Here is a 1,116,634-nt window from a genome sequence, read left to right on the forward strand (position 1 = left end):
AAATCTAGATGAAGATTGAGGGATTTCTCTATAGCCATAGAACATTAACTCCCAAAGAGATGAAATTCCTTTGACCATAGTAAGCTAGCAGTTGCAGACCTTATTTTCCAAAATGGGCCACAGTAACATTTCCAATTCTGCTTGCTTTTCCAGAACCTTACCACTTACTCGTCAAAAAGTGGAGTCTACATCCACTCTCCTTGATCCTAGCAGGCTTTTGACTAATCAATAGAGTATGGCAGAAATGATGCTACATGGCTTCCAAGACTGGGGTCATCAAAAAAGGCTACAGCTTATGCCTGGATCTCTTTTTAGGGACATTTTTCACGGACACAGTGAGGAAGCCCACATTAGCCCACATGGAGAGAAGCTGACGCTCCCAGCTAGCAGCCAGATACGTCAGTGAACAGGCCCTGACATGATTCTGCCTTTGACCTCATCTGTGAACTTTCCAGCTGGGGTCCCAGACACCTGGAAGCAGAGACATGCTGGTCTTGCTGTATCCTGTCCAAATTCCTGTCCCACAAATTCTATGAGCATAACAAATTGTTGTTTTATACCAGTAAGTTTTGGTGTAATTTGCTACACAGTCATAGTAAGTAAACTCTGATCACAGTGAGCTCCATATGTAAGCTTAGTTAACATTCAGTGAATCTTCTAGAGAAAAAAAAATTTATCCAAAGTGAGGCAAGATTTATTAGTGCTATCAAACTTTTCCACACAAAGTACCCCTAAACAGAATAAAATGACCAGAGGTATACAGGTAATGCGAAATTTGCAATCTCCTATTTCGTCTTTAAAATTCTTGTCATTTTGCATTTTGTCCTATATGTATGTATCTTTTTCCATCAGTTTAGGTTTGTTCTCCAGAAAGGTGTGCTATCTTTCCCCCGGCCCCCGAAAATTTGCATATGATTACCTCTGTATGAGAAGCGTAGATTTGAGTACTATTCTGTCCAGAGCTATTAGTGTTTTAATATCAGACTAAGCCTTACACAGAAAGGATGAATCTCTAACTGCAGAGTTGAATATCAATGATGGGAAGGCAATTTGATGGGCAGATGAAATGTTTACATTTCTGCAAAATCATGCAAAGGAGGCTGACACCCACTTTGCCCAAGGGCAAAGCACAAGTTTCATGTGGCTACAGTAGCTTCTAATTTGGAGCAAAACTAATTTGGGCAATTATCTAATTTATCTTGATTGACAATTCTGGACTGTTCGGAATGAAATTTTAATATAGCAAAGCCCAATAATATAATTTGTAAAACCTATTTCAGGCCTTAAGTTTAGGGAGAAATATTCTTGATATTATTTCGTATATGAGGGACATAGTATCACTGAACATATGGAGGTTGTGAACAAACTAGCTGTATATCAAAAATATGGTGGGATGTAGCCTTTACAATTGAGTTTTACTATGCAATATCGTTCAAGTTTTCTAGGTGTAGTCATGTCACCAACTTGCTGTGTGACCTTAGGAATGTTATGTTACCTCCCCAATTCTAATCTACTCACCAAAAATAAGGATTCTGAATCACACAGCTAGGTCTAACATTCTACGATTCCATAGCCCAGACTTCGCCTTCACTGAAGCTGTAAGAAGATTGGCATAGTCTCAGGGAGAATCCCATTAGAAAACTCTCTTTTGACTTTATGCCAAAAGTGAACTATCTTTCACTGTATCATTTAGAGTAAGTTTGACTGCAAATAACAAAATCTAACTCAAAGTGGTTTTAAATATAGATGTTTTTAAAATCCAACATAACAAAAATCTCAGAAGTAGGATGGGCTCAGGGCTGGTTGATGTAATGGCTTCTCAATGTAATTAAGACCCAGGATCTTCTGAACTTTGATGCCTATTCCATCTATAAGTAGGTAGCCAGATAGCTTCAGTGGAACCAAGCATCACATCCAGACAAAATAATGCAAGGAAGAAAAGAGAATAGCTCCTCTGGGACTTTCTCTTAAGTGAGAGATCTTTCCTAGAATAAAACCCCCTGACCCCCAAGCAGCAGTAGTACCAGGTTTCTTACATCTCATTGACCAGAATGTGATCATATATGCTCCACCTGGAACCCATCACTGTCGAAGCATCCCCTGGTTGGCTCGGACTAAGCATTCAGAGTGAAATGGATGTTGAGGGCTAATTGCAAGCCCACTATATTCCCCCTCCAGCTCTGCCTTCATCTCTCACATAAGCACTGGCTGTCTCACCATTCCATCTTCTATCAAACAGTAGCTAACAGCTGATACTATGCAATGGTGCTCAACCCTAGGTCTTCAGGATAGTCACCTGGTAATTGTTTTTAAAAATACCTAGCCTAAGCTCCACCACAGATCAATTATAGTGGAATTTCTGAGGGTGAGGGCAGGTGACCCCAGTTTGCCCGGGATTATAGCAGTTAGGGATTGAACCAAGTCTTCTGACTCTTGTTGACTGATCTTCTACTACTGGCTTCAACTCTCTTATTCCATAGAGTTCTATACATGTAAAAATGATTGGGCTAACTAGACTAATTAATATTCTGCAAAACTTACTTTCTATGAGAATAACAAAACAGGTCAAGTTTTAGATCAGCGTTTCTCTCCCCCAACTTTTCCTTTTTAGATTTCTTCAGAAATAACTAAAGAAAAAGACTGCTATCCAGTTCTGACTTGTGTTTGATAGCCCCCTAATGTAGTGTTGCAGTAAATGCATCTTTTGCCACATACTTTAGCAGAAAGTTCACGTTTTACCATAATCTGACATATTATGGCATGCATGAATTCACTATTTTGTAGTCAAACATTACTGGGTTTTAAAGAACGTTCCTTGTTGTGTTTTAAAATGGATCTCAAGAGCATGCAAATTTAAGCCCCTATAGGAGAAAGAAAGAAGTCACACAGCTCCCCACCCTGCTATCTCCTTATTGGGGAGGTGGGGAGGGAAGGAATAAGCATTTTAAATCCTAATTTCACTTTAAAGTCAAAGAGTTCAAGAAGTTGAAAATCAACAATGTTCTTCCCACAACATTTGAAATTTTCAAGATGTTTATTTCAACTCCTGTTTGTTATCTCACCTCAAAGTATGCCTATTTGCATAAAGATATTGAAAAGGAAGGGAATATAATTTTCGAATCTTTAAATGAAAGTGAAAAGTGCTGAGTCAAATTAGAATAATAATATAAATAGAAATAAACTGGGCAAGGGGGTGCTATTTCTTCCATCTAGAAACCATATCAAGCCAAGAACCCCTTCCGTAAGGAGATGGACTTGTAAAAGGAAGAAACAAACCACCTCTCAGGCAGGCTCACCCCAACAGAAGTAGGAGGGAGGAGCACACCTAAGTAAAAAGCCTACTAAATATCTCATAAACCAAGTCTATAAAATCGCTTCTATCTTTATAGTTTTAATTGCTTCCTGCCGTTCACTTTTCTTTCTTCCTTTTCTCGGTAAAGAAATCGCCCTCCCTCACTCCTGCGGCTTTAACTCTCAGGGCCAAAGCAGCTGCTCCACACACTGCTTTGCAGCTTGCCCACTTGACCTTTCTTCAGCTCCTCTAACATAACTTTTCTTATTAGCCAACTATTCAATCCAGCTCTTCCTCTTGATGCTTAAAATTTGGTTCTGTGGTCATAATATCCTCTGGTCACCCAAGCTTGAAGCCATTGATTCCCCAACACCCACTTCTCCCTCACCTGTAATATCCACGTCTCATCACCTCTACTACTCACATTCTAGGGTGGGAGCAGAACCCAAATTTTAGGCACATGTACCCTGCAGTGAGCCTGTCTAATTCCCATCCAGTGCCCCCAGTTTCCAGATTTGTGACTGTGGGAAAGCTATTTAACATCTCTGTGGCTCACTTTCCTCACCTGCAAAGAGCGGTGGTGATACTTCAATAGGTTGTCCTAAGGATTAAATTAGATACACAGAGCATGAAAAGAGTGGGTGCTCAATACATATTTGCTATTATTTTATATTTAAGGCCTTATGTGTATACATCTTTACCTCTGCACCACCCTCCTAGTGGAGTTGCCTTAATTCTTCTTCACCACATATCCTATACCTCCCAAAAATCACCCTCCATTCCCACTCCACTGCTCAGAAATTGTCTGTGGTTGTCAGTTGATAAAGAGGTTTGACCCAGCCTCCATCTTCAGGACTTGCCATAGGCTCAGTCTGCAATTCTAGCTTCACAACCAACGTTTGCCAACTCCAGGTCCATCAGGTCACACCCCATTGCTTATTCCATTGCAGCCACCTTCCCTCTTCCTTTCCTCATCTTCCTTCCTCCCCACCAAGTCCTTAATTTCACTCTGAGCTATTTCAAATAAATAAATAAATAATCACAGAGAATCATATAACAAATTTACTCTCTATCCAGTGCTATCAGTTCCAAACATTTTATCACACCAGCTTTAGATCTTTTTAAAGAGAGAAAATGTTACCAATGTATCTGAAGCACCTGTGTGTCCCTTTCCTGACCCCATTCCCCTCACAAAGTCCCCAGAGGTAAGCACGTTCTTAAATGTGGTGTTTGTGATTCCTGTGTAATTTTTAAGTATTATTATCCATCAAAAGAAAAGCCTGAGAAACTGTCACAGCAAAAGGGGGTCAAAAAAGACTGATAACAAAATTAATATGATATCCTAGATGAATCTTGGAACATAAAAAAGACATTAAAAAGCTAAACAAATTTGAAAAGTATGGACTTCAGTTTATTATAATGAATAAATATTGGTTCATTAATTGTGACAAATGTGCCCTATTAATTTAAGATACTAATAATAGGGGAAACTAGGTGTGGAGTATACAGAAACTGCAGTGTCTTCTTAATTTTTCAGTAAATCTATAACTATTCTAAAATAAGATTATATTTTTAAAATATATTAATACCACCTATATGTATAACCATGAGCATTGTTCTATGTTTTCCAATTTATATGAATAATACCATGCATATATTTCATTATACAACATATTTTCCATTGGTTAGTCTCCAATGGCCTACCCGACTTACATTTTCTGTCCTTCTCCATGTTGATGGACCCCAAAAGAGGAACTCCCATGGACTGCATCTTCAGGCTCCCTTGTTAAATTGGATTTATCTGTTGGAAAGCAAAGGAGATTGAAGAAAGGCAGAAGAGAAAGTATGGTGTGCTAGGCAGAAAAATGCCTTCCCAAAGATGGGACATCCCAAAGATGTCCATGTTCTAATCCCCAGAACCTGTAATATATTACATTATATGACAAAAGAGATTGCACAGATGTGATTAGTTAAAGAACTTCAAATGGGGAGATTGTCTGGGATTATCTGAGTGAGGCCAATGTCATCAGAAGGGTTGTCATAAGAGAAAGGCAAAAGGGTCGTGGTTAGACAGAGGGATAAGAAGATGCTACACTGCTGGATTTGAAGATGGAAAAAGGGATCATGCGTCAAGGTATGCAGGCGGCTCCTAGAAAGTGGAAAACTGAAGGAAATAGATTCTCTCCCCAGAAGGAATGCAGCCTTGCCAACACCTTGATTTTAGCCTAGTGAAATCTATTTTGGATTTATGATCTCCAGAACTACAACATAATAAGCCATTAAGTTTCTGGTAATTTGTTACTGCACCTATATGAAACTAGTGCAGGCCGGGCGCAGTGGCTCATGCCTGTAATCCCAGCACTTTGGGAGGCTGAGGCAGGTGGATCACCTGACATCAGGAGTTTGAGACCAGCCTGACCAAGATGGTGAAACCCTGTCTCTACCAAAAATACAAAAATTAGCCAGTGTGGTGGAGGGCATCTATAATCCCAGCTACTTGGGATGCTGAGGTAGGAGAATTGCTTGAACCTGGGAGGCAGAAGTTGCAATGAGCCAAGATCGTGCCACTGCACTCCAGCCTGGGCAACAGAGTGAGACTCTGTCTCAAAAAAGAAAAAGAAAAAGAAAAAAAACAAGAAAAGAAAAAAGAAATTAATGCATAGAAGATATGTCTTCCCAGCTGGCTGCATTTCTGGGAATGGCTTCCTTTTGGTTAACAGATCCCTTCTAGCAGGTTCTCTTCTGTGGCTACAGCTCTCAGGAGACTCCATTACCACCAAATCCCTCCCTTTCTCACTTCAAGCCTAGGGGCAGTAAACATTTCCTTCCGTTGCTAATTCCCACATGTTTTACTGACCTTCTGGTTCCATTCACCCAGCCACGCCTCCACACATGGTCTCTTCATTGAATTATCAACTGTTAAATGTCATAGATGTGCCATATTTTCCTGATGGGACCCTGATCTCTCACTACAATGTTTTTGTGATATATCCATGTGGATACATGTAGCTCCTAGAATGCCAACATCATCTAATGAAAGAAGTGCTGTCATAGGACTCATTATCACATAATGATACCTATAGCTGCTTTGGAAGGAAAATTCATAATCTTGGGTGAAACTGGGGCCAGTCAAGAGTTATTCCAGAAATCCCTCTGGATTCTCATAGCACCCTTTTTATACTTGACACCCCGTCCTTTTTAGCTTTGATGTGTATGTGTGTGTCTTATCTTTCCTAAAAGCAGGAACTATGTCTTTCTGCAAATTTGTAGCAGATCACATTTGTAACCTGAACAATGGCTATCAGTACATCTTTTTCCAACCAGTTTTTCTCCTCAAGTTCTACCTTTTTAGTAATGACACCAAAATTCTCCTAACCACAAAATCCTGAAGGCTCAGCCATCTTACATTTTTTTTGACCTTTTCCCCTGCTAAGTTGCCATTTGCTAAGAACATGCAGCATCTAAGGCTGGTGGCCATAAATCCATAGTTCTTCATCACATCCCCTCCTTTCATCCCCATCATAGCTCCCTTGGTTTAGGCCCCATTTACTTGTCATTAGGACTGGAATAACTCCAGACAGGCCTCAGCTTCATCCAAGATGCTGGATTCTCCTTCCAAAGTAGCTCTATACTTCATTATATGGTAATGAATCCTATGACAGCATCTCTTCCATTAGATGATAATGCCATCCTAGGATAGCATCCCTTTCCAGCTCACACACCTTCAGGGATCAGAACTGACTCCAGAGCTCTCCAGTGAGCACTCAAGTCCAGTGGGAGCTTGGACCCACTTACTTCTCTCCCTTTCCCCCCAACCCTTACAACTGGCCACGGCCTCCTTCTCCAAATGTGTCTCGTCATTTTCCTGCATCTATCTTTGTTCATACTCTGTCTTTTATTTAGGAGACCTTCTGTGGGTGTTGAAATTTTCCCTCTGGCTAATATCTTTTCAAATGTTACCTACTGGAAAAAGTAGGCATCCCTTCCCACCTCCACCACCTGCTATGGGGCCACCATCACTATATTTGGATATCTTCTCTGTCTCACTGGAATCTTGCACACACTCAGTAGCTTGTGATTTCTTTTGATTTCTTTTATAGCACTTAGCTTATTGTTCCCAGCTTTATGTCAGGTATGAGTTTCTATAAATTTTTTTTATAGAAGACAGAGACAATGTTTTAATATTTTTAATTCTCCCATGGAGACTACTATTAGATTGTGCATACAATAGATGTTCAATTCACAGAAATTTATGAACAAGAGAAAGCTGAGAAATAAGAGGAATCTATTGAAGTAAAAAAAATCATAGACTTGGACGAAATGTTAGAGATTATCCAATCCAATTCAAACTCCATTCTGTATCTCTCTTCTTTAAATGTTTCAATGTCTCCTCATTATCTTAGAATAAAGTCAAAATTCTCAGTATGGCCTGAGATTACCATGATCAGGCCCCTGCATCCCACAGCCTCAGCCTGGACTACATGGTCCTTCTGCTCCACAGCAGCCTTACCCTTCTTGCACAGGCCCTTCATCGTGCTACTTGTTAGTTCCCTCCTGCTCTCTGCCTCCAAGCTATTTTAGCTCACACACATCTGCAGGTCTCAACCTAGCTTCACTTCCTTCACTCATTCATTCCACAGTATTAACTAGGTATCTACTATATGCCAGGAACCCTCGTAAGCCCTGGGAATGGAGCAGGGGATAAAGCACACCAAGATCTCGGTCCCCATGGGACTCACGTGCTTGCTCCTGGAAGTGCCTCCTACCCCAACATACTCTTGCCAGGAGTGTTCACCTCTATTAGACACTGTCACTACACTCTGGAGCCCTCCTCTGCAGAACACAATAATAGGTGTTCACTGATTCATGCCATTGATGATTATCTTCCTCAGTAAGCTAAAAGTTATTGAGGGCTAGGTCACTGAGTGCTTTCATCTTTTTATGTCAACCACATCAAGCTCGGTGCCAGGCACATAGTAGATCCTCAGTACATTTCTTGAATGATAGAATAAAGTAATGAAATTAAGACCTTCCCTATACAGATGAGGAAACTACAGTCCCGAACTTGAGGCAGGCTGTGGGTCACCAGCCTCTGCCCATAACATAATGAATTAGGATCAGGATTAGGACCTAGGCTACAGAACTCCCATTCCAGTACACATTTCATTTTAATAAAATTGAAATGGAAAAGGCAAAGCAAATGAGTTGGGAAAGGGTGTGGGGCAAGGGTGAAAGAAGAAAAAATATGCCAAGAGGAGAAAAAGGGAAATAATTTTTGTTTTTTAAATATAACAGAAGAATAGGAAAAGGGCAGGCATGTTAATAGATGATGAGGCAAGTGGAGCAGGAACCTCCAAGAAGAGACCATCAGCCACAACACCGTTGTGTCTCTACCTGGGCCCTTGTTCCACAACTTTGTAGTGAGCACTTGTCTTTGTTTTGAAGGAGGTGGGGCACCCAGCACCCTTAATTCCCCTTCCTGAGTGTTGGATGGCGTCCATTTGCCCCTCCACGTCCACTCTTGACTTTTCTCCACCTTGCTCTGTTTGAAAGGCTGACTTCCAAGGATGGCACCGTGGGCTCCCTGGTCCTCTAGCTTCTGGTTTAGCCAATGGGAGGCAGCAGCAGGAGACTGAAAGGCAGGAAGGGAAAAGGACCAGTGCACCCGCTGCCAGGCCATGCGTTGGAAGTGGTTGACTTTCTTCGCATGTGCCACAGCTTCTACAGTCTCACCACACTTCACGAATAGCTTTTTACCCTTTCAGGTCTAGAAGTAGAAATGACTTCCCACAGCTGTTGGCCCTGGAGAGCTTCACTGTCTCCTGTTGATTTTCCCTATTCCTACTTATGCCTTTATAATTACGGTAGTTTTTCAGTAAACTCTTTTGAGTCATCACAGTTGAGAGTGCCATCTATTTCCTGACAAGAATATGACTAATAAATCAGGCTAGGAGAATTCCCTAGCTTGGGGAACATAGACTTCTTTATAGAAGCCCAATGTTCCTTTTCTCAGTTTCCCCTGCAACTGGGCTTCACCAATGGGGTGCACCCACCTGAGAGTTTAAATCTGAAGCTGGAAGAGCAGAAGGATGAGCTGAATAGAGTCCATCCTGGTGGGGAGGACTGCAGGTATGACCAATTCCTAGCTGTATAGGCTCTAAGTCTGGTTTTCCCGCCTCTGCAAGAATTCTGAAAATAATGTCCTCTATTTCACCAAGCCAGAATTGAATTCTATTGGTGACAGCTGAGATGACTGAGAACACCCTCTTCTTGATCCCATAACTCTTGATGCCTGGCTGATTCTTCTATCATTCTCTCATTGTAAGTTAAGTTTGACTTTTTTTATAGTTTTATTTTATTTTTAAGTGACAAATAATAATTGCATATATTTATGGGGTATGATGTGATGTTTCAATACACGTATACATTACAGAATGATCAAATCAGCCTTACTAGCATATCCGTCACCTCAAATATTTATCATTTATTTGTAGTAAAAGCATTTAAAATCCTCTCTTTTATTGAGTCCTCTCTTTTAGCTATTTTGAAATATACATTATTATTAACTATAGTCACCTTGCTGTGCAATAGAACACCAGAGCAGATTTCACCTAACTCTAACTTTGTACTTGTTGACCAATGTCTCCCTTTTCCCAATCCACCACATCCACCTCCCTCCACAGCCTCTGGTTACCACCAATCTACTCTCTACTTCTCTGGGTTTGACTTTTTTCAATTCCACATGTCAGTGAGATCATATTGCATTTGTCTCTCTCTGCCTGGCTTATTTCACTTAACAGAATGTCTTCTAGGTTAATCCACGTTGTTGCAAATGACAGAATTTCCTGTTTGTGTAAGGCTGAGTAGTATTCCATTGTCTATCTACATCACATTTTTAAAAATTCATTTATCTGTCGAGTGCTTAGGTTGTTTCCATAGCTTGGCTAATGTGAGTAATGCTACAATAAACATGAAGCATCCCTTCGCTGTACTGATTTCCATTCCTTTGGATATATACCCAGTAGTAGGATTGCTGTATCATATGTTAGTTCTATTTTTAATTTTTTAAGGGGTCTCCATACTGATTTCCAAAATAGCTCCACTAATTTGCAATACCATCAGCAGTATACAAGGGTTCCCTTTTCTCCACATACTTTCCAAAACTTATCTTTCATCTTTTTGATACTAGTCAATCTAACAGGTATGAGGTAATACCTCATTGTGGTTTTAATTTGCATCTCTCTAATGATTAGTGATGTTGAGCAATTTTTTCATTTCTGTTGGCCATTTGTATGACTTCTTTTAAGAACTGTCTAGTCAAGTCATTTGCCTGTTTTTTAATAGGGTTGTGTTCTTGTTATTGAGCAGTTTGAGTTCCTTGCATATTTTGGAAATTAGTCCCTTATCCTATGTATAACTTGCAAATATTTTCTCCTAATCCTTGGGTTGTCTTTTCACTCTATTAATTGTTTCCTTTGCTACACAGAAGGTTTTTAGTTTGACACAATTTCACTTGTCTGTTTTTACTTTTGTTGCCTGTGCTTTTGGGTCACAGTCAAGAAATCTTTGTCCAGACTAATGTCATGGAGAATTTCCTGTATGTCTTCTTTCAATAGATTTATAGTTGTAGGTACTAAATTTAAGTCTCTAATTCATTTTGAGTTCATTCTTGTATAAGGGGTGAGAGAAGGGTCCATTTTTATTCTTCTCCATGTTGATATCCAATTTTATTAGTATCATTTATTAAAGAGTCTGTCATTTTTGCATTACATGTTCTTAGCACTTTTGTCAAAAATCAATTGACCATAAATGTGTGATTTTATTTATAAACTCTCTATCTTATTTGATGTGTATGTTTTTATGCCAGTACCATGCAGTTTTGATTACTATAGCTTTGTAATATACTTTGAAATCTGGTACTGGCAGTATGATGCCTCTAGTTTTGCTCTTTTTGGTCAGGATTGCTTTGGCTATTTGGGATTTTTGTGGTTCCATATTAATTTTAGGTTTGTATTTTATATTTCTGTGAAGAATCACATTGGATTTTGATAGGAATCGCATTGAATTTGCAGATCACTCTGGATAAGGACATTTTAACAATATTAATTCTTCCTATCTGTAAATACAAGAAATATTTCTATTTATTTGTGTCAACTTCAATTTCTTTAATCAATGTTTTACAGTTTTCATCACTTCCTTGCTTAAATTTACTCCTAAACATTTTATTTATTTTGTGATGCTATTGTAAGTGGGATTGTTTTCTTAATTTCTTTTTCAGATCATTTGCTGTTAGTGTATAGAAATTCTGCTGATTTTTGTAAGTTGATTTTGTATCCTGCAATTTACTTAATTCATTTATGAATTCTAACACTGTTTTTTGGTGGAGTCCTGAGGATTTTATATATATAACATTATGTTAACAGCAAACAGAGACAGTTTCACTTCATTCTTTCCTATTTGGACACCTTTTATTTCTTTCCCTTGTCTAATTTTTCTGGGTAGGATTTCCAGCACCATGTTGAACAGAAATGGTAAGAGTAGACATCCTTGTCTTGTTCCTGATCTTGGAGGAAAAGCTTTCAACTTTTCACCAATGAGTATGACACTAGCTGTGGGCTTGACATATATAGCCTATGTTGTGTTGAGAAACATTCCTTTTACACCTGATTCGTTGAGAGAAAATTTGATGTTAATACCTCTCATTCCTACAAGGGAACATTGTTTTCTTTGTTTCCAGTCCCTAAGATTGATCTTACCTAACGTTACTTAAAAAAGAATATTAATAATAATAAATCCGTAAAAATAGATCACTTGGAAATTAGAAAAATAAAGTTGTTATGTGATCTGCAGGAGGTCCTGAACCCAAACATTCTTCTCCTCCCTTTAACCCTGGCCTGAGTCTGCTCATTAATGGTTCCCAGAGAAACTCTACTCCTGACTTCTTGCCCTCACATTATCTAAAGGTTAACAATGAAGAGTTACACTGACAGGAGTCTTTCTGACCCTGGTCTTGTGCTGCTTTTCCAAGGAGGCTAAGTGTGACTCAAATTAAGAAAAGGGAGAAAAACCCTTCTAAATAATATGTGTCACCTATGTTATTACACACATTCTGTAGGTTTTCACCATACATAATATATATGGCCATGTGCACATGAGAGTTTTAACCCAAGGGACAGTAGAATATACCCCAATTTATTTTTGTTCTGATGGACTGCTCAGAAACTGGATATTGGGGGATTTCATTTTCAATTTGATAATGTCTATTGTGGATTCCAAGCCAGTCCCAGTCATCCCATTTCACACAAAATCTAAGAAATAAGCTCAATTTATCCATAGCTTGAAGGTAGAGTATGTGGTACATTATTCCACGAGGGCAGTCATCAACACCTGCTAATCATTACTGTATGTTTTCATATATTTTCTCCCACAACCCACCATCAACTAATATTCTAGCTAGTAGGAGGCTTAAAATTCATCTGGGTAAATTCCTCTCTTTAATATATACAAGGAAACTGGAATCAGAAATGTGAAGTGTTGCCCAGGTCAGACAGCTGCTAAAAGTCAAACCCAGATGCCAACGTAATTCTTTTTTGGCTCCCAAATGAGTGTACTTTCAAACCTCAGGAATCTAACTCTCCAAATAACAGGGAAAAAAATAGCTTCAGGTCTTTATTTAATAGAAGTATTTCAAAAATCCAAAGGTCCATTAAATTTGCCTAAAAAAATAGTTATCTGTAGGAGGAAAAAAAAGAATGTGCTATTTACATTTTAGATAGGAGGAAACTGAAGAATAGAAAATACTTCTAAGATTTTTGTTATAGTAACAAAATCAGGCATAGTATTTTGTCAAAAGAGCTCACTTTGTAAAGTGAACCATCTTTTGACAGTAAATGTGGTAACAAGTTAGTCTACAATGGTGATTCAAAAAGAAATCAAAGTGCTAGTTGAGGAATCGGTTGAGCACCCTCTGTTTCAGGCCAAGGGAATGAGGTAGTGATTTCGGCAGATCAGGGCTGTCTGCATGGCTGAGGAGGAGAGGACAGGGCCAGGAGCATGGGACTGGAATACGGCTCTTCAGTCAGATGCTGCCCCATAACTCCCAATCTGCTTGATCTTGGCATGTTAGGGAGCTGCATCTCCTCATTTGTAAAATGTGGAAACAATTATACCACCTCATGTGGTTATTATGAAACTTGGGATTTGGTATGCAATAAGTTTTCTCATTTTCATTATCAACAAAAGAGTCTAGGCAGAGATCTAAGTGTTCACACAGGGCCTGTCTTAGCAATGACCTCTTTTGAAATTTGGTGGATGAAAAATGAAAAGCGCGTGCTCAGAAGAGTCACTAGAGGGAGCTCTCAGGTCAGCCTGGCATGGTGGAGGCCGGCCGCCCCGGCAGCTCAGATAGGATACCCGGGCATTCCTACTTCAGCAAGCACAGGACCTTACAGGAAACCCAGCACCCTAAGGCTGAGGCCCACGGATTCGCAGATCAGATCTCCTCCTTGAGCTGAAGTTTCTGTGCGAAGGCACTTTTCAAGTAGCCTGGAACTGCTGTTCTTCACTGTGTTCAGAACTCAATTGTGGAGTGTTTCTGACAATAGACTGAGATACTTAAACAGGAAGGAGACTGTGTGTGTGTCCATCTACTCCGGATGATTGATAGATGATAGATAGATAGATAGATAGATAGATAGATAGATAGATAGATAGATAGATAGATAGATAGAAGATAGCAGAGTCACAGTTGCCCCTTTATAATGTCACCACAACTGTGCATTTCTAAGTGGGGACAAAATGGAGGAAGCTGTGGGGACTGTGGACACTCTGGGAGCCTCATCCACTGTGTGTTCTTTTAGAATTGCAGGGCCTGCCTGGGGCTGGGGCAGGGAGGGCACTGCCCATCTCTAAATGGCATAGCACCTGCAACCTGCCTGGGTTCATTTCAGGCAAAATGTGTGTGTTCTCTTTAGGGTGGAGGCAAGAGCGAATCGCCCTGGGCCAAGGCTGGAGGAGGTGCTTGCCCTCATCCCAAGCCCATGTCTCTGCCCCACTGCGCCAGCCTCACCCCCCAGCCCTGCTCAGGCATAACCTTCGGAATCCCTCTCTTCAAGCCCTTACCAAATCCAAAATGCTGAGAAAGAATCTGATTTCCTTGTTTACTCCTCAGGTTGATTTAGCTCCTCCAGAAGCACTTATGTCTTAAAACCTAGCTGTAATTTTTATTTACAGGCTTCCGTTTTTCCTGCCTCCTTTCAACTCGCACCTTCCAGCTTCTTCAGCTGTCACTCCAAGCCCAGAACAGTCATCACCATCAGACTGAAGTGTCTCGTCCATTGCTTCTGTGAACTCCTCAGGGCAAAAATATGGGGAGTTTCTTCACTGAAGACGCTCTCCCTGACTTCCTGTTCTCCTCACACCCTGTCACTAAGCTCCTGGCTTCATCGGGTCAGTTCTGACTTGCAGGGGTGAAGAGAGACTGGTAGAGGCAGAGGGAGGTCACATGCCAGTTCCCAGGTCAGGGTGCAAAGCAGTCTGCAGCCTCGGAGAGAGGCTGTCTGCTGTCATTTCTGTCTGTGAGAGTCCAGGCCTTGCCATGAGGGTGAAGGTCACCCCAAAAGTCCCCTGCGGTTTTCTATCCTCTAATCTGAAGCCAGACCTTTGTTCTGGCCCCTTCATCTCTGGAGCGGCTGAACCATTTCTCTGCTGGCCTCATGTCTAAGCTCTTTGACTTTTGGGCACAAATGATGTCTGGACAGTTGCTGGCCTTAACTTGGCGGCCAGACCTCTGGGCTCTGCTCTTGGGAAGTCTGACTCACTACTTTGCTGGGGTTATGCCCTTCCTGTTTGCTTTCCATCTCCTCTCGCCTTTTTTCCTCTTGGGCTCAGACACTGGGCGGCCCCCAGCCCCTCTTGCTTAACCCACACACCTCTTCAATCTCTTTTTGCCTTAGAAAAATCAGTTTTGTAAAATCCATTAACATCCTGACAAGAATTCCAAGTCCCAAGCATTCCCATTAGGGTGCCCACCTCCCAGTCATTTCTCCCCTCCCCACATCCCTCTACAGGGATTTGTAGTAGAAACGTATAGAGGAAATGCTTGTGGAAGGAACCATCATCTTTCCCTGTGAAGTCCTAAAGATATCCCCTTGATGTTTTGAAAATAGTGGCAGCTACAGCTGCTCTTTGAGGTGGGGGCATTGTTGGCCATCTGCTGCTTTTTCAACTGCAAGAGCCTTTTCCTTCCTTTGAAGGAAACACACAAAAAACCCCACATGAACCATCCTGTCTTGGATATGCCTCCCTGTGCTATGCTGGTTTTTACGTGTCTGCAAAACTCCTCCATCACTCACCCTAAATTGTCACCTCATTCTTGGCCAGTCTGGATCTACACACTGAGACCAGGAGACCATAAAAGAGAAAGAGAGAGAGAGAGACAGAGAAAGGAAGAAAGTGAAAGAAAGAAAGAGAAAAAGGGAAAAGAAAGAAAAGAAAGAAAGAAAAGAAAGAAAGAGAGGAAGAGAGAAAGAAAGAGAAAGAACGAAAGAAAGAAAGAAAAAGAGAGAAAGAAAGAAAAAGAAAGAAAGAAAGAAAGAAAGAGAAAGAAAGAAAGAAAGAAAGAAAAAGAAAAGCACATATATAGAGCAAAGAGGAATTGATTGTGTTTGCTTCTTGCCTCAGGGATAGTTTGTTGCCATTGATTTCAGGTCATCCAGAATATACAATTTTGCCAGTCCTTTAACCACAGTTTTAGTAAATGGGATAATTAATTGAGCAAATTTTAAAAACCAAGTTCTATGAGAGATCTCTCCATGGTAGCCCCCAAATCCAGTGTTCTGTCTTCTCTCAACGCTACAGTGACTCACTACTGTGCTCAAACGCACGCCATTTGTACATCCACTTCTGGCCTCTAACAGGAGGTGAATAATTTTGCTGAGAGACTGGAGAGTTGTAGAGAATTAGAGATAATTTATCTGCTCCTGTGTTCTGTGTACACAAGCACAAGCTGGACACAGGCCCGTGGGAGTAAACCCTGGGTGCAGGCAGTACTTCCTGAAACCTAAGACACTGCATGCCGGACTCACTAAACCTTAAGGATGGAGGCAGTGTGGTCAAACATCTCCAGTTTTCAGATAAATAGACAGGTCTGTGATCTTCTGGAAGCAGAGCAGAAGGTGGAAGCTTGGACTCTGGAACTGAGTTGCCTGGGTTGGAATCCGACCTCTTTAATTCCTGGCTGCTCTGCGACCTTAGGTATAGTGCCTGACCATTCTGTGCTCGGCTTCTCTATTTGTGAGATAGAGATAATTATAGGCAGGGCGCAGAGGCTCATGCCTGTAATCCCAGCACTTTGGGAGACCGAGGCCGGCGGATGACCTGAGGTCAGGAGTTTGAGACCAGCTTGCCCAACACGGTGAAACCCCACCTCTACTAAAAATACAAAAATTAGCCAGACTTAGCAGTGCATGCCTGTAATCCCAGCTACTCGGGAGGCTGAGGCAGGAGAATTCCCTGAACCCAGGAGGCAGAGCTTGCAGTGAGCCGAGATCACACTACTGCACTCCAACCTGGGTGACAGCAAGACTCTCTCTCAAAAAAAAAAAAAAAAAAGAGAGAGAGAGAGAGAGAGATAATGGTAGCATTCGCTTCATAGGGTTAGTTGAGCAAGCAAGTTGTTACATTTACAGCGCCTGGGTAAGCCCCGTGCTGAGCCTGTGGTTGCTCCTTGATAAATAGACCATGGACGAATGAATGAAAAATTCAATAGGGACTAGTGTACCCACTTAGCAGATCAAGATATGAGGTTGGAGAAATTATGGGATGCACCCAAGGTTACAAAACTAGTGAGAGGTGACATGACGCCCCAAAAGCAGCTCCTGGCCCCCTGCCACCATCACATCACATGGTGACCCCATTGCTGATGACCCCGGTAAAGCTCAGCAAGCCAAGGTGCGGTCACCTCGGTCCTGTCCTGCCTTCCACACTCAGCGAATGACCTGTCCTCAAACCTGGCAAACAGTGGGCTCTATCTGCAAAGCACCAGCTTTAACCCAGCACCTCCTACCACTCCCAGCAATTCACTGTTGAATCTTCTCGGTAACACTCCAGGTAGGAAACCCCCGGCATCTGCTCATTAGGGATCCTTCTCGTTTTTTAAATGGAATCGTCATCCTGGCTACCTCTGTGCTCACGCAGACTACCACAGCGCTGCCACCAAGTGTGAGGAGCCCAAAATCTTTTTCTCTCTTTGTTCTGAAGGTGAGTATTTCTGCAGGGCGTGCCTTCCAGCCCTCTCCTCTGTCCACTCCTACTTGCTATTCTGATGGAGTTCTCCGGCTCAGATGAGAATAGGGGACTCCAACTGTGCGGTCCCCACTTCCCTTCTCTCCCTTTACCCCTCTCCCTCCATCAGACATCTCTACTCTTCTTTGCCTGCTTTCTTCTGCCTGTTCCTCTTGACTTATTTTATGCCCTCTGTGCTCTTAAGGGGGAAGAAAGGGGGGCTTTCAGCGATAAGCTGTCAGCTCCCTGTTCCCAAATGCATCCTAATCAAAATGGGCCAGTTCTGACAACACATCCTAGGACTATTAAAATGTCCTCTTTGTTGTTTCACCCCACAGCGGGCAGATTAAGGACACAGGCATCTGCTGGGAAGCATAATTGTCCCTGCTCAGTTCCATTATCCCAAGGAGCAGCCTCCTCTGACGTTATCGCAAGTGACCTTGAGCTGCCCAAGAAAAATGCTGTGTCTGTTCTAACGTTCTTGGCGACCAGAATTCCCCCAGAGGAGCAATTGCGTCAAGGATGAATAAGATCAAGAGCAGCAAAAATCACATCATTCATCCGGTACAGAGGGAGGATTTCAGGCTGGATTTTATGTGGTTAGGTTGCAAGTTATTTTGTTTTTTGAAAATGATTTACTGCTTGGGAAGGTGAAGTGTAGCCTTAAAGTATTCTGTGATGACACCCTGGCCCCAGGGGAGAGCCCTGGCAAATGCTCAGGGGACCCTCCCTCCTAGCCTTTTTTAGTGATGACTGTTGATGTGGAGAACGCAGGAGGCACAGTCTTCTTGGCAATGTGTTTCTGCTGTCGTCACACTGTGCACTTTAAGTACGGATTTCTATTTCACTTTTCCTCTGCACCCGCCCATCTCAGTCTTGCGTCTGATGCCCGTCCCCCCCGCCCCTCCCCCGTGTTGCTGGCTTCTTTCTCCACCCCTGTGTGTTCTTTGGGCGACTTGATTTTCACTCTCTCTTTCGACCTTTGCCACGCCATGAGCTTACCTTTCTCGCCTCTCTGACTTGCCCTCGGTCTAAAGGCCAGACCTATGAAACTGTGGCCTGAGGAAGCTCACAGATGGCACCCCCAAGGAACAATGGGATAAATGCTGCATGTGGCAGAAGTCACCACCAGATGGCACTCTGCTAAATTCCTTGCACATCTCGGCTCTGATGAGAAATTACCAACTGGTTATTATACCAAAAAAAAATCACTGAAAAGCATCATGAGAAGTCACTCAGCCCAGTGACCTCCAAATGTTTTTCATTTCTGACCCATATCAGTAAAACTTTTTGATCATGCACATCCACATGGACTTATTTGTAAATATAGATGTACTACTACTCTCAGTCTGTATTAAATATTAGCAAAACGCAATAAAATATGTTTACATAAAAATCAAAGTTCTATACATAGACATTCTAATACTTTCCTCCTGTACTACAATAGTTTTATATACATCCAAGGGTATATAAAATTGATTTAGCTCATATTTCTCTTCTTCAAAAGTACTTTTTTTTTTTTTTTATAAAACAAGTTTTGTTTTGCTTTGTTTTTCGTTTTGTGAGATGGTGTCTTGCTCTGTTGCCCAGGCTGGAGTACACTGGTGCGATCTTGGCTCACTGCAACTTCTGCCTCCTGGGTTCAAACAATTCTCCTGCCTCAGCCTCCCGAGTAGCTGGTACTACAGGCGTGCACCACCACACCCAGCTAATTTTTTGTATTTTTAGTAGAGACAGCGTTTTGCCATATTGGCCAGGCTGGTCTCAAACTCCTGGCCTCAAGTGATCTGCCCACTTCGGCCTCTCAAAGTGCTGGGATTACAGGTGTGAGCCACCATGCCCGGCCCAAAACAAGTATGTTTTTTAGCATGTACTGTGTACTCAGCACTGTAGAAGGGACAAAAAATGGCTCAAATTGATTAAAATATTCTCCATCTACCAAGTTCACATACTATAGCTGTTGAGGCAAGACATTATAATAGATGTCAAAGAGTCAGAGTATAAAACAATATGCATTGTTCTCACTTATAAGTGGGAGCTGAACCAATGTGAACACATAGACACGGGGAGGGTAACAACACACACAGGGGCCTGTCAGAAGGGCAGGGGGAGGGAGAGCATCAGAAAAAACAGCTAGTGCACGCGGGGCTTAACACCTAGGTGATGGGTTGATATTGCACAGATATTGCAACCCAGATATTGCACAGTACACTTCTTCTGTCTCCAGTGACCCACCAAGACACCATGGCACATATTTACTTATGTAAAACACCTGCACATCCTGTACATGTACCCTGGAACGTAAAAAAAAAAATCTTGAAAAAAAGAAAAAAGTAAAGAGAGACGGGGGAAAAATGTGTATATCAGCCAGGAATGTCATTGTGAACAATGTAAGCCACTCTTACTATTTTAAGCAAAAAGGAATTTATTAGGTGGCTTATAGAATTTCTTGCAGGACCAGTAAGCCAGGGTTAGATAATGTGCAGCAGCCGGAAGAAATAATCAACCACCCAAGGGACATTCCGGTGGAAATCACTGATGCAGTTGCCCATCACTCTGCACCAGTGACACCAGGGACCAGAGAGTGCAAACCCTGCTAAAGATACCAAGGGGAAGCATGCTTTGGCTACCCCACTTGCAAAGAAAGCTGAGCTCTCTGAGCAGATGCAGCCACAGGCTACCATGAAGGAAGAAGAGACCAATGCAAAGCCAGGGCTTCCGCCTTCACCGTAGCATGTGGCTGCATCTGCTCTACAGAACCTAGCCTGTAGCCACAACCAGGCATCAGGGGGATCTCTCTAACTCTCCTACCTCTGCTGTGAACAAAGGAAAAAGAGACTGGAAGGGATGTTGAAGGAGTCTGTGCATAGAATCTGTTACAATAGTTCCCATTTGAGGAGAAAGGCCGATGCATACTTTAAGCTCTCACATGAAAAATTCTGGGAGGCTAGTTCAGGACCTGTCATTGCTACATGGCTGGGCTCTTGGATTTCAGCCTAAGTCAGCTATGAGTTCCTGCTACAACAGGTAAGCTCTGAAGCGCTTCCTACCTGAGGCAATTTTTTGTCTCCCCATTGCATATCTGACTTTCACTGCTGCATTTTAACTTCCAAATTCTCCTTGGTCTCTGTTCCTGTTTATCTGCCTGAATTTTAAACTCAGCTTTATATAAACCCCATTTCTTCCTGATCCCTACCTTTTCCCTGCAAACAGATATTTGTTTCGCTGCTTCATCTGACAGTTGGCTTTTACCCAGTCCCTTGTCTTGCTCACCATCTTCCCTAGACATTAGCTGAATCTCCTGCTTATCTTCATCTCAATACACATGGCTCTGCTTCAGTCAGAGACCAAAAGAAATAGGGCTCTGGGAATGGGGGTTATATGTAAAATTGGAAAAACGAATACTCAATGAGGACAATTGAAGACAGGGGTGTCTTTGGCTGACTGGAGAGCAGCTCATATTAGAAGAATGAAAGGGTCTATGTAAGCAAAAGAAAAAAGAAAGGTCTTTATAAGGAAGGTAAGGTAAACACTACAATATACCAAAAGCCAAGGAACTCCTGACATCTTAGATAGACTTAGATGTTGTGACACAGAGTGCTAAAAGTAAATTAGGCAGCTCAAAATTGATTTCTTTTCCATAAAACTCCAAGCTGATATTGTAGCTTTTCTCCTCAAAGTTGGCAAGAGTCCAGGCTACAGTGCATGTCTTCCAACTCACAATGTCTACCATCTTGTCCAACAAGAAGGAATTGGAAAGGAGAGGGTACACAATTCCCTTTGGAGGCACAACCCAGATATTGCCTTGTACACTTCTTCTGTATCCAGTGACACACAAAGCTGCAAAGGAAGCTGAGAAATAGGGCTTCTGTTAGCTATATAGCCAGCTAGAACTTCTGTTCATATGTAAAAAGGAAAGAACGAAGATTGGAGGATAACTAACCCTCTCTGCCACATTTAGTGTGGTGTGACTAGGCTACTACAGAAATTCTCGAGGAAAGAGTGCTACTGTCTCACAGAATGAGGCTGAACAAGAGCGTCTTCTCCAGAGGAAGTCTGAAGCAAGATAGCCAGTGCCTTCCTAGGAAACATCATAGTTACTGACGTGCACAGTCCTTTCATATGGGATTAAAGGCATATGAGTGAATGCAAGGTGACATTGCACCACCAGTCTCCATTCACCCAACCTCTGCCCCAATTCACAGCCTGCAGTGAGAGCCTATGGAGCACTTCAGAGTTCTGCATCTGGTCACCCAGGTCCAGGTTCAAATCCCAGTTCTCCAGTCAACCACCTGTGTGCACTTGAGCAATTTACCCTTTCTCCCTGTGCTTCCTGCAATAGTTTGAATATTCGACCGCTCCAATCTCAAGTTGAAATTTGATCCCCAATGTTGGAGGTGGGGCCTAATGGAGCATGTTTGGGTCATGGGGCAGATCCCTCATAAATAGATTATTGCCCTCCCTCCCTTTAGGATGGGGGGGGTTCTCACTTTGTTCCCAAGACAGCTGGTTGTTAAAAAGAGCCTGGCACCACCTTCCTCTCTCTCTCTTGCTCCCTCTCTTACCATGTGATTTTTGTACTTGACAGCTCTGCTTCACCTTCCACTAAGAGGGGGAGCTTCCAGAGGCCCTCATCAGAAGTGTATGTTGGTGCCATGCTTTTTGTAAATCCTGCAGAACCATAAGCCAAATAAATCTCTTTTCTTCATAAATTACTCAGTGTGAGGTATTCCTTTTCAGCAACACAAACAGACTAAGACACTTCCGTTTCCTTGTCTATAAAAGAGATGGTAATAGTGCCTACCTCATAAAGGTTGTTCTGAGGATTAAATGAGCTAATGCACATGTATGTTGGAAGGTAGTTAAAAATAAAACTTTGGGTAGTTCAATGCATACCTTCATCAATAAACGTTGATAAAATATAAAACCATCTAACAATGGAACTCTCCAATTGTTTAAAATCCATCTGAGGAATTCCCAGTTCCACCAATGACCATGGACACACTTGCTATGATGGTTACAATTGGCATCCACAGGAGCATTATCAATAAACCTATGTTTTAACACCCAAGCTGCTCTTAATATCCTGGCTTACACTGCCACCCGACCCAAAGCATCTGAATAAAACCCTGAAAGAATAAGCACCTATATCACTTGTACCCTTCCAACAAATCCCAGCAGCTTGCTGCGTTTGTTAAGAATCTACAAAAATAATTCTCAGAGGTAGAGGAGGAGGATAGAGATCCCCTTAAAGGAACTTCTCAGAATCATCTGGGGTGCTTTTCAACTGCATACTATATAATTGCCCCAGAGATTATAATCCCCATTTACCCACTCATTAATGACATGTTGGAGACAGCTCCTACCAGCTCACAAGAGCAGATTGTACACACCTTTCTCCAACTTTGTATGCAGTGACATCCCATTGGTAGCTTGAAATCAGATACAGTGTGGTTATTTACAACATAGAACATAGAACATAGAACACTCCTCTCTGAAGAGCTTTTTTTTTTTTTTTTTTTTTTTTTTTTTTTTTTTTTTTTGAGACAGAGTCTTGCTCCATTGCCCAGGTTGGAGTGCAGTGGTACGATCTCAGCTCACTGCTGCAAACCCTGCCTCCCGTGTTCACGCCATTCTCTTGCCTCAGCCCCCTGAGTAGCTGGGACTATGGGCACCTGCCACCACGCTGGGCTAATTTTTTTGTATTTTTAGTGGAGAAGGGGTTTCACCATGTTAGCCAGGATGGTCTCAATCTCCTGACCTCGTGATCTTCCCACCTCAGCCTCCCAAAGTGTTGGGATTACAGGCGTGAGCCACCACGCCCGGCCAACACAACTTTTCTATGGCTCACTATGCTGTTTCTGATCGTCTTTGTGTCTTCTTGCTTTTTTTCTCCAGTGCTGATTCTCCCGATATTTTCCCAGTCCAAATTCTTGACTTGCAACCTAGTTATTATCATCATCTCTCCTTTCACAGAGCTTTTTGTGTAAAGTCACATCACAGGTCTAGGGCAGTCTGAAGACTGGTAGTTTTTGTGCTATGTCAGGTCATGTGGCCGGAACATTGCTGGTCCTAGTGGAACTACTACTTGGGGCTCCTTTTTTCAGTGGGGCAGGCTTTCTCAAAGGGACTGAAGATGTCACACAATGGCTGTCTGCCATAAACATTGTTTTCAATGAAAACTCTCATGGCTCCAGCAATTTCTTGTCCCACATGTATTACATTAATCTGACATAAGAATGATTGATGACTCATTCACTTTATGATATTTCCTATTTGTGATCTATTAAGTTTTTTAAAGAAAAATATGCAGGTGGAATAGAGACGATTATATTTCTTTACTCTCAAAGGAACATCATTGCAAGAAAGAGAATGCCATGAGATTTTTAGAGAGTGTGGGTGAAACCTCCTCTAACCTTGGTCTAGATTGTCAATTCCACTTAGCCAATCTCTTCCTTGGTATGTAAGTGGGCATTGAATAGGGAAGTGACCAGGACTTATGCATGGACACTGCCACCACCTGTTCAATCAGTCACATCAGCCAAGCAATCCATCGAAAATGGATAAAATTACAATGACCCCAAACCATAGTGTAATCTGTTCCCTTATGGGTGCTTCTCACCTTGGGGCAATTTGCTCCTGTCTTCATGACATCATGTGGCCAGGAGGCAGCATAACATGGAAGGGGTAGGAAAGCAAGGTTGGGTATTGCAGAAGCTGGCTTGAATTTTATTCCTATGGTTTTCTATGCACGACTGCCTCCATATCTTGTTTTAGGGGCAGAAAAGATACCACTTGGGAAAAACATTCTTTCCTTTTGAAAATGACTTATCTGAAGAATAATACTTACAGTGTTTGAAAAGTCAGCCATTTCAAAAGGTTTACTAGAGTTTCCTCCTTGACCCAGTTTTAAGTCCTCTGCTGTGTTTTCTATTTCAGCCTTTAAGATTTAGGTTGCTATTAAATGCCTTCAGTTTTAATTTGCTCCAGAGGCCAAAGCCCCAGCATCTGGTCCACAGCCAGTGACAGGAAGACCTAAATTGCTCCACTTGTCCTTAGCATAACTAGTATCCCACTTCTCAGTAAGGCAACCAGCTTCAAGCCCTGCATTCTAAATGGGAGCTCATCCTTATACAGTGAGAGAATAAATTTCTGTGAACTTGTGTTCTACACCTCTATTTATACATCCACATGTTTTCTGCTTCCTTTTAAGATAACAAAAATCTATAGCAGAAACCACAAATTGCCTAAATGACCTCATTTTTAATTTGTTTATTTCTTTCAGATTGTATTTAAAGAGTTAAACAATGGGAGAACAGGAGAAGATGCAGATGGAAATTTCAGATTTGCAGTTTTAAATGCAAAACAACAAAAAATATCTGGGCAAATAACTGACTGGTAATAAATGATGGCTAAATGCCCAAGGATATCTTATGAATCATTTTATACAGACTTATGTTTTTGAATTCTTGCTTAAAAGTAAAGAAGTATTAGAGCAAATTTATTTTAAAATAAACTCTAATCTGGAATTACTTTAACTTTTTCAGATCTCCTGGTGAATTATTTAAACTGTAATCCCTTGCTATTCAAAGTATGGTCTGTGGACCACCAGCTTCATATTAATGTGGGAGCCTGCCACAAATTCAGAATCTCAGTTTCCAGCTCAAAATTACTGAATCTGAACGTGTATTTTAAAAAGATGTCCAGGTGATTCTTAGGAACTTTAAACTCAAGAAGCACTGGCCCAACTACTTTGTTAGTTGTTATCCTAACAACCTGGTCACATTATTTCAATTGAATAGTTGCTTTTTTGGTTTTTGTTTTTTTGAGACGGAGCTTCACTCTTGTTGCCCAGGCTGGAGTGCAATAGCTTGATGTCGGCTCACTGCAACCTCTACATCCCGGGTTCCAGCAGTTCTCCTGCCTCAGCCTCCCAAGTAGCTGGGATTAAAGGCATGGGCCACAACACTCCCCTAGCTTTGTATTTTTAGTAGAGATGGAGTTTCTCCATGTTGTTCAGGTTGGTCTTGAACTCCCAACCTCAGGTGATCTGGCTGCCTCAGCCTCCCAAAGTACTAGTATTACAGGCTCGAGCCACCGCGACCAGCTTTGAATAGTTTTTTATCCAGTCCGGTTGCTCATTGCTCAGTGGTCTGCTGGGCAAACTGAACCCAGCTTTTCAGCTTAACCATAATAGCTGAGCACAATATCTCCAGCCTGTTTCTGACCTTGCCTGTCATTACTCCCTCCATACACATGTTTATCTCAAGCCAGCCTGGGCTATTTTATCCATCCTGTGAATGTGGGTGCCTGACCACACAGTTACAGGGTACTTGCCTTTTCTTATGCCATCCTTTCTGTCTGGCCTTCCCTTCTTTCCTTTCTTCTGTGCGTGTTGATATCCTACCCAATATTCCAGGACTCTGTCAAATGGTACATCCTTTGGGAAGCCTTTCCATAAATGCATGAGATTCCTCCCTGTCTTTGAACTCCTATGATACTTTATAGCTCTTTTGTGGTGTTTTTCTAAATGTTTCACTTGTAGAGTGCTTCTCTGAGCTGCTACCCCTGCTCCATATTGTAAACTCTTTGAAACAACGGCTATACCTTAACTCATAATTGTTCTTCCCAAAATTACAGGTTTAGTGCCCTGTGCATAATGGGTAGGTAATTATAATTTGTGAATATAAAATAATCCTATACTAAGCCTCACATATGAGGAGGACAATGCTGATTATCACTGTACACATTGTGAGCGGGGCTTGTAAAAGCTGAAGAACATGCTCTTGTTCAGTTTCCTTTTTGAGTAATTATTTCAGTCGCAAAAGACAGGAATGAATTCTTTGGCCTTAGAGCATCATGAGGCTAATTGGCCTAGTATGCATTTAATTCATGGTTGGTTTTCATTAACGTGGGGTGCCAACCAGGATAAACAACCCAATATGTGAATCTTTGTTCTGCTAATTCCTAGATTCATCCCCTTAAGCAAGTAATTGAGCTTTCTAAGCCTCAGTTTTTCCTATAATAAAATAGGACACAGGAGGTGTTTAGCACAGTGTCTGGCACACGAAAAGCACTAAATAAACAGTAACTATTTTGATGATTTTAAAGATCATGATAATTGTGATTGGATTAATATGACCACCTATTTTATTATCATAAAAAATTAAACTACTAGATTGTAAGAGAGTATCTGAAACTGCAGAGGTAATTTCTCACGCTCTGTGCTGGGGACAGGAGTGGACAGATGAAGTCCTCTGTGAGATACTTCTCACATGCAGTTGGAGGATGGAATTATCCCCAAATGATAAAGTGCTATTCATTCAAACGTGGAAAAATAATTATTTTCTTCTCATATCAAATATCACCTACAGTCACCAACAATTTTAAAGCAAGAGAAATCTGTATGGAATAAAGTAAATACAATTTACTGTCATCATCTTGAACTTTGAAAAATAATGAAGGTAGAAGAGAAAAATATAGATTATAACATTATGAACATAACTGCTTTTCACTTGCAACATTGTCATGGTGATAGAGGACCCAGTAGGTAAAGGAAAATCTTTTTCTTTCTTGCTTGGCTTGTTCTGTCACTTGTCATGTTGGAAAAAGCAGCATACTTGTTAGCACAGCAATATTAACATAGAAATCTTGATTATGTTAATTGATTTCTACTTTCTTGAAACATCCATCATTGACTAATTTTCCCATAATTGACATCTTGATTTTTAGAATTTTTTTTTTCCTCCAACTTTGTTCATTCTCTTTGACCTCAGATCTTTGGTTAACTGAATAATATTCTCATCCTTCATGTTTGTTACATTATTATTAACATTTCCAATTATTTAAGTACATTATTTTCTATTTCTCATAAAATCAAGGACTCTACTTTCCTTTGGTCTTTCTTTAATTTCTTTCCTGTAAAGTACACAAAATCCAAAAAAAAGGAATCAGATATTTTTTCTGGCAGTTCTCATCAAGAAAAGTCTCACATTATCACTGCCATTGGAGAAACGCAGAAGTTTGTAGGAAAAGTGAAGCCAGTGTGATCTTACTGGGTCTAAGTAGGTGGGATTAGGAAATTCTGTGGAGTTCTGCAAACCTATTTTTCCCCTGCTTACTACACAGTTCTTCCTTTCATAAGAGCATCTCATTTCCCTTTGGAGTGCTAGTCAAAGAGTAAAAAGTAATCTAAGAGTTAGTCTAAGCGTAAAAACTCTTAGACATTGTGATCAAGCGGGGTTGACCTCACTCTCTCTGGAGGGGCCCAGATCTAACCAATGGAACTCTTGGATAGAACTTTCTCTGAATCCACTGTGAAAGGCACTTTTCCAGCTGAAGTGACTAAGCAGGTAAGCTGCAAGCTGCAGCTGCTATTGTCTAACCTGTCACCAGAAGAGAACTCACTGCAGATAAGCCACACAGAGAGAGGCAAAGCAGAGATGGAGTGGGAGTGACCAAGGCCTTATGACTTATTGGGTTCAAAATCAGGCTTGTTATTTCCATGAGCCATTTAAGTTGTTGGCTTAAGTCACTTTGAATTGTGTTTCTGTCATTGTGAGCTGAACTAGTCCTATCTGGTGCAATTAGTTTTTATTCATTCATAGCTACCTGTGGCATGGAAGATTAAGGGGGGAATTGAGACCTTTTGAAATCTCCATGTGGGTTTTATTATATAGGAACCCTAGAAGAGTCTGGTTTTACTTCAATTGTATAGATTTGGACCCAGTTAAGTACAGTGGTAAGGGCAAGAGCTTTGGGAACAAAAAATACCTGTTTTCAAGTTCTATATCTCCAGCTCTATGGCCTTGGGCACATTACTTAACCTCTCTGACTCTTGCTTTCTTTACACATAAATATGGTTGTAAGAATCAAATGTGATGCTGTGTAAAGGGCTTGGCATGTGAACAAGCCAAGGGTGAGGGGGATAGGGTGGTGAAATTCTAGGAGTGTATTAGAGAAAACAGTGTCCCAATTGATGGGAAGGAATTTGTAGCCTCCTGAGACAGAAGGAACCACAGTGGTGACCTCAATGTAGAGAACAATTTGCAACCTTTGTGCTCATAGAATGCATACACTGTTGAAACCTGTGACCTTCAAACACCCAACCTGACCATGTCACTCCACTTTTTAAAATCCTTTAACCTCTACTTATTGTCCACATTTCTGAACATGAGTTATAAATAAAACCCTTCCGGATCTAACACAGAGCCACTGCTAACCCTGACTCACTTCTGCCTGTCACTTTGGCCTCATCTCTTAAGCAAGAGTCTCACCTTCCAACCCTCTAGCCACAGTGGATTTCTTTTACGTCTTCAAAGGCCGTAAAGCTTTCTTTCCTCTGGCCCTGTTACTTGAAAGTTTTCTCAGAAGCTCCCAGATAGGGATAAAAGAAAATGGAAAATGCCTACTTTTGTGCAGGTGCGAGCAATTCTCTTCGGAAGCATTCCCTGACCACATCTAAGGTAAGCATTCCTTTAGCATCCTGTCTTTTTCCCTTCCACAACACTTACCAAATGCTATTTTCATAATTGCTTGTTGCATTGTCTAACTTGATCTCTAGGCCATTAGGTCTCAATATTTGTAGGAATTACAGTCACTTAGGGAACCAATTAAAAATGTAAAATTTGGGGGATCCAGTCCCAGAGATTCTGTTTCAGTTACTCTGGGCTGTAGGAATCAGTCTTTTTAATGTAGGTTAAAGGCATGGGGTTCTGGGTTTGAGTCACGGCTTTGCTGTTTTATAATAGTATGATCTTAGGCAAGGTAATTAGCTTCTGTTGTCTCAGTTTTCTCATCTGTAAAGTGGGGATAATAATAATAGGTCAAATATATGGTTTGTCTGAGAATAAAATTATAATCCATGTAAAGCACTTAGTTCAGTGACTGGCATATAATATGCCCTTAATACATGTTATTATTCATGACTTCTTTGATGCAGGTGGTCACCAGACCACACCTTGAGAGACACTGCACTAGATGGTGGGTACTTCAAGGTCAGCCAGCAATCAGGTCTGTCTTGCTTACTTGAATCTCCAGAACCTGGCACTGTGCCTGTCACAATAGGAGTCACTGAATCAATTCTCCTCCGACTCCACTGAGTACTTATGATCTGCCCCAGTCATCTGGCACCTCTTCAAATGTTATTGTATATTATATATTATTCACTGTTTTGTGGTCTATCACTTGTCTATCATCCAACTCAGAAACATCCCAAAGGCAGAGAATGTGTCCAATGCTCTTTGGTGTCTCCACCCAACAGGGCTTTCCATAGTGCTTTTTCATGGAAACAGAGCTAAGCTCATCATTATACCTGGGGTCATCACACATCTGACCCTGCTGGAGAACACAGATCTTGCAGCACCCAGCATCTTTCTCCACATACTCTAGGGCATTGAATTCTCAACCTTTATTCACCGCAACATGCCCAGAGGCAGAGACACACTACATTATCCTTAGTAACACGAGCCCTTACTTCAGCATCTCAGTGGTAGGTGGCAGCGGTCTGCTGATAAATGTTTTAAAAAGCAGCTCTTCAGGCTGGGCATGGTAGCTCACGCCTGTAATCCTAGCACTTTGGGAGGCTGAGGTGGGCAGATCACAAGGTCAGGAGATCGAGACCATCCTGGCTAACATGGTGAAACCTCATCTCTACTAAAAATGCAAAAAAATTAGCCAGGCGTGGTGGCGGGCGCCCGTAGTCCCAGCTACTCAGGAGGCTGGGGCAGGAGACTGGCGTGAACCCGGGAGGTGGAGCTTGCAGTGAGCTGAGATCGTGCCACTGCACTCCAGCCTGGGCGACAGAGCAAGACTCCGTGAAAGAAAAGAAAGGAGAGGGGAGGGGAGGGGAGGAGAGGGGAGGGGAAGGGAGAACTCGTGCTGCCGGGGTGCTTGAAGGTGCCTGGGGGTTCCAAAGGCTCTTTCTGACTCCTGGGCTGTGTGCGGCCCCACTGATTGAATTTTGTGAGTTTTCACTAGACCCACCTTTAGACTAAGATTCCCATTGACAACACTTGAGTCTCAATTCCTCAGTCCATATTAACGAAAGTGATCAAATGCTTAACTAACTAGAACGTGGGAAGAAAGGAAGGAAAGACTTGGGGGAGAGAGAAAAGAAAATAGGCAAGAGTACAGGCCCTGGAAGGAAAATTCAGGTAGTTTCCAGATCTCGGTCATGAGTAGAGGCTTTACCAGCCTGTCTGTCAAGCAAGACCTTTGAATTTGAGACACCTTGATAAAAGTGGTCAGCAGTAATTGAAAACAAAGAATAAAAAGGTAAGAGTATGCTTGTTTTTTAAACTATTCCAAAACAACAACTATATTTTTAATACATTTTATTATTACTTTTAAGATCTCCAAAATTCTTACTTGGTCTTCTCAGTCTTCTTCATTGAACTCACAGATCAGTTTTATTCTATTTTGTCATATCTTGTCATCCTGAAAATGATGGCCTCTCAGATTAAAGACACTGCTTTTTATAATCTGGTTAAAATTCTGAAAAACAGAAAAAGAAATATTCATTTGTTTCATGCCTCAATCCTTCTTCCCATTCAATTCATCCCCAAACTAGGAGCTCAGAACAAAATTTGTTCAGTATTTTAGAGATACTATTGCAGTGAGGATAGAAAGTTCTGTCACACCCCAGAGTCATTCCTAGTTCAAAATAACATTGTTTTTTCTTTACAAAATTTATTTTTCTTTCCTTTTGGTCACTCCATGCCAACTCCTCCTGCTATTCAAAGATTGTATGCCATCATTTGAAATGCAGCCTGCACCACTGGTGAGCACTGTCTCTTGAAATCTCTAGTGGGCTGTCACGAAAAGAGGATCCCTGATGAGGCTGAGCACAATATCTCTGGCTACAGTTAGTATAGAGATTACCATGGCAACAGAAGCAGGGCTAAGAAGAACATTGTGCCCTCATGGAGTGATGCTGCAGAAAGCGTCTTGGGCCCTCAAACTCATCCTTCTCTACATCCTATTAGGCCTCTCACCTCCTTTTGCTGTTGGAAGCTACCTTCTTCCTCTTAATATTTAGACTGCATTCAGCACACTGAGAAATGCTACATATGAAACAGATATATCTATGAATCACCAGCTACTCACCTGAGAATCCCTAAAACATTATATGTATGATTAAAATGGAGCCTTAGGATAAACGGGAAATCCAAGAATTTTAAATTATTTTCCCAAGTGCCAATCTTCTAATCACTGAAGTAAATAAATAAAAGGTAGCAAGACCTTAGATTTTGTGTGACACAGCATCATGCTATAAAACACATCTCAATGTTTTATATACATCATTAAAATTCTAAGGGCTATTAAAATTTCTTGTTATAGTAAAGAATGAACTGTGATTAGGTGTAAACGAACAGAGCCAACCACTTGAGATGAAATCTTTAAAACCTAGCATGATTTGCTTCCTTCGTAAAAGTTATACTCTCTCCTTTGCCTCAGGGAAAGTAAAAAATCCTAAATTGGCAAATTAAACTCAAAAACATCAGTTCTTTTTATTCAACCTTCTAGGTTGGTATGAGACATGGTATGGTATTGTGTTAACACTTCACTGTGTATGTAACCAAGGTCAAGTTAATAACTTAGCAATTTAGGAGAATGAGGAAACGTTGGTAAGTTCTCTAGCCAGGAGAACTGGGTTGCAACTATGGCATTGTCGCTAACTCACCAGAGTCTGAGCAGATTAATCACCACAACTCACATGCCCCAAACGTTAAATTAAGCTAACACTCTTGCTCCCTTGTTTACCTTCCAGCAGTGGTCCTCAGCATTTTATTCCTCAAGGTCATAACTGTGGACAACAGCCATGCCTTGGATACACTCCCACAAATCAAGATGGCTCTCTGGAGGATGCAAGTTAGGGTGCAGTTTATACCTCCAACTGCCACTAACTCTTCTCTTGCTGATTCAGATTTATCAGTGTGGCAGGCAGCTGCCTCTAAGGTGACCCCCAGTGATCCCCACCTCCCGGTAGTGATACCATTGCACAATCCTCTCCTCTTTGGTACAGGCTGTACCTAATGACTCTCTTTTAAAACAGAATACAGAAAAAGTGATGGTATATCCCTTCTGAGACTACATAATAAGAAGTTGCTCACTACATCTTGTTCACCCTTTCTTGCTCTCTCTTACTCATTCCGAGGGAGCCAGCTGTCATGTTGCTGGTTGCCCTGTGGAGAAGTCCATATAAAAATGAACTGAGGGAAGCCTTCAGCCAAAGAAGTGAGGCCCTCAAAGCCCACTAGGAGCTAAATTCTGTCAACAAGCATGTGAGTGAGCTTGGAAGCAAATCCTCCTGCTCTCACAGTCAAACCTTCAGATGAGACTACAGTTCTGGCCAATACCTTGATTGCAGGCTTATAAGACACTTTGGGGGGCAGATGTACTCAGCTAAGCAATGCATAGATTTCTGACCCACAGAAACCATGAGATTGCAAATGGGTGTTGTTTTAAACCACTTAGTTTTGAAATAATTTATGTGCAGCAATAGGTAACTAATAACCAATATGGTCAGAAACCATGGTAGAGAATATTTGCCTTCAAATAGCATTTTTTCAAATGTCTGTGTATCAGTCCACTCTAATGGTTATGACTCAATTTAGTGATCTAGTGAACTTCAACCAGAATCTTTTGGGGACATGGAATGGAATGGAATAGAATTGAATTTAAAAAGCAGAACTCATTGTTAAGAATAAATAATATTATCTTGTGAAACTTTTATTTCGTAAGTATATTTCACATGCCAGGTCATGATGTATATTTCTTACTATGAGTTGTCCAAAAATGTTTGAATGGCACAACCCTAAATGACAATTATAAACATCAAATGAGAAAATCAATTGAACTCTCTTCCCTTCTGCTTGGCCAAATTCAACGTTTTAAGTCTTAGTAAGATTTTGCTCAAGTCTCACCCTTCTTTAAAGCCTCCCTTCACATTCTAGCCCACTGGTTTTCTCCACCTCCTCTTGGAATATAAGTCCTACAAGAATCCAGTGTCAGTGGTGAACTGCCTTGTGATAAGTTACATTAATCCGCATTATTATCTGTAATTGAGCATAGAATGTATATTTCTCCTAAAATAGATGGCAAGAGCCTTGAGAGAGAGGGCTGTGTTTTCATTTCTCTATATCCTGCATAGAATATATTGTGTAAGTATAAAACATGTAACTAAGAGGCATTTGGACCATCTTTCATGATGGAGGTTTACTGTGAAAGAGCACAGGAATGCAAGATAGCACTGCAATTGTCTCTTTGTGGTAGGCTGAAAAACAGTCCCCCAAAATATATCTCTGCCCCAATCACTGGAAAGTGTAAATGTTACTATGTTACTTTGTATGGAAACAAGACCTTGCCATATAAAATTAAGTTAAGGATTTTGAGATGGGGAGAGTTTCCTGGAATGTCAGGGCAGGCCTTAAATGTGATTACATGTATTCTGATAAGAGGGAGGGAGAGGGAGATAAAACACAGACAGAAGAGAAGAAGCCAAAGCAATCACAGAGGTAGAGATCAGAGTAACGCCGCACAAACTAAGACGTGCCGGTGGCCACCAGAAACTGGAAGAGGTAAGGAAGGATTTCTCTCCTAGTGCCTCTGGAGAAGTGCAGCCCTGCTAACACCTTGATTTCAACCCAGTGATGCTTACTGATTTCAGCAATCTGGACTGCAAAACTGTGAGAGAATAAATTTCTGTTGTTTTATACCACCAAGTTTGTGGTAATTTGTTCCAGCAGCCACAAGAAATAATATACCTCTCAATACCATTTTTGCCTTTGAGTCCTAGAACATCCAACATTACAATGTGCTGTGTGCCTTATTAATGTTCAACAATGTTTTTTCACATCTTTTTTGGAAAATAACCTGAAATGCAGTGGCCAACTTTCTGCCTAAGAAGATCAGACTGGGTTGGTTTGTTGCCATGTAATATGGAATATCCTCAGTGGGCAGTACTCTTGACAAATTATCTTGAAGGCAGCTGGACTCTTTTATATCCATACCATTTGTAGTGACTTTGGGGTCCTGCCAATCTTGATCAGGTTACCTAAAAGCAGAGCCTAACACAGGGATTCTTGTTCAAATAAGTGATTGGGGAATGCTCTCAGGAGCCAGGGGAAAACTAAGCCAGGTATGGTCTTGGTCAGAGACTAACTTCAGTCTGATCCTCCAGAAAGGCTTGAACCACAAAGTTAATCCCACCTTGAGTCAAGGGAAAGCCTTTGTCTACCTACCTTATCACTCAGAGATTGGGAGATTCGCATGGGAGTGGAAGGGTAAAGTGACAGGGGATCATGGCCTCCCAGGAAAAAAAAATAGGAACTTCTTATAGGAAATGATAATAAAAGAAAACCACAAATGCAAAGCATGATATAAACAATTAATGAATTTAACCAGTATAAGATACTGTCAGGATAAATTTAGATTAATCCTGATGTGTTGGGCAAATGGCCGTCAATGAGTATTGTTTATCAACTCTGATTTGAGCTTGGTTCCCTCAGCCTGTGGCATAGAATGACAGCCTGGAAAATCCCAATCAGGTTGCAGAACCACACATGACCTCAGTAGAGTATCAGTGGAATAATGCTCAACTCAGATAATACCTTCAAAAGGCATTACATACAGGTGGAGGTGGCCACATATTCTTTGCTGGGTTTCTAGTCTTCACCTGCCATGGAGGGACCCCTCGGTGGTGAGGGTCATGAACTCCCACAATGGCTGCTTTGCTGGGACTCCTCCATGGCAGGTGAAGTCTATATATCCAGCAAAGCAGCCGCTGTGGGGATTTGTGACCACATTAAAATTCTTATTTGAGTCAAGGATGAGAGACATGATCCAAACATGGCCTACACGGAGCCAGGCTGTTTTGCTTGTTCCTTAGGCAGACAGAGTGAAACAGCAAAATATCTAAAGAAGTGCAAATTCCACCTTTCATGTGGTGGTAATGTGTGACCTGCAAGGCCTAGATTTTGATCATTTAAATCCAACACTTCTGAGCAACTCCTTGAAACTTAGAACATTTCTCATGAATTTTCCAAACATTTCCAAAACATGCTAGACTGCCACATTTGTTGAAGTCAGCTAGGAGCAAGGGCCAGAGCAGAAGTGGGGGACAGTGGAGAAATAAAGCCACTGCCTCAGAGAGGTGAGCCGCAACTGCCCAGTGCCCATGACCCCAGCACAGAACCCCCTCGGCTCTGTTCCTAACTAGTGTTTACTTACCACAGATATTCTTGAATTTCCCTGACTGGTAAGAGATACATGAAAGAGAGACAAACAGACAGAGAGGGAAAAAGAAAGAGGAGATCAGAGAATGACCAAACTAACGTTGCATTCTTTTGCGTTTAAAGGACATTTAAAAACAAAACATCAAAAAATCATTCATTATCATCATTATTTCATAAATAAAAGCCATTTGAATACCCACAAAAAAGAAAGCACATAATGCCAGAATAAAGGGTAGTCCTGTCAGATGGATGGATTTAGTTTTAGAAAAAACTTATTACATTTGCTTACATTTTCATTTTGCCTTCGTCTGCATTCTAAGTGCTCTGACAACCACAGTTAACAGTTGAACCCATTTAAGCTCATGCCTCCTGACATTCTCATACAAACTGAAAAGAGCTGGGCTCCTTCTGGTCCAGCTTAAATCAAGAACAAATTATCTACCTGTCCCAAATAAAGGATATCCAAAAGTCATGGAAACCTTTAAATCATTCCCAATTTCTAGTTATTTGAATTCCCTAGCCAATTTCTCTTTATCAATAGGATCGCTAGGGGCAGTTTCAATAACCTACAAACTAAAGTTTAACTTTTAATGTAAGTGCTTCTGTCATTTAATACTTTAAAAAATAAAGTTGAAGGCAGAGTTTGTTCAACATTTACTGAGTGCCTAATTATATGTCAGGTAATGTGCTACAATATGGGAATATGTACATGCGTTTTTCCCTGTTTTTCAAATTCAAGTATTATTTACATACAATAAAATTTAGCCCTTTTCAGCATACAATTCCAGAAGTTTTGACAAACACATAAGTTATATAACTATCACCACAATGAAGACACAGAACATTTTCATCAGCCCCAAAATCCCTTTCGCCCCATGTAGTCAATTCCTAACCCTACTTACAGGCCCTGGAAACCACTGATCCATCCCTGTAGCCTTTTACAGAATATATAATTGTATTTATAATTATTTATATAATAATCTTCCAGAATTCCCCATTAGTGTAATCATGCAGTATGTAGCCTTTTGACTCTGGCTTCGTCCACTCAGCAGAGTGCATCTAACATTCTTCTGTTGTTGCTTGGATCAATAGTTCCTTCCTTCTTACTGCTGAGTACAGCATGGTTTGTTTATCCACTCCCTGGTTGAGGCACATTTGGGTTGTTCCCATTTAGGTAGTAGAGAAAATATAAAGAAAGTTACTATAAATATCCTGTATTAGTCCATTTTCATGTTGCTGATGACGACATACCTGAGACTGGGCAATTTACAAAAGAAAGAGGTCTATTGACTTACAGTTCCACATGTCTGGGGAAGCCTCACAATCATGGCGGAAGGCAAGGAGGAGCAAGTCACATCTTACATGGACGGTAGCAGGCAAAAAGAGAGTATGGGCAGAGAAACTCACGGTTTTAAAACCATCAGATCTCATGAGACCTATTCACTATCATGAACATGGAAACTATCATGAGCACTATCATGAGCATTAACAGCACAGACAATATCCTCCCCCATGATTCAGTCATCTCCCACTGGGACCTCCCACAACATGTGGGAATTATGGGAGCTACAAGATGAGATTTGGGTGCAGACACAGAGCCAAACCATATCACATTCACATACAGGTTCTCATGTGACTACAGGTTTTCATTTCTGTTGGGTAAATGTCTATGAGTAGAAAATCTGAGTCTTATGATAAGTGTTTGTTTAACTTTATAAGAAATTGCTGGCTAGGCAGGGTAGATTATGCCTATAATTCCAACACTTTGTGAGGCTGAGGTGAGAGGATAGTGTGAGCCCAGGAGTTTGAGACCAGCCTGGGTAACATGGCGAGACCCTGCATCTATATAAATTTTTACAATTAGCCAAGGATATTGGTGCATACTGTTCTCAGCTACTCAGGAGGCTGAGGTGAGAGGATCATTTGAGCCCAGGAGGTCGAGGCCGCAGTGATCCATGTTCACACCACTGCACACCAGCCTAGGTGACAGAATGAGACCCAGTCCCCCCCACCCCCACAAAAAAAGAAAAAAGAAATTTCCAAACTACTTTCCAAAATGATTGCATCATTTTGCATTCTCAATAGCGCTATGTGAAAGTTGTAGTTGCTCTGTATCTCTGTTAGCACTTGGTATTGTCAATTTTTATGTTGTTCTTATTTATGCACGTGTGTGTGTGTATGTGTAAGACTTTCTAGTAGGTTCCTGTTAAACAGTCATTCCCTATCCCACCACCCAAACCACCAAAGTCCCTGCCAACTACTATTCTTTTTCTGTTTCCATAGATATTTCACATATATTTCATATTTTATATCTATTCTGGATATTTCATTAAAAAGGAATCATAAAATATGTAAACTTTATATCTGAAAAACTTGATATCTTTTTTTTTTTTTTTTTCCGAGAAGGAGTCTCACTCTGTCACCCAGGCTCGAGTGCAGTGGTGCATTCTTGGCTCACTGCAACCTCTGCCTCCCAGGTTCAAGCCATTCTCCTGCCTCAGCCTCCTAAGTAGCTGGGACTACAGGCACATGCCACCACACCTGGCTAATTTTTATATTTTTAGTAGACACAGGGTTTCACTATGTTGGCCAGGCTGGTCTCAAACTCCTGACCTCGTGATCCACCCAGCTCAGCCTCCCAAAGTGCTGGGATTATAGGCGTTAGCCATCGCACCCAGCCCTGGTATCTTTCACTTAGCATAATGTTTTTGAGATTCATCTGTGTTGTAGCACCTTCCTTTTTATGGAGGAATAATATTCCATTGTACGAATATACTGCATTTTGTTTATCCAATCATCTGTTATTGAACATTTGGGTTGTTTCCATTTTTTGGCTATTGTGAATATAGTGTTGCAATAAAACTTACCGATTTCAATTCTTTTGAGTATAATTGCTGAGTCATATGATAATTCTTTAACTTTTTGAGGAACTACCAAACTGTTTTTCCACAATAGCAGAACCATTTCACATCTTCATTATCAACATATGAAGGCTCTCTACAAGAGATAGTAATAGAAAGGGCAAGGAAACAAGACAGATTTCCATTGTCACACAGCCCTGGGTGAGGGAAAGGGGATCAGAGAGAGAACAGGAACATTGGGATCAAAGAAGAAATGAAAATTAAGAGATTTTGATACTTGTAGATAGGAAAGAATAGCAACTCAAATAAGAAGTGGTAGGTAGGGCTGTGTTGGGGCACAGAAAGCAATACCCCAAAATATACCACCTTGGCATGCTGAGTGCTTTGAATGAAAGAATATTAAAAGACCTCAGAAATAAGCCACAAAACCAAAGTCTCTCTCTGTCCTCCCCAACTTCCCTGTCTCTCTGGTCCTCCCTTTTCCAAAAGTACCAGGAGGTATCCTCTCTGGAACATTTTGTTGCTGTTAAGTTTCTAATTAGAATTATCATTCCACATCTCTGGAACTTTTTTATCTGACTGAAAAAGCTTCTTTTCAAACCAAATGCAATTGTCTCAAGACCTCCTTCCTAGGAATCTCATCAAATAACCAGGAAAGATTAACCATGAGAAAAGAGACTGGGAGTTATCACTGTGCCCAGACAGACATTTCATCTATTCTTCTGAGAATTGCTGTGAAAGATTATCTGGAAGGCTTCATCTGCATAATAAGACGACTTTTATTCACAGTGAACTTCCACTGCTTATCTACCTGAGAGCTCACAGACTTTATCCCAGACTATTGTTCATCGGACTCATATTCATTTCCCCTGAAAAGCATTCACTCCTACAACCTCCATTATCCCTTCACCTATGAAGAAGGGTGTACAAGCATCTGGACATCATGGGATTATTAGGTAATCACACTCCTGTGATTTTTCTCTCTTGTATGTGAGGACTAACCTCTGATTTTTCTGTCTTGCCCAAATTCCTATCTAAGGGGTCTGGGGAGTCATGCCCTTTTAATTCATAAAAAGCAGATTTGAATTAGACTATAAGACTTTATGGATGGCCGGGTATGGTGGCTCACACCTGTAATCCCAGCACTTTGGGAGGCTGAGGCATGTGGGTCACTTGAGGTCAGGAGTTCAAGACTAGACTGGCCAACATGGTGAAACCCTGTTTCTACCAAACATATAAACAATTAGCCGGATATGGTGGTGCATGCATCTAATCCCAGCTACTTGGGAGGTTGAGGCAAAAGAATCACTTGAACCCAGCAGGCGGAGGTTCCAGCAAGTTGAGATCATGCCACTGCACTCTAGCCTGGGTGAGAGAGCAAGACTCCATCTCAAAAAAAAAAAAAAAAAAAAAAGACTTTATTGAGTTGGCTATTGCCAAATAACTTTCGTACTTTAACTTTTCAAAAATTTAACAACCTGTTGCAATTTATATTCTAATTTGAGGGATGTCCACATGGTTAGCAGTTCAGTGTTAGAATCCATTTTTAATCACCTAATGGGTTCTTCTTGCCCATTGCACAGATAAAACCAATTCACTGAGACAGCAGTATTACAGTAGCGAAAGAGTTTAATAGTCACAGGGCCAGCCAAGTGGAAGGACAGAAATTTATTACTCAAATTCACCTCCCTAAAAGCTCAGATGCTAAGGTTTTTCAAGGATAGTTTGGTGGGCAGGAAGCTAGGCAATGGGAAATGCTGATTGGCTGGGTCCAGGGTGAAATCATAGGAAGCCAAAGCTGTCTTCTTGCTGAGACAGTTCCTGGGTGGGGATCACAAGACCAGATGAACCTGTTTCTTGGTATAGGTTACTGGTCCAGTGACTGCAGCTGGTCTATCAGCATGCAGGGTCTGGAAAATACCTCAAACGCCAATCTTAGGTTTTATAAGAGTGATGTTATCTACAGGAGCAATTGGGAAATTTACAAATCTTTTGACCTCTGGCTACGTGATTCCTGAACTATACTTTTAACCTCATGAGCAATTTGTTAGTTTTACAAAGACAGTTTACATCCCTGAGCAGGGAGAGGGTTAGTTTAGGGGCAAGGATAGGCAGGGGGTTGGGAGCACTGTTATAATTTTTGTTTTAAAGTTAAACTATAAACGAAATCCTTCCCAACAATAGGCCCTGGACTATGCCCAAAAATGAACAAGGGAAGCTTGCAGGTTAGAAGCAAGATGGTGTCAGTTAGGTCAGATTCCTTTCACTGTCATAATTTTTCTATATCAGATTTTTTTCACTCATAATTTTTGCAAAGGTGGTTTCAGTTTTATGCATTTTACATAAATATTTCCATTTACACTCTTGGCAGGTCCTCTGATGACAGCCAAAGGAGCCAGATATAATGGGTTGAGAAAGAGGAGAGCAGGTGAATTCCAGCATTGGTATAAAGTGGCCTTGGGTTTGGCCTAATTAATGTATTGACCTATTTTAGATCTCCCTATAGGCAAATTCTACACTGCCCAAGAGTGACTCTGGGAGAACTCCCAAAGGAGCAGTGTTGGTAGTGGGGCCCAGCCCTATAAAGTTGAGAATGTGATTACCTTGATACACTCCTGACCACCTCTCTTGAAAAAACACCTCACCTCTGGTTGGTCATGGGCTGTGGTTAAGAGTGTATGAGTTAAGAATTTTTTTTTTAAGTATTCATATTACGGTATAGGAAATATAAAAGTTTCTTTCCCACTCCTAATATTTCCTCCTAAGTAGAAGAAAATTCATTGGAAAAATACTTCTCATATTTGGTCTCTCCATTCTTTTATCCATTCCTTTTTTACTGAAAAGATAAGATAACTTACTTTAGCAAATTTATGAAGAATTACTGGGTTCACCTCAGCCTCACTGGGCTTTTTCTTGGATGTGGGCTGACCATAGAATTTTTCTCCAATTCTCCAGATTGTAAGGCTTATATAGGAAAGCTTCCCACAATGATTGATTTGTCTAATCTCAATTTGTTCAGAATCCATATATTTGGAGATCCACAGAGATCTCAACAAGAATGAGCAAAGAAGACATTCCATTTCAATTTTGTAAGGCCTTGTGGAGGAACTGATATCTGTGCCTTGAAACCTAAGAGAGTACAAGTATTGGGATTTTCAGGTTAAGACAACGGCATGAGCAAAGGCAGAAAAGAATTGGATGCATACAACCCCAGCAATGTGAGATCTGCTTCAGGGCCAGAACGAGGGTGAAGCACGTAAAGCACGTAGAGTGCATCTTTTAAAATTATTATTATTATTATTATTATTATTATTATTATTATTTTGAGATGGAGTCTCACTCTGTCACCCAGACTGGAGTACAGTGGTGTGATCTTGACTCACTGAAACCTCTGCCTCCCAGGTTCAACTGATTCTCCTTTCTCTTGCCTCAGCCGCCCGAGTAGCTGGAATTTCAGGTGCATGCCACCACACAGGCTAATTTTTGTATTTTTAGTAGGGATGGAGTTTCACCATGTTGGCCAGGCTGGTCTCAAACTCCTGACCTCAGTTGATCCACCCACCTCGAACTCCCAAAGGGCTGGGATTACAGGTGTGAGCCACAACGCCCGGCTGGGTGCAAAATTTAAGGGAACACTCTCAACATCTTGCAAGGGCAGCTCTGCATTTGCATACCCTGAGAGTGAGCGTCTCCTCACATTTTTTATGCCCTGTGTTCCCTATTTGCTACACCATAATCCTGGCCCTATTCACATACTCAGTGTGTGAAGTAAATAGGGTGCAGATGATGGGGAGCTATAATCTCAGGCTGTGGGTTTCTGATTTTATTGGAAAATCATGAATTCAAAGTACTTTATGACAAAGGTGGTTAAACACTTAAACACCGATTTGCATTAACTATTTGTGATAGGCTGATAAAGACCTCTAAAGATACCCAGATCTTAATCCCTGGAATTTGTGAATGATACCTTATATGGAAACAGAGTGTGTGCAGTTGTGATTAAATTAAAGATTTTGAGATGAGGGTATTAGCCTGGATTATTAAGGTAGGCCTTAAATGCAATCACAAACACCCTTATAAGACAAAGGCAGACTGTGATTTGAGCACAGAAAAGAAGAGCATGTGATGGAAACAGAGTCAAAGAGAGAAGGCGTTACAGCACTGGCTTTAAAGATGGAGGGAACAGCCATGAGCCAATGAATGCAAGGAATGTAGCTCTCCATGCTGAGAAAGGCTAGGGAAAAAACTCCCCCCAGACTCTCTAAAAAGAGCACAAACCTGCTCACACCTTGATTTCAACCCAGTGAACCCCATTTGGACTTCTGACTTCTAGAACCGCAGGAGAATGAAAGTATGTCGTTTTAAGCCACCAAGTCTGTGGTTAATTTGTTATGTCGCAGTAGGAAACTAACGCACTATTAAAATAAAGTTGGTATACAATCATTGGATCTCTAAATATAGTAAAGCTGAAAGGAGCAAAGGGGCTTCACTGGAGAGGAAGGCGTGAGATAGAGAAAGAGAGTAGCTAAGGTGCTGAATATAGAATAATAATAATAGTAATAATAATAATAATAATAATAATAATAAAGCCCTTGAATTCAGAAACAAAAGACAGGAGACTGAAATTCACAAGTAACAGACAGCATCCACAATAGTCACAACTGGAAGTCTCGTAGTAGTGAAGATACAAAAGCCCAGCAGAAAAAAAGGGTGAGTGGAAAATCCTTGAGAAGTATTCAAACTCAGAGTGAGAAGTTTACATCCAAGGTTGTGTTAACTGTATTCCTACTATTTCATTAATTTATTTATACACAGCCTTTTCTCTAAAGATTGAAATGGAAGAAAGTGACCCAATCTTTTTATTTTCTTCTCCCTGTTCCTAGACATATAAATGTAAAATAGAAAAATGACACAGAAAGAGAGTGTAGGAAAACCCTTTTTGCTAAAAGTAGTGGAGCCAAAGAGGAAGTCAGAAGGCTTCTTTGTGCAGAACAACTTGACCCAAAGGTAAGTAGAAGGAATGGACTAACTAGACATAGTGTTGCTGATATAATGAATTGCTGCCAGAAAAAGGATCAAATATTAAGCATTCCAAATACAATCTATGCATTCAAAATTAATGAAATAAAATTTTTTTAAAAAAGCAATTTCTGACTTTGGACTCCATATGATAGTGCCAAAGGGACCTCAAATGGAAACAATCTGACTGGCTGGTACCAAAAATAGAGTAGTTTTTGCCAAGTGCTGCTTCCATGTGGTCCTGGACTTTCACATAGACCTTCTCTTTGTATGTCCTTCAACCTTGAAAATCACCATCTCTCTCATGAAGGGGAGATTCCTTTTCCTTCTTTGCTTTTGCAACAGGAAGGGAATCCAATTAGATGGGATCATACAAGCACTGTGATTAGACATTTCTCTTAATAGACTATAAAACCTAAAACATTTTCCATTCTGTCAAACCAGAATCAATTACTTGCATGTGTAACAATAACAGATTTCAACATATGAGTTTGCAGGGAAGAGTAATATTTTACTCTCTCTTTTTTATTTATGAACAATTTGTTTGGTTGGTGGGGGCGGCAGCTATATTTCCTTATAAATCATGCTTAGGTGCTTCTGTTGAATGAGGGACATAGGTAAAGAAAACTCACTTGGGCAAAGCATTTCCTCTTCCATTTTGCAGAAGTGTTACTTTCTGTTAAACTCAACTTTCTTCAAAAAGATTTCATTGTTTGCCTTGGCTCCTCTGGCTATAGTGACCACATAATTTGTTGTCAAACTGAGATGTTGGATGTGAAAGGGGGCAAAGGGTGTAAACCAAGACTTCCAGATAAACCTGGTTCCCATATGTATGACATTTCCTCAATGACCTTGATGTGTTTATGGCTTGTTTTACAAGTATCGTGCACTGTTAATTATCAAGTATAAGTTCTGAGTCAAGTTGTTTTGTTTTGTTTTGTTTTGTGGTTGAAAAGAACTGAAACAACTTAAATAAGCTTAATCTAAAAAACAAAGAGGGAAAGAGATTTATTTAAGGCTGGAGGCAATCCCATGGAATCCAAGAACAGAGAGCACAAGTCTCATGAGACTCTTGCAGAGCCAGAGACAGGCAAAGCATTGGAAACCAAGGACATTCACCAGTGTGTGGTCTGTGTATTCTCTCTACTTCTCTGCTTGAGTCTTTTCTTTCTCTGAAACCACAAATGAGGGAATTTGTGAGAAACTGTGGAGTGCAAAACTCCTGGGTACATAATAATGCTTCCTTAGGAGATGTCTCATACAGACTAGCCATGTGGTATCCTAACTCTTCAACTCTTCGTAGTCACCTATGCAAGACGCTTGAGTTTTTATTACTGACTTCTGTTTAATATAGAGTTTCTTAACCAAATTTCTTTTTTCCAGGGGGGCATTTGGAAATGTATATGAGGTAGGAGGAAGAGACATGACAGAGATATACTTTTAGGGGCCTGAGGGCCCCCAAGTATGGAAATAAAGAAAAATCTTGGATTTCTTCAAGGGAAATTCCTGGCACCTAGCAATCTTTGAGAAGCAAATAAGCAACTCAATAAGCAAGAAGGCAATAGTAGCTTAAAACAATAACCAAGGAAGTTAGAGTCAGGAGATGCTTGGTTCCACTGTGGAAACTAAAGGTAACACCTTAACATATGTCCCTGAGTTGTTTTTCAGAAACCCAGACCCCCACCAAACAGATCGGCTGGCATATAGACCTCAGGTAACAGAGAACTAAAGCTCTGACCATCATTCTTGGTTCTAAATTTATTGCTGAGGGGCTGGAGGGAATCACATCCCTGAACTGGTTAACTTGTTATTCTGCTGACCCCAAATTTTTAAACAAAGCTTCTCTTCTTTAACCAACTGCACATCAGAAAATCTTTGAATCTACCTATGACTTATAAGCCCCTGCTTCAAGGTATCTTGCCATTTTAGGTCAAAACCAATGCGCAACCTCCATGTATTGATTTACAATTTTGCCTGTAACTTCTACTTTCTTGAAATTTATCTCTGCCTTTAAAAAGCCTTACCTGAAAGCCATTGGGGAGGTCAGGATTTGAGCATTGACTTCCCGGTCCTCCTTGCTTGGCGCCCTGCAATCAAATGCCTTCCTTTCTATCACTACAAATGCGGAGACCTGGTTCTACAGCACTGGGGCAAGCAAGCCTCAGTTCAGTCCTATAATGGGGACAGACATGCTAGTCATTCTTCATTGCAAGGGACAACCCTATACAATGAATTGCCCAATCCCACCCATCACTCCCAATGCCAGTAGGGTTCTCACTGAGAGATGCTTAGACACAGTATGCCACCGGCAGGAGCCTAGGTGGCTGATTGAAATTTCTAGTCACTGGATTGAAATGAAGGATAGTGCTCTGGTGTTCAGATTCTATAATCAGGGTGTGATGACAGAGAAGTACCTGGTCCTGGACGGGAAAATAAAAGCTATATCAGAAGAGTGATTTCTGCTTTTGAGTGCCTTCATACGCTAGCTAAGCTAGACGTCAATAAGAAACATTTGTGGTTCTGGCCACACTGAATGTAAGCCACTGTAACAAAAGCTGGCACAATAATGCTGAAATAGACATCACTTACACACACTCGAGACATGCTGACCTTCTTCAAAAAGCAAATGTTAAAACTCCCCAGACTAAGGTGAGTGCCCTGTGTATGCTGACAAGGCTCTGGGTGTTAAAAATAACCTGTTTTGATCCCTGGGATAGTTCTACCAATCTTATCAGAGCATTTTTCAAATGTCAGACTCTTTCATCACCCGATTTTCATTGGCTTCCTAACCTGCTATTTTCCACACTGATTTTTAGAGGCTATTTGGACTATAAACCACAAAGCTTTGAACCCCAAAATATAGAGTTGAACTGGTCCTGTTAGGGAGTCTGTAATTACTTCCAAGACGAGATTTGGGGCTTTTCATGTCATAGATCCTTGACCTGGGGAGTTACTAAGCTAGAGCCCAAATGGAAGCTTGAAGCCCTGCTCTTAGCATTTCTCCCCTACCCCTAGGCACACCACTGCCTTCCTCTCCTTTGTGCTGACTCAGCCACCCACCACGGTTATGGATGGATGGGCGGGTGGAAACTTGGCTCCCCACCCCACCCTCCCTCCCTCATTCCCAGCTGATCCCTTGGAGAGTACTTCAAGCTGTTCATATCTAGTATCAGGAGACAAGGAGTAAGTTTACATTGACATCTTCCGGTGTTATCTGATAGCTTTCCTGAATGATGGAGGAACGAAAAATCCTAAAGTACAAAAATAAAACTCATCAGCATCATCAAACTTCACAGCAGTATAGCCTCTCATCCCTCTTCATTATTAATGAAGTCAAAAGAGAGTCTGGAGCTTTGATCCAGGAAACATCAAGGGTAAATGTGGTAAACCAGCCTTGCCTCTCAGGCTCAGAGTTGAGGTCTTTCATGGCAAGCAGCTCATTGGTGAGCATCTGGCCTGCGATCCAAGTGCATGCAGGTAGGGACCGGGCACCGGCCTGACATAAAAGCATGGCAGGTCACCGGCACATTTTTCCTGGCAGAACTCAAGGCAGGAAAACAGATCTGCACCATCATAGAATTTTCTGGAATGTAATTGTTAATGTCTTACTCCTCCCAACCAAATGAGCACTTTTATTTTCCTGGAACACTGAATTCAACTGTGTTTATCTTTATCCTCAGGAACTCCTGTCTTTTGACAGCAATTGCAGTCATTGGTATTACACAGTTTGTTGAACAATTAGGATCTTTTGACCTGTTTTTAGATGTGATTACTGAAAATAAAGAGCATGGTGGGTATTCAAATTTATTTCAGCTGAAGTCATGTCTTGTTTTTAGCTTTTCATTCTTTTACTCTGAGTCAGACATCAGTCAAGTTTTTTTTTTTCTTGCTTCAATTCAAAATGTCTAATATTAAAAGAACAATGTGTGAAGTGTCAAGTCCATAAAAGGAAATCTAGTGGTAGCTGCCGAACTGGCTCATTATGTGGTAGCTAGCACTAGAGTTAAAGCTAGACTACTTCTCCAAGACACAAACACACATTTATACGCACAGACTCATTGTTCCGAACATGTCATCCCTAGCCAGAGATGACCCTCCCAGACTCTCCCTGTGAATCCTATGTCTTCCCTGCCCTGATGATGGGCTGGTTGAATGCACCCTTTCCTTTACCCTGCTCTGCTGCCTTTGTTCCCATGAGAAAAAGGTAAAGGGCCCAGAAGTGGAATCCTGAAAGACAGAATCCAGAAGATCACTTTATTTATTTTTTATTTATTTATGTTTTTTCCACTGGGTGGTATTTTTATTTAATTTTACTACATAAACTCATGTATCACTTAACAATATGGATACATTCTGAGAAATGCTATGTTAGCCAATTTCATCACTGTGTGCACCCACACAAACCTATACAGTGTAGCCTACTACACACCTAGGCTACATGGTCTAACCTATTGCTCCTAAGCCACAAACCTATACAACATGTTACTGTACTGAACACTGTAGGCAGTCATAACCCAGTGGTAAGTATTTGTGTATCTAAATACATCTTAAGGTAGAAAACATACTGTAAAAATATTGTCTTATAATCTTTTATCATACCATCATATGTACAGTCCATTGTTGACCAAAATGTCATTATGCAGTGAATCACTATACATGCTTCCAGTCTCAGGGGAGGTCTACAATCTAAGTTAGTTCTGAGAATTGCCCTTTGAAACCAGGAGATGACTTTAAAGGAGTCCAAGGAATCAGCTAGGAGACAATTCTTAAAAATCAGTTTTTAGCTATTTTGCTGTTTTATCACAAAATGTTTTCCTGCCACCCATTCTGTCACCTTTTTAAAGATTTTGGGGAAAATCATTTTTCAAGACTTTTTTGTTGGATTTTTCTTTTGAGACAAATGATAATGAGAGAGAAAAAAGGCTCAGACTGACTTCAATTTTGTCTACATCCTAGCACAAACTGTGAGAGCTGAGTAAAAGCAAGCTTTTGCTGAGACGGGCAGAGGGTTCTAGAAGGAAGTGTGTGTGGCAAGGCACCCTGACACACTTTGCCTCTCCACAGTTCTACCCTGGGCTAGTCCCACTGATGTCCTTGTTGTTGGCCCTCTCAGTGTCCTTCCTGCGTCAAAGGAGTACCCGGGCAGCTGCCACCAGGGAGTGGAGCAGTGGCAGCTGGGGACTAGGCGGAAGTCCAACTGCTCCTGGCTGCCAATACTCCAGGCCTTGCCCGCCTATGAGGAAGTCAAGGGCAGTTCCTCTCCATTTCCTCCCCAGCCCCACCAATGTCCCAGGGCTGACCTGTGGAATGGTCCCCAGACAGAAACACGGTGATGTTAAATCCTCCCTTGAAGTCCACCTCAGGCAATACACTCCATGAGACTCTTCCAGGCCAAACCCATGCGGTGTGGACAGAGGAAACTTGGGCAGAGGAAGTTGGCACTCAACTGCAAAGCTGGCTCCCTGCAAGGAGATATATAACCAGGGAATTCACTGCTTTTGTCGTGCCTTTAGAAAACAGTCCCTGGCTTGACTGATGGAGAGAAACTTTTGTGGAAAATGCCTGTCGTTCATGTTCCTGGCAGATCTGCAAGTATTTCTACGGTGCAAATGTAGCTCTGATTGCTCACTCAACAAACACGGACAGAACCTTTGTCAGGACACTGGATGCAGTGTGTGCCAGTTGGCAGACAGGGCTCAGAAAAACAGCAAGAGGTAATTCTCCCTTCTGAGCAGCAGAGGAGTGAGGACGTGGGCTGGCTCCAACACCTTCTGATCCCAACCCAATGATGCACCCCCCACCTTAAGTATGAAATTATTTCCCTCTTATCTATCATGCCATAATGATATCCCTCATACCTGAAGCGTTAAGCTAACTTGATCCCAAATGTTGTGTGTTGAATCATATCCCCCAAGAAAAATACGTGATTTTTTTCTGTTTTGTTTTTTTAATATTGAAATTAATTTTTTTTTTATAGAGACGGAGTCCTGTTACGTTGCCCAGGTTGGACTCAAACTCCTGGCTTCAAGCAACTCTCCCATCTCGGCCTCCAAAAGTGCTGGGATTACAGATGTGATCCGCTGAGCCTGGCCGGCAAAGACCAGGATTTCAAAATGTGACCTTATATTTGGAAATATGATTGTTTCAGATATAATTAGTTAAGATGAGATCACACTGGAGTAGAATGAGCCATTAATCTAATATGACTGAGTGTCCTTATAAGAGAGAAAAATGTCCATAAAGACACAGAAGGGAAAATGGCCATGTGTCAGGTGAAGGCAGAGATTGGAGTGATGCATCTACAAACCAAGGAATGCCAGGGAGGGCCAAGAACTGCTAAAAGCTAGAAAGAAGTGAAGAGGGGTTCTCCTCTAGAATCTTTGGGAGACCACAGCCCTGCCAACACCTTGGCTGCACACTTCTCGACTTCAGAACTCTGAGAGAATAAATTTAGGTTGTTTTAAGCCACCCAGTTTTTTGTACTTTGTTACAGCAGCCCTAAGAAATTAATTTACCAACCAATAATGGCTTGATCATTGTCACCCTAAGCTGGCAGGAGTGCAGAAGTGAACTGGCAGCAATCCCAGTTAAACTTCCCATCAGGAGCACCCAGCAAACAACATGTACCAAAATAAAACAAACAAACAAAAGAAAATGCTTTTTGGTTTTCTAGCTAAACAGGCTTCTTCTTCACTGGGCCTTAGGGGATTTGTAATCCTTTTTTCCTCTCAAACAGACTAAAAGTGTTCATAGTTGTCACCTAGTCCAGTAACAAATGTAGTAACTCCTTGAACCTTTTCCCTGTGATTTAGACTTGTTGGACAAGGAAACAGTCCTTGGGGGTAAAAACTCAATAATCTCTATTTGGTTTCAAAAGGAAAATTTCTAATCATCCCAAAGAAGAAAACCTGGTTAGGCTTAAGGGCCTGGGAAACTCACCACATCACCCTTGGGCTTTATTCATCCACTTCTCATTAAAGTTTGGGACTGAATCAGCATAACCTTAGCTTTTAGTCACTACAGCGAACTACCAAAGAGACCTTGAGTTGTCTACAAAGAAGGTCGAGTTGGCATCACTTTGGAGATTAAATGAAGGGGAAAGTTGATGGAAGAGGGTGGCAGGGTAGAGACTGTAATCTAGGCATGATGAAGTTGCTACTTAAGCCAGGACAGGATGACAAAGGTTAGGGAAACAGAGCTGTTTGCAGAGAAACAACTCTACCGTAAGGAGAAAAAGGTTCTAAACATTGTGGCAAAATTCTGGATTTGGCAAGGGAATATTTAAGGGAATTTGACTTGTCTCATTCAGAGAAGAGAGAGTTTGATGGATTTAAAAACATCTAGATACCAAGAAATATTCCAGGCATCTTTTAAAATTAAACATTATGTAAAATGGGACAACTAAGGTTAAAGAACAGAAAAGAGATTATATAAAAGAGATAAAGGAGTAGGTTCTACCAGGCTCCTGCACAAAAGGAACTGTTACAACTGGAAACGAAGGCAAAAAGAGAAGTCATCATTAGTTTTCCCTGTATACACATACAAACTCATTTAAAGACAAACTTTTTCCTGAAAGTGAGCTACGGAAGTGTTTATTGTGTTAATCTATGAAGATTTCTTACAAAAATACGGTTTTATGTACACACACACACATACACACATATGTATTTCTCTAGGTGTCGATGTAAATTTGCATACATATGTATATATATGCACATATACACATATATAAATTTTACTACAATTTACTGTGCTGAAATGAGATTCAGTTTAAAGTTTATGAATGGATTCCCTGATTTCTGTGATTATTATCCTATCCTTAAGAAACACAAGGCAGGGTTGGGCACAGTGGCTCATGTCTGTAATTCCAATACATTGAGAGGCCGAGGTGGGCAGATTGCTTGCGCTTAGGAGTTCAAGACCAGCCTGGGCAACAGAATGAGATCCCATCTCTACAAAAAATACAAAAAAAATTAGCCAGGTATGGTGGCATGCGTCTGTGGTCCCAGCTACTCAGGAGGCTAAGGTAGGAGGATGACCTGAGTCCTGGAGATGGAGATTGCAGTGAGAAGATCACTCCACTGCACTGCGGCCTGGGTGACAGAGCCAGACTTCATTTCAAAAGAAAAGAAAAGAAAAGAAAAGAAAACACAGGCATATGATAAGGAGCCAGATAAAACATAGGCATGATTTTATTGGCAAATATATTCTCTCTTACCCATTCTCAAGTGTTTGAGCCAGAGAAGCAGCTATGGGTGGTAATTGAAAGACAATCAGTTCCATGGTCTTACACAGCAAGAAACAAAGATGATACCTTTAATCCTCCCGGGGTGTAATTATCCCATGAGAACCCCGCAAGTAGAGAAGTCTCCTTGCTATTATTAGATTTCTTTCAGTTTAGGATGTAAGTATATGCAGAAAGTCATTCACTGAAAATTACTGGTTTCCCTATCAGTGTGTTTGAAATATGAGCTTGGTGGTGATTAATTTGGTCCTTGAGCTAGGTGAAGCTCCACTTTGGCTCTCCCTTAGTGCAAAACCTGATTCTGAATGAACTGGCACGCGGCCCCTTATTCTAATTTTGTGTGTGTTCCCAGAAAACAGCAGGACTGTTCTTTTGGACTGCTGAGAGTTCTCTGAGTTCAAGACTTTGTTCCATTGACTATTTTTTCCTTCAACAATTTCAAAGGTTCTCAGTGAAATTTCTTTTTTAATGTCATAACCATTGATGTGAAGGCTGTCCAATTACCTGGTCAAAAGAAAGCCCTCTCGCCACACCACTTGATTTCACGTGTTTCCCCCCAGGCTCTGTGGGATATGTTGTCACGTTTCCCAGAATCGTCTATGTTTGAGCAATGGGCAAAAATGACTAACCTGCCCAAAGGGACTCTTTTAAATTGTTTTAATAAAATTAAAAATGAGAGTTATATCTGTAAATGAAATATGTAGAACAGTATTAATTCTCTTTATCTCTCTCTCCATACATATACACACATATTTACTGGCCAGAAATATAGAAAAATTTCACTTTATCCGAGTAACCAACTACAAAATAAAAGGGGAAAAGACCTGTGAACTGAAAAGTATGTGAGACAAATCTCCATCAATTTAGAAGGTTTTTTTTGCCAAGATTAAGGTTATGCCCAGAGGAAAAAAACATGGAATCAAAGAAATAGTCTGTGCCTTTCTCCAAAGAAAATTTTGAGGGCTTCAGTATTTAAAGGAGAAACGCAGGCTTCAGGGGAAAGAGGAAGGGTAGGGTCATCCACGTGCTGCAAGGGAAAAGGAGCAGGCAGGGGAATAGTCAATTATGTATTTGTCTTGTGCCCAGTAAATCGGCACTTCACATAAGATAAGGTGAACATAGAGTAGCTACCTGTGGAAATATTTAACTGTTTCTCCGGAGCTATCTGCTTAGAGACAAAAGGAAAGGCAGTTTCTTGCATGACTCAGCTTTCAGTTTATTTTTTTTTTCCTTTTGCCATAGTAAACTGGGGTTCTGTTTTCATTTCCCTTTCACAGACCTATTCCATATTCAGTGAATAATGTTAACATCTGTTGGACATCTCTGTAACAGGCATTGGAGACACTTTATGCAACGTACCTATGGTATCCTAAGTAACTCTGCTAGGCAACCAACAAGGAAAGGGAGGCTTTGCAAAGTTCAGTGACGCCCCCAAGACTGTGCCCCTACAATACTAAAGCAAAAATGTGAACTTGCATCTGTATCATTTCCCAGTTATTCTTTTATTCTCCTTCTGTTTTACATGGATATTGCCAGCAACTGGTTAAATACAAAGTAACTCACTTCCATGATACATGTGTGTTAGTCAGTAAATTAATGATGTTCATTCTAGCCACTTCAGAATTAACTATTGCATAATCATTATGGAGTCTTTTGTTCTCCTTTGCACAACTCAAATAAGACTTACTAAATTCTTAACCCAAGTCAGCGCTTTTGGGTAAATAGTCTTCTGACTGGTGAACCAGCTTCTTCCTCTTCTTTCTTTTTTTGTCAGAGCATGGCAGCCTTAGTGCTTGCTCTGCTACCCATCTCTCTGTTTTACCTGGCTTTGTAAATGAAGATTTGGATAATTTATCAGCCCACAGAATGCTCAGCCTTGGAAAACCTCACATCTTCATCCTCCCGATATTGGCTGTTGGTGTACTTGAACAATGGGAATTTCTCAATGACCAGCTCAGGGACCAGAAGGGAAAACAGTAGCCAAACTGACCTGTGAAATCAGAGGCTAACTCTGCTTCATTTTGGTGGTTTCATGAAACTATTGGGAAAATTGCCCTCCAATTTTGGAACACCTAGAAATTCACCTACATGTAATTATCACTCCCTCACACTGCTCTTCTGTGAACTCCCACGTTACCATAACCTCTCCAATCTTTCTCTCCTTCTTTCTTGTTTTTCCTTCCTGTCTTTTTTCTTCCCTCTTTTCTTTTTTTTGTTTTTTCATGAACCTCAGATGCAGATAATTGTCTTAAGCATAGGTCTCAGATTATGATATACTACTATGAATCACACAGAAACTCTTTTTTATTTTGCATAAGTGTTATTCTTCCTCTGTTATCCTGACGTCCACTCTCATTCCTTCCTCCTTAGGCCCCCACCCTGATGTGTTTGATATGTGTTCCTTGAACATGCATGTTTGTGGCAGGCGCTGCTCTTTGTCCTCCTCTTTGCATAGTAATAGAATTTGCAGCTGGGCACTAGGCATGACTAAGTGACTTAATTTTGGCCAGTTGGATATGAGAAAAAATGATGTGTGTAACTTTCTAGATTTCACCTTTACAGGGCAGAAATGTGTCCTTCCCTTCCCTTTTCCCACTTCCCACTGGCTGGGTTGTGATTGTGGTGGCAGGAGATTAAGCAGTCATAACAAAAGCCATGAGTCGATGGTGCAAAGAAAAAATGGTAGAAGCAGCTTGGGCTCCTGAAGGTGTTGAACCAGCATATGCCTCTGAAGTGCCTACTTGAGTTTTTACAGAAAAAAAAAAAAAACTATCCAGCTTAATTCATTATTATTTTGGGTGCTCCTGTTATAGCCATTGATCCAATTTCCTAAATAAATACAATACCTTTGCAAAATATGTAGGGACATGGAATATGTCTGCGTGTGTTTCAAATTTTAAATGGTATTGTTCTGCTTCTTAGGTTATTCACTCAGCACTCTTAAAAAAATCTATTTTCCGCGTCGCGCACATCTAGTTGTTGCTTCTGACTGCTGCAGAGTAGATCATTATGTGCATCTACTACCCTTTTCTTACACAGTCCCCTACTGATAGACACGTATTACTTCCAACTTCCCTCTACCACAGAAAACACCATGCTAATATCCTTGAAGATGTCCCTTATGAACTTTTAAATGAGTTTCTCTTGGGTATGTGTGCAAGACAATTATTGCTGGTCATAGAGCATTGCCACATTTAATTCTACTAAGTTCTGCCAAATCACTTTTCAGAATGGTTGTACCAGACTGCACCTCCGTTGGCAATGCCTGAGAGCTCCTGTTTCTCAGCATCCTTGCCAATGCTGTGTATTATGGACATTTCTAATTTTTGCCAACCTCAAGTGACTCACTTTTGTTTGCCGTTCTGTGATTATTTGTGCTTATGTAACTGGTCATATACTTGTTAACCATTTGAGTTTACCCTTCTGTGAATCCCCTCTTTTCTTCCCCTTTCCCACTTCCTAGTATCCTCTTGAGATTAATTCATATTGCTTTTAGTCACTTCCATCCCTGATCTTGCAAAGCAGATATCTTTTGTACCTTATTCATAAAGACACTGTAGCCCTTTGATATCAGTTCCCACATTAGTCTGCAACTCATATCCAACCCCCATGTGGATGTATACCCTCACCCCCAGCCTACTCATGCCCCTGACATTTCCAGGGTCACTGAGTTGCCAAGTATCCTCAGCTTGCAACCACTCCACTGGTGACTCACCTCCCCTTCTCTCCATATTTTAGTCCTCAAGTCTGAATGTGGCCATAAGATGCCAATGTGATTCCTTTCCCATGTCTGTCTTTGCCTCCTCTGCAGTTAAGGAGCAGGGGGTAACAGGATGGGGTTTGAATTGTGCAGCCAGAGGCTAACACTCAAGACCTCAACATTTAGAGATGGAAATTTAGATGAAAAACTCTTACAGTCCCTCCTGATTCTAAAATGTCTGACTCTTCAGAGTACATGTGGGAATTTACAGAACTTTTTGTTTTTGAACCAAGAGGTTTCCACGGGAATATCTTTCATATTCACCTTAGACTCTGTCTAAGGAAAATGTCAGCCTGTGAAAATCAGTGCAGAAAAAATTCATGTAGCTAAACAGAGGGAAATCTTTTGAGAGCAACACTGACTAACACACCAGGTAGGAAATAAAGCTGGTTTCCCTCTTAGAATAGAAAGAGGAAGAATGTACTACTACTGGAGACCCCTGAGATTGACCAGAGCCATAAAGGGGAGTCCCGGTCTTTTATGACGTAATGGTCTCTTCACTGTCACTTAGGGCCCCGATCACAGTTCACTGATTAAACCACTCTCACTCTGGCAGTCAATGCTCTCAATGTCTTAACCTTTTATTCTCATGCTACTCCTGCATAAGAAAACTCCAACCCTGGATTGGTTCAGCCGTCCTCTTTCTCTGCTCCCATGGAGACATACTCCAGCTGAGTACTTCTGGCAAAGGTCATACAATGGTGCTGATTGAGGTTCTTGACTAATCCATGGTCCCTGACCTTAGCTGGATTTTTAACACCGCTTGGCAACCTTCTCACGGCAAACAGTGCTCACACACCAGGGTGGTTCTTCAGACTTCCTCTCTCTCTTATGTTACTTTCTTCAAGTTTACTTCTTCCTTCACTCTCCACTCACCACACATCTTAGCCTATTCGACAGAAGATGGGGGATGGGATGACTCATTCAACTTCATGGCCCCTCAACCTTTGACTTACTTGTATCTCGTTCCCTTTATCTCCTTCTGTATAGCAGTGTCTATTGGTTTCTCCTGCTAAATGTCTCTACCTTTGCTGATGATTCTCAACTGGATCAGACCCAGTGCCTCTTTTTATGAAAAAAAAAAATATATATATATATATATATATATATAGTAATCTGCTTCCTCTTGACTATTAAGAAATTAATATAACCCACCTAGAAATATAATTACTTTTACTTAATGCTGTAAATATAAAATAAAGGGGGAAATAATGTGCATTTCAATATGTGCTCAGTGCTTAGGCACTGCTAGAATACATAATTCGGTAGTCAAATGCTTGCACTTACTGTAGAATCACTATGTGATAGTTATGAATGTGTAAACTGATACAGGTGCTCAGTATTGGAACTCACAAAATAGAAGCAAACATACTCTCCCAAAACAATAAACAACCCTTGCTAAAATTCCCAGCAAAACACCGCACAATCTTTCCCTGATTGACACAGTGGTGGCATCCTTGGAAAATGTAGTCTACATTAAATCTATATAAAAACTACATTTTGTTTATATGAAAAACAGAGTTAAGTTCTAAACTCACATAATTCTAAATAGGTGTTCACCTTCCTGACTTCCTAGGGGGTCATTTGAGAACTGTTCTAGATGTAGAACTATTCTTCATTACGCTGCCCATTGTAAGACACGACACAGCCTTGGACTCTTACTTATCTGAACACGCCCAAATCACTGTGACAACCCAAACTATCCCACACATCACCAAAATGCCTCCTGGAGAACTTTGTATAGAGAACTACTGGTCTGTTCTGGATCTCTCTTCAGTGGCTTTGTTTGGTCAGTTCTCCATTTGTTTCATCCTTCAACCACCCCTTCTCTACTTGTTATTTGTCCTGAATTCTATCTCAGAAATAAATCGAAACAAAACACCCTGTCCCCTATAACACTAGACACTTCTCTTGCTAGTGTGCAGTCTCCCTCCTCCTCTTCCTGGTGTTTCTTCCCTCCGCCTCCCATTCGCTGCCTAACCCACTGTTACCTCTCTTTGGCTCCTACCATGCCATTGAAATTATTCTTGAGTGGTTTACATCTGATCTCTTAGTTCCTGATTTTTCTTCTTTCCAGGTGGCTGTTTTTGTTTCCTTATTCCTCCACAGCTCCCTTTTGTTTGCCAATCAGATACCAGGGAATCATCCCTCAGCGCTCAGCCAGTAATGAACTCCTATTGCTTCTCCTTCCTTAACATCTCTTAAATCTTTTTTCTCTACCTCTGCTAGGCCTGTATCTCTCACTTAGATTACTACAAAAAATTCCTCTTTCCCACCCTCTTCATACTACGCATCAATCTTTGTCACTGTCTTTGAAAAAACTTTCAGTTGCTATTGAATGGTTTCAGGGCAAAATTGAAACATTTGGGCACAGCAGAAACAATCCTTCCTATCTGGCCTCACTCCTATTTTCCCAGCTTCATGGCTTGTCACTTTAGTCCTCTGCAAACAAATCTGGCCATGATGAATTACTGGTTGTCTCTCCAATGCACCAGGCTCTCTTATGCTCCTTAGTATTTGCATGCGCTGTTTCTTCCTGGATTGCTACCCCACCCTTCATCTGCTTCTTCTATTCAAGCTTCAAGACATAGCTCAGACAACCACTCCTTCAAAAAGATTTCTTTGAACTACCTGTCTCCAAACTGCAGCAAAGTCGGTGATCATCCTTTGGTTGTCCTACCAGTGTCTGTCAGAGCATTTAACACACTGCATTGCTTGTCTGGCATCTCCCCGGACAATGGGGAGGGAGATTCTCTGCTCTTTCTTATCTCTGCCATACCAGCGTCTAGTACACTGACTAGTGCTCAATCGAAGTTTGTGAAATAAATAAGTAAACAAACAAATGGACAGGTTAAGAGTGCAGCTGATACCCAGAAACCATGGCCAGGGGTGTTTAACCCAAGAACTAGTCCAGCAACTTGCTGGCTCAAACGAAAAACAATCATAAGAAAATTTAAAAGTTCTCTATTTGTCAGTCATCAACTCCACCATAAATCCTTGTCAGTGCCCAAAGGCTGTAGTGATTAAATGTTCTGCAGAATAAATGTTCACACCAAAACCACAGGTAGACCTTCTCCACTTCAAAGCAGAATTCCAAACATTTTGCATAAGACAAGGAGAAACTTGTATAAGGACAGGAAAAGGTTCAGCTAACCCAGCCTAGTAAACACAAGAGATTCTGCAGGAAACAGAATGTCAGGAAACGTCTCAGACAGAGCTTACATTAACACTACTTTGTAGCCAGGTCTACTAAGTAAAGAATGGGGAGGGTGTTAGAGTCGGGAGGAGGTGAACACAAATAAGGGGACGCTTTTGTTTTGTTTGATTTTGTTTGGTTGAGACAGGGTCTCACTCTGTCACCCAGGCTAGAGTGCAGTGGCACTATCATAGCTCACTGCAGCCTTGGCCTCCTGGGCTCAAGTGATCAAGGGACATGTTTTCACAAGAGTGGGGACCTTTTTTGCTCACCTCTGTATTTGCCACAACTAAAATAATGCCTGGTATACTATAAGCACTCAACAAATATTTGATGAATTATTAAGTCAATCCTTGATTGGTAAGACAATAAAGTGTTAAAAGTGGTTGTGCTGGGTGTGCTAGACTTTTTTTTCCTCCTGACTTTTTATGTTTTTTGGTTTTATCCAAACTTTAAAAAAAATGAGCATGTATTCCTTATTAATTACTTTTATAATCAGAAATGTTTCATGGAAGCAAAAGAAAGCAATTATGCAATGTGATCCTGTGGTAGTGTGGGTGGTGGGGGTGGTGATACTAGTATAGAATCAAGCGCTACCTACCCATTATTTCTTTATGACTATCAGGTGAAAGAGTGCCTTACACACAGCAGTTAAGAATAAAAGGCCATCATAGACTCCAAAGCGTGATCTGTGATATCTTTGTCCCTCTATTTCTCTCTCTCCTCTCTCTTTCTCTTCCCCTCCCATCCCCACCCATTCCTCTTTCACGTAGAACAAAGAGCTGCGTGGGCTGCATGTGAAGAGGGTGCAGAGACAGAAAAATGATAGGGGTTTTCCATGCATTCACAAAACTGTGTGGAAATCAGTTCTTTTCAAATCAAATGAAAAGCTATTTAAAAGCCAAGTCGTATTATGAACTGCACACTGGGGCAGATCTCTAAGGATGTTTCTAGTGTGTACAAATCAAGTACTCCCATAAGTCCCTGCACGGCCTGAGAATCCCCCAGTGTGGTGGCATTAAACCAGATTTAAAGGTTCCCGAGTTCTGATGATAACATCATTCACTTCCTCCCCCAGCCTCCTCCAAACAACAGTATCATCAAATACTTCATACTACTGCCAATGAAAAGACAATCACCAAGTTTAGCATTAGTTAAATGTTTAGCATTTAACTAATGCTAAACAAGAGCAAATGGAGCCGCAAATTAAAGGGCATGGGAAATGGAGGAAAATAAATGCTTTCAGCTGGAGTTTGAGAGAAACTGGAGCTGATGGACAAATGAGTCAGAGAGAGAAAGAGGGAGAAAGCCAAATCCTAAGGGAACTTACCAGACCAACAAGCCTGTCTACAAATGGAATGTTCACATTTAGATATGAACTCAAAGTCATTTCAACCCATTCAGATCCTTTGATTTCGCCTTCCAAGATGCCAACAATAATGATGTCACTGTCCAAGGTAAAGTCTCTCAGAAGGCCAGAAGAATCCCACCATCCACAGATACATGCTGCTTACCCCAAATATAGCATGCTTGCCCAACTATTCGAGAAACACAGTTATTTGTGCCTCTTAGGTCACCAATGCTATCACTTTCTGCCATTAGCTTCCAAGTATGCTTATTATTAGACATGTATAAATTTTCTAACATCTAGATTCCTGAGGCATCTTATTCCATTCCAAAATCATTGAATTTACCCACATCCCTGCCCATAATCAAATCCAAATCCCATTTCCATACTGTTGTTGTTTTTTTGTTTCTGCCCAGATTTGTCACCCATAACACACTATTTTATTATCCAACTGACATGGAAATCCAGAATAGGATACCCTCTCTTTGTTCTTTCCTCCTCTTCTCTCTGGCCACTTCTCTAGGATCTTGACACAAAAGATGGTCAAGAAATACTGTGAGTTGATTAAAAACTGTCATTTTGCTGATTCTTTTCCCATTAACTTTTAGCATCTTCCCCTAAATTTCTTTTCTTTCTTTTTTTTTTTTTTTTGGAGACAGAGTCTCACTCTGTCGCCCAAGCTGGAGTGCAGTGGCGCGATCCTGGCTCACTGCAAGCTCCGCCTCCTGGGTTCACGCCATTCTCCTGCCCCAGCCTCCTGAGTAGCTGGGACTACAGGCGCCCGCCATCTCGCCTGGCTCATTTTTTGTATTTTTAGTAGAGACGGGGTTTCACCGTGGTCTCGATCTCCTGACCTTGTGATTTGCCCCCCTCGGCCTCCTAAAGTGCTGGGATTACAGGCGTGAGCCACCGCGCCCGGCCTTCTTTTCTTTTCTTTTCTTTTTTTTGAGATGGAGTTTCACTCTTGTTGCCCAGGCTGGAGTGCAATGGCACAATCTCGGCTCACTGCAACCTCTGCCTCCCAAGTTCAAGTGATTCTCCTGCCTCAGTCTCCTGAGTATGTAGAATTACAGGCATGCACCACCATGCCCGGCTAATTTTTTGTATTTTTAGTAGAGACGGGGTTTCTCCATGTTGGTCAGGCTGATCTCGAACCCCCGACCTCAGGTAATCCACCTGCCTCAGCCTCCCAAAGTGCATGGATTACAAGCGTGAGCCACTGCGCCCAGCCATCTTCCCCTAAATTTCTTACTTTCTCTTAATATGGCAAATCCTAAATATTATAGAACTCTCATGGTTTTAATTATCAACTCTTATGAATGAGAATGGCAAATTAGTTTATCTAGCCTTGCATTTTTATCTGCATCCGGTGTCTCCCAGCCCGAGGCACTTGCACTGAGCATCCTTTCTATAATGTAAGCTAATATGCAAAATTCTGTAGCCCTCCTGCAAGAGGAATGCATCTCTCCTCTTCCAGTAGACTCTGGAACAATATTACATATCTTTTAAACAAGAAGCAACAGAAGAAGTTATCAGATTACACCTGGCCAAATCTTGACAATTCTGCATGTAACACCAATCTCATCGTCCAGCCCTTTTCCCCTGTTTGTCTTCTGCTCCTGGCCTTAGTTGCTCTGTGTGTTAGACCCTTGCTGATCTTGCCTTTTATTTATTTATTTATTTATTTTGAGACAGGGTCTCACACTCTGTCACCCAGGCTGGAGTGCAGTGGCGTGATCATGGCTCACTGCAGCCTTGATCTCCCTGGCTAGATAGATCCTCCTACCTCAGCCTCCTGAGTAGTTCAGACTACAGGCAAGTGCCACCATGCCTGGATACCTTTTTAAGTTTTTGAGAGATGAGTCTCACTATGTTGCCCTAGCTGGTCTCCAACTCCTGGGCTCAAGCAATCCTTCCGCCTCAGCCTCTCCAAGTGCTGGGATTACAGGCATAAGCTGCCTAACCTGATCTCACCCTTGACCACAGCATTAGTCTTCCTGCTTTGCTTTGAGTATCCTGCCTCCTCCAAATAACCTAAAAGAGTTACTATCTGGCTCCTTACAGAAAACGTGTGCCTAGTATGAATGCACATGTGTTACCCGAAAGGGGTAAAACGGTAGGCCATTGGCATGTACTCACAGTTTTAACATGAAGGAATCACATCATAATGGAGTAAGGTACAGGAGGATGGCATGCTCAGACACTGGGGGTATGCCGGAGCAGGGTGTGCAGGCAATGGCTGTGATAGGCAGAGCCAAGATGATCCCCAGGATCCCAGAAAAATGCTTTGGTTGGGGGAGGCAGCAGCCACAGGGCAGCCCTTCTATTGGGGGCGGGGGCGGGGGCGGGGGCGGGGGCGGGCTTGCTTTCAGTGACAGCTGCCATAAACAGGCAGCTAGGGAGCGCTCACTTCAGCCCAATTGCTGACTACAAGCAGGGTAGTCTGCCCTCAGGGTGCTTTGTAAATGAACTGCAGGACTGCTACGGGGCCACCGGGGTCCCTGTCAATGACTTGTGCTTCAGCCTTGGAGGCAGCAGCTAGCAGCAGTACACCGCTTTCAGCGGAGGATGTCTGTGGGGCTCCAGGTACGTGGAGCTGCAGGGGCTGTTGTGCCTCAGGGCAGGATGTAGTCCGCTGGGGACTGGGCTCTCAAAATGGCGCCTTGCTGTGGCTGCTTAGAGCTCAGGGGATGTGTGGGACCCAGCGTGAGTTCCCCATCTGGAGCAATGCCATCTGCGATCTCCAGGACGCTCCCTATGTTAGTCACAGGGCTTGTGTGGGTCGAGGGGCTCTCGCGGGGCTGGGATTGCAGTAGTCCATGATGGGAATGCAGTCCGCTGTGGGTAAGTCATTTACTCTTTCCTCACACTGGGAGAGGCTCCCAGCCAGTCCTGGCAGACTGTCTCTCTTACCACTCGCGCTCCTTCCTCACCTCAGGTGTTTTCTGTCACTTCTCGGTTAAATCCAGTGTTCTCTTTTTGGTGATGTATTAAACGTGTGATGATGCGCGGACTGTTTCAGTTCTTGATGGAGGAGGCAAGGACCAGATGCCTCTAGTTAGCCATCTTGGAGCCCCTCCAAGGCCCTACTTGTTAATACCACTACAACAGGGAATACATTTTAATCTAAACTGTGGAGGAAGTGCATTCAAACCATAACATTGTACTTTACAAAATGAATAAATGAATTTGTGGGAAAATGGCCTTTTATCAGAGTTTGAGATGTGTCCTCTAGAGGAGTCTAGCACAGCTGGGGAATCAGTCAAGAGGCACATCGACACTTGGGATATGAAAAAAAGGAAAATTTCCTAAAGAAGATGTCGCTTTCCAATGCATTTAAAAACAACCACAAGAATAAGCCACTGATTAACAAAGTTATCTAAGAATGGCAGTGAGGGAGAGCAACACCTTGACAGCATTTTCATGGTGTCTCAGAAGGGGAAAGATTACGGACAGATATTTATAGGATTTGTGGCCTTGCATCAAATGCTTTGAGGCAGCTCTCTGAAGGCCAGGATTTATGGGGATTAGACAAAATTTATTATATAACAGTTTAAGATTGATGGATATAACCAAGGTGAGTGTCTTGAAGCTATCTGATTCAGTAAATAGCAGTTGCTTAAGCAAGCTGTTTCCCCAGGTGAGCAACCTATTGTCTAAATAAATTGGTTTTCAGGAATTTCCTGAAGGAAACAACAATTTATTGTTAGACAGAATTATTTTCCTGGGCTAGCATTTCCTGGAACAAATAGTCAATTCTCGTTGACGTTTAAGTGGTCTCCAGTTTTCAGTACTGATGAGTTAACCCACAGGAGGAAGCCAGAGACTCAGTTCTCAGTTCTCTCTGTGATCATTCCTCAGCTGTGATGGCGGATAGACGTTACCATGTGGGGACTTGATCCATTTGGATCTGCACTGTACTTTGTGATGTGATCATGAATCAGGTTTCCTGATAGGCAATTTTCCTGCTTTTTGTTGGATAGACGTTGGTTGGATGATTTGACAGTGCTGTGGCTGCGCAGCAGCATTTTTAAGACTCTGAGTTCACACATTTGGGTGCTGTAACACAGTGATGCTACAGTGAGGAGTCATGGTGAGACTTCTATGCCAGGAGCCAAGAGTGTCCAGATTAAAACAAGAGAACAGATCCCATCCCTAATTTGAAGAGCCAGCATAGCCATACTCAGTGAAGGGTGATTAATATCCAAATTGCTTAATTTTAGGGTCTCTTTGTTTGCTGCACAATCTTACAAGATTATCTAAGGCGGGGTCAGCAAACAATTGCCAGCAGGCCAAAGCTGCTCTCTTACCATCTGTTTTTGTAAATAAAGTTTTATTTAAACATATGGCTATACTCTGCTGGCCCTAATGATATTTCTAATTTTTTTTTAAGGTGTAAGCTTATTAATTTAATAACTTATTTCCCTTTTTTGTTTTTTTTAAAAGATGGAGTCTCACTGTGTCTCCCAGGCTAGAGTGCAATGGCATGATCTCGGCTCACTGCAACCTTCACCTCCCGTGTTCAAGCGATTCTCCTGTCTCAGCCTCCTGAATAGCTTGGATTATAGGTGTGCGCCACCACGCTGGGCTAATTTTTGTGTTTTTAGTAGAGACAGGCTTTCACCATGTTGGCCAGGCTGGTCTTGAACTCCTGGCCTCAGGTGATTCACCTCCCACCCGGCCTTCCAAAGTGCTGGGATTACAGGCATGAGCCACCACACCTGGTCAAGACCTTATATCCTAATAGTAGACTTTATTTTTAAGCAATTTGCTGACCTTCTTGAATCTGTGGTTTTCATAAACTTTGGGAGATTTTTGGCCATTATTTTTTCAAATTTTTTTTCCAACATATCCCTCATCTCCTTCAGGAACTGCAATTTACACGTTAGTTTGAAGTTGTCTATAACTCACTGATACTCTTCTGTTTTTCATTTTGAGTACTTTTTATCTCTCAATTCTTAAATTCACTAGTCTTTTCTTCTGCAATTTCCAATTTGCCTTTAATTCTACTCAGTGTGTTTTTCATCTCACATGATGTCTTCATCTCTAAAGTTTGATTTTTAGTCTTTTTATATCTTCCATGTTTCTGCTTACCATGTTCAGTCTTTCCTCTGGCTTCTTGAACATATGAAGTACAATTACAATTCTTCTAATGTCTTTGCTAATTCTATCATCTTTGTCATTTCTGGGTCAGTTTCAAATGACTGATTTTTCTCTTCATTATGGGTCGTATTTTTGTGGATAGTTTTTAGATCCTTTTGTATTTCTATAAATACTTTTGGAACTTTGTTCTGGAACATACTTAAAATTACTTGCAAATAGTTTGACCCTTTATCTTAATTATGTGCTTTGTTAGGTGGTATTTCTGTAAATATTCTGGAACTTTATTTTGAAACTCAGTTACTTATAAGCAGTTTGATTCTTTTGGGTCTTATTTTGAGTTTCATTATGTGGTATCAGAGTAGTGTTTAGTCAAAGTTCTATGTTACTGCATGACTGAAGCAAAAATTCTTCCAAGTATGCTACTCAATGCCCATTTCCTATAGAAACAGGAGTGATTCTGAGCCCTGGATTATATATCCCCTAATCATTTCAGGTGATTCTTTCCCCAGTCTTGGGTAGTTTCCTCACTTGCATATGCTGACTCATGCTCACCTGAAGACCCTGTACAGATCCCCAGCGTTCTCTCTGCACAGCTCTCTCCTTTCCCATATCTTTCCTTGCAAACTCTACTCACCTTACCCTCCCCAGACTCCACTTAGGGTGATGGCAGGGTTCCATCTGGGTTTTCCCGTTCTGTACCACAGCCTGGATACTCACTCCAGACAGTAAGCTGGGGCGAATATAAAATTCATCTTGTTTCTCTTGGATCACTATTCTTCATTGCCTGATGTCTTGAAAAATCTTTTTATTTTTCAATATTGTGTCTTGTTTTTTTTTTTTTTCACTGGTGTACTGGAGAGTAAATCTGGTCCCTGTTTCTTCATTTTGGCCAGAAGCAGAAATCTATTCATAGTATTTTTTCAAAAACTTCTCTGGTGATTTTTATTCACACCCTCACTATACAACTGCTGCTATAAATCTGTAAGATATTAGTAAGTGACCCGGAGCAAAGTTTATTCTATAAGGATGCCAGTTTGATGAGACCCGCTAATATTATATCTTTGAGCCAGTTTGAGAACAAACTTGCCAGGTCTACGGCTGTCTTCTTCCCCATGAACTTCTCGTAGACTCGCAACAAATAGGATAGAAGACAGAAAGAGTAATGTTACTAGTAATAAAACATTTCCACAAAGAATAAACATTTTCAAATCTGATCAGATAATCTAGTAATTTCTTAAAAGTTTCTTATTTCTAGGAAGAAAAATAAACAATTTAAGAGCTTTATGGATAGGAAACTGGGACTCAAATCCAATGCAAGGCTTACCTCAATACTGCAATGGGGGAGGCTTCCAAATGGCAAAGTTCAGAAGAACACACTGTTTTAGGGCTAAGGTTATCTTAAACTGCAGGAGCAGAAATTCTTGAGTGAATCCCACTGAAGCCTCAAAACCGTTGATTGTTGACATTCAAAGAAGACCATCAGAATAAACTATTGATGAAACAAAGCTAAGTTTATTAGCCTGCAGTAAAAGAGTGCAACACCTTGAAAAAGTCTTTGTAATTCTCAAAAGGGAGAGGTCACAGGTAGATATTTATAAACATTAAGGGTCTGGGCTCAAGTGGTTTAAAGTCAGGACTTTCAGTGAAGAAATCTGGTGGAAATTTGGCAAAATTCATGATATTATAGTTTAGAGTTGGTGGATACTGTGATAAGAGGGTCTTGAAGTCTTGAAAAATAGATAGTTCTTTGATAAACAAGTTATTAGACTTGGAGAGGAACCTGTTGTCCTGAGAAGGGGCTTATTTGTTCAAATGAGCAATCTGTCATCTGAATAAATTGGTTATCAGAAATTTTCTGAACTAAACATTGAAGTTATTCAGTCCTCCTGGACAAGAATTTTCTTGAACAAATAGTAAAGTCATAGTGACACAGGTGGTCTGTTTTCTATACTGATAGTTAAGCTATGAGGATGCAGGTGGTCTCAGTTAGAGATAAGAATGGACCTACTGAAGAGGAAAGCCTACAGAACTGGGTATGATTAGACTTCATAGGGTCTGGTTATGATCTGACCACCAAACTAGCCAGAAGATTTGAACAAATGACATCACCTCTCTGAGCCTCACTGGATTTAACAGCTGGACTGACACTACCTGGGACACCACCACACAGAGCCCAGAGTGAGCAGAGTGCAGCTTTTCACCCAGAGCTATGCCCCTCTACCCTTTGTATAATTCCTGGTTTGTGGGACAATAACAGATTTGAGGTCTGTCATACCTAGGCATCAGAATGAAAAATTGCCCCCTGGTAGGTGAGTTGCCACTACCGAATGTTGCTATAGTTTGAATGTTTGTGTCGACCCAAAATTCATATGTTGAAATCCTAAACCCCAAGGTGATGGGGCTTTTCGATAGGTGATTAGGTCATGAGGGTTGAGTCCTCATGATTGGGATTAGTGCCCTTATAAAAAAGGCACAGAAAGTTACCTTGCTACTTTCACTGTGTGGGGATGGGACCACACCAGACAGTGAATCTGCTGGCACCATGATCTGGGACTTCTCAGCCTCCAGAACTGTGAGAAATAAATGTTTGTTGTTTATAAACCACACGGTTTATGGTATTTTTGTTAAAGCAGCCTAAATGAACTGGGACAAATGTTTACATAACTTGGGTTTTCCGAGGCCTCACCACACTCTAAGTAGAAATAGGGTTATGTTAACAGTAACAACTAAACTTTAGTGGTTCTTGCCACTAGCAAGGCAAGCAAGACCCTACTGCTTCCTGGGGAGAGGGGAGTCTTGCAAGGGCTCCTTGCTTATGTGCACATACACAAGTGAAGGCCACTGCTGCTTCTGCTACCCTTCTCAGTGCTATTGCTCCTATCCAGCATCTACTGGGAACCCCTCTCCCAGAAGGTCTAAGAGGAACTGCCTGGTGTCCCAAGTATCTCCTAAGAAAGGGACCACTATTTTTCTGGCTCCCTCAGGGACCTAGAGCTGCCCAGAGGTCTCTGGGGACAGGGAAATTGGCTTTCCCCATTTTGTGTTATGATCAGTTGAATGATCCCTACATATCACTTGAATTCCTTTGTGTTATAGAGTTTAATAAAACAACACTTTCAATCGATCCTCCCAGTTAGAAGTATATTGAATACACATTTTGGCCATATATGGAAAGGCTTAGTTTGGCATAAGCCGAGGCTAAAGATAAATATCACCATCATAGAGTACACTTATGGAATGTGAATATATCTGAAATTTTATTTTAAAATTGATGATTATACTATACAATTCCATTTATATAAACTTTTCAAAAGATAAATGATTGGGATGGAGAACTGGCCACTGTTGCTAGGTGTCATGGAGTGAGGTATTATGAGGAAGCTTGTTAGTTGGTGAAACTGATTCAGATGGTGGTCCTACTGGTGGTTACATGAACAATGTTTGTGTTAAAATTTACAGAATTGTAACTGTCTAATGGGTTCTTCTTGCCTGCTACTCAGATAAAGCTGATTTATCAAGATAGGGCAATTGCAATAGAGAAAGACTTTAATACAAATAGAGCCAGCTAAACAGGAGACCAGAGTTTTATTATTACTCAAATCGGCCTCCCTGAAAATTTGGTGGCCAGAGTTTTTCAAGAATAATTTGGTGGTATGCCAGGCACAGTGGCTCAAGCCTGTAATCCCAGCACTTCGGAGGCAGAGGTGGGTGGATCACGAGGTCAGGAGATCAAGACCATCCTGGCTAATAAGGTGAAACCCCGTCTCTACTAAAAATACAAAAAAATTAGCCGAGTGTGGTGGCAGGTGCCCGTAATACTAGCTCCTCGAGAGGCTGAGGCAGGAGAGTGGGGTGAACCCGGGAGATGGAGCTTGCAGTGAGCTGAGATCGCGCCCCTGCACTCCAGCCTGGGCGACAGAGCAAGATTCCTTCTCAAAAAAAAAAAAAAAAAAAAAGAAAGAAAAGAAAATATAAAATAAAACGAAATAATAATTTGGTGAGCAAGGGAATGGGTGCTACTGATTGGTTGGGGATGCGATCATATGGGTGTGGAAAATGGTCCTCATGTGCCCTGAGTCAGCTTCTGGTAGGGGTCCACAGAGGAGTCACTGGTTCAGGACACTGGGTCATCAGAAATGCAAAAGCCTGACAAGACATCTCAAAAGGTCAGTTTTAGATTCTACAATAGTAATGTTATTTACAGGAGTAATTAAGGAAGTTGAAAATCCTGTGACCTGTGGAATAATGGCTGGTAATCACTTAACTATGCCTATATCTTAGCAGAATTCAGGCCCCTCCTGTCTTTATAAACTGGTGGACTTTCATTAGTTTTACAAAGGCAGTTTAGTTTTGGAAAGAGCTATTATCATTTAAACTATAATCTAAATTTCTCCCAAAGTTAGCTTAGGCTGTGCCCAGGAATGAGGAAGGGCAGTTTGGAGGTTAAAGGCAAGGTGGAGTTGGTTAGGTCAGATTTCTTTCATTGTCAAAGTTTTCTCAGTGTTGCAATTTTTGCAAAGGTGGTTTCAGAACTGTACATCAAAAGGAAAAAAAAAGTCAGTTTTACTGTGTGATAATTTTAACAATCTAAATTAATGATTAGTGTAGGGTGTTTTTTAATTTGTATAAAATTTTTATAGTTTAACATAACGGTGATTCAGAATTTTCAGCTGCCAGATTGCTTTTGTGGTCACCATCGCATGTTTCTGATACAGGTTGAATATCCCTTCTCCTAAATGCTTGGAACTGGAAGTGTTTTGGATTTCACTTTTAAAAAATATTTTGGAATATACACAATGCATATACATAATGAGATATCTCACTGATGAGACCCAAGTCTAAACACAGAATTCATTTCTATTTTATATACACCTTTTACACTGACAACTGAAATGAGTAATTGAAGCATAAGTTTCAAAGCATCAAGGTTTATTGAGCCAGCTTGAAGGCAAGCCTGGGAGAATAGAGAGTCACAGAAGCATGTGTGACTGTTTTTTCCCAAAGAAAATAGAGTCATAGAAGCATGTGTGAATGTTGAGGTTTAGTATTTATATATTTTCCTTAAAAGGCAGGGGAGGTAGTGAGGCAGCAGTGAGACAAATGATTACATACTTGTGAAACTTTAGTTAGTGCCTGGTATTTAGTGCCTGGTAAATCTGCGTCTTAAGATAAAGTGAACATAATGAATCTCATCTTGACTGTTATGTATCTGGGAAGATAAGCTAGTAGTCTTTTGGAAAGGCTGGTCTCTGTTTAGCTGTTAAGGAAGAAAACCTAATGACTATTAGCAAGGGTGGGGATATAATGAGGCGTGCCAAATCTCCCATCCCATCATAGCCATGAATTCAGCTTCCAAGGTTTTGCTGGGGTTCCCTTGGCCAGGAGAGAATCCACTGGGTCAGCCGGAGGGACTTAGAGTTTTATTTCTCAACAAATAGCCTGAAGATAATTTTATACATATTTTAAAATAGTTTTGTTCATGAAACAAAGTATTGATTGGTACCCATCACATGAGATCAGGTGTAAAATTTTCCACTTGTGGCGTCATGTTGGCATTGAAAAAGTTTCAAATTTTGGAGCATTTCAGATTTCAGATTTTCAGATTAGGGATGTTCAACCTGTACTAAAGAGTTACTGGCTTTCAAATGGCATCGTTAGTAATTTCACCTTCTGGGGAATAATACAGCCAAATACAAATCAGGAAAATGTCTTTCAGTAATATGTTTTCTAGAATAAACTTTGCATGCATTTACGTAGCTTAGATATATGAAAAACTCTGAAGCTTCAACTATTGAAAATATTTCGTAGCTTGTAAAAATCAGTTTGACATTAGAATAGTCTCTATAAATTCAAAATAAGAACTTGTCTTTTTAAAGCAATCTTATAAACTGTGTTCTGAAGTTTGATTTGTGAATAAAATGCATGTCAGAACTCAGCTAAAATACATTCATTTTTTCCTTTTTCTTTACTTTTTTTTTCTTTTTCTTTTTTTTGAGACAGGGTCTCACTCTGTCGCCCAGGATGGAGTACAGTGGCGAGATCTCGGCTCATTGCAAGCTCCGCCTCCCGGGCTCATGCCATTCTCCTGCCTCAGCCTCCCGAGTAGCTGGGACTACAGGCGCCCGCCACCATGCCTGGCTAATTTTTTGTATTTTTAGTAGAGACGGGGTTTCACAGTGTTAGCCAGGTTGGTCTCCATCTCCTGACCTCGTAATTCACCTATCTCGGCCTCCCAAAGTGCTGATATTACAGGCATGAGCCACTGCGCCTGGCCACATTCATTTTTTTCTATCAAATTTTATTCTCTTATCTTTTTGGTATACATGATTTCAGATACATTTCTCTCCACGAAATTTTGAAATGTCAAATGGCATTCTGCTTTTAATTCATCCTCACATAATGCAAAAAATAAGACTTGTGGCTTATTGTAATTAAATAATTAAAATATCATTCTTTAAGCTTATTTTTTAGTATTGTGAATGTAATTATACCAAAACAATTCTACAAAGATTCTAATTATGATGTAATATATCACTTTGATTAAATTTATATAAGCTTTCATTGACTCAATACAATTATATTATTTTCTATATTAATTATCTAGCTAATCCTCTTAATATTCCCACTGCCAGTCAAGCTCCCAAATTTAATTACTTGAACATTTTATTAATAGTTTTTTTAAACATAAATTAACAGCTCTCATAAACATTATTTGTTGGAATATCTTATTTTGGGGATAAGCCATATGCATTTATTCTTCAGCTGACTGAAATATGAATTTCAACATGTAAAGCACCTAAGAAGATTTTCACTCCAAGTTAGAGTGCTTACCTATATTTGAAAGGCAATATAGAGATATTAACAATATCTTTAATGACATGCCTTCTTTAAGTAGCTGATGTCGTTATACTGATTAGCTATGTAATCATGTGATCACAGGGATGCCAGAAAGAATGATGAAGTGGGCTCTCTGAAGGCTGAAGCAGAAAGACTTCTTATTGCCAAATGCTGACCCAAAACCAAGTCTGTGCAGTCCTACTTACAAGCTTTTCTATCAACAACATGGGCATCTACTTCCTGTTGACAAAGTCTGAAAAAGAAAAAAAAAAAAACAAACAAATTAAAATACACCCACACAGGCATGAATCAATTGAGTTGGACAGAGAAGAGTCTAGAAAACAGAAGATGCCATGCTGTATTGAGAAGTACTTCTCCTGACTCTGGCTTAATTGCTGAATCGTGCCAGATTCCATCCATCTTTTTCTTTTCTCTCTCTCTTATCCTTTTCCTTTTCCTTTTCCTTTTTCTTTCCTTTTTTTTTTTTTTTTTTTTGACTGAGTTTTGCTCATGTCGCCCAGGCTGGAGTGCAATGGTGCGATCTCAGCTCACTGCAACCTCTGCCTCCTGGGTTCAGTGATTCTCCCACCTCAGCCTCCCAAGTAGCTGGGATTACATGCACCTGCTACCACACCTGGCTAATTTTTGTTTGTTTGTTTGCTTGCTTGCTTTTTAGTAGAGACGGGGTTTCACCATGTTGGTGAAGCTGGTCCTGAACTTCTGACCTCAGTTAATCCACCCACCTTGGCCTCCCAAAGTGCTGGAATTACAGGTGTGAGCCTTTGCGCCCGGCCATGGTTCTGTTTTTTTCTAAGTCCTCGTGGCATGATTGCTCACAGGCCCACCCTTCCAACCTTCCATGCTATCATATATTCCTAAGTGTATCTAAATCCCTGTTAGCCTTCTGCTACATGTATATATATATACATACTATTTTTCAGTACCTGCTATATAACAGGCACCATGTATGCTAAAAGAGAGCGTGTATGTCTATCTATATTCATATATGTTTATATATTTCTAATAAATTTCTAATATAATTTTATGACAGACTTCTACTTAAACATGGGGATTGAATATACGTATTTTTCTATTTCTTCACAAAAATGAAAGCAAAAGAATTTTTTAAAATGGCATAAGCTCACAAGGACAAAGACAATGGAAAAGAAGCCGACATACAACATTTCAGAAACTGGAAGCAGCCAGGTAGGTCATAATTGACTTGGGAGCACAGTGAACAGAAACCTAAGCCAAGTAAGGGACATCCATCAATAAGCTAATTTACTCCATAGAATTTCAGGAAGACTCAGAAAATGGAGGATCCAGGGACTTATGGAAGTGGGGACACTGGTGGGTTTCAAAAACAGGAGGATCAGTTGAAAATTTATAAATGAAGCAGTTAAAATATTTTCATCCACCTTATGTCATTGGATGACTACCTTTCACTCATGCTGATTCTAAAAATATACCCTCTGGAGAGGCTGATTCCAAACAGATTCAGGACTCAGATGTGGCAACCATTGCCGAGAAAAGGGCTACCATATTAGAACCAGGCTGCCATATTAGAACCGAGTACATATTCTGCATTGAGAAACCCCAGCTCTTTCTCATACTCAGCTGGTAGAATGATGGCACCAAAGAGATTGAAGTAATGATCACCAGGAAAACCAACAATCCAAGAAAAAAAAAAATCTAAAAACAACAACAGTTTTTTGGATGTCCTTCAGTGAAATGACCAAGAAAGAATATCCCCATGAAGCTTTCCAGTCAACAAACCTTGTACACACACAGGATTTTCACTTGGCTTTCTAATGTCTAACTCTTCAATACAAACTGACGGCCAAGGATTATCAGATGATGTGAGGAAAACCTCTCGCATAAAAGACCAAAAAACAGAAAAGAAACTAAGATAAAACAAGAACTATGAGGTGAGCAACAGAAAGTCTAAAGCAAATTCTAATAAATACCAGTAGATAATACATCCATGAAATGGATGGTAATGAGTCATGTAAGAATTTGACTGGTAAACAATGTAACTATATTACTCCTACAAATTTATTTAATTTTAAAAAAGAATTAGTAAATAAAACAGCCATATGAAATAACTCTTACACGAAAGAAAATTGGAGTTCAGATTAAAGAATATGCCCAGAGTGACACATTTGAAGTTGGGTGTGTCTCATTGCAGGTCTAGACATTTTCAGATTTCTCCTGGAGTCCAAGGGTCATGTCCGTGGACCCTGGATGTTTCAAGTAGTATCTTGGATTGCTCTTGGGTAAAAGCTCTCTACAGTCTTCACCGTTAGGTTGCTGCCACTCTTCATTACTACTACAAATCTTCCTCAAGACAAGTTTCAGGCGGGGGTTATACATTGAAGAACTTCAACTCTTTCTTAAGTTCTTAAGTGAGAGAGCAATCTCATCAGCATATTTTTTGAAAGCCGCTGCTCAGATCAAAGGCAGGCCTGGGAATGATTCAGGAAGAAACACTTGGCTCTTGTACCATGAGACGTGAACCTGGAATTTCTCTTGAGGTCTTCCTTGATGGACGGAACGCTTTTATTCTTCTTATTCAAGAAAACAAGTTCACATAGGTCATGGTACTACTAACCTTAGCATACCAAGAAGGAAGGATAGAATTATAGAATGCTCTTGGGTACCTTTTTCTTCTCCTTCATCCTGAATAACCCTAGGGCTATGTGGGGAGAGAGGAGACTACATTCTCAACAGTGAGACTGAGTTCCTGGCAAGGTGAGTTTGTGTTTGGAACCTAGCTGCTTGTTAGCATATGTGTAAATTATAGACAAATGGAAAATCTTCACAGGAGTAAAAACTTGTTCTCCTCTTCCTCTTACTCATTGTAAGTTCTAGGGCTGACAAACACTGTGGTATACTGCAATAAGCCATGTTCCAATTCCTATAAGAAAATGAATTATTGTTGGAATTATTTCATGAATCCTGAACACATTTGATGCTCATTAACTTCAAGAAAAGGGACGAGACTGGCTGCTACAAGAAGGCATCTGCAAAGCATTTGAGAATTCCAGGGGTGCAAAGAATGAATTGCTAGGATTTTCTGTGTCCCCTCCTATTCAACTGGCCTCAAACATGGGAATAAAAGTGTTATAAGTACATGTACATGCACATGTATGTATGTGTGTGCATATCAGAGGCTTGGTCAAAACTCAGCCAACGTAGGCTAGAAACTCTGCTTTGCCGCTCATGGAAGCCACAGATTTGCTGTTTCAACTTCTCTGCACTCATATTCTAACTTGTAAAATAAAAATAGATCACCTAAGAGAGAAGGCTGGAATTCAACACAGAAGTGACACCTAGCACGAAAAACAAGAGGAAAGTGAAGCAACCTGCTCGGCTGGGATTAGCAGGGAGTCCGGAGAGGCTCCCCAATGTGAGGAAAGAGTAGGTGAGTAGTCCCAGTGGCCTACCTTCCTACCATGGACTCCTGTAATCCTAGCCAATGGAGAGCCCCTCAACTCACACAAGCCCTGAGACTGACATAGGGCATTGGCTGGAGACCCCATGATGGCATTGCTTCAAATGGGGAGCTCAAACTGGGTCACACCACCCACCCTCTTACCCCACTATAAGGCGCTGCATACTGCATCCTACCATGGGGCCCCACAGACTTTGCAACTCCAGATTCCTCCCCCTAACGCAGACCCTGCTGCTGCTGGCTGCTGCCTCCACATCCAATGTGGGAGCCACTGGAAGCTACCCACCATCCCCATCAGCAGGGTACTGCATTTAGAAGCATGCTGAGAACAGGCTACCCCACCAGCAACGACCACCTGGGGCCAAAGTGTGTACTCCCAGTGGCCCTCCTAAGGCTGCTGCCAATGAAAGCAACCCCAGCAACAGGGCCAGGGTGTAGCTGCTGGTCCTGCCATCCAAGCATTCCAGTGGGAGCCTTGAAATCACCATGCCCCTGCCTACCATAGCTAGTGCCTATACATAACATCTGGGGGCCTGAGGCTCACCTCTGTCTCCTCCCTAGTGCCCATGCAGGGACCTGGGGATTGCTCAGCCCCATCTATTGCTGTTGGCCCCTGAGCACTCATCCTGAAGGCCTGGAGATGGGCTCACCCAACCTACCACTACCACCACAGCCGGCATACACTCCCCCACCCCCACCCATACACATGAACCACCTGTGGGCCTGGGAAATGGCTACAGCCACCTCGAAAATCAGTGGGGACCACTTGGGTAACAGGATTGTCCTGCCACTGCTACTGTCATCACCCACACCATGCCTGATGCCCAGGGCCCATGGACCTGCCCACCCACCTGGCCCACAGCTGCCATTGCCAGCACCTCAGCAAGCTGACTGGAAGCCTCCAGATTGACCCACCTGGACACACTAACACTGATGTCAGCGTATACCACATTTACCACCAACTGAATTTCTATAAAGGTGCCAAGTACATACACTGGGAAAAGGACACTCTCTTCACTAAATGGAATGGAAAAAAGTGGATATCCATATGCAGAAGAATGAAACTGGACCCCTGTCTCTCACCCTGTAAAAAAATCAACTCAAATCGGTTAAAGACTTAAACATAAGACTCAAAACTATGAACTACTACAAGAAAACATAGGGAAAACACTTCGGGACATCAGTCTGACCGAACATTTTATAGCTAAGACCTCTAGATCACAGGCAACAAAAAGAAAAATAGACAAATGGGACTATATTAAACTAAAAATTCTTCTACACAAGAAACCAAAAGAGTGAAGAGACAGCTTGTTGAATGGGGGGAAATATTTACAAGCTATTTATCCAACAAGGGACTAGTATCTGGAATATACAAGGAGCTCAAACAACTCAACAGTAAGAGACCACAAATAATCCCACTAAAAAGTGGGCAAAGTGCCAGGTGCAGTGGCTTACACCTGTAATCCCAGCACTGTGGGAGGCTGAGGTAGGTGGATCACTTGAAGCCAGAAGTTCGAGACCAGCCTGGCCAACATGGTAAAACCCCGTCTCTACTAAAATACAAAAATTAGCTGGGCATGGTGGTGGGCACCTGTAATCCCAGCTACTGGGGAGGGGAGGCAGGAGAATTGCTTGAGTCCAGGAGGCAGAAGTTGCAATGAGCCAAGATTTCACCACTCCACTCCAGTCTGAGCAACAGAATGAGACTCTGCCTAAGAAGAAAAGTGGGCAAAGGACATGAATAGATATTTCTCAAAAAAAGACAAGCAGGCATATAAAAAAATGCTCAACATCACTAATCATCAGGGAACTGCAAATTAAAATCACAATGAGATAGCATCATACTCCAGTTAAAATGACTATTACTAAAAAGACAAAAAGTCGGGTGCCTGTAGTCCCAGCTACCCATGAGGCTGAGGCAGGAGTATTGCTTAAGGCTAGGAGTTCAAGGCTGCAGTGCATCATGATTGCACCTGTGAATCGCCACTATTCTTCAGCCTGGGAAACAGGCAACAGAACAAGATCCTGTCAAAGAAGGAGAAGACAATGAAGATGAAGATGACGATGACGAAGACAAAATATAGATACTGGTGAGGATGCAGAAAAAAGGGAATTCTTGTTTGTGGGAGTTGGTGGGAATGTAAACTGGTACAGCAATTTGGAAAACAGTGTGGAGATTTCTCAAAGAACTAAAAACAGCTACCATACAGTCCAGTAATCTCACTAGTATTTATCCAAAGGAAAGGAAATTAATGTATCAAAGGAATACCTGCAGCCCATGTTTATTGCAACACCATTCACAATGGCAAAGATAAGGAATCAACGTAAGTATCCATCATGGATGAATGGATAAAGATTACATATATATATATATACACACACACACACACACACACAATGGAATATTATTCGGCCATAAACAAGACTAACATGATGGCGTTTACAGCAACTTGGATGGAACTGAAGGGTCATTATGTTAAGTGACATAAGCCAGTCACAGAAAGAAGAATATCACATGTTCTCATATGTAAGAGCTAAAAAAGTGGATCTTATGGAAGTAGAGAATAGAATGATAGACACCAGAGGATTGGAAGGGTGTGTAGGTGATGGTGGGGTGAATGAAGTAGAGGTTGGTTAATGGGTACAAACACACAGAAGGAAAAAATTCTAATATGCAATAGCAGAGTAGGGTGATGATAGTATTATATGTTTCAAACTTACTATAAAGAGAACTTAAAATGTTCTCAACATACAGAAATAATCAGTAATGGAGGTGATGAATAGCCCAAATAGGCTGACTTGATCATTACATGTTATATGCATGTAACAAAATATTACATGTATCCCATAAATATGTACAAATATGTCTCCAAAAAATCAAATTTTTGTACTGAGTAATACAGGAATGATTAATACATTTTGAGAGGTCATCTGGGCAAGGTATTAATACCTCAGCCTAGGAATTTTGAAAAATGTATTCTAAATACATGAAAGAATGGAGAAATCTGGAATAACTTCTATTCATAGTGTCATACCAGAAAACATTTTTTCAATGTCTTTTAAAGTGGCATTTAAAAAAAAAAAAAAAAAAAAGCCAAATGCAATTGCTGGTGATGGACGTGAAGAGAGAGAATTAAAAAAGTAAGTTAATTCTTAGCAAGTAAATTGAAGTTTTAAATAAATAGCTATTTGAGTTTTTATTATACTTAAGTTCTGAGATACATGTGCAGAACGTGCAGGTTTGTTACATAGGTATGCACGTGCCGTGGTGGTTTGCTACACACATCAACGCATCATCTACATTAGGTATTTCTCCTAATGCTATCCCTCCCATAGCCCCCCACCCTCAACAGGCCCCGGTGTGTGATGTTCCCCTCTCTGTGTCCATGTGTTTTCATTGTTCAACTCCCACATATGAGTGAGAATATGCAGTGTTTGGTTTGCTGTTCTTGTGTTAGTTTGCTGAGAATGATGGCTTTCAGCTTCATCTATGTCCCTGCAAAGGACAGGAACTCATCCTTTTTAATGACTGCGTAGTATTCCATGGTATATACGTGCCACATTTTCTTTATCCAGTCTATCCTTGGTGGGCGTTTGGGTTGGTTCCAAGTCTTTGCTATTGTGAACAGTGCTGCAATAAACATATGTGTGCATGTGTCTTTATAGTAGAATGATTTATAATCCTTTGGGTATATACCCAGTAATGGGATTGCTGGGTCAAATGGTATTTCTTCTTCTAGATCCTTGAGGGATTGCCACACTGTCTTCAACAATGGATGAACTAATTTACACTCCCACCAATAATGTAAAAGTGCTCCTATTTCTCCACATCCTCTCCAGCATCTGTTGTTTCCTTACTTTTTAATGATCATTATTCTAACTGGCATGAGATGGCATTGTGGTTTTGATTTGTATTTCGCTAATGACCAGTGATGAAGAGCTTTTTTTATATGTTTGTTGGTTGCATAAATGTCTTATTTGAGAAGTGTCTGTTCATATCCTTCACCAACTTTTCGATGTTTTTTTTTTTTTTTTTTTTACCTTGTAACTTTGTTTAATTTTTTGTAGATTCTGGATATTAGCCCTTTGTCACACGGATAGATTGCAAAAGTTTTCTCCCATTTTGTAGGCTGCCTGTTCACTCTGATGATAGTTTCTTTTGCGGTGGAGAAGCTCTTTAGTTTAATTAGATCCCATTTGTCAATTTTGGCTTTTGTTGCCATTGCTTTTGGTGTTTTAGTCATGAAGTCTTTGCCCAGGCCTATTTCCTGAATGGTATTGCCTAGGTTTTCTTCTAGAGTTTTTATGGTTTTAGGTCTTATGTTTAAGTCTTTAATCCATCGAGTTAATTTTTATGTAAGGTGTAAGGAAGGGGTCCACTTTCAGTTTTCTGCGTATGACTAACCAGTTTTCCTAACACCATTTATTAAATAGGGAATCCTTTCCCCATTGCTTGTTTTTATCAGGTTTGTCAAAGATCGGATGGTTGTAGATGTGTGGTGTGATTTCTGAGGCCTCTGTTCTGTTTCATTGGTCTATATCTCTGTTTTGGTACCAATACCATGCTATTTTTGTTACTGTAGCCTTGTAGTATAGTTTGAAGTCAGGTAATGTGATGCCTCCAGCTTTGTTCTTTTTGCTTAGGATTTTCTTGGCTATACAAACTCTTTTTTGGTTCCACATGAAGTTTCAAGTAGTTCTTTCTAATTCTATGAAGAAAGTCAGTGGTAGCTTGATGGGGATAGCATTGAATCTATAAATTACTTTGGGCAATATGGCCATTTTCTTGATATTGATTTTTCCTATCAATGAGCATGAAATGTTTTTCCATTTGTTTGTGTCCTCTCTTATTTCCTTGAGCAGTGGTTTGTAGTTCTCTTTGAAGAGGTCCTTCACATCCCTTGTAAGTTGTGTTCCTAGGTATTTTATTCTCTTTGTAGCAATTATGAATGAGAGTTCACAAATGATTTGGCTCTCTGTTTGTCTGTCATTTGTGTATAGGGATGCTTGTGATTTTTGCACATTGATTTTGTGTCCTGAGACTTTGCTGAAGTTGCTTATCAGCTTAAGGAGATTTGGGGCTGAGATGATGGAGTTTTCTAAATATACAATCATGTCATCTGCAGAGATAATTTGACTTCCTCTCTTCCCATTTGAATACACTTTATTTCTTTCTCTTGCTTGGTTGCCCTGGCCAGAACTTCCAATACTGTGTTGAATAGGAATGGTGAGAGAGGGTATCCTTGTCTTGTTCTGGTTTTCAAAGGGAAAGTTTCCAGCTTTTGCCGATTCAGTATGACATTGGCTGTGGGTTTGTCATAAATAGCTCTTATTATTTTGAGATTCGTTCCATCAATACCTAGTTTATTGAGATTTTTTAGCATGAAGGGGTGTTGAATTTTATTGAAGGCTTTTTCTGCATCTATTGAGATAATCATGTGGTTTTTGTCGTTGGTTCTGTTTGTGTGATGGATTATGTTCATTGATTTCCATATGTTGAACCAGGCTTGCATCCCAGGGATGAAGCCTACTTGATCATGGTGGTTAAACTTTTTGATGTGCTGCTGGATTCGGTTTGCCAGTATTTTATTGAGGATTTTCGCATCAATGTTCACCAGGGATATTGGCCTGAAATTTTCTTTTTCTTTTTTCTTTTTTTTTGTTGTTGTGTCTCTGCCAGGTTTTGGTATCAGGATGATGCTGGCCTCATAAAATGAGTTACGTAGGAGTCCCTCTTTTTCTATTGATTGGAATAGTTTCAGAAGGAATGGTACCAGCTCCTCTTTGTACCTCAGGTAGAATTCGGCTGTGAATCCATTTGGTCCTGGTCTTTTCTGGTTGGTAGGCTATTAATTACTGTCTCAATTTCAGAACTTGTTATTGGTCTCTTCAGGGATTCGACTTCTTCCTGATTTAGATTTGGGAGGGTGTGTGTGTCCAGGAATTTATCCATTTCTTCTAGATTTTCTAATTTATTTGCATAGAGGTGTTTATAGTATTCTTTGATGGTAGTTTATATTTCTGTGGGATCAGTGGTGGTATCCCCTTTATCATTTTTTATTGTATCTATTTGATTCTTCTCTTTTTTCTTCATTAGTCTGGCTAGTAGTCTATTTTGTTGATCTTTTCAAAGAGGCAGCTCCTGGATTCATTGACTTTTTTTGAAGGATTTTTCGTGTCTCTATTTACTTCGGTTCTGCTCTGATCTCAGTTATTTCTCGTCTTCTGCTAGCTTTTGAATTTGTTTGCTCTTGCTTTTCTAGTTCTTTTAATTGTGATGTTAGGGTGTCGATTTTAGATCTTTCCTGCTTTCTCCTGTGGCCATTTAGTGCTATAAATTTCCCTTTAAACACTATTTTGGGTGTGTCCCCAAGATTCTGGTATGTTGTGCCTTTGTTCTCATTGGTTTCAAAGAACCTATTTATTTTCTGCCTTAATTTCATTATTTACCCAGTAGTCACTCAAGAGCAGGTTGTTCAATTTCCACGTAGTTGTGCGGTTTTGAGTAAGTTTCTTAATCATGAGTTCTAATTTGATGCACTGTGGTTTGAGATACTGTTTGTTATTATTTCCATTCTTTTGCATTTGCTGAGGAGTATTTTACTTCCAATTCTGTTGGTCAATTTTAGAATAAGTGTGATGTGGTGCTGAGAAGGATGTATATTCTATCATTTTGGGGTGGAGAGTTCTGTAGATATCTATTAGGTCTGCTTGGTCCAGAACGGAGTTCAAGTCCTGAATATCCTTATTAATTTTCTGTCTCGTTGATCTATCTAATATTGACAGTGGGTGTTAAAGTCTCCCACTATTATCGTATAGGAGTCTAAGTCTCTTTTTGGATCTCTAAGAACTTGCCTTATGAATCTGGGTGCTCCTGTATTGGGTGCATATATATTTAGGATAGTTAGCATAGTTAGCTCTTCTTGTTGCATTGATCCCTTTATCATTATGTAATGCCCTTCTTTGTCTTTTTTGGTCTTTGTTGGTTTAAAGTCTGTTTTATCAGAGATTAGGATTGTAACCCCTGCTTCTTTTTGCTTTCCATTTGCTTGGTAAATATTCCTTCAATCCTTTATTTTAAGCCTATGTGTGTCTTTGCACATGAGATGGGTCTCCTGAATACAGCACACTGATGGTTCTTGACTCTATCTAATTTGCCAGTCTTTGTCTTTTAATTGGGGCATTTAGTCCATTTACATGTAAAGTTAATATTGTTATGTGTGAATTTCATTCTGTCATGATGCTAGCTGGTTGTTTTGCCCGTTGATGCAGTTTCTTCATAGTGTCGATGGTCTTTACAATTTGGTTATGTTTTTGCAGTGGCTGGTACTGGTTTTCCTTTCCATGTTTAGTGCTTCTTTTAGGAGCTCTTGGAAGGCAGGCCTGGTCGTGACAGAATCTCTCAGCATTTGCTTGTCTGTAAAGAATTGTATTTCTTCTTCACTTATGAAGTTTAGTTTGACTGGATATGAAATGCTGGGTTGAAAATTCTTTTCTTTAAGAATGTTGAATATTGGCCCCCACTCTCTTCTGGCTTGTAGGGTTTCTACAGAGAGATCCACTGTTAGTCTGATGGGCTTCCCTTTGTGGGTAACCCAACCTTTCTCTCTGGCTGCCCTTAACATTTTTTCAGTCATTTCAACCTTGGTGAATCTGACGATTATGTGTTTTAGGGTTGCTCTTCTCAAGGAGTATCTTTGTGGTGTTCTCCGAATTTCCTGAATTTGAATGTTGGCCTGTCTTGCTAGGTTGTGAAAGTTCTCTTGAAGAATATCTTGAAGAGTGTTTTCCAACTTTTGATTCCATTCTCCCCATCACTTTTAGGTATACCAATCAAATGTAGGTTTGTTCTTTTCACATAGTCTCATATTTCTTGGAGGCTTTGTTTGTTTTTTTTTTCCTTCTTTTTTCTCTAATCTTATCTTCATGCTTTATTTCATTAAGTTGATCTTCAATCTCTGATATCCTTTCTTCTGTTTGATCGATTCGGCTATTGATAGTTGTGTGTATGCTTTACAAAGTTCTCTTGCTGTGTTTTTCAGCTCCATCAGGTCATTTATGTTCTCTTTTAAACTGGTTATTCTAGTTAGCAATTCATCTAACCTTTTTTCAATGTTCTTGGCTTCCTTGCATTGGGTTAGAACATGCCCCTTTAGCTCAGAGGAGTCTCTTACCCACCTTCTGAAGCCTACTTCTGTCAATTCGTGAAACTCATTCTCCATCCAGTTTTTTTCCTTTGCTGGCGAGGAGTTGTGTTCCTTTGGAGGAGAAGAGGCATTCAGTTTTTGGAATTTTCAGCCTTTGTGCATTGGTTTTTTTCTCATCTTCATGGATTTATCTACCTTGGGTCTTTGAGGTTGGTTAGCTTTGGATGGAGTTTATGTGTGGACGTCCTTTTGGTTGATGTTGATGCTATTCCTTTCTGTTTGTTAGTTTTGTTTGTAACAGTCAGGCCCCTCTTCTGCAGGTCTGCTGGAGTTTGCTGGAGGCCCAGTCCAGACTCTGTTTGCCTGTATCACTAGCGGAGGCTGCAGAACAGCAAAAATTGCTGCCTGCTCCTTCCTCTGGAGGCTTCATCCCTGAAGGACACCCTCCAGATGCCAACCGGAGCTCTGCTGTATGAGGTGTCTGTCAACCCTTGCTGGGAGGTGTCTCCCAGTCAGGCTACACGGGGGCCAGGGACCCACTTGAGGAGGCAGTCTGAACCTTAGCAGAGCTCAAATGCTGTGCTGGGAGATCTGCTCCTGTCTTCAGAGCCAGCAGGCAGGGATGTTTGAGTCTGCTGAAGCTGCACCCACAGCCTCCCCTTCCCCCAGGAAGCTGCACCCACAGCCGCCCCTTCCTCCCTCTGTCCCAGAGAGATGGGGGTTTTTATCTATAAGTCCCTGACTGGGGCTGCTGCCTTTTTTTTCAGAGATACCCTGCCCAGAGAGGAGAAATCTAAAGAGGCAGTCTGGCTACATTGCCTCTGCTGAGCTGCAGAGGGCTTCACTCAGTTGGAACTTCCCCATGGCTTTGTTTACACTATGAGGGGAAAACCGTGTACTCAAGCATCAGTAATGGCAGATGCCCCTTCCTCCACCAAGCTTGGGCGTCGCAAGTCGACTTCAGACTGCTGTGCTGGCAGCGAGAATTTCGAGCCAGTGGATCTTAGCTTGCTGGGCTCTGTGGGGTTGGGATCCGCTGAGCTAGACCACTCAGTTCCCTGGCTTCAGCGCCCTTTCCAGCGGAGGGAACAGTTCTGTCTTGCTGGCATTCCAGGTGCCACTGGGGTATGAAAAATGCTCTTGCAGCTAGCTCGGTGTCTGCTCAAATGGCCGCCCACTTTTGTGCTTGAAACCCAGGGCCCTGGTGGCATAGACACCCAAGGGAACCTCCTGGTCTGTGGGTTGCAAAGATCATGGAAAAAGCGTAGTCTGGGTCGAAGTGCACTGTTCCTCAAGGCACAGTCCCTCATGGCTTCCCTTGGCTAGGGGAGGGAGTTCCTCAACCCCTTGCACTTCCCGGGTGAGGCAATGCCCCACTCTCCTTTGGTTTGCCCTCTGTGCACTGCACCCACTGTCTAACCAGTCCCAATGAGATGAGCTGGGTACCTCAGTTGGAAATGCAGATATCACCCACCTTTTGCATTGATCTCGCTGGGAGCCACAGACTGGAGCTGTTCCTATTTGGCCACCTTGCCAGTCACCTTTTTTTTTTTTTTTTTTTGAAACAGAGTCTCATTGTCACCCAGGCTGGAGTGTAGGGGCACAAGCACAATCTCAGATCACTGCAGCCTCCACCTCCTGGGTTCAAGTGATTCTCCTGCCTCAGTCTCCTGAGTAGCTGGTATTACAGGCATGTGCCACCACACCTGGGTAATTTTTGTGTTTTTAGTAGAGACAGGGTTTCTCCATGTTGGCCAGGCTGGTCTTGAACTCCTGACCTCAGATGATCCACCTGCCTCAGTCTCCCAAAGTGCTGACATTACAGGCATGAGCCACCACACCCAGCCGAGCTGTTTGTATTTAATAGTGGTGTACATCGTTGATATGAACAAGTTCATTGTATATTATTTAAGGAAACAAAACTGTTCCAGTGAGGTGACTACAGTTGGTGCAAAAATTTTGAAAAAAAAAGTTTGGAAAGTATTTTGTCTTACATGTTAGGCACTGAAATTACAGTTATTAAATGAGAGGGAAATTTGAGATTTTTTAAAAAAGAAAATAAAGGAAATCCCCTAAGTAATGCCTTGGAAACTGATAGCTGACATAGAAAAAAAAAAAAACTGAAGCAACAATCAAGTTAAATATTCTCTTCCCCAAGGGACACAGGGCACTTTAGAGACATACTGGCTATGTTCCCATATCAGCTTTGACATTTTTATTGGGCGACCTTATTCTTCCCAGCCTCTTTTGACCTCTCTGTCAAATGAAGGGAATATTGGATTGGTGTAGAGTTGAAACGAGACAGCAGAAGGTGTGATGCAATCTTAGTGATCATTCTTCTTCCCCTGGATTCCTTCCTCTTCCATTCCCCATTTCTTTTTTTCCCTTTTTAAAAAAAATTTATTTATTATTTATTTGAGACAGAGTCTTGCTGTGTAGTCCAGACTGGAGCCCGGAAGCATGTTCACAGCTCACTGTAGCCTCAACCTCCTGGGCTCAAGTGATTCTCCCACCTCATCCTTCCGAGTAGCTGGGATTACAGGTGCATGCCATCATGCTTGGCTAATTTTTGTATTGTTTTGTAGATATGGGGTCTTGCCATGTTGCCCAGGCTGGTCTCAAATGCCTGGGCTCAAACAATTCACCCACCTCGGCCTCCCAAAGTGCTGCTATTACAGGTGTGAGCCACTGTACCTGGCCCCTCCCCCATTCCTTTCCAACCAAACTGAAACCTCCTCAAAAGGAAGAATCAAGACCTACTCTTTTGAGGTACTTGGCACAGTGGTCAGTAGAACAGCCGGTTATGGCTTGGTTGATTTTGAATTTGTCATTCTCTCTGCATGCCTCAGGTCCCTACCCTACTCCCAGGTGAATTATCTGAATAATTTTTTTCCTAAACTTCTCACCTTGCCTATTAAAAGAACAAAAACAATCGACAGCAGAACTGCCAGGAAAGAAATCCATGATATTCTTTTCTTTGAACAAGAGGGCAATTGTGATTGGTGTAGCAATTTGCGTAGTGTGACACGGAGGGGTGGAATAGGTGGTGGAAACTGTGAAGGTGAGTGCCTCCTGGTAATGGCTGTTTTCTTGCCTTTTACACACACGTAGGTTCCAGATGATTAAGGGTGATGGTAAACTCCACCTCTACTCATGTGTCTCTTTCTGTCTGTGAGTAGGAAAGGAATGACTAGGCAGTGAGTAGAATTGCAAAATTCATTCTCTTTTTCTTTTACCCACATCCTTTTAGGATGTTTGCTGGGAATAAGGGAGTATAAAAACAAGGCAAAACCCTGTGCCCACAAAATAGAGCAAAGCTAACTGTCCCCCAAAGCAAGCAAGTTTCCCATGGAGTGGCCAGTAGATGAGCCTCCCATATCCTAGGGTTTCTGGGGTACATCTGATTATTTTCCTTCTTTTCCAGTTAGACACTGTACGTCACTGCAGTTCACCTGAGAACTTTTCTCATGATTCAGCAGAGGATCAAAACAACAAAAAGGAATATATTAGTCTGAAAATTCTGCAGTAGTTAATTGTACAAAAATGAGTGGCTTACATATCTATTCAGCACTAGGCTATGCACAATTCAAGACACAAAGAAGTCTAAGATACGTATCTAACCCCCAAGAACTTTATAGTCCAGATTTTAGTTTCCAGACAAGCCTTACATGAAGTATTCCTAAGTGTAGATATTACCTTTGTTTACTAACATATATAAGATGGCACATAATATCTTCAATCTACTTTGAGAAAAAAAGTTGTCAAAAGCTCAGAAATCACTTTGTCTCTGTTTTCTCCTCTCTTGGCAGTCTGAAGTACCAGTGTTGAGTGATTTACTTACCCACTGCTCCATCATACCACTCTAAAACAATCAATGGCTCCCTATTATGTTACTCATTAGGTCTCCCTTTTGAATAAATTTTTATTTCTCTATAGAAACCATTTTGAATCATGGATGGCAGGTAAATTGTCAGGAGTGGGGGTTGGTGAGAGACTTAGGTTCCTCTAGTTGTCTCTGGTGTTGAGTTTGTTCTAAATCCATGCTTCGTATGCTTTTAAAAATATTTTACTTGGCAACATTTGCATATGTGTGCAAGCACACAAGTGCACCCATGCATGCATGTAAATGAAGCAATTTCAGAAAACGAAACTTTTATGTTCAGCACACAGTGATATTCTCTGTTCTATTTTAGTTCATCTTTAGTGCTCATTGCAACCATCTTTTGACTTTATTATCTACTCTGGGTCAGAAGCTTAGTGTTTGAAAAATGTTATCTAATGTTTACACTGAGTTTATAAATTCATTTGCTCTAATACTGTGCAGGATGTAGAGAAGATTCCAATTCATAATTCCCTTATTTAACATAAAGTAGAGATGAATTAACATGCCTAAGGTCACCCAGCTAATTTGGGGCCAAAGCCCCAACATTTCCACTGTGCCAGGTACCTTTCTCCCCGACCCGCAGCCCAGACTCACCAGCACATTGTTAGAACAAAGAGTAGGTGTATGATATAGTTTGGATATTTGTATTCTCCAAGTCTCATGTTGAAATTGATCCCCCAGTATTCAAGGTGGGGCCTGTTGGGAAGTGTTTGGGCCATGATCCTTCATGATCCACTTGGTGCTGTCCTTGCAGTAATGTATAAGTTTTCACTCTATTAGTTCATGAAGGAGCTGGTTAAGAGCATGGCATCTCCTCCCTGCCTACTTGCCACCTCCTCCCACCATGTGATATGCCAGCTCCCCTTGTTTCTGCCATGAGTTAGTTTCCTGAGGCCTCACCAGAAGCCAAGCAGCTGTAGAGCCATGCTTCCTGTGCAGCCTGAAGAACTGTCAGCCAAATAAACCTCCTTTCTTTATAAATTACCCAACATCAGGTATTCCTTTATAGCAATACAAATGGACTAATAGTATATTAGTTAGATTGTTTCAGGGGCAAATAATAGCAGGTTCAACTAAAATGGCTTAAATAATAACTAGTTATTATTTTAATAAGTTTCAAAGTAGGGCTGATTATTTCAGCAGCTCAAACACATCTTTAAAGATTCAAGTTCTGTCTAACTTCTGCTTTGCCAGTTTCAGTATGTTGTCTGTGTAGTCAGATAGTTCCTTTCATGGTCTCAAGATAATAGCCTAACCATGACATCTTTGAAAACAATTTCCAAAGCCCAGAAGAAAAAATGTTCTGTTCTGTCTTTTCTTTGTAAGAGTTGGGGATATTTTCCCAGAAGCCAACCTGTGTCTCACTGTCTACAATTGCAGCATGGCAAGCTTGTCCTAACCTAATCACTGGCAAGGGTAGAGAAATTACCATAAAAGGCTCAGAATTAGCCTACAGAACTGAGGAGAGGCTGGATCTCCCCGGAAGACTTGACTTCACAAGATCTGAACAAAATCCCACTTACATATGCCAGGAAGAAAGTGGGGGTAGAGGGTTGGTAATAATTAAGTAGGCAACTAAGTGTGTCTTTAATAACGAGTATGGATAAACATTCCCAGACGGTGAAGTGTCTGTCTCTTACCCTTTCCATACCCTTTGTTTCTAGGGAGAATGCCTGATTCCTTCAACTTCTATTCCTGTTCCATATTCTTTTTCAGCTGCCTTTGACCCCTTAACTGTCTCAACTCCTCCTTACTTAATGTCTAATCTGTTCTAGGCCAATTAATGCCCTTCCCACCCATTCTTCACCATCAACCTCATTCATTGAGGCAATTACTTGTCTTTCTCTTTTCCTGTTAAATGAATACTTGCTACATGGCAGACACTGAACTAAGCTCTGGAAAAATAATGATACATAAGGCACAGTCCCTACCTCTCATAGCCAAAGGTTGATTTTAAATACTTAATGCACTCCAATATATATACAGAAATTTGACATCTGCTGTTCTGAATGTACAGGGCGGTATTTAGCTCAGCATCCCTAGAAACAGTGTGAAGGAGGGATCAGAGTGACAGACTTTATTTGGGAAGTACAAGCCTTTGGCAGTAGGGGTGAGGAAAAAAAGGTCAAGGCAAAATGAAGCAAGTAAGGACAAAGAAATACAGGAAAGTAGGGAAGATGTTTCTATGCTGGCTACTGACTTACAAGGAGCAGCCAAGAGACACTGCAGGTCGCTTGGTAGGCGCTCCTGCTGACATGGAACTGCAGAATCATCCTGATGGGCTTCAAGGGGCAGGCTACGGCTCAGTATAGTCTTGGGAGAGAAGAAGAAATTAATTTACTGGCTCCTTCCCATCTCTAGTTTCCCAGTAGTTAAAGTTAACCCCATGGAGTGTTACCACCACTGAACTTCTGGGTTGTGTCATTTGGCTCTTTGGTGGCCCCTTGTGGTGGTAGATCCCCAGTCATCTTGGGTTGGGATGTGTGGTTTCACACAGTTACAAAAGCAGAGGGGCACTCAGCTGTGTGATTAGCAGAGTGAGCCTGAATAGGGCACCTGAAGACTGAGAAGGTGTTTGATTTCTGTTCATTACATTAATGGTCTTGCAGGGATCCTGTGGATGTAATTTCCTTCTAGTTTTTCTCTCTTTTTACAACATTTAAATCTTTAACCCATGCCTGCTTGTGATGCCATTATTGCCTGATGGTGACTCCCAGTCCCAGGTTTCCTCTGCCGGAGGGAGCTAATAGCTGGCTTCACTATTCCTTTCTTTCTTGATGGACATTGGCCAAACATGGAATACAACTGTTCCTCAGACTGCCTGTGGCCCTCACTAGGTCATCTGTTGTAACTCCTGCAGCAACAAGTATCCCTTTGATTAAATGCAATACCTTAGAAAGGTGGTTGAGATTATTAACTTGCTTCTTTAAAAAAAACAAAAATAGAAAAACATCTCCATGATGCTTTGAACAGTGTTTCTCAAACTTTAGGGAGCATACTTATCACCTGGAGTACTTGTTAAAACACAGGTTCTAGGGTCCACCCCTAGAGAGTCTTTTCCTGGAGGCTTGGTCTGGGGCTAGATAATAATCTAACAAGATCCTAGTTCACATTAATTTCAGCTCAAGGACCACATTTTGAGAAGAGTTGGTGTTAGAGGGGAAAGAATAGTCAAATATTAATATTCTTACTTAATTCCTTACTAGCAGCCAAAAAGGAATACATTGTTTAAAAATGGCACTATCTAGGCCAGGCGTGGTGTCTCACACTTGTGATCCTAGCAATTTGGGAGGCCAAGGTGGGAGGATCACCTGAGGTCAGGAGTTTGAGACCAGCCTGGCCAACATGGCGAAACCCCATGTCTACTAAAAAATTACAAAAATTAGCTGGATGTGGTGGTACATGCCTGTAATCCCAGCTACTCGGGAGGCTGAGGCAGGAGAATCACTTGAACTCAGGAAGGGGTGTGTATAAAATACTAATGGGAAAGGCTTTCCAGACAAAGGTGTATTTAAACTGGATCAAGAGGGATGAGCTGTTTTCCAGGCAGAGAGATGTAAAGGCAAGATGTCAAGGCAGCATTTAGCACAGGGGTATTTATGTGGGGCTGGAGGGAGGAGTTGGGGATGATTTAGTTTGATTAGATCCTTCAGGGCCTTATGCATTACGTTAAGCACCAGGAACCTGGTCCTGTGGGGAACAGAAGGTATTATCAACTGTCCTTGGATGCTGTGGCACAAAGGGTCCACCTTCCTTCACTTTCTCCCAGTTTTCCTCAATTTTTTTCTCTCACCTTTGCTTGTTTTCGACTTTTCCAGTCCATTCATTAGATATTTTAATCACTGATCCCAGCAATTATTTTTAGAATATAAGTTTTCAAAGATATTCTATGACTACTGCATAATTCCATGTGATACCAGACACGGCTTCGAAAAGCACAGAGGGTCGGGGTCGGGGACTGCTTCCTAAGAGTCTTCTATGGTGGACAGTTCTCTGGACTGCAGCAGCTGTCCTGAGCTTTGTTCCCCACCCATGAACCACTGACTTCTGCTGGGTAGAGATGGGTGTCAGCACCTAGCCTCTGCTTGACCCACTGTGGCAGGGTGCAGTCGCCTGGCGTTCTCTGCCACTCTCTTCCCAGATGCTGTAACTGAACAGCAGGAAACAGAAACCATCAGTGTTAGAGAGAAAATGAGCAAAGTGTGAAGAAGATGCAAGGTGAGAGACGGTTGGGTTCTCGAATTAATGCAGCCTGGTGGTAAAGCAGTGCCTTGCATGGATGGGTGCTAAGCAAGTGTTTGCCACTATGCACTTGTTCTGCTTTTTGGTTTAAAAACAAGGAGGGAAGGAAAAGCAACTCTCAGGTGATAGAGCCTTTCAGAAATATGTTTGTGTGATTCAGGTCCTGAAACCATGTCTGTTGGCTTGGGATTTGTGAGCACCTGGCAAACACCTTGCTTAAACAGCCATGATGGTGGAAGGGGCTCCAGCCTAAGCCGGATGCTGCCCGCACTCCATTCCTTTCATTGAGGAATACGTCCTGGAAGAAGTTGCGCTAAGATCTGCCTTGCCCCATGTTGTGAGTCTCTGCCAGGCAGAGGCACGCTCCCATCTCTGCTCCTTACTTTCTTGACAGCTTCTTTCATTTTCTATAATTTTTTTAGGTAGTCAGGGGCTCTTTAACTCCAAGTTTCCCACTCAATCTGGAGAATTCTGACCATATAGCAACGCTATGCAGACGTAGGGTGAGTTAACAAATGCATATGATATAATATCAGTCACCTAGCTTTGGACTGTAAAATTACTGAAATCTGTAATGAAGGATGGTCAAAGGAGATCAAAGGCAATGCAACAGTCAATTTTGGTCTTCAACAGAAATAGGATGTAGAGATAGCATTAAGAATTCTGTCAAATCTGTAGTTTGCAAGTCATTAGTCTCAGTATTTAGCCTGTGAATAATCTTAACCAAGTCAATTAACCTTCTTGGGCCTCACTTTTCATAGCTACAAAATAGAGTGAATCATAATGCCACTTGTGGACCATAACAGGGTCCTGGAATGGCAGGATGGGGGTTTGCAGCAGGGAGCAAATATGACCCTCACTTTGTAAATTTTCAAGTGCTGTATCTTGTCATTGAAACAGCTAAGTGAGAGCTGGGAATAGATGTTCAGGGATAGCATTGGAACACAGAGGTTTCAGGGAAAAATGCCTCTTTCCCTGTGTTCCCACATAGGAAGTATGGGAGGTCCTGATGACTTCCTCCTGGAGACAATTTCCTCACCTTCCCACATCTCAAAATGTTCAGTGAACATTGTTGGATCTAGATGTTGCCAACCCTGTGTGGAAGGTTAATGGACTATTATTTAATATATGCTCTTCCAATATCTTTTTTCATCTCCATATTTCAAATAATAACCGGGGTTTTTGCAGAGTGGAGAGCAGAAGCAAATGGAAGTCACAACTACCTCTAGTCTGTTTTGTTTTTATTTTTAAGCCTAATCTCATTGGAGAGCAAAAGAAGGAAGGAAGGAGAGAGAAGGAGGAGAGTGGGTTGATAATTAGGAAAAGGAGAGTACTGCTTTTTGGTAGTAATTTCAGTAGGTATGTCTTAGTCTCCTTAGACTTCTATAAGAAAATACCATAAAGCAGGTGGCTTATAAACAACACACATATACTTCTGACAGTCTAGAGGCTGGGAAGTCCAACATCAAGGTTCTGGCAGATTTGGTGTCTGGTGAGGACCTGCTTTCATTTTCACAGATGGCAACTTCTAGCTGAGTCCTCACATGGTGGCCGGGTTGAACAAGGTCCCGGGCCTCTTTTATAAGGGCACTGATCCCATTCATGAGGACTCTGCCTTCATAACCTAATTATCTCCCAAAAGGCCCCATCTCCTAATAGCATCACCTAGGGGTTAGCATTTCAACACAGACATTCAGACCACAGCAAGGTGTAATAAAACACCGGAAGGATAGGCTCTTTTGATGCACACCCTGTGTGGAAGCAGGGCCTCAAACCAGCATATATTCCTGGTACACCACGTGTGGCCAGGAAGCTAAGAGCTGAGGGACTGTAAGGAACCTCTGCTGGAACCACACAGAGGTCTGATACTCAGATTATGTTGGAAATAAGATAATTTTTATGTTGGGAGAGAGAGGAGCTGTGCCACTAATGACAGATGGAAATTCCCAATAGTGTGTGACTGGCTGGAGCCCTGAGTCCAGATTGTTTTAAAGGAAATAAAGAAAGTAGTATTTCCTGGGTGCACAAATTCAATATTTATACCCATAGCACTGAGTTTGATCTTGAGTATATGGAGCTGTCGGAGTAGCTGAGTGGGATGCAGTACCCAAATCAGAAGAATGGGAAAACCCAGGTATGATTCCACTGACACAAGGTTGTCCTCGCCTTGGAGGGTTGGTGGTACTCTCTAGCAACAGGGAATGTTTTTGGTTTTGGTTTGTTTTTTGGTGGAATGTTGCTGTTGTGGGTCCAAAGCCGTGTCCTGAGGAAAGGTTTCCAGGTCAGTGATTTTAATGTGAGTTCAGGTCCAACACCACCCAAATTAGCCTAAATCAGCAAGTATGGCAAGTCGGGAAAAGAAGGGAGTTGCTTCCTTAGTTCCATAGTCTCACTTTGGGGTCATGGCTTTGGGGAAGGGAGCTTGATTTTAAAACAGTTATTCCCAGGAAGGCACAAATTTGGCAGCTCCATTGGGCTATCAGGACTGTTGTGGCAGGAGAAATGGTGGAGAGGCTAAGCATAGATACTCTGTTTAATTACCCTTATTCTGCTGGCATGGTTTGGAGATTATCAGGGGATTAAATTTGTGCTGATTTCTTTGCTCTCATTATCATGACAAATGGATTGTTTTGTCATTTAGAAAAAAGTAGAATTTGTGAGGAATAAGCAAACAGAGTTTTTAGTTAGCAAAGAGACAGGAAACTCTAAACTCTTTATCCAGGATCTTAGTAAGCTCAAAAACAAAAAACAAACAAAGTTCTTATGGTATCAAGTTAAAAACTCTTTAATATCTCAAAATATCTTATCAGATTGAATTATATCCAGTATCAATTTGGTGGCTATATTCAACACATATTAAGAACCTACTGTGAACCAGGCATAGTTTTAAGTGCTAGTGATACATTGGTAGGCAAAGAGCTTGCTCTCACGGAGCTGTGGTCTGGTGGGAGAGACAGACAACAAAAACAGCTGCATATATAAATCTGTGAGAAATGTTATAAAGAAAATGGGGCAGGGTTATGAGAATAAAGCTACAGAATGGGGGAGCTCTCACACAGGATGGTTAGCAATGGCTCTGCGGCTCCAGGCCCTACCTACTCTCTCACTTTTCCTCAGTTTCTCCAGATGTCTCAAGCTCATTTATGCCTCAAGATCTTTGCAAATGTTTCCTGTCTGGTCCCCTTCCTCTTTCTATCAACTATTCCCCTAGTTACCTCTTAAAATCCTTCAGAACTCAGATGCAAATCACTTTCTCAAGGCCTCAAGGAAGCCTTCCCTGGCCCTCCGGAATAGATCAAGTTCAGGTTTCTGGTTATTCACCCCACTGAGCTCCTTCATTGTACTGATCATGTATATAATTATATGAGTATTGAATTGTTTAACACCTTTGTCCCCTCCAGACTGTAAGCTCCATGAAAGCAAATACGGTGTTTCATTAACTTATTGTTGAATCCTTAAAACTTCGTAGTTTGCAGAGTAGGTAACCGACAAATAATTGTCAAGTGTCTGAATAATTCTCAGTATCCCAGAAAATTCAATTAAGTATGGAAGTCCCCTTCCAAAGCTTGCTTAGAAAATACTGTGCTTAATTTTATAGGCCATCTAAGTAATTTTGGTAATTTTAATGTAGCAAAATAACTCGAGTTGGCTTCATTTGGTTATGAATATCAGTACTAACTTACGATGTCACTATTCTCCTTTGAACCACGTTCAGTATCCTAAGAAACGTGCTGATTGAACTATAAAATGAATAATCTTTTATTTGTAAAATATTGAGTCATAAATAGGCAGAATCAACCCATGCTTTTATTTTCATTGCATATAAAAATTTCATATGAAGGTATTGATGTACAGTACTATCCCCGTGGGCTGTAAGAGAGGCTAAGAAACCACTAAAAGAATCATTTGTAATTCTCACACACAATTTACCACTCTGAAAACATATCCAAAGAAATAAAAACAACTCAAATCAGTTAAGGATGTTTTTGTAATTATAGTGTCCCCTTTGTACTGTTTAAAACAAAAGTAATCAAATTTCTTTGGGCCAGGGCTGCTAAAATCTACAGTTTGTGTCAAAAAATAAAATAAAATAAAATAGGAGGCTCATTATTCCCAGAAAAAGAATCTTTCCTTTCACTGAAAAGCCACGTGATTCAAGGGCTGGGCAAGTAGTGGGAGGACATTTCCATATTATCCATTATAAATGTTTCCTGCTTTAGGGGCTGGCCATTGTACAAGGTTAAATTTTAAAATTCTAAAGCAATGAAAGTTTTGCAGACACAAATCTTAGAGGATGGTGAATGCTTTCTGCTATGTAAACTGACATCAGACACAACTTTGTGTTTAAATAGATGGGTTTACATGTATGTAAGGACATTTGGTTTATCTTAGTGGAAGAAAAATTTTAGGATTAAAAAATGGTATTTTCTCTTTAATATATTCTCTTAACATGACAGGAAGCTGATGAATAGATAACCAACACGAGTAAACTCTGGCTCCAATTTCAAATCAAGTTCATTTTCCTATGAGCTCTAGAAGCTAAAAAGACTTTTTTAAAAAGATTGTTTATAATCAATCACTGGGAAAGAATGTATTTCCCCAGTTGTGTTTCCGAGTTTAAAAAAAAAAAGGAAATACTCTAATGCAAGTAGCTGAAGTAGCTCCTGATCAACAGATGGCAAACAATCATCACACATGCAGTGCTACTCCCTGGCAAGAAGTACTTAAGAGCTTATGTCTCAAAAGGGTCTCAGAATCTTTCAGAGGTTGTCTGTGGTTTTGTAAAATCTACCTATTGGCAGAATTCTAATCAATTAAAAGCCTGGATGTAAAATGCCCAGCCCTAGCTCCACCGTTACCTTTCAAACGCAGCAAAACAGAAGAAAATATTGATTAAAGTTAAGGCACAGCCCTGGGACCAAAGACCTGCAGCTATGGTTTTTAAAATTTATATATCTTTAAGTATTTTATAGTTTTCTTGAATCTTCCATAAACAAGCTCTAAGGTGACAAGACTATATTACAGGAGAAAAGAAAAATGTACAGAGTATGTATACACACCATTCATTCTCTCACCAAGAGTTTCCAAATATATCAACACCATCCCATCATGGGATGATGTTTTAATAAGAACTGATAATTTACAATTAACATTACAGTATGTACATTGCAATAAATACATGGTTGTAAACAGACAAACAAGACTGTATTACAGGTAAGGTCATTTGGTGAGAAAAAAATGCATGGCACAAAAAATAAATAATGCATTCAAAAATTATCATAAAGCTTTCTGTAAAATCCATTTCATTCAAGTTTTTTCTTTCCTTGTCTATAATTTGTTCTATCTACATTATTGTGAATTTTAACTGATATAAAAGAAGACAAAATTAAAACAGCATTATTGTGTTCAGTAACTTGCAAGCTGAAATGCACTGGTTTTACACAAACTTGGACATATTTTTCCCCATACAGTACCCAGATATTGCATTTTCTTATGGCATTTCAGGAAATGTAAAGCCACTTGTAAAAGGATATTCTTTTTTAAAGCAGTGTGTATTTCTGAAGCACACTTTGGCGAGAGAGAAGGGCAAGGGTAAGCAGATTGTACAGTGCATTAGTCCCTGTCTCTTGGATATTGAGCCTTTTCTGCAATTTGATTGTCTGTTAGTGGGTATCTTTACAACGTGGTACCATTAAAAACCAACAAGCTGAAAAAAAAAAAGCCTCTCTTTATTAGTGCAGTTATAAACCCTTTACCCTTTCAGGTCTGGATTTAAGTGACATATTGCTGCTTTTTATTTTATTCATTATTAAAATTCTAGGCACTCTGTGGGGGAAATACTAAGTGTAGGGAGGACAGGAATGAGAATGTTTTGGAAAGAAAAAATAAATTCTAGACTCTTTGCTTTTCTTTCTAGACCTCACTCAGGGACAAATAAAATTAAAAGGAAACAAGTTCCCAAATGTTCTTGTGAAACTACTTGGTCAAATATATGTCTTTATTTGAAAGATCACCATCTGATCTTTACAGAGGAAAGAGAGTAGAAACCTTGCAATTAACTAGTTGATTCCTATTCTGCCTTATGTAAAAGATCAGAGTTATAAAGACATAATTTTTATTTCAAAGGATCTAAGCATCAGCCAGATCTCAGGGGACTGTCTTCAGCTTGAGTCATTTCCCTGGCTGATGACTTAGTTTCCAGTCCCTGGAAGGCTCCTTGAGAAGTTCCAAATAGAAATGCTTTTCAGGGTTGCAATTATTCTTAAATGTTTGATTTTCCACTTGTCAGATACCCACTTTGGCCTCTATCTCAATTCTTGAATATCAACGTGAAAAATGATTATTTGGGCTTTAAAGTCTTCATAGAGAAGGTAAAGACTTTATTACAAAGACTGACATAGGAATAAAGTCAGAATTAAATGCCCCATGATGCCAACTGCTATAATCAGGTAAACACTGGGAATTAATCTCTAAAACTGTAATACAGTTCCTGGTGCTGAAATCAGCCAAGAGTGATCTCTAATTTTTTATTTAAGCAGAATTTTTACCAATCTAATATTTTAGGTTGCATCACAGTACTAACCCTCTGATGCCAGTGGCATCATCTTCTTTCCCTCCATGTGTTTCAAGAAGTAGTTCCCCTCTGCAAGATATGCTTATAGATCGAGGATAAGTGATAAAGCAATTCCTGCATGTTATGTGGCTGTCCATTAAGGAAGAGTAGTTGCTATACTTAAAACCATTTCTCAGGTATATTCCTGATATAGTTCTTAATCCCATAGTGAAATCACTAAAACCAAAGAGGATTAGTTATTGTACTGGTGTTTGTTAATATGTTGTTAATATTCTTAAAAACTGCCTAGTTAGCTGTTTAACTTTTCTCTGTAAACCAAGAGTAAAATCTAGTCATGATATACAACCTCATGGTTGAAATGAATGTTAACCCTAACTTGACTACCTGTTTCTTTTCACTGGTGACAATGGTAGTGATATATTTGACAAGACCTCATCTAGCAAAATGGACAGAGGTTCAAACACACACTAAATTATAAAGCAACACGAGGGGAAAAACCTTTTTCTTACTATAACTGGCTGTAAAAACAATAAAAATGAGCATGAAATGTGCAGATTATTAGAAAGATATGCACTTGTGAAATGCATGTCTATTGACACAGCAAAACGTTATTAGGAGATACTAAGTAGGAAAACATCTCAAAAACACTGACCAGTTTAGCTACTGGGTATTTATATATCTCCCACTTGCTTCAGACAACACCAGCTGATGACTGAATTCGCATGAAGCTTAAGACATATTTGATATAACACACATTAAAGTATTATAGAACAATTAGTCACTTTGCACACTGAAGAAAAACACTGGTGAAGAGCAACTCTTATCTGGAAAGAGTGAAACAAAATGCAAAGTAAGTAATAAAGACTTACTTACAAAAAGGGTTTCCTGCAACATAAAGTTGTTTTTCTGTTGTTTTAAAATATGGAAGTCATTGGTATATAAAACAATGAATCACTACAAATCAGTTAATTGCTATGAACTATAAGGTGCAAGTAAAATTTGTAAATTAGATTTTTATCCAGTGTAGCACAGATTTGTACTGAAAACTTGCAAGTTACTCTTTAGAAAAAAATAACCAGTGGCAGATGAAGTTCTGAACATAGTTTTTTAAATATAATACCTCAATACATTTAATAATAAAAGTAAGCTCTACAAAAAATCTGTTTTACATATCATACAAAATGTAGAGGTCAGTGCAGCTCACTGAACCACACTATTCAGTCATGTATCAGGAAGACTTGAAATTAGAAAATTATGCAATTTCTGTGGCTCATCCTCCTCCTACTGGTAACAGATGCGTGCTATGTCCTGTTCTTGACATATTTGTTGCTTTGTCCATTAAGTTCACTCTGTGCAATGCCTTTCTTCTGAAAATATTGGAAACAAATAAAAAGAATAGAAACCCCAAGTCCAATCAACTTTTGGGCCGCCTGATGAGCCACACTCTCTTGAAAACAATTTGGAGTAGATTTTATCTGCCTTGTCAGCTCTACCAAGCTGAAATCTTGTTAAAAACGCTGTTCATGAAGATGTCCACCTTGCTCTGATGACATGGAGGTGAAAAAACTGGTTACGATATTCCTGAGCGCCGGACTGAGTAGTCAAGGTCAGTTTTGTTCAATAAACGTCCTGGCAGATGACAGTGAGGTGTGACCGTGGTTGTGGCATGTGACATGCACTTTGGAAACAATTTTTCTGCTAAAAAAAAAAAAAAAAGGCATGAAAGTTTTTGCACTGTTACGTGTCAGGAGAACGATCATCTATGACACAGGCTTCAGGCTGGCTTTCCTCTTCTTCCCCTACTGCCTCCTCTTCAACCTGTTCATCGAGGGGAATTTCAGTAGACTCTGAGTCTTGAGTACAAAGAGTCTTGGAGTCACTGCAACTAGTGTCTTCTTCCACTTGACTGCCACTGTCCTTTTCTGTGTCTGACTCACCATCTTCCTCTAAAGTTAGTTCAAACTGGAATTTCTCAGTTTGACCCTGCCGGCCCTCTTCTGGGTCATCAGGTGCAGGAGAGGGGCTCTGAGGGATTGTGCTCTGGTACCATTCACGATTGTCCTCCAAAGTGTCCAAAATGTCCTGGGCGTCAGGGTGGACGAGGTCTGCCCATGTCTCCCAGAGGGGATGAACAATATAGTCTATGAAGCCCACCTAGTTAAGAAAAAAATCCAGTATGAGTAAAGGACTTGGGACTAAGAAACAGTGGAAAAGCTTAACTAGATCATGGGCCACAAATAAAATACTGAACAGAAGACTACTAAATTTAGTTTGGTAAAATTATCACTATTTTCGACAACAGACCATACAAAGTATTGTTACTGGCTGGTCAAAATTAGCTTCTAGAACCCTTGGTTAAAGAGCATGTTCACAGCATAAAAAATTTTCCAGTTGTTGACATGGTAGGGCTTATTTTAGAATCACCAATTTGTAGGTGAATCCAGATAATTGTAATAATGCCATATGCTCTATGTATATGAATATATTAAATGAATATAGTCATAATAAACGAATATCTTCTTAGAATATCTATATGACTATATGAATGTAAGTCATAAGAATGAAAGTGTTTTGGATCATAAATACTAAGGTGAAATTGAGCTTGTCAAAAACAAAGTAATTTTAAAAATCCAGTAAAATACTATCATATGTAATACAAAGTAACCAAATGCTAAAGCGGTAGCTCTGTTATCCCTGAAAACTGTACACTTCATGCATTACCTGTGATTTTTCCACGGAAGCATTGTGCTTGTCACACATGGGGCTTATCTCCATGCCACGTTCCCTCTCTCGGTCTCCTTGGCGGAAGAACTCCTCCATTATCCGGTCCGTCCACTGGCGGTACAGTTGCAGAGGCTTTGTTGGGTTGCTCAGATCTGCACAATGCACCATATTCTGAAGAACCTAAAATAGATGGATGCATTTTCTATTCACTCCTGTTCCTTTTCAAAAAAAAAAAAATCTAGATATTCACATTGGATGACTGCGACACTTAAAAATACACATGGTGTAAGATTTATTCCAAACAGCTCAACCATGATGTGTCTATGTATGGTTCACACTTGTATTAATAGTTCCAAATTATGCCACTTCTACTGCATCTAAATAGCATAAGAGAAACTGTTTATGTGCATGGTTGACTAGATTCAGAGCTGCTTAATTGGCTGGTTCTGTGGAGTGTTAGTTTTTTAAATTAATGTAGATGCAAATGAAAAGGCCAGTAGAATTTTTACTGGTTAATTCTCAGGAATAAAAATTTGGATAAAAATCCTGCCTATAATTGCTGAAAGTATAAGGTGGGAGAAAGAAGAAATACATCTTATCAAAGCTGAACACACAGTCATGTGCATATGTGCGCGCGCGCGCGCGCGCGCACACACACACACACACACACACACACACACACACACACACACACACAGAGCAAACTCTATTAAGGCTTTACCTGAATCCTATCGGAATAATTATCAAGAAGAAGAACTCCAGAGCTTGTCACTTTCTTAGTTTCAACCATAGTCTTCAAATCAGCTAGTAGATTCATGTGTTTTGACATATCTGTTGCAAGTACCTTAAAATACAAAGGGTATATTATTGAGTACAGTTCAGAGAAAACAATTTACACATGAAAATATTATGCAGAATATGAGAATGAAAAAGGAACAAAACAACACTATGCCTTTTAATGACAGTAGAAATTCCTTACTCCTTCTTGGGGGCAGAGTCCTTTCCCCTTTGCTATCAAGTTTTCCTTAAGCCCAGATAAATGTGTGTAATATACAGAAATGCTAGGTACTGACAACCACTTTCATGGTCAAAAATGGGATGACATCTCCATGGATAAGACATCATCACACGTTTTCAAGTTTTTTCCATTCCTTGGACCAGAAAGTAGTTGCTAGACTATGATGAACTGATTCAAGGTTGCTTAAAGACTGCTTCAGAAACAAAATATTCTGGTTAATTTTCTTTTAAAAGACAGATCATTCTTGCCTTTGCATGTACAAAATTTAACAGAGTAGGTTTTTGAAAGCTAGAGATTTTCCTGTGTCTCATAATCACTGAATAAGATGCATAGAAAAAAGAGTAAAGTCATGGATGTTCTAAATGGCACTGTCTACTGATGAGAAAATGTGGAAAAAAAATCCATTTGAGCTGTGGCCCACACAATCTGCTTTTGTTAGTCATCTTTCTCTGCCTGCCACTGGACTGGAGGGGCCCAGAAAATAAATGATGAGGGTGAGCTGACATTATTCTCAAGTCCAAACTGCTAGAAGTGAAAAACCTATTACAGAACATCACAGCCAGCATCATGGGCAGCTTCTATAATATAAAGGGCCATAATATGTTTTGAAATGCAGTTCCTTTTACCTAATACTCATCTTGTTCTTATGTCTAAATTATAAACAACTTGCATCACAGTTCTCTCTCTCTCTCTCTCTTTTTTTTTTTTTTTTGCTTTTATCAGCTACTTACAATGTCAATGACCATTTTCCTTAAAGATTGTCTTTGTTTTTTGGTCAAATTCTGGAAAATGTCACAGTTTTCTTCCTGAAGCAATTTAAAGCCCACAGCCAAATGATGGTTCTCTAAGACCGAGGAATCGTTGTACATCAAGGCAAGTTCAGAATCTGAAAAACAGACAAAAGGCCAACTATCAGCAAAGCTGTTTGTGAGAAGTTTATCTGATTCTTTGAATTCTGGGTTTAGGATGTAATTTCCCCTAAACTTCTCTGCTGTCCTTATCATGTAATTTCCCCTGAACTTCTCTGCTGCCCTTATCATTACATGACAATATCCAGGAGAGAATAAATTGGATAACATAAGAGCAGGAACAACACTGGAATGAATCTTGGGGAGTGAATTCTAATGCTACTAACATGTGGCAGGCCATTTCACTCTGTAGGGCTCAGTTTCTTCTAATGCGAAAGAATTGGATCTTTAACTTCTCCTCTAGAGTTACCATGAGGTCAGTAGAATATGACATTCTTCTTAGTATCTATAACATATCCAAAGAATAAGGTTTCGTATTCCTGATAACTGTGAATTATCTATGCTGCAATATATAAAGTGAGGATCACGTGATACAGGATTGTTTGTACTCAAAGAGGGTACAAGAACAATCATATGAACAAGTTTAGATTTGCTCATTTGCTCATGTATAGCTCTGAAAGTCTAAGCTTAATTCATCGTTTTCCATTTTCTTTTCCAAGTATCATGGCAGTCATTGTATACTGTACAGGGATATTGCTCGTCCTGCCTGCTTGCTCATTGCGTCACACAGAGATGTTGTGTTTGGCTGTCTGTATACCCTCTGGTGAAGATTCTGCCACTCTCTCCCTACTACCCTGGACCTGGGAATTTTAGGCAGGGAGAGATTCTGCCTCTCTCCGACTTCTTGTAAATAGCAGACCCAGATCTACAAGATAATCATTAAAAAACTTTTGATGCTTTATTCTCTTTCTATTCACTGCAAAGAGTAAAAGCAAATCCAAGGCAGGAGGATTGCTTAAGCCCAGGAGTTCAAGAACAGCCTGGTCAACATAGGGTAGACCTCACCTCAACAAATAATAAAACATTATCTGCGGATGGTGGTGTGTGCTGGTAGTCCCAGCTACTTGGCATGCTGAGGTAGAAGGATTGCTTGAGCCCAGGAGTTCAAGGCTGCAGTGAGCCATTATATTGTGCCACTGCACTCCAAGCTAGGTGACAGAGCAAGACTCTGTTTCAAAAGAAAAGAAAAGAAAAAGCCTAAAAGCACATGTATTTGATCTTTTTTCTGACGAATGCATAGAAAATATATTTAGAAATATATATCCTTTTCTAAGAAATACCCAATACTATTCAATGGCTCTTTTAATGGAGCTAGGAAGGAGAGGAGAGGCTTAAGACATTTTCAACTGGGAAATTCTATTATTTTATTGGAACTATAGAAATACAAATTTGCACACTTAAATTTCTGCTCCCAAACTACAGGAACAGAGCTGTTTAGTAGGGAGTAGGTTTGTACATTTTTTTTTTTTGTTATTTTTTTGTTTTCTTTAGATAAAACAATAGTGTTTATTTTTTAAAAGGCAGTTTCTGGTTAACTTTTACAGTGTCTATAAATGCCTTTATGAACCTTTATCTACAGACAGGTAAGCATATAGAAAAGAAAATTTTAAAACTCTATAGGATCTTAGCACATATTATTGTATTTCTGCAGTAGAATCAAACACATATTGAAAGGAAGTCATAATTACTAGATACTGAATAATTATTAGAGTTCGTTTAAGGGAGGAAATATGCATGTAGACAAGGGGTGTTAACAGAATTGACTTACCCTTACAAAAACCCTAACTGGCTTATATGAAGCTGAAGGTGAAGGAAATTAAGACTATTGACCCTGCAGAAGAATATGATGATGAGCTGTTCCTTCAAGGAAAAGGGTGATCTGTTGTATGGAAGTGGCAACAAAGAGTCTGAGTTCCACTGGATATAAGTAGGGCCTAACACTTAAGAGTTCAGACTGGCCAGAAAAGCCAGGAAAGGATGCCTTAGTGGACTGGCAGGCCTCCACAGCCTCTTCCATCTCAGATGCTGTTACAGGAAAGTGGTGGTGACTGTTGATTTTTAAATGAACAAATGTTAGCATTTAAGAAACTGAATCTCAAGGAAGTTATTTAACTTTCTACTCTTCTTTAGGACTGAAGGCATATGGTCACATTTAAATTGGGAGGTAGGATTCTGCAGCTCCTCAGCAGATTTTCACCAAAGACACTAATCCATTACTTGTAAGTGGAGTCCTTGAAGATTCAGGAATGATCAAAAAGTTGCTGTCATCTTTTGGTACAATGCACACAGCACAGAGGGGCAAAGAGGTTAGCTTATATAACATTTTTGTTGAAACCCTTTCATCTTCAAGCCCAATATAAGTCACCTCTTCCATCAAGTCTTTTTTAATTACCAGACAAAACTGCCCACTTTCTCCTGTAAACTCCTATACTACTTTGTACCACCCATTTAGCATGTATCACATTCTACCTTTTTTGTCTTTATCTCTACAAATCTTTTAATTGTTTCCTCCCCAAACCCTCCCAGCCTACTTAGAGACTTAAGCCCCTACAAAATATTAAAGGTTATTAATTTAATATGTTTGGTTATCTGGCTTCCCCTAGGCACTTCAATTATTTCAAACTTACAAAGTACAAACAGGAATACAGTAAGGTACAACATTTAGAGGATTTAGGTGTCATTGTGTTAAATGGTTTATCTGAATTCTCTCATTTAATCCTCATAACTCTTTTAGGAAGATACTACTTTTGTGACATTTTATGGCTATGTTCCATTCATGGATCGCATGGAGCCATATAGGTGGGAATCAAGTCTTTGTGTCCTTGGGATAGGCTGGGGGATAGAAAATGTCCCTTGGGGACATCTTTTATATACATAAATATTTACATAGACATACTCATATAATCCTGTACAAATGAAGAAAATGAACCTCAGAAAAGGTAAGTAACTTTGCCAACATCACCTAGCCAGTAAGTGCTGGGGCCAGCACTACCTTATACTGACTATGATTACAAGTAGTACCTTATAAATAGAGGTGAAAACTTGAGCAGTGAACACTAAACATGAACTAGGAAATCAATACAATCCACTCAGTGCCTGGCACACACTTATAAAGACAACTTTATAAGCATTTGTTATTTTTTATTGAGAGGCCACGCATACCTTTACAAACTCAGTCATCATTTTATTATATATAGAGCAATTGTGTTCATTTGTTACAACTACCCTGGATCATCAAGAATAAATTAAATTATGCTCAACGTATGCTACTACTGAAGGCAGGAAGACCACTTTTATTTTGTGTCCCTCTCTTCTGAGTTCTAATGAAATGGGGGGAAGGGTGGGCAGGTACTACCACATAACTGAAAACATGTACTTCATCTGTCCTAGTCTTTTCTCCTTCCGTGTTAATCATGGTTCTCCAGAGAAATAGAACTAATAGACATATGTATGAGTGTGTGTATGTGAGAGACATATTTATTTACTATAGGAATTGGCTCAGGCAATTATGGAGTCCAAGAAGTCCCACATCTGCAAAGGTGAACCAGGAGAACCAGGAAAGCAAGTCCAAAGGCCAGAGAATCAACCAGGAACCCTGATGTTAGAAGCAGGAGAATATGTATGTCCCAGGTCAGAGAAAGCAAATTGCCCTTCCCCTCAAGTTTTGTTTTGTTCTTCTCTTTGAGGTCCTCAATGGATTGACTGATCCCTGCCAACAATGGTAAGGGCAATCTTCTTTAATCAGTCTACCAATTGAAATGCTAATCTCTTCCAGGAACACTCTCACAGACACACCCCAAAATAGTGTTTTACCAGATATCTGGGCATCCCTTAGCCCAGTCAAGCTGACGCAGAAAATTAACCATTACAAATTCCGCCCCTTGTCACCCTGGTACCCATAAGCATCTCCTTTAACCATATTTAATCTCCATAAGGTCATAATTCTACCAAAATGCTATAACTATCCTTCATACAACCAAAAACACACTAACACATTCCCCAGAAGTGAAAGTAAAGTTTGAATAATGTTTACTCTTATCCTGACATCCTATAACTTAAATACTATGATATAAAATAAATACTTAAATACTAATATAAAGTTAATACCTCTTATGTTATATAAATGAAGATATATGCTTAATATATGTATATATACATATAAATGCGTTCATAAGAAAATACTCATGGCAATTATAGTCCTTATTGCTATAACTGGTCACATGGTCATAGCTGGTATTTATAATTACCTTCTTTTACTACTCATTCTGTATTCCCTTTGCCTTCAGCCAGCACCTCAGCTGGTCATGATTCTTTACCTGGTGGGGTGACCCAAACCTTCATTCCTGAAGGGTCTGGGCTATTAGTAGTCCTCTCTGGATTGGGTTATTTTGTGCTGACCTTAATTACAGGGCATGGTAATACTAAGGGATGCCCTCAGGGATCTCCTTATTCCACACATACTCTTCCTTACCTTCGTTGTGGAGTAGTAATCCAAACACCCCTTGGTAGTTAGGATCAGTCACCCCAGTCAACACCATAACTAACTCCCTTATTGGATGATTGAATCAGATGTATAAGGAGCTCAAAGTGGCCAGGTCTTAACTTCCAATTCAATGGAATCACTGTTGTGTGTGCTGGTAGAAGCATTCCTCCTTCTGAAACTAAGACCTCTAGGCTAGCAGCACATAAATTGGCAGGAACAGGAAGCAAACTTTGCTAGTGGGTCACTGGGGGTAATTATGAGTGGTAACACTCTGATTTCCAGCCACTGATTCCTGGACCCATGAATTCTGGTTATGGGAGAAATAGCACCACATATTGGATGCTGATTCAGAGCATATATGGCCTTTCTGGCCTTCTGGAGAACCTTGCCCCAACCCTGCAAGGTATTGCCTCCTAGCTGAGTAACTGAGTCTTCAAAAGGCCACTCTACCAATTTATTAAACCAGCTGATTGAGGATGTTAGGGAATAGGGTAAGACTAGGGATTTCCATGGGCATGAGCCCAATGCAGCTCTTCTTTGCCAGTAAGGTGAGTTCCTGGTTAGAGACAATGCTGTATGCAATACCATAGTTTTGGCAGAAAAACTGTGCAGGGAAGGCACATCTGTTTCCAGAGAAAGTGCCTTTTCCACTAAGGACAAAATTCTACCCCTTCCACCATGGAAATGGTCCAATGTAATCAACTTGCCATCAGGTAGCTGGCTGATCCCCCCAAAATGCTGTTATATGGGGGTTTAGTGTTGGTTTATGCTGCTGGTGGATTGGGCACTTAGCAATAGTCATAGCCAGGTCAGCCTTGGTGAGTGGAAGTCCATGCTTCTAAGCCCATATATAACCTCCATGCCTGCCACCATGGCCACTTTGTTCTTAGCACATTGAGTGATGACAGGGGTGGTTAGGGAAAGAAGCTGACTAGTATCTACAGAATGGGTCATCCTATTCACTTGGTTATTAAAATCCTCCTCTGCCAAGGTCACACTTTGGTGAGCATTCACATGAGACAAAAATAGCTTTACTTTTTGGTCCATTCAGAGAGATCATTCACGTATCTCTTCCCCAAATTTCTTTTTCACCAGTTTTCCAATCATGTTCCTTCTAAGTCCCTGACTATCCAGACAAATCATTGGCTATTGCCCATGAACTGGTATATAATTGCACATATGGCCATTCCTTCTTCCAAGCAAAGTGAACAACCAATCACCCTGCCTAAAGTTCTTCCCACTGGAAAGACTCCCCTTCACCACTGTCCTTCAGGGATGTCCCAGAGAGGGGCAGTAGTGCTGCTGTAGCTGTATACTTCCAGTGGTACCTGCATATCACACACAACCATCTGTAAACGAGGCCCTCTGTCAACTACTTGCAGGGAACTTTCCATGTGACCACATGTGTAGGCTGGAAGAAAGACAGCAGTGTAATTAATAGGAGTGGTATTAGGGCCACTTCTTTATGTAACTTGTGCCTTCAGTGTCTGCTCGGACCTGATAGATCGTGTATTACACCACTTTTATTTGATGATGAAATGACGTACATGCCCAACGTATGGCCTGGCACGTTAGATAACTCCCTATTATGATGGGCAGACAGCTCAAACCACATGGAAACTTGGTGGCCCATGGTCAATCAGTATCTCCTAAGGCCCAGCAGCAGGCCTATATCTGTGTCTCAAAAGGAGAGTAGTTATCTTTCTTTGGATGATGGCAGGGTCTTGCTCCAGAGTCTGTGCTGTGATTCACACAGAGGGCTCTATCAAAGGCTCCAAACAACATTCCTATCTGACACTGACATTCCAAGCATCATTAAATCTGCTGGATCATGTGGCCCATGTGCAAACCAGCTTGCACAGCAGGCTGGACCTGTTGCAGAGCCCCACTCAAAACTAGGAGTTTTTCTGACACTCTCTTGTTCCGTGCCCCATTTAAACTAGCAGCTTTTCAGCTCACTTAGTACATGAGCCAGAATAACACACACAAAGGAATACATTGCCTCCAAAATCCAACTAAGCCCACTAGGTTTTGTGCCTTTTTGTGTCTTATGATGGAGTCCATATGGCAGATGACAGCCAACATTAAGACCTGGAGCTGAAACAGTTAAGACTGGGCCAGACACTATAGATATGTATCCTGTAAGTAAGACTTATACTCACTGTTCTTACAGCTTAGCTAGGCTTAGCCTTGAGTTAGAAAATGACAGCATGCTACACTATGTCTCTAAGTTACAAGTGAAATAAACATAAGTCTTCAAAAGGACTTCAGAAACAAACATTTCTCCATGAAATGACAGAGGTAAGTGGTGGTTTTAACTTAATATTTAGTTGCCAAGGAAACCGCCTCATTCATCACTCCACTCATCCACTCTCTCTGCCCTCACCCTGCATTATGTTCCTCCATAGCACTTAGTACTATCACATGCCACAAATTCACTTATCATGCTCTGCCTTTTCTAGCAGAATGCCAGCTCTTAAGAGCCAGGGATTTGTCTTGTCCACCCATGTGTTCCGAGTGCCCGGAACAATATTTATTATAATATTTAGTAGGCTTGCAGTACATTTTTATTCAATAAAATAATCTCTGTAGCTATATCTATATAATCACATTTGATAAAAATGAGTTTATCCTTATTTTGAAGGTGTGAGTTTATGCAGAAAAATAAAATTCTACATATAATCTACTAGTGTAGCTATGAAAATTTTAATTTCAAAATAAGAGTAGAGAAATAAAAAAGTGTATACTGACAGCTAGATCATCTTAACCTTAATATAATGAAATGCCTCTGCTCTTGGAAACCAAAAACCACATGCTTTGAATGTATCACTAATGTGAATAAATCTTTCTGCCCCAAACTTAGGCATCTTTGCTATTAACAAAAATAATTCATTTTCCAAGTAAAATTTAATGCTATATTCTGTACTTTTGATACTATTTTTTTCAGAAAACAAAGCTAAGTTAAATATACCCTCCAGCATTTTACATTCAAAATTTCATGATGCTATTTACATTTTATGGATTTGTTTATTTATTTATGTATTTTTTTGAGATGGAGTTTCACTCTTGTTGCCCAGGCTGGAGTGCGATGGTATGATCTCGGCTCACTGCAACTTCCACCTCCCGGGTTCAAGCGATTCTCCTGCCTCAGCCTCCTGAGTAGCTGGGATTACAGGCATGCACCACGATGCCTCACTAATGTTTTTGTTTTTGTTTTTTTTAAGTAAAGACAGGGTTTTACCTTGTTGGCCAGGCTGGTCTCGAACTCCTGACATCAGGTGATTCACCTGTCTTGGCCTCCCAAAGTGCTGGGGTTATAGGAGTGAGCCACTGCACCTGGTCTATGGATTTATTTATATGCATTGTCCTTAAAAAAAATTTATGCAGCTTCCTACCTGAAATTTCCATTTCTCTAAATTCTATTCACAGTCCCCACACTCAAATCATTTAGTATAGCTTAACCAACTCTACCAGGTAGAAAGGCTCTCTCTGCTTGCAGTACCTCCAGCATGCTTTCAGTGAGTGTAAATACATAAAATCATGTGGCACCTAAAGCTAAAACAACTGAAATAACTAAGAAAAACGAAGAGCACATGTAAGAAGCAGGAGGCTTAACTGCACTGGGAACCAGCCAAGGGAATTCCCAGCGCCCCTCACGTGCCTTAAGCTCTCAGTGCTTCCGTAGCTTCCTTAAAGTAAGACAAGTAACCAACTATGGGTTTATAAATTCGTAATCAGAGGTCTTTAGAATTCTTTATCAAGAGAAATATGGATTCAGCTGCAGGCTTTGGACAGGATGGCAGCTCCAGCTCAGAGCCAAGAGCTGAGAATGTGCTGGCTTGACAAACGGATGCTCAAGCCATCCATAAAAGATAAAATCTAAAAAGTCAAAATTTTAAAAAGGTTTACTGCAAACTAAAAATAAGCACAAATTTTGATAAAATATTTCATGAGGCTACATATTACAAGTTTACAAGTTATTGGAAGGACTCCTTTACTGCATGCTGGGAAGATAATTCTGTCTTATATGATCCCTAGCCAAACTAAGCTAACTAAGGCAGTAATTTTGATAATGCCCCGGGGCTCTGAGCAACCCTAGGATACTTTCCTGTACAAAGTGACAATGCTGATTCATTCCCTCAGGAATAACACAGCCTCATCATACCTCACCCTCAAAAAAACCCTTAGCAATCCAAAGCTACTCTGGCAACTGTGAACTTCCCTATGTTGCTTTGGTCACACAGAAAGGAGATCATCACAATATTACTAAATAACAAAGAATTTGCAGAAGCAGGATTCGTTATCCTTCCATCCCAGGCAGGTCACCAGCAAAATGACTTTAAACAGACATCCTAAGGAGATACAATTATCTTCTTCAATTTCCTCCACTATTTCATTGGTTCTCAAACTTTAGAGTATCAGATTCATCTGTAGATTGAGGCCTTGTTAGCTTAAATGGCAGACTGCACAGGGACCCTGATGCCCACCAGGGTCCTCCAGGTGCCAGCCAAAGCCCAAGTGCCCTTTAAGGCAGGGGTCCCCAATCCACCCACAGGCCGTGGACCAATATCAGTCTGTGGCCTGTCAGGAACTGGGCTGCATAGCAGGAGGTGAGCAGCAGGCAAGCCCGCATCAGTACTGCCTGAGCTCCGCCTCCTGTCAGATCAGCAGGGACGTTAGATTCTCCTAGGAGCGTGAACTCTACTGTGAACTGCTCATGCAAGGGATCTAAGTTGTGCATTCCTTATGAGAATCTAACTAATGCCTGATGATCTCAGGTGGAACAATTTCATCCCAAAACCATTCTCTCCCTACTCTCCCAGTTTATGGAAAAATTGTCTTCCACAAAACCGAGTCCCTGGTGCCAAAAACACTGGGGACTGCTGCTTTAAGGGCTCAAAAGAATGAAGAATAGAGCAGGTCCTCATTATTCTTAAAAAATACATCAGAGTACTTGGAAGACAGCGACTTTTCTATCAGTTGTTTTAATTTGTTCTCTAAATCTACTCTTAATTCTAAGGGAATATATAACATGGTATGTAATAGAATGCAAAGAAAACATACCAGTCTGAATGTTTGGTGATTACATACACACACATACACATACATACATACATACATATCCATATATATATATCTTAAACACAAAAATTAAACATTTTATATATTTACTAAAAATTAATAAAATTCAGAATATCCCAAGACATGCATAAGCATCAAAATAACAAATCAGGCCAGGCTCATGTAAAGTGCCAGCATGCAGCATGCACTGTATTGCATGACCTCCCTGCTCTTCTCAGAAAGGACATCATGAACCCTCCCCACTGATACAATGTAAATGCAGGGAGCTGCATCCAATGTGTATTAATATTTATATGTATGCTTTGATGAGTTCTAAAAGTACCCCATTATAGGTACTCATAGGTAGGTAGAACATGAAATGTTATCCTGTCTAATCTGGATAAATAAGTCCCTAAACTAAACTTCTAAAAAAAATACTTGACTAACCACACATCAGGAAATTCCTGACTTTTCCAATCCTCTACATGGATGAGTCACTAGAGTATATTTTGCTATAGGATAGTCCAGAGGCCATTATAAGATATAAAAATAGGTGAATAATCCTAAAACTCTGAATTAAATCTCTCAAAGCAAGGTTACCTTTACATTCCTTCTTTAAATCTAGATACAGCAAAGACAGGAAATGAATGGTGAATACATAAATAATTCTATAGCTAGATTGTTATAGGCATGAGAAGACTATCATCCACAGACTCAAGCAAACATAAAAGGTGGACTCTTAAACATACAACAGTTTCAACAACTTTGCATAGTTTTTATATATAAAAGTGAATTTATGATGTTAATCTACCTATGGGAGGGCATTAAGTCATAGTTCACTTAAATCATTTACCAATTAACTTCAAGTACCAAACAGAATTTCTATAAACCTAAATCTCTTTACTAAGGGATAGCTCAAGCATTACCTAAACATTCCCTACAGAGGCTTTCTGTGCAGCAATGTCAGGGATGCTCCATATTAAACAGTCTCTACCATTCCTTATATTTCCAAATTCAGTGATGACTTCTTATAAGATGAGATGTGAACAGTGAGAAAAAACTAAATAGTTGAAAAAATATTAAGAGAGAAGTTCCTGTTACCCTTATTAGAATATTTTAAAAAGGAAAGAACAGGGGCTGGGCATGGAGAAAGAAGGGAAGTTATGGCCTCTGTAGAGGATTAAATGATGACCTACATAAAGTGAGGAACACTTAGCATTAATTCTCATAAGTTTTTTTAATTTAAAACTTTAAGGCCAATATAACTTTCTAAATCTTTCTGCACACTTTCATTTTTAATTACCCTTTAACACAGCAATATATTACTTTTAAAGAGAACTGGAACACAATTTTCAAATATCATATGCCTCAAGGGATACAGTAATAATTTTCAGTTAAATTACATTAACATGCACTATCACTAAAACACATATATACACATATCAAAAGAACATTATGGCTCTGGAAGCACCCTGAGTTTATAGAGATCCTTAGTCATTCTAAAATGTACAAAGGAAAAATGTGTTCTGCACAAATAAAGTTTACTTACTTGTATTGATCAGAAATTGATTGGACACACCAGGATGATCTACATCATGTATTGCACTGGCAAAAATTGCTGCAAGAATCTCCAAATCTGTAAACACGGCCTGGAAAATCAGACAATATAGATAATATTACTGTTCTACAATGATATGAATTAAAAGTATAAACAAATGAGAAATCTCTAGAATTTAAATGGAAAACAAAATGGAGCTTCAAAATGTGTTATAATGTGTCAAGGGAGAGTCTTACATACTTATGAACTTTTGAAGTATAATCTTGGAAAACATTGTATCTAATTTTATTACATCTCATGATCAAATGTTTTCTATTCACTATTTTTTAAAATATTATTTTAAAACTCTGAAATTCTTTTAAAATAAAATAATAGTTTATTTTCTAAGTATTTAAGATGTCTAAGAATATTTTGAAAATGTACATAAAATTAGTAAGACATGAGCAATTTTTTTCTTTTCTTTCATCAAAACCAGGGTTTCTCACCTTTAGCACTATTGACATTTTGGGCCCGATAACTGCGTGGGAGGCTGTCCTGTGCATTGTAGGATTTTTAGCAGAATTCCTGGCCTCTACCGACAAGATGCCAGTATCATGTACAACTAAAAATGTGATAGTTGTAAACAACCAAAAATGCCTCCAGACATAAATAAAAATATATTTTAAGAAAATCAAATTGCTTTAGTAAACAACTAACGAAATAACTTCTTAGGATTTAGAAAAATTAAAGTATTTCCTTCTAATATAATTCTATGAAAAATATCAATATATTGCTCATGTTTTATAAAACGTTCTTTGGCCTATAAATAAAAGCCGTCAGACTACATTTCAAGAAAACAAATTAACAAAAAGTGAATAAGCCAGATGTGCTTTATGAAATGTCCAGTGGATCATTTCAAAGAAGCAACATCATAAACAGATCAATCATTAAATCTGTGACCAACTGTCACAAGCAAAATCCATCAAAGACTTGACTGTCTATTCACCACAGCATTTTCCCCCATAAGTCAATAAATTATACTTCCAATGAATCCAATTATTTTCTCCATTGAAAACCCTTCAGATAAAAGTTTAATAGACCTTTATGAGTGGCAAGTTAGTGTTCTTGAAATTTCAGAAAACAGATTTACCTCCAAAGCAGGTGTAGACAATAGCACATGAGTAGACTGGACAACATCTGCAGCATGGATATTGTTGTGATAGGCCACATCAGCATGGTAATGGTCTTCGAGAGTCATAAGATATGTAATTAAAGTATCTACTGGAATTTTAAATGTTTTTAATAAATCCCGTTCCTGTAGGGAAAAAAAAATCATTTTAACATTTTTGTCTTTATGTAAACAATTTCACCATAGAGTATGTTTAAGAAAAAAAAACACACACACCAGTATTGCCAATGGATAACCTGGAAATGGCAACTGCACTCTCACATGTCTAGTGAGGAAAATGGGAACCTTTGAGAAGATCCAGGGACTTTGGGACAAAACCAAAGTTGGGTTGTCCTGCTGGAACCCAAGAATACTACGCCCTAGCTGTATGGTGTCAGGAATGAGGTGCCAACTCTAAAAGTTTCTGTGCCCCATTATCATGGAGGCAGCTCCAGTCAAGCACTATTAATTCAACCCCTGCATCACACCAACTGAAAATCAACATCCTCTCTAGGGCTGGAGTTTCCCATTCCAGTCCCAAGGTATCTACAACAGCCTCAACTTCTCATTTAAATCCCATCCTGAGCTGGAGCAAAGCATCAATAAGAGCACGAAATAGATACGGAGAAAGAAGCAGGACACAAAAAAGTGACTGAAAAAACTATATTCTCAGGTTAGCCAGCAGGGGCTTTATTCATTTTTTTTAAAGTTAGTACTCCATTTTCTATGCCAGTCAGGTTCAGATGACTAAGATAATGTCTAAATTATTATTTTAATAAATTGCTTCAACTTGGCTATATTACATCTTTATCTTAAATGCAAAAAAATAACAAAATTGATGTATTTGTGGTTTATACACACTCCACCTTTCTGTATCTTTACTTGTCCCTTGGCAAAGGAGCAAATAAGGATAAAAGTATAAAAATAAGCAAAAGATGGCAAATATTAAAAAAGACAAAATGTATGCACAAGCTACAGACTGGACATTAAGTTCCTAAATAAAAGAAATGTAATAGAACTCAACCACATTACCTGAAAAATGGTGTGCATGATAACAGTCAAGGGCCGGTTACCAGACAACTCTGCTATTCTGAAAACATGAAGACCCCATTTGTTCACATCTTCTAGTTCCTAGAGTAAAAAAAAAAAAAAAAAAGATACCAAAAAATTAGAAAGTAGAGTAAAATATGACTCAATGAACTCAATCATTGAAAAATTACAGACTTTAGGTGGCCGGGCATGGAGGCTTAAGCCTGTAATCCCAGAACTTTGGAAGGCTGAGGCGGGCGGATTACTTGAAGTCAGGAGTTCGAAACCAGCCTGCCCAACGTGGTGAAACCCCGTCTCTACTAAAAATAAAAAAATTAGTCAGGTGTGGTGGTGTGTGCCTGTAATCCCAGCTGCTTGGGAAGCTGAGGCAGGAGAACTGTTTGAACTCGGGAGGCGGAGGTTGTAGTGAGCCAAGATCGCGCCAATGCATTCTGCACTCCAACCTGGGCGACAGGGTGAGACTACGTCTCAAAACCAACCAACCAACCAACAAACAAACAAAAACAAAAAAAAACCCCCAAAAAACAGACTTCAGTGTAAAGATTGTTAGATTTTTTAAACAATGATCCATTTTAAATGTTAACAGACACACCATGTAAGCATAGGCAAACTTTAGGCACATTTACTTAAATGTACTGAAAACTGAATAGTATGGCTTAACCTTAGGACTTTGACATTACAACATATTTATGTACTTTAAGTATCAATCACAAAGCATTTAATGGATAAAATCTATTCACAAAATCTTAACTGTTTTCCTAAAACCCAGAAGACAAGACAGATTTCTAACTCTTTAAGGCCAAACAATGAAATGAAGATGCAAATAATCACCCCCCAAGCCCCTAAAACATACATACCAAACCACCTGTCTAAGGCACTTTACAAGAGCTTTATAAAATGCCTGCCCTTCAAAAAAAAAACAAAAAACAAAAAATAAAACCTCCAATTAATAAACTTTTCTATCTATTCAACAGACTAGAAGTGAAAATTCATAAAAGGGCATCATTTAATATTTATGATCCTGATCTTTGAAATCATCATACCTTGGCAAGGACATCTTCTTGTTCAGTTTTAACTCCAAACCTTGGAATACTTGAATTAGTCAGGCTAGAGCTGTGCATCAATTTCTTGACTCCACTGATCTGAGACATTGGTCTTTTCTTTTTCTCCTTTTCCTTCTGAGTTGGAGAAGGAATTTCCACTTCATGTTGCTTATCTTGAGAAATTCAGAAAATGTTCTATATTTATTATTAATTCTATCTGTTTTTATATCATCATATGCATAACTGGAAGGATTATAATTGATCATTATATATTCCAGGAAATGTTCCCAACTAAAAATTTTCCTTTTAGAGAGTTCAGTATTTACATTTGAATTGGACTTAATTTGATATCTTCAAACACAAAATTAAGCAAATAAGTTCCACTACAAAATAATAATATCAAATGCATTCCATGGTTACCTCTTTGATACAATGTCCTAATAAAAAATGTTGCAAGACTTAGCATGACAGCCGACTCAGAGAATACACAACAGGTGGTTATTTCCACTGTTCATCAATTCCATTCCTATCTGAAATTGACTTAATGAACTGAAAATTGTTCTTGCCAACTAAGGACTCCAGTTTCAATACGTACTTTGAAATGGTAGAAACTTTATATACAAATGTCATGAAAACAGCAGTATATAAAACTAACAGCTAACTGAAATGGGTAACACTGTGGGAGTTGAAACAGCAGGTTTTGGATGACTTAGATTAATTCTGCTACTTTTTATTTCTGTATGATAGTGAGATAAGGGTTAAGTCCCCAGGTTTTATGGGAGTATAGAGAATCGTAAATATTACCTGATAACTGAATACACACATAAGCTAATTGTGTTCTATAGTAAAAGACCTAACATGTCTTCATACTTTCATCCACGATTTCAAGGCAGTGATAAACAACTCTAACTCATCCTTGTACATAGAACACGTTCTGTAAGTGTTTAATATGTTAACTATATATAACAGCAATTTTGTTTTGAAAGTAAGTCCAGGATATGTTCAAATTACTGCCCTTTATTTACTGCATTTTCTTTCTGTGGATGAGGTACAAGAGTTGTCCCAGGACACCAAACTCAGCCATTATTAGCAAACTTTTATTTAGCATTTGTATTTTATCCACCACCAGTTTACTAGGCTTGATGTCCACGAGACTGTCAATTCATCGAGGGTAGGAATCATTTCTAATTCATCATTCAACACCTATTGCCCAACAATGGCTGGCATTTAATAAGAATTGGTTGAATACATGAATAGATCTCTCTATAAAATATATTTTACAGTTTGGTACTATGAAAAAATGGCAATATATAACCTTAATTTGAGAATTCCCAAAGTCCTAAATAAAACTAAGAACATGTAGTTTTTCACCTGCAACTCTAAAATTCAGAGGCATATAGTGTCAAATTATTAATATGACAAATGAAAACAAATAGAACTTCTAACACTTGTTAGAAGTTCCAAAATGTTAGGTTTCCAAAATGAGTTGGCACCCCAATCCTCCTATAAAAACAAGCAAACAACTGAAGAAAACATTTTTAATTGCATGTTGTTATTCTCACCTAAGAATGTGTTTGATATAAACTCTGACACTTGATTTCCAGACCGACTCATTTCAGAGAGATGGGTGAGCTCCCGATTAAGCATCCTTTTAAACTGAAAAACAGAAAAGTAAAATGAAATAATAGAAGAGGAAAGTTGAAGTGAAATACAAATGCATACTCTGAGATACGGGAAGATATGCCCGAAGAATTTTTAACTTGTCCTGACAATTTAGAATAGTGCCTTCCAGCAGAACTTTCTTCAATGAGGGAAAACACCATCATCTGTGCCTCCAATGAGAGCAGTCATTAGCCACAGGTGGTTACTAAGCATTTGAAATGTGGCTAGTGTAAATGAGAAGCCAAAATTTGAATTTTAGTTAATTTTAACTACTTTTAATTTAAATAATCACATGTGGCTCATGGCCACCAGTTTGACCAGCACAAATTTAGACTCTCAAGGACTGAAGGGAAAATCAGGAGAAATAAGCAAAGAAAAGCAAATTAAAAATTAAGATTTATTATTAGTTATTTAGAGAAGAGAGAAACTAATTTATAGCACATAAAAGTGTTGCCATACAATAAAACATGGAATGCTTTCATCAATTTATGAGCAGAAATGAATATATATATACTGATCAAGGTCTTAAAATTTAGTCTTTTACTCCAAAGCAAAACTTAATAGACTTGAGTACTCTTCTAGAACTATGGAGAAGTAAAATATCTAAATAAATACTGTATAATGTTTCTTTTTAAAAGTTGTTTTTCAAGTAAGAGTATAACATTTATTGGTTCTCAACATCCACCAAATTTACCGTTTTCCCAAGTCACTAAATAGGAAACAGGTCAATTTTCAATAATCTACTTCACAATTTTTATTACTGATGCCACAGTGCCTATTTCATTGAAAGAAACACTGGAATTAACCTACCAGCACCACATGGCATTACCAGTATCCAAAACTCCCCAAGATTTTACACTTCCCTAACCCCCATCAGCTGTTTCTTAAGCATTAGGCATTTCAGAGTCCTTTAACTCTGAAAACAGCCCGACAAGGCCTTTTAATAAGCCTTCAATATTTGCCTTAATATACAGAAACAATATATTTTTTCTATACATAGAGTAACTGCTGTTAGATACTTGATGAGAAAAATATGTCAGATGCATTTACTCTAATCATTAGATTAGCCTTTAAAATTTGGAATTTCACCATAAATTCTCATTTAAGTATGAAGGTAAGTGTTGAGTTTATATTTTAGTAATGTTTGAAATATAATTCTTACTCAGTATTTATTTAGAACTATTTTGCTTCTCTGCATAATTCATACCAAGATGGCCTGACTCTATACCGTTTGCTAAATAACTTCCAAAGTCAATCTTACAGACCATCTAGATTAGGTTTTAACTCAGCATTTAACTGTTATCAAAACAAACAAAAAACCCTCAACCATTTCAATGTACTGTTGGATGAGAGAGATGTGTATTCGCATTCCAGCGTAGTCAAAAACAAAGAACTGGCATGACCAGTACAAATTCTGGTTGTTAAATTACTGGTCTAGAGAGCTTAGTCTCAAACTTAGGAACACTAAGTTCACTTCTTTGTTCACATGTTTTTATAACTCCTTTCTAATTATAAAATGTACATGTGCTATAGAAAATTTAGAAAGCTATATCGAAAAAAAGAAAATAATGTAAATCTCCACCGCTGGAAGATAACCACAGATAATTTGTCAAATTTCCTTCTATGCCTTTTTTCTACCCTTGTATGTGAATACATATTTTTAAAACTGGCATCAGGTGGTATACAGAACGTGGGTTACTGCTTGTGTTCACTCGGCATTATATCTTATAACCTGTGAAAAAAAATAAACTTTGGGCTTCTAAGAATATTGGTAGACATTTATAATAGTGTTCAAACATTTTTCTGTCCCTCTTTACAAAGTTATAGTTTCTTAAGTAAATTATGGGCTATCAAATAATTTAATGAGCTAATATAGAAAGTGTCTTCTATTTAGCCTGGCACATAGTAGATGCTCAATATTATTTGAATTCCTTCTCCCAGTTCACTTTCTGGCACTCAGTCCCTAACTTTTGTGCCTTTTATAGTAATAGCTGATTTTTATCATTGCAGGTCAGACAGATGAAGGATTTGACTATAGTTATGACCATAAAAATACTTACTTAAATTGCTAGCTCCTCTTTCTCAAATCCCATAAAGAATTTGGAATAGCATTAGTATGGGAAACCATAGCTATGTCTCAAAAGCACAACTAAAATGTCATGCATACACAGGTTTAAAAAAACTCGTTGCTTAAGACTTGAAACCAACCCAGATGTCCATCAGTGACAGAATGGATTAAGAAAATGTGGCACATATACACCGTAGAATACTATGCAGCCTTAAAAAGGGATGAGTTCATGTCCTTTGCAGGGACATGGATGAAGCTGGAAACCATCATTCTCAGCAAACTAACACAGCAACAGAAAACCAAACACCACATGTTCTCACTCATAAGTGGGAGTTGAACAATGAGAACACATGGACACAGGGAGGGGAACGTCACACACCAGGGCCTGTCAGTAGGTAGGGGGTTAGGGGAGGGATAGCATTAGGAGAAATACTTAATGTAGATGACGGGTTGATGGGTGCAGCAAACGACCATGGCATGTGTATACCTATGTAACAAACCTGCACGTTCTGCACGTGTATACCAGAACTTAAAGTATAATAGTAATAAAAAATCTTTGCTTTACAGATAAATTCACTTGGAAAAATATACTCATTAGGCAAAGCATATTCCAAAGAAAAGAGTCTGCTAAACATTTTAAACACATATTCAATGAAATATCTCTTTGACCTAAAATTGTTCATGTTATGAGCTAAAAGTTGCTATTAAGAACTACCTGGTCATGACAAAGTCCTTTTTTAATAAAAGATGGAGGAAGAGGCAAGGCTTTCACCATTGCTAGAATCTCAGCAGTCTATACAGGAACTGCTGCCCTCCCTTGTACTTCTCTCAATAAAGTGAAACAAGGGAAGCCTTCTAGGGGTGATTGATAAAGACAGATAAAGACCCAGTTATCACAGGTTCATCTTCTAACTTGCACACAACCTAGTATATGGATTATGTTGCCATACACCTAAGTAGAAAATGTGGATGCTACCTGCAGATATGCTACATATATTATTGGATTTTTCTAACAGAATATAAAGAATAAAGTGTAATTCTCCTGGCAGTTTGCTCAAACAATTCACCAAAATAGCCAGTTAGTTAGTACAGACAACTGAAGAAAAAAGCCAGTGAAAGGAATCTAAATATTGTACAGACTAGATAAGTGACATACTGCATGTTCCATTTTTATCTTCTTTCTGCATCATATACATTATTCCCAGATTACTTTCCAGCCTTTGTTTAAAACACAAAAACATGGATTGGAGAAATCCTCCATCACACGCCCACCTCCCTACCAAGGCTTATAAGGGACTCCAAGGAAGTCAACATTTCATTTTAACATAATTATAAAAGACAATATTTGAAGGAATCACCTCTCTTCCCTAGGGAGACAGTATAAGGAATTTCCTAAAGATAATTTTCAAGAGTACATGAAGTTATAACACAAGGGTATCTTCTAAAAGGAATTAACATTGTTTTCCTTTTTTGCTATCCATACAAAACTTTCAGTCCAGCGAAGCTAAATTAATAACCACAAAAATTACCGTAAGTGCTTTCTCAACTGGTAGTTGATCTCACAAATTGGTTTTGGAGTGCATAGCTAGATGTACTTAAAAAATGCACTAGATCATTCAACAAACATTTAAAAATATGACAAATCTCTCATCTAAAAATAATTATATAATATTTACTAAGATAACTACATAAAATTACCAAAGGGGGAAGGACTGATTTAAAGCTAATACAATGTAGTCTTCTGGGAATCCCATCATATTTCTCAATTAATAAACTTAGAAGGGACAAAACATTAAACTGCTGTTTGAAAAGAACTGATTGCAAAATGCAGAACCATTTAATTAAGCATTTAGTTTATTTTTGTAAGTGACCTCTAAATATTTTCCACTGATGAATTTCTAAATGTTTTTGGACTAAGTAGTCTGAAAACAATACACAGATTTAGGGTTGCAACTGAGAAAACAGGGGAGGATTTCTAAGTGAATGCTTTCGAATCCTTTGTTCTCATTATACATCAGAATGTATACAGCAGTCAAGGCATAAAGGAAAGTAAAAATGCAGTTGAATCTGAATAACGTATTTTGCTTTTCAGAAATGCAATTCTTCAATTTACATTCTGCATTTAAGATTGTTCAGGAAGCAAACTAAAATAATAAAACAAAATAAAAATGTTCTTAAATGTAATCTCCTATACTTCTACATCACGCCAATGTGCTACTGGGTATGTTATATATCCTCCCAATATATATTTAAGGAGGTGGTATGGGTCCAATAGTAAGAAAATTTGCTTATTTTTTCCTGACAATGTTCTGCTAAAAATCATTTGAATATGCTGCACTGTGATGCATTATAAGTTTGGCAGGTATCAGTATTCAAAGTTATTTAAACAAATACTCCACTGACTGCATAAAAATAAATCCTTCAAAATGCCTAAGACCAAATATATCTATATTTTCCATTTTTACATGTTTTTAAAGGTACAGTATTAAACATAAAGCTGTCCAGGAAAAATTTTCCTCAAAAAGAATAGTACTAAAATTCTATCTTTAGATTCTTGGCAGTATTGTTCATAATCATAGTACAAATGGTTCATAATCATAGAACAAATGTGAAGCCCTTCAAAAATACATCAATTGTGAGCTGGCTAAAAGCTAGCAGCTAAATTCTGGGGGATAATGAGGGCTTCTTATATTACTCTCTATACTTTTCTGTATTTCTGAAGATTTTTAGCCAAGAAATGGCTAACAAAATTCAAATAATGGAAGGCTATATACTTAAAAAACATTTTAAAAATCTGAATCATCCACAGATTTAAAGGGAGGTAAGGAATCACCACTACTTGGAAAACCAATACTGAAATAAGTTTTCTATTTTTTTTAGAATTCAAGTAAATCTCTAAAACAAAGGGGAAATTGTCCTTCAAAAAGAAAGAAACAAAGCAAATGACAAACACTCCAATCTAAAAATCCTCAGAGTAACAGAAAATGAATCTTTTAAAATGTGTTGTGATTGGCTGAAATATCCAAGGATAAACTTCAATCTGTGAAGTGATGCTTCATTTAGGACTGAATAAGATTTTTCTACCTCCTTCTATTGTGGAGACAGGACCACAATGCTAATGTTACCACAGGGCATGCAAAAAGCCTGCCAAGCATGGACACATCTTATTAAATTGCTTATTCATTTCTTGAGATTCACAAAACTAACAGTGTAATAAAAACTCTGTTCAGTTTTGCAAGTATAATAATCAAGTTTTCACTTTAATATCACTTAAATAGTCAAGTAATGTCAATTTTTAATATCACCTAGGGCTTTATAACTAAAGGTGAAAAAAACGTATTCCTCATCAGGTTAAAGTAGTACAGATTTTTAGAAACAGCCACAAATTAATTTTATAAACTTTATGTGCAACATACTAACTGGAATCCAAAAATCAGTATAAGTAATTTGGCCCAATAATTTATTTGCAATGAATGTATTTAATTACCATATATTTTTCAAGCACAATTCAAACATATATCACATGACAAACAGAAGAACTACTGCATATCTAAAAAGCTATTTTAACATGCAAACTACAACTGATGAAAGTTATACAGTCTTGACCACTATTAACACATATTTCTTCCTAATTCATGTGTAAGGAAAGAATACAAAATTGCTTAGAAAGCTTAGACTCTACTGTAATTTGTTAAAACTATCAATTATGTAATCAGAGTAAGAAGTTTTCAAAAGCTAAATAAATCTTACCTTTATGTAGCCCCAAGACACTGACAGTAAATAGTTTGCTTCAGGCATTTTTGATTGATTATATGTGTGTATATATATATAATATATATATATGTATATATATAGTAAGCTTTAAAATGTATTTAGCTTCAAAATCTCGCTACTTTAACAACCTCCACAAGCCACGCAGAGTATGAGTTTTTAAAGATTTTTGGTAATTAAGTACACATAAGAAAGCCTCGCATTAAATCCCATCCAGCTGTCTTCCCATCGAATACATGCCATTTGTAAGACTCCAGAATGGCACAAAATTCAGCAACTATTCTGAATAAAGAAAATCCACGTGATAAAGGAATAGCTAAAGATCTAAGGGTCTGCATTTTTCTCTCCCGAGCTCCAGGGCTTAATGAATAATGTATGTCAAGATGCTTAGTTGCAAGAAAGGCCAGTCCTGTCAAAAGCTACCAAATAAGGAACTGCAGGGAAGCCGGGAAGAGTGACAAGAAGCCCCTCCCATAAAACCCCAACTCTGCACCAATCACATTCCAGCTCTCAGCCTATAAGGTGAGGGGGTGTGGCCTCGGTGCAGGCTGCTTTGGGATTGGTTGGCAAGGCCCAGCCTCTGGGGAGGAGGCTTTCTCCTCACCCGACAAACGCCATTGAATAATGGTATCCTTGCAGCTCTGAAGCCACCCTGAGAAAAGATGAATGGGGCTTCCCTCTCACAGTGATGAATAATGACCATAAAACTCCTCAAAATTTGTAGTTCATTCTTAAGAATGGCCCATCCTTTTGGAGGACATTTTCTATGAATTTTAATGTCCTCTGGGTTCCCTTCCTTCCAAATAAAAACTGCTTCAAAAATGGCAATCGAGCATTTTAATTGCTTCCCTCTCTCAAATTCAAAACAAGTGGCTCCCTGGTGATGTAGAAATAACTGTAGTTCTCCCCTCTTCCAACATAAAAGCATAGGGATTAAACAATACGACTAATGTCCAGAATTCACAGATGGCAATGACACATTCCCTCACCTGTGTGGCATGGCTGCTCTCAGCTCCTTTTGTTTCTATTGTTATGTATGACTGAACTCTAAGACCTTCAAAATCCAGGGGTGGGGACCACTTACAATTCTAGGGGGAGGGAAATCTGAAAGCTAGGGCACTGTGTATGCATAAGGAATGCAGTGTTTTGTATATAGAACTCAGGATCTGTATTTTGATCAGAAGAGAACATTTTATTTATTTATTTAGAGACAGAGTCTCGCTGTCGCCCAGACTGGAGTGCAGTGGCGCAATCTCAGCTCACTGTCACCTCCGCCTCCTGGGTTCAAGCGATTCTCCTGCCTCAGCCTCCCGAGTAGCTGGGATTACAGGTGCCCACCAACACGCCTGGCTAATTTTTGTACTTTTAGCAGAGACGGGATTTCACCATGTTGGCTAGGCTGGTCTCGAACTCCTGACCTCAGGGGATCTACCCACCTCGGCCTCCCAAAGTGCTGAGATTACAGGTGTGACCCACAGTGCCCAGCCAGAAGAGAACATTTTAATAACTGTACACAAAGTTAAGAAAGGAATGAGTGGCTCTTACGAACCCAGAATTGAGCTCAAGAGTAATCAGACATTTTATGAGGAGGGTTAAATAAGAAATCAAAGTTCTTTCTAGAAAAACAGCATTTTCTATTCGGTTTGGTGTAGTATTACCCTGTAACTTTAATACTAAAGAGGTCTTGAGGGTGAGAAATGAGGAAAAACTAGGTTTCAGTCTATTTTAGCATATAATTCTGTGCATTCTACCTCCTGTCCATCTCAAAGTCTGTGCTTACTACTCTGTGCTTCAATTTGCTGGTGTGGTTACTCTGCAGTCTTCCTGGCATTTAACTATTTCCACATGTTGCACATCTGTCTTAGAGAGCATGCTCTCTGGTAAGCACTCCTGTAACACTTTATCTCTCTGAGTTTCTACTGGTCCTTTGCAGCTACAGTCCTCTGCTGCTGTTAACATCTGTTGTATTCACTTCCATCACTCTTACTCCTCTACAAAACGAAGAAATTAAAGTTCCAACATTCCACTAAAGCCACCCCCAGAGGAATACTAAGGTCCTCCTTTTCTCTGGTCTCCCTTACTTCTCTGAAGTGTTCCACATGTTTGATCATTCCTACTACTCTCCCTCAACTCCCAGGATCCTGAAATTCTTTAGTTTTCTTTCCACTTCTCTGACCTTTGACTTCTTCTATGAATCCCAACTTGAGATCTCCACAGAGACTCTGTCCTAGGCCCACACTCTTCAATGACCACTTCTAACTTGAACTTTAGTGCCATATTTCCAAATATAAGATTCTTCTCTCGAATGCCCTGCTAGTCATGACAAACTTTTTGAAAACTGTGAGACATTTTTCTATTTAAAGTAGTTCTTAGTATAATTACTTCCATTTCAGTCAGTGAGCCCATATTTCTTCCAGTATCTCAGATGGAATCTGTGACTCTTTCCTACCATTCAACAGGTGTTTCGTGTGAGTCAGACACTGTCAGGTGTTTAATATAAACCATCTAGCTGAATTCTTGAGTAACCCGGCATGTTCCCCTATATGGCATCACCTTCCCTCCTTCATTCAACGTTGTTAGCAAGCCCTATCCAAAGCTGTTTCTTTTGGTTTGTTCCTTACCATTACTCCTCCCGTAATCTCAATCCAAATATTTAAAAGACTGAGAGGAATAGAAAGTAACTTTAATATCACCCCCTCTAATTCCCTCATTTCCACATAAAATTGAGACCTAGAGAGAAAAAAATGATTTTCCCAGGTTCACTCTGGTACTAAGAACAAGAATTGCAAGTTTAAATCTTTTGTGCACAATCACTGACAAATCATCTTTTTAGTGTGTCAGCTTCCTCGTCTGTAAAGTGGATTACCATGGCAGTTAGTCTCCAAAGATACTCTTAATGAGCCACACTGTCCTACATTGAATCTGAGTTGGCTTGTGTAACCAACAAGTGATGGTGCATGACTGCTGAGGCTAAGTCATAAGAAATCTTGCAGCTCTCATCCTGCTTTCTTTGAATGTGCTATTGGGACCCCTAAGCCATTAGGTTAAAAAAAAGGTTTGACTACTCTGAGAGGCTATGCTATAAGAAGTCCATGTTAACTTCATAGACAGTGAAGAGAGAGCGTGCAAGAGAGTGCTTGCACAAGAAAGAGCACACATGCCTGGCCAGTCGTCAGCAATGCCAGCCACCCCAGCCCAGAGCCAGACCTGAGGGAGAGAAGCCATCTTAGCCATCCAGCCAGTTCAGCTTTCAGATAGCTAACCACTGGGCTGCAACCACATGAGGAATGCCAAGCAAGAATGTCTAGCCAAGACCAGTTAACCCAGAAAGCCATGAAAACTAATAAAAATACATTCATATTTCAAGTATTAGGTTTGAAGTGATTTCTTACATAGCGATAAATAACCAGAACAGATACAATGAGGATTAAATGAGACAATATATGCAAAGTACTTGAAACAACAAATGGTATAAAGTAAAAGATAAATAGGTATCAGACGGTAAAGACAATGAGCATTATGATAATCATTCTATTATTATACCAATATTTAAAAAAATTCCCTGGTTTATCGTTTGTTTTAAATATATATATATATATATATATATATATATATATATATATATATATATATATAATATTTCCTTTCAACTGCATCACAGCGTTCCATGTCTCGGGGCCAAAACGCTGTAATTGCTTCTTAGCTCATCTTCTTGCCCCTGGCTTTTCCCCTTCTAGTCTCATATTGACCTCTACTGCCAGATCAATTTTCCTCAAATCCAGCCACAGCCTGTTACTTCAAAGCTAGTAATGCCTGCTTCATCACATCCCTCTGTAAATTCCAGACTGCCGCATCTGACCCTAATCCCCAACGCCAAGCCTATGTTCAGCTGCTCTATTACATTTGCTCTGTTCCTGAAAGACTAGTATTCCTCCATCTTCACCATAAAGCTGACAATCCCATCTCTGTCTTACCAAATTCTCGGCCTAAAATACCCTCCTTCTTCTACTCTGCCAACCTCAAACTGGTTTTCTCAGTCAGATTTAAATCATTCAAGTACATCTTAGGACCAAATATTCCAGCCATTTTCCATATTCTAACTATTCTACATCTGCCCCTTCATTCAATATTTATTAACCACTCTATGTCAGGAACTGCCTTGGATGCTGGGGACATAGAGTAAACAAAAGAAAGCTTTCTCACCTGCAGCTTATATTCCACAACTAAGTTAATAAATACATAATACGTCATGGGGCGATAAGCACAATGGAGAGAAAGAAAGGATAAGTATTACGGATAGAGGTTGCTGTAAGATGATCATGGAAAGCCCCTCTGATGAGATGACATATACCAGGAGATCTGAGAAAGAGAACAAGTCATGTGGAGTGGGGGGTGAGAGGTAGGGTAGAGAAGGGAAAATCAAGTGAGGAGTGGCCAAAAGCAAAGGCCCCTAGGCAAAGCATACTTGGTGAGGCTCCCTGAAGAATAGGTGGTAGTGTCATACCCCTTGTCATTTAAATGCAAATTACACTCTGCAGTCAGGCTCACTGCCTTCCCTCCCTCTCCTTTAAAAAAAAAAAAATCCATCCATCCATCAATTTTATTCATTGACAAACTTAAAACTCAGTTACTTTCTACTTTTTATAACAAGTATTTATCCTGAAATGAAATTCCTAAATACACTTCCTACATAATACTGTACTGAATACCTATAGGCTAAATACTCCCTACGTAGATTTTTTTTTTAAAAAAATCAGTATAATGCTTTATCAGTGAAATAAAGGAAAAATGAGTAATTTCTATCAAATACTACAAAATATAAATACTTGTACACAACTACATTTTAAAATATAGTCAAAAACTTAGATCTTACTATCCCTGATTAGCTGTGTGACCTTGAGGAAGCTATTTAAATTTCCCATACTTCAGTTTACTCATATGGAAAATGAGAAAAATAGTTTCCACCTTACAGGGTTGTTGTGAGGATTAAGTTAGTGCATATACATAAGGCTCTTAGAACAGTAAGTGCTATCTAAGGGTTTGCTATGATTTCTCTTATGTGGAGAATTACCACAAAAGTAACAGTAGCATGAAAATGAATACAGGGCTGTTATGTTAGAAGAATTTTCTTTTTTCCTGAAATGATGAATGATTCTTTGAAAGGTTTCAAATGTAACAACGTGCCATCTTCACAATATACACTACTGCTGCATTACTAGAAAATTTGGTGTGGATTAAAACCATGTAAAATATTTAATATTTATACGGAAAAAGCAGTTGGGTTCTAGGCTCAGAGAATTATAAATGCATTTTGTTTTTCACCTATGTGAATAGCTGCTGGGACTTTTTGGAAGTTGTATGGGACGCACAGCAAACCTCCCTGGTGAAAGGCTGTTCCATGTATCCCAGGACCTCTAGCCTCCCTGGCCTCTGCCCACCAAGCACCAGCAGTACTCCCCAATCACTGTCCCCGGAAATTTCCTGAATGTTCCCCAGTGTTAAGAATCACTATTTTATTTTTTTTCAACTGTCTTCAACTTTGACTCCTCATCCAGGGTGGAGGACCTTTGAGGCCAGAAAGGTATCTTATCATGTCCCTGTATTTCTCAAGGTAGTTAGCGTACTATTGCCGCAAAAGGATTGTTGGCTGATGCAGAAACAAAACATCAATATTTTTACACTGACTGTAGGCGACAGGAAAGGACGAGGGTTTTCACCCTCAGCAAAATCATCAAAAACATTGAAAACAGATTACATATATTAGAATAATACTCTTTGTCTTAAAACATTATGCAGAAACACACATACAGTTTCCCTTCCCTCTGACATCCACAGCCTCTTCTCCCTGCTGAATGTGAGTGATGGTCCCTTCATTCAACAGACTTCTATTTGGCAACTATTATGTGCCAGGCACTCTAATAGGAGCTAGATGTGAAAGGATTCAACTGTAAGTTCCTAATTTGCTGCAATAAGGGAGACTATTTAATCATATTGAGTAAAAAGTCCCAAGGAAAGTTTCCAGGGAATAAGAAATCTTTTCAAAAACCTCTGAGTCAAACTAAAATTCATTTCATTTTCCCTAATCTCCATTTCTAGGAGACTAGAATCTCCTTCCTATTGCCATGGTAGCTGCTATCTGCAGACAGAATTAGATGATTTAGAAGAGAATTTTGAATAGGGTCAGAGAGATACAATTCTTATAGTCAGACTTGGCTTTGCCAAATTTAATGAAGAAACTTTAATCAGTTACAACATTTACTAGGCACCTACTATGCAAAAAGAACTTTATATACCTTATTTCTAATCTTGGCAACCTCCCAATAACATAAGTATTATTCCTATTTTAACATGAAAAGATGGACCTTCTTAAATATTCAATAACTTGCTCCACAGGTGACAGGACTGAAATGCAAACCAGTCATAGCTCTTAATGGTATGTATATGACAGCTCATCATATAATTAGGCTGATGCAAACTCTATGATAAACAGTATGAATCTAGGAGTGGATTTGTTTATCCTCAATCTTTTTGCTACTTTACAGTGCCTTGAATTAAAGAACCGTGGTTACTATTACCATGGTCAGATCCCTGGACAGGGTGAGTAAGCAGGTGCCCACAGGCAGGCAGCCCTGCCATACAGTGAGACATGCATATGTTTGAGAGTACTATGTGAACAAGACACAGCTGCCCTCACATGCAGATGTAATGATGACGACACATTCAGACAAGGAACTGAGCTCCAGAAAATTTCTGCCAACACAACTTGAGGGGCAGTGTTACAGCAATAGCTCAGGTTTCTTATCCGTAATCCACTGCTCTCAAATGCCCAAATGATTTTATATACATATATGCGAGTGTGTCTGCTGAAATAGAAAAAATAGTTTCTTGGCCTGGTGAAGTGCCTCATGTCTGTAATCCCAACATTTTGGGAGGCCAACGCGGGAGGATTCCTTCAGGCCAGGAGGTCGAGACCAGCCTGGGCAATATACAGAAACCGTCTCTACAAAAAAATTTTAAAATTAGCCGGGTGTGGTGCCACATGCTTGTAGTTCCAGATACTACTGAGGTGGGAGGTGGGAGGTGCTGAGGTGGGAGGATGGCTTGAGGCCAGGAGTTTCAGGCTGCAGTGAGCTATGATTGCACCACTGCACTCCAGCCTGGATGACAGAGCAAGACCTTGTCTCAAAAAAGAAAAAAATAATTTCCCATAATGTTCAGTTAGTTCTTCTTCAGCTTTTTCCTAGTAATACCCCTCAGAATTTCCAGAGGCCACTTCCCTGCTATTCCTTGTTTTCTCAGTCCTTACCAGATAACCAAGCGATTAACAATCTTTTGAACATTTCAGGACATTTCAGGATATCTGAAATTCTGCTGATGGAGTTGAACTGTTGATACAATAACACATGCTGTCATTATTGACTTCGTAACAGAGGTCAAGAGAGAAAAGATGAATTTTTGAATAGGGAAAAAGAAAACTAAATTATGGGGAAGCTAAGGCTCAGAGAGGTCAAGTGGCTTGCTCAAGGTCACAAAGCCAGTAGCAAGTAACAGGGCCGGGATTTGAACCCAGGCTGTCTGGTTTCACAGTACTCTAAATTGCCAAAAAAAACTATTTCCGGCATTGTTTTATATTTAGCCTAGAGTTTACATAATAGGTCTGTTAATATAATCAATTCTAAGCTGTACATTATATTATTGCGTTTGAAATATTTAAGAAATATTGCTTAAAATAAGTGTATTAGCTCTTAGACTTCTCCAACATAAGGAGTTTTCTGGGCAATAGCACTGTTTACAGTAGGACTTATATTATTGGAAAATATTTTATCCTATAATCAATCTACATTTATTTTACACCTTTCATCTTAGAATTAAAAGTTTTGGTAGTTATTAATCAAGAAGCGAATCTATATAAGGGGGTCTCTCATATATCCAGTACTGCTCAGCCTGAACAAATGCAAATCCAATTTTTAAGTGTCCCTTGAAGAATTCTGAGGCAAAATTAAACTTCAAATATTAAACAGAATAGCCCCAGAAAACTAGTGTTTCTCAGCCTCCCTTTTGCTTTCAAATGCCTTAAAAATATTTTAGACGCAGACAATAATCTAGAATTGATTCATAACCAATATTTTACATAACAGAATGTTACATGTATTTTCATATTATAAAAACTGTACTTTCTTTGATTAATGCTAGTATCCTGAAAACATCCTTAGTGCAAGCAAATCCACTAAATCTGTTTGTATTTACTGCCCTCTAGTGATAATGGCTCCACATTTGATTTAAGAAACAACTGTTCCTGAAGAGCCATCACCTTTCAGTAAATGAAAACATCTCTTATAAATGTTATGGTGATATAAAATTAAGAGGAACTCCAGGTTGATTTTTTAAAACCAAATAATCATCTGAACAAGCTAAGAATCGTTCTCTAAATAATCTTATTTTAATGTTTTTACAAAAATCTCTCATTTAAAATAGGAAACACCTGCAACATTTATAGAGAAAGGAAACCATTTTGGCTGAGAGGTTCCTTGAAGCTGAAATAACATGAGACTGATCTGATAGCTGTATTTATATTTCTCTTCTATATGGGCTCTCTTATTAAATGTTAGCATAGTATTCTATAATTGTTGATACAGTTTGAATTCATATACGGTAGAGATAGAGTTTTGTATATTTATAACTATTTAGTCAATTTAGCTAAAACCAGCAGCAGCAGCATATCTACCACAGAATTTTGTTTCACTGAAGAATAATCATGGCAATAAATGGGTGCACAAACTTCACATAAATGAAGCCTCCATAAAAATAATCTTGTATGAAAAAGTATTTTCTCCTTATAGAGAAAATTAGGATCTCCAATTCACTTAAATTGGCCTAAATGAATACCATAATCATCATAAAATAGTTACTAATGTCCCCTCTGTACTTCGTGGTATGCTTTGTGGAAACAATTTAAACAAAGAGAATATCTGTCTCCTAAAGTAATAATAACTAGTGTAAATAGGCATGCTTCTAGAAATATATAATCTTTTACACATATCAGTTTAATATGTGGATCTTAAAATAATTTTAAGTAATAAAATTTGAGCTATAAAAGAGAAATGATATTCCTTTCAACAAATAATGCTTGAACAATTGAGCATCCACTCATAAAACAAGAAACTTCAATGTTTATCCTGCACCACACTAACATCTACTTGAAATGAATGATAGAACTAAATGTAAAATCTAAAACTAAAGAACTTCTAGAAGAAAACACAGTAGAAAGTATTTGTGATCTTGTGTTAGGCAAAGATTTCTTAAACCACAAAAGCATGAAGCATAAAAGAAAAAAATGATAAACTGGACTTTATCAAATTTATCTTTGAATAAAACTGTTAAGAACAAGTCACAGACTGAGAAGGGAATATGTATAAAATGCATATCCAATAAAGGACTTGTATCCAGAATTTATTTTTTAAAAAATCTTTACAACACAATAAGAGGACAATCCAGTGAAAAGATGGTCAAAAGGTTTGAACGAACACTTCATAAGAATCAAAAAGATCAATAAGCATGTGAAAAGATCCACGACCGTCATTAGACATTAGAGAAACAAAAAGTAAAACCACAATGAGATGCCACACTACATGCTTACTAGAATGTATAAAATACAAAATACAAACAATATAAAATGCTGGTCTGGATGCAGAGCAGATTAAATTCTCATACATTGCTAGTGAGAATGCAAAATGGTATAGAAACTTTGGAAAAAGGTTTGACAGTTTCTTATAAAGTTAAAAAGTAGATTGACCATATGACCCAGCAATCCTACTTCTAAGTATCTACCCATGAGAAATGAAAACATATGTCTATATTAAGAGCTATATGCAAATGTTTATAGCAGCTCTCTATATAATAGCAGAAACCCAGAAACAGTTCAGGTATCAGTCAACTGGTAAATGGGTAAACGAATTGTGTTCATAAAATGACATACTGGAAAAAAATGAAACACTAAAAGCAATAAAATGAAAAAAATTACTAATAGATGCAATAACACAAAATGTATTATAAGCGAAACTTATAATTCAACTCAAAACTCAAAAGTATTATAAGTGAAAGAAGCCATTCACAAAAGGTTATATCTTTAACGTATTATTCATTCTGGCCAGGCGAAACTACAGGGACAATCAGTACTGGGAGTGGGGTTTGGGGAATGACTATAAAAAGCAACAGAAAACTTTTTGAGTGGTATAAATATCCTATATTATATATTACACATATATTGTAATTATACATTACATATATATCTAGATGATGGTGGTGGTTATCCAATTGTATACATTTGTGAAAATGCATTCAACTATACCTCTAAAAAGAGTAACTCATGTAAATTATACCTCAAAAATCTAACTTTGAAAAATATTAGCTGATGTTATCAAATTATTTCAATTCCAGATTTACTTAACTTTACAACTTCACCCAAAGATAAATGCAAAACAAAAATCTCAGGCGTAGTTATGTATGGTAAAACATCATTTTTACTCTTTCAAAGAGCTCCACCGTTATTTCCCAGAAAATAGGCATACATTTATCCAAGGTCCACATTAGCTTTAATAATACAATATTCAGTGAATTCCTAGTTGTGAAAAGCCTTTAGGTTGGCAGGGCATGGTGGCTCACGCCTGTAATCCTAGCACTTTAGGAGGCCGAGGCAGGCAGATTGCCTGAGCTCAGGAGTTTGAGATCAGCCGGGGTAATATGGCGAAACCCTGTCTCTACTAAAAATACAAAAAATTAGTGGGGCGTGGTGGTATATGCATGTAATCCCACCTACTCGGGAGGCTGAGGCAGGAGAATTACTTGAGCCCAGGAGGCAGAATTTGCAGTGAGCTGATATTGTGCCACTGCACTCCAGCCGGGGTGATAGAGACTCTGCCTCCGAAAATAAAATAATAAGAAAAGCCTTCAGGTGATAAAATAATAGTCAAAGTATTCTTTTAAGTATTATTAATTTTAATTCTTTGTAATAAACAGTTCCATAAAGTATTTAAAATATTGTCCTTTCTGTTTTATTTTTATTTGTATCAATTTAAGGGGACAGGTGGAGTTTGTTACCTGTCATTTTTAAATAAATCAAACTCAATTTAGTTATTTCATGGTGATCCTGGGAGACTGTTTGTCAGTCATCATCGAATAGCCAACAAATATCTTTTGTATGCTCATTCTAGGCTGTAAGTACCAGGTCAGCTGATGGAGATGCAAAAATCCAATAAAGTAGGTATAGTTGTTTGCACAAAACTGCTTAGTCCCAACTGCTGTATTCTTTTTGAATCCTTTTGCCACTGTTTCATATCATAGCTTGTTTTCTTTTTCTGAGCCCTTGATTATCAGTCTGTTCTTTTTTTTTTTTTAATATAGTCCATAGGAATCTGCTGCTTTATAGTCAGTATCGTGCCCCTTACCCCAATTCTAATATGACAGGTTTTTGTCTAAAACACCATTTCCTAGAATGTGCTATAAAGTACAGCAGCTTCATGTGATAGTTCTCAAAGACTCCCACTGTCAAATGTTAGCATATTCAAGGCTCTGCCAGGACCTGTAATACATATTCTTACTTTATTCTGTTTAACTTAGCATTTCCCAAACCTATCTTACTACTGAACTCTTGACATTTATTAACAAACAAATACAAACAAAAATACTAGGGTTCCAAGTAAAATTCTTATAGAAAGCAAAGGGCTTTAAACATCAGAGTTTTTTAGAATGGTTATTAACTCATGCACTCAACAAATACTTATTAAATAGTATGTGCCAGCATAGGAGATACAGTAACGAACAAAACAGAAAAGTTCCCTGTTCGTGTAAATCTTGGACTTATGGGGCAAAAAGACAATAAACAAGCAGACAAAAAAATTACAGACACTCTCAATGAAGGAAGAGAGGGTAATATGATACGTTGATGGGGGACTACAAAATTAAGTAGTAAGGAAAAGTTGCGCTGAGAAGGTGGTATTCGAGAAGAGGCTTGAATGCCTAGAATAAGCCAACCAAATCTGGGGCACAGCACTCTCAACAAAGGCTGAGTAACACAGCCAGTCTGAGGGAGGACAGGTATACAGAATGAGAGTAGAGGCAGGTCAAGGCAACATCACGTGGGTCCTGAGGGTATGAGCCTTCCGGAGGGTGTGAGGATACCATTGGAAGGTTCTGAGCAGGGAATGATAGGATGTGACTATATTGTATAAAGCTGTCTCTGTAGAGGATAGTTTGCAAAAGTGCTCGAGGAAAAACTGACAAGACTTGAAGAATTGGACAACGGAAATGAGGAAATGAGAAGAATCTTCTGAGATGATCAATGCCTAGGATGGACATTGGTGCCATTTGCGAGATGGAGAAGACTGGGGGAGGTACAGGTTTAAAGGAGGGTATGTAAGGAGAAAGAAGAGTCCTATGAGACAAGACCAGAACATGTAAAATACATGAAGTTTTGAATTTTTTACTCTTCAAAGACATTTTACCTTCTGTCCTCCAAGTTCTTCACAGAGTTCAGGATAAGAAAAGCTGCCAGACAGTTGAGTTTTGAATAAGTAGTAACTTTCAAACACTTGAAAGACATTGTATTAGAATAGACTACATCCATCAAAATATTTTAAAATGTTTTTAGAATAGTCCAATAGATTGGAATATGAAAGCCTAAGAAACTTCCTTATCCAAGGCCGCATAATATAACCAAAATTAGAATCTAGTACTCATAGTTGGCAATATTTTTATGAAAGTACTGTTATACTGAGACATTTCAGAAATGAAGACTTTACTGAAGGCAATAATAAGTGCAATTAAAAGTGGTACAATAATGAGACTTCTTTTTCATTTGCAACAGGTTAGTAGTGTATGAGAATTATGCGATGTAAAATAGTGTAGAGCATAGGCTTCTCTAGTTTGCTTCATGTGAGTTCGAATGTTGGCCCTGCCTCTCTTACTAGCAATGAAATATATAGGATGTTACTTAAGGTCACTGGGTTGTATGGAGAGAATCAGAGTTAAGGTAGGTGATCGAGCAGTGTCATGTTTCAGGAGCTAATAAATTGTATTATGACCAGAAACACTGAAACTTGTTATAAGGAAAGCAATCTAATTAAAACAGCTGCATTAAAATTTCTACAATATCTTCCTAACAGCTTATGCTATCAACATAAGTAAACTATCGGAATCACGGATACCAGCTGAGAATGCTTTTGGAGATTTCAAATTGGCATAATTTTCTCAGAATGCACTGACCTGACAAATGTACAGATAGGCAGACAGGAGTACTACAACTCTTCATGAATAACCGCCTGCCTCTCTTGGATTTCTTCCATGTTGTGTAAGTCTATTACGCTTTGGGTGAACGTTGTTTTAATACATTGAGTTAATATCATTCTTCCGAAGAAGCTCTTTATAAATTCCTTAAACTTAATTTGACGCTGGACACAAACAAATGAGGACAAAATATGGCTCAAGGATTAAGATCCTTAACCATATATGTCAAAAACACAAAAAGCCTTACAAACAGTGATCAATAGCTAAACATGAGCTATCACCTTCCCCTAACAGCTAGGGAAGCATGTATATGAATTGGAGCATATGAACTTCCATTTGGGGTACTAAGAAAACACATCATGCAGATGGCTTTTACAGCTTCCCAAATACGGTTCTAATAATTCACAAAATTGTTGTTCCCTAAAACACATAATAAAAAATAATAAAACCTAATGTTTATTGAGGGTCTACTGTGTGTCAAGGAGAGTCCTGTGTACTCTCCTGGAATTACTTCATTTATTTCTAATAATAACCTTTAACGAGCACTGTCACTCCCATTTCACAGATGAGCCTTAAGGTCTTAGCTGTCAACTTTGCAGACAACACCCAAGTAAAATCCTGCCTTTTTTGTTTATTTGTTTGTTTGTTTTACCAGAAATCCAGTCCTGACAACTGAAAGCTTATAGGGCATTTCTGCTTACATACATAGCCTTACCTATATTATATGTCTAAAAACTTAACTGTCATATTGTCCAGTCCTCCCCCAATACCCAACTGGCTTCTCTTCATGATTTTCCAACTATAATTCTATCATTTGGGTTTTGAATGTCATGCTTTCCTTTGACTATGGCCCCGCCAAATCTTATGTATGCTTTCACCCTTCCCTGTGCAATCTTTCTCTTACCCATTCCTCTCTTTTCATCGCTATCCTATTTCAGGCCCTTATCAGTTTTACACATAATTCCCTAACAGTTTCTTTTTGCTTTCAGTACAATTTTCCCTTGATATAATCCATCCTGCACACCACCACCACATGTATCCTTCTAAAGTCACTTTATTTTAGTTTCTTCATAATATTTTCCTTATAGTCAAATGTAAGGGTTCTTCATGAATTATAGGACAATGTGCAAATGGCTTGACCTGGCATTTAAGATAGTCTGCAGTATGGCCTCAATCTACAATTCTCACACCTGCCACTGGTCCTATAATCACATCCTCTGTTCCAGAGAGGCTCACTCCTCCAGAATGCCCACTACCCTCCTTTCCAGCAAACATACAATAAAGCTAATCCACATGAATATCCCATCCTACCCTGCCTTATCTAGCCCCTGGAATACCACCTCTTCCCTCATTAGATGCCTATATAAATCCTTAATGTTCAAGATCCAGCTTAAGGAGCACGTTTTCTGGGATCAATCATTCTGGTCCTCTGTACTGAATACTCCTCGGAACTCCTCTACAGGACAGGAACATAATGTATTACCTATCATTCATTAATACACAACAGGCTTACATTATATGGCTGGGTGTGTTTTCAGTAGTATGTCTATATGTTTTGCTATCTATCTATCTATCTATCTATCTATCTATCTATCTATCTATGTGTTTGAATACAGATACACAAAAATCTCATTTCACCTATAAGAACCTTTGGAGCAGATACATGTCATACAATAATTGGGCTAAAACAAAAATCCCTCAGTGAAAACCTAATGACTGGGTTGTGATTGTGCGCAGCCAAAACGTACAAAATGAAAACCTCCTAGTGATTTATTTTCCACATGAAATTAGTACCAGATCTAGAGAAAAATGGACAAGGATCAAATACAAATTATAAAGTCATCACCAAACTAAACTTTCATTCAAAAGTGATGATGTTGGCCGGGTGTGGTGACTCACACCTGTAATCCCAGCACTTTGGAAAGCTGAGGTGGGCAGATCACTTGAGGCCAGGAGTTCGAGACCAGCCTGGCCAACATGGTGAAACCCCATCTCTGATAAAAACACAAAAACCATCTGGGCATGGTCACATGCCTGTTATCCCGGCTACTCAGGAGGCTGAGGCAGGAGAATCACTTGAATCCAGGAGGTGGAGACTGCAGTGAGCCGAGACTGTGCCACTGCACTCCAGCCTGGGGGACAGAGCAAGACTCCGTCTCAGAAAATAAAAAAAAATGTGATGATGTCAATAAAGACCCAAATCAGGATCATATGTTTAACACCAGAAAGTCTGTATTTGCCACAAGATAGAAACCTTGACAAAAGTAATACAGAACTGTTGTTGTTCTGGGTCACCTTAACTTTTCTGTGCTTTGTTACTTCATCTGAATGAAGAACGTGAACCAGTTGATCACACAAACCTCTTTCTAAGTGCTTCTAGAATTTTTTTTTTTAAAGAAAAGGAAAGAAACTTCTATTAGGCAGAACAAAGTGTGACCCCTCTGTAAAGGGCTGACAGCAAGTGGAAAAATGGAAGAAGAGCAATCACCTGCAAAATGAGTCATTCCCTTGTAACAACTACACTGCTAGGGAATTCCTTCTCTTGCTGGCTATGGCTAGCGTCAGACTCATGACAAAGACCTCATGCCGGGGCTGTAACCAGGTTTAGGGTTTTTTCATTCATTCCTCTGTTTCTCACCTGCATTGTCATTTTTAATCTGTGCAATGATTACAGGGGCTATGTTTAGTTTTTATTTCTAGTTTCCCCAGGAAGAGACAACTACTATCTTGATATTGATTAACACTTGAAACTTCTGTTAATCACAATTTCAGTATTTCAGGGAATCAGAAAAATCATTTGGAAGAGCCTTGAAGGTCATCCAGGGTGAGATAAAAGCAAAGCACAAGCAACAGACTGATGTTTAGACACAGTGAAGACCTACAGGAGACCCTCACAACTCCAATAAAAGTCTTTTTTATGGCTGTCTTCATATTCTTTCAAATAAATCATAATAAAGGAGTTAGTGAGAGTGTAAATAAAAAATAGGCTATCATAGAGTGCTAGGTAACCGAGCTAAAACTAAAGTAAACAACTCAGTGGGCCATCACATATGCAAGCTGGTAAGGTCTCATAAATCACCACAACTAGGTATCGGGATTTCAAAGGCACACTCTGTAAGCTTTCTCCCAGGCCTGTTGATTCAAGCTCCAATTGCACTGGGTTACCTATATGGCAGCATATAAAGTTGACCTTTTAAGTTTAAAAATAGTTCCATTCCTCATCCCTCCTAAGGACAGGCCATGGTACCTATCATATGTCCCCAGCACACTACATAATTTATGTAAGTTTTCTCTTAATTTTCAATATAATCCTGTGAGGTAGATTATGTTAGTCCTGATTTACAGGGAAAACAGGCTCAGGGAGGCCAAATTAATTTACTTATCCAAGGTTGCAACTCTACTATAGGGCAGATTTATATCCAGAAGAGGAATTGCAAAGCTCCTCAGAATTTAGGAGATTTAAAATGGAGTCAAGGTTCACATGCATAAAGGTTCATGTTTTTCATCTGCTATTCCATTCTATTCAATTTTACTCTCCCAGCATCTAATAATAACTATGATATATTACAGCAAATCAACCCATACTTATTTTGACAGTTTCTTTTCACCTCATTCCAGTTTGTACCTTGCTGTCTCAGAGCCCATCAACTACCTTTCCTCACTCCCAGGTAGCCAGTCCTTAGGGGATGACTCGGCAGTTGGCCCACCATCCACTGCTACCTGGGCATGACTCAAGGAGGCAACAGGTGAAGCTGACGCCAACTATTAGTGCTAAAAAAGACTCAAGCCTCATGAAACATACCATCTATAAATCAGTCTCCAGTCAGTTCTATCCCTCCCTCCATCTCTACAGCTGACTGTCCTTCCTTAAACATTTACACCCTCCAGCCGACCTGTCTGGGATTTCTTTTTTACTTTAAGGCTGTCCCAAAGGTTCAGTCCAACCAGGTTTCACCATATGAACCCTGCAGTGGAAAGGGGCAGCAACATGCAGTGATGCATTGGTCAGTCTGCCTCCAGCCAAGGAAAGTCTGACCCCTCCTTCTCCCATTTTTCTCTTTCTCTGCCTCACACTGCCTAATACGTCTTTCCTCTTTCTCTCTTAACTTTCTTTCCTTATACCTTCATTCTCCACCCTATCCACAAGTGAAACTTCCCTTGCCACTTTGCCCCCACTAAGAAAACAGACCTCCAATGCAACCTCTTAATAGGCTAATTTTAAAATCATGAACCTGCTTACACCTTCCGTGAGTTTATCCTATATCTTCTCTATCTTCCGCCTGCTTCCCACTAAGGTTTTATCCCTGCATCCCACCTCCAAATCCTTTGCAGCTCAGATTCTCAGATCTGCTTTAGTCACTTGGTCTCCTCATCCCACTGACCCTATTATCCTTCAGTTTACTTCTGTGCACACGTTAGAGGGCACGTGCTCCTCCTAGGAGCCAGGGCCAGGTCGGTTACGCGCCCATCCTGACATGACTTAGAGAACAAAAAAGGCAAAACGAGGTACTGCAGGATTCCTCTCTAGGAATTATATTTTGTTGAAATTGCTCTTGCTACTTTGGAATCTGGTGCTCACTAAATACATTTTAAAAATATTATTTGGATATATTTTGAAAATACAATCAGAGGCCAGGCGTGGTGGCTTATGCCTGTAATCTCAGCACTTTGGGAGGCCAAGGCGGGCAAATTAGGATGTCAGAGTTCGAGACCAGCCTGGCCAACATAGTGAAACCCTGTCTCTACTAAAAATACAAAAAATTAGCCAGGCATGGTGGCAGGCTCCTGTAATCCCAGCTGCTTGGGAAGCTGAGGCAGGAGAATTGCTTGAACCTGGGAAGCGGAGGTTGCAGTGAGCTGAGATCACGCCACTGTACTCCAGTCCAGGCGACAGTACGAGACTCTATCTCAAGAAAAAAAAAAAAAGGAGGAAAGAAGGAAAATACAACCAGAGAATAAACACTTGCTCTTCTATCTGTCCATCTTCCCCACCAATACAACATCCAGAAAATAATCATCTTTACACCTATTTAGAAGCACATAGATCTTAGTAAAGTTTAACTGAGCATTAGGTTTTCGTCTTTAAAAATGTTTTGAGGCTGATGCACTGGCTCATGCACTTTGGGAGGCCAAGGCAGGAGGATCACTTGAGCCCAGAAGTTTGAGACCAGCCTGGGCAACATAGTGAGACCTTGTCTCTACCAAAAAAAAAAAAAAAAAAAAAAAAATTAAATTAAAAAAAAGAAAAGCCAGTGTGGTGGCACATGCCTGTGGTTCCATCTACTCAGGAGGCTGAGGTGGGAGGATGGCTTGAGCTGGGAAGATCAAGGCTGCAGTAAGCCATGATGGTGCCACTGCACTCCAGCCTGGTTGACAAGGTGAGAACTTGTCTCCAAAAAAAAAAAAGTTTTGACATGTAGTATACTGTTTCTGGGACTAAATTAGAGATTTAAGGTTCGAGGTATGACAAAAAATACCTGGAATCATGCCTTACATTAGAAGGTAAGGTAAATACTGGTGTTTCCCAATGAGCTGTAGTCAGATTATTCATGTGTATCAAACAGACAATATATTGAAATATTTTAAAATAAGGCAACAAGTAATTTTTCCCATGAATTCTATTTTTTTTTTCTTTTGAAATGGAGTCTCACTCTGTTGCCCAGGCTGGAGTGCAGTGGCACCATCTCCATTCACTGCAACCTCTACCTCCTGGGTTCAAGTGATTCTCCTGCTCAGCTGAGATTACAGACATGCCTCACCACACTCGGCTAATTTTTGTATTTTTAGTACAGACCAGGTTCTGCCATGTTGGCCTGGCTGGTCTTAACCTCCTGGCCTCATATGATCTGCCTGCCTCGGCCTCCCAAAGTGCTGGGATTACAGGTGTGAGCCACTACACCCAGCTAAATTCTAATTTTTTTTTTTTTTGAGATGGAGTCTCGCTCTGTCACCTGGGCTGGAGTGCAGTGGCAAGATCTCTCGGCTCACTGCAACCTCTGCCTCCTAAGTTCAAGTGATTCTCCTGCTCAGCCTCCTGAGTAGCTGAGATTACAGACATGCACCACCACACTTGGCCACTTTTTGTATTTTTAGGAGAGACGGGATTTCACCATGTTGGCCAGGCTGGTCGCTAACTCCTGACCTTGTGATCAGCTCTCCTTGGCCTCCCAAAGTGCTGGGACTACAGGCTTGAGGCGCTGCGCCTGGTTGCTAAATTCTACTTTTGAAAGAACAAATTTCCCTTACCTAGGGACTGATGATTCAGTCTGTAATGATGCATGCTCTTCATCTTTTTTTGTCTTTTCTTCTATATATCCTTTAGCCATTCTACTGTATTAAGACTAGACAGAAAAAAACAGTATCTTCTGGCATAAAGTAAACTAATCTTCCTGATGTACAATAAAGAAACAGGCATATTTCTAGTAGGAGATTCCTTATGATGTATCAAAACCCAATTATCACTTACCCTTATGGAGATCTTACATCTTAGAGACTGTACTGACAATATAAGATTAAGAAAACGAAGAACAGAAAATCAAAATATACACCAACGAGAATGTTAATAGGTTTCACTCTTATCACAGCATATTGTTGAAACTTACTTAAAATATATTTTTTAAAAAGACACAAGAGGACAAATGTTTAGTTTTTAACAAGGGAGTGGACTAGTCAACAAATATTGATTATCTAATTTATGAACAGCTCTGTCCAAAGTGGTCAAAAAAAAATCAAGACTTTAGTTTTCCTAAACCTATCTTAATTTTTAGTCTTTTAACAGAATTATATCTTTGTTCAATCTTTACAGTCTTTAGCCTCTTTTGTGAAATGGGTTTCCTTGTAAATAATCAAATGACACCTATATATATTTAAAGCACTCATGAAATAATTTTATCTCTTTATAAAAACTGTGATAACCCTTCCAAATTTGAAATTTATTGTCTTCCTAAATTCTTGCTACAAAGCCTATCATTAATATTGCAGGTCATTTTTCCCCTAAAGATTGAAAAAAAAACACTAACAAATATACAATAAAGTCTTTATGGTCAAAGAATGTACTCCTTTTATAAAACTTGGAGTTGATGTAAAGACACAGACAACACAAGTTACCTTAATAATAAATGCACTTTTCTTTGTAATTTTGGGTAAATCAATGTGATTTATAATTCTTTTAAAAGACACACAATCACTTGTATTTTTGCATGGTTCTTTTTTTCCTAATTTCCCACTATAGTGAAATATCTGTTTCTCATTCTCTATTGGGTTTAGATTGGAACCATCAGGTAGAATTAAAAGTAAAATAACTAAAGGAAAATACTTTATAGATCTTGTCAAAATACTTTGAAGGGTATAATCTCTTTAAGATGGCTTTATTCATATTTAAGTGAAAAACAAAAAGCAACCAAAACACTGCTGTTTATACAGAAAGCAGCTTCAAAATCAGCCAGTTATTTTCTGAAATAGAGATGGCAGACATTATTAGCCTGCACTTACTCCAATATGGCAGCCGCATCTTTGCCTCTTTGCTATGGACACATCCCCATCAGGCCTGTACTTTCTACTCTCCAGACCTGTTTATGACAGGCCAAGGTGTTTCCTATTATGGTGTCTATGGCTGCACAGTGCACTGCTTGTCAGTAATAAAAGCCAGAGGCTGTCCCTATAGGGATTACAGTGCAGCAGACCAGAGATGCCGATGGGAATGCAAGCATGCCCTAGGCAAACATTGCAGAATACTCTCTGACAGGCAAAAGCCAACAAACACATCCTTTCTTCCCAGACTAGCAGGGAAAGTATTCAATTATGTCATTTTCACTTGGAACAAACTAATAAGAAGAATGTTATTGCTAAAATAGGTAGAGACAAGAAAGAACAGTTTATGACCATGAATATGGCCTCTATGGTTTTTGCCTGTGCACTACAAACTTCTAATTTAAATGAGATGAGACTAGCATATACTATGATCTACCATATACTATGATAAAATTTCTGAGATGTGAGTATCTAAAAGCAGAACTGTGATTAAGCGAGAAATGCTCAGGATTCCTGTCACTGAAAAAAAAGAAAAAAAAAAACCTTTCTTGAAAGGCACAAACTAGAACATTCAGACTCTCCATCTACCAATACAAGATTAAAAACAGCATTTACATTAACCAACATCATGTATCTTGTACTAATTTATGTGACTAACTACAAAACGTTATTATATTGACACTCACTGTGTAGGGTGTCAGGATGGCCAAGTGGTCTAAGGCACCAGATACTCACTGGGTTGGGCTAAAAACACCGTAGAAGACCTCATCAGAACAATAAAACAAAGACACAAAATATTGTACTAAGAGTTAAGAGAATTACAAATAAAAGTTCTGTGGAAAGTCAAAGGTATCCAATTAGGAGAGCCTGAGGTGGGAGATATAGGACACCCCAGATACTGGATGGCAAGAAGATGGAATTAAAAAAAAAAAAAAGGCTTTATAAAGGACGTAACATTCCAGATAGGCCTTAAAAGATGGTTTCAATTTTTTAAATAAAACTTTTTGTTTTAGAACAGATCTAGATTTACAGAAAACTTGTGGAGACAATACAGATAATTCCTATATACTCTATACTGTTTCCCATTATTAACATCTGACTTTAGTATGGCACATTTGTCACAATTATTGAACCAATATTGATACATTATTATTAAGCAAAGTCCACACTTTATTCAGATTTCCTTAGTTTTCACATTTTTTTATTCAGATTTCCTTAGTTTTCACATTTTTTTATTCAGATTTCCTTAGTTTTCACATAATTTTTCTCATTTTTATTTTCTGTTCCAGATCCCATCCAGGATACCACATTATATTTAGCCCTCATGTCTCCTGAGGCTCTTCTTGGCTGTAGGTATCTCAGGTTTTCTTTGTTTTTGATAACCTTGACAGTTTTGCGGAATACTGGTCAAACACTGGTCAGGTTTTGAGGGTAGAATGTCCCTCAACTGAGATCTGTCTGATATTTGCCTCATGATTAGATTGGGGTTATATGTTTTCAGTAGGGAAACCACAGATAAAAAGTGCCATTTTCATCAGATCATATAGAGGGTACATATTATCACTTCTCACTGTCAGTGTTGACCTTGATAGCCTGGTTGAGGTAGTGATAGGTTTCTCCACTGCAGTTTCTTTTTTTTTTTCCCCCTTTGTACACTGTACTGTTTAGAAGGAAGTCAATATGCACAACTCACACTTAGGGTGGAGGGGGTTATGTTCTCCCTCCTTGAGAGCAGAGTATCTATAGAAGCTACTGGGAATTCTGCACAGGAGGAGATTTGTCTATTCTTCCCCCACTTATTTATGTAATAAATTATATCAATATGGGTTTATGGATATTTATTTTACCCTATGGGATACAATCCAATACTATATTATTTTCTTGCTCAAATTGTTCTAGCTTTGGCCATTGGGAGCTCTTTCAGTTTGCTCTTGAAACTCTTCAATATATTCCCATGGGGGTAGGGTTCCGTTTTTTTGAGCAGGTCCTTACTTTCTGGCACTACAAGATGCTCCAGGCTCATCTTACATATTTCCTTCCTGATAGAATCAGTTATTTTTTTTCAAACAGTCTTGGTTCCTTTTATTGGAAAATGGCATTAGAAACCAAAATGTGTGTGCTAAGTGTGCTCATTGCTACTGGGGTATGGTTGCTTCTAGACTCTCTTGGCTGATAGAGCAAGGAAATATTTGTGTGTATACTAGATGGTAAGATGTTGAGAGGCAGAATGGAGAGTTACCTTCTTAATATATTTTTCTTAATATTAAACATTAATAAGATATTGTGTGCCTGGGTTACTTTCAGTCTCATGCAGAGGAAGAATTTATGAAAAACACTGGCTAGACTATTCTTCTCCACTGTATTATGCATTTCTGCTAGAAAAAGCTCAGAGATTTTCAGATATTCTGACAAAAATCTCAGGCTTGCTTGATGAGCTATACTGTAAAATTACAGAAAGAAACAAAGGGCAAACTTGAAGGATTAAAATAAAGGAAAGAAAGCATACAAAACACCACCAGAAAAAGTGAGTAATGGGGGAGAAGAGTAAATAAAACATAATAATCCTCTTTGGTTAGTATCAACATTATTAGGCCACTTTATCAAAAGGATAGAAATCAGGATGGCAGACACCCTTCTCTAATCCTCACCCCGCAAAGTAAGAAAATAAAAATGAATGTTATTCCTTCACATATGGAACTGAATGAGTTCTACTGAGTATCTAGTATGTTCCTGACTCAGTCTAGACAATTCCCATCTTTTAATTCATTAAATCATCACAGCAACTATTTAACAGATGAGGAAACTGAAGCACAGAAGGCAATGTGGCCCAATTTATACTTGGTAAAAGGCAGAGAATGAATCCAATTCAGGCAGGCTGTCTATAGTAGGGTGCTCTAAATCCATGGACCATTCTGCCTAAGGAATGAATATTTTATGAATTGGAATATTTCTGCTGAAGGAATTTGCCATTTTCTCCTCTAGTGGAGAAATCTAACTCAGGGCAAAGAAGGAAAAATGTTGATTGTTTAAAACAATAAATTAGTCTCTAAATTGTTTTTGCAGCTGATTTAGACGCGTGTGTCCAAAAGTACGCCCAGTGTTAGTAAATGGCAGGCAAAATGCTGTAAGGTGGTGCAAGGATGAATGTTTTCTCATTTTGTCATTTATTAATTTTAGATAAAATACAGAAAAAATATAACTTGAACATAAAACCCGTGATTTCATGAATACCATTACTTAAGATGAGGCACTTAAGTATTTACATTTAACAATAAATTGCTCTTAGCATTTCTATACTTTGACAATAAATTATCCAAAATAGAAATTAAGAAAATAGCCGGGCGTGGTGGCTCAAGCCTGTAATCCCATCACTTTGGGAGGCCGAGGCGGGCGGATCACAAGGTCAGGAGATGGAGACCACAGTGAAACCCCGTCTCTACTAAAAATACAAAAAATTAGCTGGGCGCGGTGGCGGGCGCCTGTAGTCCTAGCTACTCAGGAGGCTGAGGCAGCAGAATGGCGTGAACCCAGGAGGCGGAGCTTGCAGTGAGCCGAGATCGCGCCACTGCACTCCAGCCTGGGCAACAGCGTGAGACTCCGTCTCAAAAAAAAAAAAAAAAAAAAAAAAAAAAAAGAAATTAAGAAAATAACCCCATTTGCAACAGCATCAAAAAAATAATTAGGAGCAAATCTAACCAAAGAGGTGAAAGATCTATATACTGGAAACTACAAGACATTGATTTAAAAAACTGAAGAAAACAGAAATAAATGAAAAGATATCCCATGTTCATATACTGAAAGAATTAGTAATATTAAAATGTCCATTCTATCCAAAGCCATCTACAGATTCAATGCAATTCCTCTACAGATTCAATGCAGTTCCTATCAAAATTCCAGTGTCATTTTTTTCACAGAAACAGAGAAAAAAAATCTTAAAATTTATATGAACCAAAAAAGAACTAATAGCCAAAGCAATCTTGAGCAAAAAGAACAAAGCTGCAGGCATCGCATTCCCTCATTTCAAAATATATTATAAAGTTACTGTAATCAAAACAGCATGGTACTGACATAAAAACAAACATCAACCAATGGAATGGGATAGAAAGCTCAGAAGTAAATCCAAGTATTTAGAGTTAATTGATTTTTGACAAAGGGTCCAAGAACACACAATGGAGAGAGGGCAGTCTCTTCAAATAGTGATGGGAAAACTGGATGTCCACCTGCAGAAGAAAGAAACTGTACTCTTATCTCATACTATGTATACAAATCAACTCAAAATAGATATAAAGGCTTAAACATAAGACCTGAAACTGTAAAGCTACTAGAAGAAAATATAAGGGAATCTCCACAACAATGGTCTGGGCAATGATTTCTTGGATAGGACTCCAAAAACACAGGCAACAAAAACAAAAATAGACAAATAGAACTGCATCAAACTATAAAGTATCTGCACAAGCAACCAAATAACAGGGTGAAAAGACAACCCATGGATTAGGAGACAATATCTGCAAACAATACATCTGATAAGAGGCTAATATTTAAAATATATAAAAAATTCAAACAACCAAACAGTAAGAAAACAAGTAGATTAAAAATAGGCAAAGGATCTGAACAGACACACTTTCCTCAAAAAAGAGATATGAATGGCCAACAGAGATACAAAAAAAAAAAAAAAAAAAAAAAATGCTCCTCAGTCCCACACAGTGGCTCATGCCTATAATCCCAGTGCTTTGGGAACCTGAGGCAGAAGATCACTTGGGGCCAGGAATTTTAGACAAACCTGGGCAGAATAGTAAGACCCTCTCTATATGAAAAAATAAAAAAAACAGGCATGGTGGCACACACCTGTAGTCCTAGCTACTTGGGAGGCTGAGGCAGGATCATGGAGCCCAAGAGTTTGAGGTCACAGTGAGACATGATCATGCCACTGCACTCCAGCCTGAACAAAAGAGCAAGACCCTGTCTCAAAAACAACAAACAAAAACTCAACAATATATCTAATTCTCAGGGAAATGCAAATTAAAACCACAATGAGCTATACCTCATGCCTGTTAGAATGGCTATTTTCCTTCTTTTTCTCTTCAACTTTTAAGTTCAGAGGTACACGTGCAGGATGTGTAGGTTTGTTACATAGCTACACATGTGCCATGTTTGCTTCACATATAATCCCATCACCTAGGTACTAAGCCCAGCATCCATTAGCCATTCTTCCTGATGCTCTCCCTGCCCCCATCCCACCCCGCAACAGACCCCAGTATGTGTTGCTCTCCACCATGTAGAATGGCTATTTTCAAAAGATGAATGATAACAAGTGTTGGCAAAGATATGGAGAAAAGGGAGCCCTTCTACACTATTGGTGGGAATGTAAATTAGAACCACCATATTGAAAATAGTATGAAGGTTCCCTAAAAACCTAAAAATAGAACTACCATACAATCCAACAATCCTGCTTCTAGGTATATACCCAGAGGAATTGAAATTGATACATCAAAAAGATATTTGCACTCCCATATTCATTTCAGCTTTATTTACAACAGCCAAGATACGGAAGCAATCTAAGTGTTCATCAGTGAAAAGAAGGATAAAGAATAAAAAATGTGAGATATATATATATATATATATATATATATATATAAAGATTATATAGCCTTATAAAAGCAAGAAATTCTGTCATTCACAACATCATGAAATGGAACTGGAGGACATTATGCTAAGTGAAATACGTCAGGTATGGAAAGACAAATACTGTCTTTAATAAATGATCTCACTTTGTGGGGAATCTAAAAAAGTCAGTCTCAGAAACAGAGGGTAGAAAGGTGGTTACCAGAGGCTATACAGGAGGAGGGAGAGAAAAATGGAAGATGTTGATCAAACAGTACAAAATTTCAGTTAGATTGGAGGAATAAGTTTTAGTGATCTATTACACTGCATGCAGACCCCAGTTAATAATAACGCATTATGTGTTTTACAATTGCTAAAATAGATTTTTGACATTCTCATCACAAAAAGATAAATTGGTGAGGTAATATAGATATGTTAATTAGCTTTACTGAATCTATGATGTACACATTTTAAAAATCACATTGTACCCCAGAAATATATACAATTAATATTTGTCAATTAAGAATAATTGAAAAATTTTTAAAGATTAATAAAAAAGAAATAAGTTAAAACATTCAACATATAATAGCCGATATGAATGTACAAGAAATGACAAAATCCCAGCATTGTGGGAGGCCGAGGAGGGAGGATCATGAGGTCAAGAGATCGAGAACATCCTGGCTAACACGGTGAAACCCCGTCTCTACCAAAAATACAAAAATTAGCTGGGTATGGTGGTGGGCGCCTGTAGTCCAGCTACTTGGGAGGCTGAGGCAGGAGAATTGCTTGAACCCAGGAGGTGGAGGTTGCAGTGAGCCGAGATGATGCCACTGTACTCCAGCCTGGGTGACAGACGAGACTCTCTCTCAAAAATGACAAAGTTTGAGCAACATTAACTTAGACTGTAAATTCTTAAAGAATAGAAAAGTTGTGTTTTTCTTCTAAGAAATATTATGTTTTTACATTGCAAGAAATATGTGACACAGAGTTTTTCTTAATCTCTCTTTTTTAATGTATTCTAGACAGGCAAGCACATGTAATTTATTGAGCACCTAGTGTGTGCTAATGCACCAAACTGAGCTTTACATACATTATAGCTAATGCTCTCAATAACTTTTCCATTTTATTTTCCCCTTTCATTATCCCCACTTATAAACGAAAAAACGGCTCCAGAGGGGAAAGGCCTATTGCCCAAAATGTTAGATAGGAAACAACAGAGCTGGAATTCGAAACCACGTTTGCCTAATGAAAAACATTTATGTTCTTTCCACTGTACAAACTGCTGTAAGTATCACTGGTGCATACTCCAGGCCAGGGAGTAAATATCATTCATCCTTATCACATACAAAGTATAACAGAACAAAAACAAGAAGCTCTGAATACTAAATAATAATAATAAATACTTTATAAAAGATAAACTATTCTCTAAGAGTAAAAAATAATAAGCCTATTATCATTATAGCTGGTAACTGAACTTAACTAATTTTCTAAAAGACACAGCAGAACTGTTTGTTGTTTAAGCAAATATCAAGGCATACCCCCAATCCCTGTTACAGGGAATAACACAGTCTTCTTCAAATGCCTTTGAAAGCTAATGTGAATATCAAAAGAAAGTGCTACTGATCTCTCTATATTCTAGAAAGATCTCAGATGAACAGTGTCAATTCAACTATTACAATAAATAGCCATGTAAAAACTGCTCCCCCGCTAGAGCTACACTATCACAAGATTAACCCCAGCAATCTACAGTTCCAGAAAAAGAGTTGGTCCCTCCTGCTGAAAGAGAAAACCAAGCTCTACATATGTTATGAATCAATGGAAAATAATGACATTAGCAGCACTTCACATCCAACATGTATTTATATCTTAAGTGATAGCTACAATCTATATAACTGTCACAGAAATCTTCTTAAATTGAACAAAAGCATTATCTATCATCCTTGCTATCTCGAAAAATACCAGTTTGTTTCATCTATCCATAACATTAGAAAAAATACTTCTTTTATCATGGCCAACCCTTATGTTTTGGAATTTTTTTCAAAAACGTAGACAGTTCATAATGCTCTCAGACAGAAGTTACCACTACCACTACCCCATAAATTAAGTCAAAATATAACTGAAAAGAAGAAAATTCTCTAGTAATGATTAATTTGTTGAATAATTAAAAATTAGGAATTTTGGATAATTACATGTTAGGAATAATTAAATTTTTACTAAATACTGGCACAGGAACTGAATGGATGACAATAGAGACAAATTAAGATTTGTTTTAATCCTTAGTTTTATGCTAAGGTAAAGTCAAGGGCTCTACTTTCCAGCGAAAGAAAAATTTCCTTTAAAATTGTTTCCCTCTTCTATTATTACTGAAAAGCAAAGGAAGTATTTTTTCTAACAGTGATTATAGGATTCTCAATCTTTCATATTAACTTTTAGGTACTACATGTAAGCTACATAAATCTTTCTCCAATCTACCTCTATTAAGTAAATTAAAAAGCAGATATTGAACTCAAAGCATCTAACTGTTGATTTTCTATAATTATAGAAGATATTTTCTTCTGATATTTAAAGTTTGTATTTAGGCATATTAACTCAACAATTTTTTAATCTAAAGTTTAATATGTTAATGTAGAAAACAACTGAGGCTATTTTCTCTCTATAAAACTAACATGCCTTTTCCAATTAACTTAGTTTCCTTCTTAGCAAAAGTTTAACATTTATCTCTATTCTGAGTTACGTTGTGGTTGCATAATGTGGAAATATCTTAAGATTTAGCCACTTCTATGAAGATCCTATATTTATTACAACACCCCTCTTGCCCAGAACATACATCAACAAAAAGTGCTACTATATGTTCTGCATTGACTATTACAAAGCAGTAGGGGGAGCAGCCAGAGAAAGCACTGAGACAAAGCACCCCAGCAAAGCAACTTAATTTACAGGCAACAGAAACATGCTAGAGAGGTTTGTCAAAAGTCAAATACACAAAATAAATTCCATAAAGAAGTCATGACTACATTTGTAAAGCTGGCCTAAGTACATTCGGAATGAAGTATAGAAAAATCTGAAGTCTCTTAGGGGCTGGATTCTAACTTCAAGACAGACTTTCAGCTTGAAACACAGTCATTTCCAGCCATGCCAAACCTCAAACTGCCCCCAAAATTAGAGAGCAGAAACAAAATACCATTTTTATAGTGATACGTCTTGGGAAGAACTCAAAACGATTTCGTTTTCTCCTTTGAACCTCACTGAACTTACAGGGAAGGCCTGGTGAAAGGTGCATTATTAGGTCACAAGAGGATAACGTTACAGGGTTCCATAGCATAATCCTTGAAAGCCCTGAGGCCCAGACCGCTCGCTGTCCTTCTTTCCTCTCCACTGACTCCCATCCTCGATATACTTTCTATGAGAGAAAGGTAACCAAAAACATGGTGAAACTATTCTACTTAAAAGGTGTTTTACTACAAAGGCACATTGACCACTAACCCTTATTATATTTTACATGTTCTAAAAATTAGTAAGGTCTGCATTTTCAGTTTTAGAGTAAAACGGGAAAAGTACTTAGTTAGCTCTTCTGTCTGGCATTCTGTAACTGGAATTTAAGAAAAACCTAAACTTCTAATTAGAACTTCAGAATGTTCATGTCTGTATTATACCACAAAAACTATAAATATAATTTAAGCATTTTTATGATACAGAAATGTGTGCTATAGACAGTTATCTAAGAATTATAAAATTCCATAAAACTTGAAATGTCTAGTATAAGTTACAACTGAGTGGTAAAAAGACATTTTAGCCATGTAAGCAACCAATGAAGTTTGACCTAAAACCCAAATAATAGCAATAACAACAGATACAGTGCTTACTATTGTCAGATACTATATTAGCTAGCTCTTTTTTATATATTCTTTTGAACTCTTACACTGATCTTTCAAGACAGTTATTATGATGCCCATTTTATGCTAAGGAAACTGAAGTTAAAAACATTGAAGTCGTTCTCTAATGTAACTCCATTAGCAAGAAACAAAACCGTAATTCAACTTCCAGGTTTGCCTGCCTCCAAAGCTTTGAGACCTCACTAAAATTACGCTCAGTTGTAGCAATGAGGTTCCAAAGGAAATCTGTACAAATCTCAGGCAGATTAATGTGCTTATAAGGGTAAATGCTGTAGATTTAATCACTCAAATTAAATGCCATCTGGAATCTCTTACCCCACTTGGTACAAGCATCCTACATGTGTTATAGCCAACCCTAGCCTTGGCCAAGAATTCAATAATTTTCCTGCTTCAATGCCATCAACAAGCAAGCAACATTATAATACCAATACAGGAAGTACAGCTAGTTGCTCCTAGAGCATCATTTAAAAACTGCTAATTGGTTAAGATGCCTTTTATTGAGAAGTCTAAGAAATAGAAATAATATGTTAATCCAGTTTGTTTAATGGGTTTGAGGAATCAGTTTCCTCCTTCCTAACACCTAAATCCATCTTCATAATAAGTATTTTCTATCACCATTTAAAAATCCTGATCTCTTACTAGTGTTTTTATTGTGCTTTTTGATCTATTAGAGTAAATTTTTAAAACCTCAAGAGAGAACAGAGAATACTGTCATAATTTTTCAAAGGCTAAAAGAGAATAAACTGAAAATACCAGCTGGTTTGAACACGTATATGTAAAAAGAATGGATGGTAATAAAACTAACAACCGAAAAGCAATGTTTCAGATTCATTCATTCATACTCAAGAAATATCAAATAACTGAGTGGAGATGATGCAAGCGGTACACATTTCCAGTTCAGACTGAAGGTGTGGCAACACTCACAGGGGCCTTGGGATCAGCTGCTCCAACTCAGTTTACAGCTTTTGTGGATGTGGCCTATTCATGCCCTTGTTATCAAGAAGAAGAGTAACTTTACAACCCTTAGCAAGAGCTTTCTTTTCTTTCTATGCCAACCCTTTTTTGTCTATAAAAGTCATGTAAGCTTAGCACTTATTTAGAAATAAATAAGTTAAAGAACACATGAATGGCTTGGACATTAAAAGTTTAAGCTACAGCTTAAGCTGAGCTAAGTTTAATGTTAAAAATTAGTGTGACGGCAATGATTTTTCAATTCAGCTCTGTCGTGGGCTAGGAAAAAATATCGGAATTTTTCAGCCACAAGACATAAACATTGCTAGAATGACTACATTTTGAAAAAATTATCTTCTCGCTTTACCTAGATTTCATTTTAACCAAACAGACCAACCTCTCCTATCAAACCTGTAAATTAACTCAAAGTCTAATTTGGGGCCTTCATAGTAAAGATTACTTTTTCTAAATCTCTGTCTTATCTGGTGCTTTTAAAAGAAGGGATCATTTTAGGCAATTATTATGACCTAAAACATTTCTAAATCTTAATGTACAGATTAATTCCTTGACAGCTGAAGTCATTTACAATACATTATTAAATTTCACATTCAGTGTTAAATCCAAACATAGGTCTCAACATGAAGAATATGGATTTTAGGGAAAGCAACTAGCTGCTCAAATTCATTTAGCTGAAAAACTACTGTTAAATCATCTTGAAAACATACACTAATGCTTGTACATTGCTAAGTGGCTTTTGATTCTGCTCTTCCTTTTCTTACACAGAATCAACCACACAATGGAATTAAGAACTCTGGCCCATGGCAAAGTGCTCCCATTTAGCAGTTAGGACACTGGACATATTCAGCATATGTCTACTGCTATTAAGAATCAAATTATGAAAAAAAACCCTGTATTTTATAAAACTAAGAATTTGTTACCCAAATGAGAACAAAGGTACCTAATGCCACAGCAGGGGGTAAGAGTCCCAGTAAGAGAGCAATAATTGGTCATTCTGATGAGGAGCTGTGCCAAATTTAGAAATGAGGCACAAATGACAAAAAAACAGAATTGATCGTCAGTGTGGACATGGGTAGGTCAGTGTGCATATGGGTAGGTTAGTATCTGCTGGCCGTGTCTACAGAGCCCCTTTTATTTATTTGAAGCCAACTTTTCACTTGACAATGCTACCTACAAAAGCACTGTTAATAGATAAGACAATCAAGTGGCTGTTATGCTGTGGCATTTTTGTAAAAACTGCGTGAGAACAGGTGGGATAAAAACCATAGTAAGCTAGAAAAAAAAAGTATCACTCATTGAAAGATATGTGCACACAGATGAACTGTAAGTTAATATAACCTTCTTGACCTTGTAAATAGCCAAAAATACTTAAATATCTTGCAGAGGCAACTATTTGTCACACATTACCAGTCTTTACTGGCTGAATCCTTCAGCCATCTGCACATGACATGCACAGGCAAAGAGCCATTAAAAACATATATAATTCCAATTATCTCCTTGCATAACTAAAGACAAAAAGAACAGGAAATCCAAAAAATACAGCAAAACTGAAAACATTATACCTTGCCTTCCGTGCTATTTTAAGGCTGTCCCAGGCTGAAGGTTACTTCTCAGCCCTCAAAACTCCATTAACTGCCAAGACCAGCACCTTAGTACATATGGCACAGATGCCTAGTTGAAGCCTCCTTGTACTAAATGACCTCGAAAAACTGGGCTTTCTCTCCAAGATTAATGGAAACAAAAGTAATGATCATAAGGAACCTTCTAACTCTATTAATGTTTCCTGCGGATGTGTATGGCCAACTGAATATATAAAGGCTCAGTTCTTGCAGGGTACCCTGACAACCAGATGAATTAGGGTGAAGGTTCCAAGTTCGATGAACTCTTCTGAGTTTGAGTGCCCTAGGTGGTGACATTCAAGTGATTTCACAGACATCCACCAATTCTTATTTTAACCGGGAATCCCAAGAACACCTTTAAACATGCAATGCCAATGGACCCTACTGGGTTTCTGCTACAAGGGCACAATGTCACTTAGGAACCCTGTGTCTTGGGAGGTACTTAAACTACGTCAAATTGCTTTTGGAAAATGTTTATCTGGCGTGACTAGGAGAGGCAAGGCATGGAAACAAGAACCTCCCTCTAAGGAGCAGAATAGCCAACATGCAGCAAGCCTAAAAAACCTCTCACTGTATTTCCCGGGGCTATGGGTACTAGCGGGCTCGCCGGCAGGGGAATCAGCAGCCTGGGGGCATCGGTGACAGCAGAACCGGGGCTTACCTTGTTGGAGGCCATCTCACTGACGGAGTGCCTGGTCTGTAGGGTCTCTAACTGGTCCAGACACCAGTCCAGCTCCTCCAGGGTCTCGCTGGCCAGTTTCTGGTAGGCCTCCTCTGCGAAGAGACAGGGAAAGGGGGACTCAGTTCTCAAGCGCTTCACGGGTCCGCTAGTGAGTTCAAAGGGGGCCATCCTGCCATACCCCGCCATGCTCGGATGCCCGGTGCCGGCACATGAGGGCTGCTCCTTCATATTGCCCAGCCCGGCAGTGCAACGGGGGCGGAGGCTCTGCTCGCGGGGCGGCTGGCCTCGGGGAGGCACGGTCTCTCCAGCTTGGCGTGACGGGTCGGCCTCCAAGGAGAGCGTGCAAAGAGCGGCGAGCCAACTTTCACACGGCGACGCGGGCGTAAAAACCACTATGCGACTTTTCAACTGTGCGACGGGCCCAAGTCCCAGTCCAGGAGCCCGACTCTAGCGGATGGCGAGGGGATGGCGCGCGCGCTTAGGTGTCCGCCCCGGAGAGGAGCGTCTGGTCCACAGCCCGATCTCCTAGGTCCCCGGCCCGGAGCCGCGGCCCCACGCCCGCCCCGCCTGCCGAGCCTTCTGCACGGCACTTGAAGCGAGTGAATCAGCCGCGGCCGGGTGCGCGGCCACCACGTTTCCTGTTTTCTTTCTCAACTCCTCGGGCGGCAGGCGCAGCGCGGCTCCAACGCCGCAGCTTTCCGGGAACACTCCCCCTCACGCCCCTCTCGGCCCTCAGCGCTGCCTGGCTCCTCCTCAACCCCCTTACGAAAAGATTTCGAATTGCAAAAGCCTGTCCATGCCACCCGCCGTGTCCTTCCCCTCGGGCTCTGCCCCGGGGGCCCCGCCACCTCGCAGTGCCATCCCCCCGGAGCAGCCGGGCGCCACTCGCTTTGAAGTGCAGCCGAGGAGGCGCGGCGCGAGCGTGTGTGTCTGTGGGGCTGCTGTGGGACTGTCTGTGCTAGGAGAGCGGCGGAAAACCCGGCGTGGAGCGCCTGCAGCCCTCCGCCCGGGGTCGCGCCCGCTGCGGGGCTTAGGAGGGACCTGCGCGCAGGCGCGCACGGCCGCGCACCTGCCCAGCGGGAACCCAGTGCAGCCCACTGAGCCACTGCCCTCCAGGTTGCCCCGACCGCTGGAGCCTCTGCGTCTGCAGGACCAGCTGCTTCCTGCCAAGTTTCACAAACAAGGTTATTTAGGACCCTCAGTGTTTCTGAGGGTTTAAGGTTTAGGGTTTCTGGGGGTTCGTTTCTAAAGGTTTAGGATTCACCTACTTGAAGGAGGCAGGCTTGTGGGAATACCCGCGTTTCTATTAAGACCACATCCTTTTTCTACGACCAGCCCAGTCTCAGTACCAGACTTCTAAATGTTGGGGCAGACAGAAACAAGCAAACAAAATATACAATGTTGCGGGATCGGAACGCTTTATAGTTCACAAATTTGACAATAGGCTGCATTTTCATATGCAGAATTGCCTAAGAGTTATCTTAAAGGAACAGCAATGTGAAAGAAACACATGGTAGGGAGAATTTACGCATGTCCTGCATACTACTCCTTTCCCCTGTGAATTGCACAAGACCTAGATGATCTTGGGCTAAGGAAGAAAATCTGGCATGGTGTTTCTACCCACCATGCGCAGATTACACTACAATTTTGAGAAAACGGAAAGACCACATTCAAAGGCATAGGGAAGTCTGTTCTGTTTACAAAGGCTGACCTAGGGGACCAGAGGCACTCTCGCTAAGCAGACCAGTTGTGGGAGAACTTCTCTACATTGGCATGCAATAAGCAAACCATTCACAGTGGGGAGAAATCAAACTCCCAAGAGTCCATTTTATAAAACTTTGTCATGGTCGAGTGGAAAGAAGATGCTGAGAAACTTACACGAAGTGGTGGGATTCTCTGTCTTTGTCTTTAAAAATCTACAGGTATTGGTGGAGAAGAAATTCTGCCCTTGAAATTTAGACTCCATAAATTATCAGTGGCACAACAAAGAAATTCATCGACTGAATTTAGTCTCCTCGGATTTTTCACATAGCTTTTTATATGAAATTTGTAAAAGTTAGAGCGACTTTTAAAGTATTTGTTACAAGTGCCACGTGGCTTGTTGTTATCAAGAATTCTTGAACTATTTACTGTTCACTTTGAGTACTCTACGTTAAAATTTGCCTCTTTTTTGTTCCACTTCCTCCATCCCGCAGTCTAAAGTGAAGTAAATATATGCTTTAGATGGACAAACAATTGCCTAAACCTTGCCAGGTGAATTAAAATTTCAGATTGAAGCTTTTTTCTTCCCCATTAACAACAGGAACAAGTTAAAGATATTAATAATTTTAAATGGTAAATATAAAATACTTGTTCTGTATAGCTTCCCCAATTCTAAGAATGTAAAAATTATTACATGCTTGTTATAAAAATTGAAGCATTACACACAAATATAGAAAGCCCATTGTAACCCCACACTCTAAAGATCACGAACAATACTTTCGCCTGTGGCTCTAACACAATCATTTTCATTTTACTGAATAATTTCCATATGCAAGTATAGCATCACCTACTTGCCATGGTAGTACATCTACTATATGGTTTGGTTTTGACATTTTCCTCTCTCTCTCATTCCCATAAGATAGGAATGTAGGAAATTTTAAGAGTACATTGACTTTTTTAATGATCATTTGAGCTGTCCATAGTTAGCCTATCCAGTGGATTAAAGATACGTAGCCATTGTGTTCAGGGATTTGTTCAGTGCCACCTTTCCAATCATCGGTTACAATGAAGCTGGGAGTCCCCTCCGAGGTTTGGCTTTCTGTGGTTCCTCTCCCCTGCCCTCCAACTTTCTCAAAGCCTGAGCCTCAAGTGATTTCCCAGTAGCTAAGTAAGCTGCCCCCCTGCCCCCAACTTCACCAAGTTCCCAAAGCTCTTCAGAAATCAAAAGTACAAACTCAGGCCTCAAATCTAACAGGATGTGGCTCCACACATTATATTTCAGTTGTTATTTTTTAATGTGGAAAAGTAATTCGGGAATGTTTTGGCTAATGCTTCAAGACATTATGCACTTTAGACACAGGATTTGCTCTTAAGAAGGTAGTATAGTGACAGGAGGAACAATTTATTTCAGAATATCCATTTTATGTCCAAGCCATGCACCAGTCATTTTTGACAGACAGGATTTGAGTATGATCATAAAGTGGTGTAAGCATGTATTTTAAGTTCTAACATCTTCTGTATAAATATGAAAAATGAAAAATCACTAGACCACATCTACATACTAGTGAGAAAATAATTACTAACAACAGAGTAAAGAACAGTTTGCTCTGTGAAACTGTTGCTGAAATAAAGGACTATTCTTGATATTAGCATAGAGTCGAGAATATTGCTTTTTTCCAAATTCCTAGGCGAACAGGCAATATAGCTAGCCACGATTTTTCAGGATCATTTGTAAAGCTTCACTTTTAGGAATTTTAACCCCAAGTGTTCTAAGACATCAAATAACTGACCTTTTCATCCCTCCAAACAAACCTCAAAATGGAGTTGCCAACTATCCTACAGGAAATTGAGTCACCACACCAAGCAACACACCTAAATGTCGACAGCCAGCAGGACAAAAACAGTGAGCCAGTTTAATTTTGGCTTTTACCAAGAACACATACTGCATTCATTAATAAAATACTTCCCCCTAACCCCTGCCAGAGTAGTATACACTGTGGCTCTCCTTAAAAATACATGAAAACTCTTTAACTGCCCCAAATCTTGCTAAGTCAAGGAGCTAAACAGAGAAAAACACCCAAGCAAAAACTATTGGCTAAACTCCCTAAAGGCTGGGAGAGGGCTATGGAACAGCAACTGAGAAATAACTTGAGCCTTGAAGTCCCCTCCTACAACAGCATCAGTTTTCTTCAAGGCACCTTTGAACTATGTAACACTCGCGTTCTGCTCAGGCTCTTCTGTGAACAAACAGTCCTCAATTCTTGCGGGCCAGCACTTGGCTTCTGTCATAGTGATATGCTTAGAGGTTCCCCTGACACATGGCCTGAAACTGTGCCAGGGACTCCAGGAGAAGATGCTGAAGCAGCAGCTTCCTTTTGAAAAAGGAAAAAAGTAATCACCTCAGAGCCACAGCAGGTAGCTAGAGGTTGAGGTTGTTTTTTTGTGAAATGTTCAGTCCATTACTCTCACCCACAACTCACAGTGATGTTGGCCATTGAGGTAAAAGGATCCACTGTACGGGATGTGTAACTATGTGGACATTAGTTTCTTTGCCAACACTTGAAGGTCTGCTAAAGGACTGTATCAGCTTGTCATAATTCCTAGATAGACCTATTGGTATACATGAAAAGAACAAGTCCAAAATATACCACTTACTTTGGACACCATTTGCCCGCCCTTAATTTTAAAAAATAATACAAATTATAACAACTGATCCAGATTTTTTTAAAATAAAAGAACTATAACAAAAAGCTCCTAAGAGCAAATACTTAAATCTCCCTAACCAGTTCCAGCTTCTCTTAATTCTTACAAAATTTCCTCTTTATTCTAAGGAAGGAATTGATACTGTCTACAGTAGATAGAACTGGAGAAAATGATTTCTATTTCACTATGTATTGCTATGAGCTAGTCATTCCTTTGGTTTGCTACAGTAAAAGATTTGTGTAGGTTAGGTCTAACTTTTGCTGCTTAATTTTTTTTTCCTGTATACATTTTATCTGATGGGAAACACATGAAGGCTCTGGATTCTCTTTCAATATGTACATGTAATGGGCTTAAGCAGAGCTTGCTAGTGGCAAGCCACTCTCATCTCCAAGTGTATTTCCGGCATCAAATTATTGTTTTGAAGTATTTTAAAATCATATAAAATATATAAAACTTTACTTAGTACTTCATAAAGCTTCCAAAGGAAAGATGTGTGTAATTTTGTAAGGGTTTTCTTTTTCTTTTATCTTCCACTATCTACAATTGTTTTTCTAAGTGTTGCCTATGGCTGTAGAATTTTTAAATGAAATAAACATGAGATTGGCTTTCATTGACTTTTTAGTCCCACCAGTAACTCAACATTTATTTAGCACTGACTATATGCCATGTACTTTATTAGAGGCTGCAGAAACAAGATGATGGAAAGAGTGTGTCCCTTACCCAGAGCCCAGCAGAGAAGGTAATTTCAGCATACTACTGTAGAATGCACTCTCACAGAAGGAAGCATGTGGGCTATGGGACAGTAAAAGAGGACGATTTAAATCAGACAGGGACAGAGGTGGAGTGGGAAAAGGCTGAGTCCTCAAGAATGAAATAAAAGAGAGTGGGAAGGATTTTTAAGAGAAAAGATGAGCAAGCGCGCAGACCTATGATGAACAAGATGTGCATGTGTCAGCTGGGTGCAGTGGCTCAGACCTGTAATCCCAGCACTTTGGGAGGCCAAGGTGGGTGGATCGCCTGAGATCGGGAGTTCGAGACCAGCCTGACCCACATGGAGAAACCCCATCTCTACTAAAAATACAAAATTAGTCAGGCTTGGTGGAGCATGCCTATATTCCTAGCTACTTGGGAGGCTGAGGCAGGAAAATTGCTTGAACCTGAGAGGCGGAGGTTATGGTGAGCCGAGATCGTGCCACTGCACTCCAGCCTGGGCGACAAGAGTAAAAAAACCTCCATCTCGGGGAAAAAAAAAAAAAAAAAGACAAAAGACAAAAAAAAAAAAAAAAAAGATATGTGTGTCAAAAAAGAAATTACCATGAGTAGGGCCTTACTTAGGGGAACAGATTCTGGAGAAATCTGAGAAATCCTCAGCCACTGGCCATCTCAGAGACTGGCCATGTCAGGCATCTGTAGGTAGGACTATATCTTCAAGTGTAGGAGTCACAGAGTGACTCAGAGTACTGTGTGACATGGGATCTGATTTTATTTTCTATGGAAAATTCTAGCGCTATGCAATTAATGGAATTGAAGAAAGTAAAGTTGAAGTCAGTGAAACCATTATCTTTGACCATATTAAGAATACAATTAAATAACTTACACCATTTGCTTCTCTGACGATTATTCATATCTAAGACAATCTCTGTATTAAAATCCTACGTAGACATATGTTCCCACAATAAGTCAGGCATGAACAGAAGGACTGTCAAATGTGACTTGAAAGGGGGTGGACTTCTTGCTCTTGAAAACTACAACCTTGTAGTCACCAACTTATTAATCACACTGTAATAAGATGGAGAAAAAAACAATGGAATTCACCAAAATTTCCTTCACGAGAGTCTGCCTGCATGAAAATGTTCGATAAGGCTATTTATGACAGAAGGTGAGACTTCGAAGAGCTTTCGTTTGGGTAGAATGAATCTGTGCCTCATCTACACTGGAAAGGGAGGAATATGGAGGGAATATGTATGTGTGTGCATGTGTGTAAGTGCATGAGAGAGTGAGAGAATGTGTGTGTGTGTTTGTGTGTGTGTAAGAGAAAGGAGTCAGCTTGGTCTATGTGTGTGCATGTATGTAAGGGCATGAAAGCGACACACAGAGTGTGTGTGTGTGTGTAAGAGAAAGGAGTCAGCTTGGTCTAAAGGGTAACTCCAATTTGTACATTTTCCCTTTCTCCCAATCATCAATAAGGTTATTGAAGGGGTGTGTATGTGTGTGTGTGTATAAGAAAGGAGTCAGCTTGGTCTAAAGGGTAACTCCAACCTGTACATTTTCCATTTCTCCCAATCATCAATAAGGTTACTGAAGTTACAAAATCCTGACTTTAAAAGATTTTTTGTTTTGTTTTGTTTTATTCATTGAAGGCACTGAGCTTGAAGGCCAGATTGGCCCAAACAGAAATGTCTCTCTGAGCTGACATGAGATAAGAGGCAAAGAAAGAGGAGAACGCTTTTATAAGAATAGGGAGGGCTTTTGTCTAAAAAATTGGAGTTTGATCCAAGTTTAGTTAGGCTTCCAGGCTGGGGGCTTCATGTGGCATGTGTGCAACTGTAAGTGATATTATTCTTTGAAAGAAACTGGAAGAATGGAGAAAGGCTCCAATCTCTATTCCACCACATACAAGCAATTCCAGGCAATTCAGCTAATCTTTCTGGGGCCTTATTTCACCTATAAGTTGGAGATAATAACAAGAACCTTGTAGGTTATTTTAGTTCAAGTGAGAGGTTGTGAGTTAAATAATCTTGCATTGATGCCTAATAGATTCTTTTCCCTTCCTCCTCCATTGTATCTTCTCTTCCTCCTGGACTTAAGTCTCTAACTTAAATGCAAACAATTCTATTAATTTAAGTGAACCTATCAACTAGTGCCAGGTATAACCTAGGGTCCAAAAACTTAATAGTTACCTGGGAACAGTTTTTAGGGTAGCTAGAAAGAAAAAACAAATTCAAGGAATGAACAGGGATTCATTCTGAAGAAGTTCACTTAGAGAACATAGGCCATTCAGGAAGCTACAAACAGGTAGGGATATAAAGTTTAAGTCAGACAGCGGACAAAGATAAAGATGGAGAAGTAGTCTTGGAGGACTTGTATACTATTCTAAGACTTTATGTTTTCTTCTAAAGAAGCCATTAAAAATCTTCTAAGTGAGGAAGTCACACCGTCAGATTTGCTTTTCAAAAAGATTACTCTGGGAATAGTATAAAGGCGGATCAGAAAAGTAAAGACCAGTTAAGAGGTTGATGACCAGATAAGGGGAAAATCCTAGGCAGTCCCTAAAGGGGAAGGAGAAGCTTCAGAAAGTTAGGAGGAAAAACTCTCAGGAGCAAAGAAAAAGGAAATGTCAAAGGAAAATACTGTAATGGACTGAATGTGTGTGTCTCTCCAATATTCATATGCTGAAATCTAATCCCCAGTGTCATGGTATTTGGAGGGAAAACCCTTGGGAAGTAATTAGGTCAGGAGAATGGAGCCCTCGTGAATGAGATTAGTGCCGTTATAAGAAGAGGCCAGAGGTTGCTCTCTTTCTACCATGTGGATACACGCCACGTGGGCAATCTGCAACCCTGAAGATGCCCTCACCAGAACCTGACCATGCTGACACCCTGATCTCAGATTTCCAGCTTCCAGCACTGTGAGAAATAAATGTATGTTGTTTAAGTCATCGGTTTATGGTATTTTGTTATAGCAACTTGAGCTAAGACAAATATCAGGCTTTGCCATTGATATTCAGTACAGACCATATATACCCACAGGTTTGCACTAAGATAATTTTCATTCCAAACACATATTTCAGCAACACAAGACTGAAGAGGGTGTTAAAGAATGCTAGTGAGGAAGCTTTTGTCTGGGAAGTTGTTTGAACAAAGTTACAGGACAATTTTTGCAAGCAGTTTTTAAAACATGTTATAATTATGTATTTTATTTACATACTCTTGCTGTAATTTTGGGAATCAATTTTATTTCCCTGGGGGGACTATAGGAGAGCATCTGTGTTTCCATCATATACTGTCAACCTTACGATATAACAGTCTTTGTTTCTTTACCTTTGTCAATTACTGCATATGGTATTCCTTAGAGAAAACAAGGAGTTTGAACAGATTATCTTTAGTGTCTACCCAGCTCTAACATTCATTTATTCTCTGATTTCTGAAATTGTACTATCTGGGTTGGGTGTTGGCTTTAAGGTTGTTCATTATAGTTAACCTGGATGGGGTCAGCTACTTTTGAGAGGAAATTCCTAAACTGACCAGTTACTTGTCAAGGATCCTATCCAATACCATGATCCTGGAATTCTGTGAGTTTAGCTCAATTGTTCATCGGGGGTACATGTTTTCTATTTGAGATTGAGATATTCTCAGAAATAAAGCTATTAATAAATAGAAAGTTTTGGAGTATATTTACACTCACTCTGCTTATCTCCACTCCTGCCTCTACCATATTCCCATCCAATACTTTGCCAGTTGACTTACCAATTTATTCTTAATTTCTGTAACTGTCACCTTCAGTCAAATTCTCATGTGTGTGTTTCTAGATTCATATAATGGTCTACTACTGGATCTCCTTGGATTCACTTTTCTCATCACAGTCCTATTTATAAAGTCAGAATAATCTTCCTTAAACCCTGGTTTTATTGTTTCACTCTTTCAAAAACCTGCTGCACAACTCTCTCCTACTTACTGTATTAATGTTACATTCTTGTGTTCACATAGGCCTTTTTTGGCTGGGTTTTCAATACCTGTCTCTTTTATTTACATCTAAGACTATCCCATCCAAGACAGCTCATCTTAGCCAATCTTTCCGCCTGGAAACAATTTGCTGGCTTCTGCCTCTATGACTTTTCTAATGTCATTTTTATATTTGTGTCCAGGCCTTTCTATAACTGTCTAGAAAATTCCTGACATTTACAGGCACTCAACAAATATTTGTGAGCGAATAACCAATAAGTATGCTTGTTTTCTATCAGACAAGAATATGTATTTCCAAATGAGATTCAAGATACTGGCCTGGGTGTGGCTCCCTACATGTAATCACCCCTGTCTATCTCTTGTTCTCAGTCTTTTGCTTTCAAACTCTCATTTTTTAAAAGAGTATTAGGAACTAACATTGCCAAAATTTGGTGATGGTCAAGCAGCTCATGGTGTCTTACCGAAGAGAAATATTAACATTAAAATAAAAATGACAAGTATTATGATATATCATTCATATGTAATGATCTTTACAAAATAAGATAAAATTTTAAAAGAATCCATCAATACACCAGTATGACTTCTGGGAGAAACAGATGAATGCACTAAGGTGCGTCTGATACAAACATCCCCATAAAAATGAGCATAAGTTCATATTATCAATATTTTTTACTCTAAAAGTGTTCACTGACCTCCCTGAAGTCACCAAGGACTCCAAGTCAAGAATACTTTCCTGAATGAAGAAAAGACAACAATTATTTTAATCAACACTGCCCCAGAATCTTTTATTCAGATCCCTATCTCTGCTTTCTTCTTCTTCTTTTTTTTTTTTTTAACTTTCTCATAAATCTCTGCTTAGCATTTATCTCTCTCTCACTGTGAGATACCTAAGGGTTAAGAAGTAATGCCAACGAGACATTTGTTCCAGTTGAAGACAGGTTAAGAAAAAACATACAGTTGGGTGTGGTGGCTCACACCTGTAATCCCAGCCCTTTGGGAGCCCGAGGCAGGTGGATGACCTCAGGTCAGGAGTTTGAGACCAGCCTGGCCAACATGATGAACTCCGTCTCTACTAAAAAAAATACAAAAAATTAGCTAGGCATGGTGGCGGGTGCCTGTAATCCCAGCTACTTAGGAGGCTGAGGCAGAAGGATCACTTGAACCCAGGAGGCGGAGGTTACAGTGAGCCGAGAATGTGTCACTGCACTCCAGCCTGGGCAGTAAGAGCGAAACTCTGTCCCCCCCCCCAAAAAAAAAAGAAAAAAAAGAAAAGAAAAAATACACAAAAGATTTCCCCAAAAGACTAGGGTCTTTTAAACAGGCTATGAACAGAGTCTCAGAAAGGTAATTTCTTATGTCCAATTTTTAATCTCATTACTTGCATTACAAGCAACACATATGAGTGATAAGCTATGTTGGCCTACTGGTAAACGTACATTTCTTAACTGTGTATGCATTATAGAGAACAAATTTCAGAACTCAAGAGTATATCAGGTATATTTGGCTTATCCAGTTGTATATGAACTGGCTCCATACAAATAAAGATAAATTAGTTTTAAAATTTTACAAGAATATCTATGGAGATTTAGATTTGGTTAAGAAAGCTATTATATACATGGAAGAATCCACAACCTGTAAGAGCTCTTCATGGGAAATAGTGTGATAGATCAGAAACAGCATGAACTTTTGAGTCACTCAGAATTTGAATTCCAGCCTTGCCATTGTTCTAGTTGTGTTATCCAAAATAAGCCATTTAAAAGACCTGAGCACATTGTATACATTGAGAATTACAGGGTTATTATGAGAAATGTATAAGAAATGTAAAGTCCCAAGGGCTGTACCTGACATATAGTAGGTATTCAATCAATAGTAAGTGTACTGAACCACTTTGCAGAGTTGTTTAAATAAGTTAATTTTCAATAAGGTCATTAATATGTGAGAGTTTCCTTCCTTTTTCACAGATTCTCAATCCTAAAACAATTACTATTTTTGTGTCATCATCATCAACCCTCAAATATTAAACAGTTCTGAGCCAAATGTGAGTGAACAACCTATGATTTAGAATAGCTTTTAGGCCAGGCACAGTGGCTTACGCCTGTAATCCCAGCACTTTGGGAGGCTGATGCGGGCAGATCACCTGAGGTCAGGAGTTCGAGACCAGCCTAGACAACATGGCAAAACCCCGTCTCTACTAAAAATATAAAAATTAGCCAGGTGTAGTGGCACATGTCTGTAGTTCCAGCTTCTTGGGAGGCTGAGGCAGGAGAATCAATTGAACCCTGGAGGTGGAGGAGATGGCGCTACTGCACTCTAGCCTGGGCAACAGAGTGAGACTCTGTCTCAAAAACAAACAACAAAAAATAGAATAGCTTTTACAAGACCACACCAAATATGAAAAATCAACTATGTAGGAAGAATATGTTTTGGTCATTGGTTAATGACAGAGCATCCCTTACACTGAGGTTACTGGGAAGATCATTCCAAACATTTTCCAAAGAACGTTCCAGTCAATATTGTCCCTATAAGATTCTCCTTACTAATGATGTTTTGTGGTCAAACAAGCTTGGGAAATATTGTATATGCAGCCTTTTTACAGTGATTTTTTATTTTTATTTTTATTTTTTGAGACGGAGTCTCTCACTGTCGCCCAGGCTGGAGTGCAGTGGCATGATCTCCGCTCACTACAAGCTCTGCCTCCTGGGTTCATGCCATTCTCCTGCCTCAGCCCCCCAAGTAGCTGGCACTACAGGCACCCGCCACCATGCCCAGCTAATTTTTTTGTATTTTAAGTAGAGACGGGGTTTCACCGTGTTTGCCAGGATGGTCTCAATCTCCTGATCTGTGATCCGCCCACCTTGGCCTCCCAAAGTGCTGGGATTACAGGCGTGAACCATTTCACACAAAAGTGTAGAAATCACTTTTACAGTGATTTCTAATGGACATGAACCTACCAAAAGCTAGAAGGTCCACAGCAAAATGATATATTTAATTTTATTAGCAAGCATTATCTAAACCTGTTGAATTTTAGAATGCTTTTTTCAAACAACAACTATCACCTCTTGAAGGATACCTGGAATAGGTTTTCCTACACCTATACCTACATGTCAGGTAAGTCTGAAACATTAACAAATACATGTGTTTAGTAGGTTCCCATATGTTTGAAATCTCCACTAAGGACATTTTATTTCTCTTCCTCCTGACTTTGTATGCTATTGAGAAATGGTCAGAGAGTAATCTTCCTCCCTCCCTTTCTTCTTTTCTTTCTCTCATTTTTTTTTTTCTCCCTAAAAGAGAATAGTCAAAAAATCCATACATATTTATTGAGCCTCTCTGATGTGCTAGTTGCTGTGAAATACAAGAACATGAAAGATTCAGCAGCCTGGACCCAGGAAGGAGCCATAATAACCTGCTGAGAAAATCAGACACATGATCGGCTGCTGCCTAGAGACAGCGTAAGGTAGAATATAAATCATTCAGTCTGGGAGTGCTACTGTAGTCTGAGCAGGGAGAGGGAGGTATGGACTGTAGCTCAGTGTGCTGGGTTTCAGGAAGAAAGTGAACTTGGATGTAGGTCTTCAAGGAAGACTGGTTTGAATGGCTGTGGGAGGAGGGAGTCAGCTGGCATTGTTTTCAGGTATAAGAATGTCTACAGCCTGAATAAAGGTTGAATGTGTGGGCAGTAAATGGGGTGGGTGGAGTAGGCGCATTCCAGGGAGGAGAAGGGAAATAGAGTTGAACACTTAAATGTGTGGTCTTGAGCTAATGGATATTGTGGGAATTGGATAAGTGCACTGGTAGCCTAAGAGGATAGAATGGAGAAGATAGAAGGATGGAGACTAAGGAGCTATTGTGGTAGTCCAGATGCAGTGACAAGCAAAGAGTTGTGGAGGTATCCACTTTAGTGGTCTACGATGACAGTTACAAGCAATAGAAAGAGTATGACATTGGGAACAGAAGTTCAAATGCTGGCTCTTCATCTTAGCAACCATGTGGCAAATTTGGGCAAATTAATTTCTCTGTACCTCAGTTTTCTTTTTTGTAAAATAGGGCTAAAAATACATTCCCTAGAAGGTGGCCTCCAGGCCATTTTCCCACACTTTATTTGAATGTTAAAACTAACTTTAATCTAAAAATTCATATCCCTATCTTTTTGGGGGGTTCAGTTCAACTTAAATGTGTTATTTGTTAAAAACTTGTATTTATCATCTATTACATGTAACATATAAGAGCTGCTTTTAATAGTAATTCATCTTCTCCCTATCTTTTTTAAAAATACAGACAAAATTAACAAAACAATCTTGTATTTTTGATACTAGTAGTGGTATCACTACTACTATAGGTACAAGGGCTCTTGTACCTCTCTGAAAAGTAATATAATTAGCAACAGTATTGATGGTATCTGCTACTTTAGATTATTTAAACGGTAGTCATTAAGGTAAGCAAGAGGAAGAAGGCATGTCATTTATGTGTTTTTCATCCTGAAGATGAGCTTTTGGAAGCATATGTTATTCCACAGCAATCTGGATAGGTCTTGCCATGCCCTGATCTTGTAAGCCCAAATTTTATTTTGAATACTCTAGCTTTACACTTAAATGATAGCTCCTCGATGAAAGAAAAAAAATTGCCTAAACAATTTTTCTTCCAATTGTCTGAAAACATAATAGGTGTACATACACCTGCACACACACACACACACACACACATAATCTCTAGGGCATATTTACTAGATAGTATTATTTAATGTGTAGACATTTTAAATTATGATAATTAAGACAAAAATATGAGTAGCAGGTTTTTGAGACAAATTTGATATTTACTAAAATTAATTATTGTATGTGTGTCCTTCAGATGACTTCATATTTTCATTATATATCTTCACTCTTGAAGTATAACTCTTGAATGGTTGAATTAAGTTTTATGAATTAAGTTTTTTTTGACCAGGCACGGTAGCTCATGCCTGTAATCCCAGCACTTTGGGAGGCCAAGGTGGATGGATCACTTGAGGCCAGGAATTTGAGACCAGCCTGGCCATCATAGCAAAACTCCGTCTCTGCTAAATCTAATCTTGTGCCTCAGGCGAGGCACAAGACTCACTTGAACCTGGGAGGTAGAGGTTGCAGTGGCTCAAGTCGTGCCACCGCACTCCAGCCTTGGGGACAGAGTGAGATTCTGTCTCAGAAAAAAATTGTTTTTCCATTATTACCAACACTACTATTCACAATTCATCCACTATTTCACTAGGAATTATTAATTCAGTTTACATAAACTTTTGCTACAAATTTATTCAATGAAGAAGCTTCTGGATATTTAGGTTCTACATGCTAATTTCAATCAGTATATTTTGTTTTTCAAATTTGTTCTTGGCGACCCAATAATTATACCCGTCCACCTTGAAAGTGTCTTTCTTTATCACCTTCAGGGCCCCAGCTAACCAGACCTTTGAAAACAAGTAAACAGTAGAGAATTTCAGCTTCTGTGAAGACCACCGTCTTCTTCTGAAGCCCCAGACTCCACTCATACAGGGTTTTGGGGAAGATTAAATGAAATGAAGCAGTGGCTTACAAAGTTTATTGATAGTAAACTACAGTAAAATTTACATTTGATACTATGACCTGGTAGATTTGTTTAAAGTAAGAGGTGCTCACTTTTGAAGACATGTCGATGCTGACTTTCAGTAATATATAAAAAAAAGTACAAAAAGGTTTTATACCTATATTTATTTTTTTTTTATTTTATTTTTTTTTTTTTTGAGACGGAGTCTCACGCTGTTGCCCAGGCTGGAGTGCAGTGGCGCGATCTCGGCTCACTGCAAGCTCCACCTCCTGGGTTCACGCCATTCTCCTGCCTCAGCCTCCTGAGTAGCTGGGACTACAGGCGCCCGCCACCGCGCCCGGCTAATTTTTTTTTTTTTTGTATTTTTAGTAGAGACGGGGTTTCACTGTGGTCTCGATCTCCTGACCTTGTGATCCGCCCGCCTCGGCCTCCCAAAGTGCTGGGATTACAGGACCTATATTTATTTTTAAAAGGTAGAGAAGAGCAGTGGACTCTTATTTAAAGAAACTCTTGTGTTTTATAAATAATAGTCATGGCAAAATTTGTTTATAGTCTTTAACAAACCATGCATTTCAATATAAATTAAACCAATAAAAATGATACATATACAATATAAAGGAAATGTATATATCGGAACAGTATATACCATACACACAAGAGTAATTATATATTCAATCCAATACAGAGAATTGAAACATAATTTAACATGAAATAATATTTATCCTTACTATGTATGATTCACTCTGATGTTTTCTATTTTATTTAATTTTTAAAATATTAATTGTGACCCACTAAATTGATTTTGAAATCTACCAATTGGTTTGAAAGCACTGAGGTAAGAAATTACCTTGCTTAATAAATGTTAGTTTTGTTTCCTTCTTCTCTCTTCCTCCCTTTTTATAATTAAAGAAAAAAAAAATCCCTCTACTTCTCTACTTCACATGAGAGTAGAACACATAAAAAGATTTGCGCTAACTACTGTGCATATTTTTTGAAGTCATTTCTCCATAATGTGTGAGTTTTCTCAGGGTACTACAAGTTTACCAACAGAACACATAAAGCAGCTGTCACACACTGAAATGCCTATAGGAGCCAGATAGACCATGTGAATGAATGAATGGCATGGTTGGTGGGCACTCTGGGTGCAGTGGCTAGAACTGTAGAGGGTAGGAGCAGACCACTATATATCCTAAGCATTTCATTGGCAAATGAACTGAAGGACACCTTTCCATCTGGTCCTCATTTTCCTAGATCTTTCCTCCCTTCCTCTGTCAATCCTTCCTACATAGCCGATGTTCCCAAAGCACCTCTTATATTGGAATAATAATTATTATGATATCTCTCCTTAATCAAGACCTTATACTAGATTTTTAATGCCTTTAAGTTCTCCCCCAAACTTCAGTTCATCTATTCGAAGTCCCTATAAAATCTACCTCCTTAAACCTGTCTGCCCCTGTTATCCCCTGTGGTTGACCGCCACCTCCATCTCTATCTTTTGTCAGCAAGTTTCCTCAGAGTCCCCTCTCTGCGTACTTGTTCATGCTGGGTTATTTGTTTTTGCCACTTGGTCATCTAGACCTTTTTCCCTCTTTCCCTCCTTCTATTCAATTTCTGTCGTTCACTGCTGTACAAAGGAGGGGCAGGGAGGCCCTCCAGGGTGGAGGGAATCAGTCTTGAGATAGCTGAGAGATTCAAGGTGATGAGTCCCAAAGTTGAAGAGAATCCACATACTTCATCTGTTTTCGTTTTACCTAGCAAGGAGCCTTTTCTGTAGACAAAGTTGGGAAACTAGAGGTTATGACATGATTCATTGTTGCCTACTTACACTTTAGCTTGATTCATCTCTTCTCAACAAATACTTGTTGAACCCCACCAGTAATACCAGAAGCTTGGTATTCTATGAGGTGCTCAACTTACAAAGTTTAGTTCAGAAGAATTCTGACTTCAAGGCTCCTACCATCTAGAGGCAAACAACTCACAAATGAACAAATGCAGTGATTTCAAAAGAAATTAAGGTGTGCTGTGGTAGAGGCATGCACAGGCCAGAAAAGTTCAGAGGATCCAGCCAGGCTTCCTGGGGAGGATATCCATGCGCCCCTCCATCCACCTGGTAGTTCATGATCAGAGTTTGCAAGCTTGGCTGGGATAGAGGGAATAGTGTGTGGATCACAGAAAGAGTGGATCTGGTGACTCAGACACGGCAAGAACCAGCTCATGGCACTAGGCTGCAGGCACACCATACACAAAACAGTCTTTTCTTTCCCCAGTTCTCCAAATTCTCTAAAGTGGAAGCCTAGGAGTGAGGGTAAGAAGGAGGTAGGGAGCTACAGCCACTAGAGCAAAGGATGTAAGAATGGGCATGAGTCTCTAAAAGTGCAGAAACTCAACTGACTGGATGCTGAGACAATGTTTAAAAAGGATTTTTGTTGTTGTTGTTGTTTTTTATACTTTAAGTTCTAGGGTACATGTGCACAACGTGCAGGTTTGTTACATATATATACATGTGCCATGTTGGTGTGCTGCACCCATTAACTCGTCATTTACATTAGGTATATCTCCTAATGCTATCCCTCCCTCCTCCCCACTCCCCACAATAGGACCTGGTGTGTGATGTTCCCCTTCCTGTGTCCAAGTGATCTCATTGTTCAATTCCCACCTATGAGTGAGAACATGTGGTATTTGTTTTCTGTTCTTGCGATAGTTTGCTGAGAATGATGGTTTCCAGCTGCATCCATGTCCCTACAAAGGACATGAACTCATCCTTTTTATGGCTGCATAGTATTCCATGGTGTATATGTGCCACATTTTCTTAATCCAGTCTGTCACTGATGGACATTTGGGTTGATTCCAAGTCTTTGCTATTGTGAAGCATGCGTCTTTATAGCAGCATGACTTATAATCCTTTGGGTATATCCCCAGTAATGGGATGGCTGGGTCAAATGGTATTTCTAGTTCTAGATCCTTGAGGAATCGCCACACTGTTTTCCACAATGGTTGAACTAGTTTACAGTCCCACCAACAGTGTAAAAGTGTTCCTATTTCTCCACATCTTCTCCAGCACCTGTTGTTTCCTGATTTTTTAATGATTGCCATTCTAACTGGTGTGAGATGGTATCTCATTGTGGTTTTGATTTGCATTTCTCTGATGGCAAGTGATGGTGAGCATTTTTTCAAGTGTCTGTTGGCTGTATGCATGTCTTCTTTTGAGAAGTGTCTGTTCATATCCTTTGCCCACTTTTTGATGGGGGTGTTTGTTTTTTTCTTGTAAATTTGATTGAGTTCTTTATAGGTTCTGGATATTAGCCCTTTGTCAGATGAGTAGATTGCAAAAATTTTCTCCCATTCTGTAGTTGTTGTTACTTTAAGTTCTGGGATACATGTGCAGAACGTATAGGTTTGTTACATAGGTATACATGTGCCATGGTGGTTTGCTGCACCTATCAACCCGTCATCTAGGTTTTAAGCCTCACATGCATTAGGTATGTGTCTTAATGTTCTCCCTCCCCTTGCTCCCCCACCCCCCACCAGGCCCCGGTGTGTGATGTTCCCCTCCCTGTGTCCATGTGTTCTCATTGTTCAACTCCCACTTATGAGTGAGTACATGCAGTGTTTCCTTTTCTGTTCCTGTGTTAGTTTGCTGAGAATGATGGCTTCCAGCTTCATCATGTGCAGCAAAGGACATAAATTCATTCTTGTTTATGGCTGCATAGTATTCCACAATGTATATGTGCCACATTAAAAATGACTTTTTAAAGTGGTAACTGTGGGAGGCAAAGGAGAAAAAAACAGGAGCTGCCAGATAAGGGAGTGAAGAGAACTCAGCACTTTGAGAATTGTTACATTTTGCAGCTTGAATTCTTCACTTTTTGCTCCCATTATCTGCCTCTTTCTCCTCTCCATGTGAGCCCCGGATCCTGCTCTCTCTGCAGGGCAAAGGATGGTTAGAAATGAATTCACTAAGGTGAGAAACCATTGCTGGTATAGTTCTCCTTCCCGGAAACCTGGCACTTAAATTTAACCTGTTTGGTTAGATCCAGCTCTGCTTCCCCCATTTCTTTTTACAGAAACAAGGCTGGCAGATCCCTGTTCCTGTTAATCCTTGAGTGGACCAAATGCTGTGTTATGCTGGGGCAGTGAGGGACCTTACAAACACTGAAATTTAAGAGAACAGTTTTTGGAGTAAGGCAGTCCTTGTTTCCAAATCTGAGCTTTGTCACTGACTAACTAGCTTGAGACCTCATAAAAGCGAATTAACCTAGCTTGTTTTCTAATTTATAAAATGGAGAAAGCAGTACCTATATCATAGTAGGGTTTTGAAAATTATTTAAATAGGACTATGTATGTAAAGCGTGCCTGAAAAATAGCAAGTGGTCCCAAAGTCACTATGATGATGAATTTTATATGCAGGCACCTAGAGCATGTTAGGATTTTTGGGATCTTTCCCAGCCCACATTGAAGCTTCACTCTTCTCCAACAGTCTGTTATCCAACACTGGGTAACTGAGATAGTCTTCTCAGCATTTATCAATGTGGTTAGGAACAGTGATCCTGGAAAGCATTCTCAAATTATTTATCTAAGTAAACAAGCAAAACTTTTTATCCCAGACATCCTAAATCTCTGTAGCTGGTCTTTGCTGATTTGGTCAGAATAGCTCAGATGGTAGGAAGGGCTTCCCGGGTGGAAAAAAAAATAAATTAGCAGTCTGGAAAACAAAAGACCTCTGGCTTAAAAGAGTCTCTAAAACAGCCTGATCAGCCTGTGTATTTTGCCATATTATCTAGCATTAGCAGCGGACTGGGAAAAATCCAGGGTTCCTTTTAGAGATAGAGACTGGCAAATATTACGTTTGATGCATGAGAACCAAATCAGAAGTTAACTCTTTAAGTCATTAAATCACTAAACAGTCTATCACAATTATGTGTTTATTACTAGACTGAATTTCTCTGGGGCTGGGACCATATTGAATTCATTTTTTTGATCTTTGGTGCTAAACACTGGCTGTCATATACTAGGTATCCAGTAAATGTTTGTTGAATTGAACTGAAAAAGCATGAAACATTTCCCGTTAAGGCTTCTATTCTATAATATTTCCAAAGTTTCTAACGCATCTGAGAATCAATAATTGGACTGTTAGAGGAATACGAATATGGTCCAGGGAGCTACAAACTTCATGCTCTGAGATGTTACATGTTTAGTGTAACTTTTGTGCCAGGGGAGAGAAATCCCTAAGACAGTGACTCTGTTCTCCATACCCACCCACTCCCAGTGTCCTATAGAGCCTTTCATTCTCCGGATGCCTATGATGACTATTACATTTATTTGTTGATATATCTATTGCCTTGTCTTCCTTATAGGTACAGAGTCCATACATCCTAATTGGCCTGGAACTTCCCAGGTCTATGTCTGTTATACCAGTGTAATTATGAATAGCATTGCCCTTCATTCTAAAAAGTGTTCTGGTTTGAATGCTAAATCATCTAGACACCCTACTTATGAGAGGGTTCACTGTACATCATTTAGTTGCCCAACTCCCCACCTCTTGGAAATCTGAGTACTACCCTCTACTGGGGGCTTTCCTCTATGGAGGCAGCTCTCTCAATCACAGCATTCAGGAAGTGTGAGCCCACTCCCAAAAGAACAGACAGCTGTCTACAGAGAGACTCTTGGTAGAAGACAAAAAAAATCACTTCAGTAAGTTTAAGTCTTCCCTTTAAACTTGGGTCTCTTTTGCACATAAGAAAAAAAGAATCTAATAACTGCGTCCCTAAATATACTGAAATCTAGAAGACATGCCCATTTGAAAACTCTAATCTAGTAATTAAAGCTTCTCAGGTTTAACTGCACCTTAACAATGTAGCTTATTTTGTCAAGATCAGTTAAGGCCCTGTAATGTGATTTGGAATAAATGGACAGACAGAAATTAAAATGTGCTGGACAAGGTAATCAGAAATCTCACTTCATTCAGTCAATAACAATGGCAATTCAGCGGGTTCCTTTTACTACTGGGATGTAATTGTGCTTGGCTTTAATTTCTTGTAATGATGGAACAAATTAAATTACTTCATACTTTTAGGAACATTTGGCTACATCATGTTTTGGCGCTTCCATAAACCCCACTGGAAATTAAATCAGCTCTGTGGTTGCTCATTCTCCCTCTTTAGTGCCATGTCTGCCTCCTGTCAGCAAAATGGTAATATTGTCTACCTTAATCCACCAGATGCAGTTGAGTTAAAAGAAATTACCTCCCCCGCCTCTCTCCTTTCAAATCTCCCTATTTGTAGCTATCAAATTTTGGCATGCCTGCTGGAACACAGTCTTGTTAGAACAAGCACAGTAATTCTCTCATGAGACTTTAGGACTCTCTCTACGACAAGGTCAAAATGTACCGTGATTCAAATTTAGATGAGGATATGAGTTGGTAAGAACATGAAGAGCATCAGACAGTTTTCAGGACTCCCACTACTTATTTTGTGCTATCAGTTTTTCCTTTCCCAAATTGCAGGTGGAGATGCAAGCTTTGAGGCTGGAAATCTATTGCTATATGCCATTAAAATTAATTAGCCTAGCACATTTTATCTTTAGGCCCTTACCTAGTGCAGGTAAAATATTGTAGCACAAAATAACACAACTTTGCCGGGCGCGGTGGCTCACGCCTGTAATCCCAGCACTTTGGGAGGCCGAGGTGGGTGGATCACGAGGTCAGGAGATCGAGACCATCCTGACTAACACGGTGAAACCCTGTCTCTACTAAAAATACAAAAAATTAGCAGGGCGTGGTGGCGGGCACCTGTAGTCCCAACTACTCTGGAGGCTGTGGCAGGAGAATAGCGTGAACCTGGGAGGCGGAGCTTGTAGTGAGCCAAGATTGCGCCACTGCACTCTAGCCTGGGCAACAGAGAGAAACTATGTCTCAGAAATAAATAAATAAATAACACAACTTTCCTGAACACTGTAGCTACTAAGTTCATATGGTAAAAGATTATACTATATATTATATTGCAAATAGTGTTGCAGACTGATATTAAATATTTAAAATGCATCATTATTAATAGGCAACACTGTGGCCGAGATTGCTAACTGTCCCCTAATATTGATGCTTTTCTTCATCCATTGTTTTCAAATACCAATTTTCATGTAAACATGTGACTGCCCAAAGTAGAGAAAATTCACAGCCTCCTTGGTTGCCAGGTGTTGCCATATAACTAAGTTTTGGTGTATGACTTGGTAGTAGAAGTGTTATGTAGATGTTATGTAGATGTGCTAGAAACTTAAAAGACATTTGTCAGCTATCTTTTTATCTGCCTGTATTTATTGTTTTCTCTTTCCTACTGGCTAGAATGTGAAGTTGATGGCTGGAGTTGGAGCAGCCATATTGGACGGTGGGTTGAATTTAGCAACAGAGGCCACACCTCACAGTGCAATAACATGGAAAGAGCATGTGTCCTTGAAAACTGTACTGGATAGAGTTGCCATCTTAACTTTGAACTGCCTACTTTCAGATTTTACATGAAAGAGAAATATCTATCTTGCTGAAGCCACTTCTATTTTAAATCTCTCTATTTACTGCTGAATAAAATCCCAACTAGTGCAAACAATAACAAAAAATTCATATTCACTCATGATATAGGACTATACCATAGTCTTTTTTGTGTCATATATCTGTTCATTCACCATTTTTGCTTTGATGTTCAATAAACATCTCAAATCTAATATATCTATTAAAAATTTTTAAATTTTGGACTCAGAAGTACATGTGCAGGTTAGTCATATAGGTAAATTGCATGTCATGGAGTGCTGGTGTACAGATTATTCCACACCGAGGTAATAAGCACAGTACCCCTATAGCTTAGTCTTAAGAAGTAGTATGTTCACATAGACCAGGCTGAGATTTGGATGCTGGATGACTTTCTTCCAGCTTACTCTGATTTGAATATATTGTGTGGTAGTAGATGGCTAAACCGCTTGCTCCAAAACTATCTGACAACGCTTTTTAGAAAACGTGCCAAACAAAACTACAAGAATCACCCTGGAGCTTCCCTGAGGCTTCAGATATTTGTTTTCCCTGCCCTACTTGGAAATCATTCCAGCCTGGAAGTCACTGTGATGAACCAAAAAATGGTCTCCCTACCATGAAGAATAACACTGTTTCCATTGCTGGGAGGCTCTCCTTCCCGCAGGCACTCTCCCTCACTCATTAGACACTTGAATGATAAGGAAGTTCATATATTTATTGGTGTTTCTATCATTTAGACAGTTGAATGTTACGAATGTTCATATATTTCTTCTTATTCAATAGTTTCACAAAAACACTATTCTTGTAAAGTCATTAAAAACTGGAGGGCCTTTTCATAATTATTTCCATGATTTGTCATCTAAAGTCAATGTTCTCTCCTCCTGTCTATCTAATAGCTTTAAAGCTAAGTTCTGGTGGATCCAAGACATGCCTGAAAGGTTTATCAAATGACATACTGCAGTCACATGGTCGGAGCACAAACACCTCTGAATGTACAATATTTTAAAGCAAAACAGTTTATGTGTAAGCTCTATGATGTTACAGACCATGGCTTTCTTATTTATTACCAAATCCGCAGCTCCTAGAACAGTGCCCCTCAATATAAATCTGTCAAATGAATAAATGAAGAGTTTGCCTGCAGTAGTAAACTTGTTATTTGCACACACTTCAGGCCCACTTCTATGTGTACATTGTCAATGAGTCAGCCTTGTGGATGTCTTTGCAGGACTATCTGTATAACATCCACCACCGTTACCAGGGAACCCACTTTTCATAAATTGCTCCAGCATCACACACCCTCTTACAGAGATTCTTCCTGTACATTCTAATCCCTGACTCATTGTCATCCTCACTCGGATTCCCCGATGCATAGAAATACTGTTAAATATACTTGGGTAGACAGGGATAGGCATGCCCAAACTCAACTCCTTTTGGGAAAAAATATTGCAACTTTCAGAAATGTGTTAGCTATCTGCACAGATTATGAAACATAAATATCAATTATCTGTTCACAGCAGTGAAAGCCTGCATTTTTTTTTTAAGATAGCAAGTATAAAATGGCTATAAGTACCATATTGAGTAGATACCTACCACTACCTATTTCAGTGAAGGGATGGTTGTGTTGCAGGGTCAGAATGATTACTCACTGGTTGACACTCCCTCCAGGACTAAAGGCAGCATCACCAGTGTCCACTCTACTTCTCCACTGCTTACTGTTAAGGAGCAAGGCAATGGCATTATCTAAGTAGGAACTACTTCAATCTTTCAAAACCTGGAATTTGCTGATCACAAGAAGAAAAACAGTATAAAAACACAGAAAGACAAGATTCTCTGACTGTCCTAATGAATGCTAGCTAGTTATAATAGCATGGATAAGACACATAACCAAACATATAAGATCTATTACTTAAGGGGAATCTCTATTTATATTAACTCCTCTACTTTCTCTAAAACCAGTATTTAGTTATCTCTTATACATTAGCATATTGTCTATATTTGGAAAATTCAAAATATTAGTGATGTGACTTTTTTCCCTCAGACATCTGAGCTATCCCTCAACTAATAGTTGACCTGTTCTTCTATAGCTCAGTATCTGAGTTAGAACTCGAAGTAAAAAGGTATAAATAAGTCATGCTATAAAATTCAAAGGCAATCAGATGTTTGAGACTATAGTTATACAGAAAAGTGTCCTTGTTCTTGGGAGGACTACATCGAGGAGTTTAGGGATGGAAGGCCATGATGTGTGCAGTTTTCTCTCAGGTGGTTCAGAGAAAAAAAAAAAACAATGTGTGTGTATGTGTATGTGTGTGTATGTGTATGTGTGTGTATGTGCACATGGAGTGATACTGCAAATGAGGTGGAATGTTTACAATGAGTGAATGCATGTGGGATTTTTTTGCACTACCCATGAAGCTTTCCAGTGTGTCTGAAATAACTTCCAAATAAAACTTTTTTTAGAAGGCAATCAGAACAGTGGCAATGAATAATTCAATTATTTCATATTTGAGCTGTCTTTCCTGCCACCCCCACCCCCTATAACACTACATACATACATAGACTCACATAAGTGACACTTACTGTACTTTTTTGCCTGTGTAATGAGTGTTGGCGAAGTATGTGAGTGGGAAATTCAGCCTTCTGCATTCAAGATCTAAGTAATTCTAAGAGACCTTTTAGATAATGATTTGACTTAAGACAACAATTTTGAGGTTATAATATGATGTCATTTCTTATAAACAGAACTGCCCTTTTGTCCTTTCAGATCTGACTGAAAATGGCCCATGGAGTACAACCACCTGGGAACATATCCTTGAGAAAGACAGTTGAGGCTTATTGCCTAAACCACAGGCTACTGAAAACTTGGCCAAAGGCGACTACTCTAGACTGGTGACTTCAAAAGTGCTGATGAATACAGTGAACCGTGAAAGATGCATGATTTGTTTTGAACATTTTACTATGATTGATGACCCAGATTTGGCAAGTTAGTTCACTCCCAGTGGAGATGAAAGTTTCACTGCCTTCTTTCTTTCAACATTCTTGTTGAGACAGATTTCACTTTTATTGGCCAACGTACTAACAAATCACTTGCATTTGCAGCATAATGAATTCATTAGCAACACTGTGGATCAATGCTGTACATAATATTCCTGAGTCAACATTAACTCTTAATTAAATTTCCATAGTATAATGCCTCTGGAAATTTTCCTTCAGGCTACTAAACTTCAAGCCAACAGTCTAAGTGTTAATCAGTAATCATGTTAGTAACTTTTTGAGATGGGTCAGGGCCAGGGCCAGAGTCAGTGATCCATCATGAATAGCAGGTTTAAAAATGAATATATGTGATCAAAAATACCCAAAAATTGACTCAAAGCATTCTATCCTTTGGGTTATTCTAACACTCAGTGTATCAGCCTTCTGAGCAAGCCAATTTTTTATTGCCTTAAAAAGTCTTAAAGAAAAGATAAAAACAGAGATAATCAGTTTTGTTTGGCAATGGCGGTGGTGTGGGAAATGAAAAAGAAGAAAGTTAAAGATGAGTGAAAATAGGATAGTCTTGGCACTTTAGTATGAAATTGAAGTACTTATTTAAACTGATGAATATTGTACAGAAATATACAAAGAGCAGTGAGGGGCCAAGAACCTAATTCCAAGGTAACTACAAGGAAAAGATTTATTGATCTGGATCATGCCAAAATTCAAGAGTTTGACTGTTGTCATTGTTGCTGTTGTTATTAAGTTTTAAAAAATGAGAAAAAAACATAGGTTTTTCTATTGTACTTACCAGGAAAGGAAAGAGAGAAGGAGGGTGACATGGAGGGGGCGGAGGGAGAGAGAGAGACAAAGACACTGACAAAGTCTGGAAAAAGATACAAATTCAGATTTAAGATCCCAAAATATGCTACATTTCTGCCCCCTTCAAAATATTAAACTTTGCTAAAATACACTGGAATTTTTTTTATTGTTTAGTTTTTAAATCAACTAGCAGGCCAATTAGCCAAGATGACATTCTCATCCTTGGTACTCTTTCAGGTGAGCTCTGTGGGCTCCCATCAGAAAGTCCTAGCCAACCAAGCTCTCACTGGACCACTTTGTGCTCAGTAGACTGCATAGTCTCCTAAAATAAACCACACAGCCCTGATGCTGGTCCTGCCAAAGTGTGGTTTGCTGTCATGTCCTATAGGCTACCCGTTTCCCAGTGATTTATCATAATAAACCAAATGGGAATGAAATAACCAGAAATATGCCATAAATCTACTAGTGGTGAATTTTCAATATTCTGCACACCATGCTGATTTGTTAATTCAGTTGGATCTCTATTAATCCTCTCTAAAATGTCATTAAACCATCTGTTTTGACTTGTTAATCAAACCACTTTAAAAAATGTATTTAGAGTATCAGTAACCCTTGAATTAATGCATCCATAAGTAATAATCCCCTCTCCAACTTTAGATTTATTTTTAAGCTCTAGCTTTTTTTCTACCATTCCAACAAATAGCCTGACTTCCAAAAGTAAGAATCACTTCAGTTGTAGAAATGTCCAGAGGGTGCCCTACTTTCAAAACAGGAAGCAAATTGATCCAGCAGTACCACTTCTTGGTATATAGCCAAAAGAACTGAAATTTGGATCTTGAAGAGATATTTTCACTGCAGCATATTCGTAATAGCTAAGATACAGAAGCAACCTAAATGTCCATCAACAGATGAATGGACAAAGGAAATGTGGTATATACATACAATGAAATATTATTCAGCCCTAAAAAAGGAAGGAAATCCTATCATTTACAACAAGTTGGATGGAACTGGAGGACATCATGCTAAGTGGAATAAACCAGACACAGAAACACAAATACTGCATGTCTCACTTACATGTATAATCCAAAATAGTCAAACTGATGAAAGTATAAAGTAGAATGGTGGTTGCTAGGAGCTGGGGGAAGATGGAAATTGGTAGATGTGGTCAAGGGTTACAAAGTTTTAGTCTTGCAAAATAAGTTCTGGAGAGCTGCTATATAACATAAGTATACAATCAACAATACTATATTGTATACTTAGAAATTTGGTAAAAGGGTGGATGTTATATTAACTGTTCTTACCATGAAAGGAAAACAAAACAAAACAAAACAAAACCAAAAAGGTAGGAGGAACCTTTTGGAGGCAATAAATAAGTTTATGACATTGATTGTAATGGTGGTTTTAGGGTGTATACCTATCTCCAAACATCTTGCAGAATAAACATCTTAAATCTAAAGCTTCCTTGGGAAAGAAGATGAGAAAATAATTGTCAAGAGACTGTACATCAATAAAATAGTCAAGGAGTACAGTGAAAACTTAGGAATCCCGTTTCTTCCTTTGACTCACACTGTTTGATCGTATCATTCAAGTCAGCATTTGGAAGTTATTGAGACATTTCAACATAAGATTGTCCTTATGATCTATGATTTGGGACTCTCTTATAAGAAAGTCCATTTTATACCAATTTGTTTTGTTCCTTGGTAACTAGACCTTTTTAAATTGGATCTAAGAATTAATATTCTTATCTCATAAAGAAGACCAAAAGGATCCAAGTAGATGGAGTTCAAAGGTAGTCCCCATTAAAGCATCTTTACCTTAAGCAAAGATGTCCCAATTTTTCGTGCTTGTTTTTCAGATGCTGTTCTAAAAAAATGTACCTTATTCCTTCTACTAAAAGAAAACCTATCAATTCACTGATTCATTGAACAAATACTTATTGAACATATAGTATGTACTAAACACTGGGTAAAATTCCAGATAGATATGCAAAGAGGAATAAGTAAGCCCCTGCCCTTAAGAAAACTCACAGTCTGGTCAAGCTAACAAACAATTCTAGAGCAACTGTGTGATAAGGGCTCTGACAGCACATGCAGGAATGCAGAGAGAGGCACCCTTGGTCTTGGAGGGGCTTCCCAGAGTGGGTGATTTTTGATGTGTCACAAAAGGAGGAGCTATTAGGGCACAGAGAAGAGCAAGAGTGAAGTGCGGAAAGGAGTGAATAGATGGGGAGGGGACCCAGGCAAAGAGAATGACATAGGCAAAGGTGCAACATCGTGGGAACACAGTACATTTGGAAGCCTGTCCACCATTTGTTACAGCAGAGAGTGCATGTGTGGGTGGAGATGAGGCTGCAGAGATGGGCTAGAGAGGATTATGAGAGATGAATGACTAGCAAAGGAGGTTGGTCATGTCCTTATGTGGTAGGGGACCATGGAAAGATTTTTATTTGTAAGACATGGTTTCTTCTTCATTCTATGGCAAATAGCAGATACTATGGTCTGAATGTTTGTGTCTCTTCCCACATTCATATGAGGTGAAACCTCATCACCAACGTGATGGTATTAGGAGGTGGGGCCTTTGGGAGATAATTAGGTCATGAGGGCACAGCCCTCATAAGGGGATTAGTGGCTTATAAAGGAGGCCCAAGAGAGCTGCCTTGCCCCTTCTACCATGTGAGGACAAAGCCAGAGGCACTATGACCCAGGAAATGAGCCCTCACCAGATACTGAGTCTACCAGTGCCTTGACCTTGGACATTCTAGTCTCCAGAACTGTGAGAAATAAATTTCTGTTGTATCGGCCGCCCAGCTTATGATTTTTCATTTTATTTATTTATTTATTTATTCATTCATTCATTCATTCATTCATTCATTCATTCATTCTTTTTGAGACAGAGGTTTGCTCTGTCACTCAGGCTGGATTTCAGTGGCATGATCTCAGATCACTGCAACCTCTCCTTCCCAGGTGCAAGTGATTTTAGTGCCTCAGCCTCCTGAGTTGCTGGGATTACAGGTGCTTGTGACCACACCTGGCTGATTTTTGTATTTTTAGTAGAGATTGGGTTTCATCATGTTGCCCAGGCTCGTCTGAAACTCCTGACCTCAAGTGATCTGTCCACCTCAGCCTCCCAAAGTGCTGGCATTACAGGCATGAGCCACTGTGCCTAACTATGATATTTTGTTACAGCAGCTTGAATGGACTAAGACAGAAGAAAAAAATAGGTCTTTCTGGAGAGTGGGCTGAAAGAAAATAGCTGTAGGTTTCTAAAGAGAGAAAAAGATACATATTTGACAGTATGTTTCAATTAGTACTTGTTTTGAAATGCAGTAAGTTATCGTATACCTTATTCCATTTCTAATCTATATGATGGCATTTAAATATTGACTAGGTTTCTGATGCAATTTTTGGAGTTTGAATGTCACTGCATGGATGAATAAACCAAACAGATTGGATTCATATGGGTTTGCCAAATGACAAATTTTTTTCCACGTAAGATTACAGGAAAAACTGATTTCACTCAACTTCCTGCCTTATTTGTATCAGAACTGAAGTCAGTGCTGTTATCCCTTTGCATGTTCTTTTGTATTTAAAATCTGATACAGAATTGTGCTGTTACAGAAGAAATAATTTAATGCATTCTGCCCTCTTATTTCTCATGAGTTTTCATTTAAAAACAAAACAAAACAAAAGGACATGGATTTTTCTTTATTTCTAGACTTTATAAACTTTTTACTTATTAAATAAACACATGTTAATTTAGTAGGTAAAATATTGCATATATTAAAAGATACTTAGAGACTCTTATGTTGTCAGTTTTTCATGACTCAAAATTTATGAAAACCATCTAAGACTATCAAAATGAAATTCAACTGTAGACCTTGAATTGACAAAACATGAACCACATTGACTTGAGGTCCAGGGCTTAAAACTGCCTATTTGAACTCTAGGTTAAAAAGCATGTGTAAAATGCAAAGTCTGACATCTGTACAGCTGACTATTGTGAAGTCTCAGTATCATTGTTCATAAGTAAAGCTTGCCCCTAAGACATACCATAAGCATTCCCAGAGGATACAGATTTCATTTAACATGATTGTTGATATTGGTAGTGTATTTCACGTGAACTTATGAAATCAATGTCTACACAGACAATTTAGACACTGAAACTTTTTTAAAGTATTGTTTTGTTAGGGGCTAGATCTGAATTTTTTTATTCATTTGCTCTTTTGTTCACTCATTTGTTAGTTCAGTTATTTACTCAAAAATGTATATTGAGCAATTTCTATATGGCAGACACTGACAGATGCTGGATTCAGTGATGTGCAAAGCATTCGTGGTTTCTATGCCCAAGGATCCTATCCTGTGGAGTGTAGAGTCAAACAAAGAATGTCAACAACAAATGAAATTTTAATCTTATTAAGTTATACGCAAAAATGTAACCCCTCCAAAAAAGACAATTTATTTCCCACTAAGGAATGAAGACAGCCCACTGAGGAAGATAAACATGTAAGCAAATGTAAAGCAAAATAATCAATAGGTAATGCAGTTTTTGAAAAAGAAGGGCTTTAGGCAGGAAGTCCTGGGTTTGGATTTGGGTTTCAAATCTAGCTATGTACTCTTGGGCCACATACCCAAGTCTTCTAAGCCTCAGTTTCCTCTTCTTTAAAGTTAGCCTAAAACTACCTCGCTCATCTAATGGTGTGAGAATTAGGTAACAGCCAGGTAGCTTATCAAATTGTAATTATTATAATTGTTATTTTCTTGAGTCATGAAAGTTTTCACACTGAAAGGAACATTTCAACTTGACCTGGAAGAGTAAGTAGTTTATCAGGAAGAAAGAATTTGTTAGGGTATTCCAGAGAGAAGGAACAAAATGTGCAAATTCAAGTAGTCAGAATCAAAACGGTTTCTTAAAGGAATGGCAAATAGATCAGTGCAGTTGGAGCAAAATGTTATCTAAATAATCCGTTAGACCTTTTCTTTAACTGATAAAATAAAGCAAGCATTCAAAAATCAATTTAAATCCATCTTCCTCCTTACACCTCTCCATTCCCCATACCATGGAAACACAGTTCTACCTCTTTTACAATGAGTTTTCAGTGTTAAGAGACTTGGTTCATCAAGATTAGCAAACTTCGCAGCATTGAACAAAAGGGAAAAAAAACTTTACAGCAAATATGTTCCATCTGAAAGCATCTCCAGCAGGTTCAGAAGATGCCATGAAGAGACTAAAACTTGATATAGGGATATTTCAGTGGTGCTCGTACCAGCATCCTAATATTTTGTTCTACCTTAGTAAAATCTATCCCTTATTACTCACCCTATCTGTAGACTCTTTTATGGAACAAGAAGCTTTTTTTTTTTTTTTTTTTTTTTTTTTCATCCAGTGGGGAAGCCCTCTTCTTCCCTGGGTGATTCCTGAGCAACCAGGAAAACAGCAGTCACAGTCAACACAGCTAGTACTTGCAGGAAACCTCTCTTCTATGATGCTCCAAATGACTCACAGTTCCAGATGGCCTTGTCAGCCTTTATCCACATTCCACTCTTGGCACCATTAACCTGGTCTAGTGTGGTTGCAAAAAAATAACTTTCCTTGTTATGAGGACCAGTGTTTTGAAAAATTAAAAATGTTATAAAATTAAAATGTTTATATTTGGAAATTATTTCCAAATATAAAAGGAGCCTGTCTTCATTATAGATTATTTGGAAAAAATACAGAGGGGTGCAAAGGAAAAATGGAAACAAGCCATCTTTTTCCCCCCACAATTCTACCACTCAGAGGTAACTACTGTGAACATTTTGATGTATTTATTTCGAGTATTTTTAGAAAGTAGATCACTATAAGCGATTTCTGAAGCAGAATTACCAAGTCAGAAGGATAAACATTTTTATGTCTCTTAATGTGTATTGCCAGATAGCTTTTAAGAAATATTACAGCAATTTCTACTTTTAGAAGTACTGCTTGAGAGTGATGTTACATGGTATTCTCACTAACACGTATACAATGTTATAAATATGTCAAAAAATAAAACTTTGCAACTATGCTATCTCCTTGTTTCAATTTGAACTTATTACAAGAGTGATCAATTTTTAAATTTAAATGTTATTTTTAGCAAAGTTACAGATGCAAATAGTTTAGAGAACTGAGTAGTACCACAAGGATTAAAAAAATAAATCTCCTGCACTGCATTGCCCACCCACAATACATACATATATCTTCCACTCCCCAGCGGGTACCCATTTTCAAATATTTCAGCTGATTCATTTGCTATACTCTACTCTATCTCTAAATGATATAACTTTATGGTTACTTCTTTTTGTTTTTGAGATGGAGTCTCATTCTGTCACCCAGGCTGGAGTGCAGTGGCACGAACTCGGCTCACTGCAACCTCTGCCTCCTGGCTTCAAGCGATTCTCCTCCCTCAGCCTCCTAAGTAGCTGGGACTACAGGTGTGTGCCACCATGCCCAGCTAATTTTTTTTTTGTATTTTTTTTAGTAGAGACCAGGTTTTACCATATTGACCAGGCTAGTCTCAAACTCCTGACCTCATGATCCGCTTGTCTCAGCCTCCCAAAGTGCTAGGATTACAGACGTGAGCCACCACGCTTGGCCTATGGTTACTTCTTAATAGTTCATTTTTTGGGCGTTGCTTATTGATACTTCATAGTGGAAGATAAGGATTTACCTTTGCAACACTTCACACTTCTCATCCCCATCCTTCTAATATGTTATAATTTTACTTAGATTGATAGTCATTGTGTTTCCATGAGCAGAACCAAAGAAAAACTATAAGCAGCTAAACTATGAAACATACTCTGATTACCTTTTTTTTCCTTGTTGAAAATCCTTGTCTTTTGTTAGTTTCTTTGTTCCCTTAGGTGTCCACATATATTTATCGCTAATTCAATCCAGACTTTCCCCATATTGCAAAAATCTAAGTATGGCTCAAACACATCAAGAATTTTATTAAATTATCTACTTGAAGGAATCTCACCCAGAGGCCTCTTTGATCTGGATTGGTTGTTCTCTATGTCTCTTGCTCAGCTGTCACTTTGGGATGTTCTTTCATTACTATCCCAAGGGTAATGCTTTTAGAGTTTATTCCCTTGTTTTTGTGAGCATGTTTTCCAGTAGCTTCCTGAGTCAGTAGGCATCAGAGATACACTTTTTAAAGGCTCGCACCTCTGAAATAATCTTTATTCCATGCTCCCTCTTGATCAATAGTTTGGCTGACTATAGAATTCTTGATTGAGAATCATTTTCCTTCAGAATTTAAAAGGTACCACTTCATTCTTTTCTAGGTTTCAAAATGAATCTTAAGAAGTCTGATACCCTTTTGATTTTTGATCCTTCTATATGATATGATAATGATCCTTAGAACAAGTCACAAGTCTCTTTTTTAATACTTTATATTATGGTAAATGCTCCAATTAATGAGTTCTGGAAATTTTTCTTCAATTTTGTCCTCCTGCAGTTTTCTGTTTTTTTCTAGAATTTCTGATTTTAGATGTTAGATTTCCTGAACTGGTCCTCTGATTTCCCACTTTTTCTTCTGTATTTTCTACCTTTTTGTATTTTTGCTCTACTTCCATAGAGATGTCCTCAATTTACCTTTCAACCCTTCTATTGAGTTTTTAACTTATTCTATCATATTTTTACTTTCCAAGAGCTCGTTTCCTATTCTCTGAGTATTTTTTTTCATAGCATCTGCTTTTGTTTCATGGAAGCAATGTTAACAATATTTTTGAATACAGTATCAAGTGTATCTGTTCTCTCTCTGATGATACTTTATAAGTTATCTTCTTCCTGCAAATCTGTACTTTTTTTTTTTCTTTTTGAGATAGAGTCTCACTCTGTCACCCAGGCTGGAGTGCAGTGGGACCATGTTGGCTCACTGCAACCTCCATCTCCTGGGTTCAAGCAATTCTCCTGCTTCAGCCTCCTGAGTAGCTGGGATTACAGGTGCCCACTACCATGCCTGGCTAATTTTTTTACATTTTTAGTAGAGATGGGGTTTCACCATGTTGGCCAAGCTGGTCTTGAACTCCTGACCTCAAGTGATCTACTCGCCTCGGCCTCCCAAAGTGCTGGGGTTACAGGCATGAGCCACCGCAGCCGGCCATCATCTGTACTTCTTTAAAGTTGGTCTTTTTCCATTTGTTTTGGTTTCTATCCTTCGTTTGCTTTTTCTAAGTATTTGATAAATCTTATCTGTCTACTCATATTTAAGGCTAGAGTACTAAAAATCAGACTTGAAGCTCTGTTTGCATGGGTAAGATTTGTCATCTACATCCACTTTTTGATGATCCAACTGAACAGTTTCATTCAGAAATGCCTCGCATCATTATCTTTGGGTCTTTTCTCTTGGGTTGGTGAATTCCAGAGGCTATGTCAATCTCTTGTCCAGAAGGCTTAAGCATAGTTGGAGGCTGACTGGGAGAAGATGGTTGGGACTTTCAACCTTCAGAATTCATTCACCAAATATTTGAGCATCTATATTTGGCAGCCTCTATTCTAGCCACTGGAGACATAGTGGTAAACAGAATTTAAAAAGCCTTGTGTTATCATGAACCCAAACATATAAGTGTTTATTTAATCCCTCTGTTTTCAGAATGGCACTCAATCTTCAACCTACCTAGGTTCCCCTTGTCTAGGGACTGTTTTACATTCATCAGAGAATGAATGTCCAGTATTTTGCTGGGATATAGAAGGGAAAGCCACATAGCTCCACAGAGCTTAAGATGAGACCTGCAGGTCTAACTGCTTCTTAAATAGTGTTAGTCTTTACCCCATTTTTCTCAGGTGCTGGATATGGCTGCTTTCTGAGTCTTTTGGTTGTTCTTCACTATTAATGGGATTACTCTTTGACTTTCCCTAATGCTAGCACAGGATTCTGCTGTAACTATCTACTACAGCAGTTACCCCTTGTATACTTGTTTTTCAATTTCCAAAAATTTTGTTGCTGTTATCTCCTTTCCCACTTTCTTTGTCCTTGTCATTTATGCCTATAAATGTCCACTGATGGTTTTCTGAAGGCAGAGGAGTTAAATGAATGTGTTAATTACTGTAGATGTAATCAGAGGTCTTAATGTTGTTTTTTGGTTTTCTGTTTTACTATTCTAACTTGGCATTTATAGATCTTCCTTGTGAGTAGTCTGAATTTGTCTTTAATGATTTAACATTGAAACAGTATTTTCCTTACTTATTTGCATAAGCTCTTTCTTTGTTACTGTATTAGCCATTGACCTGCAATATCTTTTAGGATTACTGATTCTGAAGCCTGCTGACTGAGTCACCTGTGGTTCCTGTCATTTAGAATGTACACGGGTCATGAGTTGCTTAGATGGAACAGATGTAATGAAACTTGCTCTAAATATTTCACCAAAATATGTATATTTAAATAATGTAAAGAAAAATCTTCAATCACTAGGCTTTGAACTTGAACAGAAAGATATTGGCTTTTAACTATACTAATTCAACAAACTTTAGTGAACAGTCGATATGTACGAAGCATCATATCTCTGAGAACACAAATACCAAGGGACTGAGTCCCTTCCTTACAGGATTCTCAGGAGTAAATAGGTCAATACATACTTATAAAATTATGAGGACTGATCTATAGCAGAAGCACAAAGCTGAGAACAACTCACCTGACCTGCTAAGTCGGGGAATTCAGGAAGGGTTCAGATCTAAAGAGCTGACATTTGAGGTAGGTCTTGATATATGAGCACAATGATGGTTTTACCAGACTGCAAAGGTGACAAAGTGCATCCCAGGCTGATAAAAGAGGATGTGCAAAATATGGCAGGTATAAAAAATGTGTATTTAAGGAAGAATGAGAAGTTTCTGGAAGCTTCTGAAGATATAGAAAATAAAGCAAGAGGCAGGTGGTTGGAGATGAGGAGGAGATGGTAGGCTTGATTCAAATTATGGAAATGTGTTTATAATGCACCAAGTTTTGAAGACGCTGTTGTTACCTACCCAGCAGCCACTAGATTTTGTTCAGGTGTCAGGTGGTTGGTGCTTCAAGGGAGATCAGGTCCCTCCCAGTACCAGGATGAACCATGATTACTTCCCAGCCAATTTCATAGCATTTTTCTTGCCAATGAATGGCTTAGATATAAGCATATGATGAATTTGTTTATAATACAGGTCTGAGAAAGAAATCTGTTAAGGAACTTCTGCAAAAGTTTTTATCTTTCTTTAAAAGTAACAAAAGAAAAGGAAGATGTATAAATACCCATAGAGCTGCTGTAGTCATCTTGAGATCATAAGAGGATAAAACTGAGATCAAAAACTACAGTGCTGAGGATGGGTGACTAGAAAGAAGGAAAGAATCTGGATTCTTGATGCATGTTTGAACTACTAGAATCATTCTATCACTATCTTCCTATTATATAATTCAATAAATCTCTTATTAGTTAAGCAATTTTAAATGAAACCTTCTGATATACGCAGCCTAAACAAATGTACTGAATCAAGCTTCCAGCAAATTCTGTCACACATAATTCAAGGAATGTTAGTTAATAACTTCATACTATTATATGAGGAATAAATGATTAGTCAAGAAAGACTTTCTGTTTTGAAAAATTCTGGAAAGATGATGATAATACAGTATGTAGATTTATTACCATGGCTAATATACATCTACATATAACATGAATTACCTTGGAGTAGTAACAAAAGGGCAGTAACTTGTGCAGAGCCCTAGAATAGAAAGGTTGAAAACATGAAATGGAGGAAAAAGTGAGTTATGAGATTCAGTAATACGAAAGTATAAAAAAATAAAAGAACTCAAAAGCCATAGAAGGTTGAAGCTGAAAAGAACTTCAGAAAGTCTAGGCTAGGCATGGTGGCTCACGCCTGTAATCCTAGCACTTTGGGAGGCCGAGGTGGGCGGATTGCTTGAGGCCAGGGGTTTGAGACCAGCCTGGCCAACATGGCGAAACTTCGTCTCTACTAAAATACAAAAACATAGCCAGGTGTGGTAGTGCATGCCTGTAATTCCAGCTACTTGGGAGGCTGAGGTGGGAGGATCGCTTCAACCCAGGGAGGCAGAGGTTGTAGTGAGCCAAGATCATACCACTGTATTCCAGCCTGGGTGACAGAGTGAGACACTGTCTCAAAAAATAAAAAGAGAGTATAGCCTAAACCCCTTAATTATACAGACTGAAAACCAGTCCTGGAGAAATTGGAAGTCCTCAAAGAGTTTACTATTAATGGTGGAACCAGGACTTACACACAATGTTCTGACTTCTTTCAGAGCACTTTTTATTATATCACATAGTTCCTTACTTCTCACTATTAATAGAGATTATTTTACTAAGAGTAAGTATAATAAGAACTGATCAGAAGACCTGAGAGACATAATGGAGTTTCAATTCTAATTTGCTAATGGCTCCTTGAAGTGCTTTGTTGAGAAGGAGTCGGAGGCTTACAAAACACACACACACACACACACAATTTCTTAATTATGTCTACCGTGGGCATGGGATGGTAGGAATGGCATGTAACTAATTTCCATGGATGGAAATCACCTAATGGGAAATAGAGACAAAGAAAAAGAAAATAAATTGTGTGTAATTTTTCAGCTCATTTTGACTTAGATTACATTATGAAATTTATTCTGTTGAAAAACTCATTTGATTTTGAATTAGATTATATGGAACTTCTCCTTTGCCAATTTTAATTTCTTGTCTGTTTTAGATTGCTTTTTTGAACAGTAGATATCCTACCAATTGGAGATTCTGCAAAATTACTACTTACTCATCTTGGTTCCTTTTAAGTAGAAGTTTCTTTTAAATACTTCAAATCACTGGTATGCACATTTGTTGCAAAAAAAACATTCTGGAAAATGTTGCTTATTTTATTATCCAAGAAAATAGGTATTTATTAATATACTGCATGTCTTTTAAATAAAAAAAAATTACAGATTTTCTTCCAATATCCACTTATTTGGAATTTTGTACATATGAAGAAACGACTTCTTATAATATGGAATTACTTCAAAATCTATTATTCTTATAAATATAGAGCATACAAGAAATTCTCACCATTTTCTAAGATTTACATTAAAGAGATATAAGTATTGTCTTTTAGAATACTATTTTCATTTTTCTAAATATTCCTTACAACTTACTTATTAATTTTACCCTTTGTTATAAATATCCGTATTTTTAAAAGACTCATTCTATCGTTTCCTATGCAATTTAACCTAACATATTTTCTGTAAATGAGGTTATTTAGTTATCCATTTCTCGAACTCCTGATGCTTGGCAGTCCTCAAAACCACTGCAGATCTTTCTAGAGAGCAGTTTTTAAGAACAGTGCTTTACTTTGCAACTCTTGATCAACCTGCTGAGAATTCTTTGAATAAACCAGAAGGCAGGCTAAAGAGACAAAAGAATACTATAGTTTCCTTAAAGTTAATCAGACAGAATCCCTTGGCCCACTTTGGCAATCAACAATGTGAACTAAAATGGCCATTCTCACATCAGTAATTTACATTTTACACAGTGTGTACTTTACAATGATACTTACAAAGAAGAAAAACAACAGGTTTTTAGATGTAAGAGGAGCTCCTTGGCAGATAAAAGAAAAACTTACTCCCATTAGTACAACACTGGAGTTTAAATCTAGAGAACAAGTACTTCAGAAACCTAGTAGAAAAAGTCCCTGATTTGTACTTTGTACGAACAATTAGGTTTGAGAATATTGCTTTATAATCACAGAAAATACTGGCTATTATACTATGTGAAGTCTTCAGTGACAAAGAGAGAAACAGAAATAATAGTTAATGCCATGACAATGAAAATGTGGAATGTGAGGAATGCCCAGTGACCATAAATATCTACCTTTATGAGCCTGACAATCTATATACGGTTCATGCAATTAACAAGTGTGATAAATATGATTATTACTCTCAAGTTGAAATCAATGTTCTTGGCTAAGAGCAAAGAATTGTTATTGAGCAGATGGGATTACTTTTCTTTGCAAATTTATGTTCATAAAACTCAATCAATGCCCTGCCTTAAAAATGTCAAATAACTCAGATTTCAGGATAATACATACAAACTAATCTCTTCTGCTTGTCTCTACCTGATCACTCCCTACTTCGAAAGCTCCAACAACATAGTATGATTGACACAAATAAAAGCAAAACTATTTTTCTCACTGCTGCATGGTCTTATCAACAATCCAGTATTTCAATAGCTTATAAAAGATACCACAATTCAAAGCAGTAATGTGCCCCAAGCTACCAATCCACAACATATATATTGATATCTATATAGATATAACTTGTTACCTACTAAAGAAGTTTATTTTCAGTGTGGTGTTAGCCAGAATTTTAAATAGTTAAAACCCTGGGTTCAAATCCTAACTCTGCCACTTACATGCTATATGACAGTTGGCCAAGTTACTTAACCTCTCTCTGGTCTCAGGTTTCTTAACTGTAATAGCTTTTACAGTGCTCTTCTGAATAGTAAAAAGGCATTATACTCTTAGCATAATGTCAACATAGAGTAAATATTTAACAACAAAATAACAAATATTAGGTGTGTTATTGGAGAATTGGGGTTTTAAATAAAGGAGTTGCCCCTGAGGTACATTCAATTTAATTACGATACTTAAAACTTCAATTTTTCACAATATTTTTCTAGGAAAATATTTCATTCTTATTTCTTCATAATTCATTTTGAATTGTAAAAGAGATTTGCAAGCGGCTGAAGCAGTTACACTATACTGTATATCCGCAGGATGGGCAACTGATTTTTTTTCTTTTTCTTCTCTTTTTTTACTTTTTTGAGACAGAGTCTCACTCTGTTGCCCAGGCTGGAGTGCAGTGGCATGATCTCGCTGCAACGTCTGCCCCCCAGGTTCAAGGGATTCTCTGCGTCAGTTCCCTGAGTAGCTGGGACTACAGGTACATGCCACCACACCCGGCTAATTTTTGTATTGATTTTCAAGATTTGTCAAGAGCTCCTAATATTTTCTTTTCTCAAACACATCTTAGGACTACCATGCTTATCTGTCAGTCAGCTACTCTGGAGGTCTGCTGCAAGGATACACACCTTCCATTCCCACCCATCAGTACTTGTCTCCTTTCTCCCAGACTCCAAGCCAGCAGCCTTCCAGCTATAGATAAAAGGAGCTGGTCTTTCTTGCATAAGAACAACAAAGACAAAAACCATTTTGGTAGTGTATACTGCAGATTTTAACCAAAACTTCTCTGAAGACTTCTGATTTCCTAAAAAACCTGTACGCCCCAGTGCAGTTGCTCCTTCCTAAGTGAGCAACTGCACATCTGGTCAAATTTGGTGAATATTCTGTGCTCCAGAAACAACTGATTCCATCCCCTTTAATCTCTTCTTCTCTTATATCCATCTCTCTGCTTGTTGTTTCTCTCCATGTATACAACTAGTTCATTGATTTAAAAACCAATGTAATACACAAGCAAGTATGCACGACAATGTTTAGTGTAGTACTGTTTGCAATATTTAAAAAGTCCATCAGTAAGAAAATGAAGGATAAACTTGACATTCATACTGTGCTGCAATTTAAGAAAATTGGTATAGATTTATACATACTAAAATAAAATAATCTCCAAAACACAGTAAGTGCAAAGATCAATCATAGAATAACATCTGTAGTCTATCACTTTTGATTTTTAAAATTACCCCTAATTCTAAATGTTCATATATATAAATATTCAGTTAAAAATTCTGAAAAGATATTGCTATGGTTTGAATGTTTGTCCCATCCAAAACTCAGGCTGAAGTTTAATTGCCATGGTAACAGTATTAAGAGGTAGGACTCTTTTTTTTTTTTTTTTTTTTTTTTGATGACGGGGTCTCACTTCGACACCCAGGTTAGAGAGCAGTGGCATGATCATAGCTCACTGTGGCCCTCAGCTTCCCAAGCTCAGGTGATCCTCCCACCTCAGCTTCCAGAGTAGCTGAAACTACAGGCACATGCCACCACGCCCAGCTATTTTGTTGTATTTTTTTTGTATAGATAGGGTTTCTTCATGTTGCTCAGGCAGGTTAGTCTCGAACTCCTTAGCTCAAGTGATCCACCCACCTCGGCCTCCCAAAGTGCTGAGATTACAGGTGTGAGCCACCACATCAAACAAGAGTTGGGACTTCTAAGCAGTCATGTGAGCTTTGCCCTGATGGAAGGGTTAATCCTATTATCACTGGAGCAGGTTTGTTATAAAAGAGTGAGAAATTCAGTCCCCTTTCCTCTCTCTCTCCCAATCTCTCTCTCTCTCCCTTTTGCTTTCGCCATGTGGTGATGCAACAAAAGGACCCTTGACAGATGCCAGCACCTTGACTTTAGATTTCCCAGCCTCTAGAACTGTGAGCTAATAAATTTCAGTTCATGATAAATTACCTAGTCTCAAGTATTCTGTTAGAGCAGCACAAAATGGATTAAGGCAGATATACAACAAATTGTACCCTTCATTAAGTGGATACTTTCAAGAAAGACAGCAAGATTAAGAAGCATGAAAAAGGACTTTCTAATATCCTGAATTTTAAAAATATTTTATGACATGAATATATTTATCTATTACCTATGGAATAAAACTAGACATTAAGAGAAAAATCTCATGGTAGAAATCTTAGGAAATATAGACAAATTAGAGAAAGTTAAGAAAAAGCATGTATAATTTCACAAACCAATGGTAACCACTGAAAAAATTGTTATTTCATTCTAATACATTTCTACATATATATGCACACAGTATATTTTTGAAAACATAACTGAGTCCTTTCTAGTTGACCTCTTACTCTAAAAAATTTGAAATAGCCAAAAAAATTTTTTGATTCCTATAAAGAGATAGCACTAGAGCTGGAAGCGATGGCTCATGCTTGTAATCCCTACAATTTACATGACTGAGGCCAGAGAATTGCTTGAGGCCAGGAGTTTGAGACCAGCCTGGGCAACATAGCAGGACCCATCTCTACAAAATAAATTAAATAATGATAATAATAATAATAATAATAATAATAATAATAAGCTGGGCATAATGGTGTGTGCCTGTTGTCCTTGCTACCCAGAGGCTGAGGCAAGAGGATTGGTTGAGCCCTGGAAGTTCAAGGCTGCAGTAAGCTATGATTGCACTACACTCTACCTGGTGTCAAGGAGAGGAGAGGAGATGAGAGGGAAGGGGAGGGGAAGGGAAGGGAGAGAAGAGGGGAGGAGGAAGGGGAACGGGAAGGAGAAAGGGAAGGGGGAGGGGAAGAAGCAAGGGAACGGGAAGAGGCAAGGGAAGGGGAAAGGGAAGGGGAAGGGTGAAGGGCACTAGGACCTATGAGCCAACATAGGCTATGGCTTCCACTAGTACAGCTTAAAACTCAGCTGAAGACATGATACATAGAAAAGGGTTGCTGTATCAATCCCAGTCTGTGGTCAGTGAAAGTGAAGATTGCCTCAGAGCCTGCATTGTCTCAAGCTACTGACCTAATTGCTAATGCTTTACTCTGGTTTATTTCCTGCATGACCGCAGAATGTATCAGTGTAAATTCCATAGTAAGATAGTACTTGCACATTTTGGAGTGTAGATTTTGCTTTGAAACACAAACAAGTGAGATGAACATGACCCTGGCACTCGGTAGCCCTCAGTTTCCTCAACGCTAAATTGATCTCTACTGTTCCTTCTAGTGTAAACAGTCCCACAAAGAATCATGCTGAATGGATGACCACATAATGGCCTGCTCTGGGAGTTCTTAAATCAATCCTTAAAACTGGCTGCAAAATGACTTCACTCCTTTATCAGTGTGCAACTTGTCTCTATTCTCCAGAATGCTCACCAGATGGTGAAGAAGTATCTCTCTACCAACGAACATCGTCATATTGCTTCTTGTCACTCACTACTCAAAACTTGTAAAAAACCTGTGGGAGCAAGTATCAGCTGAAAAGGGTGGCTTTCTCCTTAGGCAAAAGCTACAGGGCAAAACAGGGGCCCCAAACTTCTATCATGTCAAAGACATGAAACAGATGATCCCTAGTTTTGATCTTCTTTGAAGTTTATTAAAAACAAGCTTGAATCTGTACCAATCCTGACAGGTGTGAATGTCAGACTCACAAATGAGAAATACTAAGCTTTCCTAATGTTCTATTTAATCTTATAGACCATGCAACGTGTTATAATTAAAGATCTGAACCATTAATATGCAGGAGACAGCACATAGTCTTACTCCAAATATGACTAACTAAGTAAAATCTCCAAAATATAATCATGGCTTGTTGATCAGCCATTGTGAAGGAGAATTTTAAAAAGGTCTTCATTGACATCCCAAGTTTATGTTTTAGATACTTTTAATCAAACACAAATAGATTAATTTCAAGTAAAAATTAATAGTCAAATTATTATCATGATTGGCAATGTATTTGACCAGAACAATGAAGAAAGAGCATAGAGTCCTGCTATCTCCAAGTATGAATTTACACTTTTAAATGATGTCAAGTCATCCATAGTATGAAAACTCATTTATTTTTATTTGAAAAATTTAAAACCATCAAAATGGATAGTGTAGAAGTCAAATATTATATAAGCAATATTTTATGAGAACGACAAAACTATTAAGAGCAGTGACTAGAATTCAGTTACTGCTGTTCCTTATTTCAGAAGAGAAAGTGAAATGTTTTCTGATATTTAAGAAGTAATAACTTCCTGTTGCTCAGTTATGCTGTCTATAATTATATATAAGTAACAGAAAAATAGGTCTGGTTTTGGCTGTAATGTGTATATTCAATTCAATATTAATTTGGACTTTAAATCATTTTATTATCAAATATTTTGAATCTCATGACCAAGAATAAGGTTAAAAAAAAAAAGTGGGTTTCTTACCTGACCTATCTCTTAAGTTCAAACTTTCTGTAGGTATTTTTCTCTACCTTTGTCCATATGGTTATACGATTGTCACTAGATGCTTGAATTACTAAATGGTTTTGTATATCTTTTCCTCAGATTTATATTTATCCTATTATTGGCTTAGTCTCTCAAAGCATTGCTTTTATGATATTGCTATAATGGTCCCCTACAGTGTAAAGTTGAGCCCACAACATTTATCCTGACACTTAACAATGTCCTTAATGTAGATATGGTTTGGCCATGCCCTAACCAAAATCTCATCTTGAATTGTAATCCCCATAATCCCGACGTGTTAGGGGAGGGACTGGGTGGAGATAAGTGAATCATAGGGCAGTTTCCCCCATGCTATTCTCATGATAATGAGTGAGTTTCACAAGATCTGATGGTTATATAAGCTTTTGGAATCTTTTCTGCTGGTGCTCATTCTCTCTCCTGCTGCCCTGTAAAGAGGTACAGTCTGCCATGATTGTAAGTTTCCTGAGGTCTCCCCAGCCATGCAGAACTGTGAGTCAACTAAACCTCTTTTCTTTATAAATTACCCAGTCTAGAGTATTTCTTCATAGTAGCACGAGAACCTGATACAGTAGTATATCACACTTATTAAAGAGTTGATAGTAAAACAGCACTCTTAGTACAATAAGAATAGAATAGTTCTTTATCATGGTAATGAATAGCTTTCCTTCGACTTCTATAATTAACAATAAAATCAGAAACAAAAAGAAGCTGTCTCCACTATTACTGAATGTTGCTCAGAAAATTCTAACCTAAGCAACCAAACAAGAAAACCAAATATGCTGTACAAATGTTTTTAAGAAATAATGAAATGATTACATTTTAAGATAAAAATTCTGTAACTCAAAATTCAGGAGACTCAACTGAAAGGAATAAAAAAGGTAGACCACTATGATTTATAAGAAAGGTCAAACATTATAAAATATATATCCACAATAGTTTTTTTTTCTATATATCAATTAGAAAATGGATAAATGATCCTATTCATAATTGTAATAAAACATATCAAGTATGTAGAAATAAACAATAAAAAATGTAAAACTCTTGTATAAATACTATTGCAAAACATCGCTAAAGGACATTTTTAAAAACTTGAAGAATATATCTAGTTTCCTTCATGGGAAGAGTCAATATTATAAAGATATCAAGTCTTAGATTAATCTATAAGTTAAATGCAATTACTTTTGCCCTAAAATGTTAAAAGGCTCTTAATTATGCAATTCGAAATGTGATGTCTACTTTCTTCTTGAAAGCATTTTTCCTGGAACCTTCTGATGACTCTAATTTAGGCTGCCTGCTTTCTAGGCCTAATACATTGTTGTTATACTGGGATTTATTTTCATAAGCATCTGGGTTGGTTTCAGGGCTCTTTGTATCCTAGGTTTTCCATATAGGACTCCCGTTGCTTTGTTTTGCTTGAATATATCTTCTAGTAATACTTCTTTTTAATTGGCAAGAATATGTAGGAGGTAAACTTGAGTCCTTCCCTGTTTAAATACATCTTTAGTTTGTTTTAACACTTGGTAGTTAACTATCAATTTTGGGTTCTAGTTCTTCTTCCTGAGAACTTTGAAACATTGCCTAGTCTGCACCCACTTCTAGTCTTGCTGATGAGTAATTTGATACCTTTGAAAGATCCTTTTTAAAAATTCTCTGGAAGTATCAGTTTCTTATCCTTAGAATTCCAAAATTTTCATCAGCATGTGTATACCTATCTAGATATGTATCCTTTTTTCCTTGTTTGGTGTTGGATGAAACTTTTCAATCTGAGGACTTGAATTACTCTTCAGGTCAAGGATTTTTTTTTTCTATTATTTTCCCACATCCTTTCCCATTCCTCCATTTCTACCACACTCTTCACATCTTTTTTACTTTTCCATCATATTTTATATCCTTGACGTTTTGCTCTATATTCTAAGACATTTGCTTAATTCAATATTCGAGCATGAATATTACTTGAATTGCATTTTATCCAATCTTTCTATATATTTTTTTTCAGTATTCTGCTCCTATTTATGGAAAACAGATCATACTTAATGGTTATATTCTACCCCTGAATATCTCTGAAAATTTAATATTGAAAAATTTTTCCCATACTTTTCATTGTCTGTTTCTTCTGGAAAGCAGAAGACAAATTGTCTTAGGAAAATAAATTTGTCCTGTTTATTTATTAGTTTCTTTTTGTTTAGTCAATTGTTTTTCTTTTTCAAATGTCTGATGATCCTTTCTTGACTGGGAATATTTGTAATTTGAGAACTAGGAGTTTCTTAAGTAGTTGGCAGGGATATATCATAAGTAGCTCTGTAGTACTTGTAAACTGCTTATAAGCAACTTAATGCAATTTCAATCAAAATCTTAATGGGTTTTTTGGGGGGGAATTGACAGGTAGACTATTTGTATAATTTAGCACAACCATGTGAGAATAACCCAGAAAATCCCCAAAAATAAGAGGGAACATGTTCCCCCAGATATTAAAATGTATTTCTTAAAATCCATAATAATTATAACATGGGGCTTTTTGTCTAAAAATACAATGTAAAGATTAAAAAAGGAACTAACCATAAACAGTAGAAGTGGCATTTCAAGCCAATAAGGAAATAATAGATTATGTAATACATAGGATTCTGACAATTTAGAAAATCTAGGAAAATATCAGAACCCTGAAATAAAGTAAAATAAATTCCATAATTATTAAAGATGTAAATATATGATGTAAAATGATTAAATACTAGAAGAAAATATTGGGGTTGGAAAAGAATTGCTAAGGATTTATAAAATATATTTATATAGAGACTATATAAACAATATAAACATACAGACTACATGGGAACTATTTAAACTTCTATTTATTAAAATAGAGTATCTGTAAAAGTAAAAATAGAAATGAATAAATGGCAAAAAAAAAAGTGTAAAAAACAAGCATAACTGAAAAGTTAATATTCTTAATCTCTAAAGAACAATCTAAAATCAGTAAGAGGCCGGGGTGGTGGCTCACACCTGTAATCCCAGCACTTTGGGAGGCAGAGGTGGGCAAATCACTTGAGTCCAGGAGTTCGAGACCAGCCTGGGCAACAAAGTGAGACACCTGTCTCCTAAAAAATAAATTAAAAAAAAAATCAACAAGAAAAAAAAATCAGCCCATGAATAAATAATAAAATAATAAAAAGCAAAGATGTATAATTGCCATTAGACACACAAAACAGATTTTAATATTCTTGAAGCTAAATTAATTCTCAATAAAACAAAATACTATGCCTGTAATCCCAGCACTTTGGGAGGCCGAGACGGGCGGATCACGAGGTCAGGAGATCAAGACCATCCTGGCTAACACGGTGAAATCCCGTCTCTACTAAAAAATACAAAAAACTAGCTGGGCGAGGTGGTGGGTGCCTGTAGTCCCAGCTACTCGGGAGGCTGAGGCAGGAGAATGGCATAAACCCAGGAGGCGGAGCGTGAGCTGAGATCCGGCCACTGCACTCCAGCCTGGGCGACAGAGCAAGACTCCGTCTCAAAAAAAAAAAAAAAAAAAAAAAAAACTATTTGATTAATCAAATAAAGAGAAAAATTAAAATGATAAAATATAGAAATGGAAAGAATACAGGAAATAGAGACAGCTGATGAAGTGTATATAAACTTTCTGCAGGGCAATATGACAACGATAGCAAAAATATATCTTTAAAATATTGGGCAAATTCTTTAGTTTGACAATTCTAATTCTAGAAATATATAGTAAGAAAACAACCAAGCCTTGCTATAAAGACTCTACACAAAGATATTCATCACAATAGTACTTATAATGTGAAATTTGGAGACAGCTTCAAATATTTAATAATAGAAAGTTGCTTAAGTATAGTATTTTCATGTAAGAAAATGCTATTAAAATGTTATATAGAGAATTGTATTTAATGGTAAGAAAAGTGTTCATGATGCAATATACTGTGAAATTTTAAAAGCAGATTATAAAATATTACCTTCAGTATAATCTCACTTTTGTTAGTAAAACTCCTTCTCTCTATATATACACGCTCTCACACACATAGACAGAAAAACTATCTCTCAATGGCATAGTTATTGACAGTTCATTTTCTCCCCCTTGCTTATTATTATTTTGTCATAGATATGCTATAGCCACTCAATAAATATTTGCTGCTAATTTCCAAAAGTATGTATTACTATATCAAGGTTGTTCACGGAATTCATCATGCAAACAACTACCCTCTTGAGAGAGTCAAAAGGGGGCACTATTAATTATGAATTCATATAAACTATATCAGGACAACAGGCATAAATCGAGTGTCCCAGGCACAGCAAAATGTATGGATACCCTGAAGATGTATCTTGACTTTAGGAAGTTTACAATCTTTCTTGGGGAGAGAAGATTAAAAAACATGAAACCATTAGAAATAATTCCCAAAATCAGTTTTGTAAAAGCAAGCACTTAATTGTACTTGACAAACATTAGATGTTACTGGAGGTCTAAGAAGTAAGAGCTGAATACTCGTCAAAAAAGCTTCCTGGAGGAAGTGGGGATTGAATGATACTTTTAGAATAGGTAAGAAAGAGAATAATGAGAACTTTTCAAATGGAGGTTAGGGTGGTAGAAGGAAAAGAATAAAGTATTCAGAGGTAGCTGATAACAATGTTGTATATACAAAATCACCCTGACTTTTGCAACGGTCTGTCTATTCAGAAGAGTAAAAAGTAAACAATCTATTAACAATGTACTATCACTGCCTCCACTTTACACAGGAGAAAATGGAAGCTTTAGAAGTTTACATAACCTGCCAAGGGTCACGTAGCTAAAAGTGGAGAGCTGAGATTTGAACCTAAGGAGTTGGTTTCAGAGCCTATGCTTTCCACCCTATGCTGTACTGCCCACTCCAGCCAAGTTCTGGCTTCTGGTATAAATCTGATGTCACTCTTTGTGAGACTGCTTATAACATTTCCTTACCCAGAATCCATCCCTCCTCCTTTCTGCTCTGTCAGAGCTCTTTGTCTACTCACACACAGTTCAAAGAATACCTTCTCCACCAAGTTTTTCTAACAATTCCAATCTTGGAATTCTTTCTTACCTTGGAGTTAAGAATACTACTCTCCTGAATTTCTGCCTACTTCCAAGCCACTACTTCTCAATCTCTTTGTTGGATTCTTCTTTCTCTATACTTTTCTTTTCTTAGTCTACTCATTGCCTATGTGAGTACCTTCACCCCCAAAACTACAATATCTACCTACTATTGTGCTGAAAACCCCAGTTTACATTGTTCTTCCACATTCTATAACTTTCTACCTGGATGTGCACAAACACCTCAAACTTCATATTTCCAACACTGGCATTTACCCTATCTGCGGTTTTTACTATCTTATGGACAGCAGATGCCAGAAATTTAATCACTGAAACCAGAAACCCATGTACAATTCTTGAGTCCTCCCTCTCTCAAGCCCAAAATCCTGGATGTCACCAAGTTCTATTTTACTCTATAAATAACTGTTAGATTATTCTCTCATCTGAACTCCCTTAGTTCAAGTCCTCTTTGTTTCTCATATGATTACTGCGGTAGGCTCTGAACTGGTTTTCCTGGCACCTGTCTTTCCCCTGCCTACTCCAATTCTACCTCCATATCAACATTTCTCAAATCTGAGGAGTCATAGACTTCCAAGGACATTTCTACAATCCCTGAGAAGCATACCATTTCCATATGATAAATCACTGTAGCTAAAAGTTAAATACTTTTCTTCTGTTGATTATGTATAGCTAAGGCAATAATTCATGCATTAGTAAATACAAAGCCAAAATGCAGGCACATTATGCAGAAAATGCCTGTTCTTGAGTTTTTTAAAAATACATTAAAACAATAAGGCCAGGTGCGGTGGCCCCTACCTGTCTTCCCAGCACTTTGAGAGGCCGAGGTGGGAGGATTGCTTGAGACCAGGAGTTTGAGACCAGCCAGGAAAACATAGGGAGACCCTGTCTCTACAAAATTTTTTACAATTAGCTAGGCACAGTGGTGCATGCTTATAGTCCTAGCTACTTAGGAGGCTGAGGCAGAAGGATCATTTGAGCCTGGGAGGTCGAGGCTGCAATGAGCCATAATTGCCACTGCACTCCAGCCTGGGTGACAGAGCAAGACCCTATCTCAATCAATCAATCAATCAATCAATAAGACCTACCACGAAGGAAAAAATTCTTACAGAGAATTATTGAAGTACAAATTGTGTCAAAATTGAAGAATATAATAAAACCTAAGATTGATAGTCCTGTCCTTGAGAAAGATCATCAAGTGATGACCCCATGCTTTAAAAAAATTCCAAGATTTTTAGCATAATATCTAAGATTTCTCAGCAGTTCCTAATAGGTTACTTCTCTGTAGTCATCTCTCTCACTCCTTCCCCATCACCCATAGTGCCACAATCTGTAACCTGTTTGAGGCTCTCTCACACCTTTCATACTGCAATATTTGCTTAAACTATTGACCGCCAACCATACTCATCTTTCCTTTCTAACTAACTAACTTTTCCTCATCCTCAAAGTTCCAGCTCAAGAATTTTCATTTCTGGAAGAATCTCTGATTTTCTTCTCTTCTCTAGTCTTGAAATGGTATGTGTGAACCCACAGATTGTTGTAATGTAATTGTCCTTTCTGTCTAACACCCTCAGTTGCTGGTCCTTGAAATCTGGGACTGTCTTAATCCACTTTAAAGTCTTCAAGCCAAGTACAATTCCTAGGCATGCAATACATGTTCATTAAATAGATGGACGACCTTTATTTATATTTATCTTTTCCCTTTTCTGCTATAATTAGTTAACTCATTCATTTGTTCATTCACTAATAACCACTTATCTGTTATTTTCTGGGAATACAAAAATTAATAAAACATCATCCTTGCCTCCAAAGAACACTTTATTATTGTGCCATCCTTCTCTTTCTCTTTCTCTCCTTCTCTCTAATTATTTAGTTGTGTAGGTATTTTCTTCAAAGGAATAGTAGGTACTCAGAGGAACACTTATACACTGCTGATGGGAGTGTAAATTAGTTCAGCCATTGTGGAAGACAAGTGTGGCAATTCCTCGAAGACCTAAAAACAGAACTAGCATTCAACCCAGCAATCTCATTACTGGGTATATGCCCAAAGGAATATAAATCATTCTATTATAAAGATACGTGCATATGTATGTTCATTACAGCACCATTAACAATAGCAAAGACATGGAATCAGCCTAAATGCCCATCAGTAATCGACAGGATAAAGCAAATGTGGTACATATACACCATGGAATACTATGAAGCCATAAAAAAGAATGAGATCGTGTCCTTTCCAGGAACATGGATGGAGCTAGAGGCCAATATCCTTAGCAAACTAACACAGGAACTGCATATTCTCACTTGTAAGTGGGAGCTAAATGATGACAACTCATGGACACATAGATGGAAACAACAGACACTGTGACCTATCAGAGGGTGGAGGGTGGGAGGAGTGAGAGGATCAGGAAAAGCAACTAACGGGTATTAGGTGTAATACCTCGGTGATGAAATAATCTGTACAACAAACCCCATGACACAAGTTTACCTATGTAACAAACCTGTACACGTACCCATGAACTTAAAAGTTAAAAAGAAATAAAAAATAAGAATAGTAGGGATTTATTACAATATCTTCTCTGCTCCTCATAATTCTTAAACCTGTGTAGAAGTTCAACACGTATTTGTGGAATAGCCTTATTACGCCTTCAGGGAATGGAGCAATGCCTTGCCTATTAATGCATACTTCTATCAGAGTTTCCTGCTGCATGGAACACCTGAGTGTTACACTTCAAACAAGTGAGCAATTTATATGTTTTTTTTTTGGAGGGGGGTGCATAAATGTGCTAAGTGAGCTGGAGGTTCAGAAGAGAAACTGAATGTTATATATGATTCCAGGTCATTAACTTGGCTCTAACTGCAATACTGATTTCATTAAGATAAAGAAACTAATTGGTATCAATTTTAGTTGACATTATATGTTAGTTTTATAATATTCAGGAACTTTTGAAGGATTATTTTATTTTTATTTTTATAGATGTTCTTGCTCTTTAACACTAAATAACGAGGAAAGACAATAGGGCTAACATTTATTAAGCATTTATGTTGGACAGGCACTGTTTTAAGTACTTTTATATGTATCAACTCATTGAATCTTCATAACTCTTGGTGGACCTATTTGATAGCTGGGGAAACTGAGGCACAGAGAACCTCAAGTAACTTGCCTAAAGTAAGCCAGCTAGTTAGCAAGGACCAGTGATTCAAAAACAGACAGTCCGTACTCCTTACAACTGTATTATGCCATCTATAAAAGGACCACTAGACTAATAGTTATTACACCAGATCTTTAATCTTAAATTAGCCATATAATAGTAGAGTGCATTTAAGGATGTCATCTGAGTTTCATTGTCCTTGTACCCCTTACAGTCTGTGAGAAGGAACCTTTACATAGTCTTTCATAAACTGTAAAGTGTTAAATTCAAGGATTTCTTATAATATGTTAAAATTACTTTTAAATGAAAGCAGACAGATGAGAGGAGACGCACTAAATGTTCAGACACCCACTAACCACGTCAAGTTGCACATTTTGTTGCTAAACCTAAGGCAGAGATTAGATATGAGGAGAGTGGGAAGCAAGAAGGTATGAAGTCTGGGTATTTAGGAACTAATAGAAATTATTTTCTTGATTAGTTTAAGAACATTAGCAATTACTTATGGGATAAGCAGAGTTAAAGGAATTTCTGGAAGGAGTAAAACTGTAAAAATATAGTCAAATTGTTAAAAAAATTATCAGAACTCTGTAAAAGCATATAAAGTTTCATCATATATCTTTCTTTTTAAAAAACAAACAAACAAAAACTTCATGTTCTAGCCAGTTGTTAATAGTGATCAGTTGATGAATACCCCTCATGTTTCATGCATATAAAATTTTACACCATGTCTAGTCCATACACATTAGTGTAGGAGTCAGAATACAGCCTGAATTCTGCTCCCAGCTTTGTACCCTGTTGATAAAGCAGTGGATATCTCCCTATGGGGAGATGTTTCCTCCTGTGATATAAGGATGATGATTGACTTGCCTCCTCTCTATCTCGAAAAGATGCTCTGAAGATTAGTGAGACAATGGCTGTAAAGCTCTTCTCACTCTTTACAACATAAATCATACACAGACATACTGGCATGAGAAACACTATCATCATCTCTTTTATACATGAAAACAACCATAAGGAAAACAAACCTCAAAGACAGTCCTGTATTATAAAAATGTTGGGTAGGGATGCCAAAAGTTATGGGGTAGGAAACAGCAACAACAACAACAACAACAAGACAGAATCCAAAGAATATTTGCATTCTATAATATATTCTACAGAGTCTCAGATGGGGCCTTCGTTGAGTGCTCCCAAGTATTATCAGTAGCCTTTTGTTTTTTGTTTTTGTAAAAGTGATAGTGATGTCAGGAGATGTTACGAAATATATTCCAGTGATAAGCATACAACAAGCAATTAATGGATGAATTCGCCTCTCTCATTGCCATGTTGTGACAAATACTCTAACTTATTTGGCCTTTGGTTCCCTAAAGGGTGCCCAAAAATGCCTTTTAGAAAGTGCTTTTCATAAAGAGCTACAACAACACCAAAACCAATAAAATTCAAATATCTACTAAATATATGAAAGAGTACTCACTCTCATTAGTAATCACAGAAAGGCAATGATCCCATTGTAGAGCCCCTTATTTGAAAAAAAAAAAAAAAGAAAGAAAATCCATGTGCTTTTTATTAGAACATGGAGCAACAGGAATTCTCATTAGCTTCTCAACCACTTTGTCAAACACTTCCTGCTTATCTACTGAAGTTAAAGATATGCATGACCCATGAATCCACTCCTAGGTATATTCCCCCACAAAAATGTATGCTTATGTGCATCAAGATACATGCATATAAGCGTTCAAAATATCTTTATTCATAATATTTCCAAACTGGAAATGTTCAACTGCACAACGAAAGAAGATTGGACAGTAAATTGCGGTTCCTTTATGCAACAGAATGCTATATATCGTGATATATATTATGATGTGCAATCCTCAGCTATATACAACATTGATGAATTTTACAACTATGATATTGCATAAAAGGAGCAAAACAGGACTATCTACAAGATGAGTCCATTTGCATAAAATACAAAACAAACTAAATTGAACTGTTGTTTTGACATGCATACATAGGTGGTAAATCATAAAGAAAACTAGGAAAAGAAAAAGGAAAGTCAAGATAGTGGTGACCTATTTGGAGAGGATTAAACAGGAAATTATAGGGTCTTTCTCAGGGGTGATCTTAGTAGTTATTTACTTTAGAACTATTTGCTAAACTTAAAATTTAAATTTTACATACCTTCTTAAATTTTTGTTATATTTCACAATTTAAAAATTTATAAAATGATAATTTTACAAAGCTTAAAAGATGAATTATTTGGGGGCTTTTACTTCTCTTTCATCTGTACAACTGCTGATGAAAATCACTAGGTGTGTATAACATGAAGCATCTCCTTAAATGACATGCATTTATTGAGAAAAAAAAACACGAAGTCCAAATGATAAAATGTTAGCAAAGTAAAACACTGAAGATTTTTCTTCCCAGAACTGCCAAGCAAGTCTGGTTTAACTGAAATTGACAGCAAAGACAACAGAGCACACTTAATTGAATTTTAATCTCAGTGATCTCTAAGCCATGTTTGAAACATAAACAGACATGTCAGAGTTCTTTATGATGTTGGACATGAATTCATTTTCATAATTCAAAGGCATACTTTGCTTATGAATCTCTTTTTAACAAGCTTTGGCTGAATATTCTTCTCTTCCAGATGTTTGCTGTTGTATACACACAGCCTCCATCTCTTTGCAAATGATTTAAAACATAGTTAGAAAGAGTATATTTATTTTACAAAATGGTAAGGTACAGAATTCAAATAGATCATCTGTGGATTTATATAATGATGAGTACATAAGTCTGATGCAGTCCTCACAAAGACAGCATCTATTAATCTGAAGAAGCTTCTCTTACTAATTTGCAGACCTAAGCACTTTATATTACTAAGACATTATTAAATAGGTCAATTAATACTTTTGATAGTAGAGAGTCTCCTAAATAATGGACATGAAAAATGATTTTGTAAAAGTACAGTTTCATTTTAAATCCTTGCTTAAGCAATTTGTAGGAGGCAAGATAGTGTGGCAGTTGAGAGGATGGTCACTGAAGTCAGATCTGAATTTGAATACCAGCTCTACCATTGACTCACCTAAACAAGTCATATTACTTCTCTGTGTCTCAATAGCTACTTCCTGAGGTGTTCTTACAAAAAACACAAATAAATAATCCATGTAAAGAACTCTGTAGGGTGCAAGCACATAGTGAGCATGCATTGAGTTTTATTTCTCATCATTATCATCACCTTGCTGAACTTTTGTAAACTCACCTTCTCCAGTCTTTTTCTGCTCGAAGGTGCTCTTCTAAGCTACTAGAATAAGCAAACGTCAACTGTAGAAAGAAATCTACAGGGAAGAGAGAGAGACAGAGGAAAACCTCAAGAGGATAATAATCTGTGACCTTACATAAAATGCACTTCTGACATAAGAACATATACCATAAAAAACGAGAGGATGAGGCCAGGCATGGTGGCTCATGCCTGTAATCTCAGCACTTTGGGAGGTCAAGGCGGGCAGATCACGAGGTCAAGAGATCGAGACCACCCTGGCCAACATGGTGAAACCCCATCTCTACTAAAAATACAAAAATTAGCTGGGCATGGTGGTGGGCACCTGTAATCCTAGCTACTCGGGAGGCTGAGACAGGAGAATCGCTTGAACCTGGGAGGTGGAGGTTGCAGTGAGCCAAGATTATGCCACTGCACTCCAGCCTGGCAACAGAGCGAGGCTCCATCCAAAAAAAAAAAAAGAGGAGAGAATGAGAGTGCTAAATTATTTTTAAATCATGGCCAAAATAAAGTTGGAAAATAAAAATGTGAACAAATCTTCTAGAAGACCAAAAACAAAAGGACAAAAAAGGAAGAAAACAATTAAGAAATTAAAGGATATGATCTAGGAGGTCCAACTAACATAACAAGAATTCAAGGAAGAAAGAACAGAGAAAATGGAGGGTATAAAATTATCAATGAGTAAGAGCAAACATTTCAGAACTGAAGGACTCATATGTCTGGAGTGAAAAGTTCTACTGTGTGCACAGGGCAATGGATAAAATGCAGACCAAGACAATTGATCATGAAATGTGAGAACTTCAGTAAAGAAAAGAAGGTCATAAAAATTTCTACACAGAAAAACAGCAGGATTTCACCAATAGAAAATACAGGAGTGATGTCTACAAAATGTTGAAAAAAATACATTTTTAACATAGAATCCAATTGCAGTTAATCCATGCCTGAGACAAAAAAAGGTTCAAACAAAGGGCTGCCTCTGAATAGTATATAGAAAAGATTTCTGAATAGAAAATCTTAAAAACTAGCTTTTATCCCTGACTTTGATACTAAATGTAGAGACAGGCAAAAATTAGGGGTCTTCTTGTCATTCTTCTGAGACTCTGGAGCTCCTGAGACCAAAGCTTCTTTTTTGCTAACACCATTGAATCTGGGAATCAAGAAGCTGCACAAAGTTATAAAGATTGCCAGACTTCATGTTTCTGGAAAAAAAAAGTACTATTTTTTCATATAGCTGAGACCTCTGAAAAGGTGGGTCAATGGGCAAGATGCCATAAGAAATCAAAGTCAAATACTCATTCTGAAGTCAGTTTTGCTTAGACTTTGTATACTGCCACCAAATTTTTCAAGTCATCAGAAATATAGCTAAGAATGAGTGACTTTTTACTATTAACTAATGACCCACCATTCAACGATCTTGTATGACAAAGTAGAGGAGTATCTTATTTTTATGCTTATTAAATTACGATGGAAAATGTTCATTAACAATCTCATAATGAGGCATTCTAGATGCTTATTCTTACCTAAAAGGAATGAAACAAAAAATAACTAAACTAAAAAGATGAAGACAAAAGCCTTTCTTGGTATTATAGTATTCTTTTACAAAGGATGTGGTTTATCATAGTAATTGATTCCCTCTGTTACACTAGAGATACTATTATATTAAATGCCTAAAGGTTAAACTTAGGTAACAGTGGAGCTATAGTTCTTTCAGAAATAAAATAATTAAATAGCTATGTATGCCAAGAAACCTTACTTTGAACATTTCTATTGTACCATCTCATTATTTCTGGCTGCCTGATTGGCAAGCAGTAAACTTGGGTAATAGCTTTCTTCTGATATCACTTCAAGTCTACTCTTGAGTTCTAGAATTACCCGCACTACCAGGACTTGACTTGCACAATATGCTGAACTGTTTATAACATTAGGCTTTCCCCGCCTAATTCTCAAGACCATTTTGGTAACTGGCTAAGACTGATAGTATCAACAAGTACAAAATAATTATAATAATCATTCTTTCTTAAAATAAGAGTTTCCAGAAACAGAAACTAAAACAGAATTCAGGCTAAGCTCCTAAATAGGCTATCTCAGGGATTCTCAGCTCATTCCTGATGAGGATAGATTGCTTTTTATTTCCCTTAAGTGTTCCATATTTATTTCATAAATATTACTTAACTATGTACCACGTGCAAAGCCCTGTGACAGTTAGCTAGTTACTGTGGAAGAAATAAGGGGAGTGGGAACATCTAGCTTTTTCCTTCAAGGGAGATGGGGGCATCTCTGGAAGTTAGTGTTGGGGCACCTACAGAGGAAATTTCTGAAAAGGAGGAGCTGAGGAAGGTGAGGATGAGGAATTAAGTTGTGAATAAAGGAAGGTCAGAGCAATGGTTCTTTTGATAAGATTGGAATGGGATTTGTTTTTAGCACTGCTCCCCTTTCCCTTAACAGTCCCCTTGAGCTATAAATAAATGTTAACTGGCAAAGTTCAAGTAGACAATAAGACTTTAGAATCTACTAGCTAACTGTGATCAATCTGTCATGGAGCCCAATATACAAGGAGAGGTTCTATTTCATCAAGAAATATGACTGCACTGTTAGTGGGCAATTGGTTGTTATGAAGGTCCAGCATTTATTTCTTCTTCCTTTTGGAAAATAACACCCTGATTTCCTTTGGGGAACATCCCCATGGTCAGATGGGACACTGTGATTGATTGGTCCAGGAGAGGGTTTATACCCTTAATTATGTGGGAGCTACTAGAAAGAGATGCTCTCTTTTTTTTGTTGGACATAAAAAACCTAGAAAGTTATGGCACTAGATTTCTGACACTGGTCTGTCTCATATGGACAGAGCAGTGAATGAAGCCAAAAATGGAGAGTTCTTCTGATATCAGGCATCAGGGAGAAAACAAAACAAAAGAATAAAAATGGAGTTCAGATACAGGACCCATAGACAGAGGAACTAAATCCTCATGTTCTAATTGAAACAGTATCTATGGCCTACCTAAACCTCATGGGAACCCCATTAAATGGTGGATAAAGCCATTAATATACCATATGTAGAAGAAATACATCCACAAGGACATCTTACCAAGTGTGAAAACAAGTGTGTAACAACCATTTATTGGTGTATAATATTATAATCCACAATGTCAGATTTTACTCTTTAAATTCACTAAGGAGCATTCTCAAAGGAATGGAAGAAACAGAGCTGGCTATCAGTTAGGGGAACTATTTGTGTAAATATAAGTAGAAACTTCAAAATAAATTTCTTAAAAGCAATTTTCACTTTCTGAAAGTTTATATGGAATTGGCAAATGACAAGGATTGTGATCATTCATACATGCAAGTCAACAAGCAAAACTAACCAAAAAGAGACAAACAGATACCAGAATAATGAGGCAGTTCTGATGACCAAAAAACACAACTTTACAAGACTGTTTGGGTAATTTATTTTGACTGGTAATACATTATGTCAGTTTATTTTATTTAAGCCACAGCAACGTTTGTCTTCCTGACCATAGTTATTGCATTCCAGAAAAGTACAATATGAAGTTTCAGACTAGTGCTGGGCTTAGTCACACACAGAGCTGTAGTAGGTTTTCTAAGCCCCTGCTCACTGTGTTTCACAAAAATCTCATCCCTTCTGCCCTCCAATCTCTAAACACACATCCAAGCAAATCACACCAAAGCATAATCATTGAAGAACACCATAACTTGCCAATTAAAACTTGGCAAACAGAAACATTGAAGCAAAACTGAGAAAAAAATCATATAATTATCTTAGAAGAAAGCTTTTTTCTTAAATATTATTTTTCTTCCCATTCAGCATGCACAGAAGCAACCTTTGAGCACTAATGTGTTCCTTTTTAGCCTTTGCCTGTTTGTTTCAAAGACAAGAGGAGAAGAGTCTGCTTAAAAGCCAAATACACTGATAAATGTTTACTGATAAAATCTTCCAGATGGGACTACTTTCAAGGAAGGTCAATTACAAGCCTTGTGTCTCTCCTTTTAATGATATCCTTTAATGATTCCCTTCCTCTCCTAGAAAATTAAGTCACAAAGGCAACTTAGGCTGAGAGTGACCCGGTAATCCTCATAATCACATTGCAATGACAGACAAGAAGATCAAAGTACAGGTGCAGTGAGAAATAGGGTTTTACATCCTATTATAAAATGTGAACTTGCTATTAACCAAAGATCAAATGTACCTCCAACTCCCAAATTCCCAACTTCCAATACTTTTTAAATTCTGTGGTTTTCTGGATTAATAAACTTTCCCTAATATTCCCCCTCCCAATTTGTGCTAAACATTGATGGTTTTTTCTTCACATATGTTGATTATGTTTTCATATATGCAATAACTAACTAATTTTAGAAATTTGGTAAATTGTGTTGAAACTCTAATAGCACTAAGAAGTTCCCAACCTAGATGGTAAGCTATTGTCTCCAATACTGCAAAGAGAAAATCTAGCAATGGAAATTACATAAAGATAACGTGATGCTAATATGCCGGTTAAAAAGTGAATTAGGCACCTAGTAATGGCTTTAATAAGAAAGAGGTTTATTTTTATCTCATATTAAGAAAATCTAGGCTGGGCATGGTGGCTCATGCCTTTAATCCCAGCACGTTGGGAAGCCAAGGCAGGAGGATCACTTGAGTCCATTAGTTTGAGACCAGCCTGGGTAACACAGTGAGACCTCATATCTACTAAAAATTTAAAAAAAAAAAAATGCTGGGTATGGTGGCATGCACCTGTGGTCCCAGCTACTAGGGAGGCTGAGGTGGGAGAATTGCTTGCATGCAGGAGGTTTAAGGCTGCAGTAAGCCCTGATCACACCACTACACTCCAGCCTGGGTGACAGAGAGAGATTCAAAAAAAAAAAAAAAAAGGAAAAAGAAAATCTAGAAACAGGTCAAGGTTGGAATGATCCTTAACATATGCCTTCCATTCTTAATTTTGCCATTTAGGTTGCAAGATGGCTACTGATGCTCCAGCCAGCACCAGCACCGAATCACTACTACACAAACAGGAGGAGGAGTAAAAGTGAGTGCTTCTAGGCAGGAGCTCCCTCTGCTATCACGTAGCTGGCTGCATCAATCTCTTAGAAAGTCTGAGAAATGCAATCTTTGGACTAGGCAGGTGTCACCAAATATAATTAAGATTCACTCAGTCATCTTTATTATACTGGTTACTAAATGAACAAATCTGTAAGGAGATTCAGTTGGCACCAGCAGTCTTTGTCACACCATAGAATCACTGATTTCTCAATACTGGATGGAATTTGGTCTAATCCCTTACTTAGAGAAAGGGAAACGGAGAGCAGAAAGATTAAGAAATTTCCCCCAAAGGACAAAACTGGTTAGCCAAAGAACTAGGTGCAGAATTCATACCCTTGATCTATCAGTAAAGATCCAGTTCTTTACTGACAAAGCAAACTTCAGTGAGGTCAGCCCAGGAAATTCAGCTAACCAACATGAATAAATAACACGTCTTACTACCTGGGTCAGACCCTGTGACTCACACTTCAGGCTTTACAGTCATAACTGCTCATACGCTGTAACATCCACCCTCTTTGGTTATAAAGTGAGAATCACCATATTCACCACAAGTCATGTACATGTTTACATGGCCACTAAATAACCAACAAAATGAGAGATGTGCCGCAAAATGTGACAGTACGAGTTACTGTTTGTAAAAGAGAAGAATGTTCCACACTCACGGGTAAAAATTGGAACTTGAACTTTATGAGTGACTCTAGATCTTTTATGGTGGTGGCTTTTTAAATACAGACAAACACATGATTATGGTATCTCCCAAAACTGACATTCTCAAAATAACATCCACCATTATACAAAGGAAGTTTGAATGTTTTGAGGCTTTTTTGCTTATAAGCCATTGCTCTTACCTCTTATCTCTTCGATTATGGCCATCACTTACTTCCTCAGACTCCACCCAGCTGCATTCTCAACAAACCACAGTCCAGGATCAGAACTTCTATAATGCATATGCTTCCTTCAGCACTTTGAGATACATTATTAGGCCCTGCTCTTATGTTTTACTTCTTTTATGTTTCAAGCTTCTTGAGGGCAGGGCCAATACTTTCTTTATTTTCCATAACACCCCTCATATGAAAAATATTCTAGCATTCTTTCACAGTGTCATGCTTAGAACATTCCAGTATTTTCCCAACCTATCTCTCTAACTGCTTCCAGTGGTTCCACTGACTCTATTCTTTCACCCTTACTCACAACATGGATTACTCGAGTGATTGCTCAAAAATATGGAGCAAAGCAAGCCACATTTCTACATCTTTGGCAGTGTGCCACTGTCTATAAACTTTTTAATAAGGTTGCCCTGACTTGCTTTCTCACGTAGTCTTATTCCTTGCCATTTCCTCTGTTTGCACCCTACATACTGTAAGTTACTCTGAAATATTCATCTTTTTCTACATGCCTGTGACTTTGTACATGTAGTTCCCTTTGTCTGAAATGTCCTTTCTTCTTTCCTTTATGGAGTTTCCAAATGGCCTCCAAGGTATATGTCAATTATTATCTATGAAAGGTTTTGCTATATATATCCAGTATTTTCTAGGGGATGGGAAGCTTAAAAAATAACTTGAGCATTACTCTACACACACTTCCATTATGACATCTTAGTCTATTTGGAAAACTCCACTCATATAGAAATTGTGTTTATTTCAGTTCACTGTGGATACAGGTTCTGATGCACAGGAGCTACTCAATAGTTGCTGAATGAATGAATGTCAGCTTTCCTAAATAGACTTGAATGACTGTCTTGAGAGTCTAACTGCTTGTCATAATAAATCTTGTCTCATTTGATTCTAGTTCCGCAGAGGCTAGCATAGTACTTTGATGTAAAAATTGTTATATCTCTTTTGTTTTTCCAGTTAATCACTGGAGACCAGGGCTGCCCTTTCAATAGGAAATCTAATATCTCTCTTTTTGAAAACTACCCCTCTTTCAAATAGCTCAAGAACCTCAGGGATTATTCAGTCTAAAGCGGAGTCTTGCTTCTAAACTTCAGGTGTAGAAAGGATGGCAATTGGTATGAAGGCTTCTGCTACTGCCATGTGGTATCACAGTGAACTATGGTCCTGTCCAGTCCTGTGTCCTTGCTGGTTTGGGTCTCCATGCCCAGCCTTGGATTCCAAGAGTTCAGCTCTTCGATTTAACTCATTTAGTATAGATCAACCCTCACTCAACAATCTAAGATGCCCTTGAGCAGGCAGCTTAGGTTTCCCCTTCCTCTACACAGATACATTAATTCCTCTAGGGCCCACTGTATCAGTATTCTCTCCCGACAATACACCATGGGACTGCCCTTTTTCATCCATTCTCATGGGTTTCCTTTGTGCTTCTAATTGTGGGAGAAAGTGAGAAAGTCTTTTTTCCTGGTAGACTCCTGAATTCTTAGGTAATTTGGTTCACTCTATCCTCAAACTGTACCAAGAGGAGGGGTAGCTTTTAATTAGAAGGGGGAAATTTTGTCACACTCTTTCTCCAAAGAAAAAGATGACTACAGGCCTTATGTTTATATAGCTAAGGGAGTCCACTTAATGGTTTTTCCAAAAATAATAAATACACAAACCCCTAGTAGGTTTTCCAACAGTAGAGTCAGAAGTGGAGAGTCAGAATTTCTGCCTCTCCAGGCACCCTCTTACATAGGCATGGTAATGTTTATTGAAATTCACTACAAAGGCAAAATTGGATGAGGACAGTTGAGAAACTCTTGTCCTAAATATCTTTAACTGACTGGTCAAGGAAACAGTGAGTCTAATAATAAACTTTCTTTTTTTTTTTTTTTTTAAGTGCATAGCCCTACCAATCCAATAAGACAAAAGAGATTCATTCCAAAGGAAAGATCTGGCATTTCAGGATCACATTTAAGTAGGAGAGGATGCATACAATAATAATACATTTCAATTAGATGACAAAGTCAGCCATAGGACACAGTACCAGTAGTGTCTTTTCCACTAAGAATTGGGGAAGGGAGGCTTAAAATTCACCTTATGTTTGTTTAACAAACATGCCAGGGAATCCTTCCTTCAACTGTGCCCATCGAGTTGAGCTACATACATACAACATAATCCAGGAAGACCACCCCAAACTGAGGCTTTATTTACTACTTTGCATTGCCTCTAAAACTGTAAATTTTTTCCCTACTTTTTTTTTTTTTTAAGACAGAGTTTTGCTCTTGTTGCCCAGGCTGCAATGCAATGGTGTGATCTCGGCTCACTGCAACCTCCACCTCTTGGGGTTCAAGCGATTCTCCTGCCTCAGCCTCCCGAGTAGCTGGGATTACAGGCATGTGACACCACTCCCGGCTAATTTTGTATTTTTAGTAGAGATGGGATTTCTCCATGTTGGTCAGGCTGATCTCAAACTCCCGACCTCAGGACCTCAGGTGATCCGCCTGCCTCGGCCTCCCAAAGTACTGAGATTACAGGCATGAGCCATCGCGCCCAGCCCCTACATTTTTAATGCTTCTAAAATCCAGATATGTTTTTATAATCAATGGCACCTTGGACTTGATGAAATAAAGTAATCAAATAGTTTTAATAAATCAAATACTTTTAAAAATATAAACAATTTAAAAATTGTTCTAAGACCCAGGTTCCAACCTCAGGATCTGGATGTGACCATAATGCTATATTAGCATATAAAAGCAGAGACACAGACAATAGTGGTAACCCTTCAAAGGGGAAAAAGCCTGTTAGCTGAAGATGATAGCGGAACCCAGTGCTTCTCAAAGGGGGTTCGCCATCCAGCAGTTCATCAGCATTGGCATCACTTGGGAACTTGTAAGAAGTAAAATTCTCAGGACCCACCCCAGAAGTACTGAATCAGAATTTGTGGGGCATAGGGCTCTGTAATCTGTGTTTTAAAAAGGGCATGAGTTTGAGAACCACTCATATAGTAGCTAAATAAAGAAGATACTTGGTCAGTATACACTTGGCATACCTAGGGGAGGGGCAGCATAACACTTAAAAGCCAAGTGTTAAGACTACCCTAAAAGGAGGAATCTGAAAACCCAATGCAGGAAAGCTCTTTAAAGTCTACAGTTCCTAGTTTCTGACTCTATATATGTCAAAGCAGCTTCTAATTAGAAGTTTGTTTCCCAAGGGGCTGAACTACAAGGACAGAATGAACTGATCTGGCCAATATGGTATCCTGTCTCCTTGTCAATATATTTCTCACTATGAATTTTCTAATTCATGTTCTTGCTCTTGCATAAAGTTCATGAGTTCTGAGTGTCAGTAATAGCACCTGATCTAATTGGGTTCTGAGAAAATCAATTCTGAACCTGAAAAACTAAAGGTCAGTCTTTGAAATTTGTGTATATTACAAAGACCCAGTCCAAAAGGGCCCAGTACATACCTAATACTCATTTAAATGGAGTATTTACCAGGTCAAGAGAAGTGAAAAATTAAGGGCAATTAGGTCAAGATTGCAAACTAGCAATCCTCAGGCCAGATCTGGCCCACAGATGTGGCTTGTTTGGCCCACACACATTGTTCAAAAATGTGAAGTTTCACATTAAATATTGGATTTCTTCAGTCTTAAAAAAGCAATAAAAAGATTTGACAATAGGGAGCCCACATCCTGGCACTTGAGCACTTGCCTGGAGCTAGTCAGAAGCTATCTCCTTTAAACAGGTTGTAGCTTCCAGGCCACCCCAGTCCCAGGAATCCTTACTGACTTCTGGCTGGCAAGCTTCTCCCTTTATGTGAATATGATCTGTCTGACCCCTGGTACATACGAGTTTGAAGATCATTGATTTACATAATCATTTTTCATGGAACTGATCATTAGACTGATTTGAATAAAATGAATTACTCAGAAAATTAGCTATATTTTGTACCTTTATAGCTATTTGTATGTGTGAGTAGGGATGTAGAGGTTAGTTATTTTTAAAAACAGACAGTGGTGAAGGCAAAGGTTGCCAGGTAGAGTATAAAGAGTACCAGCCTGTGCTGTCTAGATTTGGATTTGCCACTTACTAAATGTAAAACTGTCCCTCAGCCACGGTTTACATATCTACTAATGGGAATGATAATATCTACTATGCACAGGGTTTATGGTGATAATTGACTTAGATATGTTCAAGACTGTATAGAACCTCAAAAATGTTAATTGAATTAAATTTTGATGGTTTTTTAATCTGAATTTTACTTTAGAAATTGTTCCTAACAGATTATAAACTTTTGAAAAAAAAAACAATCAAAATTAAACCTCAATAGTCTTACATTGTGATAAGACAATGGAATTAACATTTATTGACTGTAAACTATGAACCAGATAGTATGCTGGGTGCTTTAAATACATTGTCTCACGGAACCCATAAATAATTACTATGAGTTAGTATTATTTATCTTTTACACATTAAAAGCCAGGGCTAGAAAAGTTTAGGTAATTTACCAAAGTCACACAGTAAGCATTGGATAACCAAGGTCCATCTTACTCCAAAGCCCTTACATGTGTGATTACTGTAGTGTTTCTCAAACTAGCCTGATTATATGAATCATAGGCTAGTAGTTAAAAATATAAGCTCTCCTATTTATTTCCAAGCTTACTGAACCAGAATCTAAAGGGATACATAGCCTTGAAATGTGCCACATTTTACCACGGCCCATGTAATTCATAATAGCAGCAAGGAAACTGCTTACGAAAGCTGTTAAGAATCAGAGTAAGTAGAAAAAGAATTACTTTGTGTTATACTCAATAGAAGAAAGGAAAGAAAGGGGGAAACTAGGAAGAAAAGAAGGGAAGGAGAGGGAGGAAAGAAGGAACAAAGGAAAGAGGGAAGGAGAGAGGAAAAGAAAGAAAGGAGGGAATGAAGGAGACAGGCAGAAAAAGATCCTGGAGCTAAGGCCTATGGCATTTGAAGGATGATGTGAATGCACTTACTAGATGGATGCTTTCTTTCTAACTGCACCCAGCCTGTTTACTGCAAACATAAGGGATCAACCAACAGGAAGCTCAGCTTGCCACTGCAGAGGAGTAAAGCACTTTGAACTACAGGCATCTTGTACACCCAAATTACATACTGTGATACATATAGTATTTGAGCTGTTCCGCAAGACAGAAGCCAATTATTCTTGGCACGTACTTCTGTCGTGCTATCCAAATCACCATCCCTCACATGTGGATCTGTGCCACATCAAACGCACCAAGTCATAAATTCCTTAAACTCTTTGAGATGAAAGTCAAATGTTGGAGAAAAAGGATAGTCTGGTACATACACCATATAGCCGAAAAGATGTGTGCTTAACTTAGAACTGCTGGATCTATTATGAGAAACCGGGGCAGCAAAATTCTGCCTTAGGAACTTTTCAGAGTTTTGTAAACTGAATTTTTCCAATGTAATTCAGTATTATCATTGCGTTTTCAAATCTTAGTTATTTCATTTATTGTATTCATCTTAAAATAATTTATTTTCCAGCCTCTCCCTTTAAATGTTTTTAAGCACAGTGGAAAAACATAGACACTAAAACAAGGAGTAGAGGCCGTAGATACCATCAAATTCTATTGAGAATCACAGAAACCATGCATATGTCCTGAATGGTAGTATGATTTGATAATCAGATCAATTAGTTAACCCATTCCTCTTACCCCTTACAAATCCTGAGGTTACGGGATTTAATCAAAACTGTCAGGTGATATGAAAATAGAAATCTAATGATAACTGTTAATAGTAGTATAAAGAATTTAAAACGTAAATCCTGCAAGATTAAAAAGCAGAAAGTGGGGTATTAGATGCACCATCTTTGTGCTTCTTAAGCTTTAAATATGCTGTGGAAACTCCTAGAAATCTTGTGAAATTGCAGATTCGGATTTAGTAGTACTGTATTTCTGAGTTCCAAGATTCTGATTTCTAACAAGTGCCGATGTGACTGGCCCAGGGGTCAGACTCAGTAGCGAGTGAGTCAATTTAAGAAGGCTCACATTGGAGAAGTTCTAGAGACATGACACAATCTCCCCATAGGAGGGAGTGTGACCTAACACTAGTATTACCTAGAAAAAATGCAAAGATGAAAGACGGATGAAAGTGTTCATTTAAGTGTCCAGTTTCTCCGGAAGAAATGGGTTACCTATGAAACAGAAATATAATCTTATTTTTGTTTTAATGTGAGAAGAATTCTAAGAAAGTAAACAGATTTACAATCAATACATAATTGGGTTTCTCAAACTTAAGAATCTGGTGAGGATACTGGATCATCTACCCGGAAAAATACAGATAATGTACATGCACACACTATACACGCACATCTGTATACAGTTTCAGGAAGTTCACTGAGTTTCCTTTGGAAAGGTATGAACTACCTAAAGGCTCATATCACAATTTAAGACTACCAATGCACATGTGTAGCTGGTACAGAGGAACAACTTGTAGTTTTAAGACTAATTGATAGAGGGGGCAATTTAGAATCTGCTTATGTGTTTGACTGATGACATTATTGCACAAAGGCTTACGATTTCTCAGTCACTTCTGTAAAATATAAACTGGTTGAGATGTACATTTTTCCAAGGTAAGACATTAAGCATCTTCATATTAGGTAGGAAAAAACCCACCATGTTAAAAAGTTAAATATATACTACTTCGGAAAAACACAAGACAAAAATCCAGTTTGGAAAATGACTGCACAGTACAGGGGTTTCTGAAGATGTAAAGGGCAATTGTTGTTTTATGCTGGTAGCATACATCAGCTTTTTTTCTCCAATACTTTTGAATATCCCACCACCTGCCTTTTTAAACTAGTAAGAAATTATGATTATTTAGAGTTGTCCTTTAAAAGCCATAGAAAACAAGTTAATGTTTTTTCAAAAAACAGTATTGATCACCCAATCTTAGATAAGCAACTTAAAATCTAGAAAGTGAGCTACATCTGTGTGTGTGTGCATGTGTGTGTGTGTAAAGTTATATGTCAAGACATAATATGAAATATAGACATAATGCTATGAGAGTGCTGAGGGCTTTTTTCTTTTTTCTTTCTTTTTTTTTTTTTTTTTTTTGAGCTGGAGTCTTGCTCTGTCACCCAGGCTGGAGTACAGTGGCATGATCTCGGCTCACTGTAACGGGCGCCTCCTGGGTTCAAGTGATTCTCCTGCCTCAGCCTCCCACGTAGCTAAGATTACAAGCACTTGCCACCACGCCTGGCTAATTTTTGCATTTTTAGTAGAGACAGGGTTTCATCATGTTAGCCAGGTTGGTCTCAAACTCCTGACCTGCAGTGAACTTCCCGTCTCAGCCTCCCAAAGTGCTGAGATTACAGGCATGAGCCACTGCACCCAGCAGGAGTGATTATTTCCAGCATGAGATAATAGGGATGTATGAAGGGAATCACCGAGGTAGCTCTGAGCTGGATTCAGGAGGAGTAGGATTTCAATAGACAGAGAAGTAGAAGAGGGACATTTCATGTAAAGGGACTCTCAAAAGCAAAGCATTATAGAGTGTAAGAGTGGAGGGAAGCATATCCTGTTTGGTCCAAGAAGAGGATGATATTTCATCATACTTGTAATATTACTACTTGTATAGGCTCTTCTTGACTCGGTTTGCTTTAACCAATAGAACACACAAAATTGGCCAAGTGCCAGTTCTAGGCTTAAACTTTAAGAAGGCCTGGCTTTTGTGCTCTTGGCAGCCCTGAGTTGCCAGGGAAGAAATTCTGACTACCTTGCTGGAGAGTTCACATGAGGAATCCACATGGAGAGAGAGAGGAAAGCCCTGAGACTACATGAAGAAAGACAGAAGGCACGTTATCTCAGCTGAGCCCAGCCTCCAGTCTACTGGCCAAGTGACTGCAGCCATATTGGGGACCGTGGGTAAGACCAGCAGAACTCCCCGGCTGATCCCAGCACAGACTGCAAAATAGAATGGTTGTGTTTCAAGACATCACTTTCTGAAATAGTTTGTTATGCAGCAATAGAAAACTGAAACTGAGTGTTTACCAACATTTTAAATCACTACTGCCTTTTGATAAATACAAAACGCGTAAACCCAACTGGAGCTTCAGATGTAGCACTGTCCTTCTACACTCACTAGTCATGACTTATTTTGAATTTTATTATTTTGTGTCCTAATCCTAAATTTTGTTTAGGATACAAAGCTCTAGGTTTCTTCTTTTTACAAATGAAAACTATTATAAAAGTAAATAACCATTAAAAACCATTCCCTACATCACCTCTTCTATTGTTCCCCCTTAACAGCAGCACTTTAGATGGATTAGTGCACATGTGTATGTGCACACATGTATGTATATGTGTTCATGGTAATATTTGGTCATAGGGAAGATTAAGAAAAGGATTAGGGCTAAAAGGCTGAACATAGGGTGAGTTTCTGTGTTTATCTTCTGTTTTAGAGGGAACCTAGGGCAGTGTTTCTCAAAATTCTTAACTTAAAAAATATTGGCCAGGTGCAGTGGCTCCCACCTGTAGTCCCAGTATTTTAGGAGGCCAAGGCAGGCCGATCGCTTGAGGTCAGGAGTTCTAGACCAGCCTGGCCAACGTGGCAAAACCCCGTCTCTACTGAAAATACAACAACAACAAAAAATTAGTCAGGCATGGTGGCGGGTGCCTGTAATCTCAGCTACATGGGAGTCTGAGACAGGAGAATCGCTTGAACCAGGGAGGCAGAGGTTGCAGTAGTGAGTGGAGATCGTGCCACTGCACTCCAGCCTAGGCAACAGAGCGAGACTCCTTTTCAAAAAATGCAAATGAAAATTTAAAAAAATTAACAAATTCATAGGAACCGTGTGTGTGTGTGTGTGTGTGTGTGTGTATGTGATGTAGGCCTGCCTATCCATACGGAAACAAATTTATAAAAGTTTTTCCCTATATGTGATACATTCTCATTTATTTCTACTCTATTCCAGTTCCTTTTTTCTTACTGATAGTTGTGACTCATTATATCAATTTCATAATGCACATAGAGGTTGAGACCCTCAGATGAAAAATACTGTCTTAAGGGGCATTAATCATTTAAAAACATTCGTTAAATCCTGTATGTGCCATACATTGTTCTAGTCCCTTGGATAAACCAGTGATAAAACAAATACAGTTCCTTCTTTCATGGACAAAATAGTCATTCAACAGCAATCACAACAAAATATGAACAAAATATGATTTGATTGCATTCATAATAAATGCTGAGAAAGAAAAGTATGGGTGCTATGAGAAGCTCTGATAAGGAGACTTCACTGAATCTGGAGCATTTAAGTGGATCTGTTCATGGATGCCAAGTTAAGGAAAGCCCAAAGTAATAGAGGTCAGTCTAGAACATTTCTGGTCTGCCAAGGGCTAGCAGAGGACAACTGCAGGTGGCTGCTGAATAAGCCAAGTGGGGTGTAAGCTGGGCTGACACTCCGCCCAATCCTAAAGCTGGCTTTAGGGGCTGGTGCATGCTGTAGCCTGTTGGGCCCAGCTCATATGAATCCTTTCCAACAATTTTTGGCTCGTGGGATCTAGAGAGGAGAGGTCAAGGAGCAACAGTGAAGTGTCCCCCTTACAGTCCAGAAGTAAGAGAAGTAAAATCATTTACCATCTTTCAGGGGCAAATTATGAGATCCATCTAGAGTTACGAAAAACTGTGTCCAAGAGACTCCCAGGCTGGACGCTGACAGTAATTACTTGAAGGTGTTAACATATTTGGAAAAAGAAAGTTCCCATTAGAATAAGGGTGGTTGGCAAGTAAATCAAAGACAAAGGAGACTTGACTTGTGCTGCCCATAGAGGGAAGGAGTGCCTGTATGAGCCTCAAGAGTGTGTGCCCATCCTCCTGTGATCTCCCTACTGCTCACATGGATGTCCTAGGTCCTCAAAAACCATGACCACTCAGTCTTCTGATGATATGTATATTTGTCTATTCTAAATCCATGCTATGTACTATTTAGCGTTCTGAACTTACCCACAGAAGGAGAAAGTGTATGCTGGCAAGGCCAAAACACTTTGTAGCTTTTAAGGAATCAGCTGATACTCTGGCTTTAAGGTTCTTGTGAGCTTTTGAGAGTTGGAATCAGCTTACTCAGAGGCTGTGACAAGATCACCTTTCTGAGACTGCTTGGTTGAGGACAGACTCTGGAGTATAGCTAATTCTCCAAGGAAAACACTACTCTGTGAGGACCTGTCTGGGTAACCAACTGTCTTTCCCTAGGCGATACTCCTAGGTAACCCCTAACCTCCAACCACACACCATTTTAAATTTTAAATTTCTACAAGGTAGCAGCTCCAGCATGTACACAGCAGACAGTTAACTGTTGATGAACACTGCCTAGGCATTGTTTCAAGCGCTATGTAGGTTATCTCATTTAATCCTTATACCAAGGGAGGTGCTATTGGTATTCCTCTTTTACCACTATGAAAACTGAGGTTAGTTGAGCATGGTGGCTCATGCCTGTAATCCTAGCATTTTGGGAGGCTGAGGCGGGTGGATCACTTGAGCCTAGGAGTTTTGAGACCAGCCTGAGCATCATGGTGAGACCCTATGTTTACAAAAGATACGAAAATCAGCCAGGCGTCGTGGTGCGTGCCTGTAGGCCCAGCTACTTGAGAGGCAGAGGTGTGAAGATTGCTTGAGCCCAGGAGGCAGAGGCTGCAGTTAATTGAGATGGTGCCACTACACCCCAGACTGGGCGACAGAGCCAGACCCAGTCTCAAAAATAAAAAGAAAAGAAAAGAAAAGGAAACTGAGGTTAGGAAGCACAAGGTTTCACAGCTAGTAAATGGCAGGGCTGGGATTCAGGGCAGCCTGATTCTAGACTGGAACCTTTAACCAATTTATGACATTGCTCCTGTCAGTGCCTCCACACCCAAGAGGATTTGAACTATGTCAAAAAGTCCATTTGTACCTAAACTGTGGCTTGCAAAGTTACTTTTCTTTAAAGGGAGAGAGGGAACAAATGACCTCTATCTGTATGCTCTGATAATCTATACACCTTTCTTGGTGTCTCATAGAACTTTAATGTTTTCTCCCATGGGATATTCAACGCTTCATGCAAACTAGTGAGAAGTGGCTCAGTTCTCTACCCCAAATCTCACCTTTTCTTCTTCTGGCTTTTCTGTGGTCTCACTGGGGATAGTTCCTGCAGATTTTCAATTTGCCTCCTTCCAAGCTATGACTATGCAAGCATGATCCTGGAATTGCAGAATGGTCAGCAAAATGCTGGCTTATTCTCTGGGGAAACTCTATAGTTTTCTAGGGAGATCACAGAAAGCTATTTAGGATCCCACTTTCAAATAGGCTCTTGAGGTTATGATTGTTTCCTGGATGCTTTCTATTGTGCAACTGCCCTAATGTACAACTGGCCATTTATACAAATTCAATTTATAACTAAGACATTGTTTTGAGGAAAAAAAAAAGCCATCCTTTCTTTCTTTTAAGAAACTTACGACGGGTGGGATGTTTGAATGTGTTCTCCACCTACATTTTTGTATTATAAATCTCAAGGGGAATGAGGCAGAGACCAAAGCCACAGCTTTCCAACACCACAGAGCTTGATGTCCTTGACGTTCCTGATCTTCTAAGTGAAACTCTCAATTATTTGGCAATGAAAACAAGGCTCGTAATGGGAAATCAAAGAAGCTAAATCATCTGCGTAATATAAACTGAGTAAACTGAGAATTCATTTATTCAAGAATGTATTGAGCAACCTAGGATGGCTGAGGCACTGCTGTGTACATATATCTGTATCGGTGAACAAAATAGGTGAAGATCCTTCCCCATGGTAGCTCACAGTCTAGTACAGGAGAGAGATAATAAATAATAGATATAGTAAATTATGTGTTAGAAGGACAGACATGGTATGAAACAAACAAGCACACATACATACAATAGAGCAGACATCGAGAATGGTATTAATGTGGGATGCAGTTAAAAAATGGGATGGTCATGGATGGCCTAATCGAGAAGATGAAACACAAGCAAAGACTTAAAGCAATGGAATTAGCCCTAAGATATTGGGGGAAAGAGCACTTCGTGCAACACCAAGGTCTTAAGATGGAAGTGTGACTGAAGTGCTTGAAGCAGTAAGGAGGCTAATGGGCTGGAGCTGAGTGAGTGAGAGAAAGAAGAGTAAAAAAGAAGACCAGAGATGAAACAGGGGTCAAAGTGGGCTAGATGTTGTGGGCCGCAATACTCACTTTTAACTCTGAGGGAAATGGGAGCCATTGCAAGATTAGGAGCAGAGGAATGACATGATCTGCACTGACTGCTGTCTTTTGAATGACTGTAATGCAGCAAGAGGAGATGCAGGGTCTCCCACTAGACAGCCACTGCAACCATCCAAGCCAGAGAAGATAGTGGCTTGCAATAAGATAGTAACGATGGAGATGGTGACAAGGACGCTGGGCTCTGGGTATATTTTGAGAACAGAGGCTTTAGGAGTTCTAATGTATTAGATACGAGATGTTCTAAAAAGAGTAGACACAGGGATATTCTCAAGCTTTGGCCTGAGCAACTGAGATGAAGAAGCTATGGTTAGAGCAAATTGTGTGGAAGGCAGTAGGGGAAATCTATAATTCAACCCTCCTGCCCTTCCTTCCTCCCTTCTTTTTACCCTTCCCTTCCTTTTTTCTTTTTCTTTTTCTTTTCTTTTCTTTTTGAGACAGAGTTTCACTCTTGTCGCCCAGGCTGGAGTGCAACGGCGCGATCTCAGCTCACCGAAGCCTCTGCCTCCCATGTTTAAGCGATTCTCCTGCCTCAGCCTCCCAAGTAGCTGGGATTACAGGTATGCACCACCACGCATGGCTAATTTTTGTATTTTTGGTAGCGACGGGGTTTTTCCATGTTGGTCAGGCTGGTCTTGAACTCCCGACCTCAGGTGATCCAACCGCCTCGGCCTCCCAAAGTGTCTACCCTTCCCGTCTTCCCTCCTTGTTCTCTTCCTTCCACCTTCCCTCACTTCCTCCTTTCCTTCCTTGCATGCACACCTGCAAATGCCAGACATTATACCCAGTGACACAACAGATACAAGGCATCTTCGCTAGCAAACTGAACATGAATAATAAAATAGGGGTACAGAAGTGGAATTGATGGTAGGGGACCTCCTATATTCTATTATTCCTTTCTTAAAAAGTTAGATTCTGATATGAGCAGACTTGAATAATTCACATTTCTGAACCATAATTCTGAAAATATATCAACATTTGCACATTGATTCTTCTTCAAAAATCATGTTAAACCTAAACTAAGGATTCCATTACTACATTGATGGTAGGTTTTTTGCCTACTCTATTATCAAAAACATATCAACAACCCAAAATAATCACTGACATGAATGAAACATTCATTACTACCTCTTAGAAATTGTGTCTTTTTTGTTTCTCTACACACTATCCATCAAAAGTTCTGACAACTTAGCTAACTAACTATATTAGTTATTGGTTTTGTTCTAAGAAACATAAAGCTAAGTGGTACACTCTGGTAGAAAGGATGTCCTAGGGTACAACAAAAGGCAGATTAGCATTGTGTTAGGTGACCAATCTTGGAAATAGACGGCCAAAGTTGGACTCTTGGCTCTGTTTCTTATTACTTGTGTGACCCTGGCCTAGTATTTCACTCCTCCAGGCCTCAGTTTCCACAACTATGAAATAAACTTTCCCTGCAATCTCCTACCCAGCCTTTCCTAATGAAATAAAAACAATAATGTATCCAATCTCACAGATTTATGGTGAGGATTATGCAAAGTCCTTAAAGAGTGTGGCACATGGTAAGCTGTCTATAATTGGCATTACATATTGAGATATTGAGTGTAACTAGGCCATTGTTACTGCTACTACCATACACCAGAAAATTCTCTCCTCCCTTTCCAAGAGTTCATTTTTATCATTGATATTATATGCCCTTTTCGGGGTCATTTTCACTAGCCATTTCTTTCTTACGAAAAAAGCAACAAGAGAAATAAAGTTGCAAAGATGATGTAAATGTTTAACATTATTGGTTAAATAACTGTTAGAACATGAGGAACTACAAAAAGAATTTTGAACTATACTTTGATGTAGAAAATTTTTTTTTTGTTAAATGGGAAAAATGTGTTACAGCAGTAAGTCACCAAATATTATGATCCCTTTAAATATACATAAGTATATATAATATACATATATACGTATATTATACATATACATATAAATGTATATATAAGTATACAAACATTTGGAAGGATTTAAAGTATATACTAATGGTGGCAATACTTACATGGATAAATTTATAGCATTTTGATGCTTTTATGACATATTTTTATTTTATTTTCTGAACATGATAACTGGGTAGTGTCACCAACTGAGATATATAAGGAGGCACAAATGTAGTGGAAAAGCTAAATTTAAATTTGGATGTGAAGAATTTGATAAAACCATGGGATACTCAGTTGGGAATTTCCAATAAATATTGGGGCTCCGAGCTTTGTAGAAGAGGTTAAGATGGATTTCTATATAAATTTAGGGGCTTTCAGCAAACAGGTGGTAATTAAAATAAGAATGCACAAGTCAGTCTTGGAAGACACACAGAGTGAGGAAAGCAGGGACTGAAAATGGAATCCTGGGAACCCCAGGTCAAAGGAAAGGTTGAGGGGAAAGAAAAGAAAGAGTGTATAACCTCAAGCAAAGATGGAAAGGTTTTCGAGGAGGATAGACTGGCAATTGACTTAGAGAAGCTTGATGAGGAATGAACTGAAAAATATCTACTTGGTTTGGCAATTGGGAGATCAGAGGAACTACAGCAGTAGTTACAACAGAGTGGTGGGGCTGCAAGCTGACTTCCGGGGGTGGAGGAATAAGTAGGGGGAAAAGAAAATGAAAATGATAAGTGTAAACTTTCTAGAAGTTTGGGTGAGAAAATCAGTAGAGATATGTGGTAATAACTGATGGAAGATACAGGATCAAAGAGGAAGGGAATTTTTTCCTTAGGAACTTCAACCAGTTTTGAAGGAGATGCAGCCACCAAAGAGTAGGTCAAAGAAAGAGGAAGAAGGTGTGATAGATGGAACAATGTCCAGGAGGAGGCATTGAAGGGGATGGGGATTAAATTTGGAGGTAGTCTTACTTTTAAGCACATTAAACAGAAATCTTAGCATAATATAGAAGAGCAACACAGATTGAGCAAAATATAATTTTGTATCTTTTGATGATTTGGGGTCATCAACTTGAACACCAAAAATTATACTCAGTTGTCCAGAGAGGATGATCTCAGTTGTTTCCAAAGATGGGTTGAGCTTATTGCCCCTTTCAAAAAGGCCCCAAATAGCTACATCTGTGGTTTTCTAATGATTTTGTAGATTTTCTTTTTTTGTTGTTGTTTTTAGGCCATCAGCTGACACTTGGCTAATATCAGTTGTGACTTTCCCTGCAATCTCCTACCCAGTCTTTCCTAATTTGCTTCATCCAATTATAGAAGGTTTAGAATCACATGACCAAGCCTGTATGAATCATCACTAAAATATGAGCTACATTTCTCTGGCTAATGACCTGCATTATCTTTAGTGAGTGAACATTGTGAACATCTATTTTGAGTGCTCAGAGACCTCTTTTGCTTCCTTCCTGATGCTGGTCTATGTTCTAGAAGAAAGGGGACACTATGAGGGTTGCAGGCTGAATTCTTAACAATTAGGATGTATACTGCTATTAATAATTGAGGTATAATATATATCATGCTTATCAACACATAATGTGCATATAGAGAAAAGGTTAATGGACCACTCTGAGCTTACTTATCAAAGTTTACTGCTCTTCCACAAAACCTACATGGTTTGTTAAACAATTTCATCAGTCTTCTGCAAGCCATAATCTATGATTACGTAAATAATTAATAATAGTTTTAAAATAACTTTGCAATGATTTTGGTTCTGTTTAGATCTCCAACAATGTAAATCTCACAATCTTCTGGCAGATTTATAATTATTAATGGAAAACACATTTCTTATCTCAGTTGATGAATTAGTGTTTGCTGTAGTCCTAACTAATAAATACATATAATAAATATAATATACAGCTGGAAAATGTACAAAAGTGCAGGAAATAAAATGGGAATCTTTGTCCAAATTCATTAGCAACCTGTTTTCAGCATATATAGTACTGAGCTATATTATAATGTACTTGTTTGAGCATATATAGTCAAGAAGTTAAAATGGCATAAAGCATACAATTCCCCATTATATAATCAGAGTAAACAAGAAGGAATGATTTCCAGGAAGCTGATCCCTTGGATTGTTTTCTATGTATATGCTGCATGTAATTTATATTGTATGATGATGACACAAACAAATTTTTTTTGCCTTCTGACCCTGATTTCCCAAACTTTCACAGCTCAGACCTGCAGAGACAGGTTTGGAAAATAACATTTGGCAAGAACATGTGCAAACGTGATCAATGAGCATCGAGGTACATGTATATTTTACTACCTTTTCTTTTTTACTCAGAGTGCTTTTAAAAATCCTCATAACTGCAATAAAAAGAACCCACAACTGCCCTATTATTGAATTACAAAGCAATGTGTGTCGGAAACACCCCTCAGCATTTTAAGAGGGTCAAAAGGAAGATGCTCTGCACGTACTCCACGGCTGCAGGAATTCTGGTGAAAGGAGATACCAACCCAGAGCTGTTTAAATGATGACGCTGCAGCCAGGCAAGAGGTAGGGAGAGTGACTGGAAAGCTGGATTGCAGGCGGAACAACGAATGGTGGGGGTGGTGACAAAGTGGACTGGGAAAGGACAGAAATGACAGCAGGAATGAGAAGGATTTCAGATGTGCTGCTATGATAGACGTCCCATTCCAAGTCTTCATGTTTCAAACAAGTTTTTAAAACGTTTCAAGAAAGACAACTTTCTGCAAGATGAGAGGTTGCTTTAGGCACCTAATTTCAAATAACTAACAACAGCTGGTAATTATTCAATACACTCATTAGTAACAATAATGGCAAGACTAAATACCAATAAAAATACTTTATAGTACACAGTGGCTCCATGTGCCAATTCCTTCATCTTAATTTCTCTACGTTTAGCCACTAATTTCTTTGGCTTCACAGTGGCTTTACCCAACACTCCAGGATACAATTTCTCACCACAGAAGTTACGAATTTCCAAGATTGCTGCTGAATTGAATTACTCTCACGTATATGAAGCAGCTCTCTTATTCTATTCTGGGGTCTCACTGCTATCAATTATTCAACTTTTTATAAAAACAAAATCTTCCTTAAAAATTGCTTTTGTCAAAACATTGCTATGACCATCTGTGTTTAAAAACCATTAATGGCTGTCTACTAACTTTACTGTTACAAAATGTATTAGTTTGACAGACCAAGGCTTTCATGGCCTAAATTTCACCTGGACCCTCCACTACAGACTGCCACACTGGTCACACACAATTCAATATTTGTGCATCACGGCAGGAGTGTTCATTCCTTGTTATTTAAATTTCTTATCTATAAGTTCCAACTCAAGCCTGACTTCCCCCCTGGAGCATTTCCTGACTAAGCTGGCTCTCAACTATCTCTTCTACTTTGCAGTATTTATATGACTTTTTGGTTCTATTATTTGACATTGAGAACTGCAGAATCACTGTTGCAGGAATATGCTGGAACTGGATCTTGTCAAGTATTAAACATTCAAGAATTCTGCAAAGAACTCTTGAACCAGTGATAGCTTGAAACCAGCCATGTGAGGAGTATTTGCACCATGGCCATAGACAGACACTGCAGATCAGGTTTTATACTTTTTTTTTTTTTTTTAATTTTGTGAGGGGTTGTGGGGTGGTGAGAAGAGGAAGGAGGAGAACTGGTCTGCTAGCATACCACACAACAGATTGTCAAATTATTCTTACTACATTTAAAATATTTTGTCAACTCTCCACTATAGCTTTCCAGTATAAATTCAAATGCTTCCAGGACTAAGTAATCCATGACCTCTCATGGAGTTAAATTCCAACATGAACATGGATCCACGTTCACCCATTAAACTGTAGGCTCCGTGATAGCTAGCTATTTTGTATTCTTCATGGTGCCCAGCACAGTGTGTGGTAAAAAGAAGATCCTGGCCTGGCGCCGTGGCTCACGCCTGTAATCCCAACACTTTGGGAGGCCGAGATGGGCGGATTACGAGGTCAGGAGATCGAGACCACCCTGGTTAACATGGTGAAACCCTGTCTCTACTAAAAATACAAAAAACTAGCCGGGCGTGGTGGCAGGCGCCTCTAGTCCCAGCTACTCGGGAGGCTGAGGCAGGAGAATGGCGTGAACCCAGGGGGCGGAGCTTGCAGTGAGCCAAGATCAAGCCACTGCACTCCAGCCTGGGTGACAGAGCGAGACTCCGTCTCAAAAAAAAAAAAAAAAAAAAAAAAAAAAAGCAGATCCTTCTGCCTTTCTAGGGCTCACATTGCCCTTTAACTTCTGGCCTTATTGAACCTTGGAATTGTTCCTTGAACATATCTGGTATTTCTTACCTGGGTAACTTTCCAAAGGCCACTTACCTGCCATGGCTGGCCCAGGCTGACTGAATCCCTCCTGCCACTGAGTGACCCTGTGACTTTAACAGGCCTTTAAGCACGTTGTATTTCAATTGTCTATTGATTTATCCACCTCTCTGCTATACAGTAAGCTGCTTAAGTGTTATCTTTTCCACCTGTGTATCACAAGGCTGAGGTCCCCAGCATACAGAAGGTACTCCAATAAATATTTATTCATAGTGAACAGAGCAATTCAAACAATTTATATAATGTAGGTCTGCTCTGGCACGATTCCATAACATTGATTACTCAAAAAAATAGGCCTTATGTACTTTATGACACTGTTGTAACTACACAGCAACCATCAAACATAAATTTCAAAGAGGAGAGAGTTTATTTACAACTCCATGAGCACTTCAAGTGTTGCTTTCTTCCCAGGCACTGAGAGAGCATCCCTGACGTTGTTCTCCTCTCTTTGCGTTTAGGTGTCTGTGCTTGCCGGTATGCCTCTGTCCTCCTCCTGCCCTGCTTCAGCACCAGTGGCAGATGTACCACAATTCAGGTGAAACCTGGTTTATCCCCAAGAAGTTGTTCTTCACAGTTGTTCTGTTGGTCTCTGCTTAATACCATGCAAATAAAACTTAGGCCAGAGGACTTGGGAGAGTGAATGAGTGAAACAAGAAAGAATGGAAGAAAAAACATAAAAGTAAAGTAAGGCACGAGAGAATTGTATACACTGGGGTGGGAAGGATAAAATTTAAACCTTTTCTGAGAAAAGATATAAAAGTAAAGTGAGGCATGAGAGAATTGTATAAACTGGTGTGGAGAAGATGAAATTTAAAAAAACTTCTGAGAACCAAATGAGGTTGTAATACTACAAAATTCTTAATTCAAATGTTGTTCCTGCCTCCTTTAAGGTTCAAAAGATAGCTGGTGTGACCATATTCACAAAAGTGAGTTTCTCTCTAAATTGCCAAAATCTTATTAGTAGTAATACTATTATTTTTGGTTTATAGATCCAGGAATCTTTCTAATGATGGAGAAACAAGAATAAAATGCATTTTATAAAAATCCTAATTTTAAATCCTGAGAGAGAAGAGGAAAGTTATGCTCTCTATATATTATATAGGGGCTACCAGCATATGGCCTCTGGGCATAGAAGTACGTTTATCTGGGAAACTGAAATAATTATTTAGTGGGCTCAGACAAAAGTAAGTTCTAACACTAGAGCAGAAGACATAGTCTAATTTCATGAAAGCTGATTTATTATTGTTTATAAAACACCAAATTGTCATTACATTTTCTACCCTACGTATACTTGTGTTTTTTCAGTAGCGCTAATATGACAAAGAAAATAATAAAAGACTACCTTAAAGAAAGCTTACAATATGGTGACTTTTATTTCAGTAACATTATTTTTCAATCACTGAGTCCTGCTGTACATCTTGACATTAGCTCTTCAATCACACTCCAAATGGAGTAAAAATTATCAGTAAAGGAAACATTCTATGATCCATTTCAGTTCCACTACCTTTCCCACTGTTCATATTCAGAGAAATGGATATGAAGTGCTAGAGACAAGAGCAGAACAAATTAGAATTCTGCTTTTTCTGTGTGTCATTGCTTTTTGAGATGGGGTCTGCCACATAGGCCAGTGTGCAGTGGTGGGATCATGGCTCATTGTAACCTCAAACTCCTGGGCTCAAGGGATCCTCCAGTCTCAGCCTCCCAAGTAGTTGGGACTGCAGGCATGCACTACTCTGCCTGGCTAATTTGTTTTAATCTTAGTAGAGCCTGTTCCCCAGGCTGGTCTCAAACTCCCGGCCTTAAGTGATCCTCCTACATTAGCCTCCCAAAGCACCAGGATTACAAGTGTGAGCCACCAAGCTCCATCAAAAGTCCTGCCTATAAAGTTCCACAGAGACTGATGGTTAAAAATGCAAATTGAAATCAAACCAGCAACACTCTAAAATCTGAAAAGATTCATCATTTCTCCACCAGAACACTTCTTATAAACAAGCTGAAGGTAACTTTGATTTTGTTCAAGGTTGTGTCCTACCTTTCTTTGATCTATCCCACAACATATAGTCAAGTGGTAGCCCCATGACGTGCACTTCACTAAGAGGAGGTCAGAATTATCCATTCATTCATTGATTAAATACATATGAATCAGGTCTATGTGCCAGGCACTTCGAGTATCAACAATTTCATTATCAACAAGACACAATGTAAGCTCTCAAGAACATCACAGTGTATGGTAGCCAAGACCATTTTTTTAAAAATTGATAAACATCTACTCTGATGTACTCAGTGCCCAATTCTTTCTCCCTTTCTCTTAAAAAAAAAAATAATTGTACTGCCCAAAGCAATCTACAGATTAAATGCAATCCCTATCAAAACCAATGTCATTTTTCACAGAAATTTTAAAAAAGTTAAAATTTGTATGGAACCAAAAAAAAGCACAACTAACCAAAGCAATCCTGAGCAAAAAGAACAAAGCTGTATGTATCACACTACCTGACTTCAAGATATATTACAACACTATAGTAACAAAAACAACATGGTATAAAAACAGACACATAGACCAATGGAATAATACAGAAAGCCTGGAAACAAAGCCACATTTTTACAGAGTGGACTGTTAGATTTAGAGTAGACAGAGAGCATAATGATGGATACATTTGATTTTCTATAAAGGCACCAAGAATATACATTAGGTAAAGGAGATCTCTTCAATAAATGATGCTGGAAAAACTGGATACCCATAAGCAGAAGAATGAAAGTAGACCCCTATCTCTTACCATACAAAAATCAACTCAAGATGGATTAAAGGCTTAAACATAAAACTGCTAGAAGAAAACACAGAAGCAACACTTCAGGACATTGGTCTAGGCAAAGGTTTTATGGCTAAAACTTCAAAAACACAGGCAATGCAACCAAAAATAGATAAATGGGGCTATATTGAACCAAAAATTTTCTGTACAGCACAGCAAAGCAAACAATCAAGAGAGTGAAGAGACAATCTATTAAATGGGAGAAAATATTTGCAAACTATTCCTCTGACAAGGGAATAATATTCAGAATATATTAAGAACTCAAACATCTCAACAGTAAAAAAGCACACAATCCCATTAAAAGTGGACAAAGGACATAAATAGGCATTTCTCAAAAGACATACAAATGTCCAATGTGAAAAAATGCTCAACATCACTAATAATCAAGGAAATGCAAATTGATACCACAATGAGATATCATCTTACCCCAGTTAGAGGGCTATTATTAAAAATGCAAAAAGTAAAATAACAGATGCTGGTCAGGATGCAGAGAAAAGGGAACTCTTACATATCACCAGTGGGAATGCAAATTAGTACAGCCACTGTGAAAAACAGCAGGGAGATTTCTCAAAAAACTAAAAATAGAACTAACCACAATGTCCAGCAATCTCACTACTGGGTATTTATCCAAAGGAAAAGAAATTGGTGTATCAAAGAGATACCTACATCCCCAAGTCTATTGCACCACTATTCACAATAGCAAAGATGGAGTATCAACCTAAGTGTCCCTCAACAGATGAATGGATAAAGAAAATGTTGTATATGGTTGGGTGCGGTGGCTTATGCCTGTAATCCCAGCACTTCTGGAGGCTGAGACGGGTGGGTCACGTGGTCAGGAGTTTGAGACCAGCCTGGTCAATACGGTGAAACCCCATCTCTACTGAAAATACAAAAATTATCTGGACATGGTGGCACTCGCCTGTAGTCCCAGCTACCTGGGAGGCTGAGGCAGAAGAACTCCTTGAACCTGGGGGGTGGAGGTTTCAGTGAGCTGAGATGGTGCCATTGCACTCCAGCCTGGGTGACAGAGCAAGACTCCATCTCAAAGAAAAAAAAAAGAAAGGAAGAAAGAAAATGTGCTGTACACAATGGAATACGATTCAGCCATAGAAAAGAATAAAATCATGTCATTTACAGCAACATGGATGGAACTGGAGGTCATTATGTTACATGAAATTAACTGGGCACAGAAAGATAAATATCACATGTTCTCACATACGCAGGGGCTGAAAAACTTGAACTCATGAAGGTAAAGTGTAGAATGATAGATATCAGAGACTGAGAAGAGTGTGTAGGTGGGAGGGGAGGGGATGAAGAGAGGTTGAATAATGGGTGCAAACACACAGATAGAATAAGCTCTCATGTTCCATAGCAGATTAGGTGACTAGAGTTAACAGGTATTGTATATTTCAAAATAGCTAGAAAAGAGGACTTGAAATGTTCCCTACACATAGGCATGATACATACTCGAGGTGATGGATACTGTAAATACCCTGATTCCATCATTATACATATTGTGCATGTAACAACATCACATGTACCCCATAAATATATACAACAATTATGCATTGACAGAAATAATTTATTGAAGCGAAATTCGTATCACATAAACTTAAAAATTGTAAAGTCAAGAATTCAGTGGCATTGAGCACATTTACAATGTTGTGCAACCACCACCTCTATCTAGTTCCAAACATTTTCAACATTCCAAAGTAAAACCCCTTACCTATTAAGAAGTTCTTCTGTCAAGACCACTTTTAACTTCAATGTACGGGACGCCTTCATTTAGAAACAGGTTTTGAAAAAAATTCTATGTTCGTAATCATTTAACTTAAATATTAGAATTGAGAATGAAGTCAAAGAGTCTTGTAACATCAGACTCAGCCCCTTAGGATTTTTAAAATGGCATTCTTCATTCTGTTTTTTTCCCCCCCGTTTTGGTTTTGTTTTTTTCAGTCTGTCAATTTTCCAGATTCCCATCTCCCAAAGTCGGTAGATGTTTCCTTTGATCCAGTAGCTAAGGCATGGTTGAACTGATCATATTTATACTGCATTTCCAAAGATCTATCAATGAGAATTCTCGGGTCTATGTGCTTATTTAGCCCTGCCTCTACGCCTGAACTTCATCTGGAAGTCACACATAGTCTTCTTTCTGTCTTCAGCCATGAGCAATAGTGTATTTGCATTAAAAACATTTCCATGGCATCTTCTCCTTTATTTAATTTTCTATCAGCACACCTTTCTTTGATACTTTCTTTTTCTGCCCATTCTGCTAATTCAGTTGACTAAAACACAAAACTCTTTCCAGGTAATCTTTGTTTCCCTTTCATAATCTGCTGTTTACACATCCACTTAATTCATAATTTTGCTAAACACCTCCAATTCTTTGCTCCTACATTGTTATCTTGCCATCAAAATATTGATTTCAATACCTGTGACCTCTCCAGTCCATTTAAAACATTAATTACCAAGTTTCCTGCCTTTGACATTGGAGTTCTTAATACTAACATCAAACCAAATGTTTTATCCTCATTTCTAAAGCTCTACTCTGTTGCAGACACTCTGACCTCTAAGACTTAACAGATAGAAAATAAGTATGTCATTGTAAATCTGAAAATTTCTGGGTTTACATGTCAGAGATTGGAGGTGACTTGTTTTGAAAGGAGCTTCAACTGAGGCAGCATGGCATAATGCAGTGGTTAAAAGCAAGTCTGTGAAAGTGAGAAACACTGGGGTCCAAATCTTGGCTCTAACACTTCTAAGCTACGTGACTCTGGGCAAGTTGCTTAAATTTCCTGAGCACCAACTTTCTCATCTGTGTGATGTAAAAAAAAAAAAGAGCAGCACTGTTTAGTAAACATGGTCTTGGCTTTACACCACTTCCTAGTATTTCTACAACTGTCAAGTCAATCAACATGTTACCTCAGAAACTGTGGAAAAGGTATAACCTTTGGAAAATGTAATCAAGGGGGAACAACTTTTCCTAGCCCAAGTCCAGCTTCTGGTTCTGCCCTGACAGGTATCTATAAGTCATAATGTTTTACTAGGTCTTCATTTCCTTACTTATAAACTGAGGGAAGTTGAGTGAGGGGTTCTATTTATTTGCATTTTGGCTCTGTAATTCTGGGGTTTTATTTGACATATAAGGACAAAGGAGTAGAAAGGAGCAATCAAGTGCAGTGGTTTGGTCAAGATCACATAAAAAGGCTTGCTGTAAAACCAGGAGCTTGTCTTAAACTGCTTGCCAGCAAGGCTGATTTCTACTCAAGTAGACCATACTCTCTTGCTCCTCCAGCTGCAACTCCACTTCTCATTTATCTTAGCCCAGGCTGACTCTAAGCTGCTTTCACTTCTACCTCCCTGCATTTCGCCCTGATAATTTTGTAGCTTACCTAGTCTCCCTCTTTGAGATCCCTTCTTAAAAGGGTCATTCTATTAACCTGCCCATATCAGTTACTTTACTAGTGCTGATCTATCACTACCTATCGATTCATGGGAATTACAGGGTGCACTGAGACAAGAGTAAAATAATTCAACAAACATAATGTTGGATTAAAAAAAATAAGCTAAAAGATACTGATGACTTTTTATAATTATAACATATTTGTTCGTGAATACAAACATATATAGTAAAAAGATGAAAATGTGAACAGGATGACTATTTCCTAAATTTATGGCAGAGGTTGTTCTGGAGAGGATGGAAGAAAAATAAGGCTGGCCGTGATGGTGGGGAAATGCAATCTCCAAAATTATCTATCTATATGTTTTTATTAAGAACACCCACAGTAATTATGGTAAATGTTAATGTTTGTTTGTTCTAGGTTGTGGATACATTTAAGATCTCTTGCTTTCCGGGTACATTTCTTTTTCTTTCTTTTTTTTTTTTTCAAATTAATTCCAAAAGACTTATACCTGCTATGTGAAGAACCAAGCAAGTTCAGATCTCTTGCTGAAATGTTCAAATGCTGAGGCAAGGCCTGTACTACAAATTTGTGTAACCAAAACCACAGTGCTCTCAATGCTCCTAGTGTTGGATTACAGCAGTTGGAGGAGATTGAGCTATTTTGTTTCCATGGCTCATTAAGCTAGAGTTAGACTGATGTCCATAATCAAATTCACTGCACTTATCCTTGCTTCTTCCCTATGAAGTGCAGCCAGACCTCAGGGAAAAGTCTCAAATATTCCAGGTCCATGGTAATTTGGTCCATGAAAGAAATTAACATACCTGAAAAGGATTAAATTATTTTTCCTTTTCTAAATGATCCTCTTCCTTAAGCTTTCTCTGTCAATTGACTGCCAGCCTTATTTGCTAATTCCCATCCCTCATCGGGCTTCCTAGCACTTCCTGCTGCAAATTAGAGCGCAGTGAACCTGAGCCTGCTCTCCAAAACACATCCAGACTCTGGGGGCTTTCTGGGCTTCCGCTAGGGTGCCTGGTGCAAAGAGCACCTAAATATAATCAGGGGATGATCAATCAACTAAGGCCTGGGAAGGTTCCAGGCGAGAGGAAGGGATATCTTGGGGGACAAAAGGAATGTGTAGGTGGGAAGAAGGCAGAAAGTCTTTCTTCATTTTTCATTGTTGGAAATGATCTGGACAGAGAGCAATTCGAATCATAGGGAGGGTTGGACAGGAAGTGATGGGGGAGGGAATAACAGACAGAAATGACATGAACAACTTAGGGAGACAGGTCAGAAAACATCTAATCAAGGCACATAGCAGAAATAGTGAAGGGAATTGAAACAGTTGTTCTGTATTGCATTGACAGTGTTAAAGTCAAAGTCAGTGCTTTTTAACCTCGTGGGGTGGATGAGGGGGTGCAAGGAGCCTTGTGTGAAGGCTCTGGCTCTGCTTATTGATCTCCCAAATACAATAATACATCCTCACATTCATAAATTTGAGAGCAAGGGGCTCTGATCCTGCGATATACCATCTAGGCCTTTATTGGATCCTGGAACTGATTTTCAGAATCCTTTATTCTTTTGAGTACAATTGTAAAAAAAAAAAAAAAAAAAAAAAAAAAAAAAAAAAAAAAAAAAAGCAGAAAAGGGAGAGAGAGAGAGAGAGAAAACAAGGAAGAAAGGAAAAAAGGAAGGGAAGAAGGAAGGAAGGAAAAAAGGAAGAAAGGAAAGAAGAGTTCCATTTATAAACCTCAGAAAAACCAAAAATGAAAGCAAAGCAGAACAAAAAATAGCCAATATGACCCAAGTTACAAATTTACCTGTATCCTTTCAGAGGATAAATCCAAATTCCTGCAAGACAATTAGCCATCTTTCTTTCCATTATTACATTAAGCAAGACAGTTTAAGAGTACACAATAAAGGTGCTTGGCTAAACTCCTTCTCCCTTTATTGACTCTATCACAAGAAGCACATTTAATATAATTTTTACAAATTTTTAAAGAACAAATAGGAAAGAGGAGAAGCTTGTACTTTAGCTACCTTTGTGTATTTGAAAGGAATGCTGTTCAGCGCTTCTTCCTTTTCAAAAAGAAACAGAAGAATCATTACTGTGCATAACTCTCGAGGGCTGCTTCTCTAGTATCAGTCCATTTGAAATAGGAGTTTCACATAATTCAATTTATTAAATCCACATTTCCTGCCAGATTTTGCTTTATGTGCATATGTCCTTTTGTTTCCCGGCTAACATTTCCACATCTCGGAAATCATTCTTTCTACTATAACTGAAGAATATGGATATTAAAATCAGATCAGCAAAAGATTTTTATGGACTTGGAAAGCTGCCCATCAATGCCGTAAAATAAAGCGTGTTATACAGCTGATATCATCGAGTCTATTCTATGTTGTTGTCATATTCCTGGCGGTGGGTGGAGAGTGAGAGTGGAACAATTGGGAGTGGGAAAGAGAATGAAAGGATTTGATCGATTGTGGAATTTTAAAGCGGAGACAATTTACACTAAAGAATTCAAAGACTTCCTAACCTCCAAGACATTTTCCAGTCCAGGTAAACTTTGAATTATAGCTGGAGGTGATGTCCTTGGAGCTGCCTGTGAAAGCTGAAATCACAAAATGCCTGCAGTGTTCCCTTCCTAAACCAACTTTGCCATTTTCTCAGGCTGACACACAAACATGCAAGCGTCCACAGTAATGTGCATGTGTGAGGGATGGGGGAAGGGTGATTGTTGCTTTGTAGTAGCTCCTTTGAAGTGTTTAATTCCTCCCTTGTAATCTCTTCATCAACACACATTTAAAGCATATCAGTTTTAGCTCAGCAATTTCATTCTCAGAGGCTTATGTGGCTCAGGGCCTCTGTCCAGCACCTGGGTGGCACAGTTTGTTTTATCTGCATGCAGAAATGTTAACAGAATTAAATTCTTTCCTTCTTTCTCTCTTTCTTTCTTCTTTCCCCACCTCCCTCGATTTAGGTTAATGAGCCCACGGCAGCAGTTGTGTGTGAGTGAGCGGGCGTGTGCACAGGAGCGCCGTGAGCCTGCCTTTCTAAAATACAGGAAACGCATAGAAGAAAGAAGAGTTCAGCTGGAGCCACGACTTCCCTCTTTGCTTCTTTCCCTCCCCACCCACCGCACCCCCCCACCCCCCACACTCCAGCACCGGCTTTTAATTTTCAAAAGCACTGCAATTGCTTGGTGTGGTTTCAAGAGCTGGGGTGCCATTCTCCCTGATGATGACTCTGCTGACGTCAATGGCATTCTTATCATGCCTAGTGCGACATCAGAAACCAGTCCTCAGAGGCTCCTCTTATTCACAGTGCCTGGGCTCTCAGCAAAATGTGGACCGGATTTCTGAAACGCAAAGGACTGCCCCGTTCCTAACTGGCGCTGCAATCCACCAGATAGTCTCCTTCTGCCGGCAGCTTGCCAGTTAAGACTTTGTTCCTTAGTGTTCTGTCCTGCAAGGACCCCCTGAAGGAGAAGAGAGGGCTAAGTGGATCACAGCGTGTCCTCCGTGTCTGAGCTTTCAGAGCCGTGTGTGTGTGTGTGTGTGTGTGTGTGTGTGTGTGTGTGTGTGTCCCTCAACCAAGGTTAGAGACTAGTCGATGCTGCTTCTGATTATTCTTCAGGTTTTACTAAAAGGATTCAGTTTTTGATATAAGGCGATTTCCCCGACACAGTGGCTAAGAGCCTCTTGTGTAAGTTGCTCCTAGCTCACTCTCTGGATGAGAACCAGAGCCCAGGTCCCCACGTGAAACCCATATGCACCCCAGAATGCAGCATGCACCCCTCCTCCTTTTTTTAATAAAGAAAAAAAATAGGAGGTTGGGAGGAGAAGGAAAATAATCATAGCTGAATAATAATAGCAGAATAGGAAAACAGTATGACTAAGAATTAAACATTTCACTCTAAATACTCATTACTTGTTAAGAGATCTGATCTCAAAAGCTGAATTTTCAAGGAGTCACTACATACTAAACCCAGTATGCATTCCTACCTAGCAGTTTGGGGGTAATTATTATGGCAATGATAAAGCTTTTTCCATTTACAGTGGAGTGTATTATGGTCCAAATCTACCCTAAAGCATTTGGGAAATGTATACAGTTCAAATTAAGATGTTTAGAGTCAAGGTCATTTAGCATGATGATGGAATGATATATGTCTAGTTAGATTTCATCTGCCCAATCTTTGACACAAACACATCAGAATTATCTTAGTACCCACCAACCAAATAATGATTGTTTCCCTTGAAGATTGCTGAGTTACCCACAGTAAGCTTATTAGGAGATTAGGAGCAACTGTTCCGGAGAGAAGCTGTTTAATAACATAGGAAATGTGCAACATAGTTCCATCTAGAGCTATTTAGAGTCATAACATGGAAGGACAGCAGCTTACACCTGGTTCAACCCTTCTTTTTTTTTTCTTCTTCTTTTTTTTTTTTTTTTTTTGAGACGGAGTCTCGCTCTGTCGCCCAGGCTGGAGTGCAGTGGCGCGATCTCGGCTCACTGCAAGCTCCGCCTCCTGGGTTTACGGCATTCTCCTGCCTCAGCCTCCTGAGTAGCTGGGACTACAGGCGCCCGCAACCGCGCCCGGCTAATTTTTGGTATTTTTAGTAGAGACGGGGTTTCACCGTGGTCTCGATCTCCTGACCTTGTGATCCGCCCGCCTCGGCCTCCCAAAGTGCTGGGATTACAGGCGTGAGCCACCGCGCCCGGCCCTGGTTCAACCCTTCTACCTTTAAGTGAAGAAACTGATGCCCAAAGGCTGCTTCATGCTTTACTCAAGGTCACCCACCTATTAAGAGGCAGGACTGACAAACTAAAGCTGTCTCTCTCTAAATGGTATGCTTTTCCTACTACGACACTGCTCCTGATGATTCAAAACCTACTGACCGAACCTCAAACCCATTTGCCAAGGGAGTTTCCATTTTCTTTTAAATCTGAGCAATATTTCTTAATTTCTTGATTAAAGTGTTATTTCAGGAATGTTTAGATGAATTACAATGATTTTCTCCTTTGTTTTCAGTGAGTTTCACAACTAGTGTAAAGGTTATTAAGTAGAATGGAACAAAATAATATATGTTGGAATGCATGAAATTCAGATGGTTTTGTTATTTGTTATTTTTTGTAGAGACAGCATCTTCCTATGTTGCCCAGGCTGGTCTCAAACACCTGGGCTCAAGTAATCCTCCTGCCTTGCCTCCCAAAGTGTTGAGATTACAGACATAAGCCACTGAGCCCAGCGAAGATGTGTTTTTAAAAAGTGATGATGGGCTCTGGGAAGAAGAAGCAAAGATTTATCTGGGTTCCAAATATATGAGCTCCCTGAGCCCAGCCATCATTCTGCTTCATGTACTACATAGCTCTCACCATGGTTTGTAACATTGCTTGCTAATATATTTTATTTGCTACCTAATTCAAGCCATTGAGTTAATACTTGATTACATAAATATGATCTTCATAGTTACTTTTTCCCTGCCCCCAATAGTTTTGCCTTCTCTTCTGAGGACTATAACTGCTTTTATAAATCACCTTTTGCTACTCTCTTTTTGGTAGATGTGCATCACATTCTGGTCGTGAATGGCAAAGAGATGGGGCGGAGTTAAAAGATGCTGGTTTTAGAGTCAGACAAACCTGTGTTGGAAACCTGGCTTAACCACTTGCTACTACATAATTTCAAGACATAACTTCTCTGAGCCTCACTTTCCTTATCTATAAAATATGACCCCTACCTTGCAGGGTTATTGAAAGGGTTAAAGATTATGTTTACTAAAGTCCTATCACAATGCCTAGCACATAGGAGAAACTCAATCAAGGATAATTTTATTAATGATTTTTTAAAAATAAATGGAGAGAATCATAAAATTAGTAAAGATTAATAAGATTGAACAAAGGACATATAGTATTTTCCCCCCTTATAACCAGAGCTGTTCCTCAGTACCACTAAAATTGGAAGGACAATATTTCTTTAAAGAATTTTTCTACTGAAAAACTGAGCCAAATATATGATCACTGGCCTGCATTATGAATGCATGTTTCACTGAATATCTGATTACAATTGAATGTCAAATAGCTACAAAACCTAATTGTGGTCTTAAAAATTGTCTCTTCTCCCTGAGACAAACATCCAGTATTTCCTAGGTGATAACTAAGCTTTGTGTACACTGAGATAAGACGCCAAATCAATTCCTTAAAGGCACAAAGGTTTTGGAAAGCCTCATTGTCCATTTGAGAGACAAGCCATAGCATCTCGTAAAGCACATTTTCACTGTGTACTACGTTACTACAAAATTGAGTTAATTTCATTAAATTACAAAATTTATCAAAATAAAAATGTTTTATCCTTTGCAGGAATTGATAACATAATATAAAATAATAATAGTATTTTCACTCAGAAGCAAATTACAGCCATGACTGTTTGAGTTGGCTAACCCAAATTTCGTAAGTGAAACTAGAGTGGTCTGCGTAAGTCCTACATTGCATATGATTCAGGGAAACCCAGATGTCAAAAGGGTGTGTGAATCAAAAGAGGGTATTCATCTTGGTGATTTAGCCCTGCACCAATCAATTCTTCCCGGAGCACTGGAGAAAAATTTCTTGTTTCTAATGGAATCGTCCTGCCCTTACCTACCTAGTAAAAATTTTGTACCCAATCAATACCTTAGTCAACTTTAAATTCCTGAATAGCCCTTCTGCCTCATTCAAGCCAATAGAAAGAAAGGGATTGATCATATTTAAATACTCCAAACCATTGAGTAAAGTTAAATGCAGATTTGATCACGTTATTCCCTTCTTTAAAACCATTCATTAGTGATGATCCATTCACCTAACTGTGCCCTCAGCAGGCAGGGCTGTTTCAGCCTGAGGAAGGGGTGCCCTTTTCTAATTCATCCAGCTAAAAGATGGCCCTTTGGTATCTATCTGCTCAGTGATACTGCCTTTTTAAAATATATAAAAGATGCCTTAAATATACAAAAGGCACATGGGCAGTCCTTTTCAGGTCTCAGTTTAAGGCTGATTTCTGAGTTGGTTATATGCTCTCACAGCAATTTGTATGTTGCCTTCATGGTGCTTAAGGCATTTCAATCATACATTTTGTTTAATTTTTCTTTCCCCTACTAGAGTATAAGGTAGAAATTGTGACTATCTTTTTCACTTTTGTATCCCCAACTCTTATTCCAGTGCCTAGTACCCAAGTACCAGCTACTTTATTGACTGAACACAAGTACTAGTCAATTAAAAAATTATTATATAAAGTTGGGTTGTTGCTTTGTCCAACAGTAGCTATGTTTCGCACTGCAAGTCATTTTTGAGAGCATATGAAATAACTCTACGTCCTCATGAATAACTTTATCATAATCATTCCTGAACAGCACGGGCATGTGGTATTCCAAAAGGGAGTTTTACTGGCCTTTGGCTAAATTTAAAGAAATAATAACAATAAGGCCAATTTAAAATACACACACACACATTAATGAGAGGTTTCTAAGCCCCCCATGGGAGATGACTGCCCTTTGTCTTTACTGTTTTGCAGTATTAAAAGTATATAGAATGTGGAAAAGAAATGTCCTAATATGAAATCATGGTTCCAGTATATGTTAGTGTGTTCTGTTGAAAATAGCTTTGTTTGCAAAACAATGAAGAGTTGGTAATCGTATGTTGGCCCTCCTAGTTTTTTGTTTTGAAATTCCAGAGTCTGGGAACCACTGACTTGGCAGGGTTTTCCCATCAGAACACAGATTTGAGGGTTTTTAAGGATATATGTCTTAGTTTCTAGTTGCAAATGGCTCCAACCTACAATCATTCCTTCTTTGGGGTCCCATCTTTATTTTTTACTTTTCTGATAATTCCCACAACTTTGCCCACAAAATTGCCAATTCCTAAATATTATTAAAGTACAATTTTGTATACCCCAAAGCTAATATATAATTTTACTGTAAGAGAATTCAGTTAAAATGTAAAATGTTTAATAATACACATTATAATAATGGCCCTGGTACACTCCCCCACCATTCACTGGAATAATCAAAGGTATAACCCTTGAAAGTAAAAGTAACTTTTCTTTGCACATATTAGACTTCTCAATGGTGTGCCAAAGAGTAGAGATTACAGGTGAGCCGAGATATTGATTTCCCTTGGCTCTTGTCACTGGTGGGTGGGAGACTGAACACAAGCCACATCCTTTATTTACTACAGTTTTCGTAGAAATATAGTTATCAACGTATGTCATGAAGGAACAAATGTGGGGAAGTACTGACCTAAATAATTTTTACGTGATTCAGTATACATGTAAATTGAAATAAAGAATATTAAATCTCAAAACTATTCAGAGGACCTTATTCAATGGTATAATATTTCAAATTTAATTTTTATTACAGTATATTTTCAGGTACAGTTTTAAAAATGGGAAGCATGCGATTAACAAATACATAAAAATAACACTAGTTTAATCTTCCCTTTAAGAAAAGTTCTTGTTTGCTGTTCCTGTTACATATATACGCATGGGACTTCATGGCCTTTAAGACATGTTGATAATATTAACATTTCCGCTTGATTGTGGGAAGTAGCATTCATTTTCAGCTTTGCTTAGAGCTTATTAACCTGATGCCAACATGATATAATAGAAATGTCCTTGTCAATTGAAACCCACAAGTAAAAATGATCATGTTGTTGAATGTGTTCAGTCTGATTTGACAATGGTAACAAGTCAACAGTGTTCTGCTAAAGGAAGGTCAATCATCCCATTGCGCCAGGGATTTCTTTATTTCTTTTGCTAAAATTAGCATTATGATCAGTGTATGTCAAAGAATACATTGGGATAAAAAATTCTCCCTGTTCATTTCTGTTTTTCCATTCTTTTATGACTTAGAGAATTGAAAAATTAATCTCAAAATTTTTTTCTGTCTGTAAATATACAATACATATACACACACTCTCTTACACACACACACGAAACCTCTGAAAATATTGTTACATGCATGAAACACAAAATGAAAAAGGTAGAGATTTTTTCATAAGCATGAAACAGAAAATAACTTTCCTCCTCACTACAATTCATAGCTAGGATTCATGATTTTCTAGTAAGAGTAGCAAAATGAATGCCGATTTTATGGCATAGGAGACCAATGGCTTTAGACCTGGATTCAAATGTTAACTCTGTCACTTCCTAGCTTGGTGAAGATGAGCAAGTTAAGTCTTAGTTTTCTCATTTGTAAATTGGAGTCCATAGAGTCACGAGAATTCCCCAAGATGATTTATTTGAAGCATTTGGCACAACACCTGGTACAAATTAGGAACTCAAGCAACAGAAGACACAGCATTAAAATACAGTGCACTACATCAGGACACTACAAAAGCTTAATTTAATAAATCTCTTGTCTGATTAATTCTAATTCTGCTAGTATACTGTAGAAGAGTACACTAGGTCCTGTTTGTGGCCTCCTCAGGACAGCTCCGCCCACCCTACCCCTTGGGCATAAGCCACTTTCCCAGTTTCCCAGGCATGCCACAGCAGCCCCAGTAAAGCAGTGGTTATCACTGCAATTGCTTCATGTTTTCTGCCTCCCTGTCCTTGCGGGCATAGCCTGGGCAATGGCCTCTGACTTGACAGGAGCCATCCATCTACATGTGAGATGCACAGAGGCTCTGTATTCCCCAGGGACTCTGGGAGGGTCAAGGGTCCCATGAAGCAAACTTTGACCAATGAGAGATAAAAGACCCATGCACAGAAAAATTGCTCACCCTTTCTCCTCCATGTGGAATGTTCTAAGACAGTCTCACAGGCAATGTTCCTTGTAACTTAACAACTAGTTGTGTGTGTGTGTGTGTGTGTGTGTGTGTGTGTTTGTGAAGCTCTGACAAGCTTGGCAATGCATTACCTTGTACTTGGTTTCTCTTCTTCCCTAATGCTGTTCCTTTCACCCCCAAATCCATGTTTGCTTTCTTGGGATTGCATGACTCACCTCCCTCATAAAGCTAGCATGTAAGCTGTCCCTAGGGAATTTGAGCTACAACTAAGATTTAGAAAAAAAGATGAGGCAACTAGACACAGTACAAGAATGAAAGAGAAAAAGTCATAATATTTGACATCAATTTTACTTATCTATAATTCTTTGGATTCTCCCAGTAGTGGAAGCTCTTAAGCCCACATTACCACCTTATTAACAAAGAATAACTGATAAAATCAACAGGACAATGGGCCTTTGAGAACAAACCATCATTAATTTTGTTCCACAGAGTCCAATTTCAATTATAACCTAAGATATGTTTGGAACCACTTAATGCTATTTTATGAGAGAGAGACAGAGTTTTCTCTTTGAAAAGTCATGTTCCTTTGAATTTAACTAAAACGTAACAGGATGTTAAAATGCAACCCTGGCATTTTTCTTTCCTTCAGAAATATGCTCACATTTTATAGAGAAAGCTATATATTGAGGTTCTGCAAACAACAAAATGCAATTTTCACATTAAACATGGATTCTAACATCTGGCATTTCTCCTGGTGCTTGCACATAATTATCCAAAATTGCAGTTTTTCCAACAGGGGACCCACAGTGGTAGCTCTGATTCATTCCACATTATATATATGACCCTTTCTCATAGTGAGGGTGGTCTTCAACACCAATGCTCCTAACTGCCATCTTCCTTCAACTTACATGGAACACTTTTCCTCATGGCTCCAAATATATGAGCTCTAGGTTGTTATTCAGGGTTCTTTCATCCTCATTTTTTGTACCTTTTATGACTGCTTTCTGAAAAGGCACATTTGCTGAGTTGGCGCCTCACAGGTGGTTTGGTTTGTGGCATATTTTAATAGCTATGAAACCATGAGTTCAGCTATTGGGTTGCAATGAGTTACATAATGCATGTGCAATTCAGTGCACCAACAAGAGGATTTTCCTAAGACCCCAAATGACCCAGGAAACTGACACATTGAAGGGGTTGCACCTCACCAAATGTCTCTGACAAGGATGTACTTACTTGGAAGGATGTGCCCTTACTCTGAAGGCTGGTGGTCTGAGGAGAGCAGATGTGGTAATCATCCAACTACATTAAGGCACATTTATTTCTGTTGCTTTTTGGCTCATTTTATTTTGATTTGGTTTGTTTTCTGTTCTTAGCAATCAGTCCGTTTTATGAGTACTTTGGCAAGTAGTAGCAAAAGCTGTTTTCTCTAGGAAATTTTTAACCTTTCGAACACAGCAGAGATGTTCGGGACATTATGAATTCTATTAAATGTGGTCCCTAGTCCTAGGGTTGATGGTCACAACCATTTTTCTTTTTCTTATCACTCCAGTTTAATTTACTTGGAAAGAAAAATGTAAATCTGAGATCCTGATGATTATCAGTTGAGATTCTGGGCCTTTAAACACAATCTTCTCTGGTCTGGGCTTATTTGCAACCCAGCACTTCCAGAAATGTCTGTCATTAGCCCAGGAGGATGAACTCCAAACCATCCACGTTCTATTTATCTCATCATTCTCTATATTTATTTATTCATTCAATATATACATCTCCCATATGCCAGCACTGTGCAGATGATAGGGACACCATGTTGAACAAAACAGCAAAACCCCTGCCTAAAGATACTGGGCCATAAAATTCTGTTCAAATATATGTTTTGCTATTCATTTTGCAAATCTACATAGCATGAGGAGAAATAAAAAGAATAAATTATATCCTTCACTTATTCTTTCATTCATTGTCCATTTATTTAAAAGACACTTATTGAGATCTACTTTGTGATAGGTACTGCACCGAATGCCAGGAAAAGCAAGGATAAAATCTACAGGGTGTCCGGAAACCATCTGAAAAGGATGAATTTGACTACTCAAATATTTTAAGAGACTAAATGATTTTTTAAAAAAGCAAATTAAATTTGTTTTAATTTAAACAAATTAAAAATTTTTAAAAAGTTTTACACAAATGAGGAGAGTTCATTTTCTTAATATACTCAAAACATTAACATATCAATAAAAAATAAACTCCTCAAGATAATTGATTTAATGAGTCTTTGGAGGTAGGAGGGAAATGGCCCATAAATGTATGAAAGGTGATTAATTTTCTTTGCAATTAAATTAGATAGGGAAAATATTTTTTTTTTGAATCTCAGGGTCGTGTGTATGGAAATACAAGGATTTTTAATGCTGATGGTGGGATTGTAACTTAATATAGTCTTTTTAGAAGACAGCTTGGCAATATTTATGAAAATTTTAAATTCAGTTTCACAGCTAAGAATGTATTCAATGGGTAAACTCACAAAGATGTTCAGGTACAAGGATGCCTGCAGTGTTATTTGTATTAATTGTAGTAAGAACTGGAAATGATCCACAGACTATCAATAGAGTTAAATGGGTTTTTGCACATAACATAATGTAATACTATGTGTCAGATAAGAATGATTATTATCTCTAGATCATGATCTGTATAAGCCCATACAAAAGGACCCCAAGATATACTTTTAAATTAAAAAGAGCTTGGTGCAGAATAGCATTTGTAATACTCTCTCGGAGGATATGCAAGAAACTATTAACCCTTTACTCCAGACAGTCATGAACAAGCAATTAGAGTTGCCACAGGTAACATCTACTTGCTATCCTGCTCTGTCACTTGACATTTCCTATAAGTAGAGCTCTCTCTGAGAAATGTTCTGGTCCAAGCTCTTTGAATATTTGTATACAGATAAAATCAGGAAGAACCGAAGATCACTGCAATTTTCAAAGGAATGAGGACTTTAAAAGGACAGCAGCAGCAAGGGAAAGGTAGGGTGACCAACTTGTCCTAATTTGTCCAAGACTTTCCCAGTTTTAGCACTGAATGCCCCACATCCCAGGAAATCCCTCAGTGCCAGGCAAACTGGAACAGCTGATCATCCTCACCTGCCTTGGGGCTGCTGCAGACGCCTAAGCACGAACCGTAGGCACAAGAGAAGCTGAGAAACTTTCCTTCCTGTCTCCATCCTGGCTTCCCTGTACCTCTGCTCAGGTGCCAAAGAGTCCTTCTCACTTTCCCACAGCCACAACTCCCAACTTTCCTTGCACCTCTGTCCTTTGGTACAAGGATTTCTACGTTTGCGTTAGTGATGCGACCTCTTGCATTAGGATTTCCAAAACTAGAAATGATTTTGGAGTTTATGTAAGGTTTTACAGGAGAAAAGAAGCTATTGTGAAAGAACTGTGAGGGAAGGAATTGGATATAAGAACAAAAGTTATTTTGGGGGCTAGAAATCATAAATCTAAAGAGGTTTACAAGGCAAAGAAAAACTTTGTAGTATAGATAGGAAAGGATACAGTATTATTCATTAGAAAAATGGAAATAGTATCTATGAAATTAACTTAGATTTTAAAAAGAATATTTTAAGGGGGAAACTTTTTTTTTTTTTTTTCTGTTTTTTTTTGAGACAGAATCTCGTTTTGTCGCCCAGGCTGGAGTGCAGTGGCGCGATCTCGGCTCACTGCAAGTTCTGCCTCTTGGGTTCACGCCATTCTCCTGCCTTAGCCTCACCAGTAGCTGGGTCTACAGGCACCTGCTACCACACCAGGGTAATTTTTTGTATTTTTAATAGAGACAGAGTTTCACCGTGTTAACCAGGATGGTCTCGATCTCCTGACCTCTTGATCCGCCCACCTCGGCCTCCCAAAGTGCTGGGATTACAGGCGTGAGCCACTGTGCCCGGCCTTAAAGGAGAAACTTTCAAAAGAGAAAAACACCAACCCTGAGGGACTATGGGATTGAAAAATGTATCAGTAATTTATATGCTTCTGACACTTTCCATGTGACCCAGAATACTCTGCTGGGAGTAGCTAATGGCAGAACATTTCAATTATTCCCAGTTGCAGGTGCTGTGTTGTGAAAGGCACAATAGCCCCTAGCAGCCCTAACAAGGTTAAAGAAACAACAGTCCCTGAGGAATCTCACTGTTAGTATACATGGCAAGAGAAAAGCTAAACACTGGGGATACATATTACTTCACTTTTGTCCCTGAAATTGGGCAAAGTTTCAGATTTGAGAATGGCATCAGAACTATAGCTGTTTAGTGCATGTGTTTCTCATCATAGTATTGGTATTCATTTAACATATATTCCCACAGTAACCATTTACTGAAGGAAAGCCAAAGCCATTTTAGCTTGATGACATTTTCTTTTCTTTCGTTTTTTTTTTTTTTTTTTTTTTTGACAGAATTTCGCTCTGTTGCCCAGGTTGGAGTGCAATGGCGCCATCTTGACTGACTGCAATCTCCGACTCCTGGGTTCAAGCAATTTTCCTGCCTCAGCCTCCTGAGTAGCTGGGACTTCAGGCACGCACCACCACACCTGGCTAATTTTTGTATTTTGAGTAGAGATGGGGTTTCACCATATTGGCCAGGCTAGTCTTGAACTCCTGACCTTGTGATCCACCCACCTCGGCCTCCCAAGATTACATTTTCTAAGACTTCCTACAGAAAGACAACTTCATTTGTTATTATTCACAAGCCATCTAGTTTCTTACCTTCAATGTTTTTGACCATGTAGGGGGTGGGTGTGTTCCTTTTTGCACTGATAGATCAGCAGCCATGCCACTTTTCCAAAACCATATTTATTCTGCCCCCTGTATCATCCATTTAATCATTTAACCAATATTTGCTAGGAAATGAGTGAGCCATTTTAGCTTGGTTACATTTTCTTTTCTGGGGTTTCATAGATAACTAAGATGTAGCATCCACCCTCAGGAGTTAAGGATACATTAAGGAAGACAGATAAAACCAACTAATATTATGACACTGTAGGATGAAAGAGGTGTGTGAAAGATTTACGAAAGCATAGAGAAGGAATGGTTAAATTTGGGAGAAATTCAGGAATAGCTATCTCAAGGGGCAAGTAGATACCTTGCAGTTTCTATAAAAGGTGAGGGTAGGGAAGACTTACAGGGAGACCGAACAATATATGCAAAAGTGACAGAGGTGTGGGAGAGCTTGACTTGATCAGGAAACTATACACTGCAACCTGGAATCAACGAGTGCTTTGGAAGGAAGTGGGTACACGTGGGAGAAAGGAACCTAGAAAGGTAGGTAGCAGACAATGAGGGAAAGGCAAAAGACAGGACATTTACATTTACTGAGCATTTTGTGCCAGGCTTTTTACATTTGGTATCTCATACAATTACTCCAGTAACCTCCTGACAATGTTTGTTACTCCATTATGCAGATGAGGAAACAGAAGATGGGGAAGGCTACACCTGGGCTGACCCATTTTTGAGGCCAGGTGTGTCTAATACCAAAGACCCTGGTCATTTTACCACAGAACACTGTTTCTAGGTGAAGGAAGTTTAAACTTTACCCTGTAGGCATTGCAGACTCTGGTGGATAGCAACAGGAGAGAGGCATGATCATAATTGGATTTTATTTTCAGACAGGGTCTTACTGTCGCCTAGGCTGGAGTGCAGTGAAGCAATCACAGCTCACTGCAGTCTCAATAGGAGACTGCCTCTGAGGCTCTGCCACCTGAGTAGCTGGCACTACTGGAACCTAATGCCATGCCCGGTTATTTTTTATTTTTTATTTTTTTTGTAGAGATGGGGTTTTGCCGTGTTGTCCAGGCTGGTCTCAAACTCCTGGGCTCAAGCAATTTGCCCATCTCAGCCTCCCAAAAATACTAGGATAACAGGTGTGAGCTATTGTGCCTGGCCTTAACTGCATTTTAGAAAAAAACTACTCTCTCGTGTGGAGGAGGAGGAACTGAGGAACTGGAGGGCTTTTCCTAGCATGACAGAGAAACATTTTCCTACAACAAACTTCAATGTCTACTGTCACATACATACAAGTCTAGGTTTCATAGGCCTTCATGGTGCCATACTTGCAGATATGCCTAGAAACATGTAAGTCTGAGATGTAAATTGCAGAACTAAAGATGATGGATTCCAGAAACTCTGATCCACCTAACAGAGGAGTAGGATTGTGGAAAGTGCATAAGGGTAAAATAATATCACATTTCTAAACCTGAAAAACTCAATTCAAACATGTGCAGATTCAGTCCCATATGAATAGCCATGTTGGCTAGAAGACATCATACTTCTTAAGGGCAACAGAGATGCTGGCAGCAGATAAAGTAGTTATAACTTGCACCTGTGTAATTACTACAGAGAGTCACACTTCTGTCAAATGATCCTATTGCTTTAAAAGTTTGAGATGATGCCTGGGCTAAGAGCTTTCTTTAGCTGCATGTCTCAATGTGGCTATAAATTTCAGTCAAGTCATGTCCTGCACATTGGGTCTAATTAAAGAACATAGGAGTGAGAAGGGCAGGACATAACTCAGGGATGGTAGTTTATCAGTTTATTTCTTGGATCAAAATTTTAATGGTCATTAGAATGCCTCTTTGGGTTGGAAATACAGATTCTTATGTACACATTCATTTTGCACAAATGAAAATGGTAAACCAAAATCAGAGAGTGTTGAAGTTCTTAAACTAAAGACTACCTTATAGTGAGCTCTAGTACAGAAGGTTAAAAACTATTTTTGAGAAAATTTAATAACAATGTTTCAGAGAAAATTTTGTTACTGTATATTTTCCAGAAAGAGTAATAAGACATCTATATTCAAGTAGATACAAGTGATTGTACCAGAGGGTCAATATTTTGAGATGGCAAGCAACCATTCTTATCATAAAGATATGGTACAGGAACTAGAAGAGATGTAATATTCCTTGATGTGATTCTGTCATAAAAGGTTAACAATGTTACATCTTAGGGCCAAGGAGATAATCCTTCTTTGAAGGTTGCAAAGGTTTGGCTAGAGTCAGGAATCATTAGAGTATTCCTTTAAAGATAAAAATTATATACATGCATACAAGTTCCACTTTTAAAATCAGGAATAATCTTCTATTTTCGGGGGCCAAAGAGTTAAAAACTATAAATGGATATTTGACTTATGTGGCAGAAGAAAAGTTCAGCGGCTTCAGGATCCACGGGTGAGAAGAAAATGTAAACTAAACGGCAATCTGTTTAGTGATTTTAAAATTCCTAACAAAATACATTTCCTACAAATGTTGCTATCTGAAAAGTAATAATTAGATACCCATTTATTTGTACTTACATAATACAAATATTCTAGAGTAATGTATACCACTGTCTAAGTCTTTCTGTCTTTCCGTTCTTTATCTGTAGCCAACCTGCTTGCCCAAATTCGTTGTACTAACAGTTTTCAGGCTGTTTACAACTGAAACCATCTTACAAAGTATTATAGACCACATTTGTTTTGTTGATGAGGCCTAGAGAAGTGAAATAGTTTTTCCAGGGGCATGCAGTCTGTTATTAACAAAGTTAAGACTACGGACAATTTTAGGATCTTGTTCCTTGGTGTCTTGGAGGTTCTGAGGAAGAAGTTGGGGAGAGGCTTCTCCTGGAAAGTAAATGTGGTTAAGAGGCAACCAGGTGAGGCTCCAGGCCTACTGTCTCACTTCACCTAAAGCAGATGGCTATGTTACGGAGACTTACAGACCGGGCTTTTGTTGAAGACTATTTATTGGAAACATCTCTTCTGTCAAATGAATTTTTAAATGCTAAATGAAATTTTTAAAACTTTAAATGAGTGGCCCACGTTAATGTATTAGGCATGTGAAAGGGAAGATGTTGTGGACATCGGCAGGCAGCCTACACGTTCCTGAAGGTCAGACCTATATCCCACTCATCTTGGAATTTTCCTCAGCATCTAACTTGGTGCCTTTTAAAAGGGGATTTAAAGGGAATAGGGTCTGGAGGTTCTTGCTGTTATAGCTCCAGGGGCTCCCTTCTGATGTTGCACAATTTTCTAATTATTCCCTTGTTTTCTTCCACTGACCCATGGGATGTGGTTAACTTGTGTCTCCTAAGGCCAGCCGTGACTTTTTCCTTACCCACGTTACCTCCAAGTTGGGAACACAATCTTGCAACCTGGCCCCACCCTGTTGTCTCGGCACAAGCCTGAAAACTCAGGTAAATGAATGAATGAATGAATATTAGACTGATAATAACTTCAGGGAAAAAGATAAGAGGAAAGAAAATTAACAGTGATGAAATTACAAGGCAATAGAGCCCCTAAATATCAAAGGATAGTAAATGAGTTCATGCTAGCATTCCACTAGCCCTCTTAGGAATTTTCATGATTGCTTTCTCTTTTTTCTGTTTACTGTTAGTATTTTGTTTCTGAAATGCATCCCATCCTTTCCTCCCTATAGAGTCTCCTAAATCGCTTTCTTTTCTCCCCAACCTTCACTCTCTCCTCCTTCACTTTCCTGCTTTCAATTCTAATTTCCAATTAGATCACGTAGGTTTACAATAATCCCCAACACTATGTATTATTCCCATCTCAAAGCAAACTTTAGATTGTAACCTTCAAATTCAAAGTCCCTTACACAGTTTTATTCTGGAAAAGTTGACTTCAAGCAATTATTGATTGGCTTGACTTCTTGCTAAATTTTGCTTAAAGGCATGCTTTTCTGGAATTACATAAAAGGTGGAAACCATACAAAAGTAGTGGTTCTCAAACTAGGTGGGAATTTATGATGGTTATAAAGAATGAAATGGGCTGGGCATGGTGGCTCACACCTGTAATCCCAGCACTTTGGGAGGCCGAGGCGGACGGATCATGAGGTTAGGAGATCGAGTGAAACCCTGTCTCTATTAAAAATACAACAAATTAGCCGGGCATGGTGGCACAAGCCTGTAGTCCCAGCTACTCAGGAGGCTGAGGCAGAAGAATTGCTTGAAAGCAGGAGGCAGAGGTTGCAGTGAGCTGAGATCATGCCACTGCACTCCGGCCTGGGTGACAGAGCGAGATTCCGTCTCAAAAAAAAAAAAAAAAAAAAAGAAATGTAAGTAATGGATTATTTGGGAGTTAAGTAGGATTTAAAGGAACACTGAAAAATATGTTCTAAAATTTGTATTCATGAAAAATAACTTTATTTTTTTAAAATAACATTTATTAATAGAGATTCTATAGAGGAACAAAGTCACTTTTAATTTCCTTTCTTTTCCTTTACCGTTTCCTTCCCTCCCTCCCTTCCTTCCTTTCTCCCTCCCTTCCTTCTTCCTTCCCTTCCCTCTCTCCCTTCCTTCTTCCTTCCCTTCCCTCTCTCCCTTCCTCCTACCCTCTCTCTCTTCCTCCTTCCCTCCTTCCCTTTCTCCTTCCCTCCCTCCATTCCTTCTTTCTTCCTTCCCTCCCTCCCTTCTCATCTTGGAATGAGAATATGCAAATCCTCAGTTAACTCTACACTTTTATTCAAATGCAAACTTCAGTTCCTTTGACTAGCTTTTACAGTAAGAATTTAATTCTGAAGAAAACAAAAATTAAATGTCACTATCAATAAATCAACCTAAAGATCAAGTGGATGTATAGCATGGGCAGAGATGTCAATTTCATATAGGGATTAAGAGGTTGTGGAGTCAGCCCGACCCAGTCTGGACTTCAGCTGTACCCCTTATTGTACATGTCCTTGAGCGAGTTAATTAAAGTATCCATCTGCAAGCGTAATAGTGCAGGTTAAATAATAATATGTACATGAAAAACTTGGACTGTGTATAGGACATAGTAAGTACTCAATAAATATTATAATTAATACAGTTTTGCAAAACATAGTATCTCATACTGCTCATATCACTGCAAAGTGGTAAAGCAAAGGACATCCCAATATCCTACCTAAGAAAATTGGTGTTCAGGCAATACTTTAATTCATGTGCTTCTAGTGTTATTTATAATTATCTCATTCAAATGTCATTTTGTAACAAGTATTTGATGTCCCAGCTGACTTGATTCTAGACCTAGAACTTGGAACCAATAATAAATTAGTGGGCTTTGAACTTGGAAAACCTTGTGATAGAGTCTAAAGTTTTAATTCCACAGGGTTGATGTTGGTTCACTGCTTGTCATGATGTGCAACTGAAGCTGGCTATCAAAGCAGAATAAGGCAAAGGTACTTTAACTCCTTCACAATCACATGTTTTCACTTTAATCCAATTATAGCCACTAGTCACATGCTTTAAAGATCACACAGGTCCAAATAAAGAAACCATCAGGGGTTTCTCTATGGCTTATAAAGGAGCAACATCTTTTATGACTTTAATCAGTCTAATTTTCTATTGTTAAAGAGAAAAGAATTATCTGTCCTTAACTAAGGCAGTCGGTTGTATAGAAAGCCAAACATGCTGTGGGTCAGGAGATGTGAGTTCTGACCTCTGACCAACCATGACCTCTCTGAGTACTGAGAGTAGTCACTGGCTGTCTCTGGTTTCACTTTCCTTGTTTCTAAAATCAATGCTTGCATTGATGATCAGTGAAATCCTTTCCAGCCATAATAGCCTATTATTTCATGCAAAGTGATTTATCCAGAATAACTAAAACACCGTAAATGGTATGTCCAGAGATGACAAAATGAGACAGAGTAAATAAAGGGTACACGTATGTCTCCAGAAAGCAAAAATAAATAAATAATACTCAATGATTTTCATGAGTGGTGTTTTGAATATTAACCTCTATGATATTTCAGTTATTAAATTTAGCTTCATAGTTAATTGGCTGATACAATAGGACTTTGTGTTTCTTAAGCAAGTATTTGTTAAACACTGATGAAGTCTGTAGAGTTTATATCTAAGCACCATGAAGTTTACATTTGGGTTCAACAAAGTTTATCCTGCAGGAGCTTGCAATCAAGTAGATGAGTAAAAAGTACATATTTAATATACATTGCTTAAAAGGTTACATATAAATCACATCAAGCCAAAATATCAGCCTAGTTAAGTTGCTTGACCTAGGGTTATAACTCGAATACACAGATCTCTGGATTTCCCTTTCAGAGATCCTTTAATAGGGTTTAATGGGGGTGGGGGTGGGCGGGGGGAAACCATCCAGAAGCTGATTGTTGTTGTTTTATAAATGTCTTTGTTGTTTTAAAGGTACGTTTTAATATAATATGCTGTTTTTATTACAGACTATATATCCATGAAAAGTAAGTATGAAAATGCAGAACACAGATTTTTTTCTTAAAGAAAATAAAGGATGAATTTAATGGAATGATCATTTTCAAGGGGAAAGGTATATTTGTTGAATGCTTTTTGTGAGTACTCAACAACTCAACTTTTGGAGCACTCTCCATACAGTCTAATTAATTTAATCTTTGTAATGATCCATAGTGTTATCACTATCCCACGTGACAGTAATGGAAATGAGGCTCCTGGAGGTCCAGTGATTTTTCTGAATTTACCAAGGAAATACTTTGGGAAAGTGAAATTAAACCCAGGCTGGCAGGCTGGGAAACGTGTGCTCCTCCTTATCTTTCATCTTCTTCTCGTTCTCAGTGCTTCTCTGGAATTTTGCATACAGAGAGAAGGGGACAGCTTCTTTTCACTTTTGATGTACAGACGTTATGAGAAAATAATCTTAAGAAATTTACTAAACAGCTCAGTTACTAAAAAGGTACATCAATTTTCCTGTATGATTTTTAAGAAGTGAGATTCCCAACGAATGGATTTAAAATGCAATTTTACATTCACCTACAATGAATGTGCAGATCTTTCCTAAAGATATAAGAAATCCACTGAAGTAAGCAAGAAAAACACTATTCCAAAATTGTAAAGGGTATCCCTAAAGAGTATGTGTGAATGCCATAAAAGATATACTATATCTAATATTATCAAGCCCTAATTGAAAACCACTGATTTCACCTACATAATTCCATGTCTCCCAAATTATGTGGTGTTTCTAGCGAACATAAACACATTTACAGTTAAGGAAAATTTGAAATATGTATCCAAAGATAAATTTAATAGGTTTAAAAACCCAAAATCTGGCTGGGTGCCGTGGCTCATGCCTGGAATCCCAGCACTTTGGGAGGCTGAGGTGGGTGGATCACCTGAGTTCAGGAGTTCAAAACCAGCCTGGCCAACATAGTGAAACCCCGTCTATACTAAAAATACAAAAATTAGCTGGGCATGGTGGCATATTCCTATAGTCCCAGCTACTTGGGAGGTTAAGGCAGGAGAATCACTTGAATCTGGGAGGTGGAGGTCGAAGTTAGCCAAGATTGTGCCACTGCACTCCGGCCTGGGTGACAGAGCAAGACTCCGTCTCATATATATATATATACACACACACACACACACACACACACACACACACACACACATACCCAAAATCTTCTTCTTATTCTTTTTAAACTAAAAAAAAATACACTTAACTGTAGGAAGCTTTCCTTTTCCTTTTCGATAGACACCTTTTGAAATATTAACTTGGTGAGATTCAGCCCTTTCCTATGTCTTTAAGAGTGCTAGCCAATACGTATTTTGCTTGTATATGCATAAGATTGTTTACATAATACCCAAGAAGCTGTTAATAATTGATCCTTCCTACGATGTGTATGTATGTGTGTGTGTGTGTGTGTGTGTGTGTGTGTGTGTGTGTGTACAGAGAGAGAGAGACAGAGAGAGACAGAGAGAGACAGAGAGAGACAGAGAGAGGGAGAAAGAGATGGAGTCTCTGTGTCACCCAGGCTGGAGTGCAATAGCGCCATCTCGGCTCACTGCAACCTCCGCCTCCCAGGTTCAAGCAATTCTCCTGCCTCAGCCTCCCAAGTAGCTGGCATTACAGGTGCTCACCACCACGCCCGGCTAATTTTTGTATTTTTAGTAGAGATGGGGTTTCACCATGTTGGTCAGGCTGGTCTCGATCTCCTGACCTCGTGATCCAACCACCTCAGCTTCCCAAAGTGCTGGAATTACAGGCATGAGCCACTGTATCCAGCCCTAGGATACATTTTGGATTTTGAAGTATAAGAATCGATTATCTTTTAAAATATTTTCAACTGAAAAGAGTTCTAGGCAAAGTGGTACTACAGACAAGGTATGATGGAAATGCAACATTCTCAAAGCCACTGAAGAGAGCCAGTTGAAAGTCAGCAAATGAGTTAGTTGTTTCATCAAGAAATGGAAGTAGTCCGATTTGTTTGCTTCCAAATCAAACAATGCACCGTAGTGCAAATTCTTGAAAGATACTTTTATTTTCAAATTGTACTTGGAATTTCTTCTTATTCTGATTCTGTTGAGCAGTGCAATAGGATTACATTAATATAATTGGATAAGGCTCTGTACAGAAAAACTATAAAAAACAATTGCCTACTGTTTTATTCCCTGAGTAAAAAATTTACCTTTTGATAAAATAAGTAGAAATGCTGAAAATAGTATATTCAAGTTAGAAATATACTCCCCCAGAACACCTCTTTCACATTTGTGGCCCCTATAGCCAGGGATCCCCAATCCCCAAACCACAGACTGCTTCCGGTTCATGGCCTGTCAGGAACCTGGTGGCACAGCAGGAGGTGAGCAGCAGGCAAGTGAGCATGACCACCTGAGCTCCACCTCCTGTCAGATCAGTGGGATTGTGAATCCTATTGTGAACTGTGCATGTGAGGCACCTAAATTGTACACTCCTTATGAGAATCTAATGCCTGATGATCTGAGGTAGAACAGTTTCATCCCAAAACCAACCCCTCTCCCCACCATCCATTGAAAAATTGTCTTCCATGAAGCCAGTCCCTGTGCCAAAAAGGTTGGGGACCACTGCCATATAGCTCCAAAAGTCAAGAATATGTGGCAGTTCCATTTAAATTTTTAAAATGGAATGTTTTTGGTTTTAAATATTGAATGGTTTAAATATACCTTGTAATACAAGATAACCACATCTTAAGCTACAATGGAGGGTAAAGGACAAAGACAATATTTGAAAAGTAGAAAGGAAATACAAGAGTTTTCAGTTAAATTGGAAGATTCTTTAAAAGTAAAACCTCAAACATTGTCTAAACCCTTAAATTATTCCTAAGATGAATTCAGTGTTGAATAAATTGATAAAATTCATTGCTTGACAAAGCTGCCTACATTTTTCATTGAATTGGGCAGCGGTGTGACTGAATTGGCGAAATCAGAACCCAGAGCGAGCATTCTGTAAACTCACCTCTACTTTGACCCTTGAAGATCACAGGTTTTGACACTGTTGAAATCTCTACTCTTTCAACACGTTCATTAAATGGCATTTAGAATTTCTTATAGTTCTGTTGTTGTTTCCACAATCTTAAACTGGATTTAGAAATATTTATAATATAAATGCAGGAGCTTTAACTTAGTAACTGTATTTCCTTTTTTTTTTTTTTTTTGCCAAAATTTCTGTTTGTCTACAACAAAGTCCAGTGAAATACAGTATTTGGTTAGGTTACTTGTTTACATAAAATTTTATCATTTGAATAGTTTTTACTTAACCTTCCTATTCTCTAGTCTCTATAATCTTTCAATGAAGATGACCAGTTACGAATATCTCCTATACTATATTAGGCCCCCCAGAATGTGATTTCTTGGTGTAAAGTCATTTTCAAATGTCTTCCTAATTTCCATCATTTATATCTGAGTTATTTCCTCTTTTTCTTAATAGAGAAATGAATTGATATTCAAGTCAATAATTTTACTTGGTGACATAGTTATGTCACTAATGAAGGTAACCCATCCTCAGCTAGGAAAAAAATATGCATTTTCCAAAACTGCTGACTTTTACTTTGTTGTCAGTGACCTTAGAGTCCTGGTTCTATACTGTATAGGCTGTGTGATCTTATTTCAGTTGAGGGTAGAAGAGAAAAATTATATTGCAAAAGTGGGAAAGAAACATACTTAAAAGATTTTTCAGTAGAACTTGAGAGGACTTTTCATTTTTCTTTTTACTACAATTCCTCAAACGCTAAACCTTCAAGTTGTTGCTTCTCTCCTTCTCTAAGCTTCAGCACTCTCATTTGTTTCATGGAGATGATAAAAAAACATCTGTGTCTTATCTCATCTATAGCATGGAGACATTGACAATAGATTCACACCTCACAAAGTGTGGAAAGGGTGAAATGATGATGCAGAGAGAAAGCGTATCCCAGCACCTGCATGGTAACCACCCAACACAAGTTATTTGTTATTGTTTTAATTAGTTACTAATTATATTTTACAAATAACCTGTTCTGTCTGGAATAAACCCATTACCAATGAAAACTTTTAAATAGGAACTCCATAGATGATAGGTTATTCAATAAAGATCTACTGGCAATAAAACCATTTTCCAAAATAAAATACATAGATGTGTGCGTGTGTGTACCTGTGTGTGTACGTATACATTTTAAAAAATTGATTCTGTTCTCAATAGCAGAAAAAAATCTTTCCACTACCTTAAACCCACATTTGATTCAAATACACTAATGATATGTAACCACTGTTCAAAGGAAAAGCTGACAGACATTAGGCTGTGGAATCCTGTAATGCCTGTGCTCAGCTTGGGCCTGGGTGTCAGGATAGGAACAGGAGATGCCAGACCTATTTGTTAGTAGTGGTAGTAGTCATTGCCTAACCTAGGCAGTCATCAGCTCATGGGATTTGGTGCTTTAAGCAAAGGTGTTAATTATTCCCCTCCTCCCTTTTAGTACCATTTTCTCTTAAACTAATACTCATCCTTGGGCTTAACTAAGCAGAAAAGCAAACAGGGAAGAACCAGGTGGTTAAGGACCAGTGTCTCAAAGTAAATACTCTGTATCTGAGTCCAAAATGAATTCCAAACTCAGGTTAGATGTTTCTTCTTTATCATTTAGGAGCCAGTAAGACTCTCTAAACCTTCCTTCCCACTGTATTAAGCTCTTTCACTAAAGGACTAGGTTCTTTCAGGTGCTATCCTATTTGGAATTTAATTTGCACTAACATTTCTCCAAGAGCCATTACAGCACACCACATCGCAGTATCCCATTTAACTCCCAAACCGCAGAGAAGCTGGCTGCAGCATCAAACAACACTATTAAAAATACCACAAGGGAACCTTAGGGTGGGAATTTCAGGCACAAGTTACAGCCTAAGGACAAACAGCGGTTGTAAAGAGCTTGAATGATACTGGGATGGGGATTTAGGAGAATTTTCAGAGTCTGAAAAAACAGCCCTTAAGATTTTAGTGTTGGTTCCTGAGGCTGGTTCTCTGTGGTTGTATGGGTTAGTTAAAAGATTAGTGTAACTTTTATCTTTCTCCCTCTCTCCTCGATTTTTCTTTTTTGTCAACAGATTTGGTACGAAGAGTGACTACAAGTGAGAATGGCTTAACAAATATTTCCAAGAGGAGGTTCCCATCACTAGGCCTTGCAAAGGAACAACAGACGCATTCGATTTTTTTTTAACCTGAATATCTTTATTGTGCCATCTAAGCACTTATTTGGAAGTCTTAAGATATAATCTTGATTCTGGGTGTTTGAAATGCAAGTGCAGAAGTTAGCCCAGCCAAGGCTACACAAGAGGCCCCAGGCATTTCAAATTTGACTGAATATTTTGGAAAGGGAGTAGACTTAATGGATTAGTCATTATTTAGAGTCCTGTCATGTGGGAGGTCCAAATTCAGAGCCTTAGAGCTGGGAGGAATATGTTATAGTGTGGTGGTGGCAGCCTCAAAATAGGTAGTAGTGGTGGTGGAGGAGGAAAAGAAAGATGAGGAGAAGGATGGTTTTTCTGGGTGGAAGAACAGGAGCAAGAGAAGCCAGTACTTGCCTTTCAAGCTCTGCAGTAGAATCACTGCAAACTGAGCACAACAGTGGAAGAAATGGCCTCTAGCATCCACTTGCTCATTTTCTCTGATTGGCCAACATACTTCTGGAATCTTCTCAAAAGACCCATTCTGACAGACTTTTTATTTTCCCATAAAATTCCAGGGGCATGTGTAGACTGGACTTCTGGGCTTCCATTCTCATAGAATCCTTCCTTCGTATAAAATGCTTCAGTTTGGAATGTTACATTCAGTACTGATTATTTCATTAATACAGTGCATATTTCCCCTGTCCTGGACCCTAGATTATAGGGACTAAAAACAGGGATAACGCTTCTTTTTGGTCATCAATGTAACCCAAGAGCTTTGGTTAGGGCCTGGCACATGGGAGAATACTCAAAAAAGTATCTGTTAAAAAAAAAGTCTGAATTGTTCAGGGGTTTACCAGTAGCCAATAATCTATAATACCTGACCTACTCAAAAAAGTATCTGTTAAAAAAAAAGTCTGAATTGTTCAGGGGTTTACCAGTAGCCAATAATCTATAATACCTGACCACAGTGGAAAGTTACCTCATTGTATTGGTAAGTTTGTAGGCTCAAATTGCAATTATAAACGGGAAATTACAACTAAGGTAATTGGTGTCAGGAGGAAAAAAAAAAATTTTTAAATCTACAGATGGCCTAAAATTGGGGCTAGAGAAGCTACAGCAAGCCATGTACAAACCCAGGCGATGAGAAAGCAGACACTATGGAGAGCAGAGAACTATCTCTAGAAAACAAAAAACAAAAACCAGACCAGATATATAAATAAACAAAGGGCAGAGTCCTGAGAAAGACACCATATTTACTACAAGCAAAAGATGAAGTTTCAGGTGCCTAGAACTGTGATGATTCCCAAAACTTCTAAACCCTAGTCCACCTGTGTCCATGTAAGAATGACATTTATTTTGATCTAGTTATTTTTGGTAACTGAGCTGATCCAGTGAGGATATTGCCATATGGTGATTAGGGATGTTTGTGAATTACTATGTGAAGAAAAGATGCTTACTCTGTGCCAGTAGCTCAGGAATCTGGAATCCTTTCCTGGAAGCCTCAGAGTGTTTCCAGGAAAAGTCACCAAATAGCTTTGATTCAAGGAAATGAAACTCTTCCGTCCTATATTGGCTGGTTGAAAATATGGTCACCTGAGTAATATGAGTTTGTTCAAAGTACTACATTACATCTCAGTGTTTCCTGCAATTGACTGACATGCAGAAACTGTGCTTGGCTTGGATTTCACATTTCTCCAGTTGGTTTCTATCTGCTGCATGGAGCTCACTTCCTGGTAGTGACCATAGAAAGAGGCCTTATCTTTTTCCAGTCACTAAAGACTATATGAAGTTCAACAATAACCTAATCTGTGAGCTCTCTGGCAGGAATGAGATTCCTCTTTATAATCACTGATGGTACTCTCTGTGTATGACAGCAGAGTGACACATGCTCTCCTAGTGGAACTTACCCTCACTTTGCCTTGTGTTTGGGAGAGAGATGGTAGGAAAGCAGAGGTGAGGAATCACAGATGGGACAGAGTTGGACTGGGTGATGCTGCAGTGAGGAATGAGGGGGCATCATGAAGGGAGAATGATATAATTTTAGGGAACTGGGAATGAATAAGGTGAAGAGGGGGAGAAAAGAGAAGATTTAGACAAGGAATGGGAAACAAGACAAATATGGGAAGATGTGAGGGAAAAGACTGGAAAAAGAAGAGGTAGATATAAGGAAAGGAAAAAGGCAAGGGAATAGAGTAGAGAACATGAGAAAAGGAGAAGATCAGAGAAAACAAATGAACTGAGATAAAACTTGAGGGAGGCAGTAGAGTGTTGTTTACAGGGTATGGAATCTGAAATATAACTGCCAAGTTTTGAATCCTGGCTCCACAACTTTCTGGAATAATGACAATGGGACATATCCCTAAATTCTCTGAGTCTCAGTTTCTTCTTCCGCAAAATGGGAATAATAATTTTACCTCCCTTATGTGATCATGCATGCCCAGTCTTAGCACAGTGTTTGGCCTATAGAATTGTTATTATTGAAGTTAAAAGAGAAACAAAGCAAAGAAAATAGCAAAATGGAGGAAGTAGGAAAGAGAGATGTTCAGACAGTGGAAGGATGAAAAAGAAAGAAATGCATTTCTGCTAATAATTTTAACCTTAGTTTTCCCACATTATAATCAAGATTTCTATGCCTACTATATTGTTTCTACCTGTTTTAATGACAGCTGGGAAAACATGTTGAATATGAACACAACTTTTTTAAAGGTATTTTTGTATAAACTAGCCTGTAATAGTTTGCAAAATAGATGTTCACATTTCCTTAAGAGTTGAAATTATTCCCTAGAAATGAGTGAGATCAAGGATACATGAAGCTAAACCGGTCATCCAAAAAACCGTTTGTTTATTTTCCCTTCCTCTTTACTGTATTGAGTAGGTCGTTTGATGGGATTAACTAAATTGACTGGTTATTCTGAAATGTGTTAACCCAACTGTACACATTAGGGAAAATAAGGCCCCTAGTGTTCTCGGTGGTGTTTCTTTCCAAGTTTCTCTCCACAACACAAACCACTTCCTTTTACTTGAAGTCATTTTGCTTTTCTCATTAGTCTCACAGGCCAGGGGCTGGTGTTGAGTGCTGACGCAGCTCTCAGTTCAAGACCATAAAACAACACAACAAAATTGGCCCAAAACATAAAAGGAAAGCACCGTGGAGTTGTTCTTCTCCTCTCTGGAAAAGGAAAGTGGATGTTACAGCAGATAAAGTATGAGAAAGAGATCAGAGATCTATTCTTGCATGGGGGTGGGGAGGTGGAATGAATGAAACCACAGTCCAAGTCAAAGGGAAAGAAAATGGAAGGAACAAAAACAACAGAAAAACCCCACCACCTCTTGACATTCATCACAACAACTCTCTGTGCACCTGGCATGGGGCTGCACAGTTGTCAGATCCCAGGCGTGACTCCCTAGTGTTTCCATGTGGCTGAATAAATAGTGTTCTTACAGACTCTCCAGTTGCAGCGGGTGAAAGGCCAACCTTCATTGACCACTATAAGGCTTTTGTTAAATGCTACTCAGACACACCAAAAGAAATGTTGTCCTTTCACAAAAACATGTCCTTGTTCAGGACCATGTGAGTTATTTAGAATAATGGTCAATGAAACAAATATAGCAATGGCATCGCTTCTCACATTTTCCTCATTCTGCTCAGAGGGCTGACAAAGTGGAGAAGATCATTCATCATCCACTTCTTTTGAGTTACTCCCTTCTGCCAAAGGGATTAAGAGACACATTTTCATCCCACTTTCTCAAACAGGAGAAAAAGTTTTCCATGCTGGTTTCTACTGTTCCATGTTTTGCTCTTATATTGCACCCAAGAATCATTTCAAGATGTTCTGTAAAAGAGTCAGCTGATCTTCCCTACTTCAGGTCTATTGAACACAGGTAAGTTGGCATGATAGCGCCCCAGAGCCACACACTAGTGCTGCGTGTGGTTATAACAAAATAATTGCTATACTGGTGGGCAGGGTTTTTTTTTAATAAAGATGCATAGACTATAATTTTTACAGCAATTTCATTAGGTTATGCTAGAGGTAGGTTTGGGAGAAGAGCCTGACTCGGCCTGAGGAAGGGGACTGGGCTTGAATTGTAGGTGTCCTCTAAAATGAGATAAAGTGAACCAGGCAATTATGAGAGAGGAGTGAGTTCTAGATGGTGAGATGAGTACGAGTAAATGAAGACAGTTGTGAAACATGGTGCACATAGGTGGAAGAAGTTTGCTGCTGAAAGAGTCAGGCAGGGGCTGGGCTGAAGAGGAGGTACAATACATATCTGGGTAGGGCCTTTGGGTACCATACCAAAGAGATCTGATTTTATCATGGATGATGGGGAAGGCATGAAAAGGTTTTAAGAAGAGTGACATTTGCAGATTAATTTTTCAACTAGATATATTTGCTGGCATCGTGGAAGGCCAGAGCTAAGAAGAGGTGCAACAGAGATAGATCATTTAAGAAAGTGGTTCTCTAATTTTAAAAATTATAGTAAGAAATACATTTTCATGGCAAAATGTCGGTGTGTGTTTGCATGTCTATGGGTGTATCAATAATTTTATAAAACTATATCTTTGATATTATAGATGTGGTTTTATACTCTTATTTTTTACTCATTTCTGTATCATATTTTTAAAATAAAATGCTAAATGCAACCGACAGTTTCAAAAACACTATTTCAGGCACTAGTACTATAATTCAGGGGAGAGTTGGTGAGTGCCTGAACTAGGGAAGTATTAGCGGGTTAGAGAAGAGAGCATGGATTTGATCAATAGTTATAAAATAAAATAAAAATGTATTCATTTGGGGCCAAGCACGGTGGCTCACACCTGTAATCCCAGCACTTTGGGAGGACGAGGCAGGCGGATCACTTGAGGCCAAGAATTCGAGACCAGCCTGGCCAACATAGTGAAACCCTGTCTCTACTAAAAATACAAAAATTAGCTGGGTGTGGTGGTGCACACCTGTAATACCAGCTACTTGGAAGGCTGAGGCACGAGAATCACTTGAACCCAGGAGGTGGAGGTTACAGTGAGCTGAAATCTTGACACTGCACTCCAGCCTGGGTGACAGAATGAGAAAACTCTGTTTCAAAAATAAATATAGACAGACAGACAGATTTGGTAGAAGGGTTCATGACTTATAAGTTGGCTAAAAGTGCTTCACTAACTGAGACAGGAAGAACAGATTTGCAAAGAAATATGAGTCCAGCTCTGGACATACTGGATTTGAACGGCTGGATATCACTGGACATTGGGCTTCTGTGTGAATAAATTTGGAAACTGGGAAAGTGCCCATTCTGAGTAGAGACAGAGTTTTGGAACTCACCTTCATAAGATGGGAAATACAACTATGAGGTACATGAAAACATCTACAGAGTACACAGAGTGAGAAAATTAATCAAAAAGAACCTTCTAGAATACTGACATTTAAGAGGTAAAGTGGGGCAGGAAGATAGATCATGAAGAATAATGAAAAGAAGTATTCAGAGCAGCAAGAAGAGTGTGGAACTATCTGGAACAAAACGGCTCCTAACAAAAACATGTTGAATACGTATTTACTGAGTAAATGAACAAAGAAAGAGTTTAAGAAGAAGAAGCCTCTAAGAACTAAGAAGACAATTAGGAGTTCATTGTTAACCATGGGAGGGCAGCTGGAACAGAGGTGTTGTGAGAAAGTCCTACTACAGTGGAATAGGGATGAGGAGGCAGAGCAACTTGACTGAAAAGAGAAGATCAATAACTAAAGGATCAATAAAGAGTCAGCTGAACTTTGCTGTGGTTTGCTGTGTATTGTTTTTAAGATTGTGAGAGACATGAATGGGGAAAGAGCCAGAATAAAAGTAAAGATTAAAGATTAAAGATGTGAGAGATAGAAAGGAAAACAGACGAAGTAAGGACCTCAGGAAGCTGGGAGGAGAGAGGATCAAGGGCTCAGATACAGGGGTTGACTTAGAGCAGGAGGGAGAAGGGAAACGTCATCCACTGAGACCAGAAGGGAGGAAGGGATTATAGATGTCAGTAAGAGATCTATGGATGACATCTATGGCAAGAGGATGTAGGAGTTGAGGGAGTTCATTCCTTGACCCAGACTTTCTTCAAAAAGCAACAAGTTATTTGCTGAAAGGAGATGAGGAACTGCTGGTTCAGGAGGCTTAAGAAGAGGGAGGAGAGGTTTGAAATTAGCATGAAGAGGACTGAGAGAGGGGCACAGCAGGAACTAAGTGTCAAGTGCTCTGAGGGTCCAATAAGGTGACTTTGTTGGAATTCCAGCTTGAAGTGATGTGGGATTATTTTTCCCAGGAGTTCAGGTAAGGAATTGGAGAAGGCAGACTGTAAAACTGACACAGCTGGGTTTTCCCAAAGGTGAGTAAGGAGGACAGGATGGCAAGAGATTTGAGAGAGACTGGGCAAGCCAGAGGGAGAGGTTAGAAGACTCATTTGCTTACAGGAGATTGAAATCCCTGAACTAGAGACTTGCCAGAAAAAAATATATATTTCTTATTCTCTTTTGTGGCACCACTAAATTTGAGTCAAAGAGATGTAAGTAGAAGCATTATGTGGGATTTCTTAGAAGTCCCTTCTAACAGGAGTGGCTGTACTATTCCTTCCTTTTTCCTCCATCTTGCTGCTGGCCACTTAGTTGTCATGGCTAGGGCTCTTGTAGTCATTTCAAACCATGAAGACAAAGCCTATAATCTAGAAATGGTAAAAAAATTATCTGAGAAGCTTTGGGTCCTTGGTGATTTTACAGCAGCCACAGCAGCCCTGGACTGCTCACTCTGAATTTCTGGAAAAAGAAATCAACTTCTGTTTTGATTGAAGCACAATTTTAAAAGATTGGAATAAAATATTATATATTTATGGTATACAACATGTTTTGGCATATACAGTGAAATTTTCAGGACTCATTCACTGAACCATATTTTAGCTAAAAGAGAATATATACATAGCAACTAGAGAACTAATAGAGATTTCTTGGAACAGAAAGCTATCCTTCTACCATGTAATGCCTACGCAGGGCACATACTTTATAGTAAGCAAAAAGCTTTGATCTTTGCAGGAGATTATAGACTGCTTTTGATTTGGGTGGAGAAGAAACAAAAGTCAAAGCTTGGATTTCTTCATTAATTTAAAAAGAACAACAAAAAAAGCAAAATAAAGCCACATGGACGCTGTTTTTTCCTGTAAGGTCAAGCAAAGACTTCTTTACACTTTTTGTGAGAAAATGTATTGAAATTAATGACATTAATACCCAGGATGGTACATTTCCATTGTTTCACAATTTTTTTTTTCTTTCTGAAGGGTTAGAATTTCCACCAGTCAGCATAAAATGGTTAAAACTGAAGCCTAGTAAATCACTTGTATTGCATTGTTTTCAAAGTGACTAAACAGCTGTAGTTTTCAAGGTCAGCCAAATCATCTGCCAGGGTCACACATGTTTCACATGTCAAGTAACGTATATGGGTTCAATTCCATCCAGGAGCCTAAGGAAAAAGACATTTGCAAACAAGTGATCCGAAGACATTTTTCCAAACAGGTGCTATGGTTACTGGGATAAGAGTTACTATTGTAAACCACTTGAGTTTATGACTAAGTTTCCAATCATTCAAAAAGAATATTCATTTCAAATCATAATGTCCAAACCAAGAGGACCAGCTCCTGATCATAATGACATTCAACAAGTATTCAATAGGGACAGAAATTAATATTGTATAATTGTTATTATTACCATAATGGCATTGTTCATGTGCAAGTGAGAAGAATGTATATGGGGTATCAAAATAAAATAAAACCAAATCAAAATAATCAAAATAAAACCAAACACATAATCAAGATGGAACCTAGTTAAACAGTTGAAGAGAGGGGACTTAAACAAGACTTGGCTAATACTTCTCCCTCCAATTCTTGCTCCAGGCAACATTGCATAGAAACAAAAGACATGACTGCCATATGCCAATAACTTCCTTAACAAGCTGGAGTAATTGGTATCATGGAGCCAGACTGATGGAACAAAGAAAGGATGATCTCAGGATTTAAAGAGTTTAGGGACAGAAAAACATTTTAAAAATTCGGTTTAATTCAGAGCATAGTTAGAGATGTCTGGCTCCAACTGAGAGAAGGAAAGGGGTATTGATTTGCGTGAGTGGCTCCCCATTGGGCTCTTCTAACTCAAAAGAGGTAATTGGCCTTGAATAGTAGCTCTTATATTGAATTTATATTGAGTTCTCTTAATGTTCTTGGTATGTGCTCTTCAAAGCCCATGACCACTCCCTGATCTTGTTTATATTTGCTAGTGCTAATGATCCTTCATGGGTCAGACATGCTGAATGAAGACAGTTGCCTTCTGATCATTTAACTCCTCTCTGCCGGTTTCAAGGTTGGCTTCCATATTTTAGCAAGCATCTCCAAGTCACAGTGTGCAGACAGGAATAGACAAATACCCACTCTAGCTAAGTATGGGCTGCAGTCAAGCCGGAAAAGGTCTCTCAGCTCTGAGTCACTTATACAATCGAGTCCCTGAACATGTTTCTGTCCCTAATATTTTGTTGCTCTGGGCAACCATCAAGTCCACATGAAGACTTCTGCCAACTGGAGAGGATGACTAGATAGGAGTGCCAGAATTTTCTTTTAACTCTTTGTTGAAAACTCAAAATAGCAAATGGTGTCAAGGATATCCCCTAAACATTCAGATTAGAAAAAGTGGAATTCACACATTGCCTTGGTATCTTTTATTCACTTCTTAGGGAAATATGACTAAAGAAAATAAAGGCAATTCACATCAGAGGCATGCCTTTTTTTTTTTAAATAATAATAAAATATTAGGAAAAAGCTAGTTAGATTCTTAGATACTATTTAATCCAATATCATCATTTTACAGAACACAACCCAGGTTAAATTACTGACCAAAAATTACACAGAGAGCTAGGCAGAGCTGGGATTATACCCCTGGTCTCAAAACCCTGAGGTCATTGCCCTTTCCTGTACTTTCAGAAGCCCGGTGCCAGAGGCTAAGTGAAGAAATGTTAAGAAATCACAAGTGATCACCTCTCTTTTGTAATAGCAAACCGTTCTAGTTGAATAGGGCTGCTTTGCTGGTATACTGGAATGTATCCTAAAGCTCTGGAGTAGTAATCACCTATTAACACTCCCAGTATAGAAAGTGTGACTATGGCACGTTAAACTAAAGCATCTAAAGAGTGTTCAAGGCCCAACAAAAACATCATGTTTGCTGGAAGCCTTCATTACTTATTATTCTCATTTGGTCTTTGCCTCTTTGGAATTCTTATGATACTCTGTGGTACAGTCCTGAGACTACTTAAGATTTTTTGCCCTGGCTGGAGTGCTGTGATCATAGCTCACTGGAGCCTAGACCTCTTAGACTCAAGCAACCCTGTCTAACTCAGCTCCCCCAGTAGCTAGGACTACAAGCATGTGCCACCACACCCAGCTAACGTTTGTATATTTTTTGTAGAGAAAAGGTTTCACCATGTTGCCCAGGCTGGTCTGAAACTCCCAGGCTCCAGTGATCCTCCTGCCTCGGTCTCCTAAAGTGCTGTGATTAGAGGTGTGAGCCACCACACCTAGCCAGTTTCTTTTGCATATGTACAATTATATTGTGTCAAGTCCCTGGGGGTAGGACTACATCTTATTCATTTTTGTTTTCTTGAAACCCAGAGCACAGAATTAAACAAGAATTAAACATATTTTGGTTGATTTTATTTTCTCTAGAGGTATGGTGACAACTTACTTATCCAGATTAATTATCCAGGAATTTATACTATTCAAAATCAGTAAGTATAGGTGAAAAGAACCCAGAAAAGTCAAGTAAACGCTTGTAGGATCTTGCTCACTTTATGCATCTCATATCCTAAAGGTCTACCTCAGAGATGAATTTCCCTCAACCCTCACCTTTATTTTGAATTAATTTGCCTTTATTTTATGCTCAATGCAATGGCTTGGTAATCAGGTTTGCCAAGGAAAAAGCAGCAGCAGCTCACAAAAGACGCCAATAAAGCCAACCTTAGTAACATCATGAACTGACCACTAGACAATATGGGACAGCAGATGAGAAATTAAAGTGCAGCCAGATTTGCTGCATGTTACTGTAGGGGCAAAAAAAGCCCTCATTTAGATCATTAGCTCCTAAGCGCATTTGTGAATGAGAGGGAAGTACAAAAGCAGATGTTCATGATGACCGGAACCAGCAAAAATGATTTAATTACATCCAGTGCACTCCTTTAAGAGGTTAAGAATAGCATAACACCTTTCAGAGATTTTCATGAATATTCAATATACGGGACATTTTCTCTTAAATGAAATGTAGGAAATCTAAGCATGGAGATAAACTAGCCTTAAATTCAACTTTAGAATCTAGGTCTTAACCTATGTTGATCCTACATATAATACTAAGGATTATAAATTTTCACACATTGTCAGAAGCATTTTACACCTACTCAGTAAAATCATATGATTAGCGGTTACAAAATCCTATACATTTGTCCTCCTTATATTTTTTGTAACTATCTCTTGCTTTTTATTCTGGCTATCTAGCTATATAGTGTACAATCTTTATTACACCTTATGCTTGAATATTGCTGTTGTCTTTGAGTTGGTTTCAAAACTTGGGTTTTTTTTTTTTTTTTTTTTTTTTTTTTTTTACTTCACCAGCTGCATTAAAAAAGAAGTTTCCAGGTGATTATTATTATCTTCTGTAGAAACAGGATCTCACTGTGCTGCCCAGGCTGGTCTGGAACTCTTGGCCTCAAGTGATCCTCTGGCCTTGACCTTCTAAAGTGCTGGGATTACAGGTGTGAGGCACCTGTCCCCCAGGTGATTCTAAGGAACAGACAAATTTGTGAACCACTATCCCTAAGTGCTTCGCACACCATTCATTTCACTCTTAATTATATCCTTCAATGGAACTAACTCCCTTAGTGGCAGGCATAATATGCCTGTGATTTCTGAGCTTAGATGCTGTTTAAAAATAGTTGTGTTTGTCCGGATGTGGTGGCTCCCGCCTGTAATCCCAGCACTTGGGAGGCCTAGGTGGGTGGATCACAAGATCAGGAGTTCGAGACCAGCCCGACCAACATGGTGAAACCCCGTCTCTACTAAAAACACAAAAATTAGCCAGGCATGGTGACATGTGCCTGTAATCCCAGCTACTCAGGAGGCTGAGGCAGGAGAATCACTTGAACCCGGGAGGTGGAGGTTGCAGTGAGCCGAGTTCGCGCCATTGCACTCCAGCCTGGGCAACAGAGAGAGACTCCATCCCATCTCCCACCGCCCAACCAAAAAAGTTTTCTTGTATTCATTGTGCTAGCCCAAAATATCTGAGACAGGTCTCCATCAGTTTAGAAAGTGTATTTTGCCAAAGTTAAGGATGCACCTGTGACACAGTCTCGGGTGGTCCTGACGACATGTGCCCAAGGTGGTCAGGCTACAGCTTGTTGTTACACATTTTAGGAAGAAATAATACATCAATCAATACATGGTTCCAGATAGAACCAAAATTTATACTGGTTCTATCTGGAAAGCGGGAAAACTCGAAGTTGTGGGAGAGCTTCGAGGTCATAGGTAGATTTCAACATATTCTGATTAGCAATTGGTTGAAAGAGTTATTATCAGTAGAAAGGAATGTCTGGGTTAAGATAAGGAGTTGTGGAGACCAAAGGTTTTTCAGGCAGATGAAGCATCCAGGTAGCAGGCTTCCAAGAAAAGAGATCCTAAATGTTTCTTATCAGACTTAAGGTCTGTGTTGATGTTAATGCTGGAGGGGTAAAATAAGGCATGTCTGACTTCCCTTCACAGCCTAAATCAGTCTTTTAGGTTAAATTTTAGAGTGCTCTGGCCAAGGAGGAAGTCCATTCAGGTGAGGGGGCAGGCGTGCTTCAAATTTTATTTTTAGTTTACAACTGTTAGTGAAAAGTACGTCCTCTCAATTTCCATTTTCCCCCTGTATTTACTTAACAACTATTTTCCAGCTCCTTCTATATCTTGCTTTGTATCTCCAGCAAAGAGATGCTAAAGTTTTCTCTTGGTCTTCTTTTCAGAGGTGCCGTTTGATGATTACTCACAAAGAGACGAAGATAGTGAGTGGGGGTAGACCTGCTAGCTTAACTTTCTCTTTGTAGAGAAGCACCTAAGGGGATCTGTCACATGGATGAATCTACTCTTCTTTGAAGGTCTGATTTGAAAGCAGATTGGACTACATTTTGCACAAAGGCATTTTAAACATGCAGGTGTGAATGCCCCAAATAACAATACTTTGAACTTTTACAGAACCTTTCATCCAGTGATACCAAAACAATTCAGTTTATTAAAGCCTGAGGAAGCTGGGGACAAAACATCCAATTGATCTATATATGGACATTTATTGCATTAACTTGGTTGGTGATTCGTTTCGAGTCTCCCAACACCGGGACATATAAGCAGAGAAAACTGTACGGTTTCTGCAAGTTAGCTCTCCAAATTGTAATGTTTTCAATTTTCAGCTCCTCAAGAAGAGCCAACCCTCCTCTTTTCACATTTATGCTGAAAGAATTACCAGTTCACAGTTATTTATGTTCAGAACCTAATAAATTCTTTTTTCTGCCTTAATTTGACCAAGCATTGCCTTTTATTTCATGTTCTAAAGAAGCCCATTGAACAAATAAATAAAAACGGACTTCACCTGTAGTGAGGGAGAACTATTATCCAATCATTTTTGCATTTTAAAAATTAAATACTTCAAAATTGGCTGGGTGTGATGGCCCACACATGTAATCCCAGCACTTTGGGAGGCCAAGGCAGGAGAATCACTTGAGCCCAGGAGTGCAAGACTAACCTGGGCAACATAGTGAGATCCTATCTCTAAAAAAAAAAAAAAATTAAAAATTAGCCAGGTGTGGTGGTACAGCGGTGTGTGCCCGTAGTCCCAGGTAGACAGGAGGATGAGGTGGGAGGATTGCTTGAGCCCATGAGGTCGAGGCTGCAGTGAGCTGTGATTGTGCCACTGCAATCTAGCCTGAGCAAAAAGTGAGACCGTGTATCAAAAAAAAAAAAAAAAAATTGTAATTAAATCTTATTTTTAATCTAAGAGCACAGATTTAATTTGCCCTGAATATACATTCTCACTTATCTAATTGATTTTTTTTTTCTTTGAGACAGAGTCTTGCTCTGTTGCCCAGGCTGGAGTACAGTGGCATGATCTCAGCTCACTGCAACCTCTGCCTCCCGGGTTCAAGCCATTCTCATGCTTCAGCTTCCCAGGTAGCTGGGGTTACAGGCGTGTGCCACCATGCCTCCATGCCTGGCTACTTTTTTTTTTTTTTTTCAGTAGAGAAGGGGGTATCACCATGTTGCCCAGGCTGGTCTTGAACTCCTGGCATCAATCTGCCCGCCTTGGCCACCCAAAGTGCTGGGATTACAGGTGTGAGCCACTGTGCCTGACCAATCTAACTGATTTTTAAATGAACAATCTTTTTTTTTTTTTTTTTCTGAGACAGAGTTTTTTTGCCTAGGCTAAAGTGTAATGGCGCGATCTTGGCTTACCCCAACTTCTGTCTTCCAGGTTCAAGTGATTCTCCTGCTTCAGTCTCCCGAGTAGCTGGGATTACAGGCATGCACCACCACGCCCGGCTAATTTTGTATTTTTAATAAAGATGGGGTTTCTCCATGTTGGCCAGGCTGGTCTCGAACTCCTGATCTCAGGTGATCCACCCCCCTCGGCCTCCCAAAGTGCTGGGAATTACAGGCGTGAGCCACCGCTCCCAGCCCTTAAATGAAGAATCTATTTTACAAATCTGTTGGATACCTCTAGCTTTTTACCATATATTTTTCAAAAAACTTACAAATTTACTCTTTTCCTCTTTTCCACCTTTTGACTTCCTTATTATATACATTGCTGTGAACTCAGGACAGGTAAGATTCAGAGTGGCAACTCGGGTATATTCCCATTTTCCCATATTTTAAATCTGCTGTAAAGGAAATAGTTGTTATGAGCAAAATGTGTCTGAGGAATGTTTATCAGACTATCGTTTTTATTTGGCGTTGTCCCAGCATATTAATTTTTAATTTTTTCACCCCATTTCAATGGTGTCTTTGATGTTTTGTTTTGACCAGCTGCTGAACTTTTTGTGGCTGTCCATTTATATCACTTTAAAAAATGGTACATAAATGAAATTTGAACAAAATGAACAGTACTTTAACATTGTTTCAAAATCAAATATGTTCCTAAGGAATCTGATTTGTGGCAGATGGAGAACAAAACCTTCCAGAGGGAGGGCTGTTAAATGAGTCTTAATTGCTTGCACATGAAAATATAGTGACTAAGATTGTGTGCACAATTAGGAATTTAAACATCTAGAAAAGAACTGGCCGTAGAAACAGGCAGACATTTTTGCAGTCAGAGCTAGTTTCTCGTGAACACAGACAATAAAGGACAAGTTAGTAAAGGAAAATAATTTTAAGAGAAATTCAGTTGTTTTCTTTGCTTCATTGTTGCTTACGTAGAGCTTCCAATTCTAAAGATGATTCATTTGCCTTGGAAACTCACTGATGGAAGTATCATAGTACAGTCAGGACAAAAAATGTTTATTCAAGAACTAGTATTTCTTTTTTAGTTCCTACTATGTGTCAGATGCTAGATTTGGTGCTTAATTCACTTTATTTAATTATTACTTAATGCTCTGAGATACGTTTGCTATTATTCCCATTTTCTAATGAGAAATTAAGGCTCGGAGAATAACTTTCCCAAAGTCAAATAGCTAACAAATAGTGCAGCCAGGATTCTCTGTATTGATTTAAAGAATCCACCCCCTGACAATGCCTAGTTGCTCCCCTGGGAAAAGGCACATATCTTTAAAAAAAAAAATTTAATAAGCTTATTCTAAGAGTGGCTATACTTTGTTCTGAGTCAATAATGCCCTCCTTCTGTTGGGTGGCAAGATGTCGGTTGCTGGACTGGACTTGTTAAACGTTGGGTAAGGAAGGCATGATTGCACCCAGGCAAAGTGAATGGCTATGCAGAGGGCACAGATAATCTAAGCAGGGGTTGGGCTGAGATGACAGATTTAGAGACAGAGGCCAGGACTTCCTATAGGGGCCACATATCATGGCATCTTGTATAGAACCAAGCATAAAAGAGGTATCAATAAATGTGTGTGGATCAAATGATGAGATGGTCAAATAATTTTTGTGCCCTCAGAGGAACTGAGTTCTCAGGGATACATTAATGACGGTACCATCTGGATCTCTTAAAAAATGAGTATCATAAAAAGAAATTCAGTGAGAAATAAATTAATAAAGTAAATAGTGCATTGAAACCAATCCTACTAGCATTTATTTCCCCTATCTAAAAGCACCCTAATTTCTTTCAGGAATAAACTTGGTATCCCTATTAGATAATCTTAAGAATAGTATAACCAGCAATGATCAAGTGCTTACTGTGAGTCATGCATTTTGCTTCATTTTTCATAAATATATTTTTTTGTTTGTTTGTTTCCTAAGACGAAGTCTCCCTCTGTCACCCAGGCTGGAGTGCAGTGGCACGATCTCGGCTCACTGCAACCTCTGCCTCCCGGGTTCAAGTGATTCTCCTGCCTCAGCCTCCCAAGTAGCTGGGATTACAGGTGTGCACCACCATGTCTGGCTAATTTTTTTGTATTTTTAGTAGAGATGGGGTTTCACCATGTTGGCCAGGCTGGTCTTGAACTCCTGACCTCAGGTGATCCGCCCACCTCAATGTCCCAGAATGCTGGGATTACAGGCGTGAGCCACCACGCCTAGCCTTTCATAAATATCTCCTCAGATAATTTTCATGAACTCCCTATGAGATAAATACTATTATTGTGCTTACTACAAAAATGAGGAATTTCAGGCTCTGGAAGGTTAAATGAATGGTTTGAGCAGAAGCATTTTAAGTGGCAGAGCTAGAATATGAATCTACAAAATCTGGTCCCATCATTCAGCTCTTCCTACCACATTTTATTACATAGTTTGGTGGAACTGAAGCCACCTGCCTGTTCTCTTTTAGCCAAGGCCCAAGACCCAAACTAGACAACTTAGATCTCTTCACTGCTGTTTGACTCTTGAAATAATGACAAAGAAACTAAGAACGGTTGCAGGGATCTCACTCGACTACTCACGACATGAGACCTTCCCCTTGATTTGTAGCCTTCTAGCACTGCAAAGATGCACTGATTCCTTCAAACCTCAACCTCCAGCAACCCACTCCCCCACCACCTGTTGCCCCACTAATTCTCAGGGAATTGTGAATTCTTCTTATATTTTTCCACTAAGTTTCATTTTGCATAAATGAGCAGAGTTGGTTTTTTTGAACTGCAAGCAAAGGAGCATTGCTGAGACACCATTTTCTAAGGGGCGGTGATAAGCCAGCCAAAGGGAGAATTGTATGGAATCCCCAAAGAACAAGATGCAGACACACTGTTTAGTGCGTCCCAATAATTTAATAGAGTCACTGAGAAATCATAGCATGACAAAAGGCCAGGCTAATTTCCTCTGCTGCCCTTTCTGTGGAAATGATGAAGGTTCTTGGGGTCCCCTCTGATCCAGTGGTCTTAGATACATTGGCCTTCTCCTTTATTTCCAGTACCCTCCACAGTTTCCAGTAAAGAGAAACAGTAAGGGAGGGTCTGTAGAAAGACAGACTGTTTGAGGTTGGCTGAGGGGTAAAAGAAATCTCCCAGAGATTGCTCCTTTTCCTTCACAAACTGACTAGAATTCAGATTTTGTCTCCTTCAAAATTGCACCTGGGAAAATCTGTTTATATGCTTATTCCATATGTTGCCATCACTGTAATGATTTTAGGGCTCCCTGTTTTGGAATTGCCTTGAAAGTCCATGTGATACTTCTTAAAAAACTCTTTATAATCCCTTAAGAATGGTTTCATTTCTGGAGTTAGCGCCATCTAAGCTAATTTGATATTCTGTCTGGTGAATAGGGTTGGTAATTACATTGGAAATAATATTTTTGGTCATAAGTGAAGTGTTACTATAAACCAGTGAGATTGCTTATTGCTTTTTTGTATGTGTGTATCTTATATGGTCTGTAAATGGTCTCTAAAGCCACTTCCAAAATGCTTTCAGCAATAGCATCAGGGCTCAAATAATTGTACAGTTTCCAGAGATGGCTGCTTTGAGGATCAACAGTAATTGAATAATATAATAATATTTACTGGTAGTTTATAACACTTTTCAACATATTAAGCACTTTCCACAAGCCTTTAAATAAGACCTGACATTTACTATGTCCCAGACACTGTGCTAATTTTTTTACATAGATTATCTCATGTAATTCCTCAAAATTAGGAAGGTATTATTATTACCCACGACATTTTAACAGAAAAGATCCAAGACATCGGTGTGACTTTTCTAAGGTTACATGTAAAGTGGGTGAGCAGGACAGCCAGCCACGAAACCCCAATTTTCTGACCCCTGAGTCTTGTTCCTCCTCCTTCACATGGATTTTGACTTGTACATCAAAACACAGAAACAAAATCTACCAATGTTTGAGATTTTTTTTCTATGGGAGGATAAAACCTAGGTCTCTCTCTGTAGAAGCAATATTAGTCAAATAACAGTCAGTCCACAATCAATGACTTCAGAGGTATCTTATTTGTCGTTCAACTTTGAGATCGCAGTTTTGTGACCAGTTCTTTTCTATTTTCCTTTTGGCTATTTTGAAACATCTCTTCTTTTACCAATCTCAGCATTCCACGTTCTCATGCTGTGAAGTGTTCCCTAAATTCTTGAATTATTTTCCCAAACCCTTTTCAGTCTCTAAGCTAACACTGTAGGCAGCTTCTTAGCTCTTCAGGCAAACAATCTCACCTGCTTCTACTCCATTCTTCCTCTCTCCCTTCCTTTCTCTCTTCTTTTACTTATTCATTTATCCATTCACTTATAAGCCCTCTGTTTCCTATTAATTTAATGCTTTTTGTCATTCAACAGAACACATTTTAACTTTTTAAGTTCCACAAACCTCTAGAGTAATGGTCCTGAAGCTTATTGGAGGTATTTTATTCCTCCTTGGGTCCTTGGAGCCTAAGCACAGCCTTTCACATACTAGGGACTAAAGGAGTAAAAGCAAACCGAAGAAGAGGCAGAAATCAAGTTCTTTACATGGACAGTTCTGTGTTTAATATGCAAACATCAGAAACATATCCAGAAGAGAATGTCATAAACACCCATCTGTTTTGTGTGGCCTATAGAATACAGTCAATCAGAAATACTTCCACAGGATCAACAGTGCTGAAAAGGAACCACAAAAAAAAAGAGAAGGAAGATGGCACACTAGAAAGCACTGGATATTTAAGCATCAGAAATATCTCAAGGAAGTGCATTCGGAGATAGTGAGCTAGGAAATTTTTTGCGTAGCAATGGTAGCTAAGAGATGATAATGGCATGAAAAGACTTCACCCAAAGAGAAGATGAATATTCCTAGTAGGTGGGGCCTGCACTTTCAGGCCTTTGTTGTAAGTGTCCCAGAAGCAAGGTGAGTGCTAACGCTGAAGTACTGCGTTACCCCAGTTCTTCTGAAACACCCCATCTGCCTGACTTCTCACATACACCTGGGCCTTTCCTTGTTGATGCTCTGTCCCTGGGCACTCTGGTGACAAAAGGCACTTCAGAGGAGTCAGGAAGAGAACTGTGGGAATTGGAGAGTGCTTGAAGAATCCTACATCCCTGGCAGGAATCCTTACCTTATCTTATATATAGAGTTCTTAGGGTTTCCCCAAGAGTTTCTGTGCATCCATAGGTCTTATCCTTCCTCTTGTCCTACCCTCCACTCATATACATTCAGGAATAGATGGCATACATTTGTTTTCTGTTCTCAAAAGAAAACAGAAAAAGAGAAACAGAGAGAGAGAGAGAGGGAGGGAAGGAGAGAGAAAAAAAAAAGAAGAAAGAGAGAAGTCCCTAGGGAATAACTTTTGAGGACCAGCAGATCCAGCAACTTGTGTATGCGTGTACAGGCCAGAACATTTTAGAAGAGAACTTGACATTCTCCCTCTGAGTCAATCCATACTTTGTCATTTAATCCATAAGATACCTATGTATCTTAATCAAATTATTCAACTTGTCTAGTCCAGTTTCCCATCTATGAAGCAGGAATAGCAACAATGTCTACGTCTTTGGATATCATAAGGTTTAAAAAGATTACTCATCTAGAGGGTTTAGTACATTTCAAATGTCAGCAAATGTTAACTTTTATTAATATTAGTATTAATAACATATCCAACTGATTTTTAAGGCATTTTTTGAGAGAGGCTTTTTGATACAACAAAAGAAAGGATGCTGTGAGTATACTCCCTATTTATTTAGAGTTAAATAGTTCAGTGTAACATCTTACCAGTAAAATTTGGGAAATAAGCCTCAAAGGAATTTTCAACATTTTGCCCCACCACAGTCATTGTATTTCTGAGTATGCCTAGAATATTTTTTAAGGCTGAAATGGGTGGGGAGCACTTTGTGGAGAAAGGGAGTGACTGAAGAATGCAGTTTGTGTGGTTCTTTTATATTTTTTTCTTTTATTAGTTTAAGGAGACTTGGTACTGTGTCTGAGAAGACAAAAAGAAAGCAGTTACTAAACATTTCCCAAACTCCCTCCCTCCCACATCCACAAAGGTAGACGTGATACTTGATTTTCTTCTCAGAGAGGAGCAACCTGGTCTACTTAAAATCTTGTATGTATTTTGAGAGATAACAGATGATGACTCTGACGCTGATGTCCAGTTTGACGAAGTCAGCACAGATAATAATATCACCTTGTATTTTCTTTCGCTAATCGTGGAGCACTTTGCACATATGGTCTTGCTTATCCTGGGCTGCACTGTTTGTTAGATGAGGGTGTGAGTGTCACTATATACACTTTCCAGAAAGACAGGGATTTTCCAACAAGTTACCAACAACTCAGTGACAACACTGTACACAGGCAGCCCTCTCACCTGCTTCCTTCAGTATTCCATTATTCTCCCAAATTTGGTCAATCAAGCCATTCAGCTGGGAGTATTTGTTAATAATTTAGATCCTGAGCCTTATCCTAGATATTCAGTTCTGGAAAGTCTGGGAATCAGTCATTTTGTGTTTGTTTTCAGGAAGCCCTTGGGGATTCCTTTGATCAGAGACAGGTTTGTGAAGTATTGCTCTTTTTAAACTCAGGGCAGCGGGGAAGGGATGCTGGCAGGAGCGGACTTTGGGGACATTGAGATCCTTTATTCACGTGGTAGCTTTTCTTTCTTTGAGACAGGGTTTTGCTCTGTAGCCCAGGCTAGAGTGCAGTGGCACGATCACGGTTCACTGCAGCATCGACTTCCTGGGCATAAATGATCCTCCTGAGTAGCTAGGATTACAGGTGTGCACTACCATGTCTAGCTAATTTTTAAAATATTTTGTAGAGATGGAGGTCTCACTGTGCTTCCCAGGCTTGCCTCAAACTCCTGGCCTCAAGCCATCTTCCTCCCTTGCCTCCCAAAGTGCTGGAATGACAGGTGTGAGCCACTGCATCCAGCCCTAAGGGTAGTTTTTCTGATCATCTGAAGGATAATACAACATTTTTGTCATAGGCTCAATAGTCCATAAAATGCTGCCCGATGTGAGAGATATTATTATTTTAAAATACAGTGAATGCTCGACTGTGGCACCATAATATTGAAATATTTTTAGGCTGGGTCTCACCAGTGCCCTTTCTAGGCAAGGAGAGGCAAACTAACAACTGGGACCTGAGAAATAACATGTTTATCACTAGATTCAATGTAAAATGGTAAACCTATCTACCTTTGCTAACTACTGGTCAACAACTAAAATTAATTTAAGTTCAATTCAATATACATTGTTAAAGTGCATTAAATGCATGCCTATTGCCCACACAGCACTTTATTATGTATTCTTTAAATTATAAACATTTTCCCATGTTATTAAAATATTCTCAAAAATAAATTAAAATTATTTTATTACGGGAATTTTTAAATCCCTAAATAGAATTCATACATTATTTAGCATTTGGATTGTTTTTAACCCTTTATGCACATTCACTGTAAGGAACATGTGTATACTTTCACTTTTTTTTTTTTTGAGACGTAGTTTCTCTCTTGTTGCTCAGGCTGAAGTACAATGGTGCCATCTTGGCTCACTGCAACCTCTGCCTCCCGGGTTCAAGCAACTCTCCTGCCTCAACCTCCCGAGTAGCTGAGACTACAGGCGCCCGCCACCACGCCCAGCTAATTTTTGTATTTTTAGTAGAGATGGGGTTTCACCATGTTGGCCAGGCTGGTCTTGAACTCCTGATCTCAGGTAATCCACCCGCCTCAGCCTCCCAAACTGTTGGGATTACAGGCGTGAGCCACCACACCTGGCTCACACTTTCACTTTAAAATTATTCTTCCTTGGTCTCTGCTCTAATCAACCCCCAAGTCCCTTCAACTCTATCTCTGAAGAGTTGTGAATCCATTCCCTCATCTCCAAAGCCCCACTACCACCCCAGTTCAGAGCTGCATTATCATGATCTTGTACAAGGTCTGTGACAGCCCCCTGAAGAGTATAGGGCTGCCCCTAGTCTTTCTTCTTTTCAGTCTCTTTCTACACTGCTTCCAATTACTGTCATTCTGAAATGCATATTTTTTCCTACGATTGGAAATGCTCAATGATTTTCCACTACCCATAAACTAAGGTCCACTGTCATTTACGTAGGCCTCAAATACTATTTCCTTAATCTACCTCTGGAGCCTCCTGTTCAGTTGCTCCTATACACTTTTAATTTTATTTTGTCCTTTACTGCTCCCAGTCCCCTGATATGGACAAGCATTCCATGCTTCCATACTTATTCTTGCTGGTCTTTTGTTGTGAGGTAATCCTCAATCCTCCCCTAACCACATGGAAAGCATTATGTTCTTCAAATTTACCAGGGAGCATTTCGTAGGTAGAGCCACTGGCTCTCTCTCTCTCTATTAATATATATATCTATATATAATAAATATGTATTTATTTAATATATAATTATATTTTATATAATTTACATATTTATATATAAATATTATATATTTATTTATATATAAATATGTTACATAAATATATTATACATATTTATTATATATGTATTTATTATATGTAAATATATATTTTATATTTATTTTATACATATGTGTGTGTGTGTGTGTGTGTGTATATATATTTAAAGAGGCTTCAGTGCGGGCTCTGTGGCTCACACCTATAATTCCAGCACTTTGGGAGGCCAAGGTTGGCAGATTGCTTGAGCCTAGGAGTTCCAGATCAGCCTGGGCAACATGGCAAAATGCCGTCTCTGCAAAAAATACAAAAAATAAAATACAAAATTATGCACACATGTTGGTGCATGCCTGTAGTTCCAGCTACTCAGGAGGCTGAGGTGGGAGGACTGCTTGAGGTTGGGAGGCGGACGTTGTAATGAGCCGAGATCGTGCCACTGCACTCCAGCCTGGGCAACAGAGTGAGGCCCTATTTCTAAAAATTAATTAATTAATTAATTAAAATAAAAAATATAAAGGCTTCAGTCATGGCATTTAGCTAGTACTTAACTATTTATAATTCCTTCTCCCTTACTTTGTAAATTTCTTGAACCAGTAGTCACATTTTACCTCCAGATCCTATGTATGCTATATATAAGGTGCATGGAAAATACTGCTGACCACGTAGATAATTATAATAATAATATTATAGCAATAATGATAAGTAACATTTGTTGAATACATTCTGGGTACCAAGTACTATATTAAGCACTGAGTTAGAATTCACTGATAAAGAATACCTCCAAAACTTGGAGAATTTAAGTACATTGACCAAAATTAGACAACTAGTAAGAGGAAAGCTGGGTTTTTAACATATGTGGCTTGACTCATAATCTTTTTGCTGGACGAAATGAATATGCAGCCCCATTTAATTATTTCAATTAAAGTTATAACAAAGCATCCAAATCAGATATTCAGACAAGAGAGGTACAATTAAATTATTTCCCCTCACAATTAGGCCATAGCACTTGTTTTCACTATTCATAAAACCAAGTCTAACTTCAATCAATCTCTGGTCAAAAAGCCACTGTGTCAGATCTGATCTTTTTATATATTAATAGGTATGGCTCTACTTATCTAAATAAAAGCATAAAAGGCCAAAACAAATTAATTTGTAAGAAAGAAAACTGACTTTTACTGCACTAAAAGATCATAAGTTTAACTAATAAATAGTCATACTCCATGCATTTATGCAAATCTTTCAGTTCAATGATTTTGCCAGAAGATTCTTTTTCAATGAGGATTTTTGTAAAAGTAAACTCCTTTAGCTTAAAAGATTTAGGACATCCAACAGTCATTGGATGTATTCGATGCTTTATCAGTTTTTTATTAAAGCTATTAAACATAATGTATCATCAGCATTTTTTAATCACATTTTTTAAAAAGCTTAATGAACACATATTTTCTGCAATTATTAAAGTGTGGCCACAACCTTTACTCTATTAAAGGAAAAAAAAAGAACTACAGCATGAAGCTGCTGCCTGCTGGTGGTTGAGGAGGAAGTGGGGCTTCTCTGGCAATGGCTGGGTCTCCTGTCTTCCCTATACACTGACACAATACATGTTTTACTTCAGTATCTCCTGAGGACTTACATATTTCTCTCACGTAGATCCTTTTTGCCTTCTTTATATGGTTCTTGCTCCCATCTATTAGCTGTCTCTATATTTCGTTTTAAAAAATTATATATACTACTTGCTTTTATCACACACACACAGACTTACAAGGCAGATCTAAGTAAGTAGCCAGCATCGTTATTGTCACCATGAAATAGTTGCTCAGATTCTTTCATTCAATAAGCTCAAAGCATTAAGCGATTAGCCCAGATAACAAAAAAAAAATTGTCCCAGTTAAATATCGTTATTGTTTTTCCCCCTTATTAATTCTTAGAAACTGCTTGTGCTTTAGAACAATAAACATATAAGATTAAATTTCTTCTCATTGTGTTTTAACAGACTAGCATTATTTGGGTAGTTTACTTTTTAATTCTCTACTTGCCAATTGACTAAATTCTATTTAGAATGCACTTACTGTTTTTAATGAAGCCATGAATCTTCAGGGTAAAAAAATACAAAATGGAATGAAGACTCAGACCGTTTTTTTTTTTTTTTCTTCTAGACTAAAACCACTTCTGTGTTGTTCTATGTTTGTCACTGCATCATGTGTCTCCCCCTACAGGTAAAGAGCAGGCAGCTGTACTAGTTTCACTGCTCCTGTAGAAGAATTTGTATTTTCCAAAGTCAAAAGCCAGAAGTCCTTTGCCTTAAGCTGCTGGTCTGTATGCCTCTGGGGTATAAGAAGTAGATATAATCAAAATAGCTATAACTATAAAGACATGTCCAGTGAGAGGTTGGGATGAGAAATTTTCAAGCTCACATACAAATAATACAATGCCACATCTACTACTCATTAGTTAATATTAATACTTCATTTACTTTCTCTAAAACCTATACTTCCATGGTGGGTGTAAAGGCTACCCAAATCTAATGGGTTATTTTACTTTATAAAGGTGTAAGAAGGACCATGGACTCGAAAAAGGAACCACGTGTTTATTCCTGGCTTTGTCACTAAGCAGCACCTTCTCTCACTAAGTCTCAGTTTTTTCATCTTTAAAATAAAGATATTTAAATAAGTTTCTTTAGAGTTGGGTCCTTGCGTGAAAATCCTCTAACTGAAGATGATTAAATAAACATATTGGAAATATGGAATTTCAGAAACATTGAAGATGGTACTGTGAAGATGTAGCAACATTTAATGAGATGGCTGCAGAACACTTGGCCTTGAGCTAACATTGTTTGAAAACGAAATGCTTGCAGGGACTGACTATGCTCCAAGCTACACGGCTGTACTTCAAAAATGGGATCACTGTCCCAATACAGGTATGGCGTGGGCATCTCTGACTCTTTGCCACCCTCTCATGTTCCAACGCACTCTTTACTTCTGGTGTGTACCATACATTAAGGATGTATGTAGGTGAGCCTTACTCTAAGTGATAAAAAGATTACTAAAAATGTCATGCCATGACTATGTGAAAACAAAATCATAAATGAAGTGTGCCAAAGAAGCTGACACACCAATATTCTCTGCTACCTCTATTCTACCAGTTTTTAAATCAGATTTAGGAACAACAACAACAAAAAAAGTCAGGCATGGGACAGGGCTGTAGGAAGAAACACTTGGTGAGTTCCTCATCACATTCGGAACTCTGTCCTTTCTTTTCTTTCTTTCCTTTTTTTTTTTTTTTTGAGACGGAGTCTCACTCTGTCGCTCAGGCTGGAGTGCAGTGGCCTGATCTCAGCTCACTGCAACCTCCGCCCTCAGAGTTCAAGTGATTTCCTGTCTCAGCCTCCCGAGTAGCTGGGATTACAGGCACCTGACACCGTGCTGGGGTAATTCTTGTATTTTTAGTAGGGACGGGGTTTAACCATCTCGGCCAGGCTGGTCTTGAATTCCTGACCTGGTGATCCACCTGCCTCGGCCTCCCAAAGTGCTGAGATTACAGGCATGAGCTACCATGCCTGGCCTCCATTTTTTTTTTTTCTTTAGGAGACAAGGTCTCATTACATTGCCCAGGCTGGTCTTGAATTCCTGAGCTCAAGCAGTCCTCCCACCCTGGTCTCCTGAGTAGCTCGGATTATAGGCGTGTGCCACCATGCCCAACTTGAACTCTATCCTTTTACATAACTTATCTCCTTGAATTCTTGCAACAGTCCTAAGTGTTAGGTACTCAAGTCTCCAAAATGAGGAAATGAAGCAAAAGGGAGAGACTGGATTCACATTCAGGCTCCAAATGACACACATCATCTTTGTCATACCACACTAAAGAGCAAAAAAGCTACTTAGTAGTAAGTCTCTTTTTAAAATGCACACTTCAAAGCCTTACTTTTAAGGAACTGTTAGATCATTTTAGACCTGTATGTTTGCCTACTATATATGGAAATAAAAACTGGTCAGTGACCTATCTGCTTTAAAACCCTAATGCTATAAAATCGAACTCTCGGCTGGGTGCAGTGGCTTATGCCTGTAATCCCAACATTTTGGGAGGCCGAGGTGGGTGGATCACCTGAGGTCAGGAGTTCAAGACCATCCTGGCTAATATAGTGAAACTCTATCTCTACTAAAAACACAAAAAGTTAGCAGGGCATGGTGGTGGACATCTGTAATCCCAGCTAGTTGGGAGACTGATGCAGGAGAATTGCTTGAACCCAGGAGGTGGAGGTTGCAGTGAGACTCAGATCACGCCATTGCACTCCAGCCTGGGCGATAAGAGCAAAACTCTGTCTCAAGAAAAAAAAAAAAAAAAAAAAATCAAAGTCTCCTGGCTTTAACACATGTCAAATGTAATAACCTTGAAAAGAGGAAGAGGGTATTTTAAATTCTATGGGACAACTCCTTAGAAAGCATGGTATGTCATATGTAGACAGCTGAAGTTCTTAACTCTTCTTTTTTAAAATTAGAGTTGGTTTACAGAAAAGTGATAGAGAATTAATGTTTCTCCGTCAAACAACTATGACTCAAAAGTGAGTTCTTAGACTTTGAAATTCATCCTGAACAACAGTGTATCATCTCTATCGCAAAGCCACCAGCATCTGTGAATTGTGATGAGAATAAAGGAGACAGTGCTGGGAGCAGTGGGAGACCCCATTTTGATGGGCACAAAGCAAGTGCATCCATTTTGGCCAATTTAAGGACCCATAAGTTTTCCTCTTATGATCCTGCAAGCTTGCCTTTCTCTCACTGTTCCCTTTCCTTCCTTTGTGTCTTTGTCTTATTCTTTCCATTACCCCTTGTTATGGACTGAGTGTTTGTGTGCCCCCAAAATTCATTCAATATCCTAACCCCCTATGTGTTGATATTTGGAGGCTGGGCCTGTGGGAGGTGATTAGGTTGTGAGGGTGGAGCACTCAACATTCACAAATGAGACTAGTGCCCTTATAAAGAGCACTGATGCAACTGAGAAGAAGGCTCTCACCAGAACCCAACCATGCTGGCATCCTGATCTCAGACTTCCAGCCTCCAGAACTGTGAGAAATAAACGTATGTTGTTTATAAGCCACCCAGTCTATGGTACTCTGTTAAGGCAGCCTGAACTGATGAAGAAACCCCTAGTTCTATCTATATGGTGGGTCCTAAAAACAAAACCAAGTAATAACAACAAAATGGAATTTAAAAAGATGTATTAAGTGCTGGCTCTGTGAGGCACTATGCTAAGAGCAACACGTGTGTTCACTCATTCAACCCAACAACAACTGTAGGAAGCAGTGTCACTATATTACAGCCAAGGAAACTGAGCAGAGAAAGGGTATGCAACCTGCCCAGGGCCACAAAGCTCTCATGATAGAGCATGATTTGAGTTCTGGGCAGGCAAAGCAAACACGTGGTACAATTCTAGGGGGACCATATCGTGATGTTCTGTGGAGTTGCCCTCCAGAGGCACTTGGAGCTGTGTGCTTTAGCAGCCTTTTGGATGAGCCAGGAACTTAACTGTTAGGCTATACTGTTACTCTAGACCTTATTCCTATGTTGAGGGATGGACAGGCCTACATTTGTGAACCTGTACCTGGGGCCTCTAGTGACAGAAGCCACATGGAAACTGGTCTTCATGCTGCTCCAGGCACTAGGTCTGACCCCTAGCAATAGGAACTCATTCATCTTAAGGGTGCCTCACTGACTCTTTTTAACACTTCTTTGCCCTTCCCAGGACTACTGCCAAGGTACAGCCAGGTTCCAACTTCAGGGGGAGTGAGCCTAGAGGGTGGGGCCTGAGCGGTCAGTTGCGGAGGGAGGAAAGGCACAAGCACTGCCTTTTCTGAGTGTCTCAAATCTTACTAAAGTCAAAGTCTCAACCACTATTATTATTACTAGTACTGAGGTTTTAAAGGCCCACTTTTTCCAAAATGGGCTCAGAATGGGGAACCTTCCCCTGCTACTGCCCTCATCCCTCCATCCTTATGCCATGTTCCCACCTTGGTTTGCTACGTTTGGGCAAGAAAAATGAATTCCCAGTTTTAGTCAGTTCATTTCTGGTTGTGCTTTGTGAGGAGCCCAGCGGCACTGAGTGGTAACAACAGTTAATTCGTTTCCCTTTCTAGATAAGGTATTTCTGTATCCCCCTTGTCCCTAGGCCTCAGGTCAGGAGCTTGAGGGTATGAATGAGGCCATATTCACCTTAATTTCTTAATTTCTGTGACTCATAATTCCCTCTGGTATGGTTCCAGGGCCCCCTTACTATGTATACATTTCTAGGAGCTTCTGTGAGGTCTGTCACATATACTTAAGATCAAGTCTGTGCCCCTTGAGTGTAGCTACTCTCTCCTGTTAATCTGTGTCTGGCATCTGCTGGGGTGGCTGGGCAGCTGCCCTGACCACTGAGCACCCAACCATCTGTTGTCAGACACAACAATTTCCACTGGTACCTGATGCTGCTCTTCTGGGAGACAGAATGCTGCTCCACCTGTGAGGCCAGCTCATACGTGACCTCAAGCTAAAAAAGCTTCCAGGAACCAAAATGGCACTGCATTCTGCCCAAACAGCAATGTCAGTTCTTGCTTATTACAAAATTGGGGGTTGAGGGTAGTCCCTCTTGATAGGGGTCAGATCTAGTGCCTGAAGCAGCATGAAGATCAGCTTCCATGTGGCTTCTCTCACTAGAGGCCCCAGGTACAAGGTCATAAATGTAGGCTTGTCCATACCTCAACATAGGAAAGTGCCTAGAAACAGAGCACACCTCCAACTCAGTTTAGCCTCATTTATATTGAATTTGAATTTTGGCAGAAGAAATCAGTTACTCAAAGTATTTATTTTAGCATACAGGAATTTTTATTGTTCATCTCTCTTTCTCTTTTTTTTTTTTTTTTTTTTTTGAGACAGTCTTACTCTGTTGCCCAGGCTGGAGTGCAGTGGCACAATCTTGGCTCACTGCAACCTCTGCCTCCTGGGTTCAAGCGATTCTCCTGCCTCAGACTCCCAAGTAGCTTGGATTACAGGTGCTCACCACCACGCTAAGCATTTTTAGTAGAGATGGGGTTTCGCCATGTTGGCCAGGCTGGTCTTGGACTGCTGGCCTCAAGTGATCCACCCACCTCGGCCTCCCAAAGTGCTGGGATTACAAGCGTGAGCCACCACTCCTGGCCCTATTGTTCATTTCTTGATCAATATCAAGAACAAAACTGGTTAACCATATATGTACTATAAAATGATAACTGGAAGTCATCACCAATAATATTTTGAAAGAGAAACATGAAGAAGAGAATCAATAATTTAACATTCATTGAAATATAAGTTCCACTTGATGACTTTCAGAAAAGATGACATTAACAATGATACCAGAATCAACTCTAATGTGGTGTCCACAAACAGAAACAGACATCTGGACAAGATAAAGTTAAATTCCAACCAAAGTGTACTCACTAATAACTTAATAAGAGCTCCTTAGCACATTATAGGTTGGAGCTAAAGGAAGACACTTGAATCCAATGAAGAATGTTTTAGTTTTGAGAATATGCTAATTTTCTTCTGGTAACAATTTTAGAAAACATAGGTTTTCTTTTCCAGGCCATTATTTTAATGAATCAACTGGGGTTTCAAGAAATAGTCAAAAGAGTTCAATTTGGTTTCAGGTTCAGCAAAATGAGATCATGCATTCTGTTTTTGGTTCAGTTGGGGTCAAGTTCTGTGCCTAAAACAGACTAATAGGAATTGAGATAATTTTATTTTTATGCACTTGACTTCTCTCATCTTTCCTCTTATTTTTCTTTCCCAAACATTTATAGATCCCTGTGTTTTGATCTCATTGAACTTTTTTCTGTATTGTATATTAACTTCTCTCCCCTCCCAAACTGAGTTTCTTCTCAGCTCTCTCAGTTCTTTATTGGACTACTGAAACAATGTTCCTTCCTACACACAAGTGAGATATTGACGAACCAACATGTTACTCCTTTTATTTATGCCTTCACTCTTATTAAACTAAATGATGACATATTATATCATGCTAATAACACATGTGTGGAACCAGAATGGGAAGCGACTTGAAAGTAACACCATCTCTCAAAATACAAATGCCCAGAGCAATGCTCAAATGAGTATAAGCACATAGTTAAATGGTTAAAAATAATGTACATTGGTAAAAAAAAATGTAAACCAGTAAAAATTTTCCACATAACAGCTTAGACAATTTGTGAGATCAATGATAGAAATGATAATGTAGAGAAGAAAGAATTTATTTCTTTAACATTTTCAAATTGCAGCATGAAATTGGTGTTGGTGTTATATTGACTTTTGGCAGAAATGGTTTCTTCCTAGACACATGAAGAATAAGCTCCAGATCTTTCTTACCTGTTATGGTGGCTTTGTTGATGGATGGTTGGTTGCACATGGGTGATCTTCTGACAAAGACAGAAAAATACAAAGCAGTAAATATGTGGGGCTTGTTGATTTGATCGCTCTCTCAGTCATTTCAGATACAGCCTTTTACTTTAAAGAATTATTTTTAAGTTTGGACATGCAAATGATTTCTTTCAGACTAGCCAGACAAGTCCCTAGGCGTTCTTTGTATTATGGCTCAGATCACACATGTCCAAAAAGAAAACAGTAAAATCTCACAGTGATTGACTTGGGGTAAATAAAGCTGATGTAAGTGTCACTGGGACATGAGAGAAGAGGAAATTCTTACTGATATTATTGACTGAAGCCAGGGCGTACAGACTCTGAATCTGAAAAAGCAGTCAATGTATAATTGCTTTCCCTAATGCAGGGTTAAGAAATTTTTATTGTTGGCATATATTCTCATGATTGCCTGTACATTATTAGAAGTGAATGATTTATTGTAAACTATCTTATAATTAGAGAAGCTATTTGAACTTTTTCCTGTTTCCTTATATTTCCTTTCTTATATTCTTATATTTCTGATATCTTTGTTAGAGAGGTATATTAATGGCTTGTCCAAATAGATATAGTAGAGGCTTTAGAAATACTCTAAGCCAAAGGTACTTAAATAAATTCTATCTTGTATTCTCTAAGTTTTCAGATGTTTGCCAAGTTCCACAAAATTACCATAAACCCCTTGAAGTTAAAAAAAAAGCATGTTGTCTGATTAACTTATATTCCCTACACAGCCTAGTACAATGCATCCAGTATTCAGTCAGTGCTTAATAAATTATGTTGAAAAGAATATCATTTATAAAGTATCCATCAACATTTTTGAAATATAACTTTATAAAGTTATTACTTGTAATTGACAGCTTTTAAAATATAATGATTTAAAAAACTTTTAGATACATTCAAAGATGTCTGATACATATATAAGGTATATAATAATTATATATATATATTGCCTCTACCAATGGCTAACACTTAATAAACACTTCCTGTGGATCAGACATTGCAAAATAAGCACTTTAAATGAATTATCTCATTTAATCCTCATGATAAGCCTTAAGGAAGTAAGTTTCATTGTTCTCATTTTACCAATGACAAAACCAAAACTTTGAGAATTTGAAGAACTAGTTTTAAGTAACAAAGCTGAGATTTGAACTAAATGAATGTGATCCTAGGGCCTATGCTCTGCTTTGTTGCCTTAGTTTTAGATGTTTTTGTGGAACCTGTATGCACAGCCTCACATATGTGCCGATAGCATCAGGCTCTTCAAATATGCCTTGCTGAGATGATGAATCTCTTAGCAGGGTGCGGGAAACTTGGGGAAAGCAGCCTGGGATTTTGTAAATTCTCACTAGTTCCACTCAGCCTCTGGCTCCCTTTCATTGCTCTTAAGTTTATTGGTATCAGTTTGTGATTAAAATTTTGTGTTTGATTGAAAATGCACCAAATTTTACTTCTGAATTCTTTTAGTTTTTTTAATTATAAAATAAAATGGTTAGGGGAAAAATGGGGAGAATTTAAACTCGATAAACTAAAAGGTTAATATTTTAAGCAACTGCTCTGAAATAGCTCTGGTCTATATACCAGTAATTATCTTCTTCTTTTTAAAATTAAAAAAAATTTTTTTTGAGACAGGGTTGCCCAGGCTGTTGCCCAGGCTGGAGTGCAGTGGTGTGATCATAGCTCATCGCAGCCTTGAACTCCTGAGCTCTAGTGATTCCCCCTACCACCTCAGCCTCTCAAGTAGCTGGGACTACAGGTGCATGTCACCATGCTTGGCTAATAAAACTTTATTTTTTTAAGAGATGGGGTGTTGCTGTGCAGAACAGAGTGTTACATGTTACCTTCTTGCTAAGAGTTTATCATTCAAATAATCGATATCCTGATTATTCCTTTTTAGTTCTTGCTCTGTGAAAATTTAGAAACCATTGATTTTGTCTGGGAATGGTATGAAATTAATATTTTTACACTACTCTACAGTTTTGGAAAACCAAATGTTTGACTTGTTACTGATTATCTCCTTTTACTATCAATCCTACAATTAACTGGCACTCAGGAACTTGATATCTGAACAGGTAATGGCAAGCAGAAAATATTAATCCTTTGATCCAGGGTTGCATCGATACCTCCTTTAATGACAAATGAGCCAGAACTCACTTGTGGAATAAAAAATCACAAAGGCAAAACAAAAGCAAAAAACCCAAGGTGACAGGAACCAGTAGTGTGTTAACAAGTCAGCAATGTGTGGGCCAGGTGCAGTGGCTCATGCCTGTAATCGTAGCACTTTGGGAGGCCGAGGTGGGCGAATCACAAGGTCAGGAGATCGAGACCATCCTGGCTAACACGGTGAAACCCCGTCGCTACTAAAAATACAAAAAATTAGCCAGGCGTGGTTGTGGGCGCCTGTGGTCCCAGTTACTCTGGAGGCTGAGGCAGGAGAATGGTGTGAACCCGGGAGGCAGAGCTTGCAATGAGCCAAGATCATGCCACTGCACTCCAGCCTGGGCGACAGAGTGAAGAGACTCCGTCTCAAAAAAAAAAAAAAAAAAAAAAAAAAAAAAAGTGGCTTATGCAAAGCAGCACATGCCTTCCACAAAATCCAAGGATGAGCTTGGAAATGTTCTAGCGGCTCTGTGAGTGCCTAGCGAGAAAGTTCTGGTTCCTCCAGGGTCATCATGTGATGAGGCAGAGTTACAGCACTTTGTTCTCGCTGAACAGAGTTGAGTTTAGCCGTGTATAGATTGAATCCTACTATTCTGATACCCAAAGAAGCCGATTTGGTTTGAATCAGTAATGGAGGCACAAATTTGCATTGACCAAAAGGAAGACCACAGTGGCCTTTACTTAGAGTCTGCCAGATAACACTGTTTGGTTAGATGTCACCCTGGGCATTGTCAAGGCAGAGAGGAAGTTCAGGCTTAAGCTATGATTTTCTGTTTTCTTCTAGCTCCTCCTTGCCATTTCAATCTGTTCTGTCCCTGTATGTCAGCTGAAAACTTCTGTCTTGCAAAGAAACAGGCCTCAGATCATCTCTGGAGCCTGACTGATCAACTATTTGCCTGCCTGCCACAGATTTAAATGCTGGTATCCAGGTGACTATATATAAAGGAAGCATAAACGGAGTTTCTTGTTCACCTTTTAAAGACAAAAATCCCAGTTTCCCGGGTAAAATTCAAGACTAAAAAGTTTGCGAGTGACAACCAGTAACTTCATTTCTTCCGCAGAGCTGAGACTTTCTAAGGGGGAGGTGACTGATCTTATAAGCTACCAAATCCCCAAAGCCCAAGGGGGCCGCTGAGGTCAGTGTGATATTGTGCGGCCATGTTACATGGAAAATGTGATTGGTAATGAAGGGGTACCTCAAAGCATGCCCTCAGATTTTACATGCTGAGTTACTACTTTACCCTTTCAGTGAACAGGCCTTTGCAGACTGATAAGACTCTGTATTATACTAGGCACATGGAATACAAATGTGAACCAACTACATTCCTACTCACTGGGAACTGACAGTGTTCAGGAGCATCCCAGTAGACAAACAGGCAACAGGAGCACAGAGAGATACGTGCTAACACAGGAATCAGGTACAAGGTACAACCAGACAGAGATGGAAAGGCACGTCACTTTGATTAGGGCTTGTGAGTGTGTCTATGTTGGGTATTGCCAGGGGCAGTGCTCCAAAAGGAATTTTATTTAAGCTGCAATCCAAAGAATGAATGACAATTAGCTCAGTAGATGAAGAGAGGAAGAAGAAGATGAGAAGTGTTCGGGCTGAGAGAATAGGACTGTGAAAATTCATTATCTGGAAAAACAGAATCTAATGGGTTCCATTCCAATAACTTGCATTGTTACATTTATATTGATTTTTTAAAACTTTTTTTTCTATCACAAGAAGTACTTGAATAATGACCAGAGCTATTTTTGATAATAAAAACTGTGAATTTGGGACGTCAATTTTATTATTATGAAATGGAAAGTTCAGATTTTTCATTGTTTTTAAGAAGTACTAACTACTATGAAATGTTATACACTTAGATACGTTGTAGTTCCATCCGGGTGCGGTGGCTCACGCCTGTAATCCCAGCACTTTAGGAGGCCGAGGTGGGCGGATCACAAGGTCAGGAGATCGAGACCATCCTGGCTAACAGGGTGAAACCTCGTCTCTACTAAAAATACAAAAAAATGAGCCTGGTGTGGTGGTGGGTACCTGTAGTCCCAGGCACTCGGGAGGCTGAGGCAGAAGAATGGCGTGAACTCAGGAGGTGGAGCTTGCAGTGAGCCAAGATCGCGCCAGTGCACTCCAGCCTGGGCGACAGGGCAAGACTCCATTAAAAAAAAAAAAAAAGTTATAATATACTTATATTCACTATCCTCTTAATATTGATTTAAATGTTTTTATTCCTTCTGGAAAATTATTTGAAGTTTGTATTTTAATATCTTATTTCTTATTAATAACAGACTTTTTTTTTTAAAAAAAAGGACATTGAAATAACAGCAAACCAGTTTTCCATTTAATATTGAAAAATTACTTTTATCTTTTTAGATTTTTTTGCCTTTATCAAGAACCTGAAATGATAATCATTTCCCATCTTTCAAATGCTTTCCCTGTTGTCATATAAACCACTATTCTATTAATTGCTCCATGAATGCTGCTGATCTGAAAGTCAGTAACAGCAGGAGAATCAAAGGTCTTTGCTATGAGATGTCACTTCTCCAAATCATCGTTGTCCTGAGAGGATGACTTTCAGCTGATCTTAAGGTGTGATGAGATTATTCACCCACGGTTAATTTATGAAGTAAGCCAAAACTATAAAGTTACCCTGAGTGTAAATAACTGGGCAGAGGACTGATCATGCCAGATGATTTCTGACAGATGGAATCACCATATTTATTTGTCATACTGCTTCATTTCTGATATTAGAACCATCACCACAAAGTATTTATAGAAAATTAACAGGACATCATATGACTTAGTATACACGGTTAGACAACGTGGCAACAACACAGAGAAGTCTAACATATTGCCTTGGGTTCAATCAAGTTGAGAAAACTTATATAAAAGTTCAGCAAAAAGAGGGGAAAAAAGGATATCTTACTTGCTAGGTGCTCGATCTTGCAAATTAGTTAATGCAGCAAAGTTGTTTCGTACAGTTCGCAGACTGGCCAAGACCTACAACAAGAAAGGATTCTTGAAACTTCTTGAACTAAGGCCATTTTAAATACACTTGAAAATGGTTTGTTAAGAGAAAACTTGATATTGCTTGAAACTTAGTTTCATATACCACTAAAGAATCTCCCAACACTTAGTGAAGTTTGTAGGTATCCACAGGAAATCCAGAGAGGCCAGACTGCAGGGATTTTCCAGAAATCTCTCCCTATTGTCTGTGAATATGGTGACAGTAGCAGCAGTTTCCACAGTATTTCTGGGTTCCTTAGTCACCAAGACAATATTCCAGGCGATATACAGATAACATGATTGCATTTTATGCACATTTCAAATAGTATAATATAAAATGCTAATAAATCTCACTTTAGGGATAAAAAAGTTCCCTACTCCCAGATCTCTTCAAAAATTGATTAAGAATCCCATAATTTTAAGTTGTCAAGTGAAGTGAATTTTAAACTGTTTTTCTACCTTTGCTACATGGCTACTCTAGCTAGTAAGCAGACATTGCTTTCTTTTGTTAAGGTTATCTGAATTGTGCATTGTAAGAAACTCTCAGGGATGCATTTCCTATGTAAAATGCTACTGCCCTGTACATGCACAATGCTTGGCACACAGAAGATACTCAATAAAAATTGGTTGACTAAATGAATACATAGACACAACATGCCCACACACATGACAAGGCAGGACCAATAGGCATCACTATCTCTAACAGTCACTTTTTCTAATTCCATGTGGAACTAAAAAGTAGCCAACGGACTGGAAGTGAGCCTAGGAGAAGGTTCCAAGAGCCTTTTCTCCTTCTTCCCTCCTCTCTTTTTCCTGAAATAGGCAAGTTTCCCCAGGGTCAAACCCATATTAGATGGGATTATAGGTGATTTGGGTGACAGCTAGAGTGCTAAGTTTATGTAAAACACAGATTCCAAATGTCTGAGTAGGTATTATGTAACAACCCAGACTGTCTGGCTCTGTTATGTAGTAAATGTGTGAACTTGGACTAGATATGCAACCTCTTTGTACCTCAGCTTCCTAACCGGGAAAACTGGGATGGTGATACCTACCTCGTAGAATTGTGAGGAGTATATGGAATGACAGGTTTGGTGCCAAGAACAGTGCCTGGCAAATAGAAAGCATTCAGCCAATATTAGCCCATGATGGCAGCGTTACTTTTGACTTAATGACTTGGCATGCACATGGGAAATTTACTTAATGCTTAGCATTGGTAATTCAAGAGTCCAATTTTTTAATTGCTCCAAGGGTTCCAGAGTTGTTTTCAGAAATTTTTCATCTGGCACGGACCTAGACTAAAATCAGTCTAATTTTTTTTTTTAAAGACAAAAATGTCCCAGACTCTGTTTTGTTGTTGTTGTTTTTGATTATGAAATTGATGTTCGTTTGTATAAGTCAATGGAGAGCTGTGTACACTTTGGGACAGTGACGTACAGCATTTTCCCCTAAAGGAGTTAATGCTGCTTCCTAAGAAGCCAACCGTGATTAACTCAGTCACTGGAAAAACCTGGCTCATTATCTCATATAAACAACCCACAGCTCTGAAAGGTCACGCTGCCTATGATGGAGTATTCAAATAGCCAACTGCTGACATCAGACCACGATGTCTTTCATTAGGCATGAAATATTGAATGATGCAGAAGTAAATCGGATAAATGATCCACTGTCATTAAATCATGCAGGCTTAATTTATGTTTTAAGAAGTGAATATCAAACACACTAATGAATACTTTAAGATAAAATCATTGCACCAGCTAATTGATCCCTTTCCTAGGCAAAATGTTTAACTCCAGAATTCTGAGAGTTTTATTCCCATACATAATAGTTAAGTTCACTGCAGTTGACAGCTGGGTAAATAGGCATAGAGCTGCAGGCAACTTATTTTCTATGGCCATTTGAAAGGAAACATCAGTCACGAAAAGAAAAATTTCTGTAGAGGAGTTTTTGCCTCTGTTATAATACTAATTTAATAAATAATCTAATTTAATATTATTTTGTCTTGGTTTTTAGTTTAAAATTTATTTTTGTATAATTTATATCTTGACATGCTTCAGAATTTAAACAAAAGAGTACAAAGCAAAAAGTCTCCCCTTCAATGATTGAGATAAAAATCAAAATTATTGTTATTTCTGAAAAGAGGCAATAGAAACAGATTAACCTGGGGAGGGACATTCAGGGGACATTAAAATACTGATACTGTTCTATTTCCTAAACTGTTCATTTTAGTATTATTCTTTATATTTTACATAATTACCAGCTATATTCTCTTATATATATGAAATACTTCAAAATAAAAAGTGAAAAAAGAAATCTGTCTACCAGTCTCTCCTTCAGACATTCAGTTGCCTGGCCACTAGCAATCAGCTTTTAGGTTTTCTGTCTTAAAGTTGATTTTTGACAAACACCGTTGCAATAAATAACCTGGTAGACAAGTTATTTCCTATGCATGCCAGTATTAGATTATTTATTGTGTGTGTGGATTTATTTATTTATTTATTTATTTATTTTTTGCAGTAGGACAAACAGTATTTTATAAATTTTACGTTTGGTGTTAACTATTATCTTCTACAGTATGACATGTATGCTATTTATTGGCAGAAGTGTAAATAACATTTCTAGACAAATCTTATAAGGGGGTGTTGTCTTGGGCCTCGCTGATTGACTCTTGGTGTCGTCATCACTGTTATCACTGTGTTAGTCTTTTAAGCTTTCACTTTCATTGCAGGGCACAAAGAGGGAGCATCTGTTACTGTAGGCTGTGGGGAGAACTATAAACCGTTTTACTGAAGCCCCTAAATTAAAATTTCATTGATCTTTGCTTTGTTCAGGGCAGCCCTCACTTCCCCTGAATTCGACTCTTTAAGAACTGTAGTAAAAGCTTTAATGCTCCTTTTACAATTGTCCTTACTTCTTAATGCTTGCTAACCAAAAAGGTCTCTGAGGTTTCTTCCACAGAGCTCATTGGTTAGAAAATTAAGGTCATTTCTTTCTCTTCTGCCCCACCAAGCAAAAGTATAGCCAGTAAATTTCAAAAATACATTGGGAATCATGAGAAATATATATTCCTTAGGAAAGAAATACTGGTAGTTTTACAGAAAAATTTTAGACAAAGATTATTAGCCCATGTATTGGCCCATGGGGAAGAATTCAATGTTATTTACATACACTACTCTCGGATCTCCTTAGGTGCTTCTAAACATTTATTAAACAGTAGGAATCACTGAAAATAGCAGGAAAATGCAGTTATCATTTAACACTTAAACAGCTGAACATTATAGCCTAAGAAAAAGAGGAAAATAAATGGTTTTGAGGATTGTTTTTCGTAACCATACACATTTGCTAACACTAGATGGCGGTAAAACACAGACCATGAGGTGGAGGTGCCACTGGCGGTGGAGACAGCGGCAACCCGCGGTGGAGACAGCGGCAACCCGCGCTGGAAGAGATTCATCACTTCGGTCTTACCTCCGGAAAAAGCTGGAGTCAAATTATGCTTATTTACAAAATAGAAAGGTCATTTTTATGAAAAGAAAATCTCTTTCCAAGTTATGTTTTGTTTAAACCGTATGAAATTGCTGGTTTGTACACCAGAAATGGTTGATAGACAATTTTATACGGTTCGATCGTAAAAAGAACTTAGATGTCCAGAAGATAGTAGCTGTAATTTAAACTAATTAAGGCTAAAGAAAAGTTAAAAAATTAGCACCAAATGAAACGAGGTGACTATCTTCTTTCACAGCCTGGCAGGGAGGGCCTAGCACAGTCTGCAAGCTTGGGGATGGTGATGAGGCCACAAGATTGTTGCTGCTGGGTGAAGTGGCTGAGGGACAGGCAGGGATATGAGAATATTGGTTATATTTTATTACCAATTAAATGGTAATATTCTATAGTATTAATAACTACTGCATTTTTTATCCTAGAAGTCTCCCAGGTGCTGTACTTTGGTTAGAGTAAAGGTAAAAAGATGTAGTTGTTGTTCCTACCCTGTATTTTTTTATTTTTATTTTTTTTTTGAGACGGAGTTTTGCTCTTGTGCCCCAGGATGGAGTGCAATGGCGCGATCTCGGCTCACCGCAACCTCTGCCTCCCGGGTTCAAGTTATTCTCCTGCCTCTGTATTTTCAAATCAGGAATATCTCCTTAGTCTGAAAGATGTGAGGGTTTCTCCAGGGATCCAGCATAATGCTTGGGTTTCCCTGTTTTCTCTTTCATCAGAGTCTACTTCATTTAACATTACACACTTCCACATGAGAATTCTAGTCAACTTAGAGTTTTACTACAGGGTAGTTGTGTCACAAATCCTGGGATCACTGAGTCCGGAGGCAGCTGACTGCAGAGAAGGGTTTCCTACAGTTTATCAGCATTGTGCCTCCTTAGTGCTCCTTGGCCCCCAATAACTCTGGCCAAGAAAAAACGGTCAGTTGCTGAGTGCACTCCAGTGGGATTCCTCTCTAGCCTTCGTGCCTAAGGAAACACCCACACCAAAAGATTTCAAAACAAACACAAGAGAATACTTGAACAATTGAAATAAAAAAAATTTAAAGCTGTCACTTTCTCTGAGGACCAAAGGGATTCTGAGCTTATAAGGGAAAGCATAAGAAATCAGAGATGGAAAAGAGTTTAGGTTAAACACCAGCAAGAATTTCTAGCCCTGACAGTGTTTTAGACAATGGGATAGACTGTGGAGAGATACTATAGGATCCTTTCTGAAAATTACATCTATCCAAGATGTTTCAGGCTTTAGCCTGGTCAAAAATGTTCAGTATATCTTTGCATGGCTTCCTGAATTCTCCTCTATTTTAGGATTTTATTCTTCTCACGGTCAAAGGAAACCATGATTTGGAAAGACCAGGGAGAGATCCTTTTGTGTTTTGGAGATGGACTCAGGCATAAAGAAATGAGTTCTCAAGAAGAGGCAGAAGATGAGATGGATTTGAGAGAGGATCTTCGAACACTTTCGACAGGGGAGGGCCATTTTTAGGAGCCATAGGAAAGAAAATATGCACAGAAAAATAAATCTAAAGGGTATGAAGGAAAATGTCAGTAGTAGTTATTTTGGGGTTTGGAATTTTAGAAAATTTTCCTTTTCTTTTTCTTATTATTTTTCTAAACTTTTTATGCAAAAAGGTTTTATTTCATTTTTTTTTTTTTTTTTTTTGAGAAGCATAGCTTTTTCATTAGAGTTTAGTGTAAAATTCCAATCTTCAAAGCATGCTAGGAAAAGTGGATAATTCTTTGGCCTACTTGGCTAAATATTTTTCTGAGTGACTTTTCTAAAATCAGTTGTTTTCTGTCCTTTGGTGAAAGCAATTATGATATATCAGGACAAATTAGATTGGTATCACTTCAAGTGACATAAATATCTCATGTTTTTAGTTTTAAATAGTTAATGCTAAAATAGCGCTTACCGTTAAGTGGTAAGTGTTCTACTTTGTATTAAAGAAAATTTGAGGAGTTAGTTATTGGGTCAGCAAAATATGCCAATCACGTCCAACAGGGTTTAAGAGAAGGCCACTTAAACGTACTCACTGGGACTTCTCTCTTACCCACCTCCCCATAGATGCTCTACCAGTGGTGAAACTCTTCAGGGTTTAACAGTTTTTTGTTTTGTTTTGTTTTTAATTCTAGTGGGGCTTTCCAGGTCTTATACTCCAGTAAAAGGCCATTTGTGAAAATCGTGATGAAGTCACTTAAAAAAAAAAAAATCAGCAGCCTCTTGAGTAATGACCACTCTCTACAAGGTATTGTGAGTCACTTAGCTAATCATAAGCAAAGTCTTAATATATTATGGGATTATTTTTGGGCATCAGATATGCCTATAAATTATACAGAGTTGATTTATATTCCAAGTTCTATTTTCAAGTATACTAAGTACACATCTTTTTTATTTAAATAGCTTACTAATATGGACTAAATTATATATATATAATTATATATATTCATGTATTATATATAATTATTATATATTATATATGTAATTATATAAATAATATATATATATAAAAACTAAATTTTGTGTGTGTGTGTGTGTGTGTGTGTGTGTGTGTGTGTGTGTATTTCCCAATATCTTAAAATTAAATCTGTTTTTTTTTTCTTGGAGATTATAGGTACACTACAGAAAATGTCTAATTAGTAAAAGACTAGATTTCCTTGGAATTTAAGAGCACTGATGATAGGGTTCAAGTCCAATTTATTAATCTATTTGTTGCAGATTAATAAATACTACTTGATATAAAAGAACATATGCCATACACAGATCTTTTTTCATTTTTTATTAACTATTTATATATTTTTTCTTATAATAATACCTAGATAATTTGGTTAGAAACAAGAATAGCTACTTGAATGAACTCAAACTGGAATGATTGGTTCTGTTTGGTGATGTTACTTACATTGCTATGTCATATTTTGTCTGTTCACCTCTCTCTCAGGTCTTAGAAACAGAATTGTAAGTTTTCTTTCTTTTTTTTTCTTTCTTGACAGAGTCTTGCTCTGTTACTCAGGCTAGAGTGCAATGGAATGATTTTGGCTTACTGCAACCTCTACCTCCCAGGTTCAAGCAATCCTCCCGCCTCAGCCTCCCAAGTAGCTGGGATTACAGGCACCCATCACTACGCCCAGCTAATTTTTTGTATTTTTAGTAGAGACAGGGTTTCATTATGTTGGCCAGGCTGATCTTGAACTCCCGACCTCAGGTGATCCACCCACCTCAGCCTCCCAAAGTGCTGGGATTACAGGTGTGAGCCACCACACCCAGCCATGTTTTCAATAGTAATCAATTAAAAACCCCTAACTTTATAACACTTTGGTATCACATAATATTATTAAATCATACAAGTGTAAAATTTTTGAACACAGAAATACAGATACTAGAAAGAATTCATGATCTCCAGCAAAACCTTCAGCAAACAAGATGTTAACCATCTGAAAAAGATGGTGGTTGTATTTTATTTTTAATTGCCTGCATTAATTTAAAAAGTAACTATTATACATTATGTTACTTATGAATTGATTATATTGTAGGTCTAACTTACAGTAATGAAAGTTTGGAAAGTTTTAAAAAGTAGAACTATACATAATCCTACTATCTAAACCCTGTAATCCATTTAAAAAATAATACTTGTGACATTTTAGAAAAGAAAGAACATTTTTGGCTCTATACATTTAAACCAATGACAAAGTTTTTATATTATATTTTTGAGCAATTGTGCCTAGCATTTTACAAGCATGGTATTATTTCAGTGTCTTAGCAACCTTATGAGGTGGGTACTCTTGGAACTGTTATTTAACAGAGGAAGAGATCAGGCTTGGAAAGGTTCAGTGACTTGCTCAAGTCCATTTAGTTGGCAAGAAGAGGTGAAAGGGTTTTAACTAGATCTGACTGCCTTTCATCCAGCTCAGTCCCCTAACTTTACCAGTTGAAAACAAAGAGGACTCAGAAAATTTAAGTGAGTTGTCCAAGGTGCAAGAGCACCCTGATGTATGATATAGGACTGATTATAATTTTTACAACCTCTCAGTATTACTTGCATTTCAGTATTTAACATTTCTTACTCGTCAGTGTTGGTTTTAAACCTGCTTCATGCCCCAGTTAAATCAGTTTTATCTTATTCTGCCCTTAGTTGTCTATACCAGGGACTCTCAACTTCTCCTGCACACTGGAAAAATACTGAGGCCTTTACCAAATACAGATGTTTGGATCAGATCTCCAAATTTTTGGATTTAATTGACCAGGGCTGCAGCCTGAGCATTGGGATAAGAGGTCTCTAGGTTAATCTAACATGCAGGTAGGGCTGAGAAGTACTGGTCTATACATAGAAGATCTGGTCATCAACTCTTTCATATATATATTCCAAAACATTTTAGATCATGTTATCACCTGCTTGCATATATGTCATGTGGTTAAAGTATTTTCATGATTTGTATGCCTAGAAGGAAGAAGTAAACATCGACACATCACTCAGCTAAATCTCTGTACAAATGATATATGTAAAAAAGAGATAAATAAGGTATTAGGTTGAATTGGAATATTGAATTTCAAGCACTGATCATATACCTAATTATACTAAACCTAACTTAAGCCATGATATAGCTTTCTGCTTCTAGTGCTTATGTCAGTTAAGGAACTATGGGCCCAATTAAGTATTCCCTTTAGCTAATTTGTTATTTGAAGCAAAGACAGTCTGGTTCTATGGGTTTATAAGAAACAGATTAATATAGCCAAAGCCACTTTCTCTAGCAGTGCTTTTGAATTGCTTGAATGAACCAAGAATTTGTATTTATAGTTGTGCTTGATTTAAAATTAAATTAAATTAATAACCTGAACTAATCCCCCAAATTAAATTTTTACATCTGTGAGAAACCTGCCCATTCACAAAGCTGTGCTTACCTGAGCAAATGGAGTCACAATCAAGTCATCTCCGTGTCTGAAAAATAAACCAAATCCCACATTAGAAACCACCAATAACTCTGTGCTCAGTGTCAATCAGTATTAAACGGCAAGTTCCACTTTCATGAGTTCCCATAGAGAATTACAGTGATTCCATCCTTAATCTTCAGCACATGTTCTTCCCAGCAACTGGGTTAAAAATATGTCTTCTGGGATGTTAACCATCGTCCAACTCCCTGGGCAAAAAGAGGGGCTTCTTGATCATCAACCAGGGTTCACTGTTGCTTTTTAGGTACACAGGATATGCAATAGTAGAAATGGTGTTCCAGCAGTGGGGCCTGAGTTTTACTTTTGGCTTCTTACTGTAGATATTAGTAAGGGGTGCTGTGGAAGGAACCAGCAACTGCAGTGACTTCAGTGAGAGAACCCTTGACCATCTAACATTTGAAAGTGATTGGCATGGAGTGTTCCGCATCATCCCGTGTAAGTCTTGGACAGGCTAGGAACTGTAGATGACATGGGACTGCATCATACACTAATAAAAACCCAGCGCAATTTTCAACTGACTCACATCCCAGCCACTGTAGTTACTGGGGAATGTTACTCTGTGTGTGCTGTTGCTGCAGCAACCCCAGCTACACCGTGCCTGGGTTATGGGAGCAAGGTGTCAGCATGACGTGTCTTGGAGGGACAGGGAAGGGCAAGGAAATTTGTGCAATATTCCAGTTAGAGGAAAGTGAGAAACTGGGGCCCAGGGTTCTTTTGTGGTATTTCTTAGCATGAATAACTTGAGACAAGGATTTCCAGAGTCACCATCAGCTATTTCTTGATCTAGCTAGATAAAATTCTTAAATCAAAAGTGAATGCTGTTATTCAACACAGACAGCTCCCTGGACATGGCCCTAACTGAGAATAATGCAAGTAAACATTTTGCTCACTCATGAACAATCTGAAAATGACCTGAGTGGCCCAAAACAACACCCATGAAACATGCTGGGGCACAGGGAGCATATGGATGATGTTACTGAATAAATTGTTACCAATAGCTAGAATAGGTGCTGTGGTGGTGATCAAACCATGTGGAGATCTTGAAAATAAAAATGTGGGAAATAAAAGCAGAAGAAGGAAAAAACAATGTAAAGGAAGCATATGTTATTTTACACCCCCTTAGTTCCAGAATCATGCTTTTCAAGAGGCACCTGCTCTTTGTAGAGATTATTCATAGAACTCTAGAACTCTAAGAAGGCAGGACATTGGGTTTTATGATCATTTTATAGAGGAGGCAACTGAGGTTCAGAGAGGGCATAAGGTCTAAAAGCTAATAAGTGGTAGAGGTAGGATGTCAATCGAAGAATGTATTTTCCCATGTTGATGTCTAATTACCATTGTAACAGTATTAAGAGGGGGGGCCTGTGAGAAGTAATTAGGTCATGAAGGCTCCACACTCATGAATGAATTAGTGCTGTTATGGTGGGAGTGGGTTAGTTACCGTAAGAGTGGGTTGTTATAAAGTGAGCCCAGCCCCTCATGCTTTCTCTTTTGCATGTGCTCACTTGACCTTCCATTTTTCCATCGTTTGGGATGATGCATCCCAAATACCCTAATCAGATGGTGATGCCATGCCCTTGGACTGCCCAGCCTCTAGAACTGTAAGATATCAACTTCTTTTCTATATAAATTGCCCTGTCTGTGCTATTCTGTCATAGTAACAAAAACTGGACTAAGATAGTGTTCTTCTGTCATCAATAAATAATTTACATAACTTACACTGACTCTCAAAAAAAAAAAGGTCTTCTGAGGTCAAGCCCAGAAAGGCTCTTTCCTAGAACAATGGCCCAGGGTGGGAACAGGCCTGGTGCACTGAAGTGGTAAGGAGGCCATTGAGCCCAAGGGAGCCAGCAGAGAGGGATGAAGCCAAGGAGGAAGAGCAGCTGCCTAGATGAGAAAGAAACAGATAGAGCTGCAATGAGAAGCTCAGTGATTCTAGAGAACGCCATGTAAGGCAGGAAATTCAGAATCATGGGTGGTAATGAGCCAGGCAGCAGATCATGGAGCCCTTGTATGACATATACAAGAACTTGGATTTTACTCTCTGATGGAAGTTTGGGTTGGAATTTCAGCTCTGCCACATACTAGGTGTATGAAATTGTGCAAGTTATCAAACTTCACTTTCCCTTGGCCTCTTCATCTGTAAAATGGAGATAATAGCACATACATATAGTTATGTTTTGGGATTCAATAAATTGATAATGTTAAGTGCTAAAAAATGTGCTTACCACACAGTAAATGTTCAATAAACATTTCTATAATAATAATTAGCAGTAGTAGTAACAACTTTTAAATCATAATGATTTTTGCTTTCCTATGCAGTCAGGAAATTGCAAAGACTCAGAAAACTGATACTTCACTAAGAAGTACTCTTGAGACCCTGTAACAGGTCTATACAAGATTGAGGACTTTAAAGGGGTAAAAGTGGAAACAGGGAGACCAGTTTAGAGAACAGAAGAGATGAGGACCTAAGCTAAATAGTGGTAGTAGAGAGAGAGGGAAGATGACAGCATTAAAAGCTCTGGGGGAAAGAAAAAGTTCTGGGGAAAAAAAGATATGAAAATTTCAAACATTTACAAAAGTAAAAAGAATGCTATCATAGCAAGTGTATTTTATATACAATATCATCAACTGTTACAACAATGTTGCAAGGTAGGTGATATTACTGGCATTTTTCAGATAAAAAAATTGTAACTCAAATTGGTTGAGACTTAACACAAAGACATGCAGGTAGTAAGCTGCACAGCCATACCTGGAATGGTCCCCTTTTGTGATATTCATTGGCTGACTTCTATGGAACAGTTTAAAAAGACTAAAAACAAAGCTCTAGGAAAATGGCCCAATAAATGCAAATTTCAAAGTGATGCCAGGGTTGGCCAGCTACATTTCTTCCTTGGCCCATCATTCTGACTTTGCCTTCTGGCTGTGTCATATAGGTAAATATAGGGCTACAATTTCTCTTATGTACTTATTTTGAAACAGTAACCTAACTCTCACAAAACAACTGAGAAATACTTACAGATACACTAATGTTTAAAAAGTCTGAATACAAAATCCAGAGCTAAGCACTTCAGCATTTGACAACTTTCTACACACATAAAGGCACCTTTAGAATTCATTTGAAGCCAAACATTCTTGTGAGTGGTGGACAAATCAGTAAACTGTGTAGTGTGTTAGAAGTCCAAACACAAAAGACATTTTCAATAGATGTATATACTACATATATTGCATTCAAGATAGTTCAATGGTTTCTGGGATTTAAAAATGTTATTAAAAATTCCATGATGGGAGGTATATTACACAAGGAGAAAAGACATGCCACCTATGTCTACTTGATTTGCCAGTCCGAAAAACTATTCATCTGCTCCAGTACACGGCCAAGCTGAAGACTTTGTATTACAAAATGGACGAGAGGCAGTTCAGATAACCAAAATTAAAATAATATGAAATCTTGTTATTGTCCCAAGCTATAGTCTCTTCTTTCATTTTATTCTTTATAATTGCCTACTACAAAGTTTATTTTTCTCAGAACTAAGTCATCTGAACCAAGGCACATCATGAATCTGAAATGAATCCATGGAAATACATCCCCTAATTTTTTACATAGATTACACTGGATTTCAACATTTCAAAACTCAAAAGGGTTGCATATTTATTAAAACATTTAATTTTTTCTTTGGTTGTATTTCCTTTACAAGTATTATAAGTAATATACTTTATAATATTTATGATAATCTACCAGTCTTGCTTTCTTCCCTATGAAAGCATGAAGACAGTTATCATTTTAGTGAGGGAAATATATTACTTTTTAATAAATTGCCCAGAAATTGTTTCTGCCAAATATCTCAAGATGGTCTCACTTTAGTAACAGGAAAATGATTCCTAGCATTTCAGTGGCAGATTCCTCAATAAAGGGCAGGTTATAGGCTATCCATTTATTTTCAAAAGTATGTCATGCTTAAATTATCTTTGAATATATACCTAACATATAATTTTAAAATCTTTGTCTAAGTCCTCAATTCAATATTAAAACAGATCTTTTCAGACATACTGTCACTAGTAGAATGAGGTAAGTAAAACATATTTTTATTTGTGGTTAGAAGAAAATAAATATAATACAAACATATCTTTGAATTGTGTCTTATACTTTGCTTATAATAATTTAAAAACAGATCTGGTAGCTAAGATCAACAGAAGATTCACTTTGTGAATATGATTTGGCTTCAAGTATGTGTGAGTTTTAATGAACTGAATAATCACATATGCTAAAAAATCCTATGAAAAAATGATTCTGAAATTTTGCACCTGAACAACTTTACCCACAGAAACTTTTCAAAGTGCCTTGCCACGTAAAGTGGAGCTGGGAGGGATTATAATACAATGTAATAAATTGCAGCTTCCTGGGCCTACTTGGCTAAATATTTTTCTGAGTCTCTTCTGAGATGGGAAGAGACTATTAGGGTCTCTATAAAGTGATGGAGAAGCTAGATTCAAAGTCACACAGTGAATATCGCCTGAACACTTGAAATCGTACCTCCTGGTAATGTGAAATTTGGGTGAGGATGTTGCAATATTGTCTTTCATATATAACAACAATAACCCTTAACAAAAAACAGCTGGGATCTGTTTTAAGGAAAATACAGCTCTTTTAAGAAAAGAACTGGAGTGTTCATGGAGGACAGGCGGAGAAAGAATGAGGGATAGAAAGGCTCAGAAAAAAAGTCATGTTGACACTGCGTGCCTATATGTATGTATGTATGCATGCATGTATACATGTATGTATGCACGTATGTATGTATGTATGTGAGTGATGAGACTGGTACCCAGGTAACAGTCACAGCAGAATGCAAGTGCAGAAACTTCTAAAACAGTCAGGATGAACTACTGCAGGTCACTGTGGGAGTCAGTGTCACATTGGTCTTAAGTTTCAAGATGTCCAAGGAGGTGCCACATGCTCTGTCACCTTCCCTGCTTACCAGGAACTGAACCAGAGTCATCTTCACTAGTCCCAGGGAGCCTTGCCTCTCCCAAAGAGAAAGACTTGCTGAATCCTGAGCCAGTGCTGCTGGAGGCAGGAGAATACAGGGCTCAACAGTACACTATTGTCTTCTTTTTCCTCAGACAGTAGAGTCAGGAACTTCTATTCTCTATCCCCTGCCCTATCCTTCTTCTACTTCTGTATTATTTATCACATTATTTTCTACCCTTACTTTTTCTGTAATAAGAAGACAGAAACAAGCAAGAAACTGAAAGCAAGAAATCTAAATGCCCACACTCTTATGGAGACTTTGTTGGGATCCATAAACGGTTCAAGTACTTAAACATGAAAAAGCCTGTTTTCATCTTAAAAAAATAAGTTCAATCAACATCAGCACCTGAAAATATAATTTCCTAAACAAGTTCATTTCATGATTGGTTGAAATCTTAAACACACTAGGTGGCAACCTTTCTCTGTTTTACTATGACTAAATCATAAGGAAAAGGAGATATAGTTAACCAGAAGGAAGTTTTTACTTTATGGAACAAAGTCCCCTAATCCTATGATATTTAAAGCATTAGTGGTCATGTAAGACCTACTGCTTTTGAATATCACACATTGCAAATTTTAGCATGACAAATGATTGCATGAACTAGCATTTTGAAGGAGTCACAGGCTGGGGCTTATGTTTGAATCTAATCTTTTTTTTTTTTTCAATGGCATTGAAGTTTGCTATGTTGCCCAGACTGGCCTTGAACTCCCGGGCTGAAGTGATCGTTCCTGTCTCAGGCCATGGAGTGCCTAGGACTACAGGTGTGTGCCACCGTGCCGGTCGAATGGAATTGTGTGCAAACTTTTTTCATCTTCTGTGATTCACTCTCTCTTACTAGAAAGATATTCTCCTCTGAAGTTTGTCAATAGGATTAGGAAATTGATAAACATATAGAAAATTAAAATAATATTTTTGAAATATATTTTAAAGTCCAAGATTTTGATCATTTTGAAATCCTAGTGTCTTTCTTCCCTCAGACTAAAAACTATCATCCATCTATCAATTCACCCTTAACCACTTTTTTTAGAATTACAGAGAAACAAGTATGTTCTAATTTTTAAATGAATATAAAAATATTTCTGGGAGCCTAGACTATTTGACAACACCCTAGGATTAGCTATAGGAGGAGCCACATCTACTCACAACTATCTAGTCCCATCTTCATAAAAGTATGGACATATAAAACAAACAAACATAATATAACCTACTTGATCTTTACGTGTGTGTGTATACATATATGTATATATCTTTATGTACACATACACACACGAAGTATATGCCTACATATACACACTTTGGAAGACATAGAACAACTTAAAGAACAATTCAAAGATAACTATTGATAACATTTTCCCGCTGCATGTATGTGAGCACATGGATGTAATACAGTATGTGACTATTATGGAATACATACTTTCTTATAGAGTTAGAATCATAGTATATATTCGACTGTAATATTCTGCTTTTAGCATTAAACATTAATGAACCATAAAAATTCTACATGCCTTTATTCTTTTAAAATATTTTTATTGACTCAAATCTATATTTGGTAATCTCTAAAATTTTTCAAGTTATGTGAATCCAAATGTATTAAAATGTGAGCATTGATTCTATTTTCAAATAAATAAAAAAAAAATCATGTGGGTTTTTCAGACTAATTTCAGTTCATGTATCATTCATTCATTTTTAAAAAGCTACTTATTAAAGGAAATATGCTTATTTTAATTAAATATACATAAGACAAAGTTAAATATTAAAATGCTACCTGAGAAATTGGGCTGCACAGGGAATTCACAGGAATGTTAAATATTTTATATTGCTACCTGCTTAAATTAAAATCATGAAACTAATTTAAGACAATAAAAATATTCTGAAAAATGTGACTACCAAGAAAATCTTGCAAACCAAATTAGTTTTTCCATATAGTGTTTAAAAGAGATGATTTGTTTTTCCAAAAATAATGTTCACTCTGACAAATTATAAATTTAAGAATATAATGAATGATTTAAAATTACTTATAAAGGAGGCATTAGATTTTTTGATAAACTAAGTAATCTATATAGTAAACAAAACAATACCAAAAATACATAAAAACTGTGTTTCCTTGGTATTAGACATACTTGAGGATATGGATCCTCTGTATTACTTGGCCTTTTAATTTGAAACTAGCTCCATTTAAGTCAAAATAAATTAAGCAGTACATCTGTTTATGAAACCCTAGGGAATAAAGTTCCTAATATAATAAAGCCAACCTCAGTTACAAATGAATGTGCTTTTCCTCTTTGAAGCTATTGCCACTTAGAATTAAAGTAATCTATTTAACACAAAAACTTGTATTAAAAATCACAACTACCAAAACTTTCAATTTAGCAAGAATGTCCAGCAACCTTTTACTGAGAATCAAATAAAATGTAAATTAATATATGAGTAACATTAAAACTGTTTGGTATTGTGTAATATCTTCCAAAAGGAAAATTTTCAATGCCAAACCCAGGCCACATGTTTGTATATCTAGTTATGCCGCTTTTCTGGTGTTTTGATCATTCTAAATATTTTGAAAAATTTTAAAGAGATGTGGGGTCTCACTCTGTTGCCTAGGCTAGAGTGCAGTGGCACAATTCACAGCTCACTACAGCCTCAAGCTCCTGGACTCAGGTGATCCTCTCACTTCAGCCTCCCAAGCAGTTGGAATTACAAGTGCAAACCACTATTTTTATTTCTTAAGGCAGGCCAGAATTTTTTTTTTTTTTTGAGATGGGGGTCTCATCTTGAATTTTAACTCCCACAATTTCCAGATATCGTGAGAGGAGCCTGGTGGGAGACGACTGAATTATGGGGATTGGTCTTTCTGGTGTTGTTCTCATTATAGTGAATGAGTGTCATGAGATCTAATTTTTTAAAAAGAGGAGTTCCCCTGCTCAAGCTCTCTCCCTTTGCCTGTTATCACATCCACATAAGATGTGAATTGCTCCCCCTTGCCTTCCACCATGATTGTGAGGCCTTCCCAGCCAGCCACATGGAACTCTGAGTCCAATTAAACCTCTTTTCATGATTGTGAGGCCTCCCCAGCCACGTGGAACTCTTGAGTCCAATTAAACCTCTTTCTTTTGTAAATTGCCCAGTCTCGGGTATGTCTTCATCAGCAGCGTGAGAACAGACTAATACAGTGACATTCAAAGATATTTAGTTTTCTGAAATTTAAACCATGTGCTCACATCTTATTAATATTTTAAGAATTAAGAAACAACTAAATAGCAAGAAAACAAATAACCTGATTTTAAAATGGGCAAAAAACCTAAATAGGTCTTTCTCAAAACAATGGCCCAACACAGTGGCTCACACCTGTAGTCCCAGCACCTCAGGAGGCTGAGGTAGCAGGACAGCTTAAGTCCAGCACTTTGAAACCAGCTTGGGCAACATCGTGAGACACCCTCTCTACAAAAAAATTAAAATCAAAACAAGACCTACAAAAAAAGGTCAACAGGTATATGAAAAAGTGCTCAACATCACTAATCTTAAGTGAAATGCAAATTAAAACCACGAGGAGATATCACCTGACACCTATAATAATGGGTTTTTATCAAAAAAAAGGTAACAAATATTGGTGAAGACGTGGAGAAAAGGAAGCCTTTTAACACTGTTGGTGGGAATGTAAACTAATACAGTCACTATGGAAAAGAGTATGAAGGTTCTTCAAAAAATTAAGGATAAAACTACCATATGATCCAGCAATTCTATTTCTGGGTACATATCCAAAGAAAATGAAATCGGTATGTCAAAGAGATACCTGCACTCCCATGTTTGGTACAGCATTAATCATAATAGCCCAAATATGGAATCAACCTAAGTGTCTAACAACAGATGAATAAAGAAAATGTTATACACATACACACACACACACACACACACACACACACACACACACGATTCCTACTCAGGCTTAAAAAGGGGATATCTTGCCATTTATGATAATATGGAAGTTCCTGGAATACATTATGCTTAGTGAAATAAGTCAGGCAAGAAAGATAAATACTATGTGATCTCACACATATGTAGAATCTAAAAACAAAATCAAACTTATAGAAGCAGAGAGTAGAACAGTGGTTCTGGGGCAGGGCCTGGGGAAGAATGGGAGGATGTGGAATGGGAGATGTTGGTGAAAGGGTACGAAGTTTCAGTTAGAAGGAGAAACAATTTCAAGATACCTATTGTACAGGCTGGTGGCTATAATGAATAATCATGCATAGTACACCTGACAATTACTGAGAGTAGATTTTAAATGTACTCATCACAAAAAATGATAAATTGCTAGGTGATGGACATGTTAATTGCTTGATTTAATCATTCCACAATGTATACATATATCAAAATATTACCTTGTATATAATAAATGAATACAATTTGTCATTTGTTGATAAATAATAAATTTAAAACTAGAATTAGAGCCTGGCCCCATCTTTGACCCCCCCCCAAAAAAAACTTTCAACCCCAAATCCTTAATTTTTGGCTCATGTGTGCTCATATCACTTGGGGAGGACAGGCACTGATGATAAAGCAGATGGGACTGAAGTTTATGCAACATAAGCAAAAAATAATCTAGTCTAAAATGGAAACTCTTTATTTGTCATGAGAAAACGATTTAGGCTTCATTAGAGAAAATACATGATGTGAATGAATGCCTTCAAATTTGTTAGTTATATGATGGCACAAAGACTGACTGTGTTCAAACCAAAATAATTAAAAAATGTTTAGCACTTGTGTGTAGACATATTCACTAAGCATAGTAGGTTATTTTGTTTAATAAAAACCAATACGATAGAGAGACTTTTCTAGGACTGCTGATGTCCCAAATTATCATCAGAAGGTTTGAGTGCAAAGCTGAGAGTCTGACTTCCACGGAGGGAAGAAGGATGGTGAAAGAGTTGGGTACACGGGCACGGATTCACAAGTGCTCTCACTTTGTGTTCTAGGAACAGGATCTTCTCTCACAGTTTATCTTACTGGCAGGCTTGTTCTTAATGCCAGTGGCCCTGCCCTTTTGGTTTTTCTCCAGAATGGGCTCCTGGGAAAAAGATTTATGGTCAACTAGTACAACAATTTTAAAGGTCTGCATGTGGTGAAAAGATTCAATAGATTAAAAGGAAGTCCTTGATCAAACAGAGAGGAGAGCAATGTGTTTTATGAATGCCTACTAGGTGCCAGACACGGTGTTCTACCAACATGCTGAATTTAATTCTGACAACTCTGCATTAAATGGATGCTCATATTCCCATTCTAAGATAAGGAACTAGGCCCTGACAACTTAAGTTACTCATCGGCAGTCATGCCCTTGGCAAGTGACAGAGCTCAGTGGTTTCCAAACGCCACTCTAAGATCTGGTACTTGCCCAACAGAATGCTCATTGGTCCTTGTCAAAGTCAAAGTGTACATGGACCATGCAGTGAGATTTTTTTTTAAAAGACTATACGTATTCCTTTAGAAAATTCTTTTATTCTGAGATTATGCTCTTTTTCACTGAAGTGAAAATGTCTTAAAAAATAAAAATATATATTGATGGGAAATTCCTTGATAATGTTCTTTACCTGGCAAAATAAGGAGTTAGTAACCCTAGGTCGGTGTCCCAGGTATTTTTTGAAATTTTACTGAGTCATAAAATCCCAAGGCATGGAAATGTTCAGCGTAGCTGGACTTGAACCCAGGCATTCAAATACTGTTTTGTTTTTATCATGCTGCTTTCCGTATGCTCAAATGGATTTAGACTATTCTGAAGGCACATAGAAGTAAATGTTTTAGACTCTAGAACAGCACTGTCCAATAGAATATTTCTTCAACATTCTATTTCTGCAACAGAATATTCTGCAAGACTCTTTCTTGGTGCTGTCTAATGTGCTATCCACTAGCTAAACACACACACACACATACACACACACACACACACAACAATCCACAAAAACAAAACTATCTTGGTGGTTATAACAAATTCGATTTGAAGTTCTGTAAGTACCAAAGAAAAAATGAATTTTGAAACATGAAAATATGAGATCTGCATGTAGTTTTGTTCTCCCTTGGGAGCAAAACAATGAGTTAAAAATTTTGTACGTGGGATAATTCATGACATTTATTGGGAGACAAAGTCATTTACTGAATTGGTGAAATGATTTCTTGTCATATCACAACCTTCCATATTTATAGAGGGGTGAGCAGTTATTCTTTTTCTTTCTGCTCTTAAGCTGCCTGTGTCTAAAGAGAGGGTTACAGGAATTGACACATTATATATGTTTAGATACAACTTTCAAGTATTCAATGTCAGCAAATTTTTCTTGACCCAAGTTAGGAAAAACCATAAAGTCTCAAGGCAATTAGCAGTAGGTGGACACAAAGCCTGGGAGATGCTGCAGTGGGCAGATGGAATAATTGGGGATGTTTCCTCAGTGAACCTGGGAAATCATACCACAAATTACCAGGAATCTGAGAGCAAAGCCCAGTGGTTGATATTCCTTACTTGGTTTTCTAAAGAAAAACCATGGGTCTGCTTGATGCTTTCTTTCTGTTTATTTATAAAGCACATCTTTAGATGATTCATATTGCAAGGGCTTAGACAGAATGATTTAGTAATACTCACTGAAATATCTTATCTCAAGAAACCCATCACATAAATGTTCCAGCAGTGTGACTGTTTTTCCTTATATGGCTCAGAAAACAGTAAAGGAGACATTGAGAACAATTCATTAAGAAGCTAAGACTGATAAGCAAAAGTAAATATTTAAAGTGATTGATGTGTAAGTGAAAACAAGTATTTATATAGGAATCTCAGTGTTGGCTGGAAACATCTCCTTTTCTATCAAGAATTTTTAAAAATTAAATAAAGACAAGAATGCATGCTCCAAACAATTTTGTTTTGTCTTATTTTCATGGATCTACGGTGTCTTCAAATGATACTCTGGCATGGAGTAGGTGCTACTGATATTTTCTAAATTAGTAAAACAATGACAGTATTCAAAAATGCACATCAATTGATACACACCTTTATTTAGAATGTGGAAAACATGTATTGGTTATCTCCAATAGAAGTCAACTTTCTTCTTCTCAGCCTGCCACCATAGGCCCCACTGTTAAGATTTAAAGTTCAGGCTGTGCATAGGGATTCTTGCCTGTAATTTCAGCACTTTGGGAGGCCAAAGCAAGAGTACTGCTTGAGCTCAGGAATTCGAGAACAACCTGGGCAACATAGCAAAACCTCATTTCTGCTAAAAATTTAAAAAAATTAGCCGGGAGTGGTGGCATACCCCCGTGTTTGGGCTACTAGGGAGACTGAGGTGGGAGAATCACTTGAGCCCAGGAGCTCAAGGCTGCAGTGAGCTGTGATTACATTGCTGCACTCCAGCCTGGGCAACAGAGTGAGACTGTCTCAAAAAAAAAAAAAAAAACAGATTTAAAGTTCAAAATATTTCTATTTTACCATACACTGGAGCATGGTTTTGATTTTAGTCTTCTTTAATATACAGAGGGAAGAGGGTTGAGATAAAGTGAGAGTATACTAGTATACCTCTAGGTACAATATCCACAATTGGATGAACCAGTATCTCTCCCGCAGTGGCCATTTGCCTCTTAAAATTTCAAGAGGCAGGAAGAATCAGTAATTTTCAACTACGGGTCCTTCATCTAGGGACCATGTTGCATTGAGAGCACTATCTAGGTTACTGGACTAGTTTTTTTTATTTCAAAATGGTCTTCAAACTTTCCTTATTTTAGTTTATTTCACACATAATTTGCTCTTAGAGATTGCATTCTTTTGGTATGCACTGAAAAACAGGCTAATCTTCCTTGACTGAGGCCAATTCAAGTTTACTTTCTTCTGGCAGGAATTCAATGTCTCATAGGATTGTGGAATAATTGCTCTTGTTATTAAACTACCCCTTCTCCCTGCTTTTTTTTTTAAAGAAAGGAGATATTATCCTTTGAAATGTATTAAATCTGAGGTACAAGCATAATTATATAATCATTATTTATAAGTTTAAACAATTCAAAGTCACACTCTTTCTCTTATATACAGGAGTGAGAAAAACTCATTTTTCTTTAGAATTTTTTCTTTTTTCACATTTAAATGATTTACAAGTGAGTTCAGTCTTTAATCCCAGCACTTTGGGAGGCCAAGGTGGGAGGATCACTTGAGGTCAGGTCGAGACCAGCCTGGCCAACATGGTGAAACCCCATCTCTACTAAAGATACAAAAAACATTAGCCAGGCACGGTGGCGGGCACCTGTAATCCCAGCTACTCAGGAAGCTGAGGCAGGAGAATTGCTTGAACCCGGGAGGTGGAGGATGCACTGAGCTGAGACTGTGCCACTGCACTCCAACCTGAGCAACAGAGTGAGACTCTATCTCAAAACAAACAAAAAAAGTGAGGGCATATACTGAGGAACATAGTGGGTATAAAGGGAATCTAGAAAATAAAATGGTATGCTATATATTAGCACAAAGTCCTAGAGTTAGAATTGCAGCAGCCTTATCATAGAAACAATGAATTACATATATGTTTGGTCAATTTTCACTTCTTTTTCCCTCTGCTTTAACAACTTTTTATGACTAACATTTATCCCTCCACATCTCCTAAGACTTTAGTATATATCTATTACTTTGGTAGCAATAACCAAGATATATTACTACATATAACTCAATTAATTCGTTATTTTAAAGGTTAGAGCACTGGCAATGATACTCAGAGGTGCTGACACCATCTCACTATAGTAAAGCATTAAAATCAATACTTTATTTTTACCCTGTGGCATGAACAACATTACCATTTAAAATGTCTAAACATCAGGATTTCATTTTTATGATTTTTTGAAAGTATGAGATTAGGAATATAAAATGCCTATTCAGCTAATATTTTAAATCCCCCTGTTCAAGGATTGAAGAAAAATGTTTAGCTAATTTACCAGACTTATTTTACAATTCATGAAACTCCTATTTTTTAAAATCAGAAATAAAACTACCTAAGTGATTGAAAAAATGGCACCAAATAAAGCAGAATTTTTAAACAAAAAGATAGTAAAAAGGTATTCTAGTAGCAGATGACTTTAGCATATTTTGCTGATAAACTTCTTGAGATTTAACAGCTAGTATTAATGTCTGCATCAACACTCCGAATAATACTAGTAACAGTGGCCAGCACACAGCAATGGAAGAAAAAGCCTGGTCTATCTAGATCATTACCAAAATAATATCACATTTTATAATAAAAGATTTTGGCTACCTGGGATCCTAACAGAATTAAGAAGAAGATAAATTCTCTACTCTAGAGCACATCAGAACGCTCACAGCTTTGAAACTGTTATTTTTTTCCTCCTAACAAAATTCTCTCACAGAGTCTCACATAGAGATCTGATTTATCTCTAATCATTTTTTTTTTTTTTTCTTGAGGCAGGGTCTCACTCTGTCATCCAGGCTGGAGTACAGTGGTGGGATCATGCTTCACTACAACCTCAACATCCTGGGCTCAAGTGATCCTCCCACTTCAGCCTCCCAAGTAGCTGAGACTACAGGCGCCCACCACCATGCCCAGCTAATTTTTGTATTTTTTGTAGAGACAGGGTTTCAACATGTTGCTCAAGTTGGTCTCGAACTCCTCAGCTCAAGCCATCTGCCTGCCTGGGCCTCCCAAAGTGCTAGGATTACAGATGTGAGCCACCACACCTAGCCTGATTTAGCTCTAATTCTTCAGATATGAATAAACACCCAATCCAAGGATTTTCAAACTTTCTCAGTACGCGGTGCCCTTAATATCTCAATTTTTTAAATAACAGCAACCCGTTGGCCAAAAGAAATAACTAATAGTTCCAATTATTAAATAGTTAAGTCCAAATAATTTAATAAGGTTTTGTTCTAACAATTTAGCAGCCACTGAGCACTATGTCAATTTCTCATTTTGGAATGAGATTGGACATTGGCTCGCTTATTTTTGTTGCACATTGATTTCTGCTCAGCACTTGATTTTTATCCAACAATTGCTCAAAACCCAATTTTGCAAAGATATGGTGTCACAGAAAGGAATATCGTGGTCTTTATTGGAAACTGGGAACTATTTCAAGCTATTAGTTTTCCAGGTGGTTGACACATGTTTTTGTGTTTTTCTTGAAAATTTAAAATAACGCTTGCACCCACGTGCATTCCCTCTGCTGCCTCAGGACATGTTTTGAGAATCCTGGCCCTAGTCCCATCACTCCTACACCACAGGGTGAGGGGTGAGGATACCTCCCCAGTTGGGAACAACCCAGGAACTGGGGAAGAGATGATTTGACCATGGTAGCTTTCTTTGTGTGGTTAATGGAAGAAGGCTTTCAAGATAGCAAATTAATATGCTTTTGAAATGTTTACACTTGATCTTAGCCAAAAGGCCAAGAAGCGATGAAATGTTCATTAGTGTAATATTATCTTACAATCTAGCTAAGAGATGACTACAAACTTTTCATGTACATCCAGTGAGAATTAGAACCTTTGTAATGCAACGTCTTTTTATTTATATTCTTCCTAGTAAGACCAGGGAAGATTAATAATCTGGAATAAAAGATACAAATAGACATAAAGTGAATTCTTCTTCCTTTTTCAAACCCAGGACTGGAAGCAATACTACCCTTATACTTAGTAGGCAAAAGAAGTAGAGAGGAGTGGCTATGACTGAAAACACACATTAGAGGCCCAAGAAATGGTGAGGGACTTGTTAATTGCTAAAGAAATGACAGTAGTTTGAGATGGGGGGTAGGGAGAGTATTATCCACTAGCTGAGAAAATGCCCCAATGGGGCACCCCAAAGGCCTGATCAGTGAAGTCTGATATATCTGTATAGTGCTTGGGGATAACTTAGCTAGATTCCCAAGTATGCCCAGGTTTTTATGGTATATCAAGTCTACTCACTTCCTCCTCACTGGCCCTCTGAATGCATTCACCCCACCCCATATTCTGTGTGTAGAAGCAATGTATATAAATGTGAGTGAAGAGACGATTGGATCATCTTTGCATCCTATGTGTTGGTGTTAATTCAACAAAGGATGGGGAATACAAGGTCAGTTATCCAGGTGAACTGAGTATTTCTTAAAACTTAAGTAGTTTGACAGGTAACTTATATTCAATAAATTCATAGTTTTGTGACAATTCTACTTATCTTGTCACTGCTAATTCTCCTCTTAATCTTTGAAACGTATCATATCTTTGTGTGCTTCCAAATACAGATACTATATTACTGGATGATGTGAAACAACAGAAGTGATTGTTACTCAGATGCTGAAATATTAAGATGACAAAAATATTGTCTATTTACACTGTAATTTTCATCATGTTTCTTCATGATGTCACTTGGGCAACCTTTTGTTATCTAGTTGTTTCTACTGTTACAAAAAATTTTTACTATTAATGGTAATTCAAATTTACTTTCATGTATTTATTTATTAGACTTATGCTAATACTTAACATTTTTCTTTTTCTTACTTTTCTTAAGAATTAAGTTGCTACTGCATCATCTATATTTAACAAACTGTGATGGTCTCTGAGCAGAAGTGATCAGGAACTTCTCTTCTGCCTTGTATGAGCTAATTTTTTAAGATTCTGAGTTTAGCCTAGTGCTCTATACTTGTATACATTCTCTAAGAGTTGGCTATATATTTACTTTGTACCTCTTTGAGCTTTTATTTTATTCTTAATCAAATTTTCATACTGCTATGTATTTCACTGGTTTAATGAATTTGGTCAACAGTTACTTCTGTTTCTCAGCAGTTTTTGCTGTAGTAGCATACAGTACTTTGTTTACAATGGCATTATCAAAATTATGTGCTCCTAGAAATAATCAAAATGGTTTTTTTTTTTTTTTTCCAAAAGATTAAGCTCACTGGACTTTGGCTTTCTAATCTGTAAAATGGCATAACAATGTCGCTATCAAAAGGACTGTGAGTATATCAAATAAGATAGCTGGTGTGAAAATACTTGGGAAAGTTGATGATATACACACACCATGTCTGTTATGATTATTATTACCATCATCTTTATCTGTTTTGCCATTTCATTGGTTTCTATTTATAGAGGACAAGATGACGATATCGTATCTACTAGAGGGGATTATTTTCCTTCTTCTCACTTTCGCAATATAGTAAATAGTTATATTTAAACTTAAAGAGTATTTAAAGGTTTTTCAAAACAGTTCAATTAAATAGATAACCACAAATCTTCATTTTAAATACCTTTTCATTAGGTACCTATCCTCATTAGGTACAGTTTGTGTTTGAAATTTCTAAGAAAATTTCTCAATAGGAAAGCTTAACTAGAACAATTAATATGAAATCATCAAGTAATTAAATATATCATAACATCATTCTCTATAAAGCACAGTTAAATTACAGACATCAGACAGTCTTCATAGCATTATTGTGAAATAGGTAAGGTAAGAAAATTAAAGTTTACACATGATCATATGAGAATTCATATTAAGAGAAGGCATAGTCCTTTATGGTGGAAGATATGTGTAGTGTCAGATTAAATGTTGAAATATTTATTCTATTTACTTTTCTTTCCACAGAAACTTAATCTCCTTGGTAGAAAGAATGCTTTCTAGGAGTTGGTGTCAAAGGAACATCTTACTGCTCCAATGTAAATATCCAAGGAGAATGGAAAAGCTAAACATGTGAACACATTATTTTTCAGCAACATATAGAGTTGACTCATGGTCTGATTAAACTCATCTTTCTATCTGAGTCTGATCAGATAAAGAACTCTTGAGACACACAGCAAAATGAGGTCATCCTTGCAAGTTTGATTTTGAAATTTCATATTTAAATATGAAATGCTGTAAGGTTTTCATAAAATATATGTATATATTTAATATTTACTAACTGGAGTAGAATGTATGAAAGAAATGATCTATCCAAAACTCAGTTTACTACAATTTAAAAAGGTAGAACACATAACTACATAAATGGACTCCACTAACTCACTGTGAGTTTTCCTCTTTCTTTTATCAGTACCGAGGTTGACTCACCCTTGATGAAGTTGCATTAGATGACTTTCAGTTCAGTCATTTGCCTATTTAACATTGTTTATTGTTATCCATGGGGCTGGTCAGTATTCTACTCACCTCTACCCTGTTCCCTTTTATGATCTGCATAGTCGATTTTTTAAGCCTTTCCCTTTCTTCTCAGGCTGCCCCATCCCTCTCTCCTCTGGCTATTGATGGCTACACCTTCTACTTTTACATTCATTCATTTGGAGAGGGAGGAGTAAAATGTTTATAGAGGATTTATGGCTAATATCTCTTAACATTTTACTCCTCCATCTCTAAATTTACATTTCCCTTTTTTACTCTTCTCCTCCTCCTCCTTCTCTCTTCTTTTTCTTCTTGTCTTCTCTCTTCTTCCTTTTTTTCTTCTCTCTTCTTCTCCTTCTCTCTCTCTCTTTTTTTCCCCCAGACACAGTCTTGTCTTGCTCTGTCACCCAGGCTGGAGTGCAGTGGCATCATCATAGCTCACTGCAACCTTGAACTCCTGGGCTCAACCAATCCTCCTACCTCAGTCTCGGACTAAAGGCACATGCCACCACAGCCAGCTAATTTTTTGGATTTTTAGTAAGGACAAGGTCTCACTATGTTGCCCAGGCAGGTCTTCTTTGTCCTTCCTAAAGAATACAGTTCTGGTATTTACTACTTTTCCAAGGATAGCCTCCTTACTCTGGCTTATGATCACATTTTTGTCAGCAACTACAGCTCCATCTTTAACCCTTTTTTCCCCTTGAATTTTTAGTCTCTTTCTATCTCGTGGAGTCTTCCCTCAGCTCAAGTATCCTGAATTCATAAAAATTCTGCTTGAACCTAATTCTCTGTCAGGAAACCTTAGTTCTCTCTTCCTCCTCCACTCATCAGCCTTTTAAAGAGATGCCTGGGTTTGCTCACATTTTCACTTCAATTCATTCCTTAGCCCAGGGGCTCCTAATGCTATTACCTGAATATGACGCTCCACTCAACTGTCATTCAAAAACCTAGTAATTATAGAAGGTAACTGTTCTCATTTCTCCTGGTTCTCTGGACTGTTATTTCTGTTTGCTGTTCTAGTATTTAACTGTTGTCTTGTTTACCCTAGGCTTATCACGTACAAGCCAATTCATCACCTGTTATCTGCTGTGTTTTCTACTCGCTTCCCTTTGTCCATCATGTCCACGTCACCAGGTACATAGTTATTCATGGTCAAAAATCAGCATTCTCTTTGATTCTCCTTCTCCACTGGCTGTTCCCCAACATACAGACATACATCACACACACACACACACACACACACAGAGAACCATTCTATAAGCCTCTTGCATCTAAGCCAACTCTGCTCCACTGCCATCACTCCCTTGATCTAGGTCTTCATCATATTTAGCCTGCCTTACTTCTGTGAATTTCAACACGAAATACTTCCCTGTAGTCACTTTGCTATGCAATCATTCAACAATAGAGTAATCAAGATGCAATAAAAACAAGAATATGATCATGCCAAAACTCAGCTAAAAACCTCTGTGACTCTCAGGTCCCATAGACTATATTTGAAATTTTCTTCTCTTTTGCCGGGTTTCACTATTCACATCAAGCAGATTGTCATTCCTTAGTTCAGCCATAATTTTCCATGCCTCACATTTAGTAAATGTTGTTCCCTTAGCCCGGTATTTTCTGTACTTTTCCCTTGGGTAGAAAACTGTCCATCTCCTCTCTATGTTCCTGCAGTACATTGTAAATGCCTCAAGGATTGTGCTCACCATATTTTATAACAATGGTCTAAAATGCCAGACCTTACTGCTCCACAGATTGAGAGCTTTAAATACACCATATTTGCTCAAGAAGCATTCTCATTATGTGTGTATGAATAAATAAGTGTCATGAATTTCAAATCTAAGAAAGTGAGATAAAAATAATGTAGAAATAGGGTCACTAGGAATAGAAAGTTGTTTAGAGATGAAGAAGGGTAAACGTCAATAATACAACTGCTAAAATAGCAACCACAGTTTGTAAAAATGAGTGAAATATAATTTCATTTCTAGAACCCCATGTAGACCTATTGCAATACCCTGATGCTCTGCTAGATGGCAGGAATAACACTAGACACTCAGGGGTCCCATACAGACTAATTCTTATAAGATAAACTGCAGCCTGTTGTGAGTTTTTGAGACGGGTGTCATGAAAAGATGGTGAATGTTACTGGACAAATGTATAGACCAAGAGAGAAAGATGAAGATCAATTCTATACAGAGGCAGTTGTGCCACAAATGATAGTATAGGTATTGAGTGAGAATAAAGACCTATGTAGAAAAACATGCACAATACCACAAGAATGAAATGCACTGAGAAAATGAGCTAGTGATGGTATATGATCTGCAAACCTGCTTGTCAGTTTTCACTGTTTTTCAAGCTTTACTATGTCTTAAATGATATTCAAGTCTCTCTAACGTTTTCTGTGCTTGCCTCTAATGATCCTTACAAATTGGCTTAATTTCCGCAAAGTTCCACAAAGATTTCTTAAATGATCCGGCAAACCAGTGCTAACATCTGTACATACATTAATTGAAATATATTCAAAATGCTATACAGTCTGGTTCACTGGACTTTTCCAATGTAGTTGAAAGCTTTTCAAATATTAGAAAATATCCATGTAGGTAGGTAGCTAAAACTCAGGTTCTACATAAATATAAGGTAGTGAGTTAAGTGTTAGTTTCCATTAAAAATTTAATTCTCAGTTTTCCTAGAAAGTGTATTTTCTGGGAAAATAAATACATGAGTGTGTGTGTGTATGTGTGTGTGTGTGTGTTAATCAAGAGTGACAGTGCACTCAAGTTAAATCTACCATTCATTTCTAGCTTGTATAATTTTATTCATATTCTTTCTATATTGGAGAAGAGTGATATAGTTGAACAAAAGTCAATTAGTTTTATTACATCATCAGCTCTAGATATAAATTTACTTGGTTTTCTCTCTCTTTGCCTACCCTTGTACTTACATATCACTGGCAATGGAGGAGTTCCGGGACATAGACTTTGGAGAGAGGTCATAATCGCTGTCAGATCGATACAGGAAGGACTCCCGGCGTTGACTGTGGACAAAATTTGCTTGAAGAATTAGCCCAGATCCTGGGCTGGTCATGGGATCCAAGGGACTCCGTCCCGCAGATGTGCCATTGTCCACATCAAAACTGTAAAGGAAGGAGAAGGAATTATGTTGCTGTGAACATTCACATGTTCATATTTTCACAAAGTATTTAGCTTCAACTGAGGAATTGACAGTGGAATTAGCAGGAATCAAAATTACAGCTAATTTCTGCCATAAGAATATGATAATATTGAAATACATAAAAGAAAAACACATTGACTTCACATTCTTGTTTTCCTGGATACTGTTGTTAACTGACCGGATACAAGATACAGGTTTTTCCAAACTCAACTTCAGTTAAACGGGAAACGTTCTGCAAAACTTAATCTTCTAAGTACAAAATTCCTTTCGGAAAATAACAAATACACAGTAATTCGTTAAATATTTGAATTTGATTCAACAAATGCCCATTTTGTGCCTAATGCTGTTCTCCCAAACATGGGATCCTCCCCCACACTCCTACCCTACTACATCCATCCAAGCATTAATTTCCATTGTACCCACTTCCTTCCATCCCTACTACCAATATTTTAGATTCAGGTCTCCATCAAATTTCATCTATATTATTATAACAACCTTTATATTAGTGTCCTGAATCCATTTTCCAGTGTCATTCTTCAGTTTAAAACTCTTCAGTAACTTACTATTGCTCTCAGGATGAAGTCAAAATTTCTTTGCTAGACTGCCAGTCTAACCATCTGCTCTCAATTACAATTAGTCGCCCTCCCAGCCTCAACTTGCAGCCCTCATCCACTGGGGACTTCATGCCCAACTCATATTGAGGCACCATCTCCTTGTCACAGGCTATCACCTCCTGCTCCCCTAAATAATCAAATCTCCTTTCCCCTGCCTAATTGTCACTCAACCTTGAGACTTAGCCTGCACCTGAAAGGCTGCCCTGGTATATCAGAACTTTGTGAAAGGCCCTTTCTCTATGCTCCCAAGACACTTTCCCACTCCCTAATGACAGAATTTACAATGAATTGAAAATGTTTTTCACCCAGGAGCTCTCTACGAATGGAGACTCAGCGTATTCTTGGCTCTTTGAAAACTGTGCTCAAGTGTCTTGAGTAAATGATTAAATGAATAAAAGGCACTGTGCTCAGCAATACGTATTTCAGAGCTGGGAAAAAAATAACTACACACACAGTTCTTAACGTCATAGTCCTTATAATCTAGATAAACTTTCCACAAAGAACCTTTCTAGTGAAACATCAACCAGTATTAAAATAAAGTCAACTTTCATGTGTTCTTAGGAGAGGAGGGTGAGAGCTTATGATAGCCCAGCAGGTGTGTGGTTTTAAAGAAAAAATTGTTGAATGAATAAATAAACACGTGAATTCAAGTTTTGCTGTCATTAACATTTTCCCCATTAGAAGCTTTATCCAAACTATTAACTAGCTAAATTTAAAACATTCCTTTATTTTCTTTATTGGAGTCATTAATAAATAGAGTTGTGACTCTAAGATTGGAAGATGTTTCATGGATCACTTTGAATCTATGATCAAATAACAGTAGCTCCAAAATAATCCATCAAGTAAACAGAAGACGAAAAACTCACTATCTCGAGCAGTTGTAAATATGTTTTTCCAACTTAAAATTTTCTTAGAATTGTGTCACTTTATAGATGTATTGATTTGGTTCGGGAGGGACAATGAGAGATTATCTAGTTGAACAGACTCACTTTACAGAGGAGGATACCAGGTCCTAGAAAAGTTAATTGACCAGTCGCTGAGCTAACTGTATTATCACTGATTGTTCCTAAAGGCTTTCCAGCTATACTGCATGATTATATAAGCCACAAATATATGTGACACCCAAACAAGGGACCTCTGTTTCACCAGAATAGGATAGGCACATATGTATGTGGGACCTTGTCAATTCCCAGGAAGACTGGAAGAGGAGGATGGTCTCTAATCATTCAACAGACATACATTAGGGATCTTCAGCAAACTCTCCTTGGATATACTTAAAAAGGCATTTATTAAGCACCTACTATGAGTGCATTAAGATACAAAAATAAAGGATGAATGATTAACTCAGGCTGGGATATCTGAGAAGTTTTCATGAAGAGTAGTACTTAAGAAGGTTTTTGAAGGTATTGTATTTAGTATACAACTGGAAGACATTAAAAACTTCTGAATAGTGGGGGTTTGGCAAAGTAGATTTCTCTTCTAAGAAGACAGTCATGGCAGATTTTCAACATGAGGAGGACCTAGTAATGTGAATACCTATAGAAATGTTTATGTTTATTTCCCTTTAATATCAAGATATTCTTTTTGCTACATTTTGAAAAAGAAAATACCCTCATACAAAAGTGTGAGTTTTGGTTTAGTCTTTTTCAATTCAATTGAATAAATACCAAATTTGTAGAAATCAGTAATACTTTTTCTTTAATTACAATTTTTCCAACTAAATTAAGCAAGTCAACTTACAGAGACACTTCACTATAAGTTTTGAAACAAATATTGCTAAATATCTTAAGTCATTTAGATATTTAAGATATTTTTAAATCTTAAAACTTTTAAGCCACAATATTACCACTAAAACCAAAACATTTATTAATAGGTCAGAAAGTGCTTGATATGAGATATTCTGGGGGCTTTAATATTTTTCTTTGTATACCATAATATAAAAATTTGTCCACTAGATGGAGATCATTTTCTTAAACAAAGAAACTCTATTTTCCACTGAAGGGTTAAATAACCTAAAGGCCTAAATTATTTCTTAGGGACTCACGAAAATAACCCTTTAAATGGCATCCAAAAAACAAAGTTCACAATGTATACTAAGTAATTGTCAATATTGATACAATTACATTAATCTAATATCAGTATTAGCTTTACAAACATTGAGAATGAAGATCTAAAAATAATGACTGATATTTTATTGGACTTTTATTTAAAGAAAAAATACTTGAGAGGATTTAATTGAATTTCCATAACAAATCACTGACTACTTATTGTGTTGGAATAAAGTAACATGAGCATGATTAACAGTCTGAGGTTTCACTCTAAATTTTGGCACCGCAAGTATTCTCAGAATACGGTTTGTTTTGGGAAGTGAACCTAGGGTCTGAGTTCATTTGCATAATTGATTCCCATTATATTAAATGCTCTTATGATCAAAATTAGTTATCAAGAAAAGGTAATATTACTGAGAATCTCTAGTCTGAAGTACCAGCAAATGTCAGTATTAGTGAATGACTTTATAGAAAAAGAGACTTTGTATTTTGAAATATTCATTGAATAAACTTTTACATTACATCCTATGTCCTTAGATCAGCACTTTAATAAGTACAGATATACTAAACATTGTCCTTTTCTACAAAGCACTAAAGTCTAGTTAAGGTAATAGAACATCAAGCAACCAGAGAAAATAAAAGCAACAAAACAGGTGGCATCTGTATTAAATAGTATACTAAAACATGAAATTGTATTATATAGGCAATCAGACTATGTGATGTAGACAATGAATGTAAAGGGAATTTAAGAAGTTGCAGGATGTACACCTTTGAAGGAGAGTTAAAAAATGTCCAGCCAGAGTAGAGCTGGGGTTGGGTGTGGAGGCCACCCATCAAAAGTGAAGCCACAAGAACAAACCCAAGAAGGAATGAGTAAGGCATGTATATAAAACAGGACATTTAGTGTCTGGCTCAATTTGAGGCTTGGTATTAAAGAATAGTGGGGACCTATAAAAATGGCAGTTCTGTACAGTTCAACCTAACAGGTAGGACTGAATGTGTTTATGGCAAGCTGGGTCAAGGAGTGTCAGCAGAAGTTTGTTATAAAGACTTATGTGGAGACGCACAAATCAACTTTTAACACTGAAATCTTAGGGGAGTAAGATGGGGAAGACTAGTATTTGTTGAAATAAACATATTGCTTTTGCAACAAATAAAAGGTAGAAAACAGAGTAGAGGCTGAGCACAGTAGCTCATGCCTGTAATCCCAACACTTTGGAGGCACACATGGGAGGATCACTTGAGTTCAGGAGTTCAAAGTTACAGTGACTATGATCGTGTAACTGCACTCCAATCTAGGTGACAGAGCATGACTCTGTCTCAAAAAAAAAAAAAAAAAAAAAAAAAAAAAAAAAAAAAAAAAAAAAAAGAAAGCAAGAAAGACAAAAAAACAGAGTAAAGAAAAAGGAGAAAAATAAATTTTTAACTACATGAGGACCCCCAAAAAGGCTTGTTCATTAAATACTTCAAATATTAGAACTAGGGGGTTTGCCTTGAGAGAGGGAGGTTAGTTGTGGATTTTAAAAGGCAGTACATTTTTACTCGGTAGGTAGTAAGTTAACTGAGAATTAGACTACTTACTTAACTTTCTGAAAGTTAGCCTGATTAGTCAGTTTGGGCTGAAATTATAGATAGCTTCAAATAAGCTACTTATTTTTGAAACACAATTTTATCAACAGTCCACATCGTGGTATTATGAATAAAACAAGAAGGTGATGAAGGATAAGGTAGCCCTAACCTTAGATGCTGGTATCAAAATGATCAGTTGTGATTTTTCCAAAGACATTCTTTAGAAAACACTTAGATGTGGTGAATTCTCTTTTGACTCATAGCCAATTAGATGGAGCCCAAGCAAAAACCTAGCGAAAGTTCGAAAAAGTAACTAAAGGATTGGGGAGAGTAAAAATAACCAAATTTAATGATGATGGTGGCAATAATAATAATGTTCATAATAATAAAACTTCTGGAGCACCTTCCACGTTCCAGGCACTGTGCTTTGCACATATTATCTTATTTAATCCTCAAAATAACCCTTTGAAGTAGGCACTGTATTTTCCATTTGACCATGGGGACCCTGAGGCATAGACAAACGACTCTATGTAAAGTAGTATGCTCAAGTTCATAAGTGGGTTTTAAACTCAAGCTGTCTGATTCTAACGCTGGGGAGAATAGACTCTGTTTACACCTCTATTATGAAGTTTCCTATTAATCATTAAAAAAAAAATACAGGAACACCTTTTAGCTTCCTTACCTACATGGAACTTCTGAAAATAACATTCTGATTAACTTATAGGTGACGCATGCAAAGGCTAATTCTGAGACTAAAGTTTCATATGGGGCTGGGTGTGGTGGCTCACCCCTGTAATCCCAGCACTTTAGGAAGCCAAGACTGGTGAATTGCTTGAGCCCAGGAGTTCAGGGCCAGCCTGGGCAACATGGTGAAACACCATCTTTACAAAAAATTTTAAAATTACCTGGGTATGGTGGTGCTTACCTGTAGTCCCAGTTACCCCAGAGGCAGAGGCAGGAGGATCACCTGAACTTAGGAGGTCAAGGCTGCAGTGAGCCATGATTATGTCACTGCACTCCAGCCTGGGTGACAGAGCGAGACTCTGTCTCAAAAAAAAAGTTTTCATATGACCCAACATTTTGGAATTTGCCAAATCCCCAGATTTTTCCAATTCTAAACGTAACAGTAGGGTGTAAAAAGTCTTTGCTGTAACCCATTTGGTGGGTTTCTTTACAGCATTTGAGATTTCATTTGGAATTAGGGAAGGGTCAGTGGGTCTGCAAAAGGGCTTCGCAAATGGAACTAAGTGAGGTGCTTTCTTGTTCCACATGTTTGCTTCCCTTAATGCAATTTAAGAATGCACACAATTCTTAAAACAGATAACTTTTGCCAGAAGGCAGTTTTGGAGGAGGAATGACATAGCTGTATTTGTCATTATGTATATTGTCATATACGAGGGGGCAGTAAGAGTAATGACCAGCTGGCCTGCTGTATTCAGAAGTGTTAAAGAATGTGTGTGGCTAGCACTACTCATGATCATTTACTCCACAGACCCATCCTTTTCTATGGAACCAGCCCCCTACAAGAAACAAAGAGAAATTGGACAAACTGACCAATGAACAAATACTCCAAGTTCTCCACACTGTTCCATTTCAGTGGAATTATTGGATGGTAATACAGTTTCAATCTACCTTTCCTCCACGTTCTCAACTGCTCCCATACTTTGTGTCTACTGACCTTGTAATTGTTTGTCTACTGAAGGTCATTTCTCATCTTTTTGGCCTTTTGCTAGATATTGCTTCCCTAGTTTAAATCTTTTTCAATTTATTTTTGACCATGATATGGGCCCTCTCCTGAGCCAGAGTCCTGCTACTGTGCTGAGAAAATAGCTCTCCTCATCTAGCCTAGACATTGGGACCTTATACTCAGCACTGATCCCCCAGTATGAAGCCCAAAGGGGGTGGGGCAATGAGGGCCTCAGTGGAGCAACTACTAAGGAACCCCTATCAATAGCAGCCTCCATTACCGAAGCATCTATGAAGGCAACTCACAGCGAAGATCTTGCTGAATGCCGCTGGGAACCCTGGGCCATCACTAAAGCCAGGACCATCTGAGAGCTGCCTTTTTAGCTACGTGTTAAGAACAATGGCAGATAGACCTACCAAAAATGTTCCTGTTAATATGTTTATTTAGGAGTTAGAAAACATGGGTTAAATTTGAAATCTTGGTTCAGCCACTTCCTATTTGCATGCTCTAAGGCACGTTACTGTACCTTTCTAGGCTTTCACTGCTGATAAAGATAATTACAGTACCTAGCTCTAGGGCCATTACAAGGATTAGAAGAGAAAATGTTTGGAAAGCATTTACCACATTGCCTGGCAGCTAGTACGCTCCCATTATTTAGCAGCTATTGTTTTTCACTTTTATTACTCTTTATCTTCCAGGGGGATCTTCATCTAGGTTATTCTCTTTAACTTTACTTGAACACATGACTTTGGGAAGAACCTAAAGGGAGAGATGAAAGGGGAAGAGAACTGAAGGCCAAATCACCTGAATCAGCCCTTGCAATCAATGAGGTGGCAGATGCTGGAGCCAGATTGCTCTAAAAGTTTCAGCTGCTTTTATGTCTCCACCCAACTCCATAATTCCAGTGTGCTAACATCCGGGGAGGGTGGAGACTGCTGATTTTTTTCTAGATATTCCTCACTGAGGAGAAAGAATAATTTCCTACCAGGAAGTGTGGAAGGTTTGGAGGTCCCAACAACCTAGGTGGGGCTCCAGCTGAATATAATGAGCAGAAACAGTCCGTCAGATCTCAGGTCTCCAGACACAGGGTGTAGCTTGTGGACCTCAGGTCACAATTTTACTGCTGTTTATATTCCTGCACTCCACTCTCCCCTGTGTATTGTAGTTCATGCTGTTGGCTACACATTGGAACCCATTTGGATGCTTTGCCACTCACGGGGAGGGGAGGCTTACCCTTGAGCTTAAGGGGAGAGTAACTGGAACTGGATAATTACATACATTTTTTCCCTCTTTATAATAGTAAATATTTTACCCACTGTTACCAATATCACAAGTTTATGAAACTCATTTATAATCAATGCCAGTGATACTTCTCTACTGAAAATTTCCCTGCAGGTCAAATAGCTTCTCTGGAGTAAACAAAATAATGATTTGCAAAATTCACCATTTTAATATTTACTTTTTTCTGACTATGGAGATGAGACTGTAGAAACTAGCATTTTACAGTGATATGCACAGATGGCAATCTTTCCCAATCAATCATAAAACTGCATATTAAATTTAAGTAGGATACTCTGAGAAGGCATGATATTTAGCCATTTTACAAGATTACACAGCTAAATCATACTATGCATGTTTTAGCTTGCATAATATATACATTTGCACAGAGTTAAGATATTTAAGAACAGACACATTTTACCTTTTGTTTTCACAGATGATTTTTATAAACAAAAGCCTGGGGCTAGGCATGGTGGCTCACACCTGTGATCCCAGCACTTTGGGAGGCTGAGGGGGGTGGTTTGCTTGAGCTTAGGAGTTCAAGACCAGCCTGGGCAACATGATGAAACCCTGTTTCTATAAAAAAAAAAAAAAAAAGCCAGGCATGATGGCACAAGCCTGTGGTGCTGAGTCAGGAGAATCACTTGAGCCCAGGAGGCTGAGGCTTCAGTGAGTCTAGATCATGCCACTGCACTCCAGCCTGGGTAACACAGTGAGACCCTGTCATATACACATACACAAACACATACACACACAGGCACAAAGATGAAGGGTATATGCTTATTTATAAGTAAAACTTTAGGTGATATCTAGAAATATATAACATACGTTTCTGGCTTGTCAGTGACACTCCCAAGTAACACAGGGCAATAAAGAGATTCAAGATGGAAATGATAGCATGAGTTTGATGTCTGGACTGTAAATGAAAGAGGATAAGCTGGACTTGCTTAGCACACTTTTGACACAATGATGTGGTAAAAGGTCAATTTTTCTGAAAAGTATTTATTAGGCCAGTGTTATGGACTGAGTCTTGTTTCCCCCAGAATTCATATGTTGAAGCCCTAACCCCCCAATGAGGTTGAGGTTGAGGTTAAATCAATCTTGTTTCCTCCAGAATTCATATGTTAAATGAGGTCATATGGATGAGGCCCTAATCCAACAGGGCGGGTGTTCATATAAGAAAGGAGAGAGACACAAGAGCATTCTCTCTTTACCACATGAGGACAAAGTGAGAAAGCAGCCATCTGCATGTAGGAAGAGAGCCCTCAACAGGAACCAAATCAGTCAATCTTGGTCTTGGACTTCCCAGCCTCCAGAATTGTGAGAACATTTCTGTTTAGGCCAACAGTCTAGGGTACTTCATTATGCAGCCTGAGTTGACTAAGACCACCAGAAAGCCCCAACCAAAAATTGTTTTATTTGAAGTTTATACATTACTTTTTAATGATTATTTTTAAGAAAAATTTTCTTAACTGAAACTCTCCCTAAGAAATCATCTCAAATTACTGCCAAGACCAATGCTATGAAATTTTCCCCCTAATTTTTCTTCTAGGTTTACAGCTTCAGGTCTTACAATTAAGTCTTTTGAGTCAAATTTTTGTGTATCGTTTAAGATAAGGTTTAGTTTCATTCTTTTGCATGTGAATATCCAGTTTTCCCAATACCGTTTGTTCAAGACTTTTTTTTCTTCATTGTATATTCTGGGCATCCTTGTCAAAATCAGTTAACTGTGTATGTTTGGATTTATTTCTCGGTTCTATTCTGTTCTATTGGTTTTATGTCTGTCTTCATGCCAGTACCACACTGTTTTGATTACTGTCACTTAGTAATATGTTTTGCAATCAGGAAGTCTGAGATCTCCAGATTTTTTGTTCTTTTTCAAGATTGTTTTGACTATTCACAGTCTTTTGTGGTTTCTTATGAATTTGAAGATTGCTTTTCTATTTCTATAAAAAATACCATTGGGATTTTGATAGAGATTGCATTGGCCAGTGTGGACATTTTAACAATATTAAGTTTTCTAATCCATGGAAGCATCAAAGCATAAGGAAAAAAAAGTAAAAACAGGCAAGGGGGACTATATCAAAATAAAATGTTTCTGCACAGCAAGGGAGAAAACACAGTGAAAAGACAACCTATAGATTAGGAGAAAATATCTGCAAACCATATGCCTGATATGGTGTTAATATCCGCAATATATAGGAGCTCCTACAACTCAATAGCAAAACCTCCCAAAACCCAGTTGAAACCCCTCAAAATTAAAAAACCCAATGAAAGAAATGGACATTTCTCCAAAGAAGACATACAAATGGTAAACAGCTATATGAAAAGATGCTTAACATCACTAATCATTAAGGAAATGCAAAGGAAAATCACAAGATATTGCTTCACTCCTGTTGGGCTGGCCATTATCTAAAAAAAAAACTGTTGGCAAGGACATGCAGAAATTGGAATCCTTGTGCACTGATAGTGGGAATGTAAAGTGATGCCATTACTATAAAAAAGAGTATGGAGGTTCTCCAAAAATTAAAAATAGAACTACCATATGATCTACTAATCCAACTTCTGGGTATTTATCCAAAAAATTGAGATCAGCATGTCAAAGAGATATTTGCATTCCCATGTTCATTGATGTAGATTCACAATACTAAGATGTGGAAACAATCTAAATGTCCATCAATGAATGAACGGATTAAAACATGTGGTATATACATACAATGGAATATTATTTAGCCTTAAAAGAAGGATATCCTGTCATATGCTACAACATGGATGAATTTTGAGGACATTATGCCAAGTGAAATAAGTCAGTCACAGAAAGACAAATATTGCATGATCCCTCTTATATGAGGGATTTAAAGTAGTTGAACTCATAGAAGCAGGAAGTAGCATGGTAGTTGCTTGGCCTGGGGGGAGGGAGAAATGGAGAGCTGTTGTTCAATGTGTATCATTTCAATCACGCAAGATGAATAAATTCTAGAGATCTGCTGTACAACATTGTGCTAACAGCTAATAATAATGTACTATACATTTAAAAATGTAAGAGGATAGATCTCATATTATGTGTCTTTGCTTTTACCACAATAAAGCAACTTTTACATAAAGGATCTCAAATGGCCCTAACATGAGGTTGTGGCATTTGGACTCCTGAGGCAAAGCCTGCAGTAGTAGTATGAGGTCCATATTTGCAGTAATTACCTAGAAATAATGAGCACTTCAAGTAGTAAACATATACATTCAACCAGAATATGTGCTGACAACGGGAAGTGGTAGTCATTTTTTTTGTAGTCATTGGTAGGCCTTAATTTGTCTGGTAATTTCATGCAGGTGTCAATGTGATTGAGAATAAAACAAGTAGGGATTTATTTCTTCCCTTACATCCTGTTATCATATACTGACCACTAACTAAGAGTATGGAGGGAAGAGCAGAAAAGCACATGCTCTCCAGGCCAGGCTGGACCTGAAAGTCAGTTGTAGCCCCATAGGACTAACTCAGTTTTATTTTTCTTGCACTGCTCACAGCAGGTTACTACCAATCTTTCACTTACTAAGACCACTTCTAAGATGCCGTATTTCCAAAATGCACTCTTTCTCCAAATGTGGCTTCATCAAGCTAAAGTCCAAAGAGGAGTAGTGTCTTGTTAACGAGGTGGGGCTCAAGATGGATTAAAGACCTAAATGTAAAACCTAAAGCTATTAAAAACCCTGGAAGATAACCAGATAAATACCATTTTGAACACAGGAACTGGCCAAGATTTCATGATAAAAGTGCCAAAACCAATTGCAACAAAAGCAAATATTGACAAATGGAACTTAATTAAACTAAAGAGCTTCTGCACAGGAAAAACAACAACAACAACAACTATTAACAGAGAGTAAACAGATAACCTACAGAATGGGAGAAAATGCTTGTAAATTATATTACCTGACAAAGGTCTAATATCCAGAATCTACAAGGAAATTAAATAAATATTCAAGCAAAAACCAAACAGCCCCATTAAAAAGTGGGCAAAGGACATGAACACTTTTCAAAAGAAAGCATATGCTAGGAGCTTGGGAGCAAGATGGCTGAATAGGAACAGCTCCAGTCTCCAACTCCCAGCACGAGCGACACAGAAGACAGGTGATTTCTGCATTTTCAGCTGAGGTACTGGGTTCATCTCACTAGGGAGTGCGGGATAGTCGGTGCTGGTCAGCTGCTGCAGCCCAACCAGCGAGAGCTGAAGCAGGGCAAGGCATCGCCTCACCTGGGAAGCCGAGGGGGAAGGGAATCCTTTTTCCTAGCCAGGGGAACTGAGACACACAACACCTGGAAAATCGGGTAACTCCCACCCCAATACTGTGCTCTACCAAGGATCTTAGCAAACGGGCACACCAGGAGATGATATCCCACACCTGGCCGGGAAGGTCCACGCCCACGGAGCCTCCCTCATTGCTAGTACAGCAGTCTGTGATCTCCCGGCAAGGCAGCAGTGAGGCTGGGGGAGGGGCGCCCGCCATTGCTGAGGCTTAAGTAGACAAACAAAGCAGCTGGGAAGCTCGAACTGGGTGGAGCTCACAGCAGCTCAAGGAGTCCTGCCTGTCTCTGCAGACTCCACCTCTGGGGACAGGGCACAGCTAAACAACAACAACAACAACAAAAAGCAGCTGAAATCTCTGCAGACGCAAATGACTCTGTCTGACAGCTTTGAAGAGAGCAGTGGATCTCCCAACACGGAGGTTGAGATCTGAGAACGGACAGACTGCCTGCTCAAGTGGGTCCCTGACCCCTGAGTAGCCTAACTGGGAGACATCCCCCACTAGGGGCAGACCGACACCCCACACCTCACACGGTGAAGTACACACCTGAGAGGAAGCTTCCAAAGCAAGAATCAGACAGGTACACTCGCTGTTCAGCAATATTCTATCTTCTGCAGCCTCTACTGCTGATACCCAGGCAAACAGGGTCTGGAGTGGACCTCAAGCAATCTCCAACAGACCTACAGCTGAGGGTCCTGACTGTTAGAAGGAAAACTAACAAACAGGAAGGACACCCACACCAAAACCCCATCAGTACATCACCATCATCAAGACCAGAGGCAGATAAAACCACAAAGATGGGGAAAAAGCAGGGCAGAAAAGCTGGAAATTCAAAAAATAAGAGCGCATCGCCCCCTGCAAAGGAACACAGCTCATCGCCAGCAACGGATCAAAGCTGGACTGAGAATGACTTTGACGAGATGAGAGAAGAAGGCTCCAGTCCATCAAACTTCTCAGAGCTAAAGAACGAATTATGTAACCAGCGCAAAGAAACTAAAAATCTGAAAAAAGAGTGGAAGAATTGATAACTAGAATAATTAATGTAGAGAAGGCCATAAACGAATTGACAGAGATGAAAACCATGACACGAGAAATACGTGACAAATGCACAAGCTTCAGTAATTGCCTCGATCAACTGGAAGACAGAGTATCAGCGATTGAGGATCAAATGAATGAAATGAAGTGAGAAGAGAAACCTAAAGAAAAAAGAAGAAAAAGAAATGAACAAAGCCTCCAAGAAGCATGGGATTATGTAAAAAGACCAAATCTACGTCTGATTGGGGTGCCTGAAAGTGAGGGGGAAAATGGAACCAAATTGGAAAACACTCTTCAGGATATCACCCAGGAGAACTTCCCCAACCTAGTAGGGCAGGCCAACATTCAAATCCAGGAAATACAGAGAACGCCACAAACATACTCCTCGAGAAGAGCAACTCCAAGACACATAATTGCCAGATTCATCAAAGTTGAAATGAAGGAAAAAATCTTAAGGGCAGCCAGAGAGAAAGGTCAGGTTACCCACAAAGGGAAGCACATCAGACTAACAGCAGATCTCTCGGCGGAAACTCTACAAGCCAGAAGAGAGTGGGGGCCAATATTCAACATTCTTAAAGAAAAGAATTTTAAACCCAGAATTTCATATCCAGTCAAACTAAGTTTCATAAATGAAGGAGAAATAAAATCCTTTACAGATAAGCAAATGCTTAGAGATTTTGTCACCACCAGGCCTGCCTTACAAGAGACCCTGAAGGAAGCACTAAACATGGAAAGGAACAACTGGTACCAGCCATTGCAGAAACATGCCAAAAAGTAAAGACCATTGAGGCTAGGAAGAAACTGCATCAACTAACGAGCAAAATAACCAGTTAATATCATAATGGCAGGATCAAGTTCACACATAACAATATTAACCTTAAATGTAAATGGACTAAATGCTCCAATTAAAAGACACAGACTGGCAAACTAGATAAAGAGTCAAGACCCATCAGTCTGCTGTATTCAGGAGACCCATCTCACACGCAGAGACATACATAGACTCAAAATAAAGGGATGGAGGAAGATTTACCAAGCAAATGGAGAACAAAAAAAAGCGGGGGTTGCAATACTAGTCTGTGATAAAACAGACTTTAAACCATCAAAGATCAAAAGAGACAAAGAAGGCCATTACATAATGGTAAAGGGATCAATTCAACAGGAAGAGCTAACTATCCTAAATATATATGCACCCAATACAGGAGCACCCAGATTCATAAAGCAAGTCCTTAGAGACTTACAAAGAGACTTAGACTCCCATACAATAATAATGGGAGACTTCAACACCCCACTGTCAACATTAGATCAACGAGACAGAAAGTTAACAAGGATATACAGGAATTGAACTCATCTCTGCAGCAAGCAGACCTAATAGACATCTACAGAACTCTCCACCCCAAATCAACAGAATATACATTCTACTCAGCACCACATCACACTTATTCCAAAATTGACCACATAATTGGAAGTAAAGCACTCCTCAGCAAATGTACAAGAACAGAAATTATAACAAACTGTCTCTCAGACCACAGTGCAATCAAACTAGAACTCAAGACTAAGAAACTCAATCAAAACTGCTCAACTACATGGAAACTGAATAACCTGCTCCTGAATGACTACTGGGTACATAACGAAATGAAGGCAGAAATAAAGATGTTCTTTGAAACCAATGAGAACAAAGACAAATGGGATCTAATTAAACTAAGGAGCTTCTGCACAGCAAAAGAAACTACCATCAGAGTGAACAGGCAACCTACAGAATGGGAGAAAATTTTTGGAATCTACTCATCTGACAAAGGGCTAATAACCAGAACCTACAAAGAACTCAAACAAATTTACAAGAAAAAAACGAACAGTCCCATCAAAAAGTGGGCAAAGGATATGAACAGACACTTCTCAAAAGAAGACATTCATAAACAGCCAACAGACACATGAAAAAATGCTCAGCATCACTGGCCATCAGAGAAATGCAAATCAAAACCACAATGGGATACCATCTCACACCAGTTAGAATGGCAATCATTAAATAGTCAGGAAACAACAGGTGCTGGAGAGGATGTGGAGAAATAGGAACACTTTTACACTGTTGGTGGGATTGTAAACTAGTTCAACCATTATGGAAAACAGTATGGTGATTCCTCAAGGATCTAGAACTAGATGTACCATATGACCCAGCCATCCCATTACTGGGGATATACCCAAAGGATTATAAATCATGCTGCTATAAAGACACATGCACACGTATGTTTTTTGCGGCACTATTCACAATAGCAAAGACTTGGAATCAACCCAAATGTCCATCAGTGACAGACTGGATTAAGAAAATGTGGCACATATACACCATGGAATACTATGCAGCCATAAAAAAGGATGAGTTTGTGTCCTTTGTAGGGACATGGATGCAGCTGGAAACCATCATTCTTAGCAAATTATCGCAAGAACAGAAAACCAAACACCGCATGTTCTCACTCATAGGTGGGAACTGAACAATGAGATCACTTGGACTCGGGAAGGGGAACATCATACACCGGGGCCTATCATGGGGAGAGGGGAGGGATTGCATTGGGAGTTATACCTGATGTAAATGACGAGTTGATGGATGCTGACGAGTTGATGGGTGCAGCACGCCAACATGGCACAAGTATACGTATGTAACAAACCTGCACGTTATGCACATGTACCCTAGAACTTAAAGTATAATAATAATAAAAAAAGCAAGCATACATATGGCCAATAAGTGTATGAAAAAATACTCAATATCACTAATCATTAGAGAAATACAAATCAAAACCACAGTGAGATACCATTTCATACTAGTCAGAATGGTTATTACTAAAAAGTCAAAAAATAACAGATGCTGGCAAGGTTGCAGAGAATAGGAAACACTTACATACTGCTGGTTAGAATGTAAATTATTAATAGTTCAACCATTGTGGAAAGTAGTGTGGTGATTCCTCAAAGAACTAAAAACAGAACTCCCATTCAACTCAGCAATCACACTACAGGGTATATACCAAAAGGAATATAAATCATTCTATCATAAAGATATGTGCATGCATGTGTTAATTACAGCACTACTCACAATCACAAAGACATGGAATCAAACTAAATGTCCATCAGTGATAGACTGGATAAAGAAAATGTGGTACATAAATACCATGGAGTACTATGCAGCCATAAAAAGGAATGAGATCATGTTCTTTGTAGGAACATGCATGGAGCTGCAGGCCATTATTTTTAGCAAACTAACACAGGAAAAGAAAACCAAATACTGCATGTTTTCACTTATAAGTGGTAACCAAATAATGAGAACACATAGAAAGAGAGGAACAATAGACACTGGGGCCAACTTGAGGGTGGAGGGTGGGAGGAGGGAGAGGATCAGAAAAAAATAACAACTGTCAGGTACTATGCTTAGTACCTGGGTGACAAAATAATATGTACACCAAACCCCAGAGTCACAAGTTTACCTATATAACAAATCTGCACATGTACCACTAAACCTAAAATAAAAGTTAAAATATTAAGAAGAAAAAAAAAGACAAGCAAGCAAAGAAAAACACCCAAGGTAGTGTTGGGGGGTGTTTCTGTATTTATTTATTGTTTCTATGATATAGAGCAAGTAAAATTGCTTTAACAAGCCCAGTTTGAAACATTGATATTTTAATGGTGTGTCCCACTACTTCTCCAGCCACCCACCCACATTTATTCTTTATATTGCAGACAGAGGGATCCTCCTAAAATGTAAGCCCATTCCCTGCAAGTTCCTGCTCACTATCCCATAATGGTATCCTGTTTTATTCAGAGTAAATATTACATCCTCTCAATCATTTAAGGCCCTCAGTGACCTGGCCCTTGGTGCCTCTCTAATCTCATCTTTACCTACATCTCTCCCTCTTGTTCACTCTGCTCAGCCTCTTGGTTCCTAGCTGTCCTTGAAGCACCATGCATACTCCCTCCCAGGGCCTTTGGGTTTGCAGTTCTCTTTGCCTGGCATGTTCTTTCTTCAGATATCAGCTCAATGTTACCTTCATGAGATATTCCCATACTGGCCTATTTAAAACTGCCACCCCTAACCCCTAACCTTTAAAAAAAAATAAAATAAATAAACAAACAAAAAACCTTCCTCACTCTTAATTTTTCTCCATAGCATTCAACAGCTTCTGATGAACTTTGTTTTTTACTATTTTATCATCTTACCCCATTAGAATATAAGCTCCACCAGTGAAGAGATTTTTTTAAAAATCTACTTTGTTCATTAATGTGTCCCCAGTAGGTACAACAGTGCCTCACACATACGAGGTGCTCAATAAATATTTGTATTGTGAATACACGGATATTTTTAGATGCAGCACTACTTTTTCTATATTGGTTATCATTTACCATGGTTGTCTGTGTAGCTCTACTTTAAATAAACTTCATAACTATTTTTTAATTTGCTAGGAATTGGTCACTTACTTAAAGAAATAGGCCTATCGATTAATGAGATTGATTAGTACATTTGAAGAAATAATCTGGAACATCATTAAGAAGGCATTTTAATGGGGATTATTTTGAAATCCTCCTGTTTGAACAGCAGTCAGCCATGCAATCAGGGGTGAGATCTAGGTTTTGTGGTTCATGAAGGTTATACAATTATGAGTCTGCTTTCAGAAAAATAATACAAAAAGAATCTTAGTTTTTTTAATTTTACAAAACCTAAAACTACGTGCAGCTGCTAGCACCCCTTCTTTCTTACAACTTGAAAGGGAACCAGGCCAGTGAGAAGCTCTTAGCTTGATCTTCATTAGTTTCACATAGATCTGCATCTGAGGCAATTATATATCAGGAAAGGATAAGAAAAGCAATTGGATGGGTGAAAATAAAAATGTAGCACCTTATATTATTACTTACTTAATTAATGCATTTTTTGAGATGGAGTTTTGCTCTCATTGCCCAGGCTGGAGTACAATGGCACAATCTTGGCTCACTGCAACCTCTGCCTTCTGGATTCAAGCGATTCTCCTGCCTCGGTCTCCCAAGTAGCTGGGATTATGGGCATGGGCCACCACGCCTAGTTAATTTTGTATTTGGGGTTTCTCCATGTTGGTCAGGCTGGTCTCGAACTCCTGACCTCAGGTGATCCACACGCCTCCCAAAGTGCTGGGATTACAGGCCTGAGCCACTGCCCCCAGGTGTACCTTATATTACCTTAAGAGGTAAATTGTTAATAGTTTTTTCTTCATTCCTTTTTACTCTTTCCTTCCCTCCCTATCATCTCCCTTTCTCCCTCCCTCTCCTTCTATTTTCAGTACCCAAATTTTCAAAGCTTACTCAGAATTCTCAAAATTTCTCTTGTTATTTGCACATGTTTCTTTTCCCCAGATCAGTGAGTATCACCTAGTCCTGGGGAATGGGGAGTGACTCCACTAGGTCAGATACTGAACCCACTTTGAAGAGGGGTGATCTTCAAACCATACCTGTCTCCCAAGATAGTAAAATTTTCTTTTTGAGGGGTGGGTTTTAAAAATGTGATCCTCAGTCATATTCCTGGCCATTTGGGTATTTAGACTTACTAAAACTTAATCTCCAAAAGATTTTATTGAATAAATAAGAATGATTGAATGATAAATCCTTTCTAGAAATACTTAGCCTTAAAATATTATATGTTAAGTATGTTAAATAAGTGTAAGTAAGATTATAACAGAAAATAAAAAAGTAATAGTTCTATAATTGCCTTTAAAATATAACCGAATTCTGATTCTTTCAGACTAATGGATATGAAAACTCATATACCATGTTTTTCCTTCGGGTTTGCACTCTCCATCAAACAGGTCAGGAAACCATTCACCAGTCCTACTATTAAATCTATTTTGAAGAAGTGATACTATTCAGTTTCCAACCTCAACAATCCAAACAGATGGGTTTTCTGTCTTAATGGAGCTTGAATGAATGCAGAAGGGCTTCAGAGGATTGTGTGGCCTGAATTACAGACAATTTTTTCAATCTTGCTGGGCAATGATAAGATATTATCTTATGATGGCCATAAATAATCACTATCCTCTGCAATTCTTTTAAAATATATAGTGGAGAATAAAAAAAAGATATGTCTCATTATGTGTCTCATTGCATAATAAGTACACTGAGATTAGCTTTCTCTCATGATTTATTATATTGGATGAATTATATATGGTTACAAATTATCTTTTAAAGATATTAAGACATTGGATGGGCTACCGCAGAGGCAGCAGGATCTACTTCAACAATGATTTTATAGAGTGAAGAAATATTTTCATGTTTCCTTGAAATGGAATCCTGGTTGAAGACAAAATGACCCTGGGAAAGCATAGAATTCAATAAGCAGGACTGTGAATACAGGAAATTTTGCTTGTTGTCTGCCATATTCCATTCTCTGCCTGTTCCTGGGCATACAAGAAGTTCTCATTCCCTTGCAATTAGATTTGGCCAAGTGACTAGATGTGAGGAGAAATACTGCACACCACTTTCAGGACTGGCTCATAGCTCCTCCCATATGCCCATCTTGATGTTCTTTTTCTGCCAGCTGGATGCTAAAGATGCTGATGCGTGAAGGATGGTAGAAACAGAAGGTAGGAGAACCCTGGTCCATGACTGAGAGCAAGGAGAGCTGCCACATCCTCCTAAACACCATCCTAGAAAACTATTTGATGAACAATGAGCTTATTTCTTAGGTCATTTAATTTTGGGGGTTTATTTGTTAGCACAATAACATTCAACACACTGTGTTCCATCAAAGTAAACTGGAAAGTACATTACTTTCCAGTTTCCAAAGTAAACAGGAAAATACGTACTGAAAGTACGTTAAACTCTCAAATGTCTCACATTCAATCAATCTCTGGCCCAAGTGAAACCATCTGTGTCTTTACTTCTACCGCCTTCACACTTCATTTAGGTTTTTTTGTTTTATTCCCTTGATCTTCTTTGGTTACAGATATTTTCATTATGACATTTCTCATTACCCAAGTGCTTAAGAGATGTTAGAGAATAAGTCTATAATCATTACACACAGTTGTGATTGTTGTGTAAAGTGAAAGCCAGTCTGGTTCTGTTCTGCCTTAAAGACAATCAATAAAGTTACAGAGGATCAGCTCAAGCGTGAACCTGACACATGAATTTGTCTCTGGATTACAGAAGACACCCAGGACCGAGAGTAGCAAACACTCAGGATTTACACCCATGCTTCACTTGAGCCAATGAGATTTCAGAAGTACCAGATCAAAGCAGGCTTGTCTTAAGACCTCAAAGCATCGCAACAAAAACAAAAACAGGCAAATGGGACTATATTAAAACTAAAAATCTCTACACAGCAAAGGAAACAATCAACAGAGTGAAAAGACAACATGTTAAATGGGAGAAAATATTTGCAAGCTATTCATCTGACAACGGACTAATATCCAGAATATGCTAGGAACTCACGTTAACAGCAAAAACAAAACAAAACCAAACCTAAATAATCCCATCAAAAAGTGGACAAAGGACATGAATAGACATTTCTCAAAAGAAGACATAAAATGACCAACAGGTATATAAAAAGTACTCAGCATTACTAATCATCAGGGAACTAAAAATCGAAACCACAGTGAGGTATCCTACCTTAGAATGGCTATTATTAAAAGACAAAAAAAAATTAGATGCTGGTGAGAAAGTGGAGAGAAGGGAATTCTTAGTTGGTGGGAATATAAATTAATATGGCCATTATGGAAAACAGTATGGAAATTTCTCAAAAAACTAAAAGTAGAATTATTATACAATCCAGCAATCCCCCTACAACCAAAGTATCCATCAACTAACAAACTGATAAAGAAAAAAATATATATATACATATATATGTATATATATGTGTGTGTATGTATGTGTATATGTGTGTGTGTATATAAATATTATATATAAAATATATATATAAAAATCTGAGGCTCAGGAAGGTGGGCAATGATATGCCTAGAGTCTCATAGATTTAAATGGCTGGATTATGACTCAATCCCAAATCTTCTGTTCTTTGGACTAATGAATGGATGTGTTTACATGTCTCTAAATAGTAGAATGAAAAAGCTGGAAAAGGATTATAGCAAGAGTCCTTCACTTTCGTAATCTTGTTAATAATCCTAAATACACACACACACACACACACACACACACACACACACACACACACACAATGGAATACTATTCAGCCATAAAAAGAACAAAATCCTGCCATTTGCAGCAACATGGATTGAACTGAACGTTAACTGAAATAAGCCAGGCATAGAAATACAAATATGGCATGTTCTCACTCATAAGTGGGTGCTAAAAAAGGTTGATCTCATGAAGGTAATAGAAATGATAGTTACCAGAGTCTCACAGGAGGAGGGGAATGAAGAGAAGGTTGGCTAATGTATACAAACATAGAGTTAGATGGAAGAAATAAGTTACAATGTGTGACAGCAGAGTAGGGAGATTATAGTTAAGAATAATGTATCATATATTTCAAGATAGCCAGAAGAAAGAAGTTGAAATTATTCCACTACATAGAAATGATAAATGCCTAAGGTGCTGGATACCCTAAATAATTTGCCTTGGTCATTATACATCCTATTCATGTAACAAAATATCACATTATCCTATGTACAAATATTGTGAATCAATTATTTTAAAATTCTGTTAAAAAACAAAAACTAGGCTTGCCTTATTCAAAATGTTATTTCGAAACAAAATGACATTTTGAATGTGCACACTTCTAGGTAAATGGTTGAGAGTCTATAGAAAAATTCTAGAAATGTGTCACAGTTTATCCAAACCCAGACTAGAACCACTCTTCACTGTTGCCTAGCTCATTTGCAGTGGAATCAGGATGAGGTGGTTCAGACTGGGAATGTTGTAGGTTGAATCAGATGCCTAAGACCATTCGTGTTCTGAACTCATAGCCTAAATGACTTTCTAGAGCCAAATGTTCCTCTCTAGAAGAAGGAAAGGATATTACCTGGGGCATCCTCTTGCCAATGTAGCACTCTCACCTCAAATTTGAGCCCTCTCTCTGAGCTTCAGTGTCTTTCTGGTATAAGAAATATTTCATTGTCACTTTAGAGATCAAACTCAAAGGATTAATAGATCCTGAGAGTGATAGAGTAGGTAATAGAAAAGATACCTATCCATTCCACAAATGTTCACCAACTACCTACTCTCGCCAGCCTGGGAGGAATAATGAAGCTCATTGAGAAGACGTAAGGACGGTAGTAGTCACACTGATCTTCCGCTCCAGAATTAAGTTTGGGTTTTCTTTCCCCTCAGGATGATCAAATTGATCGTGAGGTTGTTCATACATCCTATTGACTTGCCAGGTCCACAGCCAAGATAAATGCCCAGCTGTTTTCTAAAGACATTTGACCTCTTCTCTAATCATCTCAAGTTGAGAAGCAATGTTCATTGCCGACTCTCTTTGTTTTGACATTAACTATGTTCTCAAAAAATCAAGTTTTACTTCTTCAGCCATTAAAATTTCTCTTTTTTATGAAATAATGTTTCTCAAATATTTGAATATATTCATCCATTTTTGTGCCACTTCATCTATTTTCTGAAGAGATTATGATATTCAATTATGCGTATTTTGTCTTTCTTTTTTCTTTCTTTGTAGAATTTATTCGATATAATCTTGGCTCCCATTTTATTTCCCACTTATCCTCCTTTAAAAAATGACTTATGCTTTTTTAATGAGGAGTCCAAAATGGCACACAGAGCTCTAAGTACAGTGTAAACAAGGCCATCTGTAATGAGAAAGCCATTCAATTCAGCAAAGATTTTTCTAACCAGCTATATATAGTCATGACAGAATCCTCAGATTTAGTGTTTCCTAGTAGCAATTTTAATTCTTTCGATTGCTGGCCTGTAAACTATTTAGTACTATATTGTACCATGACAGTGTAAATATGTAAACAGAACCTCCATCTTCAGCCTGCTTATATAAAATGGATACCACTGGTAAATAATGTAATTTTAAATGTAGTTACTTTTACAGAAAAATATATGCTGTAAAATAATTTTTACTCTTTTTTCATACATTCAGACAGCCTTAAAAAAAGATAGATGTCAGCTTTTTAAACTTAGGGGAAGAAATAACCCAAACATGATTATATACTTTGCTGACCTTTGAAATTTAATTTGACCAAATTTTGAAAATAGTCTTTGAGAATTACAGAGTGAGCAGATGCCTGTACTTCATGAAACCCAAATCGAGTTTTTTAAAATAAGCATTCAGTGTAGGTATTGTCTTTGCTTTTTTCATGTCTTTAAGACTTTTAAAAATCTTAAAATATGACTGGTTCACCACTCTTTTTCCTTTTTTATAAAATGCAGAACTTCAGTTAAATTTGACAAGAGGGAAAATAAAATCCAAACCACATCTAAGCTTATTCTGCTCTTGGCTTCTTCCTACAGAGCTACCCTTTAAATGTGCAATGTAATTATGAGTTTCCATACCACATATGCCACTAATCCCACGAAAGTATGTGGCCCTTCAGACCACATGAAAAAGTCTCTCAGGGCACCTTGGGTGCTTTACCCACTTGCCATGTCCAAAAAAGAGTTCCATCTGTGCCCCTGATGGTCAGATAACCTCCTGGGTGAGACAAAAGAATTATTCCCAAAGGCCTTTTCCTCCCATGTTTCTTATGTCCTCACAAGCAGGTTGTTTCTGAGCACCTTTACAGCCATTGTTCAATGGAATTCACACAGTGACCCTGGGCAATAGGGATGCGTCTGCGAGTGTAGATTTTTACCCTCATTTGCTGAAGAAAAATCTGAGGCTCAGGAAGGAGGGCAGTGATGCACCTATATTTAAACGACTGGAAATTATGACTCAATTCCAAATCTTCTGTTCTTTGGACTAAAGATTTAAATGAAGGATTGAACAACTGGATTACTTTTAATTTCATAAAGCTTGAAACAAGACAAATCCTTATTTTCATGTTCTCTATGAGCACTCACTAGAAATATTCTCTAGCTGAGCACAATGTTCAAAACCTTTGTGTGGAACATTACATCTTGCTGAAATGAATGGATGTGTTTACATGTCTCTAAATAGTAGAATGAAAAAGCTGGAAAAGGATTATAGCAAGAGTCCTTCACTTTGGTAATCTTGTTAATCATCCTAACAATATTGTAATGCTTTATAGTATATGGTAAATGTTTGTTAACACTTAGAGGGAGATATAGAAAACAACTATCTGGTTAAATTTACTTAAACATATCAGACCAGCTTTGCAAAACAAATGGATGCCCACTTCATATTCTGAAGAATATTTCAGAAAAATAGGAATGTATTTCTTTTGTATTATTGATTTTTAAATTTTAGATCCAGGGGTGTGCAGTTTTGTTACACGGCTATATTGCATGAAGCTGAGGTTTGGGCTTCTAATTATCCACTCAAGTAGTGAATATAGGACCTGATAGGTATTTTTTGACCCTTGCCACCCTCTCTTCCTCCCTGCTTTTGCATTCCACTGTTGATGGGCAGGAATGTATTTATAATGCAAAGATAAGAACTGATGCTGGGCTATCTTTCTGGGTTGGGAATTGGGAGCCTTGAGTTTGAGTTCTGACCCCGCTACTACCTTGCTGTGATTTTGGCAAGCCTCTTGATTTCTCTGGGACTTAGCTGTTTCATCAATAAAATAAAGAGATTGTCCTTTTCAATTACTGGTCTACACATCACTTTGGAGAGGCTTTTAAAAGCACAGATTCTTAGGCCTCCTTTTGGATACTCTGAGTCAGTAAAGCTGAAGCTGGATCCAGAAATCTCTATTTTGAAAAGGTTGTCATAGCTATTTCATGTGTTCTCAGGTTGAGAACACCAGACTTGCTGACCTCCCTTCTAACTTCAACATTCCCAATTCCAACTGGACGGCACTGAACTCAGGTCACATTCCTCTATGGTGTGCTTATTTGGGAGGGGGAGTGGTGAGAAGAGCCAAAGCTGTCATCACCAGGCTATATTTCACTACCTTCGTCGGTGGTGTCCCTGTCCACATGCCCAGCTCTTCGACACCACTTTCTATGCTGCTATTGGGATTTTGTATGTGGTTAAATGGGAAGGAGAAAGAAGGGAAAAAAGGAGAGAGGGAGAGAAGGAAAGAAGGAAGGAAAGAAAGGCAGGAAGAAAGGAAGAAGGAATGAAGGAAGAAAAGAAGGAAGGAAAAACAGATAGCCTGAGGTGGCTGGAAACTGTGATTATTTTACTTCCTTGAATATCCACTTTTGCCTATAATAGTGGATTCTTTATCATGGCACTTAGGTTACCTTAAAATCTTGTCTTAATTCCCTTCAAATCTTGTCTCTGGCCCCTCCAAAGATACTTCTGGTCATACTCTTCTCACTCTCTGGAGTATATGTTATAGATAATGAAGTTTTAGACCCAATCAATTTCTGCCTCATAAAATCATTCTTACTTTTCAAAAACTCAACATGTAGTAAGAAATGTGTAATATGACCTCCAGTTCTTCCTTCCACAATTCCAAACATCTTATTCACACTCTCAATAAACCATTATCTCAGGGTTAAAATAATAAAGCAACTGTCTTTAGACACATTTCTCCCCATATCAACTACCCTTCCCCAGCTATTTGAGGTTGGGGGTCTCCATACCATTTACTTTACTCATCATAATAAAATTAACATTCATGTGTTGCTTGACCATTTGCCAATTTCTTTATATCCATTATTTTATTTGCACTTCACAACATTTCTGTTAAATAAATTTTTTGTCAACCCATTTTATTGATAATGAAACTGCAAACAGAGAGATTTACTGGTTTGCTGGTTAATGATGGAGCTGAGATATGAACCTAGATGCTATGATTTCAAATCTTATGATTTTCCTACACTGATTTATGAGACATTGACAGATAGCAGGTGCTCAGTAAACATATATTAAGTGATTAAGTGAATGAATAACTGGTGAGAAAAGGCCTCATGGTCTAAAATAATGGTCTCTGGTCTATGTTTGCATCTTGAATCTGCTTCTTGCTATCTGAACAATGTCAGACAATATACCTAATCTGTGTGAGCTTCCCTTTCCTTCTTTATCACATGGAGAAATCATACTGCCCTCATATAGGGGTGTGTGTCTGTGTGTGTGTGTGTGTGAACTCAATGATAGGAAATGTGTACTGTATCCTCACCAGTGTGTGCACAGAGTAAGTACTCATTATATGTTTGCTTCTTAACTTTGTGTGGGAGGCAGTCATTTTGTTATTCGTTGCATCTGAATTGTATGCATATGCCTACCTGTGGAGGTTACATTTATTTCTGAGATTTTAATCCTCTCTCATCTTCAGTGAGAAACAGTAAGAGAGACACTGTATGATGATAGTAGGAACACAGGGTCTAGGCAGCTCTGAGTTCAAAACCTGATTCTCTGCCTTTTTAGCTTTGTGAGTTTGGCCAAGTTACTCACTCTCTCCATGCCTCAGTCTCTTCTTCCATAACATGGAGAACATGCCATTTAGAATCATGCCTGGTGTGAGATAAGTGCCATGTATTTGGGGCTATTATGTTATGGGGGCACAAAACTAATAATAGGCATGGTTAGCACAATAATGAAATATTTGTCCTTTGTATTTCTCAACCAAAATTGATAACTTTTGTCATGTAGGATCAACAGTAAACTGGGACCTTATCATTTGCATCTGGAATAGTAGGTAACAGTAATTAGATGAGCATTTGAAGAATACATGAGAACTCACATATAGGAAAACAAAGTAGGAGTGTGCATTCTGTATTTAAAAATAATGAAGCATCAGCTCTTACGTATTTATGAATGGAGAAGGAAAAATGGTCATTTGACTTTTGTTGAGCGCCATGGATTACTATCTTTGATGCTCTCATTTGAAATAACAAAAACTGCCTCTACCTTTCCTCAGCCCTACTATTGAACAGAAAGAACTGGAAGGAGAAACAGTGCCATCTTTTAGAAATGGTTCCACTGAATCATAGTTATTCCTTTTGAGTACCACATCAAAGGCTCTATTTCACCTGCGAAATCGCATACACATTTCAAAAGTTAAACTGTAATAACAAAACCTACACTACCTGTAATGCCAAAAAATGTCAAGCAAGATGCAACAATCTCTCTCATATCCTAGTCTCATACATATATGGTGCGAGTTAAGGACAAACATACTTTTGACTTTAAGACAATAAGAAATGTGACGTCAATGTCCTTGGGAACAACTAGAAACCTGAGATATTTATTGCCTGGAGACAATGTTAAGATGATCCCAGAAAGGTTTTCTTTGGAATGGTGGAGATTAAGTGGCAAGGCCAGGTATTCCTGTTACCAAAATAAATACTGCTTAAGCAACAGCAAACATGGGAGAGGGATGACAGCTGGAGCTAACGTAAAACAGGCAAACGATTTTGAGGGCTCAGCATTTAAATTTACCATATAGGGTTTAAGTATTGGTGGTGCACTGCTGTCTGTTGATAGAACTATGCCTTCTTCTGAAGCTTAAAATTTTAGTTGATATCTCATGTAGAAAGGGTGTTCTTCAACATCTTTCATAGCTTTGGCAACATTGATCAGGTTGCTGAAATGCCTTCTCACCAGAGACCTTACCACCTGTGAAATTCTCCTCAACTCTACTCTCTGCCTCTGAATTCCTGGACAGAATTGGAGCTGATATATAAGAACTCCCAAAGGCAAGCCTGCCCAGACAGTCTTTAGGTTGGTGGTTCAGTGTCCAGGGGACCCAGATGCCACTATTCTACGGGCCTTTTTCCAAGGGTAACACAATAATCACAATAGATAATAACAACAGAGAATGTACTATTTTTAGCATTTCATATCCATTGTCTCATTTGATTTTTATTACTACGCCGGATAAAGCAATGGTGCTAAGAGAAGTAACTTGTCTGAAATTTGTATTTTTATTCATTATAATTCATTGCCTCTCTAGGATGCAATGACCCCTTAGTAAAATACTCACGCTTTAACTCTAGGTTCCCAAATGCCATTTAGCTCCCCAAGCATCGCATCGTGGCAAAAACTACGTGCACTTTGAAATCAGATCTGAATTTGAAAAGGTTCTGTTACTTGCTAGCTAGGGGACCTTAAGCAAAGCTTCTTACCCTCTCTGAGCCTGAAACACTCCATATTTGTTCAAAAAGGATTATAAAGCACTCACATATTAAAATGAGTTAATGAATATGAAAGCACCTAGAACAGAATTTTGAAAATAGTATATGCTCAGTAAATGTGAAATTCCTTTTTTCTTCTTTCCCCTTTAAATACATGGGAGTTTCCTATACACTACTTTGGTATTTTAATAAGATAGTCTTAATTTTACTCATTGCATGCATCTTGAGGCCAGTGAAGCACTAACGCAATTATCTCTGTCAAGCCCTCCAGTTATTAAAACTAGCCATGACACAACCTTCTCAGTTCAGGCAGCCCACCTACATTTTTAATGGGGGTATTAGTATATTTACAGTCTCCATCAGAACAAAATTCTGTTATGATTTTGACTCTAGGACCATTATTTTATGTGACAGTGACTTTGTCAGAGGAGAGAAAGATGTGACTTTAATCCTGGTTTTTTAAAAAAGAGCAATTTACCTATTATAAACTAGTTGAAAACTCTTATTGAATAGCATATTGCAATTGATGTTTGGGGTAACATGCCAGTTTTAGCAAGAAATAACACTAAACAGAATGCTCCAAATTTATTACTTCTTTGCACCTGTGCTCACCCACTTATTTTCCTTCAGCCTTCATAGTTCTTCAGATATTTGATGAGTAGTGTAGGTGATGAATGAATGCCACATTTCTGTAAAACACTAAGCTCAGTTCAAGACCTGCAGATCTTCCGAGTGAACTAACCAAGTGGTTCAGTTGATAACACAAGTATAGTACCCCAATAGGTTTAGACCCTGCACTGGACTCTGGAGTACATTGTATCTGTTCAGGTCATTCTAATAGAAGTCCATAAACATAGCCACCCTGTTGCAAAGGGTTTCAAATTTTGGCGATCAGAGACTCCTTTGAGAATGGCATGACTTATAAATCTTTGGAAATGTGAGTCTTCAGAAAAATTCATAAACACACACACACATGCACGCGCACGTGCGCACACACACACACACATTCTGCTTTTGGATGTAATTCCATAAAGTTCAGTATAGCCTAGTGGTTAAGCTAAGGGATTTGGAGTTAGACAGCATGGCCTAAAATAATGACCCTACTGCTATTTAGTTTTGTGACCTTCTTCAGGCCATTTAATCTCTTTAAATTTCATTTTAAAAATGGGAATAAAAACAGTACCTATGTGATGAGTCGTTAGGAGGTTTAAAGGAGATAAAGCATGTGAAGTGTTCAGCACACTGTGCGACACTTACTGAATACTCTGTACATTTTTGTTATTTTAAGGGAGTTACAGATCTCCAAAGCTTATTTGCGGACAGCGGGTTAAGAATTTCTGCTATGAAAAGAGGACAAAGTTCAAACCAATTAAGGACAATCTGCCTATCATAAAAACAAGATCCTATTGAAGTTAAATAACTATCAATAAAGGGGCACTCAACAACTAGGTCTGCTACCCTGCCTGGCCCTGAGCAGTAGGACAATGGGTCCAGCCATGTCCCTGTTCTTTCTGAGGAGTGGCAACTGTGCCTCCTGCTGCACCCGCCTGTACCAGCCATGGCTGAGAACTTGGCAGTCACAGATGCTCTCTACACTTGACTGAAAAAGAAAACAGCTTCTTGGCTGCCTGAGCCTTATAAGGTGATTGTCCTATTCCTGACATATTCTTTACAAGGTTCTAGGTGTAAGAAAAGGCTGTTTTAGGTTTTCATGAGAGAATATTTGTTAGAGAGAATATTTGTTAAGCGCCCAGCTTAAGGACACATACAAAACTATCAACAAATGCTGTCTCTTTCCAAAGGTCAAGAGAGAGGGTAACTTAATTTGACAAAGTCACAGCTCTGGGAGAAATTCCACTGACACTCAGGGGATTAAGTTATGTAGTTTAACTAAATTTGACTTGAAATAAGTAGGCCTTTGAGAGGGCTTTTCTCTGGGGATTTTACACATATTTTGCTGATGTTGTATTTTAAGGTATCCTATTTTGGTCAAAGTAGATTCTTTAGCCAAATCAGTACATTTTGAAATGGCTAAAATATCTAGCAGCCAGAAAGTTCAGACACATTGATCTTTAGGAGGAAGTAGCCACAAATTGAATAGTACTTAAAGAATTCTGTATTGTTTTGCTTTGTTTCAGAAAGATTATCACAGGGAACAGCTTAGTTAAGTGACTTTAATATTAATATATTCATTTTTGTATTTCAAATATCTAGCATAATTCTCACACCAGGTATAGGAATGTGATAAGTATTTATTGAATGAATTTTCTACATATGTATGTCAATATCCATTTTTAAGAACCCCATGGTCACGCATGGTGGCCCACACATGTAGTCCCAGCTACTCAAAAAGCTGACATCAGAGGATCACTTAAGCCCAGGAGTTTGAGTCTGCAGTGTGCTATGATCAGAGCTATAAATAAACTAGGTGAGGGGAAATTTACTGTGCAAATACCTGCTATGGCTGATACAAGGTGCAGATTATAGCTTTACGGTGGCCTGGAGAACCTCACACTTCTTAATGGGTTCTCTAAGCAGGTGACCAGGAGAATCACTATTTTATTTTTGATAAAATTTCACTGATTCTTTTTCAACTAGTCTTAACAAATTCTCTGAGTAACACCTGCTACATTTGATCTCAACTCAAGTTCAACTCCACTGGGGTGCATGGGTGGGAACAAGAGAAAAATAAGGGAAATATTTAAGTAAATGAAATTTGGCAATGTCAGAAGAGACAGCAGGACAAATTGTAATCAATAATCCACCAACAATGCTAATCATTTAAAATTGTACATTTACATTTTCCATGCAGGAATAATGATATCAATATGAATACCAATGACAACAGTAATAATAATTAGTTAGCATTTATTGAGTATTTACTGTGTGCTGTAGACTATGTTAAATCCATTTGCATAGCTTATTTCATTTAATCCTCACAAGAATCCCAGGTGGAGGAGACTGGCATTTCCTTTCCTCCTTTATAGATAAGGAAACTGAGGCAGAGAGAAGTTAAATAAATTATGGACAGATGTAGAACCAGAGTCAAAGCATCAAAGTCAGAATTCTCCCTTGTTAATATTGGCTTTTCTCACAATATGGCCTTAGAATTAACTGGGATGCTTGCAAAAAATGAATAGCTCTTGGTGTTATCTAAAGCAAATGAATCAGGGTCTTAGGGATGAAGATCAGGACTCTACATTTAAGAGAGAGCAGGCACAGTATTTCTTATGTACATCATAGTTGGAGAACCAGTGTCTGAGCAGTATGAATTTCACAGCCTGATACTGCTACATGAACCAGATTGAGTAAAATGATTCTTGTTTTTACTGTAGACTCGTATATTAGGGGAACCAGCCCCCAATATTTCAACATAGGTTCTTTTCTATTTTCCGTCAGTGTCAACTGGACTGAGAAGTAAAGGGAAACAGTACAAAAGAGAGACATTTTAAAGCTGGGTGTTTGGGGGAGACATCACATGTCGGCAGGTTCCGTGATGCCCCACAAGCCTCAAAACTAGCAAGTTTTTATTATGGATTTCAAAAGGGAGGGAGTGTACGAATAGGGTGTGGGTCACAGAGATCACATGCTTCACAAGGCAACAAAGCATCACAAGGCAAATGGCGGCAGAGCGAGATCACAGGACCAGGATGAAATTAAAATTGCTAATAAAGTCTCATGTTCCACTGTGCATGCATTGTCATTGATAACACCTTATCAGGAGACAGGGTTTGAGAGCAGACGACTGGTCTAAAATTTACTAGGCAGGAATTTCCTCATCCTAATAGGCCTGGGGACGCTAGAGGAGACTGGGGCTTATTTCATCCCTTATCTACAACCGTATAAGACAGACATTCTCAGAGCAGCCATTTTAGAGACCTCCACCTAGGAATGCATTCTCATTTCTCCTATTCACTTTTGTAAGAAGAAAAATATGACTCTGTTCCGCCTGGCTCCCAGGCAGTCAGACCTAATGGTTATCTCCCTTGTTCCCTGAATATCGCTGTTATCCTGTTCTTTTTTCAAGGTGCCCAGATTTCATATTGTTTAAACACACATGCTTTATGAACAATTTGTGCAGTTAACGCAATCATCACAGGGTCCTGAGGCGACATACATCCTCAGCTTACAAAGATGATGGGATTAAGAGATTAAAGACAAGCATAGGAAATCATGAGAATATTGACCGGGGAAGTGATAAATGTCCATGAAATTTTCACAATTTATGTTCAGAGATTGTAGTAAAGACAAGTGTAAGAAATTATAAAAGTATTCATTTGGGGAACTAATAAATGTCCATGAAATGTTCACAATTTATGTTCTTCTGTCACAGCTTCAGCAGGTCCCTCTGTTCGGGGTCCCTGACTTCCTGCAACAGCCATATAATATATCACAACATATATCACGATATATATAACAACAGTTGTGAAAATATAACACAACATTAAAGAGAAATAGTAAACTATTCTCCCATCGAAAATCAACTATCAAAATCATTTCAACAGAGGACTCAACTGTTTCTCTTCTGAATTGATCATAGAGATGTAACTGCTTTTGGGCTGCTTTAGAAGACAGATTTTTGTGTTTGTCTCATATGGAACTGGGGCCTCAATTTCCCATTTGTAAAACAAGAGTATCTGACTAGACAAAATTTTATAAAACTGCAGATTTAAATATGAATAAATATACAAATGTTTGCTCTTTTTAAAAAAGAGAATTCACTACACAATTTCTTAAAATAACTTTTTTTTTTTTTTTTTTGAGACAGAGTTTCGCTCTTGTTGCCCAGGCTGGAGTACAATGTCTTGGTTCACTGCAACCTCTGCCTCCCAGGTTCAAGTGATTCTCCTGCCTCAGTCTCCTGAGTAGCTGGGATTACAGGTGCCTGCCACCATGCCCAGCTAATTTTTGTATTTTTAGTAGAGACGGGGTTTCTCCATGTTGGCCGGGCTGGTCTCAAACTCCTGACCTCAGGTGATCTGCCTGCCCCAGCCTCCCAAAGTGCTGGGATTACAGGTGTGAGCCGCTGAAACTGTTTTTTTTTTTATATACAGTGTTAAAATTTGTTTTAAAAACTATATGGAAGTATATTCAGTATGCCTTGACAAGTTTAGACACCATTTAAACTCTTTGACCCAGTAACAGCATTTCCAAAAATTTTGCCAAAGTAATTAACCAGAGATACAGATTAATGTTTCTTCTACAAAGATGCTTAGTGAACCACTATAATAAAGAAAAAAGAGGAAAAGTTAAAATGCCCAATAACGAAAGAATGGCTAAATATTAAATAAATCATTTTATTACATGTAAAATGTATTCCTATGCCACCATTAGAATATCAGATTTTTCTAGAATCCTAAATGATATGAGAAAATGCTTCTTAAAAATGTCAAGTGAACAATGCAGAATAAAAAATTATATATATACAGGCTGGGCGTGTTGGCTCATGCCTGTAATCCCAGCACTTCAGGAGTTCAAGACCACCCTGGGCAACATGGTGAAACCCTGTCTCCACTAAAAATACAAAAATTAGTTGGGTGTGGTGGGGCAAAACTGTAATCCCAGCTACGCAGGAGGCTGAGGTACAAGAATCGCTCGAACTCAGGAGACGTAGGTTGCAGTGAGCCAAGATTGTGCCACTGCACTCCAGCCTGGGTGACAAAGCGACTTTGTCTCAAAAAATAATAATAAAACATTTTTAAATTATATAATTTATATTTTATATATATTAATTATATATAATTGTTTATATATATATACACTCAATTATAAGTTTTTATGAGGCTAGGTTTGACTACATCATAAGTAGAAGTTTTTGATTCAGTAAGATTTTTCAAAAAGAGAATATATATATATAGAGAGAGAGAGAGAGAGAGAGAGGAGAGAGAGAGCACATAATAGGATATATATAACCATAATAGGATATATATGGATCCTAATATAATAGGATCATAATAGGATATATTATGGCACATAATAGGATATATATGACCATAAAAATGTATATATGTGTGTGTGTATAGGCAAGTTTGTGGGGTATGTGTGTATATGCTTTAAAAGTTTATGCAGGAAATAAACCAACACCTTTTAATAACGTCTAGCCCTGGATGCTGCAATGACAGGTTACATGTATTTTATAAAATATAAATAAATATTGGAATATTTATTGGGAATTTTCTGAAGTTCCCAATTTGTCCACAATGAACATGTGTTTATTTTGTAGTTAGAAAAATATGTTATTACAAAATAATTCAATAGGAAACTACTTTTAGAAACGCATTTATGACGCAAGGTGAAGCATATCTGCAATATGCTTCTTGTTGACAAAGAGGCCTCTGAAGCAGGCCTCACCAGTGTTCCAATGATGGTAAATTTGGCGATAATTGTGTTGTTAGGGGAGCTCCAAGCTCAAATGCTGCAATTATGAGCTAGGGTACACAAGGACATGTTGGAAGTGACAGGCAATGTCAGCTTCCTCCAAAATAATGGTCAAGCGAATATGTGCTTTTGCCCAAAAAGGAAAGTAGCATGGCTGTAACTGGACATTGTAAATAAGTGGTCAAAGGATCTCTAAATAAGCAATATCATGTAAGCCTCCTTGTGGCATATTTTTCCTTCTGGGAGCCGTGTTAGGCTCACAGACATGAAGGCAGCCAAGAAACTGTTATCTATTTACTTCTAATTTATTTTTATAACAGTCCATGCCAGCAACAACAACAAAAATGTTTCTAGGAGAAAAATTAATTTGGCAATAAATTCTTTTTGAAAAATCTTACCAAATCAAAAACTTCTACTTCTCATGTAGTTGTCAAACCTAGCCTCATAAAAACTTTACTTATAGTTGAGTGTATGTATATCTATCTGTACTGTAACCTTGATACTTGGCCTGCAATCCTGGTTCTGCCAGGAGCTTCGTGCCTTTGGGCAGATTTCCTAGACTCTCTACATCTTGCTTTTCTTATCTATAAATGCAGACAGTATTATGCCATGCAGGGCCCTGGGAGGTTGAATCAGAAAATGCCACTAAAATGCAGAGCACAATCCCACCAGGCACACTGTAAAAATGGAAAAGTCAGCTTGATTCCATTCCCCTCTTGCCATATAAGTAGGATGATTTCAGGTCTCTCAAAAGTGTTTCAAGGAATAAAGGAAGTAGTCAAACAAGTTTGTGTGTGTCTGTGGATGTTGGTGTGTGATGAAATATACATAAATATTATATATAAACATATATATTATATATAAAATCTTTGTAAGGATGGAATAACTAGTATTTGCATAAACAACAACAACTACACTTCCGAAAATCCTTTATTTTTCCTGATGACTTTTGTTCAGGTGAAGATGTTCACTGGTAAGAGACAAGGCAATCCATTTCTTTTCTACAGTGTCAGCTTTGTTTGAAGGACACAATGACATCTGTTCAGAAAGGTACCAATCTTTTTGCTTTTAAAATACTGAGGCAAACCTCTCTGAGGTTTCTTTGAAGCCAATGGCAACAGATATATTTCAGCATCTGGTTTGCTTCACTGTAGGTCTGTGTGTGGGTAGGTTATAAAATAAAAATGAGCTTGCCATTACAGATATTACTTAAAAACAAAACAAAAAAAGACCTATGAGCATGATGTTGATAATTCTGTATTCATTATCCTAAAAGAAACACATAAATGTCTAGAAAGAAATAGAGAATTATCTATTAGGCCTTCCATCTCTTATTTAATAATAGCAGTGTCATTGCTCTAGTTAAAACCTGCTCTGATCTTAATAAATCTGATGTAAAAACATATCACCAGATGGGGACTCTGTTAATCTTATGTGATACTTTCAACTATGATGACTAATAGTTCTATAATTTTTATATGGTTGCTCTTATTGAGGAAAGAGTAACCATTTAAGGAAATCTTCTACATCGCTGTTCTTTGTTGAAAGGAAGGCTGGATCTACATGCATGCCAACATACTACTAAAAAGTAAATATGCAATCCAGTTATTCAACAATTTGGGATCATGGCCATTTTTATAGTTTCAGATGCTGATCTTTATCCAGATGAAGTGAGACTAATTTACTTCTTTGTCAGGACTCTACAACTAAATATTTATAACTCTCAAATACACAGATACATTATCACAGTGTGTGTGTATATGCACATGTGCATACACACCTTTATAGAATGAGAATGAATTACCTTTTGCAAAAGTTTCAATTCCAAGCCACATGCCTGTGTTACACATTCTGTCTGTAAACTACCTACACCCACACACATATACATTCACACACCAACATAATATGGTTTTCAAAATCATGTCACATAGTTGATCTCATTTGATCACAACAGGAACCACAGTCTAATTGAAATAAATGCCTCTGCCATGAAACTAAGTCAGTTAGTAACTGTAAAGGTAGTTGATTTATAGGAATATCTATTCCATGGCCTTGCTGACTGAACTAATTAATGACACATGTTATGTAATGCTTGTGAAATTAGTGAATGCTCTTACATTGAAAGACACATAGGAAAGTGCTGAATTTCAGGAGGTGAGCTAGTAGTTTCAATGTTTGTGGGCACCATTTAATGCATAGGAAGACTGCATTTATTGAGTAAAATTTAGAGAATAAAAGAGGCCCTGCCCATTTTAACTCAAGACTAAAGGCAACTTCAATTTCCCAGAGCCTCCGCAATGGGCACTTCAGGAAAGGTGAGGATGGTTTGACTGGATAGAATACAATAACTTTTTACATTGATAAAATTTGCTGTACAATTGTTTATTGATAAACTTTTAAAAAATGGAAATAGAATGTAGGCTTCATATGTTATTGATTAAGGATATCCTCGATTATGTAATAGGCATGTGCATAATGAAAAATGAAAATGGCTCAACAGGTAGCCTGAGCCATAGTTTCTGCAACCTGTTCTCCTTTCCACTGTTATCAATCACTTCAGCCTCACCTGCTGCTCTGGCTCCTCCTCCCTGATCTCTAGAAATAGGACTTTAAGCAGAAACAAATTCAGGAAACCAGCACCACACCACCCTGCTGCAGTTAACTTGAACATATGTCTTATCTCTGATTATTACTGGTTTCTGCTTTGATTCCCTGTGCTTATCTTCCTTCCCTGAGATTCCAGTCCACCTGGCCTTCCAACATAGGCTTAAGTTACTCTCTTCCTGTCCCACTCATGAACTGCAAGCTGGTGTATAGATCTTCCTGAAGCCACATGATCTAGACCAGTGATTACCAGTTTTATTGGATACTATATCTATTAGTAAAAAAAAAAGTGCAAGCACCTCCATTACGTATATTTATTTTTAATAAGTTACATTCTTGCACCATTATGTCAAAATATTATCTGTTTTACAAAATACATGAAAAAGAACATTTGTGAGCAGATAAGAAAAAAATATAAGATTTTATTTCCATATCTCAATAAGTTGTCTTGTTCATGCCTGGGAATATGTCTAGGAATTACCTGTTCTGAGCCACTTTTTAGGATACTATTATGTTTTGCCTCCAAATACCAGTCAGGGCACGCTATTGCCAGTATGCCTGGCCAGATGGAACTTTTCCTAGTGCCTGGTGAGTGGTTCCTGCTCTTGCATCTATCTACCACCTTACCCACCTACCACCCAGTCCCATCAGCCTCTGCTTCATCCCAGTGAAAGGTCTCATTCCAGGTTCCAATCTTGATCATTTTGTCTTATACTAACGTAATTAACTAATCAGCTCCCTGGGACAAGAAAAGGTAAAAGTTTCTTCAGGAGTTAGCAAATGGCTACAAGCAATAAACAGGTTCAGAAGGCAAATAGAAATTTAGTTACATAATTGTTATAGTTGTAATATAGTATGTTTCTCTCAATGGGCTGCACCAGAGTCCTTTTTTTCCTACTTGTTTCTATTGAGATGTTATTTGTAAAATGTAATTTATACCTGAGGTGTCTACACATGATAGATGATATATAAAAGTTTATATGTCACACAAAGCAATAAGCAAAGTAGGGCACATGTAACAAATGGTCCTGAGGCATTTATCGGGAAAAAATAAACTTGTATCCCTACCTTATATTAAAATAAATTCCAAACAGCTTAAGAACTGGGTAAAAAAAAATCACAAATACAGAAAATATAGCTAAATATGTATCTACTCTTAAGATAAAAGCCCTCAAATTGTTAAAGCAAAGAAAGAAGTTACAAAAGAAAAAAAAAGTCAATGAATTTGACCGTATAAAACACCACGAACAAAAGTAAAAAGGGAACTAAAAATTGGAATATATAATTACAATAAATGTGAGCTGGAGAAGGCTCATCTATCTAACACATAAAGAAATTTTGCAAAAAGTAAAAAAACCTATACAACCCCAATAGAAAATAAGTGAAGAGACAAACAGAAAATTAACAGAAGGCAAATGGCTAATAAACATATTAAAACCATATTTATTCACACTAGTAGTCCAAAAATGTTAAGTAAAACAACATTGAAATACCATTTTAACCTAATATGTGGATGAGGATTTTTTGTTTTAAATGATAAAAATTCCTGTGGCAGCACAGTAAGATGAGAACTCTCAAGCAGTGTGGCTTGGAGTGTAACCTGGTATAACCTTTACGGAAGTATTTTTTGCAACATATATTAATATTCTTAAAACAGTCATATTCTTTGACATAGTTATTTTACTAAGGAAATAGTCAGAGATAAGCCAAGGTTTTAGTCCAAAGATGTTCCTTGCTGATAATTTTAATAACTGGGAAAAGCTAGCAATAGCCTGAATCTCCAACAATTGGCAAATATATAACTGATGAAATCTTTTTAGGGTGAAACATTTTGTATACCTAGAAGTAATGTTTGAAATAATGTTAAGTGATATGGAAAAATGCTCATGATAAAATGCTAAATTTAAAAAAAGAAATTAAAACTGTGCCATCCATGTAATTGCTATTAGTATCATACTTGTTTGGAAAAAGAATCGAAGAAAATAACTAAGAATTAGCAGTGATTATTTGAGAGTGTGTTGAGATTATGAAAAATTTATATTTGTATTTTTTTTCTATACGTGTGTGGGGTGTGTGTGTGTGTGTGTGTGTGTGTGTGTGTGTAGTGTTTAAGAGTCTTGCTCCCTCACCCAGGCTGGAGTGCAGTGGTGCAATCATGGCTCACTGCACCCTGAACTCTTAGGCTCACACAATCCTCCCACCTCAGCCTCTTGAGAGCTGGTACTACAGGGACACACCACTCTGTCTGGCTAATTTTTATTTTTTATTTTTATTTTTATTTTTTGTAGAGACAGGACCTTGCTTTGTTGCCAGGCTGGTCTCTAACTCTAGGCTTCAAGCAGTCCTCTCACTTTGGCCTCCCAAAGTGCTGGGATTTCAGGCATTCCACCATGCCTGGCCTCTGGCCAGGTTTTTAAAGAAACCTAGAGTGCACATAAATTGCCTTTATAATAAAAACTATTTTAAGGGCTGGGCATGGTGGTTCATGCCTGTAATCCTAGCACTTTGGGAGGCTGAGACAGGCAGATTGTTTGAATCCAGCTTGGGCAACATAGGGAGACCTTGTCTCTAAAAAAAAAAAAAAAAATTAAAACAAGCAGCCAGGAGTGGTGGGGCACACCTGTTGTTGCAGCTACTCATGATACTCATGAGGTTGAGGTGGGAGGATCACTTAAGGATGGGAGGTCAAAGCTGCAATGAGCTGTGACTGAGTTACTGCACTCCAGCTTAGGTGACAGAGCAAGATCCTGTCTCAAAAAAAAAAAAAAAAGAAAAGAAAAGAAAAAAAGAATACATAGGGGCCATTGTGCCTTGAATATAAATATTTTGTAGATTATATGACAAGAATTTTAAATTAATGTTTTCCTATTTGGATAAAATATAAAGTATCCAACAATAGAATGTAGTTAGAAGCTGTGAAATACAGAACCAGAAAAAACTATTTTAAAATTCATATGGAACCAAAAAGAGCCCAAATAGCAAAGGCAATCCTAATCAAAAATAACAAAGCTGGAGGCATCACCTTACCCAACTTCAAACTATAATACAAGGATACAGTAACCATAACAGAATAGTACTGCTACAAGAACAGCCAGATAGACCAATGGAACAGAGTAGAGAGCTCAGAAATAAAACCACACACCTAGGACCATCTGATCTTCAACAAAACTAAAGAAAAACAAGCAATGGAGAAAATGCTCCCTATTCAATAAATGGTGCTGGGATAACTGGCTACCCATAATCAGAAGATCGAAGCTGGACCCCTTCCTTTCACCATACACAAAAATCAATTCAAGATGGATTAAAGACTTAAATATAAAACCCAAAGCTATAGAAACCCTGGAAGACAACCTAGGCAATACCATCCTGAACATACGAACAGGCAAGGATTCATGACAAAGACACCAAAAGCAATCACAATAAAAGCAAAAATTGACAAGTGGAATCTAAATAAACTTAAAAGCTTCTGCACAGCAAAAGAAACTATCAACAGAGTTAAATAGACAACCTACAGAATGGGAGAAAATATTTGCAAACTATATATCTGGCAAAGGTCAAACATCCAGCATCTATAAGGAACTCAAACAAATTTAGAAGAGGAAAACAAACAACCCCATTAAAAGGTGGGCAAAAGACATGAACAGACACTTTTCAAAAGAAGACATACATGTGGCCAACAAGCATATGAAAAAACCCTCAATATCACTGATTATTAGAGAAATACAAATCAAAACCACAAGACACCATCTCATACCAATCATAATGGCTATTATTAAAAAGTCAAAAAATGACAGATGCTGGCAAGGTTTTAGAGAAAAGGGAACACTTATACACTTTTGGTGAGAGTGTAAATTAGTTCAACCATTGTGGAAAGCAGTGTGGCAATTCCTCAAATAGCTAAAAGCAGAACTACCGTTTGACCACGCAATCCTGCTACTGGGCATATTCCCAGAGGAATATAAATCATTCTATCATAAAGATACCGGCACACAAATGTTCATTCCAGCACTATTAACAATAGCAAAGACATGGAATCAACCTAGATGCCCATCAATGACAGACTGGATAAAGAGAATGAGGTACATTTACACCAAGGAATACTGTGCAGCCATAAAAAAGAATGAGATCATGTCTTTTAACATGGATAGACCTGGAGGCTATTATCCTTAGCAAATTAACACAAAAACAGAAAACCAAATACTGCATGTTCCCACTTGTAAGTGGGAGCTAAATGATGAGAACTCATGCACACAAAGAAGGAAACAACAGACACTGGGGTCTACTTGAGCAGGGAGGGTGGGAGGAAGGAGAGGAGCAGAAAAGATAACTACTGGGCTTTGGGCTTAATACCTGGATGATGAAATAAGATGTACAATCAACCTGTGACATGAGTCTACCCATATAACAAACCTTCACATGTACTCCCCAACCTAAAATAAAAACTAAATAAAGAACTGTGAAATGCTTATATATATCATATTTGACTGTGGACAAACCACGACTCTGCTCTACTTTATTTGTAAAGTTGTATTAAGTTCCCCATAAAGGAAGCTGTCCAAGAGACAGTCCAGCAGATTGCTCAATGGCCATAGGCTTTGGTGTCCGGAAACCTAGGTTGGAGCACTGGCTCTATCTGTGCAAGCCTCAGCCCAACTGACCAGGTGTGTCATTGTTTTCCCCTCCATGGACACCTTGTAAATCTCATTTTCTAATATCAGAATAATGACTGAATATGGATAATCATATCTTCTAGATATTTTCCCCCCCGAGATGGGGTCTTGCTGTCACCCAGGCTGGTGTGCAGTGGCACAATCACAGATCACTGCAGCCTTGACCTCCCAGGATCAAGCAATCCTCCCACCTCAGCCTCTCGAGTAGCTGGGACTACAGGTATGTGCTACCACGCCTGGCGAATTAAAAAAATTTTTTTTGTAGAGACAGGGTCTTCCTATGTTGCCCAGGCTGGTCTTACACTCCTGGACTCAAGTGATCCTCCCACCTTGGCTTCCCAGAGTGTTAAGATTATAGGTGTGAGTTACTGCACCCACCCGGCCATCATCTAGATTTTAAATGCCAAAGTGATAAGATGGAGCAGATAGAATAAGATCGAGAAATAAACAAATACCCAAGTGATACTCTCATTACTGCTTTCTTTACTAGGTGCCGTTGCTTCCCAGCATAACAACATGTACACACAGTCCTAGCCCAGCCATGGTTCTTAGCATTGCAGTTAGATCATCATCACTGAAGTCACATTCTCTAGTCACATTATACAAAAAGTGTCAAAGAATCTTGCCCCACCCCTTTTTTTGGATGAGGGAGTAAACTAGGCAACTGTGAGGTTTTTACACCATAAAATTATTTGTTAACTCTCTTGACATTTGGCAAAATGGCTTTATGTTGGCTTTATAGCAGCAAAATCTCTATTTGTTTCTTTAAAAATGCTGTTTTTAATCTTTTCCTTTAAAATAAACAATAGTGCTGCCAAAGGAAAAATGTATAACTGTTTGAAAGGAATACATTTTATGTTTAACATATCTTTATATATAAACAAAATAAAATATTATATGACTTCTCTCTAGTTACAATCATCTTCATAAACAAATACTTCAGGAATAGATTGTTAATTGGCAAGCTAACTGGATGTGGTACTTGTTCTGGGAGCATCTCTGTTACTTCCATTACTCAAACTCCCTCCACCTGCAAACACAGTCACTACACACAGCATACTCCTCATTATCACGATGGGATATAGACGATGATTGAAGAAAATGTATGCATTTTTTCATTCATGATTTTACTTCTCTCAAAGGGACTTTTTAGCTCTAAGTAAAGTCTGTTTATGAATTTCTGATAAAACCCAACTCATTTTACATTATTATTAAAATTTCATTTTCATGGAATCTCTTTTCCATATCTTTCTTAATGTATTTTTAGGCAAAGTCATGTTATTTTTCAAAATTGGGTTTGTTTCAAAATTTGATCATAAAAAAGGATACTAAATTATTCTTCCTCCAGCTGAAAATCAAGCCCTCCATGGCACCCCAGAAGGACTCATCACTCAATGAGGAGTGATGTCACAGGAGTGTTGAATTAATAAGTGCTTAATGAATACATGAGTGAATACAAGAATGAATAAACCCATAAGGCAAATGAATTTTGATTCTTTCCTATCATTTAATAAGGCAAGCTAATTTAACCAAAGGCAGAAATCAAATCTACCAGTGTATTTCAAGTATAACCACTATAGGTAGGTTTTGTCTTAAAAAATAGAAAAGCCTAAAATAAGACAGCTGATTTTCAAGCAAAGATGAGAGCAAACACAAAGCCCTTTCAGAGCTACATGATGGAAATTATGCAGAAAGTAACGACTCCCTCTTCCAGTCACCAACATATGATACTTGGGGAAGAATGTACAAGAAACTGTGAAGCACTTCAGACAGACTGCCCAGCTCTATTTGCTAATACCATTCATGATTAGTTCACATACCGCCCTCCTATTTCTCAATCTGAAGGTTCACCCAGATGCCTATTTTGCTTTTGATGTGGATTGATTTGAATAAAACATTTAAGAAACACTCATTTAGAGTAAGAGCTAAATGTCCATTTTTAAAATGATATCTTGGCTTAAAGATAGAAAAGCAGTCATTAATTTTTTTGCCCTAATAACTAGAAATGATGTCAAGCAGAGCAGATGGCAAGAAGAGTGCTTGTACAGCACTAAGCACCTCACGGTGCAGGATGACTCAAACAAAGCACAGGTCAAGAAGTCCCTGGCTTGACCAACATTGGTCAGAGGAGTTCCAAGAAAATACATTTCTTCTTCTTCTTCTTCTTCTTTTTTTTTTTTTTTTAACATTTCTTCTTCTTTACATTAATGAATCATATTTTCAATTGAAACAATTAATTAGCACTCATAGTAAAATTCCCCCAAATTTAAAATGGTGAGTACTCAGTCCCCTTCTACCTCACATTCCAAACTTGTAGCCACCTCTTCCTCAAAGCTAGCAACTTTTACCATCACCTTGAGTGCACATGCAGAAAGATGCTTTTGGGTGAAACATATTTATGTATGTACAGTCTTTGCATATTTTTCCATAACTGGGAACATTGTGCCTTAACTTTTCCACTTAAAAATACACCTTGACTACAACAATAATGATGCAGACATTCAAGAGAATAACTTTCTGCTGTAAGAAAGATGAGAATGCAGATACTTTGGAAAATAACCAAAAGGTTAAACTTAGAGCTACCGTTTGTTCCAACGATTCCATTACTAGGAATATACTCAGAAGAAAGGAAAATATATGCACACACAAAATCTTTTGCCTCAATGTTCATTGCAGCACATTTCGAAATAGCCACAAAGTGAAACAATGCAAGTGTCTTATTAACTGATGAATAAATAAGCAAAATGTGGTATATTCATACAATGGAATATTACTTGGTCCTAAAAAACGAAATCTGATCTATGCTACAACATGAATGTGTCTTGAAAATATTATGCTAAGTGAAAGAAGCAAGTCACAAAAGACCACATATTATATAATTCAATTTATATGAAACATCCAGAACAGGCAAATTACAGAGAAAAAAAAGGTAGATTAGCCATTGCCTAGGGCTGTGGGGTAGAGGAGAGGCAGGTAGTATGGAGCAGATAATGGGGGAGTTAGAGGGTGATAACTATAAGGTAAGGGGTTTCTTATAGTGGTAGTAAAATATTCTAAATTGATTTTGGTGATGGTTGCAAAACTGTGTGAATATACTAAAAATCACTAAATTATATACCTTGTATTGATGAAGAGTAGGGTATGTGAGTTATATCTCAATAAAATTCTTCCAAAACAACACAAGAAGCTTCTCTATGTATTGACACGTGGTCAAGTGGAAAATACAAACAGAAGAACAATGAATGTGCAGATTATACTTCTTTTTGTTTAAAAGGGGAGGAAGAGAATAGAATTTATGTTTTCATTGCACTTACATAAATTCTAAGGGTATATACAGAGAAAACCAATGAAAATGGATACATGGAAGTGTGCATATCTTCTTTTCAAAGTATAAAATAATAACAATAGTAAATGTCATCTGGAGATACTGTCATACCAGAGAGATCTTCCTCATAGATTCACAGCACTGTCTTATAGTTGTGCATCAGTTGTTCAATTAGCTGTATACTGATTGACATTTAGGCTTTCTTCAGTGTTCTGTTACAAAATCTCCAGCAGAACATTCCTGTATATATACTTTTGCACCTTTACAAAGTACATAGAGTAAATATGAAAAAGTGAAGTTGCTAGATAAAAGATAGATGAGAAATCCTTAAAGTAACACAACTAAAGAATATCCCTTAAATTTGTTGACAAGTATAGTAGCTGTAACCCCAGTAGGATTTTAATGCAATTACTGAGCAAAATATACTTTTTTTCTCATAAGAATAAATGAAAACTTAGGATTTCCCCATTCTCTGTAGTTAGAGCATTAAAAAGGAAGCACAATAAGTTCCTTTTAAAAGAAAGTCAGACAAAAACCAAATGGTTTATTCTATGTAAGCTCTGGAAGTTGAGAAAGAGAAGCCTCCTTTTAATAGGCATGAATTTATTTGAATTCATTATGTGGCTTCTCAAATGCTGTGCAGATTTAAAATGACCTTTCAGCCTCAAAGTGGGAGTCTCAGAGCAAAAGGATGAAGAGAATCTGTTTCAATTAAGATAAACATCAACTACCAAGACCCAATTACACCATTTGAATTTGAAGAAGGCAAAACTGTTGTCAAAAAAAATTGGAAAGCATCAGGACAGCAGTAAACTTGGCAAACTTTAATTGCATCCCGTTTTGATGATGTTACTGAGTGTTCATGGAACACAGGGCTATGTTTGGATGCATTCCTCCCTTTCCTTCCCTCCACTCTCCCTGGCTCATTTTGGAGTTGTTTTTGAGTGATTCTATTTAGCTGCATTGGCATCTTTACTTAAATGGACATATCTGTGCAGAGAAAATTGTGTTATTCATTATGGTCAAATAATGGTAGATAATTGACTAACAACTGTGTGAATATAGTAAAAATCAATACATTATATACCCTCTATAGATGAAAAGTGTGGCATGTGAGTTATATCTCAATAAAGTTCTTCCAGAACAACACAAGAGGCTTCTCTATGTATCAACATACTGTCAAGTGCAAAATACAAACTGCAGAACAATGAATGTGCTTCGTTTTGTGTAAAGAGCGGGGATGGGCATAGAATAATAGAGTGATAGATACATCTTTAATAAATGTTATGATGTTGAAATAATTACAGTGCAACACATTTCATACTAAATAAAAATCTTATTTTAGTTACTTTTGGTTGTTATTGTTGCTTTTGTCATTATTTTGCTGTTTTGTGACCCCAAATATACTTGAGAACTTGAATACATGAGGAAAATGATTGTGGCAATGATGTGTGATGGGTTTCAGTTTATACAGGCCAAACTGTGTTTGCTTTTTGAAGCTGATGGAACCCATTCATAAACTCCTTAAGGGTGGCCAGGAAAAAGAACACCACATACATCCTGGGCAGTCTTTCCAGCAAGAATATCAGTACCTGGCCTGTGCTATGCATGGCTGTCATGCTCATCCCTACTGCAGTTTGGGGAGCCATGGCTTACATCTGCCTTTTGCACAAACCATGTCATTCATCCAGCAGGCACATCCTATTATCAGCTGAAGGCCAACATTACGTTCTTTGGGAAAACTTTTCCAACCATTTGGTAGAATTTTGTTTCGTTTTGTTTTTGTTTTTTACACATATATATCTACTATTCAATTACATTTAGAACTCAAATCATAAGTAAATTTAGCCCATAGAGGCATTGGAACACTGAAATCTGTGCACTTATGGCAAGAGAGAATTCAGTGTGGGTTGCCTGGTGTGTGACTTGCTACTTAAAGTCAAAGTGAGATCTTACACCCAATAAAAATCCTCTTGTTTTAGCAAGTCAAACTCTTGAGAGGGTCTTAAACTTTGTGTAAAGAGGAGGGATTTACAGCAGCAGAACATTTTCAAGGGCACTTTTATTTCAGAAGGCTTTCCTTCTTTCCTAGGTGAAGTCCACTCTCTCTGACTTCGGCTCGCCAAGGCCCCTGGGAAGACAGGCTAGCAATAGAAATCAGGTCAGGTATCTACAGAAAACACCCCAGTCAAAGACAAACACTGGGGACTTGTAGGTAGGAGACCCATCATTTCAGGTTGTCCAACTTTTCACTAGAAATCTATACATGAGTGCCATGTAAATGTAAGTTCTTAAGACAGCAATATTTCACTTCTTTTCCTTTTTAAGTGATTGAAAAAGATAGCCTTTCTACTCCTCATATCTGCTGGATATTCAAGGCCTTTGTACCCCTATAATCCTCTTCTTCCCAATGTTTGTTTGGTTCGTTCAGTTCTCAACTTCCCTGACCACTCCAAATACAGTGTATCTCTAGGATACACAGCCACAAAGAGACACACAGACACAGACACACACCCATACACCGATACATACAAACACACTGTTTAACTCGGTCCCTCCTGTGTTCTCTTCATGCACTTAAAAGACAATTAGGAATAATTTTACGGAGTGAATTTGTTTTGCTTGGTAAGTTCCAGGAAGGGAGGAAGGCCCCATTCCATCTCCAGAGCTGAGCACAGAAAAGAGATAAAATATATATTTTTTCTGTATAGAAACTACCCTAAATAAAACTGTAGAAAATTATTCTAAATAAAAATCTTGTTGTTGAACATTTTACATAAAAGTATATTTATCTCTTATCTTCTTGTATCATCACTGTAGGCTACTATTAAAATATAATTTATATATATTTAAGAACTGATATACTTCTAGTTATATCAGTTAGAAATATATGTCATATATCATATAGATAACATATCATGTATAATCATATATATCATACATAGATATATATATTAGAAATATCAGTTAGGTATTTCAGTTTACAAATAGTATTTTTCTAAATAATATACAATTTAGAATATAAGGTATATATATTTTAAGAAGACTATGTCAAAGAAGTTTCAAAGCCAGATTTAGTTAGAAGGGATACTGATTTTTTTCCATATTCATGTGACTTTAACAGAATAATACATTTAGATTAAACCTAGATTCATACTTTTATTTTCAAATTAAGCAAAAATTAAGTTTTACCTAGAACTGTTAAGACATTTTCAGTAAACCTTCCATTATCATTTCACTTGTGAAAGATCATATACATGTCATACCATATACCATTTTGTAAATGGGTAAAATTCTTACATTCTCAAACAGTAACTTGTTTTAAAACTAACATGAAAACACAAACATAAACAAGAAAATATTAACAGGAGTTTTTCCCTTCTAAGAATAAACTGGCTAGCATTTTTTTCGTTTGCTGTGTCCCTAGCATTACTAGAAGCACTTTCTATGTATTATTTCACTTAACATTCACAGAAACCCCATGGGTAGCTTTTCCCCCTTGTCCAAAATCATCCAGCACGTAAAAGATTAGTTTCAAATTCGTTTGACTTCAGAGTCCACCCCCTTCTCTTCAGTACATATTGTTGGTAATTCCAAACTGCCCTGGAATTTTAATAGCTCAGTTCTATGTTTTCCTACAGCCTAACAAAATAGAAATACTTTGAATGAAGTTAAGCACATAAGGTCTGACTTCAAAATGATACCATAGTTTAAAACTAGCCATTAACTTTTACATGGAACAAAAAGGAATATTTATAAAGCCACACAGAACATGGCCATCTGGCCTACTCCTGATGCAAGAAGCTGAAACATGCTTCTGAAAACTAAGTGCTTTTTATTTCTTTCTTTAGAATTGTTAAAAGTTTCTTGGAAAACTGAGAAAAAAAAAGAACCTACTTTCTCTTGAGGATTCCAGAGCAAGTATCTTTCATGTAGCATTAATGTTCTATTTACCCACCAAAAACAAGGGTTAAAAGCAATGGTTACACAGAGTCCCTCCCCAAGCCTCTCATAAATAATCAGAAATATCCTAAGGGACCAATTATCTTCTATGACTCCCATTAGTCAGAAATTCACATATTGCAAATAATAACTTCTTCTCTCCATTGGTCTGAATGAATTTATCCAGGATGTTATACTTAAATCAGAAATTGTGAGGATTATGACCAAACAAGTTTCCAAGAATTTAACATTTTTTTCTACCAAACTTTATAGGATTTCACAAATTTCAGCATGAGTTGATACACAAGGGTCTCCCTTTTCTGTTATCTGACTACCTGAATCTATCCTGTCTTAGCCAAATAGATTATCTGTTTCTCCTTTAAAAAGACTGTCCTGAGAGTATTTTTTTTTCTTTTTCTCCCCAAGTTGGTTCCCATTCTGAATTTGGACACTCATGAACATAGAAATAGAAGAAGTCTTTAAAGCAACTATTTATTCAGAAACATTTCAGAAGACTACTAAGGTTTTTATTCGGTATTCAGTTAAGACTTCCCTCGAAGGCTGGGACTTCTTTATGTGAATTTGAAATTTACAGGGTATGTCACACCTATGCTATATTTAGGAAGCAACTGAGTGAAGATGAAACACCTAAAGCAATCGGTACCAAGGAAATTTGGTACTTTAAACGTTTTGGAAAGCCCAAGGTTGCATGTGTAGTTACATTTTCTATATTCTTTCTCTATCTCTTTTACACACATAACACACAAATGGCATGAATTACGAAAGCAAATGTGTTTGGTACTTTGAACAAACTATCCATCTTATTGAAGTAAATTAGCTAAAACTCTTCTTTGTGTATTGGAAATTTAGACAATTTTTTGGCTATTAAGAAATGACCCATGGGAAATTTGAAAGATAAACTTCTCCGCTTTATTCAGGAAATTACTAATAATTTAAAAGAAAGTCAAATAGTCAACATAACAGAAACAGTGAAAAACCAAACCAAACAAAGCTTCCAAAAAGCGAATTACTTAAGAAGGGATGACCAAGCATATAAAGCTAAGAGAAGGAAGAGGTTCAAGTTAGAAATTAATTTAGAATTCAATTAAAATCTTATAAGTCAGGTTTATAAAGCTTATAAACAAAATCTTATAGGTTTTCCTGATTACTGGCTAAAGTTAATAAAAATCATTTATGGAATTTCCCACAATATGCACCAAAAAAAAAAAAAACAAAAAAACAGTAGAGGATAGTAAAATGGGATGGGTTTTAAAGTCAGACTAAGTTCAAAATTAGCCGTATAGAACTGGAGCTGTTGTAACTGCACACAAATGCTATAGTAGTCCAGATGTACGACTGGCAGTCATAGAATAATGTGGTTCATTGTGAAAGTCTGATAATAATTTGATATTTTGTTGTAAACAGGTTTTCCATTGTTGCATGGTGCCCTTGTATGGCAGTTGTAATCCTTAAGGGCAAGCCCTTTAACTGAACTACAGTTTGACATAAATGCCATTTCCTTCTGATTTCCTGCATTGAATCTGGTCTTTGACAGTCCATTCAAAAGTTTCTGTTAGATCCCTATTTGGTGTAATGGCCTCACTTAGATTAATGCAGTTATAGCTAGGGATTATGCACAGTAACAAAGGAATACAATAGCACTCGACCATAGTGACAGTAAAATGAGTTTATTTAGAGAGCTAACAAACAAGCTAGTAGCAGTTATTTGTAGAAAGAAAATGTTTATTTCTCCTATTAGTGAAATAGAGCCTCAAGCATTTAAAAAATATTTTAACTAGGGCCTATAAAAATGAAGGTCTCCTGAAGATTATCTGTAAAAACAGATTTTGGCAACAAGTGAAATAATGCCTTATATTCATTTTATGAGTTAATTTTGTATAAAAATCGCTTTTTCCCAACTATTTTTTCCTGATGTGCCCTTTTTGTGTTCCCTCTCTATAGATACATTAAAATGTTCTACTCCATATATTTTGTCTTTGAAAAATCAAAGGTTAAATTCATCAAAATAAGAAAGAAATCTGTTGGTTTTAAAATTTATTTAAATAAAAATAAATTTAAATATTTAACTTGGCTGACACAGCCTTGGTAGGAGGTGATTAAGTAAACAATTTACCTAGAATAAAAATATCTCTTATTAAAATGGCATGGATTTCCAGGCCAGTAAGAAAAGAAAATATCTCTGTAACCCAGGGAAAGTATTTTGGTCTAAAAAATCAAATATTCCAGATTTATTTTACATTACTCCACCCCAAATTCAAGTAGGGAGGTTTTAAAATTATGTTGTTTACCACTGGATTTCTGGAAGCAACTGAAACACTTAACTATAAATGCACACTCCTACCATGAAAGTAAAAAATATTCCAAGGATATAGTAGTAGGTGAAACTAGAAGTCCCCTGCCCTATAGGAATACTTTAGAAAGTCACTAGATCATAAATTTTATGAAGGTGAGGGCTGTATATTTCATCATTGTCTCTCTAACAGTTAGCAGGGTGCCTGGGGTAGAACAAGCTTAATAAACAAATAAAGCAATAAAAAATGCACCTTTACTTTTGCAACTAGTAGACCCACAGAAATAAAACTTGTCTTGAAGGACTATATATTTTAAGCTATAGAACTAAACTAAATGATCAGGTAGCTACAAAATGTTTCTGTGTAATACTAAAACAAATTGCTTCCTCTATTATTAAGGATTAAGCTTTAATTTCTTTTTTTTTTTAAAGCCTTAATTTCTTGCCATTCCAAATATTTAAGACTGGGAGTGTGGTAAAGCTAAAAGCTGGCTTCACAATGGGAAAAGTTCACAATACAAGCAGGTAAGCTAACCCTAAGTTGTTCCCTGACTTTGAAGGTCGGGGGTCAATCCCTGTGTTAGGGCTCTAGGACAAGCTTGTCACTTTGGTTCAGCATCCCTGCTGTGGAATCTGCTTATATGTGACAACTGTGTGGGGTTTCAAGATGCACACAGTGAGGTTAGAGTGAGTCTGAAGTGGTGGTCTTAGTACTTACCACCAACAGATTTCTTGGCTTCACATAAAAATCACCCATTGATAGAGTCAGAAGGTCACCATGTCAGTCGGGTGATAACCATGTACAACACACTTATCAGCATTTCTATATGCACTATTCATTACTAGTTTATGACACGAGAAGAGTAAGAGTAACAGTCAGAAAATATGGAGGAAAACTTGGAAGTATATATTTTACAATGGAAAACACAGGAGGCAATGGAAGGTGTGCCTAGATCAGAATTGCCAGCGCTGGTGGTAAACTAAGGGTGAAAGAAAGCTACAGGGAAGAGGCAAATATCCTCCCAGATACTACACAACTCTTGCCATAAAGAGTAACTACTGTGTCTACAACTCACCCATTACAATCTCCTGAAAAGTACCATCTACTAAAATAAAATTAAAAATAAAAATTGATTGCAATATTCTTTGTAATATGGAAGAACTCACTGTTCTACTCTCCATGCAAAGGACAGATGGTGAATGCCCATGATGGAGCAGCCATGGTGCTGGGAACAGGGGTTTGTTGCTCTAAAAATATAAGAAAACCCAGTCTACCTCAAAACATGCTCACAGGAGAGGCACGTGAGACAGAAGACAATAACTGTAATCTTTCAAGGGTTAGAGAAGTGTACAAGGTTTCATGAGAGCACAGAGAAGAGAGTTTTAATTCTAATTGGGGAAGTCTAGGAAGGCCCTTCAGAAGAAATGTCCATTGAGGGTCAATCTAAGCAACAGAATTTGGACATTAAATCATACTAAAATAATTATTATAAAATGACAACAGTTTAAAATGCTCAAATAGTCATATATACCAAATTATTATTTAAATGGCAAATCTGATTTTTACCTGTATTTGTATCTCAAACAAAAGTTTGCTTAATTACCTATACTTAAGTGAGAATGAATGAACCATATCCACATCAACAAGGGATCATCTTTCAAACATAATTTTGCAAGGGGGTGAGGGAAACAGTCAAACACAAAAGAGTACATGCTATATTATTCCTTTCATATAAAATTCAAAAGCAGAAAATTAAAAAAGTTTGTGATTTTCAAAATCAGGATCACTGTTACTTTTAGTAGGTTAGTAGGTTGGGGAAGGGGCTAAAGGGGCACAAAGGTGACTTTTGGCTGCTGGTACTACTATTTTTAATCTGGGTGGTGATTACAGGGGTAACCTTTGAAAAGTAGAATTACTTATTTTATTTTTTGCATTTGCAACATCAAAAAAGAGTTTTTCTGTTTACAATATTTATATGTTCTTCATAGGTGACAAATAGCCAAAACATGTCAAAAAATACACACATATTTGTATGTATGCATAAAACCTGTATCTGCTACAACTTCATTTGCATGTAAATTTAACGGTGGGAATAGATATATAGAGTTACAATGAGATCACCAAGGCCATTTAAATAGCAAGCAGCCACATTATATCCCTCTTCTGTCTGGCAGAGATCACCAATTGATCACAGCACATTTTCTCTCTGAGACCAGCGCAGCTCTCAGTACATTATTCCAAGCGGCTACCGCTATTAGTAATTACAAGTTGCCCATAGATTAAAAAGATTAGCTATCTTGGTTTTAAACAATGCAGACTGTCTAGTTATTTTGATATTTACATGAAAAAGATCTTGTAATAATGGAGGAATTTCACATATATTTCTAGGTAAGCGTAAAATTTCATTCCTATGTACGTAAAATAATTTTTTCAATTACAAGAACACCTTTAAAAAGTTGTCTGCTAACATCAAGTTTGCTTTTGTGTGTATGTTTTATATTACCCTAGAATCTCTTATTGATTCATATACTAGTAGACTCTTAACAAAACACAGAAAAGTAATTGGGCTATTTCTCTTCAAAGCAAAAGACTCAGGGAATCTTTAATGGTTAATTTTTTTTTCCCAGGCTGGTGAACTCCACCCTCAATCACACTTAGACCAATGTGCGGTTGTTAATTATAACAAAATAATGCATTTACAGTTTATTTTGTTTTGTTTTGGTAACTACTCATAATAAAATAGTAGATATCAGAGACAGGAAAGCTAAATGCCTGCTCTAACGTATTGCATTCTTGGCCTTTCTAGCGCCTATGGCTGTTCAGCTCATCCTAACACTTCACGCTGCAAGAACAGACCTAACCAGATCTCTGTTTTTGTCTGTTGTCCTTTAGAAATCATAGAGAAACCATGTTAAGCCTTCTGTGCTGAGCTGGGATGGCAGGAAAAAAGAAAAAGGAGTCCTTCTCAGTCTGGTCTAGTAGAGAGGATGAGGCTCAGCTCCAGGGAGATAACAATCTGTGAATTACACAACCAAGAATGCACCTTAGGACTAGAGGAGTAAGGGATTTGGAGAGGTAGGGAATGCCTGGCAGTGTGATTACCATAGGACCGAGCCACAGGGTGGCACCCAGTAGGAAAGTTACATGGAGAAAGTCTTTACAAAGGTGCTCCCAGAGATAATGCTCAGGCACCTGGCCATTCCTTTCAGATGAGACCCCTGCGTAGTGGTGCTTCCCTAGAGGGTTCTCACTGAGTTTTAAATAACTAAATCAGAGGTGGTCCAATTGACCACTTCTTATTTTGCCACCTCCACTAAGTAGTTTACTTCTTTGACCCACCTAGATAGCAGTGTGTCTTCTTTGAATCACACTGTTAATGTGATTTATCTGGAATATGTAGCTCTATATAAATGCTTAATTCTGACTGTGTTAAAAAAGACTGCCTTATGGAAAAGAAGCCCTTGCAAAATGAATCAGCTTTCACATTTAGAGTTCTTGATTATTTAGAAAGTCATACCAATATGCAAACTTCAAAAATGCACAATATAAGCTAACATTTCCTGATCACTCACAAGGAGCCAGCCATGTGCTAAGCACTTTAGGTAGATCAACTCATTGAACATATTAACATATACATCATTGCTAAAGGCAACATTTTATAATTAAGAAAATATGTGAATCATGAAATTATCTTATTTGCTACCCAAATTTAGGCAAGCTACTTTACTACATTAGGCCTCAGTTTCCTCATTTGTAAAATGAAGAATAAGACTAATGAGTACTGTCTAGGATTCATCATGAGCATCTAATGAGATAATTTGGTCAAGTGAACAGCATAGTGCTGGCACATAGTTAAGTACACAATAAATACAAATCGCCACCATTTTTAATTCTGTTACAGACTATATTGAAAGGCAAGAAGTGAATTTAAAATTTCAAGATGCGAATTACAGCTACTTACTTAGCTATATGACATAAGTTTAGGAATTACATTATAGCTCAATAAAAATTATAATAGAACTTCTTTCACACATTTGCCTGACAGACTAATTTTTAGCTCTCTTTTTCAGTTCAAACTTCATTTTTGATGTTAAAAAAATATTTCTCCAGCCAGGCATGGTGGTGTATGCCTGCAGTCCCAGTTATTGGGAAGGCTAAGGCAGGAGGATTTCTTGAGACTAGGAGTTCAAGGCTGTAGTGCCTATGATCACACCTGTAAATAGCCACTGTACTTCAGCCTGGGAAACACAGTGAGACTCTGTCTCCAAATATATATACACACGCACACACACACACACATATATATATATATATTCTAAATATATATATATATTTCAACAAATCTTTTTACCACCTAAGCACTGACATTGTTTTTAACAGTTTTTCTGGACCCTACTTGACTGGAAATGTTAAAGACTAGTAAAATGTTTCCAGCTCCACATTGGGGTTAGGGATGGGGAAAATCAGATTATAGGTTATTCTCTGCGGTCTCTTTTATTTCAAAGGTTTTATGGTGCTACTAACTGGTCAAATGACAGAGAGAAGGAAAACAGTGCAATTTATAGTCTGACCAGAGGAAGAGACTCAGCAAGCTGAACGAGTCAGGAACTAGCTAGATCTCCAAGGAATGGAGCCGTGTCAAAGTCCATGTTCTATTTCTTGATATATATCTAGGGCTCAGGGTTGGAGGCTTATATACAAATCTTGGGGGAAAGGGCAGACAAATACCATAGGCAAACATGTTCTTGATATACATAAGATTAAAAGAAGAAACTTGAACAATCTAGGACAGGAAGGAAAGGTTTAAGTAGCAGCTTGTTGACTACTTTTCTAATACCATGAAACAGAGCTATGTGTGGCCAAAGCAGTTTGGATAGTGAGGAAAAGCAAACAAAACAATAAGAACAACAACAATGGCAACAACAAATACGGAATGTAGATTCAACAGACAAGGATTTTTCTGCAGTACTGTAATTTTATAAGCTGTGCAACTTCAATTTTTATTTGTACAGTTGCTTTGAGGATAAAATGAGCTCAACTGTATATAGTACTAAGTTCATTGTCTGTCAAAGAGTAGATGCCCAATACAGTGTAGCTATCATCATTACTAAGGTTATGACTCCAACTATGACTATAGACCTAAGAGCTGCTGTCTCCAGCTAGCTAGTGATCCAGCTGCCAATCAGTTACTTGCTATTCTATAACAAAGTTGCAGTTATCAGAGCAAAAATCACAGCCAGCAGTTGCCTATCCCATGTTAGAATGCCATTGGTTAAAAGTGGGCACATTTTACGGTAATTTATCCTGACTAAAATGGTATCAGTCATATAAATTCCTTGATGCAAAGAAAAAACTCTGTGCCACATTGCAATGGAATGACATCATGAATGTTAGGAATTATTATTTTCTGTATTCCATATGAATGTCTCAAGCAAGTTCATTAAAAGGAGCTCAATTTCTCATCTTTGACGTATTTTAAACAAGAAAGAGAATTAGGTACAATGGGAGCACTTTTCTCTAGAAAGTCTGAAAACAATTACATACTGAAATTATGTTTAATGAAACATTTCTTTTAACAAGTCACACTGGTGCCATCTATTTCACAATTTAGAATGAATATTTTGAAATGAAATGAAAAAAGACCAAGAAGTCACTCACTAGCAGTTTTCAAAGGCCACAAAGAAGAATTGGTTTATGTGTTGATTCACTCTCATTATATCTACTGACAATTAAGAGGAAATGGGTTAGAATTTAAGGAAAGAAGATTTGTTTTAGATATAAAGAAAACTTCCTAACTATGTGGGTATAAAACATCAGGACTGCTTCCTATAAGGGACTTTGGAAGTTGCAATTCTTGGTGTGCATACATTCTACACCTAGTTTCTAGTTTTCTAATTTCTTATTCTTCCTCATGTGTAGTAGAGAAATGGAAGGGCTTGCAGGTGACCCCCTTTATCCTATGGCAGAAATTCTTAGGGCTGAGATGGGGGGCGAATGTCCTCTACACTGAGTTTCATTAATGGCAGCTTTTGCCCAGAGGTTGTCAGTGTTACTAAACAGGGTAGGGTGCTAGATGGTGGATACTTACTTCAAAGTGGGTTGGAGTTCTTTCATATTGGTCTCTCTATAATCTCTTTTTTCTTGCCACACTTCCCCAGCTCTTCCCTTGAAATATTCCCTGTGTTTTTCTAACTCTTATTCTGAAGAGCAGTTCACCCTTCTGTTAGCTTCTCTAATTCGCATCCTCAGCCATCACTCACGATGCTCCTTAGGGAGCCAACCTCCTTAGAAGGCTTAGGACAGGTAATAAATACTTATAATGTTGCCCTTGTCATGCTAAGAAACTGTATCCATAGGTTCTGGCATTCTTCCCACTTTCCATACTTTTGAAATGCTTTCTTATTTAGGTCAAACTTGACAAAGAACTAGGCAATTTGAGAGCTGAGACATACCACTGGCACAGGCTCTCATTAGTTAGTTACCTGTACACAGTTATATTTAACACTGTCTTACCCAGGCTTGCTGTCATCGTGCCCCACGTGGTACCCCAGCCCTTCCCATAGGCACCAATCCCTGGAGAGATTTGGTGCTTGTGGCTGAAGTATACCTTACTTCTGTCAATTTTCTAATATACCTTCAATCCCTGTATTATCTTTTGAGGTATTGGATCACCTCTGGAAAGATTTTCTAAGAAAATCTATATTGATTTGTTATTAAGACTGTGCTTTCTTTATGACTATCTTCCTCACCAACCTAGCTAATATCCCTCGGGCCCTATTCTCTTTACCTTTATCTAGGCTTTGAAAATTCTATATGTTTAGTATTAGTATTATTGAGAATATTTATACATATCGCTCAGCATCTTTCCCTACAAAAAAAGTTAAAAACTCCTTAAAGGCCTCATTAATATTCTTCCTCTTCAATTTCATCTTAGAATCTACTTTTCTCAAACTTGCTAGTAATGGTTGGGTGGATCCATGACTAACCATTTCTGTACTTGTGGTTACCTTCATGTCATCATCTCTTCTGATTCAATAGAATTCACCACATGATTGGAATGATTGACAGAGGAACTAGTAAGTGGGCTATTCCTTTACCTCTGCTAAAAGGAAAGTTTTAATGATAAGGTCAAAACCACGGTATGCCCCAGATCTGTGGGGAAGGAAAAAACAGAGATGCAGTCAGGACTAAGTATTATTGTACACATAACCACAGCCAGTTGACATGATAGAAAAAGAGGGTGGAGAACCCCACTTTGAAATACTAAAAGAAGCATCTTTCTTCTGAAGAATTTAATACTAATTCAGCATCTCTTTACAAACAATCATACTCACTTCCAGAAATATCAGCTATGCATTATACGGTGTTTAATGCATGATTTTCTCATTCCAGATAAGCCTAAAATAAACTTGTAAAAAATAAGATGCTAAATAAATTGAATAGATCTTAACTATTATAGTGATAACTCTTCTGTGATATCTCAGAAGTGGGAAATGTTCCATAACTTCACGGTCTTATAAGGCAGAGGTATTTGAACTGAGACATTACCTACAAGTTTATCCCAATCCATATAGAGATACAGAATACACAAATGACTCCCCTGTGGTAAGGAAGCACTGCAGAGAGTAAAACTATAAGTGATATTAACAGACATTAGCTTAGTGGTTTTCAAACAATATTCCTTGGAATCATAAAGTCTTTAGAGGTATTTTAAGGAGAGGGTTTGAATTTGGGGTAGGGGCAAATGTACAAACTCAGTGGCTGTTTTATTGTTTTATGTGTGCTTATACTTTTTACTTACCGATTTCACACGTATCTGTTTTTAAAAATTATATCTATATATCAAATTTATATGATTTTATATCTAAAATTTACATTTAGATTTTATATCTAAAATTTATAATTATACATTTATATTGACTTCAACTCACATTTCATTCATAAAAAATGTTCCATTGAAATAAACATGTTTAAAATCCATTGACCTGCCTTGCCCCTTTTATTTTACAGGACAGTAGACTTGGCTTCAGAGGGACTAGGTGACTCCTCCAGGGACTCAGAGCATGTCAGAAGTAGAGTGGACACATGACTTTTTCCAGGGAATCTCATACTTCATAACTTTAAAGAGTATGAAGAAGTCTATTTGTCTGCCTATTTACCAAAGTTTCTAAGATAAAAGAAATAGGAAGGAAGATTGTGTACTTTTTTCAAAGCTGATCTAAAACGTCATACAAAATCTAATATGTACTACTTGTTTCCGACCTGAAGCCTTACAGAGCTTGCAGAGAACAGAAAAACTTGCTAATATAATTGGAAAGATAATCTATTCAAAATTGTGAGACATTGGCCTTTTGCTCTTTATTCCCTCTTATAAAGACCACAGGACCTTATTTGCTACCAGTAGAGAATATAATGGCCTACAAGCTACAAGCACAAGAGTCTTTCACAAAGCTCTTTTCCAACAACCAACAGTCTTTCACAAAGCTATTTTTCAACAACCAACGTCAACGCTAAATATCATAGACTACCATACTTCTGAAAAGAAAACTGCCAAATACTGTAATGCATCTAAGAATATTCACAACATGAACAATTTTATAGCCATTAAAAAAGATAATTATATAGACCACAGAGGAAGGCAACAAGCGGAAGTAACAGAGCATGTTCTTTGAGGTAGACAGACTTGGGTTACCCCAGCCTATGACCTTGCTCAAGTTATTTCATCTCACAGAATCATTTTCTCACCTGTAAAATTAGGATTAACAACTCCTTCTTTTCAATATTATAATAATAACTAAATAATATATGTAAAATTCTTGACAGAGTTCTCATTCATAAAAGACACAATAAAATGAAAGCTATAAGTATTATTAGAAAAACAGATTTTTTAAAAAATTGAGACAGAGTCTTGCTCTGTCACCCAGGCTGGAGTGCAGTGGCACGATCTTGGCTCACTGTAACCTCTACCTCCTGGGCTCAAGCAATTCTCATGCCTCAGCCTCCCAAGAAGCTGAGATTACAGATATGTACCACCTCTCCCGGCTAATTTTTGTATTTTTAGTAGAGACAGAAGTGCGCCATTTTGGCTAGGCTGGACTTGAACTCCTGACCTCAAGCGATCTGCCTGCCTCGACCTCCTAAATTACAGATATTATAGACACAAGCTACGGCGCCTGGCCAAAAATAGAAAAATATTGATATGTTAAATGAAGAAGCAGAGTACAGAAATAGTATTTACAGCTATTTAAGATATGTAAGGTAAGTTGAAAATGAGAATAACTGAGGATGGAATAATGGGGTTAATGGGTTATTTTCCTTCCAACATATTAATCAATGTTATTCCATCTTTTTGATTCTCAATTATAAAACTGGACATTTTAGCTTATACGAATGCTTTCCACTGTGATCATGAGGCCAAAATAAGAATGCTAAGCCAGCCTAGATTTTTACAACCTTAAGAGAAAAGAGCTAATAAAAAAATTATAATCCTCCATTGGTCACAGTTGCAACATAATTCAGAAAATTGTATCCACCCAGTACTGAAATGCTTATTTGCATATTTTATACCCTGAGCAAATTGTGGTTTAATGGATATGTAGATATCAGCATATATAAAGATGAGTTTGCTAATACATATAGTAGGTATATTTTTAATATTTTAAACTTTCATATATAATACTTTATTGATAAAAACCACATATAATATGCAAATACAGTGAAGAAAAGAGAGGCAGTCCCCCCTACCTTCACTCCTACCATTTTTTTAATCCCTAAAAAATAACCACTACAAAAAGCTTGGACAGAGTCTTTCAGAATTTTTTCTACATCTATAAACCTAAGTATTACATGTATACTTATTACATAATAATACTTAAAATGAAAAGTTTAAGTATTATTACATATACAATAACCAATTTTAAAATTTGCTTTATAAACAATCATAGTCATGTTTTAAAGAGTAGCATCTCTTTTTTTCAGATTACATAATGAATGATCTTACATGTAACACATAAATCCTAAACACTGTTTTGACAGCAGGAAAGAACAAAGTCTACTTTCATTGACTAAACTTCTCTTTATATTTATATTTGGAAGACTAATAATGTTTTACTTAAACTAAACCACAAGTCTTAATTACATTAATGAGAAATATCCCTGGGAAATGTTTATAAATGATAAAGTGTTAAAGAGATATCAAGGAATACGTAAGGTAATATTTTTATAGTGTATAACCACTGACTAAATCGGAATTTAAGATATGTGACATTCGAATATTTATGGAGAGGTAACTATCTGATTGTTTTGTTATGCAGAATTTGGAGGTGGAATACCGTTACTGAAACAACTAAAATAGAAAGGCAAACCATTCCGCAATTAGCGAATCTGCTAATTTTATTAACTTTATGAGCATAAGAAAATATATAAAGTTTTTCTCAATTTCAAGCAGGAACTTTTTTTTTAAAGAATGCTTAACAATAAATACTATAATCACTTTCTGCTAAAACCTGGCATATAAATAAATGTTCATTAAATAAAAGCAACCTAGTATACACCTTTATTATATAAACTCTAAATTTGTGACACGTATGTTACAAAGAGACAAATAGATTAATTTTAAGGTTATTTTTATTTTGTCTTGAAACTAATAAAATTTTAATTACAGTAGGCTGACCTTTAATAAGAGGAAGGGTATAAAATACAAGTGTGCTATGAAATCCCATTTAAAATGTAAATATGTCAAAGCAATTTAATTAAGGCTGTAAGGACAAGTTAGTGTGGACTGCTTTTTATGATACTTGGAGAAAAACAAATAGGAAAAGGTAAAGAAGTAATCCAAAACATTGGATTCTTGCACAATACAACAAACTTCCAAACGTAATGTTTGGCTTTGGGGAATCCTGGAGGAAAGGAGACAGATTTGGAGAAAGTAGACCAATGGAACACAAAGTAGATTTATGTAATCAGAGTGAAGGTGGTAAAGCCAGAAAGATGGGTCCCAAGAACAAAGTATTTTGGAGATCAACCTGAAAACAAACATCTGAAAAAGAGATAAATGGCAAAGTTGTAGGTATCTCTCCTGGGAAGTCAGCCGTTTGAAAAGGAATGGGTGGTGGTGGAGAAACATGGACAGGAACACTGGTGAGAAAACACTGTCCATCTGAGCAATTTGAGGCCTATGGCCTTTATGTGCAGAGGCACAAGAAGAGAGGTCGCTTGGGTTTTTTTAATGCTCAAGTGTGTGTATGTGTGTGTGCATACATATATATACACACAAACATATATTTTCTCTATATACCAAATCTATAATCTATATTGATTTTACATATGTCATTAAATAAATAAATATAATAGGTATGTATAATATTTGACTGATAGAAGGATAATAAAATGGCAAAACTGTTATTACAGCTGATTATACCCTCAGGCCAAATTATTTGGAAGCTGCAGTGATACACCCAAGCAGGTATATTATTAAGTCAGATGTAAGATTAATAACTGGAGAGGTTTCTATAGCGTGTAGTTAAATCTAAGAATCATTCATATGTATACAGAGATTTATTTTTTACACAAAAATCATTCTGTCCCCAACTCTATGGAGGATATTTAAAGTTAAATGGAACAATATACACATTCACAAATCTATATACTTAAAAATGCATTTTAAATTGTGACCGACTTATGAAAATATCTCGTACAATTTAAAACAAAAAATAGAATAATTGTGGATAAAAATAGACTATGATAATCTCACAGGGGTAAAGGGTGTCAATGTTACTCATCTCCTGAAATGAACAAATTATTCCAATTGAAACCTGAATTTGAAAATATGTCTCCTGGCAGTTTAGATAAAAAGAGAAATAGTTTGGTTAAACACTATTTGTTAAGTAATATTATCTTTTCACAGAGGAAGGGTATAAATTATAAATGAGTAAAATTCATGTATATTATAAATTCTGATTACTCATGTTGGTGACTTATATTAGCTATGGTAATTCATAAAAAGATTTTAAAGATTTTCCAGTATTTATTGTTTGAGGATAAAAAAGAACTCTCCAAATGTATTTGTAGATGCAAACTTTTCTTTAAATAAACTCAAGGAATAATTTATTGCATGTGTTATTTTGTAAGAAATGGCAAGTAACGTAAGAGACAAAATCTTCATCTATAATTTATTAAAACTCACAGAAATACTGCGGATGGGGCAATTCTTGCTTCTGGTCGACCGTAAAACACTACAATAACAGCAGAGGCTAACCCATCCACAAAAACACAAGCTCAATTCCTGACGCAAATAATTCGACTATTTACATGTGTGTTTGCCTGCTCACATGATAATGCATATTTTGCTGGCCTGTTTTCCTATTCTCAACCACCTCACTTCAACCATTGCTTTTACTTCTCCAGTCTGAAGTATGATTATTTCCATTTCCAAGAGGTGAGCTTAGTTATTTATGATCAATCACTAGGAAAAACAAAATAAGACTAACCCCTAAAATAGCCATAAAAGTATTTTGTAAATATCTATTGTAGAAAAAAAGTTACTTTTTCGGAAAAATACTCCTTAAGGACCATGCCATATGCTTATGAGCATATATCAAATCAGCATTGGGGAAATAATAGAATAAACATTAGAATACATTGAAACTGACATTTTTTCATCAGGGTAAAGGCATTAAAATGACCAAAAATATAATTACTAGGAATCATTTCCAATAAAACATAAGAGATGATTGAATGATAAGTAACTTGATATACATTTAGCCACATAAATTCAAGTTTGTTTCATGTATATGATTAAATATAAATAATATTATTAATTTCTAACACATCTGTGCTAAAAGTGAGAGTATTGCTTCTAAAGACAAGGGCAAAGCCTGTCAACAAACAGCCTGCTTGCAGCAAGCAAAGAAGATAAGAAAGCAAGCAACTGAATCAGACACTGAAAAATGACAAGTTTTCATTTTCAAAACTCCCAACATATTTGCAAGTTTCTTTCCTCTTTTAAACATTATCATCAGATAAATTGTTACAGTTCACGGGGAGTTAAAAAAAAAAAAAAAAAGTCAGCACCCGTTTGGTTAAAGCACATGAGTTTGGGAACAAAATAAAGAATAAAAGAGTCGCCAATACTGCCTTCTTTCACAAAGCCCCAACATCACACAACTTACTAAATACTCAGAGTACGTCAATCTTAAAAGAGAAAAGGGGAGAAGTATGAGAGAAAAGCACGTTACCAAACTGCCTCTGCAGTCCTTAGCGAACTTGTAGATCGGGATCTTGGCTTCATAATAATGCTCATTTTGAAAAAAAAATAAAAAGGAAAATAAGTCTTCAACTATTCTTATTAATACATTCTAACTGTCTTTCTGCAAAGAAGATTTTAAATATATTCCATTTCCCAGGGAGGCTGCTTGAAGAAATCCAATTTTCCCGGAGTCCACCTCCTGTCCTCGGTCCAGCTCTTGGGCAAGGTTCTAACACGCAGGAGTGCTTTCTTCCTTCATACTGAATTTACTCCAGTACTAGGCTGTTAGGAAGTGACAGTTTCTTTTGTGTCTTGCAATGCCAAGGGAGGAACTGAATTCTGAATTGATTCTTCATCTGGGTCACAAGGGAAACCAGCATAGTGAAAGAGTCACTTGATCTCTTTCTTGCAATTCCGTAATAACAGATTTAAAGGTTTCTAACACTGGAAGCGCGCAGGTAGAGAGAAAGGAAAAGAAAATGACCGGGAGGTACTGCAACACGGGAGAGCTGTCAAGGAAGTTCCACTTCAGGGCAAGCACAGGAAAACACTCCTCTCCGTGGAGCGAAGAAGTCAGCCAAGGATCAAAGCTCTCCACACTTTGGCTGGGTGGGCTGATTTACCTGGGAAAGTAATTTCTGTGTGTCCCTGCTTAGAATCCAGGGCTTTGTGAATGAGAACTATCATTCAATCTCACCAGGCAGAAACTATTCCTCAAGGGCTGTATGACGTCTGTAAGAAGGCAGTTCAAAACACCACAGGGCAGTGAGAAAGGAAAAAAAAAAAAAAAAAAAAAAAGAAAAGCCCAGCGCCCAGCCTAGCCTCGTCAATTGCTGAGACTTACAAAGCAAAGGGGCGGATCAGCTCCAGAGACCAGCACTGTAAACCGGCCAAGCAGACAAGAGACCTCACAAAACTTATAAAACCATTTCCTTCTCTGGGAAATGAGATGTCTGTGTTATTCTGGGTAACATTCTGTGAGCACCTTTATAAGGAACACACCCCTTGCCATTAAGTTGTTTATTTACTGTAATAAACAAATGAATTTTATAAAAGGCATTCTTTCAAAAAAGTACTTCACTGAAGCACTAAAACTAAAATTTCTTTTTAGAAGCAAAGTTGAGAGAACTTGATGACTTAGCAGCTGTTCATTTTGAGCGGATGTAATGAAATGTCATGCTTTGGAGTTGGTTGTAGAGATGTAAATTACCTCTGAAAAATTCAGCAGAGTGTAACAGGCACCCTTGGATCAGAATGTACTGGAATTTTAAACTGAAAAATCGAATGTATTATTCCTGGACAAGTGGCTGCATGTATTAAGGCTGTTCACTTGCACAATGTTTTCTAAATCTTTTAAAAAAAATATGCAAATTTCATTCATCTCTACACATAAAGACTCTGGGTTTGCTAATCCTTAACAGCTCTTCAGTAAGGAATGAAGCTTTATGTCTTGTCAATATCTCTTATTATTTTGAAGGCCAAAACCCTTCCCACTTCCTAAATATAAAATATTTTGTATTACAGTAGCTGTAATCTAAGCTGATTCCAATTGCTCCTAACAGAAGGAATGGTTCACCACCCTGCCTATCTCTCTGAACATCTCTACACAGAGGATATATACTTCTCTGGGTGTGCCAACTTCAGTTATTTTGGATGTGAATTACCAAGTGAAAATAATGTAAGCATTCTGATTGCTTAAATGGCATTAGTTAGTACGTTGGTTCTCTAGTCTGACGTGAACTTGGTGTTTATTTAGCATTTGCAGACAGGATGTTGGAGTGCAGTTGTGACCCACCCATACAACTTGGAAAATGTAGTAAGGCATCCGCCAGAGGCTCTGGCTGCTTCTTACAACAAACCCTTCATCTGCTCCCCTGGTCACACTTCAAGGTGCATTTGTGACTTAAACTTCTTTGAATGACTCTCAGGCCTCTTATGGTAAATGCCAATAAATTGCTTTCCACATAGTTATCCCCTTAAGCTTTTCAGTTTCCTTATGACTGCTAGGGGACATTCACACTTTCTTAGCACTGTCCCATGTCCAGTATATTGCTGGCATTTTAAAGCAGGTTAATTAATCAAGTATTTTTTTAGAAACTTAAATGGTCTGTGAGACTAATAATTTTTAGGGGAGAGGGGACTTAGAGGAAGAAGTTTAATTTTTTTCTCATTGGAATTTAAATGTGGGAAAAGAAAGAACAAAAGCAAATCAAGTAAAATTAAGCAACTACTATTCATTTGAAACACTGTTCTCTCCATGTAAGGTCTACCAAATAGCTTCCAGTTGCCATTTCAGAAAGAAAATGACAATGATCAGAGAATGTAATGTCTGAATGTTGAGTTTTCAACTCTCCAGAAATAATTAGCCTGTGTTCTACTGTCCCCCAGATCCATGTCCTAGTGAGATTATTTAGCCTGATGCCACTCCCTTCTCTGTCACACACACACGAGTTCAACGCAGCCCCATGTGCTATTCCTTGCTTACTTGCCCAACATTCTATATCTTCCAAGAATCTTTCTCTGAAAACCTAACACACTTATTGGGCATCTACTAGGTACTGTATAATAGTCGCATAATGACTAATAAATCACCCCTCTCCCCCTACAAAAACAAACTAAAGTGGGGAATCTGACAACGCATGGAACTAACCAGAATATTCAAAGCTTTTGGATTGTTACATCAAGGTTGCCATTACAGAGAAAGAAAAATGCACTATGTTGTAAGACTACTGAGATTTAAATTTAAATTTTGTTTCTACTCCTAATATTTAAGGCAATGACAGAATAAAAAAAAAACAAATAGTATGTGTTCAATGTTACAGAGTTTTCTCCACTTGTTTTATTATTATTATTATTATTATACTTTAAGTTCTAGGGTACATGTGCATAACATTTACATCAGGTATAACTCCCAGTGCAATCCCTCCCCCCTCCCCCCTCCCCATGATAGGCCCCGGTGTGTGATGTTCCCCTTCCCGAGTCCAAGTGGTCTCATTGTTCAGTTCCCACCTATGAGTGAGAGCATGCGGTGTTTGGTTTTCTGTTCTTGTGATAGTTTGCTAAGAATGATGGTTTCCAGCTGCATCCATGTCCCTACAAAGGACACAAACTCATCCTTTTTTATGGCTGCATAGTATTCCATGGTGTATATGTGCCACATTTTCTTAATCCAGTCTGTCACTGATGGACATTTGGGTTGATTCCAAGTCTTTGCTATTGTGAACAGTGCCGCAAAAAACATACGTGTGCGTGTGTCTTTATAGCAGCATGATTTATAATCCTTTGGGTATATACCCAGTAATGGGATGGCAGGGTCATATGGTACATCTAGTTCTAGATCCTTGAGGAATCACCATACTGTTTTCCATAATGGTTGAACTAGTTTACAATCCCACCAACAGTGTAAAAGTGTTCCTATTTCTCCACATCCTCTCCAGCACCTGTTGTTTCCTGACTTTTTAATGATTGCCATTCTAACTGTTGTGAGATGGTATCTCATTGTGGTTTTGATTTGCATTTCTCTGATGGCCAGTGATGATGAGCATTTTTTCATGTGTCTGTTGGCTGTATGAATGTCTTCTTTTGAGAAATGTCTGTTCATATAGTTTTCTCCACTTGTAAGGCCGTTTTTCACATGAACTTTTCTGAAAGAATGTTTTGTAATCTAAGCATCTTGTAGTTTTCCCTCTGAAAAGCTTCCCAAAATGGAAAAGATATGGCATTTCCCTCCAAATTCCTGTTAGCATGCAAGCATATGATGGCATGCAGGCTGATGAGGAGACCTAAATATGGTGAGACTGGATTTAGGAACGATGTGGCCCATGCTTTTGATCCAGAAGCTGCGATTATTTCTCAGTATTTCCCTGTTGTACTGAATTGTATAATGTATGGACCTTTTACTTTCTGGTTGTTACCACATTTCAAGAGACTGTACCATAGATGTATACATTCATTGGGTCATCCATCTGTAGATGTTTTGTTGAATCAAATGACTATGTCATTTGATGTTTCTGAAACTTCAGTCGTAACACCACCTTCATAATTCTTTCCATATTAGCATTCCATCTATACCATGATTTGATATTTTTCTTAATTGGATCACTTAAAAAAATTAAAAAAACAAAACTTAAACTGAATATAAAAAGTAACTTTACATTGATTCTGTAAATAGGTTTAATATACTGGTATAATTTGCCCCCAAAATATAAGTGTATATTAATAGGAAAAAAAAGAGTCCAAAATAATGCCTAAAGTCTGTCTCATACCACTAATGGTGCCCCTGATACGACTTGGCAACACTTACATGGAAAGCGTCAATTGCATACAGGTAGATTGTGTGCACCTAAAATGTGATCTCCCTTTCTCTTATCATTCAATGGTGAGCATGACTTGTGAGACTTATGACATTTATCCATGAATTAAACATTAAACATTAACTGAAGCCAATTGAATGAGGTGTTACAGAGTAATTTTACTATACAACCCAGGTTTTCTTAAGTATTAATACTTTCAAATACTCTGCCTACTGTCAAATCTTCTGTTCTCTAAATTCCTATTTTCAGATTACAATAGATACTCTATACTTTCCAATCTATCATGAGCATATTTCTTACAGCCATATCATATATCAACTAAATATTCAGGCCTCTCAAATATGCTGAAATTCAGTACTCCAGAGAAGTCAAACTAACTTTTTAGAAAAAAAGACCAGGGGAGTGCAGTTTTTACAGTTTCCTGCTATTCTCTATTGTACTCGAATGCTAATGAGAACGAAATACTTTGAACTCCTGTAGCAGTTCCTCATTATTGAGAAATATTGTGTTATTTTCCTTATCTGGAGGGGAATTTTGAGGCAATTCCTAGAGGTTTCTTTTATTTTATTACACTTACTAGGAATACAATTGGATTCAAGGACTTTTGTACTGGCACGAACCTTGCTTGGAGCTACATTCCTTAATTCCCAAAGGAGAAGTCCAGAGTATTATATTTTGAGGGCTTTCCTATCTTCAGATTTCCTACCTCTTTCATAAACTGTCAGGTTAGGATAATAATAAATCCCTACTATTTATTAATTACCTACGTGCTAAGTAGAAAATACTTTCTTACTTATACATCACAACATCCCTCCAAAGTAGATGTGACAATAATAATTTCATACATAAAGAAAGCCAATAATTTGTTCAAAATTTTTGGATCCAAAGCTTGCCCTTCATGATGTGTGTGTGTGTTTAAGACAGAAAGAAAAGAGGAAGAGAGATTAAAAAATGCTACCAAGTTTTTGGAAGTTTTTAAAATTCACCCATCCTCTTTAGTTTAACAGTGGCAATGAATTAATATAATAAAAATGGTGCATGTACATTACTAGTATAATGATAAACATATTTAACAGACAGAAAATTTTAGATCTTTAAGATATGCAGGATTAAACAATCTAACTTCACTGTCCTTGTTTCTAATTTTTAGGCACTAACTTTTAGGTATCATAAATGCTGTGATGAGGGCATATATGACAACATCATGAGTTTGTTAACCATAAAGTATGATAAGGTCTTTGACCATCTCACAACATGAGTAATGGTAGTTTCCTGTTACCTATGCAACAGATGACATTTTGATTGCTGCATTAGGTAATACTGGTTAACAAATGATCGTTTTAAAAGGTAACAGTACGTGAAATCTCTGGTAATGTATAAATTTCAATATTTGTCAACAAATTACATTGGCTATTAAAAGGTACAGAATATTAGTTTTTAAAACTAGAATAAACATTTCTGCATGGAGTCAGTAATGCTGACATAAAATGAATTTTGTAACTGACTTTCAGAATTTTGCACTAATTCAATACTGGATTTCAGAAGAAAACTTAAATTATCTAATTTAAAATTTTCTAAGTGCTGCTGTATTTCCTTTGCATTCTGCCTCTCCTCTTGTGCCTCTTTCACGGTTCTTGTTCTTCTTTATTCTAAACTTAAATGCATCTCAGCAAATTTAACCTTATTTTGAATTAAATATTTAAATTTTATTAAAGAAATACATGTAAATAATATAATCAAAGAGTGATGAGTGTAGTATTCTCAAACTCCAGCATTGATTCCTGATTCCAATTCATACGCAAGAATGAAACTATAGAAAGGTGACAGTAAGCTCTAAGTGCATGGGTGAGGCTTGTGCACTGGGATTTTTACTGCAGCATCATCAAGTCCCCAGTGGGCATTTTCTTTGCCTCTTCCAAATGTTACTATTTGTAAGAGTTTTTTTTTTGTTTGTTTGTTTTTCCTCTGGGGTATCTCTATTTTTCTAGAGAAGGATATAAACACGCTTGCTAGCGTTCTGGTATGGGTAGGAGAAGGACGCTGAAGGTCTTATTGACACATTGCAGACATTCATTTATTTGTCCTAAATAGAATTAAACATACAGCTATCCTTCCTCTACTCTCTGCCTAGTATCCCAAAGTCTCTGTCTTCCATGGAGAGGGATGCAAAGTATGTTGACTACACTGAGAAAGAGTGAGGGCGTATGGAGAAGTGTATATAATATACATGTTCATACACCTGCTATTTTTAGAATTCTTCCATCTTCCAAAGTATGTTTTGGGGGAGTGGGGCAGCTCAGTTTGCTTCACTTTAGTATGGTTCTCTTATTTGGTTAAGTCATTGACCTTTTCTCCATCTACTTCTATCTTTATGCATCGTGGCTTAGAGTTACAGACATCTCCCAGTTTCCTCAAAAATGAAATGTACCTTTCTGGTTTTTGTACTAATTATTGGTTTGAGTGATTTTTTAAAGAAAAAAAATGGCATAGGAAGATTGTTTCTCCACAGTTTTAAAGCTAGAAATCTGTAAGTTTTAGTTTAAAACAATTTTTTATATTTATCTAAGCATATGCATTTACAAATTTTATTCAACAAATGACTATATGTAAACTCTCTCTAAGTATAGGTAAACATTAAGTATTTTTTATTATGGTAAAATACACATCACATAAAATTGACATTTTAACGCTTTCTAAGTGTACTGTTCAGTGGTATAATGTACATTCCCCCTGTTGCACAATGATTATCTCCATCCATCTCCAGAAGTTTTTCATCCATCCAAATTGAAAACCCTGCTCTCATTAAATAGTAACTTCCTATTCTCCTCTTCTCCCAGCCCCTGACAAGCACCATTTAGCTTTCTGTCCATGTGAATTTGACGACTCTAGATATCTCATATAATGGAATCATAAAGATTAAGTTGTAAAGGTAGATTCAGAATTGCATAGCTAGTTATGGTCTAGGTGTCTCATTATTAAAGAAAAAACAATCATGGAAGCAGAAGGTTTGAAGACAACAATTCACACCTTGACAAATCAATGTACTTGTCTTATCCATCATCAATTCTTTACAAAGTATTCACTTGACTTTCATAGACAAAGTCAAGAGCAAAAACATCTTTGCCTTTACCAACATCTGGTGTGTGTTTTTAAAAATTATTCTTCTAACTATTTTTTTTCTGTTTAAATATATACAAATGCTATCAGTGCTTATTCAGTTTGGTCACATTATAACTTTAGTTCTTATTTCAAATTTATAGTAGCTTCCTATATGTAATCAAGTAGTTCCTAACTCTATATACCAATCTCAAGAGATAAAGCAAAATTTTAAAATTAACTTACTTTAATAAAAATAATTCTTAAAAGATTTTTGAAAGAGATAAAAAAACTGGAAAGACCACATTGCCAAATGAAGCCCTAGTTTCTAACAGCGAGATAAATTGAGGTTTTTATTAAAATAAGATTTGAGGCTGGGCGCAGTGGCTCACACCTATAATCCCAGCACTTTGGGAGGCCAAGACAGGTGGATCACCTAAGGTCAGGAGTTTGAGAACAGCCTGGCAAACATGGTGAAACCCTGTCTGCACTAAAACAAAAATACAAAAATTAGCTGGACGTGGTGGTGGGCACCTGTAATCCCAGCTACTTGGGAGGCTGAGGCAGGAGAATTGCTTCAGCCTGGCAGGAGGAAGTTTCAGTGAGCTGAGATTGTGTCACTGGGCTCCAGCCTGGGCAACAAGAGCAAAACTCCATCTCAAAAAAAAAAAAAAAAAAAAAAAAAAAAGATGTGAAAAGCAACCTGTCAAAAACAAATGCACACAAGATGTGTTTTAATAATAATTTAGTTTCTGATATAATGGGAAATACTGAAAATTGATTTATTAGAAAGTAAACTCAGGACCATTTAATTTACATGTATTTGATAACATTTTTCTTGCATATATTAAAAATGCCAAAATAATCCAGGCAACTCAGGCAATTTCTCCTTGATCACAGATTACAAATAAGTTTTCTCTAACGTGAAAGATCTGCTCTGAGAAAATGCCTACTATTTAGGAAGTGTTTGTAGGATCAAGTTAAGAAGAGGCCATTGGAGCCAGACTGCCTGGTTGCAAATCCAAATTCCACCAACCACTAGTTGTTTGATTGCAAACAAATTCTTTAACCTTCCCTGGCCTCAGTTTCCTCAGTTATAAAATGAAGAGAAAAGAGAATTTTCTTGAGGACTAAAAAAGACATGTAAAATCTTAGCAAAGTATCTGGACTATGGTAAGGAATCAATAAATAATATCTGCTATTAAGTTTTAAAAGAGTAATCAATGAGCTATGGAAAAAAGCAGCTTTAAAACTTAAAAATATGTTATTGTACTGGTATTTGATTTAAAATAATTGGTTTGTGTTTTTGTCTTCCTTTCGATCCTGGCTCCTTGACTCCCTTTACACATAGCTTGTGTAGTTTTCCTAACTCCTATTTTACACATCTAAGGTTTTATTCTCTTATCTTTGGATTATCTTTCAAAGACACAAATCTTAAAATGTCAAAGCCTCTGATGAAAAACCTTCCATAGCTTCATATTCCTTACAGGATCAATTCTAGCCTTTTTTGTGTGTTAAATAAAAACTTCTACCATTTGGATTCAATCTACTATTCAGCTTAGCCCTTGATAACTAATCTTTCCCACCCTACATTGTCAGCCACACAATCTCACACACCTTGCCCCAAATCTGCTCACTTTGTTTCCCCTGCCTGGGGAAACTCTCACCTTTCTCCGACTTCCCCGCTAAGTGTACTGCCTACTCTACCTTCGAGATCTAGCATAAGTAGCAGTAAAGGCCAACTAACTCCAAGACAAACTCAGAAGTTCAGTCTCCTTGGATTGATTGAGTCTGGGAATATCTCGGGTTAATTTTGTTTATTATTATTATTTTATAACACATTTGCAGGGTATGGTGGCAACACACAGTGAACATCACAGGGGCATTCAAATCCTACAGCCACAGTTCAGCTATTGATTTGGACTGTGTAAGCTTTGAAAATGCATTGTCTCTTTAGGATTCAATATCTTCTTCTACAAAATAAGGACAATATGCACACCTAGAATCCTCCCAGGGTTCCTCTGGGATTAAATGAGAAAGCCTGCTGTCCAATCTGCAATCCCTTGCTCTCGATCACTTACAGATCTTTGCATACACATTTCTGGCAGGATTATATTTCTTTTCTTTTACCTCTCTTTTTGATCAAGAGTTAAATTGGGACTACGCCTCCCATCCTGCTGTTCTGCAATCTGAATTAGGTGTCTGGCCATGCAAACCTCTAGATGCTCATCCTAATTCCTTTCAATTTATCAGCACCATATGGTCATCCTGTCTTCATTTGGCTAACTATAAGCCACTAACTAGAAACTCCTACCGGAAAGGATTGTTTTAACATTCTTGGTAGAGCACAAGGCATTATGGAGGCCCAAATAGAAACCTGGGCCTCCATAATGCTGTGAGTTTCTTTGAAAACAGGGAATGAGGCTTCTTCATCTTTGTATTCAGAATACCTAGCACAATATCTGGCTCACAAGGTGTTTGCTTAACAACAGAATCAATCTTTGGTCAACAATGGTAGATAAGCCCTTTACAAATTTTCTTCCTGTGCCCTTTTGTGGCATTTGCTTCATGGCTGGAATTCGATTTCAAAAATTGAGTCTTGCCTCTGTCTTGTTTTTCATAAGCCTCCATCCCTAAAAGTTACTTTAGATGCCTTCTTTGCCAAAAAGGAGTTCCTACAATAGTGTTATAATAAAAAAAAAAAATTCTTCCAAAGAAAAAGATACTGGTTGGGGTAAAGAAATACACTGGAAGAAGTCTTAGGCAGGCACTGAGTCAACACCAGCATCATTGATAAGAAGCGAAAAATTCTTTTCTAAATATTTAGGAAAAATGGCCTTAATCTGGAGAAACTATTATGCAACGTGATAGTCAACCCAGGTAGAGTATTTGAATTCGAATAAGGACCTTTTGGAAGCTCAATTCAAAGAAATAACTTTTCCAGGAAGAGTTTCCCCACATTTTGGCAGGACAATGGGGAGGGTGTTTGTGTCATCTCATAAAATCTGCCAATCAGTCACCAATCAGTCTACGAATGAGATGGCTGTTTCTCTGGATGAAAAGGCTGCATCCTGGCCAGTCTCTAAGATCCTTTTCTGGAGCCACTACTAAGTGTTGTCCAATTTGCAATCCCTCACTCTCGATCACTTTCGGATCTTTGCATATGCATCTCTGTCAGGATTATCCTTCTTTTACCTCTCTTTTTGTAAAGATGCATTAGCACATTCGCATTTGTATCAACCACATGAAGACTGTATATCCATGTACTGGATGAGAGGACCGAAGGGCACTAAGTGCTTTCCCTGCAAGTTCAGTGGATGAACCAGGTCAGAACTCAAGCCTGCTGGCTCCAGAAGAGGAAATCTGAAGATGACAGGATGAGTTCCTATTTATTGATTGCTCAGCATGTGCCAGGCACTGGGTAAGATGTTCCACATGTTCTCTCATTTAACATTTAAAACAAACTCACAGGCTAGGTACTATTATTTCTTCTACCACACAGTCAATAAAACTGAGGTCTACAGGAAGTTAAGTACCATGCCCTAGGTCTTACATTGGGACTTAAACTTAGATTACCCAAATCAAGCATAACCTGGGGAAAGCATAACCTCTAGAACTAAACAAATATCGTTTTAAGTAACATCTCAATAGGACATTTTTAAAAGCTTATTTAAGCAATTATTTGATAAGAATGGTAGAATGGGTAAACTTATTACTCTGGTCATGGATTTTTTGTGCACATGACATTGAAATCATTAAAAGTTAGTCACTGTTTTTATTCTAGGAATCACGACTTTCAAATATTTCAATTATTTAGATACCAGACTGCAAGTGTACACAAAAGTAACTCTTGAAAACAGTGCCATTAAGCAATGACTCCTCATTCTGCACACTCACATTCCCTGGCAACTACTAACCTGTTTTGTAATATCTATGGACTTACCTATTCTAGATATTTCATTTAAATAAAATACAATATGTGACCAAACAAGTAACTTTTGGAAAAAATGCATTTTCACTTTACTATGTTGGTTCTTTCCTTGGAATTAAGACCAATTATTTTTTATTTCAAAAATACTTTCTTTGGATGTTTCATATTTGCAATTAAAATTTTCTTTTTGGATTAAGAGGGAGATGGAGCCATATGGCTAAAGAGCAGCCTGCACCGCTTGCCCTCCCAAAGGAACAACAAATTGAACAACTCTCCACACAAAAAAGCATTTTCATAAGAACCAAAAATCAGCTTAGGTCCCAGCTTAGCCACAGTGGGGTAAACCACCAAGGGGGCTCTTGGGGTTCCTGATTCCAGGGCTTGGCTCCTAGATGGCATTTCTGGATCTTCCCTGGGTTAGAGGTGGGCCCACTGCCCCAAAATAGACTCCTAGGCCTGGCAGCATTCACCACAAACTGATTGAAGAGCCCCTGGGTCTTGAATGAACATCAGCAGGAGCCAGACAATACTTGTTGCAGGCCTGGGGCAGTGGTGGCCACAGGGAGAGACTCCTCTGCTTGTGGAAAGGAGAAGGAAGAGTGGGAAGGACTTTGTCTTGTGCCTTGGGTGCCAGCTCACCCACAGTAGAATAGAGTACCGGTAGATTCCTAAGATTTCTGACTCCAGGCCCTGGTTCCTGGACGTCATCTCTAGACCTGCCCAGGACTAGGAGGAACTAGTCCTGAAGGGAAGGATACAAGCCTGGCTGGCTTTACCACCTGCTCATTATAGAGCCCTAATGCCTTGAGTAAACATAGGCAGGAGCCAAGCAGTGGTTACTGCAGGCTTTGGGCAAGACTCAGTGCTGTGCTGGCTTCAGGTCTGACCCTATGCAGTCTCAGTGGTGGTGGCCACAGGGATACTTGTGTTACCCCTCCCCCAGATCCAGGAAAGAAAGAGAGAGAGAGAGAGAGAGAGAGAGAGAGAGAGAGAGAGAGAGAGAGAGAGAGACAGACTGAATCTGTTTGGGAGAAAGTAAGAGAAGAGAAAAACGGTCTCTGCCTGGTATCCAGAGAATGATTTTGTATATTATCCAGGGCTACTAAGGTGGTACCTTGGCAAGAGCCACAATGTTACTGGGCTTGGAGTGCTCCCTAATGCATATATTCCTGCAGTGACCAAAAACTTAGACCACAACACCTAAGTTTCTTCAAACATCTGGAAAGCCTTCCCAAGAAGGACAAGTACAAACAAGCCCAGATTGCAAGGCTACAATAAATACCTAACTCTTCAATGCCCACACAACAACGAACATCCACAAGCATAAAGCCTATCCAGGAAAACATGACATCACCAAACGAACTAAATAAGGCATCAGTGACCAATCCTGGAGAGACAGAGATATGTGACCTTTTAGACAGAGGAAATTCAGTGGAATTCAAGATAACACACAGAAGGAATTCAGAATCCTATCAGATAAATTTAACAAAGAGATTAAAATAATTTAAAAGAATCAAGCAGAAATTCTGGAGTTAAAACATGCAACTGACATACTGAAAAATGTATCAGAGTCTCTTAACAGCACAATTGATCAAGCAGAAGAAAGAACTGTGGGTTTGAAGACAGCCTACTTGAAAATACATAGAGAAGACAAAAGGAAAAACAACAAAAAAGAATGAGGCACTCTTAGAAGACTTAGAAAATAGTCTCAAAAGGGCAAATCTAAGAGTTATTGGTCTTTAAAAAAGTTAGAAAGAGAGATGGGGGTAGAAAGTTTATTCAAAGGGAAAATAACAGAGACCTTCCCAAACCCAGAGAAATATAACAATATTCAACTATAAGAAGGTTATAGAACACCAAGCAGACATAACCCAAAGAAGACTAGCTCAAGGCATTTAATACTCAAACTCACAAAGGTCGAAGATAAGAAAGAATCCGAAAAGCAGCAAGAAAAAATAAAAAAATAACATACTTTGGAGTTTAAATATGTCTGGCTACAGACTTCTCAGTGGAAACCTTATAGGCCAGGGGACTTATTTACAGTGCTAAAGGGAAAAAACTTTGAATTCAGACTAGTATATTCTGTAAAAATATTCTCCAAACATGGAGAAATCAAGACTTTCCCAAACAAACAAAAGGTGAGGGATTTCATCAACACCAGACCTATCCTGCAAGAAATGCTACAGAATTCTCTTCAATCTGAAAGAAAAGCATATTAATGAGCAATAAAAATCATCTAGAGGAACAAAGCTCACTAGTATTAGTAAATACACAGAAAAACACCGAATATTATAACTCTGTTATTTTAGTATGTAAATGACTCATATCTTAAATAGAAAGACTAAAAGATAAACTGATCAGAAATAATAACTACAACTATGTTTTGAAATATAGACAGTACAATAAGATATAAAGACAAGATAAAGTTTAAAGGGAGGGGGGACAAAGCTAAAGTGTAGAGTTTTTATTGGTTTTTCCCTTTGCTTGTTTGTTTATGCAATCAGTGTTAAGTTGTTATCAGTTTAAAATAATGAGTTATAAGATATTCTTTACAAGCCTCCTGGTAATTGCATATCAAAAAACATACATCAGGTACTCAAAAAATAAAAAGCAAAAAATTAAAACATACCACCAGAGAAAATCACCTTTACTAAAAGGAAGATAGGAAGGACAAAAACCGTATGACCATTTCAACAGATGCTGAATAAGCATTTGCTAAAATTGAACATCCCTTCATGATAAAAATCCTCAAAAAATTGAGTATAAAAGGAAATACCTCAACACAATAAAAGTCATATATAACAGACTCACAGCTGACATCATACTGAATGGGGTACAACTGAAGGCTCTTCTTCCAAGATGTGGGACAAGATAAGGATGCCCACTTTCACCACTGGTATTCCACATATTAATAATACTGGAAGTCCTTGCTAGAGCAATCAGACAAAAAAAGAAATTTGAAAGGAAGAAGGAAAATTATCCCATATGCAGAAAATATGATCTTAAATTTGGAAAAACCTAAAGACTCCACCAAAACACTATTAGAACTGATAAAAAAAAATTCAGTGAAGTTGCAGGATACAAAATTAACATACAAAAATTAGTAGCATTTCTACATGCCAACAGTGAACAATCTGAAAAATAAATCAAGAAAGTAATTTCATTTAAAATAGGTACAAATAAAGTTAAGTACCTAGGATTAACTAAACGAAAAAAGTCTACAATGATCTCTACAATTATCTATCAACTATAAACTATTGATGAAAAACATTAAAGTGAGCACAAAAAAATGGAAAGATATTCCATGTTCATGAATTGGAAGGATCAATACTGTTAAAACGTTCACACTACCCAAAGTAATCTACAGATTCAATGTAATCCCTATAAAAACATCAATGACATTCTTCACAGAAATAGAAAAAAATCCTAAAATTTATATGAAATTACAAAAGACTCAAAATAGCCAAAGGTATCCTGAGCAAAAAGAACAAAACTGGAATACCAGTTTTGAACCCAGAAATAAACACACACATCTACAGTGAACTCATTTTCAACAAAGGCGCCAAGTATATACATTGGGAAAAGACAGTCTCCTTAATAAATGGTGCTGGGAAAACTGGACATCCATATGCAAAAGAATGAAAGTAGACTCCTATCTTTTGCCATATACAAAAATCAAGTCAAAATGGATTAAAGACTTAAGTCTAAGACTCTGAACTATGAAACTACTAAAAGAAAACATTGAAGAAAGTCTCTAGAACACTGGACTGGGTAACAATTTCTTAAGCAATACCCTACACACATAGGCAACCAAAGCAAAAATGTACAAATGGGACAAATGGGATCACATCAAATTAAAAAGCTTCTGCACAGCAAAGGAACAATCAACAAAGTGAAGAGACAACCCACATAGTGGGAGGAAATATTTGCAAACTATCCATCTGACAAGGGGTTAATAACCAGAATATATAAGAAGCTCACACAACCCTATAGGAAAACACTAATAATCTGTTTAAAAATAGGCAAATTATTAAATTAAAAAAAATCTGATTTAAAAATAGACAAAACATCTGAATATGCATTTCTCAAAAGAAGACATACAAATGGTAGACAAGTATATGAAAAGGTGCTCAACATCATTGATCGTCAGAGAAATGCAAATCAAAACTATTGTGAGATATCATCTCACCCCAGCTAAAATGGCTTTTATCCAAAAGACAAACAATAACAAGTGCTGGTGAGGTTGTAAAGAAAAGGGAGCCCTGGTACACTTTTGGTAGAAATGTAAATTAGTACAACCACTATGGAGAACAGTTTGAAGGCTCCTCAAAAGATTAAAAACAGAGCTACCATATGATCTAGCAATCCCACTGCAAAGTACATACCCAAAAGAAAGAAAGTCAGAATATCAAAGAGTTATCTACACTCCCATGTTTACTGCAGCACTATTAACAATAGCCAGGATTTGGAAGCAATCTAAATTTCCATCAGCAGATGAATAGATAAAGAAAATATGGTACATATATATAATGTAGTACTATTTAGCCATAAAAAAAGAATGAGGTCCTGTCATCTGCAACAATAAGGATGGAAGTGGATATAATTATGTTAAGTGAAATAAGTCACTCATAGAAAGACAAACTTCACACGTTCTCACTTTTTGTTGGTGCTATAAATTAAAACAAACTAAGGAGAGCAGAAGACAGTTTCAGAGGTTAGGTAGGGTAGCGTGGAAGGAAAGATGGGATACTTAGTGGGTATTAAAAAAATGTAATTAGATAGAATCAATAAGAGCTAATATATGATAGTAAACAGGGTGACTACAGTTAACAATTTATTGTATGTTGGGTAAATTTATTGTATTGTATGTAGGGTAAAATTGGATTGTTTGTAATATAAAAAAAGGATAAATGCTTGAGGTGATGCATATCCTTTTACTATGATGTGATTATCACGCATTGTATGTTTGTATGTATTGCACAAATATATATACCTACTATGCATATACAAAAATTAAAAAGTAACAAAGTTAAAAAAAAGTTGTTTTTTGAATGGATAGCTTCTGTATAAGGGATAGGAAAGCAGACTTAGACACTATTTTACCTGATCTTGTATATGAATCTGTGTTTTTTGGGGGAGAAACACAGTCTGTTCATTCCAGGCATGCAGTGAACTCTAAAAAAATACCCACAAACAACATAGAACAGTGATTTTCAGAAGAAGGGATCTAGTGTGTTCCCTATGTTCTTAAAGAGAGTACTTTGTCTGATATTTTTGCAGAAAAGTTGAGTCTTAAGTATGGTGCTTGGCAGAAGTTGTTTTATGGAAAATGGAAGGCAAATAAGCAAGAAGAGATCATGCCAAAATACTCCCTGTTTTCAGGGCAGATTGTTATTCCATATGGGGAAAGAATATGAAAAAGTTCTCCCACCCAAGACCATGAAATTTAAGGCTTCATTCAGCTGACAGTCTTCAGTGAGTCAGATTCCTGCAGGATTTAAGTTACTCCCTGGCTGACTCTCAGGCATCTCTGCAGATAGTTAACCTTTTTCTCGTTACCTTATAGTAACTATAAATTCTTATTAAATTAGAGTGATAAAAAGCAATAACAATCTAAAACATAAGCTATTTTTAAAGCAACAATCTTGCAAATGGCAAGTACCTTGGGTAAAGATGTTTTAATACCTTTTTAAGCCTCACTACTTAAGTCTAACATATTAAAATGGACCCACTTTCCACAATGTAGATTATTTTTGCTATCAACAGTCTCCGAAGGGTCTTTATAATTTTGCTTTTGAAATTATGTGGCTACTATTAAACTCATTTAACCAATGACTGCCTTGATTTCTTTGCAATCATCCAGCACACTTGGAGATACTTGTAAAATAAAAAACTCAGCATATATGCATTTTTTTAATTTAATAAAATGTTATGAATACTCATTTGACAATTATTGAAGTTGAGATAATCTTATGCTTTGAACACTTAATTAAATGTTAGTCCTCATTTTGCAGTTTTCTTTTTGTATTCAATTACTTCATTTTCCAGTTCTCAAATGGTTTTATAGCCCCATGAAAAGCCATGGGCTGTAGCCTCTGTGAGGACTATAGTGCCTGGTAGGGACCACAGAACCCTGGAGGTGTGATCTGGAAAGAAAGGGAATTCCTCCTGGTAAGAAGTGATTTATGCAAGGAGATGTATTTAGCATTTCCAGATAGTGCATTATTTCCTGTACTACCTTGATAATTATGAGTTACCTTCCCTTGCTAATGAGATGAAGTAAGTCATCAAGCATTTATTGTTACAAGGGTTTTATTCATGATCCAGCTCACACTTAGTATCACAGATGATTTTTAGAAACCATAAATTGTGATTGCCAGCTTTGAGGACCTAAAGTTTAGCTGCGAAGAATACGATTCTCCTTAAGGTTTTCTCTGGAATAACTGAACGCATGAGATTGCAAGGTGATAAGTCCAAGGTTTGGATATTTGAATGACCAAACTAAAGCAATAATATGGCTTTCTTAAATAATACAGTTATTTAAATGATTCTAGTTGTGTTAAACCATTCTTTTAAATACCTGGTGAGTGGATTAGGAACTAAGCTAGGGTCTGAGAAGCGTGGCATTGCTGGTGGCCCTACCGGGATGACAGTCATTACTATGATCCAACAAAATAGGAGAATCATTCATTTTTCACTCACTCCCAGGGATGAGGTTTTGAACAGGGTTAGGTTCTTACTTCAACTAGAGAAACTAGAACCATGAAAAGAAATTTCGGCCCTAAGGAAAACAGAGACATCAGAGTTTAAAATTCTCTTTTGCCCATTCTGCTCTATTGCTCAGCAGATGTGGTCAGTAGATTTTTTCTTTGAAATGGACTTTGTTTTTGAAGATTATGCAGAATGTATTGTTCGGAAAAAAACACAGAATATTCAGACAGAGGCCAAATAACCAAATGCATTTTTTCTCCATTGTGTTCTTACTTAAATGGGAACTATGATAATAACAAGGCCTCAGTAAAGTAGAGGAGTTCTTGCCCTTCTGTAAGTGGGCAGGGTGCATGTACAGGTAGGTAGGCCATTAGGTCAAATTTCAATGTCTGAGCTACTCTCCTGACCCCATGGGAGTCACATACCACTGAAGGCAAAATCTGGCTGCAGGGTCACCTGTGTTCCATTGGAAGACTGAGAGTCGTCTCTTCATACTTAGCTCTGCAACAGCATGAAAAGGTCACCATGACCATGCTCACCTATTCTGGTGAATTAAACGTATAAGTAGCCTGCTTCCAACTCCTTGGAGATCATTTCTGAGAACATTTGTCTTCTCAACCTGTTGCTGGACATGACTGGAAGCAGAATAAATGGCTATAGAATGTTTAATTTACCCAGAGAAACTGCTTGGCAGTCTTTGGATTATGTAAAATTAATTGTGGAAACTTAATGTTGACCTTTGATCATAGTATGAGGACAGACCTACTTAGAAGCTGTTTTTTTTGTGTGTGTCAGCCAGTCTTACCAAGAATCATTTAAGGGAATGAAGAGTAAAACTCTTTTATATAAGGCATTATTTTAGCAGGGCCACTGCATCTCTGTGTGAGCTGTCCATTGCACAACTCTAGGGAGTACCATTTATACAAACCACAGTGTGAATTGTGCTTTCAGAACTGTGCAAAATGATGGCCCTGTCTTTCTGCATCTCCAATGGTGACATAATGTAACTATACTTTCCATCTTTAAATAGATCCTGAAAGCTGAAGTTGAAGCACTGAGGTTGACACTCTGGGCTATACAGAGAAAGCAGTGTCAGATGGTGGTTAAGAACACCTTGTAGGCAGACTGCCAAGGTATAAGTCCTAACCTGGCCCTTACTCCAGTCAAACTGCCTTACTTCTCTATGCCTCAGTCTCCTCAATTGTAAAATGAGTGAAATCAGAGTGGCTGGGAGAATTACATTAAATAGTGCAGGTAAAATAATTCAAAGAACAATGCACGCAGTCACAGACTCAATAAAGGTTAACTCTAAAGACTGTGTCTCGCTTTTGTTCAATCATTAGGATGCTAGAATGAATAAAACATTATCACAGCTGTTTTATTATGATTCTGCTTTAAGAATATTTATGGCTCTAGAGGAAACATTTTCTGTGTGCCTTTACGATGGCTAATAACTAGGAACAGTTTAATACAATGCTCTTAGAGAAAATGAAAAACAGAATTTTATGACAGCTGTTAAGAGTTTAAAAGAGATTGTGGTAGGGATTGTCTCTTCTGGATATTTTCAAATGTAATTATTGGTGAAGGCTAATAGAAATCCATGCAGTTTCAGATACTGATAGAAAATGATAAGCATTCCAAAAATAAACATAAAGCAAAGGCTACAAAATTAACATTATACCTCCCCATTTATCTTTTTATCTCTCAGGTGGCACAAAAGCTTGACAAAGGGTCTATGAACCATTTGAAGATTTTTGTTGGGGTAATCAGATATCTATAAAAAGGCATTATTTAAGAAAGCTAACCAAATAACATTTTACTATTGACTAATAAACTTTCTAATAATCTTCAATTTTATTTTAATAAAATATTAGATGTAGTTCAGTTTTTCAACTCTGGAATAGCGACCCAGGAAAAATATGAGGGAAACTTGAAGTCTATGGAAGTTGTATTTGGTGTTAACTGAGGCCTTTGTGTCAGCCCAACACAAACTGTAAAGTCAAAAGTGTGACTTTCTCTTTCTGGTCTTGACAGGCTTTTGTTCTGATAGACTTGTCCTCATCCTTAACCTCCCACTCTTCTTCTAGGGTATCCAGGTAGCTCTTCAGGTGTGCAGGGTGCCTGTTGCCTCTGCTAGCCTGCCTAGTTCGTAACATCAGGCAGAGATGAGGCAGGAACTTCTGCCCTCAGGCTCGACTAGTGGTTGTAAGGCCAAGGATCATATGAAAAAAGTACCACCTTCAGATTACTTTCCCTGTGTATTCTGTTTTTGTAGTTTTCATCAGAGAGTAAGCAACCATCACGTGAGTATGGTGTCTAATGATCTGTTAAAATGGCAGCTCTCAGAGAAAGTGCTCTCCATTCTCTGCTTTCCTCCTCCTCCTACCTCAGTCCCTCTCAGAAATCAGGCTGGTGGTGTTAGAGAGTGAAGCAGGCTGAATTTAAGAAATAAAAGACAGCTTTGGAATGATGATGGACAGCAAGTCATATTTGTCCTCAGTGTCAGGATAATAGGGACTCATGGGGTGGGAAATATTGCAAATACAAACCTTCAAAGGAGGCAGCGGGCCGGGCGCGGTGGCTCACGCCTGTAATCCTAGCACTTTGGGAGGCCGAGGCGGGCGGATCACAAGGTCAGGAGATCTAGACCACGGTGAAACCCCGTCTCTACTACAAATACAAAAAATTAGCCGGGCGCGGTGGCGGGCGCCTGTAGTCCCAGCTACTCGGGAGGCTGAGGCAGGAGAATGGCGTAAACCCGGAGGCGGAGCTTGCAGTGAGCCGAGATCGCGCCACCGCACTCCAGCCTGGGCGACTGAGCAAGACTCCGTCTCAAAAAAAAAAAAAAAAAAAAAGAAAGAAAAAGAAAGGAGGTAGCTGCTACTCAGAGAGCCAACATAGCCAACGTTTCTAATGTGAAATTATATGTGAGATCTTTCCACTTTCAATCGTGATGCTAATTCAAAATGAAAAAAAGAAAAATCTGCCTGGCCTAACAAAACAAGTTTGGGGTGGGGGCGGTTACCAGGTTTCCTTTTAGCCATTGTTTAGGACATACTGATGTACTGTTTTATTAATCTCCAAGAAACTCATTTATGTTGAGTGGCTAATGCATCAGTAGGGTAATATTTACTTCATATTTTAATATGTTATATGTTAATAGTAGATATAATAAATAATAGTAACCGTACCGTGGGATTAGTTTCCAATGGTAAACATTTCAGGCCTTCAGGCCTTCAGGAGGAATTCTGAATTGTGATGAAATGGCAAGTGCCTATTCCATCCAGGCATAAAACCAATCCTAATTTATTTAAAAGAAAAAAAATCCTGCATTGTTACTCTTTAGCTAATGATTAACCAAAGTCTGATGACTAGTAGAATGAGTAATTTTGTTACATCAGCCAGAGAAGGTGGAAGGAAACTAACATTTATTCAATACCTACTATCTACTGGGTGCTTTATCTATATTTTCTCTTCTAATCTTCAAAACAACCCTGTAAGGTAGTTGTTACAAATAAGGAATAATTACAACTTATTCCTTATTTTGCAGCTGTAAGTGGATGTTTAGAGAGGTCACGTCCAACTCTCTTGGACCATGCTTTTTCATTATACGAGGAATGTTGATGTTGCCAAATATTAATTCACGAGCTGGTACAGTTAGAAATTAGTAACACACACATGCGCGCGGGTAAAAAACAAGGTTAAACTCACTAGGTTTAGGCAAGGTTAGCTGCCATATGATAGTTAAAAGGGAAGAATTCTGTGCTGATAAATGGAGTCTTTTTCCCCTTAATTGAGTCATCGTGTGTCATTGTTAGACACTGTAGACAGTGAATACATTAACTGAGATCTGATACTTCCTCTTATCCCTAAAAAACCAACACAGGGCTCAATGTAATTAGGTGTAAATAGGTGACTTAACCCTTCAGATCTTTCTGGAGGAGAGATAAGTGTCTTATGGGATTGAAATAGGAGGGATCAACAAAGACTGGAGAAGAATTAAGGACTAGCAAAATCTGTCATGATTCCAAAAGGATCGAGTTGAAAGTAAAACTACTTCATGCATTTTCACAACAGCTTCAGAGTTAACATCCTATAAAGGAATCTATCAACATTGTGACATTTGTTTAGGCTTCTATAAGTGAGAAAATGTGTCCTTCCATGCAATACTAAATGTAATGATCATGTAATCAATTTAATCCAACTTCACATAAATCCCAATGATTAAATCTACTATCTATTTAGAATATTATCACATACTTATGAAGATAGATCAATAAATACTTATGGGTCCTTGTGGTAAATAAATACTAATGAATAGATGAGGTTATACTTGCCTAAGGGAGTTTACAATAAAAAGAGGGATGGGTAGTGAAAGACATAATGTCCATGAAAACCACCACATTATTGCTTTATTTGCTTCATAGGCCTCATATGTGAATTTTTTTTTTCTTTTTTGTTTTAACTATAGATTCTTACCTAGTAGAGTTTCAATGAGCGTAAAATTTGCCTGGCTTCTATCCTCCTATGTCCCTAGTACCTAGAACAGTGCCTGAACTTGGAAAGCACTCAAGAAATATTGGACAAATGAATGAATGAATGACATAGATCATGAATGTTATAATGAAAAAGCAGAGAAAAAAAAATTATCTGGGCTGGATAGTCAGAGAATGTTTCCAGGAGAGGGGATCCTAAATATGGACTTTGATAGCTGATAAAGGAAGGCAGTTTCTTTGAGAAGAATGACATAGACACAAAGGCTAGGTAAGGGCAAAGAGACACCTGGAGTAATGTGGATTTACTGCTATTCTATCAGTAAATCTTGACGAAAAGATTTGAGGTCATGTAAAGAAGAACTCTAATAAAAATGGAACGGGTTCCCTTGGGGTTGGTAGGAGAGGTGATTTCTGTGAGGAAAGGTACTGGAGCTTCGGGTAGAAGAACACATAACAAAAATATGATAGCAGGCAGTCAACCCCAAGGCACAAGTGAAACTTTTTTTTGAGACAGAGTCTCACTCTGTTGTCCAGGCTGGAGTGCAGTGGGACAATCTTGCTCACTGCAGCCTCTGTCTCCGTGGTGCAACTGATCCTCACGTCTCAGCCTCCCGAATGACTGGGATTATAGGTATGCACCACCACACCAGGCTAATTTTGTATTTTTAGTAGAGATGGGGTTTCACCATGTTGGCCAGGCTGGTCTTGAATTTCTGGCCTCAAGTGATCCACCTGTCTCAGCCTCCCAAAGTGCTGGGATCATAGGCGTGAGCCACATACCCGGCCATAAGTGGAACTTTTAAAGTTTCCTCTCACCCTGGGATTCCAGGCCTCTCTTTCGGCCTGGTTGCTGAAACAATTTAGGAGAATTTCTTAAAATTTTTGAAGTATTCATAAATGGAACTTTGCTTTCCTCCTCCTAAATCAAGACAAAGTTCACATTGACCGCAGGTTATCTTATATTTGGTGAAATCATTATTTCAGTTGGTGGAGAAACAATTGTTTTGCAAGTTAGCTCTAGAAGTGGTAATTGAAAGTGACATTTAAGAAACATTTTCGGCCAGGCACAGTGGCTCACGCTTGTAATCCCAGCACTTTGGGAGGCCGAGGCAGGTGGATCACGAGGTCAGGAGATCGAGATCATCCTGGCTAACATGGTGAAACCCCGTCTCTACTGGAAAAAAAAAAAAAAAAATTAGCCGGGCGTGGTGGCGGGTGCCTGCTGTCCCAGCTACTTGGGAGGCTGAGGCAGGAGAATGGCGTGAACCTGGGAGGCGGAGCTTGCAGTGAGCCGAGATCGTACCACTGCACTCCAGCCTGGGTGACAGAGGGAGACTCTGTCCCAATTAAAAAAAAAAAAAAAAAAAGAGCCATTTTCTATAGATCTCAAAAGATGATTAGTCATTTTGTTTTGAAGGTCTATGATATGCTAAAGTGTTTTTAAAGCACTTTACAATTAAACAGCTTGTAAAAAAAAATCTTTAAATTTCCCCCTATGGAAGCTCCTATTTCAAATGTAGTCTAGAGAGAATTTCAAGTAAACATGTAACTGCACATCTGATTTTGGGATAATTTGCTTTATACTTTTTAATATCATCTTTGATGTTATATATTCAGATGTTTAAATACCAATACAAAAACAAAAATAGTTTTGTTTAAATTTTCCAAACATACAAAACAAAGAGAAACATTCATTGAAAATATTTGTATACACATGCAAACAAAATTAACTTAGTGTTTATGACTCACATAAGGGAAGTTATTGGTGCCCATAGCCTCTGAATACCCACCTGTCAAAGATTATTACTACAAACACCAGTATCTCCCTGCCTGAAGCTTTTTAATTCCTGTGAGTCTTGGCAAGGGCTATTTTCTGGCTACAGTTACATGTCTGGCCTGAGCATAAATAAACTGGGAGTGGTGGATTGTTTATGACCCCCAGGAGTAGGTGATGGATGGGGAGCTGGTGAAAAGCACCCCAGCTTCCTCATCTCACAATTGGGATAACTCTGAGGTCTGTTCCACACTGTCTTCCAAAGCCCAGCAACAGGGACTGAGCTCCGGTTTCCCTCCGTGGAAACTGACTTGATGATGTATTTTTTTTTTCAGAGATCCTTCCATTTCATCTCACTTCCCTACTCCTTTACTTATGTTTCTTGAATTTCCTAAATAAACAACTTATATTCCTTATCTTGCGGTCTACTGCTGCAGGAACCTAAACCAATACATGTCTCTTCCATTATTTTGTGACACCAAAGAAGATTTTGGTTAGGACTGGAAAATATTCATGAAAGCTGATCAAAATGAGAGGAGTGATTAGGTGTGTCTGCTTTTGGTAAATATGGAAATAATGCCGTTCCATTTTAGTAAATTGCCAAGTTTTCTCAAGTCCCTCCTATCTTTCTCCATTTACTTGCTCTTCTGTCATTTGCCTTTTTTCTTCTCTGGCACACACACAACCTGAAATAAAATGCCATGGGGTAGCTTAATGAGAAACATTGGAATAAAAAAAAAATGCTTGCCCGGTCGCAGTGACTCACGCCTGTAACCTAACACTTTGGGAAGCTGAGGCGGGCCGATCACCTGAGGTCAGGAGTTTCAGACCAGCCTGGCCAACGTGGCGAAACCCTGTCTCTACAAAAAATACAAAAAATTAGCCAGGCATGGTGTTCCGAGCCTGTAGTCCCGGCTACTTGGGAGGTTGAGGCAGGAGAATCGCTTGAACTCAGGAGGTGGAGGTTGCAGTAAGCAGAGATCACACCACTGCACTCCAGCCTGGACGACAGAAAAAGGATCCGTCTAAAAAAAAAAAGGCTTACAGCATCACATGAATCACATGCTTGTTACATGAGTGAAAAATATATGTTATTATTTAATGTGTGTGTTAAGAGGTCATATGGATAGATCATATGTTGGCAAATGATTTGTTATTTCTAGAAGAAATGGAAATGTTTCCTTATTTGCCAGGGTCTAAATCAGTGTTTCTTTGAAATGAGTTTCTGACAGTATATTTCATGCAGACACTCACACACACTCCCCATACATGTGTGTGTGTACCTGACTTATATCACTTAATAATATGAACAGATTGAAGATAATGTCAATTAATCAATAATAAATCCTAAATTCTGAGTTAATATCTGTACTGCTTTAACAAGGTTTGACTGTCTTAAATAAAAAGGTTTTGTTTGTTTGTTTGTTTGTTTTTAACAAGGTTTAAATGTCTTAAATAAAAAGCATCTAGGGGCTACTGTAGCGTGTAGAAAAAACTCTCCCTAATGGTATTTTTCCTCTATTCTCACACCACAGCAATCAGCAACACAGATGAAGCCTTCTATGAACAAACATGTGAGGTTTCTTCCCTCCCATACCAAGCAGCAGACACTAGCTGGGTGTCCTCTAATTCAGTTCCAACGCTGTCTAACTGGAGATAATGTCAGATCCCACCGGTTGAAGGTTCAGTTCCCAAGACTGCCCCCCACCACACCAGTCACAAGTCTGGGCCTCTGGAGCTTCTAACCAGCCACCTCCAAGTTGGGATACTCATAATCCTCTCTTTGGGTTCAATTAATTTGCTGGAGTGGCTCACAGAACCCAGGGGAACACTTACTTATGTTTGCTGGTTTATTTTAAAGGATATTGCAAAGTTACCGATGAAGAGATGCATACAGGGTGAGGTATGGGGGAAGGGGTGTGGAGCTTCCATGCCTTACCTGGCTGTGCCAACCTCCATGAGTGTCCAAGTGTTCAGCTATGTGGAAGCTCACTGAACCCTGTCCTTCTGGGATTTTATGGAGGCTTCATGACATCAGCATTCCTTCCCCCAGGGAATAGGGCAGTACTCTCTCTGGGGAAGGTCTTAACAGTCACAATCAGAAAGGCAGGAACAGGTGAAAGGAGAGAAGGAGAAGGTCAGGGGCCTGCCCCTGAGGCCTAACACACCCAACATTATAACAAAAGACTGTAACAAAGCCTGTGGGAGTTATGAGCTAGACCTCAGATGAAAACTAATATATATCATAACACCACACATAGATTCAAAGATCTAAGTTAGGTTGGTCATCAGTCAACACTATTTAAAAGCCAGACATGTCCAAATGGCTCTTGAATCTACACTTATTATAGCAAATATTTTAACTTACAGAGATGAAAAGGGCAGATTTTCTTTAAGTGTCTGAAGCCAGTAAAGAGACTTTCTGCCTTTTTTCCTCTGTAAATCTAAATCTGTTGAAGAAAGAAGTGCACTGTGAAATGGGAAGGCAGGGGTGGGCAAAGACACATTTTAGTGAGGTTTTAATCTCCATTTTGCTGAGTAGAAATAAAAAGGAGTTTTGAGGTGGTTTGAAGGGAAAGCGGGGAGAGAGAGAGAGAAGAAATGGGAGAACCACTGAGAAGGTTTAAAACGTCTTCATGTTACGTAGGCAGATTGGCAGATATGAGCAGGGTAAGGGAGTGTCCCAAGGAATGTCAGGCAACAGTCAGGTGACTATCATGCAATTGTCAGGGGCCTCCTCGGGAATGATAGATGGTCATGGCTAGTACCAAGGAGGGGAAAATTTCCTCCCAAACAGGAAACATCTTGAGCTTATGAGCAACAACTTCCTCATAAGATCCTAGGAACTAAGCAAACATGACCAGGCACGTGCAGTAAGGGGCAAAATGGCAGAGATTGACCTTCCTTTGGGGATATGTCCAGGCATGCTCAAGTAGGGGCAAAACATCAGCGTTTGCCTGGTATATGACCTTCCTTTGGGGACACGAGACCAGTAAGATAAATTGTCACAGAGAGCATACGCATAATTTCAACCACCAAACGACACATGCAGCCCCTGACAGATACTAGCAAGTCACTGCACATGCAGTGATTAGCCAACAGTTCCCCCAAGAAGCATGAGGGGAGGAGATCAGGAAGAATCAGGAAACAGTAACTCTGTAAGAGCCTTGAACCAATGATCAGGCGGGGCACTCAATCTTTCAAGTTTTCTGCTTGATACCTTCCAAATGTACTTTACTTTGCTTCAATAAACTTTTGCCTTAAATCTATTTCTTTTTGTAAATTTTTTTTCCATAAGTTATTAGGGTACAGGTGGTATACTGTTACATAAGTAAGTTCTTTAGTGGTGATTTGTGAGATTTTGGTGCACCCATCACCCAAGCAGTATACATTCCACCATATTTGTAGTCCTTTAACCCTCACCCCCCTCCCATTCTTCTCCCCAAGTCCCCAAAGTCCATTGTATCATTTTTATACCTTTGTGTCTTCATAGCTTAGATCCCACATATCAGTGAGAACATAGGATGTTTGGTTTTCTATTCCTGAGTTACTTCACTTAGAATAATAGTCTCCAATCACATCCAGGTCACTGCAAATGCTGTTAATTCATTTCTTTTTATGGCTGTGTAGTATTCCATTGTATATATATATATACACCACAGTTTCTTTATCCACTTATTGATTGATGGACATTTGGGTTAGTTCCACGATTTTGCAATTGTGAATTGTGCTGCTATAAACATACGTGTGCAAGTGTCTTTTTTGAATAATGACTTCTTTTCCTCTGGGTAGATACCCAGTAGCAGGATTGCTGGATCAAATGGTAGCTCTACTTTTAGTTCATTAAGGAATCTCCACACTGTTTCCCATAATGGCTGTATTAGTTTGCACTCCCATCAGCAGTGTAGAAGTGTTTCCTGATCACCACATCCATGCCAACATCTATTGTTTTTTAAAATTTTTTATTATGGTCATTCTTGCAGGAGTAAGGTGGTATCACATTTTGTGTTTTTGATTTGCATTTCCTTGATCATTAGTGATGATGAGCATTTTTTCATATGTTTGTTGGTCATTTGCATATCTTCTTTTGTGAATTGTCTATTCATGTCCTTAGCCCACTTTCTGATGGGATTGTTTGTTTTTTTCTTACCAATTTGTTTTGGTTCATTGTAGATTCTGGATACTACTCCTTTGTCAGAGGAATAGATTGTGAAGATTTTTCTCCTACTCTGTAGGTTGTCTGTTTACTCTGCTGACTGTTCCCTTTGCCCTGCAAAAGCTCTTAAAGTTTAACTAGGTCTCAGCTATTTATCTTTGTTTTTATTGCATTTGCTTTTGGGTTCTTGGTCATGAAATCCGTGCCTAAGCCAATGTCTAGAAGGGTTTTTCCAATGTTATTTTGTAAATTTTCATAGTTTCAGGTCTTAGGTTTAAGTCCTTAATCCATCTTGAGTTGATTTTTGTATACGATTAGGATCCAGTTTCATTCTCCTACATGTGGCTACCCAGTTATCCCAGCACCATTTGTTGAAAAGGGTATCCTTTTTCCAAATTTATGTTTTTGTTTGCTTTGTTGAAGATCAGCACTGGCTCTAAGTATTTGGGCTTTATTTCTGGGTTCTCTATTCTGTTCCATTGGTCTATGTGTCTATTTTTATACCAGTACCATGCTGTTTTGGTGACTATGGCCTTATAGTATAGTTTGAAATCAGGTAGTGTGATGCCTCCAGATTTGTACTTTTTGCTTGGTCTTGCTTTGGCTATGCAAGCCCTTTTTTGGTTCCATCTGACTTTTAGAATTGTTTTTTCTAATTCTGTAAAGAATGATGGTGTTATTTTGATGGGGATTGTGTTAAATTTGTAGACTGCTTTTGGCAGTATGGGCATTTTCACAATATTGATTCTACTCACCCATGATCATGGGATGTTTTCCCATTTGTTTGTGTTATCTATGATTCCTTTCAGTAGTGTTCTGTAGTTTTCCTTTTAGAGGTCTTTAGACTCTTTTGTTAGGTATATTCTTAAGTATTTTATTTTTTTTTACAGCTATTGTAAAATGGGTTGAGTTCTTGATTTGATCCTCTGCTTGGTCACTGTTGGTGTATAGAAGAGCTACTGATTTTTGTACGTCACCTTGTATCCAGAAACTTTCTTGAATTCATTTATCAGTTCTAGAAGCTTGCTGGAGGAGTTCTTAGAGTTTTCAAGGTAAATGATCATATCATCAGCAAACAGTGACAATTTGACTTCCTCTTTACCAATTTGGATGCCCTTTATTTCTTTATCTTGTCTGTTGCTCTTGCTAGGACTTCCATTACTCTGTTGAAGAAGAGTGGTGAGAGTGGGTATCAATGTCTTGTTCCAGTTCTCAGAGGGAATTCTTTCAACTTTTCCCCATTTAGTATTATGTTGACTGTCGGTTTGTCATAGACAGCTTTTATTACATTAATGTATGTCCCTTGTATGTTGATTTTGCTGAGAGCTTTAATCATAAACGATGATGGATTTTGTCGAATGCTTTTTCTGCATCTATTGAGATGATCATGTGATTTTTGTTTTTAATTCTGTTTATGTGGTGTATCACATTTATTGACTTGTGTATGTTAAACCGTCTCTGCACCCCTGGTATGAAACCTGCTTGATCATGGTGGATTATCTTTTTGATATATTGTTGGATTCAGTTAGCTAGTATTTTGTTAAGGATTTCAGCATCTATGTTCATCAAGGATATTGGTCTGTAGTTTTCTTTTTTGGTTATGTCCTTTCCTGGTTTTGGTATTAGGGTGATGCTGGCTTCATAGAATGAATTAGGGAAGGTTCCTTCTTTACTTTGTGGAATAGTGTCAAAAGGATTGGTACCAATTATTTGAATGTCTGGTAGAATGCTGCTGTGAATCTGTCTGGTTCTGGACTTCTTTTTGTTGATAATTTTTTAAGTACCATTTCAATCCTCTTCTTGTTATTGATCTGTTCAGTGTGTCTAATTCTTCCTGATTTAAGCTAGGAGGGTTGTATTTTTCCAGGAATTTATCCATCTCTTCCAGGTTTTCTAGTTTATGTGCATAAAGGTGTTCATAGTAGCCTTGAATGATCTTTTGTATTTCAGTGGTGTCAGTTGTAATAGCTCCTGTTTCATTTCTTAGTGAGGTTATTTGGATTGTCTCTCTTCTTTTCTTGGTTAATCTTGCTAATGGTCTATCAATTTTATTTATATTCTCAAAGAACCAGCTTTTTGTTTCATTTTTTTGGTATGGTTTTTGCTGTTTCAATTTCATTTAGTTCTGCTCTGATCTTGGTTACTCCCTTTCTTCTGCTGGGTTTGGCTTTGGTTTGTTCTTGTTTCTAGGTCCTTGAGGTGTGACTGTAGATTGTCTTTTTGTGCTCTTTCAGTCTCTTTGATATAGGCATTTAGGAATATGAACTTTCCTCTTAGCACTGCCTTTGCTGTATCACAGAGGTTTGGATAGGTTGTATCATTATTGTTGTTCAGTTCAAATAATTTTTTAATTTCCATCTTGATTTCATTTTTGACACAATGCTCACTCAGGAGCAGGTTATTTAATTTCCATGTATTTTCATTGTTTTGAAGGCTCCATTTGGAGTGGATTTCCAGTTTTAGTCCACTGTGGTCTGACAGAGTGCTTGATATAATTCAATTCTCTTAAATTTACTAAGGCTCATTTTATGGCCTATCATATGGTCTAACTTGGAGAAAGTTGAATAGAATGTGTATTTTGCAGTTGTTAGATGAAATGTTCTGTATGTATCTGTTAAGTCCATTTGTTCCAAGGCATAGTTTAAATTCATTGTTTCTTTCTTGACTTTTTGCCTTGATGACCTGTCTAGCGCTGTCAGTGAAGTATTGAAGTCCCCCACTATTGTTGTGTTGCTGTCTATCTCATTTCTTAGGTCTATTAGTAATTGTTTTATAAATTTGAGGGCTCCATTGTTAGGCGAATATATGTTTAGCATTGTGACATATTTCTGTTGGAGAAGGCCTTTTACCATTATATAATATCCCTCTTTGTCTCTTTTAACTGCTATTGCTTTAAAGTTTGTTTTGTCTGATGTAAGAATAGCTACCTCTGCTGGCTTTTGGTGTCTATTTGCATGGAACGTCTTTTCCACCCCTTTACTTTATGTGAGTCCTTACGTGTTAGGTGAGTCTCCAGAAGGCTGCAGATAGCCGCTTGGGGAGTACTTATCCATTCTGCAGTTCTGCATCTTTTAAGTGGAGCATTTAGGCCATTTACATTCAAATGTGAGGTAATGAGTATTGAATGAGTATTGAAATGTGAGGTACCACTGCATTCATCATGCTCTTTGTTGCCTGTATACTTTGTTTTTTGTTTTGTTTTGTTTTTGCTTTTTTAGCTTGTATTTTTGTTTTATAAGTCCTTTGTGATTTATGCTTTAAAGAGGTTCTGCTTTCTTGTGTTTCTAGGATTTGTTTCAAGATTTACAGCTCCTTTTAGCAGTTCTTGTAGTGGTGGCTTGGTAATGGCAAATTCTCTCAGCATTTGTTTTTCTGTAAAAGACTGTATCTTTCCTTCACATATGATGTTTAGTTTCACTGGATACAAAATTCTTGACTGATAATTGTTTTGTTTGAGGAGGCTGAAGATAGGGCCCCAATCCCTTCTAGCTTGTAGGCTTTCTGCTGAGAAGTCTGCTGTTAATCTCACAGATTTTCCTTTATCGGTTACTAGTGCCTGTTCTGGTGGAGGGGGTGGGGGTGGGGTGGGGTGTGCAATGGACTCTGTGAAGGTTCTTAGCTTTGGTGGTTTAATGCTCTATTTTTGTGCTGGTTAGTCTCCTGACAGGAGGTGGTGCCTTCCAAAGAGCATCAGCTGTGGTAGTATGGGGAGGAACCCTAGAACCCCAAGATTATATGCCCTTTGTCTTCTGCTACCAGGGTAGATAGGGAAGGACCATCAGGTGGGGGTAGGGCTAGGTGTGTCTGAGCTCACACTCTCCTTGGTCTTGCTAGGCCTGCTCTGGGGGATGGGGGTGAGAGTCCCAGGTCATTGGAGTTGTGAACCTAGGAGGATTATGGCTTCCTCTGTTGAATCATGCAGGTTGTCGGGGAAGTGGGGGAAAGCCAGTAGTCAAAGGCCTCACCCTGCTCCCACGCAAACCCAAACCAAATGGCTGGTCTCACTCTCACTGTGTCTCCCACCTGCTAACAGGCCCGAGTCCATCTTCAGTTGGGGCCAGAAGAGCTTGAAAATCTGCCCCAGGCTATCCACCTCCCAGCTGTGAATGAAAGGGCTTGATTCTACTCCACCTGTGGAGTCTGCACACCAGATGTGAGACCTCCCCTGAGTTCTGACCAGGAGGCTTCTCACCCCATTCAAATTGTTACAAAGCTCAGCTAGAGATTTCCTTCTCCTGTGGAGTTTTACCCCTTGCTCCTCTGGCTGCCCTCCGGATGGATCCCTGTGATGCCAGGCAGGGATGGCTTGCTAGGGGACTCAGAGAGCTTCCAGGGCCTTTCTGCTACTTTCCTTACCCCCTGTGCTTTGTTCAGTTCTCCAAATTGACTCAGCTTCAGGTAAAGTTGGAAACTTCTCCTGCAAACAGACCTTCAGCTTCTCCAGTGGGGGTGTGTGTTCAGAAGAGGAGGGTCTCCCTTTCCCACTTTCACAGTTGGGGCACTCACAGTATTGGGGTGTCTTCTAGGTCCTGCAGGAGCAGTCTGCTTCCTTCAGAGGGTGTGTGGGTCCTCTCAAGATTACTGGTTTGTTCTCGCAGTCAATCTGGTGCTAAAATTCACAATGTGAGACTGCATATGCTGCTCTGTTCAGAGCTGCAATCTTGTCCTGCCTCCTTTCTGCCATCTTAAATCTACTGTCTCTTGGATGGATTTTTTCTTCTCAGATGGTAAGAACCAAGGACTATGTATCGTGCCCAAACTCGCGGCCAGTAACATTTTGGTGTCATGACTCATATTGCAGCTTCTCAGTAAGACCCTCTGTGCCTTGCCATCTTTGGCTGGAGGCACCCAATTCTGCTTACGTGAGGTCTTCTTTCTCTTGCTCTCTCACTCACCAGCCAATCTCCAGAAAAATTCCCTTTGGTCACTGTTCCCCCTAGCTGATTCCTCAGTTCATCCTGTTGGGCGATGGCAGAGGTGGAGGACTTCAGAGTCTGTACTGAGTAGACGTAAGGACCTAAGTCACTGTGGTCCTTTTGGACAGGTGGCGCACAAGGGTGATAGGACTTGAGCCTAGGACATGCAAAGACTGGAGACCTTCATTTCCTTAACCAAAACAGGCTTTTTTTCAATAAGTCCACACCCTATTATGCCTCCTTTTTTTCTGTGGACTTTGAGATAGCCTTGAATACTGGCCACACTGTCTGTCTTGGAGGCAAGTCAACCTCTTCCCTGCTTCCACTCTGCATATCGTGCAACTTCTTTCTCTGCTTAATACTGGGAAGACTGTCTCCACCAATTCTTTATTTCCTATCATGAATTGTTAAATCCTGCTACACACTGAGACCAGGTTTTCCAGTGGCTCTTGAGGTCATTTGTTTGCCTCTATAGGGCATCTGTATGTGGTCCATTAAGAGCAACTCCTACTTCCTTTCTAGAACTATCTGCACTTTGGGGAGAGGACAATTCTTTCTCTGCCTTTTGTGGTCTCTCATCCCAAACTCTCTGACCCTCTGACGGTTCCTCCTCTATAGTGAGAAGGCTGATAAGCAATGTCCTCTCAGGTCTAAGGGCTGCTGTTTGTGAGACTGCACAAAAGCAGCCTTCCATGAATATCCCTTATTTCTACCATTCCCACGGGTGGCAGATGGATTGTCCTGTCATTTTAAATACTTGTTTTCCATGCTTCCCCAGGAATCCACAGAAGGAATGACAAGAGGACTCAGATGCAGGTTTTCCTCCACTCCTCTGGCCATCTATATTCTTAACGTATACTAGGACCTCCAGTGCTGTATCCAGAGAAAGGAAGGCCCAATTCCCTTACAGCTGCTGGCTAGGGATAAGATCCTCACCTACCTAAAGGGATATAGAGAATGGGAATTTGAGAGAATGGAAGATCATTTCATTGCTGGAATGCTCCGAACAAAGGTCACTGTAAGATCACAGTGTCAAAGCTACAGGTCAGCCAGAGGCCACAGGTGCAGGACAGATTACCATTAGGACAGAGATGAAGGCTGGTCCTGGAAGGAAAATGTGGGACCAGGGTTAGTGGAACCTGGTAATCACTGGTTTATTCCAGAACTCCAGGATGAATGGGGGATGCCCTACTCACTACTCCGATCCAAGGTATAAGGGGATCAAGAAGGGAGGCTTTCAGCTGGGCGTGGTGGCACATGCCTATAATTCTAGCACTTTGGGACGCCAAGGTGGGTGGATCACCTGAGGTCTGGAGTTCCAGATCAGCCTGGCCCACATGACAAAACCCCATCTCCACTAAAAATACAAAAATTAGCTGGGCTTGTTGGTATGTGTCTGTAGTCCCAGCTCCTTGGGAGGCTGAGGCACAAGCATCACTTGAACCCAGGAGGTGGAGGTTGCAATGAGCTGAGATTGTACCACTGCATTCCAGCTGAGCGACAGAGAGAGGTTCTGTCTCAAAAAAAAAAAAAAAAAAAAAAAAAAAAAAAAGATGAAGAAGAGATTCTTTCCTCTTCCCTACTCTCCTCTGTTCTGTCTTACAGATAGATAACTGTGCCTCCATACCCTGGGACTCACGCCTTGGATGCATCCTTAAAAACTGGGATAAACCCAACCCCCAAATCCTAAAATGGAAAAACTAATTTTTCATTGCAGAGGAAGTCTGGCCAGAGAATGGAAATACAAATTTTAATACCATTCTCCAGCTAGACCTTTTCTGCCATTATCAGGGCAAAAAGCTAGAGGTCCCCTATTTATAAACCTTCATGGCCTAAAGGGAAGACCCTAATCCTTGTAAAGCTTGTAAGGCAAACCTCACATCCTAGCTATGCTTAGCCACCTCCTCCAGGGCCCTGCATTGGCCCTGGAGACTCCTCTGCTGACTCCCCTACAACATTTCTTCCTCCAGAAGCCAAAAGGAAAAACTACCTCCTCCTTTGGAGGCGAAAGAGGGAAAACCAGCCACCCCTGGATGCTCCCCCTATTTATCCCACTCCCAGACCTTTGGAATTGACCCCACTTTACACTGGGCCCCTAAGTTCTCTTCTCCAGGCTTACAGGAGGTGAGTGAGCCAACTGAACTTGTCCAGGTCCAGATCCCCTTTTCCATGCAGGACTTTTGACAACTTAGAAAAAAACCTAAAAATGTTCTCAGATGACTCCAAGAAGCTCATAGAGGGCTTCCCCAAATTGGTTCTTACATTTAGATTAACTTGGAAGGACATAAATGTACTCCTGGGACAAGCCCTTTTACAAGAGGAAAGACAGACCATCTGTGAAGTAGCAATCCACTGTGGGAATGACTTACACCTGGAAAATGTCAACTACCCTGGAGGGGCTACAGCTGTTCCCCAGCAGGACCCCCAATCAGGACTACAATGCCAAAGTGGAAATATGGGCCAGGAACCATACGCTCCTGTGTCTAATAGAGGCAATAAAATGAAGGAAGGTCAAGCCACTAAACTACAATAATTAGCCACCATAAACCAGGGGCCAAATGGAAATCCTATAGCCTTTCTGAAAAGGCTACAGGAAACTCTTATAAGCACACCAAACTTAAACCCAGAATCTCCTGAGGGACTAGTCCTAAAGGAAAATTTACCCAAGCTGCTACATTAGGAAAATTTACAAAAGAGCCTTAGAACCCAGTGCCCCTATGCCAGAAATCCTCAAATTAGCTTTCTCAGTCTTTTATAACTGAGATCTGGACAAAGAGGACAGGGCTAAGGAAAAGGAGAAATGCAGGGACAAGATGCAGACTCAACCATTGGCTGCTTTACAAGCCCACCAGCCCCCTCCAGGGTCCCCTAAGGACCCTTGTCCAGGTAACTGCCACTGATGCGAAAGACCAGGCTACTGGAGAAGGAATTTTCCAAATGGGCCAAATGGGAAGAAGCCCCACACATCCTGCCTCCTTTGTGATAAGCTCACCCACTGGAAGAGGGACTGCCCTGGGATCCAAAAGGTCCCCCAGTTGAACCCTCATCCAATAATGGCCTTGAACTGAAGGGGCCCTCCACTCTGGTCAGCTTCTAAATCAGACATCATCATTAAAGAAACAGAGCCAAGGGAAACTCTGGAAATGACAGGTAGGGCTATAAATATCCTTTCAAATACAAGAGCTGCCTACTTTGTGCTAACCTTTTTCTCTAGGCAACTTTCTTCCAAATTCTGTTGGGTAATAGGAGCAAGTAGCAACCCCTCCCTCTAAAGATTCACATCCCCTTTATTTATATTGCTTATGGGACTGATTATTATTCTCACACCAGTCCCTGGCAATGTCTAAATGCCTCACACTGCTCTTCAGTAGGAATATACTTTCCAAAATGGGTATCCACTTAATATTTACACAACATCTGACTTGATATTTCCCCCTAATATCCCAGTGTCTCCCAGGAAAGCCAGAAGTCCTACCTCAGGGTTTTAGAGATATCCCACACTTATTTGGACAAGACCCAGCAAAGAAATTTAACCAAGCTATATCTCGAGTGGGGACAACTTCTACTCTATGTAGATGACTTACTCATCTGCTCCCCCTCCATAAAGCTTGCACAACAATATGCAGTACAAACCTTAAACTTCTTAGCAAAATGTAGGGTACAAAGTATCCAAATCCAAGACAGAGAATTTCATACATAGAACCAAATATATATACAGAGAGTATTGCTGGCTCCAGACCCTTCTAACAACCAAGTTGTGTACCCACCCAGGTCCTTATTAAAACCTAAAGTGATGGATCTACAAAATCTCAACTAACCCCCTTATGGAAAGGCCCTTTTACTGTTTTACTTTCCACTGCAACAGCTATCAAAGTTCCTGGCATCTCTAGTTGGATACATCATTCCTAAATAAAACCTTGGGAGGTTTCTGAAGAATCAACAATAGGACCAGCATCTGAGTATTCCTGTGAGTCACTGGAAGATCTATAATATCTCTTTCAATGAAATTATAAGTAATGCCTTCTTTTCTTTCAAATAAATGCTACCTCAACATAAGGTAGCCCCAGTACTCTGGATCTTATTCATGGTGGGATTGCTTATGCTTACACTTGGTTCAAAACCAACATTCCCCAATGGGCCTACACCCTCCAGGCTATGTATTTTTATATGGACCTAAACAAAATAAACTGCCCTATGAGGGAAGTTCTAAAAGAACTTATGCAACCCCCTCACTTGCAAACCTTTTAATCTGCGTAGATAACAACCAATATACAGGGGATGTGCCCTAGGACTCCTGGGGCCACAAGGAACAGGTATAACCATCTATAACATTACAAATTCTTAACAAAGGAGAGCTCTCAGCCTTATAATGGTAGGGCTAGGGGCTGCCATAGGATTATCTGCCCCATACCGAGGATTAAATTACCATAAAGTCACCCTCCAAAACCTCTCTACACAAATTGGAGACCTAGGTCAGAGAACTGGCAACGGAATCTCTAAACTCAAGGCTTCACTAAATTCAGTAGCTAATGTAGTCATAGACAATAGATTAGCTTCAGATTACCTCCTTGCAGAACAGGGCAGAGTCTGTGCTGTCATCAATAAACCCTATTGCACGTATGTCAACAATAGTGGGCAAGTAGAGGAACATATAAAGAGAATCTGTGACCATGCTAAGTGGCTTCATGACTCTGGGAAAGAAAATTCCTCAGCAGATTCCATCTGGAACTCTGTAAAATCTGCTCTCCCATTGCTCACATGGTTCCTCCCCTGCTGCAATCAGCTGTCTTCATACGTCTACTTCTTTTTCGCCACTGCCTTTTAACCTAGTAGATACATTTGTCTTCTCCAGGATATAATTTCAAACCAAGTTCCCAATAATGCAGGTGATAGATGCAGGAGGCAGATAAGAGGGAGGATCCCTGGAGAATCTCCCGCCAGTTTGTGCACTGGGAGGATGGGGTAAAGCCACCAGGAAGTTCATGCCTTGTGCGGGGGAAGGAGCCTGGGATCTTTAGCTTGTGTGTGGGGGCCTGGAATCCATTCTGTGAGATGGGATCCTGCTGGCAGAAACCCCTCTCACTTTGCTGAAAGTTTTCTTTTCTTTTTTTCCTTTTCACCCAATAAATAATATATTCCATTCCCCTCACCCTTCCACGTGTCTGCTTGCCTCACTTTTCCTGGTCGTGACATGGAACCTGGATTTAGCTGAACTGAGGAGCAGAAATTCTGCAATACAGGACTATCTACCTCCCTACCCAAATGTGATCAAAACATACACCTGTTTCCCCTGGACCTTTCTGGACACCAATTCTACCTACGCATAGGACCATCCTATTCTGACAATTAGCAACAGATTGAGACCCAGAGGACAAATACTGCCCTTATTTCAGCAGGAAGCAGCCACAGAAGACTGACCTTCATTCACTAGCCCCAAATAATTGAGTCTCAAACTCTTGAGGGGGTGATATGTTAGGGTAGGTAGATAGGCGGATATGAGCAGGGCAGGATAGGGCCCTGAGGAATGTCAGGAGACAGTCAAATGACTGTCATGTGATTATCAGGTGGCCTCTTCAGGAATGACAGACGGTCATGGCTGGCACCAGGGAGGGGAAAATTTCCTAACAAGCAGGAAACATCTTAAGCTTGTAGGCAACAACTTTGTGATAAAATCCTAGGAATTGAGCAGGCATGCACAGTAAGGGGCAAAATGGCAGAGTTTGACTGGTATATGACCTTCCTCTGGGGGCATTAGACCAGTAAAGGAAAATGGACTGAAGAGTACACGTGCGTAACTACAACCACCAAATGGTGCATGCAACCCCTCCCAGATACTGGCAAGTCACTGAGCATGTGGTGATTAGCCAACAGCCGGCCCAAAAGGAAGTATGAAGGGAGGAGATCAGGAAGAATCAGGAAATAGTAACTTTTGAGTCCTGAGCCAACAATCAGGCGGGACACTCAATCTTTCCAGTTGCAAACTTGGTCCCTTCCAAATGCACTTTGCTTCAATAAACTTTTGCTTCTGCCTTAAATCTACATCTGTCTCTTGGCTGAATTTTTTTCTTCCAAGAAGACAAAAACTGAGGGCCGTAGAACCTGCCTGGACTCAACTCCCGTAACATTTAGACTCTTTATTTCACTTAAATACTTAGTCGAGAGGTACATAAAGATAACAAGCTACAGGGCTTTGCAATCATAAAGGCAGATTGCCAGTCTGAGTTTGGATTTGGAATCGGTATAGCCACAAGATTCATGAAATTTCAAAAGTGACATTTTTCTTTACATGTTTATGATCATGAAAACTAGTCCTTCTGTTTAAAAGAAACTACCTGGGCTCCTTTAGTCTTTGAACATAGGACATTTTGTTAAATGTTACAGCAATAGCTGAAACAGTTGATAATCATGTTCGAGAGCAGGTGAGTGATGCTATATACTGGGGCTGAAATGCGAAAAAGGAAATAAATGTATAAAGGATTAGAACTGCAGCATCTTAAAGTGAAAACATCACAAAACTCAGAGTAAATTTCCATCTTGCTGTTGGTTTATATATAAACTGTACTCAGACGGGCAGAGGAGAAGTGGAAATATTATCTTGGCTTACATGGAAGAGGAAAAGACTATTTCTAGTTATTTAAAACTACCTATTAACTTATCCACAGACACAGCTCTATGTAATGAACTCTAGAATGTGGTTAGTGTCAATGTTCCAGTTGTGGAAGAAGGAAACAGTCTTCACCAAATGTAGTTGACCATGGCTGTGAAACATGGCACGGTGACTGGAATGTGGTAAACAGATGTCATAATAACCACTGGACACCTGCCTTCTTCACCTCTATGAAAACATTGCCACCTTATACATGGGCAGAGGTGCAGAAATGAGAAATTCTGTCCTCAGACACTTCACTCCAAAACCTGCCAGTTTCAAGTGCTGCCTTCCTGTCTCAATAGAGAATTTCCAGTTCTACTCTAGGGATGAGGCTGTGGTCCCTCCAGAGGTGGGTCATGGCCTCAGTACTATAGGCAGGCACTACCTCCTGCAGCTGTCAATCCAGGCTGATAATTCTAGCAGCTCATGACATTCCTTCTCTGCATGGCAGTTGCCTCTAACAGGCCAGTGCACACCTGAGCCAAAGATGATGTTTTTGGCATTTGCCTAGATGTTGAGAGCATCCACTGGCTTGGTGGGCACCAATTGGCAAAAAGGGAAAACCCCAGCCAAGGAAAGTTTTAAGAAGGCCACGTGCTGGCCCTTCAGAAGCAGCTGCATTCACACCACTCACTAGGGGAGGCAAATATGTGCGTGTATAATCTGCCTTCTTCGCTCAGTGGGAGGGAGGCCAGTTAACAATGATTTCAACTCTTTATTAAAATCAGTTAACACATTGCTGCACTTAGATAGCAGTAACCAGGCAGGAGACCAGCAGGCTTTCCTAACTGCCTTTTTATTACAAGACCTATTTCAGGCCCATCCCACTTTACATCTCTGCAGCATGACATCCCAAATTACAGGCATAATAATCTAACAAAGGCCACAACCCCTGCAGGCATACAGAGTCAGATTACGTCTGACTGAATCTGCTTTCTCTATTCATAAACAACTTAAAACAGTCTTTCCCTCGCAGAAGAACCTGACTTGCCAGGCACACAGTGAACCAGCAGGAAGACTGCACGAGGACAATGGAGACATGGGTGAGACAAGGGCAGGAGATGCCTTGCTCATAGGAAATGAAAAGCTCTAAAGCCCAAAGCATTTCCCTTAATTTTTTCCACGCAGTTCCCTTGAGGTTATGCAGCTGGATGTTCTCAGAGCTGAGAGTGGACTGGCTTACTAGAAACTATTCATTCTGTCTTCAGATACTTTCAGGCCCTCTGTTATGATGGTTGACTCAATTATTCCTCAAACCAAAGCTTATGCATGTCTAAGTTCTCTGATCTTAACATCTTGAAAGGCAGTAAAATGAAAGACCTGACTAACTTTTGTTTGTCCCTGATCTTACTTCCTCCTTTTAAGACAGTTTTCCTTATGTAAAAGAAGCATGGAGTAATTGACTTTGGACAAATGACAGAGAAAGGGATGGATTTCTAACTTAACTGTTGGCATATACCTTGAGAATGAATACATAATACACATTTTAGGATAAGCCACAGATTCCTCTGGTCTGGGTACACTGGGGACATTTTTATAAATGTAACATGGTTTATTGACAAATTTAGGGAATTGTTTCACATTGGTCTTTTCTGTCATATTAGAGGAAGTTTTAGACTAAAAAATAATATTATCCATGTTTTACAGATAAGCAAATTTGAGGTGGAGCACAGTTAAAGAGCTTGCTTAGGTCATATAACTAGGGACAAATCCCTATTAACTGGAAAGGATATGAGACTGAATTAGTTTGCCGTGCAGTAATTAAAAGCACAAAGTTCTGTATAATCTCCTTGATTTTTAAAAGAAAAAGATGTCTGTTTCATGAAGGACAGCTACTTATAGAATATATGCAATAGGATTAAGTTGAAATTGTTTCAAATACACAAAAGAAGCCATTAAAAAAAAAAAGCTCTGAAAGAAGGAAAAATATTCCGCTCGTCAATGAAGCAGACCCCAATAGTACATTTACAGACAGATTAGAACTTCTGGAAAGAGAAAACAAATTAAAAATATGAAAAACGTTAAACATAATTGTGTTATGGTAGTAGAATACTAGGCAAGATTTTTTTCACTTCTTTTTTCACAATCTCTGGATGTATGCTGTTTTTGTAATTAGCAGCCGTGCGTTAAAGAAATAAACCATGTAAGCAGCCTCTTTCCGCACAAGATGGCTGCTATGTTATAGAAGCCTAGCTCAATTTTCACACAGGTGAATTTTTCTAATCTTTTATTTTATAAACAGTGATTTGGGAAATTCTTTTATCTTTATGAAAAGGAAGACCATAGCCCTTAACGTTCATTTTGGGCAGTCATTAGTTAAGACAATACGCACAGGAAAAGGAACAGGTTATCAAATATGAAAGGTATTTATAGTTGAAAAAATCAAGTCCCTGCTTTCAAAATGCTCATAATCTAAGGAAATTCAAGTCACAGAGCTGTGTGCAGTATCCTTAAACTACATGCTAATTTCAAATATAAGAGAGTACATATACATATGTGTGTGTGTGTTTGTGTGTGTGTGTGTGTGTGTATATATATATATATATATTTTTTTTTTCCCAAGACCCTTTCTCCTACCCTATTTAAAACAATAATAGTTTGTCAAGGGAAAATAAACAAAATAAAATGGTTTGAGGTTGACTCAAAACTCTGAATATTTGAATTCTAATTTGATTCTAAAGTCAGAAAAAAGTCTACTCTCCTGGTATAATACTTTTAAAGCAAATGGAATCCATCATGCATGAAAAACTAATCTCTGACCTTTAATGGTAATTTTACTGATTGAAAAAAGTTTCAAACACTCAGTTGTGGGAAGGAAACAGACATTTGCTCACAGTCTGCAGACTCTGGCTCAGCTGACAGTAATTTTCCATTGATTGAGAGAAAATCATGGAAATTACATAGCTATGGCTGGCTTTAGACTGGTCTTATATAAATTTCAACCTTAATTCTGTGTTTATTCTTTTGTGTGAGTGAAATAACAACAGAGTCTCTACAAAAAGATGTAACTAATATCTTTGAGGTGACCTGTAACTACTATGTATGATATAGTTGTGTCTTTTGGATTAACCAACTATATATTTTATGCATTGGTAATACTTATACATGCACAGTTAAAATTCTTTTAGGAAAAGCCATAAAGTACTCTGTTCTGAAATTGTTTCTACAAATGCTGCAGTATGAGTTTTTCAATGACTTAAAAATTTCCATATCAGGAGAAGTGTTAGAAATGTATTTTTCCAAATGCAGGTGGGAGGATATCTTCTCAACCTGAAGCCAGTTCTACAGGAACCCAGACAAACACCAAAAAGTGAAATAAGTTAAGTCTCCACACCATTTCTAAAGCAGTGAAGCAAAACTACCTCCAAAGGTCAGTGGAGAAGCCACTCAGTACACAGCCATAAATGCTAGGATAGTCCTGGTCACATCCCCAGCCATACCTTATTGAATCTTGGTGTTTGACCCTGAGCTCTCATGTTTTAGAGTTCCATAATAGCCAGGCTTTGAAATGCAAAAGTGTGTATGTGTGCATGTGCAGGTGTGTTTAAGCAAATTCACTTAATAAGAGTGGGGTGCTGATAAGGTGAGAAAAACACTAGCCAGACAATCTAAATGAACAGTAAAACACTTAGAATGGTGCCTAACACTTAGAATAGCGCCTGGCACTTAGTCTGGAAACACAGGCTATACATAATATCAGGAAAGGCATCTTCAGTCTGTTAAGATATAAAATATATATATTTCCAGACTTTATAGAACCCTATATTTTCATAGGTATAAGTTACTATTTGGCCGGGCGCGGTGGCTCAAGCCTGTAATCCCAGCACTTTGGGAGGCCGAGGCGGGCGGATCACAAGGTCAGGAGATCGAGACCACAGTGAAACCCCGTCTCTACTAAAAATACAAAAAAAAAAAAAAAAAAAATTAGCCGGGCGCGGTGGCGGGCGCCTGTAGTTCCAGCTACTCAGGAGGCCGAGGAAGGAGAATGGCGGGAACCCGGGAGGCGGAGCTTGCAGTGAGCCGAGATCGCGCCACTGCACTCCAGCCTGGGCAACAGCGTGAGACTCCGTCTCAAAAAAAAAAAAAAAAAAAAAGTTACTATTTATGAGAAACCCATACACAGGAGGAAAATAAGGTGAACAATTTTAATCGTAATAACTTACTGAGTTTTAACTTAAAAGCATTTACTTATATTTTTACTCATTTGATATAATTCATTATCCATATTGTCTCCAGCAACTTGTAAATATGTTAAATGAGCTACTATATTGTTAATTATTGCTTTAAAATCTCAAAATCATTTTATGAATATAGCACATTAATATATGACAAATATAAGTTGTGAAGATTGAAAAAAGTTATATAAAATCTGATTGAGGGTATAATTTGCTAATAACTATAGGCTTTTAAAAATAGTGAATTTAGAGCACACCTATTTCCCTTTCAAATCTCCCTCTCTCACCTCCTTTCCTCCCCTACTCCTTCCTTTCTTTTCTTCCTTCTTTCCTTTTTATTATTCACCAACCAACCCACCAACCAATCAGCAACAATTATTTGTTGAAGCTTTTTGTTGTTTTTTCATTAAGATAAACCAATTAAGTAATCTATTTTTTTCTATTGATAAATTTGTTTACAGAAAATAATTTTAAAGTATTCAATTTCTAAAGTCTGTTGCTCTAAAGACCCATCCTTGGAGAAATCCAATCATTTCCTGCACTTAACACTGGGATGAAACACAGGGCCCAGGGACACTCATATTAAACTTGACCTGATTCCATCTGTACTTTGTTCAGTCTGTTTATTGTGCATCTTGAGCTTTCATTCTCTCAGTCTGATTTCCCTTTTGCTCCTGTTCCTCCAACATGGAACCCGCAGGTCTTTTCTCCATACATCAGACGTGTTATCTGGCCTATGTCTTTCCCTGGCTCCCTGAGAGGGCACTCCTGGAACCTGGCATTGAACAGGGCCTTCCTCCTATAATGTTTAATGATAACCCTCCAATCTACTGCCCTGCCTAGACAAGATTTTCATGCTCAGGGTTGGAATCAAGTTTTTCAAGCACAACCCCTGTGACAGCTAATATTTAAGGGTCTCAGCAGAATTTAATTTGTAAAGAACTAAATATAAATATACTTCTGAAATCTGGCGTCTTGCTCGTCTTCTTGCTTTGTGTTCTCCCTGTTCTTTTTTCCTTACTCTCAAATATCTTCTGCAACATTAAGAAAAATGTGGAATGGAAAAGTAGTCATAAAAAAAAGCTAGAGTTTTGCTCTGAAATGTCTATGAGATGGTGTGAAAAGGAGCCTCAGGACTGAACTGTGCCTGGAAAGGTACCTTTTTCTTCACTATATGCAGCCTTCCTGAGTCACTGGTCACTGTTAGCAGCACAGAAGCCACAGAATGAAAGAACAAGTGCTGAGTATAATTTGAGAATTAAAGAGAAACAGGGAGAGAGTTCTTCTGTTGTATTGTATGATCATGTCACTGGTCCCTCTTAAAAAAATAATCTAAAAATACAGTACATGCATGCACATGTGTGCACACACACCATAAGGTCTGCTCAAGTCCTAGGATTATTTGGGCTTGAGAATTTTTGGATTGATTGAATACAACTTTAGTTATGTACCCTTGATTCAGGAATTTAAAAAATGGCTAAAATCTTTTGTTTACGTAGCAATTAGAGATTTAGAGATAACATAATCTGAGGATGTCTTCAAGTCTCAGATATGCAACTTAGCTGTGCAATCTTAGGAAAATTATGTCTCTTTCATGGGCCGCATAAATTCTCAGGACTAATTCAGACACACTATTGGCACAATAGCCAGCAAAATGCCTTAGTTTGGTTTTTATAAGTGTGCTGGATTTTTGGAATAAGTCCAATAACTACATACTAAGGAAAATAGTTCAATCATTTTTTATTGCTTTAGTTCTTATCACTCAGTATTGCTGGTGAGGGAGGGAACATAAACCTCTGGAGGAATGAACTGATACCATTGCATGAGACCAAAGGCAACTAATCATGAAATGAGACAGTCCTGAAGTAGCTGGTTCTGATTCTGACCAAGCAACCCAATGAGTAGTTTATGGGCTCATGTCATCCCTTTGAAAAGCACAAATAAAGAGCAAAGAAAGAAGGTCACACAAATGGAGGTTACTCTCCTGAGTTTGTCAAGAAGTTCACTGGGCACTCCACAGTTGGGAACACTGGTTTTCTAGAACCTTTATGGTTTATGGGTCAAGTCCAATGCTGTCTATATTTACATTATGCATTAGGCATTGCAGCAAATATTTACCATCCTTTTCTTCCTCATGCTCGCCTCCCTCAGTGATACTGGGTTTAGTCATATTACGTGCTGTGGCCAACAGAATTTGGGCACAAATGATACTGCTTTCTAAGCTGAGGACTTACAAGGTATTGAATGTTTCTACTTGCCACATTGGGAGTTGTAAACTGTGCCATAAGGATATGCCCTGGGAGATCATTTGCCCAAGAAGGAGAAACATGAAGAACAAGCATGAAGGCAACCTGCAGCCTGAAGAGCACTATTTTGACCCATTAGCAGGCCTATGAGCAAGAAGCAAATGTTACTGGTATTTTGTGGTTGATTGTTCGGTAGCATTACTGTAGCAATAGCTGACTAACGCACCTTGCAATAATAGATCAACATAGAAAATGTGAATTTTGTTTTTCTCTTGGGATCTCAACAGTTCTGACTAATTCAACTAGTCCCTAAACTTTCTATTTTATTTTGCCTTTTCAAGTTTGCTAGCAATCTAGACTCTTATCATTCCTTAAATATGCTTCATGTAGTGCACAGTGCCTCTACCCCTCGACAATTCCCATCTGTCTCATCTTTATACGCAAGATTCAACTAAAATTTTTTATCTTTCATGAAGAACATCAGATTCTCCCATTAATTCTTTCTGAGAGGCAATTTCTTCTTTAAGCTCTTTTATCTCTCTCTTGCCTTATTGATCACCATCTGTAATAAATTATAGTACCCCTAGTATTGTTCTATACCACTTATTGGTTAATACATCCCTTGGATCTGAAAATGCTTTAAGGACTGGAATACGTCTCTTGAATTTCATACAGAATAAGCCCTTCATTAGTTATAATTTAAATTAATTTACTCCTCATGCCCCCAATCTGCTTCTCCTTTGGATATCCTAACTCAGTAAATGTCATTCTCATCCTCCTAGTTCTCCAAGCCAGAAATCTAAGTGATTATTAATCCCTATTTCTCTTACCTATTAACCAAGTCCCATTTAGTTAAAACCCCTACATAGCAATCAAACCTATTCACCTCTCTCCAGCCCCACTGACATTATCTTAAAGCCCTTCACCACTTTTTCCTGGAATATTGTAATTGATTCTCACATGTTCTACCTACTTTTGGTCTTGAAGATATGCAATTCAATTTCCCACAGCAGCCAAAGTCATTCTTTTTGAAGTGCATATTTGATTATGTCATTTGCTGGTTAAAAATCTTTTACTGGCTCCCCACTGCAGCAGAATTAAGTAGAAATTTCTATGTGACTTATCAGATCTTTTATGATCTACAGTTTAACTCTCTGGCCCTATTTCTGACTGACTTTCCAACTTATGCTCTATACCTTAGGCAAACTAATTTTTTTTTTGCATCTCCCCAAACCACCACAATTTATCTTATTCCCAGTCATTTGCACATGATACTGTGTCTACCTGATACCCTCTCTCTCCTTCCACCACCCTTTCCTTGGCTATCTCCTCTTGAACTTTATATCTCAGATCAGATAACATTTTCTTTAAAAGCCCACTCTGACATTCCTCTCTCCTCTTGCTCAGGCAAGCATGGCCAGGGGCTCTTCTTGCGTGTTACTACAGCATCTTGCATTTACCTGTAGCACTTATGATACTATGGTTTCTGATTTACTTGTAGTTGACTCTATGGGTAGCCTACCCAAGAACCATTCCTTCCTAATAGGCCCCCAGTGAAATTCAAATATCCGCCTACCCTTGCAGCCACATACTTACAGGGAGGTGGGCCTCAGCCCCAGCCACCATGAGGGAAACCTGATTGTCTCAGATAATCATGAAAGTACCATTTCCAAGGCAGTGATTGGTTAAGACATAAGCATGTGAAACAATTTTGGCCAATGAGACATTGAAGGGAAGTGGGAAAAGGGAAGACCATCTGGAAATAATTTTTTTCTTTCTTAAAAGAAGACTTAAAAAGAAGATCCTCTTTTCCGACTGGCCATAGTTATCTGCATGTAATAGTTGGACCTGTGACTGACATCTCAAGATTACCGGAACAAACCAGAAAACTCACTAACACTTGAGGATGGCAGAAGAGAAAGAAGAAAAAGACGCAGGATGCCTTTGATAATATCACTGAGTTACTGAGTGACTTAGAGCCTCCCACCTCAAGATGGCTTATGGCTAAAGCCAATTAAGTTACGACTTTCTGGCAGTTACAGCTGCAAGCATTCTCACTGACTGACACATGTCTACCTTCCTCACTGTACTGATATTAATGAGAATTTATGCTTGGAGATGCAACTGCAAAGGAACTAAGAACTAAAGAAAACATCTTAGAAGGCTGCATGGCATTATGGTGATTAATAGGGAAAACTTTATTAATGTGGTATCATACAGAGAATCAGAATCAGCTTTTGAGGAAAACGATGTAGAAGTCTTCTGATTTATTTTCTGGGCCAGAGAATAAAATGGAACAGTAGTAGCTCTTTGAAAAGCTAGGTTTAACATGATCACAGAAATCCTACTGTACCAAATTCAGAAGCCTCTAGAAAAGTGACCTAATTCAGTTTCTGCTGTGCTCTGCCCCTTGCTGTTCACTTTCCTATCTCAGCTCTGGTTTTACTTCAAAAGCTCAGGAACTTAAAAGGGGGAAACCTACCAACATATTTACCTAAACTCTGATCAAAGATCCAAGAAAAGGTCAAGGTGATAGCTGAACCCACAATTATATTAACCTTTTGTGGAAACGTTGAACAATGCAGTAGTATCTTTGCTTTTGCAGAATATCTTGTTAGAAACAGGAATTTCAAGAATAGCCAGAAAGATAAATCCTCTTGCTACCTTCATTTTTATGCTTTAAACAGTAAATGCAAAGCAAAAAGACCTATGCAGCAGTCTATTAAACAGCAGTACCCTTGTATTTATCAATAATAGAACAAACTCTCAATATTCATAAGGAAATGTAAGATAATACGGATAACCAAGATTATTGCTTGAGCATATTCTTTAAAAATTGGCAGACAGTTCAAGCTCCTATAGTGTTGCAAATGGAACTTATTGTATACTTATAGTTACTTGTAAAATGAGATAATTTGTATAAGGCAGAAGTTACCCCTCCATTGAAAGTTTGGTAGAAGTTATATGTAGAACCATTTGAGCCAGTACTATTGACAATCTGCTTATTCACTAATTTCTGTGTGGAGGGGTAAGGGTGTCTAAAATTGTAACTGTTGATGCAATCTGTCAAATGGTATAGGTCTACTCTAGTTTTTTTTAATTTTAATTTGTTGAGTCTGTTTAAGTTTCATTTTTGTACTTTGTGTTAAAAAAACCTTGAAAAAAAAACCAATGGTAAAAATACTGCAGCTTTAAATATACATTATTATTTTCCCATCTCTGTGATTCTGGAGTCATATAGTTTATAGAGTAGCCCCCCAAGACACATGTAACTATTAAATACTTAAAATATGGCTAGTCCAAATTGAGATGTGTCAAAAATATAATATATACTCTGGATTTTGAAGACTTAGTATGAAAAAAAAATAATTCCACTGATTTTTAAACGTTTTAAAATGTGGTTACTGATAAAAATTTAAAATTGTATATGGAGTGTGCATTATATTTCCACTGGGTAGCACTGTTCTAAAGCATTCATCGGCTCTCCTCACATTATGCCCTGCACTGCAGACACTGACATATGTGTAATCTCTAAAGCACATGTCATGATGAAAAAAGCATACTATTTCTAAACAGATGTGTGATCTTGCTTGGAAACGACGCATAACTTTCTTGCATTTCCATTGCTTCATCTTTAAAATAAAAGGGCTGCATGAGATGATTCCTAAATTCCTTTCCAATTCTCATATATTTAATGACTTCATCATTTCCCCAATAGATTCCAAAGCCAGAGAATACAGTCCATGTAACAGCTCATTTCAGTTTGATAAATATTTCTGAAGCATTTATCATTTGCCAGGTCCTGGGAGGAGGTAATTTTACACCTAACCATCCTCCACCTTTTTTTAGTACTATTCTTTATTCTTGGCAACTTTTTGAGAAATATCTATGGAATGAATGGACACATTATTATTCTGCTGTGTCTTATATGTTAATACAGAAAGAGAAATACACACACACACACAAACACACACACACACACACACACACTCCCTAGACTGGCTGTGAATGAAATACTAAAAAAAAACAATAATAATAATTTGAGTAGTGATTCTTTAGCAGAAACTCAAGTGCCCATATAACTGAATGGTTTCTGAATCTGGCAGCTAAAAATGCTTTAGTCTTTCTGAAAAATGGAAAATGCATTATAAGTCTAAGTAAAGAGCACTCCAATTTTAGCTGCCTTTGCCCCTTCTGAGGCTTTCCTGGGTCAATAATTAGCAACAGAGCCCAGAAGACTGGGGGAAGGATCAGGATGATGAACAAGTGCAAATGAGCTACCTTAAAAAAACAATAGCACAAAGCATGAGAGCACTCAGAGTTGTACTGCAAAGTGTTCAGATTAGACAGGCCCAAAAATGAAAAAATTGAAAATTAATAAACCAGAACCTAGCTGCACGCACTGACTTAATGAGAGTCGTCGTTAATGTAACACACTTTTGCCTACTACTTTTGTGAAGACTTCTTAAATTATTTTAAATGCTTCTCAAGAAATGCCTCTCCAATTTTGCTGGGGTTCTTAATGTTCTTCTCAATTTTCTTTCCAAAAGCATAAAGGAGAGAAGTGAAGAGATGATTTGAAATACTAGAAAGAATACAGGACTAAGAGCCAGGAAATTTGGTTTCTAGTCACAGAACTGCTACAAACTGGTGATACGGAGTTGAACAAATTATTTAGTCTTTTTTGGTCTGTTTCTTCATCTGAAAAATGAGGATAAAGCTCTGTGTATTCTAGTGGTTGATAAGGGGGATCAAATGAGATAATGGTAAGAAAAATTACATTTATAAGATACAAATGTTCTATAAATGTATTTTACACAAAATTATCAGAGAAGTCTCTTATGAGCTAAAATATGATAATAGCACATGTGGTCCAAGATCCAAAAGTGAAGGCTAAGAAGAAACATATATAACAAAAATTATATCCTTTTATTAGAAATAGCACAATATCCATAAAACTAATCTTTAAAAGCACAGGGAGCAGTGGTTAATTATATAGACTCTGAAGACAGACTAGTAGGATTTGAGGTCTGACACTGCCATTTACTAGTTGTGTGATTTGGGGCCTCTCACTTCACCTTGTGTACTGCAGTTTTCACATCTGTAAAAAGGAGGTAATAATACTACATCCCTCCTATGTTTGTTGTGAGGGTTAAAGCACTTCACATATATAAAACACTGGCACAATGTAGGTATTATATAAGTATAGCTGTTATATGGGAGTACATTCTAGAATGCTTTAAACTCTAGGCACACTTTCTAGCTAGCATTTGATTTATCTTGTTTGAAAAACAGCCTGTATTTACCATATACATATAAGAGGTTGGAAGTGTCACAAGTGTATGCTGGGAAAACAAAGAAAAGCAACTTCAGTACACAATCCACAAAAGGATAGCCTCGATGGAGTCTACACTTCAGAGGGCTAAAGTAGATCGTGAAACCAAGTACACTCAGGTGGTGCCTTGGTACATGTATGGCTTTGTGTTCTTACATTTTCCTCAGGTACCGAAATAGTGACTAAAACACCTTGCATTTGCATTGCATTTTAAAAAATCACTTTCACATCTATTATGTCATTAGAAGTTAAGGGTCATTAAAAGTGGACAATGAACTTGCTTTCACCTTCAAAAATCTCTCCGAGGAATCAAGTCAATTGAATGCTTGTACTTGAGAAAAAGGTGGGCTTTTGGCCAAATACTTTCTGGCAGCTCATAAGCCTGAGCTTTTCATCTGAGCCAACTGCAAGCCTGGAAGGGTCCAGAAAAGCGACTCATCTGCTCAGCAGACCTCACTGGCCTTTTGTTGTGGTGGGCACGGTGCCTTCCACAGAGCTGTTGGTCACTACGTGGATCACAGGCTGCATCCTCCTTGCAAGAAGGCCATTTTGGATGTTTCACTAAGGAATCCAAGTGTGCAAGGCAGAGAGGGGAGGCTGACTAGTTGGGGACTTCCTCCAGGATTTTCCCATAGGCTCCACCTAGTTGCTTCATTCCATTGATGGATTCAAGGGTGATTTTCCATGAGACTACACCTAATGGAAAAGGAAGTCTCAGGCTGTTCTTATCTAATTTGCCAACTATTACATCAGCATTATTGATTCAGAGCCCCCATATCAGCGAAATATAGCACAGATGGGAATTCCCTGCAGATGTTTTCATGGAATCATTTGCTAGGAAACCCCCAATTAGCAAAAAACATAAACATATACCTTTTTATGAAGCCCTGTTAAATCTAATCAGAATGCTTGCTCCAGAAGGAGTCTATTCTCAGAAATTATATTGTCTGATCAAGTTTAACTCTTTTGTCTACTCATTGAAGTCCTTAAATACATTGTAAGAGAATATACTAAAATATGTCAACCTTCAATCAATAAGCATAGTGTAATGTCTAAAGGTCATGATTTGGATTATCACAACATTTTGAGTATCAAAATGTATAAAATGGAGCATATCTATATTACCTGCCAGATGAAACAAGATTATTTAAAAAATTACTTCATCATCTTGTGTTATTTGAATATAAAAAACCTGAAGGCAGGCTCTCCTTGTCTACTTATTCAACACTTAGATCGGTGCCTGAAACATAGTAGGTATTCAAAAATATTTATAGAATAAATGAATATCTGAGAAGCTGAGTCATTCTCACCACATTGACATTTTAAATTTATGTATAGACAAAACAGTCTCAAATATATGAAGGGAAATTAACATTAGCAACACAAAAATGTTTTCTTCTGCAGAAATATAATGTTAAACTATAATTGTGCAAAGTCAAAAAGTAATTTACAAATTAATTACGGACCATTATTGAGTCAAAGCAATTCTATAAATAAATAATGCAGTACTTTTCTAAAGGTTGTTGCTATTACATGTAAGCCCTCAGGACAAAAACTGGGAGTCCTATTTTTAATATGTCATCACATTAATTAATGAATGATATAAACAATTCATGTAAGCACCTCAGCCAAGCATTACTCTTGGGGATCAGTGGGCTATTTCAGTAACAAGAGTTAAAAGCAGGGAACACAATCTTGGATTTGGTAAACTCATCTAAATTTCTTGACATTCTCCAAAGAGTAGCATTTAAGCAAAATCCGGCACAGAAGTGAAATATATAATTGAAGCCTACTTTTCCTCGGTAAGGTAACTATGATCCTTTCACATTAGTGAGATCGTGTGGATCCCATCACTAAATTGGCCCCAGGCAACCTGCTCTTGGTGGCATTCTCCCCACCTCCTCCTGCACAATTGTCTCCTGCAGAGAGAAAGGTGAAAGTCTTCATGCTCTCCCATTCTCCAATGATGCTCGTGAAAATTTATTCTCAGGAAAGATTCTAATCTCAGGTATTCACACTCATATACATTCAAATCACTATGTTACCTTCCCCTGAGGTGTCTGACTTACTGATTTACCTCTAAGTTAAAAACAAAAACAAAACAAAAAAACCCAAAAAACTATTCTTTTTCTTTCTCAAAAGAAATTTCAAGAGTTAGCTGTCAGGAAAATAATGTCTTCTAGTCTGTTTATTTTGTTTTGAGATTAAAGGCCCTTCTCTGACATTGAAATTTCATATGCAGACTAAATTGAACAATTTAGTTATGTTGTTTCATTCACTTACAAGAAACGACACAACTCATTGGCTGGTTGTCTGGCTGTGGCACTTCTCTGTTCATGTTGCCATGGCTTCCTCGACCACCTCATTCCTGCCTTCATGTCTGACATACATTTCTGACATCGTGATGGATGCCTGTACCCTGAGCACCAGCACCTCCTCAAGGAGAACACAGTCTCAACCACACTCATCATTTTCTTTCCTTCCAGATGCCCATCATTTCCTGTCCTTCCAGATTGCCCAGTTTCCAGTCTTGAGAGCTCCGTTATCACTGACCCTCTGTCTCCTCACCCCATTGTAGTAGTGGCTAGTGTCAACTATGTTACACCTATACAATGTTTTCAGAAATGACATTTTTTTCTATTTTCACCTCCATAAATTTAGTTTATAATATCATTACTTCTTAAAATACAAATAATACTTGCTTATTGTATTTTTTCCCTAGGGCTGCCATTACAAAATATCACAGACTTGGGTGGCTTTAACCATAGAAACTTATGTTTTAAAAACAGTTCCGGAGGCCAGAGGACCGAGGTCAAGATGTCGGTGGGGTTGGTTTCTGTGGGAGGCCTCTCTTCTTGGCTTGTAGATGGCCATCTGCTCCTCGTCTCCACCTAGGCTTCTCCACGTGTGCACGTGCATCTTAATCTCCTTTTCTTATAAAGACACCAGCCGTGTTGGATTAGGGTCTACCCTAATGATCTCATTTTATCAAAATCACCTCTTTAAAGGCTCCATTTTCAAATACAGTCACATTCTGAGGTCCTAGGTTAGGACTTCACATATGACTTTGGGTGGGACACAGTTTAGCCTATAAGCCTCATGTTTTCCCTATGGTATCAGCCCTCAGCCCAGGATGACATTTCTTTTCCAGAATCATTTTGATAATCTATAGAAAAATTGTCCCACAGCCACAGAGCCATCCTTAAACAAAGTCCCTCTGTTCAGAATCCAAAGGCCTGTTGCCCCATGTTAAATTTATGTTTTCAAGTTCCCTTTCTTACAATTCTAATAAAACACAGTCACTCTGAATCTCTCAAACGCAGGCTTGTATTTCCTACTTACTTTGCTTTTACATAGGTTTTCTGTCTCCAAGAATGAAATTATCCTTCAACATTCTAATCAAATGCTAGCTTACTTTAGCACCACTTTTCCTCAGTCTGAGATATGTTCTTCCAAACAATCATGATTCCTGGTTCCTAGAGCCATGGCCCATTTACCTGGCTCTCCTATTTCATTAATCTTTCTCTGTGGGTTTCCCAGTTCACCAAATCGTAAGTATCTCTGAATAGAGAGCTCCTTACAGCATGGCTACTGATAAATCATTCACTGAGTTGACTAAATCCAGGCAGTATGATATCAATCATTTCAGAGGCAATATGATGAAAATATCCCAAACAATTATTATTTATTCTTGTTTTTAATCTTGTAAACATGGCATAAATCAGGTTTTGATGACCAGTGGTAACGGTTTTTTCAGCTGATTATTTTTCTTCCCAAAATAGCATAAAATTTTTACTTTAAACAATTACAATATGTATGTATATCCTGTATCGAATTTTTGGTGACATTTTTAAAAACTGAGAGGAACACTGTTATTTTTATCCACATTATGGGATGGAAAGCCCTGGGGTCCTTTATGAGTGACATGCTTGCCTAATGTTTTGCAAGATCTGACTTCAAGGCACTGTTAGATAATGATTAGTTTATTTTCCACTCTAATTCACCCTCTCCAAGATTTACTCTGTATTTGATATAAAAATCTTAGTTCTTCTCCATTTCCCTGTCCTTAAGACACCTTAACAAATTGACGTTAGGCTTTAAAAACCATACATTTTTAAATAGATATAGAGGCCAAACGTGGTTGACAATTTGATTGGCTAGCCCACAGCCTTTTCGGAACTTCTTCATCCTTGCTATCTTTATTATAAAGACCAGAAAACCAAATGTTAACTTTCCATCTTCTGCGTTCAAGATGACCATGTGGCATAATTCTGGCTAAAGGGCTGTAAGCTGAAGTCTTCTGGTGGCTCTGGGAAAGGCTTTTGTGTTTCTTATAAGTGGGGTAGATACAACTTCAGCTGGCCATCCTTTCTCATCCTTCTTCCTTCCCTCTCACCATCTGTGACACAGACATGATCGTCTGGAGCTGCAGTAGCCATTTTGCCATCAGAGGAACAGGCCAAGAAAATTGTGGAGATGCTGTCTCTTTGCAAATGGCGATAACATCATGCAACAACCGAAACACCTCTAGTGGCTACCTACTTAAAAGTAATTCCTATTTGTTCAAGCTATTGTAAGTCCAGGTTTCTGTTATTTACAGTTGAAAGCATTGAAAACTGATATACCAAGCATTATCTGTTGGCAGTTTGAGTTTTCCACAAAGAAAAATTATTTTGTAGCCATAGAACATACTCTGTAATCAAAATCCAGTTCCAAATCCATGAATCCAGTTTTCTAGGTCAAAAGGAGGCAAAAGAGAATGAGTTGGCTGTTTTCACATAAATCACTTACCACTAAGGGGATCTCTGCTATCCTTTTTTTTTATACGAAGGGCAGTATTTTTCTTTTCCCTCAGGGATTGTTATTAACTATTTTCTGGATATATCAAGAAGGGGGAAAGTTACATTAAAAATTAGACAGAAAGGGAGGACTTTTCCCTTAAATTTGTGACAACCTTCTCTTAAAGTTATTGTAATATGCTTCTTGGGAAGGAAGAAGGCATAGTATGGCATAGCATGTCAAGGTCCATCTGCTTTCTTTTTAACATTCCCTGTGCAGAATACCTCATAACTGTGATCCATAGTTGGCAAGAATCCCATTCATTTCCAACAGAAATCCAGGAAGCTTCGTGTGTCTCTCTCCAGCTCATTATCAGAGCAATTAAAATCAGCTGTTTTAATGCTGCTTAAAGGGCTTCAGATTTTGTAATTTATGTAGCATAAGGCAAGATTCATTTTTTATGGAGAGATTTTGATTCCGGTCCTGCCAAGTCCTAAAGAGTTCTAATTAAAGACTCCTTGGGGAGTTTTTCTTGATCTGCTAGATTTAAGATTCTTTAGTAAATACCTGCTAAGATTATTTCTGGTGGGGATAATTTATCTTTAATTTTAATGTCCTAATTATATTCCATATATATCTTGAAACTCCAGGTCAGTAATCTCATTAAGTAAATATAAAATAGTATATAATATTCTATAATAAAAATGATGCATTATTAAAAGATGTATGCAAATCTTTAAACCTGCATGTCTTGTTTATAAGGATCCAAAGCTGAAAAGTCTTTACTGCTGCTTATTTGAATAATAGCTACCTTCATATGCTTAATGTTAAGTTATAAGGCTTTCTTTTAGGTACTAAGTTTACTCATAAAATGCATACAATCATTACATCTCTGAGTGTTTTTAAATTTAATAGAGTTTTTTTAAATTGGAGTCTGATAGCCTTTATAGGATTGGCAACTTGTTTGATAATATCAGTGCTAAGGGAAGAAATTATGGGAAAAAGTTGGAAGAGAGGATCTAGTGGAATTTTTTTTTTTTTTTTTTTTTTTTTTTTTTTTGAGACGGAGTCTCACTCTGTCACCCAGGCTGGAGTGCAATGGCGTGATCTTGGCTCACTGCACCCTCTGCCTCCTGGGTTCAAGTGATTCTCCCGCCTCCGCCTCCCTAGTAGCTGGGATTACAGGCACCTGCCATCATGCCCAGCTAATTTTTGTATTTTTGTAGAGATGGGGTTTTGACCACATTGGCCAGACTGGTCTAGAGCTCCTGACCTCAGGTGATCCGCCCGCCTCGGCCTCCCAAAGTGCTGGGATTACAGGTGTGAGGCACTGTGCCTGGCCGATCTAGTGGATTTTATCTGAAGCTGTGTTTGTAGTGTAAGCATGTTGATTACACTGTATTTAGCTTTTACGTTAGTTTTGAGTATGTACATTGGGAAAACTATTGCCTCCCAACCACCCCTTGGTACCACCATTGTTTTACTTACGTTTGTAGAGAAAGCAAAACCATATTAATATGGGAACAGAACTTTAAGTGGGCCTTCTCCTCACTTCCTCATTCCCCCCCAAAAATTATTTTTATATTCTGTTAATTAATTACATTCTGTGTGTCTCTTCCATGGAAGAGATCAACCTAGTAAGAATAACACACATCATCCAATCCTTCCCATTTCTTCTTGAAATGTTAGTGGTACATATATTTTTCCTTTTCCTGAAACCCATTTGCCTCTGCTTTTCACTTGGCTAATTCCTATTCACTCTTCATTTTTCAGCTTATACATTACTTCCTTCCAGCAGCCTTGATTTCCCATCCATCATATTAATTGGTTCTCTCCTTTCCTGCGATCTTTACTTCTTCAATGTATTTTAGCTAATTATGCATTTAATCATAGGCTGATACGCTTAACGTTTTTCTTCCCTACTCCTTTGTAAGGCTCATGAGAGCAGGAACCATGTCGATATGTTTACCACTCTGACCTCAGAGCGCAGTCCAGTCCCGGCATAGTATACGTGCTCAATAAATATTAGTAGTGAAGATCTCAGATTGCTTTCCTGTGCTCAGAGCATGAGAATCAACTCAAAGAAGCAATAGCAATAGGAGCCTTCTGACAGTAAAATCCCCATTTTGCCGAGAAAACAGCTGTGAAGGCAGAAAGTGACCATAACCCAGGAAAAGGGAGGATGGCAAAGAACTGCATCTATTTCACAGTCTTGCTCAGGGTCATGGCTGTGGTTATCAATCTTTGCCTCTAAAAATACATAGTTTTTGCCCCTATGAGTGGTCACTGCTTAGTCACTGCAATGGATTTGAACTACACAACCTATATTTATCACTTTTATCCATTTAAGACCAACTCAAAGACAAAAACGAGTAAAAGAATGATGAAGACTTTTTTTAAGATTCTGCAGTACCTTCATAAGTGTCTCCTTCTCAGGGATGAAGAAAGAATTGCTCCTTTAAAAAATATCTTTCTGTAAAACGACCGGAAAATTCCTAAAGATAGAAACAAAAAAGCTAGATGGCAGCAGACTGCCTTTCATGTCCCTATCAATGAATAGATTGCTAACTAACAATCAGGGGCATTGTTCATATCAATAATATAAATAGTTCAAAAGACTCCAGAAATAAGTTTCTAAGGCACTCCCAGCCATTTGGAATAACTATGGCTTAGAAATTTCCCCATCTTTGTAATTCTGAGAAAAATGATCTAAACTAGATGTCTATAACTATATTCAGATGATTCCTATTCATAAACTGAGAATAAAGAACAGACTAACTTCAGTAACAGTGACATTGCTGGGAGAATAAATTGGCTCAAGAAGTAACAACAGCAGCAGCAAAACGGTTAAGGCACTTCAAGGTAATCAATTTAGCTCTATCACTTTTTGCTGTGACTCTGAAGGAAGTTAATTGAATCTCTGAAAGTAGTATCTTGCTGCCTGGAATTTGTACCCACGAGCTTCAAATAAACTATTCCATGAAGTTTAAGCTGTCCTTGACAGAAAGAAGGGTACAATCAGCTCCAAGCCATTAGGGAAGGTATAATTTCACAAAGCCAGACAGCCAAGGAAAGTGATTCTCAAAGGGAAATTTTGTAGAAACAATTTTGCACTTCCCTGTCCCTATCCATCAGTAACCTCAACAGAGCTATTTTTGGATTGTTTCCCTTTATTCCTATTGATGACCATTATTATATTTTTGAAAATATTTTTGTTAATGTTGTTGTTAGAAACTGGTAGGTTAAGGAAAGTTTAGCCATGGTTGCTGTTATTAGAAGCAGGTGTAATTAATAAAAGTTTAGCTGTGAAGGCTAGGCACCCCAGGGTTCACACCTCAGCTTATTGACTACTTTTTTAGCTATACAACCCTTAGCAAACTGCTTACCCACATGAACTCTGTTCTCACAGCTGTTAACAAAAGTGGTGGCAGTGATAATAGTGTTGAGAATTGTTTTCATGTATAACCAAATTATCATGGAAAATGCCTAGCAAAAGCTCAGGCTTATGGTATGAGCTAATTAATACATCGAAATCTCATTCCTTTCTCTCTCTTTTTTTTTTTTTTTTTTGGCTTTCCTTTCTTCCACCGCCTTCTCCATCTTCCAAGAACCAGCCTAAGTAGTAGATGATGACTTGGGTCTCCTGCCCACCAAGAAGCCCAGTGTGCTGGCTTCCTGACACAAGACATAGCCCTGCTAGGGAGTCAGGAGTCTGTCTGTTTACTCAATGCTCAGTTCATATTAGAAAGCAAATGCTCTTGAAAATAAAAAGCATTAACTCATGTCTAATTGCTTATCTATACTTTCAGCACTTCTTCATGTTTTACAATTTACTGTGAGCAGGTTCTAAAAAGAGAACATAGAAAGAACAAAGGTTTTGGTTTTGATGAGGTAAAGCATGTGGAGAGAATACAGAAAGAGAAGGATGAAGGAAAAAGACAGGAAGGTCTCAAAACCTGAGCTCCTGCATCAGTCATTCTACCGAATTAGCCCATTCTGAGCTTGTCCAATTCTTTCGTAAATCAAACTTGCATGCTTCTTAAATTGTCAATGGTTAGCTTTTCATGATTCTTAAAAACCGTAAATTTTTAATGATGCTAGTATAAGTGAAAGGCATTCATAAGTTCCCCTCTTTAATAATGATGGTCACAAATTGGAGCAGTCAACAGCTAACATTTTTGCAGTATTTACCATGCACCAGACACTGTGCTGGGCACTGTACATGATTATCTCACTTAATCCCCACAAAGCCTCATGAGCTATTATTATTATTGTTTCAATTTACAGATGAGGACACTAAACAGAGAGACAATATACAGCTACCAAGTGGTAGAATCAGCTAACAGGCCATGCGTTCATTTGTTCTGATTGCAGTTTGATGCCTCTCCTGGGTGAATTCAATAGGACCAGAACTCAGTTCTACTAAAACATCTGGTATGATTTCACAATGTCACTATGTTTTTGCCTTTAAAGTGAATTGGGGAATTCTGAGTGGGCCTGGGGACATTTTAAGAGGTCATAGGGGTATGAGCTTAAACCTACTAGTGTCATGGGAGCCTCTCCATCTTGTGAACCCTCTTACCATCTTCATTCCTATTTAGGCTTTTACAAAACACATGACTGTAAACTGGTTTTCTTTGGTAGTAGAGAGGAATGTTGTGGAGAAAACACTTGAAAAAGTTCATAGGTTAAAAAACACAAGAACTACTTGTTTCATACATGGTTTTATGTAAATGTCAAAGATAATCTCTCAAATAATCTTTAAGTTTCCACTAATATGTGATACCCCAAAAAATGTTGCCTCCTGTGATAATATCTTGCATTCTTCTATTATTCCATGAAACATATCTTATTTGATTCTCACAGCCAACAATAAACTGAGGTAACAAGGGAAAATAACCACAGCACTGCTTTATAGAGGCAAAAGTGGGATCCCACGCTACATGGAACAGCGGAAACAGAATCTCAAACTAGTATTTAGGCCCCTAGTCCCAGCCAATATCAAGTTTCATTAGTGCAAAAGTTCTTTACCTATACACAGTCTATGGCTTTCTTGGTGAAAATAGTATTCTTGGAGAACTAAATTTTGCACAGGAAACCATGGACTCGGCATCTCATATTCTTTTTTACTGTATCTTAGGAACCACGTGCATGTCCAGTCTAAAGCAGCAGGTTGTCTAAAGAGTGTTTGGCTAGGCAGTGCTGAGAGACTGCACGTCATTAGCTCTTGAAAGTCATTACCACTGAGTTCATGCCCCTAAATTGTGTCTTTCTGTGAGGAAGGCAGAGGATCATATTTGAATTCAAGATCATCGAAGTATGGTAGACATGAAAGGCGTGTGGTTAGGACACTAGCAGAACTCCAGAGCAAGTATGTACTTTCCAAGTTCCCAGGGGACAGGCTGATGGCAGAAATGTCTGATTTGAACAAAACTGCTAAATAACTTGTTTTTTTACTTAAAGTCCTGCAAAAATTTCCCACTACTATAGCAACTATTAATGAAAGTCTGTTTTTATGCTCCTCGATGACATTTTTGGCATAATTTAGAGAGAAAACCTCAGAAAATAAAAAAAGCAAATGTAAGACATATGTTATGAAAATATCTTATGAAATATGTTATGAAACTTTTGTTCATTATGTAACCAGTGCCAACTTTGCAACCATTTAGGTCTCTGATGGTGATAACTTATTTATCTTGTCATTACTTTTCCAAATCCCAAGTCCTACAGAACTGTAGCTTCAACTAGAAGCCAAGCCCTACCTTTGTCCTACACAAAAAGAGACCTAGACTGAGCAGCCTCGCTACAGATTTCTTTGACTCCTTTTGGATCACACACTTTGAATATAAGAATAACCAAGACATGCATCCAAGTATATTTTTAAATTCTAGTTTTGCTTTTTCTGATCTAGCACAAAGTGAGTTATCTGAGCATCAAATTATGTATTTTCCCGAAATATTTTATATTTTCTCAAAGCCATTTTCCTTCATAACCAATAATGAGAGATGATAGAAGGCAGTTTAAGGCATCTCAGCATTTCCAAATAGCATTCTGTCTAAGGTTAGTTTCAACATGAAAAAGGTGGTAAATGACATATAAATGCATGTACAGGGGAGGCGGTGTTCTGTGGCAAAAGAAGTTTGAGAAAAAGATCTTTAAAAGTTAAACAGTTTTTTAGCAATTCTCAGTACCTTTAATATGCAAATGAATGAATCATGTTCAAGACGGTAATGATACATGCAACGTTTCTTAAAATGATTTAAGCATAGAACCATCATTTGCAGAGCAGTCGCGGGGACAAGTGTTCCATGGGCACACTTTCAGTCATGTGGGCTCAGGAGTCACACAGACCTGAATTCCTGTTACAGCTCAGAGGAGCTATGCATCCTTGAGAGAATGATAGAAGCACATGGTAAACCTTGGTGTCTTAGCCTCAGTCTCTTGAGGTTGACAAAAGGTCAGTAAATTCAAAAACACTAAGAAAACTACATTATATTCTTGACATTCAAATGCATCTTCACAAATCCCCTAATTCACTACTATCACTCTAGCATTTACTTTTCCCCTAGAAAATTTATTTATTTATTATCATTATTATTTTTAAAAAGCAACTCTCATTGATGTGTTAATCCCTGTTGCTTTACAGGAATGTGTGCAGTTTTCTCGCCCTCTCTGGAATCTCATTTTCATCAACAGCACCTGTTTGCTAATGTTTTAATTCTCCCTTGATGAGTACTTTTGCACTGACTGGCACACCCTACAAAAAATTCCAATTTTTTTTCTAGAAACAAGCACAGAGTGAACTATGGTGGACTTGTTTATAAAATTTGATCTCATTTATCACTTTAAATTTTATACTTTTCAAGAATTAATAATTTTCTTAGCTGTTTTCATGTTACGTCTACTGTCTAGATCAACGCTGTTCAGGAGAAATATAATGTGAACCATGAATGATGGCCACAACATGTAATTTTAAATTTTTTAAAAGCCATATTACGAAAAGTTATTTTTACAAGCAGGTGAAATTAATGTATTTATTTTTACTTTTGTGGGTACATTGTAGGTATATTTATGGGGTACATGAGATATTTTGATATAAGGCATACAATGCATAATAATCGCATCAGGGTAAATGAGGTATCCATCACCTCAAGAATTTATCCTTTGTGTTACAAACAATCCAATTATACTCTGTAATTTAAAAATGTGCAATAAATTATTGCGACTGCAATCACTCTTTTGTGCTATCAAATACTAGATCTAATTATTCTATCTAACTATATTTTTGTACCCATTAACCATCTCCACTCCCACACCCCTGCCACTCACTACCCTTCCCAGGTTCTGATAACCATCTTTCTACCCTCTATCTCCATGAGTTCAATTGTTTTCATTTTTACCTCCCACAAATGAGTGAGAACATGCAAAGTTTGTCTTTCTGTGTGTGGCTTATTTCACTTAACATAATGACCTCCAGTTCTATCCAAATTGTTGCAGATGACAGGATCTCATTCCTTTTTATGGCTGAATAGTACTCCATTGTATGTATGTACCATATTTTCTTTATTTAGTCATTGGTTGATGGACACTTAGATATAACCAAGTGAAATTAATTTTATTTATTTATTTTTTTTGAGACAGAGTCTCACTCTGTCTCCCAGGCTGGAGTGCAGTGGCACATTCTCAGCTCACTGCAAGCTCCACCTCCCAGGTTCATGCCATTCTCCTGTCTCAGCCTCCTGAGTAGCTGGGACTATAGGTGCCCACCACCACGCCTGGCTAATTTTTTCTATTTTTAGTAGAGACGGGGTTTCACCATGTTAGTCAGGATGGTCTCGATCTCCTAACCTTGTGATCTGCCTGCCTCGGCCTCCCAAAGTGCTGGGATTACAGGCATGAACCACCGTGCTGGGCCAAAATTAATTTAAATATGTTTTATTTAACCCTATACACAGTATTAGTATTTAAACATGTAATCATTATGAAAATTACAAATGAGAAAGTTTTCACTTTTTTTCACACTATTATTTGAAATCCTTTGTGCATGTTATATTTCCAGCACATCTGATTTGAATTAGCCACAGTTCGAGTGCTCTGTGGCTAATAGCTCTCTTGTTGGACAACACAGGCCTAGATTAGCAGTCAGCTTCCTTCTGGGTGGCAATTTTCTACACAGGTACAATGTGTTTATCAGTTCAGAGCTATGGCATTTGCAAGGGAGAGTAGAGAATAATACAACTATATTGTGATTTGAATACTTGGTGGTGCATGTGTGCATTCAATAGTTCTGTAACTTAAACCCACACGAGAGCTCTGTTGTACTTTGGATCAAATTACTTCCCATCGTGAAGCATCAGAGTCCCTCAATAGTCTACACCACAAAAGCCAAGGGATTTTTGTAATTGTTTTACAAGTAGGAAAAGCAATAACAGTGATTTGAAATTTTTACAAAGTTAAATTTTGTAAATATATGTTGAATACAAATCGTGTACATGACACTTGGCTAGTTCTTAACACTGATTTTTAGATATGAGACATTTGATTTTCTTGGCAAAGGTATGTATGTATATATAATGCGTATTCAAACACACATATACTATATCCATATATATCCAAAATACATATAAATGCATGTATGTGTGCATAGCATAATGCTTATCTATTTTACAGGGTCAGTTCGTTGGTGATTATTTCCTTCTTTTCCTTTGAATCATGGGCACTATAGAAAAACATAAAATCAGTCTTGTTTCATAAATTAGTTTTTCTATTCAAACTTGCACTTATCTTTGATGGAAAGAAATGTATAGCCTATTCTTGTGAATAATGCTAGCTAATATAAGCTGAGTGCTTACTCTATGCCAGGTGCTAGTTTAATGGTTATATATGTATTATCTCATTTAATACTCAAATAACTCTAATGATGTAGGTGCAGAGGCACCTGAAACAGAGCACATTTAAAGAATTTCATAAACGTCATACAAGCTGCAATTGGAAGAGCCATGATTTGAACTCAGGAATTTCTGCTCAATCATGAAATGAACTACTCATTTTAAATGCATAGCATTCTAAGTACTCTCTTTTTAGATAATGATTTGTTAGCTAACCTGAATTAGGTCCTTAAAAGCAACTCTCATATTTCCTATGATTTCACATATCTTTGAAGGTCTGAATGGAAAGGAACTTTGTAAACATAGTTTTATACTTAGCATAACCTCTCATTTTATTTTACTCCAAGACCAATCCAAGAAAATTCTTCAGCTTCATTCCTTATCTCTGACAAATACCAGAATGCACGACACATGGTGCCGCTGATCTGTATCATTTCCCCTAGTACTTGCATTCATCTTTGATGTTGATATTTTGTGGTCTAGTGGCTCTTGAGAGAAGACAAATACCTATCTCCTTTGAACCATAAATTACCATATTTGGACTTACTTCTTCACATAATTTTTACTAGTCCTTTTTATTTCTCTCATATATAAATTGAAATGTTGAAATGATGAGATCTATTTTTAAAGCATATACATATTTTTGGGGGGAATGTGACAGAGTTTAAATTGCTAACAATTATACATAAACCAGCTGAATCAACTGGGCAAGAAAACAGCCCTTCAGTTTCACATTAATCCATTTGCGTGTAGGCATCAGGGAGGTCTCATTCTTGCAACCCCAGAATGGAAAATATAAAGTCCGAACTAGTCTTCACTTTCACACCCCTCCTCTTTTCAAAAAAATCATTTAAAAATATTTAACTGACAAACATTGCATACATTTATAGTGCGCAAGACGATGTTCTGAAATATGTACACATTATAGAAGAGCTAAATCAGGCTAATTAACATATGCATTAACTCACACAGTTTTTTGTGGTGAGAACATTTAAAATCTACTCTCTTAGAAATTTTCTTTTCTTTTTCTTTTTGGTTTTCTTTGTTATTATTTATTTAAAGTTTAGGGGTATATGTGCAGGTTTGCTACATAGGTAAACTTGTGTCATGGGGGTATTAAGCCTAGTATCCATTAGTTATTTTTCCTGGTTCTGTCCCTTCTCCTGCCTTCCACTCTCTGGTAGCCTCCTATGTCTGTTGTTCCTCCCTCTATGTATCCACGTGGTCTCATTATTTAGGTCCCACTTATAAGTAATCACATATGATATTTGGTTTACAATACATTGTTCTTAATGATAGTCACCATGTTGTACAACAGATCTCTTGAACTTATTCCTCTTGTCTAACTGAAACTTTATATCCTCTGACCACCATTTCCCCAGTCCCTCCTGTTCCCATCACCCCCTGGTAACCCTCTTCTATTATCTGCCTCTATGAGTTTGACCTTTTTAGATTCCAAATAGAAATGAGATCATACACACATCTCTCCTCTTGCTTATACTTACTAGCTTTCAGCCAGAAGAACAATGTTAGCAAAAGGGTTGCTTTTGAAAGTTGACCAACCCCTGGTTTAAACAACATCTATCAGAACGTACAGCATAAAGTTTAAGGCTTCATAAGTCTAGCAGATTCAATATACATTTGTTGGATGAATTACTGAATTGGATATAAGTTCACAGGGACATTGAGCTATTCTTTGATATTTCCTGAGCTTGGTGTTGATTTCATGAATGCATACTTGATGTATGAAGAAATATTTAGGCACATGTCTTGGATCATTTATAGTTTTCTTATACCTCTATAATGTTATTTCTGTAAACTTAAAAGGAAAGAGTAATTATACAGTCCGTACACTCAATTTCAAATGAGAAGGTTGAGGACCCATGAAGTTAAGGTAACTTGTCCATTGTTGTTCAATGAGCCAAGAGAAAAGTGGAAATCTAGTTCAGCTGGCTGCTGCCCTTCCATGCAAAAACTGGTATAGGTCATATTATGATTACCATTTGAATGCAACCTAACAAAATGTTGTGGCCTGAGACTTCATTTATAATAATAATGAAAATTTATATTAAAAGCAAGAAATTACATTTTGCATGGTGGATTACACAGTACACAGTACACAAATGAAATCTGGAATTGGATTTGAATGTTTAAAAATACATTATGCCTTCATACAAGATACTAAATGTTTTATGGGGGAAGAGGTTTTTCACAAGGGTTATAATAAAAATACTTTTATCTATTTAGTCATTTCTTAGCAGTTCCTCAGTTGTTCTTAGTACAACCAAGAAATACTAAAAGATGTACTGGCTCATGCCTTCCCCTTTCTCCAAAGTTTACCATCATAATGGTAAAGGGTGAGTGAAAAATGCTTGAAAAGCAGCCCATGATCACTGAATGATTCCATTTTTAGAACAAGCTTCATGATATCTCAGGTGGGATAGGATGATAGTCAGCTTTCTTAGAAGTGTAACAAATTCTTTTCTGAGAATGAAAGTAATCTTGGTGGATGGCGCCAGGTTTCAGATTCAGTCTTTTAAATTCTTACTTTAAGGCCGGCACAGTGGCTCACACCTGTAATTCTAGCACTTAGGGAGGGTGAGGTGGGCTGATCACCTGAGGACAGGAGTTCAAGACCAGTCTGGCCAACATAGGGAAACCCCATCTCTACTAAAAATACAAAAATTAGCCAGGCATGATGGTGGGTGCCTGTAATCCCAGCTACTCGCGAGGCTGAGGTGGGAGAACCGCTTGAACCTGGGAGGCAAAGGTTGCCTTGAGCTGAGGATGTGCCATTGCAACAGAGTGAGACTCTGTCTCTAAATAAATAAAATAAAATAAAATAAAATTCTTACTTAGTTGCCTCAGAGCACTTATTCAGTGGTTTAAATCATTTTTGAAAAACTAAGAGTCATTAACCTTTTAATGCAAAAGCAGGTGTTCATTAGGAGTTTCTCGGGGAAAAAAAATAGCTTACATTCTGTTTCTTTTGTGCCCATCTTTCCTCTCAATACTGTCTCCTTAAGATAAACAATCAAAAACTATAGATATTTATGTTGAACACTTATAAAAATGATTTGTGTGTAGGTCTTTTGTTAGTGCATTAGTGATATGGTTTGGCTGTGTCCTCACCCAAATCTCATCTTGAACTGTAGCTCCCCCAGTTCCTCATGTTGTGGGAGGGACCCGCTGGGAGAGAAGTTAATCATGGGGGTGGTGTCCCCCGTACTGTTCTCATGATAGTAAATAAGTCTCACAAGATCTGATGATTTTATAAAGGGGTACCCCTTTTGCTTTCGTATCTTCCTATTGTGCCTTGCAGTGGACAGAACAATAGGCAGTTGAAGGAAAGATGAACCATTCTGTTTTTCTTTAGTAGTTTTGCTAAAATATTTGATAGGTTAAAAATACTGGTTAAAATAAATGCTCTGGATTTTAATTTACCATGTCACATTTATCACTGACAAAAAAGTTAGCTGTTCTAAGCTGCTATTTTGTATGTATTGAAAAAAAACATTTTAGTAATCTGAGAGAATTAACATGACATTTAGTAGGAATTACTATATAATTCCATTTAGTGAGAAATTATTTGGTACTGAAAAACACTCGGTTTGAGGATTATATTTTTTAGAAATCCTTATTTCTGAAAAAATCTAAAGGCAAAACTCAAATATAACAACTTTCAGAGGCCACTAAGATAGATACTAAACTTTGAAAGACAATATAATACATCCTTAACACCTTTCCCAGTTTCTGAATCAAGTGACTCTTATGTAAAAATTACATACTTTTTCTTTTTTTCAGAGATGGGGTCTCACTGACACCTTTCCCAGTTTCTGAATCAAGTGACTCTTATGTAAAAATTACATACTTTTTCTTTTTTTCAGAGATGGGGTCTCACTGTGTTGCCCAGGTTGGAGTGCAGCCCTCTGATCACATTCACTGCAGCCTTGACCTCCCAGGCTCAAGCAATCCTCCCTCAGCCTCCAGAGTAGCTGAGACTACAGGAAGGTACCAACATACCCTACTAATTGTTTAAATTTTGTAGAAATGGGGGTCTCACTCTGTAGCACAGGCTGGTCTCAAACTCTTGGACTCAGGCGATCCTCCCACCTCAGTCTCCCGAGGTGCTAGGATTACATGGTAAACCACTGTGTCCCACCTCGTATACTTTCTCGAATTTCATGATGTGAAGTATCTGTCTGGTAATAAAGTGATGTTTTACATCATGAAGCCCTTAGAATACATTTGATATTGCCCTAATGTTTACTTATGTTCCCTAATATGCCACAAAGCAGAGAGCCTTAAGATTGGATTTTGAAAGCTTTAAGAAATGGGACCCACAGTTATTGCACACACTATTTTTTCTGGACATCATCTAATAATGAATGATCACATTTTGACATGGTACAAACTGAACCAGGTCAACTAACTTGACATGCCAGAAGCCGGATTGATATCATCAATCAGTTAAGCTTCGGAGGAGGTGACATAAAAAATTAGGAATACATACATCGCCACAATCTTAACATTAAAAAGACATAATGACTATAATGACAAAAAAGAAAGAAAATGAACGAAAAAAAAACTTCTTTAAATGCACGGGTAAATAAAATCTTGAAAAAGCAATACACATTTATTTTAGCATGCCTTACATTGGCTATGCATTTACTAATGTTTTTTCAACAGGTTAAGGTGGTTTAGGAAAAGTCCAAAACATATTTTCCAAGAAATAATATATGGGAAGGAAAACCTGATTTAAAGTGAGCACAGGATATACAGCAAGAACTCAAAGTAGGAGATGGAAATTTTCAAACAGAATAAAAGATTATTTATTGGTTTTTGCTAACAATGATTACTATTCGTTTGAAAAATGAATCTGGATAAAATGTAGAATAACATCACATATTTAAGCTGCATATGGACCAAACAGGGAAAACTCTATTTCTGCATATCAGATTGTTTCTTATTTTAGTCACTTATTTCACAGTTACATAGTATTCATCAAGAGGAGAAACAGACAGAGTGTGAATGGCTCACTGTTACCCACACTATTCCTGGAAAAACAGGTCTTAAAGATTAAAAGACCCAACCCGCATACATAAAAGGCATGATGACATCGTTATTACTAGGCAAACATTTATTAAGATGCCATCATTGAAAATGGATGACCTATACTTTGGTAAAAATGTAGAGAACTGAAACATCACTTTGGTGGCGACATAAATATGGCAAGCAGTTTGGAAACACATTTGGCAATATCTAAAGTTAAAGGCACAACCTTCGACCCAGAAATCCTACCCCTTGGGATATACCCAAACCCACATGTATGCACAAAACCCTGCAACACTACATGTACATTTGTTTACCAAGTGATATATCCAGTAATGTTCATTACAGCTCTAATTCATAATGGCCTAAAACTGGAATACATGACTATCCATCAACAATAGAATGAGTAAGTAAATTGTAGCATATCCACTTGGTGCAATATTAACACAATGAGAATGAAGAATGCACAAAACAATATGAATGAATCCCATAAACACAATATTGACTGAAATAAAATAAGAGTTTACATTGTACAATTTCATTCATATAAAATTTAAAAGTAGTCAAATCTATGCTATTGGAAGTCAGTTAGTGGTTATCTTTGGGTGCATAGTGACTGGAAAGAAGCATAAAGGGGTTTGATTTTGATCTAGATGTTGGTTATATGAGTAAAAATGGCTAAGTATTTTTTCTCACTTAGTGGCACATTCACACCCATTATTTTATACCAATTAGATCCTTGTAGAGTGCTAAGGGTTATATATAAACAGCAAAGAAAGAGAATCCTTTCCATTCCATCCAACATGAGGAAGGCAAGACTGCAAGACTTTTTTTTTTTTTTTTTTTTTTTTAAGTCGTATAGTGTTAAAACAAACAACAAGCCTTTTAAATTCACTCCAAAATACAGGATAATTTGTTTCCCCCACTGATAATAATTTCTTCTTTCCTTTCTTGGCATTTTGGTGTGTCAGACCTCCCTAAGGTTTATGTTGTTTCAGTTTATATGGATTTGCTTTCAGGAAAAAACCTGATGTTCCTTGTCCCTGAGTATCTCATCCAAGGGGTTGAAAAGCAGCGCATACAACAGAAGTTGTACAAAGCCATCCTTGTCATCTTCTACATGGGAGGACAGAGAACAAAAACGTCCCCACCAGTGAGTGGCAGTGCCACTGAGAACCTCCTGAACACCTCTACTCAAGGCATTTTGAACTTTATAAAAAGAAACTGAGGAAAGTTAGGATGGAAAAGATATAGTCCTTTTCTAGAACCAGTTAAGATGTGAGATAAACAATTATTTGAGTAATGAAATGTTTTCATCTTTTAGTTCATCTGAGATCAGGGCAGTGATACTTCATAGAACCCACAAATAAAAGCTTTTCATCAGGTACAACCTGAAGATGGCAGAAGGAGTTTTTTTGCTGGTTTTTTTCCTCTACTCAAGTGGCCACTCTTTCACTAGAGAATGTACTTACGTCATCAAATTAATGTGATTCTTAAACAGGACATAAATCTTCCGTTTGGATGAGAACATTAATCAGATTCATCTAATTTTCCATTCTTTGTCTAAACACTGCCATTATGTGAAAAGAAAAATTCCTGAAAATCAAGGATATTTTGCAGTTAAACCCCTCCTCCCAACCAGTCTATTTTGTTACCCTATATAAACAAACTCTGCCACTACATTCCTTTATCCATAGCAACTTCCAGTGGGTAATCCACAAATCAATTAAAGGCAAGTTAATTGCCAAAACCGGATCAAGTGACAAGCATTAGAAGCATAATATTTATGGGCACTATCCTAAAACTTTGTGTGTTGGAAAAGTTTCATCCGGCTAGCTTTCCTTTTAATTCAAGATTTAAAATTTGTATTATTTCTTTGAAAATAAAAAAGTAATCTCATAATTACTCTTAGCTTATGATGGTTATGTTTTGTAGGCAGTCACGGACAGATATTTCAAACAAAACAAGGTTCCTACTATAGGGCTATTACTACTGCTATTGATTTTTAACTTCCAATTTTCTTTGCTTTAGTATTTTCTATGTATAAAAATTTTTGAGATAGTGTGAAACAATGTAATAGAAAGTATATTGTAAACTGCTCCTCCTTCCCCTACATCTTTTCATCTTCTTCCTTGTTTTACTTTCCCTCATTGTATTTTTATAGTAACAGAGAAGCAAAGGCAAATTCACTCAAGAGACTAGAGACTGAAAACAAGTCAGTAATGAGGTCAATATTTATATGGTTCCACTGACGTTGTGCAATTCTGAGTTTCATGGCTAGAACTACAAATGTACTCACAGATGTATGGAACGCACAGATGTTTGAACTTATATGCAAATAAATTATCAATTTCTTTAAAAAGGCTTCCCTGGCTTCCCCAAGCAGAACTTCTCATCTCAGTCTCTATTTATTTTATTTATTGTTAACTAATTTTCTCTCTTCCTCTACCAGAATGTAAACTTGATGAAAGCAGAGACCACATCCATTTTGTCCCTCACTACATCCTGTTACATTTTTAGGAGTATTTATAAGTCAGTTGTTAATACCCAACAGTTATTAAAAATTAAATTACATAAAAATTGTTAATTATAATTAAATTACATTAAAAACAATGGAAATAAGTATTCAAAACTCATAACCTCTGAATGATTTGGTTACATTTTACTATTATTACGTTTTGGGGGCAATTTATGTCTATTGTATCTATATGATAGAAACACCGTATATAGTACTATGTATCTCTTGCCAACTCCACATTTAGTGACCTCTGCAGTTTGAAACGGGCGGGTGAGAGAATTTTTTTGCACAGAAATAAGCAGTTACTACAAATAGTGCCCTCCCCCCTCCCCCATGGAGAGCTGGTTGTGAACATTTACCGCCTGAATGATCTTTTACATTCTGTTCTGTTCATATTTGAATGTTTAATTCATTGTTATAATAATTTTAGGGTTTTGTTTTTATAGAGTTTATTTCTTTAGCTCACCACAAAACTTATCTTTTCAAAGTTTCACTTCAAAGCTTTCCTTTTCTTTTCTTTCTTTTTTCTTTTTTTTTTTTTTTGGAATGTGACTTACATACTTGTTATCTTTGAACTGTCTTTTGCATTTGATTGGCTTAACATAATTACAGTAATATATATTTACTCTATTCACAAATCCATCTTTCCTCTTTATCATTTTAGTTTTTTTCTTCCAAATTTACACTATTACCAGCTAATGAATTATATAATTTGAGCCGTGTAACATGGCTCATGCCTGTAATCCCAGCATTTAGGAGGCTGAGGTGGGAGGATAACTTGAGGCCAAGAGTTTGAGACAAACCTGGGCAAAACAGACCCTAAAAAAAAAATTTGTTTTTAAGCCAGGAATGGTAGGGTGCGCCTGTAGTCCTAGCTACCCAGCAGGCTGTGACTGGAGAATCCCTTGAGCCTAGGAGTTTGAGGCTGCAATGAGTGATAATGATGCCACCATACTCCAGCCTAGATGACAGAGCGAGATCCTGCCTCTAAAATAAATAAATAAAATACTACAATCGGACAAGTTTTAAAGTACCATATAGTACTCTTCCTTTGCCAATGGAATTTTCTTTTGCTCTGATTCAACTCTGTGCACTTATATAACCCAGCCTTATGGAAAATCAGACACCTCTCTTCAGCCCCTTGTCAAAGTCAAAAAGGCTTGTCAATTATAGTTCAAAGGTAGAAAAAGTAATGGAAGTTAGGAGGAGGGAGAGCCAAGATAGAAGGTGGGTATATGACTGTGGCAAAGAACATGATAGATGCTGAGGGCTCCAGAACAAGGAGTACCAAGGTAAAGTGTATGGAATTGAATGCTTCCTCCTTCATGAGAAGTATTCCTTATTTGCTCTGCCCAGATCAGACAGGCCTTGATTCAGCTGCTCAGTCAAGGTACCGTCTCTTAAAATCACTTGATGGGGGCTCAACCACTTCATGACTTAAAGACAAAAATGCACTCGTTGAAAATCATAAAATCAACATTATGAAAATAAACAGTATAAATTTTACAAACTACTATTTAAGCATAAACATTCATACCTATTACACATTCAGAAATGGTATGGTTTTAACAACAGTGAAAACCATTCTCACACTGATGATCAGAAATACCCACAGCATGATTCTAAACCCTTGGCAGTGGGGAGTGTCTCTTCTTCTTTAGTCACCTTGATTTTTTTGTACATCTCCTGGCAGCACATTTGACAGAGCTCTGTGCTGGTCCATAGCCTGTAGGCTACCTTATAAAATCAATACCTTTATATTTATTGCAGAGTTTGTAATCTTTCTGCCTGTGGTTGTTCCATGCGCTGTCATGGTAAGACAGAAAACACTCAAACTGTATTTCCCGTCTCTACCTGTTTCTAGTCTACATTGATAATTGAACAGATTCTTTTGAATGTTAGAGATGGAGTTTTCCTTCAATTTTGAAAAAAAATGCATATAACGCATTCTACAAAACTGTTGTTTACAAAGTGGTACTTCCCTACAAGAATCCTATTGTAGCTGTTGTAGCAAGTGACTTTTAGACTTGTAAGTAAAATGTCCGAGCATAATTTTACTTGGATAAGTCTATTATTCAGAAACCTGTCCTTCCATGGTCATTGCCCAATTATGACTCATACTCTCTCCTGTCTGCAAGAAGTGTGCTCCAAATCATTCATTCTTTTTGCTGCCTTACTGAAGGCATTGAATTAGATGGCATATGTACTGAAGTCGGGGGTGGGACAATGGAACAAAGATTTTCACAGAAGCACACAGAGCTAGGGTTCTAGCTCTGGCCAGGCCACTATCAAGCTGCATGACCCTGGGGCCTTTCAGGATCTTCAAGCTCTTCAATGTAAGACAAATGAGTTTGAACAAATGAACCATCAGGTTCCTTCATCTCTAACCCCCTGTTCCCATGAATGTGGCAAAAGGAAGCACAGTGTCCTTACACTTGCCATGAATTGGAACACATTTGCTAATAGGTTCATTCATTTAATACATATACGCCAAGCACCTACTATGTACCAGACACTCTTCCAGGCATTGGCTATACAAAGGTGGAAAAAAGGACAAAAAAAATGCTGCCATGTGGAGCTTACATTCTATTATTAATAATAGCTGAAATTTATTTTAGTGTTGTCTATGTGCCAGGCACTTTACATGGCTAACACACCTAATCCTCACAACACCCCATTTTACAAATAAGGAAACTGAGGCACATGAAGTAACTTTTCCAAAGTCTCATAGCTACAAGCGATAATGTGAAAATGTGAACCTCAGCAGCAGTGTGACTGTAGAGCTAGCCAACAGTCAATCATTCCTGCACACTACCTTTCTAAGGTGAGTCTGGGTTGTATGTGCAAGTTGCTTATAAGGTAACCATTTATAACGCAGCTCTACTGTACTATTCTGTGACCAACAGAGGTACCAATGATGACAGTTTATCTGAAAATGTATTTCACAAAAGAAGCTTTATAAAATTTGTGAAATGTTAGTGAAGACTTGGAAATGCTATGAAAGGGGTGGTAGGTAGTCCTGCACTCATGTACACGCTTTCATCTAATCTGCACAATGGCCTTATGAAGTAGATATTTTTATTTTCTATTTATGTACATGGAAATGGCTCAGAGACGTTAGGAAAAACTGCCCAATCAAGAAAGCAGCAGAGTTGGCACTGGAGCTTGGTCTGTTTGGCTGTAGAGCCAAAGTTCTCCTCCTACACCATGCTACCTCTTCCGACAATATGCAATGGTTGTTAGCAGTATTGTTATTCTTAGGTATAAATGTTGCCTATACACTAATTATTTTTTCATTGTCAATTTAGCCAACATTACTCACAATTTGAAATATCATTAAGAAGCCTAGTTTAATAGTCAAGACTATGCCAGTAGAATAAATAGACATGACACAGGATGAAGTTGACCTCTCTAGCTCAGAGAATCTTCTGGCTCCTCTGAACAGCTGGCCAAGGAGTAATATTTTGGCAGTAAAATACAACCACATGACCAATGTTTTTGGCCAGATGAAATGAGCCAGATGGAAGCCCATGAAGCAAAACCCAGGAGGGGGCAGAAGCAGACAATATAAAATCACTGATTCATTTTCCTTTTTCTTTTTTTTAACATAAAAATATTTTTATTTTGATGCTTTTGCTTAGCATTCTTTTAAACCAACATCAATTAGGTTAGAGGACAGTTTAGATATTATTTAATAAGTTTATATTTTAACTGATTACTAAGCCCTATTCTATAACAAATCACATGGTGTTCTGTCTTCAGAGAAAGATTCAGAGCTAAGTAGAGAAGATAGTACATCTGTTAGAATAATACCTGTCATTACGGAATTTTTTCCTTGTGTGCTAATAGGATCTGGTCAGGAAGCTGGAGGTGGGAGAGTGACCAGCAGTCCCGGTTCTAACACAGACTTCCAGAATTCATACCAGTGCAGGTTTCTTAAACTTGCTCTGCCTGGTTTCCTTATTTGTAAGATAAAGGTAATGCTAGATCCACTTCCCAAGGCTGTTTTGGAGGATGACATGCATGAGCTAATGCATGTATGGGATTGGGAATGCTTCCTGGTGCATAGTAAGTGTCCGATACAGACTAGCTCTATTGTTCTTACTTTGGACTTTCTTTTTTTTAAGGTAGAAGGCCAGAACTTTATACCACATGATCCAGCATAAAGGCAGTCTTTTTACTTCATTATTCAGGGACAGGGCTTTAGCAGCTGATCTGTTACACACCAGGTGTCCCACGTAGGAATATCTTAAACCACAGATATGATGTAGCTGCAGAGAGTCCACACCAGGTGACGATGTACTGCAGATGCTCGTTCCTCAGAGTAACTCTGGTTTGCCCTCCAATGGGTCCTCCAGGGACTGTGCTCTCCCAGGTCGGTGCAGTGGAAGGGAGTGACCACATAGGCCCCACTCTGAGTTGAGGAGGAGATGCGGCCAGCCTCCCAGGCCTCCCAGGCAGGGTCCACCATGGTCCGGGGCATCATATACAGCTCCTTGGAGTGGTCAAAGCACCCCTTGACTTTCATTGGTCTATACTCCATATTTTTCAGTTCCATTGGGTCTGCTGGTAGAGGGACAGGCTCAGCCAGAACTCTAGACTCCAACTCTGCAATCAGGTTCAGCTTCCACTTCCGACGTTGGACCTGCCATGTGCCCAAGCCAAAGGCAGTCACAGGGATGAGGAGCAGGACCCACTGAAGAAAGGAGTCATCTTGCGCTTTTGTGGCAGATGCTTCTGCTGCAGAACTGCCACATCTGGGCACGGGGAGACCCCGAGGACGCTCCTCCAAGCGGCGCTGGCAGGGGCCCGTCCCAGCCCCGCCGCCCGCAGCCCCAGCTGCCGTGCAGCCACCGCCGCCATCGCACCCGGCCCCGCGGGCCTACTTTGGACTTTCTAACCACATATGTGTGTGGTCTCTAGTCCCTGAACCTCCAATTGTTCTTCTCCTATTTGATAATAATTGCATCCATCCTTTTCACTTACCCTAAAGCATTAAGTGAGATGAGCTGTGGCACACTAAAAACAACAGTTGTCAGATCTGTTACATCTGAAAAGCTTTGAAAACTAAAAAGTGCTATGCAACAGGAGGTATTCTTGGGGTATGCAGAAAGTTATGTCCTAGTGTATTGATTCAGGTGGCGCTCACTCCCTTTCTAAGATGTGGGTTCCAGACAGCTTTTTCTCATGGGAATTGTGCAGTTTGGCTGGGCAATCACTGATGTGCTACCACTTAGGTTTTGGAAGTGGCCAAGAGTAGCTATGAGACCACACTCTCCTATGATCCCTGCTCATATCTGCTACTGTACAACTTCCAGATCAAAGTTGCAGATTTGATCTTTACTTCCTAAGAATACAGGGGATAATTTAGGGATATCTAGATCTTCTTATTTGGGCAAATATTGCTTTATCTTTTCATAGCCCAGATATCATTTGTACTTTTGTTTATTGATGTCATTGTCATTCCTCCTTCCTTCTACTGTTCAGTCTATGTCATATCAAACAAATTTACTCATTAGACCTTCTACATCAGGTATAAGCATGCACATACGTACTTAATTAATCACCTGTTTGGTAGCTCTGCTAAAATGCTGGGAAGGAAAAGATGTTGAAACAATTGGCAAAAATGAGATTTGGAGATTTTCTGAGAATTTCTATCCCCTGACCCCTATTACTATAAAGGGCAAGAAAACTAGAAGACACTTCCTGTTTCTGGTCTGTGGAATGCTATGGAATAATCTCTGCCCTACATTCAAATGTACTCTGAGTGACTTTCTCTTCTATTTACGTAGTACCTACCCTATACTCATCAGGTAAAATGTTCCTTTTAACATCCCTTTTTAAGAAGACAGAAAGCAGGAAATGTTTTGTGATTTGTTCTCTTTGGAAGACAGAATCATCTCAAGAAGAGTAATTTTCTATTTAAAGTTTCCTTGAACACTACTGTAGTTTTAAACAACAATGTATTTTAAAATACAAAATTCCCTAGTGTTCTCTTATTGGAGTTGTCAGGGTCCACACGCTTGCTAAATATTTGCTCCTTGATTCTTTCCTTACTTCCCAGGTAGTTTTTTCCCCATCATTTTTTAGGTACTATATTTAAACAACCAATATAAACTTATACACATTGTTTTCTCAAATTTAACATGAGCACATCACTCTCCTCTTTCTTCTCTATAATACTTGGGGGTGCGTTGCTCTAACATAATTAGGTGAATCTTTAAACACATGTGCCAGAACCTAGGCAGATAAATCAGCACCTTGCCCTCAAAAATAGTACTCATCTTTGTAAGCAGTGCCCTAATGCTAACACTGATCCCATTACTGAAAACACGGTTGGCACTCTCTTCTGGGTTCACAGAGAAAAAGTAGCTTCCTTATTCCGTAATCCTCTGCTTTCTCTCTTTTTCTGTTCCTCACTCCTCTCCCCACGGCCCTGCTCCACTCCCCTCTCCTGCCTTTCCTTCCCTCTCCCTCTTCTTTTCTCTTTCAATCCCTCTTTCTGCCTCAAACCAAAATTAATAAGCTATATATTAATCATTTTTGTTTTTTTATAAAAATCTACTTCAACCACATAAGACAAAAAACTGTCACAGCTGAAAAACTTTCAGATCTATTTTGAGCATTGTAAACTGTTTAAGATTGTATTTCTCAAGAGTCAACACTCATTAAATGTATATGATTTGCTATTACTTTAACAAATCAGACACTAATTGAATTTCATATCTTACAGACTTGGCTTTCCATTAGCCTGAATGTTACCAGGGAGCGAAAGCCATGCCAAATAAAAATATTCCAGCTTAAAGCTAAGTGTACCCCCAGTATCATGCATTATTATCCATTTGAGAGTCAAAGAAAAATGACACTACAATAGGCACATTTGAAGATTTTACAAGATATAAAATATTGCTCATAAAAAATATGGGAGAAATTCAGTGAAGAAATGTTGTCTAATGTCCAGTTCTTTCAGTTGCTTCAATAATGGAATCATATCCAAAGCCTCTTAAAGGTCAAGATAAGCTTAAGTTACTTGCGCCATTTAAGGATTTTGTATATTTTTTTTAATTAAGAAATGCAAAAACAAGGCTGTGACATTATGAGATATTTTACATGTTTACATCAAATAGTTTAACACCTTTAATTCCAAGAATGCTATGCAATAAAACTATGTTCTTCAGAAGATAATTATAGCATTTAACTGTGCGTGCATGTGCCTGTGTGTGGTGTGTATATGTGTCTGTATATATATATAGTGACTCATGGTGCATCTGAGGTATTATGGTATGATAAAAATTTTAAGTTATATAATAAGTACCTTTTTGCATTATTGTCAGTAGATTGTTGTGGCTGAATGCATAATCTCCTTTGGATGAGTGAGGGACCTGCAGAAATGCGAGAGCCAGTGGCCAACTGCCTTCCTACCTCCCTAACCCTTCCACTCAATTCAACTTATGATAGATATGATCATATCAAGTTGGTTATGCCAATAAAGCATTATGGGGTGATGCCAAATAAGAAAGGGTAACAGGATACTTTATCAAATAGACGTTACTGGCATTCTTGCTGTATATAAAGAAGCTTCAAACCTCAAAGAGTTTGCAGTGCAACTGGAAAGATAAACTAGAACCTCCAAACAGTGAAAACAGCACATATAAAAAATTAACTATTATGTGGGAAATTGTATATTCAGATTAAGAGGAAATAAAGGAAGGACTAAGTCTCTGAAGCTTCCAAAGGAAATGGGCTCATGATGGATATTTGAGATGTCATCCTTACCTCTTAAACTTGTTACAAATTAAGTTTGTTAAAATTACAGATGTGAGGTATTCAAATACATGAAAAAGTTATCCTTAGCTGCTAATGCTTATATTTTGGAAAGGGCCAGAACTTGACCAAAGGAACCTTGAAAAAATATATTTATCATATAGCTTTAAATTTTTATCATACCATAACACCTCAGATAAAAATATCTTTGCCAAACTGAGAGTAGAGCTTAAACTTTGCATTTCATGAGATTTCTCAAATTCTTTAGTCCATCAAGCTACTGCTTTTACTTTATTCAGCAGTTGGAGATTTATGATATTAAGGAGCTTGTGATCAGATCTCAGTGATGAAGAGAGCCTAGAAGCCACCATAAATTGGAAATATGCACAGTAAAGTTAGCAAATAATTGATGTTAAGTTCTGAATGTACGATTTAGCATATAATAAACATGAGAATCACATTCGACAGAATGCAAAGCACATAGTAGGCATATAATTTCAAATTTTCAACCAAATTTTATAGCTATTACAAACTAACGTAATAAATCGTTAATTTCTTTTCAAATAAAAATTATATTTATCTCTTGCCAAAGTTTGCTTTTGCATTGTTATAACAAATTTTTTAATTTGATTTCTCTGATTTTATAGTTCCCTAAAAGTTCCAAGGACATTGTCTTCTTTACTGTCTAAAGCAAATAATCCTTATAAATCATTTTAATTCAAATTTTGAATGTTTTCTATGCAGGAAAATCAGAACACATTTTAATCCTGTGTTAATGTACATTTCTACATAGGCCTGGCAGCTTCCAGATGTGCTACATTTGGTCTAAATAAGAGAGACCTTATATCCAAAATTTTGCAAACAATGTCACTTCTATTTACTATTGATTAAATAGATACCTTTCAGTGCTATAAATTTTAATCAATAGAAAACAAAAAAAGCTTTTATTTATAAACAATAATAAAGAATAATCAATCTTCTCTTTATTAATACCTAGAATACTCAAATGAGAAGGAAATCCAAGATTTTTAAAAGTGTCTTCTTTTTTTCCAGTTACTTGGTTAAAATAAGCTGATTTTCTTGTAAAACAGTCATTGACAGTTTAGTGAAGTCATGAGGTCAAGATTTTTAATATTATTTCCAGAAACAAAAGATTAAAATATTTAGTTTGACTTCATGGCATCTAATTCTGCTGGGCAAGATTAACACTGAATTACTACCTGAAACAGCATTAGTTTCAATTTTTTCATGTGGATGTGCCCTGAAACACTTATAAAGAATACTGTAGTGTTCTTGTTGTTGGTTTACCCTTCCCTAACATTTAGGTTGACTATATGAAGCCATTAGACAAGTTAATACACTGTTTTTCAGGTGGCAGTAATATGAATGCTTTGTTAAGTTTGCCATTTAACTCTCAGAATTAGCTTTTAAAGTTGGTCAACTTTCTTCAACTTCTGCATCATCTTCTTGGCTCTTATTTCATATATTGTCAAATTAACCAGCATTAGGACTTAGAAGGTGAACATAGGGCAAAGGCTTATTTGCAAGGGGCCTAAGGCAGTTAAGCAGTTCTTCCTAGCTACAAAAGGAAAAGAGCAATACCTGTAGGACTTTGAGAAACGCAATCTTGATTTGGCTCCTGTAGACGGTCCTGGCACTGTGGCTCCCAGAGGATCCCAAACAAAAGCCATTTGTAAGGACGATGCCAAGATCCACAGGAACCACGAGAAGTCAGAGCTGGTGCCGGGCCCTGGGGCCCTGAGGCCCCGCAGGGAGCAGGAGCAGGAGGCACTTGTAGCTGAGTGAGGGCATTTCCTTTGTGCAGTAGTATGCGCTGACAGAGAGGTGGCAGGCTGGCTGAGGCAGGGCTGGAAGGGATGGCCAGGACTTCCTGCTGCATGACACTTGGCCTTTGCAACAGAGCTTGCTTCACTCAGGCGTTATCTCATAATTAATGTGAGAAACACTCCCTAGAAAATTTGTTTTTAAATATAGCCCTGATTAAACAGCATAGTCACATGCCACTCCAGAAAAGCACAACACACACACACATGCATGCACACATGCATGCACACACAATGAAAGGTGTAATTAAGTGGGTAAACCTTTGTATCAGTGTGAACTTTAAAAACTGTAAACCCAGAGGGCTTTATTAAAACTTTTTAAAAAGTAAATACATGCCTATGACTGGGTCATCTGAAAAAGATTACTAAATTTCACACAGCTAACTGCCAACTATAATTTTCCTTATTTCAACTTCTCTTAAAAAGAGATGGATATCATTCTTAGTCAACCTTCCACAGGATGTAAACAGGATTTAGTCGTCTTGAAAATACCAGTGCCTCTCTACAAGTCAGTGTGAGAAAAACAGGCAGATCACTTTCAGAGCTTTTGGCAGCTTTTCCCTCAAGGAGTTAGAGAGTGAATTACAATGCATGACTTTGACAACAAAGATCAATTATCTTGTCCATTTTCTATTCCCTAGAAACATTTCTTAACTCTGATAAATCCGTTAAAACAACTTTCTTTCAAATTAAATAAATGATGAAAGCCAAATAGAATCCTTCACATGTTTTATGAGTCCAGGACATTTTGGGAAAGCATCTATTTCAAGATATTGTACCCATGGAGTCAAAGGACCCTAGTGCCGTCATCGGTCCTCACCACTGAGTGGTATTCAATGTTAACAATGCAGCATAATTTCATCAGTCCGTGTCCAAACACTGCCCCGCGGGTAACCTCAACTGTAAACCAAGGGAGAGCACCACTTCTCCAGGATAAGATTAGAGAGGCTTCAAGTGTCCAAGAGAGAATTTAACCCTCTCTGAACCGGACAAAATTGACCAATAGTTGAGCTCAGTGAACATCACCATATCTGCAAATTTTCAGACCTCTAAAGCTCTATCTGTCTCTTGTACACCAAGGGAGTCTTGCATATTCATATAATTTCAGTAAAAGCTCAAGACATTAAACATTATGCTTATTTTCACAACAGCATCCAGCACACCAGGGGTTCTTAAGAATGCTACAGGTTTCATATCAGCTTTGGAGATGAGTAATAGGAAACATTTTTACAGTTTCACCTCTTCCTTATCAGACACATGAACTCAAAGAAAGTGGGTGAGTGAGAACTGCCCTGAACAGCAGCAACCTTGGAGGAGCACAGAGTTCAAAAATAAACACAACACATTCTCTCTGAATCAACTTGCAATACTGTAATACTTCACAAACTGTCTTTTTGCTTTTGTATAGCGATCCAAATTTCGCATGGGCAAAACACGTAGCTACTTTCCTGGTGTTCTCAAAGAAGGACTGAAAAGGTGCTTATACTGATGCCAATCTGCCCTTCTGGTGCCTGAAATGCTACCATTATCATTTAATTCTTTCAAACTATTTAATTTCCATTTTGGGCAGCTCTTAGGAAATACACACATTCCTGGCAGAGTTAGCACTGAGCTGAACGACTTGCTGCTTAGTAGAAAGTCTTCATCTGAGACTAAAGCCAGACAGTGTAAGATAACTGGCGATCTGTGTGAAGAGGGGAGGAATCTGTGTAAAGAGCTGGTGGGGTGGGGTGGCTTGAAAGGGAGGGGGAGGGAGGCCACGAAGACAAGCCTAAGAGTGGAAGGGATGTTGCTGGCAAAGATGGACTTTTTTCACCCTCCAGGCAACACAAAGCTCTCATTTTGTCCAGTGGTGTTTAAAATTTTGTAGGTGAAACAGCGTCACTGATTTGTAATAAAAGCTACAGTCTATGTATATGACTTTGGAAGCAGAAAAATATTTTCATTGTTATCCCAATTTTACTGATAGCAAGAAAAACGTCATCTTTCTATTCAGGCTACAGCCAGCAGCACACATTTTCACAAATAATTAACTGCCTTTGCTTACCAATTTACATTTTTTAAAGGATATTCAATTAATGGATATCTAATTGATAAACTATACGGACATACGAATAATCTAGAATGAATCTGCTAGGGAATGTTCAACTATTTCTAAAAATGTACAAGGAAGGAGAACCAATCTTGTCGTTTTCATTATTGTCAAAAACATTTCCTTCTTTCCCCCCTGCTTCGTAAAGGCAGACATCTAGAACAGTTAAGCAAGATAAAAACAATGGAACTGTAAATGTGAAATTATGAACAGGAAAATCGAAACTCTGCTTCATTTTCCCAGTGTGAAATCAGTTACAGACACAAGAAGTGTCTGCCAACATTAATGTTACTTTTTCTTAAATAATTACTTACCGCCTCCTTTTCATTTCTTCCACACAGTTACACATAATCCCGCTTAGGTTACCAGGCCTCAGTAAGGTCATAGAAATAAGCTACTTATTTCTGAGATTAATTGTGAGCAAAATTAAGCCTTGATTTCAAATATAAGTATCAATATTGTTTTTAAGAACTGGCTAATATTTCACAGACAGGAGAATTTAGACATTTGGAAAAAATAAGAAATTAAATACAATGATTTTCTAGGATGAATGTTTACTAGCATTTATATTACAATAAGCTGTTTATAATTTTTACTTCATGGGTATCAAAGAGTAGAAAATAACAAAGAAGACATCTTTTGAACATTCTAATTACTGTCATTTATTAAGTGTTTATTTTTCCAGATGAATTTTAGTAAAAGCACGATTGAAGAGCAAGGAGAGATGTTCCATCCCTGGGACAATTTATTGTTTACAAGTTGTGCAAACTAATTTTATATGTCCCAGGGAAACCGGATTCGGAAATCTAAACATTGCTCCCATCCAATTGTTATCCATGTAAGTCCTAACCCCCCTAAAGTATCAGCAAAGTGCCCATCTCTTGCCAATAACTTAGCTCTTATGTTCTGCAGAGCTCTAAATAAGGCATCTCTTTTGTCTCTTGAATATTTCTGGGATTTTGGTTCCAAGATTCCAGATGTTACAAATGGCAAATTTGGGTTTCGGTGTCTGACACAGAAACTCAGAATTTCCTTTATAGGAGACAGCTACTATGAATAAAAATGAAACTCTCAAATTTGAGAGTGGGATAATTTAAACAATCCACACAGGTATTCAATTACTTGCACATCAAGTCTCTAGTTAACAGGCATACGGAGGGAAGAGGGTTGAACTGAACTTCAGAGAAATAAACAGTTATATCAGTGGGGTTGCGTTAGGTTGAAAGACATTGCTTCAGGAAACCAGAGCAGGCAGATAGTGGGTTTCAGGATAGTGCTGTATTTTGAAATAGTCTCTGTTACAGACTCAAAGCCAGCAGAAGTTAACGTGGAAGCAAATAACAGACTGTTATTTACCATCTACTTCTGATGAGGGTGTCGTCGTAATTCTATCTTCAGAGTGATAGATTGCAAAAGAGTGTGACAAAAGGCAGTTTGACAACGGGACTTGTGTACTCCTTAAAACTAATGTCCATTCAGTACAAGTAAATGTAAAAAACATTTTTTATTACATTACTTATCATAATCAACTGTAAGTTATTTCTCCAAATGAAGTGTCGCAAAATAATACTAGAATTTTCTTTGAATTGCTTTCAAATATTCATTCTGAACCTTATATGAGCCTACTTGATTGAAAAGTCAATTAATCCATGTTCTGAAATGGGAGACAATTATTTTAAGATTTGGCAACAGTAAAACATTAACATAATTGAAGGAACCTCATGGTCTGAAGAACACTGGGAAAGCATGCTCTGTGCTTTAAGCGTCTACAATTGCATTCATTACTCATATATGACCCAGGACACAAACAGACACAAATTATAATTAAAGAGCTAAAATCAGGATATAGACTAAAACAATCAATAAGAGGCATGCTTAAACATAATGATAAAAAATCAATACAACTACGGATTGTGAATCAAAATGTTTTACTAGACACTTAAGGTTTCCATCTACATTATGTTTAGGAATTTTTTTAGCAATTTGGAAAATAACTAAATCAAGCTTTTCTATTCACTAAACTAACAAAGCTCCTTCTGAATACTTGGATAAATGGGGTTGAAGGAAAGATATCACGGAGGAAGAAATAGAAGGAAAAGAAAATAAATTTTATGTTTATTGAGTATCTACTAAATGATTGACAAGTTCCTAAGATATTTTTCTAACTATTCAAAAAATATTTCTAGACTCAAATTCTTTAAAAATCTTGAAATCAATGTAGACTAATCACTTGAAATAAAGAATTTAACACAATTTTCGAACAAGTGTGTAAAAGTCTTCTGGTGTCTCTAATTGTCTTGTTCAATTCTCTGCATATGAAAATTTTAAAGGTCATAAAAATTCTTTCTGTTTAATATTCTATTCATGAATGCAGTCTTAAATAAAAATCCTACTTAGCTATTGACTGGTGAGTGAAAGAGTGGTGGATATAGGATTACATCTTGAAATTCACTTCCTCCGGAAGTCTTCCCTGCCTCCCCACACCAGGTGATGTCTCCACTGCACTCTGCACTTCCTCTTTGTCAGTGTCATCACATTAGTAAAGACTTATTCAGTGTCTGGCTCCCCTGATAGATCTAAACACTATAAGAACATGGATTACGTCTGCTTTTCATCTGGGTGCTCAGTGCTTAGCAAATAGTCTAGAGACATAAGCAACACAATTATGTTGGTTTAATAAATTGACAAACCAATATTTTCAGGGCATCTTAAAAACAAGATGGACCACTTACATTATATTCTTATATGTGCCTAAATAGGGGCAGAAAATTCACAACAGGTAATTCAGGTAGGGCTTATTTAGTTTCATTTTCCTATTTGATCAATTGATTAACTTTTTAATCAAAACACCATTGGGCAAATCTTCAGGGCAGCACTTGCATAGGAGATTAGAGATTAGAGTTACAGTTATGCCACGAACTTGCCATGTGACCTTGAAAATCGTTGCCTGACCTTGCTGAGTTTCAGTATCTTACCCATTTGGTTCTCATTTGAGAGCCACTGCAAAGAGCTTTTGAGAGGGCTGAATAAAGTAATTTATATAAAAACATTCTGAAAACTGCACAAAATTTTAGGCACATACTACTGATGTTTGTAAGCTTTTGGGAGAGGTAGGAAAACTATTTTTATACTGTTAGAAACATTTTCAAGTTCTAAAAATTGCCAGTTGGTTACTTCATGAGCATGGTAAGTAGGCATACCATTTTATCAGTTTCAAAAACAGTATCAGTCTTCAGTTTTGATAGATAACACTTTTCTCTATTTGAAATCTATATATCGCATGTGTGTAAGAATAAAATATCAGCTGTTATATTTTGAAGGTTAATCATGTGAAGAAATGTTAATGTTTTATTTGCAGCATTAAAACAGTCTATGAACTTTGTTTACAAGATCTAAAAAAATTAGGTGGCAAGAAATTTTACTAAAACTAGGTGATGGAATTTCTCGATTGTTCAAAACTGTAAGCTTCTCCTAAATACAGAAATATTTCTATTTGTTTTTTGAAAACTTATGGGATCCTAGAGACAGGTTGTTTAATTGGGAAACCATTTGCAACACTGACTCCAATTCATGCTACCCTTATTGTTGACCACGCACCAAATAAGGAAAGAAATGGCTTCTTCTGACTTTTTAGAATTATGCTTACAAATAAGCAAAAGCAGTGATGAAATTGCTAGGCCGAGAAACAAAATCACTCCCTTGAGAGAAAAAAAAAAAAAGACCCCCAATACCAAGAATCCCTAAATAAAAATCTCACGTGCTAAATTTTGGTGCTGTGGATTTTTTTCTATGACTGTTCAATATCTTGTTAAATCTGGTTATCCATTTGTTGGAGCCAACAGTCATAAACTTTCCCATTCCTGAGTACCTGTCATCCTCAGACCCCTTCCTTACTTGGACACTTGCTGTGCACTGAATGAGTTTGTGAACCAAACATCACCATAATGTCAGGGTAACTTTTCTAATTCCTCATTTTACTATGATGATATCATCCACTTATTTGGTGTTTATTCTGTGGTGTTTATTGAGCTTGCTGAGTTATAATGTCTTATCCATTTGGTTCTCTTTTGAGAGAGAGCCATTGCAAAGAGCTTTTGAGAGGACTGAATAGGGTAACTTACATGAAAGCATTCTGAAGACTCTGCACAGAATTTTAGGCTATAATATATATTATATTATCCTCACAATAATTTATCTATGTGCTTTATGTTATTTTTATTCTGTATCACCACTGAGGAAATGAAGGTTTACGAAGTTGAAGTAACTTGCCCCTATGATCATACAGCCAATGAGTAGCAGATCTGAGGTCAAAATTGAGGTCCCTCTTAATTGCAAAACCTATAGGTTAACCAGTACATGCCTAGAATATAAGTAAATACAGGAATGGAAAAGGTCAGGTCCCCTTCCTTGAAGAATTAAATCATAAGGGAAGTTTTGAACTTTCACAGGAAAAGCAATTGGTGTCAGGTATAAGATCTACATAATGTCACTTAATCTTCCAACTCACGAGCAGACATTATTATCACCACTTTATAGATGAGAAATCTGAGACTCAGAGAGGTTAAGGAACTTGGCTAAAACCACAGAGGTAATATATGACAGACATGTGAGTCCAAGTCAGTTTTGCTTATCTCTAAATCGTGTCTCCATTGTGCCTGGCTTACCCTAGATCTTTCAATTCCTAATTCTAGGGACAAAATTGGCCTGTGAGCCTGGGGTGGGACTGAGGCTGTAAGTAGGGGCTGAGTGGGTTCAACTGTGGTAACTAGAGAGAGAGAAGTCCTAGAGTATAGTTCGGCTTAAGGAAAAGTGATCCTGTCAGTGTTTGTATGCATTGTGCACTGCCCTGCACTTTTCCTCTGAATATTCTACATAGGAGAAAAATCACAACACTTTTCAGTCCATCCAACCAAAGGTAACAATGTGCTAGGGGCTACAATAGAAATCCGGATGTTTCAGTAACAGCAAAAGAAAACAGCTTATTGTTGTTGTTTTTGTTTTGTAACAGAATATATAAAACTTAGGGTGCCACATACTAGCTCTCTCTCAGGACCAGGTAAGAAATTTGTAACAGTCATTTACACAATTAGGCTATTATTAATAAGGCAATAGGACTGGTTCTGGTTTTTGCTTTCAATGTTACCACTAATTTTATTTCTACTGGTTCAGTGGAGTTAAGTGACTTTTCCAAGTTTGGAAAGTGATAAATAATGGACTCTTGGTGAAAACTTTAGCTTACCTCTAAATTTTAGAGAATAAGCCATTTTTATATTAGAGATTTTTTTTTTGTTAAATTTACCACCTTAAAAATGTAGAAGTAATTTCAGAACACATAATTGTTATTTCATTGGTCAGATGATATTCAGTAAAATCATTTATGGCAAAATTCTGAGTTAAATTTGACTTATTTTTGTTTGATATATATGCTATAAATGAGTCTTAAGGGATTGAACTTATATTTGAAAATAAAACAAACTTTGGTCAAAGAAACAAAATTATAACTATGGGTTTTTAAGGCTCACCAGGGCACTGGATGGTGAAATGCATGAGGCAGCAATTATTCTTCTAAATATTCTATAAGTGACCCTAACAAAAACACACAATGCTTCGAAATAAACACAGCTGAAAGATACAGACTAGGAAGCTACTTTCTACATGGAATTTTGTTCAACAGCTAATCAAACCAACCAGCTTCCCTTCCTTCTTTACTTCCTCCCTTCCCTTCCCTTCCTTCCCTCCCTCCTTCCCTCCTTCCTTCCTTCCTTCCCTTCCCTTCCTTCCCTCCCTCCTTCCCTCCTTCCTTCCTTCCCTTCCCTTCCTTCCCTCCCTCCTTCCTTCCCTTCACTTCTTTCCTTCTCTCCTTCCCTTCTTCCTTCCTTCCCTCCTTCCTTCTCTCCTTCCCTTCTTCCTTCCTTCCCTCCTTCCTTCCCTCCTTCCTTCCTTCCTTCCTTCCCTTCTTTCCCTCCCTCCTTCCCTCCTTCCTTCCTTCCCTCCTTCCTTCCTTCCCTTCCCTTCTTTCCCTCCCTCCTTCCCTTCCTTCTTTCCCTTCTTCCTTCCCTCCCTTCCCTTCTTTCCCTCCCTCCCTCTTTCCTTCCTTCCTTCCTTCCTTCCTTCCTTCCCTTCCCTTCTTTCCCTCCCTCCTTCCCTCCTTCCTTCCTTCCCTCCTTCCTTCCCTTCCTTCCTTCCTTCCCTCCTTCCTTCCCTTCCTTCCCTCCTTCCCTCCTTCCTTCCCTTCCTTCCTTCCTTCCCTTCCCTTCTTTCCCTCCCTCCTTCCTTCCTTCCTTCCTTCCTTCCTTCCTTCCTTCCCTTCCCTTCTTTCCCTCCCTCCTTCCTTCCTTCCTTCCTTCCTTCCTTCCTTCCTTCCTTCCTTCCTTCCCTCCCTCCCTCCCTCCCTCCCTCCTTCCCTTCCCTTCCCTCCCTCCCTCCTCCCTTCCTTCCTTCCTTCCTTCCTTCCTTCCTTCCTTCCTTCCTTCCTTCCTTCCTTCCTTCCTTCCTCCCTCCCTCCCTCCCTCCCTTCCTTCTTTCCCTCCCTCCCTCCTTCCTTCCCTTCCTTCCCTCCTTCCTTCTACCCACAAATGCATGTTTAGCATCTCCTACGTGCCCCCAGGCTATGCCAGCTGCCTGCTAGTAGTCATTGGTGAACACGATTCATGCCCAAAGAGAACTTAGAGCTGAATGAACCAAAAACTGAAACTCAAGGGTAATAAAAAATTTGACTGGGCTTACATTTATTTAAAGTATCAGGGCAACAAGAAAAGAAGGAATAGAAAATATTTATAGAAATAAAAAATAACATTTTAATTATATACATTTAAGAAAAAAATGTATATAATTAAGAAGAAGGTGATCAGGTATGAAGCTCATGCCTGTAATCCCAGCACTTTGGGAAGCGAAGGCGGACAGGTATCTTGAGCCCAGGAGTTGGAAACCAGCCTGGGAAACATGGCTAGATCCCATCTCTACAAAAAAGAGACAAGTTAGCCAGGCATGGTGGTGCATGCCTGGGGTCCTAGCTACTTGGGAAGCCGGAGTGGGAGGAACACTTGAACCTGGGAAATCGAGGCTGTAGCGAGTTGTGATTGTGCCACTGAACTCCAGCACTCCAGCCTGGCTGACAGAGTGAGACCTTATCTCTAAAAAACAAACAAACAAACAAACAACCCAAGAAGATGATTTTTCAGATCATCAACATTAAAAACAAATCCAGTGAGATATTTTTGGTGAAATGCTAGTTTGTAACACTGGCCTGGGGGAAATATTTGGCCTCAACCAGTCAATTCTCACCCTTCTGTTAGAGTGGAAAGAGCACAGGAGAGATACATTTGTACGGAAGTTCCTATTTCAGCCCAGTGTGGGTCTAAATAAGGGCTTCATGAACAGGGGTACAGAGATGGGTCCTGGTGCCTCCTTACAAAAGCTTGCAAACCAGAAAGAATCTTACCTCAGAAAAAATATCTCTGTAACCTATGGTAGTAAGCTTTTTCTCAATAAAACATATCAGTACTGCTTACAACATTAAAACGGACAAATGGTCCCTTTGAATCCTTCTTATACACATAAAGAAAAAATAAGCATGCCTTAGTAGGGCAATCAGTCCTGGAATAGTCCAGAATGAGCCGAATTAGGGATGTGTAAATTATAAACTTGATAGAGCATATAAGACCTGTTTCAGAGTAAATATTTAGGATACTTGCCATGTCAAAAAGAGTTCCCCCCCACAAGATGGTATTATGAACATTTTCAAAAATACAGAAAAATTGAAACAAGTTTACAGTGAACACCTGTGTATCTATTGTTTAGATTCCAACAGTGACATTTAAGAGACTGCTTCTTAACAGGTGATTATCATATTAGGTGAGCAATTATTTAGATGAGACTCATCTGAATAATATTTAGGATTGTGCCTATGTTGAACCTAAGTTATAAGCCTCTATGTTTTCTTCTGGAGTCTATTTTGAAGAGTGGACTTTGTACAGGAAAGACAATGTGTTTTTTTCTATGTCATATAAAGCACAAAATAAATTGGAATTTCTAAATCTTACTAACAAAAATAAATTCAGGATAAAAAGTAAATCTAAAGATACGCTCAAGATTATGAGTTATCCAAATCAATACCCATTTAAGTGATAAAAGCTATCAACCATGAAGCTTTATTCCAGTTTAGTCCTAGGTAAAATGTTTTTGGAATTCTCTGAAATAAGAAAATTGTTGGTAAGTTATAAGTCAGTCAAGCACTTGGGAATGAGATGATTGGGAACTTTCCACTGTTACTGATATTGTACAAACTAAACTATGATATTTATAAATCAAGAGATGTTTTAGTAAGCAAGATGTTTTTGGGTTTTCTGTGGGTTTTATTATTTTGTTTCCTTTTGATATATTTTAAATGAACATTATATAAACATTTGGCCTTGTTATGAACAAGACATAGTACTTTTCTAATAAACGAAAAAAATCTCAACCTCAATAACTCTATTTTTATTCAATTATTTCTGATGTGGCTAGTGTAAAAGTCAGCTTGCTAACTTCTCAGCAATTTGAAATGCAGGTCAAGGTCAGATGACATCACAAGAGTGACAGAGAAAACCTAATTTTAGTCTCCATGAAACTGAAGAACTCAACACAAATGACTACTGAACACTCAGCCCATGTTTGGAGTTGTACGCTTGCAAAAGCATCCTATCAGGAAGGAGCAAGTACCGCAGAGAGTCGTGCAAGAAGCTAGTGTGCTCTCAGGTGCTCCAAGAGCTGTGGGAAATCTCAGATTCAGACTATTGACTTCTCAAGTACATTCAAAGAATGTGTATTTGCAACTCTAATATAAACTCATTAAAGCAGAAGTTCAGAGAAAATAGCTAATACAGCTATAAATAGCAGAAAGTAGCATTTTCCAAAAAAGTTAATGTTAATACTTTGTTTAAAAGCATATTATAAAATTGTCAATACTAAGTAGAATCTAATTACTCCTGAAAAGCATTTCTCATTTAAAATCTATTAATTAAAATATGCACCAAAATGTTGATCAAGTTATTTCTGGGTAATAGAATGATAGACATTTTAAAATTTTATTTTCCATAATGTTTATATTTTCTACAATAAAAAAGATGACTTTTATAATCAGAATAAATGAAATACATGTTATTAAAAAACTGGAGTAGTCAAGTTTCTTTTTTTCCCACCAGGAATTTTAGGTTTTTAGTTTATTAGACTTCAAACAAAGGTCAAGAGTAAGACTTTTGAATCATATTAAATTAAACATGTCTCACAGATATTTTACACATTGGTGAGATGTTAAGTGGTCAGAGAGAGAAGTCCTGAGAAGCCAGATAGGCATACACATCATTTAACACCTATGATGGTATTATTTAAAATCAAATCATTAATAGAAGCAGCATGATGCAGTTTGCAGAAGCACAACTAGAGAAGACAAGAAGTCTGCCTCACAGAGCCTAAGAAGAGGAATGGCAAGGAAAAAGCAAGAGAGAGAAAGAAGCAGAGCTCTTAATAGATGTAAAGAAATCCACTTCGTGCCAGTTTGCAAGGAAATTTTCCTTTATGAAGAGCCGAGCTCTTAATAGATGTGAAGAAACCCACTTCGTGCCAGTCTGCAAGGGTATTTTCCTTTATGAGGAGCTAGATGTTTGCACAGCGCCCTCTTGTGAAGAGAGGTTTTCGTGACTGTACCTTCACCCCAAGAGCCAAGAGCTTCAAGTATCCTTCCAGAGCAATTGCTTAGCTTTCATCAGCTGAGGATTAACTTCCAAGGCTTTTTGAGGATGCATGTATGGGTATGAGTAACACACAGCCTTGACATCCGAATTCTCTATTATTAAATGTGCACATAAATATTCCACAGAGTTATGCTTCTTAATGATAATGCTTTAAAAAGAACTTCCTAAAATAGGAAATTAGCATCTATGTTTGTTCCCATGACTTGTGAAACTTGCTCTTTTGCTCTGATGAATGCTGTTTTTCCAATTGGTAAAAGAAAATTGAAAAATTGAAAATTGGGGACTATATTAAAAATCAAAAATTGTCCATTCATCTTAAAAATATGGAGACATTTATTTATAAAACATTAGTATGCTTATGAGTGCCATTTGAAAATGCATTAGGCACCTGAAATTTCATATGATAGTCACTGACAAAAATATTACCATTTGAGTAATATGAGAATTAGAGACATTTGGTGTGCTTGATTTAGCATGTTAATTAGAAGAAAAGTCTTTATTCATGTAAATGATTCCACTGATTTGCAATTATCTGGATAACTGCTCAGCAGGAAAAACCAAATTTTAGATACTTCTCCCAAAAAAATAAATTACTGTGGAATATGGTACAATGTATGCAGGAAGAGTTGTGCTTTATGTGATATGCTGACTCAAAACAGGAGAGAAAATGACTTCTCACATTCAGTTGAACAATTGATTGGGAAGTGAGTACAGTCAGTGTCTGTGCTATGTATTTATTGAGGAGCTCATTCATTGCTACTCACTTTCCTACTCAAACCATCATGAAAAACATGCTTAGAACTCTGAGCTAGGTAAATGAGAATGTGTGGCTTAGCACATATCATAATTTAAAAGCAATGGCAACACCAAAGGATGGGTTGGGGTGTCCCTCCATAACCACTACAAGGTTTTCCAAACCCACCACAAATAAACATATCAAAAATAAAAACGATGTGCTTTCTATGTAAATGCAAATTCAAGACAAGTCCCCAAGATCCCTTGGCTTCCAATCAATTATCATCACTTCTCAATCTACTACTATCTAGAAATTCTACTGTGGCCTTTGCTGAAAGTTCAGAGCATTCATTGATGCGTATCATTGTATTCATGTGGAGGAGATGACATGAGGCAGACAAGGATGAGAACAAGTCTGTGTAGAAAACTACACATATCTAGTTCTTGTGCAATGGACTTTTGAATAGGTTTGTGAAAAAGACTAACGCCTCCCAACTGTATCTCCATCCCTGACATTTTGCCTGGTTTTCAGAATAGTATATCAATCTCCTTCTTGGACACTGACATATGGATATTCAATAGTCTCAGGTTGAATTCTTTCCAGGGAGATTGTGCAAAATTTTGGAGTGGACAGTTTATTTGGAGAAGAGGCAGGAAGGCGATTCTAGGAAGCAAAAGTTAGGTGACGGGGAAGTGGGATAGCCAAGGAAGAAAAGTTAATAGAATGCTTATTAATAAGCAGGGGCAGATGGGGCCCAATCTCCCCAGGGACCTTTTGAGGGACCATATATACACATGCCTCAGGACTGTCCCACTGGAGAATGTGGAACCCGGGGTATATGAGCACCAACTCTGGACCCTCAATGTTAGAGTGTTGCCACTGGGAATGTTAAAAACTCCTGTAAATGGTCTCAGCAGGCTTCTTTGTACTGCAGAAAGCCCCCAGGTACCTGAGACTGGGAAAGTGACTGAGTCTGCCATAGCCTCAGGAGAACTCTAGAGTGGGTGGATGTAAATGGGGTACTGCTCCAAGCATTTTCCACAAACAGGACTATCAAACTCAAGATGCTCAAACAGAACCACCCCACCACTAAACCTACTCCTCCCTTGAACTCCCCAAGCTCAATAAATAAAAACACACATTTCCAATGTGCTCAGGCCAAAAACCCTTGAATCATCTTTGACTCATCTCTTTTTCTCTCTCTCTATGTAAAAATCCATCATCAAACACAGTTAGCTCTGGTTTCAAAACATTGCCAAAATCTGATGACTTCTCGCCATCTTCACTGCCATCACTATTGTCTCCTTCCAAGGCTACTGCAGTGGCCTCATAACCATTTTCCCTGCTTCTACTCTTGCTGCAACTCTATTCTTCACAGAGCACCCACAGTGATCCTTTGAAAATGTATGCCATTTCTCTGCTCAAAACCCCTTACTGGTTTCCCACTCCATTTGGGATAAAATCCAAACTCTGTACCTTGGTTTTCAAAAGACCTCTCCTCTCTTTCTGGACTCCTTTTCTATTCTCTCTCTTGCTTACTTGGTTCCCACAATACTCATCTTCTTCCTGTTCCTTAAACACAATGTGTCTCCTCCTAAGGAGCTTTGTATTTGCTATTTCTTTTTCCTGAAACACTCTTCCTTTGGGAATCTGCATAATTCACTTTTTGTTAAGATTTAAATGTCAGTTTCACAGACAGGGATACCCATTCTGACTTTTTAATCTAAAATCACACTTCCATTACTATTTCTTTACTCTGCATTAACTTTTTTTCATAGAACTAACCATCATGACACACATTTTGAATGTGTTTATGTATTTCATATATTTTGTACTATCCTCCCCACAAAAAAATTAAATTCTTTCAGAGGAGAGACATGTTGATTCACTGCTGTTTGGCCAACAACTAGAATAGGGCTGGATAGTGGTAATGGTTTGATATTATTTGCTAAGTGAATTAATTCACTGTTCTGAGAGCCAGATGAGATAAATATTGATACTTATTAAACACTTCAACGTTATGATTGATATTACTCTATAAAAAGTGTAAACAGCCTCTGCTCTCCAGAAGTATGAATATCCAGGGTGTAGTGAAATTACCAGAGTTTAGGACCTGCAAGCTTGTCCAACCCACGGCTTGTGGGCTACATGGCCCAGGATGGCTTTGAATGTGGCCCAACACAAATTCATAAACTATCTTAAAACATTATATGAGATTTTTTGTTTTTTGTTTTTATTTTTTTTTTTTGCTCATCAGCTGTTGTGTTAGTGTATTTTATGTGTGGCCCAAGACAATTCTTCCAATGTGGCCCAGGGAAGCCAAAAGATCGAACATCTCTGGGAGGGTAGATCACTCTATTATGAGCAATGGTAGTTAGGAACAAAAAGGAAAGAAAGGTTGAGACTGGACTGTGAAGGAACTTGAATGATATGTTAGGAGTGGGACTTTTGTTACATTTAGAAGTGAAAAGTTACCAAGTGTTTCTGAACAAGGGAGTGAAATAATAAAAGCAGAATTCATTTCAGAACAATTGATATTTTGATTCTACTTGCAAGGACTTGAGCAGGAAAGACTGGAGTTAGAGAAACAATGTCATGAACTTTTCCCACCTTGAATCCTCCTTTTTCCCAATATTCAAGACACTGGCATATGTACTGGCATATATGTACTATTTGCATCTTTTCAACTTAGTTGGAAGACTACTGTGTCATCAAATATTTTTCATACTCAGTTAAGGTGGTTTTTGATCTTACTGCGGATGTTAAACTACCATACCTTGTTTAGCTGTAAAAAAGGTCTGCCCATGATTTCTCTGGAATTGAAAGTGAACCTACTATAGATGTGAAAAGCTCATATCCATTCTTCTTCAGGTTATCTGACAACTTTATAACTAAAGTATTAGAAAAAGATAAATTTGGGCATGAATATGCTATAGGTTATCTGGTGAGATATAGGTATGAGTCAACAGGAATAAACACGTCAAATGCATCTGTAGTGCTCAGCAAAGTTTCTTTACATCTCTAATTTGTTTTCTACCCAGAGAAAAATGCAAACTGCAGTCTTCTTTTCTCTAAAGGAGTGTTGTAAAGAAAAAGAGTGGAATATGCTCATGTTCTACTAGACTCTGAACCTCCTGGGGCTGTATAACCCTGGGACTGCCCAGCACAGTAGGAGTGAAATAAATGTATGTTAAATGAATCCATCAAACTTATTAGAAGATAGACTCCAGGGAAATTTCATTATTTTGTTTGAAATTCTGCCTTCCCTCATGTAATGAATGTTTAATTCTGTTTTGTTCCAGAAAGGACTCAAGGCTTCTCTATTTCCTTTAGTAATTAGCTTAAATAAACCATGTCATCCATTTCTCTACCTACCCAATGGACAATAGAAGAAGGTTACGTGTCTCATAGCTTTATCTGTACCTTGATATGTTTGAGAATATTTCATATACATAAACCAGCAATGATCATTTGAGGAAATAAACCAGTAAACTTTACAAGCAATTACGATTTGAGGATATAAACTTTAAAGTCTAGAATGTTGGACACATCTTTGAAAATAATTCCCAATAACTAATTGAATCTATTAGTTTATGTTACAAGCCAATTTGGTTCAAAGTTTTAAAATGAAGAAAAAATTGTATAAGTAGAAGTTAAAGTTCTAAGCATAGTGGAATGAAATCATCTACTCTCAACTCAGTATTTTCACTCAGTTTATCAAATTATTTGAAAAGTAAACATGTGGCTGCACAGAGAACAGTGGATCCTGAGCTATTACTCCTGCTTGTGGGGCACAGAGAAGGCCTTCAGACCTGTGCCTGCCACCACCCCACCCCCAGCCAACACCACCTCCAGTGTGACTGTGCACACAGGCTCCAGCAAGTGCCTCCTGCCCACCTCTCTAAGCTGCATTGCCTCTGCCACTCTGGTGAACATCTGCAGGGAGGCAGGCACCCCTGCACCCACTAGCACTTCACTGCAGCTGTCCCATCTCAGCACCCCCCAGCTGAGTGGATTCCAAACCTTGAAGAGCGAGAGAACAAAGTTGGGGCCTCATACAAGTACCCCAGAGTTAGTGCACACAGTCCAGAAGTTGGGAGCTGAGCGCTGGACCCCTAAAATCTTCCAGAAATGAAGCCAGCCAGCTGAATCCACCTTATACCACAATCAAACCCTCAAGGTCATCAAATAGGATAAAAGGAAAAAAAAATTCAAATGTCAGCAACCTCAAAAATTAAAGGTAGAAAACTGCACAAAGATGGGAAAGAATCAGCACAAGAACCCTGAAAACAAAAAAGGCCAGAGTGCCTTTTCTTCCTCCAAACAACCGCATCCCTTCTAAAGCAAGGCTCTGAACCAGGTTGAGATGGCTGAAATGACAGAAATAGAAATCAAAATATGGACTGGAATGAAGATCACTGAAGTACAGAAGTACATTGAAACCCAATGGAAGCAAGGTAAAAATCATGATAAAACAATGCAGGAACTGACAAACAAATAGCCAGCATAGACAAGAATGTCACCAACCTTATAGAGCTGAAAACATTAGAATTTCATAATGCAATTATAAGTACTAATAATAGAATAGCCCAAGTGGAGGAAAAAATCTCAGAAATCTTGGAGTTTGAAGACTGGCTCTCTAAAATAAGACAGCCAGACAAGAATAGAGAAAACAGAATGAAAAGGAACGAACAAAACTGAGAAATATGAGATTAGGTAAAGAGACTGAATCTACGACTCATTGGTGTCCCTGAAATACATGAGGAGAATAAAGCCAACTTGTAAAACATATTTGAGGGTGTTATCCGTGAGAACTTCCCTAACCTAGTTATAGAGGCCAACATTTAAATTCAGGAAATGAAGAAAACCCCGGTAAGATGCTTCACAAGAAGGTCATCCCCAAGACATACAATCATTAGATTATCCAAGGTTGAAATCAAATAAAACATGTTAAAGGCATCTAGCAAGGTAAGGTCACCTACAAAGGGAAGCCCATCAGACTAACTGTGGACCTTTCAGCAGAAACTCTACAAGCCAGAAGAGATTGAGGGCCAATATTCACCATTCTTAAAAAAAAAATTCCAACCAACAATTTCATATCTGGCCAAACTAAGCATCATAAGTGAAGGGGAAATAATATCCTGTTCAGACAAGCAAATACTGAGGGAATGTGTTACCACCAGACATGCCTTACAAGAATTCCTGAAAGAAACACTAAATATAGAAAGGAAAGATCATTACCAGCCACTACAAAAACACACTGAAGTGTACAGACCAATGACTCTATAAAACAACCATATAAACAAGTCTGCAAAATAACCAGCTAACACCATGATGACAGAATCAAATTCACACATAACAATATTAATCTTAAATGTAAATTGACTAAATGCCTCAATTAAAAGACACAGAGTGGCAAGCTGGACAAAGAACCGAGACCCATTGGTATGCTGTCTTCAAGAGACCCATCTCACATGCAGTGATACACACAGGCTCAAAATAAAGGGATGGAGAAAAATCTACCAAGCAAATGAAAAACAGAAAAAACCAGGGGTTGCAATCCTAGTTTCTGACAAAAAAGACTTTAAACCAACAAAGATAAAAAAGACAAAGAAGGGCATTACATCATGGTAAAGGGTTCAATTCAATAAGAAGATCTAATTATCCTAAATATATATGCACCCAACAGAGAGAAGCACTCAGATTCATAAAGCAAGTTCTTAGAGACCTTCAAAGAGACCTACACTCCCACACAATAATAGCAGGAGGCTTTAACATCACCGAAAATATCAGATCATCAAGACAGGAAATTAAGATATTCAGGACCTGAACTCAGCACTGGATCAACGGGACCTGATAGATATCTACAGAAGTCTCCACCCAAAAACAACAGAAGAATACATTCTTCTCATTGCCACAACCACATACTCTAAAATTGATCACATCATCAGAAGTAAAACACTACTCAGCAAATGCAAAAGAACTGAAATAATAACAAACAATCTCTTGGACCAGAGTGCAATCGAATTAGAAGCCAAGGCTAAGAATTTCACTTAAAACCATGCAATCACATGGAAATTGAATGCCTTTCCTCCTGAACTCCTGAATGCCTTTCGGGTAAATAAGGAAATAAAAGCAGAAATCAGTAAGTTTTTTGAAACAAATGAGAACAAAGATACAACACACCAGAACCTCTGGAAAACAGCTAAGGCAGTGTTAGGACACACATTTATAGCACTAAATGCCCAAATCAAAAAGTTAGAAAGATCTAAAGTCAACAACCTAACATCACAACTAAAAGAACTAGAGAACCAAGAGCAAACAAATTCCAAAGCCAGCAGAAGACAAGAAATAACCAAAATCAGAGCTGAAGTGAAGAATATTGAGACACAGAAAACCATTCAAAAGATGAGTGAATCCAGGAGCTGTTTTTTTTTCTTTTTTCTTTTTTTTAATTAATAAACTACATAGACCACTAGCTAGACTAATAAAGAAGAAAAGAGAGAAGATTCAGATAAACACAATCAGAAATGATAAGGGGGATATTACTATTGACCCCACAGAAATACAAACAACCATCAGAGAATATTATGAACGCCTTTATGCACATAAACTAGAATCACTAGAAGAAATGGATAAATTCCTGGACACATATACTCTCCCAAGACTGAATCAGGAAGAAACTGAATCTCTGAACAGACTAATAAAAAGCACTGAAATTGAGTCAATAATAAATAGCTTACCAACCAAAAAAATCCCAGGACCAGACAGATTCACAGCCGAATTCTACCAGATATACAAAGAAGAGCTGGTACCATTCCTGCTGAAACTATTCCCCAAAACTGAGAAGGATGGACTCCTGCCTAACTCATTCTACAAGGCCAGCATCTTCCTGAGGCAAATACTGGTAGAAATACAACAAAAATTTAAAAATTAGGCCAATATTCTTGATGAACATTGATGTAAAAATCCTTAATAAAATACTGGCAAACCAAATCCAGCATCACATCAAAAAGCTTATCCACCACAATCAAGTAGGCTTCTTCCCTGAGATGCAATATTGGTTCAACATATACAAATCAATAAATGTTATTCATCACATAAACAGAACTAACTAAAGACACAAAACCCACAATTATCTCAAAAGATGCGGAAAAAGACCTTGATAAAATTCAATATTGCTTCGTGTTAAAAACTTTCAATAAACTAGGCATTGAAGGAACATCACTCAAAATAATAAGAGCCATCAATGACATACCCACAGTCAACATCATACTGAATGGGAAAAAGCTGGAAGCATTACCGCTGAAAATGGGCACAAGACAAGGATGACCTCTCTCACCACTCCTATTCATCATTTTGGAAGTCCTGGCCAGGGAAGTTAGGTAAGAGAAGGAAATAAAGGCATTCAAACAGGAAGAATGGAAGTCAAAATATCCTAGTTTGCAGATTACACAATCCTATATCTAGAAAACCACATAGTCTCAGCCCAAAAGTTTCTTAAAGTGATAAACAACTTCAGCAAAGTTTCAGGATATGAAATTAATGTGTGAAAATAACTAGCATTCCTATACACCAGCAACAGTCAAGCTGAGAACCAAATCAGGAACGCAATCCCATTCACAATCACCAGAAAAAGAATAAAATACCTAAGAATACAGCTAACCAGAGAGGTGAAAAATCTCTACAAGGAGAACTATATAACACTGCTCGAACAAATGAGAGATGACATTAAAAAAAAATAGAAAACCATTCCATGATCATGGACAGAAAGAATCAATATTGTTAAAATGGCCATACTGCCCAAAGCAATTTATAGATTCAGTGCTATTTTTGTTAAATTACCATTGAGATTCTTCACAGAACTAGAAAAAACTATTTTAAAATTCATATGGAACCAAAAAAGAGCCTGAATAGCTAAGGCAATCTTCAGCAAAAACAACAAAGCTACAAGCATCATGCTACCCAACTTCAAACTATACTACAGGGCCACAGTAACCAAAACGGCATGGTACTAGTACAAAAACAGACACATAGACAAACGGAACAGGATAGAGAACCTTGGAATAAGACCATATACCTACAACTATCTGATTTTTGACAAACCTAACAAAAGCAAGCACTGGGGAAAGGATTCCCTATTCCATAAATGAGACTGGGATAGCTGGCTAACTATATGCAGAAGATTGGACCCCTTCTTTATACCATATACAAAACTTAAGATGTATTAAATAGTTAAATGTAAATCCCAAAGTTTAAAAACCCTGGAAGACAACCTAGGCAATACCATCTTGGACACAGAAACAGGTAAAGATGTCACGGCAGGCCGGGTGCGGCGGCTCACGCCTGTAATCCTAGCACTTTGGGAGGCTGAGGCAGGCAGATCACGAGGTCAGGAGATCGAGACTATCCTGGCTAACACAGTGAAACCCCCTCTCTACTAAAAATACAAAAAATTAGCTGAGCGTGGTGGCAGGCACCTGTAATCCCAGCTACTTGGGAGGCTGAGGCAGGACAATGGCATGAACCCTGGAGGCAGAGGTTGCAGTGAGCTAAGATCGTGCCACTGCACTCCAGCCTGGGTGACCGAGCAAGACTCTGTCTCAAAAAAAACAAAACAAAAAAAAGATGTCATGACAAAGACACCAAAAGCAATTGCAAAAAAGAAAATCGAAAAATGGGATCTAATTAAACCAAAGAGCTCTTGCACAGGAAAGGAAGCTATCAACAGAGAGAGCCTATAAAATGGGAGAAAATTTTTGCAAACTATTTATTCAACAAAGGTCTAATATCCAGCGTCTATAAGGAACTTAAACAAATTTACAAGAAAAAAACAACCCTATTAAAAAGTGGGGAAATAACATGAACAGGCACTTTTCAAAAGAAGACATACATGCAGCCAACAATCATATGAAAAAGTTCTCAACATCACTGATCATTAAAGAAATGCAAATAAAAACCACAATGAAATACCATCTCACACCAGTCAGAATGGCCAGTGTCAAAAAGTCAAAAAATAACAGACGCTGGTGAGATTATGAAGAAAGAACACTTATACACTGTTGGTGGGAGTGTAAATTAGTTCAACCATTGTAGAAGACAGTGTGGCAATTCCTCAAAGACCTAAAAAAGAAATACCATTTGATCCAGCAATCCCATTACTGGGTGTATACCCAAAGGAATAGAAATTGTTCTATTATAATGACATAGGCATGTGTATGATCATTGTAGCACTATTCATGATAGCAAAGACATAGAGTTAACCTACATACTCCTCAATGATAGACTGGATAAAAAAAAATGTGGTGCATATACACCATGGAATACTCTGCAGCCATAAAAAAGAATGAGATCATGTCCTTTGCAGGAAAATGGATAGAGCTGGGGGCCATTATCTTTAGCAAACTAATGCAGGAACAGAAAACCAAATACCATATATTCTCACTTATTAGTGGGAGCTAAATGATGTGAACACATGGACACAAAGTGGAGAATGACACACACTAGGGCCTACCAGAGGGCAGAAAGTGGGAGGAAAACTAACTAATGGGTACTAGGCTTAATACTTGGGTGACAAAATAGTGTGTACAGCAAGCCCCTGTGACCCAAGTTTACCTATATAACAAACCTGCACATGCACCCCTGAACTTAAATGTTAAAAAAGAGAACTCAGAATAAAAAAAGAAAGAAAAGTAAATACAAGTATACAGTCCTCTGTCTCCTAGGTTCTAAGGATTAAAAGCTCTAAGAAAACTGTTAGAAAAATACATAGTGAATTAAGAAAAAATTATTCCTCATAGTTCCTACATTGTGTATTTGCTTATACTATGTTCACCCTTTTAGGTACGTTTGTGCAAAATGAAAAAGGAATAAAACCCAACATTTTTAGAGGATAATTCATGCTACTCAAAACAATCATGAGGAAAAGCTGGGCTGAAACTAGTGACAAGATTTTGCATTGTGCCACATGGCTGTCACATTTTTGCCCATATTATTTATGAGATTTCTTCAAAGTTTTTATACCAGGTCATTCTTAAGGAATTCTTTGCTCAGGACAAAGTCCAAGTTAGCATCTTTCAGACCCCTGCTGTCTCTCCACCTCCTCTCCACACACACCCATTTATAGGGAAAGGCAAGGGCAGAAAGCAGATTTGGAAGAGAAAAAGGATAGAGGAGCATGAGTGTGTGTGTCCATGTGTGTGTTTGTGTGTGTGTGAGATGTGTCCTGCTTTACCACAGTCCAGGCAGCTTATAGGGAAGTCTGTGTTCAATATCAGCACCTCAGGCCTCTCCAGCAGGCCCTTGTTTCCTTCCTGGTCTTCACTGCCTAGTGCATGGCAACTAAGCCACAACACCCAAACCTGAGAAAAATCATCCCATCCCAGGGCTAAAAAAGTGACTCTAATGATGTGTCTGCCTAACAATCAATAGTTCATTTAAATTGTTTGTCTGATACATAAGTAATTTCCTTATAACCTTCTGACTTTTAGCACCACTGATCTAAGAATCACACCAAAAAAAGTGCTGTCAGAATGCAAAAATGGTTTTCTGTTTGAATAATATTTATTTTTTATGACCATACGAATGATAAATATTCATGACAGAAATTTGGAAGATTCAGAAAAGTAAATTTAAAAAAAAATCACCTATACCCAGAGGCAACTTGTAAATCTGGCTCATTTTCTTTATTTGTATATGTATATACATATATTTCTGCATCTAATTTTAACATTCAATTGAGATTTGATATATATAATTTTTGGATTCTGCTTTGCATTCATGGTTTACTATAAGCCATTTTCTCTATCATTTGATGTCATTTGAAAACATTTTTAATGGTTGAGAAGATTCTATTGGCTGGGTCTAATATCAAAATTTATTTAAACATTAGTTTATGTGAAATATGTAAAATATACCTAGGTTCTCAATATTATAGGCATTTTTATGGTGAGTATCTTTGAACATAAATATTTTAATATCCCAAATTACTTCCATAATCCAAATATCTACAAGCAGAATTACTAAAGGGTAGAATTTTAAAAATATCAATGTTTATTTTAGATTTAGGGGCTACACGTGCAGGTTTGTTACATGGGCATATTGTGTGATGCTGAGGTTTGGGGCGGTGCTGATCCTATTACCCTGGTAGTGAGCATTGTACCCAGTAGTTAGTATTTCATCCCTTATTCCCCTTTCCCCTCCCCGCTTTTGGAGTCCTCAGTGTCTAATCTTACCATCTTTGTGTCCATGTGTTAAAGAGTAGGAGTAATTTTGAGGCTTCAGGCTTCTGCTAATTTTTAAGCATTTTTCTGAAATAAAACTTTCAAATTAGTTCAAAAATCAATGTAACAGATGACATCTGTCAATATGCATTATTATATGCATAAATCATATGCATTTTATTATGATTTTGTAAAAGATTGACACAACATAATTCAAAATAACTTATTTACTACAAAGAAGACTCACCACATGAAAATTAGTCAGAATCTAAGGCAATTAAAAATTATTAAAAGAGTCCGGGCGCGGTGGCTCACGTCTGTAATCCCAGCACTTCGGGAGGCCAAGGCGGGCAGATCACAAGGTCAAGAGATCGAGACCATCCTGGCTAACATGGTGAAACCCTGTCTCTACTAAAAATACAAAAAATTAGCCGGGCGAGGTGGCAGGCACCTGTAGTCCCAGCTACTCTGGAGGCTGAGGCGGGAGAATGGCATGAACCCCGGGTGGTGGAGCTGGCAGTGAGCCAAGATCGTGCCACTGCAGTCTAACCTGGGCGACAGAGTGAGACTCCATCTCAAAAACAAAACAAACAAACAAACAAAAAATTATTAAAAGACGAAAAAAATCCCATCATATAAATACTCAATTTTGGCCATATTTTATGAAAAGGCCAAAAGCAATTAAAAAAAAAAAAAAAAGAGAGAGAGAAAGAAGTAGGAAAAAAAGAAGAAAGCCATGTGGCTATTATTACAGCAACATGATGTTGGTCAACCACTTCAAGTTTTTGTGGTCAGTGAGGTCACAAGAGCTACAGGCTGACATTTCAAACAAATTATGCACATCAAGGTCACATTGCTCTACTTCAGGCAGTTTCTCATAATTGTAGTGTTCTGTTTTCAAGAGGTCCTTGACTTAAAAATGTCCTTGTGTGCCCTCTAGTGTTTAAATTCATCAAAGCTTTTGAGAAGTTCATATCTTGCTTCTAAACTCCAGTTGAACACCATTTCATTCTTAGACCAAGTGTTTATCTGTATCTGAAGGGGACCAACATACATCTTGTTCCAAAATTTTTAAGGTTTACTTATTTTTTTTTAATTTCAAAGGGAGCTAGAGTAGGGGTTGGAAAATGACCACAGGGCAAATCCTGCCCACTACTTTTTTTCTTTTTGTAAAGAAAGTTTATTAGAACGTATCATGCTCATTCATTACAGATTGTCTATGGATAACTGCATTTGCTCTGCAACAGCAGTTAGGTAGTTACTTCAGAGTTCTTATGGTCCCAAAAGGCTAAAATATTTACTATCTGGCTGGTCACAGAAAAAGTTTGCTGACCCTGGAGCTAGAGCTCTGATAATTAGATTGGATACCATGACATTTTACAATGTCCTTTAATTCCACTCCCTTTCCATCGACCCCCGGAATACTAGTTAAAACAAAGACCTTTGTGGGCCAGTCCATTAGCTTTGTGGTCCAGGTACAAACTTTGTAGTTTTAGTGAAACCATTCGTTGTTTTTTATTTTTGTAATATTTACTTAGCATGATAATATCAACTCCGTTCTGATGACTTTGACATTAATATGATTATATTGGAGAGAATATAATGAGATCAAAGCTCTTTACTCATCAAGACCAGGAACTGAAGAACTTTTTCCTCCTTTGCTACCTCATCTCTTAGCTAGAACTTAGATAATCAGTATCCTCATTCCTATTTTTACACAATTAATAATAATATTTGCAATTATTTTGAGAAACATACATGATCTTTCTCAAATAAAGTAAACATACCATTTATAATTAATATGGAATTTAGTTTAAGTCCATGCTTGATTTAAATCTCACACAATCACCTCTTTTATATACTAACGAAAGCACAGTGCGCAATAATAAAGCCACGGTCCTGTGTGGTCAACTTACAGGATACCTTCTTTCCTCAGTGCAAATACCACGTCTTTCTAAGTCCCTCTAATATTTTATCCTCTCTTTTGTGTATCTGGAAGCTTTATTGAAACATCTTACTCCTTATCTGAAATAGTTGACGTATAGTTCATAAGAGCTTTTTTTAAATATGGTTTCCAGGAAATGGATCTATTTTATCACTTTCTAACTTAATATGTGACTTCTGTTTCAGAATAGTTACAGCCATTCTTTTCTTCAAAGGTACACATCAGCAATAGCCTGGCCAGAAATTTTGTACAATGATAGGAGAAAATGAAAAACTAGGGGCTTAGAAAAGTGAATGAAAACAGTTTTTGGTTGATTATTTTGTTCATGAAAAGACATCTTTTTCTCGTGACATACATTCATGGCCATTGTAGATTACATGCCTGGAGCTGCCTTCTCAGCCTTTCAATCTTTCATTACATGAATATTCTTTACTCTGTTCTTTATAGTCCCCCATTTCCCTGACACCAACCCCCCACTACAATCCTCTTCTCTGTATTTGACACAGAAATCATTTAAACACAAACCCAAATACAAACACTGCATAGATTTACCATATGGAATCACATATGTCAAATTTCTGAATCAAATAATGCAAACCCACAATGTTACTTTCCAAATATATACAACAACAACAACTGAATGGGTGCTGAAACATATTACTTATTAAAGGTGCTCAATGTTAAAAGCAATTAAAATAAAATTCAGAAAAAAGTGATATCATACCTCTATTCCATAAGCAAAAAAATTCCAAACTTACCTGCAAAAGAAAAGAACAATAAATCTCAAATCAGAGGATTTTTTTCTAGTAAATTAGGCAAAACTGTCATCATAAATATAGTTATTTCTTAATTATCACTGTGTATATCATTCTCTGTAAATAATGCTTATTGGTTCTTATAGATACCAACAGGGCTGGCAGTGACATTCTCTAAAGGCCAAATCTCACTGTGCATAGGGTCATTTTCCATATGTAGTCTGCTTCATAAGAAAGTTTTTAGAACAAAAACTTAAATAATTCCCTGGACCCAGGAAATCTGCATTACAAGACATTTTGGGGGGCACTAAATCCAAACAAGGAAAAAAGAAAAGGTTTTGGGGTCAGACTGACCTGGGTTTAAATCCTAGTTCTACTGTAGCCTGGTAACTCAAGTCATTTTACGCCTGTTGAGCCTCAGTATTTTTGCCTATAAAATGGGGACATTATATTTATGTAATTGAGTTATTGTAAGCATTGAAGTCATTTTGTGGCATGCTGTAGAAACTCAAAAAATATTGCCTTCGTGCCATCCTGTAAGCTTTATTTTACGCCAATACTTTGCTGAAACATAGATGCTTAGTGCAGTATATAAAACATGGAAGAGCTTTAAGCAATTAATAATGGCTAGAAAAGTAACAAGTTTTACATTTCCATCTTCATAGTGTGACCAAGTTGGTTTATATGAAATATTAATCATCTTCTAGATGCTGGGCAATTTATTTCCCAGTGTGAATTCAAGTGTTTCACTCAGAGTTCAATCAATTAACTGAGAGTATGGCAGTCTTCAGCATGGTCTCTGCATCCCATATATTCACATGATGCCCCCTATTATGTTCCCTTCACGACCTCACTGCAGCCTCACTAGCCTTCCAGCTATTCCTGGAAAATAGCAAGCCTGCTCCAGTCTCAGGATATTTACATTCCCTGCCCATTCTGCCCATGAATATATCCCCACTCCCGGTCAATTCTTGTCTCAAAGGACCCCTTCTATTTCCCTATTGCAAATTCCAACCATATTCTCAGCCTCTACTTTGAACTCCCCTGCTATTGCACCATTTGTTCTCCAGCACTGATAGCCTTATAAGACGCTACACAATGTATTTATTTACTATGCTTACTGAGTCTCTCTGTCCCTACCACTCCATATAAGCTACACAGAAAGAGGGGTGTCTGTTTTGTTCACTATTGAATACCCAGAACCTGGAACAATGCCTGGTAAATAGAAGTTATTCAAAAAACATTTGTTTAAGGACTCAATAATACATATATGAAAAAATATAAAAATATAAAGTGTATATATATATAAAATCCATATGTATATTTGTCTATATACATATTTTACTAATATACATACATATTTATCACACAAATATTTACATGCTTATTATCCATAGGAATTTTTAATTTTTAATAAAATTTTTAACTAGAAGTAAACCATTTTTGTTTTTGTATTTGTTTTGAGATAGGGTCTCCCTCTGTCACCCAGACTGAAATGCAGTGGTGCAAACACGGCTCACTGCAGTCTCAACTTCCTGGACTCAAGTGATTCTCCTGCCTCAGCCTTCCAAGGAGCTGAGACTACAGGCCCGTGCCACCATGCCTTGCTACTTTTTTTTTTTTTTTAATTTTTTTATATTTTGAGGAGACGGTATCTTGCCATGTTACCCAGGCTGGTCATGAACTCCTGGACTCAAGCAATCTTCCCACCTGGGCCTCCCAAAGTGCTAGGATTATAGGTGTGAGTCACTGCGCCAAGCCCTTTTACTTAACAATTATCATAAGAGAAATTGAGGCAACCATTAGAGCTGCTGGCTCTATCTTTCTAGCTCTCCACCCTCAGGACACATGTAGATGTATTTAATAACCCTCTTGTGGTTGAATGGAGCCACGTGACTGATTCTGGCCAATCAGTGGCCAAGCATTGATTTGCTGGTGTGAGACTCTCCACCTCTTCCCCTTTCTCCTTCTGCCAGAAGGATCAGCAAAGTCCATGATGGTAACCCTGTCAGTTTCTGTACCAGAGTGAGGAGGCTGTGCAGCAGAGCTCCCTGTGGATGACATGTAGTATGAGAAACAACAATCACTATTACCTTTGTTGTTACAAGATTTAGAGGTTGTCAGGGCAATTTAACTCACCCATCAGGATAAATAGAGAAATTGTGCACATATAATTTTAAAATTATACTGAAAGCCTTATTTAAAAAACAGTCTGCAAAACTATACTATATATATTCATGCTGAATGCCCTTTCTCAAGTCATTTTGTAATTCTATGTAATATGCTTATACTGTTTTTATTTCTTGATTTTCAATTTTTTTTAGCCATTATCTATTCATTTCTTGTCATAATAAAGATTTAATTATCCTATACTGATCTCCCTTTCCCTTTTATCACCTAGTTACATCATAATTTTTAGGTAAATTAACTATCACTGTTTACATATTTTTACTACATAAAAATCTTATTTACTATGTATGTAACACAGACATATTTGCTTTATGGCTCAACTTCTGTTTTGCTTGTAGTTAATAATTGCTTTGGTTCTTTTCCAAATGGTACTCATATCTGCCACCCCCTCAGATGCTCTAGCAAATTGGATAATCTATCAATTTCATTTTCTCTTTTCAGGCCTCCTCCTCAACATCCTATACTCTTGCCTCAATCTGTACTTATTGGCTAGTTGCTTTCTAGGCCCGCTAGAAATCTGACAACCTAAGCATTCTCTCTGCTGTCTCCTGTGTTGGTTATTGGATCTCATGATTTCCTTTTTGATAGCTTCCTGCTTTTTGTGGGTCACATTTTATAGAAGCTCAAGTGGCAAACGAAGTGAATAGTTTTAATATTTTACATCTTTCGGATCTTGCATCGCTAAAGATGACTTTATTCTGTCTTTATACTAGTTCATAGTTTGACTTGCTAAAGGAGTCTATGTTGAAGTTTAAATTCCTTCAAAATACTGAAGCCATTACTCTATTGTTTTCCAGCATCTATTCTTTTAGGTAATTTATCATTAATCTGATTACTTTCATTTTAGGTAGAGGGTGGGGGAGGAGATGAGGTTTCCGCATTCATGATGCTATTCTGGATGTTAAAATGCACTGCCCAGATTCCCCTCAGCATGTGTTTCTCCAGTAGAGGGTATACTGCTCCTGCCCAAGATTATACCCATGTATACAAACCTGCAAACAATGGCTATTCGATAAACGGGAGGGAGGTAGTATAGAGTCCTAACCTCTTCCCCTAAGTTTCAGAAACCCCAACTGAGCCAGAAGAGGCCTCCACTGAGGCCTTTTGAATATTGACTTCAAAATCTTACCCATGTATACAAGCCTGCAAACAATGGCTATTCGATAAATGGGAAGGAGGTAGTATAGAGTCCTAACCTCTTCCCCTAAGTTTCAGAAACCCCAACTGAGCCAGAAGAGGCCTCCACTGAGCCTTTAACCCTATTCCTACTCTTCTTCCGGTGGTACTCACACTGAGAGCATTTCCCCATAAACACTCTGCATCCCAATCTCTGTCTATCTCAGAGTCTCTCAGAGAACCAGACCTGTAACACAGACATTCTCTTCATTCCTTGTTTCAGCCCCACACCTCTTCCCTGCAGGGTGCTACATCTTCTCTCTCAGAATCCTGACCCTTTCTGAGAACATTTCTCTAGAAAATAAATCTTGGGTGTTTCTGTGGTAGGGGCCGTGGGTAGAAACAGGAGCCTTAGATAGGATGCAGGGAGGCAGGCTTCTCTCCCATTCTCACACCTCTTCTTTTAAATTCCTCTATTTAATTACAGATAATATGAACATGTGATCAATTCACTACTAATTCACAATTCACAATTAATTAGGAGTCCATTTTTAAAGATTATTTGTTCATCTGTTAGCATGAATTAAAAACAATTTTATCTATCAAAAGTAGAAAAGGCATAAGAACATTTTCCAAACTGGTACATTGAATACTAGCTTTTGAGATGGTAAAAGTCCAGTTGAATAATAAAAATAAGAAAAAGACTAGAGAGTCAAATAATTTATAAATATTGACTTCAAAATCTTAAAGAAAATATTTTTTATTACGTGACTTCTAAGAGCTTTAAATATACTAATTGGAATGTGACTATTTTAGAAGGTAGAGAGCATTTGCAGAGTAAGTAGGCCATTCCCCTGTAGATGGCAGTTAATATCAGAGTAAGCCATGTTTTAGAATATGACTTGGGGCTGGGCATGATGGCTCATGTCTGCAATCCCAGGATTTCTGGGAGGCTGAGGTGGGAGGATACCTTGAGCCCAGGTACTCCAGCCTGGGGGACGAAGTAGGACCTTGTCAAGAAAGAAAGAAAGAAAAAGAAAAGAAGGGCAGGGCAGGAGGAAGGGAAGAAAGGAGGGAGGGAGGGAAACGAAGAGAAAGAGAAAAGACAAAAAGAAATATGCCATGGGAATTGCTGCACAAAGCATCTTAATCTAAGTTTTATATAAATGACAGGGCTTCTATTACTCCTACAAGAATTCCTTTACCTTAGCTGGAGAGGTAAAATGAATTGCTAATCACTTAAAAACCAGCATGACTGTACCAAGGAATAAAACACATTAACTCTGTTTCAGGTGAGTGCTTTCTCCATCACATCAAATTGCCTGCTAAGTTAAAATTAATCATAATATTTGAATTAGGATCATTTAACATAAAAAAAATGCATTTCCCAGAATATTCTACTCTAGAAATCAATTTCTCACCATCCTGCTGAAACTTGTCCAAGCAATCTGCACGTATGTATAAATCTATCTTTTTTTATCTCTAGTTCAGCACGTGCCATAATGTTCTCTGGGGAGCACCCAACCCCATTAGATACTCTGTAAACAAACAAAAAATTACATGTTTAATAAAGTTTGGAATATTTCGCATATGTATCTCTTTCCTGGAGATTTACAATATTTATTTAGCTTCCAGTAATATATCAGTTTAATTTTATGAAGCTCAGCTTATTTGACCATGCGACCATTTTGCATGTAGTACCTGTTGATATTAGCATTCCACAAAACCTACTTTGGGAAATACTAACCTAGATTACTAAGGTTCATACTAGCAAGAGATGAATAAAACATAAAATATTATAAATAATAATGGAGAAAAAAGAGCTCCAATGATCTGACAAGGAGAAATGGTTTTTATGAAGGGACACGATTTCTCAATGAGAAAGAAAGAGGAAACAGAAAACTAACAGTATTTATTTGTATTTCCATTGTATTTCCATAGCTAGGATGGGTATGGTTCGGGATTCTTTGTTCAGTTTTATAAACCTCATGCTGTCACAACTTCATTAACCCAAGGCTAAGCCATAATTCTAAAATATATATATATATGTTTAAAAATTGACAAATAAAAATTTATATATTTATGATGTAAAACATGTTATTTTGATAGATGTATATATTGTGAAGTGGCCAAATCAAGCTAATTAATCTATGCATTACCTCACAAACTTATCTTTTTTTTGTGGCAAGAACACTTAAAACCTATTCTTTTAGCTATTTTCAAGTATGCAATGTGTTGTTATTAACTATAGTCACCCTGATGTACAACAGATCTCTGGAACTTATTCCTCCTGTTTAACTGAAATTTTGTGTCCTTTGACCAACATTGCCCCAATCTTCAGCCCCCACCCACCAGCCCTGGTAACAACCATTTTATTCTGTTTCTATGAGTTTGACCTTTTTGCTTTCACATTTAAATGAGATCATGTGGTGTTTATTTCACTTAACGTAACATCAACCGGATTCATCCATGTGATCCCAAATGACAGGATTTCCAAAATATATAAGGAACTCAAAAAGGTCAACAGTATGAAAACAAATAACTTAATTAAAAAACAAGAAAAGGATCTAAACAGACATTTCTCCAATGAAGCCATACCAATGGCCAACAGGTATATGAAAAAATGTTCAACATCACTTAATAATCAGGGAAATGCAAACTAAAACCACAATGAGATATCACCTCATACCTGTTAGAATGGTTAGTACAAAAAAGATGAAAGATGGCAAGGATGTGGAGAAAACAGAAGACATTTACACTGTTGGTGGGAATGTATATTAGCATAGCCATTATGGCAAACAGCATCGAGGCTCTTTAAAACCTAAAAATAGTACTACCATATTATCCAGCAATCTCACTACTAGGTATATATCCAAAGAAAATGAAATCAGTGTGTCAAAAAGATATTTGCACTCCCATGTTCATGATAGCATTATTTAAAATAGCAAAGATATGGAATCAACCTAAGTGTTCATCAACAATGAATGGATAAAGAAAATGTGGTACAGACACACACACACACACACACACACACACACACACAAACACAGTCACACACTGGAATTCTACCCAGCCCTGAAAAAGAAGGAAATCCATAACATATCTTTTATTTTGGATAGAATGGTCATCAAGGGTATTTGTGACAGATATACCATGAATGACATGAACCTAATATTAAATTTTTATTTTTGTTGATGTAAGGAACATTAATAGCCTGGAAACTATAAGTTTTAAGATTTAGCTTAGGAACTCAAACAATGTAGCAAATACATTTCATCATGATTTGATCTATCTATATCTATCTTATAAAATTGTGTGAGCATGAGGTTTTGGGGATGAAGAGATAATGGAATCAAATTTTAGTTTTTACCCCCAAATCTTCTAGACTTTAATTGTGTATTATGTAAAATGTAAGTATTTAAAATATGAAGTTCATGAATGGGTTCATGAGTCAACCACAGGGGAGCTGGTGAAGCCCCTGAAACTAAAAAATTGAAAAATTGAAAAATTAAAACTGAAAAATTGTGTGTATGTTTACATTTTTCAAGAGAGATTTGATTTAATCAAATTTTCAAAGCACCCTGAGATACCCAAAAAGTGATAGATCCCTTAAAGAGATAATCTCTAAGAATTCTGTCTCCTTTTTCATTAACAGTTTTATAAGCTTTCTTATGAAAAGTATAAGTCATGTTTATGATATTTAGTAATTTATTTGCTAAGCCTTCATTTTTAGATATTCAAGAAATTTAAAAGTAAATTGTAAATAATACAATTAGTTTCTAAGGATTGTTTATAATTATACAAAATTTTAATATATATTTTCTGTTCTTCAGCTAGGACAGAGAGAGCCTCTTTAAAAGATTTTATTTGATGCTAGGAAGGATGCTGAGAAAAGAGAACTCCTATACACTGATGGTGGGAATGTATATTAGTACAGCCACAAAGGAAAACAGTATGGGAGTTTCTCAAAAAACTAAAAATAAAACTATCATATGATCCAGCAATCCCACCACTTGGTATTTATTCAAAGGAAAGGCAATGAGTATATTAAAAGTACACCTGCACCCCCATGTTTATTGCAGCACTATTCACAATAGCCAAGATATGGAATCAACCTAAGTGTCCTTGATAGAACTGGAGGTCATTACAATAAGTGAAATGAGCCAGGCACAGAAAGACGATATGGCATGTTGTCATTCATATGTGGGAGCTAAAACAGAGGATCTCTTTGAGGTAGAGAGTAGAACGATGGTTACCAGAGGCTGGGAAGAGAGAGGTGGGATGAAGAGAGGTTAGTTAGTGGGTATGAGAATATAGTTAGATAAAAGAAATAAGTTCTAGTGTTTGATAACACAGAAAGGTGACTATAGCTAACAATAATTTATTGTATATTTCAAAATATCTGGAAGAGCTGAAGTGTTCCCAATGTAAAAAATAATAACTGTTTGAGGTGATGGTAACCTTAAATACCCTGATTTGATCATTACACATTGTATGCATGAATCAAAATATCACATGTACCTCCTAAATATGTATAATTATGTATCAATCCAAATACTTACAGTAAAAAGGAGATTTGAATTGTAAGAAAAAAGGAGAAGAAATTCTACTATTTTTGCAACTTAAAATTATTTGTGTGAGATACTCACTTGCCCACAAGATGGCGCTCTCTAATTTTGGATATACTATTTTCCCAAACCAATTTCTCAAGAAGTTATTTCTAGTGTTCTCTTCCCTGAAAAATAACATTTACAATAAATTATTCTTCACTATTTTTTTATTTTCATGCTTGAACATCTAGCAATGCATGACAAAGTGTATGGTAATGTTTTTGAGTGAGTGGATTGATGAATGGATGTTTCAGACGTTCACAGAATATTTACTAAATTTCTGTTGCATAAACAGCTTTGCACAGTGGATTTAAAAACAAAGAAACAAAAGGAGTTAAAGTATAAAGGGCAAATCAGGGTTACTATCTTTTAAGAAGTTAATATTTTTATATCCAAAAGTTTCATATTATATGAAAAATGATTGGTCTAGACATACAAATGTACAGCAAAGAGAAGACATCAGTGTTGAGTTCAATTAGGTAAAAGACCTATGGAAGAGCTTTAAGGCTTGTATGAGAAGGAGGTAAGGGGAAGATATTTAAGACAGGGCAAATAACATAAAAAATAGCTTGATATTATGTAGTCATGCTATCCAAAAAAAAAAAAGGCCTCCCATTAGATAAGGCTAGATGAGTTACAGAGGGTGGTGAAAGTCACTCTGAGAGGAAGACAAGGTAACTAATATTTATTGAGATCATAATATGACTCATACTGTTATTTAATTATCTTTCCCCATCCTCAAAAATATGTCGATGTGCCTCTTATTAGAGTATTAGAATTATGCTGCTATATTTGGATATTTTGAGTAGGTTACACTTCCCTAAATGTTGTATAAATCCCAGTATACAATCACCAGAGCAATAGGGATTTCCCGGAGAGGAAATCAGAGTTAAGGAGGTGAGCCTTAAGTAAGCACAGGAGGAGACTAAACTTCTCTGTCTTGATTCTCAATCTCTTGAGCAATGACTATGTCTTGTAGAGCCCTCTCTTGTGGGAAGGTTAAAGATGGCCTCTGCTGTCCAGTGTGAAGAGGGAGTTAGAAGAAGAGTTTCTCCTAGCGGACTTCATTTGAATAAAATATCTCCTATTATAGGACAAATTATCTAGTTTCATGTTATTTTGATTCTACATAGTTTGTCAGTAAAGTGTTGCTTTAAAATTCCTGCTTTGTCTCAGTTGTTAAACAAAGAAAAGGATTTTTTTTAAACCCACATTTAGATCACATTGAGTTAAAAAGAGTACCATCTGTCCAAAGGATGATCGTAGTGAGAACAACAATGAGAAAGACCCTGAGGAAAAGAATTCTTCTGCTTCTCATTTGTCTCTCTGTTTCTTCCCTTATTTCCCTAAAGTCATCTCCAAATTAGGAGTCAGAGTTATCTTGTTAACATCTGTTTAAAGGTCTTTGTTTAATAAAGCAAAGCCACTAGTAAGATAAATAGAGCTACAAGTCCCCTTATGTTTCATCTCCAACTTTTTCCCTTATTCTCCACTTTGCTTCTTCACTCCAGCCACCAGCACCTTACCATCCCTCTATGATGGCAGGAGAACTTTTTGTACCTCCTTCATGTTTACTCGCATGCTACCTTCTGAATGAGGTCTTTCCTAACACCACTTAAAATTCCACCACCCACCACACACACATTCGTTAACCTCTTCTCTAACACACTTTTCTTCATAGTATTTATCACAAAATCTTCCCCATATATATTTTTAAATATAGATATATAAATATATATTACATATATATAAAATATATAAATTTTTTTTCTTGTCTTTCACTCCCACCTGGAATATAAAGTCCACAAAGGTATTTTTGTTGGTTTCATTCACTGCTGTATTTTTTTTTTTTTACAGTACAGATAAGAAAGCTCAGAACATAGTATGCCTTCTGTGATAGTTAATACTGAATGTCAATTTGATTGGATGGAGGGATACAAAGTATTGATCCTGGGTGTGTCTGTGAGGGTGTTGCCAAAGGAGATTAACATTTGAGTCAGTGGGCTGGGAAAGGCAGACACACTCTTAAGCTGGATGGGCACAATCTATCAGCTGCCAGGGCAGCTAGAATATAAGCAGGCGGAAATACGTGAAAAGAAAGACTGGCCTAGCCTTCCAGCCTACATCTTTCTCCCATGCTGGATGCTTCCTTCCCTGAAACATCAGACTCCATGTTCTTCAGTTTTGGAACTTGGACTGGCTCTCCTTGCTTCTCAGCCTGCAGATGGCCTATTGCGGGACCTTGTGATCATGTGAGTTAATACTTAATAAACAACCCTTTATATAGATATATAAATGTGTGTGTGCTTGTGTGTGTGTGTGTGTGTACATATATTCCATTAATTCTGTTCTCCTAGAGAACCCTAATATACCTTCTGTCATATTTACTGAATCAACTTTTTAAAAGTCTAATTTCTGTGTTCTCTTGAAAAATCAGAAAGCCTGACAACCCCGGCCTGTGTTTTCACATGCTAACAACTGTGAGGAGCTCAGAAGTCACTGCTCATGCAGGTGAGGATATATCTATACCCTCCTTGCCCAGGATCCCCCTACCTTTTCCACTGAATAGCTCCTGTCTCCTGCAGATATGTGAGTTGTGACCTGCTGGGAGAGTCATGAAATGGAGAGTGACAGGATCAAATGAAGACTTTCAGTAAGTCACCTGGAAATAGTGTGTAGGATTAATTTAATGAGTCTGGAGGTTGATGCCTGTTAGAATCTGCTGTCGAAGTCCTGGCATGAATGGATGAGGACCTGTGTGATGTGAACTCAGCTGCAGAATGAAAGACAGGGGGAGTAGAGTTTGAAGAAAGGATTAATTGAACCTGAGGATGGATGGGATATTAAAAATGAATGAAAAGAAAAAGTAATGATGACTAAAATTTCTAGATTGGATAATTAGGAAAACGTTAATTTCTGATGTAAAAGGGAACTCAGAAAAGAGTCAACCTAGGACAGAAATCAAAAGACCTACATATGAAAAGAAATATACTGATTTGAGTGAACCCAAGCAGAGTTTGAAGACACAGATTCAAAGGTATTTGATAACAACAAACAGGACTTTGAGATCAGTGCCAGAGATGGGGACTCAATTTTGCATACAGCTTATATACTGCCTATGTAAAGGCACTTTATGATAAAGACCACCTCAAGAACAGAACATATAGAACAAAGGGAAAAAATAGGGGATAAAAGAGATGATTCCCAGTTATTGGTCAAGTGGTTAGAATGAAAAACGCAAAATTCCTCTTCTCCCTCTCAAAAGCACACACAACTACACAAACTTATGTGTTAATGATTTTAGTGTGTTGAATCTGGCTGCTTCCACACTGCATGCATCCTACCTTTCTCCATTCATACCTAAGATAATCTCATTCTAGCGAGTCTTACATTATAAATGACAACACCAATATTTAGGGAGGTTCCTCTTTTTTCTTCACTGACTTTGCCTTTCCAAACAACATATACTTTGTGAAACCTCTGAGAAAAAAGAAAGTAGTTTAATCTGCTGGTTTTTAGGACAATAATTTTTAAAAGACTCGTTATTTTTGGTCCAGAGACCACGCAAAACTCATCTTCAACCAAAGGCAGGTGCCGGCTACAGCATCAAGAAGGTAACAGGTGATTTCTCTTCCTCTCCTTTCCTCTAAAACGTGAATAAAGCAAAAGTTTTAGCATTCAGAAATAAGCCTTTTAATTAAAAGTGGAAGATAAATGTGATAAAAGTTTTCTTTGAGCTCTTTTTTTTTTTTTTTTTTTTTTTTTGAGACGGAGTCTCGCTTTGTCGCCCAGGCTGGAGTGCAGTGGCCGGATCTCAGCTCACTGCAAGCTCTGCCTCCCGGGTTTTTACGCCATTCTCCTGCCTCAGCCTCCCGAGTAGCCGGGACTACAGGCGCCCGCCACCTCGCCCAGCTAGTTTTTTTTTTTTTTGTATTTTTTAGTAGAGACGGGGTTTCACCGTGTTAGCCAGGATGGTCTCGAACTCCTGACCTCGTGATCCGCCCGTCTCGGCCTCCCAAAGTGCTGGGATTACAGGCTTGAGCCACCGCGCCCGGCCTCTTTGAGCTCTTTAATACAAGTTCATTCTATAAGGGTTAGAAATAGTATTTTTTTGTCTGTCACTAGAGCCATTTTACTGTGGGGCCTAATGTTTCAGATTTTGGATACTCATTTCTTTTGATTGAAGGTGTCATCAGGTGTTTTCCACCTTTAGTGATCTGAAGTGGTTCCTCTTCAGTTGCTAAAATATAGTCTGTCGCTTGAGCTGTCCAATAGACCCACAGAGGTCTGCTATCTGTATTGGCAGATAAATGACAGCAGACGGAATTGAGCCTGTGTTCTGTCTCCTCGGCAAGCCTGCAGCCTTAGAAGAAGAGATGTTCCCCTGAAGCATTATGCAGGTTGCTCATCCAGAATCAGTGTCACTGTCATAGTTTGTGAAAGGGAAACTGGCAAATCTCTATACATAATATGCAAAATGCAACCCTCTCAATTCTCATAGGCATATTCTCTTCACTCACATTTTGTCTTTTTGCTGAAGGCAGGCTTCTGGGCCAAGATGTTTTGCCAGCCTTGTATTTTTTTTTTTTCCCAATGTGTAAAAAGATAATTAATGTTACCACTAATGCATGCAATGACATTAGTATCAATTCCCTTAGTGATACACACACACACACACACACAAGGAAATGAAAAAAAGTTGATTAACAATTTATTGAGCATATACTATATTACAGGTTTACTATACTATACAATTGTGCTTTTTTATTACTATTAGTGAAAATAACGAAAGATAACACTTTAATATTGTTCACCATATACAAGGCACAGTTCCAAGGATTTAAAATCTATCAACTTTATAAATCTTTACAACAACCCTATGAGTTTAGCATTTACCAACTGCATTTTAGATATGAGAGAAAATGCTAATAGTTATTACTCATAGTAATACCAACAAAAATAATAGTTAACATATGAGTCTTTACTAAGTTTTAGGTAATATTATATATGTATGTTACATAAATATGCATGTATGCATATATACAGGTTGAGCGTCCTAAACCAAAAATCCAAAATTCAAGATGCTTTGAAATCCAAAATGCTCCAAAGTCTAAAACTTTTTGGTCACTGACTTGAGATAGTGACTCCTTTGCTTTCTGATGTTTCAATGTACACAAACTTGGTTTTATGCACAAAATTATTTAAAATATTGTGTAAAATTATATTCAGGCTATGTGCACATGGTGTACATAAAACATAAATAAATTTCATGTTTACGGCTGGGCATGGTAGTTCACACCTGTATTCTCAGCACTTTGGGAGGGCAAGGCAGGAAGATCGTTTGAGAAGAGGAGTTGAAGACCAGCCTGGACAACATAGAGATATCCTGTCTCTACAAAAAATTTTAAAAATTAGCTGGACATAGTGGTGCACACCTATAGACCTGCACACCTGTAGATTGCTGGAGCCCAAAAGTTCAAGGTTACAGTGACCTATGGTCATTCCACTGCACTCCAGCCTGGGCAACATAGATTCTGTTTCTAATACATATATTAGAGACTATCTATCTATCTATCTATCTATCTATCTATCTATCTATCTATCTATTTATTTTGATTCCATGGGGGAGATCACTCCATTAATAATGCAAGAGAGTGAATAAGATGGGAGAGGGTGGCATACAATTGAGAGATGAACTTTATACTGGAATACCAAGTTTATGGTGTGGAACTCTGGGGTATTACACCAAAAATGTTAGGGGTTCTCAGTGGGCTGTCTCTTTCTATTAAACTCCATTTACATTTAGCTCTGCTGATGTTGCTCTTGCAGCAGTTGGTTTTCTCAATTAATAGAAAAGGGAGAGGGAACAGCTTAAAGCCTTGGCTGTTGCTGCTCAGCAAGGGAACTGTGCTGCTCTGGAGGGAAAAGTCTGGACATTGTGAATTTCTGTTTGCTTACTTTTTTTCTGACACACCTGTCTTTCAGGAAGCCTTGCAGTCCTAAGTTGAATGAACCAGCATGCTGGAAAGCCCTTCTTTTGGATAAAGTTCAGGGCTTTTCTGCCAAACTGAGGCACCCTCACAACATGTGTTCTGCCAACCACCTAAGGTCAAAAAGATTTTCTGGATGTTTCTGAGACAAAGGAAATTCAAAATCTGCAAGGAATGGCATGGGGCATGATAATTCTGAGAGACAAGGTTCTCCAGGCTATGAACAGAAAACCAACTTTTTGTATTACTGTTTAACTCAAGTAGAATCAACAATGGCATGGAAATTCGTTTTATTTTACTCTTCCTAAGGAGGATCATCTCATTTAAAGTGTGAATTCAAAAACTCATTATTGTGATAGAGTGACTTCTTTTCATCCTAATTATTTTCCAGAAGTATCCTGCTTGCTAGTGAAAAGACTGGAGGTGGAGAATACTAGTTATAAATCATCTTTAGAGTGAGAACTGAAGTGAGGTAATTTAACCTGAACAGCACAAACTGTCTTTGGCATCTGCAACCTAATCATCACCAGCAGTGAATCTGCTGGTCTGATTGGCCAGGTGTACATGTCTCATCTGTCTCCTGAAAGGTCAGGGGTAGCCAGTCACACTTCTGCCAATAAAGAGCACCACCAGTCCCTGCTCTACAGTTAGTGACCATGTTAAACCTATCAAATATTGAAGGGGAAAGGAGATATTCCATTCAAATGTGAAATAATCCCAATCCAAGATGTCTACCTATTATCATGATAATAAACAGAGGACATTTATATCTAGAAATTTGGTTGCTTTGGTTCCTTCTATATCTACAAAATAATTATTAAACTAACCCACCCACCCCAAATTCTATACACAAGGCTTAGAACAAGATACAGGAGTCTTTTGTGCCACCCTCTCTATAAGACTCTCAAACTTTTTTTTTTAAACTTCATATTTCTAACTGACTTTCTATTATGAATGATTAAGATTTCACATTCTTTCACCATCTCACCTTTCTACTTCCCTCTTTCTATCTTCCTGATACAGTTATATAACAATTATTGGCCAAATAAACATTCAGGATTCTATTGTATCATCCCTGCAAAGTAATGTTTACTGATAAACCAAATGGTGTGCCATGATTATGTTTTATTTATTGAATAACTTTTTGTTTTTTCTGGAGTTATACATTGCCTTCTTTATTTGATTATGTAACATTATCACCAATTTTTCTGGAAGTCTCTAAAACATAATTAAAAAAAATTTAATTTCTGTGGGTACAAAATAGGTAGGTAGGTAGGTAGAAAGACAGATAGATAGATTTATGGGGCACAAGAGATATTTTCATATAGGCAAACAATGCATAATAATATCAGGATAAATGGGGTATCTATTACTGTAAATATTTATCCTTTAAGTTATAAACAATTCAATTACATTATCTTAGTTATTTTGAGATGTATGATAAACTACTGTTGACTGTAGTCACCCTGTTGAGCTATCAAATACTAGATCTTATTTGTTCTATCTAATTATATTTTTGTGCCCATTAAACATCCCCTCTTCTTACTTCCTCCCATCTACTACACTTCCTAGCCTGTGGTAACCATCATTCAATCTCTATCTCCAGGATCTCAATTCTTTTAATTTTCAGCTCCCATAAATAGTGAGAATACGTGAAGATGATCTTTCTGTGCCTGGATAATTTCATTGACCGTAACATCCTCCAGTTACATCCATGTTGTTGCAAATGACGGGATCTCATTCCTTTTTATGGCTGAACAGTATACCATTGTGTATATGTACCACATTTTCTTTATTCATTTGTCTGTTGAGGGAAACTTAGGTTGCTTCCAAATCTTGGTTACTGTGGATAGTGCTACAATAAAGATGGAAGTGCAGATATATTGATTTCCTTTCTTTTGGGTATATACCTACCTAGCAGTGGGATTGCTGGATCATATGGGAGTTCTATTTTTAGCTTTTTTAAGGAAACTCCAAATTGTTCTCCATAGCGGTTGTACTAATTTACATTCCCACCAAAAGTGTACTAGTATTCTCTTTTGTCTACATCCTTGTCAGCATTTGTTACTGCCTGTCTTTTGGATAAAAGCCATTTTAACTGGGGTGAGATAATATCTAACTGTAGTTTAGATTTGCATTTCCCTGATGACCAATGACACTGCACAACTTTTCATCTGACTGTTTGCCATTTGTATGTCTTCTTTTCAGAAATATCTATTCAGGTGTTTTGACCATTTTTAATTGGATTATCAGATTTTTTTTTCCTATGGAGTTGAGCTCCTAATATATTCTAGTTATTAATCCCTTGTCAGATGGATAGTTTGCAAATATTTTCTCCCATTCTGTGGGTTATCTCTTCACTTTGTTGACTGTTTCTTTTGCTATGCAGATATTTTTAACTTGATGTGATCCCATTTGTCTATTTTCACTTTGGTTGCTTGTGCTTCTGGGGTACTACTAAAAAAATCTTTGCCCAGGCCAGGTGCAGTGGCTCACACCTGTCATCCACGCACTTTGGGAGACCTAGGCAGGTGGATCACTTGAGGTCAGGAGTTGGAGACCAACCTGACCAACATGGCAAAACCCTGTCTCAATTAAAAATACAAAAATTAGTCCAGCATGGTGGTGTGCACCTATAGTGCCAGCTACTTGGGAGGCTGAGGCACAAGAATCACTTGAACCCAGGAGGCAGAGGCTGCTGTGAGCTGAGATCACACTGCTGCACTCCAGCCTCCAGTCTGGGCAACAGAGTGAGACTCTGTCTGAAAAAAAAAAAAAAAAATCTTTGCTCAGGCCAATGTCCTGGAGAGTTTCCCTAATGTTTTCTTCTAATAGTTTTATAGTTTGAAGTCTTAGATTTAAGTCTTTATTCCAGTTTGATCTGATTTTTGTATATGGCAAGAGAAAGAAGTCTAGTTTCATTCTTCTGCATATAGATATCTAGTTTTCCCAGAACCATTTATTGAAGAGACTGTCCTTTCCCAATGTATGTTCTTGGCACCTTTGCAAAAATGAGTTCACTGTGGATGTATGAATTTGTTTCTGGGTTTTCATGCCAGAACCATCCTGTTTTGGTTACTACAGCTCTGTAGTGTTATTTGAAGTCAGGTAATATGATTCCTGCAGTTTTGTTCTTTTTTGCTCAGTATTGCTTTGAGTATTCTGGGTCTTTTGTGGTTACATATGAATTTTAAGATTTTTTTTAAATATCTGTGAGGAATGTCATTGGTATTTTGATAGAGACTGCATTGAATATGAAGATTGCTTTGGGTACTATGTACATTTTAACAGTATTGATTCTTCCAGTCCATGAACATGAAATACCTTTCCATTTTTTGTGTTCTCTTTAATTTCTTTCATCAATGTTTTATAGTTTTTATTGTAGAACTCTTTCACTTCTTTCAGAAAGTTAATTCCTGGGTATTTTATTTGTAGCTATTGCAAATGGGATTACATTCTTGATTTCTTTTTCAGATTGTTTACCATTGGCATATAGGAATGCTACCGATTTTTGTATGTCAAATTTGTATCCTGCAACTTTATTGAATTTGTTTATCAGTTCTAGTAGTGTTTTGGTGAAGTCTTTAGGTTTTTCCAAACATAAAATCATATCATCTGCAAACAAGAATAACTTGACTTCTTCCTTTCCAATTTGAATTCCCTTTCATTCTCTTGTCTGATTGCTCAAGTGGTAATGGACATCCTGTCATGTTACAGATCCTGGAGGAAAAACTTTCCATTTTTCCCTATTCAATATGATACTAGGTCTGTCATATATGGCTTTCCTTGTGTTCAGGTATGTCCCTTCTAGCCCCAGTTTTTTGAGTTTTTATCATGAAGAGATGTTAAATTTTATCAAATGCTTTCCCAGCATAAATTGAAATGATCATATGTTTCTGTCCTTCGTTGATATGATGTATCATACTGACTGATTTACATTATGTTGAACCATCCTTGCTTCCTTGGGATAAATCCCAGTTGGTCATGATGAATAATCTTTTTAATGTGTTGCTGAATTTGGTTTGCTATTATTTTGTTGAGGATCTTTGCATAAATGTTCATTGGGAATATTGGCTTGTAGTTTTCTTTTTGCAATATGCCTTTGGTCTGTTTCGGTATGAGGGTAATACTGGCCTTGTGGAATAAGTGTGGAAGTACTCTCCCTCCTCCTCTATTTTTCAGAATAGTTTGAGTAGGATTGATATTACTTCTTTCAATGTTTGGCAAGTTAAGCAGGAAAGCCATTGGATCCTGGGCTTTTCTTTACTGGGAGACTTTTTATTATGACTTCAATCTTGATGGTATTGGTCTTTTCAGGTTTTGAATTTCTTCATGGTTAAATCTTGGTAAGTTGTATGTGTCCAGGAATTTATCCTTTTTTTAGGTTTTCCAATTTATGTGCATATAGTTGCTCCTAGTAGCATCTAACAATCCTTTGAATTTCTGTGGTATTGCTTGTAATGTCTCCCTTATCTTTCCACCTTTCCTTCTTACTTTTCTTTTTATCTTTTTTTTTGTTGTTGTTGTTGGAGTCTTGCTCTGTCACCCAGGCTGGAATGCAGTGGTGCAATCTTGGCTCACTGCAACCTCCGCCTCCTGGGTTCAAGCAATTCTTCTGCCTCAGCCTTCTGAGTAGCTGGGATTACAGGCACGTGCCATCATGCTGGCTAATTTTTGTATTTTTAGTAGAGATGGGGTTTCACTATGTTGGTCAGGCTGATCTCAAACTCCTGACCTCATGATCTGCCTGCCTTGGCCTCCCAAAGTGCTGGGATTACAGGTGTAAGCCACCGTACCCAGCAACATCTCTCTTTTCATCTCTGATTTTATTTATTAGCATCTTCTTTCATTGTTTTAAATTCTAACTCTCTTTTTTCTTACTTGATAATTTTGTATAGTATCCTATTGTTCCATTAATGTGATAACTTGTCATCTGTCTAGGGCTACTAAGTTTATTTTTTCTGAAATGTCTATCTGTTTCTTAAACTCTTTTTATATCAACCTAATCATCATTATTATTTTCATTTGTTTGTATTAGGCTTCTTTTTTTTTTTTTTTTTTTTTTTTTTGAGACAAGAGTCTCACTCAGTCGCCCCAGGCTGGAGTGCAGTGGTGCAATCTCGGCTCACTGCAAGCTCCGCCTCCTGGGTTCACGCCATTCTCCTGCCTCAGCCTCCTGAGTAGCTGGGACTACAGGCGCCTGCCACCACGCCCAGCTAATTTTTTGCATTTTTAGTAGAGATGAGGTTTCACCGTGTTAGCCAGGATGGTCTCGATCTCCTGACCTCATGATCCGCCCGCCTCGGCCTCCCAAAGCGCTGGGATTATAGGTGTGAGCCACGGGCGCCCGGTCGTATTAGGCTTTTTGTTGAAGAATTTCCTCAGAGTTTTGTGGAGCCTTCGCTATCTATTCATATTCAACAGGGAGACACTAAAATACTGACTGGGAGACTTGAATGATTTAACTGGGCTTGTAGAGTCTTGGAGTTCATTATAGGTGACGTTGCTTGAATGTTCCCTCCAGTTCTCATGTTGAGATGTAATCCTCAGTGTTGGAGGTGGGGCCTGGTGGGAGGTGTTTGAGTCATGGGAGTGGTTCCCTTATGGCTTTGTGAGAGAGTTCTCATAAGATCTCTTTGTTTAAAGGTGTGTAACACCTTCCTCCTCACTCTCTCTCTTGTGCCCCCTATTGCCATGTGAGATAGCTGCTCTCTCTTCACCTTCCACCATGATTGAAAGCTCCCTGAGGCCTCTCCAGAAGCTGAGCAAATGCTGGCATTATGCTTGTACAGCCTGCAGAACTGCAAGCCAGTTAAATTTCTATTTCTTCATAAATTACCCAGTCTGATATTTCTAATAGCAATGCCACAACAACCTAATATAGAAGATCGATACCAAGGAGTGGGGTATTGCTATAAAGATACCTGAAAATGTCAAAATGATATTGGAACTGGGTAAGAGACAGAGGTTGGAAGAATTTGGAGGGCTCAGGAGAAGGCAGGGAGATGAGGAAAAGTTTGAAACTTGATAGAGACTGATTAAATGGTTGTGACCAAAATGCTGTGATCTGCAAAGTAAATGATAGTGATCTGCAAAGTAAAGTCCATGCTGACAAAGTCTTAGGTGTGAGGAACTTAATGAGAACCAGAGCAAAGTTCACCCATGTTATACCTTAGCAAAGAACTTAACTACATTAGGTTCATGCCCTAGGGACCTGTGAAAGTTTGAATTTAAGAGTTAATGATTGAGGGTATCTGGCAGAAGACATTTCTAAGCACTGAAGCAATTGAGATGTGACCTGGCTGCTTCTAACAACCTATGCTCAGATGCAGAAGCAAATAAATAACCTACACCTGGAATTTTCACTTAAAAGGGAAGCAGAGATTACAAGTTTAGAAAATTTACAGCCTAGCTATGTGATAGAAAATAAAAGACCATTTTTTTGGGAGGAATTCAAGCAGGCTGCAAGAAATCATTTGCTAGGGACATTTGCATAACTAAAAGAGAACAAGTACTAATATCCAAAATAATGGGAAAAAGGCCTCTACAGCATTTCAGAGATCTTCTAGGCAGTCCCTCCCATCATAGTCCCAGGGGTACAGGAGGACTAAATGGTTTAGGGGTTAAACCCAGGGCACCACTACCCTGTCTACCTCAGGAGGCTGCTCCTTGCATCATGGTCCATCCAGTCCAGCCATGGCTCAAAGGGTCTCAGATATGGCTCAGGTTGCCACTCTGGAGCATGCAAGCTGTAAGCCTTTGTGGCTTCCTTGTGGTGCTAAGCCTTCGGGTACAAAGAATGAAAGAGTGATCCTAGTTTCTGCCTAGATTTCAGAGGATGTATCAGAAAGCCTGGGTGTCCAGGCAGAAGCATGCTACAGGGACAGAGTCCTCACAGAAAACCTTTACTAAGGCAGTGAAAAAGGGAAATATGGGATTGGAGCCCTCCCAACAAAGAATCCCCCCTGGGGCATTGCCTAGTGGAACTGTGGGAAGGAAGCCATTGTTCTGTTGATCCCAGAATGTAGATCCATTGGCAGCTTGCATCCTGTACCTGGAAAAGTCATAGACACTCAACTCCAACCCATGAGCGCAGTCATGGCGGCTTCACCTTGCAAAAACCATAGAGGAAGAGCTGCCCAAGGCCTTGGAGCCTACCCTTACATCAGTGTGACCTGGATGTGGGACATGGAGTCAAAGGAGATTACTTTGAAACTTTAAGATTTAATGAATGCCCTGCTGTGTTTCAGACTTGGATGGGGCCTGAAGTCCCTTCTTTGGGCTGATTTCTTCCTTTTAGAATGGGAATGTTGGCCAGGTATGGTGGTTCACACCTGTAATCCCAGCACTTTGGGCAGCTGAGGCAGGTGGATCACCTGAGGTCAGGAGTTAAAGACCAGCCTGGCCAATGTGGTGAAAAACCCCATCTCTACAAAAATACAAAAATTAGCTGGGCATGATGGTGGGTGCCTGTAATTCCAGCTACTCAGGAGGCTGAGATGGGAGAATCACTTGAACCCAGGAGGCAGAGGTTGCAGTGAGCTGAGATTGCACCATTGCACTCCAGCCTGGGTGACTGAGCGAGAATCCATCTCAAAAAAAAAGTGGCGGGGGGGTGGGGGGGGGAATGTTTACTCAATGCCTGTACCTGTATTGTACCTTGGAAGTAAATAACTTGTTTTAATTTTACTGGCTCATAGGTGGGAGGAACTCATTTCCAGACAAGACTTTGTATTTGGACTTGGGACTTTTGAGTTAATACTGGAATGAATTGTGACTCTAGGAGACTACTGAGAAGAGATGATTGCATTTTGCCATGTTAGAAGGACATGAGATTTAGGGGGCCAAGGGTGAAATGATATAGTTTGGGTGTCCCCTCCAAATCTCATGTTGGGATGTAATCCTCAGTGTTGGAGGTGGGGCCTGGTGGTTGGTTCTGGGTCATGTGGGCAGATCTCTTATGGCTTGGTGAGTGAGTGAGCTCTCATGAGATCTAGTTGTTTAAAAGTATGTTCTAACTCCCACAACCCCCTTACTCCTGCTCTCACCATTTGAGACATCTGCTCGCCCTTTGCCTTCTGACACAACTACAAGTTCCCTGAGACCTCCCCAGAAGCTGAGCAGATGCTAGCACCATGCTTGTACATACTGCAGAACTGTGAGCCAATTAAATCTCTTTTCCTTATAAAGTACGCAGTCTCAGGTATTTCTTTATAGCAATGCAAGAATGGCCTAATACATGAGTAATTGAGGAATAAGGACACTTGGCTTCTTTATTGGGCAACCATCTAATGCCAGTACTATATGTCTTTTCTCTGGGTGGTAATTCCATTTTTTTGAAGAAGAATTCTTCCTGGATATTTTCATTTTTAATTTTAATTCTTATGAGTACATAGTAAGTATATGAATTTATGGGTCACATGAGATATTTTAATACAGGCATACAGTGTGTAACAATCACATCAGGATAAATGGGGGAGCAATCATCTCAAGCATTTATCATTTCTTTGTGTTACAAACACTCCAATTACGTTCTTTAGTTGCTTTTAAATATGCAACAAATTATTGTTGACTGTAGTCACCCTCTTATGCTATCAAATACTAGATCTTATTCTTCCTCCCCAGTACCCTTCCCAGTCTCTGATAAACAGTATCCTACTCTCTATCTCCATGAGTTCAAGTGTTTTTTGTTGTTGTTGTTGTTGTTGTTGTTGCTGTTTTCTTGAGACAGTCTCACTCCATCACCCAGGTTGGAGTGCAGTGGCATGATCTCATCACAACCTCTGCCTCCCAGGTTCAAGCGATTCTTGTGCCTCAGCCACCCGTGTAGCTGAGATGACAGGCATGCGCCAGCATGACTGGCTAATTTTTGTATTTTTAGCAGAGATGGGGTTTCACCATATTGGCCCTACTGGTCTTGAACTCCCGGCCTCAAGCAATCTGCCTGCCTCAGCCTCCCAAAGTGCTAAGATTGCAGGTGTCAGCCCCTGAACCTGGCAAGTTCAAGTGTTTTTATTTTAGTTACCAAAAATTAGTGAGGACATATGCAGTTTGTCTCTCTGTACCTGGCTTATTTCATTTAACATAATGTCTTCCCTTTCCAACCATGCTGTTGCAAATTACAGAATCTCATTCTTTTTTTATGGCTGAATAGTATTCCATTGTTTGTATGCCGAATAGTATCCCATTGTTTACTGCATTTTTTTTTTTTTTGCATCCATTTGTCTGTCAATGGGACACTTAGGTTGCTTCCAAATCTTTGCTGTTGTGAATAGTGCTACAATAAACATGGAAGTGCAGATATTTTTTTAGACAAACAATTTTTATAGAAAAACAATTTTTCTATCTCCCATCTTGGCGTTAAAGGCTAACTGACAGAGTTCTTGTTCCCAGGTGCTATAGAGAAGCCAGAACTTCACTATTCACTTGGCAGACTTTCATTTATTCTCTCACCTTTCAATGTGCCTAGTACCCCCAGGTTAAGACATCTCTTATTTATTTTTACAGCATACATTTCCATTCTAATGAGGATAAAGTGGTATTGGTCTCCTAGCTGAGCAGGGTGAGAGGAGAACATATGGAGGACCCCCCTTCCTATGCAGATTTCTCATCCACCTTCCCCTCTTTTTAAGGCTCTTTGTTCCTCAATTTCCGTCTTTCAAGATTTTGACAAAGGGAATGGTTTGCTGGTTTTGCCCTCCTCTGTGGGCACTTTGTAATTTGCATTCTCAACTTTGTTGATTTTTTTCCTCTCCTTTCCATTTCCTAAATTGCTCCTCTCACATCTCTAGTTGTTTCCTCTCATCACTCTTTATTATTGACACTTTATAGTATTCTATTATTTACCATCATTTGACAAGAGGGCTTTCAAAGGTAGCAAGTGAAAAAGACTGTATGAATTTTCCAGGGCTTCCATAACAAAATACCACAGATTGGGTGGCTTACACAACAGTAATACATTTTGTCAGTGTTCTACAGGTTGGAAGTCCAAGACCAAAGGTGTCAACAGGTTTAGTTTCTCTGAGGCCTGTCTCCTTGGCTTTCAGATGGCTGCCTTCTTACTGTGTTTACATGGTTGTCTCTGTGTGCATGTGTCTAATGTCTCTTTGTGAGTCCAGATTTCCTCCCCTTATAAGGTTATCATTCAGATTGGATTAGAGGCCACCCTAAAGACCTCATTTTAATTTAATCACCTCTTTAAAGACCTTATCTCCATGGTTACATTCTGAGGTACCAGGGGTTAGGACTTCAACATTTTAACATTGAGAGGACACAATTCAGCCCATAAAAAAGATCACATTTAAAACATTTTTTAAAATTCTTAACACTACTCCAAGCATATTGCAAGTATTCTCTATCCTTTTACTTAATGACACTGGGACATTCTATCTAAATGAACACTGTTCTCTGAAATAGCATTCTTTTCATTAATGGATTCTCTCACTTATTAAATATCAATTATTGTGCATCTATTTCTGCAAGGTTCTTGGTTTATCAGCACAAGGGATACAGAGGTAAGCCAGACTCAATATCTATATTCCAGAGGGCTTTGTTAGAAGGATAAGAACAGGAGGCTTTTTCTTTCAGTGATGAATTTTTATAGGATACTTTAAAACATAAAATATTTGTCAACTCCTTAATGATGGTTATTCTGAAAAGAACTTGAATGTTTTCAAGGGTGGTACTAATACATTCATCTTTTACATTAAATGCAACGTTTTACACTTTAATTTTTTTTAAGTCACTTTTGTTACCCAGAAGTCAGGCACTTATAAAGGCTACTTCTATTACTTTCGCTTGTCACCATTTCATTTCAGGAAATGTAACAGCTCAACTTTCAATTGAAGAAGAGAAAGTGAAGAACTGAACAACATAAAAAAGCATGCTCCCCTCTGCTATAGTTACACATCCACATTTATCCTCTGCTTAGGGCAAGTTGGGAGCACTGGAGTGGGGGAAGAACTGATTATAGAGGGGAGTTGAGGGTCTGTAGCTCATGGCACAGCTCCCAACAATCTGGCCCATGGCTGTTCTTACTTGGCAGGTACATGAAATTGAAGATCACTGCTGCATCTCATGCTTCTACAGGGTATTGATCCATGGAAAATATTAATGATTAACTTAAGCAATACAAGGAGAGGTTGTTACTTCATACTGGCAATCTTTGACTTGATCGTCTTTACAAATCACATGCAGAATGAGTATAAAGCAAAAAGAAAATGATTGTTTCATTTACTGGTAAGTTATTCTGGTCCTCCACCAAAATATGAGAAACCATTTTGGTCTAACATGAGACTACTCAATGAGAAGTCCTAAATGTTATCCCTGAATTTTTTATAGGTATAATGTTAAGCTTAAGATGATAATTTATCCAAAGTTTTCTTAAGTCTGTTTTTCTTAGGCAGTTTTCTGTATCTTGGTATTGCTGGTACTATATTACGGTAGATATGAAATCAGCCAAAATTAAACTTGTCTATCTTTTGTTAGAAAGCATTTGGGGGAAAATTAACTATATTTTAGGATTTTCCAGTTATAACACTGCTGCCTGTAGCAAAAGCTTGTTATTGTGTATATTTATTAATTACATTTGCTAATAGACTGTTACTGCCCTTTTTCAGGAAAAAGAAATTCAAGTGTCATTTGTTATTCTTGATATCAGTGCTGACTGACTTAACAAAAAATGCCATGGCTGTCTTGTTGCAGGTATTCTGTATTTGCCTGCCACGCGATGCAGTGTCCTTCTTACAACCACTTAACCTTTCTCCCTCCCACAATCCCTGAACCTGGGTACAATTACATGTAGATAAAGATTGACAGATGGTTAGCACATATATTGATAGGCAGACAATCTCACTGATGTGATATGCGGGAAATAATAACATCAAACAGCTTTGGGAAAGATGTGTAAACACTGTTTGAATTTTTTGCTTCTATTACTTTAAGAGTGTGATTGATTTGGAAAGGACTCAATCGCTTCAAGTCTAGAGTCTTCACAGATAAAACAGGGACATTTTCAACTTTCTCTTGAAATGATGCTTTCTTGTGGGGACTGAATGAATCAATACACATGAAAGTGCCTCTCTCCCTTGATATCTACAAATACATGTGCACACACACACAAACACACACACACACACACACACACACACATCTGTTTGTGCATATCTGCTCAGAATTAAATTATTCATTTATTTCAGTCCAGACGCTTGCAGTCTAGTTTAGAAATCAAGTGTGTATTATATAGCAATCCAAATGACAATGAACTCTTACAATGAAAGACATTTTAAAAGCTACATGATTACATATCCTATGACTGTACTGAAAGTAACAGAGTTCACGTGCTCCATCTGAACCTTCGCTGAATGCCAGTGCATAGGTTATTCTTAATACTCAAGATAGCACTGCACCTTATGTTTTGTTACTGTAATTTCAAAGATGAGGAATGTGAACCTCAGAGAGGGTAGGCAACTTGGTGGAAAACAGATGAAACGGATCCACTTGGACCCCAAGCCTGGCCTCCTTCCATCAGGCCACCCAATCCTGAATTTGAAACACAGTGAACTGCGTCATGCTCTGCAGTCTTCATCACGGAAGAAGGAGGGACTGGACCTTGAAGAAAGGGTAGAATTTGGGAGGATCAAGAAGAATGTGGGGATACTTCAGAAAAGGAGAGGATGTGAGCCAAGGTATGGAGACACGAACATTGGGGGCATATTTATGAGACAGTAATATACCAGTTTGTCTATGGCAGAAGATCTGTGTGGATGAAAAGCAAAAGAAGGAGCCAGAAGAGTCAACTGGAGCTAATTCTGAAGGCCTAGAATGCCAGACAAAGGAATGTCATTCACTAGCTCACACAGAAAATGAGAAATTGTCAAGAAATCACCGTGCTGTGTTACAGAGACATCAAGATATCGAACAAACAACTAAACAAAAAAATGGCAATAACAAAATAGTCTGTGTAGGGCTTAGAGCCCATATACTCCTATGTGTGGAACAGGACTATGGGGCTATGGTAGAAGTCTGTGTGGAGGGCCATGGCAGCACAAAGAAGGGAGCCATCATTTGGATCTGGCATAGAAGTTCTCAAGAAAGGTTTCACAGGGGATATGGATTTATGCTGGAAATGATGGGCAATGAAGAAATAGTTTGAACTGTGGAGAGTATGATAAAAATATCATTTTCAGAAAATGAACTCAGTAGCAGCATCCAGCAGGCATAATGTGGAGTGATGGCTACAATCTAAGAGACTGAGGCTAATTCAATAGGAGATCATTACTGCTATCTATGTAAGAGGAGAGGGTAGTGGCAGAGGAAATGAAGTCACAGGAAAGCATGTGATTTTACAGTGAACATCTCCAAGGACTTGACTTTCTGGCAGACAAAGCTGATGAGGGAGAGGATGATTCAGTGATGATTCTAAGGTTCTGAGTTTAAGTGGAAAAATTGCAATGTCCTGAAGAAAAATATGGGATTTTCGTCAGGAGAGCTTCTTCAAGGAAAAAGGTGTGCTCAGGTAAGGAAACTGAAGCACAAAAAGAGAAAAAACTTTCCCAGGTTGGCAACAACTTGCCAATACAGTCAGTGAGTGGCAGACTCTGAGTTCAAACCCAGATAATCTAAATATGAACTGTCTAATACGGCAGCCAATGGCCACAAGAGGCTGTTTGGCACTTGAAAGCGGGTTAGTATGACTGAAGGACTAAATTTTTAGTCTTACTTAATATTTATGAATTAAAATTAAAAGACTGATAGTTGATTAAATAATACTATATTTGGAACAACTTGGGAAGTGAATCTGTATTTCTAATTTTAAATTTTATGAGATCTAAATGTCAATTGAATAAAGATCCAATATAATTGGTGACAATTGGGCATCCAAATTAATATGTGATGTAAGTAAAAAATACACACAGGATTTCAAAGACAAAGTATGAGGAAAGAATGTTAAATATCTCATTAATAATTGTATATATTGGTTATAAGTTAAAATAATAATCTGATACAGTGAGTTAAATAAAATATATCCTTGAAATAAATTTTACCTATTTCTTTTTATTTTTTAAATGTGGTACCAGAAGACTTAAAATTACAAAGTATCTCTCATAATATTTCTATACTCCAGCATTGGTCTATATCCTGAGAAATACACAAATGAGAGGTCACCCCCATGAGATGAGTGACGTAGTTAATGAGACAGTCTATTCCTTTCCCAATTCTAAATCTCTATTTTCAGAAGATGACTGAGGAGAATGCCAACATTGTCTTAATTCAGTGGCACAGTGGGCCCTGAACCTGATCACATTATTAATCTCCCTACTGTCTTGTCCGGGTCAACAATTTCACAATTGTCAGAAAATGAACAACAACTCAAATTCCCCTTTCTTGGTATATCTTGTATTTGTTTATGTCTCAAAGGAGAACTATTTCATTCACAACTGTTTCTTTCAATGACCAGCTCTATCTTCACGTCAGTCTCAATCTAAAGCCGATTTTATCAGAGAATCCCAGAGAAGAGCCCAGCGAGGACTTCTTGGACCTGGCCTGAGAAAACAGTAACTAGAAAACTAGGGGCTGTTCAGAATCTGGGTGTAGCCTGTATGCCTGAATTTTTTTTTCCGTGGGGGTTCATAGTCTGATAGTGAAATCCAAATGGTGTGTTTGAGAACTGTTGACAATAATCCAGACGTTTGCTCTACTAAGAGATATGTGTGTAATAAACTAAAGGTGGACAACCTTAATTGAATGGAATAAAAGGCCAGAGCTAAGCACTTGTAACTCTCTAGGTATTGCAGAAATTAGGGTAGTATCATTTATACAGAAAAAGAATCTAAAATTCTACCAATTTTCAGGCATTCAGTGCATATGAAGCAATATGTCCTCAAAGTTAGATCATCCAGATGTTTTATGTTAATCAGAGTAAACATTTGATTCATCACAGATTCAACAAAGTCAAAGGCAGAAAATTCACATCTACTTGCGAGCTAAGGGATATAGTGCTTTTTCCATTTTCTATGCCAGCTCTCTTGACATACTTAGCACTTACCCATAGAATAATTCAGGTCATTGGATTTATAGTAAAATGCCATTATAAGAAATGCTAATAAAATTATATGTTCTATACATATACATATATATACATCTATTGTATATAATTCTGTGTGCACATATTGCATGTATGTACATATAATACATATATGAAGTATTTCACCCAAGAGATATTCCAGCTTTTCAGAATATTGTGTACGAAGTCTCAGTGCAATAGATAAACTATTCTACTTTACTCCTTTTTAATTTCTAGGTATTATTTTAATGTATTGACTGTATATCCTTTGTTAACAATTCTCTATAAAAGAAAACTTCAGCAAAAATTCTCTATAACTTTTCATTTATACATTATATATAGTATATATCATATTAAAATGTACAGAATGCTAAAGTACTGTATCTATAGATCATAGCAATGAGGTCCTCACACCGATAAGGCAAATAAAAAGGAACTTCTCTAGCCAAGAGCATTGGGGAAGAGATAAAGAAATCCATTACAAAGGACATTAAATGCATTTGAAACAGCCTCAATAAAATACCCAAGCTCCTGGGAAAATAATGTATCTAACGACTGATAAAATGGTTTTCAGAACTACTGAAAGGGAATAACACACAAATATCCATGTCTAGCCAAGCAAAACAACTGTACACCTATTGAACTTCCAGTAAGAAATTTTTGTTTAAAAAGAAAAAGGTATTTTACCTTTTTTTTTTTTTATATATATATAAACCAACAACATAATGAAAAATGATAGAGCACTCAAGCTCATGGCTAACTTTCACTGTCTGGCCATAAACATACTTCTTTCCTGTGACAGGGTAATAGTACTATTTTCTGTTGGTTTCTTCTCTGTTCTCCTCTACGATTCCAAAATTATGTAGTTCTATCCACAGCCAACACATCTCTAACAATTATGCCAAATTTTGGTTGATTTCTGGCAATTGTACCACTTAAACATTCATATTTATTGCTGAGGATGTAATAGTAGGGCAGATTAGTATTGAATCATCTGTGTCTTGCTGTTAATATTTACTTTTTGTAAGCATTTGTTGGTTAATTCAGGATTCAACATCAAGGCTAATGATGATTTGATTTTTTAATTAAAAATTGATGACCAGTTTCAAAATGAGTGTCATTTTACAAAGCACTTGCCACATATACTACAATTCACCCAAGGTCTGAGTGATCTCAGTCATAAAATATTTAGAAATATATTTTGGACCTTTTGTAAATTATTTATCTTCTATTCAAGCTGCATTGAAAGGTCTGCACAATATAACATAGGGTGAAAGTAATGTTCTGAATTGGAAACGAACACACAAACGGAAAAAAAGAAATTGATTGTGACTTTAAAAAACATTAGGTATTGACTCTTAATTCTAAATCTAATCCACAATGTAGATGTATCCCCAAGAATCTTGGCTTGGCCATTTTCTGTGTTCACATCTCCAACCTCAACCTCTTTTTAATCATTGCTTGATATTTGTCTGCTTATCTTCATTGATTTGTCCTGCCAAATTCCCCAAATCAGTTTATCTATCAATACATCATTATCTTTGTTCTCAAACCTGTTGCTTGTTTTTTCCTCATTCCTATTTCTGTTAATTGTACAACTCATATGCCAGAAATCCAGGATTCATCATGGTGTCTTGGTATCATCATGGAAAGAGCATCCTTTTTTGTCGTACAAGTTTGCAAGACTTGTAAATCCTTCCACCACAATGTCTCTAGCAAACATTCCCTCCTATCTGCTTTATTCCTAGCATGCACCATTCCATGTTAGGCCCTAATTACCTGCACTTTTTGAAAAGCAAAACAACAACAACAACAAAACCCTTTACTTTTCCTGATATATTTGCATTTAGCCATTGCAGAAACATAGAACTTAAAAGAATACAAAAGTTAACATTGTGATCCATCATCTTGTATTAGTTACCACCTTATTATCTGTAAAGCAAATGATTGCTGTAAGTCCCCTCATTAGTCTCCTCAGTCTAGTCTTCTGGTATTCCAAGGTGTGTCTTCACTGCTGCCACTTCATTCTTTCTTAAGCAAAGCTATGATCATAGGACTCCTCTGTTCAAAATCTTTAATAGTTCGCCTTAGTTTAGAAAATATTCCTTTGCTTAATTTTCATGACCTAACAATACAATCTCATTCTCCTTTTCCAGTTTTATCTACTATCTCCATGACTGCCTCTCAAGTTCAACAAATTTTGACCACACTCAATTTTTTTTGTATAAACATTCACGTATTTTCCTACATATATATCTTTGTGAGATTGTTCTCCCAGCCTGAAATACCCTTCATCCTCAACTCTGCATAACTGAATGCAAGCTGCAAGAATAAATGTCATTTTATCTACAAAGCATTCTCTGATATTCCCAGTTGGAAGTAAATTCTCCCTTCTCAGAGCTGCCCAAAATATTTTACTCCTACTCTCTCCATGGTACTTAACAGAACACACAGGACAATATTTAGAGAACAGATGACTGGTGCTTGGGTCCCAACTCTAGGATTTACCTAACAATTTTTTTTTTTTTTTTTTTTTGAGACAGAGTCTTACTCTGTCTCCCAGGCTGGAGTGCAGTGGCACGATGTCAGCTCACTGCAGCCTTTGCCTCTCAGGTTCAACCAATTCTCGTGCCTCAGACACCAGAGGAGCTGGGATTACAGGTGCATGCCAACACACCCGGCTAATTTTTATTTTTAGATTTTTAGTTAGTAGAGGTTTTACCATGTTGGCCAGGCTGGTTTCAAACTCCTGGCCTCAAATGATCTGCCCGCCTCGGCCTCCCAGAGTGCTAGGATTATGGGTGTGAGTCACTCACTGCACCTGGCCACATTTAACTAACTTTATGGTCTTCAGCAAGACCTTTCAATCTGCTGGGTCTCAGTTTTCTTATCAGCTGCTGTGATAGTCAAAAGAAACAATATATGACTATCTACTTTACAAACTGCAAAGTGCTAGGTAATATGAGTTCATTCTCTGCCAGCCACTCTGTTTTTGGCACTGCCTCTCAGGAGAGTGCCTCATCCTCTTTCATGACCTTATTTGTAAGACCATCCCTGAATAGCCCAGCTGGTGATAGGTGTTTGGTCTAATGTGCTCCTAGAGGACTGTTAAGGTCCTTATTTGGTTATAATTTATTTTTCTTTTTGAATTTTTTGCCTGAGCAGTTAGACTTTGATTTTTCGAAGGCTGAGAATTTTTCTTTCTCAGTTTTGCATTCCTAGCTGAAAACTTTGAAATCAGTTCCTATTCAGTAAACATTTGTGGCACAAGTGAATGTATGAGTGAATTAAATGAATGAATGAATGTACTGATATCTTAATGCTGTAGACAGTTATTTATGTTTAGTAATTATCATCTGTCTTTAGATTTTAAGCTCCATGAGGGCAGGTTCTTTGTATGATCAATGTTTGTATCCTTATAGTTCCATGTGCATTACATAAAATAAATACTTGCAGAAAGCTGAATAGAAAAGGGTAGCTGAGCTAGATGACATGGTAGGAGGCTCCTGTGCATAGAGCTTCCTGTACAACAGTTTTTTACCAATGTGCATGCAATCTTAACATCTGTTTAATTCACAAATGAGGCTAATATTTATTATTGACATTGAAGTTTCTTTTCAAATTGAATAAAAGAATGTCTGTAAACATAGATTTACTCTTGTGTTACTCTTTTGATGGTAGAGTAACACAAACTTCAGTGGAGTCATATGTTAGGTTATGTGGCAAGAATCTGACATAGTCACTTTTACCATGGAGAATCCCTTGAATCACCCAAAGTAAGGCAAGATGTTCCCACTCGACAGTTCGCCAAAGGAACTGAGATGGGAACAGAGTGGTAGATTCACATCTCCTACCTTAATCACACTTACTAGTGAACATAGATCCATTGCATGTGGTGGCAAATGGGGTAACTGGAATTGCTCTATTGGAATTTTTATGTCTCCCTTGCTCTATCTCTCCCATTTTGCTTAGCACGTATATTTGAATTTGCATCGGTAAGTGCTTGGATGGTGAAACTGTACTGAATTGCTCTTTTACAGTATCAGTCAGGTTCTCCTCAGCCACAGTACATGTAAAATCTCCCAATAGCTTAGAAAGATTAATGGGTCTGTGTAAACCTCATTATCCCTTGAGTAACTTAATCCCAATGATCCCCATTGTAACCCAAATCGTAGTCTGACTTGGAGAACCCAGTGTGGTAAGTAAAAATGGCAATTTACCTTTAAAAACTGCCAGTGATGTTCAAGTTAACACTCATCTTCCTACTCTATTTTAAGGTGACTTTGAATATATACTGAAGTCAGAGACAACAGCAACCCGAGGGCTGGAATGTCCTGCTTCCACAGGACTCATCATACTGGATTCCCAGCATCTATCAGCCTTAGAATTCAAGTGGGTTTTTCCCCAGAGGGAAGACTTTGCTGACAAAACGAAACATCAGGCAGAAGAAAAATATCTTGCAAATCAAAATGGCCAAGAACTCCCTTGATAGCAGAGTATGAATCCTACCACAAGCAACAGAAGGAGAAAATTAGATTGTATCACTCTTGATGTCATAGCCACTGGATTATTAGCACAAGAAAAAAAAAAAAAAAAACAAGAAAAGAAAATGGAAACTTGAAGAGAACAAAGAGCTGCTGGTATTCACAGTGTTCTTGCTATATACATGATGGATTGCCATGGTAACACCAGTATCATATGAATCATCTTACATTGGATACCGGCATACACTGTTCAAAAATAACAGCACAAACAAGAGCACATATTTTCAGTCAGGGTAGCAGGGGGCAGGAGTGCTATTTAGGAAAACTGTTTACCTATCATAAGGGTGAGTTAAATAATTTATTATCACACAACTTACTCTGAGACCTCCGTATGCGTTACGTGTGTGTTTGTGTATTTCTAACTTTTGCCTGAGTTAAAAATCAATGAATAAATGCCATATGCTTCAGTAATTCCCCATAGATTATGAGAAACTGAAGTTTATACATTTTGTGAGCTGGTTTATTGTGAATTCTCATACAATCACAAGCTTAGATTTCAAGAAATCTTTGGAGAAGTTTGAACGTTTTGATCATGAAAATTAGGCAAATTCATTGTTTTTTGATTCAATGGTTGCTTAGAAAGAAATATCAGAGCAGTAGAATTTGTATGTTTATACTCGAGGTCAATTATAAAACAGAGTATGTTTTACTGTAATTTACTAGTACTGCAGAAATGTTAATATTGCCATAGCAATGAAAACCAACCAACAAACACAAAGACCTTTGGGGTGGATTATATTAAAACCAGCAATGTGGAGATCACTTCAGAGGCTCTTAAGTAGTTCACATCAGTTGGCGATATTAATAAAGACAGAGTGGAAGGGACTGATATAAGAACATTATAGGTAAAAGAAGACTTGATGATGACAGACAGTGTTAAGGTAAAGGAAGATGACTAAGGTGACTCCTATGTTTCTAGTTTAGATAACTGTAGTAATCAATCCAACCAAGAAATAGAAGAAAAAGACCAGATTGTAAGAGTAAGGTGATGAGTTCAATTTTGGCCATGAGAACAACTGAAATAATTTTCAAGCAGTTAGTATGAGTTTAAAGGGGAGGAGTGGTCAGAGCTTGAGATGCACCTTTGGATGTTGCTGAAGTAACTTTTTTTAAATAAAAAACTCATTGCCTGCTAATGGAATGAATTTAATATGTTTCTCCAAAAGGGTACACATGTGTTTACCGTCTGATTACTTTTGTACTCTCAGTTGAAAAAAAATGAATTTTACAAGAATTTATTGAATATCTATTATGTACCAGGACCCAGACAAAGCACCAGACACATAATGGTTTAAAACATAGACTTCAACCTTGTTTCCATGGTTCTATGATTGAATGTGGGAGGAAGCCCTTAGGCCAAAAAAATATGTAAATATGTAATTACAATTGTGAGAACTGCTCAAAAGGAGACAAGAGCCCAATAAGAGTACAAAAATAGGTACCTAACATAGTCTGAGCGTTTGGAGAATGCTTCCCTGGGGATGATGAGGCCTGAGGATGAGTAATAACATGCTCTGCTGAGAACCACATGAATGAAGCCCTGACCATCTTTTCAAATTCAATGCACATTCCATCTTGTCTGAGGAGCTCTTTATCTTTTCCTTAGACACCTGTAACATCCTTCTCATCAAATTTCTTCTCTTTGGGGCCCTTCTCTCCATCACCACTAAACTATTTTCCTTCCCTGAGCAACCTTGTTAGGGCAATATGAAACACGACATTATAGGCCAAGTCCAAAGTCCTGACTATTGTTTCAAAGGCTGTTAGCAGATTGACTGTTCACCTTCTTTTTGCCTTTGAAAGGTGCCATCCTGAGCCTGAAATGTGTTGTCAGCATTCACCACTTCATTTACCACAGTTTACAAAGCAAGATAAAAGGTGATAACAGAAACTTTCCATTTGTAGTTCATCCATGTAATAATTTCCTTCGACATAAGAGCAAAGCCATGAAAAACTAAAAAGAAAGTTCCAAAGAATTATTAAGTAATTTAATGTCTCTTAATGGATATAGAAATGGGACCATCAAAAAACGGTCATCAAGATTGTGTAGTGCCTTGTACTTTGCTGACAGTAAACATTCCAAGTACTCTAACAATTCTCATTCCACTCCTTTCGGCAAGTGAGAGGCTGCAGAGTTGGGTGATGGATAAATGCTGAACCGATTGCAGAAAAAGGTTAACATTTATGACAGTTTTTATTAAACTCTAGCAGTTGGGAATAGATTTGAAAACTGACCTTTTTCTTTTTTAAACTTCAGTTGGAAAATATTACCTCTTGTTTATTTCAATGTTTTTAAAATCTCAATGATAAATAAGACACAAAGAATATGTTTTTAAATTCTATTGTCAATGAATAAATTAATAAATAATCACTTGTTTCTCTCCAAAATGAAATAAAGAATTATTGGATGAATTAGCATGTGAAAAAACAGTAGTCTCCCCTACTCATCTTCTCCAGTTTATTTTTGCCACTCTCCTCTCTGCCTCATTACACTTCAGACACCTTATCCTTTTAGTTTAACACATCAGGGCTTCATTCATGTGGCTCTCAGCAGAGCATGTTGTTACTCATCCTCAGGCCTCATCATCCCCAGGGACGCATTCTCCAAATGCTCAGACTATGTTAGGTACTTATTTTTATACTCTCATTGGGCCCTTGTTTCCTTTTGAGCAGTTCTCACAATTGTAATCACATATTTATGTATTTTGTAATTGTAATGAAATTGTCCCTGTCAGGATTTCACACTGCTTCCTTCTGTTGGTGTAGGGATTCACTGTTTTCCATTCGAATTAATGTAGCATTCCATTGCCAAATTATTTCTAAAACAACTCTTTCCATCATGCCACTTTTAAGGAGGAGGAAAGATAGAAAATATATAAATTAAGATTCATTATGATAATGAAGTAACAGACACATAAGAAAAGGAAAACAGCTAGTTAAGGAGGCACTTCCATTTTGAAATAGGAAATTAAGAAAGGTCTTACAGGAAAGATCTGTGGAATGAGTGGGGATTCATCACAAAATGAGGAGAGAACAGAACTCTAGGCAAAAAATAGGTATAGTTAGTAGTTACTTATACCTAAAATATATAGTATACATGGGTGACAAGGGCAGTTTACAAGGATGGAGAGACACAGAAGGGAATAGATCATGATGTTTTAGAATTTAACCTTTTTTTTTTTTTTTTGTAGCCACTGAAAAGCTAGTGGTATAAGCATGGAAGCATCACGATGGCATTTCAGAAAGTGGATCTGTGGATGACAGTCAGGAAGAGGATGTTGATAGAACAGAGAGACCAGTTATAAAGTTAGCAGTTTTCAGGCAAGATAACATGAGGGTTGGACCCAAGATGGTAGTAGTGGAGATGGCATCAAATGGTGAGGTGAAGGAGGAAGAATGCACTTGCAACTGGATAGCGGTAGAGCGGTTAGACTGAGGGAGAGGAAGCATTTAGGAGGACTTCCAGGTCTGGGCCATAATGAAAAAGGACATGGGAGATGGGGAAGGTCCCTGGGTAATTTTTGTTTCAACTCTATTGAGTTTGGCAGCTCTATATAGAGAAGAAAATGGGGAACTGGAGGTATACATTCAAGTTAGAATTAGAACAAATTCTGAGGATAATTTGAAGTTTTGTTTAAAGTGAAAGGAAGGGCCTCTTATCAAAGAAAGCAGTCCCTTTGTTTTCAAAGTTTTTCCTTCATAAAATGTGTTCTTTGCTGTATTAGTCTGTTCTCATGCTGCTATGAAAAATACTCAAGACTGGGTAATTTATATAGAAAAGATGTTTAATTGACTCACAGTTCTACATGGCTGGTAAGGCCTCTGGAAACTTACAATCATGGTGGAAAGCAAAGGGGAAGAAAGGCACCTTCTCCACAGGGCAGCAGGAAGGAGAAAGAGCGTCAGCAGGGGAAATGCCAGATGCTTACAAAACCATCAGATTTCATGTGTACTCACTCACTATCACGAGAGCAGCATGGGGACTGCCCCCATGATTCAATTACCTGACACTGGGTCCCTCCCAGGACATGTGGAGATTAAGGGAACTAAAATTAAAGATGAGATTTGGTTGGGGACACAGCCAAAGCATATCATTTGCTATTAGGATGAGCTGGTTATGATGAAAACACACATGTAGTCACACATTCACAATCGATGGGTTCATGCATGTAGGCAAGAGTTCAGCAGAGCTTCATAGACCAGGTCAACAGGATGGTCGCTTAGTATATGTAAGTGTATGTGTAATTTTGCCTAGTATTTTCACCACAACTTGAAAAGCATATCTCAATGGTTATTACCTAGTCTGGAGCTACGATAATGTAATTGATCATTTACTCAGCTATCTTTAATGAAGTCTTAGTAATCTCCCTATTGAAAGAATAATAAGCCCTGAAAATGCAGTAAAGCCACATTAATTCAGACAAATCAGAAGACAGGATGGTTTAAATTACTGAATGCTTTATATTATTTTAAAAGTGTGGCAGTTGTCCATTTTTACCCAGGCAATAAAGTATTATCTTATGGTTACCACAAGAAAGGTAAAAGAAAGTATTTTCATGAATACCTAAAAAATATCAATTGTCTAGATATAAATAAAGGTCTTAAAAAAGCTCTGAAGTTCTCCCTGATTTAATTGATTCACATAAGGTTTTTTCCACCTTAGCACTACTGACGTTTCGGGTCAAATAATTCTTTGTTGTGAGACGCTGTCCTGTATATTATGGGAGATTTAACATCCCTATTCTTTACCTACTTGAAATGATCAGCTACTTCCCACTTATTACAATAAAAAAAGTCCCTGGACATTGCCAAATGTCCCCTGCATGGGAGGTGGAGGGTAGAATTGCCCCAGTTGAAAATCACTATGGCCCTCAATAATAATTTTAATACCTCCACTCCTCTTCTGATCTCAGGGATAATACGGAGAGCAAGTCTACCTAAAGGATTTAGAAAAACAGAGGCGAGAGAGTATACCAGAACAGCTGCATCACCAGCAAGAGGGAGCACAGAGCAGGCAGCAAGGGAAGGACCCTCACCAGCACCCCGCCACCCACCCCTACCCCCACCCCCACCACCGCCAGCAATGGTGTCAAGCTACCGAAATGCAGGAAAGAAGGTGGCTGGGGGAGGTACAACATGACACCTGGCTGTGAAAAGTAGTGCTCAAGCTCACTTGCTTTCCATCGCCTTGGGGTGCCAGTGGCTACTGTCTCACCACATTCACTGCTACTACTTTTTATTTTCCATTTTGATAAAAAATTGTGACTTTACATTATAGCAAGACAAACAGAATTGGGGCTTATATGTCACAAGTTTTATAACTGATTTTATGAAATTCTGTGCTTCTATCACATTTCTTACATTTTCTTACAGTTGCACTATTGTTTCCCTCTAGGAAATTCCCCTCTGCCACCTCCCACGGTGACTTTTTCTCCTCGTTTCCACAACTTGAAGCTATATTCACAAACACACACACACACACACACACACACACACTACATATATACGAATATATACTTTTATGAATACAGAAGCGAATTATTTCAGGTTCTCCTTTGCTGACCTGGTAATGACAAAATGCATGATCCCCAACCACTGAAGCCAGTAATCTAAAGTCAGTGCTACATGAAGTTTCTACAGGGAAACAAGGAAAGGGAATTTAATTGATCCAAAAGAATAACAGAAGCAAAAATCTTGCCAAAGACTCCATACTGTGGCATACAGGCAAGTGATTTTATACACACACACACACACACACACACACACACACACACACACACCCCTATGCCAAAATAAGTAACATGCATTTTCTAATCATTTATTTATTAAACAAACATTTATTATTTAACCTGTTCTGGGCTCTATGCTGGACACTGGGGAAGTAACAACAACCAAGATGTGATCCACTCACTCAAAAGCTTTACAGTCCAACTGGGTGAGGATGGGTTAGAAGAGCCAGATTAAATCTGATTTTTAAATCCAATTTTTAAATCTCTGTATGAAGGGCCATGCATGATGGCTCATACCTGTAATCCCAGCACTTTGGGAGGCCAAGGCAGGAGGGTCGTTTGAGGCCAAGTGTTGAGAAGAACCTGGGCAACATAGCAAGACCCAGTCTCTATAAACAATTAAAAAAAAAAAAATTAGCCTGGCATAGTGACCTCAACTACTTGGTAAGCTGAAGTGGATCACTTGAGTCCAGGAGTTCTAGGCTGCCCTGATCTATGATTGCTACTGCCTTCCAGTCTGGCCAACAGAGAGAGACCCTATCTCAAAAAATAAAGAAAAAAAAAGAAATTGCTATATTAAAATTGAGACATAAAAGCTTCATAAAATTGAAAGAAAATTATATTTCTTACACAAGAAAAAGTGGAACAATAGAATTTACAGAGGCTACCAAAAATTAAAAGGAAAACATTTTTAAATTGCAAATATAAAAAGTAATTATAATCACAGATGGTAGGGTTGTCATTCTCTGCAATGCTGAGTTTATTTAAGATTTAGTAGTGTTAACTGCTTTCTTAATGTCTTCATTGCTGCTCTTGAAATTAAAATTGAGAGCGATTAAATGACCATGTTGTCATGTGTCTAATCTAACTGATTTTCCAATAATTTGGAAATTATTTCCCTGTGTTTCAAGAAAAACATGCTGTTCTTTCAAGAAGTCATTATTTTATAAGGATATACTTAGCTTTAAATTGAGCTATATTTTGCACTTACGCATTTGATTTCCTACTTCATTTTCTCTATGGATTTTAGTGAAAAGCCAAATTTTTTTTGTCACCACAATCTCTGCTTCTTTGTGTAGGCTGAAATATCAACTCATAGCTACTCTTCTTTAGATGTCTTTCCCTCCCTCCCTTCCATCCTTCCTTCCTCAGATTTTTTTAGTAATTAGAAAACATTTTTCTTTCTGCCAAAAACCACAACCAAGATGATATGAAAATAAACATAAATATGCTACTTTAGATAAATCTTAGTCGCAGCAAGCATTCTGAAAATGAACCATTCAAATTTTAGGTAGATTTTAGTGAATCTAAGATGATAACCCAGCATTCCAAGTGTATTGTTTTCACAAAAGATTCAAAAGAAGTTGAGATTTTAAAATGTACAACTTAAAAAAATGAGTAAGAATAAAAAGACAACCTCTGTGATTTGGATGTTCTTCCATTCATTCATCCACCCCCTATTGTTTTCATTACATGTTTGTTGTCATATTTATCCTTTCGTAGAATGAAACTCCAGATGTAATGATTTAAGGCAACTTTTTATATAAAATTTATTTAATGGATTTACTAGCCATAGAAAAGCAATGTATTCTACGGAAAGAAAAGTTGATCTGGTATTTTTACAAATCCCAAGATCTATACAATTAAATACTAATTATTGTAAAATGCCTTTCAAATATATTTTCTTGTAAAATATACTGTAATGCCCAATTTTAAATGCCCATATACCTAAATAGGTATATGTCTGAAATTTTCTGGGTCTATGCGTATACACGATATGCATAAAAACATAATTTGACTGACTTGTACAAAATGTTGATTACCTTTAAGCAGAAAAATTAAGGTAACATGAACAGGGACGTCAGATATCCATGTGGATTTTGCAACTTGTATGGGTTTGTAGTATCCTCCCACGAATTAAAGAAGGGAATGAGGAAACTGACAGCAACTGAGCCATGTTGGGTGTCTTAGGACACATTTTTCTGAATATTTTAAAACAGTTGCTTGGTGTTGCTAGACTGTCATAAAGTCAAATGATGATAGAGCTGGACAGAAAAGCCTTGATACTCTGGAGGAAAGAATAAAATATTGTCTCTCACAAAAATCAGAAACCTTTCTGAAGGTTCAGAAACATTTTAATCACTTAAACATCCCTTCATGTTTATAATAAGGTGAAATCTGGCAAAATGCATGCTTTGTGAGTTTGTGTAGATATAATTAGAAAAAGAAAAGTAGAAGAGTAAGATAGTAGTGACAGTTTCCAAGTAAAATACATTGCTTTTAGAATTGTGGATTTTCATTATGAGGATTCATAAAATTAGGGAGAAATGGAATTTTCACAGAGAGAATGGAATACCTCATAAATGCTTCTGAAGTTCATTGTTAATTGCTGAATAAAATGACATTGTATAAAATCAAAATTGAGGGGTGATTTTTGGACATATTAGTTAACTATTATCATCACTATTCCAATACTACATAAAAATGGTGGGGTGGGGGTAGAACACAGATCTAAAATGACAACTTTTTTATAGGAAAAATATATAACCCTGTTCTGCCCTCCCTAGTGACTACAGGAAAACAAATGTTTTTGTAGAACTATAATGCATTTATTGCATTAATGTGTTATAATGCATTAAGGAATGTCACATATAGATTATGAGTTACAGGGCATCTGGTATAAATAGCCATGTAGCCATCAATAAATATATCCATTATTTGGCTAAATCCTCTTTCAAATTCTCATCATGGGTGATTCTGATGGCAATACAAGCACTGACAAGCTCTCAAATTCTTAAAATCTACAAACCTTGAAACCAGATCAGCTTTTGCTAAATGGCTAAACTAAGAATATTTCCAGCTTTCCTCTCTGGTTAATTTTTTTCCCAACTATCCAGTGTATTGAATAAAAACTGACGTCTCACCCTGACCCTCCCAGCTCAGCAGACGTCCAAAGCAGTTACCAAAGGGCAACAAAACACATTTTCACTGACAAACAACTAGAGGAAAGGAAAGCAGTTACCGTCTCCTCTGTGGCTTAATATCAATTGGCATGTTGATTGCGTATGGTGATCCATGAACATAAGCGCTTCGGAATCTAGCCACCTTCCCCAGAGTTAGGTACTCACAGCTGCTTGGCAGACTCATTATATCCAAAAGGCAAGAAGTAAAAGCAAATCTGAGTAGTCAGACCAGCATTCCTGGGAAGGCTGGAAATAACATGTCAGATAATGGATTTCAGACATATGCCGCTCACTGGTTGCCCGGTGCTTCTTTGCTTCAAAAGTAAATACGTGTTTCTCGGAGGCTAAATGTACTATCTTGTTTTTTGTTCATTCTGTTCATGGATACAGGAAGCTTTTTGCTTATTTCTAACCAGGCTCATGCTCTGACCAGTTATTGGCTGAGCAGATGAAGTAGAAATTCTGTAGCTCCACAAAAGCCTATTTCCACTCAGACCAAACCTCTGAGTAGGCAGCAAGGTTTTATCCATTTTTGTCTAACGTCGAAAAGAACGTCAACTTAACGTAATAGTAGTTTGGTAATCAGAATTATTTACCTGTAAACAAAGCATGCATATCTGATAGGAAGGAAATAATTATTTGCTATATTTTCAAAGAGGGAATCTTGTTCACTAAACTGTTACAGATACTTAGAAAATGAGATGGGCACATGGAAATGTTATGGGCGGTTTTCCAATTCTCTGGTCAAAAAATTGTGGGTTCTTATTCATAAATTACTATTCACAATTGAACTGAACTTAGCCTCTCAGGAACATAAAAACGGTAAGCAAATGTCTTTATTCACTAAAACGTTGATGATGATACAAATTTTTTTCCTCGTTTAAAACACTGTTTGAGAAATGCAGCTTCTACCTGCTCTTTGAACAAAGATCTACGAAAAAATTGATAGTGAATGTTACTACTTCTTTGTAAGCTGTTTTTTCATAACAGTGAAAAATAAGTTGGAGAAATCAGAAAGGATACTAAATAATTCTACTAAAGGCAGCAGGGTCTTAGAGAAATGCTGTATCTTTAATTCACAGTTTTTGTAGCCTTTTTGACATTTGCTAGAGTTACAGCAACAAAACCACAAGTGTTCAGGGTAATGAGAGTAGAAGGTGTTCAGAGTATTCTGTGAGATAATTTTTGTTTTGAAAAATTATTTCTTATCTAGGATTTGAATAGACACATCAGTTTACTTAAGAGTCCTGGGACCTGGGCAAACATAAAGTGTGTTGAAAAGGGGCTACATTTTATTTTTCAGTAGCCAAATTCAGACACTGTTTGGGTTTAAACAGCAGACACTGTTCAAATCCAGAAATTTTAAGTTTGAAAGAGTAGATAATTTTCCTTTTTTTTAACCTTTTATTTTATGTTTGGGGATACATGTGAAGGTTTGTTACACAGGTAAACTTGTGCCATGGGGGTTTGTTGTACAGATTATTTCATCACCCAGATATTAAACCCTGTACCCAATAGTTATCTTTGCTGCTTCTCTCCCTCCTCCCACCCTTCACCCTCAAGTAGACCCCAGGGTCTGTGTCCTCCTTTGTGTTCACGAGTTCTCATCATTTATCTCCCACTTGTAAGTGAGATCATGTGGTATCTGGTTTTCTGTTCTTGTGTTAGTTTGCTAAGGATAATAGCCTCCAGTTCCATCCATGTTCCTGCAAAAGACATGCTTTCATTCTTTTTTATGGCATAGTATTTACCATTTCTATTCAATAATTTTATTTCTTTCTTATATTTTATGTTTCAATTACAAAATTATACATACTATTTTTTTTAACATGCCAAATGACACAGAAGTGTGTAGATAAAAAGATTGTCTTTTCCCTTCCTTGGTAGGATTAATGGGAGGGAAAAGACAGCAAACTTTTGATTTACACAAATATAAATATACCACACTCAATACACAAACCCTCACACATGTATAGGGATTCTCCTTCCTTTTTAAATAATGTGGGCTCATACGATGTATAATCCTTTATTAATATTATTATTATTTAAATCAATCATGAAAAAATTATTTTTGTGAATGCATAGAGACCTAGTGAGTTCTTTTCAATAGTTACATAAGATTCCAGGGCATAAATGTACCATTATTTATTCAATGAGTCCTTTATTGGACATATAATTTTGGACTCATATAAACAATAAACACATTTGCTAATATATTCTTACTGATTGGTGCTTGTATTTCTGAAAATGGATTGCTAGCTTACAAATTGTGAACATTTTTCCCTTTAATAGGCTATGGCAGTTCATATTCCCACAGTCGTGTTGGAAGATGTCAACTCCCCCACACTCCTGCCAAGACTATCTATTGTTATTCAAGTTTATTTCTTTATAGTATGAAAATAAGGTAGGCAGCTCTCTGAAACATCCAGTGATTGCATACAGTTCCTTACTGAAATAAAACTATTATTAAGCTGCCGGCAAAAGTAAGGACAGCGTTTCTGAACTGAAATATATATTGGGACATAAAGCAATGGCTTAGAAAGGCTTTGCACAGGTGTACAAAGGCAGAAGTCTGGAGTCTCATCAGAATGAGAGAACACCCAACGCAAAGTTAGTAAATAGTAAATCATTATTAATTTGCATAATTATGAAGAGAGTAAATGTAGTGAAATCAGTATATTTTTCTTAATGGGAATAATATTTCATAATTTGGGAGAAATATCACTAATTTTACAATATGAATGTAATGCCTAATGACTGCCAACTAATTGTGATGTATGACTGTGTGTAATTTATAGATTTTGCATAAAGAGGCTCTTTGGACATACTCTTTCATTTGAGAGTCTGAAGAACAAAAGTGCAATGAAGCATTTTCACATGCCAGCTAATTTAGGAGACTTCCCAGTAGAAGAGAGTAAGATTTGGTCACATAAGAATTTCCAAGGAGCGGTAACAATCAGAAATTGAAGAATAAGATATAAACCTCTATGGTAGAGACCTATGTGTCCTGTGATGGGTAAAATTCCATACTTTTCTTAGCAGGGGCATTTTTGCTTATACCCAGGTAATTATTTAACAAGAGCCTCGCAGGGGCTCCTGGGGATTACCTGTACTTAAATTTGGATGAGAGGAGATTACTGCTAAACTCCAGCCTGCCAAGAATTCAGAATCTGTGAGAACTCTGGCCAACAGCAGGAGGTGGCCTTTAAGGGAAGAAAATGGAATCCTTCTATTTTCAACAATTCCCTTTCTCCAGGGCTGGAGAGAGCTATTTGGGGACTTCATCATTAGGAAAATAAGAACACACTGCAGAGTTTAATTTCATCTAAAGATTAGAGCTACCATCCAAACCAGGCCTACCTCCAAATAAGGCTCAGATCTCACTAAGGAATGGCCACAATTACCCATCTATGTTTTGTTTGTTTTTGCATACTGGAATTTCTGTGGAAGACAGGCATGGAGTCTAGCACAAATCTCACTTATAGTTCCCGTGATTCTAAGCTCTTGAGAATATTAAACTCACATGAAGGTATCTGGAACAGCAATTTTCATCCCTATGCTAGACATTGCAACCTTAACAATGCCCTGCACAGCAATTAAAAGTAATTGCTAGCAAGTAGCAATTTCAAGCCATAGGACTTTTCTTCTAATAACTGGAATGATACATATTAATTAAGGTTCTTTCAGCCTTTAACTCTACCCTGGCCTATGTTTAGCAATTTTAAATGCTGGAGGAACTTCTTTAGGATGTTCCTAAAGAAGTCTTATCTTTAGGATGAGGGTATCATCTGTTAATGACCACATCAGACCATTAAGAACTGACTGAATGATTTCCCCTGGCTTATGGCTTGGAAGACTCTCCTCTTCCCTCCCCAAACCTTGTGTTTTCTGCTCATACCTGGACTGGAGACCCATGAAAATTGGGGTTTGCTTCTGTTCTCAATTCTTGGAGTTGTTCTTAATTTTGATCTCTACACTTACTGGTCAAGGCATCCAATGAATTGGCTTTAAATTTTCTTTCTGTGCTGAAAAACTCCCACCTCTTTATTCAGAGTTCACATTTTTCTGCTGTTACCATCAACTGCACATGAGAAAATTCCACTTGGAAGTTCCATAGCTATCTCATTTGAGCATTTATAATGTAACTCAAATCAACTCTGTTCCTCCCCTCCTCCACTCCCTCTCCTCACCACGTTTCTTCCTATATTCCCTGGTACTACCACCATACAGCCAATAACCAACAATAACTACTAATCAGGTCACAACCCTAGCGACATGAATACTATTGATAGTAACAATAATATTAATAGTCAATAGATAATAGCTAACACTGATCAGATACATTCAATGTGGTTGGCAGGTTGACTAATTCCTATAAAATATGAGTTGGGCACTATTATTATACTCATTTTTTAGATGAGAAAAACAAGACACTGAGGGATAAGATATATACCCAAGGTCACACAGAGTGTTAAGTGGTGGAGTCAGAGTTAGGAACCAATGCATCTGATTCCAGAGACCAGGCTATATGTTCTACCTCTCTACATATTCTTTAATCTGTCTCTTAATTATCTTTTCCCCCCATGTTTCGCCTAGAGTTAATATTTCCAATTTTTCCTCCTCAAATCCATCCTTCACTTGCCTACCAAGATTATCTTAAAATGGAAATCTTATCTAAGTCATGCAGGGACATGAACATGTGAGTCCTTTGCTTGAAATTATCCAATAGTTCCACATTATTTAGTAACAAAGTTTGAAATTTAAATTCCAATACTCAGCCCAGAGATGCTCTATTGTCTTGCTCTCCCTTCCTCTCCTGTATCAGCCACAAATAACACTTAGTCGTGTCCTTCCTGTGCACAGTCTGTTCTTCTGCCCCACTGGGGCTTCCCAAATGATAGGTACTCTGCCCAGAACATTTTTCTCTTTCTTCTCTGGCTGGCTAACTCCTTTTAAGTGTAATCTCTTCCAAAAAACATTCTTCATTCCTCAGCTTTATGTAGATGCCTCTCATCTATTTTCCCAACTCACATGACTTTAGCACACTGTTTCATAGCTGTTCATGCAGTTACAACTCTTCCCCATGACACTACAGTTTCTTGAGGGCAGGAATTCTGCCTTCTTTGACTTTGTAATCCCAGAACCTAAAATAACATTTGCTTATTGAATAAGATAGCTGAAATTGTAAGGTCCTGATGCTCTAAAGACCTGTCCAAGTCTTTCCTGAACTCCCTTCTCAGTTACTCTCCCCAGAATAATAATTATAAATATTTGGCGACTGAAATACATTGGAAGTAGTGGAGCTATTCATCATATGCAATCAAACAGAAACACTTCGCAAAGAGTGCCCAAAGGAACACGAGAGCAACATCTTTTCTCAGGAAGCAAGGGATGAATGTGGATTTTAATTAGAGTGATGGAGATATGCCTGCCTGGGCTATCAGTTTCAGTTCAGTAAAGGAAAGTTATCCAAATACTTGAATAAGCTCAGTATAATGGCATTATTTAAGCATGCTCTGTGTTTTGAGAGTGTACTGGCAAATTCAAAATTAATTAATTAATCAATCTTCTATTAAGGGTCAGTTACTTATGTTCATACATTAACTTTTCTTGTTAATCTACTCTTAAACACTGCATATATTACACTTTGCACAGTCTTACACACAATGGCTACAGTCAGAAGGAAGTAATAGTGTAAATGAAGATTTAACTATCATGAAGGTCATCACAACGTTTTACAAAATAATAAAAAGATGTAAATATCTTTAATGCCCAACTACTTAAAATATGGAATAGCCAATCAATGTAAATATCATGAATCCATTAAAATAATGATATTGAAAAATGTCCCTTGGTTTTTAGCTAAATGAGTTGAAAACTTACATCCAAACCAAAATCTTCATCAATTGAAACAAACATACTATTCTAGTAAAAGATGTTAACTTTTTGATGGATAAGTAGTTTCTTAGAAATTTTATTAGCCTGACCCAATCTCTCAGATTGTAAAAACAGTTGAGACTGCATTGTATGTCTTTTTCGAAGTTAAAGAACACAAAATCCCATAAATCAGCTAGTCAGCAGGCCCACTTAATTTTATAACAAGGATAACTTTTGATCAAATCAATCAACTGTTTTAAGCAGGTAAGTTTGAGATGAATGAACCATAAGGTCTCATCTTTTTTAAAATGCTTTTTTCTCCAGCTAATGGAGCCTCTTTGAGAGTGGTTTCTCTCAAAATATTATTTTACTATTAACTGTCATTGCCTCCAAAACCCGACAGAAACCCGTTGGTCACATAAAGGTAAGTTTATTAAACCTACTGAAGCAAAGCAGAAAACCATGTGGACAGATAGCTTAGAAGAGGAAGTTAGTGAATCAGGTATCTAAGTAAGTTTTGTTTGTTCTGTTTTGTTAAATACAAGGACAGGAAAGTAGGCCTAGTCCAAGTGCCATTTAAAAGGTACCGGAAATTATGTTGGTTTCAGTTCTCCCATCCAACAAAAGCCCTTAGCTACTGGTAATCTTATCTCAACAAACCTATTGTATATCCAAAGTTTAGGCTGAGCTAAAGCAGCAACAAAACCAACTGAATAAAATGATGCTCATTCATTGAAATTTCAGGTAGGCCCACACAATTCATATTTCCAAGCTCTTTATAAGCTGTTTGAATGTTAAATGGAGTGGCATTTTGCTTTAGAATGTATAGAAATGGAAACAAATGAGTTTAATATACACAACAGGCTTTGACAACATGACTTCTTCGACAGATGTCCTATACTACTTCCCACACTTTCATCCTTAAAAAGCACAGTCTACTTGCCAAGATACAAACTATTGCCAATGTTCAGCTGCAAAAGAATTTCCAACAGTAGGAACCAGTGGAAAGAATTAAAATACTTTAAACTATTTCCAAATAACCAAATGTATCATTATAAAGTTGTAAGATAAAAAATAATCATGCTGCAAGTTCTTACTCTGTCAACTAGCTGGTTCAGCAAAGAGGAGGGGTCTTTGGCAAACAAGGCTCTATATTTGGTTGCCAGATGATTTTTTAAAATCTGTCAATTCATTCTTCTACCCCAACCAGCCAGTCAGCATTAGTTGAGCATCTACTATGTATACACACAAGAAGTAGATGGCATAACTCCTATCTAGGGGGGAAAGAAAAGCATACAATTCATTTAATGTGCAATTCATGCATCAAGACAGGACTGATTTCAATTGACAATATTATGAGATAGAAATAAAAGTGGTACAGTATCAGCATATTAGTCTGTTCTCATTCTGCTATGAAGAAATGCCTGAGACTGGGTAATTTATAAAGAAAAGATGTTTAATTGACTCAGTTTTGCAAGGCTGGGGAAGCCTCAGGAAACTTACAATCATGGCAGAAGGCACCTCTTCACAGGGTGGCAGGAGAGAGAATGAGTGTCAGCAGGGGAAATGCTAGAAGCTTATAAAACCAGCAGATCTTGTGAGAAACTCACTATCACGACAGCAGCATGGGGGAAACTGCTCCCATGATTCAATTACCTCCCACTGGGTCCCTCCCACAACACATGAGGATTATTGGCTAAACTATAAAATTGGAACTATAGGAATTATAGAAATGAACTATAAATTCAATGGGAACTGATTCAAGATGAGATTTGGGTGGGTACACAGCCAATCATATCTGTGATTCCATTTGAAACCTTGTGGTTGGCTACCATCACATCAAGCTTAATTCAGCTTACACCATCATTTACTGCTTTTTATTGTATTTTTAAAGTTCTCTGTCCTATAGTGAATTCTGAACCACAAGATAGGAAGATATATGACTTGTCTTTAAATTCACCACAGTGCCTTGTACACTGTTCTATACATATTGTTACAGCATCTAGTATATGTCTCTGAACATAGTAGATACAAGGTAAATATTTGTTACTAAAAAGATGTGCAACCATATTTTATGTTTGTTGAAGTTTTAAACTAAGGGACTTTACTCTTCAGTTTGTCTGAATAATATACAACTATTGTCCTGGAATGATGATTAAATAGTGCCTCCTTTTACTTTTGCAATATTATTGTTTGAATTATAAATTATCTGGTTATCTTCTGGCTCTGGAACGGCACACTTACAAGGTTGCCTCAGCCACTTGTCTGAATGCACCTCAGAGGCAAATACTGAAGCTTACTCATTATTACTTCTCCAAATCTATGTGTGTGCTCCACCTCTTCTAGTGTCTGCATCAATGACCCAAGGAAAAAAAATCAGATACTATAGAAACTCATAATAAACTAAATCAGACTGAATACATCTAGAAAAGAAAAAAAGTGATCCACATGGAGATAAATTAGGCAGGCAAATATTGACCTGGATGTTCTCCTAAATGTAAATGATACAAAAGTTGTCTCCTTCAGCAGTGAAATATCATTGTCATTGTCAAATATCTCTAGATCTCTGAGTTTATTCAGCACAATTACAAAGTTATTTGTATGGAGAGAGAGATCACGAATGAATATGTTGGGGCTGGGTGCAGTGACTCACACCTGTAATCTCAGCACTTTCAGAAGCCGAGGTGGGCAGATTATTTGAGGTCAGGAATTCGAGACCAGTTTGACCACCATGGTGAAACCCCTTCTCTACCAAAAATACAAAAATTAGCTGGGCATGGTGTCACACACCTGCAATCCCAGCTACTTGGGAGGCTGAGGCAGGAGAATTGCTTGAACCTGGGAGCCAGAGGTTGTAGTGAGTGAAGATCATGCCAGTGCACTCCAGCCTGGGTGACAGAGCAAGACTCTGTCAAAAAAAAAAAAAAAAAAAGAATGGGGATGTTGGTTTCAGAGCCAAGTGACTCTGGGTCACAACCCTGCGCTGCCATAAATGGCTTAGGTAACCCTGGGGAAGAAATAACACCTTTCTGGTATCAGTTTCCATGACACTTAGGCCTTATTCACTCATTCAACAAATATTTATCGAGTTACTATTCTAGGTTCTGGGAACCCAGTGGCAAATAAAACATGCAAATATTCCTGCCTTTATGGAGCTGACATTTCAGTAAAGATAGGTAAATGGACAGAGTAAGTAAAATATATAAGAGAAATGATAACTGATATGGAGGAAAATACAGCAGGGAAGGAGCCCAAGGAGTTCAGGGATGGGGTCAGGGACTGCTTTGCTGCCATGGAGCCCTTGGGGTTAGGGTATAGGGGACATGGGATGACTGAGAGGCTGGTCTTCCTGTGATGGCTGACTCAAAAAGGGATAAAAGGGTAGAAGAGATTCTGTAGAGGTAAGCAGGTAGGTGCAGGCATGGGCAATGGTTGGTACACTGCTTGTTAAATAAATTAGGAAGTGAGTGAATGAATGAATATCTTCAATAGATATTAGCTGCCATCTTAAGATATAAAAATCTGTTACCTGAGAAAATAATCCAATGAAGCTAATGTGACCTAGAGCTTAATCATTAAGATTCTGTAAGTTTTTAAACTGAAACATCTCTCTTAATTAGTGAAAGAGATTCATTTTTTTCTGTCATGATTCATTCCTTTCTTGATAGACTATTGCTACTTTAGTCACTAATGTAATATATGCAATCGTGATTTAGCAGTCACTTAAAGTTTTCTTTTTTTTTTTTTTTTTTTTTTTTTGAGACGGAGTCTCGCTGTGTCGCCCGGGCTGGAGTGCAGTGGCCGGATCTCAGCTCACTGCAAGCTCCGCCTCCGGGGTTTACGCCATTCTCCTGCCTCAGCCTCCCGAGTAGCTGGGACTACAGGCGCCCGCCATCTCGCCCGGCTAGTTTTTTGTATTTTTTAGTAGAGACGGGGTTTCACCGTGTTAGCCAGGATGGTCTCGATCTCCTGACCTCGTGATCCACCCGTCTCGGCCTCCCAAAGTGCTGGGATTACAGGCTTGAGCCACCGCGCCCGGCCAAAGTTTTCATATTAAATTTGATGAATTAATCCCAAATCCAGATAGTATAGAATGTAAAGGCAATTATGGAAAACATAAAGTGGTGACAAATTAAGAGTAAATTAGTTACAAGTAGCATAAGACCTTACTAACTACCTTAATTATTTAGCAACAGAAACCAGTGCTGACATTTTAAACACCTTTATTTATTCCCATCCAAAAAACAATCAGTTACAAATGCATAGAAGAGCAGCTACTGATAACAATTATAACTAATATTCATTGAACATTTACTTGGTGCCATCAAGCGCTATTCTAAGAATTTTTCATGTAACACTGGGCTTGGTGGCTCACGCCTATAATCCCAGCACTTTGGGAGGCCAAGGCGGATGGATCACCTGAGGTCAGGAGTTCAAGACCATCCTGTCTAACATGGAGAAACCTCATCTCTACTAAAAATTCTACTAAAAATACAAAGTTAGCAGGGTGTGGTGGTGCATGCCTGTAATGCCAGCTACTTGGGAGGCTAAGGCAGGAGAATTGCTTGAACGTGGGAGGCGGAGGTTGCAGTGAGCCGAGATTGTGCCACTGCACTCCAGCCTGGGCAACAACAGCGAAACTCCATCTCAAAACAAAAAAAGAGAGAGAGAGAGAATTTTTCATGTAACAGATCCTCATAGTTAAAAGGTTCATTAGCAGCCATGGGAAATGTAGTCTTCCCCTAATGCATGAACAGCCATGAAGGAAAAGCAAGTATCTGGTTCTGGCATGAGGAGCCCTGCTTCATGGTGCAGTATGCTTATCTTTGAGCAGATCTAAATATTGAAAAGTTCTTTGTATCAAACTAAATTTCACCTTTCTAAAAGTGCTATTCTTTGATCCTAGTCATTCAAAAACAAGCCCAGGCCTTATTTATTTATTTAGAAGCAGAGTCTCACTCTGTCACCCAGGTGGAAGTGCAGTGGTGCGATCTCGGCTCATTACAGCCTCCACAGCCTGGGCTCCAGCAATCCTCCCACCTTAGCCTCCTGAGTAGCTAGAATTACAGGCATGGCCCACTGCACAAGCTAATTTTTAAATTTTTAGTAGAGACAGCAATTCACCATGTTGCCTATGCTAGTCTTGAACTCCTGGACTCAAGCAATCCACCTGCCTTGGCCTCCCAAAGTGCTGAGATTACAAGCACTAGCCACTGCCCCTGGCCCTGAATCTTTTTAATATGATAGCCTCAGATTATCTAAAGAGGAGTTTTTATTCTCTTCCTTTTCCAGGCCACATCAGTCTCAATTCTTTTGGCAGTTCCTAATATGTTGTGATTTCCAGACGTTTCACCATCCTGGCAACACACTTCTGGACTGACTGCTCCTTGTTGATTTCCTCTTAATCTGTGGTATCTGAAATGAATCCCACACCCCAGGTGTGATTTGACTGTTGTAGGGCAGAGAATGTCAGTCAGCTTCATTTCTCTGCTGTACATCTATGAATAAGGCTAAAGACACATATTCTTAATTTATGTGCCATCACCCTTGGGCCTCTACCATTCAATTCTAATTAGCTGTGAACTTGAAATTGCAGTCATTTTTATTAGCAAGTTTAAATAACTATTGACCCTGACTTTGCATTCCAGTGTATTTACTATCTCTTTATGTTTCTGTATATTTGTTTGATTGGATGAATGGTCTTCCATCCAGGTAAATATTTAGTCTTTACTCAGTATTCTTTATCTATGTTGTTCAACTAGGAAGAAACACACTTGATAGCATTTTTATCCAATTCATACATCCGTTATAGCTACCACAAGATACTTTTCCAAATATTTTACCAAAATAAAAAATACACTATTTATACAGCATATTCCTGAGTTACCAGGCAAGTGATAGTGAGATTATGGCTAATTTTATGTCAAGTGGGAAATACAAATGATAACAATGGGCTTTGGGACCATTTTTATTAATGACAGATATGGCTTTGTAAGAGAGAAGTAAAAGAAATGATAGGCAGTATCTTGGAAGATCATTCAGATATTAAATTGACTTTGTAACATGAAAAATCAATTTAGTTGAGACCAAGGCAGTGTAACTTGTGGGGAACATCAAATAGTGAACACAGACTGGGGAATGAAAATGTGGTTTGACAACATCAAGTGTACATAACAGATAAGCTAGGGACAAATCAGCAAGTTAACAGCTTCATACACATGCGAGGAGGTCAAATTGCAGCATCAGGGTCTTTGAGCTCATTTTCCCTTGAAAGAGATTAAATGAGAGTTCATACTCAGTGTGAAGAGTGACACCCAGAGAAAATTCACAGGAGCACATAGTGTGACTGAATATTTAAATATTTAAATAAGTTAACATAAGTTAAATATTTGAATATTTAAATAAGGTGGTACGTTTTTGCCTGGAGATGAGAAGACAGCAGTGACTTAACAACATGTTTTAAAGAAAAGCAGAGGGAATAGATGCAGCAACCTAGGAAGGTTACCTGGCAGTAGAGGGTCATTAAGCAGTGGGTTATTGCGGGGGAAATTTTCAAAATATCTTCAAGGACCCATTTGTCCACACCCAATTGCCATAGAAGTTCACAGAGGAAAAGCCCAAGCTTACAATACTTTTTAGAAGAAACGACTTAAACACAACAAACTTACAGTCAATGTGAGATCGTACATACTGTGTGGCTCAAACATAAAATGTTATAAGAGTTCAGGGAATGTAAAATCAATGCCTGCATGAAGTAAATTAATTCAGTTTACACAACGACTCTTTTGCTAATATCATTCCAGGCAGATGACAGAATGCCTGAAAAAAATTGATTGCGTAGTTTCTAGAATATGAATATGATAATCTGATCATTTTTCTTATGAATAGACACAAAGAAGTAAAGACAGCAAATGTTATACTCAAAGGCTTACATAATGTTACCTTCAAAGATGGCATATGTTTGCACTTTACTTTTTATTTCCATAAAAGAAATGGCAGAATTCCTGAACAGCATGTTCCATTTAGAAATAAAAGCATGCACTCCGTTGTTCTCCTTTCCAATACTGGAAAATCGATAGTGTGATTATATGGAGACAGAAAAGGCCAGGTCATCTGAACTAACAATATCATTGCTATTATTAATAATACAGTGCAGTATCTAGAATTTATTTAACATGTGATTATATTGCTATCGCGAACAACGTTAATCCCCAAAAGAACAGATGGTACAACCACATTTTAAATTATTCAATGAAGTGTGTGCTAATCACAAATGTGTATTAGCAGAGTATATGCATTTGGAATTTAACCCTTGCTCATATTTTTGCTGTCATACAGTCTAAGAGATAACCAGAGTCAACCGAGAAGTGTCCTTTTCTCTCTTTTGACCTTTTGGATACAACAATGATAGAAAATAGGTAATGAGGGGAAAAAAGATCACAGAATTTCATATGGAATTGTTTTTCAAATAGAGAAAACAAGAGAAATATATGACTTGCTTTGGGTGGCACAAGAGGGTAACACTAAGGTGGCAGTCTCTTCTCAGTGAGTTAGTAAGCATTAAACTATTGAGATCAAACAGGAAAGTACCTACGCCCACTCCCCAGTGCTTTCCTATAATGACACGCTTTTCAGAGGGAACTATAATTTTAGTGAGCTCCATGAATGCTCAGAAGATCATGATAGCCAGGGTACTTGTCTTTTTGCTTTGGGCTATTCATACTTAGAGCATAGTGAGCAAACAATAGAGAGCTTCTCTGGGGTTTTTCTAAAGATATCACATGCAAACCCTGGGCTTGGCTACAGACCTTGGGCCTTGCTCATAGATATGGATAAATTAGAATGTGATATTAATGCAGTATTAATGCAGAAAGGAAACAAAGGGAAATGCTATAACCTGAAAGGTGTAGGACAGAATAGCACATATGGACAGCAGGCCTGAGTTTGCCCAACATATTTTTAATTTTGTTTTTCCTTTTGATCCAACATTTAAAGCACACAGAAAATGTCACATTAAAGTTGAGATCTGGTCTTCTTTTGAATGTTTACGAGGTTTAAAACCCTGAGTTCCCAGCTGGGCATGGTGGCTCATGCCTGTAATCCCAGAATTTTGGGAGGCTGAGGCAGGTAGATCATGAGGTCGGGAGATCGAGACCATCCTGGCTAACACGGTGAAACCCCGTCTCTACTAAAAACACAAAAAATTAGACAGGGGGGGTGGCAGTTGCCTGTAGTCCCAGCTACTCGGGAGGCTGAGGCAGGAGATGGGCATGAACCTGGGAGGCGGAGCTTGCAGTGAGCTGAGATAGCGCCACTGCTCTCCAGCCTGGGCAACAGAGCAAGACTCCTTCTCAAAAAACAAACAAACAAACAAAAAACCTTGAGTTCCCCTCCCTATATAGTGCCAGCTATCTCCTTCAGATGGGGCAAGCATTCTCCAGTTTGACAATCCTCATTCAAGTTCTGTAACTCAGATACATTTCTTCCTGGTTCTATAAGTATTTTATTTGAAGGCTTTTCAAGTCAAACTGAGTTAGGAAAAAGTAAATCTGCTACCACCTGGTCAAACTCTAACCAAAACATTAGCACTTTTAGAAAATGTCCTGTACTTCCCAATTTACTTACCTACCAGGAACTATTTTCAACTCTTTACGAAGCACTAAACCTGAATTCAAATCGATCTGGAATTACCACATTTGTTATGTATCAAAAATTCTCTAATATATTATGAAAAAAACCTGGGTTTTATTTACCAATGTAGACCTATATTTAAATCAAGATCAATAAGTCAATTTTAGTGAAGGAAGAATCATTCAGTAGCACATTTTTCACACATTCAAGAAACATATGCAGTTTATGTCGGCAAATACTCTCCCAATGGTACTGACATATATTGTTCATCTGGCTTATGGTGACATATTTGAAGTTTCTGGTAATTCTGTTCCCAACATTTATATGGTATTAAATTGACCCTATGCAGGCTGAACTGCCTGAAAATGTAGATTCTGTTGCAATTTGTCTGTGGTTGTAAAGAAAATCAATTATTTAATCAGAATTTATGAAGACTTCTACATGACCTTGATAATACCAATGATTTAGTCAAAATTATTTGACATAATACAGACAAAAATAACACAGTTAATAGGATGTAGCCTTTTTGAGTACTTTCTGGCAACATGTAAGCATAGTCTAAATCCAGTCTTAATCAAATGCTTCAGATTAGCAAAAAATTCATAGTTTGGGAATTATTATATATAATTTATGTATTTATCTACCTATATGTGGAAAGAGGATATAATTCACTTTTGAAAAATATATTACTACCATCTGCCTCACAATATAATTTCTTTTTGATGGCTAGAAATACTAAAGAAGAAGAGAAAGTATGATACACATCAGTGATTTTTAAAGCAGTCTTTTGTCTGCCCCATGGTCATACACACCTGAGTGTTGAGTAGTTATAAATGAATTCCCATGGTTGGTTTAAAGATAGAGTCCCCAGTAACTAAATAACTGATATAATATAATTTGCCAGTTTTGGCTTCTGATCTAACAGAGGCAATTGTTTAAGAAAGCATAATGTGAACATTTTTTAATTAAAAATAGTTGTAAAGGCAATTTAATTTGGTCATTGTGCTATATGTATACACATGTATTAAATAACATATACAATCTTTTATGTATAAAAATCTATAGACAAATATCGATGGATCATTTTATTTATATTCATTTTAAGTACTTATTAAGTAATTTAATAATTTTAACACTTAAAAGTGTTACCTATAAAGTAACAGGAGTGATTCTTCAAACATGTAAACCATATGCAAATTCAAACCAATGTTTCCTAAATATTTATTTCAATGAAAAAAATATAGTGAATTCTACTAGGATTAAGACATTTTTGACATTCTCTTTGGGAATTATCATTACAGGCCACTTCCAGTGTGCATAAGAAAACTGCCTCTTAATTTGATAGTTACTTCCAATTTTGACTCAAAATAGCATTCGCTAACTGGATCATCAACTTTAATCATCAGGCTTAATGCCAAAGGACTTTTGGCAGCTTTATAGAACCAGATAAACCTTCAACAGATGGAGATTTGTCATCAATGAATTTCAAAAACATGTAGCAAAGGCTCTTTTGAAGGTAAGTTCAAAAACCAGAATCCCTGAAATATTTGAACAATGGCAATATCCTTGAGATATTACTAGTACAGCGCTCCCCAAAGGCATCATTTAGAAAGGCTCAAACTCCATTAGATTAATTGGTAAGTTCTGCTGTGTTCTAGCCAGTCTTTCTGCTTCTTTTCTCTTCAGTTCATGTGTGTTTTTAAAATAGTAAAACGAAATGTGTGTAATTTCCAGAGTCAATGTCAGAGGTTCACACTCTATCTAGACTTTTTGGTTGTGCAGATTTTAACACAATCACTAAAATGTCACATCAGAAATAATGAAAAATAGTTATCACTTTCACATTTCTTTAGTGCACATTCCTTTGCAGCATCCATGCAGGTGCATTAGACATTTGCTTTTTGGGGAATATAATGAGGGTCTGACTGGTCAGCCTGTGGATGCTACATCTGCAGTTTACTACCCCAATTCTCTGGTGCTGTAAGATAGGTCAGACTTGGCAGTGGCCAAGCTTGATGTTATGTGGACTTTCGAGTTCATGAAGCAAAATCCAAGAATCTTACCTTCACTCAACAAGGCTACAGCTGAATCCATCAGCTGCTCTTTCCCTGATTTACCTCCCTGTACTTTCTCATCTGGTAAACTCCTAGTTATTCTTCAAGATTCCACTGTGATTTCTACTCCATGTGCAAGATTGTTTGCTGGAATGGAGAAAAGGCGAATGTAGGGAGGGTAAAGTAAACACTCCCTCATTTAGCTATTAATTCATTAATTATGAAGAAACACTTTTTAGGGTGTCCATTGTGCACCAATCACACACTTGGGTCTCATGGATTAATATCACATTGCTCCTGCCCTCCAAGGACCCATCATTGAGGGAAGGAGAGAGACAAGTAAACCAAGTACAATACCATGTACAAAGTACCACAGGATAGATGTATGGGCTTTTAAACATAGCTAAGAAGAAAAAGAATAGTAATTCATCAGAATGAGGAAGTAACATTAGATATAGCATTGGGACAATGCACAGAATGTATGCTAAAACTTTAAGTAGTTTTGTAATTAAGTTGAAAGAATCTGATAGACTGTGTTATTGTAAAAATGTTTAACAGCTTTCCAAGGCCATTATTGTGCCAGGGTTATACTTCCTGCCCCACTGATACCAAGTTGATCCTGCAGCCCACTTTGGCCAGTGGCATGCGCATGGAAGAGATCTGTGGCATTTCTAAACAGAAGTTTTAAAAACATCACTGTGTGCCCCTGCCATCTCCCAATTTCTTCTGCCTCCTCAGGATGGGCAGTTCATTTAGGGTTGGTTCCAGAATGAAAGGAACAGATCAATATCAACCAGCCAAGAACAAGTAATGAGAGCAGGAAATAAGACTGTGGCTGTAGCAACTGAAATATCAGGGTGGTTTGTAACCTCAGCCTAATTAGTCAAAATAAGCTGAAACTAAGAAGCTCATCATAGTCAGGGGCAGATTTTAAGAAGACATGTGTATTTCTTTATTCAAAGCAGGCTGACACATGGATGTTGAGTTGGTAAAGTATTTTGTAAAATAAAATGGTACCTTCTCTAATCTTTCATGAGGTTTTTGACAATAAGCTTTAAGATTCTCTGGCTGCTAAGTAATGTGGGACTCTCCAGGCCATGCCCCAGTATTCCCTCGACCACACTGATGAGGAGTTTTTGCCTATTTCCCTTCTCCATGTTCATTTCCCTGGCTCTGGGGTCTGTTCTCATACCTGTCTCTTCCCATTGTTACTCCTTTAGTAAGCAGTGCTTGAGAGTGAAGGTTGAGCTGGCAATGAAGTCTTTTGAATTTTCAATACATCTGGGTATTATTTCAAGCATCATTATAACAATAATACACTAAAGTTTGCAACAGAAATAATTGCAGCCACAATTCAAAGAACACTCTTTTGCAGTGGTAAGTATCAAATGTGTTTTGTTTTGTTTCTGTATCAACATGGAGAGTAAAAGGGAAGAATGTAGAATAATGTAGTAGAATGTTGTAGTTTGGGAATATCCCTTTTTGGGGGGCGGGGGTAGATGGAGGGACTTCCAGGCTACAATGCAGTGGCACAATCACTGCAACCTTGACTTCAGGACTCACATGATCCTCCCATTTCAGCCTCCTGAGTAGCTGATACTACAGGTGTGTGCCACCATGCCTAGCTAATATTTTTTATATTTTGTAGAGATGGGGTATTGCTATGTTGCCCAGGCTAGTCTTGAGCTACTGGGCTCAAGTGATCCTCCTGCCTTGGCCTCCCAAAGCGCTGGGATTACAGGAGTGAGCCACCATTCCCAGCAGCTTGGAAATATAAATGACAACAAAAAACTGCTCCCCAGGTGAGTCTGTTACAATTTTCTAACTCCCATCCACATGTTGTCTTCTGACCCCAAATCCAAATTGAAGGGCCCTGCTTCACATATGCGAGAGATTACAAATCAAAAAACAATGCTTTTTATGCACCAAAGCATACAAATACCATTAGCAGTCCAGTGTTCCACTGTGAACAGCATTAATGCCCTTCACCCAGAGTGTTCCAGCATCTTCCTGAGTTACCTGAGATCACCCTGCTTTGTACCTGTTGCTGGGTTTATGTCTGTCTTCTTGTGAAGTCAGTAATAGTTCCCCTTTTACTACTTGAGACGGCAAATTATTTGATCACTCCAAATCTAGGTTCATTACTAAGAAATGTTGAGGCCCAGGAAAAGTTTGTGCTGGGAATTTTCCACAGTGCTCCCTCATATTAAGCATGTGTAGTTTTTCTTCCAAATCAATTTCTTCTAAAGTCGTGATAAAACTTTAAAAATGCTCTACCCAGTAAAACCTTGAACCCACTGTACAAAAGTATTCCTTATTTAACCTTGGAGCCTTTATATGAATTTTTTGTATTAAACTCCCTTACTTAACTCCCTCTTCTTACCACCACAAATATCTTTACTCATAGCATTCATGGCTTCCTTCACAGGACAGAGAAATGTATCAAATGATTTTAGTTTAGGAACCAAAAGAACAACCCTGTCTTCAGCACGTTAAAAAATGCCTATATTCTAACATTGGTTAAATTGTGTAGGTTTTCTCAGTCTGAAGTCTTATGTTGGTGGGGGATATGGCAGGGTGTGTAATTAGTTAAGAGTGGCAGGAAAAGAAACACCTACTTTATGGTCCACCCCCACTCCCAATCTCCACTACAAAACAGGGAGGAAGCTCCACAGAATTATGATTTCCTTGAATCACTTCAATTTGTACAACACTATTTGCAGAACTTTTATGAAGCAAATATTTGAACTATTAATAATAGCTCACATTGCAGCTCCCCAAGGGCACACATATCTCTACCAAATGGAAGCTGACGAGCAGAATTCAGTTTCTATGTGTTTGCCATTTAGCAGTTATTTTCCACCACTTGGGTTATATGTACCATGCTGACATCCAGAGCAATGCCATTTCTGCCTTATTTTAAGATAAAACGCTAAACCAAAAGCTCTGTTCTGACTATGTAAATGATCACCTAGTGCCAACTGATTAGCATTTTCAAGGCAAAAAATTTCAAAGCGATAGCATGTTACGCACGTTACACTTAGCGTGAAAGCAAATAATATATTGGCTAATGTTTCTGTGGCACCACAGTCTTTCTCTGACCTATGAACTATATGTAAGATTGAGGAATGTGTTATTTAAGATTTTTTTCTCTAAAATAAAGTTTCAATTCGTAACAATAAGTTCACAACTCAATCACTCTGCAGTATTGGCTAGTAACAAAAGGAACCTGGTGGGTCAGCACTTTACCACTGAGTGCACTGTGTCCATCTAGTGCCAAAAGGTGACTGTGAGTGCTCTAAAGAGGTTTCACAGCATAAAGAATAAAACACAAGGTGGCTGGTTTTTCTAAAACAACTTTAACGCAAACACTGTGCACACATTTTTAAATTCTAACAACTATTAATCAAATCACTTTCATTTTCTGCAAAGACTATAGCAAACGTCCTTCTTTCTTCTCAAATACTTGAGTCCCCACTTCCCACACACAGCAGATGATATTCCTACTCAAAGAGAAAATAGTAACCATCAAAAAGGAACATTCTCCATGTCCAGCCATCAAAGTGACAAACACATCTACTCCCACAGTCATCATTTCCATTTTCCCTCCTGTTACCAACTCGGGCAAATCCTTCCACCTGTGCTTTGGTTCTCTGTCCTTCTCACATTCTCTGATACTCAGCTTCATCCATTTTTCTCTTACTCTTTTCTTCCTCTTTACCAAGTCTTTTCCATAAGCACTCAGATGGAACCAGTTATTTTTCACTGTACATAATAAGATCCTTCTCAATTCCTACTTCTCTATCCAGATACTTCTTACCTCCTCCTCACTCTGAGCATAATTTCTTGAAATAATTTTGTTTATATTCACTATCTTGATTCTCCCTTCATACTTACACCTCAACCCACTTCAATCTGGTTTATGCTCCCACTATATGGAAATTTCTCCCATTGGGTCACCAACTGACTTGCGTTTCACTAAACCAATGAACATTTCCAAAGCTATTGGCCACTCCCTCCTTTCTGAAACACTCCTTTCCTTTGGCTTTCATAGCATCTAACTTTCTTGGTTTTCTTCTTAAGTCTCTGTTCACATCTTTCACTTCAGCTTTGCTTCAAATATTGGCAGTTCTTAGGCTTGAGACAGGTCTCTCTTGTTCTCCTAAACTTGTACCCCCTTTAGTTGATTTTATTGACTCAAATAACTTATATGACCATCTGTAGATGGATAGCTCCCCATCAATTTCTTTGGTCTGCATCTGCCTCCTGAGCTTCAGACACATATAGCACACCTGACTCCTAGCTCTCCCTGGAGATAACCGACACATACCTCAAGTTCAACCATGGAACTCTTCCTCCTCCAATATTCCTTCTTACTGTGATTAGAACCCCAGCTACCCAGTTGCTCTGTTTTGAATCCTGAAAATAATCCTAACCCTTTCCTCAACCTTGTTTCATAGAGTCTATCAATTACCAAGACATGCAGACTCCACCTCCTACCTCTGTCTCTCAGATAAGCTCACTGTCTTCCATTGCCTGTGCTATCATTCTGCTCCACACCAACACCACTGTCTGTAATAATCTTACATGTTTCCCTGCTTGCCTCCCAAATAATTCTATACAATGCAGCCACTGACTTTAAAAACCACAAATGTGCAGGTCATTCCACTGTAATGTCTTCCAATGAGCTTGAAAGCCCTCAAATATTCTTGACCTTCTTTCTCTTGTATGTCACATTCCAGCTGTCTACATCTTTAGTTTCTAAAATGTGCTTCATTTTCCTTCCCATTGCACATGATCTAGAAAAACCTTGTCTAACCCATGAGGCCCAGGACGGCCTTGAATGTGGCCCAATACAAATTGGTAAACTTTCTTAAAACATTGAGATTTTTTTTTGTGATTCTTTTTTTAGCTCATCAGCTATTGTTAGAGTATTTTCTGTGTGGCCCATGACAATTCTTCCAATGTGGCCCAGGGAAGACAGAAGATCAGACACTTCTGATCTAGAATATTCTTCCCCTCTCCAACGATACATTTATATTCACACTTGAGGTTTTAGCCTAAATTTTACTTTCTCAGTAAAACTTCATTGACTACTTCTAACATAAGATCTGCCTCTGCCACTCTTATCAAGGCTTTATCAAACAGCTTCCAACTAAGATAAAAGAAACACTCTATACATTTTTAAAGTAGTGGATTTAATAGATCTAATTCATTGCACTGGTGATGGAAGAGTTGAGATGCCAAATAGGGGACTGTGAGGCAACTTAGGGGTTAGAAACAACAGGAAGCAACTACCACCCTTGGCCTAGAGCGAAAAAGGAGGACTGATGTATGCAGGGATTAGGGTCCCCTGGCTGAGGGTGAAGCCATAGAGGAGACACAGCTACTACCTGAGGTGCTGCCTCAGGAGAGAGAGTAAAACACTCTGGCTTCTCTCTTTCTGCCTCTCCCCAAATGCCCACCAGTGCTTCCAATGTACTGCATCTATCTAACAACGGACATGGAAGTCTTGAGACCACAGCCTTCAGAGGGTAGCCTCTGACAATAAAGGGCAGAGAAAGGGCAAGTTGTGGTCTGAGAATAAACAGTTAAAAGGCCAGCACAAAAACATTCATCACATTTAACATCATTACTCCTAAAGATTTGCTTCCACTCCAAACTGTAAGAATCATGAAGACAAGGACTATAGCTTAACATATTTTCTCTTTTAAATAGCAAAGTGACCGAAACAGGCATATCTCATTTTATTGTGCTTTGTTTTGTTGTGTTTTGCAGAGATTGCTTTTTTTTTTTTTTTTTTACAAAATGGTTTGTGGCAACCTTGTGTTGAGCAAGTCCATGGGCACCATTTTTCTAACAGCGTGTGCTCACTTCATGTCTCTGTTTCACATTTTGATATTTCTTGTAATATTTCAGGCTTTTAAAATTATTTTAATACCTATTATGGTGACCTGTAATTGGTGATTGTTGATGTTACTATTGTAATTGTTTAGGGGTACCATGAGCCATGCCTATTGTAAGATGGCAAACTCAATTAATGTGTGTTCTGACTGCTCCACCAACCGGCCATTCCCTATCTCTCTCTTTATCCTCAGTCCTCCCCATCCCTGAGACACAGTAATATTGAAATTAGGTAAATTAATACAATGACCTCTAAGTGTTCAACTGAGGTAAAGAGTAGCACATTTCTTACTTTAAATAAAAAGCTAGAAAAGATTAAGCTTGCTTAGTAAGACATGTCAAAAGTCAAGACAGACAGAAAGCTAGGCCTCCTGTACCAAACAGCCAAGTTGTGAATGCAAAAGTTATATTCTTGAAGGAAATAAAAAGTGCTACTCCAGTGAATACAAATGATAAGAAATTGAAACAGCCTTGTTGCTGAAATGGAGAAAGTTTGAGTAGTCTGGATAGAAGATCAAACCAGCCACAACATTCCTTTAAGCAAAAGCCTAATTCAGAACAAGTTCTTAACTCTCTTCAATTCTATAAAGATTGAGAGAGATGAGGAAGCTGCAGAAGAAAAGGTTGACACCAGCAGATTGTTTCATGAGGTTTAAGGAAAATGCCATCTCCATAACATGAAAGTGTAAAGTGAAGCAGTAAGTGCTGATATCAAAGCTATAGGAAGTTATCCAGAAAGAAGATCATTGAAGCTACATTAAAAAACAAATATTAAATGTAGACAAAACAAACTTTTATTGGAAGGAGATGCCATTAGGACTTTCACAACTAGAAAGACTAAGTCAATGCTTGCCTTCAAAGCTTCAAAAGACAGGCTGATCCTCTTGTTAGGGGCTAATGCAGCTGAGAACTTTAAGTTGAAGCCAATGCCCATTTACCAGTCCAATAATCCTGGGGCCATTCAGAATTACACCAAATCTATTCTGCCTGTGCTCTGTACCTGAAACAACAAGGCCTAGATGACAGCATATCTGTTTACAGCATGATTTACTAGATATTTTAAGCCCACTGTTGAGACCTACTGCTAAGAAATATAAAGATTTAAAAAAATATATTACTGCTCATTGGCAATGCACCTGGTCATCCAAGAATTCTGATGGATACACGATATGGTTTGGCTGTGCCCCTACCCAAATCTCGTCTTGAATTGTAACTCCCACAATTCCCACATGTCATGGGAGAAACCTTGTAGGAGGTGATTGAATTATGGGTGGCAGGTAATTCCTGCACTCTTCTCATGATTGTGAATGTGTCTTACAAAATCTGATGGTTTTAAAAACAGAAGTTTCCCTGCACAAGCTCTCTTTGCCTGCCACCATCCATGTAAGACACGACTTGCTCCTCCTAGCCTTCTGCCATGATTGTGAGGCCTCCTCAGCCATGTGGAATTGTAAGTCTATTAAACCTTTTTCTCCCCAGTCTTGGGTATGTCTTTATCAGGAGCATGAAAACAGACTAATACAGTAAATTGGTACCAATAGAGTGGTGCATTGCTGAAAAGATACTTGGAAATGTGTAAATGACTTTGGAACTAGATAACAGGCAGAGGCTGGAACAGTTAGGAGGGCTCAGAAGAAGACAAAAATTGTGGGAAAGTTTGAAACTTCCTAGAGACTTGTTGAATGGCTTTGACCAAAATGCTGATAGTGATATAAACAATAAGGTCCAGGCTGAGGTGGTCTCAGATGGAGATGAGGAACTTTTTGGGAACTGGAGCAAAGGTGACTCTTGTTATGTTTTAGCAAACAGATTGCTGGCATTTTGCCCCTGCCTAGAGATATGTGGAACTTTGAACTTGAGGGAGGTGATTTAGGGTATCTAGTGGAAGAAATTTCTAAGCAGCAAAGCATTCAAGAAGTGACTTGGGTGCCATTAAAGGCATTCAGTTTTATAAGGGAAGCAGAGCACAAAAGTTTGGAAAGGTTGCAGCCTGACAATGCGATAGAAAAGAATATCCCATTTTCTGAGGAGAAATTCAACCCAGCTGCAGAAATTTGCATAAGTATCGGGGAACCAATTGTTAACCCCCAAGACAATGGGGAAAATGTCTCCAGGGCATGTCTGAGGTCTTCATGGCAGCCCCTCCCATCACAGGCCTGCAGGCCTAGGAAGAAAAAAACAGTTTCATGGGCCAGGCCCAGGGTCACCATACTGTGTGCAGGCTAGGGACTTGGTGCCCTGTGTCCCAGCCACTTCAGCTGTGACTAAAAGGGGCCAGGTACAGCTCAGGCCATGGCTTCAGAGGGTACAAACCCCAAGCCTTGGCAGCTTCCATGTGGTGTTGAGCCTACAGGTGCACAGAAGTCAAGAATTGAGGTTTGGGAACCTCTGCCTAGATTTCATAGGATGTATGGAAATGCCAGGATGCCCAGGCAAAAGTTTGCTGCAGTGGCAGGGCCCTCATGGAGAACCTCTGCTAGGGCACTGTGGAAGGGAATTGTGGGGCTGGAGTCCTCACACAGAATCCCTACTGGGTCATTGTCCAGTGGAGCTGTTAGAAGAGGGCTACCATCCTCCAGATGCCAGAACGGTAGGTCCACTGACAGCTTGCACTGTGTGTGTGTGGAAAAGTGGCAGACAATCAACACCAGCCTGTGAAAACATCTGGGAAGGAGACTGCACCCTCCAGAGCCACAAAGGCGGAGCTGCCCTAGACCATGGGAACCCACCTCTTGCATTAGCACGACCCAGATGTGAGACATGGAGTTAAAGGAGATCATTCTGGAGCTTTAAGATTTGACTGCCCTGCTGGATTTCAGACTCGCATGGGGCCTGTAGCCCCTTTGTTTTGGCCAATTTCTCCCATTTAGTATGGTGTTTACCCAACGCCTGTATCCCCATTGTATCTAGGCAGTAACTAACTTAGTTTTGATTTCACAAGCTCACAGGTGGAAGGCACTTGCCTTGTCTCAGATAAGATGTTGGAATGCAGACTTTTGAGATAATGCTGAAATGAGTTAAGACTTTGGGAGACTGTTGAGAAGGCATGATTGGTTTTGAAATGTGAAGACATGAGATTTGAGAGGTACCAGGGGTGGAATGATATGGTTTGGCTGTGTCCCCATCCAAATATCATCTTGAATTATAACCCCAACAATTCCCATGTGTTGTGGGAGAAACCCAGTGGGTGGTGATTGAATTATGGGGACAGGTTTTTCCTGTGCTGTTCTCCTGATAGTGAATGAGTCCCACAAGATCTGACGGCTTTAAAAATGGGAGTTTCCCTGCATAAGCTCTCTCTTTGCCTGCTGTCATCCATGTAAGATGTAACTTGCTCCTCCTTGCCCTCTGCCATGACTGTGAGTCCCGCCCAGCTATGTGGAGCTGAGTCCATTAAACCTCTTTTTCTTCCCAGTCTTGGGTATGTCTTTATCAACAGCATGAAAACAGACTAATACAATACACAAGAAGATTCATGTTGTTTTTATGCGTAACACAACATATTTTCTGCAGCCATGATTCAAAGAGTATTTTAAGTCTTATTATTTAAGAAATACATTTGGGAAGGCTACTTCCTATAGTGATTCCTCTAATGTATACGGGCAAAGAAAATTAAAAATCTGGATAGGAGTCACCATTCTAGATGTCATTAAGAACATTCATGATTCATGGGAGGAGTTCAAAATATCAGTATTACCAGGAGTTTGAGAAAAGTTGATTCCAACCCTCTTGGATAACTTTGAAGGGTTCAAGTGAAGGAATTAACTGCAGATATGGTAGAAATAGCAAGAGAACAAGAATTGGAAGTAGAGCCTGAAGATGTGACTGAATTGCTGCAATCTCAGCAAAAAAGGGATGAGAAGTTGCTTCTTACAGATGAGCAAAGAAAGTGGTTTCTCAAGATGGTATCTACTAATGGTACAGATGCTGCAAAAATTGTTGAAATGATAATAAAAGATTTAAAATATTACATAAACTTAGCTGATCAAGCAGCAGTTGGGTTTGAGCAGATTGACTCCAATTTTGAAAGTTCTACATTGGGTAAAATCCTATCAAACAGTATACTACATGCTGCAGAGAAGTCTTTTATGAAGAGAAGAGTCAATCAGCGTGGTAAACTTTATTGTTGCCTGGTTTTAAGAAATTGCTACAGCTTCTCTGACCTTCAGCGACCACCACCCTGATCAATCAGTAGCCATCAACATCAAGGCAAGACCTCCCACCAGCAAAAAGATTACTACTTGCTGAAGGCTCAGATGATCATTAGCAATTTTTAGCAATGCAATATTTTAAAATTAAGGTATGCATGTTGTCTTCTAGACATGCTATTGAATACTTAATAGACTATAGTGTAAACATAACTTTTGTATGTACTGGGAAACCAAAACATGTATGTGATTCACTTTATTGCAATATTCACTTTATTTTGGTGATCTGAAACCCAACCTACAATATCTCTGAACCCTATACTTAACAGATGTTTAGGAAAAGTTGGCTGAATAGGTAAATGAACACAATACCATTGTTCACATTTGCAGATAATGCAAATGAGACCTATAGAGCTCACCTCTGTAATCCCAGCACTTTGGGAGGCTGAGGAGGGTGGATTACCTGAGGTCAGAAGCTCAAAACCTGCCTGGCCAACATGGTGAAATCCCATCTCAAGTAAAAATACAAAATAAAAATAGCTGGGCGTGGTAGTTGGGGCCTGTAATCCCAGCTACTTTGGGAGGCTGAGGCAGGAGAATCGCTTGAACCCAGGAAGCAGAGTTTGCAGTGAGCCGATTTCGTGCCATTGCACTCCAGCCTAGGCGGCAAAAGTGAAACTCTGTCTGAAAAAAAAAAAATAAAATAAAATAAAAAGAAAGAAAGAAAAGAAAAGAAAGAAAAGAAAATTAAAGAAAGAAAGAAAAGACAATGACCTACAAGTCCCATAACTAGGAAAATGTGAACCGTTAATGTGATTCTAATCTGACTCCTTATTCTTGTTACTGGACCATATTGACTTCTGATCTGCTTTCTTATTATTTTGCCTTCTAATATAATACAATACATGGATTTAAAAAGAACATACAGCCATTCTGTGGTTTTGACACATGGTGCTGAGATTGCTGCTTTGAATCTTTTACTTACTATTTATGCACTTAATGAACATTTGTTAAACATCTAATAAATTTGATAAACCAAAAACTGTGTAGAAAGAAACAATTAATTTTGTTCATCATTGTATTAGCAGAACTTGGGACATGCCTTGCACATAATAAGCCTTCAATACATATTTGGCGAATGAGTTATTGCGTAAGTAAATTTCAATGACACTAACTGCTTAAGATACAGAGAGAGCTCTTGACATTAAGGAATTATCAGTGAAACCTCACTGGAAATAGTGTATGAATTAATTAAGAGATACTGAATGATTTTGAACTGCAGAGGACGTATCACTGAAACAAAGTAGGCACTACTTGCCTGCTTTCTGAATTTATGCTCTGCTTTGTTTGTTCTCTCAGGCTCTGTCTGTGGCTGGAATCCCTGCAGCTTCCATCGTTGTTGGACTGCTTGGCATGTTAAAAAATAGTATATTTTGGAAATTAATGGTTAAGCAAGGGACAAAAAAAAAAAAAAAAAAAAAAAACAGATTGGTACCTTGTTAATCTACAACTATTTCTGGACAAGGTAAATCTTCCATCTCTCCTCTACCAAAAGAAAATGATAATACATAAAAATAATGCAGAACGCTTAACTGACATAGTTCTGTCAGTGTTACTACTCTAGATCTGCAATGAAATCTGATTGCTTGCACTTACATGAAACTTCCTCATGGATATTGCAGCATCCTTCCCCAATCTCATATTTTATTGGCAATGTAAGAAGACATAATTTGCATGAGATGCAGAAAGTGGTAAATTAGAAAAATTAACTATGAAGTTGTTTGCTAATAGAAGTTTATATTTATCTTAGTATAAATAATTTAATGTGTATTTTCCTTCATGATTGAAAATATAATGAATGTTTGATGATTATTTTTGTAGAAGAAAAACTGTTATTTAATGGCGCTCTTAACTGTACTCTCTAACTTTGGTTTCACTGTTATCAAAGAAGAAACATTTACTCACTTCATTTCTAAGTATTTTGAGAAGATAATTCTGTTAAAGTTTAAACAATAGTATTTTTTTTTTTTTTTTTTTTTTGAGATGGAGTCTCGCTCTGTCGCCCAGGCTGGAGTGCAGTGGCCGGATCTCAGCTCACTGCAAGCTCCGCCTCCCGGGTTTACGCCATTCTCCTGGCTCAGCCTCCCGAGTAGCTGGGACTACAGGCGCCTGCCACCTCGCCCGGCTAGTTTTTTGTATTTTTTAGTAGAGACGGGGTTTCACCTTGTTAGCCAGGATGGTCTCGATCTCCTGACCTCGTGATCCGCCTGCCTCGGCTTCCCACAGTGCTGGGATTACAGGCTTGAGCCACCGCGCCCGGCCAAAACAATAGTATTTTTAAAAACCAAGCAAACTTTTTTTTTCCTTACCCTGTTTTATGGTACTGAAAAAAACAAGTTAATTTTTAAAAGTATTCATTTGGGAAGCATCTTTCTGAGAGGTGAAATATTCTTACATCAGAAAAGACAGAAGCAGAGGCTAGTGCCTGGAATTTGTCTCTGTCTTGATAGTTCCAACAGTGCTTACCTGTCTCACGTTCTATACATTTTGACTTCAAATCCAGTGGTTGTCAACTCTGGATGCACCCTGGCTTGAACCATAACCCTGACAATTTAATAGAATCTAAATCTATCCAGGTTGGGGCCAGGTATCAGTATTTTAATATTACCCAGGTGAAACCAATGTACAGCCAAGATTTAAATCTAACAGGAATTTGAGACAGCTTGTTTGGTCAGATGATCCTATGATACTGAAATCATGCCAAAGGTAGCTAGCAGATATTAGTAGTCCAAAGCCCTGTATTAGATTGTGACTCTAATTTTAATAAACTTTGTAGTGCTAATGAGGCATCCACTTAACTTACTTGATCTGTTCAATTCTTTTAGTTATGGAAGGAAACTAACTCAGTCCTGTGTGGTTCTTAACTAATCATAGATCTCTAACCATCTGACAAAGCTAGAGACCATATGCCAGAATACTAAACATTTCTACAAAATTTTACATGGCATCCCCTAGAGCATGTGAAGCCAGATACCAATTCCTCTAAGGTTTGAGGAGGGGATGCCTTGTTAAGACATAAAACCAAGAACAATAATGGACTTTATAATCAGTCAAACTACACATCAGTGTAAGGAGGCCTTCTAACAATTAGAACGGCCCTATAATGTTAAGAAGACATTACATGTGAAAAATGATGACCATATGGAAAAAAAATACAGAAAATACACATAAATAGAAAGAAAGTAGAAAACAGACAAAATCATAGTATGTATACTATATATACTTGATATATACTCTATGTACTTTAATTAAATATATGTTTATTAAATAAAAAATACACATAAATAGAAAGAAAGTAGAAAACAGACAAAATCATAGTATGTATACTATATATACTTGATATATACTCTATGTACTTTAATTAAATATATGTTATATGGATATAAATGGGAAAGAAATATTAAAAACTGAAAAATTCATAGGAAAATGGATTAAAACTTTACTGTGAAAGTATTTTAATAAAATTATAACAAATTTTTAATGCAAAATTTAAGTAGACAAACATTATGATAATTAAAAGGATTTTATTATCTTCCCTTTGTGGAAGACATAGCAGGATAAGACAATACTAAATTACTTGGGAAAAAGCATTGCAGAAACCAACTGTGTTAGAAAATTAAACAGTTGTCACCCAACCACCAGATGATGTCAAGATATCACATTTGTTACTATTCAAGGCTACTCAGGAACAATGATTTAAGCAAGAGAACACCATGAGTGGTACTGTCTGAACATGACCTAGATAGCTCATGCTGGGTCGTCTGGACAATATGCTAACTGTTGGCAGTGTCCCCCACCCCATCTGGACAGGCCTCCCCGAAATGCAGCTTCCAAGAAGACTGGTGACTGCCTTTTCCTGGAAAAAGGGGGCTGCAACTTCCCATGCTTGCTTAAGGTCTCCAAGCCTGGACAGCTGACTTTCCTAGACAATTCCTATAAAGGGTTGACATCTAAACCCACACAGTCTGGTAACCAAAAGGTTTATCTGTACCCCAGCTGGGAAGATTCCCCTTTATGTTCACCTTAAAGAGGACAGCAAGAGGGATGATGCAGGGTTGGGGTGCTATAAGTCTCCTCTTTTCTTGCCAACACTTGATTAGTAAGTCACTTAAATCCTGTTCCTTACCCCATACTGTGTCTGTTGCAGCACATGAGCTCTGCCAAGATATGTGTCAGCCACGAAGAAACACACTTGTCCTCAAGGCAGGATAGAGAGGATGTTAGATTCCTCAAGCAAAGTCAGGCATAAATTTACTTTATCATTATGGGCAACTTTCAAATATCTAAGAGTCCTCTTGGGGAGTACGCTGCTTTGTTCTGTTTACAACTTCATAGAGTGACATGTATTGGCATAAATAGCTAAGAAATTTTAGGCAAAAAAAAGTTTGTTGAAAAGCATGTTGTAAATTTCCATTTTAGCAAAAAGATTATATATATTTACATGTATCAAAAATCTAAATATGTATACAAAAACTCTTAGAAATAGTTATCTAAGAGAGAAGGGAAGATTATAAACATGCAATCTAGTTATATTTCTGTAGTGTTTGGATTTTTCTAACAAAATGATTATAATATATAATCAAGAAAAAATAAAAGAAACATCAAAAAACTAAAACTATTCAAGTTCTCTTTGGACACAGTTTTAAAACCTGGTTTCCTAAGGGACACTATAAAATATAGTCATTTGGTATTTAAAAAATTATCTCTAGACCATCTGGCTACCTAGGTAGGCCAAAATGTTTTGACTTTTTTGCCTGTAATCAGTTCAGTTAAGAACAATGCAAGTTAATAAGAACCTAGACAGCTTACAGTCTGAACTTCATAATTTTTCCACAAGAGTTGACCACCAGAGGGTAATTATTCTCAGTTCAGTCAAAATGTTGTAATTGGTTTATTTATGTAGGCTTCAACTAATCATTGCCTCAGAGAAAACCAGATATTTTCCTGCTTATTATTCTTTAGACCCCCAATTTATTTCTCCTAGTATGCCATACTGGAAGTTGAACATTTTTCTGGAATCTAGTTGTCCTTTCCATAGGCTCTCAGTAGAAAGGGAGCCCTCCTACTCATGATTATATCTGGCCCTTATTTATTGTCCATTTCAATAGGTGTTAATGGAATAATAGATTGAGTGTTTAAAATTTAATGAACAAAATTACTAGCATTTTGTTAACAGATACTGGCCTATGTGACTGGTAGTTGCAAACTCTCATTCTTAAGAAGTATTCTTAGCTATTCTATGATAGTCAGGATAAGTAATGGAGGCAAATAACATAAGACAATATTCATCACTTGTTTAGAATGATCAAATTAATGCATCAAAGCAGTGATTCTATAATCAATTGTTCTTCTTCTAAATGGAAGAAAACACTTCTAAGAATAGCAAGTAGAGCAACTTAGCCTAAATATCTCCATTTCCCTTCTTCAAATTATTTTAGTCTTCATTATCGTATTATATCATCCACCAATTGTGTCACTTGCAAAACTATTTCCTTGGATTCTACCAATCTACCCTGGCAAAATTAGTTAGGGTCTCTAGGTAGTACCAAAATATCCCAGGTGTGTCTTGGCTCAAGTTGTTGGTCAAGCAGATGATGGGGTGGCATACATCAGTCCAAAGGACATGCATGCTGGTCCTCTAACTTCCTAAGTAGCATCTCCAGCACATCAGTATAGTTCTGAGAATCCTGGGATTTTGTGAGAATCAGATGAGTACAACCCCATATTACCTTATGATCATCTTAGTTAAGCAGATCAATATTTCTTCCTAAACATCAAAAATATAGCACCAGCAACACTTTTCTGGCCACAGATGGAGGGCTCTTGCAGGTGTTTGACTTGTTTAGTCCAACATCCAGCATGAAATCTACTAAATGGAGCAGAGAGCAAATAGGAAGTTGGGCTGGGTTGGTAAATCAAAGAGATGTCTTAGGATTTAAACCCTTCAATGATGCAATATTTAACAGTGGAATGAACTGTGTCTTTCATATGTACTATTTTCTGACATTCCATTACTGGACAATAGTATGTCATAATAGTGTTTCAAAACAAAGGGAACAGAATGGAATGAGCCTAAGGGGATAATAACTTTTAAAAGTTAATTGTAAAAAATCTGCAGACAAATTTTTCTTTTACCATTAAGTATTTATTTAAACTTCATACTAAGAGACCCCTCTATTTATTCCTGAATCCTTTACATATAATCATGTAGTCAGTTGCAATGACTAAAATCTCCTTGGTTAGTCATTAAATTCAATTAATATTTACTGTATATTGAGAAGGTGTAAATAATAATTCAAGTTTAATTTGGGGGCCTCTTATTAGGAGTTAGATGAAATGAATTATATGTGTTACATAAATTGCTGACTGAGGGAAAAACATACAGTTAAAATAATAGTTTGGATGGAGATGCATTCATATCATATTGAAACATGACCTTTGTTGTGAAGACACATACCACATGGAAATTCCCCAATTCCTTATACTTTTGTTATAAATATTTACTGATTATAGTAACCACTGTTTCAGGTGGTTAACCTAGAAAACTTCAAGAAGGAATGGAAAATGAGATTAAACTCACATACATAGCATCTCCAAATAAGGATTTCTTACCAGCAAAACAAAATCAAAGATTCACATTATAAAAATTCATTACTGGTGCAAACCTGGTTCCCATGATGTTTCTAGGATTAAGAGGGGTAGCAGTCCCTGCACTGAATCACATGCTCATTAAGCTTTCCCTTAAAGCCAGGTGACCAAGGTTTCATCTCTGATAACAAAGGTGTCCCAAGGAATTTATGATAATCATTCTATTGTTTGAATTTTCCATTGCTAGATAATGCAAGTGCTCAGTGCAGAGAGATTTCCTTAAAAAACGTTTCTGCTAGGTCAAATTAGCACCTGTACTTGGATGTTCAAATCAACATTTCTTTCTAAGTGTCACAGATTTAGAACATAAGGTATGTTAGAATATTAAAAGATCTCAGATCATGCAGGAATCATATGTGCAAAAATAATGTGATGAAAACACACCTATTAGGTAAGAAACATCTATGTGTTTGCTATAAATACACATACTCTGAATTTCTATCTTCTGGCAAAAGCATTGGAGGACAAAAAAAAATCTTTTCAAAATACAAATTTGAATATGTATGGGCCTCACTTTTCCACCCACTAAAGCCAACCTGGTTTGCAGGATATTTCCAGGATTAAGAGCAGTAGCAGTCCCTGCACTGAATCACACACGCCTATTAAGCTTTCTCTTAAAATCAGGTGGCTTCCCATTGTTCTTAGGGTAGAAGACCTAATATGTCTATAAGATTTTGCCCCAGTTGGCCTCTGCTCTCCTCTCTGGCCTCATCTCAAGTTATTGGCTTCCTGTTAACTCTCTTCATCTCAGCCTCATCAGCCTTCCCTTGGTAAACCATACTCTCCATTCAGTACTGTTTCCTACATCAGGACTTTGCACATGCTGTTCCCAGACACTCATCTTTTTATTTATTTCATTCTCTTTATTCTCCTCTTCTACCATCATCATCACCTACACCACCACTACCATCACCACCTTAACCACTATTACTATTAGAACACATACACATACATGGGTACATACACATATATGCACACATGCATACTTTGAAACTCTGCTCATTGTTACGTCCTAGGAGAAATATTTCCTGACATTTTATACATACCCTCCAAAAAGACAGCTCTCCCTGTTATAAAATCTCCTGGCACTGTATATATTTACTTCACAACACTGATTTTTTAAAATTTTATACATATTTTTAGACCTTTAGTTAATGTCCATTTCTCCATTAAAGTTGGAATTGCCTGTTTCTTCTCATCATTATTTACCCAACATCCAGCATGAAACCAGGATACACTGGATAATAATACTTAAACATTATTTAAATGGAACAATGAATGTTTCAATCAATGAATCAATCACATTTACATATCTCTACGATAGATGGATTATCTACTGGGCAAAATTCAACCTGAAGAGAGATAAAGAAAAGGAACATTTGTTGGCCTCAATTATTTTGCCATGACTGGGCTAACTGCGTTGCTTATTTACCGTTAATATCAGCAACTGCGTAAAGTAGGTATTCTGATTCCCTTTTGACAGATGGAGAATCTCGGACTCACATGGACTTAGTAACCCGCCCAAAGACACGTTTAGTACGAGAGCAACATGGTTATTGTTTTGTTTTGTTTTTTTTTTTTGACATTTACATATAATTTGAATTTAGGATGATCCTCTTTTGAAGCACAGAAATTACTTTTGAATGCTGGCTCTAGAAATTATGAAAATAGAATATAACAAAACCTGAAGAAAGTAATACAACAAACTGAACCAGCATTTTAGTGTTGACATTTTAATGAAGTAAACATCTTACATTTAAATCAGCATGTGTACAATAAGAATTATTAAGAATTAAGTGTGACTTCAGAACTTAAAATACAATTTCTTGAACCAAAATTTGTTTTAGTTCCAGCTCACCCAATCTGCTACCTTGCAACCACAAATGTGTTTATGATTTCCCCTTCCAAAAACCTGCTTCTAGTTCAGAAGACTCTTCACTAGGTAATTATTTTCTACAAGCCCAAATTGTTTTCTGTGGTATGAGGCTGGGCTCAATGCTCTTTACACTTTTGCCCATTTGCAGAGATCAGCATTTCCTTTCACCAGAATGCCCCTGCTGACCAGAATGCCCCTGCTGACCAGAATGCTGATGGGCCTCGCAGAAAGAAAGCAGAGACAGTTCATTTGACCACTGCCTGACCCAAACCTCTGCTACTGTTTTTTTCTGTCCAGATAAGGGAGCTAAAGTCAGCAATAATTGGAAAAAGAGACTCTCATTTGGTCCTGTTACACTACTTCTTCCAGTAATTTCAAACAACAAATATGTAGTATTAAATATTATATACCGGCCCACTGGGAACTGTGAACGAAATAAATAAAACTTAAAATATGATCAGTCCTTATCCTTGATGAACTTGTTAGGGGAGATAGAACTAATATGCATGGAAGAATCAGAGAATAATGAAGTGAGAAACTAACATGGACTGTTACAGGGTGAACCATATACCTCCAAGATTCATACGTTGAAGTCCTTATACATACACTTCCAAAATCAATACACTGAAGTCCTCGTACCTCGAAATGTGACTATATTTGGAGACAGGGTTGAAAGGAAGTAATTAAGTTAAGATGAGGTCCTAAGTGTGGGCCCTACTCAAATGTGACTGATGTCATTATAAGAGAAGCTAAGGACACAGGCACATACAGAGGGAAGACCCTGTGAAGGAACAGGGAGAAGATGGCCATGTACAAGCTGAGGAGAGAGACCTCAGGAAAAACCAACCCTGCTGATATCTTGACTTCAGACTTCCAGCCTCCAGAACTATCAGGAAATCAATTCATACCATTTACGCTCACAGTCTGTGGCACTTTGTTATGGCAGCCCCGGAAAATTAACACATGGATTCCATTAAAAAATGATTTTAGGGCAGGAATAAGCCAGTCTGTGTTGAAAGACTTGAAGAAGGCTTTGTACATGATATAGGGTCTGAGTTGAATATAGAAAAAACCTAAATAAAGCAGAGACAGAGGGATGATATTCTAGGACAGCAGGGAACTCAATGAGATAAGAATAGTAAACAGGAGAGAGAAATGATTTAGTAACAGGTAATGGTCTCTGAAACCTTTTAACCTTTGCAATTTGTTCATCTTAAATGTTAACGTATTTTTAATAATGTATTTACTCACATTGGATAGATAATCTCAATTTATAGTAACAATGTCTTGTTACTAAAAGGGCTATGCTGAAGTTAACAGAAACATACTATTTACCATATATGTTTAAATCTCGAAATCCACGGCCATATAAAAAAGGACTATGAATTTGGGCAAAATACCACTGAATCATTATAAATACAATTGTATTTTGTATGTTATTTCATAAGTACACAGAAACTGTACATAGAAAATGAGAAAGAGAAGACATAAAACATGAAATAAATTATGTTTGCGTTCATTGGTATTTCATTTATCCAGATTATACACATTTATTATCAAAAGCTTTATGGATTTTTCTGGGTGAAGTTTATACATATATTCATGATCATATGTTACAAAGCATTTAAGTATATAGCTTCATAGCTATACACCTGAAATTAAATATTAAAAATACTGGCTTTTTTTCTAATTTAACCCTCTTCTAGAAACAGATCAAAAAAGTTCCCTCAGCATGCGCACATCTGTTTCCATTGAGGATTTTAAGAAAATGTTTAAAAGCTGCATTTAAGTGAATAATTTCCAGCCTGGGAATGGTGAGCCAGCTCAGAACCAAAGGCTGTTCATCTAACCAATAAGCAGGTGTAAATGAATATTTCATGAACACTCTCTGTAATTTTCTTTTTACTTGCACGGCGACAATCCCTCCCCACCCTCCCTGCATCTTCCTGTACTGTTAGTCCTCTCTCCGAAAACAGAGGGGTGTTTGAATGCCGCTTAAAATTCTTACCGGTATCTGGTAGCATGTCATTCTTTACCGTTCACATTATTTTTATCTTTTGGTGTTTGCTTTCAAAAGCCATTTGTTCTACATCGGGCAGCTGCATTTTCTTTCAGCATTAAGGAAGAAGAATACCAAAAGTACTTACCTAAAAAACAAAACACAAAAAAGGGAAGGATTAAAGTATATTCACGGGGATGCTTGAAGTCTTGACAAAGCACCAAAGTGGGGATGAAGACACCCACAGCACCTAATGGCCCATGGCAAATAATGCATGTAAAGCCACCAAGGAATGAATGTAGAGGGTGTGCCCTTGTCTGAAACTTAAGACAGCAAAGGGGGTATGCCTTGGTTATTTTAAAAATGAATAGGTAAAGCAAAGTTTTGATTTTCTTTTATTTTCGCTTTATTAAACAACTTACATTATCTCAGACTCCAATCCATCATGTCTCTGTCCTTTAGCAGGTTCTAACTGCCTACAATAATGTCTTTTATCATTATGAGCCAGAAGACTTTAACCATAGGCCTAACTTAGAGCTTCAACGCATGTCTCCCAACAGCATCATGAAGAGTGCACTGAGATATGCCAGACACTGGTGGGTCATGAGAGAAACAAGGGCTTTGCTAACAGTTGTCTTCCTAACTATGAGGCCTCCTTCAACATGAGACATTGTAGTGCTGGCAGAAAGGTCCACTTTCTTAGACATTTTTGCAGTACTAACATAGATATCATAAAAACTAACACAAGGCCAGGCACGGTGGCTCACACCTGTAATACCAGCACTCTGGGAGGCCAAGGCAGGCGGATCATGAGGTCAGCAGATGGAGACCATCCTGGCTAACACAGTGAAACGCTGTCTCTAAAAATACAAAAAAATTAGCCGCATGTGGTGGCAGGCACCTGTAGTCCCAGCTACTTGGGAGGCAGGAGAATAGTATGAACCCGGGAGGCGAAGCTTGCAGTGAGCTGAGATAGTGCCACTGCACTCCAGCCTGGGTGACAGAGCGAGACTCCATCTCAAAAAACAAAACAAAAAGCCTAACATACATAGTCAGATGTGGCATATAAAAGAGAAAAGTACTTTTTATAAATATTTAGGAAAAGGTACAAATAAATACTAAGTGTCAAACACCGGTAGTTTTCATCAATGTGCCAGCTGTGTATAGATATGATGTCTTTGACTGTCTGCTGGTCACAGAAAGCCCTCTACACAAGGAAGGCAGGGCATGGCCTTAAGCAGTGCTCCTGAGTGACAGCTCTGGAATAGGTGGGAGAAGGCACAGTGAAGAAATCTGTTCACTCTGTCAGTTACCAGAAGCCAAAGAAAAACTCCCTTCATAAGAAATGATTTCCCCATTCCATTCTTGACAAGCAAGAGCTAACAAGGGAAAGAGTCTCAAAAGAAAATGAGACTTTTGGGAGAGTAGAGGAGATCTCATTTACGAAGAGGAGAGAACATCCACAGGCTGATGGCAGCAGCTCATAGAGCTGCCTGACCTGGTGCAGGCTGGGCAAACCAACGCAAAAGGCAGAAGCACAAAAAGGCATTGCACCACAATCACCTGGGTGACTTGGTCAAAACCAAGAAGCACAAAAAGACATTGTACTTCTTGCTTTTGACTAAGCCAAAAAGGCATTGGGCAACTTGGTCAAAAACATGATGTCCTCAGGGCCCACCAAAATAGCATCTCTGGAGGTGAGATTTTGGAATTTCCATTTTTAATAAGCACCCCTGGTGAATTTTATGTGGCTAGCTGGGTGCCAGTCTACACACAGAATTTTAGGAATCACATACTAGAAGGTGTGGGTCTGTCTCCTGTAAGTGTTGCCTGTCAGAGACTATTCTCTGAGAATGCTGAGCTACATCATTTGGTTAGAATTTAATGAAACTGCAGGGACAGAGATAGGGAATGTACATTTCTCTTCTTGACTTAATTCTGCCTCATCAACAAACTGCTGGTAAGGAAAAAAATCTCACATAAAATATATTATTTGAATTGGTCTGTGCCACTAACCAACGCTGTTGGTCCATTCCTACTGTCCCCTGGTTCTTGTCCCCTGCCTCCTACTCATAGAGGGCACTATTTTCTTGTTGGTTCATACTGTTGCAGACAGTTGATAATTCCAACAACCAAAATACCATAATTCCATCAGTGAATTAAGCCTAGAAATAGTTTTTAATATTACAGAGTATATAGTAAGATCTTCCATAAACCTGGGTTGACTAATTTCTAGCATCTCTTGGCCTTCAATTTCACTAATCCTGTTTAGCTAGTTCTTCAGCTATTTTTATCTGAATAATGTACATTGAGAAATTGATTTATCAGGAAATGTTTTCATTAATTTATAATTTTTTTTTGCTTTAGACATTTAGAAATATTTATTGTACTTACAGGATAGATGTGGCATATTTAAAAGGATAAAAAAGCACTTCACAAAAGTTCACAAATTTAATTCTATAAATAAAGAGATTTTTTTTTTCCTGACTAAGGTGTTCCACTATTAAGTGAAATATAACTTTAAAAAAATCTGTCATAATATCAACAAACTGTGAACTGACCTCAAAGTTAATATTTAAACTCATCAGAAGCTCAGTGGAACCGAGTGCAGTGGCTCGTATCTGGGATCCCAAAATCCCAGCACTCTGGGAGGCTGAGGTGGGAGGATTGCTTGAGCCCAGCAGTTTGAGACCAGCTTGGGCCACATATTGAGACCCTGTCTCTACTGAAAATTAAAAAATACATAGCCAGGAATGGTGGCATGCATCTGTGGTCACAGATACTAGGGAGGTGGAGGCAGGAGGATTGCTTGAGCCCAGAAGGTCAAGGCTACAGTGAGCCATGATCCTGCCACTGCACTCCAGCCTGGGCAATAGAGTGGGGCCCTGTCTCAAAAAGAAAAAGACACTAAATGGAATGGAAATGACTTTAATTGCAGGTGAGCCTGTATTGTCATTTTGAAAGATTTTTCCAAGTCTATCTTGACACAGCATTCATTTTGTATTTCATAAATGAGAAGACTGTGAAGATTAAATAAAAAAAGCTAACAGTGCTGGTCAGGAGCTAGAAAACTTGGGGTGGGACTAGGGGGAAGAAGACCATGAGAATTATTTTTAAGACATTTTCTATATCTTAGAGCATAAAATGGGGTAAAGATGAACTATTAAGTGACACAGAGTGCAAAGCACCACAAAGCAGCACAAATAGCTTTATAGCTTCTGTAAATCCTAAGGATCTTCCTAAGATTCACATCCCTCTACACCCTTTCAAATCACATTATTCATTTCCTTTTCCTTCTCCACTGTACAAGTGACAACAGCTACAAAATGCATCACCCAAAAGGAAGGTCGTTAAAAAGGCATGAAGAATATGAAGTGACAAGCAGTGTGGCTTTAACTGTAGCCTTTCTCTAGTAGCACATAGAGGGTTGTCTTTTTGTCTTCTTCATTTTTAAGATTGTAGCATTACAGCCCAACACCAAGGATTACAGCTTCCAGAGGTAGCTACTCTGTGATTAAGATAACTCATTTACAGTAGATTTCATATTTTTATATAAAAAAGTTTAACAAACTGTATTTGCCTTATTCCACATTCAAATGGTTAATATATAACAATTATGGATATGACATAAATAGCCCTACCAGAGGCAGGTCAGAATATATATGACAGCAGGGAGATGTGAAAAACACAGAGAAAGAGAAGGGAAGAGCCAATTTATGCAAACAGAGAAATCACACCTTCTGCTAATACTACATACTGTCTTTGGAAATACAATATTTTATTAAGGTCAGATTAAGTATACTTTGTTAGAGTTTATCCAGTTAAACTACAAAGAGTAAGTAAATACAAATCTAAACTAAATATGCTGGCTGGCCTAAGCATCCAATGACAATCTTATTTGAAATCAGACCACATATTCGTACGACTGGAAGCCAACTTGCATAGTGCTCTTCATATGCAAAGGCTGATTTTGTGCTGGACACAGGAAGGAAGAGACAGTGGAAAGGCTGGAAGAGAGGTATGTCACAATCAACCAACCTCCTAAACCCAGATGGTTTTCATCGTCATAAATCATTTCCCCAAAGGCAGCAACCCATTTCACTTGCTAACATTGCTCTTGAACGTGCCTGGCAAGTAGCTTTCTCATTAACTTTCGAAGACATCCTATCTATGTCATTCATCTCCTGCGAATACACGAATATAACCTTTCCATTACCTTGGCTTTTAATTTCCCCTTCAAAACAGGAATTTTATGAATTGATTTGACAGGTCATATAAGTCTCTTCATACTATTCATAAAACTTGCCTTCCAATATGTTTTGAAATTAAGATTATAAACCAGTTCCATATTAACATACTAATGCCTACCCAAAACTATGCTGGAGACAGCTGGTGAGGCATACCACGTCTAATTAAAGAGCTAATATTTTTACAAAGGGATTAAAAGTTACTTTAGATTGAATAACACATCTTAATGGCTTAAAAAAAAGAACTTTAGACTAGAAATGCTCTCAACATGGGAGGAAAGTAAGGGCTAAAAGCAGATTGTAGGAAAAAGATTACTTTCTTACTTACATAAGATCCTCCCTCTTTAATCCCATCTTATTACTAGATTAAACTGTAAACAGGAGGAAGTTTAATCTAGTAATAAGAGTATGAATTTTATTGTCAGGCAAAGCTAGGTTCATGGCCTTTAATATAGTTATACCCAGTTTGAATCATTCTGCTTTCTCATTAAAAAAAGAGAAAATATGGAAAGAATGACCTAAAAAGTCTAGAATACAATGCATACTGAAAAAAGACTGTTTTAGGTCTTTTGCTTTCTCACATAAACTATCTCAGTAAACCGAAATACTCTCACAGTTTCAACTATACTAATGCCTGTCACATATATAGACTCTAATTTCTAATCAAAGCTTTAATTCTTAATTTCCAGTGGTCAGAATAGAGAAATCACATAACTTATCATATTATTACAATAATGTTTATAACTCACCTAGGAATTTTAAAATAATAATATATACACTAATAATTATATCTAAAGCCTGTACTTAATTATGTCATTTAGAAGACTGTAGACAACACTAAACAACTCCATATAATCGACCAAAGGCACTTTTCCTTTCTGTAAAAAATGATCAGGAAGATTTGATCAATAATTCTTTTATTTTTCAAGGAGGAGAAATTCTTGTTTGTTGTGGCTACCATCCCAAAATGTCTTATAGTGTCTCTACTTCAACAAGAACATCCCTGTACCGGTGATTTTCAATGTCCAGATTTCCAGATGTTATTATTTCTGACAATGAATCTGCATTTGTTTCAGATGCATTTAAGAAATTTGTGAAGCTAGAGCTCATCTAACCTGTCATCATTACTTTTCATCACCCTCAAGCAAATGGTCAGGCTGAAAGAATGATGCAGACCACTAAGGAAGCCATAAAGTAAACTATCAGAAGAAAATGACTGAGGAGATTTGCCCAGCTTCTCATCACTCAACATGTCACTCCAAGTGGGACAACAGAACTCAGTTCTCCTGAGTGAAAAAGGGAGCAACATTGCAACTGTGTCTTTGACAGTTCCCACAGAAAGCTTCGCTTATAATTTATAGACAAACCAGAATGTACTCTGGGAATAGTACTCATTCTTAATTCATTTTTCTAGAAGAATTTGTGTTGACTAGAATTTTACATGAAACAGAAAGGGGCATGTTCCTATTTAACTAAAATCACGATGCGTGTGTTATTACAGGGGCTAGACTGTAGATTAACTAAGTGGCATAACGCTAATGAGAGTGATTCAGTGTTATGTTCAGGTTTTTTACGTTCCTGCTAGTATTTTATTTCTTTTAATCATTATATGCCACTGTGTACTTATTTTAAGTTCAGATATATTATATGACAAAGTTAACCAAGAGTATTTTCTTTCACCAAAAATAAGACTCAACCCCTCTTTTTCTGCTTAACATCAATCAAATCTCCAGAAAGGAGATTTTCGAAAGGAGTACAGAAAAGAGTGAATGTGTCGACCAAATACTTCTACATTTCCTTTTTCTGGTCAGGTGGTAAGATTGTCCTTAGCCTTCCCTTTGATATCCTACATGAACATGGGATATACTTTGACCATTTTTTTTAAGCAAAAGTGGTATGTGTCACTTCTGGGTGAAAATTCAGGCAACCTGCAACTGATTCATTATATCGTTTTTCTCTGGTGAAGAAGCCTGAGTTGAGATAAAGCATCAATCACCTTGGGTCCCAGGTTTAATACAATAAGTAGAGCCTCTTGCTAATCCCTCTTGGGTACATATGAGAATACGAAATAAAATTTGTTATATTAAGCCACTTGGATTACTGCAGAATAACCCAGACTATCTTGACTTACATAAAATTAATCAAAATAATAAAATATTAATAACTAAAGTCATAGAAAGTTTTATGCACAAAAGTTAATTTTTTGCAGTATTAAATTCAAAAACGAAAACCAACTAAGTGATTGACTTAATTACTATCTACGATTGTAGAAAGAGTGTTGGTTGGTTTGGGGTTTTTTTTCCACCTAAAAAGGTGTTTACCATTTTGCAAGAAGAATATTTCTGTTAAACAGAGGAAACCAGCATGAACCAAGATAATTCTGAGTTGGAAGTAAGAGAAAATAAAGGAATCTTCATGAAGGAAGAAGGTGAAACCAAGGAAGGGTAAAGGATGAAGAATGTGTGGTATCCTTCCTAGATAACTGTAGTAAGGACCATACCTCTATCACTCCCAGATTGTTTCCACTGGCAACCTTTAGAGAATTTTAGACTTTGCTCAGGGATCCTCAGAGGGAGTTTTGTGTTAGCTTATGGGGTACGCAAACAGACAAGGCCAGTGGCTAAATTATGTGTACCTAGGTATGCCTTTTAGAGAAGACCTATAGCTTTATTCTGATTCTCAGAGGGATCTCTAACCCCAAATAAGGCTAAGAACCATGGTTAGATATCAGCCCCACTTGAAATAGGGTATTATAAAGCGTAATCTCAGTTTTCTACAACTCTCTTGGGGATAACAAATCTGTAGTCTTACTGTCACTCTCAAGTCAGTGTGGGAGATGCCAAGAATTTTTACTTTTTCCACCTTAAACTTCATATTAGTTTTGCAAAGCAGGAACCCTAACTTGAATTCTAACCAAGAAATTAATCAGAGTTAATTTTAAGAGGTTTAGAAAAAATATCTTAAAGGGGCTGGGGGCTCTCAGTTTTTTACCCTATCCCTAAGGTCTACTCTTGTCTCCCCTAAAACAAGATTAACAACAACAAAAAGGTTGGCTTAGCCTCTTACACAGTGCTTTTTTAGGCTTTCAGAATCTAAAATTTCCAGACTCAGTGGTTGTAGGGCTCAGGCTTGTTGATTGCTGTATGCCTCAATGTCCCCAAGCTCCCAGAGTGTTCCCACTGACCACTCAAGGCAAAAAGGAAATTAGAGGGCAGGCTTGTCTTTAAAACTACTCTTTTTTTCCCTCCACAATTCTGTTTGTTTCCATTTTATTATTAATACCATATAAAATAGAGTTATACAGTGAATATATAAAGAACCCAAACTGATGTTTTCAAAAACTTTTCCAAGCATATCACTGAAAGACACAAAGCAAGGTTCTTAAGGCATGATTGTGTTGATCGTAGGCTAGGGGAAGAATCAGAAGCACGAGTTTCCTCCCACCAACCTATTCTCCCTTCCCTCTATTTTATGAAGAAAATAGTGGCCTTAAAATTTAACTGAGTTCTGTTTCTGGATACAGTGAAATTGCTTACGGAAAAGCAGCACTCTCACCAAGAACACAAAATGGTAAAAAACAAAACAGACAAAACCTAATCTTATGTGATGTGGTGGGAGAGGACTGGGATATGGTACCAGAGGCTTCTGGGAGAATTGATAATGTTCTATTTCTTGATCAGGATGGAGGTTACATAGATGTGTTCACTTTGCAGAAATTCATCAAACTGTACACCTATAATTTGGTACTTTATGTAGGATATATTTCAGTGACATTTTTATCTTTAGAAAATGCTAACTTATTTTAGCAGGCCTAGTGAATACCTGGAAATACATCATTTGTAAAATCCAGGCATATGTACATTTTCTCTGAGAGGCTTAACTTTTGGACATTCTACTGAATGTGCTCAAATTTACTCCCACTGGAATTATTCTCTCCTGGCAGTTTTACATAAGCCTTAGTCAGAGATAGTCTTCTTTGGCTGGTAAGTTCATGAGCAACACAATCTTGCATAAAGTAATGCCCATCTGACACTGCATTTACCTTTAATACAGATTTGGGTTACATACTTTGGAAAACTGCATTGCATGTGGTCAAATGTCTATCTCCTCCCATCCCTATAACTCATTTATCAGTTTCATGATGGCAGAAAGGAGATTTTCTAACCTATCTATCCAATAATTACAAAATAAATACCTGTTCTAAATTTTAAGTAGACAAAATTTCGAAACATTGCTTGCAAACTACACTTATTAGTAGCATTACAACATGTAACAATAAATCACTTTAGAAGGTAATTGAATCTCATAATAAGTTTCAATAATTTATAAGGAAATATCCAGAGATAATAGTCACACATGAAAAAGAACAATAGGACCATCAGTCTACAAATAAAAGCTAGGGAACACAAAAATGACACAATTATCAAATTCAAGAATTTGAATTTCTATTCACAATTGACAGAATATATTAAGGCAACTGTAAAAATCACCTACAAAAAATTAAAATGAGAATATTAGAAAAAGCTTGGTAGTGATACTGAGTAAAGGATTTCTGTAACTTGTTTAATTATACTGAGCAGCAGTAACTATTATATTGATTTTACTATTATAAAACAATTCATCTATTTTATTCTTAAAAAACAAAGGGACATATTATTAGTGCTATAAAATATTAAAGAATCTCTACAAAATATGCTTACTTATATACCTAATAAAATAAATCAAGGAAGGCTAAAATAAAAGTATATGTAATTTAATAAGATGAAACAAATACATTGGTTAGGTTCAGGTAAGAAACTCTTAGATAATTTTAAAATACTACATTTAGGCTATTATTAAGAAGTTAAAAAACAACAGATACTGGCAGGACTGTGGAGGAAATGGACTGCTTATACACTGTTGGTGGGAATGTAAATTACTTCAGCCACTGTGAAAAGTAGTTGGGAGATTTCTCAAATAACTTAAAACAGAGCTACCATTCAACCTAGCAATCCCATTACTGGGTACATGCCCAAAGAATATAAATCATTCTACCAAAAGACACAGGCAGTCATGTGCTTCTCTCCACACTATTCACAATAGCAAAGACATGAAATCCACCCTATCAATGGTGGTTTGGCTAAAGAAAATGTGGTACAAATACACCATGAAATACTATGCAGCCATAAAAAAGAAGAAAATCATGTCCTTTGCAGCAACATGGATGCAATTGGAGGCCATAATCCTAAGCAAATTAATGCTGGAACATAAAACCATAAAACCACATGCTCTCACTTGTAAGTGGGAGCTAAACACTGAGTACACATGGACAGAAACATGGGAACAACAGACACTGCAGACTACTAGAAGGGGAAGGGAGGGAGGAGAGTTTGGGTGAAAAAACTACTTATTAGATGCTATGCTCACTATCTAGGGGACAGGGTCCCTACTCCAAATCTCAGCATCTTACAATATAACCATGTAACAAACCTGCACATGTGCCCCCTGTGTCTAAAATAAAAGTTGAAATTAAAACAAAATACTATATTTAGTTGATAACATTTAATAATTACCATCATATGGGAATATTTATATCTATTTTTTTCAGGCATTAGTAATTTTTGCCAGAGTATTATCTAACTGGAAATGGTAAGAATTTGTATGAGCACAGATTTGAGGTTTATAGCAACATTACTTTTTTCAGATAGATTGTAAACATCTAGAATGAATTGAGAAATAAGATTTCAGAGGAAATGTAGAAATTATCTAAAAGGACAACCTGTTTTTAAGAACTTCTGAAGTGTATGTTTATCTTTGAAAAATGGATACACCAACTACAAATCATTGCATCTTCTTTTGAAATTGGGTGCAGAAAGATCCTCTATTTGTCAATAATTTAAATATCTTAATTAGTTATCTAAACATTCAAAATCCTTTTAGAAAACAGTTCATCAATTACATACCACAGACACTAAATCTACAGTTTTTGTTTATGTGTGCATATGGACATCAATTTCAATTAAAGAAAGTTATTTTTGTTTTTGGAGAACATAAAATAACAGGATTATTTAAGTTACTAAATAAATATAAGTATTCAAAACTCTCTATTCGACTTAGTTAACTAGATTTCTCCTGAGCCATATTCAACTAGAAATGTAGCACTTAACATATAACCTGCTCCTGTCAAATTCTTTATGAGATTTTTAATAAACAAATTACAGCTATAACATTTTAGTAATAAGTATCTTAAAATTTGAGGTTCAAGATGTGCATAATTTTATGCTCATAGTAACCTCTGTTATTCAAAAATATCTGTTGCTCTTGGGTGATACACATGAAACACATCATAAAATATGACAAAAAAAGCATTGTTAACATGACAAAAGTATTCAATGCACAAGGCAAAGGCATCTATTCAGAGTTGATATTGAAGGTTTGGGTCCCAGCTTCATATTACAATTACCTGGGGATTTCTTAAAAATACTGATGTTCAGGCCCCATGCTCAGAGAGTTCCTAAGCACTGTTATGGTTGGGAGGCTCGTGACATAACAGCTTTTAAGTAGCTACTCCAAAACATCCACAGTCCACCCTTCCTAGCCATGGTTAACCCTAAACAATTCCAGATAAATGAACAACTAGATTTCAGACTAGTTACCTTTATCTGGCCTCAGAAGAAAGGTGAAATCATATGCATTTTCTATTTTTTAATCCTTCCAACCTGGATAATTCCAAATTTTCCATTTACATTTTTGCCTTGAGTCTGCATATTTCAAACAGAGTTTATGACCAATAGGAAGGTCGTGAAACAAATTTCATGTGTTGTGACAAACTTTAAAACAGACAGAATACAATATATTAGAGATCATCACATGATTTTGTGAAACTTTTGTCTCAGTTGAATGTACATATACGTGTATGAATACATATGCTGAGTGGTAAAATAAATTGTATTTTTACAATAGATCGTTGGGTTCTCAGCTGATTCCAGCTGCTTGCCCTTTTCTCACTGTCTGAAAACTGATACACTTCAACGATATCATGAAAAGAAATTTATTTAGTCATAAGTTTAATCAAGACAGTACTGAATTCATGAAAAACCTTCTGACAGAATAATCATGGCATATGTCCTATAAATTCAGACTAGAGTGGGGAGGGTATGCAAATTAACTTATAATTTCTATGCCAAGCATTTTTTTGGCTCTTTCTCTAAACATTTTACTAATATGTTATGGCGTACAGATTGGCCTCCCAACTTACAGGAGACATTTTTTGGAGGTTGTATTTTTATTTTTTTTTCAATATTGAAAAATTTTACAGGGGTGAGCATTTCAATAACTTTATTAAATAAGAAATTCTTCAAGATTTTTGTTCATGAATATTATGGCACTCCAAGCTTATTTTTTAAATTCAAACTATTCAGTAATAGTTTTCAGCTTGCAAAGTTATCAAAAATGGTAGAATAGTTTACATTAGAATAAATGATGTTTCTTATGGCAACATTATTGTTCATATACATGAAAAGTATATATTTTTCTTTTTTTTTTTTTTTTTTTTTTTTTTTTTTTTTTGAGACAGAGTCTCGCTTAGTCGCCCAGGCTGGAGTGCAATGGCGCGATCTCGGCTCACTGCAAGCTCCGCCTCCCGGGTTCACGCCATTCTCCTGCCTCAGCCTCCCGAGTAGCTGGGACTACAGGCGCCCGCCGCCTCGCCCGGCTAATTTTTTTTGCATTTTTAGTAGAGACGGGGTTTCACCGTGTTAGCCAGGATGGTCTCGATCTCTTGACCTCGTGATCCGCCCGGCTCGGCCTCCCAAAGTGCTGGGATTACAGGCGTGAGCCACCGCACCCGGCCTATATTTTTCTTTAAATAACTATCCTTTCAAGAAGATTATATAGTGTAACAATGAAGATAACGTTCCCACAAAGTCTCTGAATAGTCTGAGATTTAATAAAAACGCCATCTGCCGATGTCACAGATTACCTCCCTTATCTATTTTCCACTACCAACCAACACCCAGGTTTTGGTCCAGCCCAGACGACTCAAGAGTGCTTCTGCTTCTCTTCATTCACGATGGGCACTGTAGACACATTATCATGACATGTGGCCATGTTGGGTCACTGAGATTCACTGAGAGGTTAATGGGTCCAGTATGCCAGGATGGGAGTACCCCATGAAGCCAGGCATTATTTTCCAATATGTCATTTTTCTTAAATTATTTTGTATCTTTTCAATAAATATCTTTTTACTTGATTCAATTAGTAGGTTTCTGTTCACTCATTCATTTATTGAGCAGTTACTGTGTGCCAGACAGGTGGTAATAACCAATATGGCAGTGTAGTCCCTGCCTTTGTGTCATTTACTTTATTACAATAAAACTTGCCCTGATTAAAATAATTTATGTTATTTCCTCCCTTGAAATGAACTTTAAGTCAAGGCCAATAGGCTTCAGTGTTTGCAGAGTAACCAGGGCAGCAATGACCAGGGCAGTGTCACACACATGAACTTGGTGGCCACTTGCACAGCAGAATGTTCCTGAAGGCTCTTTGTCTCTAGCTGCAGTGAAGTCCTAACAAGGCCAAGGAAAAAACAATAGATGGCAAATACTCCTATACTCTGGAGTTGCTGCAACATCTGGTAGGACCTGCAAAGGCACAGCTATTCTATGACAGTAGAGGGAAAGACAAATGTTTTCTGACTTTGCTGTATGAATCTTGCTTGTTGAATATGGCAGTTAAACTTTTTAATAGACTGGGGAGTAATACAACGTAGTCCAAAACAAAAAAAAAAGTTTGAATCAAGAAGCCTTGTCTGCAAATAACTGGACCCCTTAGCCGCATGTCCTGAATCTGTCATTCACTTCTCTGAGACTCAGCTGCTTCATCTCTAAAATGGGAGTTGAATTAGACCTGTGGAACCCTTCAAGTGGAAATCTCCATAATTTCTGACCCTATTCCCTGCTCTGTGGGTGCATATGGGTGGTGGTAAGGAACCAGTGCTCCAGGAGTAGAGTTTTAAAATCCCAGAACCTTCCTGAGTCCCTGCACTTCTGTGGTCTCTTCCAACATGAAGGCTTCATGATTTGACTTTTCTTGGAAATCAAGACCTCTGGGTCATTTTGTTGTTCCCGTCACTGTCACTATTGACCACAGTCCCTTGGTTGAAGCCATTCATCATCTGTCTTCTCGTTTCCCCTATAAAATTTTTCAGTATTGAAAAATAAAAAATAAAAATACAACCTCCAAAAAATGTCTCCTGCAAGTTTGAAGACCAATCTGTATGCCATAAGATATCAGTAAAATAGTTAGAGAAACAGCCAAAAAAAAAAAATCCTTGGCATACAAATTATAAGTTAATTTGCATACTCTCCCCACTGTAGTCTGCATCAAAAAGCAGGTTTTTCTCTACATCTTTTGTGCATACAAACCCACTTCTTCAGGCAAAAAGAAAAAAGACACGAAACCTTTCTTTTCAACTCTCACATTTTAAGTACATGCCTTAGAACTAAGAGTAAGTCTCTAGGCTAGCTACAACATCCCCTTAACATTCATACTCTCTCCAGCTTGTCGACTAACAAAATGACAGATATTTTTTCATAGTTGAACTTATTTGGCTTATTAGGCTTCTCTTGTTCTAGAGCATTACGTATTTTAGTTCCTTAATACTTTTGGAAAGTTGCTTCAATTAATTAAGTGATGATGTGTTTGTTAAAACATGCTGGTTTAGCCATTGTCTACTGGTCTCTTCTTTTTAGAGAATGAACATAAGGGCAATGAGAAGAGCCACTTATTGTGGCATTGTTCTTTTAAATACTGCCTGTAAAATTACTTTTTCTACAGTGGCAAATGCTAAAGAAAATCATTTTACAATGCCATTTCAGATATTCAGACAAAATCATCCCTGTAGTAATAAAAGATTATGCCCTTAGAAGTTCAATATTTTTCATAAAAAATATTTAACAGAGTCAAAGAAATAAAAGGAGAAAGGGGACTGACTCTCCCTTGTTCTATCTGAAATGCGCCCACAGAAGTTATTGTGATACCTTACCAAAAAAGATTATTTTTAGAATTGTATACACATTATTATCATAACAGTGCAAAATTTTTTGACTCTTGCTTAATGGTCATCAGCAACAATGGGCTCCAAATCTTCAAATCACAAATTTCCTTCTTAAGCTCCTCTCTAATAATAACCATCATTTTTCTATTTCCTACATAAATCCACTGTTTTACATATGAATAAATATACATGGTGGGACGATTGATTTTATGTGTCAATCTGACTGGGTCACTGGGTGCCCAGATATTTCATTAACATTATCTGGGGTAGATAATGGGTTCCAAAATGGCCTAACAGGAATAGCTCCAGTCGACAGCTCCCAGCGTGAACAACACAGAAGATGGATGATTTCTGCATTTCCAACTGAGGTACTGAGTTAATCTCACTGGGGCTTGTCGGACAGTGGGTGCAGGACAGTGAGTGCAGCCTACAGACGTGAGCAAATGCAGGGTGAGGCATCGCCTCACTCAGGAAGCACAAGGGGTCGGGGAATTCCCTTTCCTAGCCAAGGGAAGGCATGACAGAGGGAACCTGGAAAATGAGGTCACTCCCACCCTAATACTGCTTTTCCAATGGTCTTAGCAAATGGCACACCAGGAGATTATGTCCCGCACCTGGCTTGGAGGGTCCCACGCCCATGGAGCCTCGCTCACTGCTAGCACAGCAGTCTGAGATGGAACTGCAAGGCGACAGTGAGGCTGGGGGAGGGGCACCCACCATTGCTGAGGCTTGAGTAGGTAAACAAAGCAGCCAGGAAGCTCGAACTGGGTGGAGTCCACCTCAGTTCATGGATGCCTGCCTGGCTCTGTGGACTACACTTCTGGGGGCAGGGCATAGCTGAACAAAAGGCAGCAGAAACATCTGCAGAATTAAACGTCCTTGTCTGACAGCTTTGAAGAGAGTAGTGGTTCTCCCAGCACGGAGTTTGAGATCTGAGAAAGGACAGACTGCCCCCTCAAGTGGGTCCCTGACCCTCGAGTAGCCTACCTGGGAGGCACCTCCCAGTAGGGGCCAACTGACACCTCATACGGCCAGGTGCCCCTCTGAGACAAAGCTTCCAGAGGAATGATCAGACAGCAACATTTGCCATTCTGCAATATTTGCTGTTCTGTAGCCTCCGCTGGTGATACCGAGGCAAACAGGGTCTAGCCTGGCAGGGATGCAACAAAAAGGGAGAATTTTAGATCAATATCCCTGATGAACATTGATGCAAAAATCCTCAATAAAATACTGGCAAACTGAATCCAGCAGCACATCAAAAAGCTTATCCACCACGATCAAGTTGGCTTCATCCCTGGGATTCAAGGCTTGTTCAACATACACAAATCAATAAATGCAATCCTGCATATAAACAGAACCAAAGACAAAAACCACATGATTATCTCAATAGATGCAGAAAAGGCCTTTGACAAAATTCAACAGTCCTTCATGCTAAAAACTTTCAATAAATTAGGTATTGATGGGACATATCTCAAAATAATAAGAGCTATTTATGACAAACCCACAGCCAATATCATACTGAATGGGCAAAAAATGGAAGCATTCCCTTTGAAAACTGGCACAAGATGGGATGCCCTCTCTCACCCCTCCTATTCAACATAGTGTTGGAAGTTCTGGCCAGGGCACTTAGGCAGGAGAAAGAAATACAGGGTATTCAATTAGGAAAAGAGGAAGTCAAATTGTCCCTGTTTGCAGATGACATGATTATATATTTAGAAAACCCCATCATCTCAGCCCAAAATCTCCTTAAGTTGATAAGTAACTTCAGCAAAGTCTCAGGATACAAAATCAACGTGCAAAAATCACAAGCATTCCTCTATACCAATAACAGATAGAGAGCCAGATCATGACTGAACGCCCATTCACAATTGCTTTAAAGAGAATAAAATATCTACTAATCCAACTTACAAGAGATGTGAAGGACCTCTTCCAAGAGAACTACAAACCACTGCTCAGTGAAATAAAAGAGGACACAAACAAATGGAAGAACATTCCATACTCATGGATAGGAAGAATCAATATCATGAAAATGGCCATACTGCCCAAAGTAATTTACAGATTCAATGCCATCCCCATCAAGCTACCAATGACTTTCTTCACAGAATCAGAAAAAATTACTTTAAAGTTCATATGGAACCAAAAAGGAGTCCGCATTGCCAAGACAATCCTAAGCCAAAAGAACAAAGCTGGAGGCATCATGCTACCTGACTTCAAACTATACTACAAGGTTACAGTAACCAAAACAGCATGGTACTGGTACCAAAACAGAGATATAGACCAATGGAACAGAACAGAGTCCTCAGAAATAATACCACACATCTACAACCATCTGATCTTTGACAAGTCTGACAAAAACAAGAAATGGGCAAAGGATTCCTTATTTAATAAATGGTGCCAGGAAAACTGGCTAGCCATATGTAGAAAGCTGAAACTGGATCCCTTCCTTACACCTTATACAAAAATTAATTCAAGATGGATTAGAGACTTAAATGTTAGACCTAAAACCATAAAAACCCTAGAAGAAAACCAAGGCTATACCATTCAAGACATAGGCATGGGCAAGGACTTCATGACTAAAACACCAAAAGCAATGACAACAAAAGCCAAAATTGACAAATGGAATCTAATTAAACTAAAGAGCTTTTGCACAGCAAAAGAAACTATCATCACAGTTAACAGGCAACCTACAGAATGGGAGAAAATTTTTGCAATCTACTCATCTGACAAAGGGCTAATATTCAGAACCTACAAAGAACTTAAACAAATTTACAAGAAAAAATCAAACAATCCCATCAAAAAGGGGGTGAAGGATGTGAACAGACACTTCTCTATAGAAGACATTTATGCAGCCAACAGATACATGAAAAAATGCTCATCATCACTGGCCATCAAAGAAATGCAAATCAAAACTACAATGAGATACCATTTCACAACAGTTAGAATGGCAATCATTAAAAAGTCAGGAAACAACAGGTGCTGGAGAGAATGTAGAGAAATAGGAACATTTTTACACTGTTGATGGGACTGTAAACTAGTTCAACCATTGTGGAAGACAGTGTGGCGATTCCTCAAGGATCTAGAACTAGAAATACCATTTGACCCAGCCATCCCATTACTGGGTATATACCCAAAGAATTAAATCATGCGGCTATAAAGACACATGCACACGTATGTTAACTGTGGCACTATTCACAATAGCAAAGATTTGGGACCAACCAAAATGTCTATTAATGATAGACTGGATTAAGAAAATGTGGCACATATACACCATAGAATACTATGCAGCCATAAAAAAGATGAGTTCATGTCCTTTGTAGGGACATGGATAAAGCTCAAATCATCATTCTGATCAAACTGTCACAAGGACAGAAAACCAAATACCACATGTTCTCACTCATAGGTGGGAATTGAACAATGAGAACACTTGGACACAGGATGAGGAACATCGCACACCAGGGCTTGTTGTGGGGTCAGGGGGTGGGGGAGGGATAGCATTAAGAGAAATACCTAATGTAAATGACAAGTTAATGAGTGCAGCACACCAACATGGCACATGTATACCTATGTAACAAACCTGCACATTGTGCACATGTACCCTAGAACTTAAAGTGTAATAATAAAAATAAAAAATAAAAAAACAAGCCAATGAATAGAGAATCTGCCTAGAGAGAGAGAGAGAAAAAACAAAACAAAACAAAACAAAACCTTATCTGGGGTATGTCTGTGAGGGTGTGTTTGGATAAGAGTAACATTTGAACTAGTAGACTGAGGAAAGCAGTTAACCTCCTATATTTGAACGGCCCTCATCCAATCAGCTGAAGGCCTGCCTAGAACATAAAATCTGATCCTTCCACAAGTAAGAGAGGATTCCTCCTGCCTGACTGTTTGAGCTGGGAGGTTGGTTTTTTTCCTGCCTTTGGACATGAACTGAAACATTTGCTCCTTTTGGGTATCAAGCCTGCCATCTTTCAGACTGGAACTTATACCAGCAGCTCTCCTGGGTCTCCAGCTTACTGGCTGCAGATCTTGGAATTTCTCAATCTCTGCAGCTGTGTGAGTAAATTCATTAAAATAAATCTCTCTCTCTCTCTCTCTCTCTCTCTCTCTCTCTCTCTCTCTATATATATATATATATATATATATATATAATGTAAGTTCTGTCATTTGAAGAACCCTAAGAAACATGGAAATAAATTTTTAAATCTATTAAGTAAATATGTATCTCACATACATAAACTTGAGCCCATCCCCTTCTCTGGAATTCCATAAAAAAAAATTTCATAGCCTTTAAAATCCTGTACAGTTCCAAGGACCTGCCCAGGGCAAGGAGACTGACACTTTTATTTTTAATTCTTTTTTTCTCACAATTTCATTTTTTAGGGGTGTATTTTTAAGAGGAGCTACCAGCAGAACTATATCCCAGCGTTGCTGATAATAAGGTAATGCCCCTTGCCTTTCCTCTGTTTTGCATGGCTCATTGCAACCAGTGACTGGAGGTGGTGGTGGAAGAGCAGGAGAGTAAGTGTGGTTTCTGGATGGTACCAAAATGACTACATATAAAGACGGTTTGCATGCATGACCTGCTAAGGCTGGATGTCTGGCAACAGTGGCCTCTATCCACACAGTGCTGAGGATACAAGTTGCTTTTTAGGGACCGCTTTGCTGCTCCCTTTAATTTTAAGGCTGAGTGTTATGTTTCGAGAAAGAGGTATATCCTCTTCTTCCGTATTAAAGCTAATTTTAACTAAGTGGCAAACATCAGTAGCATAAACACCAAAATTGAATAAATGCAGCTAAGATTATTATGGTCTCTGTTTCAAGAGGCAGCGTAACTACAATTCAGCAGAACACAATTTGATGACACTTGCGGACAGGCACAGTATGGTTTTTGCGTGGGCCCCACCCGGGCAGGGCTGACTCCCAGCTCCCCTGGTTATGTTCAGCTTCCCAATATCATCAACAACTGAGAATCCAACTATGTAAAACATCCCTGGGGAATTCCACTAGGGTCTAGGTTTCTCTATGAGAGGGAGGTTCTTAGAAACAAGTCAAAGCTATGGTTGCTGAGGGGCTTCCCATCCAAGCCAAATGTTTTCATTTAAATACCAGCACTAACTGGTGATTCAGTATCTGATGAATAATGCTTATGTTTTTATGCTCGACTTATAATGGACTATAATTGTCTACAGCCAACCACTTAGCATATCTTTATCTTTCCAGACTGGCTCTGTAAATGTCATGTCTTTGTGAATACTTGACTTCCCTATCATTCAAGAGTCTGTGCCTATAAAGTTCTGTATATTGAAAAATTCTAGGTAATCTAGACCAGTCAAAGCCCCCACTGAAACATTATGTGGAGCCAGATCCCATTTCCGTATTTTCCTCCTAAAACAAACAAATGAAGCAGGTACAATGATGTTTGTTCCCCTTCCTTCATTCCACCCTGAGTCAATGGCAGCAGCAAACCCAAAGTTACTACACCTTCATTTCTGTGATACCGATTGTAATCTCACTACAGTTTAATCTCACTACATTTAATTTCACTACATTTCTGAGATGAAGTAACATACATACTAGCAAGAGCTGCAGACTACAAGTTAGCAGCCTGTAGTTTAAGCCTCAATTCTGATACTCACTGCCTGGCTCTAGTGAAACCACTTAGTCATTTGTTTCACATTTTCTCATCTGTAAAATGTAATGTGGGTCAGCTCTGAATTTCTCTGAGAGTTCTAAAAGTCTATGATTCACCAGCCACCACTTGACAACCAGTAATATCCACCATGATGCGTGACACTCAAGCTAGTAAACGAATTAGTTAAGCAATCACCATGGCAAAATCAGCTCTGGTTTTGGATCACTTTTAAAAATAATTCCAAGAAAGCCCAGTCTCCTAGGGAAGACTAGGATGTAACAGATTCTGAAGATAATAGAGATTAAGGCTAATTATATTATGGTACTATCTGGCAATATCTGGAGGGTTTTTATAACCTACCTAGCCACTAGCACAGTGGCTCTTAGAAGACACAGTAAGTAGTTACTTGTTATTTGACTGAGGAATAGATGAAAAGATGACAACTCTGTCATCTATTAGTATTCAGGAAGCTATGAAATGAATATACAGTGCATCCAGTGATTTGTGCAATGTGTCAGCCATCTGGGCTTTATTTTCACTGTATGCCATCGTTATTTATTAAAGAGTAGAAATGATTAACACAGAGACATCTGGCCCTGCTTATATACCCACACTGCAAGTTTTTTAAAAAAAGATATACCCAGGAAATTAACATTCATATTTGGATACAAAAGTCTGGATTGAATTTTGTTTTTCAGATTTAAATCTCTACCAGTAAGGTTTTACAAAATAACCTCTTTTCTCAAGAACGATGCTTTGAAGAAAGGCCACTACCAAACTTAGCAGTTACATATTTTTAGATTTATTATATAAATATATATAAACATATACAAATGTAAAATAAGCTATACAAAATCTTACTGCAGAATATTTTTTCTAGAAGAAATGCCCTGATTGGAACCAAGAAGGTAAAATCTCTAAATGCTTTCATTTTGCATAAGATTAGAGCCTACACTGTCAGAAAATGATTAACACTCAGACATTCTCACTACTGTCAAAATACAGCACAAAGAGACAGAATGCAGGATTGCCTGGGGCATTCCCAGCTCCCTGACGTCAGTTCAGATCAAATTCAGATAACTTGCTATGCCAGCTGCTTGATTTTCCCGTTTTGTGAAAATCCTATTCTCTTTAAAATGAGGTTGCTATCTAAATACCATCAAAGCTACTTTGAAATATTGGGAAAAGGGTTTAAGCTTTTTTTGAATGCTTTTCACCTTCCTCCTCATGACAACAAGCTTGTAGAGAATGATCAACTCCTTCTGATTCCTTCAATTATTATCACCATCATGATATAAAATATTTTTTTTCTGGACTCTATAGTTTGATGTAGAGCGAAAGACAATCTGCACTCTGTTAAAATTTAGCTTGTATAGGTTCATGGATATAGTTTTGTTACAGACTTTGTAATAGATGTGGCACCTCTGGGCTTCTGAAAAGAATGTCACCTAGGAAACCATATTATTTGATTCCTTGGCTCCACCCTCCCAATTCCTGTCCTCACCATCCTGTTGTTTTTTCTCTGTGGCACTATCTAACCACAATAGACTTCCCAAGGTTGCTCTTCAGAAATAGAAAAAGCTTTTGGATATTTGAAATACATACCATCTTAACTACTCCCGTTCTAACAGCAACCAACTTTTCACCTTAGTTGCAATCGACTTTTTTCTGTGCCTTCTTGCATGAATTCTTTACAAATTAATAACAATAATATATAACACTTATAAGATACTTCCCATGTGCCCTATCGCATGCTTTATACATATGTAATATTTCAGTTAACTCTCACAATACATCTATTAAATAGACATCGTTATTATCCCCATTTTACAGGTGAAGAAATGTAGACCCATAGCTGTTGAATGACTCACCCAATGTCATACAACATGCAAGGAGTGGAGTTGAGGTTTAATCGTGTACTCAGGTTAAAATGTCTATGTTCTCAACCACTAGTATATATTACTTCCCTTTCTGAGCATACAAAGTACATAAGAGAAATGGCCTACGGAGCTTTACAGCATTAAATATACAATGCCCTGGTAACTTGCCTGAAAAATGCTAGGTTTTTATTAAGCATTTACTGCAGGTCAGTACTTGACATGTTTGTATCATAGTGAGAAATACAACGAAAATCATAAAATGTTTTCTCCCTGCATCAAGAACTTAACTTTAAGAATACAATTTTATTTTGAAAAATAGTTAATAGGCCTTCTTGTTTTAGTTTCCAGCCTAAGAGTTGTCTAATTCAGGAATGCTTAGAAGTAGAAGATAATAGGAATCATGTGTCTATCATTTAAATACGCAAGATCATCTTTTTAGCACCTGTGATCTAAACCAAAACAAGCGAACAAAATCCTAGTCATTATGGAGATGGGGGATAAAGAAATTTCTAGACTGAAAACAGAAGGCAAAGGAGCATCTAAGAAGAGATGTAACAATGATGCTTTTTCAGGATAAGAAACGCTTCATGGGAAGGTATTTCAAGTGTCCTGGGAAAGGTAAGTGAAACTTCTACTGGGAGTGAAAGGCGGGGGAGGAATTTCAAGTTGACAGGACATTAACTGCCGATAAATAGAAATGGCTAAAGAAATAATCATTTGTGATTTTCTTCATGTTCAGTTAAGAGGAAATAAATAGGTAAAACTTGAAAATATCAACTGGAAGCCAAGAACCAGACTCACAGCGCCCTCTCACAAGGGACTTGCTGAGTGACCTTGGACAAGCTACTTAAATTATGCTTCCTCATGGGTGAGATGATGCTATCAGCTATATCATTTTCCTAGTTAGTTATTGGTCTATTTGATTATATGCACAGTAGTTCCAGAAAGCACTTAAGGCAGTTTATAAAAATACATAAGCTAAGATAGCACTAGTAATAAGTAATCAGGAAGGAGAGCAACACAAAAAACATGCCGGAAAGCAGGCTAATACAAAAAGGCACATCATGAAGACTTAGTCCCTGGCTATGAATTTGACCCTGAGCTTCAAAGCAACCAGTGAATTAGTGAAACCTGGTGAGTTACAGACCTCAGGAGGAGAAATAGCTCCCTCCTAGCACTGAAAGGATCCAGTGAGACCCCACATGTAACAAAAGCTTATTTCCTTCTCATTCCTCTTTTCCATGCAATGGCAGGAAGTGCCAGCTCCCTTTAGAGAGCTACCACAAGTGACTGTCTGCCATAGCATTTCTTCCCTGCCTTCCCCTCTGCACATCAGACACACAGTATGTACAGACACAGAGACACCACGCTCATGCCCAACACTGCAGGGAGCATTCTAGAGCTGACTACTAAGGCTTGGGGTCTAGGTGCTCCCTAGTTCCCTCAGTTTTCACCCCGGTCACTATTTACCCATGGAGACAGACATCCCAGATAAATCTTCTGACATCACCAAGAGCCAAAAACAAAAAAAAACAAAAAAAACAAAACAACAACAACAACAACAAAAAACCATGTGTAACACTTGAAGCAATATAAGGAATTTTAAAGTGTTGCAATTTCTAAGGCCTGTAGTCCACTCAGGCTGTAGCTTCATTTCCTTTTTTATCTCTGGTAAAACATTTTCATCCTTTACCAGTACCAAACAATTTGAGCTATTCAGCTGAAGCAAGCTGAGAAAGAGAGGAGAGATGTGCATCTTGTAAGATTTGGAATATAGCTATTTAATCTATCAGAAATGAGTTTGGAGTAGATAAGCTGTTTAAATACGCATTTGAAATACCATTAATAGGAACACTTCTCTTTTTCTCTTTGCTCTGTATTGTGGTTCTTTTAATAAAATTGGCAATGGTGACATCAGTGTGTGCATAGCTGTACACGCTGTGCTTAGCAAACAGTTGCTTAATGCCAGGATATTAATTTTTATGAAAAAGAACTAGATATATATTCAATAGAACAATAAACCTTTCAAAAATATAACCACTAGAGATAATCTTTTTTTTTCTTTTTTTTGAGGGGGATCTTCAGAGAGCTTTCCAAGTACAGTTGGAGTTGTTCACAATTTCAGGAAACTTCTATGCATCTAAATACAAAAATTGAATGCATTTTCATGGTAAAATATGTTGGATGTACTAGGATTGGCGGTTTAGCTGGTAAGTAAAATTTTAGGGAGAGTAGGAGCAAGGCAGACGCATAAAACATCTGTGCTTTCCAACTGAGATGAGTCAAATACGGAGAAAAATGACAAAGTTCTGTGGTAAATGAACTTTGAAGTGTTCTCCAATTCAAGCCAATTTTTAAATTTTAATATTAATAAGAACTGTTGGCCAGGTGCGATGGCTCATGCCTGTAATCCCATCACTTTGGGAGGCTGAGGAGGGCGGATCACGAGGTTGAGAGATCAAGACCATCCTGGACAATATGGTGAAACTTCGTCTCTACTAAAAATACAAAAATTAGCTGGGAGTGGTAGCACGCACCTGTAGTTCCAGCTACTTAGGAGGCTGAGGCAGGAGAATTCCTTGAACCCAGGAGTCAGAGGGTGCAGTGAGCCAAGATCACGCCACTGCACCCCAGCCTGGCAACAGAGCGAGACTCTGTCTAAAAAAAAAAAAAAATTGTTGCTGTGGTCCCTCTGTAATACTGCTCTCTTCCCGAGACTTCTACTTACTTGGGCTCTTTTGTTTCTTACAAAAGCACAAGCCTTTAGAAGATAGTAATTAGTTGCTTTCTTGATACATCAGAATTATTCCCTAATTAAATGAGATTCAAGGTGATAAATGGAATTACTTTGTCTTTTAGACCTCCGTATTTCTCGGGAGAATTACCTCACAAGGTTTAAAATATGTATATTAAGAAAGCCCATTTGGAAAATACAGAATTGTTTGGTTATTTAAATGAAAGCAGATACATGGTGTTTCAGTATTCTTATTGTCTTTACTGCTTCAATGCGCTCAACATTTGAATTAATAAGATTTGGGGTGCCTTAGCTGCATGGGAGAATTCTTATTTGTTTCCTTGTGCCCACATTGAAAAGAACTCAAAATGACTCATTAAGGAGAAAAGAAACTTATAATGAAAGAATTGTTTCGTAGTTGAGTCTCAAGGGAGACTTGACAATATCATGCAAATTTCAGTTTTCTCCCTATTTCTTTATATTTTAATAACCTACCAGTTTTCTATACAGCACATCTTTCCCCATGCAGTTGTTTTCTCACACATATAGTAATGGTAATAGTTATCTAAGATTTCAACTTTAAAAAATTATGTGTTTAATAAGATCTCTGGTATTCCTCTAGAGATAGTAAAATTGTAATAACAGCACTGCCTTAATAACAATAACATTTTAATTGTTTATTACTGCCAGTATAGTAAAAATATCATTTCGCAAATATTTGCTTACCTCTTTGGACTCTCTCATACGGCCACAAAAATGAGATACCCTTACGAGTATCTCATTTTACAAACTGATTTTCTTTTTCTTTCTTTTAAAGCAACTGTGGAGTAAGTACCCTCTTAAAATAAGTTTCATATGCTAAGTGATTTTCTAAAATGTAGGTAGTTGAACTTAGTTAGACAAAAATATTTTAAAATATTTAATATATTGGCTGTTTCCTAACCCTACCACTGCACTCAAAATAGCTTTTCTTTTCAGGTGACCATAACAAATAAGTACTATATAACAAATAAGTACTAAAGTTCCTTTATATTAATCACTCAGTCAAATGCTTTCATATGCTTTCATCAAGTGCTTTTATCTCATTTTTTTGAGTCTTATGAGATAAATATTATGATCTCCACTTTGTAGATGAAGCTGGAGAGATAAATAACAGCTATAGAAAAGAAATAAAACCAACTAAAAATAGTTTCTGAACTTAAAAAAAAATCCATGCAGATAATTCATGTTCATACACATAATGTAAACCACTTAGAAATGTAGTATTGCTTTATTTGTTACACACCACATTTGTCATGTTTGTGCATTCCTTTCGACACCTGCATTTGTGTAAAGTAATGACTAATAATAGTAAATTAAAGTAAAATAAACTATTATAACCAAATTATCTTGTTCTCTTGACGTGGTATAAAAATAATTAAACAGGTAAAGTTATAATACATTTTTATGTGCCAAAATTAATTGGCAACTGACATGGTACCATAAAAGTAAAAGGCTCATTTCTCCCACTATAGAGAAGCTCTAGGCAATGTTTCTCTATCCAGATTAAGTCTTCAGGGAATACAGAAGAAGTATACATAGTGGAGGAAAAGAACATGAGTTCCAGGATCCACGTATAGATGATCAAATCTTAGCCCTACTTATTAGTGGAGTGAGATTGGCCAAGCTCATTTCTCTCTGAACCTACCTTTCCTCAGCTTGAACACGTAGGGCCTAAAATGTAATTCAAGTATATCTGTAATATTTATATTTAAAATGATATGAAGCAAACTTTACCTATAATGACATTAGTTACTACTCGGAGATGATTATGTATGTGATTTATATTGCCCTCTGCACTTTTCTTTATGTTTAAAACATCTCATTATTCTTTTTAAAAATAATAAAATGAGTAAGTAAATAACATAACGATAATAGCTACTTCTAGGGGAAGGTTGAGATAAACTGAAATCAGATATCATATATAAAGTAGATACTGCAGAGTAGGTAACTCTCAATTTTTAGCTCCCTTCTTTCTTATTTTATTGGCAATACACCATTACCTTCTATCTCATCAATTTCATTCAAGAGATTGAGCAGCGATTTTCCAGTGAAGCAAGTTATCATATTTGATGTCAGTGATGATTGATAAAATGCTAATTAAGTAGCTACAATACAGGAAAATCACATAACATTGAAAGCATATTTCATTTAAATATTTTGGAAAGTTTTCTCTGTAGTCTCATTGTGAATAGTAACTGATACCTTGGTTATGCAAAATTCAAGTATTTTCCTCAGTATTTCTCAAGAATGATAATAAAAATTCACCATACTTTCAATGTCACTATTTAACTATATTTATATTCACATAGATTCAAAAACATCTTGAATACCTTATTTCTTACTTCATCTAACTATCTAATAATAATAATAAATGTTATAGTTAAATATAATGTATAAGATGTAGAAATTGGTCTTTATCACTATATTCTTCCTGGTGAGATAGCAGGCATAATGGATAAATTTTAGGTTCCCCAGGCAAGAAGTAGATAGGAGAAATAAGAAAAAGCTGTAGCTTTATTTACTAAAGTTAGGATGTTTTGCTCAAATATGAAACCTAGACACCCATTCAGGACTGAGGCATTCATTCCCCCAGCAGCTAGGAGTCTTCTCAGCTAAGACTCTCTCCTGGAATTGCCTTTAGCCAAAGAGAGCGAAATCTACTGCACACAGGTGTTGATCTTAAGAGAACCCCACCTCCAAACAAATTTCCTGGGCCTAAATCTCTGCCTCCAAGTCTGTTTTCCAGAGAATCTGGCTTATGGCATGTGGCATTACCTCTTTTTTCCTGGAATGCCCTTGAAAACCTTGAGTACAAGGGTCCATGATCCTGAACATGGTTTGGGTTTCTAAAAAAAATTACTGGGACTATCCCATTTGTACATTCACTGACAATAAACTATGTAGAACATTCACAATTTTAGGTCACTATTTATTCAAAATAACCTACTTATATTAATCCAGGAATAATATAAGAAATGCTGTCTGATTTAGGGAGGGTGAGGTTGCTCACACTTGGCACCTGACCTAATTTCTACAACATTTTGCTTGTGCCAGTACAGACCTATGTTGTTCTGTCTTTTTGAAGAGTTAAGTGTATGTACATAGGAACATTACTCATTTCTATTTACTTAGAAAATCTAATTTTCCTCCAATGCACTAAAAACAAACAAACAGGAGGCCCAGTGAGATTAAACTCTCAAATTAGTGTGAGAATATCTGGTTTCATTTTTACTGTCCTCAACTGAATTTCTCATTACCTGGAGCTAATTTTCCAGCGTACATGTGCTGTGGAAATAATGCCAGGGAAGTTTATTAGTGTAGGGAATTGATAGGTCTATTATATGGTTAGGCTGTGTCCCCACACAAATCTCATCTTGGATTGCAGCTCCCACAATCCTCATGTGTCATGGGAGGCAACTGAATCATGAGGTGGGTCTTTCCTGTGCTGTTCTCGTGATAGTGAATAAGTCTCACAAGATCTGATGGTTTTATAAAGAGGAGTTTCCCTGCACAAGCTCTCTCTTTTTGCCTGCCACTATCCATATAAGACGTGACTTGCTCCTCCTTGTCTTTTGCCATGATCGTGAGGCCTCCTCAGCCATGTGGAACTGTGAGTCCATTAAATCTCTTTTCTTCCCAGTCTCAAGTGTGTCTTTATCAGCAGTGTGAAAATGGACTAATATGGTCTGTATAGTCAATTCAGTGAGTAGTATCCATTGGCTAAAATTGTTTATATACTCTCAAAGCCTTAAAAAAATGTAATTGTCAGATTGGTACCAAACTCTGAGTTTTTTAATTGCAATAGTTTATTTTAGGCATTTTGGCAAAATATACACTGGCGACCCAGAAAAAAAGACCATTCTAAAAAGAATAAAAACCTCTTATTTTGCAGGTGGCTAAAATCCTTTGTTAAGATTCAAAAATTAGTGTACTAAAGCAGCTCACAACACATCTCTGCAGAAACATGATCAGATATAGCTTCTCAGTGTATAAATGTAAATGCCTTACAATAAGGCAAAATGGTTAAGAATGTCACTTTTAAAAAGCATGTTCTAAACACTTGAATAGAGTTTACTATTTGGTGTACAGTTCAATATACTATAATAAACTAGCTCACAATGAACCAAAAAATTAATGTAAAGTTGTTAAAGCACAATAAGTTCTCATTTTTCCCATCTACTCTGTTTCTCAAATTAAATTGCCTATTAAATAACCAGAATTTCATCCAGTTATATTAATAAATACAAGTTAAATACATTTTTCTCTAACAACCAGCAACTCAGTATTAGAGACCAAATGATAGATGTCCTGGTGATTTAAGTATCTAATTACAATGTTTTAATGTATAGGTAAATTACTAGGACAGAAATTGAATGAATAACCAGAGGGATGTGGCAGGATATTTTAAGATCCATCATGATAGGTAGGAAGAGTGATTCTATTTCTTTGTGAAAATACATTACTGTTTAAGTTAGATTCACGAAGCTACACAAACCCCAAATGTCACAGCAATATGGGAAAAGGTGGAACATACGTCTGAGCATAAAACAGTGATCTAATCATATCTGACCACATTAAAAAATTGTTCTTTTTTCCAAGTTATAATAAGGATTGCTTCAAAAAAATAAATAGCTTAATATAAATGCATGATAATAAGAACAAAATGAGCTTTGGAAACTTGGTTTTGACCCTAGTAACCCCAATTAAAATTAGAGAAATACTTCCTTTGAGTTTATGCTGTGGTATCAAAAATACAATGCAACTCAGGGAGACAGAATGTAATGCTTTGGGTGTTGCTACCTGGTGAGTTCAGACCATCAGCAGGAAGGAAAATGTCATCTAAGCTGCTGAAATTGTTTGTACTCCATTTGTGAATTTGCAATGTGTCAGACATGTAATAAAGGCACTTTCTAGAAGTTGTATAGCCATTAAACTTCCTAGGCATTGCCATGTTAGTATAATGATGGATTGCAGGTCTCAAAAATAAATGCTAGTGAGACTAGAATTAGGATACAAATTCAGCTCCAGAATATCTGTTAGGGAAAGTCAGTATCCTAATTTGACATGAAAATTAGATCTGTCAACCTAAGCAAAAAAAAAAAAAAAAACCTAGAAGTTTATTTCCTGGTCTACATCAGTTCTTACAAAAGTGAGACATCAGGAGAAAGTTGAACTGTTAGTCATAACTTTCATTTATTTTATATGTCCAAACTTTTGCAAAAATTTTCCTTGCGATTTTAATTAATTATTGCAAAGAAATGTTACTAAGGTTGCACAATCTTTTAAACTATTGTTAACTATTCCTAATCTTTATCTTTCAAAAAACCAAGAAAATTCTAAATGTCTAGCAATAGACCTGAGGCATTTGTATTAGGACTTTAGGACTTTGAAGCAATCCCACCAGCAATGTGCCTTCCCAAACAACAAGCCCCCCAAAATAATACTCAGTGATTGGTGCACATTATAAGCTGAGCCCAAACTTTATTCCTCACTTGGAGTGTTGGAATGAATGGATATGTTCCATACATTTCTTAAAAAAAAAAACAAAAACAAAAAACTAGTTTCTAACACAGGTTCCTATATTCAAATCCCCTTCATGTTACCCTCTACAATTCCCAGCTAAGGCTGCTATTTTCATCAATATGCTCTTTCTACCTTATTCAGCCCAGTTTGGCCTTGACTTCCCCACCAGTTTCCTCCCTAGGAATCTTCCTTGGGTCTTGTTCTGCCTTTATGATATTGTAAGCAAACTCGCATATATCCTTGATCACTTCTGTATATAACTTGCTCAGCTCATTGACCATACTGAAGTCGGGCTTTCTCCTGATGGCACACTCTTCCAAAATGTTTACTATCAGAAGTAGTCTCCCCAGTTGCATGCTTCTCTTAGCCCATTAGCTCATGTCTACTTTTCAATAAAGTTTTCCTTTGCAAGTCCATCATATCTAGTTACTCCATTCTCTTTGTGTCTCTCATTTATCAACCCTTGGCCCTGTTTCTAAGTTTCTTGGTGAAATTTATCATCAAATTTCAACAAGCCTCATCATAAATCCTCAATCTCCATATCTCCATTCCATTTTCATCCTTCATAAATAGAGACACGGAAGGGACCCAGATGGCTGAGCAGAAGCAGGTAGTGTGTGGCTCCCCAACAGAGAAACCCCAGAATAGTAAGTGGACACCTTCTGAGCAGATAGTCTAGGAGAGAATGCTTGGATGCGACAGAGAAGAGACATAAAGCATCAGAAGACTGCAGGGGCAGGAGAGTTCCCAAAGCCAGGTTTCTTCTGGGTGGCAAGACATGCAGCCAGGGGCAGCTTTGAGAACTGGAACTAGTCTGCGTGTGTCACTATGAAATGAGAAAGGTTCCCTTGTCCCCCTTGCAAGGTATGCAACTGGGGAAGTGGATCGCTTCTTCAATGCCCTGCTGTTCATACCTCTAGGGGAGCATGCAAACGGGCAGGGTGTGGGGCTGGATCCCACGGCAGCGTCTAGGGGTAGATGTTTACAGCTCCTGAAGCCCCAGTGGGCATGTGCTACCATAGGCTCTTTCAGTTTTGCCGTCTATAGGCAGCTTGTGTTAACCAGCTCAATTAGACCCTCCACCTTGTCACAAGGACGGAGGGCTTTCTGTATCCCGGGTTCTTGCCTTGGTGTGCCGGAAGAATTGAATCACACCTGGGCTTGGAGAATGAGTACAAGGTTTTATTGAGTGGAAGTAGCTATCAGCAGATGGGGGAGCCAGAAGGGAGATGGTTTTCCCTTGGAGTCCAGCTGCTCAGCAGCCCGGGCTCTCCTATGACTGCTGCGACCAAACTCCGCGTCATTCCACCGCTGGACGGCCTGCCAGGTGGCAGCATCTGTTGGTGTGCTCTTCCACCACCATGCTCACCTCGATGTCCTCTCCACTTTCAGCTACTTGTGTCTCTGCCCGTCGGGTCTTGGGGTTTTTATAGGCACAGGATGGTAGGGGGCATGGTAGGCTAGGTTGGTCTTGGGAAATGCAACATTTGGGAGCAAAGGCTGGAGTGCCTGTCCTCACCTAGGTCCGTGGGCACAGGCCTGGGGGTGGAGCCCTCGCCAGGGATGCACCCTTCTCTACCCAGCACTTCCCAGCACCCCTTACACATCAACCACTGGGTTTCCCAGTTGACTTCTTTGTTCAGTTGGGGGTCAGTAACCCACCAGTTCTGAAAAGTGGTAAGGGGAGGGACCCATCCCCCTGGAGATCTAACCCTCGGTTCAGTGGCCCCTAAGGGAGGAGGATGCAGTCGGCTAAAGCCCCTCTTGCGTCAAAGGAAACAGTCTCACTGCACCAGCCACTGAAGTGGGAGCCACCAAAGCCAGGGAATGGATGTGGAGAGGGGGTCATCTCTCACCTCTCTCACCCCTCTTCACTGTACTGTTGCGGACTCGAAGGTGGCTCTCCCCAGCAGAACCCAGGGAGTGTGGGTGGAAAGAGACCACTTTTTGGGCTTCTCCAGAGATTCTACTCCCACTGAAGGCAAACGTGCGCCGAGGCAGGGCACTTTGCAGACTTTTCCGTTGCTTCTGCCCTTGCCCCTACCTTCTGGCGCTTACTCTTAAGCGCCACCTTCTGGGCTGCAGCCTGAATTACACCACAAAACAAAATTACATCACAACAACAAGCAATGTCTCAGCCATCGCACAAACTTATCTGCAACCAAGGAACCCATACAGAGCCTTGGCGCCCTGAAAGCACTCAGAAATGAAGCTGATCCACCCATACACATTGTACACCATAGTCATACCCACAAGGGAAAAAATAATTTAAAATCAACAAGCTCCATCCAAACAATAGCAAATTCAAAAAAGAAAAGGAAAAAGCATCAGCTCTCTCAGATGAGAAGGAACCAGCACAAGAACTCTGGCAATACAAAATGTCAGAGTGTTTTACCACCTCCAGAGAATCTCACTAGCTCCCAAGCAATGAACCCTAACGGGAATGAAATGTCTGAAATGACAGATATAGAATTCAGAATCTGGATGGCAAAGAAACTCAATGAGATCCAAGAGAAAGTTGAAATCCAACACAAAGAAGCCAGAAAAATGATCCAAGATTTGAAAGACAACATAGCTATATTAAGAAAGAACCAAACATAACTTCTGGAATTGAAAAATTAACTATGGGAATTTCAAAATACAGTTGGAAGCCTTAACAGCAGACTATACCAAGCAGAAGAATAAATTTCAGGGCTCGAAGGCTAGCTGTCTGAATCAACCCAGGCAGGCAAAAATAAAGAAAAAATAATAATTTTAAACAACTCACAAAACCTTCAATAAATATGGGGCTATGTAAAGTGATAAATCTATGCATTATTGGCATTTCTGAGGTAGGAGAAACTAAGCAACTTGGAAAATGTATTTGAGGATATAATTCAAGGAAATCTCCTCAGTCTTGCTAGAGAAGTCAACATGCATATACAAGAAATCCAGAGAATTCTTGGAAGAATACTATATAATATGACCACCTTCAAGGCACACAACAATGAGACTATCCAAGGTCAATGTGAAAGAAAAAAATCTTAAAGGCAGCTAGAGAAAACAGTCATATTATCTATAAAGGGAAACCCATCAGACTAACAGCAGGCTTATCAGCAGAAACCATACAAGCCAGAAGACATTGGGGGACTATTTTTAGCATTTTTAAAGAAAAGAAATGCCAACCAATAATTTCATATCCCACCAAACTATACTTCATAAATGAAAGAGAAATAAATTCTTTCTCAGATAAGCAATTGCTAAAAAAATCCATCACCACCAAACTAGACCTACAAGAGATACTTAAGAGAGTTCTAAACATGAAAACAAAAGGATGATCCTTGTTACCCTGAAAGCACATGCAAGCACATAGCCCACAGGTCCTAAGCAGTGACAGAATCAATACTACAAAGCAACCAGTTAATAACACTATGAAAGGAATAAAACTTTACATATCAATATTAACTTTTGCATAGTCAAAGTTAATATTGATATGTGAGGTTTTATTCTGTCATGGTGTTTTAACATAAAATATTAACTTTGGCCATGCAAAGTTAATATTGATATGTAAGGTTTTATTCTTGTCATAGTGTTTTAACACTCCATTTAAAAAGCAAAAAGTGGCAAATCAGACTAAAAAAATTCTATCTTCAAGATACCCATCTCACTTGTAATGACATCCATAGGCTAGGCACAAAGTAAATGGATACAGAAAGATCTATCATGCAAATAGGAAAAAAAAAGAACAAGGATCACTATTCTAATATCAGAAAAAATAGACTTTAAACAACAACGGTATGAAAGGACCAAGAAAGGCATTACATAATGATAAAGTGTTCAATAAGAAGACTTCAATAAGAATGTATACATATTCTAAATATATATACATTCAACACTGGAGGATGCATATTTATAAAATAATTGCTTTTAGACCTATGAAAAGACTTTCACGGCCACCCAATAATAGTGGGGAAATTCAGCACATGAGTGAAAGCAATAGGCAAAAAAACTAACAAAAAATGTATTTAATAAATTTGATAGTTGGCCAATTGGACCTAATAGACATATATAGAATATTCCACCCAACATTTACAGAATATGCATTCTTCTCATCTGCACATGATACATATTCCAAGATTGAACACATACACAGTCATAAAGCAAGTCTTAATAAATTTCAAAAAATCAGAATCATACGAAGCATCTTCTCAGACCATAGTGGAATAAAAACAGAAATCAATAGCAAGAGGAATTCTTAAAACCACACAAATACAGGAAACTAATCAACTTGTTCTTGAATGACTTTAAAAAAACAAAAAAATTAAGACAGAAATCAAAACGTTATTTGAAACAAACAAAAATAGAAATACAACATATGAAAACCTCTAGAGTGCAGTAATGGCAGCATTAAGAGGAAAGTTTATAGCACTGAATGTCTACATCAAGAACATAGGTCTGAAATTAACAACCTAACCTCGCACCTAAAAAAACCAGAGAAAACAAGAACAAAGCTAAACCTAGAGCTAGCAGAATAAAAGAAATAACTAAAATCAGAACAGAATTAAATGAAATTGAGACCCGTAACAACCATACAAAGGATATACAAAATGAAAAGCTGGTTCTTGGAAAGGATAAAAAAAAGACTGATATATGCTAGCTAGATTAACAAGAGAGAAGATCTGAATCAGCACAATCAGAAATGACAAAAGTGACATCACGACCAATCCCACAGAAACATAAAAGATCCTCAGACACTACTGTGTACATCTCTATGCACAAAAACTAGGAAATCTAGAGGAGATGCATAAATTTCTGGACACACACAACCTCCCAAGATTAAACCAGGAAGAAACAGAAATCCTGAACAGACCAATAACACATAACGAAGTTGAATCAGTAATAAAAAACCGAATATCCAAAAATAGCCCTGAACCAAATGGATTCACAGCCGAATTCTGCCAGATATACAAGTAAGAGCTGATAGAGATCCTACTGAAATTATTCCAAAAAAAAAAAAAAAAAAATTCAAGGAGGAAGAACTCCTCTCTAATTCAAAACCAGTATCATTCTGATACCAAAATCTGGCAAAGACACAACAACAACAACAACAACAAAAAACCCTATATGCCAATATCTTTCTGATGCACCCAGATGCAAAAGTCCTCCACAAAACATTAGCAAACCACACTCAATCAATGAGATACTATCTCACACCACTCAGAATGGCTAGCGTATTAAAAAAATAAAAAAGTAACAGATGTTGGTGAGACTGTGGAGAAAAGGGAACGTTTGCACACTGTTGGCAGGAATGTAAATTAGTTCGGCCCCTGTGGAAAACAGTTTGGAGATTTCTCAAAGAACTAATAATAGAACCACCATTTGACGCTGCAATCTCACTACTGAGTGTATACCCGAAGGAAAATAAACCATTCTACCAAAAAGACACCTGCACTTACATGTTCATCACAGCACTATTCACAAGAGCAATGACATGGAATCAACCGATATGCCCACCAATGGTGGGTTTGATAAAGAAAATGTGCTACATATATACCAGGAAATACTATACAACCATAAAAAGATGAAATCATGTTCCTTGCAGCAACATCGATGGAACTGGAGGCCATTATTCTCAGTGAATTGAAACAGAAACAAAAAAGCAAATACCACATGTTCTTACTTAAAAGTGGGAGCTAAACATTGGATGCACGTGGACACAAATATGGAAACACTAAACATTGAGGATTCCAAAAGGGTGGGAGGAGGGAGGTGAGCAAGTGTTGAAAAATTCCCTATTAGTCCTATGTTCACTATGTGGGCAGTGGGATCATTAGAAGCCCAAACCTCAGCTTCGCGCAATTTACCCATTAACAAGCCTGCACATGTACTCCCTGAATCTAAAATAAAAATAAAATAAGAAAATACAACAAAGAGATCCCTCTACTACCCTCACAGGACTGGTCATTGTATCACTTCTTTTGGTACAGTTCATAAACTCTAACCCTTTATTTCTTCTTTTTCCCCTCCTTCTGATCTCTCTTTCCACATTTTCACGTTCAGTGCTGTATCCCTTCCTCATTTTTCCATATTATAGTCTCACCTGCTAGACCAATTAATTTTTTTCTTATTTAGTTTAAATTCCAAAATTGAATTTTCTAATCAGATTCACATTATCACTTTTGAATCTCTTATACTTGGTCTTCAGAAGTCCTGAATGTGAGATCCAAACCCTCTTTCCATTCATTGTATTCTTTCTAACAATAACAAAATTGTATCTTTGAATACTTGTTATAGATATATTCCTCATTCCGTCTGCCTTCCGATTTTCATTACAATTTATCATGTAGTCATTTTTTAGTTTTTGGTTGTTGTGTAGCCTAATCTGTCAGCCATTTCCTTCCAATAAAACAATTCAGGATCATATCCTTTATCTGTGCTGGGATATGGAGATTACATAATATATTTGGGGTTCAGATTTGTTTACTTCAACAAATATTAAGCATGACTACACTAGGTAGAGTAGATATATTAAAGAATAGCTCCTGACCTTAAGAAGCTTGCAACTTTTGGAGAAAAACAAAGACATGCATAAATAATTTGGATATTATACAGCAAATACAGCGAGAGACATGTATCAGCACATGAGAACACAGAGGAAGGTATTAAATGCATCTTGGAAGGCAGGAAAATGAGGAAATGCAACCAGAGGCAGAAGAAAGAGGCAGCTGGGGAGGAAAGAGGAAAATAGATTTTCTAGACAGAAAAAAAAAAAAAAAACCCAGCAGTTGTGTACAATAATATGATGAAGACCTAAATTAGTGCAGTCAATTGATAAAAAGGAAAAAGCTTAAAAAATACTCAGAATATAAAATCAGCACAGTATGTTGATGGTGATTGATTGGAGGCATTACCTAACTATACTGGGGAAAGACTGGCACAGCAAGAGAACAGGGAAGCGATGTGCATTCATATTGATAGGCTGAGGCTGAGCTGCTAATTGGAATGTCAAGTGGAATAGATAGTAGAGAGTCTAAATTTAATGGGGAAATTTAGGGATGAAGATAAAACCTGAGCATGCATGAGAATGCTTATGATAGCTAAAATTTTGTACTTACTTGGAGTTTCCCCAGGAATTTTTTAAGTGCCTTTGGAGACTCAGAGAAACTGTCTTGTTCTATTAATTCCTTTGCCTCCTTTCACTGATGTTCTCCACTAAATTATAAACTCCCTGAAGATTCATGTCATGGTTTCTTTACCTTTATATCTCTCATGTCTCCTAGCATAGTGCATTACTCTTAGAAGACAGTAAGCACTCAATAAAGTTTATTATTGAAAGGTCCTCAGTAGCATGAACATATAACTAATAGGTAGACTAAACTTATGTGGAACACCAGTGGTCAACAAAATACCTATATGCAGATGTTCCATTAATAGATAAGTCTTTCTGAGACGATTAAAGCAAAGAGAAAGAGGCCGGGCGCGGTGGCTCACGCCTGTAATCCCAGCACTTTGGGAGGCCGAGGCGGGCGGATCACAAGGTCAGGAGATCGAGACCACGGTGAAACCCCGTCTCTACTAAAAATACAAAAAATTAGCCGGGCGCGGTTGTGGGCGCCTGTAGTCCCAGCTACTCGGGAGGCTGAGGCAGGAGAATGGCGTGAACCGGGGAGGCGGAGCTTGCAGTGAGCCGAGATCGCGCCACTGCACTCCAGCCTGGGCGACAGAGCGAGACTCCGTCTCAAAAAAAAAAAAAAAAAAAAAAAAAAAAAGCAAAGAGAAAGAGGTCTGACATTTATGACATGACTTTCAGATTTAAAGCACTCAAATAGTTGTTAAAAAGAACAGATCTCTGTTTAATTACCTCCAACCTATGGAGGTATCAGATCACATTCAGAAAGCCTTAAACATGGCATCTGAGCAATAGGAATTTCTTCCATATTCTTCCACCCAATTAAAACGGAGTGAGTACTGAAAAGATGGAGACATATCTACTGAAATATAAATTTAAAAAACAGGCATTTTATTCACTTTGGGACAAGATGAAAAAGACTTAGATAATTATTTTAATTCAATTAGGAAAATTGAAAGCACCATTATTTTCGACTGAGATAATGTCTTTATTCCTAAAGGGTGTGTGTGTGTGTGTGTATATAGTTTGTTTTGTCTCTTTTTTTTTTTTGTAAAACTCTCCTTAGGGAATATTGCAGTGATTGTTTTTCTTGATGTAAAAACTAAAGCATGGAGAAATTCCAATGAAAAGGACAAACTAACATCTGATTCCACATTATTTCTAATTCTCAATCACAATATCTTGATAGGATAGAGGTGTTCTGTAGCAGATTAAAAGGCTTTTTTTTTTTCTGAGATTGCTTTTACTTAATTTCTTTTGAAGAGTTGATTTTAATTTTTAAAATTGTCATTTAAATGCTAAGTTCTGTATTAGGAGAAAATAATCTAGAAAAATCTAAAGACAAGTGTATAGCCTTAGGTAAAGCATCAGAAAGCATACTTTAAAGAGGGTTTGCTGTGGAAGACCCTTCAATTCAGTATTATTCAGGATAGGAAAAAAGGTTAGGCTACAATATCCCTGAGTGTCAATTTCATGCTCTGGAGCGCTTAGGTAATTTTACAGAATATGGCAAAGTGATAAAAGTTCAGGACGTCCATCATCTATGACTACTCCTGTAGAAATATAGGAGAAACTGTAATTACATCCTCAGAAACTTATGCTTTCAAGTAAAAGGCAAAGAAAATTAGTAAAATAGCTTCACGCAACTCATGGCTATCCAGAGGCAGTTTTATTCAATGAAAGTGCTCTCACTACTGGTTCACAGCAAAAGTTCCCATGACAACCAAGACTACACAGTACAATGGTGATCCTGTTTGCCCAGGGATACCCTGTCATCAATATAAATAAGTAGATAACAATATCTAGTCTGTAGGTACTATGATTAACAGCTGTCTATAAATGACAACTGCAGAGTAGAATGGAATGCTCAGAACTGAGTTTATTCCAAGTTCAATTAACTTAAAATTTTATTTCCTTACTTTCTAAAAACATCAGAGTATGTGTTTCTAAATTATTCTACTATGTTTCACTATAATTATCAAGTTTGGTTTCATCCTGCATTATGACCTTTCAGTGAGCTGGAACAGTAATGTGTCCCCAGGTATGGTGAAGTGGAAGGTGGTTTACTTTCTTGATATGAGCAAAGGCTATTTTGGAGTTGAAACTCTCCAGAACAGTTAAAATGTATTTATTTCTAAAGGTTCTTAAGTGTAAAGGAACATACACAGGATTGTAAGCATATTTCTCTACTAGAAGTCTTATAATATTTCTTATCTGTTATTCTGTATTCCCCTGTTTCCTGAAATACTGTGAACTTCTTAAGACAAAACAAAATATCATTTATTTTTATATATTGGGTCTAGGATGAGTTAGGGAAACAACAAAATACTTGTTAAATGAACCAAAAAATAACAAATAAAAATATGCAAACAATAAATGTAATAGCATGTGCTAAATGTAATGTGTACCAGAATTAACAGTTGGCCTATGAGAGATACAGAGTAATATAGGGCCCATTTGAATCCTAACACTGATTTGTCATCCTGTTTAAGAAAGTTACATACTATAGTATTTCATAATATAGTTGAACAAAGTATCTGTTATATACATATGCACATTAAGCCACAATCCATTTTGCATTTGTAAGAAATTGAGTATTATTTTAAGTAATTTGAAGGTAACACAGTTCTTAAATTTACCTAACTGAGGTTCAAAGGGAAAGTCCAACATCTCAACCCAGTTAAATCTGGCTAACTAGTGTGTGCCAATCAATATAAACACATGCTTTAAAAAAGCTACCCTAGTTCTCATTCCTAGGAAACGTCAGTTGTGTAGCACTGGGGTTCATTTCTGTTCTCATACATTTTCATTTCTGTAATAAAAAATCGATGTCCATTTTTTGATGTGTCACTGCTGATAGCTTTAAAGTGTTATACCTCTCTCTTCCCCTCTGTCCTACATTTGGGAAAACTGTTAAGAAAGCCCATGTGTTCTCTCCTTTGGTGATGGTGGGAAATTCAAACCACACCAGAGTCCGCCCACACAGAACTCTCAGCACAGCCTCACCCACTAAAAGTCATACAATCTCAAGCCAGTCATTTCCCCCTGCTCTCTCAAGCTATTTGAAACCTTCTTGGGAGGCCTGCTCTGCTCTCCCCAGAAAACCTCACAATTTTATAAGTAATAAATATTTTCATACTTTCTTGGTAGGTGTGTATGTGTGTGTGTATGTGTGTGTGTGTGAAAGTGAGAGAGAGAGAGAAGGGTAGGGCTGCTCATTAGTCTTAACATTTGAACCACATTTTAGGTGGAGGCTTATCTGAATCCACACAATGGATACAACAGTTTCATCTCCTAAATCTTGGCTATTTGGTTCTCCTCTTCTGCTCCCTTCTTTGGGAGGGAAGTAAAAAGCGAAAACATGCATTCCCAGGTTATATATAGAAGCTAACCTAAGGCAACTGCAGCTTTAATAGAGCAAAAAGAACTCAGAGGAGAGTGCAGAAGTGATATTATTATTAGCAGAAGTTGAAAACATCCACCTGCCTAAATCTGAGTTGGCTCTCAGTCTTTCTAGAATATGTTCTAACAGCATTATTAGCAGAGGGTGCTGAGAAGAGCAGATTACTCTTATGCCTACATTAGATTGGCCTCTTGCAGTGCATTAATATAAGGGTATGTGGCATCATTTTCAAGATGAATGTTAAGGACATTAACATGGGCAGGGAAAATAGGCTTTTTACACTTAAACAGCACATTCTCAAGAGAAAAAATGTCAACCTATGGCTTATTCATAACACAAATAGCTGTTTAAACTATAGCTTAGAATCTACTAAGTGCCAAGCACTGTGCTAAGCAGTTTACATTTTGCATATGTCATTATAAAATATATCCTTATTAGTGCCATTTTACTGTTGGAAACCAAAAACAGATCCTAATACATCCAGCAGTTGTCAGAGATAGAATTTCAACTCCGATTTCCCCCATATTCAATGTCTATATTCTGATGCACTCATTCTAAGACTTCAGATTTACATTGTTAAGACTATGAATTTTTTGCTTCCTGATGATTTCTGAATGTCTAATAGGCCTTTATGAAGTTAAGTAGCTGGCAAGCTTAGGAAAGAAACACATTTTTTTTTCTACTGGAATTAGGGAGATATCTGTCATAGCTGATAGATGAAATATATAAAAACACTACATGGTATCCATTATTCATTTTAGCTCCATTGCCCTAAAGAAACATAACACCATGAATTTAGATGCAGCAAGACAATGGAATAAATGCTTTTAATTCTTTTCAATAATTATGTCAAAACAAATATTCTGGCAACTATGAGAAAGTAGAAAGAGTAGAAGTCATGTTGTTGACTTCAACGTGCTTCCAATATACCTAACATATGGCTCAGTAGTTTGTTTTTAATAATTTGAAACACTGATTTGCTACATTAATATAAATGGTTTCACATTACAAGTAAGATAAGTATTTTAAAGTAGTAACTTTTCAAGACTTCATTTTTTAGAGGAGTGAGATTCACAGTGAAATTGTGAAGGTATGCAGATTTCCCATATGTAACATACTAGTTTTTAAGCATTAATTTTAATAAATTCTTATGTCCTGAGTTAGCATTTAAGTTTATTTTATACCCTCAGTCTCTGGAAAAAAAAATGCCTCTGCTTAAAATAGCTTATTGACTAAGAATCCATCATTTCAAAGAAAATTATGCATGATCAACAGGTATATAGTTTAAATGGATAACAGCAGGGGGAGCTCAAAGACAGGTTGGACAAATTAAAAGTTGACTTCACGAGTACTGAAACATTATTTTAATAAAATTTTGAAGAGAAGAAGGAAGAATATACTATTAAATTATTAGATGATATTTTATACAATAATTTCCAGCAAAATAGCTAGCTAAATAGAGGAATAGTTTCCCATACAAAACACTTCAAAAGTCCAGAAAAAAAATTAATGCACAGAATCACTAGACATCAGGGAAATGAAAATTAAAATTACAATGAAATATCACTACATATTACTCAACTAGAATGGTTAAAATGAGAAAGATAGATAATACGAAGTGCTGACAAGAATGTGGAGCTCTTAGAAAATAGACAATATTGGTTGGAATCTAAATGAAGAAGCTACTTGAGAAAACTGTCAGTCTTCAAAAAATGCATGCCTCATAATCAAGCAATTCCACTTCTGGCTATATACCCATCAAAAATATATACACATTATACAAAAAGAGGTATACAATGATGTTCACAGCAGCATGATTTGTAATAGTTTAAAATAAAAAAAAAACAAATATTTACCAACAATAAAATGGGTCGGGTACAGTGGCTCACACCTGTAATCCCAGCACTTTGGCAGGCTGAGGCGGGTGGATCACTTGAGTTCAGGAGTTTGTGACCAGCCTGGCCAAAATGGTGAAACCCTGTCTCTGATAAAAATACAAAAATTAGCCGATGTGGTGGCAGGTGCCTGTAGTCCTAGCTACTTAGGAGGCTGAGGCAGGAGAATTGCTTGAACCCTGGAGGCAGAGGCTGCAGTGAGCCGAGTTCGTTCATGCCACTGCACTCCAGCCTGGGCAAAGGAGTAGAACTCTTTCTCAAAAAAAAAAAAAAAAAAAAGAAAGAAAGAAAGAAACAACAAAATGAATAAATAAGTTATAACATATTCATATGAAGATGAAAATGAACTACAATTACATATATAAAGACAAATGTTGCTTTAGGCCCAGGAGTTTGAGTCTAGCCTGGGCAACAAAGCGAGACTCAGTCTATACAAAAAAATAAAATAAAACTAGCCAGGTGGGTTGTTATACGTCTGTAGTCCTAGCTACTTGGGAGGCTGAGGCAGGAGGACTGCTTGAGCCCAGGAGTTAGAGGCTGCAATGACTTATGACTATGGTACTGTACTACAGCCTGGGTGACACAGCAATACCCTGTCTCAAAAAAAAAAAAAAAAAAAGAAAAGACAAAGAAAGATAACTTTTCCAAATACAATGTTGAGGAAAAGAAGCTAGAGAACAAAGAATACACTCTCTTTGGTAAATAATATGAATATTATCTTAGAAATCACAACAGTAGTTTCTTTGGGGTAGGGGCAGAATCTGAAAGGGGGGCTTCTACAGCTTAGTAATATACTGCTTATTAATCTAATTGCTGCTTACATGGGTGTGTTATCTTCATGAAAATTTGCCACATTTAATATTTAGGTTTGTGTGCTTTTTCCTGTTATGGTATAATTCAACAAAATTTGCTCTAAAATTATACTGGATGATTGCTTTAAATCATTAAATTAAAAGTTTTTGAGGCTTGAAATTAAGAAAGTTTGGTCCCACAGGGATAACTACGAACTAGAATTGTTTTTTGTTTGTTTGTTTGTTTGTTTCTTGAAGGCATTTACCAATCCTTTGGGTGCCAGGGCAAGAATCTAACCAAGTGGCCTAAACAGAGAAAGAACTCACATTCAGACTTCACAGAAAGTCTTACACCCAAAAGTCAATACCTATAAGTAGACCTACTACATACAGTCTCCCATGCAGAGCAAGACTTGTCTTGGTTTCAGGTAGCATGTTTAAAGCAAATATTTCTTTCAAAAATTTCTAATCACAAGTGTATACTTGGGATATGTAATATGGCATTGGATATTTGCATGGCCCAAAAGTTGAACATTTGGTTTAAAGTAAATCTATAGTTAGCAGACATGCAGTTACTTAAATTATAAGCAAATCCTCTTTGGAAAAATACACTTTCAACACAGATAATTTCCAGAGATAAAATACTAAAAAGTATGAGCTCACATATGTAAAAAAAATATATACAGAATGCATAAAAAAATAAACTTCCCTGAGGGACAATCAGTGGAAATAAACTGCACAGGTAGACTAACAAGATTACAGATACTGGAACTATCAAGGAACTAAAATAAAATATTTAAGCTACTTAAAGAAATGATAGAAAATTTAGTAAATGAGCAAAAGACCATAAAAATCAACACACGTATTTAGAATAAAGACCAACAGAACTTCTAAAATTGAACGTCTAATAACTGAAATTAGAAATTCAACAAACGGGTGAAACAACAAATTAGACTCTGCTGAAGATTGAATTAGTGAGCCAGAAAACATATATGAATGAAACATTCAGAATTTAGTGGAAAAATAAATGGAAAATGTGAAAGAGAGGTTAAGAGAGGTGAAAGACAGAGTGGAGCCAACATAAGTCTTACTAGGGTTGGGATAGATTAAAAGGAATGGCAACGAGGCAATATTTGAAACAATAATAGCTGAGAATTTTCCAAAATAAATAAAAGACACTAACACTCATATGTAGGAATGTCAATACATTTTAAGTAAACTTTTGAAAAACCCAAATTCTGGACTCATTAGAGTGAAATTGTACAACAACAAAGATACAAATAAGAATTTAAAAGCACCCAAAAAGAACAAAGTAACACTGGTCAGACTGAAAAGTGATTTCTCAAAAGACAAGTTAGTATTATATTTAAAGAGGAAGTCAAATTGTCCCTGTTTGCAGATGACATGATTGTGTATTTAGAAAACCCCATGGTCTCAGCCCAAAATCTCCTTAAGCTGATAAGAAACTTCAGCAAAGTCTCAGGATACAAAATCAATGTGCAAAAATCACAAGCATTCCTATACACCAATAACAGAGAAACAGAGAGCCAAATCAGAAGTGAACTCCCATTCACAACTGCTTCAAAGAGAATAAAATATCTAGGAATCTAACTTACAAGGGATGTGAAGGACCTCTTCCAGGAGAACTACAAACCACTGCTCAGTGAAATAAAGGAGGATACAAACAAATGGAAGAACATTCCATGCTCATGGATACGAAGAGTCAATATCGTGAAAATGACCATACTGCCCAAGGTAATTTATAGATTCAATGCCATCCCCATCAAGCTACCAATGAGTTTCTTCACAGAATTGGAAAAAAACTACTTTAAAGTTCATATGGAACCAAAAAAGACCTCACATTGCCAAGATAATCCTAAGCCAAAAGAACAAAGCTGGAGGCATCACTCTACTTGACTTCAAACTATACTACAAGGCTACAGTAACCAAAACAGCATGGTACTGGTACCAAGACAGAGATATAGACCAATGGAACACAACAGAGCCCTCAGATATAATACCACACATCTGCAACCATCTGATCTTTGACAAACTTGACAAAAACAAGAAATGGGGAAAGGATTCCCTATTTAATAACTGGTACTGGGAAAACTGGCTAGCCATATGTAGAAAGCTGAAACTGGATCCCTTCCTTACACCTTATACAAAAATTAATTCAAGATGGATTAGAGACTTAAATGTTAGACCTAAAACCATAAAAACCCTAGAAGAAAACTGAGGCTATACCATTCAGGACATAAGCATGGGAAAGGACTTCATGTCTAAAACACCAAAAGCAATGTAACAAAAGCCAAAATTGACAAATGGGATCTAATTAAACTAAAGAGCTTCTGCACAGAAAAAGAAACTACCATCACAGTAAACAGGCAACCTACAGAATGGGAGAAAATTTTTGCAATCTGCTCATCTGACAAAGGGCTAATATCCAGAACCCACAAAGAACTCAAACAAATTTACAAGAAAAAATCAAACAACCCCATCAAAAAATGGGCAAAGGATATGAACAGACACTTCTCTATAGAAGATATTTATGCAGCCAACAGATACATGAAAAAATGCTCATCATCACTGGCCATCAGAGAAATGCAAATGAAAACCACAATGAGATACCATCTCACACCAGTTAGAATGGCGATCATTAAAAAGTCAGGAAACAACAGGTGCTGGACAGGATGTGGAGAAATAGGAACACTTTTACACTGTTGGTGGGACTGTAAACTAGTTTAACCATTGTGGAAGACAGTGTGGTGATTCCTCAAGGATCTAGAACTAGAAATACCATTTGACCCAGAGATCCCATTACTGGGTATATGCCCAAAGGATTATAAATCGTGCTGCTATAAAGACACATGCACACGTATGTTTATTGTGGCACTATTCACAATAGCAAAGACTTGGAATCAATCCAAATGTCCATCAGTAACAGACTGGATTAAGAAAATGTGGCACATGTACACCATGGAATACTCTGCAGCCATAAAAAAGGATGAGTTTGTGTCCTTTGTAGGGACATGGATGCAGCTGGAAACCATCATTCTCAACAAACTATCGCAAGGACAGTAAACCAAACACCACATGTTCTCAGTCATAGATGGGAATTGAACAATGAGAACATGTGGACACAGGGTGGAAAACATCACACACCTGGGCCTGTTGTTGGGTGGGGGGAGGGAGGAGGGATAGCATTAGGAGATATACCTAATGTAAATGATAAGTTAATGGGTGCAGCACATCAACATGGCACATGTATACATATGTAACAAACCTGCACATTGTGCACACGTACCTAGAACTTAAGTATAGAAAAAAAAAAAAAAACAGGTGAAGAGAAGTAATTGTAAACCTAGTAATGCATATACAACAAAACTACCCTTCAAGTCTAAGTACAAAATCAGGATTGTAAGAAAACCATACATGAAGAGAATACCCTACTACTAGAGAGTCACTACAGAAACTTCTAAAAGACATTTTTTAATAATAAGGATGGTCTCAGATGCAAAAAAAAAAAAAAAAAAATGCTGAGCAAAGAAAATGGAAAATGTGTTAGAAACTGTTCACAAAAGATGACTTACTACAACTATAATAATAATAATAATAATAATAATGTCTACAATGTAATGCAAATATGAAGAGAACAAAAATCTATTCTTTCATATTTTCTCAGGAAAGCAGTAAAAGCGTAAAGATATTATTTAACTTTAGCCTTAAGTTACATATTTAGAAAAGATTTTGGTGTTATTATTAAAAGAATTAGAGTTTAAAACTTACAAACTAGAAGGAAAAAGACAACGAGAAAAAGGAGGAAATAACTTTGATCTAAAATAATGCCAGAAAATAAGTGAAAAGAAAACAAACATTGGAAAGCAGGATAAATAGGAAGCCTAAATTAGTATTTTTGAATATTATAATTATAATAATTTTATACACTTTATAATTTTATGTTAAGTTATAAATATATAAAATATAAGTTTATATAATAAACTTTATATTATAAACTATAAATTATATAAACGTATAATTATAATTATATTTTTAAATATAATTTTTTGCATATGATCATTATAATTAATCCAGTGTTCATGAATTAACTAATATTTTCAGTTAAAGTTAGTTTCAACAATGTCAAAGAATAGGTACTATACAAATATCTCCTCTGTTAAAGATGAAACAAAATTAGAAATTAGTAACAATGTATTTATTAAAAAACTCATTCCTTTGGAAAAAATTTAAAAATCACTTCTAAATAACACTTAAGCCAGAGAAGAAATCAAAGGATTTGTTAAATACTTAAAACTGAATAAATATATTATGCATCAAATATGTGGGATTGTCACTAAAGCAATATAATCAAATCACTATATTAGAATTAAAGGCTACAACTCAAGGCTCAAAGCAATTTACTTAGAAAAAATAGGAAAATAAACACAAGAAAGTAAAGAAAGAAAATAATAATTATAAAAACAAATACTAATAACAGAAAATACAATACTAGAAATTTAAAAACAAATATATGAATATACTAATTAAGTAGTCGGGCAATTTGACACAAACGAGATACACAAATAGAGGAAAAGATAAAACAGCAACAAAATAAATTTTAAAGAGAAAAGAGAAAAATGGGCATAGTATAAGAGACAAAGGTAGAGTTTTAGATAGGTAGGTAGGTAGTTAGCTAGTTAGTAGATGGATACAAAGATAGAGATCGTCTTAGTAGAGATAGACAGACATAGATAGATAAAAAATTGTAAAAATTTAAAGGAGGCATGACTTACCTGGAAAAATATAGAAACAGAAGATGTAAATGAAATAACTATTTCCCATGTATATGGAAACAGCAGGAAAATTTAATGTATCTTGGAGAAATCATAACGGTCTGAGTGAAAACTCTTCAGTTAAGTGAGGCAAAAGGAGCACCAATGAAAAGTGGTGGCACTACTGATTCCAGCAGATAGGCAAGGAGATCTGAAAATATAATTTGTCCTACTTAAACCGTTTTTTAAAATTCCTTCTGTTTCACCATAAAACTTAAATCCAAGTACTGGTGATCATAAGATTTAATTAGATAAAGATAGAATTTGACTTCTTTGTGATGAAAGACAAAATAAAATAAGATTAAAAAGTAAGTTATCAAGCAGGTCTTACTCAAATAGCATCTTTTTGGTTACAAAATGACAGGGAACACAAATATGATTGTGGAATTTGACCTAGTAATCCCACTTCTTAAAGATTATCTTAGTAAAATAAAAGCAGTTTGTTTAATTTAAAAGATAAGGAAAACTTCTAAGGATGCTTCTAGAGCCATCATTTCTAATAGTAGCCAATGAGAAAAGAAGCTTGAACATCAAAAACTACAAAAAGTTTCAATTAAGTCAGAATATTACGTAGTAATCAAAATGATACACGAGAAGACTGGGTCAGAAGAAAGAGCAATATTTAAGGAATAATAATGTGGTTTTAAAAGTAAGATAAAAAGTATACAATTATTATTATAGCTACATGAATATGCATATAACCAGTCAACATTGGGAAGGAAAAAAGAAAATAAAAATTGTTACATCGTGGTAGAATCATGGCTTAAGTAATTTTCAAAGTCCTTTTCTATATATGATTAGGAACTAATAAATTTTTTACCTATTCTACTTGTACTTGTTGACTAATATGCACAATGGTAGCAGGGACAGACCATTAGCTTTTACATTATTTTTCTGAATTCATAAGAAATTCACAAAACTAGAAAACAAGTATAAAATTCTTTAAAATGCGATATAAAAGTACAGTAGTTATGTTGCTTTTTCACTTTGATAAATATGAAAATAATTTTCAAAATATGTATAGCACAGGTTACATGGAAATACCTGCTGTATCTTTATAATGAAAAGTGTCCAGTCAATTCAATTTCCTTAAGTGATAGAAGAATAGGCCAAGTTACAGCCCATTGGACAATATGATTTCAGAAACTTTTGTACATGATTAGCAACTGAAAACACTGAATTTCTTTTCCACGGATTCAGCACTCTATGATACTATTCTAATGAGGCTTTTAAAAAATGTGGTAATTTGAGGTCTGAAGTGGGTTCAAAGATGTAACAAAGTTTGGTGCTCCAGAATATAAACAAAACATAACACGGATGCGGAAGTCTAAACTTTTGAATGTACCCAATGTTAACATCTGGTTTTTGTGCTCAACTGCTTTCAGTCATGTAAAATGTCTAAAATGTTAATGACTCAGTGTTAAGTGAGAAAACTGAAAAATTAAATTCTGCTGTTAAATACTAGTTTGTAAAATCCCCATCTTTAGAGATTCTAAAAATATTGATAGATTACACCCTTTCGAATGCTGTGGCAACCTATTCCCTGAAAGGAGCAGGCTAAGTCAAGTGACCTGAAGATATTTTCTCTGTCTCTGTTTCCATTAAGGTTATATTCCTCTCTGGGTCAGTGAAATCAAACTTGCAGCATGCATGTCTAATGCAGAATCACTGATCAATCAACATGCTCTTTTCTGATGAGTCATGGAGCTCTGTATGCTTTATGATATTTAAAAGGACATATTCCAGGAAGCTACTAACAATCAATGAGAGCTTTTTTTCAAACAGACTTAATTAAAGAGAAGATGTATAGATGAATGAACTTGGGGTAAAGGTGTTCAAATGTCTCTCCAATTTCACTTCAACAATATTCAACCCCATTGAACTGATAAAACCAAAATTCTGGATATACAGATGTAGGCTTCATCTTTATTGAAGGGTTTAATATTAGATTTCCTATTTAAAAGGAATGCAAACTGAAAGGATAATATTAATTCAGAAATCAGTTGACAGATGTCAAATCAAGGAACATTTGTAAAAAAAAAATAGACTCATGTTCAAGTACAGATAGAGACATTTTCTCTAATAAAATATTATCACAGAATAGCAATACCACTGAACAAACAAGTATAAAGTAATACCAAGGACAAAGATAAAAAGTTACTTGTATTTTTTTTTAATTAGATGATCTCTAGTTTAAAAAATATGTCAAAGTATAAAATTCCAACATTTTATTTGACTATACAGTTTAGGTTGTTTTTCCTATTAATGTAGAAGCACATTACATATGGTTTTCAAAGTCTAAATGTGTTCTTTAAAAAAATGATAAATATGAAGGGCAAAATATTCATCTTAAACCAAGAGATAAAAATATAGAGGTTTTTCATGCCCTATCTTTTTAGTAATCAATGATTGAACAGTGAATATTGGTTTACAGTGCAGTTATTTAATTATTAATACATTTGTTTTTTTCTTGGAAGGATTTAATATTATTTTTACATTTTCTCCACTAAATACATCATTTCAAAATTGTCTACAGGAACATGCCCAAAAGAATGATCAAAGCTTGGAAATATTTTGCAACTCTATGTCATATTAATATGAGATATAAAAACAGAATCAAGAATGATATCGACAAAAATCAGGTTAGCATATCATATCATCTGGATGATAGGTTTTCAATTTCCTAAAAATAATACATTACATTAATTATGCATATTTTAGCTTTAATGAGAAAACATTGTAAGGATGAACAAAATCCTTTAACATCAGAGCTGACAGAGAGGTGAGAGGCTGCCTAGTTAATGAGGCAATTGAACCTGTAAAAGACCCCATGATTTGTGCAGTTCATAACCTTCATGAGCAGGCTAATGTCTCCTGTATATTCTTCTGTTCCCTAATATCTACATAGCATAGAAAAAAAATCTCTTTGAATTGTTAAAGTAAAATGTCTTACATTGAAAGGCAGTGCTTCCACATGCTAACAAGTAAGAATTTAAGAAAAACCATATGTTAATGAAACAGTATGAAAGAAATCAAACTGAGTGGTAATAAAATAAACATGCTCCAGTGTGGACCACAGGATTTCATGAAGGATAATGACAGTCTTTCTGATGTTTCTGAAGTTCACTGTAAAGACACAGGTTTAAATCTCAGTAAGAGAGATTGAGATTCAGGTATAAAGGAAAACTTAAAGGGAAAGTCAGTATACTAGGGCCAAATGATTTCCTGAAAGGTTATGAAAATGATAGGCATATACCTATTAGTTAATTATGCAAAATCACTGCAGAATTCAGTGAAAGGTTTATACTTTAAATGAAATCATGAAGCAAATTAAGCTTCTGACATAGGCCATTAAGTGACAAAACCAAGGTAAGTGTTTACATTTTTCGATTTAGAATCTCAGTCTACCACCTCCTCTTGATAGGGAGTGGGAGGTTGTTACAAATTACTAGGAGCCCCACTTTTCCCAGTGGCCTCAAAAACATTTTTTAAATTAATTAATTAATTTATTTATTTATTTTTACCTCACCAGGATCTAAATCTGTTTTTAGTGGCTTCGAAAACTGTGTCTAGGACTGAATTACTGAATTACATTTAAGACTGAACTAGTGAAATCAGTGACTAAACAAAACCATTTTTAAGAAATCATTCTCCTCATTGTTCAACAGACAAAAACCAACGAACTGCATCACTTACTAGCTATGTGGCTTTGGGCTAGTTATTGAACCTCCATGTAACTCTGTTTCTTCATCAGTAAGATGCTGATTATAAGAGAATGTGTCTCAAAAACTAGTATAAAAGTGAGTTCCATGTAAAGAGCTTAGAATAAGAGGGTGTACACCTAATTCATTTAATAATGAAACTTAAAAACATTAAGAATCCTCAAGGATTACATGAAGCTGATCTGAATCATAAAGACAGGTTAAAAAGTCTAAACCAAATGTTAGCAAATAAAGCAGTAATAAATACATATTTTTCTATGTACATATATGTGCATGTATGTTTGTGTGTTTATGGCATGAAAGGCTATAAACATGAGATGTTCTAATAATTCATGACGTTAAGAGATTAAAGGGGAAAAACCACAGAAAATTATTTAAACAACCATTCATGATAAAAATGTATGGCAAATTTGGAATAGGAGGAAGTTACTAAAACCGATCAAAGATACCTAATCTTGATGGTGAAATGTGGAAGCATGCTCTTTAAATGTAGACACAAGTAAAGAACGCTTGCTCTCTCCATTTCTATTTAACAGTCTTGAAAGCGCCGCTTTTTTTGGACAAGCATCCTCACTGTCACCTAGGAGCTTGTTAGAAATGCAGACTCTCAGTGCCTGACCTACCACTGAACCAAGATCTTCATTTTAAAAGGATTCCTCAGAGATTCATATTTTAAAGTCAGAGAAGCATCCATGCAGCCAGTCAATAAATCATTTTAAAATGTGGTATAAAATATAGAGTATAAAAACTGGAATGGAAGAAACACATTTTTTGTTATTCACAGATGATATGATTGTCTACAAAGAATACCTAAAATAATCAGAAGCAGCATTATTAAAAGTACATCAAAGTTTGAAAAGTTTCTAAATATCTGTTCAATATAAAAATTATTAGATTTGGATATAGCTGCAGCAAGCTTTTGGAAGATATAACTGAAAATTGTTGCCATTTTGCAATAGCAACAGAAGTCTACAGTGCATGTGAATAAAAAATGTGTAAGATCCTTGTAACAAAATGTATAAAATGTACTGAATAACACTAAAGGAGGCAATTAATAGAGAGTTATGCCACAATTACAGTTAGAAAGGTAAAACAGACCAACAATACTGATGTGTGTCAAAGGTAGCACTACCAGTCAGTGGAAAAATGATGGAGCAGTCAATCGATGGTGCGGAAATAACTAGTTAGCCATATGGGAAACATATATAAAAGTGGATTTCTTCTCACACTGCACACAGAATTGAATTCCATATGTAAAATAACTTTACAGTAAAAACTTCAAAAATTTTTAGAAGGAAAACATTGATTTAATTGTAATTCATGAACTATACGATAGAATGGAAACAACACCATTTTATTTCATCTGGGACATTACTAGATGTAAAATAATAAAGTCTATTGATCTCTAAACCAACTCAATAGGGAAAAAGGAGGTAAAGGGGAACATCTAGGCAAACGATGTTCCCATACATGGACTTGCCAAAGCATTTGCAAGATTTCCTTTAGAATTGATGTTTGGTCTCTTGCCTGTCCCTCCTTCCCAGGCAGTCACTTTCTCTTGGATGTTTTCCCCTCTTTCTTTAGCTTTTCCTTCTCAGTCCTGGCAACAGGCCTTCAACACCACACCGTCACCACTCCACCAATTTTGGAGGGGTACGATTTTCAAAGGAACAAAGTTTTTGGAGTTGAGTTCCAGCACTAACATATGCATGGACGAAGATAACAGTCTACAGCTTTCTGTTTTCCTTCCTATTGCTCTAGAAGAAAATGTTGCCAAGAAAAAGCCACTTCTAGTTTTTTCATAGAAAAAAACCTGCTACTAAAGTATTTCTTAAAAAATCATTCTTTTCTTTGGGAGAAGATATTTCCAACACTTGTGATCAAGAGAAATTGCAGAATATTTTTTAAATTCTTAAAAATCAATCAGAAAAAAGAGCCTGGAAGAAACATGAGGAAGGCTTAGAAATAATTTTTATAGAAAAAGAAACATGAATCACTAACAATATTTTTAAGGCTCAAATGTATTATTTATCATGGAAATTAAAATTAATAAATAAATTAATATTATTTTACCACTAGATTGACAAAAAATTTGTCTTTCCAAAGACATAAGAGAGCTTTTATAAACTGTATGTGATCACATATTCTTTCTCCAACACTCCTTGAGAACTACTAGATTGTAAACTTACATACTCATATACATACTTATGCACACAGACAGGCACACACACTTACACACATACACAGTCACGTAAGGTTAAAACATGGTAAACATTTTCTAAGTCACTTAAAATTATTGCCTGTGGATTTTCCATGTAAAATATTAAACTCTTCCAATGTTTGAACTTAATGGTTATTGAGGAATATGTAAAACTATTAGCTTTCTTGATTTAGTGTAGTTAATATTGCTTATAAAGGAAAGAAAAAATGCTTGGCTACAAGGTCATCTCATTTTAAGATTACATTGATTAAAAATGTAGTATAGAAAGGGCATCTAACCCCCATTTCACTATCCTGCACTGAAAACTTCTTTAACCTTGTATAAAATGCATGCATATTCTTTAAAAGTCTTTTTTGTAAAAGAAGTATTAGATTTTTAATGTAAATTATAAGAAATGTAATGTTTACTAATGCCATCAAGAATGGCAGGTCAAATTTACCTGGTCAAATTTAAAGATGAAATGCCTACTTTTACAGTCACCTTTCAACCTTTGTTTTAGACCCTAGGATTCGTTTGTCACAGGTTTGCCTATTTAGGCCACAGTTTCCTTATATAGGGTACAGAGCTGCATTCAAAGGTAGTGTTTAAGTGTATGGACTTGGGTGCTAGATCACTGTGCACCAACACCCAGCTCAGACACTTACTAGCTGTGTGATGTGGGATAACTAACAGAGCCTCATTAAGCTTTGGTTTCCTCGCTAGTAAAATGAAGCTGAAAGGAGGATATATCTCATAGGGTTGTAGCAGTTACATGAATTAAAATACCTGAGCTATTTAGAGCAGTGCCTGGTTCGTAGCAGGTGATCTAGGAGTGTTATTGTTCTTTACATTATTCACGTTTAATAGCAAATCATACTGCAGAAAATGGTGTCAATGCAATGGTCATTACAGGCAATCATACACTTTTAAAGTTTTCAGTAAAAAAGATAATGCTAATACCATTTATAAAACAGAACAAAGAATTCCTTGACAATTTAAATATCTAAGTTTATTACTTAAATCAATTTATTTGTTGTTGCTGACTTCCACTAAAATGTGCCTAATAGTTTTATGAATGTCTTCCTCTTCCAGTCAGTACTTTTAGCAGGTTTAATTCTCAAGCATTCCAATTGGATGTGCTAGAATTTGGCTCCTATTAACTCATGATTTTGTCCTAGTGATTAATTTATCCTACCAGATTGGATAAGTATCTATGTATGCGTGTGTGTGTGTGTATGTGTGTATGTGTGTGTATATATATATTATATATATATATATATAAATATATAAATTTATACCAGTGGCAAAATAGTGATTTTGTTTTGCCAGTTTATAAGGTAAAATGATGTTTGCTCCCTATTGTCTTACTTTTCTTAAAAATAAAAAATAAAGCACGCTCGAGTATTTTTACTGTTTGCACACTCTTTAACCTCATGTCTTATTGTGTAGCTAAGTCATGACGAATACGACAAATACACATCCTTAATGTTCTTTTGTGTCAGTGCTGGGCTGTGCACTGTGGTGGCTGCCCAGGAGGAGGGGATGAAGGACTTGAGCACTCACATCAAGGATCTTGTATCAATTTAGGAAGACAGAACCAAAACACCCAACACAACAGTTAGCAATACCAAATGGTTTCATTTCAACCCATGATAGTGTACAGGAGTCGAATAAACAACAGGAATGAAGGAGGGGAAGATGGCAATAGTCAGGGACTGTTTCATGACTGAAGGGGTCACTTACCCCCAATTCAGGCATTCGACTACTAGCTTCATGACTCTGCCATATCCACATTTCTATGTCATGATTTTTGTTGTATCTGAGTCCCCTATATACTATTATTTATTTTAAAAATTCTGTAATAGATTAGATTTTTAAAAACTGAAATAAAATGCCTTCATTTAAAGAAGAAACTTTATATCACAACTATAAATGGAAAGTCAGTACCTCTTGCCATAAATGCAGCGTAAACAGAACAACCTTATTAGTTTCTATCCAGATAATGCTGCCTTACAAAGGCACTAGGCTAGAAGCCAGTGTTGTCTCTGTTTATAAGACAAAGCAGGTATTAATAAGTGTTAGAGACTTAGTAATGCCAACATGAGACTTTCTGCTGTCCTTCCTTCTTCCCTACCATCTTTCTTCCCTTCCTTTCTTCTTTCAACTTTCCTCTTTCTCTCTCTCCCTCCTTCCGCCTCTTCCCTTCTTCTTTCCATCCTTTAGCAAATATTCATTGAGCATCTATTACGTGACAGGTACCATTCTAGGCACAGAGGATGCAACAGTGAAAAAATAGACAAAAGCTCTTGCCCTTATAGAGCTTACATTCTTGTTGGAGAAAGACAGTCAATAAACAGATAACAAAAGATACAGTAGGTCATAGGTGTTATGAAGAAAAATACAGCAGGAAGTGTCAAGGTGAAGAAAAAGCATGAATAGGAAAGGATTACTGCTAAAGTAACATATGAGCGACGATCTTAAGGGCAGGGTGGAACCAGCCATGCAGATACTTAGAGGAAGAGAATTCCCAGCACTGAGAACAAGTAGTGCAAAGGCTGTGATGCAGAACATGCTTGGCACATTCAGGGAACACTAATGAAGTCGGAGTGGAGAAGTGAGTGGGTGAGGCGGACAATGGTTTGAGAAGATGTCAGATCCAGGTCACTTGAAAGGTGTGGTAGACATAGATCATGTAGAAGTTTAACAGACATAGCAAGAATTTGACTTTGACTCTAGATGGCATGCCATTGGATGACTCTGAGCAGAGAGCAACACGATGTGAACTAATTGCTGTTTTGTAGAATAACTCTGCTATGAGAAGTTTAGACTGGATGGGCAAAAGCACCAGTCAGAAAACTGGTTAGGAGGGCATTTCCATTAATTTAAGAGAAAGATGATATTATAGTCTTGTGGTAAGCATAGGAAGTAGTAAGAAATATTGGATTTGTTGGGCAAAGTGTATCCACCATCCCCCAAATACACACACACACACACAAATCTCTATCTCAGCATTTATACATTCATGGTTTATAAATGAGGCTATTTATGCGTGGGACATGGTACCTCAGGCCTGTAATCCCAGCTCTTTGGGAGGCTGAGGCGGTGGGGGGATCACTTGAGGTCAGGTAAAACCTCATCTCTACTTAAAATACAAAAACATTAGCTGGGTGTGGTGGCCGGCACTTGTAGTCCCAGCTACTTTGGAGGTTAACGCAGGAGAATCACTTGAACCTGGCAGGCAGAGGTTACAGTGAGCCAAGATCACACCACTGCACTCCAGCCTGGGCAACAGAGTGAGATTCTGTCAAAACAACAAGCAAACAAAAAAAGAAACATGAGACCATTTATGGGGATGGGGCTGTTCTCCCTGCCCCAAATTTGTTGTCAGTGACTGGCAATCGTTTGTAAACCTTACTGACCACAGTGCCTGAGAAAGGTGCTTAAAAGGTTTGTGCGACTGATTTCAGATGAGTGGAATGACAGGCACAGAGGAAAGAAGGCTCACAGTAGGTATTTGGGGCAAGAAGATCTACGTGGGAAGCGCAGAAAGGCATGGACATTGTGGTGAGGGGCCTCTCAGAGAAACTGAGGTTCACATTAGAATGTACTTCACTTGAAAGAAGTAGAACTAAGAGAAGTACAAGAGGAGAATAGATTTAAGATGACAGGAAAGAGGCCAAGTTTCGTGGAATCTTTATTTTAAAAAAAAAAAAATTCAATATAAGTTAGATTTAGGAAATCAGGATTAGGAAAGGGCTCAGGATTTACTACATAACTTTCATTTTTAAATCAGTAAAACATTCTGAAATCCTTACATTTCAACTATCAATTCACTGAATAATGTCAATATTTTGATTATTTTGTTGCTTTTAAGTGATAAAAAAGAGCTGATCATAACTAATGGAATATGTATATGTACACATACACACATATACATATATATACACATATATACATATATACACGTGTGTGTGTGTGTGTGTGTGTGTGTGTGTGTGTGTGTGTAAGAAATTCCTCAGTTTCAAAGACTGGCATAGAAACGTTCCTATAGATATACAAGGATCATTTACACTCCTAGGATGAACAGACATGCTGGCATCATGAAGGTTTACTGGCGTTAATTAGGTACCTTTCAAGGGAGATAAAGGAACAATAGGAGATCACTACTAAAAAAAATATCTGCTGCAAAATAAAACTAATTGAAAACTGAGGCAGGACTAGGAGAGCAGTAGAGAATGATGCACCACTGAGAATGGGGGAAGAGGAATTAAGGCAGATACACCTGGAAGAAAGGTGGTTGGAGGAGCAGATGTCTTGTCTTTACATCAGGGTATTCCTCATGTATAAGGGAGACTTGGCCCATCTTGCATAAAGCAGTCAGGTCAGAGTGAAAATAAAAAGATGTATAACTGCCCAGTCTCTTGATGGAAATGTGGAGACCCCAAGTCTGGTATGGAAGGGACACAAAGCCAACAGCTATTTTTGCAGGTAAAAGAGAGGATTTTTTTGTTTCCTAATCCACGTCATCCTCATCTCTTGCCTTTACCTATAGATACAGCTTTCTAATCGGCCTTGCAGGTCAACACTTGTCCCTCTGTGCACCATTCTTCTCCCAGTCAATTACTGGCCTCTAAACTCTTTTTGAATAAATAGCAAATCTTATATTATCTGTTTCAACCTCATTTCCTGACACTCTTTCCCCACTTTACTCCAAATTGCATAACTTCCTGGTCAGTTCTTTAAAAGTTGCCTGTTCTAACACTGACTTCTTCCTCCCTCCCCAAACTATCTCTACAGTTAAGTTTATGTCCTCTTCTTATTTGATCCTATGGCAGCTTCCACCTGTCTGTCATAATATTTGATACACTTGTAATTCTAGATATGTCACCCCAGAATGTATAAAAGTGTCTGGTACATGGTAAACACTTAAATATTTGTTAACCGTTGTAGGTTGGATGTTTACTATTGATGAACACGAAGCTAAAAAGATAGTAGCTGATAATTATTGAGAATGAAAGGGTTTTTACACTAATTTACATTTCAGATAAGGTACAGCTGGCTCTTAGAGATGTTAAAAAGAACATTGAATAGGAACAAGTTTTCACTGAGATTAAAAGAAAATTCAGGTTTGAAATTACTATAGAACATTGTATAATTTCCCATGTTCACAAATTTAAAAAATACAGTACACTTTAAACAGAGTTCATGTAAGGTATATTTGAGAATCAATTCAGCTCCTTGGTGAAAAAAATTAAAATTTAGAATAGTTAATTGAATGGCTGTCATTTACATATTTTAAATATTTGCTCTTGAACTATGAATAACCACATAGAAATGTGAGAAAAAATAAATTTAAGAGGGTATTTATTTGGAGTATACTTTTAAAGCAAGTCTTATGAATCATGGTAAATACTCTTATATGTATGCTCAGGGTATTTGAGTGCACTTTATTCTCCAATTAAACCCAAGACTTAGAGACAGTTGCTAGCCACACACAAACAGTGTCACTGTCCACTATTTTACACAAACGGCAATTGAGTAGCAGGGGAGGGCCAATTCCCCAGTCCTGAGTTACTTCTGGGTGTGCCCCAGATGTTTAAGCTGCATGTTAACTAACTCATTTAGGCCCGCAGAGTAACTATTAATGCACCAAAGCTACAATTTGAGAAGATCTTTTATTTCCGAGAGACCTGGAAGAATCGCCAACAATTTGTAATATCTGTTCTTACCTGGGCAAAGAATCTTGTGGAGTAAAATTGCTTACAGAGGACATCTATTGCTATAGGGAAAGTTTCGGTTCACTTGAGTAAGAATTATCCTTAAAAGGGATAGAAAAATTCAGGAATGGAACAATATTGACTTCCCAAGACTCACAAGGTGTATATACCATTCAGACAAAGTTTTTAGCCTTGAAAAGGAACATCTTAGGGCCGGGCGTGGTGGCTCAAGCCTGTAATCCCAGCACTTTGGGAGGCCGAGACGGGCGGATCACGAGGTCAGGAGATCGAGACCATCCTGGCTAACACGGTGAAACCCCGTCTCTACTAAAAAATACAAAAAACTAGCCGGGCGAGGTGGCGGGCGCCTCTAGTCCCAGCTACTCGGGAGGCTGAGGCAGGAGAATGGTCTAAACCCGGGAGGCGGAGCTTGCAGTGAGCTGAGATCCGGCCACTGCACCCCAGCCTGGGCGACAGAGCAAGACTCTGTCTCAAAAAAAAAAAAAAAAAAGAAAAGGAACGTCTTGTATTATTGTTAATGTGAATATTTATGAAGCACTATCAGTAGGCCTAACTCAGTCCCTGCTCAATTAGGTTATAATTTAATTAGTCCTAAATGCAAATCCTCTAAATTGGGGTGGTTGGCTTTTGAAATGAATGCCAACTAATATTATTATTGATGGCTCACTATCTTCTGCTTCTCTCTCTCATTTCTCTTTTCTTCTTACCTTATACATACATTTTGCTCTCATACACCCACCCTCCCTGAATTGAAAGGATGTTAATCAAGGTACACCTGCAAAAGCAGAAGCCCTGTGGTCCACATTGAACTTTAAAATCCATACTAGTGTTTTGTACCTGAAAATTATAGGGATGTTTTGTGAATGTTTATAGGTCTAACACAGTTATCAAATATCAGTTTTGAACCACGAAAACATTTCTAAGATATTATGCAAACTAAAATCTAAATTGAGTTCTCTGTTTCCATTTGAATTTCACATATCTAAATTTCCTATATTTTTTCTGAGAGAGCTCCATATCTGTGCTGGAGTTGGTTCACTGCACAACATTTCTTACAGGGTAGACAGTACACCTTATTTTGTGCTACATTCGCTCTTGGGAAACCTCAGTTGTATTACAATCATAGATGGTCACTTACTAATATAGAAAGTAGAAAAAAAGGCTGCCCCTATGAAAACTATTTAATAACTTTAATAAGCTGCTTTGTAAATAAGTAAATAAAAAGATACACTTTCTTTTACCAAAGCAAACTCTTTATTATGGTCTAGTTCTGTGTCCTCAACCAAATCTCAACTTGAATTGTAATCCAAATTGTAATCCCCATGTTTTGGGGGAGGGTCCTCATGGGAGGTGATTAGATCACGAAAGAGATTCCCCCATGCTGTTCTAATAATAGTGAGTGACTTCTCTGGAGCTCTGATGGTTTTATAAGGGGCTTTTTCCCTCTCCGCTCTACACTTCTCTCTCCTGCTGCCATGTGAAGAAGAACATGTTTGCTTCCCCTTCCACCATGACTGTAAGTTTCCTGAAGCCTCCCCAGTCATGCGGAACTGTGAGTCAATTAAACCTGTTTCGTTTACAAATTACCCAGTCTCAGGCAGTTCATTATAGCAGTGTGAGAATGGATTAGTACATTAAGCTGGTACTGAGAGTAGTGTGGCACTACTGCAGATACCTGAAAATGTGGAAGCGATTTTGGAACTGGGTAACAGGAAGAGGTTGAAACAGTTTGGAGGGCTCAGAAGACAGGAAAATGTGGGAAACTTTGCAACTTCCTAGAGACTTGGAGGGCTCAGAAGACAGAAAGACATGGGAAAGTTTGGAACGTCTGAGAGACTTGTTGAATGGATTTGACCAAAATGCTTATAGTGATATGAACAATGAAGTTCAGGCTGAATTGGTCTGAGAGGGAGATGAGGAACTTGTTAGAAACTGGAGCAAAGGTCACTCTTGCTATGCTTAGCAAAGAGGCTGGTGGCATTTTGTCCCTGCCCTAGAGACCTGTGGAACTGTGAATTAGAGAGACGATTTAGAGTATCTGGTAGAAGAAAATTAAAAAGGAAGCACACTATAAAAGTTTGAGAAATGTGCAACCTGATGATGTGATAGAAAAGGAAAACTCATTTTCTGGGGAGAAATTCCAGCCAGCTGCAGAAATTTGCATAAGTAATGAGGGGCTGAATGTTAATCACCAAGACAATGAGGAAAATGTCTCTAGGGCCTGTTAGAGGCCTTCACAGCAGCCCCTCCTATTACAGGCCTGGAGGCCAAGGAGGAAAGACCTTATTTTGTGGGGTGGGCCTAGGGTCACCCTGCTCTGTGCAGCCCTGCATCCCAGCTGCTTCAGCCCCAACCATGGCTAAAAGGGGCCAACATACAGCTCAGGTCATTGCTTCAGAAGGTCCAAGCCTCAAAGCTTAGCAGCTTACACGTGGTGTTGGTCCTGCAGGTGCACAGAAGTCAAGAACTGAGGTTTGGACACCTCCACCTAGATTTCAGAGGACGTATGGAAATGCCTGGATGTCCAGGCAAAAGCCTGCTGCAGGGACGGGGCCCTCGTGGAGAACTTCTGCTGGGGCAGTGCAGTAGGAAAATGTGGGGTGCAAGCTCCCACGCAGAGTTCCCACTGGGGCACTGCATAGTGGAGCTGTGGTAAGAGGGCAACTATCCTCCAGACCCCAGAATGGTTGATCCACCAAGAGCTTGCACTGTGTACCTGGAAAAGCTTTAGACACTCAATGCTAGCCCATGAAAATAGCCAGGAGTGGGGCTGTACCCTGAAAAACTACAGGGGTGGAGCTTCCCAAAGTGGTGGGGGCCCACCTCTTGCAACAGCGTGACCTGGATGTAAGACATGGAGTCAAAGGAGATCATTTTGGAATTTTAATGTTTAATGACTGCCCTATTGGATTTTGGACTTGCATGGGGTCTATAGCCCCTTTGTTCTGGCCAATTTCTCCTATTTGGAATGAGTGTATTTACCCAATGCCTGTACCTCCACTGTATCTAGGAAGTAACTAACTTGCTTTTGATTTTACAGGCTCATAGGCGGAAGGGACTTGCCTTGTCTCAGTTGAGACTTTGGACTTGGACTACCTAGTTAATGCTGAAATGAGTCAAGACTTTGGGAGACTGTTGGAAAGTCATAATTGTGTTTTGAAAAGTGAGAAAGATGAGATTTTGGAGGGGCAAAAGGTGGAATGATATGGTCTGGCTCTGTGTCCTCACCCAAATCTCGAATTGTAATCCAAATTGTAATCCCCATGTTTTGGGAGAGGGAACCTCATGGGATGGGATTAGATCATGGGAGCAGCTCCCCCTGCTGTTCTCATGATAGTGAGTGACTTCTCAGGAGATCTGATAGTTTTATAGGGGGCTTTTTCCCCCTTCACTCTGCACTTCTCTCTCCTGCTGCCATGTGAATAAGGACATGTTTGTGCCCTCTTCCACCATGATTTTAAGTTTCCTGAACTTTCCAGCCATGCAGAACTGTTAGTCAACAAAACCTGTTTCCTTTATAAATTATCCAATCTCAAGTAGTTCTTTATAGCAGCATGAGAATGGACTAATACACCCTTGTAGTGATTAACATTTTCATCTTTTAAGAATAATCAAAAACAGATGTGCAGCAAAAATGTCATACCATTGCTTCCTGTGCCCTGTGATACACAGTGTAGCAACGCAGCACTCCTCACTAGATAAACATTCTCAAATAACAGTACAGGGCACACAGTTCTAGGAAGGCAGACCACACAGCTTAGAAAAAGTATACGCTGCAGCTTGAAGTGCAAACCACAATGAGGCAACGAGGAGCTTATGTCCACTCTCAATGTAAAACATATCTCTGTTAGGTCCTCAAATCCCTATGGTTCTCTGCAGTCACCCATCAATGACAACTAAGGGACCATGAAGGGGGAGACATGGACTGTCATTGTCTGCTGCACCATTCTCCTGGTGGTTTGATTAAAAAACACTGAAACTGAAGGATATGTTTAGAAAATAATTGTATGCGTGCTTCAATGCATCTTTTCTCTCTACTTTTAAACTCAGGTAAAGTCAAATGCATATATATTCTTATTATTTACATCAATGACTGTTTCAGGAGGTTGACATGTCTTGTTATCTAAAACCACAGAAAATTTGAATGTTGATCAACATTTAAAATGGCAACAGGAATCTTTTCCCATTGTTTAATTTTATTTATTTATTTATTTTTTTGAGACAGGGTCTTGCTCTATCTCCCTGGCTGGAGTACAGTGGCGTGATCTCTGTTCACTGCAACCTCCGCCTCTCAGGCTCAAGCAATTCTCCCACCTCAGCCACCCTAGTAGCTAGGGACTACATGAGCATGCCACCACGTTTGGCTAATTATTTTGTATTTTTTTTGTAGAGATGGGATTTTGCCATATTGCCCAGGCTGGTCTCAAACTCCTGGGCTCAAACAATCCACCAGCCTTGGCCTCCCAAAGTGCTGGGATTACAGGCATGAGCCACCATACCTGGCCAATTTTATTTCTTATTTGTCCTTTTTTGTTTGTATAGCCATTCTCCTATTGATAGACACTGTTCATTTTAATTTTTGACTATAACAAAGAATGTTTTGGGGAAATTTTTAAATTTATTTTCTTCTTTTTTTTTTTTTTTTTTTTTGAGACGGAATCTCGCTCTGTCGCCCAGGCTGGAGTGCAGTGGCCAGATCTAAGCTCACTGCAAGCTCCGCCTCCCGGGTTTACGCCATTCTCCTGCCTCAGCCTCCCGAGTAGCCGGGACTACAGGCACCGGCCACCGCGCCTGGCTAGTTTTTTGTATTTTTAGTAGAGACGGGGTTTCACCACGTTAGCCAGGATGGTCTCGATCTCCTGACCTCATGATCCGCCCGTCTCGGCCTCCCAAAGTGCAGGGATTACAGGCTTGAGCCACCGCGCCCGGCCGATTATTTTCTTATGCCAAAACAAAAGCTTATAACAGAAAATACAGGCAAAACGTGACTATGTAAAATTTCTGCAATTGTACTTACCCTGAAATAATCACTGAACGGCATGGTGGTTGTTATGGTGTGTGCATGCGTGCAAGTGTGTTTACAACATTTATCTTTTTCTGAGTATAAGCTTATATGTAAATTTTCAATTTACATATATGAATAAGCAAATGCATAAATTTGTAAAAATTGAATGGTACTACACATACTTTTTATAAGATCCTTTTTTTAATCCTGTAAGGCTATTAAAATATTCAAAACACTATCCATATTCTAGTACTACGTTCGCAAAGTATTCATTTTAAAATATCACTGTAGTAGAGTATATTACAGCAGGTAAAGAAGTTCAGTTGAAAGTTACACTCCTAATATTTGAGAGAGATAAGAATGAAGTTTGATGTACTTAATCCTATTGCAATAAAGTGAACTTTCAAATATTTCAAGCCTTCATTGCAAAGTAAAATAAGATCTATTCTTATTTCTTCAAAAATTTTATATATTTAAGCAGGTAAGGTGTCTCCAGCTGAAAGAAATACTTTTATGGCCAGCCTTCCAAATTGTATACCACTTTTTTCTCTTTTAATTCTTCTGTCTCAGATATTTAATTAATAAGAGCTGCTGTAGCAAGGGGCTTGTCTATAATTTTATTGTCACCATTTCTGAGTCATCTACTTCTGATTTGTTTTAAAATCAAATGCAAGATATTTGGCTAACATACAATCACCATCAGCTAGGAATATAACAAATAAACCAATGACAGCCTTCTCTGACGCACTCTTACTTTTATCTGAACCATTTTGCTAAGAAAAATTAGTTTATTTATTCATTAAAAGTCTTAAGTATCCTTCTGTTATATCCGAAACCTCAATTCCTCAACTCCTTTTTTGTTAGTTGGCCATCAGTCGTCAACCATCATCCAGTTAAAGTCAATGATGTGAACAGTTAAAGTCAATGATGTAAAGGTAAGCAAAATTCTTTTAAGTTCTGCTTTGAAAAGAGGGAACAAAACCCTTGGTGACAGGAGTTTGTAATCTAAAAGCGGCACTGTGATTAAGTGACATATTGAAGAACACATACATGTGTGCCAGGAAACAAATCTATCCTGAGTACAATCAGAAACAGAGATTCTATCAGATATATTATAAAGCTTGCTTAAGGAAGCCTGAGGGAGCAGTGACAATCTTTATTATGGAAAAGGGTATAGTTTGAGAAAATAATATTACATCAAACTGGGAAGGCCAGCTAAGAGAATGGATGACAGAATCAGGATATAAAAAGAGCATAAGGCCTAAATATAACCAGATGGAGTTAAATAGGGTCATATTTGAAGTCCTGCCCTTTGGTTAAAACAAAAACATCTAACTGAGCAGCTGCCGAGAGAGAAGGAGATGATGCCTAAGTCAAGCCCTTTTAGTTAAGTGCATGATGTCACAATGATACGATGAGGCAGCCAGCGTCTATCAAACTAAAGTCATTTTCATTGATAAATCACCCCCAGGATGAGGCAATGAAAAAAAGAGTCTCTATGATGCTCTGAGCTAATTGAATTACTTTAGGAATTTCTGGAATTTGCTCATCTTTGGGCCGTTAAATTACAAAAGAAGGTTATGAGATAGGAGCTAGCCTAATGGGGAGTCACTAGAAAAGGAAAGAGATGTGATAGTATAATGGTAGCCAACTTAAGGAATAGAAAACATAGGGAACAGACCTGATGGTTACAGATACAAAAGTGTCACATGAAAATGGAATTTCAGGCAGTTGTGCACCGGGTCACCAAAATGTCATTCCCAAAGTATACTCCGTCGCACCTCGCCACTCTGTCCTTGACCCTCAGCCGAATATGACATATCTCTGGAAGCCCGGCAGATGCAAGCTGAACGGTTGGCCATAAGAGCCCAGTTGAAACAAGACTACCTGCTTCAGTACAACAACCCTAACCGCCAAGAGCTCACTGAAGATCTTGCCTTGATTCGAGATCAGCAAATGTCTATCCTAATTTCAGACTCACTCCTAAAAACTCACTCTTGGAAGCTCTGTGTGGAATCGGGCCCCTGTTCTTCTGGTATTATGTTTTCAAAACTGACAGGGATAGAAAAGAAAAACTTATCCAGGAAGGAAAATTGGATGGAACATTTAACATCTCATATTAAGTCTGGCAATGATGACTATATGGATTCTTACTTAAATAAATCATCTATTAATCATTAAAAAAAAAAAGAAAGAAAATGGAATTTCACTCACCCTGTGTGTTTCCAAGATTAACAAGTAGGAGTAATGCTACTTAGAAGTTTTGTGGAGGCCAAAGTTCAGTGAAAGCAAGACCAAGCCAGCAACACAGAGCCAGCCAATGACACATCAACATTGACCAGGAGAAGGATGGCCAGCAATGGGGGCACAAGCATTGACCTTTGAAGGGTCACATCACAGCTGTGTTAGCACTGAACCACAGGGCACTGGTGTCTTCTTTCATTCTGAAAATTCGGATTCAACAAAAAATTTGTTTCCTTCCCAATTTACCTTCCTTTGAACTAATTAAACTTCTGTCCTCTTCATCCCTCAACTATTAAATATTAAAAAATATGTTGACCAATTTAAGGTTTTGAAATAAAAACATTATACGACCAAAAGGTTTGATAGATTCTCAACAGCATAACACTGTCTACTTTTCTGTAGGTATCTCCTGAGCACCAGATACTAAGCTCCCTTGATGAAAATAGCTTTTCAAAACATGATAGATATGCTAGTGCACTGTATTCAGAATAATGTGAGTTCATACGGACTTGTCAGGATGTAAAGAACATACAATGCTTGGTGTGTTTCATGCGGGCCCCAGGTATGGCCCTGGTGCAGTGCCTCTCACATTGAATACACATATGAATCACCTGGGATCTTACTGCAATGCAAATGGTGAGTCACTAGGTCAGGGTGGGGCCCCAGAATTTCTACCAAGTCCAGGTGATATTCATACTGCTGGTTCATGGATCACATTTTGAGTAGCAAGGTAAAGCATATTTCCCATGAAGCAGCATTGCAGAATGTTTATTACCAGGCCAATATTTACCTAGGCATTTCTTTGCTTTTTATATTAACACTTCTATTGACACAGATCATAAAATTTCTGTTTTCCTTTCTTCGAAAATTAAAATATACAGTATACTAAAACTTCAAAAGCAAAAATCAGACAGTTTTTCCCCCCAGGTACTTAAGAGGATACAAACCCATGAAACTTGGCCTCAATTAGATTACAGTGGTCCCTCGGGATCTTTGGGGAGTGGTTCCAGGACTCCCTGCAGATATCAAAATCCATGGATGTTCAAGTTCCTTATATAAAATGACATAGTATTTGTATATAACCTACACACATCAATATACTTTAAATCATCTCCAGATTACTTATACCTAGTACAATGTAAATGTTATGTCAATAGTTACTATGCTGTATTGTTTAGGGAATGACAGGAAAAGTCTGTACATGTTCAGTATATACACAACCATATTATTAAAAAACAATTTTGGATTGAATACACAGATGTAGAATCCATGGACACAAAAGGTCTACTGTACTTGGAAGTATCAATAGGAAATTTCATCAAAATTGATGGTGAATTTTGCACAGAATTAACTCTCATTTTGTTTTTATTTATTCAGCATATGTAAGTCGGTCTCTAATAATAAAATAATTACAATGACTATTTTTCTCCAGCTCTAAATTTATTATAGCAACAACTCAGGATCAAATATAATTTGAGATCCCTTTGAAGGGGTATAAGCTGTTGGTTGATAATGATGTTGAGTAGATGGTCCAAAAAGACTCAGTCTGAACATCTTCAATTGTTTGCCTTAGACCAAATTTTAAGTGAGTGTAAGAATTCATCTTCTTTGAATACGGTGTATTGAATTTCTTAATGAATTCTCCAGCAAACATGAAAAAGTAAATGATGTTATCCGGGCAAGACTGTTTCCTTATAGCAAAGTAAGAATGTCATCTGTGGAGTTTTGAAACTTTATTGTAAATCATCACACATGACTCCCGGGGAAGCTTGTACGTGTATTCTGAAGTAGAAACTGCCCTTTTAGCGGTGATATTCAGAATCTAGTCAGGCTGATCATTGTCCTAGTCTCAGCTTTTAGCCTCCTGTTTCCTTCATCTGAAATGTTCTTGCCCTTCACCTCCTTCAAGTCTATGCAAATGTCAAGCTGGAGGGCCACGCTATTCAAAATTGCATCCCTACTGATACTTCCTATGTCATTCCCTTTTTTCCTTAGCACTTACCACTATCCAACATATAATATATTTTTTTACTTATTTTTCTTGAATATTGTCTATCTTTTCTGTAGTTTTCTACTGCTGGTGTAATAAATTATCAGAAACTTAGTGATTTAACAATTAAAATGTATCATTTTATAGTTGTGTAGATCAGAAGTCCAACACAGGTCTCAAAGGGCTAAAATCAAGGTGTCTTCAGGACTGCATTCCTTTCTGAATGGGCTAAGGGAGAATCTGCTTCCTTGACCTTTCTAGCTGTCCACATTCCTTGGCTCCTGGCTCCCTTCCTTCATTTCCAAAGCCAACAAAGTTGCATCTCTCTAACCCTTCTTCTGTTATCACATATCTCTCTAACATAACCAGGGAAAAGTCTTTGCTTAGAAGGACTTGTGCGATTAGATTGGGCCCACCGGGCTATTATAGACACTACATCTCCAGGTCTGTGCCCCTAATCAAATCTGCAAAATCCTTTTTTGCATGTGAGGTAACGTTCATATAGTCCAGGGATTAGGCAGTAGAACTCCTTGCAGGGGCCATTATTTTGCCTATACTCATTGAAATGTAAGCTCCAAAAGGTCATGGATTTTTATTTGTTTGATTTGTTATATTCCTAGCACTTACAGCAGCACCTGGTATACAGTATAAACTCAAAAAATATTTATTTCAGCAAATTAATGAAAGAAAATTGAATTGGGCTAATGATGTCATGACAAACACATATTTGAAGTGCAGGTGCTAGACACAGACCCTTACTAGATTTTTTTGTTTTGATTTTTGAGATGGAATCTCACTCTCACCCAGGCTAGAGTGCCATGGCACTATCTCAGCACACTGCAACCTCTGCCTCCTGGGTTCAAGCAATTCTCCTGCCTCAGCCTCCCAAGTAGCTGGGATTACAGGCACCTGCCGCCACCATGACCAGCTAATTTCTGTATTTTTAGTAGAGATAGTGTTTCACTATGTTGGCCAGGCTGGTCTTGAACTCCAGTTAGGTGATCTGCCTGCCTCAGCCTCCCAAAGTGTTGGGATTACAGGTGTGAGCCAATGTATCTGGCTAGCCTCTACTAGATGTTTGAAGAGTTAACCACTTTAATTAAATAAACCTTAGTCCTCATTTGAAAAATGAGACCATCACTTTGCCCACTTCATAGACTGGTTTAGAGAATCAATCAATGTGATTTGCATTAAAGTGGTCTGAAAATCCTCAGCTAAAGAAATGTAAATCATTGATACTATACTTTTTAAGCTGGTCTTAGTATTCTTACCTAAAAATTTCAGTTTCTTTGAGCTCAAAATATCAGCAATTTTGGTCACAGTTCACTCCTCAGACTTTCAGAAACCCCATTCAAGATGCTGAAAAAAATGTGGGAAAATCTTAAAGCATGGCAATACCCTTCTTTGGTTTCTTTTTTGCCAAACATACCATTCCTCAGGGTCACTGCCCTAGACTGAGTGTAGCATGATTGGACCATCTAAGAAGATGGTGGGATAACAGGAAGTTATTTGGAGTCTTCAGAGCTCAGTCTAGACCAGGCTCTTTTTGACTGGGCATTTCCATTAGTATCTCCAAGTCACCCTGCTGCCTAGAGTTCATCATTCTCAACTACATATTATTAAAACATGTTAGCAAGTACTGCAGTGGTGCAGAAGAAAGTCACTAAGAGCCTTATTGTTTTTATTTCCTTAAGGTAGGACTAGAACATAATTTAACTAACACACTGTCTTCATATAACTTAAGTTTATAACCAATATCACATAAAAGATAACATGCCCACAAATACTTGTAGAGTTATTTTGCTGATCTTTCAACAAATAGCACTTAGAACTTTTATCATGTATTTTTAGAATATTTGTACAAGGAAATGAGCCTCTCCAATTTTATTGAAAACATTTGTCAATTTTATTAAATTTTTTAAAACTCAGAATTTGCTTGGAACTCATATGCTTATATTTACTAGAAGACTAAAAATCTAAAGGTTTAAGAGAATTTTCTATTGCCTTAGCAAATCTGTAATGCCAAAATTAGAAAACAGTTATTTTTCTCCAGGATCGATGTAATTAAAAACACTAAAGTGGGGGTCAAATGATAACAACAAAGCACTCTTAATATAGATGTGGTTTGTTTCTCTGGGCCTATGACTATATATGGATATTTGGAAACATTACAGTGTTTGGCTACAACAAAGCTATTCATTGTTAGTCAACAGATATGCACATTGTGGTGAAAACTCAACCAATAAAATTGTTAATTTAATGCAGTGATTCTCAAAGTGTGGTCTCCAGACCAGCAGCATTGGTGTCACTTGAGGACTTATTAGAAACATAAAATTGGAGGCTTTACCAGAGATCTACAGAATTAGAAATTTGGGGGAAAAGGCCCGGTAATGTGTGGTTTACTGGCCCTTGTAGGTGATTCTGATGATCATTAGTGAATGCCCTTTTACTTTCTTACCTTAAAATCTTATAATCTTGTTTGATAATGTATATGAAAATGCACAATTGCTTTTTAAAATGTGAAAATCTGAGTCAGCAATTAGGGCCAAGTCATATCTAAAAATCATGTGGGCAGAGTATTCTGAAAACTAGATGTTTGAATCAGCTGAAAAGCCGCCACTGCAACCCAAACCTAAAACCTCCCCTAAAACCCAAACCCAAAAGTATTATTTATTCAATAATTTACATAAATTATCCATGTAAAATAAACATTGTATATATGAAGAAATGCTTTTCACATATTAACTGAAATCTAACTTATTTTGTTGGAATCTTCTCTCGCATTTTAGACATATTTTCCAGAGACTGATTTTCTTGCTCCACAATTGTATTGGAAACCCCCCAAAAAACAAAACCAAACAGACAAGGCAACAATATTCTCTTTTAATCAACTAGATTTTTTAAATCCAGAGTCTTAAAAATATGGGTATTTTCCCCTGTGAGTTAAATAAGCACAAAACAAACATATTATATGGTCTATAGTCTTATTTTAGTAACTGGAAACACTATTTTGCCTGCATTCCAATTGTTATGGTAAAGGTGAAGCCAAAGTCCTGAGACAGCCTCAAGGATCTGGTGGCTAATTCTTCCAACAGAACCAAGGACAGTGTCCCAGACAATGAGGTCTGCTTCAGCTGCGTCTCACAAGGTGAGTGTCCAGGGTATACAGAATGGGGTTGAAGACTCTTTCCACAAGAGCAGCAGAATAGCATGCACATGAAAGTACTCCATTACCAAGAGCCCTCAAGGGATGAACCTGTGTGCAATGGAGTTACACCATCCAGGACTTCCAGAGTAGAGGACTGGGGGTTATTGGTAGGCAATGGAGAGCCAATGAGATTTCAGGTTGTGGATTTACATATCACAGTCTCTTGTTAGGAGGATGAGCTCCAGCCAAAGTGTAAGCTTTAAACTGAATCTTACAGAGCCTGTTGTCAGGAAAGTCTGGCAATTTCTAGCTTGCCAAAAGCCCAGGCGAAAGCAATAGTGGTGGTGATGGAGGCTAGAATGTGAGAAACCTTTGGGCCAGGTTTGAATGTGATGGCTGAAGGAAAAAATAGGAAACAAGGTGAAAACTTGGGCTTCTTGTTAAGAATTTCTTAATATTGGGTATGATACTTATTTTGCATTACTTATCCATGCAAACTATTGAGGACAACAAGATAATTTTGTGCTTAGATTGGTGTGTGTGTGTGTAGTGGGGGGTCCTCTATCATGTATCTAGCTGATTCAAATCATTTTTTTCTAAATGATAGGAACACGTGAAAAGTGATATCTCTGGGAGTCAGAGCAAGTATGGATCCATTTCTTAACTAGCAGTTCTTTAAGTGGAAGTCTGTGAACCTCTAAAGCAGCAGAGTCATGAAAGACATTTAGAAAAACACAGTCACCTGGGTCCTGTCCCCAGAAAGCCTAATGTCATTTTTCTGGGTGTCTGGCCCAGGCATCAGATTTTTTAAAGTTCCCCAGGTGATTGAAAGTGGATAAGAACTAATGCTTGAAAATGTAAGTGAAGGCTTTTTTCAATTAGATAATATAACTTTAATTTCATTCTGTTGATTTGCCTAATAATGTGTTGTGATGCTAATGAAACCAAAGTATTATATATTTACCTCCTAGGGATTATGCAAAAACAAATAAGATAATAGGTATTACAGAACATCAAGCTGATACTTATTTGGGCCCTGTTGTCAGCAACAGTGTTACAGCATTTTTCTGCCGGGAGTAAATACTTACATAAATCACTGGGAAAATACAGCAAAGTAGCATAATTTCTTCACTTTTACCTTTAACATGTGGGCTATAAAGTTGTCTATAAAATACTACCTGCCATAACTTATAATAAATACATTCTTTTTATTGACATAAGATGGGTAAATATAGTTTTTAAAAGGCATCAGAGGAGCGATAAAGGCAAACTGGATGTCAACACCCATTTTGAGGGTGTTAATTTTTCTTCCAGGAAGTTTATAAATGGCAGGTCCTGGAAATCCTAAAATCCCTAGATGGACTTTGCCTGGCACATACTTGACATTCAATAAAAATGCAGTAAATGCCTGAACAAGACCAGCACATGTGTTGTCTTCATATAGTACAGTAACACTACATTGTTTGGGCTGGGTTGTGCTGAAAAAGTCGATCTCTTCCAAGACTTAAAGAATAGTGTCTAAAATTTAGCAATACGAAATCTGGGCAGATGTGTAATGAAAGTGCTATGAAATGATTAGAATATCTAAAACAAAGAATAAAAATACCATGGATTTGCTAATTTTGGATACACAAATATGGAATATATCAAATACACATGCAGTTCTATCTGTAATATGTGATTTAAAAAATTAGCTTTTGGCTACTTTTAAAGATTTTCAACATGAAAGTTGGAACTACCCAACTTCCAATGAAGAAGTCTCAGCTCTATGCATCTGCAATATTTAACTTCTCCCACTTTTTTCAAATCTCTTCGATTTCAGCTGTTATGACACATTTCCAAGACCTTTATTCAGACCTTTACAAGCTTTTGAAAAGACTCTCTTTTTTCTTTAATATGAGATGTATTGTTTACCTATTACACTGAGTGGCACTACAGAAAAACATGGATAATCTGTATTTCTGCACTCTTTGTGAATGAGCTAAATGCAATGTTTACCACCACAAATTTGGTACAACCTACATGAAATAAGACCTCAGTTTTAAATATAATACTGTTCCACATAGTATGACAAATATATACTTGGTATATGAACCATTTGGTATGCTACAATAAGACCCACCCCCAATTTAAGCAGGCTTATCTGAAGTTTACAGAAGATTTAATATAGTTTCTAGATGGTTAAATATATATATGTATGGGTGTGCGTGTATGTGCATGCACACATATTTGCTGAGTGGTTAATATAAAAGCTATGATAGGATGTGAGGATAAACACTGTGTTATCTAAGTACTATAGAGAAAAAGAGTTCTGAGTATCTGGAATAGGATAAAGATCACAGGAAAAGAGATTTCCATAAAAGAAGCTTTGACAGCTTTGACCAACTCCTAACTGTCTGCCTGTAGTCTACATTATGTATGATTAGAAAGTTTGTGTTTCACACAGAAACTTTCCAATTATTAATTAGGAAAACATTTACACATGGTATGTCACATGAGTAGGTTTGTCTCCTTAGCAGACCACAGTAATGCAGATATTAAAAAGGATATGTTGTCAGAAATAAATTATTCATGCTTCCTAACTTTTCTAATTTGGTAATTTGAAAACATTAATAGTATTTGGCCATTCTTAATTGTGTTGATGACAATCCTTGCTCTCTTTATTCCTCAAGGCTAGTTGAAATTTATTGAATTTATATTAATTTTTATGACCATCTGTGGCTTCTCAAAAGTAAAATAACTTCAGAAGCTTCATAATTATGGAGAAAATATGAGGCAAAACTTTGCAGAATGATTTATAATTTATATGAGATTTTTATTTACTTTTTGAGAACTATCACTTGAATATGTAATCATCAAACAGGTGACCTTCCACTTATTTGATATGATAGAAGAAAACTTCTAGCATTCCAATTTTAACATTTTATTTGAAAATTCACTGCTATAATAACACTATAGAATTAAGGAGAGTTGTGTTGTAAACATAGTCCTTCTTTTTAAAAATGGGAACTCCTATTTTATCCTTTAGCTATTATATTCATCTACTCATTTTTAGTGTTGCTTTCACCAAACAACACGTCTATAGTAAATATATTTATGTTTTATGATTACAGGGAAGTGATTCCTAATGAAAACGAGAATAGAGTGTTCAAATTGGGGTTAGACCATCCCAGTTCTGTCATAGTTTCCATTGTTGAAATAAAATCCCCACTGAAAGATAATAGGTCTTGTTAGTTGGCAGGCAGGTTTCATTGAGTAAACAAAGTTGCTTTCTAGGATTTTGTGCAGAAAATTCTGCAACTCTAAAATTCACATAATACTTAAACTGACATCAAGAGTAGTGCCCGATCACTATAGAAGTAATCAATGACTGTAAAAGTTGTTTGGCTTTAGCCTCTGCTGTGAAAAAGCATGAAAAGTATTTATGAGAATAGAGAGGCATAACGGGTTGCATTTTCCACAGTTTATTGGACATCTCTACTTGGACAACCACAGACTTCTCAGACTCTACTAGCCCAAATAGAACACATAATTTCACCCTCAAACCCACTCCTCTTGCTGGACTCCAAACTCAGTGAATGGCCTACTGTTCATCTAGTCGTCCCAAGTGTCTTCCTGTTCCTTGCTGTCATATATATTGAAATGCCAGGTCCCGTTGAATCTGTTTCCTAAGTAGCTATTTCCTAAATCTCTTTACTTTTCATTCTCCCCTTGCTGCTGGTCCAAGCCATGAGTACTGACTGGTCTGAATTATTGCAGCAATGTCCCAGCTGGTCTCCTTTCCTTCAGCACTGTCCTTCCCCAATACACTCTCTACAGCACAGCCAAATACTACAAACTCAAAGGCTTTCCCTTTTGTTGGATTGAAGTCCAGAATTCTTAACATGGATAGCAAGGCCTGCTATTTTCTGTTCCCTGCATTACTCTCAGCTTCATCTCCCATTATTCTCCAGACCATGTGCAACTGTCCTCTCTGCATCCTAAACTCCACGATATGTATGTTCAGTAACGTGGTAACATCAAGAACTCTCCACTTTTCAACTTTGCATATGCTCTTCTCTCTGCCTGCCCTGTCCGTCACCTTGCTAATTTCTATTCAGCCTGTAGCTTTAGTGCCTCTTCCATGAACCATTCCTGAACTCTCCATCACCCAGTCCTGAAATCAAGGATGACTGCTTGCATAGCATCCTATATTCTGCCTCATCCTGAAAGTGATTATACTTCACTATAATTGATGTTTACTCATCTAGCTTTACCATTGGACCTCCGGCTTCACGAGAATCATGTATGTGAGTATCCTGCTCACTGTACAACCTTAGCCCATTATAGTGATAAGTCTACGGTAGGTGCTCCACAAATATTTATTAAGTGAATTAATCTGAATGTAGTTATGTACAAAGACCATAGAGTTCAGATTTTTGTCTATGCCCTTAGCTATCATGTCAAAGAACTGCAGGGTAGTGCATGATAACTAGCTGTCAGCTTATTACAACAGACCTCCCTGCAATACAGTTTCACCCACCCTACCCCCCCCAAAAAAATTCTAATCACTAGCCAGATTTAAATCTATTTGACTCTACTTCTTTCAGCATTGATAAGAACTATAGCAGCCATCATTTAAGAAGAGAATTAAATTACTAATATCTGTCTACCCATTTCTCTGAGAAAATGAAATTACTTCTCTACAGAATTAAAACACCATTTCTTTGAACTTGATGCAGAAGCCAATTTTCTTTTGTATTCCTGCCTCAAAAAAGAATATATGTCTAGACAGAATATTAGGGAAGTTATTCCATAAGATATACATTTCTGCTAGAATAAACTTCATTATTTCTACGAAATTATGGAAGTAGCTGGCTATACTTCTCTACTTACTTCTTAATTTTTAAAAAATAACAAAAATATCAAAACTAGATAAAAGAGAGTCTACTCCATATTTTCTAAAACAGAATTCTGCTAAAACACACACACACACACACACACACACACACACACACACACACACGAGCTATGAATTTCTATACCATTCTTCAAAATTCTAAATATTGTCAACGTCATTTTAAGAGAAACAGAACTAGTTTAGTTAGTCTACATCTGTCCTGTGGTATTCTTTGCACCAGTGGATCTCAGACTCTAGCATACATCAGAGTGTCCTGGAGGTCTTTGTAAAATGCAGGTTACTGGGCCACTCCCTTCTACCCAGAGTTTCAGATTCATTAGGCCTGAGATGGAACCAGAGAATTTGCATTTCCAGCAAGTTCCTAGGTTATATTGATGCTGACCTGGGGAACACACTTTGAGATGTGACTTATACATGTAACTAATAGTAGGGAAGCACATTTAGTTCTGTCCATGCAGTTCTATCAGGCATTTTGACATGTGCCGTCCTCTTGTTCTCTTTCTTTCCTTTTTTTGGTACCAGTATCTAACTCAGCACTACTGCCTAAATACATAAAGCCTGTATTCCATGTTAAAACTTAACAGCACAAGGGTACATCATTTAAAACAAAACAAAACAAACAAACAAAAAAACAACAAAAACCAGAAAAAAGAGGGCTATTTCTGCAAGTTAAAAAATTAAATGGAAAAACAACCCAAAAATTGCTCTAAGCGGGTTTTGCCTTCAATAGCAAACATGTTTTGCCTCAGTGGTGATTTCTTTGTTCGGGAGCCAAGGTGGCAATTAAGCTGGCACAAAGAGCAAGAGCCATTTGTTTAATATGATGATAGCGTAGCCCTTTGTAAATCCTGGAACAATGAGGGCCCACACATAAGCTCATTCCAAGTTCTAGTTCCTTCTCTTCCCCTGTTGCTCAGTGTGAATTCTCATAGCCACGAAGGAAGGGGAAGATTTTCAATCCTGTCACATCCTCCCCCATTTAAACCATTTATAGTCTTAACTTATAAGATGTGAGTAAGAAATCTTCTTTAAACATTTTGCAGAGCTGATCATCAAATCTAACAAACTGGTGGTTTTGAAATATCCTTTGCTCCAAAGACTTTCCATTAACCTCTGTGTTCTCTGTTGTGTCATTGTGCTGAGAAGAGCAAGTTAAAAATCCAGTCTTAAGTGGGGCTTGGTAGTAGGATTATTTTTATCTTATAGATTTATTTCAATCTTCACTTTAGGAAGAAAGAAGACCTTAGGAAGGTCTAATTCTCATCAGTTCTGGCATAAGCTGAGTCAAGTAAGGGATCTCAGAATTTAAAGAAAGGGATGCCCTTAATAATGGCATCTGAAGAAGCAAGGGTACTATACTGTGACAATTACAAGATACTACCTCAGTTCCCATCCTCCACTAGGCTCTTTTAGGATGGAGACTCTGTCTGGTTCACTGCTGTATCTCTAGAATTTAGAACAGTGCTCAGAAAATAGAAGGCACTCAATATGTAGCAATTATTGCCTGACTGGCTCTCTCTGTAAGCATTGCAGGGAATGTACAACCAAAATTTATAAAGTCTAACATGGCACCAAAGTTCATAAATTAAATGTTACCAAAATGGACTGTTGTTACAAACGAAGAAAATTAATCAGAAGGTATCTTTTTAGAATATAACAACCTCTAACACCCAGTCTACAAATATATCCATCATCAAACTTCTGGCAAATGTTCAAAATAAATAAGCACCTATCATGACTTAAATCCCTGGCTTTATACTTCAACAGTGTTCACACGAGTAAAAGCATTTTTGCTTAAGTTGTCTACCAGTTTATAATATGGGAAGGAATTCCCCATGGGATACTATCTCCTCCCCCTTTATATAGGGAATACAGGTTTGGCTAAATACTCTCTCATAATTGTGCAGAAAGAGCATACCCTTATAAAAGGGCAATCACATAGATTATCAATGTGATTGATAACATCATCAATGGTTTCCTGAAAGCAGCCTCTCCATCTTGCAAGTCTATCAACTTAGAGTTCTTTACCTTCCCTTCAGCTGAATCTACTCACTTCAGGCTCAGCCTGAGTTCATGAAAGAACCCTGCCAGGGTGGGGCCCATTTAAGGACTAACTGTGTCTAGGTCATGACACTCAGATCTGTATCTAGGGGTAACTTCTGGCTTCTGCATGATCTACTCTTCTTCTCAGGCTGCCCATTCCCTGAGATCTGCTTTGAGAACACTAGATCCTGTGCCTGATGTTCAAACTAGGATGGCCTCATACCACAATGTTTTGTTGCCCCTTCTAGCTTTGGATCTCCTGTAACCCCAAATAGTCCAATCCACACCAGGCCCTCTTATGCCCTTTTGATACTATTTCTCAAATGACTCACAAGACGAGCCTCTAAGGTCAAGCTAGTTCTCCCAGGTCTCTTCTAGTATCCTAGTGCTATTTTTTTTCTCTGCCAAGTTCTGATTTCTTTTCCAGTCCCTGTTGCTAAAATCATACTGAATCCCTCACAGCCACCCAAACCCTGGCAAGGTATGATTTTATCATCTTAAGTTCATTTTCAGGGCTGAGCGTATAATAATGACTAGTCATGCAGCACCCAGTGATCACACTGTATGGAGAGTATAGACACTGGGATGGAGGAAGGGCAAAAAGAGGCCCTCGATACTGAAACATATTTTCAGAGAGTAATATAATTGGTGAATTCTCATATGCAGTGAGGATCAAATTGATGAACCATTTTAGCACTCCCACAAGAATTCTGCTACCTCATTTCTGCACAGAATTTCATCTTATGAAAAAGTTCCACAATTTTTAACATACTATAGCATCTCTTCATGCCAAGTAGTTTTGTATTTTAAGAATTACAAAATGCACTCATCAAATAATTTTGGCACATAATATATATTTCTAAATTCCAGAACAAATCTCTCTCCTGGGGTTCTATTTAAAATACAACCTGGGCTTGTACACCATCAAGTATGATAGAAAAACATATAATCAATTCATAGAAGACCAGCACTTGCCCTACAGGTGCTAGAATTTGACATCTTGTTGAAATTAGATTGAAAATTAGTTATACAGTATGTAAAAACAAAGGCAGGCTAAAATATTTCCTTCTAGTGGACATCATTAGCGCCTCAGAGATGAAATGTACGAAACTCTCCTAGAAATACTAATCAACTGAAACAAGCAGCCCCCAAAACAGTAATGTGGTCAGTCTGAATGCTGCCAGGTAATTTATAATCCATGACAAGCAGAGCCAAGTGAAAGTTATTTACATTTGTTCTTCTGGTAGAATAGAAGGGATGAGAGTGAAAAGGACCTGTTGAATCAGATCGTGTTTGACTGAGGAGTGACAGGGAAGTTCTCTTCAATTAATAGCCAGCAGCATAATTTGAGCTAATGCCAGCTAGGCTTTCATCATGAAATGACACAGAAATAAATTATTCTGTACTCAGATGCTGGCATGGTGAAGTGAATTAATCCACTCAAATTTGGAGGAGGGAAAGAGAAAGTAGATTACGCTATCTGAATTTTTTGAGCCTGTTTTAGCTACACTTTAAGGATACTGAGGTTCGTGATAATTGTTAAAATGTCCAAGTGGATCCATTTAGACTCAAATACTTGCTTGAATGAACAAATTCTTAGAAGGGAGGAACCAAACAGAGTAGAAATGGCTTTATGAAGGTCATGGTGGTTTCTTTCACGGATTAGTGAAATTCATATTCAACTCAGAAGGTCAGGGGGAAGTGGGCAAAAGAGTTTTATTAAGAACAACTTTATAGGGGAACTCTTGAGGGAGTAAAAAGATGATTACAATGATACAAAGGAATCCAGGACAGGTTTAGAGAGGTCAAATGCCTGCTGGTTCATTCAGAAAAGATTAACAGACCCAGCTGCTGGGACTTTTCTGGCTAGGCATCCTTCCCAGTGGTCACAAGTCAATGCGTCTCCTGGCTGCCTGGCTACATTCCCATCCGTCTGGATGGAAGAGCGCCCACCCACACGCCAGACCTTTTCCTTAGGGGAAAGTTTCTGAGGTTCCACGTCAGGCAAACTTTGCTTACCCATCACTTCAAGTAAACAACTCTTTTATGGGGATTTCTTACAGAAAAAAAATGCACTTGAAAGCATCTAACCAAAGCAATGAAGGTGGAAAAAACAGAAGTTATGTGGGAATCTGAGTATAGAATATACAGACATAAAATAAGCTCTCCAAATGAGGAAGCAGTCACAACTTGACCTCTGAATTGTTTGCTATCTGTTTGTTCCTTCAATATTCAAACTGTAGCCCTGGAAATACAAACACAAACTTCTAAACACTCACAGGCCTGTGGCAACAAAATGCTACATGCCAGCTTCACAACTGGGGCATGCAGATCATAAATCCTGTAGTGGCAGGAGGGGAGGTGTGGAAATAGACTGTCATCATCCTGCAGCAAGGAAAACTGGGCACAAGGAAAAGGCAACTGGCAACACATTCCTGGATTCTCTCATTCATTGAAGAAGGAACTTAGGGATTGAATTACCCAATTGACGCTAGTTCTACCCACGCCAGAGGGCAAAAGTTCCAAGACAGCCACAGGTCATGGTTGCTTGGAATTTAGGCAGAGTTGCTTTGTCCTTAGTGTGTAATAGAGAGAAGTTCTGGAAAAGGAGCTCCTCATCGAGTCTGGTAATGAGCACTCCTATTCTGACATGGATTTCAGAGGACTCAGGAGACAACGTGTCCAGGATTTAACACTTTTACTCAGTCAGCATGAGAGGTAAACCTAATTTGGCTATATGAGACTGATGAGAAACAGTCTTTGCCATCTATAACACAAAAGGAAAAGGAAAAAATAAGAAGCCCATTACTTTTAGTTACATTCAGAGCAAGAAAGAAATTCCTACAATCACATAGCACCGGGTTCCATCAGTGGTTGGCCTGCGAGATTCTAAGCTATTAGCTGGAAGCTCTCTCCACAGTGAGTAGTGGGGAGAAGCGAGCTGTTAGTTGAATTAGCAAGTGTTTTTTCAAATGTCATATGTAGTGTCAATGTGTGTCCTAAATATAACTCCTTCCCAATTCAACAATTTATAGCCAGAACATAGGCACAATTTCTAGATATGAGATTGCATGACAATGTTTCTCAAGGATTAGTTTATTTCTTTTAACACACCCTTTTTAATACAAACTGTTTTATTTTCTAGCACTCACTACATCTCACCCAAATGTGTGGATGGCAACAGAAAATTCTGATCATTACTCAAAGTATTGTGTAAGAGCCTATTGCTTTGTATTGCTTTTATAATCGCTGTGGATCAGATGAAGCCTCTATTTCTATACCTGGGCTAAATAATATATACAGATGTATTAACAGACTGTCTATTGAACTACTAACATATTTATATATAGTCTTACCTCTCACATTCAGGGACCAGTTAGCTAACTGATGATTTATTTTTCTTCAGTCTTTTCATTTTGACTTGTTCTTTATAATAAAAAAAAAAAAAAGTGATACAATTGGAATCTGTTGTACGAGCATTTCCCAGGTCCTATGCTAGATACGTTTTATACATTATCATCTTTAAACCTAACAGTCTCCTGAGGTTAAAATCCAATTACATAAAAAGCAAAAGAATCTCAGAGGTAAAGAGACAAGCCAAAATATAACTATGCCCTAGTTTTAACCCTGCATTTTTATTATTTTGTGGGGTAACTTTCATTTGCCTGTCTTCCTTTAAATTGTAACTTTTTTGAAGATGGGAACTCCATATTATTCATCTTTTCATCCTCAGTGCCTAGAACAGTGCCTGGAACCTGGTAGGGTCAGGAACATGAGTAGATATAGGCCATGCAGCCAGTCAGCAACAGTGCTGGGTTTTCAATGCAGAAATGTGATTCCAAGACCACTCATGTAAAAAAAAAAAAAAAAAAAAAAAAAAAAAAAAAAAAAAAGTTGCAGTTTATCAGTGATGTTTGGCAAAAGAATGGATGTTGATATTAGTTTACCCAGTTTCATTCTAGGTAGTTCATAACCAGGAGCTTCTCAAGAAACACTTGTTTACAGTATTAATGAATCCAAGTTAGCTCTGTTTCCCAGAACCATAGATAACTGGAAACTAAAAATTGGATAAAGTCGGCTTCAACAGAAGAAAAAAGAGTTTGTGTTAAATATGAATGAGTGTCTACTTTGTTAAATGATATGTGGGCTTTTCACCTAGGTTATAGGAAAATTACTCTAGCATCAATTTTTACTTTGAACTTTGAAGAACTTTGAAGAGCTATAGTGAGTAAAACCCAAGGTGCTCTCTGCATGAAAAATTCTAGTTTGTCCCTACTGTAAAAATTCACAATACAAATATAATCATGAGGGCATTTTCTTTCACAGCATCAGTCATTTAAAAATACAAATCTTTGAAGAAAAATTTTTTTGACAAAGTAAAATAGCATTAAATCCTATAAGAAGATTACAGGCACAAAACCTGAAGATTTTTACATAAAGTTTTGTTGATGGAGTCAAATACTTGCATTAGCGCTCTTTCCAAACCCTGACTCCATTCCTTCACACTCCACTTGTAATAACTAATGTTAATAGTAAAAATATATTTATACTGGAATGATGAACAATGGGCAAAAAACAGTTGTTTGGTTTACCAAATTCCCCTTCATTCACAGCTTAAAACGTAACCAATTTAGCTATGACAATGCCAGCTTAGTTTATCCAATAGCGTAGTAAGCACTATTTCTAGAGCTCATGATAATTTTAGGATCTCATAGAAATGTTAAATCTCTTTTAAAATCTGAAAAATAAATGAGTACAATACAGTTTAGATTACATTTATCTTTACATAAATGCATCAACAAAATATAATTTTGTATTTTTTATGAGGAGCAGACCCACAAAGCCAAAAGTGCATTGGGCCCATCAAAGTCATAATGAGCTAGGGTATTTTTAATCTTTATAAAATTGCTATGGCATTATTATCTGTTGGAATGCCAGGAACATGTTAGTATTATGTGCCTTTTATTTCTTCTCACCTGCTAAAAAAAAATCTAATCTCATGAAAAAAGATGGAAAAGTCTTATGAATTAGATTGGATATGAATAGGATGGATATATGACAGATATATGATGGGTATGGATAGGATGAATGGATATAAATCATAAATCCAATTTAACTGGGCAATGAAAAAAAAATTCATAAGAAAGCCTTCCTTTTCCCTATCTCACATCTTTTACCTGGAAAGCAACAATTTAGAAATGATTACAATTTCAGAGAACTGAAGGAAAAGATGAATTACCAGAATATTGTGGCTTCATAAAAACACTAATTTAGAAATGCTTACCCACAAAGGTTTTTTCCCTCATAACACTGGATTTGTTAATTGAATTGAGCAAATCCTGAATCCAGCTAGATATCTCAGTATGTAGTAACACCAAATTACTGAGTTAGTACTGAATTGATAATCTGAACTGGGTGAGTATACTAACTAACTTTACTCGTTTACTAAAAGGCTAGTATCAAAGCTAATGTCAGAAATGCCTTTCTCATACAGTACAGCATAATCAACAACAGTAGTTCTTGTGGGCATTATGTTTTCATGCCAAGCAAGCCACACCTTGATTTTCTGACTGTGCTTTCTATGAGTTGGTTCTATGTTCATCCATTAATAGGATGTTGACTTATTGATAAATATATTATATAATTCTTCCTCTAGCTCTAACTATTTTGTGGAACAGATAAAATAAGGAGTAAAAATAAAATGCTTTCAATTTTGAAGTATTTGTTAAGCGTCTTGGCATAGAAAAAGGCAAGAAGTAACATCTGAAATAAATTTGTAACATTATCTGTGAATTGTATATATCTGTGAACTTCCACCAGTATTTTATAGAAAAAGGGGGCAGTATATACACAGTTCAAATACCAATATTTGGAACAGAAATTTTTCAATTCATAATTGAACAGAATAGACAAACGTTCTTCATCTGGTGGGTGGGAGTCAACCCTTAATTAATAAATAAATAAAAATCTAAGTGTGCTGAATAGCTACATGTGCTACAGAGAAAAATAATGTAGGAATGACGATACAGAAACTTTGCACTTGATGATAGGTTTGGATTAGCTGTTTTTAAAAATAGATGGTCATGAAAAGTCTTATGAAGAAAATGATATTTGAGCAAAGGCCTGAAAAAACTGGAGCTCCTTACTGGGTCCTAGAACAGAGAAGGTATGGGTCTTAGAACAGAGAATAGTAAGTCTCAGCTCTGTAGGGTGCATGGCAAATTTTCCTCACAGGAGTTCACCTAGTTACACAAGAGAGAAACTCCCATGATGCCCCATTAGAACTTTTTGCTGCTAGCTCTCTGAGGGAACTGGGCATATTTGTTTTGTTTCACTGGGCAAACAGAAATACGAGTTGGGGTGGCTGTAGGTTCCACGAATCATTATTATTTTCAGTGTTCACTCTCTGGCGTAAAGACCGTGATGTGAATTGCTGACTAATTTTATAAAGCACCTGGAGCTCCTCAGGGCAAAAGGCACTATGTCAACACCAACATTAAATAAATAGCAATAATTGGCCAAATCCTCTGGTGGTATAAGGCAAATAAAATATGTTCCCTCTTGGAAGTTCATGACGTCTGCCAGGTTAAGCAAGAATGAGGCAAAGCACTTTTAGAAAGCCACTTTTTCTATCATTGTATACGGCCTCCAAACAGCCACTGTGAAATGTTAAGTGTTTAACAGCAAATTAAAACTGAGTGTGTTTTTTATTTCATTATCACAACAAAGTACTAAATGACCACTTGAGATATTTATTGTATGTTATCATTTTCCAGGTGGTTTTACTATTAGCTAGAAATAAGAGTAGAGTGACATTCATTTGATAATAAGAGCAGAACTATTTTCCACCAATTTTTAGAGCACATGAAAATCTCTTTAGCAAAAGGACTTTTTCAAGGGTTGAATCTCTTACAGTTTTTCAATGTGAATGTTAATTAAAGAAACCTACCAAAACCAAGATTTCAAATGGTTATATGGTTTCAAATGGTAGATGAAACATGAAAATGTATATAACATATTAACAAGATTTAATTTGTGTCTCTAAGAATTCTGTACCTAATTTCAATGAAAGTCTGTACCCGCCCAACCCGCTCCATACCAAAACAAGCATTTGTGAGAAAGCACTATATATATATATACACATACATATATATAAACACCAGGATGTGAATTTTAAATAAAACAAGGGATAGCTCAGGATAAACTTGGTTTTACTCTACTAACTCCAAAGTTCAATGAAAAAAAAATAACAATGTTCTCAAGGTTATTAATCATCATTACTTATAGAATTATGAAATACTTTTCTAAAAACATTTAGAACTAATCTAGTATGATTCCTTTATTTCACAGATGAAGAAACCAAGTGTCAGAGAGGTCTCTTTGCTGGGAGTAATCTATGTGCTGAAAACCACCTATAAGACTTTGAATCATACCTACTGTTGGTATTTTGTGATGTCCTTCTAGATGTTTTTCCTTGAATAACTATATAAATATATTTTTTATTACAAAAATGGGCTCACATTTTATGTATTTTTTATTTTTTCATTTAACATAATGAAAATCTACCATGTTGAAAATTATCCTTATGCATCAGTATCCTATCATACACATTTACCTTGATAACATATCAAGGTATATTGTGCTAATTCCCACTGCTGAATATTTGGCTCATTTTTTTTTTTTTGGCACATTTTCAGTTTTCCACTATAATAAACAATGATGTAGCTAAATATTTTCACATATTCTTAATTATTTCCTTAGGATAAATTCTTAGAAGTAAAATTGTTGGTTCATAGTGTGACTTGAATTCTAGAAGGCGACTCAAACTTTCACTTTTATTGCTAACGAATAAGAATGTCCTGACTTTAATCAATACATTGAATTTGTTATCATTTAGTTTCGACTTTGTTTTTTAATCTTGAATACTCATTAGAGAAAATGTTAGTTCACTATTGTTTAATTTGTATTTCTTTAAAATTGGGGTTGTATTCATGTAACTCACCAATTGTGTTTCTTATAGATTGATTGTGTTCATTTTTCTGGAAGAAAGGTCAATTTTTTTCCTTATTAATTTCTAAGAATTTTTTTTTTTTTTTTTTTTTTTTTTTTTTTTTTTTTTTTTTAGATGGAGTTTTGCTCTGTCGCCCAGGCTGAAGTGAGTGGCACGATCTCGGCTTACGGCAACCTCCACCTCCCAGGTTCAAGTGATTCTCCTACCTCAGCCTCCTAAGTAGCTGGGATTACAGGCATGTGCCACTACGCCTGGACAATTTTTGTATTTTTAGTAGACACAGGGTTTCACGATGTTGGTCAGGCTGGTCTCGAACTCCTGACCTTGTGATCTGCTCGCTTCAGCCACCCAAAGTGCGGGGATTACAGGCATGAGCCACCGAGCCCAGCCGATTTGTAAGGATTTTTAAGACATTAACGCTAATGTCTCTTTAGCAACACAGGAAATAGAATCCCAGCCTTGTCATTTGCCTTTACGTTTTCTTTATGGTGTTTTTGATGTGTAGAAAAATTTGATTCCTTAATGTATACATATCTATGAGACATTTTCTTCATGCTTTCTAGCTCTAGTGATATGCTTAGAAATATCTTCCCTACCTTGAAATTTAAATACTCATTTTTACTTTATTTTAGTAATTTTAATGAAATTACTTTTTAGTTGTTACATTAATAAAATTTTATATTATATATTAATGAAATCTTTAAATAAATATTTAATAAAATACATATCCAATGTATATTTTTATATAAGGTTTAAAGAAGGAATCTAACTTTGTATTATTTTCCCAAATGATAGCTGTGGCTTTCAACACCATTTGTTGAATAATCATCCCTTTTCTCATTGAATAAAATGCTACTTCAGTCACACACACACACACATACACACACAAATACATACGTGAGTCTTATTTGAAATCTATAGTCTATCCAAATCAGCTTTATCTAATTCTTCACCTGAGACACTGTGTCCTAATTCTTACAATATTATATATTACATAATATATATGACTATAATTTTTATAATATAATCACTGGAATAGTGTGTTCTACATCCTTCCAACCTTTACCCACTGTGCTTTATTTCAACTTTTTCTTGATTTTCCCATGTTAGCTTGATTTTTGAAATATTTTATTAAAATCAAAAATAAAATCCGATTGAAATTGCCTATAATAGAATGAGTACTGTGGACTGTTTATCATTAGTTAAGACATTTTTGTTTTTTTCGCAACAATACCAAAAAAACACCTTCTGATTTCTTATTTTCACTCATAAATATAGGTGTAGTATGTTTTTGTGACTGGAATATTGTGTTATTTAAAAAGAATTGGCTGGGCACAGTGGCTCACACCTATAATCCCAGCACCTTGAGAGGTCAACATGGGTGGATTGCTTGAGCCCAGGAGTTTGAGACCAACCTGGGGAACACAGCAATACCCCATCTCTACAAAATATTTTTGAAAAATTGTCCAGGGGTGGTGGTGGATATCTGTAGACCAGCTACTCAAGAGGCTGAAGCAGGAGAATTGCTTGAGCCTAGGAGGCAAAGGTTGCAGTGAGTTGAGATTGTGCCATTGTACTCCAGCCTAGACAACACTAAGAAAGTAAGTAAATAAAGAGGTATTTTATTTTTTATTGTAATTTCTAACTGATCATTACTTTGTATAAAAAAGCTAATAACTTTCTTATATGTAATTTTGTATTTGGCTACCTTTCTGAATTACTGAATCATTTCTAACAACATTTCACCTAATTCCTTTGGCTCTTCCAGGTAAATATCCACATAGCTATAAAGTCAGTTTTCATTTTATATTTTATGTTTCAAGTTATTGTACTAGAACAATAACTTGACAATAACTATACTACGACTTCCCAAATATTACATACAAATATTATGTTATGTCATATTGCTTATAACTAAGCTGACTTTAATAGAAATGACTCACAATAAAAAATTGGTTTCACCATTGAAATAAACACTATATTCTTCTGTTGCTATTTCACTACATCCTTTAAAAAAAACTAACAACAAATAGATGTTAAGTTTTAGTCAAATGTCACTGTGACACCTGTCAATACAAGTCTATTGCTTTCTCTTTCAACATATTAATATGATGGATTCTGTGATCAGATTTTATCAAAATTAACTGTGTACATTTACAGACTCAGCCTTATTTGACATGAGCATGAATCTTTTCACAAAATGCAAGATTCAATTTACCAAGTTGTATTTAAGATTTTATCTACTGAGAAGTAAGATTGGTTGAGGGACTTCCTATTGTAAATAGGTCTACTTGACACAATGAATTAGAAAGTTGATTTTCTTTTCACAAACTCGAGGAAATTTATATAACATACTATTTGTTCCTTAAAAGTTTGGAAACATTTTCTCAGAAAGTCTCCGGGTGTGATATCTTTTGAAGGACTGTTTATTTAAAGCAATTTTTCTAATTTTTTTCTGACAGATCTTGCTTTATCAAGGTTATATACTTCAATTTGTATCATATGTGGAAATACATATTTTTTTGTAGGAAGGCATAATTTAATCAAGATTGTATCTCTCTCTCTCTCCCTTTCCATATGTACATCTTTCTGACTCATCCTAGGCCCCTCACTTTCCCTCACTCCCATAGAACTGTTTCACCAACTGTTAGGTATGACTGCTGTCTCATTCTCTCTCACCACAGAAAGCTGGGAAAGACATTTTAGGAGGTGAGAAATAAAGCATTCTCTCTCAAGATTTGCCATCCCCCAAGAGATGTATGTGGGGGTCTCCATGCCAACAGTCCACTCCTCTGAGATGGTTTTCCCTAATCACCTGCAAGTAACTTTCCACTTTTAACTTTAAAAGAGTGAGCAGGGCTCCCCTTCCTCATAATCTAGCTGCGAAGCGATTTAATAGGTGTTCCATGAAATTTAAAAGCAGTAGTAAGATTCCTAACAGAGACATTCCTCAACTGTTTGTCTCCATTCTCACAGCCTGTCTCTAGATATAGGGAGTTCTTTGGAACTAATTTCTGAAAGAACATGTACTTTTTCATATTATATAATATTCTGAGCCACATTTAAATGAATGCTTAGTGAGATTTTTCAAATAGATATTTACATTATTATATGCCACTAACTGAGAAAGATTAACAGGGCATAATAAGCTATACTTAATATTTTAGGAACGAGTATAGTAAACTATTGTTTAATACATAAAAGGCAAGGCAAACATTACAAAGTGAAACCTGGGAGAACTAAAGTTTTTAAAATAATTTAACCCTCCCCCCAGCAGACCCTCACAGAGCTCTCTGCCATTAACCTAGGGTATAACAAATAGAGCAAAGTATATAATACAATAATAGCTATAGTTTTTTGAGCTCTGGCCACATACCTGGCATAATGCTAGATGTTATACACATTAGCTTTCTTCCTCAGGGCAGCCCTAAGGAAAAAGAGCAAAGGAGGGCTGACGTGGTTTATACCTCCCATATGCGAGGCCCCAGGATGGATGAGTTTGTGGGAACTAGAGTCTCAGATCCTAAGTCCATAGAGTTAGGAAGACACAATTAATAAGGCAAAGTTCCTGCTCTTGACATTGTACCACTGTTTCAAGTTTGACTCAATACTTTTTTCTGAAAATAATGATTAACTTTTTATAGCTGTTTACTGCCTGTCAAGCACTGTTGTAAGAACTTTATATGTATCAACTTCTCCTTGAATCTTCACAACCACCTTATAAAATAAGTATCATGATGGCCTCCATCCCCTTCCATTTTATAGGGGAGAAAAGTGAAGCTTAAAGAAGTGGCCTGCCCACAGATGGCAAGTGACCAGGCCAGAGTCTACACCCAAACTATTTAACTCTAGACTCCTTAACTCTAGACTCTAAGCTTTTAATCACTAAAGTTTCAGAAATGGCTATCAAGAAAGATGGCTGAATTTGAGGAGCAATATCTAAAATCAAGCCCAAAGGAATATGAATAAAAGCATGTGAAGAGAAGGCTATGATTTCTCACACTATGACTAGCAGCTTGGCTTAGGTGTCATCTCTGTTGAATCTCCACTGGTCCAGGAACACAATGAAATACAACTGAAACTGTGCATGGAAAGTTAACCATGAAATGACTGGAGGAATCTCAGTCAGAAGCAGGTCTCGCTTTACCAAGAGAGGTCAGTCATATTTGACAACAGAGGCTTTAGGGCCCTTTTCGATGTTCCACACAGTAATTTAAATGATGCAGTAAAAACAGAAAAAGCAAAGAGTTAATAATCATCTGAATAAATGTGTTTCCATTCTAAACTTCCGAGGGGGTTAGGAGTATAAGAAGACTAAATATTGTGGAAAGCAGCGTGGTGATACCTGAAGAGGCTAAAAACAGAACTACCATTTGACCCAGCAATCTCAATCCTGGGTATATACCCAAAGGAATATAAATAATTCTACCATAAAGGCACATGCACGCATATGTTCACTGTAGCACTATTCACAATAGCAAAGACATGGAATCAACCTAAATGCCCATCAATGGTAGACTGGATAAAGAAAATGTGGTACAGGTACATAATGGAACTCTATACAGTCATAAAAAATGCTATCATGTCCCTTGCAAGAACATGGATGGAGCTAGAGGCATTATCCTTAGCAAACTAATGCAGGAACAGAAAACCAAATACTGTATGCTCTCACTTATAAGTGGGAGCTAAATAATGAAAACACATGGACACAAAGAGGAACAACATATTGGGGCCTACTAGAGGGTGGAGGGTGGGATGAGGGAGAGAATCAGAGAAAATAACTACTGGGTAGTAGGCTTAGTTCCCGGGTGATGAAATAATCTGTACAACAAATCCCCATGGCAGGAGTTTACCTATAGTAAAAAAATCTCCATATGTATCCCTGAACCTAAAATAAAAGTTTTGTTTTTTAAAATGAGATGAAATGCATAGGGCAAAGTAAATTTATTTGTGGAAAAAGAGCAAAAGGAAGCACTGTTTCCTGGCAATAATTATAACTCTTTTTTTTTTATTTATTTTTTAATTTATTTATTATTATTATACTTTAAGTTGTAGGGTACATGTGCATAACGTGCAGGTTTGTTACATATGTATACTTGTGCCATGTTGGTGTGCTGCACCCATCAACTCGTCATTTACATCAGGTATAACTCCCAATGCAATCCCTCCCCCCTCCCCCCTCCCCATGATAGGCCCCGGTGTGTGATGTTCCCCTTCCTGAGTCCAAGTGATCTCATTGTTCAGTTCCCACCTATGAGAGAGAACATGCGGTGTTTGGTTTTCTGTTCTTGTGATAGTTTGCTAAGAATGATGGTTTCCAGCTGCATCCATGTCCCTACAAAGGACACAAACTCATCCTTTTTTATGGCTGCATAGTATTCCATGGTGTATATGTGCCACATTTTCTTAATCCAGTCTGTCACTGATGGACATTTGGGTTGATTCCAAGTCTTTGCTATTGTGAATAGTGCTGCAATAAACATACGTGTGCATGTGTCTTTATAGCAGCATAATTTATAACTCTTTTCTTAAGGTTTGCCCTTCTCCTTAGCCCTGATCTCCAAATTGTTGGAAAGCTAAGATTATTGACCATCTGTGAACTCTGTATCTAGTTAACTTATTTCATTCAACCCTTTAGAGACTCAAGCAAACAGTGTCCCTGACACCATTGACAGTTTTGGGTTCCAAGGTGACTGTGCAAATTAATCCCTGTCTCTTCCTCCACTTCTACCCTGATCACTAATCCTCACTTCTACAAAAGAACATTGTTATGAAGCATACTGGCCTTGCTTTCAGCTCCTGTTGTTTTTGAGCCAGAGCTTCATTAGAATGTGACAATTTGTGCTCCTTGGGACCTTGGTCACCTCAAATTATTTGCTGGAAGATGTGGAATGATCCTATTTCATGTGAAAATATAGCTCAGTTTCTTCTATTTTTCTAAACTTATCCTAATGTCTTCTATACTTTCTGAAAGGTATTAGAGTGTATGGACCTTGTCCTTGGTTAACATTAAAAAATAAGCTTTCTACATAATATAATGTAAAAAAGGTATGTTATTTCTTCACTTTTTTGACTGCTAAGTTCTCTGGAGAGGCAGTATCACACTGCACTACTAGTGGCCTGCACATCTGAGATACAGTATCTCTTACATACTTGTGAATTAGTTCCTAACCTCTGTATAATATTCTGATTTCAATTTTTTATTCAAATTCTCTGTCATTCTGTGTACATTTCTTTAGCACACACTAGATGTCTGCTGTGCCAGGTGACTCTCACTTATTCAGTACAGCAACCCTAAGGGACAGACACATTTTATATTGAAATATTAGAGTGGAGAGAACAATGGTGAGGCAATGAGGTTAAGAGACTTATGCATGGTCACATTCTTACCTTGGGAATTCTGCCTTGCTGTGAAGCAGTGGGGTAAAGACATTGACTATTCCAGTACTCATTGTTCTTTATCCAGTCTCCCATGGGAGAATACATTTCAGGGTTCTGTACAAGGAAAACTTTGTCTTTCCTGAGAAATGGATGCTGTGTTCTTCTCATCTAGCATTTCTTGTTTTCCTGCTAAGTTTGGCCACCAGGTAACTATGAGATGGGTTTCTGGGCTCCTTCAGAGGAAGCACTATGACCCTTATTATCGAAATATTCACTTTCTCTTCAACCGATTTTCTCTTTTTAACATTCTCAATTAAAAAAAAATTATTGACTTCATACTTTTTGTAACTTGCTGCAAATCCTTTTCTGAATAGGCAGGGCATGAATAAAGAAAGGACGGAAGGGAGGAAGGGAAGGAGAAAGGAAGAAAGGGAGGGCAGCAGGGAGAAAACAAAAACAAGTAGGCAAACACGTAAAATGACTTACCTTTTGTATTTTAAATTATTTGTTTTCTAATAAATACAACCTTAATGAAATGCCATCTCTAAAAATCCTTTATATAAAGCTTTTCAAATAATAAAAGGAATACGAGTAAAATGCTGAAATAAATAAACTTTTTGCAGCCAAGAAGTCTTTGATCTAATGTTTCTTGTTCACTATCTCTCAAGGTTCCCCAAGAGTAAACATATGCCATAAGGATTTTTTGCTAAATCTAGTCTTAAAATAGGAACTATTCTAAAATTAAACTTCTACTTTTATCCATAAGGCCATTTATATCATTTTTAGCAATGTTGTAACAACTATTGGAAATACCACATGGTCTGGTTTTACATAAATTTGCAATGTATATTATCCTCCATCACCCCCTACATTGCTATAGAAGTTTAGTCCAATGGTACCGCATAGTGAGCTTTATTTTCTGGCCAGGTTGGCATTTTGAGGTCTAGAATCTTTATATGCCACCCCTGCCGCCATTGCCAACTGGCTGTGTGCCTAAAAGCCAGAGACACTGGGCAGGGTTAAAGATTGTGGCCATTTTTTTTTTCACTTTGTCAAATGTAAAAATACAATGATGGTTTGTAGAGTATACTTTACAAATAATTTAGTCAGTAGGTTTATGTCTACCAATGTATATCCTATGAGTTAATATAAGCAGTTTATACTATCAGTTGAAGATGATGTATCCTTCTTTTAGTTGTTGATATTGTGAGAGAATAAGGCATTTTATTTAATTAAAGAATGAGCTAAAATAGCAATGTGGAAATACAGAAAATAAATACTGAAACCACACAATGCTAAACATGAATCAGCATTCCTATATTTGCAAGTGAAGTCACCTAAAGAGAAGAAAGTATAAGCAGAAAAGGCAATAACTGCATCAGGGAAAATGAGAATCTACGGAAAGAAAAAGGCCAGCAGTACCCGGATTCAGCTTTTCTGGTTGGAAAGGTCTAGAGACATTAAAATCACACCTGTTTATAAAATTATGTACATTTAATATTGGAATATTATTAGTGGTTCCAGAGGGCAAACACCTGGTTGTACAGGAACCCTAAGGCTTAGCAATACTACTAAATAAGGAATGTTTATAGATTTAGATTTCCTGCAAACCATGATTTCATTTTTTCTTCCTATAAATCTTTCCTGAGCACCTACTATATAGTAAGTGCTATTCTAGCTGTGGAGATACAACAGGACAACAAATATGAACTTTTGTTGGAGTTCATATTCCAGTCGAAGGGATATGAATATTAAACAAAATAAATAGGTAAATTAGAAGGTATGTCAGAAAATGACAAGGACAATAGAGAAAACTTTGGCAGGGGAGTCTGAGAGTGAGGTTAGGGATTAAGACTGCAGTTCTCAATCTAATGGACAGAAAATGTTACATTGAAGTAGCTTTTGGGTGAAGCCTTGAAGGAAGTGAGCCATGCAGATAACTGGGGAAAAGCATATCATTCTCTCGTTTGGATATAAATGTGCTGAGAAAAAAAAAAAATATTTTCTATATATAAGACTATTTCTCTGAAGCAGTAGCATGCAGATGACTGAAAATTGTAGAAGTGCCAATGCCAACAATTTGAAGAAAAATAACATATTTTAATGTTGAAACAAATAGAGAAAAGTAAGGAATTGGAGAGATATTTTAAAGAGAAAACTGAAGGTGTTAAAAATGTGCATCTGATACCATAACTCCAGGCTACTCTTCCAGACACCAGGCTCACATGTTCAATTTCTTCTGGCATGAAAAATTCCAGTGGAAAAAGTCAAAGAAGCTCTTATCTCTTTGCTGAGGCAGTCATGCTAGAGTAATGGCTGAATTCAGGAAAACTGAAGGAAACTAACATTCACTGCACTCATACTATATGTAAAACATCATAGACATCACATGAATGTCCAATTTTAGAAGTACTTAGAAAATATAAATTTTATATAGCTCTAAGTCACATGAGGTGTGCGTGGGGTTGGGGGTAGTGAACCTCAAATTGTAAGCTAGACATTTCTTAAAAAAAACTAAATGCAGCCTTCACTAATGTCAATAGGTGGAAAGAGAAAGAGCATGAGCCAGAAATACTCATATTTAAATCAAATCATGACTCTGTGCTCTGTGGTCATGAGGAAACTGCTTAACTTCATTTACTTCATTCATTAAATGAGTCTATTAGCTATAACACATGTCAAATTCCTAACATGGTACCTGTCCATCCTTCCCCTTATGAGATTATTAAATTATTAAATTTTGCCTTTAAGCAAAAATATTGATTTATTGAAAAAATAGCCTAAAAATATATGCCAATTATGCTACTTACTATAATAGTTTAATATACAAAATCTTGAAAATAATATAATTCTTTATTCACATGAGCCATGTTATGATTCCCAGTAATTTGGGAGCAACTGATATGTGGGATTCGTTACAATGTTCTTCAAAATTATTTATTACATGGACTTTGTTTAAGGAAACTAACAGAAAAAAATTAAATGTTTGTTTTGGAGAAGTTTCATGCTGTTAACTTCAAAGCCCCTAAGCCTTCAGTGGCCCTCTTGGATATAAGCCATAGATATGAGCGTGAATGACGCTGGTTGTTCTACATGAAACTTCCTGATGTGAAAACTTTTCACCTATAATCTCAAAAGTCAACTATAGCTAATAGCTCATGAGTATGTTTCCACAATACTGAACATTTTGATAAAATACATTTTAAAGACTTTCTGATTAGAAAAGATTTTAAAAAATAAATGTTTTCCTAGGATTATATTGAAAATTTTGAGAAGCTTCTTACAGCACTTGAAAAGAGTTTCTGTGTATTTGTTGTTGTCTGGAACGACGTCATCAAGGATCAACTGCATTCTTTAAGGGCTAAGTATATTCACAAAATTTCCATTTTTCTATCCAAAGCACATGGAAATAATTTACATATAAATAAAGAAACACGCCACCCTTTAAAAATACCAGTTTCTTGACATATAGTCCAATGGATTGCTACAATTTTAAGTCTTTAACAGATTCAAGGTGAAGGAAATGGCATGTCATTTGAAAGGGCTTCCAAAGCACAAGGGCAGCCTTGTTTTGCAATGCTTCCAAAATATTTGGTTAGGATATGGCATCAGAGGGCTTGGCAGTGAATACTCCGAAGAAATGTAAAGTTTAATCAATCCATGAAAATCAGTCCCAGATGTGGTTTATGAGCGACACTATGTTTTTAAACATAATCTGGCATAAAAAGCGCAAAGGTAATAGATATCAGAAATGTATTCCTAGTGATAAAACTGTAGGTAAAATTTATTTAAAACTTTATTATGAACCCAATACACGCATTATCCGTTTTATGTCTTATAGCATGTAAAAAGATGTGAGAAAAACATACTGCCCTGAAAATGCAAACAATCAGGTAGATTAAAGTAGGAAAAAAAAAAAACATTCATTCATTCAGTCACTCATTCATTCAACAAGTATGTACTGAACCCCAGTTCAGGGTTAGATACTCTTTTGGCACCATGAATGTAAGTGAGATCTGGTTCTTGTTCTCCGCTATCTCTGTGACTTTTCATCTTTAGAGGGGAGAAAAGACAGGTAAACAGTTGATTAAAACCTAGTAAGAATTAGGTTCAAGTTTTCTCAGGGTGCTGGTGAAGTTCAGAGGAGAGAGCAGAGCACTGGTCCAGTCCTCAGGTCTGGGGCCTGGAGGAGAATTGCCAAGGGAGATGGAGATTGAGCATAGTTAGGGAAGGGTAATCCCAGTAGATAAAGCAAACCGTGTAAATTCAGGGAAAAGCTAGCAGGAAACAGGCAACAATAAATTCATTGTTTCTGGAGACAGTCTTAATAGGACATGACAAACAGAGAGAGAGGATGCTAATGAGAGAGGCAGGCACTGTGTTCCTGATAGCCAAAAGGTCCTGTTGGAGAGTTTGTATTTTATCTTCTTCAGGGATCTGGAAAGCCTTGAAAGATTTCAAGCAAAAAAGATATTTAAAAACATGACAGAGTAAGATAACACTAAGTTCCTCACTTAAAAGTTATGGCAGACATTTCAACTGTTCACTAATTTCCAGTTTTCTTCTTCCGACCCCATAGGAAAATTGTACTTCCCTGCCTCTTTGAGGTTGACAAAGTTGCATTGCTTTGGAAAATGCAATATGATCCACTTTTAATTGTGACTTCTGGAATCTCTAACCCTTTCTTCTGTCATGGTGATGGTAGACACCTGTGGTTTACATGGAGGCGTTGCTTTTGGCAATCACATGGAGACTGCTGGCCTGCGGGGTTCTCACATCCACAGTGGGGCTGTCCGTTATTGCAGTATTATTTTGCCTACCGTGACTAATACACTTATTCAAGTAATGGAGATATTCTTATAGTTAACAAGCTACTAGCTCTGATTTGTAATTTGCTCAATTAGACAAAGTTAAGTATGTTCCCTGTTAAAGGTATTCACCTGTCTAAAGTATCTTGTCTTAGTAAATCAAGTCACCATGTCCAGATTTTAGAAGTGGTAATTAATAAAACTAATTACTTGTAATTAGTTTTTGTTTTTGGAAATTTGAAAAATGCAGAGTTTAAAGAAGAGGGTATACATTTATTCTAATTACTTTTAGAAAGAAGTAGTACATCAGTAATATGGTCTCAGTGTTAAAATATTTTAAAAGGGACCAGGCACGGTGGCTTACGCCTGTAATCCCAGCACTTTGAGAGGCCGAGGTAGGTGGATCACTTGCAGTCAGGAGTTTGAGACCAGCCTGACCAACATGGCGAAACTCCGTCTCTACTAAAAATAGAAAAAAAATTAGCCAGGCGTGGTAGCATATGCCCGTAATCCCAGCTACTTGGGAGGCTGAGGCAGGAGAATCGCTTGAACCCAGGAGGCAGAGGTTGCAGTGAGCTGAGATCGCACCATTGCACTCTAGCCTGGGCAACAAGAGCGAAATTCTGTCAAAAAAAAAAAAAAATTAAATAATACATGGGTTAATTCCTAAAAGTGAATACTTCACACTTGTATGCATTTTATTCTTTGTACCTTGTGACTGCTGGCTACTTACTACCTTCCTCCTGACACCAGTTTATCTCTACCTCATATGTCAATAAATGTTTAGGAATGCTGGGAGAATACAGAGAAAGCCCAAAGTGATTTTTTTTTTTTCAGAAATGCATCTAAGTGTCTCCTTACAAAATGAGAGAATTCATTGATTAGTCATTCTTGGACATGCTCTTAAACATCCTCTACCAGTAGGAATTTCATATTCCTATCACAAAAGGGAAATTGCTTATTCTTACGTTTATAAAATCAGATCTTTTACTTGATATATACCATGTGTATATATTATACAAATAAGCTCTTTTAAAAAAGATAACCATGAAGGAAATACTTCCTGAAATGGCAACATGTAAATTTGCCTGTAAAATCAGAATGCCTTAGCCAATCTTTTGAGATGTGACCAGGATGATCCCATGGGTAAGGAACCTAACCCTTTCAAATTGCATGAAAATTAGAAGACAAATGAAGATGTTGCAAATGGAAATTCATTTCCAAATAAACCACTGGGATAAAAATCATTAGAATAATAGCTAGTTTCAAAATCTATGATTTTCCCTCTTTGTCACTCACAATTATTTCAAATACATTCACTTTAAAGTACAATATATTTGCCTCGTTAGGTTGAGTCATGTTTTAGAAAAATTCCTTAGAGTTTGTTTTTAAGAAAAACAGGGCTGTTTTAAACAAAGCAGAACCTTAACAGGAAACTGATAACAGTGCCCAAGAAAAGCATCTTATTTTCTATTTTCTGTGTATTAGAAAGAAACCCTATTTCTCATTTCTCTTATGGTAACTATATCTCAGTGGAGTTGAATCCTCAGGACAATAAGGCATGTTATTGTGAGATATTTTACACCTGGCTTAACCATTCTGTAAAATCAGAGATAGTGATTAGCCCAGAGGCTCTGTCTCACTTCCTTCCAGTGTTGCTTAGCTATTGATAAATATTAAGGTGCATGTGATTTGGCTGCTAAAATGAAGAAAGGATGTCAGAAAGCTGTTAAGTTTGCTGAATCAAACAGCATTGCCACAGGGCTCCAAGCTGGCAGGGCCCCTCTGGGCATTGCCAGGTCACCAAGGAAGTGGCTGGGTGAGGTAGCAACAGGTGTCAGACATGCTGCTGAGCAGATGATCTCAGCAGGCCTGAGGACAGAAGAGAAGGTTACCACATAGAGTGCTTAGCTGTGACCCTAGAGGAATTTCAGCATCAAAGAAATTTGAGTAGAAAAAGGTTTCAAATTTCAGTTACCCAGGGTTGAAGCAGCAGGACTCATTGATAGAAAGAGAGAAGCAAATAAAAGCCCACGCGTTAACATAACTCTGAAATAAGAATGCAATTCTCTGCAGCCACAGTAGCCCATGGAAAGATATCCCTAACCAGTCATTCCACTGAGACATAGGGACATCACCTGGGTGGAAAGGACCCCTACAGGATGTGAAGGAATTATAAGTGACCGTTAGTGAGTGGTCACTACATTCCAGACACAGTTGTAAGTGCTTTATGGCCATTAATTCACTCAATCTTCACAATAACACTCTGAGGTAAGTATTCTTATTTGCCTTATTGTATAGATGTAGACATGGAATCATAAAAATGTGAAGACATCAGCTCGAGCTGATACAGCAAGTACAGAGGAGAGCCAGAATATAAACCTAAGAAGCCTGTCTCCACAAACCATTTTCTTAACCACCAAGTTTCACCATCCCTCACAGGGAGAAAACTGCAGAGCAGAAAAGTTCTGGTCTTACTCCTAAAAAGAGATGCACATTATATACATGAAAAGATACCAAACATGAGAACATAGAAAATGATGGATGCCAAGCGAGTGCCAAGAACTATAGAGCTGTTGAAAGAGATCCATTGCAAAATAGGTTGGAATAAGCAATACAAACTTGGGAAGTGGATTCTTGCATTGAGTGTGAACAAGCAGGGGCAGTGTGATGTGGAGGAACGGAGCATGTACTCTACAGGCTTTAGCTTCAGAGGGGCTTGGGTTCAAATCCCAGCTCTGCCACTTACAAGTCATGTGAGCTTGGGTAAGTTATTTAATTCTTTGTGTTCTAGTTTTCCTATCTGCAGGGATAGAAAAATGCTATTTCAAAACGATATTCATGAAGATCAAGCAAAATTAGTTATAAGCAGATCTTAGCATACCTAGTACAAGGTACATATTTAATATGTGTACTATTATCTAACTAGGGAGAGATGGAAAGGGAGCTTCTGATGAGAGGAACAGCACGCAAAATGATAGGCAAAAGCCAGAAATAAAACTTTTATGAGCTCAGTTCAAGCTGACTAGGTAGGTGAATGTCTGCCACGAACTTGGAAGTGAGAGAGAATCTCCCTTGGACACTCACTAAGGGGCCTCAAAGCCATGAAGTGTTGCTATGCGGTCTTTCCAGTCAATAAATAATTTTGTCCAAACACATGAGTGGAAGAAAAAGTTAAGAGACACCCGGATGGGTAAAACCCATTCTCTTTGTGGTGAGACCATCTAGCCAGAAGGACACTCTCACCAGTTAGAGCTCTGCGTATCCAAACAAGCACAGGGAATGTGGAAGAACTGACCAGAAGAGGAGAAAACATGAATTAATTTATTAATCGAAGAAACATCTGTGAGGTTCCAAGTAGGTGGCAGGTAGGCTGAGTGTCAGTGTATCCAGTCGGGCAGGTGGTGATGACAAAGGGCCCCCAGGAAACTCCTGTTTGTGTGAGTGAGAGAGGCAAGAAAACAGCATGTACAATGCACTTCAGAAGTGGTGTTTGACAAAGTGATGCACAGGCTGCAGGGAATGCACAGAAACTAGGGATGCAGCACAGGAGTGGTGTGAGAAGCTTCCAAGAAGAGATAAGCCTTCTGATGGGTCTCAACGGAAGAGGCAGGGCTCACCAGGCAGAGGGGTTGGGGGACATATTCTGGTTAGAAGGAACACCATGTACAAAGGTTGATGAATGAAGCAGAATGATATCTTTAAGAAACTGCAAAACTCTCTCCACCAGGAGGGTGCAGCTGGGGTGTGGCACATGAGGTTGTGAAATCGGGTCCTAAAAAGGCTGGAAGAATGTGTAGGAAGGAGATGGGCTCAGTTTGGCTCTTAGATCTTTGTAGAAGGGAAGAGAAGGAGAACGGGGCAGGTGGTAAGACTGGAGGCCTGTACACTATTTAGAAAGGTACTGGGAAAGGCACGGTGGCTAATGCCTGTAATCCCAACATTTTGGGAGGCTGAATCAGGAGGATTGCTTGAGCCTGGGAGATCAAAACCAGCTTGGGCAACATGGAAAAACCCTATATTTACAAAAAAAATTAAAAATGAGCCAGGCATGGTGGTGTGCGCCTGTAGTCCCACCTACTTGAGAGGCTGAAGTGGGAAGATGGCTTGAGCTCAGGAGGCTGAGGCCACAGTGAGCCATAACTGCACCACTGTACTCCAGTCTGGGTGACTGAGTAAGACCCTGTCTACAAAAATGCCCCAAAACAACAACAAAAAACCTGGAAAGTTACTACATGGAGCCCAGAGGAGAAATAGTTGCAGCATCACTGGGAGGTGCAGGTAGTGGTGTGAAAAGGCTGTGGCGTAAGCCTCGTGAGGAAAAGCAAAGCACCTGATGCTCCTTGGCTTCAAGTACAAATGGCAAAGCAATTGGTCAAGGAAGGCCCTGGACAGTTGCTCAGGATGATTATAGCTTCAGAATGCCGAAGTGCAGCTCTGCCTATGTTTTCTTCCTCCCATCCTCTGCCACATTGTCCTTCGCCACCCTCTGGGGCACCTCCCCTCATCTGAGAATTGACACATGGAGAGGGAGTACATGAGTAGTGGAGAGATACCAAGACAGCAGAGAATAGTGAAGAGAGGAGGAGAGGGGAAGCAAAACTTAAAAGAGACTCAAGGAAACCAGAAGTGCTTTTGCTAATGCCACTAGGAAAAAGAAATGTGAAAATAAAATTTTATATATAAATACAAACACAGGCATATGTGTGGATGGGTTAAAGAACTATACCACCTCTTAGCCAGAATGATCTTTTCTAATTAGATTAGGAAATGAATGTGTTAGAAGACTGAATGGGTAACATTTGAATGTTCCTTTTGAAAGATGGGCCATATTTTGACTTTAGGGGAAACACAGATGGGAAGTGCATTCTTGATCTTGGAAATGTCATGACGGTCCATCACTGTCAGGGTGAAGTAAGGATCTTTAGCATGGCCACCAGAGCCTTATCTCCCATCTCTGTGCCTGCCTCCACCCTGGCTCTTCTGCTGTCTTTCTATTAAACATTTGTTCATTCACCACCTAAGGTTCTCTCTCTTGCCTTCTTTCCATGGTTAATTCTTATTGATCCTTCAAATCACAGCCTGAATTACCCATCCTCAGAGAAGACATTCCTGATTTTCCCAACAAGATCAAAAAGCCCCTCACAGATTTCTGAAAACCCTGTGTGTCTCTCTCCTGTAGCATCTGCTTCAGTCACAGTTTCGTGTGTGTGTGTGTGTGTGTGTGTGAGAGAGAGAGAGAGAGAGAGAGAAAGAGAATGAGAGAGACAGAGAGAGAGAGAGAGAGAGAGAGAGAGAGAGAATTTGATTAATGCATGTCTTCCCCAGTTAATCATAAACTCCATATGGGCAAGAACCATGTCTGATTTTGCATCTACGAATGAGTGATGAATGCAAATAATGTGTGGCTACGGGGGCATGAGGTGTGGTCATGTAGGAAGGTGATGTCAGGGTGTGGTACAAGGTTAAGGGAGTTGCAGCTAAAAAGGATGCCAACTTAATCTATTTTGGCCATTTTGCCTACCCTAAGTATTATGTTCACACTATATTTCTTTCTGGACTAAGAAAGAAAAAGCATGTTAGTGTGTGGGGTTTTTTTTCCTTCTAAAATATTAGACTGCAAACAAAGGCACTGTTGGGTAGTATATTTTTGTTAGCGCCCAAGGGGAAATGACTGTGTTCTTGAGCTGTCCAATTTTTACATTACATGTTTTCTACATGAGCTTTCAACCTAATGTAAGAATTAAATGCAAATTTGAGGCATATTAACTATTTTATGCAAGATCTTAAAACTGTTTTCCTTAAGACATTCATTGAAAGTATGGCTCATTACTGAAAATCTATTCTTCAGTGTGTTCCTAACCATCTAGCCACCTCAAAAAGAGTTGCTTTAATAGCTGAAGCCAAATCCCTCCTTTCCTTTGTGATTACAAGGACTCTCTTGGTAAATCAGAGTATGGCCAATGTCCAGTTGCTAAAGGTGGAAACTACAAGTTACTATTCTCTTTAAGCTACCAGCAGGATACAGTAAACATGTAGTTCTGTGGTGTCTATCTAGAAAGTACAGAGATTTATAGGTAAAGAAGTCAATTTTCATAGATATAGTTGTCTTATGGAGGGTATGCTGATTAGAAATGATGAAAGCAATAGATAAACTTAAATTGTGGAATTATCTGAGAATTTCCATTATCCATGTCCTAAGTTAAATGCAAACAACATAAAGTTGACTATATCATTTTTTATGTACAGATAAATATTTGGGATACAAATATATTTTAAAATCTTAAGAGTTTTCAGGGTAAAAACATTTTGGGGGGAAAATAACTAATTTTTCTAAGGCTTTGAGAAAAATTTAGTTTATATTTATGTATTTCAATTTCAGTAAGGATAAATGGAACTGCTCCACTGGAATTGAACAACTAAGTAAGCAAATGATGGATGGTAGTTTTTCACTGTTGGAGTGGAAGGTTATAGATAAGCAAGAGGAAGAAGCTAGAATGACCCATGTGGTAGTGAGTTACAGTTGAAAATATCAGTATGAACTAATGCTTATCTATCTATCATCTATCTATTTATGCTTCCTGATTGTCAGATATGTGTACATACACAGATTAGTATACACAAACATATGTCCTTGCTCTGTCAGCCAAGAAGGCCAAAAGGAAATGACAACCCAAAAGCAATGAACACACCTACTGCTCAAATCTTGGTTTTTAATACAATTTTCCAATGAAAGGTACCTGTGCTCCTTGGAGAAATGGCTGAATCTATGATGAGGAAGGAGTTATACTGTTGATAAGCCTCAAGTATTGTGTAATGCTAGAAAGGATGAAAGTGCATCAAAACAAAGCAAACCAAAAACAGAAAACAAAACCACCACAATTGTGGGACATAAGAAACAGCACCCAGTGGCCAAAGCTGGAACAATTTCACAGTACAATGAGTACAACAGTAGCGGATTTAACTACTATGCATGAGTCCATACTGATATACATAAATGCTGAATAATTAAATGAGGGAGAATAAGCAAATCTTCTGTGCAGAAGAATTGCAAATATTTTTTGTAGATTCTCTGCCTTCAAGGAGATGGAATATAACACCCTCTTAAGTGTGGGTTGTTTATCATGACTTCCTTCCAAAGATGAAGTATGAAAATAATAAAAATAAGGAAAAATAATACATTTATAGTGGAAAAACCTGACCAAATCCACCTCAGTCAGGTGATCAAGATTAACGTCTTTAGTCATGTTGACAGTGTGATGGAAAATAGCACATTACCCTCTGTGGTCTCTCTCCCCAAAACACTAACTGCAGTCTAATCATGAAAAAAAAAAAAATCAGAAAATTCCAACTGAGAGACATTCTACAAAATACCTAATCAGTACTTCTCAAAACTGCCAAGGTCATCAAAAACAAGGAAAATTTTAGAAAATTCTATAGCGAAGAGAAATGAAACATGAGAACTAAATGCAATGTGGTATCCTGAGTGGGGCCCTGGAATAGAAAAAAAGAGCATTAGGTAAAACTAAGGATATATGAATGATTAGGGACTTTAAATAATAATAATGTACCAATATTGGGTTCATTCATTGTAACAAAAATATCATACTCAAATAAGACTTCAATGAAAGGAAGTGGGTGAGGGGGGTATGGAAACTCCCTGCACTACCTTTACCATTTTTCTGCAAATCTAAAACTGTTTTAAGATAAAGTTTATCTACAAAACCCTGAAAGTCTTGAAATTTAAAGTAAACTCGTACAATCAAATAGTAAGGCCTAATCTTACTGATTTAAGCCAATATTTCATTTTCTGACCCAAAATACAAACTATTCTTCATATGATAACCTCTATGTCCATTTTTCTATGTCTACATTTCTTTAGAAGATCATAAATCACACCATATATCATTAATTAGAGCCAAGTTAAAATATTAAAATTGCTAAACATATGACTCATTTAAACAAAGGTTTACTAAAAGACAGGAAACAATGTACAGGAGGTGTGCATTTTCTGCATGGTTGAATCTTTCAAGAAGACAAAGAAACGGATTAAGAATACCTTTGTTCTAAGATACAAAAAAACCACAGGGCAAAAAGTATGACATGTAAAGTTTTACACCAAACAAAAAAGAGAAAACTTTCAGCAAATCGACGTTATCATCTACTTAACGATTTTTTATCATTGTAAACAATGCATGTTTATCCATCCTTACTTCCCCACCTGGAGCAATGCAGGCCATGTCACATGAAATGCCTATTCTGACCATTACAACATCCAGACTCATTCTGGGGCTTAATCTCTTTTACTGCAGGTGCATCCACTTGTTACATTTCAGATTAGCAGCCTCAAAGAACTAGCCTCTTCCCAGTACCCGTCCTTCAATTACCGCATCATTTTCTCTAACAATTGCACTCTTTCAACCATTATATATGTGACAAGGCATGAGCTTGCTTCCTCCCTTGTCATGCTCCTGAGTCCTCTTCACTTTGTCTCAGCCCAAAAGGAAGCACAATATTCCAGCTGAGGTCTGAATGATGCAGGGTCAAGTGCACTCATTACCTCTTTATTTTGGGTTATTCTAGTTCTATTAATACAGCTCAAGATGCTATGTGAAATTTCCAAATAGGTTCCATATTTTACCTTCAAAACTGTATGGCAGATACAAATACTACATTATCTGTGATTACTGTGAATGAGGTTAGCACATTATTACATCGTTGTGAATATCATACTTGGCTTCCTGGAGACGGACTATTCATGTATCAGGGCCCTCCTGTGATGACATACAGTCAGTGGTGCCCTCAGAATGGCATATCTTCTAGTCTTGTCTTACTCTTAAAAACAAAACGAAACAAAAAAACCCACATTCTTTCTTTGTTCTAGCTACACAGCTGTAAAATCAGAACTGAACATAATGGTGGGAAGAGAATACTCTTTAATCTCAGTATTTAATCTCCTGATACTTTCTGGACATCTGAAAGTATTAATACATGCATTTCCATGAGAAATATTACTGCTTATATAATAAATAAGGATGTCATACAAAATTAACAAAGTAATAATTCAAGGACACATTTGGGTGCCAAAGAATATAGTTTTCTAATTTTTACAGGAAAATATGTAAAGTAGTATAAAATTTTCATTTGTAAATTGTGCAAACTGTGTCAGAAAAAAATGACTTAATGCAGATGAGAGATTTCATTGAAATGCTCTTAAAATCCTGTTATTGATCCATGTAAGTCAACTCTATCAATTCTACTGATGAAGAAATAGGTATTTTAAACACAATGCTTTCAGGAGTATACAATGCTGACAAATATGCAAAAAAATTACAAAACTCCAAGAAAATCAAGTAATGAGTGCTAGCCAAACTTTTATCTGAACTAGGCTAACTCAGTGATATTATCATTGTCTTTAATGGAGAAAAATGAATAATGTTAATCTTTAGTGGACTTAGATTAAGTAATACAATGAACAGCTATAAAATTTGTGGATCAGAATTAAAGGAGGGGAAAAACACATTAATCAAGTAGACATGTTAACAAAATAATGGATTAGTCAAGATTACATTTGAATAAATTAGCAAAGCAAAAGAAATACATCAAAATATCTAATATCTAGTAACTTACAAGAGAAAAAATGCTATATATTTTACATACTAATTCATGCACATGCCCAACAAATAACTACCATTTCTAGTCTTCATGTGCACCATAACATGGGTAATATATGAAACAAAAATTTGCTCCTCCCTGATGTATATTTGTATGAAAATCTTTTAAGGTAACATGAGAATGAAAGAGATTCTTTTTCATGCTAGACATACAGGTTTTTAAACACATCATTTGGTTGATGTAAAGCACATTTGAAATAGGCGTTAGGGACCTCAATTTAAGAACAATATATGCAAGGCTGATGTACTGGATACTTCCTAAATACTGTACTGTACAAAATACTTTGGAGCACTTAGCAATGATTAATTGGTGTGAAGACTCAGGTACTGAAAGATCATTTCCCTTTTTTTCTTGTGCCTTTTGCTTGTCTCGATTGACGCTCTGAAGAAGCCAAGGATACAGAAGGAGTGGAGAAAGCACGCAACCCAAATTACCCAAAGGAGCTGCTCATAATGAACCTGAATGAAAATAGATTTTGGGGAGAGGTGGGGGAAAGTGGCCATAATCTTCAATATTCTTTTGATGTGTTATGGCTTTCAAAGTTGTGATTTTTCTCAAGGTAAAGCTGTTTGATGCAGATAGACTCATCTGTCAATCAAACATCTTTTACTCATGGCCAGGTCAAATACTTGACTATTCTAGTAGTGGTATCAAACTCTTAGTGCCAATATAAAACAGCCAACTCACCTAGCCAGGGAAAAGAAATAATAAGAAAATGAAAAAATGCACTGAGTGTTTATATCCTGTATTCAGGACACAGGAAGGGGAACATCACACACCGGGGCCTGTTGTGGGGTGGGGGGACGGGGGAGGGATAGCATTAGGAGATACACCTAATGTAAATGATGAGTTAACGGGTGCAGCACACCAACATGACACATGTATACATATGTAACAAACCTGCACGTTGTACACATGTACCCTAGAACATAAAGTGTAATTTAAAAAAAAAAAAAAAGAACTGCATTTTTTTATTTTGTTATTTTGTCATTGTTGTTTATGTGTTTTTGTTTTTGTTGTTTTGTTTTATTATCAAATAAATTGTTTTAGGTGGATAATATATAATAGCCATGTCACGCATTTCTGAAAGAACAACTTATTTCACCTGGCCCCATAAATGTAAATATTTCATAAATTCCAGAAGCTTTGGCATTCATCTACATCCGCTTTCCAGACTGCTTGCTATTTCATGATCGTTTTCATGATTTTCATTTTCCTTATGAATTGAGTTTGCGCTTGAAACATTTCAAGCCTAGGGAAGCAATCTTGTGAGCTGACAGATCTTATTGGGAGCAACCTTGCTCATAATTTTGACTTCCACTTCCACTCTTATACAACAAATATCCATGTATAGACTCAACATTTGCCTAAAAATTCAAGTCTCCTTAAGAGTCACAAAACGTTGTATCACCTTTTAAGACTGTTGCTACTACAAATGGCATAGGACACAGGATTCTAAAACCTAGTGCTATAATGGGCTATAAGTCGGGTTAAAGAAGTGAGAATGCTATGCTTTTAACTTCAAAATTTGGCAAGACATACCATTTTTAAATAAGAAACATATTTTTAATTTGGATTATCCTTTTCTTATACTATCTATTTTATTATACAATCTTTAATAGTATTTAATCAGATTTTAATGAAACCTGGTACACCGGCTTTCTTTTAATTATAAACTAACAATAGTATTTACAATTTTCAAATAACTTTCATATATACTACAATCTTCACAGAAACCCATGGGGAAAAAAGGGGACAGGAGAGGAACTAAAATATATCAAACACACTAAGTTGAGCGGTTACCATGATTTATATATCATTCCTCTTTATGCACAACTTAGGACAAATTTCTTTCTGATCTTAGTATCATAAGTAGTGTGCTTCCCTGAGCCATCAAGCTGTTTATCTAATGGACACTGGGATTTGTGTTTAAGCTTCCTGATTTACCCTGGATCCTAGGAAGCTTAGTGAGAACTTTACATTCCATCTTGCATACCCTTGGACTTCATGGTCTGCTTAACTCTTGAAAGATGGAAGGCTCTCTGCCTCCCTTGAGATCTAAACAAAATTGATTTGAACTTCCTAATATCATGACCAGTAAGAATTCCAAAACTCACCTCTAAATTTCTGATAATTTCCTAAAGGCTGGGCTCATTGACCTGCTTTGCCAACACAACACAGTTCATTTTGATTCACATGCCACCAACACCATCAAAATCACTTACTCAAGGTACTTCTGAGGCTTGAAGTAAGACATACATATATTAGTGGTCTTCCCAACCCCAGTAACTCCCTGTACCCTCCCCAAAACCGGCCACCCCTCGATCCATGGTCAGTACTGGGGAGGGATCTGTTTATGGATTATACCCACAGTTCTCAGCCTTCAAGGCTGCTTTTCCTCATCCTCTCCTCTCTCCTAATTTCTCTGCCTCATCTCCATCATTCTCATTGGCTCTTTAGCACTAAATTCTTCTTCTGTTATGCAGAGAAGTTTTCACCCTCAGAGCACTTGAGCACCTACCTATAGTCAAATCCTCAAGAGACTTTCTTCCTATCCCCAGGGCATGTTCAAAATAGCTCTTCTAGACCAGCTGCTGCGGCTGACTCCTGTAATCCCAGCACTTTGGGAGGCTGAGACGGGTGGATCACCTAAGGTCAGGAGTTCGAGACCAGCCAGGCCAACATGGTGAAACTCTATCTTTACTAAAAATACAAAAATTAGATTGCACCTGTAATCCCAGCAACTCGGGAGGCTGCGCCAAGAGAATCGCTTGAAACTGGGAGGCGGAGGTTGCAGTGGGATGAGATCACACCACTGCACTCCAGCCTGGACAACAAAGGGACACTCTGTCTCAAAAAAAAAAAAAAAAAAAAACCTTCTAGCAAAGACATTTCTCTTCCTTCCTCAAGAGGATTCTGGTGCCATTTGTAAAGGTAATATAATTTTTTTTCATCTATTACATACATATGTGAGTAGGAACATCATACGTTATTTCTCTTTGCCCTTTCTCAAAATTGTCACTATAAGTTATGCACATATAACTTTGTTGGTTGTCTTAAAAGATGCCTGGGAAAAACAGGGGTTTTAAAATGACAAATTAAATAATGTATTACCTCACTGAATCCTTACAATAAATCTAGGTAATTGCAACTATTGTATTTTTCTCTTATAAATGAGTTAAGTGACGCTCATAAAAGGTGATTTGCTCAAAGTTAACCAGTCAGCATCAGAGTTAAATTTGAACTTAGCTCAATACATCTTTAAAGCATGGGGTCTTTCCCTTGCATTGTACTACTGGCTAAGAGAGATAGGTATGAGACCCCTCAAATGCTCTATCAAAATATACATGCCACTTCCTCTTCCTACCCACTGTTCAGCCTCCAGATTTTCTTACTACTGGGTTGAGAGAATGACAGCTGATTTTTTCCCCCCACAAACTCTTGTGGTTATTTCTGATAAATGATACAACTGCCTTCTCTAATGACATTCTCCAATCCTCACCATCTCCACCACACTGGGAACTATGGCTTTTTAAAACATTGAAGTTAATTTTTCAGGATGTTCTCTGACCAAAATATATATAATGATATAGTTATTTATTTTCTTTCAATAAAACCTCATTCTATACATATATAGTGTGATTGTAACCACTATGCTAAAGAATTAATATATTTAAAAACTAACACATAGGATATGTATGCTGGAATAATGAGAGAAATTAATTAGTACTGATAATATTAATAAAAATTATCATTTCTACAATGAGATTTGAAAGGAGGAGGCCAGATGAGGCAAAGCTTTATGCTGTATTATATATAATACAAAGCCAGTACATTTTCTTGGCAACTGAAGAGATATTAGGGAGATGATTTTTAGAGCTGAGTTTGACAGTAAAAGATGTATAAAAAGAACGAAGAGCCACACATAGAGGCTGGTCTACGTCTGAAGACCACATCATGTACTGTGATGAAAAGTAATTAAAATGAAACATCAATGTTATAGATGCAGAAAGGGGCATAATCAAGCATCAGAGCCAGCTGTGGAGATAATTTACAGACTTTTGTCTTACCAGCAAGATAAAACATACACATCTTCAAGGAAAGAAAGATTCCTATATGAAAGTGAATGAGCTAGTTACTAGTTTTGAAGAAATAGTCTTAGATAAGGTGATTTATAGCAATAGCATTTAGATTTTGCAGATACCCACAATTCGGCAGGATGGCTGCTTTTGCAAATCCAGTTCAACTCTCCCAAGTGCCAGAAATCAAGACATGTGTGAATTATTTATGCTCAAGATGACAATTTTTATAGAAATCTTATCTATCCCCTCAACAACATGGACTATCACCTAAAAACCTGAAATTAATATTAAAAGCCATAAATTCTCAGGACACAATTCTGGAAAAGTAATGTTTACTCTAAAATATTTTATTGAGCACCTACTATGTGTCAGGCACTGTGCTAAGAACTGAGAATCTAATGAAGCAGGGCCTGAGTAAGACAGTCATAAACAGAAAATCCATCATGTATAAGGTAGGCACTGACTCAACATGGGAGGGCACATCAGGCGATTCTTGCTGAGGCTTGAGAGATGCAGAGGAATAAACTATCCCTCATAATTCAAACTTAACCCAAGGTATTGTCCCTGTATTTACTGAACAAGAATGTGAAATAGAAGTGGCAGTTTAGACCTCCAAGCAACCTATAGTTAATGGGTAAGATCTAGGTTGGAACTGGCCTGCCACTGATTACCCTAGGCAACCTGGTTAACCATTCACAGCTAGTTGCCTAATCTGTACTATAACAATATTTATTGGATACTTACTGAGTGACAGGTGTTCTAAGCACTAGACTGGTTTTCTCATTTAATCTTCACAGCAACCCTATGAAATGAGAACTATTTATTGTCCCTATGTTACAGATCATGGAGAGGTTAGATAAGTGACCCAAGGTTGCACCCTTAGTAAGTAGATAACAAGCCCTTGTTGAAGACTTGGGGGATGATTTAGTAAAATAATGCCTATGAAAAAATTATTCTACACCTGGAATGGATAACCTTTTAAATGTGATAGTTATTATCTTTATTATTTTTTATAGCACAAGCCCCCTACCTTATCTCAGAACACAGCACAATAACATTATTTGAAAAATATAAAAGGTTATTTAATTAAAATTTCCCCTGACAATTTAATTTTTATTTATCATTCTTTTCTGTACACACAATTATTTATTAGGAAAAAATTAAAAAGTACCTATTAAGTGCAACACTACGCTGGATATTGTGGTATAAAGTAGAAGAAAGTAGTCAAGGTGGCTACCCCAATGAATAGAACAGATTATAATGTTACTACCTGGTCTCAGAGGCTAGCTTGGTCTCAAAAAGTTCTTTGAAGCAAAAGGCTGTGTGCAGTGAAGACCTCACAGAATGTGGCCACCCTTTCAAATGATGACATCCTGAGGCAACTTAGCATTTACCCACTCTCAAAAATCAAATCTGGCATGGATTATTTTCTAAAACATAGGAGCCTTCCCACAAATATTTTCTTCTTTTAAAATTTACACACGCAAAGGTTTAAGGCTTCAATGCTTTACTTTAGGACTTGTAAGAGGTCTCTTTCACTGATCTCAATACCACTATGGTTTGCCCAGTTTGCCCGCTGTCAGCTTGCTAGTTAGGGACTCTCCATCATTATGCCAATTATTTGTTTTAAACTTCCTGAGCAACCCAATGACAGGGTTCTTAAGACTGAGAACTTCATACCATGTTATTTCCTTAAATTAAATGGAGAATATATGAAAAAGGAAGGGCCTGAGACCTTTATCAAAAGAAGAGTTGGGAAGATATGAGAAATGTACAGACTGCATATGGAATGTGTTTTCTTAAATACTGTGGATATCAGCATTAATGGGCATAAAGTTGCTGTCTTCCCCACGAAAAAGGCTGCCATTTAAAGTTAGGTTTTGTGGAGAAGGAATTAAGCAAAATACCCAAGGTAGACAGGCTAAGGATTTTCTATAGGAGAGGCCAAATACTTGAGAAACGCATCAGAGCTCAGGCCTGGAGTCATGTGTTGATTTATGTGTGATTTCTCTGCATTACCTTTAATGGAAGAACAATTATGCCTGAAGAAGACAGAAATGAGTAAATTAACTAGATAAGATATAAGATCATAGATTTTTATAGCACCTTAGTGATTAGGTAAGTCAACCTTCTCATTTTCATATTTAGAAAAGAAAAATATGGAAACTCAAGGGAGAGAAAGGATGGAGTTCCCTGACAAGTGACTAAGAGTTCTTAGAATCTTATTTAGAGTTTTAGAGCCACAGCAAAAATTCTACAAAGAAAGCTCTTTATAAAGTGGTGAGCACTGAATGCTGACAATAATAGTGGAAGCTCTGCTGAGATGATTAGAAGAGATGAAAGGAATTCATAATATCGGCTAAAGTCACAGTATCCTCCAGGGTTTATTCTCATGACCTAGAAAATTATAAGGCTATTTAATAATATCCCTTAACTTACATACTTTATTTGTCATTTTCTCCTATTTATCTTGGAGACATAAAAGAGAATTTAAATGTATAAATATTTAAACTGGGTTATATCAGTTCTGGTTAAAGTCATATTATGTTTCCTTATTTCCAGTACATTTCTCAGAGACTGGTGACACTTTCAAGTAAGCTTCACAGAGGTTTTGAAGAAACTTTTGTAAAAGCAGGTTACATATATATGGATTTGTGACATTCTAACATAAACCACAGAAAGGTTCCTATTTAAAAGGGAGCAAAGCTGAATCATTTTGCCTTTTCTTCCCACTGTGATTTTTATTCATTTGAAGATAAAATTCAAAGCAAACATCTTAAAGCTTCTGTTTGTCACCCAAGAGTTATTTCAAGGCAGCATAGGAAATCTCACATTTTCAAAATCAGGTCATGAAAATGGAACTGCAGTCTAATTAATATGTTCATAAAACAGTTTCCACCACCACCAAATAAAACAACAACAACAATTAAGATCAACTCTGCATTCTTTGGAATCCCAAGAAACACAATCCATAGGAGAAATTCTCATCACAAAACAGTTTCAAATTTAATAATTAAGAATTGTAACATTTCTGTCACATCTCTACTCATTTCCCCCAACATAATACTTTGTGTATATAATTTCTGAAGGAGAGTAAAACGTCCTTTATTGACTGGATATATTCATTCAACATCACTGACCTTTTTCCAACTTGTTTGACTTTCTTGTACTCTCTCTTCAGTAACCTTTCCAATTTCTCCTAGTAGCTGTTCCATCATCTTACTAAGCTCCTTCACCTGCTTCTCCCTTGTCCTCTTTCTGAGATGTGATCTTGAATTCTATTTAATACTTCCCAGAGAAAACACAGGGCATAAAACAAAAACTCCCTCAGGCACTCCTTCCACCTACCTAATCTCCACATTATCTGCATTCTCCCTCCTTTCCTCCCTCCTATCTCAGAGGGTGTCATGTCCACACGTTTCCCAGCTCTATACCAGAATAATTCCTTAGGGAGGTGCTTCCTACTCTTAAAAGTACTTGGTGTTCTTTACTAGCTACTGTGTTTTTCTCCTCTCCTTCTCCTCTGTCCTCCTCTTCTTCTCCTCCTCCTTCGTTCTTATGCAAAATTTTGAAACAAGTAGTTTGCACAACTTTTCTCTGCTTTTATTACTCCTGAAATATAACTTACCCCCAGACACTCCCTTAAACCACTTTCTGATGTATTATCAGTAACTACTAATTCCCAAATCCATCAAATATATTTTCACTTTGAAACTTAAGGGATTTGGATCAAGTCAGTTAAGTTGTTTCTCCTTCTGACTCCTGTAACACCTTGTATATAGCTATGTTAATATGCTCCATACTATACTGTAATTATTTGTTTCTGTGGCTGTTCTCCTTACTAGTTTGAGTATCTCCAAGGCAGGACTCTTATCACATTCATTTGGGCATCCGCTATGAATAAATAAATAAGTGTCTCCCACCTGTTCCATTATAATTCACTAACCATGACATTTTTCAGCAACTCAGATACTGGGCTATATGATGACTAAAATGCTTCTTTGACTGGCAAGTAGATCTGATTTCAGATAATACTAATATTCTTTACTTGCACACAAAATAAAGTTTAAAGACATACAATTAGTTGAGTATTTTGAAGAAAGTAATAATCATGGCAGCAAAACCTAAAATGTGGATGATCTTTTACTGTTGGCAAAGCATTCTCAAAACCATTTCGTCTGTCACAAAGTAAAGCTGGGGCCCTTATCAAAGCAGGACCAGAGATAGGCAGTTTGAACAGGGCTCAACAACGCCCCGCAGAGATGGTAAATAGAGTTGAATTCATCTATACTCCACACACCAAGTGTGTACCCAGAGGAAAGGGTGATTTTTGCTTTGGACAGGTTCTATCCATTCACCAAGTACTGTAGTTTGCATTTCTACTTCATCTGTTCAAAGTGTGGCACCTTTCCTAACACATTGTCCAGAGAGGCACTTTTTACTGAAAGGATCCTATAGGCCACAGTGAACTTGGAAACAGAGTTCACCACAAATTCCTTTTAAATTTCTCATTCTGAGAAAACAGAGAAAGAGCTGCTGATACAGTCTAAGTATAGGTCATTGTTCTGATACTAAAGGGAAGAGTTTCTCAAGGAAAGGTTATTCACATTCAGTAGGCATCCTACATACTTAGCCAGGTTGCTAAATAACAGGGTAAATCTACTTATTTTCTCTGGTCTACTGCTAATGTAATTTTCAAAAAGATCCATAAACAAGAGTGCTAAGTCATCTGCCACAAGAACAATATGGTTAATTTAAGAGATATTGGGCTCTAAAATCAGGCCAGACCTGGTTTTGAGCTTCCCTAGCAATAGATACGTGAACTTCAGCAAGCTATCTAATCTCTGTGAGCATTACCTTCCTCATCTGCAAACAGAGATTGGATGAGAAATTCTCAGAAAGTTATATTGCCATTCAAGGATGTAACTTATGTGAAAACATATGGCACGCAGAGGAGTGTTCAACAGTGTTGATCTCTTCCATGAAGAATACAGTAGTTATACAAGAGATTGTGGCATGTCATTGTCAACATTCTAATACATTTTTCTTCTTTTATTGTTTCGAGACAGAGTCTTGCTCTGTTGTCCAGGCTGGAGTACAGTGGCATGATCATGGCTCATTGTAGCCTCAACCTTCTGAATTGAAGAGATACTCCCACCTTAGCCTCCCTGAGTAGCTGGGACCACAGGCATGAACCACCATGCCTGGCTACCTTTAAAAAAATATACAGAGAGACAGGGTCTCACTACTTTGTTCAGGCTGGTCTCTAATAAATTGTTATTACCAATGTGCCGTGAGATTTTCTTTAATAGCCTACTTCTTAACATGAAGTGGGTAAATATCTTCTGTGATAGTTTTCAACAGCAGTAAAAACTCAAAGAGCTTTCACAAGGTCACACAAAACATTAACATTCCAGAAGTTGAATTAGAAACCTGGAGTGCTTTTTTTAATTTTTTTTTTTTTTAGTTTATTTATGTTTCCAGCCAACAGCCTGATTATGTAGACTCTAGATTATCTATCTTTGAAATCATATAGAGAGAGACATATATGTATAAATTTTACACAACATAATCCTTAGTTGCAATATAATGCCTTGGTTATGTTTATAGGCTGGTACTTCTCAAACAACAGGAAATGTCATCTAATAGTCCATCAAGTTATGAGCAGTTGCAGCAGTTATGGCTTGGAGACATTATTGAGCTACTGCAAAAATGTAGATAATGCTATTATAGCTAGACAGAGTATTAATGAGCACTAACGTTTGTGGGATATGATTGAAAGACGAGAGAAAAGGATGAGGGATTTTTTTAAAAAGGAACATTCAACCTATGGCAAGTAAAAAACTGGTTGTTTAGTTTTTTTGGGTCCTTCTTTGCATCTCAAAATTTGAAACTATTTTCCATTTTCCTTTACTTGCGTATTTTTCTCTGAACCCAAATATGTCAACATTAGTGTAAGTAACTCAATAATAGTCAACTAAAAGGAAGAAGCAAAAAGGAGTGGAAAGTGAAGAATTTAAAAGAAGCCAAAACATCATACATTCTTAGTAAATAATTTTCATATGATGAGGAATAATTTCTTATTTTTTTCCTTTTGTAAGATTTCTAAGACCTCCCTGGCTTATGTCACTCAGTCCTCTGAAGATATAACCTCACAGCGATTTAAAGTGCACAAACTATTTTACTATAACAGAAAGGCTGCTAGAACTAAAGACTGAAGACTACTTTTCATTTCCATAAGTTGTAAGCACATTGACATTACTAACAACAACTTTGCTCCTCTATCATAGCATTCTTAATCAAATTATTTTTAAAAACACTAAAACATAAAAATGAACATTTATATTTTCATTTTTAAATTCGAAGGTATTACTAGAAAAAATCAAGGGGCATACAGCTGAAGACAGTAAAACAGAAAGCCAAGAGAAAAGTTTTATGTTTAATAGGATCGACAGCTCCTATAATGGAAAATCTTTGCTACATTATATCTAAGCCTGAATTTCTGCCTTAAACAATGGCTGACTTTACTATTGAGCCCTAGGGATTTGTGAATGAGATGAGTTTGTATAATTATGAGCTCCATCTAAACTTTATTGGTCCTAAGTGTTTACAAGTAAATTGTATTTGGCCCTAACAGGAAATCAGAGTTAAGCTAGGAATCTGGTATTTATATTTTAGAATTTCTGGATAGTTCTGTAACCCAGAGGAAGAGATGTTAAAGAAGCAAGGTCAGCTATTACCTGCAATTTCACTGGAAAACAAGCAGACACTGCAATAATTTTAAGTTGACTAAAATGAGCAAAGCTCCATTATCTTAAATGAGACTTGATACGTCATTTCCTTCAATGTGTACATAGTCATCAAACTCAATATTGCTCCCACCCACTAAAATTCTAATAAAATAAAATGTATTGGTCAAAACACAAACTCTGGAAAATGCACTTCTGGATTGAGTTTCTGTAGTTTCAATGTATGAAGAGAAGAAAACCTTAAAAGATGAAACTCTATGAGGCTAGATAGGAAGGATTATCTTTTCATTAGAAGGCAGGCCATCTTGCCTTTCTCTGAATATATATTCATTATATTCATAGACTTAAACATATATACATGCAAATTATGAACATATATATGAACATATTATCAATATACTGATTTATATCTTGCTTCATTCCATAAGGGATTTAGATCAAAACAGAATAAAATAATATGAGTTAGTTTATGAATTGAATGTTTGGTCTATAGAGGAACAATCAATTAACTTTCTGGACTAAACCTTATAGAAACTGATACCTGGAAAACGACAGTCTAACAAAAGAATTTAGGGTCCTAGAAGAAGGAAAAAAGATGCCTCCATGTTGACTAAAAGTGCTACAGTCATCTCATTTTGTCTCTTCACTGGAGTTACCTCTCAGTATCACAAAGATAGTTTAAAACATTTAGATGTCCTACCTTTAAAAATTAAACCCTAAGCACCAAATAAGCAAATCATTAATCACCTTCCACAATCACTAATCCAAAATCTTCCTCTGGAGTCGTCACAGGGGCCCTCCATGGCAGCATTCCACAGCCTCTCCTAGCCAGGGCCTTCAGCTTCTATCTTCCACTGTCCTTTTAGCCATTTGAATCCATCATTAAAAGGATGCAAAGGTATTTAAATAAAATGCCCTCCTAAACTGTTTAACTGTGAAATTCAATTGCATTCAATATAGCCTTAATGTTTCTGGCATGAAATTAGACTATTTTTACAAATAAGATTATAAAAACGTATTATATATATTTTAAGTAAGGCAAAAAGCTGAACATGTTAGTCACACTGTGTTATGTCATGTTAGACCCTGGCATGTGATTCCAGGTCATAATGCTTCTAAAGAGTCCTCTTAATTGCTGCTAGATGAAATTTGAATTCCTAGAAAGCTGACTTGCATTTCCCTTCTTTCGACCATGCCATACTTGTTCCTGAATGCCAGGCTCTCCATTCTCACAACTAGCCAGAAGAAAAAATAAGAAGAGCTATATAGTACTTATCTATCCAGTGAGGCAAACCCTTATCTTTGTTTGGCTTGGCAGTAAAAAGGCTGAAAAGTGTAATGGAAAGAAGCCTTCGCAATAAAATCCACCAGCAAATATTTCTAATGTAGCTTCAAAGAAGAATGACACATTCTTCATACCACTCTTTTAGCACTGAAGGAGTAGTGTTCTATTAAGCCAAGTAATAGGACCACTTATTAACTTTAACTCATAACTGATAAATGGTGAATTTGTAATACTATTGCTCAACAATCAACACACCAGTCCTAGGGCAGGAGGATGAGAGTCCAAGTAGGGACTGTGTGCATAGGCTTCTATTTCAATCACTACTTCTGGTAAACTTTTGAAGACGACCCTAGACCTCCTGTGTCTCAGCTTTTTCTCATTCTTGCTTTCCTCAAAAAGCAGGAGAGAAAGAGGACCAGCACATGCCAAGTCCTGCCTCTCCAAAGGGTATAGAGTCTTTCTAGACATAAGCTAGGGCTCGTGAAACCAAAGCACGTATCTCTTTTACAATGTTTATTATTCCTTAGCATTGGTCTGTTGCCAACTTCTGATCTGCCCCTTCATGAAGAAAAGGACCTAAATGTGAGAATGAGGATAGGGGGAGTCTTTGGAGATGAAAAGAGCAATTTGGCAAGCCCTTTATTCTAAGCACGATAATTCATGAGCCTGAAATCTCACCCTACACGGGATCTTACAGTAGGACAAAGGGAAAGAAGGTTTTCTGTCAACAAACCCCTAGAATCTCTTACTGCAGTATTGGAAGGGGAGGCTATAAATAAGAGGAAAACAACAACAATTGGGAAAGTCAAGAATCAAGCACAAAATTAATTAGGTCACCTGGAAAAAAACCACCACCTCCTTCCTTTGAGTCCAACATCATATTAATGAATCCTTTTAAGAGGCCCGGGAAGAGTAGTTATACAGAGCATTAACATTCTACATTGGTTCAGTTTGGTCACAACAACAACAACAGATTGGTATGGCATGCAGTGAAACAGATGAAGGGTTACCTAGTTCCAGGCACAAAAGAAAACCACCAGGACTCTCAACTTCTCCTTTCAGCTTTCAAACATATGTGTTACAGATCTAGAGGAGCATGAATAAGCAAATTTGCATTCTTTCCAAAACTACCGAGTTGAATAGCTTATTTCTTTCAAGTCGAAAGTATACGTGAGGCTAATGCAACAAAAGGTGGTTATAATGGCAGGCATTCAAAGAGTACATGGATCCTATGTATTACAACATAAACAAATGGGCTCAAACAACAGAACTTAGGTAGAACAAAAACTGTTGCTTTGTAGCAAGGTACACGTGATAGAAAGGAGACTGGTAATTTCCCCTCCCAAGCAAATCTTAAGAGGTATAAAATGAACTTTGAAGAAAAGCATAAGGCATAGAAGAAAAAATATTGACAAATGCCTACTATGTGCCAGGAACTGTTTCCAAGATCTTTTAATCTCAAGATTAAAGACTATTGATGTGAATTTGTCTGTAAGAATAATGAGGACCTCACTGCTGATGCCTGACCCTCGCCAACAGAACAAGCAAGGCGATGGCACCAAGGCTCCCCCTGACTAGGAAACTCTGGTGATGCAGTTGGAAGTGGGCCACCGAGGTTTGCAGGCATGTCACCCAAGCACTCTAGAGACTGGGGATAGTAGCTCTGGTCAGCAAAAAAGGTAGATACGCCACAGCATCGACTCTGGATGGATCTGGTGATGTTAGAAAATAAGCACCTGCATAGAGTGGGAGAGGATGTCTCCCATCCTTCTCTGCAATGGATTTTTTAGCTGAAAGCCAAAAACTCCGTAACAAACCAGCAGGTGATTTCGGTGGTACCTTAAGCTCTCAGGGAGCTTTCATTTGAGACACTGTCATAAAAGCAGTTGGAAAACCTTCAGAAACCTATATTTAGATAACTGTTATTCATCCAGAGTCCAGCCAGAACATTTACCTGAAAGATATACTTTCAAAATCAGACGCACTGCATATCCAAAACAACCCATGTTAGCAGACACAAAGCCTTAACATGTGCCTTTATTATGCATTGACAAAGTTTCTATGAAAGTCAGAATCCAGCTGACCCAAAAGGTAAGGCAAAAACAAGCAATTTTAAAATAATGACCCTTTGCTCTTATAAATACCCTCAGCAATGAGTTCCTATACACATTTAATCATAAACTCCAGCAAGAAATGGCACATGGTATCACATGTCCAGGGACTTTAATGTATTGCATTGAACCTTAATATATGACCAAATATCAAGGCACAAAGCAAGTTCTATGAGAGCCTGAGCACTTCCTGATTCATATGTTAGAATTCTACTAGAATTCTACTGCTTCATTCTGGTAGAAATATTTCTTGAATACCTAAAATATTCTTAACTGTGAGGCACCAACACATTTTCATATTATTTTAAAATTGAGTCAACATTCTGTTTCCCTTAACCTTCTTTTGGAAATTCAGACAAATTGATATGAGATATCAGAAATTCATGTGTGCCCTTCCCCAGGGAATTTTCAAATAAAAATAGCAAAACAACAAAAAACAAACCCTAAGCCCCACCTTTTAAAAAATTTATTAAATTGTTGCCATTCTCAAAGTTTTTTTTTTCCTCCATGAAATAGTAGCAATTTAAATGTTCTCAAGTTCTCACGCTTGACTTATCTGGGGATGCTTCATATTAACAAAGTAATTTTTATTGCATAACCATTACTTTCTCAGACAATATTCGGTTTTGCACAGTTTACTTTTCATTCTCACTTGATACCAATACTCTAGTTCAAGACAAATCCTCATCTGGTACCTTATAATTCTGAGTTTTACAAACTGAAGGGAATATTGATTACTCACCATATCCAGGAATGCCTTCTAAAGGGAAAATTATTCACGTGCATCATGTTCGCAGATCTTCTGTCATTAATATTTTTCTTGTCTCCTATGTTACATGTAGTGATTTTTACAGATGAATTCCAACTCTCTTGTTTGAGCAGCTATCGTGGGCAATTATTGCAACAAGTATTGAATTCCAAAAGAAAACACAAAATTTCCCCCCACCAATAAAAACAAATTCCAGTTACAAAAGGCCTTCCAGGATTTGAAAAAAGAAACATCACAGAGCACTGCAGGTATGGGTCCATCCATTTAGGTTCCACTAGTTAGTCAACACACTAAAATAACCAGTTCAACTACTAATCCTAAATGGTGGCAAATATTGTCCTGGTAAAATCTAACCACCTTGAGTGTAAATTAATGCATCCTTAAGGAAGGACTCTGGAATGTGAGAAGAAAGGCGTCAAAAGACAGTTTCTTGATATCCTTGTTAAAGAAGTGTTAGAAGGGAAATGGAAAACTTCAGGTTGCTTTGCCATGCTGTCCTTTAGAAATGAATATTGCTTTTTCTTCTTTCTTAGGCACATATTCATGTGTGGTCACTTTAACGCAGTGTTACCTTCTGAGACGTGTCGGACAAAGGCCTGGGCAGAGGGGCTACAAACCACGTATCACCAAAGCCAACTTCTTTCCCAGATTTCAGAATTGCTGGTTCAACTGCAAAAGTAGGAAGGCAACGAGTAATTTCTGCTTTGCAGGACAAGATTACCATTAACTACCATCATGACTTCAGAAGGTGCTGTCACGATGAAATTCCTTTCTGTTGCCTAACCCCATAATAAGGCTGCCTGTTCTCTTTGAGTAAAATGACTAAGCTATTGATCTTTTCACTGCAGAATCCCCTTTAATTTGTTATTATCAAAACCATGTGGGAGCGTTTCATATTTTGCCTTGGAAAGAAAATGAATTTCACAGCTGCAAGTCAGACGTTGTCTAAGAATTTCTTCCCCCGATGTCTTTCTTTTCTCTTTTTTTTCCCTCTCTCTCTCAATCTCTTTTTTCACCCCAAATTCAGTTTTCCAATAGGTGTCATTTATTCTGATGCTCTGACATCTTCTGAAAGATTCTCATGCCCAAGCTATACAGACCTTGCATGCTTTTAAAACACAATGGCAACAGGCTCCTGCTGGAGTCCCCCAGCGCCGAATTTCTAGCAGAACCTTTGGAATCCTCGCAGCCGCCTTGTCTGCCCTGGGCTGTGCCGCCCCAGCTCTGATCAGCTCAGGACACTTGCAGGCTCCGTGGTACTGTACATTAACTCTGCAGCAGCCTGGCTCGGCTGCAGAGACTGCTGTCTGACAGGGGATGTGCTGGCGTCAAGGGGGCCCTCTAGGTGGGTTCCCAGACATTGCAGAGCCGCACACTCCTTGCTAGCCTCCAAGGAAGAGCAAGCAAAAGGGGTTAAAGGAATAGCTCGCTCTGGAAGAGCAGATTTCTTTCAGTAAGTAATTACCAGGCAAGAAAAGCTAAACAAGGAGAAGCCTGTAAAACACCTCGCAGGGAAATTACGCCTTGAACAAATACGGAGGGAGGATTTTTTGTTTGCTTGTTTTCCTTTTTACCCAATGAAAAAAAAGGGAATAAAATAAGTCCAGAGATAATTTGCAAATGATAGAGTTTGGTGGATTTGACTCCTTAAAAAAAGAATACTGGGGTGGGGAAGCCTTGCTTACTTGATGATTTGTAACCATGTAGCTGCAGATGACCACATGGTGATTTTTGGACAGGAAATCCTATGGAAGCCAGTTCTGCAGAAGTCAGTTATACTTCAATTGCAATTGCGCATGCCATAAAACTGCTCATTTGATTAGGGGGTGTGTAGATATGAGGAATGCTGAGATAAAACGTTGCAATCCCTATCATTGATGTTTTGCATTTCCCCATGCTTGCTCCTTTGTTGCAAAAATTCTGTTCAATAATCCCCCGAAAGCACCCCATCACTGTTGATGCCATTTTGGAGCAAGAATAAAATAGTAAACTCTTGTAATAGTAGGTTGGCACTTAAATGGTATTTGTTTGAAATCAGTGGGAGAATGGACTTTGCAGTAGAAGTATACTCAACATTAATGTACCACTTTTAACTTAGGTATTTAAAAAGCCTGTTATGCAATTGCTTAATATTAAATGGAATACTGGCACCACTTAATATAACATGCTATTATCTTCACTTAGGATTTCCCCAGTGAGGTCCTGTCATTGCAGAAAATATTACCCAAGATTGGGTGGAGGGCATGTCCCATAAATTCAAAACCTAGTATAAAGAAAACTAATCTTAAAAACCACCATAATTGGGGGAATTTTCATTTTGATCAAAAGATGATCCTAATAGGAGTATTCCTAGGAGGAAGAAGAACTGGGTGATTCCTTAAAAGCAATTTGGACTTGGAGGTTCAGAATGATGCCGCTGCACCATAAAAGAATCTTGAGAATATTTGTTGAGATTTCCTGTAGCCTAGGCAGTGTCCTCATGACCTCTTTTGGCTAAAGGGACTACATCTCTTCCATAAGGTCATTTGTAATCTGGCCCAGAAAACTTCAGCCTACATTGTTTTTAACAAGCTTTGAATGTTTTGAATGAAGTAATTAAAATTTTGATGTTATATTAGATATTTAAATATTATTATTTAAGAGCTAGGAACTTTTATAATGCCCCAGGTCCCATTCTAAGAGAGTTACAGTATTACCCCATTTAATCCACACAACAACACTATGAGTTAAGGACTGTTACTAGCCCTGTTCTCCAGACGAGGCTATTGAGGCACTCAGATATTAAGTAGCCTGTCTGAGGTTAAATATCTAGTGATTCACTATCTGAATCAAGGAAGTCTGGCTCCAGAGCCTGTACACATTACCACAATATTCTAGCACCTCTATAATCATAATGCCACCTTGTTATACTTTCATACTTTCTAAAATATTATTGTTATATGTATTATTTTAGCATCACAGAATTATGCTGAGGAGATTAAGAAATTTATTATGCCCATTTTAGAGATGCCAAAAAGGTTGTATTTGTTCATTATCAGGCATCCTGTGAGCCGTAGACCTGGAAGAGAATTCAAATTATTTGACTCCGGTTAGTGATCTTTGATAATGATGATGATAATGAAGGGTTTTAATTATTTTAAAACTAACATTTAGTCCTTATACTATACAAGAGAGTAGGTCTCCATGGAAAGTAGCAAATGCAAAGATTTTTTAAAAAGATGTAAAAATATATTTTCCTTTGTAATGAACATCATTTATCTGACATTATTTTCTTAGTCCATTCTATTCTACTCTGTTCATATGTCAAAGTGTCACCTATGGGTGATAGGATAGTAAGAATATATCTGAGTCTTTCTCTACTACCACACAGTCCAACACCCAATACTTGTTAGCTACATTTCCAATTGTGGGCAATGATATAAGCAAAGCACTTCATAAATAAAATATAAATGATTTGGTCATTAAACTACTATATATACTTAAACTAAGGGGATATTTTAGCTGAATATTTTTAAAGTGAATTTTCCTTGGATTTTCATTTTTATTTTTATACATGCAACTGTCTAGAATAAAGTCTAACAAATTAGAACAAAAGGAAACACAACTGAGAAACTATGATAAATAACAGAAAAGCCAAATTTCTGCTTGAAAGATAGCAAAGAAAAAAAGTAATTTATTTCACAGTTTAGAGAATCAAGACTACACATTATTAAACAATCCAAAATTGAATATTTTTGCAGACTCAAGGCAACAAATGTCAAAGAATAGACTTGCTTAGAAAATAGAAATAACTCATTCCCAGCATTTTATTCCATTTATATTAGAAAGAGGGTCTTAAGCGTTATGTCCACTAATTTATATGCTGATACTTTAAAAATTTAACACTTCCTAAATGTATGGCCTTCAAGAAATAACAGTTAGGCAGAACTAATAGGTTTGTAATTTAAAAACAAGTTGTCAAAAATGAAAAAATGTTGTTGAGCTAGGGTAATGCTAGTCTATTTTGTTACACTAAAAGATAATCATCCTTTCATGAAACTTTTAAGAAATACTAGGAAGCCAGTTCTGGTTGCTCATGCCTGTAGTCCTAACTACTTGCAAGGATGAGGCAGGAGGATAACTTGAGCCCAGTTCAAGACCAGGCTGGGAAACATAGACTCTGTCTCTAAAAAATTAAAAAGAAATATCAGATGATCTTTATGGCTAATCTCAGCCCCATTATTTTTATCAATACAGGAGTACGAATTATTAGCAGGGTACCATACATTGGCATAACCTCAGTGAAGTCCCTAGAGCTATGGTGTAATCTCAGCTCTACTAGAACAAAGACTGGTTTCTTGTTTTGTTTTGTGGTTTTTAAAAATTTTAATCCCACAGCAAGCACAAGAGTAAGTGAATTTATATTAACTACCCTTAGATGAGGCTGATTTAAGAAAAAACTCAATCGATAAACTACAAACTCAGAGTAAACCAAAATACTGTAATTCAACATTTTCATTGAAAGATTGCTTAATGCATCCAGAATCAGAGCCAGAAGTATTAAACTAGTCAGTGTCCCATGTCCTTTTTCAATAAAGCCCTTTTCTCTCATGGTTATAGGGTTATGCTCATAAGAGTGAAGGTTTTCAAACTAAGTTCCTGGGAACCCTATGGTTTTTCAAAGTTGCATCAGGTCAGCTCAGGGGCAAGGTACTTTGTGCTGGGTCTAGGAAGCCAGGTACTTTGTGCTGTTTTAACAAGAGTTCTTCTGCTTTAACTAGTTTTATCTCAAAGTTTGATTATATATACAAAGAAAGTCTGGCTCTTTAAAAAAATTTACAAAAACATAATGTATAAATACAGAATAGTTTCTACACAAATTCTTATCTTTGTATTATCAGTTTCAATATTTCATACTCTTAAAATGCCTTCAACTTACAAACTTCCTTCACAATGAGCGTAATAGAATGATTAAGTTAAACCTTTATGCTAGTATAAGCATAGCATAATAAAGTCACACCCTAGTTTCTGAGGTTGGGTGTTTCCTAAACTCTTTAGTCACTTGTACTTATCAGAGGGTGTGATGAGTTACTTCATTGATTTTCCCTGAGTTTCATTTTCAGAAAGGAACTTCAATGCCAAATGTTAAGGTATATTGTTTTGTCACCATCGCATTTTGGTATAATCAATAGCTAATGTCAATGTTTGCCTCCTAAATAACTTTGATGAAATAAAATTGAAACTCCTATATATTTAGACATCAAACAACAAAGACCTAAAAGATGACTTATTTATCTTATATGAATACCAATAATCAGTTCAGATATGTTTGGAAAGTCCCCATTCTTTCAAGAGACTGGATTACTTTTGTGCCTCAGATGTCAAAAACAAAACACTTGGTCACTCTATTCTACATATTGGGTTCATATAAATATATTTACACATACAAAAACCTCTATGTACTTTTCTTAGCATATTCTATATACTATTTATAATAGTATAAATATGTTATACACTAGGATATAGAAGCTACAGTCACCTGGATATCTTGCAGGATGTGACTTCTTGCCTCAAGCTCCCCCCATAAATATATATTTTTTACCAATAAAAAATAAAATTTACATGTGCTTTTCACATGTATGTATGTATGTGTAATTACACATTTTTTTCTTTTTATTGCATGTATCATCAATAAAGAGGTGAGAGTGCCATTAGAATGAGACTGGAAGTGACTGTGCCCTCAACCCCACCTCCCAGCAAGAAAAGAACATTCAAGACCAGATTCTCTATCCCACTTTTACAGAAAGCCAATCCCCCAGGAACAGAACAGTGTCTTCCTCTCTATATTTATGACACCAAAAACATTGTTGGTACTCAGTCAATGTTAACTAATAACCATGTTGATAGTCATGACTTTCCACTTCTGGCAAGTTCTAGCAAAGTCTGAAGGCATGCTGTTCTGCACATTTATAACTGAAATAAGAGAAGCCTTTCATGAAGCCGTGGTTTCAATTGCTGAGAGTCAGGGAACTGCATCATGTTTCAGCAAGTTGCTAGTAGCTACTCCATTCAATTTCTACATATTCTCATAACCCAGGGTACAATCACCAATTGGAAAAGAAAAGATAAATTCATTAAACACCTAGTTTCATCATCTAAAACCAACAAAAATGCTTTGTTGGGACTTTTCATGATTCAATTAGTATAACAAACCATTTTGGATCATATTCCTCAAGCTTAAATCTTCTAATCTTAAATGATAAATACTTTTACAGAAGAAAAACTCATAATATGAGTTCATAATATGAAATATATTTCATAATTGGAATATTTAGAATGCTTGCTAAATTTCACTTTTAATATTTTTTTGTAAGTAGAAGACTTAGGATGCCTAATACTAAAATACAAAGAAGGCACTTAATATTTATACTTAAAAATCAAATGTGGAAAAATGTTCACAGCAAATTTAAAGACAAAAAAGTCAAACGTGTATACTGTCTTGGAGTCCTAAGATGTGAACCCTTATTTTCAGGTTCTGCCTTTTACTTTTTGTGTAATTTTGACCAACTCATTCAACCTCTTTGAGACACAATTTCCTTATCTATAGTATGGAAGTAATACAAACTCTTAGATTATTATAATTTTAATAATTTTAACTTATTATAATTTTAAATATTTTAATTATAGAAAAATACTTTTTAATAAGACGAGTTCTTTAAATGTTGTTTGCACACACTTTTAAAATTTGCTTAGTAAAATATAATAAAATACCAATCATTTGTTTTGCAATTCACTTGAATCAAAATGGAAAAAAAATAAAAAATACAAATAATGTAATGTCAAAACTACTTCTGAAATGGAATTGCATTTCATTTATATCTTAAGCTTTTCTAAAGGCTTTGTATCATATTTGTTTAGAAAATTCAAAGGAGCAAAAATATTTCTCATGTAATAAAGCCCAACTTCAAAATCTACTCATATTATCAGCTGGGCATGGTGACTCACACCTGTAATCCCAACACTTTGGGAGGCCGAGGCAGGAGGCAGGAGGATTGGAGGATTGCTCGAGGCCAGGAGGTCCAGACCAGTCTGTGCAACAGAGCAAGACCGCATCTCTAGAAAAAAATTGAAAAATTAACCAGGTGTGGTGGCACACACCTGTAGTCCTAGCTACTCAGGAGGCCAAAGTTGGAGGACTGCTTGAACCCAAGAGGTCAAGGATGCAGTAAGCCAAGACCACACCACTGCACTCCAGCCCGGGCAACAAGCAAGACCCCATAAAAAAAACACTTATACACAAACACACACACACATACTCCCTTTCTCTCTCTCTCTCTCTTTCCCTCTCTCATATTATGGAATATTATAGATTCCTACAAACGACTTGGGAAAATATTTGAAATAATGCTAGTTAAAAACAAAAACTCTCTGACTTGCAGAATAATATCTTAAGTATAAATTTATCAATTTAAATATATGTCTGTGCTAATATACAAATTTATGCCAATGCAGAGGTAAAGAACTGGAAGGATACACACCAAACTATTGACAAACTGATTACCCTTGAAATAAAGTAGTACAAGTAGAAGCATTCAAAAAGGAAGCATTAAAAAAGCATTTCCACCTTTTATTTTACATATTTCTAAATAGATTAATCTTTTAAATGTGAATATGTTCATGTGTTATTTGCATAATTCAAACAGCAATGAAGAAAAATATATATTTAATATTTATTATGGAAGAATAGTCATTCATAGTTAACATCTAAATATTGGAATATCAAACCCAAGTTTCTAACATTTGGCAGATAGACACTTGAAAAATCTAACCTCTAAACTCAAAGCTGGATAGTTAAATTCAAATATATATTCAAGGATTCAGATAGTCTACTAATATTATTAGCTAAACCAATACCAAGTCTAAAAAATATACATGAATAGCTGATTTATTTTTGTTTTCCATGTCCAGATGAACACTGTAGCTGGTGCTGGAAGCAGAATTCATTCAGAGCTGGATTCTATCAATGTTAAACCTATGTCTACTTCCTAGATGAAATATCTGATCAAATATCCTGATCTTATCATATGTTTATTTCACTCCAGTTCAAATGTGTGGGTATCTGCAAAACTAGATTTTAGCCTGACCTCCAGTCTCCTTTAAACCAGATAATAGTTGCTGGACCAACCATACCAAGAATGGTTCAGGCCAAGAATGAAGTCATTTTGAGCAACACAAAGAGAAATGTTGGCCAGGCACAGGGGCTCACGCCTATAATCTCAGCATTTTGGGAGGCCGAGGTGGGTGGATCACCTGAGGTCAGGAGTTCAAGACCAGCCTGACCAACATGATCAAAATTGGTTTCAGCTAAAAATACAAAATTAGCTGGGTGTGGTGGTGCATGCCTGTAATTCCAGCTATTTGGGAGGCTGAGATAAGAGTCTTGCTTGGAGAGAACCCAAGAGGCAGAGGTTGGAGTGAACCAAGATCGTAGCATTCCACTCCAGCCTGAGCAACAAGAGTGAAATTCTGTCTCAAAAAAAAAAAAAAAAAAAGTAAGAAAGTTGTAAGAGTGCATAGCTGTTCTTTCATTTATCCTGATTAGATGTATCCAAAATAGATTTTCTTTCATTGGTGATTTAATTGATTGTTACTGATTGATAATTAAACCTTTGATGACAGTTCTGTCGCCCACCCTCCCAGTAAAAAAGTAACATAATCCAGTTTTCAGTTCCTCACATAAGGAGGTTGGAAGTTGCCAATCTGTACTAACAACAAAAATGTTGAACAAACTGAAAAATCAACTCTTCTTAGATCCATAAGAGAAGTGAGGTCACACGGCAAACTTCTGCCCAAACCACTGGTGGAGACAGACAGTAGGATATGGAGAATCACAACACACTGGAGCAGAAACCTCCAAGAGAACCAGTGCTGGGGTAGAAAAACCTGAACTATAATTGACAAATCATTAGAGGCTGGGTGCAGGCAAGTCTGAAAGTTGAAAAACTCCAGAGGAACCCAACAATAGGGAGGTCCCCGCAATTCTGTGTGTTTTATCTCCAGGAGTGCTACCAAGTTCTCACAGTAAATATTGGAGAAAAGATTCTCTCATGCTTCCAGCAAGAGAGGGAAAAAGTAAACATTTTTAAATCTGCTGAAGCTTGGTTCTTCCTGAGGAGAAACTGGTTAATCAGAGCCTAACCTGCTGGGGATTTTTGTTCCATTTTGTTTTGTTATATCAGAGACTCACTGACCTGGGGAAAGAAAAATGCCCAACTCCAGCCCACTCTAGCCTACCATGTGGGAGAAAGGAAATACTCAATTCCAGCCCACTTGAGCCATTCTCTCCCACCTATGGTATAAGAAAAAAAAAAAAAAACCTGAAGAACACTTAGGAAATTCACAATCCAGAGGCCCAGGCTCACCAAAAGACTGAAACCTAATATAGGATGATAAAAAGCTTCCCCTCCACTGCCCACCTTACCACCACCCACATAACATTTTTTTTTTTTTTTTTTTTTTTTTTTTTGAGGCAGAGTTTTGTTCTTACTGCAACCTCCGCCTCCCAGGTTCAAGCAATTCTTCTGCCTCAGCTACCCCAGTAGCTAGGATTACAGGTGTGTGTCACCAAGCCCGGCTAATTTTTGTGTTTTTTGTAGAGATGAGGTTTCACCACATTGGCCACGCTGGTCTCAAACTCCTGAACTCAGGTGATCCGCCTGCCTCCACCTCTCAAAGTTCTGGGATTACAGGCATGAGCCACCACGCCTGGCCCACCCACATAACTTAAGGCCTATTTACAGGAGTTCCTTTTATCCAGTACATGCCCAGCTATGAAGAAAAAATTGCAATGCATAGTTAAAGGCAAAGAACACAGTTTAAAGAGACAGAAGAGGTATCAGGACCAGACATTCCAGATATGTTGGAATTATCCATATGATACAAAAATGGCAGGTATACGTCAATATAAATTTGTGCAAACCCATAGAATGTACAACACTAACAGTAAATTCTAATGTAAACTATATGCTTTAGTGAATGATGTATCAATGTAGGTTCAGTTGTAAAAAATGTACTTTAGTGGGGGGATATTGTTAATGGGGTGTCTATGCATGTGTGGAGGTTGGAGTAAATGGAATATCTCTGGACCTTTCTGTGAATTTTGCTGTGAACCTAAAATTGCTTTTAAAAATGAAGTTTTTGCAAAGTTACATGATAAGCATTAATATTTTATACCCAGAATATGCAAAATTTTTATACAATTTCAAATTTATGGATGCTAAAATTGCTATTAGTAATGTCAGTGGATTCCATTTCCTTTACAACTGCTTGAAGCAAAGACGTAATTTTCTCAAGAACGTTTAACAGACATTTTGACAATCTATTTATAAAATCTGTAACTTATCACATAGTTTCCTTTTAAATAGATGCAATATCATTTAAAGTTTCATTTTTAAGAGGAAACATTATTTCATTTAGGAAACCATGCAAGTTCAACATGGGAAATACAAAAATAAAACAAAATAAACACACAAGAAAGAATCAAGTCATCCATAATTCCACTCCCAAAAGACAAGTCAGTATATTTCCTTCCAGTCTTTCTCCCCTTCAGGAATAGTGGATTTACCACCAATTTTTATGTTGTTGTAAGAATATTTAACTGACCTCTGAATTTGGTAAAAAGTACTGCCTGAGAAAGAACTCTTTTATTTGCCAAATGGCACATGGTAAAGAAATTACCATGAAAATACTCAAACCTCTCCACTCTCACAGGTTTACTGGGGAAGGCAGTTCAGTCAGATGGGGCTTACAAAAGTTATTATTCTCTTTAAAACCCTTGTGATGAACTTTTACCAGTAGATAGTCTCAAGAGGGTATTCCTCTGGATGTTTCTATTCTTAACTCTTTAGTTTTGATCCACCTTTGGGTCTGCTGGTGTATTTCTTTTAAAAAATCTTAAGTAGTATATTGTTGCATATACTACTATAGTAGTAGGACATAGTAGATGTATTGTATGGTCCAGGTAAAACTAAGAAATTATTTTTACCTACTTTTAGAATGGAATACGATGTGTGGTCTACCATATATATTGTCAATCTAATTTAATGCTTCTTTAATATTCTGCCAGTACTGGTTTTTAGTACTTTTTAAAAATTATATATATATATATTTTTTTTTCGCAGTGTTTTCAGTCACTTTATTAGGAAGCTGGAAGAGGTTGCATCAGAGGCTGCAGGTAAAATGCCATTTAAAATCCAAAGGCCCCATCAACCACTTCTAACATGTGCACATATATAGTTACACATCATTGACAGTTAACAGAGTTAGGTATAAAAGCAAATATGACTATGTTATTTACAAATACATATATTTGTGTATATCTAACATATGTATATTACATATATATATACACAGACACACAAATGAAACATTAAAAATTAAAATATTTCATTTAGCAAACTATGCAAGTTCAACATGGGAAATACAAAAAAAAAAAAAAGAAATACACAAGGAAGACATATATATATATGTATATATTTTTTTATTTCAACATCTTGTATTTACTATGTAGAGACATTGCCACTCCATTTTTGAGTTATTTTTGAAATAGATGACTAAGGATTATCATTAGCATGTAGTGGGGTATATAAGGGTAGTGGGGTTTTCTGGTCTGTTTTGTCCTTGGTATATCCTCTAATGCCTAGAATAGTATCTGGTACATAATAAGGACTCAGTTGAGTCCTTATTATCTTGACATTGACTTTTTTAGTATTTTATTATCATAAATATTTAATAAATCAGTCTCTATACCGAACATGATTACTTATGTCTGCCTATAGTTCCTTCTAAAGACCTTGCCTTTTCTGCACTTCACCATTATAAAATGTGATGGGAAAAAGCATGACAACTTGACTCACTGGCATCTGCTTCATTTACTGGGCAGCAAATATTAATATTTGCTCTTTGGAATATGAAAGATCCTAAGTGAAATTGAGACGCTAGTCAGTTCAAGGTGGGGTTGAACCAAAATGTCCTGTAGACTCGGGGGCTGAAGTTACCATTTTGGGTTCAGTGCAAACTGATAACTAAAGAGAGAGTGGCAATTACAGAGAGAAGGCAGGAAACAGCAGAAACACAGAGACAAATGAAATCGGTGATTATATGGCCCCAAAGAGAGTAGCTGCCTTAATTTCAGTTTTCCTAATCCAATAGACCCTGCTACACTTGTTTCTGTGAAATTCTGTATCTTCATAGTAACTATGTTCCCTCCTTCCTACAGGAGCTAGTCTGAGTCAGTTTCCTTTTTTTGCAATCAAAATTGTGATGATTCATCATATAAGAAACCTTATGTTGCTATTCATAAATTATTTCCTTCCCTCCTGAAATAAAGTCATCTAAAATTAATGCTATATTGTAATATTGAATAGCCACAAAGAATGAACTTGACATTGAATTAATGGTTACATGGGGGCTTAAATTAAAATGCACAGAGTGGCGTTAACAATGTATCCACATCTAGATGTTCTGGAGACTGTTCTTTTTCTCTGACTGACATCTATTACACTTCCATTCAAAATATTAGCTTTTCATTTTCTCAAACCCCTTTTCACAGTTTTCTTCATTAAAATTCAGTTTGTTTCAGACAAGGAGAGGTGAGAGAGACAGAGAGAGAGCGAGAGAAAGAGAGAGATTATGGAAAAAGAGAAATACTGTGATATTTTTAGATTTATAGAGAGAATAATTTAGTACTCAAAAGGCAGAATTCCTTTTTAGGAAAAAAAGGATATTCAGATAAATTTTTTCAAACAATCATTTAAAAGCTTAAAAATACAAAAATCTATTTAAACTAGAACCCAATAATTTAGAATGATTAATAGTTTCAAAGTCATATAGTATAATTAAGTAGAATAATCTTTGCATTTAAGTATTGAATAAATTTAAGGCTAGTTATTAAATACTAGTTTCCCATTGCAGACAGATGCCCTCTCATTCACCTAGCATTTTACATACTCTTCCTTGCTGTTTTTAACATTCTCACTCGAGGGTGAATCTATAATGCTGAGCACTTGAAACTTTTAACTCACCTGCCTCTCTCTATAATTGGCATATTCCATTCCTAAAAAAAAAGCGCAATAGACTATATAAATCACTTAATAGACTCAAAAAAGCAAAACATAAACAATACATGTCCCAAACTGATGAGACACAAAACTATTACTGTGAAACTGAATTGCCTAGCTCTTCTCTCTGGGAAGCACATTTGAAATGTGGGAAATAATTCAATGGGGAATATAATGTGATTTTATCTTTTTAGTTTTTAGTTCTAAGATTTGTAAAATACATAAAGACACAAAAGAGCTTTAAATTTTTCCACAAAATAAAGCAGCAAACCTGATCAAATAGTAAATTCATTTTTAAGACTTCTCCTCTTTTCTCACTGACCTTCCCTTTCCCTTTAGATTAGCACTCAAATAGGGACTAGAGCAAAAATAAAAAGCAGGAAGTGGGCAACACTGGACCTAGTTTTTGATGTCAGAATCCTAGTTTTGATGTCAGCAAGTTTTATTGATTTTTGAAACCCCAACTCATTTTCAAAATGAAAGTGCAACAGGAAGCAGGACAAAGTTCATGAAAACATAAATGCACCTTTCTCCCTGTCTTCTATAACTACTCACTGATAAGAGGCACCGTCCATTTGAGATGAGGCTGCTGCCACTGTGTGTGGGGGAGGGTTGAATATTTTTTGTTCTGGGAGGAGTAACTGTGATAGCCCCAAATTCCTGAGTGCCTGTCTTCATAGACTGCAGGTATAGTGTGCAGGTGATAGTGCTAAACTCCCAGCCCAAGGGATCCCAAAGGAGGAAGCTATGAAGAAAAAGGAAAGTGAAACAGTGGACTGGGACAGAAGGACATTACTATTAATACTAATTTTCAGCCAGTACAGTGGCTCAAGCATGTAATACCAGTGCTTTGCGAGGCTGAGGCAAGAGGATCTTTTGAGGCCAGGAGTTCAAGGCTGCAGTGAGTGACAAAATAAGACCCTGTCTCTAACAACATAAAAAATAAAAATACTAACTTTCCCATTCCCCTCAGTGACCTGCTGTTTTCCACACCTTGAATGCACCTCTCTTTTGGGATCCATTTGCTGGAACATAGATGTTTTAAAGATCGGAAGCATATTTGCTGGGAGGCATAAATAATTTTCCCCTCAAATATTAGACTAAGAAAGGGGAAGCATGCAAGAAAGATACAAATATGATATGGTATTGTCAGGGTAGTTAAAAATATTTGTAAATGTATATCAGTATCGTAACATACTTGTTGAAAACGAAAATGAGGACATGTAGTAGATAGTAAAATGTTTTTCTTTCTTCTTTCTTTCTTTTTTTCTTTTCTTTTTTTTTTTTTGAGCTCTTTTTGCCCAGGTTGGAGTGCAATGGAGCAATCTTGGCTCACTGCAACCTCTGCCTCCCGGGTTTGAGTGACTTTCCTGCCTTAGCCTCCCAAATAACTGGGATTAGAGGCACTACCACCACACCCAGCTATTTTTATTTATTTATTTTTTTTTTATTTTTAGTAGAGATGGGGGTTTCACCATGTTGGCCAGGCTGGTCTTGAACTCCTGACCTCAGGTGATCCGCCCACCTTGGCCTCCCAAAATGTAAAACACATTTTATTTACTTTTGCACTGTCCCTTTAAGCTTTATTTATAGAGAACATCTTATGACTTTTCTGGGTACTGTTAGGCAATAGAGAGCTTTGCATTCATGCTAAACCATCACCTCAGACTCCGTCCAGAAATTAGAATGTCAATTTCAAATTGTAACCCAAAACTCTAAACTTGATTGAACTTACATCTTCTCCCCTCTCCCAGCTGGTCCCACCGCAGAGTCTCTGCATGTAGTGGAGTAAGTGGGTGGTATTGAGACTGGGTTGTTCTTCCCCTTCCTTGGCTATCCAGACTGGCTAGCTGTTGGTATTGACTACTCTGGGATTGGAAGGCACAGAAAGAGGCGAGGAAAGGAAGAAAAGAGTTTTGTTTTGTTTTCTTGAATTAGTGCCATCATAAGATGGCATCACATGTTGGAGACCTGGCAGATGTTGAAAGCTGCTTCTTTGTCTCATGGTTACTTTTGTGGGTTTATCATTGGTATCCCTGCTGGGTCTGCTGGCTGCAGTTCCTTTAACTCAAGCAAGAGCCCTGTTTTCCGAGTGCTGCTGATTAATCAGCCCCCACCAAGGCCTTGGTTTTCTAGTGGTTCCATCCCTACAAACTCTAGCTCTTGGAGTCAAACTGCCTTTCCCAGATGGTTCTCTTGGGAAGGACATCAAATGGCTGAAGGCCAGGTCTCTCTTTGAGCTTGATGTGAATTAGATAACTGCAGCCCACTTTAAGAAAGGGTAGGGTTGGACTCACAGCACTACTCAATTCTCTCTCTCTTAAGAAAATATCTTCACAAGTTCTTGCTCAGGCACGAAAGGGTGCATTTTCTGCCTTTGGTCCTGGTGTCTGGCTATGACTGTCCATCATGTGTAAATAAGGAGAATAAGTCTGAGCAAAATGACAAAGTGTTAAGATGACAAAGGAGAACCTGGGTGATGTGTTTGAACCTCTTAATAACCAACGCTGGAATAGCCTACCTTGAAAGTTCATGTTATTAGACAGTACATTTCCCTCATTTGGTTTTGCTAAGCCATTAAGTTGGGGGCTCCAAACTTGCAACCAAAGGCATCTTAGGAAGTTTACCATAAATATTTATTATAACCCACACAAGGGGATGTCTCAGTAGGTAATCCAGTTAGACAGCAGAGGAAGCTTATGTTTCCTCACTTTTCTTCTTTCCAAGTAGCTGGTGGGTGAGCTCATCTGCTACAAAACACACTTTAAAATAAGATATTTAAGTTAATTTTCAAATGGAAATTGCTATTATTGAAACAACAGTTGTGATAGCACCTGCGATAACAAATGTAAATAAAAACAAATAAAAGCTATGTTCAATTTGTGGACCCATCATTTCTCAGTAGGCTTGGATCTCTAGAGTTCATGGGGAGACCAAAGAGGTTTCTAATATTATAATGTATTGCCAATATCCAGGGCAACAATCACATTTCATCTTAGAAAATCAGAAGATGATGTATGTGCCAAAAACCTTTGGAAATTTAATTGTGCTTTATGCTGAATTCTGTTTGGAGGATCAAGCAAGGACCTATTTTACTGTTCCATCCTATGATGTGGGTGTGCTTATATTAAATCACTTTCAGAGAAACACTAGGTGACTAATTTGTGACAATGATATGTTTGCAGACTAACACATTCGTAAGAACAGCAGAATAATGAGCTAATTTGTAAAGTACCAGATGGAATTTACTGAAAGCTGGTGGCCTAAGCTATCATAATTGTCCTTTATAATCCAAGAAGTCATTTCTAGTAATCTTGCTACCCACAACATTGTTTTTGTATAAACAGGTCACAGTAGAACTAATCCTCTTCCTGTGAAGGCAGGCCTCTGTTATTTCAGTATGCTTGGAACTGTGGAGCTGCTGTAGTGTGTGGTTCTGCTCTTTCTTTTTTTTTTTTAACTCCTATGTCTGAATGGCACCCTATAATGAAGGATCATTAATCTTAACTCTTCTGTAGCCCATGTCATTGTCATTGTTTTCTTTTGATGTTGTTTCTTCCATAATTCACACACATTTAGGTGTATTCAAATTTATACTTGCACTTTCTTTTTCCTCTATGTTTGTGTGTTCCAGCTCACTGAAATTGGCATCAAATCTTCAGCACTTTTGAGATTGCCCATTCCATTTTTCCTTCCTTTCTCCAAAATCAATCCAGTGATTACATTAACCCTCTTATCATTTAGTCTCACTCCCTCTCCTTTAGTGCTCAACCAAAACTTGAGATTTATAAACCTGAACCCCAATTTCAGCTCTTTCTTCATTACATTTCCTCAGAGCCCCAAGTATAAACGAGCTAACTTGTACTGCTAGGATAGTAGAAATTTTTCTAAAAGAAGAACTAGTATCAATTTTCCTCAAACTCTTTCAAAAACTTGATGGGGGGCAATACTTCCAAACTCATTTTACGAATCTAGCATTTCCCTGATACCAAAGCCAGAGAAGGACACTACAAAAAAAGCAAACTACAGGCCAAAGTTTCTGATGAACATGGATGCAAAAATCCTCAACAATTCAGCAAACTGAATTTAAAAACACAATAAAAAGACGATTCATCATGATCAAGTGGCATTCATCCTAGGGATACAAGGATGACTCAGCACACACAAATCAATACATGTAATATATCACATTAACAGAACAAAGGACAAAAACCATATGATCATTTCAACAGATGCAGAAAAAGCGCTTGACAAAATTGAACATCCTTTCATAATAAAAACCCCTCAATAAATTAGGGATAGAAGGAATGTACTTCAACAAGCAAAGGCGATATATGACAATCACATACTTAACACCATACTTAACAAGGAAAAGTTGAAAGTTTTTCCTTTAAGATCCAGAGCAAGAAAAGATGGCTACTCTTGCCACTTCTGTTCATTATAATGGAAATTGCAGAATACAAAATCAACATACAAAAATCAGTAGTGTTAATATACTCTAGCCGTGAACTATCTGAAAAAGAAATTTTTAAAATCCCATTTACAATAGCTACAAAGCTGTATAACATTAAAGATGACACAAATGAATGCAAAGATAGCTCATGTTCATAGACTGGAAGAATTAATATTAAAATATCCATATTTGAAGCAATCTACAAAACAATCTACAGATTCATTATAAGCCCTATCAAAATTCCAATACCATTCTTCACAGAAACAGAAAAAACAATCCCAAATTTCATATGGAACCACAAAAGACACCAAATATCCAAAGCAACTTTGAGCAAAAAGAACAATGCCAAAGGCATCACATTGCCTGACTTCAAAATACACAACAAAGTTGTAGTAACCAAAACAGTGTGGTACTTACATAAAAACAGATACATAGACCAATGAAACATAATAAAGAGCCAGAAATAAACCCCTACATCTACAGTGAACTTATTTTCAACAAAAGTGCCAAGAACATACATCGGGGAAAGCACAATCACTTCAATAAGGGAAAACTGTATATCCGCATGCAGAAGAATAAATATAAACCTTTATCTCACACCATATAGAAAAATCAACCCATAGTGGATGAGACATAAATGTAAGAATAGGGGAAAAACTGACATTAATCTAGGCAATGATTTTTTTAACATGACTCCAAAACCCAAGGCAACAAAAGCCAAAATAGACAAGATTGCATCAAACTAAAAAGCTTCTGCACAACAAAGGAAATAATCAACTGAGTGAAGAGACAGCCTACAGATTAGGAGAAAATATTTACAAGCTATACCTCTAACAAGGAATTCATATCTAAAAATATAAGGAACTCAAACAACTCAAGGGCAAGAAAATAACATTATTGGAAAATGGGCAAAGGAACTAAAAAGACATTTTTCAAAAGACTTACAAATGGCCAACAGATAAATGAAAAACTACTTAACATCACTAATTATCAGAAAAATGCATACTAAAACTACAATGAGTTATCACTTCATACTTGTTAGAATGGCTACTATCAAAAAGGCAAAAGATATTAAGTGTTGGCAAGAATGTGGAGAAAAGAGAACCCTTGTACACTCTTGATGGTAATGTAAATTAGTACAGCCATTATAAAAAACAGTATGGAGGTTCTTTGAAAAATTAAAAATAGAACTACCATATGATCCAGCAATCCCACTATTAGGTATATATCCAGATAAATTCTGCATGATCTCATTCATATGTGAAATCTAAAACAGTTAAGCTCACAGAACTAGAGATTAGAATGGTAATTACCTGGGGCTAGGGCAACTGGAAATAGAGGTGCAAGTGTGATATTGATCAAAGGAAACAAAATTTCAGTTAGATAGGAAAAGTAAGTTCAAGAAATCTATTGTACAGTATGGCGATTCTAGTGGGTAACAATATGTTGCATTCTTGAAAAATGCTAACAGAGGGGGGGCGGAGCAAGATGGCCGAATAGGAGCAGCTCCAGTCTCCAACTCGCAGCGCGAGCGACACAGAAGACCGGTGATTTCTGCATTTTCAACTGAGGTACTGGGTTCATCTCACTGGGGAGTGCCGGACGATCGGTGCTGGTCAGCTGCTGCAGCCCGACCAGCGAGAGCTGAAGCAGGGCGAGGCATTGCCTCACCTGGGAAGCGCAAGGGGGAAGGGAGTCCCTTTTCCTAGCCAGGGGAACTGAGACACACAACACCTGGAAAATCGGGTAACTCCCACCCCAATACTGCGCTTTAAGCAAACAGGCACACCAGGAGATCATATCCCATACCTGGCCGGGAGGGTCCCACACCCATGGAGCCTCCCTCATTGCTAGCACAGCAGTCTGTGATCTACCGGCAAGGCAGCAGCGAGGCTGGGGGAGGGGCGCCCACCATTGCTGAGGCTTAAGTAGGTAAACAAAGATGCTAGGAAGCTTGAACTGGGTGGAGCTCACAGCAGCTCAAGGAAACCTGCCTGTCTCTGTAGACTCCACCTCTGGGGACAGGGCACAGTAAACTAAACAAACACAGCAGACACTTCTGCAGACGCAAACGACTCTGTCTGACAGCTTTGAAGAGAGCAGTGGATCTCCCAACACGGAGGTTGAGATCTGAGAAGGGACAGACTCCCTGCTTAAGTGGGTCCATGACCCCTGAGTAGCCTAACTGGGAGACATCCCCCACTAGGGGCAGTCTGACACCCCACACCTCACAGAGAGGAGTACACCCCTGAGAGGAAGCTTCCAAAGCAAGAATCAGACAGGTACACTCGCTGTTCAGAAATATTCTATCTTCTGCAGCCTCTGCTGCTGATACCCAGGCAAACAGGGTCTGGAGTGGACCTCAAGCAATCTCCAACAGACCTACAGCTGAGGGTCCTGACTGTTAGAAGGAAAACTATCAAACAGGAAGGACACCTACACCAAAACCCCATCAGTACATCACCATCATCAAAGACCAGAGGCAGATAAAACCACAAAGATGGGGAAAAAGCAGGGCAGAAAAGCTGGAAATTCAAAAAATAAGAGTGCATCTCCCCCGGCAAAGGAGCGCAGCTCATCGCCAGCAACGGATCAAAGCTGGACGGAGAATGACTTTGACGAGATGAGAGAAGAAGGCTTCAGTCCATCAAATTTCTCAGAGCTAAAGGAGGAATTACGTACCCAGCGCAAAGAAACTAAAAATCTTGAAAAAAAAGTGGAAGAATTGATGGCTAGAGTAATTAATGCAGAGAAGGTCCTAAACGAAATGAAAGAGATGAAAACCATGACACGAGAAATACGTGACAAATGCACAAACTTCAGTAACCGACTCGATCAACTGGAAGAAAGAGTATCAGCGATTGAGGATCAAATGAATGAAATGAAGCGAGAAGAGAAACCAAAAGAAAAAAGAAGAAAAAGAAGTGAACAAAGCCTGCAAGAAGTATGGGATTATGTAAAAAGACCAAATCTACGTCTGATTGGGGTGCCTGAAAGTGAGGGGGAAAATGGAACCAAGTTGGAAAACACTCTTCAGGATATCATCCAGGAGAACTTCCCCAACCTAGTAGGCCAGGCCAACATTCAAATTCAGGAAATACAGAGAACGCCACAAAGATACTCCTCGAGAAGAGCAACTCCAAGACACGTAATTGCCAGATTCACCAAAGTTGAAATGAAGGAAAAAATCTTAAGGGCAGCCAGAGAGAAAGGTCGGGTTACCCACAAAGGGAAGCCCATCAGACTAACAGCAGATCTCTCGGCAGAAACTCTACAAGACAGAAGAGAGTGGGGGCCAATATTCAACATTCTTAAAGAAAAGAATTTTAAACCCAGAATTTCATATCCAGCCAAACTAAGTTTCATCAGTGAAGGAGAAATAAAATCCTTTACAGATAAGCAAATGCTTAGAGATTTTCTCACCACTAGGCCTGCCTTACAAGAGACCCTGAAGGAAGCACTAAACATGGAAAGGAACAACCGGTACCAGCCATTGCAAAAACATGCCAAAATGTAAAGACCATCGAGGCTAGGAAGAAACTGCATCAACTAACGAGCAAAATAAACACTTAATATCATAATGGCAGGATCAAGTTCACACATAACAATATTAACCTTAAATGTAAATGGACTAAATGCTCCAATTAAAAGACACAGACTGGCAAACTGGATAAAGAGTCAAGACCCATCAGTCTGCTGTATTCAGGAGACCCATCTCACACGCAGAGACATACATAGGCTCAAAATAAAGGGATGGAGGAAGATTTACCAAGCAAATGGAGAACAAAAAAAAGCAGGGGTTGCAATACTAGTCTCTGATAAAACAGACTTTAAACCATCAAAGATCAAAAGAGACAAAGAAGGTCATTACGTAATGGTAAAGGGATCAATTCAACAGGAAGAGCTAACTATCCTAAATATATATGCACCCAATACAGGAGCACCCAGATTCATCAAGCAAGTCCTTAGAGACTTACAAAGAGACTTAGACTCCCATACAATAATAATGGGAGACTTCAACACTCCACTGTCAACATTAGACAGATCAACGAGACAGAAAGTTAACAAGGATATCCAGGAATTGAACTCATCTCTGCAGCAAGCAGACCTAATAGACATCTATAGAACTCTCCACCCCAAATCAACAGAATATACATTCTTCTCAGCACCACATCGTATTTACTCCAAAATTGACCATGTAATTGGAAGTAAAGCACTCCTCAGCAAATGTACAAGAATAGAAATTGTAACAAACTGTCTCTCAGACCACAGTGCAATCAAACTAGAACTCAGGACTAAGAAACTCAATCACAACCGCTCAACTACATGGAAACTGAACAACCTGCTCCTGAATGACTACTGGGTACATAACGAAATGAAGGCAGAAATAAAGATGTTCTTTGAAACCAATGAGAACAAAGATACAACATACCAGAATCTCTGGGACACATTTAAAGCAGTGTGTAGAGGGAAATTTATAGCACTAAACGCCCACAAGAGAAAGCAGGAAAGATCTAAAATTGACACTCTAACATCGCAATTAAAAGAACTAGAGAAGCAAGAGCAAACACATTCGAAAGCTAGCAGAAGGCAAGAAATAACTAAGATCAGAGCAGAACTGAAGGAGATAGAGACACAAAAAACCCTCCAAAAAATCAATGAATCCAGGAGTTGGTTTTTTGAAAAGATCAACAAAATTGACAGACCACTAGCAAGACTAATAAAGAAGAAAAGAGAGAAGAATCAAATCGACGCAATAAAAAATGATAAAGGGGATATCACCACCGACCCCACAGAAATACAAACTACCATCAGAGAATACTATAAACACCTCTACGCAAATAAACTGGAAAATCTAGAAGAAATAGATAATTTCCTGGACACTTACACTCTTCCAAGACTAAACCAGGAAGAAGCTGAATCCCTGAATAGACCAATAGCAGGCTCTGAAATTGAGGCAACAATTAATAGCCTACCAACCAAAAAAAGTCCAGGACCAGATGGATTCACAGCTGAATTCTACCAGAGGTACAAAGAGGAGTTGGTACCATTCCTTCTGAAACTATTCCAATCAATAGAAAAAGAGGGAATCCTCCCTAACTCATTTTATGAGGCCAACATCATCCTGATACCAAAGCCTGGCAGAGACACAACAAAAAAAGAGAATTTTAGACCAATATCCCTGATGAACATCGATGCAAAAATCCTCAATAAAATACTGGCAAACCGGATTCAGCAACACATCAAAAAGCTTATCCACCATGATAAAGTGGGCTTCATCCCTGGGATGCAAGGCTGGTTCAACATTCGCAAATCAATAAACATAATCCAGCATATAAACAGAATCAAAGACAAGAACCACATGATTATCTCAATTGATGCAGAAAAGGCTTTTGACAAAATTCAACAGCCCTTCATGCTAAAAACGCTCAATAAATTCGGTATTGATGGAACGTACCTCAAAATAATAAGAGCTATTTATGACAAACCCACAGCCAATATCATACTGAATGGGCAAAAACTGGAAAAATTCCCTTTGAAAACTGGCACAAGACAGGGATGCCCTCTCTCACCACTCCTATTCAACACAGTGTTGGAAGTTCTGGCTAGGGCAATTAGGCAAGAGAAAGAAATCAAGGGTATTCAGTTAGGAAAAGAAGAAGTCAAACTGTCCCTGTTTGCAGATGACATGATTGTATATTTAGAAAACCCCATTGTCTCAGCCCAAAATCTCCTTAAGCTGATAAGCAACTTCAGCAAAGTCTCAGGATACAAAATTAATGTGCAAAAATCACAAGCATTCTTATACACCAGTAACAGACAAACAGAGAGCCAAATCAGGAATGAACTTCCATTCACAATTGCTTCAAAGAGAATCAAATACCTAGGAATCCAACTTACAAGGGATGTAAAGGACCTCTTCAAGGAGAACTACAAACCATTGCTCAGTGAAATCAAAGAGGACACAAACAAATGGAAGAACATACCATGCTCATGGATAGGAAGAATCAATATCGTGAAAATGGCCATACTGCCCAAGGTAATTTATAGATTCAATGCCATCCCCATCAAGCTACCAATGAGTTTCTTCACAGAATTGGAAAAAACTGCTTTAAAGTTCATATGGAACCAAAAAAGAGCCCGCATCTCCAAGACAATCCTAAGTCAAAAGAACAAAGCTGGAGGCATCACGCTACCTGACTTCAAACTATACTACAAGGCTACAGTAACCAAAACAGCATGGTACTGGTACCAAAACAGAGATATAGACCAATGGAACAGAACAGAGTCCTCAGAAATAATACCACACATCTACAGCCATTTGATCTTTGACAAACCTGAGAGAAACAAGAAATGGGGAAAGGATTCCCTATTTAATAAATGGTGCTGGGAAAATTGGCTAGCCATAAGTAGAAAGCTGAAACTGGATCCTTTCCTTACTCCTTATACGAAAATTAATTCAAGATGGATTAGAGACTTAAATGTTAGACCTAATACCATAAAAATCCTAGAGGAAAACCTAGGTAGTACCATTCAGGACATAGGCATGGGCAAAGACTTCATGTCTAAAACACCAAAAGCAACGGCAGCAAAAGCCAAAATTGACAAATGGGATCTCATTAAACTAAAGAGCTTCTGCACAGCAAAAGAAACTACCATCAGAGTGAACAGGCAACCTACAGAATGGGAGAAAATTTTTGCAATCTACTCATCTGACAAAGGGCTAATATCCAGAACCTACACAGAACTCAAACACATTTACAAGAAAAAAACAAACAACCCCATCAAAAAGTGGGCAAATGATATGAACAGACATTTCTCAAAAGAAGACATTCATACAGCCAACAGACACATGAAAAAATGCTCATCATCACTGGCCATCAGAGAAATGCAAATCAAAACCACAATGAGATACCATCTCATACCAGTTAGAATGGCAATCATTAAAAAGTCAGGAAACAACAGGTGCTGGAGAGGATGTGGAGAAATAGGAACACTTTTACACTGTTGGTGGGATTGTAAACTAGTTCAAACATTATGGAAAACAGTATGGCGATTCCTCAAGGATCTAGAACTAGATGTACCATATGACCCAGCCATCCCATTACTGGGTATATACCCAAAGGATTATAAATTATGCTGCTATAAAGACACATGCACACGTATGTTTATTGCAGCACTATTCACAATAGCAAAGACTTGGAATCAACCCAAATGTCCATCAGTGACAGACTGGATTAAGAAAATGTGGCACATATACACCATGGAATACTATGCAGCCATAAAAAAGTATGAGTTTGAGTCCTTTGTAGGGACTTGGATGCAGCTGGAATCCATCATTCTTAGCAAACTATCACAAGAACAGAAAACCAAACACCGCATGTTCTCACTCATAGGTGGGAACTGAACAATGAGATCACTTGGACTCAGGAAGGGGAACATCACACACCGGGGCCTATCATGGGGAGGGGGAAGCGGGGAGGGATTGCATTGGGAGTTATACCTGATGTAAATGACGAGTTGATGGGTGCAGCACAGCAACATGGCACAAGTATACATATGTAACAAACCTGCACGTTATGCACATGTACCCTACAACTTAAAGTATAATAATAATAAATAAATTAAAAAACAAAACAAAACAAAACAAAAAAACAAAAAAAAAAGAAAAATGCTAACAGAGTGGATATTAAGTGTTTTCATCACAAAAATAACCATGTGAGTTAATGCATGTTAATTTTCTAGATTTAGTCAGTCTACAAAGTATATATACTTCAAAACATCATGTTGTAAATGATAAATACACAGTTTTACTGGAAAGTTAAAAATATAGATGTAATTTTAAAATTTACTTAGCTGTATAGCAAGACATGCTGTATGTTTGAATACAGTGTTGTAATAACAGTTTTTCTGAAGAAAGCATGGTTTTGTGGAAGAAGCACAGGCTTTTAGTATCATCAGACCGACCTGAGTCTCTTATTACCACTTTATTTACCTTAGTCTCATTTCCCAACCTTAATCGAATCTTAATTTTTTCATCTGGAAAACAACAATGTTACATATTTCCTAGATTTATTCAGGGTTACATTAGAAGGTATAGATTAAATAATGTAGCACATGCAAGTACTCAATGCATAGGTGATTCTCTTGATTCCTCAAATGTTTGCCATTTAACCTGCTGACTGCAATGGTGAGAATTTTAAATTAGGGAAGCAAGAAAACAGCAGTGTAGCAATATGACAAGGATGAATAACATAAGCTTCTAAGAAGCAATTACTAATGCAACGTAAGCTGGCAGGGTCAACTGTAAACAGCCATGGTATGGTTTTGGTATCATTTGCCTGAAAGAGAGTCTATAAATTAGAGTAAGACCAATAACCCAGAAGAAAAATGGGACATGGATGCAAATAAGCATCACAGAAGGGGAACTATAAACAGTCAAAAGCCATTTGAAAAGATCTTCAATCTCACTGATAACCAAAAAGAAATAAAACTACAATGAGGTATTTTGCTTATCACATTGGTTTAAGATTCTTTTTTTTTTAAAGACTAAAAATATGCAGTGATTGTGAGGCGGCGGGAAACAGTACACCCTCATACAGTTGTTAGAAACATGGATTGGGAGAGACATTTTGGAGTACAATTTTAGCAAATTTTTAAAAATGTAAACCATACATACCATTTCAGAACAATTCCATTTGTAAGAGTTTATCCTACAAAAATGATTGTTCAAGTGCACACAAACACACACACATACACACCCACATTCATTTTGGCGCTGCTTATAAGACCAACAAAACAACAACAAAAGTCTGTTTCTTTCTCTCTGACCAGATACTAAATTCCTGGGGAGAAGGTCAGACCTTTCTACCTCCTCCCTAGTAACTTCCAAACCCCTAAACATATAATTGGGTTGAAGGTGCTTAAAACTGCATATTGGCTGACAAAAGATCAGAATATTATTTTTTGTATAAAGACAATTATATAGATTTATAAAATTTGTAACTGATTTGCTATTTCCAAAGGTAAAAATCAGTATTCAATAATTGGCAATACAAAAGTTTATTTTTTTCTGTCTATTTGAAATTTGTGAACATTTTACACAGTAATTGACTTTTATCAACTTTCCAAATATAAATATTTCTTATTTATATTTCAGATAATAATCTGTTATTTCTACAGACTCAAAGTATTTAAAATAAATCTAACATCCCATCAAACACAATTTTGTTCTTAAGTCTCTCTTTCTTCTTTTATTCTCCAACCCTGCCTCCCATGGTATATACAAAGCTTTGCTTTGCTACCAGACTTTCTCTAGCATCAAAAAAATGTAGAAAGCACTGTCATTATAAACTTAAATGGATCTCATTTATCCCAGGAGTACAAAAATTCTCAAACAGAGGTTCAAACTCCTGTTACTATAATTCTTGGGCCTATTATTTCAACGAGAATCTAATTTTCTTGCAATAACAAACGGGGAGATGGGAGACAGTGTCTTCCAGTTACAAAGACCATGCTCCTGATATCATCAGCGAAGAGTACCTCTGGGTCACTTTCACCAGAAGTGGGTTTGGGCCTTAGTTACCCCACCTGGACCAAAGTGACATGAATTTAAGTGTATTCATTAGTGAACTGTCTGATCTGGGCTATGAAACAGACTAAATGGAACCAATCCATCTAAAAGGGAAATTCATTAGACAGGTAATCAGCCCAACTTGGCTACTTTATTATAGATATAAAGAAAACGTTCTGTGGATGAGTGCATGTACTTCCTTGGATATTGGACATTGAATATCTATAGATAGATCCAATATTAAAAATAAGATCCAATTTTTAAAAATAAAATAGTACCTTCTTTTTCAGGGAGAACTATACTAAATAAGAAGAGTTGATATTCATATATTCATGTGTAAATACAGACATATATAGATATATACATATGTATACACATGAATATACATGAAGTAAGAGTGTTACAGTATTCTCAGAGGAATGTGCTAGGAGAACACCCTTTCATCTGTGTGAACCCCAGATCAACTGGGATAAATTCTGTATTTGTATGTTTCTTCTAGCACTATAAATTGAGCTGAGCTTCTCAAAAGAATACATTGTATTAATTGAAGGAATTCAATTAACAATTAACACAGAAACTAATTAGCTTCCTTCCACATACCATTGAAAAACATGCAACAGCACATTGGAAATGGCAGCAGGGGGAGAGTGAAATAAAGTTAATATTTTTTTCAAGTCTCTTCTGGGGAAGAATTTGTGCACTGAGACTTAGACAAGTTATTTCCTTTAATACAATAACCTTATAAAGCATGTACTAACATCCCCCAGTTTATGGATGATGAATCTGAGGAACCTAGAGAGGTTCAGTGACTTGCCCATGGACCTGGAGAGTAAATGGCTGAGCTGTGCTTGCACTCCAAAACCCAACTTTGCCCACCACACTGGGAGACCAGAATTGTTCTGTGGATTTGGAGAGGGCTGGACAGCACTGGTTGGAGGGGATGCAATTATGGAAAGAGTAGATGGAGTAATAAAGAACATAACCTTCATAAGTAGTAAATGCCAGGCACTGTGCTCAATACTTGACTCACCTTTCCTCATTTAATCTTCCACAAAAGTACTACTAGTTTGTCCATTTTACAGTGAGGAAAACAAAGCACAGAATAGTTAAGCAAATCATCCTAAGTTACACAGCCAGTTAGCAAGTCTTACAATGAATTCATAATATTATTTAATTGTTTATTTTCCCTATATTTGTCTCTATTTTGTTTCCTATTTCTTTCTTACAGAAGGGGGCAAAAGGGACATGTTTGATAATTTACTGGTTTCATATACCTTGGGAAGTTTTAGTGCCTTTTGGTTAAAAAGTAACCAATATTTTTCCCTACGTTTCAGATGCCAAGAGGCTATTTACAGATATTGGGAGGTACTTTACTGACGTTCTGCTTATGTCAAAAGATACGCATAGAATTAGGCTGTAATTTGATTCCTAACCCTATTGATGACTTCCTAAACCCTCATCAAAAACATTTTGTTTTAGTTCCTCATGTGCAATATCAAAATAAAGAGGTGTCTTTGGTTAAAAATGCTAATATATGATTTGGCAAAGGCTGACATTTTATCTTGTCTCCTTGGCTGCTGTTTTGGGATTATTCATCTAGCATTGAGTGAGTGCCCAGCATCCGTGCCCCTCCCCTTTCCTATTTATTATCAGGCTGCTGCAGTGCAGCGTTGAAACATCTGATCATTTAGATCATTAAAAATCAATCCAATGACCAAAGAGTTCTCTACGTTTTAGAGAAATGACAGAAAGTGCAGTATTAGATTGCTATTAACTTGCTCTGGGTTTTCTTTTTACAGCTGCCAGGAAAGTCATTTGGTAAAATTGATTAAACCAGCATGCCAAGGAGAGAGGAAAAGAGCAGAGAAATGCAAACACAGTGAGCTTGGAGGGGAGGGCAATGTTTTTCTTGGGAATGAAGTGAGATGTCACTACAGGAGGCAGCAGGGGGTAGGTGGGAGAAGAAACCTTGCATATAGTGAGCATACTATACTTAGAGGTATAAGAGATTCAAGATGGTAGGATACAAGGAACCACAATGCAGAAACAATAAAGGAAGAAGGAATGAAAAGGAAGCAAGCTATCCATGTGCTTCTAACATACTGTCTGCATTGGTTACACTGCACAGTTTGTCTGAATTAATCCAAGAGACATCACTGGAACAATAAGAAGAAGCTGATTTGAGGATTTCCATAGATAAAGCTCTTTCAATAGCAGGAGTAGGAAGGGAAGAGTGCCTAGTTTCCTACACACTGTGGTTTATTTCTGTGAGAACAATTAACAAAGAAAAGAAAATAAACCTCTCTACTTGTGCTCAATAAGACGATGACTGCATAAAAATTAACACATGCATTCCCCTAATTTGTTACTATAGTGGCCATACATATTCCCTCCCTCCAAACAGGAACTGTGTTCTCTCTACAGAATTGCATTTCTCCTTTAATACATTTCAACAATTTTTTCATTAATCCAAAAAGAAACCTGGTATGTGAAATCAGAGAGTGCTGACTAGGATGGATTTTAATGTGGGGTTTCTGCCACTTTGCCACTATTTCTAATTCCTCCCTATGTCCTATTTAAAGTCATACTTAGCTCACACAGCTCATGCTTCTAGAGAAGAGGGTAAGCAAAACCATCAGGAATTTATTTGCTGTGTATTATGTCTGCTAACATTTCAAGTATAACAACCACCTAAACACAAGGGGCTTAAAAACAGCATGAAAACATTAAAAATAAAGAAAATGTTCTGCGGATGAGTGCATGTACTTCCTTGGATATTGGACATTGAAAATGATAAGACACAAGAACCATTTAGTTGCATAGGAGAAGACCAACACTAGTCTAAATGAAGTGACCCCCTTGAGAGTAGTTTTAAGTTGCATTTACCCTGTACTGGGTATGCTACTTGGAAGAAGCTGTGATTTAGACAGCAATTTTTGGCAGCCAAGATTTACGTAAGAGTAAGTAGCCTTCTTGAATGGGAGTGGCAGCCGGCTTCCATGAAGTCCCCCACCTCCTGGCATTTAACATACATCTTGGTAGAGTCCCCCTCCAACTTTATCCCAGGATGGTTATCAGACATAAGTGATGACATGTCACTTTCAAGAAGAGATTATGAAAGACTGTGTTTGATTTCTGTCTTGAGATGTCTCTCTTGTCTTTTGTCTCTGTCTCTATCTGCCTGTCTCTCTCATCTGTCACTCTAGGGGATACAAGTTATAATACTGTGGTTGGCCCTATAGAGGGGCCCACATGGCAAGGAGCTGAGGCTTTCCAACAACTATCTTAGTCACTGAGGAAGCAGCTGAGCCTTGAGATGACTGTAGCCCAAGCCAACAACTCATGAGAGACCCTTAGCCAGAACCACTAATTAATATGGAGAAATTCTGAGCAATTTACATGACTGGAGATCATATGTAGAGAGATATGTCATAAAAGGCAGGATTGGATGGGAAGTAGAAGGATATAGATACAAAACTTCAAGAAAGAAGGTGTACTCATCATTGGTGGTGTTCGTCACCATTCTCGGTTCTCCCTCTTCAAGGCACATGACAAGATTGCACTTTCCTGCCCCTTTGAAGTTAGGCATGGTAACCTTACTTTGGCAAATAAAATGTGAGCAGCACTAAAAACAATGTCTATCTCTCTAATTTGTATATGTACACACACATATATGTATGTATTGTTAATTTGAATATCACTATGATTTGATGAAACAAGACTAAAAAGAAAAATGATATGTGAGCAGAAGCAATACATGTCACTTCTGGCGGAAACCATTGAGGTCTGTGTATGAAGTGCCCTGTCTTCTGCCACAGTAACTGGGAACTTTCCCGACTGTGGTGTCTCCCATTAACTGTGTTCCGAAGTGAAGAGAAGAACCCTCTCCCTCCACCACAAACCTGTCATGAACATGTAGTTTGAGTGAGAAATAAGCCTTTACTCTCTTAAGCAACTGAGCTTTTGGTGTTGTTCCTGTAGCCCAACAGAAAGTAGGTCTCTAAGAATTCAGTCTACAGAAGAAAGGAATCTGGTATGAATAACCCGAACCTCAGCCACAAACCCTGAGCTTCCTGAAAAGTGTGGTGGTTCTTGACAGATTGTGGTGATTGGCACACGAATTCTCCTAATCATATCGTGGAAATACAAAGGGTTGTGTGTAAGATCTGAAAGAACTTTTTTCCTAGAATTTGAGAGCTCAAGAAGCAGCACAGCTGTTAGCTTCCCCTGAGAGAATAAGAAGGGAGATGTACTCTCCTTTCTACTCTACAGGTGAATAGTGTTCCGGTACTGCCCTAGATACAACAGAGAATGTTCATAGCTGGAACAAACTGGTTGGTGTCTGTTGTTAGGCAATCAAGAGACTAATGAACATGGGTCTAGGTCACTGGTAGAGTAGAGACCAGTACAAAGTGACATCCTGGGCAGATCCAGGCAGGGGCAATTGAAAGGCGCCCCCCAGAGTCTCAGAGATGCGAAGAGAGAGAGGTTGTGTGAGTTACTGAGGTTTATGCTGGAGAAGATGAGCATAGAGCTATTGGGACTGGAGAATGATTTTAATGTGACCTAATTTATATCTACCAGCTTGAAGATTAAACATCCAAAACCCTATTACTTCATTACTAGTTAATTAATTATGTGTTTGTTACAATAATCTATCTGACATCACACTGTATCATGTGGCATTATGTGGTTCCACCTTGATCAGTTTTCAGCTCAAGAATTTAAAATCCTTTCTCCAGGACCTTATTTTGGTCTAGAATGGATTAATCCATTCTCAACTGCCACATGTTTTTAGATACTATACAAATCACATTTTAACATATTCATTGATTCAAGGTTTAGTGGCTTATAATTCAGTGCAAAAAGACATGGGCAATGAAGCAAAAATGTGAGCAGTTCAGCTGAATTAACATTTTGAGTATATGCACATTAGTCCTTTGGATGGGATCATGCCTCAAACCCATTGAAATACACCTCAACGAAACAATAAGTAAACGAGGGGGAAGAGGAGACTACGTGAGGTTTTGAGTGGTGAAGGCATGAAATCTGTAAGGCTATGGAGAATAATTAAATGTGGTATTTATATTTCAAAATAGGTAAAACTTGATAATGGCAGAAGGTAAGGAGTCAGTGGAGAAAAACAGAAAATGCTGGCAGAAAGAAACAGGGGCTAGGGGTACAAGGTCTCTTAGAAAGTGGAAAGAAGTGGGATCTAGACCACAAATCTGGATGTCCTTACAGAGGATTCACATACAAATCTTATTCAAATACATCATGGATTCGTACTGAACCTTCAGGGTGTATTTTAATGACAACCTGGTTGTCTTAGTCCATTCAGGATGCTGTAACAAAATACCTGAGTAACTTAGAAATAGAAATTTATTGCTGACAATCCTAGATGCTAAGAAGTCCAAGATGAAGGCATCAGCAGATTGGATATCTGGTGATGGTCTGCTTCCTTGTTGATGGACAACTCTCTTTTCACTGTAAGCTCACATGGCTCAAGAGGAAAAGGATCCAGGCTTCTTTTACAAGGGCACTAATTCCATTCGTAAGAACCCCGCCCTCATGACCTAATGACCGCCCCAAAGCCCTACTTCCTAATACCATGATCCTGGGGGTGAGGATTTCAAAATAAGAATTTTGGGAGGACACTAGGAGTCAGATGATAGCCCTGGTTTAACTCATGTGGCTCCTGTTCTCTCCCCTAGCATCCTTGTATTTTCCCTTCTAACACTCATCACAATCTGTACTTGTATATTCATTTATCTGTCTGAATGCCCATCTCCACACTAGGATACAAACTTCTTAAGGGCAGGGTTTATATCTGCTGTGGTCACTGTTATACAATCTCCCTAGCACAGTGCCTGGTACACAGTAAATGTTCCATAAATATTAATATTTGTGGATTGATCAAATCAGGATAGATACAAGAACAAATTTAAGATTACTTAGCTTCACTGATTAAAATTTCAATCCTGAAATTGTCCTGATCTCACTTTGGCCTACTTGCCTTTCTCACTTAAATGAAGTCCTAAAATGAACTGTAGCCCAGTAGTCCTTATACCTTTGTAAAACTTCATTGATATTGAGGGATTTCAATCCAGTTTTGATAATATTGCAGCCCAATCTATCCACATCACTAAAGCCAATCAGCCAGACTGTCATTCTTACTCTGATGCTGTTTAGAATGTGCAATGAGCCACCAGATTCCACTTCCTAAAAACTAATTTCCCTAGAGCTTTTGCTCTATTATTTTATCAATGCCCCTGAGGTTAGAAACTATGATTTTGTCTCTCCTGAACAGCACAATGTCTCATTAAAACTTCTTCCTATAAGCTTGAGTTTTTCTTTAGAACTGAAAGGAACTTTCAAGGATCATGAAGGACCTTTGGTTCGATATCAGCTATTTTTAGTGCTTTGAGAGCAATAGCACAGTCAAGTTCATTAATGACCTAGAAACAATTAATTCAATATATATTCTGATTCCTTGATTGACACTGTGGGGTTTTTTTTTAGATTTGGAAAAAAAATTACTGCTTGTTTAATCCTTTAAAAATGGATGTTCTTATAATTTTTTTTACATATTGCAACAACCAAGTTGGAATAACACATTTGAATATAAATATGGGCAAGTCTGATAATCCAATAATTTATATTTTATATGGCCTGCTTCTACCTAAGGAGAGGAAGACAGACAGTAATCATTTATCTATTCAACAAATTTTATTGACTGTCCCCATATTCTAAGAACAACTCTAAAGGCCAGGGATACAGCAGTGAACTATGAAATAACTAGGACTCTTTAGTTGTGGTAGGAGAGATTAAAAACAAGCAAAAAGAAAAAGTAAAATCTGTATATGGATTATATGATAATAGGTTGCAGGAAGAACAATTTAAAAAGAAGAGGGGATGGGAAATGCCAGGAACAGGCATGGTGAAGATATAATTATTAAAAACAAAATAAAAGGATAGCCTCACTCTGAAGATATCCGAATAAAGGATGGAAAGAGGTGAGGAAAGAAAACAAGGGCATATCAGGCTGATGCAGGTTCTGGTTGAAGGACTTGAAAGCATGAAGTACGTGAAGCAGGACTTTGCTTGGACAGTTGTGGGAATGGAAGGAGACCAGAGTGACTGGACCAGAGGAAGAGGAGTAGGAGCTGAATCTGAAAGGCCACAGGAACAACTAGTAGATTATTATAAAGACCTTCAATTTCATTTTGAGGAAAATCAGAAGTTACTGAAGTATTCTGAGCAAAGAAGTGATCTGATGCCACCTAGACTGGAGCAGCCTCACTCTGCTGATGAGTGGGAAACAGGCTGAAGCAGGGACACTGGTCAGGAGGTGGTGCAGCAGCACGGGGGGGAAGTCGATCACCGGGCCCAAGCTGGTAGCCATGGTGATGGTGAGAAATGGGCAACTTCTGGGTTATATTTTGAAAGAATGCTGGCTGGATTTGCTGATTGGATTGGAATTGGGATTGTGAGAAGAAGAGAAGAGTCAAAGACAACAGCAAAGTTTGGCCTGAGATCAGGAAGGCTCCAGGAGGAGCAAGTTTGCTGGGAAACAGCAAGACTTTGGTTTTGGACATGTTAGGTTTCAGGTATAGAGGAGACATCATGGTGGAAATGGCAGGAAGGCAGTTGAATATGAAAGTCTGTATCAGAGGAGAGATCCAGATCAGTAGAGACTTGACAATGGCATATAGACTTTAAAGTCTTGTGATTAGATGAAGTGTAAGAGATACGCAGAAGGAGGACAGAAGACCGCAAGGACTAAGCTTGGGACATGTCAATGCTAAGACTTTGAAAAGCTGAGGAGGATGCAGCAAAAGAGGATATAGAGTCCTCAAGGGAAAAGGGGGAAAGCCAGGGGAATGAGATGCCTTGAGACCCTGGGGAAGAGAGGTGTCTTCTCTAAATGGTAGGTATTAAGCATCAGTGTAGAGACACCTGCTTTGTAATATTTATTTGGTCATGAGATTCACATGCCTCGACTTATGTAGAGATTAACATTAAATTTAATTTGCATATTTTGGAGAATTGATCAATTTATGAGACAGAAACAAAAGAGGAAAGAACAAATGCCAGAAATTATGAAATCTTCAAGATTAACTGATCACATATCAGTGAACCAAAATTAAATTACATTAAGATTGCCATTAAATCAGTTTAGGAGTGCTTCACAATGAAGATTATTTTAATACTTGGCTCAAATTTTTTTTAAAAAATGAATATTTTGAGTTACAGTTTATACATTAAGGAGGAAGCCATTCTCCATTCACATATTCACATATTATATAAATTGAACTTTTTTCCAGACAACTGCACAATTTAAATAAGTTCTGACCCATTTCTTAGTCACTGCCCTGACTGGACTTGACCTGACTGGGGAGCACACATTAAGTTCAAAGAATACTCTGCCCTGAGATTAGCCCCATAGGAATAGGCTGCTTTAAAATGCAAATATGTAAAATTAAGAAGGAAGAGAATTATATTGGAGTAAGTATCTTATTTTGGAGAAAAATTAGAACTGAATTTTATGCCAATGATAATATTCTAGTTTTGTATTATCACAGAAATTACAATTTTGCTTTGTTTTATCTTTTAACTAAAACCAAAGTCAAAGATTTCTTACAAGTATGAGAAAAGTGAATTTAAAAATAAAATAGAGCTATGTGTGATATATGCAGCATTGCTTCCACTATTTCATACAATCATAGCTCAGAACTGTAACAGTTTATATTACTACACCTAAAGCAACAACATACAAAGTTGTATGTAATTATATTTTCCCCTTTTAGAAATAGAGGGAATAATACCAATCCTGTTTACCTAATCAGACAAAATTATGTATTTTAAAGCATTTTAAAAACTGTAGAATATCGTACAACACCAAAGGAGTAATTCAGCATGACTTTCCTTTAATGGATGAAAAGTTTTAAAGCACTAGTTATTTTTCAACTGATAGGAAGGCATTTATCTGTAAATTCATACATCCTCAGGCCACTGTGCTGATATTCAAATTTAGTTATTCAAAACGTGGCTTTCATTTGTGTGTGTGTGTGTGTGTGTGTGTAATAGAGTCCTCTCTATCACCTAGGCCTGAGTGCAGTGGCACAATCTCGGCTCTGAAACCTCCACCTCTCAGGCTCAAGCAATTCTCAGGCCTCAGCCTCCTGAGTAACTGAGACTACAGGCACGCACTACCACACCCTGCTAATTTTTGTATTTTTTGTAGACACAGGGTTTTGCCATGTTGCCCAGGCTGGTCTCAAACTCTTGAGCTCAAGCAATCTGCAGGCCTCAACCTCCCAAAGTGCTGGGATTACAGGCATGAGCCACCGTGCCTGGCTGGGATATTTTTATGTTGAACATTCCCATTCTAGCCATGCACTTCTTATCTGGACTTCATTAATATATATACATATTTTAGACCAGCATTTTGAGGTTAGAAGTTATGAATCAAATACCAAGGTTTCCTGATATATTAGACAAAACAAAATTGAACCCTGGTAGGTTTGAATTGTGAGTAGTCCTGGTACACTATGACTTTCTGGTTCAGAAATAAAAGCCTTAAATGGCCTCTTAAACTTTAAGGATTCTTAGCCATTCAATATCTCCCTATGTCATTTTGATGAGACTAGTGTAAATGAATCATGGGCACATAGATTAAATTCCCCATGAAATACTCATGACTATGAAACATTTAAGAAAAAGTGTTTCGGTAAAGACTCAAATACGTTTTGCTGACTCCTCAATATTTTCAGGATGGACAGAGACTCAGTCAGCACATTCAACACAAGCTAACAGTGACCAAAAGTGTCTGCATTTGCTCTTATATCACCAGTCTTCATGTTTCCTTGAATTGTGAGGAAGAAAAGCTCTTCAACAATACAGTTCACATTTCAGTCTCAGTAGCTGGGGTAATCTGATCTCCAGATTTTACTCTAGGCTTACTTTGAATGTGACCCTAGTAAGTTTAAAATTCTTTATACAGCCTACCTTACACTCCTGACTAGCTAGTTAGCTAAACAGAAATGAGGTTAGATCAAAAGAGGACTATCTTATAGCAAAGTATAGGTATAGGCAGTTTTCTATCTATTTAGTGAATTATCACAGAAGTCCTCAAAATGGCCTTCTAGGAGTCTAGAGAAAGTAAACGTATTTTCCATATGCATCCACAATCTGTCTTAGTAGGATAACCAAGAAATAATGTCTTCTGATTTTAATGCAAATTACACCCATTTCCAAATATGCAGGCTTTTTAAAACAATATTTTAGATTATGAATTACAATGGAATTTCAAAAATGCAGCCATTTACACTAGGTGGTTTGTTATTTCACTTTATGTACACATGAGTCGTTTTTCAGCTTTAAAGTTTTAAAGAATTCAGCTCAGTATTTTGGTGTTTCAGCACTTTGTATTTTGAAAATGAGTCATATATTGATGTGGTCAGATCTATGATCCCTCAAACCATTAAAAGTTATAACTCTGTGATAAATATAATGTTGCAGTGTTCCAAATTGGTAACTCATATTAAATTTAAGAATAGGAATTACCTACAAAAAATTTCCGAGTCACCTTATATCTGTCTCTGTGAAAATGTCATGCTCCCTAGTGATGCTCTCAAATGGTAGAATGAGTCACTGGCCCTTGTCTTTTCAAATTTTATCCATGAAAATAAAAGTAAACTGCTAAAGATAATCTAGAATTTTGTACTCTAGCAGGTTTCAAATAGAATTGCTTCTGTGTTTTTTGCTATAAAGTTGCTCCCATGGAGATTATAATTCTGATTTTTTTCCCATTCTATGCATTTCAAGAGCTAAAATCAGTGTGGGAAAGGATATCTATATATATCTATACCTCTCTATATATTCCAATTAAGATAATGAAGGGTTTAACTTTGTGTATTACTTAAACCTAATAATGATAGATAGATAGATAGATAGATAGATAGATAGATAGATAGATAGATAGATAATCTCCAAGATTTTAAACTATTAGGTAATAAGTGCACATAAGATTTTGTACTTTTTGTCATTTTCTTCTTTTAAATTATACATCAGATTTTCTTGTCTCCAATTGCTGAGAGTGTATCTTCTCTTCTTATTTGCTATCAACATTATGACTAAAAATATATCCTCCAACATGCCTAAAAGTCTTATTTTAGATAGGTGGATTTCAAACCTTGCTTTGCTTATGGGTAAATTAGGCAAAGAGAGGGTACTGTGGTGGAGGAGCTCCATCGTCCTCCGTCTCCAACCTTGAAGAGCTCAATTTGGAAACCAGTGTGGTAGCCCTGTGTAGTGAAAGTCATTTACTAACTTCTCTTCCATGACAACCACAGTAAATATTATGCTACAATGTAGACTCTAAAATAAGAGATTAAAAGCTAATATTGATCTACGAATGTCTGACAATAATAGCACCATGAATAAACCCAAGTCCAGCCACACTTTATTGCATCTCCCCCAGAATTCATGTATTGAAGTCCTGACTCCTACTATCTGAGAATGTGACCTTATTGAAAATAGGGTTGTTGCAGGTATGATTCATTAAGTGAAGGTGAGAACATATTGCAAGGGAGTAGGTCCCTAATCCAATGTGCCTTGTGCCTTTATAAAAAGAACACCATGTGAAGAGACAAACATGTCCACAGAAGGAACATCACGTGAAGATTGGACGGATGGTGCTACAAGCAAAGGAACTACGAGAAGCTACAAGAGAGAACTGGAACAGCTCCTTCCCTAGCTCCTTTACAGGGAGCATGGCCCTGCCAACACCTTGATAGTGGAATTCTCACCTCCATAACTGTGAGACAACACATTTCTGTTTAAACCACTCAGTTTGTGATACTTTGTTTCAGCAGAAAACTCATACACCACTCATTCTTCAATTTCCTGCATTCTGACTTCAACTCCTACCATACCAATGAAGTACTTTTCACTAAGTAGTGGCCTCTTTTCAAGTCAGTCAGCTCTTTCTAGTTGTAGCTTTTCAACTACTGACTTTCCCTTTATGAAGCCTCTCTTGATCATTACTGTCTGATTTTTCTTTTTTTTTTTTTTTTACTAACAGTTCTGAATACTCCTCATTTCATTCCTTCAACAATCATCAAGAGTTTATGTGTCACATAAAAAAATTTTTTTCGATGCATAAAAGTTTCTATGTTAAGGGAACATAAAGTCAGGTGGGAGAGAGAAGTAAATCAATGAGTAGATTTTCATTGTACACAGTATGAGAATATATGGGAAGCCCTCTTAAGCCCATTCTACAGGTTTAGGCAGACATCCTTTTAAAAGGTGGTATATTAGATATGCGCTGGAACATGAGGAGGGGTTACCTAGACAGGAATGGAAGATGTAAGACCTGAGCCAATGGAAAGAGGGTGTTCTAGGCAAAAAGAGCAAAGCAACAGGGCTCGAAGACAAGAGAGAATCATGAACCCCAGCGAATTGTGATAAAAACTGTGTGCAGAATGCAAGAGAGGACCTGACAAAAGAATAGAACAGGTGTCGGGTTTTGATGGGCCATATATGCAATGTTACAGTTTGGGCTCTATTCTGAAAGCAACAGATAGTCACTGAAAAGTCTTAAGCAGGAAATACATATTATCATATGTATCCTTTAGAAAAAAAAAATGTTCTGAGTATTGGGTGAAAAACAGATTAGTGAGAGTAAGCAAAGCTAAATACAGAGGATACAGTCAGGAGGTGGTGGTAATATTTCAGAAGACAGATGATGGTGTCTGCTATGGTTTGAATGTTTCTCCCCTCCAAAACGCATATTGAAATTTAATAGTCATTGTAACAGTATTAAGAGGTGGGACCTTCAAGAGGTAATTAGGCCATGAGGGCTCCAGCCTCATGGAAGGCATTGGTGCCTTTATCAAAGGGCAAGTTCAGTCCCTTCTTGCTCTCTCCTGCCCTCTCACCTTCTGCCGTATGATGTTGCAACAAGAAGGCCCTTGCAAGATGCTGGCACCTTGATATTGGACTTTCCAGCCTCCAGAGCTGTAAGAAATAAGTTTCTGTTCATCATAAATTATCCAGTTTTAGGTATTTTGTTATAGCAACACAGACTGACTTAGCTTAACCTAAAGTAATACCCATGTATATAAAAACTTTGGAGAATACTAGAGGTGAAACTGATATGACTTGACAGTTGATTGGACATGAGGGATGAATAAAACAACTCAAAATGATTATCAAGTTTCTGGCTTGTACAATTTAATAAAAGCTGATGTCACTCATTCAGCCTGAAATATGGGGGAGGAGAAAAGGGGGAGGAGGTAGAGCATATTGGATGAGATGGGAAAGGGATGGAGGCAGGGAGGCTCTCTTGGACACATCAGTGAGTTTGGACATCTTGTGTAGACATATCTAAAAGATAAGCCTAGGGTCTAGGGGATCCAGATGAAAGACTGATAACAGGAATGCCTGAGAAGGCATGGGTGTGAAGAAGACCACCAGCATATCACAATCATCTGTGGAATTTCTGAATAACTTAGGTGCCTGGACCCCATTCCCTTGTAATTCTGATTCAGATGATCTAGCACAGCAAGTGGATGGCTGCATTTTAAAAGGCTTTGCAGGTGATTCTGATGCATAGCCATGGTTAAATACCTCTGGAATATGGGGTAAGAGCAGAAAGGGCTGATGACAAAACACAAAAGAACACTGTCATTTCAGAGGTAGGCAGAGAATAAAGAAACCCCAAAGAAGACTGACAAACTGCAGGCTGTTAGCTAGGAGCCCATGGAGGAATGGACTGTTTTAAGCACAGAGAGTGGCCAACACTCTTCAAATACTGAAGAGAATCTGAGTAAAACAAAGACTAAAAAAAAAATTTCCTGGATTTAGCACTAAAAATGTCAGTATATTTGGTGTAGGAAAGTGCAAAATTGAGAGTAAGGATTCAAAATTCTTTGGCTGTTGGAGGAAGGCAGTAGGCAAAGGGGGACCCGTGAAAACTTGCTTTTGCGTTGTTTTGCTTTGCTTTTTGAAGGGAGTGTTTTAGGTATGTTTAAATGCCCATGTTAAAGACTTAGTTCAAGGCTAAAGCTGGTGATCCAAGACAAGTGGCAGGTGAAGGAGCAAGTCAACTGAAAACGCAGAAGCGGATGGGATTCAAGGTACAGGAGCAGGTTTCCACCTCAAACAGAAATAGGATGGAAATGTCTATGTGACCAAAAGACAGGGTTTTTATTGGGAGAAAAGGACTCAAGGCTGACTAGAAACATGAATGGGATTTTGGTAGCATTGAGGCTCCATCCAATTGGGTCTAGAGAGTATGAACTTGCTGGAGCACCAGTGTAAGTGGTTGTGTTTTCCTCTGGAAATACAAGGGTTAAAAATGGGGAGATCACACAGGTGGATTAATCCTGGCTTGTTATCTCCTATTTGGGTTCATGAGGATAACAATGAAGGGTTAGCAAGAAAGCAGTTTAGAAATAATACTATTAGGTCTTTAATGTAATAAAAGGAGCTAGAAGTAAAGGAAACTATGCTAAGAGTGTGGGATATTTGAGTTTAAGATTCTGAGGTTGGTTGGAGCAGTTCTGGCTGATGACAAGGTTCAGAGTGTGGCCATGGAGGTGAATTGCCAAGGTAAAACTGAAGTCAAGGTCAGTGGATTTAAGGAAGGCAGAGATGAGACAATAAGGCTTTGGTTCTCACCCCTGATTGCACATTAGAGTCATTTGGTGGATATAAAATCTTTCAACACATCAACCTCAGTGAAATCAGGATCTTCGTGGATAGAATCAAAGCATGAACACTTTTTAAAAGTACAAAGATTGAGAACCACAGAACTCAGTTGTCTGTTTTGTCTAACTGAATTCTGAAGTCACTCAAGGTCACGAATTGTAGGGATATTTTTTATTTTAACACTTTTACTCAGCAAAGTATTGAGATGAAGGGAATGGAAAAACAGCCAGCATGGGGAAGTAACAAAGAATTCCAACAGCTCTTAAATATTTTGTGGTTTATTATAAAAAGATAAATGGACCAGTATTGTATTGTCAGACTTCTTTCTTATGATAACCTAGAGAAGTCTCCTATACCCTCATTTCCTCTTTTGTGTGCCCCCCTAGAGTTGGGAGTATAAATAAATCCCCACTTTCTTTGTAAAAGTTCAATTGTAAAAGTTCAATTAGGCAAGTTAGAGCTATAGGCCTATGAAATCGAGACTCAACTCTGCAATTTCCATCTTCACACTTCAGATGGCTGTCTTAGATTTGGTTTCTTAGATTAGGGCCTGCCCTTACTAGTTTTTCAATTACCACCCTCTCCCAGAGACTGGGCAACTGATCAGATCTATTCCAGAGGTTGTATATTAGCATTACCCTTTGCTTCACACACACAAAAAGCTCAAAATTAATGGCTATCCTTTATGTTTCCTGGAGTGAGCACCTTCATCTGAGATGCATTGAATAGGAAGCCAGCTGAGTTCTTCTTGTCACCATGGTGACTTTAGCATCCCTGAATTATAGGTTCTCATAGGAGTTTACCCAGGTGAAGGCTTTGAATATGATCAGAAAGCAAACCCGTGAGGCCCCTAAGTGATGCTTCAGCTTACGAAAATATCAAAATAATGATTGGGTATTCCTTAGCATAGTGGCTAATTCCTAATAGTTTCTCATGAATTAAATCTGAAAGATACTTTCCTCCCTGTTCTCCTTCCTGCAGCTACAAAGCCCAGGCTTTTCCTGGGAAGTCTAAGGTTGCAAAAGATCTTGGTTATAAACAACAGTAGTCAGAATGTCCCTAGCAAGCCAGGCTTTTAATTTATCAAGCATTCCCTGGCAGTGAGGCATCCAAATCATTGTACTTGACTTTTTCCTTACCTGATAAATCAGCAAAGAACAAGAATATGATGCTAAATTAGGCTGTGCAAGAGTGAAAGCCAAAGTTTGCAAATTTTCTGTGCCCAACAACTATGTGAAATCTGAGAAATGAACTCCAATCAGTAACATTAATGACTTAGATTTGTACCACTTTAAAGTTCAGTATATTTATATGTTATAGTTTATATTTTCATATCTTTTATATCATCTGATCTTTAAAAGAGTTATAAGTATTGCCGCTTTTTAAAAGAAACTGACTTTTGGCTTCAGAAGATAAAACTTGCCAGAAGTTAAACCTGAAATTAAGTGGCTCACTGGACCCCAAGTTCAAAATCAGTTATTTTGACTTAGAAAACAGAGTTCTTTCCACTACACTATTTTCTTAAAATATATATATATATGTACATGTATATATATATATACACACACACACACACATACCCACACACTATATATATGAATGTATGCATATACACATATATTTTAAGAGAAAAATGTAATTCCAGGGGGAAAATGTATTATTGCAGGTATCAATAACCATTTGGGACACATTTAGAAGGTCTTAATTCTAACCTGCTGTGAAAAGTCATGCCAGAGTTATTACAGCATCAAAAAGTAAAATAAAGCAACTTCAGTTCCATCTGATGTAGCTGACTTTTTGATGAGACTAAAACTGTGTAGCTCATCATCTCCATCCAAGTTCAGATCTCAAGTCTGTGATCTTGGCTACCTTAATGTATGGCTATTGTTATCTTGATGATCACATTGGCTTTTTATTTGCTTTCGGCACACCACCATCTCTCTCCCTTTCTTCTGCTTTTCTCCACTCAAAAGAAGAGGGGTATTTTTCTTCGACATTTGCCTCTCCCATGCCCAGTCTTAAGGAGGACCTACTGTAGTTGCCAAAGCACATCAGCACCTGGGAGACTATTTTAGAAAGACTGACCTCATTCTCCTGAGACTCACCATCAGCCCAATTCTTGGACAACATAAGGTCTGAAAACACAGAGTCGGGTGCTATGAACTTAAAGAAGTACTTTAGACCATGGCAAATTCATCAGTCCTCCAAAGTGCTGACTAATATCTTGGGGCTAGTTCTTTTTCAGTTCAGCTCATATCCCATTATCACCACATCTCTTCAGTCTTTTTGTCCTGATTCTTTATCGTTGTGATCACTACCCAGTATGAAAACCCCTCCTTTGGCCTTGCTCTTACCATATTTCATTGATATTAAGATGACACTGATTGTGAGATTATTAATTGTTTAATGGTTTTTCAGGAGAAAAATAAACACTAACCTTATTAAATGAGCACATCAATTGCATGACTCGTCCAAATTTTAGAAATGTTAAAATAATAAATAATGCTTCAAAATTGTCAAAAACACAGAATATCGTTGCTCACAACCTCATTTGGCATAGCTTCTTCTGCTCCAACATTTTCTGTAAGACCCTACCCTCTCACTTTCCTGTACCTCTAGTACAGTGATGTTCAATCAGATTTTCTGTGGTGATGCTAATGTTCCAAAATCTGTGCTGTTCAATATTAGACAACTACATCTTCTACCTGGAACAAACTTTTTCTTCCTATGCTAGCTTGTCCTGTTGCCCTCAATAACAACCTTAATCACAGTGATAATTTCTTCAGATTCACCTCCACTTCACTTTAGAAGGACAAAGTCGTGGACCTGGTCACCTCCAGCCCTGCCTCCCAGTGCCTGGAGCTCTCTTGTTCTGCTCTATCTCTGGGGCTTGAAACTGTCTCAACTTCCCCTCTCTACCTAAATCCATTATCTTCCTACCACTTAAACTTCCTAGCTCACCCTGATCTTGGTATGTGAACTCATGAGAACAACCAGGTCCCCAGAGTTCCAATTCCTGACCTTTTATAAACCTTGATACCCACTGCCTTCTGTACCTTCTAGACTGTTGAGCGTTACTAGAAAAAAAGATTAGTCATCTTGACTGGATGTTCCATGAATCATGCTATTTACATTTAAGGAAGGTTCAATGTTTCTCCGCGATGCTATTCAACAAGTGATTAAAAAGCTTTAAGTTACTTTTAAGCTCACAATTTTACCTCACTTTCCTTTACTGTCAATAGGAAATAGTAATGGCAATGATAGTAAAAACAGCTAACGTTTCTGTGCACTTATAACGTGGTATATACTACTCTAAGCAGTTTATATGCATCATATCAGTTAACTAACATAAACACTATTTGAGCTGTGTTCTACTGGCCTTGCTATTTTTTATCACTTTACAGAGGAGAAAATATATGTATAGTAGCCCGTTTGTGCTGAGAGGACAGAAGCCCTCTTACATGTAATAGCTTTTAATCCCTCATTTGAAACCACTACTCATCTCTGTTCTTTTCCTGTATTTCAGAGAAATAAGGTTTTCCCTTTCCACACTAAATGGATCCATGCATGCTCTTAATTCTATCCCCATTCTATCCTTCAGGACCTTTCTCTTAATTCCACCATTCTATCCCCATTCTATCCTTCAGGACCTTTCTCTTAATTCCACCCCCTGTTCCATCCTTCGGGGCCTTGTCTGTCTCTGACATCTTCAGTCTATCCCTCCTTTCCTTCACATACTCCTGCCCCAGCTCACAATGGTTCTTTCCACTCTATCTACAAATTCTCACTCAATGAACAGAAAGGCAAAAGATCTTCTCCCGAATTTGTCATGTTTTCTTCAGTACCTTCCCTTTGCTTTACCCCTTTAAGCTTCCTCAGAGAGTGGGAAGGGGAGTGTGATGCAGTGAGGAACACGTTCCCAAGCAGCCATCAGGGAGGAGGCCACATAGACGCCATGGCACACACATGGTAGTACTCAGCTTTAATCTGCAACAAATGAAAATGTCCGAGCAGACTGATGCACAGAGGAATTATGTGACCTCTTGCCTTCTGATCCAACTATTGAGACATTTGGTCTACATCTCATTAAGAATTATTTCTGGCAATTTTTCAGTTACATGGTTGTTTCTTCATTTTGCCTGGTAGTTCTTTATTTCTCAAATGGTAGAACTCTCAGCATTCCTTTAAGCCTTTGCAGTATGATTTCTGTCTCTATCAGTTCTGATTGCTATAATTGAGTTGCTATAAAGTCAACATGTGACCAAGATTTTTGGCTATTATTATCATCTTTCTTAGCATTTAAATATAAGATGATCAGCCACTATAATCTTTTCTCCTTTTCAATAATAATGGAAACACTGCTTAAATTTATTGATAGGAATTCTACATCTTGGCTAATACATAATTCTAAGATGACTCCTATTACCCTCAACCCTGGTGTTACTCCATGATTGTATTACTTTACATGGAAAAAAGGAATTTTTATAGATGCAATTAAGGTTACTAATCAGCTGACCTTAAGATAGGAAGATTATCAGGGTGGTTCTAATCTAATCACATGAGTCCTATAAAACCTATAAAAGCAGAGTGTTTTCTTTAGCTAGAAGCAAAAGAGGAAGTCAGAGAGATGAAGTGTGAGAGGGGAGGTCCTCCATTGCTGAGATGAAGATGACCAATGGGGCAAGAATCCAAGAGTGGCTTCTGGGAGGTTACAGGGGGCTATAGCCAACAGTTAGCAAAAGAACAGGGATTTCTATCCTATAATTGCAAGAAACTGAATTCTTCCAACAGTGGCAGTAATGAGCTTGAGAGATGACCTTGATTCCAGATAAGATCACAGCTGGTTAACACCTTAATTTCAGCCTTGAGCTTGAGACTCTGAGCAGATAAACCAGCCCTGTTATCCTGAATTTCTGACCTAAAGAATTGCAACAACAACAACAAAAAAGGATATTGTTTTAAGTTGCTAAGTGTATGGAAATTTGTCACTCAACAATAAAAAAAGACTACAGCCAAAACATCTGGATAATTTATTGCTGCACTGCATCCTTCGTATCTTAAATAAGAAAAGGGTATCTCAAAGCTCTGAAACATAAATCTGTCCATTTTCCTTTAAAATAAAAGTTTGTTCAAGTGTACATTGGAAAACACATGCTTTATTAAAAGAACATTCTCTTTAAAAAATAAGTAGATGACTATATTATTCATGAATTCTTTATGGCATTACAAACCAATGTCTGGTGTCCTTTTTAGGGCCTGTTAATGTATTAACGTAAAGTTTGTTGGATTCCATAAAATAATAGTTGGTCTCTGAAGTATTTAATGAAATGAGGTTTCTATACATCAAACATTTAAACAAAAGTCAATGAGAGAATTAGATGCTTTAAACAAAATGGTTATATGGAACCATGATGATGGGCATTTCATGTTTATGTGTATATCAAAACATCAAATTGTTCACTGAAAATATATGCAATTTCAATTTGTCAGTTATATCCCAATAAAGCTGAAAATACTATTGAATTGTTAAAAAATATATTGAACCATGGATTTCTTTATTCAAGGGTGACTGCTTTACAGAACAAATAGGTGACTTAATTTCTTAATTTGGAAATTCTATTATGTAATTTTAGTTAAGCTAACTGCAAGTTTGCAGTTTACAAAAATTGAAAGAAAATAGCTTTTTTATAATAGTGAGATCCCATCTGTACAAATTTGTTTTTTAAATGCTAAACTAAAATAGAAAACATTAATATTTTAATAGTGAAAGGATGAGCATTAGTTCAACTTTCAGTCGTAAAAAATCATATTAACATCCAAATCATGTCACAAGTTATTTGCAGTATGAGAACAGAGTCAATATTTTGATTAAATAAATTAAGGTAATAACGTTAATGAACAGTGAGCTAAAATACTAAAATGCATTGATGATAGAAGCATGTCTAGACCCTGCAAATATATATGCTTCTATTGCTTCCTATGCCTCAAACATAAATAAGATCTTTAATTTCTATCTTAAGAATTATGCCTGATAAATATGCTCCTACTTTGTTTGCTCTATAATCCTCAAATTATAATACTTCTGTTGTTTGTCTTGTTTTTCAAAATAGCCCAAAAGACCTATCAGGAAGGTTTGGATTTTGTACACATTTATTCATACTTCCCCTATTCAGTCCCTAGTGAATAGTCTGCTCTACAACCACATTCAGGCAATGAGAATTCAGTTAAGTACCAACTTAGAGTCCAGCCCTTCCTGTTCCAGTAGCATTTTTAGTTCTTCAAGTAAATGTGCCTTGACTCACTTAAGGTTATCAATTGCCATTCCTCAAATTTAACTGGATGGTGATAAGTTTGAAGGTGTGAATGGTATTCCAACAGAGAATACCCTGGGACCATGTATTCTTTTCAGAAAAGTCACAAAGCAGGTGGCACTGATATTTTGTCACTGTTGAAAGATTAAAATGATAGTAATAAGAGGTTATTTTAAAATGTTCCAAATTCTGGCCGGGAGCAGTGGCTTACGCCTGTAATCCCAGCACTTTGGGAGGCCGAGGCGGGTGGACCATGAGGTCAGGAAATCGAGACCATCCTGGCTAACACGGTGAAACCCCGTCTCTACTAAAAAATACAAAAAAATTAGCCAGGCGTGGTGTTGGGCGCCTGTAGACCCAGCTACTCGGGAGGCTGAGGCAGGAGAATGGCGTGAACCCAGGAGGCAGAGCTTGCAGTGAGCAGAGATCGTGCCACTGCACTCCAGCCTTGGCGACAGAGCGAGACTCTGTTTCAAAAAACAAACAAACAAACAAAAAGTTTCCAAATTCTAGGGTTTTATCTTATTATTCTTTTTCCAAAACTGGGGCATATTCTAAGTTCATTGCCACATGTATTTCATATTTTATTCTTATCTAGCACTGAATTTTATATAAGCAATATGCTTTCTATCACTTTCTAACTGCATTATGTATTATCCCTTCGCCCCACCCCAAAGCCTTTTGTTCAGCCGGTGATATCAAGGAATGCATCCTTTAGGGGTGTGGTTCAGGATTCAGTAACACATTGGAGTATGCACTATTGCCTTGAATCATCAGATTTTTATATGAAGCCAAAATAGTTTTTATAAAATATAGATTGTTATTCCTAGCAATGGTTTTTACTGCCAACCATGAGAGATGTTTGCTAGCCTTTGGTTACTTTCTGAGCATAAAATCACCCCAGCACTGCTTATCCCTAAGGCAGAGGCTGAACAAGGATGGTGAAAATCTATGTACTTTCCAGGGTTGAGGGAAGAAATGATCCCACACATGACACCTGCTGACTCCTTGCACCTGTATCCATATTTTATCCTCAAGTAACGAATATCTCAGTTCATTGTTCTTAAAGACATGTTTCTCGAAGAGTCATTCTTAAAGTTGTGTAAAACAGAATCCGTACATTAATTATCCATGTCTACTGCTTACTTATCTGAATAGCAAAGAGAACAACAATTAAAATAAAAAATTGCTGCCACAGAATTCACTATAAATATGTTAATGGGACTCTCAAGACAACCCCTTTACAGCTTTTCAAAACTTCAAGGGGTATTTTTAACTTAATAATGGAAGAAAAAAATGCTTGCAATACACCCAATACACCTGTACCATAAAGAAGAACAAATCAAGTGGGAGCTGTCCAGTGTCATGAGAGAGCAGCAATGCAGGGCAGTGTTGTGGAATTCAGCAGGCAGCACCGGCTCTAAACTGAATTATAATATTATATCCTCATCTATGCTTCTATGTCTAGAAATGTCCCATAGAACTTCCTGCAATAGCAGAAATGTTCTATATCTGTGCTGTCCAATACAATAGCCACTAATGGATATTTAAATTTAGATTTATTAAAATAAAATTGAAAATTTAGTTTCTTTCACATATGGCTAATGAATACCAATTTGGATAGAGAATGAGATTCTTTTTTTAAAGATACTTATACCACCTATTATTTATTGGGCCCTAACCTCAAGCCAGAAGTTTATCCTTTTTTTCCCACAAATATTGAAAAAGTATCTATTTTGTACCAGGCACTGTTCTGCAAACCCAGAACAAAACAACCTACAAGACAAGTAGGGCCCTGGCACCATGGACTTTTCAGCCTAGTGTGGGGGACAGAAAAAGAATATGAAAATAAATAATTCTATGATTTACTTTGGCATATTATATAGGGCAAGGGACTGAGTGTGCCAGGAAAGGGTAAGACTGTTCTTAGAAAAGGTAGTTGTTTTAGTCCATTCTCATGCCACTAATAAAGACATACCTGAGACTGGGTAATTTATAATGGAAAGAGGTTTAATTGACTCACAGTTCAGCATGGCTGGGGAAGCCTCAGGAAACTTACAACCATGGTGGAAGGGGAAGCAAACACGTCCTTCTTCACATGGCAGCAGCAAAGAGAAGTGCCAAACAAAAGGGGGAAAGCCCCTTAAAAATCTATCAGATCTCATGAGAACTCACTCACTATCACAAGAACAGCATGAGTGTAACTGCCTCCATGATTCAACTACCTCCCACTTGGTCCCTCCCACTACACGTAGGGATTATGGGAACTACAATTCAGGATGATATTTTGGTGGGGACACAGTCAAACTACATCAGTGGTGCAGCATGATCTGTCTAAGAAAGTGACCTCTGAGTGTTGTTATGGGTTGTATTGTGTCCTCCATCAAAATTCATGTTGAATTCCTAACCTCTCAGTACCCTAGAATGGGACTTTATTTGAAAATAGGGTTTTTGCAGATGTTAAGATAAGATAAGATAGTTAAGATAAGATAAGATAGTTAAGATAAGGTCATATAGGAGTAAGATGTGCCCTACTTCAATGTGACTGGTGTCCTTGTAATAAAAAGGAAATTTGGACACAGAGACATGCACAGAGAGAAGACGAAGGGAAAACACAGACAGAAGGCCATCTACAAGCTAAGAAAAGAACCTGAAACAGATTCTTCCTCACAGCCCTCAGAAAGAACCAACCCTGCCAACACCTTGATCTCAGACTCCTAGCCTCTAGAACGGTGAGATAATAAATTTCTGTCGCTTAAGGCACTCGGCTTGTGATATTTTCTATGGCAGCCCTAGCCAACTAATATAAGTAGCAACTTGAGGAAGCCGTGCAAATTGTGCATGTCATTTAATCCTCACAGCTCCCTTATGTGTTAGGCATTGGTGTCTCCATTTATCAGATTAGAATTTCAAGTTCAAAACTATGAAAATAATTTGCCTGAGGAAATATTTCTCTGATGTGGCAGAGTCCAGACAGAAGTCTGAGTTAGCCTGATCCCTAGGTCTCAATGTTTCTTATTATACTCTTTGATTACCTTGACTTATCTAAATACACTCACATCTGATTCAATGACAATGAAACAATTAATTTTACAAGTAAATAGATTAGTCTATATCGTTATGTATATACTGTAGTTTCAGTTAAAATAAAATTTTAAAGTCTAGCAAAGATGTCTTATTTGGCTTTTTCTTCAAAACTAACTCCATATTTGATTTGAATCTACTGTGACCGTTAGCCTTTCAAGTATGGAGATACATACACATATATGCATATGCACACATACACACATGTCTATATATAATTTTAGTCTATTTTATAGCTTACATTTTAGATTAATTTAAGCATTGTGATGTAAAGTCTACAGTACTCTTCTCTCAGCCTTTTCCCCACTGCCTTCCCTTCTATTTTACATGTCCAGCCTGACACTCATATTATCTTGCTTCAGCACATCTATTTCTTAAAGTCAGTTTTCTATGAGGACAGACAAAATCCCCTTATAATGAATACAGGCATGTTTATAGACCCTCACCTTCATCAAAGAGGCTTCAATTTCTCTTAAGAGTATAGGAAGCCGAAAATACATTCTGAAAATATAAGCTCAACACCTGCCTTCCTGAAAATATGGGTGGTGGAAAGCCCTTATGAGTGGATAGCCTATGATTTGTTTGCTCAATTAGTGAAAAGAAACACTTCAATTGGCAAAAATGTTTGCCCAAATGAGAATGGCTTTATAGAAATGTTCTAAATATGGCCTGACTCTAATCAAGCAATGCCATCTGCTTGATGAGTGACAAGGTCACAACTTCTATAATAGAAGCAGTATCCAGTGCCAGAAATGAAGACATAGAAGTCCAACTGTTGCCTACGCTAAACATGGCTACCTATGTTGTAGGAGGCCTGTACATGTCTGTTAGCTTCAGGTATGATCTTATCAAGAGGTACTTTGATTGGTCTTGATCCTGCTAATGATGAGGTGTAGACCCTTGACTGAGTCACTTAATTTTCCTGACACTCAGCTTTTTTCCCTAGAAAATGTAGCTAACAATTTCTATTTCTCATGTTTGTGATAGGGACAAAATGAGGTCATACTCTTGAAGACATCTTGTGAACTGCAAAATAAAATGTAAGCAAAAGGCACAATTTTTCCATCTGTAAGGAATGGCTCCTAGAATAAAAAATGACTTTGAAGTAGCTTTTGAGTACTTATTGTGTACCAAGCACATGGCCAATAACTTTATTTGCATTACCTCATTTTATCTCATAATGACACTATCAATTATGTATTATTACAACTGCCATCTTCCAGAAGAGGCAACTAGTGCTTAAATGGTTTCAGTGAGTTGCCCAAAGTTCCCCAGCTATTAAGTGCCAGAGAATAGATTTGAACCCACCTGTGTTCTTAACTATTTCTTCTCTTATCCCTTACACCCCTGCCAATGATAAAAAAGAGCAACTATTATTACAACTATATTACTGAGATAATTTATTTGCTTCTGCTTGTGGAGAAAAAAATTTAAGATCATTATTTTTCAATTATAAGAAAAGAATAAAGATGACCAAATAGAAACAGCTCCGGCCTGCAGCTCCCAGTGAGATCAACACAGAAGGCAGGTGATTTCTGCATTTCTAACTGAGGTGCCCAGTTCATCTCACTGGAACTGGTTAGACAGTGGGTGTAGTCCACAGAGGGCAAGCAGAAGCAGGGTGGGGTGTCGCCTCACCTGAGAAGCACAAGGGGTTGGGGAACTCCCTCCTTTACCCAAGGGAAGCCTGTAAGGGATTGTGTCATGAGGAATGGTGCTACTCAGCCCAGATACTGCACTTTTCCCATGGTCTTCACTACCCACAGACCAGGAGATTCTCTTGGGTGCCTATACCACAAGGGCCCTGGGTTTCAAGCACAAAACCGGGTGGCTGTTTAGGCAGACACCACGCTAGCTGCAGGAGTTTTTTTTTTGTAACCCAATGGCACCGGGAACACCGTGAGACAGAGCCATTCAATCCCCTGGAATGGGGCTGAAGCCAGGGAGCCAAGGGGTCTTGCTCAGTGAATCCCACACCAACAGAGCCCGGCAAGCTAAGATCCACTGGCTTGAAATTCTTGCTGCCAGTACAGCAGCCTGAAGTTGACCTGGGATGCTCTATCTTGGTGTGGGGTGGAGTGTATGCCATCACTGAGGTTTGAGTAGGTGGTTTTTCCCTCACAGTGTAAATAAAGCTGCCAGGGAGTTCAAACTGGGCAGAGCCCACTGCAGCTCCACAAAGTTGCTATAGCCAGACTGCCTCTCTAGATTCTTCCTGTCTGGGCAGGGTATCTCTGAAAGAAAGGTAGCAGCCCCAGTCAGGGGCTTACAGATAAAACTCTCATCTCCTTGGGACAGAGCACCTCAGGGGAGGGGTGGCTCTGGGCACAGCTTCGGTAGACTTAAATGTTCCTGCCTGCCAGCTCTGAAGAGAGCAGCAGATCTCCCAGCACAGCCCTTGAGCTCTGCTAAGGAACAGACTCCCTCCTCAAGTGGGGCCCTGATGCCTGTGCCTCCCAATGGGGAGATACTTCCCAGCAGGGGTCAACAGACACCTCATACAGGAGAGCTCTGACTGGCATCTGGTGAGTGCCCCTCTGGGACGAAGCTTCCAGAGAAAGGAGCAGGCAGCAATATTTGCTGTTGTGCAACCTCTGCTAGTGATACCCAGGCAAACAGGGTGTGGAGTGGACCCCCAGCAAATTCCAGCAAACCTGCAGAAGAGAGGCCTGACTGTTAGAAGGAAAACTAATAAACAAAAAGCAATAGCATCAACATCAACAAAAAAGATGACCACGCAAAAATTCCATCCAAAGGTCACCAACAGCAAAGACCAAAGGAAAATAAATCCATGAAGATGAGGAAAACCAGTGGAAAAAGGATGAAAATTCCAAAAAACAAAATGCCTCTTCTCCTCTGAAGGATCACAACTCCTCACCAGAAAGGGAACAAAACTGGACAGAAAATGAGTTAGATCAATTCACAGAAATAGGCTTCAGAAGGTGGGTAATAACAAACTCCTCAAAGCTAAATAAGTATGTTCTAACCTAATGCAAGCAAGGTAAGAACCTTGATAAAAGGTTAGCAGAATTGCTAACTAGAATAACCAGTTTAGAGAAGAACATAAACAACCTGATGGAGTTGAAAAAACCACAGCACGAGAACCTCATGAAACTTACCATATTATCAATAGCCAAACTGATCAAGTGGAAGAAAGGATATCAGAGACTCAAGATCAACTTCATGAAATAAAGCATGAAGACAAAATTAGATAAAAACGAATGAAAAGGAATGAACAAAGCCTCCAAGAAATATGGAACTATGTAAAAAGCCAAACCTATGTGTGACTGGTGTACCCAAAAGAGATGGGAAGAATGGAACTAAGTTGGAAAACTTTTCAGGATATTTTCCAGGAGAACTTCCCCAACCTAACAAGACAAGCCAACATTCAAATTCAGAAAATACAGAGAACACCACAAAGATATTCCTTGAGAAGAGCAACCCCAAGACCCATATCGTGAGATTCACCAAGGTTGAAATGAAGGAAAAAATGTTAAGGGCAGCCAGAGAGAAAGGTCGAGTTACCCACAAAGGGAAGCCCATCAGACTAACAGTAGATCTCTCTGCAGAAACCCTACAAGCCAGAAGAGAGTGGGGGCCAATATTCAACATTCTTAAAGAGAAGGATTTTCAACCCAGAATTTCATATCCACCAAACTAAGCTTCATAAGTGACGGAGAAATAAAATCCTTATGGACAAGCAAATCCTGACGGATTTTGTCACCACCAGGCCTGCCTTACAAGAGCTCTTGAAGGAAGCACTAAATATAGAAAGGAAAAACTGGTCTCAGTCACTGCAAAAACATGCCAAATTGTAAAGACCACTGACACTATGAAGAAACTGCATCAACTAATGGGCAAAATCAACAGCTAGCATCATCATGACAGGGTCAAATTCACACATAACAATATTAACCATAAATGTAAATGAGCTAAAAGCCCCAATTAAATGGCACAGGCTGGCAAATTGGATAGAGTCACGACCCATCAGTGTGCTGTATTCAGTAGACTCATCTCACGTGCAAAGACACACATAAGCTCAAAAATAAAGGGATGGAGGAAGATTTACCAAGCAAATAGAAAGAAAAAAAAAAAAAAAGGCAGGTATTGCAACCCTAGTCTCTGATAAAAAAGACTTCAAACCAAAAGAGATAAAAAAAGACAAAGAAGGGCATTACATAATGGTAAAGGGATCAATGCATCAAGAAGAGCTAACTACCTTAAATATATATCCACCCAATACAAGAGCACCCAGATTCATAATGCAAGTTCCTAGAGACCTACAAAGAGACTTACACTTCCACACAATACTAGTGGGAGACTTTAACACCTCACTGTCAATATTAGACAGATGAACGAGACAGAAAAGTAACAAGGATATTCAGAAGTTGAACTAAGCTCTGGACCAAGTGGACCTAATAGACATCTACAGAACTCTCCACCACAAATCAACAGAATATACATTCTTCTCATCACAGCATCACACTTATTCTAAAATTGACCACATAATTGGAAATAAAACACTCCTCAGCAAATGCAAAAAAAAAACAGAAATCATAACAAATAGTCTCTCAGACCACAGTGCAATCAAATTAGAACTCAGGATTAAGAAACTCATGCAAAACAGCACAACTACATGGAAAACGAAAAACCTGCTCCTGAATGACTACTGGGTGAATAACAAAATGAAGGCAGAAATAAATAAGTTATTTGAAACTAATAAGAACAAAGACACTATGTACCAGAATCTCTGGGACAGAGCTAAAGCAGTGTTTAGAGGGAAATTTATAGTACTAAATGCCCACAGGAGAGTGAGAAAGATCTAAAATCGACACCCTAACATCACAATTAAAAGAACTAGAGAAGCAAGAGCAAATAAATTTAAAAGCTAGCAGAAGACAAGAAACAACTAAGATCAGAGCAGAATTGAAGGAGATAGAGACACGAAAAACCCTTCAAAAAAATCAATGAATCCAGGAGCTGGTTTTTTGAAACGATTAACAAAACAGACCACTAGCCAGATCAATAAAGAAGAAAAGAGAGAAGAATCAAATAGACACAATAAATAAAAAATGATAAAGGGGATATCACCACTGATCCCACAGAAATACAAACTACTATCAGGGAATACTATAAACATCTCTACACAAATAAACCAGAAAATCTAGAAGAAATGGATAAATTCCTGGCCACCTACAACCTCCCAAGACTAAACCAGAAAGAAGTGGAATCCCTGAATAGATCAATAACAAGTTCTGAAATTGAGGCAGTAATGAATAGCTTACCAACCAAAAAAAGCCCAGGACCAGACCAATTCACAGCCAAATTCTACTAGAGGTACAAAGAGGAGCTGGTACCATTCCTTCTGAAACTATTCCAAACAACAGAAAAAGAGGGACTCCTCCCTAATTCATTTTATGAGGCCAGCATCATCCTGATACCAAAATATGGCAGACACACAACAAAAAAAGAAACTTTCAGCCGGGTGCGGTGGCTCAAGCCTGTAATCCCAGCACTTTGGGAGGCCGAGACGGGCGGATCACGAGGTCAGGAGATCGAGACCACCCTGGCTAACACGATGAAACCCCGTCTCTACTAAAAAATACAAAAAACTAGCTGGGTGCGGTGGCGGGCGCCTGTAGTCCCAGCTACTTGGGAGGCTGAGGCAGGAGAATGGCGTAAACCCGGGAGGCGGAGCTTGCAGTGAGCTGAGATCCGGCCACTGCACTCCAGCCTGGGCGACAGAGCGAGACTCCGTCTCAAAAAAAAAAAAAAAAAAAAAAAAGAAAATTTCAGGCCAATATCCCTGATGAACACCAATGCGAAAATCCTCAATAAAATACTGGCAAACTGAATCCAGCGGCACATTAAAAAGCTTATCTATCATGATCAAGTGGGTTTCATCCCTGGGATGCAAGGCTGGTTCTATATATGCAAATCAATAAACATAACCCATCACATAAATGAAACCAATGACAAAAACCACATGACTAACTCAATAGATGCAGAAAAGGCCTTTGATAAAATTCAACACCGCTTCATGCTAAAAACACTCAACAAACTAGGTATTGATGCAACATGTCTTGAAATAATAAGAGCTATTTATGACAAATCCACAGCCAATAACATACCGAATGGGCAAAAGCTGGAAGCATTCCCTTTGAAAACTGGCACAAGACAAGGATGCCCTCTTTCACCACTCCTATTCAACATAGTATTGGAAGTTCTGGCCAGAGCAATCAGGCAAGAGAAAGAAATAAAATGTATTCAAATAGGAAGAGAGGATGTTAAATTATCTCTGTTTGCAGATTACATGATTGTATATTTAGAAAACCCCATCGTCTCAGCCCAAAATCTCCTTAAGCTGATAAGCAACTTCAGCAAAGGCTCAGGATACAAAATCAATGTGCAAAAATCACAATCATTCCTATACACAAATAATAGAGAGCCAAATCATAAGCAAACTCCCATTCACAATTGCTACAAAGAGAATAAAATACCTAGGAATACAACTTACAAGGGATGTGAAGGACCTCTTCAAGTAGAACTACAAACCAATGCCCAAGGAAATAAGAAAAGACACAAACAAATGGAAAAACATTCCATGTGCATGGATAGGAAGAATCAATATCGTGAAAATGACCACAATGTCCAAAGTAATTTACAGATTCAATGCTTCCCATCAAGCTACCATTGTTTCTTCACAGAATTAGAAAAAACTACTTTAAATTTCATATGGAACCAAAAGAGAGCCCATATTGCCAAGGCAATCCTAAGCAAAAGAAAAAAACAAACAAACAATAAACAAAGCTGGAAGCATCAAGCTACCTGACTTCAAACTATACTATAAGGCTATAGTAACCAAAACAGGATGTTACTGGTACCAAAAGAGTTATATAGACCAATGGAACAGAACAGAGGTCTCAGAAAGAACACCACACATTTACAACCATCTGACCTTTAACAAATCTGACAAAAACAAGCAATGGGGAATGGATTCCCTATTTAATAAATGGTGTTGGGAAAACTGGCTAGCCATATGCAGAAAACTGAAACTGGACCACTCCCTTACACCTTATACAAAAATTAACTCAAGATGGATTAAAGACTTAAACATAAGACCTAAAACCATAAAAACCCTAGAAGAAAACCTAGGCAATACCATTCAGGACATAGGCATGGGCAAAGAGTTCATGACTAAAACACCAAAAGCAATGGCAACAAAAGCCAAAATTGACAAATGGGATCTAACTAAACTAAAGAGCTTCTGAACAGCAAAAGAAACTATCATCACAGTGAACAGGCTACAGAATGAGAGAAAAGTTTTGCAGTCTCCATCTGACAAAGGGCTAATATCCAGAATCTACAAGGAACTTAAAACAAATTTACAAGAAACAACCCCATCAAAAAGTGGCAAAGGATATGAACAGACAGTTATCAAAAGAAGACATTTATGCAGTCAACAAACATATGAAAAAAAGCTCATTATCACTGGTCATTAGAGAAATGCAAATCAAAACTACAATGAGATACCATCTCACACCAGTTAGAATGGCGATCATTAAAAAGTCAGGAAACAATAGATGCTGGAGAGGATGTGGAGAAACAGTAACACTTTTATACTGTTGGTAGGAGTGTAAATTAGTTCAACCATTGTGGAAGACAGTGTGGCGATTTCTCAAGGATCTAGAAGTAGAAATACCATTTGCCCAGAAATCCCATTACTGGGTATATACCCAAAGGATTATAAATCATTCTCTTATAGATACACATGCACATGTATATTTACTGCAGCATTATTCACAATAGTAAAGACTTGGAACCAACACAAATGCCCATCAATGATAGACTGGATAAAGAAAATGTGGTACATATACACCATGGAATACTTTGCAGACATAAAAAAAAAGAGTTCATGTCATTTGCAGGGACTTAGATGAAGCCTGAAACCATCATTCTCAGCAAACTAACACAGGAACCAAAAACCAAACACTGCATGTTCTCATTCATAAGTGGGAGCTGAACAATCAGAACACAGGGCACAGGGAGAGGAACATCAGGCACCAGGGCCTGTAGGGTGGTGGGGGGCAAAGGAAGGGATAACATTCGGAGAAATACCTAATGTAAATGATGAGTTGATGGGTGCAGCAAACCACTATGGCACATGTACACCTATGTAACAAACCTGCACATTCAGCACATGTATCCCAGAACTTCAAGCATAATAAAAATAAATACATTTATATCATGAAGGAAAAAAAAAGAATAAAGTTTGTGTGATATATGCTATCTATAACCAAAAAATCAATACTTCTATTGAAAGTCATAAATATTATTTACTATGGACTATAATAAGGTATTATTCTGCTCTTCACTTCAAAGACCCATCTTTTTTTTTTTTTTTTTTTTTTTTTTGAGATGGAGTCTCGCTCTGTCGCCCAGGCTGGAGTGCAGTGGCCAGATCTCAGCTCACTGCAAGCTCCGCCTCCCGGGTTCCCGCCATTCTCCTGCCTCAGCCTCCCGAGTAGCTGGGACTACAGGCGCCCGCCACCTCGCCCGGCTAGTTTTTTGTATTTTTTAGTACAGACGGGGTTTCACCGTGTTCGCCAGGATGGTCTCGATCTCCTGACCTCGTGATCCGCCCGTCTCGGCCTCCCAAAGTGCTGGGATTACAGGCTTGAGCCACCGCGCCCGGCCCAAAGACCCATCTTTTGAATATGGCAAGTAGCTAGGGAAATATTGAAAGTTCCAGTATTATTTAGCTATATTTTCCAAATCCTCCACTAATCTTTGTGTGTAGACATTTAACCAAATAAAATGATTCATATTACCTAATGTTGTTACTCATGCCAAATATATTTCACAATAAAAAAAAAAGAGATCTGAGTGTGTAGAGAGGATGGATAGGAAATGACAAAGTAAAGTGATTTGAGAAGGGATTAGGTCTAATCAGTTGGGTTTATTTTTTTTTTTCTGGTAATAATTAAGGTATTTACTGAGGCAATGGGTTATCATAAAGCAAAAAACAAAGAAACTCCTAACCCACTCCATGAGACAGAATTTCATAAAAGCATTTCTATAAAAATGATGAATAGTCCACCAGAATCGAAATATATACAAATTGCAAAGCTAGTTGGAGGAGTGTGTGTGTGTGTGTGTGTGTGTGTGTGTGTGTGTGCTGCCTTGGTCTCTCAAGTCTATCAAAAGAGGGGAAAAAGAAAAGGTGACTTGCTGACTGAGCAAGTCTAGGCCTAACATCAGATACTATAATACCACCATTAAAAAAAAAAGGAATTCATCATAAATGCTACTTAAAAGACAGTAAAGAGCCAACATACATGTTTGGGAACAAGTAACTCCTATCAGCGACCTTAACTGAGAGAGATACGGAGCTTAACCTGAGGGCAGCAGGACTTCCTCAGTGCCCCCACCCTCTACCTCCCAACCCTTATAGTATCATTTTTCTTTAGCCTACAAAGATATGTATGAACACATTTTTGTTTGTTTGTTTGTTTGTTTGTTTTTAAAGATATCTAAGGACAACGCACATTTGTAAATAGAGGGAACGTGACATAGTGGATTAAGGACAGTGTACAGTATTTTATATAAAAGATTCTACAACAAATTTTCTTGAAAAAATGAGGCAGATATGAGATGTCCTGAAGTCCCCAGTTCTCATAACTTTGAGGACATGAGTAAATTTGTTATATGGCATTTCACAGGTACTGAGTTACAGGATTTTGGTCAGTAACAATTTCTTGCCAGAAGCACTATCTTTTGTAATGGGCTACATAGCAGAATGTTTGTTCTATTTTAGTTTTATTTTGCTTTAGTTTTGTAGGAGGTAGGACGAGAAGAACTCTTACTAAATTCTATTACCTAGAAATATTTTTATAGCATAAAACATTTTCCACAAATTTTTCTATGCACATTATTTAATAATTTTTATGTTATCATTTTCCAAATTATTATACATCTATGATACCAATTCAATGACTACTGTGTATAGTCTCTTGATATTACTGATCCATTTTTGAGATATTAAGGGTTTTTTCCTTTTTTAATTATTATAAACGATACTGTGAGGAACAGCTTCTTCACATATATTTTGGTTAATTTATCTGACTATGTCTTAAAGTTAAATTCCTACAAGAGAAAGTCTTCGGCTTTGGAAAGATAATTGGTGCTTTACAAAGATAGTTCTTGCTGGTGGTGATGGCTGTGTTGAGGGAGAGAAAAGGCTAAAGACTGAGAAGCCCATAACTGAAACTCAGGCAGTGGTAACAGAAGTGCAGATGAGGTAGAGCAGAAAAAATATTCACAAGGCAGAATCAACAGGGTACAGAGACTGATCAATGGGAAGCTGAGGAGAGACACAAGGAGAGAGAAAAGTCACAGGTGGCCTGAAGGCTTCTAGCGTGAACAACTGGGGAGTACATAATGAGTTTCAAATTGAACTTGCTGAGTCTGAGGTGCCTTCAAGGTATCCTGGTAGAAATGGTCAATGGGCAGTACACAGTGGAAATATATAGCATCCCAGGACACAGACCCACACGTTCCTGACAAACACAAATCAATCTGGTTTTACAGGAGTTCATAATATCACCTCTGCCAATTTTAAATATAGTGTGTATCGTGTGTATTATATGTGTGTGTGTGTGTGTGTGTGTGTGTGTGTGTGTGTGTGTATGTGGTGGGATGGGGATTACACAGGAAATTTCTTTGATTGTTGTCCAAAGTCACTGCATTTGATGTAACAGCGCTCTCTCTCTCTCTCTTCTTCTTCTTTTTTTTTTTTTTTTTAACATTAATGCCTCAACCTTAAAGAAGAGCTTTAGTCTTATTATAAACAATACTGATTTAAAATTTGCAAATTTAAAACTGGAGTGAATATGGAACAAAAAAGTTATTGAAAAGTAACAATCAATCCATCAATGCTCCCAGTGAAGAATAAACATCATCATAAGAATGCCCAATATTTGCAGTGTCTATTGTTTTTTGAAAAAGATTTACACAGGCATGCGACATTTGATTTTTACCATAACCTTGGAAGGCACATTAGTTTTTATTGCTAATTTGCAGATCTAAGGAAACCGAAGTTCTGAAAAGCTAAATAATTTTTTTCTGTTGTTCACAGCTGGTAGATGCTCAAATTGAAACTTGAGCCCTGGCTTTCACACTCTGGGGCCAGAGTTCTTCCCCTCACCCTCCAGCTAGCCACATTAAATCAATCAATCAATCAATAATATTTTATTACCTTTTCTTTCTCTTCCTCCTCATTATTCTAATCAAGATACCTTAAGTTTTGAATTCAAAATGTATCTCATTCTTATGGCAAAGTAGGTTTCAAGTCATTTCATGGGAATTTATACAAGTGCCTGTGTGCTACAATGGCTGAGTTAGAGCACAGTGCTCTGAGGCAGTTCCCGCTGTGGAGACACAGCCTGGCTGACTCACAGCCCTGTGTCTGTCACTTGGCAACTTTTTCCAGTAGCATGTCCTTCCACTACATTCTTCAGTCATCTTTCTCAACTGCACAAATCCTGCCTGGTAAATATGTGTGTGATTCAAGCTCACACTACTTTTTGGAACCTCATTGAATTGTCACCTCTTGCACACACACATACACACACACAAACAGCCAAAAAACCATTTTTGAGTATGCCTCTTTCTCAACAGTGTTCTCTAAAAATTTATCATAACACCATTATCATTCTTTAACTCTATGGTTCAGATGTAAGGCAATTCTGTATCTCTTCATTTGCCTCTTGTGTAGTCTCCACTCACCTTCATTCTCAGAGATTTATAGAAAATGTTTCCCATATACTGCTAACTCAGAAGTCACATTTATTTTTCAGGTTTTTAAGGCTGAGTCTGACCTGAAAGCACTTTTTTATAGGTTCAGTTACTCTTGAAGGTTAAAGTGACTTTCTTTGGCTTCCTAATTTATTTTAGAAAGCCATTATAACTGTGACAGAAGAAATCTAACCAAAAAAGCACAAAAATATTCTGATCAAACTCAGTTTTTACTTTTGGCTAAAAGCTATTTATTGCATGTTTGGTGCTACTTTTTAAAAAAGTTTCATTGAGATGTAACTGAGATAAAATAAACTGGATATATTTAAAGTGTACAACTTGACAAGTACTGCAAATATATACTTGTGAGTCTCACACCAGTGAGACCATCACCACAAGCAAGGGAATGAACATATCCATCACTCCCACACTGCCGACTTCCCGTGTGTTCCTTCAGAATCCCTCCTTTTCCCTTCTCTGACACACATTCTGGAAAGGGAGACCGAATATTGTTAAAACATCAAATTCTTTCCAACTTTTCTATAAATCTAACTTTGTTTTAATAAAAACCACAACAGGAGTCTCAAAAAATGTAAAAACATTGTCCAGAAATAAAAGCACTTTAAAATGATGTTACAAATGAGGAAATAAGAAAATGATGAATATATCAATATAAAACCAGGCAAAGTCCATAGGCAGAGAATGCTCATCCTCCTAAAATGGCTAATAAAAAGATTGAAATCTAAATCTAAATCTTACTAATAATCAAATAAATAACAATTAAAACAGCATATTCATTTACATTAATTTTTGGCAAAGATTTAGAAGATAGTATGATGCTAAGAGTGTAAATATTAGAAGACAATATGATGCTAAGAGTTTAAAGCTTTTTGAAAGTAGACACTAATATATTGCTGAAAAAAGTACAGATTTCCTTATAACTATTGCAATATTAAATGTACATTATTTTTGATGTAGCAACTTGTCTAGAAGTTAATACTAAAGAAATAAATGAACAATGGCAACAACTTGGGAGCAATGTAAATGTCTGTCATTAGTAAACTGGTTAACTATCTAATGGTTCATTCATATAAAGGAATCACCAGAGGCCATTTAAATGATAAAGTTTATCTGTCTGAATTCAGTGGAAATAAAATGAGTGAAAGAAAAGGAGATACATATAGAATGATTTTTTTTCTTTTGTATACAAAAATAATCCAGTGTGTTTTTCAGGTGTAGGAAGAATTCTGGAAAAAACTATATAAAATTTAAGTAAAGTTCTCTCTGGGAATGAGGGTAAAACACTGTCACTTTTTACTACATATATATTTAATTTTACTAAAAAATATTTACTACTTTTATAATTTCAAATGTTTTCATTTAATAACAATACGTATATATTCTTATTAAATTTATATAGTTTTCTATGTCCCTCTAAACATATGCACTGATATGGTTTGGCTCTGCGTCCCCACCCAAATCTCATTTTGAATTACACTCTCATAATTCCCATGTGTTGTGGGGGACACCTGGTGGGAGATAATTTGAATCATGGGGGCAGTTTCCCCTATACTGTTCTCGTGAATAAGTCTCACAGGATCTGATGGTTTTATCAGGGGTTTCTGCTTTTGCATCTTCCTCATTTTCTCTTGCTGCCACCATGTAAGAAGTGCCTTTCGCCTCCCATCATGATTTTGAGGCCTCCCCAGGCATGTGGAACTGTAAGTCCAATTAAACCTCTTTTTATTCCCAGTCTCAGGTACATCTTTATCAGTAGCATGAAAACAAACTAATACATGTGCTAAGAACAAAATCCTAAAAAATATACTACAAAGTGTTAGAGTCATTCTATAACCACAAGAAGTCTTGTAAAAAAATTTGTTCATCTGATTTTTCTAATTTTTGTACAATTATTTGTCATAAGTGGTATAACAAAATACTTCTAATAACCTCCTGTTTAGGTAAAATCAATATAACAAAAAATTACTTAAACAGTATAAAATAGTCAATCTCTACATTTTTTTTTCCAAATGCTGACAATAATAATAAAGTAAACACAGTCACTAGGAAGACTTCTGCCTCTTGCCCAAAGGAGCCAGGTTTATGCTTGTTCATGAAAGAATGGCAAAAACTGGACAAAATGAATGAAACAACAATTTTCAGACCTTAGGCAACAGTTAGCAAAGCATGGTGATTACAGAAAAGGAATGCAATGAGATGACGCCTGTGATTGCCCCAGTGTACATACCGGAGAGTTTCCAGGTCCCAACATAAGGAGGGGGGATCCCTGCCTGACCCCAAAATCTCCCTAAGTTGAGGAGATGGAGCTGGGAATTCAGGGAGGTCAAGGTAGCTACAATTTGCTGAATAGAGAGGAGAGAGTGGCCAGAGAGAGGACTCAGGGACATCTGCACAGGCCCCCTCTTGAGTCTTCAGCTGAGTGTTGATCAGCCTGAGGAAGGTGAGATTTCTGGGAAAAAGCTGGAGGAAGGAATGACAAAGACAGAAAAGGAAATTTTTCGGGGTGATATATATATGTGTATTATCTTGGTTTTGGTAATTTTCTCACAGATGTGTATACCTATATCAAAACTTACTAAATTGTGTACTTTACATGTAGGTTATTTTTTTTTTCCCAGTGGAGTTTTAAAAACAATTTTGTAAAGAAAAAAATATGTATCATGAAAATGAACTGATGGGCTAGGATATTACTCAAATTAGCCCTTTGTGTAAGCATAGCACAGTTAGCATCGATTTACATTTACATCTCTTCAGGTTGAGAAGAAAGCAAGTAAGGATGCCACCAAAAACACCTATATAATCTGTATCCAAATGTAGTAAATTACTTTGAAAAAATTGGAAGTTTTCCCTACTGGATTAAAGTTTTCCTAACATGTGACTTTAATCATGGCCTGTTACTCTAAGAAACTGTAATTCACTAATAATACATAAGGCCATAGACCTGGGTCTGCCCCCTCCCTCCATATCAATAATACTCAACATTTGTAGAAGGTATATAAATGTTATGCACTTCAAGAAGAGAAGTATGCCAAGAGAGATGTAACAATGCATGAGATAGAGTCTAGAGAATTTAGAACAAGCCTTGGTTTAGATGAACATTAAGGGCTTAAGGGCTATTCTTCCAGTAGGACATTTGTAGAACAGGAAAGCCAGGTGACCATATTCTATAGGGCAGGCCTGAGCTTTATCTATTTCGTGGCTGGATGTTGCATGTTCTCTGAATCAGCAAATTGTCAGTGGGAAAAATTTATCTATCATGACTGCTCTCAACCAGCTTATTTAAGATAAAACAGTACCTTGGCAGCCAGCTGAAGAGATGTTTTGGTACTGCATTGGTCTAAGTAATGTATTATTGATCTACAGTTAAACCGATCTGAAGGTCAGACTTCTAGGATTTCTCTGTCTCACATTCTGAATCCATTGTTGTCTTTTAGGAATGGCTATATCAGAGGTACCTGACTCATCTTTGGCCAGAACAACAGGAGCAAATCTGGTATTACAGTATGTGGGCTGCAAATATAACAAAATTAGTGCCTCTATATTTTACTCTGCAGATTGTTCCTGAATTATGGTCCCACAGTCATGCTGCATTGCTCACTGGAAGTTTCTATAACGAGAATTTAACCCACTTGTTTACACTGGAACTTAGTTCATAGGTTCTCATCACATTTATTTCAGGCTTTCAGGTGAAATATCCTGCCTATTTGAGCTTACAACGTTTTTATTTCTTATGTAAGCACGTGTGTATGTTTATGTGTACTTTAATCAATAAAATGACAGATCCTCAGCTTCTTGAGGACTATGCCAAAAAACCTAAAGGATAATCCAGATTACAAATAGCACATTCTGTTCAGTGAACTGGGCTTTCATCCCATTATCAGACAATGCCATTTGGTTCTTTAAAATAAATCAAGGGGAATATTTCACATGAAAGGGATTACTTCTTCCTACGCAAGTCAAAAAATAGGAAAACAAATGAACATTTAAAGCCTACTGGAGCCCATCTATTTGCCCCCTGGGAAGATTATGCTATTCAATGACTGGAGGGATTTAAAGAAGTAGTGTAATATGTGAATTATTGACTATCAAAAAGACCGTGTGGAGAAGACTTCATAAAATGAACTTCTAAGAAATACGCCTTGAGAAATGGTGCTGAACTCTAGGAAAAAAAAATAAAACTATTTCTGTTTAACTGTAAGGACAGCTTCTTTGTTTCCTTAGGCAAACAGATTTCCTGTGGTCTAGAAACGTTTCTGTCCTTGAGGCTAAGAAGGGTGAAGCTTCAGGGCCCCTCACCTACATGAGCTCCTTCCTAAGACACTGGAAAAGGCTCGAGGGGTCGGTTGGCATGCTCCTTTGCTTTTGCAATTTTGCATGAGTGAGACATTTTAACTGCAGAAGTTTAAGATCAATGTCTACATACTGATTTTGCCTTTATCACACTTTTCCCTTGGGTTAGGTAGCACTGGGGTGACTGTGGGCCACTTTCGGATCCGGCTAATTAGAAGTTGAGTTAAAGATACATTTAGTTTCAGTTTGGTGTGATTACATTCTTGTGGTTCTCAGTCTCTTCCACGTGCCCTTAGGTTCTTGCTGGCTGCCTGGGTGTAGCTTCCAGGAACACACCTGATTACCGCGGTGCTGGCAACATGAAAGTGCAAGCCTAGAGATCACTCCAAAATCAATGTGCCGAGAGCTTCAGGCACCACAAGTCTGTCTGGAGTGAAGGAGACACAACGTTCAAAACATATAAAGCCGGGAACTACTCTTTGAAAATTCTTCCAAATCTTACAGTTCACAAATGAAAGACATTTGAGAGAGACATTTTCCAAGTTTGGTCACAGTCCTAAGAATGTATATGAAATCACCCAAAAAAATTGAGAAACTTGATGTAACTTTTCTAAACTATCAGTAATAAAATGACAGATTATAATCAATCATACTAAAGAAAACATTGCATTATCTTGTTATTCTCAACACAGAAAACACGATCATGTAAAATGAAGAGGCAATCAGAGAATAAACAGCCAAAACTAGAGCCAAAAAAAAAAAGTAGAAATGTATCAAGCAATTAATTTTCTAGAAATGAAGTTAATTTTATAAATTTTGTTATCCTTGCAGAATTTGTCAGCTTTATTAATTTTATAATCTGGTGTGATTTATTTTTATATCCTAAATAAATACTCAATCTCCACATTCAATACATATTCCAATGATGTATCCATTTCTCTTAAAAGGGACTCCTCGAGTTGTATGACACCTCAGGTGGTATAAAGCCTGGACCCACTCCTTGTCAACTACCACATTTTCCTTGGGATATGAAGAGGTAACATCCTTGATATATTATGACTAAGTAATAAAATGGATATACATCTATTAGCCAAACTGCAAATTGTGATATTCAGCATTTTAAGGGACTGATTCTGTTGGATACCCAGAAATATAAATAGGTCAAATCCTATGACCAATAAATTAATGAATTGATAAAATAATACTGTATCTTTTTCTTGATTACACTAAAAATTTAAAATATTATATTCCTTATACAACATTTTAAATTTAATTTGCCTTGTAAGTGTTGGTTGTATATGCATAGTTCTCCAGAAATATATTTTTAAATATCTTTACATACAAAATCTGATTTTAGGTCCTCAATTTATGGCAAATGTTTTGAACGCTTGTTTGGCTTAAAATTCACAAATATATAAACCAGCAATGACATCATGATAGGCTTTGTGCATTTCTTACCAAAAGTGATAAAATATGTAGACAACAGGCTGGGCATGGTAGCTCACACCTGTACTTCCAGCACTTTGGGAGGCTAAGGCAGGCGGATCACGAAGTCAGTAGATCAAGACCATCCTGGCTAACACAGTGAAACCCTGTCTCTACTAAAAATACAAAAAATCAGCCGCACATGGTGGCACGAGCCTTTAGTACCAGCTACTCAAGAGGCTGAGGCAGGAGAATCGCTTGCACCCGGGAGGTGGAGGTTGCAGCGCCACTGCACTCCAGCCTGGGTGACAGAGTGAGACTCTATCTCAAAAAAAAAAAAAAAAAATTGTAGACAACATATTTCACAAGTCTTTCATACTTGCTTAGCTCCATAATCCTTACTACAAAATGCACATAATCTGGCATATTCAAATGGAAGCTTTTATCAAGTTCATCAAATTATACAAATCATGTTACAAAGGAGAGACCACAGAGCTGGTGTACAATTTTATATGTTAATATTGGTAAACTAAAGTCAAATGTAAAAATGAAACATATCATCAATGAAATCTTCAGATAATAAGGATAAGATTATTATTTTAAAATTGTAACTTTAGATACACTGAGGTCTGTATAATTCATGATAATATTTCCTATCTTTATATATTATTCATATATATATACATTTTAAATATATTTTTGAAATTAGGGATTTTTCAAAGTTTTTTTTTAAATAGTGATTTCAAATATACCCATACCTGTTTAAATATATCTGTAAAATGTTCAGGTTATGACACACTTTAAATAACTAAAATTCATCTTAAACTGTATCTTATACATCATTTACATGTGCAGGAGATAACTGCAGATAAGACTGAAGAAGGTTGGAAGCTGAAGGTTTACAGAGAACAAATGTTTCTGATATATCCAATTGTGAAAACACTTAAATATTCAGAAGAAAAAGGTTGTATCATAAAATTATATATATGTGTTCACATTTAAAACCCCAATATTCTATAAAGATCTGAATTAAAATTAACTTAGAAAGTAATTTTGTCTTATGAGATGACTGAATGGAACTATTAAACATATAACTTATTCATATGATTTTATTTTTATATATCTTTGCAGAAAAAGGTATATGTAAAATGAGGTAGAACTAAATCAGTGATTCCTAACCCAGAATCACTACACTGTAATGGAAACATGAATGTGATTCCAGTGGTACATGTAACTCTAAAATTACATACAAATTCTCTGTGTGATTATGTGTATATGTAGAGTTTCCATAAGAGCTCTGCTACATCTACTTAGACTCCTGGAGGATTCCAGAACTTCTAATAGAGTAAAACACAGAAACCGTTTAGAAAATAAATTTCACTAAGAAGAAAAAGAAATGAAGTTCTAATTGTGTTGGTAATGTCCCAGTCCCACCCACACATCACGAGAGAGAGAAAAAGAAATTCCAAGGATTTGATAATTTCAAGGAACAAAGTGCTCAGGAGATATATTCACTGAACAATTCCCCAAGTACTCATGTGTGAACAATTCAAAAATTCTAAAAATACTGTTCAGTGACATCTCGATAGTTCTTCAAAATATGAGATTGAAAAACAAGGCCTTTTTCCAAGTCACACTCTTAAATACGGTTAGCATTTTCATTACACAACTATTTTGAGTTTTTGAGCCTATGGATACCTCAGTAACCAACATACTATGAATGTGAGCTTTTGCAGTCATTAAAGCATAAAGAGGATGACTAATTATTAATTTAAAGGTTATGCAAACTCTCTTGAATATTAATGACTAAAATCACTAATGATAGGCTGTATTTGGACTAACACTGACAGCAAGCTTCTTGTGAAGTCTGCTGGTCAAGTTATCAAATCAGAGGTGCAGAAAGACAAGAAAATTCTCAAAAATGCTTCCACAAGAAGAATCCTTGAAGTAAGTTAGGTATCTAACCTTAAAAAAAAGGTTTAATGGAGGAAATTATTGCTGTATTCACTTGTATTATCGAGGCTAAGAGAGATTATTAGAATTATTTTGTATCTTTCTAGCAATATGCCTCATACCAAAGGGAGGAAGTGGCAGGGAAACAATGCATTACAAAGAATATTTTTCTAAAAACGAGTCCTAGGCAACAAGGAAAGAACTTGTCTTACAAGTTGATGTTCTCTCCCAAAAAGGCAATTTTAGGCATCAAGAATGTTCTGAGATGGATTTCTACACTGAGTGGGAAGTTGGATTCTTATATATAGGAAATCCCTGTCAGTACTTAAATTCTATGATTCTACGATTTATTAAGAATAGCCACTTGCGACTACATAGGACACAACCTGGAAACAAGGCAGCTGCCTAAGGAAGGCCCTTAAATAGTTGTAAGTGAATGCCAAATGTGAGGTGAAGAAACAGAGAGGTCGTTAGAAAGGAAATTATGTACAAAACACAAGATTTTACTGCCTTGGTGAATTTTGAACCACAGCCAAATTACTTTCTTCTCTTGAGAAGATATGAGGAAGAGAAGAAAGCTCTTCAAGGCAACAGCATGATATAAATCCAAAGCATTTTCATACTTTGGGAACGTGCTTGCATGCAGAAGTGTGAGCTGGAGGAGGAATCTCAGGTGATAAGAAAAAGACGTCAGCAGGGCAGAGTGGTGAATGGCCTTCAAGATAAGGATAAGTAATTGAAATTGGTTAGGAAAGCAATAGGGAGCCAGAAGAAGGAACTGAAATGAGTAATGGGAAGCTAGAAGATTAGAAAAGCTAGACCGATTACCTTGGGAGGCAGGATTTTTCAATGATTAGAGATGGTAATGGCCAAAGGGGAGATTGTAGAATCAAGATAGGAAACCAAAAGCCAAGGATGGATAGACCTATTCCCAAAACAAGAATAGTAACTTCATGAGGTACCAGAGAGGCAGTTTGTAATAACAAAAATGAGGCCTTCACTGAAGCTTGGGCATTATGTAACACTGATCTAGGATGGCATGCCTACATGTCACCTGTGCTTGGTATCCATCAGGAAATGTTTGTTGCATGAATGAAGAAAAAAACATAGTTCTATTCTCACATAAAATAATCATTTAAAATCACCAATTTGGGAAACAACAATCGACTATTAGATTGTTAAAATGTTGATAGTTTGTGAACTTTTTTCTTTTTTTTTTTTTTTTTTTTTTTTTTTTTTTAGCAATGCCCCAATGTCACTTTCTTCAGAACTGCTTAGACTTTTGTGTACAAGTAAAAGAAAAGAGTATCAGTTCTTAAGGTCTAAGCCTGAAAACAAACGTTCTTTGTTTTGAATTTGTTTTCAATGTACAAAAGGTTTACATGAAAAATACAGGCAGGCTAATATTGCAAACAACATGTAATTTCAAAGAGGGAAAATATTCAGTACTTTCCCTCCCACTTTTTAAATTAGATTCAGTAACATGATTAATTTTTACCCACATGTTTTCAGAACTAAGATGAATAAATTAGAGGAGTGGTTCAATTTAAAACACCTTTTCCTTTTAGTAAATCTAACGTTTATGGTAGTCAATAAAAGAATTGCTCTTTTAGTCACAGAAAAGCCTCAGAAGCTCTTTTAATTCTTCTATTCTGTTGATTGATGCAAATTATCTCTACAGGGAATTAATTTTAATAGTTAATGAAATGAGGAGGCTGAAGATGCAGAAATTAGTGCTTTGAGTTATCTTCGTGTATCTGCAAGGGCTAACTCTGCACTCTGCTGTATAGCCAGCAATCATAAGTATCCTGAATTGACTGAGGAACAATCTGAAAAACTTCACAGGAATCTTAAAAGACTCAGCAGCCTTTAACCAATATCCATTCTTAAGTGTGATTTAAGTGACACTTCCAAGTCTTATTAAAAAAAAAATAAGTAAACATAACTTTAAATACCTAAGATTTCTGATTAGTAATGTGTACCATGTTTAATGTTATGGTTGATTTTATTGTAGCAGCTTGATAAAAGACCACTACTTCATAAACAAGGTCATTCTGTCACCAATTTGAAATGTTGATTTCATATATCTATACACTTGCTTCTCCACAATTTGATGTTTTTGTGGTTGCCTCAGAAGCTGTGCAATAGCTAAATGAAGAAGAAAAAAAATGTGACTAACGAGGCAACCGAACAACAGCCTAGCCCAAATGAATATATTGTAGTTTTTATAAAGTGCTATTTGTATACATTCATTAATAGACTTTTATTTTATAAAAATAATTGCTAAATGAGAGCAGAACTTTTCAAACCAATGGACTGTTTCATTTTTTTCTCAACCTTTAATACAGAAAACAAAGATCTTTTATGTCATATTTAGCACATGCTCAATAAATGTTCTTTACTTTTTCTTTTCTTTAATACCGAGTGAAAAAATAATTTTATCTGACTTTCCTTCCAACATTCTATTTGGCTGACAGAATGCTAGTCTTACACAGACAGGGAAAGTCACATGGAGTACTTGGGTCATTTGATACATGAAACTTTTCCATGGAAAATATTAATAATTATCATTGTTGAGTGTAATAATAATCCATATCTTGACATTAAAAAATTGCTGAGTTTTATGGAAATGATTATTTCCCTTCCTTCCTTATAATAACTAACGGCCTAATTCTTAAAAGTATTTTTGGAGAAGCACTAGATCAGGGGACAGAAAGAAAGAATCAAGGACAGTATAAAAGGAAGGAAGGAATCTATCCACACGGCATTTCTCAGTGTCTGCTGGTTCCAAAATACAGCACCATTTGTAGTGGATGATGTGAAGATTCCCCTTCAAGAATGAAAGACTCATTTTCCTAGATTACACAAGTGCTGTCAGCTGTCAGCCCTCTTTGCAAATTGCCTTAGTTAAAGAGCACCATTTTGTTCCAGCATCTACTATCAAGTGACCAAGGATATAAAGGCCTAACACGCTCACCCAAATTTGGGACAACTCTCAAGGGCATGCCAGCTTCACAACTCTCTATTGGCTCTGCTGAGGCCTTCCTCAAGACTGCATTGCAGACCAACTTCTTCTACCTGGTCCCATGATTGTGCCTTCTTCCCTCTCCTCCATAGGTGTTGGTCCCAAGAACAGTCTCAAATATGCCTCTTGCTACCCCATCTCTTCTTTCTCAGAGGCAGTCTGCTTCTCTTGGAAACCTAATCTGTGAAGCACTCACTGAGAACACTGAAAGTATACCATTAGTTAGTCTCTGCCTGTGGCCATTCATTCCCTACAAGAGCTTACTATTAAAATTAAGCTACCGAAAAAATGAACCTTAGACACATTTTCACTTCTCCATATTTCCCCTTATGCACATCTATCTCCTTTGATAGAATGCCACATAAGCATTCACACATAACATCCTAGATTCTTCGCTTGCCCGATATGTTTGTGTTGTGTGCCAGGATGTGTAATAATAAGCATGTGGAGTACACTAAGAGAATTTGCCCCTGCAAAATATATAAAACTTTCACACCTAAAGATATCAATGGTAACATAATTAAGAGGTGTGCATTTCACTGTGGCTTTTAAAATTTCCTTATGATTGCATATTTGTTTGAGAGATCTCAAGACTTCATTGTTTACTCATTCTTTTTCCCAGAAGAGCAATTATAAAACCTTGTCTCCTCAACCATTCTTCAAATCTCAATACTTTCACTAATTGGAACTCAGGAAACACTCATTTCAACACTCAGTTCAGATCTTATTGCATTTTTTTTTTAATTCCATCAAGGAAACTGTCAGAAATATAAATGCAATTAACATAGGATTGACAAACAAAATGCTGAATTCTTTTATTTAGTAAGCCAGTGATTCTCTCCATGCCAAGTAAATATCTTAGTATTGCACAGCACATAAACTGAACCTATCCAACTGTTTGGTAATGCAAAACAAATCCATTGATATTCAATAATAGTAATTAGAATTTAAGTGTCACATTCCAGAAACATTTCCATCCAAAAAAAGACACTTCACAGAAATACTAATCTTTTAAACTGAAATATATTATCCAACATTTCAAAACTGAAACTTGTAAAATACAACTATTGGTTAGGTCTACACAGATGCATATTGAACTGACTATTCTTCAAATAATATTAGCAAAAATTTTTTTTTTTTTTTTTTTTTTTTTTTTTTTTTTGAGACAGAGTTTCACTCTGTTGCCAAGGCTTGAGTGCAGTGGCACAATCTCTGCTCACTGCAAGCTCCACCTCCCAGGTTAAAGCAATTCTCCTGCCTTAGCCTCCCCAGTAGCTAGGACTACAGGGGCCCGCCACCATGCCCAGCTAATTTTTGTATTTTTAGTAGAGATGGGGTTTCGCCACTCCCTGCCCAGCAAACAAATGTTTTTAAGGGCAGTAATTTTATGTGAGACTGTAATATAATTAAATTTCTAAGAGATCATTTGAATCCACCGTGGTGAAAGTGCTGTTTATAAGTAGAAGTGGGGTGTGGTGTAAATAAACCATAAGCAGGACATGGCACTCTGTAGGACTGGAGATTCAGTGACAAGTCAAACAAGAAAGAAGGGGAGAATTCATACTTCAAAACACGTCCTATTAGCAATTATTGCACATAGGATTTGTCCCAATTCTGCACTTGCCCAGTTTATTCTCAAAAAATACCTCAAAATTATGAAATTAGAACAGTTACTGCAAATGTATGTTTAACTATAATTCTAAATGAATTCATTACAATATCTATTTATGAGGGAGTAAGGAGAAAAGAGTAGAAAGGGAGAGAGAGGAGGGAAGAAAGAAGAGGAAAAGGGGGAAAGAAGAAGAAGGGAAGAGAGAGAAGGGGAGAGGAGAAGGGTGGGGGAAAGGGAGGGGAGCCAGGTGTGGTGGCTTGCACCTAAAATCCTAGCACTTTGGGAGGGTGAGGCCTGTGGATCCCTTAAGCCCAGGAGTTCAAGACCAGCCAGTACAACATGGCAGAACCCCGTCTCTACAAAAATTATAAAAACTAGCCAGGCATGGTGCCATACACTTGTATTCCCAGCTACTCCGGAGGCTGAGGTGGGAGAATGGCTTAAGCCCAAGAGGCAGAGGTTGCAGTGAGCTGAGATACTGCTACCACACTCAGCTTGGGCAACAGAGCCAGACCAAGTCTCAAATAAATAAATAAATAAAATGGGAAGGGGGGAGAACAGGGGAGGGGAGAAGGGGAGAGGGAAGAATAAAAGAACAATGACTCTTATCACCTAGCATTTTTCAGTGCTTACTGGTTCCAGACTATATTACCATATACAAAAGAGTTGAGAGTTGCTCACCTATTACCTGCCCCCGGTCATTCATCCTTGACAAAAGCATCCCTTACTGACAGACTTTGTGGTTTGAAGTACTTTGTTAGCACAATTGCCTCCCACCCTATCTGTAGGTGTTGATTTGTATCAGGAAGGTCATGACTGGTTCCTCCCAAACTATTGGTCCAATAAATGAGGAGGGGTCACTACTTAGGAAAATTGTTCTATATTTAGTTTTAACACCTTTATAGAGATACAATTCAAATACCACACAATCTGCCTATTTAAAATGTACAATTCAACATTAGTGCATTCACAGAGTTGTGCCTCTATTAACACAATTTAGAATATTTTCACTACACCCGCCAAACCCTTTGGCCATCAACCTTCAATCCCCTAGATCCCCTCCAACCCTAGGCAATCATTAATCTACTATAGATTTGTCTATAGTGGACATTTCACTTAGTGGAATCATGAAATTATGTAATTCTGGCTTCTTTCACTTAGCATAATTTTTTAAGGTTTATACATGTAATAGCATGCATTGATACTGAATTCTTTTTTATTGTTGAATAATATGCCATTGTATGAATATACCACATTTGTTTATTCATCAGTTGATGGCTATTTGGATTATTTCCACTTTTTGGCTATTATGAATAATGTTGCTGTGAACATTTGTCTTCATACTTTCAATTCTTTTGGGTATATACCTAGAAGTAGAATTGCTGGATCATATAACTCTGTGTTTAACAATTTGAGGAACTGCAACATTCTATGTTTTTTTTAACCATTGCCATACATCAAAAAAATAATTCTCTGAAAAAAAAAATTAATGCCAAATTCTGTCTGTATTGGTTCAGTTTGCTGCCACACATCTTAGATCAAAGCTCCTAGTTAAAAATGTCTTCGTTGTTTAATGAATTAACACTGTAAGAGCTTGATGTGCAAAAGAGATTCGTTAGACAGTCTTTCTTCTTGATACAATGTTCCATATATTGCCAATAAAAATTAACTTAATTCCTTGAAGGTAGAAGCACTTAATGATAATTTCCTCACTGCAGTACCCTTAGTGTGTTTTGTTGTTCTGGAACTTCAATATAAAATGTAATGTTGGAAAAATAATGCCACTAATAAAAATATGCAATATTTTACATCTATGTAATTGTTTACAACTTATCAGTAACTCCAACCTGAACACATTCACTTAACCCTGAGAGCAGTCATTTCCAACCTGCTTTATTTTGTTGTTGTTGTTGTTGATGAGGTTGTTCTGTTTTGTTTTGTTTTACGCTTTAGCAGTCTGAAGCCATGGTTTTTAGCTTCTGTCTCTGTTGATAAGTGGAAAAGAGGGATGAGGAAGGACCTTTTCTGGGCCAACCAGAAACAGAAACTAAGAACCCATGACTGTATTTTCTCCCTTGGACACCCCCACCTTAGAGCATTTAAGTTAAAAACTTCTCTAATAGAATTGATAAAATTAAGATTTAAGCAGGTAAGCAGCTTCCAAATACTAGTTACACAGCTGGCTGGAACTTCATACTCCAAAGTTCAAGTCTATATCACTTCAAGTTATATCTGTTCTAAGAGTTAAAGGAATAGTGCCCGGCTATGTTCATTTGTCCAGTCTCTACCCTCGCCTTTCCTTTTTACTTCCCCCTCTCCTCCTACACATACAATAATCAAGTCACATGCTCAATTCATGCATATACATATACAGCATGTGCACACACCACACACACTTCACATGCTTTCTATATACCAGACACAGATATACATACCTCATACACAATCACCTCACAGACACACACACCCCACATATAGACACCTCACACACACTACAGTCACAAAAAAACTCATGTACATGACATTCACATATACACAAATCACACACAGACTTCACATACATATTCATACCTTATACACACAATCAACTCACATATATACACACTCACAGAAGGGAAGAAAAGTTGTGAGTTTGCACCACCGGATTACAAGGTATTAGACCAAGTTTTCTAGGGAGGGGAAGTAAGGTGACAAGGACACTTGTCCAAATCTCTTTTAACCTTCCTTTCTCCAGTGCTGGCCAGGTAAGTTGAGTCAAGATATACTATCTCTCTTATTAGAAAGCGTCCGTTAAGTCCATGTGTCACGTGGCTGACTAGAAAGCAGTTATAGCCAACGACACAGATCTGCTCTTAAGGGAAAGAAAGTAGGGGTCCCTATCTCAAACCTAAACCACAGGTAGGATGCAGCATAGGAGGATGTGGGCATTCCTAACCCCTTAGCCGTATTGTCACCACTACTTGTGAGAACTTTAGGAGGTTTCTTAAACTTCGAAATGTCAGCATCTTTATTATGATAATAATTCTTTTTGGTAAGTTGGGGGGAAAAAAATCACAAGTCTTGTATGGAATTGGGTGATTCTGCAGAGTTCCAATTGTGACAAATAAATTATACTTTCTGAGACACTCTTCAATTTTAGCAATTATAATAACAAATAATTATTATTCATAACTGTATTAACATAGCAAATTGTCATATTCCTTATACAGATAGCACTTCTAAGTAGTCTGTAACTTTTCTTCTAATTTGTCATTTCAATCTCTCAGAAAACATTGTCTTCTACAATACCTGCCTTTTACAGTTGTCCTAAGGCCTAAGATTAAATACTCCACATAAAATATGAGACATGTGGCAAGAATTCAACAAATGGTAGCTACTACTACTATCACAACTATTTTCATCCCAACGAAATATATACTTGGAAATGTAATTGCAACGCAAAATATTTTGAGATATTGAAAGGACAAATTTGAAAAAAACTAAAGACTACTTGAAAGTGCTGCCTCTATAAGGAATATAACCATTTGCTATGTCATGAATACTGTTATGAATAATAATTCTTTGCTATTTTAATTGCTAAAATTGAAGAGTGCCCAGAAAGTGTAACTTGTCACAATTGTTAACACCATTGCAACTCTGAAGAATCATACAATTCCATATAAGACTTGTGATTTTTTCCTGTCTTGCCAATAAGTAGATTTTTTTCATCACCAATAAATTAAGGTTATGCCTATGCCTTACTCTCCAAATCATTAGAGCTGAAATGAATCTAAATCACTGAACAGATGAAAGTTTTAGAGTAAAAAATAAATTTCATTATTTACTTTCTAAAAATAACAGCAGCTCTGCATATTTCCCTGTAAGCTTATAGTAATTATGCCATTCATGTATACCATCTAAACGTTTATATATAATATATACACAGAACATACATACAATCTAGATACTTTAACTTAATGAGGAGATATTGCTAACCTATTGATATTTAATTCTTGCAGAATACTATTCAATAAAATCACATTTCTTCTACCAACTAGTTCATACTTATGTTATTAGTTAACTCACAATAGCAGTTTTAGAAAATAAATAAAAGATAAGTCTTCAAAGAGTGCTAATACATTCTGCAGGTTATAATAAGGCTTTTTCTGAATCGTACTTTTATTGTATAAAGACTGTTTAACATTTAGCAATCCAAATTTAATCAATGTTTTGTTTTACTCCTTTGCAAATTGTAACACAACTCTTATCACAGATACTGAAATATTTGAATTTCCTTATTACATAAAAATTCCTGTTGACTTTAACCTCCCTATGTAAACTTCTAAGCTGGTTTAAGGGAAAACTGAAATAATCCTTTGCTAGATTATCCTTAAGGTGAAGCTTAATACATGTTTACTAAATAGAGATCAACATAAAAAATAATAATTATAAATATACCATTTACCATTTGTTTACTCTATGCCAGGTATAAGGATAACGAATTTTTAAATATATCTTATTTAGTCCTTTAAAAAAGCATATGATAGTGATACTCTTTTCTGCAACTTATAGATTAAAAACAGAACATGAATCTCATGAGTATATTATTTACTAAAGTCTCACACCTAGAAAATGTTGATCCTGGGTTGCTGAATTCAAACCCTCAAGTCTGGAAACTCTATTCCATCTACCTAAGAACCCAAAATGGAGAGCAAGATTTTAAAATGAGCAATTGGGTGTTTGTTGTTGCCCAAATGACTCCAGTGGTCAACAAATATACATTGCCAATGCCAAAGATATTCCTTTATTGCATGGTTTAAAAAGTTGGTTGAGATCTTTATAAATAAAGAAAAAAGTGTGTGTGAATGTTCGTGTGTGTGTGTGTGTGTGTGTGTATGTGTGTTTCAAGAAAAGTTTCAGCCAGGCAGGTGGCTCACATCTGTAATGTCAGTGCTTTAGGAGGCTGAGGTGGGAGAATCACTTGATCCCAGGAGTCTGAGGGTACAGTGACCTATGACTGCACCACTACACTCCAGTCTGGGCAACAGAATGCCTCTGTCTAAAAAAGAAGAAATTTTAATGCAACTTCAATTTTTAAGGTCAAGCCTTCTCTGTACAATGAAAACCTATGCAGTCCAAGGAGATGTTCATCCTCAAAGAAGATCCTTATACTGGGAAGGGATATGTTGAAGCAGTAAATAAAAGCAACTTTTGCAGATTTTCAACAAATGCCTAATGGGAGAATTTGCTTAGAATGAATCACTCGGGTGGGTGAACAAACTTACTGGTTCCACATCAGCAAACATAGAGTAAATAGTGTCTTAATTTTCTTTCCAAAAACTAGAACAATTTTGAACAGAAGGAAAATAAAGCCCTAAAAATATTTTATGTCACACAAGAAGTGGAAGTAAACAGGCAGAAAAAACTTCTAAAGCTAAGCACTTAGGAACTGAGTGTTAGTAAAGAGAAGCAACCAACTGCATTTTGGTTTCCTCTGCAAGCTAGCTGAGTGGAGAAAACTGTGACGAAAACAAAAATCATAACTGATAAGTGCTTTTCTTTTCAAGGTGTGGCCTCCAGGCCTTTCCAGTAATTATGCCATAAGAAGAGATTAGGAGTCTTCATAGGTAAGAAGTCTTAAGGACAGTCTATTCAAAAATGTTTTTCACTTGGTACTTTGTTATAGCTATGTCCTTTCTCTGACAGTGTTCAGCTATAGTAACGTCTATATCAAACTGCCTAAGGAATTTTAGCAATATTTTGATAAGCCATCTATCATACTGTTCCCTTGCCCAGCCATCAAAGGGCCATTTTTCTGCTACAGTATGCACAAAATGGTGTTAATCACACCACACATCCTTGAGCTCTGAATGCATCAAGATACCAGCAGTTAGAAGACTCCTACTCTCTACTCTCTGACAATTCTCTCATGACAAACTTGATTTTTTAAAAAATAAATATTGAATTAGGCTGGGCATGGTGGCTCATGCCTGTAATCCTACCACTTTGGGAGGCCAAGGTGGATGGATTGCTTGAGCTCAGGAGTTTGAGACCTGCCTGGGCAATATGGCGAGGCCCCATCTGTACTGAAAATACAAAAATTAGTCAAGTATGGTGTCGTACACCCGTAGTCCCAGCTACTGAGGAGGTTAAAGTACAAGAATCACTTGAACCCAGAAGGCAGAGGCTGCAGTGAGTCAAGATAATACCATTGCACTCCAGCCTGGACAACAGAGTCTCACCCTGTTGCCAAAATAAGTAAATAAATAAATAAATAAATATTGAATTAGTAACTTTTGCATTTCTTCCCTTCGTAATACATATTTCTTCTGAAGGTGATAGTATTTTATCCTAATGAAGTCTTTCTGCCCCATGTTTCGTAAGCAGAGCTCATTTGTACCCATTTGGGCTTCAGACAAAAAGCTTTTCTAAGTTTTGTTTTTATGAAACCAATATTTAAAATCACTTACTTTTATTTATTTTCTCTCTCTCAAAGACAAATGTCCATGAGACTTAATTATTTTTTTCCTCCCTTTTCTAATTTCTCCTTTTTGGAAGTAATTTATTTTCTAAAATTGAAGAGCCATCTGACTACAGTTACTTTAGGGTAACTGAATGTGGTTGTGCTTTTGCCTTTTAAAGAGATAGTTCTGACTACATTCATATAAGGCTTTGTTTTCAAGGATGTCTGGAATTCAAACCCCAGAGACTGAGAATATCACCCAGGAAAAAATGATGCCAAACTGAACTGAAAGACTACTTTACAATTTGACCTGTGGATTTTATTTAATGAGGGACAATCAACAAGGCTAAGTAAAATAGTTTCTGAAATCTGCCTGACAGTCATATGAATAGGATAAAAGCTGCTGAAACAGTGCTCAAAGCAAGGTATCATCAATTCTGAATTCTGAGTATTGCACCTAAATTCACAACGGTAATAGCTATTTAAAAAAAAAAAAAAAAAAAAAAAGGTAACAGCTATTTTTAAAAATACCACTCATTATGTCTTCAAACTCTAATCTACCACTTTTAGATCATAATGCCGAGAGTAACCGCTACTGGCCAGTCTATTTTATGGCTAATGCTGAAAGATCATAGGAGAAAGGGTGGTTTTACTGATATATTTATAATCCCAGGAGCCGTTTGCCAGCACTGCATTTTCATGGTAATATTATTTATTTATTTATTTATTTTTTGGTCATCTAGCTCCTACAGTGATACTCTTGAAGATTTAACATATTTTACTTTTATAAACGATAATCATGTTGAACATTTTAAATTTCTGGCAACATAAATAATATTTTAAAATCAACAGATAAAAGGAATTCTGCTCACATTAAATAGCTTTTCCTTAGTATTACTTTCTGAAGAGGGCAAATTATCAAATGATGTTTAAAAACTCCATTACCTGCTCCAAGTTAAGGGGCTAGACAGGGCACAGAATGAATACAGTGGGGGTGTGTTATTAGGATGCTAATTCACACAACAACAATTAATGACAGATAAAGTCAGCGGCATGTTAACATGTCCAGCCCACATGCCCTACATTTTGTCTACTTACAAAGTGACATATGACTCTAGATGTTTGCATAAGCAACATGGAGATTCCCTTTTTTATTGCATGTTTAGGTTGCTAGTAATTGAGTCATACTCCTGAGCTAAATTAGATAAACAAACTTGTGCATAAGGAAGTTGCCACGCAATCCTATTAATTTTCCATATCAAGATACCCAGGAATAAAGCAGAACTTAGACAGATTCCAGAATAAATAACACATAGGGCAGCATTCTCACTTCTTCCTGGCTCACTGCATCTCTTGCATTCTTTACAGGTTTGTAAAAATCAGGTTAAAATAAACTAAGTGTGGTTCATTACATATAGGAAAGAAAGTATAAACGAGCATTGTAGGCCAAGATAAAGCTGTGGCTGGGGATACGCATTCTGTCCTTTTTGCCTGGGATGCTAAATTTATGAACATTATATGCTATTATAGACTATATTATTGTTCTCAACAATTTACTCTTTTGCCACATGAATGTTCAGGCCTTCTGGGAGGGGGGATATATTGCTGAGACTCATTGTCTGGTTAGCCACAAACTTGCTTGGGCTAATGGAATATGAGTGGAGACGACAGTCTGTCATTTCAGATCAAAGGCTTTAAGAAGCATTACGTGCTTCCCCCAGCCTCTTGCTCTTTTCCCTCGGCCACAGTTCCGTTGTCAGAGTTCCAACCAGCTGTACTCTGTGCAAGGTTGAGCCATTTCCTCTACTTTCTTCTAATGGATGGAATGGTCCAACCCATTGAATTGACAGGAAAACAAGAAAATACTTTGGCTGGAAAGAAACACTTACAAGATCTCAGGCTAAACCCTAAGGAATTCAGAGTTCTCTTTGAAAACCTTATTTGTTAATGGTCACAGTTCAGGAGAAAGAACAAGGTATACTGCAACATCTGGGCCTCGTTTTTGCTGACAATGGAGCAGATGGAGTGATTATCTGTAGCTTTATTTGCACAGACCCTGAATATCTGTTGTTTGTCAAAACCATTTGAATCCTTTTAGTTTCAGTTTCCCACACATATAATCTTATTACTCATAAAGTTTACTCTAAAGCAAGGTTTAAAATGAAATATGAGAATTAAACACCTTTTGTACACTTAGGTTGCCATTCTTAAAAAAGTTACATAAATTCAACAGAAAGAAAGCATTATTTTAAGAAAATCACCTTATCCTCTCCTTTTAATTGCTTCTAAGAAACTGGGCAAACCACCCTCAATGAAAATAATTTGAACAATTACATATTCATTATTTTATATTTTAATTTTGTAATATTCCATATGTGAAACAATGGGGTAAATATTGAAGAAGAGAGTGGGTGAAAGAGATTCCTAGGTTCCAGAAAGATAACTTTTACTTTTGCTATTTATTGTTAACTTTCTTCCTTTCAAAATAGAGTTTTGAAAATTGCAGCTATTTCTAATTCTACTCAAACCTTTTACAAAGAAGGAGATGTATACACAAACACATTAAAGAAAAAAACTTAATGGTTACATTTTAAGTTGGAAAATATTATTCCAGTCTAGTATATCCTAAGTTTAAAGACAGTATATATTGTGAGCCAAGGCTTCACATTAAATTTTGCAATTTGTCTCCTTAATAATTCTAGAACAAAGTTAATTATTTCTTAATCACTTACATAGAAAATAAGATTTATAAATTACTCAACTCACTCGCTTCTGCTGATAGTTTTCTTTTTTTTTTCCTTTGAGATGGAGTCTCACTCTGTCTCCAAGGCTGGAGTACAATGGCACGATCTTGGCTCACTGCAACCTCTGCCTCCTGGGTTCATGCCATTCTCCTGCCTCAGCCTCCAGAGTAGCTGGGACTACAGGTGCTGCCACCATGCCTGGCTAATTTTTGTATTTTTTTTTAGTAGAGATGGGGTTTCACTATGTTGGCCAGGCTGGTCTCAAACTTCTGATCTCAGGTGATCCTCTTGCCTCAGCCTCCCAAAGTTCTGGGATAACAGGCGTGAGCCATTACGCCTAGCCTCTGCTGATATTTTTCAAATAGAAAATCAATTTTAAGTTTTTCTTTACCATATGAAACAAATATTGAATAGTCTGTCTGATGCTTGCTTGGTTATACTGTAATATTTCTAATAATCTATTAGATTTTATAATAACAATTATAATAATTATTTCTAAGCAAATGAACTATTTTACTGTATGTTCAACCTCCCACAGAACTCTGTATAATTTTCTAAATAATGGAATCTATTTAGCAGAAGGATCTATTTATAAATTCACTGCATTTTCAGTGTCATTATTGGGATCTATTCCTGAGTAACTGCTATGGAAACAGAAAGTATCAAAATATACAGCAGAAATTTGAACCATATAAAGCCTGATGGGCCTGACAAAAGTTAATAGGATAACATAACATTCAGCTCCACTCCTTTTCTTACCCTTGTCCCATCTCAAAATATATGCAGGAAATGCCTCCTTTTCAACCCCTTTCACATTCTGAAGAGAATGTAGAACTTTGTTTTAAAATTGAAGCCAATGTAACCAACATTTGCCTATTTTCAAAAGCACTTCCTTCATTCTGATTGACTTTAGAAACAGGCCTAATATTGACAAGAAATGTATAGAATTAGTGAGAGTTTCATGCTGATATCAACATTTTATTCTTTTTTGCTCGCTTGGTTCCCAAAGATGGATGTATACAAATGCTGTAGAACTTCACACACGTTTTCTTACCCCTTCATTTCCTCCTCCTCAAAGGATTAATAAGCTCTGTTTATTGACTTTTTGTGGTAAGAGTGATGTAAATATCTCAAGCCATATAATCAAGCTGTCATGTCAGTCCAGGCACCTACAATACAACTAGATCTGTGATTTACCAAGGTGCTATGTATGAATATATTTATTTTGACAAACACAAATCAGTTAATATTTTGACAAGTATATTTTGGTAAGTATAAATCACTTAATAACAGCTTTCATATATATTATTTCATTTTAGGTTTCAGAAGTAGTCAACAGTTGATTCATGAACTGCTTGCCTTGTGTGTAGAAAATTTAGCAGAGAGGAGAAAGAAGAAAGAAAGATAAATAGGCAAATCTCAGACTCATTCCTGCCATAATGGTTTCATTTTACCAGTTTCATATATTGGAGTTTTGTGAAAAATTTCATTCGTAAAGACAGGTTTTCTGATTTTTTAAAAAATAAAATTTGAAAATGTCTAGCAGAGAGCTCAGTGCCTAAATCTCAGAAAATATTTAAGGATAGAGAGAAAACATGAAAAACATAAATAATATCTGCAAATAAGGTTGATAAATCTAACCTTTCTATACTGAAAAGAAGTCCAGTTTCTTAAATGGCAGAGCAAATTCTGTATGCCAGATTACAATGAATATATTCCCCTCATTATCATTATCTTGAGATACTTCCAGTTTTCTGTGGACAGACGTTTTAAAATGCCATCTATCTCCAAAAGGAATGTTACTAACACCCAAGGAAAAGCAAGTTTCTAGAGTCATACATCTAATTACCAATACAAGGTAATGATTCTTTTCATTATTGTGACCCTTTGCCCCTCTGTAGTAACATGTCCCCCTGATATTTGACCCAAATAGCTCATACAAATAAAGTTGCAATGTCTCCAGTCAGACACGAACTGTTTGTCTTCCTATGGTCTCCTGGGGTAGCAATAGCCAATTTGCCACAGCAGAACCTTGAGTATGCACACTGAGTTCCCTCCAGGTATTTTGGCAAGTAAAGTTTAAAAGCAGCCATGACCTTGTCACCAATACTAATGGACAGACTTCTCTGCTTTATGTTAGCGTAGTTGCTGGAGTAAGGTTACAATGTTTTGAGGACTATTATTGATGCTGACATTCCAAACAACTGTGAGTTGATGGAGTAATTATCTTACATTCCTGTGAACAGACTTTTTCTGCCTCAGGTCACTGAACCACTTATTTTTCCCAACATAAAATTTCTATCCAAAAAGCGGTCTAATCCAACTGAGGAAAAAGACTATAACTTCATCACATTCAGAATAATCCCTCCTCAGGTCCTCTACCAAAATCTTATGATTGGTTTAGTTTCCATGTTGCCCATGTATAGAAGCCAACAATCATTGCAGCATAATTTAGAGAGTACAAATAAGCTGAAATGACCTGCTATGATCTGAACATTGGCACCCTCCCAAAATTCAAATGTTGAAACCTAATCACCAATGCCATAGTGTTAAGAGGTAGGGCCTTTGGGAGGTAATTAGGTCATTAGACCTCCAGCCATGTGAATGGGATTAATGCACATATAAAAGAGGCCCCATATAGCTCCCTTGACCCTTCTTCCAAGTGAGGACACAGCAAGAAGACACCATTAATGAACCAGAAACCTGGCCCTCACCAGACACCAAATCTGTAGCATGCTGATTTTGGACTCCCCAGCCTCCACACTATGAGAAATAAATTTCTATTGTTCATAAGCTACCCAGTTTTTTGTTTATTTTTGAGATAGAGTCTCCCTCTGTCATCCAGGCTAGAGTGCAGTGGCACAATCTCTGCTCACTGCAAGCTCTGCCTCCTGGGTTCAAGCAATTCTCCTGCCTCAGACTCCCCAGTAGCTGAGACTACAAGCGTGCGCCACCAAGCCCAGCTAATTTTTGTATTTTTAGTAGAGATGGAATTTCACCATGTTGCCCAGGCTGTTCTCGAACTCCTGACCTCAGGTGATCCACCCGCTTCAGCCTCCCAAAGTGCTGCAATTAAAGCTGTGAGCCACTGCACCCAACCATGCTACAGAGTTTATGGTATTTTGTTGTAACAGTCCAAACGGACTAAGACATGACCTACCTTACTATCAGTGCCAAAAAGACCAATTCTACCATTCCCTGGGATCTGAAGAGAATTTAATTGGCCTATCTCTAAAAATAATAGTAACAACAAACAAACAAACAAACCAATTTCCAACATTTTATTTTAGAAAAAAGGTCTAAGGAATTCTATATAGTTCTTGGTAATTTATAAAACATAGTTCCAAATCTTTTGGAATTTTTCAGCAAGCAATAAAGGGTCCCTGCCTAAGCAGGTTTTTAAAAGCTATTCCAAGGAGAAGTCATACAGTTCTGTCACTGCATTTGGATGCTGTTGCTGTGCACTTTATTCATAGGAATGCATAGCATAGCTTACTGGTACTGAAAAAGACTGCTGAATGGCAGATTTTAAAAAGAGTGAGCAACTGAATTGTAAAAGGTCCTAGCAATGATAGATTCCACAACCCGTTAGGAATTTGCCCCCACAACCCTCCTGACTTCTGAATTCCAAGAAGAATGAAAGTGATGGCTTATAATTAGCATGATTGTGTTAGGGGCATGACAGATGCTGTTGGCCAGCCTTGATGTCAGAGTAAAATCTATGTTTCCTCATTAAGAGTCAAGCTCTTTTTCCACATGATGGACTGCAGCACCCTCTTTCTGATTACAGGCACTAGGCATGTTGTAAATACATATAAGGCAGAGCCTAGGTTCATGCAGATGATAATGTGTCAGTCTGGGTCGAGTGACAGCTTAGGAAATGTCAAAATGAACAACAAAAACAGAGTAAGTCTATGAAATTGACAAAGTGGGTGCACATCACATTTCAATACTGTTAATGTCTAACTCAAAAATTTGATTTGCCAACTAAAGTCCATTTAGCAAAACATACACATTGTCAGTTAGCCTGAGAATTTTCACTAGGCTTACCCCGCTTACCTCCTAGAAATTTTTTTGGGGGCAGATTCTGAAGGCATTATTTGTTTTGTATTGTACTGTACTATACTGTACTGTATTGTATTGTATTACATATTTTGAGACAGAGTCTCACTCTTTCGCTCAGGCTAGAATGCAGTGGTGCGATCATGGCTCACTGCGGTCTTGACCTCCTGGGCTCAATTGATCCTCCCACCTCAGCCTCCAGAATAGCGGGGACTACAGGTGCACATCATCACTTTGCTTCCAAGTTAGACACAACTACTTGCATGGTCTGCTTATACTCAAACTCAACAAATCACACCCAGCATCTTCTCCCAACTTAGCATCTTCTCATGATTTCCCTATTTCTGTTCCTGGCTCATTATTCTCCCAGTCATTCAGACCTGAACCTGAGAATCATCTTAGATATCTCACTCTTTTCCAAGCACCATATTAGTTTGTGTAATATGGTATCATATCTTTGAAATTTCTGTAGCATCTGTCCCTGAGTCTTTCCATATCTCTGGTCATCAAACTTAGCTCCACATTACCCCTTGCCGAGTCTAACCACTAGTCTTAATATTTCTTAGATCACGTACCCAGTCTATGTTCCCATGAAACCATTCAAGATGGATCTTCCTGCAGCATTCCATCAACATCTGCCTACTAATTCTCTCCATCCTGTACTTGAGCTTAGCAGCTCACTGGCATTTTCCCCAAATTGTACCATACTTCCTGTTTTTGTGTCCTTGTCCAATATTCTTTCCTCTGTCTTGAATTTTTCTGTTTATGCTTCTGTGGAAATCCTATCCATCCTTAAACCTTAAAGTGTTGAGAGTGTGTCCTTAAGACCCCATATAATGACTACAGCAGTTCAAGTCTCTTTGATGTTTACTAACTGACATTGAGGAAACATGTCAATTCTGTGGGACTCAGGTACTCCTCTGTAATTGGGAGTAAAGGGGGAAGAGGATAATACTTTTCCTGCCTCTGTCATATCTATCATAGAATAATTAAAATGAGCAAAAATTTTAAATGAGATGAACATGTAAAAGCAAGAGTAAAAGCTAACATGGTCTGAACAATAGAAAGCCTTCCTGTGATCATCCTCTTTACTATTATATGTTCACCACATGCAGATGAGGCTTCCTCCTGGGATTCCACCTATTTTCATCACTATTATGGTCAATACTATGACTTCTCTATCAGAATTAGTTACCAGGTATGGTGGCTCATGCCTGTAACTCCAGAACTTCAGGAGGCCAAAGCCAGAGGATTGGTTGGGTTCAAGAGTTCAAGACCAGCCTGAGCAACATAGTGAGATCTTTTCTCTACAAAATTTAAAACAATAGCTAGACATGGTAGCACATGCTTGTAGACTCAGCTACTCAGAGGCTGAGGCAGGAGGATCACTTCAGTCCAGGAGTTTGAGGCTGCAGTGAGCCATGGTTGCACCATTGCACTCCAACCTGGACAACAGAATGAGACCCTGCCTCAAGAAAAAAAAAAAAAAGAAAAAAGAAGAAGAAAGAATTAGTTCACTGACTTAAAAACAGGCCTACTGAGGGTCACAGATTCTTCTGGAATATACATGCATATTAGGAGGACAGAATCACAAACTGTTTGACATATTCAATTAGGGTATGAAGAAAATAAAAGGTTTTGGTTGTAATATGATCAGATGGCTAGTTCCCTTTATTCTTTATTTTTGAGATGGAGTTTTGCTCTTGTTGCTCAGGCTGGAGTGCAATGGCGCGATCTCAGCTCACTGCAACCTCCACTCACCGCAACCTCCGCCTCCCAGTTTCAAGCAATTCTCCTGCCTCAGCTTCCAAAAAGTAGCTGGGATTACAGGCATCTACTACCACACCCAGCTAATTTTGTATTTTTAGTAGATATGTGGTTTCTCCATGTTGTTTAGGCTGGTCTTGAACTCCCGACCTCAGGTGATCCATCTGCCTCAGCCTCCCAAAATGCTGGGATTACAGACATGAGCCACCATGCCCAGCCTTAGTTCCCTCTATTCTAATGTAAATAAATACTCTAAATAAAGGCATAATTCAAAATAAATATTTACATAATTCTTGACAGATGAATTGCTCTTTGACTCATGCTGAAGTTAACTATCTGCCCCTTGAAAAATTAGTTTTCTCCATTAAATTATTAAAATTTAACTAATTCTGGAGTTTTGCTATGGCATGCTGGACACAATAGGAACCATGGACCTGCTGAGAGTCCCAGTCTAGGAGATTTCCTCTTAGCACCTGAAATACTTCATGGGAGACCACAGTTTCCATTCCATATTTTGATATTACAATATGAACCATAAAAACTTTCTTTTATTTCTATATTTTACTTTTTGCAAGACTAAAGACTCCTCCCATAGTCCAGAATTTTATTCCTACTTTCTTCCGTTTTCACTTGAGAATACAGAAACATTAAATAACTCGAATCTACATTTTATCAGTCAGTGCCACCATTTAAAACACAGCATTTTGGGTATGATTTCATTTAACCCCTTAATTGTATAGTCATGAATCCATAACACTGCACATTGTCTATTCCTTAAAAGTTTCGTAAGTTTCACTTTCACATTATGCAAAATTAATTAATGCTCCACTCTGTCGACTCTATGCCACCACACCGCTATCAATGAGTTCCGAAGAGGCAGTGGGAGAGCTGATAGAATGTAACATAGCATTATGGTAGAGTACAGATTACATTACTTGTTTCTCAGTTTTCTCCTCTAAAATATGGAAATAATAATCATGCATCTAATTCAGAGTTGTTGTGAAGATTACTTGGTTTAATACACATAAAATGTTTAGAGTAGTGCCTGACACACAAGTACTCTATAAGTGTCATCTATTATTCTTGTTTTGTTATTATTAAATGATTCCATTATTTGAAAAGAAAGGTTAAGTATCATTAATCTGAAAATCCAAAATGTAAAATGTTCCATAATCCAAAACTTTTTGAGTGCTGACATGATGCCACAGGTGGAAATTTCCACACCTGACCTCATGTGACAAGTCAGTCAAAATACAGCCAAAACTTTGTTTCATGCACAAAAGTATTTTAAAATATTGTATACAATTATTTTCAGCCTATGTTTATAAGGTATATATGAAATATAAATAAATTTTGTGTTTAGATGCAGGTCTTAACCCCAAGATATCTCACTATGTGTATGCATGTATTCCAAAATCCAAAAAAAATTCAAAAGTTGAAACACCTCTGGTCCCAGGCATTTAGAATAAGAGATATTCAACCTGTATATGTTAAACATATACTGATTCTTAAATTTTTTTTGGAGAAATGTAATTACAATAAAGTGGAAAAAACTCTATATCAGGTATTAGCATTAATATTTTGGTTTAATTACTGCAATGATCAACATAGCTACTTTAATTATTATTCTTATGAGAGTTTTTACTTTTTTTAATAGATGGGGTCTTGCTATGTTACCCAAGCTGGCCTTGAACTCTGGGTTCAAATGATCCTCCTCCCTCAGCCTCCCAAGTAGTTGGGATTACAGGTATGCACTATTACAACCAGCCCATGCTAATGAGAATTTTAATGCATATACACACAACATATAACCACACATCTTCAATACACATTTTCATTATACAGAGTGTTTCCACAGGTAGAGTAGAATGAGATATGAGTTCTGGTTATTTAGCCTCGCAACTGCAGCAGAGTCAAATACTGTTAGTGTTTTTATCTTGGTTCAGGTCCTGTTATCAATACAAGAGGCAACGTATAAATGGAGATCAGGTTCCTATCTGGTTACAACTAACGGCACAGCCTTGATTGCCTGCTTTGAGTTAGGGGATCAAAGGAAGAAATCATCAGAGATCCAAACAGCAACTCAGGCAGGCAGATCCCCATTTGAAAAAAAAAACACAGTAACTTCTCCACCTTAAGGAAGGATAACTCTTGTTTTAGCTAGCTTGATTCCTTTCTAATTATAGAAATAAGCTTGGAGTGAATGGCAGGTGATGAAAATACAAAGTATCATATAGGAGTTAATAAAGAAAACAATCATGATAATTGTCTTTCTAAACAATAAAGAGAAACCAAGTATTTCTTCGTATTATAAATATAATAAAATTTTACAGCCAGGCATGAGGACCCACACCTGTAATCCCAACACTTCGGGAGACCGAGGCAGAAGGACTGCTTGAGCCCAGGAATTCAAGATCTACCTAGGCAACATGGCCAAACCCCTTCTCTACAAAATACAAAAATGAGACAGGTGTGGTGGTGTGCACCTGTAGTCCCAGTTATTTGAGAGGCTGAGGCGGGAGGATCACTAGAGCCCAGCAAGTCGAGGCTGCAGGAGCCATGATCATACCACTCCACTCCAGCCTGGGTGACAAAGGGACACCCTTCATAAAAAAAAAAAAAAAAAAAAAAAAAAAAAAAAAAAGTAAAGAAAGACTTTTTTTCAAAGAAACCCTTTACATTAAAGCACTATTTATGATGGAATCTTTAGGAAATGCTAGAGTTCCTTGTCCCTAGATTTTTTTCTAAAGGATTAAAATCTTCATTTTCTAGGAGAACTGACATTTAAATGTATGATTCCTAAACTCAAGATTTTTAAAAGATCCTAGTTGCTCGATAACTCTATAGCACACTCTTGAAGATAAGATATTCATGGACCCTCCCTAAATCTTGGAAAGTCTTCAGGCTAACGGCAGGGCTGCAGCTCAAGTAAAGGCAGAATCTCATTTCTGCCAGTAATAGCATGCCTAGCCAGAATTAAAAAATTTGCCAAGACCACACAGAAAGAGACTAGATGGTAAGTTGGATTTATACTTCTTTTTGCAACTGAGGGCCATTCTGAACTCCTGCCTAAAGTTGGAGAAAGTGAAGAGGGGCCAAAACCAGAAATCTTTAGGGCACAGAGATAATTATTATGGAAAACCAACAAGCATTTACCTAATGATTCCCCAGAGTCACTCCTAGAGGAAGGAATGAAATAAAAAAGTTTATACCATACACAAAACAAAGATTCAATGCAGTCAATGAACCAAAGAAGAAAAATTCAGTTCTGAAATGTGATAATAACCTGATATTCCTCCTCAAATTTCTGCATATTTGATTACATTATAATTGGCTTGATGCACATATTCTTAAAACACCAACACTTAATTAAATTCATCACCTAAGAAACATGGTCATCAGTAATTATTTTTTCATAATCTCTTTTCAATTTTATTCCTGCAGATTTTTTCTTTCTAAGTCCACAAAAGGACTTCTCAACTTGTAATACAAAGAGTGTATCACAAATTAATTTATCTAGGATGTAATCGCTATACAGATAAAATGATGCATATGATATCTTAAAATTGCATCCACGTTTAAAGTTCTATAAAAAAGAGAAAGGGAAGGATGTTACTATTCTGAGCTGATGATATCTTACCATCCCAAACTGTAACCATTGAACATACACATTTTATTGACAAACAGCTTTGAAATCATAACAAGATGTCCCACAGATGTATTGTGTTTTGATTCATTAATGTCCTAATTGGATGAAACAGCTACATCCATGTTATTCCATCTATAAAAAAGGGCAATGAAAAGATGTCCTTTGAGTCACTTTTAACTCAACTTTCTAAGTGTCTCCAATTTTATACTCCTATAATGAAGTCTTCCACTCCACCTTCAAGAGTATAAATCTTTGATCCGGAAGGTTAAATGGACACTCTCTATGCATCCTTGTGCTTTTGGGGATCTGACAATGCTTTTTTGATGGAACAGTAAATGGTCCAACTGTCTGCCTAAGACTGAGCAGAATGCAATTTATCTTTCACTTGGTGTGCAGAAAATGACTATGTAAACTTTACGACATTTGCCAGTATTTCCATTCCTTAAGACATAGCTCACTGACTGGGACCCAGTTTTCCAAGCAAGTAAAAGATGTTTCCTTGTTACTAATATGTTTTTGGAAAGTAAAAGAGACCTTCTGAATTACCTCCTAGAGGCATACTTCACTATTGTCCTCAGTAATAATTATTTCAATACACTGTTTACAAACCCAATCGCTATTCCCTTTTTGAATGCAAGGTAACACATGCTAATTGTTGCTTTGCTGATATTAATGAATCAAAACCTTATGGGAAATACAATTGTCTCATCTTCCAGGCTTCTATGTGAAATACTCAGAATTGCACTTGCAAATTCCTGAGCAGCTTCATTCTAAGGGAAACATGGCGCCATCTAGTGATCATACAGAAAATTACACCTATGCATTTTCCCTCTAGGCTCTGTATTAAAATGTTGAGTTGGCCTATACATTAGAATTGAAAGAAGAGAAATAGAATAAAAATTCCTAGAAACTTTACCTAGTTATTTGCTATATGCACCACTCTGCATTGTCATTATTAAACATATATGGGTTATAACAATAATAGTATGACTTTGTCCCTCTCTTGAGGTCACCTTTTAACTTCAACTTATCATTGGTTTAGTTATGTAGTTTCCAAAATAAATATCTTCACATGGAACATTTAATTGCAGTAAACTATATTTTTGGTTTATTAAAAGTTAATGAAGTTTTTGAAACAATTCCAAATGATCTGTAAAACATATTTACTTAAAAAATGCTTCAATTTATTTCTCTAGTGATGCCCTGCTAGGATGCTACCTAAATTGTTAAACATTTAAAAACACAAAGGAAAAAGTAAGATGAAATAAATAGTCTAGTATTTAGAGATTAGCCTATTCCTTAATATGGAAAATTATTCCTCATTGTCAGAATACAACATCTGATTGTATTTCTAGTTTAAGGATAACAATGTACAGATATCAACAGGATAAGATATGCTTGCCTAAGCAGGGTTAGATGCCCACTCTGTCCCAGCAGAGTTTTTCCAGTTTTACCCTCTGGAAAGGTCTATGAAGAGAAGGACCGTGTCTGATGCATCTTTTCATCTCCATACGCCACTATTCACCCAACCAACCCTTGTCCCCACCAGCACAATGCCTAGTATGTCATAGGGACTCAGGATGTTTCTTCAATGAACCAATAATTAATTTCTCATGTCTGTCTCTAAAATCATTATTTAGAGTCTATCTGCCATGGGAAACAGCTTTTCACTTTTCTACTGTATGATTTTCTGCTCCTTTTCTGACACACTCTCTCTAAAGTGGCACCTCATTTGATATTCACTGCCACCTCCTAAATGCTTTAGAATCTTAGTATCCATGTCCAAATGGCTTTCTTTCCATGAGTTATTCATCTTACAGACAGGGCATTATTTATCAACACACCGTTTGATTAAATGAATCCAAGAGGGTAGAAATGGGAAACTCTTATTTCTTACTATTTTCAATAGGTAGTATTAATATTCTGTAACAAGGAGATTTCGATAGTGTAACAAGCACAATATTATTCAGTTTGAAACAGGTGCTTTTGGCATTATAGGCACTTGGCCACAATGCATAGTTTAATATTGTGTGGCTCAAAACAGCTAACTTATCTTGAAATGTTGCAGAGGAAACTTCCTTAGTCACATTCTTACTGTCCAGTGACTGAGGTAAATCATGGCATACATGTGTAATTATGAATCACATACTATCTATACCTGCACTTCAACTACCTGTAACTAGATTTTCACTATGGAGTGTAATGAGTTTCGGTGAGAACATTCAGATACTCCATTCCTCAAGTAAGTATTACAAAAGCATTTAATTTCACTGTAGAAGAAAATTTAGAAATCGATTTCTCCTTCTCTAGTATTGCTGAGTTGTGATTTGAATCAGCAATTTTTCCATAATACACAGTAAACATCTCAGAATTCTACTACTTTTGCAGTACAAAGATCACCATGATGTAGAATAGAAAGGTTTTTAATCAACATCCCCATGAGTACATTCAACTCAGCCTTGCAACTCCCACTCATAATGTCACAACTGTTTGTCCCTAAGCTAATTAAGTGTGTCTGCGAGCTATAGCCTGAGTTATGAAGTTATCATTTCTCCCCACTTTATAGCAGTTTGAAGGATATGAAATGGCAATGGACAAACAGTCATGATATTTTTGGCAAAATGCCAAATGTTTTTGACGGAAAGTGAAAGGGCTTTGGAGTCCTCTGATCAAGGTTCAAATCCTCACTCTTTTATTGTATAGCCTGAGCAAGTTACTGAACTTAAGTTTCTTTATGTGCATATGGAGATTTTCTTGGAGCCAAAGTTCTAATTTTGGTACAGACCGATCTTTAAAAACAATAGTAATTTAACATTCAAAGTAATTTTGAAACATGTTGGTGAAAAACATAGGCTTTTTTTTTTTTTTTTTTTTGAGACAGGGTCTCTCACTCTGTCACCCAGGCTGAAGTGCAGCGGCGTGATCATGGCTTACTGCAGTCTCGACTTCCCGGGCTCAAGAAATCCTCCCACCTTAGCCTCCCAAGTAGCAGGGACTACAGGCACGTGCCACAACACCTGGATAATTTTTTTGTATTTTCAGTAGAGACATGGTCTCACTATGTTGCCCTGGCTGATCTTGAAATCCTGGGCTTCAGTTATCCTTCCGCCTCAGCTGCCCAAAGTGCTGGGATTACAGGCATGAGCCACCACACTCAGCCAAAAAATATAGTGTTAAGAGATCACAATGTGACCTATAACATTTATGAATTTAGAGCAGCTTTGGAGCTAACTGAGATTAGGGATCAAGATATATATTATGTGTGTGTGTGTGTGTGTATACATATATATACATATATACATGTATATATATATACATACATATATACACACACACATATATACATATATATACACACACACAGAGACACGTAATAACACAAGCATGCACTTTTGTGAAACGGACAACGTAAGTTCTAAGCAAGGAGACTACAAACTGCATTTATTTTTCAAAACAAGAAACATACAGTCATAAGAGGTTTTAAATAACTAGTTTAATCAACCCATATGGTTGCACACTTAGAGTTTTCTTAGAAATACATTTTACATTTAGCATTGGCCTTGATATGTCTAATATTTTCTAGATATTTTTCACATATTTGAAAGGGCTAAAAATATTTATTCATTTATACTTTCAGTCACTCAATAGATATTTATTAACAGCTTTCTCTTTTCCAAGCACATGTTTGGGAACAGTCAACTTTTATTTTATGGTACAGATTAAATCAAGGGGACATATTAATTTGTGATCAACTAATGAACCAACAAAGAACTTCTAAAAGCTGAAGGATTTTCTAATTTTACAGGGCACAAAGACCATTATATTTATTTTAAATCTCAAACTATGCTGTGTTTCGTAAGGAACTTAAAGGATATATAAGGCATATACACTTAGGTATACATGTATTTTTAGATTTTTTTTAAATTGATACATAATTGTACGTAGGGTTGTTTCAATACATACAACGCACAGTGATCCGATCAGATCAGGGTATTAGCATATGTTCTAACATTTTTCATTTCTTTGGAACTATTCGATATCCTCTAAGTATCTGAAAATATATAATATATTGTTTTTAACTATAGTCATACTATAGTGCTATAGAACACTATCATTTATTCCTATCTAGCTGTCATTTTGTATTCCTTAACAAATCTTTCTCTATCCTCCCTTCCCCCTACTGTTTTCAGCCTCCAGTAATCTCCGTTCTCCTTTTTACTTCCATGAGATCAACTTTTTCTAGCTTACATTTTTTGAGTGAGAAAGCAGTAGAAAAGAAAATGTGGATGGCTTTAAAAGGAAAAAAAGGGAAAACACAGCCCTCTCTCCAAATACTCCAATCTTGTGAATTGGAAAAAAAAAAAAAAAAGTTTAAATCATTTTTTCAAATCAGTTGCTATCTATTTGTATATATAGCCACAGAAAACTACAGTTAAAATATTATAATTCTAAGACATATGTACAGAAAGGCAAATGCTAGGCGGAACATATTAAAATGGCATATTAAACATATTAAAACATTTGCCTTTTAAACATATTAAAAGGCAAATGCAAAATGACATTTTGCAGTCTTATACAGCGATTTAATTTATACGCCATCCGTATATCAGTGATCTGGACTCTCTTGATCCACCTAAAAAGCACACTACTTAGCATTTATCTAGTGTTTTCTAAGTAGACGTCTAATGTTCTTTTTAATTAATCATTCTATTAACGCTTGTCACACTAATAGAGACAGCAACCAACCTGAACCATCTGGGGCAGATGAGCAATGGAGATACACAGAAAGCTAAGTTGCACTGAAAATAATTTTTTGAGAAAGAACAATGGGAGTTGTCGAGTTCTCCAAATTATAGGTTATAAAGCTCAGTTAAATTACTTTTTTGTACAATATAGACAGAAATGACAAAATGGCAGTTCTACATGACTGTAAAACTCGAACTGACCAAACACTGACTTGGTAAGAGCAGAGTGTGTACTGATCTTATTATAATGATGTTTAGGAGAAGACTTGAAAATAGAAAGGGTTTCTGAATTAGCCCAGCACCAACCAAGTAATCCAGGGATCCAGATTGCTCCAATACCCAGTGAGTTGTCCCCTTTGGCCCCTCCTAGTTGTGACCCACCCAAGAGAAGTATTGTATTTCCCTAGTCTACATTGTTCCCACTTTGACACAGCCTATCATATACTTTTTTTGTAAGTTTATGATTATCTCCTCCATTAAATTTTTAATTCTTGGGAACCAAAAATCTCATTTCTCTTTGTATGTTCAAGTGCTATTAAGCACATAATAAGTACTGAACAAATGCTAAAGCAACAAATAAGTAATCCTATGATTACTTAAAACTGAGGTGCCTGCATAAATCAGCAAGGCACTAAAATGATAAATTCATCCTCTAAGAATTGTTCAAATACCTTAAACTCCGTCTCAAATGAGTTAAAAAAAAAAAAGTGTCTTGGCTTGCTTTCAAGAAATAAGCAATGTTAAATCAAATTCTTGCTAGATTATTTTCATGGTAATAGTTTTTTACAACTTCTTATTGTAAAAGTAACAACATTATTTCAAAATTTAAAGTATAAATAAATATAAATACAAGGAGATAAAGAATATTTATAATCTTATTACTCAGAGTTGGTTTCATACTTTAGCTCATATACTTAAAAATGTGTAAAGAATTATATTATGTGTAGTTTTATGACAAATTTCAATGCTAATATCTCTATCATTAAAAAAATATATGGAAGTACCACAAGTACCACAATTTAGTCTGTTTTAGTTTTTTGTTTGTTTTTGAGACATAGTCTGGCTCTGTCGCCCAGGCTGGAGTGCAGTGGCGCCATTTCGGCTCACTGCAACTTCTACCTCTGGGGTTCAAGCACTTCTTCTGAGGCTCCTGAGTAGCTGGGATTATAGGCACCCACCACAGTGCCTGGCTACTTTTGTATTTTTAGTAGAGATGGAGTTTCACCATGTTGGCCAGACTGGTCTTAAATTTCTGACCTCAAGTGATCTGCCAGCTTTGGCCTCCGAAAGTGCTGGGATTACAGGTGTGAGCCACCGCACCTGGCCTGTTTTAAACACCAACTCTCCCTAGTCCTTGACTATTATTATCAACTCATTAACAGTCAAAACACATACAATAGTCTTTGCCTACTTCTTATTACTTGAGGATAAATGTCTACAAGATGCATTGTTACATGCATATTTTGACACGGAGTGTTAAAATTACCATTGTAACTGTACACAATTTACAGTCTCTCAAGTAATATACGTGTGCCTGTTTCCTTACCCCTTTCCTACACTGAGCATTACTAATCTATTTCCAGTAAACTGTCAAATTAATCTCAGAGAAGACTTGGAGACAGGTTTATTCACATAGTTTATTTTCTCTCATGTAGCAAAAGGCAATAATAATAAAAGTAAATCTTTACTTTTAACTCATGATATTTATTGCACAATCGGCCTCTCATAATAATCCTTATTTTTATAACTCTGCAACAGGGAAGGAACAATAAAATTTAATTCCAATATTGCTAAACCTAGGATAATTTTGTAGACTAGAGTGTCTAAGTGTCATAGTAACAATGGCTGAAAGGATGCTTTTCATACCGACTGAAATATATGGATTATCTTGGTATATTGATTACTTTTCTACTGTAAAACAAAACTCTTCTAAATTTATTTTACTTTATTAGTTTTGGCCACATGAGAAACAGCAAGAAATTCTACTACCAGTCCTCCAAATAGGTAATCAGATATATCTGTGGTTATCTTCCCTCCATAAACAATTCCTAGTGATTTTGCTAACTATAATTCTGTAATATAAACCCTTTGGGCCTTACTCCTATAGACATCCCAGAATACATGCACTCCACACAAAGAGATTGATGACAGTTATCTTCTGTAATCAAGCTCCTGCCAACTTAAGTTGAGGTAAGTAGTGTATGAGAAAGATAACCTAACGGCAAGACTGGCAAGTCATTCTACTATGTGTACTAAGTGCTTTCTCCACATCAAGTAACCAGATTTACAATTATTTAAATTATTATATGAAGACTTTCATGGAATAATGATTTACTATTTTGACTTGTAACAAGACTAAGTATAAGAACATCACTATTTATTCATGACTAATAATGTACATGTATGTAACTCACATAAAAATACTATTAAACATATTATTGCTTTACTTTATACAAAGACCCTAATGAAAAGTCTTATAATTAATTATATAAAGATAATTTTCTCTCAAGACATAAATATTATCAGGTTTCTCTATTTGCTGTATCTTTGAGGAAGCTATTAATATTATAAGACCTAAACTTAACTCCAAATACAAAATATACTTTTACATTTGTGTTTCTAACTTAGCTTTACATAGCCTTTTAATCCATTTTTAAAGTTAGGATTGCTTAATTCCTTTTTGAAACAAAAAGCATAAGCAATACATAAATAATTAATGGCATTGCTTTTATACCCAATTTTTATTATCTACAATAAAGATGAGATCATGTACAAACAACCAGAAATCAAGAGCCACAAACCCACATATGCATTTGGAATTTACTCAGAATTATGTTTGAAAATACTCATGCACTAACATTTGCCCCATTGTTTCCAGATTATCCTAAAGTTTGGTCCAAGATAAAGTTGTTCAGATTTTCTGATTTAGATCACAGCTATATACTCTAGGAAAACATGGATGCCTACCTCATTTGAGTCTTAAATGGGGCTAGGGATTTCTTATTATTAAGGAAAGGAAATTATTAGTTCATATTTTAAATACAGAAACAGAAAATATCATTCCAGATTAATCGATTTGACTCTAGGTGAAAATAAATTTATATATTAAAACAAATTAACTGATCCATATTTAAAATAAGTAACACCATCATATTGAAGTGAGTGGAAGTGGGTGTGAGAAGAGAACTAACCAAGTGAATTTTGAGTACAGAATTAGGCATATAAAACATAAATAATGCTAAAAGTCTACTTACTGAAATGCTTTTCTTTGCTTTACTTCTCTTTTTCCATAGAGGTGTGAGTGGGTAATTCTGAAACTAATTTCTGAAACTACATTCCACAGGTAAGAAAATCCTATCCAATATCTAATATATTGTGAATAATGGGAGCCAGGCTTCTCACTGTAACTTCTCATAGAGTTACAGATATGAAAATGGAGAAGAATAGAATGAGCACTGCAATGATGGATTATCATTGTGAAATCCTAGGTTTAATATATACAAATATCTGAAAATACCCATGGATATAGGTATGTGTGGGTATGTATACATATGCACACATTTATATATGAGTATGTACTTACATACACTTTTTCCCTAGATCTGTCTACTAAAAGGACCTAGAAGCAAAAGCACACCCACTCTCCAAATTTTGATTTCTAAAAACCATTCTTTACTGAAAGGCACCAGAGAGCCCTAGAAAAGTAGCTGATTCCAAGGCTTGGAGAAAAAAACAAGAGTCTCATATCTAAAGCCAGAAAGTAAACAAGTATTCAAAGAATAACAGTAACATGTTAAAATGACAAAGGAGTCAACTAGAAGTACCTTGTACTGTCCAAATCCAGGACAGTATGAGGATTAAAATAATGATATTAACTAACAATATTAAAGGATAACAACCTGCTAAATAAAGAATTCATGACTCCACACAGAAACAAACAAGAAGAAACATTTTTATGCATAATAGAAAGCCAACTAATAAAAGAAGAAGAAATGACGAAATTACAAAATTTCCCCTTAGCAAACCACTATTGTTTGAATGTTTCCCCCAAAGTTCACGTCTTGGAAGCTTAGTCCAAAATGCAACAGTGTTAAGAGTTGGGACATTTAAGAGATGATTAGATCATGAGAGCATTCCCTTCATGAATTGATTACTTTATCAGTTATCATAGGAGTAGGTTCCTTATAAAAGAATGAGTTTGGGCCAGGCGCAGTGGCTCACGCCTGTAATCCTAGCCCTTTGGGAGGCCGAGGCAGGTGGATCACGAGGTCAGGAGATCAAGACCATCGTGGCTAACACGGTGAAACCCCATCTCTACTAAACAAAATACAAAAAAATTAGCTGGGCGTGGTGACGAGTGCCTGTAGTCTCAGCTACTCAGGAAACTGAGGCAGTAGAATGGCAAACCCGGAAGGTGAAGGTTGCGGTGAGCCGAGGTGGAGCCACTGCACTCCAGCCTGAGTGACAGAGCGAGATTCCGTCTCAAAAAAAAAAAAAAAAAAAAAAAAAAAGAGAGTTTGGCCCCCTTCTCCCTATTTCTTGCCCATGTGATACTTTTCGTAATGTTATGATGCAGCAGGAAAAAGGACTGCACCAGATGTAGCCCCTTGATCCTGAACTTGCCAGCCTCCAGAACCATGATCCAGATAAATTCTATTCATTATAAATTACCCAGTCTGTGGTATTCTGTTATAGCAGCATGAAACCAATGAAAACAGCAACCATAATAATAACACAAGTAACTGATTTAGACAGGAATCATCAACGGATTCCAAAGCTATTGGGTAAGAAATTGAGGAATAACAGCATATTTACACGGTCTCATATTATCACTGTACAAAATGCTTTTTAATTACAAAGGACGAAAATAGAAACTTTACAGTGGAGAAATCTGGTAGACACCACTTTAACCAAATGATCAAAGCTAAAACTGTCAGTAATGGTACTAAACAAGAGCATCTACCTCTGGATATAAGGACTTAGCATCACTACTGTGATATTCCTGCCCAAGTTGTATGACCAGACTATCATCCCCAGGAAACACAAAATAAACTCAAATTGAAAGATAGCTTATGCTTTAGACTGAATGTTTGCGTTGCCTCCAAATTTGTATGTTGAAACCTAATCAGCAATATGATGGTATTTACGGGTGTGGCCTTTTGGAAGTGATAAGATTATGAGGACAGAGCCCTCATGAATGGGATTAATGCCCTTATAAAACAGACCCCAGAGAACTCTCACTTCCTTTCTGCCATGTAAAAACACAGCAAGGAGACAGCTATTTATGAGCTAGAAAGCTGATACTCACCAGACAGAAAATCTGCTGTCTGGTGAGTATCAGCTCACCAGATCATGGGACTCCTCAACCTCCAGAACCGTGAGAAATAAATTTCTGTTGTTTATAAACCATGCAGACTATGATAGTTTGTTATAGCAGCCCAAACAAATCAAGAGAGTGTACAAAACAACTGGCATGTAATTCTTCAAAAATGTAAATGTCATGAAATAGTCTTTGATGAAGATTCAGAAACTGCTCCAGTTTAAAAGATATTAAAGAGACATGACAATTGATTGCAAAGCATGATTTTGTAATTTCATTGGCTATATAGAACATCATTGGGACAATTATTGAAATTTAGAATAAAGTCTATAGATTAGATAAAAACATTTTATCTGTGTTAATTTGCTAATTTTAACCAATGAACTGTACCTATGTGTGGTAACTACATGATTTTAGGAATTATTTAAGTATTTAGAAGCAAAGGGGTATCATGTCTGCAACTTGCACTTAATGTGTATCAATAAGCAAACGTGTGTATGGGTAGATGGATACATAGATGATTAGATAGATAGAAAGGTAGACATGAGAGACAGAGAGACTGAATAAAGTAAATGTAGTAAAATGTTAACATTTGGGGGATATTGGTGAAGGGTATCTGAGAATTCTTTGTGCTATTCTTGCTACTTTACAGTAAATCTGAAATTACATCAAATTAAAAATCAAAATCAATATAATATATTAACTTTCGGGCGTATAGATATTTAAAGTTAGAATTGTCAAGTGACATTCTGGTGAATGCTTCAACTAATTACAACTAGTTTCCAAACATTATAAAGCACACTCAGCATGAAATCCTGATTTTTGATACCTTACATATTTTGAAGACAACTAGATTTTTCAGTTATGTCTTTATAACCACACTGTACAGAAAGTAAATGTATATTGAGCAGAAAATAGTTATTCATGACAAATCTTACACCTGAGATCAAGAGTCTGCTAAATCGTCCCATTACATTTTGGCCTTATGTCCTATATTTTTATCTTATTTTATCAAAATGTGATTTTCTTCATTGTAATTTATTTATTAGTAGTTTTTAGATATAGACAACATATTTAAATATATAGTATCACCATTTTTTCTGTTTGGTAGAATCACACCATTTTAGTATGCCATACAGAATTATATACATCACTATTTTTGTCATTCAGCCTGGCCCACATGACTCTGAGATGTTCTGAATTGGATTGGCCTCATAGAGAATAAAGTCTAAGCTACTTGCCAAGACCAGATGCCCCATATAATCTGGCTTTAGGCCAATTTTGCAGATTTCTCTTTGACGGTAATCCCATAAATTCCCTATGACATGCAAGGCTCTCCGTACTACAACTCTTTTCTATGCTCCTTCATATAACCATGAACTTCAAAATGCTGCCTATTCAACCGTCAACTCCTAAGGAGCTGGCCATCCTCCAAGACAAAGCTCAATGTCAAGTCCCACTTTAAATCCTCCACCTTCCCTGAGCACTGCCTTCCCTTCTTTCCCAAAAGGTTATTCTTCCTTCTTCTGTCTCCTCATATCTTTTGCTCGTACTTCTAACACTTCTATGTTATGTTATATTTTAGTTAATGTATTTTACAGTATTATCTTTTCCATTAGACTGTCATGTTTTGCCATTTTTTTTTCTGATCCTCTCCCCTACAGAGCATAGAAAGGTGTCTAGCACAAATGCAGCTCTCAATACCAGTTTTTTAAATAAATGGATAACCAAAACAATAAATACCATAGGAAAATACAAGAACTTTTAAAGTCCAAAAGAGAATGGTAATTATTAGCCACTAGGTTGTACAGAGTAACCTTCATGAAAGAAGTGGTAACTGATTTGGGCATGAAGAATGAGTAAGATGTGGAGAGAGAAGGAATTGTAACAGAATCAGAAAGAACCAAGATCTAGGAGCCTCTGTACAGGGGCCATAAGGATGTGCTGCAGACCTCCAACTATAGGAACTATAATCAGTGAAGGGCCCCAACTGATGCCTCTGAAATTCACTGCAGCATCTGAGCTAAGGCCTTACCTCCCATGCCCTGCTTCTTGATACTGACTGAGCACAGAGGGCATATTGTGGCAGACACATTCCTGGGAAACATAGGATTCCTCTGATGGCTGATTTTGGCTTGAGGACTCCCATATGCCTTTGGCTAGCCCAATTTAGGATGCTCTCACCAATTCTCTCTCCCTTATTTTCTCAGAGTCAAACTTGGATCATGCTTTGACATTTCCCTTAGTCTTAACTGACTCCCTCCTTATATTCTTCTACAAGGGCATTTCCTAAAATTCTTGCATTTCTAATCCCATTTTGGCATGGGCTTCTTGGAAGACTCAGACTGACACACAGAGTATAGAGTATGTATGGAGTAATTAGGGAATTAAAGCTGATGCAGCGAATTGAGACTTTGTTATTGAGAACAACATGCCAATTCAATACATTGTGCCAAGGCAGGATAAATCTTTATTTCCTAATATGAACATAACTGTCTATGTAGTTTTCAGAGTTCACAAGTGGCAAGGAATTTATAACTTCCTTTTGTGAATTATTTCATAGTTTAATCATCTTTCACAGCTCACTTAGGTCTTTACTAAATCCTTTGTGATTTAAGATCATTTCTTCCAGTTCAGTCTTCTGTGGTGATAGACTACAGCCAACTTTAGACATACTAAATTAACTACATCAACTCTTAGTCATAACAGGAATTCCTTCTACAATATTATGCACACGTGGTCTTGCAGGGCCATTTGTCACTTTTTCTATTTGATAAAAAACTATTTTTCATTAAAATAATCTAATCATGGAATATCTGTTAGGCACTGAAAAAATTTTTCCTGTTTGAAGGCAGGAAAACAAAGATTTGTATGTTTACTTCAGAGGATTTTATGATTTCTAATGGGAAGTAAACAATTATTTTTCTTTTCTCAAGTCTTTCAACTACTCTGCCTTCTATTGACAGAGTAAGAAATTCAATCTTCAATTATTTAAACTTAACATTTTATCCAATTAAAAATAACAGATTTTTTTTTCTGCCAAAGATTTGAAACAGAGATAGAAAGCATGTGTGGGAAATTCTGTTATCTTTCCAGATCTCTGCTTGAATAAAATAAAGGCATTTGTCTGACCACGATAAGCACATTGTCTGATCCAGATCCTCCAAGTATGCAAATCAACAGGAAAAGTTCCAACAGCAAGACTTACCCATCTGCATAGAGTTTCAAAAATGGTGACGTACTTACCTAAAATAGAAAGAGAGATGACATTAGTGACATTCATCGCAGCTTAGACACATAGTGAAAAACACATTCTAGAAGGCAGTTAGAGCATCTGTTCCCCTCACCAATGCCAAGACCCAGTTTTAAGGCTTTTGTTTATGACACAACAGTCCAGATGGTGGTGTCTCTCACTGTCCAAGTTTACTCTGAGTACACTTCATAGGTATTTGCTCAATAAATACTGAAAAAGATTATAACAATCAAGTAAGCAAGAACTATGATTTAATAACAACAGCAGATTTAACATCTATTGAGGGCTTACTTCCCTGCCAAGTCCAGTGCAATATGCTGTGTGTATTCTCCCATTTACTATTTAGATAGTGGACATGAGGTAAGTACTATTATTATCCCTATTGTAAAGATGAAGTAAATGAGCTTAGGGAAGTTCATTAACTTGCCTAAAGTCACTCACACAACTAGAAAGTGTTGGAGCTGAAGTTTTCATAGGCTCTCAGATTCTAGAGCCCACTTTCACAATCTTTATGCTACACTGTCAAAACCCATTGGGAAAGACACACACACACACACATATATATACACTAATCATTAGTGTGTATATATATGTGTGTATACATATGTATATAATTAGTAGTACTTTGTTAAATAATACATTCTAAAAATAGAAATGATCACAATGTTAGAACCTGGAAATATGAACAATGCTTAGTACACAGCAGCTGTTCAATAATATCTGTTGAGTGAATGAAAGAATAAGCAAAGAAATGTCATTGATATTTAATAAATATACACGGGTTATATCTCAACACAACAAATATTTACCCAGAGAGCACTCTACCGTACAGCTTATTTCTTTCTTCCTACAGATGACTATGTACCACTATATGCTGATTATTTGAAGGTAAGAACTGAATGCTCTTAAGTGAGAAAGATGATCGATCGATCTAGACCAAATGACCCGAGGAGTTACCAAGGAGAGGATGGAGTTGTCAAATCTTCAAATGGCATGTTACTCAACACATAAAATCCTTCTGTAATTGAAGAAGCAATTAACACCATTTAATAGTTAAATTTTCTTCAGCTTTTTGGTTACTCTTTTTGGTAGAGATTCTGAATAGCAACAAAACATTAAAGAAAGAAGTAGCTAAGAGAGAAATAGAAACAGGAGACTGCATATCTGAAAGAATGCTGTAAATTGAAAAACAAGAGAAATACCCAGCACCTTAAATTCATAAAGAGATAATCATCAAGTTATCTCATGTTTTGACATTAATAACATATCCAATGAATCAATTTTTAAAATAATTATAACACCCTAAAAGAAAACTACCCTCCAGTAGAACGCCACAAAGATACTCCTCAAGAAGAGCAACTCCAAGATATATAATTGTCAGATTCATCAAAGTTGAAATGAAGGAAAAAATGTTAAGGGCAGCTAGAGAGAAAGGTCAGGTTACCCACAAAGGGAAGCCCATGAGACTAACAGCAGATCTCTCAGCAGAAACTCTCCGAGCCAGAAGAGAGTGGGGGCCAATATTCAACATTCTTAAAGAAAAGAATTTTCAATCCAGAATTTCCTATCCAGCCAAACTAAGCTTCATAAGTGAAGGAGAAATAAAATCCTTTACAGGCAAACAAATGCTGAGAGATTTTGTCACCACTTGGCCTGCCTTACAAGAGCACTAAACATGGAAAGCACTAAACATGGAAGGAAGCACTAAACATGGAAAGGGACAACTGGTATGAGCCACTGCAAAAACATGCCAAATTGTAAAGACCATCAATGCTAGGAAGAAACTGCATCAACTAACGAGCAAAATAACCAGCTAACATCATAATGACAGGATCAAATTGACACATAACAATATTAACTTTAAATATAAATGGGCTAAATGTTCCAATTAAAAGACACAGACTGGCAAATTGGGTAGAGTCAAGACCCATGAGTGTGCTGTATTCAGGAGACCCATCTCACGTGCAGAGACACAAATAGGCTCAAAATAAAGGGATCAAGAAAGATCTACCAAGCAAATAGAAAACAAACAAACAAACAAAAAAGCAGGGGTTGCAATATTAGTCTCTGGTTTAGACTTTAAACCAACAAAGATCAAAAGAGACAAAGAAGGCCATTACATAATGGTAAAGGGATCAATTCAACAAGAAGAGCTAACTATCCTAAATATGTATGTGTCCAACACAGGAGCACCCAGATTCATAAAGCAAGCCCTTAGAGACCTACAAAGAGACTTAGACTCCCACACAGTAATAATAGGAGACTTTAACACCCCATTGTCAACATTAGACAAATCAACGAGACAGAAGGTTAACAAGGATATCCAGGAATTGAACTCAGCTCTGCACCAAGTCAACCTAACAGACATCTACAGAACTCTACACCCCAAATCACAGAATATACATTATTCTCAGCACCACATCACACTTATTCCAAAACTGACCATATAGTTGGAAGTAAAGCACTCGTAAGCAAATGTAAAAGAACAGAAATTATAACAAACTGTCTCTCAGACCACAGTGCAATCAAACTAGAACTCAGGATTAAGAAACTCACTCAAAACTGCACAACTACATGGAAACTGAACAATCTGCTCCTGAATGACTACTGGGTACATAACGAAATGAAGGCAAAATAAAGATGTTCTTTGAAACCAATGAGAACAAAGACATGACATACCAGAATCTCTGGGACACATTTAAAGCAGTGTGTAGAGGGAAATTTATAGCACTAAATGCCCACAAGAGAAAGCTGGAAAGATCTAAAATTGACACCCTAACATCACAATTAAAAGAACTACAGAAGCAAAAGCAAACACATTCAAGAGCTAGCAGAAGGCAAGAAATAACTAAGATCAGAGCAGAACGGAAGGAGACAGAGACACCAAAAAACCTCCAAAAAATCAATGAATCCAGGAGCTGGCTTTTTGAAAAGATCAACAAAATTGATAGACCACTAGCAAGACTAATAAAGAAGAAAACAGAGAAGAATCAATAGATGCAATAACAAATGATAAAGGGGATATCACCACCAACCCCACAGAAATACAAACTATCATCAGAGAATACTATAAACACCTCTACACAAATAAACTAGAAAATCTAGAAGAAATGGATAAATTCCTGGACACATACACCCTCCCAAGACTAAACCAGGAAGAAGTTGAATCTCTCAATAGACTAATAACAGGTTCTGAAATTGAGGTAATAATTAATAGCCTACCAACCAAAAAAAGATGGATTCACAGCCAAATTCTACCAGAGGTATAAAGAGGAGCTGGTACCATTCCTTCTGAAAATATTCCAATCAACAAAAAAAGAAGGAATCCTCCATAACTCATTTTATGAGGCCAGCATTATCCTGATACTAAAGCCTGGCAGAGACACAACAAAAAAAAAAAGAGAATTTTAGACCAACATCCCTGATGAACATCGATGCAAAAATCCTCAATAAAATACTGGCAAACCAAATCCAGCAGCACATCAAAAAGCTTATCCACCACAATCAAGTTGGCTTCATCCCTGGGATTCAAGGCTGGTTCAACATATGCAAATCAATAAACATAATCCAGTATATAAACAGAACCAATGACAAAAACCACATGATTATCTCAATAGATGCAGAAAAGGCCTTCAACAAAATTCAGCAACCCTTCACGCTAAAAACTCTCAATAAACTAAGTATTGATGGGATGTATATCAAAATAATAAGAGCTATTTATGACAAACCCACAGCCAATATCATACTGAATGGGAAAAAACTGGAAGCATTCCCTTTGAAAACTGGCACAAGACAGGGATGCCCTCTTCCACCACTCCTATTCAACATAGTGTTGGAAGTTCTGGCCAGGGCTATCAGGCAGGAGAAAGAAATAAAGGGTATTCAATTAGGAAAAGAGGAAGTCAAATTGTCCCTGTTTGCAGATGACATGACTGTATATTTAGAAAACCCCATTGTCTCAGCCCAAAATCTCCTTAAGCTGATAAGCAACTTCTGCAAAGTCTCAGGATAAAAAAATCAATGTGCAAAAATCACAAGCATTTCTATACACCAATAGCAGACAAACAGAGAGCCAAATCATGAGTGAACTCCCATTCACAATTACTTCAAAGAGAATAAAATACGTAGGAATCCAACTTACAAGGGATGTGAAGGACCTCTTCCAGGAGAACTACAAACCACTGCTCAATGAAATAAAAGAAGACACAAACAAATGTAAGAACATTCCATGTTCATGGATAGGTAGAATCAATATCGTGAAAATGGCCATACTGCCCAAGGTAATTTATAGATTCAATGCCATCCCCATCAAGCTATCAATGACTTTCTTCATAGAATTGGAAAAAACTACTTTAAAGTTCATACGGTACCAAAAAAGAGCCTGCATTGCCAAGACAATCCTAAGCCAAAAGAACAAAGCTGGAGGCATCACTCTACCTGACTTCAAACTATACTACAAGGCTACAGTAACCAAAACAGCATGGTACTGGTACCAAGACAGAGATATAGACCAATGGAACACAACAGAGCCCTCAGAAATAATACCACACATCTACAACCATCTGATCTTTGACAAGTCTGACAAAAACAAGAAATGGGCAAAGGATTCCCTATTTAATAACTGATGCTGGGAAAACTGGCTAGCCATATGTAGAAAGCTGAAACTGGATCCCTTCCTTACACCTTATACAAAAATTAATTCAAGATGCATTAAAGACTTAAATGTTAGACCTAAAACCATAAAAACCCTAGAAGAAAACCTAGGCAGTACCATTCAGGACATAGGCATGGGCAAGGACTTCATGTCTAAAACACCAAAAGCAATGGCAACAAAAGCCAAAATTGACAAATGGGATCTAATTAAACTAAGGAGCTTCTGTATAGCAAAATAAACTACCATCAGAGTGAACAGGCAACCTACAGAATGGGAGAAAATTTTACAATCTGCCCATTTGACAAAGGGCTAATGTCCAGAATCTACAAAGAACTTAAACCAATTTACAAGAAAAAATCAAACAACCCCATCAAAAAGTGGGCAAAGGATATGAACAGACATTTCTCAAAAGAAGACATTCATACAGCCAACAGACACATGAAAAAATGCTCATCATCACTGGCCATCAGAGAAATGCAAATCAAAACCACAATGAGATACCATCTCACACCAGTTAGAATGGCAATCATTAAAAAGTCAGGAAGCAACAGATGCTGGAGAGGATGTGGAGAAAGAGGAACACTTTTACTCTGTTGGTGGGATTGTAAACTAGTTCAACCATTGTGGAAGACAGTGTGGCAATTCCTCAAGGATCTGGAACTAGAAATATCATTTGACCCAGCCATCCCATTACTGGGTATATACCCAAAGGATTATAAATTATGCTGCTATAAAGACACATGCACACATATGTTTATTGCAGCACTATTCACAATAGCAAAGACTTGACCAACCCAAATGTCCATCAATAACAGACTGGATTAAGAAAATGTGGCACATATACACCATGGAATACCACACAGTCATAAAAAGGGATGAGTTCATGTCCTTTGCAGGGACATGGATGAAGCTGGAAACCATCATTTTGAGCAAACTATCGCAAGGACAGAAAATCAAACACCGCACGTTCTCAATCCTAGGTAGGAACTGAACAATGAGAACACTTGGACACAGGGTGGGGAACATCACACACCAGGGTCTGTTATGGGGTTGGGGGAGCAGGGAGGGATAGCATTAGGAGTACCTACTGTAAATGATGAGTTAATGGGTGCAGCACACCAACATGGCACATGTATACATATGTAACAAGTCTGCACGTTGTGCACATGACATGTACCAAAGAACTTAAAGTATAATAAAAAAAAATGGGAAAAGAGACAGAGACAAACTACTTTAAGATGGTCTAGCCATGATGCGCAAAAAATAAACAATAATATAATAATAAAAGTTGTATGTGATACTTTCCTTTCATTCAGTAAATATTATTTTATATAGGAAGTTTATTTTATAACACATGTCAAGTCATAGAGGTGAGATAGGAAGGAGGCACATTTATGGCCTTATTAAGCCATATGAGGGATAAGTTTAGAAAACAAAACAACCTGGGCAACATATAAATTGGCTATAAGTAGGTCATATATATTTATGTTTCTTGTTAATATATATATGATAGAAAGAATTCATAGGTTTCATCCTCTGGCTTAAGATTGTGATATTACCTATTCATGTAGGAAAAGTTCTTCTTAATGTATAGGGAAAAAGGTTCCGATACATAGAAAATCCTTTGTTCCATTTTTTGAATTGATAGTGCAATTGATCAAGAAATAAGACACAGGAAGACTTGAGAACCTAGGTATTTTACAAAGTTTTAAAGAGAGAGCTCTTGGTCTTCTCGGGTGGGTCTCAAGGATCTGCTTTTCATTGTTGTGTTGTTTGTTCATGTAATGTGTGCTGCTTGCCTTGGTTTGAGCACGGTTCTATAGCAGAGCAGAATTCCAAAGGGATTGGGTGAAAGAAGAACCCCTAAGTTATGGCTTAACTTAACCCCTAAGTTCTGGTTTTCCCAGAACCAGTCTCTTAAGTAGCCTCTAAAATCGTCATCTTTTTCCAAATAAATATTATTAGTAATCTCTTTAAGAGTAACCCCCATCACCTCATATTACTCTCACATACTGAGCTTTTAATACACATCAAGAAGAGTAAGCACACATCTCAGGTATTAAAATGTGTTTCCTCTGCAATCTCATTTTATATCAAATATCATTATGGTTATCTCATGTTGTAGAATATTACTGAACTAGATTCTATGTTGGCTGAACTCTAATTTAAGTTTAGATACAGCTCAAGTTCTACATAGAAGCACATTTCAATGTATTGCTTTAGCTTGTTTCTGTAACATTTAAAGGTTCTGGCATAATGCAAATGATTTTGGAGACATTCTGAGTGCCTCTGTTGATTTTACCAGACTTGTGACCTTAGACAAATGTTTTAATCTCTCTTCCTCACTTTTCATTTTGCAATCAGAATATGAATATTAACCATTTATATAATTACAACAAAAGTTATGAGGCTAAAGTATGAGAAGAGTGACAGGCACAGACAAGAATTTAAATAAGAAATTGTTTGCTATGGTCTATTTAATGTATTACAGTATGAGCAAGAAAAGTGTTCAGATTTGTGCACATTAATTATAATATTAAAGCTGACATGGTTGAGAATATTTGCTCATTTAAAAATTTATAAAGTTGTTCATCAGGATTATGTAAATATACTGTAGAAGACCTTGAAATTGTATATGTTTTCACGTTTTGAATAAACAACCTAACTGAAGGAAAAAATAGTAAAAAAAAGAAAAAAAGTTACCCTCTAGTAATTCAAGTCCCCTTTTTCATAAGCTGGTGCCAGAGTAAACCAATAAAACATGAGGGATTTCACTCAAACGTCTAGAACCTTTACCAAAAATAGTCAACATGAAAAGTCTTTATACCTGCAATGTTTTCCACTGCTTTTCTCAGTACTATTTATAGATCTGACTTATATATTAAATGTGGTTCTTAAAGCTAAGCCAAAAAGAAGGAAGGCTGATAAAATTTTAAGCAGTTTTGTTTGTTTCAAAATCACACTGGACAGATCTGCAAAGAAAATGACAACTATTTGCAAATTTTTGTGAAACAAATGGAACTTTTACTCCAAATTCAATGTTTACCCTTAAAGATAATTGAACTTAATGACTCAAAACTTTAAATAGGAGGTAGTTACAAATGTATGTGGTTCCATTTTGATAAAGAGCTGGGAGAGGATCCAAGGAGCAAAGTTATTTGCAAAAAAGTTAGGCAAGATTTGATGGAGTGTACTTGTTGAATACAAATGACTGAAAAGTATTTTTTAATCTGCTTCCTTGTGATGATAATAAGGTTCTGTTTAACACTAGATCTGCCAGTGAGCAGATAAAAGAAAGAATCTAAATAAGATTCATTTTCAAGAAGCCCGGAGTAGTCTATGGATTAGGATTTATACCTCCATTCTACTGAATATGTGGATCAGTTCTAAGAGATAAAAGAATATGAAAATAAGACATCAAAGGTTGATGCCTTAAGGGCTAAAGAAATATGAGCAACTCATAAAATGAATAGCATTTGAGTTTATACTCAGGGAGAAAAAAAAGGACTTCAAAGAGCAGTCATATTTATTCACTAGATTAAGGCAGACATTTTTCCAGTACAAAGTCTGTGACATAATTCTTCACCCCTGCCCAATCCCAGCCTCCATTTTCAAATATCTTGGTCATTCAGCAGTTTCTTTTCAAATAAAATGAAACAAAACAAAACTGTATTATTTTATTGACATTCTAGTCGCTTCCTTCACAAACTCCCAATAACTCAGTGTATTTATTCCTCCATAAAGTAAGTGCTCATCAGAAGAATGAGTTGTACACCAGGTTGGCCTTCTTTGCTGGGAAGATGAAGCTTGAAATGAAGTCAGTAGTTGTGGTTTACTCTATGTCTATAGCTGGCACTGTGCAGTGAGCCTCTGTTCTTAAAGGAATCTTATTTTAATCTTCTTGGGAAGGCAAGACATTCATACTCGAAACAACTATTAAATGATGCAAAACAACTTACAATTAAATGTAAATTACATGGTGGAGACATCAAATGCTACAGGAATTAAAAGAAATGAAGAAAAGATGTTTCAGCTGTTGTGTGGGATTACAGCAATATGTTGTAACTGGGTGGGAAACTATTAAGAGACTCCTGATAGGGAATGTGCATCCAGTACATCCTCTTCTTGCCCACATTCAGAGTCCCGCATAGAGATTTCTGGAAGAGCGTGGGAGCTGCTTCGGAACCAAGCCAATGTCTTGAGAAGGACCATGGATCTACAGTGATGTTTGAAGAGCAAGATTAAAAAGTATATTGTATCTCCATGGTCATTTGCTCCTACAAATCACAGGTTATTAATTGATTATAACTAGTAACACACTTAACAGTCTACTTCTAAAAGACTTTTACCAAACGTTACCATTAATAACTTTTGCTGAAGAATGTTCATTAATTCACACAATAACTACTCCTAGGTCAGCTCTCCATCAAGGAGGCACAGAGAGGTCCTCATAATCATGAAACTTTCCAATTGTATTACAGTCGGGACCCCCCAGGTATACCCATCTGACTTATATTTATTTATATCTAATCAAGGTCAGCCCCTTTGAAATCTCCATGGTCTCTAACCTTTTAGGATCTTCTTTTCTTTCAAAATTTAATGAGCAGCTAAAATCCCTGTCTCATATTTATCACAGAACTCAAACATCTAGGCTCTAATAATGCTTCTGTATTTTTGAAAAAAAAAGAAAAAAAAAAAAAAGATCGAGTCAAGGATCATTTATTCCAGTGTGAGTTTTCTACCAACTGCTACCCTACTGACCCACCCCTCATTTACAAGGGCCCCTTCTTTACTCTTAGCTCCTCATAGTACATTATAATTGCTCCCCTAAGGCAGGAACTGCATCTTTTATGGTCATAGTATTATACCAAATGTCATCTCTGTGCATAACACGTTACATATGCAACACGTTTGATGAAATAACTAAATTGTTTCACTAGTTATCTGATAGTTTAACTACTCAGGCCAGTGGTCAAGTCACTCTTGTCTGTGCCCTACTAACTCTCTGCATGATGCATATTGGACCTTTAAGTCCTTTCATGATGAACTACACAGACTGGTGACATATTCAAAAATGGTGTGTATTTTATTTTATTCTTTTTTTTTTTTTTTCTTTTTTGAGACATGGTCTCATTGTGTCACCCAGGCTGGAGTGCAGTGGTGCAAACACAGCTCACTGCAGCCTCGACCTCCTAGACTCAAGTGATCCTCCCACCTCAGCCCCCCAAGTAGCTGGGACTACAGACATGTGCCACCACACCAGGTTAATTTTGTGCTGTATTTTTTGTAGAGATGGGGTTCCACCATGTTGCTCAGGCTGGTCTCAAACTCCTGAGCTCAAGTGATCCACCTGCCTTAGTCTCCCAAAGTGCTGAGATTACAGGCATGAGACACTGCTCTTGGCTGATTTAATTATTGTTAAACTGATTTCAACTCATATTATCTGCTCAAAGGCATTCAACTCGACGTGTGGAAATATTATGCTTGGAATCATTATGTGCTAATACCTTTAGTTATTGTCTTCTTTTTAAAATGGCAAAATAAAATATGATTCATGCATCTATAGGAAAGAAGAGTAAGTTAACATTTTAAAAAGTCAACTTTTGTTACTTACTATGGACTTGCTGGTTTACATGTATTATGCATTCTATCCTCCCAACAACCCTAGAAGGTAGGTGCATCTGAGAAATGAAAGGCTGAAAGTAAATAATCTGAGATAATATAACCAAGAATGGTAAAGCCAGGATTCAACTCAGGCCATTTTTCCAGAGTCTTAGTGTGTAACTGCTAATCTCTACTTCATTTATAATTTCATTTAACAAATGTCCATCAAATGACTACTATAATTGGGCACTTATTCTAGGGATACATCGATGATACACATCCTGGCCCACATGGAGCTTACATTCTATTGAAGGGAGACAGACAATAAGCAGTATCTTAATATACGTTATACAGCATGAAAAAAGTGACAGGTGCGACGAAATTCATTGATGGGGAAAAGAGGGTGAGAATGGCGCTAGTGGAGAGAAATGCATTTGCAATGGTAAATAGAATGGTCAGGGAAGGCCTTGTTGAAAAAGTACATCTAAGCAATGATTTGAGTTATACTCTAACACATTTATTTGATGAGAAACCAGTAAAAGTTGAGAATACAATAGAGCAAAAAACTGGAGGAAAGTACTGAAGCTCTTGGTTTTTATCTTTTTAAAGGTATTTATTCCAGTCTCATACTTTAGTCAAACTTGCACATGTTTTATAGCTTGTATTATTTTTTTAAGTTCCTTGACTGGGACAACTGTGCTTCACACACAGTTTTAAATCCTTCCACAGTGCTTAGAAGAGTGGCTGCCACAACAACAAGTATCTGTTGAAGGAATGAAGGACTAATGGAAAGAGATAAACATATGAGAAGTAAAAAGCAGAAAAAAGACCACATCAGTAGTTACAATCATTAGTAAGAAAACCCCAAAATAGATCTAGTCTAGAAAATAAATTCAAGGAAGAGCCTTTTCCGATTGTGGTAATAAAATTGAGATAACATATTTGGGAAATATGTTTTGCTAATCTTGAGGATGAGAAAGTTTAATGAGAAAGCCTTCCTGATGGGGAGTAATTCGGGGTGAATCTAAATTAAAGGCCACATTGAGCAGACTAATAAAGTTATTCATCCATTGAATCAGTATTTATTGTGAGCCACCTAAGTACTAGGCACTAGAGGAAAATTCATTAATAGACAGTCCCTGAATTTATGTACTTATATTCTACAAGAGACAGCTATTAAATCAAAAACTTACATAATCAATTAATTATAATTGTGTTAAATGCTATAAAAGAGGCACACAGAGGGCTAAAGGGGCTTAATCTTTCTGGGGGTACCAGGAAGGAGAACCTGAGGCCTGAAGGGCAAGTGTGTGGGCGTGGGAGAGGAATAGGAACTTTCTATGTTCTATGTACTATAGGTATTCAATGACTATTTATCAAGAATTACTATGTTCCTACACTACATGCACCAACACGTACCATCTCATTTACTCTTCACAGCAAACCAATGAACAAAGTTTTACTATGCTCATTTAACAGAAGAGAAAATTGAGGCTCAGCGAGATAAAATATCTTGATTAAGGTCACATAGGTTGTGAGCCAAGATTCCAGTCCAAACCTGTTTAGGATTTTCCCATATCAGTCAAATGTCAGGCAACCTGTTACCAAGATCTCTGCTATTCTGATGAGTTATTATCATATACTTGCTGAGAAACAACAGCCTAGGTAGTGGCTCAGAGTTGATTCAGGTCAGGGCAGGTTGATCTCAGCTAGAATAACCAATGAAAAGCCCAGTTGAATTGTCCCAGGGAATCTAGCCCTTGGTCCCACTTGATGTAACAAACTTTCCTGCCTTTATTTACTGATTTTATGCAGTGGACAAATACTGAAGCTCTACAGACATCAGTTTCAGCACTGTGAATATGAAAATGAATTATACATGCTCCTCTCTCAAGCAGCTTAGTCTAGTGAAGATTCAGGCCCATAAAATAAATGGAGTTTAATATGGCAAATGTTACAAAAATATTACAAAAACAGTATAGAAAGCATTTAGCCCAGTATAAGGCTCCTAGTTTTGCCTGAAGTCTTCTAAAAGAAACTGGCTTTTGGCTTGGAGGTTAAGTGGAGCCACAGAATACTAAGCAAAGGGAGGCAGAACAGCATTCTCTTTAGGGACAAGATAAAGTCTGCCATGCTTTTCAAACAGCAAAATGTTGGTTGGCTGAGATGTATATGAGGGTGTTGAAGGCGAGGGAAATGGCCCTGTTCCCACTTAAGCAGATCACATAGTAATTATCTTGACCCCAGACTTTCTACATTGCATGCATATTTGAGAAGTTGACTATGTTGTGGTTTACTCTCTGGTATGAGCCCTTTAAAACTATTACCCAATATGAAGGGTCAAGCAGAAGGAAAGAGATCTGAAGCACCACCACATACACCCACATTCAAATCCTATTACAGCAAACTTTACCTGTCAACTGACTTGTTTGAAAACATTAGAACACTAAATGTAAAAATAATGACAGCCCACACATGGTGCTTAGAGATATTTTTTCTATTTATTTATTTGAGGTTGAAAGATAGCAAGAACATGAAGAAATGGAATTTGCATGACAGTCCCAAAGCAAATCTATTTAGAGGAAAACCATAATTACATACGCAGCTCTCTTGACAGGGATGACAAGAGTGAATCAACATTGTAATTCTAAAGACCTAAGTCAACCTGCATTTGACTCAAAAAACTACCTTCATTAGCACAGAATATCATTAGTGATCACAGATTTATATAAGGCTGTGTCTCTGAAAACAGCAAAACCACGTTGGCAGTTGCCTAATTTCCCTGAGAGTGGAGGTTTCACTTGGCCGTTGGGCTCGAGAGGCCTTAAAGTGGGCAATTAGCTTGCTGGATTACGCAGTGTACTTTGTACCTCTGGATTACGTCTTCTATGAGGCTTGAGTCAAACAGAAGGGCTTACAATGCCAATGACTTTGACCATTTGAGATCTTGAAACAGAATTTCTTAACCTGTTCATTTCTACTGTTTCTCAATTGATCTATAGCTGGGGAAATGTAATTCTCTCATAATTCTGTAAAAAAATTATATGAATAGTTCCATGGAACACACAGAAGCAGGTACGTTAAATTATCAAATTGAATTTTTTGAGAGGGGAGAAATAAGAATCAGGAATTATGTAAATTAACAATTTAACATACTCAATATGGCAATCAATAAATTATAACTTCATAGCTGGTGGTTATAAGTACCTCAACAATTAAAAGAATAATAATAAAATAAAAAGAGTTAACTCTCTGGCCACATCTTCCAAAATTATATAAAATAGAATCACGACTTACTGGATCCCAAAATCATTTTTAAAGTGTAGCATCAGCTTTCCCTGTGGGGGTCTTCTATTAGAATGATGGTATTAAGACTGCAGGAAATTAGGAATGCAGACTTTGGAGCTAGAAATGTCTGGTTCAAACACAAGCAGACCCAAGTGTCCAAGAAGTGGTAGCTATATATAATTATGATGGTGGTGGAGGTAATGGTGACTGCAGTGACCTAAACAAAAAAGAGGAAGATAGAAAGGATGATTTGGTGATCAAAGATCAATGGAACATTTGTTTATGGACACTGACTTTTGTCATTTCCTGATAAGTACTTAAGAACCAATAATATAAAATAGGGACTATTTTACATCTCTTTTTCAACCTGTATCAAAAAGGAATTTATTTTTTAAAAATCTTATCAAGGCTAGATTGATGCCAATTATCAGTATATCCCTCTTTTCAGTCACCATGTACTAGTTAGATCCAATTCAGACCGTCTACCTCCTAAGAGAATCTTAATAGCTTCATTTGCACAGGAACGACAGACTACTGATCAGACAGCCTCAGACAGGATCCCTTTAGTTTGAGTAGACGGATTTAATCTAATAGTGCACTGCAAATCTAATAGCTGGTCTCCTGGGATCTCTGGTCACAAATTTTAATACCCTGCACAAGGAAATTGCATAACCATTACTGAACTCTATCCTGTTGCCAACTAGGAATATCTAGAAAACCAATAAAAGGAAGAACAAAACATTGAGAACTGCAGGGCTGCGTGATTACAATCTCTATTGGTTCTGGTTTAAAGTAAAATCAATTAATTGCAAACACAACTAAAGTAACTTGACAGTAGTTGGCTAAATAGAAAAACAATTTGTGGTATTATTATTTTACCAACAACCCAACTTTGGCCTATTACACTTATGATACTTTTATTTTCCTTCTATAAATCATGCCACAAAGGTTAAAAAATTAAATAATGACCTAGGCCTTTTATTACAATCAAAATGGGTAAGAATGTGACTTTGCAGAGATTAAATAAAACAGCTTTCTCTTCATGATTCACATTTATTGAATACCAAAAATAATAGGGGAGAAAAAAATCACAAGTAGATGTCACAGGTATATTTATATTTAAGGTACCTAATAAATGAACAAAGAAGGAGAATAAGTGTATAAATATCTTATATAAATGTATAGGCATATTTACTTATCTATTTACATGTATTTACATGCTAGATTTCCCCACCAATGCCCTGGACAGAACTCTAATCCCCTTATGACCTCCAAAATTTACACTGCCTATCCCCAAACCTCACCTTCTTCTTCTGTCTTATTCATCAATTACCAATATCTACTCAGTAAATGATTGGTCCCCTTCTCCAATTGCATTCAGATCACATGCCAATCATATCCACTAAACATTTATGAAATTGGCATTCTTCCCTCAAGCCCTTAGAACCATGAACCCAGCTCAAGCCCAAGTGATGTTTTGCCCGAGCCATAGCAGGAGCCACCTTTTACATTCCCAGCCTTCAATCTTGCCACTAACACATTTATTCTCCATTCAGCCCCTAGAATCTGATCTTGTCACATAATTGCTTGGAATGCTTCATGGTTTGAGGATGAACCCAAAGTCCTTAACCTGGCTCGCCAGGTCCCCAGAACCTGAACCTTATTTATCTCCAGGCTCATGTCTTGTCACTGAACTACTTAATCATCCCTTCATCACCCATACCATGGGATTCCTTGCATCAGTGTCTCTGTTCCTGCTATTCCTCTCTGCCTGAAATGCTCTTCCTATTCCTCTCTCCACCCCACATTCATTCTTTAAGACTCAGTTTACATCAAATTTTTCACCCCAGAAAAGGTTAGGTTCTGCTTTTTGTCGCTGCCATAAAATCCTGAGCATAGTGCTCATCATGGCACTCACTACACATTTCCCTAATCTACGTAAATATTTGCTTCCCCTACTCTAATTGGAACTATTTTAATCTAAATTCCTTGGGAGAAGGTTCTTATTTATATTATTTATCTATGTTAGTGTCTTCAGTATACCAAGCACATAGTACTGTAGATACCCATAAAAGTTTTGTTAAATGAGTGAGTGAATGAGTGAGTGAATGAATGAATGAATGCTTTTCTCTAGAACAATTAATACTGAAAAAACAGATGTAAGCACGGTGGAGAAAATGCCATTCCTTAAAATTCAGGAATGAGAGTGCCAGATGAGCCCAAGGAGTTTCACAATTATGGGAAGTCACACTCAGACGGTGAAAGTAGAAGTGCTGGCTGTGGAAGGTGAAGACTCCAAGAGGAGCAACACAGAGGTGAGGAGATGGTGCCAGCAAGAGAAGAAGGCTATGTGGTGCATAGTCGATGTGAATCTTCTTCACACCTTCTCAGAGCTTTAGTACAGTTCACACATGCTACGTGTTCTTGGATCCCTTGTGAAAAACAGCTCAATTCCTCTACAGCTTTGCATCCAGACTTGAGGTCCAGCAGAAGGTGAAAACATATAAGATGGACACAGAGGTCTGGAGGCAGACAGTGGCATAAAGGTGTCAGGTGTGGCCCTAACATAGAGGTCGTGGCAAAAGTTAATCACATTTCCAAGGGCCAAGAAATCACTGGTCAATAGAAATATGACAGGAAAGAATGAAGCGGGAGCGGGAAGCTAGGTGAAAGAGGTTTTCATACATCAACAGCAACATCACCTGGAAACAATTTTTGATTAGTTAGGCATTTACTAATTATGCCCGACTCTTTTTTTTTTTTTTTTTTTTGAGATGGTGTCTCGCTCTGTAGTCCAGGCTGGAGGGCAGTGGTGCGATCTCAGCTCACTGCAAGCTCCACCTCCCGGATTCACACCATTCTCCTGCCTCAGCCTTCCGAGCAGCTGGGACTACAGACGCCTGCCACCACGCCCAGCTAATTTTTTGTATTTTTTAGTAGTGATGGGGTTTCACACCATGTTAGTCAGGATGGTCTCGATCTCCTGACCATGTGATCCGCCCGCCTCGGCCTCCCGAAGTGCTGAGATTACAGGCATGTGCCACCGCGCCCAGCCAATTATTCTCTACTTTTAAAATAAATTATAATGGTGCTGAGAGAATAAAAAAATTAAAGGAAAGGGTTCAGTGAGACGTGATCATGCAACTGCACTCCAGCCTGCTCAACAGACAACAAACAAAGTTATCATTTGGAATGCTTCCCATGGCCAGAGGCAGTAGCTCCTACCTGTAATACTTGTAATGTCAGCATTTTGGGACGCCAAGGCAGGAAGATCACTTGAGTACAGAATTTGAGACCAGCCTGGGCAATGTGGCAAAACCTCATCTCTACAAAAAATACAAAAATTAGTTGGATGTTGTGGCACATGCCTGTAGTCCCAGCTACTTGAGAGGCTAAGGTGGGAGGATCACCTGAGCCAGGAGAGGTCAAGGTTGCAGTGAGCCATGATGGTGCCACTGGCACTCCAGCCTGGGTAACAGAGTGAGACCCTGTCTCAAAAAAAAAAAAAAAAAAAAAATTAGACCAAAAAACAAAAACCAAAAAAGCCAAAATGCATTCAAGTACCATAAGTGAAAAAAGTGAGCTTCTTAGCAGCCAATATGCAAAGGGAACATAATCTCTTACACAGTTGGGAATTACTCAGAAAACCTGGAACTGTCTTCAATCCTAAAGCATCACATAGAAATGTTCCCTGGGTCTCACTGGGACAACACATTGAACAATAGCTTTACCAGAATGTTTTCTGAATATGGTATGATATCAAGAGTAATAAAGTTATTTTGGAAAAAAATAACTTTAGAATAAACACCTAAAAGTCTGCTGTTTTTGACCATAATTGCACATGAATGTATTGTTTTATATAAGCCACAAAGAATCTATTTTACATCACATTTTACAACTTACATTGCAAACCTCACTTCAGCCTTGAGATACAACTATCAATAAAAGAAACATGTCTTATTTTTAAAACTTTTTATTATTCATATCCTTGGCGATTTTCAGACAATGATTAACATGTGGTTAGTATCACCTTAATGGAGGAAGTACCTTATACTTCAAGCAACCCTCACCAAAAGAACAGATAATACATATGTATTGATACAGCATTACAAATTGATGATAATTCAAAAAGGCACCATGGAGCTTGTACTTGAGAAGGAATTTTCCCTTTGCATATTGAAGGGGGTTCTGGTGGTGTTTTCTTTGTCCCCAGCCGACTTCACGAAATGTTTCTACTTTGCACCCTTTGGGTTCAGTTGTTCAACCAGTTACAATTAGGTAGATTAGTAACTGGTTGAACAACTGTAATCAAAGAGCACAGATTGACTTGTTGTGGTCTACTAGACAGAGATTTGCTAGTGGTGTTCAGCAGGGCTCTGTCTGTCCTCTTCAATGTGTGCATGAATGACTTGAAGCGAGATATATACATTCAAGAAAAATTCATTAAACATTGAATCATTATCTAATATTTGCCTGCTATTATGACAGGTCCTGAGGGTACCAAGAAAATATCAGTTATATGGCTCTGATGCAAAGCTGGGGAGAAGGAGGAGTCAGAGGTAGAGGCAGAGAGAGTAAAAGAAAGGGGGGAGAAAGAGAGAAAGTGAGAGAGAGAAAGAGAAGGAGGCCATGTTACACAAGAGGAAATGTAACACATGACCTCCAGCTGGAAAAATTTGAATAAAAAAATAATTCAAGGACTGTGAGGGAGGTAACCCTTACAATTATTAGAATGAACATTTACTCATTGTCAATACTATGGAGCACCTATTTGGGAATTCACCTTCATTTATGTCACACAATATTATGTAGGTGACAAACTAACAAAGGTTATTTAACAATATAAACAAAAACACAAATGCCCTACTTTATTAAACTGAAAGCAAAGGAATCTCATCTCCTCAAAGCCCAGGCCATGCCCTGATATTAATAAGGATGTCAGGTGAAACTCTTTCTTTCAACATTTATTGTAATTAGTGAAAACATGCTTAATGGGACACTATCATCTACAATGATGATACCATTTCTCAAATCACTAATATTTCTGCCATGGACAGATTTCTGTATCAGGGGACACCTTTGTCATTTCATCATCCAAATTTTAAGGATTCTTTTTCGATTCTCCAGCATTGACTGAGAATTTAAATGTTGCCAGCATTGTGCTGGAAACTGGATAAAAACAGGAGATAACACACTTGAGTTCCTACTCTCAGCGAATCCACTTACTGGATTGCTTTGCTATAATTCATGAATCCAGTGAGATTAACTGGTATTTTCTGCTGTTCAGAAAACTATTTTTTCCCCTTTTTGTATGGATCAGCAATAAACATTTACATCGAGATTGTGTGGTGTCCATGAACAAGGCATTCAGCGGGGTCCAAGTCTAGACTCGAATGGCGTCTCTCACATTTTTGACTAAGAGACAGTGTAGACATCAAAGTTTCATAATCCAACATACACACAAAATGGAAAAATGGAACCAGAATACTTTAAAATGTTTCCTTTGAAATATGTGTATGTTTTCATCAGGTTTATTTTAGTTCTCTAAAACTCTGTAATACTGAATACTCCAACTACCAGTATTAGTCAAAGCTGTTTAAAACCAGCCTTCCCTTATTTACAAAAGGCAGATTTTACAAGACAACTATCAAGGATAAACACAAAAAGAAATGAAAACTTTTCCACATCTAGCAATTCTCCAGAGTAAACTGGCTGTATATTGAACACAGCTGTTTCTGTGAGAGATTTTTCTTCTTTTGGAATTTAATATTGACTGTGCTCTTGTGGCATGAATATAGTAAATGAAAGATTGTTCCAGGCCTGAGAAGAAGAGAGGCCAGAAACAATTGTTCCCCCAGGTCCTCCCCTTCTTTAATAACCAAACTGTTGTCTGGAGCCTCCTTGAGTAAAAGCCCACCATTTTTCATGTCAATTACACACAAACAGAATGTTCTAGGACTTTTCTTGTCACGCCCCCTAAACTGAGGAAGACACAAACCCAGCCGGAAGGCAGTCATAAAGATAAATTTAAAAGTAAGAAGGCAAGCCTGAAATGCGAACATAGGAAAGAGCCTCTTATTCCTCACACTTCTCACTTTTCATTGACCATTGAAAGTTGTTTCTTACCAAATTGAATTCTTTGAAAAGAGAAACCAAGACAATTTTCCCCAGGCTATGGTAAATACATTTTCTTCCACATTTAGTTTTTGTTTCATAACAATCCTAATAAAATTAGATGCTTTTAGCACCTTAAATTAAGAAGACTTTTCCTGCTAATTTTCCCAGAACCTATCTGGGTTACTAATATTAATAGTTTCATTTTATCAGGTACTTAACTTTGTGCCAGGAATTGTACACAGCACTCTATACACATTATGGTATTTATTCTTCCCAATAGTTTGAGGGAATCATGCTTGAAATAGTAATCCATTGATCACTACTTACTTTGATCTCTACTTATCCTTTTGTGGGATCAACTATACAAAGTGGTGGATTAGAGCACAATGTTAAAGGGCAGTGCTCTGGAGTTAGATGGTCTGTATTTGAATCCTACCTGCCAGAAGTTGGGCAAAGTACAAAACGAAGATAGTAGTGCTACCAACCTCAAAATATAATTCTGGAGATTAAATTAGATTTAATATGATTGTTTGGTCCATCTCTAGACTTGTACCTTGACCACTAGTACTCTTTCAGAGATTTTTTGGTGTTTTCAAGAATGGCAAAAATGAAATTCTATACACACCCTGATATCCCCAAAGGCATTAGTGCCCTGGGGATTGGCCAGGTGGGCTACTAGGTTCCATTTATTTGGTTATGGATGATGTTCTTCACCCAAGTTAATGCTTTCACAAAAGCCCATTTTTGTTCTTTTTCCTGCAGCTTCCCTCAGAAGGTGTGGCCAGTGAGGATTTCAGGGTCACTTGTCCCCAGGTGGTATGGGAGTTTTAGCTCAGGAAGTGACTGGGTTGGGTGTGGGGGCCAGTGAAGACCTTTTCAGCCACTAGCTTAAGGCTAACCCAGCATATACCCACCTTCTTGAACAACACTGGGAATCTGAGTAATTAAATGCTAGGATATCAGACATGATGTGATTAAATCAAAGGGCTGAAACAACAGAAATCTGACATTCTGTGCTCAAATTATAAGGTTATCAAATATGAAAACTAGAAATCTCTCTCCTCTAGGCAAGAATGAGAACATAAGTCTACCCAAATGTGGTCTACAGAGGTTTCAGGTTTAGCATCTTGCTTAAAGATGATGCTTCATGGTTTAGCGAGAAATGAATTCTAGAATGTATCATTTGCTTATAGGACATAATCCATATTCATAGAGATATTTTCAATATGGTAGAGCTAGTGGTAGGGTAGAAAGAACATAAAATTGACTATAAGGAACTATAAATCCTTTTCCTAGCTCCCTCTCCTTATGCACACATATATACATATTTGATAAAAGAATGGCCCTGAATAAATATTATAATGGTTTTCTTAAAACCTAAAGAAAATGGTATGCATATCAGTGATGATCAATTGTTTTTGATTATGGACAATAAAACCAAATTAGATTAATCATAAGGCAAAATTTCAAATGAAACGGGTAATATGGACATAGCATCTGGGAAGGTTTTATAGCAGAACATCAGCAAGACAGCAGAAACTTAATGCATGAAGTAACCTCTCAACTTTGTTAGAGAATTTCTTTTATATTTCTTGATAAAATAGTTTTTGCTGCAGTTAGTAACATCATTTTAAAAACTGTACGTCTTCTTATCTGTACACAGAAGTGAGGCATAAATAACCAGAGATTTCAATAAAAATACCTTCAAGTAAAAATGACATAGTACATGTTCAGAGATAGCAAATGGAAAAACAGTGGATTGATTTTTACAACTCTTTGTGAATTAATTCTTCAATGCAACAAACACGTATTGAATTACTGTTTTTCTTGGCACTGAAGGGAATAAAAAATGAGAAAATACAGTCTCTGCCTTTATGGTGCTCTCAGTCTTGTGAAAACTCATCCACAAGATGGTCACATGCATATGTTGGTCTAGTTGCAGGCCTTAACAAACTATGGCCCTCAGGCCACATTTAGCCTATAGTCTGTTTTTGAAATAAGATATTTTTTAGGTTTTTATTTTTTGTTTGTTTGTTTTTAATTCTGGGGTACATGTGCAGGATGCACAGTTTTGTTACATAGGTAGATGTGTGACATAGTGGTTGTTGCACCTATTAACCCATCACCCAGGTATTAAGACCAGCATGCATTAGCTGTTTTTCCTAATACTTTCCCTCACTCAACCCCACTCCCGGCAGGCCCCAGTGTGTGTTGTTCCCCTCCCTGTGTCCGTGTGATCTCACTGATCAGCTCCCACTTATAAGTGAGAACATTCATCCATGTCCCTGCAAAGGACATTATTTTATTCCTTTTTATGGCTGTATAGCATCCCATGGTGCGTATGTACCACATTTTCTTCATCCAGTCTGTCATTGATGGGCATTTGGGTTGATTTCATGCCTTGCTATTGTGAACAGTGCTGCAATTAACATACCTGTGTATGTATCTTTGTAATAGAATGATTTATATTCCTTTGGGTATATACCCAGTATGTGATTGTTGGGTCAAATCCTATTTCTGGTTCTAGATCTGTGAGAAATCGCAATACAGTCTGCCACAATGGTTGAACAATTTACAATCCCAACAGCAGTGTAAAAGCTTTCCTATTTCTCCACAACCTCACCAGCATCTGTTGTTTCTTGACTTTTTAATAATGGCCATTCTGACTGGTGTGAGATGATATCTCATTGTGGATTTGATTTGCATTTCTCAAATGATCAGTGATGGTGAGCTTTTTTTTTTTCATGTTTGTTGGCTGCATGAATGTCTTCTTTTGAGAAGTGTCTGCTCATGTCCTTTCAAACAAACCCTACAGCTAGCAGAAGACAAGATCAGAACAGACCTGAAGGAGACAGGGACATGAAAATCCCTTCAAAAAATCAAGGAATACAGGAGCTGATTTTTTGAAAAAAATTAATAAAATAGACCACTAGCTAGACTAATAAAGACGAAAGAGAAGAATCAAACAGACATAATAAAAAATGATAAAGGGGATATCACCACTGATCCTACAGAAATACAAACAACCATCAAAGAATACGTTAAACAGCTTTATGCAAATAAACTAGAAAATCTAGAAGAAATGGATATATTCCTGGACACACACACCCTCCCAAGACTGAACCAGGAAGAAGCTGAATCCCTGAACAGGCTAATAGCAAGTTCTGAAATTGAGGCAGTAATAAATAGCCTACCAACCAAAAAAAGTCCAGGACCAGACAGATTTACAGCTGAATTCTACCAGAAATACAAAGAAGAACTGATACCATTCCTTCTGAAACTATTCCAAACAATTGAAAAGGAGGGGCTCCTCCCTAACTCATTTTATAAGGCCAGCATCATCTTGATACCAAAACCTGGCAGAGACATGACAAAAGAAAACTTCAGGCCAATATCCCTGATGAACATCAATGCAAAAATTCTCAATAAATACTGGCAAACCAAATCCAGCAGCACATCAAAAAGTTTATCCATGACAATCAAGTTGGCTTCATTCCCGGGATGCAAGGCTGGTTCAACATATGTAAATCAATAAACATAAATCATCACATAAACAGATCTAAAGACAAAAAGTACACAATTATCTCAATAGATGCAGAAAAGGCCTTTGATAAAATTCAACATCCCTTCATGTTAGTAATTCTCAACAAACTAGGTATTGAAGGAACATATCGCAAAATAATAACAGCCATTTATGACAAACCCACAACCAATACCATACTGAATGGGCAAAAGCTGAAAGCATTCCCCTTGAAAATTGGCACAAGACGAGGATGCTGTTTCTCACCACACCCATTCAACATAGTTTTGGAAGTTCTGGCCAGGGCAATCAGGCAAGAGAATGAGAGAAAGAGATAGAGTGTATTTAAATAGGAAGGGAGGAAGTCAAAATGTCTTTGTTTGCAGATGACATGATCCTATATCTAGAAAGCCCCATCATCTCAGCTCAAAAACTTCTTAAGCTGATAAACAACTTCAGCAAAGTTTCAGGATAAAAAATCAATGTGCAGAAGTCACAAGCATTCCTATACACCAACAGAAGGCAAGCAGAGAGCCAAATCATGAATGAATTTCCATTCACAATTGCTACAAAGAGAATAAAATACCTAGGAATACAGTTAACAAGGGAATTGAAGGACCTCTTCAAGGAGAACTACAAATCTCTGCTCAAGGAAACCAGAGAGGACACAAATGGAAAAATATTCCATGCTCATGGACAGAAGAATCAATATCGTGAAAATGGCCATACTGCCCAAAGTAATTGATAGATTCAATGATATTTCCATTAAACTACCACTGAAATTTTTCACAGAATTAGAAAAAACTATTTTAAAATTTATATGGAACTAAAAAAGAGCCATATAGCCAAGACAATCCTAAGTGAAAAGAACAAAGCTAGAGGCATCACCCTACTGGACTTCAAACTATACTACAAGACTACAATAACCAAAACATCATGGTACTGGCACAGAAACAGACACACAGACCAATGAAACAGAATAGAGAACTCAGAAATAAGACTGTATATCTACAACCATCTGATCTTTGACAAACCTGACCAAAATAAGCAATGGGGAAAAAATTCCCTATTTAATAAATGGTGCTGAGAGAACTGGCTATCCATTTGCAGAAAATTGAAATCACACACCTTCCTCACACCTCATACAAAAATTAACTCAAGATGGGTTAAAGTCTTAAATGTAAAACCCAAAACTACAAAAACCCTAGAAGAAAATCTAGGCAATACCGTTCAGAACACAGGCACAGGCAAAGATTTAATGATGAAACCGCCAAAAGCAATTGCAACAAAAGCTAAATTTGACAAATTGGATCTAATTAAACTAAAGAGCTTCTGCACAGCAAAAGAAACTATCATCAGAATGAAAAGGCAACCTATAGAGTGGGAGAAAATCTTTGCCATTTATCCATCTGACAAAGGTCTAATATCAAGAATCTACAAGGAACTCAAATTTACATGAAATAAGATTTTATTGGAACACAGCTGCACATAGCTTTCATATTATCTATGGGTGCTTTCCTGCTATGATAGCAGAAAAGAATTAGGATGCAATCTTTATGGCCCCAAAGCTTAAAATATTTACCAGTCTTTCCCTTTTAAAAAATCCAACCTATGGTATCATGAATAACAGCATTTATTAGTTTAAATTAGACATCATTTTCAAATGGAAATTATCATATCATTATGATTACCCAGCTTGAGACCCTAGTGAAAAATACAAAATGTTGGACATTCATTTAACTAACATGGATTGTTATATAAAGTATAATGTATTAATAAATAGCTTATTATTGAAGAACAAAGCTACTTTACACATGTTGGTATAAAAAGCTATCTAGAAGAATTTATGTGAGAAAAACAAGGTATACGCAGAGTTTGTATTTATATAAAGAAAAAAACAGTTATCCATATATATGTATATTTCTATTATATTATTTATATCCATTGACTATTTCTAGAAAGTTACATAAAACTTGGTACAATCTTTCTCCTAGAGAGGGAACTACTAGAAATTTTTTCTTCGTACCAGACATTTGTATCATTTTGTTAGATAACCTAAAATCTATCTTAAAGTATTTCAGCACAAATAGTATAGTGTGTTTTTGTGTATGCACATGCACTGATGCACATGTGTGAGAAAGAAAGAGACAGAGATAGAGAAAGTGAGTCAAAGAGAGAGAGTTTCATTCTTCATCTCAGGGGCATTCTTTGAAACCTGAAGAACCATAATATGGAATCCATGCTCCAAATGTAGCTATTTACAAGAGTATCAACCATTGTTATCTTGAGCTGAACAAAAAGATTCATCAATTTACATGATGGATGTTAAAAAATCATTTTCATAGGTGAATTGAGAGGTATTCAAGAATTATGATTTGATTTAAAAATTGTCCTTTTATGACTGATGACCAGAAATACAGAAATCTAAATGGTGTCCTAAGCCTGGGGCTCCGATGGGATCTTGTGTCTTGTCACCTTAAGTGGAACCTGTCACCGAATTCAGACTAGAGAGGCAGCAATTTCTGTCTCAAGGACATTGCCACCTCTTCCTGATGTGGAACTTCCATGTAAGATGCTTATCACAATGTCTAAGGGATAGAAAGCTGGGAGTCTATAGAGCTTATGAGAATAGGCTCCATGACAGTTTGTGGCTCCTTGGTAACAAAAGCTTGCTGGTCAACAAAATTCAGTCCAAAACATGCTTTCATTACTACATTAGACATGATGGCTTGGCTGTGGGAGAGGATACAATTAATGTAGACTATGATATTCACCAAAAAGAATCTGATAACCATGAAGGGTCAAATTAGCTATGTCAATTCATGATGACTAATTTAAAAATAAATTGTTAATTTTGATAAAAGAGGTATTACCTAAGCTTCAATTAATAAACGTTCCACTTCTACTTAGGATGTGAAAGTCACTGTGAGTTTATGTTAATAGCATTGGCTCAAAAGTCTTAATTTCTCATCTGACTTTTTATTTAAATCAAGGATATCCCCTCCTCCAACCCAAATATATTTTCAGCAACACTCATGCCGAGCCTTATCTGGTGTTAAGAAGCTGTGAATTTGATAGTAGAATCATAACATTTTAGACTTAAAAAGTGCTTTCAAGAGCAGCTATTTCTTCTACCCACTCACTCATGGTTTTGTACTTGAGGAAATGGAGTTCCATGAAAGTAAAGCAACTTGACTAAAATGATCAAGCTAGAGACTAAACCAGGATCAGAGCCCTTTCCCTTGCAACCTGGGAAAAAGAATTCATGTTGAAGAAATGAGGAAAAGTGTTTAATACTTTCAGCTAAGCACGAAATTCCTAAGAACTCTTCTCTATAAACAGAAAGTCTAAACTCTCCAAAAGAATCGCATCCCCTTCACTGTAACAAAATCTCTGAAGTTATTTCACAGCTGAAAGCCAACTAACACCGATTCCTGGATGGTTTTACTAAAATAAAATTTTCTGAAATGCAAACTCACCTCCTAAGGAAGAATATGGATTTGAAAGAGGAAAGGGGCTAGTGGCGCCAATAACTTGCTACCTTGCTGAGAAGCTTCCAGATAGCCAGAAACACAGCAGGGAGTAGCAAGAAACAGAAGTTACAGATGAAGCAGCTCTTTAGCCACGAACTTGTTTCTGACAGCTCTTGTTGAAAAACCTGAGGACAGCTGAACAGAAACGTTAGTCCAGAGGCAGCCTCAGGACTCAAGTGCTCAAGGCTCTCATCTAAGTGTAAATATTCCAACTTCCTCTCATCCTTCTTCTACTGAGTGGAGGAGGAGACCAAAGGGAATAGACGATTTGAAGGCAGTTGCTAAATGAGAATCGCTGGGTGGTATGCAGAAAATACCATGGTTAGCTTAGATCCCAACACCATTTTTTAAAAATAAAGGAAGTAATAACCATTAGCGTAATGTGAATACAAATCCGAAGTCTCCATTACTTTAGATAGAACTCTGCAGGAGACCACAGAAGGAAAATCTGGGGGAAAAGAAGTTTCCAATCAATTGCAGCGGGTTTAACTGATTCCCTTCAGTGGGCACAGCATGGTATTGAGAGCTTTGGGGATTATTAGGGAAAGAGAGGACATGCTTTCTTTCCTTGAGAGCTTCTGATTCTGGGTGAAACATGGTGACTATGTGCATCTGAACATGCTACAAGCATATAAACAATTGTACAATGAAGCAGAACTATGTTGGCGCAGTGCCCAGGGAAGTGGGAAGAATTTAAGTCAGGAGCTTGAGTCAGGGATGAAACAGGAATGGTTTTATGAAGAAGTCAATTTTTGAGCTGAGTTTTATACATGAAAGGGGATCTCATTTAGCCGAAAGTACAGGAAGGGCCTGTACTTAGCATGAGAGGCAGGAAAGCAAGAAAGTCTTTATATAAAATATGGTAAAAGAATCGACAAAAGCTTCTGAAGCCTACATTCATATACAGAACTCATTCTTTATCCAAAATGTAATGTGGGGATTCATGAAGATGGCAGAACTTCAGTATTCTGCACATTAATAATGCGATGAGCATGGCATGTCTATGGCACTCTAATCCCTTAAAGTTTCACTTGTAAAATAATTATCCTTATTCTTATAACAGGGAAAAGAAAATCCTAGGCTACAGTAACAAAATATTTAACTTAATGTCAATGCTAAAAATAAAATAGTAAGAAACACTCTGATATTATATTTCACAGTTATCAGGACTGTGATTATAAATCCTATAAATGTCATATACTGATTAACCTTTTAGGAGGAAAAATACTCCATTTGTGTAGTTCTAACACTGTTTTTGAGATGAAGCAAAATTTCTCATCAATATTTCTATTCTGAGTGTTTGGATATTTAAAAGTCATATAACCTAATTTTAATTAGGTTATAAAGAAAAGGGTTAACCAATAGCTACCACCTAAGGAGCACTGACTGAACCAGGCATACGGTAGGAATTTTACATGGTTTTATATGTGATACTAACAGTAGCCTAAAAAGATACCATAACTCCATGTATGTTTTACAGGGAAATGAAGAAGTAGAAGGTTGAATGAATGTGCCCTTGGTCCCAAGGCAGGCACTCCAAACCTGAGCATATTAACCAGTTTGACATTCACTTCTTAGAAGGTTCTCTATTGTTTTCTCTAGTAGGAACTGCAGAGGAAAAGACACAAATTCCATTCTGCTTTACCTCTGCAGTAAGTATGGAAATGTATCTCACATTATTTCTTATTGGTGTCTTTTCAATTTTCCTATGTCTTCAGAGAATTCTTATCACTACATTGGGAAAATTTTCTGCATGCTGAAATATCACACTTCCATGGAATTGTTGTTGATATAAGACCATTATTTTGTCTCAAGAGTTCTCATAATTGCCCTTAGTATCACCCCTTAAGCCTCTTTCCACTGCAGTATTTATCTTCTCTTAAAAACAAAGTAACTAATATGTCCATTCCCATTCATTTATTTAGCCAGGCTGTAAATACTCCTCTGTTGCATAATCTTTCAATTCTTTCATCATACTTTCTTCTGCTCTCTCCACTCCCTTCAAATTGTCTGCATATTTTTTATCCACTAGGATTGACTTTCTGTGGTTGAGGCTCTGCCTAAAAGCTAATTGGGAATCACAATAAAAATCGATTGTTCATCATTTGCTACAAATTCCTAGTTTTTGCCTAATACAAGATCTGCTCTTTACACCTTCATCATTGCCAATGCCAAATTATTCCAGCGATTTTTAATTGGCAGCATACAATTAATACACTATGCATTTTCTTTTGTATGTTACGATATATTACTTCTTGTTGGCATCTCAACCAGAAAAAAACGGTTGAGGAAAATGCTTATAAAGCTTATATAATGTTCAGGTATTATTCATTAGCAACTCTCATGAAATTTTCTTTGGTAAAGAAAGGGCAACAGCCCAATGACATTTGTGTTTATTTGTGGATTTTACTTATCCATTCACTTTTTCATTAGCTCTCATATTTGACTACAATTTCGCTTGCCAATTACATTATAAATATCAAGTACATTTCCTTCAGACCTTTTCAAAATTGTCGCCAGTGACTTTCAATTTGACTTCTGATGCATGGACCTGCATTGACAATATTTAAATAGAATATTAATACAAACTGATGCTTCTTTTCTACTCCTTTTAGAGTATATAAATTGATATCAGAAGGCTAAAATAACAACAAACAAAGTTATCCTAGAGCAGGCCATAAGTAAAGAATTATAACTTCTCATAATCTTCAGCTCCCTATCTCTCTACCATATTCATTACCTTTCCATAGTATCATAATATTTTTCTAACCTTATGGTCTAAATGATCTCATTCCGTCTGTCTATCCATTTGTGTCTCTCTCTCCCTCTGCAAATCAGAGAACTACATTATACAAATATATGAATAAAGGTTAGTATAATTCATATATATATATGTATTTAAGTTGTTTATTCTAAGTTGTTTATGTTGCTCATTAAACCCCCACCATTGTTACCAGGGATTTATAACAGATTTATTAGTCCACTGAATTTACCCAACATTGCTACCAGAGATTTATAACAGAGTTATTAGTCTACTGAATCTATCCTGCCAAAAAATGTGCTGATACAGATTCTGCCCAATGAGCATAAAGCTATTTTTAACAATATAATAATTATAATAATAGCATTATAATGTATATGCTATAGAGTTCTTAATAGGATAAGTTTAACTTGCAAAATACCCTACCCAAAATTAATTTCATAATTACTGAAACTAGAAGGTAAAGGTTCTAAGCAGGGGCCCAAGATTTATGCTTCAAGTATAATAACATTGGTGGACAAGGTTGCCACATTTCAGAGACATGGTACTCATATCCTATATTTAAAGTTATAATTATTATAATGAAATAAGGATGACAACTGTTTAAAGAATTTTTGAGTGAATAGTTCAGTATAAATGTTTTACTATAACACTGGCATATTTAATGATTAAAGTTATTTACCTAAGAATTTAAATTTCAAATGCTTTGGCATGGATATTGTCATTCTGAGGTTTTAGGAATCTGACAGCATTAAAACAAAGTTATAATAGTACTGTTCAAACTGGATGCAAGAACTCACGGAAAAAAAAAAACAACAAGTGAACATTTGAAAAGATAGGCAACTTTGCCAGCAATTAGGAAAAAAGTAAATAATTAAAACAATAGTGACAGGCATATCTCATCTAACAAACAGGCAAAAATTTTAAAAATCTAATGTAAGGAAAATGGATGTGCTGTGGTAAATAGGCTGAGGCAGACATCTGATCCAGCATGACTCAGTGAGTTTGGAGCGCAGGTGCACAACTCCACACATTATGTAACCATGCCACAAAAGGTGCATTAGGTGATCACCCATCAGAGCCACTATTATTTGTAAAAGGTATAACTACTGGACTGACACTGTACCTATGGTTTGCACCCACGGCTCACACCCCGAGAGACAGTGAAGGCATGTTGAAACTGTCCATGATTCCTCTAGTGTTTTCCCAGCTACCCACCACTCACCGACCGACTCCCCTCGGACCTCAGTTAGAACCTGACAATTGGCATCACAAACAGGATCCAGAGGTGGGTGAGCCTTTGGTCCCTGCTGAGGCTGGGGTGACCATGTGGCCACAACATGGGTTGTGGTACCCGGTCACAGCTGTGCTGCAAGGATGAACTCTGGTGGAAACCTGGCAGGCAGATGGGTCCCCCACGAGCATGGAGAAAGCACTGAAGCAGCTGGAAGCACAGAGCACTGACAAGGAATAAGCCTTTGACAGCAGAGATGGGTGGACGTTTTTTCTGTGCTACAAGAAGTACACATCCAGTCCCTGACAGGATGCAGCACGGGAAAGGGCCCTTTGGGCACAGGCAGGGTGCCTGGAGGCCCAGTTATACAGCTTAGAAAAACAGTTAGAAGCTGCCATGAATGGGGATCTCCAGATGCAGGTGGGGTGCCTGGAAGCCTGGCGATAGAGATCGGAAAAGGAGTGAGAGGCTGTTGTGAATGCAGGCCTGGGTCCGTCATCTCAGCCAGAGACCCTCACTTGGCCTGGGTCTGCACCATAGAAAAGGGGAAGATGCCTCACCTGCAGGGCCTCCCCACCATGGGAGAAAAGGGGTCGCCGATGAGTGACCCGCTCACAGATGTGGACAGATTTGATTTTGGGTTGACCGAGAGAAAATCAATAAGCAGTCCAATGAAGTACTCTTAACTTTGTGGAGACAATTGTTTCAAGAGCAGCAATTCCAGGAAATGTAGAAGCGGAAGAAGGACATTACTGCATGACTTGATCCCGCCCAAGCGCTTCAACTCAAAGACTACTTGCTGCAGCCAGGTAGAAATGTTGAGCCTTTTCTGTTTGATTAGGGATCTGGCTGAGGTGCCTGGCTTGGGGGGACACCAGACAAACAGAGGCCACAAGTGAAATTAGCAATCCACTGGTCTTCTACCAACATAGAGTGCTGGCACTGGTAAACACCAGCGCTGATACATTCCGGGGGTGGATGTTTTACATGGCCTGACAGCCGCCCCATCTATCACAGATTTGATGGACCGCTTGATGATGGAATTTGGACAGTGCCACTATGTGGTGGACTTGACCAATGCATTTTCAATTAACATTGCTCTAGAGAGCCAGGCAGAGTTTGCTTTCATGGGAAGGTGACAATGGACTTTCATAGTGTTGCTGCAGGGCTATATGCATAGCCCCATCATATGTCATGGTCTTATTGATAATATTATGCTAACCTCTAATTCTCTTGCAGATTTAGAAGCAGCAACACTTCTCTTGTCTAGAATTAAAAGAGTGTGGCTGAGACTGCCTTCCTGGCAGCTAAATGGGTTATTCAGCAGGCACAAGCCCTACAGGTAGTTGACCAAGGGTGCCCTTTGAGTTGGATGTGCATGTGACCACAGATGGTTATGGCTGGGGCCTGTGGCAGAGCACGGAGTGCTTGAGAACACCAGTAGGCTCTTGGTCCCAACTATGGAAAGGAGCTGAGCTCCAGTATTCACTGATAGAGAAGCAGTTAGTAACTGCATATGCTGCCCTTCAGGCTCATGAGAGCGTCGCAGGACAGGCTACAGTTGTCGTGTAGATGACTTACCTGAGAGCAGGATGGGTGCATTCATGGATAATGACCCCCTCCCTGGACTGGGACAGTGCATACATCCACTTTAGCAAAGTGGGGCGCCTACTTGGAGCAGCAGAGTACACTGAGTACAAGTCCCTTAGCAGCAGAGTTCCAAGAGGTCTTGAGACCTGCAGTCCTAATGGAAGATAAGGCCATGGGGCCTAAGGACATGGGGCCTGAAGCACCCCTGTATGCTGAGCCTTCACTATTTAAGGAAGGGCATCCCCCTATTCCCGGTGGGGCATGGTACACAGATGGGTCTAGCTGGGGTGCTGCTACTGCCTGGACTGCTGTCACAGTCCAGCCTAGTACTGACTCCATATGGTTTCATACCAGATATGGACAAAGTAGTCAATGGGCTGAACTCAGAGTAATATGAATGGTGATCACCAAGGAGGTGACACCTATGATAATCTGACCCAACAGCTGTGTGGTCTATCGAGGCTTAACCTTGTGGCTAACTACCTGGAAAATAGAGAAGTGGCTAGTTGGCCACTTGCCCATGTCGGGCTAGGCCATGTGGCAAGACCTAAGGAGGAAGGATGACCTCCTCTGACCAGGTGTGGAAATGAACAGTAACCAGTTGTTGCATGCCCCAATGCCCCTAAAGGGAGGGAAATAAAAACCTGGCTTAATGTATAGAGCAAACTGGGGCAACATCATCATGGGGTGGTTGCTCATCATAACCTGGAGTTGTTGCTCCTTGTATTACTGCTGTGGCCTCTGGGTCCGGGGTTCCACTCTGTGGGCATGTTTCTCCATTTAAAAGACTCCTTCAGCCTAGGGAGTGGAATTTAAGGCCTATGTGTCAGACCTGTGTGTCCAGGGCCTTTGTCCCCAGAGCCTATGTGTATAAGGCCTGTGTCTTAGACCTGTGTGTCCAAGGCCTATGTCTCCTTTGGCATTGAGGGTTGAGTGTAAGGAAAAGGGATGTGCTGCTGTCAAAAATAGGCCAAAGCAGACATCCAGTCCAGCATGACTCAGTGAGTTTGGAGCACAGGCTCACAACTCTGCACATTATGTAACCATGCCACATGAGGCACATTAGGTGATCACCCACATAAGCTTGTGCTTGGCTTAGAGGCACTATTGTCTGTAAAAGGTATAACTACCGTGCTGACGCTGTACATATATCTTGCACTCATGGCTCATACCCAGAGAGAGAGAGAGAATAAAGCCATGTTGAAACTGTCTGCAATTCCTCACGTGTTTTTCCAGCTACCCGCCACTTGCTCACCGACTCCTCTTGGACCTTAGTTAGAACTTGACATCTGACAAAATCAAGTATTACAACAATGTGATAAACAGGTAACCCTCATACACTGATTGCCAGACAGTAAACTAGTATAGCCATTTTGGAGAGGAATTGAGCATTGTATAGGGAAGTTGGTAATCATCTTACTTTAAGATCCAGCAATTCAGCCTCTGGTCATGGACCTCAAAGAAACTATCCAAATGAGAACCAGCAAACATGACAAGAGTATTCACAGTAGTACTCCTTCACTCATTTATTTATTCATTTCACAAATATTCACTGAGTTCACTGCTGTATTTGCTTGGGATATCTCTGGAACTGAAACAATTCTCCCTGTCTTTGTTGGTATGTTTCAGGACACTGTTTGTGGGTACTGAAAGTTTAAAATCACCTTAAATAACCACCAATGAGGCACCAAAGTAGTGTGTAATCATATAATGAAGCCATGCAACTCAAACTGTGTGCCTACTAAGCAGACACCAGAAACTCCAGGAAATCACAACTGGCTGTACACTCTAATTTTGGACTTGCTTTTGCATCAGTTTTCTGAAAGACTGTCATTGATGCAAGCATATTATTATTAGTCATTGATAAAAGAGCACAGAAAGAGGATGTGAGGAGAGCCTTTTTTCCGTAGGGATAAAAACCTTTTTCATCTTGGCTTTCATGAAACCCATTACCAGGCAAAACTGATACGAATTCCTGACTAGAGGAAAATGCTCTCCTGCCTTTATTCTCTCTCAGATGACTCCCATTAATTGATCCCAGGAGATTTTCTCATTTTGCTGCCTTCCCTGCATCTAGCCTTCATTTACCCATGACCATCAGGCATCCGCATGGCCTTGAACTGGAAGAGCTGCCACCGTTCCTAGTAGAGGATGAACATAAATTCTCACTCTCAGAAATGCAAATATTTCCCTTGCTTTGGGGACCCGTAACTTCAGAGAAAAGCTAAGCACATGGAGCACCCCATGTAAATTACCATCTCATATTACAACTCACTGTAACCTTATCATTATTTCTTATAAATACTATTTGTTTGTAAAGAATATAAAAAATTGAATTCCACATGCAAGATAAAGGCACAGTCACAATTTCAGAATGACATCTAATATTTCTGAAGTAATAAAATAAATGCAACCCTTTGGAAAAATAAAATGTTTAAATAAAATAGTTATACATGCAATAGGAAACTATGAAAAATTATTAGGATAGATGGGTAACATCCAATGTTACATTAAACTGAGGACAGCTCTTCACTGTATTGGCTTCATTACGATATTTAAGAAATCTGATAGTTGCAATAATTAGAAGCATTCAAGTTTGTTTCCATTCCAGCTAGCACAGACAAGCCCTTCACAAAACAATAATAGTGACAAGAGCCAACAATGGAGCACTTACTGTAAAACAGCAGACAATGTCCTAAACACTATACATATATGTACTCATTCAGTCCTCCAACAACCCTACTTTTATAATCCTCATTTTGCAGATGAGGGAATTGAAGCAAATTGTCAGTTACCTTTGCTAAATCAGCACATCTCAACTTCAGTGTGCATAAAAATCTTCTGAATATGCTGTAAAAAAAATTGCAAATGCTCTAGCCATTCCCATAACCTACTCTGATCCAGTACTGTTGGTTTGGTATAGAGTTCCCACAGTCTAGTGTTACAGTCTCCATATTCGAGAGGTCTGAGGATTGAGTTTGGAAATCACTGCCCTAATTACACTATTCCCAGTGATATTTCCATTTATCTTCAATGCCTCTTGATGTTTGGGTCATTGTTTCCATGTTTCTGAACATTCCATTTCATTTCATTTCAGAGTAAGAATACTTATTTTGATCTCAATGAATGTGATTACCTACTCTAGGTCCATCTAAAGTTTAATCAAAACAAACTATACTGATATGTTTACACCTTAATTATGTCAGCTTGAACCAAAGGTGTAAGAGTGTTGAAGAAAACTCATTTCTCTTTTCACAAGGAACCTCTTGTAAGCTGGTGAACACCTTCCTTAATTCTTAAAATACTCTGAATGGGAAACTCTCCAGAATCTCTCCTAAACAGACATTTGCTTAAGTAAGGATTACAACTCTTAAATGCATACATGAAAAATTCAGAAATTCCTGAAGAATGCTTGGCCATATCATCAAATGCACATAAAGTAATATTTATTGGCACAATTTTCTTTCTTCAGGGCCCTCATAAAAGGAAGATTCTTTGACTCCTTTGCAGGACTATAAACCAAGAGTAACATCCATATTGTAAGAACAGAAGCTGTTAGAAAGATCTTGAGATTGTGCTCCTAAAAAAAATTCATTTTCTTATTTCCACAGTGATGAAAAATGATTTTATACAATGAAAGAAACAAGCAATTATTTTCTTCATCCATGGCAACATTTTCCCTGTTTTTCAAGAAAGATTGAAAATGTCTTTCAAATTTTAGTAATTTGAAAAGTTGTAAAAGGTCATAAAATAGAGGCATATTTATCAGATTTGGGGGAATAAATGTATTTTGAAAAAGGTTCTCAGATACTTTTGAAAGGAGTTTAAACTGAAGTACAATAAAGGCACCTGCTCTCTTCTCTTACAACGAAAGCCAGCCACTCTTAGAATTTAAAAAAAAAAAAAAAAAAGCCTCTTGTTTCTGGTTTCATATAAGGAGACATGAGTGGCTTCAATGCTGAACAGGAGGTATCCCTAAAGGGAACTTTTGAGTCATGCCACGTACCAAAATGAATTTCTACCCCAAAACAATGGGACTATTCTAAACATGCAGCCATTGGTATGCTGGTAAATATCTATCAGTTGGCTCTCCAGGAGAAAAAAAAAAAAAAGGCCTGATTTGTGCAGTATGTCAATTTCCATGGTGTAACTACTATCAGCATGTCTGATTTCAAGCTACCAATGTTATGGCCCTAAATGTGGAGTTGGGAAGATATTTGTAGCTGCACCTCATTATACAGTATTTCCACCACACAGATACGATAGACTACACAACCTCAAGAGCACAGATAACAGTAAAATATAATGAAATACTTAGGAACTAACCAGTTTTGAGTATTGATTACCTTTGCATTTCATATAATTTATTTAATTGCAGGTTTATATAATTTAATAATGCCTGTGCTTTCTAACCAGGTCTCAAAATCATTGAATATGTAACAGTTAGCACTCCTGAGCTGGTACTACTACCTGGCTCCAGGCTACCATTGCAAGTATCTCACCTTAAGCAAACCTTCCACAATGCTGATCCACTTTTATACACATGCATTAATGAATGAAATTACAATATTATTTAAGTAGAAGTTTTATCCCATAAATACAAGCTAAGGTGTTATTAATACAAATCAATATCTACATATGTTACAGCATAACACTATACATTTCAGTGTTAAGAGATATTTTAGAGATCATCTGATCCAACCCTTCCTAAGACTAGCCATGACAACTACTGGGGATGCCATCTTTATTCCCTCTCCTATTCCAAAATTCCAAAATTACCACTTCATGCAAAAAGTCACATTCAATTCAAACTCTGCAATTTCTCAAGAATATCCATAATTTCACTCAACTGGTATTTTTCCCGTAAAATTCTCCCAACCAGCATCCAACATAACAAATCAGTGGTACTCTCATTATCTTCTGTAAATGCTATGTTTATTCTCTCTTCTGAAGCTGTTTCTTCCACTCTGTCACACATTCATTCATTTGCATTTTCAAGGTGCGTATGTTTGTGCGTGTGTGTTTTAAGAGAATGGTAGACTATTTACACACTTGTTAAAATGCTCACTTTTTTTTAAGAGATGGGATCTGCTTTGTTCTCAGGCTGGAGTGCAGTGGATGATTGTGGCCCACTGCAGCCTTAAAATGCTGGGTTGAAGCAATCCTCCCATCTCAGTCTCTTGAGCAGCCAGGTATGTGCTATCATGCTAGGCTAAATTTTATGTAGAGATAGGGTCTTGCTATGCTGCCCAGACCTGTCTTGAACTCCCGGGCTCAAGTGATCCTCCTGCCTCAACTTCCCAAAGTGCTGGGATTATAGGCATAAGCCACCATGTCTGCCCCTAAAATGCTCATTTCAACTACAGAATAAGAGTACCTGAGCAACAGCATCTAGAAATCTGCTTTGTAAACAAGGACCCCTCAGGTAAGGGTAAGATTTCTAAAGTTTCAAGATCAACTGATTTAGTGAGTGGTAACTAAATGTTAAAGTGAGAATAAGAGAACATAAAATACAAGATCTAGTGGTTTAATGGATATACACCTGTAAACAGTTACAACTCTGTGTATTAAGTACAACAACATAATGGTGTTCAAGACCATCATTAAAGACAAGAACACTGACCAGTGAAGGGAAACTCCCTCACAAAAGAGGGGAGGGCTAAGCCAAGTGCTGAAGAAAGTTCTCTTTTGCTGATTCTCAGGGGTCAAGGCCCAGAGTGGCTGAAAATGAATTAAACAGTCTAAACCAGGGCCTTAGTATGTTTAGACTTCTCTAAGATAGAATTTCCATTATTTGCTTGATAAGAATCACTTGGGTTCTATACAAATATAGATTTCCAAGCACTGTCCTCTTGTATTCTCATTCAGTAGGATGGAGAAGAGCTCAGAAACCCAGCAGTTTTAACCTAAAAGAAACTGTTATAGAAGCAAGATCACAGAGAAGTCTTATTAATATATGGGGGAGTAACACCTTCAGATTTATGTTTGAAACTAGTATTTATAAGTCTTGTCTATTTTTCTCAGTTTAGATCAAGTTTAGCACCCAGTGAATCTTATCCGATTGTTACAGCCCAAACTGACCTCTTCATTTTATACATCATTAAACTTGGAGTTTGAATTATACTTTTACTTATTTCCTATGTATTATTATTTCTCTTCTGTTGTCAGCCCTTAGGAGTAGAAATAGTTTGTCTCTCTGTATTCTTCATAATGCCTGATGCAGGCATAAGAACACAAATACAAAAGAAATATCTGTAGATTAATTGGTTCTATGAATTCTCAGTACAGAGTCCTAGTTTTTAGTCATGTTAATCTGGAATATAATTTTAAAAGCTAACATTTAATGAGTGCTTATGTGCTAGGGACTACTGGAAGTAATTTACTTATGTTATTATCTCATTTAATTCAATAAACAATATTATGAGGTAGATACTAGTATTGTCTCCATTTTACAGATCAGAAAATTGGGGTTTAATCGTTTTCCAAGGTAGGCTGGGTCCAGATCATATGCCCTTTATTACCAAGCTACACTGCTTCTCCCTATCCTGCCCACCTGAAAATGCTATTTAAACAATGAATAAAGCAACAATGAAATTAGAATCAGTAGCAATAATTTTTGAAATAATTAGGTCGGAGTCCTGCATAAAAGATGCTACTATAAACTATAAAGCAATCCAAATTATTCTAAATATTCCCAGGCTGAACTCTGCATCTGCCAGCTATGCATCATTGATTCCTACCTACACTCTTGATTAAAAATCTCCTCTGTGTCTTCACATTCCCAATGGGAGTCGCATATCAGGAGAAGCACATCCATGGGTGCAGCAGAAGTGACAATACATCACAGCCTCGACATCTGTGACAAGCCCAGCCTTTTGACAGTCTACTGAGGGGGTGTGCATCTTGAATATTACCAGATGTGTCACAATCTTTGTTCCCCAAATACTTACTCCCTTTTGGATAACAAAACAGCAGAAGACACTATTCAGAACAATTAAATAGGTTCAAATATTCCCATACCCTATAATTAATCTTCATTCAATCACAAGCATTTCTGTTCAATCTATTGCTTGAAATGAAATGCTAATAAGGCAAGAAAGCATGACTTTAGGACAATGCCAGAAAATGGCCTTCATTTCTCGTCTTTTGACATAAATAAGATGCTTTTGATCATATTAATGAGTGAGAAATGTTCAAGTCTCTAATACAAGATTCAGTTAAATTACATTCATCCTTGGAGATGAACAACCTGAATTTAAAAGGATAATTTAGGCTGAAAAAAAGTCAAAGCACAGTGCAACTAAAAGTTTATTCTCTTTTAACTTAAAATATTCTAGAACCTTTACAAATCTTCATTGTCACACATTTTCACCCTTTTTCTCCAGTAATTTTTTTCTACCTCCTGTCATTTCTTTAATTCTATCCATGTTCCTATGATAGTTACATTTATTCTGGATTTCCTATGTCTTTAAAAATTGTTTTAGGTGCCGGCTATTATCCATAAGAAATCTAAAGAGAGTAGAATGATCTGTCTCAAGACATTAAATATACCTTGTTGGGGTTTATTAATTATTTCTTATGGAGTTACACGCAGTTTAGAGGGCTTATATTATAGGTGAAATCTATCATGAGAAATAATGTTATACGTTGAACATTTAAGCTCCTTGTATACCAGGACAATACTAGGAATTTGACTTGAATCTAATTGGGCTCAGTATACTCCTATATACCAAAAGTCTTTATTGTTGAAGGTGCATAGTAGGAATTCAATATATACACATGGAATAAATATGCTTGCCCTTTTTCTGTTGTTGAATACTTTTGGAAATTCAAGGAATGAATGTGAATGCTTTCTTACTTTTTTACAATTGCTTCATTATTATATAGTCATGATTCAGCCTTCTTTATAAACTAATAATCTTACTAAGTGCTTTCAACACTGATCAGGATGTGACTCAGCTCTGTGTCAAACACAGAAGGTACTGAGGTCACACCAAAACCAAAGCAATTTTCATCCCTTATATTTAGGTCTAGTGGAATAGAACAGGAAAAGAGAACCTGCATATACCTTCAATGTTCTTGGGTGACAAGCATACAAGGCGTTTCCTAGGACAGTCAAATGATGAAATATGGGCTTCAATCTCCTTGGTCCTCTGGTTTTCTCGTGACCAGTATGTGAATGCAGGCAAATTACCTGAATAACTCAACACGTTTTCTTACCCATATAAGAAAAGAAGAGTAAATATCTCATAGAATGTGGTAAAGGCTAAATGAGACATTACATGCAAAGCATTTAACTCAGAGCCTAGAACAGAGTAAATGCTCAAGAAATATGGACTATTGTTACATTTCTGGGATTTGGATAATTTTTACTAATGTGGATAAATACAGATGAAGCAATCCTACAAAAAGAAAAACAGAAGTTGTGATGTGTGAGACTTATCATTTACATACAAATGGATATGGAAAAATAAATGGATTATGGATGCAATGTCCTTGGTAGGAATGGCAAGGGCCTATTTGGGCATTATACTTTATTCGTAAATCGTAGAAGAAATCCTATGACCAAAATACCCATGTGGCTTTTCACAGTAAAAATTATTTAAACACTTTCTTTAGAGATACATTTTGAGATCCACTTAAGGACCTGTCCAAACCAATATTGAATGTATTTGACATGACAGCTGGGTTTGAAAAAGTACTTTCAGCAAAAGCAGAACCACTGGTTAACTTTTCTCCTTGTAGTCAGTTACATTAAACAATCTTATCCCAAAAAGGCAAAGAGAGATTAAAATCCAGGTTAAGGGGCATTCATTGAGATTTTCTTTTCTTTTCTTTTTCCTTCTCTCCTTCCCTCAGGTAGCAGAAAATCATAATCTTAAAAAGAAGCTGATCTGGCAATGTTTCTCAGACTTCTTTTATTCTTGACTTGAAAAAAGGAAAGACTGAGGGATTGAGGGATGGTGACTTTACTTGGGCCTTCTAGGACCTATTTGAAGACTGTTCCAGAGTCAGGTGTTGGTTGAGGTTCACAGCTAATTAATCACTGGAAACCTGGAGGGAGTAGCTTGAGGTATTACAATCACCTAGGTATGAAGGTTTCTACATCCCAAATAGCCAAATTGCTGGCTACTTCTGGGATTATCTGGACACCTGAATCCTAAAGAATATGAAGTCCTAGGATCAATTCCTCAAGATGTCAAATTACTCTGTTAGAGAAAGGAAATTTTTATCTTATTTATTTTTTCCTTTCCAACCTTTATTTTAGGTTTAGAGGGAACATAGGCAGCTTTATTACATGACTAAGTTGCATTTTGTAGGGGTGTACCCAGGTAATGGGCATAGCACATGATAGGTAGTTTTGTGAGAAAGATGATTTTCAAGCAAGAGTGGAAACAGAACAGGTAGCAGTTAGAAAGTAAATGTTTTTGTTTATTTATACTTAATTATGCATAAATAAAAGTGTAGATGACGAAGTCACGATGCCAGTAAATGCTTTTATTGCCTTGTCCACAGAAGTCCTCACTTCTCTAACCCCCTTTCTCCCAAAGTGGGTATGAGTGCACCACCAGGTGGTGACATCATGAAGTGACATGCAGGGCACATAATGCCAGCCTGGGGAGAATTTTGGAGGTTCCAACGATTGCTGGAAATAACTGCACAAACATGGCTCTATTACTAGAGCTTTTGTGTACTTGAGGTTTTATTTTTGTTTTTGCTGAAGCCCAATACAAATACATAACAACATTAAATTGCCATTTATGACTAGAATTTTAAAATCTGAGTCAAACATACTTTCACCGAGCCTGGTTCTGCTTTTCATTTATTTTGTTACACAGGGCAAGTTATGTAATATTTTTGAACCTCTCTTCTTCATCCATAAAATTCAGGATAATAATGGCTGCCATGAAATAGTTTAATTGGACCTTAAGATTGATTACCTCTCCAAGATTCTTTCCTCTTCTCTCTCCATCCCCCACCATCTCCATTGCCTACTTTGTTCCTTGGCTTTACCTTTCCTTCTGGTTTGCCTGTGGGTGGATAAATACCCACTTGCACATCACCTCCTCAGGCAGCGCTGCTCAGCCCATACCTCCGTGCTCATGCCAGGACTCATACAGCCTTTAGCCTTTGCATTCTCCACACTGTTTAGAGTCACTTGTTTCCCTGAGTTTTGCTCACTGCTGGGCCTGTAGCACTGGGTCCATATTTCTATGCATCTTATTGACCTAGGCATTACACCCATGATATATACACATTGTAGATATTCAGTGACTTTTGTTGAATATTTTTAAAGTATAACAAAAAGGCTTTGAAATGCCAGGCAAAAAGACTACGTAAAAGAGTAAGAGGACTTTCTGAAGGAGTATATTCATTGCCCAAAAAAGGAGATCTATCCCTTGGGAGAGAAGGGTAAATCTCTTCTACTCAGCTTGCAAATACGACTATTATGATCACTGGAATGCACTGCATGTAAAGTTGATTTATAGCCCTGGTTCTTTCTGAATGTTAATAGTAAACCTAATTTGAAATGTTATTTAAAAAGAAGTTAATATTTCAGTCTTAAGCATTTACTTTAAATCATTAAAAATTACTTTGTGTACCTTTTAATTGGGATCTCTTGGACTTAGGAAACAATTTGAAATCCTAAGGGCTTTATTTAATTAAACAAACTCCATAAACATTAAAGTTAGTTGGATTTTTTTCACATAAATAACAGATAAGGTCCCTAAAAGACTGATTGGAACAAAGAAGACATTGATTTGAATCAATCTCTAAACAATTGTGTGACTTTGGCTAAATTAGTAAACTTCTGAGTCTCAATTTCCCCTGAAATGGTTAAGACCGCCCTAACGATTGCTACAAGGGTTGAATTATTAATGTCCACACCACTGTGTCTGGCACTGAGAAGGGTTAGCTCTCTTCTTTCATTTCATCCACACTTACCCTTCAACACATACATTTCTCTAAAGTCAATGTGTTTGAGATAATTTTTTTTAAGTTCAATGCTAACAAATATTAAATGCTTCTTTTCCCAACACTATAATTTTAAAAAAGGAGTTTCAGGCATATTTAAAAATGAGTTTCAGACATTAGATCATGTGAACATACTAATTATGTGAAACATTTTTGTCCAACTTCTACATAAATCATAGCTTCAAATTATATGGTCATAAGCCTACAAGATACTCATTGCTATGCATTGAACTATGTCCCCTCCAAAATTCACTTGTTGAAACCCTAACCCCTTATGTAATAGTATTTGGAGATGGGTCTTCTGGGAGGTGATGAGATCATGAGGGTGGGGCCTGCATGACGGGATTGGTGCTCTTATAAGAAAAGACACCAGAGAGCTTGCTCTTTCTCCACCATGTCAGAAGGCCCTGACTGCAAGTCAGGAAGAGGGCCCCCAACAGAACCCAAACATGCTGGCACCCTAATCTCAGAACTTTCAGCCACCAGAACTGTGAGAAAATTAATTTGTTGTTGTTTAAGTTATCCAGATTATAGTATTTTGTTGTAGCAGCTGGAGCTGACTAAAGCACTCATGTGCCAACGTAATATCGTTTTAAGTTATAAATTTAATATTGATGCAACTTTAGCTAAAGGAATAAAATCTGTATGAGAAACAATATAACTTTTCAACAATATGAAGATATAGTTCTTCTTATTCACAAACACACATATATACTTGCATACATATATGTAAACAATATTTTGAATATAGAAGATCAACTATATAGCTATCTAGTTTAACTCATTGATCAATTAATTCAACAGACTTGAGTGTCTGCTATGTGCCAGTCAATGCACTAAGCACTGATACACAAAGATGAGGGAGATACATTCTTATCATGATTGAGCCCACAACCCAATAGAGTAGAAAGTCAAAGCATAAGATATATAATAAGGTGTGATAAATGCTCAAGATTATAACTAACATAATATTAAAAGCTGTTCTCATACTGTAGAACTGTTATTTCCTAAAACTGTATCAACCCCACCTAAATTAATCCAACAATAGCCTCCTGACATTTTTACTTCGGGAGACTTATGTAGGAGGCATCAAAGACAGAATAAAGTGTTTACCTCAACTTTTCTATCAACAATGTTGGAAGTGGAAAATACAACGTAATTTTTGAGTCTCAGCTCCTATAAATTTAAATGAAAATAGACAGTTGGTTCAACATATGTTGATTTCTTAAAATCAGAAATAGATTTTCCCAGCAATACGCTTCAGGGAAAATAAAATGTGTGGGCTGGTTTATCCACGCATTAAAAGGAAGGTTCCAGCTGATGTTTGATTACATTCATGAATAAAAAAAATATTGTAATGAGAACATTCAATTACTCTTTCCTCAGGAGTAAAAATTTCTGGTCTGAGAATTTGTTTCAAATCAGTGGTTAGAACATAAACAAACAAATAAAAAAGGGGAAATAAGTGAGAATGAGATCCTCAGAACAGCTACTAAATTTGAGTAGGCAGAGCATGATTTCCGGAGTCCAAAAGCCTGTTTAAAGTCCTGGCTCTCATGTCTACTAGTAAGGTGCTGGTGGGCAGGTTTCTTACCCTCCGTGAGCATGTTCAGTTTACTCAGCAGTAACATGGAACCAAATAAGACCCACTGAGAGAGTTGTTCAAAAATTCAAGAGAATAACTTGAATTCTCTTTCTGTCAATGCATACCACATGTCTGACCTATGACAGGCTCTCAATACTTGGTAGACAATCAGAATAATTATTATTATCGGAAGGAAGAGAAATAAGGAACAGCAACTCAAAAGACTACCATTGGCTTCACTGAAATAGGATCTTTGCATCTTGTCTTCTTTTTACTTTCTCTTCACACACATGACCTAATAATAATAGCGTCTGTGGTAACTGTTGTTATCATACAGTAGCACCCAATTTTGTAGGTCTTATTTTACTTAATTTGTAGTCAGTAAACATATTATCCCCATTTGATAGATGAGGAAATTGAGGCACAGACACGTTAAATGTCTTTCCCAGGTCACACCGTTTGGAAGAGATGACGTTAAGACTTGAGCTCTGATCTATCCCGACTCTAAAGTTCATGCTAATATGAACAAAATATAAAAGAGAACATAATACAAAAGAACATGAAAAATAATACAACTTGTACAATCTTAACTTCCGATTCAGCCCTCCAATGTAATCTGAAAGATCTTTGGTTTGATTTAAAAATTAAGTCAAATCTCTATATGGCGTTTCTCCTGGGAGGCTCAAACAAGTAAACATTCTACCCCGATGTTGTTCTTTCTTTTTCTCTCAAGTTATTCAAATGCTCAGTAAGAAGAAGCTTTCAACTGAATATGGTGGGGCAAAGCCAGCTGCTCTGCCTCCATGTGGTAGCTCAGATGGACACCTCACTCTTGGTGTTACTATGTAGCTCTACTTCCTTAATTGCCTGACCAGCTGTCCTACATAAACAATTATTCATGATTTTAAATTATTAATAATTTAGAAGGAAAATAGATTTCCTGTGACGAATACAGCACAATATAGTACATAACATCAGGTTCGAATATTTGTTGTCTGCACATCCTCTATAGTTATAAAATGTAACTAATGATTTGTGTTTGTCTCTCAATCCAATTTTGGTAGAGCAAGATTTAAAATAAATGGCTGTAGATTTCCTAATTTTATCAGAGACTACCAGTTGTTACAAGTACATATGTTATTTCATATAAAATGTGAAAAAATACTTTATGTTTTTATATGAGACCCACTTATGCTTATAATAGTTATGGTTACCAGATGTTATTAATGTGAAAGTGTTTAGAGAATTTTCTCTGAAAATGTCATCCTATCCCTACACAACCCAAGATGATTGCAATAGTTTCATAAATGTCATGGTTTATAACCTTACATTTATGAAGAAACTGTTGACATCCTATCTTTAGAGAATGAGAAAGAAAGAGGGATCATTCTGAACAGATAAATTCCAGGAAGCATCTTGGCCTGACACATAGGCCTGCCTAGACTGGGTAGATTTTACTAATATGTCTTTCCAATTCACTTGTTGACTATATTTAGCTTTATAAAGTTAAAGGTGAAAGAGCCTGTTTAATATAGCATCTACTCCAGTGGTTCTGAAACACTAAATCTTCTCCTTGAGAAAGTTTGCACCAGTCCAATAGAAAGTTTCATATATTTGTGATTAAGCTACATTTATCAAATTAGAAGCACGATTCATTACTCTGACATGATCTTTACCATTTTTAAAATTTATAATATCCAGGATTTTATCAAAGGATAAACGTAGAGTATAAGATCTTTTCAAAAATGAGCTCACCTGGCAAACTAAAAGTAGACTGTGTAAGTCGCCACATTCCAAAAATTAATATTTAAAATTGCAAAGTCCAGAAACAGATGAGGTCTACAGTTTTACTAGTGGAATCACTAACAGAGTGACTTGAGTATTTTTTCCCACTTAGTATATTTTAATTATTTTCATACTAAGAAAATGCCTATTAAAGTAGGTCTAGAAAACCCAATATCAGCCTGCCAATATTTATATTATTCAGAGGGATGTATACACATCTGAATCTTTTTTGTTTTCCTATATAATTCTAGCTATATTTAATTCTAGTTACAAAATAATTAAAAATACCACTCTTAACTTTTCTGGGCATGGGGTTGTAACCATGAAACCAACTGCTTATGCTTTCCGAAACCAAGTCAAAGTTCAGACACCTTGAAAATGCAGTCTTTTGTACACAATGTACCAAAAAAGCCCCAGAATAGAAACCTAATTGTGAGTCCTTAGATAACTAGGACTAGAAATCCTTCATCGCTACACTCCTGGTGCTTAGGACAACAGTGACAGGTAAAGGCACTCCACAGACTATGGAATGAGCAGATTCTAAGAGTCAATACTTAGGGTGAACCTTGCTCTATCACAATACTTCTCAATCTAAACGATACTGCAGATCTAGTCATATAATTTATTCTGAGCCAGAAAACTTCAGGAATGTGCAAGCTGGAATGGGGAAGAAAGAAGTCAAATCCTTTGTCACTGAGAAGAGAAACCAAGGGAGAAGCAGGTATGGAGTTCCAACATGTGCAAAGCTTCATAGATACTAAACTGGGGAAAACCAGGTTAAAGTATAATAACATTACAGCCATGTACAAAACATGTTTCTGCTTCCAAACCAGGGTAATTAAAAAACAATAGAATGCAGTTATTTATTAGTATTAGCTATCAGTTGAGATCGATTTTTAAACTTTAAAACGCAGTCACTTTCATTACAAACTTTTATTTTCAGACTCACATATGCATGGAATAGTGGAGAGTAGAGACATTTATTAATTAAACTAGCTCTGACAATGAGATTCATTTAACAAGCTATTTCAGATCAAAACAGGATTGGGGACTACCATTACTTTCCTCATTCTCCCCTTTCATTTTTGGATCAGCTCTAAATAGTCACAAAATGTGTCCATTTGGCATCTTCTGTGGCTTCCAGGGTTTAATTTCCACACTCCTTGATATCACAGAATCACTCTAAAGATCAGAGAGGTTGCAGATCAAGTATTGTAGTCATGTGCCATATAGACTTTGCGTGACTACCCCACACCATTTGTCTATTTTAATAAAAGGAGGTCATGATAGTGCAGAAAATGAAAAACATTTTATTAATCTGAATTTAGCATATTTATGGTATTATACCCCTAACATAATTGTGTGCAGGATATTTTGTTTGAAAACCGTAATGCTGTATTGCTTTTTATATCTCACCAACTAATTGTTTTTCTAATCCTACCAAATTTAGTGGTGTCCACTTAACTACACGGCTGTGGCTGATACTGCTGATTGTATATACAATATCCATTCCCCCTTTCATTCTTATTTATATAAGCCTAATGTTAATCACCCAATAATATGTCTAGTTAAAAACACAAGTTCCTCAGCCTCCCTGGAAGGTAGGGGCAAGTATATGAAATTGTTCTTGCCAAAGAACAGACTGTCAGAGAGGGGCAAGGTAGCTGGGTCTATAATAAGCTGAGGATTCCTAGGAAATCCTTGTTTCCCTGATACAGGCACCATCCCTTGCTGCTTCATTTCCATTTCTCTTCTTTACTCTGCTTGGAGTGAGGAGATAGTGCTGTGGGAGCAGTATCGTCCATGGTCGTGAGATGATAAGCACAGGACAGGCCCATATGCTGAAGGACGGCAGGCACAGAAGAAAGAATAAAAGGAAATCACGTATTTGAGGATGTCATAGAATCACTGTACTAGCCCTAGTTTGCTACCTCCTGATGTCCTTTTCCAGAAGACCAACAAACCCTTAGATGATTAAACCATTGTTAGTTTTCTATTGCTTATAGATGAATGCATTTTAAACTGATAAAAAAGACCTAATGGTTTTGCAATAAAGACTTTTTAGCACACCTGCCACACTTTTAAAACACGGTCATTTTGAAAGAGCTGGTGCCAGATTACAATATTTCAAGCAACTGCCTTCTTCCTAAATTTATTACATTGAGGCACGTTAATTTAGCTTTTGTTCGAGTTAATGCTTCAGTCATTTCTTTGCTTACAAAATACTTTTTAAAGTAAATATACACAAATTACCCACCTTAGAAAATGCAAAAAAAGCAGATATTTGTAAGTCATCTAAGTCAGTTCTTGCTTCCCTTCCTACACTATTCATTAATTTGGTGTAAAAAGGATTATAATTGAATTATGTTCTTGTATTTCATGGACACCAGTTGTCATGCTAATGCGCACAAAAGGTTTTTTCCAGCGTGAATGCATCAAGTAAATCCCAATCATTGCCACTGCAAATGCTGACAGACTAAACAAAATTGCTGACAATTTCCAAAAACTGTCTAGATAGATCACTGCTGTGCAAACATCATTGCAGTTCCTAATGAAAAAGCAAATAATCCCTATTTGACATGTGTCTTGTTAATTTCAAAATAATAATTATTATTTAATTATATCTAAGCATTTCATATAATTCTCTTATAATTCACTGTATACAGTGTGAATTTCAATAAAATTCATTTTCCTCTTCCTCTATTTTACCTAAGGATTTAAAATAAAGCAAGCTAACCTGTCCTTCTCTGAAAACCTGTACATTTATCTATGCTTACATCTTTTGTAAAAAGCTGTATTGTTTATTTTATTGTTAAATTGCACTGTGTATTTCGAATGTCAGGAGACATTCATACACACACACACACACACACACACACACACACACACACACACACACACATACACTCACACACAGAGAGAAAGGGAGAGAACACAAAGAGACAGAATTTCCTCCCTACCAAAGGGGCTTTGTTTTCATCAGCAAGTTTTTTTTGGCTCATTGAACTAAATTCACAAATTAACAAAACTCCACTATGAAGATCTGATGGAAGGAGGAATGGAAAACTCTTGACCTTTTGGATCTCAGTCCCCTGACCAGCCCTTTTCATCTTCTCTTATTAAATGAAAATGATCAGTATCAGCTTTCAGATTTAGGCAAGACAGCTAAAAGCAAAATCTTGCCTTCTGAAAAAGATGGTAAAGGAAAAATTGGAGATAATTAAATAATGAAATCTGTTTAAAGAGACTTCACTTCGAATCCCTGTGGTATGGACACATACCATGAACCTATTTATGTCAACGAAATAGGCAGAATCGTTCATTATGTAAATATGACCTTTAAGGACATATCACAAGTAAGTTGTGAATAATATCCCCATGAATAATTGAGAATTGATGGCATTTAATATTTATTAAGGGACTTTTATATGGATTTGAGTTAAGTAAATCAATTCCATGGGCCCACTGATGGTATTCATTTAATGATTTATTCAGCCTCTAAATATGATAAGTAATGTTCTATATGACAGTGAGCTAGAAATTGCACAATGGAGAATTCAAAATGAGTAAGACACTGTCCTTGTTTGCAGAGTTTTCATGTGGCAAATCCCTTAAGAAGAAAACAGCACTTCTTTACAGGATGAAAAGGTCAGCTCCACATAGTTGATCAGCATTTAGAGTTTGAAATAATAATTGGGTGAGGTCTTGAGGGATGGATTTTGATTGGTGGTGATATTAAAAAGAGAGAATTTCAAGTATATATGGAAGGTCAAAAATCCAAGGGCAATGGAAGTTAAGAAAAGTAATCCTTTTGAGCTGGGATACATGCAAAAAGTGAGATAAAATCCTGGACAGATAGGATAAAACCACAATTTCAAAGGGCTCATTGAAGAGTTTAGATTATTTTGAGAAGTCAGTCATGGAGAGAGAACATATGGATGAGATGCAGTATAAGAAGTTCCAGTGTCTTCCATATCCCAATAAGGATGTACATGAATCTCTAACAAAAGAGAAGGAAGCTTGGAAAGTGTTAGGATTCAATTTCTTTCTGCTTTTTCTACTTATGAGTACATGGATTAGGATGTTATTTGCTGTGCTGAAACAGAGTTGAAATGTCACTTTAAGTAATCTCATATGCTATTAAAATGACTATTTTACCAAGATTCAAAAAACTGAAATGTCAGCATATGCCTAATAATGAATGTTGTTTTTGTGAATGGAAATAGTATCCATATCATCATCTTTTCCTTCCTCTTTCTTCCCTTCTTCTTCATGGTCTTTAATTTCTTAATTATTTAACCTTTGTGGATGAGTATTAAGCACATAAGTTAGAAAATATCAATTTTATTATTTTTTAAATGCTGAAATAATTATTTTTAATGAGAGTATTATTGACAACCACTTCTTGATTATTATTGAAAGAATAAACTTGAGTTTTGAACCAATGGGTTAAGGATTAAATCTGCATTAATGTAAATAGGGAATTTTAAGGGCTTTTATAACCAAAGTCTATGGAATTATAAACTTCCATCTAGTGAAATAGATTATGAGAATCACCTTTCGATTTCATGGTGTAAAAAAAATTCTCCCAGAAACAGATACAGGGCTATAATCCTCAGATTACACGCACACCCAAACACATATACAGGTATGTATATATTTGCCCCCTCAAACCAGATACTGGTTTTATTTAAAGCATTCTTTTTTTTTTTTTCTTAAACTATGCTCAAAACATGGTTGACAGTATAAGAAAAGAACCAATAGGACAGAATATAGTATATTCTATTCACAGCAACAGACTGAAACAGACTCAATATCTGATGTTGAACTTTTCAAATGTATACAGAAAATTACACATAAGTTATAAATTCACACAGCTCTTCTATTTCCTTATTCTATTTGTCCTAAGAATTTACAACAGAATTAAGTTCCTTCAAGTAAGAGACATTACAGTGTTGCATTGCTGAGACAAGCCTATAAAGAAAAGGAAGATGTTTTGGTTTTGTCTACTGTGGTCTCCTTGTAGCCCTGGAATGTGAAAATGTACAAAAATAATCTAATATCTCATAAACACAGTAAAGTGGGGTTTTCTTTGGTCAGATATTTTCTAGATAGATACGAGAGAACTGTCAAGCAGCAAAAGATATTAAGATAACTCCACATATTAAATCACTTCAATTTCATAGGATATGTCATGAACTTAAAAAAATTTTCTCTTTTCCTTTTGTAAAGAAAAGTCACAGCTAAAAAACACAGAAAGAAAAGAGTTTGGAAATGTGTGAGGAAGAGATGAAAAAAGCTCTCTACAACTGGTTCAGAGATTAACCTGAGTGAATCCAGTCACGTGCAAAGGCTTTTGGAGGTCTAGACTGTAATGTCCGTAATTGAATTTCAAACTGGCTGTAGATATTCCCAGAGAGAGCATACACCATGATGTGCTCATGAATGCAAGCCTTAATAGGAATTACATACTTTCATAAGCACTGTACTTATAAAACCTCTTGAACCCTTTAATCCTATATTGAGGTTTTACGTTTCTTCTACTCAGAAAAACATCAGATTTATCTATTGCCCATAGGATATTTGTTTTAAAGTGATATACTTCAGTTGGACCTTTCTCCTGAAGAAGTTTTGTATAAAAATTATTCACTTGAATGACAATGGGATAGATGAGTACAGAATCCCATTAATGTATCATAGAGTGATACTGCAGTTATGAAACATAAATCTTAAAGCTGTGAATCTCTGCACATAAACAGATTGGAAGTTTAGACTTGAGATTAATGTAAAGGAATGATTATTAATGTCAAAGAATGTAATCTGAGGAAATACTTTGTTTTCTATTAACTGTATTTAGGCAATCTGCAGCCCAAAGTTTGAGTTCTAAATTATTCACCAACTGCCTTGAAGTACCATCAAACAAATTCTAAGATGTAACACTTGAGGGGGATCCTTTTGCCTCAATTTTTTAAGTCAGTGGAATAGGAGTCTTCAATATATCAAACTCGGAAATTAAACAAGCTTTACAAAATAAGAAAGTGAGAATGGAACATTTTATAAATAACATTGAGATTACATATCTTGAGTTATTCACCAAAATATGTCTCAGATGGAATAGATTTAGTTTTTCTAAATATAAAAAGCAAGCATGCTAAGCAAAATCTCTATCATAGAAACAAAACTTTTTTTCGAGACAGAATCTCACTTCATGGCCCAGGCTGGAGTGTAGTGGCACGATCTTAGCTCACTGAAACCTCCACCTCTCTGGTTCAAGTGGTTCTCCTGCCTCAGCCTCCTGAGTAGCTGAGATTACACTTATGTACCATCAAACCCAGATAATTTTTTAATATTTTTAGTAGAGACAGGGTTTCACCATGTTGGTCAGGCTGGTCTTGATCTCAAACGATCCACCCGCCTCAGCCTCCCAAAGTTCTGGGATTACAGGTTTGAGTCACACCATGCCTGGCCAAAACAAAACTTCTTTACAATAAAAATTTAAAAAACAAAAAGCAAAAGACTGGAAATAGTTGCTTAAAATAAAGAGTCAAATTTATGTGACAAAAAGAAATAAAATACATGTATGAGAAAACAAACCAACAGATAAACAGTGATCCACTGGGGAGATGTTGAAATATTCCAGTAGAGAGTTCAGGCAAATGGAAATATAAAGCGTAAACAAACAAATGGAAAATAATATCGAGATAGTATTTTATACCATCTAAAGAGAAAATATCTTGAGAAAATTACTATATTCAATACAGCCATAATAACAATATTCTGGGGCACTGTAAGTTGATATAAATTCCTTTTAAAATGATTCTTACAATTGGCCGGGTGCAGTGGCTCACACCTGTAATCCCAGCACTTTGGGAGGCTGAGGCGGGTGGATCACCTGAGGTCAGGAGTTTGAGACCAGGCTGGCCAACATGGTGAAACACTGTCTCTACTAAAAATACAAAAATAAGCCAGGCGTGGTGGTGCACACCTGTAATCCTAGGTACTCGGGAGGCTGAGGCACAAGAATTGCTTGAACCCTGGAGGCAGAGGTTGCAGTGAGCTGAGATCGTGACACTGCACTCCAGCCTGGGTGACAGAGTGAGACTTTGTCTCAAAAAAAAAAAAAGAAAAAAAGGAAATGATTGACAAAATATAGCAGAAATCATGAAAGAAACAATCAGTTCCACAGAAGTTGAAAGCTATGTGCAATAAAGATGTTCACAGCAGCATTAAGTATACCAGCAAACACCCAGAAACATTCCAAATATCTAACATTTGAAGAGTAATTATTTCAAAGGTAGGATTATAATTGTTTTAAAAGTTTCTTCTTTGCACTTTTTGGAGGTAGTCTTCAAACATTTAATACAAAAGTATTACTTTGGTAATCAGAAAATTATCTGTTAATAAACATTTAAAAATATAATATGTGCATAATATGAAAAATGAATATAAATTTATTAGGTTACAGATATTTTTCATAGCAATGAGAAATTACTAAGGAAACAATTTAATATTGTTACACTCTTTGAAATTCTCTTTAGTAATTCTGCATTTACACAATAACATTTAATTAATTAGAGCACTATTATCTAATTTAGTATAATGACTCTGATGATATAAAGCCTAGGCTTTTATTTTTTTTTATTTTTTTAATTTTTTATTATTATACTTTAAATTCTAGGGTACATGTGCATAACGTGCAGGTTTGTTACATATGTATACTTGTGCCATGTTGCTGAAGCCTAGGCTTTTAAAGTCACATTATTGGAAGTGAGGACATTTGGAATAATCTGTTTTTAAAAACGTTAAAATGTTATTTTATGACTATTCTTGGTTTTGAATAGTTTCTGATATATTACAAAATGCCTTTCGGTATGTATTTAAGTCCCCAGCTTTGTTTATAGTAGGGTAATACATGCATATTGGACAGACTCCTGAAAATTTTGCCTAGAAATCAGCCATGAAATTTGAAAGAAAAAAACTGTGACCTGGGCATTCCTTAATCTTACTATCATTTTCAATATTTGTATAATGAAAGAGTTGATATACATAATTTCTTAGCACTCTAATAGGCCACAGTATTGTGAAAAACAACTCTACAAATGTAAGAAATTAATAATATTTCATTAAACTTAAATTCTCACAGTACAGTAAAACATATTGTTAGCTTTATCTATAAAATTTCAAATGTCCACATGAAAATCAAAAATGAGCCCATTTATATATTTGCAAATGTCTGAATGTTTAATATTATTTTTATATATTGCTATTGACCCAATGTTTAAATCATTAGCTGGATTTTTACCATTTTCATAATTAGTATAAATGAATGTGTATATGTATGCATATATGAATCCATATAGTTATGCACATTCACATAAATACTATATATAATTAATATAACATATAGAAACAAAATATTATGTCTTTTGACTTCCTGCTTTTACAAAGGCAGCATTAGAAAAAGCTATATTTCTCAAAACACATTTGTTTTTCAAGAAAAAATATGCAGAGCCCTATTTTTCTACCAGTTCATATTATACATTAAACATTTATTATGCACTTGCTACTGATGTTAGAATACTTTAAACTTCAGTGAGCAAGAGATACTGTGTATATGGCATATTTTGCTTCAAATAGCCACATGCATAAACATGCATAGATTGTGGGACATTATTTAAATAAATGTCTCAATTTTTTATAGATAGGCTAAGTGATACTTGCAATGCTCAGTAATACATGCAACACTGAGAGATATATGCAACAGCATACATAAGCTGACATATTTGTGCCAAACACCACATTCGTCACACAATGTATTCTGTTGTCAGATTTGCAGAATATGGGGCAATACAATATAAGAATGACAAATTTTGAACAAAAAGAGTTCCTTTCCCCATGAATAGGACAGAGAAAAGTGGTGTAATAGTTGTTCATCATAATAAATATATTAGTAAAACATATAAAATGCAATCATGGTGGGGGAAAGGCATAATTATTTGTTTTCCAAAGTGCAAAAAGGAACTTTCACTTTTGAATACACACCTCTGTAAGAAGATGCTCAAGAAAAGTAAACACGTAACAGTAGTTGCTTCTGTGTGGGAAGGGAAGGTGACAGAATTGGGGAAGGGTATACTAGGGGCTCCAGTTTTACCCTTAGTGTTGTATGGCTTGAACTCTTTGATGCACAAACAGCTACACTACCATCTATTTTTACATGCCTGAAATATTTAATATTTTAACATAATAGTATAAAATATATTTCTATACTCTAGAGTATATTTAAAATTTATCTTTAATATTCTGTAATTTGTAAAATAATACCTATTAATTTGTCATTCATGTTCATTCTAAACACTATGCATACTTCTTACCCATTTCTTTACTTTTTATCATTTTCAATCTGTATCAAAACAGTAGAGCTTTACACAAATTTTTATCTAAATATCATCTTTCAATTATTTTCACAGTGATTAAAAACAAAGTAAAAAAAAAAAAGAACTAGAAAAAAATAAAGGTGAATGTTAACCTGAGGATGAGGAAAGCTTTTATATGTATGAAAGTCATAGATTAAATTCTCGAAAAGAAAAATGATTCTTTTGTCTACAGTCATATATCAAAAAGCAGTGTAATAAATTAGATGGCAAGTAACAAATTGAGAAAAACATTTTTGCCAAAAGTATGATGGAGAAAGGGCTGGGTGCAGTGGCTCACACCCGTAATCCCAGCACTTTTGGAGGCCAAGGCAGGTAGATCTCTTGAGGTCAGGAGTTCGAGACTAACCTAGACAACACGGTGAATCCCTGTTTCTACTAAAAATACAAAAATCAGCCAGGTGTGATGGTGCACACCTGTAGTCCCAGCCATTTGGGAGGCTGGGATGAGAGGATCGCTTGAACCCAAAAGGCAGAGGTTGCAATGAACCAAGATCGTGCCACTGCACTTCAGCCTGGGTGACAGAATGAGACTCTGTGTCGGAAAAAAAAAAAAAAAAGAAGAAGAAGAAGATAGGAAAAGTTAATGTCTCAATAAGACACTAATGTACAATTCACAATAGAAAATTCTTTTACACATATAAAAATATCTGCAGCCTCCATGTTTATCAATTGAAATGAATTAGATATTATCCAACATATTAATTTTATAAATACTTAACTGTAAAAAACTCAATATTTGAGATGATGCAGGGATACAGTGATACAGCAGTGTAATACACTACAAGCACACTGCTAACAGTTTCTGAAAAGCAGAATACAACATCACCTTTAAAATGTTCTTTAACTCTATACATCATATTTCTGAGAATGCATCTTAATTCACCAATCCAGGATTGATCTTTAAGTATGTTTATCTTAAAATAATTAAAAACACCAGCCAATGTCCAATATGAAGAGAATGGCTGAATAAAATGTAGGAAAATAAAATCATGTTATAGAAGTTTATAGAATAATATAGGATGGTATGAAATAATGGAAATATAAATCTCATTTTACTATTTTTAAAGATTAAGCATTAAAAGTCTCATTGGAAGTTGAAGGTGTGAATCCTAATCACTCTAACACTGTACAACTGCATTATGAAATATTTTCTTTACATATTCTAACAAAAGAATTAGTGTATCACTAGAGAAAAGTTCCATATGAGTTATTTATAAAAGTAGAAAATACTTTATTGCTGCTGGTGTCCTGAAACTGAATAATAAATTCATCTATAAATCATTTAGTACCTTAGTGTCTGTGGGCCCGCTTCTTGTGTTAAGTGCAGAAAATTATTAACAGTCTGGACTTTCTAAGTACATAATTTTCTATTGTTTATTCTTTGTTTTATAAAGGGCCCACATGTTCAAAATATTTTTGATAACGACCAAATAGTCTACTTCCTTGATGTACTGGAACAGTCATCCATTTTTTTCTTGCTGGTATTTTTGTTCTAAAAGGGAAAAGAGTGTGGAAAAAGATAATGGATTACTTTATAAGCATTGTCTTCACGACTTAGCAACAATAATCAATACTCAAAAACTTTTAAATTCTTAACACATTTATACCTTGTAAATAGGGGCACAATTACATGGAATTTATAGGCAGCTTGCTTTTCTTGTACCATCACTCAATTTTTTGAATTAAAGATTTTATATGAGACTACGGAATTGATATAAAGATGCATGAATGAAAAAGAGATGAACCCAACAGTGGAATTAAATATACAATCAGCAGTTAAGAATCAAGAGATTGATACTTCAGCAACCTTAGGAATTATTCAGGTAAAGGGGGGCAAGCACAACGCTTTGCACTGAAGAGGACTTTAGAGATCAATTACCCAACACTTTCCTTTTAAACTAGAGGAAACTGAGCCTATGAGGGTTTAGTCATTTGCCTGTGATCACTCAGCTAGCTAGTAGCATAGAAGGAACAACAAGAATGTTCTAGATTTACAGTAAAATTCTCTATTAATTCATTTCTACATAACTGCTTCTTGCATTCAATGCACCTAATGTAAGTCAAAGTCAGGTATGCAATACGGAAAATGGTATGGTCTCTCCGTACTCCAAATCCAGGGTCAAAACAACAGAAAAATGCCACAGAAACAAAAACAAACAAAACAAACAAACAAAAACCTCAAGAGGCCACTGAGCAGAAATACTGAATGAATGACAAGCTCTTCCCAATCTCCTTCCATTCCTATCCCCAAGGGCTCTGGGTCAGACTAAAAAGACCACTGAACCACATGAAACCATTTGCATCTATGTCCCACAGTTTCCTAAATGTGTGACCCTGGACACTTTTCTCTGCCACTCTGAACCTCAGTTTTAACATCTAGTTAAAACTCAAGACCATCTCTGAAAGGTCCCTTCTTCCTCTGTCACTACGCAGCTGAAATACAACAGGATTTGCCTAGCTTTGTCTTTCCGTTCTTTTTTGTTTTTTTTTTTGTTGTTGTTGTTGAGACAGAGTCTCACTTTGTCGCCCAGACTGGAGTGCAGTGGCCGGATCTCAGCTCACTGCAAGCTCTGCCTCCCAGGTCCACACCATTCTCCTGCCTCAGCCTCCCGAGTAGCTGGGACTACAGGCGCTCGCCACCTTGCCCGGCTAGGTTTTGTTTGTTTGTTTGTTTGTTTGTTTGTTTGTTTTGTATTTTTTAGTAGAGACGGGGTTTCACCATGTTAGCCAGGATGGTGTCGATCTCCTGACCTTGTGATCTGCCCATCTCGGCCTCCCAAAGTGCTGGGATTACAGGCTTGAGTCTCCGTTCTTTTTTAAACCCTTTGTCCAGTCAATAAGCCCACTTTTTAAAAATTCTTGCAGTTTCTATTCTAAAGAAAAAAAATCTAAATGGTGCGTCTAAAAATAAGTGCTCTCAGTATGACTATAATTGTACTATTGATGTTTTGGTGTTTCAGAGTAATAGAATTTACTGAAAAAGATTAACTCCAGCTATATAAAGTTGCCATAGATTTGTTTAAAATTTCACATTTTTTTCTTCCACAAAACTTGATTTTCCTCTTTCAAATCATAGGAGATGAAGAACTTTTCATTAGTAACATGAAAGCTGCTGACTACATGTTGAAAAGATTCATTTTTACCTATGCAGGTTCTTCCCTTTTAATCAACCTGAAATTATGTTTTTCTATTAGTTAAAACTAAACCTTCTCTTAGCAAAATACAGAAGAGAACAGGAAAAGAAAAAGCTGGCTACAGAAAAGTTTTTCTAACTCTATGTCACCTGAATTTAACAGTAAACTTCTAGTAGCCTCTTGGGTCCTAAAATGCTTCAAATGATTCATAATCTGAATGGGCTTTTATACAACATAGGGATTAGGAATCTGGCCCTACGGTCTCTGGAGCAAACATATTGTTGAGAAAGGTTTGCACCAGAAGAATCTTCTCTCGCCAGTACTACTGTTGTTGTTACTGATAACAATTATTATCATCATCATCATCTTTTTATTTTTTTTATTTTTTGAGATGGAGTTTGCTCTTGTTGCCCAGGCTGGAGTACAATGGCACATTCTTGGCTCACTGCAACCTCTGCCTCCCGGGTTCAAGTTATTCTCCTGCCTCAGCCTCCTGAGTCGCTGGGATTACAGGCATGTGCTACCATGCTTGGCTAATTTTTTTTTTTTTTTTTGAGACGGAGTCTCGCTCTGTCGCCCAGGCTGGAGTGCAGTGGCCGGATCTCAGCTCACTGCAAGCTCCGCCTCCCGGGTTCACGCCATTCTCCGGCCTCAGCCTCCCGAGTAGCTGGGACTACAGGCGCCCGCCACCTCGCCCGGCTAGTTTTTTGTATTTCTTAATAGAGACGGGGTTTCACCGTGTTAGCCAGGATGGTTTCGATCTCCTGACCTCGTGATCCGCCCGTCTCGGCCTCCCAAAGTTCTGGGATTACAGGCTTGAGCCACCGCGCCCGGCCCCTTGGCTAATTTTTGTATTTTTGATAGAGACCGGGTTTCACCATGTTGGTCAGGCTGGTCTCAAACTCCTGACCTCAGGTGATCCACCTGCCTTGGCTTCCCAAAGTGCTGGGATTACAGGCGTGAGCCACTGCACCCGGCGATCTTTTTTGCATGTAATCATTTATAAAGTACATACCTCACAAATTATCATGTTTAGACACATAGACGACCATTCTATACTATTCATGCATGTTATTTATTCCTGTTTAGCAAATGAGAAAAACAATGCTCAGAAGGATTATGAGATTTACTCCATTTTATATCCAAAATATAGTAAACCAGGCTTTGAACAACCCTAATTCTAGAACTTCTTTTATCTGTACCTCAATATAGTAAGCATTATTTCGTGTGGGCACAGGGTTTTGTATTTTCATACCAGGTGTGCAGTAATGAGGCATTCTAAATTTACCCAAGAAACACACTTAAGTAATGCCCTGAAACAGACATCGCTATTCCTTATCTGGGAATTCTGTTATCATCTTGCATTTGCAAAAATAGTCATTCTATAATATAGAAGTATTCTTTCACACTGGCCTCTCACATTGCTGGAAAACATTTCTTTATATTTCCTCTTCCCCCCCCAAAAAAATGAGTGGGAAATATAGTTAATATTTATTTTGAAAGGAAATAGGGCTTAATAAAGGGAACAATGACATATTTAAGTCAAGGTAGATTAATGGCTAAGGTTTACCACTTACGACACTGCAAACAAAATCTAACATGATACTATTGCACTAATACTAAAGCAATCATTACACCAGTAGTTGTGCCAAATGTGGAACTCAATAACAAAGCCTACTTAAAGTGATCAAATATTATCAGTCAGTACATGATCAGTGATTATTCTATAAAGTGGAGTTGGAGAAGCTAAACAAACCCTAAACTTTTTTCCTTATTCTTCATCATCAAAACACATTACAGATAGACAAAAGTTAAATATAAAAAGAGAGTCCCAAAAAGATTAGGATGATGGTAAAGTAAAACAAGATTTAAGAAGCTTAAAATGGAGTCACATTTCTAAACATGACATAAAAGCACACAAAGAGGAATGACTGTTAAACCTTGATCTATTTAAAACATTTTAGAAACAAAAGATTAAATAACTCCACCAAAAAATGAGTGCATAACTTACATAGGCATTTCTCCAAAGATGATGTTCAGATGGCCAACAAGTACATTAAAAGTTCCTCGACATTACTAATCATCAGAGAGATACAAATCAAAACCTCAATAAGATATAATTTCATACCCATTAGGATAGCTACTGTAAATGCGCATGCGCACACACACGCACACACACACACACACACACACACACACACACACACACACACGTACTGACAGAACATGGAGAAATTGGAACCCTTGTGCACTGTTGATAGGATTGTAAAATGGTACAGCCACCATGGAAAACAGCATGAAGTTTCCTTAAAAATATTACAAATAGAACTATCTTAAGATGCACTTAGGTATACACCCCAAAAGAATTAAAAGCAGGGTCTTAAAGAGACATTTACGCAAGTTTCTTCTCTCAAAAGCAGACTCATATTGTACGAGCCCATGTGACTGCTGAACAGAGTCCAAATGTTCTTTATTTCCTTTCACTGATCACTACAATCATCACTCAAATCATCACGCTTCAACCAGCCTGACACAGAACTGTGTTCTTTAGGACTCAGTAGAGAGTACTACGTAACAATGAAGATCAGAAAATGGCTTTGGAAACATGGAACCAGACAGAACAAAACATGATAGGTAGACAGATAGATAGATCAATTGATCAATAAATAGATCGATAATAGATCCATAGAATGCAGTTAATAAGGTGATTTATATAATCTAAATGTTTAATATCAGCTTGCTTGCTCACCAACAGTTCCTCACTCTCATAAACAATGCTTGAATACACACTGCCAATTGTTTATGCCTGCTCCAATTCTTATCAGTCCTACCATCTGATTGACCTGGCAACTCAATCTCTTTAGAATGTTGCATCTTGGTTCTGATGCATTAAGTGAAGATTTTGTATGTTAATTCATAAGGGAGGAATCTTATTTCTCTGATTTCAACATCTCTTCTTTCCCACTGTACCATATGCAAGCAGTATAGAACACTTTGGAGTTAATTGTGACTGTTATATTAATTCTAGACAAACTACAACAGAAGACACATCGTGGCAGAGAATACTTTAATATTCCTATATTGTAACCCACAACTTTTGATCACTTTACAAGGTCAAACTTTATTGCTAAGCATCACAGTAATCCAATGGCTATAACAAAAAGCCGATGACCTTAACTTTCCAGGTAGCCACTAGTATAAAGCTTGGCTTTGATGTATCTAAACAAGCATAACTATAGAACTCATGATGAGGTCTATTAGAATCATAAAATCTTCTGAGAGGAAGCTGTCCAGAGCCACCCTGCTTAAGAGATTTAAAAGCAGACAGATCAAAGCATGTGTCATTGAGAATCCTGCTGGCTGTCATGAGAGAAGGGGTAAAATTGCAAACCCATTCAGTTGTATCAATTACTGTAATGACCTGGAATAGACTAGAATGATGAAAATGAAGGGTGAGTAACATTGGGTCATAATAATAGTAATCACGTCATGTGCCAGTAGCATTGAATTTTTCTTTTGTACAGCAAAGCCAGTGTTGTATTTTTTTCCTGGATAGCTATGGTAACAAGCTTTATTTCTGAATGCCTGATTTCCTGTCTATAGACCCACACATCTGAGTAATATGCCTATCCCAAACATTCGTTATGATATCAAGGATGAGTCAAAAAACAAGATGGACATATGCCAAACAATTTTATGCTAAGGGTAAAATCTGTATTTCCATTGATTACCAAACTGAATTTTGCACAGGTAAAAAGCAATGCTGTCACAAAATCCTGCATCTTATCAGCTTTCACATCTCATGCTTTCTTTAATGAATATGGTGTTCGGATTATATGGTTAGGGAAACAAGAGGCTAAAAATGCCTACATAACTAGCATGCTGAAAGAACAACTCTGGGAAAGGTTCTGATTTCAGGATAAGCCAGTCTCTAGAAGTTAGAACTTAGGACGATTTCTAGGGGAAAAATTCTTGGATGATGCTGGTTATAATTCTATGCTCCGTGGAACCTTCAATTGACTGTGTATTTCTTAGAATTCTCCCTTTAAAATACTCTCCTCTTCAAATTCATGCTATGCCTCTTTTAAATGGGCTACCCTGTATATTCTGAATGAGCTTTTTCCAGTAAAGAACTGTGTTGATGTAAATCTACGTTGGCAAGAGCGTCATTAGAGTCAGCTGGGAGTGATAGGCATGTTCTAGCCAATTCTGGACAGTGTGTTGAAATATGCTTCCCAGGCTGCAAGAACAAATTCACAAAAGCAAGCCCACATCTTGACAGGGGTGACGCGCTCATCAGCAAAGCCCTGGCTCTGTGAGGACATAAAATACACACCAGGAACATTTCTTGAGGAGAAGCCAACCAATCAATCACAGCAAGAGCCACATAATCCTTACAGGTTAAAAGGTGCCAGAGCTTACCCTTTTCCTTAGGGCAAACAAAAGAAAGAAAGAAAGAAAAAAGTTTGCACACGTTGCTTGCAGGGCACACTCCTAAGACACAGAAGATCATATTTCCTAATAACAGCCAGTCAGTTCACCTAATATAAATATGCGAGCAGGCAATAAGAACCAACAATTCAAACTCCAAAGAGAAAGCTATACATTTCATATTTGTTTTATTAACAATTATGATAATGAAAATATTCCTGTATAAATGTTAAAACCTGGCATCATCTTGTAAAAGTATTTCATGCCAACACATAAAACCTATTTATTTAATAAAAGCAATATCATTGTGATAATTATGTGCATAAACTGTTGTGACAAATACAATATTTTTTTCAAAAATATTTTTCAGTTCTTCAATATCTAGGCTGAACATCACATTCAAGAACAAGATTTTGTGTCCAATTCATGGAAAAAATGTCAATTTCATATTAGAAAATCTGTGCCAGGGCTATACATCTGCAAACTAGCAATTTCCCAATTGTTTTTTTCTGTATCTTTTGTCATCTGTCTCATTCTTGGAGCATACACATATGACCAAGATGTGACAATAATATGACTTTACCAGACAGGAATGTTGAAGTGAAGATGACTCGGCAGACCTGGCCAGTCTGGTACCCACCACCTCTCCCCTCCATTTCTATAAACACACTGAGGATGAATTACTGTTTCTGGATCTAATAGACCCAAGAGATTGGCCATCCCAGCAGAGGAGTTTGTGCTTGTCTGACTACACGGGCTTAAAACCAAGGTCCTTGTCTTGAATACACAACTGTCACCACACAAAGTCTAAGACTGCCAGGTCATTGCTCATCACCAGATGGTTCTGTAAATCCCCTACTCTGAAATCCCCAGCCTTCCCCAAATCCCGCAAACTCGCCAATGTGACTCCTAGCGCTCACAGTCTGTCATCAGCAAAATCTCCTGTATGCTCCTGTATCTGCAGCATGTTCTCTGACTTTCCTGCATCGTCTTGCTCTGACACTTCTGGCTGCCCACTGAGGATACAGGTTTACTTCAGCCCTCTGATGCAGTGGCTATTTTCCCTTCCACATGTTTGTACCACTGCCCCTAGTGAAGCAGGAGTCTTTCTCACTCTTCTCTGCTGCTTCCAGACCATCATCTCTTCCTTGCCCTAAAATGTCTTTGTAACTCACATCATTAGTCTGCTCCCCTCCTCTTCCAGTTTTCTACTGACCCCCAGGTCTCTCCTCTCAGTCTTTAAACATTTTAGCCCTGTCTCTCCCCAGTGCAAACTCTTACATAACTCCTAATGATCTTTTCCGCCCATGGTCTCCCAGTTTCTGGATCTCCCTTCAGATAATCTTATCTGAAACCTTCTTTCATCACCACAAGCAAGGCCTTGCCATGAGAGATAACTGTGCCCCACAACCACTGTTAAGCATCTCTCCATACCTTCTCTCTTTCTATCTCATCCCCTTCAGTATTCTGACTCCAAAAATCTTCCAAATCCACTGAATCCTCCAGTGCATTGACTTTAGAAGTTTTTCTGACCCTCACCAAACTGATATCTCCTTTTCCTTAGTGAGCTTAGAGTAAATATGGCAGCATAATCACTTCTTTGCATATCCTTTTAGAACTCAGGCTTCACTGAAAGATCTCACCTCTGTTAAACCAACCTTTTTCAAACTGTGCTTGTAGTGGCCTAAGCAGTCGATAGTTGAGGAAAAACACAACCATGATGACTTTGGATTTGTAACTACTGGCCTGAGGTGGCTCCTTAGTGCAGTCTGGGAATTTCACATTTCTCTAGACAAAACACTCCTCCCAGAGATGACGGATCATTTCACACCTCTCTCTCCTCAAATCTCCAACATCTGTTCTCTTTCTATCTTTAAGTTGATGACCTTATTATTTTATCACAAAATGGAAGGAATTAAGAGACACTTTTCATACACTCTGAAACCAGATCTATCAAGATACTGACCTTCTATACTCTCAGACTCTCCTACTCTTCTTTCTCTTTTATTGTGAGGGCTGAACAATTAGCACTCCCATTAAGGGCAACTCCCCTGGCTTGTGCACTGCCTGAACCCCTCCCGAACCCTATTCCCCCAAAGCCTCCTCAAGAATATTGCTCCTGCAATTGTCCCCAGTTTCTCATGATCAAAGGTTCCCTTTCTACTGCTTCTTTCTCAAAATCATACAAACATAATACAATTGACAAGACACCCTTCACCCACATCTCATTTTTCTTCCTATCCCCTCCACCTGACTTTACAGCAAAACTCCAAGAGTTAACAACTGCCACCACTTCTTTTCCCATAATCTCTTGAATCCACTTGACTTAGTCCCTTTACAAGGAGGCCTTCACCTCTGGATACTCGCAACTTTGAGCAGTCCTCTCTCACATTTAGCAGGGTTGGCACGCGTGAGCAGAAGAATATGGCAGAGTAATATAGTGTGTTGCTGCCAAGTCTGTGTCATAAAAGTCATTGTGGCTTTTTCCTTTTACTCTCTTGAATCACTGACTCCTGTGCATGAGGTAAGAACACCCAGCCCTTTGGAGAAGCACAACTGAGGAACTGAAGTCTTCTGCCAACAGCCAGTGTAAAGCAAGGCTGCCTGCAGACACCACGTTAGAAACTGATCTTCCAGCCCCAGATACGGCTTCAGATGACTATAGCCTTCACTGGCAGCTTGAGTGTAATTTCTTCCAGAAACTTTAGTCAGAACTAGCCAGCTAAGCTGCTCCCTGATTTCTCAGAAACTATATGCAATAATAAATGATTGTTGATTTAAGCTGCTAAGACTTGGGGAAATTTATTATATTCCACTCCAGTCAGTCCTGTATCATCACTACTCTACTGATCGACTTGTGTTGTATGCCACCAATTAGCTGCACGTTGCCAATGCAATGATCAATTCTCAGTTCTTATTCTAGTTGACCTATGAGCAGCATCTGCCACAGTTTATCACTTTTTTGTTGTTGTTTGGATGAGACCCACATCCCTACAAAAAATAAAAAGTTATCTAGGCCTGGTGGTATGTGCCTGTAGTCCCAGCTACCTGAAAGGTTGAGGTGGGAGGGTCTCTTGAGCCCAGTGCCCAGGAGATCGAGGCTTCAGTGAGCAGTGATCATGCCACTTCACTCTAGGCTGCCTGGGCAAAAGAGTAAGACCCTGTCTCAAACAAAAAAAAGTCCCAATGTGGGGAAGACTGTCTATTTCATTCAGTGCTGTATCTCCAGAAGAGCAATAGGTACACTCAAATTATTTTTTGAATGGATGAAAAGAAAATAGGATATTTAGCTCCTGACTCTCACCTTGGTGAGCTAGTGATAAAATAGATAAAATTACCTTCAGAGTAAGATGGTTTTCTGTGTACAGCCCCTCAGAACTGCTAGATGTGTTCTAAGAATTGTGTACTTTTGCAATTCAGTAAGAAGGTAGGCACAGTCCTCACATAAATAATGCCCCTGTTCTATGCATCAGCACACAAGTGCTACTAGTAGAATTAACGCATCTGATTTGAATGAAAACAGCATTGTGTATTCTATTTCAGAAGGATTACCTTCGGAAAAGTAGAAGAGCAGTAGCTAGCTGAAAGATAGTATAGATTGATCTAATTGAACTGAATCTCAGAGTCCAACTATTGAAAGTGTTCAGTGCACATACCTGTGATTTAGCAAGCTTAGCATGGGGTAAAAACTCAAAACATCACTTCCTGTTATGTGGAGTGAAGCTGTTAGGAAATATAACATTGATCATGTTTCTTTTATACATATAAATCCCTGGCGTGTGTGTGTGTGTGTGTGTGTGTGTGTGTGTGTGTATGTGTGTGTGTATGTGTGTGTGTGTATGTATGTGAGAGAGAGAGAGAGAGAGAGAGAGAGAGAGAGAGAGAGAAATGTTAGCAATCCTTCAAAATCTGATTCCAACCTACCTTCCCTAGAGGCACTCAAACTCACCTAAACCCCATGTAATCCCCATATTTGTTCACACTATTTCCTTGGTGAGAAAGCTCACCTCCTGTCACTTCCCCTCCTTCCATACTTCACTCCAGTTCTCTCCCTGCTGAAATCTTCCATGCTTCACGTTCATATCAAATTCCTTCCTAGGCCCCTCTCTTCTCTTTGTAAAATGTGATAAAACTTAAACCTAATCAAGCTGCAGTGAATATTAAATAAGATCAATCATCTAAGACAATGTTCAGCATTGTGCCTGGGACTTTTTTGTGACTATTCCATGTCACTCATAAGGTCTTAAGTGATTCCTAGTACCAGATACAATCTCTCCCTCCCATAAATTCCAACCACTCTTTATGCTTAGTTATGGCAACTATTGTTTCATGGTTGAGTAGTCATGTTCTATCACCTATTAGATCATAATCCTTGAGAACCAAGACGATGCCCCAATAACATCCCATATAGTAATTTGTACAGCATAGACAGAGTATGTGAGTTGAATTAAGCTTCTAGATTTCAATAGGCTCAGATCACCTTCAGTTTTCCATCAACAGTATGTTTACATTTTATTTGGAAGTACTACCATCTTTTAAGAGGTCTTTTTGTTAAATATATCATTTGAACTTTTAAATAACTTTATGAAACATGTATGAATTAGTAATAGTTCCACTTACAGATGAACTTAATTGTGACTGGTGGGATTTAAATAATTCTAGGATCCCACAATGAGTAGCAGAGTTGGACTATGCAATAGATTTCTGAACCTCTTTGGATCTCACAAGACTGTGCTAGGTGCTAGGGATACACCTGTGAATGAGGTAGAACTGGTTCTCCCCTTCACAAAGTTTACTCCCTAGGGCAGTAGTTCTCAACTGAAAACAATCCCTTGTCCCCTACAAGGGAAAACTGGCAATGCTTGGAGACATTTTAGATTTTCACCTCACTGTGGAAATTAATGTCACCTAGTGGGCAGTGGCCAGGGATGTTCTTAATCTCCTACAACGCACAGGAGAGCTCCCACCACAAGGCATCATTCTGGCCCAGTCATCAGTACTGCTGAGGTTGAGCAACCCTGCTCTAGATTTGGCTTCAAAACAAAGGATGTGAAGTATCCATGGGACACGATAACACATAGGGTTGTAGAGATAGGTGCAGAACTGATGACAGATGCTTAGATGGCAGGTTAAGGAATGTGAACTTTATCCTACAGAGCAGAGATTGGCAAATTATGGCCAGTGGGCGAAATTCAGTCTATTTGTTTTTGCAAATAAAGTTGTATTGGAACATACTAATGTCCATTTGTATTTTTGTGGCTTCTTTTGCACTACCGTGGTAAGGCTGAATAGTTGTCCCAGAGACCATAGGGTCGGCAAAGCCTAAAATATTTATTTTCTGGCCCTTTTGCTCACCTCTGCTATAGACAGTGGGCAATCACGGCAGAACTGTAGGATAATTAATGAGACAGTGTAAGTAGGACATCCTTAATGGGAAGGGGCTAGTGGCACAAAGACAAGTTAGAATGTTATTGAAATAGATTAAACACAAATATAAGTATTAAAATACCTGTTGGTACTGGGAGAGAACAGAACAGCAAGAGATAGTAGATGAAATAATCCATAGGCCTAGGCAGAAGAAGGGCAAGGCAGAAGTCAAAGATGATTTTTTTCTGGTTCTTTGGGAAGATAATGGCCAGATAACAGAAGTAGAAAAATCCAAAGGAGGGGGCACAGAAAGCTTGATTTTGCACATGTTAAATTTAAAGTAAGAGTGAATCTTCCATGTGGAAATGTCCAGGCATATGGAACTTGAGCCTGGGGAATGAGGTTTAAGAGTAGGGTTTTGTTAAAAGAAACAGCTGGAATTGAACAGAGGAGAGACACTTGTGGTACAGGGAACATACTGAATAAGGTCAAAGGAATAATTATGGAACTGGGGGTATTTTGAATTAAGGTGCTGGAAATAGAAACAATGAAAAAAAAAGGCAGATCTCATAGGAATAGAATTAATGCAGTGAATAAGATAGTATCAACAAATGGGGGTGAGTATTAATTTCAAATGCTAATAATATTTTGCCATGACTAATACTGTGCATATCAATAAGTGATTTTAAATGCAAAGGCAATGCTGCTTTAAGTTTGTTTGTGTATGTACTTGCTCATTTGCAAAGAAAACTCTCAAGATGAATGTAAGATAATATTTCTCTTTAATTTATAGCTGGTCCAACTCTGACTTTTCTTGAAACTTATATTTTTTTACTTCAACGCATATCGTTGTCTTCTGAAGTTTCTATCAACAGTGTAAAATGAGGAGCTTATGAATCAAGATGTTCTTTTAAGGCTGGGTATGGTGGCTCATGCCTGTAATCCCACTAATTTGGGAGGCTAAGGCAGGCAGATCACTTGAGGTCAGGAGTTTGAGACCAGCCTGGCAAACATGGTGAAACCCCCTCTCTACTAAAAATACAAAAATCAGCCAGGTGTAGTGGTGCATGCCTGTAATCCTAGCTACTCAGGAGGCTGAGGCAGGAGAACCACTTGAACCCAGGAGGCGGAGGTTGCAGTGAGCTGAGATCATGCCACTGCACACCAGCCTGGGCAACAGAGTGAGACTGTTTAAAAAGATGTCCCTTTAAGACAGTTTCTCAACGTATGGCTTCCACATCACCTGTAAGGCTTACAAACTCGACTTCTTGGACATCACATCAGACCTATTGTGGGTACAGGGCTGGCTTCACAGGTGCAACCTATGAAGTTGTACAGGGTCCTACTCTCAGAAGGGCCTCGTGCTGGATCGAATGCAGTGCTGTTGCCATCATGAAATTTGTAATATTTATTTGCATAAGAGGCCCTGTATTTTCACTTTACCTGGGCCCTACAAATTATGTAGCCAGTGCTGTGTGAGCATTCTAGTATGGAAACAAATGAGTTTACAGAGTAAAAAAGATTACAGAGTAGAAAAATTTGGTTCCTTACTTAGCTCTCATTTATTTGCATGGAGATATACTTTTTAAAACACCCATGTTTACACTCTTTCGAAGTAAAACTTGGAATCTACCATTGGCAGGTATAGAATTTTCCATAGAACAGTCCTATTTTTGTTTCTTTTTTATTATTATTATTATACTTTAAGTTCTAGGGTACATGTGCACAACGTGCAGGTTTGTTACATATGTATACTTGTGCCATGTTGGTGTGCTGCACTCATTAACTCGTCAGCACCCATCAACTCTATGTTTGTTTTTTTTTTTCTTTGCATCTGTGCAGCTACCAGGTAGGAACTCAATAATTACAGTGTGGAAAAAGAGTACCAACATACTTTCTGCTTAGGGATTAGTATCACCTAATCCAAGTTCGTGTTTTTACCTGTAACTAAGGGATTGAGAACAGAAGAACCTCTGCAAGAACAAATGTCCCTCTTCCTATGGTGGAAGTATCAGTGGTTCAGGTTGGTATATTAGATGGTTTGAGGTTGTACAAAGATGGTGTTTGACATAGCTGATGCGGCTTATTGAATTTTAAAATGTTGAATTAAATAAGGAGAAGGTTATTTCCTTTCCGAATCCCTTTCAGTCATTCTTATTACCTTAAGAAGAAAGACTTAATTGTGGTCTTTCATATGTCTATATTATTTGCTAAATGCCATTTTAGACAGAGAACAGACCTCAGCTCAGAGTTTTTGGAAGGTCATGGTTATCTAGCTAAACTTGAATCTATTTTGCCTTGCTTATTGTATATTTTTTCAATTATCTTCTATGCATAATAAATGATGCTAGTTCCAAATTACAGTAATATACAAAGCTTTATTTTTAAACATATGGCCTTTTAAATAAAAATATAAGTCTACTAGAAATATTAAATGCAAACAGTACAAATGGCCCACAGTTGCACCTAAAATTGTGAAGGTGATTCAAGAATGATCAATGTGTTAATGAAACTGCTATTGTTATTAGTAAGAAGGCTTTATTAACGGAAGCCTGGTTCTTTCTATTCAGAGGAGAGCCGTAGAAATCAGCCTTGCGCGTTATCAGCCTGCAATTCATATATGTTTTAGTTATTAGTATCCATAAATCATATGCTGTTCTATTTGGCACTCACTCAATAGAAGGTCATAAAAAAATCACACTGCACAGAATAAAGCAAAATAAAACAAATACTATTAACCTAAAGAAGGCAAACAAGCAGGAATGATAATCCAAGTAATCTTATTAGTCAGAAAGTTGCTTACTTCAAAAGGTCAACAATACACACTTCACCATTTATAAATGTGAAATTAGTCATGTAAGGAAAAAAAAAAACCTGGTACCCTACTAATAATAATATAAAGAGGAAGCTATTTTATTTTAATAATAGCTAATTTAATCAGAGGACTATCTCAAAAGAGTAATGGGGAAAAAATTGGTCTGAAATTACTGCAATACAAAAATGATATATATAATATTTAACCATAGAAAAAATATTTACATTAAAATAATATTTCTATGCTAAACCTCTTCAAAAAGGTTTTCTATTATTTAATTTTAGTTCTTCTGAAGATCCACTTTGGAAAAATGGTACTTAATTCCTGCTAGTTAAAATTTCTCCAAATTAAAACACTGAAAATGAAACTATGAAGGGTGTTTTTATTTCAAATTTCTCCTCAAAATCTTGACATTTCTTTTGTAAGCTTAAGTGGTGATATATAATTTAACTGTTATAAATTCTAAAAGATAAGGATTAGTCATCAGAATTTAACAAGCTAGTTATTCAGTAATTTCCCAAGAATCACAGATATATTTACACAGATTTTTTTCAGAAATACAACAGGCATAAATAATTTTCAAAGTATAAACTAAATATTATTAAAATGCATGTATTTGATAAATTATTGTGACACTAAGATACAGAATCATTCATATACACCAAAGCCAACGATAGCAATCTATGTGCATGGAAACCCAAAACATACACACACACACACACACACTGAGTCATGGTGACAAAGTCCATACAAATGGTTAATCATTGAGTTCAAAGTTTCTTTCCACTATGGCAATCAAAACCAACATCACCAGGACTTCTAGTCTGGAAGGGTATGGATCCCCCTGGGTGTTCAGCATAAAAGGCACAGCAACAGAAGGTATGTTTCTCAATCAATCAAAAAACAACTATTCATTGAATGCATATTATACAGGTGGCACTTAGACCGTCACAGTGGATACAATGAATGATGAATGTGGAGGTGTTTTTTTTTTTTTTTTTTTTTTTTTGGAGATGGCGTCTCCTCTATTGTGCAATGGTGCAATCTCAGCTCAATGCAACCTCCACCTCCCAGGTTCAAGTGATTCTCCTGCCTCAGCCTCCCAAGTAGCTGGGATTACAGGTATGTACCACCACGCCCAGCTAATTTTTGTATTTTTAGTAGAGACGAGGTTTTACCATGTTGGACAGGCTGGTCTCGAACTCCTGACCTCAAGTGATCCACCTGCCTCGGCCTCCCAAAGTGCTGGGACTACAGGCATGAACCACCGCGCTTGGCCGGTTCTTACTTTTTAGGAACTTACAGTCCAGCTACATATTCGAAATGCAAACATGAACTAGAAGACAGCATAACATAGAAAATGACAAATAAATGTCAACACATTCAGTCTGAGAGCCCAAGGAAAGAAAGATTGCAACCAATGAAGGCAGGTAGTTTTGGCCCTGTATACATTTGCTTACAAAAACCAAAAGTCAGACCACCAACTCAAATGTCTCCACTTTGTTTGCTCTTATTAAAGCTTACACTTTTTAAATAATATATTGAATCAAAGAAAACAATATCTGAAACACTATTTTTGAGAAGAAAGACAACAACATTAGCTTCTAGGCTCAGAGATATTTCCATTCTAAAAGGAAATATCTCGAGTCAAAGAGACTATTCTATCATGTGGAATTTGGCATGAAGACTGGCAAAGTGGAAATGGAAGGATATTGTTTTGAGGTAAGATGGGTCTTGGTCCTCCTCTATCTGGCCATGTAGGGCACTCAAAGACAGCCTGTGAGTTAGGCCAGATCTTGTTACCAAGCAGTTTGCTGCTCTGTTGCTTAGTGACTTGAACCAGCTGGCCATCATTCCCAGCTGGCTTTTCTAGAGTCAAACCTTAACAGATTTCTGACTTGATCTTTCTCCTTAGAGCTCAAGTATTTTATTTTTTCTTTCCCTGAATGATTGACTATAAAATTATTCTCTGATTGGCTTTGTTTTTACACCTCTTATATAAAAACAACCCTGAATCAAATGTTCTCCATTGACCCCTTTTCACCAAGGACATATATTTCTCCTACACACACATATTTTTATAAGGATGTCAACTTCTATACAAGCCACGTATGTAAACTAATAAACTGAGATTCCACACCAAAAAAGGGCTCTGTCTCTACCCTTCTATTAACTACCATTTTGTAAAATCTTTGAATATTCACTGTTATAACTTCAATATACATGCACAGTAGGGTAATAAATGTGAATGTGATTCTTAGCCCAAAGGAGGGTAACGCTGAAAGAAACAACACAGAATGGAGAGTTAGGAAGACTTGGGTTCAAGTTTTAGTGCTATTGGTTTCATTACTGTTTAGCTGAAAGATCTTGGTTATGTAAGAATTTTTTCTGGACCTCAGCAGCTGCATATGTAAAGTACAATTAATAATACTTACATCCAGCCTTGGTTGTTTTAAGGGGTTAACGTACACAAAGTACCTGACACATGGCAGGAGCTAAATCATTGATGTCTATGTTATAATTAATCTAAGATTGTAAAGTTATATTATTATGAACCTAAGTTTTTTTATTCCAAAATGAAATCACATAATTTCTTCTCAGGTCAACTTTTCAGGGTCTCCTTTTGAGAATAAGTGCCTCATCTGAAATACTTGGAGAGTATTTATATCCTTAAAACTGTACATAAAATGATTTTTCTATTTTGCTTTTTTTTTTTTTTTTTTTTTTTTTTTGAGACGGAGTCTGGCTCTGTCACCCAGGCTGGAGTGCAGTGGCGCGATTTCGGCTCACTGCAAGCTCCGCCTCCCGGGTTCACGCCATTCTCCTGCCTCAGCCTCCCGAGTAGCTGGGACTACAGGCGCCCGGCACCTCGCCCGGCTAGTTTTTTGTATTTTTTAGTAGAGACGGGGTTTCACCGTGTTAGCCAGGATGGTCTCGATCTCCTGACCTCGTGATCCGCCCGTCTCGGCCTCCCAAAGTGCTGGGATTACAGGCTTGAGCCACCGCGCCCGGCCTATTTTGCTTATTTGCAGTAGAAGAGACTGATGTGTTAAGACGGTATAAAATAGAAGTCTAGTAAAAGAGAATTTTACATTAGAATCTTTACAATGATCTATACATTTCCCTATTTGCTACCTAAAAGTATGCCTTTCAGATGGCGGCCTAACGTGAATACCACCAATACCTTCATTTTGAAGGCCCTGAAGCTTATTTATGAGTCACAGAATTATTAAATAATTCCATTTCCTGTTTTTACCCATGTAGCATCTACCGCACTCTCTTACAGCAGCAAGTTGGAACTTGTTTCTAATTGCTTATCTTAAATAGACTGTAGTTGGTTATCACTTTGTAAATTTAATTAGTCAGTACTTTTTACTTGTAAATGCCAAATGCCTTTATGACTTATTAATAGAGCCTCCCAGTCAAAAAGGTTGAATAACTAAGGTTAAGTATCAAATGGCCAGAAGACCTGGAAATATGTGATTTCAATATACTGAATGAATCACAGCTTTAAAAACATGATTTTTTAAAAAGCAAAACCATTAAAAAAACATGACATAATTTTGCTACATTAGAAATAGTAAATCTTCTTCCTGAAAGTGCTACTTGAAGAACAAATTTGGTAGCTTCCTATCTAAGAAAAAAAAAAGTGCTGAAACTTCTTTAGTTACCTAAACACAGGAGCTTTTCAATTATAAATAAATTTATACAAGAATAATTTTTTAAAAATCAAAGCCATGATTTACATTATTTTAACGAACTTTGAGGTTCAAGTTTTTATTTTCTTCTTATCAACATTTCTGCCAAGTTTGCAAGAAAGACGGTGTCTTCTTAAGAAGAGACTTTACCACCAGTAGCAATGGCTTCAGCTCATGTGAACAGGCTTCACATCTTTTCTAAGATAAATGTCAATGGTCATGGGAAGTACACATGAATAATAAGCTGCGAGGTTATCCAATGTCTTCTTCACTTTTTTCTCAATGCCAATTGTCATAATCTAATCCCTGTAATTCCTTAAACCTGACAAGGCAATCAGCATGTTCTTTAAAAGGAGTATCTTCCTCAGGTCTTTTGATTTTGTGGGAAGCCAACATGCCTTTCAAATGGTACAGGCACCCTCAATTTGCAGCACCTCCACCTCTCATAATTCCCACAGAGGGCAACAGCCAGTTACACCACAAACACGGCTGAAGGTTAGGGCTGACTGGTCTTCCCCAAACATTCGAGCAGCACTTCCTGGTGTGCTTCTCAGATGATTTCCCCCAGAAACTTGCTCCCCATCTTCTGGTATTACACTTTGCCTACAGCTATCCTCTAGGTTCCTAGCTCCCAGGGGACTGGCAGCAATGCCTTCTCTGGGCATTTTTACCATAAGAGACAGAGAAAAGATAACCTCAAAGCTACGCAGGGCAGAAGTGAGAGAGATGGAACGAGGGAGAAAATCACTAAATAATGGCTTTGAAAATCTCCTCAGTTGTTTGTGTGTGTATATGTGTATTTTTAATCTACAAACTCTAAGTGGCTGTATTTCTCTTTTATAGGTGACAAATGGTTTCTTTCCCCTTCTGTGACTTGCAAATTTATAATGTATTTCTCTCTTAACAACCATAAAAACAACTACAGTTGTTGAAGAAATAATGACTCAGAAAGCAAATGTTTACTTTTAAATATGAGCAATTTTATATCTAATGCCAATGCCTGATAAAGAGAAATTCATAGTAAACAAAAAATATGGCCCAAATCACTTATTTATCTTCCTAAACACATTTAAGATTTATTAAAAGTCTCCTAAAAGGCCTTTTGAAAATCCACCTAAAATAATCATTTTGTTGTTAAGATTATTACTAAGTACTTCTTCTACTGTTGGATATGTTTTAATTAAAAATACATATGTGTACACAAGAATTATAAAAATAATACAGTTGAGTATTACCTAGTCGCCATAATTCCTAAAGATATCCTACTGCCTAATTTCACTTATGTACACGCTGGAACATTTTCCTCCATTTGGTGCATCGAGCACGGTATAAATTGATAATTTTTTCATCTAGTCCTTAATCAGGAATATAAGCCCCATGATATTACTTATATTAGAAAACTGTATTTGGTTTTAATCATATTTGGAATTAAAAATGTTTTTGAGAGATATATAATAACAAACCTGATGCATCTTAGTGAATGCCACCCATGAATATAAGTTTTTAATGGTTAATGTTTTCAAAGTAGCTTGAAAATATTTCACTATATAGCCTAAATTGACTGTTAAATTCAGGAAATTACATCTTCATTTCTATTATAGTCAAATGACTCAATGTTTTTCACTGTGACATTCACTTAGATTGGAGTGTGATTCTGACAGCTATAGTAACAATATTTTAGGAGTATAAACAGTTGGGTTTTTAGAGGCAAATTGACATAGAGTTGTGCATTGCTTATTCGAAGTTCTGAGAAATGTGTCATTAGGCAATTTCATCACTGTACAAACATGTTAAAATGTACTTACACAAACCTAGATGGTATAGACTATTATACCTAGGCAATATGGCATAGCCCGTTGCTCCTAGCCTACAAACCTGTACAGCATGTTATTCTACTGACTACTGTGGGCAACCATAACACAATGATTAAGTATTTGTACACCTAAACATAGAAAAAGTACAGTTAAAAATACAGTATAAAAGATAAAAAATGATACACCTGTATAGGGCACTGACCATGAATGGAGCTTACAGGACTGGAAGTTGCTCTGGGTGACTCATTGAGTGAGTGGTGAGTGAATGTGAGGGCCTAGGACATTACCACACACTACTATAGACTTTATAAACACTGTACACTTAGGCTACATTTAATTTATAAATATTTTTATTTCTTTGATATAAGTTAACTTTAGCTCACTGTAACTTTTTACTTTATAAAACTCTTTTAATTTTAATTTTTTGGCTTTTTTGTAATAACACTTAAAACACTAACATTATGCAGCTGAACAAAAATATTTTCTTTATTTCTTTATTCTATAAGCTTTTATTTAATTTTTTTTTTTACTTTTTAAATATTTTAAATATTTTTTGTTAGAAACTAAGTCACAAACACACATTAGCCTAGGGTTACACAAGGACAGGATCATCAGTATCATTATCTTCCTCCTCCATATCTTGTCCCACTGGAAGGTCTTCTGGGGCAATAACATGCATGAAGCTGTCATCTCCTATGAGAACAATGCCCTCTTCTAGATACCTCCTGAGGGACCTACCTGAGGCTGTTTTATAGTTAACTTTTGTATATAAGTAGGAGGTGTACTCTTTAAAATAATAATAAAATACATAAATAAACCAGCAACATAGTTATTATTAAGTGTAATACACAACTATATATGCTATACATTTATAGGACTGACAGCTTGGTAGGTTTGTTTACACCAGCATCCCCACAAACACAAGAGTAATGCATTGTGCTATGACTTCACTAGGTGACTGGAATTTTTCTGGTCCGTTATAATATTATGGGACCACCATCATATATGCAGTCCATCATTGACTGAAATGCTATTACATGTGTGTACTCTTGAGCAGTTTAAAAAAATGATCCAGGTATATATATGTGCATGAATATGTAAGTATATAGGTATATATGTGTGTGTGTATATATATAGGTATACATGTATATACAGATATATGTATATAGGTACACATATGTGTATATATACACACAAATACACACATATGTATACAAATACACACATATTTTATATATATATAATAGTCACAGCTCAAATGCTATACTATGTACTAAAAAAGAGCTAGCTGCTCAAGGATATATATATAAAGTATACATTGCTTGCTTTTTCTCATTTTATAGTATGGCGTATTATGGCAGATACATGTATCATCTCTCTATATATAAAATGGTAAACACACCAACAGGACACATGCATATGAAGTTAAAAGATAATGACATTCAAGGAAGAACACACTGACTTCAGGATCCCCTGAGAAGGCAGCAGAATAGGATGGGTGATAGCTTTAGACATTATCTGTAACATTTTATTCTTAAAAAAAATAAAAGAACTGATGCAAATGATAAAATTTTGGCATTTTAAAAATCTGGGTCATGGATATATAGATGTGTATTATTAAAATATGAAAAAATTATAATAAGTGATTATAATACAAGTTAGTTTTTAAAAGAATATGTGAAGATAACAGGTTTTATGATTTAAATATGGCTAAACAGCAACTTTTAAGTTCCCAAAGACTGAAAACCAGCATTTCTACCTTGTTCTTCTAAAACTTTATTTAGGCCTAACCCCCCAAAACTATTCTTAAAATTAAATGAGGAGAAAAGCCTGAAGAATATGAAGAACTTCCTAACTTCAATTTTCCTGAAATAAACTAGTACTGGAAGTAAAGTTTTCTTCACCAGAGATTCCACTGACTTTGTAGTTCCTGCTGATGACAGAGGGACTCCCCTACCAGATGAAGTCTGAGTCATGTCTATAATCACTAGAACTACAAGGTATTATATATTAAGTAAAAGCAGTCAGATTAGTGAAAAGCAGAGACACAAGAGAGTTCTAATCCTAACAGATAGTGCCAGACCAAAACCAGTGCTCAACACATACTAGCTAGTGATAAAACCATTACTAATAAGCATTGAGAGTATCAGAGACAAGAGGTGCAATAGAAATCTGTTCCTTGAAAGAAGGAACAGATTACTTCCAGTTGGGAGAACTGCAGGAACCTTTTAGGAAAAGCAGGAATTTGAAAGATGTATTTTTGCAGTAGGCAGAGAAGAGACACCAAACCCCACAGTTCTGCCTCAGCAGTATCTCTCCTTTCTGCCTTCTCCTTTCCTACAGTAATAAAACTGACAATACACTCATTTCTTTCAACTCTTTTCTCTTCACATATATTCCCTTCACTTCACTCCAATTCATCCACAAATGACTGACAGAAATTTAAACATGATCCTAAAGGTTTATATCCAAGGCTGGAATAATGGGCATAGAGTGCATTAAAAAAAAAAAAAAAAAAAAAAAAAAAAAAAAAAACTAACTTATAATGACACCCACTAAGGGTCCAGCCCTGTGCAACCACTTTAATTTATACATAATTGTATTTAATTAAACCACAACTCCCAATAGATACTATCCCCAGAAAACTGAGTAACAGGCAAACTGAAGCACACACGTTAAGTAACTTGACCAAAGTCACACAATTACTAAATGCAAAGTAAGAATTTAAGTTTAGCCTCTTTTCTAACTGCTTTGGTGCTCTCTGAGTGACACAACACCTAGAGTATTGTGTCAACTCAGTAGCTATTCTTTAAATGGATCATGAAAACCCAAGTGAAGTCTAGATAAAAAGTACCAAGATTAATCTGGTAAATATAAATATAGCATATAGAAATGAAATAACAGGATGTTTACTTAGGAAAAGATAAGTCTTTTTTTTTTTTTTTTTTTGAAACAGAGTCTCACTGTCACCCAGGCTGGAGTGCAGTGGCACAATCACGGGTCACTGTAACCTCCGCCTCCTAAGTTCAAGTGATTCTTGTGCCTCAACCTCCTGTGGAGCTGGGATTACAGGCACACATCACCATGCCTGGCTAATTTTTTGTATTTTTAGTAGAGACGGAGTTTCACCATGTTGCCCAGGCTGGTCTCGAACTCCTGAGCTCAGGGACTCCACCCTCTTCAGCCTCCCAAAGTGCTAGGATTATAGGCATGAGCCACCATGCCTGGCAAAAGAAGTCTTTTTTTTTTTTTTTTGAAATGGAGTCTCACACTCTCTCCCAGTCTGGAGTGCAGTGGAGTGATCTCGGCTCACTGCAAGCCTCCGCCTCTCGGGTTCACACCATTCTCCTGCCTCAGTCTCCTGAGTAGCTGCGAATACAGGCGCCTGCCACCACACCTGGCTAATTTTTTGTATTTTTAGTAGAGACAGGGTTTCACAATGTTAGCCAAGATGGTCTCGATCTCCTGACCTTGTAATCCACCCGCCTTGGCCTCCCAAAGCGCTGAGATTACAGGCATGAGCCACCACGCCTGGCCAAGAAGTCTTTTTTAAGAGCATGAGAACACTAAAATACTGATTAATGAATTTGTTTAGCAGACATTTATTAAGCATCCACCATTGACCAGCCATCATGCCAAGCATGAGTATACCAAGATGAATGAACAGGGCCCTGGTTCTCTGGTGGGTTACTCCAAGCCACTTCCCTTAAGGGCTTCATAATGGAAGGGAGCAAAAATTCAAGCTGTAGGATTCCCAAAGCAGATCTTGGATCCATGGATGATAGTTACAGGGAAGAAGACCTCAACCGTTTAGAAGCAAGGTCTTTCCAATCAACAGCCCTGTCAAACAACAGAAGTGCTTCTGTGTAATCTTCATCAAGGAGGTTTGACAAAAGGTTCAAGAACTTGTTATTACAAGATGTTATTCTATAAATTCAACTATGGCATACAGGGTAAATCAGATAGCCCTTAACATACTATCTAGGCCTGCCTCATAAAAGCTCACACATGCCATCCTCTTTCATGGTCTTTCTCCTGATTCATCTGAGCCTGGCAACCTTGGGAATCACATGTTGCAAATAATGGAACCACAGGATGGTAGAATTCCAGGTCCCTGAGGCACCTACTGGCTAGGGCAGGCTGCCTCTCCACAAAAAGCAGAAGCAAGAAATAAAAATTCACTATGTCAATCCAATTAGATTTGGAGAATATTCTGTAGAACAGCAAGATTATCTTAGCTAAAACAGATGTCTTCCAATATTACTGATTTATTCTACCGTGGTATAAATTATTGGAAATCAACAAATGGTTCTTGCTCAACTTTCTAATAATTAGGTACAGAATAAACATGTTAGACTCAGTAGGCATTAAATGTATGCATAGCGAATGCAGGGGAATACTGGGAGCAGGAAACCAATACTGTGAGGCAGAACATTGTTGTAGCAACAAATTAGATACAAATATATTTATATTTATGTCAGAACAATTTGAAACATATTTTCAAAATTCTCCATAGTGCTTAGTACAAACTGTGAAAGCAAAAATGAGATTTTTTGTCAAAAGATGCCTGTGGATATTATGAACGTCCTGGGGCTCATTCAATCAATATGGAAAACTTGAGATCCTCTTTCCAACTCCCTTGCCTGATGGTTTTAGTCCATAGGGCAAACTGTTTCCTTCTGAGTTACTGAAAATCAATACCATGATTTTTATTTCTGGTTTCCATTGCTCTCTTTATGCCTTTCTTACTGGGCTGTGTGACCTGATACACTAAAATGAAATGTTGATAGAAATTGTACTCTTGAAGTTTTTCCAAACAGCACCAGAAAAGGAAGTGCCAGAAATGTCAGAAAAAAGCCTATTTTCATGGGATTTCCTGCCTTCCTTACACCCGACATGTCTAAATAGTTCAGATAACCTCCAGCTGAACTCTAGGTTGCTCCACTCAGACTGAAATCAAACAGCTGAGTTGAGGGCCACTCATTCAGCAATAGGTGCAATTTAGGAACTGCAGTGATAAAGCAGTGCAACCAAAAGGGACACTGGACACGGAAATTCTGCTCCTGGCTCCGTAGAAACTCAAGCCAGCTCTCCTGCTCTGGCACCCAATGCCTGGCCTTGAGCCAACCTTCTCCTTCAGTGCATCTCCCAGTGTTTATCCATGCCTTTCTTTAATTCACTGCTTGTTGCTCACAATTTTTTTCCAAAGGAAAAAAAAAAAATAATAAAATCTTCCTCAAAGAGAATTCATCATTTCCCAATAATTTCTTTAAGACAGAAAAAGTCAATGTTTGTCTCACTCCTCTTATGGCCATTATATCTACCAAACTCAGAAATGACATCTAGATGTTAAAATATTGGGAGACAGTAAGAACACTTCCCAATCAGAGATCCAGCTACCTAAAACTAAATTTTTGAGGTTGGACATGTCTTTGGGTGTGACATATCATTTATTTCCTTTGTCATTGACTTTCATCTATAACATTAATGCATTCCTGAGCACGGTCTTGTCACTAGTTTAGATTTTAATTCCTTTTACTTTTTGCTGCTTTCCTCCTAAAAGCCTTGTTTCTGCTTTTTTTTTTTTTTTTTTTTTCCTATTGTTAACATACATACTCTTGGGTTGTTATGGCAAAACTGTATAAAAAGTATTTAGTCATAGTTTCTCAACTAACACATTCTTTTTTGTTATGCTGTTTTCTTTATCATAATTTATACTCATCAAAATGTAGATGTAGTGCATAGAATCAGACTCATTGCTCAGAGCTTGGAATGGCCTCTGCTTAGGTAGAAACTCCAAATAAGCTCACACGATGGTCTGTTTTAATATTTGGGTTTTTCTTTCTTTTTTTTTTTTCTTTTTCAAGAGCAGGAAAAAATCAAGAATCCTCCAGAAAAAATACATGGAAGCATATGCATGAAACAAATTCACCCATTATAAAGAAGATAAAAATATTCACAAAGAAAATAAAAAGATTGGCAAAATATTCTAACAATCCAAATTCAGAGAACACAACAGTACTACCGAGTACCAGCCGGCAACTTTCTGCGTAGAATTCCTAATCCCTTTCTTCTTTCCTTTGGAAAGGCATGTTTAAGATTATAAACACTGTATATCAGAGTCAGGAGTGAGGAAGGGCTTTATGAAGACACACCATTACACACACACTATACGTGTCTCTGTTCAAGTGGGGATCATACAGAAAAGAGAGCAAGCTATGATCCTCCTCCCCTCATTTCTGGTCCTTTCTTTCCTCAGCTGTTGGGGAACCTGGTAGGGAAATTAGTTTAAGAAATCAAAGAAACGCCACCACATAAGTATGGGAGTAAAACTGCATTCTTATTTGACATCTGGCATCCAATTTTCTTGTAGGAACTTGCAATTGGAATTGAACTTTGAGAACCACCCACCTCAACCACTCCTAGTACCAGTCTCCAGGATTCTTGCCCTGACTTGGACATTTGTGGGATTTATGGTTAAGGGAGATTACTTGGCGAGAAATCCCAGGTGAGGAATGATGGTGGTCCTCCCTCCCTATCCCCAAAATTAAAGGCGCGAGGAGCTGGAATCCCCGAAGGGAAACGGCCACCATTTCTGCGTGGTCTGCGCAAACCTTACCATGTATGTGCCACCGTGAAACGCCGCTGTTTGGGGATGTTGCTGCTAAGAAGCATTCTGCGCAGGAGCCTGGGGGAATTTCTCGGAGAGATCACTGGAGAGAGCTTGGGAGAAACCGATTTCCTCGCTGTCTTGGACTTCTCATGCTGCAACAGGTTTTCTCGCAAGGATTTCACAAGGTCCTCGTTCAGCCACGGGTTTGGACAATGCGGATTATCCACTTCAGGTACTGTTAAGGTGTCCGGGCTTGTCTGCTGAGCCATTTTCCTGGTCAACTTTGTACAGTTGGCAAGAATCCAGGGCAACGTGGTTCCCTCGCTCACGGTCCGGGAAATGTCCAGGGAAGCAGGTCGGAGCCTGCTGCTGTTAGTGCATTCAGTCGCCTGCCTCAGTCTCTCTGTAGAGCTGGGGCTGGGTGCAGAGGAGGCGAGCGCACTCCTCCGCGGAAGCGTATTAAACGTCACCCCTCCTCTCCCAAGCCCCTGCCAAAGATCACTGACAAGCTCGCATAGCAAATGAACATGGAGGGAAAGCACCGCGCTCGCACAGCTTTGTCCGTGCTACAAAGCAGCCTGTTAAACTATTGGAACTAATGCGCCGCAGCTGCTCGAGTGACTTCTGCTGCTTATGTACATAAAAAGTCCTGGGGGGAGGGCTTAACCATCAGATGCCTGCTGCTGGGTTGTTTGGCTCGTCTTTCCATTTGCTTATTCCTGAATCCAAAGGAAAGAAAAACTTTGAACTTGACCTTCCTCTCCCGCAGGGCTATTTATCTCCCTACAGTCCACGTTCATAAAAGAAAATTGCCAATCTTTTGTTTTTTTCTCTCTCTCTTTTTAATGAGGGAAGAATAAACAAGCACTAGCTACACAAGAAGTGCTTCCCTGCTTACTAAGCTCAATCTGATGAACCACATAAAACAAATCCCATGAGAATAAAATTTGCTTTTTCTCCCTCTGTCTCTAGTTAGAACCCAAACAAACAAAAGGTTTCAAAATACTACACATGGAACGCTTTACAGGTTGCAGTTGTGTTCTACAACCTTATTAATTACGGCCTTGCAAAGAACCAACACTATTTAGACCCACAAATGATATATGTTCTCTCTTTGCATTTAAACTAATGCCCCTCCAGAAGGACAGATTGTCTTCATAAGAGTAGTTAAAAATGATTTTAAAGTTTCAATTACTATTTGTGATATATACAATTTTATGTATTCAACTATAAGAGGGTGGAATACATCTAGCTTTTCGTGATTTCCTTTACTGCCTTTTAATGTAAGATTTTTATGTGTGATGAATAGAGCTTCAACAGACTTATTCAGAGAGGGCTTAAAAGAAATTATTTTGCAACTGGAAAAAAAGTAAAAATGTTGTAACAAGAAAGTATGAGGTAAAGCCTGTTAAATATCATTTATGTGGACACTAGAAGTGCAGACATTAAACAGCATTGGAAAGAAATTCAAACTTTTGCGTAGGGAAGTTCCGAGTAGCTTAGCGATGCTACAGACCCTGCGGGATTGAAATAGAATCACATTTCTCAGGGTCTAAGAATATTTTATGTTTTTTAAAAACACAATAACTTAGGGAGCTACAAAATGCATCCAGAAAAAAAAATGGAGACTAGAATGATTCTTTTTGTTTCCTATGATTACTATTAGGTCAATTTTTAAAAGTTTATCCTGTCACCCTGCCCCCTGGTTGCTCCACTGTAAGTTTCAATTCCTTGCTTTTTAAATGTTTACAGAAAAACATACTCTGAGGTCCTACTCACAGAAGCACAGGGTCAACCACTTGGTCCATCTTTCCCGTTAGTGTGCTCACAACAATTCAATGACACATGTGTGCTATGACTTCATCAAAAAACGTTAGACAAATATTTGAATTTGAAGAATCAGGGTATGATTATTCTTATTCTCATAATTTTTACCAATATAAAAGTTTTCATCACTTTGCATTATTAAGTGGCAAAATATGTGTGTACCTGTGTGTGTGTATTATCTATATATATACCATATTTCTATAAAGTGGGCTGAGGGACTGACAATGGCCTTAGAAGTTGTGCAAAACAGGTGTGCAATGCTTGCCCTCAAGGAGCTTGTAACTTAATGGAAACGATTGGATAATGCTTAGAAAAAGATACCAGAACAGCTGGAAAGTGAAATAATCAGATATAGAAAAGTACAATGAAAATGAAATGCATATGTGATGAGGAAATTCTGGGTAAAGTAAAGCTTAAGAAGGGAAGGTTCAGAAATTGATGGAAAGAAGGAAAAGAAAAAAAGTGCACTTTAGGAGGAAAAACTAGAATGTACAAGCACAATTAAAAATGCATTTGTGCATGTTTTTAGTTTTGTGGAAAACAACAACAAAAAAATTAAAGGCTCAACAGTCTGTAGATACAAAGCCTGTTCAGGTTCAAAGAAATAAAAAATTCAGTTAATATAGGATAAGTGAGAAAAACTAGTATGTATTAAACTGAAATGGCAAAAAAAAAAATTGTTTTAGAAAACATCTCCAGTTTCTGAAGACTCAGTTCCATTCAACAAACATTTATGGGCATTTATTTTTTGCCAGGCACTATAATGGGTGCTCTAGGGTATTTAAAGATTAGCTTGGCCAGGTGTGGTAGCTCACACCTGTAATCCCATCACTTTAGGAGGCCAAGGCAGGAAGATCACTTGAGTTCAGGAATTCAAGAATAGCCTGGGTAACATAGCAAGACCCCATCTCTATAACACATTAAAAAATAGCTGAGTGTGGTGGCATGCGTCTGTAGGCCCAGCGCTACTCAGAAGGCTGAGGTGGGAGGATTGCTTAAGGCTGGGAAGTTGAGGCAGCAGTGAGCCATGATCATGCCACTGCACTCAAGATTGGGTGACAGAGTGAGACCCAGCCTCTAAATAAATAAATAAATAGATAAGCTTGATACTATAGCTCTATATCTGCCCTCGGGGAGCTTATAGTCTAATATGATAAATGACAAGTGCAAAATGATTGACATGGAAACGTGTAGCCCAAGTATCCAGATGAGATCTTGGAGGCTGGAGATATTTAAATGTCTGGCTCTAAGTAGAGAAAAGTGACTCTAGTGACTGAGTAAAGGAAGAGATGATTCTAAGAATGATATGGTCAATAATTGGGAAATTCATTGAGTTCAAGGGATTCTGGGTTCTAGTTCTCACTTTCAGTGACCTTGTAGAAGAACTTAGGAAGAGTAAACTATTTACATGCTGATCTTCTCATAAATAGTATGCCATGTAGAATGTTCAGAGAGTCTGGGCACTTTGTTAATGATCACAATTAAGCTAAATAGTAGATATAACAATATTCTATTCAAAATGCACTGATCATTATGGCTAAACATGGACAAAAGCATTCTGCAGATCTCCCATTGCTTTGGTGTATGTTAAAGGATTTCAGTGTATTTGGTTGGTGCAAAAGTAATTATGGTTTTTGCCATTAAAAGTAATGAAGCAGGACTGGGAGTTTCTTTACCGGTCCCCATATCCATTATTATTATTGATTCAATTCTCTAACACTTCCCATTACCCTCCTGAATCTGCCAAATGATATACAATATGCATTCTGCTTTTTAAAAAATACAAAATTAATTTTGTTTTGAGAATTCTTGGCCAGTCCTTGAAATAACTTGAAAAAGCCTGCAGTGTTTCAAAGTCATGCTTGAAAATTGCTGCCTTAGGAAACACAAATTGTAAGGTTCCGAAGATAACCAAAGGTGGGTGAGGTTTGGACAGACTGGAAACGTTTTCTTACGTTAAGGCAGAGGGTCAGAGGACTTTCTTCCAACAGGAGCACTCCACAGCTTGGGTTTTTCACAAAATCTCTTTAAAATGAGCTGCCAGGAACTTGCCTGAAAAACACTGTACTGTAAGTGACAGCCAAATAAGGCCTCAGGTTTTAACAAGTGGAAATTTGAAAGTGGGTGAAATGTTTTGATAAAGTCACCCACGCCTAGAACAACAGATAACATCTCTTAACTTCATAAAAGTTTTCCTAGACACCTCTTTGTGGATTTTCAATTTGTGGGTTTTTTTTTTTTTTCATTTAGAATCCTTGAAAATGTTTTGTCTCATTAATCATTTGTAGGTGGTAACAAAGAAGATGAGATTTGCACAGGTTCTGAGACAAAAAGTGTGCTTTTGTCTAGGTAAGAATAAGCAAGGCTGGATTTCCCACAATGGAAAGGGAGCAATGATGTGGCTCATTCAAAAGAATGGAAGAAATGATTTATACTCAGCTATGGAAAACATTGTATGCTTCTCCAAACCATGTTCTAATTTGATAAAGAAGGGTTAAAAGGAGATTGCTTTCAAATTGCCCATAGGATATGGTCCATGGAAATGACCTGATAGTGGGAGAGGTTATATTGTCTACTGGATAAAAAGTTATGGGTTAATTTTAGAAATGAAAGGTTTATTTTGAATCCCAGAAGTACTACTTACTAGTCGTGTTACTTTACTTTTCAGTGGCTCAGTTCCATATCTGTGAAATAGGACAATAATAATGAGGATGATAATGATAGTAGCTATTGCATAAGAATGCTACAAGGATTAAATGTGTTAATCCCCATGATATAAAATGTTCAGGAGAGTGCCTGGTACAGAATAACCACCCAGTAAATAAAAATCTACCACTATGTGATACAAGGAACTTATAGAAATTCACACTTAGTAGATATCAATTATGTACCAGGAATTTTGCATTTTATTTCCCTTAATCCTTGAAATCACACTTAAGGTGTTGTTTTTGCACTGTAATTTTAGAGACGAGGGCATAAGGAGGTTAAATAACTTGCCAAAGGTCATGGAGTTTACCAATGGCATAAATGGGATTTAAATCTATGTCTATGAGGTGCCAGAGCTTCTATTTTGACTCCACATTATACAAACCCAAAAGGAAAGCAGATCTAGTATTTAAAATTGATTATGATTATTTCTATGGAAAACAGTAGACACCTGAGTCCCCTGAGTTCTTGATCTAGTTAACACTAAATTTTGCCCTTGGCTACTTTCAGAATATACACCGTGTCGACCTGTAAAGCCTGCCAAGTCATGAAGTTCTTTCCGAGGCATGGTATTCAAGTAAGGGCAGCTGAAGGTGGAATTCCTGAGATGTTTTTTGTTTTTATTTTATTTTTTCTCATCTATGTACCTTTCCTCTTTGGATATGAAGAAAGTTTAATTAAACTCCATGATAGTTTTCCACTTAGCCACAAATATTATTCTAAAATTATTTTATCTTAATTTTTATCATATTTTCATTATAAATTTTGATGATAAAATTATAGCATCCCCTTATCTAAAAGTACATCTGAAAACTGTAGAACATGGTTTTTCAAATTATCATCATAATGATCATTATCATCATCATTGACCTTTTATTAGGTACTGGGCTAGTAGGCAGAGATTTCCAAAAAAGTAAAGTACCTACTTTAGAAGGGAATATAAACAAAACTCTCCCAACAAAGAAAACAAATACTAAGAAGCAAAATAATAATAGAAACAATTGGTGCCTCCTGGGTTAAAAGTAGTGACCAATAATTTATCTAGACAGAGAATAACTCAAAAACAAGGCAGAGCTTGAATTAAGTCTTGAAAGAAGGTATATATGGAAGAATAATGATAGGTTTGGAAAGATCGGTAGTTTAGAGGAGGTAAGATGCTTTGGAGTTTTAGACTTTTTTACTATGGAAAAATCAGTAAAATTTACATGGTAGGTAGGTAAACAATATATAAGGAGATTTACATATGTTTAACCTGGTTTCAATATGTTCTATAATTTGCAAGAGGAAGATTCTAAAGATCTTATTTCAATATTTCCTATTCAATATGAATTTGTGTAGAAATGGAAAGAAAGTGAGTAATAAAGTAAGAATTAGAAGGATTTGTTTATTGGCTGTATATAAGCTTGTAAGTCAATAGAGAAGTCAAAAATTGATCGGATATTTCTTATACATTCCACCCAATTAAACATCAAAAGCCAGTAAACAGTTTTTTAAAAGAGTATCTAGATTTCATTGAACAAATCAACTATATGTCTTGATTCACATGAGAGCTATATTTTGAGCATATGATGTGCTCTTCTAAGACCAATTCATTTTAATAAAAGGATCAAATCTAGTTACATGGGTTTTTTTCCTAGATTAAAACTAAATGTTAGAGTGATCTCTGCTGAAATAGTAAGTAATTATTTCACTTGAAAGAAAAGTTAACATTTTATAGGGCACAACTTACAACAGCAATTTTTTTTTCTTTTTTCTTTTTTTTTTTTTTCTTGTTTTGAGACAGAGTCTGGCTTTGTTGTCTAGGTGGGAGTGCAGTGGTGCAATCTCAGCTCACTGCAACCTCCACCTTCTGGGTTCAAGCGATTCTCCTGCCTCAGCCTCTCAAGTAGCGAGTAGCTAGGATTACAGGCATCCACCACCACGTCAGGCTAATTTTCATGTTTTTAGTAGAGACAGGGTTTCACCACATTGGCCAGGCCTGTTTCAAACTTCTGACCTCAATTGATCCTCCTGCCTTGGCCTCCCAAAGTGCTGGGATTACAGGTGTGAGCCACTGTGCCTCGCTTATACCAGCAATTTTAACACAGCATGTTTATTGTATTTCGGAGAAAAGTTGCAATACAACTTAGGTAAGAACCTTCCCTTTCCTTGTGATATGGTCATGCTAAAAATTCTAATAATGAACGGAAATTACTTCTAATTATTTTGCTAAAAGGAAACCCCAGAATGCCCTCTCTAAATATTACTCTAACTTCAAAAAAGAAAATAAGTTTTGATGGCCACTGAATATTTAACATATTGTAATACCCTATATTTCTGGGTTTTATTTCAGTGGGAGGAATAACCAAGCATTTTGTCTACAACTTGTCAACGACAACAAAAAATCCCACATCTCACCATATCTACACTAGATCATCCCTTAGCCTATCAAATTACTGAGAAAAAAATCACTAGATGTAAGTGCAAAACACTAGTGCACTAAGCATAAGCACTTTGCATTATTACATGATTTGATCATTACAATCCTTCTAACAAGGTGGTTACTATTACCCACATTTTAAATTTGAGAAAACTGGCATACAAGAAAACAATTAAATAACTTCCTCCAAGTCATCCACACCAAATGATCTCTAATCCTCAAGGTCATAACCAAAAGATTTCCAAACTCCCCAAAATTGTTCATTGTATGACAAACATCAGACATTTAGTGCACAAAAGATCTTGGGTAGACCTTCAGAGTCCTTGTGCATGATAAAAGTTGACAAGAAGAAACAAATGTGTTATCTTTGTCCACATAACAGACACGATAAGGAACAAAATCCAACATGTATCCTAAATTCAGAGGAATATAACACAATAGTGATCTATTCAAAACTCAACACCAAGGAACACATTTCCTTATCTTTCTCTTTCATTTGCTGTACCCACCCCCGACCGGCCCCCAAGAAAGGATTTTTTTAGAGTCTTTCTCAAATTAGTATAATATAACTGGATCACTTCCCTCTGATCCCCATACATAACATCTGTTTCAGTCATTCTGTTTTTTTAATATGGTTTCTATGAGACAGTGTGTTTTACTGAACATGTCTGTAATTCACAGATTTTTAATTACAGTTGGACATTTTTTCTAAAGTTAAACATATCTAAATAATGATTTCTCATGAGCAAATCATATTTTCAGAAATAACATTTTTCATACCTAACTATAAGGAATCTTCTGAAACCTAGATGTTTCTGTGGGATGCTCTACAGAAGGCATTATAGAAACCAGAGTTGTATTCCCCATTTTATAATAAGTTAGTGAAGTCACCTTGAACAAGTTCATTAAACTTCTCTGGAACTCACTTTCCCAGTATAAAGTCATATAACTTTACTAAGGTTTAATAACTTAAAAAAAAATCTTATCCTAATTGAATTGGGAGTTTCAGTTGTCATTTAAGAAAAACAAATATCAAGTGCATCCTGAGCCAATATAGTCTCTTCCACTGGCATGTGGTGTTATTATATACCACAAATGCTTTTAGAAGAAAAATGGAAAACAAGATATTCAATATTTAGGAAACTGAAGATGGAAAACAAGAGAGTGCTGCAATAAATAGGTGCCTTGCTGATGGTTTTATGGCTCTGAAACTTGGGAAACTTTTTTCTCTAACTAGGTAAAACATTTGTTGATATCTGAGTCACAGTTTGGGAGACAGAGTGGGAGAGCAATGCCTAAGTTAATTTAGTATTTGAAATCAAAGCGTTGTTTTACTTCTAAAATAGTGAAACTACACAGATAGGTATATTCACTGTTATATAATAAGTCAGATTTTCTAAAACATCAAGGCTTAAGTTACCTTTTAGACAATTTCAGAGGAACCTCTCCACTCACATTTCACAACGCATATCTCACCAAAGATGAGTTTTGCCTAATTTTGATGAATGTTTCATGAGAGAAAAAAAAAAAAGCATTTTGTGATTTAAAAAATATACAGAGCTGGGTTGAATACAACCAAATGGGTTTCCTCTGAGTAAGATCTCTCCGTCTTTTAATATGTTAATGTGATTTGTGAATGCAGACTTGCCTGGTTCAAAATCCACCTGCATCCTCCAGCATGTCCAGAGGTTAATGTTTCCAGGAACCCTTAACTCGACTTTCCACAAACATCTTTTGAACATAGCTGATAGATAATGCAAACCTTCCTGATTTTCTGGTGTGCATTCTTTTTTCCTTTTGTTGAACTGCAGCCAAACGGAATGCTTCCAGCAGAATGATGACTTAGTTCAGGTACTGGCTGCCCTGGTAATAGCCTCCATTAGAATCAGGTTATTGTTATGGTCCTGCTCTCAGGCTAATTTCGCCCTCCTCTGCAATTGGTGTATCTCCAAATGTAAAAGACATAACCTTAGCAAAGGCTATGAGAGGGATGGGACCATGAATCTAAATGGCAGCATTGTGGACAGAAGCCTGTTGGGAGGCTGTAGACAAACTAATGGGACAGAAAAATATTGGACTAGATGGCACTGTTGGTGAGAAGATGCATAAAGGCAACTGAAGGCCAGACAGATGCTCTTCAAACGCGGATGGACCTACAAATCACCTAGAGACTATGCTAACATAAAGATTCTGATTCAGTACATCTGGGGTGAGGCTCGAGATCCTGAATTTCCAAAGCTCCCATGGAATGCTATTGCCGGTCCATAGATTGCTCCATGTGTATCTTGGCCTTAGAGTATGTAGGGATTGATGGCTAATGAATACAGCAAAAGAAGGCAATTAACTTGGACACAGGTGATCCTATTTCTTTATATTCAGGCATTTGTGAATGTTTAAATTTACTACTGATATTTTAATAAATCATGCAATTTCTAAAATAACTTTAATTATATAACAATATTACATAACAAAATCATAAACCATCTTTTTCAAAAGAGCATATACTCTCTAAAAGATTCCATTCTAGAAGCAAACTTTGCTATATTAAATCCAAACTTTTAAGATGAGACAAAAAAGGCTTGGAAGTTGAAATAAACTCTTTTGCAAGTGTGGTGAATATCTATGTCTGTTTATAAGTTATAAATTAAAAGTAATAATTACATAATTGAAAGGTAAACTTTAAGACTTATAGACTGTTTCCTGAATATAATTTATTTAATCATTCTACAAGCATTTAATAAGACATTCTATGTGTTAGGTTCTGTGGGTCTAGTGAAGGCATGGTCTTTGTGTATCTAGGGATACAAGATTCATTCTTTGCTACACTCACAGTCTCCTGGGACTTTCAGTCTAGTCTACTGTGCAGTATGAAACATGAAAAGGACATTTACCATCAAGATTCACTACCACACTATTGACCTATTACCTAAAGAATTAAGAAATTATGCATCCGCCAACTCAATACAACTAGCCTTATAGTCAATCTATGGACAACTGTAAAAGCAGGTATATGCTTTTCTTTCTGGGGCTTCCCAAGAAGTTATTCTGACCTGGAAGTGCTCAAATGGTTGCTAAATTATGAATATCAATTTGAATTTCTTTCTTAAATTATTGGTTTAAGCTCTAGTAAAATACAAATGAAGGTTACACAAATATTATAAAGGTATATATTCTACTTATGCTAATAACCACCATTTATATTCTGTAATTATATAAACATTGCATAAGCCAACTAGTAATTATTTAATCAGTTATAAGGGAAATCAACCTACGACAAGAAATCCTCTTGATACACCCCTGGTGAAAACACTTCAGTCTAAACAGCAGTTGCCTCATGATTCTTATACTTTAAATGCTGGGAATATAGTAAGTGTTCAATAGACACTTGACATGGGTAGAAAAGGAAGGAGGAAATGATTTTGCACTGTTTGTTTTACTATTTTTTATGATTTTAGATAGTTAACAGGCTAAAAGGATAGGGTGTTCAAATCAATTTACACACTGATCTATCTACTAAAATTCTACATTGTTTTAGAAATCCTTTGGCTAGGCCAGTGCAGTGTCTCACGCTTGTAATCCCAGCACTTTGGGAGGCCAAGTTGGGTGAATCACCTGAGATCAGGAATTTGAGACCAGACTGGCCAACATGACGAAACCCCGTTTCTATTAAAAATACAAAAATTAGCTGGGCGTGGTGGCATATGCTGTAATCCCAGCTACTTGGGAGGCTGAGGCATGAGAATCTCTTGGACCCAGGAAGCAGAGGTTGCAGTGAGCCAAGATTGCACCGCTGCACTCCAGCCTGGGCAACAGAGCAAGACTCTGTCTCAGGAAAAAAAAAAAATCCTGTTGCTAGGCATGCTTTTCATTTTAACAATGTATTTGTTTTAAATTAGCTAGATAATATATGATATGTTCTCATTGTAAAAATGTTAAAAGTTCTGCAGAACTCTAAAGTTTCTGTAGACCACCATCCCCAAACTCAACCTTCCCCCAGGTAACTCTGTTATCAGTTGTGTTTATTCTTCTAGATCTCAACTCTCTGTCACAGTGGCCACCATCCAAATGTTGCTATTAGGGCTTGAAATGAGATTCACAGAATTGAGAAATGAAATTTTTATTTGTTTTATTTAAATTTAAATAGCATCATGTGGCTAGTGGCTACTGTAGTGGACAATAAATTCTAGACCTCTGTGTGATATCACAAATAATTTTATGCCTATAGGATCATATATTACTGTTTTCTGAGGCTTCTTAAAAACATAATGTTATGTATAATGATCATTTTTTCACTCAACAAAGATCTCTCTTGCTATTTTTAACTGACACACAGTATTCAATAGTATGGTTATTTCATTCTTCATTTAGCCATATCCCTACTGGACGGCATTCAGGTTTCCAGCTGTTGACTATTACAAAGAACACTCTGGCAAAACTCATTGGGAATACATGCCAAGTATTTTTTTTTTATAATAGATACTTAGAAGTAGGATTGTTAGGTGATAAGATATCAGCAATTTTAAATTTTAATAGAAACTGGCAAATTGTTCTCCAAAGTAGATTATTCAATTTACACTCCCACCAACAGTCTTTGAGATCCCACATTTTTCCCTCAAACAGCCTTATGTTGCCATCAGTTTCCCTGTACTAGTTGTCAATGCCTTTTTTCCCTCGAGAATACTTTCTATTTCTTAAGCAGAAGAAATTAAGAAGAGCATCAGTGGGCCGGGTGCGGTGGCTCACACCTGTAATCCCAGCACTTTGAGAGGCCAAGGCTGGTGGATCACCTGAGGTGAGGAGTTCAAGACCAGTCTGGCCAACATGGTGAAACCCTGTCTCTACTAAAAATATTTAAAAATTAGCTGGGCGTGGTGGCAGGCACCAGTAATCCTAGCTACTCAGGAGGCTAAGGCAGGAGAATTGCTTGAACCCAGGAGGCAGAGGTTGCAGTGAGCTGAGATCTCACCACTGCACTCCAGCCTGGAAGACAGAGCAAGGCTCCATAGCAAAAAAAAAAAAAAAAAAAAAAAAAAAAAAAAGCATCCGTGGCTACCATTAAAATTTATAGAAGTGGGAAGATGTATTTCACGTTGCTTCTGAGTCAATGTTCAATTTTAGCTCTCTAACAATTTTAATTGATCAAGCATTTCCCAGGAGTCTCTATAATATGATAATGGCTATACATTACAGAAGGCTTTTGAGAAGGAAAAAGCATTAACTTTCTTTTTCGGTAATGTTCTGGCACTACTCAGTAAACTATGTTTTAAATTGCTTTTCCTATAATAAAGATAGATTGTGCTAAGCATGTATTCTTCATGCCTAGTCACTCTTTTACACATCAGTGTAGAATTTGTAATGCCTGGTCAGGACTCTGTCGCTAGTTTGTGTAACTTTTTCCTTGAGCAAAATCAATGGTCTATAGATAAGGCCTGCGCCGTAAACTTAATGAATTCTGGCGTGACAGCAGTGTTGCTGCAGCATCCTTAGATAAGTAGTTTTATGTGAATGAAAGAACAGGAGTATAGTTTTGACTAAGTCATATTTGTCCTGGAACCTGAGGTGAGCCAACCACTCTCTTGGGCTCAGTTTCCTTATCTAAAAGTGATGGTGAGCCGGGCACAGTGGCTCATGCCTGTAATCCCAGCACTTTGGGAGGCCAAGGAGAGTGGATCATCTGAGTTCAGGAGTTCAAGGCCAGCCTGAGCAACATGATGAAACCCTGTCTCTGCTAAAAATACAAAATTAGCCATATGTGGTGGCAGGTGCCTGTAATCCCAGCTACTCGGAAGGCTGAGGCAGGAGAATCGCTTGAACTTGGGAGGCAGAGGTTGTGGTGAGCCAAGGTCGCACCACTGCACTCCAGCCTGGGCAACAAGAGTGAACCGCCTTCTCAAAAAAAAAAAAAAGTGACGGTGATAGAAGAGAAGACCACAAAGGTAATCAAACTAAAGTTGTAATTGAAAAAGGAGTATAATTCCTACATGACTGGTTTATGTAGGAACTATGTCTTACTTAGTGGTTAAGTAAGACAAAAATGAAACAATAAAAATGTATGTTGGAATTTTACTCAAGGAACAAGGCAATTTCTTTGCTGCATCTGGAAAGTCTAGAAGACTGTTTCCTCAAATTTTTTGTGCTATTTACAATTTAGTGGTTGCAGACATGATACACAACTTTAATAACATTTTCTTAATCAGTTTCTAGACAGTCAACAACATTAAACCAAAACTCAATTCCTGGGCCGGGTGCAGTGGCCCACGCCTGTAATCCCAACACTTTGGGAGGCCAAGGCGGCTGGATCACGAGGTCAGGAGTTCAAGACCAGCCTGGCCAAGATGGTGAACCTTGTCTCTACTAAAATTGCAAATATAAGCCAGGCGTGGTGGCGGGCACCTGTAATCCCAGCTACTAGGGAGCCTGAGGCAGAGAATCACTTGAATCCGGGAGGCGGAGGTTGCAGTGAGCCAAGATTGGCCACTACACTCTAGTCTGGGCAACAGAGCGAGACTCCGTCTCAAAAAAACAAAAACAAAAACAAAAACAAAAACAAAAACAATTCCTGATTTGTGGCATATGCTGATTTCCATGGTATAAATACCTCTACTAAAGCTGATTTTAAGCTACCAACATTGCATCAGCCTATGTGGAGTTGGGTAGAGATGCAAAGTAACATGTCATTTTATATAGTGTTTCCACCATACAGATGCAATAAACAACCTTACAAACATAGATAACAGAATGTAGTAAAACACTTAGGAAGGGATGAGAGTTTTGAGTATGTATTATGTTTTTCAGATAACTTAATTGAAAGTTTACATAATTAAACTTTAAAGAATTGATGCATTAACAATTTGCTTAACAAATTTCTGAGCATTTAAAAATAGGTGCCTGTGAGTCAGTTCAGACCAACTCTAAAATACTGCTGCTTTTTCACCATATAGACATCCTCGAGTCTGAAAAACCTGTTCCTTTGTGATTTTCTAAGAACTGTATTGTTTTGATTGGTTTTTAGAAGTTCCTTATAGTTTCTGGATGTGAGGTCTTTTCAGATACAAGTATTGCTAATACCTTTCTTAGGCTTAGTACCCACTTTTTAAAAGGGAACTTGACAAATCTGGGATTTTAGTGTAGCACGTAAGTGTTCAATAAATGTTTGGTTAAATAATTCCCCATAAAAGATACTGACATGGAGAGATTACATGAGCCCCTGGATACTTAAGCCATATATTACTTTTATATGGAACCATTTCAGAGAAGGAAGTCTCTCATTTTGTCTTAATAGCATGTTTCACTATCTCACAGGTCCATAAATAGCCTACTCTAGTGATTATCACCTTTTCTAGAGTTGCAAGACCAGGAAGATCAGAATCACAGACTTTTGGAATTGTAAAGGAATTTAAAGGACTAATGGTCCTGTCCACCTTACTAGTACACATTACATATAATACCCAGCAGCATCCTTTCTGTCAAAGTAATACGATTTATTCATTCATTTAAGAAATAGTAAATGATAAGCAATTTTGCTGTAACAACTCATGGGAATTTTATGACTGTGTTTGGAGACTTGTGGGAGTAAAGACCAGGGATGAAAGACAAGGAAATGTAAATCCAATTTATGTAATAGAATATGATGACCCAACATCTCCTTTTTGCTCTGTGGGTTTCTATTGGCCCCCCCTTCACCCATGCTTTGGACTTTACCATTTCATTCTCTTCCTCCTCCAACTTCCCTTTGCATCCTGGCCCCTTCCAAACTATGTTAGTATGGATGTGTTAATATATTACTCCATCCAATGGACTATAACTCATATTAACCAGGAGATTCTAGAAACAATGTCTGAACACATCACAGAAACTTAAATGAGGAGAAGCTCAGGCATTAGCAGAAGGCCTTGTTTTGGTATTCTTCCATCTACAGCTGTACAGCTGCATTCTTAACCTTGACTGCATATTAGAATCACCCGGGGAATTTTATAAATTTCAGTGCCTAGGCCACACCACCCCAGACCAGATAAATAAGAATCTCTCAGGGTGTGACCCAGGCACCAGTTTTTTTATAAAGCTCCGCAAGTGATTCCCATGTGTAGTCAAGATTGGGAGCCATCTCAGGTTGAGAGATATTGATATAAACCAGCATCCACATCTATAAATTAAGGTCATTTATTTTACACAGTCCTGAATAAAAATGAGCATCTGTCTTCCACTACTGTGAGGAAGCACAGTCCCTTAAAGTAATGGTAGGTAATACTTCTTTCCTGCTCTGGGATACATAATCTTGGCTCTTCTCTCATGCTTTCACTCTCTTAAACTTCCTTTCTCAGGCTTCTGTACCAATCTTCAATTCAGTTGGGGTATCTTATTCAAATAAAATAAAATAACATTCATTTTATTTGAAAGGAAAAATATCAGTTTCTAAGTAAATTGGAGTAAGATTCAATTCAGATGTGTTTATTTACAAAACATAAGTTGGTATTTATCTGTGTTTAATTGATTCTGGAACCAGTTAAAAAGTTATCCTTAACATTCCATGTAAAGAACCAGGCAACTTGGCCAGGCATGGTGGCTCACACCTGTAACCCCAGCACTTTGGGAGGCCAAGGCAGGTGAATTGGTTGAGATCAGGAGTTCAAGACCAGCCTGGGCAACATGGTGAAACCCTATCGCTACAAAAAATTAGTGGGTGTGGTGGTGTGCACCTGTGGTCCCAGCTACTTGGGAGGCTGAGGTGGGAGGATGGCTTCAGCCTGGAAGGTCAAGGCTGCAGTGAGCTGGTAATTGGGCCACTGCACTCCAGCCTGAGTGACAGAGTGAGATACTCTCAAAAATAAAAAAATAAATAAATAAAACCAGCCAACTTGTTTGAGCTCACAACAGTTTCAGGACTCATCTGTGTAAGAGAGAAGTGACTGCATATCAGGAAGCAGGATGAGGATTTCCCTCCCATAACCCACAGCTCTCCGAGAGAACAAAGAGGTACATGTCTGTGATTCCCAAAAGCAACTTCCATTTTTTTTAAAAGGGATTGTGCTTTTCAAATTTATGGATATATATCAAAGGCCTCAGGAATTCATGGATTAGGAGCAAAAGATTAAAGTCAGTACAAATAATACTCTAAATACGCAGAAGGAGGCTGAAATTCCTCTCAATTCTTTCTGATTGAATGAAAAGTAAAGAATAAAATCTCTGGCAGAAACACATAATGAAGGGCATGGTGTGGAACAGACTGAAACCTGCATCTCTCAAATCCGTATGATAGTAAGCCAGGCATTAACTTTTGTATTTGTTAAGCTAATTTGTTTTAATATTAGTATTGAAAACATGTTTGGGTTGTTATTAATATAGGGATTAGGTAGTATTTTGGAGAGCCTCTTTTGAGGGAACAAATGTACAATCTTAGTCATTAAAATGTAAAAGAATATTCAAATTATATTTTCAGCAGTAAATTGATATCAAGCATGTTTTAAAATGGGTGATGTGGTTTGGCTGTGTCGCCACCCAAATCTCATCTTGAATTGTAGCTCCCACGATTCCCATGTATTGTGGGAGGGACGTGGTGGGAGATAATTGAATCATGGGGGCAATTTCCCCATGCTGTTCTTGTGGTAGTGAATAAGTCTCACAAGAGCTGATGATTTTATCAGGGGAAACCCCTTATTTTCTTTCTTGTCTGCCACCATGTAAGACATGCCTTTCACCTTCTACCATGATCATGAGGCCTCCCCAGCCACGTGGAACTGTAAGTCCATTAAACCTCTTTTTCTTTATAAATTACCTAGTCTTGAGTATGTCTTTATCAGCAATGTGAGGACAAACTAATACAATGGGCAAATATTTAGGAAAATTTTACTCAATACAAAGAAATCCTGGCCTCAAAACTGACATGATTTTTACACATACAATACCATGTACAAATAGTTTATAACTTAATCCACATTCTCTCCTTTCATAAGCACATAAGAAGAATACAAGCATACCTGTGGTATAGGAAATGGAAAGACTATTTAATATCCCTGATTTTGAGTAAACCTAGCTTTCATTTGTGATTATAAGCAAATGTTTCTCCTAGTAAAATCCTGACCATAATATTTCTAAAAATGAACACTTCATTCATTGATTCACTAACTCATTCATACAGCTAACATTTATTGCGCACCCACTAGCTTCTAGGAATGTATTAGTGGAAAAAGCACCAAGATATATAGATCTGGATCTCTGACCTCTCCTACTACTCAGAAGAGAATCTGACCCATTACATAACAGTCAAGAATGGTGAGCTCCTGAAACACCCTTTCACCTGTTGGTGTTACTTCAGAGGATGAAGATGAGGAAGGGGATGTTATGTACATGATTAGTGGACAGACAAGTGGCTGTTTTAAGAACTACCTCTAGACAAAATAAGTTGCAATACCTCTGATAAGAAAGATGTCAACACAATTGGCTTTTGCATGCATTTTTAAAATTTTGATATGGACTTTCCAGTGAAGGTTTTGTAAACTGATATCTCATCCATACCAAAGGATGGGACCACGTTTATGCGGGTTTTACTGTAATGTTCGACTTTGTGAAGTAAAGTACGTGTTTTACTTGTGATGCAACTGCTGCATTTGTTGCCAGTGGCAACGGTTGTTTTCTTCATTAGGTTTCATGTGGTTGGTCAGGTTATGTCATGAGAACTACATTGAGAAAAATTATGAGTTTGTTGAATGCCAGCTCTCTGCAGTGAGAACAATTGGGGGTGAGGGTGGGGGGAGCTGGCAGTGTTTCTTCTGGTAGGAGAATAGAAATGCAGACTCGTGGGCTCTCTACACAAGCCTTTCCACATCGGCTGGCCTCCCCTCTCCCCATCCCCGGCATCTATTTTCTAGCCTTTAGACAATTGCATATATGTGTCTGGAAAGTTCCATCGATCAGTTCTTTCTGCAGCACTCCCCATTTCTGTGGCTTCAGAAAACCTTGAACTGTAATCTCCCTCTTCTCTCAGGATGCGTCACTGAGAACAACTTAAATCAACCATAATTTTCAACATATTCTAAACAGGGATTTAGAAAGATAAGGTGGTTACTGAATTGAATTATAATAAATTCAGGCTGTAGTCCAATTGCTTCCAGCTCTTCCCCTCCCTCTGCGGGCTAACAAGTGTTTCCAAAGCCATAGGGCATTAAGAATCCTGAAACAGCTAATTAACAGTGCTGCTGTACATCATATGAAGCATGTGGGTTCCAGGCAGCTGTAAAACCTCAGCTTCCTGAGGCTATCCGAGTGATGATGGAGCGATTGGAATTGGATCTTGACATTCTGCTCCCTGCCTGTGGCAGAAAATAACCTTTTTAACAGGGACTTTAGGTGCGGATAGTACTTTGGGCACAAAAAAGTCTCATTGCCATGACTGTGAAAAAGTAAATGAACATTTCCTCATGTTCAGACTGTGACTCACGACTGGCCTGTTAACGGACAGAGGAAACCTCAGGCGTTCTCTTGACACATCATCCCACCAAGTGAAATGCGGGATTGGTGAGATGATTTTTCATAGCTTTGAATCAACTATCTTCCAAAAGGCAGATAAAACCAGGGTAAAAGGGGCCTTTTCCAACATTTTTTTCCCACCTATCTAAAGATTTCGCCAGGAGAAATAGAGGGCTAGCCTACTGTATTTCACAGGGAAATAAACAAAAGCGATAATAAAAACTTACCATTTTTTTTCAAAAACACTGGACATGTTGACATGAACTGGTCTCATCTCACAAGATCTGAGTATAAGTTATGTGCTTTATTAATAAAATACTCTGTCACACTGACAAAGCAAAGTCTTATCTCTTGCCTCCAGCCTATAATCCATTTTCCATAATGTTATAAAAAAAAGTCTTTCTAAAATATGTCATTCCTCTACTTGAATAACCTTGATTTTTTTCCTCTGTTTCATGGTAGATAATCTGCACATTTCTTATGCTCCTTATACCAAGGCTTTCACTACCAGATTCACAACTCTGTAACTTCCTCTCAGGGGACCAGGGAGAATATTATGGAGCTACAGAAATTTAGTCGCCAACACGCCCTGTCCACTTAAACCTATTACCACATCTTCCCGTTCACTTTCTTTCGCTGAGCTCTTTGTTTTATCTTAAGGTGCTGATGCAATGTCACTTGCTTTGGGAATTCTTTCTTCACCTCTCAAACAGAAGGAATCACACCCTTTGTCACTTCTATTCACTCCTCTATCACCCATACACGTGGATAGGTCTGTGACTTACCTTTGTGTCCCAGATGTCTTTATGATCTGTAATATATAGAAGGAAGGTGATAAATGACTTGCTGAAGGATAGATGGACAGATATAGGGATGGAATTAGATCATTAAACTATACCTAAAAGCTCTTATAATTCTATAGTTTATGATTTATTTTTAATGAGGAGCTTTTGAAGTGATTACTAGAAAATACACCAATCAGCGGCCTCAATTAATATTCAGTGACATTTAAAATTTCAAGTGAGATTTTAATTCACTCCTTGAATATGTATGTCTTTTATATAGGCATCTCACTACAACATCCTTAGAAGTGGCATAGACTGAAATATAAAAGCTGGGTCTATAAAGCAACTAAAATCTGATCTGATGGTTAAAAATTGAGAGATACATCTTAAAAATGCATATGTAAAGCCAAAAGCTGGGAATGATGGTAATATATTGAATGACATATGAGCATAGAAAATTATCCACAGATGCTAACAGTAGGCTGAATTAGAAGTGTAATAGGAACAAGGTAAAGCACATTTGCTTAAAATAATAAGCTATGTATAAAACCCAACATTCTCAGCAATAGAAAAATTAAAAAAATGCATTCTAGTATGGTATATCTATAAGATAGACATCATAGAGGACTTTAAAATGATGGCTTTGATGAACGTTTGACATGTTTATGATTTCATAAAAATGTTCATGGTACAGTGTCATTTCAAATAAAAAAGAGACAAGGTTTGAAAAGGTCTAGTTAAAGACTATTTGCGGGGATTTAATGACCTCTTTGGAGGGAGCTCCTTGTACTGAAGAAGAAGCTGGGCACATAGAACTGAGCCCAAGAACAAAACCTTGGCTGACTGAAGGAAGGAGTCATTCTAAATGGAATATGGCAGCTGCACTTCGGTGCTTTTCCAGGGATGAATCTCTGGATCCTGGGAGAAGCAGAGAGCTTTTAAGTAAAGAGATGTTGCATATAATTCTGCACAGTATCAGGAACAAAGGGAGAAAGTATAACATCCATTGGAGCAGCTACAAAGCCAAAGCATGGCCTTGTGATAGCTGCTTGACTCCCTGGGTAACAATGTGACCTGATAAGCCTTGGGAAGTCCAGGGAGCTGCTGGTTCTGGTGGAAGAGCAGTGGTTCCAAGAAGGGGGACATGCTCCCGTGAGACACATTTGGAACTCCCAGAAATAATGAGATAGATTTGTAGAAGAATTGTTTCAGCAAATGTAGGAAAAAACTAACGAAATTGAAATTATTATAGTTAATGTAACCTCCCTTGTTGCATTAGGCTAGAAAGTCCTGGCAAAATTTAAAGATTCCCTTATATAGCTACAGAACAGTAAAATTTAGAATGTTCACTTATCAAAAGCTTGTTATGGGTAGTGATATGGGCTTTATAAAAAGAAAATAAAGTAAAAAATACTCAATAATACAAAACCCAAAATAAACACAATATAATCATAGACCTCTTTAACTTCAACAGCACGATACTGTTTCACAGCAAACAATCAGTTCACTGTTACCTGAGCTTGGTTAGGATTTACCTGAAGTAGACAGCCACATGTTTTATAGGAACAGAGATACTGATGAATTCAGAAATATTTCATGAGAATAGCATCTCCCAAACCGGGAAACCTCACCTAAGAAATATACTCAGATGGGCATGACAGTTGTTTCAAGTGGCGAAGACCATTTCCAGGAAGAAAATTCACAAAAACCTTTTGTTCAGAATTAATAACAAAAAGTGTACAATACAGAGAAGCAGGCACACAGCTCAGTATAAAGGCTGGTTTCTAAAAGGCCAGAGCTGTCTCATGACAGATCAAGCTGCCTGGAAAGGCAGTATGTGTTATGTCATCTATGTTCCCAGGAAGAAGCTACCAGACATGTGCTCAAGGCAAGTTCTGTGCCAGAGAAATGATGAGCCTATGTGATATCTACATTCCTTCCAGTGCTAAGATTCAAGATCCTCAGATTTTTGTCTGGTGAAACACAGTATTACTTGGAATGACTGTAATTTTCTTGGCTACCTTGATGTCATGCAGTATATTTAATTAATCATTATATTACCAGCTTTATACAGGTATGAATCTATTCCTGATGGGAGTGAAAACTATGCCCTGAGTGCATATAAGTGGTATTTTAATCTAAGATAAAATTGAAATCCCTGATTTAGTTCCATTAGTTCTGGGTCTCTGAAGGTCTTCATATTTAACGGCTGGCATCTTTACCTGCTCCTTCAGGGTTCTGCAAAACAGGAGTTTGGGGTCAGCATTCTTCTAGGAGTAGAGTCAGGTCCTGAGTCAATTTCATCCAGAACCAAAGTTATGTTGCTCTGATCTTAGAGTACACAGAGCCATAGCACTGAAAATAATTTTGAGCCTTATAAGCTAATGTGATAGTTCTTTCAGTGTGATCAATGGAGGTTAAAAAGCAGGAAGAGTTCTTTCTGTACTTTTCTGCACTTGGTGGGAGTGTCATTGGAGAGAGTTTGGGGAGAGAGGAACTGACACCATTCCTGTCTACTTTATGCCAAACCTGTGACAGAGGCACACAGAGCCTGGAGAGCCACTGGAGTATCTCTATCCTGTAGACAAGGAAACAGGCCTTACAGGGGACAGCAGTTTAGTGACATGTAGAGCCCAGGTTAAAACACAACCCTGTCAAATCAAACCTTGTCTGCTTTGAAACAACTGAACACAACAAAATAATTATATGAGTGTTTTTAAATGTTGTATTTCAGTTATTGAAAAAAGAAGCCACTCACATTTATTTTGGAATTATTAAAGTAGCCCAGAATCAAGATTTAAGTGGAAATATTTAAGACCAAAGGCATTTTTTTTTTCTCACCTATTTCAAAATATTTCGGGCTTCATGTGAAACTAAAGCCTTTAAAAAGTTGACCTCAAAGATTGAAAAGAAAAGCAGATAAGCGATTTCCCGGTAAAGAAAGATTGCTACAAAATCACTGTAAACTGTATGGAAATTTCAAGGGGTAGCGAAAATGTGCTCTGATGCCCAAAGTGAATAACAGGATGTATGACTAAAGCTGTTGACCTGTGACCAGCTAACTCACCTCAGAACCTACAGAGCTGCTGACGTTACTTCTCGTTTTCTTTCTCTTTCCCTTTCCTCTCTTTGTCCTTATTTTTGATTCCACCCTCTGCCTCCATTCTGCTTCCTCCTCTTCAATGCTTTCGGCCATCCCATCTTCCTTCTTTATTGTTTCCCTAATTGAGCCTAATATGAAATTCATTATGAAACTAACATGACCCTAATATGAAATGTGTTATAGATCATGAAAAACTTCCTGCCTACTACTAGGTGTCCGGTTAAACCCAGGTAGGTGCAATCTGTTTCTTTCTGTGATAATAATTTTGCTTTCATTGTGCTCAGCATGGGTTCTTCTGAGCTCACTCCACCCTCACCCTGGGATGTGTGCCCTTGTGGTGAGGACAGGGAGGTGGGAGTGCACTGTTAATTCTCTTCCTGAGAAAGAGAATGTGCCTTGTCCCTGTCTGAGGAAGACTTCCGAGTACACAGACTCAGAGTCCTGACAGTACGGCCAGCATCACAGAATAATCTGCCATGGCATTTTATTCCTAATTGTTCCTAATGTCAACAGAATAACATCCAAGAGAATTCACATAAATCTCTTGTTGAGAAATTTGCTGTTAACAGGAGCTTAATACTTTGTAATGCATGTACAGCCTAAATTTGTTGTCCTTGGATGGAGAACACATTACTTATTAAAAGCCAGGAGAACAAACACTCTACTTGATCTTAGCCAAAGGCTAAAAAGCTATGAATATAATGGTGGGAGTTCACGGCGCTGAGAGCAGCACAAAGCCACTTTAGAGAACCTGCACTGTGAATTCTGGTTCTTCTCAGCTGACGGCATTGCGTGCTTTCTTTAACCTCATGATTCTGTGTTTTAGAATGAAGACATTGTGCTGCTAACCCTCATAAAAACAGGGTAAATGGTGGAGAGGCCAAGCACACCCTCAACCCATATCGACAGAATTATCCCTCAAACTCCCAGAGTTATTTGACATTATTAACATGGTCTGTCGTATTCATTTTATTTATTCCTTCAAAAACATTTCTAGAGTACCTTCTCAATTACAGTCAGTCACAGAACTGGGCCCTATAAGGGTTAAAAATAAATACTGAAATATAAGCAATGTAAAATAAATTCCTACTCCTAAAGTTACAGGTCTAGGAGGGAGCAGACAGCCCTGAGCTTCGAATCCTAAGACTTGAATCAAGTGCTTCTTCTGCCACTCACTCTCCGAGTGACCTTAGGCAACTCACTTACACCTCTGAATCTCACTTTCTCTCCTCACAAAACAGGGATTATATCCACCTCCCAGGATGTTATGAGACAAAACAAAAGAATGTGTGAGAAACTGCCCTGCGTACTGTGACTGCACACAAATAATGCACTGCAACTAAAGTATTTTCAAAGTCTAGTATAGGATACAATGTGTGGCTCCAAAACACAAGAACTGAAAATAGAAGAGGGGCCTTAAACAAGCAAATGGTGACTTTACTAAAGCAGTGACATGGGCTCAGAGAAGAGATACATCTGTGAGTAGTAAGGTTATGAAGGGCTTCCCTGGGGAGGAAACGTGGCACAGAAACAGAACTAAGATTAATTAAGGATGGGCAAAGACTGGTAGGCATTATTCCCATTGTACTCATGTGGAAACTAAGGCTTGAAATGTTTCTGAGGCCACCGTAGAACCAATACATGGCAACACTTACCTTTAAAACCAGTTTACTTTTATTATTTTTTCATTTCAAATTCCAGGCACTTAAAATACTAGCAGACAACTTTGAAGCTCAAAGAAGCTGTGTGTGTGTGTGTGTGTGTGTGTGTGTGTGTGTGTGTGTGTGTGTTTTGAGGAAGTGAGCATGGGGTGAAGGAGGAAAGCAAGAACACCACATGGAAAAAGCACTAACAAGGGTGGCCAATGCATCAATGCATGTGATGTATTTGGGGGATTATGGATAGAAAATCCAGCTGGCATAGAGGTTTGTGCTGTGAAGAAGAAGAACGCAAGGTGGTAAAAGCATGCTGAGAATAAGTGAATATGCTAAGTAGTTTGGACATTTTCCACTACAAAATAAGGCCTCTTTGAAAATCTTCAAACGGAGGAGTGATCTAATCCAGGTGGTTTTAAGGAGATTGGTTTGGCATCATGTAAACTAATTGAATGGGAAAGAAACAGAACAAAAAGGCCCGTGATATGCAGAGATATGGCTCTGGCTTAGGGTAGAAGAGATAGAAGGACAGGAACTGGTATGAAGGGAGATTTGAGAAAACAGTGACTGATTGGAATTGGAATTGGAATTGGAGTTGAAGGTGACTGTGTTCCAAAATGACGGTAGGCTTCAAGCTTAGGTGGCAGAAAGAACGATCATGACATTCACAGAAGTGGGGAAGTCAGGAGGATGCTGCTTTTCAGGGAAGAGGAGTTGGCTTATACCCACTGAGTTCAAGCGGCAAGACAGTCAAATGGAATGTCCGATAGGCAGGTAATCGGAGTAAGACAAGCAATCTGATTGCAGACTTGGGAGTCCCCAAGGAGCCTGAGTGAGTTCTGTGGAGGTGCATGATTTCCATGGAAGCAACACACTCAGAGTCAGAATGACTCAGGAACCACGCCTTGGGAGATGTCCAGCATCCAGCTGTGAATACCGCAAACTTCTGTCTATAGTGATGATGAAATATTGACTCTGGAATTTTGGATTTTCTGCCTTAAGGGAAGCTTGCAAATGGTGGCCAAGCACCTAGAGAGAGAACTAGTCATATGATTTGTTTATTTCATGCCTGCTGAATAATTGTTTAGTTAATAAATATCCTTATGTAAATCAGAATTTAAGATGCTTTTATTCTAATTAGGTGGTGACATTATAAGGAAGTAGTTAACTCCTCTCACCTCCTACTTCACTGGCAGTTACCAATGTCCAACCAAAACAATCCAAATGTGTTCATAATCATATTGGTTTAGCTCAGTTGCCAAAAGTTGAACATGAACATCTAGCCTTTTAAAGGATGGCGATTCATTCATAATGGTTCAACCAAAAAGAAAAGAATCGTCTTTGGAAATGTTTTCCAGGTATATTTAATGCAAAAGAAAGCTCTAGTCAAACAATTATCTGCTTTACTTGTTCATTTCATGTGGATGGGGATTGTACCTTCTGATCAATACCTGCCTATTCAGCATTTATCTATATATGAAATGGCTTTTTTAATGTAAGGAATTTTTTTCCCTTAGGGGCTCACAGATTAGGCTGTGGTGACAGAGAGCAATTGCATTTTTTAAGTGTTACTACTTAGGTATAAATAGTGATCATCTGATTTAATCCCTATCCCAGTGGACCGTCATGAAAATACAGCTCATATATACAGCTCATATGGTGTGCAGGACGTTACCATGTGGTATTTGCCAATATGGGACATTGCACTCGTGTATACACAAACATGCACAGACACACATGCACAGGCACATGCGCACACACAGATGCACATACAGACGTAGACACAGACATGGACAGATACACAAAGACACACATACAGAAGCGCGTGCACACGCACACACACACACACACACACACACACAGACAACTCTAGGTATCTCTGAGTTAATTCAATGAGCCCTGCAGTTGGCCTCATCTTTATATTCAGAACTGTTTTTTTTTCTTTCCTTTGAAGAGTAATCCTATCTGAGACAGAAAGAGGATGAGTCACACTGAGGCAAAACTTTGTAGGTAGAAATGTGCATAAATGCGTTTTTCTAAGATGCTCATGAAGAAAAGACAAAAGAACAGCCATGTCGCTGAGATGCCATCTGTGAGGCTGGCACAGTGAGGCACGACACCCCTGGTGCTTCCCGGCAGCCTGCGAGGGCTGCCTCCCTCCCTCCCTCCCCCCTGCTTGCAGGGCCACTTTCAGAGACTTCCTTCAGGGCTTATGTTCCACTGACCTATAAATGTTCACTGTAATTAGACCAATTGTCACCTCCTGCATTGTTCACCATTCTTCTTGCCCTTCTCTATTTTTAAAAATTTTGTCTTCAAAATAGCATGTTTTACAGTAAAAATCTCAAGTGAAAACATACTAAAACAAACAAAACATTGTTCATTAAGGCATTCAAAACAACTCTTCATGACAACAGTTTAAAAACTAGTGAATTAATGATGAATTGTGCAAAAAAATGTTAAAGATGCCATCTGTGATCCTTCATATAACACTTTTTTTCACATGGAAAAATCCAAGAATGAATGAAAGAGCTTGTGGATAGGCCCAGACAGTGGGCTGCACCGCTTTTCTCCAGCCTGGGACATGGCTCATCACTCAGGGTGGATCCTGGAGAGGGGCTGCGTGAGTTCAGCCTTGGCCTGTACCCCAGTACTCCCTGTGTGCACTCAGAGGAGCTTCTGCATCTGTAAGACCCTGTTTCCTCATCTGCAATACCAGGACTCGAATCCTAGCAGGGGCTCTGCAAACCAGATCAGCTAAAGTTTAAGGCTTGGCCACGTATTTTCTCAAGAATGGTTGCTGTGAAAGAGCCAGTGAAGTCACAGAGGGTAAAGTCAATGGCCAACCTTCCTCATTCATGAATACTGATTGAGCGTTCACCGTTCAATAGTCAGCTCCTTCTAAGTCTAACCGTTTTGAGTTTCTCTGGACACCTGTCATGTAAGAGGCTCTATATGTGAGGATAGACTTAGGGGGCAGTTGGTTCCTCTTTGTGGACACAGAACAGGAAGAATAAAGAGATCTCAGAGGGAAAAGGAAAGTGGGAGGAGGCTGGGTCTGTGGGTTCCGCAGTGGGTCACGCTGAAAGAAGACCTGGCGGACACGTAACCTCTGTGGCAAATGCATGAAAATAGAAAGATGAAGCCAACTTTCCAAAAACTTTTAGGAAATTACTTCAGTGAGAAAATCTATTAAATAAATTACAGCCATTCTATACAAATAGAATTCTATGTTATGATGGTAGAAATCAGTCAATCCAATCCCCTATTAGGCAGAAGGGAAACTTGCCTCGGGCCACATTGTCGGCTGGGGTCCCTGGCACAGTACTAGGCCTCCACCTCCATGCACTACCCCGGATCAGAGCTGGTGCTGTGGGTTGAATTGTGTCCCTGCAAAAATAGGCTGAAGTTCCAACCCCAGTACCTCAGAAAGGGACTTTGCTTGGAAATAGGGTCTTTAGAGAGGTAATCGAGTTAAAATAAGGTCATTAGAGTGGGCCTCATCCAAGGCGAGGGGTATTCTTATAAAATGGGGAAATGCAGACACACACATACGCAGGAGGAAAACACTATGGAGAAACAAAGAGAGAAAATGGCTATTCAAGGAGAGAGGCCTGGAACAAATCCTTCCCTCACGGTTCTCAGGGGAAACAACCTTGACAACACGTCGCTTTTGGATTTCTGGCCTCCAGAACTGGGAGACAATGCATTTCGGCTGCTGTGAGCCACCTAGGTTGTGATACTTCCTTACAGCAGCCCTAGGAAATGAATGCAGTTGGGGACCAGGCTTTTAGTCAAAAGATCAGGGAGGAAGGTTTGGTGTCTTGGGAGAAATTTCTAGATTATAGGAGTCACTGAATATCGTAACTTTGAAAAATCCATTTCAAATCTCACCAGAAACACAAAAGCCTGTAGAAATCCAATTATACAAATTTGTAGTCTAGAAAAGGAAAAAAAATGAAATTACTCCTTATGCACATTTAAGCAGAGTTTAGGACTGGAAAATAAACAAGGCTCTGGTAACTGGGGAGTGCAGTGCTAACAGTGCAGGTATGTGGCTGTGTGGGTTTGAGCCTCGGCTCTGCCTTTTACTAAGTCTGTGACCTTCAGTCACGGCCCTCGCTCGTCTTCAGCCTTCTCCAAGAAGAGTGAGGTGTGTTCTCTCGGAGGCCGTGCCCTGACGTGCTCAGCGCAGGGTTTCGCACGCTGTGACGATTAACTGGATTTTAGCTGCTATTATAATGACTAATAGCAGATAATTGCTTTATTAAAAAAATTAAAGGCAAGCCCCCAAAAGTTAAGAACACATGTACTTGTTTGCTTTTCATCTTCTTAGATGACACTTATTTTAAGTTTTATTTTTATGTAATTCATTCCATCTCTCTTATTCAGGAATATTTTTTTCCTTTGAAAACAGCATAATACTTAGATGCCAAATGTGATCATCAAAGCAAGAATATGGATATCCCACTAAGCTATCTAGTTATGCTCAAACCCAAAAAGTAGAAAAGCTCTTATGTACAAAGTGATTCCTTTCATGAACTTGGAAATGTTTCAAAATCAGGTTACTGAGTTCTGATTTGGACCATCCTGTCGCAATACCAAATCACCTTTGAATAAACTTATCCTCTCAACTCTTATTGTTCAAAATTGATTTTGAGGATGGAAATTCAATTTTCTTGTCATGTATACCTGAGCTGTTGCATCAATTTGTCGGACCAAACCTAAAATGCAGCACTTCATGGATGGAGGAGGGACGTTCTCTCTACAAAAAGTCAACCAAGTCAGAAGTTGTGAAGCTGCTGAGAAATGCAAAAATAAACACACTTAAGCAGGAAAAGAGAAGATCCTGTTGCTTGTGGGAAATAGATTTTCTAGACGTTAGATCAGCTGGAATCATTGTCATGGACATGCCAAAAGGCAAGTGAAGGAAATGTACTGAATATTGTTGGCTCTGCACTAAGAGAATCTCAGGAAGCAGTTCACAAGAGTGCCATCCACAAGCGTGGGAGGACCAGCTCGTTAGATGCTTCGGGCAAATAAAAATGTTCTGTAGAGTTGTTTTGTTGTGCTGGAGCCATTAAGCACTCCTTACTACATGAAATAGTATATAGCCCTTCAAATGGGGCATTTAGCAATATAAATATATTTACCCTGTCCGTTTAACTGTAGAGAATATGTCTTCTAAGGCACCAGAGACATCCAGAGATAGAGGGCTGCTGATATTAATAACACATAAACTTTGGGTGAAGGCATAGGGGAAGTCAGCCCTCACTAGAACTCCACTATGCAGGCACCCCGATCTCACACTGCCAGCCTCCACAACCGTGAGAAAATAAACATCTGTTGTTTAAGCATACCCTCTCTTCATAGGGATTATTGGAGCCTAGAAGAGTGCGTGGACACTTTTATTATTATTATTATTATCTGCTATATTATCACTCCAACGGAATAGGAACTGAATTTTCTTTTTGCAAGTAGGTGTTCAATAATTATTTGTTGAATGAATGGATGTTATGGCTATTATATGGAATTTTTAGGTCAAATAGGAGCAGAAGGCTGGGTGTGGTGGCTCGCTCTTGTAATCCCAGCACTTTGGGAGTCCGAGGCTGGAGGATCGCTTACACCTGAGAGGTTGAAGCTGCAGTGAGCTGTGATTGCACCACTACACTCCAGCTGGGATGACAGAACAAGACTCCATCTCTCTCTATATAAAAATGTATGTGTGTGTGTGTTGTGTGTGTGTAGTGTATTAGATGAATAGCAAAATTCAATTTAGTCATTGTACCCCCATGTAATCACCAATAAAAATTTTTAAAAAGCTATTTATAACCAAAAATATCTTCTATCAAGCAGTGGTGCTATTACATGAAACGCCATTTTGTTCTGCTGAGCATGTGCCTAGGTCTGGGAGTTAAAAGGTAGATGGAGCAGGAGAGAGGTAAAGCACTAAATGCCATTAAGTAAGAAAAATCTGGAGTTCCTTTGAGCAATTTTTGAAGTCGGAGAGGTACGGACAGGTAGGAACGAGAGAAAAAACCCAAGCAAACTAGCAAAAGGCTAGCACCTTCCATATAGAAATCACTGACTGACTTTTTAAGAATATTCATGTCTAAACACAATCACATCTCACATTATTGGTGAATATGCATTGCATGCATTTCCTCAAACCATCAGTGAAGTGTGGTACAAGGCAGAAATATCATGTGTGAACAAGTTTTGTTTTGTCGGGGGAGAGGGAAGGCTGGTGGTTGGGAAAACTAAGGAAGGGGCTCAATTCTACCTGGGGCCTCTGTGGTATGGAAGAAAGACCATAACAGCTACTGTGAGAGAACTCCTAAATGCAACCAATTTGGCAGAAGCAAAGATGTGGGGCCTGGTGTGATCAAGGATTCATAAAAGCTTTGGAGAGAAAGCAGAACTTTTCACAATCTGATGGGGATTGCAGCCAATTTTATTTAGCCCTCAGGAAATAGGGTGAACCCAGTTGACCCCAGGGGAAAAAATTCCCTATCTCATAAACAATAAAAATCTTAACTAAAGTTTAATATGATAGCAACAGAAGCAACGCTTCCTGTTGTCCTCAGACAACTGAAAGTTCATATTCACACGCCCAAATAACCACACCCCCAGACCCTGCAGTGTGCAAGTGAACAGTTTCATTGATAACTTTGGGGTCTGTTTTGATCTCGGAGATGAGTTAACTGCAGAGAATGACTGGAGTGGATTTTATGAACATGTATTTTATAAATGCATATGTGTAATGATGAGGGAACCTGAAGAAAGTAGAAACAAATAGTAAAACCACATGGGAAGAATTCCCGCAGAACATGAGAAACAGGACTTGACTTAATGAATAAAATAACCGATGGCATCTTATTTTTTACTGGGTGTGTAAAGAATAAGAACCTGAAATGCAGGTTTGGTTATTCAAGTGAATTAATTAGTAAAGGAGACTTACGGTTTTGGAAGAATCAACAGTCATGGGGGGGGCAGGAAATGGTTATAAGCGACTTTTACATTCTGTGTTTGGGTGACTAATGATAAATATAGCATAGTAAACCGTTGGACCATATCATGCAAACAGCCTGTGTGAATTAATTTTGCTTTGCTTTGTCTTGCTGGGGAAATTAGAAGGCTTAAACAAAGTAGAGAGAAGACATCTATTGGATTGTCCAAAATGACTGTAAAATTTTGGCAATGTGGGATCCATACTAGGCAACTACAACTTATTTGTCTTATTTGATTTAGATACCCAAGGAAGTACAGGGGTACTCTGAAATTTACTTAGAGATACAAATCTTCAATTATTCACAAGCTGGCAGCACAGGTCTTTAAGTCTATTGTCCTTGTACTTCCCTAGAACACATCATCTTGGCACCAGATCTGCTTTACCTCTCAGAAGTTTAGAACAAACTTCTATGAAAGGCAGGACTTTTAACACTCCCTCACTGTGGGGTGTTTAAAAAGGCTAGGATGGGGAGAAAAATGAATTGCTCAAATAAGTAGTACATGGAAGAAAGGTCTGTGTTGAATGAAGGGAGGTCTAGTCATTAAAAAAGAAAGAGAAGGCCGGGCGCGGTGGCTCAAGCCTGTAATCCCAGCACTTTGGGAGGCCGAGACGGGCGGATCACGAGGTCAGGAGATCGAGACCATCCTGGCTAACACGGTGAAACCTCATCTCTACTAAAAAATGCAAAAAACTAGCCGGGCGAGGCGGCGGGCGCCTGTAGTCCCAGCTACTCGGGAGGCTGAGGCCGGAGAATGGCGTAAACCCGGGAGGCAGAGCTTGCAGTGAGTTGAGATCCAGCCACTGCACTCCAGCCTGGGCGACAGAGCGAGACTCCGTCTCCAGAAAAAAAAAAAAAAAGAAAGAAAGAAAGAGAAGGCTCAAGCCACAGAGTTTTTATCGTGTGCCTCAGCCACTGGGAAAACAGTTTCAGTGTAGTATTATACATGAAATGTTTCCTTTTAGAATCAAAGTTCCCACAATCGAACATGTGTGACAATACTAACTAAACACTACCATCTAGTGGCCAGTTGTGAGAACTACAAAAGCTGGCAAAGTGCATAAAAACCGTGAAAGAAATGTGATAATCAATGAAAAGATGTTTAATTTTCCCTTGGTATCAGGGAAAATAATTGATCACACTATATAGTAAATGAAGATACGTGTATCAAGTGCTGCTATTCTCAATTACTCTTAAAACTTAGATGAGCTTGCAGGGAGTCTCAAGTGCATGTTTTGCTGTTTATAGCACTAGTGTAGAGATATTTCTACCAATGACAAATAGGCTGTAAAACATAAAATCCTTTATGAAAGTGATAAAAATGCAGTCAGTATGAGAATTTTGCTTCCTCTTCCCCTCCCCACGCCCACCCCCCTACTATCCCTCACACCTAACACCTCTCACAAATTGCTATTGTATAGCTGGCATAGCTGCAGGAGTAGAAAAGAGTGAGCTCACAGTCAGAAAAGCTGAGTGGTGCCCTTGTTCCACACACCTCTGGCTGTTTGAGCTTAGGTTAGTCACTTAACTTTTCTAAGACTCACTTTCTAAAAATACACAAATATGTAAATTGTTGCTCTTCCAGTCTCCCTGGGTTCAGGGGAAAATAGAATGTGTACAAAAATGCATTGTAAATGCAAATGTGCTATACAAAACTGCTATTAGTTTAAAAGTCTCTAAGTGAGGATGATGAGGATGTGAATCTGATATTTGAAGGTGCTAAACATTTATTTTTAATTGTTTTCAAAAAGCCATTTTTCTTAATATTGTTGATTTCCTGAGGAAAATATCTTTGATCTGAGTTGAACAGTTGGGTGAATTCTCAAGTTTATCCTGCCCCTGTGCATGCAGCAAAGGAAAGCTAATTATTTGTCCAAATTTTTACATTGAATCAAAGATGAGACTGAGAACAACTGTCAAAGCTTGAGTGTTGAAGTTTATCATTCTAGGAATCCTATTGTGCTGTTAATGTTTTCCCAGTAGTTTCGAAAGTAATGTAAACCCACGAATCTAAATTATAAAATGGCTACAGGTAAACCATGCAACCAAATTTCACTTCATATTTCATTATTCTAAGATGCAAGGGCAGAACCTAAAGAAAGGGTGAAATAAAATGGACTTACATTAGACTTACTGACACCATCATTATTTGAGAAAGAGTTGTTTCCTAGGTATATTTTAGGAACTTACCTGGTGATATCTATCTAACTCCTAACTTTACGAGTGGGGTGGAATTGATTCTTTTTAAAAGATTAGTGAAGTTAGAAACAACTAGTTTCTAATTGATTAAATGTAACCTATTTTCAAGTAGTTTCATGTGACTGAAATCAATCTGTTTTATTTTCCAAACCAGTGGAATAGACACAGAGTCATTACAATCAGAATGGTATGACATTGTTACAAATCTCAGTGTTAAAGCAATACTTCTGTTTTTATGTATAATTATTTTATAATGGAAAATGTCCCTCAGAATCAGATGACTTGTTCCACAATGAATCATCTACTCCAAACAACTCTGTTCCAATAATTAATTACAAGAACAACAAACTTTTACCCACCAGATCCTTATGGTAAGGCTAACTTGAGACAGGAAAAGCAGAACTCAGCAGAGTTCATTATTTTTCATTTCTAGATCAGAACAAGTTTATCTCAGACTACAAATAAAGTTCATGCTTTGTGTAACATGCAAACGACAATTCATTATATTTTCTTGTTTCACAGAGAAAAATTCAGAAGGAAAACATCCACAGGAGATACAAATAAAGAAGGGTTAGGTGTTTCTGAAAATAATCTTCCAGAAAAAAAAAAAAAAAAAAAAAAGTGGCTTTCTTGAAACCCATAAGGAAAAAAAAGTACTTAAGAAACTCTTAAAACATTTTTATGTGTTAGAATCACCTGGGTACTTTTGGCAATCTCTATGCCCAGATCATAGCCCACATCAATTAGAAGAGAACCTCTGGGACATGAACATCAGTTTTTTTGTTTTGTTTTTGTTTTCATTTTTTTGTTTGTTTTGTTTTGTTTTTTAAGTTCTGTAGGTGACATCAACATGCAGCCACATCCCAGAAACACTTTAGTTAAGAAATACATACTCTGAAGCTGAAAGTAATGCCTTTGGGAGGGAAAACAGTCATTATATGATCACAGATTATTTTTATAACTTCCACATTCTTTTTTTTTTTTTTTTTTTTTTGAGACAGAGTCTCGCTTTGTTACCTGGGCTAGAGTGCAGTGGTGTGGTCTTGGCTCACTGCAACCTCCACCTCCCAGGTTCAAGCGATTCTCCTGCCTCAGCCTCCCAAGTAGCTGGGATTACAGGTGCACACCACCATGCCCGGCTAATTTTTGTATTTTTAGTAGATGTTACATGTTAGCCAGGATGGTCTCGATCTCCTGACCTCATGATCTGCCCACCTCAGCCTCCCAAAGTGTTGGGATTACAGGCGTGAGCCACTGCACCCAGCCCCCATATTCTTATAAGAGCAAGAAACAAGAACTCATTTTATCCATATGTAAGCTGTGAACAAAACACATGCAGCTGAGAAGCAGGGGCTATAAGGATGAAATCAATGGGCCAGCAGAGAATACAGGGCATGAATTCAATAGTCCCTGCAGTACTTCCTGCTAGGCAGTGCAAGGAGATAGACAAATAGTGGCCCGACGCCTTTACTAAGCTGACAAATAGTCGGGGCCACCAATATGTAAACAAACCACGAAGATAGAAACCATGCTCCAAATGGGTTCCAAGCAGAGTTGTGGTGTCGGACCAAACAAGATAATAGATGCTAATGATTTAGGAAGGTAAACACGACAACAAGAGTTAAATCTCTACCTGGCTGATTCCAAAGCGTTTGAAAACGCAAATGCACGAATGACCAGAGGAATCCTCACCAAGGGAGTATGGCACGGGAATATAAACGTGACTTGATTTGCTGGCTCTAAGGCAGTGGTTCTCAAAATGTGGACCCAGGACTGCAGCATCAGCATCACCTGAGAGCTCATTAGAAGGTACATAATTGGATCCCACCACAGACCTACAAAATCAAAACTCCTGGGGATGGGGCGCAGAAACTCCATTTTTTTCTTTTTTCAATTTGTCTCTGTCACCCAGGTTGGAGTGCAGTGGCGCGATCCTGGCTCACTGCAACATCTGCCTCCTGGGTTCAAGCGATTCTCCTGCCTCAGTCTCCCAACTGACTGGGATTACAGGTGCACACCACCACGCATGACTAATTTTTGTATTTTTAGTAGAGACGGGGTTTCACTATGTTAACCAGGCTGGTCTCAAATTCCTGATCTCCAGTGATCCACCTACCTTGGCTTCCCAAAGTGCTGGGATTACAGGCGTGAGCCACCGTGCCCGGTGCCTGGCCCCAGCAATGAGTTCTTACAACCACTCCAGGGGATTCTGGCACTCCAGGTAATTCTAGTGCATCCTAAAGTTTGAGAACCAGTGCTCTAAGGTTTTCCTTGAAAATAAACAAATACACGAAATTGGCCATTTTATCATCTACCTTAAAGTAGAGGGTAGTATGTATTCACTCATACTTCAACACAGACAAGATCACGTGTGCTAGGAACCATTCCGCAGCGCAGCAATCTTAGATAAGGTCTTAAAATAGGAAATAGAAAATTAATTGTTTTTAAAAATGAGGGAGTAAACAGTACTATTAATGCAAATTTGCTGACTGCAGGTACTCAAAAAATAGTTACAAACTTGCATTTCATATATAGCTGATAATATTTTAGACTTCTGCAATGACCATTTCCCACTTTATTTTTAATCCCTGACTTTTATTTATTCGTTTTCTATTTCCATAGTTTTTGGGGTACAGTGGGTTTTGTTTACATGGATACATTCGTTAGTGGTGATTGCTGATATTTTGGTGCATCCATCACCTAAGCAGTGTACACTGTACCCAATATGGAGTCTTCTATTCCTCATCTTCTCTCAATCTCTCCCCCATCCCCAAAGTCCATTATTTCATTCTGATGCCTTTATGTCCTCAGTGCTTAAGATCCCACTTGTAAGTGAAAACATGATATTTGGTGTTCCATTCTGGAGTTACTTCTCTTAGAATAATGGCCTCCACTTCCACCCAAGTTGCTGCCAAAGATACTATTTGGTTTCTTTTTGTGGCTGAGTAGTATTCCATGGGGCATATTTACCACATTTCCTTTATCCACTTGTTGGTCAATGGGCAAGTAGGTTGGTTGCATATTTTGCCATTGTGAACTGGACAGGCCTGTGCATGCGGTGTTTCTCATAGAATGACTTCTTTCCCTTTGGGTGCATACCCAGTGGTAGGTTAAACCCTAACTTTTAATGTTTACCTTACTTTTAAAAATACAATTACCCACGTGCAAAAATGAATAAATTATAACTCCATTCCACACTTGGATAAATCTCACAAACCTACTCAAAGAAGCTAAACTCAGAAGCGTATACAGAATATTACTTCATTTCATAAAACTTAAAAACAAGGAAATCCCCCTGTTTTTGGTATCAGAAGTCCAATAGTGATTCTTCTGGGAGTGCCAATAGCATTCTGTTTCTTTTTCTATTTTTTGTTTTTTCTTTCGAGATGATATCTCACTCTGTCGTCCAGGCTGGAGTGCAATGGCACAATCTCAGCTCACTGCAGCCTCTGCCTCCCAGGTTCAAGCGATTCTCACACCTCAGCCTCCTGAGTAGCTGGGACTGCAGGTGCACACCACCATGCCTGGCTAATTTTTTGTATTTTTAGTAGAGATGTGGTTTCATCATGTTGGCCAGGCTGATCTCAAATTCCTGATCTCAAGTAATCCACCCGCCTCGGTCTCCCAAAGTGCTGGGATTACAGGCATGAGCCACCATGCCCTGCCACATTCTGTTTCTTAATCTAGAATACATTTGAAACAGAAGACTTTCAAAATGTATGTAATGACCCTGTGTCTATTCCACTGGTTTGGAAAATAAAACAGATTGATTTCAGTCACATGAAGCTACATGAAAGTAGGTTACATTTAATGAATTAAAACTAGTTGTTTCTAACTTCACTAATCTTGTAAGAATAATCAATCCCAACCCACCCCTAAAGTAAGTAGATAGATATCACCAGATAAAAGTTCCTAAAATACAGCTAAGAAATAGTTCTTTTTCTCAAATAACGATGGTGTCAGCAGATGTAATCTACAAAATCCCTTCTATTTCACCCTTTCTTTAGCTTCTGGTGAGCCAAGTGTGTTTACTTAGTGAAAATTCATTGACTTTTACACTTATAATTTGTGCACCTGCATTTATGTATGTTTTGATGCAAAGTTCAAAAAATATAAGAATAGGACGAATGCTATGTTAGAGTTTAAGAAGTCAGGACATCTTCACTTCCCTTTGGCATTTAAAGCTGTGTCGGATGTTGGGGTACTGCCCTCAGTGAATGCTGGAGACAGGCACATCATCCAATACGGTGAACAAAGGCAAGTGGATAGGGATATTTAGTCCTTGGAATTCTAAAAATCTCAAAGAAGACCACAGGAATGAATGGTCAGTTTCTGATGATGCAAGGCAATTCATTCTGGCTTTAATAAGGCCTAGGTTAGCACAAGGCAAGACTGTGAAGTAGATGAGATTGTGAACTGTTGGGAGGCCTGTGCCTGCGAGCACGTTTGCCACCTTCCTGTCTGTCAGGGTCACTCTCCTATTGAGTCTCTGCCACTGTTTCCAGCCATTCCCCAAATCTTGATTTAATACTTCCTTGCCCCTCTCCCACTGTTCCTCCCCACTACCCCTCTTATCCTCCTTATATCCTTCCTTTTCATCAAAACCTACCTGTTCTCTGTTTTGTTATCTCAGAATCTTTGTTATTAGCCAGTTCACTAAACCACTGGGCTCCCCAGCCATGCTAACAGGCAGGTCGGAGCTGAGAAGCTCTAAGCTGGTTCTGAAACTGAGGGAGCTTCACTCAGATAGCATTCCTCACCAAAGCCGTATCTGGATTTTACGGGGGCCTGAGGACCTTAATGAAAGGGGGAACCCAGTGTTCTCCTGCCTTGGAGCAGAGGTTCTCTGGCTAGCACAGAGGTGGCACAGTATTGACTTGCTCTACCTCACTGTTGTCGCTGATGTCCCTAGACACACCCTGGGCCTTTCTCTGGAGACCCGGAAACAGTTAATACCACAGCAAGTGTCCACCTATCCAAAGGAGCAGCCTGCCAAAAACAATGTCGCTTTTAGACAAGTCCTGTTTTAAGGCATAAACTGAAGGGCTAATGGAACAGCCATTGTTCTAATGGATTTTTAATGAGGTGTAAAGTTCTCAGCTGATTGATAGTCAACAAGGTGTGAAATTTTACAGAAATACTGCATTACTGTGAAATGAATATCTTTGATTCAAGTTTATTATTTCTGTTTTCTAAAAGTCAAGAAAAGTATGAGAAAGATGTCCATTAAAATTTCTACCTCCCTGTAATTAATAGGAAATGGTTATAGGACTATATTTAATAACAATATATTATGTTTTTGAACATTGTTAAGAGAGTGGATTTGAAGTGTTTTCACCACAAAAATGATAAGTATGTGAGGTTATACATTGAATTAGCTCAATTTAGCCATTATGCAATATGTACATATTTCAAAACAATATATACACAATGAATATATACAATTTCTTTAAAAAATAAAATTTCTACTTTCCTTTAAATACCATGCAGAGTCAAGAGAAAGAGTATTTTTCCTTGGTTTTATCTTATGGAGAAATTTATGGAAGTGGAAGGGGACATGATGAAGGCAGGACTTTTCTGAGCTCAGTTTCACTGACTGCCCAGGTGCCCTGGAGTGATAATGACCTAGTAGCAACCAATGAGCCCCTTTCTGGCCAGCACAGTGAGATCAATGCTCCACGGCATTGGGTTCTAAGCCCAGGGATTCAGCATCTAAGCCACTTGGGTTCAATACCTCTCTTAGATCAGACAAAAAGAGGTCCTGCCCTGAGAGCCTTAGAAGGCCTACTCTTTCCCTTCTCTAGTCCTGCCCCTTCCTTTGCAGGATTCTTGGAATATGGACACACAGAGCCCCAAACCAATGTACTTTTAGACCGTGACCTGGGAGCTCATGGCCCACATCAGCTAACAGGGCCTGTGAGGTCCCATTTCCCCCATGCTTCTTCTAGGGGGCAGACATGTCACCAGTGTGCACACCCCAATGCCTGGGGGTGGCTACCTACGTACGGTACGAGGGTAGGGGGCACTGGGCCAAAACCTGGGCTGGCTTGTCCCTGCCCCCCATACACAGAGGTGCTTCGTGGTTCCAGACAGAGTCAGATGGGAAGAGAAGAGCAGAGCGGGTGGCCCTTTCTCTCAACACTGAGGGACTGGAATTGTTGAACTGGAATCCGGCTTTCCAGACAAGTATGAAAGCATATTTGTCAAGGAAAAAGGACAGACCTTTAACACAGAGGGAGCAGATGGAAACTAAACATTCAGGTTCTGCATTTGAACTTGACCTTCCAGGTCTCTGTATAGGCTTAAGTTGTCAAGGAAGTAGGCCAGAGCTTCCTTCACAGTTCGTTAGGCTGATTTACAACTTTTAAATATTTAGACACGTGGTATGCAGGCTCCCACCTGTATTCTTACCTCACAACCTCACAATTTCAGAAGCAGCCTGCTCTGAGCCCTACCCAAGACCTACGGAGCCAGATGTCTGGGGTGGGGTTGGTAAATTTGAATTTTAAGAAGCTCCTCAGATGATGGGTGCCCATCATTTATTTGTCTATCGCTACCTTAGACCTTTATCTCCACTGTCATTTTTTTTTTTAATGCTGAGTCCATGTGTCAACAAAGTAGTGTTGAATAATTCATTTGTAAAAAGTGGAAGCAGAAAAAGGACAGATTTCACTGGAACACTAGGCACGTGCCAAACCCAGCTCTGTTCTGCTCAGGAAACAGGCTTCCTGAGCCCCCATGGGCTTGTGGCTTCCAGTCTGAGTTTCCTCAGCCCAGTGACATCCTGTGGGACAGCTGTCATTGTCCTCCATGGTCACTCCAACTTCAGATAATGCTCCCTCTTCAATAGAACTTTCTCTTTTAAGATTGACCATTCTTATTTACTGGTTCCTGGGGCCAATTTTTGACCCCATATCTATTTTCTTCTCTTAATTCCTCTACTCCTGCAATGCCCACCATTTTGGTTTTGACATACAAGTGTTTAACCCAGAGCCCTTTGATTTCTCCTGGTAGGTGAGAAAGAGTATTTGTGCAAAGCCTGCTAATACACTGGCAGTACATTGAGATCACCTAAGGAGTCACAAAATTCCCAAGCCTAGGCCCCATTCCAATCTGTTACATCTTGATCTATGACATATGTTTTTTTTTTTTTTGTGTGTGTGTGTGTGTGTGTGTGTGTGTGTGTGTGTGTGTTAAAAACATGGGGAACAGATAAGTTTCCATTATCCTGCTCAAGCATCAAAAGTTTCAAAGAACCCTTTTCCCCAGATACCCAGAGATTTCGGCCAATCCTTTAGTATTTTTACAGCATTAAACAAACACTGATTACGAACATAACCCCAGCTTATTGAACTGTGTGCATTCTCTTAATGCCTGCAAATGCTGCTTCCAAGAGCGGCCTCACACCAAAATGTATCCAAAGTTCTTCTGTAATGACACTTTGCGGCCAAGGATAGCTACCCCTGACACTACTGTCTTCCAGAATTTTAAGTGGAGGCTGAAAGGCTGAATTAGTTAACACTCCCAAGCCTTCTTGGTTAAGACAGTGTTCTTGCATTCTTTTTTTTTTTTTTTTTTTTTGGCAGGGATGCCGGGGGGCCTATTCAAAACATGCTAGTGACATATTGAGTCACTACCCTGTAATTTAAAATTCTAATGTAAAATATGTACTTTATGGAAGTTGAAAAGTTGTGCTTTAAATTTAAGTACCATGCCTTAGTCAGTGCCTCTAACATAAGGAGTTGGACATTGTTAATGATTTGCCCTCATTAAGGAAAGATCATTGAGATGCTTCTATCCATTAAATACTGTCAAGGTGATTCCTATCTAGCTAGTTGGTATACCGTACCACCATTTTCAAAATTATTAAGGAAAAATCACATCTAAATTAAGCCAAAGACACTGATACAGACCCATCGAAATTGGGATATAAAGGGCTTTGGGCAGTAAAATCAAAATCAGTTTGTTAGTTGTGAGAAAACTTTTAAATCTTACCATCTAGTTTAATTTTTAAAGTGTTGAAGGAGCTACAAAATACAAATCTCCCAGTAAAGAAGAAAATCAAGAAAAAAAAGACAATACTACAATAAATCATGCCATTTGTCAAATTTACCCTGGGTAATTCCTATTTTCTCAATTTCAGCAAAGAGGAGTACTTTTAGGATACAGTATTGCCTGCCTGCTTATAATGATGTGCTAAGAGGCTGGGCAAGTATCTCTTCTGTACATCTCCAGACTGTGCAGGTGGAGCTCAAGTTATATTTGGCATCAAGGTCCAAGTTTAGTCATTAATCTATTGATGAAAACTGTACTTTATTTTCCCCCATTGAAGAAGGGACAAAATTCACTTCTATCAAGCAGTCTTCTTTGTACAGCTCTGTTCTACTCCTGACTTAGATTCAGAGTCAGAGACCCAGAGTTAGTACTCACTCCAAACTATTAACCTTTCATCTAGGGCCTGGGGGCCATCTCTGCCTAGAAAGCATGTGGGAACCCCTCGATTGGCTTATGGCATTGTTTATTATTATAAACGGATAATTCACATATTGAATAAAACTTGTATACTGCTTGAGAGGCAATTAAGGGACTTCTCATAAGTCACGTGGATCCAGAAGTGACTATTATGTTTTAGAAACCCAAAGACAATTGTAATTCCATTGCCTGGTTAAGTCACGTTCAAGAAACACGGTGCTCCTCATGGCTGCTCGTCAATCCTCTCAGCGGCCAGCAGATGGCGCACACTTCTCAGAAATCTCAAAACGTGGTGTTGGAAAACCCAATTCCGTGGGGAAGGCGGGCCGCTTAACACAAAGCTGTCTTTCCGTAAAAATCAGTCGGCCTTCACAGGGTTACAGACAAGTGTTCATTATGTACACGAGCAATGACATTCAGCAATGAGTACAGTTGCTGGCAGCCCTAAAGTGGGATATGGAACAGAATGGTTCATGCCCATTTTTACGTATTTGAATTTATTTCTTCTCTGGGCAATGTAAGCAAATGAATGTTATTGATTCTTCCTTATGTGTTAAGTGCTGCACCGATATTTACAATGATGTCTCTTTTCTACTGGGAACTTATAATGAAAAGATAGAGCAATAGAAATAGAAAACCTCTGGGCCATCTCCTTGGTCAAGGTTAGCAGGTTAGTCCTTTGGTCTAGCTCTGCTCTTCAGAACTGTGGACCATGCATTTGCTCCCACCCCTGGGGTCCACCATCTCTCCCTGGCTCCTTCCAGGTCCACCAGCCTCAAGGTCACTGCAGTCTCAGACCACCTGAAACTCAGAAGCCCCGCCTATTTTGCTATCTCCCTCCTTCCTCTGTATTCCCATTTTTTCTGGCTTAAAGAATAAAACAATATGAACTTTAATGGTTATTTGTATTTTTAAAAAATCAGTTCATTTTCATTTGTGTACTCTTGTGGATTTGGGCAACAGCTGAAAAATCAGAATAATTTCTATCTTTATTGATCTTGAACAAATGCTCCAAGATGGATATATTTAGCAAATGGGCTCACTTCTCATGTGGGCTTCTTTTCCCGAATGCAGATGGGATGGAAGTTGACATGAGGAGGCAGTATAATAAGTTAGGAAGAATCTAGATGAAGGTATAAAGGAGCTGAACAGAGGCTGCAGAATGTGGAGTGAAGGGCTGGGACAGGTAACTCAGGAGACGGCAGAGAGAAGGAAAGTGATAGCACAGAGGCAAAGGGAACTGACTGACATCCAGGAAAATGTGTGAATTTGTCCAGAATGTCCTGAAAACTTTGTGGTGTGGGACAGACCTAAGACCTGGACTATATCCATAAAAAGAAACATGATTTTCCCTGGAGAATTTTAGAACAATCAGAAAGACTCCTAAACTCTGTCTTCTCAACTTTCCATTCTACCTTGTTATCCACCAAGCTACTTTTCCCACCTCTATTCAACTGATTTCAGAAAGAGATGCACATACCAAAAATTTGCAAGTCTGATACAAATTTATTCTCTCTCACTTTAGCTGTGTCCTCAGTTGTCATTTTAATCACTCTCAAAGAATGCTCTCCCATATTAGCCACAATGGATATTTCAAAACTCTCTTTTCAAACTCCCTGACCTGGCTAGCCTTCACTCTCATTAAATGATTTCGTGTCCTACTTTCCTGACTCTCAGCCTCTCTTCATGAGCTCAGGTTTCCAGAAAGCAGTCGTGTCCCAGCCTCTCTGCCTTTGTGAATGATCCTCCTCTTGTCTCAGGCTAACCTCCTGTTCAGCTGCAGGAAGCTGCAGAACAGAGCAAAAACCGTGTGAGTTTCAGACTCTGGAGTTTTAGGTTTGAATCCTCGAGCTGCCACTATCTAGGCACATGCTCCTAGGCAAGGCACATAACTTTTCTAAAACTCCATTTTCTCATATGTAAAAACATGGTGATAATACAACCTCTTTTCTATGATATGGGAATTTCCTGTATGTTATTTGTGATAAAACTTTCCCTACTACTTAGCAATAAATTCTCTCATATCCCTACCAGTTGACTTTGAAGAATTTTAAGCCCAGGAAGTACATTACTTTTCCCATCATGAGGGTTGAGCCCAGGGTGAGGAAAGTGACTGAGTCCTGGTCCTGCAAACCTGTGAGCCTACCCGGTCTTATGTCCCAACCACCACCATCTTTTCTGATAGTACCATTTTGTTCTCATTTTTAGGCTCTGCTATGTTCTCCTGAGCCTTAAGTTCAAACATTCCCCAGGAATGGCCTTTCCTCCATCGTAATTGTCTGTTCTTGGATGATCCTGTGCACTGTGATAACTCTTCAGGTGCCACTGATTCTGGTGTGCCAAAAAGGCACATCTGCAGGATGGTTGTGGCCCTGTTTATAAATTCACAGGCTCAATTTCAAGACTTTATGAGACCCTCAAATGTATCAAGTGGGGCGAGGTGTGGTGGTGCCTGTAATCTGAAATCCCAGCACTTTGAGGGGCGGAGGTGGGTGGATCACCTGAGGTCAGGAGTTCGAGACCAGCCTGGCCAACATGGTGAAACCCCGTCTCTACTAAAAATACAGAAATTAGCCAGGCATGGTGGCACATGCCTGTAATCCCAGCTACTCGGGAGGCTGAGGCAGGAGAATGGCTTGAACCTGGGAGGCGGAGGTTGCAGTGAGCCGAGATCGTGTCACTGTGCTCCAGCCCAGGTGACACAGCAAGACTCCATCTCAAAAAAAAAAAAAGTAACAAGTGAAATAAAACTGAATCCAGTTTATAAGAAAGCCATTCCTACAGCCAATGCAATGTTATCTCTCATCTTCAACCTGAAGCACAAGCTGATATTATTTTGCAATCTTCTCATTAGCAGCTTAAACAGCTCTCTCTGCCAGTAATATACACAACCGCCAGAAGGCAAGCACCAAACCTGGCTGCAAAGAAGGGAAACCATTCTCCAATTTTTGCCAACTCAGGCTGCTATATTTCATTTAAAGTGGGAGACACAGCAATATTCCTAAATTCTGATACCAATATGGTTGTTTATCCCTTCTATACCTGGGAGGCTTGCTGCTAATATTTTTTTTCTCATTTTTTTCTAAGCATTTAATCTCCTATGCAGGGGGCTATTTTCTGGGCATTTGCTTATGGTCCAAGGACAATCTGTTTGGATGCTTACTGCTGTTCTGGTTAAGCAAACCTAATGGTTCTTGACTTCCTTACAATCATCAGAGAGTTCTGGTAAAGATTACTAACCAAGTCAAGTTTACATTGGCTCAAGCCTCTCCTACTTGACCACCAATAATTGTTGCTGTCTCTTTATTACACGTCTTTGAGGCACTGACTGCCTCCATAAAACTGTCGAAGGCATATGTGTATATATACTATATATAATGATTACCCAATACCAGCTTTAATGCTTTCCTCTCCACCTAATTTCCTTTTTCTGTTCAATTTTCACAAGCATACACATGTACACACACACACACACACACACATACACAAATATACCTGTCATTGGTTACCTTTCGCCTGGGGAATTAAAATCCATATGATTCAATAAGGTAGATTTATTTTCCATTAGCAGACAAATATGAAAATAATTCCTAAGCCCATAAAATTATTTTCAAGTTTTTTGGTTTTCCTTTTTCCTTATAATGGCAAGAATATTTGACTAAGAGTCTAGCAGGGGAAAATACTGTATTCACAAAAGCAATGGGAAAAAAACTCAGGCTTGTTAAGGAAACTCTCCTATAAAATCAAATTGCAAATTTTTCAAAGTTGCCAGTGCTTGGCACATCACTGTCTGGGCAGGATAATCTGTTCTTACCAGTCTCAACTCAGAAATAACCTATTTATGATTGCAACCATCATCTTGGCCTCAGGGAGGCACTAGAGGTTCCTTAATGTATCTAAGGCACAGCTGAAATATTTAAAACTTACCACTGAAAGTCTGAAACATGACAGAATGGAAAAAGAACTCACAGAAGATAACATAAAACTTGATATTCTGGCCCTAAGTTAATGTAAGAGATTCACACGCCTTAGGAAGTGGAGATAATTTAGCTATTGCGCTTACAAAAATAAGTAAATAAATAGGAGTTAGAGATGTGGTTGGTGATACTTTTTATCCTCTGGGTCTCTTCCTTATTTTCCCCTTGTTCCTTCCTGGCACGAGGGGGTGGCAAACGATGGACTCCTTTATTTATAAAAACAGACAGTTTTTATGAATAAAGCTTTATAGGGACACAACCATTCCCATTTGTTTACTTATTGTCTATGGCTACTTGCATGCTGCATCAGAGTCAGGTAGCTGCGACAGAGACTGTTGTGTCCCGCAAAACTGAAAACATTTACTCTTGAGCCTTTTACAGAACAATCTGGCTGACTCCTGCATGCTATCGATAGTACTTAACAATGGATATAAAAGCGACAATGGTAGATATAAGGAACTTTGATGTGTGTCCAGCCAGTCAGGATAGCGGCCAGCTTCCTAAGACACATGTCTGGAATATGATGAAATCACCACCTGCCAGTGAGTCACATGCAGGCAAATGACACCAACAGAGGAAACCTAGGAAGCATATCCAGAAACTATAAAGTGTTGGTCATGAACGTTGCAGGGAAGGACATAACTGGTGTTCACATCTCTGCTTCCAGTTGAGAGTTCACCAAAGATAAAAACAACAAATAAAATCCAGACCTCTCTCTACAAAAGGGGATTTGGCTTCAGGCAGGGGCTTAGGGCTCTCTGCTGGGGACCAGCTGCACTTCACAATGTTGCAAAGCCTGCATTTGTTCAGAAATGTAATTCTTGATCTGATTACAAGAGTCCAAAGCTGAAAATGTGGGAAGGAGGAGGAAAAAATGGGTTATGATGGAAGACTTTGTGGTGGTGGTAAGGGGGCATGATAATAATAATATTGAAGAAGTGTCCTAGTAATTTACATGAGAAGGGACTGGGAAGGTGGCTAAGAACAGCACAGAGTCCCAGATATACACACATTTTTGCACAGAGTCTGGCTAATAACACAAATGAGAGATTTTAGCATAATAATGCTGTATTATCAAGGAAATAGACATCCCATCTGTGGGGAAACTGTCAACATGAGAGATAATTGTGGTACAGAAGAGATCTAGAAATGAAGGATAACAAAAGAACTGAAATAATAGGCGCAAGTCCCTGGCCCTCCCTATGTGTCACAGTCCGGGGGAACAAGAGAGCTGATGGGAGACCTCGGTTGGGAAAATCTTATCCATTCCAAAAGGGGGAAAGATCAATCTCTGAGAGTATTTCATAGCTGATTTTAGTATTGGTCCCCGGAAACATTTCAGAACTCACTTAATCAGCAGATGGTTTTAGAACACAAGAGGGTGAAGTTATGTGCAGGGCAGCAGGCCTGCTGGTTCATGAGGATGGACCGCAGGTGCAGTGTAGAGGGTAGGTGGTTAGGCTCCAGAGCTAGTCTGCTGGGTTCCAAATTGGTTCTCTCACTTCCTAGCTGTGAGATCTCTGCAAGTTACTTAACTTCGCTCTTCCTCAATGTTTTCAGTTCTCAAGTGGGCATAGTAATGAAATGGGGTGGTTGTAGGGATTGAGTTAATACATATAAAATAGTTAGAACAAATCAGGCTGAGATTAGTGCCACGCAAGTTAGCTGGTGTTCCTGGTACAACTATCAGACCAGGTAGGTGCCAGGAGACTGCTACAGACCTGACTGAAACTGAATTTCAACAAAGCATTTCACAAATGCATAATACAGCCAAGGACCTGCTGGAAAGGTGGTCTGAGGAACACAAATACATAGATTTATATTTGATTTTACAACTAGAAATTCATTTCAGCCTAAAGAGATTTCTTTAATTTCAAGCCTTGTGATTATTCTCAGCCCTGTCCTGATCAACATTTTTCATCAAGAAGGCCTGAAATTATTTTGTTGTAAAAATTGTGAATATCGTGAAGTATTCCAAGCATACAAAAATAACTTTTGGCATTTAGAACTGACAACAATGTGGAAAAGCCATACATATCTAAAGCATGAGTGAATTCTTTCTTACTGAATCTATTCAAATAAAGACTGAAAGACGTGGTAGTGAAGGGTTGGAAGCGTCACATGAGGCATAGATTGAGATGAACTTTTACAATTCTATTCACACATGCAGATGTTTATGAAGTATTTTATATGTGTTAGGCATTGTCCTAGGTACTTGGAATTTATATAAACAAAATAAACACCTGTCTTGTGGAACTTATATTCAGGTGGACTCCTTAATAACCTGGAAGTTCTAGGAATCACTAGATTTTGGTTTCATTCTAAAGTTTGTCACTCACTACATGTAAACCTGATAAGCTCCCTCATTTCTTTCTCATCTGGAAAATGGTGATAAAAATGCCATCCCTTCATATTTAGGATCATTCATCCACTCAACAAGTACTTCCTACTTTGTGCTATGCTCTTGGGAAAAAAAATGAATGAGAGAAGGATCCTTCCCTCATGGTACTCGTATCTTATATTATCCAGAAGACAAAATAAGTCACTTACCAAAAATATTAACATTTACATATCAGTGAAAGGCTATGCCTATTATATTTAATGATATCGGCATGGCCTGTGAATCTTTGGTGGTCTTCCTGGGGATACACAATGTAGATTTTGGCTGTTACCTAAGCCATTCTCCAATATTATAGCCCTCACTACCGCTATGTACACAGATAGACTGCTCCACACTCAGAAAGGTAGGTATGAAACCCTAGGATTTCCATAAAACTTAGAAGGATTTCCTTCCTCAGAAATACCCAGTTTTGCTGCCAAACACTCCTCCCCTCCTATACGAAGGCCTGAGTCAAGAGATATTGTGTGTGGGAGAAGTTACCCTGCATGTCACCAGAACCTGAGCACGCACACTTTAAAATGAATTTCCAAATGCAAATATGTTCCTAGATCCACAACATGGCAAGTGAGATGCAGGGCCTGGTCCCTGGAGGAGGAGCCAGCATTGATTCGTGGAGGGCAGTGTCCTCTCACAGGGGTAAGTGAGCAGGGGTCAATCATCGCTCCCATGAATCCTCCCCATCTACTCTCCCCACTCTGGGAACACTAGTGTGCTGCTCCACCTCCTTCTGCCCCCTCCTGGGATGGGCTCCAAAGGATGATAGGCAGGGCACCTAAATTCCCAGCTGACAGAAACGTGAATGTACTCAGTAGCTAAAGGTGGCTCAGGAAGTTTGGAAGATTAGATGAGATGGTTCTGCCTCTCCTCTCCCTCATTTAGACCACACACATTTTCCAACATATAGGGGAGAAGAGGGAGCTCTTCATTTTTTATTTATCCAACAAATATGTGTTGAACATCTACCATGTGTGGGACAGTGTCTTAGGTATTAGGAATACAACAAAGAAGAACCCCAAATCCTTACTGGCATTTAGTTTACTAACACTGGGAGGAGCGGGAAAGACACATAGTAAACACATTAATGATCTATTAAATATATGCTGGGTCACCGATATGGACTGTATTGTGTCCCTCACCCCAATTCATATGTTGAAGTGTTGATATGTTCCTATCAGCTCATATGTTCATATGTTAAATTCTCAATGTGACTGTATCTGAAGATAGGGCTTTTAGTAGGTAATTAAGTTTAAATGTGGTCATAAGGGTAGGGTCCTAATCTGACTTTATAAGAAGAGGAAAAGAGCTTTCTCTTTCTCCCTACACAGGCAGGCAGGCGCACGCGCGTGCGCGCGCGCACACACACACACACACACACACATATACACACACACAGAAAGGCCATGTGAGGACATAGTGAGAAGGTGTCTGTGTCTGCAGGCGAAGAAGAGACCCATAACCAGCCCTGAACCAAACCGGCACACTGATCTCAAACTTCCAGCCTCCAGAACTGTGAGAAAATAAATGATTGTTATTGAAGCCACCCCATCTGGTGTTTTGCTTTGTAGCCTTGCTGACTCCGACCGTAAGTGTGCTGGAGAAAACCCAAGTGGAATAAAGGGATGGAGAGAGATCAAGAGAGGCGGTTAGGGAGACACTCTGAGGAGGGACATTGATCAGAGAGCCCAGTGAAGCTCACATGAATGGCAACATTCAGGCATGGCAGGGTTTGTCTTTAGAAGCAAATGGGATTACTGTTTTATCCACGTATTTTTGAAAAATAGGCTGTTCTCTTGCAAAGAGGAAATGTGTAACTGGTGATCGCCTAGCTGTGTGAGCTTGGGCACATCCCTTAAATCTCATGTCCCAGTTTGCTCAGCTGTGAAATGGGATAATAATCATCATTACCTTGTAGGCTGTTGGGAGGTTTAAATGAGTTAATATATGTAAAGTGCATGGACCCATACCTGAAACACAGTCAGTGCTCAATAAATAGTAGCTATTATTATTTCTACCAGTACAACTACTATCTCTACTATTACAACAACTGCTACTACTATTACTATTGGAAAGCCACAGGCAGAATATTAGAAAAGAAATTTCAGCAATGGTATCTTTCAATTAAATCTTCTCTGAGCATCCTGGGTCTCACTACCTCTGGGAAAATAACTTTGCTTCTTTGTCTCCCCCAGCTCCATCAGAGGAGCCAGACCAATGATTAAGCTCGTGTGTTGTGAAATGCAAAGTCATTTGAATGATTTCAGGGCCATCAGTGACAAGGGCTTTCTCCTGATGGATCCTTCTGCCCATTGAACTAGAACACTCATGGAAACATGTTCGGGCTCCCTCACTCCATGTAGGTCAGATTACAGGTAAAATATCCTTTCTGGTACCAAAAACTCTTATCAAGATGAAGAATTTTCCTCTAGTTTCCCTGGGGAAGCACAAAAAAAAGTAGATGGAAAAAAAAACCCACAAGAAATAGAGTAGCAGGAGTGAAGGAGAAAAATTGAAAAGGAAGAGATAAATAGGGGGGAACTTTAAGGACCATTAGTAATTTACTGTGGTCTCCAATGTTGGCACAAGCAATCAAAATGCACCTGGAGAAGGGGATTATATGGGCAGACATTGTCTATTTTGATCTGTACTTGCCTCATGTTGGTAGATCTTTAAAGAAGTTACTTTGTACAAAGTTTATTTGAGTGCATTAAAATGAGTAAATAATACTGAAACTTGTTTTCATCCAGGCTATACTTTTATGGATGCAATTTTACAATTACTTAAAGTGAAGTAAAATTGTTTTGAACCTGCCAGACTGTAAGTTTCCTAAGGGCGGAAGCTATGCATGTTTTATTTTGAGTATTCTCGCCTTCTCAACGCCTGGTAAAACTGGGTTCATGTATGGTCAATAGCTGCTTATCTAACAGTTATCTGGCAGCTTCTTGCACGTTTTCTTCAAAAGGACTCCAAATTTACTACTTCCCATAGACTTTTACTTTTTTCCTCCCATTCTTCCAGAAATTTTTTTCAACATGTCATCAGAATTCACACCACAGCATTGCCTATCAAACAGACCTATTACTCATAAATGCTGATGTTATTTCTACGTGATAACATAGAGTTGTCCTCCTTCATTTTGGTACAATTTTATGGAAACCAGGTGGTCTACGCATCATTTTATTTTGCTTTTGGGAGGAAAATTTGATGTTTGGCACTAGGTATGACTGTACAAAATCTTCTTCACTAATGTGATTATACTGTGAGTCAAATGAAGACTTGAAGGGGGAAAAAGGATTTTAAAAGTGAGGTCCTTTAGCAAGACTATTTGGACAGTAGCTATCTTTCCCCTCTGTAGCTATGAAATTAAGTGGGAGAGGAGGTGGTAAAAAAGAGCCAGAAATTAGAAAGTTTTAAGGCAAGCGTGTGCAAATTAGAACTGCAGTAGAATGTGTTGATTTCTAATTTGAGGCAATTTCCCTAGAGACAACAGAGGCGTTTTGAAAAGACCATAGGATTTCTCATCAGAAGCTATGCATTCATTTTCTGCTACTGCTGCATACTAGTGGTTTTGCCTTCAACAGTTGTTTGACCTTGAACAGCCCCTTGGCCTGTCAGAAACACAATGTCCTTGTGTGTAAGATGAAAACAACAATATCTGCATCGCAGAGGGATGATGAAGATGCTATGGATGGGTGCTTTATGAACAATCAACCAATATTTAAATACCTTTTCCAGGATTCAAGTCTACGTTTCTTTTTCTTGCCTTTCCCATTTTCTAAAATCTCCAAGACAATGTTATTATTTCTTCATACACACATCCTGCATTTCGACCTTCTACCCACTCCTGTTGTTTATCTTTTCATTCGTTTTTATTCAAGTGACTGCTAAGGGCTACTCTGCAAGGTGCATGAACACACTCTCCACAGGCTATCCCCAAATCAGGACAAGTCAGCTCAGATGAGGCTTACTTTTGCTGAACTTCAGATGCTTTTCTCATTTTCCTTACATATCTCCTATTTTTTGAAGTTTAGAGGAAGAAAACTGCCTGGATGCTAAGTGTTGAAGGAATCAGACAGAGCTTGTTGCAAACAATCTGGGTTTCTAAGTAAAAAGCGACATGAAATCCTTTCACCCACATTCAGATAGATCTCTTGTGTTTCTTGAAGAGCAGTCATGGGACTAGCTAACAACCAGCAGTATCAGTGGAAAATGCTTTCCTTCCTCTGACACAAACATGCAGGAAAAGTCTTAATGGGACATTGCAGTTTTTTTGCAAAAAAAATGAAAGAAAAATCATTCTATGGGCTTGTTCCATTTGACACGGTAGCGCTCAACTCCCAATATATATCTATGTATCTTATTCAGGATACTAAATGAACATTAAAATATTGTTTGCGTTTAAGGTCTCAGTGAGAGATGACTTCTCATAACCTGGTTTGGGTTTATAGGAGTTTATAAAATATGCCAAGAACATCTAAGCTTTCATTCTCATGTGTTGAATCTAGTTTATAGCAAGGGAAGTATAATAAATGAAAATTAGGGCCAGCCGTGTTGGTTCATGCCTGTAATCCCAGCACTTTGGGAGGCCGAGGTGGGCAGATCACTTGAGATCAGGAGTTTGAGACCAGTCTGGCCAACATGGTGAAAACCCGTCTCTACTAAAAATACAAAAACTAACCGGGCATGGTGGTGGGAGCCTGTAGTCCCAGCTACTTGGGAGGCTAAGGCAGGAGAATCGCTTGAACCCGGGAGGCGGAGATTGCAGTGAGCATTGATCATGCCACTGCACTCCAGCCTCAGTGACAGAGCGAGACTCCATCTCAACAACAACAACAACAACAACAACAACAACAACAACAACAAAAAGAAAGAAAGAAAGAAAGAAAGAAAGAAAGAAAGAAAGAAAGAAAGAAAGAGAAATAGAAAATTATGTTTTGACAAAAACACAAATTTTAAGAGGAAGATTACAAGATTACTCGCTAAGTTAGTGATGCCAAAAAAAAGTAACTCCATTTTGAATCAATTACGGCTTGCTTATTTATTTAAAATATCTCACTTTTAAAGTGAAGACATCTAATTACACACTTACACTGAATAAAGACTGTCTATTTCATTTACTAAGTTTATGGATTATACCTAATTTATTTATATTGTTACTTAATAGTTTTTGGATGTGTACAATTCTGAAGAAATAAACTAAAATATGCCAGTATAATCATGTGTGTTAAATAAAGTTTCCTTACATTTCTAATAGTTTTTGTCTTATAGTTTTAGTTACTATATTGTTGAGCACATGTGCATTTCAAATAATTTTAACTTCATCATTTCTATCCCATGGTATGCTACTAAATGGTTAGCAATTGGCTCTAGAGGAGGGGAGGAGGAAAGCCCTGATTTGTATAATTTCCAATTTCCACGGTGTAAATAATCACATTGTGGTCAATTTCAATATGATGTCATTGAACATGGAGTTAGGAAGAAATGTTAATAGGCTCTTACAAGCTGGTACCAGTCAATGCCCTAACACCACTGATTTTACCTTTTTTGGTGTTTAATCTTGACATTTCCCCTTGTCTAATCTTAATATTGTTACTGCTGAATTGTTTTGGTTTGGATTTGCCCTATGTCTTTGCATATTTCTTTATTCCCAATCATTATAAATAAATTTTAAATGTTTCCCACAAATTTTATATAATGATTTGTGTGTGCACGTGTTTTGGAATGACAGGCTACTATTTATTTAATCTGATACTGAGGAAAGATTGGTCAATTTATATAAGATATAATATGGATTTTACTTTCTTTTTGTTATTTATATGTTATTAGAAAAGGCATATATAATTAAACTTTATAGTCAAAGAATTAGAGACAGGGAAACCCAGTTTTATGGACATCCAAGTAAATGCGGACAATTCTCTTTATTGAAACAAACATGCTTTTATGATCTTGGATGAATAGAACTATCGTAATTTTTTAAAATTTTGCTTTCTATGTACTTTTCACAGTGAAAGTAGATAGATTAATCTCACATTATATTGGGGGTAATGATTTTTAAGGAGAATTTTTATTATACTAGAATTTGTTATATTTCATTTTATTTAGATTTTATGTAACTTCCCCTTTTATAAACCAATGTAATATCTTAGCTGTTAGAAAAAGTAAGTAGAGAGGGAAAGAGTAGACCAAGAATGAAATGCTGAGCTTTGGCATATTTAATATTTGTTCAAATGTGATGTGGAAGTCATTCTGCATACCTGTCCAATCCAGTTTTTTTTTTTTTTTTTTTTTTTGAGATGGAGTCTCGCGCTGTTGCCCAGGCTGGAGTGCAGTGGTGCGATCTCGGCTCACTGCAAGGTCTGCCCCCCGGGGTTAACGCCCTTCTCCTGCCTCAGCCTCCCGAGAAGCTGGGACTACAGGTGCCCGCCACCATGCCCGGCTAGATTTTTTGTATTTTTTAGTGGAGACAGAGTTTCACCGTGTTAGCCAGGATCGTCTCCATCTCCTGACCTCGTGATCCGCCCGCCTCGGCCTCCCAAAGTGCTGGGATTACAGGTGTGAGCCACCGCGCCTGGCCCAATTCAGTTTTATACATGGCCGAAAACACTGCAGCCCCTGATAAATGATTGTCAGTTGACTGCTTGGCAGCTTCAAGTATGACAGTCAAGGTCCAGCAACTGTCTCAAACTAAGGCTGTCTCATACTGTCATCACGGTCCCCCAAAGTGGCTGGTAAGCAGTGGCAATGGAAAACACTTTCCTCAGCTAGACTGACTGCTGAAATCCTGGCTCATCTAATTGCCATTTTTCCTAATGGTCTTGTCATCCAAAAGAGTTGTACCCTGGTTTACAGAATGGACAGCCGTCCTTACAAATCAGTGTTTTTAACAAAGCAGGCTTGATTTTCTCTAGCTATAGAGCTGCAGTGTCTTCTACTCTTTTCAAGATTATCTGAAGCTGCAGTAGATTTGTACTACTTTGTGCTGTGTCTCTTCTCAACTCAGGTCCTAGGGGTTCTTGGAGCTTTAAAAAGAGTTTCATTTCTCACCTAAGGCTAATAAAATCAAACTCATGTCTCTCTCGCCCCCTGTTTAATGCCTTCCTGTATAATTCTCAAATTTGTAGACTCCAGCCAAGGGCCAATAAAGCAATTTCCCCCACATTTCATGATTTCCTGCTTATAATGCTCTCTTTTTTTTCCCCCATTCTTTGAAAAACAACATTAACAATGATGCTTTTAGTTTATCTCCAACTGCCTGCAGAATGCAAGAATGGAGGGAAGGACAGAGCCTGCCCAGCAAAGCTTTAGCCAAGAGAGGAGTCGACCAGCTTGGCAGCCTCTCCTTTCCCCCAGAGGTTCCATTTGAAAGCCTTCAGCAGCCTCTGGAACCCGTGTCTGTGATTCAACACTAGAACAGTCTTTACACATTTTTCTGATTCTACCTCACGAAACAGATAGAGAGGTCTTTCTAAACATGTAAATCAGTTTTGTCATTCTGCTATGAACTCTTCTGTAGTTTCTGGCTGCACTTCAAAAACATCCCATCTCACCTCCAAGTTTGCAAATTTCTTGAGCCCTGCCTACTTTTCTGATTTCCTCTCATACCACTCTCCCTCAGATTCATTACTACTTAACCCTTCAATTTTTTTTTTTTTTAAGATGGCATGCCATTCTTTAGGACCTTTGCTATTTTTCTATCTAGAATGCTGCTCTTCCCAGAGAAATTCATCTGGCTGGCTCCTGCCTATCATCCTCAAGTCAGCAAAATTGCATTTCAGAAAAGTCTTCTTTGGCTGGTTGATTTAACGTAGACTCTGCCACTCTCCATTGCATCACCCAGTCTCGCTGTCTTCATAGCAGTTCTCACTGTGGGAAAACATCTTGTTCATTTATTTGTCAAGTAGTTTATTTTTTGACTTCTTTCGTGAGCAGCACTGTCCAGCAGAAATGCAAGCCACCTATGTGATTGTAAATTTTCTAGTAGCCACAAGTAAAAGAAACAAAACACATTTTAGTTGAATATTTTATTTCACCTAATACAATCAACAACTATCATTTTGATGTGTAATCAATATTAAACATTTTATTAATGAGATATTTTACATTCTTCTCTTTTATACAAAGTTCTTGAAATCTAATGTGAACATCACTCTTCTAGTACATCTCCACTGGGACTGGCCGCGTTTCAAGTGCTCCATCACGACACATGCTAGTGGTTACTTTTCTGGACAGTGAAGCTCTACAAGGTAACCCTTCTGTGAGCAGGGGCCTTTCTGGTCTTGTTCACTGCAGCATCCCTTATGTTTATAGAAAGACTAGTGCCTGACACACAGTGGCCATTCAATAAATATTTGTTAAGTAAGAGAATAGTTCAAAGAATTTTGAGATCACAATGGAATTCTTAAGTAAAGATAGAGTATCTATCTTCATATACAATTTCAAAGGCTTTCAAAAATCCAAATAAATAAATTAATTAACTTGGGTGATGACAAGTACTGATGTAATAATGTCAGTATGAATTTGGCAGGAAAGTCCCAGTCTTTTGTATCCTTCACAATCTCCTGGATATTGCCCAGCTCCCCTTTGGCACCTACTGAGCCCATACATGCAACGCCCTCTCCCTGCTCATCTCACTAGAGCCTTCTCATCCCAGCTCAAATTCTCACTACAATGAGAAGTAGGCCTCCACCAGGCACTCTTGGACACACCTTCACTTGGGATCCCACTGCACTGTGGATAGTGATATATTATAGCATTATACCTGTTTTCTTAAAATAGAGGTGTCCTATTTCTCTGCCTCGATTTCTGAAAGGAGACCTCTGATACCGCTCTTGGACTGGTAATAACACTAGAGCATCACTTTAGACCTCTTCATGGGAAGACATAATTAATTTACCTGACTAGGAAGACGGAAAAAGTCTGATGTATACTGGTCTCTGTGTGTCAACTGGGTGTAATTAATGTATCTCAACTGTCCGTACCTCAGAGAGAAAGGAGTGTCACTGACTCCACAGAGCCTTTAACATGTGATACATTGGAGATAAAATGCTAAACATACAAAAACATCCGATAAAAATAAAAATACCTTTATTGTTGAAAAATCTGGACTGGACATTGTAAGTAAACGGTTAGCATCAGGTCTGAGCTAGCCCAGGCCTACCCTAAAGAACCACCTCAGAGTTGCCTTCTCATAGCACTCATAGTTTAGAAGCTACAGAGTTAAGATGAACACAGCATGCTGTGTCTGCCTTGTTGCCAGTGGCACTGCACATCGGTGGGGGAGCTGCAGGGTAGCATAGAGGCCTGGGCTTCTAAACCAGAACAGTTTTGAAAGACTAGTTGGAAACTGAGGACAGAGTCTCTGTGGAAAAGTGACCTCCAGGTGTTTAGTTCTTGTCCATGGTGGCCACACACACTCTACGAGGAAGCAATGGAAGCTGTGTACCTGGGTGGGTTCTGGCTCATCTGATGATAAGAAGATGCTTCAACTGCTGTGTCTGTTGTCCTGTATCCTTCCATAAAGCTATAGAACTGTAGTATTAGGCTAAAGCTTATTGTGTCTTCTCAGTTAAACAACTTGAACTATACTTAACTGATACTTTAACAACCACTGTATCAGGACAGAGACCTGCAGCCAAGATCAGGCTTTCTAATTATTCCCCTCATCTTGGTCCTGAGAATCAGCAGCTGGGAGGAAACTGCTCATGGAGGACACTTACTCAATTGTTCTGCAATTAATTGAGGCTTCCCTCTCTCCCATCTTCCCTCTGGGGAAAGCTGGTGATGGGAATAAGAAATGACAGAACAAGATCCCCTGTGCTCATGGCTTCTAAGCACACCTTTACCCCACTGAAAGGCTTGAACAAAGGGATGTCAAATTCTTGCCACTTGCCAGGTAAAACAATCAATTCCTCATGGATAGAAGTGACTCAGGGTGGAAAGAATTTGTGTTTCTCTGTTACAAATTCAGAGAATAAGGAACATGGGTCTGCTCACATTTTATAAGCATGATTTTCTCTCCAGTGCAATACTCACTCCTTCAAGTTTGGGCCTTTGTTCACCTCTATATCCCTAGCCAAGAACTTGAGCAATAATTTCAATAAATACACAAATTTAAAGTGAATGACCATTCAATCATCAGCCCTTAATTTCTACACTATGCAAATTTTATTAAGTTTTACTTCACCAAAATTTACAGTAGAAGCTATGCAAAGATTATATGCATGAGATTTGTATTGCTTCTTTCTTCTGAAGATCTCCAAGTTGTGTACATGAAAAACATTTATGCAAAATTAATCTCATTCATGTTCTTGCTAATCTGCAAGTTGGAACTATCATCAGTGTTGGAAAATTGAGAACATTTTGAATAAATGTTCCAAGAACCAAAGAGGTTATTTCAATTTTTGCAATTTCACACAAAAGCCAAGTGTTTTGGGAATCATAAAGATCAGTTTCTGTAAACCTGTATAGCTCTTAACACAGCAGTCAATTCCAGGCAAGGGAGTAGAGGCTGGGAAAATAGAAAATAGTCAGAAAAGACTGCTTTTTTTTAATAGAAAAAGGGAAAATATCCACATAAAGAAATGCTACTATCAAATCAGTGCCAAATAGGAATATACAATAAAGAAATTATTTGAATAATCTGACTAATAGGATATCTAAGAGCTCTTCCTGACACACTGTGAACAGTTACCATTGAACAGGAATGGTCTATAGGAATGTCACAGATGTCACAGGAGAGGATTGATAGAGTTGAGTCTAAGGAAATACACAAAAACATCTAGACTGTTACTCAAGCCAAAACTTTGGGGATATGATTAATTTTCAGTCCAGATTTAAGGTAAATTATCTGATTTCAACTTTGAACTCACGATCAGATAAAAAATTTTGATCGCCTCTGTGGTCATTTTTTTGCCAAGACAGGCCCAATGAACACAAGATTAAAAAGCAAGGTAAGCAATAGTAGTTAAGACTCGTTAAATATTAGCCTGACTTAATTAAAGCTAGATAGTGATCCTGTGAAAAGGATAAAGCATGAGTCAACAAGAAGAAGTAGTCTATGAGCCAGAATCTCTTCATGCACTCAACTAAGTTTGTGGAAAGCAAGAATGATTTCAGGACCTTAAAGTAGTATTCCATTGCAGTAGCCTGCAAGTTTTAAACATTGTTGCATTGTAGAAATGTGTCTTTATCTGATCACATACTAAAATTAATCTTCAGTCATCTTCAGGATTATTATGCACATGATTTACTTTCAAGTTCAACTGTACAACATCTTGCTGATTAATTAAACCATCCAATGTCTGTTTACACATTTCACAATTTTGTCTAATCCTCACTCAATTTTACTGCCCAGCAGGAGGATGCTAATTTAGAAATAGAAAATACTCATCAAGAAAATATAATTTAGAAAGAGAAGACCAGGGACAGAAGAATCAGTTCAGGTCAGGGCTAGTTCAGGTCTAATTCTGAGAGATGATGCTGGGTGCTCGGGAGGAGCATTAGAGAAAGCATGGGCAGCTGGGTGTCCAAACAGCTCAGCCAGAATTTGATCTCCACAAAATGCCCTCCATTGTTTTATTTGAAATAGTGTGGCTGAAAAATAATATCATAAAAGCTCCCATTAAAATGTGCATATGAAAAACACATTAAAATAAAAAATTGGCTCTTGGAATTATCTCTGCCATTTCCACTTGTATTAAGACAGTTAATTGAGGTCATATTGTATTTGTTAACTTATTATTTTCACATAATTGTTTATAGAGATTAGGAGAAACTATATACTTAATAGAAAATATAAATGCTTGCCTGACAGCAGAGGGTTGGTGGAAAGAAAAGTAACAAAACAAATGGAAAAAAGAAAAAAGATGGCTCAAATAAAATACTTAGTAAAAATGATTTGAGGCCAAGTTAAAAAAAAATCTGGTGAATTGCTTTTTAAAGATCTAAAGCAGTTTCAAAACCTAAGAGAAAAGAGAGAGAAAAAAAGATCTAGAAATAGAGCAAAATGGAACTAGAAAAATACTGGCTTGAAAATGTGAAACTATAAATCTAAAATTAAAACTTCCAGATATATGTTATAGAAAATATTTTTTTTTCTTTTTGTAAGGAGCTAAGGATTTGGGAGTGAGGGGGTAATCAGACTGTGAGCAAAGCTAAAAATGACTAAAAAGAAATGTGAGGGTATAAAACATACATTTTTTTTTTCATTTTGGTAATGCTTTATTAAATGTTCCAAAGTAATCACCTAGAGAAAGCAGACCCTTATTTTCAGGAGGTATCTATGCCTCAAGAGTCTGGGGGTGCTCTTTAAGATTTGTCCCGTGAGTCTGCTGCAGGGCATTGTTCTATGCATGGTTCTTTAATCTGGGGCTCACTCAGAACTCCTATCACTGCTTATGGAGCTGGGGAAGCTGCAGATCAGCAGGTACTGGCAAATCTCAGCAAGAGTCCTTTTAAGAGCCAAAAAATATTGGCCTGACCCCATCGTACGTCCTTTATATACAACCCGGGGAACAAAACACTCATAGGGATTCTGGGAACAAAATAGTATGAACATTGCATCTCATGAGCCCTAGTAGATACAGCACTGAGTAACACTGTGAGGTAAAAGTAAGTTATGTCCATTAGAGGACTGGCAGGTAGGCCTCCTTCCAAAGGCCAATTCTGATTCATTCATGGCAGCTGTCTGGAGCACTTCTTTGGGAGTGATTCCTAGGCTAAGTCTCAAATCAAAGGCAAAAAACACTGGAAAAAATAAATTTATAGTGCAAGGGTAATAGAAGTCACTCTTAACACATATTTGTCACTCCTGAGATAAAGAGTATCTAGAGAGATTTACTTGTGTTGTTCATGGAATAACCCAAAAGTAATTGTAGTGAGATTAAGCAGATAGTCCCAGAAAGACATCATATATACACACACACATATATGCACACACACTTGTAACAAGGGATGCAGGATACAGTCACAGGCAAACACTTCTTTTGAAAAATAGCACAGCCGGGCGCGGTGGCTCAAGCCTGTAATCCCAGCACTTTGGGAGGCTGAGACGGGCGGATCACGAGGTCAGCAGATCGAGACCATCCTGGCTAACACGGTGAAACCCTGTCTCTACTAAAAAAAATACAAAAAAAAACTAGCCGGGCGAGGTGGCGGGCGCCTGTAGTCCCAGCTAGTCGGGAGGCTGAGGCAGGAGAATGGCGTGAACCCAGGAGGCGGAGCTTGCGGTGAGCCGAGATGGCGCCACTGCACTCCAGCCTGGGCGACAGAGCGAGACTCCGTCTCAAAAAAAAAAAGAAAAAAAGAAAAATAGCACATATTAGAATAGACACTTTTTTGGTTTATTTAAAAATTGGTTCCTTAATAATCAACTGCTAGTAGATTAGATTTTTCTGCATTTAAAAAAAAATAGCTTAGGGAAGAAATCCATTTGTATATATACCCAATTATGTAAATTACTTAACATTTACACAATTATGTGAATTAGTTCCTTACTCTCTTCACAATTAATTATCTCTGCAGCCAGCTGTGTGGGGGGCTGGCAGCTCCTGTTATATCACAGCTGTTTTTCCCACATTTCATCAGCACTCTCTTCCGGTTTGTCAGCGATCCCAGAAAGAAAAGTAACTCTCATTACAAGAAATCTTGAGGTTCTGGTTAACCACAAAGAACTAATGACCTCATTCTGACGCATATTCCATTGAAAAAGCATAAAAAATCATTAGTGAGACCTACAAACGTTGTCAGTGCCTATGTTAAGGCATTTTAAAGCCCTTCACAAAATCACTACTTTAATCTAATTATACAATGATCCCTTACTGCTCAATTTTTTACTAGTCTATTTAAGTAGGTTTTTATTTGTTATTTGCATTTCCCATATTACTTAAAAAGCAGTAGGGCAAAAGAGGTCATGGATAAACCTGGCATCACACATACCTAACGGACGCATATGCAATTGTAATTCACCTTCGTTCTTTAAAATATCCTAGAAAGGTAGTTTTTGTTTTTAATTTTAAAAAAATCTCCTTTAGCATTGTTTCTTCTTAAAATCCTGAGGTAAGAAGACATATAACTGAAATGCTCAGTGTCGCACTGTTACTGCATGCTTGTCCCTATTTAGTTACCAGACAAGTACACTGTTTACAAGTACAGCAAGCCTTAGTAGAAACATCAATATGGGATGTGCTCATATTGGCAGGAAGTGCATAAGAGCACTGACAGGCCTTTGTGTATTTGAGTTTAATGACAAGCTGACAGATAGCATCTTTTCACCTGTAATTGGACAACAACAGGACCAGAAGAGAGACAGGCTCCTTTGCTAGTGTTCCAGAACCTCATTTGTTAGCTACCTCACTCTTTACCATTAAGGATATGAGGATTAATACCTCTTGAGTTTTTTTCTAATGTCTCCATTATTTTTAAAACTAAACTACAGAAACATAAAACTCAAAAGGCTGAAAAAGAAGGCTTAATTTTCACAATCAGCAATTTCTAAAATAATCTATGAATCAACCATGGAAAAATAAATGTATTCATTCCAAACTAATCTTTCAATCATCATCCAAGAAAATAATATCTGCCATTTTAGTAGGAGACATTAAGGGAAGATTAACAGGTAAAGATTACTTTCAATCAGATATCTTTGTCATTGTCATCATCATCTTCAGGTAGCCTTTACCAAATATCTTTCTGTATATTTCATTAATAGCCAGCTGCTGCTTTGGGCTTTAACAAGTTAGAATATTCCACACTGACAGAGAGATAAAGAACGTGTAGAGAATTGAAAAACATCAAATATATGGATCAAAAAGGTAAAGTGCACATTCTCATTTTATGAATAGGAAAGTATTGCAAAACGGGGAGCCATGAGAACTGTTATTTTAATGGGTTTAGGTTTCAGTTAAACAGTTTTTCTTTTCTAACTATAGAGATTTTAAAAATAGCTTAGTAATCCTTCAAAATAAAATGGTGTTCACCTATCATTTTAATGGTTAAGAAACTATCCCTGTAACGCAATTTGGTTAGGGCACAGATAGCAAGAATCTGTAAATGTGCTAAAAGGGCTTTTCTTTTGGGACAGTAATGGTTTGACTAGAAGTCTCAGCATATTAAAAATAGAAGGTTTTATAACTTGCTTAAAGAAGAAGAAAGAATAGTTTCTGAAATGGAATAAGAAAAGGTCAGAAACAAAAACAATCTATTTTTTAAGAGATTGGTTTAGAATAAGCATATTATTTAGAAATTATTGTTGCCTGACAAGAAAACACTAGAATAGAAAAATAGCACTTTTTGGCTTATGGGAGGAAAGCTCACAGGGCCATTAAAATTGAAAATTTAGTATGTGCATATAGAATGGTCAAGATGAGGCCAGACTTGCTTCCACAGAGGTCATAAGTTATTCTCAAACAAACAAACAAACAAACAAAAAAACTGGTCAAATAAGATGAACAATATCACTGATTTCCAAGCTTGGTGGCCAAGAACAAGATTCTTTGAAAGAATGGGTTATTTTTAATAATAATAACAACAATGGTAGTTTGTAGTAAATGTTTCAAATGCATCAGGCTCCATGCCAGGAGTTTTACATGCACTATCTCCTGTAATCACTGCACCAATCTGATGTAGTGGTAGACTCATAAACATTACAATCCCCTTTTAAATATGGGAAAACTGAGGCTTAGTGAGGTTATATAGCTTGACTTTGGTTACATTCTAAGTTTCAGAGACAGAAGTTGAACTTATCTTTGATTCTATAGCTCTTGGAACTGTTTTAGTTACTGTTCCACATTCTCTGAGCTATCTACTGCCTTAAAATGAAAGTGAAATCTTACGAAGCACTTGCAAAATGCAGTGCAAGAAGAAAGCACAGGTTGCCTAGTAGTTAGTCTCAAGAGAAATATGATTCCAGTAGAGTTGATGCAGTACAGCAAACTGTAAAATATATCAGATAAAAAGAAGAGCTTGACTACGACGCCTTTGACTCAGCAACATAAGTCAGCACTGGAAAGGGCACTACGAGACAAGCCAGAGATGAATAAGAAACAAAAACATGGGCATAGCAGAATGGCAGCGATTCATATAGAAAGACATATCTATCTGAATTTCAACTTAAGTAAACACTGGGGTAGCCCAAAGAGTGATGGTAGCCTACCTATTCTGAAACTTTACTGCTAGAAAAGACCATTGGTCTGGCAAGGAAAAGTGTGGGATCGAAAACTCAAATGGCATTAGGCAGTTCAAGCACAAAGCCTGAGGTCTGCTCTGGCCATTTGTGGCTTTTGCTCAGATAGAAATTCCTGAACTCGTATAGACTCAAAGCAATGTGGTTTAGTGCCTTGGTGAGGATTACTTTTGTTTGATTCTGCTAGAGATCTAATTCACTAACCTCATTGTCCTAAGTTCCATGTGGAAACTCAGGTACAGAGTGGATTTCTTAGGAAGATGTTGGGATCATGGAAGAGAGAAATCAGAAAATGAGTCATGATTAAAATGCTCTTTTTTAGAAAGCTATTTTATGACACCAGACTGCAAGAATCAAAAGTACATTAGGATGTCAGCAGCAACATTTACACACTGCCTAAACCAGCAATGGCCACTCTTTTCATAATCGTGAATCCCCATTGTTTCTACAGAATATGTTTAGACCATATATGTAGGATATATATGTGTAACTCAGTAGATTAGAAACATTGTAACAATGATTCCTAAAATTAGAGTATTACAAAATAGCCCTGAGATATCAAAAGCCTAAACATTTATGTAAAGGCGACTTCTAATCTCATTTTTAAAGTTTGGTACTTTCTATTACTGTGAAGGAAATATGGATTGGCTATCAAGGGACTTCTACCACTAACTAATATTGGACAAAGATCATCTCACTTCTCTGTGTGTCTATGTCTTCACTTTTAAAGTGAGAGAGACAGGCTGAGTATTTATACTAGAAAAAGCTTTAATTTCAAGGAAATCTGACTAGAATCCCAACATGGATAAACAGATGAAAATGGGTCCGTTCACTTGAAGCAGAGATGGGGGCCAGAAGGAACGTAAGGATGAGGTAGAGAGTTGGAGGAAATGGAGAGGTCAGTAAAGGATTGACAAGTAGAAGCATTAGCGGGAGTGACATAGTTAAACTGGGAAGCAAACAGGACATGGCAACTGGAAGGCAGGCTGTCTGAACTAGGGATTTTGGAAGCAGACTGGTGTTGCATCTTATGGACAGATGGCAAGGGCCAGAGTATACTGGCATCTGTGGTGCAGAGAAGACAATTTGTGTGAAGGGCTCAGGAAATCACGTGGCTCTGGTGATGAATGGGTTGATATATGGAATTAATTAAGTTGGAAAGAGTGACTGACCTGATGCAGAAGATTCTGGAAAGGCAGTGAGTGACAGCACAAGGAGGGAGAAATTGGGGTCAACTTAGCACCAGCCCCAGCAAGGAGAGGGAAAAAAATTTGGAAATGACAATGGAGGAAAAAGCAGACTGTGACTCAGTCCCCCAACCCTGAGGTGAGTGGATTTGAAAGAGTCAAAAGTAATCACTTGGAGATCCAGAGGGGAACAGGTGATGTCAGTTAAGTCAATTTCAAATAATTTTCAAATTTCAAATAAGAAAACTCAGAAAGAACTTTCTGAGAAGCCATTGGGTTTACTGAGTTTAAAGAAGAAATTCTTTCTGGAATTACTGAACAGTGGCCATGTTTCTCCTCCAGGCATTATCCAGTATCAACAAGTTTGAGATTCATAGTTGGCTCACATTCCATTGGTCAGTCAGGGTGGTGGTGTGTGTGCTATGTGCAGTGTGTTGCAGGCAGTGTGAAAGGGGTGTAAGAGAGGAGGTCAGATTTGGTCTCCTGAAAAATCGCTTACAGGATTATAAAAACTACTATGCTCAAGCATCATATATAGGTATTCAAAATGCATATGATAAATATAGATAACTTGATTTTTCTCTTGTGTGTTCAGTTGATATGCTAAGGCAATAATTTCAGTCAAGAGAAACACACAACAGAGCTCTAAGTAAGCAGGTCTGAAATAATGTTATGTCAGTTATCAACTGGCAAGAAACCAGCAAATGTTTATAATTGGAAGGAAAAAAATCAATAGTTTTTTATGACAAAGTTCAGCATCGAAATGATCTGGAGACTGCCCTACAGAATTAAAGGCTCATAATACCAAGTTGCATTCCTCTGAAGTAACCAAATACAAATGCAGTCTCCCTCTGCCACTTCTCTCTGTCTAAGCAAATCCACCCACTGCAAAAGGAACCAAAGGAACAAGGAAACTACACCGTAAGTACCAAAAATGACGACTTTATTGAACACCTATTGTACTTACTTTGCTTTATTGTCCACAGCTAATGCCATGTTCCCCCCACTCCCACCTCCCATCTTACCCATAGATGGAACGAGGCACTATAGGAAGGGAACATGCTTTGCTACACACTGATAGATAATATCATCAGCTGGACAGTATTGACATCTTTACATACATAAAATAATGATCATAGTTCCATTAGAATAACCACATTAGCATAAGATTTAAAATGAGATAATTGTACAGGGAACCATTTAAAATGGAATGATTATATTTTAATTTTACATCTGATTGTGCAAAGTTGTAAATGGAATCCAGAGGCTCTGTGGAGTAGAGAGGAAAATGAATTCACCAACCCATGAATAATTATCCTTTGTAAACTCCAAATTCAAAGGCTAAATATTCATTTACTATGCTTCATGCTCTTTGATCGTACTCTTTAGGCAAAGAAAGTGTTGACTGAGCATTGTTCCCTACTAAAGCTTGTGAAAATCAAATACATTTCTGAACTGTAAATACAGTTTCATAGGTTAATAGTCACTAATAGCTTGTAATTAATGAGTAGCCCATTAGGTAAATAGACCACATTGAAATTTCAGCTGAAGCTTCATATTTGAAGGGTTCTCCTTTCAATTATTCTGAAGGCCATGAAGTCTGTGTCCCCAGATTTTTGGGGAATTTGCTTGCACATTTTACCATCTAACATCTCAAAACTCTCTTTCAGTTGCTACTTCCTCCCTCCCCATTAAAACCTGCTTTCAGGAAAGAATCTAAAAATATAATACACAATCAGATAGTCCTTGAATTTTAAATGGTACAACAAGTTTTGTACCAGTGAATAGAGCAATGCAATTTAGTTGAAAGACATAGGGGTGATTTTGGAGAAAGAAAGTGGAAGCCATATTGGCCTAGGTTTGAGTACTTGATTTGTTATTTCCTGGATACATATTCTTGAGAAATGACTCAATCTTTCTGATCTTTAATGTCCTTATTTACAAAATGAAGATAATCAATCCCAGGACAACTCTAGCTTCTGTGGAACTTTGTGCATAACAGAAAAGGCTTTCCCTCCAGGCACTCATCTTCTTGGGTTCATAGATCATCAAGAGGAATGCCACCTGGATTTGAGCCCTACCATCCCTCAGGCAAATGCCTTTATTCAGTGCACAAACAGCACTAGAATACATGGCAGCCCTGATGACAGTTACCTTGCTGGGCTGTTACCATCGTGAAAGGAAATGGTATACATGAACATGCCTTACTGCAGGGCCTACGGCCCAGCCGTTACTAACTTTTTCAAAGCTGTTTTCTTATAGTTCTTTCATCTTGTATTTCATAATCATACACACCTGCATACATATACACCACTTAATACGTTGGATAATATATAAATAATAATAAATTTATATTAATAAGTAATTCATAATAATAAATGTACTTGAAACAAGGCATGAAGCAGGGTGACTACCTTTCTCAGGGTAGGTGTCCACAGAGGCAAGTTGCTTATCACTTACAGAAAGGCCAAGTGTGATTATGTGGTGGAGTCAGTTTATGGTCAAGGTTAGGTGCTTCGGCTCAGAGTAGATGGTCCCGAGCTCAAAATCGATGTGGGTGACTTCTTCTAGAAACTATTCCGTAACTCGAAAGCAGGCTGCTACAGAATTGTATTATTAGTATTATTTGGTAGTGCCCAAAAAGCTGTAGCCTGACTGCCTGGGTCATTTTCTACCTCTACCACTTTGTGTTGTGTGACCCAGGCCAGGTTGCTTATCTCTGTTTCAGATACCTCATCTATAACACATGATAAAATAAAATAAATAGGAGGAGGAAGAATAACATCTGTTGAGGCTGTTGTGAAGACTTCAGGAATTAATTTAGACAAAGGTTTAGAACAATGCCTTACACATAATCAGTGGGAGGTATGTGTTCATCATTGTCATCATCATCATCATCACCATCACCATCTTCACCATCACTATCATTATTACAATAGCATCAGCATCATTACAATACTTAGCACAGTATTTACTATCTATGTAACCATGTTTTAAGTGATGACCCTCTTTTCTGATATTATCATTTTCCTAACTTAACTGTATCTCTAATTTTTCTTCAATAAATATGTATTTCTTGGGAGTAAAAACAATAGAAGTTATAATAATACAATAGTGGTTTAAATTATCTTGGTGCTAAGAAATAAATACAAAGAGATATCAGAAATAATCTCTTCTACCAAAAATGTAAATATGTCGATGGGAAGTCAGAGTATATTATAAACAAATAAATAGGCAGAGGGTAAACAGGGATTGGTTTGAAGGCTGAACTCAGCATCTCACCTTGCCCTGCAGCCATTTTGAGGCTATATTCACTACTTTGTCAGTCTTACCACTTCCAAGATCTGTCTGTCTGTCTATCTATCTATCTATCTATCTATCTATCTATCTATCTATCCATCTATCTATCTATCTATCTATCTATCTATCTATCTATCTATCTATCTATCTATCATCTATTATCTACATAACAGATATCTAGAGATAGGGCAAAAGGAAATAGAGATAGAGGGAGAAAGAACAGGAGAGCATGAGAGAGAGAAAGAGAAATGTTTTGCTAAATGTTTTGTGTTGATATGGGGAAGAGAAGTCACATCCACACTAGATAGCTCCATAATAATATTCTCATCATACATCCTGGTTTTTCTTTACTTCTTTGCACTCTCAGGGGCTCCTTGGCCCTCTCATCTATCTTCCCCCTAGATTCTGTCTCAGAGGTTCATCTATCAGAACGTCAAGCCATCTTGGAAAATATTCACATTTTTGCTTCTCCATATTACGCCTCACTTCCTCTCCACCTTTCCCCAACTTCAAAACCTTTACCATTTACAGTTCTTCATCTCTCATTGAAGGCTTCCTATACCCAGGCTCATTCTAAACCCCCTTTCCCAAATTACATTCTTATTATATAAATGTGTAAACTGTCTATCCAGTCAGTCCTGGTTTTTTATTTATTCAACACATATTTATTGAGCAACTACTATGTACTAGGCACCAGAGCTATCTATCTAATTCTACCCCCTGTCCAAAGTCTAGCCAGGTCTAACTCTCTGCCTCCTCTGGAACTGCTATGTAGCACTTAGTGTCCACAGAAGCTATTTTAGCCTTTAACTGTTTTAGGTGTTGACATTTTCCCAACGGGACTCTCCTTGCAAGAAAGAGCTATGTCATATATGTCTAGGTGTTCAATCTGTCATCTAGAATATATGCTCCACTAGGGCGGGAATATGCATTGTCTGTTTTGTTGCTTTATGAAGCCAAGTGCTGGGAACGTGTTTATTACAAGACTGATGCCCAGAAACATTTCCTAAATGATGAATGAATCTCCCTCACACCTAGCAGGATGTTAAGCACACATTATGTGCTTTAAATCAACACCGAGACAATTGAGTGTTTAACATTAATTATGAGATTTTTTCTAAATGTCTACAAAACTACATAATCTTTGAACAGTTCCAAAAAAGACTGTTTTTGTGCCCAAGGACATACGAACAGATTCCAGAGATTCTTGCCATGCAGTTGTGGCAAGAATAACTAGAACACCACAGCTCCTTAAAGATGAAAGTTCACCAATATTGTCAAAAGCACAAATAATTACCAAAATGAACTCATTCTTCTATACATTATCCATAGCTTATCAGTTGTATGCATGGGTCACCGATAGGTTCTACTTTCAAGGATTTCATTAATTGTATTACTTGGTGTTACTAGCACTGCTCAGTAATGATGACAATTTGTTGACCATTAATAACGGTTGTTTATAATTTACACACTTTACTTAGAATGCTAGAATAATGCTGTCATTTCATAATCCAGTATAGTTTGACACTTAAAAAAAAAACTAAGATCTTACAAAGAACTCAGTGTATAGAAACATAAAGGTGGAGTTGTTCTGATGATACTGGAAGAAGGAGAGTAAAGAGAGTGCACAGCCCCACCTGCTTACTGCACCTACTTCACTTTTGACCAAGGCATCCCCACCTCCACGTGGCACTAAACAGAACCCTAGGTCATGCAAAACACAGTTCAAATTACACTGTACCAGCACCAGCTGCTTACTTAACAAAGAAGAAAGGAGTGTCAAAAAGGTTAAGAGACCTGCCAAATATCTTTCAGCGCTGGGCAGGGGTGGAGCCATAAGGGATGCCTGATCTCCAGTCCAGGGGTGTTTCCACCATGCTGTAACTGCCCCTAAATCAAGGTCATCACTGACAATAGGCATTCTTGCCTAAATTATTCCAGGCATTTCACGCCTCCAAGGAGGGGTGCCTACTTTCATCCTACCAGGCTTGTTTTGATTCCTCTCTCTACTTTCCCTCGGGTTATGAATCCAGTTTTTAGGAAATGTCAGGTTACCAACTTGTTTAACACTTTTTTCCATGACCCTTAAATTGTTCTCCTGAAACTTCCGTCATGAAGGTAGTTAGATTAGCACTTAGAGGTGTTCTAGTATACTATTTAGTGCCTATAGAGTGCTTTTCACCTCAAAGGCAACTGTCTACAGGGCAATTTTCATGGATGAAAGACGTAGGCAAACAGTCACATATGTTGGTGCATTTATAAAGCAGTTTCATTTAAAGCCCCAAGGCCTTAAATGGTACCTCGGCAAACAGATGTCTATTCGTTTTATTATTATTATACATTTACACCGACACACATCATTAGTTCTTTATTGACATCCTGTTTTATTTTTATCTGGTTTTAATGCTAGCTGTGAATGTCATCATAAAACTGTCTTCTAGAATACCTGCTGATAGGGAAGAGGAAAAGGATGAATCAAAACTCAGTACCATATGGGGGAGGAGAGCCCTCAGGATCCCTGCTGCCTGCATGGCTGAACAGCAGATGAAGCACACAGGGTGAACGTTGAGTCAGTGGAAGATGGAACTCGCAAGGCTGTCTTGGAGAGCATCGATGCTCCCAGCTCAGCATTAAAATGCAGCCTGGTGGTCATTGGAGTTCTCAGCTCTGATGTCTGACTTCCACAGTCCTGGGGAAAACCCCAAGCCTGTGACTGCTGGAGGAAATGCAATTAGGGCCTCTGAGAGAGAGAAAACCAACATTTAATTTGCTTATCCCAAGTTAATTACCAAGAGTTGGACTTCTCTCCTCCAACTTCTGCCTGGTTGATATTCCTCAGTTTTTGTTTTTGTTTTTTGTTTTTTGCTGTCATTTTTGTTATACTTAATTTTTTCCCTTACCATTTAATTTTGCTTTTGGAGGAAAGCTCTCAAGAAAGACACTTTCAGGACCATCCAGATTATCTAATTTCAATGACTGACTGAACTTCAAATATGTAATTTAGGCTTTCCCAAGCTGCTCGATGATATGACGCAGTGTTGCTTTTGACTGTACATTATTTTTCATATGGTGGAAGTGTAATGTGAATCATTCTAATAGCTCCTGGCATCACATCCACCTACTCTTTCTCTTTGTGCAAGTAATATTCATGCATGTGAGCAGCGTGCATCAAAAAGCATACAAGAAATCACGGTGGAACTCTGGGGATAGCATGGCATCCACAAAAGTCATATAACTGTAGCTTGCATCCATAGAAATATAGTGCCCACTACAAGGAGAGGTTATAAACTGGAATACTCCAGTCAGGCGATATGTGTAGATAAGTGTTAAGTTTTGTCTAGACACCTTTTAAGATGGGTATTGAAATACTGTCATTTAGAATATGATCTGAGTTCTTGTCCTGTCCTACATGAACTTGTGGCGGGGGGCTCCCCATGTGCATTATCAGGCCATCTCCCAACACTTTCCCCCTCTGAGCATCTTTTTGTTCCCAGCTCAGGCTTAGCTCATTCTACCCAGGGCCTTTCACTTACAAGTCCTCCTGCTTCAAAACCTCTTCCTCTTCCATGCTAGCTAATTTTTCCCATTCAGGTCTTAGAGAAATCTCCCTGATCATCAAATCTGAAAGCTTGTCTTCTACCTTCACACGTGCACTGCCACACACACACACACGCATATCCCTTTTCACTCTTGTATCTCCCTTTGTCATTTTCTTTTTTTTTTTTTTTTTGAGACGGAGTCTCGCTCTGTCGCCCAGGCTGGAGTGCAGTGGCGCGATCTCGGCTCACTGCAAGCTCCGCCTCCCGGGTTCACGCCATTCTCCTGCCTCAGCCTCCCGAGTAGCTGGGACTACAGGCGCCCACAACCGCGCCCGGCTAATTTTTTGTATTTTTAGTAAGACGGGGTTTCACCGTGGTCTCGATCTCCTGACATTGTGATCCGCCCGCCTCGGCCTCCCAAAGTGCTGGGATTACAGGCGTGAGCCTCCGCGCCCGGCCCTCCCTTTGTCATTTTCATCTTGGCACGAATCACTCTCTGAAATGATCCTCTGTGCGTGTCTGTGTGTGTAATGCTTATCTTATCATCTGATTCCTTTGCTCCTCTATAAGCCTCATGAGAGGAGGGGCCTTCCCTTCCTTGTTCCTCACCATATCACCAGCTCCTAGAGCAGTGCTGATACATGACAGGAACTCAGTGATTATCTGTTAAATGAATCATAAGTAAATGAAGACAGTATGTCTGGTGTTGGCTGACCAGGGTGGTGAGGGGACAAAAGGGGCTTATGTGAAAAACTACCAAAGCAAGGGAATTTGAGCCTGGGAAAGGGGAGATTTAGAGAAGCCATGATAATTGTCCTAAACAATTTGAGAGATCGCCACACAGAAGAGGGTGTGGTGAGGTCAGAGGCAGGGAATCTGGGCATGTACTGTTCAGCCCCTGTTAGGGAGAACATTATGGCAAATAGAGTTCTTGAAAAGGACGAGCTTCTTGGTAACATGGTGCTTTCTTGAAATGTGAAGTATTCAGGGGAAAAGCTTGAAGTCACTATCCGGTGTAGAAGGTAATTCCATTTTGGAAATAAGAATATATGGGAATTACAGATGAGAGAAAATTGATTCTTAAAGAAAGATTACTTATTCTAATTCTTTACTCAATGGAAGAACCAAAGAGTAAGAGAGGTAAAATGTTTTGTCCCAAAGTGTAGCAAACACTGTTAGCTGACTAATCCCACACCTATTCCCCAAATTATTGTCTCTTACTCATTTTCAACATAGAGTGTGAGAATGCTAAAAACTAAAACTAATTTCCCTAGTTTCTCTTGCACTTGGGGTTGACACTGACATAATTCTAGCCCATGAGAAGTAAATGAAGGATGGTAGGGACTTTTAAGATATCTTTGCTTTCTTGAAGAAGAAACAGGGTGGCTATTGCTGTCTCCCATTCTGCTTCTTGAACTGGAAGTGAATGTGAGGGAAGGAGCTACAGTAGTAATTTTGTGACCATTAGAGAAGCACTGAGATGCTGCCTTTAACATTGTACTGAAACAAGGCCAACAACTGACTCCTTTTAGACTTCCTTACTTGTTTTAAAAGACTGTCAGTGGGGTTTTCTTGCAGCCAAAAGCATTTGTGACTGACACACAGATATTACAGAAAGTGGCAAAGTTTAGATTAATTTCATATTTTATAATGCTCAGGCAGGTAGATTTTTCATTACATATACTTACTCACTGGTTAACTATTATTAAATGCCTACTGTGTTCCAGTCACAGTGCTAGGACCTGGGGAATTTGTTGGGATCTCTGGCAATACAAAAATCTATCATGCTAGAAAGGAAACACTAGTGAAGACATGATTACAATTCAGTGAGATGAGGGCTATGAGGGAGGAATACATAGGACAACAGAGAAGCCCAAGTTCCAAAGTGGGCACAGAGAGGGCATCCTCAAAACTGACATCTACTTAGAGTTAAGACTTAAATAAAGAGTAGAAGTTAACCAGATGCATCTAGGCAGAAAGAGATTGTAGTGCAGAGAGCAAGGTCCACTCAAGAAGCTGCAAAGAGTTTGGCAAGACTGAAACTCTGTGTGTGTGCAGGAAGGGGACTGCAGGGAGATGACGGGGGAGGTGTCAAAAGGTGAATCTGGAGGGATATGCAGGAGCCAGGTAAGAAAAGGGTTTCCTTTGCCAAGGTGATATGTTGGAATGGTTTCCAGGAATAGGTTCTAGGAAGTTATTGAAGGTTCAAAAGTATGAAAATGACTGATCAGACTGGCATTTCAGAGTGATCACCCTGGTTTCCAGGTGGAACATGCACCGGTTGGGCGGGTTTGTTAGGGTGCTTCAAGACTGAAAGTCAGGGAGGTGGGTTCGGAGGCAGATATGGTGGGATTTGAAATTTTAGAGGACATCTTCAAAACGTTAAGAAGGCAGAAGTGAAATGATTTGGGGATGATTAGGTAGAGAGTCTAAGGCAGAGTTAACGGTGACTGTAAGGATGGTACCACCTATCCAAGGTTAGGGAAACATCACACCTCCTCAAGATTTCAGTGTATTCCATGTGTCGAGTCTGTTTTCTGTTCCTAAATCTACCGCCCTAGAAAAAGTACCAATGAAATAAAACATCAAGTGATTTGAGCACCAAGTGGGAAACTGGGGATCCTTAACTGGGATGCTGATTTTCATATGTTAATAATTTTCTGTATGTACTTCTCCATATTTTAAATGGAATATGCATTTCCTAGAAATTTTACAATAATTTGATATTATGTAAAGATAGTTGAATAAAGTAGTCCCTGTTGCTAGTAATCATAAAGATAAATTTAATTTCCACTGGCCACATAATTTATCTCATTATCTTATAGTTACAGCTTGTACACATATAATAATGTCACCAAATGTCACTTAAAATAATATTTTTCTTTTTAAATGTTAAAATGATTCTTTTCAGTTAGTTTAACAAAAACTTTTTAAACTCACATTCATATTTTCAAATATAAAGTGAGTTTCAATAGTACCTTTGTTTCATTGCTAAACTTTAATTCTGCTTTTTTCCTTAATGATAAAATGAACATCACAATGATTACTTCTCATTTATATTCATAAATGTACCTAATGGCTACACTGGCCAAATATCTAACATAATTTCAATTTCTAGAAATCAACATTTCTAGACCACATGCTCCCCAAAGTATTTTTAAAATGTTTTCATATATTTTTTGCTCACATTTCACTAATTGTATAAAAAATATAAAATTTATTTATTTATTTTTTACCTCAGGAAACATATGGTGTAAATGCTTAAGGAAATGTGAGTCATGTCTTTGATGAGGCAACTACTGAAAAATCAGCTCCTTCTGCTACAATATAAATAGCATGATAAGCCCTATCAAAGGTCAAAATCTAATTTTAAAATATGTATTTCAAGAATTTTTATTTTAGCCATCTTGCCATGAATTAGAAATACGGTCTGTTCAGTGGCCAACTCTGACATTTTCTAGTGCACTTGGTTTTCAGTTTTTGGAGCAGGAGAGAGGAAATACATTTTGTTATATTTCAACTCAAAGATCTCTGAGCTATTACAGAGCAAAAAAAAAAAAAAAAAAAAAAAAAAATCTCTATCCATTCCCTACCCTACTCCCCCTAGAAAAATCCTTTCACCTCCCAAACAATTTCTAAAAATACATTTTTCTTTTTTGTTAACTGCTCTCTTGAAACTTGAAGATGTGTCTGAAGGATTTGCTTGTCAATGTTACTTATTTCTAAACTCCCATCTGGTTCTCAAAAAGTCTTTCCTCCTCTTCCCAAGCAAACACCTCTGAAAGTTGTAATGGATTTGGCAGTAGCAAGCTGCCTATGTTTATAACTCTGAGCACACAGGTGATGCCACCTATGAAATAGCACTTGGCACCTCCAGCCATCTCTGTCTAATTGTGAGCTTCAAGTCCACTGGGTGCTTGGGAAGGACAGCTGATTAAATACCCCATCCAGGAGGGAGCTAAATTAACAGGCAAGAGGTCAGGCTACTTGCTTGCACACTACTTGAAGTTGAGACCTGTGACAAGAATGGAATTTTGCTCCCCTCAATTTTTATATATAAAAAAAATCAAGGTAGAGGGAGGTTAATTGCTTTAATGCCTTCAGAATTTAAACACTAGATCTCTTGCTCATTGTTTAGTGATGAAACATATCAGAGTAGGTCTGTTATACTCACCATGCATGGCTGAAGCTGGACTTCATTTCCACTGACTGATCGCCATGTTTGTACAGATCATGTGCAGCTAATTCCTGAGCTTGTTTTTCAACCTGTCAAACACCTGGAGTACAAAATTTGATTCCTTCAAAGAGACTGCTCGAATTCATTTGTTTTTGCAAGTACCATGAATAAGTTTTTAATTAAATATTAGTATAAGAGAATACATATTTATTGTGATGATTTTAGAACTAAGCAAAGGGACAAAGAATCTCTAACTCATCCATACTTTCTCACCCAGAGGTATCCATGGCTGACAGATGGATGTATTTACTTCTAGTCTTTTAAGATATGCGTATATTGGCCGGGCGCGGTGGCTCAAGCCTGTAATCCCAGCACTTTGGGAGGCCGAGACGGGCGGATCACGAGGTCAGGAGATCGAGACCATCCTGGCTAACACGGTGAAACCCCGTCTCTACTAAAAAATACAAAAAACTAGCCGGGCGAGGTGGCGGGCGCCTGTAGTCCCAGCTACTCGGGAGGCTGAGGCAGGAGAATGGTCTAAACCCGGGAGGCGGAGCTTGCAGTGAGCTGAGATCCAGCCACTGCACCCCAGCCTGGGCGACAGAGCAAGACTCTGTCTCAAAAAAAAAAAAAAAAAAGATATGCGTATATTTTTCCGAAACTGATACCATGTTATATAAATGCATATCCTGATTTTCCCATTTAATATTTTATGGTATGCAGTTTTCCATTTTTTAATATTTCAAATATTATTTGCAAACAGGTATTTTAATAATTGCATAATAGAGTATGCATAGGCCATTAAACCCAGCAGTGCATGATCTGGCCAGGTCACCACTCCAGCCTTACCCTCAGACACTGGAAATTGCTATCTTTTCATTTAGGCTTCCTTCATATATCTGGTTCTTCCTGCCTGGAAAATCCTTCCTTGTGGTAGGCATAATTTTAAGATGGCCCCCAAGATTCTATACTCTACATGCATGTCCTATATGATCTCCTTCTCTTACGTGTGAGCCTAATCACGAGCAGGATGAACGGTCGCTCCCATGATTAGGTTACGATGTGTGGAGAAGGTGGAGGGATTTTGCTGATGTAATTAAGGATCTCATATCAGTTGATATTTGAATTAACCAAAAATGGCAGTTATTTTGGGTGGGCCTGACTGAATCAGAAGATGTCCATAAGGAGGAGCTGGGTCCTTCCTGAAGAGGAACATTCTCTTGGTGGTCTTGAAGTAAGTGGCCACGTTGTGAGAGGATCTGCCAAAGGATTAAATACTGCAGGCAGCCTCAAGGAGCTGAGAGCTGCCCCAGGCTGGCGATCAGCAAGAAAGTGGGAACCTCAGTCCTAAAACCACAGCAGCTAAATTCTGTCAACAGCTTGAAGGAGCTTGAAAGAGGACCCTGAGCCCCAGATATGAATGCCGTCTGCAAAAGCCTGATGGCAGCCTCGGGAGACTCTGATACACACCTGACTCCTGACCCAGGGAAAATATGAGATAATGAATGTTGCTTTTAAGCCACCGAGTTCGTGGTAGTTTCTGATCCAGCAAAAGAAAACCAATTCCCTCTCTCTCTTCCTCTGGTAACTTCCACTCAGCTTTCAGGTCTGAGCTTTGAGATCCCTTCCTTAAAGGATCCTTTCCTGGCCCCACCTATTTATTGTCCCAGCTCATTTTTACTTCCTCCATAAACAGCAATGACAGACAGAATGGCAGTTGCCTATTTTCTCATCTGCATGTCTCTTGCATGATAAACAAGTATGGATACTGAGCCTCAGAGAGGTGAAGATCTATTTGTTTGATGGCTAAAATATATTGGGACATCTCAGGAAATAGCAACACATGTGAACACAACACAAACTTAAATTTGAGCAGATTTGCCAACACAAGATGTAGTTGGAACAAAAATATAGTAAATTTACCATAATGTGTAACATTTAATGTATTATCTGAAACTGTTCACACATCAAGGTGACTCAGAAAAACCTACTGAAGCAAATTTCATTGAATAATTCATGTGTGCATTAGCTGTGTGGATACGCAACCTGATTCATTTTGCTACCCGGCCTTGTCAGTTTTTATGTAAAAAACTGTAAAATCACTTAGAGTGAATAAAACTGCCTATTTATGGTAATTTCTCATTGTGGATTACTTCTGAAGAAAATACACAGTTCTTTTCACCGGGTTTCAAAGCCTGGTTAGCCAACAGGATCCCAGAAGCAGTTATGTGCTGGAGCTGAGTGACTCATCTGGGAGATTACAGTAGGTGAGCATGCTCTACATGCTAATTGCGTCAAGCTGAAACCATTCAGATATCAGAAATAAAAGCAAATAGAAGGGTGATATTTTAATTCTGCATTAACGATAGGGGTTAAAATAATAATGCAGCTAAAATAAATACAAAAGCCCAGTGACTCCCTGCTTTTTTCAGGATGAGTAAGGGAAAAAAGTAAATTAAAAATCACTAGATTATATGCAAAACTGCCTATTTATTTGCCTTACTGATGGTGGTACTGGACACTCACTGAAAAGGTTAGCATTAATTGGCTTTTGATAAGGATAAATTCTGCATTTTCAGCACTGCTGGACTGATGAGCTAGAATTACAGTATTTCCTAAAACCCATCAGTTCCCTCTAATTGGGTCTGTCCAGGAGAAAAGCTGTCAGATCGGGGAAGAATTCAATAATTCTCAAGCTTTGTGTTTCATAAAAACCACCTGGGATGCTTGTTAATGTTCCTATTCCCCCTTTCTCATAGAAATTCTGACTCCTTAGGTTTGAGGTGGGACAATATATATGTTTTAAATAAGCCCCCGAGATGATTATGATACAGGTAGTTTAGCTCTTACACTTTCAGAATCATTGAGTAGATCACTTAAGATATTCATCATCATTGCTTCTCAGAAGACTTGCTCCTAAGACCAGAAGATATTTGCCTGGTGTCTGCTCTGCCTGAGAAAGAATCTTCAATGTGCATGGGGTCCTATAATGCACATGAGGAGTAGAAAGCTCCAGGCCGACAGGGGCCAAGTAGGGTGCAAATGCTAAAATATCACATGGAGACTCCAGTGAATTAGAGTCACCTAAAGAAAAGCCACCATTTAATGTGCAGCATTCTTTGTAGGTGGGAATGTGAGCAGGGTATTGCCAGATTTGCTGTTTTCGAGAGAAACAGAAAATACGAATTTTTATGTAAACTCCCTTGATTTTTTTAAAAAACACTGGATTTTAAAAATTAAATTTGTAATTGGGGTAAGGGCTGCGAGTTTTCAATCTCTGCCTTAATTTATCAGGATAATTCTCCATAAAATTTGAGAAATGGCAGAGCCTATTTCTTTGACAGTGGTGGCGACATGAGAACAGGAACATGAACTCCATGGGTGAGAGATGGAAGGGAATACCCAGGCACACGGTGTTGCTCAAGGAAAGACAATTGAGCTGCCTTTTCATACAACTCAGTGCTGTGAGGAGCAAGTGTTTTCTAGTGTCCAGAATATGAAACCTGTAAAAATTGGATTTCTTCTTCCTCTTCCTCCTTCTCTTCTGCAAAAGGTTTTCAGATCTTCATTCCCATTGTATCTCACACCTAATCACCATGATCCTGCAGAGTAGGTCAACTCAAAGTTGGATCTATAATATTTTTAAATGCTATAAAGTAGATTTCAGTCCCTGAGTTGGATTCAGCATCATTCTTCAGGCTGGCCTATAACTGACAGGGTCTCTGGCTGTGCAGAATGCTAAGCGTGAGATGTACAGGGTGGGCACCAGTTCAGGTAAGGCTACATGTCAGACTGTTAGCTGTGTTCCAGGGATAACAGGAACCTTTCTTTTACCAGTCAAGTTCTTCACGAGTCATGGTACCTTTTAGAAATATTAGAGACCATCTAAACCTTCCAAATATCAAACTACCTTTCTTCCTGAAGTGTCAGTTTCTTCTGAACGTGTTCTTTGTTTTTGGAAAAAATCCTGGAGAGTACTGATAATTCCAAAATCAGGCTAACAACCAGGAAAACCTCTATAATCTGAGCCCAATAACTCCATATGGCAAATTTGACAGAAGTCTGCTCTGAAAGTCCTGCCTGAAACCATTGGCCTGAGCCAAGTTATACAAAAATCAAGGCAATGCCAATTCCTCTGCTCCAAAACCACTAACATCAAATAATATTTTGAGCTTCTTGGCACAGCTTTTTTAGTGTGAACACCATAAATACAAAAATATATCTGCTATGTTGGACAGGAAGGTTCAAGTATTTCATTATGCCTCTTATTTCATAACATATAATTGAGATCTTAATGATTACAACGGGATATTTCTAAATCCATTGGTGAGCATTTTAAAGGGCACTTGTTTAAAAGAAAGCAAGGCTTAGCTGAACTGTGAACATGTTTTTGATGAAAAAATCTGGCTAGTTTTACCCCTAAAGCTATTTTATTATTTTAAAACCTTTAAAATATAAGAGTCACTGGTCACCTAATTGCATAAAGACCCGCTAGTGATAGATTGTGCCTTTGGGATATTTGATAGGTCAAATTGCCTAATGCTTGTACTTATCTTGTTTATTGTAATTTCAAGTGAAGTTAATGCTTAAAAAAGTTAATGTAATGACAGAAGGTGTTCTGACAACTCACCTGTTTCATTGTCTTCATAGCACTCCTGTTGTTTGAGCATTATCATTGCTGGTTGCATTAAATCCATTATTTTGGTATGCCAATATTCAGTTAAAATATACACACCCATATATTAGGACATGTCTGTCTTTCTCTAAGTTTTTGTAGCCACTAAGAATGATGTTCACAAGAATTTTTAATGACATAGCAAAATACCTTTCTAATGCGATTAAATACAGATTACCAAACTGCATATATCTATGTATGTGTAGAAAATAAAGGAAAATATATCACAGTTTTAACAATAAATAACCTATCACAATGGTATTAAGAGTGAGTAAAGCAAATCAAAACTACAACGATATACCATTTCACACCCCTTAGGAGGGCTACTATAGGAAGTATTTTTAAAAGAAGATAATACATCCATTAGAATAGAAATATCCGTTGTAAAGCAGAAGATACACAACTGTTTAAAATCTAAAATGTATTAAATTCATACCTTTTGGCAGTAGGCAGGTGGAAGAAATAAGATAAAAGACTCATTAACCATTCATTTAAACATTTGGTTTAAATGGTCATCTGGAACACTAAAAAAATTAAAGTGTAGAATGCTTTTTCAAGAAACAAATGATTATTTAATAGAGATCATACTGAGTATGGGATGGTGTTGAAACTGTTTCATTTTATATGATTTTGAGTTATTGAACCATGACTTTGATAATAAAAATAAAAATTTAAAGAAACAATGAGCAACAAAGAGACATGAAGTTTTAATATTTCCAGTAAAATATAAATAACTTGTAAAGAAAAGGAGTTCATGTAGAAATGTGCTGTATGTTCATGAAATTCATTGTTTATAACCATAGGCTCCTAGAAAATACGAGCATCCCCTGTGAGCTGCACTCATCTCTCTTATTTATATTTTTTATTTACCTGTTTTAAAAAATATAAGGATGAGCTTCAGTCTGATTTTTCCTAAAGGTCAAATTTATTAAATTACCACCAGTGAGTTTTTTTTCCCCAGCATTAAGAGTAATAGAAATGAATTTATTTTCTCAATTTTCCAAATCATATATGGACAAAAGAGAGTTCACAGTTGGGTACCTGAAGTTTTCTGGCGTTTTGCCTATTATTTATTTTGTTTTGTTTTTAAGAGATCACTTCTGAAGTGTCTAATGCACAAAAATGTTTTGAAACTCTTCTGTAAATCTCAATTTTTGTTATAGTTTGAAGTTGGATGACATGGAATTTTTAAAGTTAGGGTGGGTGCTATGATTTGTTGCTAAAAGCAAGTAGTATAGAAAACACAATATTTAGGCAGTGTTCTCATTGTCTGGGTTCTATACATATGGGCAGTTGATATATTTACTTGGCAATATAAAGTCAATAAGTTGGTCATGAGACTGTAAAGAAGTTTGGAAAGAAAGAGGGGAGTAAAATATACCTCTATCCATACTAGAGATTTGCACTGATTAATGTGTTGATTAGCCACCAGTCTGACATATCCAAACTTCCTTTGTCCCAGGAGAAATAAATGAAAAGTCAGATTATCAACTTCCTCCCTCTACTCTTTAACATGTACATACTGACACATGCGCGCGCGCGCACACACACGCACACACACACATTCAAAAAAATAAAATTCAACTGATTTGGTCAGACACACTGAAAACTGGTTAATAGATTAGAATAATAAAAGTTTTTATGTTTAAGCTAGTTGCATAGAGAATAACAGAGAGGGTTATGCCAGAACCTCCAAACTTTTCTTGAGTCTATGTTTTTAACCATTATGCACATCGGGTTAGGAGTGCCAATTTGTAGAATGAGCATGGCAATAAGATTTACCACAAAGGGTTGTGATAAGAATGAAATTGAACCGGTCGGGCGCAGTGGCTCACGCCTGTAATCCCAGCACTTTGAGAGGCCAAGGCGGGCGAATCACGAGGTCAGGAGATCGAGACCATCCTGGCTAACACGGTGAAACCCCGTCTCTACTAAAAATACAAAAAATTAGCAAGGCGTGGTGGCAGGCGCCTGTAGTCCCAGCTACTTGGGAGGCTGACACAGGAGAATGGCGTGAACCCAGGAGGCGGAGTTTTCAGTAAGCAGAGATAGCACCCCTGCACTCCAGCCTGGGTGACAGTGAGACTCCGTCTCAAAAAAAAAAAAAAAAAAAAAAAAAAAAAAGAATAAAATTGAACCATCCAATGTGTGATTTAGCACCTTGATTTTAGGACTTGCAATAATCACTATTATCTGTCGTTCTTATTTCAGGCGAGAGAACAGGAAACGCAAAGACATAGAGACATAAAAGAGCTTAGGATGTTTTGGGGAAACATTAAGAGGTCCAGCATGACTGAAATACAAAAATAGTTGGGGGAGGTAAAGGGGAATGAAAGGGATGACGCCAGATATGTGGGTACAGATTATGTCCTCAAGTGCCTTTACCTGCAGGGTTATAACCGTGGGAGGTGTCATGCCTTTAAGGAGGCTATTTGAAGCGTTTTGAAAGGGATGACATTGGAAACAAGGACAGCAGTTATAAAGCTACCGCAGAGGTCCAATAGGAGATGAGAACTTGAATAGACTATGGCAGTGGGCATGACAGAGAATGGAAATATTCCAGAAATCTCTTTCCTTTATTTTTTAAAATATTTGTTTTGTTGTTGTTAACTGAGGCTAACAAGAAAGTCCAGATGATATTTGCCGCCTGCTATTCATGGCACCTCCTATATGGTATCAGGATTGCCCAGCAGAATAGGGCAGAAGCAATGATGTGGAACTTCTGAAGTTGGGTCCTATAGTACGTTGCCGCTTTCCCCTCACCCTCTTTGATCTCTGCATCCAATGTAAATCAGCAACCACGTTATGAAGCCACTCATGCAGCCTGGAGAGCATTTCATTTGCAGAATAAATGAGACCTCGCTGCAACAGCCAATACCAACTTGATCATCATGTGAGTAAATCACCTTTGAAGCACATCCTCCAGCCCCAGTCAAGCCTTTATATTTCCATCACCCCAACTGACTTCTTAACTGCAACTTCATATGAGCGCCAAAGCCAGAACCACTCAAGAAAGATGCTTCTGAATTCTTGACCCATAGAAACTGAGAAGTTAGTTACGCTATTGTTTTAAGCCACTAAGTTTTGGAGTAATTAATTACTCCATAACAGTAAACTAATAGAGATTGATCTTATTTGCACATAGACCTGGAATGTTAGATTGATTCTAAGATTCCCATCTTCTCATGTTCAGACCTTGTGTAATTTCCACTTCTGAAGTGTGGATAGAATCTGTGAATATGATGAGATACCACTCCTTTGATTCTGGTTTTTTTTTTTTTTTTTTTCCAGATATAATTAAGGTTACTAAACAGCTGGCTTTCAGTTAATAAAAAGGACTATTTTGCTGGTGGGCCAGATATAATCATATAAAACCTTTAAATCTGGGTTTAGAGGTCAGGGTCGAATGAAGTCAAAGAATCCAAGCAGTAGTAAGATTCTTCTGCTGGCCTTGAAGGAGTAAACTGCCATATTGTGAAGAGGATTATGTAGTACAGAATGGCAGGTGGTCTCTAGGAACACCAGTCAGTCAGTCACAAGTGACTGAATTCTGTCAACAATCTGGATGAGCTTGAAAGAGAACCCTCAGCTCTACGTAAGGACTGCAGACATGGCTAACACCTTGGTTTCAACCTTGAGCTAAGAACCCAGCTACCCTTTGCCCACACTTCTGACCTACAGAGGTGTGACATATAAATGGGCATTATTTTAAGTTGCTCCATTTTTGAAATTATTTGTTAGACAGCAAAGACAACTAGTACACCTGTCTTAGATGATAAAATCTTGGACTTTGAGCTGATGCCATAATAGAATGAGACTCTTGGGGATCACAATAAAGGGAATGTATTTTGCATGTGAGATGGAAGTAAATCACTGAGGGCCAGGAAGCAGTCTTCTTTACTAGTAGCCAGCCTCCAAGATGGCACCCAAAATAATCCTACTCATCCCTGGGAATTCATTCTTTTCTGTATTCCCTTCCTCTCTCTCACACTGAGTAGGGCTGACCTGTGAGAACAAAAGGATACTTTGGAAATGACACTATGTGATTTTTGAGGCTCTATCATAAAAGACATTGCAGCTTCTACCTTAATCTCCTGTGGATCACTCACACTTTGTGAAACAGCCCACATACCATGAAGATCCTTAAGCTGCCCCATGGAGAAGACCCCCCGACAAAGAATTGAAGACTCCCACCAACAGCTAGTACTAATGTGCCAGCCATGTGAGGGAGCCATCTTGGAAGCGAATCTCCCAGCTCTATCAAGTATTCAGAAGAATGCAGTCCTGATGTATATGACTACAATATCATGACAGAGTCAGCTATAATCACCCAGCTAAGTGTCTCTTACGTACCTAAAGAAACTGTGGGCATAATAAAATTTCATTATTGTTTTAAGCTGCTAAATTTTGGGTATATACAGCAATAGGTAACTAATTAAGAGGTGCACAGGACAGTTTCTAAAAATTGAGTCCCCTTTCCAGGTAATAGTGGACAATCAGTTTGCAACAGAAAAAGAGACAGGAAAAAAATAAGAGTCACTCGGTAGTATTTTAGGGGAGGTTTCCAAACAAGCACAGGCTAAATCTGTGGTTCTTGCTCCCATATTTAATAGATCATATGTCTCTGATGAAAAAAGTGACGGCTAAAGACAAAAGACTTTGACAACTGGACCAGATGAAAAGATTAAGAGTTCTCTCCCCGGGCTCTTCTCCTTAACACCTTGATTATCTTTAACACTCCCTTAACACCTTTCTTTATATGTCTTGTACAAAAACAGCAGCAAAATAGAAGAAAAATCCTTTCAGACCAAATAATGACAAAGTGGAAACACATGCCTCTTAGACACAATGAAAATCGTGATATGAAGGACTCCTTTGTACTGCAGAACAGTGACTGTATTCTGGGAGGAGGAATTTAAATGCCACACAGAAGTGTAACTTCAACTCTGTTAATTTTTCACTGAATTTCAAGAGAAATTTAATGTTTGTAAAATTAGATTGGAAATATAGAGGCCATGCAAATACACAGTTTGAGATTGAAAATAAGCAAATACGTTTAGAAGGGGGTCTTAAATGTAATTTGTCTCTGGTTATAAAAATCATAAATGCTAACTATAAAAATTTTTAAATAAAAAGTAAAGAATATACAATTTATCCACAGTTCTCATATTTAGAGCTAACTACTCTTTTTGGTTTTCTATGCATGTGTTATAAAATTGAAATATTTCTGCCATTAAAATGTTGTATTTTTCATCTAATTTAACTAGCATTAATAAAATATTTTCCCTGTGCTATTAAAATTATTTTTAAGCTATATCTAACTGCTGCTTTTAACAGTTTTTAAACTATAAATGTATGCTCAATGTTAAAATCAAAGAGGCAGGGCAGAAACAGGCAAAAATTTGGGGAAAAAACCCCTAGAATTGAAGAATTAACATTCACTTTCAGTGTACCACCTTCCAATCTTAATAATATCCATGTTACACATTTGCATACATATTTGCAAAAATGACATGCTATGTACACTGAGTTTATCTTGCTCTTTTTTGGTTTCAATAAAAAATTTCAATAAAAATATTGTTTACAACATGATTTAATGGGTGCATAGTAGTCTATCATATGGACATAATTTACATATTTATGAATAGTTCCCATTGTGGTACAGTTTGGTGGTTTTCTTTAATGAAAATTTTGAGCATATATCATTTCAGTTTTAGATGAATTCCTTAGGATAACTTCTCAAAAGTATAATTATTGGGTGAAAAATGTATGCATAAATTCATAGTGATAGATATAGCCAAAGAATTTCCAATAAATATTGTCGCAATTTATATGTTAGCCAAGACCGAATCTCCTTCACTGGGAAAACAGGCTATGAGCACTTTCTCATTTTTAGAGCAATCTGATAGACTGGAGATGGCATCTTGGTTGTTTTCACTTGCATGTCTTTTATGAGTAGTAAAACTAATTTTTTCATGTTTACTTGACATTTTTGATATGTCCACCTATTAATGTCTTATATCTATTTAAAGTCACTATGCTTATCCTTTTATTGTCTTGTAAAATCTGTTTATATATTAAATTTATCAACTCTTTGTCCATGCATATAGTTTTTTTCAATTTGTGATTTCCTTTTTAATTATCTTCATTCCTTAAATTTTAAAACATATATATACTCAAATATGTCAGTATTTTCCCTAATGATTTCTTCCTTTGAATTTGTGCTTAGAGGGTGTCACCCTAAACATCCAAGATTATATAAGCATTCAGGATATTTTCCTCTGGATTTATGTCGATTCTATTTCTATAATTGGGTCTTTAAAACTCTGTATTTGAACCTTATCTTGAAATAATATGTGAGATGAGAATCTAACTTTTATCCCAGTAGTGTTATTTAAAAGCAAAGGTATTGCACAATTAATACACAGTCACCCTATATAATAGAGACAAGTAAAAAGAAAAAAAAAAAGAACAAATGCCAACTCTAATGTGAGTTATTAACATTTATTCACTCTCTCTCCCACTCAGTCTCTCTCAGGTTGTCTTGCTTGAAGGTGTGTGTTGGCAGGCATGGGGGACAGCCATGTATGCCAGGCACCGAACACAGCAGCTTTACATGTTTGTATTTAATTCTCGACTGGACTTGTGAGGTAGAAATTACTCTGTTTCAAAGATGAGAAAAGAGGGACCTGGAGAAATCAGAGTGCTGGAGATTATAGAGCTCAGAGCCTGGCAAATTTGAGTGTGTATATGAGTTCCTGGAAATGTTGCCAAAATGCAGGCTCTGATCCAGTAAGTCTAGAAGGGGCCTGAGATTCTCCCTTCTAACCAGCTCCCTGGCAATGCTGATGCAAACGGTCTGTGGACCATACTTTGAGTAGCAAAGACAAAGATGACAATTAAATAATGGAACTTGATGTACCCCTAGGTCTTTGGACTTCTGTTTCTTTCCACATTATCATGTTTCCTCTAGCTGCTGTCAGCACATGTGTACTTGTACTTTTAACAAGGTTCCATCCTAATACAAAGTCAAGCTTTTTAAGCCTCACTTTTATTTACAAAGATACACATAATAACAAATACTTGAGAAATCTGAACGTCAAAATGAGTGATGAAATTTAGAAGGAAAACCTCAAGAGTGTATTTCGCAAAAATGTTCCAAGCGTGCTCTCCAAGGGAACTTGTGAAAATCCATTACTAAAATTAATTTTTAAAACCAGAGGATTATATCCCAAAGAAAATCCAGAAGGGTAGAAATTTTCATAGTTTATATTTAATAATCTACCCATTCTCTAAATATGAAACATTCACAATTCTTGATTGGGCCAATGCCTACTGTGAATGTTTTTGAAATGAGAACATTCTAGTCTCATAATTTTATATCCTCAATGTATTCTTAGGAGGCAGGAAGAAGAAATTATTGCCATTCAATATGAGACTAACATTTTTTTGAAAACAAATCTGAAAAGAAAGAGCATTTCTTCACGCAAATACATATTTTTGATTCACATAATTATATCTACAGAAGACTTAATTTGAACTCAATAAAAATGATCATTTTAAACTATGAGTCAAGTATTGTAGGATATTGCCCTTGGATTGAACAAAAATTACATATGATTCAGGCAATCTTTTTTTCTGGTTTGTTCATTAAAATATGACAACTATAAGACATATTACAGCTTAGGACTAGAGAATCAAAAGAAAATTACCCTCCAAAAATGAGATGACAATCCAATGCGAAAAGTAGATTGAACATAGAGCTCATAATTCTACTTCAATACCACTATTTCCTAATAATAGATCAGAATCATATCACTTTTAGCTGGAAAAAAACCTTAGAGATCATTTAATTCACCCCTTGCTCTTGTTAATGACTTTGCTATTGCCTTTATTTATAGAAGTAGAAGAGAAGTGGTATTATATCTCTTTTGGCATTGGAATTCTACACACAGACATGGTTTTGCTCTTCCAGTTTACTGAGCCATTCTGATGTTCATACTTACAATACGAGTGAAGAGAAAACTATTACAAAGGATGATTTTAGTGGAAAAGAAAGTCAGAATTAAATGTCTCAGTAATCTATAAAAAATTATTTCAGTAGGTGCGTGTTTCTCTCATCAATGTGTACGACAGTTAAATGCACAAATCTCCCACACATCAATGGAAAAATAAATCTTGTAGTGATGAGTGCATGAAAGATTTCTTTTCAGAATAGAGGAAAATACACAGTCATAGTTGCTGCAAGTAATTTTGTAATTGCCTTACTCTATTACCAACGTGGCATCTGCTCAATGCACTGAGACCTTTTCCTCTCATCACTGAATTTTGCATTTAATTTGCATAATGTGCCAAAGAAGGAAAATAATGGATCTGGCTGAAGTTTCAACTTAAGTAAATAATGGGGAAGCAATGCAGAAGCATACATCTCCCTAGAAATATATTAAAATACAAGGGAAGTCAACAAGGAGTCTCAAAATGTTCATTTCCAAGTACTGAAACTGCGTTTTTTCAAACTTTTACATGAAATCTTGAATGTTAGTCCTCTTTTTAAAATATTATTTCAAAAGCTTATATTTCAAAGCAAATGAGTATTAATCAGATTTTCTTTTTTTTTCTACATCCCACCCACTTGGTAAAAGGCACTAGATAATGTCCTAAGCATCACAGATTTGGAAATATGAGGAATGGTATAATGAACTAACTTCAGCATTGATTATGTCACATACAAGAGAGTCCTAGCTCCCCATACAATCTCTTCATCATCTGCCAGATTTTAAATCTTATTCCCAAATTTAGATTCATGAAATGCCCAGCAAGTCTGCAAAATCAGCAATCAGCCGAGGGCCTACACCAAGTGGACCACCTTGGCCATGAGTGCTAAAGCTACAGATCTACATCTGCCTTATGCCCTTGGTCAATCTGGGTTTACACATCATGCATTTGTCCAGAGCAGGAGACATCTGTATCTTGCTTGGTATGGAGAATAATATTTTATTGTTATCACTTTTGTTGTGCTTTCTGATAAATCACCTTTATCTCTTTAACTGGTTTCTGGGTGATGGACTAGCACCTTCCTAACTCCAGAGAAATCATTTTTTATTCCTCTTTTCAAGATGCTAGCTCCCAGGACACTTCAAAGTCTCTTATATTTTCAAAATATATGAAAAAGAATACTTGAATTTTTTCACCTCAAATTTCATCTCTGAATATCACATAGGGAGAGATTATAAATAAATTATGACTAAAATCTTCAAGATTTATTTCCCTGATGAGCAAGTTCATTCCTGAATCAATACTGATGTTTTTGTGTGAACTATCAACTACTAACTTTAGAACTAGTAACATTTTTGAAGATGAAACTAGAAGACATTTCTTAATGAGTTTGATGCACCGATAAATTTATCAGTCAGACTTTGTTTCTAAGACTCATAAAATTTATGCTGAGGAACATAGGTGAGGAACAGCTAAAAAAATCTATTATCATCAAGTGAGACCTCATTAACTAGATACTCAAAATATCACAATTGAAGAAATATAAGGGAGAGAGGGAGAAATGAAGGAAAGAAGGGAGAGCAGAAGGAAGGAAGGTGGGAAAGAAGGAAGGAAGGAAGGAAGGAAGGAAGGAAGGAAGGAAGGAAGGAAGGAAGGAAGGAAGGGAGGGAGGGAGGGAGGGCGGGCGGGAGGGAGGGAGGGAGGGAGGGAGGGACGGACCAGGTAGCGAGGGAGGGAGACCCATAGGCAGGCAGGAAGTAGGGAGAATGGAGGGAAGGAGGGAGAGAGGAAGGAAGGAAGGAAGGAAGGAAGGAAGGAAGGAAGGAAGGAAGGAAGGAAGGAAGGAAGGAAGGAAGAGAGAATGAGTGGGGAGGCATACAGGCAGGCAGGAAGTCAAGCAGGCAGGCTGGGTTGTTTCCATATGGGACTCTTTCTATGCAAAGACAAATATTTCAGTGATTCTGAATTTTACCTTGGCTCATGATATGAAATGGGTGCATTTCATAGATATGTGGGCATCTGAGAGATAAACGAATGTTCTTAGACACTTGTGCAGCAGCTGAGGCTGACCTGGCATTCCTACTTGATGCTCTCATAGTTCAAGTCTCAACTACGGTGATTATTTGGAGCAAAGGGACTGGAGGGCCTAGAATTTCCCTCTATCCTACCTCTCTGTGGTAGGATGTATCATCTGACCCCAAATCCCTACTCCTTATATCTATGTATTTGTTCTGAGCCCTCCCATCAAGGGTGGGAGGACCTGCCCCACTGCTTGTCTTTGCCCTCAGTCATGGGATGTCAGTAACTGTCATGACAGAGACTTGAAAATGTGCTTTTGTGTTGGGCTTGTTTTCTTCCACATCTTCCATCTCCACAAGAAGAACACACCCAGGAAAGATCATTGGTCCCAGGAGAAAGATGAGAGAGAATGTGGAATGGAGATGCTCCAGCTCACATATATGTCTGAGTCTATCTGACAGTCACATAAGCATCCACAGTTCAACATAGATCAACCAAACACCAGTTGCCCCTCAGATTTGTTAAAAATAATAAATAATTTCTTGTTTTAAGCCACTGTGACAGCTAATAGATATATTTTCCTTTTGCCTTCATGGTGGAATCTAACAAAATTAGTAAATGTCTTTCAAATTAGAGAAAATGGATACCAGTCTCAAGAGAATTTCTTTGGTCTTTGTCTTTCTGCTCAGCAATTAGCAGAAATGTTGTCACTAAATTATTACAATAGTAGCTATTCACTCAGATAAAATAACAAGAATGAATATAAGTTTTTACAAGAGACTCTCATGGAGGAACTACTATACACTGGTTGATATTGAATAGAGGCTCCAGAACAAACACTGTGCAAGTACTGAAGCAACATGGGAATTTATGCTTTGTTGGCAAGCAATAATGGTTGCAAATTCAATCGTGTTATTCACAAAGACACTAAAAGCATCTGTTTGTTTAAATTGATAGCCATTATAATCTTTTTAAGTGTCTGTCTTTCCAAAACAAGTAAGAAGTGAACATCTTTCATTTCCTAGGGAGAAACAATTCAAGCAAAATTTCAGGCTAATACCTGACAAACAAGAACCTATTTACCAGAAATTGCCAATTAGATATTTTCTTAAAGACAAGAGAGGTGCCTCTCATTTCCTCAGCTCTGCCTTTTCTGTTTCCTAAAGGACAGTTTGTTATGTTTGATGTCAAAATAGGCAGTGCAGGAATATAGAGGGTGGTTTCTAATGGTCATACTTCACCCATTCATCTGATTTCTACCATTTCCTTCTCCTGACAAGGAGTTCTTAGGCCTCTGACAGAAATCCCTGTATAGAGTATTCAAAGGTAATTCCAAACAGTTCACAAGATAATAAGGTTAGTAACCCTCCCCCAAACTCATAGGAACATGAGTCATTTGTCTTTATAAGGTAAGATTATTCCCTGATTTTTTAAAAGTATGTCTAATGATGTGTTTTTTGAAGAACAGGATAATCAATAACCAACTAAACTTTAACCAAATTTCCTAAAAATCAACTGAAATCAACTCCTTTTGTGAGCATTAAAAGGATATGAATTTATGTTTTCACTGCCGGATAATAAAATGGTGTGATGAGCAGTATCATGGTGAGATTCTACACAAGTGAGGCACTCATGAAGGAGCCCAAGGTAATCAAGGAAGATGAGCTCCTGAGTGTGGATATAAGAGCTTCTCAGTTCGGTTCTTGGTTCCTAGATTTCAAGATTGATATGATCAAACTTATAAACTGGTCCTCTAAAAGTACGATGACTAATGCTAAGAATGGGTGTGCAGGGATTGTAGTTGGAAAAGGCCCACAGACTCTTGAACAGAATTTGTGAAGAATGGGATATTTGACAGGTTGAATTAGAGTTTATTGAGTTATGCATTGCTCCATTTTCACTGGAATAGTAAGAAGGTTAAAGGAGAAATCAACAAGATATTAGGGATAGCTAAAAGGACCTATTGAGTAGGGTGATTTTCCCAATGATTTGGGGATAATGGGTCACATTTCCTAAAAAATAATGGCTCTCATGGCTTTTTACTGTGAGAATGGATAGGCCAAGCAAAGATAACGAGAATCAGCTTGGGGCCCATGGAGAGGGATGCTGTGAAGTAGATGGATGCATAAACTTGAAAACTTGAGACACTGAAATAAGTCACTTGTTATTAATCTATCTTCATGAAAATGATGCCATTGGATGTAATTAAGAGCACATTTTTCTTAATTGAGGAATTCTATGATGAGATAGGTAGTCTTCACCTTGTTCCACATACATGCACCGCACAGAGTGATTTTTTTAAAAATACATTATATAATAGGGAACTGTTATTTTACTTATTGAAGTTAATAGCTACTATTGTAATAATTTAGTGATAACATTTGTGCTATTTGCTGAGCAGAATATTTAAATGAATCACTTTTAAAATATATACTTGCAAGATGAAAATAGGTTTAAATCCTAAAAGACCACATTCTAATAAAAACACTGAAAATGAAATCTGAGAATCACATTTAACTAGCTTTTAGTGACAAAGTAAGCAGAAATAATTAGCATAAGCATAATTGCAAATAAAATATAAACTGAAGGTCCTCCAAAGAACTCAAACTACAGTATTCTTTCTCATTCAATATACTACCCTACTTAATACCACATAAATTATCATTAGTTTCTGATAAATGCTAACATAACCTTGTTGTTCAAACTTTTTTTTTTTTTTTTCTTTTTGAGACAGAGTCTCGATCTGTCACCCAGGCTGGAGTGCAATAGTGCGACCTCGGCTTACTGCAACCTCTGCCTCCTGGGTTCAAGCGATTCTCCTGACTCAGCTTCCCAAGTAGCTGGGATTACAGGCGCCCAACCACCACACTCAGCTAACTTTTTTTTTTTTTTTTTTTTTTTTTTTTTGTATTTTTACTAGAGACGAGGTTTCGCCATGTTGGCCAGGCTGGTTTCGAACTCCTGACCTCTGGTGATTCACCCACCTCGGCCTCCCAAAGTGCTGGGATTACAGGCATGAGCCACCATGCCCAGCCCGAAGTTTTGAATACAGGTAAAGCAATAGGGAAGCTGTGGGTTATTTATTTTGATTAAGACAATAACCTATATTTAATTTAGCAATATTTTTAGTAGAAATTTAGGAATCAATAGCCTATTTTTTTTTTAACCACAGCAACAATTAAATGAATCACCTACTTTCTTTTCAACAAAGCCTAACAAAGCCTCAGCTGGAGGAGTTTCCAAGCCAGTTGTTAGCCAGTTAATAGACAAAAATGCTAAAATAGGTCATTGACATAGGTAGACTTCCACTTCTACACAACCTTCTCTGAATCTCCCCTATTCCCCCAAACTACCAGTTCAGTTCAGTAATTACATCAAGCAACCATTTGAAACAATGGGAAAACAATCAATTTGATTGATTGTCTTTTCAATTATATGGAGAAAAAGAGAGGAGAGGAGTAGTGTTCTATGTTTTAGAAAATTTGCATTCCTGTTCTATGGTTATTTTTTTTTTCCCAGCTCTCATCTCACAGTGTCAGACAATAACTTCACCCTGTGAAGACATATATCACAAAGGATTGTGTTTGGACGTTTGCATTGCCATTCCTTGGGGAGGATCATTGTTAAATATGCAGATTCTCAAAATAAAGGATGGAAAACTTTGTGGATATGGAGCCCCAAATCTGCATTTATAAAAATTCTGTTAAAGTTTTGTGAAATCAGGACTGTTTTCCTGCAGATCAGAGTCTTAAAAGAAGAAAAACAACAGCTGGCAAAGGCCTGAGTAGGGCCAGCCTTAGGCAAATTGTGAAGCAGTCCAAATTTAGAGTTTTTATCTCTCAGTTCATTTGAGAGTTTACTTAGAACAACTTGCTTGTCCTCTTGTGCCAGTGCTATTGGCCTCTCTTCTCACTGCCCAGAGGACCACTCAACCCACCGTCCAATCGGCTGAGCATCCCAAATGCAGTCTCCTTACTCCTGAGTGTAATCCCTAACTGGCCACTCCTTCTCTCCCACGACATTCCCAAGGCTCCATCCTATGCCATCAAAACCATTTCTGTACCTCAGGGGCCTATTCCATAAGGTTGGACATTTCACCAGCGAACACATTTTAAGTTATTAACCTGTGTGCTTTTTAAAAATAATATTTATAATTTTTATTGTAAAATAATACTTGCTTAAAACAAAATAATTAGAAAACTAAGAAAGTAAGAAGGAAAAAGTCATATCTAATCCCATTCATCATGAGTATCCTCAGCTTACCCTGACCTCTATGATACATAAGTACAAATTCATGTATTGTGTGGGTGTGCGAACTCACACACAGGCATGTGAAGGGCAGTGTGTTGGTTTAGTTTCTACCTCTGGAACCAGATTGGCTGAGAGTGATGCTGGTTTTGCCACCTTTGGCAGGTTACTTAACCACTCTATACCTCAGTTTCCACATCTGTAAAATGGGGATGCTAATAAGACCTAACATAGGATAGTTTTGAGCATGAGTGTAGGCGTGGTTAGCCACAGTATGTGCTGTGGTTAGCACATGCACACTAGAATCAGCTACCTAAATTTGAATACCAGCTCAACAACTAGCAGATTTCCTTTTTTTTTTTTTTCTTTTTGCTGTGGAAAAGTTTCTTAATATCTCTGTGCCTCAATTTCCTTATCTGTAATATAAGAAACTCAATTGGGTAATGACACATAAAAAGTCAGATGACAAGCAGTTTTACAGCTTCTGTGTTATTGGAATTAAAAGGGCAAGGGAAAATTACAAACTAATGATCAGAGATGAATTTGACATTTCTGTTCTTGGGCTATTAGGACTTCTGGACTAAGGTTAACTTTCATATTATTGTTTTAATCATATAAGAAAAAACAGTCTATATTTTCTAGGGAGGAAGAAGGTAAGCTCTTATCGGGTCCAAAGGGATCCATGACCCAAGCAACGTTAAGAACTACTAGGGCATTAGGTGATCTTCTTGCTCCAACATTCAATAATTTTATATTTTATGCTACCTATTTTGAAATCTACTTCCCTAATTTTTTTACTTGAATGACATCAAATGTACTCCAAACTAGCATTTCTTATACTAAAATCCATGAGACTCTAGTGTCTGTCTAGGTATGCAAAAATAGAGTGCCAGAATTTGGAAAAATAATGCTAGAGTATATTTTTCTTTTATCAAAATCAGATACCATGATGGCCCATTATTTATATATGTGAATAATACTGTTAACTTTTTGTTTTGTTAATTTCTTACTATTTTTTCTAAGTTAGGATTAAGATGAAATTTTAGAAGAAAAATGGTTTTCTATGGTCCTAAAGAGTTCTAAATCACTACCTCAAAATCACTAAATAGAAACTTTCGAGTGAAGCACCAAATATCTTTTAACTTTAGTTTGAAAAGAATAAACTTGTTTCTATGAAGGCTAGTCAGTTCACTGAAACAACCATTGGACAGAATTTTTTGTTTTAGGCATGATGGTTCTTCTATCTACAAGTTCTTTCTCCAGCATTTATCTGAATTTATGCTCTAAGTATGCAAGTTTGTTTTGATATTGATCTCTGTCCGTTGACCTGAGCTCTGATGGGAATGATAGCAAACATGAGATGTCTTTTAGTTCCCTAAGTACCAGATATTTTTAGTTTAGGATTTTTTTTTTAACATAACTTATGTTTGTGATGGTTTTGGCACTGTGACGAGGGGGAGCCCTTTTGCCAGTCCTGAAAAATCTCCATTGTTTTAAAAATATCCCTCCATGCCATTGATGAAATCCAAAAGAACTTCAAGGATGAAAGGGATGATGCAGCTTCAAAACCCTGACTGGCTTCCTGGAAGGCTGAGTCACTGAGCAGTGCCCTGCGTGTAGCATTCATGGGAACAGCACACAGCACAGCATCATTCTTCTGAGCTGGCGGGGAGCTGAAATTAACTGAAATATCTGCCTCTTGGAGGCTCTTCAGAAAAGGATTTGCTTTCTGTTCAATAACCTCATGGTTCAAGCGGTGCAGTCATAGGCATTAGTGGGATGTGCAGGCAGACACTCTCCTTAGATGTCTTAGATGAAGCCCTTGGAGTCCAGGGGATGCTGAGCAGTGGTCAGCTGGTAGTCTGAAACATTATAGAATTAAAAGCTTTAACTGGACCTAGTAGGATCTAATATTTTCAAATACCCACATGAGTTCAAAAATATGACAATTTTTGCAATTGAAATTGTAAATGTGTTGGCTATTATTTCTTTCTTTGGCTGTCACCTGCATGTAAAAGAGATTTTCTGTGAATTGACTCTGACAAATGCTTTTGAACACCTATCTGATTAATCAACACATTAAAATAGTGCCTTTCTAAAAATAAACCAGCTCTATTTTTATTTCACTTGCCCTTTACCCTCTCACCGATAATTATTCAATGTTGGCTAATAATTAATTGCAATGTAAAAGGACATTTCACCATGCTTAGCAAAGAACTGGGTGTATGTATAGAATGCTTGACATGTGCCTATGAACACTTACGGAAGACTGCCCTCTGAGTTTGAATGTGTTATTTTTGGTGGTGTTATTTCCTGTGTAACTCTATGGAAATAACAAACCCAACAGACTGGCAGTACCTTTCACCCTTAGATGCCTGTGGAGCATGCCCTTGGGATAATGATTACAGACACGCCCTGTAACACTTGTTCCTTTCTACTGCGGGAAAGATGTGGGGCTGCAGACAGGAGTTGCTGCTAGAGGCTGATACATGACCTCACGCCACCAGGTTCCCCAGTGGACCTACTCAGAGCAGGGTAAGATGCTGACAGGCCTGCTCTGGAGGACTGCAGTGCCTAGCACAGCAGCAGACATTCTCAGTGAGTAGCCTGAGATTTAGCAATTTCCACTCCAGGTCACCTAAGACTCTCTGGGACAGGCTCAGCCAAGAATAATAACTAACTTGTTATCAGGAGAGGGCAGCAAGCCTTTTCTGTGAAATAGTCTAGTATTCTCTACATTTCTTTCTGGGAGTGAATTTGCAGGATTTTTACAGAAATAAAGGAGAATGTTGGCTGCCCAAACTAGGTGGCTCTTAAAACTTAAGGAAGCAATTTAGTACAAAACAATTTTTAGAATTCTTCAGTAGATTAAACATAAAAGGAAGATGAATATAACTGGAAGACGGTGGTTTTCTCCTGTTTTTTGAAAACTGTATGAGTAACGAATATATTTTGGTAATTCTCCCATGTAGTGTAAATATTCACAATAATTTAAAGGCTCTAAATGTAATTTAGATTTTCAGGATTAAATCTCAGTTGAGCTAAAACAGATTAACTGAAAAACAGAGGCGCCCCTCAGGTTTCTTCTGGTGGTTTACTCAGGGACCCATTGCCACAGCCTTTTGTAGAGCCAGGAGAAACATGTAGCCTAGGTTCTTCCCCAAACCCAGAAACTCAATGACAAATCTAGAAGAAATGTCACCATAATATTCTGACTAAAGCTTCAGAAGACACTATTTTGAAACAGAGTCAGTATATTGTATCTAAATTGTCAGGTCTTTGTATGTTCGTATTTATTTAGTAATTTCACTTTCTTTTTTATATCCCATTTCAGATAGTGGTCATTTACTATAGTAATAATGATGTTAAACTATTATTTATTGGTGCTGACTTATATATTTGATTTCATGTACATTATCGATTCTAATCCTCCCACTAAAAAGCAAGTTTTGCTATTACCACTGATGAGGAAACTGAGTCAGAGATACAAAGGGACACGAAAGACATGTAACTATAGTAAAGTGTGTGGTGCAAAGAATCCAACCTAAGTCATTCTGACAGGTGATTGCTGCTAGAGCATTTTGCCTCCAGCACTGTTAAAACAACTGGATTCCTTTAAGCCTTGCCTATGATCTTTTAATTCTGAAATACTATGAAAATGTAATTTGCCAATAATTTACTGTGGAGTAAGTATATGAGTAAGAAAGCTTATTAAATCAACAGTTCCAGTTTCAGTCTCCACTATCTTCTCAATCATTTGTGTCTTGTTTTTATATAGGTTTTCGGTAAGCAATGACAACTGCATGTTAACAGAAAAGCATTTTTAAAATTTGCAGCAGACAGGACTCCTATGAGCACTTATTTTTTGTTTATTGAAAATCTTATTATCTGGATTCTCTCTGATTATTCTACAATATTTTCACCTTGGCACAGAGACATAAATATTAAAACCAGAAGATCACATTCTAGTAAAAGAAATAATGGTGTTTCCATTACTGAGAATAAATGCCTTTTCATATATATTGCAAATTCCAAAAATGTCTTGGAAAATGAGTTAAGGAAGGAATTGCTTATTCCATCACAAAGAAAATCTCGAACAAAATAAATTTACATAAGAAAGTACACGAAGACTGGGTGTGGTGGCTCACACCTGTAATCCCAGCACTTTGAGAGGTCAGGGCAGGAGGACCACTTGAGCCCAGGAGTTCGAGGTTACAGTGAACTGTGATGATGCCACTGCACTCCAGCCTGGGCAACAGAGCAAGACTTTGCCTCTAAAAAAATAAAAATAAAGAAAAGTTCATGAAGATGCAGCAAAGCTCTGGTATCAGTAATATTCTGAAATAGAAACAGCCATTCCTTCCTTTAGAAAGTCTGTCTTGAGTTTGAGGAGTCTCTGGAGGATGTATGATGGGCAAAGCTGAGGTTGTCACGATCTGCCTAATCAAGCGTCTCTTCAACAGTGTCCATGGGGAGTACACAATGTCTAATGAGGTTTTAGGATGATTTGTTAGACTAAGCCTTCCATCAGACACAGAGTTCTTTCATTAATTATGATTCCACCCTAGAGACTAACTAAGCAGTATGTCCCAATCTTAACAAAAGTCCTCCTGAGCACGTATGAATTTATAAAGTAGAAAGTAAAAGCTGTTTCCACTTTTTGAAGATAATTTGCAAACTGGAAGTCAGACTGGATGACACAAGTCACCTATATCTGGGAACCTAAAGATGATTATAATTTCAGCGGATAAGGAAGGAAGCTTACTTAATTGAGATGTGTAGAGAGAGAAGGGTATCAAGCCAGGAGAATGAGATATGACCCTTGATGCCAGAGAAGAAGATCTTCAAGAGTCACTTCTATGACCTGGCAATGGTTCGAGGATACTATGTATGAAATGAGGACACATTTTTGGAAACTAATGAGCTTCAGTGAAAAAGAGATGAACATATTTTTCCATTTCAGCTAAAAAAAAATCAACCTCCTCAATAAAAATAAAATTAAAATTATAATTAGACATTGTTTTCACTTATCTAAATGATAAATATTAAAATTTTACAATGCAATCTATTTAAAAGTATACTGAGAAAAAGCAAAAATAGTCATGTTAGGGTAAGTTTGGTGTAATTTTTTTAGGACAATCTAATAATACCCTTTTAAAAATATGTACTTCCTTTGACTTGGGAATTCCACCTACAAATATTAATTCTAGAGATATACTTACTTTATATGAACAAATAAGTAAAAGAATAGTCATCATTACACTGCAGGTAGTGACAAAAGATGGGAAACAACCTAACAGACTCCAACAGGCACCTGGTGAAATTATGTCTCATCCATGACATGGACGATACTGCAATTGCTAGATTGGCAGATTTACATGCAGAGTTAGGAATAAATCTCCTTGCTATATCATAAAGGAAGATAAGCAGGAAAGCAGAATATGATATATTATGTCTTAGCATTTGAGTAAACACATAAAAGATCTCCATTAGGAAATACGAAAGTAGCAGTTGCCTCCAGGAAAGGGAATTGGATAACTGAGAACTAAAGAGGGGTTCACTGGTCATGAGTATCTTTTGACACTGAAGATCGTGTGCTTGTATCTTCTAGTGAACCCAATTAATCAATTGATCTTTTAGAAAAGACTGAAAAGAAAAGGTATCTAAAACAGTCAGGTTGCAAAGTCAAGTAAAATTGTGTCAATAAAATGGCTCAGAGAAGTGATTCTCAAGTATCTGGGTATCAGAATCTCTTTATAGTCTTAAAAATTATTGAAGACTCACAGATTTCTTGTTTATGTGGAATATTTGCCATCTTAAAACTGAGACCATTATAAATATTTATTTACTAATTCATTTTCAAAAAACATAATAAATGTATTTTCTGTAAAAATAACTATTTTCCAAAAAACTGTAAGAAGAGTGACTTTTTTTTTATTTTTGCCACCTAATGGAAGACACCCAGGTTCTCATGTCTGCTTCCATATTCAGTCTGTTATGAAATAATATGCATCACATTGTGTAGCTTCTGGAGAACTGTACTGAGAAAATGTACAGTGAAAATGACAAATGACATGTTGGTGTTGTTATGAAAATATGTATGGTCTCACAGACCCCTAAGAGAATCCTGGGGACCATGCTCTATGAGCACATTAGAATAAAAATAGAACTTTGCAACTGACTTGCCATTATAGAAAAAAGATCACTTTCTTTAGCTGAAGTTCACTTTCCAGAACTCTCTAACTCTGTCAGTAATGTCTGACCATCCTAAAACACGAGTTCACAAAGCTCAAAGAAGGCAACGGTGCCTGATAAAAGCAATCTTCTAGGAACGACAGTTTACCAAGTTTAGTTCTCCTGTGAAATAATACTAGCAAAATGTTCTTTGTGTAACATAGTTTCTCACACTGGTTAAACAAGATTATCTTTCAGGAAATAAAATTCTAGCTCTAACAGATTAATATTTTAATTTAAGAAATACCAAACTATTTCCCATCTCCTCTAAAACTATCATAGTCATATTATTCAATCTCTAGAATGGAAATTGCAGCATCTAAGAAAGCATCTTTTGTAAGGGGCTTACAAAAGTTGTAATTAATGTAGCAAATAACAGTAGTTTATCCTTTCAGCACATTTTTATTGAATTCATGTTATGCTCATTTATTGTGCTCTGGGCTGATGATAGAGTGGTCAGCAAAACAAGCCTGCAACCTGTCTTCATGGAGCTGACGATCTGACTGATAGACATTAATGAAGAAATCTCATAAGCTGATATTGATGAAATAAAACTACAGTAAGCTCTGAGAGTCCATAACAGGGCCACGTGGCAAGATTTGGAGAATCAGAAACACATTATCAGAAAAAGCGAGATTTGAGCTGAGACACAAGGGAAGTATGGGGTTAATAGGCAGTGATGGTGGGGTTTGGAGGTATTCGTCAGCGTAGAGCAAATAGTATGCATAAAAACTCTAAGGCAAGAGTGAGTATGGTGGTTTCCAAGTGCTGAAATTAGGTCAAAATCAGCCAAATCAGAGAGAGCGATGTAAAGAATGATACAAGATGAGCTGTCAATATAGGCATTCGTGAGATCATGCAAATTCCTGAATGCCATGGTAAGGATTTTCATATTTATAATGAGAGCAACAGGGAACTATTGAAAGGTGTTATAGACAGTTGTTTGTGTTTTGTTGGTATGTTTACCAGATGCAAGATGAGGTGGCCTTGCATCTAGCCTAACGGTTCGTTTTCTCATAATTACCAGTTGAAAGTAAACCTTACCACCTGCTTGTTTGAGGTACAAACAATACTCCTTGACCTCAATCAGCAAAATGGGATATAACATTTCAGGTCCTCAAAGTGAGTTTTAAAGTGAAATTTTCTTGCTGTCTGCTATCAAAAGCTTCAAGAAAAGTGAATTTTCGGGATGATTACCTAAGATATCTAAGGAATGTCAGCATCCCTCTGATCCTCTGGTTCTAAAAGTTTATCTAAGAGTGAATTAATAACCAGAACTGTCCATGCTAAGAAAATAATAGTATGGCATTTGAATCACCTGCCTGGAGTCCAGCTTCAACATTCTAGCCTTGGCTTCTAATAAAATTTGTTATAAGAAAGAATGCTATGATAGATACCTCTGGATTTGTTGCCCACATACTATTAGGGCAAGGTCTGTTATCTGGAATTTTCCATAAAGTCTCACATGGTAAAAAACATTGCTGGAATTTTGTACCCAAGACAACATGTTTTTCCTAAGGAATTGATACATTTCTTCTTTTGCATTAATGAGAGCAAATTATTTAATACATTGCCACATTGGCCCAACCTTGACAGAGTTAAAACAAGTTCAACAGAATTAACTATGATGGCTCTTATGCTTTCTTTCCTCTGCTTCATTCCAACAATATATTTTGCTCATACCAAATCAACCTAAATTCTATTTCATAAGCCCTCTCTAATTCTTTTATGAAGTGATATGTGGAAACATATATACATGTAACAAATGCACATGTTCAGTTTTAAGGAGTACACCCGATATATCCTCAGAAGCTGAAAAAATAAGTTCAATGGGACAATTTCATTCATTACAGACTCCTTTTCTTTTAACTTTGCTAAAAGGTTAAAAGACATGAAAGCATAAATATTTATTTGTATCACTGTAAGAATGACTGACCATTACATAAAATTGGAAAATAATGCATGCCTAAGAAGGGACTACTTACCTTATTGATAGAGTTTTCATTACAAAAATCAGGCTGTTGGCATCAAACATGTGGGCCATGGCCTCACTCCAAACTGCTGAAGCTCCTTTGGGATCACAAATGATTTGCTAAAGCCTCACCACTGCTGCCAAAACAGGGAGATTGTGCTGAAATGTACATTTCAGAGCCAAATTTACTGCTTTCTTGGCTATGAAAGGTGAAGCCAGGACAACAGAAAGGAAACCTAACAGTGGAAATAGAGAAGACCCTGGAGTAACTTCAGGAAAAAATAAACCAAGTAAGGAGGCACGGGATGTGTAGTTGCCACTTGTTTTGGGATACATGTAATTTATTTTTTAAGTTAACTACTCACATAAATATACACTCATACATATACCTGCATAAACATAGCACAATTGTGGTGGGCAGAATTCTAAGATGATCTCCAATAACTCATGCCCTTATACTCTCTCTTCCCAGATGGTCAAGATCTGTAGTTTTCTTTTAACCAGTGGAATACGGCAAAGTTAAAGGATTGTTCAAATGTAAGTAGCATCCTTAATCAGTTGACTTTAAGTTAATCAAAGGCTATTCAGGGTTGGTCTGGTCTAAGTAAGTGATTAGCCCTCCAAAAAAGGGCCTAGAAGTCAGAGTTTCTTTCTCGTGCTGACCTTGAAGAAGCAAACTTCAAGGAATTTTATAGTGGTTAAGAAATTGATTCTGCCAACAACCACCTGATATGGAAAAAGGAGCCAGAACCTCAGATGAGACCCCAAACTCCCAATTTTTTAATAAAAATCCAAAAGGCTTTTAATTAAAGCCTTTTGAGACCCTGAACAGAAAACCCAGCTAAGTCATGTGCAGTCTCCTGGCCCATGGAAACTGTAAAGTAACAAATGTGTATTGTTTGAAGATGCTAATTGTGTTGTCATTTGTTATACTACAATAGAAAATAATATAATGATGTTTGGTGCTATGCAAAAGGTACCATGCTAAAAGCATACACTTTGGTTACTTAATTAGTACAACTTCAGTATTTGAATATAACCTAAGAAAAACCAATGGGTATTGACAAACACACAAATACACAAACGTATACATCCATACGCACTCAAATTTGCCGTCAAGGGAGAAAAAGTCAACTTGTTTTCATTACCCACACCCTCAAATTTACTTCATCTTTTGTCAAACTCATCTTAGTAAAAGGCAAATGTTTTCATTTTTTGGACTAGTTGGACAATTCTAGGTCCAGCTAGAAACCTCAGAATCATCACTGACTACTTACTGCCCCTCATCCCTTCTAACAAATTGGTCACCAAATCCTACTATTTCCTTTTAATTATTTTTCATCCCACTCTTTAACTCAATCTCTACTGCCACTCATGAGTTCTTCTTTCTACCAAACAATGCTTCTCTCTGATTTATCTGTTCATAGATTCCTCACCTCCCCTCCACAAAGCCCACGACCTCCCTTTCAGTCTTACAGGTGCTCCCTAGGTCAATGGGAAGGAAGTGAAGGTAAGTCAAGTAGAATCAAACTTGGCGATGATGGGAGAAGAAAGGCTAGAGATGAGATAACAGACATGCCTAGGAAACGACAGATGAGTTTACTGACCTTGTTATGAATTCTGAGCATTATCCTGTAAACAATGCAAAACCACTGATGGATTCACAGCAGAAGAGTTACACACACACACGAGCACACATGCACATACACAGCATAGTCTTTCCTTGCAGGAAGGAAATGAAGGTTCTGTCACAAATCAGCAAGTTTTTTGCAATAAAAAGCTACTTACTAGCTCTGCAACCTCTTGGATAGACTAGTCAAATTATTTTTTCCAACTTTTTATTGTGTTAAAAATACACATAAAATTTACTATCTTAATTTAAAAATCATCATTTTTGGTGAATGGAATTTAGAATCTGAGATAATAATAATGACTGTATAAACCCTGGATAGTAATGGTTCAATTGAACTTAGTTCTGGTTCTTTCTCCTCCCTTTTGCTAACGGTAAAACATGAAACAATATTCATCTTGCCCATTAATATTGAAGTAAAACTTGCTGAGGCAGTTTGGTCTCCGGGAGTGTGCACATTTAAATACTAAAAAGTTAACAGCTACCTAGAAGCTAGGAAACAAAGTTAGAAGAAAAAGAAAAAATAGGTAATATTTTCACCTTTGGGTAATTAAGTAATACAGATCAATAGAAAAAAAAAAAAAACTCCTACTGACTGGTAAGAAATGCCATAGACTATGGGTACTCTCAATGAAAATGGAAGGTTTTTTCCATATGACAACTCTATTTTCACACTCTTGGATACAACGAAACAATTAGAGACTTCATGTCTCCATCTCTGAATACTCTTGTGAACAAAATGGCTATGTCTAACCAGATACGCTACATTTAAATTGTCATAGGTACATTTCTGGGGCTGAAACGCTATACTTTTCCCCTTCCTTCATTTCTTGTCCCTCCTTATGTCTACAAAACAGTGTTTGGAGAAAAGAAATATATACTACATAGAGTCAAGTCATTAAGTCTAATTCCAATTCTCTAGTTTGTAGTTTCAAAGGAAAATTCCGAAAATTTAAGCAGAGATAAAGAGAACATTTTTCTAATTTTCTGCACCCAGATGACACAGATTTTTAAGGGATGACACAGTCGGGGAATGACTGGGCAGATCTTGAAGCAATCTGGTAGTCACGTGGAATCAGCCTTTTTTAAGGCCACACTCACATTTTTGGGCTGTAATTGTTTGAACAGTGTAGAAAAGTGTCAGAGCTGCTAACTGCACAGCTCACCAGATGCAAGAGTGGGATTTGCCACTCCAACTATGCAGAAGCTTGGATTAAGCCAAGAATCGGGAAGGAGAAAATACGAAAAGGCTTTCCTTCTCCAAGGCTTAAAAGGGCATGAGATTCTATTAGGCTGAACTATCTGAAATTAGCAATATTTTACAACTTTTACCTACGAAGTTGGTTCGACCCAGTACATTGCAGAAATGAAGAGGGAAAATGTGCTTTAAAATACTGATGTAATAACTCATACATGTCTCTAAACCAAAGCAATAAAAGTACATAAGGAGAAAAATACTGTGTATGATGATACAGTCAACAGGCCATGGCTTTTACATTCACTTTCAACTCTGCTGGGTATGTTTTTGAAAACTAGTGACTTATGCCAATACTTCCATTCTAACAAATATTCTTAAAAAGTCAAAAAGAGTTGTTGAAATTTTGAAAAACCAAGTAATCTAGTAATAATACAGAACAACTTTGTATTGTTAATAATTGCATATATAAGAAGCAAGATTTAAGCTGGGCATGGTGGCTCACACCTGTAAGCTCAGCACTGTGAGAGGCTGAGGTGGGAGGACTGCTTGAGCCCAGGATCAGTCTTGGCAACATGGTGATACCTTGTCTCTACAAATTTTTTTTTTTTTTAAATGGCCGAGTATGATAGCTCCCTATGCAGGAGGTTGAGGTGGTAGGATCCTTTGAGCCCTGGAATTCAAAGGAACAGTGAGCCATAATCATGCCACTGCACCCCAGCCTGAGTGACAGAGAGACCTCATCTCAGAAGAAAAAAGTAAGATTTAGAGTTGGTGAGTCCAGTGAGATGTTAGTTTTCACATAATGTCCCTTCTCTCTGCTTCTCAACATCTCCATGGTATTTGCACAAACATGAATATTCTCATTGTATTATTGGAAATTTTATCTCATCAATTCCTTTCGACACCATGAATAAAATTGAAATATGAATACTGGAGAATTCTAATGTGTGCCAGAAGGGAACCTCAAGTTCTATAAGAAAGTGTTCTTATTGAGGAAACAATTTTCACTTAACAAGACTGTAGATAAAAGAGTTATAACTCAAGAGTGATGATATTCATTAAAGAAAAAAGGCCTGTGTTTCTTTACTCTCTCTACTGGTTATGATTTCTTATCTATTTTTTTAAAAATAAAGTATTGGGTGAATACAAAGTAATGCTATATGTAAAAAAAGAAACAGCAATACTGTACCCTTTCCTCACACAAAGAAAATATTTGCTTCGGAACTGGGTCCTTGCCTTGGCTATGTCAATTATTACAGTTTTTCTCCCTTACATTCAATCATCCCAAGGACTTTCCAACCTGACTTGGTGACTCCCTCTTCCCTTTCTCATATAGATGGGACTAATGGAGCATTAATCTGACTGTGAAATGATTCAATTTCAATTTTTCTAACCTGAGGCTATAATTATTTTTCTTCTTAGACCAGTAAGCAATGAGATTCATTAAAGAGAAACTCTGTGGGGCAGAGTTCCCATCTAAGGTCCAATCTGATAAGTGCACAGTGTACAAAAGTTTGCAGATATCCTCCTTTTCCAGGCAATACAGAAAGCTCCTGGTATCTGGTAAGCTTCTCTTTCCATATACGAGTGATTAAGGATCCCATTTACAATATCTACAGATTCTCTGCTCTTTTGGTGATATACAAATCATAAGAGTGTCCAAGATAAACTGTCCTTCATTCAGAGTTCATGTTTCAAATAAACACAAGAAGGAATCTGTGGCCGGGTATGGTGGCTCATGCCTGTATTCTCAGCACTTTGGGAGGTCGAGGCGGGCAGATCATGAGGTCAAGAGATCAAGACTAACCTGGCCAACATGATGAAACCCTGTCTCTACTAAAAATAACAAAAATTAGCTGGGCGTGGTGGCACGTGCTTGTAGTCCCAGCTACTCGGGAGGCTGACGCACGAGAATCGCTTGAACCCAGGAGACCGAGGTTGCAGTGAGCTGAGATTGCACCACTGCACTCCAGCCTAGCAACCGAGTGAGGCCTCCTTCTCAAAAAAAAAAAAAAAAAAAAAAAAAAAAAAAAAAAGAGGAACCTGTATCTTGCTTGAAAAGCACAGAGTGAAAATTCCTCCTTAGGTCCCATCACTCACTCCTCTTTTCCTCCTTGCACTTTAAATGGTATATCCCTGGCTTCCATCCTTGAGATTTTCCCCATTGGCATCCCTTTTTGGGTGTTCTTTCTGATGCTTATCATATTTTTCTAGTAACTTCCAACCAATCCACACCATTCTCTCAATTCTTCTGAGTGCCTAAAATCTGATGTATTGAAAAAACCTGAACTTTGGAGTCATAAAAATTCTAGCATTAGCCATAAAAAAGATCATGTCTCATGTCTCATAAAAAAGATCAAGATCATGTCTCATGCAGGGACATGAATGGAGCCGGAGGCCTTATCCTTAGCAAACTAACACAGAAACAGAAAAACAGATACCGCATGTTCTCACTTAGAGGTGGGAGCTAAATGATGAGAACACATGGACACATAGAGGGAAATGGCACACACTGGGGCTTTTTGGAGGCTGGAGGGTGGGAGGAGGGAGAGGATCAAGAAAAATAACTAACAGATACTAGGCTTAATACCTGGGTGATGAAATAATAGCTACAACAAGCCCCCATGACACGTTTGGCTATGTAACAAACCTGCATATCCTGCACATGTATCACTGAACTTAAAAGAACAACAACAATAGATATATTCTATAACTTTTCTAAGTTCCATTTTCCAGGTCTGCATCTAGAGAAAAGGGTATATTTCCCACGGACTGTTGAAAAGATTAAGTGAACTGTGATCTGTGCAAAGCTTCTAGGGGTACCAAGCCTCACAAATTAATAAATGATAGTGCTGAGGAAATATGATAATGATGATGATAGTGATGGTGATGATGATGATGATGACAATAATCTACTGAACATTTCCATTTGTGTGTTCACTAGCAAACTCTTCAGCTTTCTTCCCCTGACCTGGTCAGTGCTACCATCACTCACCCAGACGGCTGAGTACATACCTTAAGATTTCCATCTCTTTATTCTTTATCCACCTGCCTTTTTGTAATTGATTGCTAAGAATGGACAAACCTAGCCTAATAATATCAATCTATTTATTCCACTGCTCTAAGTTATGCCTCTATCTGCTATACTGGATTTGTATCACAATGTCTCAACTGGACTCCTCTATCTTCTGTCTTGCTTTATTTTTATTCCCCCACTATGCTACTACCAGAGGAATCTTTCTAGAGGACATTGATTATGTTTCTCTTCAACTTAAAACTCTTTGTATGTGAGGAACAATTGGGATAGTGTAGTTCAATGCACCTTCCTAGGCTTTTTAAATAATATGTATTTATGTCAATGCAGTTTTCATAGGCTTTTTAAATAATGATCTATAAATGGCTGTTCTTAGTGTTATTATCTTGGAAAGATGTAGAAGTTTTTATCTCATGGAAAGGGAAAATTATTGTTGCATACTTATCCTAATACTAAGATGAAGGGACAGGAAAAGGATAGGACAACAACAACAAAAATACATAGTAATTGTTCTATACATTAATGGCATTATGAAAACAAATATTTAGAACCAAAAATGCATACATAGAACCACAATATATGAAAATATGTATACAATCCTTGTTTGAGAGAAAGTATCTTTGTTTATACCATATTTACAACTCTACATGAAAACACAATACCTTGATTCTAAGAAAATGAAAAGTTAAAAAATTATTCTTATCAGGTGTGGGTCATAAGAATAGTCATCCTAGAGAAACAAGCAAAAGAAAGACAATGAGGTGTTTATTGTTGTTGCTGTTTTGTTTTGCCTGCATGTTCGTTTGGTTGTTTGTAAGAAGTATATCAAATGCAAAGGCTTGTTAAGTGTGATTAACAGATTATTATGATATCTATGCAGGTAGAGTTAACCAGAGGTAAAAGCACATGGTAGATATTTTTAAAAACATACAATTGATAAAAAGGATAAAAAAGCTTAGATAATAAACATACATGTTCATAAGTGCAGCAATCCAATATGGCACACGTAGCAATCCACCATGGCACACGTATACCTATGTAACAAACTTATACATTCAGCACATGTATGTCAGAACTTAAAGAAAAAAAAAAAAGAACAACAACAACAAAAAGCTTAGATAACTTTGCTGGGCGTGGTGGGTCATGCCTGCAATCGCAGCACTTTGGGAAGCGGAGCTTGAGCCCGAGAGTTGAAGAGCAGCCTAGGCAACACGGGAAACCTCATCTCCAGAAACTTCGTCTCCACAAAAAATATAAAAGTTAGCTGGGCATTGGTAGCATACACCTCTGGTCCTAGCTACTTGGGAGGCTGAGGTGGGAGAATCACCTAAGCCCGGGACAAGGAGGTTGCAGTGAGCCAAGATCACCCCACTGCACTCCAGCCTGAGTGAGCAAGATTCTGTCAAAAAAAAAAAAAAAAATGCTTAGACAAGTTTCCAAAAGGTTTTAAAGATGAAGCAAAAAAAAAAAAAGGATAATTTTGCAATAATAACACACCAGCACCACTCCCCAAACTCACCCCTCAACCCCCGACACACATCAGTTTTTGAAGAATTTCCAGTGATGGACAGGTACAGAAATAATTAAGATTAGAAAACCAAAGGTGGAAAGGCTGGTATAGTAACTTCCTAGTTAGAGAGAGAGGGCAGGACAGGAGAAAGGGGGAAACTACTGAAAAAGAAAGTCCATTGTCTTTATGATGTCCCCAAGAGGAAGTAGTTTGAAGTGTTAGTTTTCATCTTTTTCTAGTGAGTTGAGAAAACCAATTTAACTAAATTAATGCAATTAATTAGTGGTGGCCTGAAATGCAATATATCTACCTATGCTTTCACAATCAAAAAGCATTTGTTATGCTTAATGTAATGACACAAGTGATCTATCCACAACACTGCAAATTTCCTCTGCAGATGAGTGTTTTTCAAATGTTTGCCTTACCCAATATTTCAAACTTTCCCCCACTCAAACAAGCTAAAAATTACAAAGAACAAAGGAAAACAAAATTGTAAGGTTTTAAATTTACCTTAGGTGTCCAAATATTTATGGATTCTTATTTATTTACTTACTTATTATTTTTTCAAATAGAGGCACGATCTTACTATATTGCCCAGGCTGGTCTTGAACTCCTGGGCTCAAGCAATTTGCCCACCTCGGCCTCCCAAAGTGCTGGGATTACAGGTATGAACAACCGTGCCTGGCCATGGATTAATTAATTATACTTTTCGCAAATACATGTAATTTAAAAATTACTTTAATAGCATTAAGTCAGTCAGTCGACAAGATCTATCATTTCCACTTTAAAAAAATCTCTCTTAAATTCATCTCTTTCTGTCCATCCTTTACTGCCACAGTATCAGTTTCAGACTATCACCATTTATTTCTCATCTGGTTTACTGCAATAAACACCTAAATCACACCTTTAATTTCTTCCCACTCTATGGTCCACATATCTACTAAAGTAAGTTTTTGTTTGTTTGTTCGTTTGTTTGTTTTTGATACGGAGTATCGCTCTGTCGCCCAGGCTGGAGGGCTGGAGTGCAGTGGCACGATCTGGGCTCACTACAAGCTCCGCCTCCCGGGTTCACGCCATTCTCCTGCCTCAGCCTCCCGAGTAGCTGGGACTACAGGCGCCTGCTACCAAGCCCAGCTAATTTTGTTTGTGTTTTTAGTAGAGACGGGATTTCACCGTGTTAGCCAGGATGGTCTCAATCTCCTGACCTCGTGATCTGCTTTCCTCGGCCTCCCAATGTGCTGAGATTATTGGCGTGAGCCACCGCGGCCGGCCCTACCAAAGTAAGTTTTAAAAAATTTAAAGCTATCCACATAATTTCCCTGCTTAAAACCAGTCAGTGCCTCTCTTAACATCTTATAGGGAATTTAAGGAATCTTGATCAAAGCCTTATTTCCTCTTCTTCCTTTTCCTTGCCAGCCCCATCCTACACAGCCTGAACTCCATATATATTGAGCTACTCTCTTAGGCTACTGTCTTGGAAAATATTAACCATTAGATACTACAGTTTTTAGCTATCTACTTAAACAATTTCTACTGTTTAATAATCAGATGGCAGTCATATTCTGTTAAACGAACTACTAGTGCACATTTGAGGACACTATCGTATTTCCGTTTGGTCTTCTATCATTTGAAATTTGTAATTTGTTTGCATTTATTTTTCATAGGCAGATTTGTATAATAGAAGATCCAAAATACTCATTAATTAACTACATCAAATATTTAAAGCAAATGCTTAGACACAACCGGCATCCAAAGCAATAAAAAGGCTGCCAGACTGGTTGAGGGCCAACACTGCTATATGTTACTGCTTTTTTTTTGTTGTTTTTTGAGATGAAAGTCTCGCTCTGTCACCCAGGCTGGAGTACAGTGGCGCAATCTCTGCTCACTGCAACCTCCGCCCCCCCAGGTTCAAGCGATTCTCCTGCCTCCATCTCCTGAGTAGCTGGGATTACAGGCGCATGCCACCATGCCCAGCTAATTTGTGTATTTTTAGTAGAGACGGGGTTTCACCATGTTGGTCAGGCTGACCTCGAACTCCTGACCTTGTGATCCACCCGCTTTGGCCTCCCAAAGTGCTGGCATTACAGGCATGAACCAGTGCTCCTGGCCTGTTATTGCTTGTCTACATACTCCCACTATGTCCTCATTATCTACTTTATGGGTTAAAACATTTCTGACATTTTTTTCCTTGAGGCAGGGTCTCACTCTGTTGCTCAGGCTGGAGTGTGCAGCACAGCACGATCATAGCTCACTGTAATCTTGAACCCCTGGGCTCAAGCGATCCTCCTACCCCAGCCTCCTGAGTAGGTGGGACCAATCAGAGGTGCACGCCACTACACCCAGCTAATTCTTGTATTTTTTGTAGAGACAGGGTTTTGTTCTGTTGTCCAGGCTGGTCTGGAGATCCTGAGCTCAAGTAATAATCCCGCCTCGGCCTCCTAAAGTGCAGTGATTACAGGTGTGAGTCACTGTGCCTGGCCTGAAACTTTTCATGAAAAAGATGTAATGACAAAAATTCAAAGGGGTATCTTGTTCATTATTGTCAAGTCAATAATCTAATTTGGTCAAATCAGTTAAAACAATCTCTGGGGAAACATTACACTGAACTTTCTTGACAAAGTTACTTCAGTGGCCCATCTTGTTATCTCTTAAAGCTAGCTAAGGAGATAGAAATGTTTAAAAGAAAGCATTTTTGATATATGACATCACAAAGCATACTACTTCTTCAGCATCTTTTGTATAATTAGTAAGACCTATGATCATTATGTTTGAGCTCATTGGAAATGAAATTGCATTCTACCAGGGAGTAAATGGCAATGCACTTGAGTCTGGGGTCCTCATGTCATGACTGCCACTAAAAACAAACACACACAAGTTGTTTTCCCTAAATAGATTTTTTTTTCTGCAATATTGCAATAGTGAGATTATTGAGTGTTTATGTGACCTGTTATTACTGTGTTTTAATTTTTTGTGAAATATTTCACATTGATAAAATATGCCATGTCAACAGAAGTAATGACTATCTAACAGCTTCCACATCTTACTACCCTCAAAATAAAAATAATACATCAAGTTAAAAAGGAGCATTTATGAAATTATAAGTGCCATTTTGCCAGGATGATGATACATACTCTTCTTCTTATGAATGTTGAGGGTATTAGATCATTTTGAACTGGCAATTATTTTATCAGTGAATAAATTTATTTATTTTTACTTTTGGGTCTTAATGTCATGCGGAACTACCAGATGCCAATAACAGGAGTAGCTATGGGCATTTTATATATGTTTAAACCAAGTTAACAGAAACAGGATGAATTGAGCCAGAATATTTATAATTTATTAATAAATGTTAAATAATGCATAAACACAAATAATCATAAAAACACAAAGTAACATTGACATTAGTATCTAATGCCTTTATTGTCGTTTTTTTTATTTGCTATCTCCTTAAATATAACTCTTCTGCAACATCATCATTCTGGCAATCCATGGTGCCACTTCTTCACTGACTTCCTGTCCTTTAGGTTTCTTTCCAGAGATGATATTTGTATCTGTAAACTCAAGTGTCTTTTACATAATGTAAATTGTATAGCTATTTCTTAACTCTTTAACAGAATAAAGCACATGGTAATTTGGAGTTGTTTTCTACTTCCCTTAATGGTACATTCCTAACTTTATAAAATTGGCAACTCTGGAGTTCAATTACTTATTAATAATTCTTTCACTTCAAGCAATGTATAAATACTGTGTTTGAATGTGAGCAAAATTAACACAGTCATTGTTTTCATAGGAGTTTATAGTTTGGTGAAAGAAACTGGCCTTATCAATGATTATACAATTAAACATGTAATTGAAAATATAATAAATGATATAAAGGAGAACTATATGGTATGACAGATTTGGCAGATCTGAAAATACTTCACCAAAAGAAGTAATGCTTGAATCAAGATCTGAAGTATGAGTAGATGTTATAAAAACTAATGGGTGTGGAGGAAAAGGCATTTCAGGCAGAGGAAACACGACATAAAGAAGCACATAATTCAACACAAAGTTTGGCCTATCCCATTGAAGCCTTGAACATCTTTCTGTTTCTCACAAACTGTGGGTCTGTTGATTTATTTGGATATTTCAGCTATTTATGGCAGTTTCTGAGTTGTTAATATGAGTATGGGTTTCTTAGACCATATTCTACATGAGGGACATCATTATACTCTATTACTTTCCAAACATCTGATAAGAACAGGGTATTTATCCATGTTGGATGATCTTTCTTCAGTGTCTATAGTAGCAACGGCCATGACGAGTAACAACATGATTTCTGGACAGTAGAGACCCCAGCCTACTGATCATTAGACAAGAACCTGGTCCTCAATACAACTGAAAACCCAGGTGGTGGGAATGATTGAGTGGGAGTAAAACAAAAATGTGTGTATAGAAGAGTCTAAACTTTTACTTTATGTTTTAATGATTTAAAAATACCAACACTGAATTCTCCTTTCCTTTTTTTTTTTTTTTTTTTTAAATAAAAAACACAGAGTCTTACTCTGTAGCCCATGGTGGAGTTCAGTAGCACGATCTTGGCTCACTGCAACCGCCGCCTCCCAGGGTCAAGCAATTCTCGTGACTCAGCCTCTTGAGTAGCTGGGATTACAGGCATGTGCCACCAGGCCTGGCTAATTTTTGTACTTTTTGGTAGAGACAGGGTTTCACTATGTTGGCCAGGCTAATCGTGAATTCTTGGTCTCAAGTGATCTGCCCGTCTTGGCCTCCCAAAATGTTGGGATTACAGGCGTGAGCCACCATGCCCAGCCTCTCTTATTCCTTTGGTTCCATTATATCACAAATAAGGGAGACCCAATTTGGGCTGGTGTCCCAGAATTCTGAGCCACACTTGAGAATTAGGTTGGGCTTGCTTGAGGGCTACATTACAGGAACAGAGCACATCAAAAAGCAATATTTGAGCAAGAAACTAAAATAAGACCTTATTTTTTAATCCTAGGGACCGGAGAATACATACAGCATCCAAATCAAATTCGGGTATTTGGATGAGAACAAGAGGTTGAATGTGGGATACAGGAGAGTGAGTCTAGAAGAATTCCCCAAGTTGAAGAATGCAGCTTCTTTTAATGGTGCACACTTAGTGTTCAGTCCTAAAGAGAATGCCCTGTTAAGAATGCTAACTAGGGCTCCAGTGCTGATAAGATTTTCAATGAATGGAACTTAGACAACAGGCCATCAATGTGTAGTTTTGTAAGAATCAGTCATAGTTGTAAGAAACATTCATACCTATTTCAAACTTTATAAAGTATAGAAAAATTGTTGAAACTGTAACACCATATCACATAGCATCCTTATTAAAAAACACCACAGAGAAATATTTCTTTTAATTCTCAGAGTTAATAGCAATATATTTTACCAAGCAACTCATTTTTTAACTTACTGATATATGAATCTTAAACCAACAGTGTTCCCTTCCTTGGATTAGTTGATAGGAAGCTCAGAACGAATCTGTGACTCATTTCTATCCAATTACTCAGGAATTTATGAAATACATTTTTCCTTTCATAGTTCATACTATTTTCATGCCGTTGTCTCTTCTCTTTGATGTCCTCATGTTTATCTTTTACTAAATTGTTTTATGAAACACAATCCTTTGCTTTTTTGGGGGGATAAGAAACAAGTGAAATACAAGTGAAATATATTAAATGAAATAAGTTGAAAATATTGTTTTACAAAAGGAGAAAATACATGATTTTTGCTTATTATAAAAACAACACATGCTCATTTTAAAGGAAATTGAGTAAGAGAAGAGAACACAAAACAAAATCAAAGACCTCTCAAAATATCCTCTCTTCACATACCTGTAACAGTTTGGTGGTGTTTCCTGCCTAGACAGAATATATATGTATTCTCTCTCTGTCTGTGTCTCTCTCTCTACATATACATATAGTACTGTTTCTGTCTCTCTCTCTCTCTCTACATGTATATAGACATATACATAGTATGTATATAGACATAAATATATACACACACACATATATATACACACACATACTCATGCCACACATACACCTACACACATAACTACAAGCACACATGTACACAGACATAAATACGTGTAAATATAAACATGCATGAAAACACATGGGTAAATGATACCATATTCTGTCATCTATTCTCTAAATTGCTTTTTCCACATAACAACTTGTAGAGTTTAAAATTACATTTCAATAATTTTAATACATGCAGCTCTCAATACAGATATATCATCATCTATTTTACAATTTCTGTCCTGAAAGATATTTGGGTGGTTCCCAGATGTATACTATTATATGTAATATTGCAATATAGTACTTCTTTGCTCACTTATTCAATTATATTCTTAGGCTAAGTTTCTAAACATAGAATTAATGGGACAAAACTATGCACATTAAAATATTACATATTATTTGATTACCCACCAATGTTTTCCTGATTTATATTTCCTGATTTCCTGATATATTGGTCACTGAAAATGTACATACGAAAGTGGCTATGTCTGTACACCATTTCAAATTCTTTTAAATTATTCAACTTTTTCCGAAATGATAGACAAAAAAGTAAATAACATTGATGTTTCAGTTTTTATTTCTTTGTCTGTTCGTGAGGTAGAAAAACTTTTCAAATGTATATTTGTCATAAATTTTTCTTCCTTTTTGAATTTTCTGTTCATGGCCTTTATCTGTTTTTCTCTTAAGTTTTTAATCTTTTTTTTTATTCAGTGCTCTTTATTACAGTATGAATGAAGTTAGGATCATTTTTTATTTCCATAAACCATTAAACACCTGTATTAAATAATTTATCATTTTCTTGCTGATTTGGAATGCTACCTTTACTAAACCCTAAATTTTCAATATATGCATGAGCCTTATTCTTGACCATTTATACATTTGGTTGAATAATGGGTTTATTTCTAAATTATTATCATGCTGTTTGAATTAATAGCCTATATAATATGTTCTGCTATCTTATAAGGAAAAACAGTCTTTTTATTTTTTCAAAACATTCTTTAATATTCTTACATTTAAACCAAATTTTAAGTCAAGTAATCCCCTAAAATCCCACTGGGGATTGTTATTTTTAAATATGTATCTGACTTTATCTGTCTGAAGTGTTGCATTTTTCTAAAATACCATTTCAAACTGCTTACTTTCAGTCACCCCAGTGATAATCTTACTCCATTGGTATAGTATGTTCTCATAATTTTTCCCTTAGTGAATCAGCCAATAACTTAGCTTTAGAACATGGTGCCTTAAATTTTGTGGATAAAAGACTCATTGAGAACTAGATAAACATTCTCTCAAAAATGTGTGCCTACCTCCAAATGTAATGAATCTTGTAGAGCCAAATAACCCAAGGTTAAGAATTTACTCTATAGAGGCACTTCTCTAAATTTACAAAGGGGGCTTTATCCCATCAGAGTTATTTTCATTCTTATGTTGTTTTTTTCATAAGTTAGATCAAAACTGTTATTTCTCTTCATAATATTATAATTTCACTCTGTCTTCATAATCTTAACTCAAATTATAGGCTGCTTCTTCTCATACTAACATATACTCACAGTATCTCTTGTTTCATCACAGTGCAATAAAAAAGATCACCAGACCTTTTTGGTTCAAGTACAAGTTCTATCTTTGAACACGAATATGTGTCTATTTTTCTGAGATTCAATATTCCCTTCCATCATCTATAAAATGGGTAACATAACCACTAACTCTGTGTGTTTCAAAGAGATTATTAAGAAAATCAAATATATCCTGTCTGAGAGAGCACAAACTAAAAAGACAAGGTTTCATTATTATTTCCACATTTAAAAGCTCATCATTTATTAAAAATCTATATAAAACCATTCACTGTGCAAGGTCCTAATGTACCTAATGCGGGAAATATATAAAACAAATAATTAAACTGCAATTGGTAACTGCTAGAGTACAAATAATACACAAAACTATGGGAAAGCCCAGAAAAGAAAAATATTTGGGAGATTGAGGCGGGTGGATCACGAGGTCAAGAGTTCCAGACCAGCCTGGCCAACACAGTGAAACTCCGTCTCCACTAAAAATACAAAAAATTAGTCAGGCGTGGTGGCGGGCGCCTGTAGTTCCAGCTACTTGGGAGGCTGAGGCAGGAGAATCGCTCGAACCCGGGAGGCGAGCTTGCAGTGAGCTGAGATAGCGCCACTCCACTCCAGCCCGGATGATAGTGTGAGACTCCATCTCAAAAAAAAAAAAAAAAAAAAAAAAAGAAGAAGAAAGAAAGAAAAGAAAAATATTCCTTCTTTGTGTAGGAATATTCGCAAGAGGGTAACACGAATTGAGTTTGAAAAGATATTCATGAGTGTTCTGAACAGGTAAAGAAGGGGTGTTGTAGGGCATAGGGAAAGCCATCTAGAAGGAAGAAACAGCCTCAGCAAGAAAGAGAGCTGTGAAAACGCAAAGAGAATTCAGATCATGGCCAGAATTTAAGTGTGATTATTTCATGGGGTTTACAAAAGGGGATAAAAGTTAGACTTTCTGCAAGAAAGACCGACTGGGCTAACATTCTGAAGAGTCAAACTAAGAAATTTAGACTTTATCTTGAAGGCAAAGAGAAATTATCTTAAGATTTAGAAGAAGAAGAAGATGATGATGAAATTGGTAGCCTGGGGTGTTAAAAAAAAAAAACGGAGTGAGGAGAGATTGGAGCTAGAGATCACTTACAGACTATTGCGATAGTTTAGTGAATAGAGGATAAGTGCTTGAACGAGGGAAGTGGCAAGGGAAAAACACAGGAGTTATTTCTGAGGAAGATTCAAAAGATCTTGGTGGTCTTTGAGATCCAAAGTTAGCGGAGAGGAAGAGTCTAAGAATGCCACAGGCCAGAGACAACTGGATGAATGTGATGCCTCATGTTGAGACAGAGCAATAATTATAAATGCTCATTTAGATGACAAAGCAAATTTTATAGAGTTCTCAATCTCCAAAGTGGTATGGTGAGGTTTGGGGCAATGGTGGTATGTGTGAATATACAGTCCAACCAATTTAGCTGATAAGTTTTAAACAATAAGGTAAAGTGGCTTATTCTCTGAGAAAAATCAGTTTTCTTATTTTTAAACGTAGAAAAATGTTCCTCAGGGTAAAAATAGCCACAACATCTTTTGAAATATAATACAGTGCTATTTGGTATAATCCCTTAGCAACATTGCTGTTATGAGCCAGTACTAGCAGCATTCAAGTTATAGACTCACATATTGCATATTTTTAAACCTGTAGATGGATAATAAGCTGTAAGAGGGACATAAGTTTGTCCATGATAGACTTCAGACATTTAAATAATTAGCAAAATCATAAACAGAATTAAGTCTTTTTAGATTATTATCCTATTTGATCTTTAAGGACTCTTCTCAAGACATCCCTCCAAACCCACATTAAAGTTTAGAGATAGAAATTAGTAAGCAAGGCATCAGTGTGTGTGTGTATGTGTGTGTGTGTGTAAATGTATCCAAATTGGAAAGTGAAAGAATGTTTGTTTTCTGAAGTCATCTCTCTTGTGCCAATATTTGAATATTCCACTTACTCACAAATGTTTTCTAAAAGTAGTTTCCAAACTTTTGGTTCAAGGCTATAACCTGGAAGTTGGGGATACTGATGGTTAAAAGATGGCCACAACGTGTAAAATGTAGGTAACTGTCAGCAGATATGGAGGATATAGTTTGTAGTTATGGTTTGGGCAGTAAACTAGTTGTTTTAAGTAATTTAACCCTTCAGGACACATGTTTCTTCAAATGTAAAAGATGGACAGTGGTGGACTAGGTTAGTTTAAGCCTCAGTCCCTTCTCTTCTCTACATTCCATAATCTTAGAGAAATGTGTCTTGTTGATGTTGTCAATTACCTGTTTTCATGCTACTGTTCCACATGTGGGCAACTGAACCCAGATGGTCCAATTAGAATAAGATAAGGACTTAGGAACATTTCCTGCTTGGGGACTTGTTCCTATCTTTTCCCTTCTACCTCTTCTGCCCGCCACCTCCCATTTCCATGAAACACAGAAGGTACATCATTTTAGAATCAAAATGTAAGAAGGTGATGGATTCATTATGTTTTTCTGATTAATCAAAGGCTTAGAACACACTAGCTGATAAAGTATTAAATTAAGTTACCAAGACAATATTCTATTGGAGGCAAATGAAGAAAGAAAGATTCAAACTAGTTTCGAAAAAATTAAAAAGTCTAACACTGTGTTACTGTGTTGGCAATATGTAGGAAATGTAAAAACTATACATTTTCCTTGCATTTTTTTACTATTTAAATATCCTTAGTGTCCTTACATATTAAAATTTAAAGATGTCAACCTTATGTCAGTTTTCCAATATGTTTTCTTTTAAAGATACTGTTTCCTAAATTCAAATTAACTGATGTAGACAATCTGAATGGCCAACTTTTCAATTAATTATTTTGGTAATCTGAAATCTAAATTTTACATCATGAACTTAGATTACCATTCCATCCTTTAATGAAGAAAAAATTACACCAATAACCTGAAAAATCAATAAACAATAAATAGCTTTTATAACCTAGCATAGAAAAATGAAAACCTAATTTCTTTTATTATTTAAATATTACAATATGTTTTCTTCATTTAATATATGATGTTAACATATTTAAAAAACTAATGTTGCCAGGCGCAGTGGCTTACATCTGTATCCCAGCACTTTGGGAGGCTGAGGCGAGCGGATATCTTGAGGCCAGGAGTTTGAGACCAGCTTGGCCAACATGATGAAGCCCCATCTCTACTAAAAATACAAAAAATTAGTCTGGCATGGTGGCTCGTGCCTATAGTCCCAGCTACTTGGGAGGCCAAAGCAGGAGAATCCTTTGAACCTGGGAGGTGGAGTTTGCAGTGAGCCAAGATTGTGCCACTGCACACTCCAGCCTGGGTGACACAGCGAGACTCCGTCTTAAAAAAAAAAAAAAAAAAAAAAAAAAAAAAAAAAAAAAAACTAATGCCAAGTAAATATAATATGCACAGGATTTATATTTTGTGTGATTATAGTTTTTAGCTCTTTTCCTTCTACCTAAACTGGGCCAGGCATGGTGGTTCATGCCTCTAATCCTAGCATTTTGGGAGTCTGAGGCTGGAGGATCACTTGAGCACAGGTGTTCAAGGCTACAGTGACCTATGATTGTGCCACTGTAGTCCAACCTGGGTAACAGAGCGAGACCCTGTCTCTAAAAAATTATATAAATAAATAGATAAAAGTAAATGAATCAAATAAGGTATCTAAATCAAATGTCCCCTTCTGGATATTTGCATCACTATAATCTAGAATATTTTATAATATCAAGGAATCATCCATGCTGCTTGTATTTTCAACCTTAGTGTATTATATTACTGAAAATACACAGCTCCTGTGTATTTCAAAAAACACATTACTGATAAAGAAAATATTTTGTTGTGTAAAGTCAAAGAAACAATAAAATTACTTATCAGTTCAGTTAAATAGTTGTCACATTTTGAAGACTATTGGTTGAAATAATTAATCTGATGTGTACATTTTTAGAGAGTGTTTTAAACTTTTTTCATATTTCATATTTCATTTAGTTCTCTTGGTAACTTAGAGACTAATTTCTCTGGTAATTTTATTGTTTGAAATTTCTTCCATGTTGAGATTAAGACATGAATCTACCTTTTTTGACAGACACACTTTACATACAAAATGTATTTAACATATCCAAATTTTCCATGGACTCAAAAGAATTGATCACAAAGTATCTAAGGGTTGTCTCCTTACTGCTTACATAAACTTTTTCATTAAACCAAGATTCCTCTTTCCCATTGCTTCACAAACTGTAACAAATTCTTGAAATTTCAGCCAAGATAATATCTGGAAGTGCTACAGTACATGCTAGAAACAGCTTTTTAAAAGATATATCTTTCTTGATAATCCATAGGGAATCATTCATCCATCCACCCATGAGGCTTTTTCAGAGACATTAACTTGACAGACTATTTAAACCCCCCATTTGGATGATGGTATGATGGTGGTGCACATGTACACATGTACACACACACACACACAGCCTTTTCTTGTTTGCTTTTAGAAAATTATTGAAAAATACCTTAAATGTTCTCACTATCTTTAATTTATCTGAACGCTGTTTCATAAGTATTATTATATGCATTTTACAAAGTAAACAAATACACTGGTTTGCCTCTATTGTGATCATTAACATCATTATACTGCCCAGAGTTTCTAAAGTTAAAATCTCTAATTACTTCCTTCAGAAGCTTGTGGTATCTGTCATTTTGTTAAAAATGGATTTAAACCATATCTCATTTTTAGTTCATTCGGGCTTTATGTCCTGTAGTATCAATCGATATAAACTTCATATTGGCTTCATATATTTCTTGATGCTGTCAACAGGCCCAGGTTCTGCATACATTTATTTTAGGTGGGCTCACCACCTTTGATGAGACAGGAGACTTGAGTTTCAGTCTTAGCTTTGGCACTCACAGTCTATGTGATACTGAACCAATTGCTCACATCTTCTGGGGCTCAGCATTCTTGTTTATTAAATAGAGATAATACCATCTCATCTCAGTGTTGTTGTAGGATTCAAATAAGTTAATAAATGTAAAATTTCTTGATAATTTAAAAGCACTGTTGCTGTTCCCTTTAAAATCAAAAAGTATTGTTTCTGTTCTTTTTAAACAATGAAACTAATATCCGTGTCCTCCTTAAAGATACATTTATTTGCAAAAGCAACTCTATTAAGGAAAAACATGACATGCAATGTGTGAACATGTGGGGAATATGCAAGTGTTGTAAAGGATTTTAAGTCTAAGGATCCTTAAATAGAATGACAATGATATATCAGGTGAGCCACAGTGGCAGCTACATATAAATATTATATATCTTAGTTTGCCTGTGAACCATTCAACTAAAAAATTTCAAATAGAACGATTAATCAATGTAGAGAGCATAGCAAAAAATAAATTCAAATCAATGATGCAATACCTCTATTCCAACTAGCATATTTTTCTTTCTTCCACTCTCTCAGGCATACCCTATTTTATTTAAAAATGAAGTCAATTAAGAAACTCTACAAAATCAATCAGCCCACAGATCAAGCTAGAACTCTTGTTCTTATTTAATGTTTATTAAGGGCTCATCATCACACAGTATTTTTCTATTAATAGGTCAAATATACAAAGTATCATGCTTGCCTTCATTCTATCATCGGGATCCTACATAGTGTAGCACTCAACCAAAGGGGAGAGAGAAGGACATCCACCTCTTCAAACAAAGGGTCTTAGCAGTCTTGGCTGAAAAATGAAACTTTCATATTAATTTATGAAAGTCTGCAGTCTACACCAATTGTCAGAGTTTAAATTGATCTGAATTGAGGTTATTAACTACAATTCTTATTCTTCCCATCCAACAGGTACAAGAACATCTCCAACAAGGGTACCTAAGGGTGTGAGCAGGCAAAGGGCTAAAAGCATATATGCAAGCTGAAATGATGTGTACACATCAGATTTATGATAGTTTGGCTGGATTCCCTTGTACATAGTGTATACAACAGAGAGACATGCTCACACACACACACACAAAACCTCAGATAAACACAAATTTGAACACCATTATGATTTTCTGATCAGTCCAACCTACTGTCAATCAGAGTTGGACAAACAATCTCAGCCCTAGATTTTCCTGTTTCCATACCCAGACCTGATTTACAATTTATAACTGCCAAACTTTGTGTCCAGACTTGTGGCTTGGAGGTGCAGTACATCGATGCCTGTCCACATTTAAGGTTAGATGACGACCCCTCTACTTTACTATTAGATGTGTCAAGGATCAGCAGCTCCTGAAATCGTTTTCCTGTGCCTGTGTAGGGGAGGGGATTCACGGCGTGGAGGGCCTGGGACAGGGAAGAAAGGAGCTGTCTCTGGGTTATCAGGAAAGGGACTAAACATGGGCCCCACATCCACCTCCATGCCTGAGTTAAGAATCTGGAGCTGACTCCTCAGAACGGCTGTAATTGGTCCTTTACGCTACTCATTTCCTCGGAGAAGCAGCGGTCAACTTCTATTAAAACTCCCGGTTGACAGGCGGCTTCCCTGCCCTGTCTTCCGGAGCACTTACGTTAAGGGGAAATCACTATAATCAAATCTCTACGTCTTGCCTGCTGCTAAAACAAGGCGCTTTCTTCCTGGGATTTTGCAGAGACGACTGATAACACACACAGTCTCCCTACACTCAAGCTCACACACACCGATACAATGTAACTCCCACAGCGTCCTCGCTCCTTTCTTCCCTCCCTCACCCCTTTCTTTCTCTCAAGGATTGCTGAACATTTTGCTCCAAACTCTCCAAGTCACCCACGTGTTTGTTCTCCCCTTTTGCTGTTCAATTTACTTCTCCACATGACGAAGAGAAACGCGAGTTGTTCTCAGGCTTTTAGCTGCAATCCTGGGACCAGCCTTTCAAACTCCCCACTCCTCCCTAGTCAGAGCAGCCCCACCGACCCTCCTCCCAATGGGGTGAGTGGACAGATGACTGGGTGCTTTCGCCGGTCAAATCCCGCAAAACCTTCACCTTCTCTTCTCCACACAGAGCAAACTGATTTTGCCTGTTTAGTCTCACTAGCCAGGGTGGTATGGAAGTGGGTGGGGAGAGGGCTGGTGCGCGGCACAGAAAACTGGGAAGCGCGCGCACAACACACGCGCGCGCGCGCGCACACACACACACACACACACACACACACGGCCCCACTTAACATTTATGCAGTACTTTTGGAGGGTCCCTTACACACACCTGAATAGAATACTCTCAGTAAAGGATAGGCACACCCCTGTTTGTCCTCCCCCAATTTCCAGACTAGCATTTGACCCTGGGTCTAGAATTGGTGGTGATAAGCCGACTTAGATGGAGTATTTGAGAAGAAGGGAGGTGACCCTTTGCTTGAATGGGGGAGGGGGCGCTCTCCACTCACCGCCTGAGTCCCTGGAACGAGGAGGGCCAGGACATCCTCGATTTCTTCAGGCCGGGCCGGTGGCCGGTTTCCACCGCGTAGGAGGTGCGGTCCATGGCGCGACAGTACAGGTAGCGCTCGGTGTCCGAGTAGCCGCGATGCCGGACGCGGCCGGTGGCCCCGCTCGAGGCGTAGCGGCCGCGGGCAGCCCCGGTTGGCGGCGGGGGCGGCGGCAGGGGGGGCGGTGGCGGCGGCTGTAGCGGACACTGGGGCTGGGGCTGGGGCGAGGGTGGCGGCGGCGGGGGCAGGTGGTGATGGGGATGCAGGAGGCGGAACTGGGGCTGCCGGAGCGGGTACTGATGGTGCTGCTCGTGCCTCCAGAGATGCTTGGGGGCTTTTAGCGTGGACCCGCCGGCGCTATCGCTGCCCTCTCCGCTGCCCGCCCGGGCCGGCGCGCTGCTGCCCTCTGCCTCCATCCTGACTCGCGGCTCCGCTCCCTGCTGCCCAGCCCGGGTTCACCGCCCTGGCCCGAGCGCCTTCCTGATGCTGCTGCTGCCGCCGCCGCCGCCGCCGCCGCCGCTTCTGCAGCCCAGCAGAGGCTGGTGCTCAGCTTCTCACTTGAAGGCGCCAGAGCCTCAGGGCTACCGAGAGGGGGCCCTGCCAGCGGGAGGGGTCACAGAACGCGGCAGGGCTCCTTCCACCGAGGCTATGGCAGAGACGCGCTCCCGGGCTCCCCAAGTCGCCAAGACTAGGGTGCGCGGTGACCGGTTTCGCCAGAGGTTGGTCCTTCTTCCTCCCTTTCTTCTTCCCTTCCTTTCTTTGGGCGCCGGCGGCGAGAGCAGGGATTCTCAGCAACTCGAGCTGCAGAAGCAGCAGCAGCAGCGGCGGCGGCGGCAGTGGTAGCCGCCTCCCCGGTCCAAGGCACCGGAACCCTGATCCCAGAGCTGCTGAAAAGTTGGACAGCTCCAGGCTGGCACGCCGGAGCTGTGACTTTCTCCAAAACCACTCCAGCCAGTCAGGAGTCAGACCTGTCCTCCTGATCCTTCCCCTCGTCGTGCCCGCGCCTCCCTCCCCCACACTGCTCCTCACTGCCCCGAGGCTTCCTCTTCACCTCCGCTTGCCTCAGTGCTCTTCGAGAAATGGAGTTTGGCGATTCCTGGCTGGTTCTCAGAGCTTGTTGACGATAAGCCCCATGCTGGCGCTTCCAAAGATAAGGAATGTGACCTGGCAAAGTTGCCTGGAATATTGTCTATGCGCGTCGCTGAAAATTTGGATCTGAGTGAAGATCCAATAGTAAGATTAATTCAGTCTCTTTCCCTGACATAGGATAAAACATTGTGTGGATCTTTCCCATGGCAGGGAGAATGCCCAGTGTTTCCTCTTGAAGATCTTCCTCCAACCTGGCCCCGAGAGTGGTCCTCGCTGGAAATCAAGGCGAGTCGTCCTTAGTTGCAGAGCCATGGCTGAGCCCGCTGGCCAGAGTTAAGGTTGAGGCACCTTTTCAATTACAAACCTCTGATTATCTTTGGTAGTCTCTACCTTCATTGCCTACTTGCAATTTGCCTTTCTGCCACTTCCAGCAGAACACAGCTCTATTACCAAAGTGTTTTAAAAACATGTTGTATCAATATTCACAGAAATTCGAGTCCTATGAGGCACTAGAATCCAAATTCAACTTTTGTCTTCCTTTAATTAGCATTTTCCTGCAGTGTCAAATGTTTTTAAGAAGCCAAGAGGATTTCAGAGCAATATGTAGACACTTTTTTCCCTGTACCTTTTTAATTTTACCACATTAAAGATCAAATGCAATTTGCTTACTGTTAAAATAATTCTAGAATTTTTCTTTGTGAAAGTTACCACAGTACCATCCATTATTTGAACGATAATATATTTAGGACTCACAACAACTTGTTGGCTGTGTAATTATTCTATTCTTCCCACGCACTCAGTCTTAACATAATTTCATAGGTACATTTCATGCATATCATGTAATGGATGCTAGAGTAACAGAATCAGGAACCATGTCTCCAACTCTCTAGACTGCTGAAAATTCAACACTCTCCACATAGTCTAGGTGCCACTGGGAAAATAATGCCAATGAAAATAAGTGCTCACTTTGCTTATCAGCAAGAACAGTCCGTGAAATGTGCAAGTGGCAGGAGAAGGTCCCCATCATCTCTTCATGCTATTTATTTATTTATGGTTGGAAATATACCTTTCCTCCATCAGTTTAATATGAGCCCTCTGCTCATATGCAGACTACACACCAAATCTGAGAAAGGTTGTGTCTTAAGAGAAACAAGGCAGTCTCCTAAGCACCACTCCCCACTGTACAGGACTAAACCATACTTTACAAAGGCACTCTTTTTGCCCTTTGCAGATACAAGTGTGACTGGTGGCAGTGGTCAAAGTATTTTCCATGCCTAGGAGAGCACTAAGTCAGTATTTTCCCAAACACAAAAGGAGAGAAATGGAAGTGTTCTGCGTATAGACTGACTTTTTTCTTTTAATTCATTGCATTATTAACATCCGAAACCATTTTAAAGAAGTATACAAATTTCTTCTTTCCCCTGAAATGCTTGCTACCTTTCCCCTCAATATAACTGTGGCAAAATACCTCTATCTGAAACTCTTATTCTAATTTCTCATATACTAACACAAGTAACTTATAATTTTTTTCCAGATTAAATTGGAATAATTAAAATCTAACCTGATTTTCACTACCAATTTACTCCTTCCTTTTAACTCATGAATACTTTATTTTTTCTATATTTTCCATTGACTTTTAAAAATTCTTTGTTTTGTTTTTACTATGTAATTGCAAGTCAGGAACATTTTAAAATAGAAGAAAATAATTTAATATGTTTCCAACTTGTAGAGTTTTTAATTTATCTTATAATTCCAAAAGATTATTGATAGTAATAGTTTCTTGTGTGATCTTTGAGGTTACAGCTGGAGTTCCAATCTACCATTTCCTACCCATGTTACTTTAGCTAAATTATTTACCCTCCCTGTCTCTCATATGCAAAGTAGTACTAACATTACCTGCTTCACTGAATTTTGCAATTATTTAATGAAATAATACTTAGCACAATGCCTTATATGCAATGAATGTTTAATAAAGGTAGCAATTTTTATTATTCCTGCCAGACTGGGAAGAATCCTAAATATCTCTTTAATCAGTAGTTCCCAACCTTGGCTGCACCCAGGGAATATCACCTGGGGGAGCTTGAAAAAAAAGTCTGATGTTGAACCCAGAGCAGTGATTCCAAACTTTGATGTTATCAGAATCACCAGGAGAGGTAATCCAGCAAACAAAGACCCAGGCTGCTTGAAGCAGGATAGGGCTTGAGGCTTTATACTTTTACCAAGTTTGTGAGAAGATGTTGCTTCAGAGTAAAGTTTGATCATCATTACCCTGCCTAGACAAATAAAATCAGTATTTATAGGGGAGGATCCAGGCATTGGCATTTTAAAAACTCTTCAGGTGATTTCATACATCAGTAACTACTGATCCAGACTTACTCTCTCATTATATGGTTGCAAAAACACTGTAGATACTATTAGTTGACTCGCCCTTGTGTCTCAAATACTTCTAGGGAAATCCAGCTTGTAAGCAAAGTTCTCATGAAAATATGCACTTAATCTGTTACTCTAGTTGCCTCTATGCTAAAAGAAAATCTTACACCGTTGAATATTGAGCATTCCCAGCCTTCCATTTAAAAACTCTTCTCATTAATCTAGGTATTTCCTACTTATAATTAAATCAACAAAAATGTAAAATATTCCATCTACCCATTGGTTTTCCCTGCTTATACATTAAATAAATTATTCATTTTTCCCACTAGTTGACTATAGATTTTGGAGTTTTATGGGCATAGTCTGAGAGAGATTTTGTGAAGCATTGGGTTAATATGGGGCATCCTTAAAAGCTATCACTACTTACCATTAGCACATCTATATAAAAGGTAAAAATCAGGTAAATGATCAGTATATTTTTCCTGAACAAACTTAAATAAGCAGTTAGTTGGTGTCATTACCATGCGTTATGTCATTACCACCCCCACCCTTTTCTGCAAATGCATTTCAAATCTGTCCAAAAGTTACAATCAATCACTCAATGTGCTTCTGGGCAATTAACAAGGGAGAACATTCTTGTCAATAATGATGGAGAGTTCTGGCAGAAGTGATGTCAATTAACAGCTAGCAGAGAGCAAGCACCATTTCTATCCAGAACATAGATTGAGATGGCAAGTGGCAGTAACTAAGGGTCCATTTCTATCTTGGTAATGGGAGGAAGATTTGTTTTCACTTTTTTTTTTAATTATACGTTAAGTTTTGGGGTACATGTGCTCAACATGCAGGTTTGTTACATAGGTATACATGTGTCATGTTGGTTTGATGCACCCATCAACTCGTCATTTACATTAGGTATTTCTCCTAATGCTATCCCTCCCCCAGCCCCCCTCCCCCCAACAGGCCCCAGTGTGTGATGTTCCCCTCCCTGTGTCCATGTGTTCTCATTGCTCAAGTCAATGGGAGGAAGATTTAAAGGAGACATTCACTTTGCATACATTCTATGTATACTTGAGCACATGAGTGCTACTTCATTTGTAAAGATGGCCATTTTGATGCCCAACAGTCAGCTTAAAATTGGAAATTTTCATCATTAGATGTGTTACAAAAGGCTAAACTCCTGTCTAATTACATATCCAAAAGGCGTTGAAAGTCTCAGATTTCACTTAGGTCTTTAATGTTGAGTAGAAACAGGCTTTTTGGGTATTTCCTTGAAATATATGAAACGCTCTTAAATTTGTCAAAACCTTTACATATACAAGATAATAGTGTCAGTATTGCCACTATAATTACTAGTATTAAAGTTCTATCATATTGTTTCCAATGTAGTATATTAGGCTGCTTTTCAGTAATTTTTGTGTAATATGAAATAAACAGAAATATGCAATTAATATGAAACTAAGAAATGTTGTACTTGAATATCCTTGTCTTTGACTAGCACACTAATGCAAATTTAGCAGCACACTAATCTCCAACTAGTTAGAGGCTCAGTATCACAAAATTAATTTTGTAGCTTTCTAATGACACCATTCCACTTGTCAGCTCAAGGTAAAAATATTGCTTACCTACTGTGTGCTAATTCTCAGGACGACTTTGATACTGCCTTCACAAACATGCACAAAAAATTACTATCCTCAAGGAATTTTGTGTCTTGCAGAGGAAATAAATGAATAAGCAACTACAATTTGGGAAGATGGGGGGAATAGATACAATGATGCAGAGATGTAGTGTCTGCTACTGTCTGCTTTGAAAACACAGGAAGAACATCCAACTCTCAGGGTTCAGTGAGTCCTCACTAAAGAGAGAATGGCATCTAATCTGAGGCCAAGACCTCAAGTGCACAGTGAAATTAACTACTATCAGTATGTGTGAATACATATGTGTGACCACGAATGTGTGTATGTCTTGGGGAGATGAAGGAGTAAAGGCATTCTGGGTAGAGATTGGCGCAGACAATAACTTAGAGATGAGGGATATTATGGGGCATCAGACATTCAGAAAATGGCAAATAATTCTATAAGCCTGTGAGGACAGCTAAGCAATAAGCAGAAGCCTGATAAAGAATTACTTCTTATTCCGTGTCCCCTAAAGGCAATGTAGTGACTTTGTATACATTATCAAAAGGACCCCCTTCTGGGTGGAGCAGGTTTTAAAGTTGATGAGTAGGATGCAAAGAGAGGGAGAAATAACGGATATGACAGAAGGAAGGAAAATAACAATATGTTGTCCCTGAGAAGATGGGGTTGGGGGGCATTGAACTGCAGGGCACAGATGGAAGCATTTGCCCAAACTAGAAAAAAACCAACATTTCCACTGTTACAGGAAAGGAAGGGGTAAGGATTGATTCAGATGGAATAAATTTTATTGCATTTATTGAACAATTAATATTGGATATTCTGATTCTGGCAAACATTTTCCATACATTATTTGATTTAGTTCTTGCAACAATATGATTTTTTTCTTCACATTTTAACCTTATAATGATCAGGATGAGTCTTTCAGTGAAGACTAAAGAACTGTGCTAGTCCTCTGCCAATGTTGAGAATAGCCCGTGTGACTCTAACTCTACATAGAAAACACCTGTTCACCTGATTGTCTCAACATTAATTCAGTCATTTAACCAATATTTATAGAGCACTTAATATGTGCCAACCCTAAGTTCTGGAGATAAAAAGTCAGTAAAGAAAAGTTCTGGCCCTCCTGTTCTAATTAAAAGAGATAAAATAAACACCTAAGCGCATATATATATATATATGTGTGTGTGTGTGTGTGTGTGTATATATATATGCGTAAGTGGTAAATACACACACACACACACACACACACATGCTTAAGTGGTAAATATATATATATATATATATATATATATATATATATATATATATGCTTAAGTGTTTATTCTGTCTCTTTTAATTAGAGACATATAAATAATATGTCAGATAGAGGAGCTCAGTACTATGAAGCAAACTGAAGCAAATTAAGAAGTTGGAGTGTGATGTTTGGGAGTGCCATTTTGTATTGGCTGGCAAGGAAGGCTTCTCCAAAAGAGTAATGGTAGAGTGGCCTGAAGGAAGCAAGGGAGTAAGCCAGGACTCCGGGCTGTGGGAAAATCAAGTGCAAAGACATGGCAGCCAGCTTGTTATGGCTGAGTAATAGTAAATCAACCGGTGGCCTGGGATGAAGTCAGGTGAAAACTGTTTGGAAATAAGAACAGATCAAGGAAGTCCATACTGGTCATGGTAAGGACTTTGGATTTCTGACTTGTATTCATATAGCTACAGATTGATGAACTTTGCACTTAACTAAATTAAGACTATTTGGCTGGGCACAGTGGCTTACACCTGTAATCCCAGCACTTTGGGAGGCCAAGGTGGGTGGATCACTTGATGTCAGGAGTTCAAGACCAGCCTGACCAACAGGGTGAGACCCTGTCTCTACTAAAAATACAAAAATTATCCAGGGGTGGTAGTGCACAACTGTAACCCCAGCCTCTCTGGAGTCTGAGGCAGGAAAATTGCTTGAACCCGGGAAGTGGATGTTGCAGTGAGCCATGATTGCACCACTGCACTCCAGCCTGGGCAATAGAGCAAGATTCCATCTCAAAAAAAAAATATATATATATATATACACACACACACACACACACACACACACACATGCACACACACACACATATACTATTTACTTAAAATGTCTTCAAAAGTTTACACCATAATTATTAATACCTCATTGAAGAGCTAAGCTATTTTGTATGTAGGAAGAAAATTAAAACATGGGTGGGAGACAAACATGTACAATAAGTGAAAAAATATTTCTTTCTGGGAGAAAAACTGTACTTCCATATCTTATTGAAAAGCAACAAGATATTCATAAGAATGATATTGGAAGCTGTATATTCTTTTAGCATTGAAATGACTACAAAATCATGGCCAGTCACACAGCAGCAATACAGTTAAAATGAGAAGATATTACCAAATCCCTCAGAAGATGTCACAGAAGTTTCAAAGTGACTGATTTGTGAGACCTGAAGAATGATTACTCAGTTGCTAAATGTCCATCTGTCACAAGCTCTTAGCTGACTTTTAAGAGAAGATGTTTAACTTTTTGTGGTTGATAATTACATTTTTAATAAAAATGAATCAATATGCTTTGAAATGTCACTCTTGATCTCAAAAATGTAAAAGAGATTATGAAAGAGCTTGTCACTTTGAAATTAGGCCCAACTACCAAAGGCTAAAACTGTGTAAGGATCTTTAGATTCTTAATGTAGAAAAGATTTAATCTTATAGCTTGAGATGATGAAAAGTAATGTGGTAGGTAGGCACTGGTAAGGCAAAATGTATGCATTTTTAAATGACTTAAGAAAATGTAAATTTAAACTAATAGTTCTCATTTTTAAAAGTTTCTATTAAATTGGCTCAACTATTGTAATTAATGGATTTCTTAAAATAGAGGAATTGTAACAGCAACTATTTTACATATGAGGAAACTGAAGCATATGGGGACAAGCTGTTTCAAAGCCTGGATTTGAGCCTCGTCAAGCTAAGTTCAAAACTTGTGATCTTGCCTGGAATGACAAATGGGAGAAATTAAACATAGGCCTTTTGAAAGTAAAATGCCAATTAATGAGTTATTTAAGAATACCAGTCGATGGGTGGTTTAATATTTCAGTTAATATCATCCTAGAGCTCTAATTATGTATTAAACCACCCATCCACTGATATTATTAGAATAGTATTAGAGTATTCATGCAAGGAAGGATTTGTTTTAAAGATACAAAAGCAGTTACAGCGAAAGACTGATATGCTATACTAACATTTGGAACTTCTGTTCAAGAGTGATCAAGAGAGTGAGAGACTAAGTCATAAATTGGAAGAAAACATAGCAACCCATGTAACTCTGAAAGGACTATTTCAAAATAAGTACTCATATAAATCAATGAGAGAATAATGGAAAAATAGTCAAAATACATGAAAAGGCATTTCATGGAAAAGGAAAGCAGAATGGTAATTAAACAGATGAAAAAATTGACCAATCTCATTAGTAATCAGGGAGATGCAAATAAAGACCACAGTGAGAGGGCATTTTATGTCCATGAGGTCAGCCAAAAGTGAAAAGCCTGATGACACTATGTATTTGAAAAGATGTAGATCAATGAAAACTCATATACTGCTGGTGGTAAACCAATTTACCATTATCTGGTAAAGGTAAACATTCACATACACTACAATTCATAATTCTACTCCTGGGTACACAGCACAGAAAATGTCTTACATGCGAATACACACACACACACACACACACACACACACACACACGCACACACACACACGTACCAGACTGTTCATAGCAGGATTCTACACTATAACACAAGCTAGAAACAAACTAAATGTTTAGCAGGAAGGAATATTAGCACAAATGTTACATCAGGAAGCCATGAACAACTACAAAAAGCAACCTGGATGAATCTTAAAATGCCCTGTTGAGCAAACAAAGCGAGTAACAGAAGACAACAAACAGAATGTCATTCTTGTGACACTCAAAAACAAGAAACAAATAAGAAAACAAACAAACAAAACAACCCCTAGGAAGACACAATAATATATTTTGGTGTAGTGCTTCTCAAACTAATGTGCCTGTAAATCAACAGCAATTCTTGTTAAAATACATATTTTGGTTCAGTAGGTCTGGGGCAGGGCTGAAATTCAGTATTTCTAATAAGCTCCCAGGAAATGTTCATGCATAGATCTGTGGACCATACTTACATAGCAAGATTTTAGAGGATACATACATATAAGATTTTTAAAAAGTATTAAAAATGGAAAGGTTATGCAATTCACGAAATTTCAGATGGTTGTTACCCGGTGAGTGGTGAAGGAAAAGATGGTAACTGAGAGAAGGAAGGAGCTCACAGGTAGATACAACATATTGATAATATTGCAGTTCATAAATTATATGCTCTATAACCTACATGTTATAATGCTGAACATTGTATAAGAAAAACCATAAGGACAATTAAAACTCACAGGGCAGGGAACTCACATCACCACCAGCAGAAGAGATGAAACTAAGTGAGATAGGAAGAAGCAGTAAGCAATGTGAAGTTGAATATTCCATTTTCAGAAGAGAGAGCTTCAGGCCAGTCGTCAACACTGTATTTGTAATCTCCCCAGATTAAATAACTGGGCAGACTTTTAAAACTGTTGTAGCACGAAATTTGGGGAACCCAAATAGAACTCTGAGCTAAAAATAACTACAGACATCTTTAAAATAAAATTGATCCTCCTCTCAAAGTTTAGTTTTAAAGTTTTATAGTTAAATAAAGTTAATACCAAATTAAGATAAAAATGTTTGTAAAGTGGTGTGTGTAGCTCTCAAATCTAAGGTAAATCTGTTCCATTCTTTGGCTGCGAGTTGCCCAGTCCTGACACACATATATTCCTAAATATCTATCCCCTACATCCTTTGGATGTGCAGAAACTTTTCTTGGAGTGAGAAAGCAATTTTATGTCTCAAATATCTGCCTTTAAAATATAATATTCCTTATCATCTAACATTGTAGCTATCAGCAAACATCACAGCAGGAATTAGTAATAACTAACAAGAACTCAGGATAGTTGCCTAAGGATTAGGAAGTGGGGTTTGCAGGCAAGAGAAGAGAATTACTAGTTTAAAAATAGAAGATGGAGAGTGACAGAGAAAAATTTTCTATCTTCTCAATATTATTTCAGGTTCTTCAAACTGTTCTGATGTATAAAATATTGCAATACATCTCTGGATGAGGCACTCACCTAATGTTTAGCTGCTCTAAAGGGTGAAAGGGATAAGACAGAGAGGGCAGGACACCTATCAGGTTGGTGCAAAGGTAATTGCGATTTTTGTCATTGAAAGTAATAGCATATACACATATTCCATGGTGTATATGTATTACTATATACATATACACCATGGAATACTATGCAGCCATAAAAAAGGATGAGTTTGTGTCCTTTGTAGGGACATAGATGCAGTTGGAAACCATCATTCTCAGCGAACTATCGCAAGAACAGAAAACCAAACACCGCATGTTCTCACTCATAGGTGGGAACTGAACAATGAGATCACTTGGACTCAGGAAGGGGAACATCACACACCGGGGCCTAGGATGGGGAAGGGGGATGGGGGAGGGATTGCATTGGGAGTTATACCTGATGTAAATGACGAGTTGATGGGTGCTGACGAGTTGATGGGTGCAGCACACCAACATGGCACAAGTATACATATGTAACAAACCTGCACGTTGTGCACATGTACCCTAGAACTTAAAGTATAATAAAAAAAAAAAGAGAGAGAGAGAGAGAGAGAGAAAATAGCAGAAACTGCAATTACTTTTGCACCAACCTAATAAATTGACAACTACTACTTCTTGGGTTTACTATAAACCAGGCATTATTTCAGCTGGTTTTCAAAAATTAGTTTATTAGTACAGATAAAGAAACTGAAGCACACAGAAGATGGTAACTCATTCAAGGACACACAAACAGCAAAGGCAACGCCAGGATTACAATGAAGACTGCCAGTTTCAAAGCTCACACTTCAGTCCAGTGTTCCCTGCCTGCCTCTCTGCAGTGTCCCAGTGTTTAGTTCTCTGTAAGCATGTCTTATGTCTGTGGACATTGTCAATTTCCTCATGATTGAAATGAAATGTTCTATTTAAGAAGATGGGTATAAGCATTGGACAGAATGAATCTGAATCCTCAAAAATTGCATGATTTTTTTTGCCAAGTTTTACAGCTTTGCTGACCCTTAGTTTCCTCATCTGTAAAATAAATTAGTGACAAAATGTACATGATAGGACTTTGTAAGAATTATATAAAGTAATCTATTTCATGCACTCAACAAGAATTTGCTGCTGCTGTTATCAGTATTAGTATTACTAAATCCTATTATAAATCTAAACTGAAGTCTGTCTTTACTTAAGATTTTGTGCAAAATACTATGCTTTACCATGTGCATTTTACATATGTATGTGTGTGTATATATATGTGTATGTATACATGTAAATAAAAGAAGCAAGGCATTTTCTTTTGTTTCTTTCTTTCTCCCTGACTCCCCTGAATCAGGCTATTAAATATGGAAACACATTGAAAGGAACTCCAGGAGCCCAAACTAGAAACCTTAAATAAATAGAAGAAGGGGAGTTCCTCTCCCACTTTGCTAGAATAAAGTCATTCTAGGATTAGTCATCCAAGTTTAAATTCATTAGCCTCCAAGGGGTCTGTGAATATTTTTAGATAATTATCCAAGACCTCCAAAATGCAATTTCTAATGTAGCTATAGCTGTCATGAATTGAAAGATGAAAAAGTCTAGCTCATTAGATCAAATGGTGTCTCCTCAAGTGTTAACAAATGTGATACTTTTCAGCGTACCACAATTCTCCCTTAAGATCTGAAGTAAACAAGACTTCAAAGAGGCTCCTGGCATTGAGGGAAGACTAGCTTCTTAATCTGTCCTCAAGGAATACATGTTCCCTCCAAAAGAGGCAGGATAGCTACCTGGGGAACACTCATAAACTAACTCAAATTGAGCTCAATTATTCACTTTTTTTGTGAATGCAAAACTTTTAATGAATAATACATTTTTTTTTAATATTGGGAAAAGATGCTGTTTATTTTGATGGAATTGTTAAATTTCCAAGTAACTTGGTAAGTAAAAGAAAAGAAAATAAGAACTTCAGGAAACGAAAAAAATATACAGAATTCACAAGTCAAGGCAGACTCTCCAACACCTTAGTTTTTAATGTTTTTGCTTGCTTGCTCTGTCTTCTTACAGACTTGACACAGTGATACAAGATTTTATTTATTTTAATCAAAGTAGTTTTGACATAGTATTTGGAGGAAGGAGAAGAAAGATATGAACCATTATTTTCCTCAGCATGACACTACCATTTAAATAAATTTAAGATCCATGGTCTAATATTACCAAGGCTGAGTAGTTTTCCCCCTGGCTCAGTGCATGGAAAACAGCATATTTTCTTCACGCATAAATAATAGAAATCTCATTTTTGAACACAGTGAATTGTTCAGAATGCTTTGTGGAGTGTGGCAAATGTAGATCTAGATTTATTTGCAAGTGGTCCCTGTGTAGATTCAAAGATGTGGACTAATTGACCAATTATAAACCACAGATTGGGCTAATTGACCCAGTTCTTCTTTGATGTTGGTCAAGTAACTTAGAAATGATGAATCTATTCAGACAATGAGCCAAATCAGTAGTCTCATCACAGTTAAATATTCTTCATTTTTAAAAGTATGTCATTTATCATGTTTATTAAGAGAATGGGCATTACAGCCAGAACGCCCTGAGTTTCCGTTTCAGCTCCAAGACTTTCTAGATGTGTAACCACAGATGGGTTACATTAACCTCTCTGTCAGTTTTTTCATCGATGAAAATAATAGAGTCAACTTCGCATGTAACAGTAAAGATTATATGAGAAAATAGACATAAAATGCTCAGTACAGTATCTGTTACATAAATAATACATGTATACCTAAGTATACACACATAAATACATTATTCCATATATGATGGTATACATATAATTTAGGAAATTAGAGAAGTAGAAAACCAAGAACTCCCACAGTACCATGCTAGGTGTAGTGCTTTTGAAAATTATGAACTGTGTTCAACTAGTAATAGGGCTGTGCCTTTAAGTCAGCAATGAATATTTTAGTGAGATAAACAGCTTCTATATCTTAAGACTGAAACTAGTTCTGCCTTCTTCTCTCCTTTGTTTCTACTTTTATTTCTATTCCATATGTGTTTCCTGGCAAAGGAGAAGGGAGAAAACAGATGTTTACTGGAGGGTCTACTATGTCACATGCTGCTGCAGTGGGCACTTTACTTATGCTATGGCATTTGATAGCCATGGCCTTTTTATGAAGAAAGTATTGTTATTCCTAATTTATAGATGAGGAAAACGTGTCCTCATCTCATAATTAGAAAATACTGGAACTCCATTTTTAACCACTATTTAGGTACCTCCAAAGCATTTTATATTTCTTTAAAGAATCTGCCAGATACAGTGTGGGTCAGATTCCTATCTATTTTGAATCTAGAACCTATTTCTCTAGGAAACTATGCTAGAGATAGTAGTTAATTTCCCAAGCCAGAAAAAGTAATTGGCCTTCTAAGCCAGCCTTTTCATTCACAATAGAAACAGCATATACTGCAATGAAACAGGGGCAGGCAAACTGTGGCTATTAGACAAATTCAGCTCACTATCTGTTTTTGTAAATAAAGTTTTATTGGAACAAAGCCAAACCCATGTAATTACATAAGTAAATGTCAATGACTGCTCTCATACTTCAGTGGCAGAGTTGAGTGTGACAGAGACTGTATGTCTCACAAAGTCTAAAATATTTACTAAATGGATCTTTATAAAAACAGTTTGCTGACCACTAATGAATAAGAAAATATTAGAATAAAAAAGCTCAATGTCACTGATCATTAGAGAAATGCAAATCAAAACCACAATGAGATACCATCTTACTCCAGTCAGAATGGAGGAGAAAAGCGACTATTTATATACTGTTGATGGAAGTGTAAATTAGTTCCACCATTGTGGAAAGCAGTGTGATGGTTTCTCAAAGAGCTAAAAACAGAACAACCTCAACCTAGCAATCCCATAACTGGGTATATACCCCAAAGGAATATAAATTGTTCTACCATAAAAACACATGCACGTGAATGTTCCTTGCAGCACTGTTCACAATAGCAAAGAGATGGAATCAACCTAAATGCCTGTCAGTGACAGATTTGGTAAAGAAAATGTGGTACATATACTCCACAGAATACTATGCAGTCATAAAAAGAATGAGATAATGTCACTGGCAGGAACACGAATGGAGCTGGAGGACATTACCCTTAGCAAACTAACGCAGGAACAGAAACCCGAATACTGGTCCCTTTTCTCCTAAATCTTGCCAGCATCTGTTATTTTTTGACTTTTTAATCACAGCCATTCTTTTTCTTTTCTTTCTTTCTTTCTTTCTTTTTTTTTTTTTTTTTTGAGACAGAGTCTTTGCTCCATCACCCAGGGTGGAGTGCAGTGGCGCGATCTCGGCTCACTGCAAGCTCCGCCTCCTGGGTTCATGCCATTCTCCTGCCTCAGCCTCCCGAGTAGCTGAGCCTACAGGCGCCCGCTACCACGCCCGGCTAATTTTTTGTATTTTTAGTAGAGACGGGTTTCACCGTGTCAGCCAGGATGGTCTCGATCTCCTGACCTTGTGATCCGCCCATCTCGGCCTCCCAAAGTGCTGGAATTACAGGCATGAGCCACCCCGCCCGGCCAATCACAGCCATTCTGACTGGCGTAAGATGGTATCTCACTGTGGTTTTGATTTGCATTTCTCTAATGATCAGTGACATTGAGCTTTTTTATCCTAATATTTTCTTACTCATTAGTAGTCGGCAAACTGTTTTGATAAAGATCCATTTAGTAAATGTTCTCATTTATAAGTGGGAGCTAAATTATGAGAACTCATGGACACAAGGAAAGGAACAATAGACACTGGGTCTACTTGATGGTGGAAGATGGGAGGAGGAGGGGAACAGAAAAAATAATTATTGGGTACTAGGCATAGTTCCTGGGTGATGAAATAACCTGTTAAAACAAACCTCCATCACACTAGCTTACCTGTATAACAAACCTGCACATGTACCCCTGAACCTAAAATAAAAGTTAAAAAAGAGAAAATACTACATGACAAGTTCTATCATGAACAAACCATTATTTATAAATAATATTCTCTCTGTGTTTAAATATTCCCTGTCATCTTTGAGCGAAAAGTGAGTATTAATGTAGCAAAAGATGATTTCAGCAGCCTCCATCAGCCCCAGAGGGGACGAAGGTGATGAGAGCTGATCTGAATTCAAGGACCTCGTTCTGACTGAGGAAGTTTACTGCAAAGCAAGAGCTATTCTCTTTACAGCTCCTGAACATGCCCAGCACAAATTGCCATTTTTTTCTCAGCCTTCTTTTGCTTGTCCTCTTAGCTGAAACTTCTCCGAAGTCCTCATTCTTTTGTCACTATTTGACCTCCCTCTTCCCTTTCAGAAGGTGAAAGCATTCCCTCTTTCAAAGCAAACATCCCTTTAAAACATAAAGGAATATTACTGTTATTTGCATTGAACTGAAACTGATCTACATATAATGCTTTAACTCTTGCCTGAATTTCTTTGCCTTTTTTCTTCTGTTGATGAAATTAAAGACTTCGCAATTCCAGCAATTTTAGGCAATATTCATGTTAAAACAAAAAAAACCAAAAACATTTCCAGTTCCTAATAGCACATTATGCCTCAAATGAACTATGAAGGCAATCTATACAAGTACTCAGATGTCATTAATGGAAAAGGCAAGCAATTTGTTCACATGTCTAAATGAAGGTATTAAATAAACTCAAACTTTTTTAAAAAAAAGATGGAATTACTTTTGAAAAAGTTGCTTGCTTTTGATTACTGGTTACAGCTTCCTGAAAACCAGTGGAAGCAGCATCCACTGTACCCAAATTTGCATCAACCTGAAACTGAAATAATTCCTCTGGCAATTATTATAATTTCTACTGAAAACTTTTCCTTATACATTTCATCTCCCATTCTTGTTGACTTAGTGATGCAAGCTAGAACCCAGCCATAATAGCCTTCTCAAGATGTTCGTATATGTTTGTTCTGGAAGGTATTCAAAATAAGGTCCATGATTGTATATTTTATTCACTATGGACTATAATTCCCGTAGCTATATTGCCTTAACCAAGAATTGGGGTTCATAGTCTGATGGAACTATGAAAATGCTCTAATATATTCCCTAGAGTTGGCTTCTTAGCTAAATGTGGAAGATTTAGATAATTGAGAATTCTACATCTACTTTCAAAAGGTAATGATTAAAGAAATCCAGAAATCTTGACTAAGAATTTATTAAATCCATGATGGAGAAAACTAATTATTAGAATACACTTGGAAATAAAACAAAGTGGTAGCTTAATATTTTATGGATTTCTTTCCTATTTATAGATATTCCCATACCAATCATTTGACCTTATATTTTCAACTTTGTTTACATTTTTGCATTTTTATTTGCGCTGACTTTTTAAAGTAAATTAAGTGACTTGCAAATCCAGTTACATTAACAAAAATATCAAATATGATAAATACATTAATATCATTTAAAACTATGTCTTCCCTTTGATTTTTTATACACAAACATTTCTAGGTCTTATCTATTCTTCCTTCACTATATCTCTACCAACCATCACTTTCTTTTCGTTCCTACTTCCAAAATTATAATACAAATCTTCACCATTTCACTCCTGGATTATTGTGACAACCTTCTAATTTAGTATTATTCAAAATGTGACCTGAAGACCATTTATATCAGAATCTAACCCTTGTTAATAGGGAGATTATGAGTCCTCTCCAGACTTGCTGAACCAGAATCTCTGGAGTAAGGAACAGGAATCTGCAATTTTAACAAGCTCCTTAGGTGGATTCTTTTTTTTTTTTTTTTTTCTTTTGAGACAAGGGGGTCTTGCTCCATCACCCAAGCTGGAGTGCAGTGGCGCAATCATGGCTCGCTGCAGCCTCAATCTTGTGGGCTCAATTGATCCTCCCACTTCAGCCTCCCAAATAGCTGAGATTACAGGCACACACCACCACTTTTGTATTTTTTCTAGACATGGAGTTTTACCATGTTGCCCAGGCTCATCTCAAACTCCTGGACTCAAGCAATCCACCCACCTCAGCCTCCCAAAGTGCTAGGATTACGGTGTGACCCACTGCACCTGGCCCTTAGGTGGCACATTAAAGTCAAGAACCACTGTTCTGCTTTCTTCCTTTCTCGTTCTCCCTATTTTCAAGAAATTGTGCATATTTCTATCTGCTTAGTCATTCTAACATGCTATCCTTGTCCCCTGTAGAAAACCTTCAATGGTTCCCTATTATTCTCAGGATAAAATCCCAATGTCTTAACTTGAAAATAAAGGACCCACATAAAATGGTCAGAAACCACTTCTGAAATTTCACAAAGATGACAAACGAATTCCTAGTTTCATGAATTTAACCCCATTTTGAATGTCCCATATATACCCCCCACCACCGTACTTCTCTGCAACTTGGAACAACCTGTACTTATTCACTTCCAACTCATTCAACTCCAAACACAGGGCAATGTCAAATTTTTCCATGGTGCCTTCCTCGATCTTTCCTTTTTGGAAGCTAATCTACTTCATTGTTGCTATTATTCATATGGCAGTTTATCATACACTGCCTGTGCTGCCTCTTGAATTGTCATTTAATTTTTAATGTGAGTATGCCTGTCTCATTTTTGCACCTAATTGTGAAGTTCCTGAGTATAAGAATATTTTTTTTGTATTCAACTATGCTCCTAGCATACCTGTAGGCAATGAATAATTTTGAAGTGACTAAATCAATACAAAATTGACAAAGTCTCTATTGATTTAACCCATTATTTAGCTGATACGGTTCATTGTTTTTGAATTGCACATGGTCTATTTTGACAAAAACAGATTTTCTTATTTTATGAGCTTACACCTCTCTCATGGTCACATAACAAAGAGCTATAACTACATTCATGACTACAAAATTGATCCCAAACGAGACAAAATGCCAGAAATAGGAGCATCAGCTACTCTGGTCTAAACATTGTATGAAAGTCTTGTTGGCTGATTCAAGTGGGAGAAGAGCTCGAAGTTACAAGCATCATTTTGCTGTTTTATACCCAGTCGTGCAATCAAAAAGTGCCTCATTTATCAGTCCCCGCTCTCAACACAACAAACAGATGCTTGTAATTTGAATTGTATGACTCTCGTATCACCACCAGACAGTAGATCCTTAAAAGCACTTTCACCTTTGATAGTTAAAATAGGATATTTATCTCCTTGCCCCCAAAGAATTCCATGTCTTAAATGTAAAGTCAGAATTTACAATGTAGTAGAATCCTTGGGGTAGGGTTAGGATCCACAAAACAGACTGCCAGAAACCAGATAGTGAACTAAGTGAAGGATTATCATAGGAGTAAAATGGCCTTTGTAAAAATTATAACGGTGAAAAAATTATGACAGAGAAAGAGATATGACCTAACAGATTCCATCTTGCTTTTAACTCCCAAGCTGTCCTTATTCATTCCTGGGCATAGGCCAAACTACCTTTGGAAAGAATTCATTTTATATTTTAACTCTGAAACAAAGATGATAATGATGATAATAGCCCTTTCCCGAAACAAACCCTTTTCTTGCCTGGGGACCAGACTGGCTGTTGTAGGATGAACAAATTTGCCACAAGATTAGAAATTGTGATTTAGGAATCATGTAGCTAGAGGTCACAAGATTCTAAACCTCCCCAATTGCTCCTAGGATAACATCACTATTGTAAAACCTAAGATTGGTGCTTGAGATATATTTCAGACCCTGAACTCGATGGATCACCTGGCACCACCCAGATTGATAAACTGGCTCATCTGGTTTTGTGTCCCTCACCCAGGAACCAACTCAGCTCAAGAGGACAGCTTCAACTCCTTATGATTTCATCTCCCACCCAACCAATCAGGACTCCCTGGCATCCTATCTACCAAATTATCCTTAAAAAACCCCAGTCTCTGAATTTTCAGAGAGACTGATTTGAGTAATAATAGAACTCTGGTCTCCTGTTCAGCAGGCTTTGTGTGAATTAAACTTTTTCTATTGCAATTCCTCTGTTTTGATAAATCAGCTCTGTCTGGGCAGCAGGCAAAATGAACCCACTGGGCAGTTACAGGAGCATTGGTTGACTTAAAGATTGGCTTATCCACCTACCAAAATCTAATGTCCACCATATTAAACACTTTAAAGCAATTAGAGCTGTCTTACTGAGAACACTTTGGACAATAATTCATAAACTATGTAACTGAATGATCTTTTGATGAGGTCTAATTCACACTATAATTCATTTTTTAGATGTTTAAAGTAATGTATTATGGTAATGCATAATGCACTTAGTTTCTATGACCAAAACATAGAAATAATTTCTCTATTTAAATGGGTAATTTATTTTTTTGTATAAATTATAATGATTTTAAAGCTTTATAAGACTCACAGTTTTGCTATTATTATTTAAATTTTCATAGAATATTCTTTTTCTAAACAATAAAGTACAAAGGGAGGAGGCTTTCAACTAATAGAAATTTATGTTCAAATCTCAACTCGGCAACTAGCAGTGTGAGTCTGAATGATAATTCCTACATCAAAGGACTGTGGTAAAGATATAATAACACGTGAATGTTGCTGTCTAGTTATTTGTTTGTTACCTGCTCCTTCCATTAGAAACCAATCTCAATGAGAGAAGAGCCTGATATATAGTAGGTGCTCAGAAATCATTTGTTGAATGAACATGATTAGCTTATTTTTCTGATAAAAAAGATTTAAGCTAATTTTTCTATATTTTAATGGTAACTCACCTAAAATACTTGAGGAAAATATTTCCTGGGAAGGAAAACATCAGGAAGAAGCAGAAACCATTCTTGTCTTTCTTCTTTCAGATGCAGGAAAGTAAGACTGCACTTGGTGATGAGAGATGCATATTATCGACAAACTAATTGTGATCGACAGGGCTATCAAAGAGTAGTCTGGCAATGTCAAAAACACCTGCGCATGTAACTCTGAAGACTTACGACAATTAGATCAGTTAATTTTGTGTTTTTCAAATGGCCCATGATGTGGTTGGTGGAAAGTCTGTATTTGTTGGGTTCTACATTCTTAGGCCCCCTCATAGTTTTTAGTCACTAATACAAATATGAAAAGTAACAAGGATTACATCATTAATTTATTAAATACATAATTATTGAGCACCAACTAATTGCCCGGAAATGTTCTACTCATTGGGGATACTGTAGTGAACACAACAATCAAGGCTGCTACCCTCTGTATTTAATGTACCGTGATGAACAATAACACATAATAAATATAAAAACAAACACTTCAGAAAGGAAATAGTGAGGCATGCTATTTATTCTGAAAAATAAAATAAGAGATATGCTAGTAGGTGACTAAAGGCTACTTTAGATTGGGTGCCAGAGAAGACCTCCCCTGAAGAAGTGTTCTTCAAGGAGATCTGAATGACATGGAGGAACCAGGAATACAAACATTGGGGAAAACATCATGGAGGGAGCAATAGGCTAGTGTAGCAGTCTTGAGAAATGCCTGGGCCAGTTTGAATGACCAGATGGTAAGCCATTATACGGAAAAGAAAACTAAGCCAGCAATTTTCCAAGGGCATGAGGAATATTTCACTTTTTCTCATTTTTATATGGAAAGTGTTGGACAAGATAATTGCCAACAATTATTATATACTAAAAAAATTCAGAAATCTATGGTCAAGATGGTTCTGTTAATCCCAACTTAACTATGAAACATTGACTCTTTCAAGTCCTTTAGAAGAAAATTCCCATAGCTTGGGGAGTTGCACTTCTGGCTGAATGGGGTTGTAGATGTGACAGTTGTTACAATGTTCTGTTTAGAAAAGCTAACAGTAACACTTTTCATATATGTGAGAGCTAGACAAACATGTCTGAATTATGTATTAATAAGACTTCCATTGGAGAGAGAAAAAGGGAGATATACAAAATTTAATACATGTAAATTAAAGCTTATTTTCTTTCATTGTGGTCCAAAACTTTAATTAGAAGAGCTTTGGTGGAAACAAGTCAGGTAATTAATTTTCATGGGATTAAAGATTCTAAATAGTCATAGTATAGTAAATATAGTATATTTGTATTTGTCTACCTCAGGCATAATATGTATATTTCTACTTAGAAATTCTGAGTTAGAATTGACATATTAACTTCCAATTAATGCAAATCAACTGTGAAAATAGCTTATGTATGCTTTAAATATTTAATATTTTAAAATAGTACAAAATGTAACGAAATAAACATGAAATATCAATGCTGGAATCAAGAACAACAGCCTTGAAGGATGATCAGAGTAAAATCAGGGATTTTCTTGGCGTGAAATTGTAGTTTGTTTTTTTCTCTCTCTCTTTTTTTTTTTATTATTATTATACTTTAAGTTCTAGGGTACATGTGCATAACGTGCAGGTTTGTTACATATGTATACTTGTGCCATGTTGGTGTGCTGCACCCAACAACTCTACATAATTTGTACACTGCTGTATCCAACACTGAAAACCATATAATAATAAAAACCATCAAATCATCTCTTTATTTCATCTTCTTAAATATGGTTTAAGAATAGTCTGGGCCACTTTGAGTACAATATGTACATTTCTGTATGGAAATTCTAAGTTAAAACTGACATATTGACTCCCACTTGTGCCAATCAGTTGTAACATGATGTATTTCATAGAACTTATTTATTTAATGCATATGAATAACTACTACATGTCCTAGGTGTTAGAGTATGGCACAAATATAACAAAATCCCTGTCATCCTTAAAGTAGACAAGAGACAACAAATGAATACGTATTTTATCAGGTGGTGATAAGTTCTGTGGAGAAAAACAAAGATGCAGGGGGCAGTTAAGGAGCCTGGGAGAAGGAAGGAGCCTGGGAGAGGGAAGTGCGCAATTTTACAAGATGTGGTCAGGAAAATCCTCTCTGTTGAGATGATTTTTGAGCAGAGACCTGAGGGAAACTAGGTAAATGCATTACAGGAAGAAAGGATTGTCAGGACAAAGTCCTTGGGGCAGGGCAAGACAACTAGGAGGCCTGTGTGGCTGGAGCAAGTTGAGGGAGAGATCAGAAAAGATAAAGCCAGGAGGAACTGTGCGTGTGTGTGGGGGGGGGGCGTGTTTGGGGGAAGAGGTTTTAACTTTGATTCAGAATGAGATGGAAGTCTTTGACAGGATTTGAGAAGCATGGCATGGTCTGGGTTATATTTTAAGAAGATCATACTCTGGCTGCCATGTTGAAAACAGATGGTAGAATGGCAAGTGTGGAGGTACATATAGCAGATTGGAACCTATTTCAACAATTAAGAAAGATAACTGGCTTGGCCCAGGGTGGAAGAAGTAGGTAGAAGGAGGGGAAGTATAGTTAAGGCTTGGTTATAATTTACTGATAGGTGTGTGTGTGTGTGTGTGTGTGTGTGTGTGTCTGTGTGTCTGTGTGTGTCTGTGTGTGTGTGTAAAAGGAAAGAAAGGAAAATAAATTGAAGGTGTTTGGTCTTAGCAACCCAAATTATGGTGCTTCTGTTAAGTGAAGTGGGGTTTCTGGGGAAGGAGCAGGTTGGAAGATTGTAAATCCATACTTTGTTTTAGGACAGATTAAGTTGGAGACTCTATTAAAGCTTCAAGTAGAGTACAAAAACATAGTGTACTTGTGTTTGTCTACCATGAGTATAATTTGTACATTTCTCTACAGAGATTCTGAGTTATAGTGGACATATTAACTCTCTTTTGTGGCTGAAGCTGGAAAAATAGATTTGTGAATTGTCAGTCAATGGATGACCAGCTAGGGCAGAATGGAACAGTCTGAGGATTGAATTGGACAAATTAGAAGGAATCAGAAAAGGACACTGAAGAAAGGTGAGTCCACAGGAAGAATAGAAATGGTCCCAGAAACCAAGGGAAGAGATGGTGCAATCACAATTAAGATTATTTTAAAATTTATATTAATAACTGACTAGCTAGTTATTTAAGAGGACTCAACAACTTATTGTGGCTGCATATTGGAGAACACTGGGAATAAGCTTTATAGCAGTTGCCAGTTTCAGCAGACCTTGGAAAGGAAAATGGTTTGCCTTAGTTTTACAGTTTGTTTTGAGAAAGAAAACCACTCATTTGTACCCTTTCTAAGTTGCAATATAAATGTCATTGTTCTTGTATTCTTCACAATAATGTCCATTAAACATGTATCTAGTCACATATTTTACCTCACTAGGGACTAAGGCATTGCATCATGTCAGGATTGTATTACTTTTCCCTCTCATATTCGTGTCTTACTCTTAATAGGAAATATGAGTAAATCAGGTATTTTTCTAAAGGTAATTTTCATTTATTTATAACACGTTTCTTTTTGGTGACATAAATTATCAGGAACATCATCACTCCAGAAAAAGATACAGTGGGGGTTCTTTTGTACATAATCCTTTGAAAACAACATTGGACTAAACATGAAACATACATTTATTTCTCTGAAATAATTTCTCTTGAATATTTCTACACAAATAATTTTTCCCCACATCTTTTATTCTGTCTTTAATCTCCTAGTCCCTAGAACTATCTATAACCAAGTTAGTTCCACTATTTAATCTCTACTCATCACATCACACAAACCCCAAAATATGAGTAGTCAGTCACAAAATACAATCTATGAGAATGCTTTATTTTTGAACTTTTATATAATATTTGAAGGAGAAAATGACAATGGTGGCCCTCCCCTGAAAGCTGTGCTTCACAGCCTGCCTAATACAGCAAGACCTAAGGTAAGTGGAAAATAATCTGTGCAACAAGCTTACATGTCATCAAGAAATACTAATTGGCATTTTCTATAACAACAAAACAAAGATGTGTGTCTATACAACTGTATTACAAGAACGAGCTACTCTGCCCTTGACATATTTTAACCAGTAGCTTCATTAATATGAGAAAAGTTTTGGATTTGCTGCCAAGTTCATGCAAAACAAAAAAAAAGTCCCAGACATACAGTGAACAATAAGGCATATAGTAACTCTGGTCAAAACATGTGCCAACTGCACTTATTAAAAGGTAAACTGTAGGGAAATAAGAGTGCTCCCAGGGTAAAATCAATGCATTTAATAACTAGAGTCTGACAAGCCAATGCAATGTACATATAATTTAGTTTTAAAACCTACTTAAAACACCATTTAATCACACTGTTGTTTCACCATTGTTAACACTGATATTATGTTTGAAATATTTTTAAGAAATGGTTCTAGACATTGGCAACATTTAGTAAATACTTTTAAGAGTCACAGCATACATATTGGGAATATAGTGTTTTTTGCAAAGCTATGAGACTACACAGATTCCTTTTTTTTTCTTTTTTTTGAGACAGAGTCTTACTCTGCCATCCAGGCTGGAATGCCATGGCACAATCTTGCCTCACTGCAAGCTCCATCTCCCGAGTTCAAGTGATTTTCCTGCCTCAGCCTCCCAAGTAGCTGGGACCACAGGCATGCACCACCATGCCCGGCTATTTTTTTTTTTCTTTCTTTTTTTTTTTTTTAGTAGAGAGGGGGTTTCACCATTTTGGCCAGGCTGGTCTTGAACTCCTAGTCTCAAGTGATCCGCCTGCCTCAGCCTCCCAAAGTGCTGGGATTACAGGTGTGAGCCACCACGCCTGGCCATGCTTCTTGAAGAAGTCTTTCATTACATGGCTGAAGGTCAAAGGAGGAAGAGAAAAACTAATGTACAGGTTGAATTCTACATTGACATCTATGACTGGCTAGCACATTTAGGTAGAGCATGATACTAATGAGAACAAAGTCACAGGCTTGATTCTGATATGTGTCATTAACCTCATTCTGTTTTATGTTTCCAAGCTGAACTCTAACCATCAACTTGTGAATCATGGCTTAGCTGGTCTCAATGGGGAACAAACCAGAGAGTGTATGGATCAACACGAAGCTATAACTGCTTCATGAAAAGAACTTTGCAGGGCACCGATCACCTTCTCTGACAAATGAAGGCAACTTATTACTTAAGAGCTACAAGAGGTAGTGAAAGGCCAGTAAACTGTGATACAGAAGACCTGGATTCCAATCCCAATTCTATGATCCTTAAATTTGTAACCTATAATATATCAGTTAAACTATCTGACTTTTAATGTCCTTATTAATTATTTCATATTAATACTCTCCTAACCTAGCCCTGAATATTTAGGGTATCCAATAATATGTGACTTGGTTGCTCTTGTGTTTTAAGCTTTTAGTACATAGTTGATGCTTGCTTAATAAAATATTTGCTGAATAAATTGTTAAAATGAATTTGAAAGACTGAAGCACATTATTTCAATGTAACTTATTTAATCTAAATGACCATTTGTAGACATTTAATATAACCTAATATTCTTGTCAATATCTTTATAGATTCTGTTATATAAAAATAGATTATTTATTAAAATAATATAGAATAAAATGTTGTGATTGCATCTCTTTTCACAAACTGCTACAAATGTTTAATGTAATTAAAATGAGCTTATATAGAAAATCCAAACACATAATCGGTTTAAATTCAATCAGTTGCTAAAATATTAATCTAGTGACCTATGGTGTTGTACTATATACAGTCAATTATATAAAAAAAGAGAAAATTTGTGGGATAAATTTGGAGAAAAACAGTATTATATTTAATAATGACAAAAATATATAACCATTATTTGAAAGAAAATTATCTTTTAATATGGTTTGAAAGATAAATAACATTAAAAATAAGCTTTATACGCAAGTCAGTTACTGGCACACTTAGACTCTGCTTTAAAAAGTGTATGTGTACATGTGTGTATGTATTTTTTTTTAAAGAGGTACCTGTTTGTGCAACAGTTAAATGTCATTCAAACAATTAATTATTTAATGTTGACTACCTGATTACCTGGAAACCTTTCAAATGATACCAAAGCCTGAAATAGATTTTCTTTTTGGGAGGGGGGCAGACAGATATCAGGGTGACCCTCATGATTCTTTCCTCCTGGTATTTTCCTCATCTTGAATGTGGGCAGGAACTTTAACTTGCTTCTAACAAATAAGATGTAGCAAAAGTGATGGCCTGTCACTTCTATGCTTATACTATATAAAATCCAGTGCCAGCAAACTCACTCTCTTCCTCTCTTGCTGGCTTTGAAGAAGCAGGCTGCTTGTTGTAAAGGGTCTATGGTGAGACCAAGGTAGTAGCGAACTGAGGATGGCTTCTAAGAGCTGACATAACCTCTGATATAACTAAGAGCCACCAAGAAGTTGTGACCCTCAGTCTTGCAGCTGCAAGGAAATTAATTCTCTCATTATCATGAGTGACCTCAGGAAGTGATCCATCACCAGTGGTGCCTCCAGATGAAAACTGAACCCTGGTGACCTTAGATTGCAGCTTTGCAAAGGACCAGCTAGGCCATGCCTAGATTCCCGACCCTTGGAAACTGTGAGATAATAAGTGTGTATTGTTTTAACCCAGTAAATTTTTGAATAATTGAAATATTCAAGGAAGTAAAATTATTCTGACAAGAATATTGCAGACTCAAAAATACATACATGTATACATAGACATATATAAGTATAAACAGACTGGCTTTTTGTGGGGAGAACAGATGAATTTAGTAAAAACAAAACCTTTTTTAAAAAAACAGGTTGAATTCAAATTAAAAAGTATTGTTCTTGAATTTATAACAGTTGGATAGACTTAGCAAAATACTCCCCAAGCTGGTTGGTAATGTCAAGTCTCCTTAGTTTATATCCATGAAATAGCTAATTGCCAATGCCAGTCTAAGAGTTTTAGCCTGGATTTAAGATGTGTGCTTAAAGCAAGGCTATAGAAATATTCTCAGCTCAAGAATATTATTCAGTTTTCACTTTCCCTCCTCCAACTATAGTCATTCTTAGGCACCAATTAAAATGTGTACCATACAATCTGCATGAACTTTCTGGGAGGTTTATTCTTTCATTACATGTGAAAGAATTCCAGGCCCTCATTGTCAAAAAAAATGGGATTAACTGTACCTGTACATTATGCATAAATGGTCATCCCCATGTAGCTAACTACTACCTATTCTCAAATTGAGGTCAGATTCACATCCTCTAAAAGCCATATCTGACATTGTTCCATCTAATCTGATTTAGATACTTTTTATCTGTACTTGAAGAGCACTCCATGCAAACCACTGGACCTGGTAATCATGCACCATCTGTTCCATTTCTTCCTTCTTGTGGGAAAGACTCTCCCTATTTTTCTTTGGCCCTCAGGTCAGTGCTTGCCACAAAGTAGACATTGAATAAACATTTGGGAACTTTTATTTTTCAAATTGGTTTTACATGTATATGCACATACATTTTAACCTCACAAATGTTCAAGTAATAATGTGGCAAAGATTAACTTGGTCTGTTGAGAGAGAGAGAGAGCAGATGTTTTGTTATAATAACATAGCCCTATTATTTAATGAGGCATATTACATATCTATTCCTTCTATGTACATGGTAAATTTTAATTAATATTCTCTGATAACAAAAGATATAAGTAAGAAATCTTGAATTTAGATTATATAAAATAAAATTTATTGTTTAGATATTTAAAAATGCACTAAAACCATAAGTAAAATTTAGAGAAAACCCTAATATTGTGCTAGCAATAACAATATATGCTGGTGCATTGGTGAAGCTCATGAAGAGGCATATTATTTTTGTCTTGTTTCTCATCCAGATGTAACCCTGTCAGCCTTAATGTCCTATTCCCAGTTCACAACTCATATAACTCTGTATAGCTGCAGACAAGAATATCAAAATTATTAAGCTAATTATAATTGACTTATAATTCTTATGTCTGCCATTTCCAAGCCCATTCTTCAAACTAAAATAACTATATTTATATTACAAACACTGTTTTTGTTCTAATACATTATTCTACAATCCTGTAGAAATGCTGATGTATTGAATGTACAATTCTCCTTTAATGTAAATTGATTCTGTTGTGGTATTTTATATTTGCAGCTAAAAATATATAGGAAAATCTTCTTCAGCTGAAACAGGGAGTATTTTTTTGTTTACCTGGTTTTGAACTAGCAGTATGCAACATACAGAGTTAGCTGGAAGATAGTCCTTATTATGAAATACTGGTTAGGGGAACAGACCCTGGAGTCAGATTATCCAGGATTGAATCCTGGCTGTGTGACTTCTGGTGAGCCACTTCTCTGAATTTCAGTTTCTTCATCTGGAAAGGATAATAACTTTGTAGGGATATAGATGAAGCTGGAAACCATCATTCTGAGCAAACTGTCACAAGGATAGAAAACCAAACACCGCGTGTTCTCACTCATAGGTGGGAATTGAACAATGAGAACAGTTGGACACAGGGTGGGGAACATCACACACCGGGACCTACAGTGGGGTGGCGGGAGGGGGGAGGGATAACATTAGGAGATATACCTAATGTAAATGACAAGTTAACGGGTGCAGCAAACTACATGGCACATTGTATATATATGTAGTAAATCTGCACGTTGTGAACATGTACCCTAGAACTTAAAGTATAATAAAAAAAAGTCTACCTTATAGTGTTGGTGTGAACATTAAGTACAGTAATGGGCATATAATGCTTACAATAGTGCCTGCCACATAAAATATCCTTATTAAATATTAACTACTTAATTACCTGTCTCATACATAAGCTCTCTGATGTCAATATTTCAAAGTGGGCAGGATATTAAGTATAATAATTAAAAATTATTATTATTAGGGTTACTAAAAGTATAACATGTCTAATGTTCAAAATAATTTAGGCAAAAAATTAATGTTTTTTGCAAACTTTTTTTAAAAGACGAAAAGACAATAATGGCCATTCATATAATATGAACATTATTAAGTAGTGTTAATTCTCATTAAATATAATAAGGCCTAATTTTCAAAATCAAAAGTTGAGGTTATTGAGAATTTCAACAAAAGAAATGGGACAGATATGAGTACTACAGTGGCAGATATGCAATATTGATTTATAGAAAAAAACATGGACTATTAAATATATCACTGATTTTTGTTGTAACCATATCATTGATTTTTGTTGTTTGAAATGTGATGTGGATGATAGTCTCTTGGGTAGATTAATTGCTGGTTGCTGGTTATATAGTGTACTCAGACAGTATTGATTAATAGCTTGAGATTAACCTGGAAACATGATTCAAAGGACATGTAGAATTCTAATTTTTCATTTTAACCAACAACCTGGGTGAAGATAGGAAGTATGATTTACCAACTTTGTGGGTAACAGGGCAACATGTTATAGAATAAAAATTACTTTGGAAATGCAGAGCAAGATGACCAAATAGAAGCCTCCACCAATCATCCTCCCTGTAGGAATACAAAATTTAACAATGATCCACACAAAAAGTACCGTCATAAGAACCAAAAATCAGGTGAGCAAACTCTGTACCTGGCTTAAGCTTTATATCAGTGAAAAAGGCACCGAAGAGGGTAGGAAAGAAAGTCTTGAATTGTCGATGCCACCCCTCCCCCATGCTTCAGCAGTGGCCACGTGGCACAGAGAATGACTCTGTGCTTGGGGGAGGGAGAGCACAGTAATTGGGGACTTTGCTTTGGAACTCAGTGCTGCCCTGTCACGGCGAAAAGCAACACTGGGCAGAACTCAGCTAGCGCCAATGGAGGGAGAATATAGACCAGCCCTAGCCAGAGTGGAATTGCCCATTCCAGTGGTCAGAATCTGAGATCCAGCAAGCCTCATTGCCATAAGTTAAAGTGTTCTGGGGTACTAAATAAACTTGAACGACAGTCTAAGCCACAAAGACTGAAATTCCTGGGCCAGTACTGATGCTGGGATGGCTTTAGAATTAGTGGTTATGGGGGACATGTGACCTAGTGAGACACCAGCAGGGGCAGCCAAAGGAGTGCTTGCACCACCCCATCCCCAAGCCTAGGCAGTGCAGCTTGCACCTGCAGGTGAGACTCCTTCCCTCCACCTAAGGAGAGGAGAGGGAAGAGTAGAGGGCTTTGTCTTGCAATTTGGATACCAGCTCATCCATGGTAGGAGAGGGCAAAAGGCAGAGTCATGAGCCCCACCATTCCTGGCCTTACCTCCTGGATGACATTTTTAGGAATACCCTGAACCAAAAGGGAACCCGCTGCCTTGAAGGGAAGGAAGCAGTCCTGGCAGCATTCATCACCTGCTGACTAAAGAGCCCTTGGCCCCTGAATAATCAGCAGCAATAGCCAGGTAGTACTCACTGTGGGCCTAGGGTAAGACTGAGAAATGTTGGCTTCAGGTGTGACCCAGAACATTCCCAGCTGTGGTAGTTATGGGAAAAGACTCCTTCTGCTTGAGAAAATGAGAAAGAAGGATAAAGAGGACTTTGTCTTTCAGCTTAGGCTCCAGCTCAGTCACAGTAGGGTACAGTACCAAGCAGGCCCTTGGGATCTCCGATTCCAGGCCTTGGCTCTCAGACAGCACTTATGAACCTGCCCTCAGACAAAGGGGAGCCCACTGCTCTGAAGGGAGAATCTCAGGCCTAGTTTCACTTACCACAAGCTGACTGAAGAGCTATTGGATCTTGAGTGAACATTGGCAGTAGCCAGGCAGCACTTGCCATGTGTCTAGCGTGGTGGTAGTCTCAGGGAAAGTCTCCTCTGCTTTTAAGAAAGAGAGGGAAGAATGGGAAGGTCTTTGTCTTGTAGTTTGGGTGCCAGCTCAGCCACAGTAAAATAGAACACCAGGTAGTTTCTTAAGATTTCCCACTTCAGGTCCTGGCTTCCATATAGCGTCTCTGGATTCTCCTAGGGCAAAGGGGAACTTGATGTCCTGAAGGGACAGACACAAGCCTTGTTGGCTATGCCACCTGCTGATTGTAGAGCCTTAGGACCTTGAGCGAACATATGCAGTAGCCAGGTAGTGGTCATTGCAGGCCTTAGGAGAGATCCAATGCTGTGTTGGGTTCAGGTCTGATCCAGTGCCTTCCCAGTGGTGGTAGCCACAGAGGTGCTAGTGTCACCCCTCCGCAAGCTCCAGGTAGCGAGAGAGAGAGAGAGAGAGAGAGAGAGAGAGAGAGAGAGACTCCATTTGTTTAGTAGAAAGTAAAAGAAGAGGACAAGAATCTCTGCCTGGTAATCCAGAGAATTCTTCTGGATCTTATTCAAGAACACCAAGCAGGGGTACCTCCATGGATCTGCAAGAGCCACGGCATTACTGGTCTTGGGATGCCCCCTAATGCAGACATAGCTTCAGTGACCAAAAACTTAGATCACAATATCCAAGTATCTTTGAAAACCTGGAAAGCCATCCCAAGAAAGGCAGGTACAAACAAGCCCAGGCTGCAAAGACTACACTAAATACTTAAGTCTTCAATGCCCAGACACTGATGAACATGCACAAGCATCAAGACCACCAAGGAAAACGTGATCTCAGCAAACAAATTAAATAAGTCACCAGTGACCAGTCCTGGAAAGACAGAGATATGTGTCCTTTCAAACAGAAAATTCAAAATAACTGTTTTGAGAAAACTCGATGAAACTCAAGATAATACAGAGAAAGAAGTCAGAATCCTATCAGATAAGTATAACAAATAAATTGAAATAAAAAGAATCAAGCAGAATTTCTGGAGTTGAAAAAAAAATGTAATTTACATGCATCAGAATCTCTTAATGGCAGAATTATCTTGGAGAAAAAAGAATTAGTGAGCTTAAAGACAGGTTATTTGAAAGTACACAGTCAGAGGAGACAAAAGAAAGAAAAACAAAAGAGAATGAAGCACAACCTCAAGATCTAGAAAATAGCCTCAGAAGGGCAAATCTAAGAGTTATTGGCCCTAAAGAGAAGGTGGAGAGAGATACAAGGGTAAAAAGCGTATTCAAAGGGATAACAGAGAACTTCCCAAAGCTAGGGAATTATATCAATATTCAAGTACAAGACGGTTATAGAAAACCAAGCAGATTTAACCCGAAGAAGTCTACCTCAAGGCATTTAATAATCAAACTCCCAAAGGTCAAAGATAAAGAAAGGACCCTAAAAGCAACAGGAGAAAATAAACAAATAATATACAGTGGACCTCCAAAATTTCTGACAGCAGAGAGTGGCATGACATACACAAAGTGTAGAAGAAAAAAAAACCAAAAACCTCACCTTTTATTCTAGAATAGTATATCCAGCAAAAATATCCTTCATGCATGAAGGAGATATAAAGACTTTCTGAGACAAACGAAAGTTGATATGTCATCAACAACAGACCTGTCCTATAAGAAATGCTAAAGGGATTTCTTAAGAAAAGGACATTAATGAGCAACAAGAATCAATTAAAAATCAAAACTCAATGGTGATAGTAAATACGCAGAGAAACGCAGGATAGTATAACATTATAATTGTGATATTTAAACTACTAATATCTTGAGTAGAAAGACTAAAAGACAAACCAATTAAAAATAACTACGGCTGGGCGCGGTGGCTCACATTTCTAATCCCAGCACTTTGGGAGGCCGAGGCGGGCACATCACAAGGTAAGGAGATCGAGACCAGACTGGCTAACATGGTGAAACCCTATCTCTACTAAAAATACAAAAAAATAGCTGGATGCGGTGGTGGGCGCCTGTAGTCCCAGCTACTCAGGAGGCTGAGGCAAGAGAATGGCGTGAACCTGGGAGGCGGAGCTTGTAGTGAGCCAAGATTGCGCCACTGCACTCCAGCCTGGGCAACAGAGCAAGACTCCATCTCAAAAAATAAAAATAAATAATAAATAATAATAACTACAATGACTTTCCAAGACAGTACAATAAGATATAAAGAGAAGCAAAGTTAATAAGTAGGGGGACAAAGTAAAAGTGTAGAGTTATTACTTTTCTCCTTCATTGTCTGTTAGTTTGTTTATGCAATCAGTTTTAAGTTGTCATCAGCTTAAAATAATCAGTTATGATATGATATTTCTACACCTTGTAGTAACCTCAAATCAGAAAACATACAACAGATACATGAAAAATAAAAGTCAAGAAATTAAAAATATACTACCAGAGAAAATCACCTTTAGTAAAAGGAAGACAGGAAGGAAGGAAAGAAGAAAGAAGACAACAAAGCAACCAGAAAACAACAAAATGGCAGAGTAAGTTCTTTCTTACCAATGCTAACATTGAATATCAATGGACTAAACTCCCCAGTAAATACAAAGAGTACTTGAATGGATAAAACAACAGGACCCAACAATCTGTTGCCTACAAGAAATGTACTTCACTGATAAAGACACACATAGACTGAAAATAAAGGGATAAATAAAGATACTCCATGTAAATGGAAACCAAAAAAGAATAGGAACAGTTACAGTTATATCAGACAAAATAGATTTCAGGACAAAAACTATAAAAAGAGACCACATGGTCATTAAATAAGGATAAAAGGGTCAATTCAGCAAGAAGATATTAGAATTGTAAATATATATGCAGTCAACACTGGAGCATCCACATATATAAAGCAAATATTATTAGACCTAGAGATACAGGTAGACCCCAGTACAATCATAGCTGGAGAGTTCAACACTCCACTTTCAGCACTAGACATGGCATTTAGACAGGAATTCAACAAAGAAACATCGGACTTGATCAGCATAATAGATCAAATGGAACTAATAGATATTTACAGAAGATTTCATCTATGACTGCAGAATACATATTTTTCTCCTCAGCACATGAATCAGTCTCAAAGATAGACCACATGTTAGGCCACAAAATAAGTCCTAAAACATAAAAAAAATGAAATATTAGAGAGTATCTTCTCTGACCACAATAGAACAAAACTAGAAATCAATAAGAGGAATTCTGGAATCTATATGAACACAGAGAAATTAAACAATATGCTCCTGAATGACCAGTGAGTCAATGAGGAAATTAAGGAAATTGAAAAATTTCTTGAAACAAATGGTTATGGAAACAGAAACATACCAAAACCTAAGGGGTACAGTTGCAAGCAGTAATAAGAGGGCAGTTTATACCCTATATCAAAAAAAAGAAGAAAAACTTCAAAAAAAAAACAAACAAAAAAAAAAAACAAAAACAACCCTCATGATGCACCTGAAAGAACTAGAAAAGCAAGAGCAAACCAAACCAAAAATAAGCAGAAGAAAAGGAATAATCAAGATCAGTGCAGAAGTAAATGAAATTGAAATGAAGAAAACAATACAAAGGATCAGTGAAATAAAAAGTTGATTTTTTGAAAAGATAAACAAAATTGACAAACCTTTAGCCAAGTTCTGAGAGAATTTTTCTAACACAGCATCTTAATGAGAAGACACAAATAAATAAAATCAGAGATGAAGAAGTGTACATTACAACTGATACTGCTGAAATTATAAACAGTCTCCCAGCAAAGCAAAGCCCAGGATCTGATGGCCTCACTGCTGCATTTTACCAAACATTTAAAGAAGTAATACCAATTTTCCCAATTTATTCTGAAAAACAGAAGAGGAGGGAATACTTCCCAATATGTTCTGTGAGGCATGGGAGCATGGAAAAAGGAGATCTTACCTTTAGCTTACATAGAACAAAACACATGAACTTAAAGGATGAGTGGAATTTAGCTTCTTTATGATGTTTCTGCATTTGAGTGAGTGAGCTGCAGTTTCTCTCAACTAACAGTATTCTCTCCATGCTCTTCCTTGCTCCTCAACACACTTTTACCTCAACTGCTAACATTTACTCTATTTTCTTTTTTTCTTTGATCTCTTAAAACATCTTTCAAGACCCAGTTCGCTAGTTCCCTCTAATGCAAAGCTTGGGCCTCCTTTAACTTTCCTCCTCTCTCCTCCCAGACCTAGGAGGTTAAATTAATATAATGTGAATGTGATGAATAACATCCTACATTCTTGCCCTAGAATGGAAACTGGTACTCAGACAAAGCACACTGCAGCATAGTCTGAAAATACCCATGTGGATATATTTGCATATACTGAAAGAACATATACTAAATTCTCATACTTTAAGAAGACACTTGTGAATAAGAACATCAACAAAGTGTATTGTTCATCTCCATTAGCAAGAAATCTTGGAACTTGGTATTTTTTTTCCTTCACAGACAGCTTCACTTGGTTTGATTTAAGTGCTGTTTTCTGAATTCAAGTGCAGGTGCTAATTAGTACGAAAGAACATAAATCTAGAGAGGAAGGTAAATGGGAAACATATGGAAATAGAAATGTAACCAAAAGTTCTTTGTGATGATATACATGGTTTGACAAGTTTTAAAACAAGACAGCAAGCTGATGGGTGGTAATATTCTACATCCCTCATACTGAAACAAAGCTGCCAATGTGATTGTCTAGTTGTTCACTACTTGAATATTTATAAAGTTTACAGTTCACATGTGTCATTTCCATAAGCTGCCTTGATTAATGAATTTAATTGTAAATGTTATGTGCTGATTTCTTAAACTGTATTTCATTTTTTTATATGCTTGGTGTGAAAGTACATTTTCAGACTGAATAATACTCAGCAGATTTGAATCAGGCACAAAGCTCTCAAGCTGCATGGTGTGAGCAGCGCCTAGTGAATGTGGCTGCACAGCTAATATTGTGTTTGACCAAAGTAAATATGGGGCTCAGCTCCAGATTTCCTGAGCTAGTCTAGGCCCTGAGTTCACCCATAAATTCATTCAGGGGACTTCTTAAATAATCAGCAAGGCCAGACATTAAAATGAGAGACATTTGAAATTCTCCTCCAAGGACAGAATCTTTGGACACACAGAATCTGATGGAGAGGGAGTTTCAACAAATTTTGAGCTTTTAAACAGTAGAAAAGGATAAAGGAAAAAAATAATAGAGGAAGCCAAGGTGGGCAGATCACCTGAGGTCAGGAATTCGAGACCAGCCGGGCCAACATCCTGAGACACTGTCTCTACTAAAAACTACAGAAATTAGCCAGGTGTGGTGGTGTGTGCCTGTAATCCCAGCTAGTCAGGAGGCTGAGACAGGAGAATCACTTGAACCCAGGAGGTGGAGGTCGCAGTGAGCCGAGATCGTGCCACTGCATTCCAGCCTGGGCAGCAGAGTGAGACTCCATCTCAAAAAAAAAGAAAGAAAGAAAAAGAAAATAATGGAAGTAACTTATTGGTCACCTTCCCCAGCCCCCTGGGTATGTATTTTGTCTTGCAAAAAGATGAAGTAGAACAAATATGGTATTGATTCTGGGCCACTAATCTCCTGTCCTACTCCTGGGACTACCTGTTATTACCGTCTCTGTATATATCTCTCTTTATACTTTCTTATAACTGTTGACAGCCCCAAAGTTCCAGACCTTAAAATGCTCCATTTCTATATACTAGATCATATACCCCTTCTCATTTCTGCAATCATCATCTCATCATCTCCAATGTCCATTAATTTAATAGACATTAACATTTTTTGCTGTAGTAAAAGTGCTTAAATAAGGATTCTTTTCTGAGTCATAAAAAATTAGATGTGCTTAAGGATTTTCAATATATGTGTGTATGTGTGTTACGTGTGTGTGTCTCTCTCTGTATATGTAATTTTGACTTAATCTGCAAATGCAGCAGTTTTGCATGTACACACATGAAGATGACTTTCCTTTTATAACTTTTACTTTTACTACATGTCATTTGTACTAGTTTAGCTTAGTATAAGCAAGAAAAGTATAATATTGCAGACATTTAGACAATTCACTTCATTCTCCCTGTTCTTAGGTAATCTATGATATTGGTTTTAGCAATCTCTGAGGAACCCAATGTAGATCCTTTTTAATTTTAAAAATACTCATTTATTCCCACTTTTTAAAAAAGCCAATTCCTCTGCCTCTCAAAACATAGGTGTTCACACCTATTTCATTTTGACTTTTAAAAATAGACTTTGGTATAAAACTTTTGAGTTATTCAAGGATATGGTAACTACAGGTTTTTTTTATTCAAAATTGGTTTGCTCTTTATCCCAAATAACCCAAAAAGCTAAACATCATGTCCTCTTTGAATGTTATTTTCTATGATAAGTGTCAGAAATGTGAAAAATTTAAGCAAACCCACAGGCACTTGGTTAATAAAGTGGGAGTGTGTTCATCTGTGACATGTTTCTTATACATATTTATTTCCACCATATTTGGAGAGGATATTTCTAACACAGCATCTTAATGGATTATTAGTAGACCTGACTCTAGGCTGTTACTGCATAAGGCAAGCCCACCTTACAGAAGAGGCCACAGAAGGATTGGGCACCTCTTCCCAGGGAAAATGTTTCCTTTCAACGTTAATGAACAAGGAAGCTCTAGCTGTCTCTGGAAACTATAATATAAGTTTGAGCAGTGCAATCAAGTAGTCCTGAAAAAATGTTAGCTTCATGCAAATATAATCTTCATGCCTAGCGCATCTCTGACCAAAGTATAATAAGCCCTAGTCTCAAGGTACCTGTAGGGGAATAAAAATCGGCCCCATAACATATATGTCCATCTGGAACCTGTAAATGTGAACTTATTTGGAAAAAAGATCTTTGCAGATGTAATTCAATTAAGGATCTCAAGGTGACATCATCCTGGATTAGGGTGGAGTTTAAATCCAATGATTAGTGGCCTTAGAGAGAACAGAAGAAGTGAAGAGAATTGGAGAGAGAAAAAGATCATGTACAGATGGAGATCTCTACTTCTGTCAATTCAGATTGAAATTATGATGCCACCCTCCAACCTCAAGTAAGCCCCAGGGTCTACTGTTCCCCTCTCTGTCCATGTGTACTCAATGTTTAGCTACTAATTACAAGTGAGAAGATGTGGTACTTGGTTTTCTGTTACTGAGTTAATTTGCTTGCGATAATGCTCTCCAGCTGCAAGGAATGCCTGGAATCCACAGAAGCAAGGAGAAAGGCAAGGAAAGGACTCTTTCCTAAAGCCTCCAGAACCAACAAGTCCAGCTAACACCTTGATTTCAGGCTTCTGACCTCCAGAACTGTTAGAGAATACATTTCTGTTGTTTAAAACCACCCAGCTTACAGTCATTTGTTAAAGAAGCCTTAGGAAACTAATATAGAACCAATCTTAAATGTGGGCTAAGCTCTTCCAATGGTATCTGTGCTGAGAAAGGGGAAGAAAACCAGGCAGAGTAGGGGTCCCATTGCTCAAGGAGAGAAACTTACTGCCACTGTCTTTTTAAAGTGAAGCAGGAATTTTTTATTTAGAGTCACTGAACGAAATGATTGTTTGAAACAATAATATGCAAAGGTAAGAATATTGCAAAAAATGATTGTTTCAAACAATAATATGCAGACGTATGAGTAAACAAACTTTCATCTTGTATGTTAAAGTACTGGTAATTTTAGACTTCAAGCTAGAAAAAAATTATTCAGGACTATACTGATTGTAGTAAAAATGTGAAAGATTTCTAATATTCTGGGGATTCTTGTCTCTCCCTTTTGAAAGCTTTCAAGGAAAACAAATACTGCATTGAAATAAAATTTTTCATATTTATTTTACTATTTATGAATTAAACAATGTTGGGATAATATGAATTTTAATCAAAGCAATACTTTTCAAGAAAAGAGAACTGTACAAAATATTTATTTATCTTTTCCATTTTGTCTATCGACATGTTTGGACAAGGAAAACTTTACATATGTAATTTTAAAGTTTAAATTATGCTTATGACCATTTCATATAAGCTTCTTTCAAAATAATATTTGTTTTAAGGCTTTGTTATATAAAAGAGTAAAATAGTATTACAAAATTTTGTATATGTTGATTAATTTGGTTTACATGCTGTACAGTCCATTTTCTGTTGCTTATAACAGAATACCCACAACTTTCTTACAGTTATGGAGGCTAAGAAATCTAAGATCAAGGGGCTGCATCTGGTGAGCACCTTCTTGCTGGTGGGGACCCTCTGCAGAGTCCAAAGTTGGCACAAGGTTTCACATGGCAAGAGGACTGAGCATGTCAGCTAAGGTCTCTCTTCCTTTCCTTCCATTCCCAATCCCATGAAAACCCATTAATCCAGGAATCAATTAACCAATTCTTGAGAGCAGAACCCTCATGAACCAATCACCTTTTAAAGGTCTCACCTCTCCTCCATACTGACACATTGGGAATTAAATCTTTTTTTTTTTTTTTTTTTTTTTTTTTTTTTTTTGAGACAGAGTCTTGCTCTGTCGCCCAGGTTGGAGTGCAGTGGTGCAAACTCGGCTTACTGCAAGCTCCACCTCCCGGATTCACGCCATTCTCCTGCCTCAGCCTCCCGAGTAGCTGGGACTACAAGTACCCACCACCACGCCCGGCTAATTTTTTGTACTTTTAGTAGAGACAAGGTTTCACTGTGTTAGCCAGGATGGTCTCAATCTCCTGACCTCGTGATCCACTCGCCTCGGCCTCCCAAAGTGCTGGGATTACAGGCGTGAGCCATGGTGCCCCGCCAGGGATTAAATCTTAACATGAGTTTTAGAGAAGACAAATATTCAAGCCATGGCACATAGGCCTTTCTGATCCTGCCATACATTCTAAACAGCATTAAAAGCTATTTCACTTTTAGAAACCATCCACATTCAGGTAGGTCAAGTGTTAAAAGCATAGCCATCATGACTTTTATGACAGTATAAATAGAAAATAGAATTTTTAGAATCTAAGCTGTCTCCTGTCAAAAATGCAGTTCAACTCAACAGATAATGTATTGAGCACTGACTATATCAACAAAGAAATACACATGTTATGGTCACAATTATTAAGGAGCTTTCTACCTAAAGTGGCAGGAGGAGTCTATGAGGGATAATAGAGAGAGCTGACATTCACTGACAATTTTCTACATTGCAGATCTTGTTTACTAATTTCATATGCACCGTTACATTTAATCCTAATAAAAATCATAAAGTAGCTACTGTTGGTAAGTTCATTTGCTTAACTACTATTAGTAAGTCCTCCGGTGAGGAAACTGAGGCAGAGTGGGGTTAAGTAACCTGCCAAAGGTCAAAAGTAAGTGGTAATCTGACTTTCAGGTTTGTACTTTGTACTTCAAGCCATCACAATGTAAAGACCTCCCCACCATCATCAGTAACCGAAGACTGTGATAAATGCAACTATTTGTATGCACTAGGAACATAGAGGGGGAAATGATGATTTATCCCAACTTGGAGGAATGTGGAAAGTTGGTAGATAGTAAATTGATTCCACACTGGACTTAGACAGACAGACAGAAAGTTCATACATGGAGGGAAACATTTCAGATGAAGAGATTAGTCAACAAAATTGGGAAATCTATACAGAATATTTCCCTAGAAAATTTCTGTGCAATTTTAGAACACAATGAAAATTTCTACATTCCAATTTTTACCACCTATCTCTCATCCCCAGGGAGTGGCTAACCCTTTAGAAATGGTGCAATCTCCCTTTTCTCGGGCAGCAATAGACTTCTGGAGCCATACTGAAATACTATGGGACTCAGACATTTTGAGGTGGCTATCTGGTCTCCTGCACCATTGCTTTTAACAGAATTTAGAAAATTTGTAGCTGGAACATCTTGTACTGCACACATAATGCCTCAAATTCAAGTGATTTTCCTCCAATTCAAAGTCCTGACCCTCGTCAGATTAATTCAGTGGTTTTGATTGCTAGCACTAAGGCAGAGGAAAACATTACAGTTTGAGAAGATACTTCCATAATTATTGATATGTCTCTAAACTAATGCATCATTTACTTTTAACACTGAAAGTTTTGAAGTCGTGATTTCCTATCTCTGTTCAATTAAGGGTAGAACACTATGGAAATGTCTGCAGAGTAAACATGATGTTATTGAGAAAGAAATCATAGCAACAAACAGCTTTTGGAATCCTGCAGTGAAACACTATACTCACTTTAAAGTTTGAAAAAGCTCATTGGAGTAACCTTTTTGCATTCAACAGACATTTTAAACTTGCACTAAGAGCAGGGCTCCTACTATGTGCCAAGACTCTAACTAAATGATTTTATAGAAATTACCTATGTCCTCATACTTATGTGAGGTAGCTATTCTTAAATTCATTTGATAGGTCAGGAAACAGGATAAACAGGATTCCTAAGAAAATAACTTGCTTAAAGTCCCCTAACTCACACATGGTAGATTAAGGATTTGAACTCTCTATTCTTCCATATTATAATTAACAAAAATGTTTGAAGCTGTATGATTCTTCCCTTAAAATGTTTTGCAGATAGATGTAAAAGGAGAGATACATATAAAAATAAGCATACATATAAAAGATAATAATTCTGCCTATTTTATGGTGCTGCCATTATGCAAATTATGCAAATTAGTTTACTTTTGGCTGGCTGACCCAAGACATCTGCAAGACTGCAGAATTCCTCAAGGGACTGAAGTGCTATCAAGCTTAGGCAAACACCTAAAAACCTATTTGATTATGGAAGGTGAGGGTCTTTTTTTTTTTTTTTTTTTTTTTTTGAGATAGAGTCTCGATCTATCCCCCAGGCTGGAGTGCAGTGGCATCATCTCAGCTCTTCCTGTACTGCAACTTCCGCCTACCAGGCTCAAGAGATTCTCTTGCCGCAACCTCCAGGCACCGGCCACGATGCCTGGCTAATTTTTGTATTTTTAGTAGAGACAGGGTTTTACCATGTTGGCCAGGCTGCTCTCAAACTCTTGACCTCAGGTGATCCACCCACCTTGTCCTCTCAAAGTGCTAGAAAGTTTAAACAGTAACGAAAGAGGGGAAATTACTGCATAACGAAGGTAAAGGCATTGAGTTTTGGCATTTTTGTGAAGGTTATGATACTGGTATAAGAGATGCAAGAGGAAGTATCTGGAGGTGAGGAGTTCTGTGTCCATGGACAGAATTGGTCAGGGAGTGTCTGATACATGTCTAAGGGTTCTGATTCTATCACTCTAATTCCAGTTGATTCCTGCTTCTGCTATAATTGCCCTGCATAAACCCCCAAAACTTTCAATAAAATTTTATTACTGACAACAACCTGCTGTGAGTGGTGTTTGGGGGAATAATGGAGAAGAGATGGAGCCTTGAAGTTTCAGATAGTGGCAGATATTTGCATAGATCTATAATCTATAGATAATTATACACTATAATATATAGTGTAGTGTGGACTGTCATCTAAACAGCACAGAATATGTATTATGGCAGTGCAGAGGACGGACCAGTCACTTTCAGGTAAGGGATTAGAGAATATACCACAAAAGTTGTAGCATTTCCTGTAGGCCTTGAAAGATATGCAACATTTGAATAAGCAGAGATTGGTACGAGATCTTTAGATTCAGAATGAAATGGCATGGAGGTTGGGCGTTTCAAGGCACATTCTGGAAACAGGATTCAGGCTAATTTAAGTCAACCACATATTTAAAAGCAATGGAAGATACAGGTAGAAAAAATGTTGAAGTTAGAGACAGGACAATTTTCAATGTCAGAATAAAGAGTTAAAAATTTATTCCACCATAAATATAGTCACTTAAATTTTGATAAAGGGAACAATATAACCTGGTGGTTGTGGGCAGATGGCCTGGGGCCTAACAGCAAAGTATACGACTTCTGGTTTTCGACATGTTGAGTTTAAAGGTCTGTGAGGTCATACTTATGACTAATGGATTGGATACTTTCCAATCCATTGGGCATAGAAGAATAAAACTTAGAAAAGCCTTTAGAATGAAAGACACTGCTGCAGAAGTGATTATGGAGACCTGAATTTAATGTTTGAATATGTGGCAGTGGATAGGAGTTCCCAAGGAGAAGAAAGTAATAGAGATGAGAAGATGTCAGAGAACAGGATTTGGGCATGACTTAGGCATTAAGAAATGGAGACCCAAGACAGTAAAGGTCAGAAAACAAGCAGAGCTTTTTAGGAAGGATGAGGTGCTTTAACGTGTTTTGGAAGATAACGACTGAAAAAAAGTCAGAGGAATACTACTTCCTCATTTGATAAAAAAGAGATAAAAAATAAAGACATTGTGACTTAGGAATATACAACATACAGAAATGAATTAAAGCATTTTCAGTTTAAAATGTGTGCAATTCAAGTCTTGCCAAGTTGACTTTTCTTTTCCCTTTGTATTAAAGAAGTCTGCATCCAGAACACATTTTAGTGAATACAAAAATGGGTACATAAAAACAAAAAGCAAAAAACCTTTAAGTCAGTATTGCTAAAACCAACTATATCCTTGTTACTTAAATAATAGTCTGAGGACCAGAAGATTTAGCATCATTTAGGAGCTTGTCAGAAATGCAGCACTTCAGTCCCATTCTAGACTTCCTGATCAGCATCTGCATTTTAATTTGATCCTCAGGTGATTCATTTATTAATGTTTGAGAATCACTGCTGAACAAAATACTATTTTGTCTACATATGAGCTTAGTGATATACATGATATGATACATGAGATGTTCAAAAATCTGTCTGCAGATTCCTGCCTTCACATTGTGAGATAACAACTGGGCTCTGAGACTGGATTTTAATGCTCAAGTCTGCCATTCAATAGCTGTGAGAAAAATCTCACTCTCCCATCTTTCAGTTTCATTGCAAAAGCAGTAGTCACATCCAATCCTATATCGTTATTTTAAATAAATCATGTTTAACGGATATGGACCCTGCTTCTTAGAATCTGTAATGTAACACTGACATCATGATAGGGAGAAAGACATTCATGGTGTGTCTGGAACTGATGGGTTCTTCGTCTCACTGACTTCAAGAATGAAGCCTCGAATTAGCCGGGCGTGGTGGCGGGCACCTGTAGTCCCAGCTACTCCAGAGGCTGAGGCAGGAGAATGGCATGAACCCCGGAGGTGGAGCTTACAAGTGAGCCGAGATTGTGCCATTGCACTCCAGTCTGGGCGACAGAGCGAGACTCCGTCTCAAAAAAAAAAAAAAAAAAAAAAAAAAAAACAATGAAGCCTCAGACCCTCGCCGTGTTACAGTTCTTAAAGATGGTGTGTCCAGAGTTTGTTCCTTCAGACGTTCAGATGTATCTGGAGCTCTGTTCCTTCAGACGTTTAGATGTGTCTGGAGCTTCTTCCTTCTGGTGGGTTCGTGGTCTCCTTGTCAGGGGTGAAGCTGCAGACCTTCAGGGTGACTGTTACAGGTCTTACAGATAGCACGTCTGGAATTGTTCATTCTTCCCAGTGGGTTCAGGGTCTTGCTAGCTTCAGGAGTCAAGCTGCAGACCTTCGCAGCGAGTTTTACAACCCATAAAGGCAGCGTGGATCCAAAGGGTGAGCAGCAGCAAAATTTATTGTAAAGAGTGAAAGAAAAAAGCTTCCACATAACTCTAAAAGCGACCCGAGCAGGTTAGGCGGGCTGGCTCAGGGAGTCTGCGTTTATTCCCTTATCTGGCCCCACCCACCTCCTGCTGATTGGTCCACTTTACAGAGAACTGATTGGACCGTTTTGACAGGATGCTGATTGGTGCATTTACACTCCTCTAGCCAGACATAAAAGTTCTCCAAGTTCCCACTAGGTTAGTTGGATACAGAATACCAATTGGTGTATTTACAAACCCTGAGCTAGACACAGAATGCTGATAGGTGTATTTACAAACTCTGAGCTAGACACAGAGTGCTGATTGATATTTACGATCCCTTAGCAATACATAAAGGTTCTCCAAGTCACCACTAGACTCAGGAGTCCACTGGCTTCACCTAGTGGATCCTGCACTAGGGCTGCAGGTGGAGCTGCCCACTGGTCCCAAGCTGCACCTGCACTCCTCAGCCCTTGGGCGGTTAACGGGACTGGGCGCCACGGAGCAGGGGGCGGCACCCGTCCGGGAGGCTCGAGCTGTGCAGCCCACGGGTGAGGTGGGAGGGCTCGGACATGGCAGGCTGCAGGTCCAGAGCCCTGCACCGCGGGGAGGCAGCTGAGGCCTGGCTAGAACTCGAGTGCAGTGCTGGCCCACCAGCACCCTCTACAGTTGCTGGCCCGGGTGCTAAGCCCCTGACTGCCCTGGGCCGGGTCCGCTCAGTGTGCGGGGCCCACCGAGCCTGGGCCTGCGCCGCGCCGGTGGCCTGGCGCTGGCCAACTAATGCGGCGCAGCGCGGGTTCCGCCCGCACCTCTCCCTCCACACCTCCCCGCGAGCAGAGGGAGGAGGCTCCGGCCTTGGCCAGCCCAGAGAGGGGCTCCCACAGTGCTCTGGCGGGCTGAAGGGCTACTCAAGTGCTGCCAGAGTGGACGCGGAGGCTGAGGCGGCACCAAGGGCGAGGGCTGCTCGCACGTTGCCACCTCTCAATGGCATATATTCAATAAAAGCAAAATGCACAATGTATGTATCTTTTAATGACAAAATAAAGATAAGAATGGCTTAGGAAAAACATTTTTAGGGTTCCAGGTTTGAGGAAAAATTGCTATTACTTGCTTCTCCATCATGTAGTTCAAAGTTTTCTGGAGAGAATAGTCTCTTAATGCAAAAGAGGAAACTCAGCAAACCTCTAATGATGGCAGTAAATAGCATATTTGGAATGCTTACTACCTGGTGGATGCATTGACATGCATATCTTCTCTAATCCTCACAACAACCTGAAGAGACAAGCAGCACTATTATCCCCATTTACAGATGGGAAAATGGAGGTTTAGATAAATTAGTCACTGGCTCAAGGTAATAGAGTTTACAAGAGGTGGAACTGAAATCCAAACCAGGTCTGTCAAACATGGAAAGAAGAATTCTTAAGTATTCTCAATGAGGAATTAGAGATGGACATAAAATAATATATGCTAACATATATGGACATAAAATAATATAAACTAACTTGTATTAAATCTTTGTAAACACACTATCATATAGGCACTGCTTTATAGGTTAGTGTATTAGTCAGCTTACGTTGTCATAACAAAATACCATAGAATGGGTAGTTAAACAACATTTATTTTCTCACAGTTCTAGAGGATGAAAGTCTGAGATCTTTGTGCCAGCATGGTCAGTTCTGGTGAAGACTCTTTTCCAGTTTGCAGATAGCTACCTTCTCATTGTGTCCTCACAAGAACCTTCCTTGGTGCAGGCAAGTAGAGAAAAAAAGAGAGAAAAGTCTTCCCCTTCTTATAAGGCCACTAATCCTACTGAATTAAGACCCTACACTTATGACTTCATTTAACCTAAATTACCTCCTAAAGGCCCTCTCTCCTCACACAGTTGCTTCAACATTTTAATTTGGGGGGAACACAAATCTGTCCAGAGCAGTAAGAAATCACTATACGAGAATGATTACATAATTTTCTCAAGGTCACACAGTGGTGAATGATGGAGTTCGAATCATGGCAGGCTGGCTCAAGAGACTGTACTTAGTCGCGATATTATGCTTCCTCTAAGGATCAATGAAAAGAGGACATATTAGGTATGACATAGCTGTCTCCATTAACGGTTTCTCTCTACTCAATACTTTATTGTGATTTCTTGTTTAACAACGTGCTTTTATTCCAATTTAAGTTCCTCCCAAATATCTGTTTTCTATTAGTGGAACTGTAACAGCATGACTTTTCCTTTTCCAAAACAAGTACAACTAACAAATGTAACATGGGAGAAAATAGGCTAAATTGTATTGACTACGTGCTACTAGCTTCTAGGGACAGATTTATTGAATAGCGCCCTTCAGTTGCATTCAGGTTTTCAGAAAACCTATTATTCCATACCATCCTTCACTCTGTATCATCGCTAAGGGTCTCTTCACTCAGTTAAGTCACTAGAAGTGCCAATTAAAGGTGAGATTAAGGAAGCTCCGTTCACACACTTGCAGGGACACTGGTGTTTACCTGCTAATGGATAGACAGTGGGCTGAAAAGAGGGATTAAAGTAGTTTTTATTTTCTTAAGTCAGATCCACCTCTTTGTGGACGGCATATCAACCAATACAGCCTGGAAGAAAAGCAGATGATAACCTGGAATTTTAAAAATGAAGAATATGCAATCCAGTTAAAATGACCAATATGTCTAAAACCATATGCTGAACTGCTCACTCCAAGGATATTTCTACATTATAGGCCAAACAAGCTTCAGAGAGAAGCATGGATATGCTAATGATCAGGTCTGCCACTCTAATCATCTCCTTCGGTTCCTTGACACACACCGTCCACTTTAAGGAGGCTGATCACTCCTCACTGCCCTGGGCACACGTTCATACATACTTCTTGATTATGTTTATTTTGTCTCTCCTGCTAGGAAGGCCTACCCACTCAATCTGTCCAAATTTCATCTTTCAGCCTAGTTCAATTATTAAACATCATATCCTCTTGAATTTTTCTATCAGCCCTTCAGATTCAATTTTGACTTTAATCACATACAGCTCTACATTAAAATGTCAATAAGGAGACTTCTACTGGTCACATGTATCTAATTCTTCTTTCCTTCTCAATGCATGAGATGATTACCTATTTCTTTCCCCTTTACAAAGGGGCAGGACCATGAGACTGGTTATGGCCAATGGATTGTATATAAAGTATGTCATTTCCTAGCTGGAGTATTTAATTGCCAGAGTGAAACCCTTTTTACCTCTCTTCTGCTGGACTTTGAAAATAGACAATATTCCAAGTGGTAGCCTCTATCAGCCAAGGTCTGTAATAAAGATGAGGTAGGGCAGAGTATCTTGTTAAAGCACGAGAATGCAGTGTGCACAAGAAATAAGCCTTTTTGGTTTAAGTCACCAAAATTGATGAGTGTAGCTATGTGTATATGTAGTAAGGAGTGTTAATATAGTAGAACCTGACTTATTCTAACTGCAGTATCTTCTGCTTTGAGATTATACATTTTATGCTTCTAAGGGTCTTCGTTTATTCTACACTCAACAAATATTTATCAGAGCACTTACTGTGGGTCAGCCAACAGCTTAGGCACTGAGGACACAAGGGCAAGCAAAACATATAAAGCCCTTGAGCTGATTATATCTAGTGATTATATCTAGTGAGGAAGATAAATGCACACAAAATAATTACATGAATAAATACAAATTTTAAACCAAAGTCAGTGCCATGAAGAAAAAGTACATCTGACCTCATGGGGAGGACTGTGCTGAGGTGTCAGAGAAGGCCTTTCTGAGAAAGAGATTTCTGAGCTGAGTTACAAAGACAAACAAAGGGCAAACTAGGTAAAATCTGGCAGGGGTGAGGTGGGAGAATAGTATTTCAGGTAGAGGATGCAGCAGGTTTGCATGTTTTCAGGCAGTGGGGAGCATAACTAATGTGAAGGAAGGAAGGAAAGCAAACAGGAGCACCGAACTGTAGAGGACCTTGTAGGCCAACCGAAGGATTGTGAACTTTATCCTAATAGAAAATGGAATGGAAGCTATGGAAGAATTTAAAGATAGTAGAAAGAGGGTATCATCACACCCTCTCTGTAACATGGGGAAGTTCCCTCCCAAGTTTAGCTTCTAATATAGAAACGTATGACACCAATTCTTTGGTATGATCAAAGAAGGATTTTTATTACTCACACAAGTGGAGAGTCCCATAACAAGGAATGGGGATCAGCTCTCTGGAAGGAAGTCCATAATAGAGACAGAAAGAGCAGAAGGTGCACAGGCCTTTTATGAGAGAAGTCCCTCTGGTGGCACCTGTCTGTCACAAAGTTTGGAAGAGACAACTACAGAACCCCCGCACTTGGAGGGCGAGGAGGCTGTGCTTTATCATGGAGCTTCAGGAAGTGACAGATCCAGGCAGGAAATGAGGTTTAGAGGTTATTAGCATCAACTCAAGCACCACACAAGGTTCGGTTTCTTTCCTATGGTCTCCATAGAAGCAGCAGGAGGGCACATAACATGATTAGATTTGAATTTCAAAGGATTTTTCTGGCTACAGTGTAGAGATTAGATTGGATACCAGTTAGGAGGGTGCTCCTAATTTGGGCACCAGATAGGAGACTTGTGCAGTAATCCAGGTGAGAGATGATGGCAGATTACACTACAGTACTGGTGGTGGAGGTAGAGAGAGGAGGACACAAATGAGAGGTATTTAAATGGGTTTGGTTTTCAATAAGATGGGGTGGGGTGATAAGCAGGGAGCTGTTAGAGATTTATCTCAGAGTTTTGATTTTGAAAGTAGATGTTTGATGGTATCGTTCACTGAAATAGGGAACACTGGGAGATAGAGGGAGCTAATTTTTGGTAGTATTTAATCAAAAGTGCCTTTGAGACATATGGATAGAGATTTCAAAAAGGCTGAATGATACACAGGTCTGGAGCTCAGAGGGAAGGCCTAAGTTGAAGATAAAATGTGTGAGTCCTATATACATGACAGGGAATTAAAACTAGGTGTAGAGAGATCAACTTGAGAAAAAATAGGTGGATCTATGACTTGAGGGACTTCAACATTTAGAGGACATGACACATTGTCATGTCTGGCTGCATTCATTCTCCTCTCCTTCTCTCTTTTAAACCCAACATTTTGGTCACTCTTACCCAGAATTTCTGCCATCTGGTTCTTCTATTCTGTGTATAGGTTATATTTTTTGTTTCTTTCCATGCTTTGTGATCTTTGGTTGCAAAGTGCATATTGCAGATAATATATTGTAGCAACTCTTGGTACTCCCCCTACCACCACCCAGGACTTGTTATTATTCTTTGATTGTTTAGTGGGGGGCTGGATTATTTGAATAAAGTCTATTTCCCTCACAGTCAGTTGAGTTAATTTCCCTCAGTTAAGTCACTGAATTTGCTATCAGGGAGACACATCTTTGGGTACGTCCACAGACAGCCCAGCCAGCATGAGAGTGATGTTCGTGTGGTTGTCCTTCACTCTTTCCTTAACCACACTCAGCTGTTCAACTCCACTAATTGGTGAACAATTGCTGTGTTATTTTCAACAGTGCTCTACAACCTTATATTACTCCACACACTAAAACAATAGAATTGTGTCTCCTTTGAAGAAATAGTTCGAAGTCAGGGCTCCTCCCAGCTGTGTTATTTCTCTGGTTCTCTCCTGCAAACTAGTCTGCAATTTAGCCTGTATCTTGACTCTCCTCCCAATTGCCTTTCACCACAGCTTCCACTGTTCTTGAGAGCACTCTAAGGCTTGAACTTCTCCATACTTTGTTGCAAATGAAGCCATGGCTTTTGGGAAGAGATTAAGAATATTTATTTTATGATGGATTATTGCCCCTGCCACCACCAGGCAAAATCTCTAAGCCAGGGTTCTCAAGATGGAGGTGGAGACAATGGAGAGCTTCTCCCTGCATGACTGCATGAAACTCCCACTCCAGGAGCTGAGCTTAGTTGGGAGGTGGCAGTACCCTAACATCTTCTAGATTTATCTCTCCTGGTGTGGAACCACCACCTCAGGAGGCCAGGCAAGGATGATGAGGCCTCCATATTCTCATCATGCTGTGCCTAAGGTATCCCCTCCATTCGATGATGGGGGATTTGGCAGGGTAGGAAGCCTCCTACCTCTCTACTGTATTCACCAGAGCTTAGCCTTAGTAATGGGTAACTATGGCCAGGATGAGAAACACTGAAGTCCTGTTCCTTCCAGGAAGAAACCTTCCAGCTGGAGGGGAAGGAGCTCTGTGTTCTTGGTTGCACCAGTCTGGAATGGAGGATCCACCTCCCTGAACTTGGAAGGGGATGAGAGGGAGCAGTCTTGGTTTAAATACCACAGGCTTGCCTTTCTTATTGAATTTTCATAAATGTTCTCGAATAGATGTTTCTTCATTTGCTATTTGTCCTTAGGATCATTTCCAGAGGATTTAAGTGCTTGGAGTTTTTGTTTGTTTGTTCCTAGTTTTCACCAGTTTTACTGGGGAGTGGATTAAAGGAGGCCCTCAAGATGTTATGCCAAAAGTCTTCTCTCTCTGTATTTCTGCCTTCAGTAGGCTCTTCCTACGTGACTCTGGGCATTGGCCAAGAGATTGCTAGCAAATGAGATATAAGCAAAAGCTTGAGAAATGTTTGCCCTCTGTCAGCATAGAAGCCCTTTAATCAGCATTTGAACAAGTATGAGCTAGTGTCCTGGACACAGTGAGAGAATATGGTAAGAAAGTGGAGAGAAAGGCTGCAGATATTCCAGGAGACCTAGGCTTCACAGATCAAGCCAAGAGAGAGAATACTGTCAGAGGAGCCAGGAGAAGAACACATTTCAAATTGTGAGAAATCAAGGAAGAGAAGGATTGTAATATTCATTACATTTGGAACTACCGAGGTTATTGTTCATCTTACTAAAAATGATTTTATTGGTAAAATGGGAACAAAAGACAGACTAGAATAGGATTGGCTGTGATAGGGAAGTAAGGAATATGGCTAGAGAGAATAGGCAAAACTGGGAAAGCGTGGCTTTGCAAGGGAGACAAGAGATGGGGCAGTTTTCAGAATAGTGGTTCCCAACTTGGGTGGAGGTGGGCATTTTTCCAGGAGACATTTGGCAATGTCTAGAGACAACTTTGATTGCCACAACTTGTGGGGTGAGGGACACAATGTTTTCATGGGTAAAGAATGCTGCTAAATATCCTACAACACACAGAACAGCCTCAAAGTAAAGAATTATCTAGCCCCAAATGTCAAGAGAAACCCTAACATAGGGGAGTAAGTGGTTGAGGGTGAGGTTTTTGTTTTGTTTGTTTTTAATATAGAAGATACTTGAATGTATTTTGAGTCTCATGGAAAGTATCTAGTTGAGAGAAAGAGGTTAAAGGTAAAGAAGAGAAAGGTAATTTTCCAAAGGTAACAATTATTATTATTATCCTTTTTTTTTACAGATGAGGAGCCTGAGAGGGTAAGTGATTAGTCCCAGGTAAGGAAGGCAGCGGAGCTCAGATTTCAACGGTGGCCTATTTGACTGCAGGCCAAGTTGCTAAAGGAGCTCTTTGTCCTTCTGCTATACTCCCAACACAATGGCATCAATACCAAAAACCCCACCTAAGCTAATATCATAGATATATCTTACCCACCTTCTAAATTGTCTGCTCTTCCATCTGACCCACATTTTCTTTATTGACCACCTTATTAGCTTATTGTTAAGTCTGAGTGTATCATTTAGGGAACAGACCTTCACTTATAGTTTAGGTTTAAATCCTCAGTAGCATTTCTAGCCATTTGGCTTCTGCATAATTTCCTCTTTGGGACTCATCTGTCTAAAGATTTCATCTCTGCTTAGCTGCCCCTTTCCCTGAAATACTCTGCAATTCTAGCAACTGACAGCTCATGTGGGCGGCACTGAAAAATGGACCAACCCAAATGAAAGCTGAACTCTCTCCTGAATCTGGTTCTGGACTCTAACCCTTTTTCAGGTGTTCCAATTGTTCCCTGCCCCTAAGGAATGAGATTGCAGGATTCCAAACATTACCATTTTTCAATATCCAAGTCCTTTAATTGTGCACTAACAATAACTGTGCAGTTAGAGGAGTGCCCTAGAAGCACTTATGCTATACCTCAGGGACTATTATGGCAGACTAAGGGAAGCAAAAGGATGAATGGCAAATGAGGAAATGCAGGGAGGAAAGGTCACTTGGAGCCAAACAATGCACTAATATGCTGACATATCTATGCAAAGAACTTTCACAACATATACCCATGAGGCACAAACAGATCCTTAAAGTGTCCAGGGAATGTCAACCTTCCTCTCAGGAAATTTGTCTCAACTCAGAGGAGACTAAGGCAGTGTTAACTTAATGCCATGGAGTGACGTGTGGAAGATTAAAAAGAGTCATGTATCTACTTTGTTGCTTTAACAGATTCTGTACCTGAGCTATTTTTAAAATTTCTTTGAATACATTTCATGAACTCCTTTTCCTATTTATTCCAGCTTTTAATACTTCTCCATCTGATAAAATTTTGCATTAGGATTGTATCTGGGCATGCTTTAGGATTGTGTCTGGGCATGTTTTTTTTGTTTTGTTTTGTTTTGCATTTTTGAGATGGAGTCTCACTCTGACTCCCAGGCTGGAATGCAGTGGCGGGATCTCGGCTCACTGCAAGCTCTGCCTCCAAGGCTCACACCATTCTCCTGCCTCAGCCTCCCGAGTAGCTGGGATTACATTTCCTCCCCACCCCCCACCACATCTGGCTAAGTTTTTGTATTTTTAGTAGATACGGGGTTTCACCGTGTTAGCCAGGATGGTCTCGATCTCCTGACTTTGTGATCCACCCACCTCAGCTTCCCAAAGTGCTGGGATTACAGGCGTGAGCTTACAGGCGTAAGCCACTGCACCAGGCCGTATCTGGGCATGCTTTTAAACAACCACAATGCAATTCGCCCTTTACTTAATGATGAAGGTATCCTTCAGCACCAACCCTTCATGGACTTGAGGTATTTCTCCTTCCTCCCTGACATCTTCCTTTCCCCTTTCTACCTATCTCCTTTTTTCTTCTTCCTCTATGCCTACTTTCCCTTTTCCCCCCTTCCTCCTTCCCTCCATTTTAACCTTCTTTACTGGGCAGTCTTCTCAGGATTTGAACTCAGATGTGTTTAAACCCAAATCTCACAAAGAATATAGACTATATAAAGTATAAATAACCACCGTGGACTAACACAGCTATTTTTAATTTAAGATATACACTGTTATATGTTAACATTTCAAAGTGCAGCATTTTCTAGGATATTATTAAGTATATTAGTCTATTGAGAAGCAATAAATTTCACTATTATTACTTTGCCAAGTTTTTCTGTTGCTTCTTTTGAAAGTGCATAAAAGTAGTTTAGTTAATTTTTCCCAGCTTCAGTGTATTCAATACTGCATTATTGGAGCAGAATAAATGCTTGAAATGGCAATTTGCCACAAACTCTTCTACCACTTTGAGAGGAGTATATCGGAAGAGAGTATCATTTACTGTTGACTAAAACATTAAAAGATGGAAGAATAATATTTGAATTAAGTGCTTTTCATGAAAAACCAGTAAAAATCTACCAGAGAAATACTGAAAACACTTTGGATCACAGCCCAGCCTTTTATTTTAGAGCTTGAATTACAGTTTGGAGTTTGTACTGTTTTCCAAAAAGGCTGAGGTTAAGAGAGGTAGGATTCAATGAAGATCTAGGATCTTTTAATCTGAAAATATTTTATTTCTATACAGTGACTGAGACAAAGATATTAACAATTTATATTAAACTAAAATTGAGCATGGCAACATAATCTTCCTGTTTCTCTTCCCACTGTACTATTGCTTTATGCAATTGTTGCTTTATTCTCCTTTCTAACATGTGCGTGTCATAGGATCTGTTAGAGACCTTGATAAGGCATAAAAATAACCATCTTGCTGGTAAGAACCATGTCTCAAAGCCTAATGCCAATAAAGTGATGGTGAGGAAAGGTGACATTGGGAAATGCCATGATAAATAATTTTGAGTCTCTGAACCAACTGATTATTGAATTTCTTTCTTAAAAATAGCTGCCTCTCCTAATCACCCTCACTTAAAGGAATGACTCAAGGCTGGTTTGGTGAGGCTATTTGCTCCTGTTAACTTTAGGGTAATTGTGTAGCTCTAACAGCCCCTGAGCAGTCTGCAGAGAGCAGCCATTTGACCACCTAATCACTATAGAATTCAAATCTGAGGCTGACAGCCTAAAAACAGCCACCCCTCATTTTCAAGTGAAGATGATGAAGAACTGCTCAGCAGATCATAATGTGTAGTCTCCAGAACAAACTGACCTATGTCTGAGCTGCCTTCCACACTGTAGGTGGTCCCATACTGGGCTTGGGGGCAGCATTCTGGTTTAAAATACTCATTCTGGCCAATTTATCTATCTCTGTCACATCTGCCACCCAAGTGCTGAGGCTCAGACAACCTGTCCTTACCATTTGTCTCAAGTCACAGATAATGATACTGGCACAGTGGTGGGCAAGCAACCTACCACAGACAATGACAGACATAATGAATTACTTGGAGTTAAAACTCAGACCCCAAAACTTCCCATGTTCAGCAATTATTACAGTGAGGTTGGGAATTAGTTCATCTTCAAGAAGCTAAAAGAGTTTAATACCCACTGTACCTTAGGTTAGCAAGAAATAAGAGAACAGCCAAAGCATTATATGACAGTATTTGTCTTTCACAAGTCGGAGTGCTGGACCAAGAGACTTTCTAAAGTATCCTGAGTTTCCAACATGCTATGCATTGAAGGACACCCATTTTTCTAACTTGATTGAAACAGACTATTCAACTATAGAAGCCATTTGCTCTAGCTGTGGAGTCCTTAGCATTTGCCAGGTTTTAACAGTGATGGGCTTATTTTGCAGAATATGTTTTCAGACCCAGGCCTTCACTTGCGCCAAGTTATCTATTGTGAAAAGCGACCCATGTAAAGCACTCTCTAACTGATAAACTGCTACACGCATATTAGGAGTTCTTATTTAAATTAATGAACTCTCATGATACCCATCCTGAAGGGCCAGTAACTCATTTTTACCTTGTATAACTGAGTTGTGTATTATATTCTAGTATTTATTCTGGTCCATCGAGAAGTCTCCCTCTTCAAACTATTATGTTCTCCATATATATGATATAATAGCATTTCTTGTTTGCTCTTTCTCTTATATGCCTGTTTTTATATAACTGAGTTTGGCTCTAGTTTTCAAACAGAAAAGTTTTGATTCTCAAACAAAATGTCAGGCTCCTAATAAGGCTTAGAGAATTCTGTTTGTTGCCAATGAGAACGAGCTGGAAACCAAGAATTCCTAGAGGAGTGTCGCATGCCAACAAACTTCAAAATTGGTTGTTATGTGATTACATTTGGCTATTTCCAAATCATCTTAAAGTTTCCTTTCCTCAAGGGAATATAACTGCAGTTCTTCTAGCACTTTTGTGTAGAGAGCACTTTGCTATCTGTTGAGTAACTTCCTGATATCCCTTGAAAGGCAAGGCTCAGCAAGTTCTTTCCTTCTCTCTTAACTTGCTATATCCTTCCTGATTCACCGAAACAGGAGAATTCCTGGGTATGCAGCTCAGGACTAAAAATCTGGTGTGGGCGGTGGTAGGGAGATAGCTGTCAGGAGCTAGGTAACAGCCTACGGATTGTAAGCCTTACATTTCATGAGGACAAACCAATCCAAGTAGTCCAGTTAGTCAGACTTCCCAGAGGCTCCCTTGTGTAGATATTCAGTTCATCCTGAGCATCAAGAAAAAACTGAAACTTACAGGATATGCATACCTGCTCCTGAAAGCTGATAAGATCTTCAAAGTGAAATGCAGATACTGACAGGAATTTATATTTTTCAAAGGCATATTTAAGAGGAAGCTTGTTTAGGCAACTGCTTTACAAGGATATGCTAGGTTGACTCTTAAGCGTAGCTCCAGGGTCAGGCGTGGTGGCTCATGCCTGTAATCCTAGCACTTTGGGAAGCCAATGCAGGCAGATCACAAGGTCAGGAGTTCGAGACCAGCCTGACCAACATAGTGACACCCTGTCTCTACTAAAAATACAAAAGTTAGCCAGGCATGGTGGCGCGTGCCTGTAATCCCAGCTACTCAGGAGGCTGAGGCAGGAAAATCACTTGAACCCAGTAGGCAGAGGTTGCATTGAGCCGAGATGGTGCCAATGCACTCCAGCCTGGGTGACAGAGCAAGACTCCATCTCAAAAAAAAAGAGTAGCTCCAAAGATAATCAAGGTAGTAATTTGTAATGATTGATACACTGATATACTCTTAAAGAGATGTAAAAAATGTACCTCAAATATTAGCTTACTAGTGAGTGTAGTTAATAGTGCCACTAATGTATTGTGAGTGGAGCTCCTTTATATAAAAGTCATCCAAAGCTAAAAATAATTCCCACTCTTGAATTATTCTACCAGGTTTTCCCTGTGGGTACTTGTTATATTATTGGGATCATATTGTGGCCTGGGTTATGCCTGAATTTACATAACAATAAGCTAAATTATAATGGAATTCTTTGGTGATTGAGTAATGCTGTATATAAGTTCTATATATAGAGAAACCAAAGCATAGGTATATTAAATTATTTTCTTCATACTGCAGAAATATAGTAGAAAATTGTATGCTTTTCTCTGAGGAGTTACAGAGAGAGAGGATGGTAGTTGTGCACAGTGCAGTTCTAATTTTGTGCTGAGAATTATAATGGCTTGCTGTTCTTATATACAGAACTACCGAAGAGAGAATGAGAAAGATGGGATGAATAAAACAATTTCAGGTTAACTATTGTGAAGTTGAAAGCTCACAGTTAACAAATAAATGCTGAGCCCCTACAATATCAAGAACTCTCCATTAGAACCTATGGTTGATGAAGCTATCACTAACCCATGCTTTTAACTTTTGAGATGCTTACAACTTACTTGGGAAGGCAAACCCTTCATATATGGAAAGTTAACAACACAGGAAAGAGCTGCCAATTAGTGAGATAACTTAGCATAAAGGAAAGAAGGTTGAATTGATAATCATTATGTAGATTCTAATCCTGAGTAGCCACAAACTACTTTAATGCCCTTGAGCAAGTTACAATTTTCTTGGGCCCCAATTTGTCACCTAGTTATAGTTAACATTTATTGAATGCTCACTATTGTGTGTCAGGTGTCTTACACATATTCTCTCATTTCATTCTCAAACTGAAGCAAAGTAAGTTTAAGTAACTCATCCAGGATTATACTACTAGTATGTGGCAGAGGATTCAACCTTGTATTCTGAAAGTTAGGGCACTGTCAGAATGATGTATATGTGTGTGTGACTGTGTGTGTGACTGTGTATGCGCATGCACACATGTGTGAGAGAGAATGTAAGACTATACGACAGGTTTTCCCGGTTGTATTAGAAACACACATGATAAAGAATCTACCAAGCTATCTGGTTTAACAATGAGACATGATAAGTAGACGATTCACATCAAATTGTAGTGGAGAGCCCATTCCTTGACTATCTCTATGACCAAGTGGGCCTGATTCTCTGGTTCAAATCTTTACGATATGGATTAATTAATGTCAAGTACAGATATGTTACTATCAACATTAAGAAGAAACTTCCCCATAAAAAGTCACCTGCTATATTTTATCTTTGAGATTACATGCATTATCTACTCTCTAAATTCAGCAAATCTGTTTCTCCATAGACCTGATTTAGGGGGATTTTTATGTTATCTTTCTGGTTTTCCTTATATAAATGTAGACCTAGCAGAGGACACCTATATTTTTGTTTCATTTATTTGCTTTGTATTATTTTAAGAAGAAACATGAAGAAAAGCAAATCCACTTTATGATTATAACACACAAGTTATGTGTTTAATTTACATGTGATTAATAAGCATTTAAACCTATTTTCATTGTACGAGCCACTTCAAACACCAGAGTTAAAGCTTCTTTAAGGAAGATTTTCAAAATAGTATAGACAGAGTACAGAATTGGTCTGATGGTATCTATCCTAAATGTTATTTTTATTAAGAGATCTTGACATTTTTGGTTCTTTCTTCATGATTCATTTAAAAGATTATACTTTTCTGATTTTTGTTCTGCATATCTCACAATGTCCTTGGACAAAAGTCATACACCTCAGACCTAAGATCACCAACCTGCTATGCACCAAGGCTAATAACTCCATATTTTCAGCCCAGTAGCTAGGTAGTTAGCTCCATCTTTTGGGGGAAGGGCAGAAAAAAGCGTAAGAGGGAACTTGTAATTGCTATCATTATAGGTAGTCATGTAAACTCATATTAATATAATTTATATTTGATAAATGATTTAATTTATTTTATAATTAGTTCTTCAGTAATATTCATAAGTATTATAAAATAGATGCTACATTTTCCAGGAGGGATGTAGATATCTTATTTCTCTTTGTGTCTCTCAAACACAGATACTTAATTTTTGTCAAACAAATAAATGGATGAATAGACAGATATACAGATTAAAAGAATATATAACCATAATAAAGTGAACACTACTTGAATCAAGAAACAAAGCCCAGGATATCACTTAAGATATTCTTGGCTGCCCTTTCCCATGACTGAATCTAGGCTATGAGGTGGATAAGAATATTTCTTCTCTAAAAAGACCCTTTTAGTTAAAGTTTATTTTGTTATCTTTTGGCTTTCTGAAAAATTGGTTTTATTTTATTGTTGTTTTTAATTTCTTCTTTTTTCCTCTTGTTTTATTTCTGGATAATTTAAAGCTTAAATAGGTTAAAAAAATGTACCCAGTTATGATTAAAGAAACAAGTTATTCCAGGGTAACCCTAAATAGAGCAATATCTTGTCTAGCTCAAAACATTTATGCCAATGGCATAAATTGAGTGTTACAGAAGAAGAGCAATTTCAAAAAATAATTGTCAATATCATTAGCAATATTTGAGTCCATGCTATGTGCTAGGCATGATTTGAAGTTCTTCATAAATATTAATTTACTTAATCCTCACAACAAACCTAAAGATAATGTTGTAACATTTATATTAATATTTTCATGTAACATCAACTTTTATGATAGATATTGACAGTAAATATAAGAAAAAATAAGGAACATTCCTTTGGGATTATAAAGAGTAAAGAAACTATTTTTCTGTGTATTTAGGTAAATTTATACTATCCTCTTACATCCAATATCAATAAAAATGCCTAATGCAAAGGGATTGAATTTTTTTTTGTCCCCAAACACCTTGCAATTTAGAGATTGCACTCCAGGGTTTTAGAAACTAAAGTATGGAGGCTAGCAACTTTTTAGTTTTCCAAGTATGGACAGTTAAAACTCCAAAACACCATCATTTCATTTTTTAAAAGATCATTTTAAAACTAAAAAGGTTGGAAGGATATAAACTCACAATGAAGATCATTTCATTTAATTGAACAAATTTAGCGTTGTGAAAGATTCATGATGTCTAATTTCTGATTTCAGAGCTTGCCAATGAAAATTTTACCATGGACTGGCTTCAGTCTTTGCACTGACATTTAGGAACCACCAAACATAAGTCCATGACAGCCACATTTATTACTAAGTTTTTCTGAAAGCAGATGTAACAGATGTAACCTAGATTTAATAGGCCTCTACTTTTTCCCTTCCTCTACATAGAAGCCATATTCAGCAGCTTACTGTATTTTGTCCAAAAATAGATCCAACTCTACAACCCAGTGGGATGTTTTCTCTAAAGATTATAAAAATACAGAGAAACAATTTTACCTCACATTCCACACAGCAAAGCTCCATAAATATCCCCCTTAAACATCTCTGTTATTCCCTCAAAATCCATCTTATAATGTCAGACTCCTCACTTCTCCTCTCTCAGTCCCTGATATGGTTAGGCTTTGTGCCCCTACCCAAATCTCATCTTAAAATTATAATCCCCATAACCCCTTTGTGTCAAGGGAAAGACCAGGTAGAGGTAATGGGATCATGGGGGTGGTTCCCCCATGCTGTTCTTGTGATAGTGAGTGAGTTCTCATGAGATCTGATCATTTTCTAAGGGGCTCTTCCCCTTTCACTCTTCACTCGTTTTCTTCTCACCTGCCACCATGTAAGACATGCCTCTTCCCCTTCCAACACGATTGTAAGTTTCCTGAGACCTCCCAAGGTCTGTGGAACTGTGAGTCAATTAACCCTCTTTTCTTTATAAATTACCCAGTCTCAGGTATGTCTTTATCGCAGTGTGAAAACTGACTAATACAACCCCTTTATATCCACAGTCTGTAAAATTCTCACCCCATCCAACCCTGCTCCCTTCATCACTTCCAGCTCTAAGCTTTCATGTCCCACTTAATAAAATGCTAACCTGGCATGAGCTAAACCTACCTCCACTCCTCCCATAACATATTGTATTTTCCAAAAATTAATATACAGATCTTCCTATGCTATCTTATGTTGTGACTGGTGAAATCTATGAGTTGGATCTATGTTCTTTTCCTTTGAATATTGGAGGAGGCTTGTTGTTGATCCAACCCATGAAGTGTGGTTGAAGTGATGCTCTGTGGTTTCCAAGCCAAAGCATAAAAGCGACACAGATTCTAACAGGTTCTTACTCTCTCTGGGGATGCTTGCTCTTAGATATCAGCTATTGTGCTATAAGGAAGCTCAAACTAACCCTCAAGGAGAGAACTCATGGAGATGAAGTGAAGTCTCTAGCCCACAGCCAGCACCAACCACCAGACATGAACAACTTTTCAGATGATTTCAGCCCTCAACCTTTAGAGTCTTCCAGCTAAGGCCTTAGATATTACATAACAGAGACCAGCTATCTCTACTCTACCTTGTTCAATTTCTTGACTCACGGAAACCACGAGAGAATAAAATATTATTGTTTTAAGCCACAAAGTTTTGGGGTGACTTTATGTGCAGAAATTGAAAACTAATACATCCCCTTAAAAAGGAACTCCATGACCATATAACTCTTATCTTCTACTTGGAGGAAGGGAGTCATTAATGCTTCATCATCTTTTTTCTTTAACTGCTTTTCAAAATATTCACTAAATAAGTTTGGGTCTCATACAATTAAACATAAGGCAGTATATGTTCTAGCCACTTATGTAGAAATGTTTAAAGACTATAAGAAATGGTTTCATGTTTATGTGAGAAAAATGAAACTGGAAATTGGGTTCTAGTTATTTGGAAGAGAGATGCAGCAATTATAAATGGTATTTTGCTGATTTAATGCACCAAAATATTTATTGGTTAAATATTTACATTGTCTAGAATTCTGAAGCCATAAAAATGAAACAGACTATTATTTCAGGTTTCATATGTTTCATAGGAAAAAATAATGATTTTACTGGAGCCAACTAAATTTCTCATTAACACTCGATAAAATTGAAAATAAAACTGAACATTAATCTGATCAGAAAAGCACTCCTAATGCCTCAATTATATTCTTCAGTAAGCTTGTAAATCTCCATTTCCTAACATCATGTCACAGTTCTCAATCCACTCTTGACATTACAAAGGCTGAGCAGGTTCAGTGCTTATCAAATTATTTATACTGCTCACAGTGCTATAAATTACAAGGAATATTGTGAACAATTAATATTATATAATTCATTTGTATAAATATGACTGAAAAAGTAGCAATACTCTCCCATTTGCTTTACCCATCTAATTTAAACTACATATTTGAGAGTAAGGGAAAAACTAGTAAAAAGACTTGGTAAAGAGGAGTTACTCTGCAGTCATATTAAATGTTAGACCCCACTTAATGCTCAATTCCTTGGAAGCTTTAATGTTTCCTAGTTGTTTTGTTTTGTTTCTGAGACAGAGTTTTGCTCTTGTTGCCCAGGCTGGAGTGCAATGGTGCGATCTCAGCTCACTGCAACCTCTGCCTCCCAGGTTCAAGCGATTCTCCTGCCTCAGCCTCTCAAGTAGCTGGGACTACAGGCATGTGACACCATGCCCGGCTAATTTTGGTATTTTAGGAGAGACAGGGTTTCACCATGTTGGCCAGGCTGGTCTTGAACTCCTGACCTCAGGTGATCCACCCGCCTTGGTCTCCCAAAATGCTGGGATTACAGGCATGAGCCACCGCACCCAGCCTGTTTCTTAGTTTTAAAAGGGATGAATAGCAAGAAATGATATGGTGACCAATTATTCTTGGCATGGGTTTGAGAAGAACCAGGCATTCATTAAAAGAAGAGATTCTCCCAAGAATTATCTTAGCATAGGAGCCAATCTTCTATTTCAGGATTACTAAACTAACATCTTGGCAGTTATTTGAGCAGGATTCAGCATGAAAGAGTGTGTTTGCATGGAATATTTAGACCTAAAATTGTAGGGAAAAAAGCAGGGAAGATGAACAAATCAGAAATGGCTATTATTATTAGAGATGGCAGGTCTCTAAAGGTATTTTAGCCCTAACTGTGGCACCAGCGTATTGAATAAGAATTCATTCTTATTCTCAGAGACCTAGCTGCAAATGGCACGGCCCTGAAGGTTTCCCTGCTTACCTTTCAAGATATCCCTATCATGTCAGGTAAGAGAGTACTCTCAGAAAGATTCACAAGAACGCCACATATGTGCCCCAGAACTTTTTCTCTTTGGTTTTTACGGTGAAATTTAGTGGACTTACATCAAATAAGTTCACGTATTGAGTGAGGCACAGGACAATGCTGACGATGTAATAAGTGCACATACATATTTGTTTAATCTAAATTTTTGATTATAAATTATGTAACATACCTTATATAATTTTTAATTATAAATCTGAGATTCCAACAGAAATATTTACAGATTAATTTTTCTTGACTAGCATAAGGTTCATACTTGCTAAAATTTAAAACAAAGCAAATATTCAGGAATAAGAAAATGTATGAAAGTGATTACAATTATTACAATTAATTTTTACTTGCCCATTCTAAAGTAATCAATGCAAGTATTTAATAAGTAAAATAAAAGGTTATATAAGCTTTTATATGTATACTTTATATAAGAAATTGGGCTGGGCGCGGTGGCTCAAGCCTATAATCCCAGCACTTTGGGAGGCCGAGACGGGCGGATCACAAGGTCGGGAGATGCAGACCATCCTGGCTAACCCGGTGAAACCCCGTCTCTACTAAAAAAAATACAAAAAACTAGCTGGGCGAGGTGGCGGGGACCTGTAGTCCCAGCTACTCAGGAGGCCGAGGCAGTGGCGCAAACCCGGGAGGCGGAGCTTGCAGTGAGCCGAGATCCGGCCACCGCACTCCAGCCTGGGCGACAGAGCGAGACTCCGTCTCAAGAAAAAAAAAAAAAAAAAAGAAAGAAAGAAATTGGTAACTATGGTTGTGCCTCTGGAGAGGGACTGGGAGTTTCATTTTAATACTTATTGTTCTCATGTGCACGTACATTTTCAGAAAAACTAAAACACTATGTATAATACTAGTTGATACTGGTAAATGTTTAACCCACCCAAGTAGTGATCACTTCAACTTTAGCAGGTATTTCCCTCAGGCAGTATCTACTTGGCAATTCAGCTGGCATCTGCAGTCTGGGTACCAAATCAGTTATTCTGTTCAGTGGGTGCCTGCCAACTCACAGGAACATGCTGCCCTATCCAAGTCCATTCCTCTACTCAAAATAGGGAGGGAATCCCTGGGAATATCACACAAATTGGCCTGAATCTGCTCAGGATTCCTGCTTTCGGGACACTGCAGGGATTACTCAGCTCCTCCTCCAAGCCTGAGGATTCCAACCAGTACAGCTAGGAGCGTTTTCCTTTTTAATATTTTTGTCCAATTATTTTAACCATGGCAAGAGTCAGCTATAAGGATTGTCTCTTGTAGCAGGAGGGTGCTGGGGTATTTGTCACATCTCCCTAAGGCAGCCTGCTTTTATTCTGGTTACACAGAGCCACATCCTTCCTTTACAATCCTCCCTACCTCCTGCCCTTGGGTCTTCTTTCAATCAGATCTCTCTTCTCCTTAGGGAAATTTATCACCAAGTAAGATCAACATGTTCTTTGGTGGGCCTGCTGCTACTTATTAAAGGGAATAATTAAATGGCCTTGTATTTTACTCCTCTCTAAATTCCTTTTGTGTTTCAAACAGAGGAGGTTGTGTTTCACTTCCTCACTGACATAGTTATAGGATACTCTTTCTGGAAGAAAGAATAAAAGCTCACCTATAAGACCTCTGTACTTCCGGCCCCCACAGACAAAGATGGAAAGGCAGTTGATCTGATTCTGAATCAGGTATCAGTGCAAAAGCAAGAGTTCAAAAATCCAGGTGAGTAGCCCAGGTCTTAGATGGCAGAAAACCCCAAATAATAAAGCAGGTGGTCACATCAACAGGACGCTGACTTCTAATGGGAGAAGGTGGAGTTTTGTGTGAGCCCAGAAACCACTGTGTCCTTTGGTTAAATTAATAACAACCTTCAGCCTGCAGGATAGTTTTCTGGCCCCTGAACACAGCCCCTTCCCCCTTGCAATTCCTAACAAGAACTCAAACTCTGGCTGCTCCTACCTTGTCTATCGGCCCAATGCTAGCAACTTGATGGGGTTTGCACTGTAACTGCAACCATAGCAGAGTGCTCATTTTAAATTCATGTGTTGTAAAATATTTCAATAACATTCTAGCACCCACATACTTATTGTGGAAAAAAAAAGCAAGAAATAGTATGGGCATTACACAGAACCAAAAGCAGACAGGCCCCTGTGTGCTTGTGAACCAAACGCAACCAAATGTTTCTATTTGTGAGCCAAGATGACTGGGGAATTTCAAATATTTCTATATTTCATAATTACAAAAGAGGCATGCTTTCAGAATTAAATGAACAAAGTTTTTAAAAAATTTATAAAGCTTGTGATAAAAATGTTTCATTTTATATGCTTGTTGACAGTCTGCTTTTAATCATTTCTTACAAATGTTTTCAGTAGATATCTTATAGTTTGGCTTTGTTCCCTGGAATCTGAGAGGTGAAATTGGCTAGCAAAGATAAATTAAACTGACTAGTCCAATTCCATTTCCTAAATTGAAACAAATTTTGAGATGTAGAGAAAAGCCAAAAAGAGTTTGAAAAAAATTGCATTATAAAAGTCAATTTCTAATGTTCTAAATTCTTATTCTGAAAAACAAGGCAATAACATTTACATAACATAGATATATATGTGGCCAGATATTTAGGCATTAAAAACAAAGACTGGCACTGACTTATGGAATTCTTTGTGTTTTGATGTGACAAGGACAAAAGGCTTCTTTTGCTAAAAATAACAACATCCATACTTAAGAAAGCATCTGAATGACATTCTTGAAACTATGTCTTTACTGAAAATCAGGGCTGTGGCCATGGTATCCAATCAGCTAGTCCACAATAGGTACATTTCTTTTTTTCATTTTTTTGGGGGGTTTTGGGGGAAGTAACTTTCTTAGTTGTTCGGCTTTGCTTTTGAATACTGAGTGATGTTATATGAAGGAGCCATTTCATATTTTCCAGTACAGAATTAGACATTTTTTTTTTTTTTTTGCTATCAACTCAGTAGCTTAATGTGTGTGTGTCAGTGCATGTATGTGTATGTTTAGTCACCAGCAAAAGAGTTAGCTTTTCTGGACCTAAGTTCTTTTATCTGAAAATGTTCTATATGATACTCAAAGCTCTTTGCTTCTAATATGAGTACATGAGTGGGAGTGGCTGCTGATAGTATAGAAAAAAGGAATATAACATGTATATTTTACACATATTTTTCATAATAATTATAATTATGAAAAGGTTAAGGAAAGTCATATTTTAATTGCACATTTATTTTGTAATAAATTAGAAAGCAGATAAATGGACATGAGGTAGCAGACTTCAAATGCTATAATGTATTTTCTATATCTTTTTTTCTAGTGAGATTTTACTCAAGAGAGTGTGATGCTAAGTTTTGTTCTGAAAATGAGTGAATTTTCATTCATATTTTGGGACTTAGAATTTGTCATTCTGACTTTATTGTCTAAGTAACTAAATGGTGAATGAGTACAACATAAAAAAGAAATTGTTCTATCAATTCCATACAACATTCACAGTAGAAAGTCTGGAGAGTGTCCTGATTTATAGAGATAACAGAGTAAATAGGCAACTTAGGGAATGCTTTTTTGAAGTAAATTTAAATAGACAAATTAGAGCCTTTGGCATTTCTAGCAAACATTTATGGAGGTAAAAGGATAAATTATCACTAATAGACTCTGATCTATCTTTTCTCCCAACTTTTGATTTTGCACATTCAAATCATTGTAAGTTTTTAGCATACAAATGGCAAGAAACATGAATATAATATGCAGTTTAAGTAACTGTGATATTTTATAATCATTTTGACAAATTTCATCATTCAACTTTGATATTAGATTTTATATATAGGATTTTATTTACATATTTCTTTCATACATTTTTACACTCTTGAGCAAAGAATATTTCTCTTGGATGTAAAAATGCCATCCTCTTTTGGCAAGAGTGTTTCTTCCAAAAGGATATATTACCAAGCATGGGAAAGAGGAACAAAATGCTTTCATAGCAAGATAAGTTAAATCAGCAGTGATCCCAAATGACTCTCTTACTCATCTGCATATCTATTTATGTGTTGTCAGCTACATACACAGTATTAAGAAATTCAAAATGTACAAACACCATAAAAGACAGAGTTTTCATCTTCAAAGAACTGATAGTGAATTGATAAGCAGAATTATAAACAAAAACCATATTATCATCTTAATAGATACAGAAAAAGCATTGGGCAAAATCCAACATCCCTTCACCATAAAAACCCTCAACAAACTAGGCATCAAAGGAATATATCCCAAAATAATGAGAGTCATCTATGAAAAACCCCAAGCCAACATCATGCTGAACAGGCAAAAGCTGGAAACATTCGCCTTAAGAATGGGAACAAGACAAGGATGCCCATTCTTACCATTCCTATTCAACATAGTAATGGAAGTCCTAGTCAGAGCAATTAGGCAAGAGAAAGAAATGAAGGCACCCAAATAGGAAAAGAGGAAGTAAAATTACTTATCTTTGCTGATAATCTGATCCTTTACCTAGAAAAACCTAAAGACTCTAACAAAAGGCTCCTAGACCTGATAATGACTTCAGTAAAGTTTCAGGATACAAAATGAATGTACAAAAATCAGTAGCATTTCTATATACCAGTGACATTCAACCTGAACGCTACATCAAGAACACAATCTCACTTAACAATAGACACACACACACATGCATGCACACAAACACACACACACACACACACGCACACACACACAATACCTAGGACTATCAAGAAGGTGAAAGACCTCTACAAAGAGAACTACAAAACACTGCTGAAATAAATGACAGATGATAGACAACACAAACAAATGGAAAAACATTTCATGCTCATAGCTTTGAATAACTAATAGCATTAAAATGTCCATACTGCCCAAAGCAATGTACAGATTCAACAGTGTTTCTATCAAATTACCAATGTCATTTTTCACAGAATTAGAAAAACCTACTATAAAATGTAAAATGGAGCCCAAAAAAAGACCAGAATAGCCAAAGCAATCCTAAAGACAAAGGAAAAAACCAGAGGCATCACCTGATTTCAAATTATACTGCAAAGCTACAGTAACCAAAACAGAATGATACTGGTACAAAAATAGACAAAAGACCAATGAAACAGAATAGAGAACCCCAAAATAAAGCTGCACACCTACAGCCATCTGATCTTTGACAATGTCAACAAAAATAAGCAATGGGGGAAGGGACTCCTTATTCAATAAACAGTGCTGAGAAAAATTGGCTAACCACATGCGGAAGAATGAAACTGGACCCATACCTCTCACAACATACAAAAATTAACCAGGATGGATTAAAGACTTAAATGTGGGACCTCAAACTATAAAAATCCTAGAATAAAACCTAGGAAATACTCTTCTGGACATTGGCCTAGGCAAAGATTTTATGACTAAGTCCCCAAAAGTAACTGCATACAAAAACAAAAATTGAAAATTGGGATCTAATTAAACTGAAGAGCTTCTGAACAGTAAAAGAAACTATCAACCAAGTAAACAGACAACCTACAGATGGGAGAAAATATTTGCAAACTATGCATTCAACAAAAGCCTAATATCCACAATCTGTAAGAAACTTAAATCAAAAAGAAAAAAAAAACAAATAACCCCATTAAAATGTGGGAAAATGTCATGAACAGGCACTTTTCACAAGAAGACATACAAGCAACCAATAAACATGAAAAAATACTCAATATCACTAATCATCAGAGAAATGCAAATCAAAAGCACAAGGAGACACCATCTCATACCAATCAGAATGGCTACTATATTGAAAAGTAAAAAAATAACAGATGTTGGCGAGACGGTAGAGAAAAGGGAATGGTTATACACTGTTGGCAAGAATGAAAGTTAGTTCAGACCCTGTGGAAAACAGTTTGGAGATTTCCAAAAGAATTAAAATTAGACCTACTATTTGACCCAGCAATCCCATTACTGGGTATATACCAAAGGAAAATAAACCATCCTACCAAAGAGATACCTGCACTTGTATGTTTATCACAGCATTATTTACAATAGCAAAGACATGGAACCAACCTAGGTGTCCATCAACAGTGGATTGAATAAAGAAAATATGGTACATATATACTGTGGAATATTACACAGCCACAAGAAAGAACAAAATCACATCCTTTGAAGCAACATGGATGCAGCCATAAGCTGTTGAATGAATGAATGAATGCAGAAAGAGCAAACCAAATGTTGCATGTTTTCACTTATAAGTGAAAGCTAAAACCTGTATACACACATATATAACAATGGGAACAGTAGACACGAGGAACTCAAAAAAGGGGGAAGGAGAGAGGGGGCAAGGGCTGAAAAACTTCCAACTGGGTATTATGTTCATTATCGTGGTGACAAGATCAATAGAAACCCAAACCTCAGCATCATGCAATATATCCATGTAGCAAACCTGCACATGTACCACCTGAATCTAAAATAAAAATGTAAAAAAAATAAAAACAAATTTATATGTGAATTGAGAAGAGAAGATAAATTATAGTTAGGGAATATTTAAATTGCAGTGCTCTAAGTACCTACTTCAGCATCTGGCACTATAGGCTCTCAATGCATTCCTTCAACAAATAGTTATTTAGCACTTACTACATTCCAGGATCTAGTCTATGCGCTGGAGACACATCAGTGAGCATAACAGAAAAATTATAACTTCTGTAGTGAGTTGAACTGTGGTCCACAAAAGATAAGTTCGCCCGGAATAAGAATGTAAACTTACTTGTAAAAAAGGTCTTTGCAGATGTAATTAAGGTAAAGATCTTGAGATGAGATCACCCCATATTAGGGTGAGCTATAAGTCCGATAATTTATGATTTCCTTAAGAAATTCTTTTTAAGATCAGAAAAAGAGAAGTCACAGAGACTCAGATTTTTTTTAAAAAGGCCATGTGAGGACAAAGGCAGAGATTGAACCTCATGAAGCCCTATACCAAGGAGTGCTAAGGGTTGGAAGCAGCCACTGGCATGAAAAACATGGAAGCATCCCTCAGAGTCTCCAGAGGGAATCAGCCCTACAGCACCTGGATTTTGAACTTCTGGCCTCTGCAACTCAGAATAAATTTCTGTTGTTTCAAGCCACCCATTTGTGGTCATTTATATGGTAGCCCCAGGAAAGGAACACATCTGCCTTTACAAAGCTTAAATTCTAGTGTGGATAGAGAAACAATAAATAAATAAATAAATAAATAAATAAATAAATAGGCAAAATATATAGTGTGTTAGATGGTGATAATTGCCATGGAGATAAATACTACAGAAAAGAGGCATAAAGAAAAAGAAATAGTATGGTTGTGTTATGGGTGTGTATGTGTGTTGTTAGTGGAAAGTGCTGGAGGGAAAGGGGAGAATCATAGATGGGTTCATGGTGAAGATGATAAAGCCAAAGCTGCAGCACTCTTTGTTTGCAAAGTACCTGCCAAGGCTCTAGGGTGGGGCCCTGGCAAGTGTGTTTATTCAGCCAGATGCTTTGGCAAAATTTGCAAAAGTAAAATTAAAATTATCCCAATATGAAGAAATGAGTTAGAAAGATATTTTGAATGTTTCAACAAGTGAAAAATTACTGACTTCTGATTTCAATATACATGAAGGACACTTTTTTATCCTTAATTTTTTAGATTAAATGACTAAAAATTTAACTGAATAAGAAAATTTCAAATACAATTATTCGAGTATGAAAAAAATGCAGTAAAGCCAACTGATTAAATCAATAGAAATTATTCAGATATCAGACAGGACATTGTAACAATCTTTTTTTTTTTCAGATCATCTCAAAAGTGGTAATTCAATAAGAAAAAGAGCTAAATTTCAAACAGATATGAAATATTGGCTCTTGGGTTGCTTGACAAGTAAATTAATGAAAAGGAGTTAATCAAACTAACACACATTGAAAAAAATTTTAATTTTCTTCTGATTTGATATAAAATGTTGACATTGATGAAGAGGATATAAATCTCATGTTATGACAAATGCAGTGACACTTCAATGACAAACTGGTAAAAGAATAAGAGTATGTAAGATTAGTCAACATACACACCCACACCCACATACACACACACACACACCATATCAAATGTCCTGAAATCTTACTGCTCCTACATGAAAAATTTTTTTAAATATTTCTCAAAATTTGATAACGATGTTAAGAATATATATGACATTACCAAACTTTTCTAAGTTATTAATAATTTTTTAAACATCAACAATCCTGAAGAAAAGTTTAAAGTATCTTCCCAATCTCTACATAGAAAATATTACAATTTCAGTGTCATTTAAAGAGACAATCAAAATTCAGCCAAGTGTAGGGGAAAATGTATTATAAAATTGGGTTGGGCAGTTAATAAAATGTTATGATTTATAATATTTTGCGGTAGTTGGGATATATGTCAACTTAAAATTTTAATTCATAGTGATATCTTTTCTCCTTTTAACTATTCACTTTGTACTGGGTTTGTATTATATGAGTAATTGTTATTTTTGCTCTTAAAAGGAATGCCATATCTGAACCAGCTTCAGGCCCACGTTCCAGCTGCTCTCTCACCACAGAAATGCACCAGCTCTGTAGGGGAAACTAAAAGACCGGAGAATAGAATGTGAACACAATCAGGCTGTGGAGATCCAAGGAAGTCACAGTGTTATAGAAAGGGACACAATCCCAGCGACAGAGCAAAAGCATCTAGGGATGAAGGAGAGGGTCTTGACTTACAGGTTGCTGAGGCTCAACGTTTCCTCTCTACCTTGCTTTCGTTGTTAGTATAGTCAGTGGAAGATCTCTCTGTATTCCACTCTGGACTCGAAGGTTATGCTCTCATTCTCTGTCTTCAACAAAAATCTCAGTGCGGTGGAAGTTAGATTTGATCTCCCTTTTCCTTCAATAACATTCTGATTAATTCCACCAAAGCTTCATTCCACAGACTTGGAGATTTTAACCTGAACTGTTCTCCAGGTCTGAAAGCATGACTGAAAAACCACTGTCCCCTGACATCTGTATGTGCTCGCCCATGCACAAAACACTCACATTCCCTGGTCTGCTCTCCTGGTAGTCTATTGACAAATTTTTACTAGAACACAATGGCATTAAGACACGCCAAAATCAGGAAAATGGCAGAACATAAAAACGGGCTGGTTTCCGAAGCACAGATTCCTTATCCTAAGTTAACCTTAGAATCAAGAAGACAAGTCTCCCCCAAGTACAGCAAGCTCTATTGTGAAAATATGTGCCTAAAATTTTCCTATTTAGTTTTTCACATTAATCTTTCCATTAGTAAAGTCTATTCCACAGTTAGACAGAGTTTTTATCTAACTTAATGTGGGATTTTATTAGAAAATATAACACCCTTTTCTCACTGTTCAGGTGAGAAACACAGCTCTTTTCAGAGTGGGATGGCTTGTTCTTTACCTTGAGTTCAGCTCAAAAACGCCTCTAATATCCCAACCCTCCTAGACTGATGAAGGGATGGAACTCTTAAGACCAGCTCTTGTTCTTGTACTTCCATAGTCATTTCTTAACTTCATCTAATAGTAATTATTTTGACAGGGTCTGCAAGTACTATGACTTTTATAAGAAGATTTTTGTGATTTTTATAGGCAGAGTTATCTAGCAATATGTGGAATGGAAACACATGGCAGGCTACTCACAGAGTCTGTGTTATACCCATATTTAGGACAGATGCAGATATAAAATGCACTTGGTTCCATGAGAGAAGCTTCAAAAGAGGAAAGGCCAATGCAATGGGCCTAGAACATGACAACTGAAGTGTCCATTGACATCATGTCAAACCACAATCTGCCTGCTATATTCTGACCCATTCTCTTCTTAAGATTTTGATCTTTACTTTGGTCTCATTATGAGAATGAAAAGTTCAAACTTTTTTAAATAAAATTAACCAATATAATTATAGGATTAAAAAAAAATCAGAAGCAACCAGTGTTTGGCCTCAGCTGGACTGATCTAATGGCAAGTGTCCCTTCCACACCATATGATTTTTGTTGATCTGCTTCTTCATTGCTAGGCAGTTGTGAAGTTTGACTCTCTTCTTCAACAATGCACAGCTTCCTCACTCAGTGTTCTAAACCAGGATCTCAGTCCTTTCTCCAGAGTGTCCACATCTACTCCTAGGCTCTCTTCTCTATTCAGTCTTAACATAGGCAAGGTCTTCTATACCCAAATATAAGTGAGGTAAGTCTATCTACTCTGCCTCTAAATATCTCTCAAAATCTGATCATTTCTCTTCCACCCACTCCCTCTACTCTAGACCATGATGCCATCATTTCCCACCTGAATTACTGCAGTAGCTTCCTGATTGGTCTCTCCACAGAGACTTGTCCCACTCTCCTTTCCAATCTCTATCAGTAGCCACAGTCATCTTTTTTTTAAAAGGCAAATTTGATTTAACCCCATTCTTAACTGGTTTAGCATTGCCATATTCTTAGTCTTGCTGATCTCTGTATCCTGTGTACCTCTTTAGCCTCATCTGGCTCCATGGTATTGCTTACTTTACAGTTAGATTATGTTTTTCTTTTCTCGATTCTTTGATTATACCATGCTCTATTTTGCTTCAAGGCCTTTGCACATACTAAGAAAAATTAAAGTTTAAAAACAAAGAACTTCTACAATTTTCAACCATCATGAGTACACAGTGACCTGCATCTGTGCCCATATACTCTATGTTCTCTTATATTACTACAGATAAACTGTCCTGGATCTAAAACCAAGACTAGCCCCTTCTGTTTACACTGGATCAATCCCCTTTTATCTGCTCAAAGACATTATCCCAGGAATTTCCTGCAACATCAATTTTTTCCTCTCCACTTAATTGTCCCCCTCAGCATACAACCATGCTGTTAATTCCTCAACTTAAAAAAAACAATCTTGGCTCACATTGTCCTTCAGCTATATCTCATCACTCCCCTTTCCTCTGAGAGAAACTCTAGCAGCATGGTTAGCTTCTTCAAGTCTTGCAATCCTTTATTCAAAGTTACATTCTCAGTGAGATCTTCCATGGTTACTCTAAAACTCTAACCTCTCGATCCATGAGAGCAGGGATATTTGTCAACATTATACACTATTTGACTCCAATGCCTATCTCCATGAAAGCAGGCACTATGCCTGTTTTTGGTCACTGCTGTATCTTGAGTACCTGGCATTATCCCTGTTTCAGAGAGGGCACACAATCACTCTGGTGAATGAAGGAATGAATGCACGAGCATTGTAACCACTTCACCTCTCCTTGGCCCCCTCCCTGCCATGAGAAGCAGATAGTTATGGTATTTTAATACTTTACAAGCTTAAATATCCTCGTAATTTGTTCAGTCAGTAACTTCTTACTAAAGTTACTAAGTCTAAATCAAGGCTTGGCAAAGTTTTTCTGTAAAGCACCAAATATTAAACATTGTTGACTCTGTAGGCCAAATGGGCTCCATCTCCACTACTCTACTCTGCAGTAGTAGTGCAAGTTCCAAGAAACCTTCATTTATAAAACAGGTGGCAGACATCATTTGGCCCACAGGCTGTAGTGTACAACCTTTAGTCTAAGTTGTTTTATGGATGCTAACTCATCTTTTAAACAGGAGCACATGAAAATGACAACAGCATTGTTCCCATCCAGGTAGCTAGGTCAGCCCTTTCCATTGTCTCACAGGCCCTTGGAGCCCTCACAAGTGAGGATCTCATCTGTTACCTCCACCTCTCAACTCATTCTCTGGTTCACTACTATTTTACAACATAAAGTTAGTTTACAAAGGCAATTAGAGCCAACAGTAAAGATTAAAGAACAGTAAAAGAACAACTCTTTACTTGAGGATATCATATGAGTTTTATCTCCAATATACTTCAAATCCTAATATGCTTTATTGTCTCATGACCCCTCCAAGGAAAATATATTAGAACTTTTCTTCTTCTAGAGCATTATTAGAAAGATGAACTCTAGGAGGGAGGGAAAATTGTAGATCCTTATAATCCTTTCAGAGGCATTTACAAAAACCTATATTTTTACATTTTGTAGATGACATATTTCTCTCTCAGGTGTATAAGCCTCTGTCATTCAAAGCAATCTTCTGTTTGCTTGTGCTTACAAAATGCTGCAACATAATAATTTAAATGCAAATAAGAAGCCACCCATAGACAACTTTATTTTGTGGTTGTGATATGAGGCTAATTGAAGTAGTCAGTCATTTTCCAGATGACAAATGTTCTTTAAATAAGATAAATAGTACAGATGTTTCAACTGATACCAATTTTATTTTTACAAATGTCATCTGATTTTTGGTTTTCTCATCAATTAACAGACTCTCATATGGCATTGTACAAAGTCAATTTTCTAAAAATAATCATTTTCAAACTGTTAAAGCAATAATCTGTGACAGTTTAATAACAGAGCTTAGTGTTATGTGACAATACATATTATTTTGAATGGACAAGGGTTTTAGTTAATGGTGCTAATTTATAACAATGAAATCTAACTTACTGTCCACTGTCAAGGCAGATTTTCACTGTATTTAAGATATTCCTAGCAGAGATCTTTTATAGTTGTTAAAAGTACATTATTTCTTCCAAACCAACAAATCAGAGACAATTTAGCCCCAAATATGTAATACCCATTAAAAAGTGGGCAAAGGGCATGAACAGAAGACATACAAGTGGCCAACAAACACATGAAAAATGCTTATATAACTAATCATCAGAGAAATGCATATCAAAACCACAGTAAGATACCATCTCACACCAGTCAGAATGGCTATTATAAAAAAGTCAAAAAATGACAGATAGTGGTGAGGCTGAAAAGGGAATGCTTATACACCATTGGTGGGAATGTAAATTAGTCCAGTCATTTTGGAAAGCAGTCTGGAGATTTCTCAAAGAACTTAAAACAGAGTTAACATTTGACCCAGCAATCCCATTACCAGGTATATACTCCCACAAAAATAAATAATTCTACTAAAAAGACACATGCACTCATATGCTTATCACTATTCACAATAGCAAAGATGTGGAATTAGCCCAGGTGTCCCTCAATGGTAGATTGGATAAAGAAAATGTGGCACATATATACTATAGAATACTATGCAACCCCCCAAAAGAATAAAATCATGTCTTTTGCAGCAACATGAATGGAGCTTGGAGCCATATTCTTAAGTAAATTAACACAGGAATGGAAAACCAAATATTGCACATTTTCATAAGTAAGAGCTAAGCATTCAGCACACGTGGGCATATGTATAAATATGGAAACAATAGACCCAGTGGACTACTGGAGGGTAGAGAGAGGGTGGGATGCGTTAAAAAATTACCTATCTTGTACTATGCTCACTATCAGGGTAATGGGATATACCAAACCTAAGCATCATGCAATATTCCCATGTAACAAATCTATACAAAAACCCCTATATCTAAAAGTTGAAATTTAAAAAAAACTAGAACCATACAACAGCCCTCTTCCATCATTAGCAGTTTTAGAAATTTGGATAGAATACAAATTAATAGTGAAATCTAGATTTGATATTCTGGCTTATCTAGGTTAAGATCAAATACCTTAACCTAGATATTTGATCTTGGTTCTTTCTGATACTGAGGAAATTGTTTAACTTCTCCAGGCTTCTGTTTTCTTATATGCAAAATAAGATAATAATGGTACCTACCTTAGGATCATCCTGAGTATGAAACACAATGTAACATATCCAGTGCTTAGCATAAGGTCTGGCACATGAGAGTGTATTATTCTCCATTCTTCAAATTTATTATTGACAATTTGAGATGGAAGATAAAAGACAAAGAAGAAAGAGTACTGTGTTCATCAAGGGAAGAAAAAGCACCTACCCCCCCAAAAAAGAGAAGCATCTTGATATAATATGTAGTTTCTTTAACATTTCTATTATTGATGCCAGAACCTGTTTGTAAACTATTTCAATTGCATTTTCTGTTAAGCCAACCAATTTCTTCTAAGCTACAAGAAGTATTACTGTATGTGCAACTAATATTCTAAAGCATTTAGAAATTCAAATATCTACCCATTTCTCTTCACAAGTCCACCATTCACATTAGAACAAGGCATTAAGTTATTAGAAATGATTCACATCTCACAGAGAATGGCCTTTGTAGATCCTTTCTATTTTACTAAGGAAGACTATCTGAAAAATAGATATTTTATTAGGAGGAAAGATGGGAGAAGAAAACAAATTTGGAAGCATGGAATTATAATTGAGGTTAAAAGCTGTGAATATAATTAAAATAGAATATATTAAGGTTGAAAGGAGATGCCTGGAGGGAAAGGAGTACTCTCAAGGGTTTCTGAGAATGTTGTGCTCACCTGCTAATGTCTCACTTGCCAGGTCTTGACCCTGATGATAAGTTTTGGGGAATGACCTGTCTCTGAAATACTTCTTGACATGGTTTGACTGTGTCCCCACCCATATCTAATCTTGAATTGTAGTTCTCATAATCCCCATGTGTCACAGGAGGGACCTGGTGGAAGGTAACTGAACCATGGGGTAAGTGACCTCCATGCTGTTCTCATGACAGTGAGTTCTCATGAGAGCTGATGGTTTTATAGAGGCTTTTCCCCACTTTGCTCTGCACTTCTCCTTGCTGCCACCATGTGAAGAAGGAAGTGTTTGCTTCCCCTTCTGCCATGATTGTAAGTTTACTGATGCCTCCCCAGCTATGCTGAACTGTGAGTCTATTAAACCTCTATCTTTTGTAAATTACCCAGTCTAGGGCAATTCTTTACAGCAGTGTGAGAACGGACAAATATACTTCTCAAGTACTTCACACACATGTATGCACACTCCTGTCAGTGCATGCACACTATAACAAAGAGAGTAACTTCTGGGGAACAAGGACACCTATGACAAAAGTTAAATGCAACTTTTTTCATCTTTTTCCTCACAATTGTCTTCAAAATGTTTGTATCAGGAATGACGCTGATAAATTTAGCACTAGGTGTGAGGGAGAGTTAGACAAATATATACTCCAGTATTCAAAGAGAAGCTTTCTCAGTGGACTAACAGCAGAGTTAATTTTCCTTCAGGGACACCTTTTTTAACAAAGAGAGACAAAGAGAGGGAAACAGAGAGGAAGAGAGAGAGAGAGAAATTAAAACAAAATAGCACTTATATAGGAAGAATATTCTCCAGAGGGAAGAGACATACAGTTTATAATGTCATGCACTTAATTAATTGCAGTTCAAACCATTCTCATTAGGAGTCCATTGTAAACCTACCAGCTTCAACAGTGAAAAGGGAGTAATTACAATGAAGCCCAGTCCTTGTCTCCTTATTGAGAGCTTTAAAAACTTTGCCACGGACATCTCAAGAGACTCCTCTCTTCACTACCCTCCTTTTGTTATCTTTGTATGTAAAAAAAGACTGCGTTAAAATAAAATTCAATCTTCCCCTTTGGTTTTTCCATACTAACTTTACTACTAATTTTACACCTAAACTTCTAGAAAAGTCAGGGCACTTTCTGTACTTTAGGTCTAGAGTGATCAAAGGTTGTGTACTTGTCAGAGTTCTGAGTTGCAAACAATAGAAATGATGGATTGACATAAGCAGGAAAAGGAATCCATCAAAAGAATATAGGATAGAACTCAGAATAAACAGGGAGCTTGAAGAAGTAGACTTGAGCAGAATCCAGTGAAGATAATAAGCAACTTGGAGGCTGGATCAGTCTGCCTGGGACCCTGTTCCTCACCTGCTGGGCACACACTGCTCTTCATCACACTGTCAGCAGCTACAACTGCCATGCCAATGGCCCTTCCACTCGATAGTGGCACATGTGAGACTGTAGGTCTGAGCCATCCCCTCAAGATTCAAAGTCCTGGGTAGGAACATCAGATTGACTACATTGAGGTTATAGACCCTCCCTCTGTCTGCCAGAGGGGCATGCAGAGGGAATGCATATTCCTGCTCCTGTAGTGGAGGGCTAGGTCCTCTCTCTCACCTATTCTGAGTAGAGATAAAAAAATAAGAGGATTAGATACTGAGTAGCCCAGTATCTACCCAGTCATCTACCCTAAGACCTCACCTCTCTTGACTTCTCATCCCCCCAACTATCCCAAGGACTGTGTTTCCTAAATTTCCAAACAACATGGGTGACAATAATATAAATCTAAAACATAAAATAAAATAAGAGACAAAGGATCAGCCTTGTTGGCCAAATGAATTGATCAAAACTATGGTCGCTCACAAAGAAGATAAGAACTGAAACCAAAATACTTTTCTGTCCCAGTGCTAAATAATTTGGGGTCAAAGTTTAAGTGCCTGCTTTAATGCTGAGCACATGGAGACCAAGCAAAACTAACTTACGTACTTGCTCCAGGAAATGTTTGCTTTTAGAAAAAAAGGCTGTACATGGCCTGATCCAGCTTATTCAATAAGAGTAACAGTTCACTTATCAAGGCTCACTTTTAGAACCTCACTGCTCTTAGAGACGCCACTAATCCAAAAGTGCTAGGCTCTAAATTCTACCTAATGCCAACTATTTTTCCACCTAGCAAGATCAGGCTCCCAGACCTGGCTATAAAACTCTACAAATATCTTCCCTTTACGTCCCCTTTCCGAAATACTACTAAGTTTAAAGGTGATATCCTCTCTTATTTCACTGAGACGAATACTTAGTTTCACTTGGTTCTGCCGGTGATCTCTTTTGGGGAGTCGGTTGCCAATAGAGGAATGGTTATACAAAGTGATCTGGAGATTCTGAAAGGCCCAAGTATCCCCACCTCCCACCATACTTGCCAAAACTTCCTATTGGATTGCCTGTGAGAAACAAAAGTTCATGAATTTTTAAAATTTATGTGTAAAATATTCCCAGTACCTCAAACTGTGTCTGACTAAGACTCAATAGATGAATTTGGATGAATGAAATTATAAATAAATAGTAAACTTTAATGTAATTTTATTGATTGGATAAACATTTATTTTTGTTAATAGAAACCAATGTGAGAGAAATAACCACAATTTTGTAAATCCAGAAATTCAAATTATTTTCACATTATTTTCCAGTTCTCAGCCACATGCAGGCATATATTTTGCAGTGTATTAACTTTAACCTGGATATACTTGTATATTTTGCTTTTCTCTTCAAAACATTCTAAATACTTCCATGTTACCATATACTTATCATAATAATCATCTTAATGACTATATCACAATCCATAAATATACATTTTCACTATCATTCATTCACTATTTTGCCAACTGCAAAGGATGCTTTGACATATAGAGAAGTTTTATAGAAACACTCTCTTCTTAGTTTTTTCAGTGGATTGAACAGAACATACCAGAATTTATAAGTCAAAATAAGAAGATGTGAGTACTGGTTATTTGTTGCAGTTAATCCTCTGAAAATCAATTAACCTTGACATTTCTTCTTAAGACAAATGAAGGCTTCTCTGCTTGGGTCTCCTCCATTGAGTATAATTAAGACCCTGTGCTAAGGCACTGTGTGCATATGATATACTCTACAGTTGCCAAATCCTAGTCATAGATACTGTTTCAAACGGTGTAAATTAAACAAACAAACAAACAAAATGACCCAGACAAGGTCACCAAAGAGAAGAGAATAAAAAAATTGTGTGCACATATGTATTATATCAAGGTTCTTGGTTCCAGGTCTCAATCATACAACTCTATCAAATAGCCTTAAATAAAAGTAGCATGATCATAGGTTGCTATGAGTTAAAGTTGCAAATAATATGTTACAGCCAAGCTAAGGGCAAAACCATATGCACGTGCCTTTCTGTTGTTTCACTAAAGTCACAACAGAAACCCCATTTACAAAAGAATGTTTTCTACAAGTACAATTTTTCCACACTGAATTCAATTTTATTCTTTATTTTATTGCTAAAATTTGCAGCATGATGAACTGGAATAATGCTTGAATGCCAGAAATAGTATTTAAGAATATATAGGAAAGCAATACTGTTTAATTCAATTACTATTTCTAAGAACTAAAATTCTCAAAAGCAAACTCAAATGCTAATTCAAATTACCTAAGATGTTATTACTGCTGGCAAAATATTAGATATATAAATTGTTTAAAATAAACTAATACTTTGGAAATGATAATGCATATTTTTAAAAAAATCAGATCCTTCTCCATACTCCACAACCTGTAATAAATCTGGGAAACAGCTGAGTAATCTGGAAGATGCAGAAGTCCCGAAACACCAGAAGCTGCTATTCTCCAACAGATGCTGAAAGGTACTAGGAACCCAAGGACACCATTGAAGACCTACTTACTGGGACTAGGACAACCCCTACGGTCTTTCCAAAAGACCTACTAACTATGCTTAATGCTCAACTTCCTGTTCCCTGGTTTAACACCTGTCAGTCAGAGGACAGGTGGACCAATTATTGAAAATATTTTGGAGTGCTGTTTCATAATCATATGTCAGACAACCACCTGATACAGAGCTTCTTCCTCTCCCTGTGTTCTTTCAACTTCTTATCCCCATGTTGCACTGTGATTTCTCTTCCCTGTCTATCCTTCCACTCTCATTCTTTCCATATTATTCAGTCAGTTTCTCTGGAGCCCTTATTCCATGGCAAACAGACTTCACTTCATCCTCAGCCTTGCCAGCAAAAAGTCACCCCAGATCCCAACTTCCCTCAAATTTGGCTCTTCACTAAAGATGCCACTTCCCTGTGGTGGATTCAGGGTAGGGTACTCTGGTTCTCAATGCCCTCTCTGGGTCCCAAGATGAAATGGGTGCTCTCCTGGTTACTCACATTTACTTACTCCTCCACCTTCTTGTAAAAACTTCTCATTTGACATCTATGCCAATCAACTCTACTTCCTTGTCTCTGATTTCTGCCAGTCTCTTTGGTTAGTTTCTCATTCATTGAAAACTGCCCACCTTTTTAATCATCTTGACAGCTTGAATCCTGCTGCAGTCCTGGGTGACTTTGATGTTGATGTGGAGGCATCACCTTATGCCCCAATCTCTCAATTCCTCAGCTACATCTTTTCCACAGCAGTCACCCTCTTCCCTGGCAACCTTCTACGTCTTGAACATACCTTAAATTACCTCTAGCACTTACATCTTAAAGTGCATTTTATCCTCTAGATATGATCTATCTTTTGTTTGCTCAGTTATTCTAATTTCACCTGTTTGATATCATAGAGATTTCTAGAGACCGTGAACACTTTCTATATCGGTATCTTCTTATATTCACTCATTTCCATAACCAGCTAAGTTGCCACAATTCATCATTTCTTTCACTCTTTTTCAAATACCTTCAAATCCCTTGCCTTATTTTTCTTATATTACACCTGCTTTCCAATTTTAGATTAGTCCAACTGTTTGCCTTTTCAGCGCTTATATCATAGCTGCTTAGCACTACTGGAAAATATTACAAAATCTCACATATTGGTTACATGAAAAGTTAATGGTAAGTTTTATCAACTGTACCTTCAATTAGCATTCTGGTCTAGCCATGTTTTAGCAGTTTTTATTTATCTAAGTGCAGACACTCTACTTTAATCTCGTCCCTGGACTTTGACCTGCTGTTCTGTCTTCCTGGTACCATCTTCCTTTGGTCTCAGGTTAGGTGTCAGTTCCTGACAAGCCAAGGTGAGTTTTCTCCCCAGTGAGATTTCATATTTCTCCATTTGTCTGCAGTCATATTTGTACATTATATAAAACAAACAAGATTATAGTGGTCTACTTTCTTGTACGTGCCCTACTTGATTCAATCCTCTGTGAAAGAAAAGGCTGTGTTTTGTCTTGTTGAGCCTTGGGTCATCAGTGCATATTTCAGTATACAGCAAATATCAGATTCTCACTATTTGTTGGATGAATATAAAGTGAATACATTAATGCATGACTAATGCATGATTGAGGGGATAAGTATATTTACCAGGATCCCTGGCATGTATGATTTTATTGTTTTTAATTCTGTTTTATAATATGTATATAAATACAGGCATACTTGTTTTATTGTGCTTTGCTTGATATGGTTTGGGTATTTATACCCTCTAAATCTAATATTGAGATTTGATTCCCAATGTTGGTGGTGGGCCTAGTGGGAGATGCTTGGGTCATGGGGGCAGAGCCCTCATGAATGGCTTGGTGCCCTCCCTGTGGTCATGAGTTACTGTGAGATCTGATTGTTTAAAAGAATGTCGCACCTGCCCTCCTCTCTTACTCCCTCTCTTGTCATGTGACACAGCTTCTCCCCCTTCACCCTCTGCCATGAATAAAAGCTTCCTGAAGCCTCACCAAAAGCCAAGCAGATGATGGTGCCATGCCCAGACACCCTGCTAAACCATGAGCCAAATAAATCTCTTTCCTTTGTAAATTAGCCAGTCACAGGTATTCCTTTATAGCCATGCAAAACAGACTAACACATTGCTTTATTACACTTCACAATATTGTGTTTTTAAAAATTGAATATTGTGGCAACCCTGCATCCAGCAAGTCTATTGGCACCATTTTTTCCAACAACATGTACTCACTTTGTGTTTCTAAGTCATATTTTGGTATCCTCACAATATTTTGAACTTTTTCATTATTATTTATATCTGTCATGGTGATCTGTGATGAGTCGTCTTGGATGTTACTATTGTAATTTTTGGGATGCCACAAACCATGCCCATGTAAGACAGTAAACTTAATGGATTAATGTTGCATGTATTCTCACTGCTTCACCAACTGGCCATCCCCAATTTCTCCCTTTTCCTCAGATCTTCCTATTCCCTGACACATAATAATATTGAAATTAGACCAATTAATAACCTTACAATGGCCTGTAAGTGTTCAAGTGAAAGGAAGAGTTACAGGTCTCTCGCATTAAGTCAAAAGCTAGACATAATAAGGCTTAGTGAGGAAAACATGTCAAAAGCCAAGATAGGCTTAAAGCCAGGTCTTTCGCACCAGTTAGCCAAGTTGTGAATGCAAAGAAAAAGCTTTTGAAGGAAATTAAAAGTACTACTCCAGTGAACACAGAAATGACAAGAAAGCCAAACAGCCTTATTGATAATCTGCAGAAAGTTTTAGTGGTCTGGATAGAAGATGAAACCAGCTGCAACATTCCCTTAAGCCAAAGCCTAATCCCAAGCAAGGCCATAACTCTCTTTAATTCAATGAAGTCTGAGAGAGGTAAGGACTGCAGAAGAAAAGTTGGATGCCAGCAGAGGGTGGTTCATGATGTTTAAAGGAAAGAAACCATCTCCAATACATAAAAGTACAGGGTGCACAAATTACCTATTTAACAAAACTGCATAAATACCCTCTGAACCTAAAATAACAGCTGGAAAAAAAAAGAGTGTGAAGTGAAGCAGCAAGTGCTGATGTATAAACTGTGTCAATTTATCCAGAAGGTCTAGTTAAGATAATTGATGAAGGCAGCTACGCTAAACAACAGATTTTCAGTGGAGACAAAATAGCCTTCTACTGGGAGAAGATACCATCTACAACTTTCATAGCTAGAGAGGAAAAGTCAATGCCTGGCTTCAAAGTTTCAAAGGAAAATCTGACTATCCTGGTAGGAGCTAATGCACCTGGTAACTTTAAGTTGAAGTCAATGTTCATTTAATATTCCAATAATTCTAGGGCCCTTGAGAATTGTGCTAACTCTACTCCCTCTGTGCTTTATAAATAAAAAGTAAGGACTGGATGACAGTATACCTGTTTATAGCATGGTTTACTAAATATTTAAGCACACTGTTGAGACATATTGCTCAGAAAAAAGATTCCTTTCAAAATATGACTGCTCATTGACAATGCACCTAGTCACTCAAGAGCTTTGCTGGAGACATACAAGGAGGTTAATGTTATCATGCTGCTACCACAACATTCATTCTGAAGTCCATGTATCAAGGACTAATTTAAACATTTAAGTCTTATTATTTAAGAAACACATTTCATAAGGCTATAGCTACGTCAGATACTTATTTCTCTGATGGATCAGGGCAAAGTAAATTGAAAACCTCCTGCACAGGATTCACCATTCTAGATGCCATTAAGAATATTTGTGATCCATAGGCATAGGTCAAAATATCAACATTAACAACAGTTTGGAAGACATTGATTCCAACCCTCATGGATGACTCTGAGGAGTTCAAGAGGAGAAAGTAACTGCAGATGTGGTGGAAATTGCAAGAAAACTAGAATTAGAAATGGAACCTGAAGATATAAAGAAATTACTGCAATCTTATGATAAAACTTGAATGAATGAGGAGTTGTTTCTTATGGATGAAGCAAAGAAAGTGGTTTCTTGAGACAGAATCTACTTCTGGTAAAGATTCTGTGAACATTGTTGAAATGGCAACAAAGGATTTAAAATATTATATAAACTTAGTAGACAAACTAGTAGCAGGGTTTAAGAGGATTGACTCCAATTTTGAAAGAAGTTCTACTGTGGGTAAAATGCTATCAGACAGCACTGCATGCTACAGAGAAATCATTGATGAAAGGAAGAATCAATGGTTGTGACAATTTTCATTGTTGTGTTATTCTAAGAAATTGTCACAGCCACCCCAATCTTCAGCATCCACCACCTTGATCAGTCAGCAGTCATGAACATTGAGGCAAGACTCTCCACCAGCAAAATGTTTCTGACTTGCTGAAGGCTCAGATGGTGGTTAGCATATTTTTTTTTAGCAACAAAGTATTTCTTACTTAAGGTATATACATTGTTTTCTTAGAGACAATGCTATTGCACACTACAATATAGTGTAAACATAACTTTTATATGCACTGGAAAGCCAAAAAGTATGTGTGACTTGCCTTATTGTGATATTTGCTTTATTACAGGGGCCTGGATCTGAACCCACAATATCTCCGAGGTATGTCTGGTATATACCTTCAATAAATAAAGTTAGTCTGAATTAAATAATGTTGGAGAAATAAGAAAGCCAAAATCACATGTTAACTGAAACACAGAACAGTTAGTAGAGGAGTAAAGAGGGACACCACCTTTGAAATATGTGATCAAAAGCTGGGAAAGTTCTAGAAAGTGAATGGTAAAGAAGTACAGTATTTATGTATTATAAACTTTATATCGTAAATATTATTTATATATTATAAATTACATATTTAAAAAGTTTAAGCACTCTAAAGTTTTAAATTTCTACATATAGCTTTCACACAGCAAGGGATATGTGTGTGTGTGTGTGTGTGTGTGTGTGTGTGTGTGTGTGTGTGTGTATGTGTGTTTATGATAACATTTAGCACTAATCACAATTGTTTAGGAATTACATCACGGTAAAAATTCAGAACCCCCTGAGAAAAAGCCCTTCTGTGAATGTGGACAAAGGTCTCACCTTAACGAAGCTCAGAGCCACAAACTTCAGTGTAAATAATGCTAACCTATTAAATAAAGTTAATCCATCATCCAGAGATGTTGCATAGATGACTTCAAACAACATGACCAAATAGCATTTATTTTTGTTCAATTCCTCAGATTTGAAATAATCTAAAAATGCCTGGCTCCATCTACTTCCTTTCAACTGGAGGGCAGATTCTAAATGAATGAGAGAAATGGGATGATAAATAATATTTAAATTCTCAGTTCTAGAAAGAATTCTAAGTAGCTAGAATTTTTTTTTTCTTTTTGGTGGGGGGCATGTGTGTTTAACCCAAGAAGTGATATATTTTTTGTATAGTTTGTTTTCTATATACAGTTTTTTTTAAGAAACCTTTTGTCATTTTGCAGTTCTCGTTTATACAGAAAAACAGTTTGATTACTTCATTCTTTAATGAATTTCAACTGAAAATATATTTTTTGTTTTGGATTTCTCCAAGCGATGCACTCTGGTCATATTAAGTTTGAATCAGTATTATACATTATGCAGTACATAATAATTAAACAAATATAATTTGGTCAGAATGTTTTTACCTACTTTTTTCCATAAACACAAATACTGTAAAACAGAATGAAAATGCTTTTAAAGAATTATAAGCTCTCCTTAAACACTTCAGTGATTCACAATTCTGCATTATGTAAGGATGGTCAGGCAGAGCAGTGTTGTAGCAAAGAAACTATCTGTGGAATGGAACCATTATTATTCAGTGATGGAAACAATCAAAGGAAAGGGCTTTGTTGAGTTCTGCCTTGTGCTTAATATAGTATTGTTCCCTAGCACTTTTCACGGTAAAATAAATGCTTCCCTGGGTTCGCTTTAAAAAATATGGGATTCCCCAGCCAATCTATGTTACTAAAACAAGTCACATTGGCACAAGAAAGTTTTGAAAATAGGAACCAGTTCCTCTGATGTTGGTGAACACAAAAGTTGCCACCCTGTTCAGTGTTTTTAAGAATGTGGGAGCCTGGTGAAATAGAAGCCTTTGATATATAAAGGTAAATCTTCCCCTGATACATGCTGCTTTACTGACACACAGATATAAAGTAAAATACTGTGGTATAGTATCAGTCCATTCAGCATATCCTTAATGAGGACACCAGAAAGTACTACAAGAATGAAAAGGTACTGTGATAGCCTGAAAAAGACATTGGAGTTTAATCATGATCTTATTATTTTGTAAACTGAAGGCATGGCAGATATAGCATAAACCTTTTAGAGATTCTACGATAGGTGAGAAAAAAGTCAGCAGTTTTTCACTGCTTATTTTAGATTAGATTCAAGAATTGCCCTGATTCTGGAAATACGATGATTTTTATCCAGATATTTTAAAGTGCTCCATCACTCTTAGACTCTAATTTTAATCTTGAAAATCACAAATTTGGGGCCAGGCATGATGGCTCACGCCTGTAGTCCCAGCACTTTGGGAGGCTGAGGCGGACAGATTACATAAGGCCAGGAGTTCGAGACCAGCCTGGCCAACATGGAGAAACCCCGTCTCTACTAAAAATGCAACAAAAATAGCCTGGTGTGGTGGGACATGCCTGTAGTCCCAGCTACTTGGGAGGC

The 1,116,634-nt window shown here is 37.7% G+C and overlaps 1 protein-coding gene, 2 long non-coding RNA genes and 3 pseudogenes across 13 annotated transcripts; 2 read left to right on the forward strand and 4 right to left on the reverse strand.

The window, feature by feature from the left end:
- Window positions 1–95,691: 95,691 nt before the first annotated feature.
- Window positions 95,692–903,425, reverse strand: PDE4D (phosphodiesterase 4D). Of its 11 annotated transcripts, XM_015451424.3 has the most exons (16): window positions 712,624–712,807; window positions 711,497–712,192; window positions 335,653–335,844; window positions 314,567–314,603; window positions 306,099–306,172; window positions 300,964–301,013; window positions 158,429–158,541; window positions 118,936–119,029; window positions 117,374–117,546; window positions 116,313–116,411; window positions 115,263–115,427; window positions 114,125–114,224; window positions 102,954–103,108; window positions 101,926–102,048; window positions 101,202–101,384; window positions 95,692–100,634 (listed from the first exon to the last, which is right to left on the reverse strand). In XM_015451424.3, exons 2-16 carry the CDS (start codon window positions 711,541–711,543, stop codon window positions 100,218–100,220), a joined length of 2,022 nt encoding a protein of 673 aa, XP_015306910.1. In that variant the 5' UTR covers window positions 711,544–712,192; window positions 712,624–712,807; the 3' UTR covers window positions 95,692–100,217. The 11 variants fall into 11 exon arrangements, with proteins under 11 accessions (XP_015306910.1, XP_005557013.1, XP_005557018.1 ...); XM_005556956.4 differs by lacking the exons at window positions 711,497–712,192; window positions 712,624–712,807 and adding an exon at window positions 902,825–903,425; XM_005556961.4 differs by having other exon boundaries at window positions 711,497–712,807.
- LOC141407000 (uncharacterized) lies at window positions 173,005–174,856 on the reverse strand. The gene is made up of 2 exons (XR_012413680.1): window positions 173,543–174,856; window positions 173,005–173,245 (listed from the first exon to the last, which is right to left on the reverse strand). It is a non-coding gene; the product is annotated as an uncharacterized lncRNA (long non-coding RNA).
- On the reverse strand, window positions 476,638–477,930 carry LOC141406998 (surfeit locus protein 1 pseudogene; annotated as a pseudogene).
- On the forward strand, window positions 534,198–545,038 carry LOC141406999 (uncharacterized). Its single transcript, XR_012413679.1, has 2 exons — window positions 534,198–534,280; window positions 542,384–545,038. It is a non-coding gene; the product is annotated as an uncharacterized lncRNA (long non-coding RNA).
- Window positions 654,974–656,450, forward strand: LOC135971293 (NADH dehydrogenase [ubiquinone] 1 beta subcomplex subunit 4 pseudogene; annotated as a pseudogene).
- Window positions 903,426–925,636: 22,211 nt separating the features above from the next.
- LOC123574327 (U2 spliceosomal RNA) lies at window positions 925,637–925,815 on the reverse strand (annotated as a pseudogene).
- Between the last annotated feature and the right edge of the window lie 190,819 nt (window positions 925,816–1,116,634).

The sequence above is a fragment of the Macaca fascicularis genome, chromosome 6 (genome assembly GCF_037993035.2).
Source record: "Macaca fascicularis isolate 582-1 chromosome 6, T2T-MFA8v1.1".
NCBI classification, from domain to species: Eukaryota; Metazoa; Chordata; class Mammalia; order Primates; family Cercopithecidae; genus Macaca; species Macaca fascicularis.

Bases quoted from the DNA above. Each gene is read 5' to 3' on its own strand.
- PDE4D (XM_005556956.4), bottom strand. From the start codon at position 903,087: ATGGCTCAGCAGACAAGCCCGGACACCTTAACAGTACCTGAAGTGGAT. The intron at 103,109-114,124 runs GTAAGTAAACTT...TCTGTTTTTCAG, and splicing joins TCAATTTCTGATCAATACAA to ATTCTGAACTTGCCTTGATG. The intron at 101,385-101,925 runs GTAAAGCCTTAA...CATCTATTTTAG, and splicing joins ATTATTCCGATAGGATTCAG to GTTCTTCAGAATATGGTGCA.